General features: G+C 42.3%; 1 protein-coding gene and 5 long non-coding RNA genes across 32 annotated transcripts in view; 3 read left to right on the top strand and 3 right to left on the bottom strand.

Annotated features, from left to right (window-relative positions):
- Positions 1–2848, top strand: part of LOC116970682 — a 14436-nt gene extending 11588 nt beyond the window's left edge. Inside the window, exon 3 of the long non-coding RNA XR_004411260.1 lies at positions 2616–2848. This is a non-coding gene — a long non-coding RNA (uncharacterized LOC116970682). The remainder of the gene's footprint in view (positions 1–2615) is intronic.
- Positions 2849–9293: 6445 nt separating this feature from the next.
- ptprd (protein tyrosine phosphatase receptor type D) lies at positions 9294–587942 on the bottom strand. 27 transcript variants are annotated; one of them, XM_033017971.1, is made up of 38 exons: positions 587539–587942; positions 458902–459066; positions 329813–329958; positions 318532–318673; positions 208281–208469; positions 207171–207179; positions 206565–206582; positions 204966–205076; positions 203677–203688; positions 201179–201448; positions 200183–200764; positions 181989–182122; positions 175259–175403; positions 172687–172992; positions 171692–171885; positions 166159–166185; positions 163247–163364; positions 153843–154430; positions 153383–153480; positions 138581–138837; positions 126738–126828; positions 120348–120560; positions 115723–115883; positions 114504–114515; positions 111582–111694; positions 107785–107826; positions 107183–107280; positions 95968–96091; positions 66861–67036; positions 59772–59891; positions 58974–59128; positions 47551–47836; positions 45497–45675; positions 38010–38136; positions 37258–37383; positions 28895–29049; positions 26894–27029; positions 9294–13201 (listed from the first exon to the last, which is right to left on the bottom strand). In XM_033017971.1, the coding sequence occupies exons 2-38, from the start codon at positions 458963–458965 to the stop codon at positions 13133–13135; spliced, it is 5793 nt and encodes a 1930-aa protein (XP_032873862.1). In that variant the 5' UTR covers positions 458966–459066; positions 587539–587942; the 3' UTR covers positions 9294–13132. The 27 variants fall into 27 exon arrangements, with proteins under 27 accessions (XP_032873862.1, XP_032873861.1, XP_032873874.1 ...); XM_033017970.1 differs by having other exon boundaries at positions 153383–153483; positions 587539–587941; XM_033017983.1 differs by lacking the exon at positions 107785–107826.
- Positions 585612–587202, top strand: LOC116971123. The gene is made up of 2 exons (XR_004411408.1): positions 585612–585937; positions 586985–587202. It is a non-coding gene; the product is annotated as an uncharacterized LOC116971123 (long non-coding RNA).
- Positions 587943–792914: 204972 nt separating the features above from the next.
- LOC116971125 lies at positions 792915–808956 on the top strand. The gene is made up of 3 exons (XR_004411410.1): positions 792915–793024; positions 802479–802482; positions 808946–808956. It is a non-coding gene; the product is annotated as an uncharacterized LOC116971125 (long non-coding RNA).
- Positions 808957–948404: 139448 nt separating this feature from the next.
- LOC116971124 lies at positions 948405–967464 on the bottom strand. The gene is made up of 3 exons (XR_004411409.1): positions 967422–967464; positions 952589–952592; positions 948405–948417 (listed from the first exon to the last, which is right to left on the bottom strand). It is a non-coding gene; the product is annotated as an uncharacterized LOC116971124 (long non-coding RNA).
- A 132509-nt stretch (positions 967465–1099973) lies between these two features.
- LOC116971126 lies at positions 1099974–1119886 on the bottom strand. The gene is made up of 3 exons (XR_004411411.1): positions 1119693–1119886; positions 1100166–1100169; positions 1099974–1099984 (listed from the first exon to the last, which is right to left on the bottom strand). It is a non-coding gene; the product is annotated as an uncharacterized LOC116971126 (long non-coding RNA).
- Positions 1119887–1153433: the final 33547 nt, after the last annotated feature.

Raw genomic sequence — 1153433 nt, forward strand, 5'->3', positions numbered from 1 at the left:
GGGAGGGAAAGGGGGGGAGAAGGGGGAGAGACGGGTGGGAACGAGTGGAGACAATTTTAAGAAGCCTGACAACTTTTAATAAGCCAGAGATACACAGCTGTGAAGTTTGGCAGGCTTTTAACATTACTGGTCAGTTATATTTGGTTCTGAAAACTCGTGCTCATGTTTTTTTCCCCCAATGAGCCAATGAAAATGCCCGGTCAGCAAAGGCGATTAACTAAAACTACCTATGACCACCTCGACTATGTATAACTACATGATGACCCCACTACAACTGCACCTACGACTACAGGATTATCGATTTTCTCCATGGCTACCAATTTTTGGTCGCAGAAAATGTTTCAACATGTTGAAAGATTTGCAGAGACCATAATGAGATCACGACTAGTTCCCAGAATGCGGGAACTCCTCGCGACCATGAAGGAGACTCACCAGAAACCACCAGCGAACATGTGGCAATCATGAGGTGAGCGCAAAGTCTCCTGCATTCGCCTAAAAAGTCACCTATGTGGGACAGGCCTTTGACTGAAACTTAGGAAATACGCACAGCAAGGAGATTGCTGATGGTCTTATACACAAGCCTTCATTATATTTAATTAGACTTCCATCAGCCCAAAACTTGTAATGTGATGGGGCCACTGAAATTGATGCTGGATTATATGGAGAGAGTGAGAGAGTGGCCATCAATGTTGCATTCTCTGTTCAATATTTCTTTCCCTTCTCCTTCTCTTCCTCCCATTCCTCCATGCCCTGCTCCACCATTGGCTGAGCTCACATCTTTGCAGGTTTTAAAGACCTGGACGACATAATGACACAATGGTAGAGTTGCTGCCTTACAGCACTAGAGACCTGGGTTCATTCCTGAACTTAGGTGTTGTCTGTATGGTGTTGGTATGCTCTTCCTGTGACCGCGTGGGTTTCGTCCGGGTGCTCTGGTTTCCCTTCACACTCCAAAGACATACAGGTTTGTGGGTTAATTGGCTTCAGTCAAATAATTGTAAATTGTCACTAATGTGTAGGATAGTGCTAGTGTATGGGGTGATCACTCATCAGCAAGGACTCAGTGGGTCGAAGGGCTGCTTCTGCACTGCATCTCTAACATCTAAAGTCTAAAGAACAGCATTTGCAGCATGGTCTAATTAATGAAGCAATCCATTGTGAATGCTTATAGTTTGCTTTATGACATTGTGGGTGCTGGGATGACACTTGTTGCAAGTTCATTCTTTCCTTTTGCCGGAGAGTTTGGACTGGATAGGTGGTGAGACATTTGCCCTTGACTGCAAGAAACCTCTGTTGGTCTGCTTTGTTGGCTGAAATATAGTAAGCACAATGACAAAATCAAAACATTGTGAATGCTACTTGGGTTTCAGGCAGCAAACGGATGAAATTGGAAACCCTCAATATGACTTGAGTACACTCAGTGGTATCCTGCACCATGAGAACTATTGCTGTTGTGGAGATTCCCTGAGGTCTGGCTTCTTCTCTTTCTTCTCCAAGTGATAAGAAGTTGAACTCCTCCTTCTCCGAGAGACTTTCCCAATGCTGCCACGTGTTATAATTGGTACTGATATTCCTCGCAATGTATCTCTAAACTAAATTAAACCCCCTCTTTCATTCCCACTTCTTCATTCTATATGTAGCTGAAATATCAATGTCTAGATTTTGAGGCTAGGTTATGGCTCACTGTGGTGGGGAGAATAGGGAGAGGGAATGCTGATCAACTGTAGCTCGTTCGTTGTCCATGTGTGCCAGAAAAGATCGGTGTGGAGACCAATGATGACATGTGTCGGAAAGAACTGCAGATGCTGGTTTAAATCGAAGGTTTATCAAAATCCTGGAGTAAAAGCCCTGTCCCACGGTATGAGTTCATTCCAAGAGCTCTCCCGAGTTTGCCCTGAATCGAACCCGGAGATTTACGGTAATGGCCACTCGTCGGTACTCGGGGCTCTCGTGGACATTTTTCAACATGTTGAAAAATCTTCACGAGTCTTCCCGTACTTACCTGCTGTTAGCAAGTCTTCCCGAGTACCTGCCTTTAGCATTACGAGCCGCTAAGAGACGTCCCCGAGCTCCGACATACCCACTCCGTTCATTCTCCGTGCTTACCACGAGTTTGCTTTTTTTTAAACTCGGGAGAGCTCTTGGAATGAACTCGTACCGTGGGACATGGCTATTACTCAGTGAGACAAGTAGCATCTCTGGAGAGAAGGAATGGATGACATTTTGGGTCGAGACCCTTCTTCAGACTTCAGTCACCCATTCCTTCTCTCCAGAGATGCTGCCTGTCCCACTGAGTTACTCCAGCATTTTGTGTCTACCAATGATGACATGCTCCATTGGTTCACTTTCGTTGCTGCTGTTGCAACCAAGATTAAATTTGAGTTTTCACCAGCAAGAAAAAAGACAGCTCTTTAGCTCTTTGTCTAGTTTGGGGATGTTCATATGTAGCATCTGGTCCAGCTATTGATTCTGTTGGACCAGCGATGAGACTCTTATGCTGTTGTCCCAATTAGATTTTCAATTTTCCTTACTTTTAAGCAAATGTTCAATGGTTCAATGGTTCTTTATTATGACATGTACCGAAATTATTTTGCATACAGTTCAATATATTTTAGACGTTCTAGGAGCAGATATGGCCATTAGGCCCATCAAGTCTACTGCCATTCTATCATGGCTGATCTATCTTTCCCTCTCAACACCATTCTCCTGCCTTCGCCCCATAACACCTGATCCTTATTAATCAAGTATCTATCAATCTCCACCTTAAAAATATCCAGTGACTTGGCCTCCACAGTAATCTGTGGCAATGAATTCCACAGATTAACCATCCTCTCAGTAAAGAAATTCCTTGTCAAAACTGGGTGCACATCAGTGCACAGAAATCTCAGAGCAATATCAACACCTAAACAATATGCGACCAGGTTGCATCACTTTATACTTTTTAAACAGGAATTAGTTATGTAAAAGAGATGAACAAAGAGAAATGCATTTCTCCACATTCGTCCATACCTAAAAAATAAGATGTAAATCACTTACCCTCAACATATCTAGGCTGCTGTAATGTGGTCACTTTGGCACTGATATTGAAAACAATATCAATATGAAACTAAAACCGCCCTCTGACTGAAAGTGCCTCCGAATATAACTCGGAAATATGAGAATTTTGACATTCCTCTCCCCCTGCAGCAGTCGACATTGACCAATAATGGATGCCATCTTGTTCTCAAAGCTCTTGATTAAGGTCATTCACACAGAATGGGGCCTACCCTTGGATCTGTGTTAAAGTGGTGTGGTACCACTCCTAAAATCTACCTTGAAATAAAGCAGCAAGACACTAAATTACTTATAATATTAGAATCAAAAATTAATCATCAATAACAGTTTGGTAGTGTTTGGCAATTCAGATGACATTTGTCATTGACTGTAGACAAAAATGCTGGAGAAACTCAGCGGGTGAGGCAGCATTATGGAGCAAAGGAAATAGGCAACGTTTTGGATTGAGTCCCTTCTTCAGACTGATGTGAGGGTGGGGGGAGCGGGTAGAATAAAGGAAGAGGTGGAGACAGTGGGCTGAAGGAGAGCTGAGAAGGGGAGGAGAAAGTAGGGACTACCTGAAATTAGAGAAGTCAATGTTCATACCGCTGGGGTGCAAACTGCCCAAGCGATATACGAGGTGCTGCAATTTGGACCTCCTCCAATTTACGGTGGTCCTCACTCTGGCCATGGAGGAGGCCCAGGACAGAAAGGTCAGATTCAGAATGGAAGCGGGAGTTGAAGTGCTGAGCCACCGGGAGATCAGGTTGGTTAGTACGAACCGAGCGGAGGTGTTGGACGAAGCGATCGCCAAGCCTACGCTTGGTCTCACCGATGTAGAGCAGATTTTTTCTTCGGAGGGAGGAGAACCTCTTCAAAGTAGGCATACCTTGAAAAGATTTCGCAGTGGAGTAGACAAAATGTTTAAGAAGGAATTGCAGATGCTGGAAAATCGAAGGTAGACAAAAATACTGGAGAAACTCAGCGGGTGCGGCAGCATTTATGGAGTGAAGTTTTTTTCTTCGGAGTGAGGAGAACTTCTTCAAAGTAGGCATACCTTGAGGAGATTTTTGTTTTCTTCATTGACTGAGTTACTTTGATTATTTTATAAGACTTACATTATTTATTAAGTTACATTCATGAAGAAGATCAGAAACAGAAATACTTAGCAGATCAGATGTCATAAGTGGAAAGAGAAACAGAGTTAACATTCCAGTTTAAAAATCCTTTGTCAGAGCTGGAAAAGAAAGAAGAAAGGCCTTGGACCTGAAATGTTAATTTTGTTATTATTCCACAGATGCTCTTGTGCGTTTATAGGATTTTCTGTTTTTGTTTCCGACTTCTCGCCTCAGCAGTTTTTTAACGGCCAAAACAATATCCAGGATTTTGTCAGCAAAGGCCATCTCACATTAATAGCCAAAGGCCGTTAACCCTTCTGTTTCCTGTTTCAAAGCTATAATAATTACCAAATATATCATCCACCATTAAATGTGCATTTAAGATCCCAGAAGAGACTTGATAGGCTGGGATTGTTTTCTCTGGAGTGATGGAGCCAGAGAGGTGACTTGATAGAACTATTTAAGATTATGAAAGGCATAGATAAGGAAAATATTTTCCTTACGGTCGGAGTATCAACCACAAGAGGGCATAGGTTTAAAGTGAGGGGCAGGTGTTTTAAAAGCGATGTGGTTGGTAAATTTATTTATACAGAGAGTAGTTGGTATCTGGAACTATCTGCCAGAGGATGTGGTGGAATTAGATACATTTACTACATTTAAGAACCATTTAGTGAAACATTTAAAAAGAGTCAAGAGTGTTTTATTGTCATATGTCCCAGACAGGACAATGAAATTCTTACTTGCTACAGCACAACAGAATATGTGAATATGCTCAGAAATACTCCTACATTAAAGTTTTTCTGTTGTGCCGCTGGCAAAATGTCACCGCAGGTAGGCGCCATCTTGGAAGATAGTAAAAGGTAAAGTAGTTCAGTTTATTTTACAGTGAAAAACGTTTTGGCTTGTAAGTATTGTTCTAATGTGGACAGATAGGAGTTATGCAGATGGGCAAGAGGTCAGCACGGACATACTGGCCCAAAGGGCACCATTTCTGTCCTCTTCGATTCTCGGAAACACCTTCTTTCTGAATGCTAGTCTCAGAGGGTTTGTAAGATCTGGAGCTAGTGATCATCTTAAACATCACCCTATGGAGAAAGGCATCCATGGGCTGAATGTCTGCGATTGGGTGCAATTCTCTTTGGCACAATCTTGAAACAGAAAGAGGCTGAATTTTTGGATATGTTTTCCTCAGATGGGAGCTGGTACCTAACAGAGGCAGACAAAATGATGGGGCACAGACAGGGCAGATAGCATGATAGCTTCTCCAAAGTAAGCGTTTCATAAAATAGAGGGCATGGGTTTAGAGGAAAGGGTAAGAGGTTTGGAGAGCATCTGATGAATAACCTTTACACCCAGAGAGCGGTTGGAATCTGGAACACACTGCCTGAGTGGCTGGCTAGTGAGAAACTCTCAGCACATCTCAAGTGAAGATGAATCACTGATGAATAGAAAGCTATGGACCAGGTGCTGGTAAATGGAATTTGTATACATTAATACTCGATAGTTTGCATAGACATGGAGGGCTGAAGGCCCTAATTCCATGCTTTGTAACTGTAACTCCATGAGAAATAAAAATCTTGAATTTCTATCCTGATGTTAATGCATTTTAGACCACAATAAACAAGATATTTTTTTGCTCAGTGCACACCGTTTGCTCTCACTCTCACGAAGCTCTTTGCCAGATTGTTTGCCACTCGTCTGTCAGATAAAATCTGTTAAAGCTTAGAAATGTTCTTCCACTGGGCCCTCTCCTCTTGCAGCAGAGGGTCGCCTTGCTGCATAGGTGACCTCAAGATTCTGGTCTGTGGAAGGCAGTTTTTAGCCCCACTGGTGTTGAAATCAGTTCCAATTTGGTGACACACACATCAGCATCATTCAAAGGACATTTTCATTTATTCACACACAGGACATGGGATTCGCATTCAATTTCAACATCTCTATTTGACCTTCGGAACAGAATGGTGATAGATTTCATGCTTCAACATCCGCAATCCTTGTGATGGAAACAATTGAGTGCCTTGCCAGACCAGCTTGGATATCGATTGAGACTCAATCACTTTGCTGCTTGCCTGAACTCATATATTGGCCAGACCAAATAGGAATGGCTAATATTCTGCAATGAAAGGTACTGGTGAACCAAATAGGTCTTTAATGGCACGACCACAGGCCTTTGTAGCAAGGTAATAGCTTTTTGAGTCTGAAAAAGGTCCTGGCCCAAAGCGTTACCAATCCATGTTCTCCAGAGATGCTGCCTGACCCACCGATTTACTCCTGCGCTTTGCCAGAACAGGGGGTCACAGTTTACGGATAAAGGGAGAAATCTTTTAGGACCGAGATGGGAAAAACATTTTCACACAGAGAGTGGTGAATCTCTGGAATTCTCTGCCACAGAAGGTAGTTGAAGCCAGTTCATTGGCTATATTTAAGAGGGAGTTAGATATGGCCCTTGTGGCTAAAGGTATCAGGGGGTATGGAGAGAAGGCAGGTACAGGATACTGAGTTGGATGATCAGCCATGATCATATTGAATGGCGGTGCAGGCTCGAAGGGCCGAATGGCCTATTCCTGCACCTATTTTCTATGTTTCTATGTATCTTTCTTTGTAAACCATCATCTGCAATTCCTTTGTGTGGTGTTTACTTTATATATATTTATTCAAAGACTTGTTTTAAAATTCTCTAAATGCCATGTCGGGATATGGACTTCAGATCAATGGCCAAAGCCTCTAGATACAGGTCCAGTTAATTATCCAGCAAGCCACCAAACCCTCAGGTTGCTGTGAAGGTTACCTCGGTCATGATTTTTTGTGAACTCCCTCTGGGGTAGATTTGGAGATTTTATCCAAAATATATCAGAGTTTGTTTCTGGTTCAAGGTCACAGGCATTCTCAATTCCATGAAAGCTGAATTCATTCTCCTTTGCCAGAAAATATTTTTAAAAAAGGCATACAGCTTTGGAAAAAAAATCCCACAGGTGTTTGCATGGTTCTAGGTGGTACTTAGTGGGTGATTTATTCTGCAGGAGGTTGTAGATATTGTTCATGGACAACCTTAAATGCTCCTTAGATGGCTTAGGACGTTCGTCCTGTCCCCAACAACTCTCACCAACTGCTACAGATGCGCCATAGAAAGCATTTTATCAGGAGGCATCACAGCATGATTTGGGAACAGCTCCATCCAAGACCGCAAGAAATTGCAGAGAATTGTGAATGCAGCCCAGACCATCACACAAACCAACCTCCCTTCCATTGACTCCATTTACTCCTCAAGCTGCCTTGGCAAGACCAGCAGCATAATCAAGCACGAGTCGCACCCCAGCCATACCCTCTTCCCCCTCTCCCATCAGGCAAAAGATATAGAAGTGTGAAAGCATACACCTCAAGATTCAGGGACAGTTTCTTCCTCGCTGTTATCAGGCAAATGAACCACCCTACCAACAACTGGAGAACCGTCCTGAGCTACTACCTACCTCATTGGAGACCCTTGGACTATCTTTTATCTGATTTTACCGTGGAATAAAATTTTATCTGATTTTATCTTGCATTATTCACAGGTCGGTGGGGGCGCTGCAAGCGGCCACCCTGCCAGCAGTGTGTACGTTTTTTCTACTTTTTAATTTTTTTTAGTGTGTCCTAATGTGTGTTTTTGGTGCCTCACTGTGTGTCTTGTGTGGGGGGTGGTGTGGGGGGGGTTAGGGGGAAACCGTTTTGGTCGCCTCCTCCATGGAGAAGCGACTTTTTCCATGTCGCCTCCCCCGTGACCTAACATCGAGGATCGGCGCGGCCTTTCCCGGAGACGTGCCCGGGGTTTCAGCGGCGGGCGCAGAGTGGACTCTCGCCACAGGCCTGCAGAGCTCCAGCTGGCGCGGCGTCCGCAGCCTGGGATCCCTCGTTGGTTGTCCTTCTACAGAGAGCTCCGACCGCCGGCCCACGGCCTACTTCTACTGCGGGCGCGACGGGGACTTACCATCAGGAGCGGGGTCCTTCGCCGGGGACCACTGGAGAGGAGCTCCGACCTCCGGCCCTGCGGTCTGCGGTGCTTCCGGCTGCAGCGCGGCGGGGTCTTTAGATCTTCGACCTCCAGCCTGCAGCCTGCACCAACCTGAAGCCGCGGTCTCTGGTGGGGAGGCACCGTTTCAGGACTTACCTGGACTTTTTACCTTGTCTATACACCTGGACGCCCGCAGCGTCGGGTTGAGGTTCTGACCCCGGGGGGAAATGGAGGACTGGCCAAATTTTTTGTGCCTTCCACCACAGTGATGAATGCTGTGGTGGATGTTTGTGTTAAATTTTTATTGTGTGTTTGTGTGTTCTCTTTTCATTGTAGCGCTGTTGGCAAATTCATTTCACTTGCACCTTATGTGCAAATAACGAATAAAACTGATATTGATTGATATTGATTATTCCCTTATCATGTATCTGTACACTGCGGATGGCTTGATTGTAATCATGTATTGTCTTTCTGTTGACTGGTTAGCATGTAACAAAAGCTTTTTACCATACCCACTGTAAACTCAAACTCAGTAGACACAGCTTCAGACTGAGCTTATTGGCAAAAATGGCCGCAGCCTGGGCCGATGGACAGCCGGGGTGAATCCAGGGAGAGAGATCTTTTAGTCTTCCACCACATCACTTTGCACCTGCTGAGTGTCCTCTGTAGAAGGACAACCAATGCAATCCTGAGGCTGAAGAGAGGAGGTTGCAATCCACTGAGCCATTGCCACATGGTGACAACTCAGCAATCCCAAGCAAAAGCCGATGGAGAGGTGGCGGAGTTTTGTGACCAGTTTGAGTGTGTCATGATATCAGCAGATTAACTTTGGATGAGAACCAGATGAATTTTTAATTTAGAGGTCAGATCATTCATTGCACCACCAGGATGCTGCACAATTTCCACATATGCAATAATAGATACTGAAGCTTCAGATGCTGCATATGGTACGTTGCTGGTACATTATGGTACGTTGCTGGTACATTATGGTACCCTCTACTGGCTGACCAACATAATCAGATGACTGGCAACTATAACCTGAGACAGAGCAGATACAAAAACTAGGTGTATATTCACCTGCTTCACAATTTCCCCATCACCAGTCATGATGATGAAGATGCACACAGTACCTCCAAGTTTAATAAAGACCACCATTGGTGCATAACACTGACATTTTTATTAGAATTCATTTGTAACAAATGGAACTTGTGTCAGCAAATAACTGATTTTCTTACAGACTTTTTGCCACCAATGTAACCTAAGTAAGAAAATAAAAAGCACGCCTTTCAATCTGTAAAACATTTATGTTAACTACTAGAGGTAATTGTATGATTCTTTGAACAAGCCATGTTACATTTTATTTTGTTCAATCTATGCATTCAAATGAGAGCAGTGAACACAGTCTGTTATACTTTGAAAATAAAACCAAGCACTCTAAGCTTGAATGGGAAAAAAAATTCACAGAACAAGATGGGCGTAGAACGTGAAGCCATCGGGAGATTTGTCAGAGTATTTGGGCATCATTGCAACGACCTTTTTCTCTTAAAGTTCCGTGTTATTTACATACATACCTAGAGTGAACGCGGAAGTTACACAAGGGTTCAAGTAGCATGTAATTTTGGGTGTAGAATCACGAGGGCAGTGCATAGTACAAAGTTTTGGAAAAGTGCACATCTCCCTGGAGGACTTTAGATTTTTGCAAATTGGATCATTAAGAACAGAAAACAACAACTAATATGAGAAAATAATTTGCAAAAAGAGTTACTAAATTAAAATATACTTGCATCATACAAATGTTATCTATCTGAATGCAACTAATTAAAAAATTTATATGTATATATTTATATATTGCCTACATAGGTTAATGGTTAAATAATTATAGCACCTTGTCAGCTTTCAAAGAGTGAAAAATATATCTTTCTGCAGATTATGAAGGAATTTGCAGAATAAGAAGTTTCAATAAGACCGTGATAGTGGAATGGGAGAGAGTGAGTGCATCAGGAACACACATCAATGAGAAACTAGATTAAAAAAGCAGCAAATAGGCTGAGTATTCTTGACAACTTACTCCTTTTTATTGTAATTACCCTGGCTCCCCACATTCTGATTTTCAATTGAAATATTTCAAAGCTTTCTTTTTCAGCTCTGGGGGAAAATGCATTCCCAAACAAGAATTCCATTGGAACAGTTTTCTCACTCAACATGTTCTTATGATTTCACAAATAGCTCTTGGTACAAAACAGATACTTTGTTTTTTAAGAGACAACCATCAACTGGACAGATATATGAACAGTTATACTTGGCAACCTCAGCAACTCGGCTCAATACTGATTGAGGTTAGACTGGTGGTTCTTACTAGGTAATGGTCTGTATCTCATCTCACAGGAACAGTTAGCAGATTGTTAATATAACAACATGTGAAGAGGTGCATCGACATGATATAAACTCTCACGGCTCCATCCTGAGGTAGCCTTCTGTCATCTTTCTTGTTTTAGAAAAAGTGCTTTGTATGATTTCAAAAACAGCTTTTGACCACCGAGTGTCGCCGGAAAGAAAATCAAAAAAGAAAATAGGGTGACTGGCCTCACAGACTGTCTACTCTGTACCGTAATGATTCCTGACATGTCTTTCCACTTACTTTCAATGCTCTTACTTTTCTTAATGCAAAGAACCCACTAACACTGTGGCTTGCCAGACTCTACATTGTGTTTGGTCTTGCTAGAAAAGCAATGGGAATGGAACCAAGACAGGGAATCCAATGTTCATATATAAAAAAGATGGAAAATCTAAATATGACTGTCGTATCAAGGACAATACATTTAAAAAAGTTGTTGGATGACCTGGTGAAACAACTGGGATGACCATGACTATGACCATACCACTGATCAAGAAGCTTCAATGCTTTCCACAGAGCTCATTTCTGCTAGCTAGATGTAATAATGTAAAATGGTCACCTACTGGATTTGACAGATTGCTAAATGATTTTATAATGTTAAGGTACACAAAAGACCTCAATACACTTTAAGCACTTCAATTCAGAAATGGAAATTAAATGCAAAAGTATGTACAAAATGGTATAATGGCATCTAATTTGCATATAAAGTTACCATTTAAAGAGGAAGGATAGTCTATGGCGAGTGACTCATGTTCAAAATCACTCCCATTCATCAGAACATGACATTTCTTTCTGCTGGGGAGATGCTGGAGCCTGGTCTCCTTTTGTTGCTTGGCCACTCTGTCACAGTGCTCTGGGCAGATGGTTACAGCAAACAACATGGAAGGGCAGGTTCACGGGCATTGTGGAGCCCCCTAATCATGAGGAATTTGTGGTTGGGAAGCTGAGAATTCAGCAATAACAGCTGCAAATTTTTCCTAGTGCTTGGGATACCTCCTGTCTCTTGTGATAGGAGTTCCTCTGGAGAACACCTACATCCTGCAACAGAGTCGATCTAGCACAGCCCTAATTCTTGCCATCGAGGCCCTCTGGATCACTGCCTCTTTTTGCAGTAGAGCCACTCTGGGACAAATTTGACTTTTCCCTACGTTTATGACCCACCAGTGACATTACTGATGCGACTTTACAGCAAGGCTTCTCAGAAAGTTAAATTCCACTGAACCCGTAAAGGAACAAAAACTCTGTAGACTATGGCTTCAATAAAATGTGAAATGCTTTGGACTGTTATCCTCCCCTTAAGATTTTTCATCCTCATACAGTACAGTAATTAAACTGACTTTTAACCCCATTTTAGTTCTGACACAGGGATTACTTAATCCAAGTATATTTAACAACATGCTCACTATAAAGTATAGAAGCGAAATGAAAGTCCCACGCTAAATATTTTAAAACTTATTTGCTTTTTTTATATGCAATTTATTGCGTACATGTGCAAAGATACGTTTCAGTATATCATACGAACCTATTAAACATGGATTACTGAGTTCATTGATGTGCATTCCAGTAGACACTAACTTTTCACCATCTCATCATGGAAGCCTAGACAACTAATTATTATTCAGATGGAGGTTACCAGTGATATATTTGGTGAGCTATTCAACCACATCTTAAAATCTTTGACATGGATGATCTGATGAATTCAGTAGCAGTAGCTTTATACTTTGCCCCTCCCTGTTGATTCCTTAAAGGCCCTTTTTCATTGAAATTTATGAGTTGATTTGTTTATTAACTGACTGCTAAGGGCAACTTTCATTGAAATGAAAAACTCAATCAGACCATTATGTGGTAAGATAAATAAAAGGACAGCACAAAAAAAATGTGCATCAAAAAATTCAAATTATTTCCGTTTCTACAGCCAGATACGTACATCATTTCTACAGCTTAAAAAAAGCTACAGTCTGGAAAAAACATGAACAAATAAGCAACTTTTTAAATTCACTTCATTGAATGATAAACTTTTGTTAAAAAAGGGAAAGAAGTTTACACAGTTAAAAATAAAGCACAGGTCAGCAGTATATTACAGTACTAAAAAACTAAATCAGTAATTTGAACATTCCCTCCCTCTTAATAATTAGTATGAGCAAATGGTGGAAAGGGGTGATATCGAAGCAAACGGGTCCTACTAGTTTCTTATGTCAGGAACTGGCCTTTTCATAACATTTTCATTCCTTTGCAGGCATTGTACTCTCAAGATTCAGCTTTGCAATCCATTCTCCACAGTTCTCAGATAATCCTTAGCACAATCTCCGTCTTCTGCAATAGGCTTCCCTCCACTTCAATCATCAAAGTTGAATCCTTGAGTTGTCTGAACAATCCTTCTGATGCCTCATCATGAAGGATTCTCCTCTTCTTCTCAAGTAGGTTATTAAACTGCCAATTCTTGGTCCACCTGGAATAGTTTATTTTTTAATTTCCCCTCCCCCCCCACTAATTTATCTTTAGCTAGGAGTAAGTAGAACTTCTCAAGCACATTGTATGGCTCAGAAGAGGCTTTCTGGATCTTAAGTGGCCTACTGTAAATCCAAGGTGGATCAGGTTTTACGTTGCATAGTGATCGAAGCTTCCAAGGTACTCCAGTGCAGCTCGATAGCAGAACTGATACTGATCCTGCAGAAAGATAAAAGGAAATGAATTTCCAATAACAGAGCACTAAATACAGTAAATGATGTGGCTACATTTCAGACTGAATATGTGAGAGTAATATAGTTCAACAGAGTGCAGTTCTTAGGATCTATGGATTACTATGCTCTGACAACATTACAGGAATGTCACACTTTATACGTATTATTGAAGGCTTTCTTTTGAGATTAAACAGCTCTACAAACATTAACCTTAGACATTAGATGAAAGCCATCTCTGTATCCTTTTATCGTATGATTTATTATCACTGTAAGTACAAAGTGCATCTGAAAGTACCATTAAACCTTGCACCTAATATGGTTCGTTTAAGATTAAATGCTGGAGTTATTTATGAAACTCAACTGAACAGAAGATTCTTCAATGCGTAATTCATTAAAATGGTAGTGGCAGATCGGAGATGGTTATGTATTTTCAAATCAGGCCTTTGAAACAAAGATAACATATTTTGCTGAAATTCCTTCACACTATCCTAGAGGTACAGGTACTTCAAATAGGTGAAATGCCCCATATAAACAGAACTGTTTTGTTCAGATGAATAAATTAAGGTACAAAGGCCAGAATGTATTCCAAATTATTCTTTATCTAATAGCTATTACCTTCAATTATTTTAATCATCCTCCAAGGGGAAAAAAAGGTTTTGATCATTTACCAGATATTTGACAAGGTGCATTTATCAAGCTGATTATACATGATAAAAACTACTGACTAAAATTTTTAAGGGGTTGTTCCATGCCTCTGCACATTTGACAGGACAGTGCAAGGCTTTCAATGTTGCAGTATACAGTGCTGTGATATTGGAGACTACGAGGAATTGGCACAGAAGAGGTGTGGAGGCATAAATCAGCCAGATCACATCCAATGGCGGGGTAGGCTTGAGAGGCCTGCTGGCCTTTTCCTGCTCCTATTGTCTTGCGATCTTGTATTCTGTACATTTAAACAATCCGAGGTATGTTATTGTTTCAGCAACATAGGGAAATTTCACGGGTCAGGATAGAGTCCTAATTCGTCTTAACTTCAATGTGTTTAGAAATTGCGGAATAAGACTATGCCTTAATATCTCTGCTCTCACAGCCAGAGGACTGCACACTGATTAGTTGCAACCTCGAAGGAAGATAATACTCCTATGGGCATCTAAAATTCAACTTGTCAGGCAAGCAGAGAACAGATAGAGTGTTCTGTGTTTGCCTAAACTTATTTCATTAAGAGTTTCTTCAGTTCATGCCCCTTTCTTTGTAACTGCCAGGCATATTCTCCAAGTGATGTGTGCAGTGACAATATTTTGTCAGTGAAAAATGGAAACCCAAAGCCAGTGTTTTTATTGCCAAGGTCCGAATAAAAATAGCTTCGGCTTCTTTCAATGAAGAACAAATTTGACAACATTTGGCAGCGTTGAGTGCACCTGTCATCATTGTTACCACAAACGGAAATCAGGGATGGTGATTCACAATGTTAAACTTTCCAAATCAAACATGATCGCCCTCTCACATTAAATGCTAAGGGAAAAAGAAGCTGCATTCCAAATGCACAGGTATACCTGCAGTGACCTCCACTTAGACTGTGTGCACTTCTTGAATCACAGCCAGTTCCATGCATTATCTCAGTCAAATTGTTCTTGGAAAATTCATTGGGACTTTGCAACTGCTACTTATGGCCGCACTTCACTAGTTTTTGCAAAGCCTGTATAGTTGAAGTAATAAAATGAGCTCATTTGCTCCTTGATGGACACACCATCATACTTGCAGGTTATGGAGGAAGACCACAGAAATGTAGGTGTCATGGAGTCATAAGGTCATACAGCATGAAAACAGGCCCTTCAGCCCACTGAATCCATGCTGACCATCAAGTACCCATCTACACTAATCTAACGTTAATCTCATTTTATCTTCACATTTCCATCAATTCCTCCCAGATTCTATCACTCATCTGTATACTAGGAATAATTTACCAGCTGGAATGTTTTTTGGATGTGGGGGGAGATTGGAGCACCTAGGGGAAACCCTCGCAGTCACAGGGTGAACGTGCAAACTCTAGTGAGTCAGGTTTGAGCTCGAGTCACTGGATTTGTGAAGCAGCAGCTCTACTGCTGCGTCACTGTGCTACCAAATGAAGGAAGGTGTTATCCGTGTACAATGGTATGATACTCTGCCTAAAGCTGGGCTGAGAAACCTTCCTGTGGACAATAAGATTTCCAAAGGACATCATCGCAAAGCAATGGAGATTACAAAAACTAGCCTGCCAGACCTTTTCCAATAATGGAATAGCCCATTCAAACACTATCAAAATACTCAATGAGTATTTTTCATATGTTTTTACTGTGGAGAAAGTCATGAAGTCTGGGGAACATGGGATAATTAATAGCATGGCAAGTGGGCTGAGGAATGTTTAATGGAGTTTAATGCAGATAAGTACAAGGTGTTGCATTTTGCAAATTCAAACCAGGGCAGGACTTCCACAGTGAATTGTAGGGCCCCGGGAATGTTGTACATAGTTCCCTGAAAGTGGCTTCACAGGTATATAGGGTGGTAAAGAAGGTTTTTGGTACATTGGCCTTCATCAGTCAGGGTAATGAGTATAGAAGCTGGGATGTTATGTTACACTTGTACAACAATCTCTGGTGAGGCCGCATTTGGAATATTGTGTTCAGGTTTGGTCACCCTGATATAGGACGGGTGTCATTAAGATGGAAAGAGTGCATATATTTATGAGGATGTTGCCAGGACATGAGGGCCTGAGCTATAGGGAGAAATTAAGCAAGTTAGGCCATTCCACAGAAGCAACAATAGTCTTCAGCAATCAGCAGAGGCTTCATACATTTACAAGGTCTGATAAAGTGTCTTCAACCTGAAACAGTACTTCTGTTTCTCATTCCATAGATGCCGGATAATCCGTTGAACATTTCCAGCATTTTATCTTTATATTGGAAGAGGGAGTGTTATCTATATTACTAAAAGTCTGATCTTGACCATTTCCTGTAGTTCTGTATATTGATTTTAGAAAAAACGCTGTCACCTACGGCTGTGATTTTTGGCCATCTTACTCAGAGTCCCCCTCCACTGTGCAGGACAAGAGGATTTTTCCCATCAATTAGAAATAAAAGAGTTATTAGTGTTTTAAAAATGTGGAGATTCTCTCTTCTGAAGGCCACGCCCCTTCCGGAGGGACTATAAAACCTGGAAATGTTGAGTGCCTCAGTCAGTATCTGCAAGATGGGGGAAGTGAGAGGGTCACGTCTCTCAGTGAGCTGTGAATAACACTGAACACATGTCTACTAAACTGTGAGTGATTTTACTGACCTTGAGTGCCCTTAATGTGGTTTGAAAATGAAAATGTGGTTGGTTTGAAATAAAGCACAGCAAATGGTTGGTGGTGGTTGGTTTGAAATAAAGCACAGCAAATGGTTGGTGATGGTTGGCTTGAAATAAAGCACAGCAAATGGTTGGTGGTGGTTGGTTTGAAATAAAGCATAGCAAATGATTAAAAGTCTAAACTTGACAACTTCCTCTTTGCTCTGTATATTCATTTTAGATAAAACGCTACCACATACGGCTGTGATTTTTGGCCATCTTACTCAGTCCCCCTCCGCTCATCAGGTGCGGAAGATTCTTCCCATCAATGAAAAAGAAAAGTGTTGTTAGTGTTTAAAAAATGTTGAGAATCTCTCTCCTGTAAATCACGCCATGAAGGCCACGCCCTTTCTGGTGGGAGGGGGGAGGGATTATAAAACCCAGACGTGTGGGAATGGCTCAGTCTCTGCAAGATGGGGGAGGGAGAGGTCACGACTGTCTGAGCTGTAAATCAAATGAACACATTGATTGCCTACTGAACTGTGAGTGTGTTTATGTGGTGTTTTGTGTGGTTTTATGGTGGTTTCACCCTGCTTGAAATGGTATGAAACTGCATTTGAATTAGGTGGCCTGGCACCCTGCATGAAATGGTATGAAGCTGCATTTGAATTTGGTGGCCTTGCGCCCTGCTTGAAATGGTATGAAACTGCACTTGAATTTGGTGGCCTTGCACCCTGCTTTGTGGCATGAAACTGCACTTGAATTTGGTGGCCTTGCACCCTGCTTGAAGTGGTATGAAACTGCACTTGAATTGGGTGGCCTTGCACCCTGCTTGAAGTAGTCGGAAACTGCACTTGAATTCGGTGGCCTTGCACCCTGCTAGAAGTGATAGGAAACTGCACTTGAATTTGCTGGCCTTGCACCCTACTTGAAGTGTTAGGAAACTGCACCTGAATTTGGTGGCCTTGCACCCTGCTTGAAGTGGTATGAAACTACAATTGAATTTGGTGGCCTTGCACCCTGCTTGAATTTCAAGGAATAGCCGTGAGTCAACTGCCAGCCCACCAGCTGTGAGTGAGCTGCCAGCACATCAGGCTTGAGTGACTGAGCTGCCACCCCAAGAATCCATTTGGCCCACAATGTCCCTTCAGCCCACAACACCCATACTAGTGCTCCAGAAAGCCCCCCACTGGCCACCAATATTGGAATTGGTGGAGAGGTGGAATATTGCATTGGGGGACCAGCCCTAAGTGGGACCAACGGGTCCCACTTAGTCTAGTAATGAATAAAATTAAATGGAAAAAAAAACAAGCTTTGAAGATTACTGAGAAGCTTTTTGATCCCACGAGCCTAAACTTAACAAGGGCTCATAATCCTAAGGATCTCCTTGCTGCGATGGTAGATGTTTGATGACCTCGCCAGGTTGGAAATGAATGCATCGCTTGGCGCCACGTTTCCTGATCCAGGACGCGAATCATGTCTGTATTCGTGTCAACCTTCCCTGAATCCTGCAGTTCCTGCCAGTATTGAAATCCTCATCCCGCTTCACAATTCCCTTGCATTCCCCCATGAACTCCATTCATCTTGAATGTTATTGCAGGATCTGGAGGCTGCAGCAGCCAACAAACACAATGCATTCCTTCTGCAGAATGCAGCCCATGGAGCCAGGGGGTATCAGGCAATAGGCCAAAACTCAGCAATCAACAGCCATGCAGAGGAAATAATGACCATCCTTTGCTTTAAAATTAGCCTGGCTTTTGGTGGAGAAACTTGACTCATTTTGCTGGTGCTGAACATGTACACACACAGGTTTTGGCTGCTGGGTGGTCACACCTCTGCAAACCAAGCTCCACCAATGTCAATGGGGCTGGGGAATGTGGCAAGTACAACAACTCAGTGCTGGTTACCAAAGGTGAATCCCTCCCTCAGTGAAGTTGCAAAAATGTTCACCTTTGTTTATTTAATGCTTTCAATTGTTCTTCACGGGACTCCACAATGTAGTGTAGAGAGATAGAATAGTTAAGCGGACCATTACTTGTTTATGGAATAAAGAATACTTAAGCGGACCATTACAGTTTATCTTGCTGGTAGCTGCAAGTAAAAGGGCTGTCCCATTGCGGCGACCTAATTGGCGAGTTTAGAAGAGTTTAGGAGAGTTTGGAAAAAGTGTCATGTTGAAGACCTCCTTCGACTATGTGGAAGACCTCCTTCGACCTCCTTCAACTATGTTGAAGACTAGCTTCAACTAACTTCGGGAAAATTGGACACCGAATAGTGGAGAGTGAGGCCGATCTCCTTCGATCTCCTTCGACCTCCCTTTGACTATGTTGAAGACTATCTACGACTACCCTCGATTACCTACGAATAACATGCCGACCTCCTACGACCTACCTAGACTAAAGTTACGAATTTTTTTTTCATGGCGACCATTTTACTCGCGGGCATTTTTCAGCATGCTAAAAAAAACACCGCAACCTAACTGAGGCCTCAAGTACGCGGGGACTACTCTCGAGCATGAAGGAGAGTTGCAAAGACCTTCTTGGACCTGGTGTCGACCATGCTGTGAGTATGAGTCGAGGGCAAACTCTCGGATTAGGTTGCCGCAGTTGGACAGCCCCTTTACGATACAAAGTTGCTGAATCCTCTGCCTCTGGTGGAACCAATGGTCTCTCTCTCAGCAAACCATTCACCCATTCACTTGCACACAGCTGTCCAGAGACAGGCCAGTGACAAAGAACTTGAAACTTTAGACTTTAGAGATACAGTGTGTAAACAGGCCCTTCGGCCCACCGACCAGTGATCACCCCATGCATTTGCACTATCCTTCATACTAGGGACAATTTACAATTTTACAGAAACCAATTAATCTACAAACCTAATCTACAACACCTTTAGTCAGGATCAAACCTGATCTCTGGTGCTGTAAGGCAGCAACTCAACTGTGCTGTGCAAAGATTAGGAGTAAATGGGTCCTTTTCACAATGGCAGGCAGTGACTAGTGGGGTACCGCAAGGCTCGGTGCTGGGACCCCAGCTATTTACAATATATATTAATGATTTGGACGAGGGAATTGAATGCAACATCTCCAAGTTTGCGGATGACACAAAGCTGGGGGGCAGTGTTAGCTGTGAGGAGGATGCTAGGAGACCTGGGTGTCATGGTACACCAGTCATTGAAAGTAGGCATGCAGGTGCAGCAGGCAGTGAAGAAAGCGAATGGTATGTTAGCATTCATAGCAAAATAATTTGAGTATAGGAGCAGGGAGTTTCTACTGCAGTTGTACAGGGTCTTGGTGAGACCACACCTGGAGTATTGCGTACAGTTTTGGTCTCCTAATCTGAGGAAAGACATTCTTGCCATAGAGGGAGTACAGAGAAGGTTCACCAGTCTGATTCCTGTCAGGACTCGGCTTGTATTCGCTAGAATTTAGAAGATTGAGGGGGGATCTTAGAGAAACGTACAAAATTCTTAAGGGGTTGGACAGGCTAGAAGCAGGAAGATTGTTCCCGATGTTGGGGAAGTCCAGAACAAGGGGTCACAGTTTATGGATAAGGGGGAAGTCTTTTAGGACCGAGATGAGAAAACCATTTTTCACACAGAGAGTGGTGAATCTCTGGAATTCTCTGCCACAGAAGGTTGTTGAGGCCAATTCATTGGCTATATTTAAGATGGAGTTAGATGTGCCCCTTGTGGCTAAGGGGATCATGCGGTATGGGGAGAAGGCAGGTACGGGATACTGAGTTGGATGATCAGCCATGATCATATTGAATGGCGGTGCAGGCTCGAAGGGCCAAATGGCCTACTCCTGCACCAATTTTTTATATTTCTATGGCTATGTTAAACCGATCAGATTTAGTGTAATGGGCCTGTCCCATTTAGGTGATTTTTCAGGCGATGGCCGGCGACTGTCAGAGTGGAACAGACACACATATCACTTCCTGCACCAGCCCGTTATGCAGGCGGGGGACAGGGCAAGCGGGGAGAGCGCTGTCTGAGTGAAATTCACATGGTGCAAAGCCAATGTGATACAGACACACACCGCGATGAACAGGAAGGTTGGCGCTGTAATTAAGAAGCCTAAAACACAGTGTACGGTAAGTCCTTTAAAAGAGGGGGGGGAGGGAGGGAAGAGAGGAGAGAAGGAGTGGAGACAACTTTTAAGAAGCCAGAGATACACAGCTGTGAAGCTCGGTGGACATTTAACATTCCCGGACGGTTATCCTTAGTTCTGAAAACTACTGCTTATTATTTTTCCCCAATGAGCCAATGAAATTCACCAGTCAGCACCGGCTACAACCTACGAGAACCTATGAGAACCTTCGACCTCCTGGCAACCCACCAGGACCTCCTGACGACCCACCTACGGCACGAGAATTCTTGCTACTCTCCATGGCGGCTTCATTCTAGTCACCGCTAATTTTTCAACATTTTGAAAAATTCGCGGTGACCATAATGAGGCCATGACTAGTTCCCAGAATGCGGGAACTCATCACGACCATGAAGGCGACTCCCTGGCAACCACCCGCGAACATGCGGTGACCATGTGGCGACTGCAAAGTCTCCTGCAGTCGCCTAAAAAGTTGCCCAAGTGGTACAGGCCCATAAGGCAGCCAAATGATAGAGGGTATTGAGTGGAGCTAGATGTATCAATGCCTCAACTTGTGACTGCTTATCTCAGGGATTTACCTACTCAGAAGATAATTTGGGGAGTGCAAATGATACCTAAAGCGGCCTTTTCACGGGGCGACTTGACGCAAGAGTTAACCGGAGTTTAACATCGTGGGAACCTCGTGCGATAACAGTGCGGCATTCGTGGACCACCGTGGACCACCGTAGCGCTAACGGCAGGTCATCGTGTAACTTGGTCACTCGGGAGAAAATTCAAGAAAGTTTGAATTTCTCCAAGAGTGACTTGTACACTTGTGGTTGAGTATTGCAACATTATATGAACGTAGTGGCCAGTGCGATATCCGTAATAACTCTTGCGGGTACCGTGGGAACTCCTGCGAACGGTGAACCCGGAAGCTGGACAGAGGGGACAGAAGGTGAGTAAAAATTATCTTATGTGGGATTGAATTTAAAAAATAAATAAAAATAAAGATTTGCATCCGCATATGGACATCAACTTATTCATGAGTTATGTTAATGAGATTCAAGAAAATAACTATAATCTTTAAAAGGGACTTTAAAAGGGACTTTACTGAAAGGTTACGCATTTTTATGGTCCGTGAGAAATTTTTCACATGTACTTCTTTGAGAGATACAGGTCGGAGTCCTCGGGTCCAGGGGTCCGGAACGCTACCAATCAATGTTGTACAGAGACCCGTGTAAGGAGTGAACTGCACATGCTGGTTTAAACCGAAGACAGACACAAAAAGCTGGAGTAACTCAGCGAGTCAAGCAGCATCTCTGGAGAAAAAAAGCTGATGTTTCGGGACGAGACACATCTTCAGACTCAATTCCGATTAGGCTGTCTGAAGAAGGGTTCCGGTGTTGGGGGAGTCCAGAACCAGGGTCCCAGTTTTACAGTCTACCGTGGGAACTCTTTAACTCAGTAAAGTAAAGTAGCCTTTATTGTCATATCAGCGCACAGGCAGCAGTTGACTGTTGCTCTATTCAGTTTCCCAGGGGGTCGGGACGGGACTGGAGTTGGGAGAGAAAGGTGGGGGAGTCGAGGGAGAGGAGGGGGAGACAGATGGGGGTGTCTTCATTTACTGACGGCGGGTGTCTGTCACTGAAACAGGCAGGTGAGATTTCACATCCACCTTGTGTGTGCCTCTCTCTCTCTCTCCCTCCCTCTTACACAGGCTGAGAGACTCTGCCTCTATGAGTGTACGTCTCTTTCTCCCCCTCTCCCACACACAGTAAGACCGAGGTACTGTGCTCAGTCCATCTGTGTCTCCCACATACACAGTAAAATATGTCTCCAAATGAGCCAATTCAACCAAGGGAGGATATATATAGTGTGTGAAAAAAAAAGTTACATCATTTGTGTCACGTGTAGTTCACGATGTTCATTCAAGATTTAACGGGAAAGCTCGGGAAACGGACAAGTTCACTCGCACAAATAGCAGAAATGCCGAGTACCGTGGGAACTCTTTATCTACTGCCGTTATATCGTGCGAGACTCGTGCTGGACCACGACCTCTTCACTCTGGTGACATCTTGCGTCAACTCGCCCCGTGAAAAGGCCGCTTTAGGATCTCCTGCTTTGCCTTCCACAATACTCGTAGTTGAAAGCTATAAAATCTATTGCTCTGCACTGCACCGGTTCCCAAAATGACTTCAACTCAAAGCAGGGCAGTCAGGAGAAAGAGACAGCTGCATGAACACTTCCAAATATTTCCCTGTTCCATCAAGTCTTTTAGTTTAGTTTAGAGATACAGCACGGAATTTGGCCCTTCGGCCCACCGAGACAGTGCCGACCAATGATCCCCGCACATTAACACACACTAGGGACAATTTACACTTATACATGCCAATTAACCTACAAACATATACATCTGCAGAATGTGGGAGGAAACCGAAGATCTCGGAATAAACCCACCCAGGTCACGGGGAGAAAGTACAAACTCTGTACTGAGAGCACCCGTATTAGGGATTGAACCAGGGTCCCTGGAGCTGCAAGTGCTGTAAGGCAGCAACTCCACTGCTGCGCCACCGTGCTGCCCGAAAGTCACCCAATGAAATGCAGAAGCACCACATACAAGGAACAATTTTGACTAGTAAATTCAGGCAGACTATGAAGAATATAGCAGTGATCCTGAAGGACCTAAAGTCTACTTGGCTAATACTTCCTCATGAAATAAAGAATTTTTGGATTCTGTTAACTCCGTTCTCCTTTGTTTCCTGTTCCCTGTCCATATGGAGAAGCTTGCTTTGAGTTCGAATGACATCAGTTCGAAAGATTGAGCAGATCTCGGAATTGTTGTGGCCAAACTGCTCAAAGATGTACCACAGCTCCAGTTTAAAACGTGGGAAATCATGTGGAGATCATCATCCCATAGGGGTTATAACATTTCACAGACATCATTGTGAGAGTGTAATGCTGAATAGTGCACAGTGCAATATGCCAGATTACATAATTTCCACAAATAAATTGCTCCATTAATGTTGAGCCTCTATCTGCAACAGTCAGATCGCCACGTGGCTTTTAACTTAGTTCAAACTATGAAGTTGAAGCAAGGAACAGTAAAAGCTGTACCTTACAAAAATGTTCATTTTGCTCAAAGTTAATCATAGCACAGCTGATTTCTCAGTAAAAAGGGCCACTGACTTTTAAAAAGCCTACTCAGTGTCCTCAGCGCTGCCAATTAATATTAATGCAACGTTTCTCACACGCCAGCACTGTTGACTTGTGTCTGCATATTCACATCGCACTTTTCAGTGCAAAGTCCCAGATGGGGCAGGAGATGTCAAAGAAGTGGTGAAATTGATCCATCTCATTCACCGAAGATAGACACAAAATGCTGGAGTTACACAGCAGGACAGGCAGCATCTCTGGAGAGAAGGAATGGGTGACGGTTTGTGGCGAGACCCTTCTTTGTGACTCAGTCTGAAGGAAGGTCTGGACCCGAAACGTCACCCATTCCTCCTCTCCAGAGATGCTGTACGTCCCGCAGAGTTACTCCAGCATTTTGTGTCTATCTTCGGTTTAAACCAGCATCGGCAGTTTCTTCTGACACACATCGGGCATTTACCACCCCGACTTGACTCAAATGAGCATAAAGAAACAGATAATCCAGCTCATATCCTCATGTTTTTGATCTATCCCTAAATGTTGGCCAAAACAGTACAAATATTTTATTGAGCATAGAATAGTATAGCACGGGAACAGGCCCTTCAGCCCACAATGTCTGTGCCAAACATGATACCAAGACCAACTCTATGCCTGCACATAATCCATATCCCTCCATTCCATGCAGATCCATGTGCTTATCCAAAAGTCTCTTAAATGCCTATCATATGTGTCTCCACCACTACCCCCACCAGCACGTTTCAGGCACTCACCACACTCTGTGCAATAAACTTGTCCTGCAAACCTCCATTACATGTTGTCCCGCTATGCCCCACAGATATTTCCATCTTGACAAATAGGTTCTGACCGTCCACCCTATCCCTGCCTCTCGTAATATACTTCAATCAGGTCCTCCGAAAACTCCAACATTGCAGGGTAAACAATCCAAATCTGTCCAACCTCTCCAGGTAGCTAATGTCCTCCAATGCAGGCATCATTCTGGTAAACCTCCTCTGCACCCTTTCTAAAGCCTCCATATCATTCTTGTTATGAGGCAACTAGGACTGCATGCTAAACTCCAAATGCGTCGAACCAAAACTGCATCTTGACTTCCCGACTCTTATACTATACTTGTGTTGTCACTTTCAGGTAATTATGGACTTGGACCCCAAGATCCCTCTGTACATCAATGCTGTTAAGGATCACACCGTTAATTGTATATTTTCTCCTTACATACTTAAAGAGCAGATTAATCTTAAGGAATTTTTCTTAAGGAATTCTGTTCTTAGATCCTTCAATATGGATTCTGGTATTTCTTCATTTTGTTAAAAGGGGGCTCACATTTGCTTCCATCCAAACCAAAGATGTAATTCCAGAGTCTATCGATGATAACTATTTCTTTTATTTATTTATTTAAAAACAATTATTATGAGAAGCAATTGTACAAGGATAAAACGTTCTGCATCTACAATTATACAATTATTGTACAGCTTCATTTTTAACCTTATAACCTAAATTAAGTAAAAGGAAAAAAGGAAACGAAGGGAGAACAAGAAAAGAAAGGATAAAATGATGGGATAAAATAGAAAAGAACGAGAAAAAGTCCCCTAAGCTTCCAAAGCAGTACAGCAGAAAGAAAGAGATAGAGATATACCTTGCCTTGCCCCTCCCCCCCCCTCCCCCTCACCCATCGTAGAATCAGATTTAAATTTAAATTTGTGTTTCACCATACTATTGTTGTAACATTTCAGTAAAGGGTATCCATGTCTTAAGAAATTGATCTGGTTTTTCCGCCAAGACAAGCTTAATGTTTTCCAAGTGTAGTGTCTCGGACATATCTGTAATCCACATCTTCACTGTGGGGATTGTTGGCTGTTTCCAAAATGTAAGTATTAATTTTTTCGCCATTATTAGGCCGTAGTTGAGGAAACGTCTTTGAAATATCGTTAGTTTAGAACAGGCCTTTGACATACCTAATATGATCAGTTTTATATCTGGGTCCAATTTAGTTTTAAGTATTTTGGAAAAGGTATCAATGATAACTATTTCTAATGCCTTCTCTTTCAAAATTCTGAGATACAGATGATCAGAACCTTGAGTTTTTGGTTTAACAAAATATTCCACCATTATATTTTAAACTAATACTGACTTCCTTAATTCACTAATTTTTATACATGCTTGGTCCAGCTCAGGTTTAGTGAAGGTTAGCCGAGACCAATGATACTTGAAAATAGTAATGCATGTATCCTTGTATATTTGGTCAACAGTAGTGAGAGACAGATTCTGCTAATCCTTGTTATAACAAAAATGTTCCTCACTTGGGACTGAACCCAAATTAGTTTTGTTTGAGAATCTATAAATACATTTGAAAGGGGCCACCTAAGGATTTTAGTTTTGCTCAATATTCAGCCCAAGTGTTCTGCAAACTTAAATATTTTTAATTTAATGCACATTCCATTTTTCATTCTAATTTCCAGCCAGATATTTTTGCATTTCTGCCTCTCTCCAAGTCTGATTATTGCACAAATCATCTTCCAACTAAGCAGACAGGAATCCTGTCGAGAGGGCCTTGAGTTGGTCACCAGTTGGTACTTGCAAGGAATGTAGCATAAATCATCTGTTATTGAAATCACTTGGCACCAACTACATATTCATTATGGTAACACAGAGGACCACAAATCTCCACCTTCCCCCTCTGTAATGCTGCATCTGCTCTAATAGTGTGTGAGACCTGAGAAATGGTTCTGGCTTCCAGCACCACGGGATGGGTGAGGCCATCTGGAACCTGGAGCACAATGAATGGATTGGATTTCATCAGGTTTACTGGCCCCTTGCCTTATTTATTGTATGGGTTGCCACTGGCAATCCAAGTCCTGCACATCGGTAGCCACCAAAACCAGCAGATGTCCCATGCATTGCAAAGGGATCATCCTCCGGCCCTGACACAAGTCATTTAAAAATTGTTGAGTCTGCTTCAGTAAATAAAAAATAATTTTTATTCAAATGATTCATCACAAACGATTGCTACCAATCAAGCCACAGCTGTTATCTCAAAATGGGAGCCAATTAAACAAAGAATCAATTGATTTTCAGGAAATTAGAATGCAATAGCTAATGCTTTAAACTTTATTTTCTTACCTCTGTTTGTACCATAGCTGGTCGTTGTGTTCTAAGCATTTTGACAGTCTGAAAGATATCCACAACACCCTCATACCTCATTCTTTCCAATACAATACTAAGTGTTATGAAAACACCAGTCCTCCCAACACCAGCACTGTGGGGAGACAAAGAACAGCTAATTAAATGACAATCAAAAGTCTGAGAGACTGCAATGGTAATAGCTTCTCACACACTAAGCAATTATTTAATATAATACTAGAGCCACTATGTATGAATGTGCTACTGTAAACCCTATTAACACACCAGACAGTGCCGATATTTCTAAGCACCAGAGATCGTAAAGAGTCTGTGAAGCCTGTGGAGCAATAGGCTTTTAAAAACATGACTGACTTATTTGACAGTGTTCACTTTTAATTGCTGTAATGTAAAAGCATCTATTCAGTATACTTCAACAATAATGGAAGCCTTTCCACATAGACATTGAAGCTTTCAATATTGCTCTGGTCTGTACAATTAAACCATGCTGCAAAAGTTTGAATATAGATGTGGCCTTTGTTGGCTGCCTTTTGCTTTCAGTTAAATAATATGTTCTGTTTGGCCTTTTTTATCCCCTTCTCAATCTAAGGATTGCAATATAACTGTTATTTCTTGGCTTATCATTTCTTGCCTTCTCTTTTGACCTTCAGGCTTTTATCCTTAACACAAGTTTCTCACCAATGAAAGAATGAAGCATTTAAAATTAATATGATCTTAAAAAAATTGCCCGAGGTTTTAGCTATTAAGCGGCCGAATTTACCAATTATTTCCATTGAGGTGAAGTTGCACAGCCAAAACTCGCAGGGCAAGACATCATTGAGATAAGACAAAAGAAATGGAGAAAAGCAATAGTGTTCCTAACCTGGAATTGGACCCAAAATAATTCTGTTTGAGAATCTATGCATAAATTCGAAAGGGCCATCTCAGGTTTTAGGTTTTTGCTCAAATTTCACCCCAAGTGATGTGCTGTGCAAATGGTTCTGAATGGTGCAAAACACACTTAGAGTTTTTTTTATTCAATGCACATAATTAAAAAGAATTAGTTTCTGCGAACTTAAATATTTCTTTACTTAATGCACATTAAAATATATGTTTTATTTAATGGAGAGAAGGCAGGTACAGGATACTGAGTTGGATGATCAGCCATGATCATATTGAATGGTGGTGCAGGCTCGAAGGGCCGAATGGCCTACTCCTGAACCAATTTTCTATGTTTCTATGTGCATTAAATAAAAAATATTTAAGTTTGCAGAACTATTTTTTACATTTTAATGCCCATTTCAATTAATGTGCAGTAAAAACTCCAACCTACTAAGATAAAGATGAGTAAATTGGCAGAATGTTGTGTTACGTTTTATATTTTTGCAGAAAGGGGGTCTGAGGAGAAAGTAACTTTGATGGGAAAAGAACGAGAGAGCAATATTTAGTGGAGCACAAAGTAATCAGACAAAAAACGATGGCACCATGCAGCACCAACCCATGATCATAGCAAAGGACCTGGTGGACCACACCTACTCATGTTTTATTGTGTCCAAATGATTGAAACATTCTGCATCAAATTCCTGTCTCTATAAACTAGAATCTGACATCTTTATTCCAAGTTGATGATATCAGATTTCTTTCAGAACAGAATATGAAATAGTACTAGTTAGGAATTTCAAACCACCCATCCTGGGTTTGCCAAGTACATCAGAGTTCCACAGCGTTTCTCAGATCTCATCCTTCACGTGAAGTTATTATTAACCTGAATGTTTACACATGCGGCACCCCATGGTCATTAAAGATTTCTCAATAGTTATATTCAAAAGGCATATTGTGGCAGCTTGTGTGCCATTTTATTCATTGCTTTGCAACACTCCAAACTATCATTACACTGCACGAACACGTATTTTATTACTGGCTGGAAATGTAGTTACCTTTTTTGCTTTAACTGCTTCCCCAGTACAACCGATCAAGACAAGGAACATTAAAAAGATTACTCACCTACAATGAACACTGATGGGTCCATCCTGGCCAAATTGCTCTTTTGTCTTGTGTACTTGGCCAATGAAATCAATAAACCCTTCTCCAGACTTTGGCACTCCTTGCTCTGGCCAGTCAGTAAATTGGAATTGCCTCACCGTGCGTGACTGACCATCCTGTTTCACCCGATAGAAAAGGAACACAATATGGTTGGATACAAATCAAGATAGACACAAAAAAAACAGTTCAGCTGAAGGGCCTTTGTTAAAACTGTTTCTCTTTCCACCAGACACTGCTAGGCCTGCTCAGTATCTCCAGCATTTTTATTTCCAGAAGAAATATAAGCTTTTCAGAGCCACTCACATAACTTCTTTTTTTTGGAAGACCAATTAACTGGATAGCCAATTAATTTGATGTAACAGTTTAAAATATTGCACTGCCGTCTTTGAACCCATGTACTTTTAAATTAATGCAGTATCTCTTTATTTTAACATTAAACTTTTGGCTCGGTGTTGTTCTTGTTTAAAAATTGCTTGGGATTTTAGAATGAGAAAGGTTGATAACTTTGCAGTCTTGATACACAGCAAGGCAAATGCTTAAATTAAATGCTATTCGTATGAATATTATCTTATTAGGTATAGCTGGAGAGAAATTAAATTACAGATACTAAAACTCCAGGTTTACATATCTTAAACTGGTATTGATAACAGAAAATTAGTTAAATCACTTCTAAACCAATCTTCTTGGAATGAAGAAGAATAGATTGTACATCAATAGAGCTGGTTTATATTTTTCATTATCAGGTCTGATGCTGAGCGTTAAATCTGAATACCAGCCAGGAAACAGGAACAAAATTACTTTATGCCCTTTAAAATATTATGTTTTATCTTTAAGAAGGAACTGCAGATGCTGGAAAATCGAAGGTATACAAAAATGTTGGCGACATTTAGCGGGTGAGGCAGCATCTATGGAGCGAAGGAAACAGGAAAGGTTTCTGGTCGAAGCCCTTCTTCAGACTGATGTGAGGGTGGGGAGGAAGAAAGGAAGAGGAGGAGCCAGAGGGCTGAGGCAGAGCTGAGAAGGGGAGGAGAAAGTAAGGACTACCTGAAATTAGAGAAGTCAATGTTCATACCGCTGTGGTGCAAACTGCCCAAGCGAAATATGAGGTGCTGCTCCTCCAATTTACGGTGGTCCTCACTCTGGCCATGGAGGAGGCCCAGGACAGAAAGGTTGGATTCGGAATTTCGAGGGGGAGTAGAAGTGCTGAGCCACCGGGAGATCAAGTTGGTTATTGCCAACCGAGCGGAGGTGTTCGGCTAAGCGATCGCCAAGCCTACGCTTGGTCTCACCGATGTAGATCAACTGACATCCAGAGCAGCGGATGCAATAGATGAGGTTGGAGGAGGTCCAGGTGAACCTCTGCCACACCTGGAAAGACTGCTTGGGTCCTTGAGTGGAGTCAAGGGGGGAGGTAAAGCGACAAGCGTAGCATTTCTTGCGGATGCAAGAGAAAGTGCCCGGGGAGGGGGTGGTTCGGGTGGGAAGGGACGTATTGACCAGGGAGTTATGGAGGGAGCGGTCTCTCAGGAAAGCAGACAGGGGAGGAGATGGGAAGATGTGGCAAGTGGTGGGATCATGTTGGAGGTGGCGAAAATGTTGGAGGCTTATTTGTTGTATGTGACGGCCGGTAGGGTGGAAGGTGAGGACAAGGTGGACTCTGCCCTTGTTACGAGTGGGGGGGATGGGGAGTGAGAGCAGATTCACGGGGTATAGAAGAAGCCATGGTGAGTTTTATAATCGTTAGTATTGCTATTGTTACTCCATTCTCCTCTGTCCCATCCCTGTTCTTGTATTCAGATCCAGCTGAGTAGTATTGCACCAGCACTGAAATAGATCTGTTCAAGAAGGAACTGCAGATGCTCGAAAATCGAAGGTACACAAAAATGCTGGAGAAACTCAGCGGGTGCAGCAGCATCTATGGAGTGAAGGAAATAGGCAAAGTTTCGGGCCGAAACCTTTCTTCAGACTGATAGGGGGTGGCGGGGAGAAGGAAGGACAAAGGAGGAGGAGGAGCCCGAGGGCTGAAGGATGGGAGGAGACAGCCCGATGGCTGAGGAAGGGGAGGAGACAGCAAGGGCTAACAAAATTGGGAGAATTCAATGTTCATGCCCGCAGGATGCAGACTCCTCAAGCGGAATATGAGGTGCTGTTCCTCCAATTTCCGGTGTTGCTCACTCTGGCCATGGAGGAGACCCAGGACAGAGAGGTCGGACGGGGAATGGGAGGGGGAGTTGAAGTGCTGAGCCACCGGGAGGTCAGGTAGGTTCTTGCGGACCGAGCGGAGGTCTTCGGCGAAACGATCGCCCAACCTCCGCATAGTCTCACCGATGTAGATCAGCTGACATCTAGAGCAGCGGATGCAGTCGATGAGGTTGGAGGAGATACAGGTGAACCTCTGTCGCACCTGGAACGACTGCTTGGGTCCTTGAATGGAGTCGAGGGGGGAGGTAAAGGGACAGGTGTTGCATTTCTTGCGGTTGCAACGGAAAGTACCCGGGGAGGGGGTGGTACGGGAGGGAAGGGAAGAATTGACACGGGAGTTGCGGAGGGAGCGGTCTTTGCGGAAGGCAGACATGGGGGGAGATGGGAAGATGTGGCGAGTGGTGGGGTCACGTTGGGGGTACCAAATACAAGGCGTAGCTATGGGCACACGCATGGGCCCCAGCTACGCCTACCTCTTTGTCGGGTACGTCGAACAATCCTTGTTCAATACGTACTAGGGCCCCATCGCCGACCTCTACCTCCGTTACATCGACGACTGCTTTGGTGCCACCTCCTGCACCCACACACAACTGACTGACTTCATCCACTTCACCACCAACTTCCATCCGGCACTCAAATACACCTGGACTATTTCCGACACTTCCCAACCATTCCTTGACCTCACTATCTCCATCGCAGGTGATAGACTTCTGACCGACATCCACTATAAACCCACTGACTCCCATGGCTATCTGGACTACACTTCTTCCCATCCCGCTTCCTGTAAGGACTCCATCCCCTACTCCCAATTCCTCCGTCTCCGGAGGAGGCGCTGTCCTGAACGGCTGCCTGTCCTGGTCGGAGGGGTTGCTTTCCTCCGAGCAGCGACTTCGACCTGTCCTTGCGGCCTACCAGCGGGTCCTGGAGCGACGTTTCCCTGAGGGGACCTGGCCAGAACATCGGCTTTGGCGGCGGCACAGAACATCGGCTTTGGCGGCGGCGCAGCGCTGGAGCGCTATTGCGGAGCGGGCGATGCCTTTCCTGGGTCGCCGCGCTGGAACTCCAGGATGCTGGGACCGCCGATAAGAACATTGTGGAGCCGCGGTTCTGTGGAGCGGCCAGCTGCGATGCTGAACGTTACATCCCGGAGCCTGGGATCTCTTGCTGAGATCGCCAGTGTGTGGAGCTCCGTCCGGCGCGGTCTGTTGGCTTCGAAGCCGCGGTCTCCGGTGGGAAGGCGGCCGTTCCTGGCACCCCAAGCCGCTGGGGGTTCTCCCGACGCCGAAGCACCATCACCCGGCGAGAACATCGGGCGCCATGGCGGCGACTGTGGAGGCCTCAATAGGCCCGACTTTGGGTGGACAAGAGGATGGGGACTGGACTTTGTGCCTTCCCCCACAGTGGGAATCACTGTGGGGGGATGTTTTTGTGTTGAACTTCTTTTTGAATCTATGTTGTATTTTTATTACTGAGGCTCAAATGACAATAAATTGTATTGTATTGTATTGTATTGTATCTGCCCTTGCAAACTAGTGCCCCAGTTCCAAATGCTTGCCCGTTCCAAATCCTTTGCCAGTTCAAACGCCTTGATGAAGTTGCACCTTTCCCAGAACTCTCTTCGTAAAAGCCTCCAGTCAGATTTCAATTGCCGCCACAGTGGCATTACAGCTCACAAATGTTAACCCATGTACTGACTTAGAGATAATTTATCCCTCCCTGCACTATGGGACCTGGCTGTAATACTTGGCACAGTGTACCACATCACATATTTCCAAAGCCTCCATTCAGCAGCTTGGTGGTTGAGATGCTGAGGTAGAGATTTTGCTTGTATTTACCAAATTATATCCAGAGATATATAACCTCCAATGCTCTTTCTGTTCCCGCAGTATTGTGTCCAATGTGATCCCTGCCACAAACTAATTTCCCTGGCCATGGACACCATCGAGACAAACTGAACCCAACTCTTTGTTGCCTTGTTGGCAAAGCCGAGACCTTTGCAATGCAGATCTTGGCTTCCCCTTTGGATACTCATCTCCAATTCTGTCATGTGACCCAGCTCCATTCCTGTCTCCATTCATCTCCTGCTGAAACCTTTGCTCTCATCTGTATTAATCCTTAAGTTGGAGTACAGCTGTACATTTCTGGCCTGCCTACTCCTCAAGCTTGAGGTCATCACAAACTTATCCCCGTTGTACAATTTTCTTCATTGGCATGGTTGAAATTTGTTTGATAATGCAGACTGTGCATTCTGTCATGCCAACTGAGCTGAGTAACTATAAAAAGTTATTCACAACATATTTCTGTGCTTTATTTAACTACTTCAATACCATGAATGGTTTTCTGAGGCACAGTATTTCACAACCCTTTAAACTTTTTTATGGCTTCAGCTTTGACAGCAGGGGGAGACAGATTTCCATAGCTAATGACTTAGAGCACCTTAACCTCCATTTGCATAGCCCTTTGAAGAGCTGGTGTTAGGAGTGTGGGACCTGCAGGATTATTTCAGGGAAGAATGCAGGAGAATGTGGTTGAGAGGGAAAGACAGATCAGTCATGATTGAATTGCAGAATAGACAATGGGCTGAATGGCCTCATTCTGCCCCTATGATTTATGAAAGTATTTGAAGATAGGCTTTTCCAGACAAAGTCCTAATGCCTCTTTCTTCTGTAAAGTCACCCTCATCTTTGGTCTATATCCTTTCATTGTGTAGGAGGCACAGAAGAACCATTGCTTGAGTTTGCCTTCACGCTTGTCAATTCTACAGTCGAAAATCAGCCTTGGATTGGAGAGCAGTAGTTTTGAGGTTGGATAAACTTGGGTTGTTTTTTCTGTAACATCGGAGGCTAAGAGGCAATAAAATTGGTGAAAATTTAGAGAGACATTGGGTTTATCCGTGTGTGGAAATGTCAAATACTTGGGGGCACGGTACCCGGACGTGGTGCCGACAGACAAGAAGCCGAAGCAAAGAAGTCGAAGCCAAAGAACCGAATGGAAACGAGGCCGAAACTACAATAAACCGAAAGAGTCCAAAGACGTAACGCCTACTAACCGAAAGGATGGGACGCCTAAATGCAAACTAACTGAAAGGGCGGGACGCCTAAAAGCCAACGAACCGAAAAGCTGCGACGCCTAAAAGTAAACTTACTGAATGGCCGCTCTGTCGAAACGCCACCTACCCGAAAGGCGGCGTCGCCTACAAGGCGAAGGACCGACAGCCGCTCAACAGTAAAGTCCAATAACGGACTTGACGTTGCCGCTGGGCGGGACTTGTCAGCGATTGGTCCAGACCCCCCGCGTCCATCACATCACTGTGAAGGCATGAACATTGTCCCAAACCTCCGCTCCACCCGACCTGCAGCCCGTGGAGGGTGGCCGTGGGAGAGTGGGGGCTGTCCCGAGGGATGCGCACCTTCGGCCGCTTTCAACTTGGTGCTTGGGTTCAGATTGCCCAGTCACCTATGGCTTGTGTGGGAAAATGAACCCCACGCTCCCGTCTCCCCATCTCTCTCCCCTCTTCTCTCTTTCCCCCTCTCCCTCCCTTCTCTCTCCTCCTCTCTCTCCCCTCCTCTCTCTCCTTCTCTCTCTCCACCTCTCTCACCCCCCCCTCTCTCCCTCCCTCCCTTCACTCTCTCTCTCTCCCCCTTCTCTCTCCCCCCTCTCTCTCTCTCCCCTCTTCTCTATCTCCCCCGTCTCCACCCGCGGGAGTGTCCAACAGTCACTGACTGCGATGCACCTCCATCGGACCACAACCCCCACACCAGGGTGATTCCCCCCCAGCGCGGGGACAGACGTTTTATTTATTACCGTCTCGGTGCTTGCGGAACGCACCCAAGCTCCCACGCACAAAACAGGCAGCATCTCTGGAGAGAAGGAATGGGTGGCGTTTCGGGTCGAGACCCTTCAGACGCACTCTGAAGAATGGTCTCGGCACGAAACGTCACCCATTCCTTCTCTCCAGAGATGCTGCCTGTTTTGTGCGTGGGAGCTTGGGTGCGTTCCGCAAGCACCGAGACAGTAATAAATAAACCGCCTGACCCCGCGCTGGGGGAGAAATCACCCTGGTGTGGGGGTTGAGGTCCGATGGCGGTGCATTGCGGTCAGTGACTGTAGGACGCTCCCGCAGGTGGAGACGGAGGAGAGAGAGAAGGGGGAGAGGAGGGGAGAGAGAGAGAATGGAGGCGGGGGGGGGGGGGGAGCGAAGGGGGAGAGAGAGAAAATGGGGAGAGAGATAAGGGAGAGAGAGAATGGAGAGATAAGGGAGAGAGAATGGAGGGAGAGAGGGGGAGAGAGAAAAGGGGAGAGAGAGAAGGGAGAGAGAGAAGGGAGAGAGAAAAGGGAGAGAGAGAAGGGAGAGAGAGAGAAGAGGGGAGAGAGAAGGGGGAGACGGGAGCGTGTGGTTCATTTTCCCACACAAGCCATAGGTGACTGGGCAATCTGAACCCAAGCACCAAGTTGAAAGCGGCCGAAGGTGCGCATCCCTATGGACAGCCCCCACTCTCCGCGGGCTGCGGGTCGGGTGGAGCGGAGGTTTGGGACAATGTTCATGCCTTCACAGTGATGTGATGGACGCGGGGGTCTGGACCAATCGCTGACAAGTCCCGCCCCCCGGCAAAGTTAAGTCCGTTATTGGACTTTTCTGTTGAGCGGCAGCCTGTCCTTTGGCCTGTAGGCGACGCCGCCTTTTGGGTAGGTGGCGTTTTGACAGAGCGGCCATTCGGTAAGTTTGCTTTTAGGCGACGCAGCTTTTCGGTTCCTTGGTATTTAGGCATCCGGCCCATTTGGTTAGTTTGCATTTAGGCTTCCCATCCTTTCAGTTAGTAGGCGTTTTCGTCTTCGGACTCTTTTGGTTTATTGCCGTTTCTGCCTCATTTCCATTCGGTTCTTTGGCTTCGACTTCTTTGCTTCGGACTCTCATCCGTCGGCCCCATGTCCACACACGGAGAGCATATCTTCAAGATGAGAGGGGAGAGGTTTAAAGGAAAGTGCTACCAGGGAAGCTGGAAACAGGTAGGAAAGCAATGTTTAAGAGTCATTAGACAGGAACATGAACAGGCAGGGAATAGAGGGATACAAACCGTATGCAGGCAGAAGGGATTAGTTAGATTGGCATCATAGTTTGCACAGACATAGTGGGCCAAAGGGCCTCTCCTGTGTTGTACTTGTAATGGGTAGGGAGGAACTGCAGATGCTGGTTTACACCAAAGATAGACATAAAATGTTGGAGTAACTCAGCGGGTCAGGAAGCATCTCTGGATAAAATAGGTGACGTTTTGTGATGAGACCTTTCTTCAGACAGTCTGAGTAAGAGTCTTGACATAAAACGTCACCTATTCCTTTTCTCCAGAGACACTGCCTGACCTGTTTGCACTGTCATGGGTTCTCTGTTGTGAGCTTAATTTGAAATAATTTCCCAACAAACCTGGTGCTTGCCATCCCATTCAATCAGCACAGATTTTAGGACCTGCTTTCCTGCATTTGGTCCAATCTGGGTACAATTCCCATGCCTGTGATTTAATCTCTCAGGATAAAAGGGCAATATCATTGCAAAGCACCTGAACATGCTTTGTGTTTGTCGTATATATAATCATACATATGGAAGCCATTGACCAAGCTTATATGATGCACCAACACCACAATCGCAATTCATTAACAAGTAATAAATTTCACAGAGCTTAAAATCAAGCAGTACAACAATGAACTTGTAGCCACCATTTCTTTGCAATATAAGCGATGCTTGGATTCTGACTCAAAGCTATATAATTGTTTTTATTTTAATTATGTGTTTGTAAAGCTTGATTGTCATGAATATTGGAGAGTCAGCTCACTATGATCCAAATTCAATGCATTTGTACTGCAGCTGAGATTCTAGTCAGACAACATTTCTGGGATGGCCAGATTGTTACTTCCCAATTTAAAACTCAGCCCATGAAGTGTGTAAAAATGCTAAAGCAAAAATAGCAGTGACAACAGGACACAACAATCTGTAATACAGTTGAGCAAAAGTGGGTCCCATACATATAGACTTATCTGTGGATCCTGCAGAAATACTATTTGTTAGCTTCATGCATAAACATAGAGATGAGGCTCACTGAGAAATGAAAAAGGAAAAACAGTCGACTCACTCTTGCATCCGTGACCTTGAACTCTCTGAGAATGTACTGAGGCATGTTGTACTCTGCCATGGGATCAACTACAAAATACTGATACCTCGCTGATCGCTCTGCAGGCCAATACTGGTGACATTTCTCCTGTAAAATACAAAGACAATTGTAAATTTCATTGCAGTTCTTCACCAGTTCTGTTCATTTATTGGGGCCTCCTTGGTGTTCTAATGTGAGATGATACACTCTGTGAAGTTGTTCTAGTAGCAGTTTTTAGTCGTACTCTCAAGAGGTGTCTTGTTAATCGCAGGTGTGTGGCTGATTTAAAGACAGATTGGGTTACACTGTTCAATTAGGCACTTAAGGGCTTTAATTTATGTTTGGGTGTGTCTGGTGAAAACTGAAATACATGAATTTCCAATGCCTAATGCCTGAAAATGTCAAAAACAAACAAAAGCTTTTCGCTGTACCTCGGTACACGCGACCATAAACTAAACTGAACTGAACTTACAGCAAGTGGTGCTCAACTTCTACGGTAAACAGATTAGATTTACAGAATGACTTCTCATTGGGTTTCTGATACGCTTTCATTTACTATGTATTGCCAACACATTCTTCTTTACGTATATCTTACAGGGTTTGGGGATTTCCTTCTCACTATTGAAAAAGCTAACTAATCTCCTTTGTAATGGATTTGTCAGAATGAGACTGTAGTAAGATACTATTCAGTAGATGCTTCCCCAAGGCATGTTCTCGGTGTGTGTCACACTTACTCTGCCCATCTCTCTGAGCTTGGTTAGCATAACCACGATGGTTGAATTGTGCTCCCAAAGCATTCTCCAGAAATCTTCTGTTGTCTCAGCTAGGGGCCCTTGCGTGGCTATATAGGCTTTCTGCTGTCTGTAAACAAAACAAACCAACATTCACATGCAGCCACACTGTTACTAAACCACATTCATGTCCAACAGGTCAACAACCTCAAACATTCCTCACGTTGACTCTAATTATTCAAATACAATTATGATTAAGAAAACAACAATTTTTACTTGTACTATAGAGAATCCAATGGGATAGAAAGTGTGGTAAAGCACGAGTTAAAACTTTTGTTTTTGCAATTTTTTGCAATCAGGGACAACAATTATATTTTATCACAGCTCTGTTGGCTCACAAACCCGACTTCAAACACAAAATGCTCAGCGGGTCAGGCAACATCTTTGGAGAAAAGTAAATACAGTTCCAGTTGCCGGTTTTTCAGGCGACTGCTGGCAATTTGACAGTCGCCAGCAGTCACCTGAAAAATCGCCTAAGTGGGACAGGCCCATTACTCCATGAAATATCTATCTCACAGGAGGAATGACATTCAAGCATTGATCGGATTGTTGAAAAAGATGGCATATGGTTCATATAATGAGGATGAGTTCAAAGTTCTCTGGCTTCTAGTTGTTACTATGTCCTGATCAACTCAGAGCTGGGAATCATTATAAAATTGCTACCTCTGCGTGAAACAGAATATGAGGATGACTTGGTGGTTGCAAGCCAAACACCTGATGGAGAGACTCATATAAATGCAGAATAATGTCAATCTAGTAAAAGTTTACAAAAAGTAAAAGTGGCAGGCAGACAAATCCAGGGAAAAAAATCAAAAAGGGCCACTTTTCAACATCATTGTATAAGGGGTAAGAGTGTTGTGAAAACAAGCCTGAAGGCTTTGTATCTTAATGCAAGGAGCATGCGTAATAAGCTGGATGAGTTGAATGTGCAGATAGTTATTAATGAATATGATATAGTTGGGATCACGGAGACATGGCTCCAGGGTGACCAAGGCGGGGAGCTGAACATCCAGGGATATTCAATATTTAGGAGGGATAGACAGAAAGGAAAAGGAGGCAGGGTAGCGTTACTGGTTAGAGAGGAGATTAACGCAATAGAAAGGAAGGACATTAGCTTGGAGGATGTGGAATCGATATGGGTAGAGCTGCGAAACACTAAGGGGCAGAAAACGCTGGTGGGTGTTGTGTACAGGCCACCTAACAGTAGTAGTGGAGTTGGGGATGGCATCAAACAGGAAATTAGAAATGCATGCAACAAAGGTAAAACAATTATAATGGGTGACTTCAATCTACATATAGATTGGGTGAATCAAATTGGCAGGGGTGCTGAAGAAGAGGATTTCTTGGAATGTATGCGGGATAGTTTTCTAAACCAACATGTAGAGGAACCAACGAGAGAGCAGGCTATTCTAGACTGGGTATTGAGTAATGAGGAAGGGTTAGTTAGCAGTCTTGTTGTGCGTGGCCCCTTGGGCAAGAGTGACCATAATATGGTTGAGTTCTTCATTAGGATGGAGAGTGACATTTTTAATTCAGAAACAAGGGTCCTGAACTTAAATTAAAGAAAGGTGACTTTGAGGGTATGAGACGTGAATTGGCCAAGATAGACTGGCAAATGATTCTTAAAGGGTTGACGGTGAATATGCAATGGAAGGCATTTAAAAACTGCATGGATGAACTACAACAATTGTTCATCCCAGTTTGGCAAAAGAATAAATCAGGGAAGGTAGTGCATCCGTGGATAACAAGGGAAATCAGGGATAGTATCAAAACAAAAGATGAAGCGTACAAATTAGCCAGAAAAAGCAGCCTACCAGAGGACTGGGAGAAATTCAGTCCAGCAGAGGACAAAAGGCTTAATTAGGAAAGGGAAAATAGATTATGAAAGAAAACTGGCAGGGAACATAAAAACTGACTGCAAAAGATTTTATAGATATGTGAAGAGGAAACGATTAGTTAAAACAAATGTAGGTCCCTTGCAGTCAGAAACAGGCAAATTGATCATGGGGAACAAGGACATGGCAGACTAATTGAATAACTACTTTGGTTCTGTCTTCACTAAGGAAGACATAAATAATCTGCCGGAAATAGCAAGGGACCGGGGCCTAAATGAGATGGAGGAACTGAGTGAAATCCAGGTTAGCCAGGAAGTGGTGTTGGGTAAATTGAATGGATTAAAGGCCGATAAATCCCCAGGGCCAGATAAGTTGCATCCCAGAGTACTTAAGGAAGTAGCCGCAGAAATAGTGGATGCATTAGTGATAATTTTTCAAAACTCTTTAGATTCTGGAGTAGTTCCTGAGGACTGGAGGGTAGCTAATGTAACCCGACTTTTTAAAAAGGGAGGGAGAGAGAAAACGGGGAATTACAGACCAGTGAGTCTAACATCGGTGGTGGGGAAAATTCTGGAGTCAGTTATTAAAGATGGGATAGCAGCACATTTGGAAAGTGGTGAATTCATTGGACAAAGTCAGCATGGATTTTTGAAAGGTAAATCATGTCTGACGAATCATAGAATTTTTCGAGGATGTAACTAGTAGAGTGGATAAGGGAGAACCAGTGGATGTGTTATATCTGGACTTTCAGAAGGCTTTAGACAAGGTCCCACATAAGAGATTACTATGCAAACTTAAAGCACACGGTATTGGGGATTCAGTATTGATGTGGATAGAGAACTGGCTGGCAGACAGGAAGCAAAGAGTAGGAGTTAATGGGTCCTTTTCAGAATGGCAGGCAGTGACTAGTGGGGTACCGCAAGGCTCAATGCTGGGACCCCAGCTATTCACAATATATATTAATGATCTGGATGAGGGAATTGAATGCAACATCTCCAAGTTTGCAGATGACACGAAGCTGGGGGACAGTGTTCCCTGAGAGGAGGATGCTAGGAGGCTGCAAGGTGACTTGGATAGGTTGGGTGATTGGGCAAATGCATGGCAGATGCAGTATAATGTGGATAAATGTGAGGTTATCCACTTTGGTGGCAAAAACAGGAAAGTAGACTATTATCTGAATGGTGGCCGAATAGGAAAAGGGGAGATGCAACGAGACCTGGGTGTCGTGGTACACCAGTCATTGAAAGTAGGAATGCAGGTGCAGCAGGCAGTGAAGAAAGCAAATGGTATGTTAGCATTCATAGTAAAAGGATTTGAGTATAAGCGCAGGGAGGTTCTACTGCAGTTGTACAGGGTCTTGGTGAGACCACACCTGGAGTATTGCATACAGTTTTGGTCTCCTAATCTAAGTAATACATTCTTGCCATAGAGGGAGTACAGAGAAGGTTCACCAGACTGATTCCTGGGATGGCAGGACTTTCATATGAAGAAAGACTGGATAGAATCGGCTTGTACACGCTAGAATTTAGAAGATTGAGGGGGTAATTCTTAAGGGGTTGGACAGGCTAGATGCAGGAAGATTATTCCCGATGTTGGGGAAGTCCAGAACTAGGGGTCACAGTTTAAGGATAAGAGGGAAGTCTTTTAGGACCGAGATGAGAAAATCATTTTTTACACAGAGAGTGGTGAATCTGTGGAATTCTCTGCCACAAAAGGTAGCTGAGGCCAGTTAATTGGCTATATTTAAGAGGGAGTTAGATGTGGCCCTTGTGGCTAAAGGGATCAGGGGTTATGGAGAGAAGGAAGGGATGGGATACTGAGTTGGATGATCACCCATGATCATATCGAATGGTGGTGCAGGCTCGAAGGGCCGAACGGCCTACTCCTGCACCTATTTTCAACGTTTTCTCTGTTTCTAGAAGTCCTGGTCATAGTCACGCAGCACAGAAACAGGCCCTTCAGGCCAACTCATCAATGATGACCATGATGTCCCATTGAAGCTAGTCATTTGCCTGTTTGGCCCACGTCCCACTAAACCTTCCCTATCCTTGCATCTGTCCAAGTGCTATTTAAATGCTGCTACAGTACCCGCGTCCACTATTAGTGGGGCAGTGACTAGTGGGTGTACTAGCAGTGACTAGTGGGAAGCCGCAGGGTCAATGCTGGGACCCCAGTTATTTATAATATATATTGATGATTTGGACGAGGGAATTAAATGTAACATCTCCAAGTTTGCGGATGACACATAGCTGGGTGGCAATGTGAGCTGCGATGAGGATGCTATGAGGCTGCAGAGTGACTTGGATAGGTTGGGTGAGTGGGCGGATGCATGGCAGATGCAGTATAATGTGGATAAATGTGAGGTTATCCACTTTGGTGGCAAGAACAAGAAGGCAGATTATTATTTGAATGGTGTCAGATTAAGAAAAGGGGAGGATCAACGAGACCTGGGTGTCCTTGTACATCAGTCACTGAAAGTAAGCATGCAGGTACAGCAGGCAGTGAAGAAAGCAAATGGCATGTTGGCCTTCATAACGAGAGGATTTGAATATAGGAGCAAGGAAGTCCTACTGTAGTTTTACAGGGCCCTGGTGAGACCACACCTGTAGTATTGTGTGCAGTTTTGGTCTCCTAATTTGAGGAAGGACATTGTGCTATTGAGTGCAGCGTTAGTTCACTAGGTTAATTCCCAGATTGGTGGGACTGATATATGATAAAAATAATCAACTGGGCTTATATTCACTGGAATTTAGAAGAATGAGAGGGGATCTTATAGAAACATATAAAATTCTTAAGGGATTGGACAGGCTAGATGCAGGAAAAATGTTCCTGATGTTGGGGGGGGGGGGGGGGTGGTCGTCCAGAACCAGGGTTCACAGTTTAAGAATAAAGGGTAGACCATTTAGGACTGAGATGAGAAAAAACTTTTTCACGCAGAAAGTTGTGAATCTGTGGAATTCTCTGCCACCGAATACAGTGGAGGCCAATTCTCTGAATGTTTTCAAGAGAGAGTTAGATACAGCTCTGCGAGCTAAAGGAATAAAGGGATTTGGGGAGAAAGCAGGAAGGGGGTACTGATGATCAGCCATGATCATATTGAATGGCAGTGCTGGCTCGAAGGGCTGAATGTCTTATTTTCTATATTTCTATGTTTCTACCATCTACCATCCTCGGAAGTGGTTTAAACAAAAAATATTTAGCCCTTTTAATGTTACTTGCAACATTTCAAAGTTAATTAATTTTTGAAGGTAGACACAAAATGCTGTAGTAACTCAACAGGACAGGCAGCATCTCTGGAGAGAAAAGGGATGGGTGATGTTTCAGGTCGAGGCCCTTCTTCAGATTTTAATTTAATTTATTTTAATTTATATTAATAAAAAAAATATTTTTTGGACAGGAACAATATTTGCATTATAAAGTAGTTACGTTACTGAGAGACAGAGTTGATGTGTTGAATAATGACCAACTCGGAATGATTACAGGGCAATAAGTATATCAAATTAAGCAATAAAATGTGAGAGTGAAGAACTAACCCAGAGATAATGGTGTCTTCTTAAAATATTTTACTTTAATTTAATTTTGGACCTGCTCCCACTATCAATTTGGCCACCAACTACGACAAATCACTGATGTGTGAAAATAATTACAGTAATCTCATTACTGCATTTGAGAAATCATTTGCAGTTCATTGTTGGTCAATTCTATGGCTGGTTTATAATTTGCAAAGAATAATCTCATCTCAGGCTTCACTGACTGTGAATGCACTGGAGAGGGTACAGAGAAAGATTGACAAGGGAAGTTCGGGGATGAGAGGAACACAGCTGCAGGGATGGGCTGAAGATGCCGGGAGCAGGGGAGGTTAAAATAAAGATTTGATCAAAGTTTTTGCAATCATGAAAGGTGGACATTGGGTCAAGAAATGGGAAATGGTTTCCAATGGCTGAAGAATCAATCACCAGAGTTACACCATGGAGTTATGCAAGGAGAAATTAGTTTTGAGGATGTAGTGCAGAGTGAAGAATGTTGATTCAATAACAGCCATGAGGAAAGATTGCAGAGAGAGAGAGAATGCAAGGGAAATATAGACTTTGTATGCCAAATATCCTCCAGAGCTGTACAATTTGATGAGCCTTATAATCTATGTATGAATATTAAAATGCAAGTGCAACATGACCTTTAAAATATTTTATTTTTGTATTTCTTTGGAATCTACTATTTTACAAATCTGCTCTTGATCTTGCAGTGTGTGCCACAACAGTTTAACACAGAGAAGCAAAAGGTATCTTATGTTTATATTTTACTAAATACAGCTTAAAATCCAAGTTTACAAATTATTAATAATCAGGGATGGTAACCAAGAATACATTTTAATTGGATTTATTCCAATTCAATTGTTTGTTGAACCTGTACAGTAGGTCCCGTTATGAAAGAGGCCATATGATGTGGTATAGTAGCATTGTGGCTATATTACTGACCCGGTAATTCATAGGTTGGGACCAATTATCTTGTACTAGAAGCCACCAGCATAGCAGCCAGGGAATTAAAATTCAATTCTCAAAATAAATCAGGATTAAAAACAATAGCATGGTGATACAAGGACCTGCAGATGCTGGAATCTGGAGCAAAACACGTGCAGAGGTAACTCACTGGATCAGGCACCATTTGTGGAAAGAATGGATAGATGATGACTTTGCATGTCGGGACCCTTCTTAGGAAATTTGGTTGTCAAAACCCACTTGCAATCCTTACCAATTTGGTTCATAAATGATTCCAGAGTGACAAAAATGTGGTTGACTCCTAATATCATCTAAAGTGGTCCAGCAAGGTGCTGGCCTGGGAGATCTTCAGTATAGGTGTGTTAATCCATCACTGTGCAACATTTGCAAGGGCTTTGGCTACTTCAGGCTATGTTTTACATCAGGGCAAGGCATTTCCTTATGTACCAGTGCAGAGTGAGCATAGGGAAACGTTCAAGTGACGGTGGTGGGATTATGTCTTTGGAGGCACAGGGTTGGAAGAAGGTTGTCTGGCAGCAGCCATTAACTAGAGTACAGGTACTTTGTGAGGTGAGGTCTGTGCTCAATGAGTGAGATAAGAGCATGGGAATTTGGCTACAAGTGTAGACTTCCTACCTAAGGAAAGGTACTTGCGACAGAGGGAATGCAAGACCGATTTCTAAGCTGGGAAACTTTGCTCGATGAGGACAAAATAAAAAAACTGGGTCTAAGCTCTCAAATGTAGAAGAACGTAAGACAATCTCATTGGTTTACATTTTGAAGAGGGTTGATGGGGAGGGGTGGGTGATGCAATAATAACGGACTGCCGTGTTTAGAATCAGAAATATTCAGCGGTTCAATCACGACTGAGATGGGAAGGGCTTTCTTCACTCAGCGAATGGTGAATTTTCTAATTCCTCTACCTGGAGGGCTTTAGAGATTGCAGAGTATGTTCAAGTCAGACATTGGATATAGGAAAAATCAAGGGAGATGGGTTTAATACTGGGATACAAAATCAACCATGATCTTATTAAATAGTCCAGCAAGGTTTCTAATCCTTATTATGGTCTTATGCAGATATATTATTGTTTTTGCTTACCTGTACCCATCAATGAAACTGGCATTGATATAGTCCGAGCCCTCAACTCCTCTTATTGGCTGTAGACATACTCTTGTGGATTCATATGGCATAATATTAACAAGGCGATTCTTGAATTTGTTACATGGAAGATTGGCACTAATGAATCTTGATGTGTGAGCTTTAGTGTTGGCTAGACGCTGTGGAAAAACAAAGTACATTTTTTTGGGGGGGATATTTCAGAGAATGAGTACACTTTGTAGCTCCAATCAGGTTAAAATAGATGTCATATTTGTGGAAGCAAAATGATGGGACAAGGCTAACGGGATGTTAAAACATCTTTGAAATATGTGGAGAAAGCAGACACACTGATCAGATAGGAGACCTCACTTTCTCTGATCGAAATGTGGGAAATCTTACCCCATTTCCAATTGACCAACAGTTTACAGTGTCCTGATGATAATGTAACCCATTAAAGCCATGGATTGAGCAGTCAATGTTCTTCAGAGGTTGAATTTTACATTATTGGAGTAAAATTACTTTGCATCTAATTTGATTAGTGATCATCAACTAATCTGACTGGTGAGCATCAACACTGCATGCATATTATGTTCTCATTCCCAACATATCTTCAGTTCAATAAACAAAAAGCAGGAATGGGGTACTGAATTCAGTTGATTAGCCATGATCATATTGAATGGAGGTGCTGGTTCGAAGGGCCGAATGGTCTTCTCCTGCACCTATTTTTCTATGTTGCTAAGTAAAAGATGTATAACCCTCTGAGGATTATCATTGGCTTCATTGTGTTCACATAGATTTGTGATGATGATTGCGCAAAATAGCAATACTGTAATAATAATTTTTCCTTGAGTTTTTACTAATGTAAAGATCTTTGCCTCACAATTGGATTGCACAGTGTCAGGTTTCTGTGGAAAACAGAACTCAATTTCAATTGAAACAAAATTACTTGTAAAGGATATCATGGACTGAAATTGTCATTTTCCATGTTTCCGGGTTGTTTGTGAATGTGTGGAGCTATGTCATACACTCTGAAATTAAATGGCATACTGCAATGCCTGTGTGATATGTGCAGAAGTTTGGAACATATGTGGCCCACTCATGCGCAAGTAGCCCTTCACAAGGCATGCTTCATCACTACTCACAAAACATTTGCCTAAAATGTTCCAGACTATTGCCCTATGAACCTGCCTGAAGTGGGTCCCTTACAATAATAAACACAACCATTGTAATAGTTCATCTCTGGTGCTCCGACACTTAGTAATTACCACCCTCCTTGGCTGCTCAAAATCCTCGCCTAACCAACCCGCTCTCCAATGATCTGCTGTGGGTCACTCCAAGGCCACCAACCCATTGTCCCTTTTAACCTACATCATCAATTGGCCAGGCAATCCATGACCACCTAGCTCAGAGACCTCCCTCTCAGCTCACCTTACTTATTCTGGCAGCCAAGCCCCTACTGACCTTTTGGCCTGAAACATTCTCCATTCTTGGACTTCTCCTGTAACCAATCTCCCTGCAAGCCAGATTTTCTTTCCCATCAGTGCACAATGGGACTATGTTTCAGTATTCAGGTTCTGGTTTATGGTGGCTTTGAACTTAATGCAATTAGCTTACATTGGGCATGCAATTTGATCCAAGTGTCCATTGGCCTTCCTTGCAACCTCTCCCCATCCCCACCCAACCCCCCATCCCCCCCCCCCCCCCCCCCCCCCCCCTCCCCCACAACCCTCACTCTGGGCTCTGGTAACATACTTGAAAGGACCATTCTATATCCTGTGATGTTTGTTGATCTCTGCAAGAAGGTGGACAGGCACAAAGGAAAGACATTTGCCAAGCAACAGGGTGAGTGAAACGGGAGGGAATGGAAACCTAATGGATTGCTTCAGAGATCATGTGTGTGTGACTTAATCGGCTAATTGCCTCCTACTGCACCATAATGGCTCATACAAAGCTGTAGACTGAAAAAAAAAGTCAATTACATTTTTTGACTGATGAGCAGTTTCCAACTCTGAATCTACAGATAAGAATTCTATTTTGAAGAGTGTCTCCATTACCTTGAACTCCAATTCCATGCCGGTGACGTTTTCTCCCGGCTCCACTTGTGTCAGCTTTTGGATGTATGCGTACAGGTTTCTGGCTGGCACTTCGGTATTTCCACAAGTCACTGCTTCAAGCAGTGCATCATGAATAAAGATATATTGGTCCTCAGTCTGTACCATGTAATTTCTCTGTGATCTCATTAGAGTTACGTGACCATAAATATCTACAGTTTTCTCATGCTTTATTCTCTCTAACATGGCATCTATTACAATGAAACATCCGGTCCTTCCAACACCGGCACTGGAAAACAAAATCAAAACGAAAGACAATATTGAATAAGCATTGGAGACGATTGTTTGATGTTATGTATCCTTTATGAGCAACACCAATGGAATCTCTCGAATCCTCCGATGTTATGTTTATTTATCTTACAGATGATACATTTTGTGACTTTGCAAGTGCTTTCAGTTTTATATCCACGTAAATGGGCTGTAAAATTTCAGAGTGAACTGGCTTTCAATTTATCAATTTTGTTTCAAATGGTTTTAGCATGACTTTCTCCACAATAATGATAACATTTAACCTGAACTTGGAAATAACTAACTCACATCCCAATACAGGAGACTAGCATTTAGAATACTCCCAAGCCTTGTTTATTGACTTTAATTGCATGAATAAATGGGACAGATTTATCAAACATATAAATTTAATTTGTTTAGTTTAGTTTAGAGATCCAGCAGGGAACTTGGCCCTTCAGCCCACCGAGTCCACGCAAACCATTGATTACTCATGCACACCAGTTCTACGTTAACCCATGTTTGCATCCACTCCCTATACGTTAAAGGTAATTTACAGAAGCCAGCCATCTTACAAACCCGTTCGTCTTTGGGATGTGGGTGGAAGCTAGAGCACCCAGAGGAAAACCATGCGGTCACAGGGAGAATGTGCAAAATCTACACAGACAATACTCGAGTCCAGGATCAAACGCGTATCTCTGGCAGTGTGAGGTAGCAGCTATATAGTATACCTGTTGTACCACCGTGCCACCCCACACAGATATTATTTGTCCTTCTTAGCCAGTTTGTATGTGAAAATTTGTGAAGATAATTTGAATAAACAAACAATAAATGAAAAAATAAATCAAAAGGGAACAGATCAGTTTCATCTCCACCATTTAGTCAGTCTGTGCTCCTGGTGAGAGGCATTAGCATGCGGATCATATAGTGTTCACCAATGTGTTGTGGTTGTATGTACAGAGGACATGCTAGAGGGAATGGTGAATTACAATTTTTGTTTTTAGCAATGAGTCATGCCAAATCTCATGAATGGTTATGAAATTTAGGGGTTAGGGACAGACGTTTAGGGGTAACATGAGAGGGAACTTCTTTACTCAGAGAGTGGTGGCTGTGTGGAATGAACTTCCAGTGAAGGTGGTGGAGGCAGGTTCGTTTTTATCATTTAAAAATAAATTGGATAGTTATATGGACGGGAAAGGAATGGAGGGTTATGGTCTGAGCGCAGGTATATGGGACTAGGGGAGAATACGTGTTCGGCACGGACTAGAAGGGTCGAGATGGCCTGTTTCCGTGCTGTAATTGTTATATGGTTATATGGTTATAAAGTCATACTTCATTGGTCCCTCACGGATTATTACTTTCCTAAGATTCATGACTATTTGATCTCAAAGTTCTGAAATATACACTCACATATTTTCCTATTTCAAGTTCAGGAACAACTTTCTAGCAAAGTATGTTTTTTCTGGTTTGAAGTAGAGGTCTTTGGAACCTGAAATTTTAAATTGTAAGACTTCCCTGACACGAGGCAACAACCTTCCACAGATGTCTGGGACTTAGCTCCACACTGCCAATAGAAAGTTGACTGGTGGTGTTTCTCATCTAGTTCCGTTCCTGGCTTGGATGATACTGCTGATTATTGTTACTAATACCTGCACTGGTAGTAGGTATTGCAGATGCTGCAACTCTGAGCAAAACACAGGAACTTGAGAGGCATCATTTTCACACGGTGGGTGGTGGGTATATGGAACAAGCTCCAGAGGAGGTGGTTGAGACCGGTACTATAACAACATTGAAAAGACATTTGGACAAATGCTGCAATTGAGCATAATACAAAGTGCGGGTGGACTTAGTAGGTCGGGCAACATCTGTGGAGGGAATGGACAGGCGATGTTTCGAGTTGGGACTCTTCTTCATACTGATTGTGTTTTGGTAGTAGGTTTAAAGTGAGAGGGGAAAGATTTATTAGGAACCTGAGAGACAACTTTTTCAAATGGAGAGTGTTGGGTATGTGGAACTAGCTGTCAGATGAGATAGTTGAAACAGGTACGATAACAGCATTTAAGAGACATTTGGGCAGGCACATGGATGGGAAAGGTTTACAGGTATATGGGGCAAATGCAGGCAGATGGAACCAGTGTAGATGGGGCATTTTGGTTGGCATGGCTACATTAGGCCTTGGGGCCTGTTTCCGTGCTGTATGACTCCGAGTCTACCGACTCATCTGCTGTCAGTACAGCTTCAGTGTGTGTGTACTCTAGAAAATACTAAAAAAAAGACAAGCACAGATGTGAACTAAACCAAACAGACATTTTTGGCTTTAAATAAAGAAATTAAGGGTGTATTTTGTACAGACCTTTTACTGATCTCAGGACATTACAGAGCAGTTCACAATTAATGAGCTACTTTTAAAGCAGCCTGGCTCATTGTTGTGATGAAGGAAACATGGCAGCTTATTTGTGCACAGCAAGGTCGCATAAACAGCAAAGAGATGACAAGCAAACAGCCCGATTTAGTGGTTTATTGTAAACGACACATTGAATAAATGCTGTGCCTCTCAGTGCTGCCATGGCGTGCCAATCCTGAGTGGCATATGAACCATTGTTGCAATGGTGAATATGATTCTTATGATAACATAATGCACAAAGCATGAATTAGTTGTTAGAGACACAAGGAACTGCAGATGCTGGAATCTTGAGCAAAACACAGAGTAACTTGGTAAGTCAGCCAGCATCTGTGGAGGAAATGGAGTGGTGATGTTTCGAGTCGGGACCCTTCTTCAGACGGATTGTGTTCAGGGGCAAGATTTAATCAACCTTTTAGGGCTGATTACCCGAGCCTGGCATTTAAGAAGCGCTTTCCAGGGAATAGTGGATGGGAAACAATCCAATTGAGAAGACAGCTCTATTCTGTAGGGTAGTAGCCATGACAAACAAGGACTGGTGCTCAAACAGGTGACTCCCACTTCACATCAGAATGTCAAAATCTATAATCAGCAGGTGAGCTGAGCGTGAGAAGCAGTTAAGGCAGGAAAGGGAATAACAATGAGGGCAAGCTGAAGTGTAAAATATACAACAAAACTTTTACTCCGTTGGAAAAAAGAACAGAAGCAAAATTGACCAATGCCCACTCGGTTCATGTGTGTGAAATGCGTTTGAAAATGTAAACTATTAATGTGTTTATCAGGTGTGATAGTAATGGATGTTACTGAATATTAATACATATTAGTGAATTGGGGACATACTAAAGAGTTTCTAATTCAGCAAACCACTGTTTTTTAAAATGCAGTGATTAATATTTAGGTCAGACTCCAAAGCAAAAGCTCACTCTGTGACTGGTGCCTGAATAAGAAAGCAAAGATATCAACAACAGAGTGAATCATTGCTTTGTTGTCATTGATATCTTGTCATTAGTGGATCTTAGTGGCATAAATTTTGATTAACATTAACTTTAATGTTTGTTCGTTAACATCTAACCAGTCAATGAGAGGATTGATTTTATTTCTAATGAGGAAAATAAAACATTGCATAATCATCTCCCAGCAGCTGAACTCAGTAATGTGTTCATGACAATATTCCAGCCATATTTGAATAACATAACTGGGCAATGCTCTCTCTGTATCTGTGTGAATTCATTGCACATCTTATTCTGTATTGTTTATTTAGGAAGAATTCACAAATGTAGACATTGTTCAGACATGTCCATGGTTTCCCTGGATGATGTTATTTGCAGAGCTCAAAGGTTGGACACTCTGGAGTAGATGAAGGGTTTAAGTGATGCCCCAGAGATGCGAGCATTTAACCTTAGCTGATGTTTTGTGACAGTATTGAAGATAGACGTTACAATTTCAGAGATTCAGGTGAAATGCACAACTGGAACTTCTCTGTCATTTCAAGTCAATGTAAGATGTGAACCATGGTCAACATCTATACCTCAAGTACATATAGTTTAACTGGGCACTTTTCTTATTATAGCTTGTGTTGGAAGAATGGGGAGAGGACAGGGGCAGTGGAGATGTAGAGAATGTGGAGAAGGGAGAGCTGAGCGAGGGGGAGGGATGGGGAGAATTTCAGAGGAAAGGGGAGGAAAAGGGAGGTGATAGAGGAGAGGGGGTGGGGTAAAAGAAAGGGGATGGAGGGAAGGAGGAAAGAGACAAGAGAGAGAAGGGGAGGGAAGGGAATTTGGAGGGGGTAGACAGAGAGGGGAGAGAGAAGAATGGAGAAGTGAATTTTTAGGTGTTTTCTTCCCTCCTCACCTTTCCCCGCACCCCCTCCCCTGTGCCCCACCAGGACTTGCACCTATTTCTACCTTCCTCCGCCCCTTCCACCTGCATTCCTTTCTTTAGCTTCATAATTCACAACTCTTCAATCCTTTTGTCCAACCATCTGCTTATCATAAACAAAGCACTCACGTGGACCCACCTATAGAGTCATGGAGTCATAGAGTGATACAGTGTGGAAACAGGCCCTTCGGCCCAACTTGTCCACACTGGCCAACATGTCCCAGCTACGCTGGTCACACCTGCCAGCATTTGGACCATATCCCTCGTCATGTCCCGCCAACATTGCCTGCTGACCATATCCCTCGAAACCTGTCCTTTCATGTACCTGTCTAACTGTTTCTTAATTGTTGGGATAGTCCCTGCCTCAACTATCTCCTCTGGCAGCTTGTTCCATCCATTCACCCAGGCACGGAAATCACTATCAAAATATGGAGGGGACCGGGGGACAGGGGGGACACAATTTCTTGGTGGCCACGCGCCCATGCGCACACTCACACACATACGCGAGGCTTCGGAGGCTCAATTCTGCGCTAAATGCAGCTCAACTGCCTGTCTCGCCGGGTTAACCTACAGCCCTGGCTGAACTAACAGGACACCAGCGCTGCTTCTCCACGCTGACTGTAAGCCTGGGCCATATTTCCCGCAAGTCTAGGCAGGGCTGTAGGTTAACCTGGCGGGACAGGCTGAGTTGAGCTGGGTTTAGCGCTGCTTCTCTGCGCTGGCTGTGGGCCTGGGGGCATAGCTCCCGTCTGACTCCCGACCTCTCTGGCCACCCGTGGGGGGCGGCACTCGGGTGGGGATGGGACAGCGCCGGAGAGCCAGGATCGATCCGGGCTGCTGATGAGGCACAGGTCTGTGCCACATCTCCCTCCTCCAATCTCCGCACTCTATCCTGTCCCACCCCTCCCTACTCCTCTCTCCTCCAATCATCGTGCTGAATCGTCATGTCCCGCCAACATTGCCTGCTGACCAACGTCTCTCTCGTCCAATCGGCGCCCTCGACCAGCAGTCGCACCCCCACTGCCTCGCGGACAGCGGAGATTTCACCGTGTTTTAAAATCCTGATTACAAAGATTGGAGGGGATCGTGCCCCACCTCTCAAAACAGAGAGGGGACGTGTGTCCCCCCCCACCCGGGATTTCCGCCCCTGCATCCACCATCCTTTGTGTGAAAAAGTTACCCCTCAGATCCCTTTTAAATCTTTTCCCCTTCACATTAAACCTGTCCTCTGATCTAATACTTGTCAGGCTTTGTCCTGCCCCTCCTCTCTTCCATCTCTCTCCCCCACATCACAATCAGTCCGAAGAACAGTCCCGACCCAAAACATTATCTATCTATGTTCTCCATACTGCTGGAACAGCTGAGTTACTACAACACTTTGTGTCTTTTTTCCCTCACAGAGTGTGTTTTTCTCTGCCCTGTATCTCTCTAGGATTCCATGCCTTAACCCATGGTTTATAATAACAATAATTATAACATTAGTAGTTCATGGTCCCCATAGTTGAGATATTACTTCGAAGACATTCCCTCATTTTCTGCAATTAGATGTTTCTGATCAATTTCCTTCTCATTTTTATAAACCTGTTACTGAGATTCATGTTTTTGACCTCAATTATGATTCACAATGTGTTTCAAGGGTGACAAATAGCCTATGCAAGGGCAAAATAAATAAATAAATAAACGAGGGACAAAATTCACATGGCAGCTGAGAGCTTGCAAGATTTATCCCAATCTGACCAATATCAGGTCTGTAATCTGACGTACAGTGAGCCTGAAATTTGGCTGGATGACCAAATGCTATGTTGATAAAAAACGTAATCCATCACATAAAACACACTGTTCCAGTTAAGGCTACAAATATCTCTTTATTCTGTGTTTTCTGCAGTTATTATATTGCATGTAAATTGCTTCTCAGTTTTACACCAGATTGCTGTTATTTTCCCTCATTGACCAGTCATTCTAATTCAAACTCCATTAACACCAGATCCTAACAGATTATTTTCAACTGAAAATGCCAAAATCCATGAAATCTTCACTCAACTACAGTCGATGGAAACAAGAGGTGGATTTGCAGCAATACTCAAATGCGTGTCAACATCCGAACAGCAAAACGATGACAAATTCCACCTTGTGCTCAGTGGAACAATGCCTGTTGCAATGAAAAGCTAATCTACTGGAAGTGCATAATTCAAGTCTCTTTTTTGCTTATCCATAGGTGACACTCTCATTTCTTCTGTGACAATGCAAGGTGTATGACCTTTAAGATGGCACAGATGTTGCTGTTCTTCAATTCAAGCAAGAACATTTTTCAGAAACACCTCGTTAGTTGTTGTACTGCAGTGCAGGAAGTGACAAGATGCCCTGGTGTGTTTACACTGTCCATATTCTCTTCTGTTGAGGTGCCGGAAGAATTATTCTTAACCGCACTTCTGAGGTTAATATGCTGCATATTTCATTTTGAGGAATGTTGTGTATCTGATGTTTATCTATAAGCTAAGCATCGGTCGTTCCCCAACAGAGTTTGAGTACCCAGAGTAAAATATCAATGAAACATGTTGAGTATAAACAACCATTGAGTGTCTGAGTGGTCCGACAGTAGAGTAGACTCCCCAAATGGTGGAAGCAGTCAGCATTCCCCTTTTAAGAAGAGTAGCACAGTGATACGGGTGGTAGGGCAGCTGCTTCACAAGTCCAGTGACCCGGGTTCTATCCTGACCTTCAGTGGTGCCTCCGTGGAATTTGCATGTTCTCCCTGCACTAGTGGGGGTTTCTCCTGGGTACTCCAGCTTCCCCACACACCCGGCAGATGTGCTGGCTGGTAGATTAATTGCCCAATGTAAATAGTTGCAAAATGTAGGTAGGTGAGTGGTAGATTCTGGGTAGATTTGATAGAAAATAGGGAAAAATTCCAGGGAATGGATTACTCTATGAGTTTATGAGCCTGCTGATTTCTGATAGAATGAAGTGGCCTCCTTCTACACTGTCACGGATTATGGAAAAATATGGACCAGAGCACAAGGTGTACGAGTTATTATTTAAAGAGATCTCAGCTAAATTTGAGTCATAAACCCCAAATGGGACATCGTAAATGCTAAACATAAAATAAAATCCATAATACAATGATAATCTGGAGGATTTTTTTTTACATGGATGAGGACCATTTGGGGTAATTTCCCTCACTTTCAAGGTGTTATAAAAATGAACTTGTGCCTCTTTCAGAAATAATTCATTTGTACAAATAATTCATACTGATTCATTTATACCCTGCCAGAAATGTCAACTTTCATCAGACCTTCCACAGGTTCAATTTATTTTAACTGTCCTTTCTTTAATGCTGCATTTCTCTGAGTCAGTTAAAGTCCTTACATCAGATGGCATTAAAACCACTGCACGTAATCTTGAAGCAGTTTCTCTTTGCCTAATGTGTTCAACTTGGTTTTGTTAACTATCAAGTGCTGCTGGCAATGTTTTAAATGATTATCCTTTTACAATGGCAGGAGACACATTCCCCTGAAAACCCTCGCTTTATTGATAAATGAGAATAATGAAAGGCATGGATAGAGTGGATGGGGAGGGGATGTTTCCACTAGTGGGAGAGTCTAGGAGGAGAGGTCATAGCTACAGAATAAAGGGGTGTTCTTTTAGGAAGGAGACGAGGAGGAATTTCTTTAGTAATTGGTGAATCTGTGGAATTCTTTGCCACAGAAGGCTGTGGAGGCAAAGTCAGTGGATATATTTAAGGCAGAGATAGATAGATTCTTGATTAGCATTGGCGTCAGAGGTTATGGAGAGAAGGCAGGAGAATGGGGCTGGGAGGGAGAGATAGATCTGCCATGATTGAATGACGGTGTAGACTTGATGGGCCGAATGGCCTAATTCTGCTCCTATCACTTATGAAAAGGGGCTAGTTGAGTCAAGGGATATGGGGAGAAGGCAGGCACGGGTTATTGATAGGGGACGATCAGCCATGATCACAATGAATGGCGGTGCTGGCTCGAAGGGCCGAATGGCCTCCTCCTGCACCTTCTTTCTATGTTTCTATGTTTCTATGAAAAGATGAGATTGTGGAAACGTTGCTTATTGAAGAACACCATTTAGTTCCTTATGTTTATGCTGCATCTTTGCTGGAGTAATCCATAATGAATACTGATTCTCTTTCCTGTTACTAGGATAGTGCTAGTGTGCAGGGATAGCTGGTTGGTGTGGACTCGGTGGGCCAAAGGGTCTGTTTCCACGCTGCATCTCTACACTAAACTGAACTAATATAATTTCCTCAATCAATATCCCAGGAAAAGGTTATCTTGAAGTCACTAAAATGTGTCAAATTTGGTTGTGTACAAATTCATTGTTATGTCTTTTACATTAGAAGAGTGCAAAGAAAAATACTTTCTTGATGTAAAAAGCTTTGTGCGTTGTTAAGTTTATGAAAGGTGATATGTAGATGCAAGTTTTTCCTTTATTCTTTTTATAGGTCCAAAACCAGTTGTCTTCCTCTCAAGCATACCACAACTACCAACATATAATTCAGATTATTCCTAAACTGAATTCCAAAAAGAAAGAAAACTAAGTAATTTTCATGTGTATGAGTCACAGTCATGCAACATAAAATCAACCTAGTGGCCTACTGAGTCCTTGCTCACTATCAAGTACTCATCTGTACTCATCCTATATCCATCCCATTCTATTCTGCCCACCATTCAATGAATAACCCACACTCCTACAGTTTCTTCTGCCTACCTACACACGAGTTACAGCTGACAACTCTTTGGGATATGGGTGGAAACCAGAGTACCTGGAGGAAACCCACATGGTCACAGAAAGAATATGCAACTTTGCACAGACAGTGGGTTAGATCAAGATAGAACATTAGAGCTAAGAGGCAGCATCTGTACCATGGCAAAATGTTGACTACTCTCACCATTTGGGTAGACTTCTCCACGGACTGACCATGCAGTGGGTGGCACAGTGGCACGGTTAGTAGAGATGTTGCTTCACAGCGCAAGAGACCTGGGTTTGATCCTGACCTCGGCCTGCTGCCTATATGGGATTTGTGACTGAGGGTTTCCTCCAGGTGCTCCAGTTTCTTTCCACATCCCAAAGATGTGTGGGTTTGCTGGTTAATTGGCCTTTGTCAATTGCCCTAAGTGCGTTGGGTGTGGATGTGAAAATGAGATAACATAGAACCAGTGTGAATGGGTTGTCCATGCTTGCTGTGGACTCAGTGGGCCAAACTGCCTGTTTTCATGCTGTATCTCTAAAGTAAAACTAAACTAGATGATTATTTTCGATTTTATAAACTCTGGAAAATTTACTCTGGACACTCACACATCAAACTCTAACAGAGAATGACCTACAATTTGCTCATACATAAACATTAAAAAGACAGAATCTCAAAATGAAATCTGACAGACAATAGACAGGAGTAGGCCATTCAGCCCTTCGAGCCAGCACCACCATTCAATGTGATCATGGCTGTTCATCCCCAATCAATACCCTGTTCCTGCCTTCTCCCCATATCCCCCTGACTCCGCTATCTTTAAGAGCCCTATCTCTCTTGAAAGTATCCAGAGAACCTGCCTCCACTGCCCTCTGAGGCAGAGAATTCCACAGACTCACAACTCTCTGTGTGAAAAAGAGTTTCCTCATCTCCGTCCTAAATGGCTTACCCCTTATTCTTAAACAGTGGCCCCTGGTTCTGGACTCCCCAAAAATCAGGAACATGTTTCCTGCCTCTAGCGTGTCCAAACCCTTCATAATCTTATATGTTTCAATAAGATGCCCTCTCATCCTTCTAAACTCCAGAGTATACAAGCCCAGCTGCTCCATTCTCTCAGCATATGACTTAAAAGTGCAGATAAGAATCATTCTTCCAGTAACACAGCAGAAGAGGAAATGGACAGTGAGAACACAATCCCAGGATACCCTGTTACTTCCTGTACTATAATGCAACGACTAGCATGAAGATTAGAGCAAAAATCCCTCCCTGTGGGGACGAACAGTAAAATCTCGCTAAAAACCAGGTCAAATATCTATGTGCACCCGCAATTTAAATCTAGTGAAGAAATCCAGGCCTGGATAGAGTGGATGTGGAGAGGATGTTTCCACTGGTGGGAATATCTAGGATATGAGGTCATAAACTCAGAATTAAAGGACGTTCAATGGATATTATTAAGGCAGAGATAGATTGTTGATTAGTACGAGGGTCAGGGGTTATGGGGAGAAGGCAGGAGAATGGAGTTAAGAGGGAATGATACATCAGCCATGATGGAATGGTGGAGCAGACTTGATGGGCTGAATGGCCTAATTCTTCTCCTATCACTTGTGAACTTATGAAAAAAAATGGAATGGCAAGAGCAAAATCACAGACCAACTTTGAGCTGCATGAAGTCATGATTTGCTCCATGAGACATCTCTGCAACTGGCTGGCTCACATATGGAGGAGCCTAGATTCATGCTGTGATGCCCAGCAACATCTGTGATCTTGGACAATGCTGGCTGCAGAATTCTGCAACAGGAGTTCCTCAAACCAAATGTTCTCTGGGCTGTGACATTTCAACCATTTAATGACCCTAAACCAGCACCAATCAATTGCATGGCACCTGTCTCTCTGCATTTCACTGGAGAAGTAAACCGTGAGTTAATCTTTCTGCTTTGAACGATGGGAAATACATTTACGCAATGTGTTTGGTATTAGTATCTTTCTGTAGATTTTGTTGCATTAAGTTTTTTACAAAAGTTGGAAGAAAGAAAGCCAGCCAGTATTGTGACAGTTTGTTGGAGGGTTGGCCAACCAAACAAATGTTTTAAATAAATGAACCCCTGGCTGCCTGACTGCCGTGTTGTCCTTGTAAGAGCCACCTACCTGCAATGTACAACCATGGGCCCAGCATCTGGAGGGTTGCAAGCTTTCACACGCCGTAGGAAGGCCAGGAATGGCGTAGGGTGCTCTGGAACCCCGTGATCAGGCCACGCTGTGAATTGGAATTGTCGCACTTCCCTCTTTTCACTGGAGCCGATCTGTAAGGGAAAGGTGGGATTACTTCAAACTGATCAGCACATTCACAACAGCCCAATTTAAAAAAAAAAAGTTCATGTTAGGCAGAAAATAGACATAAAATGCTGGAGTAACTCAGCGACACAGGCAGTATCTCCAGAGAGAAGGAATGGGTGACTTTTCTGGTGGAGAACCTTCTTCATGTTAGGCAGGCTGGTAAGCTGAGGTTTTCCACAGTCTGCTGTACACAATGACTTCCTGCCAGCTGCAGTTCAAATTACACTGCTTGTTGGCTTCAGTTCTTAAAGTAAGACTTGCCTTCCAGGTTTAACGACCTCAGATTCAATTTAAACACGGAAAATGTAGACATCTGACCTACAGATGTCAGACTGCAGTAAGTCCCTTCACCTAATGAACTAAAATGAGTCTGTAACCGCAAATGTTTGCTGAAGGCTGTAAAAAGATGTGTTTATAGTGGTGCGTGCTTCTCCTGCATGTGATTCAGAGGGAAAAGATCTTTGTTTAACATCCCCCTCAGACAACAAGACAGCCAGGTCTAGTGAAAACAGGTATAGCTGCTGACAGGTTATCAGCAAGGACAACTAGGGTGAGAAAATAAGTTTGGACACATTTGAAAAAATATCTTTAAATGAGCAGAAGATATACCTTGTCTAATGTTAACGTTCTCACGCAGTAGGTTGCCAGTTCAACTGTATCCTGCAGAGTGACTTGGATTAATCCCAAGGTTTCTGTACCTCTGGAAGGCCAATACTGGTCACATTTCACCTGCAAAAATAAAAATAATTAGTGTACCTTCCAGATAATGAATTAATACATTCATAAACGATGTGCTTCAAATATATTATTAATTAACATTATTTTTTTTTAATCAACTCACAGTCATGATATTGAATTCATTGACTTTATTATGAGTTAAATTATTTCATTGTATGAAAACAGAACTCGGAAGAAAATCCTTAATACACGTAAATCAATTAAGAGTTTTCCCAAGTGACTAACTTTTGGGGACATCTGATGCTTAAAGAGAAACAAAATCTCACTTGGTTACAAAGTGTTCCAAATGTTACCTCTGCCAACATAAAGGGCATTTGGATCCAGGTGCTGCAAGAAATGGTAGGTTTGTTCAAACAAAGGCCAAGGTAGAATTTTCATCCATTTAATAACTATTGACACGAGTGATTTAACAGAGTGGGTTTAGGTGTTTTTTGCAATGCAGGATCAGAAAAGTGCATTGTAATTTTGTTTTCAACGTTGCATTGGTGTTGAAAGCAAAGCAACAGCTGGAAAAAAACCCCAAAGACGGCTACAGACAGAAGTGGGTGCGGGCCTGGGAACTACAAAAGGAGTTTTTAAATGCACAATATCATTCATTTTACATCAGATTTACATAATGTAAACTTTGTGTAAAATGTGAAACATTTTAAAAAAGCCTGCAAATGCTGTGAAGCTAAAACAAGAACAGACAATGCTAGAAATCTCGGTCAGTATCTGTGAAAAGGGAAACAGTCAATGTTTTGGGTCTGCCACACTTTGTCAGACTTTTTCCTTTCAGAATCCGTTTCTTGCTATAAGCATTTGCTCCTGGTTCCGTCACATAGTCATAGAGTTATAGAGTCATACAGCGTAGAAACAGACCCTTTGGCACAACATGCCCGCACAGACCAACATGTCCCACCTACACTTGTCCCACTTGCCTGCACTTGGCCCATATCCCTCTGAACCTGTCCTATCCATGTACATGTCTAAATGTTTCTTAAATGTTGCGATAGTACCTGCCTCAGCGACCTCCTCTGGCAGCTCGTTTCATATACCAACCACCCTTTGTGTGAAAAAGTTACCTCTCAGTAAATCCCTTGTTAAATCTTCCCCTACTCACATTAAACTTATGTCCTCTGAACATACTTTGGTATTGCAGAATAGATCCAACCTCAAACTGTCTTCTGGCCATTGCATTGCTAATTTTACATAATTTACACATAAGACAGTTCACCTGGAATACAGGTTACAGAAGCACAATTATCTAAAGGTATATGTCACTTCATTAGCATTAAATCAAGGTTTACAGTAATGTTGGTAATTTATGCTAGCCAACCTTATGTGCTTAAACAAATGCATCCTCAGGTTAATATGTACTAAAAAGCTGATCACAAGCTCATGGGATAACAAAATAATAAAACACAGAGACATAGCATTTTATATAAGCTGTTAAATGGGCCAATATTATAATTATACTAATTATTACTGGTTTTGCTGGAGGGTAGTGGTTGTGAAATGCTATTAAATTTATTGTAACGGATAGATTTTGAAAGCAAACATATCTTTTTATTGCCACTACCAATACTTAAATATATAAAAAGCAATGTGTTAATCATTAGGTCCTTATCACAAGAACAATTCCAGGCAATGGCAGAAAGAGCTACCGAGGGCTAAAGTCTTACCAGCATCAAATGAACGATAATTTATACAACATTCTTTGTTTTCCTTGTGAGTAATTATGCAAAACATTCCAACTTGACACCTATGGTTCCATTCTAACATTAGGGCTGTTTATCCTGCCTGTGCAATTTTAGATATGGGATTCTTTGAGAACCTCTGCACTGTGACTAAAACTAATATATTACTGTCACATTTTCCAATTTCTTCACAGCACACTAAATTCATCATTTTGCTCCAAACTGCTGTGTTGCATGCAGTTCAGCTCAGAGTTATATTTCCGGAATTGAACGAACGCGGAAATAAAACTAATTACTGTTTAATCCTCACAGAATTTTGTGATAAATTTATTTACTGAGGAAAGGTTTTTCCATTTGTTCCTTCCACCCAATGCTTGGGAGTGCGCGCAATTTTTAATGGAAGATAATAACTTGCAATTCATATTTTCCAGTCAGATCAAGTATAATCTCACTGCATGCAATTTCCAGGAAACCGATCTGTAAGGGCTGAGGCATAAATAGGTACTGCTTCTATCTGCATTTGCGATAACTCACTTGGCCCGTAACAGCTGGAATTTTATCCTGCAATAGTGTCGCAAAATACAAGCAGCAACAAAGTTGAACCTCACATCTCTTGCTGATTGATGGAATGAAAGATACAGCATGGAAATGGCTCCTTTGGCCCAACGAGTCCAAGACACGCGTTGATCACCCGCTCACATTAGTTTCATGTTATCCCACTTTTGTGTCCACTCCCTGGACACCAGGGGCAATTTATAGAGGCCAATCAACCTACAAACCCTTATTTCTTTGGGATGTGGGAGGAAACAGTAAATCCATGTGGTCACAGGGAAAACTAGCAAATTCCATTCCGACACAGCATCTGAGGTCTGGATCAAATCCTGGTCTTGGTCTCTGTGAGGCAGCAGCTCCACCAGCTGTGCCACCCCTCTTGAAGAATGACTATTTATTGTGGCTTCAAGAAGAGGGTAAGGATGGTCCACGTTTTTTTTATCATCAACTGACACCCTGGTCAATGTTCAGTAACTGTTTAACCATTTCCCTCTCCAACAGTTGCACAAGACGTTGGTGAGGCCATATTTGGAGTATTGTGTTCAGTTTTGGTCACCCTGCTGCCAGGACTTGAGGGCCTGAGCCACAGGGAGAGGTTGGGCCTACTAGCACCTTATTCCCTGGAGCTGAGGAGGGATGATCTTATTGAGGTGTACAAGATCATGAGGGGAATAGATATAGATGACAGTCTTTTACCCAAAGTAGAGGAATCAAGAACAGAGGACATAGGTTTAAGGTGAAAGGGTAAATATTTAATATAAATCTGAGGGGCAACTTTTTCACACAGTATATGGGAGAAGGAGGTACTATGGGAGAAGGAGGTACTATAACAAAATTTAAAATACACTTGGAAAGGTATATGGCAAAAAAGGTTTAGAGGAATATGGACTAAATGCAGGCAGGTGGGAATAGTGTAGATTGGGCAACTTGCTTGGCATGAGCGAGCTGGGCCAAAGGGACTGTTTCCACGCTGTGTGACTATGACTCATGGATGGGAATTCAGTGATGAGAAGTTTACACTGTGGCATCTGCAAGGAGCAGTGCTCCTCATCCACAGAGTAGCAGTGGAAAGATTGGAAAAGCTGAAGTTTTTGTAAGAAAGATTGGAGGGATTGTTTTCCTTGGAGCCAAGGAGGCCGAGGAGTGACCTGAAAGAAGTTTATAAAATGATGAGAGACAGAGATAGTTCAGTTTAGTTTAGTTTTACCCACCAAATTTACACTGACCAACGATCACCCTTACACTTGTTCTATCCTGGATACGAGGGGCAATTCACAGAAGCCAATTTACCTCCAAACCTGCACAGCTTTGGAACGAGGGGAGAAAGCAGAACATCCAGAGAAAACCCAAATGATCACAGGGAGAATCTGTAAAGTCTATACAGACAGCATCCCGTAATACTCTCAAATCTCATTGAATTGCCACAACACCAGACCAGCAACCTTAAGCAGTTGATGCCTCCCTTAATAGCTTCAGTGGATTACCTTTCACACAACTTTACATTTCACTGTGTCGGGTTAAGAGAGGGCCTGGCCCAATATCAGCAACATCAGCAAACGGTACAAGGTGATGTTATGATCGCCCACTCTGTGGATATCTACTGTACGTAAACGCTGCATATGGTGTCGAACGTGGTAACTCCAATTACAAAGATGGTGTTCTTTGTAAATACATGGACAACACTTCAGATACAAAGTACGTCTGGATACCAATTAAGAACTAATAGGAGCCTTGTATCACCGAAGCATGAAGCATTACAAGGAAAGACACAAAGTGTTGGAGGAACTCAGCGAGCCAGGCAGCATCTCAGGAGAACATGGACAGGGGACGTTTTCAGTCAGGCCACTTCCTCAGACTTATTCAATTTAAAGTAGGGCATTACTTTGTCCTCCATACATTTGTTTGAATTCTGCTGTCATGGAAATGCCATCAGAAGTCTGATCCAAATAGAAGCTGGGTGTGAGCGCTGGGGAAATCAATCGATTGATATCCACCCACATTTGTTTTGGTCATTTATAGATTTAGACCAGCATGCTGAGTTAATTCAGTCTAGGAGCTCTAGGCTTTCTATCTTTAGCTGGGTTGATTTCTCCTGAATGCCTGGTATGCAGAGGTCCCAAAAGCGAGCACACTGGTGTGTCGGGTGAGAATGCCTGGCTTGTGTCACACCACCTGCTTCCACTACTCTGGTTTAAAGAATTGAACTGCTGCTGTGTGAAAACGCCTCTCTCCTCTGTTATATATGTGTTTGTGATGAAGGATGAGATTTTGGGGAATGTCTCTGTTCATTTTCTGCTTTGGTCATTATTCTCCAAATCACCAATAACCACTGACCAAAAGTCCACCAATTGTTCGGTGAACTGTTGTGACTTGAAAAATGAGTCAGTGCCAGAAATGTGGTGACTCTTGTGTACTGTCCATGTGAGGTCTGCTGTATGATTTTGCCAGGTTACATGCAAAACAAAGCATTTCACTGCACCTCGGTACATATGACAATAAGGTCTCATTAACTCATTGAACCCCACCTAACTCTGGGTCAATTAAGCCAAAAAGGGGATGGTTTCTCCTGTAGGTGGCAGTATTTCTGAAAGCTCATGTTTCCACCCTGGCCATGCCATCTAGAAATGGGACCTGTCAAGGCTAATTCCAATTGATCCTGGTCAAGAGTCATGGGTTAATAAGCAGAAGAGCTTTGACAGAAAGAGTCGTCTGTCCATCACAGGTGCTGACCTCCCCTGCATCGTAGCAATTTACAGGATATGCTGTCTAAAGGAGGCAGCTAATGTCATAAGAGACCCACACCACAGATCAATGTATGTAACAAATACCAAATATTAAAACATCAGGGAGAAATATTTTACAATTCAGTGCAATTAAATATTTGTTCTGCTCCAATTTGTCCATAGCATAAATACATAGAAACGTAGCAATTTGTCCATAGCATAGATACATAGAAACGTAGAAAAATAGTTGCAGGAGTAGGCCATTCTGCACTTCGAGCCAGCACCGCCATTCAACATGATCATGGCTGATCATCTAAAATTAGTACCCCGTTCCTGCTTTTTTCCCCATATCCCTTGATTCCTTTAGCCCTAAGAGATAAATGTAACTCTCTCTTGAAAACATCCAGTCAATTGGCCTTCACTGCCTTCTGTGGCAGAGAATTCCACAGATTCACAACTCTATGAGACTCTACTCACAAAGTTATGAGAATGCAGGGTGACTTGGACAGGTTGGGTGAATGGGCAGATGCATGGCAGATGCAGTTTAATGCAAATAAATGTGAGGTTATCCACTTTGGTAGCAAAACCAAGAAGGCAGATTACTATCTAAATGGCGTCAAGTTGGGAAAAGGGGAAGTACAATGGAATCCGGGGGTCCTTGTACATCAGTCTATGAAAGTAAGCATGTAGGTACAGCAGGCAGTGAAGAAAGCGAATGGCATGCTGGCCTTTATAACAAGAGGAATCGAATATAGGAGCAAAGAGGTCCTTCTGCAATTGTCAGAGCCCTAGTGAGACAATACCTGCAGTATTGTGTGCAGTTTTGGTCCCCTAATTTGAGGAAGGACATTCTTGCTATTGAGTGAGTGCAGCGTAGGTTTACATGGTTAATTCCCGGGATGGCGGGACTGTCATATGCTGAGAGAATGAGGCAGCTGGGCTTGTACACTCTGGAGTTTAGAAGGATGAGAGGGTATCTCATTGAAACATATAAGATTGTTAAGGGTTTGGACACGCTAGAGGCAGGAAACATGTTCCCGATGTTGGGGGAGTCCAGGACCAGGGGCCACAGTTTAAGAATAAGGAGTAAGCCATTTAGAACGGAGATGAGGAAACTTTTTCAGACAGAGAGTTGTGAGTCTGTGGAATTATCTGCGGTAGAGGCCGGTTCTCTGGATGCTTTCAAGAGAGAGCTAGATAGGGCTCTTAAAGAGCGCGGAGTCAGGGGATATGGGATGAAGGCAGGAACGTGGTACTGATTGGCGATGATCAGCGATGATCACATTGAATGGCAATGCATTTATAATATGACTGGTTTATGCTGAGATAAGATTATTAACAAAAGGTAATGTGACTGTACAATAAACTGATCTTAAATAAACTTATCACTACTAAACTATGAGATTTCTGTGGTCAGGCCAGTGTGAGTTAGGACACATCTTGTTATCTATGCAAAAGATTGATTCTTTTAAAATATTCCCAAAAGCACCAAGATAAAATGGGGAATTTCTTTAGCGAGAGGGTGGCGAATCTCTGGAATCCGTTGCCACAGACAGTAGTAAAGGCCAAGTCATTGGGTATTTTTAAAGTGGAGATTGGTATGTTCTTGATTAGGAAAGGTGTCAAGGGTTACAGGAAGAAGGCAGGAGAATGGGGTTGAGAGGAGAAATAGATCAGCTATGATCGAATGGCCTCATTCTACTCTTATGTCTTAGAGACATAAGAGTAGAATGAATAGAACATGAAAATGTACCAACAGATTTACATTAGAGAATATGGCAGAAATTCAGCTTTTATAATTGAATTAATCATGCACTATAGAGTGTTGACTGTCTATTGTGGAGCCTTCATATCATTCGTTTCCAGAGCTGAGTAAAGCAGTGTGTCAACTGTGAAAGTTAAGTGTCCACACAGTTGCTCTTTTCACTCCAATGGCCAAACAAGGATTTTCTGCCTCTTTAATTACAGTTAACTCAACCCATTAAATATTGCTGTGGTTTACCTACCCGTGACCTTTCTTCCAGTTTGGTCATCATCACAACAATTGCACTTCGTTGCTCCCATATCATCCTCCAAAAATCTCCGAACGTCTCGGGCAGGGGCCCCTGTGTGGCAATGTAGGCATTTTGCTTTCTATAGCCATCGATGTAGTTGGAGTTAGAGTAATCACTTCCTGGAATGCCTACAAAGGGAGCAAAGAATTGTTTTTTATAAGTTACAAAATTTCAGGAGAAAATAGATTTTTCTTTAATCTCTTTCAGAAGCCAATGTGTTGCTGTAAGACAATGGAACATTCAAAGATAATAGTGCTCGTTAAACTAATGTATTTATAATGTGAGTGAGCTCATGAAAACTTAGCAGCTCATCTTTCAAAGGATTAAATATTTAAAATCTTTGGATTTTCTTAATACTATGTTAATCTAATGAAAAGGCAGATGCACCCCATCATCTTCACTCAACAGGATCACTATTCTTGAACAATCTACTGTACCTCAGAGAGGCAGAGGCTTTAAGCTGGGAACATTTGTTTAACTACACAAAATCCCCCTTTCCCCAGCCAAAATATGAGAAGCATTATTCTTCGATAAATGGGTACTTTGTATTGCAAAGGAAGCACTAGGGGCAATGTTCCCTCGTCAACGCTTACCATTTCTTTAGTAGTTTACAGTCTGCTTTAGTTGAAAGCTATTTGCCTGGTTCTTTGGACTCACTTGGGTTCTGAATCTCTGTCGTTGCTGACAGATAGTTATTGAGATTGCTCCCAAACTACATCAACAACGCATCAGCTGAATCCTCCAGCTTTCACCTGACATGATTGTTGCCTCCCGGAATGATGTTTTATGGGGCTAAATTCAATTGTCCAAGGAACCAAGTGGGGATTCATAATGCGTCATGAGTAAAAGAGATGCAGTGGGTAATTGATACAGTCCTTTTCAAGAAGTTGCTGTCAGTAAGTTCATGTGCAGAATAAGGCTATTCGGCCCATCAAGTCTACTCAGCTGATCTATCTTTCCCTCTCAACCCCATTCTCCTGCCTTTTCCCCCATAACCCCTGACACACTTACTAATCAAGAATCAGTCAATCTGTGTCTTAAAAATACCCAATGACTTGAACTCCGCAGCCATCTGTGGCAATGAATTCCACAGATTCACCACCCTCTGAATAAAGATGTATGAAAGAAGGGACATTTCACCACTAAGCCAAGAAACTGCAGCTGCTGGAATCTTGATCAAACAATAAATTGCTAGAGGAGAGTCCCAACCAGAAACATTGTCTGTCTATTTCCATCCACACATGCTAAATTCCCCCAGTAGTTTGTTTTTTTTTGCTCAAGTCTTACTGCAACTGTACATGGCACTAGTGAGACCACTATGAAGAGAGTGCAGAGGTGATTTACCAGGACGGTGCCTGGGATAGATTATTTCAGTTACAAAGAGTGACTGGAGAAGTTTTCCTTGAAGCAGAGGAGGCTGAGGTGGAACCTGATAGAGGTGGTACAAAATTATGAAAGGCATAGATAGCATAGATACTGAGAAGCCTTTCATTGTAATGGAGATGTCCAAAACCAAAGGGTATAGATTTACAGTGAGGAGATCGAGGGTAAGAGGGGATCTGAGGAAGATTGTTTTCACTCAGAGTGTGGTTGCAGCACTTGAATTACCAGATTATGGACGTGCTGGTAAATTATATTAGGGTCGATGTGTACATGATGGTCTGAAATTACAAGATCGGTTGAAGCGTCTGTTTCTGTGCTGTATGACTCAATGCGTCTATAAAGAACAGGGAGATAACAGAAGAACGTGCTGGGATTGATGTGGGATTAGGGATTACAAAAGGGTTTGGAAGCAGAAGTGATGGGTTGGATTCTTCATGAACACTTTGCTGCTATTATCGGGAGATACATAGATACATAGACAATAGGTGCAGGAGTAGGCCATTCGACCTTTCGAGCCAGCACCGCCATTCAATGTGATCATGGTTGATCATCCTCAATCAGTACCCCGTTCCTGCCTTCTCCCAATATCCCTTGATTCCGCTAGCCCTAAGAGCTCTATCTAACTCTCCAGATGATGCTGGCGTCATAGTTAAAATGAAGAAGTGTGAAATATTGGGTGCTTAGTCATAGGAAAAGTGTAAGTATTAATGGGTTATTATTTTAAAAAACTGATAAATCATCTGCCCCCAATAAAATATATCCCAGACTATTAAAAGCAAAAAAAGAGATCATTGCAAAGGCTCTTTCAATCCTGTGTAGCGACAGATTGATCGAAAGAATGCTGATGTTGAACTATTATTCAGAGAGATATTATTCACGATTGACCTGTTAGTGTAACTTCAGCAGTCAGCAAATCACTGGAATCCGTTCTTCAGGGTAAAACAAAAAATCATTTCGAAAGACACGGATTAATCGCGGATAATCAGGGTGGATTTGTTGAGGGAAGGTTCCGTCTGAGTAACCTGACTGAATAATTTGATGATGTAACGAGATTCACTGAGGATGATTGTATGATGTAATCTACGTGGATTTTTCACAAAGCTTTTGACAAGGTGCCACATAGCTGATCTAAACTGTAAAACTCAGAGGCTCCAAGAAGAGTGGTAATTTGGATCCAGAATTAGCTCAGAGAGGGGCAAATATCAATTGTCCTAGGTCGTAGGTTAAAATCAAAGGGTTAGAGATTTAAAGTAAACTAGACCAAGTGGGACCCATTGGGTCCCGACCCCTCAACATGCAGTTGCGAGGGGGGGGGGGGCGGGGGGCGGCCTGCGGCATCACACAGGGGGGGGGGCGGGGGGGGGGGGCGGCCTGCGGCATCACACAGGGGGGGGGTGAGAGGTGGAGGGAGGGGGAGGGGAGTGGGGGTAGAGGGGGTAAAGGGAGGGGGTAGGGAGGGCGGCGGGGGCAGAGGGGGGAGGGGGAGAGGAGGGGGGAGAGAGGAGGGGGTAGAGGGGGGGAAGGGGGCAGAGAGGGGGGAAGGGGGGAGAGAGGGGGGGAGTGGGAGAGAGGGTGGAAGAAAAGGGGGGTAGAGGGAGAGAGAGTAGAGGGGAGAGAGGAGGGGGAGACAGGAGGGAGGAGAGAGGAGGTGGGAGAGAGGAAGGAGGGTGGAGAGAGGAAGGGGGAAAGAGGAGGGGGAGAGAAGAGGGGGGGTGAGAGAAGGAGGGTGAGAGAAGGAGGAGGAGAGGGAGAGGAAGAGGGGGGAGGAGGAGGGGGGAGAGTAGGAGGAGAGGGGGTGGAAGTGGAAGGGGGGGGAGAGGAGGGGGCGAGAGGAGGAGGGGAGCTGGGTGTTGAGCAGGCTGCGGGACCCACAGCGAGCGGGCGGCGGAGACTTGAGGGAGGCCGCGGGCGGGTGAGATCTGAGGATGGTCAAAAGCAGCGGGGGGCCGGCTGATCGTGGCTTCCGTGGGGGGAAGCCCACCCATCCGCGTGACAGGCGATCGGGCAGGGGAGACGGGTAGGAGGCCGTCCGCCATGACGGCCAGAGATCGCCAGGTGGGATCGGGATCACCAGTGAGGAAAAGGCGTCATGATTCCCCGAGACCCTGCGATCGACGGAGGAATCGCAAGTCTCCATAGACGATCTCTCACAGAGGGAGTAATGGCCGCCACAGCCCCCTTCCCATCACACTGCCCCACACCCTCATCCGTGCGGCAATAACGACCGCCGCCGCCATGTTCTAGAACTTTAAGGAGCCTAGCGGAGCGCGCAGCACAACCTGAGCAGCAGTTTAAAACTCTAAGTGATGAATTTAAAGAAGTAAAAGTTAAGAAGCCAAGAAATACAGAAGTCAGAACAGGGGTAACGTTACTCGCAGCGCGAGGAGAGGCAGGCAATCAGATCCATGGTGACGTCATCAGCGAGACCATTTCGTTTATTTTCTAAGTTATTTGAGATTTGTGAACATTTTCATAAATAACTCGAGAAATAATGCATGAAATTTTCAGATAAGGCGATTTTTGACATTGTGGCATAAATCTCTATCGGAATATGTAAAAATGTCACTGTTAGCGTGTCGTGTTTTCGAGGGGATGTGAAATGCACCCGAACATCACACAGACACACACAAATACACACACATCCAAGATCAGAGTTTTATAAGTATAGAGATGGTAGACCAACTGGAGGCGAGACAAGGAAATTATTTTTCACTTAGAATGAACTAAGGGTCTGGAATTCATATTCTGAAAGAGCAGTAGAAAAATAAATCTCAATCCATCCGAACAGGATGTACTTGAAAAACCCTAACTTGCAGGGAAATGTGGCTGTCAATGGAAAGTGGAGGCTGGAGAGGAGTTTCATCATCTGACTATCTCAGGAAGGGCTGAATGGGATCCTTGTTGATGGCAAGGTGGCCAATTATCAAGATTATTCGAAGATGGTGCAAGCAGCACCACAGAAAAGAATCAAATATAATCTATGGTTCCATCAATAAGAGGACAACCTACAGACCAGGCCCTTGCATACATGCTAATGGGATAGAATTTTCCAGAATTAATTTTGATGGGCATCTAGAACATAGAACAGTAGAGGACCTTCTGCCCACCATGATGCCACCTTAAACTGAACATCTGCCCACACATGGTCTACATCCCTCAATTCCCTGCTTGTTCTTTTTAATTCCGAATGTAGATTCAGACTTTCCCTTGCTTGGACAGGAATTGAGCCAATATATACTTCAGTCAAAAGTGAAGATTTATTGAATCGAATGAAAAAAAAACCTTTATTCCAAAATCCTCTCTTAATGACTGTCTTTATGCATTGTGGCATCTTCTGCAAAGAGCAGAGAAAAATGAATGGCAAGACAAAAAAGAAGATGACCCTCTGCAATCGCAACGGGCACCACCTCCCTGGCTAGCACAGAGGCTGCCAAAATCTCATTGCCTTGGCATAAGGGGGCCCTCTCCTGTTCCAACAAGCCATGCATGCTGTCCATGTTTTCTGCAGATAAGCCTCATCAACATTCAGAACCATTCCTCTCAGAATCATGAAAGGGAACAGATAAATTAGAGAGAATATACTTTTCGGTGCTAGTTAATCACATGGTGATTTTTGGAAGGCTTGACTTATGCTCTGTCATTTGTATATATTATTAGCAAAGTACACCTGATCAGCAAAAGGAAGTAATTAAACCACAAGGAGAATGGATGGTATAGTTAGTAGCTGATTAATTTACTCTTTAACTTATTTAACTTTACAGAATGCAAGGTTTGAAGGTTACATGGAAATCCATTTACTTGGGGATAGGAAGCCACATTTGTGATAAATTTCTGAAATGTAGCCTTTTCAATGCTGGGCAGACTTTCAAAAAACTCAGCTGGAAAGACAGAGTTGACGTGGATAAGCTTTTCCCACTGAGAGTAGGGAAGATTCAAACAAGGGGACATGACGAGAATTAAGGGACAGAAGTTTAGGGGTAACATGAGGGGGAACTTCTTTACTCAGAGAGTGGTGGCTGTGTGGAATGAGCTTCCAGTGAAGGTGGTGGAGGCAGGTTCGTTTTTATCATTTAAAAATAAATTGGATAGTTATATGGACGGGAAAGGAATGGAGGGTTATGGTCTGAGCACAGGTATATGCGACTAGGGGAGAATACGTTTTCGGCACGGACTAGAAGGGTCGAGATGGCCTGTTTCCGTGCTGTAATTGTTATATGGTTATATTGTGCCGTTCTGTGATAGTAACTCCTGTTTTAATGTCTCTTGGGGTTGACCAGAATTCTGCAGGGATTAGAGGGTGTCAGCTGCAAGGAGAGGTTGGACAAAATGGAATTGTTTTCTCTGGAGTGTCGCAGTCTGAGGGGGGACGTAACAGAAGAATATAACATTCTGAGACTTCCAGATAGGTTGAACAATGATAACCTTTCACACCAGGGGTGTAAATGTCAAATACTAGAGGGCACAGCTTTAAGGTGAGAGGGACAAAGATTAAAGGAGTTTGAATTTGAGTTTAGTTTATTGTCACATGTACTAAGGTATAATGAAGAGCTTTTGTTATGTGCTATCCAAGTCAGTGGAAAGACAATGCATGATTACAATGGAGCCAGACATAGTGTACACATATATGATGAAGGGAACAACATGAATATTAGTTAGTGCACGAGGGGCGAGGGGAGAAGAGGAAGTGGCTAGGGTGCGACGTGTCCTTGATTATGCTCGAGGCCTTGCCGAGGCCGTGAAGTGTAAATGGTGTCAGTGTTTTTTGCACAGTGGTGGATCCTGGAACACGCTGCCTGGGGAGGTGGTGGAAGTAGATAGGATTGTGGCATTTAAGAGGATTTTGGAGCGACTGCAATCTAAGGTCTTGGACACTGAGGGGCTGGGTCCTGTGTAACAAGCCAGCAAACACGTGCAGACTGTATCATACAAAGAGGCTACAGGTTTGTTGCTTTGTACATAGAATATATAGACTGACATTAGAGATATAGCATTGAAACAGGCCCTTTGGACCACCAAGTCTGCACCAACCAGCGATCATCCTGTACACTAGCACTATCCTACACACTAGGGACAATTTAAAATTTACAGAAGCCAATTAACCTACAAACCTGTACGTCTTTGTAATGCAGGAGGAAACTGGAGCACCTGGAGAAAACCCATGTGATCACAGAGCGAATGTACAAATTCCGTACAGACAGCACCTGTAGTCAGGATCGAACCCTGGTCTCAGGCGCTGTACAGCAGCAACTCTACCGAAAGACCACAGAAAGGGTGCAGAAGAATGGAAAGAAGTGGTTCCAGGACCATGTGGTGAAGGTGATGGCAAAGAAAATGAAACCAACAGGACAAACAATTATTTGAAGCTGTGCGAGGTTAAGGATGGAATGCCAGGATGCCTGGGATAGTAGTGCAAGCAGATTCAGGTATAATATTGACAAGAAGAACTGATAAGTATCTGTAAAGAAATAATTTATAGGTTTGAAGGGAGATATCAGGGGAGTGAGACCAGCTGGACATTTTTTATTTAAAGATAGTAAGTACTCAATGAGCCAAATGGTCACGTGGCACACATTAACCATTCTGTGATTCTATGATTGAGTTTCTTACATTGATTTTATTCTGCTGGAGGTTCGGACAAATTATCTTTGTTGATTTGGCAATTCTTAGAAGGGTAACAGCAAGTACCATAAATGCCCGTAGTATATGTGGACAGGGCATGGAAATCAATCTAGGAAAAGGTATCCAGTAAGTTAACATACACCGATATGTTCCGTTATCTATGATTGGGGTATGAGTCAAAACTAGCAAAGCTGCAAAGATCAAGGAAAAAAGAAAGGAAAAAAAAGACTCCAATGTCTTTCTTTTGTTATGCTTTGAATTCATGGTAACATTGCCATGATTCAGTTCTATAGTGTATACATTGCTCACTTTGTTGTTATGTATGCTACAAATCCCACAGTAGTCCTCAAGAATAAAACTTTAATTCATGATCTTGATAATGATCTCGAATTAGGATCTAGCAAGCATCTGATTCAGCAAGCTTCAAAAAGGTGCCTACCTATCACCCTAGCAACCCGAGTAGCATTCGATCCAACACACCATGATTGGAATACTCTAATCCCTGTCTGACAGCATGCAAAAGCAACCTAGCTCCTGCTGCCAGAATAAGTACACCACAGAGCAAGAAAAGTAAATGGATTTGATCAGGATGAGTTGCTTCATGCCAGTTCATCCTTGATAAAATAAAACTGCTATATGGAATTCAGCAAATTCAGTTTATCGACCATTCCAGCCTTTGTATCTCACATTTCTCTTTCTCCTGCGAATTTCAACCATCTTCTCCATTCACATTTTTCTCCAGACATACCTTTTGCTATTCCCTGCCCTCTTTAAGTTGCTTGGTTCACTTAATACATTCGATTTCTCCACCCAATCACAGGGATTCCTTTTTGATCTCTCTGCCTCTCCCAATATTTTCCGCAACTTAATCTAATTTTACATGTCATGTTTTTCATTTCTCACGAAAGGCCTTTGATTTGAAATGTTTGCTCTGTCTTTTCTCCCAACCTGCCCTGCTGAGCTTTTCTATGAAACGAAATGGACAGTTGATGCTTAGGCTCAAGACTCTTCATCTCTTGTGCATAAATTCATGAGAGGAATAGATCCGGTAGATGCACAGAGTTTCTTGCCCAGAGTAGGGGAATCAAGGACCAGAGGACATAGGTTTAAGGTGAAGGGTAAAAGATTTAATAGGAATATGAGGGGTGATTTTTTCACACAAAGGGTGGTGGGTGTATGGAACAAGCTGCCAGAGGACATAGTTGAGGCTGGGACTATCCCAACATTTAAGAAACAGTTAGATAAGTACATGGATAGAAGGGATATGGACCAAACGCGGGCAGGTGTGACTAGCGTAGCTGGGACATATTGGTCGGTGTGGGCACGTTGGGCTGAAGGGCCTGTTTCCACACTGTATCACACTGTGACTCTATCTTGAATGAAAGAGTGGAAGAGGCCAAGGACAGATAAAGCTGTGTGAATGAGAAGTGGAATGGGTTGCCAGCCATTATAATTCCCCTTCCCACTCCTCTCTGTCCTCAGTCAAGTCTAGAGTGCTTTACTGGCATATCTACCAAATAGGAACAATTAAAGTCTTACTTGCTGCAGCACAACAGGTTTGCAAAAAAAAGTGCTCAATAGATAATATAATAAACAAACAAAATAAGTTCAATAAAAAAACACTTTAGTGCAAAAACAAAACAAAATCCACAGTCCTTATTGCAACCAAGGCCGTCCGTAGTTTATTTGGAGTTTGTAGCATTCTGTAGCCTGATGGTCATTGGGAAGAAGCTGTTCCTGAACTTAAATGTTACTGTTTTCAGTGTGGTCTGGGTTCTTGATGATGCTGGTTGCTTTTTTGAGACAATGCCTCCCATAGATCCCTTTGATAGTGGGGAAGTCAGTACTCATGATGGACTGAGCTTCCTCCACAGCCAGTTTGTGGCCAAACGTAAACTAGAGAAACTGTTCTCCATATTCTGACTGGATAGTCTATAACCCAATGGCATGAAGATTGAATTCTCCAATTTCAGATAGTCCATACCTCCTCTGTCCCTTTCCCTCTCCTTCTATCTAGCTGGGTCCCCTTACACTTCCTTTCCAGCTCATCCCTCAGTTCTTTATCCCTCCTCCCCACATATTGTTCCCCCTCAATTGCTTGGCCCTCCCCTTGCTTTGCTGTCCCTATCTGCCACCACCACTCATTAAGATCCTTTTTTTACCATCCTTTCCCATCAATTCCAGAATCTCCACCCTTCCCTTCCCTATAATAATTTTAATTTGTTTTTATAGGGACAGTGCATATTAATGAACATTTGCATGTAAATATGTGAGATTGTAGCCAATCAGTAGCTAATTTCCGTCTCTAGTCCCAGGCAAAGGTAGGTGAAGTGTCTTGCCCAAGGACACAACGACAGTACACACTCCAAGCAGGATTCCACCACAGGTTATCCACCAATCTAACCATCCTCATCTGCATCCACCTATCGCTCGCTAACCCTTGCACCACTCGTTCCACCATCTCTTTATATTAGCAAAGGTACTTCCACTGTTTCAGTGTAGAGGCAACATCCCCACTCAAACAGTTGAATGTCCATTTCCCACCACAGATGCTGCCTGACCCACAGAGTTCTCCCGGTTGCTCACCTCTTCTTTGCTTATCGTTCTCATCTCTGGGAGAAAAGAGTGTGGGTGTATGCCGTTGAGCAGAGATAAGAATAAATAATTTAGTCTACTGTATCTCCTTAGATGGTGGATAGCAGGCATAACTATCAATTTAACTTTCATCTCAAATAGAGATCAAGTTTATCCATAGAGGTTAGACCCCTGTTGTTAAATTGAGGTTGAAAATGTTTAATTAGTTTATAGGAAATCTATGGATTGTCCATTAACTTCATAATATAGTTTCTTCATGTGCTCTTAATAACTACCCCAGTCAATTATAAAAGACATCTGTCTTTGTTACAGTTCCTCCTGATGAACTAATTGTACAGCCCATTATTTTTCAAGGAGAGCTCAACGTTTAGCTCTCAAACATTTCTGCTTCCTGGTCGTATTCTTGTGTCAATTATCTTGGATGTATCTAATAAGCTCAATTCCCTCAGTAGACGACTGAGTCAAATTATATTGAAGCTTATCAGCAAATTCAGGCAAAATTATAGGTACACAAAAATGCTGGAGAAACTCAGCAGGTGCAGCAGCATCTATGGAGCGAAGGAGATAGGCAACGTTTCGGGCCGAAACCCTTCTTCAGACAAAATTATATTTCGTTAATTGTAAAAAAAAATAAGACTTTAAAAAAATTAAATGCCATTTTAGTGCCCCTGTGATTTTCTGGTGGTGTCCAAAATAAATCATAGATTAATAGATACAATAAATGTAAATTAAAAAAAAACACATAAGCTGGATATAAATTAGAAAATGCTGGAAAAGCGCAGCAGGTCAGGCAGCATCTATGGGGAGAGAAACAGTCAACGTTTTGGGTCTGCAACCCTTCATCAGCCTCATATCATGTTCACATGTGATAACTACAAAATTTATTTGTGTCCCAATATATTTTTATAACATCTGCAATGGAAAAATAAAATGTTTGGTCAATTCTGCAGCAGCTTTGATTAAAACAGTACAGCTGCCAACATTTACGCATCCACGTAATTATGTTATTGTTAGCACATTTTGTTCTAAAAGCATAACAGTCAGTAATTTGTGATAATGCATCAACAATCTACAGCTTGCATGATTTCTACTTGTATGCCACATCTGGGACGTTATTTAATAAGATAATAGTTAGACTGGGAAACTGATAAATGGTTCATAGTTCATCAAACCAATAAAGCAGCTCTCTCTTTGATCTCTTGGTTGGAGATATGAACCAGGTTTATAAAGTTGTGAGAGCAACGAGGAAGGCTCACTACACTCTGAACTATGGAAGGAGTGATCAAGCCAAGCATGTTGGGCAGCACAATAGTGCAGCAGCAGCATTGCTGCCTAATAGTGCCAGAGACTCGGGTTTGATCCTGACTACGGGTGCTGTCTGTGCAGAGGTTGCACGTTCTCCCTGTGACCATGTGGGTTTCCTCCCACATTTCAAAAACATGCAGGCTTGTAGGCTAATTGGCTTCTGTAAATAGTACCGAGAGTGTAGGATAGAACTAGTGCATGGGGTGATTGTTGGTTGGCGTGGACTCGATGGGCTGAAGGGACTGTTTCCACACTGTATTTCTAAACCAAACCAAACTAAACTAACTGTGCTTTCTGGCCTTTGAATGCCATTGAAACATAAAATGAAGAGAACTGTAAAGGACATCAGCACTAGAAAAACACTGTAAAATGAATGTTGAAGGTTTCTTTGCAAAACAGTTTCAGCGGGTTTTGTGACAGAATTAGTCAGACTGCCTCTCCACCACCTTCTCCTACATCAGTCCAAGTCCAAGTGACTTCTCAGCAGCATGATACAAAAATACCTGTATACTATGTGTCCATTCTGTGGGACTTGAGATGGCTGAAGATGACAAGTTCACAAGTTATAAGAGTAGAATTAAGCCAAATCTACTCCACCATTCAATCATGGCTGATCTCTGCCTCCAAATCCAATTTTCCTGCCTTCTCCCCATAGCCCTTGACATCCGTTCGATCCGAGAGCCACAGGAATCAACGTCCCTCCATGTGGACGCCTGTGTGTGACATCAATAAACGTGCGGAAACTGACGGGCCATCACACTGTCCTTGATAGAAACAGACCCAGGCACAACAACATGGATTCCAAGATGGTTGGGAGTCTCTACCTGCTGTAGATTTCTTGTGCTTTCTCAGCCTGTGTGGTGCTCTACCCACTGACAAGCCACCATCCACTGCCTGTTTCACAGTTGAAAGTGAAAGTCCAAGTGTTCGTGGACCAGTCTTTGTCAGGAGCCTCCCCCTCGACCTGGCTGCCATGGGTGACCTGCCTGGAGCATAACTCCGGTCTGTTTAGTTCTCAGGATCATAGGAAAACATAACTTATCCATGATGACAAGGTGGGCGTCCCTTGCAGAGGCCCATTACATAGTTTGTTTAATGATCTTGAAAATAACTTTTCTTGGCAGTCCTGGCTTTGACTGGTGTTTCTAATCCCATGGGTTATGGGGAGAAGGCAGGAGAATGGGGTTAGGAGGGTGAGATGGATCAGCCATGATTGAATGGTGGAGTAGACTTGATGGGCCGAATGGCCAAATTCTGTTCCTGTCACTTATGACCTTATCACCAAATGGAATGGTTGATTTTCTTGCAGATCTCCAGGCCAGAATCCATATATACAGTGGAAGGATTAGAATTTAGTTGAGCTTGACAGCCTAAAAGTGGAACTAACTGTTATTGCATTCTGTTTCCCCTTTCTCTTGTTTCAGTGGGCTCATAAAGTCTCATATACTGCAGTAAAATGCCACTAAACACACAAAAAACACTAATTATTCTCTGTAGACTTGGAGTAATAGTTTAAATGAATGCAAATTAATCGATCTTTCCTGATCTAAAACATTGTACAAGGCAATACTACGATGATACATAAGCTATTTACTCAACATCCAGAGACAAAAAGCAGTTATCTTCAGAGAAATAAAGTTCATTAAAAATTGGAAGCTATGTTTTCAAAACAAAACTGAAGGCTCTGCAAAAATGGCACAACAAAGGCTTGCACAATGCCATTGGCAATGTGCGTCTACCTGATCTATACCTCTCATGATTTTGTACATTTCTATAAGATCAAACGGATATGGATCATGTGCAGGCGGATGAAATCAGTTTAATGGCATCATGTTCGGCACAAACACTGTGGGCTGATGAGCATATTTCTGTGCTGTGGTGCACTGTTCTATGTTCTATCTGAAACCACTTCACAGCAAATTAAGTACTTTCTCTTGGAAGCGTAATCAGTGTTGTAATGTGTGGACATTCAACAGGCACTTTACGCACAGCAGGCCTCCTCAAATACAAAGGCAGGAATGACCAGATATTTTCAATGAGGTTCATTGAGGAATAATTAGCAGCCAGGATGTTGTGGTTATCATGGCTTCCTTTGACAAAAATTCTGGAGAAACTCAGCGGGTGCGGCAGCACATATGGAGCGAAGGAAATAGGCAACGTTTCGGGAAAAAACCCTTCTTCAGACTGATGTAGGGTGGGGGAAGAAGAAAGGAAGAGGAGGAGCCAGAGGGCTGAGGGAGAGCGGAGAAGGGGAGGAGACAATAAGGGCTACCGGAAATTGGAAAAGTCAATGTTCATACCGCTGGGGTATAAACTGCCCAAGCAAAATATGAGGTGCTGCTCCTCCAATTTCCGGTGGTGCTCACTCTGGCCATGGAGGAGGCCCAGGAGAGAAAGGTCGGATTTGGAATGGGAGGGGGAGTTGAAGTGCTGAGCCACCGGGAGATCAGGTTGGTTATTGCGGACCGAGCGGAGGTGTTCGGTGAAACGATCGGCAAGTCTACACTTGGTCTCACCGATGTATATCAGCTGACATCTAGAGCAGCGGATGCAATAGATGAGGTTGGAGGAGGTGCAGGTGAACCTCAGTTGCACCTGGAACGACTACTTGGGTCCTTGAATGGAGTCGAGGGGGGAGGTAAAGTGACAAGTGTAGCATTTCCTCCTTGAATGGAGTCGAGGGGGGATTCTTTGAATCACTGTCAGGTGATCTTTTACTCCACCTGAGATAGATGATCGGACCTTTCAATTAACAGCTCACCCGAAAGGAGAGAACCCCAACCCCACAGTACTTCCTCAGTGCTGCACTGAAGTCCGAGAGTCATAGATCTACATGAATGGAAGATTCATGGAAACAGGCTCTTCAGCCCAACACACCTGTACTGACCAAGGTACCTACCTGAGCTAGTCCCATTTCCATCCATGAACCTGCCAAAATGTGTTTTAAACATTATAATTGCATTCACATCTATGGCTTTCTCTGACAGCTTGCCCCATATATCCACCAATCCTCGAGTTAAAAAACGTGCACCTTGGTCCCCTTTAAATCTTTCCCCTCCCACCTCAAATTAATGTCCTCAAGTTTTTTTTATTCCCCTACCAGTATTAGACTAGATTGCTGATTTTTTTTAATTACACTGATGGAAATCTGAAATTAAAGCAGAAAACCATCAGCAGGTTAGGCAGCATCTGTGGAAAGAGCCAGAAGAGTTAACATTTCAGGCTGAAGATTGTTCACCAGAACTGGGAGAGAGAGATTTAAAAAAAGGTACTTGAAGATGTAGAAAAGGTCGTGGAAGGAATGAACAAAACAAACGGAAGATCTGAGATGGGGAGAAGCCGGGGTTGCCATGGAGATGAGTCTTTACTTTTTAGACTTTAGATTTTGGAGATATAGAGCAGAAACAGGCCCTTTGGCCCACTGAGTCTGCACCGACCAGCGATCCCCATACACTAGCACTATCCTACTCACTAGGGACAATTTACAATTTTACCAAAGCCAATTAACCTACTGTACATCTTTGGAGTGTGGGAGGAAACCGGAACACCCATAGAAAACCCATGCAGTCACAGGGAGAAAATCCAAACTCCGCACAGACAGCATCCATAGTCAGGATTAAACCAGGGTCTCTGGTGCTGTAAGGCAGCAACTCGACCGTTGCACCACTGTACCGCCCTAGTTGTCAGGTTAAATGGGTTGGTGAGAGAGTGACAATAGACAATAGGGGCAGGAGTAGGCCATTTGGCCCTTCGAGCCAGCACCGCCATTCAATGTGATCATAGCTGATCATCCCCAATCAGTACCCCGTTCCTGCCGTCTCCCCATATCCCCTGACTCCGCTATTTTTAAGAGCCCTATCTAGCTCTCTCTTGAAAGCATCCAGAGAACCTGCCTCCACCGCCCTCTGAGGCAGAGAATTCCACAGACTCACCACTCTCTGTGAGAAAAGGTGTTTCCTCATCTCCGTTCTAAATAGCTTACTCCTTATTCTTAAACTGTGGCACCTGGTTCTGGACTCCCCCAACATCGGGAACATGTTTCCTGCCTCTAGCGTGTCCAAGCCCTTAACAATCTTATATGTTTCAATGAGATTCCCTCTCATCCTTCTAAACTCCAGAGTGTACAAGCCCAGCTGCTCCATTCTCTCAGCATATGACAGTCCCGCCATCCCGGGAATTAACTTTGTAAACCTACGCTGCACTCCCTCAATAGCAAGAATGTCCTTCCTCAAATTAGGGGACCAAAACTGCACACAATTCTCCAGGTGTGGTCTCACTGGGGCTCTGTACAACTGCAGAAGGACCTCTTTGCTCCTATATTCGATTCCTCTTGTTATAAAGGCCAACATGCCATTCGCTTTCTTCACTGCCTGCTGTACCTGCATGCTTACTTTCATAGACTGATGTACAAGGACCCCCAGATCCCGTTGTACTACCCCTTTTCCCAACGATGCCATTTAGATAGTAATATGCCTGTTTTTGCTACCAAAGTGGATAACCTCACATTTATCCGCATTAAACTTCATCTGCCATGCATCTGCCCACTCCCCCAACCTGTCCAAGTCACCCTGCATTCTTATAGCATCCTCCTCACAGTTCACACTGCCACCCAGCTTTGTGTCCTCTGCAAATTTGCTAATGTTACTTTGAATCCCTTCATCCAAATCATTGATGTATGTTGTAAATAGCTGCGGTCCCAGCACTGAGCTTTGCGGTACCCCACTAGTCACTGCCTGCCATTCCGAAAGGCACCCGTTAATCCCTACTCTTTGTTTCCTGTCTGCCAACCACTTCTCTATCCATGTCAGCATTCTACCCCCAATACCATGTGCCCTAATTTTGCCCACTAATCTCCTATGTGGGGGTGACTACACATTTTTGTCTCTGTAACGTGTTGCTTATACCGGAGCTGTGGGTTCTGCTCATCAGGTCAGTGGTGCTAATAGAGATATAACAAATGAAACATCATGGCTAACACACGGGTGACTACACATTTTTGTATTTGTTACATGTTGCTTATACCGGAGCTGTGGGTTCTGCTGATCAGGTCAGTGGTGCTAATAGAGATATAACAACTGAGACATCATGGCTAACATAAAAGCAATTTTGCTTGCTGTACACAGGTTTCTGAACATGGCAGGCTTACTATGTGTGTTGCCGATTCTCCTTGAAACCCAACAAGAATATTTGGAATTGTAATCCACCTGATAACATCTGAATAGTTAAATATTTGCAGGCAGCAGAATCTAACATTTTAAGGTATAATAATCTTTTCACACAATATGCCATCTGCCGATGGAGCAAAGATACGCATTAGGTATTTACATTGAAAAGTCATTACCTAATAAACAGCCGCTGAAGGCAGTAAGACAGCAATGTAGATAAGAACGTTAATAAACATCAACCACAATGTTAATTCCAGTCCATTTTTCCCACGGGTGAGAATGGGTGGCCATGATTCACGTGAAAGCATCACTTGCAGAAAACTATCTATAAATTCCTACATAGGATACTTAGCCAAGCCACTGTAAGCCCCAATAATATCATCAAACCCTCAAATGCAAATATGAAAAGGTCCCTTCCATCTCAGGGTGTTCTTATCACTTGCTCTGAGATTTGAAGCAGGAATTCCAGTTTGGTTTGGTAACTTGGGCACCTTAAGTTTTTTTAGTTTGGTTTAGTTTATTATCATCACGTGTGCAGTGGTACAGTGAAAAGCTTTTGTTACGTGCCAGCCAGTCTGCAGAAAGACAATACATGATTACAATCGAGCCATCTGCAGTGTAGAGATACGTGATAAAGGGAATAACTTGAATATGACAGTCCTGGGATGGCGCGACTGTCATATGCTGAGAGAATGGAGCGGCTGGGCTTGTATACTCTGTAATTTAGAAGGATGAGCGTGGATCTTATTGAAACATATAAGATTATTAAGGGTTTGGACACACTAGAGGCAGGAAACATGTTCCCGATGTTGGGGGAGTCCGCAACCAGGGGCCATAGTTTAAGAATAAGGGGTAAGCCATTTAGAACGGAGATGAGGAAACACTTTTTCACACAGAGAGTTGTGAGTCTGTGGAATTCTCTGCCTCTGAGGGCAGTGGAGGCCGGTCTCTGGATACTTTCAAGAGAGAGCTAGATAGGGCTCTTAAAGATAGCGGAGTCAGGGGAATATGGGGAGAAGGCAGGAACGAGGTACTGATTAAACACAACAAATATGCACAGAGTTCTGAACTGCAAAAGACTATATTATTATTTGTTATTTGCACTATATTTGTTATTTATTTAACTTTTGTTTCCTCCCCGTTATGTACAATGTTTACATATTCACATGTTCTGTTGTGCTGCAGCAAGTACGGATTTCATTGTCCCGTCCGGGACATATGACATTAAAACACTCTTGACAGTTTAAGGATAAGGGGGAAGTCCTTTAAGACCGAGATGAGAAAAACATTTTTCACACAGAGAGTGGTGAATCTCTGGAACTCTCTGCCACAGAGGGTAGTTGAGGCCAGTTCATTGGCTATATTTAAGAGGGAGTTAGATGTGGCCCTTGTGGCTAAAGGGATCAGGGGGTATGGAGAGAAGGCAGGTACGGGATACTGAGTTGGATGATCAGCCATGATCATATTGAATGGCGGTGCAGGCTCGAAGGGCCGAATGGCCTACTCCTGCACCTATTTTCTATGTATCTATGACTCTTGATCACATTGAATGGCGGTGCTGGCTCAAAGGGCCGAATGGTCTACTCCTGCACCTATTGTCTATTGTCTATTGAATAGCATTTAGCACAAGATAAAGTCAAGTAAAGTCCGATCAAAGCTAGTTCAAGGGTCTCCAATGAGGTAGATACCGATGTGCGATGTCGACACCAAAACAAGAACCCGGATGCGGCTATGGTGGTGGCTGGAGATTTTAATAAATCAAATCTCAAAAGGGTCATGCCTAACTTCTACCAACACATCACGTGTGCCACCAGGGGGGAAAGACCATTGGACTGCTATACGCCGTTCCAGAAGGGCTACAAGGCCGTATCACTCCCTCCTTTTGGAAAATCTGACCACGCTGCCATTTTCCTGCTGCCGGAGTATAAACAAAGGATAGTACAGGAAGCGGCAGTGACGAGGGACGTAAAGCGGTGATCCGACCAGTCAGAGGCCATGCTGCAAGATGCACTGAGCGATGTCGACTGGAATATGCTCCATGCAAGTTCCAGTGATGTCAGTGAGTTCGCGGAAGCGGTCACGGACTTCATTGCAACAATAGCCGATAACATCGTCCCCACGGTAAGGGTTAGCATCTTTCCTAATCAAAAACCCTGGGTGGACAGGTCCATTCGTGTTGCCTTGAATGCTCGCACCGTTGCTTGCAGCTCTGCCCTGGCATCCGGAAATATGGACGTCTACAAGGTAGAGTCCTACCGACTGCGAACGGCGGTGAAGGACGCAAAAAGGAGGTACAGGGACAAGATGGAGTCACAGATGGAGCAGCAGGACACCAGACGCCTTTGGCAGGGGCTACGGACTATAACTGCCTACCGGAGCAGCCCCCCCTCAACCGGAAGTGCCGGCACCTCCCTTGCTGATGACCTGAACTCTTTCTACGCACGTTTTGAGACGGGCAACATCACCCCAGGCTTGCCGGCTAACGACAACACCGCCCACTCACTGGCTAGCAAGGCTGGAGAGAGGTCCTCCGCTGGGGATGGATACACATTCTCGTTGTCCGAGCACGACGTGAGGAGGGCTCTGACACGTGTGAACACGAGGAAAGCTGGAGGCACAGATGGCATATAACCATATAGCCATATAACAATTACAGCATGGAAACAGGCCATCTCGGCCCTACAAGTCCGTGCCGAACAATTATTTTCCCTTAGTCCCACCTTTCTGCACTCATACCATAACCCTCCATTCCCTTCTCATCCATATGCCTATCCAATTTATTTTTAAATGATACCATCGATCCTGCCTCCACCACTTCCACTGGAAGCTCATTCCACACCGCTGCCACTCTCTGAGTAAAGAAGTTCCCCCTCATGTTACCCCTAAACTTCTGTCCCTTAATTCTGAAGTCATGTCCTCTTGTTTGAATCTTCCCTATTCTCAAAGGGAAAAGCTTGTCCACATCAACTCTGTCTATCCCTCTCATCATTTTAAAGACCTCTATCAAGTCCCCCCTTAACCTTCTGCGCTCCAGGGAATAAAGACCTAACTTATTCAACCTTTCTCTGTAACTTAGTTGTTGAAACCCAGGCAACATTCTAGTAAATCTCCTCTGTACTCTCTCTATTTTGATGACATCCTTCCTATAATTGGGCGACCAAAATTGTACACCATACTCCAGATTTGGTCTCACCAATGCCTTGTACAATTTTAACATTACATCCCAGCTTCTATACTCAATGCTCTGATTTATAAAGGCTAGCATACCAAACGCTTTCTTTACCACCCTATCTATATGAGATTCCACCTTCAAGGAACTATGCACGGTTATTCCCAGATCCCTCTGTTCAACTGTATTCTTCAATTCCCTACCATTTACCATGTACGTCCTATTTTGATTTGTCCTGCCAAGGTGTAGCACCTCACATTTATCAGCATTAAACTCCATCTGCCATCTTTCAGCCCATTCTTCCAAATGGCCTAAATCACTCTGTAGACTTTGGAAATCCTCTTCATTATCCACAACACCCCCTATCTTGGTATCATCTGCATACTTACTAATCCAATTTACCACACCTTCATCCAGATCATTGATGTACATGACAAACAACAAAGGACCCAACACAGATCCCTGAGGCACCCCACTAGTCACCTGCCTCCAACCCGACAAACAGCCATCCACCATTACCTTCTGGGGTCTCCCATTCAGCCACTGTTGAATCCATCTTGCTACTCCTGCATTTATACCCAACAGTTGAACCTTCTTAACCAACCTTCAATGAGGAACCTTGTCAAAGGCCTTACTAAAGTCCATATAGACAACATCCACTGCTTTACCCTCGTCAATTTCCCTAGTAACCGCTTCAAAAAATTCAAGAAGATTAGTCAAACATGACCTTCCAGGCACAAATCCATGTTGACTGTTCCTAATCAGACCCTGTTTATCCAGATGCTTATATATATTATCTCTAAGTATCTTTTCCATTAATTTGCCCACCACTGAAGTCAAACTAACAGGTCTATAATTGCTAGGTTTACTCTTAGAACCCTTTTTAAACAATGGAACAACATGCGCAGTACGCCAATCCTCGGGGACTATTCCCGTTTCTAATGACATTTGAAATATTTCTGTCATAGCCCCGGCTATTTCTACACTAACTTCCCTCAATGTCCTAGGGAATATCCTGTCAGGACCTGGAGACTTATCCACTTTTATATTTTTCAAAAGTGTCAGTACTTCTTTTACTTTGAAACTCATAGTATCCATAGCTACTCTACTAGTTTCCCTTACCTCACATAATTCAATATCCTTCTCCTTGGTGAATACCGAAGAAAATACATTGTTCAATATCTCCCCCATCTCTTTTGGCTCTGCAGATAGCTGTCCACTCTGTCTCTCCAATGGACCAATTATATCCCTCGTTATCCTTTTGCTATTAATATAGCTGTAGAAACCCTTTGGATTTACTTTCACCTTACTTGCCAAAGCAACCTCATATCTTCTTTTAGCTTTTCTAATTTCTTTCTTAAGATTCTTTTTACATTCCTTATACTCCTCAAGCACCTCATTTACTTCATGCTGCCTATAATTATTGTAGATCTCCCTCTTTTTCCGAACAAGATGTCCAATTTCCCTTGAAAACCAGGGCTCTTTCCAATTTTTACTTTCCTTTCAACCGAACAGGAACATAAAGATTCTGTACTCTTAAAATTTCCCCTTTAAATGTCCTCCATTTCTCTTCTACATCCTTCCCATAAAACAAAATGTCCCAGTTCACTCCTTTTAAATCATTTCGCATCTCATCAAAGTTAGCCTTTCTCCAATCAAAAATCTCAACCCTAGGTCCAGTTCTGACCCTCTCCATAATTATATTGAAACTAATGGTATTGTGATCACTGGACCCGAAGTACTCCCCAACGCATACCTCCGCCACCCGTCCCGTCTCATTTCCTAACAGGAGGACCAGCACTGTCCCTCCTCTAGTAGGTACCTCTATGTATTGCTGCAAAAAACTATCCTGCACACATTTTACAAACTCCAAACCATCCAGCCCATTTACAGAATGTGTTTCCCAGTCTATGTGTGGAAAGTTGAAATCTCCCACAATCACTACCTTGTGCTTACTACTAATATCTGCTATCTCCTTACATATTTGCTCTTCCAATTCTCGATCCCCATTTGTCGGTCTATAATACACCCCTATTAGTGTTGCTACACTTTTCCCACTTCTCAGTTCCACCCAAATAGCCTCCCTAGATGAGCCCTCCAATCTATCCTGCCAAAGCACTGCTGTAATATCTTCCCTGACAAGTAATGCAACACCTCCACCTCTTGCCCCTCCAATTCTATCACACCACGATATCCTGGAATATTTAGTTTCCAATCACAGCCCTCCTGCAACCATGTTTCACTGATCGCCACAACATCATACTTCCAGGTGTCTATCCAGACTCTAAGCTCATCCACCTTTCTTACAATACTCCTAGCATTAAAATATGCACATTTAAGAAACCCCCCGCCTCTTATTCTCTGTTTATTTCCTTTTTCTTCTTTCTCCTCTTGTGTCCGAGTGCTTCCCTTTTCGGCTTCCTGCCTCCCATTCTGTCTACTAGCTTTCTCTATTTGAGTCCCTCGCCCCAACCATTCTAGTTTAAAGTCTCCCCAGTAGCCTTTGCAAATTTCCCCGCCAGGATATTGGTCCCCCTCGGGTTCAAGTGCAACCCATCCTTTACAGGTCCCACCTTCCCCAAAAGAAGTCCCAATGATCCAGAAATTTGAATCCCTGCCCTCTGCACCAGTCTTTCAGCCACGCATTTATCCTCCACCTTGCTCCATTCCTACTCTCACTGTCGCGTGGCACAGGCAGTAATCCTGAGATTGTTACCTTTTTGGTCCTTTTCCTTAACTCTCCTCCCAACTCCCTAAATCCTCCCTTCAGGACCTCTTCCCTTTTTTTACCTATGTCATTGGTACCTATATGTACCACGACCTCAGGCTCCTCTCCCTCTGATTTCAGGATATCTTGGACGCGTTGAGACACGTCCGAGACCTTGGCACCAGGGAGGCAGACCACCATCCTGGTCTCCCGACTGCGTCCACAGAATCGCCTATCCGACCCCCTAACAATAGTCCCCAATTACTATTGCCCTCTTCTTTTTGTCCCTACCTTTCGGAGCAACAGGGCCGGTCTCTGCACTGGAGGCCCGTCCGCTGTCGCTACCCCCGGGCAGGCTGTCACCCTCATCCGTACTCAAACAGGGGTACTTATTTGCAAGGTGTACCGACATTGGAGTACTCACTCGTCCCTGCCTCTGCCCCTTGCCCTTCCTTAGCGTGACCCACATGTCTCTCTCCCGTGGTTTTGGAGTGACCACCTCCCTATAACTCCTCTCTATGACCTCCTCACTCTCCCTGACCAGACAGAGGTCATCGAGCTGTTGCTCCAGGATCCTAATACGGTCCCTTAGGAGCCCCATCTCGATGCACCTGGTGCAGATGTGGACGTCTGGAGGGCCATCCAACACCATGACCTCCCACATCTGACATCCAGAACAGTACACTGCTCTGGCTGTCATTCTCCCGCCTTACCCTGGATCTGATACAAGTACAATACAATAGAAACTGCTGGGAGAAATCAGCAGGTATCTGACTCACAAACAGCTGCTCCCTCTTGACCTTTAAACTGTACCTTTATTATATAAACAAAAAGCACTGTACCTTTAGCCCACTGCACCCTTAGCCCACTGTACTCTTAGCCCACTGTACCCTTAGCCCACTGTACTCTTAGCTCACTGTACCCTTAGCCCACTGTACCCTTAGCCCACTGTACCCTTAGCCCACTGTACCCTTAGCTCACTGTACTCTTAGCCCACTGTACCCTTAGCCCACTGTACCCTTAGCTCACTGTACCCTTAGCCCACTGTACTCTTAGCCCACTGTACCCTTAGCCCACTGTACCCTTAGCTCACTGTACCTTTACTAAAGCACTGTACCTTTAACCAGAAAGCAGAAATGCTAACCTGAGGTTGCACCCAATCTGCTGCTTCCTCTAGTCTGCTTCCACCAATCAGCGGCTTCCACCAGAACCCTCCCTCCCTATGGAGTGTGGAACGTTACAGATTTCGGTAAAAGCACTGACCCTCCTCCACTCGCTCCAACGGTTCCCGGGCCTCTGTGAAAGCAAGCCCCACGCTCGATTTAAATACTCACAGCCCTGACACTCCTCCACTTGCTCCAACGGTTCCCGGGCCTCTGTGAAAGAAAGCCCCGCGCTCGATTTAAATACTCACAGCCCTGACCCTCGTCCACTCGCTCCAACAGTTCCCGGGCCTCTGTCCAAGTACTTAAGTCTTGTGCTACTCAGCTAGCTCACTACAATATTCAACCTCTCCCTGGCCATGTCCGTGGTCCCTGCTGGCTTCAAAAGATCCGTCATTGTACCTGTACCAAAGAATGCCTCCCCAGCTTGTTTGAATGACTACTGACCGGTGGCCCTCACCTCGGTAGTCATGAAATGCTTCGATAGGCTGGTCAAGAACCACATATGCGCCTTCCTCCCTCGCAACATGGACCCGCTACAGTTCGCATACCGTCTGAACAGATCCAAAGACGATGCGGTCTCCCAGGTTCTGCACACCGCTTTCTCTCACCTTGACAGCCAGAAGGGAGGCTATGTGAGGATGCTGTTCATAGACTTCAGTTCAGCCTTCAACACGATAGTCCCCACCAGACCTGCTGAGAAGCTACTGGAATTGGGGCTTAACACTCTCCTGTGTGCCAAGAAGGGAGGAAATACATCGAAGACCCTCACCCTGAGCACAGGATACCCCCAGGGTTGCGTCCTCTGCCCCCTACTGCACTCCCTGTACACACATGACTGTGTGGCTAGGTTCAGCTCCAACTCTATAATCAAGTTTGCTGATGACACTGTGGTGGTGGGCCTGATCTCCGATAACAATGAGAAGGCCTACCGGGAAGAGGTGGCTGATCTGGCACACTGGTGTCAGGACAACAATCTCCTCTTGAATGTCAAAAAAACTAAGGAGTTGATCGTGGACTTTAGGAAGGCACAACATCCGAGGACGTACACACCATTGAAGATAAATGGGGATACCGTGGATAGGGTGAGCTGCTTTAAATACCTGGGAGTCCACATCTCAGAGGATATGACATGGACATCACACGCTGCCGCACTGGTGAGTAAGGCAAGGCAGCGTCTTTACCGCCTCAGGCAGCTGAGGAAATTCAGAGTGTCTCTGAGGATCCTCGAGTGCTTCTACTCAGCGGCTGTAGAAAGCATCTTGTCCGGAAACATTGCAATCTGCTCTGCCCAGGACAAGAAGGCTCTGCAGAGAGTAATGCGTTCGGCCGAACGCACCATGGGAACTTCACTCGCCCCTCTGCAGGAACTATACATCAGAAGGTGCAGATCCAGAGCCAGCAACATTATGGGGGACCCCTTCCGCCCCAGCAACAGACTGTTCCAGCTGCTACGGTCAGGCAAAAGCCTACGCTGTCATGCTGTGAAAACAGAGAGGATGAGAAGGAGTTTCTTCCCAGAGGCCATTAGGACTGTAAACTCCCATCTCACCAGGGACTAACTTACTGTACCATTTTACTGTTGTGTTGTGTATTTTTAAAATTGCTGTTTTTCTCACACAAATATGTAGTTACTGATTCTGTTTTGTAGTTTTTTTTGCACAATCCGCAAGCATCGCCACTTTTCATTTCACTGCACATCTCGTATGTGTATGTGACAAATAGACTTGACTTGACTTGACTTGACTTGACCTGTAGTAGCTCAGAACTAGTAAGTAAGTAAGTAAATTTAAATCAACTCGCGTTGAAACCAAAGTGCTTTACATAGAATAAATAATTAGGTTTCCGTACATCCATAGAGAAAAAAAAACCCAAAAAAAACTGTCCTCTAGTTGTTGGTAGGATGATTCAGTTGCCTGATAACAGCTGGGAAGAAATTGTCCTGAATCTGGAGGTGTGTGTTTTCACACTTCAATACCTTTTGCCTGATGGTAGAGGGGAGAAGAGGGAGTGGCCGAGGTGCGACCGTATTTGATTATGCTGCTGGCCTTGCGGAGGCAGCGTGAGGTGTAAATGGAGTCAATGGAAAGGAGGTTGGTTTATATGATGGTCTGTGGTTTGAGGATAAGTATGCTAAGTAGGAATTTTACAGAGAGGTTTCTGCATGTGATATATTCACATGATTCGTCACCACCTATTCTCACCCATGGGAAAAATGGACTGAAATTAACATGGACTGAATGTTTATTAACGTTCTGACCTACATTGCTAACTGCTTGCCCTTCTGAGTACTGCCATCCGGGATGATTAAAATTGTCCCTACCATCTGCTGGATCAGAATTTGCCTTGTTTCAACCTAGTTTCTTGCACATCAGAAGAAAGTGTCAGTATTTTTTATGTATACAGTGTTTCAATAATATGCCATGATTGATAGCAGTCGTCTCTTCTCCATTCCGTCACCGCCCTGAATGTTTCCCTGCCAAATGAACCGCTATTAAAACAAAGAATTGTCAAACCATCGACATCTACAGTACAGAAGGTGCAATTGAACCCAACACAGCTCATTACCACAGTAATTTCGAACTGCATTGACCCACTTGCTCCTCGTAGTATTGTACCTCGTTTGCTTTCAAATATTTCAACATGTTCCTTTGAAAAGGTTTGCTTGTCTCTATCGCAACTACACTCGAGTATTCCAATCTCCAACAGCTCTGCTTTAAGACATTTTTCTTAACCTTTCGCTCAGTTTTAATAACTATTTAAAACTGTTGACCCCTAAGAACTGATTTGGAAGAAATAATCTTTCTGAATTCACCCTACTCAAACTGTTCATAGCTTTAAAATATCGTTATTAAATCTCCTGTAAGCCTTCTCCGCCAAGTCAATTAAGGGTTTCCACATGAATTTTGCTCTAAATGTGGGTGGGACCAATTCTTTGCTAATATGTTCATGCTCACAGTAAATCTAATTAAACCCATTTGCAAATTATCTGTACCATGGACATTTTGAATGTTTCAGCGCACTTTAAACTAATAAGGATTCCCTTTCTCTTTGTCCCTGCATTTTTTCAGACTGCCGCAATTGTCCCCATTTTGTTCAGCACATGATGGAGGCATGAGGGGTTAATTGATTGAAATATAAATAATGTAACAGTTGCTTTCAGTACCAATCATGAAATGACTTGTTTACTATAAATTGTTTTAGAATGATAATGATTTTAGAATAAGCAATTAATCATAGTTAGTGGCAACTAGTATTTTAAATGTTAAAATTGTCTCCAATTAATCCTGGTGGCTTTGAATAGTACACAATGCTCCTGAATTCACTTGTATTTTTCAGCATTTTACAAAGTACAAAAACCAATCAAAAGCTCTAATTACATATGCACATTCTGAGAAATGCAAACTGCAAACAAAGCACTGATAAAAAATTCTTTACCCAAAACAGTAAACCATTTTTATTTTCAATTCACAGATTAATAGTACTTTAGTATTTTGTTTGTACAATATAATAAATAGCCCTTAATGCATTCCTAGATAAATCATACTAATATCATCAAGCTGTTAATCCACACGTACTAAATTAACCATATTAGGAAAGTACAACCCAATTATACATTCTCGCCACAATGCATTAGGTTATTAAAGAGGGGCATCTGACCATAAGAAATGTTAACAGGAATATGGGCCCATTAAGCCTGCTCCTCCATCCAATAAGATTATGACTGACCCCCACTTTCCTTGACTGTAGAAGGGTCCTGACCCAAAACGAAGCCTTTCCATGTCCTCCAGAGATGCTGCCCAACCCACTGAGTAACTCCAGCACTTTGTGTTCTACCAAACCTTCCTTAAATTCACTTTCTCACCTTTTCCATAATCCCTGATTCTCTTCCTGTTTAAAAATCTCAGCTTTAAATATATTTAATAATTTAACCTCTAGAGCTATTTGACGCAAAGAATTTAAAAGATCCATAACTGTTTGAGAGTCAAAATTCTTCCTCGTAAATCTGTGGTCCCTTGTTTTGAGACAATGCCCTCTGGTCCTTGACACTCCCATCAGGTGAAATCTCCTATTGGCATTTACCCTGCAAGCTCCCTCAAGAATCTTATCTTTTCCAATAATTATCCCTCACTCTCCTGAATAGACACAACCTGCTCAACCTTTCCTCATACAACCACCTCTCCATTCCCTGGATCATCCAAGCGAACTACCTCCAATGATGATATATCTTTCTATAAATAGAGGACCAACACTGTTGATGGTATTCCAGATGGGTGGTCTTACTAGTGCATTGAACAGCTTCAGTACCACTGCCATCCAGTAATACTTCCAACTTCCTTGAAATAACAGCTTGCGCTCCACTAGCCTTCCTGACTACCAGCTGCACTCAGCTTTCTACACTTCACATATGAGGAGCTTGGTGTTTCACTTTTCTGCAGTGTTTCTCCATTTAAATAAAAATCTGTTTTTATCGTTCTTCCTTCTAAAGTGAACAACTTCATGTTCCTCCACCTTGTGTTCCATTTGCCAACTTTTTGCCCACTCATGTAACCTATCAATATCCCCGTTACATGCACTGATCCCGGTAATATCAACTGGTTACAGGTTGCGAACCCCCACACATCCTCACTTCCTGCCTAAGATAGACACAAAGTGCTGGAGTAACTCAGCAGGTCGGGCAGCATCTCTGGAGAAAAATAGTGGGTGACGTTTTAGGTCAGAACCCTACTCACTCCCTGCCTGTTAGCCAAATCTCAATCCATGCAGACAACACTTTCCTCCCAACACTTTGTGTGTGGCACCTCATTAAACATCTTTTGAAAGTCCAATTTAATTGTTTTATTGTTTTTATTAGTTCCCTGCCACCCACTCAGAAAATGCTAACAAATTTGTCAGGCATGATTTCCCCTTCAGTAAAGCATGGTGATTCTGCTTGAATATATGGTTAAGAAAGAACTGCAGATGCTGGAAGAAGGGTCTCGACCCGAAACGTCACCTATTCCTTCGCTCCATAGATGCTGCCTCACCCGCTGAGTTTCTCCAGCATTTTTTTCTACCTTCTGCTTGAACAAATGATGACTCTACAAATTATCTGCCATTACCTTATTAACTCATTCTATCAGTTTTCCAAGAATAGACTAAATTAACTGGCCTACCCACTTCTTGCCAACCATCTATTTTGGATAAGGATATCATATTAGCCGTTTCCCAGTCCCTCTGGTATTATCCCAGATTCCTTGGATTTTGGGATGATTGGAACCACTTAATTTAGGAACCAATGATGCAAACCCCATCATGTTCTGGGGACATACTAGTCTTTAGCCCCATTAGTTTAGTTTAGTTTAGTTTAGAGATACAGTGTGGAAACAGGCCCTTCTGCCCCACCGAGTCCACACCGACCGGCGATCCCGGCACATTAACACTACCCAACACACACTAAAATATAATTTTATATTTATATCAAGCCAACTAACCTACAAACCTGTACGTCTTTGGAGGGTGGGAGGAATCCGAAGATCTCGGAGAAAACCGACGCAGGTCACGGGGTCAACGTACAAACTCCATACAGACAAGCACCCGTAGTCAGCATCGAATCCGGGTCTCCGGCACTTTTAAGGCAGTAGCTCTACCGTTATGCCACCATGCTGCCCTTTCTTCCCAACATTACTTGGGATTTAAACCGGCAGGAGAGGGGATGGATAATTCCTCTGCATCAAACTTACTCAACTCTAAAAACAATGTAAATGGAATTTGAGTGGGTTCCACTAAAGGCAAATGACGTGTTCTTTCAGATATTGCCAAAGTGAAAATGGCCCACATGGACAACATCAGGGTAGTTCCTAACACATTGAAGCCCAAGTCAATGTATGACAAATTGGAAGTCTTGACTCGCACCACAGAGATTGCAGGGCTGAGAGCATTACATGTGTATCATCTCAAAGGCTTTACTTACCCTCAATAGCTGAGAGAAGAACACGTGAGTGGTCGTATGCTATCACATTGGCATACCGATTCTTTGGTTTATTGACCTCCATGTTTGAATGTTCCCATGTAAACTGCTGGCCAGGATCAATAGACTAGAAAGGAGAAATAAAAAGAAAATCAATTAATGCAGGCAAAATATTACTTTTGGAGCCAATGTTTTAGTTTGGTTAATTTAGAGACACTGCAAGGAAACAGGCCCTTCGACCCACTGGGAACCGACTGACCATCGATTCACACTAGCTCTATGCTATCCTATTTTCACATCCACTCTCCAAACACTATGGACAATTTATGGATGCTAATTAACCTACTAACTCATATCTTTGAGATGTAGGAGGAAACCCAGGTGATCACAGGGAGAACGTATAAACTCCAGACAGACAACACCCGAGGTCAGGATTTAACCTGAGTCTCTGACACTGTGAGGCAGTATCTCTATCACTTGTGCCATTGTGCTGTGTTTATTGTCACGTGTGTCGAGGTACAATGAAAAGCTTTTTTGTTTTCCTTTGTAGATTTGGGTTGTATTCTGGAGCATTTTCTGAGCACACCACTGTTCTTCTTGTCTTTCTGCAGTTTCAAAATGCAGTCAGAGGAACTTAAAACAAGCTGCAGAGACCCTTAATAATTTTGAACTCTCAAATGGTTTCAGTGCATATCCGAGCTCTGCAACTGCTTTATTGATCTGCAAATGTTGCCAATGCCTCTTTTAATTAACTAGAGTTAATTAACGAGATTTCCTTATAGGAAAATCGAAAAAGACTTGCATTTCCGTAGCAACTCTCACAATCAGCTTCACAGCGACTGATGTTCTTCAAAGTGTACCCATGCTTTGTTTTAATGCATAAACATGGCAGTAAATTTACCTGCAGCAAGTGCCAACAAACAACAACGTGGTGTTAACCAGATAGCAGAGTCAGGGGATATGGGGAGAAGGCAGGAACGGGGTACTGATTGTGGATGATCAGCCATGATCATTGTGAATGGCGGTGCTGGCTCGAAGGGCCAAATGGCCTACTCCTGCACCTGTTCTCTATTGTCTATAATCTGCTTTTGTTCCATTAAATTAAGGATAAACGTATTGGTTGGGGCACAGGAAGAATTTATTTGAAAAATTCCCATTATCTCTTTTATGTCAATCTACCCCCTCATGATTGTATACACCTCCATTAGAATCTTCATGGAATAAAGTCCCAGCCTGCCCAACCTCTCCCCGTAACTCATGTTGATATCTGCTCCATGCTATACTGCTTCAAGCTAGGCAAAGATAAAACATACCATATCTAAAATATTTTTTTAAATCAGTTATTATGAAATAAGGGCTTTTTGATAAAATAATATTTTATTCAGAGTAAACTACTCAGTACATTATTACAATTACTTAATCTTATTACTGTGCGTTTAATTCCATTGGTTAAGGAGAATGTAGGCTTCTAATACCATGCCATAGCAAAAATTAAGTTAAAAAAACACTTTCAGACAAAACAGAAATCCCGACTTGTTACGTGCACATTGAGTCGTGGTTGAGTGTTGCAGCCCACTACCAACAGAGAACTCCATTGGCACCAATGGAATCAAATTTCAGAAGCAGCGAACAATGTCTACATATGTGCACTTAAACGTAAATAACTAAGGCAAACCTTCTACCACTCTGTGCACTGTCGCTGTAAAACTACAGAGGCTTGCAAAGTGTTTTCTCTTGCATTGCTTGTGTGACCTCGTAAAACTAAGCAAATTTATTTGGGACAACAGCAACCTTAAATAACCTTCTTGTAATGCAGCCAATAATCACATGGAATTGAATCAGCCTGTAGCTTAAAGTCAACCGAAGGTCAGCCAGCACCAGCTTTTTAAATCATTTACTTGTGACCAAACAGCCATAGAATGTGTGTTCCTCCTCACGACAGGTCCTTAAGTCTTCATTATGTACACAGTTACAACTGAGTCAATCACAAACATGGCAAGCTTCTTTATTAATTTTTCAGGGTCACTGGCATTATGGGGTGACCTCTCTGTTGAAAAGAGTAATCTATTTAAGAAGGCTCTAATCCAACTTTCCTATAATAAAACACACACACACACACACACACTGTATTTACTTGCTCCTGCATTATTTCACCTAACTGTTATCGATAGGCAAAACATTATATTGCGATGCATTTTACAAACCACAAAGCATAATACTTACTTAAACCCTTCATCAGTTAAGGACTAAAGTATTTAAATTCCTACTCTCACACTCACTGACTGTCAGTTCATCGCTTGGCACCATCATCATTTCAAGCTACTGAAATTGTGATTTTTCAAACATGGCAATTTGCTATTGTGCAAAACAAGGTATATTTATTCTTGTACGTCGAGTTACGACCCAATGGGGAAAAAGTAACCAAAACCATCAATAAAGTCCAACATAAATTGCTCTGCAGTAAAGGATTGTCTATAGAACAAAGGTCAACGATAAAGCACTGACGAACCCTATACATACAGTATCTGATCACGAATAATTTTCCAAAGGAGTCCATCAGAAAAAACTCCAATACTAGTGCTTTAATATAATGTCATTCCTCTGACTGATTAGCATGCAACAAAAGCTTTTCACTGTACCTCAGTACACGTGACAATAAACAAAGCTCAAACTTAAATTTGATATCGAAGTCATGTGAGTGACTACGTGAAGAACCCGCCAGCCTGCATGCACGTCAATATGTTGACACATGGCATGAGAATCGGAGCAGTTTGATACTGCTCCGACAGGTAAGAGAAAATTTTTCTTTCAGGAACGGGCCGCTGCTCCGAAAATAGGGGCAGTGGGCCCGGAGAAGCTGGCACAGCTTGTGCAGCTGCCGCCATGGAGGCTCCGTGGAACTGGCGGGATAAAAATAGCAGCGGTCGGCGCGGCCGGTATAGCGAACACTGTGGAGGCTCCGCGGGAGCTGGCATTCGAAAAATAGCAGCTGCCGGCTAAGGCCCGGACAGCGACCGCTGTGGAGGCTCCGTAAGGAGCTGATGGCTATAAATATCGCAAGCACCGCAGAGGCTCAGCAGGAGCGGCGGTTTTTAAAAAGAGCGCTACCAGCTCGACCAGGACAGTGGCTGCCGTGGCAGAATGGGGCTCCACTGGAGCAAGCGGCTGTTTGGAGCATCTGACGGCAATGCCTGTACAGATTGGAATTCCGAAAGGGAGTCAGCCAGAGGCCTGAGGAGGCAACACCTGGTTCAGGGTTGAGTTCTATTTCCTCCCCTAAGAAACTCCGTTGAGGCTCCAGAAGGGAGCAAGGACTCGGAGTCACTAGCAGGCGCAACCTGTCTAGTAAGTAAAATAAATAAATAAATAAACAAACAAATATATAAAGAGAAAATAAATGGATGAATTAATGAATAAAATGGAAAAAAATATGCTCCTAGCTCAGGAGACATGTACTGGCTGTGTCAGTCAGATGCCTGTGGGAGCAACACCTGGTTCAGGGTTGCGTTATAATATCTCCCGCTCAGAAGAAGGGAATGGGGGATATGCTTCATCTTAATCATATGAAGGAGCTACCGGCTCTTGTTGCATATTTGCCATCCCTTTGGGGATAGGAGATTCACTGGAGGAAGATCTGGTCAAAAGTATCCGGGAAATATGCCAGTCCAGATAACTGCCAGACTTTTGGATGTTCCATACGTCAATTTCATCCGTTGGGATTTCCCAGTGATAATATGTAGGCAAAGAATTATGTCAGCAAGTCCAAAAACCGCCCTGGAGTCATTACGGCCTTTTACAAATCAGTAGATGGGTCTCAACACTCGGAAGAGTAGAAAGTTGCATTATAACTTCTCTTTAATACACAGTTGGAGCTATTGCTTTCGCAAAAAGCTATAAGGCGTGAGATAATTCCCAAAATGACTCATTTTTACAGGGCCAGTAATGTGCAGCCTGCATAGTATCTCTTCAGAGAGGACTTATGTAGCAAGTTGAAGACTTGCAGGGGGAATTTAAGGCGGCTGCGGGGGTGGAGTACCATTCTAGGTGGTTAAAGCTTCAGTATTCCGGCGGTTTTTCACCCTGTATTCAAGGGGCAGGAAGCGCCGTTGAAGCTCCGGAAAGGAGCAGTCGGGAGATACTAGCTGGCCTCGCAAGAACAGCTTGTTGAACCAGGCTTGCAGTAATGGCAGGCCTGACCTGTCCAGTGAGCCCCGCTGAGGCTCCGAAGGAGTAGCTGGCCAAAGGAGCAGCCTGTCGATCCAGGCTGGGAATAAATTGGCAACGCGATCTGCACAGTCAGCTCCAGCAAAGGCTTTAAAAAAGGCAGAAGGCCGCAGGAGTAGCCTGTCGAGGCAGACTCTGAGTTATGGCAGGCGTGGCCTGTTCAGTGAGCTCCACTAAGGCTCCGAAGGAGCAGAAGGGGTCGAAGGAGAAGGCTGGGAATAACTGGTAGCGTGGCCTGCACAGTAAAGCTCCAGCAAGGCTCTAAGAGGCTGTAGGCCGAAGAAGTAATCTGTCCTATTCAGCTCAGAAATGCTGGCAGACATGCCTTGCACAGCAATATCGCTGTTGAGCTCCAGAAACGAGCTGTTTGGCAAGCGTGGGGCTGAAGATGTGGTCAGACAAGGTCTGCAATGGAACTCGCTGAAGCTCCAACAAGCAGGTCGACACGGGTTCAGAGACGTTGGCAGGTAAGGTCTCTTTATTAACCTCTGTAAATCTCCGAAATGGAGCAGTCTGTCAGCCCGGGTTTGGATTTACTGGCAGCATGGGCTGTCTAGTACCTTTCACTGTCTCTGGAGAAGATCAGGTTGATGCAGAGACATTGGCAGGGCGCCTTGCATAGCAACCTCTGTAAGTTCCAAGTAGGAACAGCTTGGCTACCCTGGTTCAGGATAGACCATCTTGGAACGGGCTGGCCATATGGGTCATATTGACCAGGGGAGCACTGCCTCAACATCTGTGATAGAGGTTATCGGGCTGCTCAGTAGAGTGAGGTCGTTGAAGTTTCCCTCAACACATGTTTAATTTCTTCAGCTCAGTTAGTAGAGTTGCTAGTTCATTGGAAACATCATTGCCATCCTCTCTGGGATAGGTAGCTACCAGCAGGAAGCCGGTCTGGCATGTAGCATTTTTATCTGACCTGCAGATTCATGTTGTGAATAAAAAAAAAATATATAATAATCTGTAGGCTCGCAATACCAGTATTCCTGATTGAGTGGCTGGTCGAAGAGATTGTGTTGCGCACACTGGCGACTGAGACAGGTGGTTTCAGTCAGAGGGCTGCGGAGCAATTCCTAGTTCAGGCTTGCATTATGCTATTTTCCACTGAGGAAGTGAGGAAGAACGCTGAGGATTCGTGGTGACTCTGACAGTTAAGAGTTGACAGGGAATACGTATTCCCATATCAAGTGGATGCTGTGTTTCAGCTCTAGTCATAAGGATCTGATTATGTGTTATGAGCTAAATAAATAAATAAATAGATAAATGCATCTTCCGCGGCAAGAGAAGCCAAAAGGTTTCCGTCCATACGGTCAATAGAGGAAATGATGGTTCTCCAAGTGGAATCAGAGACATCTCACAAAGGATGAGTAGTCTGCCCATGAACAAGGGGTATATTTCTGATATTTCTCAAGATTGCAGAAACGTGGAGCATGCCAAATCAGGTTAGGATTTGGCTAATCTGATCATGTGTTTGGTTATCCAGTTTAAGATGGATGATTGGCTTTCAGCAATTTAGCTGATTTAGAGAATTAGGGCCTCTATCGATCTTGAAGATGCATACTTTGCCATGTCTATACACGAGAGGCACAGATATATCTGGTGTTTTGATAACAAAGCCAGTGGTGGAAAGTTTAGACTCTACCTAGGGGTTGTCTTCAGGCCTAGGCTATTTACAAAGATTCTAAAGCTATTTCTGCCCTTCTCAGATTAAACGGGCATTGTGTCATGGAGTTTATAGATGACATGCAAAATTTGTAGCTGATAAGACTCAGGTGTTTTATCAGTAGATGCCTCTTACGATATTACTGATGAGGCATGATGAAATTTAATAGTGCCAACTTTGCTTATTCATTCAGGGTGCCCATGGTAAAGTCGGCTGAAAGAAGCTCCTATTTACTCGAAGTCACGAGTGATGGCTGATACAGCCTTTTTCACGGGCAGCTAGCTCTGTACGATTGGATGGGAACGATTGTGAACAATTGAACTGAATACCTTTATTGAATTGAATTGAATTGAATTGAAAACAAGACATGTGAGCTACTTTTAAACGGATGTAGCAAAGGTTTGTGTTTCTTTCAGTTTGGGCTTAGAGAAGCGATTATGTTATAGCACAATTGACACTGCTTGTGCTGCTTTGTCATCCTCTATAGTCCCATAAGTGGGACAATAAATTATTGGTTATTCACCCGCTGTTGACTAACGTTATGCAAGGTGTCTTTTATATGACCGCTCTAAAAGCCTAGACTCATAGTAGTGTGGAATGTATATCAGTAAATTATTATGCAGATATTCATCTACTGTATTCCTAATGGGAGCAGTATCTTTTAAGTTGATTATGCTCTTAGCAACTGATTTCAGCACAAAGAAGTCTTTGCTCGGTCTCTGGGTCATAACTGACATGAGGGTAGCTTGTTATTGAATGATCTCATAAAGCAAAATGGGCATGGTTGCGTACAATTTGGAGTTGACAGCATACCAACCAGACGGAGATTGGGGGTGTTATTATGTATACAGGTACACTGAGCTCGCTAGTACCTATGAGATGAAGGATAGTTTCTTCGTTGTTATTTAATAGTTTTCTCAAGAGATTGCTGATGGCTCATTAGCAGCCAGTAGAATGGATATTCCCATTTGATCATCTTCTTGCAACGGCAGGAGGCTTACATAGTGTGCTTTCAGAAGTTATAAAATTTGGTTGAATATGCCTGGATGTTTGCAGATAGAATTCTGAACAGTGTTGCGTGAGTTATTGTCTAACTCAAAGCCAATTGGGACTGTGATCCGATTAAGAGCAATGGCCATGTATGCAAGTTAGCATCATGGTGTTAATAACCCATGTCTTTTCTACCATTTATGGTTTATCTTTTTAAGTGTTTCACACACAGATTGGGTTACTGCATGAAACCACAGCTTTAAAGGCTTCACGTAGTCACTCACGTGACTTCGATATAAAATAGAAAGATTAAACGAAACCTTACCGTTTGAGGTTTGATCTTTATTTCATGAGAAGTTGAAGTGAGGGATTACGTGCCCTCCACTCCCAACCCTGATTCTCATAAAGATCATCCGGTAAGTCTAGGGTCGTTAATCTTTCTATAGTTTAAGTCCGCACAACTGGTCTGTGGTTTCATACAGTTGCTCTGAAGATTGACGCACATGTGGGCTGGCGGGCTCTTCACGTAATCCCTCACCAACTTCTCATAAAATAAAGATCAAACTTCAAACGGTAAGTTTTCGTTTAATCTTTCTATTAAAATTGAAGTCAAAGTGATAATCTGGCTCCACTAAAACCCACAGCGAGTTACTAGTGACGCACTGTGATGTGCAGTGTTCCCTTCTACTCTGGATGAGATACAAGATCCTTTCACTGTTATGTCCACAAAATCCTCCAAATCTATTGCCAGAATAACTATCTACTCCCAGGCCAATATCAAGATTCTAATTGGACTTTATAATCCACATGACTGGCACCAGACGTGTGAAGGAAAAACTCTGCTCAAAGTTTTGTCACTGCAAGGGATCAATGAGAGGCCAGGATATGTTCTCAAACTCTTCTTGATAAAAATGAGCAACACACTGACACATGAGAATCCCTGGTGCATGACTGCTTGGCATTAAGTAGGAGCATTTCAGATTGCATTAAGTACCTTGAGTCCATGTGTCAGAGGCACACACAAGCCTAATGGAAAAGGTGGAGGGAGCTCCCATGCTACACACCCAACAGTGTGACACCAATATGCTATCCATGTCAAGGGTGCCTATAATGGTGTCGTTCCCCAAGCAAAGCTCCTATTAAAGCAATAAGGAGGAACTTGGAGCATGTGGTCCTGGGGTGCTCATCTTCTTGAACATCAAGGAGACCTGCAAGATGAGTGATACACTTACCAATGGCAGCAAATTGCCCCTCCCATTTTGTTGCTTAACTAGGGGCATGACATTGGCACCCTCTTACCCCACACACTGTTGCCATGGTTGCTCACCCCCCCCCCCCCCCAGCTTCATATTGGCTCCCACCCCTTAACTGTGCATAGGCAATGCAGGGAATGGAAGGATATGGATCATGCACAGGCAAAGATGATTGACTTGGTATCGTGAAAGGACACAAAGTACTGGAGCAACTCAGCAGGCCAGGCAGCATCTCTGGGGAACATGGATAGGTGATGATATGGTTCGTCAGTAAAAGGGACTCAATCCGAAACATCACCTATCCATGCTCTCCAGAGATGCACTTTGTGTCCTTTTGTGCAATAACCTGCAACTGTAGTTCTTTGATTCAACTGTAATTTGGTATCATGTCCGGCAGGGGCATTCTGGCCTGAATGTTCTGTCCTGTAATGTCCTATGTTCCATGTTCTGTTCTTAATATAACACCTTGCTAGCTTTCTGGATCCCTCATCTCCTGATGCTTATGGGCCTGTCCCACTTACAGGACTTTTTCGGCGACTGCCAGCACCCGTTATAGGTCATTGCAGGTCGCTGAAAATGTTCAACATGTTGAAAATCCAGTGGCGACCAGAACAAGGTACGACTCTTTGGGCGACTACTCACGACCATACAGGCTTCATCCCGTGACATGTCGCCGGGGTGTCGCCTGTATGATCGTGAGTAGTCTCCTCAGTCGCCCAAAGTGTTTTTCTGGCCCCCATAGCGTCTTTCTGGTCGCCGCTGGATTTTCAACGTTGAAAATTCTCCCTGTGACTGCGTGGGTTTTCACCGAGTTTCCTCCCATATCCCAAAGATGTACAGGTTTGCAGGTTATTTGGCTTTGGTAAAATTGTAAATTGTCCCTATTGTGTAGGATAGTGTATGGGGTGATCGTTAGTCAGCGTGGGCCGAAGTGCCCCCCGTTTCCGCACTGTATCTCTCTAGAGTCTAAAGTAAAGTCTAAAGTGCTGGAGTAGTTCAGTGTATCAAGCAGCATCTCAGGTGAACAGGAATCGGTGATGTTTTGGGTACGGATCCTTCTTCAGACTGATTGTGGGGGATAACTGGAGGAGGAAATGGGCAGGACAAAGTCAGGTGAACATGCGAGAAGGGGTATTTGATAGGCAGATGGTTAGACAAAGGCCAGAGATGAAAAGACAGAAGGTGTGAGTACACGATTGAAAAGATGCGAATTGTGAAGCTAAAGGAAGGAATGTAGGTGGAAGGGAAAGGAGAGGGAAAAATCAGGTGCAAATTCAAGTGGTGCACAGGGGAGGGGGAAGAGAGGAGAGGGGACGGGTTATGTAATTACCTACAATTAGAGCATTCAATATTCATCTCCACCCTGCCTGCCTGTTAGGGTCTAGCCTTTGGTGCTTCCTCTCATCCACCTCTCCCTTCATAACATTGGCAACGTTTACTGTCCTCCTGCTCTAGCAGTTCCTGGTCTTTTCTTCACCTTCCTTCAGAATGCCTGTTATGCCTCATTAGGCCCATGCCAAATATGAATGGTGAATGGTTGCATTAACATCTTGGCCTTGACAGAGATCAGGCTGAATTCTGATTACTCCTTTCCGCACATGAAGCCACCTTGAGTCCTGCCCAAAATATCCAGCACCAAACTACACCTTATTCTGTTCCGTTTCCATTTGACACTTTCTCGTAACTACTCAATTTGATCCAACCCTCTCCCTTCATTTAAAATCTGTTTTTGCCACCATCCTGGTGAAGACAATGACAATGTTCGTACCAAAATAACTTCATTGCTTTCCTCACTCTGTTTCTCTACTGAGGGTTATCTTGTTTTTGGTCATCTTGACCACCAACTTAATTCATCAGGCTCTCTGCCCTCTGAGTTCAATGAATTTCCATTCTCTTGACTTTTTAATAGGTCTCACCACTTCCGTTGTTTCAATCCCAGTTAAGGCCTGCTGCGATCATTTCCACGCAATGCTCTCCACCAACACAAAGTGGCACAGTTAGTATAGCCACTGCCTCGTGGCACCAAGGACCTGGGTTCGAACCTGACCTCAGGTGCCATTAACCTGCTCTTCCTCCAGCGTCCCTTCCTGGTGCTCACATAAGTCTATATTATTAATTATTCACTATTTATATTATTCACACCCCATATAAAATTGCAGTCATTATTCCTCTCCTCAAAAGTCCTTGAATCATTGATATGGTAGTTTTTGAAATCTGGAATGCACTGAGGAGGTAGAGGTGGTGGAATCATAAATGATTTCTATGTTTAAGAGCCATTTATCCAGGCATTTTGTAGGCAAGGTATAGAATGGAAGGACAGAAAGTACTGGAGTAACTCAGCGGGTCAGGCATCATCTCTGGAGAACATGAATAAGTGACGTTTCTGGTTGGGAACCTTCTTCAGTTCTGCAAATGCTCTTAAACCAAGCTACATATTCTGTGTACACGGTCACCTAATACTGAGAAAAACATTTTTATTCAATAGAGATAGTTCCAGTTCATAATTGACATATTTACGTTAGTTTCCTAGTTAGGTATTTTCTTTGGTGGGTTTTAGATTTGTGGGGAGATGGGGGCCAAAGCAAGTACAAGTAGTTAAATTTAACGGAGAAATAATTCCACCTCTGGAGACGGCTCTGGGGATTATAAAGACTTAATGGGCAGAACTATGGAGGCCCCAGTGGTGTTGCTGCCTGATGTCTCCGGTGACCGATGTTCAAATCTGACCTCTGGTGTTATCCTTTTGGAGTTTACATGTTCTCCCTGCGACCATGTGGATTTCCTTCAGGTGCTCTCCAGTTTCCTGCCGTGGGTTGGTAAGTCAATTGGCCTCCGTAAATCACCTCGTGTGTAGGTGGATGGTAGGAGAATCAGGGTGTAGTTGATGGGCATGTCGAGAATGGGCAACAGGGAAATAGATGGGGAAATATGATTGGGCTGAATGGCCTCCTTCACTGTCGCAAGGTAATTACGAGTGAAAGAAGGGATTAACCCAACAGAAGTAATACTTCAACAATTCACTCAACTCTGTGACACGTTTTAATACAAACATGAAAACCGTCTCAGGTAACAACGGAAAGTGATTCACCTCATACTCCTGTGAGAACTTCAAGTTGTCATTGGCTTTCAACCGCTCAATGTGATCAGCAAGCTCGGAGATGGGGATCGGTGGATGACTGGCCATGCCTGACAAATTGGACAAAAATAAAACGTGTTACAACAGCATTGCTTAATGGCACAGCAGCACAACTACCAGTCTGAGAAGCAATTGTTAGAAGAGCTTGATGTGTAAACTAGTAACCATGTTTGATGTGGAGAGTGGAAACAAAGCAGGCAGTTTGATTACTCAAAGCAGGACATGCTCAGAAGAGAAGAGCTCTCAAGGCAATTGACAGTCACCGAGCATGCTCTGAAAATACACATTCCTACAGTAAGAAGGAATAAGTCTGGGCTGCATGTTGGCAAGGTTAGCTGGGCAGAAAAGATGGAAGGTTAGATCTGGCGTTAACTGCTGCTTTGAGTAACGACAGCATTGTCACTTCAAACTTATCTCCCTGCAATGTACAGAATGCCATTTGCATAGAGTTAGAATGAAAACTGCAGCAGTGAACTACACAACAAACAGCCAGAAGCCTGAGAGAAGTAGTTCAGAAGAAAAGAAGACATATACTAATGCCAGGGGGAACTAACTTGTCGAATGAAGGTTACCATGGTAACTGGAGACACCTGAACCTGTAAAGAAAACAGGCGGGGTATAAATAAAGTTTCTGCTCTTCCACCAATGAAAAAAAGGAGGAAATGTTCACATAAAATACTGGGAAAATATATCAAATTGGCAGAGATGCGGACCAAACGTGTTCCTTTTGAATAATAACTGATTATGATACTTCATTGCAAATGCTTCCATATGTTTGACATAAATATTACTCAGACAGCAAGCGTTTACATGCGGTTCACTCTAGATGGGAGGCCTATTGCCAACATTAATTAGTAAGTACAGAACACCTACAAACTGCACAGAGCTGTTGGCTCGGAAACAGTGCTACTGGTAGCAGATAGCGAGGGAAGGTGGGCTGAGGGGAAAGGGCAAACATTACCATTTGATATATTTTGCTCAGCATGACATCTGTTAAGTTACACCTGGCTCTATGGCTATTCCAGGGTCAACTGCTCGTGCCCCAGTGTAAATCCCTGAACTGTTCCTGTGGTCTACCATATAAATATATTTGTACAAGAGAAGCAAGAATAAGGAGCTCTATCCCATGTCCTGGCAGCTTTCCCTACGGCAGTAAACATTCATCACAAACTCTCCGCGGCCCCTTCATCAATTTCTCGCGGAATATACCATTTCAGGAGAAGGTTACAGCATTGCACTGATTTTATGTCAACCTAGCAGCTGGCGAGAAATGTTATTAGTGTGGTTGAAGCAGCTTCACAAACTGCACACAGACGTGTACTTGCGTGAAGGGAGAAGGATTCCGCAGATCAGGAGAAAAAAATCACAGTGATACTGTGCTTAGACAGAGCCCTTAAAAAGTAAAATAGAGACAAAGAAAAGTAGCTCTGCTGGAGCTGATTGTGGAGCTTAGTATGATTGACGAGCAGTGTTGATGGAGAGGGAGGCAGGGAAGAAGTTGTCAAAGAGGCGTAAAGGATTGATCAAGGCTGCAAAAGCAAAAGTCAGTTGGAAATGGAAAACACAGGTTAGCGAGAGTTGTGGCTCTGAAAATACTGAGTTTCTGCAATAGCAGGTGTGATAGTTATTTAAAATAATGGAGGTCTCACTTCTGTCAGGTTTACTGCTGAGTCTCCAAATGTTTATTGTATGTTGCTACCTTTTTTTTTGGGCCAATTTTCAAGTTTGCACCACGGACTCAATGTGACATGCTACTTTTAAGTCTTGACATCGAATCGCTGAAAGCTGCCCTCCTAACTGCAAACTGGTTTGGGAGCAAGAATCAGAAAGAAAAGATTTCCCAAATGAAATCAATATTTATGCTACTGCTCCTCTCTCAAAGATAAAAAAGCATCCTCAATTCCTGTTAAGTTGGGAATTTAAGGTCACCTTAGGGTTATTTCAAACAAGCTGGTTAGTGATTAGTTTGTTGAACCTGACACTGACCATGCATCACAAGCTGTAGATATCATGCAAAAATATCAGGCCTGCAAAAAAGAACGATTATTCCTTTACTTTCTTTTCGAACTGCATTTGCAGTTTGAATTGACAGGGTGTTGCCAGATGTAATATCTTTCTTGTGGGAAAGGGGCAGGTTGGGGTTTCTGTCTTCATCAAGGTGACAAATACAAATGAAGCAAAACAAAACACTGTGTTTGAAACAACCCTAGTCAGTGTTAAGCAGCCTCGGGTATAATGCGGGGAGCACTGAGTTCAGATCTTTATGCAGTAACCTAACATTAACCCTGAAGTAACACCAAGAAACTCTGGAGAATAAAGTTTAATACACTTACAGTAAATTCCTTCTGCCACATTTTAGTAGCAATGTTAACCCAGGCATGATTAATGCACTGCTATCTTTGTCAAGAAGTAGAGAAGGTAATATTATACAACTGTATTAATCTTCTGTATGGTATTTTTTGTAAATCCTAAATTTGATCACTGAAGCGTTCGGCAGTTTTAATGATTGCAGTGCCCATGGATTACTGCTGGTGATAAAATAAGATTAATTGGAAAGGGTGAAGGCTTATGTCAGAGCATAAATTATAAAACGCATTGTAATATCAATAAGTGTTGTAGTATCCCTCAATGAGATATGCCTGGCTGGCACATTCTAGAAATTTTTGATGGACTGATTCTTAGAATGCTTTCTCCGCAGAATGAGATTCACTTGCAAGCTATGTTTGAGCTGGATTTAACCCAGGGGTCAAAGAGCTGTATTCCTCTCCACTGTGATGCTCAGTTCTTGCTGGAGGGTTAATTTCAACTCAACACAATTTTAGTTTTAAGGATCTTTCATTTAAGGGGCTATTGATAGATAATTATGTTCGCTAATTGTACAATAAGTTCATTTTTCAGACTGAGAGTGAATATCAATTAAAGTGTGAGAATTGCTGAGATCATGTTCAAGACAGGTTCTTGGCTTTGTCTATTTTGCTTAACATGTAGTTAAATCATAGTCTGCTTACTGGTGTGATGCATAATGAATATATCTAATCTATAATGCGTATGGGAAGCAATCAATTTTGTATTGTGGATTGCCTTACGATTATTGGTTTAGTGAAAGCAAATTCTCAAGGAACACGACATTAAACTATAAACTCAGATCAATGGTGAAACTGCTCCCTTATTCAATCCTTTTCACAGGCCTAATGAAAAAAACACATCTTTCTTCGATTTAAACAATTGCTTAGTTGCCATTGACCGACTTTGTTTAATTAATTCAGTCACATTTTAGCTGATGTTTTATTTCACTTGCATGTTGAACGATTAACTCTATTTTGTGGTCCAGACAAATGCATCTGAGACTTGTCCATGCTGCCTGAAGCTTTAGTATTGAGCCTCAGCTTTGTTGGGACGTGACTTCTCTGAGGTACAATGATGGGCATTCCAGTTAATAACCTGACTCCACATTTCAGAAACTCACTGCCATCTTGCTTAATCTGTCTGTCAGTCTCTTGTAGAACTCAACCCCAAACCAGACAGCAGAAAAAAGGAACAGATATATGTTGGGAGTAGTATAGACGTTAGGAGGTCATATTGTAGTTATATAAGACATTGGTGAGGCCACATTTAGAGTAATGTGTTCTGGGCATTATGTTATAGGAAAGATGTTGCCAAGTTGGAAAGGGTACAGAAAAAAATAATGAGGATGTTGCCAGGACTCAAGGGTCTGAGTATCAGGGAGAGATTGAGCAGGCTAGGACTTTATTCCTTGGAGCGCAATATGATGAAGGATGATCTTATAGAGGTGTATAAAATCATGAGAGGAATAGACCAGGTCTATAGCACAGTGTCTCTGTTCTCCCCATAACCAGAATGAAATTGTGACAGGTAACAATGTCTTCATTTTAAACAAAACATCTGCATGCAGAATATTATGAACAAAGTCCCAAAAATGCTTTATACCAGATGAAAAGCATCTGTCTACTTATAATCTCTGGCAGAAAAAGTCTCAAGCAATTTATGGACTGCTTATTTCGCTGGACAGTGAGATCACAAAGAAATTCATAATTCAGAGTATATCACCAAAAGGGGACAGAGACCTAGTGCAGCAGAGGCTGATTACAGAAGGAAATGCCAACATTGTGCAAGAGGTGAAAGTAATTTGCCTTCAATCTTGTTTTTCTTCATTGGATGCTCTTCACTGATATACCAAACATGTGATTTTGAACGAGTGATTAGAAAAAATCTATAGTATGATATACAGGCACATTTCACAATTCGACTCCCAAACTTTGACCACACCCACCAAAACAACAAGGTTGACACAAGTCTGGGACACTTCGACTAAAACTTTTCTGCATCTTACCTGGAGTTTGGAAATTGAGTCGTCTTAGTTCGACAGGGTCTGTAGGGTGATGGGAAGGTAATTCCTTGCTGTTGGGAATACTGCTTTTTCTCGAGTCAGACTCCGTCCGTTTCCTACGAGGGGACATTGCTGTTAGTGAAGTTAGAAGCAAAATGAACCCTCCTGCAGTTAAATCAGAGGCAGCAAACTTATCCGTGAGTGACAGACGAGGCTCTCAGAGATGCTTGCCTCAGTCGGATGGTGTCGTCATACATTAATTGAAAGCCCCATCCTTATGCCTCTGTCCCACTTAGGAAACCTGAACGGAAACCTGAACGGAAACCTGAACGGAAACCTGAACGGAAACCTCTGGTGACCTTGCGCCCCACCCAAGGTTTCCATGAGTCGCCAGAGGTTTTGGTCACTCGCCTGGAAAACCTCGACCGAAGCGTGAGCTGCATCTACTGACCAAAGATCCTACAGGATCTTTGCTACCGACCGCACACACACACACACACACACACACATTGCGAAGTTGGGGGCTAGGGACAGTGGAGGAGCGCTGTCTGCGCGATGAAGAGGAAGGTAAACGGCTGCCACAAAGCACGGTAAGTCCTTTAGAGAGCGCGGGGGGGGAGGGGGGGGGGGGGGAGAGAGATGGGGGAGAGATGGGGAGAGAAGGACAGAAAAGGGGAGAGAGAAGGGGAAGAGAAGGGGTGAGAGAATGGGGAGAGAAGGGGGAGAGAAGGGGGAGAGAAGGGGGAGAGAAGGGGGAGAGAAGGGGAGAGAAGGGGAGAGAAGGGGAGAGAAGGGGAGAGAAGGGGAGAGAAGGGGAGAGAAGGGGAGAGAAGGGGAGAGAAGGGGAGAGAAGGGGGGGGGAGAAGGAGTGGAGACAGTTTTAAGAAGTTTAATAAAGTTAGCGGACATTTTACCTTCCGGCGGATCTTCTAGGTCCTGAACACTCCAATGAGCCAATCAAAATGGCCGGTCAGCGAAGGAGATGGCCTTCGACTGCCTGTAAGTAAATAGCGACCCCACTCCACTGGCTTCGACCAAACGGCAACCTATTTTTAGTCGAGGCCGGTTTTGATTTTGTTGAAATAATCGAAGGAACATAGAGGAAGCCTCGACCACGCGGAAACCACTTTCGACCATTAGGGAGAGTGACCAAAACCTCCGGGAACCTCATGGAAACCTTGGGTGGGGCGCAAGGTCACCAGCGGTTTCCGTTCAGGTTTCCTAAGTGGGACAGGGGCATTACTCCAGGCTTTGAGGCACAACTATCAAACAGTACACTACTTTGAAGTTAGGAAAATGTGTCAACATTCACTCCCCCATTCAACATCATGAACACTGATTTTTAAGAAGATAGAAACATGGAACAGTACAACACAGGAACAGGCCATTCAGCCCACAATGTGCCAAACATGATCCCAAGCTAAATGAATGTTATCTGTCTGCATGTGATCCATATCCTTGCATTTCCTGCGTATCCATGTGCTTATCTGATAGCCTGTTAAATGCCACAATTATAAGTGCACCCATAGGAGCATGTTCCAGGCAACCTCTGTGTCAAATACTTGCCCCGTACATCTCCTTCTGGGTATTTGCAGTGTAAAAAACCTGATTGGTACATTTTCCGCATTGCAATAGTGCAAAAATGCTTTACTAATTGTAAAGCTCTTTGCGATGACATGTGGTAATGAAAGGTGGTACTAAAATACAAGACTCTTTCCATTTAGCTTGACTTAATAATTACTGCAGCAGCATTAGGTATACGAGTTCTCAACTTGTCTGGCTTGTTCCATGGGGAATGTCTGCTTCCACATATTAAAGTGCATTTCTCCACTTTCTCCCTCCACTTTAAACGCAGCTTGCGGGCATTTACATTACATACATAGGTACCATTTAAATTCAATTATATTCCCCAGCCACCGTCTGCCATCAACTTCCTTCCTTCCTTTCTTTGCAGTGGCACGATCACTAAAGCAAAACCTTTAAATGTATCACAAAATTGGAAAAATCTGCTTCCCCCACTCTTTCCTATTAAAAACACGGTTAAAAGAGAACCATTCCCTCAAATGTGTAATCGCATTTTTTCCCCCCCAGATAACTTCATTGCAACTTCTGTTAGATTATAAAGGCTGCGAGGGAAAGGAGTTGGCAAAAAAAATTGCACGCTGTAGGAAATGATAAAAGAGGCAAACTAAAGGTGTTCCAGCTGGCAAGTCACATTATCACACTGCAGCTCTGAAAACCCAAGGTCACGTGGGTTTGGATTGCTGTGGGCAGTTATTAATAAAGTGCATGCCTCTGTGAATGATGGAAATCATTTCACACAATTTCAGGATATAACTGAGGTAATGTTCCCGGGCTACAGCAACACGCCTACATGGGCTGATGTCAGTGGACCATAATACATTCTTGTTTCCCCACTCGCAATGCAGACATTTGCTCTGGTTGGTTCCTTGTGGAGAGGTGGCAAAGAACTGTGAGAGCCACCATTTCTCTTGTACTTATTTCCGGATTCTAGGTGTTTGATAAGATCATTAACAACGATAATTGCATGCAAATGACATGCATTTTCTCAATTCCCACAGCTCCTGGCTCTTTGCAACCACAGCTCCTCTGCTAGTACACACAATCCTCCCTCACTCATTTTTAACAACTTTGGACTTGAATCATACAAAATGGCTCTGGAAACGTGGCGACTCTTAATTGTATTGTATTGTATTGTATTGTATTGTATTGTATTGTGAAGTCTCATTGTAATCTACTGCTCTTCCACTCTTATACTTGAGTATGATGATGCCTATGTGTAGTATTATTTTTACTGAACTGTCTGCAATAATGGAAATTTAATTGTACCCAGGTACATGTGCCAACAAAGTGCTATTGAATAACTAATACCTGTATCACACCTCTTTCAGAATCTTTGCTTACCTGTCGGGCTTGCTGTCCCATTGAAAAGCAACAGTGGAGGAGAGGGATGGGAAGAAAGTTCAGTATGTTAGCTTTCCCTTCAGACAGCAGCAATAGCTATGGCAACACTGCAGATGTATTACTGGCAGGGAACACGTTACTTAACATGCAAATTAGGCACTGACAGTTCATCAGTGCAGTTAATGCTTTCTAATAGCAGTATAATGAAGGACTAAAGGTCAGGCCAAGAAAACAGCAACACACGTGCTTCAACAGAAATACATTTCAATTCTAATGTCACATTCACTTACGGTCAGAATACACTGAGATGCCACATTTAATTACTGCTCTGGTGGAGGTGGTGATTGTACATTTTGGTATTGTTAAATGTTCACCAATCATCGGTCTCAGATTAAATTTTATATGTCAAATGAAACTATGCTTACATTTATTCAATGTTTGCAACACACGGGGAAACAACAAAGCTGATCTTGTTAAGACTCAGCAACAACCAAGAATCTGCAGAAGGAAAATTGTCTGATGTGCAATGGAAGTGACACATGCACAGAAAGTAATGACTGCGGGATCTGGAGGTGGAGGCATCAAAGAGCTTTTACTCAGGGCTCCAAACCAGCATGTTTCCATTAAGGGATGAGGGGGCATTTCACTTTAACAGCATGCAGCTAGGTAACGTGGACTACTTCCTGAGTAACGGATCAGCTTTTAGTCAGCGACTGCAGCTTAACAGCAAACTGTACATTTGTCGGGTTCTGATAATCAATGGCTCGAAGCAACGTGAACTGCTGAGGCGGCTTCTCACTTGATGCTTCACAGTAATTTATTTGCAGTAAGTTCAAATAGCTGGTTTGAATCCGAATTGCCCCCCCCGCGATTAGAGGGAGCACTACTGGGAAACAGGCTATCCTTTGACTTTGAAGTGGCTATGGCATCCACTGCTCGCTTTTACTGAATTCTTATATTTACTAACCATCTTTTGAAATTAGATAACAACAATTAAGCTGTTTCCCCTTATTTGGCTGTTTCAATGATTGCAATTTTTTTATTGACCTCATTAAACATGTCATCAGAATGAAGGTAAAAGAAAATTAGGACAGATCATTTTGTTTCGAGAAGGTAAAAGAAAAACCCAGACCCATTGCCATACTCATGATGCCTGTAGCTTTGTAAGTCTGCCCTTCACACTAAACTATGACTGAAGCCACAGCTCTAGTTGAGTTACCTCTTATACAGGAGGATTGCGATGACAATGCAGATGATGAACACAACAGCCAAGACAGGGCCAACCACCCATATCAATCCTTCCTCTTCATCTGTTATGGGCTGAGGATCAAGGTCTGCTGACAGCACAGGGTCTGAGTAAGGGCTGGTGGCATACATCATCTGGAACAAAGATATCATCAAAGATGAGAGGAAAGGAGAGCTGTTTTTATCAACAACAACACAAATAAATTGAACTGAACCATTGTGTTGGAGTTTCCCCCAGAAGTGTAGCCGTGTAAACCAATGTAACTGTGCACAATCCCCATCCATTTGTTGACTGGGGACAGAGGTAAAATGGGTGCTCATTACTGGGCAGATGCATCAACAGGTCATGCTTTACCTTACATGACAAATGCTCAGACTCTTCCAATCCACTAGTGCTAAGAAGAGATGGACACAAAATGCTGGAGTAACTCAGTGGGACCGGCAGCATCTCTGGAGAGAAATAATGGGTGATATTTCGGGTCGAGACCCTTCTTCAGACCGAAGAAGTGCTATGAAGTGGGTGGGCTTTTCATCCAGCACTATTGAGAGGACAGGGGTAGTGCAGTGAATATTTTAAAACTTTGAGTTTGCTCTTCTAGTCTGAGGCAGAGAGATAGTTTCCAAGTGTGTTTTAAAATACGGCACTCGTTCCTTCATAATTCATCACATAGCAGAGCCGGGTCACTGGCATTCTAGAATGGCACCGCCCCCTCTCAGTGAGGCAGAGACCTTCAGCTGTCTGGATGGAAATGGGATACAAGATGCTGGAGTAACTCAGTGGGACAGGCAGCATTTCTGGAGAGAAGGAAGGGGTGATGTTTCGGATTGAGACCCTTCTTCACATTGAAGAAGGGTCTCGACCCGAAACGTCACCCATTCCTTCTCTCCAGAGATGCTGCCTGTCCTGTTGAGTTACTCCAGCATTTTGTGTCTATCTCCAATGTAAACCTGCATCTGCAGTTCCTTCCTACACAATATCGAAATGGCCTGACATTACCCGCATTCTAAAGTGCAGATAATGATCAAGGTATCGGAATAGACCAAACTCTTAAATATGAAAAAAAAGATGGTTATTATTACACTAATAACACATCTGATTTGGAAAAATATTGTGAATAGAGAGGTTTTAGAGGGATATGTGCCAAACGTGAGCAAATGGGTCTATATTAGAATGGGAATCTTTAGTCAGCATTGATGAGTTGGGCTGAAGGGCCTGTTTTTGTGCTACATAACTATGACTCAAAGAATGACGATAATTATTTAACAATTGCATAAATGTGTCAAGTAGCTGCCAGATGTTGGAAGATAGTCCATGATCTTCTGTGTCCAGCAAATCCTGTGTTTTTAACAAAATATTTTACCTCTTCTGACTGATCTCCCTTGATTACTAATCATAAATGAAAGATTTATATCTATTGCATTTCAAAAGCTCATATTTTTGTTTCACAACATTCCATAGATGTAATGAAGCAGTAAGTAAATAATGCATCACCTACATTAGAAAGAACCTTTCATCTTTTTAAAAGACATTTCACTCTTGTTTGCAGGTTTTTCGGACGTTGCCCCTGTTTGCACCTTGCGAAGCCACAGACTCAATTTGAGGGAGAGCATCAGTTCTTTGCTAGCTGCTGGAAGTAGCAGACCAAAGAACCTCACTAAAATAACGATAACTGGAAAACGTATTGACTGCAACAAAGCAGCATGGCTCCATGCCTTGGCAGGTTAAAAGGTTGAAGTGTGGTTGTCATGGCCTGAGAGGAAAAACTTTCAAAGATGAGGAAAGCTCCTGCAGTAAATCATTCTCTCTTGCTCATTCAACCTCCACATGATGACAGCAAGTGCATCAAAGTTCCAAAAGATGTTGGTGTTGCGATTCTTTGGGAAAGCTTAGAGCACAGCAGCATCAGAGTACTCATTACCTTTGAGCTGTCAAGTCCAGCCAACAACACATGGTAAACACAAGCAGCCCACTCTGGATGGTTGTCTCAGAGAGGCAGCTGAAAGTAATTCAAGTAAATCCCTGCTGTACATGAAAGCCGCAAGAAGAAGCAATTGTCTCACCTGTTTGACCTTGCTGTTGGGTAATGTATTTTCTTAAAGCCAGTTTCCAAGTGAAACAGAGAACTGGATGGATTGTACAAAAAGAAAACTCTCCGTGCAAGAACAGTCAATTGCCTGAATGAGCCGGTCTCAAGAAGGGCCCTGACATGAAACATCACCTATCTATGTTCTCCAGGGATGCTGCCTGACCTGCTGAGTTACTCCAGTTTTTGTGTGTTTCCTGAGCTGATCTTTACTTCGTTATTACTTAATATCTGGGTCACCATCATAGGCTCAGAGTTACACTCAGCAGGAGAATGTGTGGAGAATTACAGCTGGTGTTCCAAACATTGTGGATGATCATAAGCAGATTCTTAATCCTGATGAAGGAACTTAAAGGAAATAAACTGAAATTTATTGGAATCCACGGGTTCTGAGATTGGCTTAATGAATGGCTTGAGAGAAAATGACTCAAATCTATGTGGGGAGCTTGTGAGAATGTGCTGGATATACACATCAAGTGTTTTTTTCCAAATGCTTTCAGTATTTGCACTCGCACACAGCATTCACACTCAATCAGCATTGGCAGTATTGACAGCATGGACCTGAGTTCTTCCCAAGTAGCCTTCCAAAGCTCTGGAATTAAATGGTTGTAATGGGTGCTTTGCCAAATATGACCCGAATCAGAAATTCTTCTCCATGTTGAATTCCTGATAGTGTTGATGACAGGAACTTGGAGATCAAATGAATGCATCTTCCTCTATCAGTATGACATCACTATGATTACTATTGTGCTGTTCTTGTAAAGCTATCATTGCTAGAAACAAATGAAGCATGTTTAGGTGTCTTTCTTGTTCGGATTGTATCAAGGTGTTGATATCCTGATATAGGGCAGATAGCAGAACGTGGCACAGGTTCCACTCTGGCAATAAACTGAAAGTAATTCTAAATTAATGCTGTTTTGGTTACGAGGATAATATTTTTTCTGTTGTACTAAAGACTGTGTTGATGAACTATGATGAAAATCCCCGAGCACCAGTTGTAAAAGACTGGCCATTTTGCCCATTACCAGTGGGAATTGATGATTGCCCAGGGCTCAATACTAATGGCCAGCTGCTCAGTGAATGAAATTGGAGAATGTTTCCTGTAAATTGTTCAATGCCTCTGAGAGTAGAGGAATGCCTCATTGTACGGTGTTCTAAGGTACATCAGCAATGAGTTAAAGTCAGGTTTTTTCCCCTTATTGGGGCCAAGTTTCTGTATCATTGTTGCCTAAAATTTTCCTGATGTGCTGAACAAGAGATGAGGAAATGTTACCCATGAATGAAAGCCACTTGGCCTTTGGTTTAAAGGTTCATTATTTTTCATTTTGAAGCTGTAGAGTTAAGTTGACTGAAATTGCACCATGGAGTGCGCGTTGATTTAAGATGGCGTAATTTGAATAATATACAAACTTATTTTCCTTGTTAAGCAGTAATATAAAAAAGGTAGGAAGGGATACAACTACATTTTCCCTCCTCACTTTAATGGAAGACAAGGCTACAAATAATGCTAACATTGTTCATTTCCATTTCCCTCAATAGTATTTACAATGAGTGCACATTTGTTTTTTTTAAGTGCTCAGGGTGAATGAACAAATTTGGAGGCTAGCCTCAATTTGTGGGTATTAGAGAACATCATTTAGAAAGATGATCTATTGGGAACCAATGTTATTAAAGGCACAGTGCATGAAATAATATTGATCCTCAAATATTGTTAATTCACATTTGCGAGTGGAATAAGAATAATCATGAATATTGTTACGATACTTCAGAATTTTTAAACCCTCATGAGAATCGTGTCAACCCAATGTTTGGTAATTTAAGGATTTAACAACAGCTTATCTCGTTTTTCTATTGAACTCAATAAAAGTAAAATTATGCGGATGTGATACACCGATATAGATGCACCGAGAACTGCATTCTTACAATGCACTGTGTGCCACCATTAGTCCCACACTAACTGACCTCTATTTTGCAGAAGGATTAGCTTGGTAATGCAACGCAGGTTAGAGCAAAATATTGGCAGAGAAAGACAAAAGGTGAGCAAAATGCACTATCCAAAAATATCATAATCGAATCATATTCTGTGATGTTTATTGTACGAACGAACTGCAAAACAAAGTTAAGCTAATCAATATAATTGGGATAATTTCCCTATACTAAGGAAGATGACTGAACTTTATTGCCTTCCCTCACAGTGGGAAACATTGATTCCACTGTGTGGGATGTTCATGTTAAATTCTATTGTGTATTGTGTTATTTTTATTCATATGGCTGTATGGTAACTCAAATCTCACTGTACCAATTGGTGCATGTGACAATAAATGTAACTTGAACTTGAATCCTTTCACTGTAAATCTATCAATGCCTTGTACATTATAACTACCTTATTCATGGAAACATCATGCATAATCATGCCCCTTAAGATTGGGCCTTCAAAAATTCAACCACAGTTCATCTTATAGACTTCAGTTAGGTATTATGGGCACTTAATGGCAATAAATTAAGCAACACTTACAGATTCTGGACTGTCAAGCACAGCTAAAATAAAGAAAACATATTCTTGACCACTTTGAAGGCGTTTGTTTTCAAATCCATTGTAAAAGAGCCGGTCACCAAGGGTAAATTCATTGGGAAGGACCTCAAAATGGGCTGCAATATATGGCTTAAGGACATCTGCATGCCTTCTTAGGCGAATACTTCTTCGATTCCTGGTAACTTGTTTCAGTAACTGGAAGAGACAAATTGAGTCCGTTAATTAATTATTTCAATGCGGATACCTGCTGTTCACAATACATGATTTGCCACAGCAAAGACAATGAGCAGATGGCTTCTGCTTTTTCCAATGAGGACCATTATTTTCTTATAATACCACCAAAATAACAAGTCTAACTTCTTTCACAATGTAAACTGGACATTCAGGCCACAGGATAGCTTGTAAATGCAGTTTTGGGGCTTGTCCAAAGAGTTATCAACTTGCAAAGTGATTATCAAGCCGACTGCACATGACGGTGATAAATGTTTTGGTATATGACCTATAAAATGCAGAAAAAGACTGCGCTAAATGGTTGCTCAGTTTGCTATGAGATAATAGGAGCAGGAGTAGGCATCTCTTCCCCTCAAGCCTGCCCCGCCATGCAATATGATCTACGCTGGCCTCCATTTCTCTTATGGATCAGCACTCCATAACCCTCAATTCCTTGATCTTTTAAATATTCATCCATCACTGGGAAGTACTGATAAGCCCTTCAGAGAAATCTGTACATAAAGTGCAGCAGATTTGCTGCACCGGGTTACCTTAGTGACAATTTGAAAGTTTATTCCAGGTGCTTTATTAATTAAAACAACTTTCAGTTCAATAGCACCTGTAATATGGGAAGTAATTTCACATGACTGAGTCTCTCTCCTCAGTTTTAAAATAAATTGCAGCAGAGTTCTACAGTTTGATGAGGAAAGCTACAAACTCATAAACGTATGGCCTGAATGTTCAATAAATTGCTATATCTTTATTGTTAAGTTACTCATAGTCCAGTAATCTCCATTAATTTAGAAAATATGAAACCCTTCAGTGGCAGCCTCCATTTACACTTCGACTCCGTTATTCTACTTTTTTGTTCACAAAAATAAATATTTTGTTGCTTAGTAACATAAAGTGCCATCAGCAATCATAAACGACTGTGTTGCTTCTGACAGATACGTCGATGTAATTCAATATCGTCCTTTAATTTTGCTGGACTCATAACTGATAGGAAGAAAATCTTGGATTTTGTAAGAGGCACCTTTGACAAGAGTTCGGGCTCCCCATTTCCTTCATCATTGTTACTGTGTTGCCTATCTTTCATTCATTTGTTCTATATCTCTCTATATCTCTCATTTAGGTTTCCCTGACTCTCAGTCTGAAGAAGGGTCTCAACCCAAAAAGTCACCTATTCCTTTTCTCCAGAAATGCTGCAGAGTTTCTCCAGCTTTTTGTGTGTATATAGAAAAAATAACTAGTACAGTTAAGGGTGAAAGATTCATACATAATCTGGGCAGAAGAAGAGCAAGCTCTAGTCATTGGTCATTGGACCTTTCAGTTTGGCGTGGCCATGCGCACACAGCAAGACTGGAGGTGTATTGTTTTCATGGAGGTTGAGATCACGGTACAGGCCTGGAAAGGAAAATAAGTGGATGGATTTACAGTGCAGGCTAAACAGAGAGAGAGGATAGAAGGACAATGGAATGGAAACTGGAAAAGAAGGAGGAGAATAAGGATGCAAAACTGCAAGAAAACAAAGGCAGAAGACAGGGTGCGAAAGGCCAACCAAAGGAAAGAATTTTGCCGTTGAGTTCAAGATATTTAATGATGTGCCAACTACATTGCATTATTGTAATTGTAATTATAAGACTTATTAAATGTTCATGTTAACGTTTATGCACACTATGCATTGCAATCAATGTGTTCAAAGTTATGGCGATAATTATATTAATGCAGCAAGGATAAAGATTCCAGAGCAAATGTATATGAGATCTCTATTCAGAGCTTGTTTACCCAAATCACTAGCGCCTGAAATAAACACAACAGAGATGTTAAGCACAGCTTGTCGTGAAGAGTTTTGTAGTCAGGAAGATTAAGAAAATGAGTAACTGGCTTTTGGCTAAACAAAACTGTGTTTATATATTTCCATTTAAAAAAAAAACTAATTTTATAATTTGTTGCATAAATAGATGCCATACTATACTTCAATATATGTACAAAGAATATAATTTGCATATTTGTATTAACTTTTATAGAGAAAGAAGAATGGTATTTATGAGTGTAGATGTATTGTTAAGAAATGAGTGTATAACATAGTATGACATTGATGCACTGTTGTACCACACACTGCTGTTCCATTTGAGAAAGGCTGCCTTCAATAAAGGATGTTCTGTTGTTAGCTATGTTGAATCTAAGTAACATCTAGGACTTACAGTAACACCAAAGAAATGCTCAGACAAAAGTTCCCCAAGATACTTAATGGCATCTTTCAAGTGAGACTGTGTGCTTCACACTTTCTATCACACACCACTTGAAATAATGGAAGCTTCATGACCCATTTGAGTTTGATCTACTGGCAAAGAACAGCAAATTGTTGCAACTCATGCCTTGGGAAGAGATAATAGGGAGGAGTGCAACCTGCTGGTGCACAGAAAGGATCACAGCATGGTACAATCCATCAAGTTGAGTCAAAATAAAAGTGATAATCATATACTGTAACCCAAACTGATGTACATCGACAGCAGGAAACTTCTTCCATTCCACTCCCAGTGAGATATGAGTCACAGTCAGATGCTCCTCTTCCTCTAACCTCTTTGTAACTTGAGCAATACATTTGGATCCAAGAATAGAGTGAATCAAGCACAGGAGTGACAATGTTTGTATCTGGAATGTTTTGTGGATGGTATGTGTGTTTGCCCTGAAGTTATCACATTTAGCACTGAATGGTAAATGCAATTTCCCTGATAATCTGCACCAGCTAAAGTGCCAGTCATGCATCAAAATACAAATTAACTGAAAAGTATAACGAGAAAGATTTTAATCATTTCGCATGGTAGAATCTGTTCTCACTGGAGAAAAGCAAATTGTGAGGAGTTGTGATCCAAGTCCTTAAAATGAAGAAAAGCTTAGATGATGTAGATATTAGCATGTTATATAATTTACATTGATTACTGACCTGAAAGACAAAATTAACAAGCTTCAAGCAGGAAGAGATTAAAATGCCTAACTCCCAGGGCTCAGAGGAGTACTGTAATATATTAGAGTATCATGAAACAAGAGATATATTAAAACAGATTATTTTTTTGCACAAATGTATATCACGAATCCCAGATTCAGTTAATTTGATTTCAGGAATTCACAATGCATTGGTAAACATACATCATGAAGAAACTCAAAGATCTAATTGTTTATCATGACATTGACCAAGTGCTCTCGAAGAACTGAAGGAGATTAAATTAGAGTGAATATCCAATGATAAGGCAGAAGCACTCGTAAACTAGCAGAGGCAAAAAAACCACAGAATTCTGTCCTGCTATAACATAAAGCTGAGTAGGAGGCAAACATTATGGATCCATCAACTGAATATTTGGTGGTGGCCCATCAGTAATGATGATGGCGGGTTGTGCAGTCTCAATTCTGGTGAGCTCTGACATGGCTCACGAGTCCAATTCGTGAACCGCATACTCGAGGGCAGTGGAGGCAACTGAATATTTACAGCAGACCAAACGATCACATTCCACATAGGATGCTGTCAAGATACTTTTGTATAATGGAGAGGCCAGAAGTAATAGTCCCTGCCATATAAATCTACTGGAACAGTAGAAGGAAAAATCTGAAGTACCAATTGATGTTAGTCTGAAGTACCAATTGATGGTCAAGTCTACATTGATTTTCGGGTAGCTTCGACAAAGTTCCTCTTTCAAGAAAGTTAAGGGTGATGAAGCCACGAACAAACTCACTGCTACAATGGAAATTGCTTGATATTGTAAAATGAAAGGTGAAGTAACAAAGTATCTCCACCTGGGTAAGAGTGAATAGCAGGGCTTAACCCAAATCTGCTTCGAGTGACACTGCTGTTCCACCAAATTCAAATGAAACGTGGAGAAGAGTACTGCAATATGATGGTGATGTTACCCTGCTGAGTGCCAGCAAGGCAAATATACATGAGCCAAACAGAGCTTTCAAAAGGATCTGCATCTATTAAACAAATGGGCTTTACTGCAGAATGGCAAATAGACTGCTATGTACAGTACATCACTGTGCAGCAGGGAGCACACCAGCATGAAAATGTAACTGGATGGAGAAGATGAAGAGGAGGGAACTGTTTAAATCAGGTTATTTATCATTACTAGACATTGAATCACTATGAAGAAAACAAATATTACACAGCAGCTAAAGAACATCTGATAATTAAACAATATGCCAGTAACTTTGCACAAGTCATTGATTTGGGCACAATATTGCAGCTTATGCTGTTCTGCTGGGGAAGGGTGCAAGTTATAACGTGAGGCTTGCAGAATGAAACTTATTTGCACTTTACTGAAAAGAAAAATGAGATGACCCACGATCTATATCTGTGAGATGATCTTTTAAATGGTCCGCTGGGAGCAGGGACAGAAAAAGGACAGATGTTGATGGTTAACAATCCACAGTGTGACGAGAGATCAAAGGAATTACTTGTCCCTTCAGTAATGAATATGTAGTAGTCTTCCAACAAAAGCAGGCGGTTTATATTTTGATTAATTCTTTCAAAGGGATTGGATAACTTTATGGTTGAAGGACGTATAAACTACGCTAATTAACTGCCCCACTCAAATAGAGAATCTTAAATGTTCCATTCAAGCTAGTGACAACTCATTGATTTGAAATTGTTACCATCAGTGTGAGCATCATGCAAATTAGGAAACATGCACCAGTCATTGCGTTGTTGCAGTGATGCTTGCGAGTGCTGCAGAACAAGGTAAGGGAGGCTTGTATGCATGTTCAAGAGAGTCGAGAATGTTTTATTGGCACATGTCCCGAAACAGAACAATTAAATTCTTACTTGCAGCAGCACAACAGATATGTAAACATAGTACTCAGTGGAGTACTCTAGAAAGGGCTGTTAAAGGGGAGTGCATGGCAGCCTTACGTGAGATTCTGCTGTTGAGGCACAATGTCACCCTGGATCAGTGTTCGTGACCAGGGTGCAGGCCATTGCCATTTGAGAGCCAAAGGATGACTCCAACCTCCAGACACAGCAAGTCACGCACCATCCGTCAAGCTGTGCACTAAGCCACTTTAAGAAGCAACCCCAACTTGTGCTGTGAGCACTAGCTCTATGAGTGTTTGCACTGTCCATCATTCAAGGTCATATACATGTCGCAACTGGAAGAAAATTGTGGACTTTGTGACCATGTGATGTTCACAATTTTTTTTGAAACTCGTTTTCCCCAGAAATGTCATCACCTGATGCAAGTAAGTGTTTCAGGCTGCGGTTTGTCAGGATGGATGAATTATCTGATAATTTTGATTGAATGTGTTTAAAGAGCAAATAGCTAACTCTCCCTTTGGGAATCATGTGGCTAGGCTATAGTCTCTGTTGGAGTGACTGACTACAATTATCCAACAGATAGAAAGCCTGATTGCAGAATTCAAAAATTGTGATTTCTTAGTTTTTATTGTCTACGAACTACATCCTATCACCTTTATAAGAAGATATATGTAAGAGCATATACAATGGTTAAATACACTGGTTGGGGCTTCTGATAACATGGTAAATGTTACCTGTGGAATGAGGGATCTTTGCAAACCCCCAAGCCTTTCCACTCGTCACTTTAATTTCATGTCTCATATATTTTGTGTTTCTATGACTGTTGGCAGATCAATTTCCCTCCTGGGATAAATAAAGTTCTATCCTTATCTATCCGTATCGTAAACAGGTTAAAGGTGCAAAATGAAGAATGTAATGTTAATGGTTAATATTTAGGAGTTCTCTTTCACAAAACAAGGACAACGTTTTAACTCGCATTGCTCAGAAGGGATACATTAAGCCAGACATTTGTGGATCAAATCATGAGCCATCTGCTGCAGATTCAGGGTCTAAAAGATTTTCTGTCCTACCTTCTCAAGTTTATTATGTTGCAAAGGATATTGTAATTATATGCAATTCGTGTAATATTCTGTTGATTCATAGTATTGTGCACAACTATACAGGAATAACTGGACAATGGTTTACAAGGAGGTACTTGCCTAATGCCAAGTATCCAATTCAGGAAATAACACATTATGCACAAACCCTACTGTATGAGCACATTTTGCCTCATATAAACACACAATCAACTGAATTACTTCCTTTCTCATTCCTTTCCTGTTCTGAGCCATTTAACTGTGCAGCAGCTACATACGTACCTCCTCCAAATCCATTTCATCGGGACTTTCCCAGGGTTTGATAAACTTTCCATGGGATTTCTTCAAAGGCACAACAATAATATAATAGCCTCTGTTGAGAAAGAAAGAAGAAAGAAGGCAATTGATTACCATGTTGAGATATGTGTTTCAGTCAATTAAATAGATGCAGTGGTAGAGTTATTTTCTCACAGCGCTAAAGACCCAGGTTCGATCCTGACCACGGGTGCTGTCTGTACGGAGTCTGTATTTCTCCCTGTGACCACATACAGTAGGTTTTCTCTGGGTGCTCCAGTTCCCTCCCACATTCCAAAGACATGCAGGTTTGTAGGTTAATTGGCTTTTGTAAATTGTAAAATGTCTAGACATTTGCTAGACATACATCTTTCTTCTACGTTGGGCATTGCCATATCATTCAACGTTATTATTAGAGGCCATCAGTTCTGAGAATTCAACCATGGGGCTAAATGTTTCTGAGACAGCAGCATACAGTAAACATCCTCATCCCCTCGATTGCCACAGAGCCTGATTTTGTTATCAACAGCAAGCACTGACTGGTAGCTTCTCTTTGTGAAAAAAAACTTCCTGAAACCACTAGAGGAATTGCCTGTCCATCTAAAGGGAATTCTGTGTTAAGGAGCTTCACAAAGCAGCAAAAACAAGTCTAGCCACAAAATCAGTCAAATAAGTTGACAGTCATTGAAGTCGCCAAACTGCAAATCACATGAATCTAAAATGAAGCACCTCATGCTTAAAGTTGCCGCATTTCTGTAAACATTTGTCAATCAAGCAAACAATCTTTGCCAGACACAAAGTGCTGGAGTAACTCAGCGGGTCAGGCAGCATCTCTGGACAAAATGTATAGATGACAATGTAGGTTGGGACTTCTTCAGACAGATTGTGCGGGGGGCAGAGAAACAGGGAACAATCTTTGTTTCAAGAGAATGACATTTGACTTAATGTTTAAGAAAGAACTGCAGATGCCTAAAGAATCGAAGGTAGACTAAAATGCTGGAGAAACTCAGCGGGTGAGGCAGCATCTATGGAGAGAAGGAATAGGCAATGTCTCGACCCAAAACGTCGCCTATTCCTTCTCTCCATAGATGCTGCCTCACACGCTGACTTTTGACTTAATATCCCTTGTTGGTAGGATTCACGGTAAATAATTCTTACTTTTCGCAAAAAACATCTACATCTTGAGGTTAGGTTACATGTTTGTGAGGTAAGACAACAGCACAACTCCATGTTACTGAACCAATAATCATTATTTGCCAATATGTCACAAATGAGGTCACATGTTAACACTCTGGACTTCCCACAAACCTTTCAGTTCTCACTGTTGCCTTTATTTGTAAGGAACATTTTTTTAAACCTACAGATGATTGTTATCCCGTAATGTTAAATTAGGCTGCGATGTACTGTACTTTTGTGAGGTATTGGTTCACTAAATTATTTTCTTTACAAGCACGATGTATGCCCAGTGTTTCCATGAAACAGGAAAGTATACTGAACTTCCATGTCATGAGCTAAAACATTCATGGGCGCAAACACTGACAGAAAGGGAAAAGCAAGTTCACGGCGCTTGCGATTATTACCTCGTAAAAAGAGAGATGCATTGGTTTGTGGCGGAGGAAAGAAATGCTGTGAGATCTAATTCTCACAACGTGCAGAACATTTTGTGCTGCTGTGTTGTTAATTGCGGCAAAACTGAAAAAACAAAACAAACGGCAACTACTTCACAGTCCTCCACATTGAATGGAAGCGTGCTCATGCAAGCGCTGGATCTATGCCATTCACACAAATTATCTCACTGCAGCCATTTGGGATTGTCACAAGGGCATTGCTAATTGCAGTATTCAATCTTGGTGGCCCTGTAAAGGAACGATGAATCAGTAAAAGTCTCAGTCCTGGAGTCAGTAAATTGCTCTGTCAGATTTTTTTTTAGCATTTAAAATATTCTATTGAAAATCGTGTTTTGCTTTTTATTGTCATATATCCACTTCTGCTGGTTGTATCGTGCAATTGCTTGGATTTAGTAGGAGAATGGCATGATTCACTCAGCAATCACGATGTCCCTGTGAAAACATCTCAAAGACCAGAGGGCATAGCTTCAAAGGTGAGAAGGGCAAAGTTTGCCAGAGTTGCGTGGGGCAAGTTTTTTAAAATGAAAACACAGAGAGTGATGAGTGCCTGGAACGCACTGCCAGGGATGGTGGTGGAGGTAAATACGATAGTGACGTTAAGAGGCTTGTAGATATGCACATGGATATGCAGGGAATGGAGAGATATGGATCATGCGAGATGAGATTAGATTACCTTGGCATCATTTTCAGCACAGACATTGTGGGACGATGGGCCTGTTCCTGTGTTGTACTCTTCAATAATGCTCATATGCATTGTGACTACACCCCCTCCCTAAAAGGATGCTGCTCTGATTATTATCATTGGCTGACCATCCACAAGAGGCCAATACCTAGCATCATTGGTAACAGCTGGCCAGGTCTAAGTCCATATGAACCAAGGGTCCCGACCTGAAATGCCATCAGTCTATTTCCCTCCACAGTTGCTGCTTGACCCACTGAATTCCTCCAGCACTTAGATTTTGTTTCTCCAGATTCTAACATCTGCATCTCCACAGACCTGTTCCATTCTAACTGTTCCATTTCTTTCTTCCAGACTATAATCTCTCTGCTTTACCGAGCACCTGCACTCACTCCAACATGGCCACTTGGAGCTCCCATTGCTGGCCATTCCAATCCCTTTCCCCATTCACACTCTGAATTCTCTGTCCTTGGCTTCCTCCACTGCAGAGTGAGGACAAATACAGAGTAGAGGAACAGGTCCCCATATTCCACCTTGTTAGTCTACGGCCCAACGGCATGAATTGTAATGCTTCTACACGTTCAAAACTGCATGGGCAAGAGGTTGCGGCACGGTGGCGCTGCAGTAGAGTTGCTGCCTTACAAGCACCAGACACCCCGATTCCATCCTGAATTTGTACGTTCTCCCCGTGATCGCGTGGGTTTTCTTCGGGAGCTCCGGTTTCCCTCCACAGTCCAAAGACATGCAGGTTAGTAGGTTGGTAACATAGTTAATTGTCCCTCGTGTGTGTAGGATAGTGTTAGTGTGTGGGAATCACTGGTCAGCCGAAGGGCCTGTTACCGTGCTGTATCTCTAAAATAAACTAAATTAAAGCGAAGCAGTACATATAGCATACAGCTATATTTAAGAGGGAGTTAGATATGGTCCTTGTGGCTAAAGGAATCAGGGGGTATGGAGAGAAGGCAGGTACAGGATACTGAGTTGGATGATCAGCCATGATCATATTGAATGGCGGTGGTGCAGGCTCGAAGGGCCGAATGGCCTACTCCTGCACCTATTTTCTATGTTTCTATGTTTCTATTTCCCCAGGCAGTACATAACTATCCATGTCAGGACTCTGTTTCTATGTTCTCCCTATAACCATTGATTCTTTAGAAATTAAGAAATATAGAAATGAAAAAAAAATGTTCAGGTGGGACCAGTATAGGTGAACCATTTTCGTCAGCATGGGCAAGTTGGGCTAAAGGGCCCGTTTCTAAGGTGTATGGCTCTATGATGCTTTGAGATATATCTTGGTTCAATCCTATTAAAGCTTCGATCCTATTCCAGGGGTTCTGTTCCTGCAATCTTTATCATAGATGCTAGCACTTTCCCTACCACTGGCAATAAACTGACTGGTCTGTGGCACTGTTTCCTTTCTTCCTGTTTTAGTGAATCATGGGATGACATTTCCCACCCTCTAATCAGCAGGAATTGCTCCTAAGTCTGAAAAAAATTGGAAGATAACCACCTACGTATACCCTATTGCCAATTTCAGGTTACCTCCCAGATCCTCCCACACAAACCATTCCTTCGCATACCATCTTGCTTCCTCTCACCCAGATTCTTGCCCATCCACTCCATCTGACCATTGTCAACCTCTTCATCAATTAATTGTCCTATCCCTTCATTGTTCCCCACCCCCCCACCACCCCCCCCACACCCCTCCCCACCCCCCCATCTCCCTTATTTGGTCCCATACTCCATCTTTCTCTCCATCAAATACAGTCCCTCGTTAATTCCACCAATCATTACCCAGCCTCTTTCACTCTCTCGAATGAATGAATGAATGAATAGTTTTATTGGCCAAGTATTCACATACAAGGAATACAAGGAATTTGCCTTGGTGCTATGCCCGCAATTAGGAATGGCACATAAACCATTAAACATTAACTATAAAACATTATTGATTAAACATGTGAATTAAATAAAATACCAAAGCAAAAGGAGGCTACAGATTTTTGGTTATTGAGTGGAGCTACTACTCGTGGAAAAAAGCTATTTTTATGTCTGGCTGTGGCAGCTTTGACAGTCCGGAGTCGCCTTCCATAGGGAAGTGATTCAAAGAGTTTGTGGCCAGGGTGAGAGGGGTCAGAGATAATCTTACCCGCTCGCTTCCTGGCCCTTACAGTGTACAGTTTGTCAATGGAGGGAAGGTTGCAGCCAATAACCTTCTCAGCTGATCGGACGATTCGCTGCAGCCTCCGGGTGTCGTGCTTGGTGGCTGAGCCAAACCAGACCATGATGGAGAAGGTGAGGACAGACTCTGCGATGGCCGTATAAAATTGGACCATCATTGCCTATGGCAGATTGTGCTTCCTCAGCTGCCACAGGAAGTACATCCTTTGTTGTGCCTTTTTGACTGTGGAGTCGATGGTGTTCCCCCATTTAAAGTCCTTGGAGATGATGGTTCCCAGGAACTTAAAAGACTCCACAGATGTGACTGTGGTGTTGTTGATGGTGAGTGGGGTGAGGGGAGGGGGATCTCTCCTAAATACAATCAATTCCACTGTCTTAAGAACATTGAGCTCCAGGTTGTTGCGATGGCACCAGGAAGCCAGCAGTATCACTTCCTGTCTGTCGGTAGATCCCTCCCCATCCTGGATCAGTCCAATCAGGGTTGTGTCATCCGCAAACTTGAGAAGCTTGTCTCCACCACTCTATCCCCCATTTGACCATCCACTAACCCCCCCTCACTTGGGTCTACTTATCATGTTCCTGCTCTTGCTCCACTCATCTTTACCTCTCTATGCTGGTTATCTCCCCTTCACTCTTTTCGTCTAAATGAAGGGTATCAACTCAGAATTTTGACTGTCCATTTCCCTACACACAGATGCTGCCTGACCTGCTGAGTTCCTCCAGCACTTTGGCTTTTTGCTGTAATTCCTCCTATATCTGATTAGAGGTAACCTTCCTTTGTTTTCCCTAACCTCTATCCTTACACACATTTACAGAAGCATTCACAATCAGTTTTTTATGTTCTTTGCAAGCTTAGAAGGGTGTTGACCCGAAACATCATTGCTTTTCTCCAGAGATGCTGCCTGACCCGCTGAGTTACTCCAGATGCTGCCTGACCCGCTGCCTACTCCAGCCTTTGTATATGTCTTCGGTTTAAACCAGCATCTGCAGTTCCTCTTTATACAACTACATTCATATTCCATTTCCACACCACCGACCCCCCACTTTATTAATCAATCATTTTGTCCTCCTTTGCTGATATTTAAACCACTCCCAATCCAAGATCTGCTGCTTTTTTGGGTCACTTTGATAGGCCTCCTCTTTGAATCTAATACTGTCTCCAATTTGCTTTGTAAGCTACAGTTGAGCCCTATTTTCTGATTTAATTTTGTGCAAGACAGGAATGAATAATTGTCATACTTTATGTGCAAATACTTTAAATAATATCCACTGCCTATCCACCATCAATCACCATCAGTAAATTTCCCAATCCATCAGAGCTAATTCACATCTCACACTCTTGCACTTTCCTTTGTTCAGGTTCAGGACCTTGGTTTCTGATTCTGCTGCGTCACTCTCCATCTTAATGAACAATTACAGCTAATTGGTCATTCTTTCCGAAAGGATCACGTACAAGATTGGTCATGATTCCCTTTTATCACAGGAATAGCCCCCTCTCCAGCTGGTTCTTCAACATATTGGTCCGATAGAGGCATCACGTTTGCACTGCAGAAACTCCTCTTCCACTGTATTATTGCCAATTTGGTGTGACCAATCTATATGTAGATTAGAGTCACTCATGAATTACAATTGCACTCTTCTTGCATGTCACTAATTTCTTGTTTAAATTCTATCTCCAACATCACTGGTGTTCTGGGCCTATCTTTAAAATCATCAATGTTTTCTGCCCCACAGTATTTTTGAGCTCCATCCATCCACACCAAATTCACGTTGTGATTTTCCAAATCATTGTCCATTCACTCCATCACATTATTTCCTACTTAGTTAGCAATGTCGCCCCATTCCCTTTCCTCCTTGAACACTGAATTCCTCAGGATGTCCAATTCTCCCCCTTGGTCACCTTGCAGACCATGGGGTCATACAACACGGAAACAGGCCATTCGGCCTACAGGCATACATCCACCATGGACACCCATCTTTATTAATCCCATCTCTCAGCACTTGGCCTGTAGTCTTCTCTGCCTGGACAATTCAAGAGCTCATTTGGACACTTTAGATGCTGTCAGTGACTGCATCCACCGTGCCCTCTAGCAGTGCATTCACGGTAGTCATCATTCTCTAGATGAAAATGTTTCTCCTCAGATACCCTCTAAATCTCTTACCGTTTACTCTAAATCCATATCCTCTAGTTTTTTCTACCTCTGATATCTCAGGCAACACCTTGCTGAATCTACACTCCCTCCAGAGTTATCTTTACAATCTGTTCTGAACTGCATGCAGTACTCCAGCTGGCATCTGCCCATTGTTTCATAAAGTTCAAGCATAACCTCTCAAACCTCCTGTCTCTATCATAGCAACAAATTCATAACCATTCATGTCTATTTGCATTGTTAATTCATCTGTCTTGTTGTGAATGCTCTGCACATTGAGAGTTATCTTTTTAGCATTATTAACCGGCTGAGCTTTTTTTTGTACAATGACCTTGTTTGACTCTCGCCCTCATTTCCTCCTCTTTCCACTTTTGCTTGTTACTTTTCTGCCTTTCATTTTATGCTGCATTTCGTCTCACACTTTCTACTTGATCGCATTCCTCTCTTACTGAAAGTCCAGACTGAACTCTTCCAGACGGCTTCAATAAACACCTCCGACCACTATTCCTGAGAACACTGGTCCATTATTCTACAATTCTTTAAATTAACAGCATTATAAAGACATGTGGTGAATGCAATTTACGGCTGAAGTAGTGAAAGTGGTTGATTAATAGTTATAAATCATGAGCATAACCACATTCAAAATTAAGCATCTTTAGAAAGGAAGGGCAGGAGACAAAGGCGCAAGTGAGACAGAGTGAGAGAAGGAGAGACAGCAGTGGCCCCAGGTGTTGGTATGAGCTTCAGCAAAGAACCGGAGGCAGTATTTCAAACTTAAGGGAATTGGGTTAAAAGAAGCGGCCAAACATCCAGAGGCATGGAAGTAGGGCACAACCTAGGGCATGGGGACTGAACTTTGGTGGCTGTGGGCCCGAAGACGTGATTAGGGACAGTTCAGGGGCACAGCAGAAGAGCTGCCGCCTCACAGCGCTAGAGACCTGGGCTCGATCCTGACTCCAGGTGCTGCTGTGCAAAGATCCCCCTGTGACCGTGTGGGTTTTCTCCGAATGCTCTGATTTCCTCCCACATTCCAAAACACAGCCATGTTTGTAGGTTAATTGGCTTCTGTAAATTGCACCTAGTGTGTGGGATGCGAAAGTGGGAAAAACATAGAACTAGTGTATTGGTGTTCAATGGTTGGTGTGGACAGTAAGCTTAAGGGCATGTTTCCATGCTGTATCTCTGAACTAAACTATACAGTAAACTCAGAAGAGCAGCAGGCCGATTACATCACTGGTTAACGTGCTAAAAATAATAAACAGTTCCATTTTGAAAAGTGAAAATTAATACGAAAGCATTTCTCAAGAAAATGGCAAATAATTAACTACTATGACGAAAGCTGTCGTGTGGAAACAAATAGGCTTGACACTAAATATATCCCAAGAGCAATTTCCAGAGCAAATTTTGCAAACTTTATACATAACATTTATGACCACAGGACGAGAATTTTATAGCCTAAATTTATACATCATATGCAGATCTTTTAATAAAGATAAGTCATGTCATTTTTATTTCAATATATAAAATTAGAGAAGGCTTTGATAACATTAAAAATATTCAAATATTTCAAGTTGTGGTCGGGTCCTGAAAACAGTTGATCTGGTCAGATTCATCACATCAACAGAAATGTTCACCGTGGTCAGACTGCTAATTAATCTATTTAACCATGTTTTGGAAGTTTAAAAAAAGTTTATTTTTGAAGGGTTTAAGGTTGGAATTTAGATTACCAAAATAAGTGCTCAGGCAATCAAACAAGCATGAAGGCAGACTGTATTTTATGGTTGGTGTGATTTTGCAAAGGATGAATGTAAGTTTAGAGGTCCTTGTTGTTGAAAGTGATTTCTTTAAAAACATAAGAACTAGGAAGAAGTGCAAGCCATTCTCACCATTTACCTCCTCCACTATCTTGGTGCCATTTTTCTGTGCTAACTCCTTAACCTTTGAACTTCTCCCTAACCATAACATATCTTTGTCTTGAATATACTGGGCAATTAGGACTGCACAACACAAATGGGTAGAGAATTCCAAAAATTTACTGTTATGTTCAAGAAGGAACTGCAGATGCTGGAAGATCGAAGGTACACAAAAATGCTGGAGAAACTCAGCGGGTGCAGCAGCATCTATGGAGCGAAGGAAATAGGCGACGTTTCGGGCCGAAACCCTTCTTCAGACTGAACTCCAAAAATCCAAGTGAACTCCAAAAATTCACTGCTCCCTGAAGTGAAGACGTCTCTTCCCATCTCAGTCTTGAGTAGTCAATCCCTTGTGGAGACTATGACCCATGGTTCAAAACAGCCCAGCCAGGGGAAATGCACCTTATTTGTATCTATTCCAACATCTCGCAAATAATTTTCCATACTTCAATGAGATCACATTTCATTCTTCTAAATGAAAAAGAGCATATGCCTACTTTACCTAAGCTCACCAGTTATGACAATCCCATTCCCCATCCTCATCCTTGAGGAACATGGGTTGCATTTCCTCCATTGCAAGTATACACTATCATGGGCATGGATACTAGAATGAACTAACCAAATAGAAGAGGGGAAATCAGTTGACAGTTGACTCATTGTTTGTGTAATATCACGAAGACCTCATTTTATTTCTGTAAGATGCCTCCACTCTTGCAGTCAAGGTTTCTTGCAAGCTTCATCATGCTGTTATCAGGCTTCTGAATGGTCCTTCCATAAGCTAGGTTACTCACCTCTACCCCATGGAGGACATTAGACTGTGGAATTGATGCGCTACAATGCTGAGACTATATTCCGCACTCTGTATCTTCTCCTTTGCTCTATCTATTGTACTTACAAATGACTTGATCGTCTTTATGTATGGTATGTCTGATCTGTTTGGATAGCATGCAAAACAAAGCTTTTTACTTCGATATACATGACGATAATAAACCAAAACTTAAATTGCAGCATCCAATTCGCCTTCATAAATACTTACCATTTCTGCATATTATCTTTTAGCATTTGATGTACTGGATGTTCAGGTCCCACTGAAGACCAAGACCTTTCACGCACTCATCATTGAAACGGAACTCTGCTCATCTTTTTCTCTGAATAAAGTGGCTGACCTCACTTTTTACCACATGATATTCCATTCACCTCGTGTTGTCCGTTAAATTATCCTGTCCATATTCACTGCACCTTCCGCACAGTCACCTAGCTTTGCATCAACAAATAATTTGGAGGCATCCTTCATGGTCCCTTCACCCAACTCACCGTTAGCGACTGTTAAAAACTGGAGCCAAGTGAATGAATCCCTCTCACAGCCTCATAACTCCAAAAGGTATTCCTACACAGTGTTTTGTTTGTTAACATGTTCTCAGTCTACATCTTGATATTACCCCAATTTCACGAGTACTAATTTTGTTTAAATTGCCAAAGGCATTGGGAATGTCGATGTATATCCTGTCAACTGATTTCCCCTCTTCTATTTGGTTAGTTACAACAATGAAAATGTGTGATTTCCCCCATTCTTAAATCTGTGCTGACTGTACTCAATCCTCTCACTATTTCGCAACTGCCCTGTTGCCACATCTTTCATTTAATTTTTTACAGATTATGAAAATGAATGTTATGTAAAATAAATGTGACCACAGGAAGTGAATTTTATAGCCTGCAAATGCATGTCATGTGCAGGTTTTTCAATAAAGAGAAATCTCATGTTTTATTACTTTAATATATAAAAATAGAGAAAGTTTTGATAATATTAAAAATATTCAAATATTTCTAGTTAGGTCAATTGAAAACAGCCGATCTGATCAAGCTGATTACATCAACAGAAATGTTTGTGTTGACTGTTAAATTAACTAAATCAGTACTCGTGACAATTCTTATAAACAATGTGGTAATTATTTAACTGTCACACATTGCGTGTGTACTTAGAGCCAGGGAGTCATCAAATCATAGAGCCATACAGCATAGAAACAGGCCTTCTGGCCCATCTTGTACGTGTCGACCAAGATGGCCCATTTAAACTTGTTTTATTTGCCCACGTTTGGCTCAATACGTTTGGCCCAATATGGTGTCCTGATCGACCCTCTGCCAACTCATGCCTTCTTTGCCACAGGTTACTTAATTTGGGTTTAAACCTACAATCTGACCATTTGCAACCGATATAACATTCCAAAATATTATACTCACTCCTCTCCCAGTTGCTTCCTCAATCTGCTGATCTAGAAAACCACCATTCATATCCTTCATGAATTCATCCTCCACCTCATTCCTGACCATTGCTTTGACCAGTCTAGATGCAGATGCAAGTCCCCTATTATTGTAATATCCATGTTACATGCACCTTTATTTTCCTGATTTGTAGTATGCCTTATATTACCAGAACTGTTCGAGGGCAAAGGCAATGCCCACCAATATATTCTCCCCCTTGGTGTTTCTATGCTAAAGCATTCTGTTCTAATGTAATGGCTTCAATCACTGGAGTTAATTTTCATGTGTAGTTTATTCCTTGGATTGATGATGGGGGTGAGTGAGTTCATATTATTTGTGTCTTGCAGGACTGTTGATGAATCAACAGTCATAAATTATCACCATTTGGATATAAATTAAATGGACAATTGCCTGTGAATATGTTGTTTCCCTTTTTCAGGGAAACAACACAGCATCTGACAGGGGAAGGTTTCGGCACAGTTGCCGAACTGTAGCACAGTGAGCAATAACATTATCGATAGTCATAGGCTTGATGACTACTTTGATGCCGACACTCAATTTTCGAACGTGGAAGGTCAAGACAACCTGAGCAGTTCTCCAGGCTCAGGCCGCAGCTCCAGAGAAAATCCAACCGTGTTGTGGGCAGGCTTTCTGGAAACAATTCTCTCCACAGGCTGAGCTGCAATCAGACGTTCAAGTTTAATTAAATCCCAGGCTTGCACGCACATACCTGTTACCTGTTACTGCATGACTTGCCATGGCGTCCAAAGGCAGAGTGCAGCCTTTCTGGGATAACTGATGAGTACTCTGGAGGATAACCTCTTTTACAAAGTCTGACTTACTGCAGGATCTGAGACGCTTATCAATTTTAATAAGGGGTTCAGAGGAAAAGGGGCACTAAGTTTTTGTTTAAAAACAGGCCAGTGTGATTGGATACAAGGCAAGCCCGCCGGTGGAAAAGTAGCTTGCCAAAGAGACTTGAGCAGAGCTTTATACTGTAACTGATTGAGTGACCGTTGCTTACTTTACAGGGGCTGGTGGCGTTGGCACTGCTGTCAATTCGACGGTTAGCATTCCATCTGAGTTGGTTTTCTCAATCAAGACTGGCTTGGTACGGAGAAGGTCCGGTGCTGTGTGCGCTGAGACCACTTGTTGTAACCCTCCAGCACTGTTCCCGCGATTGGTCAACACAAACGAATACGACGTGTCGGGGCTTAAATTGGTGATCAGTTTCTGCGCAGCTCTGCCGTCCACTTCAATGTGGTCATTGTTGTAGATGATCTAATTGAATGAAGAATAAAACTGCAATTAGTCCCCTTGAAATCAATTCAACATAACTGAAACAGCAGCAAACCCCTCAAACATAGGCGACGGCCTGTAATCCGACTTAAAAATTAAACTCCAACATTTGGAGCTACCTGCAGAATGTTGAAAGTACGTGTGAACGTGAACATTACAAGCAGGAATAGGCCACTCGGCCCCTCAAGTAGATTACGCCAATTAAGAAGTTAATGGCGCTTCTCATTTTAACTCAGTTCTGCATACCTGTCTGCCCCAGAAATATTTCTGCTCCTTGCTTATCCATCTAACTCTAATAATATTAAATGGTCACTTCCACCCTTTGAAGACAGGCCCCATAATATTGTTGAAGAGAAAACAAAAATTGCTTCATCTATGGATTAAATAGATGACATATAAAATAGTGTCCCACTGAAGGAAATCGTTCATCCACATAAGTAAATATTCTCTCTCTAACTGCTTATAAGACCTCCAAGATCTTAGATCCTTCAGATAAATTCCTTCTCGTTCTTAGTTTAGTATAGAGATACAGCACTCGCACACACCACTCGCACCATCAATCACTCGCACACTAGTTCTATGTTCCACTTTTGTACCCTTCACACTAGGAGCAATTTACAGAAGACGATTAACCTAACAATTTTCATATCTTTGGAATGTGGGAGAAAACGCACGCAGAAAAAACTCATGCAGTCACAGGGAGAATGTACAAACATTGCAGTTTCTGTTCAGTTTCATTTTCAGTTTAGTTTATTGTCACGTGTACCGAGGTACAGTTAAAAGCTTTTGTTGCATGCTAACCGGTCAGCAGAAAGACAATACATAATTACAATCGGGCCATTTGTAGTGTGTAGATACATGATAAAGGAATAACGTTCAGTGCAAGCTGAAGCCAGTAAAGTCCGATCAAGTCTGAGCGTCACAAAGAGGTAGATAGTAGTTCAGCACTGCTCTCTGGTTGTGGTAGGATGATTCAGTTGCCTGATAACAGCTGGGAAGAAACTGTCCCTGAATCTGGTGGTGTGCGTTTTCACACTTCTTTACCTTTTGCCTGATGGGAGAGGGTAGTAGAGGGATTGGCCAGGGTGCGACTCATCCTTAATTATGCTGCTGGCCTTGCCGAGGCAGCGTGAGGTATAAATGGAGTCAATAGAAAGGAGATTGGTTTGTGTGATTGTCTTGGGCTATGTTCACGATTCGCTGCAATTTCTTGCGGTCTTGAATACAGCTGTTCCCAAACCAAGCTGTGATGCATCCTAATAAGATGCTTTCTGTGGTACATCTTTAGAAGTTGGTGAGAGACACAGAGGCACAGATAGCAACCATAGTCAAGATCGAACCTGGGTGTCTATCGCTGTGAGATGGTAGCTCAACCTCTGTGCTGTTGTGCTGCCTTTTTAAGCCCCTCCTGATGCAAGGAGATTGGCAAAGAGCCATCATTTTCCAATCAATGTTAAGGGAAAAAGTTGATCCAGCTATATATATACACTGAATGATAAGTTTTTATATCTACTGTGGAAAAATAACAGTCTCACTGAGCAAAACCAATTCCTAGGCAGTTAATAGGAAAGGATCATGGATTTAACTGATATAGATATAAGAGAGAAATATCAGTGACTGTAACATTTATTTTATCTCTCTATAACTACAAAAAGTCACACCAAATTAACAGAATACGGTGTTTATTGTCCATGCTGATTTTAGCAAGCAGTAGGTTATGTTATGTGGCAAGAATATTTTGGTTTGTTCAAAGACTCATGGGGTCAGGAAGGAAACTATTAACTGAGTATTGAAGTAGCTCATAACATAAACTGGATCGCTATCTGCAAGAAAGTTTCTGACCAGAAAATAAGGAAGATAAATATCCAAATCTGGAAGGGAAAAAGAAAATCTCATAGGATGATTAAAGCAGAATAACCCCAAAATACCAAGTAGATGCATCCACAAGAAATTTTAAATTTCAATAGAAATAAAAGGCATTAATATAAGTTATGAATCTTATAAAATGAAGGGCATCTTGCTAAAGACGATCAGCAGGAATAAAAATGCAGCCCGTTTTAATGAAGGTATCATATTCCCTGGCAATAGCTGTTAAAGCCAGTAGACTGGTATGAAGTACATGTGTTTGCAGAGTACACAGAGGCATCATTGCTTTACTGGATTGTTGTTGCTTGGAGGCGCATGGGCCTTGACCTTTGCTTGACGTCTGTAGGTAAGGTCAGACTGCCATATTTTCTACGGATTGCACTGCTATTGAGCAATTATCTCCTCCTTTAGGCTGTGACATATGTTGACCCGGTTCAGTGGAAAGGCCGCTGTTCAGCCAACCTGGATCCTGGAGTCTTTGCAATAACTCAGGCTGCAGTTCTGGTGTAAATCAAATCATTGGGGAAAAATGCCCATGGACCATGTCCGACAGGGCAATAATTGAGTTACACCTGGTGTCCACGAATGATACTGCTCGTCTTCGGATCCACATTAATAAATGGACAAACAAATTTATGGAGTAATTTAAGTAAGGACTCTTAAGAAGTTAAATGTGGAGGAGTATAAAAATCAATAAGGATTATGGGTCTGGAGGAGAGAAGAGGATGAGCACAGAGAGTTGAAAACCAAGCTAAGGTTTAAAGAACAAGGAACTGCAGATGCTGCTTTTTTTTTATTACAAAAACCCCCGACAAAGTGCGAGAGTAACCAAAAGGGTCATGCAGTATTTCTGGAGGACATGGATTCTTATTATGTAGGAAAGAACTACAGATGCTGGTTTAAATCGAAGGTAGACACAAAATGCTGGAGTAACTCAGCGGGTCAGGTTGATGGATTCATATTCTCCAGGGATACTGCCTGACCCACTGAGTTACTCCAGCATTTTGTGTCTTATTTATGTGGAATTTACGATCCTCCTTGACCTCCTCCACTAGATCAAGCAAATAAAAATCAAAGCATTGCTTAACTGGTGGCCAATAAAGGTTGGTAATTCTAAGGTGAATGTTAAAAGGCACTTGCTATGATCCAGGGCATAAAGAGTAAAGATTTGGATGACCTCATGGCTTGAAGGCAGACTGAGGTTGAAACAGGCAAGTCTAAAAGTAATAAGCATGGGCTTCAACATCACAATACTGAATAAACTCATCTCTCAACTCTGGTCGTTGGCCTGGGGCCTCGCTCAGTAACTGGTTTATGGACTTCCTGATCAGCAGACTTTAGTGGGTCAGAATTGGACATCAGATTTCCTCCACTTTTACCCTCAACTGCTCAGGGTAGTGTGCTCAACCCCTTGCTCCACTCCCTGTTCACCCATGATTGTGTGGCCAATTATACCACCAACTCAATCTTTAAGTTTGCTGATACCACAGAAACACAGGAAAGGGTTTGGAAACTTTCTACCAGGAACAACAACCTAGAACAACATTGGGAAGATGAAAGAATTGGTTGTTGTCATAAGGAGGCAAGGAGGTGAAGATCATAAGATCATAAAATGACAGGAGTAGATTTGGGCCATTCGGCCCATCAAGTCTATTCCGCCCTTCAATCATGGCTGATCTATCTCTCCCTCCTAACCCTATTCTCCTGCCTTCTCGCCCTAACCTCTGACACCCGTACGAATCAAGAATCTATCTATCTCAGCCTTAAATATATCCACTGACTTTGCCTCCACAGCTTTCAGTGGAGGCATAACTTTGTCCTCATCATGGAGCTGATATAGAGGTTCAAGTTGGTTGACAGCTTCAGGTTCCTCACATAGATGTCACCAGCAACCTTAACTGATAAATTCATACTGACGCAAGCATCAAGACTTGGTGTCTGAGAAGATTTGCCATGTCCACGGGGATTCTTTCACATTTCTACAGATGTGTTTAAGAAAGTGTTCTGATGGGATGCATCTCAGCCTGTAATGACAATTGCTCTGCTCTCGACTACCTTCTGGGGAAGATAGAGGAGCATGAAAGCTATTATGTTGAGATTTAAGAAAAAAAATTATTCACCACTGCTATCCAACTCCATTTTATAGTTACCAGGGAAAAGGACAGAGGTGGTAGCCCCAAAGATGGCTGTTTCAAGGAGGACCAACAATTATGATTTTAGTCTTTTCAATATTTAACTGGAGAAAATTTTTACTCATTTGCACCTGAATGCCAATTAAATAAACAGACAATTAAGAGACTATGGAAAGGACAATAGAATGATGAGATAAAGCTGGGGTCCACTGACATACATCTAGATGATATGGCTGAGGGTTAACATGTAAATGACGAGCTAATGATAAATTGATTGAAAGATACAGCATGGAAATAGGCTCTGGCCCCATGAGTCCATGCGGACCATTGATCACCCATTCATACTAGTACCATATTATTCCACTTTCACTCACTACACACTAGGGGCAATTGACAGAGGTCAATTAACATTCAAACTCGCATGTTTTTGTGATGTGGGAGGAAAGCCACATGGTCTGAAGAATGTGCAAACTCCACACAGACAGCACCAGAGTTCTGAATCGAACATGGATCTCTGGTGCTGTGAGGCAGCAGCTCTACGAACTGCGGCACTGTATCTCCTTATTCGTGGAGAAGAGTTTAGAGATCAAACGCATAAACAGTTTCTTCGGCCCACCGGGTCTGCGCCGACCAGTAATCTCCCCGTACACTAGCACTATCCTACACACTAGGGACAATATATAATTGACCTACAAACCTGTACGTCTTTGAAGTGTATGAGGAAACCGGAGCACCCGGAAAAATCCCACAGTCACACGGAGAACATACACACTCTGTACAGACAGCACCTATAGTCAGCATTGAACCTGGGTTTCTGGAGATCTACGGCCGCAACTACCACTGCACCACTGTGCCGCCCCTAGATCTGGGGTAATACCGAGGGCCGGGGAAGAGAAAGTGCTGCCGATTCTCTGGGTTTGACAGGAGAGATAAGAATGGAATGAGGCAAGTAGCATCTTGTCCTGCTGAATATCCCTGCAGGGGCTTTGCAGGATGGACACATCAACGAGCGGCATTGGCTCTTGCTTCAACCTGACAACATGGATTTGCATAAGTACATTTGGATGGGCATCAGTATCTGACAGAATGATGTCGGAAATTTTGCTTTGGTCGTCCCAGATATGCACAGCAAAGAGATGTGACACACTAATCTTAGATTTCAGGATGTGATGTTCACATGAGCAAAATGACAGAGCAATGACTGTATTGTAACTGACTATGATCGTCTCACACATAAAATGACAGTGGCGGCAGTAAAAGGGATTTAAAATATGTCTGTGATAGTTCTGGGTCGCAACAACAGAAGTGAGTCCTGCCTTCCGACTTGCTGTAGGAAATGGAGGGAATATTTAAAAGCAGTATAAGAATCAACCCAGTCTGAAGAAGGGTCCTGATGCCAAATGTCACATATCCATGTTCTCCACGGATGCTGCCTGCACTTTGACTTACTCCAGCACTTTGATTCTTTTGTTACAGGAATCAACTGTTTTTCTTCTAAAGAAATAATGGTTAACTAAAGGCATTATCATATCCTGTGAAATGTATGAACCCCGTGCGTGAAATTCTTGAAACACAGTTAAGTGAATTGAGTGGAAAGCCTTTTTACACTGATTGTTGAGCACAGAAGCATTCATAAAGGATGGCCCGGATTTTGCTGTTTACTCAAAATCACCACTACAGGTCCTGTCCCACTTGGGCAACATTTTCGGCGACAGCCTGAAAGAGGTTGGCGCTTCGTGGTCGGGTCGTGACGCGGGTTGACGAGTGGTGACGCATGTAGTGACCCGCGGTGTCTCCCTGCCGCCCCAGGATTTTGGAATGTTCAAAATCCTCACGCGACATCCGCGTGTCTTATCTTGTCGTGCGCCCTTTAGCACGATGACGTACGGGTGACGCGTGGTGACGCACGGTCATTGCCTATGCTAATTTAATGTGCGTCATCGGGCATCAGCATGAGTCACCATGTGTCACTGTGCGACAACGATGCGTCATGATGCGTCGTGATGTTGCCCCAGATGACGCAACCTGTCGTGCATTGCCGTATCGTGTCGTGTCGTGGGTGGACGTACACTGATGGTTGTGACGTCACAGGTGCTGTTCTATGCTGTCGTATGTCGTTTTAGTCGACATCGGGCGTCAGTCACTGATGCCCGTCGTCTCCCAAGTGGGACAGGCCCTTACACCACTACTCAGTCTGAAGAAGGGTCTCAACCCGAAACGTCATCTATTCCTTCTCTCCATAGATGCTGCCTCACCCACTGAGTTTCTCCAGCATTTTTGTCTACCTTCGATTTATCCAGCATCTGCAGTTCTTTCTTCAACAAAACTACACATATCTAACTCGGCACAATATACGAGAGCTGATTCTACATGCTTAAGTGCTGGTTATCTCTGTCAGGTTCTGCAGAGACTGCAACCATTTTGAAACCAGTTTGAAAAATCCATATTTTAAAGTAGTCCTAAATTTGACAGCTGTTATGAGGGGAAATGGTAAATCCATGCCGGTATTTAGGAATGACCCGAGGATCCAGGTGACACTCATAACCATGAAGGTAATAAGATGCGTAGTGAGTTGGGAGAACATCTTTGAAGGGCTTTCTCACGGTGCGACCTGACGCAAGACTTAACAAGAGTTTAACATCGTGGGAACCTCCTGCGATAACAGTACGGCATTCGTGGACCACCGAGGACCTCCGTGGCGCTAACGGCAGGTAGTCGTGTAACTTTGTAAGGTCGGGAGAAAATTCAAACATGTTTGAATTTCTCCAAGAGTGACTTGAGCACTTTTTGGTGAGCGTTGCAACATTGTATGAACGCAGATGCCAGTGCGATATCCGTGCGATATCCGTAATGACTCTTGCGGGTACCGTGGGAACTCCTGCGAACGGTAAACCCGGAAGCTTGACAGAGGGGACATACACATTTTCACTCATTTACATTTTTGAGTGTGCAGGACCCTGAAATGTTCAGCTATTTAAACGTGTTCTTCACCTCTTGGTAGAAAATGAAATAAGACAATCAGCACGGTAAATGTGATACAAAGTCTTTATTCCTATTTGACAATATAAGAAGACGAATTCTGTCACATATTGAGAGGAGATGCATCACACAAAACATTTGTCTGTAAAAGGGCCTCGCAAACACGAAATACAACAAATGAGGCACGCGAGGTTATTTAAAACACATTATATCCATCAACCTCCGCTACAAGCGTGAACTCAGGCATTTAAAGGGACAATGCAATGTTCTAAACGGCAGATTTTGTGGACGAACATCTTATAGGAAGCACCTTTCAGAGGACAACACTAGGAAGTCAGCTTATAACATGCAGTAGTGTTCCTGTGGTCGGCTACCCATCAATATAGCTGTCCTGCCACGGCACACTCCCCAATTGTGAATTGTAGTAAGCGCAGAGATGGTCTCTTTGCTCTTTCACACTGGATGTGCCCGAGTTACCTTTCAAACGCTGCAGTGAGACCATTTTCAACTTGTTCGCACCACTTCTCCAAGCACCTAGTGTTACTTCCCCTGTGTCACTGTCCACTATGTCACCGTCCTGGATGGATGTTGCTGATCCAGCAGCTGCACCTCTCATTCGGATCAGGTTGTGCAGAACACATGCTACATATACTATACTCTCCACATTCTTGGGCCTCTGCTCCATTGTCTTGAGCAAGCATCTAAATCTGTTTGCCAAGATGCCAAAATAATTTTCTACTACCCTCCTGGCCCTTGACAGCCTGTAATTGAAGATCCTCTGTTCCCTAGTTAGATTCCTCTGTGGATATGGCTTCATAATCCAGGGCCGTAGTGCAAAGGCTTCATCAGCAACCATCGCATATGGGATGTCCAGGCTGTCTTCTCCTGACAGAGGTTCTGGATCAGGCATGCCTGCTGTTCCACCTTCCATTTTCTTTCCAAGCCAGGTTTCTTTCCAAATCTGGCCATCACCAACACTTCCAGGTGTGCCCACATCCACATACAGGAAGTTGTAGTTATAATCAACCACCGCCATGAGTACAATTGAGTGGAATTTCTTGTAATTGAAATAATTTGAGCCACCTCCGGGTGGTTTACGGATTGCCACATGCTTGCCATCCAAAGCCCCACATGTGTGAGCAAAGTTCCACCTGTTTTCAAACCCCAGTGCAACTCTCTTCCACGCATCTGGTGTACTGGGGCATTCCATCACTTCAGCTGAATAAAATTGGATGATCGCCTCACAGGTTTCTCGGACAATACCACAGATGCTGTTGGTGGTGACAAGAAAGTTGTAAGATAGACTTTTATAAGAATCGCCTGAGGCCAAGTAGCGGAGGGTGATTGCTATGCGCAACCCTGGTTCCAGTGCCTCTCTCATTACAGTGTCAGTCTTCTTCAGCAGAGGTCCCAAATTATTCTTTAACTCATTAAAGAGCTCGGGTGAAATTCTGACAAAGTTTTTGAATGCACTTTTATCCTCTTCGCACAGCACATTAAGCAGTTGCTCATATTGTCCAAATTGAGGTCTCCGTTGAAACATGGGCTTAACCCAGTGAGACTTCCTCTTAATTCTCTTTTTAATTAATCTCACCCTTCTGCCTTCACGCAAGCGTTTTCGATGCACATGTTGCGCTAATGCATACAGCACGTCAATGAAAATAACAACCAGCCTGTACTCGAACCAACTTTGTATAGGCATGTCTGCAAATGAGCCAATTCTACGAACGGAGGATATTTATATAGTGTGTGAAAAAAAGTGACATCATTTGTGCCACGTGATTAACTACACTACAGTCCACGATGTTCATTCACGATTAACGGGAAAGATCGGGAGACGGACAAGTCACTCGCACAAATGACAGAATTGCCGAGTACCGTGGGAACTCTTTATCTACCCCCCGTTATATCGTGCGGAACTCGTGCTGGACCACGACCACTTCACTCTTGTGACATCTTGCGTCAGGTCGCACCGTGAGAACCGCCATTACTCCTCGCATTTAACAGGAAAGGAGAAAATGCCCAAACAAAACAAAGTTTAATGCAGATTAAAAACAATGCAACAAAATATTTGAGGTACTTACATTTCTTTGAATACCAGAATGGCTGGAATTTAAACTCTCTTATAAAACTAAGATAGACATAAAGTGCTGGAGTAACTCAGCGGGACAGGCAGCATCTCTGGAGAAGGGCCTCGACCCGAAACGGCACCCATTCCTTCTCTCCAGAGATGCTGCCTGTCACGCAGAGTTTCTCCAGCATTTTAAAAGATAAAATGCTGGTTTTAAACCAGCATCTGCAGTTCTTTCCTACACCTCTTATACAACTACACTGAAATAGTATTAGGTTGGATTTGTGTAGTTGATGGCTTAAGTAAAATTATTGTTATGAGTATAATAAAGGATTTCCCAACTGTCCTTCACTGATTATTTAGCTATAAGTACCCAGAGAAGGAATTCTGTATCATTATATATTTTTTAGTCAGTATTCATTTAAATGAAACCATGTTTATCTCAACGATAAGATGGCTTTGAATCTACAATACTCTACTTAAAGATAAATTTGTACATACTAAGCAATGTAAGTATTCTATGAATCTGAATACCACCCAGGCTCACGCTTCCTTACACAGCTGCCCTAATCTTTCAGAGAAAGGAAGAGGCAATACCTGACTTGACGACTTTTGAATGCTAAAAATTCCTGAAATTTCAAAGGCTTTGTAAGGAATGTAGGGCACTGCTCTCCAACATGAACTACTTCGATCGATAAAACCATGACTAGAGTTTGAGTCATGCAGTCACATGGTACAGAAACAGGCCCTTCGGCCCACCATGTCCATGTTAACCATGTTGCCTGAAAGTAAGCATGCAGGTACAGCAGGCAGTGAAGAAAGCGAATGGCATGTTGGCTTTCATAACAAGAGGAGTTGAGTACAGAAGCAAAGAGGTCCTTCTGCAATAGTACAGGGCCCTAGTGAGACCACACCTGGAGTATTGTGTGCAGTTTTGGTCTCCAAATTTGAGGAAGGACATTCTTGCTATTGAGGGAGTGCAGCATAGGTTCACAAGGTTAATTCCCGGGATGGCGGGACTTTCACATCTTGATAGAATGGAGCGGCTGGGCTTGTCTATTCTGGAATTTAGAAGGATGAGAGAGGATCTTAGTGAAACATATAAGATTATTAAAGGTTTGGACACGCTAGAGGCAGGAAACATGTTCCCAATGTTGGGGGAGTCCAGAACCAGGGGCCACAGTTTAAGAATAAGGGTTATGCCATTTAGAACGGAGATTAGGAAATACTTTTTCACACAGAGAGTTGTGAGTCTATGGAATTCTCTGCCTAAGAGGGTGGTGGAGGCCGGTTCTCTGGATGCTTTCAAGAGAGAGTTAGATAGAGCTCTTGAAGACAGCGGAGTCAAGGGATACGGGGAGAAGGCAGGAACGGGGTACTGGTTGTGGATGTTCAGCCATGATCACATTGAATGGCGGTGCTGGCTCGAAGGGCCAAATGGCCTACTCCTGCACCTATTGTCTATTGAAGTACTCACCTACATCAAGTCTGTATCTTGGTACACGTGACCATACTAATACCAATTTCCGTCACATGGCTATATCCTTCTTGGCCTTGGCTGATCACATGCTCATCCAGATAGTAAGTGTGGCCAGCATATCCCCATCCTCCACTGTCCCAGTTCAAGTCTCTGGACGTAACTTTCTTCAGATCCCCTCTAAACCTTCTACCCCTTACTGTAAATCTATACCTTCGATTTATAGGTGCCTCAGCAACAGGGAAATGTTTCCTGTTACCTACCCTATCTGCCCCTCATAATTTTAACATCTTAATACCCCTATAGCTCCAAGGAAAACAAAGCTATCAAATCGTCCTTCATAACTGAAAAGCTCCACCCCATGCAGCATCCTAGTGAATCTCCTCTGCTGGAGGTTGAGGGGATCCTTGGTGAGGGTTTTCAAAATCCTGAAGGACCCAGACAGGGTAGATAATAAGAAACCTTCCCCTATGGCAATGTTGTCTAAGAGCAGAGGGTATACAGTTATGAATTGCCCAGATGTATAAGGCTGCTATCCACGATCAGGTAAATGGGATTAGTATGGATGGGTATCCACTCGTTGACATCCATTTGGTTGGCTGAAGGCGATATGAGTCTAACTCCTATGTTAAAAATACCAACTGGAGACAGTTTTAAAATAGTTTTTTTTTTTAAATGTACGGCAGCTGCTGTAATATCTAAAGCACAAAGACAACTGCTGGTAAATGACAACCAATCCATTGTCACGGAAACAACTGCAAGTTAACAGAGGCAAGTTCTGAGGAATGGTCATCTGAAAGTTTTGCCTTACTCGCCTCTACACTGCTGCTGCCCGCTGCGGAGTGCGCTTCCAGCATTTTGGTCACCCCTTCAGGCATGCATCAATGTGGTTCTCCCCTGTTGTGACAGTACGAGTGAACCCAAGTCTCACTTTAGACCAGTCCACCGCTTGCAATCGCCTCCCTGCCCAATCTTCCCATATCCTGAGTGGACCCTCTGCAGGGAACACCCTCAAAGACTCTGGTCCGATCAGCGAGGCAGGGCCTTCAGATCGTGAATCACACAGAGACATGGTCAGCCAGCTGATGAGGCCATGCCACCAGGCTCACACAGATGTCTAAGCTGTCACATTGCTCGAACATTATGAATGCCTCTGACGTTCAAACCAAATGAATAATAAAACATATTATTAACTTTGTAAAAGATGTTTTTACAACAGTCAAAGTGCATAAAGCGCTAAATGATTCAGGAAAGGTATTTGACTTATCCCAATCAATTGAAAACAAAGTAAGTAAGAGTTATCTCCTTCCCTTGCAGCTGTGGCTGCCCAGTTGAAATTAATGCAGCATAATCTGCTGTGGATTAAATGGGTAGATAACACTGCCCCAACTACTGGGAAACGGCATGAAGTGTGTAAGCAACTGCTGGTCTCTGTGTAGACGTCTGTGTAAGTTCCCTGGTCTTGGCAGCAGAGATTCATTGTGCAGGTGTTTGGGACTTGCACCTTCATGGAGTCCTGCGTCTCCCCACAGTTATGAGGCTAATGCAAGCTGCTCCACACAAAACTGCCAGATCTTTGTGGGTCCATGAAACTTCACATGCATGATGCATGATGCTAAGATACCAAACCATGTACAGTGCATGATCATGGAATAAAAAGGAAGCAATACAATTCTTAAATAGTATATTCAGCAGAGAACCAACCCACACAGCAGGTCAGGCAGCATCTCACATCACACTGAATCAGTCCGACGAAGGGTCACAACCTGAAACTTCACCTATCCACATTCTCCAGAGATGCTGCCTGACCCACTGTGTCACACCAGAACTTTGCATCATTATGAGTTTCAGCTATCTCACACAACTTTTCAACAGCAGTTTCCTAATCTTCTTATTTTCTCACAAGTGGTTCTCTTCCATTTTATTACCTCAAATCAGTGTATTTCTTGTTTCTGATTCGAGTCTAGAAACTAATTAGATTTAGCTTGCCACAACTAAGATGTTCTCCTGTATTAACATCCTCCATTTGATTTGATTCTTAGTTGATTAATCTTTACAAAATCTACCAGTGATTCTTTTTGGATTTATATTCTCTATACTTTGTTTCCAATTCTATACTTTATTTGACTGTTAACTAATGCCTTTGGTTCATCCATTTTTTTAAAGAAAAAAATCATACGATGTACAGATTAAATAATTTTAGTTTATTCCTCGACTCTTTTGTTTTTAATTATGTTTACTTTCGCAATGATTTTGTCTGTTATCTTGCCATTTAATATTATCACTAATCCCTTCTTTAGATAGTACTTCATTCACCTCACCTGATCTTTTTGCAATCCGGGGCATCATTTTGACCAGGAATCTAGGACCAAGCCAGTTTAGGAACTCTTTCTATGCCGTCTTTCTCACTCCTTTTGATTTTCATTGGGTCACAGAACAGAATTTATATCACACAGTACTGAGCAAACCCTTCAGCCGACAATGTCCATGCTTACCACTGAGTGCCTATCTACACTAACCCCATTTATCAGGCTTGGCGATATACAATGCTCATCGAGATATCTCTTGAATATTTTGAGAGTACCTGCCTCCACCATCCCCTCATGAAGTGCATCCCAGATTCCAACCATTCTTTGGGGAGAGCAGGGAGATCTTATCCAGTCTCTCCCCATTGCCTCAACACAATACAATGCAATACAATACCGTTTATTGTCATTTGTACCTCAAATGAAGTTCAAACGAAATTTGGTTTCTGCAGTCATGCAAGAAAAGAACCAAGACACACACCAACACAATTTACAAACATCCATCACAGTGAATCTCCTCCTCACTGTGATGAAAGGCAAAGTCTTGTCTCTCCCCTGCTCTCCATTCTTCTCCTGATGTCAAAGTCAAAGTCAAAGCCCCCGGCGGGCGAAGGTAAGTCCCACGGCCATTAAGGCCGCGCCGGGTGATGCAAGGCCTCGCTCCGGGTCTTGACGTTGGAGCCCCCGGCAAGCACTAGCAAGTCCCGCGGCAGTTAAAGCTGCGCCGGGCTATGTAAGGCTCCGCTCCAGGTCATTTTCAACCCCGCAACTTGGGCGGGAGAAGTTGCCGTAGCGGGAGCTCCGAAAAGCGGTCTCCCACCAGGGACCTGCAAGCTCCCGATGTCACCATCCACTGGATCTGCGGCTGGAGCCTCCGAGCTCCGGAGTCGGGTCTCAGCCGCGCGCCACCACAGCTCCTCCCGTTCCGAACTCGGCCAGCTCCACAATGGTAAGTCTGCAGGCTCCGTGACTGGAGCCCCAGGTCTTTCCGATCGGAGGCCGCTCCAAGGCGCTAGGCCCCAATGACAACGGAGACCCAACAGAGAAAAGGTCGGGTCTCTGGTGCAGGGAAGAGATTTAAAAGTTACCCCCACCTCCCCCCCCCCTCTGCCCCCACACATGCACAGCTAAAAACAATATAAAAACCACTACAAACTACACTCAATGGGACAACATTTTTAAAAAAAAGACAGACGGACTGCAGGGGCCGCTGCAACGTCGGTCGCGCAACCTATTATTCGCCACACGCCACCCTAGACAATGACCTGGTGAATTGTTTACTCTGCACCCTCTCTCTTTCCTAATCCATTTGTACTTTAATCAATTTGAAGATAGTTTCCGGAATAATCTTCAGTGAAATCATTACAAAACTGACGCTTCCAAGAAGGTAATGCACAAGAACCAAGTTAAATCCTTCTCGGAAGTCCTAATTGCCCTAATGTGCTAAATATAAATTGATGGATAGAAATTATAGCCGGTAGTATTAATCAGTTTAAAATGTGGATTATTATTGCACTAGGAAAGAAGACAATAGAATACGGTGCAAGAATTTTCTCAATAACATTGCCACTTCTCATTTCTATCCTAAGATATGTGTGACGAACAAGCTTATGAATCTAAAACTTTAAACCGTTCACAATAGCAACTATTTGTGTTGACTCGGAAATTTATTTACAGTGGAGACAAAGAAACTCACTTTGAAAGGAATGGCGGTGTTGTAGTTTTCAGGAATTTCCCACGTTAATAAAACTGACGTCTTCATTACAGCTTTTACATGAAAATTTTTTGCAAACACTGCTGAAAAGGTAAGAAGAGTGATAGTTTAGATGGGACCGCTCAAACTTTGTTTGTGGATTGCAGCAGTACTCTTGTTTGTATGAATCACCTCTACAAAACTGAATATTGCATGACCTGTCATTATCTCGAATCTCTCCAAATCTTATTGACTAAAACTTACCTTTATAAGCCATACAGGTTTAAGCAGTCTTAACGGAATGCATCTATGAGCACAGAAGTCCCAAAGGATATTAAGACTCAAGAACATTACCTTTCAAGTTGGTGGAAAGAAGTGAGATACAATGCATAATCTTGGTGACCCAGCTCATTAATATCGTCACCCACCTGCACCAAGGAGCATACAAATAGACAAATCCTACCTGGATCTAGTGGCAGTGTCCGGAATTGAACACTAGGACTATATGGACCAGGACCTTTACTTGTATGAGCTCGCACTTTGATATCATAAGTTGTGTCAGGTTTAAGGTTGGTGAGCTTCAATGTTGTCTCAGGAGAAGCCACAGAGATCTCTATAGGATTGTTTGGGATGTTGATATCTCTGTACAGCAAGATGTACTCAGTGATTAAACCATTCCGCTCTGCCAACACAGGAGGCTGCCATTTCAGCTCAATACTTGTGGCCGAGGAGCTAATGGCATGCGTGTTCTGGGGAAATCCACTCGGTCGGTCTTCTGGGATTGTGATTTCTTTCACTATCTCTTCCCCGAAACCAACTTTATTTTTTGCAGAGAGCTTGAAGAGATAGGAGGTGCCCTTGTGGATGTCGGTCGCCGTGTAATGGTCATCTCTCTCAGTGAATTCCAACGTCGTGAGTAGTTCAGAGTCTTTGCGCCCAAATTTTAAACGATAACCCACAACTGGTCCGAAGGTTTCCACGGGACGGTGCCACTGAATGAGAGCTGTGTTCATCTGCGTGTGACTAACCAATAGCCTAGGTCTTCCAGGAACTGTAACAACAATTAAGATTAAATTACTATTCTCTCATTTCCTAAGGTTTGTATCCAAGAAAGAAACTTAAATCATTCATTTGTCAAATCAAATTTCAGTTGTATATATCATTCAAATAGCTGCATTGATCAAGAATCCCTTTTGTCTTGGATTTTCTTTGTATGATATCTCAGGATTCTAGTTCTGGTAAAAAAAATGAATAGCTGCCTTTAACATGAGAACTATCGAAAATATGTTGCAAATATGCCAGGTTTTATGAGGCATATTGCTATATGAACTCAACGGGGCAGGCAGCATCTGTGGAGGGAAGTGGAGAGATCTTTGGGGTTGGTCCGTTCTTCAGATTGAACTTCAGACCAGATCCAAAACATCATCTCTCCAGTTCCATCTGCAGATGATGCCTGACCCCACCAGAGATCCTCCAAAATCTCAAACCTTTGTTCAAGATTCCTGCATCTGTGGTTTCCTCTGTCTCCATTTTACAAGGCTGGCTCAGTAAACATTGACAAACTAGTAACCATTACCAAGTCAGGAACATTAAACAGTACAGCAGAGGAACAACGCCTGAGCCCAAGATGTCTGTATCGACCATGATGCAATCCAAACTAATCTCATCTGCCTGCATAAGGTCCATATCCCTCCCTTCCCTGCTTGTTCATGTTTAAATGTAGTTTAAATATTGTAATTGTGACTGCTTCTACCACTCCCTTTAGCCGTGCATTCTAGGCACCCTTTACCCCTCTGTGTAAAGGAAACTTGCTTCATAAATGCCCTTTAAACTTTTACCACAAAACAGTTATCAGAACAGCAGTCGCTATTCATCAACCTACACTGCCAACTTTAATTACCGACTATGTCATAATAGTTAATATGACCAGCTTCACCTGTTACAGAACGCAGAAGAGTACAGCACAGGAATAGGCCCGTCAGCCCACAATGTCTGTGCTAAATGTAACACAAGATAAACCAGCCTGCACAAAATACACACCCCTCCATTTCCAGCACATCCATGTGCCTATCTGAAATCCTTTAAAACGTCACTGTGGTATTTCCTTTTACCACCACCCCTGGGAGCGTATTCCTGACGCCCACCGCTCTCTGTGGAAAAAACTTGTCCAGCACATCTAATTTAAACTTTTCCCTTCTCACCTTAAACCTATGCCCTTTAGTTTTTCATTCCACTCTGGCAAAAAGGTTCTGAATGTCTACCCTATCTATAATTCTCATAATTTTACAAACCTCAATCAGGTCTCCCCTTAACCTCTGGGGTTCTGGAGAAAACAATCCAAGTTTGTACAATCTCTCCTTGTAGCTAGTATCCTTTAATTGAGTCAGCATTCTGGTAAATTCCTTCTGCACCCGCTCCAAAGCCTTCACCATTTCTGAAATGGGGTGATCAGAAGTGCAAGCAGTATCATGGGTCAATAATCAATTTAATGCTTGGAAGTTAAGTGTTACCATTAAGTGACGTTTTCTGATTTGAGGTGTTAGTGCAGTCATTTGGTAATGTTGAAGACTTAATTATTTCAGGTCTGCCAGGTGAGCTACTAAAAATTGTTTTAATGATCTTACTAATTTAGTCTAACATAATCATAGTTTCTTGCCTCTCGTGTTGCTTACCAGCTTCTAAATCATGCACCAACTACAGAGAATGGAAATCACAAGGGATCTTCCAAGGCAGGGATCTGAATAGTGAGCCAAATACAAACTGCTGAAGGAACTCAGTGGGTCAGGCATGTACGGATGTGGACAGATAGTGCTTTGTGTCAGGATCCTCCTTCAATCAGATATTAATTAATGGGAATCACAATAAAACAAAGTGATTCTTTTTTCCATATGTGCCATCCATCTGCAATTTTTAAATGCCAAATAAAGGTATCAGTCGAGGTTTAAAAAGCATTGCATATTTGCTTGAGCAATTTCTTCAAAAAGTATACCAATTAATATCTTCTCAGTTTTGGCTTCCCTTGTACTAAAAATAATTTTGGTTATAAAGCAAAAGCTTTTTTTCACGTTCCCTGAAAGAATTGGGACAAAGATCTTCAAATAAATTGGAAGGGTTGACAGATAGGAAATAATTTACTATTGACGCATTCCCATATTAGAGTTAGAAATAAAGCATAGTTGTTAATAGATCCAATAAGCAATTGATGAATCACATCTCAGAGGCTAGCTAGAATGCGCAATTGCTGCCATACAGAATGGCTGTGGCAAGCAGGGGCTATGCACTTGATTAGCAGCCAGGCAAGTATATGGGAAAGCGAGGGAGTGACAGAGATGCCGCCAGGTTTGAATGGATTAGGGTGGAGGTAACCTATACGGAGCACAAACATCAGCATCAACCATGGGGCTCAATGATTCGTTCCTGTGCAGTCATTACAGCTGGCTGTAATGTTTAATTTTCGATGTAAGATAATTGGATTGGAAGTTTACATCAGCTTATTGCTCAGCTAGAAGAAGTAAACCAAATCCATGTTCTTTGCTAATGAAAGGGCTGGTGAGCAAAATGCAGTTGGTTATTTAAAAGCTCAGTGTATGGATGGCAAATTGGCTACTTCTCCAGTGGAGCTGTGCCAACAGACACTCTCTTCCTCTCACAGAAGCACCTTATTGGCTAAGACAGCACAACAATTACAGGACATTTCACAGCGAGAGGCTGATCTCTGAATTATTTTGTCTATTCATCGCTGAATGAAGTCCATTCGAGCATGTGAACTATTATGCAGCTGGTTGCTATGATTTCTCCAACACCATGTAGCCATATACTTTCCTGCAAGTTAATTCACAAGACCAGGGGTGTCCAAACTATGGCCAGCGGGCCACATCCGTCCCGCCACGAGTTTTTATCCGGCGCGCAGCAAGCTCAGCGCAGGACAGAGCTTGTGTCCGTTAGGCATCGAGTCGATACGAGTCGGGGAGCATGGCGGCCCGGAGCTGCTCTTAGTGTTGTTACTGGGTAGGTCCCTTGAATTGTCAGAGCCGAGACATCATAGGGCCGTCGTGAAGAAGGGTGCAATGGGGGGGGGGGGGGTGTTCGGCGATGGCCAGAATTGGTCAGCAGTGCGTTATAACATGCAATTGTACCTACATGCCCTCCCTCTCTCTCCCCTCTGTTTGCCCTCTCGCTCTCTGTCCTCTCTCCTCTCTCACTCTGCCCTCTCTCCCTTCTCTGCCCCCTCTCCCTTCTCTGCCCCCTGCCCTCCCTCCCATCTCTGCCCTCTCTCTCTCTGCCCTATCTCCCCTCTCTCTCTCTGCCCTCTCTCCCTCCTCTCCGTTCTCTCCCCTCTCTGCCCACTCTCTCTCCCCACTCTGCCCTCAATCTCTGCCACTCTCTCTCTGCCCTCTCTCTCTCTCCCTGCTCTGACCTCACTCTCTGCCCTCTCTCTCTCCCCTCTCTGCCTTCTCACTCTCTCTCTCTCTCTCTCTGCCCCTCTCTGCCTCTGCCTCTTGCTGCCGCTCTCTGCCTCTCCCTCTCTGCCTCTCCCTCTCTGCCTCTCTCTCTCTGCCTCGCTCTCTCTCTACCTCGCTCTCTCTCTGCCTCTCTCTCTCTGCCTCTCTCTCTCTCTCTCTCTGCCTCTCTCTTTTTATTCTCCAAAAACTTTATTCACACCAATCGCATGATACATCACATCAAAACACAATCAGAAAGTTACAATGTATCAAGTAATCATTATAGTACAATAATGCATTCAATATTTACAATACTCTCAACCTCACACGATGACCAGCGCCTATGGAAGGCCTCCAGAGTCCCCGTGGACACCGCGTGTTCCCTCTCCAGGGACACGCGCGCACAGACGTAGGCCCGAAGGAGGGGCAGGCAGCCGACTCTAGCATGACCATCGACCGTCCGCTGCCTGGACCCACGAATGGCCAACTTGGCCAGGCTCAGGAGCAAACCGACAGGAAGGCCCCCCCCCCCCCCCCCGCCCCGAAGGCATGGAGGTGCAGAATGTGCAGGAGCATTCTGTACAGTATGCGTCTCTTCGCATCACGAAATGCCATGCTGGGCAACTCGGAAAGGCGGCTCATGTTGTGTGGAGCCGGTGCCCGAGAAATATCCCGGATCCTAGGCCCGATGAGCACATCCGACGGAGCGGGGGTAAGCTTAGTGAGAACCATTCTAAGCACACGCCACTCCTCGACACCCGCCATGACAGGGTGAGGACCAGCCACTCCCGCAGCCACAACACCCCCCTCCCCTCGTGCAGCAACATGCTGGCTGAAAACAACCAAATTCCTCACTCTTAGCACATCACGATAGAAACTAGGCAAACCCTGTAAGGCAGGTCGACTGAAGCCCGCCACCGGGAGCTGCGAAACCCCCCTTAGGCAACGACCCCGACGGAAAAATACGTGGCCAGAGCGTGCCATCTGGGGGGGGGGGGGGGGGGGGTTCTCTATATACATATACCTCCGCAAAGTCCTGAGACGTAGAGCCGCCACCTGGGTACGCACGCATACAAAGGACTGGCAGCCCTCCTCTAACGGGAGACTCTGGACTGCTGCGGAAACCCAGTGCTTCCTATTTCCCCAAAAGAAATCCACCCGCTTCTGCTGTAAAGCATTTACAAAAATAGAGGGCGGGACAAGAGAAGCCAGCCGGTACCATAACATTGAGGCCACCAGCTGGTTTATGGCCACCTTGAAAGGAAAGAACTCCAAGCAGGCCTGACCAGCGTCCCAGCCGGGCAACCACTTTCATCTCCAACTCCTGCCAGTTCACCGGCTGAGCATCCTCAGTGGGATTCAGGTACACCACCAGAGAGAGGAGGTGCGTGGTGTTCCACGCATACAATGTCATCTCCTCCGGCAGGGGGTCTGCCTGCCACTGACCCACTAAAAGTCCAGAACACTTACTCCAGTTAATCCTGGCAGAGGAGTCAGCCGACAAAATCTTCTGGCAGTCACGCATCCTCCGCAGGTCACCAGGGTCAGTGAACATAAGGAGTACATCATCGGTATAAGCCAAAAGAACCACCTCCACCCCCAGGCCATGTAGGGCCAGGCCTGTCAACCTCCTCCGAAGAAGACACAGGAACGGCTCCACACAGACCGAGTACAACTGACCAGACATGGGGCGCTCTTGACGGACACCCCTCCCAAAATGAAAGGGAGCCAACAGCACACCATTAACCTTCACAAGACACTCCACTGCAGCATACAAAAGCCGGACCCAGGCCACAAAATGCGGTCCAAATCCGAAGGCTTGCCACATCCCGAAGAGGTATTCATGCTCTACCCTATCAAAGGCCTCTCTGCCTCTCTCTCTCTGCCTCTCTCTCTCTCTCTCTCTGGCTCTCTCTCTCTCTCTGCTTCTTTCTCTCACTTTCTCCCCCTCTCTGTCGCCCCCCCTCTCTCACTCCCCCTCTCTCGTCAATCTCTTCCCCGTTCAGGAACCTGACTTTTTCCCTGTCGGGTCTCCGGTGTTGTTGGCCCTAATATCGTGGAGCCGGTGGCGGCCTCCGGCCGGGACATACCTGCGGCCACCAGTCGCGGAGCCTGTGGACTCGCCATTGCGGAGGCTCCGGCCGCAGGCCCGGTGGACAGGAATATATCGGGAGCTCGCAGGTCCCTGGTGGGAGACCGCTTCCCGGAGCTCCCGCAACGGCAACTTCTCCCGCTGGAATTGCGGGGTTTAAAGGACTCGGAGCCGGGCCTAACATCGCCCGGCGTGGCTTAAACGGCCGTGGGACCTACCATCACCCACCGGGGGCTTTAACATCGGGAGCCCCAGTTCGCCTCGACGCTGCAGTTGGACTGCTGGACCGCGGGAGAAGAACAAAGGGAAGAGATAAGACATTGCCTTCCATCACAGTGAGGAGGTGTTGGAGATCCACTGTGATGGATGTTTATGTAAACTGTGTTGAGTGTGGGTCTTGGGTTTTCTTTGTAATGTAAGACTGTAGAAAATGCATTTTCATTGAAACCAAGCTGTTTGAATGACAATAAAATACATTCTACTCTATTCTATTCTACTATGCTGGAATCTTACAGCTCCCCAGCCTCTCCCTACATCCGCCCTATTTTGTTCAGCTAGGTTCGTCATCCTGACAAAGCCAGAAAGAGACACACAAGGAGCTCTCTAATTTATTTGACAACCCCCCTCCGCCCCCCACCTTTCTGAGCCAGGTGCCCAAAAATCAGGAGCATTTGAAGTTAAATATAGTATTATCTCACATAGTATTATATAGGTTTTAATATTTGGTGTGACATTCTAAAACGTGAGTAGAAACAGCAATCACCTTTCATTAAACAAATATGTGGTGCACAGATACATCCAGGCTGCAAAACTTTTCAGTGTCCCGTGAAACATCTTGAGAATCTATTGGGAGCCAGCGCTGCATGTAATAATTTCCACTGCAAACATCTGTGGCCAGACTCCTGTACACAACTTGCTGCACACAGGGAGGATGGCACTGGGGCCCACTGACTGCTGAGATCAAGTTCCAATATCTGCTGCAGGTGACCATCCAACAAGAAATCTACACTGCTGTGCTGCTGCTGGATTTCTTGAGGAGTCTCCTCCTATTCTTGCTGCCAGTGAGCTTGATTTACGGCTAACTGGAGTGCCTTACCCTCTCCCATGTGGGGTCAGAGACATGGCACTTATGCTCCTGCTCACCTGATCTGTCAGGTTTAGGTTTTTGTCTTAGGTTTCAGTTTCTGTCTTAGGTTTTTGTCTTGCACCTCACTGCTCCCCACAGCTCTGCTTTGAAAGCTGCAAATCCTTCACTCTTGATTCAGAAATAAAGAACTGCAGATGCCGGTTTTCCAAGGGAAGACACAAATTGTTGGATTAATTCAGCGGCCAGGCAGCATTCCCGGAGAACATGGATGCGTGATGTTTTGGGTCAGTACCCTCCTTAAGTCTGAAGAAGGGTCCTGACCCAAAATGCCACCTATCCATGTCCTCCAAGGATGGTGCCTGACCGCTGAGTTACTCCAACATCTTGTGTCTGACGCTCCACTCTCCCCTAGTTGTGAGGAAGGGCAGTTGGCCAGAAAGGGCAGCCAGCGAGATGCACAGTGTCTCTTGCCCAGAGTAGGTGAATCGAGGACCAGAGGACATAGGTTTAAGGTGAAGGGGAAAAGTTTCAATAGAAATCTGAGGGGTAACCTTTTCATACACTGGGTGGTGGATGTATGGAACAAGCTGCCAGAGGAGGTAGTTGAGGCAGGGACTATCCCAACATTTAAGAAACAATTAAACAGGTACTTGAATGGGACAGGTTTGGAGAGATATGGACCAAACGTGCGCAGATGGGAATAGTGTAGCTGGGACATGTTGGCCGGTGTGGGCAAGTTGGGTTGAAGGACCTGTTTTCACACTGCATTACTCCATGACTATAAACATTGTCTGGAGTCTCTTTCCACATGCTCTGTTATTTTTTCCAGCCCTTCTGTTTTTGTTTCAGGTTCTAGTGCCCGCAGCTTTGTTTTCCGTGGCCCAGTCCTACTGGAACAAGTACATGCATGAATCTGCAGTTAATTAGTTTGTGAATGAGTACACGGCTGGCAGTTTTGCCCAGTTGTATCCAATTATCACAAACCACAATGCATTGCTATATCTTGCATTGACTGGCACCACATTTTCCAAGATATACATATTCCCCACCTCCCCTACTCCTTTTTAATTTCCTAGCCTTCAATATATCATTCATCCAGCCAAAGGAATGGTTTAAAATAATTGCTGTTGCTAAATGCCAATTGAATTATTGGGAGGAATTTTTACCTTCACTTAATTGTGTAAAGTAGGCAATGACATATCAGTCTCACCTCACATATCTCAACAAAATGGATTTAATTGAAGTTAATGGAAATTAAAATGGGGGCTTGATGTAAATTAGGCCGTCAATTAACGATCACTCATTTTACATTGTCACAGTAAAATGGTATTTCCCACTGCTTCTGTGTAAAGGGTGTTCAAACTGATATCTTGTTGATGTTCATTGGCTCTGATTATGGTGACAGTGAGATAGCTTATGAAGAATACATACAATAGATGACATACAATGGTGATTTCACCCAGGAAAAGGGCTACTACTTATGCTGTTATCTAAAGGGATGCAGTTCATTTAATAATGGATAGCTTATTTATCTCAGAAAAAGGGTGGTTAAGCCCTGAACATCACAGAAAAATCTTCCCATCCACACTTATCTCAATATTCATCAGTTCTGTTCTTCATTCACCTCAGTTTGGTGACAGCATGGGGTCAGACATACACCCTACTTTAATTTTCCTTTTTGAACGACAGCAAATGTCATTTGAATCATCAGCAGTGCTGGAGAAAATAAAATGAGCACCACGACGCCTCTTTTACCCCAACAGAGATAAACTACTGAAACGACAAGGCAACAAACAATGGCAGAAGATGCAAATGAATTCTTGGCACTGAATGACTTGAGTACATAGAGTGAAATCAGGAAGTTAGTGGAAGCCTACTTAAATCAGTAGCCGGCAGAGCTCATAAACAAGGACACTTGTTGTGAAATTCTGCATGACTCAGATTTTTGATTGACAAATACAAGCCTTCAGCTCTCTGAAACTTAACCTTCAGAGAGCTGCAAGAAATTAAAAATTGTGAGATTTCTGTGGATCTATTCTTGCCTCTGTCATCTGCCCAAAATATCATCATGTCTGGAACATGGACTGTATGTTGTTTTATTCCCTCAAACAGGAAAACATAGTGTGGGGGGAGGGAGGGGTACGAACTAACCAACTAATTCCCCCAGCCTTTGAGTATTTGTGCTGTTTAGGATAACGGATCAAATCCCGGCAACCCAATAATATGTTCCTGGAGATCACGCTCACCTGCACCAGTAGTTGCCACCAGCTTGGCACGACTGCGAGCTCCATCACCTTTTGTTGTATAAGCTGTCACGGTGACCGAGTAGGTAGTTTCAGGCAAAAGCCCTGAAATAATCATCTCCTGCACACAAAGAAAGTGGAAAAATAAATAAACATGGCAATTAGTATGACTTTAAACATGAAGCCATCAGTCAACATTTCAGGTCTCTCAATCATGATGGAACACAGCAAATTGTAAGATGCTGAATTTAATCTAATTGTATTGATGTTAAATATATATTAACCTTTTGAGTAGCAGATGTTGTCAATAATTAAAACGCACTGCCTCTTTTTCAACCACTTAATCTTCTGGGTATTTCAAATGTTCAGTGAGTAAATATACATTTGGTATAAGAGCTGTTGCTCAGGGTAAAAGTGAGGCCATTGTGTGGTTGTGAAATCAGTTATCTTCCCTTGTTTTGTTCTTTAAAGGAATGTGTGATTATGAATTGAATTTATTGCTTTCCCTACTTGTCTCCTGCGAAAGTCGTAGAGGAGCTTGAATTTGCCTTCAATGCCTGAGTGTTATCCAGAGGGGAACTCCCAGTTTGACTGACGGCTTTAGAGGGTCCCGGGAACGATGTTAGAGTGGATCTGCATCAGAATCAGTCGGAAAGGCTCTGGGTGAGAGTTGGTCGGGGAAAGTCAAGGCTTTGATGGGACACAAAACTGTCATTTGGAATTCGGGCAGGAGTCATTGGGAATGGATCTGGGAAGAACTAGTTGGGGGGTGGGGGAAGGGAGGTGGAGGGTGGAGCTGGAATTGATCAGTGGGGATATGGGCATGAATCGATCAATGTGGATCACGAAATTGATGTTGAGATCAGAGCAGGAATTCATCAGTGGTCTGGACAGGAATTGATCAAAGGAGATATGGAGTTGAATTTATCTGAGAGGATCTCAGCAGGAATTGATCAGTGGGGATCTTGGCAGTAATTGATCAGTGGGGATCTGGGCAGTAATTGATCAGTGGGGATCTGGGCAGTAATTGATCAGTGTGGATCTGGGCAGCAATTCCTCGGGGGGGGGGGGAATCGGAGTAGTAATTGATCAGGCGAATCTAAGGTGGGATTGATCAGAAATATCTGGGCATATTTGATCAGTGGGGATCTGGTCGGAAATTGTACAGAGAGGATCCGGAGAAATCCTGGCAAGAATCTGGACAGAGATCAGTTGGTGATGATCTGGTGAGCAATCAGATCTAAGGAGGAATCGTGCTCCAACGTGACACAAATTAATTTTCAACGTTCACTTAAATCTATCTGATTTTTATACGGTTGCTTTATTTTTTTTTAATGCCTCCATTTCTATTAAGGACACTTGGTATTTTCCACCAGATTTCTCTCAGGCACCAAAATCAAAATGTTGTGGCTAAAATAAGGCAGGGCACCAATGATTTAAAGTGTGATCATTCACCAAAGGCGGAAGCATATACCTGCTGACCAATTACATCAGTGAAGCGTTTGAGAGGAGACTTCAAATAAGAATAATCGGAAGAATTCTGAAAAGAGCGTTAAAATTGTATTCCTCCACAACTCTGAGTGGTTCAGAGTATTCACATTGGGGTCTTCGAGTTAAACAAGAGACAATCTAAAACAGGCTATAAACTATCATGACGGAAGAGCAATGGGATTTTGTTTTTAAATTGCTGCATTTTCACCGTACTTACGGCATGGTGCTATGTACAATGATAGCTCATCAGGCAGGTCTGGCACCAAGGGGCGGCATAATGACGCTGCGTTAGAATTGCTGCCTTACTGCGCCAGAGCCCCGAGTTCGATCCTGACTACGGGTTCTGTCTGTACGGAATTTGTACCTTTCTCCCCCGTGACCGTGTAGGTTTTCGCTGTGAACTCCAGTTTCCTCCCACACTCCAAAGATGTACAGGTTTGTAGATTAATTGGCTTTGGTAAAAATTGTAAATTGTCCCTTGTGTGTAGGATACTGCTTGTGTATGGTGATCACTAGTTGGCATGGACTCGGTGGGCCGAAGGGCCTGTTTCTGCACTGTGTCTCTAAACTAAACTAAACCAAAGGCTTCACTTGCCCAATGTGGGTGAATACTGAGCAGTTCTACGTTTGCACATGTTTCAATATCATGTTGTTGGGCATTGTGTAATTTTATGAGATCTGATATGATTAGGAAGTTTCACTGTACTTAATGCAATGGAGTACACTTGTAACTTTTGTTAGTGTGGATAAATAGGTTTTCTGTTGCAAGCAAAAAATTAGGAAGGCTAACATTGTATGCTGTGACCATCCACAATATAGTGCAATCTCCAGAGCCTCATACTCTCTGAATGCATTTGGAATTTTCTATCGTCTGCAGTTTTCTTTTTGAGTTCAATTGTCATGAACATCTGATGCATCTGGGAGTTCTGATTGCACATCTGCAGAACAATACTTTAGAAAATTGCCACGTCTTGCCAGATTTCCAGAAATGCCTCAGTGCAAAATGTACTGCATTGCTATAATCACTGATCAAACAGGTATAATTCATTTTTAAACAGCAGCAGAGTATGAGTACGTATGCATACACGTGTGTGCATGCGATTGAGTGAACGTATAACAATAAATTAATTAAATCCTAATAACCAATGTTGAAAAGGTTAAATAGGTAACTACTTTGTGACATTTTTATTTCCAAATCAACAGGTAGTGTTGCAATCCATGCAAAATGTTTACTCAAAATAATTGCACACGTTAGTACAAAATCAAACTTTCAACAAGTTGTAAAGACCAGTTAGTGCATGCAGTGCAGCACATCAACAAAAATAATTCATACAAAAAAAATCATTGTAAGGAAACACTGTGTGAAAACAGAGGAGTTAACAGCAAACAAGACGTTTGAAGTTGTCCAATCATGTTTTACTCACATGTTCAGCAGAGTCATCAGTTTCCCACTGAGACAAATCAAGATTGATAGAAAGAGAAGATATAGAATAAAGATTTTAAGTGTGTATCAAACTATGAACTTTTGCTTCAAAATTACTTTAAGTGTATAATCAAATATTGAAGTGTGAAATAGTGCCTGCAGTATAAATTCCTTGTTCAATCTGTAATGTTTTCAAATGAAAGTAATTTTTACAACATTATGAGAATGAGTTATTTCCTCTCACTCAAAAGCTATGCACACATATTTAAATGGCTTCATCCTATTTCAACAGGACTAAAATAAAGAAAGATTTTACTGGAAACTGGGCAGCTTTTCTACATGTAGACACAAGGAACTGCAGATGCTGGTTTACAAAAAAAAGCACAACGTGCTGGAATAACTCAGCAGGTCAGGAGGCATCTCTGGAGAACATGGATAGATGATGTTTTGGGTCAGGACCCTTCTTCAGACTTCAGACCCTACCTAAAACAGTTGCCCATCCATATTCTCCAGAGAAGCTGTCTGACCTTCTGAGATACTCCAGTATCTTGTGGCAGCTTTTCTCCAAAGAGGGATTCTATCTTAAAAAGTTCAACTTAAAATTGATTAATTTTGTTCTTTCATGTATTTAACAATTAAATTAGATAAATAAACAATTAGAAGCAATCAGGTTTGTGTTGTGCACATCCAAAAATTATGCAACGGTCCAGGTTTCTGCATTGTCAGATTATTGATTAACAGGTGAATTTGGGTGCTCTCTGATTACTCCAATGATGCATTTAGATTAAATGATTTTCTCAAAATTATTTAATTACGCTGCTAAGAGCTAAAGATTTTCTCAAAATTATTTAATTACGCTGCTAAAAGCTACACATAGTATTGCTATGTAATAATCCCAAAACTGGAGACATTGACCATACAAGTCATCAGTGAGTTTCATCTTTTAAATTCTGAATAAGGAATTAATGTTTTTAAGTGACAGTCCTGCAATTGTCTGTGAACTCCAATAATATTTTGTTCACCATTGGTGATTAAACATTCGGTAAATATTATTGGAAAGATAATATCGATGGAGAGATTCACACCTTAAAGCATTTTAACATTAATTGAGATTTAAGATAAAAGTAAAGTTAATTGACTAAGCTGGTTAAATCACGACCTAAAGAGTTAAGGTTGAAATCATATTGAATATTATGTTAAGGATGAATTCCTGATCTTCCAATCTACCTCAGAGCGACCCTTGATCTTTAAAAAAAAAAATTGCACTTTCTCTACAAAGGCAACATTATATTGTGCACTCTTTGTTTTCTTTCTCTTCTGCAGGAGCTGTTGTACATGTGTATGGCATGATGGTACTCCTACATGGTAAGATTTGCCTGAATAACATGTAAACCACATCTTTCATTGAAACTTGGTACACGTGACAATAATAATAACCCAATTATCAATTAGTACGTTTGGACTAAAATGTACTCATTCCTCAGATGTGTTGTTGTATGTATTAATGCCAGGTTGAGATTATGATTGCATTGTGATTTTTTAGTTAGCAACCTACTGAGCAAATGAATAATGAATCTGCATTTTCAAGTGCCATAATTATTGGTGTCAGTGGCTAAGGTGAGCATCATGGTATTAATTCAGCAAATGGATTGGGACTTTTAAAAACCGAAGAAGTCTAAAGAAGGGTCCTGACCCGAAATCTCGTCTGTCCATTCCCTCGCCCGATGATGCCTGACCTGCTGAGTTCCTCCAGCAGTTGGTGTTTTACTTATATTAACCATTTGACTATTTTGGTGACAACCTTTGTGGCAAAAGTATCAATGAATGACAACGGGATGTATGTCAGGCACCAGTGCAGATGCTGAGCTGAAATAATGCTGCATCCCATAGATGCTGCAGATTTTGAAAGGTTCCAGCATATTGAAAGCCGAGAAGTTGGGAATGTTACGTTCTCTTTTAAATTGCAAGAAATTTGAAAAAAGAATATTATCTCTAAAGGAAGTGCAATTAATAATGGAACAAAACCTTTATTTGTTATGGTAGAGGTCTATAGCTTCTTGGATAAGCAAGTAGTGGAATGTTAGATGGAAGCAATCAGCAATGCGCTTACAATCAGATCGGCCATGGATGATGGCAGGCATGAAGGGCTGAATGGCCTATTCCAGCTCCAAATTTGTATGTGTCTGTTTCAGGATTTTACCTCCTCCAAAATTAGCTCTCTGTTTTTGGATTTCTTTAAGGAGTTTATTCTCAGTTTTCATGCTGCAGCTGTGTTTGAGCTGAACTGCCGAATGCTGGAAAGTAGGCACCTGGCTTATTTCAAGATTACTGTGATAAAGAGATTTCAGTACTTGTTATCACAGTTGTGGTCATCTGAAGATTCTCCCATTGTGTTAACCACCCTTTGCTGTAAAGTTCAGGTTCAAACCTAATCTCTCGCACTTCATGTTGATGGAAATTGCCTTTTATTCCATAACGTGGTCATTGAGGTCAATGTGCTTTTATGCTCTTGAAACAGCTGTCTGAGGAGGATGAAGATCACTTGCTAGCAGCCTCTTCCAGAGAGCGCAGTTAATAAAGAGACATACTTTAGAAGATCCCAAACATACCTGTTCAAAATCAATTGAGTTGTGACTGCCAAAACACATTTTGTTTAAATAATTTCCCTATTGACTCACCATAGGACATTGAGGCGGCATACAAATATTATTTTAGAAAATAGAAGGAAAATAATTTATTTAATTTGGGTAATAACTGCACATTCTATAATACTACCAGCTGACAGTTTAAATTGTTACATTAGGCAGAATCAGGATAGTATTATTCAAAGGGGAACTCTTGAGCATGATGATGCAATGTGAATTGTCGGAATTGTACTTCGCACTGGAGAATCCACCACCCTGATCTGAGCTGACCGCCTGACATTTGGCTTTACGGTATTGTGACCAAGGAGCCTGTGACTGAGGGATGGATTTTTATTTAAACTAAAAACTGAGGCAATAGCATCACAATTTACAGAGAATAACGAGACAATGCCCCATTATGTGACAAGAAGGTAAATATAAAGGAGTCGAGCAGTGTAATTGTTGCAAAATTCTCTCTTTGTGACATGTCATGTTGTCGGAATCATTTTAATTTTGCAGAACACACCTTTGGTATATTAACTGGATGGTTTAACCTGTTGTGGTAAAGCTTTTATTTAGTTGATTATCATGGGGACTGCACTGGAAACTTTTGAAACCTGACATTTATCTGAAAGGCATCTCCCAGCACTTCATGTAGTGTGTGTGTGTGTGCGTATTCACATTCAATTACTGACCACAGTAAATAAAATAAATATGTCACTTTAAACCATTAATTAAAAATAACGGATAATTTAGTCAGTTAATGAGATTCATTACTGCCCAAGTTTTAACAACATGTTGGACTTGCCATTAAGTTCGACTTTTCTATTGTATGTACTCATATAGGAAATAGGATGTGAAAGATACATTTAAAACTGAAAGTGAAGCTATTTTCTAATCCACATCAATTTGGTGAACATTGTTTGGCGTGTTCAGAATCACGTGGTACACCTCAACTGCAACTAATCCAATGCAAATCCCTCATGAACTTACTCATAGAGAGAACTATACAGCATCATTCTCCCAATCCCCACATTTACCTTGTTAAGCCACAACCTTTCCTCTATCTCCCCCTGTAATCTAAAGTACCGTCATTCTTTCCAGCCATCCATCTGACACTGACTTGGGTGAAGCTTAGTTTCATCCAGCTAAATGAAGTTACCGTCTAGATGTCAACACTTGTCTGCCTCTTGCCTGCCACCTGAGGCTGAGTTAAAAAATAATGCCATTAAATCAAAAGTTAACTTTTGCACACTATCTTCTATGCAGAAAGTCTCAACTACTCTCATAGGAGGAGGAAATTAAGTAAAGCATAGATTGGAGAAAGTGAGAGAGTCATAGACATACAGAAGGCAAGTATGCTCGTTGGCTCAACTCCTCCATGTTGTTCAAAGTGCTTACATACGTACAGGTCCACTGCCGATTGTCCAGCAATTGGTGGTCCGGTACCTCCTTTAATCTGGACAAAAGTACGAGAGTGCGCTTGAAATCCTCCCTGGATTTCCCCCCAATAATGTGGCACCTCAACCGGAACCTCACAGGGACTTCCTCGCTGATCGGTAGTTGAATTTCCCCCCTGCGGCCAGAGCTCTAGAACTACGGCCCAGTTAGATTTGGCAGATCCATTCTCATAGCCGACTTCCGTGACCTACTTTGCAGGCCAATATCTCGGCCACTTGATGTCTGTTCAACTCCTCTCAGAGGCCGTGATCTCTGTGGTTCGGCAAAATGGATAATCCAGAAAGGCCCTGGAAGCAAGGGTGCTGGAAAATCGGTGGTGGACCTGTAGTCACATTTGCCTGCACTTGGCCCATATCACTTTAAACCTTTCCTCCTGAAGGACCAGTCCAAATGTCTTTCAAATAATGTAATTGTTGTTGTGTGATACGGGTTGGGTGATGGGTGGGGAAGGATACGAGGCAGGTATATCATCACCTTTTGTTTTTCTTTCTGTATTTATCTTTTTATTTCTCTACGTCTTTCTTATTTCTTTTACTTACTCACTCTTTGGCTACACCAATTTGGTAGTCTAGGGGGTTCTATTCTTGCACAACCACTTTTTCTCTCTCTTACTTTTTCTCTCTTCTTTTCTCTCAACTTTAGCTAAAAATTCAAATTGAAGCTGTACAATAACTGTATTATGTTATATGCCGCTGCTTATATTTTTGTACACTGCTTCTAATCAATAGAAATATTTTAAAAAAAATAATGTAATTGTTGAACTGATTTTAAACCATGGAGGTGAGGGAGAACGCAGAGGTTTGCATTCTGGTAGCAGCTGCTAAGCAATGGTGAGGTTGAGTTTTGAGTGAGCAAACATATGGCAGTGGGATTCAGCAGCAGAGCTATTGAAAGTGTAATATTTGGATTTTAAAAGGTTCTGAATCAGACTCTGTAACTAAGCATAACCTGATCAGTTGTAGTATGGAACCAGGAAAGAAAATGTTGTTGTGCATTGTTTTTGACGTCTTACTCAGTTCCCTCCCTGACATCAAAATCATCATAGAATCAGGCCCTTGGCCCAACATGTCCATATCAACCCAATCAACTCCTCTCTGTATAAATCCATTTATAACCTCACATCCTTAATTTCCGTTCTCTCTCCCTCCCTGCAGCCTTCCCACTTTCACTTCTGTAATCAAAGAATACAGACTCTGCCTTGATTGCACATTCCTACTCAGTATAAGTGGAGGGTTTGGGGAATTGGGCTGTTCCTCATATGTGAGCACATACAGTAGATTTTTGTCAATCAATTTCAAGGCAATATTGCCCTTGTATTAAAACAGCTGGCAGTTATGAAAAGATAAAATATAAAGAGGAATTGTATTAAACTTACATTTTTCTATTCTCGATGGAATGTGTTGAAATTGTACAGGCACTAAATCAGCATCAGTGTTTCAGTCAGCCTACCTGTGCATCAGCCAGCATGATGTCCTTGAGCATGGGTTGTCCTCTTGGTTCTCCATGTTCCATCTTTACGTAATGGACCTGGTAGCCCCGTATTTGTCCATGCTGCTTGTTTGGAACGGGTGAGCGCCACAACACTGTAATAGCTGTTGAGTTCAAAGCCTCTACCTCGACTTTTCGAGGAGGACCACTGGGAACTGGAAGAATACCATTTGATTACCAAAAAAAAAAAAAATGGTTACACCCTGTCCCTCCAAACCAGCAGCACAAGGATAGACCCGCTATTTTTTCAAAAGAGTTAAATGAATGTGTCACTTCTTGTGTTCAAAAATGCTTCATAAAGCTGAAAAATGCCTGAGGCATCTTTCTCAAACACCAAAAATGTGGAAAAATGTGAAAAACATGGAGGAAAAGGTACAAATACTAAAAACAGAGGAGAAAAAGACAGCCAAGGATAATGCTTTGCATCCAAAGCATTACAAAATGCAAGATTTTTTACATCTGATTTTAAAAAAACATGATAGCAAAAAGATATTTATCATGAGAAGAAAAAATGTCAGCTAATCTTGAGGCACGCTCACAGGACTGGTTGCATTTCACAGACCAACATCTCTTGAAATCCAGTCAAAAAAAAAATTGTGCTCATGTTTCAGTGATATGTCGGTACTCTGAAAAGATGTCCTTGCGACTTTAAATTTTTTTTGGAAAAGATACTAATACTGGAGGGTCAGATATTAAAAATAGCAATCCGCTATGCAAGGTGTAGGAAGGGTCGAAAAAAATTATCAGACAGGGAGGGGATGCCTGTAAACACAGCCACATCTCACTCTCGATGGTTCTAGAGTTGTGGCCCAAAGGGATGCAAAAAAGAACAGAGGGAGGTCTTCATTGGAACAGAGGATGAGACACGACAGTTAGAGAAAGGTGCAAAAGGGTGTCAGCGAGGGAAGAATGGATAGCTGAAAGAGTTGCTGAGTGGTTATACGTTGCCAACATACCATCCTCATCTGTGCGAATCAGTATGGGAGAGCTTTCTGGACCGGGTCCAACATCGGTGTGGGCTGCCATAATGATGCGATAATCAGTCCACTTCTCCAACTGTTCAAGCAAGTACTGTGTGGTATCCGGCGGAATATCCAAGATCTCGGCGGGCGAGCTGTCTTCTCGGCCATTAGCCGTGTATTTGATGGAGTATTTGGTGATGATGCCGTTCTGGTTCTCCACTGGTGGCGGCTGCCAACTTATCAAAAGGCTCGTAGAACTTGGGCTAGTGCACCTGATGTCCTGAGGCGGGGCTGATGGCTCTGGTTTTGTTTTGGAAGTTGCGTCGAGAACAGGGGATGAATAGGTGAGGGAATTGTAAAAGAAAATAAAAGAAATACAAACAATGGGAGCATATCCAACAAATTAAAAATAACAAAAATCATAAAACAAAACAGGTATCCATAAAGTAAATATGACACCTTGGCTTCGAAAATCAAAGGCAACTCAGAAATAATTTTGAATAACTTAAAACTAGAAATTGGGAGTGATGATATGTGAAATAAAATGTTGAAAAAATGGAGCCTACAAGTAATATCACCTACCTGTAATTACAGATCTTACATCATGTATATCTCATTAATTCCTCTAATCCTTTTTATTACCTACCCTTTTTGAACAGCTGCAAACAGTGGGGCGTTTTACCTTCTATTTGAGTTAAAATAATTCTACATTCCAAAGAAAAAAATCTGTGAAATACCAGGTACCTACCTACCACACACAAAGAGAGGCCTGTTTACTGTCTGCAAATGGGACCCACCTGCTACTGATGAATGCCACAAACAGTCTGCTTCACTCCGTAAAGGTCAAGTAACAAATGTTTCTGTTTGCCAGTTGAAATTGGTTTCTTTGCATCATTTTCCATTCTTGCATTTTTAATAATTGTCCAACAATTTATTATTTTATATCCCTGGCAGCACATTTTCAGCCAGCGTAATATATTATTAGAAATGCAATACATCACAGGGAAAAATATTCCACTGCTTTGAGTTCCATCTTTTTCTGTAATAGGGCAGATTTTATTCTATTATTCCCTTGGTGCTATTGACCATGATTAAAGCAGCGTTAAGAGGCAAGCCCAACTTTCTTAATTCCTAACTGCTTGCAGTAATAAGTAGACCTCTGGATAGATAATGGCAGAACCACATTCTGATTGATATGGATTGCACAGTGCCTCTGAGTGATCATAAGAACATAAGAAAATGGGAACTGCAGTTGGTCACTTGGTTCCTCAAGCCTGCCTCGCCATTCAATATGATCATACTTCATTTACTTTCTTACAGTTGACTGCATGAGAAAGGCAATAGAAACTTCACTGAATGAAAAATCCTTGCATGATTCTCAATTAAAACATCTACTCAGCATCAGGGAATTTTAAGGGGAGTTTAGTGTTGTAGTGAATAATCTGCTTTAACGCAACATGACATTTGGTGATTCTGAAGAGCATGTGCACTCTTGAGGTACTATTTTCATGCCCAACAAACCTTGAACAAAGAAGATAGGATTGATCAAAAGTAGTCCAGCCGACTGATCAGATGTGCACACAAACCCTGATCCTACTTCTGTCATTGACAGTGACCCAGAGAAATTGTCAGTCCTTAACCTCGATTGGCACCTTCTCATTTTACATCTGCATCTTGAAAACAAAGTCTGAATAACATGATGATTGTATTCCAAATTATCCTAACTTTTGGCAAAAGTGTTATTTGGAAAATCAAATCTAACCCTAAATACTGTCCGTTATTAAATGTTATCTGTTCTGTTTGATGTTATGGCTACAAACAGGTTTAAGTCAGATAAACTCTGCATCCGCTCTATGGGGCTCATATCTGTAGGTGCACCTAAAAATCAGCTCCATCAGAGAACACCCTGCACCAGAGGTATTACAACAGCCGTTGTTGGTTTTAAAATAACTTAAAATTACCATTTCATTAAGTGGTGCCCAGAATTCAATATTGTCATTTGACCTTTAGGACTTTATTGAAAGTAATGAAACTGTGAGTATAACAGATAATTCTGCAGTTAGTTGACCTTTACAAGTTTTCTCATTATTCCATGCACATGAAATGTAGATCATTATCAGCAACATTTTTTATTTGGAACTGAGAATCCCTGGTTCATTTCTGCTGATGAACACACGAAATGCCATTGCTGGCTCTTAACTAGAACAAATTTATGAAAAATAGATGGCAAATTAGAAGCCAAATGCAATCCATGTCGTGAAGCATAAATTATTTTGAAGGAACAGATGAAGCACATTTAAGATAAAATTATGCTTAAAGGCGCAACAAAGGTCAACTAACTTTGAAACCTGCTATTCTTGAGACAAAGTGTGTTTTAGTCACTGTAAACATGGACACAACAATCCCACCTGCATGAAATCTAAACCTTTTCAATCCTGTAAGCTTCTTTCCTACTGAAGCCTAACTGTTTTATTGGCACACAGTCAGCTGTTATTGACAACCTAACCCCATCAGAGGAACAAAGTAAACCAGAAATCAGCCAATTTGTCAACAGAAGAAAACCTACTAGTTTCCATGGTTTGGGCTGACGTCTGCGCAGTTGAGGCACCAAGGCCATGCTCAGACCGAGCAGCCAGACGGAACTGGTACATGGTGTTTGGTTTGAGATCTTCTAAAAGGTAGGATGTCTTTGGCTCGAATGTGACGAGTTGCTGAGGAGGGAAGAAGTGGGAAGAAGAGATTAGGAAGTACTTTCCACCATGCAGTCTAATTTGTGGTAGATCGAGAATGACACCATCACACATGTAAATGCTCACAGCAATGGTCACGCACCAGGTAAACATAACGTAGCTTACAGCTTAAAGATCCAGTGTAGAAACAGGCCCTTCGGCCAACCGAGTTCACACCAGCCATTGATCACCTGTACACTAGTTCTATCTGACACACTGGGGGTGATTTATATGTGAATTAACCTGCAAACCTGCACATCTTTGGAATGTGGGAAGAAACTGGAGCACCCAGAGAAAACCCACGCGGTCACAGGGAGAACGTACAAACTCCGCACAGATAGCACCCGTAGTCGGGATCGAACCCGGGTCTGTGGTGCTGAGAGGCATCAGCACTACCGCTGTGGCACTGTGCCACCCTTGACATAGTAAAGAATTGACAAATTACAGTAAAACAAAATGAAAATCCAAGCTCACACCGTGATTTTTCAATGAAGCTGAAGAGAGAAATATGGCCAAATTGTACATGGATTTTGAAAGCTAAATCACAGACAGATTGAAAGCATGTATTCTGACTGCACCATATCTTCCCAGGATGGATTTGGAAAAGGCCACCTTTTGTTCTGTTTCAACAATAGCCTTTTCCAAACCTGAGAATAATACGCAATACTGTATTGGTGTGGCTTTAACGGCATACCACATATTTCACAAGTAGTACTAATAAGTGCTAAAGCCAACAGTGGGGCGAGGGGATGGAGACAGTGTGCTAGAGTGAATTGAAGGGAGCTACATGCACTCGCAACACAAAGAGCTGATGATGCTGATTGTTGTTGAACAGAGGCCTTGGAGTACAAGTAAACGGGAACATACGTGGACAGGGTGGTGCAGAAGGTGTACGGCATGCCTCATTTCATTGATCGAGGCATTGAGTGTATGCGTTGGGAATACTATCGGGAATACAAGTACACAAAACGTATTTACAAACAAGATATTTAACCTCCTTTAGTCCAGAGGAGGAAGTAATAATGACCCTGCAATGAAAACTAACACCCACGATTGGGAATAAAGAAACTGAATAAAATTGCAGTAAAAGGAGGTACTTTAGTTTAGTTTAGTTTAGAGATACAGCGCAGAAACAGGTCGTTCGGCCCACTGAGCCCGCGCCGACCAGCGATCCCTGTTACACTGGCACACACTACGTACTAGAGACAATTTACAAATTTTACCAAAGCCAATTAACCTACAAACCTGTACGTCTTTGGAGTGGGGTTGGAAATCGGAGCACCCGGGGAAAACTCACAGTCACGGAGAGAACGTACAAACGCCGTACAAACAGCTCCCGTAGTCAGGATCGAAGGTGGGTCTCTGGCACAGTAAGGTAGCAACTCTACCGCTGTGCCATCATACTGCCCAGTAAAGAAAAACATTCATCTACATCTACTAAGCAATGAAGCAAATTCAGATTGTCACTAGCATTTACTTCAAAGACATGAGCATTGTGAATTTCTTCGTTAAGGGCATTTTCAACCACTGCCAATCTTCAGCTCTAGTAACATCCAGCTGACTGTCCATCTGTTGTTGCCTAGGCAACTGCTGAGCATGCAATGTTGGATGGGTAAAAGCCCGTGAGCGGCTACAAGTAAAATACATTTAGGAAAATACAACACAAGTGGTGCTCATTTGTGTCCCTACATGACCTCAACGAGGGATCCACATTATATATATTCTGGGAACAAATAACTGCAGAAGCTGGTTATACACAAAACACCACAAAGTCCTGGAGTAACTCAACAGGCCAAGAATCATCTCTGAAGAACATGGATAGGTGACATTTCGGGTCAGGACCATTCTTCACTTATCCATCCTCTCCAGAGATGCTGCCTGACCGGCTGAATTACTCCACCACTATGTGGCCTTTCATATATATTCTCCCTTATTTCAAGCTGAACTATCCTTTAGTATCTTAGTGAAGGCTGAATGTTAGTGAGTTCAATTAGATAAATTTTTGTTTCTAGAAACGAAACGATTGTTTAGGATTTTAATCTTTTCCTGAACTGTCTGGGTGTTGAATTAGTTCCTCTGCTGACTGATTCGCTGCATTGATCCTGCCCGGGTCTCAGATCAGATCCTAGCAAGCTTTAAAATCTGGCAGGAATTTGAAGGTGCTATCTAAGCTACAACCCTCCTCCTGCTGTCGGCAAATGAGTGAAAACGATTTTCAATGCTTGTGACTGAAAAATGAAGCAGTGTGGAATTGGAGAACAACGTGATTGATGCGATGAACACTCTTCCTCTAGTGTAATGGTCCCTGTCAGCTGCCTGTGCTCACCTATGCTCACCTGTGCCAGACTGACAAGGCTGGACCTGGTTCTTCACACAGGGAGATGCTTCATTTTAATATCAACGCGGAAATGTGTCCATTCCGCATGTCAATGCCTAAGGGTGGAAGATTGCAACCTTCACGTGGTCCGCCCTGCCCGACTAATGCAATCAACTCGACGTGCACAAACGGAAGATCAAATAGAACAAGTTGTCAAACAACTTTAGGCTGTGCACGCCACACGAAAGAAGAAGTCAATGCCTAACATAATGCTGCACAAGGTGACTAATACCCATTTACAATGGAGTTTCAGAGTTTTGAAGAACTGCCAGGTGTACTGGAGATCATGCAGAGGACATAATTATATAAAGTATCATTTTAAAGGTACAGTGCATTCAGAAAGTATTCAGACCGCTTCACTTTTTCCACATTTTGTTATGTTACAGCCTTATTCTCAAATTGATTTGAATTATTTTTTTATCATCAATCTACACACAATACCATAATAAAAATGCGAAAACAGGTATTTAGAAATTTTTGCAAAGTAATTATTAAGAAATAACTGAAATATCACATTTACATAAGAATTCAGACCCTTTACTCAGTACTTTGTTGAGGCACCTCTGGCAGCGATTACAGCCTCAAGTCTTCTTGGGTATGACGCTACAAGCTTGGCACACCTGTATTTTGCTAATTTCATTATTTCTTCTTTGGAGATCCTCTCAAGCTCTGTCACATTGGATGGGGAGCGTCGATGCACAGCTATTTTCAGTTCCTTCCAGATATGTTTGATCGGGTTCAAGTCCGGGCTTTGCCTGGGCCACTCAAGGACATTCGCAGACTTGTCACAAAGCTACTCTTGCTTTGTCTTGGTTGTGTGCTTAGGGTCGTTATCCTGTTGGAAGGTGAACTTCCGCCCCAATCAGAGGTCCTGAATGCTCTGGAGCAGGTTTTCATCAAGGATCTCTCTGTACTTTGCTCCTTTCATCTTTCCCTCAATCCTGACTAATCTCCCAGTTCCTGCAGCTGAAAAATATCCCCACAGCATGATGTTGCCATGCTTCACTGTGTGTATGGTATTGGCCAGGTGATGAGCAGTGCCTAGTTTCCTCCAGATGTGACGCTTGGCATTCAGGCCAACGAGTTCAATCTTGGTTTCATCAGACCAGGGAATCTTGTTTCTCATGGTCTGAGAGTTTTTTAGGTGCTTATTGGCAAACTCCAAGCGGGCTGTCATGTGCCTTTTACTGAGGAGTGGCTTCCGTCTGGCCACTCTACCATAAAGGCCTGATTGGTGGTGCTGCAGAACCTTCTGGAAGGTTCTCCCATCTCCACAAAGAAACTCTGGAGCTCTGTCAGTGACCATCGTGTTCTTGGACACCTCCCTGACCAAGGCCCTTCTCCCCCGATTGCTCAGTTTGGCTGGGCGGCCAGCTCTAGGAAGAGTCCTGGTGGTTCCAAAGTTCTTCCATTTAAGAATGACGGGGGCCATTTTCGACTTCAGGACCTGCAATGCTGCAGAAATTGTTTTATACCCTTCCCCAGATCTGTGTCTCGCCACAATCCTGTCTCGGAGGTCTGCGGCCAATTCCTTCATCTTCTTTGCTTGGTTTTTGCTCTGACATGCACTGTCAACACTGGGACCTTATATAGACAGGTGTGTGCCTTTCCAAATCATGTACAATCAATTTAATTTACCACTTGTGGATTCCAATCAAGTTGTAGAGACATCTCAAGGATAATCAATGGAAGCAGGATGCACCTCAGCTCAATTTTGAGTGTCATAGCAAAGGATCTGAATACTTATGTAAATGTGATATTTCAGTTATTTCCTTTTAATTATTTTGCAAAAATTTCCAAACACCTGTTTTCGCTTCTTCATTCTGGAGTATTGTGTGTAGATTGATGATATAAAAAATGAATTTAATCCATTCTAAAATAAGGCTGTAACGTAACAAAATGTGGAAAAAGTGAAGGGGTCTGAATACTTTCTGAATGCACTGTACATTTTAAATTTTTAGCAAATTTGCCACTAATTTCTTTATTGTCCCACTTAACTCTTTATACTGACTATTGTCATTACTGTTTTGTTAATCTTTATGGAATGAGTGGGTCTGGAGATGCAAATTTGTTTCTTGGTAGAAACGTAAACAGCCGGGGATTGAGGCAAAAAAACATTAGGTGAGCTCAGAGATGTAGGTTTACATTTAGATTTCTATGCCTTTGTTAGCAGAAAAGTAGAGACTATTGTGTAGGACGGAATTGCAGATGCTGGTTTATACCGAAGATAGACACAAAATTCTGGAGTAACTCAGTGGGTCAGGGAAGCATCTTTGGAGAAAAGGAATAGGTGACGTTTCGGGTTGAGGACCTATTGACAGAAGTGGACTCCTCTCTCAATTTGGTGGTAGGTGAATGTTGGTTCTTTGTTCCAGAAGAACCAGGAGCCAAACCAAATGATAAGACCAAGACAAGTGGAAACTAGCCTATCAATTATTTCTGGGCAACATCTCTGTCAAATATGGTTTCTGTTGCATCAATGAAAAAAGATCACTCACATTCCCTAAAGCATAATCCAGGCACATCACCCCAATTATCTTAGACAGATATTTCCTTTTTTGGGACTGAATTACTAATAGATGAGAATGGGTACTAAAAATCATTAAGCTAAGTTTATTGTAAATAAATATACAGGGAGATAGCAGTGATTGCATTCACTTGCATTTATTTGTATGATGCATTTTCAGTAGGATAAAGAGCATATCTCCACATTATGGGCCTCAATATTCGACTTGTCGGTGAAATTAAGTCTGGCTAGGTTGCCTCTCTTTCAGTGGGTGAAACAAGGATAAATGTTTCCGCAGCATTCTCAATGTCTTCACTTTCTTCCTGCTGACTGGTTTTCCTATTAACAGACCCTGTTTGTTCTGATCCCATTTCAATTCTAATCTTCATTATCACCTCTACTATTCTGATAACCAAAGCATGGAAATCTCAATATAAACATACAGAAGTGGGGTTTTTTCCTTAATCATATGTGATGCGAATTCCTTTTCTGGCGATAATAAGAAACAGAGAAATTTCAGAGGTAAATTGAAGATCTAGTCATCTAAAGTTTCTTTAGTCTAATTGCCTGTGCTTGCATTGCCATTTCTGCCCTGGCAACAGGGCATAGCTGGTTAGGTTGCTGCCTTACTATGCGAGATACCTGGGTTCGATCCTGACCTCGGGTCCTGTCTGTGTGGAGCTTGCATGCTTCCCAGGTTAATTGGCCTCGGTCGAAAATTGCCACTGGTGTGTAGGGAGTGGATGAGAAAGTGGGAAAAGATGGAACTAGCATGAGCAGTGATCATTGGCCAGTGTGGACTCAGTGGGGCTGAATGGTCTGTTTCCATGCTGTATCCCTAAACTGAACTCTGTCGAGGATAACAGTCTTGTTCAAAGTCTGGGTCATGAAAGAGGCAGAGGTAATACTCTGCAAATGGCTGGATGGATTCTTAAACAAACTTTGAATGTGAAGGTTGGCACATGGTATCTGCCAGGTGTAGCTGGAGTCTCAGCCTCACCTCCTGGCAGGTATGCTTCAGCGCAGACATATGGGGAACCACTGTCAGTGCAAATATCCCATGCCTCATAACCCCACAGCATCAGCAGTCAGGCACAGCGTGGGTGATTGCTACTCGGCAAGTTCCCAACTTGCATTGAGGCTTTCGTTTTCCCTTATTCCCTTACAGCTGCAAAATGGACTGAGGTGCCCTTTGAGACTCATTAAGGGCATGCACAAACCTTTTACACACTCATTCACTTGACCCATTGTTACTGGTACTTAACACCCATGTGTTATTGATAACATGTTCTAAAGGAAGACGTATTGAAATGGACATGAACAAAAAATGGCCTTCCTGAAATTGACAATAAGCGAGCATCGGAAGTACTCAAATGTAACCCCCAACACCGAGAGACATTTCATATAGATCTCACTCCGATTTCTCATATTTGTGACCACTTACATGAAAGTGACCAGTGGAATGGAACAGTTGAAGGACAGTATTCTGTTGTACATCGGTCAGGAGCTCTAGGATGATGTAATGTTCCCATTAAATGACATGTGTGATAATGACAACTTGTGAGTTGGGACGAAGTCTTGCTTTTAAAATAAGTGCCATTTTAAATTATTCTCATAACGTCCGCCCCCCCCCCCCCCTCCCCCGTTTTCAGTAGCAACAATGAGAAATTATAATGTGTCATACCTCTTGGCCATCTTCTCTCTCTAAGTAATGCAACTCGTATCGGATAATGGTGTCTTGTCGTGGCGGCGTCCACGATAGCATTATGCTTGTGTCTGATTTTGGTTCTGCCTTGAAGTTATTTGGTTGGCTTGGAACTTGAAGAAAGAAAAGAAAAAAATCTGATTTAACGGACTAATAATGCTTGTCTCTGCTGGAAGATTGTAGATCGGTAGTAATCAAATCCGCCACCTGTAGAGCCAAATCAAAGGCCATTAAGTAAAGGAATCACCAGCCAAACCATTAACAAGGCTTAAAGGCCAATTTTATTTCCCATGTATTAACATTTCATTATTAAGCTAATTTCCGTTAAAAATATACACTTGTGCCCTCATAGATTTCCCGCAGTACTGAAGTCAGGACGGAATATTGATGGAGAATGCAGGATTTGAAGCAGAGATAACTGGATCAAGGTGCACAGATTTAGGATAATAATTCTATAAAAATGTGAAATATGTGTGTATTGATATTGAATTGAGACAGCATTCCATAGCTTTATGCTATTGATTTTTATATTACTGTCTGTGGCACACCTAAGTAACCTGGAAACCAGGATGGTGGGAGAATAAGGAACTAAGAAAGCACACGGAGACACAAAGAACTGCAGATGCTGGTTTACAGAAAAAGACACAAAGTGCTGCAGTTTTTATTTATTTAGCGAATGCAAAGTCCTTTAGCCAAGCAGTTGCCTCTTGATCTGCTGTATGAAGGGTGACAAGTCCTCCTTTGAGTCTTTGTTGAGGGCATGCTTCAATGATGTGTTGCATTGTTTGCTGCTCTCCACAAGCACACCGTGGGGTTGGGCTGCAGTAACTCAGTAGGTCAGGCAGCATCTCTGGAGAACATAGATAGGTGATGTTTTGTGTTGGAACCCTTATTCAGACCTGAAAAAGTTTGGGTCCCGACCCGAAACGTCACCTATCCATGTTCTCCAGAGATGCTGCCTTACCTGCTGAGTTACTCCAGCAATTATTTTAAACAAAGTACATACATTAATATGTGTAGAAAGGAACGGCAGATTCTGGTTTAAACCAAGGACAGATACAAAACGCTGGAGTAACTCAGCGGGACAGGCAGCATCTCTGAAGAGAAGGAATAGGTGACGATTCGGGTCGAGATCCTTCTTCAGACTGAAGAAGGGTCTTGACCCGAAACGTCACCCATTCCTTCTCACCGGAGATACTGCCTGTCCTACTGAGTACCTCCAGCATGTTTTGTCCACATACATTAAAATACTGTAATGCATCTCACTTGCATGAACAACAGAAAAAAAAGTTTTTATAAATTGCAATTTTTTAAAAAGCTATCAACATGGGTGAAGTGGGTGCAATTCCTTTAATAGTTGTAGAGTTGAACAACAGAGACTTGCCCTCCAGTTCACCACGATCACATCAAACTTTTCATTTATCTACGCTAATCCTATTTGCTCATACAAGGGCTGTACCCTTATGATAATCTCTTCATATAATGATTGAATTATTGAATACGGAGAGTTCATCAAGCAAAAACAAGAATTTTACTATTCATAAAAATGTATGCACTGTGATTCTTGGTTTATGGTTTCTATGACAATTTTGTTTCACAGGAAGCACTAGCTTTTCACACTAAAAGTATTTAGTGTGAGAGCTATGAGAATTAATTTGCACTTTTTTGGAATTAATGTCATCCTGAGAACTGCCAGATCAGGCCTGAGCTTCCTCTACTCAGTCAGTCAACTGAGCTTTCACCAGCAAATCCAAAACGTTATCCTTAAAGCAAATGGGATTTGAGAGTTCAATTGAATGTGTAGGAATGCTGTTAAAATGTGGATGAGGGCAGCTGAAATGGAAACACGTTTCGGAGATATGCATATTGCACAAATACGTTATGTGATTTCCGGGATAGATACATATAAAATAGGTGGCCCTTCAAGCCGGCACCGCCAATGTTTGTGATCATGGCTGATCATCCACAATCAGTAACCCGTGCCTGCCTTCTCCCCATATCCGTTGCTTCCACTAGCCCCTAGAGCTCTATACAACTCTCTTTTAAATTCATCCAGTGAATGACCTCTATTGCTTTCTGTGGCAGAGAATTCCACAAATTCACAACTCTCTGGATGAAAATGTTTCTTCTCATCTCAGTTTTAAATGGCCTCCCCTTTATTCTTAGACTGTGGCCCCTGGTTCTGGACTCCCCCATCATTGGGAACATTTTTCATGCATCAACTTGTCCCGTCCTTTTATAATTTTATACGTTTCTATAAGGTCCCTCTCAGCCTTCTAAATTCCAGTGAATACAAGCCCAGTCTTTCCAATCTTTCCTCATGTGACAGTCCCGCCATCCCGGGAATTAAGATCGTGAACCTATGCTGCACTGCATTAATAGCAAGGATGTCATTCCTCAAATTAAGAGACCAAAACAGCACACAATACTCCAGATGTAGTCACACCAGGGACCTGTACAACTGCAGAAGGACCTCTTTACACCTATACTCAAATCCAACTTTGCTCCATGAAACAAAAGTGCCGATTAACGTGTATTTCCTCTTTGATGTTCAGCTCCATTAAATTCAGATTATTTGGGCATGCAACAGTGGGGACAAGGGGAGGGAAAAGGGAAATGTTGCATTGCTTTGTTGTGTGGGAAGATGCTGTAGGAGGTGAGTATTCAGACGAAACAGGAGTATTCTGTCGTATTGCTGAAAGGAGAAGAAAGATTTCACATTCAATGCCCCAAATATTCATTTCAAGTCAACTACGTGTACTTACAATGTATTACATGCTTACATAATGGATTCTGCAATACTGTGGAGATCAAATGCAACTTGGTTGATCACTTTGTACAACATCTCCACCCAGTCGCCTGTCTCTTTAATTCTTTGTCCCACTCCCACCATAATCTGTCTGCATTTGACTTTCTCTGCTCATATCACAAAGCTCATTGTGATCTCAAGCAATAGCAATTCACATTCAAACTTCATAATGGTATTTAAAGTCAATTTCCAGAATTCCTTCGATAATATCAAATTATGGTTCCGCATATTTTCAACCTGTTAGCTTGAATTACCTTATGCTATCGGTCCTAGTATCCCCCCCCAAAGTCATTGGGGTTTTTTTCTTATCTCTTACCTCTCATCTCTTTTTCTGCATCTTAAACCTATTATTCTGACAGTCCTTATAATGCACCTCAGTAAAATGTAGTGGTGCTGTGATCAATTTACCAAACCAATAATCCATCCATTTGCCTCCACAGTTGCTGCCTGTCCCGCTTATTTCTTCCAGCACTTTGTTTTTTGCAAATAATCTGGAGCTCAAGACAACAAAAAAAATTCAGTCTGAAGAATGGTCTCGACCTGAAACGTCACATATCCATGTTCTCCAGAAAGGCTGCCTGACTCACTGAGTCAATCCAGCACTTTATGTCCTTTTGTGTATTAACCAGCATCTGCAGTTCTTTGTTTCTCAATAAAATCCAGAGAGCTGAATTAAAATCTGACAATGGCAGCTGTGGAATTTACGTTCTGTTCATAATTTAAAATAAAGACAAGGTGGTCATTTGTAACAATGGCTGTGAAACCAAGAACCTACCATAAAAACCCATCTGTTTTCTTAAGTTCAATTGGGAGGGATATTTCTCCTCTTTATCTTACTCCAGAGCCACAGCAATGCAGTTGGCTCTTAAACAGCTATTGAAATGACCTGACAAATCACTCTGTTCAGGGGCAATTAAACATGGGCAATAAATGCTTACTTACAAATGTGACTTTCCATGTGGGGCTTAAAAGGGGTAACACAGAAGGGAGTGCAGAGTCGTATTTGGGCAAGAACCTGCCATTGGAAGGATAATTATACACATTACTGTGACTGGAACCAATCCTTAGGAGTAATGGAAAACTCTCATGAAGAGCAATTGAAAATGGATAAGAAAAAATATATACCCTTGATGCAGAGAACACAATTTTGAAAGATTGGAAGATATTGCATAAAAACAGGCCCTTTGACCTACTGAACACACAGACCATTGGTCACCCTGTTTACTCTGTTATTCCGCTTTTGCAATTTGCAGAGACCAATTAACCTGCAAACCTGCACGTCCTTGGGATGTGGGAGAAAACTGGAGCACGTGGAGGAAACCCATGCGGTCACAGGGATAATGTGCAAACTCTGTATAGACAGGAGCCGAGATCAGGATCGAATCCCAGTCTCTGGCATTGTGAGGCAGTAGCTCTACCAGCTGCGGCACTGCGCTGCGCAATAGTTTGTGAGGGAACTTTGGTAAAAAATTTTAAATTTCTTTATTTTTATATAGCACATTTTTAGCCAACTTGCATTGACCCCAAAGTGCTTCACATAATTACATCCACACACACAGGCAAAGGTGGGTGAAGTGTCTTGCCCAAGGACACACACAGGCAAAGGTGGGTGAAGTGTCTTGCCCAAGGACACAACAACAGTATGCACTCCAAGCGGGATTCGAACCAGCTACCTTCCGGTTGCCCGCCGAACACTTAGCCCATTGTGCCATCTGTCATAAAAGGATGAAAGCGTGGAGGAAAAGGATGTGCATTAATCTTACCAACACTGAAGGGTGAGAAGTAGGTAGCCCAAAGAGGGAGAACGCACGCTGGCCGGCTGACAATCAGAACCACCTCACACTCATGGAACACTCTCATGTCACCAAAGCCCAGCACTTACTGTATGTGACGAGCTTGAAAGCTACGCCCCAATTCTTTTTTCCATTAGTAAAACTGACCCATTTGTCAGAAAAGGGGGGAAAAGTGAAGATTAGTTTCAGCTGCTGTAAAACAACAGACAGCTACGCTGCAATATCAGAGCGAGAAATGGACAGTCAACTAACTAACAGTACGCAACTAACTAAGTGTTTTTAAGAGTGCACTGATTTAAAGGCTGCATTCGACTGATGGGAAAGCAACTTCCATGAAAATCTGCCAACATCAGTGATCAGTGGACAGGGTTAGATCAAGCTCCTCCATGTAATCACTGAAATCAGTTGCCAGAGAATGACAAAAGATGGACACAAAATGCTGGAGTAACTCAATGGGTCAAGCAGCATCTCTCGAGAAAAGGAATAGGTAACGTTTCGGGTCAGAACCCTTCTTCAGACGAGAGAATTGCATACAAGTTTATGTTACAGAAAATCAGTCCTTAAGGTGTGTAATATCTTTAATGTACAGGCACATTGTCAGTTCCTGCTGACTGTCAATACACATTGGTGACTTTGACAATAAATGGTTTACGGACATTTATTCTTGGATACTTGCACTCACCATGCTATGATTGCTATATTTTGCTCTGCAAATCAGCGGTGCAGCACAATACACAAATGTGCTAATTTAGCATGTTTAGCACCACTAACTGATGATGAATGTGCACACAATGTATAACTGTATTGTGCTTAGTACCATGGAGGTGCAATGAGTAAATATAAGGCTGACTGAATGTTGAACTTCATTGCAAGGGAGATAGCATAAAGACAGGGAAGTCTTGTTACAATTTTACATGATGTTGGACAGAACATACTTGCAGTACACATAAAATATTTATCTTTTTTAAGGTGGCATATACGTGAAATGGAGGAAGAGGTTCAATCGGTAATTCCTCGGGGTTGACTATAGAGGTTGGGTTTACAGTCACTGGAGTTTGGAATAATGAGTTGTGATCTTAATGAAACTTATAAATGCTCCTCGACTTACGTCAGGGTCACGTCCTGCGGACTCTCGCTTAAGTCAGATGTTATGCAAGTGCAGAAATGGAAGTGCTACTGCACACACACAAATTGACACGGAGACAACATGGGATCTTCGACTTGGAGACCACATGGGATCTCCAAAATGGAGACTGCATGGGATCTCCGACTTGGAGACCATGTGGGAACACAAATATGGAGACCACGTGGGAGCTCGGACTTGGAGACCACATGAGAGCTCTGCTGCGGAGACCACATGTGAGCTCCAACACGGAGACCATATGGGAGCTCTGACATGGTGACCACCTGGGACCATCCACAAGAACAGCTGCCTGGCTTGTGGAAATGGCCGCATGCGCAGTAGCTCACTGCTACCAAGACTACTGAGATGTGCAACTCAGAAATAAAGCCGTGGGGTCAAAAGAATTGCTTATGTAATTAGGAGTTTACGTATGTCAACCACTATGTAAGTCGGGGAGTCCCTGTATGCAGTACTGAGGCTCTTGACAAGGTTGATACTGAGAAGAATTTTTCCCTCATCTGAAACCCAAAACCAGGGGCCTGAATTCAGAGTAAGAGGCCACCCTTTAAGAAGGAAGAAATGAAGAATTTCTTCTTTCAAAGATTTGTAAATACTTGGAATTCTTTGAGCAGAAGGCTGCGGAAGCTGAAGCATTGAATATGTTGAAGGCCAAGATAAACATACTTTTAGTGTAAAGGTTTTATTGCGAACAGACAGGAAAGTGGGACTGTGAACAAGATACAACCATCCATGATCTTACTGAATGGAGCAGATTGGAAGGGGCATGTAACCAACCCCTATTCATTTTGTTCCCATTTACCATTTCTAAGAAATTGGAGGAAATAGAAGGAAAAAGTAAAACATAAATGAACGAAAGCACCGAAGATGTCAAATTACCCCATTGCCACCCTTCCAAGACATGAATGAAACAGCCCTAGATATCTACCTGGAAGAGGTATTTTGCCACTACAATGAATGAAGACAATTCAGAGCTAAAAAAAACCCATTAGCAATGTGCAAACTGATGAGCACATATAGTACTTATACAAACATAGTGTATTTTCTATTAGCATTAAATACTACCAAAGTTCCAAACTCAGAAGATGACATTTCGCGCAAAGATGGGTACAATAATCTAGAGTAACATATGTGGAATCACAATTTTAAGCTCTATCAGTGATGCTAAATTATGGAGACTTTATATATAAGCCCGCACCCAATTTAAGTCTTTTTGGATGCAAACAGCAGAGAACGACAATAGCTTAACCACGCGGTCATAATCAGAGTCACCATTCACTGACACCACCAGCCCACTTTTCAGTAAAGAATTACACCTGTCTCCAAAACACAGCGTAAAATTATGCTCTCTATAATATTCAGATTTCTTTCTTTTAAAATCTTTTTATTGTTTTTTTTCCCCAAAAAACAAAAATAAAACATAAAAAACAGAGCAAAAAGAATAATGATAAACATAACAATGGTATAGATACATGGGGATCAGGATTACATTAATAACAGGTATAACCTAATATGAGACCAATGTCAAAATACACAATGAATATAGACCTCCCGGTCTCTATGTAAGTATAGTTAAATCTTTAAAACCACAAAGATAAAAAGACAAAAAGAAAAAGAAAAAAGGAAAAAACAAAACCCCCCTAAACTAAAAAAAAAAAAATGTAATAATAAAATAAGAATAAAAATAAAATAAATAAAAAAACAAAGCAAAGCAAAAGAATCTGAACTGAGAATTTCACCAATTTAAGTCTGTTTGTCGTCAAGTCCGTTCCACCCTATAGAGGTAAAATAATTTTTATAACGGTTAAAGAGGGAGCAATTTATGTTGTATGAAAGTGTTCAATAAATTTTCCCCAAGTCTTATCAAATTTAACCAAGGGTTCACTCCTGATTTTTTCTAAATTTAACCATGATATCGTTTCAGTGTACCACTGGAGTGTGGTCGGAGGGTTGGAGTCTTTCCATTTAAATAAAATAGATCTTCTGGCGATTAATGTGGTAAAAGCAATCAACCGATGGGCGGAGTGGGACAAATAAATAGAATCTAACATTGGTAGCCCAAAAATTGCAGTAATAGGATGGGGTTGTAAATCTATACCAAAGACTACTGAAATAGTATCAAAAATTTATTTCCAATATTTTTCCAAAAGAGGGCAGGACCAAAACATATGGGTCAGTGAGGCCACTTCAGAGTTACATCTGTCACAGGTAGGATTTATATGACCATAAAAACGAGCTAATTTATCTTTTGACATATGAACTCTGTGAACCACCTTGAATTGTATCAAAGCGTGTCTTGCACACATTGAAGAGGTATTAACTAATTGAAGAATCCTCTCCCATTTCTCTATAGATAAAGAAATTTGGAGTTCTCTTTCCGTCATTCTTAATTTTATCAAATGTATCTATTTGTAATTTCAAAATCAACATAAATAGTCGTCATTAATCCTTTCTAATAATGGTTGAACTGTAAAAAAAAATTTGGATTGATGTGGTAGCGGAAAAAGGGGTAGAGTAGCCTTCAAAAAATGTCTGATTTGTAAATATCTAAAAAAGTGTGAATAAGGTAAGTTATATTTATTGGAGAGTTGTTCGATAGATAAAACAACCCTCCAAAAACAAATCACGAAAAGCTACTAATCCCTTCCTCTTCCATAACAAAAAGACTTGATCAGTACTAGATGGTTGGAAGAGAAAATTGGATAAAATAGGACTCGATAAAATAAAATCATTTAGTCCAAAAAAATAGCTGATTTATTTGGAAGCACATGATCAGATGTTGACCTGTCAATCGAGGGATTCAGACAGCAATTGAAATCTCCACCCATTATTAAAAAGTGTTCATTTAAATTAGGAAAGGATGCAATTAACGTTTAAAAATCTCAGCGTGATCAATATTTGGAGCGCTGACATTCACCATAGTGACTTTTTGCCTATAAAGAACACCGGTAATCACCAATAATCTGCCATATGGATCAGAAATTGTTTGATGGTGAACAAACGGAATTGAGGAGTCAATAAAAATAGAGACTCCTTTCACCTTAGCCTGTGAATTTGAAAGAAACTGCTGTTCTCTCTTAAACTTGAAGAACCATTGATTGTCATCTTGCCTTACATGAGTTTCCTGAACAAAGATAATCTGAGCATTTAGTCTGTGAAGAACTTTTTCCTCTTAATGGGATGATTCATGCCATTCACATTCCATGAAAGTAAGTTAATAACTTTATCCATATTGCTTGTAAAAATCATGTGGAATGTATTGGGTTAATTTCTTGAAGCCTAATAGTTCATGATACTGGAAGAAGAAAAACCTAGGGCGGAGCCAGAAGTGACGACATTTCAGACATTTTTGTAGTTCAGAATATGCACAAATGAAGAGCACTAAATGAACAAAATCATAATTGGATGGTTTAGGTCTTCAAGCTTTAAGTCTCTGTTAAAGATCAATACTAGTGCTATTTGCCCGCTTTTTCAATGTGCCCGAACTTTGTGCTATCTGACACAACACTCAGTACTACCCTGCATGCTGAGCTTTCCCTGTGTCTGTGTGCACACAGTGCACAGAGGACCTGGCTCAACCACCACATGATGCACAAACGCAAAGGAAAAATAATTCCATCACACAGCTTATTGTGTTTTGTGATAGAATTTCTAGCCCCAACTCATCTACTCGCAGAACTACCAGCGCCAGGTCAGATAACTTCCTCTGTGAATCTAACAAAAAAAAACCTTTTGCTGGGTTCCTAATCTTAAACATATTGCAGTACTGGTCGCTCTCCCAATATCTCACACAATGCCGTGAGATGCCCTCTGTTATTTAAGGAGAATAAAAGTCCCTTATATAGATTCTCTTTCAGCCCTGCTCTCTCCATAATTGTGAATACACATTCTCGCCACCAGCTTGCTGGCTTGCAGCCTGAACAATCTGAAGACTAAATTAAATCATCTAGATCAGACTGGGATTATCTACAGGAGGCACTCTGTCAACAATATTCATGGTAATTGTATTCACGGTGCATGCGTAGCCAGTAATTCTGCAAGTGTTTACCTATAATGAGGAAAAAGGCTTTAAAGCAAGTTGTAATGTGTGATTAATATAGGTGGGGTTTGTCAATACCCAAATCAAATCATTCTCGCACTGGACACAATCACTCAGCGTCATGTAATCTCTGATAGGCGTTTGATTCTCAGAAAGACTGAGTAAGGCTGCTACTGTAAGTGAAGTTTAAGCCTTCAACTATGAGTCAAGATTTTTTTTAAAGTGCTGGAAGAACTATGCGGGTTCTTCTGCATCTGTGGAGGAAATGGACAAGCGGCGTTTCAGGTTGGGATCCTTCTTCAGGAGGGAGAAAACTAGAAAAGAGAGGTCGGACAGAATAAAGCCTGGCAAGTGATAGGTGGATACAGGTGCAGGGAAGTGGGGTGGGGGGGGGGGGGTGGTGGGGGTTGACTGGCCGATGGGTGCAGTAGGTAACAAATGTTCGAGTTGAAAAGGAGACAAAAGGGTGAGAGTATAAAGGGGGAGACAAAAGGGGGAATATATAAGGAGAAAAGTGGCAGTGAAAGGTAAAGTCAGAGAGAGATGTGGGTGGAAGGGGAGAGGGGTGGTTGAAAAGTATGTTAGTAGGCACATCTTCCAATATAGAGCAGAGGTGCTCTTCCAAAACCTTTGCCCATTGATCATGCCGAGACAGAGATTGATAAATATTTTGTTAAGCAAAAATGATCAGACACACACTCCAAAAACTGGTCAGTGAAGTGAAAATGCAGATCTATCAGGATCTTGCTGAAAGTTGAACAATCTCAATTGTCAAGAATGTTTAATTGTCAGTTCCGCCAGAAGCAGAAGAATGACATTTCTACTTGCTGCAGCTTTACAGACACATTAATGCAACAACACAAAAATACACAAAACAATGACACAATAAATCATGAGTTATACTACATAACCAGACCGCAACCTATGAAAGTCTATAGTATTTCATTGCTGAAGTAGGGTTGTGAAGAGTAATTCTAGAGCTTGATGATTGATGGGAAAATGTTATTCTTGAATCAGGAGGTTATGGTTCCCAGGCTCCTCAACCTTCATACAGGAATAGCCGCAAGATGAGAAGCTCCACCATCACCTCAAGGGCTGAATGACTTCCTTACTGTTGACAACTATTTCTTTCTTCAATTAGATAATATAAAAGGAGAATATGGGCCCCCTGGAAAAAAAGATGGTGTCTTTACATAGGAGGTAACCATCAGAACAATCAAACTATAGCAGATTAGGACCTTAGGCCAGACCCTATCACTTACTCTGACTGCCATCTTCAGAAGACAGCCAGCTGGAGCACCCACACATGAAAGAGATATGAGAATGGAGCTCCATGAGGTTCTCATAAAAAAGATGAAAAAAAACTTCAACAGCATGAATAAGACAATGTGTCTGCTGAATATACCAGTTTCCAATGCAATGTTCTTCCAAAGCAAAAATACTTTTTCATCTTCAGAATAACCACATCCTCACATTGAATACATGCGGAGCATTTGGACACAGTTTAATCTTTTCTGAATAATATGAGGGATGCCAGAATCATTTGTGGCATGACTCCCAAACTATATGCACGCCATCCATTGATGAAGGCCCATAAAAGACACATTCAAATTCAAACATTCAAATCCACCACAGCCACCCCCCCCCCCTCCCCCCACCCATCATCAGCAGAGTCAACCTGAATGCATGCAGGGCTCAGAAAAAGAAGAATTGCTTGGAGTTTTTGTCTTGTTAATGACAGCATGAATTAATGCCAATATCATTGATACTAAAATCCAGAAACAACACAGCAGATTCATGTAAGCTTGCCAGAAATTAACTTGATGGTTGTAGGTGCTACGTCACGGAGACATTGGAGTGGACCATGTCAGTCACAGATAATGTTTTGCAGCCTCACAGGACTAGCGTCAACCCTCAGCTCCATAGAGGCGAGTTCCAAAGTGAGCCTACTTTACAGTTCAGTAGCTCAAAACTCATGGTCTTTTTTGGGAGGGGTCGGTCACCAACTAGATTGGGCTCTGCAGCTCCTTGAGGGGCACATGGTTGAGAAGACCAGGTAATCCTTTGAATTTTGTATAGATTTCCATTCCACCGTCAATGAAGCAGAGCACTGTCTGATAATCCAAGCACCTTTCAGATCCCTCGTAGGATTATGTGCTTATCCCGGTTCTGCAAATACTCCCATCACTGTTCAGAACTGAGCCTGTGGCTTTAATTGGCAGCAGATATGATCCTGTCTCTCTGTACATTTAATGCCAGAAAAAGTGCCAACCCGAAATTTCTCAAAACAATTGTCTTCCCTAATCATTTTCAGACGTTGAATGTTTGGAATGGAATAAATGCCAACTTGCCTTTTTTAGCGGAAGATACTGGTTTATTTCATCTTCCACTTTCAGAATTGTTCATGTATTAACTGGCAAAACATGAATTGGAAATGACAGCAAAACTACAAACTCCAGATGACTGTTCCAGCTAGAGAATCTGAATCTTAACTGCCACTTACTTTCAGCAAGATGACTTTCAGCGCACATGGAAGATTATTCCAATTGATGCTCGGGAGAGTATATCACTGGCATGAGAAGATGAGCATATGAAGCTTTGTGCCTCAGATCCTGTGCAGATATCTTAAAGACACTGCGGCCATAGTTGGATGAGGCAAGCTCCAAACCCATACCATGCACAGGACAACAGATTCATTGCATGTCTGGGGACACAGGGAGCTGCAGAGGCTGAAATAATGTATAGAACACAAAATGCTGGAATGACAGAAGGTCAGACAGCAGCAGGTATCACAAGGGGGGAGCAGCGAGAGAAGGTCTCACAAATCCCGTGTTGGAGAGAGGAGAGAACATTTTCAAAGTAGGCATACCTTGAGGAGATTTCACAGTACAACAGTAAAATGGAGACTCAAAGAACTGCGGATGTGGGAATGTTCCACAGATCACAAAGTGCCGAGTAACACAGCGGGTCAGGCAGCAAACGGCAGGAAGTACAGAGGGGGAGCAGTGAGTGAGGGTCTCACAGAATTTATGTCGAGCAACAGGTCTCAATTTTAAACATCGCCTATCCATGTCCTCCAGAGATGCTGCCTGACCCGCTGAGTTACTCCAGCACTTTTGATCTAAACCACATGCCTGACTTTATCCCCGCCGATGTACACTGTGGATTCCAATGTGAATGTATAACAATTCCATTTGTTTTTTTACTCACCCTGCATCCCCCCCCCCCCCCCCCCAACCCCCGAAAGACTTTGGGTTGAACTGATTCCAGAGAAAGTGAATAATTTTATCTTCTGAGACAGAGTGACTGAGTACAAATATCAGACGTTTAAAAGAAGCATTTCTGTGGGATTGTTCATACTTGTCTTGTACAGTTGGGTGTGGTTGAACTATTGGGTGGATGGGGAGGGGGTGTCACTGGGACGATAGATAGGAGAGTGTGTATATATGTCCCTCATATTATGTCCTTCATAAAATCAATGCCCCTCAATAAATCATTGCCAAAAAAATGAAAACACTCAGATTTAGAAATGCTTGCGGGATCATTAATTAGTTGTCGGGGGTAGAAGAATTCATCACTGAGGCACTGGCTAAAAGTGTGTTGCCATAATAGGTGCTCATTGAAATTGGTATCTGAAATTAGGTCCAGAGGTTTCAATGGAACTGAATTTCAGAAGCTAAGTGCTAAATGCAATGCACTATATGTCATTCTATTGCATGCTTAGTGCCTTTTCAAAGGAAGAACATCTATGACAGAGACTGAAATTGGAAGAGTTAATTTTCTGATTGGCAGGATTTTGGATGGGATCGTCTGTTTTAAACCACTTTTGATGTACTTTATAAAATGATGTCCCCAACAAAGTCAGGAGGAGCAGCAGGTTGTTTGGATATGAGCATGGAGGACTGAGGGACAGGGCAAAATTACGGCAAAGAGAGTTCAGGATGGTCGAGACTGAGTCAACCATTTTTGTTCTGAGAACGATACCACAGCCCGTTTAGTAACATTATGATTCAAGGAACTTTTAAGTAACATGGGATTCATGTGTCCATGTATAAAATCAGGATAATCCCTACACAAGCATAAAAAATAATAAGAATTGCCTCTTGGAATTATAGCCCTGTTCTTGATGGAAACAGGGCTTCAATGGTTGTATTTTGAGAATAGATTATATAAACATAGGTTGTACTCCCAAGAGCTTAGAACATTGAAAGAATGATCCAGTTCAGGTATTCAAAATGCAATCACAAAGATGGAGAGAAACATTGGTTTATTCATTCAACCTCAATCACATGTGGTAAACACCTACGTATAGTACCGACTGTACGGTTTGCACTGCTTCTCAAAGTACCAATGACTCAGGATGCTGACTGGAAGATGCAGCAAATTGCACTTAAGTCTCTGAGAATGCTCCTTGTCTTTAACAAGGGTGCTTAATCAACTATAGAGGTCACATACCTTATCAAATAGTTCTGCTGTCGAGCCTTGTCTCAGAGGTAGCTCTCATCTCTCTTCAACAGGAGGTTAATGATACATGAAAAATCTGACTCTCTTGTAGTGCTAAGGAAGATCTGCAACACCATAAGTGTTGCCTTGCAGAAGATGTTAAAATGATCTGTTGTCTGCCAATCTCAGATGGGTGCAAACAATCTCAGCGCAGGCTGCTTTTCTCAGCGTGAAAACAAACTAGACTTCACCATGTACAGATTTCCCGACAGCACCACAGTAACCATACTTTAAAAAAAAACTCCTTCACGGATTGTAAAATGCTTTTACTCGTCTCAAGGTGCTAGGCAAATGCAATTTGTCTTTCTTTCTGAACATTCACTTTTGCAAGGGTTTTCTTTAGTTATAAAAGTTGCCTATCGATGTCCTTCAGAGATGTTGCCTGACCCGCTGAGTTACTCCAGCATTTTGTCTTTTTTTTGGCAAACTAGTATCTGCTGTTTCTCGTGTCACCTATGAACATTTAATTTTATTTGCTCTGGGACGACACAATAATTGGTTTTACTATGCACTATGAGATTGCACCAGTTTTACATCTAATTTTATTTTAATGCTGCATTCATTAACTATCCCTACCAGTTGTAACATCGCCCGGGGGTATCGCCTCAGCGCAGAGGGAGAAGAGGAGGGAAGAGACTGCAGCCCTAAGACTTTTGCCTCCATCACAGTGAGGAGGTGCTTGGTGGACTCACTGTGGTGGATGTTAATATGTGTTTATTGTTGTTTTTTATTGTATTGTATTGTATGTATGACTGCTTCAATTTCGTTCAGACTTCGGTCTGAATGACAATAAAAGGCTATCTATCTATCTATCTATCTATCTATCTATCTATCTATCTATCTATCTATCTATCTATCTATCTATCTATCTATCTATCTATCTATCTATCTATCTGTAGTCCTCATTAAATAACTTGTAAAAGTAAAATAAAGAAGCAAATATTGAAGTCTGTCCTGCAGATCATGCTGTAATGTGCAATAATTGGGAGTATTAACATAACTCTATTTGCAACAGTGGACATGGACAAGTGCTTCATCAGTTTGATATGACATAATCCAAACCAGCATCAGTGCAGAGTTCTGCAGAGAGCCAGTGTGGTATTTATCCTATAAGGAGCAGGGGCACCTGACAAGTTGAGGCAGCATTCTTCACCTCCCAGTATTGTTTGTTTGAACATTTCCCTATTGATTTACACTGCATTTACTTCCTCTCCAAAATGTAAATCTATTCTGGTGGATGTTTTGTTTTTTATGACACATGGATTAAAATGGCTGACTTTAGAATCTGATACCCAATGTAAAACCTCAAGTCAATGGCTTAGTGACTTGCCAGGCTGCTCTTGGCACGTCAGGCCCATCATGCACAATGAGTACAGTAACCCGATATGCAATGTCTATTGAGGAAACAAGCCTTATGAAATGAATACTGCACCAGTCTGCATTTCTCTCAGATCCCCTGGGCACTCAGGATGCATTTCAGTTAAGTCTGCAAGTGGAGCAGAGAAATGCACATCTGCAATTTTTTTTTTTGCGTTATTCATTTGATAAACTAAAGATCGTGGAAGTTGCCTCACCTTCCTGGGACTATAAATGACAGAAGGTCATTTGCTCAGATTTCTTGCATAAATAAAAGTTTGCAAAGTCAGTATTATATCCCAATCAACTGTAAATATCTACTGTCAGCAAGAGTCATAGAATCATAGAGGATGGAAACAGGCCCTTCAACTCAACTTGCCCACGCTGACCATCATGCCCCATCTATACTAGTCAAAACTTCCTGCAATTGACCTATATCCTTCTAAACTTATCCTCCACATGTCCCGGGGAGCCGCACGTGCAGCGGGAGTGTCTCGGGGAGCCGCGCGCACGGCGGGAGTGTCCCAAGGAGCCACGTGGGCCCGATCCACTGGCCAAACAATCGCGGTGCCGATGACCGGGCGACGACCGATGACCAGAATGCGCCCCGGTAGGCCCGACTCACCCCACAGGCCTCCCAAGGGACTGCAGAAAAGCCAGGTGGCGAGGCCTGCCCGGATCGAAGGAGCCTCAGCGGCGGCGGCGATGGGAGCCTCGTGGCAACTTGAGCCTCGACAGCAACGGGAGCCTCGGTGGTGATGGGGCCTCAGCGACAACTAAAGCATCGGAGCGGGAGCTTTGGCGGCAGCGGGATCCTTGGCAGCAGATAGATCCTCGGCGGCAGCGAGAACTACGGTGGGGTGGAACGTGAAGGGTGGGAGGGTGGGAGGGGGGGGCGGCAGGGAAGACAATGGGGACCCAGTGTTGGGGAGGGGGGGGGGAAACTCTAGTTTAGAATCTTCTGTCCAGGGGATAAGTCTGTGTTTGTTTGTTTGTTCATTTGTTCCTGTGAAGGCGCTGTGCACACAGCAGTCAGATAACAGTCGCTTGCATTTTTCTTTATTTTTTGCACTTTTAATTTCAAGTTTTTTGTGTACCTTGTGTGATGTGACTGTTGGCAGACTAATTTCCCTCCGGGGATAAATAAAGCTTTATCGTAGAACTGCTCCACAGGCCACTTCTTCCTACAAAGGGCAGTGTACCACATCTCCAGAAGTAGCTCACAACAGCAGCAAATATTTTAAAACATATGGATGAGAGCTTGAGACTCAGCATCTTCAGGGAACTATCTGCTTACATTGCCATCTCTTTACTCAACCTCACCATTTTACACTCCCTTAACTTAGTCTCAACAGCTTGGAGTGTCATCATGCGCACATTACAATAATTTACGTCAACAGAAATGGGAACAAATCCACACACACTCACAGGGACGCACTGCAATCCATTGTACCACTGTCCATTAGCCAAGACCCTCAACTCTCAGTTGTCCAACTTCTCTAATGATCTACAAGTTGTTCCAGGGTAACAAACTGATTCTATTTTTGCAGATATATCATAAATCGCTACTGGCCATAGGTCAGAAAAAGCACAAAATAACTCGACAGTTGCACAATCACTCAATATCTCCACATTGTTGTAATGAATGACAACAAAAACACATAAGACCAATAAGAAGAAACTATTATACATGGAGTGAGAGAGAGCTAACTCTGCCAAGAACTGTTTTCTTGAGGGTGCAACAGAGATCCGATATATTCTGATCTCAGTTTACGATGTTGATCTTAGATGGAATTATTATTTCCGCCTTTATTCTCTAGCTCACTCTAATAACAAATAAGCTTGCATTGCTTGCACATGGATTAATTTTCCAAATCATGTCCATGTCAATTGCAATAAGGATTTGGAAATCACCAGCAGTCCAGCTTGTTCCATTTTAACCATAGACTCTCCAATCTAGTTGTCAATATGATGCTCTTCACTTCAAAAGGCCACAAAGATTTTTGTTTTGGTGGAAAATTGTTATGCCTTTTTCTAACTGAAGATGGTCAAAATCTGAAATTCCCCTGTGAAAGGAAGAGCTGGTGAGTGTATTTTTGAAAAGTTAATACTGCCAGACACATCAGCCACTGCATGGCTTTATTTCTCGCTGCAACAGAGGCCAAGTCATTGGATGTAGTCAAGGCTGTAGAGGCAAGTTAGTGGATATTTTTGAGGCAGAGATAGATAGATTCTTGATTAGTACAGGTATCAGAGGTTATGGGGAGAAGGCAGGAGAATGGGGTTAGGAGGGAGAGATAGATCAGCCATGGTTGAATGGCGGAGTAGACTTGCTGAGCCGAATGGCCTAATTCTACACCTATTCCTTATGACCTTATGATAACAGAGCACCATGAACAAAATCTAAGTTTTGTCAGCAAATAAATCTTCCAATAACATATAGAGAAGAAACCTATCTTATAATTGCACAAGAGAAAAATTGGTGTGAAATTAGAAGACAGTTTCTCAAGTTAGGGCAAGTGGATGACTCACCTCCTTGCTGAGTTTTAACCTGTATCTCAGGTGAATGTGGTCCATCTCCAACAGAAGTGAAAGCCAGGACACGTACGGTGTAGGTCGCCTCTGGGGTGAGGTTTGCAATTGTTGTCAGCATGCTGTCATCAACGTTGTGCTTCTGCCAGTTGTTAATGTGTTGGTTGGGATCCATAGTGTAATAAACTCTGTATCCGCGGATCTGCCCATTGGCCTCCTCCGGCTCCTCCCACTGAATCAACATGGTGGTGGTGCTCAGCATCCGTGCCTGCACAGACTGAGGGGGGCTGGAAGGAGCCTGCTCACCTGTTCGCGTCTCCACCACTTCGCTGGGTGGCCCTTGACCAATATTGTTCACCGCGATAACTCTGAATTCATAATCTGAGTAAGGGCTCAGTCCTCCAACACTGTATCTCGTTGTAGCTACCCCATCGATCTCCTCAAACGGCCCTTCTGAATGCTTGGGCTTGTGCTGCACGATATAGTGAGCCACAGGCTCTGGGTTTCCTGAGTCCCAAGTCAATGTGACACTCGTTGCTGTGGTTTCAGTTACAAATGGAGTGCCTGGAGGTTTCGGCAAAGCTGCAGATAAAAGCATGATGTAAGCACAACCTTAAATAGATCTGCAGATGTGTGACCTTTGCATTGACACAGTTACAATCACCCCAAAGTCTTTAATATTGGAAATTTAATTATGAAATGTCCTTCTTATCTATGTCCATTATTAAAATGATTGGTAACGTCTTACCAGAATATATTGGAAATGACAAGAGTGCGATTTTGAAAATAGTTTGGATTGAAGATACCAAGGATCTATCTAGTGATTTTATGGCCGTAATTAATCTAACCATTTTAAAACTTATTATTTTTGCTCCAATATCCCAAGAATGCAATTCAAAATTGGATGATGGATCATGGAAAAGCCATGCATCATGTAAATATAACATCTTTTAGCAAATTTACTGGTCCATGGTAGTTTTTGTAAATATTATTCACCTTTAACAGTGACTTCAGAAAATGCCTCTATAACTCCGAGTGTCGACATGGCCACACAGGTGTAATTGGCAGACTCCCTGACATTGTTGAGCTCCAGAACGTTACGTCCGATCGGCATGTCGTCTTCAGGAGTCAGGTCTTCTGCACCCAGCATCCACTTCACATAAGGCATTGGGGAGCCCACGGCGACGCAGGTGATATTTACACTTCCACCGGGCATAATCTCGTGGCTTGTCGGAGGGATAGAAAATCTTGGTGGAACACGCCGAACTGCAACAAAACACAAAAAGGTACCAACATGTACAAAAACAAGCATTTTTTCCACACATTGAAAGCATGACATGCATTCTACAAAACATCTGTCCCAACACAGAACTATATTACACATTTGACTTTAAACGTAAACCAGTAAAAAAATATATTTTAATAGAATTTTTCAATTATGTTTGCATCAGTTCTATTTGTACATCAATTTAGATCAAACCTATAAGTTTCCCACATTGGACTAAACTACAGACTAACATTACACATACACCATGCACAGATATATTAATAAATACACACGGAAGAAAGAATTGGAGGATCAACACCATGCTTGAGTTGAGTACAAAACCAACTTCAATGCTGCGTACTTCCAGTTGATGTGGGTTAATGTGCTTGACCACATTGTCACATCAGACCCCTGGTACACGTCATCTACAGTACATTGAAAGTGCAACTCATTTGCTTTCAGACTCAGTCAAAGTGGATGCAGCCTCAAGACCTCACACTAACATATAAACATATAGTTACATTTGAAAACAAGGCAAAGCTTGTTACTTTAACTGGGTCAAGTCATGCAAGCAAGCATACGGTTGGTTGACTGGAGTTCACCACCATGCTGAAGACAATTATAAAAGGACAACATAATATAGAAACAAAATGATTTTTTTTTGAAAAAGACATTGAATGTAAAATCCAAGATCCATAGGGTGGGGTGGGAGGAGAAAAAAAATAGGAAGGAACTGAGCAGGAGCATATTAGAATATGCTGCTATTGTGATATTATACAAATCCAGGGAAGGGAAAGCCAGTTTAAGAAGCAAGGTTTCACTGACAGCATTCAAAGCAAACTATGCATTTACATTAGACAGTAGATGCAATAACTGGGTTATTTGCACTCAGTGTTACTGCAAATAAGTAATGTAGTCAATAAGATAATTAGCACATTTACAAGACTGGACCATACACAAGACTCAAAGTTTAATAAAGCTTTTTTTATCAGTGCTCCTGCTTGGTATATTCAACAAGCTCTACTTAAATGCCTGTGCTGTTCCTTCGATTTTGGTTTCACAGGCACCATTTCAGTTGGAGACTGCCTTGTAATCCACAGGCCTAGGCCAAGAATAAAGTTCAAAGCAGACAAAATATTCAAAAGAAACCTATGCACATAAGTGTGCAGTTAAAGTATTTGCAGTAATTCTCTATTGGTTTACTCTATAATATGCACGAGCTGTTTTAGAAAATGTGCTGCAAGGCTATTTTTTGCAGTGACCCATTATGACCTTGTGAGCAATGATGGCTGGTAGCATGGGTAAAGGAGCAAGCAATCTTTAGACAGAGAGAATATCTATATACTTTTAAAACTCTGTGGGTGTGTGGGTCTACGGCTCCTCCCTCCCCTCCCTCTCCCCCTCCTCTCCCTCCCTCTCTCTCCCTCTCCCCCCCCCCCTCCCTCCATCTCCCTCCCTCTCCCCCCCTCTCCCTCCCTCCTCCCTCTCCCTAACCCCTCTCTCCCCCCTCCCTCTCTCTGCCCTCACTCTCTACCCCCCACCACCCCTCTCCCTCTCTAGACGCGCCTGCGAGTTGGGGGCTATGCTTAAGTAGATAGGCCGATTATGGGGTAAAAGGAGCAAATTAATAATATATTAACAAGGGGGGTAGTTAGCGTGTATGCGGGGGGGGGGGGTAGTTAGTGTGTGTGTGGGGGTAGTTAATGTGTATGACGCCGCATGCCGCCCCCCCCCAACCGCACGTTGGGGGAACAGACCCAACGGGTCTGCACTTGGTCCAGTGCTACAATAAAAGCAGGAAGCAGCCAATATTAATATAGATTTTGCATTACGAGACACTTTAATTCTTTTCCTTGGAAAACAGAAACTGAACCAGAAGAGGTATATTTTACTCATGCTTTGGAAAGCTTTGTACTAGGAAGCACAACCCTCCATATTTAGTAGGTCTCCCTGAGCAACAGGCATCAGTGAGAATCAAAGAGCAGGAACACTGACCAATTTAGCAGGTCACAGCTGGCCATGCATCCCAATGCACATCACCATCCAACATGCACCTCTGTTTGATGTCATTAGCTCACAAGCACCAACAGCCAAAACAAAAAGCTTCATATAAGACATAACATTAATCAAAGGCCACAATGCAGCTACATTCATTTCAGAATTTTTTTTGTTTTGTTATTTCAATCAATATTGCTTAAGGTGGGTAAAAAGTAAAAAACACACCAACCTTCTCGCAGCTCTGAGGGATGTAGGGGGTTTGATGCAGAACACAATGAAATGAGGAAAGGAGAAAAACAAGGGAAACACAGAGAGAGTAAAAAGGCCATATAAAGGCTTTCAACTGCTACTAGTACATGTTATCTAGCTCTGATCAAGCCTTCCTGCCTCGACTTTAATAAATCACCATTTGTTTGACTTTAAGATGGTGCCCACTAACTACAAATACCATCATATTGATATTTTCAGTCCATTTGATGAAACAAATAATTTAACCTCCCTAATGCTATAGAGGGTTTATGCCATTGTTGATAAGTCAAGATCACTTGGCTTTCTGGATAGTTTGCAATCATAAAACCCTCCACTTGTTCAAGGCAGAAAAGGAAAAAGAAAAAAAAGCAGTGGGGAAGTAATCCAAGAAGAAGCTAGTTTTAGCAGGGAGCACCAACACTGCAGTAATGAGCTTAAAGCTGTTACATTCATTCTGAATTTTTCATCATCCACATGGTAATGGAATCATATAGTTTTAAAATTATCTGCTAAATAATTTTCAGGTATACCAGTCAAGAAGAAAATAACTGCAAAAAAAAAGTGTTTTCTGGGATTCAACATGGATCTGCCCCAAGCTGTAAGCAGAGAGATGCCCAGGATGAAAGTGAACAGATTGGACGTGAGTGTACAGTTTACATAAGTGTACAGGGTACATAAAGTCACATTCTTTCATTGCGCTACACTCTCTCTTTCTTGAGATAATTCAGGGTGAAAACAAGACAGCTTCCAAACTCAGTTCATTACTGGAGTGCCAGGGGTTTGCAGGTTTCTCTGTAGTTTATCACGAAGGAAAAGAAAAAAGAATCAATTGTGTTCTGCTGATGTTTAGTCAGGAAGCTAGTGTCTACACACAGTCTCTCCACCCCATGCACCTCACGATTTAAGTGCATTCACACACATATCCCCAGTGCTTGGAATTAATTATTAATGATTAGTAGCACACCAAGCAATCAAGTTAACTGAAACAAACTTATCAAAATAACATAAATATAAAGCACAGATTTAAAATTAATACGAGAAAAAATAAGTAAAAATATAAAAAATATATATACTTACAAACCCAACTCACGGGATAGATTGGGCTCAAGTGCGTTGCTTTTTAACTCAATGCAACTTCTAATTGTATTTTTTTTCCACTACTTAGTCCTTCTGTTATCTAGTGCAATAGCTATTTACATTTATTTAGAAATGCTCCCAATGCCCTGATCCTTTGTGAATAGTGGATGCCAGGGTGTTATTGTTCCCTACCTCTCACATATAGATTGGCAGGGGCAGAATAACGTGTACCAGCACTGTTTGTTGCCACGCACTCATATTTCCCTTGGTCCGACTCTTCGCTGTTCTCGATTTGGAGGGCACCTGCATGGTAGAGAGAAAACAAAAATGTGCACAGAAACCTGTTAGAGAATGCCTTGCCAATTCAGCTTCTTTATTCACTCATTCAAATCCTTTCAACATCATGAAAGGACTTGTGTGCGAAGCTCCATTCAGCGTCGAGTCATCGCTTTGCTAAGGTGAACAGACAGAGTGGATGTGATGGGTAAGTTAGTGAAGGACGGATTTCACACCATTAAAACCAGCAGGAGAATGTTTTTGTTTTTTTTTAAATGACTTTTCACAACGAAATCCTGCTCTGGGCAATTCACTGGTCAATGGATGGGCGAGATTGCTTCAAAGGAGCATGGCTTTTGTATAAAGTAAAAGAGTTAATGTTAAAAAAGTCACCACAAAGATTCAAAATTGTTGAAAAAGGCAGACGTTTCTCAAGAAACATTTTCTTCAGCCAAAAATGTGCAGCAAAAACACAAAAAGCTGCTCAAAGTGAAAAAAAGAATTTTGGTTAGTTAGGCATAATCTCTCAAAATACCGTTTCAAAAGACCTTTTAAAAAGTAACTCTTGCTATACATGCAACCTTGTAGGACATAAATGTAATTATGGTGCAACTTACAATCTTTCAGACCCTTTTGCTGAAAAATAAAAATACATAAGAGTAAATTGGATCAGTAAAGAAAAATTCACACTTCGTCTCATTGTAAAATGGTGGCCCAAGTCAATTGGAAAGAGAAACCAACCTCTGGCGTCGACCCGATTGGGCCCCAAGACACGAAAAAATCCACCAGTGGGATTAGTATTTGAGTGTCTGCCCACAAAATGCAAGACAAAATATCCAAAATTATTGACTGAGCTTACGCTTAAAAAGGAAAAAAAAAGCCCAGCGCTGCCATCTTCACCGCACATCAAAATGTTCACAGGGTGCCTCCGGCTTGTGAGTCTTGAAGAAGTTGGTTGCTTGAAAAACTCGAACTCGCAAATCCGTGAAAAAGTTTTTTGAAAAGAAAAAAAAAGTGTATCTGGATAAGGAAAGTGTGAAAAGTGCTGGTTTGAAGAAGGGAAAAAGAAAAAGTGAAGAAAAATGACAAATCTCAGTCCTTGAAGGGAGGGTAAAAAGGTGACAAAAAAAATAATTATTCCAGGTCTTTTGCAGATGCTCCACACTTCACGTGATCTCACGCTCAAGATCAAGTACAGCTATGCAGGTAATGTTTGAGAAAGGGAAGGGGGGTTACCCTGAGTTTGTAATAGTACAAAAAGAGGGACAAATTATACGCTGTGACTGAATATGGACAAAGGACAATGATATGCAGTATCTAAGCATATCAAAAATAAAATCCTTTACATCCAAAGCAAATAAAACAGACACAACAGGAACATCATTGAACAGAAAACAAAGTGGACAAAGCAAAACAGGAAAGAATGGACATCTTTACGTGACAAACATGAGAGGTATGAAAGGACAGAAGAAATGAGAAGGATCAATTCTGTGAACGTTAGTTCAGCATTCTTACCTCGTATTGGCGTACCACCTGGGTGGATAATATGAATGCAAATAAGATTAGAAAGAAGAAGCATTAGTACGAGAAGAAGGAGGCTAGGGCTTTGGAAGATAAAATCAAATTAGATTTACAGAATAAAGGTCTAGAAAGAAGCTGAATTACTGTATTGGTAAACAGGATAATATTAGATAGTATAAGGTTAGTAAAGCAAGTTGTACCATAAAAACAATGTCCACTTTCGGCGACATTGTTGCTACCAGAGCAGAAATTGACTGTGAATTCTTAGGAGATTGGTCACATGTTTGACAGACTTGAACCCTTAACATATTTATAACTGTTTAAGCAAATATCGTAAACACTGTAGGCTTGGCGGATATAAATACTACCATTTAGGTTGGATTATGTCATCTACTCAACTACATCTAAGTGAAGTTTGTGTATCGATTTTTTTTAGACAGGTGTATCTTACAGCTGATAGAACTTTTTTTTGTGGAAGTGTGTGCCACTACGAAGAGATCCAGTGACTACACTAACTGTTAGTAAAATGCATGCCATGCATTTTAATCTGAACATGGAAAATTAGTGGGGGTGAAGTGCGCTTCAGAACTAAGCACTTACCAAAGGATTCTGGAGATTTAATACGGAAAGAAGAAAGACAGCATAAAAATATTATTATATTCCTTATAATTTGGCACAAGTTTTCAGAATTAAAGCTTTAAAACTATATAATCTACTTGACAGGTGAAAATTAATCTAAATTCACATTAACAGGTTAATTTACACAATTCTGCCGACAACAAGCAAAGAGGCAGTTAACAAGACGACTTAAACATCACAGGACAGGTCAAAGCTGAGAATCCTGGAACACATGTGTTCAAAACATCTCAGTATAGAAAGTTATAGTTACTAACGTGAATGTAAACAGGTTATTACAGACTACCAGTGGCCACTAGCAAATGTTTCAGCACGTTACTTAATAAATTTAGGATCAGATAAAGCTCATCTACTTGCTACAGCAAAATAAGAAACTCGGGAATGCAGGTAAAGAATATTAAAGGGTTTCAAAAGGAGTGCCATGGTCAAAGGTAGCAGAAAAAGCTAAAGTCTACATGAAAAGCAGGCTTCTGTAGATCCTGATATTTAGTCTGGAAGGCTTTAGTGCACATACACTACTGTGGCTAAAAGGAAAATGCTTCAGAATCAAAAATCAAACACCAACTTTAGTCAGTTCCAAAGATCCCATTGTACATCCAGAAATGGAAAAAAGTACTGTACACTTTGTCAATGAAATGGAACAAAACAACCATCTATATTTTGTTAGGTTAAAAATGCAGAGAAGATAGAACAAAATACAGTTTGTTAATTTTAGTTTTTTAGTCTGAAGATTGGTTTTAAAAGATTTAAAACCATTTGGTTCTCCTTGCAATTCTGAATGAAGCCCAATGTTTTCCAACTTAATCAGTTAAAAAAAAGAATAAAGGAAACAGAAAGAGAAAAATGGATCTGTTAAGTACTGCTGAAAGCAGTTTTAAAAAAACATCAAAAATACGGTCACAGCAGTGAGCAATATGGAATTAACAGAAGCTGCACACACAGACACTGGAGCAAGCTATGGCAACATCACAGACACGAACAATACACCAAAGTACACGTAAAAAAGATCGGAAATAAAAAATTACCTAGAAAACAATCTACCACGTGATAACAGAAACAGAAACAAGACCCTACCTGACCGTAGCTGTTTGATGCGTCCATTAGTACTGCTTGTATCAACAGGCAGGAAGTCTTTGAACCATGTAATTTCAGGGTCTGGATTACCACTTGCCGCACACAGCATGGTGGCTGTGCGTGTTCGCTCAACCACCTTCAACTGAGGGCCCATGTCTATCGTGGGATAACCTACAGGAAGCTGATCCTCTGAAAGAAAGGACAGCAGTGGAAACACATGGAGGAAATCAGTTAAAACGTTTTTTCACGAGGCCGCCAACGAGATCAAGCCAGTGGAGAATAATAGAACCTCAGTTCAGTTCTTGAATCATCCACACAGCAAAATTAGCTGATGAGCAACATCATCGAAAACATAGAAAATAGGTGCAAGAGCTAGCACCGCCATTCAATATGATCATGGGTGATCAGTCCCTTACCCTGTGCACCCACCCTTTCACTTAGACTCATAACATTTAATACTACTCCAAAGATAAATAATGTGTGCCGATGTAAAACCGCAAAGCAAGTTGCAGCGGGTATATATAGACAATCAAGTTTTCTACTCATTACATTAATGATTCTGATTGAATCCATACACATTGGTTCTATACACAGAAAAATAATTTTGATTTCAATACTGCTGAATATAGTAATTAATATTATTACACAAGTAGCCATCAAACAATTATAAAATGTTTTAATTAATATGTATGGATATTTAGCCGTTAAACCTGAATGAATTTAATCAGGTTTTTTTTCCCAGCTGGTTATCTCACAGAAACAGTTTAAATCCACCGGCCCAGCTCTGTTGTCCCAGTTACAGCTGTCCAAAGGATGGACAGTCTCAGAGCCCAAGGTCATCTTCTCATCATTGCCCATGCTCCACCTCCGAAACCTCTCCCCCAGGTGTGCGAGACTGCCCTGACTTGAGTCCATTCTAATGGACACATGTTCTGCATTACTAACTGCTGAGCTCTCAAGGATTATTGTTCAGTCTCTTCCAAATTGCCATCTACAGTCTCCTTCCTGGGACCACATCCAAAGATGGGAGGGTTAAATCCCACACGTATATTGATGACGCCCACCTCGGACCTCCAAGTCACTGCAAGTTTCTTGTCGTGGCCTGGTAAGTTAATAGTGTTTAATTGTCATATTCACTGGCACCAGAACAATGGAAATCTTACTTTTGTTGTAGCTTTACACAATATAACAATTAAACATACCTAAACAATAACACAATATATTATCAGTTTTAATCGGTGACTAGACTGCAAGCTGCAGTATACAGTGAGATCTTGAAGCCCTTACTAGTTTGATGCTGAGCTAGGGTTGTGGTTTAGGGTTGTGCAGGGTGATACAAGAACCTGATGAATGAAGAGAAGAAGTCAAGTCAAGTCAAGTCAAGAGTGTTTTATTGTCATGTCCCAGATAGAACAATAACATTCTTACTTGCTGCAGCACAACAGAATATGTAATCATAATAAACAATATAACAAAAACTCAGAAAAAAGAACAAAAAACAATAACAGTGCAATAATAATAATAATAATAATGTCTATTGTAGTTCATAGCTTATGAGGTTGTAGCGTTTAATATGGCTGATGGCTGTAGGGAAGAAGCTGTTCCTGAACCTGGACGTTACAGTTCTCAGGCTCCTGTACCATCTTCCCGATGGCAGTGGTGAGATGAGCGTGTGACCAGGATGGTGTGGGTCTTTGATGATGTTGCCTGCCTTTTTAAGGCAGAGACTACGATAGATGCCTTCGATGGTGGAGAGGTCAGAGTCGGTGATGGCCTGGGCAGTTTTTTTCAACTTTTTGCAGTCTTTTCCGCTCCTGGACGTTCAAGTTGTCGAACCAGGCCACGATGCAACCAGTGAGTATGCTCTCTACTGTGCACCTGTAGAAGTTCAAGAGAATCCTCTTTGACATACTGAATCTCCATAATCCTCTCAGGAAGTAGAGTCGCTTGAACCAGGATAATTTGGTCATTTCAGACATTTGGTCATGAAGAAGGGTCTCGACCAGAAACGTCACCTATTCCTTTTCTCCAGAGATGCTGCCTGTCCCGCTGAGTTGCTCCAGCATTTTGTGTCCATCCTTAGCATGGTCTCAGTATTCAAGTGGGAGTGCGTTTCAATGTGAACATTGTAATTGTCACCTCCATATTTTGTAAGTAAACAAAATATTTTGTGTTTAAACACAGAACTTAAAATGTACTTTAAACTGGATATATACTTGAAAAAGGATGGATCTGCAAGATTATTTGGAATGGAACTAATTAAATAGTTCATTGCAGCGCAACCCACAATGAACCGAATGGTTTCTTTCTGTTTTGATATTATGTCAACTACAAGCAATGCAAGATGTCTACTCGAAAAGGCTCTCACATACTCTCCCTGAGTTACCTGCAGATCTCTTCCAGTGATATTAAACCTACACTGCAACCAAATGATCAAATAAACAGAGATGCTATCGATTTATAAATTTATACAAAATGCTAATTTATTGGTGTAAAACAAAAGAGAAAGAACATCTTGATCTTGAGACATGATTCGATTGTTTTGAGAAAGAAAACAACCTCAAATTAAACTACCTGGGAAATTGAATGTGTTTAGAAGATGTAAAAAATGTCAAATACACGTTTTATTTAGGCTATTGCTTTACTGAGATGTCTGAAGATGTTATTAGGTTTCATGGCGAATTAGTAACTCCTTTTTCAACAATTTACATATTTATTAACCTTCACTAAGCCTTCGAATCACAGACTGAAAGAAGTCCTGAGGTCATGATATTATGGCATCTGGAGCAATATGAAAAGGAATTATACTATTATTACATTCTGAGACAGGATCCTGATCCAAAATGTTGACTGTCCATCCCCTCCACACATGCTGCCTGACCCACTGAGATCCTCCAACACTTTTTCTTTTGTTCAAGATACAAGCATCTGCAGTTTCTTCTAAGTCACCACCTCTCACTTCTCCGGATCAAATTCCATTTGGCATTTTATTGCCCACGTGACTGGATTATTCTCCAGCCGTATGGAGCTGTCACCCTCATGGTCAATTAGACACCCGGTTTTTGTTCTTCAGTCACGCCCCTAAACTTACACCTAAATCATTCATATATATCAGGGAGAGCAAGGGATCGAGTTCTGAGTCTTGTGCAAGCCCTTGCGTAATTGTCTTGTGTAATCAAGGTTCCAATCACAAATAACATCTATCACACTTTTCTTCCTGCAAGCGAATACAATTACAACTTTTAAAAGACATTTTAATGGAAGGTTTGCGAGGGATATGCGCCAAATGCAGTCAAACGGGTCTAGCACAGTACGTCACTTGGTTAGCATCAACAAGGTAAACTTTGTTTAGGGGTGGTACAGTGGCGCAACGGTAGAGTTGCTGCTTTACAGAGTCAGAGATCCTGGTTAGAGCCTGACCACGGGTGCAGTCTGTATGGAGTTTGTACATTCTCAGTGTGACAGCATCAGTTTTTCTGGATGCTCCAGTTCTTCTATATTCCAAAGACTTACAGGTTTGTAGGTTAAGTGGCTTCTGTAAATTGTCCCCAGTGTGCAGGATGCAAAAGTGGAATAACATAGAACTAATGGGCTGAAGTGCCTGTTACCACGCTGTATCTCTAAACATCTAAACCTAAGGGCAGGTTTCCGTGCAGTATAGTTGAATCATTCTATGACTGGTGTAAATGGGCGATTAATGGTCAACATGGGCTAGATGGGACTGTATCGGTGCTGTATGACTTTACAACATTTCAGAAAGTGTAGCTCTCCCTTTGTGCTGCACTATACACCATTTCTATTTTTTTCTACCTTGAATTTTAATCAGGACTTGAACCTATAAACCTCTGACAAAGTTGTGAAAGTTTATCATCTGAGCCATGATCAGCTGCAGTGAAATATTTATTTCAGTATTCAAGTAACCACATGAATAAAGGTTTCAGCCACTGTGCAAACGAGAAAGGATTTTGGAAACCATGTGGCAAGATTATCCAATGACAGACTGGTACAGTTTTACCAGTAGAAAGCAAAATGATACTCTGAATTTTTGAGGATATCTATAACATTACGCCAGAGATAAGATCAATCGGTTCAGTAGCTACAAGATTCAATCCGGAAATGAATTCTAAAATGAGATAAACAATGCTTAGATATGAGGTCCTGAAAAGAAAGCAGAGTTTAACTGAATTTCTAGGTCAAAACCTTTCTCTCGGAGACAGGGCAATTAAATCATACATCCCAATGGAGAATCATCAACCTTTTTTATTGAGGTTTAAAGCATGATATGGATGGAAGCTGCTGTTATGCTCATTTCTACCATTCTGTTTAAATAAGGTGAACAAATGCAAAAAAACAGTAAAACAAATAAGTGGATCCTAAGATACTTGCATTAGGCCATGGGAGCGATGAGTATCTGGCACTTTGAAATTAATGGGCCAATACCCATCTTTGAAATTAATGGATTAACATCTCACATGGTAAGGGTCAAAGTAACCTTGCAGCATTAAATGCTTGTCTGTCACTGTTGGCAGCAATGACCTTGTAGAAGCAATTTCCTCCCATTAGACATTACTTTAATTGATAATTGGCAGGAATGAGGTGATGTTGAATTACAGAACATGTGCCTGTGCTAGGGCAGCAGAGTAGCGTTGTGGTAAAGTTGCTGCCTTGCTGACTCTGGGTACTGTCTGAACAGAGTTTGTACGTTCTCCCTGTGACTGCGTGGGCTTTTTCTGGGTGATCCGGTTTCCAGCCATACTCCACAGATATACAAGTTTGTAAGTTAATTGGCTTCAGTAAATTTTTAAATTGTCACCAATGTGTAGGATACTGTTAGTGAACGGACTGATCGCTGGTTGGTGCAGACTTGGTGAGCCGATGAGCTAGTTTTCATGTTGTATCTCTAAACTAAACTAAAACTAAACTACAAGGAGGCAGGAGGTGAAAGAAGGAGAGCAAAACTATTAGAATTGAAAGCAATTTAAAGTTTGTTCAGTAACTGTATGGTACATGTTTATTATCTTATTATGCTGCAGGAACAGGTAGTTAAAAATATCTTGAAAGATTTGAACAAGCTAATGTGAAATTGTATTTATTCATCAATGACTTCCCAACCTCTAAACCGCAGTGCAGAAGTAAATTGTTGGTTCAGCTGAGCTCCCTCTCTTCCTGGACTCAGCACTGAATGCAGCGGCAGTTCAGTATCGCACTGAGACAAAGGATCGGATGCGCTTTGTATCTGGCCCCTCAGTGTTACATTAGCATGGCCGATATGTCCAGGACTGACCTGTTCATCTTAAAGGTTTAATTTAATTTGATTTAGTTTAGAGATTCAGCGTGGAAACAGGCCCTTGGGCCCACCAAATCCGCTCCGACCAGCCGTCACCCCACACATTAACACTATCCTACACACACGAGGGACAATTTACACATGCACCCAAGCCAATTAACCTACACGCCTGTACGTCTGTGGAGTGTGGGAAGAAACTGAATATCTCGGAGAAAACCCAAATGTTCACGTGGAGAACATACAAACTCCGTACAGACAGCACCCGTATTCGGGATCAAACTCAGGTCCCGGACACTGCAAACACTATTAAGCAGCAACTCTACCGCTGTGCCAACGTGCCGCCCTGGTTTAACCCTCACCATTCATTTAAAACAAAAGGTTTTCTCCTTTTAAAAATGAATATACTGCATTAATGATAATAAGTGGGGATCATGACAGAAGCCTCCTCGTGGCGATCCGTCAAACGACGCCACAATGCACTCTGTGATGCATCGGGCGACCAATTCTGTCAACATGTTGGACGACGACAGAAGCCAACAGCGAGCTACACGTCGTCTGACACACGAGCGAGCGATGTTAGTAAGTTTAGTTTAGTTTATTGTCACTTGTACAGAGGTACAGTGAAAACATTTTTTAAATTAATTAAATGCACTCAAATGTTCGTAAATGCCTTCACTAATCAAATACATACTTTGTACACAAAGAGTGTAAAAAGCCTTTGGCTGCCTGAGCCATCAAAATTCATTAGACAGTGCAACAGATTCTGTGCCCGAGGTAGAACCACTGCTCACTAACAGCTCTGCTTCACTTCTTGGTTGAGACAGGCCATATTTAGTCGTGAGATGGGTCTCAACCTGAAACGTCACCCATTCATTCTCTCCAGAGATGCTGCCTGTCCCATTGAGCTGCTCCAGCATTTTGTGTCTATCTTCAGTTTAAACCAGCATCTGCAGCTCCTTCCTCAAAACCACGTTTAGTTTAGTTTAGTTTAGAGAGACTGCGCAGAAACAGGCCATTCGGCCCACCGAGTCCGTGCCGATCAGTGATCCCCATACACTAACACTACCCTACACACAAGGGATAATTTACAATTTTTACCAAAGCCAATTAACCTACAAACCTCTACATCTTTGGAGTGTGGGAGGAAACCGGAGCACCCAAAGAAAACCCATGCGGTCATGGGGAGCACATGCAAACTTCATACAGACAGCACCCATAGTCAAGATCGAAACTAAGTCTCTGGCGCTGTAAAGCAGGAACTCTACCTCTGCTCCATAGCTACAATATATAAATGGAATTGAAGTACCCATGGCAGGCGAACCTCAGTAGCAGATTGGGTCAGGCACAATCCAGTACACTAAAAGAATATTTGAAAGCAGCGCTGTTTAATGTGGAACTGACCACAAGCAAATTAACAGTCCTGAGGGGTAAAGAAATCAGACTTGAGTCTCCCTCCCACATTGTCTCTGTCACGCTGATAAACCAAGCACAAAGCATGCAGTAAAGGCCTATGCTGTTGCATGATTGAAATATGTACATTAATTTAAAGATACACGATGGAAACAGGCCCTTCGGCCTACCAAACCCATGCCAACCATCTATCACCCACTCACACTAGTTCTACGTTATTCTGCATTCTAATCCAATCCCTACATATAAACATAGAAACATAGAAATTAGGTGCAGGAGTAGGCCCTTCGAGGAGCAATGAGGAGCAATTTACAGATGTCAGTTGACCTATATACCCACATTTTTTTTGAGGTGTGGGAGGAAACCGGTGCATCAAGAAGAAACCTATGCAGTAACAGGGAGAATGTGCAAACTCAACATAGAGAGCACTCGATGCCAGGATTGAACCCGGGTCTCTGGTGGCACCCATAAGCTTTTCACCCCAATAAATAAGGTATAGTTCATTCAAAACTTTCAAGATATAAATGTTTCTGAATCCTCTGCATGGATTTGTGGCCAACGTATCATTTAATGAGAAACACAGGGCTGGACCCTACAACTTCTTATTCTTCCACTTATAAAGATCTATATCCTAACTCTATCATCCAAAATCCCATCTATCACAGATAAAAATGATGAATCGAATGGGCGTCTACTGCTTTCCTTGAGATGGAGATACCACACTTTCATCCATCAGACACTGGATCACATTTAGAATGAAAAGTTCTGCCTATGTTCAAAAACAAAAACTACTATCAGTGGAATTGAAAATCCTTGGGACCAATGAATATTTAGACCTTTGATATTTGCCTGAAACAATTGCATTGTTTCTTGAAACAAGATATTTCCATTTCCTACATTAGTTGTCCTTTTATTTACTTGAAGGATAAGATAAATATATGTATATATCTATATTTATAGATAAAACGTATGTGTGTGCATGCGTGCGTGTGTGTGTGTATACACACGCTTGAATTATTAGCATTTTCACACCGTGAGGGTGTGATCATTGGGAAAAGAATTGACAATGATCTGTACAATTCCCATAAAGAGTTAAGCAGAGTTTTGTTCCTTCAGTCTGAGATTCATTCAAACACATTTCCCATATCCCATCGAGCAACAACCTCACCATTTCTAATCACACTTTAGAGAATGCTTCTGTGGCTGCGGCACTAAGTCATGAGGTGTGGAAAGGCTTTGCTTCAATTCAGCTCCTGCTTCCTTTAAACACTGAAAACTAAACTTCAACAGCTGAAGTTTGTACTTCATTCAGTACAAGCAATTGTAATGTTTCCCCAGACAGAATGCATTTATGGCCTTTCAATCACATTTACTTGCAATTTGTTCTGGTTGAAGCCATTGATGATATACTTATTTTCTTCTTCCATTCCATTCTTTTGCATGCATTATGCTCTCACACAATGGAAATCACTCAAAATGACTTTGTTGGAAATACTCCCCTTTCAAACAGAGAGGGAACTCAATCCACTTCATGCCATTATCCCCGTGTCTCTCTCTACGCATGCTTTCACTCTCATTCAGTTGAAATATTAAAGGTCCATGGAGGCCAAGTTTAGTTTCAGTTGGGGAACAGACTTGCTTATATCGTAGCGGAAGCAGAAAAAAAAAGCCAGTTCCAGTGTGAAGGGATCATTGTCAGGAATCTGTTGTTACGCCCTCTCTCTCACTCTCTTTCTATCTCTGACTGACAGTCCCCATTTTCTTGAAACTTTCACCTCATCCATACACCTAATTACATGTCCCTCATTAGTGGCAAATGCCAAAAACCAGTCAAGCCTTTTAAATCCTACATTTTTTGTAAAAGATCAGGGTCCACGTGGGAAAATGCTGCACCAACTCTATTAATGTCTCAAATTTCAATCAATTATGCGATTGAGAAATGGAAATAAGAAATCGATGTCCTGGAGATTCATTTGATGAATAAATTGCTCAGAAACTAGCCTGTCTGTTACAATATACCATCATTTCTCAAAGGATGAAAGGATGAAGGTTGAAAATATTACATTATTCACTGTGAAAAATCAAACTGCTTTTAAAAGGGATCCATCAATTGCCAAGCAATTCAGCTGCTTGCCATCCTTAAACTCATTTACAATGATAAAGACAAGCAGAATATGCAAATGCTATAATAGAAAGCAGAAGTGAATTATAGGCCAATGATATGATATTTAAATGATGCAAAATTGAAAAGTTCACACAGCCATGTGCAACAAAGACCAAATTAGCTGCTAAAACAAACTCACTGGCATTTATTTACCATTATTAAATTGTGTGGTCTCATATCAGTGCTCTGCTCTGTTTATCAAGTTGGTGAATCTTAGAAGGTACACAAAAATGCTGGAGAAACTCAGCGGGTGCAGCAGCATCTATGGAGCGAAGGAAATAGGCAACGTTTCAGGCCGAAACCCTTCTTCAGACCGAAACGTTGCCTATTTCCTTTGCTCCATAGATGCTGCTGCACCCGCTGAGTTTCTCCAGCTTTTTTGTGTACCTTCGATTTTCCAGCATCTGCAGTTCCTTCATAAACACTGGTGAATCTTAGAGTTTAGCTTAGTTTATTATTGTCACAGGTACAGTGAAAAGATTTTTATTGCATGCTATCCAGTCAGCGAAGATACTAAACATGATTATAATCAAGCCGTCCACAGTGTACTGAAACAGGATAAAAGGAATAACATTCAGTGTAAGATAAAGTCCGTTGAAGATATTTCAAAGATCTCCAATGGCTCTAGGAACGGAGCAGGCTCTCCATTTTAGGCTACCAGTTACCTCACCAAATGCAGAATAGCACTCTCCCTTTTCTTCAGCACAGCACCTCATAATTACAGAGACTTAGAGTCATACAGCATGGAAACAGGCCTTTCGGCCCAACTTGTCCATGCCAATCAAGATGCCTAAGCTATGCTGGTCCCACCTGCCATGTTTGGCCCATATCTCTCTGAATTCGTAATATCCATGCACCTGTCCAAATGTCTTTAAAATGTTCTTATGGTACCTGCCTCAATACCTCCTCTGGCAGCTCAGTCTATTTTCACACTACCCTCAGGTTCCTATTAAATCTTTTAAATCCCACCTTAAACCTATACCTTCTGGTTCTTGTTTCCCTTACTCTGTGCATTCACCCTGTCTATTCCCTTCATGATTTTATACATCTCCATATGATCACCCCTCAGCCTCCTGCGCTCCAAGAAATCATGTTCTAGACTGCCCAACCTCTCCCTTTAGCTCAAACCCACAATTCACAGTAACTTCATCATCAATCTAATCTGCACTCTTTCCAACTTAATGACATACTTCCTATAGCAGGGTGACCAAAACTGAACAAAATACTCCAAACGTGGCCTCACCAACATGTTGTGCACTGTAACAGAATATCCCAACTTCTATATTTAATACCCTGATTGGTGAAGGCCAATGCACCAAAAGCCTTCTTGACCAGCCTATCTACCTGTGATGTCATTTTCAGGGAATTATGTACCTGCACTCCTAGATACCTCTGCTCTACAACACTCCCCAAGGCCCTGCAATTTACTCTGAAGTTCCTGCCCTCGTTTGATTTCCCAAACTGTAAGATCTCACACTTATCTTGAGTAAACTCCATTAACCATACCTCAAGCCACTTGCTCAACTGAGTTTTGATAACCATCTTCGTGATCTACAATACCATCCACTTTAGTGTCATCTGCAAACTTACTCATGCCTTCTACATTCTCATCCAAACCATTGATGTAAACCACAACCAGCAATGGACTTGATTGATCCCTGAGGCATACCACTTGACACAGGCTTGTGTCTAATGGTGTGCCTCAGGGATCAATCAAACCAGCCTGAAAAATAATCTTCCACCATCATTGTCTGCTTCCTTTCATGAAGCCAATTCTCTATCCAGTTGACCATCTCTCCCTGGATCCCATGCGATCTACACCTTCCAGAGCAGCTTACCATGTGGAATCTTGTCAAATGAATTGCTGAAGTCCTGAAAGACAATGTCTATGGATGTGCCCTTGTGAAGCATTTTGGTTACTTCTTCAAAATCTCAAATTCGAAATGCACCATCTCCCATGTACAAAACCATGCTGATTATCCCAAATCAGCCTCTGTTCATCCAAATGCATATATATCTTTACTCCTCAGAATCCTCCCCACTAACTTACCTACCACAGATGTTAGGTTCACTAGTCTATAGTCCCCAGGATTTTCCTTGCAGCCCTTCTTAAATAGAGGCACAGCATTTGCCACCTTCTAGTCATGCGGCACTACTCCCGTGTCAAATGATCATTCGAAAAATATCTCAACCAGGGCTTCTGCAATTTTTTCTCTAGTTTCCCATAGTGTCCTCGGATATATCTGATCAGACCCGGGAGATTTATCAACCTTCATACGACTTAGGACATCGATCTCATCGTGGTATTTCCAGTTATGATACCATGATAGTATCACTGCATAAGATAGCAATGGCAGGGAACCAAGACTGCATTTAAACCTGATAAACCCTCTTCGTGTGGTGACCATGAGGTGACTATGAGAGTAGAATTCCAGAGTTAATTGGTAAAATGATCTTATTCGGCACAATTAGGGCAACACGATAAAAGTGCTTTGAGTGAAATCTTCAGAATACACCAGCTTGCTCAAAAATAAAACACCTACACTCAGTTCAGTTCAGACAGTTTAGTTTATTGTCACGTGTACTGAGGTACAGTGAAAAGCTTTTGTTGCTGGAGGCTGGGGCTAGCGTTGGGGCAAGCGTTGAGGCTAGCGTTGGGGCAAGTGTTGAGGCTAGTGTTGGGGCAAGCGTTGGGGCTAGTGTTGGGGCTAGCGTTGGGGCTAGCGTTGGTGTTAGTGTTAGGGTTAGCATCGAACATCAGGAAAAAATAAGAAAATAACACTATTCATTTAGGGTTTCATCATTATTCATGAGGATTATGTTTATTAACAATATAGAAAAAGAAGAAATGGGATAGAATTACGGAATTTCCTTATATACAGCATCCAAGTTGCAGGACACCAAAGTAGACACTTACTGAATAATCACCCATACATATGTGTGTGTGTATGTATGTGTAAGAAAGAACTGCAGATGCTGGTTTAAATTGAAGATAGACACAAAATGCTGGAGTAACTCAGCGGGACAGGCAGCATCTCTGGAGAGAAGGAATAGGTGAAGTTTCGGGTCGAGACCCTTCTTCAGATATATAATATATATATATATATATATATATATACTAGACTAAGTGGGACCCGTTGGGTCCCAGCATCACACGGGAGGGCTGGTCCCCCAACGCAATATTACACCTCTCCACCAATTCCAATATTGGTGGCCAGTGGGGGAGGGAGGGGGAGGGAAAGGGGGCTTTCTGGAGCACTAGTATGGATGTTGTGGGCTGAAGGGACTGATTTTCCAGAGGGCTAGTATGGACATTGTGGGTCGAATGGATTCTTGGGCTGGCGGTTCAGTCACTCAAGCCTGGTGTGCTGGCATCTCACTCACTCACGGCTGGTGGGTTGACAGTTGACACGGCTATGCCTTGAAATTCCATTTCAAGCAGGATGCAAGGCCACCAAATTCAAGTGCAGTTTCATACCATTCCAAGTTGGGTGCAAGGCCTCTAAAGACAGCGAGTCATGACCTCTCCCTCCTCCATCTTGCAGAGACTGAGCCACGCCCAAACTTCTGGGTTTTATAGTCCCTTCCCCCTCCCCCCAGAAGGGGTGTGGCCTTAAAAAATGGCGTGATTGACGGGAGAGAGAATCTCAACATTTTTTAAACAGTAATAACTCTTTTACTTTTCATCGATGGGAGAATCCTGATGAGCGGAGGGGCACCTGATGAACGGAGGGGGACTCTGAGTAAGATGGTCAAAAATCACAGCCATAAGTGGCAGCGTTTTTTCTAAAATCAATATACAGAACAGGAAGTGGTCAAGATCGGACTTTTAGTAATATAGATACACACACACACACACATATATATATATATATCCACATACATATATACACACATATTAACTCTGATCTTGTGCTCTTCCGGTTTGCGGGGTTTATCTAATTGCGCAAGAACGGTTGAGGTTGTAGTGTTTAATAGCCTGATGGCTGTAGGGAAGAAGCTGTTCCTGAACTGGATGTGGTTTTCAGGCTCCTGTACCATCTTCCCGAGGGGAGGGGTGAAAAGAGTGTGTGGCCAGGGTGGTGTGGGTCTCTGATGATGCTGCTGAGACACTTAGTATGACAAATTTAAAACACGCCAGGCTACCTGTCATTTCATATGACAGGTGATAAATAACCTGAGCTCCCACAAATTATATACCACCATTGAATCCACACCAGTGAGCCAAGTGCTTGAAATCAGGCACCAAGGAAAACTAACGCCATGAAGAGCAAAAGGAATGTAAGCCAGGTACAGGAGAGCGAGATCAAACAGTCAGAAGCAGAACTTAAAACATATTCTGCCAGCGAATCCGTTATGGGAGATCGATGGATACGGCATGGATGCAATTATAGCCACGAGGATTCAGGATGCTTGGTCTATGTCTGAATCATCACATCTGTTCGCCCGAAGCTGTGTCAAGTCTCCCAGCAATGGCTACTGATGAGCGTCACAGCTTTAATCACTCAGGTACGACGGTTCACACATACATTAATTCAGGATGCCTGGCTAACTCCTGAAATTACATATGGTTAACATGCTCAAGTGTAACACTGATTTGGAAATGGGGAACAAAACCTAGTACTCAAATGTGGAACAACAACAACAAAAATTCACCAGTGGCAAAGGAGCAACGAGGAGGCAATGTTAGGATGTTCCCTTGCACACGTTTATAGGCAGACATCAATTTCATGGCCTTTATGGCAGGTTGAGTTTCAGACAGGAGGAAATTGTTAAATATCATTTGCTTGTCACCTGGGAAACATGAGACAAGTTAAAATGTCTTTGCGCTCACTGCATAGAATTTTTTCCCCATGGGCAATGCTCTCCAGATGCAAACCTTTAAGGCAAATGGACAGATATAGTATACCTAACAAGTAATATTAGCCCAGGAGATTTTGTTTAAACTGAAAGATAAACGTGCGTTCTCACAGGAGTTTACTGCTTCTTTTATTTTTTACAGAGAATAAATGATGGCAGTGTGTATATTGCAAAGTTCTTCTTCCCTCAAGGGACTTGGACAATCCTGTAAAACACAGAAGTAAGCACTAAGCAATTCGCTGATCTTATTGCCTTTGACATTTCTGAATGTGTTCTTTTAAGTAAAGTTATTGTGTCGGTGCTGTTATTCTTACTCAGTCTTTTCACTGAAGAGCCAATCAAAGTCGATATTTTTTGTTCATATTGGCAGTAAATTTGGTCAAAAGATCATAGATACAGTTATAGCCTATGAAATCTGTCATGCCTGTTATGACATTCAAATAGATCATAGTTGATATGCCCTTCAATTCCATTTACCTTTCTTTGCTCCAGATCCCTTGATGAATCTTACCTGACAAAAAGCTAACAAACTCAGCCTTGAACATTTTCATTGACTGTGAATGAATCAGAGAATTTCAATTCTGTTGCTTGCCTAAATTTCCCTGAATTTACCTATGTGGCGTTCCTCCAATTTCAAGAATCTGGCTTCTTGATTCAAACCTCTTCGCTACTTTTAATCTGAAGAATAGTCCCGACCCAAAATGTCACCTATCTTTTTCCTCCAGAGATGCTGCCTGACCTGCTGAGTTACTCCAGCATTTCGTGTCTGTCTTTGGTCCAAACTGATGGTGTTGAACAGCTGAAAACTAGTAATTTTGCACTAATTTCTGGGTTTCAGTGCCTGAGGTAAGGTTGACACCTGATTTTTCTTGTGGGATTTTCATTAGCAATAGAAAACCACTCCTGATGTAAAACCCCTTCAAATTGTGCCAACAATCCTGCAATTTCAAGCTCCACTTCCAACCTGATTTTCAACTTCATTGCTGCTAAACACTACAGTTCATCTTTACTCATTTAACAATCAGCTTTTAATATCCAAAAGAAGACAGCACTAACACTAATCATCGCAAGTACCACACTGAGTCTGGCCGCTTTTCTAATCCTGTGCTCCTGGTGGGCAAGGTTTTCATTAACTTTGCTACTCCTTAAGCCATGTTAATTAAAGGGCCTACACCACAACTGCATTCTTTGTCCTCACTAGGATCTATTGTCACCTTATAATCGGCCTCAGAAGCCTAGACTGATTTGCGTGGACTTAAGGTCGCAGTCCTATCTCAGTCCTGGCCTCAAGATCATTCCAAGCCACTGCTTCTGATCTATGCAGTATATCACAGTTCACTGCTCAGTGCTGTGTAAGGGAGGGTATCCAATGCCTATCCTGAAGGAGAAGAATTCATACTTAAGGGAGCAGATCTGGGGTCAGAGACCTGTCAGCATTGCAGGCAGTGCAGAAATAAATCCTGTAGTTTCCCAGTAGTTTACTCTCCATTCTGCCTTCTATTTCGCCAGGGCAGCTTACAACCCAGTGGTAAGAATATTGATTTCTCCAATTTCAAGTAACCCTTGCATTCCCTCTCTCTCCATACCTCCACCACCTTAGTCGTCCTGTTGGATCCACTGTTCATATCCCTTTGTTATCACGCCTTCCATGGCCAACAATGGACCAATGTGGGCTCCATCTTTCCTTGGCCATCAGTGCTGGCTCTGATTTGTTCTGCATCTTTTCAAGCCTCTAGTTTCCATCTCCCCTGACTCTCAGTTTGAAGAAAGGTCTCGACCCAAATCATCACCTATTCCTTTTCTTCAGAAATGCTGCCTGACCCGCTGAGTTACTCCTGCATTTAATGTTATCGTCTGCCCTCTTGAGATATTGCAGATAACTCTGAGACAACATTCTCCTGGAGGGCACTGTTCAAGGGTCTCCATGGCCTCTTTGCAAAGAGCCTCTTTGCCTCCTTTGTAATTGACCAGCCTGTCCAGCATTAAAGAAGGCTCGACCAGAAAGGTCACACATTCCTTCTCTCCAGAGATGCTGCCTGTCTCGCTGAGTTACTCCAACTTTTTGTGTCCAGCTTCCTCTGACTCTTCATTATCATTTTCTTTTGGCAGTAGCCGGAAGAGTGTTGCTGTCAATGTGTGCAACCTGTTTAAAGGTTGGTTGTTGGTTGTTGGGAATGAAACTGCGAGAAAAGAGCCAACGAGCAAGCTCCTACAACAGACAAACAGAGGGGCGCATGCGCAGACAATATTTACATTACGCAGACAAACTAAAAACTTCGTTTTGGGAAGCATGCGACTGATGATTGCACTCTTTATGGGGCTTTCAGGAGCAGCGTTAGGGTGACGCACACTTTTGTTTTAATGCCATATAAAGGTAAGCAATTACCTGGTTGCTGCCTCCCACTCTGCTCTTAAAGTAGACACGAGTATCAACTTATACCTACGCCATAACCAATCTGCCAAGGCTTTGATCTTAGTGTTTTGAAAGACATTTGAGATTACCATTAAGCATTTGCACTTATTCCAATTTATTTTTTAACTATTGCATCTCAACAAATTGATACTTCATTTTTGAATTCAAAGTGACAACTACAAAGGTTATCACATTTGATGACAAACTCTTGCAGGAGAAATTCCTCCCACACAGAATGGGTGTTAACTGATGCGCATTTGGAAGATTAACTTCTGCAAAGTACTTGTCTGGTTCTTTGAGAAAAATCCTGCTTTGCAGACTTTACTGGAATGAATAGCTGTTTAAAATGTGGGGCTTAACGTGTTAAGACACTGTTAAGCAGCAATTAAAGGAATATGATGCATAATCTTTCAGCCCTGAAACTTTCAAGATATGTTTATTTCCTCAGGAGAGGCAACCGAAGAGAAGCAGCCAAACATAAAATACGGTTTAGGGGAAAACTGGGTGCAGGCAGAAAAAAGTGGTGTTGAGAATGCAGCAGACTGCTTGAAGGTTATTCAGAGATACACTGGACAGCAGAACTAAATGGATGCCTACAACACATGATGCTCTGAATTTTCACATGAGAAGAAAGAATGAAGCACCAGGCCGGACAACTAAAATCACTCCCCCAATGGTTACATTCAGGAGATCGCAAGGCTACCTACTCGTCTGCTACAATTATCTAAAAATACAGATATTCAGTTTGTTCTTATTTAGGCCCCATGACTTCCAAGATCCCCAAATGGCTAACTTGGATGTAAAAGAATGCCCGCATACATGATGTGTTTGCGGCGCTGAATCATTTCACCCAGTGCTTTGTCCCATGGTAGAAGAACTGCGCTGTACACTCTATGACTCGAATTGCTCCCAAGTAGCCATTGCACTTTCACTATCAACGCCCCACCTATAACCCAATTCTATTTCTCAACCGTCACCTGAATCGATATAATTGTCTGTTTGGCTTGACAATGGAATCCACCCTCCCTCCTTCTGATTTCTGTAACAATCTCCTCTATGGTCACGGTAACGCAGTGATAGAGTTGCTACCTTACAATAAAACTGCAGCGCCGGAGACCCGGGTTCGATTCCGACTACGGGCGCTGTTTGTACGGAGTCTGTACATTCTCCCCGCGATCTGCGTGGGTTTTCTCCGAGATCTTCGGTTTCCACCCACATTCCAAAGACGTACAGGTTTATAGGTTAATTGGCTTGATAAATGAAGAAATGTAAATCTTTAAGGTGTCCCATTCTTTCTCAACCCACCCTTTTATTCTTAATATATCTGCAAAAACCTTTGGATTTCCCCCAGTAAACTTGCCTGCCAACTCCATTTCATGTTTCAATGGCTTCTTAAATGTATTTCTAAATTTCTTATACCTGCCTAAATCTGACATATGCCTCCTTCTTTATCGAATCAAAATATTGGTCATAAATCAGAGCTAATATCTTATGCGCAGTTTCCTTTGCAAGTTCTGTGTCATCATAAAATGATTACTTAACATTGGATTTGAGAGTCTTGTAATAAACCTGCTTTAATGCTCAACAATATCACTTTAACACATATTTGTAATCACTTTGCAATTTCCAGCCAATATGTTAGCCCACACAGCAGTCCCTATTAGACAATTTAGAGTAATTGTCCAGAGGAGGTTTACAAGAATGATTCCAGGAATGCGTGGGTTAGCATATGAGGACAGCACTGGGCCTATACTCGCTGGAGTTTAGAAGGTTGAGGGGGGATCTCATTGAAACCTACAGAATAATGAAAGGCATAGACAGAGTGGATGTGGGAAGGATGTTTCCACTGGTGGAAAGAGCCTCAGAATTAAAGAGCGGGCTTTTAGAAAGGAGGTGAGGAGGAACTTCTTTAGTCAGAGGTAGTTAATCTGTGGAACTCGTTGCCACAGGGGGCTGTGGAGGCCAAGTCAGTGGATAGTTTTAAGGCAGAGAGAGACAAATTCTTAATTAGAACAAGTGTCAAGGGTTGTGAAAAGGCAGGAAAATGGGATTAGGAGGCAGAGATCAGCCACGGTGGAGTGCTCGATGGGCCGAATGGCCTAATTCTACTCCTATAACTTGTGAACGTGGTGAAAATCTTGCCTTTTGTTTTTGATAACATGGTGAATTTTAATGTGCTCTAAGGTACAAACCAGAAAAGAAACAAAATACAAAATCCTGAGGGTGGCACAGTGGTATAGCAATAGAGTTGCTGCCTTACAGCGCCAGAGACCTGGGTTTGATCCTGATTATGGGTGCTGCCTATACAGAGTTTGTACTTTCTCCCTGTGACCGCGTGGGTTTTCTACAGGTGCTCCAGTTTCCTCCCACACTCCAAAGATGTACAGGTTTGTAGGTTAATTAGCTTCGGTGAAAAGTGTAAATTGTAAAACACCATCCTAATGTTTAGGATTATGCTAGTTTACCGGGGAGGTAATCACCAGTCGGCATGGACCAGATGGGCTGAAGGGCCTGTTTCCATGCTGTATCCCTGCAAAGCTGTAAAGTCTAAAGTCTAAACTCATCCATATAGCTCAATATCACAATTAGATCATCAGTGACGCATCCTTATCCTTCTGTAAAGAAAGAATACCTCAAGAAAAATCGTAAAGCAAATTTACCTCTTAATGAAAAACATATTGGGAGCAAATTATGGGAAGCAAAAGAATAAAGTGCCAATACTATCCAAAGAAGGGTGCTTTTTAACTCTGTAGTCTGCAGAGTCTAAGTGAAATTAAAAGCATCTGCAAACGAGAACAGAAATTAGCTTTCAACTTGCCTGCAGAGCAATGGTACATATCTGCAGCTCTCTGAACTCATTAACAGTCTATGTTGCACGTAAATACTGCCCAAGCACTTATTGTGTAGAATTTCTGACATGGAATTTTGCTTTCATTTAAAAAAGTTAGACTCTCCCTCTCTCTAACACAGAATTATATAAATTATACACTGGATAAGTTGCTATTTTGTGTTGACCTAATTAACGGGGAGCAGTAGCCATAGGGGAGTACACCATTTGCTGACCAACCTTTCTGCTTTGTCTCCACGATAGGAAGCGTTGTAGAGTTTGAAAATTGTGTGATTATCTTATTTTATAGGGGGCATAATGGAGCAGCAGTGGAGCTACTACCTATCAGTGCCAGAGATCTGGGTTCATTCCTGACTATGTGTGCTGTCTGTACAAGTTTGTACGTTCTCCCTGTGACCCCGTGGGTTTTCTCCGGGTGCTCCAGTTTCCTCCCACACTTCAAAGACGTAAAGGTTTGTAGATTAATTGGTTTTGGTAAAAATTGTAAATTGTCCCTAGTGTGTGGGATAGTTCCTGGGGCGGAAAACCTGGGGGTGGGGGGGGGGGGGGGCAGAGGTTTTGAGAGGTGGGGGACATCCCCCCAACTTTTTGAGCGGTGGGGGACATCCCCCCCAAGTTTTTGTGATCCCGATTTTAAAATCTCCGCTTTTAGCGCTGGATTGAGCCTCCGAAGCCTCGCGCGGGTGTGTGAGTGTGCGCATGCGCGCGTGGCCGCCATAAAATTGTGTTCCCCATCCCCTCCATGTTTTGATAGCGAGTTCCGCTCTTGGATAGTTCTAATGTATGGGGCGATCGTTGGTCGGTGCAGACTCGGTAGACCCAAGGGCCTGTTTCCGCGCTGTATCTCTAATGTCTAAAGGAGGAATAATCTCTGAAATTGTCATAAGGAAACCATACCCAGAACCTCCCAGCTTCAGAATCCCAAGCATGAAGATCATTGACATTTCCAAGTCATAAAATCAGAGCTCCACAGCATGGAAACAGGACTGTGAAAAGAAAGATTTATAGTAAAAAGAAACATTTACTCTACCAATACATTTAGAAAATCATAGAGATTTGGGAGATTTGAAATTGTATCTTGCACTAAATGTTATTCCCTTTATCATGTATCTGTACACAGTGAACGGCTTGATTGTAATCATGTATAGTCTTTCCACTGATTGGACAGCATGCAACAAAAAGCTTTTCACTGCACCTTGATACACATGACAATAATAAACTAATCTAAACTTAATTATTAGTGTGAAATTGTGCTCACATTTGTATATTGGATTGCTCTTCAAAGACAGACATTAACGAATAGGTTATTATAGGTTTGAGTTCTCAGTAACTCGGTGAATTTGTAGCCTGAATCAGAATGATATTTTAGTTCTGAAAGAACTACTAGCTAATGTCCACAATAATAATTTAAAATATGACATTCTTGATATGAGATCCTCTAGATTTTTGTTTCAACCACGGTTAAGCCTGATAAGGCATGCCACATTTCTGATGTAATCTGTAAAGAGGTTTATCATAAGAAGTGCTTCATCCTTCCTCATGACTGTTAGAATAGAATAGAATAGAATATGTTTATTGTCATTGCACAAAACTGAGCAACGAAATTCCATTTCCATTTGATTACAAACCATCATCATAAAGCCATCGATTCAGAGTGCAGCCGTTGGGTGAAGAGGGGAATGAGTGGATGGGCTAATGATCCAGGGTGCTATTTCTCACAGCTCATTACCTGAGAGGTTCAATTTAAAATACAGCAGTTCCTCTCGGATCAAAGAAGATTGCAAAAATCGGTGAACACTGCCCAGTCCATCTCGAGTATTGATCTTCCCACCATGAAAGGGATCTGCAAGAGGCACTGCCTCAAAAAGGCAGCCAGCATCATCAAGGACCCACCACCCTGGTCACACTCTCGTTTCACTCCTACCATTGGGAAGAAGGTATGGGAGCATGAAAACTGCAACAACCGGGTTCAGGAACAGCTTCTTCCCAACGCTCATCAGGCTAGTTAACACTACAACGTCCAACTAAACTCCGAACTGTAAACTGCTTTGATTGCACTCGGGACTTTGGGTTTTGTTTTGTTTTTATATTTATTGAACCTCTTTTTGTTGCATAGTATAGTATCTACTGCTGCGATCTTGAACAAAAATTATATTGCTGAAGAAACTCAGTGGGTCAGGCAGCATCAGTGGAGGGAAATGGACAGGTCAGGTCCATTGTGTTTTTGATTTTTTGTCTTTGGAGCGATTTCTGTCTTTAATTTGTGTATTGGTGATGTCCTTATTATTTATTTTACTCCGACTATATGTTTTTTCTCTTTTGTTAATTTCTGTAAGGTGTCCTTGAGACTTTGAAAGGCGCCCGCAAATAAAATGTATTATTATTATTATTATTTAACCTTCAGTATGAAGATAGGTCATGTCCCAAATTGTCACCTGTCCATTTCCCTCCATTGACAGACACAAAGTGCTGGAGTAACTAAATGGGTCAGGCAGCATCTCCGGAGAACATGTATATGTGACGTTTCGGGTCGGGACTCTTCTGCAGATGAAGAAGCGTCCCGACCAGAAACGTCACATATATATGTTCTCCAGAGTTGCTGCCTGACCGCTGAGTTGCTCCAGCACTTTAGTTTAGTTTAGTTTAGAGATACAGCATGGAAACAGGCCCTTCGGTCTACCGAATCCACACCAACCAGCGATATAAGAGCTATATCCAACTCTCTCTTGAATACATCCAGTGAATTGGCTTTATGTGGCAGAGAATTCCACAGATTCACAACTCTCTGGGTGAAAAATATTTTTCTCATCTCAGTCCTAAATAGGTGCAAAGAGGTCCTTCTGCAGTTGTACAGGGCCCTAGTGAGACCACACCTGGAATAGTGTGTGCAGTTTTGGTCTCCAAATTTGAGGAAGGACATTCTTGCTACTGAGGGAGTGCAGCGTAAGTTCACAAGGTTAATTCCTGGGAAGGCGGTACTGTTATATGTTGAAAGAATGGAGCGACTCGGCTTATATATACTGGAAGTTAGAAGGATGAGAGGGCATCTTATTGAAACATATAAGATTATTAAGAGATTGGACACGGTAGAGGCAGGAAACATGTTCCCGATGTTGAGGAAGTCCAGAACGGGGGCCACAGTTTATGAAAAAATGGGTAGGCCATTTAGAACAGAGATGAGAAAAAAACTTTTCACCCAGAGAGTTGTGAATCTGTGGAATCCTCTGCCTCAGAAGGCAGTGGAGGCCGATCCTCTGGAAGCTTTCAAGAGAGAGTTAGATTGAGCTCTTAAAGATAACAGTCAAGGGATGTAGGGAGAATGCAGGATTAGGGTACATTGTGGATGATCCGGTGCTGGCTCGAAAGGTCAAATGGCCTACTCCTGTACCTATTGTCTAATTGGCCTACCCCTTATTCCTGGTTCTGAACTCACCCAACATCGAGAATTTTTTTCCTGCATCTAGCCTGTCCAATCTCTTTAAGATCCTGGCCACTGGTGAAAGCAGACATGAACAGTTATTGTTCACTGAATTCCTTACGCTATATTCTTTTTAATGCTCCTCTGCTGAAAGGTTTGATGAATTTCCACCTTCCAAACCTCTTTCACTGATTAAATCCAAATTTTCTGTTTCCAAACATCCTAGTTCATTTTCCACCTGAGAAATTATCGTTATGCCTGCAACTTTCAATGAAGGTCTCTTGATGTAAAATAAAACCCCAAAGGTCAGAGCGAGATTAAAATTCTTATGGGATGCATTAATGAGTACAGTGCTTATTTTTTTAATACCAGTTAGTAGAAAACTGACAAAGCCCCTTTCAAAGTTAATTCTGGGAAACTATTCTGGTCATAATTGCCACGTTTGCACACAAAGGAACTTCTCTGTGCTCAAAATTAAATTGGGGAAATTACCAATCGCACGTTTCCAGGGCAAATTGACCTTACTGAAACTATCCAGTTTTATTTATATATCAACGTTGATTGCACGTTCTCCCTGTGACTGTGCGGGTTTTCTCTGGGTTCTCCGGTTTCCACCCACATTCCAAAGATATGCAGATTTGTAGGTTATTTGATTTCAGTAAATTGCCCCAGGTGTGCAGGACATAGAGCCAGTGTGAGCAGGTGATCGATGGTCGATGTGGACTCGGTGGGCTGAAGGGCCTGTTGCCACACTGCATCTCTAAACTAAACTAAAACTAACCAGCTGACCCATAACGTAAGTTTTACACTTTGATTTGTATAAAAGCTACCAAAAGTAACATGCGTGCTAGAAAAAAAACAATAGTAAAGAGAGATGTTTGTTGAATACTAAACTAGCTGAAAGAAAAGTAGATCTTGTAAATGTGCAAACCTATGCATATGTGTAAAACTTCCAAAAAATTCAATACAGCATGCATGCCAAAACATCTGTAAATGTAATGTGAAATTATAGTGGATTAAGTCAGCAATGCCTTGTTTAAATAGAAAAAACCAAGACAACCAATGCAAGACATACAGGTTTATCACTGAAATTGGTGTTACCTTCATTTATTCCTACCTCTAATGTTTTTACCAAAACAAAATCTTAAAACCAGTTGGAATGTTTAGGCATTGTAATAGTAGTTAACAAGCACAATCGACCATTTCAAGTGTGAGCTTGAAGTAGCAATTATAAACATAGTAACTGTGGTATTAAGTCCCTCATGAGTCATGTATATTCCAGCCCGTGTCAGGCTAGTTGGTCTCCCTCAATGCTGTCCATATCAAGGAATATAGAACAGCACAATGGAGGAACACAATATGTGCTGAATATGATGCCAAGACAATCTCTTATCTTCCTACACATGATCCACATCCCTCCATTCCCTGCATTTCCATGTGCCAAATCCAAAAGCCTCTCATATGCCACTGTCGTAACTGCCTCCACCAGCAATACTGGCAGTGCATGTCAGGCACCCACCACTCTCTGTACAAAACACTTGCCCCTCGCATCTCGTTTAAATGTTGTCCCTCTCACTTTAATCCTATGCACTCTGGTATTTGATATTTCCACCCTGTAAAAAACTTCTGATTGTCAAACATTTGAACCTTTCTACCAGCGAAAGATCCCTTGCACTTTTCAGCAGGGGAGACCTAAATGCAGGTCATTCTCTGAACACCATCAAAGGAACAAAATAAACAATTGCTTTTAACTTGACGCTGACTTCTCCCTGGTCAAAGAGAAATACATATGACGAGGATTGGACCATTAAGTCCATGGCAAAAAAACACCTATCAGTACACTAATCCTATCCCAATACATTTTATTCTTCCCACTGTCACTACAACTTCAATTAGATTCTAGCACGTACAATTTACGGCAGCCAATTATCCTGCATGTAGGAGGAAACCAGAGCATCTGGAGGAAAGGTAGACAAAAATGCTGGAGAAACTCAGCGGGTGAGGCAGCATCTATGGAGCGAAGGAAATAAGCAACGTTTCGGGTCGAAACCCTTCTTCACACTTTGCATCTGGAGGAAGCCAATGCAACTAATGCAACATGCAAACTCCGTACAAACAGCACCGGAGATCGGTCTCGAACTCAGCATTCAAGAGCCATATGGCAGCAGCTTCAGCAGCCTGAATGTAAATCCACTGTTCCAATTGACTACATAACAGTGGCTTAATTCACAAAATTAATCTCCAGGATTAGAAAGGCACGATTTTTCACTCCTTTTATTCAGATCACAATCATGTCGTTCAGGAAATGGACATCAGACGAGGATGTTAATAGGCCTGGTTATCTGGTTCAACAGCACCTTATATGGTTCAACAGCATTCACTTCCTAGATGTAAAAATGTAACTTCCTGAGAAGAAGTGGAGAAACTGGAGGTGGATTCAAGGCCTGGAGAACAAGATCCAATGCATTTTACATTTATTATGACATTGAATAAAGCAAAATCATACCACAGAAAAGTCTCCATGAATTTCATTGAACTTTGATGCTACATTTGCCAAAGGCTATAAATTAAAAAAATATCACAGATGGCAGTTTCTCAAAATATAAATCTCTACTCAATAAGGGTGCTTGTCAAATGTGCCATTGGCTTCATTTGCAAATATCTTCATATTTCATCAGTAAGCATGTCTTCATAAAGATTTCAAATATTCTACAGCAACAATCGAAAATGCATTTCACACTAAAGCCAATTAAAAGTTCACAAGACCCTTTGCCTACTGTGGGTCAACTGAGATGAACAGCAATTCACCAGCCTGGAGCCAACAGTAGCTGGAAGAAGCTAAACTCCCCCCCCAGAAGAAGCTGTCCTCTGGGCTCTTAAACAGTTTTCAGTCACCACCAAAGGAAGTGAAAACAATCTCCTTTCTCGAAGATTATACAACGATAATGTTTCTCTCAGTCTTTTTTTCTCTCTGAGGCCTTAATCTTTCCAATTGGTCCAGTTGAAACCGTGGGAAAGTGGATGAAGACATTATTTGAGGTAAGTGAATCAGAAATGGAAAGTGACGACATTGAGGCCATTGGTCTTTGAAGTTAGTGTCATAGATTAATTCAGCATGAAAACAGGCCCTTCGGCCCACCAAGTCTGTGTTGACCATCAACAACCTATTTACAGGCTGTCATTACGACCCGTGCATTACAGTAATGAACGGGTTCAATTTTATACAGGCACCCATGTATATTTTGTCCTTAAGTTGGAAAATGCACAAAAAAATGAAAACTTAAAACTGGAACCATAGCTCCACAGTACTGTAATGAATGGCATCAAACACACATCAGACTGAAAGAAAAAATGACCAAAGGTAGTGAGAAAGAGGAAACAATCTCCATGTAAACCAGCATCTGCAGTTCCATCCGACACAAACTAGCTCTGTCGTTGGTATGATCGAACATATGTACATGTGTTTGACTTCTGAATATAATTATATGGGAGCTCGCTCATATGTAGCAGTGACCATAAGTGGGCTTTTGTAACCCAGGAACAGTCTGTATATTAATCTTACACTCATCCTAATTTATTCTCCTTGTATTTCCATCAGCTTCCCCTCAGATTTCACCACTGAATTTGTCAGTAGTGGTACATTATGTTCTGCACACTGTCTATTTTTCTCTTTGTACTACTAGGTGTACTTGTGCACAGTTTGATTGTGCGGACGTACAATATGATTTGACTGGATAGCGTACAAAACAATGTTTTTCCACTGTTACTTGGTACACGTGGCAATAATGAAACAATATCAATACACGGAGGGCAAGTGACAATGCTACTTAACTGACCAACTGGTATGTCCTTGGATGTGGGAGAAAAAATGACTGACACATAAACAGGAATAGAAACACATGCTGAGATTCAGGAAATAGACACAAAAAGCTGGAGTAACTCAGCAGGACAGGCAGCATCTCTGGAGAGAAGGAATGGGTGACGTTTTAGGTTGAGACCCTTCTTCTTCTTTTGTCTGAAGAAGGGTCTCGACCCGAAATGTCACCCATTCCTTCTCCCTGGAGATGCTTGTCCCGCTGAGTTACTCCAGCTTTTTGTGCCTATCTTCGGTTTAAATCAACACCTGCCGTTCCTTCCTATACTAAGATTCTGGAAATTAGGGATAGTTTATGAAACAAACTGATCCCATTGTTAATGAGGGATTTCTCATTTGGATAATGAGAAACTGATGCATGAGATGTGTTCTGTTTCATAGCTTGTCGACGGTATTGGCTGTAAATGATTGTGATTCGGCACACTTGATATTCACATGGCAGCTGTGTGGAGAATGGACAATGTCATATTTATTTTCTCTTGTGCATTTACAATGCATAGTTCACTGTGTAGTGCAAATTTTGAGATGTTCAGTTGGCATTTGGCATGTTCCAGATAATCAGGGAATACACAGAGTACCTTAAGTCTCATTGTAAGAGACAGTTCAAGATATGATTGTAAACCATGTTAATCCCTCAACGGCTTGCACTTGTTTGGGCAGGATACCAAAAAATAAACAGCATTGGACTACAAGGCCACTTATCAAGCCTTGTTTTCTCCAGTTCTTAGTTTATATAGACCAATATCACAACATGTTTTGATATTATTCTACATGTTTCAGTCTGAATGGCAATCGAAACATAAGGACATTCACAACCTTTATTTTTGACGAACTGTTGAACATAACATGCTAAGGCAGGTCAGTGCAGAGAACATAAAATATATTATCTGCTGCTGACATCCAAAAATAGCATTGAACGGCAAGCGCGGTGACATTCCTGTTCAAAGACTCTACCTTAACTGTAGATGCAGTTGATCAAATCCTTGCTACATAAGTAGGGGTACTTTCTATGTCAAGTACCTCTATGAGTTTGCTAAATATGATTGCCAATCAGTACCAGGTTGGCGGAGGCTTTATCCCATAGGCTCATCCAAGGCGGGACGCGATTACCGATTGCCAAACACTTTAACTCCCCTTCTCAATCCCATACTGACCTTTCTGTCCTGGGCCTCCTCCTTTGTCAGAGTGAGACCAAACACAAATTGGAGGAACAGCATCTCGTATTTCACTTGGGCAGCTTACAACTCAGCGGTATGATTATTGATTTCTCTAACTTCAACTAACTTGCATCCCCCCTCTCTCTCCATCCCTCACCCACCCGAGTCGTCATATTAGTTTCATTGTCATTCTGTTGAGTTTCACTGTCTGTATAACTCATTATCACCTTCCTCACAACCAATAATAGACCATTGTGGGCTCCACCTTTCATAGAAACATAGAAAATAGGCACAGGAGGAGGCCATTCGGCCCTTCAACCCAGCACCGCCATTCATTGTGATCATGGCTGATCTCCCCATATCCCTTGATTCCACTAGCCCCTCGAGCTCTATCTAACTCTCTCTGAAATCCAACCAGTGACTTGGCCTCTTAGGCAGGGAATTCCACAAATTCACAACTCTCTGGGTGAAAAAGTTTTTTCTCACTTCAGTCTTAAATGGCTTTCCTTAACCATCATTTATTTTACATATCTTTCATTCATTTATTTTATGTACCTTCTATGTCTCTAATTTCCCTTTCCCCTGACTCTCAGGCTGAAGAAGGGTTTCGACCCGAACTGTCACCTATTCCTTTTTCCCACAGATACTCTGACCTGCTGAGTTACTCCAGCTTTTTGTGTCTATCTTGGGAGTAGTGACTGATCCAGCTTCTTTCAAAAATGAACAAGAAAAGGCAAGAGGACTAGGTTTAGGGAAATACACACACTGCTGGAGTAACTCAATGGGTCAGGCAACATCCCTGGAGAATAAGATATATCTGCCCCCATCAGTCTGAAGAACAGTCCTGACCCAAAATATTACCTATCCATGTTTTCCAGGAGTTCTGCCTGACCCACTTATTTACTCCAAAATGTTGTGTCTTTCCATGGTAAAACATCATCTGAAGTTCCTTGGTTCTACTTGAGTAGTACTAACCTGGCCCCACTAACCTTGTTTAATACAAAATGAGATACCCATTATCTGACAGCAAAGATCTAATACGGACTTTACCTGTTACTTTGCAATATTAAATGCATCGATAAGGCTTTTCTCTGTCAGATCATTAAAATATCTGTGCTAATTTCAGTCTAACCACTGTGTTTCAACAATGCAAAAGTCTCATCACGGCCCAGATAGGTTGGAGCAGGAGAACTTCTAATGAACAAGGCGTACAATGAATAACAACAGACATTTTGCGAGGTAATGCGTAGATTGGTGTGACATCATCCGTTCTATTTGATGCATCTTTTCTCTATTGAGTTTCAAGCTGACTGATCAGAGGGAAAACATGGAAAGAATGATTTCATTTTAAATAATAAGCTGACAGATGACTTGCTTTGATTTTAATTCATCAGCACTGCAACCAGTCAGTGGTGCAATTTTGCCAGCAAGAAATGCATCTTCAATGAATACCACATTTAGTGGTATAAAAATACCACAGTTTGTGGTTATAAAAATAATGGAATTCCACATCCCGACCGCTAACCTTGTTTGGAAGAGAAGCAAAAAAAAGGGTTATCTGACACTGCGCAGATCTAATAATGTAGCTCATTTTCCTGTTGCTCTGCATTCTTTAATGCTTCGATAAGGACTTCCTTTGTCAGATCGTACAAAACTGAGCTCATTTGAGTTTAAACACTGTGTTTCAACCATTACGGTTATGGTCAGTTCTCGGAACTCTTACATAACCCAGTGTCTGCACTGACAGTCCTCCAGAGAGGAAGATGACTGGAAGCAGTTTCTGTGGTCTGGATTTTCTGTAGTGGCACTGGGTTCCAGTCTAGAGGGATACTACCTGTACTCAGTGGCGGACTGGCCAGGGTGTCAGCATGCCCGATGGCAAGTGGGCTCCTGATTAAGTGGGCCCCCTATATCAAGTGGGCCCCTGATGAAGTGGGCCCCCTTTGTCTCTTGGCAACCAGTATTTTTAGACCCAGTCCGCCACTGCCTGTACTGGTGCTAGGTGCAATGCTTTCCATCTGACCTGGGCTAAAATAATGTTTATGAGGGTCTGACCAGGAACTCAGATAAATCGCTTCATATTTTTCCACCATTTTCAGCCTCAATATCAGAGTTCAGTGTACGTGAGCAGAACTTGCATTGAGTTAGAACGCTGAATGTGGTAAATAATGAGAAAAGATACCTTGGCACAATTGGTAGAACTGTTGCCTCACAGTATCAGAAAACTGGGTTCAATCCTGACCTCAGGTGTGGTCATTGGGTCATAAGTGATAGGACCAGAATTAGGCCAATCGTGACGTCAGAAAGTCAAGCGCAGAGGAATCTGCGGCAACAATCATAGCTCTACATGGAGTGGGACTTTCAGTGTCTCATCTCTAATTGTTGGGACTTTATTTCTAATCTTGTCATATTTTTCCCCATTTACCTCTTTGTGATGACACAGAACAAATGACAAATCCATCCAATGGTCTCAGATGCACAAAAACAGGGATGGCAAGTCACATTACACTTCTTCAATTTTAGTTTCCCTGCATTCTTCATCAGCCCCCATCCCCATCTACCACTCCCTTAACCTCTTGGGACAGCTTCTTCCCTACACCCATTCGGCTATTAAACACTGTAACCTCAAATAAGCTATTATTGCACTATTATTGTTTGTTGTTTTTTATGTGTATGTATGTGGGTGTGTATAGATGTATATACATATATATATATTATACTAGACATAGTGGGACCCGTTGGGTCCCATCCCCTCAACGCACGGTTGCGGGGGGGGGGGGGGCGGCCTGCGCCATCACACACATATTAACCACCCTCCACACACACACTAACTACCCCCCACACGCACACACACTAACCACCCCCCTCGATATTATATTAATATTGTTCATTCGCTCCTTTTACCCCATCCCCCACCCTATCCACTCACGCGTAGCCCCCAACTCGCAGGCGCGGCTAGAGAGGGAGAGGGAGAGAGGGCATGGGCAGAGAGGGGGCAGGGTAGAGAGCGGGCACGGGCAGGGGCAGGGGCAGAGAGAGGGCAGGGGCAGAGAGAGGGCAGGGGCAGAGAGAGGGCAGGGGCAGAGCGACAGGGATGGGCAGGGGCAGAGGGAGGGCAGGGGGAGAGGGAGGGCAGGGGCAGAGGGCAGGGGCAGAGGGCGGGCAGGGGCAGAGGGCGGTCAGGGGCAGAGGCAGAGGGCAGAGGGCAGGGGCAGAGGGCATGGGCAGTGGGAGGGCAGGGGCAGTGGGTGGGCAGGGGCAGAGGGAGGGCAGGGGCAGTGGGAGGGAAGGGGCAGTGGGAGGGAAGGGGCAGTGGGTGGGCAGAGGGCAGGGGCAGAGGGCATGGGCAGTGGGAGGGCAGGGGCAGTGGGTGGGCAGGGGCAAAGGGTGGGCAGGGGCAGAGAGCAGAGAGGGGCGGGCAGAGGCAGTGGGTGGGCAGAGGCAGTGGGTGGGCAGGGGCAGAGGGCGGTCAGGGGCAGAGGCAGAGGGCGAGCAGGGCTGGAGGGTGCGGGCAGGGGCAGAGGGCAGAGACAGAGGGCAGAGGCAGAGGGGGCAGGGGGGAGGCAGAGAGGAGGCGGTGGGGAGGCAGAGAGGGAGCGGGGGGAGGGGGCAGAGAGGGAAGGGGTAGAGTTTCGGGGGGGGGGGTGGGGCGGGTCCGCGGCATCACAGGGAGGGCCGGTTTGCAGTATTGTTTACAGTGCGCAATGTTTACATATTCTGTTGTGCTGCTGCGAGTAAGAATTTCATTATTCTATCTGGGACATATGACAATAAAATACTCGTGACTCTTGGGACAACCTACACTGGCCAATATCTTCGGGATGTGAGAGGAAACCCGCTGAGTTACTCCAACACTTTTTGCTTTGTCATGGTTTGCCCCTCCATCTTCCTTGTTCAGGATCATGAACAAGCCAAGGTGATTCATAGACATGTGTCAAAATACCTTTTTGCTAAATGAACATTCAAAATAATCTGAGTTTAAAATAATGAACTGCCCAGCATTAGAGAGGGCAGAACAAAATGATTCCGAGATCGCAGCAAAAGCAGAAATCATTGCTCTATTTTATTAGCATTTAAATGAGCTGTCTCATCTTCGACACTTCTTTGACATTTATTTGCCTGATGAAATCCTTATCTAGAACTACATAACTGAGAAGGTCATCAAAACTGTCCATCCAATGATAGCCTTGGATTTTTATAGGCAAATAAATTGTGTAATTTGCACATTGTTAAACTAGAAGATTTACAGCTTTGCTGCTGCAGATGCTGACACAAACAGACATTCCCACACTGATGTGCCGCAGCCCAAACTTGATGAAGAACACCGTAACAAATACTATTCTTCATTTTCTTTCTCCGATGCCCTGAGCTGAAGACAGGGGGTTCCAACTGGGATACTCTTCTTTGTAAGGATACTTTGCTAGTTGACCGGATATTTGACCATGAGCCGATCTTTCATCCTGAATCACCCCTTCAGTAAAAGACATTGCCTACTTGTCAAGAGCAAGAATGTCTGCAAGTGTTTTTTTTTTCTCCTCTTCCGGACTCTGGCACATTGCAGAGGTCCCACTCTAATTTGCCAGCAAACATCGCAGGCAAGGTGAGTGCTCTATCCCAATTCCTGGTTGTCTCTTAAGGGTGGCACGGTGGCGTAGCAATTGAGTTGCTGCCTTATAGCTTTCAGCGCCAGAGAAGTGCGTTCGATCCAGACCACAGGTGCTGTCTGTACGGAGTTTGTACGCTCTCCCCGTGACCATGTGGGTTTTCTCTGAGATCTTCCGTTTCCTCCCACATTCCAAAGAGGTAAAGGTTTGTTGGTTAATTGGCTTGGTATAAACATAAATTGTCCCTAGTATGTGTAGGATACTGTTAATGTGTGGGGATCGCTGATCAGCATGGACACGGTGGGCCGAAGGGCCTGTTTCTGCGCTGTATCTCTAAAACTTGTTGCTTTTTTGGTCTGGCTGTGTAGTAATTCACATATCACTGCACCTTAATTGGTACACGTGACAATAAAATACCTTTGAAACCTTTGAATCAGTCAGTGGAAAGACAATACATGATTACAATCGGGCCATAGACACACAGTGTACAGATACATGATAAAGGGAATATTGTAAATAATGTTTAGTGCAAGATAAAGTTCAGTAAAGTCTGATCAAAGATAGCCCAAGGATCTCCAATGAATAGTCTGAAAGTCTCCAATCTCCTCCCCCAAAGGACCTTCTCCCTCCTCACCTGGATCCATCAATCTCTTGCCAGTTCTTAACTCACCCCTTCCCGCCATCTCACCCTTCAAACTTTCTCCCCTCTGTTGCATCAGTCTGGAGAAGGTTTGTCTATCCATTTCCATAGCTGTTGCCTGGCCTGCTGAATTCCTCCAGCACTTTTTTATTTTTTGCTTGCAATCAAGACCGTTCACTTTAAATTTCACAGCAGGCAACCTGCTTGAAGTTCTGGCCAAATTGACCAGTTGTCTTGTCTTCTGCATTATCATTCCCCGAAACTTCCAAAAAAGCCCAGGAAAGTGTAAGTAGAGAAGGAAAGTCGATTAAAAGCACAAGTGAGGTACAATAATCAATTTAGATCTGACGAGGGGAACTATGACATAGAAACATAGAAACATTGAAAATAGGTGCAGGAGTAGGCCATTCGGCCCTTCGAGCCTGCACCGCCATTCAATATGATCATGGCTGATCATCCAACTCAGTATCCTGTACCTGCCTTCTCTCCATACCCCCTGATCCCTTTAGCCACAAGGGCCACATCTAACTCCCTCTTAAATATAGCCAATGAACTGGCCTCAACTACCTTCTGCGGCAGAGAATTCCAGAGATTCACTACTCTCGGTGTGAAACAAGTTTTCCTCATCTCGGTCCTAAAAGATTTCCCCCTATCCTTAAACTGTGACCCCTTGTTCTGGACTTCCCCAACATCGGGAACAATCTTCCTGCATCTAGCCTGTCCAACCCCTTAAGAATTTTGTAAGTTTCTATAAGATCCCCCCTCAACCTTCTAAATTCTAGCGAGTACAAACCGAGTCTATCCAGTCTTTCTTCATATGAAAATGAAGAATGTGAATGTGAAAATGAAAATATGACGAGTGGTTTAGCTGAGTATTTTGCTGGTGAAAGGTGCGAAAGCCCAAGAACAAATGTTATTTGATTTTACGTTTATGTTAAGTGATTCTGTTAATTATAAAATGTAGAGCTAATGGGCTATTCTGTAGCATGACCAAGATCTGTCGTCCAGGAGCATGAAAGCAAGAAAGCCGTTTAGATCCAAGAAGCAAATCCACAAATCCAGCGATAAGGAGACAAAGTTATCCTTTCTTCTCCCCCCATGTCCTCTCACGTCCTCCTTAAATCCAAGAATCTCGCTCGGGTACATCTGACCTGAACGAAGAACGTCATCTCCAAGGATTTTATGGAAGTGCATTTTCAGGCAGGCATTCAAAAAATATTTTTCATTACATTTTAATAGTTATTGCACACATGATCAGGCAATGGAAAATGGTTAGTTCAAAAGTAAGCCATTTGAAAATTTATGGTCTGGTTTATAGCCCCAATAATAATGTGAGATGCATGCTAAGCACTTGCAATTGTTATTTTTTCACAGCTGCAGGTGTTCACTTTTCAGACACCAATGGTTTCATGCAATCCCGCCATTATCTTGGCGCATTTCCAACATACATCTGTGGGATTTATTTCTTATTCTGCTCCAATTATTCTATAGTGCTGGAGGTTACAATGCAGCATTAGAACTCGATCAAGCTGGCTTGTCGAATTTGCTATGCCATCAATGCAGAAGAAAACGGTCGGTCAATATTCAGCTGCAAACTAACAGCCGACCACACTCTGTCAACACCAACAACCCAGGGAGCACATTGCTATCCATCAAGATTTGTTTCTTCCTGTATGATCGCAAGGACAGGTTCCATAATCTGGCACTTGCCAAGGAAAGTGAAAGGCTCACATGAGAGCATCCCAGCAAAAAGGAGGGAGTGCAGTCATGATTCTGAGCCCATTTCATGAGAGGTTACCTCTCTGTAATTTATCACTGGATGTATTCTATACTCGAAGTGCTGGATTATGCACAATCTTTAAAATACAGGCTGTAAAGTATCTGTGTAGTATCTGTGGATTTATTAAAACACTAGACTAAGTTGGACCCATTGTGTCCCATGTTCACATGGGAGGGCTGGTCCCCCAACGCAATATTCCACCTCTCCACCAATTCCAATATTGGTGGCCAGTGGGAGGAGGGGGCTTTCTGGAGCCTTAGTATGGGTGTTGTGGGCCAAAGGGACTGGTTTCCAGAGGGCTGGTATGGACATTGTGGGCTGAATGGATTCTTGAGCTGGCAGCTCAGTCACTCAGGTCTGGTGGGCTGGCAGCTCAGTCACTCAGGCCTGGTGGGCTTGCAGCTCAGTCACTCAGGCCTGGTGGGCTGGCAGCTCAGTCACTCAGGCCTGGCGGGCTGGCAGCTCAGAAACTGCCAGAAATTCTGCCCAAAACAGGCGAGAGGCTCTGTGAGAGAGAAGGGGGATAGGGTGGAGAATCAATTTTAGTGATTTTTCATCTTTTTCCGCAGATCACAGCAATGAAGCAGGAAAGTCTATTCTGGCCTGGATCTGGGAGCCAATGAAGGGAGGGAGAAAAATACTGTGGTGAGGTTTAATACTTGCAGGGGGAATACTTACTGATGGGCTGAAGGGACCTCCTGGACTAGTACAGGCCTGATGGGTTGAAGGGACTCATTAAAAAAAAATCAAGAGTGAAATCTCAATGAAAGGCACTTTTTCTGAACTTTTCCTGGCCTGGCACGGGTCTTTTGGGCCAAAATGCTCCTCCTGGGCTAATTCGGGCATTTTGGGCCAAAGGGACTGGTTTCTCGGCTAATAGGGGCCTTGTGGGACGAAATTTATGGTTTCAGGCAGGCCAAACAACTCATTTCATTTCATTTCCATTTCCATTTTGCATTCCAGTCTCAAGCACAGGGCAGGCCAAACAACTCATGGCATTGTCATTTCATTTCCATTTTGCATTGCAGTCTCAAGCACAGGGCAGGCCAAACAACTCCTGGCATTGTCATTTCATTTCCATTTTGCATTGCAGTCTCAAGCACAGGGCAGGTCAAACTACTCATGGCATTGTCATTTCATTTCCATTTTGCATTGCAGTCTCAAGCACAGGGCCGGCCAAACAACTCATTGCATTGTCATTAAGGGCTAACAAATCATTTATTGCAAGTACATTGCAGACTCACAGTTCAGTTGATTCACAGCTCAGAATCACAGTTGTGGCCTTTCCCTCTTCCCAGAGTGACTGACTCATGTCCAGGCATCCGGGGTTTTATAGTCCTGTCCCCCCCCCCCCCCCCCCCCCCCACCACCCCCTGGAAGGGGTGTTACATTTATCATGGTGATTGACAGGCGAGAGGACCAATCAGCTGATCTCAAGATGTTTTAAACATTCATAACTTTTTAATTTTTCATCGATCTGAAAAATCCTCAGGGCTGGCTCCGCGGAGGAGGACTGTGAGTAAGATGGCCAAAAACCATAGCGATATATGGTAGCGGTTTTTCTAAAATCAATATACAGCGCAGACAGGAAAGTGGTCAAGATTAGACTTTTAATTATATAGATAACTTGTGTCCTTTACTTTCATTGTTAATCATTAATGCTAAGTCTGCTCCTGCCTGAGCAACAAAACACTCAGATGACAGATTGACCACTGTAGTTATAATGCAATCAAAGTGCTGTATTCCATGCAATGGCTGAGTACTCAGGTCACCAGCATTAAACCTTTCTTTGTATTGCTCTCTCACAAAGCTGGTTAAAGTGGTTACCGGAAATTTGAGGAACAAAGCACCAAATGTTAAATATCAAAATTCAAAGCTGTCCCTTGACAGCATTGTTAAAATATTAGCACAACACATCCATTGCACCTGGCAGCTCAGTTCATGGCAACTTCCTTTGTATGGAAATGTATTAACAGACCTCACTAAACATTGGACAAATCATTGAATCATTGACAGATGCAGCATGCCCACCGAGTCTATGCTGAACCTCGATTATTTGTTCACATTATTACTACGTTATTCCACTTTCTCATCTGCTCCCAACATGCTGGGGGCAATTTTCCAGAAGCCAATTAATCTAGAAGTCCATCTTTGGAATGTGGCAGGAATCCAGAGCACCAGGAGGAAACCAACATCGTCACAAGAACACCATGCACATTCTGCACAGACAGCATCCGAGATCGAGATCCGGATTGAACCCGGGTTTTCTGGCACTGTGAGTTAGTAGCTCCACCAACTGCACCACAGTTCCATCCCTGTGCATCCCAAAAATGTGCAGATTTGTAGGTTAACTGACATCTGTGAATTGCCCCTAGTATGTAGGGAGTGGATGGGAATGTGCGATAACATAGAATTAGTGTGAATGGGTGGGTGTTGGTGGGACAAAGGGCCTGTTCTATGCTTGAATCTTTCAGTCAATCGATATTACCCAAATGCAACACAATTTAAAAAAAACATGTAGATGCTTGACATTTGAAACAAAACCAAAAAGCGATGGAAGAATCACCAGGCCAGGCAGCATCTGTGGAAAGAAAAATTATCCTGTCAACGGTTGCAGACCCAAATTGTTGATAGTTATTCTTTCCAAAATTGCTGCCTGAGCTGATGTAATGCATGCAATGTATTCATAGCCAGCATGGCAACTTGTACACACTGAACAACCTTTTTGCCCAGAAATTAAAACCTTCATAGTGCAGATGGATGCAAGCGCAATTCATGACAGAACATGGGTTAAATTCCTCCAGCAGATTGTTTTTTAGCTTTCCATTCTCAGTCCTGATACCGGATCCTCAGTCGAAAATGTCGGTAATTCCCTTCCCACCACAGATGCTGCCTGACCTGCAGGGTTCCATAAGCTGTTTGTCACTAAGGAAGAAAGTGATCTACGCTAGAGGAAATAAACAATGTACAGTCTCTGCAAGAAGCAGAGAAGCAACTCGAATGGGGACATAAGCAACTGCTGGAATCTTATGTAGAACACAAAGTGCTGGAGTAACTCAGCAGGTCAGGCATCATCTCTGGAGGACAGAGATGCTGCCTAAGATGCTGTCTGACCAGCTGAGTTACTCCAGCACTTTGTGTCCAACCTGAAGACTGTTTGGTAGGTTTAGTGATGCAGCTGAGATGTCGGTGTCTACTATATCTTCACAGATATTAGCTAAGTTAAAACCTGGAAGTTGCAACTCAAGAAAACAGAAAGGAAGTCCTCAAATGGACTGTTTGTAACCTTTGGTTTCACTAAAGAACTGAGAAGGTGCTAGGTGATCCTGAGTGTACTTGTTCCATTTAACGTAAACAAACTGAGAGCAAGCCCAACCATGTTTATCTGATAATCAAACTCAAGATATTAGTTTCAGCTGGCTGACACAGATATCTTCACAAAAGTTGCACTGCAAACATTTCAACTCCAGGAGGTTGACTTCCTAATTTGGAGTTCCATGGCATGTTTTACACTACTATTAGAATCTGTGGTTTTGCTCTCATGTTTACATGGTTCTTGGTAGATCTACATTCCTGCCATGCTTGGAACAGTGATAAACTGTGGAAAGGGAATGAATGACACTGATGCGGTTACTCTGTTGAGAGCTGACCAAAAATGGCCTCCTGTGTTACAACCGGTATGTACATTTTCTTTCTTAATGTATCTGAAAGTTACCCCTAAATCACAGTATGTCTATTTCCATCTGATGGCATTCGATCAATGCAATTAAATTTCAAAGTCTACATATTTTCCTATCACTGTTTCATCTTTAATTTGTAGTACAGGTGCACAACCTTTTATCTGAAGATCCAAATAACGAAAACCTCCGAATAGCGGACATTTTTTCGGTCCTTGAAGAAAGGTCCTTGAAAACGTTCACCGAGGGCGGCCTGCAGAGGTGACAGCGGAACCTCTGGTCGGTCCTCGAAGAAAGGGGAACTAAATCCCCATTCATAAAAGAGAAGGTGAGGGTATATTGCGCGGGAGGGTTAATAATTGACAATATGCTGCTGCCTGCCCGCTGAGTTAAAAAGTTCCCACGGTAGACTCACGATACACAGTGTATCGCGAGTCTTGCGTGGGAACTTTTTAACTCGGCGGGCAGGCAGCAGCAGATTGTCGCTCCCTTCAGTTTCACCCCACCTACACCCCTCTGCTTCCCGGCCATGTGTGTGACCCCTTCCCTCCCCTCTCCAGCTCCCCGCCCATTGCACCGGCGCGGGGGCTTTGCACTGTCTTCACGTCGGCCATGCCAGCAGGTCAGTGCCAGTCACCGGAGATGTCAGGACCAACGGGACACCGACCCCCAGGCCCACTGCAAGCACGGAGATCCCAGAGACCCACAGCCAGCAGCAGCCCAGCCCCGTTCCAACTCCAGAGGAAAACTGCAAACTGGCCGGAGACGTCAGCACCACCAGAAGCCGCTCCCCAATAGGCCGCTACGGCGACAAGTGGCAGTTCGCCCACAGCCCGAGCTGTGCCCCCTCATCGGGACACCGACCCCCAGGCCCACTGCAAGAACGGAGATCCCAGATCAGCAACTCCAGCCCAGCCCCGTTCCAACTCCAGAGGAACACGCTCCCCGTAGGGGCAGAAGCTGATGGTGTGCAAGGGACGTCTTGTTCTTGGGCTCGCGCAGCTCGGGCTGTGGGCGAACTGCCACTTGTCCCCGTAGCGGCCCATCGGGGAGTGGATTCCTCTGGAATTGGAGGGGAGGGGGGTATTGTGCTGTTTGATTGCCCCCTACTATCCCAGGGACAGGGAGACAGGACGTTCACCGAGGGCGGCCCGCAGAGGTGACAGCGGAACCTCCGGTCGGTCCTCGAAGAAAGGGGAACTAAATCCCCATTCATAAAAGAGAAGGTGAGGGTACATTGCGCGGGAGAGTAGGAATCCCAAGACAAAGTTGAGTGAGCGTTCACTGAGGGTGGCCCGCAGAGGTGAATCTGAGGCAGTTCTGGTGGAAAGAGGAACGAGGTTCAGTTCAGAATCGATTTCAGCCACTTAGCATCGGATTCACACATCGCAAAGAGTGAAAAGCCCAGAGAAGTTTGAATGGGAAGGAGGAACGGGAAGAGGCCTCCTGTTCTTTACCATCTCTTTGGAAGATGTCCGAATGCGTTTGCAAAGATCACCTCCAGTAAATGTCAGAATATGGCAATTAGAGTGTCAGAAACTCCAGCAACCAAAGCTGCAACCTACAGTGTTATTAAAACAAAATACACTGTGACAGCAACTAATAATCATGCATGTTTTGAACTTCACAATAAATTTGCAAACTATATGTGATCTGGTGTGTTATTGCTCAGTGATGAACTGAATTAATGAAGATTTGCTTCCAGCAGGGAACTTTGCATGACAGGAGACATGGCAGGAATTTAAAAGTGATGATCATTTGGCCCCATGGAAATTATCGCAAATAACAGCTGGAACTTGAAATATCTAGCACATAACAGCAGAGAGAATATAGAATGAGTAGTATGCAAATCAATGTTGCATTTATTCATAAGGTAACACAATATTACAATGTACCTTTGCGGGTCAGACAGCATCTCTGGAGAAAAGGAATAGGTGACGTTTCAGGTTGAGACCCTTCTTCAGACCTTCTTGAGTCTGAAGAAGGGGCTCGACCCGAAACATCACCTATTTCTTTTCTTCAGAAATGCTTTCTGAACTGCTAAGTTCCTCCAGCTTTTTGTGTCTATTTTTGGTTTCAAACCAGCATCTGCAGTTCCTTCCTACACATTACAATGTATCTTTATGGGCAGCACTGTGGTGCAGCGGTAAAGTTGCTGTCTTACAGCGTCAAGGGGCTGTCCCACTTGGGCGACCTAATTGGCAAGTTTAGAAGCATTTAGGAGAGTTTGAAAAAATGTCATGTTGAAGACCTCCTTTAACTATGTATAAGACCTCCTTCGACCTCCTTCGACTATGTTGAAGACTGTCTTTGACTAGCTATGACTAGCTACGACTAACTTCGGGAAAATTGGACACCGAATAGTGGAGAGTGAAGACGACCTCCTTCGACCTCCCTACGACTATGATGAAGACTATCTACGACTACCTTCTACTACCCTCGATTACCTACGACTAACATGCTGACCTACTATGACCTACTATGACTAAACCTACGAGTAAAAAAAGTATCGATTTTTTCCATGACAAACTATTTTTACTCGCGGGCATTTTTCAATGTTGAAATCCTCGAGTACACGGGGACTACTGTCAAGCATGAAGGAAAGTTACAAAGACCTCCTACGACCTCGTGTTGACCATGCTGCGAGTACGAGTCGAGGGCAAACTCGCCAGAACTTGTGCATTAGGTCGCCCAAGTGGAACAGCCCCTTCAGAAACCTGGGTTTGATTCTGACTGGGTGCTCTCTGTAAGAAGCTTGTATGTTCTCCCTGTGACCACGTGGGTTTTCTCCGGGTGCTCCGGTTTTCTCCTACGTTCCTATGACGTGCAGGTTTGTTGGTTGATTGGCTTCTGTAAATAGTCCCTAGTGGTAGGATAGAACTGGTGTACAGGTGATTGCTACTCGGCATGGACTCAGTGGGCTGAAGGCCTGTTTCCATGCTGTATCTCCTAACTAAAACTAAGAACTAAACATGATGTGCTGTTGATAACCAGAAGGCTGCCTTCATATAATCTTATTGATCACTAATGGTATGTTTTTACCTTTCCTCCTGTTGCTACGTTTTCTGCCCTTTATACGTTACTCACTTTATCCCCAATGTCTCTGCTTGTGCCCAACATGATGTTACATCAGTCATCCTGAATCAATGTTGAATTGAAAGGTTACTCAGTCTTCCTACCCGAAGTATCAGAACTGGCCATTTCTGCTTGTCCTTGATCTGTGATTTTGCTTGCATTTTTCTTTATTCACTACTGTAGTTAGTCCTGCTGGGCTTACCCCTCGCCCTCGGAAGCTAACAACACCTTGCTGCTCCTCTGCAAATCTCCTCAAAATATGCCCACTTTGAAGAGGTTCTCCACCTCTCTCTGAAGGGAGTTCTGTGAGACCCTTTCTCATTGCTCCCGCTCTGTGATTCCTGCTACTCTCCTGCTCTTCAACAGTCTGAAGAAGGGTCCCGACCCTAAACGTCACCGTCAGTCCACTGAGTCCATGCCGACTAGCAATCACCTGAGCACCAATAGGGACCATTTACACAAGCCAATCAACCAACACACCTGCACGTCTTATAGACGTGGGAGGAAGCTGGAGCACCCGGAGAAAACCCACGCAGTCACAGGGAGAACGTACAAGCTTCTTACAGAGAGCACCCTACTGTATCCACATCCTTCACAGATGTTGCCTGGTCCCACTGAGCTACTCCTGCACATTGTGTTTTGCACAACGTATCACAAAGACAAACAAGCAGAATCTACCTCTGACTGGTGGAGTAGACATGATGGGCCGAATGGCCTAAATCTACTCCTATTCCTTATGACTGCACATTTGTCATTTGGTCACTCTGACAGAGATATTCCCTTTGATCTACCCAGTCCTTCTTCCATACCCATACCCAGTCCTTCTTCTTACCTGCAATTGAAACTAATCTTCTTAGTTCTGACCCTAGGTCTCAGAACCAAAAAATAAAGCGTGTTTCTATCTCCACAGATGCTATGTGACCTGTTGAATGTTTCCAGCAGTATTTGTTTTGATTTGATGATTTCAAATTTTTAGTTTAGTTTAGAGATACAGTGTTAAAACAGACCCTTCGGCCCAACAGCAGCCGGTACACTAACACTATCCTATATACTAGGGATCATTTACAATTTTACCAAAGCCAATTAACCTATAAACCTGTACATGTTTGGAGTGTGGGAGAAAAGCGGAGCACCCAGGGGAAACCCACGCGGTCATGGGGAGAAGGTACAAACTCCACACAGACAGCACCCATAATCAGGATCAAACCAGGGCCTCTGAAGCTATAAGGCAGCAACTGTACTGCTGCGCTATTGTGCTGTCCTTCATTGTAAGTCAGGCGTTTGCTGTGGTTTTTTTTAACACATCTGGCATAAAGGAGTCATCGTCGAGATTTGCAGCACAGAAACAGACCTCTCGGCCCACTGACTCTGTGCCGGCAAGCAATCACTCATACACACGATCCCTTTTTGTCCTCCTCATGTTCTCATCAACTCCCCTGGATTCTACTGCTCACCGACTCACTTGGGGGCAATTTACCACAGACAACTGATCTACCAGCCTGGGACCTCATTGGGAAGAGTTAATAGAAAGTAGCAACTGGAAGAAACCTACCCAGACATAGCGAAAACATGCAGACTCCATGCAGATAGCACCTGAGATCAGGATCAAACCCTGATCTCTGGCACTGTGAGGTAGCAGCTCTACCAGCTGCACCACTACACTGCTCATTTGCAGTGTACCCAAATGTGGAATAGTCACAGGGGGAGGCTTCAATCAGATCTGGGTGTATGGGAGAGTAACTCTGCACACAACCCTGGGTGAAAATTATAAAAGGACTGAACAAGCTAGATGCAGGAAAAATGTTCCCAATGTTGGGTGAGTCCAGAACCAGGGGCCACAGTCTTAGAATAAAGGGGAAGCCATATAAGACTGAGGTGAGAAAAAACTTTTTCACCCTGAGAGTTGTGAATTTGTGGAATTCCCTGCCACAGAGGGCAGTGGAGGTCAAGTCACTGGATGGATTTAAGAGAGAGTTAGATAGAGCTCTAGGGGCTAGTGGAATCAAGGGATATGGGGAGAAGGCGGGCACAGCTTATTGATTGGGAACGATCAGCCATGATCACAATGAATGGCGGTGCTGGCTCGAAGGGCCGAATGGCCTCCACCTGCACCTGTTTTCTATGTTTCTATGCCATGGTTTAATTCAGGAGAGCCTGTACTTTCAGTGAAATGGAAAGGATCCTATCCCTAAGCACAATCTTGATGGTGAATTATCCCCCAATACCTTATCTTTCTCCAGTCCATTTTAGCAGAAGTTGGCATCTGCAAACTGCCGTTAAGCAAAATAATGTGGCATACATCCATTCTTTGAGTTTTAGGTCAACATCTGACTAAACCCCTAAGTCAAAAGGGAAGATAGGTAGAGCTGGTTTCTCTCTCCATTAGGAAATGTGCATCCTAATGCATGAGGATCAGTGGCCATTTTGCGTGAGACAATTCACGTGCAAGATATTGACAGGCTGTAGGGGCTTGGGCTAGGAGTGGGAGAATTGTACCTGGAGATATGAGATGCTAGGCAGTGGAAAGGATGAGGGTGAGGGAAAAGAGAACAATTCGCATGAAAAGAATACCGAGAGAAGATAATTCACATGGAGAGGACATCAAAGGGAGGTTTCACAGAGATCAGGCAAAACGAATAGGGAGATACACAAGGAATTGCCCATGCTGGAATCTTGAGTAAAACACAAAGTGCTGGAAAACTCAGTGGGTCAGGCAGCATTTGTGGAAAGAATGATCAGGTGACATTTTGGGTTTGAACCCTTCTTCAGACTGATTTTGTAGTAGGTGGGAGAAAGCTGGAAAAGAGAGGTGGAGCCAGGACTAATCTGAAGAAGAGTCCTGACCCAGAATGTTGATTGCCATTCCCTTCAGGGATAAGATGGCTGTTGGAATATAGAAGGGGACCATAACATTGCTGGCTGTGAAAAGATAGGGACGGATGTGGGGAGTGAGTGGAGCAATCCAACAATGTACATTAACCTGGGCCCAGCTGGCAGCAGATCTACACTGTGTAGGAAAGAACTGCAGATGCTGCTTTAAATTGAAGGTAGACACAAAATGTTGGAGTAACTCAGCAGGACAGGCAGCATCTCTGGAGAGAAGGAATGGGTGACGTTTCAGTCTGAAGAAGGGTCACGACCAGAAACGTCAGCCATTCCTTCTCTCCAGAGATGCTGCCTGTCCCGCTGAGTTACTCCAGTATTGTGTGTCCACAGCAGATCTCCATTTCCTGGCAACACGGCAGAGAAAGTTCATTCCGTTCAAGTAGCATCAAAGCAGCCCTCAAGCTGCCATAGATCTTCACAAATGTTGGACAGAAGGTCTATGAATCCCTGCACCGATTTCAAACAGACAAGAACATTGCAAAGAGTATAACATCTCTGCCATTATAGTAACTGATTATTTAGTTTTGCATCTATTATGTTGCAGATAAACTTTACCAAAAGATTTGGGGGAATTCAGCCCCACTGACTTTAGAGTTGGAAATCACTGGTTTGCTCAAGTCATAGAGGGGCTAAAATACAGCTCAAAGTGATTCACAATTAATGTAATAGCCCTCTTCCAGTTATCATATTGGATGTTGCATGCTTAATGACAATAGTCAATACAATGTTAAAAATAATGTGCCTAAAGTTGAAGAGGCTGGGGCAATTGTGATGTTTTATGCACGCACAAATGTCAATTTTCACAGGGTAAACGCTCAAAAGTGTACATTTCTGAATGCAACATTCACATTCTACTTCATCTCCCCAGTAATGGATGTGAAAAAAGAGTACATATTTATTAATGGTATGGAGGATTTCTTTTCCAAACTTCTGAGTCAGTCAAGGATGAATGCATCCTTGAAACTTTGGTCCCTTATATCCAGAGGCATAATTGCTATCAGTTGGCGTCAATGATCCTTACAATAATAAAGCATCGAAGCATGTGTTCCACCTAATCTTTCACTGAGATATCTAACTGCACTCTGCAAACATGAGCTCTCACACGCACACACTGACATGCCGAGATGATATCGTTTCAGCAAGAACATTTTGGGATAAACAACAACACAAACCAGTGAGAACATGAAGGTGAATATCTTTACAGCATGTCATCACTTCACTCACCTAATTCTAGTTGTTTTGTACTTTGGAATAATTCCACCAGCTTCTGCACACCTCCAGTTGTCTCAATAATACGATTTGCCCACTCAACTATTTTAAGACATGTCCTTCCAGTCGCTTGCCATTTTAATAAACAATCCCACTCCCATTGTGAACTTACTAACTCTGGCCCGTTGCACTGTTACAACAAGGCCAAATATAAACGTGTCTTCTGTCTGGTTACATTGTAGCCCCCTGTACTCAATCAATCAGCATGGAAACAGGCCCTTCAACCCAACGATTCCACACCGATGATCGATCACATGTTCACACTAGCTTTATGTTATCCCACTTTTGTGTCCACTCTCTGCACACTAGGAGCAATTTACAGAGGCCAATTAACCAACAAACCCACACGCCTTTAGGATGTGGGATTAGTTGAATTTGTTGAATTCTACAACTTTTAGGTAACTTGCTCTTTCTTTGTCTTTAAATCAGAACTGGCCATTTCTGCATATCATCATTTAGAATGTTTTTTTGTTTTCCATTCATATAGTCTGCTGTGCTGGTCATGTTGCACAGCCTCACTATTAACCAAAGGATGATTTTGGTGAGCATGCCCGGTAGGAGGATCCCGACGAGCAGGCCTGGCTCACCCACCGCGGAACTGGGAACCCGGTGGGCAGTGTGGCCGGGCGCAAAAAGACCCAGCGGACCGCAGCCTGTAGAGGGGTAATCGCCAAGCCCGGCCCCTGCTCGTCCCCCAAAGACTGGAATAACGAACAGGAGGGAGCCGGTGCCAACAGCCGTGAGGAGTGAGGCCGTTAGGGAAGTGAATCACGGTCTTACCTTCCACACCCTCAAGGTCGGCATCGGGTTGCGCCCCTGGGCCTCCATGATGGCCGGGCGAAAAGAGGAGCGTCAGCAGGCTGAACGATCCAGGAGCTCGCTTAGATCGAGCACCGCTCCATAAGACCTAGCGCGTGGACCGGACTTTAGAAATTATGCTAAATCGGTCGGTTCAAAAAAGATATTCACTGTGTTTTGCACATGTGGCAATAAAGCATTACAGATCAATAGTTTCTTTATTGAACTATAGAAAATAAATAAATGATGTCGCAATAAATTTATTGTCGCATGTGCAAAACACAGTAAAATTATTTCTATTGAAACTATTGAACATTAACCACACTTGCCATATATAATGCAGTTGTAACTGCCCATTTGGATTCACCTGGTTGGCAGGTTTGTAAACTTCCAAATGCATTATAAGAGATAATGATGACAAAAGATGTCTTCCTGAGGCAGTTCAGCACTTTCTGAGGAGCCTCTGTCATATTCCATTCTGCTTCTAACACGATGGTAGTTGAAATGTTGACAGAGGTGAGTTATCACAATCCCATTTTCAAATTCCATGGGGCTATCTGATTTAGTCCTCGTGAAGTACAACATGAGAACAGGAACACAATGGAGGTAAAAGCTCTTTGCATTTTCATTAACCTTTGAATTAAATATTTGTGTAAGTTGAACACTTTTTTACATTAGAACTCTTTGTTGCGGATTCATTATTATAGATTCGATGTAAGGAAAGGCCATCTGGCCAATTAAACCCACTCTATCCAGACTTGGCTAATTATTATTTTCTCAGACATACTATTCCCTCTGTCTATGTTTATCTCACCTCTTTAAAGAAACACTTGCCCTTCGCAATAATTATTAACTCAGTTTAAAACGATTAACATGAGACTGGGCAAGCCACCTTTATAATATGTTGGTACCAATTACCAACAATCATTTTCTTGATGAGGGTACGTAATTATATATTTGCATTTCTGAGTCCCATTTGCATTGCTTTGCTAAATCATTTTACTGACTTTAAAGATAGACACAAAATGTTGGATTAACTTAGCGGGTCAGGCAGCATCTCTGGAGTAAAGGATTCAGTGGGTCGAAACCCTTATTCAGAAACATTGAAATGGCCTTCCAGTTTTTGAAGACAACAGAAACAGCAGATACCGGTTATAAAAAAAGTCACAACATACTGGAATAACTCAGCTGGTCAGGCAGCTTCTGTGGAGAACATGGACGGGTGATGTTTTGGGTCGGGGCTCTTCTTCAGATTGAAGAAGCGTCCCTACCCGAAACGTCGCCATCCATGTTCTCCACAGATGCTGCCTGACCTGCTGAGTTATTCCAGTACATTGTGTCTTTTTTATTTTTCGACCTGTGTACCAGTCTCAAGAGACTTAAAAATAGCCTGATCTAATCCTTTTTAATGCATCGCCTACTAGGTGGGGTGAACAAAACTAAACTCATTATGATAATTATTCTGTGCATTAATAGGATAACGCCATTATATGTTCAGCCATGACTTCCATGTAATATCCCTGTGTCCAAGATATGGACAGTGCTTCACAACAATCAGATACTTCAGAGGGTGACTAATGACCACTTTCAATTCCTTCACTTTGTCTATATGTCTCTGTTTTACACCAGATGCATTTATTTACTGCTATCTGTTCACATTTACATCACTTTACACTTATGCCTGATTTAATACTATACTACTGTACTCGAATCAACCAATTCCAGATATTTTGCAACTTTAATGATGAGCATAAATGTGCTGTGGAATACCACTGATTACCACCACACAGATCATTCATCCTGACATCAGACTCTGCACCACCTCTCTCTCTTTCTGTCTCTCTGTCTCTCTCTCTCTTTCTCTCTCTCTGTCGTTCACACCCTCCACATCCACCCCTCCGCTCTTTCAAGCATTTGCCTCTGCAATCACAAGAGGTGCAACACCTGCCGCTACACATCCTCCCTCATCTCCATCCAGGGACAGATATTCATCTGCATATCTTCTAACCTCAGCTATCGCATTTGGTGCTCTCGATGTAGCCTCCTCAATATTGGTGAGACCAAACGCATCTGAGGTGGCCAAGCACCAGCACTCTGGTCACTTTGCCCATTTGTACTATATTCTCAAGAAATTGCAGACAGTTGTGGATGTAGTCCAGTCCATCACACAATCACTGGATTCCCCCCCCCCATTTACTCCGCCTGCGCTTCACGCTGCCTCGGGAAACCAGCAAACATAACTTTTGACTTATTCCAGCATTTTATTACTTCAATGTTACCAATGACTATACGCTAGTCATTCCCTCCTCCCCTCTCCCATCGGGCTGAAGACTCAAAAGCTTAAAAGCATGTATCACCAGATTAAGGAACAGATTTTTCCCCACTGTTCATAGACTGTTGAATGGTTCTTCTGTAAACTAGTGTGCAGTCCTGATCACCCACTGTACCTCATTGCACTATTTTTCCTGCACTTTAACTGCGAATGTAACGATGTAACTCTGTATATTACACATACACCAGTGCATATAATATCCTATATCTGCCACTGGTATTTTTCTCTTTGCAATATTTGTTGTACTCATGTAATGACATGATTATAGCCATCTATAACATGGTCTTGACGAGATAGCAGGCAAACAATGTTTTTCAATGTATCTCGGTGCACATGATAACAAGAAAACCAATATGATTACCAATCGTTCCTTGGTCAGATGTTAGCAGTATATCTATTTCCATCAATAACTTCAGGTACCACTATATTACCTATGGCCTGCTCAAGCTTGGAAACTAATTCTTCACATCACACCAGGGCCAGGAGTTTTGCAATCATATAATTCTTCCAAATTCTGCAAAACATACTCTTTGTGAATTCCCAGTTGTGTTCTGCACTGTTTCACTCAATTATCTGTGCATAGAATTCCACCAATAGAACTCCTTAGTGAAAACGAAAGTGGAAAAGCTATTCAGCACTTTTGACAATGTTATTTTTACCCAATTATCCTTCACTGGACTCAACAGATTTGTAACCTTTTGACAATAGTCAGCATCGGTATAACATTTTTGTCTCACCTGCTGTTGCTTTCTGAGATTTCTCTCAGCTGCAAATTTGAAAGATGTACCAATGTTTACAAATAAGAAAATGATCCTAAATGTATATTATGAAAGATTATGATCGAATTGTCATTTTAAAAATAGCAATTTGTAGATAAAGGCAGAGGCAATTTTCTTCATAACTTGCAGAAAACTGTAAGAATATCTTGCATTTATTTTCTCAACATGGCACATCATAAAACTCAATCATATTTTCCAGAATCTCTCAACACTTGTACAGGCTAGAGAGATTCACAATGTTGCCAACGGCTCTCTATTTCAATTGCAATTTTGCTGCAGTAGAATCATATAAATTATACTGACAAGTTTTCAATTCCATCTGTTTTCCTGTTGACCTGTTTGTTTCTTCAGCTGTGGACAAAGTATTCACTGAATTTCTCTGATGTGTCACTGCTGGGTGCCGTGCACTTCAGTAGAATCTAATGTTATGTCATACCACCAGATCAATTGTGGCTCACTTGTCTTTTATCTGTGACAATAACTAAGATGGGAAGTGAGTTGGACAATCTGTTTGTAAATTCATTTGTGGGATGTGAGCATCACTGGCAAGGCCAGAATTGATTGCATATCCTTCAGTGCCTATGGGAACCACCTTTTTGAAGGTCGCTGTCCTGCTGCTGAACATAATCCACTATGTGGCTGGGTAGAGGTCCAGATTTGAGACTGCGAATGATGAAGGAATGCCAATGTATTTCCAAGCCAAGATGGTGTGCAACTTGGAGCCCATCCTATAGTTAGCTTCCGTAAAATGGAAGCAAACATTAGATATCTTCAAAGAATGAAGACTTAACCTGTTGGACTTCATATGCCATCTGCAGCCACCAACACTGCAGTGAGTCCTCGCACTGCCCAAAGTATAATGCCCAGGTCACATGCAAGTTTGCAAGTGGATTGGAATTCACACCCTCAGCTCCCTCAACAGCAAGAGTAATCAGCATGCATCACAGTTAAATTTGCAATGTTAACTGCACCGCCAAACAAGCATTGGTGCAGAAAGCTCTGTTTCGGCTAAAGACCTTTAGATGCTTCCTTCACAAAGATACACGCATGTATACACAACTGACTTTCATAACCCAACCCAGTTAGCACTTCAACTGAGCTTTATCTTCTCCTTTATGCCTTTAAATCAGTAAGTATTTTCATGCAATTACACAGGATTGGCAACGTTTGACTTAATGGGCATTTGCTCATTAATCCAGTAGAGACCAAGGCTTTACCTTGGAAGACTAAAGGAAGAAATTAGAATCTCACACAAAAGACACTTCAAGTGAAACTTGAATAGTATGTTGTTGTTTGCTTCACGTACCCTACCCCTTTATATCTCTAATTCTTCCCAATCCAGGGACCATTCTTCCCCATTAAGCCTCAATAAAGAGACACTGTGCCTTCAGAATCCCTGTAAAATGGGATTTTACTGTTGCTCAGTTATAATGCGTTTTATTAAGTCAATTAGGCATGAGCTGGACCACATCAGTTAATTCAGCAATACAATGCCAAGAGTTCAAAAGACTTTGTCATTAAAATCAAGTGCTCTCGAGACAGATGAAGAGGTTAATTCTGCACGGAGACCCAGAGCTTCATTAGTAATATTCTTGCTGTAGAGCATTCCTGCAAACCATTCTGCCAACTACAATTATTGAAGCAGCACCTGAGGTCAGCTCATTTAGACCTGATAAAGCTCGTGGCTTTATACTGCTACTGCCTGGCAAAAGCTGAATGACTAATAAAGATAATTGAAAAGTCGAAGATAAGTGTGAAAATGCTGGTTTCCAGTTGTCTGGGATTAGGAGCAATATTTCTGCAAGGTAAAGAACAGTTTTAAGTTTTCCTTGGAGACAAAAGGAACTGCAGATGCGGGTTTACAAAAAAGATACAAAGTGCTGGAATAACTCAGTGGGCCAGGCAGCATCTCTGGAGAGAAGGAATAGGTTGTCTGAAGAAAGGTCTTGACCCAAAGCATCACCCATTCCTTCTCTCCAGAGATGCTGCCTGTCCCACTGTGGTCCACCAGCATTTTGTGCCGACCTTCGGTGTAAACCAGCATCTGCAGTTCCTTCCTGCACATGAATGGGTGTTGTTTCCTATCGGGACACTTCTTCAGAGTCAAGAAGAGTCCCGACCTGAAACGTCACCTATCCATGTTCTCCAGAGATGCTGTCTGGCCCGCTGAGTTACTCCAGCACTTTGTGTCTTTTATTGAAACAAAACTACACATTTTTATTAAGATGTCCTGTCCACTCTCTCTGAATAATCTGGTTTAAATGGCATAAAGGCACATAACAAGTGCATAGAAACATCCCATTGGCATAAAAGTAAAAATATTAATACGAGTGTCAGGGGTTAAGGGGTGAAGGCAGGAGAATGGGGTTAGTAGAGAGAGATAGATCAGCCATGATTGAATAGCAGAGAAGACTTGATGACCTAATTTTGCGCCTATCACTTACAACCTTATGACCTTATGTGGCATGAAGGGACTTTTAAATGTGCCTCCTGGAGGCCAGGGTATGCTTGAAAATTTTTGAAGAGTTATCCAGAACTCTCTGAATAGGCAGAACTGTACCCTTTCACCTTGAGGGAACTGCCTGTTTTTGGGGGGGACCTCTTGGGATCCGAGTCTTGACCCAGATCAAAACATTACTGACACTAGTACAATCATGAATATACCACCAATTTTACGGCAACTGGTAGTCCGGCACCTCCTTTAATCCAGACAAAATTACGGACAAAATTTGGACAAAAATAGCATTCTCTCCCAGGCCAAAACATTTAAGCTCTAACCACAAACATTCAGTCCAATGGGCAAATCAAACCATTCGTATGCCCATCACCAGATTTCTCTCAGGTGAAGAAATTAGTGGGGAGAACAGCGAAAACAATTCCAGATTGTTTTCAAAGCTCCAAGGGAAGGTTCAACATTCCAAAGAGTTAGTGGGAATTTTTGAGAGCAGGCCATTTAAAATGGGGAAAGAACATGCAGATGGCGCTAAAATCTAACAGCAATTGGGCTCAAGACTGGTGAAAATCACCGAAGGAGCGTACTTCCAACCACTTTGCCCAATGGCACCATCAAGCAACTTCTACTCCATCTGTGGCATTGACCTAATTAGTCAACTCAAAGTGAATGACTTAGCTTTCCCACTGGGCCGTCTGTATGTCATACTTAAATGCTGAGGACTTTGGCCTGGGAGAGGATGCTGCTGTTGGTTTGCCTATCCTGCCAGTGGATTTGGAGGTCTTGGAGGACCCATGAGATGTACCTGTTTGGTGCTTTGATGTGCCTGCTGTGTATATCTGACAAGTATTTAGACGTTAGGCTTCAGAGATACAGTGCGGAAACATTCCCTTCTGTCCCCGCCAATGTGATGACCCCATACACTATCACTACCCTACCTATTAGGGGCAATGTTACCGAAGCCAATTAACCTACGTCTTTTTAGTGTGGGAGGAAACACACGCGGTCACAAGGAGGACGTACAAACTCCGTACAGACAGCACCTGTAGTCACGATCAAACCTGGGTCGTTGGCGCTATAAGGCAGCAACTCTACTAAGCCATTCTGCCGCACAAAGAATTAGCAAGTCAAAATGATACTTCTGATATCCAAATTAAAGTTAAGATTCCATCACACACGTAAGATGCTAGATACAAATACATTACAAGGAAATAATCCAATTGAGTAATCCATGTAGCATGATTAATATTCATGATTATTATATAATTGGATTAATAATTCAAATTCAGTGATATTCTGTTGTCTAATACATAAAATCATTCAGGATTATGTATCGTTACACTTTTTCACACTCACAAATTCAAAGTGACCACAACAACGTTGAGAAAATTACTGTAATGACCCAGCAGAGCTCACTGAATATTTCCTTTTCATTGGTAGGTAATTCAGTGTCATATTTTGGTTTGAAGGTGACAGCAGCAAGAGGGAGCAGAAGGTTGTTCTACATGTTTTGTCATAACATTGCAAAGGAAGCTTCATCTGCATGTTGAACAAGCAATATTAACAGGCTGGACTTCCAGAATTGCCAGCATAAACCACGTTAGTACATCAATGGTAACTGAACTGTAACAGGAGAGGTTTTTGGAGCTGGCTTCATTTTTAAGCCAACAACATTAAATCTGCTCTGCGAGTTTTCAATGCTGCCTTAACATGAATACCTTCACGATAGCTTTTTATGTTTAAATGCAGGAGATTGAGATGTTCTTGTAACTGTCTGGAGCATATGTTGCTGACAATATTAAGGTTAGCTTTCATTACAGTTATAAAAATTATATTTGTACATTTGCAAGGCACTCTGATGTTATATACTCTATTTTGTTTGCTAAATAATTTACAGAAGTTATTCCGCCATGCAGCCAATAACAAATAGCTGGAGCTGTATTGTGAGTGAGGTAATATAAGGCCTGCCACCAGAGGGTCTGTCGAGGAGAAATTTAGACACTTCCAGACAAACGTCTGGTTTAGGACAACAAGAAAGTGGACTATTAGCCTGGACATCATGAAGATGTACAAGCTCTTGTCTTTATGTCAGAAATAGAGCAGTCCTGTTATTACTTTCCCCTTTGGGATCACTTAGTGCTACAAACTGCATACAGCCAGCCTGTTGCCACACATTAGACACAGGGCATGAATCTTGCAGAAGAACAGATGGGCCAGAGGATCAAAATAAGGCCTTGGACCCCAGTTAAATTCAAGATGCAAATGCCTACATTTGTGAACAATTCAATGGCAACATGGACACAAATATGCAAAGGAATAGTGCTCAAACAAGTAAAGGGAGAAGGGTGCAATGGGGTTCGTGGGGGTGGAAGAGGTTTAACATCTTGGAGGTAGAGGACCACTCTAATTACTCTTGGCTCCAGAAGAAGTTTCCCCCCCTCCCCCAAATAATTACTCTCAATTGTAACACAGGGGTCACTGAGAATCCTGAACAGGACACATCTGACGCCTGCTCTTTTTAATCCTGAAGAAATATTGAAAAAGGATTGTTTAAAAGAAATGGATGGCTCCCAATGTTGAACACTGAAGAAAGCCTATACCTGTTTCAGTGAAGTCCTGATGCATGGTCTCATCCCAGGCCGAGGGGGATGGGCTGCATCGCCGAGAACAAAGGGGGTTCCAGCATGGGAGTGGAGGGGAGGGGCACTGAGAACAAAGGGGTATCCAGCATGGGAGTGGAGGGGAGGGGCACTGAGAAAAAAGGGGGACCCGGCGTGGGAGGGGTCGCCGAGAATAAAGGGGGACGAGTACTTTTTGTAACTTTCTCGATGTCTTTGTCTAACTCTTTTGTGTGCTTAGAATGCAAAACACAAAGAATTTCTCTGCACCTAGATAGGTACAAATGACAATAAAGTTTCACCAACATCACCATTCACCTTTTGCTGCTTGACCTGCTGAATTCTGCTGGCATTCAGCGTTTTTTTGTTCCAGTTTTAGAAACATAACATAGAAACATAGAAAATAGGTGGAGTAGGCCATTCGGCCCTTCGAGCCAATATGATCTTGGCTGATCATCCAAAATTAATACCCCGTTCCTGCTTTTTCCCCATATCACTTGATACCAATAGCCCTAAGAGCTAAATGTAACTCCCTCTTGAAAACATCTGCATCAAACATTTTAGCAGCAATAGCTTTCCATTATTTGGAATATTAATTCATAATAATGAACCCTCGCGTCTTTGAGCTGTAGGAAGAAATCAGAGCATCCGGGGGGGAAATCTCTGCAATCACAAGGATGATTACTCCTGAGATCCGAAATTAAAACTATTATCAAAAGTCAAAGGTGAATTTCATATCCTTAAATTTTCATTGGATTATTATCAGAATGAAAGCAGAAGTTCTTATAATCTCTTTTACATACAAACTTATTAATGACAGGGAAAAGTCACATCTGAAGGACGAGTCCGGCCTTCTGTAAAGTGGCATAAAGCCACAGTATTTCAAAATTCAACCCACTTTCATCTAACATCTTCAATGTTTTATTCTAATCCTCCTAAAAAATCCTCCTTCTTCACTCAGATTCTTTAACCCTGAGTAAGGGTGACACAGTGGTGCAACTAGAAATGCCACCTCTTTGCAGTGCCAGAGACCAGGGTTCAATCCTGACCTCAGGTGCTGTCTTCATAGGATTTGCACCCTCTCCCCGTGACCGTACTGGTTTCCTCTGATTGTTTCCCACACCTCAGAGATGCCAGGGTTGGTAGGTTAATTGGACAATCTCCATTGCTTCCAAAGTGTGCAGCAGAGTGATAGAATCTGGGAGGACGATGAGAATGCGGGGAACATAAAAAAAATGAGATGAATGTAGGATTAGTGTGAATGGGTGGTTGATGGTCAGTGTGGACAGTGAGCCAAAGGTCCTGTAATGTTCTCCCTCTGACTATGATATGAATGCATGCAGTCCCTCCTTTGCTTTATTTAACATTAAAGCACAATAAAGGGAAGATTAATGCAAGTGTCCCACATTTTGGGATGACTCCTGTATCCCACCCCTACTAAAAAGGCCACCACATGCCTTCCCCAAGGCTTACTAACTACTCTTTTTAGGAATGCATAAAGATATCTCACTGTGGAAACAAGAACGGCAGATGCTGGTGTACACAAAAGCACACAAAGTGCTGGAGTAACTCAGTGGGTCAGGCAGCATATCCGGAGATCATGGATTGGTGATGTTTTGGGTTGGGACCCTTCTTCAGGCAGATGTCTAGTTTGCCAGTGGATTGTCAGGAAATCCTCACTAGCTAAAGATGTACTGCAGATTCCCTTGTTAAAGGATATAATACAAAAAGGAAAATAAATCAGGAAGAATTTCCTTGAAAGAACCATTTTCAAAAATGTAATTGCTACTTTAATCATATTCCCTATCCATGTGATTTCACAAAGCAAATGAAAAACTACTTCATTAATGCATTTTGTTAGTGATAAAAAGCGATGTTACTCTGCTGGAAGCACGTTGCAAGTGTCTACTGAATGATCATGGGATTTTCATTGCAGATGATCTATATAAGGAGTTCTTGGAAACATAAATTAAGCAAAACTGTAACGGATGTTTAATTGTAATGGTAGTTCCATATTCCTCAAGCAACTGCCTAGGTATTTATAAAAATGACAGTCAAAGGTCCGGCAATAAATTGCAAAGTGTAAACATATTGCCAATGTTATTTGAACACTGTGGACCGTAATAAACATACTCTATCAGAGCAGCTGCAATAAACCATCTTCAAGGTTTTTAATATACAAGCAGCACTGGTGACAGTGTGAAATTGTCTTCACTAATGGAGGCCTATTTCAAGAGTGCAGTGATAAAAGGGATGCTGGGGTGATAAATAAAGCAAGTGGGTGACCTCATGACTCTTCCAGTCAGCCCCACAATACCAGCTTTTACAAATGGGAAATAAATTGCACTAAAACTGAGTCTGTAGGTTTTGGATCTAATTCTTAAAGGGTTCATTATGATCAGCAAGTATACAGGCTGCCAAGGTATCCTGGCACAGAGTTTGACATTTTAAAGCAAATTCTTCAAACCAATTTACTACCAAACCTCTGAGTAAGGCTCCCTGGAGAATCCCAATAATAGTTCTTTCTACCTCTTGTTATTGTAGCATTAGCAGTGCTCCTTTTCAACACAATGTGTAAGTATGATACTGATACTTGCAATATCATTTTAATGCAACGGGCTATCTGTTTATTGCATGAAAAAGAAATGTTAAAAAATAAAAGCACAATCAAAACATAATGCTCCCAAACCTTGTTCACATTTTCTCTCTTTTGTAAATTGTTTGTGGGTGGCACAGTGGTGCAAGTGGGTTGCATAGTGGTGCAACGGTAGAATTGCTGCCTTACAGTGCCAGAGACCTGGGTTCAATCCTGACTACGGTTGCTGTCCGCATGGAGTTTGTACGCTCTCCTTATGTCCACGTGGGTTTCCTCCGGGTTCTCCAGTTTCCTCCCACACTCCAAAGACGTACAGGTTTGTAGGTTAACTGGCTGCCCCCCCCCCCCCCCTAGCTGCTATTGTAAGCAAACAGATTAGTTTTAGTGCTACAGCTCATTATTTAATAGATTTAGTAATTATCATTGAGCCATACAGCACCAACTCCCGTATTGGTACAGCTGCATCAGTCGTCAGACAAATGCAGCCAATATGGTCTAGTGGCGGGATATCCAAGATGCTAAAAGTCAAGCTCTTCCAGTTCATAGTCCACCCTACAGCCCTCTATGCCAATGAGACATGGAAAATCAATGTGAAGATGAAAAATAAATTGGATTCCAACAACGCTGCTTGAGGAAGATCCTGAAGACGAGCTACAGAGACCACATCACAAACGAGGAAATCTATCGGGAAACTGCAACAAAGAGTCTCAGCCAGGACATAGAGGTACGCAGGATGAAATTTGCAGGACATGTACTCAGAATGTGCACCTAAGATAACAATGACATGGCAACCTGACGGAAGAAGGAAAAGAGGTCCGACCAAAACTCACATGGAGGTGAACATTCCAGAAGGATTTGGAAGCCCGGGATGCAAGCCTATCGAGGGTGGAAGACGTCGCACATGACCAAACAGAATGGCGAAAGCTTGCTGCCCAATGTGCTCAACAGTGTGGGAGGAAGTAAAACTTAGTCTAATACAGCACGGAATCAGGCACTTCATGCATGCCGACCAAGATGCTCCATCTAAGCTAGTCCCGTTGCCTTTATTTGGACCATATCACTTTAAATCTTTCCTTTTTATGTACTTCACAAGTTTACAAGTTATAGAAGTAGAATTAGGCCATTCGGCCCATCAAGTCAACGCCACCATTCAATCATGGCTGATTTCTGCCTCCTAATCCCATTTTCCTGCCTTCTCCCCATAACCAGGACCCAGGAGTGGTTGGAGCGGCTGGTGCAGCGTCTGGGCGGTGAGTTTAAAAACGGAGTGCGGGGGCTTTGTTCCACAGAGGCCCAGGAGCGGTTGGAACGGCCGTGCAGCGTTGCCCACTCTGCAACGTTCCATCACACTTCAAAAGAAGTGGTCTGGTGGATGCGGACTAGAGGAAGCAGCTGATTGGGAGCAACCCCAGGTTTGTATTTCTGCTTTCTGGTTAAGGGTTCAGTGAGTTAAGGGTTCAGTGAGTTAAGGGTACAGTGCTTTTTCGTAAAGGTACAGTTTAAAGGATTAAGATTTTTATAGTGGGAGTGAGTTGATTTAATTTTGGGGTAAGCCATGTCAGTTGAGATCGGCCCCATGGTTTGCTCATCCTGCAACATGTGGGAGATCAGGGATATGGTCGGTGTTCCTGATCTCCCACGTGTGCAGGAAGTGTGTCCAGCTGCAGCTCCTGGCAGACCGCACTGAATGATTGGAGCTGCGGTGGGATTCACACTGGAGCATCCACGATGCTGAGAAAGTCGTGAATAGCACGTACAGTGAGTTGGTCACACCGCAGGTAAAAGTTAAGCGGACAGAAAGGGAACGGGTGGCCACTAGCCAGCGTAGCAGCAGGCAGGTAGTGCAGGAGTACCCTGCGGTCATATCCCTCCTAAACAGATATACCATTTTGGATACTGTTGGGGGAGATGGCTCATCAGGGGAAGGCAGCAGCAGCCAAGTTCATGGCACCGTGGGTGGATCTGCGGCACAGGAGGGGAGGAAAAAGAGTGGAAGGGCTATAGTAATATGGGATTCAATTGTAAGGGGAATAGATAGGCGTTTCCGCGGCCGCAAACGGGACTCCAGGATGGTATGTTGCCTCCCTGGTGCAAGGGTCAGGGATGTCACTGAGCGGCTGCAGAACATTCTGGAGAGGGAGGGAGAACAGCCAGTTGTCGTGGTGCACATTGGCACCAACGATATAGGTAAAAAACAGGATGAGGTCCTACAGGATGAATTTAGGGAGCTAGGAGATAAATTTAAAAGTAGGACCTCAAAGTTAATAATCTCTGGATTACTACCAGTGCCGCGTGCTAGTCAGAGTAGAAATAGGAGGATATTGCAGATGAATACGTGGCTTGAAAAATGGTGCAAGGGAGAGGGATTCAAATTTCTACTGCATTGGAACCAGTTCTGGGGGAGGTGGGACCAGTACAAACAGGACGGTCTGCACCTTGGGTGGAATGGAACCAATGTCCTTGGGGAAGTGTCTGCCAGTGCTGTCGGGGAGGATTTAAACTAATGTGGCAGGGGGATGGGAGCATGAGCAGAGAGACAGAGGGGTGTAAAATGAGGGTAGAAGCAATAGGTAGCAAGGTGAAAAGTAAAAGTGGCAGGCAGACAAATCCAGGGCAAAAATCAAAAAGGGCCACTTTTAAACATAATTGTATAAGGGGTAAGAGTGTTGTAAAAACAAGCCTGAAGGCTTTGTGTCTCAATGCAAGGAGCATTCGTAATAAGGTGGATGAGTTGAATGTGCAGATAGTTATTAATGAATATGATATAGTTAGGATCACAGAGACATGGCTCCAGGGTGACCAAGGATGGGACCTGAACATCCAGGGATATTCAATATTCAGCAGGGATAGACAGAAAGAAAAAGGAGGTGGGGTAGCGTTGCTGGTTAGAGAGGAGATCAACACAATAGAAAGGAAGGAGATTAGCTTGGAGGATGTGGAATCAGTATGGGTAGAGCTGCGAAAGGGGCAGATAACGCTAGTGGGAGTTGTGTACAGGCCACCTAACAGTAGTAGTGGAGTTGGGGATGGCATCAAACAGAAAATTAGAAATGCGTGCAACAAAGGTAAAACAGTTATAATGGGTGACTTCAATCTACATATAGATTGGGTGAATCAAATTGGCTGGGGTGCTGAGGAAGAGAATTTCTTGGAATGTATGCGGGATAGTTTTCTAAACCAACATGTAGTGGAACCAATGAGAGAGCAGGCTATTCTAGACTGGGTATTGAGTAATGAGGAAGGGTTAGTTACCAGTCTTGTTGTGTGTGGCCCCTTGGGCAAGAGTGACCATAATATGGTTGAGTTCTTCATTAGGATGGAGATTGACATCACTAATTCAGAAACAAGGGTTCTGAACTTCAAGAAAGGTAACTTTGAGGGTTTGAGACGTGAATTGGCCAAGATAGACTGGCAATTGATTCTTAAAGGGTTGACGGTGGATATGCAATGGAAGGCATTTAAAGACTGCATGGATGAAATACAACAATTGTTCATCCCAGTTTGGCAAAATAATAAATCAGGGAAGGTAGTGCATCCGTGGATAGCAAGGGAAATCAGGGATAGCATCAAAACAAAAGATGAAGCATATAAATTAGCCAGAAAAAGCAGCCTACCAGAGAACTGGGAGAAATTCAATCCAGCAAAGGGCTTAATTAGGAAAGGGAAAATAGATTATGAAAGGAAACTGGCAGGGAACATAAAAACTGCAAACGTTTTTATAGCTATGTGAAGAGAAAAAGATTAGTTAAAACAAATGGAGGTCCCTTGCAGTCAGAAACAGGTGAATTGATCATTGGGAACAAGGACATGGCAGACCAATTGAATAACTACTTTGGTTCTGTCTTCACTAAGGAAGACATAAATAATCTGCCGGAAATAGCAGGGGACCGGGGGTCAAATGAGATGGAGGAACTGAGTGAAATCCAGGTTAGCCGGGAAGTGGTGTTAGGTAAATTAAATGGATTAAAGGCCGATAAATCCCCAGGGCCAGATAGGCTGCATCCCAGAGTACTTAAGGAAGTAGCCCCAGAAATAGTGGATGTATTAATGATAATTTTTCAAAACTCTTTAGATTCTGGAGTAGTTCCTGAGGATTGGAGGGTAGCTAATGTAACCCCACTTTTTAAAAAGGGAGGGAGAGAGAAAACTGGGAATTACAGACCAGTTAGTCTAACGCCGTAGTGGGGAAACTGCTAGAATCAGTTATTAAAGATGGGATAGCAGCACATTTGGAAAGTGGTGAAATCGTTGGACAAAGTCAGCATGGATTTATGAAAGGTAAATCATGTCTGACGAATCTTATAGAATTTTTCGAGGATGTAACTAGTAGAGTGGATAAGGGAGAACCAGTGGATGTGTTATATCTGGACTTTCAGAAGGCTTTCGACAAGGTTCTACATATGAGATTAGTATACAAACTTAAAGCACACGTATTGAGGGTTCAGTATTGATGTGGATAGAGAACTGGCTGGCAGACAGGAAGCAAAGAGTAGGAGTAAACGGGTCCTTTTCACAATGGCAGGCAGTGACTAGTGGGGTACCGCAAGGCTCAGTGCTGGGACCCCAGCTATTTACGATATATATTAATGATTTGGACGAGGGAATTGAATGGATTAGGAAAAGGGGAGATGCAACGAGACCTGGGTGTCATGGTACACCAGTCATTGAAAGTAGGCATGCAGGTGCAGCAGGCAGTGAAGAAAGCGAATGGTATGTTAGCATTCATAGCAAAAGGATTTGAGTATAGGAGCAGGACATTCGTGCCATAGAGAGAGTACAGAGAAGGTTCACCAGACTGATTCTTGGGATATCAGGACTCGCTAGAATTTAGAAGATTGAGGGGGAATCTTATAGAAACTTACAAAATTCTTAAGGGGTTGGACAGGCTAGATGCAGGAAGATTGTTCCCGATGTTGGGGAAGTCCAGAACAAGGGGTCACAGTTTAAGGATAAGGGGGAAGTCTTTTAGGACCGAGATGAGAAAAACATTTTTCACACAGAGAGTGGTGAATCTGTGGAATTCTATGCCACAGAAGGTAGTTGAGGCCAGTTCATTGGCTATATTTAAGAGGGAGTTAGATGTGGCCCTTGTGGCTAAAGGGATCAGGGGGTATGGAGAGAAGGCAGGTACAGGATACTGAGTTGGATGATCTGCCATGATCATATTGAATGGCGATGCAGGCTCGAAGGGCCGAATGGCCTACTCCTGCACCTATTTTCTATGTTTCTATGTAACCATTGATACCCATTCCAATCAATATTTTTTTCTGTCTGCCTCTAAAATATCCACTGACTTGGTCTCCACAGCCCTCTGTGGCAATGCGTTCCACAGATTAACTACTCTCTAAGGACATTCCTCCTCACCTCTTTTCTAAAAGAGCGGCCTTTAATTCTGAAGAAAAAGTACTTGTCCAAGTGTCTTTTAAATGATGTTGTAGTGCTTGCCTCAACTACCTTCCCTGGCAGCTCCATATACCCATTAACCTCTGAGTGAAAAAGTTGACTCATATTAAATCTTTCCCCTCTCCATTCCTTGCATGATTTTAATCACCTCTATAAGATCACTCTTCAGCCTCTGGCGCTCCTATAAATAAAGACCTAGCCCTCCCAATTGCTACCTATTGTTCAGGCCCCCCAAGTGCTGGCAACATCCTCGTAAATCTTCTCTGCTCTCTATCCGCTCTATCTGAGGAAAGACATTGTTGCCATAGAGGGAGCACAGAGAAGGTTCACCAGACTGATTCCTGGGATGGCAGGACTTTCATATGAAGAAAGACTGGATAGGCTCGGCTTGTACACGCTAGAATTTAGAAGATTGAGGGGGGATCTTATAGAAACTTACAAAATTCTTAAGGGGTTGGACAGGCTAGATGCAGGAAGATTATTCCCGATGTTGGGGAAGTCCAGAACTAGGGGTCACAGTTTAAGGATAAGAGGGAAGTCTTTTAGGACCGAGATGAGAAAATCATTTTTTACACAGAGAGTGGTGAATCTGTGGAATTCTCTGCCACAGAAGGTAGTTGAGGCTAGTTCATTGGCTATATTTAAGAGGGAGTTAGATGTGGCCCTTGTGGCTAAAAGGATCAGGGGGTATGGAGAGAAGGCAGGGATGGGATACTGAGTTGGATGATCAGCCATGATCATATCGAATGGTGGTGCAGGCTCGAAGGGCCGATTGGCCTACTCCTGCACCTATTTTCTATGTTTCTATGTTAATGACATCCTTTCCATGTTTCAGAGACTGAAGCACAATATAAAGGTGTGCAACAATTGAGTTATCGTCTGAGTGTGGTCTATCATCTTGCATTCTTGTACAGTGTGATTGTGCATAATGTACAATAGGATTGTCACTGAATTGTATGCAAGAAAATAATCTCACTGTACTTAGGTACACATGACAATAAAGTACCGTTGGGATATACTACCCCCTTCAGTTTGGTGACTGTTGGTGACAGATTCAGGTTGTGTTTTTTTGCTCAAGTTGTGGTATCTGCAGTTCCTTGTGACTCCAAGTTCGGCTGTAAGTGGGAATGTTCTTGCAATCCAGTTGGTAGATCATCATATGCTAAACGTCCATATACAGAACTCATCTTTGCAGCTTGATTGATAACAATATGGAATCAGCACCCGCAGACTGTGACACTTGCAATAAAACTTCCTTTCAATGTAGAAAGGAAATATCACATTACTTTATGTAATTAACAGATTAAATCAATGTTGCATCTTATGTACTGCCACACTTAGACAAGATTTACAATAATTAATTCCAGTGTAAAACATGGAATACATTTATTCTAGAAAATTAATTTTAACACTCATGCTTTTAATTGCACAATAATTTCACCTTCCAGAGAATGTAGCTCCATTATCACTTCTGCTCTTGTAAGATAAATTGTAAACTGGATGAAATGACAAACAGTTCCATTGTGGACATTTTTAACTCTCCACTGATGAGAGCAATGTGTTGCAATCACCACAAAATCAGTTTTTAACAGGGTATGCCATGCTTCCAGCGACCAGGTACAAATCTCAAGGATTATACAAACATAATCAACCCTGCACTATATTTCATTAATATTAATTAGCCTTGTCACATAGTTCATAATGCAAATCCTGAAATAATGTTGATTCGACTGACAAAGGATGTTTTCTGCTCAATAAAGATGCCACACAAAGATGGAGAGCAAACACTAACAGAGAGAGTGAGCTGGGATCTCTTTATGGGAACATTAACTATGAGAAACAGGTGAGTGAACCCGCGCTGTCTCTCACATAGCACTTGCCAAGTGCATGTAAGTGATTGCAGAAAAGACCAGCCTGTCATTCACAATGGCTTAAAAGCATTTTGAAATATCCTTCAACTCAAGACAAGAACATGAAATGGGGGAGAAAATGAATTACCCACATTCCAAATCTGTTGGTGCTGCAGTAACGCCTTCTGCTGCTGTTTTTTTCCCTTCGTGTGAGAAACAAATGTGAGAGCTCCCCTCATTCACTCAACATTGTTGTGTTCTTTAGAAAACCTTGTCAATCATTTCACTAAGCCTCAGCAAACAGGGCCTTAAGAGAAAACACCACAAATTAAAATTCCTACTCATCAGAACAAAGCTTTGGCACTAACCAGTTTATTTTCCCTGTTCAAGAGCAGCTTTTGGCTTAAATGACTCACACAATAACAAAAGACACTGGGGGGGAGACTACCATGATTCAAGATCAACGCAAGGCAACCTATTGACCTTAGCTTCCCCCCAGCCCTAAAATATTTCATAGGTTAGGGTTGCACAGGAATCTGACGCTTTCCTGTGAGGTCATTATTGGTGTGTGGGAAGGAACTGCAGATGCTGATTTAAACTGAAGATAGAAAGCAAAAAGCTGGAGTAATTCAGCGGGACAGACAGCATCGATGGAGAGAAGGAATGGGTGACGATTCGGGTCAAGACCAGTCTGAAGAAAGGTCTTGAGCTGAAACGTCACCCATTCCTTCCCTCCAGGTCAATATTGATCGTGAGTGTCAACTGATTGATTTGATCAGTGGAGGAATCTAAAACAAAGCCACGATCCACATGTGTTCTTCCAAAGAGTTCCCCAGAAAAAGTGTGGGAATGGAATACCTGGGTGAAATTCATCTGTCCCACCAAATCCTACTGTTAACTTAGTAGACAAGAAATAAAACCTACTGTTTCCATCACCGCTTCGCACTGTGCATCAAGCATCAGAGACAATTAAGCTGCCACTTACTGCAGCAAACGGTCAACAAACATTTTATCCATTTGATGCTTAGTGACAATTTTGCCATGGTGTTTTATGCTATTGTTGATGATAAATAATTGTGTTCATAATGTTGTTTTATAACAAAAGCATTCTTTCGCAGAATGAAACATCTTCAATTCTCGCAAGGTTTAATGGTATTACTTTTTAAAAAAGAACAGAGGATCACCTTTAAAAGCTGAAACAAAATAGAATACATTCATTCCAAAGAAGAGTCTCGACCCGAAAGATCATCCATTCCTTCTCTCCAGAGATGCTGCCTGTCCCGCTGAGTTACTCCAGCTTTTTGTGTCTATCTTCAGTTTAAACCAGCATCTGCAGTTCCTTCCTACACATTCAGTCCTTGTGCACTCTTTGGGCCCCATGACTTACCCATCATTCTTAATGTTGACATGGTTAGATTTATATTGTTGTAATGAATTGAGAAATATTTTTCTTTAAATATTTCTTTAAATATTTTTTTACATCTTTTTGTTTGATATTCCATATTTCCATTTTATTCCTGTCAAATGTTTTTTCTTATTTTATTTTATTATTTTATTCTTGCATTTTGACATCCAACTCATTAAAGCTACCATCATGACATTTAAATTATCAACCTTGCATGAACAGATATTGCAAATTTCAACATTTCAAAAACACTTGACTTTGATATATGTAAAACAAATAAGAATCAGTATTTTCAATATATTTGGCTCATCCTACCTAAGTGATCAAATCACAGTAAAAAACATCTACACACAAACATATTTTCTCTTTGCATCAAAGGCAAGCAAAAAAAGCCAAAGCCCCACCACTGCATCACTCTAAGAATATATCAATGATACCGTGGTCAATATGGGGTATGTGTGAACTAGCTGTAAGGCACAATGCAATAGCCTGACTCCATTATTGTGCAATTACAACCAAACCTTTTTGATCCTAAGTCTTTTTGATATTTTTGATCAGTGTTTCTTTCTCCAGAATTTCTGTCTGGCATTGTATGGATAGTTTCAGATTCTGCAAGGCTGGGGCAGAAACCTTGTTCCCCACCTTATTTTTTAAATGAACATACAGAGGCCAAATCAATCACCTCATTCTTGAGGTGGAACTTGAAGTATTATTAAGAGACCTCAAAAGGTTAATATTTTACATTAGAATAAAAATTGTGAAAGGACTATTTCTGATTTAAAACACTCACTCCCAAATGCTCTAGTATCAAAGTAATTTGTAAATGTCTCCAGAGTCCATCAATAAAGGAATCTAATTCTAATTCTAAATCAGATTTGTTAAATGTAAGATCAGGTTCACAGGGGACTGAGGCATTGGTGCTTAGGTGGAGCCAGTGCTGAGAAAAGTCAGCACTGCAGAGCAGGTCTGATCCTGTCTGGTCAAGCAGCTTTGTAAGTGTGACCAGCAGATCAGACCCCACGTGTATCTTCGTTGTGCAGATGTATATCATGTCACTACTGTGCGCCGCTTACTCCAACTAATTATGTCGAGAGGAATTGGGTCTGTGACAGGTTGATGAGTGAGAATGGGACATTCGTTTGTGCAAACCAAATTATGATACCTGATGTGGATGGTCCCCATCGATTAACTTCAATGACAGGCTCAGTGGGCTACGACTGGTCTCATAAGTTGGCATAGAATAGTCGTGAGTGTTATATAAAATAAAATGTATCAGAGGAGAGCAGCAGCAGATTGAGTGAAAGCTGAGGTGAAGCTAAACTGAGATGCAAGTCTACATGTAGGTTAAGTCACAGGCAGAGTATACTATTAGGAGAGATGAGGAAGCAGTGGATCAGGTCAAAACCTTGCGGTTTTGCCACATAGAGTTATGAATGGTGTTATCCTATGGTACAATGAATGAATAAATGAATACGTTTATTGCCCAAGTATGTACACATACAAGTAATTTGCTTTGGTGCACCGCTTGCAAGTGACAACATGAAATACAGTGACAATTAAGAATGACACATAAAACATTAAACATTAATAATAAAACATTATCGATTAAACATGTGAATTAATTAAAATACCAGAGCAAAAGGAGGCTACAAATTTTTGGTTATTGAGTCGAGCTACTATTCGTCGAAAATAAAACAGTTTTTATGTCTGACTGTGGCAGCTTTGACAGTCCGGAGTCGCCTTCCAGAGGGAAGTGATTCACAGAGTTTGTGGCCAGGGTGAGAGGGGTCAGAGATAATCTTACCCGCTCGCTTCCTGGACCTTGCAGTGTACAGTTCATCAATGGATAGGAAGGTTGCAGCCAACAACCTTCTCAACTGATCAAACAATTCGCTGCAGCCTCCAGGTGTCGTGCTTGGTGGCTGAGCCAAGCCAGACCATGATGGAGAAGGAGAGGACAGATTCTACGATGGCCATATAGAATTGGACCATCATTGTCTGTGGTAGATTGTGTTTCCTCAGCTGCCACAGGAAGTACATCCTCTGTTGTGCCTTTTTGACTGTGGAGTTGATGGTGCTCCCCCCCCCCCCCCAATTTAAAGTCCTTGGAGATGATGGTTCCCAGGAGTCTTTTGACTCCCCAGATGTGAATGTGGTGTTGTTGATGGTGAGTCGGGTGAGGGGAGGGAGATTTCTCCTAAATCAATTCCACTGTCTTAAGAAATTTGAGCTACACGTTGTTGCGATGGCACCAGGATGCCAGCTGGTTCACTTCCTGTCTGTAGGCAGATTCCTCCCCATCCTGGATCAGTCCAATCAGGGTAGACAAAAGTGCTGGAGAAACTCAGCGGGTGGAGCAGCATCTATGGAGCGAAGGAAATAGGCAACGTTTCGGGTCAAAACCCTTCTTCAGACTGATGTAGGGTGGGGAGCAGAAAGGAAAAGTTTATTCTTTGTCTTTTTGGGGAGTACTCTAAACACTCAGTAGGAAGTACTATAAGCATCCCTTTACACAACTACTTTGGAGCCCTCACAGGAGTGCAAAACCAACAGTGGTCACTTAGCCAGAAGGGTGAAGTGAGTGATTCATTTCAACTTCTCTTTGAAGTTCCCACCAGCATGGAACTGGTCTTCAGCCGATGTTATTCACTTCACTTTAATAACACGTGGTTACTGAATGTACTGATCTGAGCCAAAGCTATGATGCTGAAAGGCTGGTCTCTGGAGCAATGAGCCTGCAGCTAACCTATTCGAGTAAAGGCACATGATGGGTCCCCTTAGCAAAATGCTTGAAAGTTGCCCTGTGGCATCCTGTACTCAGAAACACGCACTCGGGCTAGACAATTAATTCCTCGTGAGCCTACAAGCAAATGTTTTTACATGAGATCCATTTCTTCATTGTCAGTTTTGGCCCTCAGGGCAAAGTGGGTGCGGTTGATTTAAGTGCGTAATGTTGGCAAACCTCCAATCAGGCCTGGCGTGCTGCTCCTATTTCGCTCCAAAGGAGAAAGAAATTAATTTGGTTCCCTTCCATTGTGAGCCGCTGCCATCTTTGTAATGTAAGCAGTGGCTGCAGATTGAGCTGCATCCCATCGATTCTTCTTCTTCTTCTTCTTCTTCTTCTTCTTCTTCTTCTTCTTCTTCTTCTTCTTCTTCTTCTTCTTCTTCTTCTTCTTCTTCTTCTTCTTCTTCTTCTTCTTATTATTATTATTATGATTATGATTATGATTATTATTATTATTATTATTATTATTATTATTATTATTATTATTATTATTAATGTTTTATGTGTCATTCCTGTCACTGTATGTCATGTTGTCACTTGCGGGCAGATCACCAAGGCAAATTTCTTGTATGTGAATACTTGGCTTCATTCATTCATATTCATTCATATACCCTCACTTTGGCTTTGAAGGTGGCTGACTCTGTGGGGACATAACTGGTTCCCCCCGAAAAATCGCCCACAGGCCTTCTGCATGCCATTTGAGGCATCACTGAAGTCCCCTGGATCTCAGAAGCTCCCGGTCTTTGTTCACAAGGACCTACTTCTCTCTGGGTGATCCAAGCAGTGCTGACATTTTTTGTTACATTGGAGCTCGTGAATGGCAGAATGATGCCAGGCGGCACCCGGTGAAGGAACGGGGTCTCTACCTCAGATTTGGACTGAAAAGGGTTGAGAGGTAATTGAAGAGAGGTTTGTGGGTAAGCATTTGGACAAATATATAAACTCCTCAGGGCCTGCTTGGAGAATTGCCTACATTAGGTACTTAAACTGACCGCACCCACTTTACCCTGTCTTTCAATAGAAACCACTGAATAATAGTAAAATATGCAGATGGGAAAAAAGGAGAAAAATACTGCTTGGAAGATATGGTACAGCAAAACCTTTCAGATCTTTATTCAGACGTCCATCCAGTCAATAAATTGTGATTAAGCCAGATTGACAACTCAAGGGTAAATGCGTATACTTTCAACTGAGTTATGTTATTGTAATGTTACTTGCATGGATAGCCAGTCAGTATAATTTAGTCAGTTTACCAATGAAAAAATAATTAGGGACACAAAGGATTTTAATGAGAGCTCTGGTGATGTATCATTCCATAGTTACTTGGAATCTTGGTGATGGTGTATTCCCAGTTTAAATGTAATCTACATATAATTACACGCATCGTACACCTTGAATACAAGAGCAATGGAAAGCTTGAAGTCTTTATTTAATCATCTACGAGTGACCTATTGTTTCCTTCAGCCGATGCACTGTCAGGATTCTGGAGCAATTTATATACCATAAACTAACGAGATAATTTACGTTCTGCTTCAGACAGGTCAAACCCTGCAATAACAACGGTGTGAAATGAAAATCACATTATTAACCCATGCAAGGGCCGGTCACCTCACACCTATGAGGCGAGTCTTCAGCAGAATGTACAGATGATTTGGCTTGCTGCACTCCACCAGGGTATTGGCAACGTCTGCTACCCTGGCTGCAAAGACTAAGCTCTGGTCTGGTGAAGCCAGTCCGCTGTGATCCTTTGCTAACAGCCCTAACCTCAGCCTGGTAGTGCCCTGAAGTGAAGATTCAGTACTGACTGCAGCATCTGCTAAAACAAGGTAATCATCTCTTTTGTTGAGTCTTCACATGAATTTGATTCAAGTGTCATAGTGGAGAGCATCAGTGCGGAAAGCACACCTCCCACCAAACAGCTGAGAACCCTTTTCCTTTTGTCCCCCTCCTCATTTTGATCATTGAATGCACCCTCTCCAAAAGATCAAATTCCAGTATCCCAGCACTATTGGGCTTTGGTTATGTCGGATTCGCTTATTTTACTAATGGATGTTCCGATTCATACCCACACGGACTTCTATTTCATTTTTTTATACACATCACACAGTGCAGCACAGGGGCAGCATAGTGATGCTGTGGTAGAGTTGCTGCCTCACAGCGCCAGAGACTTGAGTTTGAACCTGACTACGGGTGCTGTCTGCACGGAGCTTTTTACGTCCTCCCTGTGACCACGTATGTTTTCTCCGGATGCTCCAGTTCCCTCCCACTCTCTAAAGATGTACAGGTTTGGAGGTTAATTGGCTTAATTCAATTGTCCATCATGTGTAGGATAATGCTAGTGTGCAGGGTGATCATTGATTGGCGAATGCTCAGTGGGGCGAAGGGCCTGTTTCCACGCTGTATGTCTAAAGTCTAAAGTAAAGTAAGGTCTAAGGTAGTTCAACAGATTTTCCAGTGAACCCAATGAGTTTAAATACTACAGTCCCTGGGTCTGGCTGCAAACCTATCAACATTATTGGCTCTTGGTGTTCTGCAACCCAATCCTGGGACCATCCGTATACCCAGCCCACACTCCGGATGCTCAGCTTAGGCAACACAACAAGGCCCCACTATGGACTCCCACGACTCCAGACTAATGAATGAGGGAAGATGCAAAACCAACAAGTTTTCCAAAATATCTGATGTCAGATTATCAGAGTTTTGCTTCCTGAAGAATTTTATCCACATCCTTGGTGTGGCCCTGAACAGTTGAAGAAGGATACCTCTTCAGACAATGTACTTACTGCTGCCATATCCAAGCAACGTCACACCCACTTCAAAGCACACAAAGTGCTGGAAAAACTCAGCATCTCTGGACAACATGGATAGGTGACGTTTCAGGTCGGGATCCTTCTTCAGACCATCTTCACGCCCATTAAATCGCCAACAGGCCCGCAAGATATTGGGAGTCAGTTAAAAAGTCAAGTTGGGAGAAGTCTGAAGAAGGGTCTCGACCCGAAACGTCATCCATTCCCTTCTTCGAGAGATGCTGTCTGACCCTCTGAATTACTCCAGCATTTTGTGTCTAAGTTAGGAGGAGAGTTTGTTTCTCAACTTGACCCGCATGTATGATCAGAACATGGCAAAAGCTGGAGGCTTAGGGACCAATTGATGAGTAGCTGTTGTCCAAAACCGTGCTTCAACAAGACTGAATGTTCCCACAATTAGTTTATTTTTTTCAATGTGTGCACCTAATGTGTTACTTCACTAATTGATTCACTGAACATACAAGTCAAATTATGGCTCCCACATAATGCAACACAACCTGATTATCACTGGACAAAGATAATCACAGCGAGGCTCTGTTCTTTTGATCAGCTGGTAGAAAGTAATGATTCTAAATGTTTAACTTAAGTGGATTGATTTGTTCACAAACTCGTCTTGATTGCTCGTGGTCCCAATTACAAATCTGGACTGACTATGACAATGAAATGTTCACAGTATAAAAAAATGGCTCAAGTAAAAGAGAATCACCAGGAAGAGTAATTACTGGTTGATTTTTTTTTCTCTCAGACCTACTTAGTCATTTTGATCCACAGAAGTGATAATCTTAACCGTAAGTATGAAAGCAATTTGCATTTGCTTTCAAACAAACTAGACCTTTTGTACCTGTCAAAATATGTTTAAGCAAAAGCCTGTCAAATGATTTATCTGGTACGGGGATGGGGGTGGGGAGACCAAATGGTTCGTATTCAGAAGTAGTAAAGCTGGGCATTTTACAGTCATTTTACATAATAAGTGTACCACTGAGTTTTTGTAAAGATGCTAATGACTCTTACAACAAAAGCAACACTGTTTTCAATGATCTCTAATTAGCTGATTGTACTTTTTAATTCTACATGAATAACAGAGGCACGAAAGGCATCATGAAAATGAACATCAGTGCAGTGCAGTGAAGATGCGGTGAATTTTGATAAGCTTGAATAGAGGACTATGAATGCCACTAGACATTTCTTCTTTGTAATCATTTAATCTGCTCTGAAGGGGTCTTAATCTGTTGGCAAGAATAAAGTTATGCAACTCCATTCATCTGGAAGGGAATGCTGTTTTGTTTTCCCCCACCAGCAGTGTCGACAAACATGGTAAAGTGAGAGTGGGAGTAAATATCAAATGTCACTTGAGGTTGAAATTCTCAAACAACTAATAAAACATCTACTGCCCCAGCCTGGGTGTGTCTACACTACATTCTTCATTTTATTGCACAACACCAACAGAAGTGAGGCAGCTATCAATTTACCAAAGGTTTCCGCACAGTCACCTGCAGAGTGATCAATGATGTGATCAGACGTTGTCACATTTTAAGGCTACTTTATCACAGAACATAAGGACATACAAAATAGGCTGTTCAGCCCTTTGTGCTGACACTACCATTCGATAAGCCTGTGACTGACATTCAATGATGTCACACTTTGCAGGACAGGCATTGTCACCACATTACAAAATACTGGCACCAAAGTGGCAGCCATTGCTGATTTCTGGTGACCAACTAGAACCAAGGTAGTTCTGTAGATGATGGAACTGCAGATGCTGGTTTACAAAAAGGATCCAAATTACTGGACTACCCGCTGAGCAGTACCCTCGAGCACTTTGTGTCCTTTTTCGATAAGCGGAATATAATAGGTTTGGTGAGGTATTCATGGTGAGGTGGACAAAACAAAAGATGTATGGAGCAATATGGAATATGAATTTGATTTCTGCTGAATAAACATGGAATATACGCCACTGTAAATGCCTGTTAGCACTAATTAGAATCCAAGACACCAAATGAAAAGTTTAGCAACCTCTGAACATTTGTTATTAATGTATTGAATTCACATGATACAACTAAGTAACTCAATTGTTTAACAGTTCTTGCTCAGGAAAGCTTTTATCCTGCTTATTTTTTCAAGATCTTGTGCCTTTATAGCAATGTAACACAAAGGAATTTCATATTGATGTTATTATCATAGTACAACCTTGGGACAGAACTAAAATAAAACTAAGGGCAGGACTGCTCCTTGTCTAATTGCTTTTCCGCTGCTAGAGACAGCAACGTCTAAAGTTACGAAACATCGTTCTACTTTCAATAACCATATTTGGTACAACTCCTGTGACACATGCCAGTTGATTCTCAAGTTTCAATTAATTCAAGATTTCAACTGAACGCTGAAATCTCATTATCCTCTATAATTTTCTATTGTCTTTTGGCATTTGTTTTTTATGGTTAAAATGTTGACATTTTCATTTTAATATATCCAACGTGCTTGAATAACTGGCATCAAAAATATCTCACCAGCTTTTTCAAAAAACTGTCTTTCAGATTTGAGAAACAATCTTCTGCTAGGAATCTTAGAACGAGGTATCGTTCAGCCACATACTAGTTTAGTTTAGTTTAGTTTAGAGATGCAACGTGGAAATGGCCCCTTCGGCCCACCGATTCTATGCTGACCAGCAATCCCCATACACTTAAACAATCCTACACACACTAGGGGCAATGTACAATTTTACCAAAGCTAATTAACATACTAACCTGTACGTCTTTGGAGTGTGGGATGAAACCAGAACGCCCAGAATGAACCTGGGTCTTTAGTACTGTAAGGCAGCAACTCTACTGCTGTGATACCATGCCGCCATTCCAAATATTCTAGGGCACAATACACCACGCTCCACAACTCATTCTATCCAATTCATTTAATCACCTGAAGGAACATTTTCTACAGATGTTCTCCATTTCCCATTGACCATGAAGCATAAAAAAGGTGTTACGTTCATTCAACCTCACATTACCATTTTTCAACTCCTGCCTGCGATCTAACAGGAAATTTATTTGCTTCAAAAGGCTTGTTAACATTAAACCTATTTCCTCCAATTCTCACTCTCAAAAACCTTTCCAATATTTACATGATTAGCACTTCAAAGATCCAGAGTTTCTCCTGTCTTTGTTCTCACCAAATCCTCAGAGAGGACAAAGAGTTCCATCAGTAGTGGCATGGAGTCTAAGTGTACACAATTGTAGTCACTCATACCAACTATTTAATGGAAGATACAAGGAATGGTTCTAAAGATTTGAATTATATGATTATACAAATATTTTCATGGGAAAAAAACCCAAAATGCTGGAGGAATTCAGCTGGTCTGATCGCATCGTAGAGTGAATGAACGGACGACTTTTCAAGGAAACAATAAATGTCCTTGATTATTCTATTTGTCAGGCAACAAGGATTACATTTTGGGATCCATCGTCAAAGGCAAGAGGGCATAGCTTTAAGGTCAGAAGGGAAAGTTTAATGGAGATGTGCGGGGCAAGCATTTTTTGTGGTTGAGAGTGGTGAGCGCATGGAGCACGTTGCCTTGGGTGGTGGTGGAAACAGATACAATAGTAGGATTTATGAGGCTTTTAGGAAATGCAGGAAATGGAGGGTAATGGATGATGTGCAGGCAGAGGGTATCAGTTTAACGTGCATCATGTTTAGCATGGACATTGTGGGCCGAAAGGCCTGTTCCTGTGCTGTTCAGCACTGTGTTCTATGTTCAGTAAAGATAAGAGAGAGATGCGCAGGTATATGGGACAAGTATGATAGGATTGTGCTAAAGTGGTCAGGTGAGACTGTGGAAGCATCGGAAGCGATCTCAGAGTATTTGGATGTGGGGATTATTTTGGAATATTGGGATGTGGGGTTATTTTGGCAGGAGGTTCTTGGGATGTAAGCATTTGAGGGATCACAGACCATTGGGGAGCATGAGCCTTTTTACGCTGAGGGTGCGGTGGATGTGTTGCATTAGGTTATTGCACTGCGGCAGTGAGAATGTCTATTCTACAATGCTTGAAACATTAATATGGTGGGAATAAGCTTGGACGTCTAGTATAAGGGGTGCTGGCAATGTTGACAATAATAGTTCTCTTAAAGTAATTGTTAATCCCTTTAAAGAATCATGCTTCTACAGGAAATAAACAACAAGTAGGTGCATGCTTGTAGGAAACAAGAGCTCTCTGCACTTTTAGGATGGCTTTAGGCTGATGGCACCGACTGCTAGCCATGTGTGATGGGATGGCCAACAGCCATTCAGGGAGCTGATAGGGAAGCTTAGTCGAGAAGGTGAAAAGACCATCAACATAAGCTGCTGTACAGATAAAAAGAGCAGGGAAAAGAGTGCAGGATGGGGAGGGAGGTGATGCACTGGATTATTTTAGTTGATACTTAGAATCAAAAATAGAAGCATTCCTCTGATTCTAGCTGGAAGGGTTCCCAAGCTCTTGGGCTCTTATCATCTTGAAGGCCAAGGGCATCAGAGAAGGCAACCTGCCAGAACTTGCAAATTCTCCTTTGAGGAACACAAAATCCTGATTTGGGAATACAATGTACATACTTCATTGTCCTTGGTCAAAGTTGTGGAACACTGCCCAATAGCACTGTGAAAGTACCTTCACCACACGGATGGCACAAGTTAAAGATGTTAGTTCATCATCGCCAACTTTATAAGATCAGCTCAGACTCCTCAATTAATGCTGGCCACACCAGAGCCAGATACATCCTGAATAACAATCTCATTTGGTGGTGAGCTTGGTAAAAATATTTAATTCTATACCTAATGGAAGTGCAACAAATGAGCTTCAGTAGAGGTGTGCGCATACCGGAGAAGAGATTTCAGAGAACAATGGCAGGAAAGGAAAATAGGAGCAGTGAGGAAAGATTTGATGAACTTGGGTTGAGAGTAAATAGGAAGAAGCTATTTTCCATAGTGGAAGGGTCAAAACTAAGGACTACAGGTTCAAAGGCAGATGGATTTGAGAGTCGATGATTTAAAGAGTAGGAGAGCTAAAATCTCTCAATGCACTTAAAAAGAACAACTGTCTGTATGAAGAGTCGTGACTTGCAGAGACACAGACCCAGAGCTGGAAGATGAGATTAGGAGGGTACATTTGTTTTCTCCTGTGTAGACAGGTTGGGGCAGATTGTCTCCATCAATGTCTATGAGTTGATCTTCCTCCAAGTAAAATAGTTTCTGGACCGTTCTCATTTTACACATTTAAAGTATTCACAAAGTATTCACAAATTCATTTCAACCAGTTGCCTGTGAGTTGAAGGAATAGGCAATGCCCAGACCCATTAAAATTGAATGAACAAAAAGAAATCAAAAAAGATCTTCCTATAACAAATTCTTGCTCACTGATAATGACTAATGTGTTAATGTGTTTTCTCTCAGAATATAAAGCAGGAGTTAACCAATTAATATTAAACATTATATGTTCACAATTAAGGCGTCTAACAAGGAAGGTGCATTATTAATTTGGCAACAGTTGGCACTAGAACAAAATAGTATTGCTAAAGTAACAAATTAACAAAAGCACTTTTCATTTAATACCAGTATTTTACAAATTAAATCGCACTAAACAATCCTTGCACGATGAATGATGATCTATTTTAAATGGAAAAATGGCACTGCCAGATTTTACATTTAATTTCATCTCTTGAAACTTTTATTAATGATCGTGGACAGATGCACATTCCTGTGTCCTCACATCATACTTTCAGGGCATATCCAACTGTACTAGAGATTCTTTGTCAAGAGGCTCGTTCCTTTCCACCAAAATGGAAGCAGTCTAGCACTGGGAGAAAATGACATCCTCACCTAAAATCAGACTGATCCCTTGCAATTTGATGCCTTCTTCTGACGGCAAGGGAACATTAAATGCTTCCATCTTATAGCAATCAGTCAATCTGCTCTTCCTTTCTGATCTAGTTACAGGCACGGATGGAAGTACCACAGTAGCATGGCACCATCTCTGGGATTTACAACATAGTAATTTGAACTAATGATCCAGAGACATAAGTTCGAATCCCAATGTGGCAGCTAGATGATTTAAATTTCATGAATGAAATAAAAATGGAATAAAAAAGCTGACTCTTTTTACATGCACTACCAGGAATACTGTATAAAAATGATTTAATTACTGATATCCTTCAGAAAAGGAAAATTATTGTCCTCACCCCTTCTGGTCTATCATAGCATGAGATCCTCAGCAATTAATTTACAAGTGAGCTAAAAACTGGCATGGGCAATAAAAGGCAAGTTTTACAAGTGATGCTCACATCCCTTAGTTAAAACAAAACCCAGAACGTTCTTTTCTTGGTTTAAGCTAAAAGTAACAAAGTTTTGAAATAATTTATTTTACTGCTTTTGACAAAACGTACACACCAATCATAGATACACCCGAATTGTTGACAGCAGGGTTACCATTTAAAAGATTGAGACTTTCAGGGTTTGGCCTCATGGTAGATCAGGACGTAATGATCAAGATACCGCTAGGAAGCCATATATTCTATGCATTAAACTGTGGGGGGTGGGGGAGTGGGGAAGAAATGTCTTCTTGGTATTCTTCAACTTGAATTTGCAGAAAGGATTTATGCTCACATGGAATAGGTCATGTCACTGACTCCTTTTATTGGCTTGTATCAAAATTGTGCTTTTCATAACAATAATAATTACGAGCTGACACTCTCCCTTTCATAATTGTGTCATCTTGACAACTTGGAAGGGAGAAAATACTTGCCTTTGAAATAAAAATCGGTGAAAGCAGTGGGCAAATGACGAAAATTATACGTTTGGTTCAATTTTGGTTTGAATAGAAGTGATGTAATCAGTAGAAATGTCAATGGCAGCCACCAAAAGATAAACACCCTTTCCATCTCCTTGCCACCCCCACCCTCTGCCAAGAACCTCATATCCACACCTTCGAGGAGGAGCCATCTTGGGGAACGGCTGCTAACCAGCAGCCGTCCGTTTAATTCATTTTTTTTTAAAGTTTATAGTAAGTCTTGTGCTTCGTCTGTTGGAGAAATTGACTTTTTAATGTGGGGGGAAGGGGGTAATTATACTTTTAGGTCCCTACCTGGTCGGTGAGGCAGCTTTTTCTCCGGGCTGCCCTGTCAACCAGTCCTCGTGGCCTACCAGCGGGCGTGGAGCGCCGTTTCCTGGTGGGGACCGCCCTGCACCTCGGCTTCGTTGGTGGCACAGCGCTGGAGTGCTATCGCGGAGCGGAGCGGGCGATGCCTTGCCTGGGTCGCCGCGCTGGATCGACGCGCTGGAGCTCCGGTGAGCTGTGACCGCCGAGATCAACACCTCCGGGCTGCGGGTCTGTGGAGCGGAGCGGGCGGCGCCGACTCTAACATCGGGAGCCTGGGAGCTCCAACCCGGCACGGCCTTGTCGGCTTCGGAAGCCGCGGTCCCCAGCTAGGAAGCGGCCGTTCCAGGTGGCCCAGCCGCTGTGAGGACTCTCCCGACGCCAGGGCAACACCACCCGGCCAGAACGGCCAGGAACATCGGGCCTCCGTAGAGGCAATAGCGGTGGCCTCAATAGGCCTGACTTTGAGTGAACTGGGGATGGGGACTGGACATTGTGCCTTCCCCCACAGTGGATACCACTGTGGGGGGATGATTTTTTTGTGTGTAAGTTAATATGTTAGTCTGTGTCCAAGATGGCTGTCGGAAGGGAGAGTGGACGCTGGCGCGCTTTAGCTGCCGCTGCTCTCTCTTCACATTGTGTTTTTTGATTTTTTGTCTTTGGAGCGATTTCTGTCTTTAATTTGTGTATTGGTGATGTCCTTATTATTTATTTTACTCCGACTATATGTTTTTTTCTCTTCTGTTAATTTCTGTAAGGTGTCCTTGAGACTTTGAAAGGCGCCCGAAAATAAAATGTATTATTATTATTATTATTACTAATAGGGGGTTTGAAAAAAATATTCAAAAATCAGTTCAAAGTGGATGTGAAAAACTAAATTTACTTTTGTTAAGTAGAAAATATTTAGTTGAAGATAACAAACTTAATTTGTTCCAAGGTTTTCAATGTTACAGCCTGTAACACAAAGATAAGAATATATAATTTTCATGATCATTAAAGATTTGACATCTAAGATTGGGACTAAATAAGTAAAAATGCCAAGTTGGACTGATATTGAAGTAATTTGGAGCTGCAAAGGTGGAAAACTGACACCAATAGGAACTTTGATATTTACATGCCTGTATTTTAGCACATTTGGACAGATACTGATAAATATGTCAGGCTGAATAAGATCTGAAAAATGGCAAATAGTCACTGAGATAACAAGATAACATCTACAAACACTTCCTTTCGAAGCAGCTCTGAAGATTATTTTAAACTAAGATCAGCAGTGATGATTGACTCTGAAAAAGCTGGTCAAACTGAGCATCATTTTATTTGGCTGAACTCATGGATCTTTGATCAACATTGCTCTCCTCTGTGAAAGCATCCTCACTTGTTAGATCATCCAACTATTATTTCACCAACAACTGCTGTGTCCCTTACACTTACCTCAACAACAAATGTGAGCAGCTCACCATTCAATATGATCATGGCTGATCATCTAAAATCAGTACCCCGTTCCTGCTTTCCCCCCATATCCCTTGATTTCGCTAGCCCCAAGTGCTAAATCTAACCCCCTCTTGAAAACATCCAGTGAATTGGCCTCCACTGCCTTCTGTGGCAGAGAATTCCACAGATTCACAATTCTCTGGATGAAGAGGTTTTTATCACCTAAATGGCTTACCGCTTATTCTTGCGGCTCATGTCGTAGCCCCCTGGGGACAGCACTTTCTTCAGGTCACTGCACCCTCCGGGGGCTCAAGTTTCCCCCCACATTCCAAAGACGTGCACGTTTGGAAGTTAATTGGCTTCTGAAAACATTGTCCCTAGTGTGTAGGATAGAACAAGTGTACAGGTGATCACTGGTCAGCGCAGGGCCTGTTTCCACACGGTATCTCTACAACCTAAACTAAGTTAATGTCTGCAACCTCACTAATGAATCTACAGCACTCCTTGAGATCCAACAACGTGAGATCCTATTTGACTGTAGTTGGGTTTTTGCCCTATTGTTTTTCCAATACGTTCATTGCCACTACATTAGAATATTTGTAAAACACAGTGCCGAAGTAACTCAGTGGATCAGGACCCATCTCTGGAGGAATTGATAAGCAACATTTCAGGTTGGGATCCTCCTTCAGACTAATTATAGTGTGGAGAGAAAGCAGAAAAGGAGGATGGGGTGGGACAAAGCCTGCAAGTAATAAGTAGGTACAGGTGAGTGGTGCTTTGATTGAGAGATGGTGGACAAAGGCTGGAGATAAAAGAGGAGACTGAAGAAGAGTTCTGGCCCAAAATGCCACCTATCCTTTCCCACCAGAGATGCCACCTATCCTTACCCATTGAATTATTCCAGCACTTTGTGGTTTATTCTAGATTCCAGCATCTGTAGCCACTTGTGGCTCCATTAGCTGATTTGTCAAAGAGTGGTACAGCATGGATACAGGCCCTTCGCCCCTACTTGCCCACACCGACCAACATGCCCCATCTACACCAGTCCCACCTGCATGTGTTTGCCCCATATCCCTCTAAACCTGACCTATCCATGTTCCTGTCTAAATGTTTCTTAAAAGTTGTGATAGTCCCTGCCTCAATAACTTCCTCCAACAGTTCGTTCCACACACCCACCACCCTATTAAATCTTTCCCCCCTCACCTTAAACCTTGTCCTCTGGTTTTCGATTCCCCTACTCTGGGCACGAGACTCAGTACGTAAACCCAATCTAATCCTCTCAATATTTTTTAAGCATTTGTGACTGAGATTGATGCATGCTTCTGTGTTAATCTCCCACCTCTCAGCAGATTTCTGCAAATTCTGATGCTTGTATTTAAACTTTCACCAAATTCTGTACCTACAAATCTACAGATGCCTGGTCCTCAAACATTTTGGAACCCATTTAAACTGAGAGTCATTTAAACTGACCAGTTAGCTTAGACTAGTGTTCTAGACTTTTCAACTTTAGACATTTCTTACCATACCAGTCTCATCCAGTCGTAGGTAACCTTACTGTTAACTGTCTTGGTCACATCACTGGGATATTGTGTTGCAGGCACGATTAAACTGCAAGTGGTGGCTTGTACTTCCACACATATCGTAGCACTTTCTGTTTGTCAGAAGGAGGTATTTTTTTAAGTTTGGCAACATCCCCAAAGTCATTTTTAATTTACTGCCTAGCAAGACTGGAAATAAATACTTATCCCCAGGCACCAATTTCAAAAGACACCACTGTCTCCAAATTGCACAATTTGTTTGCCAGCATATAAACACTAAAGCATCTTGTCAAATTCCTTCATTCATTATTGAAGCATGGACGTTAATCCACTTACGTTAAATGGTTTGCCTCTGCTAAAATAATGGGCACCGCATTTGAACAAAAATGGTTGCGAGGGAACGTTTGCACAGCAAGGTTGTAGAGCACGTTTCCTTTGTATGAGCTACCTGTCAAAATGTCTGAAAATAGAACAATTATTAAATAGCCTGGATATTTTAATGTTTATAGCACCATTCTTGGGGAATTATGCAATGGTATTTCACTGTTGAAGCCTGTGTGCTTCTGGATATATGATCTGGGTCCTCTGTACACATGACATTGAGATTGCTCACAAGGAATGGAAGTAGAGTGATGCTGCAGATAGAGCTGCTATCTCACAGCTCCAGTGACTCACGCTCACATCTGAACTCTGGTGCTCTCTGCATGGTGTTTGCACATTCATGCTGTGATTGAGCGGGTTTCTCGCAAGTACTCTGGTTTCCTCGCACATCGCAAAGGTGTGCTGGTTATCTGCAGTAAATTGTCCCATGTGTAGGCTGGTAAGAGAATCAGTGGGTAGGGGTTTCTTGCACGTGAGAGAGAATAGCTAAGGGGGATTAAGTGGGGCAATGCCATTGATGGGATTGCTGTGAGAGTCCTCAGGGTCTTAATGGGCTGAATGGTTTCCTATTTTGTCATGAAATGCACTTTGAGGAGGGTTGTTTGAGGGCCATGCTATTACTATTACTACAGGCTATGAAGATTGATATGGCTGTCTTCGTCTGGGTAGGCTCTTCCTTCTAGCGTTCATATTTTAGAATGGAGTAGAGGAGGAATTTCTTTAGCCAGAGGGTGGCGAATGGCCTAATTCTACTCATATTCCTTGTGACCTTATGCATTTATGGAATTAATTGCCACGGATGGCTGTGGAGGCCAAATCATTATGTGTTTTAGAATAGAATAGAATAGAATAGAATATAATTACCTTTATTGTCATTCAGACCTTATGGTCTGAATGAAATTTCGTGCCTGCAGTCATACATACAATAATACAATAATAAACAACAATAAACACAAATTAACATCCACCACAGTGAGTCCTCCAAGCACCTCCTCACTGTGGTGGAGGCAAAAATCTTAGGGCTGCAGTCTCTTCCCTCCTCTTCTCCCTCTGCGCTGAGGCGATTCCCCACCGGGCGATGGTACTAACAGTCCCGCAGCTCACCGAACCCCGCAAACAGGCCGGCTCAAACACCGCGGCCCGGGGTGGTCGAAGCTGCCGCCCTCCAGTCCAGCGGACGCAGCCGCTGGCCCGCAGCTGAACCCCGGACTCAGGTCACCGCCGCCAGAACGCCGTCCCAGCCACTGGAGCACTGTTCCAGCCCCGAGCCGGACCGCCCTCACGGGAGCGAGCCCAGGGCAAGTCCTGACTGGCTCTGCCTCCGGAGTCTCGAGGTCGCCAGCTCCGCCATTAGGCCTCAGCGCAGACGGAGGCAGAGAAGGGGGATACGACAAGAAAGTCGCATTCCCCCAAGGGAGAGACAGCAAGCCCCGTTTCAACCCCCCACCCCCCCCCCTTTTTGAAAGCAGAAGTTGATATTCTTGATTGGTAACGGCATCCAAGGTTTCAGGGAGAAGGCAAGGAGAATGGTGATGAGAAGAAGAAATAAATCAGTCATGATTGAATGGCAGAGTAGACTCGATGGGATGAGCCTGATTCTTTAGTTTAGTGTTTAGTTTAGTTTTGAGATACAGCATGGAAACAGGCCCTTCTGTCCACCGAATCCGCACCGACCAGCGATCCCTGCACACTAACACTGTCCTACACACACTAGGGTCAGTTTATATTCATACCAAGCCAATTAACCTACAAACCTGTACATCTTTGGAGTGTGGGAGGAAACCGAAGATCTCGGAGAAAACCCACGCAGATCATGGGGAGAACGTGCAAACTCCGTACAAACAAGCACCCGTAGTCTGGATCAAACCTGGGTCTCTGGCGCTATAAGGCAGTAGCTTTACTGCTATGCCACGGTGCCATCCACGCTGCTAGGTCCTATGGTCTAATGTTGACGTTCTTAAGGCCACAGTTGGAGCATTGTGTGTAGTCTGGTGGTCATGGTATAGGAAGGATGGGATTAAGCTGGAGAGGGAACAGAAATGATTTGCAAGGATGTTGCCAGGACTGAAGGGTTTGAGTTATAGAGAGATTGGACAGACTGGGGCTACATTCTCTTGACTGAGGTGACCTAACAGTAGTATATAAAATCATGAGGGGCATAGATCGGGTAGATAGCCATCTACCTTTAGTAGGAAAATCTAAAACTAGAGGGCACAGGTTTAAAGTGAGAAGAGAAAGATTCACAAGAGATTTGAAGGGAAACATCTTCACACAACGGGTAGTGAGTATATAGAATGAGCTGTCAGAGAAGGTTGCAGAGGTAGGTGCAAATATGACATTTAAAAGCCATTTGGACAGGTACAAGGAAAGGAAAAGTTGAGAGGGATATGGGCCAAAACTGACAAATAGGATTGAAGATAGGCGAGTTGCCACAGCTGGATTTACAGGCGCTCTCCCTGTTCTGTGGCCCCTCTCCAGTCCAATGCTATTCCTGAACAAAACACATTTGCCTGCCATTTCCACCGTCCACAGTGTCAGGAGATCATGGAGGAAAGACCTTTGTTTGAGTTCATTCATGAAAGGCCCCATTCTCTCCTGCTCAACATATCAAAGGCCCTATCCAAACATTTGATTCTCTGAGGTCTTGTGGCATGGACGAGATATGCAATATTGCGGCAATGCACCTTCGCTGCAGCATCACAAGTGTGAAGCCACGATATTTTAAAGTATTTTTAATTTTAAATGAAAATGTCAGAATCTGTGCTCAGATGTTCCGGAACATAGGAGCAAAATTAGGCCATTCAGCCCTCAAGCCTATTCCTCTGTTCAATCAAATTATGGCTAATCCATACCTCAGCTGCTTTCTCTGCCTTTCTTCCTCATCCCTCAAATCCCTTCATTCAAATATTGTCTGTTTGTTTCAACCGTGCTGGGCAAACGTTGTGTGAGTTTCACCACGACAAGCGTGAAAAAGTGGTTCCTGATTATACGCAAGAGCAGCCCGCTCTAATATTAAAATTCTGCGCCGTAATAGGAAACACACACATCTAGATGAACTTTCTAAATCTGTTCCCGCTCTGGCACAGTGCAAGTGGGGACACTCTAGCAGCTTGGAGGCAGGTCCCAGAACATGGTTCATTGCAGATGGAGCCTTTCCCTTTGGTTCACAAATAGGGCTCTGAAGAATGGGCGGAAATATTCAGCAGCTCAAGCAGCTTCCATGGAGAGGGAATGTGCGTCAAGTCAAAAATCACGAGTCAAGTGTGTTTTTTTTTGTCACATGTTCCAAAATGGAACAATGAAATTCTTACTTGCAGCAGCATAATAGATATGCAATGATACCAGTGATCTTCCATTAGTGCTGAAGTGTTAACTCTTTTTCTCTCTCCTGTGTGACCTGATCTGCTGAGAATTCCCAGGTATTGCCCTTTTTGTTGCAGATTTCTAGCGCCAGAAGATTGTTTTTCTTTCCCTTGTTGCCATTTGTCAAGCTTGCTGAAAAATTGACCAAACTCTTCGAATGCTATTATAGTCATGGCCTAATGACAAGTAATGGATATTTTCTGTCACATTTACTTGTCAAAGGAGAGGAGTCAAAGATGGGAGGGTTGTCAAAATAGTGCCCCTAGGTCATCCTGTTCAAGCAAGTATCGGCACATTCTCACTCAGTTTCCAACTTGCCCATTTTAAACAACATCGCAAACTATATTTCCTGGCACGATATCACTGTCCTCAAGTGGCTTCGATATTGATTTTGGACAATACACCCCAGAGCCACCAAAAAATGAACCTGCAGCATGACATTTCAAAATGAATGGATTTTTCGTTTGGGTTACATCAAATTACCACATACATAAGGCCAGATTACTGTAATCAGTAAGAGTGCACATATAGAACATATGATTGCTGGTCTGCTCTGTAACCCAATCTGGAATAGACTTAAAACGCTTCAGTTTGTAATTAACGCCCATGAAGTTCTCTTCTATTTTAGGGAGGTTTCTTTAAGTTCTTGCCCATCCTTTGATTTGGTAGCCCAAAGGTCAAAGCACTTAACTGCCAACTATGAACGTTAAGCATTTAAGTCCCATGTCTGTCTGCATCTTGAACTACCCTGAATCAGCTGGATGATTAGTTTTGTTTTTTCTCTCTCACTGGAAGCTTTTAAAACGGATGGACCACTTACTGTGTATAACTTGACTCATGGAACTGCAAATCCTGCCTGCTTGTCAAAGCACAGCATTGATGGTTGTCATGGGAAAATCCATTACTCATCCATACAGTTCTCTTGACTGGAGGGGAATGAATTGTAATGCATGGACTGAGTGTGGAAGATAAAGGGAACAGGAGATCAAGGTCCACGAGAACGAAGCCTCCCAGATAATTAGTGCCACCAAAATCTGTGAACTGCGTAAGATGTTGAAAATTGTCAGTTCTCAGAGAAATTGCAAGGAAGTACACTTTAACATTATACCGTTAGCTTAAACCTTTACATACATAAAATGGGCAGACACTCATCTCCCTGTTTTGGGTTAATTCTGTCTGAAACAGAATACAACTGAAGACCATAGTGCTGCAGGAGCAGGAGTACAATTTTCAACTCCATAATCTATTCCACCATTCAGCAATATCATGGCTGATCTTCTACCTCAATACAATTTTCCTGTGATGTCCACAAATCCACGGATTCCACAATATCCAGCAATCTGATGGTCTCTGATTTGGACGCTATCGTTAACTGAGCCTCTCCAGCACTTTGGTTACAGAATTTCAAGCCGTTACTGCTCTGAGTGAAGAAATATTCTCTCATCTCCATCCAACCCACTGTATCAAAGAAAGGTTCTAGGCTCATCCTTCATGCATCTGCCCTGTGGAGCCCTCTAATTTTATTTTACATGCTGCACAGAAGTTACCGATCAATCTTTTATAACATAAAGAATATTAACAGAGCCTACTCAAACTCTCCTCATTGTCAGACCTGCCTTCCCAAAGTTAAATCTTCATTGCCTACCCAGTACAATAAATCTATATTTTCTTTCGTAAAGGAAACTAAAATTGTGCACAATTCTACAATTCTCACTGAAGCCCTCCATGATTGCAGTAAGATATCCTTTCATTTGTCCTCAAATCTTAAATCCTTAATGAAATATAAATGGACTGGAGCTCAATTCTCGTTTTTGTGTTAAAAGTTTTTGAGACATTTGGTTAAGCCCTGGGTAAAACCACTCATCCTTTAGTTGGCTTTTTCATGGTGTGTTCAAATCCTTCATCCAGTAAGAAAATTAACCGCAAAATCTTTTCAGCACAGGCGAAGAAATGGATGCAGCTCACAGTCAGTTGAGCCCAATGCTATCTATATCTATATTCATTACTAAAAATAAGACCCTTCTGATCCGATAGTAAAAGTCAAGCTTCAGTTCTTTCCCTCTCTTATAATCTGTACGCATAATTGCTGTGTGACTCAGAATGACAGTTTGATGCACATTCTAATGCGAGCTCTGATTTCTGTCTTGTAGTTAGCAACAATCCCACTGAATTCAATCTGGGCACACTTCTTGCCAATTTAAATGTTGTCTCAAACATCCCTGCTGCATGATCAGAGATAACCTGCTGTAATGGCTGACTCTTCAGTCATATTATACTGTCTTATTTCTGCATATTCATCCAAATGCATTTGGCTTCATCTGACAGCTCATCTCACCTGAGAGTCAGGAAATGACACTGAGGAACACATCTTGTCTTGGATTACTTTAATCACATCACATTGTTCCTTCTTTTAGTGAATTTCACGACTGCCATCCATGTGATTAGCAAACGTATGTATTCTCCGTTTCATTTGGCTGTGGGAGACGGCCCTTTACTTAAACAAAGCCAAAACAGGTGCATAGACACCAGTATCTGCAATGCATGTAGTTTGTTCAATCAATCATCCTTTTGTAGCTCTACATTACAGTGTACAATGAGCTGACATGCCACATACAAGCAACAAAAGAAATAACTCCTGGTAATAGTGTGGTAAAGAGTAAGCAAAGCTGTAGACGGAACATCTTTGTGGCAAAATCACTTAGGACTAAATTACACTCTTCCTCCACTTACATGGCCAGTGGGGAATCAATTCAGTATCCCACTGATGGGGATTGTAACATACAGCTGCACAATGTGTTAACGAGTGGCAGACACCAAGATGCACAGCAAACACACTATCGATAACCTTGCACAAAAAATATATTAGATACTCATGACCTTCACCAGATAATGGGACAAGTTCTGGCTTCTTCACATACACTGATCTACTGGTTCTTCTTTCTCCCTACACTCAAGCTTTTCAGAGTTTGCTGTATGAGGATATTCTGTGTGGATTTGACTTTTCCGCTTTTCTCATCGTGTTTTATCACTAGGTCGGTGTCTTATGCTGGCAAATTATTTATAACATCTTCAGACATCGGTGCAGTAAAGAGATCTGTTGTTTCGTACAGATCCACCGTTCATTGTTCAGTAACAGACGGTCCGGCACCTCCTTTAATCCAGACAGACCCTCATCGGGACTTCCGACGGCAACTCGTTAAACCAGCACCCAGGCCGCCCATGCCAGAAATGCAAGTTTTTCTGTCAACTTAATTTACTATTAATATTTGTGTTATTTAAAATTTCTCGCAGTCCATGGTGATTTAGAGACACGAGAGGGGAATAATTAGTGGGTCAGAGGTGTGTTGTTGAATTATTATCATGTGACCTCTGTTGGTCCAGCAAAATGGATAATCCGGCAAGGTTCTGGAACCAAGGTTGCCAGAAAATCAGTGGTGGACTGTAGTTCCAGTGATCCACGTTAAACCCTGACCTCTGGCACTGGCTGTGAGGAGTTTGCACATTTTCCCTTTGGCTGCGTGCGGTAGAATCTGGTGGAGTGGACGGAAATGTGGACAGAAGAAGAAAAAATAATGTAAATGTGTGCTTTATTACCTTAGTACTTTCAGAATTGTAGGTAGATCACAAAATGCTGGAGTAACTCAGCGGGACGGGCAGCATCTCAGGAGAGAAGGAATGCGTGACGTTTCGGGTCGAGACCTTTCCTCAGACTGATGCCAGGGGAGTGGGCAGGACAGAGATAGAATGTAGTCGGAGACAGTAAGACTAGTGGGAGAACTGTTAAAGGGGAGGGATGGAGAGAGAGGGAAAGCAAGGGCTACTTGAAGTTAGAGAAGTCAATGTTCATACCGCTGGGGAGTAAGCTACCCAAGGCAAATATGAGGTGTTGTTCCTTAAATTTGCGCTGGGCCTCACTCTGACAATGGAGGAGGCGCAGGACAGAAAGGTCAGATGGAAAAGGGAGGGGGAGTTAAAGTGCTGAGCAACCGGGAGATGAGTAGGTTAACGCGAACTGAGCGGAGGTGTTCAGCAAAATGATCGCCCAGCCTACGCTTGGTCTCGCCGATGTACAGGATTTGACGCCTGGAACAGCGGATACAGTAGATGAGGTTGGAGGAGGTGCAAGTGAACCTCTGCCTCACCTGGAGTCGAGGGGGGAGGTAAAGGGACAGGTGTTGCATCTCCTGCGGTTGCAGGGGAAAGTACCTGGGGAGGGGATGGTTTGGGTGGGAAGGGACGAGTTAACCAGGGAGTTGCAGAGGGAACGGTCGCTGCAGAAAGCAGAAAGGGGTGGAGATGGGAAGATGTGGCCAGTAGTGGGATTCCGTTGGAGGTGGAGAAAGTGTTGGAGGATTATATGCTGTATGCGACGGCTGATGGGGTGGAAGGTGAGGACAAGGGGGACTCTGTCATTGTTACGAATGGGAGGAGGAGGAGCAAGAGCAGAGATGTGGGATATCGAGGACACCCTAGTGAGAGCCTCGTCTGTAATGGAAGAGGGGATCCCCCGTTTACTAAAGAATTACATCTCCGATAATCTAGTATGGAAAATCTCATCCTGGGTGCAAATGCGGCGTAGACGGAGGAATTGGGAGTAGGGGATAGAGTCTTTACAGGAAGCAGGATGAGAAGAAGTGTAGTCTAGATAGTTATGGGTGTCAGTAGATTTGTAGTAGATGTCGATCAATAGTCTGTCTCCTGTGATGGAGACAGTGCGATCCAGAAACAGTAGGGAGATGTCAGAGATGGTCCAAGTAAATTTGAGTGCAGGATGGAAATTAATTGTGATGTTTATGAAGTCAGTTAGTTCTGCATGGGCGCAGGAGGCAGCACCGATGCAGTCGTCAATGTAGCGGAGGTGGATTTCGGGGATCGGGCCAGTATACGCCTGGAGCAGTAATTGTTTGACGTACCCAACAAAGAGCCAGGCATAGCTAGGGCCCATGCGAGTGCCCATAGCTATGTCTTGGATTTGGAGGAAGTGGGAGGAGTCAAAGGAGAAGTTGTTGAGAGAAAGGATCAGGTCTGCTAGGTGGAGGAGAGAAAATTGGCTGGTTCTGCAGTCGAGGAAGAAACGGAGGGCTTTAAGACCTTCCAGGTGGGGGATGGTGGTGTGGAGTGACTGGGGGGGGAGAGGTTAGAGTAAGTAAGGGGAGTGGAAAAGCTAAGGTGGTTGATGTCCCGCCGGCAGTTGGAAATGAAAAGGTCTAAAGAAGGTAGAGGGCCATCCAGGGGAGTCCATGAGGGGGCCCGTTGGAGACAGGAAAAGGGGTCATCACTGGGTGGTGAGGACTCCTTCCCATAGAAAAAGGCATGGAGTGGGGGCGACGGAAGAAGAGCTCTACATCTTGGCAGACCCCAAACTCGTTGAGGTGGGGGCGGAGGGGAACAAAGGTCCTCTGCTGAGGACAGACCATTCCATATCAGAAAGGGGGAGGTCAGGGGGTATGGTGAATGTAGATCACACAGTATTGCTGATTTGATCCCTGTCTGGTTTTGCTGCTGACCTGATCCATAATCCATGTCAGGTTTCCACACTACCATCTGGTGGAGTGCGGGCAGCCATGTTAGTTAGTTCAACTAATGGCTCTGAGCCTGCAGTACTCATTTCAATGGTCTCTGTATGTATTCTAATTAAAGTATATATGATATATAATAGTACTAATCAATAGTACTTTGCACAGTGAACACATGGCAAGGGTGGGGGTTGGGGTTGGAAGAAAGCAGGTGAGTAGATGGAGGACGAGGCAATGTCTGGTGGGTGTTCAGAGAGGAGGGGGGCAAGAGGACGATTCTATGGGTGGGGAGTAGCTGGGGCCACGTGGTTACAAGGGGAAGGGGAAGAACCAGTGGAATCCCCACTGAGGTTCCCTGTACAATGGGGGCAGCAGTAAGAACCAGCAGGATCAGACCTGGTGGTGTGAGAGTCTGCATCGTGGAGAGGGTGGGCCTGGTGCTGAGCCTGGGACTCAAATAAGACGACGGCTGTGGCCCGCTGGTGGGCGGTGGAGAGGTGAGGGTCGGCGGAGTCGCTGGTGGAGGCCCACGGAGGTCAGCAGACAAAGCGTCGATAGTCCCTATCAGCGGATTTCAGAATTGTCATCGTTCCGCGACTTCAACGTATACTTTCCCCTCTCACCCCAAGATCTGAACTAGCTTTTGGAACTCAGCAAATATGTGAACTAAACATTCTCAAGTCTTTCAAACACATCACATCGCATTTGCGAATCTAAAACAAAAGATCTCTCAAACACTTCACATACAAATCCATCCCACAGGTAAGCCGTGCCATGCTCACATTCACCACATTTCCACCATCACTCCTGATAAATAATCAACATAAATGTTCTCCTTTTTAACCACAAATGATCAATTTTGCTAAACACTTTAATTTCCATATTCAGTTGTAATTTAGTGACATGTAATCCAGCAAAAACAAAATCTAACAGAAGTCTGCCTCAAGTTCACATGTTGGTGATCTGGCTGATCTCCATCATTGTTTGTAAGTTTTTTCGTTTTGTTTAGTTTAGAGATACAGCTTGGAAACTGGCCCTTCGGCCCACCGAGTCCGCACCAACCAGCGATCCCCGCACATTGACACTACCCTACACAAACTGGGGACAATTTTTACATTTACACCGTCAATTAATCTATGAACCTGTACATCTTTGAAGTGCTAGAGGAAACCAAAGATTTCGGAGAAATAGGATTGTATACCTGGCCCCACAATTTTGCCAGCATCACTTTCAAGCCAAGTAAAGAAGTCGATGAGGAAAACTTGATGTTTTCCCCCCAGAGACACTGCTAAAACTGGGAAGTCATCAGAATTCATCATTTCATAGCACTGTACCCTGATGGTACAGTGCCCTGGGAAGATGGCTCCCAAACTGGGGTGTCTAGAACACAGCTGTTAAGAGATGCTGTCTCACAGCATCAGAAACCCAGGTTCAATCCCAACTTCAGGTGCTGTCTGTGCGGAGTTTGCACATTCTCACTGTAACTGCGTGGGTTTCCCCCGTGTGCTCTGGTTTCCTTCCACATCCCAAAGACGTGCAGCTTTGTAGGTTAATTGGCCACTGTAAATTGCACCTAGTGTGCAGGGAGTGGTTGGAAAAATGGAATAACATAGAACTAGTGTGAACGAGTGTGAACGGATGATCCATGACTATCGTGGGCTGTTTCTTTACACAACACTAACAATTTTGTCAAGCAGATGGAAGTGAACCTTTGAAATTCTCAATACAACAGTCCAATATCAGAGAAACAACCAATCTGTTGGGAGAACTCAGCGGGTCAAACAGCAAGCGTGTGGGGTAATGGAGAGTTGATCTTTCAGGTCAGGTCTCTTCACCTGGACTGGAACCAGTGGAAGGGAGATAGCCAGTGTAAAGAGGTGAGGGGTGGATGAGAATTGACAAGCAATAGGTGAATCCAGGGGAGGAGGGATTCAGCTGCTCAGTATGTTTAAGGCCAGGTCAATAAACTTTTGGATATTAAGTATAGGAAATTGTCACTGAGGTGAATGATCAGCTGTGATTTTATTGAACTGTGGGGATGTGAGGTGGCCAAATGGCTTATTCCTGCTTCTTTTTATTTATCTCCTGATTTGTATGCTGCTTATCACTAATGGAGGGTTGTGAAGGTAGTTAATTCTAAATTCAAATTCAGTTTACAATATTATTCCATCAGCAGCAACAACATTAAATTGACACTCGGGACATTAAAGAGATATTCTTTTCGGAGCAGATGAGCATGATAATTCACTATAAAACTAAACACATAATTGACATGTAAAAATGCACACCGTCAGAATACTGGTTTACATTCCCCAGAAGGGCTTTCATTGGTATTTATCGGTTCCATCAGTTTATAATAAGCTGTCCCTCAAGATAATCGTTCTGTTCCTGCAAACTGTAACATTTGTCTCTCGTTGCAACTCTCACAAATACCACATACTCCTTATCATCCATGTACATAAAGCTCCATGGAGGCGATTTTCACATCTGTTTTTATCATTCTTTAGAGCTCTAAGCAAAAGAGTACTAATGTTCAGTGCCACAGCACTAACTCTGATTAATCTCATTTTTACCCACCCTTTGCAGTGTTTGGTGAGCACTAAATATGTGATAAATAGCTTCAAATATAATAACATTGGCCATTTTTCAAGTTGAAATCAAAGTTGCAGATTATAGGAATGGAACTAGATCATTCAGTTCCGCTGTTCGATTTAGATTGCTTTGATTTGTATCTCTGCTCCATTTATACATCTCGGATCCTGACCATTTAATACCTTTACCAAATAAAGCAAACAATAAATTTTAATGTTGCTATTTTTAATTGACCTTGGCTTGATAGCTTTGAGAGAGAATACAGATTTTCACAATGTTTTCTATGAAGGTTTTCTACCTGACATCACCACTGCACAAATTAGCTGCAAGGTTATTCTCCTTATTCTGAATTTATTATCAGAAGAAATAGTGTTTCTTCAGTCAATCCAATTATTAAAACATCTCAATTATATCACGCTTAATCTTCTGAAAGGAATAAATGACTCGGCAATGTAATGTCCTCAGAATTTACCCCGCCGTAAACCACTATTATTCTGAATCTGCTGTGCATCCATCACAAACATAATAAAACCCTTCTTGTGAGGGAAGTAGAGCAATGCTATGGATTAATCTAACCAGAGCCTAAGCCAACCAAATCAAACGTTCACCTCTGAGATTGCAGCTCCACAAGGTACAGACTAGCATTGTAGTAGTCTTTTCCATTAATTTTTATAATAGCCCATTAGATTTTTAGTTATTTTTCTCCTCCAGCATGGATTCTACCTTCTCGTTCTGAAGGAAATATTCTGAGCTATCACTTTCGGGTCTCGAGTGAATGATTTCCCCACATTTAATTCTGTCTGCTGCAATGCTGCCTGCTCTTTTAACCCGTCCGCTCAGATCACTGCAATTTGCTGCTCCTATTGAAAACAGTCACTGTGTCACCAAACGTAATGTAATCAAAACAAAGTTTTATATTCAGCAATCTACACTTTTATTCATAATAATGTAACGTCCAGGCATTTGCAGATCGCTTCAGCATGTTTTTCATCACAATTGATCATTTTGGGATATTTCCATTTCTCTCTGTCTCCCACTCCTAACTGATTCCCGATACCTGTCAAAAACATCTAATTCCATGCACTTTCATCCACAACAACAACTGTCCAATTACTATATAGTCACAACTATAAATGAGATTCCTAAAGTTCCTTTAGCTGAGTAAAGATGTCTGGTAGCTTTTCATGGTGATGTTTATTAAAAAAAAGATGTAACTTTGTGCCACAGATTAAGACAGTGGACTAAAAGGCTAATTTCAGAGTAAAGATAATGCGGCTTAATTATATGATACGATAGAACTTTATTTATCCCAGGAGGGAAATTGATCTGCCAATAGTCATAAAAACACAAAATACATGAAACATGAAAGGATGAGAGAAGGCAGTGAGTAACATCAGGAGTGACCAAAGGAGCTGGAATTAACACGTAAACCTTGTAAAGCTGTATATCTGGAGGTGGTAACTATGATAGAACGTCTATGGCAGGAGTTGAAAAGAGTCTGAAGGACTGAAATGCCATCCTTTCCTTTTCTGCAGAGATGCTGCCTGTCCTGCTGAGTTATTCCAGCATTTTGTGTCTATCTTCATTGAAAAGAGGAATGAGTATTTCAAATCCTATGTATTGCTGGTGGAAGAATCAATCAATGGGCAACGGGGTTGTGGTGCATGGTAGAATAAGAGCACCATAATTTTTCGATAAGCTAAGTTCACAGCATGTGATGGACAAACAGGCAAAGCAACCAAAAAAATTTAGATTAGTTGACAATTGATTCGTTGATATAGGGCAGCACAGTGGTAGAGTGGTTTCCTTACAGCACTCAATTCTGACTATGGATGCTGTGTATATGGAGTCTGTACGTCTCCCTGTGACCGCGTGACTTTTCTCTGGGAGCCCTGGTTTCCTCCCACATTCCAAAGGCGTGCTGGTTTGTAGGTTAGATGGCTTTGTAAATTGTTCCTTTTATGTGGGATAGAACTAGTTTCCAGGTGATCGCTGGTTGGTGCAGACTCGGAAGGCCGATGTTAGACTGGATCTTTAAAAAATATATATATTCTGGGGCATTTGCTTGGAATCAAGGATGACTTGGCTCTACTGGCGGAGGTATGCGTTGGGGAGCACTTCGGGTCCAGTGATCACAATACCATTAGTTTCAATATAATTATGGAGAAGGTCAGAACTGGACCTAGGGTTGAGATTTTTGATTGGAGAAAGGCTAACTTTGATGAGATGCGAGATGATTTAAAAGGAGTGGACTGGGACATTTTGTTTTATGGGAAAGATGTAGAAGAGAAATGGTGGACATTTAAAGGGGACATTTTAAGAGTACAGAATCTTTATGTTCCTGTTCGGTTGAAAGGAAACAGTAAAAATTGGAAAGAGCCCTGGTTTTCAAGGGAAATTGGACATCTTGTTTGGAAAAAGAGGGAGATCTACAATAATTATAGGCAGCATGAAGTAAATGAGGTGCTTGAGGAGTATAAGGAATGTAAAAAGAATCTTAAGAAAGAAATTAGAAAAGCTAAAAGAAGATATGAGGTTGCTTTGGCAAGTAAGGTGAAAGTAAATCCAAAGGGTTTCTACAGCTATATTAATAGCAAAAGGATAACGAGGGATAAAATTGGTCCATTGGAGAAACAGAGTGGGCAGCTATCTGCAGAGCCAAAAGAGATGGGGGAGATATTGAACAATTTCTTTTCTTCGGTATTCACCAAGGAGAAGGATATTGAATTATGTGAGGTAAGGGAAACGAGTAGAGTAGTTATGGATACTATGAGTTTCAAAGTAAAAGAAGTACTGACACTTTTGAAAAATATAAAAGTGGATAAGTCTCCAGGTCCTGACAGGATATTCCCTAGGACATTGAGGGAAGTTAGTGTAGAAATAGCCGGGGCTATGACAGAAATATTTCAAATGTCATTAGAAACGGGAATAGTCCCCGAGGAATGGCGTACTGCGCATGTTGTTCCATTGTTTAAAAAGGGTTCTAAGAGTAAACCTAGCAATTATAGACCTGTTAGTTTGACTTCAGTGGTGGGCAAATTAATGGAAAAGATACTTAGAGATAATATATATAAGCATCTGGATAAACAGGGTCTGATTAGGAACAGTCAACATGGATTTGTGCCTGGAAGGTCATGTTTGACTAATCTTCTTGAATTTTTTGAAGAGGTTACTAGGGAAATTGACGAGGGCAAAGCAGTGGATGTTGTCTATATGGACTTTAGTAAGGCCTTTGACAAGGTTCCTCATGGAAGGTTGGTTAAGAAGGTTAAACTGTTGGGTATAAATGCAGGAATAGCAAGATGGATTCAGCAGTGGCTGAATGGGAGAAGCCAGAGGGTAATGGTGGATGGCTGTTTGTCGGGTTGGAGGCAGGTGACTAGTGGGGTGCCTCAGGGATCTGTGTTGGGTCCTTTGTTGTTTGTCATGTACATCAATGATCTGGATGAAGGGGTGGTAAATTGGATTAGTAAGTATGCAGATGATACCAAGATAGGGGGTGTTGTGGATAATGAAGAGGATTTCCAAAGTCTACAGAGTGATTTAGGCCATTTGGAAAAATGGGCTGAAAGATGGCAGATGGAGTTTAATGCTGATAAATGTGAGGTGTTACACCTTGGCAGGACAAATCATAATAGGACGTACATGATAAATGGTAGGGAATTGAAGAATACAGTTGAACAGAGGGATCTGGGAATAACCGTGCATAGTTCCTTGAAGGTGGAATCTCATATAGATCGGGTGGTAAAGAAAGCTTTTGGTATGCTAGCCTTTATAAATCAGAGCATTGAGTATAGAAGCTGGGATGTAATGTTAAAATTGTACAAGGCATTGGTGAGACCAAATCTGGAGTATGGTGTACAATTTTGGTCGCCCAATTATAGGAAGGATGTCAACAAAATAGAGAGAGTACAGAGGAGATTTACTAGAATGTTGCCTGGGTTTCAACAACTAAGTTACAGAGATAGGTTGAATAAGTTAGGTCTTTATTCTCTGGAGCGCAGAAGGTTAAGGGGGGACTTGATAGAGGTCTTTAAAATGATGAGAGGGATAGACAGAGTTGATGTGATCAAGCTTTTCCCTTTGAGAATAGGGAAGATTCAAACAAGAGGACATGACTTCAGAATTAAGGGACAGAAGTTTAGGGGTAACATGAGGGGGAACTTCTTTACTCAGAAACTGGTAGCGGTGTGGAATGAGCTTCCAGTGGAAGTGGTGGCGGCAGGTTTGTTGGTATCATTTAAAAATAAATTGGATAGGCATATGGATGAGAAGGGAATGGTTATGGTATGAGTGCAGGCAGGTGGGACTAAGGGAAAAAAGTTGTTCGGCACGGACTTGTAGGGCCGAGATGGCCTGTTTCCGTGCTGTAATTGTTATATGGTTATATGGTTATATGGTTACTCTGGTTCTGTGGGATATGGTCCAAAAGCAGACAGGTGGAACTCGTGTCAATGGAACATGTTGGTCAGTGTGGGCAGGTTGGTCCGAAGGACCTGTTCCTGAGTCTATGACTATTATAATTCTGACATGATAATTTTTTGCAAAAATATATTTCAAACTTTATATTTGGATGCAGAAATGTTTTGGGTTACACCAGTACTTGTTATATAACATACACTAATTTCTATCAGTCAACATGGAAGATATTAAGGTAAATATCGAAAATAAATGCCAAGCAATGCGAGTAGGCATAAAGATTAATGGAGCACAAGGCGATGTCTCGATCTGTTCTGTGCGTGTCTGACGTGGCAGCGAAATATCTAAAACATTAACTTTAAATGCTAACCTAAATCAAAATTTCTGTGAGCCTGCTTTTTGCCTACCTGAATAGAAATGTAAATCACTTCCCTTTAAGCTGTCAGATACCGCCTGCTACAATTAAATTTACAGTCAGAACGCCTCTCAAAATTCATTTTAATGAAATCAGACTGGACCCGCTAGCTATTTGATCACAGACACTATTAATCTCTACCTCCAAAACTGGACATAGAAAAACAAATGTAATTTGAAGTCACTTAGAGTCTTGTCTATTCTTTGCAGGCAAATACCATTAGAATTTTAAAAAACTTGAAAATGTGAAAAGGGTTCACAGAACATCTATTATTACTACCAGAGTCATACAAAATGCGAATGCTATCTGGATCACCTCTATGCCTTTTTTGCTGTTCTCACACTGTTATTATCTTCAGTGTGTCCTTTGTTGAATGGCCACAGTGACTAACATTTGTCACAGGATAAAGATGGAGAGGAGAGAAGCTGTAATTTACAAAGTGAAAGAAAAGGCACTTTCTCTTCCTTCAGTTGGTGGAAAATTGCATACAGACGTCCAGTGATCCTTGCATTGTCCTTACTGGTAAGGGACTATTGACAAGAAAGTGTTTTGATTTTGCTTGATGATCGTCATGTCCTCAAAACCAAATGTGACAGATGACTGGTGTTCAAGAAGGAACCGTGACAGGTGACTCATTACCACTGGTAGTCCCATTGGTAAGGGCAAATTATGCCATAGATTTTCAAACCCATTTACACTGTCATCATATAATTTAAGTTCCCCAAAATGAAAATGCAAGACAAACTATTGATGAGCATGAAGGATTAAAAGAACCTTTCAGTTCACACAATAGCAGAACTTTTATTGAGCATTCACAGTAAAGCTGTCACTTGCTCAGAATAAGCTTGGTTTACTCTATGTTGCCAGTGAGGCCACCCGCAAACTGGAGGAACAGCACCTCATATATAACCATATAACCATATAACAATTACAGCACGGAAACAGGCCATCTCGGTCCTACAAGTCCGTGCCGAACAACTTTTTTCCCTTAGTCCCACCTGCCTGCACTCATACCATAACCCTCCATTCCCTTCTCATCCATATGCCTATCCAATTTATTTTTAAATGATACCAACGAACCTGCCGCCACCACTTCCACTGGAAGCTCATTCCACACCGCTACCACTCTCTGAGTAAAGAAGTCCCCCCTCATGTTACCCCTAAACTTCTGTCCCTTAATTCTGAAGTCATGTCCTCTTGTTTGAATCTTCCCTATTCTCAAAGGGAAAAGCTTGATCACGTCAACTCTGTCTATCCCTCTCATCATTTTAAAGACCTCTATCAAGTCCCCCCTTAACCTTCTGCGCTCCAGAGAATAAAGACCTAACTTATTCAACCTATCTCTGTAATTTAGTTGTTGAAACCCAGGCAACATTCTAGTAAATCTCCTCTGTACTCTCTCTATATATGGAATAATAATTCTCCAACTTTGGGTAACTTTTATTAAGGTTTATTTTGGGTAACCTTTATTAAACCCCCCCCTCCCCCCCCCGCTGATTCTCCCACATATCCTCCCCCCCCCCCTTCTTTCCCCTCGACTGGACCCCAGCTGACCTTGTACCTCTCTCTTCCCTCCCCTCCCCCTCCACTTCACCCACAATCCTTCCCCATAGCTGTGCAATTCACACCTCGTCAACCTCTAGCTTCACAATTTGTAACTCTCTTATGCTTCAGTCTCACACCTTGTGTATGTTCGTCTCTGGTCTTTGTCTCACCATCTGCCTATCAACCCTCCCCCTCGCTTGTGTTCACCAATGACCAGGCATGCTTTGTCCCGCCCCTCCAATCTTCTATCGCTTTCTTTTCTCCCCACCCCTGCAAGCAGTCTGAAGCAAAGATCTTATAGCGGAGCAAGATGGGTTACTCACGCAAACGTGTAGTACGCTCATGGGCGGATTCATGGGTGATTATATGACCCATTTTAGCAACCAGCCCCTGCCATCTTGTTCCGCCATCTTGCTCCGCCATCTTGTTCCGCCATCTTGCTTCCGGCCAAAGATTGGATCTTTGTTTCCGCAGCGGGGAGAGGGAGTGCGCGGCCCGGGGCAGCGGGGAGAAGGAGTGTGGGGCCCGGGGAGAAGGAGTGCGGAGCCCGGGGAGAGGGAGTGCGCGGCCCGGGGTGAGGGAGAGGGAGTGTGCGGCCCGGGGCAGCGGGAAAGGGGGTGCGCGGCCCGGGGCAGCGGGGAGAGGGGCATAGGAGAGGGGGGGGAGACATTGTAGTGAGGGGGCAGGCGAGGGAGTGCCGGGGGGGGGGGGGATAAGGCCTAATGTGTGTGAAGTTGCGGGGAGGTTTACAATGTTTCTTATTTAATGTCCCTTGTCTAGTCTGAAATAAAGTTCATCATTGGATCAGAAGAAATATAATTGTGTGTGTTATATGATTATATACATTTATATCACATTCATGTATGTGTGTTTATAAACATTTTATTCTTTAACAAGAATTAACAGAATTATGAACTAACAGAATTATGAATCTAACCCTATATCACACACAAAAACTTCCCCCGCAATGTCAATTACCCTGCGAGTCGGGTCGGTTCCGGTTACTACAAAATCAACCCAAACACTGCTTGTGAGCCATTTAAAAAGAAATGATTTTAAAAACATTAAAAAAGACAATTACCAGAGTCAAATTTTATTCTTGACAAGAAGTATGAACTGACAGAATTATGAATCTAACCCACACAAACTGTTGCCCCGCAACATTGATTACACTGGGAGTTGGGTCGGGTCAGATAGGCTCCGGTTACTAAAATGGGCGGGGAAAAATGCCCAGGATCCCCTCCGTAGCGTACTACACGTCAGCCCATTGTATTTCGCAGGAGTAGCCTATGTTGCTCCGCTATAAGATCTTTGGTCTGAAGAAGCTCCCCGGCACTAAATGTCATCCATCTATGTTCTCCAAGGATGCTGCCTGACCCACTGAATGACTCCTGCATTTTGTGTCATTCCTTGGTAAACCAGCATCTGCAATTCCTGCAGGTCTGCATCTGCAGGTATACACATTGTTCCAAATAATATTAGCGTGAGGGCAGAGCAACCAATAAGCGGGATTTAAGTCCTTATGCCTGAGCAGATTGTTCAAAGCTGGAACCCACAACTTGAATGATGGGTGACAGCAATGGATTTCAATTAAACAATCAACAGATAATTGAACCAAACCTGAATGACATTTAATGAACACTTTAATTGGTAGGGTACGGGACGAGACAGAGGATAACTCATTCAAATAAACTACCATAGGCGCAACAACTGATTGCCAATATACAATGCTGACATTTCTAGGGACTATGCATTCTCCAACATGGAAAAAACATACTTCAAAACATCGAAAGTTGGGAGCAATATAAAATACTTAGAATCTAAAGCAATGTTTCTTACACTTATGACCTGAGATTCTTTGTCTTGCCCATCCACTCTTCTGTGGCTTTCTTTTCTCCCCACCCTAGCAATCAGTTGGAAGAAGGGTCCCGACCAAAAACATCACCCATCCAGCCCAATGATTCTGCACAATGGCAAAAAGGGGTGAAGGGTGTGGGGGAGATAAGGGGTTGGAAGAAGTTCAGCGATGGACAAAGATTGGGTAGTTGGACAAAGGATTATTGGGGTCCAGTGAAATGTTTAAGGTATGGGTTGAGTAGGTGGATCTATCCGGGGCCATTCGATGATGGTCACTGGAGTCAGTCAGGGCACAGATGATCAAGATACAAGGAGGACATTGGGGAATAGAGAGAGGATTCGGTATACCAGGAAGGCGGTCGTTAAGCTTAGTTTATTTTAGAGATACAGCGCGGAAACAGGCCCTTCGGCCCACCGAGTCAGCGCCAACCAGCGATCCCCGCACATTAACACTATGCTACACACACTAGGGTCAATTTACATTCATACCATGCCAATTAACATACAAACCTGGACGTCTTTGGAGTGTGGGAGAAAACCGAAGATCTCGGAGAAAACCCACGCGTTCACGGCGAGAACGTACAAACTCCGTACAGACAGCACCCGAAGTCGAGATCGAACCCGGGCCTCCGGCGCTGTAAGCGCTATGCAGCAACAACTCTACCGGTGAGCCCTAGTGGGAGGATGGGGAGAGGATTCATGGGATGGTGGCTCTTATGGGTAGTGTCCGGATTAAAATCCATCGATGGTTTTGTAGGAAAATGGAAGATCTTTGGAAGGCAATGGAATTGTGTTACAGCAGTGAAGGGGTGATGTTAATCACAGATGATGTTGATGATATAATCTGCAAAACAGAAACTCAGGAAGAAATGGCCATTCTGGAGGTATTGAGCTCCTCGAATCGCTCAAGAGCTTCCAATCTCATGTGAAATACTTTTTTCATACTTATTGTGAAAAAAGAAATTGGTAAAATGATGTAAACTGTTCATTGCCTTCTGACTAACCTCAGCGACTTCTGCATTTACAGATCGGGTTACGGATAAAACTTGCACATATATTGACTAGAATTTTCAGGCCCGTGAGCCTAATTGACTGCATGATCTATTCACTGGCACATGTTCAAACCCAGTTTCTGTCTGTTCTTTTTTTGGTTTATGCTTCAAAAATGTGAACTAACCTGCCACAAAAAATTAATTAGTGTCAACTGTACAGATGGCTATAACAAGCTTGTCTACATTTTACAAAAAGAAAATGCCCCAGGGATATGCACGAGGCACCAGGTCGGATATAAGATAAGGTGCTCAAAAACGTTTGTCAAAAGCATTTGGCTGAAGGTGCTTTCTTTTAACAGGGACATAAGGAGAAGCAAAGATTTGCAGAGGGAATGTCAAGGCTTAGGACCTGAGGCACTATAAGCAAAATGTCTCAAAGAAGGACAGATGTCTCAAGGAAGGACAGAAAATGCAGAAATACTCAGCAGATCAAGCAGTACCTGTGGAGAGAAAGAGTGTTAAGGGCCTGTCCCACTTAGCGATAACGGGGACAAAAAAAATGTTGCGACACTTGAAAAAACACCGCGCGTCATACGTCATCACGCCGGATCACTGCCGCTTCATGCTGCAAATTTTTCGATGACCTGATAGGTCAGTCAATGATGCCGCCAGTCGCCAAAAAAATCGCCAAGTGGGACAGGCCCTTTAAAGTTTCAGACTGATGACCTTTTATCAAAAACATTAACTGTCTCTCATGAGGTGCTGCAAAACCTGCTGAGAATTTCAAACATTTTATAACTAGGGATTATTTTTGTCAATGATTTGATGTAGAAAGCCATGATAATAGTTTTCTGCAGTGCTGCTGACATTCACTAGAACTGTGGAAGTAAAAATAAAGCACTAAAATATTTGAAGAAAAAACTGTAGACCTGAATTAAAAAAAAACTGCTTTAGGAACTTAGCTGGCCACTCACCGTCTGTAGAGGAATGCACATAAATTCAGTGTAATTAATAGACTAAAACAGGAGTCAGAAGAAAGGTCTCAACCTGAAACATCATCTATCCATTTCCTTGTACAGATTATGCCTGACTCCCTGAGTTCCTCCAGCAGTTTGTTTTTGCTCAAAACTCCAGAATCTCTTGTGTTTCTATACCTAAATGAACATGGAACAGAAGCATTTCTTTGTATAATTACTATGAGTTACTGAGCTGACACTGGCTGAAGTTTACTTAGACATCCATCTGCTTTGTATATCCTTTGGCAGGTTAGAAACTCTACAATCTTCCCCCTATTATTGCAGCATCAATAAAATGCATTTTTATAACTTGAAGGATAGGTGTCAGAATTACAATAAGTGCCTGTACATTAATTTCAAGTTTCCAGCAGACTGCACCACTATTCTATACAGTATTCTGACTCCCATTTTATACAGCTAATTGCACAGATTTTATTTGCATGTCCCAGAGACTCCTGTCTTCATGAGTAGCTGTGTGCACAGTGTCTACACAGTTTACCAGAACATAAATTCTACATTTCCAGAGCAAATGTTTTAGTTATTTCTGACATAAATGAAACGTCTGGAGTTACTGTTCTGCTCCAGTTTCCCAGACTTATTGATTTTCTTAAATGCTTTAGATATTCATCATCATATCAAGGTCAATGAATCATTGGACTCTTATCCCTGCAGGCGTTGATTTCCTCTCAAAATGTAATTTAATTCATGTTCTTTTTAGAAAGGAAGATAATTCATTGAATCCTTGCCCAAAAATACCCGATTTAAACCCTACAGATAAAATGTCTTATCGATAATGTTAAATGTCAAAGGCCAGAGGGCAGAGCTTTAAGGTGAGAGGGGCAAAGTTTAAAAGAGATGTGTATGCAAAGTACTTTGGATACAGAGTCATTATATATCATATGATTGGGAGTTATGAAGCCTGTGTCGAGGGTGTCCTCGATGGTGGCTGCTACAAAGAAGAATAAACAGGAGATTTGTATATGTATTAGTCCAAGGGACCTGAACATCTCACTCAAAAGGCCTCATCACCCCATGCGCATCGTGGAGGAGGTAGCTGCCCACATGGCTAAGCCAATGGTATTCTCTGTATTAGACAACAAGAGCTCCTTCTGGAAGATTACCCTGGATGATACATCATCCACCTGTACCACCTTCAGCGCTGCTTTCGGTCGCTACAGATCTTTGCGCATGCCGTTTGGCATCAGTTCAGACAGTGAGGTGTTTCAGCGCTCCATGGAGCAACTGTTTGACGGATACCCTTGTGCTATCATCGTGTATGATATCATTGTTAGTGGCAAAGACATGGAACAACATGATGCCAACTTGAAGAAGGTACTCTAGTGTACCAGGGAAGTGAACAAAACTGAATCCCCCAACATGTCGGTTCCGTGTTAACCAGGTGAGCTACGTGGGGCATATTTTCATGGCTGACGGTCTCAAGGTGGATCCTTCTAAGACTGTGGCTGTTAGTGAAATGTCCACGCACACTGATGTTGCAGGCCTGCAGAGATTTCTGGGCATGGTTAATTACCTCGGAAAATTCGTTCCCAACTTCGCCGAGATCTCGGCTCCCTTGAGGCAACATACTCACAAGGACACTACCTGGACATGGCATGAACAGCAGCAACTAAAACATCAGATGTCATGCCCACCTACCCTAGTTTATTACGATGTCAATAAACCAGTTACTTTGACCTGTGATGCATCTCAGTACGGCCTCGGTGCAGCCTGTCTGCAGGATGAGTGGCCTGTTGCTTATGCCTCCAGGATGATGATGGACACGGAGACGAAGTATGTTCAGATTGAGAAGGAATTGCTGGCGGTGGTCTTTGCATGTGTCAAATTCAACAATTACATTTTTGGCAAGGCTGTTACCGTAGAGACCGACCACCAACCTTTGGTTTCCATTTTAAACAAGCCTCTACATGCTGCTCCAGCGCAGTTGCAAAGAATGATGCTGCAGCTCCAGAAGTATGATATCTCTCTCACTTACTAGCATGGTAAGGACATGTATCTGGCTGACATTATCTCGTGCTCCCAGGAGGTTGATCGCCCAGCACACATCAGAAATAGACACGTTTGATGTCTTGGCAATTGATTTCACTCATCCTTCACATCTGGATACTTTGGTGGTTCGTATGGCAGAAGATGCCGCCCTACAGATGCTCGCCTCGGTCATCAATCACGGATGGTCTGGCAATCAGCATTCGCTTCCGTTTGCTGTTCGGCCTTATTTTTCTGTCCGAGACTAACTGGCCATTGAAGGCGGGGTTATCAAAAGGGGCCATAAGGCAGTGATCCCGGCTTCACTCCAACAGAAGTACTTTGACGCCGTACATGGAGGTCATCCTGGTTCTGATGTTACGGTGCAACGAGCAAAGAGCATGTATTTCTGGCCTGCCATGTCAGATTATATACACCACAGGGTGCAGTCCTGCGCTGTGTGCAACAGCATGGCTCCACATCAACAGAATGAGCAGCACCCAGTTCCTGACTTGTCGTGGTCTATGGTGGCTACTGACATTTTCGACTGGAGTGGCAACCAATACTTGGTCCTGGTTGACTCTTACTCCGGGTGGTTTGAGATCGATCTGCTCTCCACAGCTTCCGCTGCGGTGGTCGTCAAGAAACGTGCAAGGCATTTTGCGGTCCATGGGTTACCTCAAACCCTCATGTCTGACAATGGTGGCCAATTCACAAGCCAGCGTTTCAAAGTCTTTGCAAAGGAATGGGATTTTAGGCACATCACCAGCAGTCCGGAGTACCCGCAGTTGAACGGGCTGGCTGAGCGAGCTGTCCGCAGTGCAAAGGAGCTCATGGAGAAGTCCAGCAGGGCCGGGTCTGACGTGTTTTTGGATCTTCTCAATCTCCGCAACATTCTACGTGATCCCACTTCTGACACCATGTGCAAAGTGCTTATGATACAGAGTCATTATATATCATAACAAGTACTTTAATTTGTATACATACAGAGACCATTGAGATGAGTACTATAGGCTCCGAATCGTAAGTTAAAACGAAACCACAACATGGCTACCCACATGCACGAGGTGGCAGTGGTGTGGGAAACCTGACATGGATTATGGATCAGGTCATCAGCAGCAAAACCAGACATGGATCAAATCAGCAATACTGTTTGATCTACAATGTGTTGGGGCAAGTATTTTCACAGAAGGTGGTGGGTACATGGAACGAACTGCCAGAGAAGGTAGTTGTGACATGTACAATAACAGCATTTAAAAGATACTTGGACAGGCTCATGAATTGGAAAGGTTTGGAGGGCTAATGAGCCAAAAATGGGCAAATGGCACTAGCTTAGATGGAGCATATTGGGTGGCATGGACAAGTTGGGCCGAAAGGCCTGTTTCTGTGCTGTATGAGTGATGGGTGGCTGGAATCTGCTGCCAGGGGAGACACACGGGTATTGGCTTTTAGATAGGCACATTGATATGCAGAAAATGGAGGGATATGGATCATGGGCAGGCAGTGGAAATTAGTTTAAATTGGCATCGTATTCAGCTTTGATATTACAGCCTGAGAACCATCAAGCTATTAAACACAGCCACCTCCAAATAACCTCTGAACTACGTAGACCTGGGGGCATTGTATATATATATATGTATATATATTTGTTGTTTATTATGGTGTTTACAGTACAGAGTACTATGTTTACATAACTGTAGTGCTGATGCAAGCGAGAAATTCAATGTTCCCTTACAGGACATATGACCATAAAACACTCTTGACGAGCTTGATCTTGTGCTGTACTGTTTTATGTTTAATGTCAGGTGTTGTATTCATTACTTTATGTGCATATATCCTACCGTTAATGGCTCACACTCCCATTCCAAACTGCAATATAATGGCCATTAAAATATTGGGGAATGATGGATGATAAATATAGAAGTGCAGAAAGGTGAGTAGATTAATGGGATTTTCAAAAGCTGGGAGCAGGAAAGTGGACGGTGGGATATGGTGTAAACGTGTTTTGTGTGATAAGAATTCATGTTGTGACTACCCATCACAGAGGTAAATCGAATAGTTTAAATAAATAAAGTGCTATCACAGCTTGCAGTGCAATGCCCAATACCACTGTATTTCCACTGCTTCCAACATAATATACTGTAGTTACGTTAAAAATAGTTGGAAAAGACTAAATGGTCTATATGTATCTTTCATCTCATCTGTTTGCTTCATGCCTCCCCACCTAAATCTGTGTAATTTCCTGGTGCAGTTTATAAAAACATCAGGCCAATCCCTCTTTGTTCCCTCCAAGGCAACTGAAGTTAGCCTAGGAATCCATAGTGATCAAATCTTAGCTGCCTCCTGAATACCTCTGGAACTAATGCAGCTCTCTTTCCAAGGCACTTGACATGAGTGAAGTGTAGATCAATCACTATTGCTGATTGATCCATGTCTGGTTTTGCTATTGCTGACCTGATCTGTAATCCATGTCGGTTTTCCACTATGCCATCCTGTGGAATGTGAGCAACCATGCTTTCAGTTTAAACTACGACTTCGAGCATGCAGTACCTATTTATATGGTTCCTGTATGTATTCTCATTAAAGTACATATTATGAAGTTTTATGACTCAGTGTTAGTAGTACTTTATACATGGTGTCAGGAGTGAACTTCGGATCTACCGGCTGCTATTTTTATGAGTTTTTACACTCTCAGAGATGGATGAAGCTTTCTGAAAACCCTAACCTCTTGTCTTCGATAGCAGAATCGGAGAGCGATGATGTATCTTTGAGCGACAGTATAATGTCTTTATCGCTGCATCTTACTATGATAAACCGGCTGTGGCCCGTGTTAACATGTTCCTCAACCTTGCAGGAGATGAAGCTGATGAACACGCACGACAGTTTGTGTATGCAGATGAAATAACTCATCAGCCTGTCGATGGTGCAGCTGCGGTTGTTACTCCTGCTGAATCACCCGACAACCCGGAATGCCTCAAAAGAAAGTAGGGCTGAACAGTAGGTGGAAGCAAATGCTGCTTGCTCGGCCATCCGTGATTGATGACTGAGGTGAGTATCTGCAGAGTGGCATCCTCTGCCGTGCGAGCTACCAAAGTATCCAGACAGGAAGGATGAATAAAGTTGACTGTCATCATGTCAAAAGTGTCCATTTCAGTTGCATGCTGGGCCTGCAGTACCTATTTATATGGTTCCTGTATGTATTTGCATTAAAGTGCATATTATGAAGTTTTATGACTCAGTGTCAGTAGTACTTTACAGTTATAGCACTTCCATAGGTCCGCTGTACACAAGACAACACGGATTAACTGGCAGCTAATCGAGCTCTGTCCTTACCTAATTTATACATATGCCTCTCGCTGATCCCAAAACAACAATTGAACTAACAGTAATTATAAACACAGTTCAGCCTTTGCATTACTTTATGAACTTCAATCAAAATAAGCAAGTTCGGTATTCAGAAAAACGCAAGGAATCATGGGATTTGTCAAAGGTCACAAGTGATAAAAACTCTCGGCAGCCTTGCCGCGACATGGACACAGACCTGCACCTCATCTGCAGCCTGGATCGATCCCGGGTCTCCGACGCCGCAATCGCTGCCGAACCGCCACTGGACCATCCCCATCCCCTCCCGAGTGCCACCCTATCCGGGGGAGGCCAGAGACATCGGGAGTCAGATGGGAACGGCGCCCCCAGGCCCACAGCCAGCGCAGATAAGCAGCACTAAATCCAGCTCAACTCTGTCTGTCTCACCGGGTTAACCTACCAGCCCTGCCTGGACTTACAGGAACGACAGCCCAGGCCTACAGCCAGCGAAGAGAAGATCGACCCTGGCTGCAGATGAGGCGGAGGTCTGAGTCCATGCCGCGGCAAGGCTGCTGAGAGTGTTTTTCACTTGTGGCCTATGACCTGGACATGCACAGTCGGAATACCAAACTCGCTTATGCTCATGAGTCTGAACTTCTCTGAAATTTGTCAAACACCTATGAAGCCTTTTTAAACTGAGAATTAACAGTGAGTTTCTCCTCTTTTTTCCTCCAGGTCCTCAATTGCACTCATGTCTTGCTCACAAATAATGTTATTATCCCCTAGAATAATATTGAGGATTTGGAATAGAACATTTTAGCTCACAGCCACAACTGAAGAAGCAATGCTGCCCATTCTTGCCAGATACCCCCTTGTTTTGTTCTTCATTATATTCTGTGTGCAGCCAGTCACCGGCTGCTCTTTGTTCTCTAATATTCTTATCGAGACTTCTGAATGGATTTAACTTCATCATATAAACTGCTTGGCATTGCTTTCACAGCAGGGCATCAATGTTTATCTTCGAGAAGGGGTATTTTAAAGAGTACGATAATAAACATAATAATCATGGTCACACAATATTTGACAACGGCAAGGAACACTGCTGGGTTCTCAATCAGTATTGTGAGCTACTTAATTTCAAGACAATGAAATGGCGCACAGTTGGTTTCCCACAATGCACCCTCTTCGTTACCTAACTGTACCCCTCTGGTCTGCTGAAGAAACAATATATATTTAAAATCCTCAATGGACCTGATTATCTTTATTTCACACCATCATACCAAGGACCAATGGTGCAAGATAATACAAACATAATTAGTCACAAATTGCCAACTGTTTTGAACCTCTCCTCAAGTTGTTATTAATTTACCTGTTGTGATGTGATGTCCGCTTGTAGGAGCACTCATATCATTAAAACATCCGCTTATATAATAACGAGGAAAATATTATTGCTGATTTGTGCACATTGAACTCCCCAATAAAATCCAAGCCAGCCATATTATGTGATTCACAGCAACTTACCTCCTCAGGTGAAAATGGAAGGAAAACATAATCGGTTTGAGCACTGGGTTAAATGTATTATTCTGAAGGGAACATACCACGTAACACTGTGAGCCTGGTGGTCGCACTTATTTCTCCAACAGTGTTGGAGGCTACACATTCATAAATAGCCTCATCTCGTGGTGTCCGCAATGGCTGTATTCTAAGAACAGATCCAGATCCATCATCAAACTCTATTACCTGCAACGAAAAACAGGAAATATTGTTTTAGGATATTACTTTCTAATGTTAAAGAATTGTTCAGATGACCATCTTTAATACTGATACCATTATCTTTTACTTAAATGTTTCGCTTTCTCTTCATCAAACAGAAGAAGAGAACTGATCTGCAGTGGGTAAATGTATTATGCACTCCAGGTCAGGAGGTTAATTGGCTGCTGCAAATTGCCCCTAGTGTGTGGGTGAGGGGTCGAATCTGCGGAGCATTGATGGGAATGTGGAGAGAATTAAAAAATATAGATGGCTTGTTGATGGCTGGCAAGGACATGGTGGGCCAAAGGCCCATTTGTGCGCTGTGTAACTCCTCATAGTCATGACAGATAAGAAAAAGAAGCTTCTGCTAATATTTCTTTTGTTCAGCTGAATTAAAGTTATAGTAAACAGCTGATGATCTAGAAATAAAATTAGCTGAATTCAAATTTATATTTTAGAGGATCTTTTGAAAAGTGTCACCTTTAGTTCAACTATACATTGAATGTATTTAATTACTGAAACAACAATGTTAATGGTCATAGCAAGGGTGCTGACACTGAAGACTTTCCTTCAGCAGTGTATTGGCTCAAATAGAATCAGGTATTGATGAATGGCTGCAATTCACTGTACAGTTGATGAGTACAACCGGAGTGGAAGTGGGAATTCAGACATGCTTTTCTCATTTCATCACCGTCACAATGAATATTAAGGGGACTTACACTGAAACAAGGGAGACCAAGCTGGAGGCTCCCTGAGGAATCTCACTTCCCTCCCATGCCCACCTGCGGGAACTGCTCATGTCTAGATCAAGTTAAAAGGCTGACTGACCTTCTGCACAGTGGAATAACATGGGTGGAGTAACATAATTTTGGAAGAAGAAAGGAAGAGGAAAATGTTAATGGTAGACAAAAATGCTGAAGAAACTCAGTGGGTGAGGCTTCTCCTGCTGAGTTTCTCCAGCATTTTTGTCTAACTTCGATTTTCCAGCATCTGCAGTTTCTTCTTAAACAGAAAAATGTCAATGGCAACTGGGGAGAAAAGCCTGGAAATTATGGGAGGAGATGCTAATTCATTACACACACGTACACACATGCACAATATTTTTTATTGCATTAATTAATTAAATTATTAAACATGTTTATCCCCCCATTAAAACATTTAACTGAGGAACACTATATAAATGTATTAAATTATTGCAATCTATTAATCTAGACAGAAATTAGAATCAAAGTTCATTCTTATTTCAATGAAAGGACTGGTCTCAAAATACCTGTAGGGATTTTTAAATCCCTTCAATTCTCTTCTGTCCTAGTTCTTTGCAAGTTGCAAAAATATCGCCTGGGTTCATTGACTCACTTTATGGTTTGCTCATAATTTATCCTTTGATTTTGAAGTAAAAGATTCCCACTTCCATACAACTTATAAGAACTGACTCAAACACTGCCAGACTATTTGACCACAGGAGGCATTGAAGCCAAGACCAACTGTATTTATTCTGCACTAATGTGCACGTTATTGATTTTATGTCTTTATCACTGTTACACTTGACAATTTACTCAAGGTGAAAGTGGCACTGTGAGCATTGCAGTTTGTTTTGTTTTTCGATTCTGTATAAGCTTCCAAAAGGAGAATGCTACAAGTAGAAGTCCAGAATTTGCATTTTATTAATCAGGAGAACACCCAAGTCAGTGAAAGGTACATGCAATCGATGGATAAGTAAATCCGACTTCAAACAGCCCAGTTACATTTTTAAAAAAAGGCCCAGTTGCATCAAAACAAAAAAAGTTAGGTGGCATTTACCTATCATCATCAATCTTGCATGCTTGGTTTAAGATTGGCTGTGAAATGCTCTGAGACTGCCTGAGGATAAGAAAGGCACTATATATAAATGAGAGTTTGTTGCTATATTCTGCGGGATGCACCATTTACTTCCTTCTGCTGATATACGTGAGATGGTGAAAATTTAAAGGTTAAAAAAAGGGTATTTTTATCTCACAACATGCACATCCATTAAACACTGAGCCATTCTGACTTAATTATGGCCATATTACCACTGTTAGTCATTGGCTCATATAAAGCTTATATTTTGGGGACTTTTAGTTTTGAAAACTTGATCATGCGATTATTTAGACAAAAGATAAATTTCTCTATGGTCCTGAAGGCCTTCATCTTCCAGTTGCAGTTATCCTTTGTATATGATAGGTCAGACGGCCCCACAGGGAAAATTTTCCATTAAGAGATTTTGTAATCTCAAATCAAGTGACTTACTCTACCCATGTCACCCATTCACTGTGCCTCTCAATCCAAAGAAACTAATAGCACTGGGGCTTGAGGCAAGGAGACAACATAAAGGGTTATCTTTAACAAACACCCCTGATCTAAACAAAAACCTGAAATTCCCCAAGAGCAAACAAGAAAATAACAAAGGCAACGATATTCACTTCTTTTCTTCATTCTATGATGGAAAATGAAAGTGAAAAGGAAGTTTTCCTTCATGACAGCTACAAAGTACAGCCTCAGCACACATACAAAGTAAAGCACTATTTTAAAACTACATAAAAATTCAGCTGGCAGGGAGACAGCAGTACTGATATGTGGAAGATAATAGAAGTTGAAAGGTTTGAGTAAACTAAAAGAGAGTAATCTGTCATCCTTCGTCATTCGAGATCTTTCACATCTATCATTCATAGCTCTCCTAAAACCATGGTGCATTAGGAGAGAGATGGACATCTCTGAGTGGAGCCTCAGGGATGGAAGTGCTGTTTTGTCAAATTCCAGACAAGTTCGAGAAAGAGAAATGGGAGAATATGTGATATGTGCATCTTACGACTTCTTGAGATGCCATTTCATCAATGTGCTTGAAGCTAAGTTGGTACAGGCTGCTGCTTTTCATCATACTTGGTGACTGGCATTTCCAAGACTTTGCTTCAAATGGGGTCAGATAGAACTGACAGCATTCTCTTGGCACTTGGCACTTTTATTCTTTCCAGTGTAGTGGAGACCATTTTATGCATCTGTATACTTTATTGTAAGCCAGACAGGGAACGACAGAATGCCAGAAAGGAAGCACTATCTATGAAATAAATTCCAAATTCCTAGAATCTTCTATTCAAAATGGGAACTTGAACAGACAATTGGAAAAGCTCAATTTTCAAAGTTAGATCGGATAATAATATGCTCATTTGTGCAAGGGCAGCACTATCAATAATAAATGCTATTTAAGTGTAGGTACGTTTTATGAATTAGGTTAATTAGGACTGCTTGCCCTGCCTACTTATCATCAAATTAAACAACTGAGAACATCACATCTGCCATAAAAATATGAATCAGCCTGGCTGAGGAATTCATTCCCTAGATTCAAGCACAACTGAGGGATTCCCAATACTAAAATAAGGAACTGACCCATGGCAGTAAGCTATAAGAGCTCATGTAAGCAGAAAATAAATCAATGAGCACCTGCCTGAAAAGTAACAATAAGGAGCAAGAGAAAGACTGTGGTTTCCATCAACTTTCCTGCAACCATGTCGTTGTTCTGCTTTGTGTGAAGAAGCATAGTTATACAGCATGCAAACATGTGCCCTTGCGCACAACTCATCCATGCCGATCAAGTTGCCTCAATGAGGTGGTCACACTTGAAGTCATAGTCCTATGGTCTTACAGTCTTACAGGCCCTTTGGCCCAAATTCCCCATGATGATCAAGATGCTCCATCAATGCTACTTACCCATCTGCATTTGGCCCATACCCCTCGAAACCTTTCCTATCCATGTACCAGTCCAAACGTCTTTTAGATCTTGCTATTACTTGCCTAAACTACTTCCTCCAGCAGCTCGTTCTATTATACCCACCATCTCTCTGTGAAAACAGTTGCCCCTCACATCCCTATTAAGCCTATCTTCACTTTAAATCAGCATCTGCTGTTCCTTCCTGCACCGTATTCTGGCACTCAGGCCAATCTCCACAAACAGAGGCATCAGGAAACATAGCTCCTTGAAAAGCGGAGATTATAATGAGGGCAGAACTTGGTGAAAGGAGCAGTTGGTTTCACTGCACGCTGAGGTGCTCTTTTCCTAATTGTAATTATTGAGATTAACCTGATGAATTACTTCACAAGGTCTCTTTACATCCATCATCAAATCAAAACTCAGTGAAAATGGTGTGGGGATATCTGCTAAGCTCACATGCAGCCTCCCACAACCAGGCAGTTCCTCAATTGAGTCTACGAGAGTCCTTTAATGGTGCTTGATTCTGTGGAAATAATTACTCAGGCAGACTGCTATAAATTGGAATAAATATGATCCCCAAGGGGTTTATGAACAACTAACATCCGAGAGCAATTTAAAAAGACACCACAAAACAGTAAATTGGTACAGTAAGTTAGTCCCTGGTGAGATGGGAGTTTACAGTCCTAATGGCCTCTGGGAAGAAACTCCTTCTCATCCTCTCTGTTTTCACAGCATGGCAATGGAGGCGTTTGCCTGACCGTAGCAGCTGGAACAGTCCGTTGCTGGGGTGGAAGGGGTCTCCCATGATCTTGTTGGCTCTGGATTTGCACCTTCTGATGTATAGTTCCTGCAGGGGGGGCGAGTGTAGTTCCCATAGTGCGTTCGGCCGAACGCACTACTCTCTGCAGAGCCTTCTTGTCCTGGGCAGAGCAGTTCCCAAATTAAATTGTGATGTTTCCAGACAAGATGCTTTCCACAGCCGCTGAGTAGAAGCACTGGAGGATCCTCAGAGACACTCTGAATTTCCTCAATTGCCTGAGGTGATAAAGGCACTGCCTTGCCTTACTCACCAGTGCGGCAGCGTGTGATGTCCATGTCAGATCCTCTGAGATGTGGACTCCCAGGTATTTAAAGCAGCTCACCCTATCCACAGTATCCCCATTTATCTTCAATGGTGTGTACGTCCTCGGATGTTGTGCCCTCCTAAAGTCCATGATCAGCTCCTTAGTTTTTTTAACATTCACGGGGAGGCTGTTGTCCTGACACCAGAGTGCCAGATCAGCCACCTCCTCCCGGTAGGCCTTCTCATTGTTATCGGAGATCAGGCCCACCACCACAGTGACATCAGCAAACTTGATTATAGAGTTGGAGCTGAACCTAGCCACACAGTCATGTGTGTACAGGGAGTACAGTAAGGGGCTGAGGACACAAGCCTGGGGGGATCCTGTGCTCAGAGTGAGGGACTTCGATGTATTTCCCCCCATCTTGACTACCTGGGGCCTGGCGGTGAGAAAGTCCAGGACCCATGGCACACAGGGGGGTGTTGAGCCCCAATTCCAGCAGCTTCTCAGCAAGTCTGGTGGGGACTATCGTGTTGAAGGCTGAACTGAAGTCTATGAACAGCATCCTCACATAGCCACCCTTCTGGCTGTCAAGATGAGAGAGAGCGGTGTGCAGAACCTGGGAGACCGCATCGTCTTTGGATCTGTTCGGACGGTATGCGAATTGTAGCGGGTCCATGTTGCGAGGGAGGAAGACGCAGATGTGTTTCTTGACCAGTCTCTCAAAGCATTTCATGACTACCGAGGTTAGGGCCATTCAGACAAGCTGGGAGGCATTTTTTGGTACAGGTACAATGATCGATCTTTTGAAGCAGGCAGGGACCACAGACTTGGACAGGGAGAGGTTGAATATTGTAGTGAGCACCGGAGCTAGCTACGTAGCACAAAACTTAAGTACTCGCCCCGAGATGCCATTTGGGCCTACAGCTTTCCTCGTGTTCACACATGTCAGAGCCGCCTTCACGTCGTGCTCGGACAACGAGAATATGTGCACATCCCCAGCGATGGACCTCCCTCCAGCACACTGGCAGTGTTGGTTGTTAGCGGGCAAGCCTGGGGTGATGTTGCCTATCTCGAAACGAGCGTAGAAAGAGTTCAGGTCATCAGCTAGGGAGGTGCTGGCACTTCCGGTTGAGGGGGGGGGGGGGGTGGGGGGCACTCCGGTAGTTGTTTACAGTCCGTAGCCCCTGTCACAGGCGTCTGGTGTCCTACTACTCCACCTGTGACTCCATCTTGTCCCTGTACCTCCTTTTTGCGTCCTTCACCGCCCTTCGCAGTCGGTAGGACTCTACCTTGTAGACGTCCATATTTCCGGAAGTTGTAGGCAGCGGTGCGAGCATTCAAGGCAACACGAACGGACCTGTCCACCCAGGGTTTTTGATTCGGAAAGGTGCTAACCTTTACCGTGGGGACGATGTTATCGGCTATTGTTGCGATGAAGTCCGTGACCGCTTCCGCGAACTCACTGACATCTCTGGAACTTGCTTGGAACATATTCCAGTCAACATCTGTCAGTGCATCTTGCAGCATGGCCTCTGACTGGTCGGATCACCGCTTTACGTCCCTCGTCACTGCCGCTTCCCGAACTATCCTCTGTTTATACTCCAGCAGCAGGAAAATTATTTTCCTAAGGGAGGGAGAGAAACGGCCTTGTAGCCCTTCCGGAACGGCGTATAGCAGTGGTCCAAGGTTATTTCCCCCCTGGTGGCACACGTGATGTGTTGGTAGAAGTTCGGCATGACCTTCTTGAGATTTGATTTATTAAAATCTCCAGCCACCACCATAGCCGCATCCAGGTTCTTGTTTTGATGTTGACATAGCACATCGTGTAGGGCCGATAGTGCCACGTCGGTGTTCGCATGTGGTGGAATGTAGACGGCTGTGATGATCACTGAGCCGAACTCCCGGGGAAGGTAGAATGGGCGGCATGAGATCATCAGGTACTCCAGGTCCGGCGAGCAGGAACGGGAAAGCATCTTGATATTTCCAGGATTGCACCAGTTGTTATTGGTCATGAAGTAGACTCCTCCACCCTTGGATTTCCCAGATTCTTCTGTTCTGTCAGCACGGTGGACAGTGAAGGACTCGGTTGGGCAGATTACCTGATCCGGCACCAGTGATGTCAGCCATGTTTTGGTCAGGCAGAGGATGTTGCAGTCCCATATGTCCCGCTGGAATCTGACCCTCGCCCTGAGGTCATCCAGCTTGTTTTCCAGGGACTGGACGTTCGCCAGAAGAATGCTGGGCAGAGGAGGACGAAAGGTTTGGGCTCACAGCCTATTCCGAATCCCCCCCCCGCTTACCCCGATGTTTTATACGGGTTTTCCTTGGAGCCGCGCTCCCATTGTTGTTGCCGCGGCGCTCACTGTTGATCTCTGCTGGCCATGCTGGATCGGTGAGTACAGCATTTAAAAAGTCTCAGTTTACGCTAGAGTTTAGTTTTAAGAGAGTTCCCTGTCATACTTTGTTAGTGCTAGGGAGTTGGTACATAGAAATAAGTTAAAAAAGAGCATGCAAGTTAAAAATACGCACAGTTTCCGCGGAGCTGCCATGACGTCGACTGGACAGGGGCGCGCCATCTTGAGACTTTCATAAATTCCCTTTCATAAATTCAACATGGTTTTATGAAAGGGAAATCAAGTAAAATGGATGAAGGGGTGCCAGTGGATGTAGTGTATCTAGACTTTCAGAAAGCCTTTGATAAGGTCTCGCACAGGAGACTGGTGACTAAAATTAAAGCACATGGTATTGGGGTAGGGTGTTGACATGGATAGAAAATTGGTTGGTAGACAGGAAGCAAAGAGTAAGAGTGAACGGGTCCTTTTCAGAATGGCAGGCAGTGGCGAGTGGAGTGCCGCTAGGCTCGGTGTTGGGGCCGCAACTGTTACCATATATATTAATGATTTGGAAGAGGGAATAAGGAGCAACACTAGCAAGTTTGCGGATGACACAAATCTGGGTGGCAGTGTGAACTGTGAAGAGGAAGTTAGGAGGTTGCAGGGTGACCTGGACAGGTTGAGTGGGCAGATGCGTGGCAGATGCAGCATAATATAGATAAATGTGAGGTTATCCACTTTGGTGGCAAAAACAAGGGGGCAGATTATTATCTCCATGGGGTTAGGTTAGGTAAGGGGGAGGTGCAGCGAGACCTGGGTATTCTTGTACACCAGTCACTGAAAGTTGGCGTGCAGGTACAGCAGGCAGTGAAGAAAGCTAATGGAATGTTGGCCTTCATAACAAGAGGATTTCAGTTTAGGAGTAAAGAGGTTCTTCTGCAGTTGTATAGGGCTCAGGTAAGACCACATCTGGAGTATTGTGTACAGTTTTGGTCTCCTAATTTGAGGAAGGACATCCTTGTGATTGAGGCAGTGCAGCGTGGGTTCACGAGATTGTTCCCTGGGATGGCGGGACTGTCATATGAGGAAAGATTGAAAAGACTAGGCTTGTATTCACTGGAGTTTAGAAGGATGAGCGGGATTCTTATAGAAACATATACAATTATAAAAGGACAGGACAATCTAGATACAGGAAAAATGTTCCCAATGTTGGGCGAGTCCAGAACCATGGGCCATAGTCTTAGAATAAAGGGGAGGTCATTTAAGACTGAGGTGAGAAAAAAAATTTTCACCCAGAAAGTTGTGAATTTGTGGAATTCCCTGCCACAGAGGGCAGTGGAGGTCAAATCACTGGATGGATTTAAGAGAGAGTTAGATAGAGCTCTAGGGGCTAGTGGAGTCAAGGGATATGGGGAGAAGGCAGGCACGGGTTATTGATTGGGGACGATCAGCCATGATCATAAAAATTGGCGGTGCTGGCTCGAAGGGTCGAATGGCCTCCTCCTGCACTATTTTCTATGTTTCTATGTTTCTAACAGGCAATAGTGCGAATAAATGTGCAAAGAACCTGAGGACAAAGATAAACAAAGAAGGATAAATCCACTTACCCATAGAAGTACAAAGAAAGGAATACAAGAGCTGACACAGTGACTGGAAGTGGCGGCGCTGTTAACAGCTGCGGCTCGCCTGCAGTCCGTCTGTCTTTAATTTTTTCTGTTGTTTTTTTTTGTCTTGTTTTGGTTAAGTTTTAGTTTGTTGGGTTGTGTTAGAGGAGGTGAAACATGTTCTCTGTCTCTTCCTTCGGGGGCATGCGACTTTTTCGTGTCGTATCCCCCTTCTCTGCCTCCGTCTGCACTGAGGCCTAATGGCGGAGCTGGCGGCCTCCAACCTGCGACCGACCCCGAGGCTCCAGAGGCAGAGCCAGCCAGGACTTACCAATGAGAGGCTGGCCGTCTTTGGGGCTAAGGCAGCGGTGGCCTGACTTGCTGGTGCGGTGTTCTGGCTTTCGGCGGCGGCCTGGAGCTGATGCAGCGGGGCTCGGAGCTGAGACTGCGGGACCCGGAGCTGGGGCAGCGGCCTGGAGCTGGGGCGACTGCCCGGAGCCAGGGCGGCGGCCCGGAGCGGAGACTGCGGGACCTGGAGCGGCGACTGCGGGATCCGGAGCTGTGGCGGCGGCCCGGTGCTGGGGCAGTGGCCTGGAGCGGAGACTGCGGGACCCGGAGCTGGGGCGGCGGCCCGGAGCGGAGACTGCGGGACCCGGAGCTGGGGCGGCGGCCCGGAGCGGCGACTGCGGGACCCGGAGCTGGGGTGGCGGCCCGGAGCGGAGACTGCGGGACCCGGAGCTGGGGCCGCGGCCGGGAGCTGGGGCGGCGGCCCGGCGCCGGGGCGGCGGCCCGGAGCGGAGACTGCGGGACCTGGAGCGGAGACTGCGGGACCCGGAGCTGGGGCGGCGGCCCGGAGCTGGGGCAGCGGCCCGGAGCGGAGACTGCGGGACCTGGAGCGGAGACTGCGGGACCCGGAGCTGGGGCGGCGGCCCGGGGGGGAGAGTGCGGGACCCGGAGCTGGGGCGGCGGCCCGGAGCGGAGACTGCGGGACCTGGAGCGGCGACTGCGGGACCCGGAGCTGGTGCGGCGGCCCGGAGCTGGGGCAGCGGCCCGGAGCGGAGACTGCGGGACCTGGAGCGGAGACTGCGGGACCCGGAGCTGGGGCGGCGGCCTGGAGCTGGGGCAGCGGCCCAGAGCGGAGACTGCGGGACCCGGAGCTGGGGCGGCGGCCCGGAGCGGAGACTGCGGGACCTGGAGCGGCGACTGCGGGACCCGGAGCTGGGGCGGCGGCCCGGAGCTGGGGCAGCGGCCCGGAGCGGAGACTGCGGGACCTGGAGCGGAGACTGCGGGACCCGGAGCGGGGGCGGCGGCCTGGAGCTGGGGCGGCGGCCCAGAGCGGAGACTGCGGGACCCGGAGCTGGGGCGGCGGCCCGGAGCGGAGACTGCGGGACCTGGAGCGGAGACTGCGGGACCCGGAGCTGGGGCGGCGGCCTGGAGCGGAGACTGAGGGACCTGGAGCTGGGGCGGCGGCCTGGAGCGGGGGCGGCGGCCCGGAGCGGGGGCGGCGGCCCGGAGCTGATGCTGTGGCGGGCCGTCTCGGAGCGGAGGCGGCGTTCCGGCTTTCGGCGGCGGCGACATCACCACGGAGGTCCGCTGGACTGGAGAGCGGCATCTTCGGCCTGGATCGATCGCCTCAGCGCAGAGGGAGAGCAAGGAGGGAAGAGACGGAGACTAAGACTTTGCCTCCATCACAGTGAGGATGTGCTTGGTGAACTCACTGTGGTGGATGTTTAATTTGTGTTTATTGTATGTTTTGTTATTATTGATTCTGTGTATGACTGCAGGCAACATAATTTCGTTCAGACCGAAAGGTCTGAATGACAATAAAGGATCTATCTGTCTATCTGATCTATCTATCTGACAGAGGCGTTACAAAGAGCACACAGAATGCCACAGATTTGATTGTAAATTGGAGAAAACTATGGCAGCAAAGTATAGTGAGATGCACATGGTTCTGAATTGGGAATTTGTAATGACTGGCCACCCAGGAAACATGGAACCATATTTTATTTTAAAAAGACAGGTTTGAAAATGTACCTGGACACAACGAATATAAACATAATGCTCTACAGTGCAATGATCAAACAAAGATGTAAACTCAGAGGGGTGCAGAAAATGGTGGCAAATAATAATGAATGTACAACATCAACGAGCTCGGAAAAATCTCCACTTCCAAATTCACAAGATTTCTGCACCTATTGTCTATGTTTTTCTAGCACTAACTGCAATTAACAATTAAAAATATTACTTAGTGAACTGTTTGATTGCCTCATGATACTAGATACTCCAGCTGTCAACATTTTAACATTGTTAACATCTTACGGACTGAACTCCAGTGGAAGAACAAAGCAAGAATGAGAGTTTTACAGTTCTTTCCTAATGGTAAACCAATGATACAATACCTCAAATCTCTGAGAGCTGACTTTCTTTCCTTTTTTGGACCATACAATTTTCGGCCTTGGGTCTCCTGAGGTTTGGCAGATAAATGACGCAACCCCTCCTGAGGCTCCCGTCTGGTCAATGGGAGTTCTTGTAAACTTTGGTGGTGCTATAAAAAAAGAAAGCAATAAATCAGATTCCGTGATAACATCAGTCTCAGTTGCCATGTATTACTACATTTCATTAAACAAATTGAACTATGATATCACCAGTCTGCTAGATTTGTGGGAACTTTTAAAAACTGCACTATTTCAAGTTCATGTCCATGATAGCAAAGGTATTTGCAGAAGACATCCCCAGTGTGAATTCCATGGGGCCCAACAATATTCGGACCATAAATACATTCAGATTTCAGATTAATGATGACTTAGCCTTTTAAAAATGTTATTCCAATGTTTTAAAAGTTCCTACATCAGTTAGTTATTATAATTATTTATTGGATTTGTTGATATTAATTGAAGAGTCCCTTATTTCATGGCATTTGGATTTTGGATATTCATACCAGAGATCTTCAATTGTTCTAGTCTGTATGTGAATGCTTTCACTGAAAGGCCCAGGAAAGGTGGACTAAGATGCTAAACTATGGGTAACTCCAGACCAAAAAGAACTATTATATATTAATACTTATAGTGATTCAATCTTAAGCGAATGATAATCAAGTCAGGAATAAAGAGTCGAGAGTGTTTACTTGTCATATGTACCGACAATAGAACAATGAATTTCTTACTTACAGGAGCCTAGCAGGCCCATAAACGCAATACACACAGCTAATATACTTTCAATATTCAATAAATCAATAGCTATAATACTAGTGCAAAAATAAAACTGCAAAGTGCAACCAAAGACTTAAATTGGCAAATTTTGCAGCCAACTGCATCCTCAGCTAGAAGATTTTTTTTTGCATAGTTAATACTTTCCTCCAATGTAGACCAACATGAAAGAAAAATTGGAAAACAATGTCTGACATGGTCCAACGCGGAATACAATAGTCTGTGCAGCACATCTGACCATGAATTAATGTAATGGTTCCACATTGGAATCAGCAACATGATCACAAAGTGACCAAATTTACGAACTGGTACCATGCAGAAGTGAACATGTCTTCCACTGCATGCCATTAGATCAAACAGGGAAGATTGCCTGCAATTTTCTTAACTGGAGTCAAAATTGTGCAACGATTTTAGAAACTCACAAAATGCTGGGGTAACTCAGCAGGTCAGGGGGTATCCCTGGAGAACATGGATTGGGGACATTTCACCTTCTTTTAGGAATGTCTGCCCATCTGCTCCCTGCAGAGGGACAATCCTGGTTAAGAGCGCCAATTTGTCTTCATCCATTGATTTGAATGCATAGAAAGTCAGTCATTAAGGTCCTGCAATGTTCTGACCTGCACTCTATTCGAGTTCAGCACCAGCTCTGAAAGATCTCAGCTCTGCAGCAACGCCCAATACTCAATTGAATAAGTGAACAAATGGTTAAATGGGGTTAAAAAGAATGAGAAGTAATCTTATTGAAACATAGAGGATTCTTGGGATGTGTAACAGGTTAGATGTTGAGATGTTGTAAGAGAATTGTAAATTAGGGCATGTAGTTATAAAATGAGGGAATGGTTATTTAAAACTGAAGTGTGTAGGAACCTTCCTGGAGAGGATTGGTAAATGAGGAGATGTAAACGAGAAGGGGATCAGTCACGGTCATATTAAAAGATTGGGCAAGCTAAGGGGGGCCAAGTCGCTCCTATTTTTTGATGTTCTTGAGATCAAGCATGTCCAATAGACCTTCCTGTGCATATGAAATGACAAAAGTACCAACGAAAAGACAGAATTAATTTGAGGTAGCACAGAAGTATATGGAAATAAACAAGACAATGTCTCTAAACAAGGTTAAGTAAAATCTGACAGCTTACAGTTCAAAACAGTGGTGGAGGATGAGTGATTTTTTTTTCATAGCAACTAAGAGTAGAGTGTTGATGTTTTATGATTGAGAATATGTGGAAGTGTGTATGTAGACTGCTAATGGACTAACAAACAATTTTATAATTTGTCTCAGATGTTAACCTTCCAACTCCTGGCATTGTCAACGGCGGTTCCACCTTTTCATCCAGTGGTGGAGAGTTTTTGGTGATTAGATTAATTTGTATCAAATTCAACTGAAGACTCATTGACTCTGGTCATTATAATCCACACTGAACAAATGCGTTTCTGTGTGATGCAAAGATGTTCAAATGAATTACACCGTTCATGTTGTATCCATGAGACGTTGCAGTAATAAGCGGTGTTAACCTTGTGTTTTTTAAAACAGTGGATATTGAATTAGTAAGGGCAAGCTGAGAACCTGCACATGGCATTCTTATTTTTGCTTAAGAATATAATATCAACAACCCACAGAGGTTTGTGACAGTGACAGTGGTTTGATAAAGTTAGTCAACTGCGCATTTAGACCAAGAATGTGTTTGTCAATATGGAGGAATTCCCTCATTTGGTGCTAAAAGCACAACAGCGGTGATAATGCTTCCACAAAAGTGCTCTTGTTTAGTTACACTCTGATGTACATGTGCCAAAGCTATTACAAAATATAAAATCAACAGGGTGAGGACATAGCAGTTCAAGTATTATCGGTATGGGAAGAAAATAAAACTGATCACTTAGCAAAAAGTATTTTAGTCTGGCAGTTAGCGACTCTTATCAACTTCTACAGATATATCCTAGAAGGCATCCTATCGGAATGCATCACAGTTTAGTTTGGCAGCAGCTCTGCCAAAGACCACAAATAATCATAGAGAATTGTGGATTCTCATTAGTCCATCACTACAAACCAGCCTCTCCCCCAACACCACCCTCTCACCCGCCCCATCGACCCATCTACACTGCACGATGCCTCCGGAAAGCACCCAAAATAATCAAGAACCATTTTCATCTTGGTAATCTCCTCTTCTTTCCTCTCCTGTCAGATAGAAAATACGCAAGTTTTTAAAGCAGGTATAAGTGGATTCAGGAACAGCTTCTTCCTCACTGTTACCAGGCAACTAAATGGTCTGCTCTTAAGCTGGGGGTAGTCTCAATAGAAGACTATTTTGAGTGCTATGTTGGGGCAGTTTTGGGTAACCAAACATCCAATAAGACTGACCCATGAGCACACTGCCACGTTATTTGGATATTCTTAGTAGATGTAGGAGGTTTCTTTACCCAAAACTGCCCCAATATGGCACTCAAAGGAAAGTTATATTCTTTTCTCACTATTCCCAGCCTTGTGTTAACTATCACTGGTACCTGACCAACTTAGATCCACATAGGTACAGCTGGTCAGGGCTGTCGCAGGAGATGCAAGTCTTATTTTGCATCACTGGAGCTTGTCCCTCTCACCTTGCAGTCTAATCACTCTCACACGAGCTCTTTACTTTCTTCATTGACTGCTTTATTTTTGATTAAAATAACTCCAAATGTACTCCTACATCTTTGACCCAGCCCTGAACTTCAGAGGCTGGATTGCAGCTGTAAATAGCTCACGCTGAAACATTAGCATGCAAGTGTTGATGGACTGCTGGCAGCTATTTATAACCTTGACTGACAAATCAGGGAGCGACTGGAACAGTTCATTGCTCACTGACTCCTGTCAATGTGCAGAAATGCAAATGCCCATGAACTATCCCATTGTGATCGGTTACAAAGCAACACGTAACAGGTCGTCATTCTCATTTTCAATCTTTTCATTGATCAATAGCTGGGTGGGGAATTGTAGAACACACATCAGTCCAGAAATTCAGTTGTAAGATGCATTGCATGCCCTGAAATTGATGTCAGATTAACCGTGCCATAAATCGTGGAAGAATTTGGTTACATATCATAAGATTATAAGATCATAAATGATAGGAGTAGAATTAGGACATTTGGCCTATCAATCATGGCTGATCTATCTCCCCCTCATAACATAATTCTCCTGCCTTCTCCCCATAACCTCCCGTACTAATCAAGAATCTATCTAAAGGGGCTGTCCCACTGTGGCGACCTAATCCGCGAGTTCTGGCGATTTTCCCTCGACATACTCGCAGCTGGGTCGACACGAGGTCCTAGGAGGTCTTTGTAACTCTCCTTCATGCTTGACATGTTGAAAAATGCCCACGAGTAAAAAAAGGTCGCCATGGAAAAAATCGATACTTTTTTTACTCGTAGGTTTAGTCGAAGTAGGTCTTAGTAGGTCGGCATGTTATTTGTAGGTAATCAAGGGTAATCGAAGGTAATCGAAGGTAGTCATAGATAGTCTTCAACATAGTCGAAGGGAGGTCGAAGGAGATCGAAGGAGGTCGACTTCACCCTCCACTATTCGGAGTCCATTTTTCCCGAAGCTAGTCGAAGGGAGTCTTCAACATAGTCGAAGGAGGTGGAAGGAGGTGGAAGGAGGTCTTCAACATGACATTTTTTCAAACTCTCCTAAACTCTTCTAAACTCGTGAATTAGGTCGCCGCAGTGGGACAGCCCCTTATCTCTGCCTTAAATATATCCACTGATTATATATCTGGTTGCATATTAGGTTCCTTGAACCACAACAGAAGGAATAAAACTTTAATTGCAGACCTTGCACTTGTGTTTTTTCATCTACCCTTTCTCTGTAACAGCAACACTATAATGGTGCCTGCCATTCAAATGAAAGCTCCTGATCTTCATTGTAGACACAAGGAACTGCAGATACTGGTTCACAAAATAAGGCACAAAGCAAACAGTGTGCACTTTACCCCCACACTCAAGGAATGCACAGCCCCTCAAAGCGGGTGAATTGATCAACTATTCACAGTTCAATACTCAAGAAAGACAACTTGATGTACCTCATTTGGCCAATACTGATCTTTTCAGGCTGATTTTAAATGATTTCCTTCTGCCACAGCATTTTTAGTTTCCAGTCCTATCCCAAAAATGGTTTCTACTTACTGACGATTCCTCAACAACCCAGCGGAAGCCGTGCTTTAGATAAGAATCACCTTTATCAAGAAGCATTTCCTTTCGATAATTTTAATTAAAGCAGAAAGCTGATCCCTCTGATGCACTCAACAACAGATCCTATACACTGAGATAAATAGGTGCCACTGTTCTTCCAGAAGCACTGACATTCATTTAAAGAACTGGCTTCAAGTGCCTCAAGAGGTAGTGCTGATTATTAATCCTTTGAGGGCTGCTTAACATGGCTTCCAAATTCCACCCTGAACTGACCCTCTCTGGTCACAGAATCTGTAAATTGGCTTTGCAAACATTAGAACAAGAGTAAGCCAGTGAAACTGCGTTATTATTTCCACATTATTCTCTGCAAATGCAATTACTCGTGCCTTAGGGAGGTGAGAGTGATGGAGAGCAAAGGAAACAGCTCCCTTGGCCCACCGTGTCTATGCGGCCATTGTACTTACTTATTCTATTCCTATTTACCCACATTTGATTCATATTGTTCTCTGTCTTGGTGCTTGTCCAGGTGCTTGGTTTAGTTTAGTTTAGTTTGGAGACACAGCGCGGAAACAGGCCCTTCAGCCCACCGGGTCCGCACCGACCAGCGATCCCCGCTATTAACACAATCCTACACCCACTGGGGACAATTTTTACATTTACCAAGCCAATCTACCTACACACTTGTACGTCTTTGGAGTGTGGGAGGAAACCAAAGATCTAGGAGAAAAGCCACACAGGTCACGGGGAGAATATACAAACTGAATTCAGACAGCACCGATAGTAAGGATCGAACCCACGTCTCTGGCATTGGAAGTGCAGTAAGGCAGCAACTCTACCTCTGTGCAACCGTGCATCTTAAATGTTGTGAGAGTACCTGCTTCAACCAATTGTACCAGTCATGAGTTCTGGAATTTTGGCATGTTCGGGACTGACATTGTGGGCCGAAGGGCCTGTTCCTGTGCTGTACTATTCTACGTTCTATTTCAGTCACACGCTCTGCTCCACAAGATGAGAGCAGAGAGCATCAATGAAATAGGACATAGGACATAAAGTAAACATTGAGTAAATGATTTATCGTTACATCAACTAATGACAGGTGGTTAGCCAGCTCCTAGACATAGATGTAAAAAGCTCTGAAAAGATACAGAAATCCATCTGTGCCATTCAGGCTCCCTCCCACAGTGCCACGCTGCTTAGAACATATCAAACATAGAAAAGTACAGCACAAGAACAGCCCCTTCAACCCACAATGTCTGTGCTGAAGATGTTAGCGAGATCCCACATCCCTCCATTCCTTGCATGTTCATGTGCCTATCCAAAAGTCTTTTAAATGCCACCAACGTTCAACCACCAACCCAGGCAGTGGGTTCCAGGCATTCACCTGTAAAAAACTGGGCATTCTCAACTGGATATCTCCCGGTTGCTTAGACCCACATCTAAGAACTTAGCAACCAATTTCCTGTGAACTGCTGTTGGAATTGCCGTACTAGGCCACGATGCAACTAATCTGGATATGTTCCATACATATCTGTAGAATCTGTACTGTGCAATTGTAATTTTCAGAACTTGGTGAACTTGATAAAGAGGTAGCACAAGCACAATAGATAGAGTGGCCTCGTACTGTCCTCTACATTGCATGAATCTCTCCTTAGAAAACTCTCGGGATCAGCAGATGACGTGGAGTTAAATCTTATACCTCTGGTATGTGCAATTGATTTCATTCATAGAACTACAGTAGGTCAAATAATAAATATGATCTCATCAAATGGCACCATGGACTATTTGAATTAAGGCCAGAAATCCATCTGGGTAGCACTGAAATAAAATGGCATTGCAAAGATAATTGTGTAATTCTGTACACAAATCTGTTTTTTAATGCCACTCCTTCACATTGTTCCTTAACGTGCAAGTTATTCTCGTTCCCTTTAGTCTTCTCGTCATGGGATCATGCAGCACAGAAACAGTCCATTTGGCCCAACATGTCTACACTGTCCACCGGCCACCCATTCATATTAATCCCAACTTCCAGCACTTGGGCCATAGTCTTCCATATCTACGGAGACATGAGTCTGCCGATGCCAGAGCCTGAGCAAAAAACACACTGCTGGAGGCACTCAGTGGGTCAGGCAGCATCTACTGAGAGAAATGGACAGATGACATTTTGAGTTAGGACCTTTCTTCAGACTGATGGAAACAGACATGAGATAATTAACATTTAAATGAAGAGAGCAAATAAAGAGAGCAGTACAGCAACTCAGATTTGAAGTCAGTGTGTGTGCATGCATGAGTGTATCTCTGTGCTGGCAACTTATGTCATGAGAAACATTGAACAGCTACTCTTCTCAGTACAGGTTGTCTGTCCCCAGCTGATTGACAGGGTTCCGTTCCTGTAAACTGTGCGTCACGCTGGAAGTTCGCAAGTTGGAAATGCAACCGAACCGAGTTCCCACAGGGCAGAAGATGCCTGCAGCAGCCGGCAACTCCATCCCATCAGTCTACCCAACGCGCACTTGTTTCTACGGGCTGTGCCTGTGTCTGTAAATTGGGGACGACCTGTAACCAATGATGCAATGACAAAATCACAAAATGAAAATCGTTGCAAGTTGCAATGTGTCAGAATGCGATTTTGGGCTATAGACAATAGGTGCAGGAGTAGGCCATTCGGCCCTTCGAGCCAGCATCACCATTCAATGTGATCATGGCTGATCATCCTCAATCAATACCCCGTTCCTGCCTTCTTCCCAAATCCTTTGACTCCAATAACAGCTAATTGTCCACAGCTGTTTCTCCTTTGATTGTGGACCCAGCTCAGTCCAGAGATCTGTGGTTTCGGGCAGGTGCTGTTTGTGCTGCTGATCTTTGGCTTCTCCTGGCCTGTCTGCAGGAAAACAAGTAGAGGTGCTGTCGCCGAGGGAGGACGGACGGAGCCGCGGCTCGAGAGACTCGAGAGACTAACAGAGACTAACAGAGGCAAAGAGGTTTGCCACGCACTGTAGATATAAAACAGAGGCAAAGAGGTTGGCCACGCACTGTAGATATAAAACAGAGGCAAAGAGGTTGGCAAAGAGGTTTGCCACGCACTGTAGATATAAAACAGAGGCAAAGAGGTTTGCCACGCACTGCAAGGGAGCAGTGGACCAGACAGGAAGAGCGGACGGAATTACCACTAGACAGCCAAACCAGTAGGTAATTTACGGCTGGGGTGAGTACTTTCCCATTTATAGGAGGTAGGATTATATAAATAAGGGGTGTATCAATACAGTAGGGGATTCTTAAATAGGACCAGTTAATTATTTATATAAGATGGGCGGTCAGGAGATGTGCCAATACTGCGAGATGTGGGAATTTGTCGACACCATTGATGTAGAAGATCCCTACAGCTGCAGTAAGTGTTTGAGGCTAGAGGAACTCCAGCTCCGCATTGATGAGCTGGAGACCCAACTTCATACGCTGCGGTACATCAGGGAGGGGGAGTATTACCTGGATGTTTTGTGCCAGGGGATGGTCACACCGACCAGTTTAACTAATTCAGTAGGCAGTGAGCAAGGAAAGGAAGGTGTGGCCATAAGCGAGGCAGGTAGGGGGAACCAGGAGGAGATGCGGCAGGAGCCACAGCCCTTGTCCCTGACGAGCATGACCGAGGCTCTTACTCAATGTAAGGACGGGATCAGGGGCTGTGGGAGGGATGAGCAACCTGGCTGCAGCACCGTGGATCAGGGGGCCATTCAAGAGGGGGGAGTTAGAAGAAATGCCGTAGTGATAGGGGATAGTATTATTCGGGGGGTAGATAAGGTTCTCTGCGGCCAGCAGAACATGTCCCGAAGGCTGTGTTGCCTACCCGGTGCTAGGGTTAAGGATATCTCTGCGATGCTGGAGAGAAATTTGCAGTGGGAGGGGGAGGATCCAGTGGTCGTGGTCCATGTGGGGACCAATGACATAGGAAGGACGAGGAAGGAGGATCTGCTGAAGGAGTTTGAGCAGTTAGGGAATAAATTAAAAAGCAGAACCTCGAGGGTACTGATCTCCGGATTGCTACCTGAGCCACGGGCCAAATCGGCGAGGGTACGTAAAATTAAAAAGCTGAATGCGTGGCTCAAAGACTGGTGTGGGAATAATGGGTTTGGTTTCTTGGGCCACTGGCACCAGTACTGGGACAGGGGGGATCTGTTCTGTAAGGACGGACTTCACCTGAACGGTGCTGGGACTGGGGTCCTGGTAAATCATATAACTAGGGCAGTAGAGAGGTCTTTAAACTAAGTAGCGGGGGGGAGGTATCAAGGGGGGTAATAACGGCAGGGGTAGAGGAAATAGAGCAGGGTATCAGTGGGGAAGCGGAAAGTCAAAATGTGACAGGAGACATAATGGGTGAAGATAAAGCTCTAGATGTAAAAGGGGCAAAAACGGAAAGGAAGGGTAGTAAAAATCATCTGAAAGTGCTTTATCTAAATGCACGGAGTATTCGTAATAAGATAAATGAATTAACGGTGCAATTAAGTATATATAGTTATGATATCGTGGCCATTACGGAGACATGGCTGCAAGGGGATCAGGACTGGGAGTTAAATATAGAGGGGTACTCGACAATTAGGAAAGATAGACAGGAAAGAAAGGGAGGAGGGGTGGCCCTTTTAATAAGGGAGGGAATAACGGCAATAGAGAGGAAGGATATTGCGTTGAAGGATCAGGATAGTGAAACAGCTTGGGTACAGATAGAGAATAACAAGGGGAAAAAAACACTAGTGGGTGTAATTTATAGACCTCCAAATAGCTGTGACGCTGTTAGTCAGAACATAAATCTGCAAATAGTTGACGCATGTAAAAAGGGAACTGCTGTAATCATGGGGGACTTCAATTTTCATATTAATTGGGCAAACCAAACTGGGCAGGGTAGACTAGAGGAAGAATTTATAGAATGTATTAGAGACGGGTTCCTAGAACAGTATGTCACAGAACCGACAAGGGGGGAGGCAATCTTGGATCTGGTCCTGTGTAATGAAGCAGGATTAATTAAAAATGTCATAGTTAGGGACTCGTTGGGAACAAGTGACCACAATATGGTCGAATTCCATATTCAAATAGAAGGGGAGCAGGTTGAAACTCAGGCTAGGGTGCTTAGTCTAAATAAGGGGGATTATGAAGGTATGAGGACTGAGCTGATCAAAGTTGACTGGGATAGCAGACTCAAGAATAAGACGGTACATGAGCAGTGGTGTACGTTTAAGGGTCTACTGTATAACCTTCAAGAAAAATTTATTCCTATGAAGAAAAAAAGGGGTAAGGGTAAGAACAGTCAGCCATGGCTCAGTAAAACTATAAAGGATAGTATTCGGCTGAAGGCAAGGGCATATAAGGTAGCCAGAGATAGTGGGAGGGTAGAGGATTGGGAAGCATTTAAAGGTCAGCAAAAAATAACTAAGAGATTAATTAAGACGGGGAAAATAGACTATGAAAGGAATTTAGCAAACAACATAAAAACTAATAGTAAGAGTTTTTATAGCTATATAAAAAGAAAAAGGGTGGCTAAGGTGAACGTTGGTCCATTGGAGGGTGAGACTGGAGAGTTGTTGGTGGGGAACATGGAAATGGCAAAGGCATTAAACGAGTATTTTGTATCAGTCTTCACCATAGAAGACACAAAAAATATTCCAACGTTGGATAAACAGGGGGCGGTAGGAATGGAGGAGCTAAATACTATTAAGATCACCAAGGAGGTGGTATTAGGGAAATTAATGAGACTGAAGGAGGATAAATCCCCTGGGCCTGATGGATTACATCCAAGGGTCTTGAGGGAGATAGCGGTGGGGATTGTGGATGCATTGGTGATAATTTTCCAAAACTCCCTGGAGGCAGGAACGGTCCCAGTGGATTGGAAAATGGCCAATGTAACACCTATATTTAAAAAAGGAAGTAAACAGAAAGCGGGTAACTATAGACCGGTTAGTCTAACATCGGTGGTGGGTAAAATGTTAGAGACAATTATTAAAGAAACACTAACGGGGCACTTGGATAAACATGACTTCATCGGACAGAACCAGCATGGTTTTGTGAAGGGGAAGTCCTGTTTAACGAATTTGCTCGAATTCTTTGAGGAAGTAACAACCCGGGTGGATAAAGGGGAACCGGTGGATGTGGTATACTTGGACTTCCAAAAGGCTTTTGACAAGGTGCCACATAAGAGACTATTGCTAAAAATAAAAAATTATGGAATTGGGGGTAATATATTAGCATGGGTAGAGGATTGGCTAACAAATAGGAAGCAGAGAGTGGGGATAAATGGTTCATACTCGGGATGGCAACCGGTAACTAGCGGGGTTCCGCAAGGGTCGGTGCTGGGACCCCAGTTGTTCACAATTTATATAAATGATTTGGAGGAGGGAACCAAGTGTAATATATCAAAATTTGCGGACGATACAAAAATGGGAGGAAAAGTAGGGGATGAGGAGGATAGGAAGAGTCTGCAAAAGGATATAGATAAGCTAGGTGAGTGGGCAACAACTTGGCAGATGAAGTTTAATACTAATAAATGTGAAGTCATTCACTTTGGGAAAAAAAATGATAGGGCAAGTTATTTTCTAAATGAGGAGGAGCTGCGTTGTAATGCAACGCAAAGGGATCTAGGGGTATTAGTACATGAATCACTAAAAGTTAGTATGCAGGTGCAGCAAGCAATCAGGAAGGCCAATGGAGTTTTGGCCTTTATTGCTAGGGGGATTGAGTATAAAAACACGGAGGTCTTGCTGCAGCTGTACACAGTATTAGTGAGACCACATTTGGAATACTGTGTACAGTTCTGGGGTCCATACTTAAGAAAGGATGTACTAGCCCTGGAGGCAGTGCAGCGAAGGTTTACAAGATTAATTCCTGCAATGAGGGGATTGACATATGAGGAAAGGTTAAGTAGGCTGGAACTCTACTCTTTGGAGTTTAGAAGAATGAGAGGCGATCTCATTGAAACATATAAGATCGTGAGGGGCCTTGATCGGGTGGATGCACCGAGGATGTTCCCAATGATCGGGGAAACTAGAACTAGGGGACATAGTTGCAGAATAAGGGGGGGCTTTTTTAAAACGGAGATGAGGAAGAACTTCTTCACCCAGAGGGTGGTTAATTTATGGAATTCACTGCCCCAGGGAGCAGTGGAAGCAGAAACTTTAAATATATTTAAGACTAAAATAGATGGTTTTTTAGCTGCCAAGGGGATAAGGGGCTACGGGGAGAGGGCAGGGATATGGACCTAGGTATGGTTAGTATAGTAAGACCTGAGTGATCTCCTGGACAAGTGTCGATCGCCTAGATTGGGGTCGGAGAGGAATTTCCCGGATTTTTTTCCCGAATTGGACCTGGGTTTTTATCCGGTTTTTTGCCTCCCCCAGGAGATCACGAGGTTTTTGGGGTGGAGAGGGGTGATAGCGGTATAAAGGGGAGGGTAGTGTCTTGTGTTCTGTGTCTTGTGTCTACTGTTTGTGGGTAAGTGTGTCTGTTTAGTGTTCAGCCATGAGCGAATGGCGGTGCGGGCTCGACGGACCTGGTGGTCTACTCTCGCACCTACTTTCTATGTTTCTATGTTTCTATGACTCCGCTATCTTTAAGAGCCATATCTAGCTCTCTCTTGAAAGTATCCAGAGAACCGCCTCCACCGCCCTCTGAAGCAGAGATTTTGTTGGGAGAGAGAAAAACATGGCATCACTTTCCATTGCAAGAGGACACCAGCCTTTCTTTCTGCAGGCAAAGGCTGTCTCTTGTTCAATTTTCATTCCTGACCAAGTAGTTCGTCCACTGTCCTGGAGAATGCCAGAAAAACATGGTACAGGAGATAGGTAGACACAAAATGCTGGAGTAACTCAACGGGTGAGGCAGCATCTCTGGAGAGAAGGAATGGGCGACGTTTCGGGTCGAGACCCTTCTTCAGACTGATGTCAGGGGAGGGGGCAGGACAAAGATAGAATGTAGTCGGAGACAGTAAAGGGCCTGTTCCACTTGGCAATTTTTTCGGCGACTGCCGGCATCATTGGCTGACATATCAGGTCACCGAAAATTTTGCGGCGTGATGACGTATGACGCGTGGTGTTTTTTCAAGTGTTGCAACATTTATTTTGTCGCCGCTGGATTTTGAAATGTTCAAAATCTTTTGGTGACACTGATATGACGCCGGCTGTCACCGAAAAAAATCGCCAAGTAGGACAGCCCTTAAGACTAGTGGGAGAACTGCAAATTGGAGGAACAGCATCTCATATTTCGCTTGGGTAGTTTACACCCCAGCGGTGTGAACATTGACCTATCTAACTTCATATAGCACTTGCTTTCTCTCGCCACCCCTTTCCCCTTCCCAGTTCTCCCACTAGACTAACTGTCTCTGACCACATTCTATCTTTGACCCACCCCCTCCTCTGACACAGGTCTGAAGAAGGGCCTCGACCCGAAACGTCATCCATTCCTTCTCTCGAGAGATGCTGCCTCACCTGCTGAGTTACTCCAGCATTTTGTGTTCTCCTTCGATTGAAACCAGCATCTGCAGTTCTTTCTTACACATCTGGTACATTAGATATGCAGCCACAAATGCAACCATACTCCAGTCTATACCTCTGTTGTCAGAAGCTGACCAAAACAGGTATTTGAAAATATTCCACATTTGAGCCAAATATGGATGCCATTTTAGTGAACCCACCAATCATTTCCGATGTGATATTAGACAGGAAAACAGCTCAACCTTTCAACTTAATTAACACATGGACATTTGTGTTAAATTGAGCCCGCATATCACTTTCAGACATTTCCACTTAGAACAGCAAATTCTTGATGCTTGTCACTTTGAGAAGTGCATGTGATACATTTGTGTTAATGATCTGGCACGTTTGATCAAATATAACTCAGGGAAAGAAGTGAGAAAGCAACGTTGGATTTACCTGTAAACTTTATGAGTTGAGACAAAGTGGCAGGGGTCGAACACAAAAGGGTACCAGAAGTTACATTACTTTGGGAATACACTAGATGCCAAAGCTATGATGGTGCATTTATTTAAGTATCTGACATGTACACAGAACACCCATTATTGCTCCATTCATTAAAATGCAAATGGGAAGAAAATAATTCAGGCTCTTCCTATTCAAGAAAACCATAACTGATTAAAACAAAACATGGTATCATGCTAAATACACTGCAGTTTATCTTGGAGAATGTTTCCAGAATGACTGTCTTGCAATAAAAACACTGGTAAAATGTCACTCATTTTAATAACATTTCCTCCATTTAGTGAGAGTTGGCAGCACTCACATCTGATTGGTAAATGAGTCAAATAAAAGATAAAGCCATCAAAGTGTGAAAATTCTGCACAGATAGAAAGTTATCATTGGGAAAAAACAATGAATTTAGACTGACTGCAGAGAATGCTGACTTTGAAAAACTGACAAGAAAATAGTAAACTGAGAACGTGTTTGAGAAGAATTTGTACTCTGCCTTTCAGACGACATGAATCCCAAATTAAACATTGATCTAGTTTCAGCATCAGAAATCATTGACGTATGGCAAAATTAAAAGAAGAGCAGTCTCATCGAGAGCATCCTGACCGCCTGCTTCACGGTATGGTACAGCAGCTGCACTGTTGCGGACAGGAAGGCACTACAACGGGTGGTGAAAACCGCGCAGCACATCATCGGTGCCCCGCTCCCTGCCATGGATGCCCTCCACCGAAAACGGTGTCTGAAACGGGCTGGGAAGATCATTAAAGACCCCTCCCACCCCAACCATGGACTGTTTGCCCTCCTCCCATCAGGGAGGCGGTACAGGAGCCTCAGGTCTCGTACCAGTAGGATGAGGAACAGCTTCTACAATCATACCGTCGCATTGCTGAACTCGGAGTCCCGCCGATAGATTCCTCCGGTCCCTCCGTCCCCATTGTTTAATTATTCTGTATTTTTTATTATTCTGTATCCTTTTTTTTTTAAATTTCTATATTGCACTACTACGGACTGACGCAAAACTGCATTTCGTTGTACCCATACTCAGTATTTGTGCAATGACATTAAAGTTGAATTGAATTGAATTGAATTGAATTCCCTGTTCTTGCACATTCCTTCAAACTTGCTAAGATATACTGACAGTTTTGTACTTTGGGATCATTCCTGGAAATGTTTGAAGAGTCAGAAACCATGTTTCTGATGACCCTTAAAGCAGGCAAATGTTAAAAGCTGTGACCATATTAGTCCAAATTCAATGCAAGTCCTGGATGTGAGAGATCATCACTACAGATGTCACTGGGTTCTATCAACTAGGGCAGCGGCACACTGGTGCAGCTGGTAGAGCTGCTGCCTCAGCACCAGAGACGTGGTTTCGGTCCTGACCTTGAGTGGTGTCTGTGTGGATTATGCCTGTTCTTCCTGTGACCGAGTGGGTTTCCTCTGGGTATTCCAGTGCCCGCCCACATCCCAAAGACGTGCTGGTTTGTACATACAGCATAGAAACGGGCCCTTCGGCCCTGAATGCTTGTGTCAAACATGATGCCAAATTCTCCCAATCGCACCTGCCTGTACATGATCCATCTTCCTTGCACTTCCACATGCCTATTTAAAAGGCTTTTACATGCCACTATCATATCTGCCTCCATCACGACACCTGGCAATGTATTCCAGGCCCCCACCATTCTCTGAATAAAAAACTTGCAATGCACATCTCCATTAAACATTTCTCCTCTCACCTAAGAGCTATGCCCTCTGGTGTTGTTCATTTACACCATGAGAAAAACATTTTTGACTGTCTACCCTATCTATGCCTCCCATAATTTTATATACTTTTATCATGTCTCCCCTCGACCTCCGACGTTCCAGGGAAAATAATCCCGGTCTATCCAACACCTCTCTGAGGCTTAAATCCTCCAAACCAGGCAGCATTTTGAAAAAACCTCCTCTGCACCCTCACTAACTGTAGGTTAATTGGCCTCTGTGAATTTCCCCTAGTGTGTAGGAAGTAGATGAAAAAGTGGGATAACATAGAACTAGAATGAACGGGTGATCGACTGTCGGTGTGGACTTGTTGGCCGAAGGGCCGTTTTCATGCTGTATTTCAAGCTGTTGGTACAGGTTCACTATCCTGCTCATAGTTTGCAAGGGCAGATTCAGCAATGGTTGGTTCTGAAAGCTCTGCGAGTGCACTCAACATAAACAATCAGTGGTTTGTGGCGAGCAACCAAAAACAAAGCCTGTGCTTTTTTAAATGTATAAATGTTTTGAGTATTTGGGCTTGGCTAGAAAGACCAGCATTTATTTCCACTTTCCCAATGCCCTTGGGTAGGGGGTTGTGAGCCACCTTCTAAAAATGGTGTGGTCCATCTGGTGAAGGCAGGAGGGAGTTCCAGGAAGTAGACAAAGTGATAACGATGGAATGACAGTCAAGATGTGTACCGTTGGAGAGGAATGTCCAGGTGATGATACTCCATCCACCTGCTCTCCGGGACTCTCTGCATGGGGAAAATTTATGGATTTGTGAGGTACTGTTGGAAAAGGACAAAATGAGTAACTGCTCTCTGCATGGGGAAAATTTATGGATTTGTGAGGTACTGTTGGAAAAGGACAAAATGAGTAACTGCTCTGCATTTTATACAAGAGTTCAAGAGAGTTTTATTGTCATGTGTCGCTGATAGGACAATGAAATTCTTGCTTTGCTTTAGCACTCCGGAACATAGTAGGCACGAATACTGAACAAATCAGTGTGTCCATATATCATTGCATAAATATATACACACATGAATAATTAACTTGATAAAGGCAATAAACAGATTATTGGCTATTAATGTTCAGAGTTTTGTCTGAGCCGAGTTTAATAGACTGATGGCTGTGGGGAAGTAGCTGTTCCTGAACCTGGTCACTGCAGTCGTCAGGCTCCTGTACCTTCTACCTGAAGGTAGTAGGGAGATGAGTGTATGGCCCGGATGGTGTGGGTCCTTGATGATGCTGCCAGCCTTTTTCAGGGACTGTGATAGATCCCCTCGATGGAAGGGAGGTCAGAGCCGATGATGGACTGGGCAGTATTTACTACTTTTTGTAGTCTTTTCCGCTCCAAGGGGCTCAAGTTTCCGAACCAAGCCACAATGCAACCGGTCAGCATGCTCTCTACTGTGCACCTGTAGAAGTTAAAGAGAGTCCTCCTTGACATACCGACTCTCTGTAATCTTCTCAGGAAGTAGAGGCGCTGATGTGCTTTATTTATGATTGCATCAGAGTTCTCGGACCAGGAAAGATCTTCAGAGATATGCACGCCCAGGAATTTGAAGCTCTTGACCCTTTCCACCATCGACCCGTTGATATAAATGGGACTGTGGGACCCCATCCTCCCCCTTCCAAAGTCCACACTCAGTTCCTTGGTTTTGCTGGTGTTGAGGGCCAGGTTATTGTGCTGGCACCATTTGGTCAGTCGGTCTATCTCACTTCTGTACTCTGACTTGTCCCCATCAGTGATATGTCCCACAACAGTGGTATCGTCAGCAAACTTGATGATGGAGTTCGCACTATGACCGGCTACGCAGTCATGAGTATAGAGTGAGTACAGCAGGGGGCTAAGCACGCAGCCTTGAGGTGCACCCATGCTGATTGTTATCGAGGCTGACATATTTCTACCAATACGAACTGATTATGGTCTGTGAATGAGAAAGTCGAGGATCCAATTGCAGAGGGATGCGCAGAGACCCAGTTCTGCGAGTTTGGTAAACAGCTTGGAGGGGATGATTGTATTAAATGCAGAGCTGTAATCAATGAATAACAGCCTGACATATGCGTTTTTGTTGTCCAAGTGGTCCAGAGCGGAGTGGAGAGCCAGCGAGATCGCATCCACCGTTGATCTGTTGTGGCGGTAAGCGAACTGCAGAGGGTCCAGGTTTTTGTTGAGGTAGGAGTTGATTTGCGCCATGATCAACCTCTCCAAGCACTTCATCACCACAGACGTTCGTGCCACTGGTCGATAGTCATTGAGGCACGTCACCTTGCTCTTCTTGGGCACCGTTATAATTGATGCCCTTTTAAAGCAGGTGGGAACCTCAGAAGTGAGAGGTTGAATACGTGGTACACACTGCACACACGATCCTTCAGCAGTGGAAGCTGTGAACATTGAGGCATTAGGGTTAACATGAAGGGAACCAGTTAAGGATTCTGGTGTTGGCAATGTGACAACAACACTCTCAGATGAGATGTCCTCATTCTTTAGGAAATGGGGGTTCCCCTCTTCGACTATAAATGAGGCTCTCACCAGGGTCTCCTCTATATCCCGTAGCTCCGCTCTCACTCCCTACTCCCCCACTCGTAACAAGGGCAGAATCCCCCTTGTCCTCACCTTCCACCCTACCAGCCGTCACATACAACAGATAATCCTCCAACATTTTCGTCACCTCCAACGGGGTCCCACCACTGGCCACATCCTCCCATCTCCTCCCCTTTCGGCTTTCCGCAGAGACCGTTCCCTCCATAACTCCCTGGTCAATTCGTCCCTTCCAACCCAAACCACCCCCTCCCCTGGTACTTTCCCTTGCAACCGCAGGAAATGCTACACTAGTCGCTTTACCTCCCCCCTCGACTCCATTCAAGGACCCAATCAGTCTTTCCAGGTGAGCCAGAGGTTCACCTGCACCTCCTCCAACCTCATCTATTGCATCCGCTGTTCAGGTGTCAACTGCTCTACATCGATGAGACCAAGCGTAGGCTTGGTGATCGCTTTGCCCAACAACTCCGCTCAGTTCGCATTAACCAATCTGATCTCGCGGTGGCTCAGCACTTCAACTCCCCCTCCCATTCCAAATCCGACCTTTCTATCCTGGGCCTCCTACATGGCCAGAGTGAATCCCACCACAAATTGGAGGAGCAGTGCCTCATATTTCGCTTGGGTAGTTTACACCCCAGCAGTATGAACATTGACTTCTCCAATTTCAGGTAGTCCTTGCTTTCTCCCTCCTTCCCCTCCCCTTCCAAGCTCTCCCATAGCCTCCTGTCTCCACCTCTTCCTTCCTTTCTCCCCCCCCTCCCCCCCATCAGTCTGAAGAAGGGTCTCGACCCGAAACGTCGCCTATTCCTTCGCTCCATAGTTGCTGCCTCACCCGCTGAGTTTCTCCAGAACTTTTGTCTACGTTCGATTTTTACAGCATCTGCAGTTCTTTCTGAAACAACACTCTCAGAGGTGTGCATCAGCTGCCCAGCACCCAAAGTACAATCTAACCCCATTGTTACTTTCAGACTTTCTACCAAACTTTCTGCTTGGAATAATGTTTCTACATTCTATTTATTTAAAACTCCAGATTTTTAACTGAATTTAAATCCCACAACTGCTACGGTACGAAGTAGGGCATGAACTTGCATCTTTAGATGGAGCGCATGCCTTTGGTGATTTTAACCATTACACCGTCATTCCATTACCAATTATTTAATTGCAAAATGAGGCTTTCAATACCTGGAGTGTTCATTTTAGATTAATGGCTTTAATATGATCAGTCCAATCAAGTACAACGCCCAGCATAGACCTAGTGGGCCAAAGGGCCTGTTTTGGTACTGAAAGACTCAATTACTTTGTAAAACTGATGATGGTACATCCTGAACAAAGATCCCTGCTTTTTTCCAGTGCATCTGGGTGAGCTCTGGTCTTGACTTTGAAGTGTTTGTATCTACATGTGGTATATCTAATCTGTACGGATAAAATGCAAAACAAAGCTTATCATTGTACCTCAGTACATGTGACAATAATAAATCTACACCAGAGAAAATCAAACCAGTACCTTTAACTATAAGCCTGGACATCACAAGTAATTAGATAATTAAAATAGCCATTAGGAAAACTATTAACTGTGAATGATCAACTAATTCAAGTGGCCTAAACTAATGCAGAATGCACAGGTCTGAAGCTCAACAGATGCAAACAATCTGGAAACATCGCGTACTACAAGTGTACATGAGTGGTTGGGGTAAGCTAAGAATAAAACCTAATTGGAATTTTTGTTCCACAGTGATCCACATTAGTAAATAATATCTAAGTCTGTATGGCTGTACAATTGTATTTAATTATATGTCCTTCAAGTTCCAGGTCACTTGCTGTGAACATTACTAACACTGAAATGCTGGAGCAAATACGGGCAGCACGGTGGCACAACGGTAGAGTTGCTGCCTTACAGCGCTTGCAGCGCCAATGACGCTGGTTCGATCCCGAATACGGGTGCTGGCGGTACGGAGTTTGTACGTTCTCTCCGCGACCTACGTGGGTTTTCTCCGAGATCTTCGATTCCCTCCCACATTGCAAAGACGTACAGGTTTGTAGGTTAATTGGCTTTGTGTATGTAGAAATTGTCCCTAATGTTGTTAATGTGCTGGTCGGTGGTCGGTGCGGACTTGGTAGGCCGAAAGTCCCCTTTCCGCACTGTATCTCTAAACTAAACTAAAACTAAACACTGTTGGCTTCAGCAATCTAATGTGGTCTTTGAAGTGCCAGAATATTACTATAATTGGTTTCCTTTACGATGTGTGAATGTTAATATGAATGCCACCATTTACAGTGTTGTGGTTCACAGTGTTCTTCTCCACATAATCCGTACAATGACATGCAGAGACATCTTTATTGTGGAACAAGCTCAAAATAAAGTTTTGCTTTCGCTGCAAATTCCTGCGTTTAGCAGCAGCTTACTCTGAAGACAACTACATATGCACCCACATCTGTTTAAGGTTCCATCAGCTCTTTCAGAAAACAAACAAACAACCAACATCTGCCAACTTCTCAACCTTCTGATGGACTGTTTAAGAATGTTAAAAATACCACATTCATCTTTGCTGCTGAACACATCATTTAAGGAACCACGCTGGGAAAATAAATACAGGGTCAGGCTGGACTTTCACACACAGGTACAAGTAGGCAAGTAACACAAAGCTGTGAGACTACGTCGAAGAGCACTGGAGAATGTGCATAGGAGCAAAGGTACAAAACTACTCAAGTTCAAGCTGCCCATACCAGGGCCGGCTTTAGGAGGTGCGGGGCCCAATTGGGAACAATTTTGGTGAGCCCCAGGTTCCCAGCCAAGGTCTGTAGATTCATAGAAATATAATTAAAGTCTATTATAGACTTCTCCATGGTAGAATAGTGCATGCGACTTAATGGACCAAACAGATCTAAGCCACATTTTAATATAAAATTGCATACATGTAAGCCTACTAGTAACAAACAAAATGTGTTTATCACCTCTGAAAAGTACATAGTTACAATACCACTTGTTTTAGTGACTGTGAAATGAAAAAAAAGTAATTTAATTAAATAGATCCTGGAAAATCAATAACCATTGGTGAGAAACCGGTGTGTGTGTGTGTGTGTGTGTGTGTGTGTGTGTGTGTGTGTGTGTGTGTGTGTGTGTGTGTGTGTGTGTGTGTGTGTGTGTGTGTGTGTGTGTGTGTGTGTGTGTGGTTAGATGTGTGTGCGTTATGTGTGTGTGGGAGGGAAGGAGAGAAGGGAGGGGAGAGGAGAGGAGGGAAGGGAGGGAGGGAGGAGAGAAGGGAGGGAGGGAGGGAGAGAAGGAGGGAGCAGAAGGGAGGGAGGTAAGGAGGAGAAAAGAAGGGATGGAGCAAATGAGAGAAGGGAAAAGAGAGAGGAAGGAGGGAGGGAAGGAGAGAAGGGAGGGAGGGAAGAAGGGAAGGAGAGAAGGGATGGTTAAGGCCGGCAGCGAGAGCGGATGCTGGGGTCTGGGCGGACGGGTGTGAGCTGAGGCCAATGTTTGTAAACGTTGCTCCAACCCCCGGCCCGGCCCTCCGTGTATTGTTCACCACGTGTCCCCAGGGAGAGAGGGAGGTGTGGGGCTGTGTGCGTGAAGCACGGCGACTCGAGGGGCGGGAGCGCTGCCGTGAGCGATCTACATGTTTAAGGAGGAACTGCAGATGCTGAAATATCGAAGGTAGACAAAAGTGCTGGAGAAACTCAGCGGGTGCAGCAGCATCTATGGAGCGAAGGAAATAGGCAACGTTTTGGGTCGAAACCCTGCAAAGTGCAAAGGTCTCCAATGAGACAGATGGGAGATCAGGACCACACTCTGTCTGATGATTAACACAGGAATATTTGAGTGGCCAGCATCAGTTACTGTGAAGAAAGTTTAAAGGATATAAGTATTGTGTCACAAACCCATGCTAGAATCCACTCCAGAGAAAGAACAGGTGGAACTTGGATAAAACCAGGGTACCCATTTTCCTTTGCAGAACTGGGAGACCTTGGCAGTGAGATTCAATCTCCTAACATCTACTTCACCAGCACTGCAATGCATTGAATGCACCACACTCTCCTCACTCACCAAGCAACAATGTCGCATCAGTCCAGACAGGGACCAAATCTTTCTCTGGTCCACAAAATCCTCACTGACCTGAACCATCACTTCATCTCTGTCAATGTGTACAATTGCAATTTCTGTCGCAATATATTGCGCTTCTGGCAAAAAAATGAGTTGGCAATTTTACAACCATCATAGGCAACAGTTCAATTGTCAACTGTGGCACATTTACACTACTTATGGAAACCGTCATCTTCTCATAAATGAGAATTAAAATATTGGGAAAATGCCTGAGGAGAGGAAAATGATTCAAGATGGCGGCAGGAGACGCAGGAAAACAACGATGCCGGGTAAGCAGGCTGGGGCCTTAGCTCTCATCCCTTCTGAAACACTCTGGGTGTTGTGAGGTCGGCTGCAGGAGGTGTCAGGGACACAGTGGTCATACGAGGTGAGGACCGGTGTGTTTATCGGTCGATGTGGCCAGATCGAGGCTTCAATGGAGTGGGCCACTGAAGCAACCTAGGGTTCAATTAGATCAAAGTGGATGGGCTCACGGATCAGACGCAGTCTGCAACGGCACACAGTAGTGGAACAACGGTGGAGAACACTAATAATAATGTCAGGTGCCGATGCCATGACAGCAGGCCTTTATGGCAAAGTTAAGAGTCTACATTATAAACAACAAACCATTATCACACAAAATGGCACTGGAAACGTGGCGAATCTTGTGTTCTGTCACAATATAATCTACTATTCTTACCCTCTTGTACTTAAGTATGATTGTGCCTGTGTATAGTAAGTATACGTAAGTAAAGTATAGTGTTTACTGAACTGTATGCAAAATAGGAATTTCACTGTAGCTAGGTACATTATATTGTCCATTGTACATTAATAAAGTACATAAATAAAGTACCATTGGACCATTGATGGATACTAACAGAAATTGTTAAACTGTGTTTCAAAATAGAACAGTTGTGCTAGAATGAGCTGATAGGTCAAATGTGCCCTTCATCACCACAAACTTAAATGCCAAAAAATTCATCATCTATAAATGCAGTCTGCAAGATTTATTGGTTCCAATGCTCGGTTCAATGCAAAGCGAATTCTGGCAGTGGAGCAGAATGGATATTTGTTTCTACAAAGTGTGTTTCATGCCATTAACGTGAACTGAATTTCTAAGCATTCATTTATTTTCTTGTGCCGATATTTGATGCAACAAAGTAGTAGATGTTATAAGATAGCAGGCAGGTTGATCTTCGTATTGGGAGACTGCGGTGTTGACTAATAAACCTTTAATGTGCAATTCTGCCAGTTATATTCTTACATGCAAATATGGTAAATATAAATGCAGAGATTCAGCAAATGAATCCCTTGAGACCATTGTTATAGCTCAGCCCAACAAAAGTAAGAAATCAAGGAAAATATCATAAAGTAACGATGCTCTGTGATACTGGAGTTTTGTACCTATCGCATCTGCATAAGAACAAGAAGAATTTAATGTTTCAATTGGTGCAATGAGACCTGGGTTCCCTTGTACATCAGTCACTGAAAGTAATCATGCATGTGCAGCAGGCAGTGAAGAAAGCTAATGGCATGTTGGCCATTGTGAGAGGATTTGAGTTTAGGAGCAAGGAAGGACATTGTTGCTATTGACCGAGTGCAGCGTAGGTTCACCAGGTTAATTCCTGGGATGGCGGGACTGACATATGATGAAAGAATGGGTCGAGTGGCTTGGATTCACTGGAATTTAGAAGGATGAGAGGGAATCTTATAGAAACATATAAAATTCTTAAGGGATTGGACAGGCTAGATGCAGGAATATTTCTCCCGATGTTGGGGGAGTCCAGAACCAGGGGTCACAGTTTAAGAATAAGGAGTAGGCCATTTAGGACTGAGACGAGGAAAAACTTTTTCACCCAGAGTTGTGAATCTGTGGAATTCTCTGCCACAGAAGGCTGTGGAGGCCAATTCACTGGATGTTTTCAAGAAATTTAGATTTAGCTCTTAGTGCTAAAGGAATCAAGGGGAAAAGCAGGAACGGAATACTGATTTTGGATGATCAGACATGATGATATTGAATGGTAGTGCTGGCTCGAAGGCACCTACTATTTTCTATGTGTCTATGAATCTCACTTTTCATTTTGTGAACTGCTTCATCTAACCTCACCGGTCAATCAATTAAAGGGGTTTTACAAATTAAGTATGCAAATTAAGCACAGATGATGTTTTTCAGTGTCAAATCAGATCTATTGCTAAAACGATCTGCGAAAACGTTACTGAATGCTGATCAATTTAAATACTTTTCCAGGCAAATAAAGCAAAACATAAAGAAACACTTAAGGAGAAATTTCCCAAGTGGCTTTACCCCAATTTAGATAAAGTTCCATTTATTTTCATGGCAATGAAATAGCCTAGAATCTAGAAAGGTGATGATGGATATCTCAAGATATATTGAACAACATAACTTCCTAATACAATATCTTTCCATTTAACATAGAAATACCGTAAAGACCAGAAATCTAATACAATCCACTGGGATGCTGGGAGATCTTCCAAACCTTGTTCAAACAAATCTATTTTTACAAAGAGATGTAATAAAAACGACTGCCTTTTCGTGCAATGTTTTCTTTCTCTGCCGAGGTAATGTATATTATTTTAATGCAAGGATGGCTGTATTTATTGCTTTTGTTCTCAGTGCTGCAGGCATCAGTATAGTAATTTTAAATGGATTGTCTACTGAAATAAGAATATATTTTGGCATTACAAGGATTAGGAAAAATATTAAAATACATCAAGGTCCTAAGGCAATGGAAATCAGTGAATGAATATGGCAGCTAAAGCTTCTGAACACGAAATAAATATCGCTGTTAAATTCTATTAACAAAACCCATTCTGAATTTGCAGACACGCTTGGGATTAACAATGGACTCATTGCTCAGCTTCAACCCTAATGGGCCTGTCCCACTTAGGCGATTTTTTAGGCAACTACAGGCAACTAGTTTGTCGCCACATGTTCGCCGGTGGTCGGGAGTGGTCTTGCAAAAGGTCGTAGCGTCTTTCTGGTCACTGCCAAATTTTCCACATGTTGAACATTTTTTGCCGACAGTGGGTTTGACGTCAATGAGCGTAGCTTGACTTCTCCTGACGTAGATGCTATCGTAGGTTGTCGCCAGGATGACATAGGTTGTCGCCCTTTTTTCGGCGACCTGCTACAACTATGACAGTCGCCGGCAGTTGCCTAGACAATCGGCAACTGGGACAGGCCCATAAGAGATTTCACGTGGTAGATTTGTCTGGGTGGCCGGCAGGGTGTTCGCCAGTGAATAATAGAACATTTCCTGTTCACTCTGGGGTTCGGTAGTGACAAATATACCACAAGAAGACAAGAAACATGACCAAAATGAACTTCATGCCATTATAATGCTGATTTTCAAATAAATACCTGATAAAGCATCTACAATATGAGATTGAAAGTACAGAGCAAATCTGTTGCCTGTTAGTCCACTGTAGCTAATGGAAGAACACAAGACTGATGATAAGCATTGTTGTAACAGTTTCAGATTCTCAATGCAGAATATGGGAAATGCTTTCAGTGGTCAAAATGCAGAATATGGGAAATGCTTTCAGTGGTCAAAATGCAATAAAGACTCATGTCAAGGGTGCACCAATAACGAGTAATCATTATCGACTCCCCCCTTCCCCCACAGACAACCACACTTACATCTTCCAATTACATTTAAAATATATGCTCATCCCTTCCTCGTTCATGCAGAACTCCATGGCAACTTATTTTGTAATAATTAGACTAATGTGGCGGCACTGGGTGATGGGCCATGCACTGTACGTAACCTTCGGCTCTTGGGGGGGCACGTGTTCCAGTGACGAGAGGTAGGGATCACGGTTTGGTCACTGGTGCCCCTGGGGAGTATTTAAGGGTTAATCGCGCGCGCACAGTGTTGGTGAGTGAGGAGAATTAGTGTAGAATCAAGAACCAGTATTTCGGACAAACTTCGTGTCTGCCTCGTTCTTTAGCGGACAATTCAGCGTCCGCTACACTGGATTCCTTCCTATAACCGAAGGCATCGCTGTTGATTCTCATTTGTGTTGACACCTCTTCATGGTTTTAACCCTCACTCATTCTATTACGCCCTCCAGCCACAACTTTGTTCCCCATTTGGAAGGGTGCTCGGTGAGGTCTGGCAATCTTGTGCTCTTTCCCTTCCCTTCATTCCAGCATTGCCAATCTCCTCCTCAACTCTCAATTTCTAACCTTTCCATGTGCACAATTTCCAGCCCTTGATTACAACATATGGTGCAGGTAATTCAGCATCCATTCAATCTTGATGTGCTCCTTCCAGTTTGTCATTGCTCAATTCACATTGACTGACAACTAAATATCTTTTGCATCAGAGAATCTAAAGACTGGAGGGGATTAGGACAAGATGGAATGTGATTGCTTTTGGAATAATTTGTTCATGGACTACTGAACACAGGGAGTGTGAAGACAAGCTGCTCCACCGAATGTTTCTTTTTTAAATTTAAAAACACATTTGAAGTAATTTTGTAGTTTGAAGTAAAATCGAGTTAGCCAGCATTTTGAATTAAATAACTTAATTCAACAGAATTCATTACCTGTGTAATTGTAACACAAACAGTGATATTCATTTCACAATTTCAAGTGGAGGAGCGGGCACTGGTTACTATTCATCTTTTAATATTTTACTATTTGTTTTTACGAACAACAGGCGGGCATTTATTCATTCATTTTACCGTCACAATTGGTGCAGCATTTTAGCCATTGTGTCTGTATTTTCCCTGTTCACTTTGGTATTGGGCTTCATCATGGGTACCTCCAGCTATTTTCAATGTAGCTTTGCAAAGGTCTACACCTTTGCATGACTGTGTGCACTTTCCTGGATTTAACTCTCCCTTGTGTGGTAACCATTCCCTCAGGGTTAACTCCAAGAGTTAACTTAGGGTCATTAAGGAAGCATCAACCCACCAGGTGAATTGCAAAATGCTTCTAATTGTCGTCATGTGCAAACCTCTCCCCTTGTGACTTTTCAAAGAATGGTGACTTTGGAAGGAACTGTATTTGTACTACCTTAGATAGAATGTATACAGTTCCTTCCAATGTCACCATTCTTTGACCGGGGGCTCAGAGGATCTGGGGCATTATTGTTCTGTCTCAATTAAATTACAGTTTAAACTTTAGACATACAACGCTTATTTGGCCCTTTGGCCCACCGTGTCAGCACCAACCAACGATTACCCCATACGCTAGCACTATCCTACACACTAGGGACAATTTACAATTAACAGAAGCCAATTAACCTACAAACTTGTATGTCTTTGGAGTGTGGGAGGAAACTGGAAACCTGGAGAAAATCCACATGGTCACAGGGAAAATGTGAAAACTCTGTATTGACAGACTCCTCACATTGTCTGCATGGGCCTATCTCGGTATCAAATCTCTTGTCCAAAACCGTCTATTTCTCCTTACAGCTGCTCCATTGAAGTGCACAACAGAACTCACTATAGCAGCATCCATCTGTAATGTAGCTCTCCGTGAAATTGGCCTGCCCAATCCCCTTCCTCACTGAAGGTTGCTGTCACCCTTATGCTCACACCTGAAATCAACTCCTCAAGGGGCATCTGGACCCAGTGCCATCAAACAGTTTGTCTGGAGAGATACCTCTGGATTCATCGTATCTCTCCGCCTTCTCAACCAAAGCTTTGAGCAAAGCAACAGGAAATCTTTTGAGTGCCCAGTATCCCATATTGCATCATCATCTTCTATGCCAGAATGATTTCTGTGATAAAATGAACATCGGCTATGGGCTTAGTTAGTTCCCTTGAAGAGGTGCAAACTAGCTTTAAGTTGTACAGGCCAGCTTTAAGTGACATTGGACATTCACGATCATTATACGTTTAAGAATGCTCCCATAGGAGGTAGTTGAGGCAGAGACTACAGCAACGTTTAAGAAACAATTAGACAGGTAAATGGATAGGACAGGTTTCGAGGGATATAGGCCAAACTGAGATGGGACTAGTTAGTAAGGGACATGTTGGTCGGTGTGGGAAAGTTGGGCCGGAGGGCCTGTTTGCACGTTGCATGACTCTCAATAACTCTATGACTATGATTCTAAATATATGAATTCAAGATAAGTTTATATTGAATAGGGAGAAATTAAATCTTGAAAGTCAAAATGTGAAAGTGCTCATTGCTGCAGCTTTCTCACTAAAGGTAACCATTCCCTCAGGGTTAACTCCAAGAGTTAACTTAGGGTCATTAAGGAAGCATCAACCCACCTGCATCTATGTAAAAGTGATGCTGGACAACAGTCACACTTCCAGGTAGGGTTGCCAACTGTCCCGTATTAGCTGGGCCATCCTGTTTTTTGGGCTAAATTGGTTCTCATACGGGACCGCCTTTGTCCCATATTTGACTGCTACTACTCGGGTCGAGGGGACTGTCGGGTCGGAATGCCGCGTCCGGCCCAGTTTCACCCATCCCGATGTAGTCCAGCCCATGGAGTGCAGCAGCTCCTCGCCCATGGCCCCGTCGGTTGGCAGCCCGGCCAGCTGTCCGACCTTCGGACCTTCGCTTACCGCCGACACCACCACCCCTCCTTCTCATGGCCGATCATCAGTTCATGAGTTGGATGGGGTGCCGGACTTTGCCCGCGACATCGTCCGGGCCAAAACTCCTCAGCTGGCCTGCCGGCTGGGCTTTGTGTGCAGTCCAGCACCCGGGCCAACTCATCATTCACCCGGCCATGGCCAAATCGGTCAACGAATTGCCGTCGGGAATTTGTCCCGTATTTTGACCTTTTGTCCCTTATTTGGGAGTGAGAAAGTTGGCAACCCTACTTCCAGGTGAATTGCAAAATGCTTCTAATTGTCGTCATGTGCAAACCTCTCCCCTTGTGACTTTTCAAAGAATGGTGACTTTGGAAGGAACTGTATTTGTACTACCTTAGATAGAATGTATACAGTTCCTTCCAATGTCACCATTCTTTGACCGGGGGCTCAGAGGTTCTGGGGCATTATTGTTCTGTCTCAATTAAATTACAGTTTAAACTTTAGACACACAACGCTTATTTGGCCCTTCGGCCCACCGTGTCAGCACCAACCAACGATTACCCCATACGCTAGCACTATCCTACACACTAGGGACAATTTACAATTAACAGAAGCCAATTAACCTACAAACTTGTATGTCTTTGGAGTGTGGGAGGAAACTGGAAACCTGGAGAAAATCCACATGGTCACAGGGAAAATGTGAAAACTCTGTATTGACAGACTCCTCACATTGTCTGCATGGGCCTATCTCGGTATCAAATCTCTTGTCCGAAACCGTCTATTTCTCCTTACAGCTGCTCCATTGAAGTGCACAACAGAACTCACTATAGCAGCATCCATCTGTAATGTAGCTCTCCGTGAAATTGGCCTGCCCAATCCCCTTCCTCACTGAAGGTTGCTGTCACCCTTATGCTCACACCTGAAATCAACTCCTCAAGGGGCATCTGGACCCAGTGCCATCAAACAGTTTGTCTGGAGAGATACCTCTGGATGCATCGTATCTCTCCGCCTTCTCAACCAAAGCTTTGAGCAAAGCAACAGGAAATCTTTTGAGTGCCCAGTATCCCATATTGCATCATCATCTTCTATGCCAGAATGATTTCTGTGATAAAATGAACATCGGTTATGGGCTTAGTTAGTTCCCTTGAAGAGGTGCAGACTAGCTTTAAGTTGTACAGGCCAGCTTTAAGTGACATTGGACATTCACGATCATTATACGTTTAAGAATGCTCCCATAGGAGGTAGTTGAGGCAGAGACTACAGCAACGTTTAAGAAACAATTAGACAGGTAAATGGATAGGACAGGTTTCGAGGGATATAGGCCAAACTGAGATGGGACTAGTTAGTAAGGGACATGTTGGTCGGTGTGGGAAAGTTGGGCCGGAGGGCCTGTTTGCACGTTGCATGACTCTCAATAACTCTATGACTATGATTCTAAATATATGAATTCAAGATAAGTTTATATTGAATAGGGAGAAATTAAATCTTGAAAGTCAAAATGTGAAAGTGCTCATTGCTGCAGCTTTCTCACTAAAGGTTATGTGCCACAGCAAGAATGTTTTTCAACTGTTGCACAGAAAGGACGCTCTATTCCAATTAATACCTTTTATAAGGCCAGTTGAAATAATTAGAAACATAACATCCAGATGGTGTTGAGATGAAGTTCAGAGCAAGCCAATATTATCTGATAAGAATTAACATTAAAAACCTGATAAAGTCACATTGCCGTGGAGTATATTCAACTGTAACGTGTGATAATCTCATTTGTTTTTTTTCAAACTGAGCCACTGAGGACTTAACTAGGACTTCTCTGCAACTTTGCCTGTGACCCTCATCAATTTTTCGCCGTGCAGTCCTAAGATAACTTGAAGACATTGAGCAGAAGCAGTACAGGCTATACATATTAAAGAGATTGAGATAATATCAAAGAATTGTACAGTGAACAATGAGTACACAGGAATGATTATGTGGATAATAATGGATACCCAGGAATGATGACATAATTAAAATGGAAATCCGATGATTCGTGTGGAAACAACAGGCATTAAACTGGTTACATTGAGCGCAAAGAATTACTTTGAAAACTATGTTACTTGTCCTCAGCGAACAAGGTTATTTATAATTTATTGTAAAGGGAACAATAGATATCTGTACGGTGAAAAATGGGTTCCTGGGAAGAGTTCTGACGAAGGATCATATTACCTGTTTCTCCTTCCGCAGATGCTGCCCGACTTGCTAAGCTTTCCCAGCATTTTCTATTTTTATTCCTGGGAGTAGTTACATAAATAAGACAACACACGTCTCAGATTTCATAGAGGCCGTAGTTGACTGGGAGTGATTATACAGAATGCAACAGAGATTTAGGAAGGACTGTCAGGTACATCAGTGTAAATATTATCAGACGTCAACCTCAATGACACAGTATCATTTATTAAATCCCCAGAGTTACAGTGCAAATAATATCCAAAATTGGGCCAGATTCACAAAGCTCTTTTTCTAGTTTTCTTTCTATTTTAATTTAACTAAGCTGTAGTTTAAAGAGGACATTTTAATTAAAATATTGTCTTAAAAATATTCTTTGACAATCAGTAGTTTACTCACAATTTGATAATATACCTGATGATAGGATTATTACAAAAATATATTAACTTTCAATCAATCCTTTAATTAAATTTTTCATTTTCATGATCACAGCTTCATTGGCCGAACAAACATTTATTGCTCATCCCTAACTGACCATGAGAAGGAGATGGCGAGCAGTGTCTTGAATTGCTCTGATGAAGATATTCTCACAGTGCCACAGGGTAAAGGGCCTGTCCCACTTACGTGTCTTTGGCACGCAAATTACGCGACCTCGGGTGACGTTTCGGGTCAAGACCCTTCTTTTCAGACTGAAGAAGAGTCTCGACACGAAACGTCACCCATTGCTTCTCTCCGGAGATGCTGCCGGTCTCGCTGAGTTACTCCAGCTTTGTGTCCATCTTCAAATGACGTCACGCACTCCAGACGGCTGTGCGTATGCATATAATCGCGCCCGACCTTCGCGGAACCGTCGCGGCTCAAAGCGACCATGAGGTCGCGTAATTTGCGTGCCAAGGACACGTAAGTGGGACAGGCCCTTAAGAGTTTCCAAGATTTAAAGCCAGTCATGATGAAGCTATGGCAATGTATTGAAAGAGTCTGGCTTGGAAGGAAATCATCATTTGAAGGAAATCAAAATGTTCCACACACCTCCTGCCAATGTTCTTTATGGTGGGAGATTCACCTCCTGACATACCACATTTCTACTCGGTGCTTTCAGCTGGTCTTGTGGCATTTTCCACCAATGGTAATTCCCAGTGGTGGATGATGTTAATGATAATAATACCATGGAATGTCAAGGGAAGCAAACAATGCCTGACATATCAACCTATGCCTGTTTAGATCTTGCTACAAGCAGGTCAGTGGGGTGCTTCATTTGTCGGGGAGCTGTGAATGCAATTGAACATTGTGCAAACATCATAGAGAGTCTAAAGATACAGGACTTCTCTAACCACTAATAAAAGAGGTTTATAATTTAGCTAAATCAATGGACAGGGTGAGAAAAGGTCTTTGCAATCTCTGCTTCCACTCAATCTTTTCTTTTATTGGTATTTACACATGAGATTAAAGGTGATAATGTCTGTACACATTCTACACTTAATAAACATTTGTTAAACACTATCTGAGGCAGCTGTGTGAGGATCAGTTATAATTATCACCATAATAAAACAGCCATAATCAATAGATGATTACGTAATGCACCAATCCACCATTAAGGAATCTGGCTCCAATATTGATAGGTTAACATTTCCAGTGGAGGAGGTAGTTTGGGGAGAAGGGATGAAATAATGTCAGTGATTTTGGCATTTCCATTTTTTACATGTGTTCCAAAATCCCCAAGAAGCTGTCAGCTTCATGGTGTAATGACAGAAAATTACACATATAAAATACAAGCCTTTCGGTGTCAGAATAATTTAAGTAAGTTACACTCTGAATTGCTCCAATGATTTGTGGTACAATCATACAATGACAAATTGCAACATCTAAGAAACAATTGGTATACTGTATTTAATTTTCATATTGTTACAGATGTCTTCCATCTAACATTTTTAAAATTGAACTTAAAATGTTGCAATTAATTTTTAATATGTCTAATATATAGGGCAAAGTCAATAAAATTCTCTGCAAGGCTGCTTTGAAGAGATATTACAGTGAGCGCTTGAAACATTGTACAGGTACTTTGATTCAATGAACAATGCCATACGTCAAAGCATTCAGACTGCCCAGGTTCACAGAGGTTAAAAGAAATTGGGGCAGTGGGTGACAGTGGGGCAGCTGGTATTGCTTCTGCCTCACATTGTCGGAGACTCGGCTTTGATGCTCTCCTCGGAGGTTGTGTATGTGGAGTTTGCACATTCTCCCTGTGACCACATGGTTTCCTCCAGGAGCTCTGGTTATCTTCCACATCCCAAAGACGTATGGGTTTGTTAGTTGCCCCACATGTAAATTGCCCCACATGTAAAGGGAGTGGAAGTTGACAGTGGGATAACATAGGGAGTGGAAGTTGACAGTGGGAGAACTAGTGTGAAAGGAAATGAACGTCAATGTTTCAAGATAACATTTCAGTGCATTTGGAGTTTCTTTTTCTGGAGCCAGTGCTCTAAGTTTTTTTACAATTGGTAGGGTCTCTATCTGAAGAGACCAGGACTATATATCTGTATATTCCCAGTGGCAATGGATTCCTTTCGCTACCAGCAGTAGTTGGCAAGTTGCTGATAGCTCAGTGGAATTCATTGTGCTCCACTGCCTTGAACTGATTTCCTACAACTTGAGAGATTTAAAATTATTGATATAAATGCACACAGGTTACCGCAGATTCAGGAATCATAAGAAAAAAGCAAAGTCCTGGAGGAATTTGTCAGATCAGGCAGTATCTGTGGAGAAAAATATTTTGGGATTGGACCCCTCTTCAGACTGAAGAGCTGAAATAGCCTCCTTCCATGTTGCAAGGAAGTATGAAATTACATAATTAGCAAAGGGCAATACATGAAGAAACATCATCTGTCCATTTCTTTCCACAGATGTTCCCTGACCCACTGAGTTCTTCCAGCACTTTGTTTTTGTATATTAATGAATTCCCATTACTGCTGCTAATTGCTTATCCTGAGTGAGATTTTTCATTTGGGAAGCAAATTACAACGAGATCGAATAGAAATTAAAAAATGTTAAAATAAAGTGGCCATGATAGATCGTACTCAGACATACTTCACACACCATTGATTCACACGCAATGGTAAAGAGATTCTTCAGAACCTGCATGAAAACTGGATATCATGTTCTTTTTGATAAATCAATCTCAGGAAAGACGTGGGAGTCGAAGTCCAATTCAGTCCCATTGATTCTCTGGTATTTATGCAGCAGGGTTAATGAATTTACACTATAGTTTCACCAGCTCTTCCTACACAAGAGTACCAAGGAAATATTAAGACTAATGAAACTTCCTTGCATTAGATTAACTGCATTACAATTTAGCATATCCTAAAATATCAGCTATCAACATCAAATTTGATGAATGGATTCTCCCAATGTATTACAGGATGAGAAAGCATACACAGAGATATATTAAGAGCAGAGGAAGATGATCAATAACCCACCCTTGTGCAATTATTGTTCCAGGCACGGCAGGAGATACTTGATGCATTGTTTCTGTAATAACTTGCCACTGCAAAATACCGAATCCCAAGAAGCGATTAGTAGTAATTACATCTTGGTTTATTCTACACATCACACAATACTCATTGAATCAATCATCTAGGATGCCCTGTTGTTTAAGAAGGAACTGCAGATGCTGGAAAATCGAAGGTAGACAAAAATGCTGGAGAAACTCAGCGGGTGAGGCAGCATCTATGCAGCGAAGGAAATAGGCAACGTTTCGGGTTGAAACCCTTCTTCAGACTGATGTGAGGGTGGGGGGGGGGCTGGAAGAAGAAAGGAAGAGGTGGAGCCAGTGGGCTGAGGGAGAGCTGAGAAGGTTGAGACAAGTGTAGGCTTGGCGATCGCTTCGCCGAACACCTCCGCTCGGTTCGCAATAACCAACCTGATCTCCCGGTGGCTCAGCACTTCAACTCCCCTTCCCATTTTGCACCCAGCGGTTTGGGGAATGGGAGGGGAATCGGGAGGGGAATGGGGGAGTGCAGGGGAGAGATAAGTCTTTGCCTTCCATCACAGTGAGGAGGAGATGCGCTGTGATGGATGTTTGTGTAAATTGTGTTGTGTCTTGGTTCTTTCTTGTGTGTTTGACTGCAGAAACAACATTTTGTTTGAACCTCAATGGGGTTCAAATGACAAATAAATTGTATTGTATTGTATTGTATTGTATTGTATTGTATTGTATTGTATTGAACATTGACTTCTCTAGTTTCAGGTGGTCCCTACTTTCTCCTCCCCTTCTCAGCTCTCCCTCAGCCCACTAGCTCCCCCTCTTCCTTTCTTCTTCCCGCCCCCCCCCCCCACCCCCACCCTCACATCAGTCTGAAGAAGGATTTTGAACCGAAACTTTGCCTATTTCTTTTGCTCTATAGATGCTGCCTCACCCGCTGAGTTTCTCAAGCATTTTTGTCTATTTAGGATGCTCCGGTGGCTTCCAAAAAAAATGCCTCTTGAGAACCCACGTTAACTGGCTGAGGATACTCAGCTTATAAATAAAGGCTCTCAGAATTCCAGATGGGGAAAAGATCTTCAACAGCATATGTCCGTCAGGGGATAGAACTATTCTGAAAAATGGGCTTGGTTCCAAGTCCGAAGAAGGGTCTCCACCCGAAACGTCACCCATTCCTTCTCTCCAGAGATGTTGCCTGAACCGCTGAGTTATTCCAGCACTTTGTGTCTACCTTTGGTTCAGGTCTAATGGATTCTGTAACAGTCTGATCAGTATGGCCATGTGCAGAGTTTCCTTTCTACCCATCTAGCATTGATTCTTCTCCCATAGCCTCATCAATTCATTCCCAGTTCTAACACTCACCTACACGCTAGGTGGAATTCACAGCGGCCAATTCACACCACATGGTCCACAGCAGCTTAACCCTCAAAATAGAGGAGCATGAGGTGAGGTGCACGCTGCGGGCCATCAATCCGAGGAAGGCTGCTGGACCCGACAGCGTCTCTGGACGCGTGCTGAAGGACTGCGCAGACCAGCTGGCTGGATTCTTTACGAGGATTTTCAACCAGTCTCTGGCCCAGTCCACTGTCCCACCCTGTCTGAAGTCCTCCACCATAGTCCCCTTGCCCAAAAAAACCCACATCTCCAGCCTCAACGACTACCGGCCAGTCGCACTCACACCAGTGGTGATGAAGTGCTTTGAAAAACTGGTCCGGGGCCACATCACATCACTCCTGCCCCGAAGCTTTGACCCCCACCAGTTTGCGTACAGAGCGAATAGATCCACAGAGGACGCTGTAGCCACAGCCCTCCATGCTGCACTGTCCCACCTGGAGCAGCGGGGGAGCTACGTGCGGATGCCCTTTGTGGACTACAGCTCTGCTTTTAACACCATCCTTCCCCACAAACTGGTGGACAAACTGGGGGACCTGGGACTTCCATACTCCACCTGCATGTTGATAAATAGCTTCCTGTCGGGTCGCAGCCAGAGAGTCAGAGTGGGCCATCACACATCCACGGCCATCAGCCTCAGTACCGGCTCTCCACAGGGCTGCGTGCTGAGCCCCCTGCTCTACACCATCTACACACATGACTGCACCCCCGCCCACCACAGTAACACCATTGTCAAATTCGCGGATGACACCACGGTGGTGGGGCTCATCTCTGGGGGGGACGAGTACGCCTACCGGGATGAGGCGGAGCAGCTGACAGTGTGGTGTGGAGAAAATAACCTGCTCCTCAACACCTCAAAGACTAAGGAGCTCATAATAGACTACAGGAAGAAGAAAACGGACATTACACCATTAATCATCAGAGAGGACTGTGTGGAGAGGGTGGCGGATTTCCGCTTCCTGGGAATCCACATTGAGGAGGACCTGACATGGAGCGTGAACACCTCTGCGCTGCTGAAAAAGGTCCAGCAGAGACTGCACTTCCTGAGGGTGCTCAGGAAGAACAACATCACCCAGAGACTGCTGCTGTCCTTTTATCGGTGCTCCATAGAGAGCATCCTAACATACTGTGTATGCGTGTGGTACACCAGCTGCACAGCGGCTAAGAGGAAAGCGCTCCAGAGGGCCATTGACAACGCCCAGAAGATTGTCGGCTGCCCTCTCCTCACCTTGGAGGACCTACACAGTTCCCACTGTCTCAAGAAATCCCAGAACATTATAAAGGACATTTCCCACACCGGACACTCCCTGTTTGAACTGTTGCCGTCAGGCAGACGGTACAGATCAATGAGGACAAGGACAAACAGACTCAAAAACAGTTTTTATCCCACCGCAATAACTACACTTAATATAGCCACCAAATGAGCGCAGGTGCGCTACATACCAAAGGGATTGTGAAATCGACAGAAGAATGTATGGTTGTGTGTTTATGCTTGGTTTTTTCATGTTATTTATTTCAGTTGTTTATTTCAGATATTTCTCTTTTACGTATCGTTAGCTTTTAGATAATGTGTGAATGGTGCACTGACTGGTTGGCATTTTTAATTTTGTTGTACATGTTTACATGTTATAATGACAATAAAGAACAATTTCAATTTCAATCAATCAACTAACCTGCAAATCTTTGGGATGTGGTAGGAAAGCGGACTGAATGGGGGAAAATGACTGGGAGAACGTGCAAACTCCACACAAGTAGCACCTGACATCAGGTTTAAACCAAAGTCACTGAGACCCTGCATGGGTCCTCTAAATGTTTATTCATTTTAGGTAACTGGACTCAGATGAGATCAATTACCTTCTCTGAATAAATAAAGTACCAAGACTTAAAATGATTCTTGAGTCCATTTGGGTGAATGTAGGACAGGTTGCCTGAGATCATGATGGCCATTTGTAAGGTAGTGGGCAACAGATTATTTCAGGTTAAAAAAAAGACACAAAGTGCTGGAGTAACTCAACAGATCTAGAGAACACGAGTAGATGACGTTTTGGGTCGGGACCATTCTTCAGACTCTATAACTCAATGAGTCTGAAGAGGGTCTCGACCCGAAAAGTCACCTATTCATGTTCTCCAGAGATGCTGCCTGACATAATTGAGTTACTCCGGCACTTTGTGTCTCTTTTTGTAAAACAGCACCTGCAGTTCCTGTGTCTCTGTGATCATTTCAAGTGTGTGATTACCTGTCTCTACAATTTAGGCAGGGTTCCACTGCCTAGGTCATGGATGGATAATGGCCTATTCTACCACAGTGACGTGAAGAAAATAGGAGAACGTGCAAACACCACACCTCAAACCTAGCTAAAGCATGAACTTCCCAGTTCACGGAGTCATAGAGTCCTCCACTATGGAAACAAGAGCCCATTCATCCAACCACGACCATGCTGATCCATGGGCACTAATTTGCATTAATTCCATCTCACAGCACTTTGCATGTGGCCTTCTTTGCCTTGGCAATTCAAATGCTAGGCGAGACTCGTAAATGTTGTTAACGAATCTGCTTTCACTCCTTATTAATCTCATCTTCCAGCACTTGGCCTTCTATGCCAAGGCAGTTCAAGTGCATGTCTAAACACATCTTAAATTATGTTAATTTCATTAGGTTGTGGAAACCAAGTACTCATCACCCTCTTGGTGAAAAAGGTCCCCCTCAGGTCCCTTGTACATCTCTTTCCCTTCACTCGAAAAATGGTACAGATACTTGCCATGGATACTGTGCAGTGTAGATTCTCTATGCGAGGGAGAAGAAAATGAGGCAGGCTGACCTTAATTCTCATGGTGCTAAAAGAATGGCAATGATCTTGTTGAAGTACACAATAGCTTGAGAACGCATGACAGTGGTAATGATGTAATGCTGTTACCCTAGGTTATGTGGTGAGAAGAGTCAAGGACTGGGGCCGCAGTCCCATGTTAAGTCAGCTGACGTTTTCGACAAAGAGGAGGAGAAAGTTATTCATTCAGAGGTCTGTGGCTGCTCAGTAATTGAGTAAGTTAGTTTTAGTTTGGTGATACAGCACGAAAACAGGCTCTTTGGCTCACCGATTCAGCTCAAACCAGCGATCACCCATCCACTAGTTCTATCCAACACAGGACAATTTACAGAAGCCAATGAACCAACAAACCTGCGCATCTTTGAAATGTGGGTGGAAACTGTAGCACCCATTGAAATCCCATGCGATCACAGGGAGAACGTGCAAACTCTGTACAAACAGCACCTGTGGTCAAGATTGAACCCGGGTCTCTGGCGCTCCAAGGCAGCAGCTCTACCACTGTGCCACTGTGCCAAGGGAGATATTGAGAGATCTTCAGAGATTAATGGAATCAAAGGATATGGGGGTGAAGGAGGAGGGGTGGAGTGCATGAAGATGGTAGCAGATTCACACCGATCTTATTTAACAACAGAGCTAGCTTTGAGCCTTGCATAGGAAATGGATCAACCCCAAATTCATTTGATTTGTTTCTGCAATTACCCATATCCCCAAAATGGTAGAAGGACTGAAGGAACATTAGAATATCATATCTAGGCAGAAATTCACACCCCGATATGTACAGAAATTATCTTTAAAGAAATGCTGACTGTTCACCTGTCAAAGCATAAAATAGCAGGTGTTAATATTTCTAATGGAACCATTCAAACAGGAATTTTCAACAAAATAACATCCATTGAGGTTCAAACACAGTTCCTATCTAACTAGCTTCATGCAAAATGCTTAATGCTAAATTCATCAAATTTCAATGAAAATTAATGTTCAGTACTTGGTATTGTCAGTTCCAACACTGGAGGCTGAGGGTTTCTAAAGCGTTGGACCCGCAACATTGGGAATATTTTGAACAGATTTGAGCCCCATATCTGAGGAAGGATGGGCTGGTGTTTAAGTGGGTCCAAAGGAGGTTTACGAGAATGATCCCGGGGATGATTGGGTTAATGTATGAGGAGCATTTGAAAGCTCTGGACCTGGACTCTCTGAAGTTTACTAGGAATCTCATTGAAACCAACCGAATAATGAAAGGCCGAGATAGGGTGGATGAGGCAAGGATGTTTCCAGTGGTGGGAGTGTCTAGGACCAGAGGACACAGCATCAGAATAAAAGGATGTACATTCAGAAGTGTGATGAAGATACCTTTGACCCAAAACGTCATCCATTCCCTCCAGAGATGCTGCCTGACTGGCTGAGTTCCTCCAGCACTTTCAGTTTTACATAAGATTCCAGCATTTGCAGTTCCTTGTGCATGTAAAGATATTACCTCAAGAAGCAGCAATGTTCTTTGAGCTCCACTATACTGCTGCTGGAGGGAGAGGCCATAATTCCTTTCATTTACCATTGAGTTGAAGAGTGTAGCCTTCGCTGTCATTAAGGAATATTCTACAGTTGGCATATATGCTGGCATTTAGAACATAGCACATGTAACATAGGATTTGGATTATCAATCACACTGATTTAAGTTTTTCTTTATACGATTCAATTTTTGGAAAACACATTTAATGGGTTTAGAAAACGTTTTTTTTTTGTCTCTTACAAGCTTCAGGTCAAGTAAGGAAATAAAACAAGAATTTCTGTTTTGAAACCTGATTTATTCCATCAATACTATGTTATGTTTTGCAATTTCATTGCTTCAAGTCAAGTTTAGTAAAATACGAAGATGAATACATATATAATAATAATAATAAACTTTATTTATAAAGCGCTTTAAACAACCGCAGTTGCCACAAAGTGCTGTACATGAGAACTCATGGACAAAAAGTTATTACAAACCATTAAAAACCGTAAAACGAAGGACTAAAAACAGTAAAAATTAAAAGACATTAAAAGCACTAAGAACAGGAGCAATGTCTCAGCCAGTGTCGAAAGCCAGAGAATAAAAATGAATTTTTAGGGAGGATTTGAAGATGGACAGTGAGGGGGCCTGTCTGATGTGCAACGGCAAGGTGTTCCAGAGTGCCGGAGCAGCAACAGAAAAGGCTCTATCCCCTCTGAGCTTCCGCTTAGACCGTGGTACCTCAAGGAGCAGCTGATCAGCTGACCCGAGGCACCGGGCAGGAGCATATAGGTGGAGCAGCTCAGAGAGGTAAGGCGGGGCGAGCCCATTCAACGATTTGAAAACAAATAAAATAATTTTAAAATGAACTCGAAAGTGCACTGGGAGCCAGTGAAGGGAGGCCAAAATTGGCGTAATGTGCTCCCTCTTTCGAGTTCCGATCAAAAGGCGAGCGGCAGCATTTTGAACCAGCTGGAGACGAGCCAATGAAGCTCGTGCGACTCCAGAGTAGAGTGCGTTACAGTAATCCAGCCTAGATGTAATAAAGGCATGGATTACTGTTTCAAAATGCTGCCGCTCGAGGATGGGCTTCACCTTTGCCAGCTTCCTTAGGTGAAAGAAGCTGGACTTAACCACCGCGCCTATTTGTTTATCTAGTTTAAAATCACCGTCCATCCTAAAACCCAGGTTTAAAACTGTTGGCTTTACGGACAATGCCAGTGGACCCAAGTCAACAAAGGGAGGTTCACGGCAGCCATTGGGCCCAAACAAAATCACCTCTGTCTTTTTTTCATTAAGTCCCAGAAAGTTTAAGGCCATCCAGTAAGACTTAATGTCCTCAAGACAAGACAGAAGTGATTTTAGAGAATAGTCGTCTTCTTTCCTGAGTGGCATATATAACTGGCTATCATCTGCGTAAAATTGAAAGGAGATGCCATGCCTTCTTAATATTGAGCCCAGAGGAAGTAGGTATAGAGAGAAGAGCAGGGGCCCTAAAATTGAGCCCTGTGGAACCCCATATGCCAAGGGAGTGGAGGAGGATTCAAAGCCAGCAAGGCTTACACGCATGGTTCTGTCTGCCAGATAGGACCTGAACCATCCCAGGGCACTGCCACAAATGCCCACTTGGTGCTGTAATCGGGAAATTAAAATGCCATGGTCCACTGTATCGAAGGCGGCAGATAGGTCCAGCAAGACAAGAACCACATAATTACTGGAGTCGTTTGCCAGGAGGATGTCATTAAAAACCCTTAGCAGAGCCGACTCTGTGCTATGCATATACATAGACATTTGTTTCGAAATGTGATGTTTTGAAATATTGAATTTTACAGTCTAATTTTATTGGACAGACACACCAGTATAGGTCATAATAATAGACAAGTCACCATAAGCACAACACACTTTCTCCCTCCTCCAAAAATATCCTAGAAGTGCACTTGGCCCCCAGTCCATACAGCAACCTTTCTTGGTCACTAACGGAGATGTCCAATCAGCTTAACAGTTTGAAGTATGAGCTTGCATTTACATAGCATTAGTCACAATAGAAGGTATGGACTGCACGGTGATAAATAGAATTAGTATAGCTAGATACTTATTTGTATGTATGCTGGACCAAAGGGCTTGTTTCTATGCAGTCTGATCCTGTGACTCTATCTTAAAGCATTTAGGCGAAAATAAAATAGTTGTGCATAGAATAAGGTTTTACACACAGAAATAAATTTAAAAAAAATTTAAAGTCGTTTGAACATTATTGGCCAGCATACCAAAGAATTGCTCTGTTTTTTTTTCCGTCCATTTTGAATAGCCAGACATAAGGTTTTACTTCAGACAAAAGTAAATCCTATTATTGTGTATCTTACAAATATTCATTATTCCATCCATATTGCCTAAGAACAACAAATATTTAAAAAAATACAATTTCCTTTATGAAAGAATGCGGAAGCTAAGAATATGTTCTGCTTACTTGGATGTTTTGATTTAATACTTGGGATTTGCTTCTATAAGTGGGGGGCTTATGGTTTATGATTATTGCTGTGTGTAGCAAGAGACAGTGAAAACTTTATTTTGCGTCCCATTAAGGCAAATCATAGCATGCATAAGTACATACATACATCAAGGTAGCGCAAAAGAGAAAATAAAAGAGTGTAGTTATATCGTGTTACAGATGCAGAGACAAGAAAGTGCAAGGACTCTAACGGTTGGATGATCAAGAATTCATCTTAGCATGTGAGAGGACTGGTCATGTATTCAATAATAAGAGGAAAAAGCTGTTCTTAAGTCTGGGGATACATGCCTTCAAACTTCTTTTCCTTCTGCTCGACAGGAGAGGGGAGAAGAGAGAATGTCGCAGGTGGGGAAAAGGTGCTTGATTATCTTGGCTGCTTTCCTGATGCTGCAGGAATTGTAGACAGAGAATTGAACAGGAGTAAACTTTGACTTATTTCTCCTCCCCTCGTAACCTGTGGATTTGAGCAAAGTATCTCCATTGTTGTTACAATCCACACCATCCAGGTTTGCATGACTCTTTTATTTCCAGCTTTCCACAATTCCATGTTGGAACATGGGACTGTTGGGATGTACACTTGCAATTCTACCTGGTTATGATTTAATTCAGGTATACTATTGCCGTGGAAGAGTCCTGAATAAGGCAACATGTTTACAGGGTAAGGAGTCAATCATTTAAAACTGAGAGGCATAGAAATTTACTTTCACAGAGGATAGGGAATCTTTGAAATGCTCTACACTGGAGGCTTTAGGAGACTGGATCATTTGCAGTATTTAATAGAGAAGGAGCTAACTTTCTGAAAGGTGTGGGAATTGAAGGCAATGGGGAACTGGCACTACCCTTGCAAGTTGCAAACTCTTTCATTGTTGAGGCCTGGTGTGGATCAACTATGATCCTATTGAATGCAGGAGGCAGGCATGAAATGCCTGGTAGTCTACTCCTGCTGCTATTCTTTAGTAGCAACATAATTCTTCTGGTATATTGTACTAGGATGATACTGCAGAGGTGTGACTTGCTGGTCTATCATTTCCCAGAGGCATGTCATGACTGCGTTGAGGAAATAATACACACAGAAAGAATGATTCTTTCTCCCCGAGGCAAATCATGCCTGAAGTGCCATCCATCTTTCTGTTAAACGATCAGAGCTTATTCACAGTCAAGAACATTTATTTTTTCCTTCGTTTCTAAGGCTAGAAGACCGAAGGAATGGAGACTGGAATTTAGTATTCATTTCTCATCGGTGTGAGCAAGTGTAGTCAAGGTTCTCACAAGGCCTGCATAGTGCAGGATTCCCCAGACAGACTGACTGGCAAACTCCAAAGAGAGTTCAGAAAGCTCAGTAAACTCTCAATATGGAACAGGTGACCAGCAGTGCAGGAGTAGTGACCTTTAGAGAACGATTGATGATGAGCCCACAATTCAAAGGTTAAATGCTCAGTTGAAAGAGTGAATATCTTCATTCAGTAGGATCTGGCCCTTGTTGTTGTTCTGTACAATGCCAAGCACAAGACTCATAACACCCACAAGGAGATGTATTCTTATGCAGAGCTACTTCAAGGTACTAAACTCCAATCAGCAATAGATATGAAACTGGAGGGGATGAGCATTCCTTGCGCAAACAAGATAATATTCTCATTACAACACCACAGTTGAAAAATATACCAGCTGCTTGCATCAACGTAATGAGAAGCTTAAAAAAACAAATGCTTTTTCATGCAAGAGGTGGCCATTTAGTTCACTTTCAGTAGACAGGCATTCCTTGATTAACGCCTGATTTATAAATGTTCTCCATTGTGCAATGGACTACATGGCCTCCATTTACAAAACTATTTTTTCAATGTAATGAATGGCGTGCTACCCTCCCACACATCAGAAGACAAGGTACCAAAATACCAATCACAATTTCATCATTTCCAATTTTCAGATTTTCTGCTTAATAGTATCTTGGAATGTAAACTTGTTGTAATTGGAGGAATGGTTGTTGATGAAAACAAGCTGCACCTCGTTAAAAATAGAGTTGAGGCCACCTTAGCTGCAGAAAATCCTAATGGAACTCCTGTGATTTCTTGGCATGATCCATGGCATGAGCTGGAAACCTGAAATTAAAATAGGAAGTACCAAAAGCACTCAGCAGGATAGGAAATATTGTATAAAGATATCTCTCTACATCTCTCATCGTCTATATCTCTCGTTTCCTTTATCCCTAACCAGTCTGAAGAAGGGTCTCGACCCGAAATGTCACCCATTCCTTCTCTCCAGATGGAGAGAACTCATTTTCAACCTGCTCATTCCCTCTTCTCCCCCTCTTGCATTGGATACAAGATACAAAAGCTTGAAATCATGTACCACCAGGTTCAGGAACCGCTTTCTCCCCACTGAAGGTAGGTACAGTATCCTGTACCTGCCTTCTCTCCATACCCCCTGATCCCTTTAGCCACAAAGGCCACATCTAACTCCCTCTTAAATACAGCCAATGACTGGCCTCAACTACCTTCTCAGCCTTCCAAACTGTCCTCCGACAAACGAGGGTGTAGTCACAAGTTCCAATCTACCTCAATGCATACCTTGAACTTTTCGTAATCTACATTTTCTGTGTAACTGTATTGCTGTAACACTATATTCTGCATTCTGATATGTTTATATTTACATTTCCTGTTGACCTTATGTATGGCTTGATGGTACACACGTATAGTATAATTTGGGGATCACGTCTTTGGTCCTGTACAATCACAGGGCTGCCAACTCTCACGCACTGAGCTTGAGAATCAAGCATTTCGCCAAATTCTCACGCTGATCACAAATTTCTCACGCTCTGTCGTGAGAAATTCTGTGATCAACGAAAATTTCAAGACTCAAATCAACTGCATGGGCCGTGGGTGTTGGAGACCCGGGGCTGAGGGAGGGATGGAAACAGAAGCAGCGGCGGGGACAGATGCAGACGGGGAGCCGGGGCTGGTGAGTGTTTGCCTGGGTGACGAGTGTTTGCCAGGCTGGCGAGTCGCTCGTTGCAGCTCCGGTGCAAGAGTCCCAGGCCGTCTGAGGCGTCGGAAGCATTGCGCCGCTGCCATGTGAGTCTCTGTGCCAAATTCGCCCAGGTGACTGGCATGGATCAGGCTGCGGCTCGGTGCAACCTGGAGGACAACCAGGCTGCTGGAAGTAAGTACCAAGCACTGGGTAGAAACGGTAGAAGATAGAGGCCTTTAAATGGGGGTGGTTGGAGAAAGCATCCTGCTTGCCTGCTACATTTTCACTTACTGTAACTGCAGGAAAAATGATCCCGATATTGCGAAGTTCATAGAAACATAGAAATTAGGTGCAGGAGTGGGCCATTCGGCCCTTCGAGCCTGCACCGCCATTCAAGATGATCATGGCTGATCATCCAACTCAGTATCCTGTACCTGCCTTCTCTCCATACCCCCTGATCCCTTTAGCCACAAGGGCCACATCTAACTCCCTCTTAAATACAGCCAATGACTGGCCTCAACTACCTTCTGTTGCAGAGAGTTCCAGAGATTCACCACTCTGTGTGAAAAATGTTTTTCTCATCTCAGAACCAGGGGTCATAGTTTAAGAATAACGGGTAGGCCAGTTAGGACTGAGATGAGGACAAACTTTCTTCCATCAGAGAGTTGTGAATCTGTGAAATTCTCTGCCGCAGAAGGCAGTGGAGGCCAATTCACTGGATGTTTTCAAGAGGAATTACATTTAGCTCTTGGAGCTAGCGAAAGCAAGGGATACGTTTTAAACGTGGAAGTATGAGGTGCTCACGTGCCGTCGACGCTGCTTCAAGCCATCAGTGGGAATGGTCCATAAAGGCAGCTGAAACTCTGCCTTTACACTGTTGACTGCGTGCAAGTGCTGCCTTGCGTACTGCGCATGCGCACGAGCCTACTGCGCATGCGCATGTGCAAGTTTCAAGATTTCTTTTAAAAAGCCGACTGACAGCTCACCGGGGAGATAATAATCTGCGCATGCGCAGTTTTCAAGATTTTGAAAAGCCACTGCCAACCCTCGCTAATTACTCACGGCACGTGCCTGCTCGCTGCAGCATGCACCTGATTGCACAGTTTCAAGCTGAAAAATGCAAAAGCTCCATACCAATGGGAGGGGGGACATCCCCCCCTCCCACCCCCCACCCCCCCCCTCAGTCTGTAGGCTCCCTCGGGCTTGGTCTCTCGCAATTTCTCACTCCCAACTCTCACCCAATGTTGGCAGCCCTGCAATCAGGTCATTTTGGAAAGAGTGTACAGCTGACCTTCACGCAATAATATGGGCCAGGCCTTCGTGCAGGATGTATACAAGTGCAGGAGGCCATGCTAGGAATATGCAATGGATCACGTACTTCCAGAAGGATTCTCGTTGGGGAAAAACAACACAGCAGCTGGAAGTCCCAGCTGAGCAAACTGAAGGGGTTTATGGAGCATGTAAACTACTTGTGTGTTTGGAAATGATGAGACTGCAAACTAAATGATATATTTCCCAAACTGACGCACTGAAGGTATTTCCAAACATCTGAGTCTAACATATGGTTAGATTAGGGAATCAAACTTCCAGTCACCATAAAATCTTTGACTTAACATGATCAAACAGAAAGCTACCAGAATAAAATCTTGTAATGCCATCTACCCACCATTCACATTGAACTGTCTCTACCGAACTCAACATTATTAGTTTGTTCTCTACTCCTTTCAACTCAATGTTTCTCCTGCCTCTCCAAATGTCAAAATCAAATTAACATAAACAGATGGATTGGATAAAATTCACTGCTTTAATAAAGTTTTGGTGGGAAGAAGAGGCTATTGGTAGGGAGTGTTGTATGGCAGTGTGGAGGCATGAATAAGCAGTACCATTCACCCTCTACACTACCGGGCAGGTTTTTTTTACTCAGAGGGTGAAGGGTGTCTGGAATGTTCTGCCAGGGGTGGTGGTGGAAGCAAATACATCAACGGTTTTTCAAGAGGCTATTAGACAGGCACATGGATATGCTGAGAATGGAGGGATATGGATCATGTGCAGGCACATAACGTGTTTATTATGGCATCATGTTCAGCATAGACACAGTAGGCTGAAGGGTCTGTTCCTGTGTTGTGTTGTTCTACGTTCTACACTCTATGAACTATTGAAATGTGATGCCACATTGAAGTTGACACTGCAGTTCCATACAACTGTGTTGCCCTGTCCATATGCAGCATAACCACATTGTAACATCTATCCATTCAGTTTTGTGATTCCAGAAACATCCAATACATTCACTTTTAAGTTCTTTGGTTGGAAGGCACCTACAGTATTTGGAAGATTAAAAACAGGTCCACCAGGTATGCATGAAGCACAGTATTTGATTTGATTTTTACCTAAATATAGAAATTATTCCATGACAGCTTGATCTTGTAAGGTGTCCAGCTGGGAATGTTACATAAAGCAATGCCAGTGGCTAATAACACTGATCATTGCTTTTGTTCGTTCAATAAGTGCAGGAGAAAAGTGGAGCTATGGAGCATGTAAATATTCCCAAAAACTCCTCTTTTTTGCCTTTTGATAAATTCATCAACATTTGCTGGACGGCATGCAGAGACCATGATTGATCAATGACTTTTGACATATTCTCAATACACTTAAAATGTGAAAACAATGATCAATAAGACCGCCGAGGGTTGCAGAGCATAACTGGTACAAGGAAAGTTTCAGTGCTCTACAACTTACAGAAGAATGCAACATTAAACAAGAAGAAACAGCATCATAAATAAATAATTTAACCTTATTTCATCATCGGGCGCGATTACATGCGTACGCACAGCCGTCTGGAGCGCGTGACATCATTTGAAGATGGACACAATGGGTGACGTTTCGTGTCGAGACTCTTCTTCAGTCTGAAAAAAAGGCCTTGACCCGAAACGTCACCCATTGCTTCTCTCCAGAGATGCTGCCGGTCCCGCTGAGTTACTCCTGCATTTTGTGTCTATCTTCAATTTTCTTGGCCCCGCTCTGGGAGTAGAAGTGGGGTCGGATCCGGACCGCAACGGCCGTGAGCCCCAGGCCGAGTTCAGCGATCGTTTGCCTGCTTCTGCTGCTGTTGAAGGTGAGACGTTGCGTCGCGCCAGGGTCTTGGGCCTGTCCCACTTTGGCCGTCAGTTCCGCGACAGGCCGTTGGCGAGCGAAGATTTTGTTCACTGCAAGAATTTTGGAGCCCCGGGCGATGTCGCGCACAACTACATACCCCTCCGCGCTTCTAAGTGGACCGGCTCCGCGCGGCCATATGGTGCCCGTACACCTCAAGCGACCACGAGGTCGCATAATTTGCGAGCCAAGGACGCGTAAGTGGGACAGGCCCTTTACTCCACCCATCTGCCAACCAATCCCTTCTTGCATGTATCCACTTATCACATACCAGGTTTTGTACCACACCTCCTCTCTTTTCCAACTGGTTCCAACTGACCCCTGGTTCTGGACTGTCCCAACATGGGGAACACATTTCCTGCATCAAGCATGTCCAATCCTTTAAGGATTGTATATGTTTTTATAAGATACCCGCTCATCCTTCTAAATTCCAGGGAATACAAGCACAGTCAACCCATTCTTTCATCATATGTTAGTCCCGCCATCCCGGGAATTAACCTGCTGAACATACGCTGCACTCACTCAATAGCAATGATGTCCTTCCTCAAATTGGGAGAACAAAAATAAGTAATAAGTATAAGTAAGTAAGTAAGTAATAAGTAAGTAAGTTTATTGGCCAAGTATTCACATACAAGGAATTTGCCTTGGTGCTCCGCCCACAAGTAACAACATGACATACAGTGACAGTTACGAATGACTCAGAAAACACTAAACATTAATAATAATAAAACATTAATGATAAAACACAAAATTGCACACAATACTCCAGGTGCAGTCTCACCAGGGCCCTGTACAACTGCTGTAGGACCTCCTTGCTCCTAAACTGAAATCCTCTTGCAATGAAGGCCAACATGCCATCAGCTTTCTTCACTGCATGCTGTACCTGGATGCTTACTTTCAGTGACTGATCTACAAGCACACCCATGTCTCGTTATACCACCCCTTTTCCTAATCTGACACCACTCAGATAATAATCTGCCTTCCAGTTCGTTCCACAAAAGTGAATAACCTCACTTTTATCCACATTATGCTGCATCTGCCATGTATCTCCCCACTCACCAACATATCCAAGTCATCCTGCAACCTCATAGCATCCTCATCGCAGCTCACACTGGCACCCAGCTTTGTGTCATCCACAAACTTGGAGACGTCACATTTATTTCCCTTGTCTAAATCGTTAATATATATTGTAATTAACTGGGACACCACCAAGCACCAAGCCTTGTGGCACCCCACCTGCAAAGTGCTGGAGTAACTCAACAGGTCAGGCAGCTTCTCTGGAGAACATGGACAGGTGATGCTTTAGGCTGAGACCCTTCCTCAGACTGATTATAAGGGTGGGGAGAAGAAAGCTGGAAAAAGGGAGAGGAATGATAAAGCATGGCAGGTAATAGGTGGGCACATGGGGGGGGGGGGGTTGATAGGCAGATGTTTCGACAAAGGCCAGCGATAAGAACAGAAGGGGTGAGACAGGTTTAAATAATTGTGGATTGTGAAGCCAGAGAAGGAAAATAGCAGGAAAATAACAGAGGTGGGTGGGGTGGGGGAGGGGAGAAATACAGAGATGGCAATCAACATTGCAAAGTAGAAAAATAATTTATCATCTGAAATCATCACTAGATAGGAAATGGGTTTTGAACCAAGAGGTGAAATGAGATGAAGTTTAATAACACCCAGGCAAATATAAGTGATGATAAAAATATTTTCTTAAGTGTTATCGTCATTGAAAGCTCATGTGAAGTGAATAACTTTACTCTGTAGTCTAGCAGGGAGTGCAGTGCCTTTCTTGGACATTAAGTCCTCATAATTACATTCACCAGCTTAGAGATAAAGTGAAGTTCTGATGAGCTGCAACATCTCCCCAGCCCTGGGCTGGATGAGTGCTATGAGGCTGAACAAATGTAACCTTAGAATCTGTTTCTCTGCGATCACATTATGTTGCTGTCCGCAGGCATCTTATAAGTGGCAGCATGCAAGTCTTCAATATGATTTCCTGCAGTGCCCTGTGTAAATAGCTGCTAGGCAGTTGGATGCAAGGTTATGCTAAAGCTGGAGGGAATGTTGAGCTTGGAATTTATTTTTTCATTTTGTGCTCACCACTGTCACAGATTGAAAACTTGTTCACCTGCCCAACTATTCAGCGCCAATCTGGCAGCTGACAGAGGAATCTAGCGATCACAGAAGTGGAATAAAATCCAGGAAAAATATGAATCAAATGAATCTTTGGACAGTTCCACACACATCCATTTCTTAACAGATCTATTCCAGTATTTGAAGAGTAGATACAAGCAGGTCAGGTTACTATCTGATGAAGTGCTTTTCGAGCAGTTGAGGTTATCATTTATTCTTCACAGACCAATGAACAGTGACATAAAATAATTTCAGAAGAGGGGGATTAAACATGCGGGTCACTTTATAGCGACACAACATCACACACAATCTTTGACAAAAATCTGATAACTCAACATCACCCATCCCCCGACTTCTGGTCAAACAAAGGATATGGAAGAAAAAAAACAGGCACGTGATTTACTATTGATTTATTACCACGATTCGACATCCAAATAAGTCATGATGATGTGCGGAATAAGATGCTTGATACTGAGTCATTTTAAGCAAGCTGTTCTACCTGCAGGATGGAACTTGCAAGGGGCCAGTAACGGCTTTGGGCGAAATGGTTCAGTAATTCAGCACCCTCAAATGCAGGGGATGAGGGAGGGCAGGGAGCTCGAACTGGTTGCTAGCCGTCTGGAACGGGATTGTAGCACTCTGGACGTGCAAATAAAGGAAGCTGGTGTGCCAGAACTTGCTGGGTAATGTCCTGTGCGGAACTGCTGGTAGTCTGGCCGACAGGAGAAATGTTCCCCATGTTGGGGGAATCCGGAACCAGGGGTCACTGTTTAAGAATAAGGGGTAGGCCATTTAGGACTGAGATGAGGAAAAACTGTTTTACCCACAGTTGTGAATCTGTGGAAATCTCTGCCTCAGAAGGCAGTGGAGGCCAATTCACTGGATGTATTCAAGAGAGAGTTAAATATAGCCCTTAGGGCTAAGGGAATCAAGGGATAAGGGGGAAAAGCAGGAACGGGGGACAGTCTGGATGATCAGCCATGATCATATTGAATGGCGGTGCAGGCTCGAAGGGCCAAATGACCTACTCCTGCACCTATTTTCTATGTTTCTATATTTCTTCGCATTAAGTACCGCCAAGTTCAACATTCACGTGGGCAGGTTTCAGTCTGGACAAGCATTGCAACCACTTCCTGACATGGAACTTCTCACAGGCTCCAGCAATGTGGCTCACACTCACTGCAACTCCCATCTACACTTCACACTGCCTCAGCAAAGCAGCAGACATAATCTCGGGCCACTCACACCCTGGTCATTTCCTCTTCTCCCTTCTACCATCGGGCAGTAGATACAAATGCTAGAAAGCATATACAGTGGCTTGCAAAAGTATTCATACCCCTTGAACTTTTCCACATTTTGTCACGTTACAACCACAAACGTAAATGTATTTTATTGGGATTTTATGTGATAGACCAACACAAAGTGGTGCGTAATTGTGAAGTGGAAGGAAAATGATACATGGTTTTCAAATTTTTTTACAAATAAAAAACTGAAAAGTGTGGCGTGCAAAAGTATTCAGCCCCCCTGATTCAATACTTTGTAGAACCACCTTTCGCTGCAATTACAGCTGCAAGTCTTTTGGGGTGTGTCTCTACCAGCTTTGCACATCTAGAGACTGAAATTTTTGCCCATTCTTCTTTGCAAAATAGCTCAAGCTCAGTCAGATTGGATGGAGAGCGTCTGTGAACAGCAATTTTCAAGTCTTGCCAGAGATTTTCAATTGGATTTAGGTCTGGACTTTGACTGGGCCATTCTAACATGAATATGTTTTGATCTAAACCATTCCATTGTAGCTCTGGCTGTATGTTTACGGTCGTTGTCCTGCTGGAAGGTGAACCTCTGCCCCAGTCTCAAGTCTTTTGCAGACTCTAACAGGTTTTCTTCCAAGATTGCCCTGTATTTGGCTCCATCCATCTTCCCATCAACTCTGACCAGCTTCCCTGTCCCTGCTGAAGAAAAGCATCCCCACAGCATGATGCTGCCACCACCATGTTTCACAGTGGGGACGGTGTGTTCAGGGTGATGTGCAGTGTTAGTTTTCCGCCACACATAGCGTTTTGCATTTAGGCCAAAAACGTCAATTTTGGTCTCATCTGACCAGAGCACCTTCCTCCACATTTTTGCTGTGTCCCCCACATGGCTTGTGGCAAACTGCAAACGGGACTTCATATGGCTTTTTTTCAACAATGGCTTTCTTCTTGCCACTCTTCCATAAAGGCACGATTTGTGGAGTGCACGACTAATAGTTGTCCTGTGGACAGATTCTCCCACCTGAGCTGTGGATCTCTGCAGCTCCTCCAGAGTTACCATGGGGCTCTTGGCTGCTTCTCTGATCAATGCTCTCCTAGCCCAGCCTGTCAGTTTAGGTGGACGGCCATGTCTTGGTAGGTTTGCAGTTGTGCCATACTCTTTCCATTTTCGGATGATGGATTGAACAGTGCTCCGTGAGATGTTCAAAGCTTGGGATATTTTTTTATAACCTAACCCTGCTTTAAACTTCTCCACAACTTTATCCCTGACCTGTCTGGTGTGTTCCTTGGGCTTCATGATACTGTTTGTTCACTAATGTTCTCTAACAAACCTCTGAGGCCTTCACAGAACAGCTGTATTTATACTGAGATTAGGTTACACACAAGTGGACTCTATTTACTAATTAGGTGGCTTCTGAAGGCAATTGGTTGCACTGGATTTTATTTAGGGGGATCAGAGTAAAGGGGGCTGAATACTTTTGCACGCCACACTTTTCAGTTTTTTATTTGTAAAAAAATTTGAAAACCATGTATCATTTTCCTTCCACTTCACAATTATGCGCCACTTTGTGTTGGTCTATCATATAAAATCCCAATAAAATACATTTACGTTTGTGGTTGTAACGTGACAAAATGTGGAAAAGTTCAAGGGGTATGAATACTTTTGCAAGCCACTGTATCATCAGATTTGGGAACATCTTCTTTCCCACTGTTATCAGACTACTGGATGGTCCTCCCATAAGCTAAGGTTTTGTCCCAATCTCCCAACCCAGCTCATTGTGGTCCTTGTACTTTTCTTTTTCTGCATTTTCTCTGTAGCATTAACACTGTAACATTGTGACATTACATTGCGAGCTCTGGTATTATTCTCTTTGCATTACCTATTGAACATGTGCCTGACTTAATAGTACTCGTGTACAGCATGATTTGACCAGCAAGAACACAAACAAAGCTTTTCATTGTATCTCAGCACGTCATGATAAAAAAAATATGACCAAGACCAATTAGGCTGAAGTATTTCTGCTTGCTTTACCTGCCTCAGTTAGAACTAGGAAATAAATGAAACCTCCTATTTGAATGACAAAGACCAGCTACAAGACACAAGTGTGAGTATTTCATAATTTACAATATTTCTCAATACAATGGACATGCTTTAATGAAAATATAGCTTGAAATAATTTTGATTTTTGATTTTAAAAATATTTTTTATCAAGTTGAACTTTTACTTATGCTGAAATGTTCTCATGTTTTTTTGAATGCTACAGAAATCACAGAATTGTTGTACAGAATGGCTATTTGGCCTGTAAAATCCATAGTGGATGTAAGGGATGAGCTCATTCGGCATGGATAAGTTGGGCCTTCAGGCCTGTTTTACTGCTGTAGAGCTCCCTGCCTCTACGGTTACGTGGAAGAGCAATCCTGTCTGTCTTGCTCCATTATTCTCACTTCACTGCCTTGCAAATTATTTTCTTTCAGAGAGTTCTCAGCTCCCTCTTGGAATGCTGAAAGTGAACCTGCCTCCATCACCATGCTTGGCAGTGCACTCCAGACCCAAACAGTTTCTTCTGCAAAATCTATCCTTATGTCACATTAGACTCCTTTTCCTGTCTCCTTCTGTGTTCCAAATTTCCTGATACATCTGACAATGGCAACATTTTCCCTCCCTCTATCCTGCCTGTTCCCTTACTGATCTTAAATCTGTCCATCAGATCTCTTCAGACTTTAGACTCTAGACCTGAGAGATACAGCGTGGAAACAGGCCCTTCGGCCCACTGAGTACCTGCCGACCAGCGATCACCCCGTGCACGATTTACAATTTAACCAAAGGCTATTGACCTACAAACCCTGTACGTCTTTGGGATGTGGGAGGAAACCAGAGAACCCGGAGAAAACCCATGCAGTCACAGGGAGACTCCTGGAGATAGTACCCATAGTTAGGATCAAACCCGCGTCTTTGGCGCTGTAAGGTAGCAGCTCTACCGGCACACCACTGTGCCACCCAGTCTCCTTTCCATATCCTTTGTCACAAGCGAGGCAATCCACCACCCCCCCCCCCCCCCTCTCCCTCCCCACCCCCTTCCTTCAGACCATCCACTTTGGTCTTCATCCTGGGTTCTATTGGTAATCTCTTCCTCCATACCCTCTGCAAATTCATACCTCCCGACCCTTCCGCATTTTTCATAAATCACGGCACCTAGAACCAGACACAACACTTTAGTGGTGAGAAGAGCAGTGTTGTCAAACTAACACACATCCATAGATGCACAGTAGAAAATGTCCCAACTGATTGCATTATGGTCTTTTATTCCAACGCACAGGAATGTGAGTGGTGGACTCAGCCTGGTCCATCATAAGCACAACCCTCCCCACCATTGAAAGCATTGACATGAGGCACTGCCTCAAGATGGCCTCAATGATCCCCATCATCTGAGTCAAGCACTCTTTTCATTGCTACCATCGGGCAGAAAGTACAGAAGCCTTAGTTCACACACAACCAGTCACCACCAAGTTCAGGAACAGCTACTTTCCAACAAGCATCAGATTCTTGTACTAACCCGCACAACCCTGATCCCATGTCGACAGTGGAACACCATGGACCACCACTTGCACTGCCATGTTTTTTTGTTGCTGTTTTTTTGCACCAATCTCTTGTGTTTTTATCCATTCACTCTTTTGCAGAATGTATGTGTAATTTACGTAAAATTCAATTTTTTGTTGCATTTGTGCCTAAGTGCCTACGATGCTGCATCAAGCGAGATTTTCATTGCACGTGTTCCTCACTGTGCTTGTGCAATATGACAGTAAAATTGACTTGACTTGACATACAAAGGTTCATCATGACCTCTTTGGTCCATCTCCCTCATTAGTGAACACATTTTTGTAATTACTTTCCCTGCCCATGCTACCACTATCAATGAGTCAAGCAGATAAAGTCACTGACCTTTATTCTTTTCCCGATTTTAGAATTGCTCCCTGCAGTTTATACTGTATTGCCTGTAATTATCCCGCCCATATGCCACACATTGCATCGCCCAGCATTAAATTAGTCTAATACCGATCCATTAGACTGCATGTTTAAGAAAGAACTGCAGATGCTGAAAAAATCGAAGGTAGATAAAAAGCTGGAGAAACTCAGCGGGTGAGCCAGCATCTATGGAGCGAAGGAAAGGGTGACGTTTCGGGTCGAGACCCTTCCTCAGACTGAGACCATTAGACTGCCTGTGTCTCTTTGAATTTTCCTCTATGTCCATGGCATCTCAAAGGTTCAAAGGTTATTTTATTGGTCACATACACCTAGGTGTAGTGAAATTCTTCTTGACAATGCAGCACATAAAGAAAGAATACAGACATAACAGTAATAAAGAAATGTAAACATAAAAACATCCCCCCACAATGGTTCCCATTATGAGGGAAGGCACAAAGTCCAGTCCCCATCCCATGTCCACCCATAGTTGGGCCTATTGAGGCCTCCACAGTTGCCTCTAAGGAGGCCCGATGTTCCACGCCGTTCTCGCCGGGTGATGGTGCTCCGGTGTCGGGAGAATCCTCTCAGCGGCATGGGACACCTGGAACGGCCGCTTCCCTTACCGGAGACCGCGGCTTCCGAAACCAACAAGGCCGCGCCGGAAGGAGCTTCACCACTGGCGATCTCAGCGAGAGATCCCAGGCTCCCGATGTTAAGTTCGGCGCCGCCGCCCGCAGCTGGCCGCTCCACAGACCCGCGATGTTTTTCTCGGCGGTTTTCAGCTCACCGGAGCTCCAGCGCGGCGACCCGGGCAAGGCATTGCCCGCTCCGCTCCGTGATAGCGCTCCAGCATTGTGCCGCCGCCGAAGCCGTGGTTCTGGGCGGTCCCCTCAGGAAACACCGCTCCAGGCCCGCTGGTAGGCCGCGAGGACGGGTCGAAATTGCAGCCCAGAGAAAAGCTGCCTCTCCGACCAGGTAGGGACCCTGAAAAGTAGTTTCCCCTTCCTCCCCCACACATAAAAAAGACTAGAACTCCAAAATCAAAACACTAAAACTCACTAAAAATAAAAAAAAGAGTGAAAAACGAACAGCTGCAGGCTGGGCAGCCTTACCGCACAGGACGGCGCACCCTATATATCTTCATGTTTTGTGCCAACTGCAATTTTGGTCCTGTTTACCCAAGTCCCAGTTGCTTATCTATATTAAAATCCTTTCACTGTTAAGTGTGCAGAAAGTAACTGCAGATGCTGGTTTATACCAAAGATAGACACAAAGTGCTGGAGTAACTCAACAGGTTAGGCAGCATCTCTGGAGAAAAAGGATGGGTGGCATAGAAACATAGAAAATAGGTGCAGGATTAGGCCATTCGGTCCTTCGAGCCAGCACCGCCATTCAATATGATCATGGCTGATCATCAAAAATCAGTACCCCGTTCTGGCTATTTCCCCATATCAATTGATTCCCTTAGCCCTAAGAGTTAAATCTCTCTCTAGAAACATCCAGTGAATTGACCTCCATTGCCTTCTGTGGCAGAGAATTCCACAGATTCACAACTCTCTGGGTGAAAAACGTTTTCCTTATCTCCGTTCTAAATGGCCTACCCCTTATTCTTAAACTGTGACCCCTGGTTCTGGACCCCCAACACCGGGAACATTTTTCCTGCATCGAACCTGTCCAATCCTCTAAGAATTTTATATGTTTCTATGCCAGAGATCAACCTCGGAGCACCACCCACGGAAGCCTGTGGACGTTAACACCGTGGAGCTCGCGGTCTCTCGTTAGAGGCCGACTTCAGGAGCTCCAAGCCGCAGGAGCTTCGTCTGCCCCAAAGCGAGAGCTTCGATCGCCCCGACGTTGGGGCTTCGATCGCCGGCTGCGGCAGCTTCGATCGCCCCGACCGTGGGAGAATAAAGAGGAAGAAGGTTGGACTTTATTGCCTTCCATCACAGTGAGGAATGTGGGGAATCCGCTGTGGTGGATGTTTATGTTAGCTTTTATGTAGTTGTGTGTCTTATTGCATTTTTCTTAATATGACTGCATGGTAATTTGTATATCACAGTACCTTAATTGGTACACGTGACAATAAAAGATTTTTGAAACCTTTGAAAATCCCCAGTTGACCAATTCCTTCATCATATGTCAGTCCCATCATCCCGGGAATTAACCTGGTGAACCTACATGCACTCCCTCAATAGGTGGCGTTTCAGGTCAGAACCCTTCTTCAGACCTTCTTCAGTAACGTATGTCTGTCAGGCAGTACATCTGAAGAAAGGTTCCGACATAAAACATCACCCATCCTGTTTATCCGGAGATGATGCCTGACCCGCTGAGTTACTCCAGCACTTTGTGTCAATCGGTGGTAATTCACTGTCAACTTCCCTCTACTCCAAAATACAAACTTTTAAAAGTTTTTGGTGTCCTCTGTAACATAGTAATTTTTTTATCCATGCTGGTCTGGTCCTTTGATTTCAAGCTGGATGATAAGCCCTTAATATGGTATTTATCATATGCCTTTAGAAAATTATACTGTACAAAATATATATCCTTCATCCATCCACTCTGTTAGTCCTTTAAAAAACCCTCCAACAATTAGGTATGATTTGCTTTGAATAATTCCATGTTGGCTTTCTCTAAGCTATCCACACATGCCCAAGATGGCTGCTAGTTCTGTCGCTGATTATTATTTATAGAAACATTTCCCACTACCACGTTAAACTGAGAGGTGTGTCATTGCAAGGGTACGTTTTTGAATAAGTGGGTCACACTTGCAATTTTGCATTGCTCTAATTCTGCACATTTGGAAGTCCCCCAGCTAGGTCCCCACTTACATCTCTCACTGACCTTGGGTGCATCCCATCTGAACCCAGTGACTTATCCTCTTTTAAATACAGCTTGCTTTTCGAGCATTCCTCTTCATCAACTTTTATCATTTCCATAATTCCACAACATATTTTTAATAAGACTCCAGCACCACTTTCTTTCTTGATGAAAATATAACATAGTGTGATGCAGCGGTGTAGCAGGCAGTGCTGATGGCCCATAGCTCCACCAACTCAGGTTCACTGGTACACTCTAGGTGTTGTCCGAGTTTGCACATTCTACCTGCTACCTGATGGGCTTCCCCTAGGTATTCTCGTGTCTCCAGAATCCAGAATGCTGGTTTAATAGCCTGTCTGGCCTGTGTTGATTATCCTCACTATACTTAGGTGGCAGGAGAATCAACGAGTACTTGATGGGCATTTAAAATTGAAAACGTTTCCAGTGAAATGTGAGAGAGTTGGATTTCGTTGAGAACTGGCTTTGAGTCAACATGCCAAATGCCCTCCGATGTTGTTATGAAATTTGTATAATATTTTAGTACCTCAGTCATGCTCTCTGCTTCCATAAGTAGCTTTCCTTTTTGGCTGCTGTGCAGACACTCTCCTTTTTCAACTATTTTTCAGTTCATAAGCCTCCAGAATATTTTCAAATATTTTCACTTTTATGCTCATTGCCAATCCTTTCTCATATTCTCCCTCAATACCTTTCTTACACTTTTCCTCTGAACTTTCAATAATCGGTCTATTTCTCATGTGGCATCTGTGTAATTTCTTTTATTCTACTCCAGTTTATGCTTCATATTCCTGGTCATCCATGAAGTTCTGGCTTTTATTTCCTTAATAGGAATTAACTGACTGCGGCTAACCCATCTCCACTTTAAAGGCTCCCATTACTCAATTACTTTTGCCTGCCAAGCTCTGTTTCTGATTTAGTCTGACCAGAATTTCTCTCATCCCATTGATCTAATTTCCCATTGGAATGTCGGTTATCCTTTTCCATACCTAAACCTTCTGATAATATGAGTTTCCTCCTTCTTCCTCCACAAACATTGGTCCACTTGACCTGGCTCATTTTCTGAAACCATGTCCAGCATTGATTATGTCTTCAATGGGCAAGAGAAATATTGAGCAAAAACACCAGTCTGAATATAACTGTAAAATTCCTTGCCTGTTTTGCCCATCGTATTCTTTCCATCACCAATTACTACTCAATAATCAAATTCATCTCTTCCTTTAGTGCATTAGCATAACCTTTGGGCAATTGAGGAAAAGGATGTCTGAAGATCAAGACCTCAAACCTGGAATAAATGCCTGGTCTACTGGACATAAATGATCTCCGCTCTCCTTTACATATCTGGGGCTTCGAATATGTACAGTAGGCATCTCAGGCACTGCAAAAAATATCAATTGTGATATCTCTGCAAAATCCTCCATATTAACTAAAAGGTTAAATAAACCAATACTTCAGTTGGGGAGGCACAGTGGCGCAAGGGTTGGCACAGTGGCTCCAGCGCTAGAGACCCGGGTTCGATCCTGACTGTGGGTGGAGCCTGCACAGAGTTTTATGTTCACCCCGTGACTACATGGGCTTTCTCTGGGTGCTCTGGTTTCCTTCCATGCTCCAAAGACCTACAGGTTTGTAAGTTAAATGGCTTTGGTAAAAATTGTAAATTGTCCCTAGTGTGTAGGAAAGTGTTAGTGTATGGGGATCGCTGGTGGGCCGAAGGGCTTGTTTCCATGCTGTACCTCTAAACTAAACTAGACTAAACTCAGTCCTATCCCAGGCCACGTTATGTTTAAGAAAGAACTGCAGATGCTGGAAAAATTGACGGTAGACAAAAATGCTGAAGAAACTCAGGGTTCTTGACCCGAAACATCACCTATTCCTTTGCTCCATAGATGCTGCCTCACCCGCTGAGTTTCTCCGGCATTTTTGTTAAGTCAGATAAGTTTGGACGGCCACGTCATTTACATGCCTGCCAGGCACACAGTTTCAGGTTCCATCATGGGAAGAGATTCCCAGGAAGGCATACAAAAAAGATTCAAGGAGATACTGAAAGATTTCTGGCGGTAATGCAATATCCCTACTGGATCCTGAGAATCTCTGCCCATGACCATTCAAAATGGAGAAGGAACATTCGGAATGGTTTTGAGAACCTCAGGGCATGAAACCTTGGAAGGAAGGACAGCATCTCACAAACATAGAAACATAGAAAATAGGTTCAGGAGTAGGCCATTCGGCCCTTCGAGCCTGCACCGCCATTCAATATGATAATGGCTGATCATCCAACTCAGTATCCTGTACCTACCTTCTCTCCATACCCCCTGATCCCTTTAGCCTCAAGGGCCACATCTAACTCCCTCTTAAATAAAGCCAATGAACTGGCCTCAACTACATTCTGTGGCAGAGAATTCCAGAGATTCACCACTCTCTGTGTAAATTTTTTTTTCTCATCTCAGTCCTAAAGGACTTTCCCTTTATCCTTAAACTGTGACCCCTTGTTCTGGACTTCCCCAACATCGGGAACAATCTTCCTGCATCTAGCCTGTCCAACCCCTTAAGAATGTTGTAAGTTTCTATAAGATCCCCCCTCAATCTTCTAAATTCTAACCATACACCGATCCCTCTGGTTATTTTTCTCTGTGCAATACATGCTGTACATGTGCATGGCTTGTTTGTACTCATGCTTGGTATGAGTTGACTTAATAGCACACAGACAAAATATTTCACTGTATCTCGGTACACGTGTCAATAATAAACCAATACCAATAATCGGGGTGAACAAATACGTTTGAACTAACATTTATTCTGGAGAATTATTCCATGTTTAATCTCAATAAGGATACAAAGGAGATTGCAACGTTTTATCATTTACCAACTGATAGAATAATTCCTTGAGGTTCTATTGACTAGGAATACCTTCCCACTTGTCGCCAGCAATGTGATATGGAACAGCTGATGTCTGCTGTCTGGAAACTGGCGGGTGAAGCATGAAGTCTGCAAAGTGTCAGAAGTGTCCATGACTCTCTATAATGGGAGCAGTCAACATAAAGGTCAATGCAAACCTTCACTCAAGTCTCAGACATGATCCACAAAAAGAGCTATATTAGGGGCCTGACCTATGGCATCACCCAAGTGTCGATGCAATACTCTCATCCCAGCAAAGCCCTTTGGAGCTGGTGCAAAAGAGAACATTACAGTTTTCAAATGGTTATCTTGAATGATTGCTACTTTTCCTTGTTGGTTGTTAACATTTTAACGCAGAACCTAGAACCATACAGCATAGGAACAGGTCCTTCAGACCACAATGTCTGTGCTGAACATAATGCCAAGACCATAATCCATATCCCTCCATTCCCTGCATATCCATACGCCTATCAAAAAGTATTTTAAACACCACTAATGTATCTGGTTCAACCACCATCACCAGCAGCACGTTCCAGGCACTCACCACCCTCTGTGTAAAAAACCTATCCTGACATTTCAGAGAAATCAATCCAAGGCTATCCAATCTCTCTCCATTGCTAACACCCATTATTCCAGTCATCATTCTGTTACATTTCTTCTGCACCCTTTCCAAATCAACATCCTTCTTGTTTGCAATGGAGGGACCAGAACCGCAGACAATACTCCAAATGCGACCAAACCAAAGTCCTATAAAACTACATGTGACTGCCTGACTCTTATATTCAATGCCCCAACCCATGAAAGCCTGCATAACAAATGCCTTATTTATCACTCTATCTCCTTGTGTTGCCAATTTCAGGGAGTTATGGACTTGGACCCCAAGATTCTAGTGTACAACAATGCTGTTAAGAGACGCTCCATTAAATGTATATTTTCCCCTTACATTTGACCTCACAAAGAGCAGTACCTCACACTTCTTTGGATTAAACTCTATCTGCCATTTCTCTGCCCATTTCTGCAGCTGTCGAAATCATGCCGTATACTTTGCCAGCCTTCCTCACAGTTTGTGATCCCAGCAGACTTGGTGTCATCTGCTAATAGATATCAATCCAAACCCTTTCTCGATGACAAAAGAGAGAGAGATTTATAATTTGTACCTAACAGGAGGCCACCTGCACTGCGGACCCCCAGTAACTGGGGACATTATTGCTATCATCATAATCAAATGAGATGTAAGTGTTGCAAATCTCTGATCACCATAGCACATGCAGGGGGTTAAAATCTTAATGGTGCCACGTTTCACACACTTCCTCTCTGACTTGGATGCAGGATTTATTACAATTGCAAGAAGGGTCCCAATCCAAAACATTACATATTCATGTGTCCCAGAGATGCTGCCTCACCTGCTGAGTTACTCAACTACTGTGTTTTTTGTTGTTGTAGATCAGCAACTGCAGTTCCTTGTGTCTACTGGATTTAATTGCCTGATTAGCTTGGTAAACAATGCTTGATTAGCTTGGTGAACAATTCTTTTTGCACAAGTGACCTGGGCATTGGAGACATGGCACATCAAGATACGAGTTAATTGTAATGCCATGTTTAATGCCTGCTGGAGAGGTGGCACTTGAATTTATTTTGAAATACACAGCAGGTCAGACAAAATCCATGGAGAGGGAAGGAGTGCTGATATTTCACGTCAATGAGACCATTCATCTGAAACATCAACTCTGTTTCTCCCTCCCTGACCTGCTGTGTAATCCTGGCACTTTAATCCCTCTACCCTCCTCTCTCTAATCTGTCCAAAGACCCAGACAGTCTTTTCAGGTGAGGCAGACGTTCAACTGTACCTCATCCAACCTCATCTACTGTATGCGCTGTTCCAGGTGTGAACTCCTATATATCGGCGAGACAAAACGCAGGCTCGGCGATAGTTTCGCTGAACACCTCCGCTCAGTCCACCTAAACCGACCTGATCTTCCAGTTGCTAAACAGTTTAACTCCCCCTCCCAGTCCCATACTGACCTTTCAGTCCTGGGCAGAAGTTGTGAGAGTGAGGCCCAGCGCAAATTGTCCATTGTCAGAGTGAGGCCCAGCGCAAATTGGAGGAACAGCACCTCATATTTCACTTGGGCAGCTTACACCCCAGCGGTATGAACATTGACTTTTCTAACTTCAAGTACCCCTTGCTTTACCACTCTCTCTCTCCATCCCTCCCCTTCCCAGTTCTCCAACCTGTCTTACTTTCTCCGACTACATTTTATCTCTGTTTGCTTTGTTGTTACCTTCTCCCACCCAACAATGATCTATTCTATATTTTCTTTGAACTCCATTCCCTTTGTCCTATTTTCACATCTCACACTTCCTTATCTATGTATCTCCCTCTCCCCTGACATCAGTCTGAAGAAGGGTCTTGACCTGAAACATCACCTATTCCTTCCCTCCAGAGATGCTGTCTGTCCCGCTGAGTTAATCCAGCATTTTGTGTCAATCCTCGGTTTCAACCAGCATCTGCAGTTCCTTCTTACACATTTTAAACTCAGTCAAATTTTTTGGCGTCTTTTGAAGAAAAAACTGTTTGACTGGCCACATTTAAGAATGTTGTGCTTCTGCTTATAAAGAATACGGCTCGATATTCTGTTGCAGAATATACTCAAATATCTGCAAAAGTATTCTCACATAATTCAGTTGGCAGTTCCGCTTTCATGGACACACAAATAACCAGTGATGCACCACAAATCTCACCAGCTTTTAACCACTGAAGGGATTTTCAAATAAATAATAAATGCTTTGCGGCTGATTTCTCATTCCAATTGTTTTGCAATATAACTTCAAGGAAACAACACAAATCTCGCAAGAGCTGCCAAACAATTTCCAAGCTGACTTGTTCCAAAATGAGGACTCACATCAGTAAAGATATTATTGTATGCTATTTCAAAAACTCTGTTTAAATGTGGACAAGAATGCGCAAATACCAGCAACTAACAAGAAATTCTGTGGTACCTTGGCAGACACATGAAGATTAACATTATTTTCACTCTTTCAGAAACGTAGGCTTATACTTTGGCAATCCTGCTTTTGAATTCTTTACCAAAATCCATTACCATCTTTCTTCCACATGCTAGTCTGCAGATACAGGTGGGCGTCCTTCAAACTCAACTTGGCCTCTCTGAATTATATAATCAAAGGAAGGGCAAGAAAGAGGAATAGGAGTCCCAAAAATGAAATGTACATGTCTTGTGGATTGCAGAGATATCACCAAATCATTATAATTACTCAGCTGCACAGCGGTAGAGTTGCTGCCTTACAGTGCCAAAGACCCAGTTTCAATGCTGACTAAGGGTGCTGTCTGTTGTATGTTCTCACTGTGACTGTGGGTATTCTCTGGGTGCTCCAGTATCCTCCCACATTCCAAATACATGTAGGTTTAGAGGTTGATTGGCTTCTGTAAATTGTCCCTAGTATGTAGGATAGAACTAGTATACAGGTGTTCATTGGTCGGCACGGATTTGGTGGGCCGAAGGGCCTGTTTCCACACTGTATCTCTAAGCTAAACTAAATTGCCAGAAGTGCTATGTTGTAATCATCAAGTAAGCCACAGACCACAGAAATCTCTCTACATACTTTCTTACTGGCCTGATTAATATGTTTATGTTATATCCCTGACAATATTTTAATGCACTGTTTATATAAGGAGGTTCATGACTGGGTTAAAATAGCACAGACATGAATGCATCAACTGGTGTACTAAATTTGGCACAGAGGAAATTAAATCCAATGGAGACATGATAGGTATTTTTAAGAATGACAAACAGGTTCTATTTTTAAACCCAAGTGCCACCTCTTCAGAGTGACACTTGGCAGAATCCATTTTCTCACATGTTGTCATGTCCCTTCTTCATTTACCGGCTCACTTGTTCAAATTATACTGTTTACTAAACTAGGAAGATAATCAAGTAAATTAATTGGCTCTAGAGGCATGAGTCACGATGTTTTGTGGATTGATACAGATGTTAATCCTGGACAGATTGGAGAGGTTAGGACTTTAAAATGGGGAAAAAGCTTTCTTTTCAATTGCTACCGAACCATCACCTGTAAATCCAAATTGAAAAATTCTCGCTTTAGACCAGTGGTCGGCAACCTTGTTCTGCATAGGGGCCAGGATGCATGTCTGTGAGCGGATGGTATTAATTCTGGCCAAATTGGAGAGGCCAGGACACTAAAATTGAGTAAAGGCTTCTGGGCTGCTTGGCTATTTGGTCAATTTAAATGTGCCTTCTGCAGAAATAGGACAAGCTGCAGAATGTGCCAGTTTGTTTAGAGCCCAGATAAGAGCTGCAGGAAGAGAATGAAACATCTGAAGATCCTGACAATTATGTGCAAATTGCATGTAATGGATTGGATGAATGCAAACCAGACTTACACATTGCATATAATGTTGCAAAGCAATCGATGTTGATTGGATTAAGTATTGAGCCTTGTCTGGGTTTCTTGAATATCTGGGCAAATGTTGCTATGTTTGCTTTCTTTCAGAAGCACCGTTTGAATACATTGTATTAGTCACTGTATTATTGGGTTAGGGAAATGTCTATCATATACTGTGTTAAACTAGACTGGAGGGAAGCTTAGAACGAGCTATTTACAATGGCGGGCCACATCTATTACGTGTACACATGGATCCCGCGTCCATCCCACCCCGGATAGCAGGCATCAAATCACGTGTTCACATAGATCCCGTTCCTTCGAGGACGCCACCCCGAGCACTGAACCCTCGTTACGGGCGCTCAGGAACATTGCACACCTGCGGACCATTGCCTTGGCTCTGTCCTGAAGGCGGCACTCAAATACTCATACTCACTCATCCCCAGCCTATTGACAACCCCGATCCCGACAGTAAAACCCAGACACAGAAGGTGCGCGGCCGTGGTGGCCGCATTGCGCAGGATGCAGTGCAGCCAGAGCTCGGCGCTCGGCTCTGCCATTGCGGTCGCCAGCGCAGGCCTCCTTCAGATTCAGATTCACATTTATTGTCACATGCACCAATGCATCATGCAGTGATATTTGAGTTACCATGCAGCCATATAATGTGCATATTATTCAGACTGATGTCAGTGGAGTGGGTGGGACAGAGATAGAATGTAGTCAGAGACAGGAAGACTGGTGGGAGAACTTGGAAGGGAGAGGGGATGGATAGATTCAGATTCACATTCACATTTATTGTCTCATGCATCAATTAGGGTACAATGATATTTGAATTACCATGCAGCCATGCAATTAAAAGACCACAACACAATTAAATAGAATGATAGAACTTATCATAAACATCCACCACAGTGATCACTGTGATGGAAGGCAATAAAGTTCAGTCAGTCTTCCTCCTTTGTTCACCCATGTTTGGGGCCTTGACCCTCCGCAGTCGCCACTATGAACAGCCTGATGTACAGGCCCTCTCGTCGGGATGATCGAAGCTCCAACGTCGGGACGGATGCGCGGTTTGGAGTGCCCGAATTGGCCAGCGGTTGGAACTCTTCTCCGGCGATCCCCAGCAAGGGATGCCTGGCTCCGGGATAGTAAAATCTGCTCCACGCCTGCTGCTAGAAGCTCCGCAGACCGCGGCTTCACGATGTTAAAGTCAGCAGGTCGGAACCTTTTTTCTGGCTCCGTGATGTTAAAGTCCACGCCCCGTCTGCTGCTGAAGCTCTGGCCCGTCTCCAGGAAAGACCGCTACAATCCAAGTTGTTAGGCCCCGAGGGAGGGCAAAAATGCGATTAGGAGAAAAGTCGCATCTCCCCCGAGGTAAGTAGCTGGAAATGGTTTTCCCCTGTTCCACCCCACCACCCCCCAATAAAAACATACCGAGAAACATTAACACATACATTTAGACATACTAAAAAAACAAAAATAGTCAAAATGACACACGGCTGGTGAGGTTGCCGCGCACGGCGCCACCCTTGCATCACCGTGCCTGGGCGCCGCGGCCTTGGCCCCGGGAGATACCGGAGATGACGGAAGTCTACAGGCCGGATGATTACGGGGGAACAAATATGCCTGCGGGCAGGATGATTTCAGGTTATGGGCCGCATTCGGCCCGAGGGTCTTGGGTTGCCGACCCTTGTTTAGACTTTAGAGCTACAGCATGGAAACAGGCCCTTTGGCCCACCGAGTTTGTGCTAAACAGCAATCACCCCCTCATAACAGCACTATCCTGCACACTGGGGATAATTTACAATTTACATGGAGCCAATTAACCTACAAAACTGTACGTCTTTGGATAGTGGGAGGAAACCGGAGCACGCAGCGAAAACCCACGCGGTCACGGGGAGAACGTACAAACTCCATACAGATATCACCCGTAGTCAGGATCGCACTTGGGTGTCTGGTGCTGTAAGGCAGCAACTCTACCACTTCACCACCGTACAGCCCTGGAAGCAAGTCGCTCGTGGCATTGTTCCGCTATGCTGAAAGGTTATGAAGGCAAATTTGAAGATGAATATTGGAGAATTGTACTACTCAACGTACTTTGCACATAAAAGCCTGGAAAATGTGAGAAAGAAAGGGTTGTAGAACAGGGTTAATATGTGCAACCTTAAATAATGTTAACTTCCAATGCAGTTTTACATTGATTAATTCACCATGAGAAAAATGCATGTTTTATTCAAGATTACATTGCAAGAACTGATTTCACCGTTATTAACGATCTAAGAAGATATGATAATTATTAAGGAAATGGCGGTGCCATCAGTGGGCATATAAGTGAAATGAATCTTTGTCGCTCACTGAGGCTATGTTGGTAAAAGATGGTCAGTTCATGAAGATGTGAATGCCAGCAACATGCTAATTCAGCATTAAATCCCTGAACAAATGGCAGAGCAAATTCAAAATTCTTCTCTCACTTTGCAGAGCATGAAATTCCATTATGCCTCTGACTGTGATGCAAATGGATTTTGAGAGAAACACAATACTAATGAAAGGTTACCCTTATCTATTTTCAGAACACGATAATGTGCATATTTTCAGATAACTGTTCTATTGGCACAGCAGTACCGAAGAGGACAGTTAACAATACATAAATTTTAGAACTGTTTTTCAGATCAAGGATGTTTTGTGTCTGATCCATCCACACACATCGCATGGGAACTCACTGCACAATGAACCAATAATGGACTATACCAATTATTCATAACAGCCTGTGAAAAATCCACACACGCATTTATGTTTCACAGAATGGCTACAATGGCTCAATGAAGCCATGTCTGCTTTTGTCAGAGAAATCCAGTTAGACGGGTTCCTTTTTCACAGCCGGAAGCCTGGAAATTGTTGAAGACCATGACTGAACCCATCAGCCAGTGAAAGATAACTTGCTCTTTCTTTCTGCTTGCATCAGGACTGACCATTTGTGCCTGCTCCTCTTTTGGGGGGTTTTCCCATTTGTAAATTCTGATCTGTTCAGCACATTCAATAAGCCAGATTATAAAACATCACCTGATCTTCGCATTAGCAATACATTACCAGACAAATGTATGTGTAATGGTCTTCAGTGCATGGGTATGGAAGCACAGTAAGGTTACCAGACAGGCAGCTAGAGTTCTGGACCATTGATACAGAGACAAGAGTTCAAAACCTACGATGGCAGCTTGGGAATTTAACAATTAATCTGAAATTAATAAGTTTACATCACTAAGTATGAATTTTGAGTTGCACAGTGGTGCAGCTGGTAGAGCTGCAGTCTCACAGTGCCAGTGACCCAGGTTCAATCCTAACCTTTGGTGCTGTCCGTGTTCAGTGCGCACATGGTCTCCCTGTTATTGAGTAGGTTTCCTCCGGGTGCTCCGGTTTCCTCCCACTTCCCAAAGATGCGTGGGTTTGTAGGTGAAATGGCTTCTGTAAATTGCCTCTTGTGTGTGTAGGGAGTATATGAGAAAGTGGGATAACATAGACCTGGTGTGAATGGGAGATCGATGGTCGGTGTGGACTCGGTGGGCCGAAGGTTCTATTTCCTTGCTGAATCTCTAAACTAAACTAAGGAGCTCAACTGTCCATTCAGTGGTGAACATAATTTCACCCTATTGCAGACTTCACTTTTGTTCTGCCCATTGCCCATTGCCCACACCCTACCTTCTTTGCTACTTTGACCAACTTGATTTCTCCTTTTTTCAGTTCTGATTAAAGGTCTACGACCTAAAACGCAAGTGATTTCCTTCCAAAAGATGCTGTTTGACTGGCTGAATTCTTCCAGCATTTCTGTGCTTCCATCCGCTAATGAATTCTTGATCTAACTATCCAATTTTGTTCATGCTTTGGTGTGCATCTTCAGCCCTGTTTTACCTTTTTCCTAATATTCAAACATTAAAATAAAAATATTGTGCAAAGATTGCAGTAAGTACATCCAGCTAAGTGGTTGGGTGAAGTGAGTGCAATATTTAACCTGAAACAAATGATCACAGGATAGTTTTACTCATCAGTTGCCTTCACTTAGGGTGCAATGTAGTTACATTTACACATTGCACTCTGCTGCTGAGGTGCAATTCTCCTGAAGTCTATGGAAGCAAAATATAATCTGTGCAATATCACATGTTCAGTGACAGGACAAAAGACAAAACTCCACACGCACATAGATGTCTCATTGATGCAGAGGCAACATTAGGTCTTGATGAGGAGCAATGAAGAAGAACAGCGTCCCATGTTACGGGATACAAACTCTGCCAAGCTCTGCGTACTCTGTGCTTCCTGCCAGCTGGTTTAACAATATCAATACAGAACTGCAGTTTGGCAATTTATTGCAATGATTTACAATATAAGCTCAAAAGCAATTAGATTTCAAGCCTTGAAATTATTTTATTTTCTCTTGTTGTTGATTTATTGAATGCACATGGTGCCTGCAACTCTTGCAATAACTTATCTGAGTGACTGTTTGTCGTATGCAAGTGAGCAGTTGCAAATCATTTTCCTCAATGGTATTTTGAAGTTTACAAATTTTGGTCCCAGCAGTAAGGGTCAGGCATTTGAATGAGGGGAAAAGATTGAGGCTTATATTTAGATCTCACCTAGCAGATTGTCTGGCTGCCTTTCAGCCCATGAAGTATTCTGAAAGCACAGTCACTGTGGTAGTGCAAGCTTCTCACTATTCGGTAAGATGCATACATGAAATGGAGGGATTTGTATCATGTACAGACAGCAGTGAATTACTGACCATAGGCGCTGCTTTTACGTGTTGTTTGAGAAATGAGGTTGGATAAACTATGGAGCATAAGCTGAGAGAAGCCTGACAGAAGTTATGAGAGGCATAGATAGGGTAGGTAGTCAGAGTCTTTTTCCTTGGTTGGAAATCCCAAATATTAGAAAGCATAGCTTTAAGGTGAAAGGGGGAAAGCTGAAAGGAGATGGGCAAGGGAATATTTTTTTCAATACAGAGTGGTAGGCACCAGGGGAGATGTTGGAAACAGATATTAAAGTGACATTAAAGAGGTATAAGAATAGGCACGTGAACATTAATTAATGTTATTGGAGAAGAATTAGGCCATTCGATTCATCAAGTCTATTTCACCATTCAATCATGGCTATCTTTCCCTCTCAACCACATTCTCCTGCCTTCTCTCCATAACCCCTAGCACCCGTGCTAATCAAGAATCTGTCAATATCCGCCTTAAAAATATCCATTGACTTGGTCTCCACAGCCTTCTGTGGCAATGAATTCCACAGATTCACAACCCTCTGAATAAAGAAATTCCTCTGCATCTCCTCTCCAAAGGTACATCTTTTTATTCTGAGGCTATGGCCTCAGGTACTAGACTCTCCGACTGGTGGTAACATCCTCTCCACACCTGCTCTATTCAGGCCTCTCACTATTCGGTAAGATGCATACATGAAATGGAGGGATTTGTATCATGTACAGGCAGATATGGCATCATGGTCAGCGCAGACATAGTGGGCCAAAAGGGCTGTTCCTGCAATGTACTGTTCTACGTTAAATGTCTAAATATTAGGCACAAGACTAACACTTCTTCTCTGAAATTGAGCCTTCAGATATTAAGCTCTGTTGAGAGCAAATGAAGCCCAAGTTTAACACGTTATCCAAAAGATGTCACATTTATAACGCACGGGTCCCTGGCCATTCCCCGGAGTATCCGGCTTAATTATATGCTCAAGTCGTTGGAGTGAGACTTAAGCCCACAATCTTCTGACTCAGAGTAGAAGTGCTACTAACTAAACACAGCTGATACAACATGCGCAACATCATCACAAGCATTAGATATATCCTCTTTCCGATGTCCATACTTGCTTGGAGTTATACTGACGAGCAAATCGTACTCATAACCAACGAGCCCAAGAAATCCAGGGTCACTTCCAGAACCATGACACCATGCAGCAGAGATCTGCCAAGTCAGTACAGGTCTGGAACCATCCCATGTACCGACCCAGCGAGCATGATCTCAGCAATTACCACTGAGCCAAACTTGTGTTCAGTTTGTCAACCCATTCAAAACACAGCCTGTTGATAGAGAGGGCACATTTAACAAGTACAGGCACGACCTTGAGCAAAAACTCAACAATGTACCTCGGTGACTGCCAATCACCCCCCCCCCCCCCCCCACCCCCCCCGGACACTCCTCCCACAGGAAAAACACTATGTCTGTATACATGTAAATAGTTTTATTTATTGAAATCATATTCTATGTCGCTCTTCCAGGGAGATGCTAACTGCATTTAGTTGTCTCTGTACTGCACACTGACAATGACAATTAAAGTTGAATCTTGAATCTTGAATCTTGAAACAATACCGGACAAAGAAATTGAAGTTAAAAATAAATGATCATTATAAATGCCATACTCTACATGATTGCACCAGAATTGATTATTAAAAAAATACCCAGACTTTCTATGTAATTGGTCTACTTGGAAAGACAAATAGGAAATTGTTGCTCCAAGTGCAATTATTCTGAGGCTCCCATGGTTCAAGCTTTGCTTTGCTGTTCTTACACCTAACATTTACCCAGTCAAACAATACTACAGCTATGGCTTCAGTGTACTTTTGTTTCAAGCCCTCCTGTGGAACAAATGTGTTGCAAACAATTGATTTATTATTCAACACTCAATAACATGCAAGAGAAAATAAGAAAAATATTTGGGCTAACCATGTTCCCCACTTCCTGGGAAGATACAAGAAGGCATAATTGTTTTTTGAAGTTGTTCCTAATCATGGTATTTTAAAATACGTACACGTAGTTCAAGGATGTACAAATGTATACATTCAGAACTGCCATCAGTACTGCTTTAGTAGTGAGTGCGGTTAATAAAGGATATGAGAGAACTAATGTCTGCTGGTAACTTTTTGCATCAGGAATACACTACCCCATGGAATGATGAACCAGATAACACTAGTCTATTCATGAAGTCAAAAATAAAGTTAAATGTTTATGGTGAAAGATTAGAAAGAGATTATAAGAGAGAGACGAGGTTTATAAGGAGTAAGAATCCTAGAATTAATCAGCATCCAAATGATACTTATTATTTAACTGAATGAACAAAGCAACAGAAAATGTCTGAAGAATGTCCCGACCCAAGACATCACCTATCCATGTTCTCCAAAGATGCTGCCTGACCTTCTGAGTTACAATATCACTTGTGTCTTCTTTTGTAAACCAGCATCCGGTGTTCTTTATTTCTCCAGCAACCCCAACGCTGCTGATAATACAGCATCCACGGCCTTCACACCTAGACCATAGCTTTGTATGCACTCTATAAAGAATGAGCTTGAAAGGAGCAAGGTACAATTCACAGATGAGTAACAATAATTGACAGAGGTGTCCAGAGTCCCAGAATGATGAGGACACTCACTGCATTAAGAAATTCAGCCTTCAATACAACTGAAAGGAAACGTTCTAAATTTGTCATTTAATGCTGGGTGAAGCACTAGTAAGATCTGACAAGGAATTTGGAAGAGTCCAGCAGATCCACAGCATCTTGGATGAATGGTGCTTGAACTGCAGTCATTGCAATTTTGCAAATAGGATCACACGTGAGATTCTGTGTGTTTAATAATGTTTCATTAAATTCACTCATTCGTCAAACCACAGACAAGCTTATCACGCAGCACATACTCTAAGATATTACAGCACCAGGATGCAACTCAGGCCAGACAAGGGTTTGCAGACATGAAACATTGACTGTTACTCTTTCCGCAGATGCTGCCTGACTTGTTGAGATTTTCCAACATTTTCTGTTTATGTTTCAGATTTCCTTCATTTGCAGTTTTATTTATATTTTAATTTACAGACTGGACAACATTTTTGTTCCCAAAGAGGACACATCAATCTTTGTGTGAAGGATATTGATAACACCTGAGAACTCATTGATTGTCATATGGGAGGGGGAGGAGCCATCTTGGTGAACGGCTGCTAGCCAGCAGCCGTCCGTTTTAAATTCGTTTTTTTTTAATAGTTTTTAGTGAGTCCTGTTTTTTGTTTGTAGGGGATATGGTCTTTTAATGTGGGGGGTAGGTGTAAACTTTATTTCTAGGTCCCTACCTGGTTGGTGTGGCAGCCTTTTCTCTGGGCTGCCCGTCGACCCGTCCTCGTGGCCTACCAGCGGGCTTGGAGCGCCGTTTCCTGGCGGGGACCGCCCAGCGCCTCGGCCTCGGCGGCGGCACAGCGCTGGAGCGCCACAGCGGAGCGGGCGATGCCTTGCCTGGGTCGCCGCGCTGGAGCGACGCGCTGGAGCTCTGGCGAGCTGGACCGCCGAGAGCAACATCTCCGGGCTGCGGGTCTGCGGAGCGGAGAGGCGGCGTGTGGAGAGGCGGCAGTGCGGCGAGGTGGCAGTGCGGAGAGGCGGCAGTGCGGAGAGGCGGCGGTGCGGAGAGGTGGCAGTGCGGAGAGGCGGCGCCGACTTTATCATCGGGAGCCTGGGAGCTCCAAACCGGCGCGGCCTTTTCGGCTTCGGCAGCCGCGGGCTCCAACCAGGAAGCGGCCGTTCCAGGTGGCCCAGCCGCCGAAAGGATTCTCCCGACGCCGGGGCAAGACCACCCGGTGAGAACGGCCAGGGACATCGGGCCTCCGTAGAGGCAATTGCGGTGGCCTCAATAGGCCTGACTTTGGGGTGAACATGGGGTGGGGACTGGACATTGTGCCTTCCTCCACAGTGCTATCCACTGTGGGGGGATGATTTTTTTGTCTAATTGTAGTCCTGTAAGTCTGTGTCCAAGATGGCTGCCATGAAGAGAGAGTGGACGCTGGCGCGCTTTGGCTGCCGCTGCTCTCTCTTCACACTGTGTTTTTGATTTTCTGTTTTTGGATTGAATTCTGTTTTTAATTTGTGTCTCTGTGATGTCTTTATTACTTATTTTATTCTGATTATATGTTTTTATTCCGATTACTATGTAAGGTGTCCTTGAGATGCCTGAAAGGCGCCCATTAAATAAAATGTATTATTATTATTATTATTATATGAAATGGGCTGAGATGAAGCATGTTGGGCTTCAGCAAGACTAAAGGGTTTCTTATTATTGGTATTGATTTATTATTGTCCCGTATATAGAGACAGTGTGAAAAATGTTTGTTTGTGTGCTATCCAATTAAAGCATATAATGCTATACATGAATACAATCAAATCATACACAAGTATAACAGGCAGAGCAAAGAGAAAACAAATACTGCTGTGCAGAACACAGTTCTCAGCAATGGAGCTGCAAGTTCCAGAGAAAACATCCAATGTTCGCAATGAGATAGATTGGAAGATCGCGAATAAACCCCAGCCTTTGGAAGGAACATTTGGAAGTGTGATTACAGAGTGAATAAAGCTGTTCCTGAGTCTGGTGGTACTTGCTTTCCAGCGTTGGTATCTTCTGCTTGACAGGAGCGAAGACAAAATGGAAAAACTGGGGTAAAAAAGGTTCTTGATCATGTTGGCTGCTTTCCTAAGGCAGCATACAATATAAATAGGGGTAATGGCGGAGAGTCTGGTCAGTGTGATGGACTGGGCTATATCCACAACCCAGAAATGTATTTTGATCTTGTGTTGAACTGTTCCCAAAGCAAGCTGTGATGCAACCTGACAGTATATTTTCCACAGTGTTTCTATCAAAGTTGCTAAGAGTTGTCGGAGACATGCTGAACTATTAATGAATTGAGATCCATCTTTTTCACCTTACGGCTCACCAGAAGAGTTAGTGCCAGTTAATGATCCTCAGTGTTGTTCTTTTCTATTTGAAATACTTGATGAAGAAAGGTGGTATTCAGCAGATATTTATTTTGTCACATCATCCAGCATCAAATGGGGCAGTGAAAGGATCTGTGCGAATTGGCAGAATCATAGAAATATTCAGCACAGAATGGGGTCCTTACAACCCACCTCTTCCATACCAATTGTGGTGCCGAGCTACACTAGCCCCTTTGGCCATTTTATTTATTGTTAACAATTGTTCAAGAAGAAGTGAAGGAACATGTCTTACTTGACTTGAACAATGAGGCAACAATTAGCAAACTTTTTATGAACTGCCGAACAAAATATAATTTCCAGAACAAATTATACCCCTGCTGAGATAGTCATGTGAAGAAGGTTCAGAATATAAATGAGATTAGTTCAGCCAAATATTAAGGAGATACTAAAATAGGCAGTTGAAAGAATAACAAAATTAGAATGTAAGCCATGTTGAGAAACATTACAAACATCGTAGAGATTGTATGTTAACACCATCCACCAAATCTGACATTCAGAACAGTTATGTTGAAATAATAGAAGATGCATGCAGCATAAAGACATACCTTATGATAATAGGATGCAGGATTAGAAGTGTATACAAAATCATTTAATTCTTGCAAGGGATTGATCAGGAAAAATCAAAAGAATTAGCAATCATAATTCTATTATAGATTTTGATCCAGAGACTGTGAGACTGGGTGGTTAAAAAAACAACATAAGCTTCTGCTGATCACAAAGTTGATGCAAGTTTCTTGAAAAACAAATTGAAGAGATTCCAAAAGCATCTCCTGAGGTTAAATCTGTAAATTGTGTGCATCGCTTTCTTTTCAAAAAAGGAATAGCAATGCAGTGTATATAAACACATGATTGATGCATGACAAATGCACACATCTACAGTGCAGTTAGAGAGAGTGGAATGCATATTAGCAGTTCTCCTTGTCTCTGCAGGATTCATTTTATTGATAGCGTTATACATCACACCTCAAATTTGATGGCATTAATGGTGGAAGTGTCATGTAGATTGGTTATTGAGCGCACAATGAATGAAAGTAGATAAGAATAAATTGCACCGTTCCCTGCATTCAAAATGAAATTTACTTTGGTTCAATTTCCCCCTGATAATACAGAACTGCAATGATGAACTGCAAAGATTCCTTCAGTCTGTGTGCATTGCCAGGCCACCATTTGTGCCTATTGTGTGGGCTTTGCGCTTAATCCAAAATACTTCATTTCATGGCATATCTGCTGACAAACAGAAGCTCCGGCAACACAAAAATCTCAAATTGGCAAAGCACAATCCACCTTTTGACTTTTGTTTTGCTTGGTCCCAATCTTTACTCCTTCACAATCATATCAAATGGAAACACAGGTACAGTTCCCAACTCCAGAACTGCCACCATTCTGCAAAAGGACAATTTGCAAAGTTCCAGCCTCATCATGCCAAGACATCTCCCGTCTGTGAATATCTTTGCAACTGACTGTAAAATGCATTCAGCAAGAAAACCTACCACTAAAAACTCCCATGGACAGTTAAACCCAGACTGTGCTCTGCAATGCTTGGTGTAATGTACATCTGAAGCAAGGTTTGTGACAATAAAATGCTTTCCATTTCATCTGCAGACCTACAAAATACTTTGTGATTCAAACTGCTCAAATATAGCATTACATTATTCTACTTAAGATTGCTCATCAGTACTGACCTGGTATCATCGAGTTTATTCCAATAAAGTCCAGGTACTCAAATCTAGCAGAAGATCAGAGGAATGATTAAAGAGAATGATGATCTGGCAAACTGTCCTCAAGGGGCACACAACTGAGCCACCAGGTGATCAGGCAGCAAGTTACTGGTTGCTTAACGGCCTATTTCGGCAACTCAAATGCCCAGGAATGAAGAAGATTGCAAAATCTGTTGAACACTGCCAATTCTATCATGGATACTGACCTCCTCATTACTGAAGAGAGCTACAGGAGTCGCTGCCTCAAAAAGGCAGCCAGCATCACCCCCCTGGTCATGCTCTGATTTCACTCCTGCCATTGGGAAGAAGGTTTAGTTCAGAGATACATCGTGGAAACAGGTTATTTGCCCCACTGAGTCCATGCCGTCCAATGATCACCCATATACTATCCTACAGACTAAGGACAATTTACAGAAGCCATTTAACCTACGAACTTGAACCTCTTTGGAATGTGAAGGGAGCACCTGAAGAAAACCCACATGGTCATAGGGAGAACATACAAACTCCACACAGGCAATAGCCATGGTCAGGATGGTATTTGTGTCTCTGGCACTGTGAGGCATCAACTCTACTGCTGCGCCACTGTAACATTCAGGAGTAGCCTCCTCTCAACAATCATCAGGCTATTAAACAACTAATGGGCCTGTCCCACTTAGGCGATTTTTTTGTTGACTGCCGGCGACCGTCAGTCATAGCAGGTCGCCGAAAAACCGACGACTGGACCCCCCTATGACAATGTCTACGACAATGTCTACATAACCTACCTCCTAGTCGATGTCAAACTACGGCAAGCTAACGACAACCGGCGACCTATAGGATGTCCACTTACGACCACACCTACGACATCCTATGTCCACCCGCGACAAGCTACGACAAGGTAAGACAATTCAGTTGCCGGTACCTGTCGCTGGTTGACTTAGGTAGTCACCAATGTAATTCACCGAAGTCAGCACCGGCGACAACCTATGTAATCCTGGCGACAGCACCTACATCAGGCTACGATCGTTGGCGTCAAGCCCACGGGCTGCGCCTGTCGCCGAAAAGTTTTGAACATTTCAAAATCCAGCGGCGACCAGAAAAAACGTACGACTTTGGGCGACTGAGGAGACCATACAGGCATTACCCCGACGTCCATGTGGCCACAGCCGAGTCTCCTGTAGTCGCCTAAAAAAATCATCTAAGTGGGACAGGGGCATAACTTCAAACTATATTCACCTGGGAGCATTGTTTTTGTCTGTGCACTATTAATGTTTTTTTTTTATATATACTGAATTTATTTGTTATTTATTATGGTGGTTATAGAGTACCATGCTGTTATGCTGCTGCAAGTAAGAATTAATTGTTCTGTTTCAGGACATATGACAATAAAACTTTCTTGACTCTTGAAGATAATTCTTAATATTCATCATTTTCATCTCCTGATGATCATTAGTGTCAAAATGCATCTGCTCACATTCTTGCAACGTGTTTTGGGCCATTTTGTATATTAACAAGTATTTTATAAATGCAAGCATTTTCTCAAAGCAATCAGTTGAAGTCTGGATCTTAATAGTGTTCACCCTCATTATGAATGTGCTCACATGAGGAATTAAGTCAAATCTGCATAATCTTCCCTGTAAATAGCAAATTTACATTGAATCTTAATTGTCTATGATTTAACTGCTAATGCATTTTGTGCTCCATGTTGTCGTTGAAATGTATGGAAGTTGAGTTTTGACAGGGTTGAGCTTCAAGGGCCATTGCTGTTGAACAAAAAATGCTCCAATTGAGAAGATAACATGTTGGAATGCCACAGTGTAACTTCATCAAGTTAAGCTGCATGGCTGGAAGACAGATGATGGATCAAACACGTGCATGTGGAATGCAGGATCCTTCCATCATCTTGAGTACGAGACGCAGGATGTGGGGGTAAAACATGGCCATAAGATGATAGCATAGTGTTCCTGAGGTGAACATTTGTAAGTTGGAGGTATAGATATTCTTCTGTTGGTTTCTCACCCACAAAGCAATAATCCTGCTTTTTTCCCCCTGCTATTCTCCTCTTCTCTTAAACCATATATTTTATGAAAATTCACAGACACAGACAAAAATTATGTCTTTTACCTAAAAAGTGGACAAGAATATTTACAAAGATGTTACCAGTTCAGGAAGGAGCGTAGGAAGCTGAGGGATTACCTTGTAGTGGTTTATAAAATAATGAGCACAGGGCAGGTTAGGGCTTTATTCCTTGGTGTGCAGGAGGGTGAGGGGTGAGGGTATAAAACCATGAGAGGAATAGATTGGGTAAACGAACAAAGTCTCTTGCCCAGAGTAGGGGAAACGAGAACCAGAAGAAACAGGTTTAAGGAGAGGGGGTGAAGATTTAATGGGTACCCGAGGGGGTAACTATTTTACACAAAAGATGGTGGGTATATGGAACAAGGTGCTGGATGCAGGTTGAGGCAGTTGAGGCAGGTACTATTGTAACGTTTAAGAAACATTAGACAGGCACATGGATATGGTAGGTTTAGAGGGATATGGGCCAAAAGCAGGCAGGTTCAACACTGGAAATGCAGCATTTCCCATTGATGACCTTTCAAAGAGCTTATTCTTTCTAAAAATGGCTGAAAACCACCCTAACCACTTTACCGCATAACAATTCATGTCATGTGAAAAATTCTTTAACGATGACATCAAAATAATTTGATTCTGGAAGCAATTTCAGTTGTTGAATTAAGTGAACGCTGCAGGAAGCCAGCAATTTTACAAATGATGTTTGATCTCATGCACTGCAATCTATGTAATTTTTTTCCATGATTCAATTTTTGCCTAAATAGCCGAGTAAATTAAAAAAAATCTTGGATGACACATCATTAAAGAGCGTAAAATTCATCATTTTTGGTGATTGTTCTTAAGCTGTTCTGGCTTTAAGCAGGAGCAATCCAAGTTGTCCCATGGCCCCGCAGACAGTGCTGGTTCGATAGGAATAGTGATCTTTCACTGGCGAGGAACAATGAAGAAGCTGTAATGAAGTTAATCTTATATACAAGATGTGTATCAAGAGTGTTAATTGTCATATGCACCCGGAACGGGACAATTAAATTCTTATTTGTTGCAGCATTATTGATTGATTGATTGAAAGATACAGCATGGAAACAGGATCTTTGGCTCACTGAGACAACACCGACCATCAATCACACATTCACTGTAGTTCTGTTATCCCACTTTTAAAAACGGGTGATTGATGGTCGGTGTAGTCTCGGTGGGCCATAGAGCCTTTGATGTCCACTCTCGACATACTTGGCGCATTCCCCTTTCATTATTTTCCAGTACAATGCAGTTTAATCTCTTTCATACATGCTTATGAACTCCTCTTTAAATCTATTGGCACAAACTTCATTGGTGGTACCAATTAATCTGCCAGCACACTGCTGGGAGGAGAGCAGAGAACACCCACGCCTCCTTTGTTCCTTCCCCCGGCAGCAGTGTCCTCACTTCCACGTGTCCGTCCTCATCCGTCGGTCGGAGCCATCATCAACCGCCACATCGACCTCTTCACTATCGCTGCCGGGTCCTTTGGACACCTCCGTGGCGCTGACCCACGCCCCAACCGCGGGCTCCTTCGACTCCATCAGCCACGGGCTCGGACCCGCGAGGCTACAGTCTCAGTTTCTCCGCGGCCTGCCACCACGGCCTGCCCAGGTCCTCAGAGTTGTGAGGCAGCTGTACTAACAGCAGCTCCACTGTTTGGTTTGCTTTCAATATCCTTGAAAATTATTATCATAGGAGCGGGAGAGTACCAGGGGTGCTGCACGATTGACAGCCTCGCCAACAGTCTGTGTTTTCATCTTTTTTTGTTATTTTTTGTGTGTTTTAAAAGTATGTTTTAATGTTCTCCGGTTTGTTTTATGTGGGGGTTGGGGGAAACTTGTTTTCAATCTCTTACCCTGCCAGAGATGCGATTGTTTTCCGGATCGTATCTCCGGTCACTCTGCGGCCTAACATCATGGAGCTGGAGGCCTTGCTCGGGACTGACTTTGAGCCCCACTGCAGGGCGTGGACTTACCATCGGAGCCGATCCCTTGCCTGGTATCCTCGCTCCAACCGAGGATGCGGACTTCACCATCGAAAGCTCGCAGTCTCAGGTAGAGCGTAGATGTCAAGAGCTCCAACGACGCAGAAGGTTCGACAAGCCCCGAACCCCCAGGTCAAATCGCTCGGCGCGGGGAGCTGAGATTCCCCCCGATGCAGGAGCTGATCAGCCCAACACGGAGGGCCCGATCGTCGGCTACGGGAGTAAGACCATCCTGTCAATGGAAGGCTCGATGCCCCTGACCACGGTAGAACAAAGAAGGGAAGAGATTGAACTTTTCTTTCACCTTCCATCACAGTGAGGAATTTGGAGGAATCACTGTGGTAGATGTTTATATTAAAATTTATTTTTTTGGTGTTCTGTTGCTTTTTATTTGTATGACTGACTTGGCAAATGAAATTACTCATATGTTGCAAAACATACTTGGCTAATAAAGTATTATTGTATTGTATTGTATTGATGAAGAAAGTATTATAACTTGCTTGGAAACCATTTTAGCAAATGCTTTGCTTGTTCTGTTGTTAAAATAAAATTGTAATCTTCTGTTGAATACAATACAATTACAAATACAAAACAGTTTATCAGTCTGAAGAAGGTTCAGATCCAAAACTCTCTGTCTGCCCATTAGCCTCCACAGATGCTGCTGCCTGACCTGCTGAGTTCATCCAGCCGTTTGTTTTTTATTTAACATTTCAACATCTGCAACCTCTCGTGTCAACAATTACACCACACTGGCCACAACACCATTAGTCTGAACTTTCAGCAACTGCTCTGGAACTATTCCAGGTACTCTGGAATTATATTTTTACATGCAATATGTCGCTGAAGTGGTTTATAACTGCTCAGGAACTGGTTTACCCAAGGATAATAAGTGTGCATATCTTTGGTTTCAGCCACATATGAAATTAAGGCTCTGTAAACTTCATCAGCAGAATATGTTCTCATTAAGAGTAATTTATATGCTGGGAAAATTTCAACCTTGGAGTAAGGTGCATTTTCAAAGATGACTTATCCAAAGTGAGCAAAATGTGATGAGCTAACCATGTTCCAAACAGTATTTTTTAATGTTGGTGATAACTACAGATTCCGGTATCAATATATTTTTTAAAATTACAGTCTTGGTGGCTTTAATCCTGGAAGGGCTGTGAAATCAATTCTCGTTCACTGAAACGTGCCACTTTGATCATGCATTAATAGTGTCATTAAGCAGGGAAACAGGCCCTTCAGCTCACTTAGTCATGCTGGCCATCAACCATTCCTTTTATGCTAATCCTACATTAATCCCATTTATTCTCCCCACATTCTCAATTGAGCTGAGAACATTCCACTGTCCCATTGTGAATGGCACAAAAATGTGTTTTTAGCCAGTTGCAACAGTTAATAGTTTTACTTTACATGAGGTTTCACTGACAAAAGGACTCAGCAACTTCTTCTCATATCATTTGTAAATGGTGAATGACACAATCAGTGTGAATAGACACTGAGATTGATAGGAGTACTGATAATGGCACCCACATTTTAACGTAAACAAACAGCATTTTTATAGCCTACTTCTCAGTCATTAAAAGCCGCACACATAGCACCAATCCCTCTCAGAAAGTATAATCATGAATGAAATAAACTTAAGCAACAAGAGGGGGTTAAAGGAGGTACTAAACACATGAAAACTCAGAACTCATAGTGTTGTAAATGGGTTGTAGGCCAAAATCCAGCAGTTGTGATCCAGAGATTGCCTTATAAATGAGACATGAATGATGAAGTATGCTGAGTAAGAAATAAATAATTACTTACATGTCAAAAACACATCAACCTACACAGGATTTTACACAGTTTTTCATTCCTTGACCAATTGCACATTATTTCCATGCTGAAAGCTTCATTTTTACACAAGGCGAAAGATAACCTGGATTTGAACATCACTTAACCTCTTCCCTATCATGTTTATCAGTGAATTGCATTTGCAGGACAATTGCTTCAGATGCAATTAAGTGCCATGAACAGCAAAATATACCCAAATGACCATATAATGCAGGCTTGTTGTGCAGTCAGGATGAAGTAATAAAGAGTATTGTCTGCAACATTGGTAAAAGTCCTGCTGTGTTTCAAACGGTGCCAAGTAATCTTCAATATCTGTGCTTGGTCATGGTGATGGTTTAGTGGATGCGAGCAGTTCCTTGGTAGTTCAGGCAAGTGGTCATCAGGGTCAATGTGGTGAAACTCCACTCCATATACAAATGACCTGGATGGAAATGAGATTTAGCAGAAATCGCCCCAGATGTTGCAGCTCGGGGAGGTGGGTGGGGAAAGACGGCACATAGGCATGCATGTCCCATTCCCACCCAGGAGAAGATGCCTGCAGCTCCAGAACTGCTGGCAAATCCCTCCCCGTCCATCCCACCGGTCTCTCATACGTTGTCCATAAGTCAGGCATCCGTAACCCAGAGAGGACCTGTGCCGGTAAATGGGAGCATTGGAAAGGTCACTGAAACATAGAAGATATTACTGGAAGAATTCATTGTGTCTAAACAATCCGCCAAAAAGATGTATGTCAATGTTTCAGGTGTAGAATCACACTGTTTACATCCTCATATGTTGCTTGACCTGCTGAGTTTTCCCAGTGTTCTGTTTTATGTTTCAGATCCCTGCATCTGCAGTCACATTTGTCTTCATTAAACCATTGGGAAACCAAGGGAAAATCGTTTCCCTTTCCTTTCCCACAAAGCATACTGCTATTTTGCAGAGCAGCTTGCATTGTTGAAGTCACACACTAACTGATGGATGAGCTTGGACTGGGAGTGCCAAGGGCTGGAGGTTTATGTCTGAACTTTACCCATTATTGGCCACAAAGGGAGATAGTGGCTGATTTAATGTTTCATGACCATGCCAAGGATACAGACTAATTACAGTGTAGTTATTGTTAGTCAAGGCAAAATTAGTCAGGAGAACCCAAAGAGCATCAAAGCCAATGAAATATTTGTTCACAGCTCCTCCAAAGTAGGACAACACTGGCCAGATTGGGGAAGCTAGGACTTTAAAATGGGATAAAAGCTTCAGGGCTTCTGGGAGATTTGGTCAATTTGGAATTGCTCTCTGCAGAGCTGGGACAAGCTGCGGAGTGGTGCCAGTGTGTCTAGATTCTAGAGCCTAGATACAATTTGCCAGAAAAGAATAAGAACATCTGCAGACCCTGTCAATTAGGTGCAAAATGGACTGGATGACTGCAAACCAGACATACACCTTGTAAATAATTGTAAATAATGTTGCAGAGTTCTACTTTGCTGGGTGTTGATTGGATGAGTTATTGAGCCTTGTCTGGGTTTCTTGCAAATCAAGGTAAATGTTTCTAAATTAGCTCCCTTGCAAAGTCTGGTTTGAATACAATGTATTGAGCTGCTGTATGATTGGGTTAGGGAAATGTCTGTTATTTATAGGGTTCATTATATTTGTAATTGGATTATTAAGAGACCACCCCCATGTGGTTCGGTCCCTCGAGGTCCCGGGACATGTAAAAGTCCGCCACCATGAGGTCCAGGGTCGATCTTCTGGGAGAACGCTTGGGACTGTGTAACTTTCTAGAGTGTCTCTGTTTGAGCGAGGCCTAGAGGGCTTGATCAGGCAGATACGAGGATCGAACCCGCGGTGGGATAGGTACAGTAGTTGAACTGTAATGCGCTTTTGTTAAAATAAAGATTAGTTGTTTCAAGTGCTTGATTCAGTGTATTTACTGGAACTAGACTGGGGGGAAGCTTAGAAACAAGCATTTTATAGTGGTGTTAATTGAGAGGCGGGTATTAGTTAACATGTGAGGAGTCCTCTGCTAGCATTGGAAATAGTGCAAGGGTATCTTTTACCTGATGTAACAGACTTAGCTCAAGGTCGTATCTCCAGTAGTGAAACATTCCTGAGTATTGCATGGCAAACAAAATCTGACTTAAGTGCTCTAAGCATTGAATGGGTCTTGAACTCATGACCTTCTGATTCAGAGACAAATAAGTCACAGCTGACATGATAATAACAGGAGAGGGTACGGAGATGTTTCGAGACTGGAAATCATAGAATCAAATTTGCTAGCACAGTTTATTCTAAGGTCATAGGTAAGATATTCTGCAATTGAAGTGAAAAAAAAATCCCATGAAACACACTGGAATTGAATTTCAGCTTGTGCAATGATGTAGAACTGGAGTTGTGCCAACAGCTCTGAGATTCTATTCTGGAGAGTTTGTACTCAAGGGAATGGTGAGCAATTAAATTAAAATTAGCGTGTTACTATAATGGAAAATAAATCCACAATGCAGATACACATTGCTTGCCAGATTGAAAATTTCATTAAAAAAAAACCAAGGTAATATCTTTACCAAGTGTATAACATTAGGACAAGAAAATGGAGGAAATGGTGCTGGCATATGCCTTGGCTTTCGCATTCTTTTATTCTTTCAATATAACCCCCCTTGTGTTGTAATGTGTTGTAATACCAACAAAAAAAAGTGAAACAGCTTGCAAGCTGGGTTTCAACATTAGTTCTGGGACAATCTATTATTTCTTGTCCCCCCCCCACACCCTCCCTCCCCAAATCGTTCTTCCGATTCCGGAGCCACTAAAACGCTTGCTCGTCGTGTAGTTTTCTTTTCTGCTGAAGATTTAACTAAAAAGGTTTATTTTCCTTCTGTCAATCCTATCCGACCTCCTGCATATTTCTCTTTTCCACTTGAGCACTAAATTCCCAATTGTCAAATAAGAATTATTGACAATTAGCTAACTGGTAATGAGGTGCAGCACAGAGGGACTGTATACCTGCAGGAGCTATCCCATTAAAAACACTGCAAAGTGACTGTGCAGACAATTATATTTCAGATAATCAAAACTGATGTTAACATGCAAAAAATGTATCAATATCTCTTGCCAGTTAAAGCTAAACAATTCATTATAAGTCATTCCCTCCCTTGAGAAATGGATTGCTTCCACAATCATTAACTTAGCAGCATATGTGCTAATGCATTATTAACTTTACAAATTGAAATGTATAGACATAAATATCACTGGTGATGATAGCACACTGGTATAAAAGATTATGCCATTACGAAGTTATAAAAGCATAAACTTTTCTGATTTATTACATACAGAACTGCAAATTCTTCATGGTTAAAGAAAACACTAATTTTCAGCATCACTTTGTACTGAAATGAGTACTCAGACATGGATTTGCTCACAGTTCCCTTGGGTGTTTACTCTGAAGAACAGAATATCAAAGAACTGTTGGCACTAGGCAACACTGATATGCTCTTTATAAATATTAACAAATGCAATTTGCAATGATAGCTTTTTGCTTTTCCTATTTCACTCAAAACAGATTAAACTATGAGATAAATATTTATACTCAATATCCGTGTTCCATTGTTACCAGTAGCATCGTGCAGGAAGAAAACTTCCAAGCAACTGCTTGTTATTCGCTGTGGTTATTCCGACTTACATGGCTCACAAACATTATACTTAGATGTTCATGTCAACAACTCAATAATCACCAGTAATAATACTCTACGGTTGCAAATGCTACATTACCCTCTCGTGCTCTGATTTCAAGAAGAAAATTCACCTTCTAAATTCATGATAAACCAATGCAATGACAGGAGGAAGTAATATTCTGTGGAACATCATATATTCTGAGCTATCATCTGGTCCTTGACACACCCCTTGTAAATTATAACCTCTTGAAAGGCAGTCACATCTTCCAATACAAAACTTGAACTTTAAAATAATAAGCCAGAAGCTTAAAAGGATGGAGGAATTCATTAAGAAAATATGAATTTGACACACTGATTTTTTTTATTATAATTTTTTTTAATTGAAATTACTAAATACAATTTCCAAAGACAATGTAATTTTCCCGGCAACAGAGCTGGCAAGAAATGATCACACTGGGACTTGCATTGATTAGACTGATCACTTACTATAATTAACACATCTACAAATATTGAAATGTAATATGTGTTCCAGGATAATTTTATCTGCTGTGTAAACTATAACCTCTCCATCCTACTTTGCCTCCCTGACCTTTTGAGATACCAACTTGTAGTGAGGTGCATAGCCCCATGCATCTTACACCCACCACTGTTCTTAATCTTTGAGAAGGAGTAAATTCCCATAATGAATTTAATGCTGAAAGCCGAAGATCCAAGCGCAGTAAGGCTCGACATTTTGTGTGTGTGCACTTTGCTGCTAGAAATCATAAATCAGCGAGGGTACCCAGGTTAACTGGGAAACCCAGGCAACTGTGGCAATGTCGCTGCTCTCTCTCAGCTAAGGTCAGTTAGTTCAATATGGATTGGCAGCGTCACCTTGATCAATGTGCCTCTCTTTAAAACACCCCACGGTTTTTCTACTTGCTGAGCGTTTGCATTTAATCCCAAGCACTTTATTAAATGCCAAACATTTTGTACAATCTATTAAATGCCAGCCATTGTTCCCAGTAAATGAAAGTGACACATTTTGGTTCTACTTAATAAATGAGGAAAGCCTGGGCTTTTGCCATATGTTTTATACCCAGAATGCAAGTGGTACTTCTAGTTGTATTGGCTATTAAAATTGTAAAATAAAAAAAGATAGCAGATTTTCAACAGGAAAATCTCGAGTTCCAGTATCACTTTGACTTTACTGTTTGATCTGGAGATGGATTTGATCCAGGACTTGTTAGGGAGATCAGTTCACTTCCTCATCAGTCACTTTGTCTGATCTAGATCGTACTTGGTTATTTTGAAATATATATTTAAGTGCTGTCAATAAAAGTTTCCATTAATTATGTAAATGGTTCGAGGCAATGGTTTTCATAGATTTACATTGGGCCTAAATCATTTTTTTACACCAAAACACCAATGTTACCGAGTCATACCCACACGGCAACAAACTCTTCATCCCATTCAGTCAACATTCAATGCCCAGCATGATATTGGATTTTCCTCAGAGATTGTTTTTTCAGAAGTATTATTGGCATTTTTCTCTACATTACACCAGAAAAGTTCACAATTACATTCTCTGATTTAGAAGTTCAACAGGGGAATCTGGTAACATCTTAGCCCAGACATGGTCTCAGAACCAAAAGTATAACTCCAGGCCTGACTGAAGTTTGACACAACTGTGGCACGTATTCTACCCTAACCATCCTACATGCCTTGAGATGAATATTCTGAGAGGACAAAGGTGCAGAGAAAAAGGTGTGTTCCATTAGGGATTATCAAAGGACAAGTCATGTTTTGACATGGAGATAAATATATATGCAAACTGCACAGATGCATTAAAGTGCACCTATTCTTTTCCTGTCAAACTCCTACATTCCTTATTTTTTCCTTTGGGGTATTGAAACTTCATTGGTATTCACCATGAGTTATCAGAAATGCGCAAGTCTGACGCTTTTCTCTCCGCCCTGAGTTTACGGAGCGCTGACAGGTATGACATTTAAAATTATAGCAGAAGATAGGACAGTGAAGCAAATGGCTGCAGCTGCTTTCTTGGTCCAAAAAAAAGCAGCAAGATGAAGTATGTAAGGAGAATACATATTAGAATGGACTGATCTGGGGTTAATAAACTGTTTCTAAGCTTTACATTTGAATGGTCTTGTTTTTGATGTTTTATTCTGACTTAGTACAATTTTGAAGTCTTTGTTTTAGGTCCGATGTATTTACACTGCACATACTTCACTCTATGCTGCCTTCAGATCAGGTGAGTCTGCCTGTCTATTGTTTGTGCAGAATGATGTGACTAACACGGATGAACAGACACTCAAATAGCTGTTACTTTCCAAACACTGCTTCCACTGAAAAGTTTGAAAAGAGTGAAAATCACAGCAGATCAATCAGTGCCTGAACAAGAAACACTGGTTCACGTTTTGGATTAAGCTCCTGATCAGCTTAATGGTGAACTTGTTAGGTTGCTGGTTGTTTTTTTCCAGTTTTGTCAGATTTTATTTTCAAATGTAACTCGATGACAAATTGAAATAGAGCGCCAGAAACAATTTTGACCTTCATTTTACAACTTATGGGCCATCACCCGAAACAAAGGTGCACATCTCAAATTTCAGACAACATCCTTGTACCTGGAATGATCCTCATTCTCCTTAGCCCACACACAAAACTGCAGCTGTGTAAATTTTGTAAGCTGCATCGGTGAAAGAGAGCAAAGACTCGAGCAATAGCAATTTGCCACTGCAGTTGCAAAATTTGTAGAGAAAGTCAAATTTGTTCTGCATTGACTGTTTACATATTGTCCTGCACCCAAACAGATTGACCCTGATTATTTACGTAGCTGATTACTGTAAACATTCTCTCAAGCTACAGGGCCAGGGGAAAATTAATTCAATTTTCACAATGTCTCAGTGGCATTTTGATATAACTTTGCCATTTAAATTGGTTTTATGCATTCAAGAGACTTGGACCATACCCTTGAAGTCCAGTAATTCTTGCCCAAAACCTAATATAAGTTTACAGGTATGTAAGCTGGTGACATGCTGCCTCCTTGAATCACTGCAGTCCTTGTGGTGCAGCTATTCGTACAGCTGTTAAGTAAGATACAGATGCTGATTTACACTGGAGATAGACACAAAATGCTAGAGTGACACAGTATCTCTGGATAGAAGGAATGGGTGACGTTTCGGGTTGAGACCCTTCTTCAGACTGAAGAAGATTCCTGCGGTATTATATCAAGACATATGTTCACAGCTTCTATCCTGCAATGCTATGTCTGTGAATATAAATAAACCCTGCAGATTCTGGAAAGCTAAAATAAATCCAGAAAGTGCTGCATACATCCAGCAGGTCAGACCCCATCTGGAGGAAGGGAAACAGAGTTAATGTTTCAGGTTGAAGAGCTTTCATCAGAATAGAGGCATTCATGTGAGAACTCTCTCTGCCTGTAAAACATCTAAGTCACTCGCCTATTTTAAACTCGCTGAAGTGTCCCACTAGCCCTAAAACTTTTCAATGTGTAGACATCGTATTAATTAAACATTGTTTACATTTCAAGGGTTCTGTGAAGACCAATTACTCACCAAAAAAGTCAATGGTTCATAAACAATTAAGAGTTATTTACATGTTGGAAGAAATTGCCTGCACTGTTGCGTATAAATGATTAAAACAACATGGGCACGAGAAATAAATTAAGAGAATGCCATCTCAAGTACTGGGGCCAGAAGTGCGTAATGCTGAAGTTCACAATGTATTGTTCTGCATAGTTGATGGGAATTTATATCATGAGTTCAGTTGTCAAATCTATCGCTTGCAACTAGGTTTACTTCATTAAACAATTTGTCATTGTTAATCAAGGGAACATTTAAACAGCAGCCTGGTACCTTCAGTTTGCTTTGTACCTTTCCAGATCTGTTCTCACATTAGTGTGGCTGGCAATGTAATAATAATAATAATGGATGGGATTTATATAGCGCCTTTCTAATACTCAAGGCGCTTTACATCGCATTATTCATTCATTCCTCAGTCACACTCGGTGGTGGTAAGCTACTTCTGTAGCCACAGCTGCCCTGGGGCAGACTGACGGAAGCGTGGCTGCCAATCTGCGCCTACGGCCCCTCCGACCACCACCAATCACTCACACACATTCACACACATTCACACACAGGCAAAGGTGGGTGAAGTGTCTTGCCCAAGGACACAACGACAGTATGCACTCCAAGCGGGATTCGAACCGGCTACCTTCCGGTTGCCAGCCGAACACTTAGCCCATTGTGCCATCTGTCGTAACAGCATTACACAGGAGAAATAGTACCTACTGGTTACAAAGGTCCACCTTGCCAATTAAACAGTTTACCAAAGAGCTGAGAGGAATGGGAAGATTAAACTCTGATTCAACTTCTAAAAATATACAGCAGGCAATGCCTGACTTGCTAAATGTCCGAGTATTTTGAAAGCTTTAATTGATATAACTTTGCTCCACATTGCATATCACAATCTTATAATTCTATACACAGCAAAACCCTGATAATCCCCTATCCAATTGTCCAGAAATCTAGAGCAAAACATTAAGTGCTGGAGGCACTCAATAGGCCAGGAACAATCCAGGGAAGTGCTGGACTGCACACAAAGTCCACCGGTGGGCCAACTGAGGAGATTTGGCCCGGGCTCTGGGGGCCAATCGGCACCCCATCCAACTCATGAACCGATGATCGGCCATGAGAAGGAGGGGTGGTGGTGTTGGCGGTAAGCGAAGGTCCGAAGGTCAGACAGCTGGCCGGGCTGCTGACCGACAGGGCCAGGGTCGAGGTGTTGCTGCTGCACTCCATGAGCTGCACTACGTCCGGTGAGGCGGGGCTGGACGTGGCGCTCCGACCCGACAGTCCACTCGACCCGTGTAGTAGCAGTCAAATACGGGACAAGGGCGGTCCCATATTGGACTAACCAATTTAGCTCAATATACGGGATGTCCCTGCTAATACGGGACAGTTGGCAATCCTACTCACAGGGGCGAGATTTCTGCATCCTTTTTAAATTCACCAGGGCCCTGATTCTCATGGTCTTTTCAACTCACTAGTGTCACAAATCCCAGTGATTGGATATCCGACAACATGTTTTAAAAAGTGAATTAAAAAACACTGTAAAGATTAATTGGAATATCGTCTGATAGCTCAGAATAGCTGCTAGTCTTGCACCAACAAAGTCCGGAATCCGCTGGATTCATGTACTGTGCTTGGAAACTCCTATATTTACCTGACCCTTGGGGTCATGTTCTCCAACCCCACAAATGCCGATCTCTGCATTCTATTGACACTGCACCTTAAACAATCTGAGCAAACGGGCAGAGTTCACAGCAATGTTTATTTGGAACAACAACTCACAGGACTCTCAAACATTGTGAAAACCTCTTGAGACTGCCTAGCCGAGGCACTCCTGACTGAAGTTACTGATCTCTGCAGTCACTCATGATAAACCCTGCTGTGCATTGGAAACTTTACAGTCAAGAGACAGCAGAGGAGTTCATCATTGATTATGAGTGAGAGAGAAAACGGGGAATTATAGACCAGTTAGCCTGACTTCGGTAGTGGGGAAGAAGGTGGAGTCAATTATTAAAGAAGTAATAACGGCGTATTTGGATAGCCGTAAAAGGATTGGTCCAAGTCAGCATGGATTTATGAAGGGGAAATTCTGCTTGTCTAATGTTCTGGATTTTTTTGAGGATGTGACAAGTAAAATGGATGAACGAGAGCCAATGGATGTAGTGTATCTGGACTTTTAGAAAGCCTTTGATAAGGTCCCACACAGGAGATAAGTGGGTAAAATTAGAGCACATGGTATTGGGGGTAGGGTATTGACATGGATAGAGAATTGGTTGGCAGACAGGAAACAAAGAGTAGGAATAAACGGGTCCCTGTCAGAATGGCAGACAATGGCGAGTGGAGCGCTGCAAGGTTCGGTGCTGGGGCCGCATATATTTACAATATGTATTAATGATTTAGAGGATGGGATTAAAAGTAACACTTGCAAATTTGCAGATGACACAAAGCTAGGTGGCAGTGTGAACTGTTAAGAAGATACTAGGAAGTTTCAGGGTGACTTGGACAAGTTGAGTGAGTGGGCAGATGCACGGCGGATGCAGTATAATGTAGATAAATGTGAGGTTTTCCACTTTGGGAATGAAGAAAGCAAAGAGTATGTTGGCCTTCATACAAGAGGAGTTGAGTATAGGAGTAAAGAGGTCCTTCTGCTGTTGTACAGGGCCCTGGTGAGATTGTTGTGTGCAGTTTTGGTCTCCTAATTTGAGGAAGGACTTCCTTGCTATTGAGGCAGTACAGCGTAGATTCACGAGGTTAATCCCCAGGATGGTGGGACTGTCATATGAGGAAAGATTGGAAAGACTGGGCTTGTATTTACTGGAATTTAGAAGGATGAGAGGTTATCTTGTAGAAACATGTAACATTATAAAAGGACTGGACAAGCTAGATGTAGGAAAAATGTTCCCAGTGTTGGGGGAGTCCAGAACCATGGCCACAGTCTAGGAATAAAGGGGAGGCCATTTAAAACAGATGAGAAAAACTTTTACACCCATAGAGTTGTGAATTTGTGGAATTCTCTGCCACAGAAGGCAGTACAGGCCAATTCACTGGATGGATTTAAAAGAGAGTTTGATAGAGATCCGGGAGCTAGCGGAATCAAGGGATATGGGGAAAAGGCAGGCACGTTACTGATTGTGGATAATCAGCCATGATCACAATGAATGGTGGTGCTGGCTCGAAGGGCCGAATGGCAACTTCCTGGACCTATTTACTATGTTTCTATTATTGGCACTAAACGTTGAAAGAGTAGTATTCAGTTCAACATTTTTGCATTCATTTATGCCAATGTATTTCCCATTTTAGGTATTTTTTCAATATGCCAATGCACTTTCTATTTTAAGCATGCTTAAAAATGTCAAGCCTTTTATTCTAAGACAATATAATTATTATATTTTAAGTATAATTATGGCTTTAACAGTACAGCCTAAGTATAAGTGAGACTCAAGGGAAATCCATGAACTATTAAACAAAAACATTTAAACACGATGCAATCTGTACTTCCAAGTTCTGCAGGAGGGCAATCTCCTCCCTTCCTCTTTCCCACACATTTGGGGTCTCACTGAGAGCTGGAGTGTGCCATCTGTACGAACTTCTAACTACGATTTAAAAAGATGTAGGAAAAGGCAAGACATGCCCTGGCCTGAACCCAAAATATTTATTCTCAAGTTATGGAGTCATAGAAATTGTTGGAATTGTTAGAGATCTGGGTCATATGCAAAGGATTTCATGCATTAAAATTCTCATATCTGCTTAAAAAAGCCTCCCCGATCTTCCCTCTCCTTCCCCACATTTGTATTCTTCTCTGTAGCAATAACTTTCGGGATCCTCCAATTATAAATTCCTGGGCACCCACATCTTAATTATTTCATATCTGGTAGCTATCCCTTCAACTGCCAGAGACTAAAGTTCTGTATCTCCTCCCCAGCCCCAAGAAACCCTGCATCTCATTCTTCTGAAAGATGATCCTTAAAACCTATCTGATTTGTACTAATGTACTGATGTACTAATGTACTAATGTAAAATCTGATTTGTACTAATGTACTGCGGCACAGTGACGCAGTGGTAGAGTTGCTGCCCTACAGAGCCAGAGACTGATTCTGACTACAGGTACAGTTTCAACAAAGTTTGTACTTTCTTCCCGTGACCATGTGGGTTTCCTCCGGGTGCTCCGGTTTCCTCCCACACTCCAACGACATACAGGTTTGTAGGTTAATTGGCTTCTGGAAGTTGTAAATTTTCTGTTGTGTGTAGAATGGTGCTAGCGTGTGGGGTGATAGCTGGTTGGCGCAGGCTCAGTGGGCCGAAGGACCTGTTTCCACACTGTAACTCTCAAGTCTCCTTGAATGGCTCATTGTGAAATGCCATTTAGTAATGATCTAGTTAAGTGTCTCGGAACATTTTATGACCTGTTATTTGGATTCTTTTGAATTTGCTATCATTGAGTGCAAACTAAAAGAGTATACTGGCAGAGATATAGCGTTCCTATCCTTATTTTCATGTGTTTGGGCAGGAGAGCCATGTTTTGTGCCTGCTTGGTAACACTGTCATGAAGTCTGTAGCAGGAGCTTGAAGACTTAACATGGGCCAACAATGACCCAACATGGGGGACAGAGTGGTGAACCTAGTAGAGTTGCTGCCTCAAAGTGGCAGAGGCCCAGGTTCAGTCCTGACCTCAGCTGTTGTACGTGTGAAATGGAATGTCCTTTGTATGACCGCGCAGATTTCCTCTGTGTGCTCCAGTTTGCTTCCACAACCCAAAGACTTGCGGGTTGGTTTGTTAACTGGCCACTGTGAATTACTGTAAATGTGAAGGTGAGTCGTAGAATCTGGGGGATGTTATGGGATGGTGTGGCAAATTTTAAAAAATGGGATTAGTATAGGATGAGTGTGGTGGATAGTTGCCCTGGACTGAGAGACAATAGACAACAGACACTGGTGCAGGAGTAGGCCATTCGGCCCTTCGAGCCAGCACAGCCATTCACTGTGAACATGGCTGATCATCCACAATCAGTACCCCGTTCCTGCCTTCTCCCCATATCCCTTGACTCCGCTATCTTTAAGAGCCCTATCTAACTCTCTCTTGAAAGGATCCAGATAATTGGCCTCCACTGCCTTCTGAGGCAGAGAATTCCACAGATTCACGACTCTCTGGGCGAAAAGGTTTTTACAAAGGATCTATATCATTCTATGACTCCATGTCCATGGCTTAAGGATTCTGGCCTTGCAAATAAACTGCTATGTCATCGAGTGATACAGCGTGGAAACAGGTCATTCAGCCCAACTCGTTCATGCCACTAAGTTTTACAGCTGAGCTCAGCACATGTGTTTGGCCCATATCCCTCTGAAATGCTTTCCTATCCATATACCTATCAAAATGCTTTTTTAAATGTTGTCATTGTACCTGCCACCACAACTCCCTCTGGCAACTCATTCTGAATAGGTCCAAGTCCCTGTATGAAGAAATTGCCTCTTAGGTCTCTTTTAAATCTTTCCCCTCTCACCTTCCACCTACACCCTCTAGTTCTGGACCCCTCTACGCTGGGTAAAAGACTGAGAATTCATCTTATCTACACCCCTCATGATTTTGCATACCTCTGTAAATTAATCTCTCAATCCCCTGTGTTCCAAGTAAAACAACGTCCCACAGAATAAATTGTGTAAATGGACAACGGGAATGTACATGATGGTTGCCAAAGTTATAAGCCTCTCCTTATAAATCAAGCTCTCAAGTACTGGTAACATTCAGGTGAATCTTTTCGGCACCCTTTCGTGCTCAATGACATCCTTCCTATGCAAAACACAAACTGCTGGAGGAACTCAATGTGTCAGGCAGTATCTGTGGAGGGAATGGACAAGTGACATTTCAGGTTGTGACCTTACTTCAGACTCCAGGAAGGATGTCCTGCTTCATCCTTCTGACACAACAGGGCAACTGGAACTGCACACAAAACTCCAAATGCAGTCTTGCACAGCTGTAGCTTGACCTCCTAACTATCTTAGTCAAAACCCTTACCAATGAAGGCAAACATGCCAAATGTCTTCTTCACCGCCCGTCTTTGATATGCAGATACGCTCCTTTATGCAGTAGTGCAGGCATTTCAAGAATCTTGCTCTGCACTCTTCCAGCAGAAGAGGCCAGTGCTCGTTTTTGAATGCATTTATGACTTAGCAAGAGGAAGAACTTGAAAATACATTTTCCATATTACCTTTGTGATAAATTGTTTGTTCAGCAGGAACTTTAGTTATCTGACATTGTATAAATATGTACACATGAGAGGCAGTGGGGTCAGCAAGGCTATCAAATTAACATCTATGATGAATTCTCACAGACACAAATAAAGTAATTGCATCAGTGCAATGCAGGAACCACCAGCTGTAACATTAACTTTTATCACATTCCTGCACCAGTGGACTGAGACTTCATCTGAGAACATTTTCACATTATTCATGTTCTAACTGAATTATTCTGTTGATTATCTGTTCCTAGATATATTGCGCGGAGAATAAATTGTGCGGATGGACAACAGGAATGTATAAGATGGTTGCCAGGGTGACACATGGTAGTTCATGGATATCTCGGGGACAGAAGACACACTGGCACCAACCATTTGGTCAAGAGCAGTGACTGGCAATAAAATCCGCAGCCCTGCTCATTTCCTGGTTGTGTTTCTCTGTCTGGACATGAACTCTCCACAACTCCCTCTCTTGATTAGCTGTCACAGCAACAAATAACATGGTGCCGAGCAAATTACTGGCTCTCCAAACCTCTGCAGGAGCGAAGGTCCCAAAAAAATCTCAGTCGAGAAGCAAAATGGATAGTGGAAATAGGTGTGTCTCAATGACATGCAGGGAACTGCACACGTTGCCTGCTTATCTGGCATAATATATCTTGCTAAAGTAACAACCCAACAAACGTTAATTAATTTTCCATTCAACAGATGTTGCAAGGCAGAAAGAATTATTTTGGGGTAAAATGGGTGGCTAAAAATCTTCCCCAACATTCTTGTTGGTTACATGGCTGAGATGAATGAAACAATATACTATTTGTAACTTTATCTTCGTTTATTTTTTCATTAAAATATGTAAATGAAATTAAAACGCAGCTCTACACATTTTGTATGGTGGAAAATACAACTACAGTGGCTTGCAAAAGTTTTCATACACCTTGAACTTTTCCACATTTGGTCACGTTACAACCACAAACGTAAATGTATTTTATTGGGATTTTATGTGATAGACCAAAACAAAGTGGTGCATAATTGTGAAGTGGAAGGAAAATGATACATGGTTTTCAAATTTTTTTACAAATAAAAAACTGAGAAGTGTGGCGTGCAAAAGTATTCAGCCCCCCCCTGAGTCAATACTTTGTAGAACCACCTTTCGCTGCAATTACAGCTGCAAGTATTTTGGGGTATGTCTCCACCAGCTTTGCACATCTAGAGACTGAAATTTTTGCCCATTCTTCTTTGCAAAATAGCTCAAGCTCAGTCAGATTGGATGGAGAGCGTCTGTGAACAGCAATTTTCAAGTCTTGCCAGAGATTCTCAATTGGATTTAGGTCTGGACTTTGACTGGGCCATTCTAACACATGAATATGCTTTGATCTAAACCATTCCATTGTAGCTCTGGCTGTATGTTTAGGGCCGTTGTCCTGCTGGAAGGTGAACCTCCGCCCCAGTCTCAAGTCTTTTGCAGACTCTAACAGGTTTTCTTCCAAAATTGCCCTGTATTTGGCTCCATCCGTCTTCCCATCAACTATGACCAGCTTCCCTGTCCCTGCTGAAGAAAAGCATCCCCACAGCATGATGCTGCCACCACCATGTTTCACAGTGGGGATGGTGTGTTCAGGGTGATGTGCAGTGTTAGTTTTCCGCCACACATAGCGTTTTGCATTTAGGCCAAAAACTTCAATTTTGGTCACATCTGACCAGAGCACCTTCCTCCACATGTTTGCTGTGTCCCCCACATGGCTTGTGGCAAACTGCAAACGGGACATCTTATGGCTTTTTTTCAACAATGGCTTTCTTCTTGCCACTCTTCCATAAAGGCCCGATTTGTGGAGTGCACAACTAATAGTTGTCCTGTGGACAGATTCTCCCACCTGAGCTGTGGATCTCTGCAGCTCCTCCAGAGTTACCATGGGCCTCTTGGCTGCTTCTCTGATCAATGCTCTCCTTGCCCGGCCTGTCAGTTTAGGTGGACGGCCATGTCTTGGTAGGTTTGCAGTTGTGCCATACTCTTTCCATTTTCGGATGATGGATTGAACAGTGCTCCGTGAGATGTTCAAAGCTTGGGATATTTTTTTATAACCTAACCCTGCTTTAAACTTCTCTACAACCTTATCCCTGACCTGTCTGGTGTGTTCCTTGGGCTTCATGATGCTGTTTGTTCACTAATGTTCTCTAACAAACCTCTGAGGCCTTACACACAAGTGGACTCTATTTACTAATTAGGTGACTTCTGAAGGCAATTGATTGCACTGGATTTTATTTTGGGGGTATCAGAGTAAAGGGGGCTGAATACTTTTGCACGCCACACTTTTCAGTTTTTTATTTGTAAGAAAATTTGAAAACCATGTATCATTTTCCTTCCACTTCACAATTATGCGCCACTTTGTGTTGGTCTATCACATAAAATCCCAATAAAATACATTTACGTTTGTGGTTGTAACGTGACAAAATGTGGAAAAGTTCAAGGGGTATGAATACTTTTGCAAGCCACTGTATGTCATGCTTAATAGTAAAATGAAAGTCATGTGAACTCTGGAATTAATTTAGGAAGGATGCAGAATCTAACACGGCATCTAACCAGGCCCAGGATTTAATGCCCCCCAGTTTCTAGACACTATTTCATAAAATCCTTCGATATTAAAAGGACAGGCTCCATCAAGTTTTCAACAACATCTCATGAATGTGAAGATGAAACAAAAATGTGAGGGGTAAATGATTGTCCACATCAGTCAGAAATCAAACTCTGTTTTTATAAAAACAATTATTAAGTGATACATTTCTGAAACAAGCTGGTAAGTGACTGCCTGCCGATCTGTAGATAACTTCAGTAGTGGTCAGTCAAGAGAGTGGAGAGAGCACAGAAGTGTCAAGTTTGCGACTCTTAGCATGGATCAAAAATCCTGTTCTCACAAGATTTTAACCAACTCCATTTTAAAGGTGAACCTGTTATAAAAATATACAAAAATATGGAAACACAGGAACGGGAAATGAAACTTTGCTGACTGTCTTAGCTGGAAGAATAAAATGGAATTTCCAATGCTTTTGTTTATACCATGCCACAATTTGTTATAAATATTTCATTCTGTACAAGATGTAGTTAAAGGATCCCAGTTTGTTTTGGAGTTGCTGCTACCAGCTACCATTATGGAAATCAAAGGAGATTAGATTAGAGTTTTCAAGTGCCACTGTGGTAGAAGTTCAATCATAATGGAGAGCATAAGTTTGGGGGGATATGGACGACGCGGACAGGTGGGACTAGTGTAGCTGGAACATGTTGGCCTGTGTGGACAAGTTGGGCTGAAGGGCATGTTTCCACACTATATCACTATGACTCTATAATCCATTAAATGGTGGTGCAGGCGTGAGTGGCTTAATGACCTTATCACTGCCAGTGATATTGGAATAAGGGCAGCCTATGTGCCATGGTGTCTACCAGACTAAGAAATGATCCTGTTCATTTTCATTCCTGTGAATTTTAAGGTTAGAAATGGCTGATAAGCTGCCGAGGATTTGAAAGGGTTTACAGCATATACATGCTATTTAGCACCACTACTATGTCAGCATTTACATTTCATTTATGCCTTTACTCAACCAAATCAACCCTGCATTCCCTTCTCCCTCTGATACTAGTCTTATCTCCCCTGTAATGCATCTTTACTATTAATTATCAGCCATTTGTTTTTGTAGTAAGTTTCACATTCTTCATTTATTCTGTAAAGCCATGTCCTCCAAATACCTAGTGTAGGAAGGAACTGCAGATGCTGGTTTACACCGCATATAGACACAAAATACTAGGGAAAAAGAATGGGTGTCGTTTCAGGTCAAGACCCTTCTTCAGACTCCACCAAAAATAGACACAAAATGCTGGAGTAACTCAGCTGGTTAACAGCATCTCTGAAGAGAAGGAATGGGCTCCTTCAGTTCAATCAGTTTGATGAAGTCTCGATCTGAAATGTCACCCATTCTTTTTATCCAGAGATATTACCTGCCCCGCTGACTTACTCCAGTATTTTGGATCTATCTTCCTCCAAATACCTTATTGGATTTCAATATTATTTCCCTTGGATAGAGAACTGGCTGGCAGACAGGAAGCAAAGAGTACGAGTAAACGGGTCCTTTTCAGAATGGCAGGCAGTGACTAGTGGGATATCGCAAGGCTCAGTGCTGGGACCCCAGCTATTTACAATATATATTAATGATCTGGATGAGGGAATTGAATGCAACATCTCCAAGTTTGCGGATGACACGAAGCTGGGGGGCAGTGTTAGCTGTGAGGAGGATGCTAGGAGGCTGCAAGGTGACTTGGATAGGCTGGGTGAGCGGGCAAATGCATGGCAGATGCAGTATAATGTGGATAAATGTGAGGTTATCCACTTTGGTGGCAAAAACAGGAAAGTAGACTATTATCTGAATGGTGGCCGATTAGGAAAAGGGGAGATGCAACGAGACCTGGGTGTCATGGTACACCAGTCATTGAAAGTAGGAATGCAGGTGCAGCAGGCAGTGAAGAAAGCAAATGGTATGTTAGCATTCATAGCAAAAGGATTTGAGTATAAGAGCAGGGAGGTTCTACTGCAGGTGTACAGGGACTTGGTGAGACCACACCTGGAGTATTGCGTACAGTTTTGGTCTCCTAATCTGAGGAAAGACATTCTTGCCATAGAGGGAGTACAGAGAAGGTTCACCAGACTGATTCCTGGGATGGCAGGACTTTCATATGAGGAAAGACTGGATAGACTCGGCTTGTACACGTTGGAATTCAGAAGACTGAGGGGGGATCTTATAGAAACTTACAAAATTCTTAAACGTTTGGACAGGCTAGATGCAGGAAGATTATTCCCGATGTTGGGGAAGTCCAGAACTAGGGGGTCACAGTTTAAGGATAAGAGGGAAGACATTTAGGACCGAGATGAGGAAATCATTTTTTACACAGAGAGTGGTGAATCTGTGGAATTCTCTGCCACAGAAGGTAGTTGAGGCCAGTTCATTGGCTATATTTAAGAGGGAGTTAGATGTGGCCCTTGTGGCTAAAGGGATCAGGGGGTATGGAGAGAAGGCAGGGATGGGATACTGGGTTGGATGATCAGCCATGATCATATCAAATGGCGGTGCAGGCTCGAAGGGCCGAATGGCCTACTCCTGCACCTATTTTCTATGTTTCTATGTTTCTATGTTTCATGAAAATATCTTAATATTTATCCTGTCAAGCCTTGTTAAGATCTTATAAGTTTGAATAAGGGCACCTCTCATTCTTCTAAACTCCATAGAATACAGACACAAAGTGCTGGAGGAACTCAGTGAGTCAGGCAGGATCTCTGGAGAAAAAGGTTGGGTGACGTTTCGGGCCGGTACCCTTCTTCAGACTGACCCACCCTTTCGCTCCAGAGATATTGCCTGACCCTCCTGAGTTACTTCAGCACTTTGTGTCCATCTTCAATATAAACCAGGATCTGCAGTTCATTTCTACATATTCCATAGAATACAGACCCAACTTGTCTAGTCTCTTTTGATAGGGCAATTCTTTCCTTTGGACTTCCTCCAATGCTACTATATCCTTTCACAGGTAAGGGAACCACAATTGTGCATTCCAGATGTTTATTTGAGCCTTTACTCAACCAAATCAACATGGATAACCTGTATTTCCTTCTCATTCCTATGCTTGTCGTGTCTCCCCTCAAATGCATCTGTACCATTCAATTCATCAATGTGCTGTATAATTGCAACAAAACCTCTCTATTTTTAAAACACAAATCTCCTCCAGTACGCTGTGGTATTATCTGACTATCCCTTAGTAACTCCATGCACATGACCAACTTCCATATTATAGGCTTATATCCCACTGCTTCTTCATTCAGAATAGGCTAGGTCATTTGGGTCTAAATTATTTGTAGTTGAGAAGAATGAGTGATGACCTTACTCACAGACATAAGGGCCAAATGGGATTTGACAGGGTTGATGTCAAGATGTTTTTGCAAGTAGGAGAGTCATCAAAGCTACAAAATAAGGAGCCATTGTTTATAACTGTGATGCGTAGAAATGTCTTCTCCAGGTGGGTCATAAGAGTTGGAAAGACAAACAGCAAGGAAACAAGCCCTTCGGCCCAACTTCCCCAAGCCAACCAAGATGTCCCATATACACTAGTCCCAGCTGCCCACATTGGCCTCACATGCCTCTAGATCGAGGGTAGTGAATTTCTGGGGGGATTTAGGCCTGAGGATGGTGGAAGCTGAATTGTTAGATATACTTAATATGGAAATGGATAACTATTTAAAAGATTGAAGAACTAAGGGCTCTGGCGAACTGGCACAGAAGAGGAGTTGAGGCCAGCATAGATCAGCCAAGGACATACTGAATGGTGGGACAGCCTTGAGAGGCCCGGTAGCTTACTCCTGTTCATATTTTGATGAGCTCTTGAATACGGCCACTATGTTAGCCATTTGCCATTCCTTTGGCACTATCCATTTGTGCATTAACAAAGTTCTCAGTCATTTCCACCTAAGAAAGGAGGTGTATTAATTTTAAACTGGATTCTAAGTTGGACCCAAGGTCCTTTTTTAATCTATTGGACCACTTTTCCAATCCAATGATCTTCACCACAAATACCTCTGCAATGATATGATGAAATGAACAAATGCAAATCCTCAGTTCAAGTTAAAATAAAATAGCGGCGAATAGACGAATGATAAAAAGATAGTTCCTTCAATGACAACAAAATGCTAAGCAAATAACTAAATAAAATAATACTGGAGACCTTTTAGTGCAAACTAAATATAAGTAATTCAGTGATTTGAATTAACTCGCTATGACGTGGTTTAATAACTTTCTGCCTCTTGCAGGCTAAAAATACAAGAAGCAATTTGAGTCTCAGGCTGCAGATAATGAAGATTCTGCCACTAAAGAACTGAACCGAAAGGATCCTACAACAATGTTATTTTGTTATTGCCACATTCATTAAATTGGCCTTCGTGAAAAAAAATCCAACGTTTCTATATGATCTCTTGTCAGTTAAAGTTGGAAATTATAAATATCAAATTTGCAATCATCTTACAAATTTCTAATTGCAATAATGAAATTCTAATGAATTCCGAGCAGTTCAATACATTACGTTATGGAAAATAACTGCAATCTTCTGCCCCCAGGCCTGATCTTAAATAATTACAAATTACATCAGCAAGTTATTAAAATGAAAGAAGCACAAATTATTTTGATGTTAAATGCATGACTTTTGTTCTCTTGAACAGAGGGCAGCCTTCTTCCATTGATGCATTTTATTTTAACAGGAGGGTTGATTCTATGTCAGACAGAGGAATCCCTATGGAACTCTTAGATTAGCTGCCATTTATTTCCACAGTCTGTACAAACCCTGTGGAGACATTTTAAAAGCAACAAGGGACCCAATTAATCTGCAATTGTATGCATTTTGTCGAGCTGCATATAACTAACGCAAGTTTACTTTGTGGGGCTCTCCCAGCAGACACCAATAAGACTTCCCTCAAAGTTGGTCGTATGACCCAGTTGAGGCACTGTTGCCATACAAGTTGTCACTGGTACCTAAGGAGCATTCTATGGCAATGAACACCGCACATGGTACTTGTCCTGTTTCCAGCAACATCACCAAATGCAAGTAACACAAAGTGCTGGAGAAGTCTGAAGAAGGGTCTCGACCCAAAACGTCACCCATTCTTTCTCTCCAGAGATGCTGCCTGTTCTGCTGAGTTATTCCAGTATTTTGCGTCTATCTTCGGCAGTTCCTTCATACACAAATGCAAGTAACACGTCAATTATGAGGTGTACAGCTACAGAATGATCGACAATGGCATTATTTTGGTTGTTATCCCCAGTGAAATGGTGAATAAAAAAATGAACAATATGCAGACTCAATGAAAAGCAACATACATGCCTGGCATTCACAGAGCATGGTTGTTGAGTGTATCCTGATTACCTCCCCAGCCGTATGTGAGAGTTCCGTTTAACCCTACAAGCAGGAATTTCATGGCCACTTTTCAGTTTAGACTGAAGCATCCCATTGTGTCCAGTAATTTAGCATTACCAGTAATAAATTTGTCAAATTCTAGAGGACAAAGCTTTGAGATGAAAGGGGCAAAGTTTAAAGGTGCACATTTTTTTTTTACACAGAGGGTGGTGAGTGCCTGGAATGTGTTGCCAGGGGTGGTGGTTAATACAGATACGTTAATAGCATTTAAGAGACTTTTGAATAGACATAAGAATATGTAGGGATTGATGGAAAATGGGCTACGTGAAGGTAAATTGATGATGGACGACATCATGTTCAGCATAGACAATGCGGGCCGAAGGACGTGAATGTGTTGTATGTTCTATGTTCTGATCTGTGATTATGGAATAAAACATCTGTCTGAAATTCTTTGGGTTCTCAATCCATTGTATAATTACCGTTTTTTTTGTACTAAATAAGCGAGTTTGGTATTCTGAAAAACGCAATGAATCATGGGATTTGTCAAAGGTCATTCGTGATAAAAGAAAAAGTGAACGAAGCGCTGGCTGTATAAACTGTGTATAAATTGTTAAATATTCTAGCAATGAATTCATCTAGAATTCTGTCAACTCAAATTCGATCTTATTCCTATCTCACTTCACAAACCCACCCTCTGGAATGCCGCAGAACCTCTCCCTGCGGCGTTGGAGGACATTCTCTCTCTCGCTCTCCGAGGGGGTTAACCGACAGCCACTGGATAAGGCGAGAGGTGCAGCTGACAGTCCCTGGCCCGTCGGGGAACTGGTTCCTCGGGAGTTGGAGCAGAGTTGAGCTGAAGTTAGCGCTTCTTCTCCGTGCTGGCTGTAAGCTGGGGCCGACACTGCTCCGGGCTGGCAGTTAAAATACCGAACTCGCTTACTCAACTTCCAAGTTTTACGTTAGGTCCAGGAAACAGTGAGTCTTGTTTTTAGTTAAGTCTTTAAGGAAGTGTGTCAAAAGATAAAAATTAAAACATATTTGGGACAATGAATTTCAATCCATAAGTAACCATATAACTGTTTATATGGAATAGCCAGTCAATGGAGTGAGACTCACGTTCCTCGCTATGAACTCAAGGCAATTATCCAGCCTTACATCTACAGCAGACAGAATCAATTTTCAAAACCGCTTATGTATAATTCAGCAAATGCTGTTGTGTAACTGGAAATAAGTAACTGTCTTCACAACTGCCTGCAAGTTTGTATAAGACAAAAATCCCCCTTCAATGGTCGAAGAAGCCTTAACAAAGCTAAGTAATATTCTGAGATGAGCAGATAATGTAAGTAAAAATCTATATGTAATTAGAAGCAAAGGGAATGTGAAGCAGTTATCATCAGACAGTGAGAATTGGCAACATTTCACAGAAAGGGTGTATGCAACTCAATGGCTAGGTCCAAAAACAATCAATAGCAATATTGCTCTCATTCAAAAATAGCACTGCAACAATTCCATAATCAAACGTTTGATTAATTGTAATGATTCTTTTTTCATTAAACTACCCCTTTGTCAGCAGTGTAATTTTTGCATGTAAATGTCACTCCACAAGTGATGTGATTGAACTTCAGCACAACAATCAGAACAAGTAATAAAAAGCAACAGCAGATGCTGGTTTAAACCAAAGATAGGCATAAAAATCTGGTGTAATTCAGTGGGTCAGGCAGCTTCTCTGGAGAACATTTTGTATCAGGACCCTTCAGACTGGTTGCAGCAGGAAGAGTGGGGAAATCTCTCCCTTCTGCATATTTCGAAATTGAAGATGAAAGTAGCCTGTTAATGGAAACCCAAGACAAAAGATGTCTGAAGAAGGGCCTCGACCCAAAACGTCACCCATTCCATCTCTCCAGCGAAGCTGAGTTACTCCAGCTTTTTGTGTCTATCTTCGGTTGAAACCAGCATCTGCAGTTCCTTCCTATACAAATTAATTTATTAAATTGTTTTAAGTTTCATCTTGCTAGTGGCTAACAGAGTAGAATGAAACTCAAAGACTTTGTTGCAGCCCTTTGAAGGCAAGTGTTTTTTTCATTTTTCCCACTCTCTCTTCTATAATCAGTCTGAAGAAGGGTCCTGACACAACACGTCACCTGTTTATTTTCTCCAGAGATGCTGCCTGACCCCCTGAATTACTCCAGCATTTAGTGTCTACAATCAGAACATGACTTTTTACTCTATTAGAGGATGACAGAGCATATTTTCCTACTTATTCATGAGCAGATTGATTTGTCTATAAACATTCCTGGATACCGCAGTAATTATTTCTGGAGATTATTAGAAAATGATTTGATTTTAATAACTGACTGAATTAATATGGAAAAGAACAGTTGGTTTCAAAGGGCTGCGGCAATCCAAGAGTTCAATTATAATCTGAAACTTATAAAGAATTTAATAAAATCTCTTTGTCTTGTGTTTCCATTAACAGACTACTTTCATCTTAAATTTGGAATTATGTAAACAAGGAGTTGATAGTGATAGATAAAACAGAATTTGATGTCACTGTGGGAAGAACAAACTAGTTTAGTGCATACATCTGAGGAGCCATTCTCCTGCTGACACAACTAGATGCCGAATGCATAAGTCTCACAAAGTCCAGTTCCTCTGCTTGATTACATCCGTTACTTGCCAAGTTGAGCATGAAGGGGGGCATTTTAAAGTACCACGTAGGAAGTCTTTTTAAAGGCTTTTTAAATGCTGAGCATTTCTCAGCAGAAACCACTGCTTTGAGTAGTGGGGATTTGTTTGGAGGCAGGATTGCCTGCGAGTGGCAGTCAGATATGAGGGAAGGCATTGTGGAATATCTAACAGATGATGGGATGATCAGTGTCAGAGCTCAGCAGTTCAGGAAATTACCATTTTCACCATAACACCTCCCCAACTCCATTGCATTAAGAGATCCTCTTGTATTGGAGACCTAATTAATTTCCAAAGCATGTGAGCCCTCAAAAGTGGGAAAATGAGACAATAAGTTAGTTTTCAGAAGTGGAGAATGAACAACACTATCTTGTTTTCCCATTTCTGTAGAAGAATCAATGGTCTGAAATGTTAACAACTTCTTTTTCCACAGATGCTGCCTGCTCTGCTGAGTGTTTCCAACATTTTCTATTTTTATTTCCAACTTCAACCTATGTTGTTTCACCCTTGTGGATCTCTGGGCTTTCTGAGTCATCCATAGAATGTAGAACAGTAAAGCCCCGAGGCAGGCCCTTCAGCCCACCATGTTTGTGATGCCCATAATGCTAGAAGGCATGAACCTTGTGTTGTTTGGAGAACTATGTGAAATTTGCCTTGTGTCTGGGACTCCTTTCTCACTTGCTAACACATCCTGCCACAAGATTATCTGCCACTTGAGAAAAATAAAACAACAAAATCTTGTACAGTAAGCTACAAGGCTATGTCAATGAAACCAAGAGTATATAACTGCAGAAAATGCTGTAAAAACACCTATGGAAAGAGAAACAATTAACGTTTAGGGTCTGCAACAAGAATCAGACGAAGGGTCTCAGACTTCGATAATCTGATCGTTTCTTTTTTAACAGATGCTGCATGACATTTTCCAGCAATTTTTTATATTTCTGATTTCATTTTTGTGATTTTGAAAAAAAAGTCTACCAGAGTCAATAAGGGATATTGTGATAGACTGACTGCTAATGTTCCTCTTTCCTGATCAGGCTGTTTTATCACGCTGTTTTCCTGAACAGTAAAATGTACAAGTCCCTGAAATATACAATAAACTTCAGGTGTGGCAAATAGTTCTTACAATAGGTTCTCCAAAAATATGCACGAGCTTTACAAATAAAAGACCTCTTTCAAATGCGGAGGAAGGAACTGCAGTTGCTAATTTATATCGAAGATGGATACAAAATGCTGGAGTAACTCAGCGTATCAGGCAGCACCTCTGGAGAAAAGCAATAAGTGACATTTCAGGTCAGAACCCTTCTTAAGACTCCTTTGGAGTCTGAAGAAGGGTTCAGATCCAAAACGCCACCTATTCCTTTTCTCCAGAGATGCTGCCTTGACCTGTTGTGTTGCTCCAGCATTTTGTGTCTATGTTTCTTACAAATGCAGTAATATGTTACAATCATGGTACATTTTACTTCCAGTATTTTAAATTGATCTTTAGCTTTTATGCACAAAGCAGCATGCTTTATTTGCCTTTTTTAAATAAGCAGGAGATAATGCAGAGAGATCTATCTGTTTCCCTGTAGTACATTCCTGCATGTGTTACACACCTTATCCATTAACATTTTTCCTGTATTGATGGCTCACATTTCCGCTTCTGTGGTACTTATAAACCTATCAGTTCCTTTACTGATCTGCTCGAGCAATATCAATCTCTAAGTCAGATGACATCAACTACAGCTGGGTCAGTTTCAGCAACCAACCTGAAAAGTAAACCTCCGAAAAATGAGCAAATAATTTTATTTGTTCATGCATTCATAAAACTTACTTAGAATTCTATGCTACTGGATAGATTGTAGGGGTGCATAAAATGCAATTTTTTTGTGTTATTTAATTAGAAACTTTTGCCTTCTTTCTATTGACATCTTGAGTACAATTAATCTTTCTTTTTGTTTAAGTTTTCTTTATTATTTATCCAGCAGTGAGAAAGCTGACTGAAATAAAAATTAATCAAAGCAGAGCCTTCGATTCATTTCTTTCCTTAAGCCAACACATAAAGCTGGGAATTCTTTGCAATTTTGTCTTTCAATATATTTGTTCCCAAATGCTTACAATTATGATTAAATTGGGCTTTTATTGGTTCAAGATGGGACATACTTACTGAAATGTTGGACGCAAGAACAAGGGCCATTTGGTGGTATGTGCAGAGTTATTTTTGTTTACATTAAAGAAGTGACTTTATTGACATGTTAAGTGATCCTCCATTGGAGAGCTGTATACACTTGCGAGCTAATGCCACTCATGTTGCTTTTAAAATCCAACCTCTTCTGTTGGGAAAAAATAACCTCATCTCCTCCGGTCCAAGTAGGGTTTCACTCCACATCAATCACACTGATCATTTCAGTCCCACAAAATTTGTTGAGGTCAACAATTCAGATCAAAAACCTTTTTTTTTAATCTACTTCAGTATGGGAGACATGTGGTGATCATGGTACTTGTGTTCTGAGTTAATTAAAAGCTGTCAACAAATTTGCCATGTCCTTGGGTGGATGGATTCTAACAAGTCCTTCCTCAATTTTGTTTTTGCACAGAGTTGTCAGATCAACATAATGGATTTTAAATGCCTCAGACATCAAAGGCTTTTAAAAAACTATTCAATCATACAACACTTTTACACCCATTGAAGTATTTTCATAAGCAAAAGATCAAGATAACTGATCATTTAAAAACATTATACTAATGTAAGGGTGGCACAGTGGCGCAGTGGTAGAGTTGCTGCCTTAAGGGGCTGTCCCACTTGGGCGACCTAATCTGCGAGTTTAGAAGAGTGTCTTCGACCTTCAAACTCGCAGCATGGTCGACACGTGGACCTAGGAGATCCTATGAGTAGCAATGTTACAAAATTTTGAGATTTTAAAAATCAAGTCTGTAATTTATCCCATCAGATAAAGCATAAAAATAAGTTTAATTTGACATCTAATTCACTTTCATATCTCAAGTATTTAAAAAGTTATGGCCATTTTCATACTCGGAAATGAGCATCTTGTTCCCTATTGATTTTCTATGGACATAACAAAAAAGTTGTGATCGTGAACAGTCAAAAGCCCATAACTTTCTTAAAAATTAAGAGAACTGAATGAAATTTTCAGTTATCATAGATTGAAGCATTCTGAAACAAATATAAAATAATCTTACTTGGATGACCTGAAATTAAAGCATATAATTAGTTAGTTACCTAATTGTAGCTAATTTCAGACTTCAATTACTAGATCTCAACATCTATCCATTTCTTAATAAATGATTAACATTTTTAAATAGCCTAAATGTCCAAATAATATTCACAAATAATTCACAATAAAACATGATTTTAAAATCTCATTTACATTAATTTATAGGCCAAATGGAAGGAATTCAGTGTTCAATTGCTGTAAATAAATGCCCATTTAAATCAGCTTTCTAGCGGGATCCTGTGGAACGCGCTGGTTTAGAACGTTCACATTGTGGTAGATTTGTGCCTCAAATGCCGAGAAAAATACTGCGCGATATAATGGGCCCAAATTGAGCTACTCGCAATATTAAATTTTGTATAAAAGGATCTTTAGAAGCCCTTTTGAATGTAAAAATATACAACCTACCTTCTGCTATTTTCTTTATGAGACTCTGCGGTTGCTGACGGTCGCGGGTTTAAAGATTGATTTTTAAACTACTATAACTATTATTCAAGGCCTTTAAACCTAATAATAGCTTTTGCGACGGGGTCTATCAGCGATTTTTCGTTAATAATTAACTAGGCTGAACATTTTCGATTGGAACAGCTTAGAGAAAATCGCGTTTTAAACCCGCCCCCTCTAAACGGCGCCAAAATCGCGCACAACCTCAGCGGCAGATCTTCAACGACGCTTCAGGTAGGCTTTGCAACATACCTACTATGAGGTCGCTGGAACTCTCCTTCATGCTCGAGGGAAGTTCCCGAATACTCGTGGCCTCAGCTAGGTTGCGGAAATTTTTTCAGCATGTTATAAAATTTCTGCGAGTAACATTTGGGCGGTATGGTTCTTTTTAACTCGTAGTGCAGTGGAGTGGGGTCGCTATTTAGTTAAGGCAGTCGAGGGCAGCCGTAGGCAATCTCCTTCGCTGACCGGGCACTTTGATTGGCTCATTGGAGTTTTCAGGACCAGGGAAAATGCCCGCTAAACTTTATTATACTTCTCAAAAGTGTCTCCACTCCTTCTCCCCCCCTTCTCCCTCCCTTCTCCCCCCCTCTCCCCTTCTCCACCTCCACGCTCTCTAAAGGACTTACCGTTACTGTGCAGCCGTTTACCTTCTTCTTCATCGCGGGTGTGAATTTCAGACAGCGCTCCCCCGCTTTCCCTGGCCCCCACCTTCGCGATGTGTTTGTGTGTGTGTGTGCGGTCGGTCGGTCGATCCAGCTCGCGGTTTCATCACTGACGGTCGATCCAGCTTGAGGCTTTCCAGGCGAGTGCCCTCGAGCTTGAAGGTCGAAGACACTCTTCTGGACTCGCGGATTAGGTCGCCCAAGTGGGACAGCCCCTTTACAGTGCCAGAGAGCCGTATTTCATCCTGACTCCAGGTGCTGTCTGTACGGAGTTTGTATGTTCTCCCTGCGGCCATATGGGATTTATCTAGGCACTCCAGTTTTCTCCCACTCTCCAAAGATGTACAGGTTTGTAGGTTAATTGGCTTCAGTAAGTTATAAAATTGTCCCCAGTATGTAGGATGGTGAAAGTGAATGAGGTGACCGCTGGTCGGCGCGGACTCAGTGAGCTGAAGGGCCTGTTTATGTGCTGTATCTCTAAAGTTCAAAGAGCAAAAAAAATTCATGGAAAAAATATTTTTGTTTGCTTCCTGGTCATAGTCCTACAATTTTCATTGCAATCAACATATTCTTAGAAACTATGATGGGGCTAATCTGGTGTAAAATACTGGACTGTTCTGCTTTCCCACAGCCACAGAGCAAATGAATAATCCTGCATGGAGGCACTTTATCCATTTAACCAGCAGCAGTACGATCTGGGCCGATAAAATGTTTACTCCATTCAGTCAGTATTTCACCAAATTAGGCAAAACAGAGTGGGGTTTGGCACTTTGTAACAGAGCAACATTTTGGATTGGCTGACTAATGGGAGGGCATGTTTCATTTTATTATTGTAATTAACTTGAGCAATTAAATTAATTATTTGATTGGGACTGCTGCTGATGTGGGATTTAAATGTGCAGCAAGTGCATCTTTTTTGTATTGCTTCCCGTCGTACACACACTACAAAGCCCGAAATAACACCCAAACTTCTTTTGCATGAAGAGATGATTACTTAGATTAAATAGCGCTCCCTTTTCAATGAGAGTTGCTCATGGAATACACTAAAACAAAAGCGCTTTGAGGCAATTTAATTATAGGTATACACTGAAGCAGCTCAGTGCACTTAAGTATGTGAGGTAGCACTTCGAGTCAGTACAGCTCTGTTACTGTAGTTCGGGACTGGGATGAACAAACAAGTTACAAAATACAATTCCGTTTGTTTTTAATCCATCTTGGAAAGGCATTAACTATGGCTGATCTTTGTTGTAGATTATTTGAAGCCAGACACCAGAGAGAGGAGGAATTTATGCAGTAGTAAAATATGTAGGGTCTTACTGCATTAGAAAGCCTGCTGTTTTTCCTCCAGCACATTCCTCACTGAACAACGAGCTATCTTTCAGTCACAAAGTTCGAACAAGATTTAAAGCACAACTGAATTGATTTTGTATTCCAAAACCAACTTCAAGAAGGGCTTCGGCCCCGAAACGTCACCTATTTCCTTCGCTCCATAGATGCTGCTGCACCCGCTGAGTTTCTCCAGCATTTTTGTGTACCTTCAATAAGTGCCCGGTGGGATTGTCAATTTCCTCCAATTCTTGGGAATACTTTCTGAAGATTCCCGTGCTTTTCTATCTGATATTGTACGAATGGTTTTGAATTCATAGAGAAGTCGTACAAAAGGTCATTCAAAGAACTTGCGTGAAATAGGAAACATGGTTAAACGATAGCGAGCAGGAGCAAAATAATACTGCCTGATCCGCAAGGAGTTAGAGTTTTAATGATTAAGTTATTTAAGGGATGCCTGGAAATACTTCACGGATCAGGAAATGGCAATGCCAGAAGATACAGCTAAATTAGCAGAACAACAAAACCCAATGACGAAAAATAATGCTGGCAGCTGCACAAATGTTCAGATGAAGGAAAACATGATATTAAAGGGAAGGATAATGACTGTTCAGCCCATCGATGGTGCACATAATCGAAATGTATGCCACACTGAAGAATATAGACAGCATTATCTAAAAAAGTCTCTTCAGCTTGCTTTTCTTAAATGGCTGACAATAAATCTAATTAAAAAATATCTGTTTACATATTACTTTTTGACTCAGAATAAAAGACATTTATGGTTTCAGAAAGGCTTCCAATGAAATTAAGCATGCTACTTTTTAAATACTGGTGTTACCGAGAATTAACAAGAAAAAAAATATCCATATGCATTGGCTGGGCTGATTATTTTCTGCTAATGAGCATGAAGATCCTTGTTGAGGGAGTAATGCATAGCAGGGATTCACTTCATCATCATTAGCTTCCTCAGCAGGACATTGCCACCCAGTCGTGCAATCCCAGGTAAATGAGCTACCCTGTGAAGCTGAATCTGGTGACCAGGCCTATGTACTTCAAACTGACATTGAATCGAGGCCCTTGAAAGTCAAGCTGGAGCATGAAATTGATGAAGTTTACAGTTGTAGAAGTGCTTGGTCTTGCCCCCCTCAGCAGTTGAACAGCTTTGAATCAAATATAATGCTAAATAAGCTCCACTTCCAGAGCTATTAATTACCATCTTGTGTTTCAGATGATTTCATGAGTTCTCATCTACATTGACTCCTTTTGCAACAACATGAACCTAAGAAAACAAGAGACTAGACACAAAATGCTGGAGTAACACAGTAACACAGGCAGCATCTCTGGAGAGAAGGAATGGGTGATGTTTCGGGTCAAGACCCTTCTTCAGACTGATGAAACAAGACAAGATTCCAAAAGTCACTGGCCTCCTCAAAAGAAATTCTCAGCATAAATTCTAAAATGTCAAAGATTTGTAATTCTTGAATTTTAACAACCATCATATTTTCTAAATACCTAAGATCACGTGTTAAAATAATTGCAGATTAAATGCAACCAATAGAATGGCTGGAATTTAATATTGGCTGGAACTCTCTGCCAAGAAGTGAAAAATTGAAAACAAATCCTTTCAGCATCAATGCAAACATGGACAGAAATGTCATTCAGCACGTTGCAGTTCATCCATCTTAAAAGATCACAACTGTAGTATCTAAATTCTCTCCAAAGAGAAAAGGGCTTTTTGTTTATTTTACCTCTGGAAAGATTATTCTACCTGACCTAGTGTAAAACTAACTGCCGGTGGAAGCCAGTGGGTAATTTTGTTTTGTATTCAAGATTGCAGCATCTGTAGTCTTTCATAACACCACCCGACTGCCACCCAGACAGGGAAATGCCATGAAATCAATCTTCAAAACAAGAGATTGAAATTACGTCAACCCAATTTGTTATTCTCCTTTTCTGCAATTCATGTACAGGAGCTGAACATTTCTGCCTGTCCCTGATTGCCCTGAAAGAAAAGTGGTAATCCAATACCTTCGATCACTTGCACAGAAAATATTCCAACAACATTATGAAGCGGTGATTTCAGTATTTAGATTCAGTGAATGAACTGTGATATATTTCCAGGTCAGGGTGGTTATGCTCTTGCCAATTGCCACATTTTCCTTTCTCCACTTACAAATAGAAGTTGGGAATTGCTGTACAAATGCATTGCATTTTACAGATAGCATGCACTGTAGCCACAGTATTCTAGTGGTGGAAGGAATTAAGATTCAGTGATGGATTTGGTGACAGAAGGAAACAGACTGCTTTGTTCTAGATGGTGTCAACTTCATTGAGTGTTGGAGCTGCATTCATCTAAGCAGGTGAAGAGCATTTCACTGACTTATACCTCGGAGATGGTGGTAAGCCTTTGGGAAATCAGGAGATGAGTTATTTGCCACAGCATTATCATTATTTGTCTGGTCCGCCAAAAATAGTAAAAGAGAGAGAGTGCTACCTTATGCTGATAGCCAATATTTCCATTATTCAGCTAGTCCGGTTGAGCATCTGGTCAATGCTGATGTTTCTAGAGGAAGGTTGGCAATGAATGTAAAGAATTGGTGGTTAGACGTTAGATGTTGGAGACTGATCATGACTGGCATTTTTGTGCCAGGTATGTTATTTTGCTGGTAGACACAAAATGCTGGAGTAACTCAGCGGGTGAGGCAGCAACAATGGAGAGAAGGAATGGGTGATGTTTTGGATCAAGACCCTTCTTAAGACTGATGTCAGGGGAGGGGGCGGGACAAAGAAAGTAGGCAGAGACAGTTGGACTAGTAGGGGAAATGGGAAGGGGGAGGGGAGGGAAAGAGAAACCTAGGGCTATCTGAAATTAGAGAAGTCAACGTTTATACCTCTGGGGTGTAAACTACTCAAGCGAAATATGAAGTGCTGTTCCTCCAATTTGCGCTGGGCCTCACTCAGAGGGGGGGGGGAGGATGTAGGGGAGTTCAAAATTACCTAAAATTGGAGAATTCAACATTCATGCAGTTGGACGGATACGCTACCCAAGCAGAATAGCCAAGTAATTACAAGAGAAATCTATGGAGACGGCGGATACATGCAGTGCAAGAATGAAAGGGGAGATTTTATTAGAGTATTCAAGTTTCCAAGAGGCACAGAATGATAAAAAGCACATTTGACATTTCATAAAGTTGACACAGAAATCTCAAATGCAATATTTAAGAGGAAAAGTTCAGTGATACGTTTACTTTAATAAGGAGGGCTAGGAAAATACTGCCTATAAAAAATGCAATGACAAAGCCTAAGAGAATTCAAGTGCGAACTGACATGAACTGAAGAAAGGCTAGAAGGGATTGTGGAGTGCATGTTTATTTTTAAGTTTCAAATGAACATCTATACCATAAAGTTATTCAGCAGCCCTGGGCATTGGTAATTCCCTCTGAATGGATACATTGCAATTTCCTCTGGAATAAATCTCACTCAGCTTCAACAACAATGACAGTATTCATTGATATAAACAGCCTAAGTTATTATCAGGATATTTCAGGAAATGTAAGACGCATTGCCTACATTTATTTTCTATCCAAACACATTGATGGCAAGCAATGTCCCTCATTACTGGCTCATATTCAGAATATTTAGGATATCACTCATCTTCTAAAAGCCTATTCCAAGAACATATCCAAAGTGCATCATTTGTTCTATCTATGTCATGCACCAGGTTGCACTGAGGCAACGATAATCAAACATTAACTATGCTTGAATGGACCCTCTCAATGGGTGCTTGACTCCTCAGGCATATTTTATTCCCTGGCTCAGTCATATCCAGAGATCCCACAGGCATCAAAGTCACACTTCAGGCATATATCAGGGAAGCACACATTGACATCATGAGCTGGGAAGAGCTGGCCACCACGTGAGAGCCTGCCTTGAAGATAAAACATTGAGCGTGAAAACAAAAAGAAAGAGTGTAGAAAGGGAAGGAAACCCCAGGCAGTTCAACTACATGAAAAAGTCTGCAGCTTTTGTGAATAAACGGTGGGTATTAGCTCGGACTACTGCACACCCTCAGCATTAAACTAATGAACCACTGAATCCAGGTGTCACTGGCCATGACAAAACATGGTTAAATAAAACCAAAGCATCTAGATCAAGAACAAACCAACTAGATGAGTTGTGAGGTAGACACTAAAGGCTGGATTAACTCAACAGGACATGCAGCATCTCTGGAGAGAAGGAATGGTTGATGTTTCGGGTCGAGACCCTTCTTCAGACGGATGTCAGGGGAGTGGGCGGGACAAAGATAGAATGTAGTCGGAGACAGTAAGACTGGTGGGAGAACTTGGAAGGGGGAGGGGATGGAGAGAGAGGGAAAGCAGGGGTTATTTGAAGTTAGAGAAGTCAATGTTCACACCGCTGGGGTGTAAGCTACCCAAGCAAAATATGTGCTGTTCCTCAAATTTGCGCTGGGCCTCACTCTGACAAAGGAGGAGGCCCAGGACAAAAAGGTCAGTGTGGGAATGGGAGGGGCAGTTAAAGTGCTGAGCAACCGGGAGATCAGGTAGGCTGAGGCGGACTGAGCAGAGGTGTTCAGCGAACTGTTCAGCATTTGAGTGATGGACCCCTTTCAAAAGCAACATCAGCCCAGGGCAATATTGCATGGAATGGCTCTTGGGAGATTCATGCATGGTTGGAATTTGCAAATATATTGATTTTCATCCAAACCAGACTCAATGAAAGGACTGTTATTTCATTTCAGGTTAACATTGGCATGCAACACATTTTCTGATGTTGAAAATAATCTTTGTAATAGAAAGAACTGTTCTTCAGGGCAAGGGTTAGACTAGCAGAGCACACTGCCCAAGAGTTTAGTCAACTGTAGCCAGAAACCTCCTGCTTAACGTAGTTGGGGTGAAGTTCTGCATACGGTTTTAACTGCATAAAGCTGAACCCTATTAATACCAGAGCTGCTCAATAGATGATTGAAGTTAGTCCAGAGACACTTCTGTGATGCTCATGAGGAGGACATAGCCTCTTCGACATTTCAATTAGCAAACACGCAGTACCAGTATCAGGGGCCCAACCTGAAACATCACCTATCCATGTCCTCGGCAGATGATGCCTGACCCGCTGAGTTTCTCCAGCACTTCAAAGGGTCTTTATTGTCACAGGTACCAAGGTAAAGTGAAATATCTATTTTTTTGCATACAGTTCAGTAAAGTGTTACCGTTCAGTAAAGTATCACTTTGATTCTGTACCAATGCTTAAGTAGATGCAAGGCACTGCAGATGCTGGAATCTTGCGCCGAACATAGCTAGCGAGTGATAGGTGGATACAGATTAGGGGCCAGTGTGTTTGAATGGCAGATGGGTGAAGGAATGAAATGCACAAGAGTGAAAAGGGTTACAAAAGGGTACTAAAGAATACAAAACACAGACAAAAGATGTGTTAATAGGAGAGAAGAGGAATGAAATATAAAGACAGAGGAAGGGATATGGGTGGGGAAAGAAAAGGAATGGGGTGTTACATCAAATTGGATAATTCAATGTTCATCAACTGATGATGGGCAGGCAGGGCAACACCACCAACCGCATGTTCCCCTCCAAATCAGACACTATTCTGATTTGGAAATGCGTCTTTGTTGGTAGACACAAAATGCTGGAGTAACAGGCAGTATCAATGGAGAGAAGGGATGGGTGACGTTTCGGGTCGAAACCCTTCTTCGGACTGATGTCGGGGAGGGGGCGGGACAGAGATAGAATGTAGTCGGAGACGGTAAGACTGGTGGGAGAACTGGGAAGGGGAGGGGATGGAGAGAGAGGGAAAGCAGGGGCTATTTGAAGTTAATGTTCATACTGCTGGGGTGTAAGCTACCCAAGCAAAATATGAGGTGCTGTTCCTCCAATTTGCGCTGGGCCTTTGGGGCATTGGGTCTTTGTTGGGTCAGAATCCTGGAACGCAACAGCACCTTGGGGAGAACATGCACCAGCAAGCAACAAAGACCAGACTTGACAGAACCAAAAGAAACAAGAATCTAAAAGAAAATAATTCAAAAATACTTCATTGAGTCCAAAGTATCATTGACTTTGAAATATTGTTGACTTGGAAAGATGCTCTATAATTTTGATTCTCTTTCTTTCACACTCCTCATGGATGAAACAGAAACTGATGACAATCGTGAATACTAGCAGGAGATGAAGATCACATTTGATGGATTGCGTAGAAGACAACCGCAATCATTTATTTCTGCTTTTGCTCCCATGCCGTACATCATGAGAGAACAGACCTCTGTGTACTATCAAATATCCTGTCCAATTCCAGTCACAGCAAGACACAGACGGCAAAGATATATTTAACTTGAATTGTCAATTGTCAGTTCTGACAAAGGGTTAACTGTTTCTCTTCCCAGAGATGTGCCCTTACCTGCTGACTATTTCCAGTATTTTCTATCAATGTCAGACTGATATGGTCAAATATTTATATAAGATATATCAAAGTATTTAATAGTCTACTGCAGTTCTCCAAGTTGCCGAAACAATTACTGAAACTCTCAAGTTGTGATACAGCAAAATAGACTGCAGCATATGGGGAATTCACAGTAAGGGATGGTGAGGTTCAACTGACACCTTGCAATGTATTGTTGGCCAGGCACCAAAATCAGCATTGAACCACGATAGCTATTGGAGAATCTTGCCAGTGCCAACTGTGAGTTCATTAACTGGATGCTTCAGTTAGGGAACAATAACATGATCCAGTTAAAGCAGTCTTCATATGAATGAAGTTGCCCGGGGAAACCACGTTTGGAGCAGCACCACAGACTAGAGTCCTGCGGGCATGTTGGAAAGCTGCAAGCACCTGTACAGGGTCTAAGAAATCCATGAGAAACTATGTTTCGAAGCCATGAGAAGCAAATATTCACAGCGGCCATTTGCCAAGGGAATTCGATACCATGCCAGCTTAAATTACTATTACTATTACAGATTACTATTATTATTAAATTAGGAAAGTTGGGAAAAGGGGAAGTACAACAGGATCTGGGGGTCCTTATACATCAGTCTATGAAAGTAAGCATGCAGGTACAGCAGGCAGTGAATAAAGCGAATGGCATGTTGGCCTTTATAACAAGAGGAATCGAATATAGGAGCAAAGAGGTCCTTCTGCAGTTGTACAGAGCCCTTGTGAGACCACACCTGGAGTATTGTGTGCAGTTTTGGTCCCCTAATTTGAGGAAGGACATTCTTGCTATTGAGGGAGTGCAGCGTAGGTTTACAAGGTTAATTCCCGGGATGCTTAAGAAGGAACTGCAGATGCTGGAAAATCGAAGGTAGATAAAAGTGCTGGAGAAACTCAGCGGGTGCAGCAGCATCTATGGAGCGAAGGAAATAGGCAACGTTTCAGGCCGAAACCCTTCTTCACTGTCATATGCTGAGAGAATGGAGCAGCTGGGCTTGTACACTCTGGAGTTTAGAAGGATGAGAGGATATCTCATTGAAACATATAAGATTGTTAAGGGCTTGGACACGCTAGAGGCAGGAAACATGTTCCCGATGTTGGGGCAGTCCAGAACCAGGGGCCACAGTTTAAGAATAAGGAGTAAGCCATTTAGAATGGAGACGATGAAACACTTTTTCTCACAGAGAGTGGTGAGTGTGGAATTCTCTGCCTCAGAGGGTGGTGGAGGCAGGTTCTCTGGATGATTTCAAGAGAGAGCTAGATAGGGCTCTTAAAAATTGCGGAGTCAATAGACAATAGACAATAGGTGCACGAGTAGGGCATTTGGCCCTTTGAGCTAGCACCACCATTCAATGTGATCATGGCTGATCATCCCTAATCAGTATCCCGTTCCTGCCTTCGCCGCGTATCCCCTGACTCTGCTATTTTTAAGTGCCCTATCTAGCTCTCTCTTGAAAGCATCCAGAGAACCTCCCTCCACCACCCACTGAGTCAAGGGCAATGGGGAGGGCAGGAACGGGGTACTGATTGGGGATGATCAGCCATTATCACATTGAATGGCGGTGCTGGCTCGATGGGCCGAATGGCCTACTCCTGCACCTATTGTCTATTGTCTATTGTCTAAATTCAACGACCTTAAGTATGTTGTCAAGGTTAGAGCACAAAGTGCTTCTTCGGACTGGGACTGGACTCTGACCCGAAACGTCGCCTATCCGTGTGCTCTAGAGATGCTACCAGACCCGCTGAGTTACTCTAGCAATTGTGCTCTACAACAGATTCCAGCATCTGCAGTCCTTGTGCAAGTTGTGAAGGTTGGTGGATCTATGTTCCAATCCAAGTGCATCTCTAAATCAGGCACTGGTTAATTCTCTGCAACTACAACCCTCGACCACGAATAATCTCCATAGATCAATACTCATTCCTTGCATTCATGAGTCCCACCACGGCCTAAGTCATTTAATGCTACCACAAGTCTCACATCCATGTCCCATGGCCATCACATACTGGCAGCCCTTGCCTAATCTGTAGGCAGTGCACTTTAACTAGAACTGTTAGGGATGCCTTGTGGCTTCTGAAAGTGTTCAACCATTGCACTGTAGATTGAAGTTATGGTCCAGCTCCTCCACATAGTTCCAGTGGATGTTCTCTGCCCACTTGCTAACTAATGATCCCACTTTCTTGAAGTTTGTAACACTTCATGTCTCTCTCTATTCATAGATGCTGTCTGACCCAATGCGTATTTCTTGTTTTCCTGCCAGCATGTCAATGTTCTTGATATTTAATTTCTGTGCACAATAATTGTTTTCATTAAGATCTCTCAAAAATATAAATCTGTATTCACATTGTGATGCATTATTTTGCAAACTTTTGCAAATGTTTGGTTTTTAGCAACATTCAGAGACAGAGGATAGGTATTCCTGCACTGTGCTAAACTGCAAAAGACTCCAGATATGCATAGCACATTAAAAGCTCATATTTTGTATAACGCAAACTCAGACATCGTCCAAGTCTCATCCCAGAGCCCAGCATCACCCTGTCCTTCAGGAGTTTGCCTGCTATGGTGCATGACAACAATGTAAAATAGCAGCAGAATTCAAGAAAACCAACTCAAGAATGCAACACCTCAAACAATTTTCTAAATGCACAGAATCAACAAGCCTATCTGATATTAATGCGTGTGTCCTCAATTTAAAACCCAATTAGTTTGCTGATTACTGCACTAAATTCCATGTTTATGAATCCATAATGCCCTTGCAATGAAATATTGGTCAACCAACTTGTTAATGCGTATTTGTGAATTTTTTTCCGAATTCACCTTCAAATTCATATTTTAATGACAGCTTAACAATTTGTTTGACATAATGCAGAGAGATTATAGTAAACAATAATAATATTTTTTTAAATGTAAGAGAGATAAAAATTCACTGGGCAGGTACACGATATTGTTGAAATGGTGCTGCCGAAGACTCGGCTTCAAGACCTACAGAACGGCGTGAGTTACTGATTTCTGCAAGCTAACTGTACCATGTTCCTATAAATCACACCTTTCAAAGCCATGCTTTTCTCGATATTAATCACAGGTCATTAATTATGGAGGAAAACTGGCAGCCTCGTGGCGTTTTTCTTGCCAGAAGAGGGATTTCAGGTTCCAATCTTGAGGCCCCAGCTTCAGAACTACACCAATTTTTATTTTAATTGCAGGTCATTAATCTTTATTTCCCATTTCAAATGTACTGTTTTATTTTCACACCATTTCTTATCCCTTGTACTTAAACAATTATTGTTATTTAACCAGGACAAATAATTTTATGTCATCCTGTGTATTAAAAAAAACACATTTGCTTCTGGTTAAGAAAAGCTTTGATTTTATGATTCCCATTCTTTTCATATCTCCCCTCACAAACCCCATCATTTTCTCCCAAGCTGCAAAGGACTCACACTCCTCTAATTCAGGTCCCTGATAACGACCACACTTAATCGCTTCACAAGTGGTGGCCTTTCCATCAGATACTAAACTCTGGAATCTCCACATTAATCCATTCTACCACTCCTTTAACTTGTTCCCCAACCCTTACCTGTTTAACCAAGCTGCCCTTATATTTCCTTATTGCCCTGTGTCAAATCGTGCATGATAACACATCCTCAGAAGTGCCTTTGGAATGTGTTACAGTACTGAAGGCACTACATAAATGCCTGTGGATGTTTTGTAAAGACTTCTGTTTGGTATTGTAACAATGCGCCATTGTAAATGTGGCTCTCTAAAAGGCCAACACCACTAAATTAAATCATTCAATAACATTGATGCACTGCCACAGAACAGTCAACAAAGCAGGCAATCGACAGTAAAAATGGGAGAACAAATGGTTTTTTGAAAAGCCTTATTTTAAACTGATGCATAATTGTGGCCTCATTTTTAGTTCTTACAAAAGGCGAATGTATAATTGAGCTGCAGTAAACTGTAATCCAATCCATTGCAAATCTTAATGCAAAACTGCTGCAATCCATGCAGTGCTTTGAGGGAAAAATTGCATTAACTTTACTGATTTGGGCTGCTCAACGATTTTGTTCTCCAACTAAGGCTAGCCTCATTTTTAACTCATAACTAAAACCCTGCTTGGTATGAGCTGGCCATATTGGGATACATTTGCTTTCAATGAATGGATACATGATGGACATATCCATAATCTGCAACCATTATACACATTCCCAATTGACTTCCCTTGTTCAACTACAACCACGGCAGATTTTAAGTAAGGATATAATCTTACTATCAGCTGGACAAAGTATTAGAGCCAACAGTGCCTATCTGTGTGTGGAACAATAAAGATACAGGTGAAATCGTGCATGAATATGGTATTGCTATATGGTATGGTATTGATATGGTACTGATTGGGGGTGATACTGAATGGTGGTGCTGGCTCGAAGGGCTGAATGGCCTATTCCTGCACCTATTGTCTATTGTTAGAGTCATAAATCATGAAAAGAGGCCCTTCGGCCCAACTTGCCCATGCTGGCCAAGTTGCCCCATCTGCATTGGTCCCACCTGCCCTAGTTCGACCCATATCCCTCTAAACGTTTCCGATCCACAAACCTGTCCAAATGTCTATAAATGTTGTTATAGTACCTGCCTCAGCTACTTCCTTTGGCACCTCGTTTCATATACCCAGCAACCTCTGAGTGAAAAAGTCTCCCCTCAGCTTCCAATCTTTCCCCTCTCACCTTACTTATGTCCTCAAATTCTTGATTCCCTCGCCCTGGGTAAAATACATTGTGCATTCGCCCTATCTGCCCACTTAATGATTTGCTACACCTCCATAAGATCAATCTTCAGCCTCCTGTGCTCCAAATAATAAAGTCCTAGCTTGCCCAACCTCTCTTTGTAGCTCAGGCTCTCAAGTCTTGGCAAGATCATCATAAATCTTCCGCCCTTATTTACAAAGGAAATAGACTTTATAATTGGAGGCAATAAATTGCTGGGGTTCTGGCTGAACATGTGTCATAGGGCATAGAACTGTACATCACAGGCTAGGCCCTTTGGCACTCAATGTCTGTGTTAAAATAGTCTCCTCTGTTTGTGATCAATATAACCTCCATTCCCTGAAGAAGGGTCTCGACCCAAAATGTCACCCATTCCTTCTCTCCAGAGATGCTGCCTGTCCTGCTGAGTTACTCCAGCATGTTGTGCCTACCTCCATTCCCTGCATATCCACATGCCTATCTAAAAGCTTCTTAAGCTTCACTGTCGTATCTGTTTCCTTCACCGCCTATTGTGCGTGCTCCAGGCATCCACTACTGTAAAAAGTGAAGATTTTTAAAGCTTCTCTGGGTACAAGTGAGATATCAGATTATGAAGGGCAGCAAATGAGGCAGCAATGAAAAACGTGGTTGCCGTAAACCTGTGAACCTAAGGTCAGTACATGGGAAGAGGCTTGGAAAATTCTGAATGAGAGAATAATTAGCACTTGGAAAGGCAGGGACCAAGTAAACAGCCAACATGGCCTTGTCAGGGGTAGATCATGTCTGATTAATTTGAGTGAGTTAACTTGTGTCAATAAGGGCAGGGCAGCCTGTCGATGCAATTTGCATGGACATTAATAAGGCCTTTGGCAAGGTCCATGATTGGATTTAATTTTGGATCCAGAGTAAGTTGGCAAACAAGATCCAAAATCAGCTTGGCAAAAGGAGATAGTGTGGCAAGTTCTATTTTTGATAATTGGATGTCTTTGACGATTGGTATCCCACATGGATTAATGCTGAGACCCTTGCAGTTTGTCAAATGCGTTAATGTCTTTGGATGTGGATATTACAGCACAGGAAGGATGCAGACGAAATTCACCAGGATTCACCAGGAGAATTCAACAGGGTCGCTGACAGCATTGAAAAAAATGTCCATCTGTGCACTTGCATAGCCCCAATATAGAAGGCTATGGACAAGGTTTTGGGCAATGGGATTAATACTGAAAGGTGCCCGCTGCTTCGCATTGACAAGTTGGGCCGAACAGTCTGTTTCCACGTTGACAGATTCTGTGGCTCAAACCTTAATTCAGCAGTTTCATATCAACACATTAATCCTCGGTTTATTTCTGCAGTTGCAGACTTATTTCCTGTTGACTATTTTTACCAGCACAGGTTAAACATTTTTATTTGGAATTAAATCGTGGAGGGGCAATTTGGGAAACATGGTTATTAAAACTTTCAATTAGTGCTGATTTATGACAAGGAGAAGAGCACATTTGGCTGAAAATCTGTGGCAGTGGGACAGTGGCCGAACCAACTAGTGAATGGCACTCAAACACGCACAGGATGACTGCACTGTGTCACCCTGCAGAGAAAGCTTCTGTTTGTTAACCATTTCTGAATAAAAGCAAATACATGTTCATTCGATGTTGCATTGGATTTGATCGTGGACTTGGTTCTGCAGCCTTCAAATGTAACTCATTTTACAATGAACAGAGGTAAAACAGCACCTCGATAGTGAGAAGCTGCTTTAGATTCAACAGCTAACATCAGTACCAGCATGCAACGCAGCCACATTATTAATTATTTGTTTCTCAGATTAACCTCACTGTCAACAGGAGGGAGTGGTGGGAGAGATTTTGAAAAAAGGAATCCTGTTAACAAGTGTCTTTATTGTATCAAAATAACTCTGTTACTCTTGCTCTGATCTGCGGTCTTTTAAGGTGAAATTTAATGCTGTAAGAAGTAAAGAGGCAAAACCACAACCAAATCTCAGTGGGGCTGAGGAACCAAACCACAATGTGGAACATGGTGTCAAATCATCTAATGTAATTTCCAACCTGGGACTTATCCTAAACGACATCCCCACACAAGAGAAAACATTTGAGAAAGAATATATACATAATGATAATTTATCCTGCAGACTTCCAAACAATGAGATCCATGGAGTTTAGTTTAGTTTAGCTTCGAGATGTGGCATGGAAATAGGCCCTTTGGCCCACCATCCACACTGATCATCAATCACATTAGTCCTATGTTTCTTATCCACTCCCTACACAGGAGCTATATTTATTTCACAGAGGCCAATGAACCTACAGCTCCACGTCTACGCCATCTTTTATTTTAATCTATGCCTCTTATTGTATTTAGCACAGTCAGGTCACCCACCAGTGCTCTTTGTTCCAGGGCAAACAAACTCAGACCATCCAATCCCTCCCCATAACAGAAGTCCAACAATCCAGGCTACAGCCTGGTGAATCTCCACTGCCCTCTCCCCAGCGCAGCCACATCCATCCGATAGTGGGGCGAGCAGAACTGCAGGTGTAGCCTAACCAGTGTATGTGAAGCTATGGGGACGATTTGGAGAATGGCTCCTCCCATGGCTGGGGGCAGGGTTTGGGTTGATTGGGGTACAGTCAGAGCTGGGGTATCTGAAGTGTGTTGGGCTCAGGGCCAAAAGGATGTTCAGGGAGCTAACTCAGCAGTGAGCCTTGGGGAAGGTTGAGGCAGCCAGGGTGAATCTGGTCCCATAGGCGGAGGTGCCAAAGGTTCGGTAAGCAAGTAAGCAGTGCCAGCCCAGCACTGGGCAATGAAAGCTTGGTCTCTGCTGGAGATCCAAAGTTCACATGGGTTGATCTTACTGGGAGCATCCAGTAAAATTATCTATTGGGATCTGGGTCCGAGTGTGACCTTGGATACTGTGTGTGGGTCTACACTGTCCCCCTGCAACCAAGTGCCTTTCCACCGGGTGCTCTGCTTTCCTCTCACATCCTAAAGATGTAAAGTGGTGCAGCGGTATAGGTGCTGCCTTACAGCACCAGAGACCAGGGTTCAATCTTGATTACATGTGCTGAGTGTATGGAGTTTGTATATTCTCCATTGACAATATGGGTTTTCTCCGGCTGATCTGGATTCCTCCCACATTCCAAAGATGTGTAGGTTTGTAGGTTAATCGGTTTTGTAAATTGTCCCTGGTCTGCAGGATAGAACTAATGTACAGCTGATTGTTGGCCGGCGCGGGCTCAGTGGGCCGAAGTGCCTGTATCCACGCAGAATTTCTAAACTAAACGAAACGAATTAATTGGACTATAAATAATCATTAGTTCTTTAGTAACTTGTCAGTTTCTTTGTTGAACTAAATTAAGGGGCATGTTGCAATCAAAAGCGCTTGAACAATTGGTTGGGAAGAAAGCCAAACTGTAAGAAAGACGACTGCGCAAAGGAATGAATGAGATGTTGATAGGGGTGCGTGTGAGCGAGATGTAATCACAGGGCCAAAGGGAGGATAAGGAGATGGGAATGGGAATGGGGCTGATGGGAATGGGAACTTTCTTGGGAGCCCACAGAGACGGTGGGCTGAATGGCCTCCTTCTGTAAATATATGAAATGGTAAAGCTGTGCAAGGAACAACGTCAGTCAGTGCTCACCTGACGTGAAAATTGTGCAGTCACGGAGGTGCCAACTGGAGGTTCGGGATTGAAATGAGCAAGAAATAATCGATGGAGACTGGCTCCTCGCACGGCTTGGGGCAGGGGAAAGATTGATGGGAGTACGAACCCCTCTCACCTTTATCCACCTATCACTTGCCAGGCTTTGTCCCACCCCCACCTCTTTACTAGCTTTCTCCCTCCCTACTACATTCTGAAGAACGGTCCCGACCCAAAACATCGCCTAACCATGACATCCAGAGGTGTTGCCTGATCTGTCTGAGATGGAGTATCTCAACACTTTGCGTTTTACTCAAGAAATACTTTGCGTTTTACTCAAGAAATAGTCATTATCGGATATGACACTGGGAAAAGTCCATTTCCAATCACATATCACTGAAATAAATAGCACTACACAGTGAGATCTCTTCATCGTTCCTTCGGAACGGTTGGTGGTGTGTTCCATTTGCAAAAACAGGAACCAAAAGTCAGGTGTGAACCTGCACCCTTGTTCAACTTTTAGATTTCCAGGGTTGAAGGGGGGCAAGTGCAGTACCGGCAACTTCGCACCTTTACAGAGTGGAAACTGAAAACAGACAAGGCTGTGATGGGAAACAACGAAAATGTCCAAAGCAGTTGGATCTGTGATGCTGGTCCCACTTCCAACTGAGCAATCGTATAAAAAATGCCAGAGAGAGATCCAATGATTGGTTTTGCATGTCTCCACACACATTCAGTTATAACCTTTGGATACGTTTAAAATGAGAATATGCAGGAGGACCGGAGCAGCAGAAGGGCGTGAATTTAATGGCAATCCAGGACTTACCTTCAGCATCAGCATGGAGTAAGAAGCAAAGGAACACAACCAGTGTCCTGATTTTATGCATCATCCGACAGCTTGGCACCAGCAGCCTTTGCCAGCCTCGTTCTCACTGTCTTACAAGCTGCTGCAAGTAAGTGCAGTGTGAAACTATCGATGCGTGTTCAGAACCTGCAAAACACAACAAAATAAAGGGAAACAAAAATTAGACACTTTTTCTTTGCTAAATCCTGTGCCATCTTTGAGGCAGTTAAATCTGGTCATTCATCTCAACACAACAGCTAGCTATGCCCAACATGCCCAGAGAACAAATTTAAAAAAGGACATTGTACCAGGTAAAGCATCATTCCACTGCAGGAATCCTTGTAGCTCATAGGCAGGCATTGTGTAAAATTAAGACGAAACAATAAGAAGCCAATATCCTGATCAGGTCTTTGAATTCCATTTCCTCAGCCGGACTCCATTTTCATATTGCTGTACATCCTCCAAAGCGAACAGATGAATTACGATTACGTAAGTACCCAGCACACAAGGAGTGGGCATGGGTATTCTTCACCCTCCCCCGCCATCACACCAGAATAGTAAGTGACAGGTGAGGTCCTGTTCTGTTGCTCTCAATCCACATCTTAAACAGCAAACCCCAATAGCCCGATGCCTCTTAACGTTCGCAGTCCTGTTGCATTTTATCCAGGTGACATGGAAAGCGCATGCAAGAGGGAGGAGACTATGGAGGGCAGTGTGCATCATACACAGATGGGGGGTCCTGAATTGGTGCCAGCTTCCCACACAGAGCAAGCAGAGGGTTGCTCCTGTTATTGACGTACCAATATCATGTCCCAGAATCAATGCTGAGTGCGTTTTACAACAACCTGTCATCTCCAATACACAAATACATTTTTCACGCTCAATTTTCAACATTGTAATGCAAAGATTCAGCAGCATGATGGCATTTTGCTAAAATAACAGGATAAAATGCGAGGCAGAATCGCGGCTGACATTGCGCTAACAACAGAGGCACTATATCACAGCAAACGTGCCAGACTGTTATCATTGACCTGTTACCTATCTAAAGTAGAATGGTAATAAAATGTTTGCAAGTGAATTATTATATAATTATCTCTGATCAGATCACTGTTACTCTGACAGCAATTTTTTTTTACACATTCTAGGTGCAAAAGGAACCTTCCAAGCATGTTTCTGAGCTGGGTACATATACTCCAACAATCAGATTAAAAAAATATGCTACAGCTTTCTCACTGGAGCAAATAATGGCCATGTTTCAACAGCGGCATATTCCAAACAAATGGCCAAGACCCCATAGTACAGTACATACTTCTACACTGAGTAATGGCCAGTTGTTTCATTTTCAAAAGTTAATGTCATAAGTGCAGAATTAGGCCATTCGGCCATCGAGTCGACTCTGCAATTTAATCGTGGCTGATATGGCGTTAAGTTGGGAAAAGGGGAAGTACAACGGGATCTGGGGGTCCTTGTACATCAGTCTATGAAAGTGAACATGCAGGTACAGCAGGCAGTGAAGAAAGCGAATGGCATGTTGGCCTTTATAACAAGAGGAATTGAATATAGGAGCAAAGAGGTCCTTCTGCAGTTGTACAGAGTCCTTGTGAGACCACACCTGGAGTATTGTGTGCAGTTTTGGTCTCCTAATTTGAGGAAGGACATTCTTGCTATTGAGGGAGTGCAGCGTAGGTTTACAAGGTTAATTCCTGGGATGGCGGGACTGTCATATGCTGAGAGAATGGAGCGGCTGGGCTTGTACACTCTGGAGTTTAGAAGGATGAGAGGATATCTCATTGAGTCATATAAGAATGTTAAGGGTTTGGACACGCTAGAGGCAGGAAACATGTTCCCGATGTTGGCGGGGTCCAGAACCAGGGGCCACAGTTCAAGAATAAGGAGTAAGCCATTTAGAACGGAGACGAGGAAACACTTTTTCTCACAGAGAATGGTGAGTCTGTGGAATTCTCAGCCTCAGAGGGGTCTGGTTCTCTGGATGCTTTCAAGAGAGAGCTAGATAGGGCTCTTAAAAATAGCGGAGTCAGGGGATATGGGGAGAAGGCAGGAATGGGGTACTGATTGGGGATGATCAGCCATCACATTGAATGGCGGTGCTGGCTCGAAGGGCCGAATATCCTACTCCTGCAACTATTGTCTATTGATATATCTTTCCTTCTCAACCCCATTCTCCTACCTTCTCCCCGTAACCTTTGACACCCTTATTAATCAAGACCCTGTCAATCTCCGCTTTAAAAATACCCAATGACTTGGTCTCCACAGCCCTTGGTGGCAATGAATTCCACAGATTCACCACCCTCTAGCAGAAGTAATTTCCTCCTGCTCTGCTTTCTAAAGGTTTGCCCTTTTATTCTAACGCTGTGCCATCTGAATCTAGGCTCTCTCACAAATGAAAACATTCTCTCCACATCCACTCTATCTAGGCCTTTCAATATTCGGTAAGTTTCAATGCGATCCCTCCTCATCCTTCTAAGCTCCAGTGAGTAGAGGACCAGAGCCGTCAAACACTCATCAGATGTTAATGTAATGGTTGGTTGATTGGAGAGTGAGATATTGAGTGAGAATATGGCAGAATGGCAGAAATTGATTACAGTACAAAGAGGAATGAGAAACTAAAAAGAGAAGTTAAAAAGTGAAAATAAATTATTTCAAACATACAGCACAGAAAAGGGCCCTTTTGACCCCATTCTAATCCCCTTTGCCTGCGTTTAATTTAGATACAGCTTGCAAACAGGCCTTTCGGGCCACCATCCACTTCGACCATCGATCGGCCCATGCCCATCTCAACCTTTCCCATCCGTATATCAATCTAAATGACTTTTAATCATTGCCATTGTACCCGCTTCTGAAGCTTCCTCTGGCAACTCTTTCCCCATTGGCTACACCCTCTGCCCCTCAGACCTCCTGTAACTTTTCCCCCTCTCACCCTAAACCTGCACCCTCTAGTTCTGGCCTCTCTTGCCCTGGGATAAAGATTTGACTTTCGATCCTATCTATGCTCCTCATAATTCTGTAAACATGTATCAGGTCTCCTACATTCCAGTGAGAATAAACCCAGTCTATCTGTTTTTTCGTTATAATACAGCCTTAGATAGTTATAACTATAACCAAGCAACATCCTGGTGTGTATGAAGGAACTGCAGATGCTGGTTTATGCTGGAGATGGACACAAAATGCTGGAGTATCACAACGGGTCAGGCAGCACCTCTGGAGAATAATAGGTGATGTTTCGGATTGGAATGTTTCTTCAGACTCCCTCTGTTTATCTCTGCCTATCCCTGTCTACCTCTGTCTATCCAAGATCCTGGTAAATCTTTACACAACCAAGAAAAAAAGTAGGTGATATTTCGTGTCGGGACCTTTATTTAATATTTGGGTTGGAAGTTCCCATTGTGATGTTGCAGCAGAATCAGGATCGATGAAGAGAGCTTTCACCGCGTCTGCAGAGTTCCGTTGGGAAAACACTTAACAATTTGGATTAGGCATGCAGATGATTACTAGCAATACTGGTGGCCTACTCCTCTAAGCTGACCCCAGCTTATTCGGACACTTGAACTGTGGACCCCTCAGGTTAAAACAGCATGAGGCTCAGCGAGGCAGAAAGCGATCAAAAGAACTATTAGCAAAGTTGTGCAGAGACATGGTCCCACTACCCCTACACACAGCGCTGACTGAAACATCACATTTAACTTGCGACAAAGCAGTCCACAACAGCTTCATGCACAATCACAAGAAAATGTAAGTTCTCCAAGAAACAGACATTGAAACTTATACCATGTGAAACAGAGCAAGCTGCATGATTCATTTGATTTTCAAGTACAACGACATCGAAAAGATGTTCACTAGTTTATATTTGAATGTCGGGTCTGGGAGATGGCAAGTTCCTCTGGGGATTACACGTTGACAATCTTGTGAACAGAATTTCACTCCATCTTTTTTGAATACAAAGATAGGAAAAAATAAGTTCAACTGAAAAGTTGGGCGGCACAGTCGAATTGTGCCCGGTTTTTATCCTGACTACGGGTGCTGTCTGTATGGATTTTGTGCGTTCTCCCTGCAACCGTGTGGGTATTCTCTGGCTGCTCCGGCTTCCTCCCACACTCCAAAGACATGTAGGTTTGTATGTTAATTGGCTTCTGTAAATTGACCCTAGTGTGTAGAATAGAACGAGTGCATGGGATGATCGCTGGTTGGCTGGGACCTAGTGGGCCGGAGAGCCTGTTTCCACGCTGTATCTCTTAAGTTTAAAGTGGTTACCTTCCTATTTTCAGAAAACAGAAGGTACATTACTGAGTTGGGACTACAAAAGAACAATGGCCAGAGGTAATATTCCCAAAATCGCAGTATCTAATGCCTGAGCTAAATTTCACGTCTAAAATCTGAGCTAAAATTTGGCATGCCTCTAAAATATTCTCCATGGAGTTCAAACTTAAAATACATTGTCACGTGCACTGAGGTACAGTGAAACACTTTTTGTTGCTTGCTAACCAGTCAGTGGAATGACTATACATGATTACATTCGAGCCATCCATATTGTACAGGCACATGATAAAGGAAATAAAATTGAGTGCATGATAAAGTACAATAAAGTCTGATTAAAGATCTGAGGGTCTCCAGTGAGGTAGATAGTAGCACTAAAGCACATCTTGAGATTGGCTATAAGAAGCATAGACCATCTCTCAAATTGCATGGAACACATTTCAAAAGATTGCTGCAATCATTGAGCCATTTAATAACTAAGAATAGCTCAGAATTGGTTACTTTCTTATTACAATGGTACATCTGCAGCCCAATATGCCTGAAAGATCTTAACATCTTGATACCTTCTAGAACTGGAAAACTGGGACAAAAAAACCAGAGCAAACAAATCCCAAAAGCACAGACAAGAGCAATTGGAATTTCTATAACTCTAGTTTTCTTTCTTTCTTTTGCTCAAGCCCATCAATTCAAACCAAGCCAAATAAATTTAACCTTCAAATCAACATTAAACAGAAGGCCACTTCATGTAATATAGTGCAATGATCCCAGAGTATGACATTTACTGGATCTGTCTAAAACTAGGCTGAAAAGATGGAAGTCGAGCTGAAGAATAATAAACATTTATTTACTTCAATTGATTGAATGAAGACATGGTATGTGGAGAATCAATACTTGGCAAAATAAATCACTGGCACCCTGCAAATGGTACAGCTTTTTTGATAACTTGCAAGGTTGCACTCAGACACCTACATGGCATGGAGACATTCATTGCAACATTCATTTCCACAAACTGTCTTTCCTTCTTTCCAATATTATTTGCCTTTTATTTCTCCTTCCTTTCTCGCGGGATGGCCGACATCCCTCGCTGCAATTATCCCAGCAACAAAGGTTGCTCTTCATTCGGGGATTTCAATGCCAAACAAGTCTGTGCCATGGTGTGAGTTCTAGAGGAATAGTCACGGGAAGTCATTAGACATCGAAATTTAAGGGAGGCAACTCTAGCCACACGACTTCATCCTTCTGAAGAAAACCCTCTCACCTCTTGCTTCACCATTCAATTGTTCACTACATGATTTGAATATTTCAATGGACTTCCTCCAAGCTGAATAACCGTTTATTCGACTTGAATAAATAACTTGATACTGCTGCAAAAGTGCCTTTCACCAGTTTAACTTGGCCTCAGCTTGATGCGTTAATCTGAACTTTCCCATGCCATTTGCCGCTTCTTGTGTTTTGACGAGGCCCCCTTTGTGCTGAGTTACTTCAATACCAAATAGGGCACACTTCATGTCTTTTCATGCAGCTCGATGTCAGGGAACAGTTTCAATGTGAAGAAAAAGGGGAATGCAGATGCCAGAATTTGGAACAAAAGACAGAATGCTGGAAGAACTCAGTGGGTCAAGTAGTACTTGTGGAGGCAAAGGGCAACATTTCAGGTCGTCTCCCTGCATCAGTCGTGAAGCAGGCTCTTGACATGAAACATCGCCTTACACCCACAGCCTCAACCTTCCAACACTTCCAAAATTTGAATCCCTCTGATTAGGATTTAGGATTAAGTCCTAAATACCACATTACTTCTTCTTGACGGCTTTGACTATCGGGTTCATCATTCAATCAACGTTGCTGATTGATGACAGGGCATGAGGATACCATGAGTAGCACACAAGACCTCTTTAAACTTCTTTCTTTTTTTTTGTGTTTGGTGTATGTAAGTTGTCCACCATTTACTACAGTACTTTGGAACTGCTCCGGGAATGAAATCATAAATTCTCAGAGCAGGGGAGAAAAGGGTCATTTGGCTTTTGTATTCACACTGGCTCTGTGAAAGAGCGATCCAGTTTATCTTCCATCCTAGTTTATTGAGGTTCAATTGGTACATGCATTTTATCCAATTTATTTTAAAATGTTTGCACATTTGATTAGTTTGCACTGAGCTTCGGAATACATTGTTTTAAATTGCAGACAGCACGAGTGCAACTATTAGCCAATTCATTCAATCTTGTACCACACTTGAACATCACTCCAATAGCAAGCCGGTTTATTGCTCTTGACTATAAGCAATACCACTGCCAAGACCAATAATGTAAATGCCTTTATTCATGTCACCTTTTTTGGGCTGGATTTGGAGGACAGATATCTAGAGTGCAAACTTTGGACAATTTGTGTCATCCAAACAAAAAGTACTAAACCTGAATGTTCTGAGATTGGCCACTTCCCTACATATGGTCAGTTCATGCAGTGAACAGTAAATAGTGAAAGGCTTGGATGGAGTGGATGTGGAGAGGATGTTTCCACTAGTGGGAGAGTCTAGGAATAGAGGTCATAGCCTCAGAATTAAAAGACGTTCTTTTAGGAAGGAGATGGGGAGAAATTTCTTCAGTCAGAGGGTGGTGAATCTGTGGAATTCTTTGCCACAGAGGGCTGTGGAGGCCACGTCAGTGGAGATATTGAAGGCAGAGATAATTAGATTCATGATTAGTACATGGGTCAGAGGTTATAGGGAGAAGGCAGGAAAATTGAGTTAGGTGGGAGAGATAGATCAGCCACGATTGAATGGCGGAGTAGACTTGATGGAACGAATGGCCTAATTCTACTCCTATTCCTTATGATCTTATGCAGCTGAGACAAACCTCAATTTTTTGGGGAATAGCAAGGAACTGCAGATGAACACAAAATGCTGGAGTAACTCAGCGGGTGAGGCAGCATCTCTGGAGAAGGAAAGGGCGACGTTTCGGTTCGAGACCCTTCTTCAGTTCTTTCTTACACAAGGAACTGCAGATGCTGGTTTATATCAAAGATAGACACAAAATGCTGGAGTAACTCAGTTGGTCAGACAGCACCCCTGGAGAGCATGGATAAACAACGTACCAAGTCAGAATTTTGAGTCTGAAGAAGGGTTCAGACACAAAACATTGCCTATCCATGTTCTCCAAAGATGCTGCCTGATCCGCTGAGTAACACCAGCATTTTGCGTCTATCTAGAGTTTTTTGCTATGTGTTTGAAAAGGCAAACATTCATTGAAGGATGAGGTATTATCTAAAAAGCAGTTATTTTTACTTTCATTTACCAAGCCTCTGATTGTGGTAGGTGGGGCTATGGGGAGTTGGGGTTATGGGGAGGGGGGTGAAAGTTGGAGAAATGGATGCACATCCAGGTGGGAAACATTGAATTCTCCAATCTTAGGTCACTAACCAACAAACAACCCCTGCCCCCTTTTTACCCTTCTCTTCCCTGTGCCTCACCTCATCCACAAACCCTGTCCCTTCCACCTATATCTCTTTCTCTGGATTCACATTTCACATCTCATCTCCCCTTATCTCACTTTTATCTGTTCATCTCTTGCCTTTGTCCAACCATCTGGCAATCAAACCCCTCCCCCCTCACCAGTGTCTACCTATCGCTTGCCTGGCTTGGACCTGCCCCACATCTCTTCCATCTTTCTCCCCCGTGTTTAAAGGATGTTAGTGGGAGAGTCTAGGACCGGAGGGCACAGCCTCTGAATAAAAGGACATACCTTTAGAATTAAGAAAGGAGGGTGGTGAACCTGTGGCCTAGTCATTGGGTATTTAAAAACGGAGATTGATTGCTTCTTGATTTGTAAGGATGTCAAAGGATATGGGGAGAAAGCAGGAGAAGGAGGTTGAGAGGGAAACATAGATCAGCCACGATTGAATGGTAGGCTCCATGAGCTGAATGGCCTAATTCTGTTCCTACATCTTATGGTCCCACTACAATCAGTCTGAAGATAGATCTTGACCTGAAATGTCACTGATCCATGTTCTCCAGAAATGCTGCTTGACCTGCTGAGTTACTCCGGCACTTTTCTATTAATGTTTCTTTATAATCAGACATTAGGAGCTATACTAAAACAATTCAGGAGACATGCACTTCCTTCGCTGGAGCTCTCTGACTATCCCAAGGGAATATTGAGCAGTGGATACATTTGCGTTTCCTCTAAAGCAGATTGAAATTCAGCCACTGAGAATCACAATAGGTTATCGTTTCAATCCAATCTCAGTGTAAATAATTCACCAGCTAATGTACCAATTTATAAATGTCGCTCCATTGCTAACAATGATTTGTTTTACATCCGTGTGGCTCAATTTGTAAAACAATGAAAAATCTCTGAAAAATACATAATTATAGACATTGTCGTTACCTTTAGTGGTGTTTGATAACACTGATAATGATCAGTTTCTATCTAAACATATTTTCATTAAAAAGGATTTTTTCATGTTTTGATCATACTTAAAATAATGTCAGCTCCAACAACATTAATATTGATGTAGGGGATTAAAGTCTTACTAGTCCAAAATCATTTTGCATTTTATCAAAAAAACCCAATTAGAGGAAAATGGGAGGATTGTGTTTTGTTTCTGAGCTGTAAGATTCTATTCTCTGTTACTTACAGCTATCAGCCAAAAACAGAATTCCCGATGAATCCTAGAAATGTCCATATGTTATTCACAGCCTAATTACAAATAAACACAACAACTTTGATTATTAATCATGTTCTGAAAAGTTTCCAGTTGAAAATTAAATACTGCTGGTGGGCAGGATTTTCAACCTATTAACCTTTCAGCCCCTGAATTTCATACCAAAGTTGACAACATATTATTTTCATCCTCTTTGATACAAGTTTTTTTTAACATTTGAGAACAGTAAAACTGATACTGACTGATACTCCAAGCAAAACTATTCTCATTGTTTTTTTAAGATGTTGAATTTGCCTAATGTCTAATTTTGACAGGCAAACATTATCTCTTCCAGCATGTCAGCATATTTCAGGGTATATTTCTAGTCATTTTTGATGCGACTGCTGCTTGGACAGGTTAGTCTATTTCACTGCAATATGTTGATGTACTTTAGCAAAAAGAGTCTTTTTTCCCCTGACTTTTACAACGGATCTTCTGACAACAGCAAACAGTGAGCGTGACTTGTGGCAGTTCTAATCGACAACTGGGCGATAGATTAAACTAATTAAAAGTTTGAGCTGAACACATAGCTCAAAGGCAAACGAACATCCATTGCCACATTTTAATCGTTGCAGGTTATAGCATGTTGCTGCCATCTTGTTCGTGCAGGCTCTCATTCACCGTCATAGAGACACAGAGCACAGAAATACCTGAGTATGTTCTGACAATCAAGCCCTTCAGTCCCTTCATTCTCCTCCATAACCTACAAACTCACTTACTTATGAATTGAATGTTTTATTGTCACATGTGACCAGTCACAGTGCAATTCTTTGCTTGCATACCCAAAGGTATGCAAATAGTCGCCACATAAAGGGCGCCAACAAAGTTACAAATTGTACACATTTTGCACAATTTATAATGGTCAATCAATCTACCAATCTGCCCATCTTTGGGATGTAGGAGAAAACTGGAGTACCCTGGAAAATCCATGTGGTCACACGGAAAACGTGCAAACTCCACACGGACAGCACCCGATGGTCAAAATTAAATGTGGATCGCTGGGAACTGCAAGGCAGCAGCTCCAGAGCTACGCCACTGTGCTCCCACAGTGTCAACGCAGAGGAATCACAAAAAGCAACCAACAATCCAGGAAAATAATATGCTTGGATGCTCAGAGAGAACAAAATATAATTGTTTTTGCCTTTTACGCTGAATCACTAAGTGGCACAAAATGATTATGCTATTGAAGCCAACATTTGAAACTGGGTCTGATGGTCACTAAAAGTGACCAAATGCACACAAAACACTAAAGTATTTCAGAGCTACTGAGAATAACACTTGATTTTGATCAACACTCAGCTTCCATAACAGTAGAAGCTCTAAATCTGGCTGAAAACACAAATGATGAAGTAATTAACTTATGAATGACACTTCAACTGCAACTATACCAAACCCTTGCTGCAGTGAGCTTAAAAACACTTGTAAACCATTATAAATCAGCTCCACAGCCGTCAAGCTGGGAGTCACTGAATAGAAGCAGAAACTAAATCGAAGAGAAAAAAAAGCAAGGTGCCCTGATATATTTATCCAAAAGAGAAAGTCGGGAATTGTGATTGAGGCAGAAACATTAGTTCTTGACCACAGGCATTCACCACTACTTATTTTCACTGCAGAATTGTTTGTCACCTTCCAGGCACCACAATCGTCACATTTCCTAAAACTTTGTCCCAAGAACTAAAGATGGAATATGTTGTCTGGGATCGTTTTTTGTCAGTTTATAAAAAGAACGAAATCACGATGAAAAACAACTATGCTGCTGAAACAGAACTTAATCTAACTGCAGCAAATAGAATACTTCAACTCCGGAATTTATTCCAAATGAACATTGTTTAGTTGGGTGGCTTTCGACTGCCGTTTTTATAACATACACTGTTCTGAAACAGATTTCCTGATGGAAAAATGATTGGAAACTAAAACAACCTGTCGTATAGCCATGGAGTTTCACAGCACGGAGACAGGCCCTTCAGCCCAACGTGTCCATGCCGACCAAGATGCCCCATCTAAACTGGTCGCATTTGCCCACATTTGGCCCATATCCTTCCAAACCTTTCTGATCCACATATCATAAGGTCATAGGTGATTGGAGTACAATTAGGGCATTTGGCCTGTTAGGTCTACTCCGCCATTCAATCATGGCTGATCTATCTCTCCCTCCTAACCCCATTCTAATGCCTTCTCCCCATAACCTCTGACACATGTACTAATCAAGAATCTATCTATCTCTGCCTTAAAAATATCCACAGCCTTCTGTGGCAAAGAATTCCACAGATTCACCAACCTCTGACCAAATAAATTTCTCCTCATCTTCTTCCTAAGAGAACATCCGTTAATTCTGAAGCAATGACCTCTGGTCCTAGACACTCCAACTAGTGGAAACATCCACTCCACATCCATATCTGTCCAAGTGGCTTTTAAATTATTTTATCGTGCCTGCCTCAACTACCTCCTCTGGCAGTTCATTCCATATACCCACCATCATCCGAGTGAAAAAGCTGTCCCTCGGGTACTTATTAAATCTTGCCCCTCTCACCTTAAACCACTGCCCTCTGGTTCTTGATTCCTCTACCCAAGGTTCTATTCCCCTCATAAATGTGTGCACCTCTATCAGTTCACCCCTCAGCCTCCTGCAATGTACTGTTTGGTTTACTGTATAGTTGATGGAAAAATGATCAGAGTCCAAAATATACTGGTTCATTCCCTCCAGAGATGCTGCCAGACCAGCTGAGTTCCTCCAGCACTTTGTCCTTTGCTCAAGATTCCTTGTATCTTTATTTTTTATATCTCTAACATAGTATTACATCCCAGAATACATCTCAACGACTTTATCAAAGTAAACTGCCATTAACCCACCTATGGAGACATACAGGCAGAGACAACTGCACTATGCTTCACAACGCCAGAGACCCAGGTTCCACCCTGACCTCCAGTGCTGTCTGTACAAATGTATGTTGCCCATGTGGTAGCATGTGTTCCCCAAGTTTTCCCCCTTACCTCCCATATCCTGAAGATGTATGGGTTGGTAGGTTATTTGTTCCTAGTTTATGGATAGGCTGCAGAATCAGGCTGGAGTTGATTTGAATGTGGGGATAATAAAAATGGGCCTGGTTTAGTTGGATGTGTGATGGTTAATGTAGATTCAGTGAGCTGTTAGTGATGTTACTGCATGATCAGAAGCTTGGTCAAAGTATTAAGATTGTAAAGATAATCTTCAAGGAAGAAAGATTATTTGAGATATGGGAAATTCCGGCAGAGAGTTGGTAAGTCACATTATATTACAATGATGATGTTTTATTAAACTAATGAACGTGAAATAATACACAAAAATGACTTAATTTACTGAACTTTAAATGAACAAATTGTGAATATTAATTATCCTGCCCGATTACCTGCCAGACAAATAAGTAACATGTCACATTGATGAGGCTCATATGTCATCTGAATTATTGGGCTTATTGATGCAAGGTACTTTGTTGGAATAAATAACAATACCATAATCACATTTTTTTTAATGTGCAATAAAAACTGATTGATTATAACATTTGTGTTATCCAGCAAATTCTCAACCTGCACTGTTGCTTATAAATTTTTGCTCATTAACCAACCCTGTTCTTGGATTCAGAATTGGATTTACCATCAAACGACAGGATAATAATTGAACTGTATATACCCATCTCCTGCCTGGAACTAGCTGGTTCATTGCAGAGCTCTCTATCATCCAGTCTGAGCACTCACATGTATGTACATCCACTTGGGCTGCGGGCTGGTTTTCCGGGAATCTGATGTGAATCCCTATTGCTGCTGGTGCAGCCGAGAGTTGCCTGGGATTCGTGGTGTGAAGAGGACTGGGTGTGAGCGATGGCGGTGGAGACGGGTGGCTTGGCGAGGCTTTGCTTTGCAACTTGGCTGGATCGGTGACTGCTTTCACTGCTGAAGGCTAGTGGTCCCTGCTCTGTGTGGCGAGAGACTGCCCGCGTCCTTAGCTTAGTTTACAAAATGGTGCAAGAAGGACTGCAGATGCTGGTTTACACCAAAGATAGACACAAAATGGTGGAGTAACTCAGCAGGTCAGGCAGCATCTCTGAGGAAAAGCAATAGGTAACATTTCAGGTCAAGACCATTCTTCAGACCAATATCTCTTTTATCACTTCCGGCGGTCTGCCCTCCACAGCCTCCAATATTATCGTTCCCCAACCCGCACGACCCGGTTTTACATTCTTCTCCAAAATCCGTTAACAGAACTGCCCTGGCAGACCCATTATGTCTGCCTCCTCCTGTCCCACTGAAATAATTTCCGTGGGCCTCGACTCCATCCTATCCCCCCTGGCCCAATTCCTCTCGACCTATGTTCATGCCCTTTGTCTCTTTAATGACTTCCATTTTCCAAGTCCCCGTTCCCTCATCTGTTTTTCAATGTAGGATGTCCAATTCAAGGGATGTGTCAACTCTTAAGTCCCTTTGTAAGTCCACTACTTATGAATACTAATTATTTCTGGTTTCTTATTCTCATTAGAATACATTTTGACTCCTCACCCTCCTTTCTGTGATGATCAGTAAACCCCTATCCCAATGCCCTATAAAAATGTGTTCCAAGCTGAACTATAAATAATACATTCATCACTACTAAAGGCTGTTACTTTGTACTGTGGAGATTCAGAAGATTTATCCACGTGCCATTACACAGAATATAATGAGCATCTATTTGGAATATTCTCATTGTACTTCTGTGATCTGGGAACAAAACAATATGATGAGGTGCTCAATATTCATCACACATGAATCAAAGGCTTTACAGAGGTTGGGAAAAGGTATTCTGAATATGATAATACAGCAAAACAATAAGGGAGAGATTGAGAATGGCACGATTGGGTGCAGTGAATGAGAGAGGGAAAGCAAGGAATGAGAAAGAATGGGAGTGGGAAACAAGAGGGGGAAGGGGGCAGGGAATGATGGAGGAAGGATGAGAATGGGGAATGAGGGAGAGCAAGACTGGGAAATGAGGGAGGGAAGAGAATGAGTGAGTGTAGGAGCGTTTAATGAGGGAGGATGGGAGTTAGAAAAGTGGGTGCGGGTGTTGGGAATGAGGGAGAACAGAGTGATGAATGAGGGAGGGCGGGAGTGAGGAGGGAAGGATGGAAGGTGGACATGAGGAGTGATGGGCTTGTGTAGCGAGGGAAGGCAGGAGTGGGGAATGAAGGAGAAAACAGAGTTGAGTGATGGCAGAGAACATGCAATGGGGAATGAGGGACAATCAGTTGCGCTTCTGATGAATTACACCAGGTACTTGAGGCCCTGAATAAATATTCTACAGTCTGCAGTAGTGCTACCTCACACACCATTCTTAAGGATGTCCTCCAGCAAGACAAGCACTGTAGCTGCAATCGGGATAAAAGTAAAAGGTGAGCCAATTATTTATTGTCATTTGAACCTCAAATGAAGTTCAAACGAAATTTGATTTCTGCAGTCTTACAACAAGAAAAGAATCAAGACACACAACCAACACAATTTACACAAACATCCATCATAGTGAATCCCTCCTCACTGTGATGGAAGGCAAAGTCTTGTCTCTGCCCCGTATTCCATTCTCCTCCCGATGTTAAAGCCCCCGGCGGGCGATGGCAAGTCCCACGGCCGTTAAAGCCGCGCCGGGCGATGTAAGGCCCCATTCCGGGTCATTTTCAACCCCGCAACTCGGGTGGGAGAAGTTGCCCTTGTGGGAGCTTCGAAAAGCAGTCTCCCACCAGGGACCCGCGAGCTCCCGATGTCAACGTCCATCGGACCTGCAGCCGGAGCCCCCGAGCTTCGGAGCCGCCCGCCTCCACAGCTCTCCACGCTCCGAAGCCGGCCAGCCCCACGATGGTAAGTCCACAGGCTCCGCGACTGGAGCCCCCAGATCGTTCCGGTTGGAGGCCGCTCCACGGTGCTAGGCCCCAACAACGGAGACCCGACAGGGAAAAGGTCGGGTCACCCGTACAGGGAAGAGATTACAAGTTTCCCCCTGTACTTTCCCCCAAAGAGTTGGCCATTTGGACTCTTGAGCCTGCAACCATTGAATATGATCATAGACAGACACAAAAAGCTGGAGTAACTCAGCGGGATAGGCAGCATCTCTGGAGAGAAGGAATGGGTGATGTTTTGGGTCGAGATCATGGCTGAACTGCCCTATGCCTAATCTCCTCTTCTGCTTTGTACACATTTATCAACCTTGGATAACCAGAGCATCCGATATGTTCAAAGCCGTTTCTTTCCAAGCTGTTTCACAGGCCACTTTGAACAGAAACTCATCTGTTTTGCATAATGTTAATGCAAATTGTCACACTTTGGAGTCAGGCCAGAATTTTGATTCTCTGTCATTTACTTTGCCATCTGTTTAAAATCGATAACATTTTTCAACTTGTGTATCTTTCTGATTACAGTTAATCAGACAATCCGTCAAATGAACAACTGGCATTGTTGAAATATATGGCACAAGAGGGAGAGGTTCAGCTTCTGCCTGATATATAGTAGATGTGGAATTAGTGAATATATCTCAAAAACTAAAACTGAATGGCTGTGTATCTAAGAGAAACAAATCTCGGACATCCGAGGTATTATATGCTGTATTATATGCAACTGGGTCATAAGTAAACAGAGTTGTACATTCTCCCACGTGACCCGGGTGCTTCATTTTCCTCCCACACCCCAAAGATGTGCAGGTTCATAGATTAATTGGATTCAGTAAAACAAAATTGTAAATTTTTCCTAGTGTGTAGGACATTCTAATGTACTGGACTCAGTGGGCCGAAGGGCCTGTTTCCATGCCGTATCTATAAACTAAACTAAAACTGAAAGCTTCTGACATCCAAAGCTGGCTATCCACAATTTAGAAGGGTTGGCAGTTCCAGATATATATTTGACCACTTTCTGAGGTTCTCATATCTTTTATGTCCTGCTTATTTTCTCTACCATGATCCTCCTCCTCTTCAATGAAGGGGAACTACTCCTGGTTGATGGCCTGAAGAACCCAGTTGTCCTCTAGATCTCACCCTACATCTACTCATCTGGAAACCGTGTCACCCTGTTTGAATTGCAGTTGAGCCTAACTGAACTTGTCCAGTGATCAGGGATTAGAAGCCCCAAGCAGGTTTCCTCTGCCTAATCAAGGCTGATGCTTGCACTGCTTCTCTGGTTAGTAGGGAATGAAAGGGGTGTTTCCGTATTGTATGACTTAATTGCTCATTGAATAAAATCACAGAACAAACCTCGGAGCCCTCCTCTGCCCCCCAATCCATGGAAACAATTCTGCAATTGTTAAATTGAGAGAGATAGGGCCACGTTAATGTTCAATGGCATCTAGATACCCTTGTACCCAAGACCCTAGTGACCCTACGTGCAAATTAAAAAAATGAATTGGTAGCAAAGAAAGGTAATGGTAAGTTTTTTTAGCCATTATAACAAAAGGATGCGAACACAGGACATAGAAACATAGAAAATAGGTGCAGGAGTAGGCCATTCGGCCCTTCGAGCCTGCACCGCCATTCGATATGATCATGGCTGATCATCCAACTCAGTATCCCATCCCTGCCTTCTCTCCATACCCCCTGATCCCTTTAGCCACAAGGGCCACATCTAACTCCCTCTTAAATATAGCCAATGAACTAGCCTCAACTACCTTCTGTGGCAGAGAATTCCACAGATTCACCACTCTCTGTGTCAAAAATGATTTTCTCATCTCGGTCCTAAAAGACTTCCCTCTTATCCTTAAACTGTGAACTGAGGACTGGTGAAGTATTATTATTGCATTGAACCACGATGAGACCACAGCTGGAGAATTCTGCAGAGCTTACTGAATAAAGGGTAGACTTGCCACGAAGGATGTGCAGTAAAAGTTCACGTCAGATTCCATTGGCTGACACACGAAAGACAGCAGAGGAAGTGTGTCTCAACCCAAAAGGTCAACTGTCCATTTCTCTTCACAGATGCTGCTTTGCTCCAAATTCCACTACATGGCAACTTTGCCGTTCGAGGAGAGATTGAACAGACTGGGACAATGTTGCCAACAGTGGCAATGAGGGCACTCACATAAGGACACAAGGAAGGGCTTGATGGGTGAGATGGATCCAGATGCTTCACCTGACTGTGGAGTCGAGAACCAAGAGATAGAGCTTCAAAATAAGGATAGGTCCTTTCGGATGAGGAGAAATCACTCAGATGATCGTGAACCTTTGGAATTCTTTGCCTTGCCGCCTCAGGTGATCTATTCAGTCTAAGAAGATATTGATAAAATTCTGGGCAAAGGGCAAGTTGCTGTGCTGGAAGATGCCACCGAGATAGATGACCAGCCATGATATTGATGAGTGCTGGGGTAGACGCAATGAGCTGGATGGGCTACACCTGTTTGTTTCGTTTGCATGTTGCTGCACAGAAAGAGGATGAACAGAACATTTTGTTTGCATGTTGAGACACAGAAAGAGGACAAACAGAAGATCCACCTTTGGTCTTCGACAGGAGGGATCTTTAAATGATTGTTTTTTAAAAATATTCTCGGGAGTCACATCTCTGTTGGAATGACGAACAGCAGACTCCAATTGGTATCAGCTGTGGAGCAGGGGAATTGCGTGGTTTACTTTTCTTGATCTTCTTCTGCCCCATGCGCTGTTTTACATGGATGTGAGTGAGCTCAGGAGCAGGCACTCGGTGAAGCTTCACGTAAAAGTACATGTTGAGAGCCCATTATGACCAGCTTTACATTTGCTCCTTGAATGTCGGTGGCTTTGAAAACAGGCGAGTAAAGAGCGAGGGAAAAAAAGCATGTGATTTTAATGAAGGAGCAGGTACATCACTCGTCCTCGGTCAGCTAAGGGACACCTCCTTCCTATATTAACACTCCAGTGCACAAGGTCACATTCGCAATGAACAGTTATTCATATCCTGTGGGACAATTCTCTGGAATTGAAAATTCCAATGTGTTATTAATTTTAATGGCCAGCCAAAGTATATTCTAGAAATTGCTCTATAAATTTTCAGATCAGTGAGAAAACAGGTCAGTGAGCTTAAAGCAGGTGCCAAATTTTGAAGCAATGTATTATTCGTGGACTGACTGAGCAGTATTCCCAAGTTGGTCTCAGAGTCTTCTTCCTGGATTCCTCCTTTGATATAATCGATGGATTTCAATCTGTTTAAGCAGATGTTCCATGCTTTGTTCCCACTTGTTCCATTAGTCTTGTGCAGATACAATGTGGCTCTGCCCAATTTGTTTCTCATGGTGGCGCCAGCAATGGCTTCTTCGCCAACAGTCCGTCTGTTTTTAGTGTTCTTTAGCTTGCTTTAGGTGGGGGGTTGGGGGGAAACATTTTTTTAATCGTCGGAGATGCGATTTTTTCCCCATATCTTATCTCCGTCTGCACTGGGGCCTAGCATCGAGGAGCTGGAGGCCTTAGCTGGAGTCCGACATCTGAAGCTCCAACCGCGGGAGCCTGCAGGACTTTAACCTTGTGGAGCTGGCGGTCCCTGTCGGGGATTGACCTCGGAGATTCAACCGTGGGAGCCTGCAGGACATTAACATCATGGAGCTCGTGATCCCTTTACCAGGGATCTTCCTCGGATCCCCGGCCGCAGGAGCCAGCGGACTTTAACATCGTGGAGCTCACGGTCCCTGGTTAGAGACCGACTTCGGGAGCTCCAAGCCGCAGGAGCTTCGAATGCCCCAACGCGGGGCTTCGACTACTGCGGGAGCTTTAATCGCCCCGCCGGATGGTCCCGACTGCGGGAGAAAAATGAGGGAACAAGATTAGACTTTATTGCCTTCTATCACAGTGAGGAATGTGGGGAATCCGCTGTGGTGGATGTTTCTGTAGTTGTGCGTCTTGTTGCTTTTTGTTAGTAAGGCTGTATGGTAATCTTCTTCTTATTGCGTTTGAGGCAGCAGCTGTTATGTAACGCCCTCCAGGCGCTGTAGCCAGTTCAATGTGCTGTGGTCGAGGGCCTTGAGGTCTACCCCTCCACCAGGGGGACGGAGGGCAGCACAGTCGAAAATGACGTGCTGCGCTGTTTGTTGGTCTGCTCCACACACGCAGGCTGCTGATGAACACAGCCCCCAGCGGTGCATGTTGGCGTTGAACAGGCCGACCCCTGTATGGAGCCGGTTCAGGGCGACCCACTCTTTGCGGGGCAGGTTCGAGTCGGGTGGGGCTGTGGTGTTCGGTGCAACAGTGATTTGCAGAGGTCGCAAAGTCTGTTCCCAGCTGGTTCTCCATGCACCTAGTGTGTTGAAACCGGAGCCACAGAGGGTCGTTGTGTGACGGGAGAAGGGGCGACGAGATGACAGGCGTTGACGTCCCAATTACTGTGAGTCCTGGGCGAGGTGGTCCAAAGAATATTTGTTGTCCGATGGGGCCTTGCTCACCAGCCTGTGAGTGAATACGAATACTAATATCACTGTACCTTAAGTGGTACACGTGACAATAAAATACCTTTGAAACCTTTGGTGTGTTACTACTCCGGAGAAATTATTTTCCATTAGTTTCCAAAATCTTTTGTTACTGCACATCTTTGAAAACACAACTGCTCCTGAGGCAATCCCCAAGATCAAGTGCCATTCAATTTGCTCTGTAAAATCAATTAGAGCTGCAATTTCAGCACAAAGATATAAAATAAAGATATCACATGCAGATAATGGGATGCAGTTATTATTAATTATCATGAAAATAATTTAATGTGAGCATGAGAGTAAAACTCCAATAATCCAGCACCTTTGGAGCTTTGGTTGTGGTAGATTGACAGAGTTTTTTGATTTTTGAATGTGATTCCAATTAATACCCAAATACTTTAATTTCACAATTGTTGCATCTTCTATAGTAGTGCAATAAAGTTTGGAGAGTGGGAAATGTACAAGCACTCTGGCTGCGTGTTCGTGCATTCCTGACCCGTGGTGATCTAGACGACTTCCGTGTCACCAGCTCCATAGTCAGACCCAGGCAGAAACCAACCCTGGTCATGCTCTGCTTCGGCCCCACCTCACATTCCCAACTCATGTTTTGTTCAGAGATACAGTGGGGAAACAGACCCTTTGGCCCACCCAGTCCACCTGTGCATGTCTACCTGGATGTAACCAAATTGCCTCTTCTTGCTTACAGCTGGATATGAGTTCTATCCTTTAATCCTTGGTTTAAGCGAGGCATAAATGTTATCTTACATAGATCATAGAATAATACAGCACAGAAGCATGCCCTGCAGACTACAATGTCCACACCAAGCACGATGCCAGGTTGAACTAATCTCCTCTGCCTGCACGAGATCCACACCCTCCATTCCCAGTATATCTACATCTCTTCCCAAAAGCCTCTTAAATACCATGATCGTACCTGACTCCACCACCGCCCCTGACAGCATGTTCCAACATCACGTTGAAGATCTGCTGCCAGGTTGCCACGCCAACCACTTTGTGAATCGGAGGATATTTTCATTTGAATGGTATTTGTTGAAGTCAAACAGACTTCTGTAATGCTGAGTCTTCCTCTTCTTGTTCATTATATTTGGAGGTTGTCCTTCATCATTAAAGTCATGTTGCCAGCCTGTTCCTCATGAAGTATTCAGCTGCAAGCAGCATGTGGCAATTGCATTAACCAGGGAGGATGAGCAAAAATGATTCATTTTGATTCCCTGTTCATTTGATTCCCTGTTCAAAGATTTGCTCTAAGACTATTAAAAAAATAATTTGAATTGGAAGAGGCAAGGATCTGCAGATGCTGGTTTACAAAAATAGACACAACTTGATGGAGTGATGGGTCAGGCAGCATCACTTGAGGACATGGATAGAGACTGAAGAAGGGTCCCGACCCAAAATATCACCTGTTCATGACCTCCAGGGATGCTGCCTGACCTGCTGAGTTACTCCCGCACTTTGTGCCTTCATTTGAATTGGAACCTTATCATCACTTGCTTTAACGCTGCTGTCTCTCTCCAGTCCAAACCGGGAACTGCCAACATTCGTCCAACTCAAGGCATTAGATCTTGGTTAACACCCCATCCAACAGTATGGACTAGTCTGTGACCAACATTGTCACATTATTTCATTAAGGAATTGTTCAATGATCCAACAACGACTGTGTAGCAATTTCTATCTTTTTACCCATGAATGATTGCTCTGGGCATTTTAATATTTATAAAGTCCCGTTGACCATGCACTGTGTTGTTCAATGCTCCCCGGATTTTCAATTAAGTTTCCTCTGAATATGCATTGCACATGTACAGTGCCCTCCATAATGTTCGGGACAAAGACCCTTTATTTAATTATTTGCCTCTGTACTCCACAATTAGAGATTTGTAATAGAAAAAAAATCACACGAAGCACAATAATGTTTGGGACACAGCAATGTCATGTAAATGAAAGTAGTCATGTTTAGTATTTTATTGCATATCCTTTGCATGCAATGACTGCTTGAAGTCTGCAATTCATGGACATCACCAGTTGCTGGGTGTCTTCTCTGGTGATGCTCTGCCAGGCCTGTATTGCAGCCATCTTTAGCTTATGCTTGTTTTGAGGCCTTTCAGTTGTTCGGCATATAAAAGGCATGCTCAATTGGGTTCAGATCGGGTGATTGACTTGGCAACAACAATTGACCATTCTTTAGCTTTGAAAAACTCCTTTGTTTCTTTAGCAGTTTGTTTGGGATCATTGTCTTGCTGTAGAATGAAATGCCGGCCAATCAGTTTTGAGGCATTTGTTTGAACTTGAGCATATAGATTATGCTACTACCATCAGCAGTTGTATCATCAATGAAGATAAGTGAGCCAGTACCGTCAGCAGCCATATATGCCCAGGCCATAACACCCCCACCACCGTGTTTCACAGATGATGTGGTATGCTTTGGATCTTGGGCAGTTCCTTCTCTCCTCCATACTTTGCTCTTGCCATCATTCTGATATTAGTTAATCTTCGTCTCATCTGTCCACAAGACCATTTTCCAGAACTGTGGTTGCTCTTTTAAGTACTTCTTGGCAAACTGCAACCCGGCCATCGTATTTTTGTGGTTAACCGGTGGTTTGCATCTTGCAGTGTAGCCTCTGTATTTCTGTTCATGAAGTCTTCTGCGGACAGTGGTCATTGACAAATCCGCACCTGACTTCTGAAGAGTGTTTCTAATCTGTCGGACAGGTGTTTGGGGATTTTTATTTATTTTAGAGAGAATGTTTCTGTCATCAGCTATGGAGGTCTTCCTTGGCCTGCCAGTCCCTTTGCGATTAGTAAGCTCACCAGTGCTCTCTTTCTTCTTAATGATGTTCCAAGCAGTTGATTTTGGTAAGCATAAGGTTTGGTTGATGTTTGACAATGAACAGTTTCATTCTTGTTTCTCAGTCTCATAATGACGTATTTGACTTTCATTGGCACAAATTTGGGCTTCATGTTGATAAACAGCAATAAAAGTTTCCAAAGGTGATGGAAAGACTGGTGGAAAGACTAGGTGCTGAGAGCTCTCTTATACCTGCATTAAGGAGGCATTTAAACACACCTGAGTAATTACAAACACTTGTGAAGCCATGTGTCCCAAACATTATGGTGCCATGAAATGTGGGGACTATGTATAAACACAGATGTAATTTCTACATGGTGAAACCAAAATGTATAAAAATGGCCTTTATTAAAATCTGACAATGTGCACTTTAACCACATGGGATTTTTTCTATTACAAATCTCATATTGTGGAGTTCAGATGCAAATAAATACATGATGGGTCCTTGTCCCAAACATTATGGAGGGCACTGTAAGTGATAGGAGTAGAATTAGGCCATTCGGCCCATCAAGTCTACTCCGCCATTCAATCATGACTGATCTATTTCTCCCTCATTCTCCTGCCTTCTCCCCACAACCTCTGACACCCGAACTAATCAAGAATCTATCTATCTCTGCCTTAAATAAATCCTCTGACTTTGCCTCCAGTCTTCTGCTGCAATGAATTCCACAGATTCACCACCTCTGACAAAATAAATTCCTCCTCATCTCCTTCCTAAAAGAACGTCCTTTAATTCTGAGGCTATGACCTCGAGTCCTAGACTCTCCCACTAGTAGAAACAGATGTTGGTTAATACATTGAAGAAGGTTCACGACAAAAACGTCACCAATCCATGTTCTCCAGAGATGCTGCCTGACCTGCTGAGTTACTCCAGCACTTTGTGTCCTTTTTAGCATCCACAATACTCTGCTTTACATCATGCACTTATCTGTCAACTCCTTCAATGCATCAATGCATAACAAGAGATAAAATGGCAAAATAACCTCTCTGGCATGGAATTATTTTTTTGTTTAGAATATAATCCTCTTTGAGTTTAGTTTATTGTCACACGTAGTGAGGTACAGTGAAAAGCTTTTGTTGCGTGCTAACCAGTCAGCAGAAAGACAACACATGTTGCAGATTTCAAAAATAGACTTTCCATAATATTTGTTTTCTGTACACATAACGTATGCTGCCATGTTATACTTTCTGATTTTGACTTGAGCTTCAGTGACAAATTTTCACTCAGCGGTTGATTCTCTCAATGGAACTTGGCCTGCTCTTTTGTGCCATGAGTACACTGTATAAAACAAAAACACGGGACGAGATGCTGGGCCAGAGGATGTCTCTGAAATCCCAAATAAGGGTAAGGGGAGTGTGCAGAGGAAAGACAGTGAACAAGTTTGGCAGACTCTGAATGGACAGTAGGATGAAAAGGAATAAAGAGGACTGGCAAATGCAGGAAGGAGTAAGTTGGGTAGAATAGCAAAGGAGGAAGATGAGGACAATGGAGAAAAGGGAGATGAGATCGCAATAAAAGGATATGAGCAGGAGGCACAGAGTCATACAGCATGGAAACCAGCCCAACATATCTGTGTCTGCCATCATGGACTCACTACTCTTGACACTAATCCTGCTTTATTTTCCCTTCTTTCCCTTCAACTCCTCCGAAATTCTAACATCCACCTACACCAGAGGCAATTTACACCATCTGAGAACAATATTACAGTGGTGGGGTGGGGATGTAGAATGCTCAAGATAAACTGAGGAAGATGTTCCTGCTTGGAGTGGGATGAGGGCATTTGTTTGGCTGAGGTTCCTCTCTCTTCCCTGTGACAAGGGCAAGACAAGGAGTGCCCAGCAATAATTATCCCATCACATGAGGTTGAAATCACTTCAGTGCCTTGCTCAGTAAGTTGGAGCTAACGGTTGGGGCAGAAAAAGGAAAAATTGTTGAAGGACATTGTCCAATCTAATTAATTATTAAGAAGGGGCTGGAGGCAGGAGACTGGACGGTTCCTCGGATGCTGCAGGGGGGGGGGGATATTGAGGAGAGACTTGCAGAGGAGAATGGGGCCTTATCAAGTAGAGGTGAGTTGATTGTCACTGAAAGATACTGCTTTGATCTTTTCTTAATTGGTCATGAAATGTGAGAGGGGGGAAGGGGGGGAAAGAGAGAGAAAGAAAAATAGAGAGAGAGCGACCGTGATATAGAAAGTTAAAAACCAGGGGACATGACGGAAGAAGTAAAATACTGAAAAACATCTGAATTTAATTCACAGTTGTCGTTGCTACAATAATTGTTGGAAGCGAGGAACTGTGAATGCTCCACAGTGACACTCCATGAGCAGAACTTGCAACTGCTAGTCATCCAACCCGTTTGACATTCATTCTGAAGTGAGATGTCGGTTTCATCATTTGCAGCATTTAACACGAGAAACCTAAATCATTGTGCCAATCACAGGCATAACAGGTTCAGGAGATAAACACAAAAAATGGTATTATGGGCTTTACCAATGATTCCCCCATGTATTCTGAAACGGAATGCTGTTACCATCAGTAATGTACAATCAGAATAGATGCATTATCTATTTGCTAAAGTCAGCAAAGAAAATTGAAAGCACTTTCTTCAGTTCAATCAGGCTAAATCTGTTTTGTGGAAGTGTTTCACCTTTTAGGCCATTCTATACATTTAATGGTTCTGTTCCATTCAGACCTGTTGAACTCTGGGACAACCCTTAAATGTGTGTGATGTTGTCCTCAGCTAGTGTGAGATTACAAGTGATTCCAATGGCCCAGAGTTCTTCTTGGGCAGGGGATTTAAACACTCAAGACAAGGCTCTGACAATCTGGCACTGTTCAGTGTTCTAAAAATTCATCGAGTAGCCTGAATGAGTTATTTTAGAACTGGCAGCATTACTTTTGTGTTATTTATTCTTGTTTTCTTTTCTCCTCCTTCCCCCCCCCCTCAAACTTTGAGCTTAAAAATTTCAAATTCATTGTCATTTCCCTAATTATTAAGAAAGACTGCTGATGTTGACGCAGCATGGTGGCGCAGCAGTAGAGTTACTACCTTGCAGCACCAGACACCCAGATTCGATCGTGACCATGGATGCTGTCTGTACAGAGTTTGTACGTTCGTCTCGTGAACTGCGTGGGTTTTCTCCAGGAGCTCCGGTTTCCTCCCACATTCCAAAGATGCACAGGTTTGTACGTTAATTGAATTGGTAAAATTGTAAGTTGTCCCTTGTGTGTGTAGGACACTGTTAGTGTGCGGGGATCGATGGTTGGCGTAGAGGCGGTGGGCCGAAGCACCTGTTTCCGCGCTAAAATGAACTAAGCTTCAAAGGTTCCCCAGGTGACAACCTGTCCCTCTCATTTCACAGCTTGCATATGAGCAACACATGGAATCACTCTGCATACCCACAAGCTTGGCTGAGAGGAGAAACCCAAAGCAGAAACCCAATTCTTTTAAATGTAGCACTCCATTTTAATCATTCATCAAAGGGGATATGCTGAATCCATCAGTGTTTGACTCCTGACAGAAGATTATTTCTCTGCACTGGCGACACAGGCTTCCAGGCAATCCACCGATGACAAATGAAAGAGGCAACTTGTTTCATTTGACTGGAGAAATTAAGCATTACATAAAACATAAAACTACACAGTGGAAGAATATGCAGGTTATAAGAATAATCTGCAATGACAGATTAAACATGGCATTCCATAACAAACCACCCAGTTCAACATCAAAATGTACTAATATTGCAAACACAACTAGTGGCATGATAGAGAACTCATGATAAAGGGTCTGCTTATGAACGTAATGCTTTTGATCTGAAATAATACAACAGATGATATTATAAGAGCATTGAAATAATTTGCGGAGGATGGATTCAAATCACAAAAATACTAATTGAAATCTAAGGCTCCTTTATCAAACCACTGACTAAAACAAAATGATCTTTTTATTTGGCTCGAGTGATCATGCTGAGTTTCAGCAAATTTCTGCTTGCCTAGGTCAGTTTTGTGCAACATTCACCTTTGGATACATGTGCCATTTTATCTCATTGTCCCAAGGTATGAGAAATATAGTGCAGTTTACATTACACTTGTGTCAGGACATCTCGTGTGGACATGTATTCAACACAAATCATTGTCCATCTGCCAAAGCCACCAACTGCTTGACATTCACAAATTCTGAACAAAGCAAAGCTCTGTACGATGTTCTGTTTAATCAAAAACAAAGAAAAAGATTTAAGCAAATTAAACAATTCATTCTTTTACAAGGAAGCACTTATCCACAGTGCCCCAAAGTGGTCTACAAATATGTAGCTTTTTGCTTCAATGAAGTAATGGCATAATAATAAGACACACAAAAAAAGCCAGACCAGCTGAAATGTTGATCCAAATCATGTTAACGCAAGTGAATCAATAACTCAAAATGTCAATACAAAACTAACAATTGAGCAGCAAAATCCAAAGTGCATCTAAGGCCACTTGGTTAAGTTAACCTACACAAATGCATGAATATCCAATTTGACAAGAATATATGGAAATGCTGAATGTATTCAGGGATGTAGTTATTAAATCTGTCTTGTAAAACGTGCAAGAAAAGCGCTCCCACTAACTGGGCCAGTTTACTAGATCCACAGACCAATTTGGTTTATGAACATTCTCTCCTCAGCACTAAACTGGTTGACCTTAGCCAGTAATGGCATAAGTGAACAAATGTCCTCAGTAGTAAGAATGAGTGGTGAGGGTTGAGAGGAACAGAAAGGCTTTCATTTTTGCAGACGGTACACGTTTGAGATCGATGTGCGAGACGTGATCCAACCATTGGAATCACAAAGTGAACTTCAGGAGAGAATAATGAGAAGTGATTACCTCAATAGCTCAACAACCCTTCCCCCAATAAACAGACCATGAAGTTCTTTGCTTTTGAAGAAAATTGTAAAATTAAATAGATAATACAATGGTGAAGCACTATGAACAGCATTCCAGGGTGCACGAGAACATGGGACCCAGTTCCCACTTCTGAGCACATGCCTGTGTCTCAATTTTGAGTTGTTCATGTCTATGTTTATGTTGCAGGGCCAGACCGACAACCACTGTAGTAGAATATTGTGCTGGCCTGTTGGTCAGGCCTAAGATTTGGATAATGGTTCCAGGAGTAAGGTATTAGCTACACTTGTATTACAAGGTTCTTCTTCCTTGTAAGATGTGACTGGCCTCATTAAAGAGGGCAATTGAAAACTGATAGTGCATAAAAAACACCGAGCAAAGAAACAGATACATCTTGTTGAAACAGCCCAAATACAAGATGTAACCTTTTGGCATATTGAGTACAAGAGCAACAGTCCTTTGGCAACATTTCATCTTTTCCTTGTTTGAAAAGATCTTCAGTTTTATTTGGCACTTTCCAAGTCCTTAAGATGTCCCAAAACAATTAACTGATTATTTACTTTCCCACAGACACTGTTGTTAATTTGGCAAACACAATAGTCAACGTGCACACTAACAGCAAATTAAATGAATGAATTTTTGTTTTTACAGACAATGCTGGTAAAAGGAGGAAACAGAATGGTAGGGCAGTGGATCTTCATATCACATTCAGTCATCTTCCAATGAAGATCACTGCCTACTTAAATGCTGTCTCTGCAATGAACTCGCTTGACTGATGCCATTGTCAGCGGAGGCATAAACAATAAAAATTGCAGAAAGGAGGAAAAAACCATTTTCATTTTGGGATCAAATGCCAATCTAAGTTTTATCTCATCAACAATTAGAACATACTCCATGACTTTCCCAAACACCTCGACTTTTCCCATCACAATTAGGGTGACTTCAGCATTACTCTACAGTTCAGGGACGATGTTGTGGACAGCAACAAAAAAAAACGGTTCACTGTAATAGTTTAATTGGAGTATTTTTGTTTATTTTAAAATCCAATTCAACAGACTCAATTTTTTCATTGAGAATTTTTTTAATAAGTTATCATTTATGTGCACATTCACCCATGTGAACCATGGCGAATTCCGCTTTAAAGCTGCCATTTTGTAAGCTGCGTGATGCAAATTGCTAAAATGCTGCTCCAAAATGGATGCTTCACAAAATTTAGTGTATCTTCTTCGTTGCAAATAAGATGAAGCTGTAACATTATCACATTGTTGCACCTAATGCTGTAACTAATTTTATTGGAATTTTATTGCCCTTTAAACTAATGCCAGTTTCATCAGCTAGAGTTGTCAGGTCGCTGTGGAAATGATCCCATGTGCCAATGAACAGGTGATCCTCACCTTTGCTTATTAATGTGTGCTTAGCCTAACACTGCACCTGCAGCTACTGGTATGGGTATAGGATGGCACTGGAATGGCAGCACGTAAAATGAGGATAAAAATAATCTCCCTCTTGCTATCGCACATGTTTGTAACCAAACCACCTTGCCTCCTTTATATTTCATGGAATTAAATGCAAAGGTGTGGGTGCATTTTCTGTTGAAAGTTAAGTCAATGCAAGATGGCACAGGGTACCCAGTAAGAAAGCAGCCAAATTATCCAGTACAAATGGGTACAATAATGGGGCGCCATGGTGGCGCAGCGGTAGAGTTGGCGCCTGACAGCATCAGAGACCCAGGTGCGATCCTGACTATGGATGGTGTCTGTACGGGGTTTTTACATTCTCCCCTTGACAGTATGGGTTTTCTCCGGGAGCTCCGGTTTCCTCCCACAATCCAAAGATGATTGGCTTCGATAAGATTTGTAAATTGTTTCTCGTGTAGTGGATAGTGCTAGTGTACCGAGATCGTTGGTCAGCGCGGACTCAGTTGGCCGAAGGGCCTGTTTCGCTACAGTATCTCTAAACTAAACTAATGAAGAAAATCTGTTAAGAAGTCTGTAATATTTTCACCCTAGTCTGTTACATTTCAGTGCGTGGCACATACAAGATCTGAGGGAAAGGTAGATATAAATACAAAACAAGCAATCTAATCAGCTGGCATAATTTAGATGTGGATATTGAGAAGAAAGAAAATCTCTGTTTACAGTAAACTAAAGAGTAACTCTGTAAAAATGTTCTAAGTAACTTCAGCTAATGTCTTTTTACCTCTATTTCTGACACTTATTCCTGGAGTGGCAGACAGCTAATATTCTCAGAATGTTCCACATTATGTTTTGACAGGGGTCATGTTTCATTCTGTGAAGCATTTAATAACTTTGCAGACAGATTGTTACTGTTTCATGTCCACATTCTTATGGACCAGCTGGTTATACAGACAGCATTACCCTGACCTTTCACCCTGGACAAAAGAAGGCTTTGGCAATTTGACAAAGCACACAAGAGCAAAGTAAGATTCTAACACTGCAGTCATAGTGTACAATTAAATCCTTTTTCAAAAGTGCACGGCTGGCATCAAAGCACTTGTTAGGTTGCACCTCAGTTTCCCCAATGCAAGCTTTTCATTTGAGGCTCAGCTAAGGACCGAGATCTTCGGTGCGCTGAGGCAGCCAGGCTCGACTTGCTTTGTGCTCCCTCTGTGCCACTGATTTATTGGCAACATCTGCATCTGACCTCTTCAGCTGTTGTGCAGTGGTACCCCTAAGGCCTCGGCCATTGACCCCTCCACAATTCACCCAGACACACAAATCCGTTCCACTGCACAGGCGATGACCGGTGGATAGCTCGCTCGGGCCTCCTGAACCACAAGAGGCCCCGTTTCAGTCTGAAGTCCTCCTCCACTGTAAAAGCCCCTGCTGCTCTTTCAAGTATCCTGCCTTCACCACAGGCTCTGCAGAGAGCATTCTCCGGATCGAACTTTCACCTCTATATTTATCCTTAAAAAGGGCAAGAAGAAAGAGCCACTGTTCATCCAATTAATGAATCAGTTTACCTGAAGAATATTTATTTTGCCATAAAAGTACCTCACTAGAACTGATTATGCAGCACTAAATCACCTTCTGTGACTGTGCTTCAAATACAGAGATGACCCTCTGAGCTCATTAAGAACCACTTTTCTTTTACGTTGCCCGACTTTATAGATTATTCAGAAAGCCTTCAGTTCAAATGGCTCCTTACAAGCCTATCAAGCAACGTGTACAGAACAACCCCATTCTGTGCCTCTTCAGCCCTTAAATGTCAACCCTTCTCTCCTTACAACATTTATTGAATTTCTCAGCAAAGCTCTATTCCGCTACAAAAACTCTCACACAGCTCATCCTCCATTGTAGTGTTGATGGGAATAAAGTTCCTCTTGATGATATTGGGAACCCGACTGTGCATCAGGAAGATTATACTGAAATAAAGAGCACTTTAATCTGAAAGTCAATGCTAATTTCAATTCCTCACACTATTCTGTGCCACCTCAAGCAAATAACTCCCTCCATCCCACCGCTCAAAATCCCACCAAGTGTGCCCCTGTGGTTACACTGCTGCAGCTCCCAAATGCCAAAGCTAAATTTGCAGTATTACGTACAGTTCTGGCCGTTCCCATTACAGGAGAGATGTGGAGGCTTTGGAGAGGGTGTAGAGGAAGTTTACCAAAATGCTGCCTGGATTAGAGAGTTTTTAGCTACTGGGAGAGGTTGGGTAGTCTTGGATTGTCTTCTGTGGAACGTTGGAGGTGGGGGCCTGGAATGCACTGTCAGGGGTGGTGATGGAGGCAGATCTAATAGTGGTGTTTAAGAGGCTTTTAGATAGGCACATGGAAGTACAGGGAATCGAGGGATACAGATCATGTACAGGCAGATGAGATCGGTTTAACAAGACATCATGTTCGGCATAAACATTGTGGCCCGAGGGCCCATTTCTGTGCTATGTTGTATGTGCACTGTTCTATGTTGTATGTGCACTGTTCTACATTGTATGTGCACTGTTCTATATTGTATGTGCACTGTTCTATATTGTATGTGCACTGTTCTACATTGTATGTGCACTGTTCTATATTGTATGTGCACTGTTCTATATTGTATGTGCACTGTTCTACATTGTATGTGCACTGTGCTACATTGTATGTTTGCTGTAAAAAGGGAATCACGGGCACTTTTGGGATTCGTTCCTGTGTTCCAAAAGTTTCTCCTCCACTTGGCCGGGCTGTTGACTATTGCAGAACCTGGAATTCCACTGGGACCAGAGAGCACTCTTGTAAGTCAAAGACGCCGGTACTTTTAGTGGAAGTGGTCTTTGAGAGCAATTGTTAACGGTCTAGGAAAAACAAACACACAGGGTGCACTGATCCAGAGCCTGTTTTGTTTCTCCTTACCTCCTCCACCAATGCTCCCACCTCCCACAATCTCACTGCCCCCAAACAAATATGTGCCCCCTTCCCAAGAGGGCATCGAAAGATCGAAGTGGATGCCAGTGATCAATAAAAGGTGACCTTTTCTGGAATTTGAAGTTTACGTGCATATTTAGCTTTCAGATGATGTTTCACTGCTCCTACGTACACTGGATAGCTTTAAAGCTCAAAACACTGAGGCTCTTGACAGCTATTTCAAAGTCTTCGGAGGGACTGAGGATAGACATAAAAAGCTGGAGTAACTCAGCGGGTCATACAGCATCTTTGGAGAAAAGGAATAGTTGATGTTTTGGGTTAAGACCTTTCTTCAGTCTGAAGAAGGGTCTTGACCCAAATCGTCACCTATTCCTTTTCTCCAAAGATGCTGGAGAACCAGACAACAAACAATAGATGCAGGAGTAGGCCATTCGGCCCTTCGAGCCAGCACTGCCATTCAATGTGATCATGGCTGATCATCCACAATCAGTACCCCGTTCTTGCCTTCTCAACAGTTCCTTCCTTAACTGAGAGATTGAGGATCCAGGTAATTTATATCAGTTAGTTATTTGCAGAGTTGCTGAAATCTATTAGCACAGACCATCTCATCAAAACAGAGGGACATGGTCAGGTTTTAATTAGATGTATATTTGTAAGTACAGAATTAAGAATGTTGTAAATATTGTAAACATGTTGAAAAGCCTTTTTAAAATAACTTCCCTTCTTTTCCATAAAATCCATTGACCTGTCGTGAATATATTTAGAAAGTGAGCTTTCTGAATGCCAAAGATTCACCACATGTTTTAGTTTAGTTTTAGTTTAGTTTAGAGATACAACGCGGAAACAGGCCCCTTGGCCCACCGGGTCTGCGCCGACCAGCGAACCCCGCACATTAACACTATCCTACACCCACCAGGGACATTTTTTACATTTATACCAAGCCAATTAACCTACAAACCTATACGTCTTTGGAGTGTGGGAGGAGACTGAAGAACTCGGAGAAAACCCACGCAGGTCACGGGGAGAATGTACAAACTCCAATCAGACAGCACCATAGTCGGGATCGAAACCGGTTCTCCGGCACTACATCTGCTGTAAGGCAGCAACTCTACCACTGAGCCACCGTGACAGTGACACGTGACTTGCTGGGTGCAGAGATTGCTTCATGTTTCTAAAATGAGCAGAGGTAAAATTAAGCCTCAAGAAGTCCCAAGGTATCTGAGGAAAAAAGTGTGGGATGTAAACGCTTCCAGTGCCGAGAGCTATATGCAATACACAAAGTGTAGGAAGGAACTGCAGATGCTGATTTAACACCAAAGATAGACACAAAATGCTGGAGAACACTAACTGTCTGAAGAAGGGTCTCGACCCGAAACGTCACCCATTCCTTCTCTCCAGACAAGCTGTCTGCCCCGCTGAGTTACTCCAGCATTTTGTGTTTATCTTCAGTGCAATACAGAAACTGATGGAATAACTCGGCAGGACAGGCAGCATCCCTTGAGAGAAGGAATGGGTGAAGTTTTGGGTCAAGACCCTTCTTAAGACCCTGAGTCTGAGTCTGAATAAGGGTCCCGACCCGAAACGTTGTCTATCCATTCCCTCCACAGATGCTGCCAGACCTGCTGAGTTACTCCAGCACATTGCGTTTTGCCCAAGATTACAACATCTGCAGTTCTTTCCATCTCTGAAAGCTATGTTTCTATTTGAATGGACAAACTATGGAAATATCCTTCTTTTAAAAGGCAGTCTGGGATCTGGTCTTCCATGGAACGGCAAGACCCTTGTTTAATTTTCTCCCAGCTCTTGTGAAGAATTGACTGGTGACAGCTTGGTATCCCTCCAGTGGGAATTCCCAATTGTACCTCTGACTGCTGGTGTAAAAATGCAGCAGGAATTCCACTCATTCCTATTGTACAGTGTCACTAGGCAACAGGAGACACACTGTGACGACACCATTAAATGAGCCATGTCGTATTCTCTGACTGCCAGGAATTTTACCCAGTTAGCAATCCCTTTAGGCTCATTTCAAACTTAAGTTAGCGTTTCCCTACTATAAATTACGCACCTCAAATGGCAGGGGTCTAGGGACGGATGATGCAAAGTCTTTTGCTGAGCTGTGTTCCATCAGAGGATTTTCGTGATAATCTTTGTGAGTTTAGCAGCAGGGTTCAGGCTTGCATGCCAAAGTTCAAAGGGATTGAGATCAATTGATTTTGTATCTTTTCAGTGAAGACTAATAGGATTGCCCAGCTGTTATTATTAAAGCTGTTCAGAACACAATAAAGCCTGGCAATGAAGTCGTGGAAAAGACTCAAAAGATAACCCAGCCTCCCTTCAAACATCACAAAAGGGCACATTTCGCTGCAAGGATCACAGGCTGGTGATAAAATGGTTAAGGTTTTTTGGAACAACAAAAATGCTCAGTTAATGTTGTTTCTCACCTACACAGTGTACAACCCAGCTTTTCATTCGTATGCTGCAAAGTGTAAAGCAAATACTGATGTTAAGGGAGGCAGTGAACGTCGACAAAAGAGATAAATTTGCCTATTATACAGCAAATGTGACTGCATCTTCACAACTCTCAATGTCAAAGTGAAGCAGCTCGTCAATTGACACAGGGAACTGATAAACAAAAAAAAATGAACGTGAAGTCAGGAATTTCAGAGATTCGGACATTTCTGGAAATATTTAGCAGACCAACCAGCTTTTAAACCAACATGTTAAAAGTTGCAGTAAAAACGATATTTGCCCCTTAATCAGTGCTGGACCTTATCAATATTATCTACTTTTATTTCACACGAACCACCAACAGACCTCAAATCTTTAGACTAAAGATACAGTGCGGAAACAAGCCCTTCGGCTTCAGCCATCACCCCATAAACTAACATACACACACTAGCGACAATTTTGCAACTTACCAAAGTCAATTAGCCGACAAACATGTACTTCTTTGGAGTGTGGGAGGAAACCGGAACACCCGGAGAAAACCAACGTGGTTACGGGGAGAATATATAAACTCCATACAGACAGCACCCATAGTCAGGATCGATCCTGGGTAAGGCAGCAACTCTACCGCTGCGTGCTGAGCCGGCTGTTAGTATCCACAGCAGAACAAGTCCCTCAAGTGCAATGTTTGTTTGAACATATTTGCTCTAAATTCAACCATTCCACCATTTCTTCAGCTTTCATCAACATAACTGGGAGCTGAATTAAGAAGTTACCCGAATCAAGTCTGGACTGATCTGGACCAAATTTGTTACTGTGGTGTGAAGTGGGCACCAGTGTGTCCTCCCCAAAATCGTTTGAATTCCAGCTGTTGAAATCTTTAGAATTGGTTTGTATTAGATCTGTAGTAAAATAAATGTTTTCACAGCTGTTCAATGTTTGTTCCCAACCATTCACATTCAATGGAAATTGCCAACTTCAGTCCATACAGGGCCAGCTTCATAAAGGCACTGTAAATTGTAAATTACATTGTTAGACAAAAGCCCACTGCCTGGTGTTACTGGCACCACTTTCAAAAGATAATGGAAGTAAATATTCCTTTAATTAGCACTTACTTATTTTGTCCTTAATTGAGATAGTAATAACTGTTTGCTGTTACTGTGCATTCTTTATCCTACATTAATAGATGCACTTTCACAAAGTGTACCAATAGCAAAGAGTTCTCTATGCTTCCCAGTGTGTAGATAGTGTAAGAGAATAAACAATAACATTTAGGACTGGTGAGATTTTTAAAACTTCAGATTTCAATGGGTCTGCATGGCTCAAGGTTAGTTGGAATACAAGAGCAGGTTAGACTTGGCAAACATGGATTGTGCACATTGAACAGTAAACAAAGAGTAAAGGGGCTGTCCCACTGCGGCGACCTAATCTGCGAGTTTAGAACAGTTTGCCCTTGACTCAAACTCGCAGCATGGTCGACACATGGTCCTAGGAGGTCCTATAAGGTCACCGGAACTCTCCTTCATGCTCTATTGAAGTTTCCGCATACTCGCGGCCTCAGTTTGGTCGAGGAAAATTTTTCAGCACGATGAAAAAGTTTCCGCAAGTAAAAATTGGTCGGCATGGTTCTTTTGAACTTGTAGTGCAGTGAAGTGGGGTCGCTATGTAGTTATAGGCAGTCGAGGGCAGCCGTAGGCAATCTCCTTCGCTGACTGGGCATTTTAATTGGCTCATTGGAGTTTTCAGGACCAAGGAAAACCGACTGGTAATGTTAAATGCCCGCTAAACTTTATTATAATTTGGCTGGCTTCTTAAAAGTGTCTCCACTCCTTCTCCCCCCTTCTCTCCACAACCCTCCTCCATGCTCTCTAAAGGACTTACCGTACACAATGCAGCCGTCTTTTACCTTCCTGTTCATCGCTGGTGTGAATTTCAGACAGCGCTCCCCCGCTTATAGACAATAGGTGCAGAGGGGGGGGGGGGGGGGGGGGGGAGGGGTGTGGTGTGTGTGTGTGTGTGTGTGTGTGTGTGTGTGTGTGTGTGTGTGTGTGTGTGTGTGTGTGTGTGTGTGTGTGTGTGTGTGTGTGTGTGTGTGTGTGTGAGATCAGCCAACAGAACCAGCCTACCATTAACTAGAGAAAGTCCTGAGCTACTATCTACCTCATTGGAGACCCTCGGACTATCTTTACTCGGCCTTTACTGAGCTTTATCTTGCATCAAACATTATTCACGTTATTCTCACAATCATGTATTTGTATACCGTGGATGGCTCGATTGTAATCACGTATTGTCTTTCTGCTGACGGGTCAGCAAGCAACAAAAGCTTTTTACTGTACCTAGGTTCACGTGACAATAAACTAAACTCAAACTCAGATTATAATTATAATCAGATTATAATCATTAGTCAGAAGGTGGTGAATCTGTGGAATTCTTTGTCACAGTAGGCTGTGGAGGCCAAGTTAATGGATATTTTTAAGGCATAGATAGGTTCTTGATTAGTATGGGTGTCAGGGGTTAAGGGGAGAAGGCCGGAGAATGGGATTAGGAGGGAGAGATAGATCCGCCATGATTGAATGGGGGAGTAGACTTGATGAGCCGAATGGCCTCATTCTGCTCCTATAACATATGACCATATGATAATTTTCAGAAATATATAAATCCACGTTACTTTATTGACCTCAAAGAAATTGCAGACAGAAAAGTTCTAATAAAAAAAAAATAGTGAATGTTGGTCACATCATTGTAGCCTGTAACATCAGACAACGGAAATGCATGGATAAATTTCTCATGGGGGGGCGTTTAATCATATACCCCTGAAAACTCAGTATGTATTTCTGGGGCATTTCAGGTAATGGATGGAAGTAACTGAACTGCAGGGATGATCTTCAGGCAACATTGTACTTGTAATGGCAAATTTCCGATTTTTCCAGTGTCCTTTTTCCCTGTTGTCACTGCGACAGAGGTAAGTAGGAGTCATCTTACGCAGACCTAATAGAACAGATCTTCCAGTCGCTATTTCCAGTTTAATTGGTTGTTTATTGAAGTAGTTGTACAAACAAAGAGGTGAACGTACCAGGTTTTCCTTATTCTGCATGCAAGTTGTAGCTGGCTGTTCTGTCCCTGGTCTGGTGAGAACTGTATGCTCTTCCTCTCTGTGCCTGTCACTTCCTGTCACCTATACCCTTATATCTACGTCACTGTATGCATCTAAAGACCGCCTCAAGTGTCCAAAATAATACGGCAAGATATATCTAGACAAATATAATAATATAATATGCCAACAGTAGCTAGCCTAAACATAAATGGCTCCAACAGTACTTGACCCAAGGCAGATCATCAGATGTAAGCATTACAACAAATACTAAAGGTCGATAAGTTCAATTTTTTGTTGTCCTAAACACTTGGATTTTCTCAGTTTTCTCAGCCAAAAGAGAACCTCAGTGCAATCTTTGACAATAATGCCAAACTCAGCTAGAATTCAACGTAGAAACCATAGTTTCCCGAGTGGCTGAGTTGGATATTTTTCCTTCCACAGATGTGAAGAACTTCATTATTTCACTTACAAAGAATTCAGTCCCATTTTAAGATTATGGCAATTTTTTCTTGATTTGTCTGCAAAGTACTGATACGTGAAAGCTATCTTTTTTTTCATAATATGTAATTCATTTCCAATTAAAGGGAATTCCAATCTTCCAATTAAAGGGAATTCAACTTTATGAACATCTCTAAACCAAGTGCTCTAAATCTTGGAAAGTATATCTGCACAATTACCGTAGAAAGGCAAGTGCACCTTTCATGAGGTTCAATGTCCAATGCTGAATGGATTGTCCAGTCATACACTTAACCAAAATCCACATTTACACATCCGTTCATCATATTTGTACCCTAATCTGCTGGTACTATGAATCTTTTTTGATTATGTTTTATAAATGTATATGTGGACATCCAATTTTCCCCCTGCAACTTCTAATATCTCATCACTAACATCTGAGAACTGATATTTCTTTGTTTTTATTTCATAGTCCACATACTTTGTACTCCATCTTCCTTAGTTTTCTTTCCCTCTCCCAGTTATCAGTTAAAACTTCCTGTCCAATACACACAAATTACCACGTGCCTTAGTCTTCCCATTATCCAGATCCCGGTTACGGGTGCTGTCTGTATGGAGTTTGTACGGTCTCCCCGTGATCTGGGTGGGTTTCTTCCCACATTCCAAAGACGTACAGGTTTGTAGGTTAATTGGCTTGATAAAAATGTAAAATTGTCCAAGTTGGTGATATGCAGAGTACTGCCCTGCCGACTACAAAATTCAGAAGGTTCAGAAAGTTTTCTGTCATTGGAGATATTATGCTACTCTTTTACTGAAGTCACTTAGGTGATAAAAAGCTGAGCTCCTCAAACAGATGCCAGAGATGGGTACTTCTTCCAATCCTCAAACGAAAAATTCCTTCTGGCTAATTGCCACCCAAACCCAGGGAAAGCTCCAGTTAATTTCCATCTCATTTCTGGCATCAATAATCTTGAGTGGAATCTCAGCAAATGCTTTCTGGAGGTCTGAATTAAGAAGATTTGCAGATAACCCTTTATCTACCATGCTGGTAAACTGCAAAGCTTTCATCTACAATGATCAAACATGAACTGCATTTCACAGACAGTCTCACCTGGTCCAGGAACAACACTGGGATTGTCAAACGGGCCCATCAGCGACTGCACTACCTGAGGAAACTCAAACAGGCCTCACTCCCCACCAACATCCTCAGGACTTTTTACAGGGGCATGGTGGAGTCTATACTCACGTACTGCATTAACATGTGGTACTTAAACTGTAATTGCTCAGACAGGAAGGCTCTGCAGAGGGTAGTGAGGGGAGCAGAGAGGATCATTGGCGTCTCCCTACCCTCGGTACAAGAACTGTTCCAGAGCTGCTGCCTGAAAAAAGTACTGGGCATAGCAAAGGACAGACTGCACCACCTCCACGCACATCTGGATCTCCTGCCATCAGGCAAGAGATACCGTAGCATCAAAGCCCGGACAACCAGACTGCTAAATAGCTTCCTTCCACTGGCTGTGAGGCTGCTAAACAGTCACTCCACCTGATTCTGCTGCTTTTTGCACTGCCAATTTAATAACAACTCTGGCACTGGCCACTTAAATCAGCTGCCCTGGACAATTTATGACTATTTTTACTTGTAGTTTAATGTTGCTGTTTTTTACCTGCACTTTTTAACTATTCCTATTGTTTTTATCAGGGACTGTATTGTTTTTATTGTTTTTATTTATGTGTAAAATGTTTAAGTTTTATGTGCGATGCTCTGGTATTCCCTGGGAAACGTCTTCTCATTTTGCACTGTACAACTGTTGCTTGGCAGATGACAATATGGGTTGATTGATTGATTGATTGATTGATTGATAAACTGACTCCCAACAACCCACGTTTGCATAAGTGCTCAGTCATTCTGTCTCTGCTGATAGGTTTCAGCAACCTCTGCAAATAACTTTAACTGATAGCAGTTACCTGGATCCCCAATCCTTCCCTTCTCAAATATAGGAGAAACATTGCAATTTTCCGGTGTCAGGATGTAACACCTGCACTGAGAGAAAATTACGACAATTTCGTTAACAGTTTTATTATCTATTTTTCCATTGTCTCAAATGAAATACTGAAGACTTGATCATTAAAAAAATATTTTTTGAATTAATTTTCTCTCCTTAACTTCAGGTACACTTCTACCATTGGTACTTTATTCTCCTGCTCAGTGAGAAGCTAGTCACAAATACTTACTTAAGAGGTCAGTCATTGTTGAATTGTCCATTATAATCTCTCCTACATACATACTTAATGGTTCTTTGTTCCATTTTTTCTATTGGTGTACTTTAAAAGAAACAATTGTTAGCTGTAAGCTCTGAAATATTTATTTTCTTCCTCCCTCAAGGTATCTCTAGTTTGCATGATGTATTTTTATTCCTTTCCCCGCCAGCTAGCTTTATATTTCTACAAATTGTTTTTACTTCATATCATCTCTGGTTTGTTGTAAGTAGTTATTTAATCACACTAATGAAGCTTTTTGCCTTGTGGGCATACAGTATACATTAAGGTTTTTATTGCAATTCAAGCTTTGTATGCTTCCCTCTGTGTGACTGTAGAATGATGCAGTAGTAGCTTAATATATACTCAAGTTCATTTATTTCTGGTTCCTTTTGCTGTTCTTAAATTAAAAACCTTAGTTTGTGACTCTGCTATCTTCCTCTCAATAATAAAGTGAGATTGAAACACGCAGAAGTCATCATTTGCAAATTGCTCAATCATAGTCACCTCTCCTTCCCATTTCTGGCTGTATCAGTGAAACAACAGCACTGTCCACAACATCGGATACCCATGAAACTATTGCTTTAAAAGATGTTTTAAAAAGGGGGAGGCATAGCGTGTCAGTGGCAGAGTTGCTGCCTTACAGCGCCAGAGACCCAGGTTCGATCCTGACTAATGGGCCTCTCCCACTTAGGCCATTTTTCAACGGACTGTCGGCGACTGCCGGCAGTCGCCTGAAAAACCGGTAACTGGAAGAGCGACTGTCAGAGTGGAACACACACACACACACATTACTTCTTTCACCATCCCATTATGCAGGCAGGGGACAGGGCAAACGGGGGGGAAGCGCTGTCTAAAATATTCACACGGTGCAAAGCCAAGGTGAAACAGACACACATCGCGATGAACAGGAAGGTTGGCGCTGTAAAAAGACAGCTAAAGCACAGTGTATGGTAAGTCCATTAAAAGAGGGGGGGAGAGGGGGGGTGAAGGGCGGAGAAGGAGTGGAGACAACCTTTAAGAAGCCAGAGATGCACGGCTGTGAAGCTTGGTGGACATTTAACATTACCGGTCAGTTATCCTTGGTTCTGAAAACTACTGCTTTTTTTCACCAATGAAGCAATGAAATTCATCGGTCAACACCGGCTACAACCTACAAGAACCTACAAGAACCTTCGACCTCCTGGCAACCCATTAGGACCTCCTGGCGACCCACCTACGGATCGCTAATTCTCGCTACTCTCCATGGCGGCTTCATTCTAGTCGCCGCTAATTTTTCAACATGTTGAAAAATTCACAGCGACCATAATGAGGCCGCGACTAGTTCCCAGAATGCGGGAACTTCTCACGACCATGAAGACGACTCCCTGGCAACCATCCGCGAACATGTGGCGACTGCATAGTCTCCTGCAGTCGCCTAAAAAATCGCCTAAGTGGGACAGGCCCATTAGGGTGATGTCTGACTGGAGTTTGTACTTTCTCCCTGTGATCACGTGGGTCTTCACCGGGAACTCGGTTTCCTCCCACACGCCAAAGATGTACAGGTTTGTAGGATAATTGGCTTCAGTGAAAATTGTAAATTGTCCTTAGTGTGTAGGATAATGTACAGGGATCACTGGTTGGTGCAGACTCGGTGGGCCAAAGGGCCTGTGTCTATGCTGCATTTTAAAAGTCTAAATCTTTACCTTTTAAATTATGCAACCAATACTTGGAAACAGTTTTCAGCACCACTAAAATGGAAGCCATTATAGATATTTATATATAAAATTGGTGGCAAAATATTTTGATAATCTGGCATGATTGTTCGGAAATTCTGATGGTCCATTTGCATTCGCTCATTAGTTTACTTTAAAGATACGGCAATGGAAACAGGCCCTATGGCCCACCGAGTCCAAGGCAACCATTGACCATCGACTAACATAAGTTCTCTATTATCCCATTTTCTCATCCATTCACTCCACACCAGGGGCAATTTATAGAGGCCAGTTGACCTACAAACCAACACGTCTTTGGGATGTGGGAGGAACTAGGAGTACCTGGAGGAAACCGAGGCGAGAGAAAGTGCAAACTCCACACAGGCAGCATCTGAGGTCAGGATCGAACCTGGTTCTCTGGTGCAGTGTGGTGCCAGTTCTGCCAGCCACGCTACTGTGCTGGCCTTTGGTCTAGAATTAGTCTGGAATATGAACAGGATGCAAGCAGTCTGTGCAGTCAGAATCCAGGGCTCTGGGGTGTGGCTGGGGCTGTGGGTGGGTTCGGAATGTGTCAGGAATACGGGTCGACTTGCAACCCGAGCCCAGGTCCGGAATGACTGTTTTTCCCCATCCCTTTAAACTCACTTGGTTCACTGGAAGATTTATTACATCACTGTGTATTATGTAAAACAAGGTGAAATAATATGTTTGAGTAAAATTATCATTAACATCCAATAGTCAAGAAAATCAACTAATCTGGCATCACCAAAATTACAAGAGTGCCAGATTGTTAGAGGTTTACTACACCCAGGTAAATCAGTGGCACTTGAATTAATTACTTGACAACCGCCTGTAGGAACTTCATGAGATAAACACAATGATCCCAAGCTGTGGAAGTAAAGTCTTTTAAACAAATGATAACTGTGTGGGTATTAATACCACTTATTCAATAAACACATTGCTTTCAAATGAGAAATATATTCCTTGAATGGTAAACTTGGAAAATACCATTAATTACATTCCACAACCTCAATGATTCTGACAGTTGCAAACTGGAGGAACTGTACCTCATGTTCTGCCTGGGTACCTATCAGCCCAATGGTATGAAGATGGAATTCTCCAAATGTAGGTAACCTCTAACTAACACCTGCCCCCCACCTCCGAAAATCACCTTCCCCCCTTTCTCCCCCACACACCCCCTTTCTTTCTCCCCCTTTCCTTCTCTCCCTTCCCTCCCCTGTGGCCCACCTGGACTCCCACCTATTTCTCCCCTCCACCACCCTCCTCCTGCTACTCTCCTCTCTCCGGCTTCATAATTGGTCTCGACCCGCAGGGTCATTTAGTGTCTATCCACAATTCTTCAAACCTGTTTCACATCTTCTGCTCTTATCTCTGGTCTGTTCCTACCATTTGCCTATCCCCCCCTCGTCTATGACCACCTATTACCTGCCACACTCTGTCCTGCCTCTCTTATCCAGCTTTCTTCTCCCATTCTACGATCAGTCTGAAGAAGGGTCTCAATCCAAAAAGTTATCTATACTTGTTCTCCTGAGGTGCTGCCTGACCTGCTGAGTGACTCCAGCACTTTGTGTCACTGTATTAATGTATTAATCAGCATCTGCAGTTCTTTGTTTCTACATTATGCCAGCTGACGTTAGGGCTTAATCCAGTCTGATTTGGTTTTAATGATAAGTGTATTTTTGTATTTGTTAATTTGTTAATATTCCAGCAGAGCATCTTTGAAATGAACAGATTTTAATAATTCCTGGTACAATTTGTTTGGAAAGATTGTGCTTAGCGCTGCAAACCCAGGGAGATTGCTGGTACCATCAGTTTTAATCACCGTGCTATCTCCCTGATGCCTAGCGCAGGGATAACCAATTTTAAAGAACATATTTCCATCATTCTTACCAGCCCTTTCCAAACAATAATCCATTCAGTTTTGAGTTCAAAGTGTCTTAATTTAAACGGTCAAGAGCATGAAAGTATCTCCAAGGCATATATCACATCTTCTCTATCTTCTTCCACCATCCTCTATACAAGAAAGCAACAGCCGTGACCACCTTACTGTTTTTTCAATCTTTTCACTTCATTCAGCTCGCTGAATGGGGAATGGGAAATAGTGCATAAAAATGCCACAGCATAAAACATTCAAACTAATTTAAAGTTATGTTGGTATTTTAACAGACATTGGTTTCTTCTAAACGGTATAATTTCCGGATGAGGAATTCTCTCTCCTGCACCATTCTCACCTAGAGCTCTGATAGGGCAGCAGAATGCAGCTAAGTTGGCAAATCAACACACAATATGATGCCCATTACTAGATTTATTAGTGTGGACTTGTCAAGATCATTTTTTCTGTTTGACCAAAAATTAGCTCTGACCATTCAACAAAATAATTAGCTTTTTTTTTGGAGCAGTAATATGCTTTTAAATGAAACTGGTGTATGATTACAAGATATCAGTATCATCTCCAGCGATCTCCATCACTGAATGTAATGACACAACAGGACCAATTAAAATGTTTGTGTCTTGTCATTAATAGAGGTTTTGCACCATTTACTGAGGCAAACAGTAATTTGCACATTTAGCATTTTGTTTTTTTTTGCTGATGCTGCCATTTAATTTCACCATTTGTACTGCATCAGTAACAGCAGAAGGCACTCAGTTTTACATGCACGGGCATAAGCTATCTCCCTTTCCAGGTATCGGCACTAAACAAGTGGAGAGCTATAGCCCAATCTAGGTTTGTGTTTTCAGACTGCTCCTGCCAAATTCTAGAGCAGATCTTTCTTAAGCTTGTTCCTGAAGAAAATATGTGGGTTACAGATCTAAACTGCAGTGTGCCGGATGGGGAAATTAGATAATGAAGGGGTCACAAAAGTGAGACGGCAGGGGGCTGAGGAGAGTCAAGACATTGATTTGAGAAGAGGATCAAACATTCAAGGAGTCAAAGAATTAATGATAAAAATCTCAAAAGAAACATGGGAAAAGTATTTGATATATATACATAAATGTTCGATTAATGCTAGACACAATTTAATTCAATTTAAAATATTACATAGATTATATTATTCAAAACCTAGGTTGAATAAATTCTACCCAAATATCTCTCCCATCTATATATTACTAAAACTCTGTTCTTGACCAGTTTTGGCAATCTGTGCTGCGATTTCCGAGAGAACGCCGCCACCTACGGCCGTCATTTTTGGCCACCTCGCTCAGAGCCCCCCTCCGCCGCATTGTGCCGAGGATTTTTCCCGTCGATTAAATATGACAGAGATATTAATGATTTTACAAAATTCCCCATTCTCTCTGCTGCCCCCGCTGGCGGCAGGGGGGGTGGACTATCAAACCAGGAAGTGGTGTGCCTCATTCAGTCTCTTCAAGATGGAGGAAGGCAGAGGGTCACGTTTCTCTGAGCTGTGAATAACACTGAACACATGTCCACACAACTGTGAGTAAGTACCCTTAATGTGGTTTGAAAATGAAAATATGGTTAAAGTTAAAAATCACTGCCTGCAAATGGTTGTTTAGGTTGAAATAAAAAGGCACTCTCTCTCTCCCCTCCTCTCCTCTCCCCTCCCCTCCTCCTCTACCCCTCTCTCCTCCCCCTCCCCTCACCTCACCCCCCTCAGCACACCCCCTCACTCCCCCCCTCTCCTCTCACCCCCTCTCCTCTCTTCTCCCCCCCCCCTCTCCTCTCCCCTCCCCTCCTCTCCCCCTCTCCTCTCCTCTCCCCCCCTCTCCTCTCTCACCCCTCCTCTCCTCTCCCCCCCCCTCCCCCTCTCTCTCTCTCTCTCTCTCTCTCTCCTCATTTTCTCCCCCTCCTCCCCTCCATCCTCTCCCCCACCGTCCCACCCCTAAATCCCCCTCCCCTCCACACACCCCATACCCCCTTCCCTCCACCCTCCCTGCTCCCCACCTCCCCTCACCCCCCTCTCAGCACACCCTCTCTCTCCCCCCCCCTCCCCCCTCTCCCCTTCCCCTCTCCCCCCCTCCCTCTCCCCCCTCCTCTCCCCCATCTCTCCTCCCCCTCTCCCCCTCTCCCTCCCTCCTCCCCCCCTCCCTCTCTTCTCCCCCCCCCTCTCTCCTCCCCCCTCTCCTCCTCCCTCTCTCTCTCTCCCCCCTCTCCTCTCCTCTCCCCCCTCTCCTCTCCTCCCCCTCCTCTCCCTCCTCCCCCCTCCTCTCCTCCTCCCTCCTCTCCCCTCCCCCCCTCCTCCCTCCCTCTCCCCTCCCCCCTTCCCTCCCCCCTCCCCCTCCCCCCCACCCTTCCCCACCCCCCTCCCCTACTCCCCCCCCTCCCCCTTCACCCCCCCCTCCCCCCTCCCCTCACCCTCCCCCCCCCTCCTCACCCCCTCTCTCTCCCCCTCTCTCCCGCCCTCCCCCCCTCTCTCCCCTCCTCCCCCACCCTCCCTCCCCTAAACCCCCTCCTCTCCACACCCTCTTTCCTCCACCCTCCCCCCTCCCTGCTCCCCAACTCTCCCCCTCACCCCCCTCAGCACCCCCTCTCTCTCTGCCTCACTCTCCCCCTCTCCTCCCCCCCTCACCCACCCTTCCTCTTCTCCTCCTCCCCACCCTCCTCTCCCTCTTGCCCCTCTCTCTGTGTTTCTGTCTCTCTCTCTGTCTCTGCCCCTTTTCTCTCTGCCCTCACTCTCATCTCCCCCCCCCCCCCCCCTCTCTAGATGTGACTGCAAGTCGGGGGCTATGCGTCAGTGGATACGGTGGTTATGGGGTAAAAGGAGCAAATTAATAATATTAATATTATATCAAGGGGGGTAATTAGCGTGAGTGCGGGGGGGGGGGATAGTTAGTGTGTGTGTGACGCTGCATGCCGCCTCCCCCCCCACAACCGCACGTTGGGAGAACAGACCCAATGGGTCTGCACTTGGTCTAGTCTGTGAAAAATGTCTTTCTCAAAATGCCAATATCACACACTCTTTTGTTTCTTGCACAAAACTTCATAAATTTTGGTGTGATATATTTGATATATTCACAAATTTATTTAAGATTAAAATGGAACCTAATACTGAAATGATTATATTTGGAGTAAGGGGAGACGGGTATAAATTAAATGAACCCCAAAATTCATTCTTTAATTATGGTTTAATAACAGCAAAAAAACGTATACTTAAATTTTGGAAAAATGCTAATACACCAACATTTAAAATGTGGATCAGTAATATGTTGGACACAGCCCACTTGGAAGAAATGAGACTCCTCCTAATTGACAAACAAGACCAATTCTTAACGAGTTGGTCTCCATTTATTGATTTCTTGGAGTCATGTGGTGCAACAGTATCGTAAAAATTAAAAGTTTCAGGTAAGGGTGAAAGACGATCTAGAATATAAAAAATCATCTCCTTGTGGCGATTGGATAAACTTCCCTCCTGTTTTCTTTACTTACTTATTTATTTTCTTCACTATCTCTTTTTTCTTTTTTTACTCACGCACAAGATAATAATAATAATAATAATAATAATAATAATAATAATAATAATAATAATAATAATAATAATAATAATAATAATAATAATACATTTTATTTATGGCCGCCTTTCAAGAGTCTCAAGGACACCTTACAAAAAATTTGCAAGTAGAGGAAAAACATGTAAGGGGAATGAAATAAATAGTAGAGACATGACTAGTACACAAATTAAAGACAGAATTCAATACAAAACACAATATGAGGCAATTCAAGCACAGATGAAAAGGGAGGGGGACGTGGGGCTAAGGATAGGCAGAGGTGAAGAGATGGGTCTTGAGGCGGGACTGGAAGATGGTGAGGGACACGGAAATGCGGATCAGTTGGGGGAGGGAGTTCCAGAGCCTGGGAGCTGCCCTGGAGAAGGCTCTGTCCCCAAAACTGCGGACGTTGGACTTGTGGATGGAGAGGAGACCGGCTGATGTGGATCTGAGGGACCGTGAGGGTCGGTAGGGGGAGAGGAGGTCAGTGAGATATGGGGGGGCAGATGGTGGAAGGCTTTGTATGTGAGGACCAGGATTTTGTAGGTGATCCGGTGGGAGATGGGAAGCCAGTGAAGTTGTTTGAGGACTGGAGTGATGTGATGCCGGGATTTGGTGTGGGTGATGAGTCGGGCGGCTGCGTTCTGGACCAGTTGGAGTCGGTTGATGTAGGTGGAACTGATGCCAAGGGGACTTTCCTTCACTCTTTACTACCTCTTTCTTTTTCTTACTTTTCTCTTTAAAAAAAAAAAGGAAGTTGTACAGAGAATGTAATATGTTAACATAATTTTCGGAAAACCTGTAAAAAGGTATTGTACTTGCTTCTAATAAATTAAAAAAAAAAACAAAAACAAAAAAAAACAAGAAGTCAGTTGAGGCATCCGGGAGGGGTGGGATCAGTTGCTGGGGTGGGTGGTTGGGTTTGTGATTGGTTACTGGGAGTAGACTTGGGAGCGGTCTGGTGCAGGACATGGGTCTACGACTGGGCAGAGGTTGGGGTTCCTGAGGGTAAGCTGCCACAATGGCTGAGTGTTTTAAAGTTATGCAATTTGGAAACAAGCAATTTGGCCAGCCACTCCCATGCTGACCCAGGGTGCTCCGGTTTCCTCCCACATCCAAAAGACGTGCAGGTTTTTAGGTTAAGTGACCTCTGTAAAACAAAATGCCCCTGGTGTGTAGGAGGTGGATGTGAAATTGGGATGATGTGGACGTAAAACTAGTGTAAACAGGTAATCGATGGTTGGTATGCACTCGGTGGGCCAAAAAGCCTGGATTCATGCTGTATTGGAAGTGGCGGCGCTGCCTTGCAGCTGCGGCTCGCCTGCAGTCCGTTTGTCTTTTCTGTTTTTTGTTTTCTTTTGTCCCGTTTTTACCGTTTATTTCGGTTTATTTAGTTGTGTATGTGTGGGGGGTGGGTTTAACATGTTTTTGACTTCCTTCGGGGGGGATGCGACCTTTCCTGCCGTATCCCCCGTCTCCGTGTCCGTCTGCGCTGAGGCCTATCGTGGAGCTGGCGGCGTCCAATTGCGACCGACCTCGAGGCTGCGGAGGCAGAGCCAGGACTTACCAACGCGAGGCTGGCCGACTTCGGGACTGTGGTTGCGGGGCGACCCAACTTCCGACCCGACTTTGGAGCCTCGGAGGCTCGGCCGCGGGCCAGTGGACGACATCATCGGGAGCTCGCAGGTCACAGGTGGTGACCTGTTTACCGGAGCTCCCGCAACTACAGCTGCATCCGATGGGCTGGAGGGCAGCAGCTTCGGCAGCTTCGACCGCCCCGGGCCGCGGAGTTTGAACCGGCCCGTTTGCGGAGCACGGATTCAGCCGCGGGTCATCACCCAGCGGGGCCACAACATCAGAGGCTTGGATTGCCTCAGCGCAGAGGGAGAGCAAGGAGGGAAGAGACAATGACTTTGGGACTTTAAACTGTGTTGAGTGTTTGTTATTTATTCTATGTTATGAGTGCAGGCTAAACCATTTTATTGCACTAAAAAGTGCAATGACAATAAATTGAACCCAATCCAAAATTTCTCAACTAAATTAAACTAAAATTAACTTTGGTGTGGTGACCTGAATCCACATGGTATTCTAGCTGAGATCAATCCAAGGTTTTATAAAGTTGGGAGCTTTGAGATATGGTGGTCCTAGCTGAAGCTCATGGCTGATACTGGACTCAATGGGCTGGGATCTGGTCAAAGAGGATCCCTTTAAATTACACACATCAATGACTCACATATTTCTCAATGAGTGCTCCCCGCTGCCTGTGGGCCACTCAAGTGTTAATTATAACAATGGAAGCAGCATCGAGATGTGTGATGCATACCACTGGATGTCATTTTGCATGTTCATGCATTAGCGCATCAGTCACACCAAGAACCAAGATTGAAAACCACAAAATTTACAATCCATGGCCAAGCACCCAATTAACAATAGCTTATTTCAAAGAAATTCAATTGCACGAGAATTTTTATGTCAGATTACACCAGGACATGCAAAATCTTTCATGGTGACACTGTTACTGTATGACAAATCTTGAAGGCTTAGCATTAACTCACTCATTTCCACCAAATGTGTGGTGCCATTATCAGAATTCCAGTTACATGTGGAGAGATGATCAACCAAGACCAAGGCACGGCTGTAAATGAGGGGAACCCCATCAGTAAAGTAACTACGTGGCTGTCTTACTCTATGACCAATGACTGAACAGAGATGAGTGGACCAGGGAATCATGGAGAGCGGGATCACTGCAGAAAGAAGAAAGGGAGGCAGATATGAAGATGTGAATAGAGTTGCAGAAATAGCAAAGGATGATATGTTGGTTGTAGAGACTGGGTGGGTGAAAGGTGAGGACCAAGGGAACTCTATCGCTGTTCAGTCTGGGCAGAGGGCATGGGTGATGAGAGCATATGTCTGTTAGTCGGTCCCAGCGCCTGCAGTCTCTTTTGTCCCAGTTGCGCTAGTTAAAGACCGCAAAGGCCAATCTTTCTTCATACTTGTCAAGGTTGCTGCATTTCTGGGCTTCAGAAACTATATATGTATATCAAGGTCATCAGGCACGCCAGAGCGGAGAGATATGATCACACTTGTCAAGTGAGATAAAGCAGAATGCCAAGACACATTCCTGTGTCTATTGGTTGCAATCAAGTGTGCGACGACTGCAGTGCAAGTAACGCTTTGCAACTGCCTTACCTGAATAGCACACTCCAGGTGCATGCCTGCTAACCAGTCATTTTGCCACTCAATGTATGTATCTGCAGCCCAATAATTAGGGAAACCGTTCTACTCAGTCTTTGGCAAGCGAGCTGTTCACAAACAATACTAATTAACTGCAATCTCCTTTCTCGGGAGATCTAAAATAAAGGTTGGAATGTATAATCTTTTTTTTTGTGAATGCCAAGCTGAGACAGAATTATGCAAATAAAATTCACAAGCTCTCACATCTTTATACAACTGCAGTGCAAGAATTATGGCCAAAAGGATGCAATTAGTAAAAATCTGCGTGGATAATTATTTCATTCAGTTTCTGAAATTATAGTCATAGAGAGTGGCAGCCTTTCAGCTCACTGAGCCTGCGCTGATCATCATTGACTCACGTTCACTAATCCTACAAGAATCCCATTTTCTTTTTTACCCACATTCTCCACCGGCTCCTCCCAGATTCTACCAGTCACCTTCACACCAAGGGCAATTTACAGTGTCCAATTAATCTGCCAATCAGCATGCCTTTGTGATGTGGGAGAAACCTGGAACCCACGTGGACATGCAAACTGCATCCAGACAGCACAAGGTCAGGTTTGAATCCAGGTCTCCAGCACTGGGAGGCAGTGGCTCCGCTAACTGCATCATTATGCCGCCCAAATTTGTTGGTAGTTACAGATGATATCTTCAATGACATTGTAATGTTTCACACACTCCATATCGCAGTATTTATTTTAACACATCAAATCACAGTTAACGCAATCTCAGATGAACGTTACAATTTTTTTTGTTGCAATTTTCATGTTTATAAAACCTAGGAGCAGAATTAGGCCATCGAATCTGCCATTCAATCATGACTGATCTATTTTTTCCTCAAACTCATTCTCCTGCCTTTTCCCTATAACCTTTGACACCCATCCTAATCAAGAATCTATCTACGTAAAAACAAAACAAATGACCTGGCCTCCACAGCCGTCTGCGGCAATGAATTCCACGGATTCACCATCCTCTGGCTAAAAAACATTCCTCCTCAACTCCATTCTAAAGGTACACCCTTTTATTCAGAGGCTGTGTCCTCAGGTCTTAGACTCTCCCAATACTGGAAACATCCTCTCCACATCCACATTATCTGTTTTGAATATAATTTTGAAGTGCTTTTTCACATTTAGTGATTTGGCTGAACCCGTACTTTTTTCATGGGTTGTTCGTGTGTAATGTGCAGGAAGGGGGAAAGTAAATTAATGGATTTGTGTGTGGGTGTGAATTTATGGATGCCTGCAGCCCTCCAGCAGCTCACCCCAATCAGCGCCTGCGTTCTATGTACCAGCATGGTATTTGCCTGTGAGAGTTCTGCCAGACAAGCTCAATCTTGCCTTCCTGTCACATCACCATGCACAGATTACACACCTGTCACTGAATGCAGGAAAGTTGCCCTAACTGTTTTTGGGTTGGGACAGAGCATGTATTTATCCAGTTTAAATTCTCTTTTTTTTTTAACCTCCATCCTTCATTTCATTCAATAATTGTGGAAAGGGAAATGAGATAGATTTAGAGGAACAGCAGTGGTCTCAACAGCTTGATTCTTGGCCAACAGAGAAGCAATGGGTTGAGACAAAATAATTTGCAGCCACTGGATCTTGAGCAAAAAACAAAGAGCAAGAGGAACTCAGCAAATCAGGCAGCCTCTGTGAAGTTAAATGGACAGACGACGTTTTGGGTAGAGAGTCCATTTGGACACAAAAATCTCTGTCCATTTCCCTCCACTGATGCTGTCTAACAATGGTTAACAATTGAACAGTACAGCACAGGAAACAGGTCCTGCAGCCCACAATATCTAGCTGAGCATGACGCCAGGTTAAAATAACCACCTCCTCCTGCATGTTTATTTTAGGTTAGTTTACAGGTACTGCGCGGAAACAGGCCCTTCGACCCACCGAGTCTGCACCGATCAGCGATCCCCTCACATTAACACTACCCTACACACACTATGGACAATTTACAATTCTACCATGCCAATTAACCTACAAACCTGTACGTCTTTGGATTGTAGGAGGAAACAAAAGATCTCAGAGAAAACCCAAGCGGTCACGGGGAGAACATACAAACTCCGTACAGACAGCATCCGTTGTCAGGATCGAACCCGGAACTCCGGCGCTGCAAGCACTGTAAGGGAGCAACTCAACTGCTGTGTCACCATGCCGCCCACACAAGTCTGCAATCCATATATCTCCATCTGCTGCATATCCATGTGCCGATCTTAAAGCCTCTTGTCATATTCATGTCTACCACCACCCTTGGCTGCACTTTGCAGATACCCACTGCTCTTTGTGTAAAAAAACCTGCCTGCACATCTTCTTTAAATTTTGCTTGTCTCACCTTAAAGCTACGACTTCTAGTTATTGACATTATCTCCATGGGAAATACATTCCGATTGTCTACCCTATCACAATGCCTCTCTCACTGACCTACTAGTGGCCAATTAACCTACCAACTCAAATTTTTTGGAAGTAAACTGGAACAGCCACAATCACAAAGTGAATGAGCAAACCCGAGTCAGGATTAAACCTGGGTCACTGGAGTTGATGAGGCAGCGGCTCTGCCAGCTACACCATTGTGCCGCCCGATGCGCATCTCATGCCTTCTTCACTTTGCCATTAGTTCTCTTTATGTTCCTCCGTGCAATACAAGGAGAGGGAGTCATGGTTCTATTGTCACAACACTTCACCATGTTGCATGGCACACGGATGTAGAGACTCGTGTTCTGGCAAGGAAACAGCAGCAATACCTTGAAGAAAGCCACTTGGCCAACGTTGACCCATGCTGCTTGCCCCATTACAGGAAAGATGTGGAGAGGGTGCAAATGAAGTTCATCAGAATGCTGCCTGCATTAGAGGGTATTAGCTATTGGACAAATTTGGATTGTTTACACTAGCAAGCCAGAGGCGGAGGGGAGCTTATTGCACCTAGCCGAGACACTGCCTCACAGCTCCTGTGACCCAGATTCAATCCTGACCTGGGTTTGCACATTCACTTTGCAAATGTGGGTGCAGTGTTTCAGTTTCCACCCAAAAATGAGCGAGTTGGTAGGTTAACTGGCCACTGTTAATTGCCCCCTATTATCAGTAGGTGTAAAATCCGGGGGGAATTGATGGGGATGTGAGGAGAATGGGTCACAGGGAAAGCAAATCAGGGAATGGTATTGTGAGAGGCGTTGATATGGTACTTATAGCACGTTGCTCCATCATGATGGAGGCAATACATGCACAACAGACTCAAAAACATCTACTTGAGGAAAGAGCAGAAAATGTTTTTGACCTACTGGGCCTTAGTGATAAATCTGGAGCTATTAAGGGGGGCAAGTGGTCTGTAGATTGGATACCTGAGGACACTGACATTATAAGTCACAATGAGGCACTTACCTAGAGAGCGTAAAAATATGTGGAGAGGAATATGAAACAAGAAAGTTAACAGGCTCCGGGGACAACAGTCCAGTAAGACTGAAGCAGCAACAGCTCCTGAGCTCAGAATTATTAACCATTGAAAATTTATATTTAAATTGAACCTTTGAAAAATTAGATGAGGAAAATGTGAAGGAACTTTCTGTATCACCTCAATTCTGCGCCCCATTTACACATTAAAAAACCCCATTGTAAATAGCTCGATTGTAAACATGTTTTGTAGTTCTGCTAACTGGTTAGCATGCAACGAAAGCTTTTCACTATGTCTCGGTACACGTGACAATAAACTGAACTGAACTGAACATTATTTTGTTCATGGTTATTGCACTTCATGTGTCCACACAGTCCTTACAATCACACTCCCTCCATATTAGACACGTTTAGGAGATGAACACAATGAGATACAGGGAAAACAAAGTCTGCAAATCATGACTTGGTTTATACCATCTCAGTCAACACACCGCAATCGCACAGTTCCAGTCTCCAACAACTTCAGAATAATCCTGCAACCTTAGTAACGTGAAACTGAATAAGGCAGCCTGCATTACAATTTACATGAATATAATTAAATAGTAATTTAAAGGAAAACCCTGTAATATTTGTTCAGGTGTTATGATGGTCCAACTCAGCAAATGGTATTTGGAATGATTTTATTTGCTTCTTCGTACTTGCTGCTCAACACACCCAGATTTGTAAACAGAGCAAAAATTGAAGTTAACATTAGACTGTGATTTCCTAAACTCGGGATCACATCTTCAGAATGGTGGAAACGAGACAAAAATCATGAACGCTATACTTAACCGTCAAAATAGACTTGGTAGCCTTTAGGCCTTCCTTACCAGCACGGTAATTAGTCGTACTCACCAGAATTGCAAGCACACTTTGTAAAAATAGATTCAGTTCCACTACACACAAGCTTTCAATTGATTGCCATGAAGTGTGCAAGTTTTAAAATCTCTATATTAAAGCCAGATCTGTTAAAGGGCCTGTCCCACTGTTCAAGATAAATCAAGAGTTCTCCCGAGTTTTCCCCTGATTCGAACTCGGAGAATGTCCGTAGCGGGTTCGTAGGAGTTTGTGAATGTCCCTTAGTGGCTCGTACGAGTAACGGTAGGTACTCGGGAAATCCGGTAAACTCGTGACGTTTTTTCAGCAATGTGAAAAATGTCCACGAGTAAAAAAATGGTTACTTTTTACTCGTATGAGCCACTACGAGACATCCACGAACAGGGGAAAACTCGGGAGAACTCGTGAATTACCTTGTACAGTGGGACAGGCCCTTAACTCTACAGTTAAACAATTTCATTGGTGACAGTGCTCAGGGAAAACTACCAACTGGAGACGTTGGCATAACCCACTAACATTAAAATATAAACAAAAGGTCAGATCCAACCTCAGAGATCTCTTTTCCAATAACATCTCTACATTTGGTCCACATATTTAATGCCCTGATTGAAATATATGCCCTTGTCAAGAATCTCAAAGGTAATGATTTAATCTCAAGAGGATCACATCATTGAAATCACAGATGGTTATTTTAATGTGTAAAAGCTGCAGACATCAATAGGCAATCATCTAGTTAACAGGCCACAAAGACAAATAAAGTATGATGTCTTCAAATTCTGCCCTCGGTTCTCTAATTTTAATGGCTGCAACAGCACAAAACAGATCCTGTTTTGTTTTGATAGATTTCATCTGCGTGGTACAACACAGCATGGTCACTGTGTTGATTGTGCCGTGAAGGACAATGGTGCTTGATAAAAGTACAATGGCATCTATGTTTTCCACAGGTTGTGAGAATGCAGGAATGAAATGCAGCAATGAACTTACTCAATTTCAACTAACAGAGTCCTACCTTCTACCACAAAAGCTTTCATTAAAGAATTTACAATTCATCTATACCAACTGATGACATAATCGTAAGGTCAAAAATAACTATTTCTCATTTTATTTTATATTTTAAGTAAGCAAAAAGGACTGCTTCATGTTGGAGGATAAAATGAAGATAAACACCATTGTAATTACACTACTTCAAGTCCTTTCTCGTTGTGTGTGTCATGTTTTCGTAACAAAGTTATTTTACTTAATCCATTAACAGTGGTGCAGCGGTAGAGCTGCTGCCTCACAGTGCCAGAGACCCACATTCGATCATGACAACGGTTGCTGTCTGTGTGGAGTTTGTACGTTGTCCCTATGACCGTGTGGGTTTTCTCCGGGTGCTCCGGTTTCGTGCCGATGTGTAGGTTAGTTAGCTTCTGTAAATTGCTCCTAGTGCGTAGGATCAAAAGTGGGATAACATGGGACTAATGAGCAGGTGATCAATGGTCGGCCTGTTTCCACACTGCATCTCTAAACTAAACTAAACTTAGTTCTCTTAACCACTTGCAAGCATTTTGAGGATCTCTAACCGTGATGCTTAAATTGCCACTTTGATTAATTTTAACATAGGAGGTCCTTCTGTTATTGTTATACATGTGCAATGCAGTTGGATGATGATGATCCTGGGAGCATTGAACAACACAGTGCATGGTCAATGGGACTTTATAAAAATTAAAATGCCCAGAGCGATCATTCATGGGTAAAGAGATAGAAATTGCTACACAGTCGTTGTCGGATCATTGAACAATTCCTTAAAGAAATAATGTGACAATGTTAGTCGCACACTAGTTCATACTGTTGGATTGGGTGTTAACCAAATTCTAATGCCTTGAATTGAACAAATGTTGGCAGTTCCCGGTTTGGACTGGAGAGATAGACAGCAGCGTTAAAGCAAGTGATCATAAGGTTCCAATTCAAATTAAGACACAAAGTGCAGGAGTAACTCAGCAGGTCAGGCAGCATCCCTGGAGGTCATGAGCAGGTGACATTTTGGGTAGGGACCCTTCTTTAGACCCTATCCATGTTCTCAAGTGATGCTGCCTGACCCGTTACTCCATCAAGTTATGTCTTTTTTTTTGTAAACCAGCATCTGCAGTTCCTTGCCTCTTCTAATTCAAATTATTTTTGTAACAGTCTTAGAGCAAATTTCTGAACAGGGATACTCCACGAGGAACAAGCTGGCAACATGACTTTAATGATGAAGGACAACCTCCAAATATAATGAACAAGAAGAGGAGGACTCAGCATTACAGAAGTCTGTTTGACTTCAACAAATACCATTCAAAGGAAAATATCCTCCGATCCACAAAGAGGTTGGCATGGCAACCTGGCAGCAGATCTTCAACGTGATGTTGGAACACGCTGTCAGGGGCGGTGGTGGAGCCAGGTACGATCATGGTATTTAAGAGGCTTTTGGGAAGAGATGTAGATATACTGGGAATGGAGGGTGTGGATCTCGTGCAGGCAGAGGAGATTAGTTCAACCTGGCATCGTGCTTGGTGTGGACATTGTAGTCTGCAGGGCATGCTTCTGTGCTGTATTATTCTATGATCCATGTAAGATAACATTTATGCCTCACTTAAACCAAAGATTAAAGGATAGAACTCTCATATCCAGCTGTAAGCAAGAAGACGCAATTTGGTTACATCCAGGTAGACATGCACAGGTGGACTGGGTGGGCCAAAGGGTCTGTTTCCCCACTGTATCTCTGAACAAAACATAAGTTGGGAATGTGAGGTGGGGCCAAAGCAGAGCATGGCCAGGGATGGTTTCTGCCTGGGTCTGGCTATGGAGCTGGTGGCACGGAAGTCGTCTAGATCACCATGGGTCAGGAATGCATGAACACGCAGCCAGAGTGCTTGTACATTTCCCACTCTCCAAACTCCCTGGATTCACAGAAGATTTATAGCACTACTGTAGAAGATGCAACAATAGTGAAATTAAAGTATTTGGAAGTAATAGGAATCACATTAAAAAATCAAAAAACTCTGCCAATCTACCACAACCAAAGCTCCAAACGTTCTGGATTATTGGAGTTTTATTCTCATGCTCACATGAAATTATTTTTCTTGGTTATCATTATATACTTAGCAGACTACATTGGTTTTTTTTTCCACAGCAGGATGCATGTAACTAGTTAAGAGAGAAAATAATTCTGTAATCTACAGCTTTAGTCATGTCCCCAATCCATTTGTATAACCCCTTTGCTAAAGTCCCAAAGGACTTTACAAGAATGTTATTAAACAAAATTTGTCATCAAGCCAGATGGGAAAATCAGTCATTCGCCATCAGGCTGAAGAAGGGTACTGACCTGAAACATCACCTATCCATGTTCTCTAGAGATACTGCCTGACCCGGTGAGTTCTTCCGCACTTTGTGCCTTTTCTCGGGAAAATTACAAGTCAGGCAACCAAATCCTTTGGTAAAAGGGACAGTTTAAAGGAGAGGGGACTATGGAGGTTGAGTGGTTTAGGAAGAAAACAATTCAAGAATTCGATAATGCAGTCATCGCTCTTTGAGAGTTCAGAATGAAAGGTGGAATGAAGGGTAACTTTGGAAGGCTGTGGGCTGGGAAAAGTGTACAAACATTCAGAATTCTAGCTTCAGAATCCAGCAGAGGTTAAATGTGTATTAGCACCACCTCTACTAAAAGTGTTTAGTACAAACTTAAACACAGAAAACATTTGTTCCTTTCTGGTTCCTATTGTACAGAGCAAAGTGGTTTAGCCCAATTGAACAGTACCAATATAAGAATATATTCACTGAGAATAGTTTGTCATGATTCTAAATAGGCTGACATATTTTGTAATTTCATGGACCACATGCATTGCATTCCTTCTTTAATCATGCTTAAGGAAAAAAAAGGAGACATCCAAAGAAATTGCTCTGTACAGACACCCCTCAATTTACACAATAGACGACTTGCGTAAACTCGCACATACGTAAACATTTCTGTACTCAATCCTAAGTGCAATCAAGGCCGCTTGTAATTTCCATAACTACGATCACTTAAGTTTACAAGTCTTAAGAAACAAGCTAACAATGGTGCTGCTGCTTACCCAGAAGACTGTGAGCCACAGAAAGTGCCCCAACGGTGAAATGGAACTCACGCCGGGAACAGCAGTGGTGCAGAAAGCGCCCCTGAAGCAGCGCGATAGCGCTGAGATGGTTAATAATCTCAGTGAGTTCTTTTGGGCAAGAATAGGGACAATGATTCCAACTTGCATAAAATCTGACTTCCTAAAGGTTCATGGAACATGACTCTTATGAAATTCAGGGAGTGCCTGTATTTTACTTTGCTGCAAGTCCTCAAGACTATTAGGATGATTGACTACCATTCCACATCTGCCATTCTACTGAGCACTGATCCAGGAATCCCAGCTTCATCAAAATCTTGTGTGGGTATACTGTTTGTGGAACCTCCGAGGCTTTCTGTCCAATGTGGACCTCACTCTTGTTGCATCTCTACTCCAAAGCAATGGTCTTTGGCACTTTTGTTGTGATGGACAGTCTTTAGGTGTTCTGCCACCTCCAGGATCATTTCAAGGTATGCCATTATCAGGTTCACCTCCTGAATGCACTACTTCGCAGTAAAGCTACAACAACCTTGAGGTCTATTACAATGAACTTCACATCTTTCTCGATCATTTGGTTTGCCAGCTTCAGAAAGAATCTCTCAACTCGATTTAATGACATATTGTAGTACTGTATGTTAGTAGCACAAGTCAAGAAGCATCTGTGGAAACAAATACAGTGAACATTTCTGGTCAGCGACCCTTCCTCAGACCTGGATTCTGATGAGCTCTGATCAGTTCTAAGGAAGGGTTACAATCACCAAATGTTGACCATTTCACTTTCCTTTGACGGTCCCAGACCGGCTAAGTTTCCTGCATTTTCTGGTTTTATTTTTGATTTCCAGCATCTCTGGGTTTTATTTGATTTGCACCTGACATATTGATTTTAACTGTACAATCTCAAGATAGATGACTTGCTTTGGGAATACATTACAAGTTACTCCTAAACCTATTTGAAATTGACTGGTTACTATAACACTAACATCTGGACCATGCTGCATCCTTTAGAAACATAGAAACCTAGAAACATAAAAAAATGTGCAGGAGTAGGCCATTCGGCCCTTTGAGCCAACACCGCCATTCAATATGATCATGGCTGATCATCTAAAATCAGTACCCTGTTCCTGCTTTTTCCCCCATGTCCCTTGATTCCTTTAGCCCTGAGATAAATCTTACTTTCTCTAGAAAACATGCAGTGAATTAGCCAGCCTTCTGTGGCAGAGAATTCCACAGATTCACAACTCTCTGGGTGAAGAAGTTTTTCCTTATCTCAGTCCTAAATGGCCTACACCTATTCTTAAACTGTGACCCCTGGTTCTGGACCCTCCCAACATCAGGAACATTTTTCCTGCATCTAGCCTGTCCAATCCTTTGAGAATTATATATGTTTTGATAAGATCCTCTCTCATCCTAAATTCCAGTGAATACAAGCCCAGTTGACCCATTCTTTCATCATATGTCAGTCCCACCATCCTGGGAATTAACCTGGGGAATTAACCTCAATAGCAATAATGTCCTTCCTCAAATTAGGAGACCAAAATTGCACACAATACTCCTAGGAGCAGTCTCACCAGGGCCCTGTACAACTGCAGTAGGACCTCCTTGCTCCTAAACTCAACTCCTCTCGCAATGAAGGCCAACATGCCATTAGCTTTCTTCACTGCCTGCTGTACCTGCATGCTTACTTTCAGTGACTGATGCAAAATGGATGAGAAGGGAATGGAGGGTTATGGTATGAGTGCAGGCAGGTGGGACTAAGGGAAAAAGGGACTAAGGGAAAAAAGTTGTTCGGCACGGACTTGTAGGGCCGAGATGGCCTGTTTCCGTGCTGTAATTGTTATATGGTTAAAAGCACACCCAGGTCTCGTTGCACCTCCCCTTTTCCTAATCTGACACCATTCAGATAATAATCTGCCTTTCTGTTCTTGCCACCAAAGTGGATAAAGTCACATTTATCCACATTAAACTGCATCGGCCATGCATCTGTTCACTCACCCACCCTTTCCAAGTCACCATGCAGCCTCATCGCAGCTCACACTGCCACCCAGCTTTGTGTCATCTGCAAACTTGGAGGTGTCACATTTAATTCCTTGTCAAAATCATTAATGTATATTGTAAATAACGGGTGTCCCAGCACCGAGTCTTGCGGCACCCCACTAGTCACTGCTTGCCATTTTGAAAAGGACCTGTTAATTCCTACTCTTTGCTTCCTGTCCGCCAGCCAGTACTCTATCCATGTCAATACATATCCCCAATACCATGTGCTCTCATTTTGCATACTGATATCTTGAGTGGGACAATAGACAATAGGTACAGGAGTAGGCCATTTAAGCCAGCACCGTCATTCAATGTGATCATGGCTGATCATCCCCAATCAGTACCCCGTTCCTGCCTTCTCCCCATATCCCCTGACTCCGCTATTTTTAAGAGCCCTATCTAGCTCTCTCTTGAAAGCATCCAGAGAACCTGCCTCCACTTCCCTCTGAGGCAGAGAATTCCACAGACTAACCACTCTCTGTGAGAAAAAGTGTTTCCTCGACTCCATTCTAAATGGCTTACTCCTTATTCTTAAACTATGGCCCCTGGTTCTGGACTCCCCCAACATGGGGAACATGTTTCCTGCCTCAAGCGTGTCCAAGCTCTTAACAATCTTATATGTTTCAATGAGATACCCTCTCATCCTTCTAAACTCTAGAGTGTACAAGCCCAGTTGCTCCATTCTCTCAGCATATGACAGTCCTGCCATCCCAGGATTAACCTTGTAAACCCACGCTGCACTCCCTCAATAGCAAGAATGCCCTTCCTCAAATTAGGGCTCACTAGGGCTCTGTACAACTGCAGAAGGACCTCTTTGCTCCTATATTCGATTCCTCTTGTTATAAAGTTCCCTTCAGTTCCTCCCTCCCATGAGATCCTCGATCCCCTAGTATTTCTGGGAGATTGTTTGTGTCTTCCGAAGTGAAGACAGAATCAAAGTACTTGTTTAACTGTTCTGCCATTTCCTTGTTTCACATTATAAATTCACCCGTCTCTGATTGTAAGGGACCTACATTTGGCTTCACTAATCTTTTCCTTTTTACATATCTAGAGCTTTTAGAGTCAGATTTTATTTTCCCTGCAAGCTTTTTTATGCTCTTTTTTCGCCTCTTAATTAACCCCTTCGTCCTCTGTTCTAAATTTCTCCCAGTCCTCCGGTTTGCTGCTTCCTCTGGCAAATTTATTTTCCTCGTCCTTGGATTTAACACTATCCTTGATTCCCCTCGTTAGCCACAGTTGAGCCGCCTTCCCCATTTTATTTTTTTAGCCAGACAGGGATGAACAATTTTTGGAGTTCATCCATGCGGTCTTTAAATCTTTGCCATTGCACCCCAAGGGTTTCTGCACAACAAGATCACTAACTAATCCTTCCTCATTACACAATACCCAGTCTAGGATGGCCTGCCCTCTGGTCGGTTCTTCTACATATTGATTTAAAAATCCATCCCGTATACATTCCAAGAAATCCTCCTCCTCAGCACTGCTACCAATTTTGTGGCCCAATCTATTGGTAGAATAAAGTCACCCATGATAACTGCTGCACCTTTGCCACACGCATCCTTAATTTCCTACTTGATGCTATCCCCAACCACCTTACTGCTGTTTGGTGGTCTGTATACAACTCCAACAAGTGTTTTTTGCCCTTGGCTATTTCGCAGTTCTACTCATACCGATTCTACAGCATCCAAGCTAACGTCTCTCCTTGCTATTGATTAATCTCCTCTTTAACCATCCCACCTCCTCTTCCTTTCTGTCTATCCTTCCTGAATATCATGTTTAGTTCCCAGCCTTGGTCACCCTGGAGCCATGTCTCTGTAATTCCAACTATATCATATTCCTTAACTACTAATTGCACATTCTATTCACCCACCTTATTACGTATACGCCTCGCATTAAGGTACAAAGCTTTCAGGTTTGTTTTTCTTATCTCCCTTCTACATTTTGTTTCTGTCCTCCTTTTATGGCCCTCTGTCTCCTTGCACTGGTTCCCATCCCCCCCAAACTTACCTTGATCAGCTGGATTGTGTTCAACGGAATCTAACTATTTCTGTCCTTTCCCGGTCATCTCCTCCACTCCATGGGCCCTCAAGGTCCTCTTCATTGCACAAATGTTGTAAGAAATGACTATAAATTCCACATCAAATACCACTTTTCCATGTGCAGGCAATTCTCTCTCATCCACTCACGTGGTCAGCCACACTTCAACATTGAAGTCACCTCACCTATTCTGCCTTTTATCAAACACTTCACAAATGTACTTCTTACTCTTGGCTATCCAGCATTTCTACTTTGCAGTTAGACAGGTTGCAGCTGTCACGTGGTCATGTACTTTTCTCGAGTTTATGTGATCTCACTTCATGGCTGTTCCCTGAAGCTAGACTCTCGGATTCCTCAAATAATCTAATCTCTGATAAATGAGTCCTTAAACTGTGTGAAACTGTGATTATCTGCTTACTGACAGTTCTACTGAGAAAGTACCAAAGGATTTTCCTGCATCAGGGTGCAAGTAAATAACTGGTGTATGAGTAGACAGTTTCATTTCAAGATGAGTTGAAATGTTATTTTCCGAAATGTTATTTGAGGGCTTTATGACATGGATATAATTGGAATTATAATTCCTAATGGAAAATGAGATGAAAATAAGACGGTATCTTTACCTTTGTCTGGTCTAGAGTATCTTTCATAGTATGCTCAATTCACTGTGTAAAGGTTTCTCTCAATGTCCGTCTTTTTCGATATATTACTTGCCTAGCATTCCAGAGAATCTGTGTCCTTATTTGTTCCATAGTGTCATTGGAATCACTGTTTTTCTGTGTGTTATCTTAATCGGAAAGGTTCCTGCCCAGCATTCAGTATCTGGATATAGGCACATCATCAAGATTTCATAGTCTAATCAACAGACACTTATTATACCAAGCATCATTCCCTATGATGCTGGGAGATAGCTTGTACATTAAACTAAAAAAAAGCTTCAATAAACAAAAGATTTTGAAAGAAAGGACATTTTCTAATGTGTATCTGTTTTCATGCAGACCAAAACCATGTCAGCCCAGTTCAACACGAACGTATATTCTCTCTTTGAGAACCTGCTGACATTCTTCCAAAAGTGGTGTACATTAAATATTATATTGTCCACATATACCACAGACTGTATCATTATATTTATTACGAAGCGGACGAGCTTAATGAAAAATTGCATTCCAAGTTGACCAGAAAATCACCAATTGTCCATGCTCTCAAGGGAGTAAAGCCTTCTCTGCACACACCTTATGGAGTACCGGAGTACAATCTTATCTTTCCTTCAAGGAGACAAATATAAAGATCTAACTCTGACAAAAATGTTTCAATGGGATAATTCAGTGTACATACCATCTGCATTCTGGTTATAATTGTCTTAAATGTGTAGTGGGTGTAATATGAGAGTGTAAATTCAAAATCACATCATCTCACACCCTTATTTTCCAGAGTTTCCAGCTGGCTAATTTGACCATCAAAGTATAACTACCAAAATAAAATCTAATCTTCAATCCACCTTTTAATCTCTTGCTGAACAATATCATAAATAATGCTGAACAGATAAAGCAGAAAGATCAAACTGATTTAATCTCATGGTCTGTTGACACGAATGAGCTGATGAAATTTCATTCTTGGATATTGGATAGCATCAGAAATTCTTGGGGCACACCACAGCCTCCAGGTATCCATTCTTCAACATACAAGTCAGTTGTATACATTTCATCTGCATCACCCAGCATGCTGGAACCTGTAGCAGACAGAACATCAAAAGCATACAGAGTTTTTATTTTCTCTTCTGATCTTCAATTAGACCACGGGGATCAGACAGAGAGATATTTTAGGCTTGAAGACAGGAAATAATCAGTGTGAGGATGCAGGAATGTCATTCATTTGAAATTGAAGATTAAACCCTATTTTTGCACGGAGCACGTGTATGTGCACAAAATCACGTCTGCTTTTTCATGCTTAAAATGTTGCTAGGTTTTGTACTCATTACACTCACATTCCAGTGCTGGAAGGTAAGACGCTTTCTAATGTTTAACAACTGTGTTGCAACGAGATTAGGTAGAAATCCCTTCTATTCTTCATCAATCAATTCCAGAACGAGTTCCCTGCAATATTACTGTAACATGTTCTGTGCAAAGCAGCTACTCCAACAGTTTCCTTAAGCAAAAACTGCCCATTTAGCATAATATCATGCAAAATTAAGGACGACTACAATGTCAACATTTTGATTGAAATCTGTGATATTCATTTAAATTCTACTGAATAATCCAAACTTGCAGCCCCAGGGCCACATGTACATTCTTCAGACTCCATGAGCCCAACCCAGGCAACTCAATTCCCCACAAGCTTTCTTTACTTTTGCTATTGTGCAGGAGACTATTAGTCCCACTGATAAGCAATCCTGTTGTCCCACACTCTTTGGTCTGTTCCCATATCCTGGACTGTTTCTCCTCTAATTATTGAAGACCTCGTTAAAATCTTCTTTTATATCCACCATTCCATTGGTTAATTCATTCATAATCTCAAAGATGTGTTGCAAAAAACACCTTGCCTCACATCAATTCTGTTTCCTTTGCCTATTACTTTAAATCTGTGTCCTAAGGTTATTAACACTTCAGCTTTCTTTAAGCCACCTGTAAATACATTTGGTCTTCATTTAATTGACCTAATCATGAATTGCACTCTGTTAGCATTCAAAAGAGAGTTAGATAGAGTTCCTAGGGCTATCGGAATCAAGGGGCATGGGGAGAAGGCAGGAACGGGGTACTGATTATGGATGATCAGCCATGATCACATTGAATGGTGGTGCTGGCTCCTGCACCTATTGCCTATGTATCTATGCATCTATGAATGATAATCAACACATCAGGCAAATCTCATGTGAGCCAGTATCTCAAGGTGACAAACTCAGCTTTTCCAATTGATCAACATCTTTTCAAGCCCTCAACCCAAAAACCATTCCAGTAAATCATTTCTCAACCCTCATCAAAGCCTTCACATCTTTCCTACAATATATCGCTCAGAATTAGATGCACCATTTATCATCACTGAATCTATATTCTGAAACTCCCAATCATAAGAATACTATCAACAGAAGAGTAGCAGTGCTGAAACAGGTCCTTCGGCCCACTGAGTCCACGCCCACCAGCAATTACCTGGTACACTAGTTCTAACCTATAATCTAGGGTCAATTTACAATATTTACCGAAGCCAATAAACCTATAAACCTGTACGTCTTTGGAATGTGGAAGGAAACCGAAGCACCCACGTAATCACAGGGAGAACGGACAACAGACAGCAAACATAGTCAGGATCGAACTCGGGCGCTGTAAGGCAGCAGCTCTACCACTGCACCATCGTGGTTCTTGCCTAAATGGATATGTGGTACAATCTATGGCAGGAATCGGAAAGCAAGGGAGAAATAACATCAAGGCTTTCTGTCCAAAATTCATCAAATCCATGCATGTTATTGGTGATCTAGGTGAACATCAAGGCTCTGATCACCCTGGACTACAAGCACTGCATGCCAGCCATCTGAGTTTCAAACTGAGCGTTATACTCCAAGTACCAATACTTGAATGAAATTGTAATTGTGATTTAACTCCTTCACCAACCCAGATCTGCCATGGCCCATGACTGCTCAAAATAGAGAGGCAGTAGCCAGGAAACACTGAGCACACTGATATTATAGGCACGCAATGGAGAGAGTGCAAAACCAACCACTGGGTCTCTCCATCAAGCACCACCTGTCTCGGAGTGTGCGGTTCCACCTTTGGATTATTGCCCAGTTTCTTCCAAGCTGTTATCAGGTAACTGAATCATCCTACCAACAACTAGGGAGCAGTCCAGAGCTACTATCTACCCCATTGGAGACCCTCTGACTACCTTTGATTGGACTTAACTGGACTTTATCTTGCACCAAATGCTATTCCCTTTATCATATATGTTTACACTGTGGATGGCTCAATTGTAACAATGTATTGTTTTTCCATTGACTGGTTAGCACGCAATAAAAGCTTCTCACTGTACCTTGATGCACGTGACAATAAACTAGACAAACTCAAACTAAATTCAAACCACCTCATAAGCTCTTCATCAATTTATTGAATCTGCTCATGCAACTGAAGAAATAACAGTCATCGTTTACTGTTTCAAAGTGCCTATAAAGAAAAGTAAGAATTCCTGTGTGCACCGCACCCCGATATCCATCGCTCCCAACACAGAACAGGAACATCTACCACTCACATTCCATGGTTATCGTAATTACAATCGCAATACAGCGGCCTCAAGAACAAACAACTCACTTCATTTGTGGAGAACTTTAAATAAGCTTTTGTTAAAATACACTGAGCCATTTGACCACTTCAACTGAGATAGAAGTCAAATAAGTTAAATACTGAAAGTTAAAGATTAACAGTGTGATTGATGGAATAAAAAAAAAACAGGAATGTCTTAACTATTCATGACTGAAAAGGTAATACAAAGGACCTGAATTCTCCTCTTTGTTACTTTGTGCTAACCTGGGAATTGTACAGTAATCTTGAGTTTTTATCAATGTTTCTGAAATTGATTCATGAGACAGAGTCAATGCTGGAACGGTCAGGCTTTGTGCCCATCTTCAACAATTGCACCAAGAAGGTCTTCTTGTGCCAACTGACTATTTTGTCAACAGAGTCAACCACATTAGCATAGAGTCAAACATATCCCAAACCCATTAAGGGTGGCTGACTTCCTTCCCTGAAGGATGCCAGTAAACTGTTGGATTTTTCAAACTGTTCAAAGACTTCATAGACACCTTTGCTGATCTCAGGTTCTCCTACCCGCCCCAGACATGCTTCCAATGCAATGTTCTACCAATCACACATGCAGAGCCTCTAAGATGAAGTGAAAAGTGACTTGCTGAAAATTGTTGAAACCACTTTGGCCTGGATGACAATCAGTAGCCACATATTGTTAATTGTGGAAAGCTAATTGTGGATATGGATTATTAACCAAAGAAAAATATGTAATAAATATTGTCAAGAGGCAAATTACTTCAATATTCACATGGAGTGTGTGTGAATGTTTGAAACTTCCTGCATGTTGTTTTGCTTGAATGAAATGTTTTATGTATTTTACGCCTTTGGTGGTTGAATGTTGGAAGTGTTTGCTGATGAAAATTATAATTTCCTGTATTGCAGGAGTGTATTTGTGAGATTTACTATTATAATTAATTGCAAGCAGCTACAAAGTGCCTGAAACATCCACTGGGCAAGACTGAACTGAAATATCTTCTACTCTCCTACCGAGCAATAAGCATTCACCATTCTCATTGCTGAGTAATACCTGCCCATTAAATTGGCATTTGCATTTGGCTTGTTCTTGATCAGGGGAGATGCAGAAACTATTCATTCCAGTAACGCCTGTCCTGATATTAATCTTTTACATTTCTCAATCCATTTCTTTACCACTTGAGTCACCAGTCCACGCAAATCGACACATTCAGATGGATATCTGATATATCAGAGCACAAAGGCAATGGCTCCTCGCAATGTTTAAAAATCTCTTGATCGTCAGAGCAGAATGTCAATGCTCTTCTCGATAACAAGCTTGAAACACAATGTAGCCTTGTTAAGACAGAGATTCATACACTAACCAAATGAAGAACTAGGATCCTTGGTAACAAATTTAATTGAAAAGTATTATTTGCTGAAAAGTCCAAAGGCCTTGAAGGGCATGAGAAAGAAAGGTTCTGACTGGGAAGACAACAGACCAAGAATGGAAGCAAGTCGAACACTACATCTTAATCAAGAACAACTTTCACATTTTCCATCTTAAAGTTTTTGCTAATATTATCATTGGAATTCTTACTCAAGTTTGAACTGGCATGGAGTTAATTGCATAAAGATGTCTTAATGAAACTGAGCCGAGGGGGTCTTACAACATTTGCATTGTCATACTCCAGCGTTGCAGAAAAGCTAATGGAACATTGCATGAGGCTTGCTGAATAGAATCTAGTAATAAAACACGAATGTCATTCAAACAGAAAAAAAAGGATGGCACTCACAATAGTGTCCATGTAATCCTACTGGAGGCAGCATTACAATGCAGCCTTTAACACTTCTGAAGAACAGAAACTGGCCAATGTCACTGCAGGGATTCCAGCTCTGGAGTTAAACAGGATGTGTGGTTTTGTGCAAAAAAAAAAAAAAATCCTTCTGATCGGTCATGCAGTAGACATAAAATGTTTAAGTTCTTCACTTACAGAGCACAAATATTACACATTTATGTTCAAAAATTGGCAGTTGACAAAACAAAGTTGCAGACTTAGAAGCTCTTTGCTTCTGATGTGCACCATAATTCAACAAGTCCCCAGAGTTAGACACAAAATACTAGAGTAACTCAGCAGGACTGGCAGCATCTCTGGATAGAAGGAATTCGTGCTGTTTCAGGTCGAGACACTCCTTCAGACTCCCCAGAGTTATCCTTCCTCGTGTTGGGATGAATGTAATGGCAGCTTTATGAGATCAGGACAGGGGTGGTAAGGTAGCAGTAACATCTGTACATGCCATAACCCATTGAGCACATGTTCTTAACGTCAGGAGGCCTCCTGACACACGCAAGACTGTCTTCCACTGGATGATTGTGCCTTGTTGTGTGACTATACTGCACTGTCTAGCAAGCACAGGCACAGGAGCAAACAACGAGTTTACTGACCTCTGTCTCATACACAGTTTCACACACACACAAATACAAAATGTCTCCTGCCACTGATGAATGAATACTTTTCCCAGTCAGAGACTACTCATGGTCTGAGGTGCATCAGTGGTCCCCAGTATTTTATGGAAGCAAACATAGGTAAGGCATGGGACATAATACCATCAATCCATGGAGGCACTTGAGTCAAGAGTGTCTTAATGTCATATGTCCCAGATGGAACAATGATTACTTGCAGTAAATTCTTACTTGCAATAATAGTAAGTGTACCTTAAAATGATATTCTAGATATATTACTTATGCAAAAGGGGTCATACAACTATCAACAATATTACTGCAGGATGCAACTGCAGAATTTACGTAAAAATTGAGTCAAATGACTTCAGAAAAAGACTGTAGAACTTTTGAAGACGGGCTGGACTCCCTGAAGTAAAGGAAACCATGATGATCTCTCATATATTCCTGTCAGTCTGTATTGCTAGTCTTCATGTTGCTATTTCTAAGGCATATTCCCACTGTATCTGCCAACCTTATGGATGGTGAGATCATGCGGCACAGTCACAATGTTGCCAACTCATAATTGGCAATATGCCAAGTATGCAGGTGTCAGTAGTATTTTGTCAGCAAAAGTTTAACTATTGCTGACAAAATAGTTAATTTTGTCCCCCCCACCCCCACACACACACACCAGGCCCCGCCTTAATGCCACCCATTAAGAGCTTGTTAAAAGAAGGGGCATATTTTAAAGGAGTGACAGAGATAATTGCAGGGGAATGTGTGAGGTTATTATTTGTCTTTAGTTTTAGCTTGAACCAGGACATCTGAAGATTCAAAGTTTAATATAGTAATTGTGCTGATACTGACTCCAACCAACCACGTAATGAATATCTTCCATTCCGGCGGTTTTATTTTTCTGATGCCATTTAAACTTCACTTGGATCTCAATCACCTCAATGTAAAAGTAATTGGGAATGAGGAGCATTGGAACAAAATGTTGCCCTCTGTACATATTAATTGTAATATAATAATGTATGCATGTTGGTAAGTGCAATGAAAACAAGATATTTTTATCATTGTTGTGTTATGAATACCACAGAACATGTTATGTACTCTCAAGATCACATTTAATAGAAAAATATTGCATGAATATATATTGTTATTGGACTTTGCATTTTGGAAAAGTCCCAGCTGAGAGGAAGACAGCAAAATACTGAAAATATTGGGGGTTAAAATGACTTCAGGACAGTTTGTTAGGAAAATGAAGGAAATGGTAACAGAATACTTATACAGCTGAGAGTATAATTTTATGGATGAGAAATTGTGTTCAACCAATTGATGATTTCTTTGACAAAGTAACAAAGCCAATGGATGTAGCAAATTTTGTTCAGGGATCAGATATGGGGCTTTATGTGTGGGCCAGATATATTGTTAGTGCAGAGGGGCTAGGAGCAAGGCCGTGTGCATCCAGAGTCAAGGTCTGGAATAGTACTAGGTGTGCAGTCAAAGCTAGGACAATGGGAGTATTCAGCACTAGGAACCTAAGCAGGTAAGCAGCTATGATCAGGGTAGAATAGGGGGCCAGGTGTAAGGCTGGACTCAGGGTCAGGAATGAGAGAAGGTATGCAACTGGAGTCAAGATCAGGAGTAGTACCAGGTGTGCAGTGACACCCAGGTTGGTCAACATGGGCCAAGTGCTTGATTATAATCTGATTTCTGTTATAATCTGAATCTGATATAATCTGAATCTGTTTTTATGTTTAAATTTCTTTATTACTGTTATGTCTGTATTCTTTCTTCGTGTGCTGCATTGGCAAGAAGCATTTCACTACACCTAGGTGTATGTGACCAATAAAATAACCTTTGAACCTTTGATTTCCATACATAAATATACTAAGATCATTCATGTGCTGGACCTGTTGATCAGAGCCTTGATCTACTGTGGAATGTAATTAAGAATGTAATTTAACCTAACCTTATTCCAATTTAAAGCATAAATATTGTATTCAAGTGTAAGTTAAAGGACTTGCTACAGTATGCACAGATTGCACAATTTCAAGCTGAAAAATGTAAAAGCTCTGTACCATGGGAGGGGGGGGGGGGGGGACACCCCCCCCCCCCCCCCCCCCCCCCCCCACCCCATCTTGGTCAGCTTGGTCTCTCACAATTTCTCACTCCCAACTCTCACCCAATGTTGGCAGCCCTGGTCATCAGTAACATAAATATTTTTCAACATGAATGAAAGACAATGGCATAATTGAAACATAATTATGAATTACATCAAAGACTGCGTGTTAGGGTGAAAAACTTTGCAACCCCATTTCTTTGTGTAGTTCATATTTTGCACGTACATACATTCTGGTAAGCACAACGAACAAAGCAAAGTGAATGAGCAACCTGTCATGTAATTTCTGTGCCAGCATTTTTTTCAATACAGAAGTATCTCATGCATCGAGTTTGAAATTCATGCTCCATGCATTTAAGTGGGGTGTGAATGCGGAGGCCCTTGACTGACTACAGGAGGCCTCATCTGTGTGTGGGTTTTGGTGGAAAATGATAGTGAGAAAATATTCACCTCCTTCGGATAGCACACTGCTTCACACTGTGGTCTGCTGTGACAGAGATACTTTTTTCTCGCCACATTTCATAATCTTGTCAGAGTAGATTTTCATTTACTTTAAGGTCATTTTAAAATAGTAAAGCAAATTTGACAGAATGCACAAAGCCAAAAAAACATTGCTAGCAATTCCAAATGATTATACCATGCTGTTAATACATGCCCAGGTATCTCACTTCTATTTTCAATATTTAAAATTATTTTCATGACCTGCTTCAAAATGTTTTATAACTTGGATAATTATTAACAAAATAAGCTGATGTGACTGAAGACTGACCTATCTAAGAGTGGGACAACAGCCATTGGCAAACAACTGTTTGAATTAACTAAATGCCGGATTATGTACACATCAGAGTATTGAAGATCTCTGCTCTGTTTGTTCAGGTCAAAACATGAACTAGATGGAGGAAAGATAAATCACAGTGGAATTACACAGAAGTGAACTGCTTGAAGGCATTTTGATAACAGTAAAATAACTATTAAATGCTTATTAATTTCTCATTAATGTTTCATAGATTCAATGCTTTAAACAGAAATAAGAGCACATCATCTTTATAAATCTGATCAACCCAAAGGCATTCCTTCCATTGTTCTAAATCTTGATTCAGATATCTCTTCTTTGAAGTAATCTTGGTTCAAGTTATGGATTTTATTTTGTGCAATCTCACTTCACTATGTCCATATTCATCTTCTGCTCGATCATAATACCCCCTTCTCTCCCCATGACTTTGATCTCCAGTGTGCCCTCTGTTTAATTTCTCCTACTCCTTCTATCACTCTCCCACTCACCATCCTGCTCTCACATTCACAATACAATATACACAATACAATTTATTTGTCACTTGAACCTCATAGAGGCTCAAATGAAATGTTGTTTCTGCAGTCATACACACATGAATAAAAAGACCCAAGACACAACACAATTTACACAGACATCCTTCACAGTGCATCTCCTCCTCGCTGTGATGGAAGGCAAAAAAACTTATCTCTCCCCTGCACTCCCCATTCCCCTCCCGATGTCAGAGTCAAAGCCCCCGGTGGGCGATGGCAATTGTCCCGCGGCCATTAAAGCCACGCCGGGCGATGCAAGGCCACGCTCCGGGTCTTGTTGTTAGAGCCCCCGGCGGGCGCTAGCAAAGTCCCGCAGCCGTTGAAGCCACGCCGGGCGATGATGTAAGGCCCCGCTCCAGGTCATCCTCGACCCCGCTACTCGGGCGGGAGAAGTCGCCATTGCAGAAGCCTCGAAAAGCGGTCTCCCACCATGGACCCGCGGGCTCCCGATATTACTGTCTGCCAGACCTGCGGTAAGCCTCCGAATCTCCGGGGGTCGGGTCACAGCAGCGCGCCACCACAGCTCCACCCGCTCCGGACTCGGCCAGCTCCATGATGGTGAGTAGCTCCGCAGCTCCGTGACTGGAGCCCCAGGACGTTCCTGCTGGAGGCCGCTCCACGTTGCAGCCCCAACGACAACGGAGACCCGACAGGGAAAAGGTCGGGTTCTCCGTGCAGGGGAAAGATTTTAAAAGTTTCCCCCCCGCCACACACACACACACACATACTCCATCAAAAAAATAATAGAAACTACATTAAAACGGGACAAAAAAATAACAAAAAGACAAACGGACTGCAGAGGTCGCTGCGACGTGAGTCGCGCCGCCCACCGGAATTCCTGGTCTCTCACAGTGCCTCCACATTTTTTTTTGCCCTCTTCTTTCTCATTTCATCCTCCACCTTCCCCCATCCACTCTCCAATGTCATACCGATGCTCTTACCCCACTCTCTCATCGTCAAATCACCAATGATCCACTCTCTCCCGGGGTGAGGTTGCTCCCTGTCCATTGCTTTCCTCTTCTGGACCTAAACTGGTCCCACGTACCACACAATGTTTGGCTTGTGACTCTTAATTGCCCTGCAAGCAATTCAGCAGAAAGACGGGCGGAACGGTGCCACAGCAGTAGAGTTGCTTCTTTACAGTGCCAAGGACCCGGGTTTAATCCTGACTATGGGTGCTGCTTGTATGTTCTTCCCCTGATCATGTGTGTTTTCTCCGGGAGCTCTGGTTTCCTCCCACACTCCAAAGACGTACAGGTTTGTTGGTTAATTGGCTTCAGTAAAATTGTAATTTGTCCCTAGTGTGTCGGATCGTGCCAGTGTGTGTGAATATGAAGGACATAGTGGTACATCAGGTGAGGAGGAGCAGTGAGCAATAGCGTGGGGAGAAACATGTCAAGCAGAGTGTTTGCAGAAACATTGGGAAATGGAATGGAGAATGAGGGAGGCAGGACCACGAGGGGGAGCAGGCTTTGGAGGAGGGCAGTGCCAGAAGAAGAGGATGAAGTCAAAAGAATGCAAGTATATTCTGCACATGTAAATATACATGACCGCCCTGAAAGCACAGCATTCTCTGAATAACAACTTCATTTCATATTTTCATTGTGATATTGCAAAGTTCCTCAATCTTGCTTTTGACAGTCCAGAATGTCTGCTGGTACATATTCAGTTGGAAGATTCACATCCCAAACTCAACCTTCAATGTTAACTTAGTCACTGAAGCTCTGAGTCAGAAGCACAAAAAAATCTAGGTCGTGAGCGCATTAGGGTAAAAATTGTTCATGGTAAAAGACGCAAAGCACAGGCATAACGCAGGTCAGACAGCATCTCTGGAAGAAGTCTGAAGAAGGGTCCCAAAACAAAACGTCACCGATCCATGTTATACAGATATGCTGCATGACTCACTGAGTTACTCCAGCATTTTGTGTCTGTTTGTGTAATCTAGCTTCTGCATTTCCTTGCTTCCACAAATTATTGATGGTTCCATATTTGGATTAGACGTGCAAACAAAGCCTGACTGCTTGCCAAAGTGGAGAGAAACAAACTCCAAGTAGCATTTTGAACAGCAGGAGACTTTTACCTGTTGTCCACAAAAATGACCAAAAGATTCAATCACATCCTGTCAAAATTTCCAAATTGATGCTAAGAAATCTAAAATTGTCATTCTTACATTTTACATAAACTTTACACACAATAAAGTTCAACACCATTCTAATGTTTCGAGATAGAAACATAGAAAATAGGGGCAGGAGTAGTCCATTCAGCCCTACGAGCCAACACTGCCATTCAATATAATCATGGATGATTCAATATCAGTACCCCATTCTGTTTTTTTTCCCCATATCCCTTGATTCCCTTAGCCCTAAGAGCTAAATCTAACTCTCTCTTGGAAATATCCAGTGAATTGGCCTCCACTGCCTGCAGTGGCAAAGAATTCTATAAATTCACAATTCTCTCGGTGGAACTGTTTTTCCTCATCGCAGACCTAAATAGCCTACCACTTATTCTTAATCTGTAACCCTTGGTTCTGGACTACCACAACATCGGGAACATTTTTCCTACATCTAGTCTGCCCAAACCTCTAAGAATTTTATGATTCTATAAGAAACCCTCTCATCCTTCTAAATTCCAGCGAATACAAGCCCAGTAGACCCATTCTTTCATCATACGTCAGTCCCGCCATCCTGGGAATTAAACTGATGAACCTAAGCTGCACTCCCTCAATAGCAATAATGTCCTTCCTCAAATTAGAAGAAAGTTGCACACAATGCCCCAGGTGCGGTCTCACCAGGGCCCTGTACAACTGCAGTAGGACCTCCTTGCTCCTAAACCCAAATCCTCTCGCAATGAAGGCCAACATTCAGGCTTTATTCACTGCCTGCTGTACATGCATGCTTACTTTCAGTGACTGATGTACAAGCACACCCAGGTCTCGTTGCACCTCCCCTTCTTCTAATCTGGCACCATTCAGATAATAATCTGCCTTTCTGTTCTTGCCACCAAAGTGGATAATCTCACATTTATTTATCATATGAACTAACAATGTCGACAAGCGAGACTTGCCATAGCTTCAGAATGAAAGGATGTACCTTTAGAAAGGAGATGCACAGAAATGTCTTTATTCAGACGACTGTGGAGGACGTCAAGGGATATTTTTAAAGCGGAGATTGACAGATTCTTGATTAGTAAGGGTGTCAGGGGTTATGGGGGGTGGGCAAGAGAATAGGGTAAAGATGGATCAGCCATGATTGAATGGAGTAGACCTGATGGGCCAAATGGCCTAATTCTTCTCCTATAATTTATCAATTTATCAAATTGGTGTAAGCAAGGATGTGAGCACCAGAATTATGAATGTTGGGTTGAAAAAAGGAGAGCGAGGAGAATAAAGAACTCCATATAGACAGCACCCAAGGTCAGGATCAAACCCGGGTATCTGGCGCTGTAAGGCTGCAACTCTTCCGCTGCGCCACTGTGCCACCTTGTAGAGGGGAATCATGTTTTGGATTGGGACTCTTCTTCATTCTGACTTGCGTGGCCTGCTGAGTTCCTTCAGCACTTTGTTTTCTGCAAGCAAATATTATTCCAGTGTTGGTAATAGTCTTGGACAGCCAGGAGGGTGGGTGTTGGAATTTTGAAGGGTCCCTACCCGAAACGCCAGCTATCCATATACTCTAGGATGCTGCGTGACCCACTGAGTTACTTTATGTCTTTCCAGGGTGGATGTGGCAAGGCTGGGCTTTGTGGCAAGGCTGACAAATTTCCCAATATTGACCCGAAGGAAGTTTCCTGCTCATCCATTGCAGATTAAATTGCAGTAAGCCAAATTACAGAAGCTGAGAGAGGCGATGGGGAAGTGAAACAGAGTGAATTCAGTCCAATCAGAACATGAGACAGTGTTTTGGATGACACTACTAAAGAGTAGCGTGCAGATGGAAAACAGCAGAATACAGCGGATGCTAAACGAAAACTCCAGTAATTCATCTTTAGGATATCAATCTACTCAGCAACTTAAAGAATGCTTTGAAAATTCTGCTCTCAAACATAACATATATTTTATAACCGACAACAAAGTTTCAAAATGTTTTAAGCACAATAGGATGTATATGTTCCTTTTCCAGCACTATTTTAATCATATTCAATGTTAACATGCACCAATTTCAGAAGCCAAGCTGTGTGAAATTGTCAAAAATACTTTTTTGTACTGAGCCAGGACCTTTCCAAAATGAGCTGACAGTTTGAGTTAATAGTAAGGTCCAGATTTGTAGGCGCCAGAGTTTTCAGGTGGCATTGTGGCGATAGAGTGGGGATCAGTAGGCCGCTACCTTACAGCGCCAGATTCGATCCTGACTACGGGTACTGTCTTTACGTAGTTTGTACGTTCTTCCTGTGGCCGTGTGGGATTACATTGGGTGCTCTGATTTCCTTCCACACTCGAAAGTCATGCAGGTTTGTAGTTTAATTGATTTAAATAAATTTGTAAATTTTCCCTATTGTGTAGGATAGTGTTAGTATACGGGGTGATCGCTGGACAACATGGACACGATCGGCCAAAGGGCATCCGTCACAGTGAATCACCAAGCACCTCCTCACTGTGATGGAAGGCAAAAAGACTTATCTCTTCCCGACTTCTTCTCCCGCAGTCAGGCAGTCAAACTGCTGCGTTGAGGCAATCGAGGCTCTCAATGTAGAACTCCCCGCCAGGCGATGGTAGATCCCGCGGCTGATTTTAAGTCCCGCCGGGCGATTACAGGCCCCGTGAACGGGATGATTCAAACTCCGCGATTCGGGACGGACGAAGCTGCTGTTGCGGGAGCTCCCAAATATCGGTCACCTGCGAGCTCCCGATGTTACCATCCACAGGGCCCGCGGCCGAAGCCTCCGAAGTTGGTTCACAGCCACAGCACCACCACAGCCTCCAAAGTCGTCCAGTTCCGCGATGGTAAGTCCACAGGCTCTGCGACCGGAGCCCTCATGGTCGATTCCAGTTGGAGGCCGCCAACTCCACAATGTTAGGCCTCAGCACGAACGGAGATACGACAAGGATCCCGTTGAAGGAAGATATTTTTTTAAAGTTTCCACCACCCTCATCCCCACCCCCCACATATACACAACTAAAAATAGACTAAAACATACATCTAACAAGACAAAAAGAAGAAAGACAGACGGACTGCAGGCGAGCCGCAGCTGCTTGGTCAGCGCCGCCACTTACGGCCGAAAAGTCACAATTTCTCAAACTGCACTTCTCACTGAAGGCAGAGAAGGAATGCTGCATGGTTCTTGACACCACAATACCTGAACTTTAATTTATCAATTATTCATTCAGTGTCTCTCAAATGGCAACAACATGAATTCTAATACCGTTATGGGCAGCAGAAACTCAATACTCAATATGCCTCATTGCATTTTACAAACTCTTACAGTGCTCCCAAGAGTTCATCCTGACAGAAGCACAAGGAATATGGATGAAGAATAAATGCACCTAAATTTCTGCAATTTTTGTTTTATTTACAAGGCAAACAGCGCACCAATATTTGAAAACTGCCTTTCATACCCGAACAGCAAGTTTGCAACCAAGTGTGTTCCCCCATACATTATGTTTCAAAAAATAAATAATATCACTGTCAATAGAGGGGAAATGAAAGCTTATTTTGTTTGTACCTCTGCTCCTCTGGATACAGAGCAGGAAGAAATTGAAGTTAAGTGCTGTAAAGTTAAAATTCTGGGTTCCTTTACGTTAGATGCACGACTTTACAATCTTCTTATGCCAGTTAGTGTCTAACAAATTCCCTCAGCACTGCGAACAAAAAAGTCATCATATACAAAGACATCAATGTCTTCAAATTATGCAGTTACTTTGGAACAATGAGAAAGAGATTCAGCATATAAATTACACAAAACAGTTTTCATAATGTTTGATGGAAAAATTGATGAAATATCCACACTCCCAGGGCTTCCTAGTTTAATACTGGATATCCCAGTAAGCTTGCAGGACGGATGCTGGGCTTTAACTAACCCCTCAATAAACATGGCTTTACTGCCAGCCTTGGGGCCAATCTAAAGGAAAGGAACAAGTGGAACCTTTTACAATATATAGACTACACCAGCAGACACAATAAAGTAATATAGTTTCAATTTCAACCAGGGCCACCAATAACATCGATTTGGCTTTGGTTTACAACCAGGGTATTATTTGTACCTACTAATGCTCCATGTTTTAGCACAGTCCACAGTAAGAAGAACATTCATTATCCTTCTGAAGTTAGCTTTGTTCTGAAAATAGACAAGGGAGAGCCAGTGGATATAGTGTACCTGGACTTTCAGAAAGCATTTGATAAGGTCCCACATAGGAGATTAGTGGGACATGGTATTGGGGGGAGAGTGCTAACACGGATAGAGAAGTGGCTGGCAGACAGGAAACAAAGAGTAGGGATTAATGGGTCCCTTTCAGAATGGCAGGCAGTGACTAGTGGGGTACCACAAGGCTCGGTGCTGGGACCGCAGCTATTTACAATATACATCAATGATTTGGATGAAGGGATTCAAAGTAACATTAGCAAATTTGAAGATGACACAAAGCTGGGTGGCAGTGTGAACTGTGAGGAGGATGCTATGAGAATGCAGGGTGACTTAGACAGGTTGGGGGAGTGGGCAGATGCATGGCAGATGAAGTTTAATGCGGATAAATGTGAGGTTATCCACTTTGGTAGCAAAAACAGGAAGGCAGATTACTATCTAAATGGCGTCAAGTTGGGAAAAGAGGAAGTACAATGGGATCTGGGGGTCCTTGTACATCAGTCTATGAAAGTAAGCATGCAGGTACAGCAGGCAGTGAAGAAAGCGAATGGCATGTTGGCCTTTATAACAAGAGGAATCGAATATCGGAGCAAAGAGGTCCTTCTGCAGTTGTACAGAGCCCTAGTGAGACCACATCTGGAGTATTGTGTGCAGTTTTGGTCCCCTAATTTGAGGAAGGGCATTCTTGCTATTGAGGGGGTGCAGCGTAGGTTTACAAGGTTAATACCCGGGATGGCGGGACTGTCATATGCTGAGAGAATGGAGCAGCTGGGCTTGTACACTCTGGAGTTTAGAAGGATGAGAAGGTATCTCATTGAAACATATAAGATTGTTAAGGGCTTGGACACGCTAGAGGCAGGAAACATGTTCCCGATGTTGGGGGAGTCCAGAACCAGGGGCCACAGTTTAAGAATAAGGAGCAAGCCATTTAGAACGGAGACGAGGAAACACTTTTTCTCACAGAGAGTGGTGAGTCTGGGGAATTCTCTGCCTCAGTGGATGGTGGAGGCAGGTTCTCTAGATGCTTTCAAGAGAGAGCTAGATAGGGCTGTTAAAAATAGCGGAGTCAGGGGAAATGGGGAGAAGGCAGGAACGGGGTACTGATTGGGGATGATCAGCCATTATCACATTGAATGGCGGTGCTGGCTCGAAGGGCCAAATGGCCTGCTCCTGCACCTATTGTCTATTGTCATAGCTCCTTTATAACTGAGACCAGCATATAGTTTAAGCAGACAAATTACCAGAACTGGAAAGCAATTACTCGCTGAACTTGCTTCTTAATTATTTAATGTTTTCATAAAAATCTGATTCCAATCAATAATTATTATTCAATGGTCAAATTAGGAAAGGGTCTGAAAGCAAAGCCAACATAGAACATGAACAGAAGGTAGACACAAAATGCTGGAGTAACTAAGCGGGTGAGGCAGCATCTCTGGAGAAAAGGAATGGGTGATGTTTCGGGTTGAGATCCTTCTTCAGACTGATGTTGGAGGGGGCGGGAAAAAGATGGAAAGTGGGCGGAGACAGTAGGACTTTTAGGAGAACTGGGAAGGGGGAGGGGGGGGAGGGAGAAAACAAGGGCTATCTGGAATTAGAGAATTCAATGTTCATACCACTGGGGTATAAACTACACAAGCAAAATATGATGTGCTGTTCCTCCAATTTGCGCTGGGTCTCACTCTGACAATGGAGGAGGCCCAGGACAGAAAGGTCAGATTGGGAATGAGAGGGGAAGTTGTGGTGCTGAGCAACCAGGAGATCAGGTTGGTTACGACGGACTGAGCGGAGGTGTTCAGCGAAACGATCGCCAAGCCTGCGCTTGGTCTCGCCGATGTAGTGAAGTTGACACCTGGAACAGCGGATGCAGTAGATGAGGTTGGAGGAGGTGCAAGTGAACTGAAAGTGAAAGATGTCGGAAATGGTCTGGGTGAATTTGAGTTACGGATGGAAATTAGTGGTGAAGTGGATGAAGTCAGTGAGTTCTGCATGGGTGCAGGACATAGCACCAATGCAGTCGTCAATGTAGCAGAGGTAGAGTTCGGGGATAGGGCCAATGTACGCCTGGAACAGGGATTGTTCGTCTTTTTTTTCCCCCAATCCAAGGACCCAAACAGAATATCCTCCCTATATTCAATTCTTATGCATTATTAATTTTAGTTACAAAGAGAGATTGAATGGGAGATAACTGTTTTCATTGGAGTACAAGAAGCTGAGTGGTGACCTTAAAAATGTTGATAAGGTTATGAGAGGCATAGATAGTCACCGTCTTTTTCCAAGAGTGGGTAAATATAGGGGAACATTTGTCATACTGAGAGAAGGTGGTGAATATATACAAGTTGCCCGAGGAGGCGATAGAGGCAGGTACAATCACAGGATTTAAAATGCATTTGAATTGGTGTAATGATAGGAAAGAATAGGAGGGATGTGGGCCAAATGCACATGAAAATGGGATTTGCGTAGGCGTGCATTGTGGTCGGCATGGATGAATGAATGGAGCTCAAAGGCCCGTTTCTGTGCTGTGTGGCTCTCTGGTTCTATCATCAGACTGCCTCCAGCAGGTAATCAGACTTTATCTAATTTAAGTAATTGGAGAAATAACTAACATACGGCACCAGATCTCAGAGATGCTCCCAACTGGAAGAAGACTGGAACCTGCAATTTAGTCCTCGAAAAACTAAATAGTCAGGAACCTCATCAGAGATTCAAGATATCAAACGCAATGATATCATGATGTTGCAGGCAGTCTCCAGCAGACAGGTAGGCCATAAGGAACTCAACTCTGAATTCTTTCTCTCAGTATGTCATCACTTAAGCCTGTAGAAACCCAGTAAGTTTCATGGTGATAATATTTCTGAAAGGTTCCAAAACTCGAATGGATAAAGTAAAATTTGGAGGGACTGAGAAAAGTGAGCGTGATTCGCCCTCTGAAGAGGAGAAGCCTCCATAAAAAATTTATGTTCCTGTCCCTAATTCCATTCCATTCTCAATCATTCTGCGCGATGTGTCTCGGGATATCCCATGAATGTGAAGGATATTAGGTGTTCGCAGCTACTTTCACTTTTTTCCCCATTAACATTGAGTCCGAGGACAATGGATTTTCAATAACTAAAACAATAGCATTAGTGACTTCTCATTAAGTGGGCTTAATGGCATTACAATATGCCACCTCTGCTGCAGGTAGATGGCTCATAAGCATCTGAAAGTCCTGTGCCACCGTACAAAAGACAACAATGAAGTTAACGAAATCCCTCAGTGGTAATTCACCAGGACATCTTAATATAATTGCATGATATCAGAGAGAAAATTCTCGTGTTTCTTGCTCCCTCACCGGCTTGAATAATATACTTCAGAAAGATCACGGCTAAACCTATCAACCTTTTGGCATGTCAAAAGTTAATCGACTTGAAACCTTCTGTTTGTCTCCTGAACAAAAAGCTCTGAAGGACCATTTGGAACATAAAAAAAGGGGAGCAGGTGATTACCCGACAGCGAAACAATCAACAAACACCTTTAACCATAAACCTCTGGAAAAGCATAGCATCTGCAAACACATATATCACATTCCATATGACTTTCATTTCATTACTTCCTACATAAGTGTGCTGACAGGCCGGCTATATATTTTGAAGTACTTCTGGTTTTCATTGCAATTTTTTTAGTTTACCACTTTTTCTTCCTACTTTTATTCCCAATTTCTATTTCATATATCCAAATTATGTCTTGGTAAAAACATGTATAACTGCTGTGGCTGTGTTAATAAAGCCAGTTTTCAGGCATTGTTGAGACCATCAGCGGCAGTGCTTTGCCAAGATCTCTCCATTTTTTACAATGGATTTTATTAGAATGAACACAGCACTAACGTAATTAAGGCATGCATAAATGCACATAAATGAGATCAATTTAAAATAATGAGCTTGAAATTGCACAGAAGTGCATCTGCCATGGAATTCACACATTACAATACTGAATCAGTCTTATTTTTAATGCACAAATTTTAATGTACTTTTGTCTTTTTTTGTCTTACCAATAATGAATTCGAATGCCTTTATGATTACCTGCCAGAAGTTATTTTACTGGCTAGTTATGTAGTAACTGCACCATACCTCTTTGTCATTGATGGACTGCATAAACATGCAAATAAGTTGAGTCAATCTGTTTTATAAGCCGTGTTTAAAGAGTTTGGTGATTTCAGTACTGTACTGAATAAAGCTCAGCAATTAAATGACACAGTCCATCAAACCAGATAGAACTGCATCGTATCTATCTCTTTGGCAATCAAGGGGATGCAATGTCAGCTTCAAGCATCAGTAATGTGTGCAGGAAATTCTGTCTCATTGCTGCGAGACTGGGGAAAAATGAGTCCACACATGCAGATGGCATCGTTTACAAACCCATTCTGCAAAGATCTTACTTTTGCAAGAAAGCAACCTAATCAGCTCTTTTAGACCAACACACACACACACAAAAAAATGCTGACGGAATTAACTTTAACTTTGTTGTAAATGAAACGTACAGTGCGTTAAAAAAAAGCCCTCATGTTGGTTGCGTTTTACCCTGTAGGCACTCCTCATCATTAACAATGCAAGAGACTTTTCTCCAAGCAGTCCCAGTAGCCAGATTCATACGTGCATCTTCCCACTTCCACAGCATTCCTGGCCCTGAATCAATGCCTGAGAAGATGCCAGAATTATCGTACAAAAGCCAAATTACAAAAGTGTCCTGGGTCATTTCACAAGCCACCTTTAAAGCCAAGATACTTTACTATTATTCAGCTCTGCCATCTGTTACATGCATCAACAATGAAATGTAATGTGGGCACAATTGGTGTCTGTATTATAACTCACTAATTGTAGAACTTGGTGTCAAATGAAAACAATGAGAACGAAAGATTAAACCTGCTTAGTGTAGTGTCAAACAGCACAAGGTAGATTTATGAACAGAGCGTGAAGCTCAACAACTGCAGGTGGAGATAATGTTGTGCAGAAAATCGGACTTTAAATGAATAAACTCATTATCAAGTGAACCTAGGGCTCAAATGAAACTGACACAAGATAAGCAAAACTAAATACTGGCCCCAGGTATTTTTACTTTCCAGCTGTCCTTCAGAAACCAAGATGTAATGGGGATGTTTACCAACTGCATTTCTTGCCAAAGGAAAATGAGAGTCTGGATCATTAACCATTTACATGCCAAAGATAGAAGCCAGGTGGCTCTATCTTATTAGTTGCAGTGTCACATCAAAGCTTTTTTTATTTAAATGCCAAAGACTGGACCACTTTCTTCTTGTAAACTATCAAAAGCTATTGGAAGCAACACATGATGATTTAGTCTAGGCCTATGAAGAGGTCTGTTCCACATCTCACCCTCTAGCTGGTGATCTGGTCCATTCAAAGATCAGTCAAGATGTGGTTTAATTAGACCAAAGCAAGGCAGCACAGTGGCGCAGAGTTTCTACCTCAAAGCGCCAGAGACCCAGATTTGATCCAGGCTACGGATGCTGTCTGTGCAGAGTTTGTACGCTCTCCCTGTGACTGTGAGTTTCTTCTGGGTGCTCCGGTTTTCTCCCATATCTCTGTCTTTCTCTGCCTTAAAATATCAATTGACTTGGCCTCCATGGACTTTTGTGGCAAATAATTCCACAGATTCACCACCCTCTGACTAAAGAAATTATTCCTCATCTCCTTCATAAAGAAATGTCCTTTAATTCTGAGGCTATGATCTCTAGTCAGAGATTATCCCACTAATCCTCTCCACATCCACTCTATCCAAGCCTTTCACTTTTCAGTTTCAATGAGGGGGCCCCTCTTCCTTCTAAACTCCAACGAGTTCAGGCCCAGTGCCGTCAAATGCTCATCATTTGTTAACCCACTCATTCCTGGGATCATTCTTGTGAACCTCCTCAGGACCCTCTCCAGAGCCAGCACATGAACATGAAAACCAGGTGGTGCCGCACGATTGCAACCTCGCCACCAGCCTCTTGTCCTTTTCTTCTATTGTTGTTTTTAGTCTGTTGTTAAATGTATGTTTTAGTGTATCTTTAGTTTTGTGTTATGTGGGGGGGTGGGAAACGACTTCGGGAGCTCGAACCACGGGAGCCTGCGGACTTAACATCGCGGAGCTCATAGTCCCTTGGTTAGGGACCGCCTTCAGGATCTCCAAGCCGCAGGAGCTTCGGCTGCCCCGATCACAGGAGCTTCGATCGCCCCGACTGCGGATGGTTCGACTGCCCCGACCATGGGAGAAAAGGAAGGAAGAAGGTAATACGTTATTGCCTTCCATCACAGTGTGTTGTGGGGGATGTTTATGTTAATTGTTATGTAGTTGTGTGTCTTGTTGCATTTTTGGTATGACGGCATGGCAAATCAAATTCCGTGTATGTTTTTACATACTTGGCTAATAAATGAATTACAATACAATACAATTCCTTATCAGGTATGGTACCAAAAATAGCTCACAATATTCAAAATTTGGCCTTACCAGCACCTTATAGAGCCTCAGCATTCCATCCCTGTTTTTATATTGTAGCCCTCCTGAAATAAATGCTAGCATTGCATTTGCCTCCCTTACTATCGATTCGACTTGCAGATTAACTTTTTGGGAATCCTGCACCAGCAATCCCAAGTCCCTTTGCACCTCCAATTTCTGGATTCTCTCCCCATTTAGAAAATAGTCTACACCTTTATTACCACCTCCAAAATGCAATACTCCACACTTTGCTACTCTATATTTCATCTGCCACTTCTCTGCCCACTCTCCCAACGTGTCCAAGTCCTTCTGCAGAGTTCCTGCTTTCTCTACACTACCTGCCCCTCCACCTATTTTCGTAGCATCTGCAAACTTGGCCACAAAGCCTTCATCTCCTCATCCAAATCATAGATCAGCAGAATGGTAACTTCCATAATTATTTTTTATTGTCTTCTTCTTCAGAATTCATTGACTGCTTTACATTATGCTCTTGGCTGTTTCCCTGCACAGGGAGCACCATCAAAATGTAAGTATTGTCAGATAATATGTCAACCAGCTAAAGATTGCCTCCATGTGGACAGGCTGCTTGTCTGTGTGGTCATTATTCATGGCAAATGGAGACATTAGGGCTGCCTCCTGGAACATCATGGACCGCCAAGTTTTCTTAACCAACTATTCCATACATTCTTACGATACGATGCGATAAAACTTTATGCATCCCCGGAGGGAAATTTCTACATCCAGCAGAGTGAATCCAGCCATTTCGATTAATGCCAAAATGTAAATGTTGACGATTAAAGGCTCATTTATGAAGATTTTTCATCTCAGTGTTGAAATTAACTCAGTCAAGGGTTTAACAAAAATGAGATGGTGCATCTTGGTCGGGATGGACAAATTGTGCAAAAGGGCCGGTTTCTGTGCTGCATGACTCTATCACTGTATTTTTCTTTGACAATTTCACTGATATCATATCCTACTATGAATATGCAGTATGTGGCACAAAAAGATGTGCAGATAATAAAAATGGCTCTCAAATAGAACAAACGCATGCCTGAATGAAGATCAATAATACAAGCGCACAAACCTCACTTATTTTGGTTCAACACTAAGATGAAAAATATTCATAAATGAACCTGTAATTCTGTAGAAGATATAATATTGAAGATTACTTGCAAAAGAACGACCAAGGTATGTGACAAATTGTACAACTTGGATAGCTAAAAACCTCCACTCTATCCAGTGCAGCCGAAATATTTATGACATCATGTGCATCCTACTGCTTTCCAACATCTCTGAACAATAATGATTAATAGCAGTACTGCTGTGGCAATAACAACTGAAGAAAAGTAACAAAGGTGCACTTGCAGTATAATCTCTGCCTTGAAAGAATGAAAGACCAATATGGCTTTCGTTGGAACAGCAGTCAAACGATTCTCCTCTCTTTGGGCCAACAGACTGTTCAATTATGTGAGAGTGTGGATGAATGAAAAAAAATAATAGATATATCAAATAACAGGTCACAAGCCTGCAATCAACTTCTAAACATCAGCTCGCTCTGTGATTTGGTCAGAATCCAGCACCTTTTAATTTATATATTAGGTACAAATGGTTGAGCAGGTATTGGTACTTTTTTTTCCAAACCCCCCCACTGTTTCAGTACAGTGGCTGCATAAAGACGCAGTCCCACTGCCATTTCTCAGCATTATTGAGATTTAGAAGCAAATGCCTCAAACAGATATTTGTATTGTTGCATATAATGACCCATGTCCACTACAGTTACTTCTATCAACCTCAATGTAAAACATTATTCCAATTATTTCCATTCATTCTGATTAAGTGAATTGACAGATTCACAAAGTCCCTCAGCCACACAATGGGCAGCAGAGAAGTAGAAAATGAAGGAGTGACAGAGAGATCATCTGAGAGATGTCTAAATGCGTGGTTTCAGTGGAAGTGAATGGTGATGAGGGAAAAACAAGTCCAAATGTGCAGGTCTTTGATTGAAAGAGAAAAGTTGGTAGTCAGCAAGGTCAAGAAGCTGCCCATTGATTCACATGGAGAGATGCAGGAGAAAATTAGGGATGGGGGGGGCAGGGGAAAGAGGCTCTGACAACAATCTTCCAAAGTTCTGTGGAAGAGAAATTGGCACCAAAGGACACAAAGTGACATATATAGAATGGAGAGTGAACGGGCTGCTGGAGGAAGTGGTTGAGGCAAGCACTATAACACCATTAAGTATAATTTGCACAGTTGCATGGATAGGAGAGGGTTAGAGGGATATGTAAAAACTCCAGGCAAATGGGGGATTGCAGAGATGGGCATGTTGGTCGGCATGGGTGTGTTGCGCCGAAGAGCCTGTTTCCATGCTGTATGACTAAGTCAAAGATGACAATCCTCGGATGGCATGGATATAATGAGCTAATGGCCCTCCCATTCTACCAATGATTCGCAGCACGGCTCAATCATGTCAGCTTCATCAGTTTATCTTATGAATATTCATTTTAAGACCTCCACGGCATGTATTTAAAGAAAAATCAAAAGGAAATCCTGCCTCATCAGTGTGCTCATTTGGTCCAGCCAGCATGTGAAAAATAAAATCACATAACAGCACGTAGATTGTCTGCAGCCACTTACTACTTGAAAAGGCAGGCACTGCACAATGAAGGGTTGAGAGGAAAGCTTACACCAGGGGCTTACGCTACATTTGGCAAAAGCTGCCCACTACATTTTCTTCATTGACTGTGTTACTCAGTCTGAATAGCTGCTAGTCTCCTAATACACCACAGCTCTTTCTCCTTTCTTTAGTCTCTCTCAAATGCACTCATGTCTCAAACAATAATAGTAATAATAATAATAACAATAATAAAGGCGATCACGATGTGCGGTTAACACATGCCGCCTACTTTTGATACAAACATGTACACGCTTCATCTTGAGGGCAATTGGCTCTGCTAACTGCCCTGTTGAGGGGCTCCATACATCAGTCACTGGCCCTTTCACAAGCAGGCGCCAACCATCACAGAAGGTCAGCACCTCCCTGAGATACAGTGCAATGTGGATGGACCAGATGCTGACAAGCATTCTGCAACTCATTCTGAGCTGGGAGATGGCACAGCGTGGGAGAGGGGGGTCTTTGGAAGTATTGCTGAAGGAAGTGAATTTCGAACATAAAACAGTAGTGCTCGGAATAGGCCTTTCAGCCCACATGTTCACGACGGTCATAATGCCAAGTTAGATTAATAACGTCTTGTAGTGCGTGGGTCTCGGAATTAAGCACGACACATCCCGCGAGGCCAGGCCTTCAGGTCGAGGAAGCGCTCGGAGGCTGCCTGCTGTCCTCTGCAATTGAACAGCATTGCAACAGCTATGCAGCAGTGCAATGGTGGACACTGCACGGGAGCCTCAGACCGAGCAAGGGCACAAGGAAAGAAGGAACCGATCAGCTTTTGGTGATACCCCAGATCATTTCATAGATGATTTGGCAATTGGCAGCAAGAGGAGTAAACTGATTTGCCCACTGCCACTTGGTGTTATTCCTCTCTCCTACTCCACAGCTGTCCCCTACGCATTTGGAGGCCAGTTAGTCTATTGTGATTGCATCAAATACAACAATACATAAATCTGCCCATAAGTTGCAAGGCTTCCCATCAATGAAAGCAGGTACATTACTCTCACGAGTCAAAGGTTTATACTGTGGTGCTGTACTGTTCAATGTTGAATTCTTCAGGTTGGGAATGGCAGTACAACATTCACACTAGCCACACGTGCCACATTGTCCTAGTGTGTGCGGGTTGTGCTATGAATACAGGAGTCATTTATAGTGAAACTCTGATAATCTGGTACCTGTCTGGCAATTTATCTGTTGTAAGGAAGAAGCCGCTTCTGAATCAGGATGTTAGAGTATTCAGGTTCCTAAACCTTCTTCCCGGTGGCAGGAGTGAAATGAGAATGGTGGCCAGGTTAGTGTGGGTCTCTGATAATGCTGTGACACCTGCTGAGGCAGTGAATACTGTAGATCCTTTTGATGGTGGGAAAATCGGTTACCGTGATGGACTGGGCAGTGTTAACCACTTTTTGCAATCTTCGTCGTTCCTGGGCATTCAAGTTGCTGATCCAGGCTGTGATGCAACCAGTCAAAATGCTCTCTACTGTACAGATGTTCAAGAGAGCATTTGTTGACATACTGAATCTCCCCAATCTTCTAAGGAAGTAGAAGTGTTGATGGGCTTTCTTTATGATTGCTTCAATGGGCTGGGTCCAGGACAGATCTTCAGAGATATGCAATTTGTGGTTTTTGACTCTCTTCACCATTTTCCCATTGATGAAGACAGGTTTAAGGATCCTAGACCTCCCTCTTCGAAAGTCAGTTCCTTGGAAGTACTGACTTTGAGAGTAAGTATATTGTTCTGGCACCATCCGGTCAATTGATTGATCTCCCTTCTATACTCTGACTAATCATCATCTGCGAGTCATCCAACAAATGGTGGTCTCATCGCAAATTTGAAGATGGAGTTGGAACTGTGTCTGGCTACACAGCTATGAGTATGGAGTGAGTGGAGCAGGGGGCTGAGCATGCATCCTTGAGGTGCTCCTGTGCTGATGGTCATTGAGGAGGAAGTGTTGCTGCCAACTCGTACAGATTGTGTCCTGGTGATGAGGAAGACAAGGATCCAGTTGCAGAGGGATGTGTAGCGACCCAGTTCTGTGAGCTTTAACCAATTTGGAGGAGATGATTGTGTTGAATGCTGAAATTTAGTCTATAAACAACTGCCTGCCGTTTTTATTATGCAAGTGGTCCACTGCAGAGTGGAGAGCCAGTGAGATTGCATCCTCCGTTGACCTGTTGTGGTAGTAGGCAAATTGTAGCGGGTCCAGGTTCTTGTGGAGATAAGAGTAAAAAATGCGCCATAATCAATCTCTCAAAGCACTTCATCACCACGGACATTAGTGCCACCGGACAGCAGTCATTAAGGCACATCACCTTATTCTTCATGTATTATTGATGCCCTTTTAAACCAGGTGGGAACCTCAGATCTCAGTAATGAGAGGTTGAAATGTGTGGAAAAACTCCAGCCAGTTGGTTTCGAGCTTTCTAGCATCTGCAATTTTTTTTAAAATGTTTTCCTTTTGAGCCCTTCAGCACCTACCAAACCACTCCCCGCACTTTAATGGACTAGAAAGTAGTAAAGGCTAATTGGAGCAACAACCAGCAGAAATCAATCAGTGGCCACATGAAAATAGATCTGGCTCAGATTCCTTCCTGCTACAGATGCACATTCAGCTGTTCAAGATTAGGAGAGGATGTGAGCTTGAGTGTTGAGCTCCAAAGTAGTGGCAGCGACGGGGACTAAATCACTACAGTGTGCTGATTGATGTCACAATATTGCGACTCGACACACTCCCAGCACAAGCCATCCACCTCACCATCATGGCTTCCACCACTAGAGTGGTACACCAGCTGCAGCTTTGGAACTTTTTTGTTACTTGTAGCACCGGGTGAACTGTGACAGAGTTTGTGCCTGTTGTTTCCTGACTGAAAAGGGCAGGCACTAACTCAACCTTGTATACTTCTTCCCTTTGTCTAACCACAATACGTTGCCACTGTTGCTATCAGGCAACAGAACTATCCTACCAACAACTCGAGAGCAGTTCTGTGCTACTATCTACCTCACTGGAGACCTGCTGTCAATCTTTGATCAGACTTCATCTTGCCCTAAACATCATTCATGTTATTCCCTTCATCATGTATCAGTACACTGTGGACGGCTCAATTGGAATCATGTATTGTCTTTCCACTGACAGGTTAGCACTCGACAAATGCTTTTCACTGTACCTCAGTACAACCTAAACGAACTCACTTTAAGTGCGTCCAAGCCCTCTTAAAATGCTCTATAATCTGTTACCTTTGGCGCATTCTTCATGACAGGAAGTCATAACCTGAGCTTCTGAGTCAAAACGACCTGTGCGTCTGAGGCTCTGACATGCCTCGACAAAGGTAAGAATAATCATGAATGTTGTGTTTGGGTGGTCTGCCCTGCTCCTGCTTCAATTGCATGTGCGCCAGTCAAAGCAAAGGGACTAAAGTTGAATTGAAAGATGAATCCTAATCAAAATACCCCCATAAAAAAATGCAATGAGGTGTTTTTCAGCTGTTCCAATTCAGTTTATCTTTGATCACATTTTCACCCGTTTTAATGTGTTTACCAAAAATCAAAAAGAAATACAAAAACATTTACAGCTTTGTCCATTTGCAGTGAGGGATTCTGAAGGAGGGCGACTGCAAGAACAATCGTTTCTCTACTTCAGTAAATTCCTGATAATGAGCCCACTGTGGGGCTAGAAATGAAAATATACATCATTTCTGAGAACAGATAGACAACAGTTTAGATTTGGAAACATTGCCTATCCATTAAGAATAAGGGGAAGGCCATTTTGGACTGAGATGAGAAAAAACCTTTTCACCCAAAGAGATGTGAATCTGTGGAATTCTCTGCCGCAGAAGGCAGTGGAGGCCAATTCACTGGATGTATTCAAGAGAGAATTACATATAACTCTAAGGGCTAACGGGATCAAGGGAAATGAAGAGAAAGAAGATACGGGGTACTGATTTTGGATGATCAGCTATGATCATATTGAATGGCGGTGCTGGCTCGAAGGGCCGAATGGCCTACTCCCGCACCTGTTTTCTATGTTTCCATTCCTTCCACATATCTGATCCGCTGAGTCATTCCAGCATGTTGTGTTTTATTCAAGACTGCAATTCCCTGTGAATCCATCTAAGTTCCGACTGGCATGCTGATCGAAAACTGCTTGGACACAAGGACCGGTCATAATGAACTCCGATCACGAAAGAGGATTCAGGACTTTTCTAGGGAGTTGGATGCTTCTTATAAACCACATAAATCAACTTGTATTACAGTCTCATACAAAGTTTGAATCAACTTTCGTGCAGAGTGCTCAAGAACTCTTCATGCTAAAGGTAGTGGGCTGGAAAAGGTGGAAATGAAACAGCAATAATGGAGCTGCAGGAAACTCCTTTAAGAGCAGAAAAAGGTGAAACAGAATTACTAATGATCACTGACACACCATGATGTATCTAATTATTTCTAACTGGAAACTTAAACTAAAAATAAAATGCTTACCACGAACTTCACCTTGCTTTTCATGATAGGCCCTTGACCAATACAGCTGCTGACATTTGCAGCTAATTTAAAAGAGCTTTTCATGTGACTTTGGGAATCATTTTCACCTGGTGAGAGCTACGCTGAGTGATGTATAATTGCAATGCAATCCAGGATTCCCCCAGCCACACCCTTGCCAACGGCTGCCCTCACATCTCCAAACTCACCAGCTTATTATCCGACAATAACTACAATCAACAGAGGCCACTGTGGAGCGATTGCTGTGCACAGACAGCCAAGTGTCTGGACAGATGCAAACGTTGCAAGGCAGATAGAAACTATGGAACTTGACAACAACTTTCATTGAACCGGCTCGATCTGCAAGGTGTAGCCGCTGAGCCGGTCCCCACGGCGGCTGAACGTGACCGCGGCCTGCAGGGGGTTACCGCTGAGCCAGTCCTCTGCTCATAGGACCTGTCGAACGACGGCCTGGAAGGGGGAGCTGGCTGAGCCAGCCCCCGTTCGTCCTCCAGAGACCAGTGACCGGCCAGGAGGATGGAGCCGGTGATGAAGACGGACTGGACCGGTGAGGAGCACGGCTGGTAGGAAAGAAAGAGTTAGATATAGCTCTTAGGGCTAATGGAATCAAGGGATATGGGGAGAAAGCAGGTATGGGGTACTAATTGTGGATGATCAGCCATGATCATATTGAATGGAGGTGCTGGCTCGAAGGGCTGAATGGCCTAATCCTGCACCTATTTTCTATGTTTCTATGAAAGGGAACCAGAGTCTGATCTACCGCATGTCAGATACGCACTCAGCACCAATGAATACAAACGTGCTGATTTATTCTCCCATCAGTTATTTCCTGCAAACTGTATCACCTGACTCTTCTGACAGTGTAATATGTGAAAAATTTCAACCCAACTCCAATAACCATGACACCACGCCCTCGAGGTTGGCTGCGGGTCCTCGGGGAACAAAGTTGGATAGGCGAATAGAGCGACCTCGATTCCATAGTCAATCCAGATGTCCAAGGAAGGAGATGGATGGAGGCGCGCAGCAGTCTGGGGTTTTGCTGGAACGGTCAACACTTATAACAGCTTCAGCGTGGGCTGGACTTTAAAAATGGCGTCAAAACAGCGCCTCGTGCATGTGGAATCAGTGGATGATTTCTGTACACTTACAAAACAGGGATGTGCTTGGGTTTGGCAATAGTCCACTGGACTGTAAGAAAATAATTTAACTGTACGTTTGCACTTCGCATACGTGACAATAAAAGCATCAATGGACCATTGTACTTTGGTCTTCTTGTTCTGTTTGTAAACATTTAGTATACAAACTCACCATCAAGTAATGGTTATTTCTAATATCACAATCTTTCTTTGTTTCTTTTTTGCCCATTGATTGCAATTGCTAACAAATTGCAGCAGCTCATCAAATGTTCATGGATTGTTAGTGTGATGTGAGATGTGCCAGTGCGCATTTCAATGTACATTATACAACACGGTTCAATTAAAAGTAAAGATAACACAACTGCTTCCAACAAATGAGCATCAAGTGAGAAGTACAGAGCATTATAGTCATTTACAACTGTCTTTTACAATGGGTTTAAGCACCACTGGATCTTCTCAGGACACAAAATGATGTTGTAGATCTCCACACAGGCACTGAACTATTGCTTTGGGCTGAACAATATGATCGGGTCTTGTCATTGACTCAGCGACACCGATTCTGGCCAAACATGAGAGCCTAACATTAGAGAATTCTCCATCAGTTTCAGCAACACACTGTTTTCCCCAGAACGCCTGATTTTCCTCAATGTAGTACATCGACACGAGAATAGTTTAAAAGCAGTTTTCAGTGAAATGGTATGTCAATGCTTGCTGGTTAGTAAAAATCAAACTCTTAGAAGAGTCAAGGTTTGGAACCACACATCCCTTTAGACTTTGGAAGGGGTAGGATAGGGACCCACTATCCCGTTTATATCAACAGGACGATGGTGGAAAGGGTCAAGAACTTCACATTCCTGGGCGTGCATATTTCCGAGGATCTATCCTGGTCCCTGCACACCGATGTAATTATAAAGAAAGCACATCAGCGCCTCTACTTCCTGAGAAGATTAAGGAGACTCGTCGGTATGTCAAAGAGGACTCCCTCGAACTTCTACAGGAGCACAGTAGAGAGCATTGCTGACTGGTTGCATCGTGGCTTGGTTCAGCAACTCGAGCGTCCAGGAGTGGAAAAGAATGCAGAAAGTTGTGACCACTGCCCAGTCCATCATCGTCTCTGACCTCCCCACCATCGAAGGGACCTATCGCAGTCGCTGCCTCAAAAAGGCTGCCAGCATCATCAAGGACCCACACCATCCTGGACACACATTCATCTCTCCGCTGCCATCAGGTAGAAGATACAGGAGCCTGAAATCTGGTACATCCATGTTCATGAACGACTTCATCCCCAACCATCAGGCTATTAAACTTGCCATCAAACAAACTCTGAACTATAACAGCCTATTTATCTGTTTATTTATGTGTATATATATGGTATTTGCTATATAGACACACTGAACTGTTCTTTATTTATGCTTCCTATATTCTGTTGCGCTGCAGCAAGCAAGAATTTCATTGTCCTATCTGGGACACATGACAATAAACTCTCTTGACTTGACTTGACTCGACTCCCTCTTAGGTTAAAGATCAAGCCTGCTTTATATTAGCTTAGTTTAGATTTATTTCAACATGGAAACAGGCCCTTCAGCCCACCGAGTCCACACCGACCAGCCTGTACACCAATTATATCTTACATATTAGGGACAATTTTACAGAAGCCAATTAACCTACAAACCTGCACATCTTTGGAATGTTTGAGAAAACCGAAGCACCCGGAGAAAACCCATACAGTCACAGGGAGAATGTACAAACTCTGTACAGACAGACCACAGTCAGGATCAAACCAGTGACTTTGGTGCTGTAAGGCAGCAACTCTACCGCTGTGCTATTGTGCCTGATCCTGTTGGATTGATCCGAAACATAAATTATCCATGTTCGCAAGAGATGCTGCCTGACCCACTAAGTTACTCTAGCTGTATCCACCTGATCATGAGGTCTACACTGGGTGTGAGTCATGCCAGGCTGTCTTCGCCACTGGGGAATTATTCACGACCAAACTGAGGAGTTTAAACATGCCATTAAACCCAGACATCTCTGATTTCCCATCCAAAGCAACAATCCCCCTGCTCCCATGAATAAATAATTACTGATAACAGCCAGGCCAATTTCAGCTGAGCTAGAATCAACTCAGTTGCTTCAAGGTATTACCTGCGATCACATTGTCTCAGGAAATAAAATTCCAACCCATCAGTCTCCCCCAAAGAACAGCCCTGTCCCAAAACGTCATCTGTGCACTTCACTCCAGAGATGCCACCGGACCCATTGAGTTCCTTCAACAGTTTGTTTTCCAGTCAAATAAGATATTTGGTTTGCATTATGCTTCCAATGTGATGAACAAGCATAACATGGATCTATTAAAAAAATGTTGTGGAGATATGGCTTAGCTAAGGTGGAATTGAAAATTAGAACTACAAATTAATTAAAATACACAGTGCATTAGGACGATTCCACTGAGCCAGTAGATACATTTAATTCCTTAACTAAAACTGTAAGCCCCTGATCTAAGATTGACAGACATTCTGCACATACAAATAATTTCTCCTTTGATCCCAGCATTTCCAGTACTACATTAAAACATTGCCAAGTGTCAAAGGTGCATCAGGATTGCATTGGCATAGATTTAATTATGCTGGCCGTAAAGCTGAAATAAACAGCAAATTTAGGAGCATTGCTCTTTAGTAAAAATGTAATGAACACATGTCTGCACATTCACTGCAGAGAGGACTTTGAATTTGCAAATGAATATTAATATGGCTAAGTTTAAACTGGTGCAGTTTGACACAATGAAGAGCGTTGCAGATATCATGTAGATAATAAACTTGGACCAAATGGACCTACGGCTACAGATGTATATAAACAAATAATTGGGAAAAAAAGATTAATAATGTTTTTTAAATATCTAAACCAAACACTGGATTAATTTCTGGAGGCACAGAACATTAAAAGAAGAAAGGTTTCAAACTACATTTGTAATAAATGTTGTGGTCCACATATAACAGAAAGGAGAGAATAGGCACAGGGGAAGCTGCAAAAGAGATTCATAATCATGACCAGAAAGGATACATTTATTACTAAATGCTGGGATTCTTTAGAAAAAGGAAAGCTGAAGTGGTGTTCTAAGAGGGTGAATTCTTGCCAATTAATAAAGTATTTGAAATGATACATGCCAAAGACATATTTGAAAACTAGACTAAGTGGGACTCGTTGGGTGCCTGTCTCATGGGAGGCCTGGTCCCCCAACGCAATATTCCACCACTCACCCATAGCGCCCAACTGCGCAGACGCAGCTCATTTCCCCTCATCGCCAGCACTCTCTCCCCCTCTTCACCCTCCCTCTTCTTTCCCCTCTCCTCCCCCAATCCCTCCCACACTTCTCCCTCCCTCTCCTTTCCCCTACCCTCAGTCAATTCCTCCCTCCCTCCATAACAACTCTCCTCTCCCTACTCCCCTCCTTTCCCTCTTTCCCCCACTCCTCACCTCCCTTTATACCCCCCACTATCCCTCCTCACCTCCCCCACTCCCTCCTCTTCTCCCTCTATTCCCCATCCGCCCCCACTCTCCCTCCTCACCTCCTCCCTCTTCTTTCCCCTCTCCTCCCATCCCCAATCCCACTCTCAGCTCCCCTTTCACCTACCCTCAGTCACTCACTCCCTCCCTCCATAACTCCTCTCCACTCCCTACCCTCCTCCTCTCCTATCTCCCTCCTCCCCACTCCTTCCTCACCTCCCCCACTTCCCCCTCTCCCTCCCTAACCCCCTCTTCTCCCTCAATCCCTCCAGTCTCCCTCCTCACCTCCCCCACTTTCCCCCCTGTCCCTCCCTATCCCCTCCTCTCCCTCAGTTCCCCCACTCTCCCTCCTCCCCTCCCCAGGATCTCGAGGTTGCCGCTTCTCTGACCAGAGGTTGCCTTGACCGGAGGCTGCGCCGACCGGAAGATGCGCCGGGCAAAACCGGCACCGCCGGTGACTAACAGCGGACGCGGCCAATTAGTGTGGCGATGCTGCAGGAAGGGGCGTCGCTGTCCAGGCGGTGACTGACAGGATAGGAGACCAATCTGCGCATGCCCAATTGGAACAAAACTTGGTGCACTTGCAGCACAGGAGAATGGTGAGTAAGGTGGTGGAAAATCGTAGCACTGTCATGTACCGTTTTTGCGCAAATGTAAAAACAATGCAAACCGGAAGATAACAAGAAGAGTTTTTGTTATGTATGTCTAGATGAAAGGTAGAAAAGCTTTTCACTGTACCTCGGTACACGTGACAATAAACTAAACAGAAACATATAGCATGCTTAATTATTTACCTGACAAATGTGCTTTTTTTTAAATCAGGTCCCTGTCCTCTACTTCACAAGGAAACAGACACAAATCTTCATTACAATGTTTTCACACATCTAAAGTTTAATGCCTCAGTGAGATGTAAATCCATGTTTGCCATGAGAAAGCTAACCAAGACATTATGTCATGCAAGTTGGAATTTGCAAGTCCATTATTGAAAGCACTTTGCACACTAAACTATTAAGCTAAGAAAGCAGTATAATTACTTTAAATGCACATATTAACATTTCTCATCACTAGCTGTTCATGACAATAAATCTGGGCAAATACCAGCTGCTTCTTCTGATTATTCAAGACTAAATAAATTGAAAAGGCTGATAAAGCAGTATCCTCACTAATGTCTAAAACTGAAGTCAGCATACCCTGAGTTTGTGAAGCTCCCCCTGCTGTGCTGAGTGACCCAGACAGGTTCTTCTACACACTGTAAATTGCCACCTTGCCTCGTTCTTCTTCTTCTTCTTGCGCATGGCATGCACAGCCTAAAGTTGGCGGACAACTTGTTCTATTTGATCTTATTTAATTGTGCACGCCGGATTGATTGCGTTTGTCGAAACAGGGCGGACTACGTAAAGGTTGCAATCTCCCACCCCTTTGCCTCTTTGATCACAGATAAACACAAAATCTTAAAACTAAATCAACACTTGAACTTCATTTACATCTTCCTCACGGGCAAGGTTTTAAATCTGAGCGTTGGCTCAGAGGTAATGCAATCACGTCTTTATGCCAGGTCAATAAGCAGCATTAAAGTAAAAAAAAATTTAAAAAATGCTGCAGATGCTGGAAATGTGAAATAAAGCTGTAAATGCTAGAAAAACTCAGAAGGTCAGACAGCATCTGTGGGAAGAGAAGCAGTCAATGTTCTGATAAATAGTCCCAGACCTGAAACATTAACCTTTTCTCTTTTCACGAGTTACCCCAGCATATTCTGTTTTTATTACACAGCATTAAAGTTGATTGCACTTCCAGTTACACATTGAACACAACAATAAATCAATCACTGCACCAAACTGTTTTATTTCTCCAAGAGAATATCTGCCTCTATTTGGACCACTTTTGATAGAGAGACAAACTCATGCACCAAGCAATAGATGCAGAATTCTCTAGCTACTGCTGTTAAAATGGCAAACCTAAGTCATTTTTTGAGAGCTTATTCCTTAGAATATTAAAATACATTGCAGCTTATAGACAGATTTAATGTTCATAATACATAGAAAAATCATTATAAGTAGATTAAGAAGACAAATGCCTTGCAGTGCAACATGTAGATAACTGATTTGAATTATGTGTTAAAAATGTCAGTTGTAAATTAGTAGATTTACTCGTCTGATCCACACATCATACATGCTTTCACCAAAAAGCAGCAAAGGAAGAGCAAATGGATGAAAATACACATAGTCATGTGATGTTTTATCAGTGTTCATTCGAACAGCAATAGAAATATTCTCCCATTATCAATGCTGATTACAATAAATGAGAAATCCAAACAGAAATTGATATCCAGAGCTAGCATCGAGACACGATGAAATATAATCTGGGCCACAATGCCGGAAAGATAATCCCTTGTTACTCAAATCGCATTTCTTTCACCAGGCAGGGAAGGTGATAACCAGGTCTGTAACTGTGACTGGAGACACAAAGACTAGACCACTGCAGAAATCCGCAGCTGCCGATGGCCTTTGTGATCTGCCGATAAGCTATGGAAACAACTAAGACAGATTTATTTGCCTGCTGGATCTATCCCTATTTTGTCGTCTTGATCAACAAAATAAATGGGCCAGAGCACAGCTCAATTCCAGCAGGATATTATTTTGCTTCTTGACAGCTGGTCAACACACAGAGAACAACATAAGCACAACTGGTCCGAAAAATGATTAGGTCTGAATTAATTAATGTTTTATCAGCTGCCCGTTGTCCACAGTCGATATAGATTGCAACTGCCAAAAGCTTCGGTTCAGCGTCAGATTTCACAGTTAGATGTTCACACTGCACGTGGCTGGCAGACCGTTCTATTGCATTGTTACTCGAGCCCACATCATTCCTGACCTTCCTATTTACTTTGGTTCAATGCGACCAACTATCCTGTCCGGAATCCAGCTACCAGCCCCCAAAACCTTATGAAGACAGGAGCTCATTTACCAAGATACGTTCTGTGTACAAATGGATTTGTGTAAATTGTTCAATGCAGCAACTTTTTTTGAACCAGCACAAATCCAATCAAACGCCAAACAAAAGCATGCATTTTACACAAAATGTGATTAGATTCCCCGAAAAATGTTGTTGTCACAGAGTGTTTTTAAAGTTGGATAGCTGGTAGAATTACTTGGTGCTTGGATCAGGATTTCTCTTGCAAATTATAGTACAATGCATGTAACATTGCTTAGTTCTTTGAAAATTTACGTGTTACTGAAAATTCTGACAAGATTGGGATCTGCAGATAATCCAATTGCAGCTGTAGTCTGTTCCTGTGTCTTAAATAAAGACACAGGAGGTTGCAGATGCTGGAATCTGGAGCAACAAACCTGCTGGATGAGCAGCATCTGCAGATGGAAAGGAATGGTTGAGTTACAGGTTGATACAGTTTAGAGGTGGTTTGGAGATACTGTGGGAAACAGGCCTTTCGGCCGACAAAGTCCACGCCAACCAGTGATAACCCATACACTAGTTCTATCCGACACACGCGGGACTATTTTCTGAGGCTAGATAGAAGAAACGTTCCGAAGATAGAAACGAAATGCTGGATTAACAGCGGGACAGGCAGCATCTCTGGAGAGAAAGAATGGGTGATGTTTCGGGTCGAGACCCTTCTTCAGATCTGACTGCAATTTTGATTGTCGGTTCTCTCAATTGCAGATAAACCTGAAGTTATCCGCATTTTTTAAAACCGTTTTTGTCGTCTGGCGATCGTTGCCGTGAGCGGATGGGAGGAGAGCGTCTGACTATTCCACCGCAAGTTGTAGATTCGGGCGAATCTTTGCTGATTGTTATCGTCGTTGGGATGTGGGATCTTCGGGAGGGTTTCGGACCAGGAAGGGAGAGGGAGAGGGGAGGGAGGGACGGACAGGGGGGAGTCGAAAGATTCCGCACAGCAACACGGGGAGGCGTGGACAGGATGACAGGACCCCTGCCGCTTGCGCAAATGCAAATTTAGCGGGGCCCGGTCCCTTTAATTAAAGCGACAGTCCATGGTTTGATCACGGTTTGGTTGTGGGATCTTGCTGTGTGGCACAAGACAGACGCAAAAAGCTGGAGAGAAGGAACGGGCGACGTTTCGGGTCGAGACCCTTCTTCAGACTGAGAGTCGAGGGAGAGGGAGACGAGAGATATAGATGGTGATGTGCAACGATATAGAACAAGTGAATGATAGATATGCAAAAGGTGATAAAGGAAACAGGCCATTGTTAACTGTTTGCTAGGTGAGAACGAGAAACTGGTGTGACTTGGGTGAGGGAGGGAGGGAGAATTGGGTTCCCGTTCAAAAAATATCCTTTCCATTGCCCGTCTCTGCAACCCCATCCCCACTCTGGCACCTGCACCCCCCGTACCCATCTCTGTAACCCCTCCCCTCCTCCTGCCCAACTCCCCGTCTCTGTAACCGTCTCCCCTCTGGCCCCTACACCCCTCCCCATCTTTGTAACCTACATGTATACATTCACACACACACATTCATACATGCGCACACATAGACCTGATGACCACATTTTTCCCCGTTATGGAGAGGGAGCGCTGCTTCCACAACTCCAGTTTCTTCCCCACCTTGGCTATCCGCTCCAGCCTAGTCTTTTCACACACCTCAGCCCCACTGAACCAGATCTCCAGCACCTTCAAGAAGTCAGGTTTGATGGTGAAGGAGACGGAATATCGGTCGGGTCAGTTGCCAAAGATCGGTCGGGTCAGTTGTCATGGCCTCACTCTTCCTACAATTCACCCTGGCTCCCGTGGCCGACTCAAACTGGTCGCAGATACTGATCAATCTGCGGACCGACCCTGGATCCGAGCAGAAGACGGCAACATCGTCCATGTTCAGGGAGGTTTTGACGAGTGCCCCCACTGCCTGGCAATGTCACTCCTCTTATGCTCGCATCCTTCCTGATGGTCTCGGCAAAAGGTTCAATACAGCAGACAAACAAGACAGGGGAGAGAGGGCAACCCTGCCTGACTCCAGACCTGACGGGGAAGCTGTCTGATTCCCACCCATTGATTTGGGCTGCACTACAGATATCGGTGTAGAGCAGTTTTATCCAATTTCGGATTCCCTCCCCAAATCCCATTTTGGAGAACACGTCCCTCATGTACGTGTGCGATATCCTGTCGAAGGCCTTCTCCTGGACCAAGCTGACTAAGCAGGCATCCACCCGTCTGTCCTGCACATAGGCAATGGTATCTCTCAGCAGCGCTAGGCTGTCTGAGATTTTCCTGCCAGGTACAGCACAGGTTTGGTCTGGGTGGATCACCTGTCCCAGAGTAGACTTGACCTGGTTGGCGATGGTCTTAGACAGGATCTTGTAATCGACATTCAATAATGTGATGGGTCTCCAATTCCTTATATCCTTCATCTCCCCCTTCTGCTTGTAGATTAGGGTGATGCTGCCCTTCCTCATGGAGTCTGACATGCTGCCGGCTAGAAGCATGTCGTTGTACACTTCCAGCAGGTCCGGGCCCACCCAGTCCCACAGAGCCGAATACAACTCGGCCGGTAAGCCATCGCTTCCAGGAGTTTTACTGGAGTCAAAGGAACGGATGGTGCCAGTCAGCTCCTCTTGGGTCAGTGGTTGGTCCAGACTCACCCGCTTGCTGTCCTCCAAGACTTCCGTGATCGAGGACAGGAAGTTCTGGGAGGTGTTGCTGTCTGTGTCCTTTCTGTCATACAAATCCGTGTAAAAGGATTTGCAGAACCTCAGCATATCCGTCTGCAAGGATGTTTCCGAGCCGTCCTCCTCCCTAAGGCTGTTCACAATGAGATGGCCCTACCCCTGCACATGCAGGAAAGGGGAAGGGAAATCACCTTAAAAGCTCGGCAGTTATTTGCTTTCTGGATTCGCTGTATCTTTTAAACGACAGTGATTTTTTTTCAAGAGAATCGCATCCTCAGTGGATGAGTGGCAATCATCACCAGGAAGGTATACATTTTCAATTTAGCAAAGGAGATAATTAACACAGCAGATTAGATTAATCTAATTTAGATTTCAAGAGAGTAAATGCATTTACATATCACCTTTGATGACCTCCATGAGTCCTGAAGCCTTTGGGAAGCACACACACTGCTGTTATGACACTTGGCATTCAGTAACTTCCTCTGCACAGCCACAAAATAAAGCTGCAGTTACCTGTAATGCGAAAACTAAGGGGTAACTAAAGGGTGATTAAAGGCGAATAAGGGGTAATTAAAGGCGAATTGGATAGGCCAGACATACTACTCCTCATTTACTTCTAAATCTAGGGGTACGGCTATTCTTATTAGAAAAGGTATTCCTTTTAAATTAAAGAATACTATATCAGATAAAGAGGGAAGGTATATTATAGTTTCGGGAGAAATTTATGCAACCCCACTAACTTTTATAAATATTTATGCTCTGAATTTTGACAACCCCCAATTTTTTGATAAAATTATAGACATAATATCAGAGTTTAATTACCAAAATGTGATAATAGGGGGGGGACTTTAACTGTGTTTTAGATTCATATCTAGATAAATCAGCAAAACAAAGGAAGAGTAATTTAAAATCTAAGACTAGCGAACTTCTAAATACATATATAAAAAATACTAATATAATAGATGTATGGAGATCTGCTAATCCAGTTGGAAGGGAATACACGTTTTACTCTTCGGTACATAAAACTTATTCAAGAATTGATTATTGTTTAGTGGATATGAAATTAATGCCATATACAAACAACCCAACATACCACATTAGTAATATCTCAGATCACTCTCTGTTGACATTTTCAGTAAAATTTGAGGGAATGCCGGGTAAAAAAGTTTTTTGGAGGTTTAATACACATATTTTAAATGACGTGCAAGGCTATCAATATTTAAAACAACAAATGAAACTTTTTTTCGATACAAATGATATATCAGGTACTTTGCCTTCTTTATTATGGGAAACTTTTAAGGCATTTATGAGAGGAATTATAATTTCATATCAAAGTTTTCAAAATAAAAAGAATAAGACAGAACAAATGTTGTTAGAACAAGAAATCAGGGAGTTAGAGTTAGATAATGCTAAAGATTCCACGACAGATAAACACAATAAGATAATATTACTGAAATTTCATGAGATAACGACGCCTTATTTATTTAATTTATACTCCCATGCTTTTAAAGAAAACAAACTACCTGAAACACTAACAGAATCAACTATTACGCTTATTCCAAAAAAAGATAAAGATTTAGAAGATCCAGGCTCATACAGAGCTATATCACTTTTAAATACAGGGGCCAAGGAAAGAGCGTTCACGTCGCGGCCCTGTTTCAACCAATCTTTCCACCACCACGCACAAGAAGCACAAGAAGCGCAAGACAGACACCATTGTGCAGATGCCGAGAAGTGTGTTCAGCTCTGGCTGAACAACTTCTAATCTTGTGTGTGGACTCGATAAGAAGAAGAATACAGATCAGAAAATTTTAGCAAAGATTTTAGCAAGAAGATTAAGCAAATATATTAGTAAATTGATAAACCCTGATCAAACGGGGTTTATACCTAAAAGATACTCATTTAATAATCTGAGACGTCTGTTTAATATAATGTACTCGCATAAAGTAGAGGAAGAAGATATATCAATTATTTCTTTGGATGCAGAGAAAGCATTTGATCAGGTAGAGTGGCAATACTTATATAAAGTACTACAAAAATGTAATATGGGAGAGAATTTTATAACATGGGTAAAATTATTATATGATAAACCGATGACAAGAATTTTAACTAATAACATGTTATCTCAAAAATTTCAACTATCAAGGGGTAATAGGCAGGGATGTGCATTATCACCCCTGCTATTTGCCCTTATGATAGAACCCCTGGCTGAAAGTATAAGAATTCATCCGAATATTCAGGGCTATAATACCAGGGACTCAAAGATTAAAATCTCATTATATGCAGACGATGTACTTTTATATATTACAAAGTCACAAACGAGCATACCAAATTTATTAAATTTAATAGAGGAATTTGGGTCTTTTTCTGGATATAGAATAAACTGGAATAAAAGTGAAATCATGACATAAAAACCTCAAGAACCTACACACTTATTGAAGTTCCCCTTTAAAATCGCAACAGAAAAATTTAAATATTTGGGTATTCAGATTACTAGAAAATATAATGCATTATTCAACGCTAATTTCATACCTTTATTAAATAAACTTAATACGCTGATTAAATTTTGGAAAACACTTCCCTTATCATTATTAGGTAGAATAAATGCAATAAAAATGATCTTCCTACCACAATTACTATACCTATTTCAGTCTATACCGGTATATATACCAAAATATTAAAAAAGAAAATTAGACTATAATATTACTAATTATATTTGGGACTATAGATCACATAGAATCACAAAAAAACACTTATGTAAACCAAAAGAGGTCGGGGGACTTTCACTCCCGAATTTTATGTATTATTACTGGGCAGTGCATATTAAGAATATGATTTATTGGTTGGATAGTTCTACCCAACAGACAGAATGGATAAAAATGGAGAAGGAGGATTGCCATCCTTGTAGTATTGGAACGATCCTCTTCTCCCCAAAAAAACTGAATAACACAATATATAAGAAGAACCCAATTATATATGGTACAATAAGAATTTGGAAACAAATAAAATTATCTTTAAAATTAAGAAATCTATCATTGTTAATGCCAATAGCGAATAACCCATTATTTAAACCATCTCTTATTGATAAGACATATAACCAATGGGAAAGTCTCGGAATTAGAAGGATCGGGGATATGTACGAAATGGGAAACCTACTATCATTCCAACAACTACAATTAAAATTTAAATTGAAAAACAACCAATATTTTAAATATCTTCAGATTTGCGATTTCATGAAAAAATATATACAAGGATATCAAAAAATAACCTCTGAAGTATTGGAAGAAGCAATGAATATTGAAGCTGACTCACAAAAATTAATATCATATATATATCATATCATATAAATATAGACCTACCATCGACAGAGGTAACCATATAACCATATAACAATTACAGCACGGAAACAGGCCATCTCGGCCCTACAAGTCCGTGCCAAACAACTTTTTTCCCTTAGTCCCACCTGCCTTAGGTACTTAGAGAAGAGTGGGAACGGGAACTAATGATAAAAATCACAAAGGTTACATGGGAAAAATACTTGATATATATTCACAAATGTTCAATTAATGTAAGACATAATCTAATTCAATTTAAAATTGTGCATAGATTATATTATTCAAAAACAAGATTGAACAAATTTTATCCAAATATATCCGTCACTTGTGATAAATGTCTAGCCCAAAATGCAACTATAACACACTCCTTAGTTTCCTGCATAAAACGTTATAGATTTTGGAATGATCTATATGGGGGCCGCACCAGAACAGTTCACCTGCTCTTCTTTGAAAAGTGCAGTGAGATCTGTAACATGCAATTGTGAAGACTGAGATCCTTGGATTCACATTTCATCCAATATGTGTACCTTTATACCAGAGCTGCACACAAAAGTGTGAACTCTTGGAGCCCCACAGCTACAGAGACCCAGGCTCTCTCCTGACCATGCTGGCTGAAGTTTGTACATTATCCCTGTGAATGTGTTACTTCTGGCCAAATTGGAGAAGCCAGGACACTAAAATTGAGTAAAGGCTTCTGGGCTGCTAGGGCATTTGGTCAATTTAAATGTGCCTTCTGCAGAAATAGGACAAGCTGCAGAATGGTGCCAGTTTGTCTAGAGCCTAGATAAGAGCTGCAGGAAAAGATGGAAACATCTGAAAACCCTGACAATTAGGTGCAAATTGCATGGAATGGATTGGATGAATGCAAACCAGACATACACATTGTATATAATGTTGCAAAGATTTACTTTGCTGGATGTTGATTGGATTAAGTATTGAGCCTTTATTGCTTTCTTGCATATCAAGGCACATGTTGCGATGTTCGTTTCCTTTGAGAAGCACCGTTTGAATACATTGTATTAGTCACTGTATTATTAGGTTTGGGAAATGTCTATCATACACTGGGTTAATCGATATCTGTTATTGGATTGTAAAGAGATCACCCCCCATGTGGTTCGGCTCCTCAAGGTTCGGGTACCTATAAAAGGCCGCTCCTACGAGGTTCTGTGTCGATCTTCTGGGAAAACGCTTCGGACTGCATGACCTTCTGGATTGTCTCTGCTTGAGCGAGGCTAAGAGGGCTTGATCAGGCAGATACGTGGATCAAACGCGCTGTGGTTAGGTATAGTAGTTGAACTGTAATTGTGTTTTGTCAAAATAAAGTTTAGATGCGCAAGTGATTTTTGACTGAAACTAGACTGGGGGAAAGCTTAGAACAAGCTATTTACAAATGCGTGTTTTTTTTTTCTAGGTGCTCCAATTTCCTCCCACATGCCAAAGATGGCGCAGGTTGTTTGGTTAATTGTCCACTGTAATTTGCAGGATAGTGGGAAAATCCATGAGAATGTGTTAAAGATATGTGTGTTAAGGATTTGTTAAGGATATGTGTAAATGGATGCATACCTTCCGGCAGCACGAATCAGGCCCTTCGACCCATCTTGCCTGTCCCTTGTCTAATGTAGATGCCCCATCTACACTAAACCTACATCCCTTTCAACCTTTCCTATCCATGTACCTGTCCAAATGCCTCTGAATTGTTGTTGTTTAGTTTAGAGATACAACGCGGAAACAGGCCCTTCGGCCTACCGAGTCCTCGCCAACCAGCGATCCCCGCACATTAACACTATCCTACACACACTAGGGATAATTTACACATACAACAAGCAAATTAACCTACATACCTGTACGTCTTTGGATTGTGGGAGTAAACTGAAGATCTCGGAGAAGACCCACGCGGCCACGGGGAGAACCTACAAACTCCATACAGACAGCACCCGTAATCGGGATCGAACTTGGGTCTCTGGCGCTGCAAGGCAGCAACTCTACCGCTGCGCTACCGTGCTGCCCACATTATACCTGCCTGAACTACTTCCTCTGGCAGCTTATTCTATATACCCACCAGCCCGTGTGAAATGCTGAATTAGTCGGCACAGATTCGGTAGGCAGATGCCTGTTTCTGTGCTATATGACTCCATGACACCAGATGAATGCTAAGGAATTGTGTACCATCTATTTCATTTATGTTAATGGCCCAACAGATGGCATCAGAATTGATAATCTATTTGAGAATGTTGTAATCCTGATACAATCTACAATCAAATAACTGCAGATATAGACAAACCAGGATAGTGAAATCTGAACATCAACAAGATTATGCCAATGATTGTATCAGAATCTGCAATTGGGAAGTATGTTAAAGTTCCAAGTTGTTCCCCACACAAACATTCAAGTGCATTTGTACTGAAAGGATTCTACATCAAGGTGGCAGTGAGGATGAAATATGAAAGAGTCGTGGAGGAGAAATGCAAGGAAAATATACAGAGGTTTGGAAGCCATTACAATGCACAAAGGCAGCATTTCCAATGGTGAAGTAAAGGTAGGGAGATACACAAAGCACTGAAATGGGAAGAGTAAATTCCCTTGAGATGAATTAATAGGGATTGGAAGCAATTTAAACACTGTAGTGGCACCTGCATGTGCGCGTCAGCATCGAACCCTGCGGTCGGAAGCCGCGCGCGCGTGACTCTGGGAGGGGTCGGGTTTTCGCGCGGTTTCTGGGCTCTGCCCGCCAGTCGTTCAAGGACCACTGTTGTGGTCAGTTGTGTTGTATGACTCGTATAGTCCGAGAATTGCGAATGTGAATAAATCCTTTTCAAAACCATCGATTGTTGTTTTGCATCCATTAAAACACAATGTAAACAATTTTCAAAACTTACATTTACATTGAGCTAGCTACCGAGTTGTAAGGCTTGGTATAATTTATTTGATTTTTTATTAAACCAACTTGCAATGCAGCTATTACATTTTTCTGATGTATCCATCAATACATTTATCAGAACAGGCTGTTAAGTTTACATCCATTTTAAAACAAGATTATACCTCAATTGGCACCATCTGGGTCTAACATCCTGAAAGGAGGTATATAAATCCAATCTCCATATCTTCTGCCAGATTATATTATACTTGTTTCACTCTCCTGTACCAGAGCCAGAATTTAATTGAGGAGTTCATTGGAAAGTAGATGCTTAGTAGATGAGTCCAGTGATGAGTGTGATACTGAGTCAATTAGATTCAGATCCAATCTCTCATTTGTGGTTAATATTTTACCCAAAGATGATGGGGTGGGTCATACAACTGGTGTTGTGGTTACAAGATTGAAATTATAACCAGGGTTCCCATTCGGAAAGTGTATTGAATGGATTATCAGGCTTGGCTGAGATTTCATAGGTGATTCGCTGCCTAAAATTAGAGTGCAATAAACTATTTTTTAGCTGGCTGAAGAAGGTAGTTAAAATTACTTGGGTTAAGATGTGGAGGTTTGCCAGGCTACCTGAATGAAGTAACAGAAAACTGACCAAACAGCTTGGCTTAGTTAATGCAAGGTAGCCAGATAACTCAGATAAAATTGCAGATGGCAGATGGCAGTTCAGACTATCTGGGTGCGTTAAGGCAAACCCAGAGAAATCTAGACAGTCGTGGAAGCATCCGTGTCCTCAAAACGTGAGGAAATTTGGGAACTGAAATATTTTCATTTTTTTAAATAGTCACTTGAATAAGCAGGGAGACACAAAATGCTGGAGTAACTCAGCGGGAGAGGCAGCATCTCTGGAGAGAAGAAATGGGTGGCGTTTCGGGTCGGGACCCTTCTTCAAACCATGCAACAAACAATCACGATTTTGGAAACGGCGTTACAAAATGCTAAAGGTTTTCAAACGTGGAAATCGTAGTACATTTAGTTTCAGATATGGATGCCAAGGTCTATAAGCATCTTTCTACCAATCTGGTGTGCTCTCTTGCTGTGAAATCGATAAATGTGTTGATTCCTCAAGATAGCATATCATATTATTCTGGAAGTCACAAACAGATCAAGTTCATTCTAGTAAATCAGAAACCATTCTAGGCAACAACCTTACTTATGTAGTACAGTCAACATCGAGGACGTACACACCATTGAAGATAAATGGGGATACTGTGGATAGGGTGAGCTGCTTTAAATACCTGGGAGTCCACATCTCAGAGGATCTGACATGGACATCACAGGCTGCGAACTGGTGAGTAAGGCAAGGCAGCGCCTTTACCACCTCAGGCAATTGAGTAAATTCAGAGTGTCTCTGAGGATCCTCCAGTGCTTCTACTCAGCGGCTGTGGAAAGCATCTTGTCTGGAAACATCACAATTTTGTTTGGGAACTGCTCTGCCCAGGGCAAGAAGGCTCTGCAGAGAGTAGTGCGTTCGGCCAAATGCACTATCGGAACTACACTCACCCCCCTGCAGGAACTATACATCAGAAGGTGCAACTCCAGAGCCAACAAGATCATGGGGCACCCCTTTCACCTCGGCAACGGACTGTTCCAGCTGCTACTGTCGGGCAAACACCTCCGTTGCCATGCTGTGAAAACGGAGAGGATGAGAAGGAGTTTCTTCCCAGAGGCCATTAGGACTGTAAACTCTCATCTCACCAGGCACTAACATACTGTACCATTTTACTGTTGTGTTGCGTCTTTTTATAAACGCTGTTTTTTTGTTTGTTTTCCTCCCACAAATATGTAATGAATATGTGATTCTGTTCCATTCTGTTTTGTAGGTTTTTTGCACAATCCGCAAGCATTGCCACTTTTAATTTCACTGCACATTTCGTATGCGTAGGTGACGAATACACTTGACTTGACTTGATGTAAACGTGTCCAGGGTTGGGGGCTCAGGGAGAGCTACTAATTAAACCTTCTTGCCTAGCATAGCAATATTCACAGTGTTTCTTGCCATTCTCTTCATTGTAATGCAAATAACTTTTCCTTAGACTTCAACTTTCTTGTTCACATCGAAATCCAAGGTTAGATTTTGACTGCACAATGGCAATACATGTGTCATTGTAACGGTTATCAGTTTTATTTAAATTGAAGTTGTACTTGTCCTGACCTAACATTCAGATTCCCGTACTTACCAGAAAGGGTACAGTGAAAAAGTTACTGTTTTTAATAAGAAATTTGTAGATGTTCTTTGGAGAAGAGAGACAGTTTTGAGCCCTCTTGCCATTCACTGCACACAAAACAATTAAAACTAGTTTTGAAACTCCATTAATTAATTATTTAAAGTTTATAGGTGGATGATAACTGATGTTCTGTTTATATGAAGTAATGGAATAACATTAGTTGTTATGAAAATGTTGGCTTGAATGCCTTATAGATATTTCTAGTTTTTTTAATTTTAGATTTAGATATACAGTGTGAAAACAGGCCCACCAATTCCATCCCAACCAGCAATCACGTGTACCCCCATTCAATCCTACACACTAGGGACAATTTACAGAAGCCAATTAACCTACAAACTTGCATGTCTGCGGAAGGAAACCAGAGCACCCGGAGAAATCCTAGGCGGTCACAGGGAGAATGAACAAACACTGTACAGACAGCATGTGTAGTCAGGTTAAAACTCAGGTCTCTAGCATCAACTCTATCTCTGCGCCAGGGAACCACCCGTTGATATATGTTAGATTTCTTTAATGAATGAAATATATTGTCCCACACAAAAACACAGAGGGACCTTGATATAATTTACTACTCTTTATTTGAAGCCCTGTAGCCAAGTCTTGAGGCATTCAAAGACAATTTTGGCAAGAAAGAAATGATCGCCTGAAATGGTAGGATCACACGCAGTTCTGGATCTTCGATCTTTGAACCTTATGCTCTGATTTTATTAATCATCGCTAAGTTCACAACTCCCACAGATATCGAGCTCACAGCCAACCTTGAGTTCTTGATTGCTCTCATTAGCCTGGCCAGTCAGAATAGAATGTTTGAAGGTTAGGAAAAAAGTGTTTTTTTAAAACACGCTGCAAAAATTATTGGCAAAATAAACTTTTAATGAGCCTTTCTGTAAGGCAACTAAAACTAAAAAAGAGTAGCAGAAGTAAACATTCTCAGACAGCTTCAGGGCACCTGCTTTTTGCTGATTATCTTTAAGTATGAAGACATCAACCCAGAAGACCAAAGACTTTTATATCTGTCACAAAGAAGTAAGGCTCCAATAACACACACAGACTCTGACAGTGATGAAGTGAATTCTCTCTGATCCCAAATCACAATGTAGATTCTACAAAATAATCCAGTCTGAAGAAAGAATGTTCCTGGTTTCTAGTAATGACAACCAAGATAGCAAGTGGCATGTTCTTATTCATGGCTGGTTATTTTCCTCATGGGGTTAAGGAAAGAGCGTTCACGTCGCAGCCCTGTTTTCACCAATCTTTCCACCACCATGCACAAGATGCGCAAGACAGACACCATTGCATGCAGATACCGAGAAGTGTGTTCAGCTCTGGCTGAACAACCTCTAATCTTGTGTGTGGACTCGATAAGAAGAAGATTTTCCTCATATCTATCTATTCATTGAATATCAGAGCTCCTGGCTAGACTGGCATTGACTGCCCACAGGAAGGTGCTGGTGTGCGCCCATCTTGACCTGCAGGAGTACACAAGGTGATGGTACTTCACAGTGCTGTTACTTGAGCAGGGCGCTCCAATTTGTTGGTGAAGCAACAGTGGCAATTTTGCATGGTGTGTAATTTGGAGAAAGGTTTACAGGTGGGCCATGTCCTTAAATGCTTACCATCTCTGCCCTTCAAAGTGGTGGAAGTTGAAAGTGGAGGAGGGGGGCTGGAGGGGGAATAGTAGTTGGTAAATGCTGAGGAAGCTTTTGCCCATTTCTGGAGTGCACTAATCAGATCTTCAGTTTGCAACAACACAGCAACAAGGAATGAATATTGGTCCACAAACTCAAGTAGTGTTTTAGTTTCCTCTGGGTACCATTTTAAATGCTCCTGTTAACCCATGTTGATAGGCTCCATCATTTTAAAGCTGTCATGAATCAAATTAAAGTTAAAGGTTATAAGTGGACTGACAAATGCATATTAACCAATTCACTAAATATAACGGGCTGTGGAAATTAATCAAATAGAACCCAATCTATGCCACAAACAGATTTCCATGATTGCATAATCCAGACAGACAAAATAAAGAGTAATGAATGCAAGGATATGTACAGCACATACAGATATATTAAGTTGCTCATGATGCTCAGGCTAGGAGTGTGAGATGTCATATTGTTCGAGGCATGTGAAGGAGTTGAGCTTCCACCCAATTCACTGGCCTAATTTCGTCTTGCGGCAGTGAACATTTTTAAACTCAAACGAATTTGAAAAAAATGTCTGACTTCATTGCAGGTATATCACCTCACAAAGAATATGAAGGCTCCTTTTATCCAAGAGTATCCCTTTCCGCCCCAACGCACATTCATCCCCTTCCCGCCATCAACATGCACACTCACACAAGCGCCATTGTTACAAACCACACATTACTGGGGGAATGGGTCAGCATTTCAAGAATCAGCAGGAGAAGAGTGCAATATTTTATCTTTTATTGCAATACAGGTCATAGAAACATAGAAACATAGAAATTAGGTGCAGGAGTAGGCCATTCGGCCCTTCGAGCCTGCACCGCCATTCAATATGATCATGGCTGATCATCCAACTCAGTATCCCGTACCTGCCTTCTCTCCATACCCTCTGATCCCCTTAGCCACAAGGGCCACATCTAACTCCCTCTTAAATACAGCCAATGAACTGGCCTCAACTACCCTCTGTGGCAGAGAGTTCCAGAGATTCACCACTCTCTGTGTGAAAAAAGTTTTTCTCATCTCGGTTTTAAAGGATTTCCCCCTTATCCTTAAGCTGTGACCCCTTGTCCTGGACTTCCCCAATATCGGGAACAATCTTCCTGCATCTAGCCTGTCCAACCCCTTAAGAATTTTATAAGTTTCTATAAGATCCGCTCTCAATCTCCTAAATTCTAGAGAGTATAAACCAAGTCTATCCAGTCTTTCTTCATAAGACAGTCCTGACATCCCAGGTCGCTGTGCAAATCAAATATCTTTACTAGACCTTACACTTTTAAACTCAATTTACTTTAGCAATCTGTTTGTACACACAAGTGTAAATAGAAGAAAGCATTCTTTCTCCCGAGCCCTTTGTCCCCAGGCATTTTGTACTCCTTGCTGTATTAGTAACAGCATAATAGCACCAGTACCATTACACAACAATATCAGCCTTGCCTGTGGGTGTAAAGGTTGGAGTTCAAGGCCTCTTTCAGAGATACAACATTAAACTCGGTGCAGGACTCAAAGAATGTTGTAGACACAGGTGTCAACTTTCAAATGAGATGCTATAATTACTTCCTATCTGCCCTCTCAAGTGGGTGCAAAATATAAAGAGCAAAGAGATCTGTGGTGACCCACCCAATGCCTGTCTCTCAAACAATATTGTTAAGAAAAGGATTAGTTAGGCATTATGACGGTGACATCTCCCTATATACTAAATGACACTCTGAAGTAACACCATGATTGTGAAAATGTTCAGAATCAGGAGTAGACTTTAGAATTTTTAGACACAGCGCAGAAACAGGACCTTTGGCCCACCACCTTTGAACTGACCAGCCTTCAGATCAGACTGAAGAAGGGTCTCGACTCAAAACCTCACCTATCCATATTCTCCAGAGATGCTGCCAGACCTGCTGAGTTACTCCAGCCCATTGTGTCCTTTTGTGAATTAACCAGCATCTGCTGTTCCCTGTTTCTACAATTTATTTTCCATGAACACTGAACATCATCGCCTCCCTCATTTTTAAGCGTGGTTGGAAAATGACAAGTTGCTAAACTACCAAAAAAAACGAGAGTTGTCACACATAAAATTCCATCCTCACATCCCAGGCATTTTTAGACTAGCATTCATGAGAAGGTGGAGAGAGAACACATACGTTACACTTTCCTACCTTGGAGATATTCAGACAAACTCAAGACAAGATTCAGACAAGCTGGCCATTTCTGGGCAAAAATTACTTGATGGTATTTGCAATAAATGCTTCAAACTTCCAGGTCTCTAATGCTCAACTTTGTAACCGCCGAGTGACCTTTGTGTGCAAACAGGACCTTGGATACCTGGGCCACAGAGTCCATTCATTCTTATTCTCCTGCCTCTGTTCTTTGATTCTTGCCCTTGCACATCCCAGTAAACAACAGGCAAGGATAAAAGCCAAATCAATCTCCTTCTCTTTGGGATCTAGTTCTATTCATTCATCAATAAATTTTGTTTTAATTACCATGGCAATGTATTTACCATAGTTTACAAATGCAAACTTCGAAGTCGCAATTCAATTGATACGTGTTTGGTGATTAACAAATGAAGCATTGGCAAGCAGCCATAAACTATTCCAAACTACCATCTATTGGCTAGATTCCATTGGAAACATCCTTTCTCAATGAAACAACTGATAGTAAGTGACTAAATTTATGCCATCCAAAATATTGCTCACAAAGAGCGTCGCAGGATCCCATGGTAGTTCAACGAGGTAATCCAGCGAGTAAATAAATCAATCAGATGTAAGGTCTCCAATTCGATCCATTGTCCACACAGAGTTTTCTGAGTCTAATTGGTCCCACTCCCTCTCGGCTAAGCAAGTGAAACCAATGAGGGCTATTGGTCCTGCTAATAGGCCTTTCTCACGGGGCGACTTGACGCAAGAGGTAACCAGAGTTGAACATCGTGGGAACCTCGTACGATAACCGTACGGCATTCGTGGACCACCGTGGACCACCGTGGCGCTAACGGCAGGTAATCGTGTAACTTGATGACTCGGGAGAAAATTCAAGCAAGCTTGAATTTCTCCAAGAGTGACTTGTACACTTGTGGTTGAACATTGCAACATTATATGGATGTAGTGGCCAGTGCGATATCCGTAATAACTCTTGCGGTTACCGTGGGAACTCCTGCGAACGGTGAACCCGGAAGCTGGACAGAGGGGACAGAAGGTGAGTAAGAATTGTCTTCTGTGGGATTGAATTTAAAAAATAAAGATTTGCATCTGCATATGGACATCAACTTATTCATGAGTTATGTTAATGAGATTCAAGAAAATAACTATAATCTTTAAAAGGGACTTTACTGAAAGGTCCCGCATTTTTATGGTCCGTGAGAAATTTTTCACAAGTACTTCTTTGAGAGATACAGCTCGGAGTCCTTGCCGATTAGCGATCGATGCCTTTCCGAAGCAGGGTCCGGAACGCTACCAATCAATGTTCTCCAGAGACCCGTGTAAGGAGTGAACTGCACATGCTGGTTTAAACCGAAGACAGACACAAAAAGCTGGAGTAACTCAGCGAGTCAAGCAGCATCTCTGGAGAAAAATAGGTGATGTTTCGGGACGAGACACATCTTCTGACTTAGGATGTCTGAAGAAGGGTTCGGATTCGAATCACCACCTATTCTTTTTCTCCAGAGATGCTGCCTGACCCGCTGACTTACTCCAGCTTTTTATGTTTTTCTTCCCAGATCTGACTTACCTGCTGAGTTACACCAACATTTTGTGTCCTTTTGTGCGTATTAACCAGCATCTGCAGTTCCTTTAGACATTACCTAACTTCAGATTTTAGAGATATAGCGCGGAAACAGGCCCTTCGGCCCACCGAGTCCGCGCCGACCACCTATTCTTATACACTCCAGGGACAATTTTACAATGTTACCGAAGCCGATTAACTTACAAACCTGTAATCTCTGGAGTGTGAGAGGAAACCGGTGCACTCGGAGAAAACCCACGCGGTCACAGGGAGAACATACAAACTCCATACAGACTGCAGCCATGGTCAGGATCGAACCCCGGTCTCTGGGGCTGTGAGGCAGCAACTCTACCACTGTGCCGCATGTAGTCAGATTTAATAAATTGCTGGTGTTGCTTCCAAAGACAGAGGCATTGATAATATTAGATCAGAATTGCATCTTTCCGCTAATAGTCAATTATTAGTCAATTAATAATAGAATCAATTATTGTTGGTGACATTTCACCTACGAATATCAGACTATTTTCGCAGAGGTAAGGGCCAATTAGGCATAGCAAATGATACACTTAAATTTCCGACTATTTTGTCAAATGCAAATACAGGGAGAATGATCAAAGTGCTCACATGGCTCACTCTGTTAGAAGCGTTCTGAGTTTAAATGTTCCGTGTATTCCTTCTTAAAGTATAAATTATTGTGTGGCCAGGGGTGCGATTGAGAACAGCTGGGAAAGGGCGGGAGGGGGCGTCACGAATAACAGCGTTTCCCTGGCCATATTATGGCCCATTCCCCAACCGTAACATTAATCAAGCTCTGTCTAACTCCGCCTTCACACCATCCCCCTGTGACATGGGCTAGTCATCGCTGGGCGGGCTGTGGGCCGAATGGCCTGCCAACAGGAGTCAGAGACTGACACTGAGATCCATTGTGCAGGAAGGAACTGCGGATGCTGGTTTTTACCGAAGATAGACACAAACGCCACCTGTTCATTTTCTCCAGATATGTTGCCTGACCCATTGAGTTACTCCAACATTTTGTGTCTGTGTTCACTATGAACATTGAATTATTTAATTTTAGGTAACTTACACTCTCTCTCTCTCCCCCGCCCACCCCCTCCTGCCCCCCCCCCCCCCCCCCCCTCCCCCATGCATTAAATGTCGGTTAACCAGTCCAAGGTTTGCAACGATGGTTCCCTCTTGGGATCACACTATCCCTAGCCAACAATTGGTCTATCAGGGAACCAAATATAGACATAAAGTGCTGGAGTGACTCAGTGGGTCAGCCAGCATCTCTGGAGGAAAGGGTTAGGTGACATTTCGGGTCGGGACCCCTCTTCAAAATACCCTGCTGAGGTCATCTGTTGTTGGCCCTGATTTGTCCCGGTCTTTTCTTGCTTCCAGTTCCCCCTACAATCATCCCGAAGAAGGGTCCCGACCAAAAATGGAATCTATTCCTTTTCCCCAGAGATGCTGCTTGGCCCGCTGAGTTACTCCAGCATTTTGTGTCTAACTTGCTGATTCAGACAGTTTTTGATTATCAAGGATTCTGCGCTGACTCTTTACTCTGAAACACACGTTGGAAATTTAAACTTGGGCGCAACTAACATCGTCTAAGTAATGTGGCAACTTCCTGCAGTAAAGTCACGGCATTAGTACAGGCATGTCTCCAAATGAGCCAATTCAACCAAGGGAGGATATTTATAGTGTGTGAAAAAAAAGTGACATTATTTGTGCCACGTGATGATTTAACAACACTTCACAGTTCAAAATGTTCATTCAAGATTTAACGGGAAAGCTCGGGAGATGGACAAGTCACTCGCACAAATAACAGAAATGCCGAGTACCGTGGGAACTCTTTATCTACCCCCCGTTATATCGTGTGATATCGTGCTAGACCACGACCACTTCACTCGTGCTAGACCATGACCACTTCACTCTTGCGTCAAATCGCCCCGTGAGAAAGGCCTATAACTATCTCGCTACACCGCTGGAAATAGCTATTTGTGGACCCCACAAGGGACTGTCTTTGAAGCCTCTAAGAACCAAAAAGCCTGCCAAATATCCTCACAAATACTGAGCATTAGAGTAAGCCAGCCACAAAAGCCTCTTGTCCTCAATCAGAGGTAAAGACTGCAATGGAGGGATGGAAGGGAATTCATCCTTAAACTGCATTTATGTACATTTAAAAAAATCTTAAATGCACCAGTATCCTCCTTATTAAAAAAAAAAAACAGGGTACTTTTGTGCTGATTTGAAAGACCAGACGATAAAACCCCTACTTCTTCTGTAATAGATATCAATCCCATCCACATTTGTTGCAAAAGCTGATTGTCCTTTACAGCAAAAGCTTAGCTTCTTCAGTGAATTATAAATAGTCTTTTTATAAATTTAACTCACCACTATTTTCTGTTGAGTGACATACGCCAGACCATTATACATCTACATCATGCAACTGCACTGTAATTTATAAAAATGAACCATAAGCACTGCAATTTTGGGCACTTTGATAAAAGAAAATGTATTCTTTCTGGAGGATATTTGAAGGAATGTCTCAACGTGGATAGTTAAAAGAAAAAAAAGTAGGATCTCCTATTATATAAGATTATTGGTTGCATCCATTTTTATTAATGCTTGTGGCACACACAGTGAAGCAGAAACAAAGACTTTACAGTAATAAAGGTGCTTAGACTTAAAGAAAACCAACAACAAGCTTTTAAATGTTTGAGAACCAAAAATGTTACTCTATCTTCTCATCGCCCTATTCAAAAAAATATTGACTTTTCTTCAGTGACATAAAATGATTGTGTATTTTGCTTTTCAGAGGTTTATTCTATTCCTTTCTGGAGGTTATTAATCAGGTTTGAAGTGAGTACTATGAACCACTTGGTGCCAAAAGTGTCAATTTTTCTTTTGTGGTGAATGCCATAAAACTATTCAATTGTGAGCAAAATCAAATAGCAGAGCCAAGACTGACTGTTCTAGTTTGATATCCACAGGCACTTTCCAACAGGAATTCAGGGCCATGTTCAGCAGCAAAATCAATGAAAACATGTCCCACTGTCCTACCTACAGACACTGTGGCCAGCTGGAGTGGCGTCACACCTCCTCTATTTCCAAATAGTTTTCTCATCAACATTGAAACAGTCCTGATCTCCATTGCCATTTAGAATGGATTTTAAACAGGTATTGAATGGAAATTAAATGCCCGAACATAGAAACAAGGAACTGTCAATGCTGGTTTACACAAAATGACACAAAGTGCTGGAGTACCTCAGAGGGTCAGGCAGCATCTCTGGAGAACATGATCGGTGACATTTCGGGTCGGGACCCCTCTTCTGACTGGTCATGGGAAAGGCAAGGAAGACTTCAGAAAGGCAAGAGAAAAGGTCTGAAGAAGGGTCCCGACCCAAAACATCACACATCCATGTTCTCCAGAGATGCTGCCTGACCCGCTGGCTTGCTCCAGCACTTTGTGGCCTTAAAATAAAATGCCTGTCAGGGAAGTTGTTATGCTTTTGATAATGTTGCGTTGATATGTTTTCAACCCATTAGTGACATTTTGCAAACATAATTTAGTTATTGTACCAGATTTTGAGATTTCGGTTAGCCTTGTGGTTCCTCGATTTCTAAGGACTAGCAAGTCACACAACAAACTTTTAATAAATCTTTTAATTCTCAGCTGCAAGTTTTACAGTTCTAAGGGTTGTATCACACCCCAACTGTATAATTGTATCAAATACTGAGCCTCTGGCATTCCAAGCAACCACAGTAAAGTAAATTCAATGGTTCCAGCAACTTTAACATGCTACCTGTCTTCCTTTGGTATTATTCAAAAAAATCAAATATAACTACAACATTTCAGCTGTGCAGCAATACTCCTTTGATTGGATTGTACACAGCATTGTGAAGGGATGCAGGGCGAGGGATGGGGAGATAGATGGAAGTCAGGCACAGGAGAGCGAGAATCGAAAAGGAGTAAAAAGGCAAGGGAAAAAAGAGGGGAGAATGAAAACGGCAAAAAAAAAGTAAGGAGTGAGAGTGTGAGAACAGAAACAGGAATGAGCAGCAAAGTTAGAGTGTAGAAGTCTTATCCCTTATTCAAAGTTGGAGTTTCAAGACATTTCATTTTATTTGAGTGGTTTGCTTTACTTAGGGCATGCTTTACTATATTTGATCAGATGTAGATTTCCCTTATAGTAAAGACGAGGGTGCTGAACAGATGGCCAATTGTTCAATTAAGTTGGGAGGGCGGGAAGAGAAAGCTTATTTATATGCTGGGCATGCTGCCCAGTTTTCCATCTCAGTTGGAGGGGAACACATTTTTCTGCTCTCTGCTTTCAATGCTTTCCCAATGACAGGGGGAGGGGATGTTGTAAGTTTCCCAAGTGGTGGGGAGGGGGGTGGGGTGAGGGGGGTTGTCATGGGCATGGGAAAGACTCAACAATTGGGTCTTTTTTTCCCCAGAGAGCTTCTGTTTAAAACACCCTGTAAAACAGACCAGGTCGATTTTAGTTTCATTGTCAACATCAGCCTCACCCCCTGCCAGCTCCACAAAGTCTGAAGATACTCCTCGTGAGTTACGAGAGGGAGGGTTTAGCAGCTATTTGCTTTCAGAGTAACAAAGGTTTTACATACCATTCCACGATCGTGGAGAACATTTCACCCAGCCAATCAGTCGTTGATCATAGTTTATTTTTCAGTAAGAGAATTTGCACTACTAATTTTCATTCTGAATATTCAGCAAAAATGGCCATAGAGTTAACTTCAGTCATATTTTAATTTTTAATTTTACAATTCAGTTGGGAGATTGAAAACTGTTTGAATGAAGCAGTGATTGTAAATGTTCTGAACCCAAGATAGCCTGGGCTGACTGGATCAGCAGATTAGGAGAATAAAACAATCCTGTCATAAAGTTTCAGTGAAGTCCTACTGTACTTAATGAGACACATAACAGGGCCTGAACACGCCACCTGCAGCTGCAAAGCCTTACAAAAATGTTGCAAACCCTGATTAATCTCTGTATTGCTCTTTCCTACAACCCACTGTGGCTAAGTTTGAGATTCCAGGTCAGGATCTTGCAAGGTACTGGGAAATGAAAACTAAAATCTTATGGGCCTGTCCCACTTAGGCGATTTTTCACGGTGCAAAGCTAAAGTGATACAGACACACGCCACGATGAACAGAAAGGTTGGCGCTGTAATTAAGACGGTGAAAGCACAGTGTACGGGAAGGGTCAGTTAAGTCCTTTAAAAGGAGGCGGGGAGGAAGGGGGAGACGGGATGGGGAGAAGAAGTGGTGAAGCCAGAGATACACGGCTGTGAAGCTCGGCAGACATTAACATTACCGGTCGGTTTTCCTTGGTTCTGAAAACCACTGTTTACGTTTTTTTTCCCAATGAGCCAATGAAATTCACCGGTCAGCACCGGCTACAACGTACGATCTCCTGGCAACCCACTACCACTACACCTACGGCACGAGAATTCTCGCTACTCTCCATGGCGGCTTCATTCTGGTCGCCGCTAATTTTCCAACTTGTTGACAAATTAGGGGTGACCAGAATGAAGCCGCGACTAGTTCCGAGAATGCGGGAACTCCTCACGACCATGAAGGCAACTTTCCGGCAACCACCTGCGAACATGTGGCGTCCAAGTGGTGGCCGCATAGACTCCTGTAGTTGCCTAAAAAGTCGCCTAAGTGGGACAGGCCCATTACTGTTTGTATCAGGCAGCATTATAAGCATTATCAGTTAAAGGAAAATGATGAAATGAGGACAGAAATTCTACAGAAACTGCAAGCACATCATTAATCCATATGCATAGCAAGAAAAAAAGTACATGTCGCCAGATCCCAGGTGTCCTAAGCAAGCAAAATTTCAACAACTAAAGACGAAAGAACACAACCAAAAAAACTTCTGCAGCAATTAAACAGCCAGAAGAGCACACAAAGAAAATTACTTCCCCAATAGGATTTGATTTCCCACAAAACAGCACAATTTACTGGACAGGCTGGGGATCCTTTTTTAAGCTTTTACTAAAAAGGTTTATTAATCTTTATTATAAAACTGACCTAGGGCCTAAACACGACTCGAACGTTGAAAATTAATGCTAAAATGTATTCAAAACATTTCCAAATAAAGATGAGAAGCAGAAAATGATTACAAAAACACTGTCCCCTTGGAGCAAAAACAACAAAGAGAAATCCACCGTGCTCCCTCTGCACTTGAACCAAACACTGAAATCATTGCTAAATTTGGTTATAGTTTGAACTTTGTACTTAGACTTTCAAATATAGTTCCAGTGCAATTAAGCAGTTAGAAATAGTTGAACAAGCAACAATTCTGGCATGTTGCCTTGCTGGCGTTCAAATACTTTGAGACCATGCTGCCATATCTTCAGAAATTATTTTCTGATTGTAATTCCACCCCCTAAACCAGGCAGATGCATATTGATAAATGTGCAGTGCTGTTTACTATTATTAGAAAGAGACCATAATTTAATCCAGGCACTATACAGGAAATAACTAAACGTATCCAGATACAAGCATGATACAGTTGAACCATGCTAGAAAATAATCCAGTTCAGACCAACGTGTAATAATCTGAAAGGTATCAGGGAATTATCATCAATGTACTGTCTCAGGAAGGACAAGCAGCAAAACACAAGCTCTATGCAAAGCAACTTTTCCATGGTCGGGGCATGTTTACGCATTTACTCTTGATAGCTATAGAAACCTGTCAATTGCTGGGAGGAGAACTCCCTTTTGCCCTTTCCAGAAAGCCGTGCTTGCTTTTATAGAATGGGCGCACTCTTCTGTAAACAGAGCATATAGATCGTCCAGGGCTGCCACATATATGACATTTCTATGTCCAAACCAGCTGATTTAATGCTTCACAGGCTCCTCCCAACTGTGAAGGATAATTATCTGCTAATTCTTTTGAGCTGGCTCAAACAGTGACTCAGGTCACCAAACTCTTGCAGAATAAATTTAACGTTCTCAATACTCTGAACATTTAAAAGCATTATGTATCATCTATACTACAGAGCAAATGCTTAACTATATATCTTCACTCAGCTAACATTCTGAATTCCATTTTGCATTTTTTCTGTCTTAGAGCCTTATTGTATGCAAGTCGGGTCATGCAGTGTTCATGTCCATTCCTAACAGTCACACATATATAAATCTCAGCGCACCATTCCTGGGGAATAGAAGCTCAGCTACTGTCTCCTGAAGGATAATACATACTTACCAACTGCAATGTTATCATCAATCAGTTAGAAACTAACACATTTAATTGCAAACAAAACCTTCCACTATCAGAAATGAAAATATAGCCTTCTTCCATTAATATATCAAATGTGTCTATAATTTATTCGTCATGACTCCCTCACTTTGATTTTCACGCGTGTAAACAATACAAAGGTTTGCACACATTTTCGAGACACCTCGTTTGCAATTGTGCTAAGGACCGTTCCTAATCTCCATCATTTCTCCTGACCTCCATGCAAACCTCACAACTGGCCACAGGCATCCAGCATCCATCACCACTCATGAAACCTAAGCTTGCAGGGACGGACAGCTGCATGTGGCAATAGCTGAACAACTATTTTTTGTAACTGGGCACTGCTGAACAGCAGGATGTGTCAATTACTGGCAACAACCACCTAGTACTTCAGTTGTGCATTTCAAGAGTTACAAAACACCAAAAACACGCCAGAGAGAATTCTGAGAGTACTTGCCTATTTTTACAAACATTAGACACAAGCATTTTCTTGCGTTAATTATTATTATTAAAGCTTTATTTCAGACACAGGTCCATATAACACATCAAACAGTACAAAGAATTACAAAGATACATTAAAAAATTGCATATTAGCCTAAAATATATATAAGCTATTGCACCAATGCCGTCTTAGCTTAGAAGTGATCACTTGATTATAATGTGAGTGTTTCTGATACGTCTGCTGCATGCATTTTAAATATGTAAGCCTTTTATCTGTGAACTATCATGATATAAATTGGCTATTATAAATTACCAAAGCGTTGCGATGCGATAAAAATGTAGTTGTCTCTCTATAAGATACTGACAACATTATGCAAAGAATTTGGAGCCAGTAGAATGGTAGGTGATCTTAAGCTAAATTCCAAGTTACCAAAATGGCAAACTGGTTAGCAGCAGCAGCAGCTCATCTGAAGAATGTATAGTGTTTCCTCATGTCTAGACCATTTCACATTTGTCACAATCATGTTTTAATAGTAACAAATTTTAACCTACATAGGCAATGTTAATACCAGACAACTGTAACATTTCCCTTTAAACGTTTTGAGGGTGCAGTTCACCTTTTAAGCCAAAAAGGAAAACCACTTTGCTGTGCAAGGCTAGTGCCACAATTAACACATCTATTGCACAAGATCTCACTATGTACAGAACAATGTGCTAATTAAAATGTATTCAGTTTAGCACTTCACTCGCTGAGTTATTTCACCAGATGACTCCTTTGACATTTGATGCTCTTTTTGAATCCTGTGTTTGAGGCCTTTTAAGGCAGAGTATGAAACCAAACTGATTTTGCTATTCATATCTGTTTGATTATCTTTTTTTTCCTTTTCAAACGCTGATTGAAAATAATGCAGTGGAACTTATATTACATCAAAAAAGCTGCAAGTTAAGGAAAACAGTGTGGGGAACAAAATAAAATCTGTATATAAATATGATTACAGAGGGGGGAAAAAATAAGAGCAAAGGAGAGTTGGAATTGTAATAAGCCGTGCTGTCAGTATTGGTTGCACAATGAGCTCCGCCTACCAAAGTGTTCATCAATCAAAGGGAAAAGAAGTCTCCAGGAACAGGATATTACAGGCATTTTGTTCAGTGAATACTAGACAGATTCAAACAGTGCCTCCCTTAATCAAATCCCAAGAAGAACAGGTGGGACACAAATGCTGTGCTCTTTCCCTTTTCTTGGATATGCACTGTTCAAAACTATAGCTTTCCTTCAACAAAAACTGCTGTTGGGAATATTAGGCTAGACTTATACAAAACTGCTTCTGTTGTCTTAAAATATAACTTCTCAAGAGCAAGACGTTGGTCAGATGGGTTCACAAGGTAAAGCTCAGCACCTCCAGAAATTCATAATCAAATTTCTGTGTTACTGTATATCCGTCACAGAGAAGCTTTCAGTGTAGTCAGTTGGGGGAAATAGTTTTTGCTCTAGGTAGTAAATCATTGATAATTTATGAGTGAATATTTTTAAAGCACTACTTGATTCCAGTCCAGTGGATGTGGTTACACATTGAGAAAGGTATGCTGTGGTTTCGCTAACACATCACTGCCTCAGCTCTGAGAGCTACTGTTAGCCATCTGTAACAAGATTAAACAAAAGGTACGATGATGAAGGAAGTTGAAAAGAAATGATGAGGCCCTTACACGATCACAATCACTGAACATTCAACCCAAGTCTATTTTGTACCTTCTCACACAGATGAACACAGCACCTGTTAAAATCATCACTGCATTCTCAGGCTAAACGATTAATAATTAACATGTAGAGCGATACAGTAGATTAAAAAAGTAATGAATTTAACATAGTTAATATGTCATAAATTGCATTATAGATGATTGATAGTGTAATATCACAACCTATCATCTTCTCAATCTCCTGTAAATAAATACTAACTCTTACAAAGCTCCCAACACAAAAAACAGCTCCCAATTGTCACACTTAATACTACTGTGGACACAAGATTAAGAAATCAGATCAAAGTCGAAAGATGATGTTGTTCTAATGTTCAATGAAACTTTCATTCCTCTATGTTGCCGTGTTTCCCACATACACTGCCCTCCCACCTTCCAAAAAACAGAGTGATAGTGCAAAAGGCCATTGAAAGTAAATCTCCTTTCAAGCTGTCAAAACGATTTGTGGCAGCTGCACTTATTTCTTAAAAAAATAGACATTTTTGTAACATTGGGAGTTATTCAAAACGAACCCAATTGCAAATATAATTATGCGAGTTAAATATAACAATGGCATTTAAAGGTTTGCATTTAACGTTTGCAGTGGCCCGGGGTCACGTTTAAGAAAAGTTGGCAGCGTTAGTTGCTGGAGGAGTGAGTTGCGAGCGCTTGGAGCCAGTGCGGTGACTGGACACCGGCTCCCAGCGGACGCGGAGACCCCGCGGCCGTCCGGCCAGCACCAGGGAGAGGGTCGACACCTGGTGGGGAACCGGGCTCTGCGATCGTGTGTTTCCCAAGGTGAATTCCTGACCACTTTTGTCGGTGACGGAGAAATCCAGAGAGGGCTGCGTGGGCTTTTGTGTAAAGTGGGGAGAGGCATTAAAGTCCTCGCACGTTTTCTGTTTTGTTTGTACACAGGCTGCCCACGATTAATAACACCGAGCCGGCGTCGGTGAGGCAGAGTGATCAGCGGAGCGGGAAAGTGAGCGTTTGAGCGTTGTTTTTACTGTGTGCATGTGAGAGAGAAGGAATGTTTGTGTGTGTGCGTGAAAGAGTGGGTGAATGTGTGAGTGTTGTGCAGTGTGGCTGAACGCGTGTGTCTTTGTGGGTGTGATGTGTGAGGAGAGGGAGAGGCTTGGAAGCAAAAACATATACGGCTGTGTTTTATGTGGAAAATGGCTGTGAGGGATTATACGAGTGTTATTGAGTGTGGGCTGAGAGTGTGAGTGTGGGGTATGACTGTGATTGTATGAATGTGTTACTGTGACTGGGTTACGAGTGCGTGTTACTCTGGGTGTGAGCTATGCATGATATTGTAAGTACGATTTGTGAGTGTGTGTGGCTGTGTGGGTTATGGCCGTGTGGAATTATGAGTGTGTGGCTTTGAGTGTAAGTGATTGCACGATCTTGATTGTGCGGGTGAGCGTGACGGGGTAGGGAGGGAACTGGGAGGGGAGAGAAAGAAAGTGAGAGGGGAGGGGGGAAGTGAGTGGGGAGGGAAAGTGAGAGGAGGGAAAGTGAAAAAGGGGGAGGGAGGGGAAAGAGGGAGAGGGAGGGAAGCATGAATAGGGGAGGGGGAGGGTGAAGAGAGAGGGGCGGGGAGGGGGGAAACAGTGAGGGAAAGTGGAGCAAGAGAGAGGGAAGAGGAGGGGGGAGGGGGGGGGGGGGGGGCGGGAGAAACCCCCCAACCCCCCCCCCCCCATCATAGTGAGTGGGTGTGTTCGTGCCCCAACCTCCCCGCAGCCAGAAAGCCTTGGCGCCCGTACTCCGGCTACAACTGGCGGCTCGCCGGATCAAACCCAGCCCGGCCACCACTAGCTCCATTTCTTCTTGCTAAACCTGCAGGCAACAGCACCGAATGCGGGGAAAGGGAGAGCCAGGAGCAAGACACAATAATGTAGCAGGGGAGGACACGGAGACTGTGTGACAGGGAAATGTACATGCATCCTATATACAAGGCATCGAACGGAATGTTCCGGTCGTCCCTTGCAATGAAAACTGGACGCTCCTCGGGATTATTTTTACGGGCAATGTAATAAACCTAGAGTTTAAATTCTTCTCCAGATCCTCTCTAGCCTTTTTTTTTGCACATTCTTAACCTCTTGCTTTATGCTGTGTGTGAGAGAGCGAGAGAGAGAGGGAAATCTCACAAGGAAAACAGCCAGCCAAGAATAATTTTACGGGCAGTTTGTTCCTGTACTTTTTTTTCGCTTTACCTTACAGCGAAATAATTCTCCCCACCACACTAACACACACAATACACTCGCACACCTTCAGGGTAATTCAACCCCACATATCATACAAGACGCGGACCAGGCAATGCAAAGACCAAAAATAAAAGCTCCTAATTGTGACTGAGAACCGAGAGGTGGAGGGAGAAAAAGGACGAGGCTGGTTACCTCAGCATGCCAGTCGTGTTGGAAGCACCAAGCCGCTCTTCGGCATAGCTATGTGGCTGCCTTAATCCAGGGCTACAGTCTCCGGCCCCCGAGTAATCCAACATCTAAGCGGGTCGCAGGCTTCCTCGGCGAAACGTGTGGGAGCACAGCTGTGTCTGCGGGAGATGGGGGGGTAGAGGGGTGGGGTGAATGAAAGGGGGTGGGGTGGGGTGGGAGGGGGAACGCTCAGAAGTGCGAGCGTGACCGGGAGTCCCACTGCGTCCGCTCCTTCCCACCGCTGCGGATCGCAGGCAATGAGTTAACGCGGAGCAGGCAGGCGGCGCTTCACTCTCTCACTCTCCAGGATCTCGTCTCCGTCTCCCTCACTTAGTCCTCTTTCTCACAGTCTCTCTGAGGCATCTGGAGAGAGAGGGGGAGGAGGAGGAGGAGAGGTCAGGCGGCTGACGTCAGGCAGATCAGAACACACCAGCTCTCCTCTCCTCTGTACGGTTCAGACTGGGCACACAGCGCACAGAACTCGCCCGGAGACCCGGCCACGCCGCTCACGCAATGAACACGGAGCCAGCCCTCCTCCCCACCGCTCTCACGGTCCAAGCTAGACCCAACTCCAGTCAGCAGCGGGCTTTTCATCAGCCCCAGGGTGGGATGAAAGCAGAAGCGACTACCCTGTCCGATATTTCCTTGTACTGAGACACACTGACCTGTAGGATTTCACATCCCGCCACACTAAAAGCACACAATCGCGGAACTGCACAATGACCACCCAAACTTGAAATAAAGCAACATTTGGATGTGCGTATAAGAACAGTTTGCATTCAAGCAGCGCCAAAAACCTCTCAAGAACCTTTCCCCGGAAGATTTCCAGACTGTTATTAGCTTGAGTCGGAGTAAGAAAGGGAAGTTAGTGAGAGAGCTGAGAGGGAAGGCATACTTTAGAGGAGGAGAGAGCGTTGTGCAGCGATTCATTCCGAAGTTGAGAGCTCAGACACTGAAGAAGCAGTTGCCAATGGAAGATCAATTAAATCTCGGGAATGTCCAAGGATCCAGAGTTCAAGGAAGAAGGTGATTCAAGTTGGGAGACGAGCGGGTGGCGAGGACTGGGGTCATGAGCTGAATCTTGAATTTTAACATCATGACTGACCAATGTAAACCAGCAAGGAATGAAACGGTGAATAATTGACCTTCAATGGGGGATAAAAGGGACAGCAGAGATTTGGATGGAATTTATGGAAAACGGGAGTAGTCAATTGGAAAAATGGCAGGTCCGAAAGTAAGAGAGAATGAGTGGTTGAGGGTTTCAGCTGCAGGGCAGCTTCGAGATAGGAACTCTTATGGTGGTTGAATTCGGTACCGCACTCAGAAGTCCATTCGGAGGTTAAATAGGAATTCAAGGTTGGCACAAGTCTGTCTCACCCTCAGGCAGTGGAAAGATGAGCAAAGTGTCACAGGGATACAATACAGAAATAGGTGATGGAAGATACTGGTTTAAACCGAAGAAAGACACAAAATGCTGGAGTAACGCAGCGGGACAGGCAGCATCTCTGAAGAGAAGGAATGGGTGACATTTCGGGTCGAGACGCTTCTTCAGACTAGTCAGGGGAAAAATAAATGAGAGATATAGACAGTGATGCAGAGAGTGATAGGACAAATGAATGAAATATGTAACGATGATAAAGTAAACAGGCCATTGTTAGCTGCTTGCTAGGTGAGAACGGGAACCTGGTGCGATGGGTGGGGGTCGGATGGAGTGAGAGGGAGTGCAGAGGTTACTTGAAGTTAGATAAATCAATATTCATACCACTGGGCAGTAAGCTGCCCAAGCAAAATATCAGATGCTGTTCTCTGACAATGGAGGAGGCCTAGGATAGAAAGGTTAGTGTAAAAATAGGTCCTTCAGCTCACCAAGTCCAGACCAACTATCAACCACCGTTTTGCATTAATCCTACCCAAACCCGTTTTATTTCCCCCTCACATTTGCACCAACTGCTGCTCCCTCGCCCATTATTCCACTCATTTCCACACTAGGAATCAATTAACTCTACCCATATGCACAATTTTTGGGGATGTGGGAGGAATCTGGAGCATCCGGAGGAAACTCAAAAGATCACAGGTAGACTGTGCAAACACCACACACACAGTAGCGGAAGTCAGGATTGTGTCCAGGTCAATGAAATAGTAAAGAAGCAGTTTTACCAGCTGTATCATTGTACCACAGAATATTGTAATGTGGGGTTAATGCAGGACAATTGCACTGGGAACTGAAGACACAAGTTGCAAAAATTCTCATATTTATTTGAAAAAAAGAATTGGTGATCATTTAATTTCATCCAATCATGATATTAGACCTGATAAAATTATGTTTTACAATAAGTATTTAATATGTAGCTTTTGCAAAAGTGGGCAAAATAGGCAATTGAGGTGAATATCCATGCAGCCCTGACTGCTTGAAGCCCTTCCATTCCCCATCAAAGTTGGATCAAGTTTCCCCCATGAGTCAGGATTGATCCAGACAGGTGTGGTGAAGGATTGTGAAAAGCACCAGGTAGTTGCAGACATGTGCATGCCACAAGTTGGTTCTAACTGTATAACTAAGATGCACATATGTTCTTTAATTTGCCATTTAGATTCTTTAATAGGCAACCTCGTTCTCTTTCTTATGAACATTTGCATTGGGGTATGAACATTGAATTGTGATGTGAAATTTTATTGTTGGAAACTGACCCTGGAGTTCAACCAACAGGAATGCAAGAAAAGTCAATAACTTCAATGCATATTCATTCTTGTATATTGTCCTTCTTACAAACAGATGTGCAACTTGCTTTTAAGTCCAATTGGTGAACCTCTTTCCAGGAATAACTGTAAAAGTACTGATTAAATTATCTATTCGAAGAAAAGCCCATTTTGGAAGGGTTATTTGCTATTGGGAAATTACACTACATTTTAGCCTGGTTGTCAATCAACATTTTTTTAAGAACAAATCACTAAAGTGTTAATATAAAATAAAACACTATTAGGCCTGCTCCCAACATATTTTTCATACCTCACACTAAGAGCAAGAGGTCACTGCACAAATGCAGACTTGCATTTCATATGAAGCAATACTCACTCCCTTCGCATTGCATGAATGGGACACCAAGTCACAGAATTAGCATGTTCAGTGTTATTTACAGGGTACTTTGACAATGAAACATTCTTGAAACTTAAGTTATAGGATAAATAAATCATCTGGTTACTTTAAGGCTCTTTTTTAAAAAATGTTAGATGTCATTTAGGGCATGACAACTCTGCCCTTCCAACCACAAAGTAATAAACATATCATTAGACATTAGGCACTAACATCATGTTGTCATGTTGGGGAGAGCATTGTCACAACTGATAAACCTGCTGCCTCACAGCTCCAGTGGGGTCAAGGAAAGAGCATTCACGTCGCGGCCCTGTTTCCACCAATCTTTCCACCACCACGCACTAGAAGTGCAAGACAGACACCATTGTATGCAGATGCCAAGAAGTGTGTTCAGCTTTGGCTGAACAACTTCTAATCTTGTGTGTGGACTCGATAAGAAGAAGAACAGCTCCAATTATCTGGGTTCAATCCTGACCTCCACTGCTATCTGTGTGGTGCTTGTACATTTGTTGATGTTCCAGCCAAAACGAATAATTATATTAACATACAAAAAGAATATTGCGAGAAGCACATGCCAGTGCATCAATAATATAATAAATATCTTCTGAACAACAAGTTTCCCTATCTTTTAATTTTGTGGGTCGGTGAACAAATCTCTGATAGGTATTTACACAATAAAGCCTTGTATCTTGATGGTCAGACCTGCATTCACGTAGCTAGTACTTTTTATAGTGATCGTGAAAACAATCTTTGAATAATATTGTGTTTTGGTCATTCCCAAGTTACTTGACAAGTGACTTTTAAAGCAGCCTTAAAGTAATCATATGATCTTTTTCCATATAATTGAAGATTCAAGTTTAATTCTCTGCCTCAGAAGGCAGTGGAGGCCAATTCTCTGGATGCTTTCAAGAGAGAGTTAGATGGAACTCAAAGATAGAGGAGTCAAGGGATATGGGGAGAAGGCAGGAATGGGGAACTGATTGTGGATGAACAGCCATAATCACGCTGAATGTTGGTGCTAGCTCGAAGGGTCGAATGGCCTACTCCTGCATCTATTGTCTATTGTATATTGTGTATTTGTTATACTATGTACAAAGGATAAAATATATATCGTTAAAAGTACAATATAAAATTGTCTTTATCCTGAATTAGAAATTAACATTGATTATGATTAAGAACTAATGATAAATTATAAACAAAGCAAATAAGACAAAGGTAGCATTTTTGACAAATAAAATGTTTCATTCAGTGTTGCAAGGTAAACAAAATGTTTCATTCAGTGTTGCAAGGTAAACAAAATGTTTCATTCAGTGTTGCAAGGTAAACAAATAGCCTGATCTACATTTGCCTCCAATTTTAGCATTTAGATTATACATCTTGACAACGGAGCAACTTTCTCCAGTTTATTTCCCATTGCTTCTCACATTCTCTCACACAAACCCATTAACAACTCCAAACACTGGGAGTAATTTACAACAGCCAATCATACTAGTAAAGAGCATGCTTTTCGGAAACCCATGTGGTCACAGGGAAAATGGGCAAACTCATGCTGACAGCACCAGAGGTGAGAATTGAACCTGGTTTGCTGGAGCTGTGAGGCTTCACAGTTCACAACTCTTCTATCCTTATTGCACACCTTTTGTTTTTACCATCTCTGGCCTTTGTCCAGCCATCTGCCTCTCAACAACCCCCCCCCCCCCCTCTCACTTGTATCCACCTATCACTCACAAGGTTTTGTTCTATCCCTCCTCTCATCCAGCTTTTTCTACCCCATGTCCTCCCCACCACAATCAGTGTGAAGAAGGATCCTAACTCGGAACATTACCTATCTATCTTCTCCAGAGATGCTGCCTGACATGTTAAGTTAGTCCGGCACTTCGTATCTTCTTTTGTAAGCCAGCATCTGCAGTTTCTTGTTTCTACACCTCCTGCAGAGCCATGCTGCAGTTCTGATGGATAACACTATAAATAGAGACATAAGGAACTAAAAATTCTACTGCAAATGCTAGAACCTTGCACAAAACAAAAGGGCTGGAGGAACTCTGCGGGCCAGGCAGCACCTGTAGAGGAAAATGGACAGATGACATTTTGGGTCAGGACCTCCGACGATCAGGCTGAAGAAGCGGCCTGACCAGAAACATTGCCTGTCCATTCCTTGCACAGCTGCTGCCTGATCCTGCTGAGATCCTCCCACATTCTGTGTTTTATTCTTTAAGTAGGTTATATGTCAGAGTCATACAGCACCGATCAGGCTCTTCGGCTAAGCTTGTTCATGCCGACCAAGATGTCCCATTCAAGCCATTCCCATTTGCGCAAGCCTGGCCCATATCTCCCAAAATGTTTCCTATTCATGTACCGGCCATGTACCTGTGATATAACCTCTTATTCAACATATGCAAAAAAAAATACACAGATCACCTGGTTATTATCCTATTGCCGACTGTAGGCACTCTATGAGTCCAGACCATCTACACACTACTACAATGTTTCTCAGATTTAATGGGGTTAGTGAGATATGAAATATGATATCTTCATATCTAATCTAAGAAATATGATATCATATCTAATCTAAGAAATATGATATCTTCATATCTAATCTAAGAAATATGATATCTTCATATCTAATTTGATTTCAACCCAGTTCAGCATTGTTTCAGTCAGATCGAAAAAGAGATGAGCATTTATATCCTTTCATTCGAAATATCTCCAAATGTCTCATGACTAATTAAGTATTTTGGAAGTAAATCTGGATTTATAAAAACTCCCACAGTCAGCATAAGACTAATAATCAGATGATATGCATACATTCTAGGTGAAATCACCTCACTATAATTCCTATCTATGACACTCTCATCCTCCTGGACTGTCCGGAGGTTGTCCAGCCACTGCTCCAGTCAAGAGCTTCTTCTTCTTATCGAGTTCACGCACAAGATTAGAAGTTGTTCAGCCAGAGGTGAACACACTTCTCGGCATCTGCACACAATGGTGTCTGTCTTGTGCTTCTTGTGCGTGGTGGTGGTAAGATTGGGCTCTTAAAGATAGCGGAGTCAGGGGATATGGGGAGAAGGCAGGGGGACTGATTGGGGATGATGAGCCATGATCACATTGAATGGTGGTGCTGGCTCGAAGGGCCGAATGGCCTACTCCTGCACCTATTGTCTATTGTCGAAAACAGGGCCACAAAGTGAATGCTCATTCCTTGACCCCAGTCAAGAGCTGAAGCTATTGCATTCCTTTGGGACACTGGAAGTTTCCCTGACTTTCCGCACCCTGCAGGAGGAGCAAACCATTGCCCTAACTGTCATCCCGACTAAGACTTCCAAAAGACTGAGGAAGAAAGTCATTAAAACAAGACCTCCCCTTCTGTCATCCTCTGCTCAGCCTCCTCACCGAAGCCTCTTAAGCCAAAGCCTCAACACCTACCCTCAACTAGGCACTTGCACCTCATCGCATGGACGCATGGTAATAGGCTGCTCCATTAATCCTTCACTTTTTCACATACAGATTACTAACTATTCTCCTCAACATCCAAGCAGCATAGATACTTAGCTTTGCACATCCAACTGCAGAATAAAATAAGAGAGAGAAAAAAAGTTACAAAGTGATGGAGTACCTCAGCAGGTCAGGCAGTATATCTGAAGAACATGGATAGGTGATGTTTTGTGTTGTGTCTTCAGACTGATTGTAGTGGTGGGGGGGGGGGGGGGGTGATCTGGAGGAGAGGAGGAGCAGGACAAAGCCTGGCAAGTAATAGATGGACACAGGTGGGGGGGGGGGGGGTGTATTCATAGGCAGATGGTTGGACAAATGCCGGAGACGAACATCAAAAAAAGTCATTGTGTAAAGGTGAGCCCTTGCTTAGATTTGAAATAATGTTCAATAAATACTTCTAATTGCTATATGACAGAGCTTAAGTGTGGGTTGACATAGCATATAATTCACAAAGAAATTACATATATAACAAATCACAACAAATGAATCTTCACAGATACTCAATAAGTATAACTTAATGGATAATAACATAAAACCTATCCAACAATCGTAAGCAACTAAAACGATGTGCTATGCAAAACAGAGTTTGCAATTAGAATTGTGTGATAGGTTGCTACAGTCAATTAATATCAGACGCCCTGGGAGCAGATCTCTCTGAACCAGCATCAAGAATATCTGCCATGTCAGGCAGTTTGGTTTGCCAAAGTATATCAAACATGGAATGAATATGAACAAAAAAATTAAGAACAGGAAAATGCCATTCGGCCCTTTGAGCCTGTTCCACCATTCAAGATAATTATGGCTGCTCATCCATATTTAATATCCTGTTTCAACTTTGTGACAGCCTGGATTCTTAGTGGTAGGTCTGGCAACCTATGTTTAGGTTTAGGTTTATTATTGTCAGATATACCGAGGTACAGTGAAAAGCTTAGCTTTGCATGACATCTAACCATACAATCAATTCAAACTCATGTACAATAGGTAGACGAAGTACAGAATATTCAGTAGTTCTCAGCATTGTAACACTTCAGTTCCTTCAACAAAGTGCAATGTCCTCAATGTGGTAGAGGTGAATCAAACAGCACCCTAGCGTATGGAAGGACCTTTCACAAGACTGATAATGGAGAGGAAGAAGCTGTTACTGAGAGAAACTGGATAATGGGTGGGAAGAAGTAGTTCAATATTGCGCATTCATCTCTGCTGATAGAGGCCATCTTAAAACTGAGCTTCAAGTCCCGGAGCTGTTACATTACATTGTTCACCATAATCAGGTCATGTAATCTGGTCAACCTGTGAAAGCCCCAAACACACTTTGTTGACTGTCAAAAGTTTATCTAGCCTTCTCAAGGCTTCTGATATTCAGAATCACTTAAACACCATTGAAAATAAACAATTAGCATTGTAAATAAAATTAATAATTTAAAACTGCAAATACCTATAAACACAAATAGTAAGATTAAACGAGAACTTACCAGTTTGAAGTTTGATCTTGATTTTATGAGGTTACGATGAGCGATTACGTGAAGAAGGGCCGTCCGTCTGCGTGCGCGTCAATCTTCAAAGCAGCGGCGTTAAATCACAGATAAAAAGAAGACCTGAGAATAGTAAGATTGTGAAGAAACTAGAACATCCATATGACCTTGATAGTATGAGGGTGGGAGCGGTGGACACGTAATCGCTCATCGTAACTGCTCATAAAATCAAGATCAAACTTCAAACTGGTAAGTTCTCGTTTAATCTTACTATTTTACTTCGGAGTCACGTGAGTGACTACGTGAAGATTTCAAAGCTCTGTGATTTTACGCCGGTTACGAATCCAGGCGTCACACACTGAATGGATTGACCATGGATGCGTGTAATCATTAAAGCATTCAGACATTCCATAGTTAAGTAAAGAAACTGATGCTTTAAATGAAAGAAAGGTTTTTTTTAAAGTTACCCCTCCCAACCTTGGGGGGGAAACTAAGGGACAGAACTTAAAATGGTACGTGCAAACACCCCCAGTCCGGTTATGGGTTTGTTATAAAACCGGTGGACCGTTATTTCATTCGTCCATCCTGCAGCCACTAGGATGTCGTCAAGGGGCACGTCCATAGCTCTTGCTGCCGACGTAGATGCAGCCCTGGTGGAGTGAGATTTAACCATATAAATGTTTACTCCTGCTACCGCCATTACCTCTTTTGACCATCTGGAGATGGTTTGAGTTGACACCTTTTGGTGTGGTTTTTTATTTTATTTTATTTTTTTTTATGGCTGATGAGGACCGATTGTTCTGAGCCTCTGAGGTTCTCCGTAACTCTCAGATAGTGGTGTTAGTATGTTACCACCCACACAACCGTTGGTCCTCTGGATATGCCAAGAACTGGATCTCCATCCCTGGCATTCCTGGCCTGCTCTGTTTTATCAAGTTCCTGATTAGGAATGTTATGTTGTTCATATTGGCGGTCATGTAGTCCAACCGTAGCTTTTGCAGTGTCTGGACTCTTTGTCAGCATACCACCTTCAGGGTTAGTTATAGGCGGTCCCCACTGTCAAAGTAGGGTTTGTACCACGCTCACATCCCATGTGTCAGTGTACCTTGGCCTTGGAGGTCTTAAATTGTAAATTCCCTTCATGAATTTTGTTGCAAAGGGGTGCCCTGCTTCCGGCATCAGATTGGAGGAGAGTGCGCCTCTGGCACTATAGATGCACTATAACTTAGTTTATAGTTATAGTACAGTTGATAGGAACTCCAAGACATCCGTTATCCGAACTATGTTGTATTTGTTCGGACAGTCCTATGCCTTGAAATGGCCTCCTCAGAATCTGCAGACCAACAAGTTATACGTTCATGTAGTGGATGATTGCTCCCTGTAACTGGGTTCACTAGGAGGTCCCTGCTCATGGGTGAGCCATTACTGGCTGGACTATAATTCCCAAAAGTTTTGGGGACCAAGCTTGAGTAGGCCAATCTGGCACTACCAATATGCCTGTGGCTTAGTCTTGCTTGATTTTTGTCAAGCATCGGTTTGTGAGACAAATTGGCGGAAAGCATACATAAACATTCCTCCCCAATTGAGGGAGAAAGCATCCACTGCCTTGCTCCTGGATCCAGCTCGCAGGACACAAATCTGGGTAACTAATGGTTAGTCTAGATGCAAACGGATCAACATCTGGTATGCCAAGTCATGTAGTTATTTTGTTAAATACTGTCTGATTCAACATCCATTCTGTGTTGTTATTAAACATTCGTGATCCAGCATCTGTCACCGTGTTATATCTACCTCATAGATTTCCCAAATATTCCTCTCGATACACCAGTGCCAAATGAGGTTCGACAATCTGTCGTAAGATACAGATTTTACACCACCCTCGTTAATGGATATATGCCACCGCAGTGGCGCTACTGAGAACCTTGAGTCCATATTGTGCCCCCAACAATTCTGGGTAATTGATTCCATGTGTTGGAGAATTACAGACCCCTGCTCATTCCATCTGCCCTCACAGCTTTAGACTGTGTTGGTGTCTCCCCATCCTTAGCCGCTTGCATAGGTCTGAAGAACCCTCGATGGCTTTCGAGCAAAATTTCCCTGAGCTGTCTCCCATTCGTTATCCACCATAGTTGTTCAACAATGGCCTCTGCTGGCAATCCATAGTTTGCCAATTCAGCCTGCATGTAATCTGAGTGTTCGTTCCTTTGCTTGCTGCAAGTTCTGGTAATGCAAAGGCCCGTACTGCTGGGAATGCAGCTACTATTTGCCAATTACACTCGCTGTTTGCCTGATAGATGGCTAGAATTTGACTATCAGGTCATTGCAGGCTTAATTAATATTGTCGTTTGCCCCTAGGCAAAGTCACCAACATATGTACTGTTTTTGATAGTAAATTCTAGGTAATCAATTACCATTGTAGGTGTCAATTTTGATTTAACTGGATGGATGAGGTAACCAATTCTTTCAAACAGGGTTTTGGTTTGCTTGACTGATGCTTCTGCCAATTCTTGGTGACTCCAAAATGAAAATGTCCTCCAAATATGCAATTACTATGTGGTTTTGAGACCTTTGTAGTCCCAGAATTGGTTTCCGTAGTTTAGTCAATAGTCTAGGAGCTGATGTCAACCCATTTGGCAGAGCCATGCCATCCAGTTAAACTTCAAATATCTACTGTTCTAAATGAATAGACACCGAATAGTATGCATCTTTGAGGTCGATGCATGCCATGTGACCATTTATAGGAAGCTCCTATAAAACAGTAGTTAGACCGTAACAAAAAATTGCTGTTTCTAAAAGTCTGTACTGCACAAATGAGTTAAACCTGGATGAAGTGACATCCTCCATCTGTCACCTGTCCTGGAAGGCAATCCTGCCCAAAATACTGGGCCTGCCTTGAAGACAATTCCGGTCCGAGTTCCAAGTCTGCTTGGAACCTATGTATGTTGTGCAGTAAAAAATAATCACTTGTTGTTATCTGTTTTTTAAAACCAGATCTGAAATTCATGTTATTGTCATTTTGAACAAAAACACAAGAGTAAAATTACCAACATGTAACTGGTCCACAATCCCTTGTTTCAGTAAACTCAGACCCACCTACCTCCATGGTTACCGGTGGTCTTGTTGTAAGCCCAAAGGCCCCTGATGCGGGTTCCTTTTCTCTCCTTGATTGGGAGTTGGACTGGTAGGAAGTGTGGATTCCATGTTTCTCCTGACCTCTGCTTAGGTCTTGGTCTGAAAACCTTATCATACTGAGCCTGCCTTGTCGGACAATTCTGGCCATAATTCTGAGTCTGCCTTGAGAGACGACTCTGATCATATTTCCGTGCCCAGCTTTCAAGCTACCACCGGTTTCAGTGAACTGTTTACCCCCTATGGAGGTGTGGGGTGTGTTGTCGCCTACTGATGAAGTTTGCTTGTCGTTGGTACCTTGATTGGTCCGACAGCTTTTGCTTCCTTCTTCTGGTCTTACCTGAAGAGAGGATTCGGCGGCTGGTTTCTCCAAAGTCACCCTGATAGCGCTGTTCCCTTGCCGGCATTTGTACGGATATTCTGCCAACTGCTGTCTCTTGAGGCCATATGCATGTACTTCACTATGTTCATACTTTAATTCAAACCAAATTTAGTTTGAACGTTATGTGAGGTTCAAATGACAAATAAATGGTATTGTATAGTATTGTAATTCGATATCAGTTACCTACTGATCACTCACACTCCCCTCCATTGAGAGTGAGATTTGTAGGTAGCCCTGAAAACAGGTGCTGCCGCAGGCCCCTGAGGATACCTGCGCTGACATGGCCTCTCCAGCGGGCCTAAATGAGATTCTTGTTTTGGGTCAGACTGAAACTGACCGTGAATGCTCCTCTGCTCAGAGCAGGAGACATTTTCTAGATCTCTATCCAGGGAAGCACCCAGTGGAACCTGGATGATTGCAGAAGTATTTCTTTTCTTTTGTGCTTTTTTTTTTTTAAAGTTACCCCTCCCATTTATTTTATGTAAAGCTCTTTGGTGCAAGTTAACTTAAACAGTGCTATATAAGTAAAAGTTACTTACTTATTTCCTTTCTTCTGCTCGTCCCTGGGAAGGATCCCCCCCCCCCCTGCTTTTGTACTCTGATTCAGAGTGGTTTCTTCCATATGTACTTCCCCCTCCAATGGGGAAGACATTGGGTTGCCCCATTATGCGAGGCTCCCGGTACTGCCTGCTGCTGTAGGGACCCGGGTTGACACAGCTCTCTCCTTAGAGCAGGTCATTGTTGGAGCAACTTCTCCAAATGTTGCTCGTATGTGGGAGAGTCATCCTCAGACGCTCTCCGTTGAGGGAGGGTATCCCTTTCCCTCCCCGGACTCTTCTGAGTCAACGAAAGAATGCAGGTAAGTGATTCAACTTTCCTTACCTGCCATCCTAACGGCCTGGGAGGACGCAGTGCCTCTGCCAGTCCGTCGCGCGTTGCGTTCAGACGTATTGACGCGCACGCAGACGGACGGCCCTTCTTCACGTAGTCACTCACATGACTCCGAAGTAAAATCATATACAAAATGCAATTTAGCCAATTCTTTCTTTCAAGCAACTGTTAAATCCCAGTTCTAATCACAATTCCTGCACTCGATCTAAACAGGTATGGGATCCAGAGCCAATTTCTCTGTATACGTTTTGTATAATGGCGGAGGGCAGATGGGAAATTATGGGCAGGGCTCGGTCAGTTAGCCCCATCCTTTACACTTGGGTGCAAGTGTCGAAGTAAAATCCACCACCATATCTTCACAAGAACATTAATGTCATTGTTGAAAAAAAACATCACCTGAGCAAACTCACTGGTGAAACAGAGTTAGAAGGAGCTGCAGAGTCTATAGCAGTGAAAGAGATCTGCAGGCCATCTTGGTCTATGCTGGAATTCAAGCCTCCTCCATCTCCCTTTACTTAGACCAATCAGCATATCCATCTGCACATATTTTCTCCCATTTTCACTGCATCAATTCTATTTATTAATCATGGACCAGAATTAAGTTCTAATATATCTCATTTTTCAATGGTATGCCCTAGAAGTGAATTATTGTTTACTGGTTTAGTCTACAGATACAGAATGGAAACAGGCCCTTCGGCCCACCGATTCCATGGTGACCATTGATTACCCGTTCACACTTGTTCTATGTTATCCCACATTCTCATCCACTCCCTACACAATTTTCAGATTCCAATTAGCCTACTAACCCATTCTGGCCGTATTAACCCAGGATTTAGGGGTTTGTGCACCCCATTCCACGTGTCCTATGTAATCCATCTGTTCCTTAGCTTTATTTGGGCACATCACCAAAGTCTGAGGTCTCACTACTCTTTCCACCAAAATCTTTCCAGTTTATCAAGGGTGAGGCTCCTTTACCAGTACACTTCCACTCTAAGAGGTTATCAATGCTTTCTTACATTTTGTGTCATTACTAAACAATCACTTCTCAGGGCTAATTGTACTGCCTACCTCAATGAGTAGAGGCAAAGAACCTAGTGTAGATAAACTTATCGGAGTATCACCGTAGTATTCACAAAGAAACGACTTGCTCTCTCACATTCAACTTGTAGCCAACTATTCATCATTATGTACCTTTCAGTCCTGAGAACCATACCCCTTCCCTCTGTTCCAATATCATGCCTACATTTTTATCCAACCTGACAGTCTCTGTGATTAAAATATAAAGTGTTGGAGGTATTCAGTGGGTCAGGCAGCATCTGGGGAGGGAAAGAGAGGTGGGGGGTGGAGCAAAGCCTGGCAAGTGATAGGTGGATACAGGTGGGGGGAGGGGAGGGGGGGTGGATTGGCATATGTCACTGCTGTTACATAAAAGTAATCTTTTGCAGAAGTTCCAATTTTTTTCTTGCATATGCCCAAGCTCGTTGTCAATATTCGAGTTATATCTTAATTCACACCGATCATCAATCAGTATCCTCAGTTGTATGCACTGAACATCTGCATGCAGTAACTACGTGGTATACTTTGCTTTCAAAATGTGGTTGCTTTTAAACGGACATTTTTGCAGAATCTGTTTATCTGAACAAGGCTTTCAAAACTCCACCTTGTCTGGTCATGAAATTTCAACTGCTAGGTAGTAATTTTTAATTACAATTATAGTGATATCAATACAATATCAATATTTATTTTACACGCTAAAAGAAGAAATAAATGAAATAATGAAATACTGCCCCTATCATCCTTCAGAGATTTTGTCTTTACTCGTTTTTGACATACAAGCAGTGACTCATGCAAAGTAGAGTTACAGTGCCCTCCATAATGTTTGGGACAAAGACCCATCATTTAATTATTTGCCTCAGTACTCCACAATTTGAGATTTGTATTGGAAAAAATCATATGCGGTTAAAGTGCATATTGTCAGATTTTAATAAAGGCCATCTTTATACATTTTGGTTTCACCATGTATAAATTATAGTAGTGTTTATACATAGTCCACACATTTCAGAGCACCATAATGTTTGGGACAGTAATGTCATGTAAATGAAAGTCGTCATGTTTAGTATTTTGTTCCTTATCCTTTGCATGCAATGACTACTTGAAGCCTGTGATTCATGGACATCACCAGTTGCTGGGTGTCTTCTCTGGTGATAATCTGCCAGGCCTGTATTGCAACTATCTTTAGCTTATGCTTGTTTTGGGGGCTAGTCCCCTTCAGTTTTCTCTTCAGCATATAAAAGGCATGCTCAATTGGGTTCAGATCGGGTGATTGACTTGGCCACTTAAGAATTGACCATTTTTTAGATTTGAAAAACTCCTTTGTTGCTTTAGCAGTATGTTTGGGATCATTGTGTTGCTGTAGAATGAACTGCCGGCCAATGAGTTTTGAGGCATTTGTTTGAACTTGAGCAGATAGGATGTACACTTCAGAATTCATTATGCTACTTCCATCAGCAGTTGTATCATCAATGAAGATAAGTGAGCCAGACTCATATATAACTGTCTATATATCTATTAGATGCTGGCAAACCAGCTATCTATTGCCATGGATGATTCCAATGCATATTCAATATCCATACATACACTCCAGTCGAGAGTATAATTCCCATTCGATTTAATCTCTCTTTTGGCCTGTTATTAATCTCATATTTATATTAAAATAAAAATGTAATAACATATGAATCTGCATCAGCATTGATCGGCCAAATCCTAACTGCACCTGGGTTCAAGCTTTGTCATGATCTCATCAGTATCATTAGATTAGAATTAGAGCATCTACTAAGACGAGATAGCTCCATGTACGGTGAAATCTGCTTAAAGAACCCCAGGTTTAGAGTGAATGGAAGAGCTGCAAGTGATGGGGAATAATGTTGAAAACGTACTTCAAAATTAAATTGATTTTAATTGATTTTTTAAAAATCAAATCAAATCCTTAAAGTGAGCTGACTCTTTATCCCCAGAGCATGAAGTAATTGAATCCAACAGGAATACTTTACTGCCAATGCTGTTTCATATCCATAATGCCAAAAGGAAAGTTGCTCTGGAGGTATTTCTCTCAATCGGTTGGCGGCGCGACTCACCCGTTGCAGCGGCCCCTACAGCCTGTCTGTCTTTTTTTTATTTTTTGTCTAGTTAAATGTAGTGTTGGTGTTTTTTAATACTGGTTTTGAATGTGTATATGTGGGGGGCGGGGGGGGGGGAGGGGGAAACTGTTTAAAATCTCTTCCCTGTGCGGGAGACCCGACCTTTTCCCTGTCGGGTCTCCGTTGTCGTTGGGGCCTAGCACTGTGGAGCGGCCTCCAACCTGAATGACCCGGGGGCTCGGGAGACTGCGGAGACTGCGGACTACTTACCATCGTGGGGCTGGCCGGCCTCGGAGCGTGGGGAGCGGTGGTGACTCGCTGCTGCGACGCGACTCCTGGGGCTCGGAGACTCCAGCAACGCAGCCGCAGGTCCGGTGGACTGGGACATCGGGAGCTCGCGGGTCCGGGGGGAGAGAGAGAGACCGCTTCCCGGAGCTCCCGCAACGCGACTTCTCCAGCCCGTGTCGCGGGGTTGGAACGACCTGGAGCGGGGCCGTACATCGCCCCGCACGGCTTCATGGCCGTGGGACATTCCAGCGCCCGCCGGGGGCTCCAACTTCGAGACTTCTAGACCGGGAGCGGGGCCATAAATCGCCCGGCACGGCCTAAAATGGCCGTGGGACTTATCATCGCCCGCCTGGGGCTTGGACATCGGGAGAGTCATGGAGAACAGGGGAGAGAAAAGACTTTGCCTTCCATCACAGTGGGTCCACTGTGATGGATGTTTGTGTGAACTAAATTGTGTGTATGTCTAGGAATTGTCTTTGTTTGTATGGCTGTGGAAACAGAATTTCGTTTGAGCCTCACTGAGGCTCAAATGACAATAAATTGTATTGTATTATATTGTATTGTATTGTAAGTAACGATCAAATGCACTGAATAACAAACCTACCTCATATTTTTAGGATTGACTTCAATTTCATTAATTTAACATTGACTTCTCCAATTTCAGGAAGTCCTTGCTTTCTCCTTCCTTCCCCTCCTCTTCCCAGCTCTCCCACAGACTACTGTCTCCGCCTCTTCCTTTCTTCTTCCCGTCCCCACCCCTCCCACCGCCACATCAGTCTGAAGAAGGGTCTCGACCCGAAACGTCACCAATTCCTTCGCTCCATAGATTCTGCCTCACCCGCTGAGTTTCTCCAGCATTTTTGTTTACCTTTCATATTTTTAGGAGATCATGTGAATGCCTGCACCTAGAATCAGTCATTATTTAGCCAACTAATGCAGGTTCTGATTTATATGTTTAAAATTTTTCATTTTAATATAAATTATGTGAATTAGAACAAACCAAAAGAGAGGTAAAATCAACTGGAATTATACTCTAGACTATAGTCTGTATCTGAATTTTGGATATATCCAGGAAACTACCTTGCCTTTGATTCCCATTCTGCAATGGATACCCAGTCTAGCAGCAATGTCTAACACATGTACAAACCATAAAAGTTTTCATAGTTGATACATCCAATCTTTCTGTTGTTTGCTTAGATCATAATACCCTGCAGTAATAGGTTCCCTTCTATACACATTTTTTAGTAGAGTGCATACAGATAGCACAATGGGTTAGTATTGCACCTCTGTAATTGCTTTAGTAAAAGGAGTATTCTTTGGCTCCTTTGATTTCATCTTTTGTCTGTCAACTAGCTTTTAACAATTTGTGTGAAAGGCTATTAAATTGCTTGGGTCCTTTTATCTTATCTTTTAAAAAACACAATTTTTCAAAAGCTTTCTTGGATCCAAATAGGATGATCTCACACTTGCACCGATTGAATTCCCTTTACCATTGTTTCTCCAGCATTTAAATTTGTCTTGGTCGCTTTCCAGATTCAACCACCCATTCATACTATCTGTGAACTCTCCTAATATTGGAGATGTTAAAAAATTGGATCCACAATCATCCATCTCTTTACCCAAGGTATTCATGAAGAAAGAAGTTGAAGCCCTAGAAAAGTTACATGGAAAACATCAAATGCGGGAAGGAACTGCAGATGCTGGTCTAAACCAATGATAGACACAAAGTGCTGGAGTAACTCAGCGGGACAGGCAGCATCTCTGGTGAGAAGGAATGGGTGATGTTTTGGGTCGAGACCCTTCTTCAGACAAGTCTGAAGAAGAAGTCTGAAGAAGGGTCTCGACCCAAGACGTCACCCATTCCTTCCCTCCAGAGGTGCTGCCTGTCCCGCTGAGTTACTCCAGCACTTTGTGTCTAACATGGAAAACATTACTTACCTGTTCTTATTAAACAAAGTACATCACTTTTATTCTTTCTCTTTGCCACCTGTCTCTCAACTAATTTCCAGAGAAAGCAAAAGCTGCCTTATATTTCATAGTTTCCAACATCATTGTGTCCGATACTTTCTTACAGTATGTGTGACTTCACTGAATGCCTTCTAAGAATCCACACAGTCACAGGCATGTACACCTATTTATCTACTTTATTTGTGAACTCATCAAAACACCCAACTAAATTAGACAGACATGGCTTTTACCCTTTCTGTTGAGTCCCTTTCCGATCAACCTACATCTGTTCAAATGCTCAGTCCATGTTGACCAGTGGAAACTAAAATATTACATCAGGTATTAGATGCAAAATGAGCAGTGAAGAAACTTTATGGAAGACTCGGTTCCATAATAATATATCATTATATTCTAAGTTAATCACAGGTTTGGACAATGATAAGTGAAGTCAATGCCATCTTAAAAATACTTCATTCTCATGTTAAATTTGGCTGGAGATTGAGGGAATTATAATACAAATAAAGAATTGTAAATGTATAATAGTAAAGGTTTCACAGATTTGCCAAAAAGTGAGACACTTATGTGTAATCCGACCAGTGACAACAGTATAATAAATAAGGTGTTTTGCGAGAAAGCAGATAGTATAGACATTAAAGAAACACAATTAACTGTTCTGCACAGAATAAAATAAATGTAAGATTTACACCATCATAATTGGAATCAGAGAACACTACACTAATATCTGACACTGCCACGAAAGTAACTAAATAATTTGGTGTTGAACTACACAGTAGCACAGCTGTTAAGGTTTATAAGAAGTAGATGCAAGTGCTGAATAGCTATTCTCAACAACTAAAATGGGATTATTTTGATCCAGGAAGATATGTTACATTCCTACACAACCTAATTATTCGAATAAGTGAAGTCATATGTATACGTATGGAAATTTGTGATGTTCCAATATAATCTGTAGATCATGACTTCAGCATGACAGCCCTGTCCCCTTTCCCCCCGTCCCTTTCCTGTGTCCCTCCCCATCCTGACGTGTACCCATTTTTCCTGCCCTCCCACTACTTTTCTCCTGCCTTCCCCCACCCCTTTGACCTATATTCCTCTCTCTGGCCCTACATTTCATTCCTCTTCTCTCCTTATCTGACACTCTTTCGTCTCCTTTTCATCTCTAGCCTTTGTCACTTACTCCTGCCATCTGTCAAACAAATCCCTCTCACTTGCATCCACCTATCACTTGCCAGATTTTGTCTCGCTCCCACCTTTGAAGAAGGATCCCAACCCAAAATGTCCTCCAGAGGTGCAGCCTGGCCTACTGAGTTGCTTCAACACTTAGTGTTTCTCTTATGACAAACAAATCCTTCTGCAGCCCAAATTCTCCCCAAAACGAATGCAGTCATTGGTAGATTCTTGTAGTCAAGCAAATCTACTTTGAAGACAAAGAATCCATGTACTTCAAAGATATGGACTGAAAGATCAGATTAAGTTAACTATAATACAATGGAATGCAACTCTTATTCAGACTGAAAATATATTCAAAAAAGTTACACATGCTAACAGGGGTTATTTAGTCTATAAGGCCCAAGCTACATCATCAAGTATTCTGGACATTTTCATCAAATACAATTAGGAAATAATGTGATAGCTGCGAGAGCAATACTCGATTGTCTTGTGTAATAAACCTTTGTTATAATGGACCAATTTCAAGGTCCTCCACAGTGTAATCAGCTGACTATGTTCTTAAAACGACAGTGGTGTATGATTACCATGGAGATGCTCTGTCCACTATAACCAAAATCCATTATAAAGGAGTCTGTAATAACGAAGGTAGACTATATGAGTAATCTTGTGTACAACCGTACAGAATGTATTTGACTATATTTTTCAGTTGTAACTGATCAGTAATGCATACAGAAAAAAAGCAAATTCTGGAAAATGCAGAGCAGGCAGCATCTATGGAGAGAGTAACAGAGCTAACATGTCATGTCACTGATCTTTCATCAGAGCTAAAACATTAATTCTCTTTCTCTCTCCACTCTGTTACCTGACTTGCTGAATATTTTCACCATTCACTGTTTTTATTTCAGATTTCCAACTTCAGTTCTTTTTTTATTTCTCAAACTCATGTGTTATTTGTGAATGGAAGCTTTTCATGATAAAATGCTCCTAATATTTGTAATAAAGCAATTATTAATTTCCTTGAATGCTCCTCCAATTGGTAAATGTTTCGACAATACGACAATAAGCTTAAAACCACATGGTTTAATGATTTGATGATGAGTCTCTTCTGATACAATTGAGCCAATAATCTTTGTTGCCAGATAAAATTTGCTCAAGTTACCATTCATGATGGGAATCTAATAATAACTGTAGGAAAATCTAGCTTCAGACCTGATTGTAAAATGCCACATTGACAAATAGCTTTCTGTCAGTCACCGTCTAAACACAGAATGATAATTCGCTGGGGTACCGGTATTTACAGAAGCATATCCTTGCCAAGGCCACAACCTTCAGAATGAGACAAATGGGGCAAACTACATCACTGAATATAATAGAGGTAAAAAATGAAATATGTTCCATTTCCAAACAAGTACAAACAATAAAATGATTTGAAATAACAATCAATACAGTGCAATTCCGGGTTCATTGCTCAAAACCAAAACAAAAACAGCTCACAAACTTTGTAAGAGAATGGATTAGTTGACTGTTAAACATGCGTCATATTTCAAATAACATTTTTATTTGTTTAATTAGATACACTGTACCTCAGGGTGGTGCGAAATTCAGCCATAATAACCTGCAAACAATAAGAAAATGAACATTAGTTATTTTTCAAGGCTTAAACTATTATCATGAATCATTGCTATAGAAACATATAAGATAGTGCATTTTTTTCAGGACAACATCACCTCCATTGCCCAATCAACGTAGTTAACAAAAAACTTAATTTGTATATAAATCACCGTTTGCTCTAAAGTAAGCAACATATTGCTAAATTCTCCCCAAGGCAAAATGTGTCATTACAAATTATATTGTTTGATGGCACCAGTTGATATCCCTTTAAGACTGTTAAGTGTACCGTGGCAGGATGAATGAACAGGAGAGATGAACGCAGAAGGAACTGTCATCTGCATTACATTAATACAGCCAAGAGTTGAATCTATTTGTTATCTGCATTTCATGATTAGAATAAATTACCTGCAATAATTCAAGATAAAATGCAGAAATCTTTAAAATGCAGCTCCACGGTTACATCCCTTGCTTACAATAATTGGTTTTGAAAATTGTTATAAAATTGTTTTCAATTTCTAAAAATAAACTAATATTGTTAACTGTAAACTGGAAAGATTTTGTATATATACCTTTTGAGTCTTACCATGAACTAATCGGGCTGAATTAAGTAATGCAGCATTATATTCCTTCTAATATCTCATGCCTATGATTATTGCATTATGCCAATTTACTATAATAAAGGGAATACACACCAAATTTAACCTGTTCACAGAGAATATCATGAACCACATAATTCTGTAAAGAGCTACTTAAATTAAGTACAACTATGTTCGAAGTTAAAGAGGGATTGACAGCTATAATGTGGAAATATTCAGGGCACAGAATCAATCATCCCACAATGCAAATCAAGTGTACTGGCCAAAATCACACCATTTTATTTCTCATTAAAGCATTCTTTTTTAATATTGTATTTTTTTCCATATGGTGGGTTGTATCGCAATGTAAGACACTGAAAATACCATAAAAAAGAAAAATCAAATTGAATAATAAATGGCTTGTAGTCGAGATGAAAAAGCTATTTAAATATTTAATGGAACCACGTGACAAGGAACCAGCCAAAAGAAAAACACTTTATAAAGTATTGTATTATACACTGTAGAAAGTAGTTGAATTTATTTCAAGCTGAGCTTTGAACTAATGAGATGCCACATTAGAATCTATGGATTTAAGTAGAAGCTTGATCTTCATTTATGAGTAGAGACACAATACTATTTCTCGGCCTGTGTGATATGTTTTTAAATATTACATTTTCCTGACGGTTCCCTCAACATAGTTTTGAAGAGACACGAAGTTCAAGGCATTTCAGTTTAATCTAATGGAAGATGACAATAATGATATTCCAAAATGAGTTGCAAGCGATCATGGTTACTTGCATCCCCATGATGCGCATTGAGACAGTGTTTAAACTTTTCAAAATAAAACTGCATTTACACTTTAAAAGGAACTGAAGCAATACCATAAAGATATTTCAGGTTGGTATAGTCAGGGTAGGCACTGAAGAGGAACAAAGAAAATATCAAATTGCCCAAAAGCAAATGATGGTATAACACAAGGGAATTCCCCTGAAAATTAAGGTAAATCTGCATGTAGTCATGAGCATTATATGTGTAAAATTACTGAAACGTATTATTGTATAACTTTAAAGCAGCAAGCCAGTAGGTGTCCAAAGTACATTCACCTGCACCACCACCTCACAAAAAGATCGCTCGATTCTCACTTTATTTCAAAGGTTCAAAGAGCATTTTATTGTCATGTGTACAAATTAAGGTACAGTGATCCTGAAGTTATTCGGAGATCAACAGCCTATCATTTATGTACCTTGGTCACTATTCTTTACATGGTACAAAGCATCACAGCCTAGTTAACAATTAGTGTTGTTTAAGAACATTGACAGCAGGAAAGAATTAATAGCCATCATGAATTACATAAACATTACAACACAACACCACCCCATTTGTTCAAATGAACCATATTTGTGTTTCGCCACCACACAAGCAGTGATTCTAATCCCATGTGCACATCCTATTGCTATTCCATTTCCTTCCACCACATATCTAACCTGCACTTTAATCTTGACGCAATCTGAACCTCAATCAGCAATTCCAGTAATGCATTTCACAGCCTCAAAATCTTATCTGTAAAAAAATGTTGTTTTGAATATTTTACATTCAATGTTGTATCAAAGCTCCTCATTTTGGACTCTTCAATCACTGGAAGCTATCTACATTCTTACGGTATTTCCTGTCCTATCCTCATATTGTTGTGTACGCCTCCATCAAATCATCATCATAACCTTTCCTATTCTAGCTCCTTCAAACTTATATTTCTGTATAACAGGCAGGTTATGTGTACAATATTCTTTACTGCTTAAATATTTGTTTTGAATCTGCACATAACACTACTAAGGTTTCAATTAAAGTATAATGCACTTTCCTCCTCATCACCTTAATTGTCTAATCTTCCATATCACTTTGGTATAGTATTGGTACTGGTTTATTTAGTGTCACGTGTACCAAGATACATTGAAAAAAAACATGTTTTGTATTTTATCCAGGTAGATCATAGCACACAAGTGCAATCAATCCAAACATAAGTACTTCAGATAGGGTAAAAGTGAAAATAAACAGAGTGCAGAATCAGTGTTACAGCTACAGAGAAAGTGCAGATAAAATAAAAGTGCAAGCCCCACAACAAGATAGGTTGGAAGATCGGGAATACACCCTTAGCATATGAGAGGTCCATTCAAGAGTCCAATAATAGGGTGGAAGAAACTATTCTTGAATCTGGTGGTACATACTTTCAAGCTTTTGCATCTTCTACCTATCAGGAATGGGAAGAAGAGAGAACGACTATGTGAGCGGTCCTTGATTATGTTGGCTGCTTTCTCAAGATAGCATGCAGTTTAGATGAAGTTGATGAGGCTGGAGGTGATGGTGGTGAAGGGGAGAGGTTTCATTATGTGAAGTACTGGGCTGAGTCCACAACTCTGCTGTTTCTTGCAGTCTTGGTCAGACCAGTTGCAAAACCAAGCTGTGATGGATCCCGAGAAAATGCTTTTCATGGTGCATCTATGGAAATTGGTAAGTGTCACAAGTCCAGTATTCCACTGACATTCTCATGACCCTGTCAACTTTCAATATTTTCTAATGTCTTTTGAACCTGAGCCCCCAAATTACCATTCTTCCATATCAACTCCACTTCCCTCACTCAAAGTAAAGTGATCTTTTTTGAATATAAATGGAGAGAAATCCATCCTAAGCATCTTCACACTGTGGGTAGCAATTGCATGCCTCTTGTGAATTTTTATTCCATCAAAGTCACCTCACTATTAACCACTATTAATTTTTTTTTTACAGCCGACCTGTAGGGGGTATGGCTGCCTAGCCTGCAGCTGTCTGTTTTTTCATCTTTTTTCTTATTTTTAGTTAGTTTAGTGTTTTGTTTTTGAGGAGTTCTAGCTTTTTTATGTGTGGGGGAGGGGGGGGGAGGGGGAAACTAATTTTCAGGGTCCCTACCTGGTCGGAGATGCAGCTTTTCTCCGGGCTGCACTTTCGACCTGTCCTCGCGGCCTACCAGCGGGCCTGGAGCGGCGTTTCCTGAGGGGATCGCCCGGGGCATCGGCGGCGGCTGCGGAGCGGGTCCGAGGCGCGAGGGGACCGCGCTGAGCCTCGGCATCGGCGGCGGCGGCACCGGCATCGGCGGCGGCGACGGCATCGGCGGTGGCAGAGCTGCGGGTGTGAGGACGGCGGTGCAGCGCTGGAGCGCCATTGCGGGGCGGGCGGTGCCTTGCCTGAGTAGCCGCGCTGGAACTCCGGTGAGCTGGGACCGACGTTAAAAACATCCCGGAGCTGCGGGCGGCGGCGCTGAAATTTTCCATCGGGAGCCTGGGATCTCGCGACGAGATCGCCAGTTGAGCTCCATTCGGCGCGGCCTTGTCGGCTCCGGAAGCCACGGTCTCGAGTAGGGAGGCGGCCGTTCCAGGGTTCCCAAGCCGCTGAGAGGACTCTCCCGACGCCGGAACACCATCACCCGGCGAGGACGGCCTGGAACATCGGGCCTCCGTAGAGGCAACTGTGGAGGCCTCAATAGGCCCGACTATGGGTGAACATTGGGGATGGGACTGGACTTTGTGCCTTCCCCCATAATGGGAACCATTGTGGGGGGATGTTTTTATGTTTTTATGTTGAAGCTATTTATTATTGCTATGTTTGTATTCTTTTTATGTGCTGCATTGGCAAAAAGAATTTCACTACACCTAGGTGTATGTGACAATAAATACAACCTTTGAACCTTTGAACCTTTGAACCATGAGCTCTCATGGCTGCATTTTTACCCTTTCAATAATGCAATCAATGTTCCCTCAATTAATCTTGATAATTATTTATATGTTGCCTAATTTTATGCCACTTGCAAATTTGACTTAAATTCTGCATCCAATCTTTCATTCAGTGAACATAAGCACTCAGGAGAACTCTACCTCAAATGAGAAACCCATTTGCATTCATCATTTTTTAATTCAATTTATTTTTCTTTCAGTTTCAAAACTCTTAATATTCTTCGATGTTCTCCAAAGCAATACATTATCAAAGGCTTTCTGATAGTCCATGTGGACCATATCCATCTCATGGAATGCTATAAAGTTTGTCAATCTTTCAATTCCAGATATATTATAATTCTAATTATTTCTTCATCCTGATTTAATAATTTAATGTTTAATTGAAGATTCAAAAATGTTCCCCTGACACGTGTTGAATAGCCTTCCTTAACCCTCTCCACCTTTCTTCAAGATGGGTATTTTTTAGACCTGTAACACACGAATCTACCCTAAAAAATGTAATGGAAGACTCTTGCAAATTCTGTGATGTATGGGCGTGAGATCAAAGATGTCTGCATGGTACTTTTCAAAGCATCTCTGAATCAGTTTTGCATTGGATTTCAGTTGACATTTTGTTAATGAGCGATAAATTGATGATAAAACACAATTTATTCAGACCCAAAACAGACTGTGAAGCTCAGGAAACTACAACAGCTGAGGGATCATTTGTGTCAGTTTAAAAATCCTTCTTGGCTTGGGCCTGAACAAAAGGTATATAACCTTTTATAATTTTAGAAAGTTTCAAATTGTTATGGAATCAACTTGATATTTTAGATGTGTGATCACAAAAGGAAATGTGATATCAGAATTACATGCAGCAACCCCACCCATCCCCTCACCTGTATCCACCTATCACTTGCCAGACTGACCAACCTCACCTCATTTCCAGTTTTCGCCCTTCCCCCTCCCCCTCCCCCCCCCCCCCCCTCCCCCCCCCCCCACTATAATCAGATAATTAGTCTGAAGCATCACCCATCCATGTCTTCCAAAAATGCTGCCTAACCCACTGAGTTCCTCCAGTACTTTGTGTTGTTATTTTACACGCAGCACTCGTGAAATCAACAATTTGTGGAAAATTAGATGAAGGCCCAGATTTTGTTGGGCTATTATATAATCACAACCTGGTAAGTTTGGGCATGAGGCTAATGACAGATGACGAGCAGACATCAGGCGTCTGTATAGTAATGCTCATTGAGGGCCAGAACACTACAGATGACTCCATTTTGCCATCTAAATTGCACCATGGGATCTTTACATCCTCCCAAGATTGCAGCCAGATGTGAGGTGAACAATTTGTTTGAAGCCAGCCCCTCTGGAAGTGCTATATTCCCTTAGTTCTGAATGGGAATGCCAGCCTGGATTTTTACCTCCAGTCTCTGAAGTTGGGCTCAAACCTGGGCAATTTATAATGTGTGGGAAGGGGCCACAGCAAACCTCAAATGTGAACGTTGAAACATCAGATGGGTCAGATGGGAGCACTGAACCTCTGTTTGAATGTCCGCCTGCAAGTTGGCTTGTCGAGAAATGCACCACATCTCTTGCTACTGTTAAGAAGAGAGTTGGATATCCAGCTGCTGAAGGTCTCGGTAACTTCAAGGGTTGATGCCAGGTCTTCCACTTTCACTCAAGTTGTTTTAAAGTCCTCCATTAATTCCCAGAACTAGGTATACCTGCAGTTTAAATAACTTCTCCAATATTATATTTTTCCAATATTACTTTACAGCTCAAACACTTCCAATATTCTTGTCGTTGGTAAAATTCAATTTGAATCCTGTGCAAATCATTTATTACCATGAATATGATCTTTGTCTCTTGTCGGTACCACAGGCGAGATCAGTGGTCTTACCACCCTGAACAAGTGAAAATGAAGCCTGCCTGAGTTAAACAATTATGTCTGAGTTGCTGCAATCATACGGAGTGGTTTGGAAAAGTTACAGCACATTTGATGCTTAAATATGCAGAAAAATGCTATTCAAGCACATTGCTCTTGGGAGCACCCTATCCAGCAGAAAGCCTTTTGTGAATCTTTGTTTTGGGTATGATGCATTGTGATGGAGTTTATGACAATGTAAGTTCCAAAAAGATTATTTTTAAAGTGAGAACTTCCCCAAGAAGACATCATCCTTTCTGTGACCGGAACTGCAGATGCTGGTTTAAACCAAAGATAGACACAAAATGCTGGAGTAACTCAGCGGGACAGGCAGAAACTGTGGATAGAAGGAATGGGTGATGTTTTGGGTCGAGACCCTTCTTCAGACTGAGTTACTCCAGCATTTTGTGTCAGTGACAATTAGCTTTGAAGTCAATCTCCAGTGTAAATCATCCATCCATTTCAAAAATCTCATTGTGCTCTTTATCCAGGGAACTCTGTTTCTTCTGAAGATAGACACATGTTTCTTCCGATATCCTCAGCCATATAGACTATTTTTTACCCCAGCAGCGGTCAGTCAGGCTGAGAGCTCACATTCTATCAGTATCAAACTTCGCCGACTTTAACATCGGGAGCCTGGGAGCTCCAACCCGGTTCGTCCCTGTCGGCTTCGGAAGCCGACAATCCCCAGCTAGGAAGCGGCCGTTCCAGGTGGCCCAGCCGCTGAGAGGACTCTCCAGACGCCGGGGCAACACCACCCGGTCAGAACGGCCAGGAACATCGGGCCTCCGTAGAGGCAATAGCGGTGGCCTCAATAGGCCTGACTTTTGGGAGAACTGGGGTTGGGGACTGGACTTTGTGCCTTCCCTCACAGTGGTAACCACTGTGGGGGGATGATTTTTCTGTGTGTAGTTACTATGTTAGTCTGTGTCCAAGATGGCTGTCGGAAGGGAGAGTGGACGCTGGCGCGCTTTAGCTGCCGCTGCTCTCTCTTCACATTGTGTTTTTTTATTTTTTTTATTTTGTGTCTTTGGAGCGATTTCTATCTTTAATTTGTATATTGATGATGTCCTTATTATTTATTTTTCTCCGACTATATGTTTTTTTCTCTTCTGTTAATCTTTGTAAGGTGTCCTTGAGATTTGAAAGGCGCCCGAAAATAAAATGTATTATTATTATTATTATTATATATTGTTCTATCAGGTCTCCCCGCAACCTACGGCGTTCCAAACGAAAAAACAATCCACGTGTGTCCAGCCTCTCAATGGAGCTAATGCCTTCTAATGCTCTTATAATTCTGGTCAACTCCTCTGCATTCTTTCCAAGCCTCCACGTCCTTCCTGTAATAAGGAGACCAGAACAGCAGACAATACCCCAAAAGCAGCATAAACAAAGTCCTATAAAACCTGCATCATGACATCCTGAATCTTGTACTCAATGCCGCAATCTATGAAGCTTCTGCATTCCTTATGCCTTCTTTACCACTCTATCTACTTTGCTACTTTCTTACATCAATACTAAAGGCCTTGCCATTAATTGTATATTTCCTACTTACAGTTGACCTCCCAAAGTACAACACCTGGCACTTGCTTGGGTTAAACTCCATCTGCCATTTCTCCCCATTTCTGCAGCTGATCTATATCCCACTGCATACTTTGACAGCCTTCCTCACAATCCAGCAATGTTTGTGTCATCTGCAAACTTACTAACCAACCTGTCTGTGTGTTATCCAAGTCAGGTATATATATTACACTAAACAGATGTTTCAGCACAGTTCCTTGTGGAAAAATCCACAGGTCACAGACCTCTAGCCTGAATATTGCCCTTTTACCAAAACCCTCTGTCTTCTATAAGTAAGGCAGTTCTGACTCCAAACGACAGAGTCACTGTCAATCCCGTGCATCTTAATCTTCTGGATCAGCCTACCATAGAGAACTTTATCAAATACCTTACTAAAATCCATGTAGATAGCATCCACCATTCTAACCTCATTGATCATTGTCATGTCCTCAAAATACTCAATCAAGTAAGTCAGACATGACGAGTCACGTACAAAGCCATGATGACTGATCCTACATAATTAACATTCTTTTCCAAATGGTAGTAAATCCTATCCCATTGGATGTAAAGTAGGGTCATATGGATGTTGACATCGTTAGGATTAACGCAACAGAAAGGTAACCCAAGCTCTCAATTTGGTGATTGTTCACTGAAATAATATCCTTGGGGACAGTAAGGGATCATTTGTGTCCAATGGGATGATCGTAGGTTTCATGCTGGTGCAGTCTATTTTATTTTATTTGGGCCAGGGAGATTTCAATGATGCAATAATTGACCCCAACGCCAAGGAGAGGAGGGAAACAATGGCCGATTTCCATTCTCTGATCTCTATCCACTGCACCTTTTGTTTGTTTGTTTCGTCGACTTCCTTCGTTTGAGTTGGGAGAAACCATAATTCCCAAAGCTTAGTTCCAAATGATTATTATATTATGAGTTATAAACTGTCATCATATATACCATGTCTTCCACATGCTTAACCCAGAACATTTCCCCAGCAATAATTAGTTTACTATAAAATCTGTACTTGAAAAACAAAACATATATTTATTACTCATTTGTTTTGTTGCACTTCCTTTCTTATTTAAGCTAAATCCATCATGAAGTTATGAAACAACTGACATGCAAAATGTCCTTTGTTTAAAGCAGTCACATTTGTTGCTATAAAACCAAGATTCAATTCTGAAATTAGTCAGTCTATATATAGTGGAAGAGATCTTCCTGAGCCCACACCCATCCACAGTGTATTGAATTAGAACATTTTAGTGAGTTAAGTGTCCTGTGTGGAGAGGTCTGCCTGATTTTCCTGCATTAAGACCAGACAAAAACATTCTCAGGCATTCTTAATGAATAAAGATAGACACAAAATGCTAGAATAACTCCACGGGTCAGGCAGCATCTCTGGAGGAAAGGAAAAGGTGATGTTTCGAGTTGAGACCCTTCATCAGACCCTTTCTTCTGTCAGAAGCATTCTTAATGAATGCCTTGACAGCATTCAGTAGTCTTCTTATAGGTAAACCATGTTGTAATGGGTTCTCAAACATAGCAAAATGCATCAAGACAAATCTGTGGAGGGGTGAGAGGCCATTGAAAGCACCCTGAAGATCAATTAAGATCTGATGTTACTTTTCATTGCCTCGATGTTTTCAACCAAAACTTTAAAGACTTCTCTTGTCTGTTCCTATGAGGTATGCTGCCCCCTGTAGTTTGTTTATGGATCTCTGTCATGAATAAAAATCACTAATTGACGTCTTTCATAGCGACCAAACAATTCTTCAACATTTTAAAAACTATGTTTGTCCCCCATTCATTTTACTTTGCTCCTGTTACGCTTCCTCCTCACCCATCAACACCACCCCACCCTCCCTAACAGGGGCTCAGTTATTTGCAGCTATGAGTAACCTGCTCCTCACACCATCATTCTTTCAGGGCACTGTTCAACTGCTGCCCATTCAATTTGGATGCAGTTATTTTGAACTAATCCTGACAGCTCAATGTGCTTAAAACTACAAGAAGAAAGAGATGGCAGGATTTTGATTTTTAATCTTGTGTATACTGAATCGCCCATCAACTTCATGCCATCTAATGATGTAAGGCCCATCAACAAAATAATTGGGACACGAGCCTGTGCAAAATCTATGTTTGATATGCTCAGATCTCTCAAAGTACACACATGTGCCTTTTCATATATTTTTACTTCAATTCAGCAAGACTGTTATCAATACCATTGTGATAGTGAATATTGTAAATTGGATATACTCACAAATGAGCTGTATGACTGAGTGTGTTAACACACGAGATGAGAAATTACTGTTTTTTTCATTGTTTAATTTAATATAGAGATGCAGCACTGAAACAAGCCTTTCAGCCACTGAAGGTAGACAAAAAATGCTGGAGAAACTCAGCGGGTGAGGCAGCATCTATGGAGAGAAGGAATAGGCAACGTTTCGGGTCAAGACCCTTCTTCAGACTGGTGTTGGGGGGGGGGGGGTGAAGAAAGGAAGTAGGCAGAGACAGTAGGACTGTGGGAGAGCTGGGAAGGGGAAGGATATTCCTTCTTGCATAGATGCTGCCTCACCTGCTGAGTTTTTCCAGCATTTTTTGTCTATCTTCGATTGTTCCAGCATCAGCAGTTCTTTCTTAAACGTTCAGGCACTGAGTCCATGCTGACCATTGATCAACCATTCACACTAGTTCTACATTATCCCATTTTCTCATTCACTTCCTACACATTAGGAACAATTTTACAGAGGCATCTTAACCTGCAAACCCGCATTTCTTTGGGTTGTGGGTTGAAACTGGAGCACCCAGAGGAAACCCATGTTGGCACAAGGAGAATGTGCAAACTCCACACAGACACTACCCAAGGTCAGGATCAAACCTCGATCTCTGGCATTGTGAGGCAATAGTTCTACCAACTGTGCCATCCTCAATTAAATGTAATTAAAACAAATGGGTTGATTCAGTTGGTGACTGAGGAAAATGGTCATAGATAATTTATGTTAGGTTATACTTGGTTTGATCCAAGCCCAGACAGGTCTGTCAATATCCTGCAGCAACTACAACATACTAGACACCATCTTTAAAAAGGGAATAACATCACAAGGTGAGTTGCAGGAATGTTATATATTTAAAAATAACAGAAAGCCTTATACTGGAATAGGAGACCAAAAACATAGTATTATAAAAGTAAGAGGAATGAGTGTGAAAAGAAATGGAAGATAGACACAAAAAGCTGGAGTAACTTAGCATGTCAGACAGCATCTCTGGAGAAAAGGAATAGGTGACATTTCCGGTCGAGACCAGATCTTCAAATGGAGAGGGTTAAGGATGAGATCATGAATGGATGAGCACAAAGGTAGAATTTGAAAAGTGATGCATTATTGGATTGGATGCTGGGGTCATTTCAGAAAACATAAGGGAAGATTAAATTTGGTAACAGCAGAAAATGGATAACCCTCACCTGTTACTTCAGAGGCAAACAGCGCACCAACTTCATACTGCTTGCAAACTGTCTTGGCCTACTGTAGTCAGTGCTGTGGTGCTGAATAAACCGTGGCAGTGGGGACAATATTATAAATATTTAAACCAACTTAAAGTGAGCATCCACTGCTTAAACTCAAACTATATACACAGGATGTGTATTGTGGATGTAAAAGATGGTGAAAGACATTCCTGACCATTTGTCTACATATGAAAGTGCGTACATTTTGAAACTTTTCCAAAACTGCAGAGAGGTGGAAAAGACATAGTTTATTCACCATAAATTAAGAAAACTTCCAGCGAAACACTCCAATGGAAGGGGAATCAGTCCACAGTGATGGTCAACTCTTATAAAATTGCATGGAATAATGCAAGATGTTCTATGTCCTTTAACATGCTTTAAGTCAGGAAATAGTTCATTGAAAAGCATCTCCCACCAACATGCCTCAAATGCTGTTCCTGGTTCCATATCTAATAAGGCCAGAGTTTATATGGCAGAAAAACAGCCCTACCATGTCTACAATGACCATTATTTATCAGCACTTGGCCTGCAGCCTTCTACATCATGGGCATTCAGTTACCCATTAACTCAAATGTTATGAGAGTACTTGAATCCACTGTTCCTCTGGCAGTGGACACCAGATTCTACTTTTTTCTACTTTTAGACATTGCTCCAAAATGTTTCCCACCATCTACCCTTAGTGGGCACGATGGCACAGATGGTAGAGCTGCTATCTCGCAGCACCAGTGACGCATGTTCGATCCTGACCTCAGGTACTGTCTGTGTGGAGTTTACACATTCGCCTTGTGACTGCGTGGGTTATCTCCGGGTGCTCGGGTTTCCTCCCACATTCCAAAGGTTTGTAGGTTAATTGGCTTTTGTAAATTATACCTAGGCGTAGGATACGGAAGTGGGATAACATAGAACTGGTGTACAGGTGATCGATGGTCAGCCTGGAGTAGGTGGACCAAAGGGTCTACTTTCCACGCTGTATCTCTAAACTTTAAATACCTCTATCAGCTTCCCGATGCGCTCCAAGGAAAACAAATGTAGGCTATCCAGTTCCACTCCTTGGTGAAATGTTTCATCCCAATGAATCTCCTTTGCACCCTCTCCATTGCAATCTACAGTGTGGCAACCCAAACTTTACACAGTACTCCAGTTCAGGCCTAATTAAAATTTCATTAAGCTGCACCATAACCTCCCGGCTCTCTTTTGTCCCCCAGCTAATGAAGGCATGTATTTTGTATGTTTTCTTCGTCACCTTATCTACCAGTGCTGCCACCTTCAGGAATCTTTGGACTTATAGACCAGGGTCCCTCAGTATTCCTTTGGGCCCCAATTATTCACTGGTGCATGTCTTACCCTGGTTAGTCCTTCTGATAGTCTTATGTCGAAATGCTCTTATGTTCAAAATATCAATAACCAAGTAAGGAATAGTTGTCAATTCTTTAAATAGCATTGGGCTTGGCCCAGAGCTGAATGAGTATTCCTCTTTGCAAGGTGAAGGAAGGGTGTTACGAATAGTGTAGGAAGGAACTGCAGATGCTGGTTTACACTAAAGATAGACACTAAATGCTGGAGTAACTCAGCGGGACAGGCAGCATCTCTGGAGGGAAGGAATGGGTGACGTTTCGGGTCGAGACACTTCTTCAGACTGAGATCGGGGGAAAGGGAGATATAGACGGTGATGTAGAGAAATATAGAACAAATGAATGAAAGGTATGTAAAAAAGTAACGATGATATAGGAAACAGGCCATTGTTCGCTGTTTGCTGGGCGAATAGTGCTGAATTCCAAAATGGCTGCGATGCCGTCTGATCAATGTTGCTTGCTGACTGTTATCATAACCTGCATTCACTTAAACATTCTGTGAGGAGTTCGCTGTTCACGTACTAAAGCTCTTGCAAACTTAATGCTCATTGTGACACCTATCACAAGTATACACACTTGAATAGAATGGCTTTTTGGAACTGAAGCGTTTTCTGTTGTTATCTAAAAAATAACCATAACCAAATTTAGTCTTTCATAGCTAAATATGCCAAGAGTCAAGAGTGTTTAATTGTCATATGCCCTGGGAACGGGAACAATGACATTCTTCCTTGCCGCAGCTTTATCTAGTTCAGAATGCATCCTGCATCTAATTCAGAATGAAAGCTAGTATTTGAAAAAGTATCAAAATGCTGCGTTACTGGTTAGTTTTCAACAATGAACAGAGAGTGAATTAGCAGAGCATAAAAAGGGAATGCTCATCCTGTCTCCGCCATTACAACGTCTCACCAGGGAGAGGATTACATCAACAATGCAAGGATAAATGGAACTACGCTTTTCCTTTCCTGGAATCTACATCTATTGAGAAGCATATCAAGAAAGGCATTAGGAGAAAAATAACACATACAAAGAAAGTTTTAAATGTGCTAATGCAATCCTAATGGCTAGAAGGAGTGTTAATGATAACAGAGTGCTTAATGTTCCTACACCGCAGTAAATGAACAGAAAGCCCAGCATGAGGTCTGGTTAAACAAACAAGCCTCTGCAGTTTGTGGAGCTGTGTAAGGAAGTATTTACTTTTTGGATGGTCAGGAGCACTTATTTCTATATACTAATGTTGAGATGAAAATTCCTTTCGCTCACTGTCAATAAACCAAGACTATCCTCCTTGGCAGCTTCTAGCAAACACGTGCCTTGCACTCTTAGCTCCAAATGGCACACCAGCTGGCACCTCTGAGTCTAATGATATTAACAGTCACCATGTGGACACAAGGAATTGCAAATGTTGGTTTACAAAAAGGACACAAAGTGCTGGAGTAACTCAGTGAACATGAATAGCTGACATTTCAGGTCAGGTCCCATTTTGGAAGGCTTCCAACCCAAAATGTCACCTGTCTATGTTCTCCAGAGATCCTGCCAACCCTGCTGAGTTACTCCAGCACTTTGCGTCTTTTTGTGTATTAACCAGCATCAGCAGTTCTATTTTTTACTCCAGAGATGCTATCTGACCCGCTGATTAACTCCAGCACTTTATGCCTTAAAATACTTCACCATTCTGTTTGGCTTTGAGCTTAGATTTTCACTCCCTGCCAAATAGCTAGCTGGCAAGACCATCTCATTCCATTGGTGGGAAAGCATCAACTTAAAGTCCTAATGTGTAAGAAGGAACTGCAAATGCTGGTTTAAACCGAAGATAGACACAAGTCTGAAGAAGGGTCTAGAACTAAAACGTACCCCATTCCTTCTCTCCAGAGATGTTGCCTGTCCCGCTGAGTTACTCCAGCTTTTTGTATCTATCTTCAACTTAAAGTCCTACCTGGATCCCATTGCTTGTGGACATTGGATTGATGCCTTCCCACATCAGCTTTAAGATTAAAATTTTCAGTACTCTGCTTATTGTCCATTTTGAAAAAATAAGGCTATGAAAAACTCTGTCACCTAACTTCTCTCTACAATTCCCATAATCTTATCTCACTTCACTTTCCCTGTTTGCCTCATTGAACCTTTTCAGATACTTTGTCCTGATTTTTCAGTCCATTAGCAACCACTCTCCATCCAAGCCAAAATTTCCCGTCCCTGATCCAAATTCCAAATTATTTGATAGTCCAGAGAAGTGTCCAGACACCTCTGATTCTCATGGTATTAAAAGTCACCATTAGGACAGAAGGAACTGCAGATTTATATAAAAAGTGCTGGAGTAACTCAGGGACCCAGGCAGCATCTCTGAAGAACATGGATCGGCGACGTTTTGGGTCGGGACCCATTTCGGAAGGCCCGTTTTGACTTTTTATTCCATCCATGGATGCTGCTTGCCCCAATGAGTTTATCCAACACTTTTGTTTATTGCTCAAGATTCCAGCATCTGCATTCTCTTGTGAATAACAAATTGTTACTGCCTCTCTTTGATGCATTGAAGGACAATATTCTAGTCTCTAAGCCTTGTTACTTGAAATAATCTCTCAAAGTTTCTCAAGTCTCCTCATTTCCATTCCTATCTTCTAAGGCAACATAACATTACATTTTTGAGTGTGTTTTTTTTGTCTCTTCCTTCCAATTGTTCATTTTCTTGGCTGGCAGATATTCTTCTTTTGAACCACAGAATTTTATGATACATAATTTCTCTGGTCTCTGAAAAAGCAATCCGCTCTGACCCATTTCTCTTCCTCCTACACCAAACACTTTTTGTTAACCTTTTGGCAGTAATGCCCATCTTTCTCTTGCAGGGTATAATGGATTCTGCTTACATTACTGTTTCTGCCATGGCATTTATATCAACAAAGAAACACATGTAAAATGAGAAAAAAAAGCCTCACCTTTTCTTTCGTTCTTTTGCTACTGAACAATAAAACCATAAAATGTCACAGTACAGAGACACATCACGTGCCCCATCTTCTGAGAGCAGTCCAATGGTGGCTCATTATCCTCCCATAGCCCACTATTTTATCACCTTCAAACGCCCATCAAATGTTTACACTGATGTGAATAATTCTCTGTTGAATATTCTCCAAAACTTTTATACCTAACCTAAATATATTTTATATATTTTATATTTTAACCTTTTATTTTTGCAAAATTGATAAATGCTTATCAATAACTCCACAGTGAAAGGAAATTTATTTTTCCTATTCAAGCACAGACCGGACGATCATTTGCTGAATACCTATGCCCTCCCTCCTGAGCAACTTTCCTCCTGGAATAAATAAAGTTCTATTGTATCATATCGTATCGTATGCCCAATCCGCAATGGCCTACGCAATCTTCCAGTTGCCAAACATTTTAACTTCCCTTCTCATTCCTGTACTAAGCTTTCTGTCCTGGGCCTCCTCCACTGTCAGAGTGAGGCCACCTGCAAATTGTCGGAACAGCACCACATATTTCATTTGGGCAGCTTACAACCTAGCGTATAGTAGTGATTTCACTAACTTCAAGTAACCCTTGCATTCCCTCTCTGTGTATCATTCCCCCACCTAGTCATCCTGCTAGATTCATATCCTTCGTTATTACCTATTCCACAGCTAGCAACGAATAATGGTGGACTCCACCTTTCCTGGGTCATTGGTGCAGGCTCTGATTAATTCTCCACCTTTTCATACCTCTAGTTTCCCTCTCCCCTGACTCTCAGTCTGAAGAAGGGTCTTGATCCGAAACATCACCTATTCCTTTTCTCCAGAGATGCTGCCTGACCCACTGAGTTACTCCAGCAATTTGCATCTATCTTTCCTATTCAAACCTCTTTGTTGTTAAAACTATTAAATCTCTCCGTTCCAGTAGAAGAAACTGTCAAAATATCTCACGTGTCTTCTGATGAGTAGCATCCTTGGCATTTTTTGAATATTTTATCTCTGCGACTCCAAAGCAGTAAGGGACTCTAAAACTTTGCAAAGTGCTCAAAGTGACCATGTCAGTTTTTTTGCAGAAACTCTATGTACTTCTCCTTTGGCTTTTTAAAATGTATTTGCATTTTGGGACAATCCTGCATTTGTTTAATTGGGATCTCTCTGGTCCTGCCCCTGTTTCAGTGTCCTATTACAACATCGTGTCTTGGCCCAACATTGCAGGACTAACTGGAGAAACTCCAACATTATTCCCTGTAATTGTCTCTGTCCTTTTCCAGTCTTTCCACCAGGACCTCTTCCCAGTGCGCTCTATGCAGAGAGCACGATCAGCTCTCCACATTCAGAGATGAAAGCACCTGCATTCCCTTGTGTCTCCAGGGGAAAAAATAAATCGAGATAACCCTTGTTAGCAGACCTTTGACCTGCCAAGAAACCAAAGTGCACACCATCAATGACCAAAGACATAATTCTCAGAACTTGCATGTTGATTTTTAAAAATTAATGTTTTCAGTTTTTATTCAAACTTAATGGTACTTCTAAGTTCTAATTTATTTGTTATTTTTTAAATTATGAAGAAGGATCTTTACTATATTAATTATCCCAGGTTGTACTTTATCTCACACTACACCCTATTTTTGAGTTGTTCTCTGCAGCCTTCAACTATAATTTTAAATGTTCACAAAAGCATTTACTGGAACTGCCCATATCATTTGAAAGTTGTCCTTTCATTTTTCGTTCGTCCATCTGACTTCATTTCCCCCCTCCCTATTACACTTCCTATAATCTTCTTAATTATCTTCTTTTGTTGATCCTGATTTTTATCATGGGTCTTTCTTTTAAGTTTCAGCTCAGTTTGAATGTTTTCATTCACAGATATCAGCCCTTTGCTCGATTCCCTTCTTGTCATATATAAATATATTAATTTTATACTCTCTGCATCACTTATTTGAAGATTTCATTACTGATCTGAGCTATTACTGAATTATTTGCCAGGGTAATTTGGATCAGATCCACTTTCATCTCTGAACTTTGCCCATTTTAATTCATTATTTCACAAGATGTGGGTGTCACTGGCATTTATTTTCAATCATTTATTGCTCTTGAGATGGTGAGCAGTCAGGTATGTTGTCAAATGGAGACTTTTGGTGGAGACTTCAAGGATTTTGACTCCAGCATGATTTATATCTATCAGGATGGTATGTGACTTGCTGGCAACTTTGAGGTTGCCTGGTCGATACAAAGAACTGCAGATACGGGTTTGCAAAGAAGACATAGTGCTGGACAGGCCAGGCAGCATCTCAGTAGAAAATGGATAGTTGACATTTCAGGTTAGGACCTTTCTTCGGGTGGTACCCTTCATCAGTCTGAAGAATGGTCCCGACCTGAAAAATCACCTTTGCATGTTCTCCGGGAATGCTGCCTGACACGCTGAGCTACTCTATCTTCTTGAAGTTGTCTTTGTTGGTTAGAATTGCAGGTTTGGGGGAAGTTATCAGAAAAACCTCTCTACCACCTCATGGATGAGACACTTCTCCACAAATCCCGACATTTGGAGGGGGTGGGCTAAATGTTTCTTGGTGTAGGTGGTTAACTTGCTGGCTGGATTCGACCTGGACAGTGACCTGCTCTTTGATGGTGTTGGAACTGTAGTCACCCTGAATGGAGAGCTTCTCATCACATTCCTCACATGCTTCAGCGATAATGTGAAATCTTTGGGGAGTTTCTGATATGGTTACTAATGGTCCAGTTAAGTTTCCGTTGGCCGAGATCCTCGTTAATGGTAATGTCACAGAATGTCAAGGGAATTTGTTTGGATTCCTTTTGCCAGAAAATTATTGGCTGGCATTTAGACCATATAAATGCTATTCACCACCTGTGTCCATGTCATCAGGGTCTTACTGCATGCAGGCTTGAGCTACTTTATTTTCTAAGGTATTGTGAGTGGGATTTCTTGATAGCACACTTGGTCAAAAGGCATCTTTGTTTAATCTCTCGTCATCTCTCGCTTTCAGTTTATTTCTAAATGTTTGGATCAAGGTTGTGATATCATCAGGGGCCAAGGAGTCCTGTCGAGGTCATGACAGTTTGTTTATGGGTGACTGGTTCATTGCACTGCTTAAAAATAACCCCAAACATATTGATGATGATTATGAATAGACTGACAGAGTGGTCTACTGGATTAGATTTTCTCCTGCCTACTTGTGGAAAGACTATCTCTCCATGATTTTCCATTTCTTTGTTGGGTAGCCGACAATGCTTTAACTGTGCCAGATCACTTCAACTAGTGATGCTGCCAATTCTAGAGTCAACTCATACAATATTATTGCTGTGTTATCATTGGACCATTGTCTTTTATCTGCAGTTAGCTGTTCCTAAAGGTCGTGTAGAATGAGATTTATTCTGGACCAGCTCTTTTGGAACACTCTATCCTTTCCTAGTCTAAAGGCCCTGTCCCACTTTCCCGAGTTACTCACGGACTCTCCCGAGATTTCCCCTTGATTCGAACTCGGATAATTACGGTAATAGCCATTCGTAGATACCCGGGGCTATTTTTTTTACTCGTGGACATTTTTCAACATGTTGAAAAAACGTCCCGACTTACCTGATGACCCGAGTTCCTACGGCTGTCATTATGAGCATCTACAAAACATCTACGGACACCTACGGCCTCCTACGGACTCGCTACGGACATTCCCCGACATTCCCCGAGTTCGTTTCAAGGGGAAAACTCGGGAGAGTTCGTGAGTAACTCGGGAAAGTGGGACAGGGCCTTAACACGGAAGCCATTAAAATGATGATCACAAGTTCACAAACATTCTCCCACTCTCACATCAATTATTTGTTACACATTTATTTATCTAGACATATATCAATGATATTCTTTTTTTCCGTTGGATTGGAAACATTCTGATCAAGGAAGGAGTCTAACAGGCACACCAGTGATTATTCCACCAATAATTTACAGAGCATCCAAATTTCCATTTTGCATTTTTGCCATGGGCTAGAAGCTGTTCAATGTGCAGACTAAACAGGCAATGTCCAGTGAGTCAGTACATACTGTATATTGGGACAACACCAACAACATTCTGTTGTGCGTTACAGGAGGTTTGCGCTTTCATTCTACATCACAACGACTTTCCCATCGTTTGCTCCTTTGTTGTTGTGCAAGTGAAGGAAATCAGGTCACAAACACTGAATTGTCTGGTGATCACAGTGGATCTTTGCTGAGGGGAGCTCGTTCCATTGAAGGAGAACTTCGGGGTTGGGTCAGAATGTTAGTGGGCTGCTGTGGGGGGAAGAGGAGGGAAATATAATTTGGTGTGAGCACTGGGTCATGATCAGGAGAGGTCAGAAGAGTGTAGATGACAGAATTGGCATTGGGTGAGGGCTTGGCAGTGGAGAAGCCTGAAGAAGAATCTAGAAAAAGAGCGAAATAGGTCCTACGTGTAGGTGATCCCAATTGTTGGTCTCCACAACTTCAGACTAAGTCAGGCAGATCATGTTTGTCACACTGAAGGATGACAAGAGCCATGTACATGCACCTGAATTTTACATGTCTGCTATAGACACATACATGTTGGAATCCTTTGAATGTCTCTGGGTGTAAGTACACATAAAGCATTTTGTCACTGTTTGGGAATAATGCAGTAAGATGCAAAATTTCCACTATTAATTCTGAGAGAATAATGAACATGTATAATGCAATGACATTTCTTGGTCGACATACGTTTAGTTATAAAAGCAGACATTAAAGTATGCTTTCACTTTTAAATAAATATTTCTCACAATCAAAATTCCTCTGCTCCTTTTAAAGTTTTTCCTTTGAGAATGATCTCCTCAGGCATTTTCCCATGACTAGCAGGGGCGGAAAACCCGGGGGGGCCAGAGGGGACACGTCCCCCCCATGTTTTGAGAGGTGGGGGACATTCCCCCAAATTTTTGTAATCCGGATTTTAAAAGCCGGTGAAATCTCCGCTTTCCGCGAGACAGTGGGGGTGGGACTGATGATCGAGGGCGCCGATTGGATAAGAGAGACGTCGGTCAGCAGGCAATGGGGGCAGGACATGGTGATTCAGCGTGTTGATTGGATGAGGGAGGAGTGGGGGGGGGGGTGGGACTGAGGATAGAGTGCGATGATTGGAGGATGGAGACGTGGCACAGACTTGCGCTTCATCCGCAGCCAGGATCGATCCCTGCCGGCTATCCGGCGCTGTCCCGAGTGCCCCCCCCCCTCCCACGGGTGGCCAGAGAGGTCGGCAGCAAAGATCCTCTGCTATAGGATCTTTGGTCGGGAGTCAGACGGGCGCGGTGTCCCCAGGCCCACAGCCAGCGCAGAGAAGCAGCGTTAAACCCAGCACAACTCTGCCTGTCCTGCCAGGTGAGCCTACAGCCCTTCCTGGACTTACGGGAAATATGGCCAGTGCGGAGAAGCCGCGCTGGTATCCAGACAGGGCTGTAGTTAATCCGGTGAGACAGGCAGAGTTAAGCTGCATTTAGCACTGCATTGAGCCTCCGAAGCCTCGCGCGTGTGTGTGAGTGTGCGTATGTGTGCGTGGCCACCATAAAATTGTGTCCCCTGGTCCCCTCCATGTTTTGATAGCGAGATCTGCTCTTGATGACTAGTATTGCTCCTTTTCCTATGATAAATGTCATTCAACATCTTTTCATCCAACCAAAGCAATTCCTGTCTAGCATCCACATTGTGGCATACCATTTACTTCACAGCTTGTCCCACTCTTAAATAATGATATTGTAGGTCCTGTGTCTAAGTCCAGGTCATTTCCATTTGCTGAGAAGAGCAATGCTGACCCTTGGAGTTCATCACTGGTTATATTCTTTCAATTGGAAAATAGCATAACTACCACATTATGCAAAGTTTAATGTGTTGTAATCTACCCATGGATTAATGTGTTGACAAAATTTCACTGGCAAGAAACATTTTTGTATGCAAACATTGTATGGACAGATCAGAACATGGTAACAATCACCAGTTTAGTGGTCCTAACTATTCTGTTCAACTGGATTCAAATAAATTAAATAAAATAGTTAAAACAGTTAAAGGGGGAACCCTTTCATTTGATGTCCAGTTCTGATGAGAGATTACAAAAGGATTTGTCATTATTTTTCACTTTGAGTCCATGATCCAAATCATCTACAGTTCTGCAAATCAAATGGAAGGGTAGAACTAGGATTGCTTCCCCAGTGGCAACAGGAATATCCGAGGATGGTATTCAATATATTGTTACAAGCTCTTTATCAAGATGCTTTGTAAACTTGTTGAAAACACAAAGATTGCCTTCTTCCATATCATGCCCCACTTTACAACTCTGAGCGACATAGCAGAGATCAGTTTCAAAGACATGCAAGGTGATATACGATTACATATCCTGTCTGCAACACAGCAGAACCACCTGTTGCTGAGGGTTGCTGCTGGCAAGGTTGGCAGAAGCCTCTACGATTGCTAAATAGTGGGAGTATTTCAGATACAATGCTGTTTAATGTCATAATCAAGGCCAAGCAATGATTTCCTGCTTGAATCAAGCTCTGCACAAAAAAAAACAAGTTTCTGCAAGTTTCTCAGAATATGAAGTTTAAGGGGAATAAAGTGTTACCAGTTACCAGAATGCATACATTAAATGCTGATTAAATAAATGACAGAATGCATGATAATACCTATTAGTGTACCAACATGTGTGATTAATGTATTATATTGTCCTTATATCCATCTGTCTTTACACATGCTTTATAAATAAATGCTACCATGCACAGGTGTGAGTTCAGACAAACGATAAAAGAGGGCAGCCCGCAAAGATTTAATATGCCAGAGATGCCTGGACGTTTGTTCATCTTCAACAATAGCTACGATTGTGACTAAACACTTATTATCCAAATTCCACCATTTCAACTGCATTCCTAATCCCACCAGAGAATAACCAAGATGCAAGATGATCAAGTTCCAGATGTTAAATGATCAAACCCCTTTTTTTTGTCAGAAAGTAAACTTCGGGAAGAGCAAAGAATTTCCAAATATGTTAGGTCAGTAATTTTTAGTTCATGCAAGTTATTTTTAACATGATCATTTATTTATTTTCCAAAGAAGCAGAGCAGTTGCAGGCAATCACAATGAAAATAGACCCATCGGCTCCTAGGAAAATAGGCTTGAAGGGTCCAAAGATTGGGTGGGGGTCACTGAAATTAAAACGTGACATGAAGATCAACAGCAAAAGTTTTTATAGATATCAAGTTCAAGTTCAAATTTCAAATTTATTAGTCACATACACTTAGGTGTAGTGAAATTCTTTTTGCCAATGCAGCACATAAAAAAGAATACAAACATGACAATAATAAAGAACTTTAACATAAAAACATCCCCCCACAATGGTTCCCATTATGGGGGAAGGCACAAAGTCCAGTCCCATCCCCACGTCCACCCATAGTCGGGCCTATTGAGGCCTCCACAGTTGCCTCTACGGAGGCCCGATGTTCCAGGCCGTTCTTGCCGGGTGATGGTGTTCCGGCGTCGGGAGAGTCCTCTCAGCGGCATGGGGCACCTGGAACGGCCGCCTCCTTACTCGAGACCGTGGCTTCCGGAGCCGACAAGGACGCGCCGAATGGAGCTCAACTGGCGATCTCGTCGAGAGATCCCAGGCTCCCGATGTAAAGTTCAGCGCCGTCGCCCGCAGCCGCTCCACAGACCCGCAGCTCCGCAACGGACCCAGCTCACCGGAGTTCCAGCCGGCGACCCAGGCAAGGCACCGCCTGCCCCACAATGGCGCCCCAGCGCTGCACCGCCGTCCTCACACCCGCAGCTCCGCCACCGCCCATGCCACCGATGCCCCGGGCGGTCCCCTCAGGAAACGCCGCTCCAGGCCCGCTGGTAGGCCGCAAGGACGGGTCGAAAATGCAGCCAGGAGAAAAGCTGCATCTCCGACCAGGTAGGGACCCTGAAAATTAGTTTCCCCCTCCCCCACACATAAAAAAGCTAGAACTCCTCAAAACAAAACACTAAACTAACTAAAAATAAGAAAAAAGATGAAAAAACAGACAGCTGCAGGCAGATATGTGAAGAGAAAGAGATTAGTTAAAACAAATGTAGTCCCTTGCAGTCAGAAACAGGTGAATTGATCATAGGGAACAAGGACATGGCAGACCAATTGAATAACTACTTTGGTTCCGTCTTCACTAAGGAAGACATAAATAATCTGCCGGAAATAGCAGGGGACCGCGGGTCAAATGAGATGGAGGAACTGAGTGAAATCCAGGTTAGCCGGGAAGTGGTGTTAGGTAAATTGAATGGGTTAAAGGCCGATAAATCCCCAGGGCCGGATAGGCTGTATCCCAGAGTACTTAAGGAAGTAGCCCCAGAAATAGTGGATGCATTAGTGATAATTTTTCAAAACTCTTTAGATTCTGGAGTAGTTCCTGAGGATTGGAGGGTAGCTAATGTAACCCCACTTTTTAAAAAGGGAGGGAGAGAGAAAACGGGGAACTACAGACCAGTTAGTCTAACACCGGTAGTGGGGAAACTGCTAGAGTCAGTTATTAAAGATGGGATAGCAGCACATTTGGAAAGTGGTGAAATCATTGGACGAAATTAGCATGGATTTACGAAAGGTACAGGATACTGAGTTAGATGATCAGCCAAGATCATATGGAATGGCGGTGCAGGCTCGAAGTACCTATTTTCTATGTTTCTATGTTTCTATCAAGATCAAGATTCACCATTGTTTGTCATTGAGGAAGTTAGTGGAGGTCAGTGACTCACCAACAGGGTATATGTTTCATAAATGTAAATAAATATCAGCATTAACAATATAATGAATACATTTTGCAAACACTGGTGAACTACCGAAGAAAGACACAAAGTGCCGGAGTAACTCAATGGGTGACGCAGTGGGTGACTCTGGAATAACATGGATAGTTGAAGTTTCGGGTGAAGATCCTTCTTTGCAGGGGGGCGGGAAATAAAGCTGGAAAAGAGAAAGGGCAGGACAGAGAAGAGTGAGGAGGTGGGGGGGTGGGGGGGGAGGGGGGGGGGGGGAGGGGGGGGGGGGGGAGGGGGGGGGGGGGGGGGTGCATGTTAGGCAAATTGTTGGACAAAGGCCAGGGATGAAAAGACAGGTGAGAGCCCAAAACAGAAAAAGAGTTGCGAATTGTGAAAACGCGTGGGTAAAGAAGTTCCGAATTGTTTAGCCATGGCAGGGGATGTAGGTGGAGAGGGGGATCTGCTGACGTGTCAGTATTTAGTGTTTAAAACACATTTTTATCTATTGTTATTTATTTTTTTTTAATTTTGGTCTGTATTTAGTAGATTTTCAGGACTGATGGATTGCTGCTGACAAAAGCGTGATGTTAAAATAGACAACATTTAAAGTTACAATGAGTCATAAAACTGATGGTGAAACCAGCACTAGACAAGGGGAAAATAACTACACTCATCTCCACACACAAACAAGGATGTGCAATGTGGAGTCAAATATAAATTAAACCATTTGCGTGAGAGAGGACTTCCTGAATAGTGCCATTTGTGCACAAGAGATGTCCCAGGACACTTTGATGATGCATAAGGAAATAAATAAACATCAAACTAAAAGATTTGTGATAGAAGAAAGTGCGGATGCTGGAATCTTGAGTCAAACACAAAGTGCTGCTGTACTGTTCTATGTTCTAAAAAAGAAGATGACTGTCACTTTGGGAGACAGAAGAGTGAGAACTAAAATGAGGAAATATTGGAATTTGGGAGGCAATGTAAGTCAGCGAGCTGCATAGCAAAAGGTGGATTGAATTGAAGCAGGGTATGATTGAGTTCAGGGTGCCGGAGGGATAAAGAGCTGGGAGTGTCGGTGCAGCGGGGGGGAGGGGGGAAGAGATGGAAAGATGGGAGATATCATGAAGGTGGATAGACTTTTTAGATTTTAGACTTTAGACTTTTGAGATAGAGTGTGGAAATAGGCCCTTCATCCCACCATGTCCACACCAACAAGTGATCACCCCTTACACAAGCACTATCCTACACACGAGGCACTGAAGTTAATTAACCTACAAACCTGTACATCTTTGGAGTGTGGGAGGAAACCGGAGCACCCAGAGAAAACCCATGCGGTCACAGGGAAAATGTACAAACTCCATACTGACAGCACCCATAGTCAGGATTGAACCCAGATCTCTGGCGCTGTACGGCAGCAACTCTCCTGCTGCGCCACTGTACGGGATAACATAGAAGTATGGGAATTACATGGAATCAGAAAATCACCTCAATGTCAAACCAATCTAGCTCTTTGTTAAGAGTAAATTAGAATAGAAATAAAATGTCCTTGAGCCTGCTCCAACTCTTTGCAGAGTAAATCTTTGCTCATTCTTCAGAGCACTGAAAATTATTCTCTACAGTCTCTAAACAACTCCTCTTTGAAGAGGCTGGTTGCTTCTGTTTCAACCATCCCTTCAGGCAAAGAATTTTGGATCGTAACTACTCTGAATAAAAATTATTTTCCTCACATCACCCTTGTATCTTTTGCCCATAATATCAGAACTGTTTTCTCTGATACTTCCACCATCTGCTAGTGGGAACTACGTCCCTTTAAATAGTCCATCTGAACCATACCAATCATACACATTTATCAAATCTTCTTTTGATTTCTCTGTTCCAGAGTGAACAGTCCAATTTCCCGGTGGGCCATGGCCTGCAGGGGGAAAAGTTAAGAAGCTGCCAAGCTTAGCCCCAAAGACCAGAGGGCTGAGTTGGAGGCAGTCGCTGGTGATGATGGACGTGAGGACAGGGACTGGGGTATTGCCTCCAGCGCCTTCAAGGTCAGCTGCAGAAGCGCCCAGGGGACACAAAGGCAGTTGGGCGAGAAGAGTGACATTGGTTTGTGGGCCGAGCTGGTCGAGTGTGACGGAGAGGCCCTGCAGCATTCTGGGGCTTACCTGAATTGGGAACCATTGCAATACATCGAGCAGGTGGACCAGACTTTGGACGTTTTGTAAATGTTGCATGTGTGAGCTATGCAAAAAGAATTTCACTGTGCACTACACACGTAACAATAAGCATCATTGAACCATTGAGAGGGATCTGAGGGGTAAGTTTATTTACACGGAGAATGCTTGATATCTGATACTGGCAGAGAAGGTAGTGAAATGAGATAGAATCACTACATTTAAGAGGAATTCAAACTGACACTGAAATGGACAAGGGATAAAAAGATATAGCCTTAATGTGGGCACATGGGATTTGTGCAAATGGGCAAAAGGTGTGCACTGACATGTATAAATGTACTAGGATCCAGGCACTAACAAATCCCATTCTCTCACTCTAAAATAGATTAACTACCGGCCAGATGATACCTCAGCCCAAATTAGAAGGAATGCATCTTCAATGTTCAGCCTTGAAGAAAAAATATGTACTCAAATTAATAGTAAAACCAAGATGGGGGCAACAAACCTCACCTTGATATACATTCCCAAAGTTTGCACATTGTAACCTTCATAAAGCTTGCATCTACCGCAAATGTGTTGATTTCACAATGACTCGAGGAGAGGCTAAGTACCTATGTATGTGCTTGCATTCATACCATTGAGTTGTAAGCTACCCAAGCAAAATACATATTTTGGGATTGTGCAGGTCGGTTCAACAACCTGATGGTCGGAGGAAAGTCTGAAGAAGGGTTTTGGCCTGAAACATTGCCTATTCCCTTCGCTCCATAGATGCTGTCTCACCCCCTGAGTTACTCCAGCATTTTTGTCTACGGTTGGAAGAAACCAGCTGTTTCTGAATCTGGTGGTGTGCCATTTTATTGTTCCTCTTAATATTTTCTCTCCTTCTCCCCTTATTTCTTTTTACGTTTGCATACCACTCACTAACCAAGATGAAGAAAGCTATTTGATGTATCAGCTGTCAATTCAGGGACTCTGGGACCACCCGCCTACTGATTTCCCCTTAACGTGTATGAAGAAAAGCCAAGGCAACAGTTTTCCCAAATGTCCCTGTAAAAATCGTTAACTCAATTACTTTAATTTTCAATTTCCGCTCTTGGGTGTAAACCTGGCAGAACAATTCAGTCACTCATTCTACAATCTGCCTCAGGTTCATTCCACTGAAATCAATGGAACAAGCATTGGGCATGTTATAAAAAGCAGAGCAGACCATCCACTTTGCTGGGGATGTGCCAAGGAGACCAAATTTAAAATTACTATCCTTGTTGGGGTAATGAATGGGTAGAGAGCAGAATGTAGAGCTAAATCATTATTTTCCTGACAGGAGAAAAGCAGACAGGATTTATCCAGGATTTTATACTGAGCCCACCATTTTTCCTCATCTGTATTTGTGCTCAGTTTTGAGCGTATATAATGTGATTTTGAAATTCAGCACAGAAACAGGCCCAACAACCAAATAAGGCCATGTCGACCATCATCCAGCAATTTGCACACATCCACATTAATCCCATTTTATATATTCCCCGTTCTCGAACCCAGATTCTACTGCTCACCTACACTCCAGGGGCATCACACAGTGGCCAATTCTATCAACACAGGACACAAAGTGCTGGAGCAACTCAGCAGGTCAGGCAGCATCTCTGGAGAACATGGACAGGTTCTCCAGAGACACTACCTAACCCAGTGAGTTAGTCTGGCACTTTGTGTTCTTTTGTGCACCTGCAGTTCCTTGTTTCTATAACCTACCAACCTACACATCTTTTGTAAGTGTACCCCATATAACTTTGTGATAATACTGGAGTGTACCCAGATTAAACTCACGTGGAGCACCTGGACTTCTCCCACAGGGAGGAGGCAGAAAATGCAGACAGTAACAGACTTTAGTTTAGCTTAGTTTAGAGATACAGCATGGAAACAGGCCATTTGACCCACCAAGTCCACGCCGACTAGTGATCCTCATACACTAACACTTTCTTACACGCTAGGGACAATTTACAATTTTTACTAAAGCCAATTAACCAACAAACCAGGATGTCTTTGGGATATGTGAGGAAACCGGAGCATCCTGGAGAAAACCCACGCGGTCACAGGGAGAACGTACAAACTTCATACTGACAGCACCCATAGTCAGGATCGAACCCAGGTCTCTGGCGCTGTCAGACAGTGGCTCCATTAGCTGTGCCACATAGTACGAGGAACAACTTCAAATGTTAATAAGAAGCCTTGGAAGTGCTCAGTACAGTTGATGACAAATAGCTTTGACGAGATTTCAGGAGTCTGTTCTAACTTGTGGACACTGGTAGATAAAAGGAGAATAGTGCAAAGCCATACATTTTAATAAGGTAACGGGTTTAATTTTAAAGGGAGTCTAAGAATGTGGAGACAAGTGTGCATCTGTGTTTCAACTGTTGAAGGTGGCAAGGTGTTGTGAGAACAGTTTAAAAAATAATTTAGAATCATTGGTTCAAAAATAAAGTTGCCGATTATAAAGTGATGAAGTTATGATGAAAATTTAAAAGCACTCTTTTGTCCAGTCTTGGTCACTGCATTTTAGGATGTGAAGATCTTAGAGGAGGTGCAGGAAAGATTTGCTGGAATGGAACTAGGGACAAAAGTTGCAGGGAATAAAATGAGAAGTTGGGATCATTCTCCTGGGAGATGGGTGAAGAGGTGCAAAATACAGAGGGATCAGGACAGTGTGAATAGAGAGATTGGTAGAAGGGTGAAGAAGCAAACGGCATATATCTGAAATGATTGGTGGAAGAGTTAAAGGCAGTAAGAGAGAAAAAAAAAGCTTTCACGTTGCGTGTGATTACAATTTTCACACAGGCTAAGTAACTGAACCAGCAGCAAGAGTTCCAGACCACTGATCCAAGCAAATTAGTTTGAATCCCACTATGGTAGCTTGGGAATTGAAATCCAAGTAATTAAATAAATCTAGAATTTAAAAAAAAAAGTGGAAACATATGTAATCATGAAACTAATGGATTACTGTAAAAATCCAGCTAATTCATAAGTGCCCTTAAGGGAAGGATATTGACTATCCTCACCCAGTTTGACTTTTATGTGGATCTAGATCCACCATTGTTGCCCCTCCATTCACTTCAGGGCAATTACCAGCTACTGGCACAAACTAGGTCCCGTAGGTATAAAGTTGAAAAGGGCAATACATTATTTCATTGCCTGTTATCCATCTCATGCACCACCAATGCTACATATACACCTGCCAAGGTTCACAATAGAAAGCTGTACAATCAGGAATGCTCAAGGACAAAGCTTCTGAATGGGATTGTCTGACAAAATATTGATTGCAATTTTAAAACGAAAAACTGCATCAGTACTCATACGCGGGAATAAAATTATACAAGGGATGGAGATGGAGAAAAAGGGGAATTGGACTATGGAACACAGAACGAGGCACAGGAACAGGCCCCTCGATTCACAATGTCGCTGCCAAACATGATGCCAAGATAAATTAATTTCATCTGCCAGCACATAATCCATATCCCCCAATCGTCTGCATATGAAACATAGAAACATAGAAAATAGGTGCATTCGGCTCTTTGAGCCAGCACCACCATTCAATATGATCATGGCTGATCATCCAGAATCAGTACTTCATTCCTGCCTTCTCCCCATATCCCTTGATTCTTCTAGCCCTAAGCCCTATCTAACTCTCTTTTGAATGCATCAAGTAAATCGGCCTCCACTGCCTTCTGAGGCAGTGAATTTCACAAATTCACAATTCTCTGGGTGAAAAAAGTTCTTCCTCATTTCAGTTCTAAATGGCCAACCCCTTATTTTTAAACTGTGGTTCTAAATGGTTCTGGTCTCCCTCAACATTGGGAACATGTTACCTGCATCTAGCTCGTCCAATCCCTTAAGAATTTTATATGTTTCTATAAGATCATATCTTATCCTTCTAAATTCCAGTGAATACAAGCCTAGTCGTTCCATTTGTTCATCAAATGACAGTCCTGCCTTCCCAGGAATTAACCTCGTGAACCCACGCTGTACTCCCTCAATAGCAAGAGTGTCCTTCCTCAGATGTGCCTATCTAAAAGCTTCTTAAATGCTACTATCTTAAAAAACTTGCCCCCGCACATCTCCTTTAAGGGCCTGTCCCACTTGGCGATTTTTACGGCGACTGCCGGCATCATTGACTGACGTGTCGGGTCACCGGAAAATATGCGGCGGTGACGCGGCGTGATGACGTCTGAAGCGCCGGTGACGCGTGGTGTTTTTTCAAGTGTCGCAACATTTTTTTGTCGCCGCTGGATTTTGAAATGTTCAAAATCTTTTGGCGACACTGGCATGACGCCGGCAAAATCGCCAAGAGGGACAGGCCCTTTAGACTTTGACCCTCTCACCTTAAATCTATGCCCTCTAATCTTTGACTTGCGGTGTTGATCTTCTTGAGCTTCAGAATGAACTTAAAGAGCTTAGTGGCCCCATCCTGTGTTGTTACCATTGACTGATATATCATGATGAATCATATTTGGACACTTCCCAAAATTCTAAAACATGCCGTATTTATCCTGACAATAGCCAGCGTGAAGACCCTGAACAACTGTTTCCGTATTCAGTAACAATCGTTTTCAGCTTGTCAGAACATGACACAGGCATTGCACATCAGGCAAATGCTATTGAAAGCCTCTGATTCTTCGTTCCATTCAGAATGGAAAGTCAAACTGCTTCCACACTAAGCCTAGCTCACAATGCAAAGCATATGCCTCAGTGATAAGTTGAAAATTACCTCTAGTATTCCTACTAGCTTTGAAGCAGCAACTAAATATCATATTAAAATAAATACCATATTAAAATATGATAGGTGCCTTTTGTGAAAAGGACACACAAATGTGCATTAAACGTACAATTTCATAAATAGAAGCAGGACAATACGTTATTTAGCTGTCTGCTACCCATCTATTACAGCACTAATGATGCGTACAAACCTCTCAAGGTTCACAATAGAAAGCTGTGCAAATCAGCAATGAGTAGAGAAAATATTGTCTGACTGGATTATTTGCCATTGCTATGTAAAAGATGCACGCAATGTCTTTCTTGACATGTATAGTCTAATAATAATTAGCCTTTCTTCAACAGACCTTGACCATTTCCTACAAAATGTACATTTTCATGGAAGGCTTCCATTTTGTAAAGTGCAGGGCAGTTGATTTTTGATAAACTCGCACATTTTCTCCATTGACTTTTAACAAAAATACATTAAATGAGGGAAATAAATAGCAACCTCATTGGCTTCTAATGAAGGAAATGACAAGTCCATGTCTTCCATCACATCAGGAAATCTGAGGAAAAATACCTTGTGCAGAATTGAATGAAAAATATTGGAAAAGATTGGCATGACATGAAGATCTCTGATCACAAAGACTATTAATGAATTTGTGTTCTAGGCCTGAAACGTCAACTCTTTTTGCATCTCCAAAGAGCGCCTGCCAACAGTCCTATTGAACTGCTTTTCAGATTGTAATGGAGTCATGCTTCATGGAAACATGCCCTTCAGTCCAATTCACCCATTCCGGCCAAGATGTCCCATCTAAACTAACCTCATTTACCTGCGTTTGGCCGACATCCCTCCAAACCTTCCTTATTCATGTACCTGCCCTAATGTCTTTTAAATGTTGTTATTGTACCTGCCTCAACTATTTCCATTAGCAGTTCATGCCTCAACTATTTCCACTAGCAGTTCATTCCATATACCCACCACACAAAACTTTTCCTTCAGGATCCTTTTACATTTTTCTCCTCTCATCTTAAATCTATGCCCTCTACTTTGGCAAACAAAAAAATATGCCCACCAACTTTATGTGTGAAAGAGTTGGCCCTCAAGTATCTTTTATATCTTTCCCCTCACACACATTAAACCTATGTCCACTGGTTCTTGATTCCCCGACTCTGGGTAAGAGACTACATTCACCCTGTCTATTCCCCTTATGATTTTATACACCTCCATAAAGTCATCCCTCTGCCTCCTGAACTAGTCTGGCCAATTATAGCTCAGACCCTCGAGTCCTTGCTACATCCTCATAAATCGTCTCTATCCAGTTCTAATATTGTCCAAAGAGAAAGGGGTAAATAATATTAATGGAATTAAGGGGCATTTAGGAAAGAGTGACAACATCATCGTAGAATGTTCCATTAAGATGGAAAGTGATTTATTCCCATCCAAAATCAGGGTCTTATACTATAACAAGACAAATATATGAGCTTAACTTGGCTTATCTAGAAGGGGAACATACATTAAAAGTATGTACAGAAAGGAACGGCAGATGCTGGTTTACACCAAAGATAGACACAAATTGCTGGAGTAACTCAATGGGTCAGGCAGCATCTTTGGAGAAAATGAATAGGAAACATCCAGAGATGCTGCCTGACCCACTGAGTTACTCCAGCATTTTGTGTCTCTATACGTTTAAAGTAGACAAGCAATGGTTAACATTCTAAGAATGTTTACAACAAATAAACACCCCTTTAAGGCATCCACCAGGAAGTTGCTCCAAGGTTGGCTATCAACAGAGTATGACATCAAAGCAAAATACTAATTATGTTCCCAAAAAGAGCAGTTAGCTTGGGGATCAGGAGAGTTTCAGACTTCAGTAATGGAGGAGCAAGGCTCAGTAAGCAATTGGAAATTAGAATATGAGAGTCATCTGGTGAGAAACATTTAAACAGAGTGCAGAGGTTTCTGCAGATATGTAAAGCAAAAAGATTACTGAAAGCCAATGTGGGTTCTTTACAGAGTGACACAGGAGAAATTAGGTTGGGGAGTTGAAAATTGGCAGAGATTAAACATATATATATATCTTGTGTCTGGCTTTGTATCAAAGGACAAGCAACTCTCCCCAAAACAGTGGAAAGAAACAGTTCCGGGGTAAATAAAATAAATTAACATTAGTACTTTGGGGCAAATTTGTGAAACTGAAAGCCAGTAAATCTATAGGATCCAATGACCAGAATCCCAAGATAATGAAAGGGATGACAAACACAAATTGCAGGAGTAACTCAGCAGCTCAGGCAGCAACTTTGGAGAAAATGGATGAGTGACATTTCGAGTCGGGACCCTTCTTCAGTCTGAAGAAAGGTCCAGACTCAAAACATCACATGCATTTTCTCCAGAGTTGCTGCCTGACCCATTGTTACTCCAGCATTTTGTGTCCATCTTTGATCTAAACCAGCATCTGCAGTTCCTTCTATTAAATTCTATTGCAAATACTGGATGTACTAGTTGTGATCTTCCAAAATCCTCCATATTCCTTATTCCTAATTCCTACAAATTGGAAGGTTGCAAAGAAAGGATGATAGAGAACAAAGAGAACTACAAGTTAGTTCGACTGAGCTCAGTGTGAGAGAAATGTGATGTAACCTATTATTAAGGAACCTCCAACAGGACAGAAGAGCCAAAATATCATACATTGTTATTGAATCGGGGAGCAGCTGGGAGGTGCAACGTGATCTTATCCTGCTTCTATTCCTTAAGTTTGTAATGTTACGTAATAAACATGTATACACAACTCCATATTCCCATGTATTTTTAAGGTCTCCATGATTTCTCCAGAAATGTAATGGATGCCATCATAAAGATGACTTATCAGCGCAGTGAAAGAACATGATGGCTTGCTAATGATAAAATATTAGTTTAGTAGGTCTAAAGATTGTAAAATATTCATGCAACTGTTTCTAATCGGAAGGGGCTCGGTTGGTAGAAGATGGTGTAAAATGAACAATAGTGAAGAAGTACACAAAGAACAAAATGGATTAAATCTGTTTGTAACTCAGAGGGTTGCAGCCTGGTCTGGTGAAAGACACAATGCTGTTCAAGAAGTTTTCACTGAGACCAGTTCAAAGCGTGTGAGAAATCAACGCTGAATCTGTATGCTGAGGTGGGTTGGTGGTGTGCAGAGGGAGAGCTTAAAATGTCAATGACAAATCATCACATGTTTACATTGAGCAGAAATAGCAGTGAATGCATTTTACTGGATTAGAGGGAACAAATATTACATGGCTTGGAGACTTTAGAAATTGTCTGGGAAACAATAAATGAACACACACCTTTTTACATCCCATTTCCCTGGAAAGTAACTGATGATGTGCAGATGATAATACTCCAGACAGTGGAGAGGTAAGAGGAATAGGTGTAGAGGCGGCAAGGTGGTGCAGTGGTAGAGTTGCTGCCTTACAGCGCTTTCAGCGCCGAAGACTCGGGTTCAATCCAGACTACAGGTGCTATCTATACGGAGTTTGTACGGTCTCGCCGTGACTGCATGGGTTTTCTCCGAGATGCTCGGTTTCCTCCCACACTCCAAAGACATACAGGTTTGTAGGTTAATTAGCTTAGTATGAAAATGTAAAATTGTCCATAGCGTGTGTAGGATAGTGTTAATGTGCGGGGATCGCTGATCAGCTTGGGCCAAAGGGCCTGCTTCTGCGCTGTATCTCTGAACTAAACTAAACTAAAGATGTCGGTGATACAGGATTGTTAAATAATCTGGTTAATGTAGATGTTGATTAAATGAATCTAGTAAGTTGAATGGGGCTTGATCATATATGGTGTGCCTGAAATAGGTCATGAACTTTCATGAGAGATTCATGAACTTTCTCCACTGTAGCCAATGGACTATTTCAACGGAGGATTTAGAAGCTCTGAAATATGTCACCTATCCATGTTCTCCAGAGATGCTGCCTGACCTGCTGAGTTACTCCAACACTTTGTGTCATTTTATGGAATAACTACCATCTGCAGTTCTTTGTTTCCAAAAATAGATACTGTCAGCCAAGACAACGTTGACCAAACTGAGGGAGAGTGATGTGCATGAAAGTGATGTCTGAAGAAGGGTCTCAACCCGAAACATCACCTGTCCATGTTCTGCAGAGATGCTGCCTGACGCTGCCTAACCTGCTGAGTTACTCCAGCATTTTGTGTCCTTGTGTGGGAATGTGATGGTAGATTTAAAGGATTAAGGTTGGAAAAGAACGAATCCTGAGGTCGATAGTGTGGTTATTATGTGGTTTGTGTTTGATGTCCATGAAGTGCTGAGTCTAGGAAAGACCAGGTCAAAGGTGATCAATCCACAAAGTCTGGCAGGTAAACTATCCAAATGATTAAATGAATCTAGTAAGGTGAACGGGACTGGTAAATTTGGGGTTGACTTTAGCTTTTTCAGGCCGTAGATGTAGTCAACGTTTTCAAACCTATTCCACCCATAAGTCACACAGCCCTTGCCCTAACACTGAAGTACCAAAAGAACAAAGACTCTGACCACATTTGAAACTATTTTTAAACTTATCCAGTGCATTTTCATAATGCTGCAAAATTAACTTTTACACATTGGTTTCTATTTTTTAAAGATCTATTTTTTGTCTCTCGCCTCCTCTAGCTGTTCCTCCTTGGCAGATCAGTACTTGTAACACTTGAATTCCATCCTTGTCATACAGGCATCACAAGTCGTCCTGCTTTGTTGAGGGATCTGTGCCAAGAGCATTACCTCCTCTCTTTCCCTTTTCAGACACACACACTGCTGTGTTTTTCAACATTCTCAGTTTGCAGCTCAGCTTTCCTGCATTGACCCTTTTAAAACAAAATCAATTACTAAGAGATAAACACTTCAAGACAAACACCCGTCCCTCCGATGTAAATGGCAATTTGTCCAAGCAAGCAGGTAAAGTCGGTGGATGCGATACTTTCACTGTTCTTTTATTACTGCAGGCTTACTCAATTTCACCAGAAGTTCTAGGTAGTGACAATGTTGATTGTGAATGGAACCAATGCATGCCAAAGATTTGCAGGTTAATTGGCCTCTGTAAATTGCCCCTTGTGTGTTGGGAGTGGATGTGAATATGGGATGACATAGAACTAGTGTGAAAGGGTGATCGATGGTCGCTATGGACCCGCTGGCCCAAAATGCATTAATGAATTCAATCAATCATTCAATCCCAGCCTCTATTCTTCTAACTATATGACTATGGTCCGAAGAAGGGTCTCGACCCGAAATGTCACCCATTCCTTCTCTCCAGAGATGCTGCCTGTCCCGCTGAGTTATTCCAGCATTTTCTGTCTATCTTTGACTTCAAGACAATCCTGAAGCTGACTTGAACATAGAACATCGAACAGTATAGCACAAGAACAGGCCCTTCGGCCCACAATGTCTATGCAGAACATTGTGCCAAGACCAACACTTATCTGCCTCTATGTAATCTATATCCCGCCCTCCCCCCACCATCCCCTCCCCTCCCAACATTCCCTGCATATGCTTTACATATTCATGTACCTTTCCAAAAGACTCTTAAATGCCACTATTGTATCTGCCTCAACTCACAGCAGCACATTCCAGGCATTCACCGCCCTTTGTGTAAAAAAACTTGCCCTGCACATCACCTTTAAACTTTAACCATCCCACCTTTAAGCGTATGCCTTCATACAGTAATACTGTGCTGAATTAACAAAGACTGATACATACTGGCAGCCATTTCACCTTTCCTTAACTGTCCACATGATGGTCCTAATGGATGATCAGATCTAATATGCAGCTATTAATCATTGTCAGCTACACCATAGTCAAAGATTTGATTAGCTGGTTAAATTTATTCATGTCTGTCAGAAACCTCTCTGCAAGGGATGGTGATGGTGAGTCTTGGAAAATTAGTCCGAGGAAAGAGGGAACATTGAGTATGAAGAAGTTAATGCAAGAAATTATATTTTATGTGTTTTATGTATCAGTCCATCTAATGACTTATAATAATGGATCTAAACTCTATTTCCATCAAAGCTTGATGTACAGAAGGTCTACTGAAATTTGCAGCTCTAATTCTTGTTTATTTCAAAGAATACGCAAATAAACCATAACATTAATTCTGAGGTTATGGATGATCATCATATTAATGGTAGGCAACAGCACTTTTTTTGTGTGTAAAATAACCTTCAAATGACTCTGGGCCTTCAGGTCTGATTTTAAGCTTGAAATCAACACATATAACAAGAGAAAATTAGATTTATATGGTACCGTTCAAACTCACTGGGGAATTTCAAAGCACATTACAATAACTGAAGTACTTATGAAGTGTAGTTACTGATGTAATGTTGGAAATAGTTTGGAACTGTTGCTGATACTGCCTCAGCAGCCCACTTATCCTTCCCATTTAAGCTAATTTAAATGATTACACACAACCCCAGGTGCAAACTTAGACTCTGGGGAGTATGTGAAATGTAAAGGGATGGGAGTAATTAAAGAGGAATGTCACAAAAGGGATTAAACATTTGCAAGGGTTCTGAAAGCACATCGACAACTGGCAGACTTTGCCAAGGATGAATGAGACGCCAGAGAGGGAGAGGGGTGAGAGAGGTGGGAATGAGCGGAGGGGGGTGAGAGAGGGAGGGGGGGGGGGGGGGGGGGTGAGTGATGGGGGGGCAAGCGGGGGGGGGGGGTGAGAGATGGGGGGGCAAGCGATGGGGGCGTGAGAGAGGGAGGGGGGCGAGGGGGAGAGAGGGGGGAGAGAGGGGGGAGGTTGAGAGAGGGAGCAGAGGGGGGTGAGAGAGGTGGGGGGGGGGCGAGAGATGGGGGTCGAGAGATGGGGGGTGAGAGAGGGAGAGGGGGGGGCGAAGGTGGGTAGAGAGGGGGAGTGAGAGAGGGGAAGTGAGCAGAGGGGGGGGGGGAGAGAGGGGGTTGAGGGGGGGTTGAGGGGGGTATGTGATGGGGGTGAGAAGGGGGAGGCATGAGGGGGTGTGAGAGGAGGGGCGAGTGGGGGCGAGGGGCGAGAGAGGGAGGTGATGGGGAGGGCGAGAGAAAGGAAGGAGGGGGGTGAGATGTGGGGTGAGAGGGGGTGAGAGAGAATGCTTCAGAGGAAGGGTGGGAGGGGGAGAGAGAGAAGGAAGGGGGAGGTGAGAGAGGGAAGGGAGAGGGGTGAGTGAGGAGGGGAGGGGGTGAGAGGAGTTAAGAGGGGGACGAGAGAGGAGAGGGGAGGAGGGAGATAGAGTAGAGGGGCGAGAGAGGGGAGGCGGTCGAGAGCGGAGAGGAGAGGAGATAGAGGAGAAGGGAGGGGAAGAGAGCGAGGAGAGTGGAGGGGGCGAGAGAGGGTAGGGGGGCAAGAGAAGAGGGGGAGGGGGAAAGGATAATGGGAGAGGGGGGTAGGAGGGAGGGGGGAAATAAAGGTGGGGAGAGGCGAGGGGGGGGTGAGGGGGCGGATGAGCAGGTTGGGCGAGGCGAGAGGGTGGGTGAGAGTGGGGGGGGGGTGACAGAGGGTGGGAGAGAGAAAGGGGCGAGGGGGGTTGAGATGTGGGTTGAGACGGGGGGGGGCGAGAGAGAGAGTGCGTGAGAGGTTGGGAGGGGGGAGAATGCGTGAGAGAGGAGGAACAGGTGAGAGAGGGGGGGTCGAGAGAGGAGGAGGGTCGAGAGATAGGGGAGGGGGGTGGGAGGGTGGTGGGAAGGGAGGGTAACAAGAGGGGAGAGGAGGGAGGGTGGGAAGGGGAGGTAGAAGGGTCGAGAGGACGAGGAGGGGAGAGGAGGAGGGTAGAGAGGAGGTGAGGGAGGAGAAGACAAGAACAAGGGTTGGAGGGGAGGACGAAGGGGTGTGAAGGTTACAAAGCAGCAAAGAAACGTAAAGAGAATGAAAATCTGACAAATTAACATGAGGCAACATATAACCTTCTGTCACACTCCATGCCGTCGCCCTGCTGCCTGCTCGTCAATATATTTACAGCAGACATCCTCACTTGTTGTTGGTCAGATCATACAACAAGTGTTCACCACAGTTTTACCTGACATTTAAAAAAAAAAAGTACATTTGCAACTCTCTTCACAGACCCCAGGATGTCCAATATGTTTGTTATGTCCATTGAAGCATTTTATGAAGGTAGGTAGACAGGTAGCGTCTCTGGGGAGAAGGAATGGGTGATGTTTTGGGTCGAGACCCTTCAAGGCAATTTGCACACAACAAACTTCCACAAGCAACAGTGTAATCATTAGCAGATCATTCTTCTTTTGCATGATGTTGCTAGGACAAACTGGACAGATTAACATCAAAATATAGCCATGGGTTCATGGTTTAATGCCTCAATTTAGGGATGGAACCACTGATAGTCAGTGCCATCTTGGCGAATGCAACCAATCAGACTCTGGCGGTCATTGATGTTCATGCACAAGCTTGCTTTCATGCGACAATATGTAACGCATGATATTCTGCGATTTGCGTGCTACGAAGAACCATCCAACTTCACGGCTGGGCAGAGCCGCACAAAGGACTGGAGTCACTGGAGCGGTTGACAACGAGTTTTGAGTTGGAGCTTTTGCACATGTTAATCCTCTGTCAAAGCAATGTGGAGATGAATGGGCAAGTACCAGCAACCAATCAGGCCAGCAACCAAAAGATTTCTATCCAGAAAACAAACAAAAACGGGGAGAAAAAACTCAGTGCCAGAATAAAACATGAGAAAACAAACAAGCCACTTTTTTTTTTTTTTTTTAAATATCTCTGCATGCTGCTTGTTGGTGAGCCAACCCTGCTGGTCAATTATTGCAGGCAATAATATCACTCGGCTTGGCACCAAGAATGTAACAGTATAAGAGACTATTTTGATAATTATAAAAATACTTCTACTTATTTCATCAGGGAGCCTATCCAGTCTGCCAGTCGCACATAAATAGCGATGGAGCCCAACAAAAATGTATGAGCTTCCCTTCCAATTTCCTTCCCCCAATTCGCAGGGAGACCTTGGGACAGACCTTGGGAGAGAAAAATATATTTTCCCACAATTAACCAAGTTTTAGAATACAATGGCGCACTGTTAGGATTCTTTGGATAAATTTGTGTAGTTTAGTTTAGTTGATTGTCACATGTACCGAGGTACAGTGAAAAGCTTTTGTTGCGTGCTAACCAGTCAGCGGTAGAACAATACATGATAACAATTGAGCCGTCCTCAGCGCACAGATAGGAGTTTCAGTAAAGGAGAAAGAAATACAATGAGTTCAGTTTATATGGATCTTTGGAAATTAATTGATGATGTGCATTGTGAGGAGTAAGACCCAGGTAATGGGACCTGGAGCTAAAGACAGTACAGCTGTCCTGGAGAAGGAGAAGGCCAGAGGATTGCAGGAAAGTTGGACATTTGGAAGCATGGCTGAAGTGGTCCCATTTCTTGATTTGAATGGAATTCCCACAGGGATCCACAATGGTGCAGCTTTTATTCACTTGAACAAGCCTTCAGAATTAAGAGATGTATTTAGAAACCTGCTTGCAAACAATTAGAGCGCATAGAGAGCTATTAAAAGGATTCAAGGAGAATATGATGAAGCTAACAGAGAAAGCAAAGGGGGCAAAGATGGAATTTAATGTAGAGAATTAAAATTATCCCGTCTGAAAGAATAAAGAGATAAATTGCAAGTAGAAAAAAAATGCTGGAGAAACTCAGCGGGTGAGGCAGCATCTATGGAGGATTAGGTGACATTTCGGGTCAAGACCCTTCTTCAGACTGAGGTCAGGGGGGGCGGGAAAAAGAAAGGAATAGGTGGAGACAGCAGGCTTTGTGGGAGAGCAGGGAAGGGGGAGGGGAAGGAGGGAGAAAGCAAGGACTATCTAAAAGTAGAGATGTCAATGTTCATACCGCTGGGGTGTAAACTACCCAAGCGAAATATGAGGTGCCGCTCCTCCAATTTGAGCTGGGCCTCACTCTGGCAATGGAGGAGGCCCAGGCCAGAATGGGAGGGGGAGTTGAAGTGCTGAGCAACCGGGAGATCAGAGCCATAGAACTACTTTGCTGTGTAAATAAACAGATCACTAAAAGGTGGCTGTGAACATGCAGTATAAGGAAAATCAGTAAATGTTTGACAAAGAGTTGTATAACGTAAAAACAAGCCTTAGTCTGAAGAATGGCCTTGACCCACAACATCGCCTATTCCTTTTCTCCAGAGATGCGGTCTGATTCACTTACTCCAGCATTTTATGTTTATCTTCAATAAAAACAGGTCCTTTGACCTACTGTGTCTATGCTGACCATTATACACATCTATTCTAATCCCAATTGCCTCTATTAATTCAATTTCTGGCCTTCAGATGCACCTCCTCTCCTTAACTGCTAACCTTCCCAGTTCCATCAAACTCGGCAACCATCCCGACAGAGGAGACAGTTAATCTTCTCCGAGTGAGACGGTGATAACATTGCTAACTACACAAGATAAGGCTGCAAGGTGTTGGAAGTAATCTATTGACATGGAAACTGGATTGGCTAAATAACAGCTAACAGACAGTTGAAATAGATGGGTCATTGTCAGGCTGTCAATCAGTAACTTATGAGTTTCCATAGAGATCAGTTTTAGAGCCTCCATTCTTTGCAACCTAAATCGATGGTTTGAATAACGGGACAAAGTGCACTGAAGCAAAATTTGCAAACGGTATAAAAACATATGGGCTAGCAAGTTGTGAAGAGGACACGAGGAGACTGCAAAGGGGATAAAGCTGGATTAAGTGAATATGCAAGAGTTTGGGAGATGTATTATAATAGGAGGAAATTACGAGGCCACATGGAAGATTAAAAAATAAAATTATTACCTAAATGGAGATGACAAAGTGTGTCATCTCCAAACGTTGTCATCTCCATTTAGGTAATAATTTTATTTTTTAATCTAGAGATCCAATGACAAAAAACACAACAAGTTAGCATGTAGGTACAGCAGATGATTAGGAATGTTGTAGGAAGAAACTGCAGATGCTGGTTTACACCAAATATAGACACAAAATGCTGGGGTAACTCAGCGGGATAGACGGCATCTCTGGAGAGAAGGAATACATGATGTCACCCATCTATCCAGAGATGCTGCCTGTCCCGCTGAGTTACTCCAACATTTTGTGCCTGATTAGGAATGTTGTTCTTTATTGCAAAGAGTATATAGTAACAAAGTAAGGACATTTTGAAGCATCTTTATCGGTTAGTGGTAAGACCACAACTCAAGAGTCAAGACAGTCAGGAGTGTTTTATTGGCATTTTCCCAGATAGAACAATGAACTGTTTACTTGCAGCAGCACCACAGTATATGTAAACATAGAACATTGTAAACAAGATTATAAACTAGAGAGAAAACTGGAGTGCTGTGATCACCATTTTGGAGGCAATGCAGAGAAGGTCCACCAGGTTGATTCTTGGATGAAGGGAGTGAAGGGGTGAAATGGAGGAAGCAATCTTTTGGGCTGTCCAGACTCAGTCACTGATCACATTCAAACCTGGGATTAATAGACTTTAGACTTTACTCTTTAGAGATACAACGTGGAAACCGGCCCTTCGGCCCACCGAGTTCATGCCGACCAACAATCGCCCTGTAGACTTGCACTATCCTACACACTGGGGACAATTTACAGCAGCCAATTAACCTACAAATCTTTGGAGTGTGGGAGGAAATAGAGAAAGTCCAAATGGTCACAGGGAGACCATACAAACTCCTTACATGCAGCACCCGTAGTCAGGATCAAACCCGGGTCTCTGGCACTGTAAGGCAGCAACTCTACCGCTGCGCCACTGTCCTTCCCTAGATTTTGAAAGGAATCAAAAGATTTAGGAGAGGGCAGGAAAATGGTGTAGAGGCATCATAATCATGTGAAGGGTGGAACAAAATTGAGGCTCTGACAACTGCTGTTTTAATGTCTCATTATATGTTCTTCATTGGGAAAGGGCGGTCAATTAAAGCTTAATACTCCGCCTTTGAGAATTCTCATCCTAAAACTGTAAACAATTCTGGGAGGCTGTAAACTGTTTTATATGGCTGTGTAATAGCGCTTTCTCACAGTGTGACTTGCCGCAAGATGTAACCAGAGTGAAGTGGTCGTGGTCTAGCACGATATCACACGATATAACGGGGGGTAGATAAAGAGTTCCCACGGTACTCGGCATTTCTGTTATTTGTGCGAGTGACTTGTCCGTCTCCCGAGCTTTCCCGTTAAATCTTGAATGAACATTGTGAATCCCCATTCACCCACCTACACCCCTCTGCTTCCCGGCCATGTGTGTGACCCCTTCCCTCCCCTCTTCAGCTCCCCGCCCATTGCACCGGCGCGGGGGCTTTGCACTGTCTTCACGTCGGCGATGCCAGCAGGTCAGTGCCAGTCACCGGAGACGTCAGGACCAACGGGACACCGACCCCCAGGCCCACTGCAAGCACTGAGATCCCAGAGACCCACAGCCAGCAGCAGCGCAGCCCCGTTCCAACTCCAGAGGAACACGCTCCCCGTAGGGACAGAAGCTGATGGTGTGCAAGGTACGTCTTGTTCTTGGGGTTGCGGATGAGGGGGCGCAGCTCGGGCTGTGACGTCTCCGGCCACCCCCCTGTACAGGAGCTGAGACTGGGAACTGTGGGGTTGTTTGCAGTTGCAGAGGGAGGGGGCAAGGGCGGTACCGTTCACAGTCTCAGCTCCAGTCCAGGGGGGTGGCCGGAGACGTTAGGACCAACGGGACACCGACTGCAAGTACGGAGATCCCTTGTCGCTTGCCACTTGTCACCGTAGCAGCCCATCGGGGAGCGGATTCCTCTGGAGTTGGAGGGACAGGGAGACACAGCGGCTTTTGAGAATGGTGGGCAATCACTTCCAAAGTTCTGCCCACACAGTCAGTACACCTCTCCTACACTTGTCTCCCGCACTAAGATCATCTCGCAGAGAATGATCCCAGCCTAACAGCATGTTCATTCCAGATTACTCACCTTCTGTCCCCTCTGTCCAGCTTCCGGGTTCACCGTTCGCAGGAGTTCCCACGGTACACGCAAGAGTTAATACGGATATCGCACTGGCCACTACGTGCATATAATGTTGCAATCTTCAACCACAAGTGTACAAGTCACTCTTGGAGAAATTCAAACTTGCTTGAATTTTCTCCCGAGTCACCAAGTTACACGAGTACCTGCCGTTAGCGCCACGGAGGTCCACGAATGCCGTACGGTTATCGCACGGGGTTCCCACGATGTTCAACTCTGGTTAACTCTTGCGTCAAGTCGCCCCGTGAGAAAGCGCTTTAAACGGTCTGATAATTATGTTCATAAAACGGTATGCGATGTTGGCCAAAGCTACCCTACCACACAATTGGAACAAATCAACAAATACTGATCCAGCATGTATAATTATTTCATTATTTAATGGCAGCTGTGGATCCAATAACTGCACATTGGGTGCTCAAGAAAACAATCTCTACAGAAAGCTTTTAACTTAACTCAGATTATGGATATTCATAAAATGTGGTATCTGTAAAGCATGCCTCACTTAATCCAACTTTCCACTTTGTTCCCAAACAACAACATTAAATTCCACATTGGTAAATAAATCACTTCACAGACTGCTGCCAAAAGAAAAAAACTGTTCTATAAAATATTAATCTACAGTGCCATCCATAATGTTTGGGACAAAGCCCCATAATTTATTTATTTGCCTCTGTACTCTACAATTTGAGATTTGTAATAGAAAAAATCACATGTGGTTAAAGTGCACATTGTCAGATTTTAACAAAGGCCATTTTTATACATTTTGGTTTCACCTTGTAGAAATTACAGCGTTGTTTATACATAGTCCCCCCCATTTCAGGGCATCATAATGTTTGGGACACATGGCTTCACAGACATTTGTAATTGCTCAGGAATGTTTAATTGCCTCCTTAATGCAGGTATAATAGAGCTCTCAGCACCTAGTCTTTCCTCTAGTCTTTCCATCACCTTTGGAAACTTGTATTGCTGTTTATCAACATGAGGACCAAAGTTGTGCCAATGAAAGCCAAATAAGCCATTATGAGACTGAGAAACAAGAATGAAACTGTTAGAGACACCAGCCAAACCCTAGGCTTACCAAAATTAACTGTTTGGTACATCATTAAGAAAATAGAGAGCACTGGTGAGCTTACTAATTGCAAAGGGACTGGCAGGCCAAGGAAGACCTCCACAGCTGATGACAGAAGAATTCTCTCTATAACAAAGGAAAATCCCCAAACACCTGTCCGACAGATCAGAAACACTCTTCAGGAGTCAGGTGTGGATTTGTCAATGACCACTGCCCGCAGAAGACTTCATGGACAGATATACAGAGGCTACACTGCAAGATGCAAACCGCTGGTTCGCCGCAAAAATAGGATGGCCAGGTTACAGTTTGCCAAGAAAGAGCAACCACAGTTCTGGAAAATTGTCTTGTGGACAGATGAGACGAAAATTAACATATCAGAGTGATGGCAAGAACAAAGTATGGAGGAGAGAAGGAACTGCCCAAGATCCAAAGCATATCACCACATCTGTGAAACACGGTGGTGGGGGTGTTATGGCCTGGGCATGTATGGCTGCTGAAGGTACTGGCTCAATTATCTTCATTGATGATACAACTGCTGATGGTAGTAGCATAATGAATTCAGAAGTGTATAGACACATCCTATCTGCTCAAGTTCAAACAAATGCCTCAAAACTAATTCGCCGGCAGTTCATTCTACAGCAAGACAATGATCCCAAACATACTGCTAAAGCACCAAAGGAGTTTTTCAAAGCTAAAAAAGGGTAAATTCTTGAGTGGTCAAGTCAATCACCCGATCTGAACAAAATTGAGCATGCCTTTTATTTGCTGAAGAGAAATCTGAAGGGGACTAGCCCCCAGAACAAGCAATAGGTAAAGATAGCTGCAATACAAGCCTGGCAGAGCATCACCAGAGAAGATACCCAGCAACTGGTGATGTTCATAAATCGCAGACTTCAAGTAGTCATTACATGCAAAGGATATGCAACAAAATACTAAACATGACTACTTTCATTTACATGACATTGCTGTGTCCCAAACATTATGGGGGGGGGGGGGGGGGACGACTATGTATAAACACTGCTGTAATTTCTACATGGTGAAACCAAAATGCATAAAAATGGCCTTTATTAAAATCTGACAATGTCCACTTTAACCACATGTGATATTTTCTATTACAAACGTCAAATTATGGAGTACAGAGGCAAATAAATAAATGATGGGTCTTTGTCCCAAACATTATGGAAGCCACTGTAATATCAAAGGTCTTTTAATAAAGCTTAAAATATTGCTGTATTCTGTCTCTTTTGGTTCTAATGTGTACATAAAATATCTGGGTAATGATTTGTTGTGCATTTGTAATGATATCTATCAGTCAACAGATTTTTAGGAATGCACAAAGAACTTTTCGTTTTGTTAGAGTAGGATGATGAGGAGAGCACATTTAATAAATCACTGACTTGTGCTGAGTCAAAAAGTTACTTTTATCTTTAGCCCACGCTGAATGACACAGTTACAGATTCAGGTTTGGAAAAGGAAAATCATCAGAGCTCCACCTTCCTGATACCATCCTGCAAATCCAATGGAAGACTGGGCAGCTTCATGATCAGTCTCAAAGCCAAAATAACCATGGACCTAGATGGAGTGGATGTGCAGAGGATGTTTCCCATGGTGGGAGAGTCTAGGACCAGAGGGCACAGCATCAGAATAAAAGGATGTGCCTTTAGAATGGAGATGGGGAGGAATTTCTTCAGCCAGAGGGTAGTGAATCTGTGGAATTCATTGCCATAGACGGCTGCGGAGTCCAATTCATTGGATAAATTTAAAGCGGAGATTGATAGGTTCTTGATTAGTGAGGGTGTCAAAGGGTGTAGGGAGGAGGCAGGTGAATTGGGTTGAGTGGGACAAATACGTTCAGCCATGATCGAATACTGTAGCAGATTCTATGGGCAAAAAGGCCTTATTCTGCTCCGATGTCTTATGATCTCATGATTATGACCACTTGTGTGACAATTCATTTGAATCCAACAAGCAGTCAATTCCTTCAAAAGTAGCGAAGGATGACAGCAGGCAAAAAAATCTTGTTTTTTATTTGGTCTCTCTGCTCAAATTCCTATGACATTTACAGAGGCTGATTGACCACCTCACTGCTTTGGAGATAATAGCATCATAATTATGTGGATTTTGGTGGTAAGTGCTGTCCATGTGTAACAGGTTGCATTTATCCATGGTAAGGTCCTAAATTAATGTAGAAATCTGAAACTTTTGATTCAGGTTTAGGTTTATTATTGTTGTGTACCGAGGTATAGTGAAAAGCTATGCTTTGCATGCTAACCAATCAATTCAGATAATAATGTACATAAATACAATCAAGCCAAACACACTGGACAGCCACCTCCAATTATATTTTTGGTAGCATCTCGTCATTAAAGTCCATGGAGTTCATGAAGGAACCTGGAGTTTGCTGGAAATTCCCATCAGCTTTAAGTTAGGGAATCTATTCTCACACAAATTGTGTAGGAAGGAACTTCAGATGCTGGTTTAAACCAAAGATAGACACAAAAAGCTGGAGTAACTCAGTGGGACAGGCAGCATCTTTGGAGAGAAGGAATGGGTGACGTTTTGGGTCAAGACCCTTCTTCAGACTGGTTCTGACTTGAAATGTCACCTATCCATGCCCTCCAGTCTGAAGAAGGGTCTCGATCTGAAACGTCACCCACCCGCTAAGTTAGTCCAACTATGTATTTTTAATGAGTTTTATCACTATTCCCTCACACCAATATCTGCCCACATACATACGAGCGCATTCACAGACCTACAAGCACACATGGAGACAGGCACACATATGCAGGGATGCACACAGTCATGCACATATATACACACACATGATGTTATGTGCACGCTATATTGTACATTGTCAATGAGACACAACAAATCATCACTTTGATACTTAATTAAATTTAAATTAATATAAGTATTTTAATTAAATTAATATGGCCGAAAACCCCCCAAATATGGTTAGAGTAAGAATACACGACTGTGCATTACAAGCTTAATGCAGCTGGATCTTATCACGACCACTAAGCTGCTGGCTTTACATGACAGAGGGGTTTAAAGAAAAGATTAATGGGAACAGTTCAGCTACCACCACAACTTGTTAAGCCATCATCCCAAACTTCATTTAAAATTTATAAGCAACAATCAGGTATGAATGGAAGCGCTCCAGTTCAATCAAACCACAGGAAAATCTGGACTTGGGGACATGGCAATGGTTAGAATTAATCTCCTTCAGTACACTGATTTTGATATACTGTCCCAATTTCAGAAGGAAAGGAACCGATATATATACACTGATAAAATTCATCTGCCAGTTCAGAGACTGCAGTAAATTCAGAAGCTTTTAACATGTGAAGATAATCCTGCACCTGAGACGTTGGTCAAGCCACAAATAATCACCTATTTTTCTTTCGATGCTGACCATTGTATCGCCAGGATGCATATAATATACTGAAACCACTCATCCATCCAATCCTAGGTGAATTAAAATGGATTCAAAGCTGCTGAGGGATTTAGCTATTTCTCAACCTCATACCAAGGAAGGCTGCCCTCTTATCTGTGATTTAGCAGCAGCAGTCTTTAAACCAGGAGAAAGCTGACCCCGCAAAGATTGCATTGCCGAGCATGATGCTATTGCAGATTATATTACAATTTGATTTAGTAAGTGGCTGTTTATGCTTCCTGATTTTTCAATACATATGCAGGCAATTTGACTTGTGATCTCTCATTATCTGACCATCTTATTTAAAGATGACGTGATTAATGTGTTTTGGATGGAAATTAAAATCTTAACTTATCCTTCATTCGGATTTGTTTTCATTTCTTTTTTTCAAGAAAGAAAAATACTTGTATTTCAGTCCAATGTTGAAACAAGAAATTTCAGATGCTTGTTTATAAAAAAAAGACACAAAGTGCTGGAGTAACTCAGCAGGTCAGGCAGCATATCTGGAGAACATGGGTAGGTTCCTCTCCACCTGATTGTATGGAATCGAGTCATGGACCACCTAAAGCAGGCACCTGAGAGCCCTGGAACAATACCTTCAAAGATCCTTACTGATTCTGAGCATCAGCTGGGAGGACAAACGCACCAACATCAGTGTTTTGGAGGAAGCCAACATCACCACCACAATAATGCAGCACCAACTTCGATGGACTGGCCATGTCATCCGCATGTCCAACACACGTCTCCCTAAACAAATCCTGTACTCTCTGCTGAAGGAAGGACAGCGAGCCCCCAGCGGGCCAAAGAAATGCATCAAGGACGACATCAAGAACAGTCTGAAGAAATTCCACATCACATCGAGCAACTGGGAGCACATTGCACTGGACAGGCGCTCCTGGAGGAAATCCGTGCAGGAAGGAGCTGCACCTCACGAAATGGAACTACGCCATGTCGCAGAGACAAAGCAACAGCACAGTAAGGAGAGAGAGAAGCGGGCTCAATGACTACCAACCACCACCAGTCTCCACTGCCATGTTGCACCAAGGTATGTGGATCGCGGATCGGACTCTACAGACATCTGCAGACCCACAAGTAGACGACCCTATGGAGAGAAGAGGACAGTCATACTTGTTTCGAGTGACCGCCGATGATGATGAATGTTTCAGGTCAGGACCCTTCTTCAGACTTGTTTAGAGTTGAGAGAAGGATCCTGACCCAAAACATCAGCTATCTGTATTCTCCAGATATATTGCCTGACCTTCAGAGTTACTCCAGCACTTTGCCTTTTTTTGTATTTTAGTCCACTTTGCCCTCTACATTGAGACACATTTTCCACCTCTTTTGCTAAAAGACTAGAAGCTCTGCATGGTCACTCTTGGATTATCACATCCAAGCAGAGCAGATAGAAAATTAAATCAAACACTATTTGACCAGGGAAGTTAGCACATGTGTTATCTTTACCCATTGTTCACACTTTAGCAGCTCCAGCCGATATATTGCCATAGCTTGGAGCAAGACAATTGTTTCAATGCTTCCTTCACTTTTGCCTTTATCGGCAAACTCACTGAACTCATGACCCGAGTTCCAGATGTTCTTCAGCTTTTCAAATGTATATACACTTAGCCTATTGTGTCACGGGGGTGCAAACTTGCTCTGTCCATCTGCAAACCTCTGCAGCAAGCCATCTGAGATTAGTAACACTAAAGGGCCTGTCCCACTTACGCGATTTTTTCGGCGACTTGCCGGCACCCGTCATGATCTCAGCAGGTGGCCGAAAGTTTTCAACATGTTGAAAATCCAGCGGCGACCAGAAAAAGGTACGACTCTTTGTGCGACCACTCACAACCAGACAGGCGTCACCCTGCGACATGTCGATACGTGATGCCTGTTTGGTCATGAATAGTCGCCCAAAGAGTCGTACCTTTTTCTGGTCGCTGCTGGATTTTTAACATGTTGAAAAATTTTGCAACTTGCTGCAACTATGATGGATGCCGGCAGTCGCCGAAAAAAAATTACGTTAGTGGGACAGGCCCTTAACCACATTCATTTAAACAGAAAGAAAATACACATCATGAGTTTTCATGGCATTTCTTCGCTGGGAGACTAGCAGCAACTTTCAAACTCTGAGCACCCAAACACGTGCAGGTTAATTGGCTGCTGTAAACTCTCCCCAGGGTGTAGCTGAGTGGTAGAAACTGGGAGAGTTGATGCGAGTTTGGGGAGATCAAAATGGGAGCAGTGCAAGCAACTGAGTATCAATGGTCTGTTTCTGTGCTGTTACAGAGCGGTGGAAGCTGGTTCTCTGGATACTTTCAAGAGAGAGCTAGATAGGGGTCTTAAAGATAGCGGAGTCAGGGGATATGGGGAGAAGGCAGGAACGGGGTACTGATTGTGGATGATCAGCCATGATCACATTGAATGGCGGAATGGCCTACTCCTGCACCTATTGTCCATTGTCTATTGTCTATTGTAACACTCGGTGTAACTCCAGAGACACAATTTAAACAGCCAGGTATGGTCAGATGCACAATTTTGTGAGTTTAAATAGAAATCTCGGAATCCTGCAGTGGATTTCTTCATTCATGGGTCTATTTGCAGTTTCCAATTATCCCACTTCTCTGACATGATGACATGGACAAACAATACTTCCTCTGCATTAGACACAAAGAGCTGGGATCTCCTGCTGGGAAAAACCATGAAACAAGTGATAACAAATCAACACTAAAATCATTGGAAATAAGCAAAATGAATGAAATGTGAAAATGGACTGCATATCTTTATCACTGTCACATCAAATTGAAATCCACCCCAAATATTATTCTACAGAATACAAAGTAATTATTTTGCTGGCACTAGATAAAATCGTACATATTTTGAACAAGGAAGGAAACCTGAGTGTAGGACTGTTATGAATGCAAGCACATTTGGGAAGGAAGGCACAGTTAATCGCGTGCACTTTAACATGACTGAAAATTGGTGAATTAACATTTGATTTGTTTTTACATTTTCAGACTGATAGTCCTGCTAATATTATGCTTATCTACTTAGATTGTTGGGGACATTGTATACATTTAGTGACCAACAGAGAAATTATGCCGGGTCATGGGTTAATCTAAAATGAAAACTGTGTCCTAAATTTCAGTTTAATCTCATTGTGGACTAACTCACCGATGCACCAGTCTTTACATCACAAGGGTCATTGGTCCAAGGAAGGCAGTTGACAAGAGCCTTTCATCCATCCTGAAATTAACTGAATTAGCTTAGTGTGTAGGAAGGAACTGCAGATTCTGGTTGACACCGAAGATAGGCACAAAATGCTGAAATAACTCAGTGGGAAAGGCAGCATCTCTGGATACAAAGAATGAGTCTCCAAACTGCGAATGAGCACAACATTTAAAAAAAACAAGATCGTTTTTCAGAAAGGATAGATCTGTGTCTTCTTGTTGCTCTTTAACTATTTCCTTTAATTCTGTGCATCGTATTTATTGCTCCATTAATTGTGTTCTTTGGAATTTTTGCGTGTATCCCACAAGAGAGGTTGCAATTAAACACAATTAAGGAAAACTTGCAACAACCTAAGGCTTCATTGCAATGACATGATTTTCACTGCCAAATTAGTAAGATTCAAAAGCTTTTACAGAAGATGCCACCAAAAAAAATTAAATGGAAATATATTTAACGGCTTTTAATCACAGTTTTGATTGTAAAAAAAGTGGGTGTGAAATCAACATTTATACCTGAAATATCTCTTCTATACCCCGTAACTCTGCTCTCACTCCCCATCCCCCCACTCGTAACAAGAGCAGAGTTCCCCTTGTCCTCACCTTCCACCCTACCAGCCGTCAAATCCAATAGATAATCCTCCGACATTTTCGCCACCTCCAACGGGATCCCACCACTGGCCACATCTTCCCATCTCCTCCCCTTTCGGCTTTCTGCAGAGACCACTCCCTCCGTAACTCCCTGGTCTAATCGTCCCTTCCCACCCAAACCACCCCCTCTCCGGGTACTTACCCTTGCAACCGCTGGAAATGTTACACTTGTCGCCTTAACTCCCCCCTTGACTCCATCCAAGGACCTAAACAGTCTTTCCAGGTACGGCAAAGGTTCACCTGCACTTCCTCCAACCTCATCTATTGCATCACCTGTTCTAGGTGTCAGCTGCTCTACATCGGTGAGACCAAGCGTAGGCTTGGCGATCGCTTCGCCCAACACCTCCGCTCAGTTCGCAATTTTTAAAATTTTTAAATTTCAAAATAGACTTTATTCAGGTAATAAATATATACAATACGTGAACCGTGCGAAAAATTCATCCGACTTTTTCGGAGGTTATACGAATTGTTCAATGCAGTCTATATATATTTCTCAAATTTCACAAATCTTTCCCCCACCCGTGCCACTCATGTGGCCCCCTGGCGTGGGATACCTTCCCTTATTTTGAGGGGCATCTCCACCATACCATGCCCCCCATTGCCAGCAGCAGAAGGACCCGAGACTGTGGTCCTCCCCCACCGAGCCTTGGCGTTGGCTGCATCAAGCTTCAGTGCGTCGCTCAGCACGTACTCCTGCAGTCTGCAGTGGGCCAGTCGACAACATTCCCTGATGGATATCTCGCTCTGCTGGGAGGTGAACAACGCTCGGGCAGACCAAAGTGCATCTTTCACCGAGTTGATGACCTTCCAGCAGCACTCGATGTCCAACCTGATCTCCCGGTGGCTCAGCACTTCAACCCCCCTCCCATTCCGAATCCGACCTTTCTATCCTGGGCCTCCTCCATGACCAGAGTGAGGCCCACCGTAAATTAGAGGAGCAGCACCTCATATTTCGCTTGGGTAGTTTACACCCCAGCTGTATGAACATTGACTTCTCCAATTTCAGGTAGTCCTTGCTTTCTCCCTCTTTCCCCTCCCCTGCCCAGCTCTCCCACAGCCCACTGTCTCCGCCACTTCCTTTCTTCTTTCCGCCCCCCCCCACCCCTACATCAGTCTGAAGAAGGGTCTTGACCCGAAACGTCGTCTATTTCCTTCGCTCCATAGATGCTGCCTCACCCGCTGAGTTTCCCCAGCATTTTTGTCTACCTGAAATATCATATCATTTTCATAAATTTATTTTGTGAAACATAATGAATATGCAGGTAGATACAAAATGCTGAAGTACCTCAGCGAGTCTGGCAGCATTTCTGAGGAAAATGAGTAGGTGGTGTTTTGGGTTGGAACCCTTCTTCTGACTGAAAGATGGATTATGACCCAAAACGTCATCCACTGGCATACCGAGACGTTGCCTACTCCTGCACCTATTGTTTATTGTCTACTCCTTTTCTCCAGAGATGTTGACCGAGTTACTCCAACATTTTGTGTCTATCTTCAGTGTAAACCAGCAACTGCAGATCCTACCCACACATGAATCTGGAGGTAATGATCTTTTGATGGAGGTCACAACACTGGAACATTTCAAAGAAGGGAACAATATAATTTAATGAGAGAGATCTGAAATATCTCTAATTTGATAAATGGTATGATAGAAAATGGTGGAATATGAACCAAAACTAGAACTGAACGACAGGGAATCTGAAGAACAAAAATACAGCTGAAAACGGCTTAAATGGGCGAAAATACCGAATATATTTCTGGACTGGTAAAAGATATTCCCCAAAACTCAATCTGAATGTTTAATGCTAAATTTCCATCGGTGATTATACCTGTGCAAAAGAACCTACCAGAGGTGAGCTAATGAGCTAGAAGACCATTCAATGGTTCAATAGTGCTTTATTTGTCACATATGCATCTGCACAGTGAAATATTTTTTTGCAGATATTACAATGCTGGCACCCCCATTTTTGGCACAGTTATTCAAAGACCAATGTCCGGTCAGCCCGCAATGTACCGGAGCAGTTCCCGCGAACCGATGCTCCTCTCCCCTCCTCGCTCAGACATCTTTAAATCCTGGGTGGGGGAGGGGGCAACTCCTGCAGCCGACCTTGGAGGGGCTGGAGGCATTACCCCGGTTCACCCTCCTACCGGCCCTTGTTCCTTGCGTCTGCCGTCTCCAGCTCACTCCCGAATACGCCGTCCGTCCTAATCCCATTCCCCTGCCTTCTCCCCATAACCTTTGACATCCGGACAAGATAGTCTGAAGGTCTCCAATCAGGTAAATAGTAGTTCAGGACTGCTCTCTAGTTGTTACTGGGATGGTTCAGTTGCCTGATAACAGCTGGGAAGAAACCGTCCCTGAATCTGGAGGCATTTTCGTACCTTTTGCCCGATGGGAGAGGTAAGAAATAAGTAATAAGTAAAACTTTGACAGTGTTCTTTCATTTTATGCAGTCATTTAATCTCCATCTTCATCCTTTCTCTCATCTGTGCTCTAATATCCATATTACCCGTACATTGGCATGCATTCCTACCTTGAGTTACATGCACTTTGTTTAAAATGCCTTCCAATTTAATTGTAAATTACGCTTTGATCTACATTTCATTCTGTACATTTAATATTCTTCGTCATTTACTATTGACACGACAATGAATCAAAGGTTAAAAGAACCTCCAAGAGCTTAAATATTGGTCCCAAGCTGAATGAAACCGCCCCCTTTCTCAGCGCACATTTTAGAAATTATGGCTTTTTTGCAGAAATTTCACATTTCTAATCTCATTTCAAACCGTTGATGGTTGTGATAAACCTTTTGAGATTTGCTCCAGCAGTTTGTGACATCATTTCAACCCCTGGATCAGATTACCGATGAGCATTCATTCCCAGGTGTTCATTATTTCCTACTTTCAGTGTGGCAGAGAGATTAATTTTGTTAACCTGCTGCCAGTCTCGTGAAAGATATTTTACAGCAAATAAATGTCAATGGGGCTACACTGGAGTTCTTTCCAAGTAAGCACTGCTTACTCACTCAACGCAACAAGCATTCATTCTTCCTCTGTGCCAGACCTCTAAGTGTTCACAACATTTCAACTATGCTCTTTGATTTTTTTTCTTGCAAGGTGAAAAACATGCTGCCTTGCAAAACACAGGTATGCCCATTGTCATCACGTCAGGTCGGTTTGAAGTAAATTGCAGACTGTTTACGTTGATGATTTCCTGCATGCCAGTCGTGCATATCTCCACAATAACATGCACAAGAATTGGAAATGATTAACTACCAGGAATCACAGGCCTTGAATAGTCATCAGAAAAACAGCACTGCAGCTTTCACCTTTAAAATTAGAGCTGAGACTATTATTGATTATTAATTGAAGGCATGAAAACTGCAAACATATTGCATTAGAAGATATGAATTGTAAGCATTCTGTGATATAGTATCTCTGTACCATAAATTTAGCTTGACTGACAGTATATCCTGTAAGCACCTCAATCTATTTGCTGCGTCACCTAAAACTGATAGCATAAATTCTCCTCTCATGGACAAGTCTGCCATGCAGCAAACACGTTGCTCTGCTTGTATTCCTATAGTCATAAAGCATTGGGCTGAAAATATGGTTTTACCTCCACAATGCGACAAAAAAAAATCTGATTATCAAAGAGAGAGAACGCAGCATTTCTCCAAGAAATGATAGTGTGTTGCTGGGCGCGGGAGGTGTATGGAGGGCTGTATTTCCCAAGCATTGTTTGTGTTGGACAGCGCATCTCTGCAGCATTTGTCAGTTTTTATACGAGTGATTTATTACTTCTTGTTCCATTAGTAAAAACTAAATGAGTTTCTGGCAGCGACTAATCTGTTGTAACAGGTACAAACACTAGCAAAGAACATTTGGCTTCTCTCAGCTAATCCCAAACTGTGGTTTAATGTTCAAAGATTCATATACTTCTTTCAACTGTCATGATTTGAATGTCAAATTTTTATGTTTTGCTTCTACCATTTTTATTTCTCTTTGGCAAGTCAGCGTTACAAGTGCCAAAAATATTTCACCATTCTTTCTTTACATTTAAAAATAAAGAAAAAAGGGCATATCAGTAAATTCAGCTTTGAAGTAGTCTGGTTAAAAGTTCATACATTGAGCGTTATCGCATCAGCCCATGTAGTTGTTCTGCATCTATTGTAATTAATTGTACACAGCACCTCAAACAAATCCCATGACTCCCAAATGCTCAAATATTAAAAACACTTTTTTGTGCAGAGCTGGGACAGATTGATCTGGGAAGTGTTCAAGAAGGAACTGCAGATGCTGGAGAATCGAAGGTAGACAAAATTTAGACGGTTTCTTCAGACGGTTTCGGCCCGAAACGTTGCCTATTTCCTTCACTCCATAGATGATGCCGCACCCGCTGAGTTTCTCCGGCAATTTTGTCTACCTTTGATCTGGGAAGTTCCGGCTTTATTTCCTGGCCAACACAAAACTATATGTGTAGGAAAGAACCGCAGATGCTGGTTTACGGGACGGGATACTGAGTTGGATGATCAGCCATGATCATATTGAATGGCGGTGCAGGCTTGAAGGGCCGAATGGCCTACTCCTGCACCTAATTTCTATGTTTCTATGTTTACTCCGAAGATAGACACAAAATGCTGGAGTAACTCAGCAGGCCAGGCAGGATCTCTGGAGAGAAGGACTGGGTGATGTTTCAGATTGAGACACTTCTTAAGACTGTCAGGGGAGAGGGAAACTGGGGATATGGAAAGGTGCAAAGAGAATGTAAGGTGTGAAAGGACAGATGAAAGCAGCCGATGATCAAGGAAATGTACAATGGTTCATTGTTGGCTGAGGGAAAGATGACAACAAGGCATACAAACACAAGTAAAATTAATCAGGACAGTGAAACTAGGCAGAGAACTATGGTGGGCGAGGGACAGAGAGAGAGGGAAAGCAGGGATTACTTAAAGTTAGAGAAATCAATATTCATACTGATGGGTTGTAAGCTGCCCATGCAAAATTATCAAAACATGTTCATCCAATTTGCATTTGGCCTCACTTTGACAGTGGAGGAGGCCCAGGACAGAAAGGTCAGGTTGGGAATGGGAGGGGAAATTAAAGTGTTTAGCAACCGGGAGATCACGTAGGTTCAGGCAGACTGAGCATAGGTGTTCAGCAAAACTATATGATTGCATTAAAGTAATGGGAGGGGTGGTACAATTGGTCTCAGTGGCTGCAGGGATTAATTGAGGGTTTATTGCATATAATAGGTATCCAATGAACCTGCTGGAAGTTCCGGTTAATAGATGTTGGCCGACACCAAGAACTGTTTTAGGAGAATAGAATTATTTTACTCATGTCAGGAATGGCAGACTGGGCCATATGGGATGCTGCTCAAAGAACTGTCATCTGACAAACCCATACCTTTATTAGGGGACAGATAATGGGAGAAACGTTTACAATATAGCATTGTACAACATCACATTAGAGTTAAAACGCTTTTCCATCTGAAAATGTGACAGCTAGCAATTCTTTGACATGGGCATGGCAAAGCTTGAAGATATTGCATTTTGTAACTCCCCTCGAGAAGATGGTGTTGAGTCACCTTGTTGAACCCCTGCTGCTTATGTAGTGACTGAGCTCCCCCAGTATCGTTCACTTGGGAGTTCCAAGATCTAAATGTAGTGATGGAGATTAATTTCCAAGTCACGACAAAGTGTGATGTGGGGGGAAACTTGGAGGTGGGTGTTCTCATTGCATTACTCCAACCCTCGCCTCTCTGCTGGCTGAAGTCACAGGCCTTTAAAAGGGATGCTGAGCATGGCTAAGTTGCTGTCGTATCTTTCAGCCAGTACGAACACTACTGGCACGGTGCTCAGATAATGAAAGCAGAATAAAGCAACAATATCATAAGCAATATACCTCCACATAACACCAGCGTAAATGTGAGAGTTAGTTTCTATGTGATGGGTTGAGTGGATTTGAAAATCCTTTGCAAAGAATGCAATAATCGTTTTGCCCAATGCAACAAGAATAAATCATCTTCCCCCAGGCAATCCATTAAGGAAAGGGTGAAGAAAAACTCCATTCCCACACCGTTCTTGTCTGCACCTCCCTTGTGCTAACAGATAAATCTATTATCTGTAGGTACACAAAATTGCTGGAGAAACTCAGCGGGTGCAGCAGCATCTATGGAGCGAAGGAAATAGGCGACGTTTCGGGCCGAAACGTCGCCTATTTCCTTCGCTCCATAGATGCTGCTGCACCCGCTGAGTTTCTCAAGCAATTGTGTGTACCTTTGATCTTCCAGCATCTGCAGTTCCTTCTTGAACAATCTATTATCTGTCCTTGGCCAACATTTTAATCCGAATTATATTCTTTATTTTTTAACGATAGATTAGATACACCATTCACTAACACATTGATATAAACCTTTCTTTCTGATAGTGTCTGATAGTAGATAAACAGAGACACCTTCAAAGCACTTTTATTTCATGAATACCACCCCTCTCCCCTCACATTCCCAAAATGTCATTGGAAATGCCTTTCTTTATGTTGGCTGTGCTCTACACCGCTTGTTCTGTCTTAAAAAGCCAGGTGGCTGATATTTATTCACAAGGAGGCTCTAATTAGTACAGGAGTGGTACTATTTTGTTCTTTGCATTTAAACTAAGTGAATGGCACAATCTAAATTTCTTGAATACTGCGGTAACATTTTAGAAGTGAGTGAGATTACACATTTTTTATGAAGAGACTAAGTAGAACTATCTTTTCCAAACCGACCCAATTTTATTTCAAGTTTTAAGGAAGCCATTTTATAACCACTCATCCACATTTTACCATATATATGGAACTGCTTCATGTTGTTAAATTTTGGAAATTATTTCAAGGGTCACTGCCATCATACTGGGCTGTTGAGGTTTCTGTGTGAACCATTTGGAACAGTTCAGGTTATTATCAACAACAATATATCTGTTGTACACCGAATCGACAAGCAATACAAAAACACTGATGTTCAATAAAGTAATTATGGTTTCTAATATGTATAGAGAAGAGAAATAACATGCTTATTTCCTTTCTTTCTGGATGTCCCGAAGGACTGGAGATCTAACTAAGTCCCTCGGAAATGCAGTTACTGTTCTATTGCAGAAAATTTGGTACGTGGAAATGAACTTTCATGATATGGGATGATCAGCCTTTGTACCATGTGCCATGTATGTACCATGCCGACATAAAGAAAGGCATTTCTGATTGTGGATGATCAGCCATGATCACAATGCATGGTGGTGCAGGCTCGAAGGGCCAAATGGCCTCCTCCTGCACCTATTTTCTATATTTCTATATGTCATTGATCTGAAATGGTAACTATTTTACACTTCACAGATGCTACCTGACCCATTTAGAGGACTTGCCACATTTGTGTTTAATTTCAAATGTTGACATTTACAGTATTTGCTTTTGGATCATGAAAGGAGACATGGCTGGCTATTTTCATTGAGCGGGGTAGCAAAGACACCAGTTGGTAAATGACCAGTTAACACTGATGATTTAGTGATGCTGGGGCAGGTGTAAATATTTGTCAAGAAACAATGGCTTATTTTCAAATGGCACAATGGTACATTTTACACCCATCTATGAAGGCAGACAGGACCTTTGTTGCACTTCTTGTCCTGATGATGAGACTCCTGGCAATGCAACATTGTTTAATGTTGAATTGAAGTTCCACTGTAAATCATATACATATCTCACTAGAACAGCACTTGAACCTGCAACCTTTGGATGAAGGGGAAGCCCTTGAGACAAGAACCTTATCTCAAAATTGTTGGCACGCTGATGAAGTGTAATCACTTTTGCTTCTTTTCCCCATGCTTTCCAGAAGGCGCTCTTTCATGCTGTTGAATATTGAAGGAATACATGTAGGCTCCTGTGATTTCTCCCAATCTAATTATGTTTTGCCGACCCTGACCTGTCATCACCAACAGATGACTGTGGCAAACCCAGTAAATACATACACGTAAATCATTATAGGTGTGTAGGAAGGAACTGCAGATGCTGGTTTACACCAAAGATAAACACAAAATGCTGGAGTGACTCAACGGGACAGGCAGCATCTCTGGATAGAAGGAATGGGTGACTTATAGGTGGCCAAGTGGCAATCAGGGTAAAATCCATGGCTGATTTTTCACCTTCTTATCCGGTGGCATTAACACAGGTGAGAACATCAAACTTGGTTCAGGGCAATGATCCAGTTAAGGACCTTCTTAGTCTAATGGCTCGATTCCTCATGAGGCTGAGCACTTAACAACAGAAACATTGCTAAAGTTAGATTTGACTGATTACCTTCTGTTAAGTCTACAATAAATGCCAGGTCGTGCTTCGTATACAGATCTTTACGGCTGTGAGAAGAATCCACATTTAAAAGCGATTGGTTTTTCTGAGCTGCACACGTCTTCACAACAGGTTCATTTCCACTGATCTAAATCAACTATCAACAGTAATTTACTCTGAAAGTGTTATCCATTTGAAATATTGTTGCTGAATAGATGTGCTGGTATTCAACTCACTGACACCTGTCTGTAGCTTTGATTGGCTAAAGATGTTCTTTACTTTCCCGTAACATGACAGGGAGAGCAACACTTATGCAAGTACATACAGAACAGAAGCAATTACACTATTAAACCTTCAATTTGCAATCAAGCAGGCTGGGTTTACTTTGTCAGGACAATTGATAAGAAATGGAATTCAACAGCCTCAATAATATTCTTGGATTACAGCACAACATGATTTTTCCATGTAATGTATACAAAACAGTCACAACTTAAAATGTATGGATTAGAGTCATAGACATAGAGTGATACACTGGGGAAACAGGCCCTTCTGCGCAGCTTGCCTACACTGGCCAACATGTCCCAGCTACACTCGTCCCACCTGCTAGCATTTGGTCCATATCCCTCCAAACCTGCCCTCCCCATGTACCTGTCAAACTTTTGTTCCTTTTATCTTAACTAATTTGCTGAATATCTTGACACAAGGAACTGCAGATACTGGAATCTTGTGCAAAACACAAAACACTAAATGCTGGAGTAAATCAGCAGCTTATGCAGCACCTGCAGAGGGAATGGATAGCCCACATTTTGGATGGGACCCATCTTCAGACTTCAGCTCTGAGAAAAAGGTGCTGAGCCGAAAGGTCACTTGTCCGTTCCCTCCACAGATGCTGCTCAAAAATAGTTTGCATTTATACAACATTTATATCATGCTTTTAAAATGGAGTCTTGATCAACTGGGCCAATGTTTAATTCAGATAAATGCGAGGTAGGACAATTCAAGTCAGGACTTGCACAGTAAATGGTTGAGCCCTGGGAATGTTATAAAACAGAGAGACCTCGAGGTGCAGGTACACAATTCCAAGAAGATGACGATATTGGTGGGCAGGGCGCTTGCCTTCATCGGTCAGTGTACTGAGTACAGGAAAACATGTAACAGACATTGGCTAGGCCACATTTGGAACATCATGTACAATTGTGGTTCCCCTGCTCCAGGAAGAATGTCACTTAACTGGAAAAAATGCAAAAAAAAGATTCATGAGGATGTTACCAGGTCTGGAGAATTTAAGTTGTAAGGAGAGACTGGATTGAGTAGGTCTTTTACCCTAGCGCATAGGAGGCTGAGGGGTGACTTTGTGGAGGTTTATAAAATCATAAAGGACATAAGTAAAGTGAATGGCCGCAATCTTTTCCCACACGATAGCAAAGTCTAAAACTAATGGGCACAGGTTTAAAGTAAGGGTGGAAATATTTAAAAGGAACCTTTAAAAGGAATATTTAAAAGGAGGACAGTTTTTTCACAAAGAGGGTGTTGTGTGTGTAGAATGAGCTGCCTGTGGATGTGGTAGAGGTGGTTACAATTACAGCATTGAAAAGACACCTACACGGGTACATGGATCGGAGATAATTGGAGGGATATGAGCCAGGTGAAGGCAAGTTAGAGTGGCTACATTAAGTAACTTGGACAGCATGGATGAGTTGGGCTGAAGGGCTTCATTCGTGAGCTATAGCTCTATGACTCTAAAATAGTCAAATATCCGGGATCTTCAAAGCAGTGCAAAAATTGAAACCTTGCCCCATAACAAAAGACATGAAGATCAGTGGAATTAGTATCAGAAGGTTTAGTTAACTGCAGCTTTACGGGTGTATCTTAATAAAGAAGCAGAAGGTAGTATGTTTAGAAAATGAATTTCAGTCCTTCGATCCTTGGCAAGTAAAGGCATATTGCCACTACTGGATGGAGAATATTCAGAGCACAGAAGAAGTTTGTATCAACAGGCTGTAGAGTCATAGTAGGCTGAGATACTTTCCTATTTGCTCCTTGTTCACTGGCTAATACGGTGGAGAGTGAAACTTCCTTTGGCTTCGGCTGCTGTAGATTTAGTACCTGCCCACAACTGATGTTTTTTCTTTTGCACCTTTCTTGATTCCTCATCTTGCCGTTGTGAGATATATTGTAGAGGCCCATTGGCTCACTGAGTCCATGCCAACCAGCACACACCCATTTACACTAATTGACCCAAACTATTTTATCCTCCCCATGTTCCCACCAATTTTTCACAGTCTCTACCACTCACCTGCACACAAGGTGCAACATGATAAAGTGTCAAATCAGCCTACCAACCAGGACATATTGGGGATGTGAGAGAATACTGGAGTGTCGAGGAAGACTCCACCCAGACAGCATGTGAGGTCAGCATGGAATGTGAGTTGCTGTAGTTACGAGGTCACAGCTCAACTGTGACCATGGAAGCTTAAAGGAAGAGAAGATATAGAAATAGAAATCAATGAATGGAAGGACATTGGAACACAAACATCCTTATATTATGTCTGAGGTTTTGCTGGACTGAGATGCAATGTTGAAGAGTAAAAATAGGAGTGATACATGGCCAAGACCTACTGCACATTAGGACAACAGAAGTTATGGAACTCAAATGTACTGGGAGGCTGGCTAGGACAACTTTGCAATTATTGAGTTGCAGATCGCTAATGTTTGAGTGAAACTCAGCCACACATGGATTCATGCAAAGATGGCTGATATGGTGGAGTGGGATTAAGTGATGCTGGCGATGGAGATTATGTGAGTGCAAAGTGCAGCTCAGGGTTCAATGAAGCATGAAGATTGCAAGCACTCTGTTTCTGCCTTAGTGTCTAGGGAAATGAATGGAAGGGCAGCACAGTGGGGCAGTGGTGGAGTTGCTGCCTTACAGCACCGAAGTTCCGGGTTCGATCTCGACTATGGGTGCTGTCTGTATGGAGTTTGTACGTTCTCCCCTTGAGCGCATGGGTTTTCTCTGTAATCTTCGGTTTCCTCCCACACTCCAAAGATGTACAGATTAGTAGATTAATTGGCTTGGTATAGGAAAGTGTTAATGTGCAGGGATCGCTGGTCGGCACGGACTCCGTGGGCTGAAGGGCCTGTTTCCTCGCTGTGTCTCCAAGCTAAATTAAACTAAACTGGCTGAGAAGTGGGGAGAGGATCCGATTTCCCAATAGTTAGCAACATGAAACTTATAAATTACCAAAGTTGATTCCAGGTTGAAATGGAACGATGGTTGAGAATTGCTAGCATGGCCATTATTTTACACTGGAAATAATGCTTGAATGACCAGCAAGACACAAACTTTTTATTCGTGAAAAATTACAAAATGTTTTGTCAACAAATATTTTTAATCTGCTGTTCTTTCCTACACATACATTTTTTTAAAACCAGTCTGGTAGTTGGACAGCAATGTGCTAAGAAGTGTTAATTCATTTTCTTTTGTTTTGGTCCATTAATTAATTTTTTTACAACTTCTGAACAACTCAAAAGGAAATTTGTTTTCCAGTGCATTAGCAGAGGATGGTAATGTTTTTTTACAAGGCCCAATAAATCACTGCACAGGGCCATAAGGCTCCTGGATATTCTTTGTTCAATCGGGCATGTTTTTGGATTATGGGCTCCGTGGATAATTGGTACGATCTTTCGCCTCGGCCAATGATAGATGAACTTTCATGTCTTTGTCCAATTGATTGTTTGTTTTCCTGTGGTAAAGAATTGCGTCAACTTGTTGCTTGAGCAAATTGCACGAGAGGTTGAATCTAGGTCGCCACTATAAAGGTCCCATCAGGAAGCAGATTTGGACTTCACCCTCACTCACTGGCTGCTCCACATTATGGACAGCAGTACAATTTCCTGTTGATGAGACCCATCTGTCCTCACCAAAGCAGTCAATCTCTATTATTTCTCGCAACCGCACCTTTGCCTCCATGCCGTTGGAAGACCTGACCTCATCTAGCCACAAGGAGCAAAACGTTTGCTTGCTCTGAAGAAAAATAGCGCTTGAGAATCGGTCAGAGTTCGGGTATCATGTCAGTCCTGTGTGGATGCTGGCTGAGATGGTGAGAATTTGGCTTGCAGGACGAGTCTGGCAGTGGCGTTGAATGCAAAGGGCCAAACAAACTACTTTGATTGAGCCAGAAGCAGCACTCAGAAAAATTCACATATTTCATCATTTGCAGTTGGGGAGGCTTCCAGAGGTCCTTTTGACAAGTGGTTTGGCCACTCTTCACTCCTAACAACACGATGCTGTTACTCACAGCAATCTCAATGACTGATGGGCAGCATCCATTGCATTGGACACGGAGAATTGCATGATACTAGGTTGCATTATGTACCCGGTGCATAATAAGTTCTGATCACAGCAGTAGAGTCGCTGCCTTACAATGCCAGGGACCCGGGTTCGATCCGGACTATGGGTGCTGTCTGTATGGAGATTGTACATTCTCCCTGTGACCGCGTGGGATTTCCCCGATTGCTCCGGCTTCCTCCCACACTCCAAAGGCATCCAGGTTTGTAGGTTAATTTTGCTTTGGTAAAAGTTATAAATTGGTTCTACTGTAGTGTGTAGGATAGTGTTAGTGTGAGTGTGAGTGTGCAGATAATCATTGGTTGGCTTGGACTCAATGGGCCAGAGGGCCTGTTTCCACGCTGTATCTCCAAACTAAACAAAAATTCTGAAATGGTTTTGTATATATTTTGGGCTTCTTGTTAGCATCTTCAGTCACTTTGCTTTAATCTCTCAGCTTCCAAGACTGACGCACCATTCTCTGGCTGTCTTTTCTAATGCCACGTAGATTCAGAATGAGTACAAGGCATTGGCTGACTTGCCCTTCAGTTTTCTCTCTCTATCTATCCTGCTCCTTTGCCCAACATCTCACATCTCACAGGAAGTTCTGAGTACCCCTTGTGTATGGTAATGGATTTTTTTAAGCTGACAGTTTATCTTGTACATGTTTCTTTTTTATTACCTATTGATGAACTGCTGTTAAAAACCAAGACTGATACTACCTACCATTTTCCCCATTGGTTTGGCAAAAGGCAAGGCAATGGCAAATGCACCCGTAAAACATATCTTTACCAGCACAGCTGTGAATTAACAGTGACAAATAGCTCTGTAATACTTTAATCCTGACATGCTTGTTTGTTTTCCCAGGGATCAAACAAGGGGAATTCAGGTCAGTGTAAATACACTCTAGTCAGAGTGGATTTCAGCCTGTGGCCCCTTATTACTTCAGGTCTGATGCAACGTGTTGCAGCACTGAATGAGACACTAATCACTATTCTGAAAATCAATTGTGACAACAGTCAGCTCAACATCTCAAGGAACAGTTCCATCTTCAAAATTCAGTGACTGCACATCAATGACCAATGCTGTTATTTGCAATACATGGTATATGATGTACAACAGATGGGAGGACTGGTAATTTTGTGCTAATGAATGGCACTATGTACACTCAGTAAACTTGCACATGCACGCTGGGGTAATCGTGCTTTTGTGCATGGGACAATGGAGAGCCAGGAGATAAAGGAGCACGGTCCGACATGAGCTCAGTCCTTTCATTGAGTTCACGTCAACCATCAAAGACCATTTATGCACTCATCCCATTTTATTCTCCCTACACTCAATGTACATTCAATTTTAAGTGGCACGGTGGCATAACGATAGAGCTACTGCCTTACAGCTCCAGAGACCTGTAAGGCAGTAGGGTTCTATCCTGCCTATGGGTGCTTGTCTGTTCGGAGTTTGTCAGTTCTCCCTGTGACCGTGTGGGTTTACTCCAAGATCTTCGGTTTCCTCCCACATGCCAAAGTCGTACAGGTTTGTAGGTTAATTGGCTTGATATAAATGTAAAATTGTCCCTTGTGTGTAGGATAGTGTTAATGTGCAGGGATCACTGGTTGATGCGGACTCGGTGGGCCAAAGAGCCTGTTCCTGCACTGTATCTCTAAACAAAATTCCCATCAATCCTATCAGTGGCCTTGAGTACTACAGAACACCACTCAACTATGCACTATGGACTGTCTTTGGTTGCTAAGAATGTGCAAACTCCACATAGACAGCTTTATTATATAACCTTCTTATTAAGATTTGCCTTTGGAGATTCTCAGTTTGCTGTGTTTCTGCAATTCTCTATATCCTTTTATTTTCAATGTTGCCTTAAGCTCACAGTTAAGGTCTGCAGCCACTGTCCTCCCAAACATTGTTAGGCTCATTATTTCTTTATTGTTCATTGGTCCTCCAGTCATTGCCAATCAGCTGGTGGAGTTAGTGCCACTATCACTTTCATCCCAATGTGTATCACACATGAAAAACACCCTTTACATTATCCAGGGTTAATTGCAATTCTTTCTGTAGACTTATGTTGCTTGATAGTCTGATACATAAGTAACCTTAGTCCTTCAGCCAATTTTATAACAACATTCTTGCTTTGTGCTGTCCTTTATATTTTAGCATCATCTAGAACTGTAACAAGCTTAGAATTGGTTTCTACGTCCAGGGGAGAACAACCAATGGTGACACTATTTTATGTTGGAAGGGACTGCAGACACTGGTTTAAACCGAAGATAGAAACAAAATGCTGGAGTACCTCAATGGCACAGGTAGCATTCCTTCTCTCCAGAGATGCTACCTATCCCGCCAAGTTACTCCAGCATTTTGTGTCTACCAACACTATTTTGTTGAGTATTCTCCTGAACACCCCCTGGTCTTCATCTCACGTTCATGTTCTTTGCTCTTCACATTCATTTACATTCCAGCTACTTTCCCAATCCCATCAATTCTCCCATTTTATTTTGTAATGTCAATGTGATTGGATACATCTCATAAAGGCTCGCCAAAAATTTGAATTGGGGGAAAATCTATTAACTTATCAGAGAGAATTCTACTCAACAATTTATCAGGCCAGATCTTTCCCTTCAAAATTCATGCCAGCTGTTTCCGATTAGACAGATGCCACAAGCCAAATGCATAGAATGGCATCCATTATTTTATGCAGTAATATTTATCCTAATAGGTCTTGGCGTCTTAGGTCAAATTTATAACCTTTTAAGACATACTCATAACATTTAAGCATTTCACAACCAGGCAAAATGCATAGCCTCTAGTTTTTTCCCCCCAATACCTTGGGATAAAGGTTTTGTAGTAAGCTTATTTTAGTCCTTTTCTTTTGTATGCTCTCTAATTCTCTAAAAGAAGTGAGTTAATATCTCCTTATGATTCTGTAAATGAACAGTTCTAGAATATGATCATAAACTAATTCCATTTTTTCCCCAATTATTTTGGATAAGTCATGGACATAGAACAGTACAGCACAAGAACAGGCCCTTCAGCCCACAATGGCCGAACATGATGCCTACACCATCTCTTATCTATCTGCACATAATCTATATCCCTCCATTCCCTGCATAGCCAAGGTCTCTTAAATGCTACTATAGTATCGGCCTCAACCCCACCCCCAGTCGCCATCTCGAAGCACTCACCCCGCTCTGTTTAAAAATCTTGCCCCTCTCACCTGAAAGATATGCCTTCTCATAACCTGCGATAAAGGTTCTGACGAAGGTAGATAAAAATGCTGGAGAAACTCAGCAGGTGAGGCAGCATCGATGGAGCGAAGGAATAGGTGATGTTTTGGATCGAGACCCTTCTTCAGACTAGCAGTCAGAAGAAGGGTCTCGACCCGAAACATCACCTATTCCTTCGCTCCATAGATGCTGCCTCACCTGCTTTCTCCAGCATTTTTATCTACCTTCGATTTTTCCAGCATCTGCAGTTCCTTCTTAAACATAAAGGTTCTGATTGTCTATTTTGTCATGTTTACTCATTAGACTAATTTTCCTGGTGATATTATTTGTAATCATCAATCTATTATCCTATGTACAATGCAATAGTTTCTTGAAGCAATCCTAAAATACTGAACTGCTCTGCCTTTCTTCTTATGGATTGCTTTTTACTTCATATTGTAATTCCAGTCCAGTTGCTCTGCACATACTTTCTTTAGACTGAATTTACACTTATTTTTCTCGTTGATTGCATAATATTGTAGGTTAGGTCGTCTTAAAATACAGTTTTAAAAGCTTTCCATTCTTCCTTGAACAATTTTCCTCTTAGTAATATTTTATTTAATTCCCAATTCCTTCCATTCTAGAATCACAGAATCTTAAAGTTACTAAAGTTGGTGCAGTAGGACCAGGATTTTAATGCAAAGCTGAAAATGCTGGCTGACTTTTAGACCAACTTGAAGTGTTAGAACTGAAAATAAAGCCACAGCTTCACTTTGTATTCTAAATAATTTAAATGAAATCCAATACAATTTTCCACCTCACCAGCATGGGACTATGATGCAAATTCCCTTCATCTGCCCACGTCAAGGGAAAGTTCATAGTGTATAACTTCCAGCATTGGCAGTGAATCAGTGGGACTAAAACAAGGCAAACCAAGCACTTAATGAGTAGGAAAGAACTGCAGATGCTGATTTAAATCGAATATAGACACAAAATGCTGGAGTAATTCAGCGGGACAGGCAGCATCTCTGGAGAGAAGGAAGGGACCCGAAACGTCACCCATTCCTTCTCTCCAGAGATGTTGCCTTTCCCGCTGAGTTACTGCAGCATTTTTTGTCTACCTTCGATTTAAACCAGCATCTGCAGTTCTTTCCTACTCAGTAAGTACTTGGACCCGAAACGACTCCAGCATTTTGTGTCTACCAAGTACTTACTGAATTCCCTTCAGAACTTTTCCTGCAATTTTCCATAAATGTACACTCCTTATGCACGTCCCGTCAGTTTACAAGTTAAAACAGATTAAGTCAGATAATGAGTAGCGGGTCTCTGAACTGGACTGAAAACTTGCTGGAACATCATTGGTAGGAAGTAGTTATAGACAGATTTGTATCTATTTAGATGTCGATCACCAACTCAGCTGGCATTGCTGCTGCAACTAATAGTTTCTGTTAATTTTGTTAATGTACTGGGTTTATCTGTTGGCAGTGTGATTTTCATGTTTATAGATGATACTCAGATATAGACAAGAATTTGCACTGGAGATCGTACCCAATGGCTTCTGGTGGTTCTTGTTGATTTAAAGAATTAGTCCTGTGGCCAACACATCATGTTTAAGTGACAACATTGTGTATGAGTTGGGTTGAATTCTGAACAAACACAGACAAAGGCATAACAACAGGTGAAGATATCCAGGTAACTCAATACGAAATTTCAACAGCATTATAAAGTATAACTGTCGAGACAAGTGCTTAGGGGATTAATTATGGGGCAATCGATTGTAAGACAAGGATGCTAACCTAACCATTCAATTCCTTTCCTAAAGTTCAATCGAAATACTGTGCCCAGTTTTGATTTGCTCATATGGAGGGTGACAATGAAACTGAGAAAAGTGTGCAAATGAGTAAAGTAGAAACACAATTTGATAAACATTTATTGGAAGACCAAGGCATGGGATTATGTTTGAGTTGACTTCCATCAAAGAAAAAGGCAAGGGGGCAACAGAGGACATCATTTTGGAACGAAATAGGTTCGAACCAGGTTAGTTATCAAGAGCTGATCTTTACCCAGAATCCCTTAGAACAGCCTTTTAGATTATACTAGACCAAGTGCAGACCCGTTGGGTCTGTTTCCCCAACACGCGTTTGCGGGGGGGGGGGGGGGGGGGGGGCTGCGGCATCACACTCACACTAAAATTCCTTTGTGACATCTGGGTATTCAATTGAAGCAGATAATTATAACTAGTTTAGTTTGCCCTGGTGGTAGATTGGCAGGGGCTATGCAGTTGAGGGACAGCGGGCTGCAAAGGAATGCCAGAGCATTTGTCAACATATTCTCCCTGAACAAGTTCTAGTTTCTCATCTCATTTTTCATCTCTCTGAAGAGACCATAGAGTCTGTGGAGATCTAATGAAATGGCATTGTATCTGGGAGAAAATTGTTCACATATTCTCTCTTGTATGGCATGATGGCATACCATTTTTAATAACTATATTCCTCAGCTACCTGTATATAAAGCATAACAAGCAGTCTTAGCTGTTGTACCCTCCTGTTATCCCTTGCCTGGAATCACTCCAACCGCAGCTGCAGACATTACCATCGAGAGCTTGCAGTCTCGGGAGAGACCGTGAATGTCGGGAGCTCCAACGATGCAGAAGGTTCACAAGCCCCGACCCAGGGTCCGATTGCTTGGCGCAGGTGTGCCGAGATTCCCCCCCCCCCCCCCGATGAAGGAGTGATTGCCCCGATGCGGAGAGCCCGAACACCGCCAGTTACGGGAGTATGGTTGTCTCATCAACGGAAGGCTCGACCACGGGCGGACGAAGAAGGGAAGAGATTGAGCTTTTTTTTCGCCTTCCATTACAATGAGGAATGTGGAGGAGTCACTGTGGTGGATGTTTATGTTAAAATGTATTTTGTGGGTTCTGTTGCTTTTATTTGTATGACTGTATGGCAAATGAAATTCCTCGTACGTTGCAAAACATACTTGGCTAATAAAGTATTATTGTATTGTATTGTATTGTATTATTCTATTATTGTATAGTATTATTATTATTATTATTATTATTATTATTATTATTATTATTATTATTATTATTATTATTATTATATTGTATTATTATAAATATAATCATGAGGCACTGAGGCACAAGTAAATTATAAACTTAGATTTCCTAGAAGGAAGCACCTCAACCATCCTTGTAAATACTGGTACAGAAGGGACAGGGACAAGGTGAAGCTGGAGTCAGGACTACAGCAATCCAGATCTTACATTTACCTTTCCATGCTGCTCACAATCACACACCCACACAACAGCACATATTGTTTCCACCTTGTGACGATGGCACATAGCATTCAGCTGCGAAATTCTGCCTCCAGTTCACTTAAATATTCTTACATAATTTTGACACCAAAGGGACTCAGGCATATTTTGTGTGGGAGCTCTAACTTTCTCCTGCTATAAAGAGTGCATATAAGGGCAGCTCTTCCAATCTGTCTGACTCCAGGCACCCACGTCTTGCTGGCATTACTGAGATAGCAGATTGATTCACACACACACACGCACACACACACAGATATATACACATATATATATATATCCGCAAAAATAAATACCCTAAAATCACAAACCTAGGGTTTATCCAAGAGCCCTCAAAAGCACTCAGGATGCTATGAAGTCAGCTACAGGAGGCATCCCCAGTGCCCAAGGAATGAACGGTGTCTGGGTGAGACAAGGTGCGGATCTAGATCGAGGCGACACTGAGGCTGGATACCCTGCAGCAGACTGGGTCGCGGCCAGCAGCAGCACACAGTTGGGGAGCAGCAGTAGAGGACACAAACGGCTTCGCAAGGCCAGGCCAACCCTGCAATGCCACCAGAATAATGGGCCTTCATGGCCAGGTCAAGGACTATAGAAAATGGCTCCAAAACCTGGTGACTCTTACATACCATCTCAGTGTCCTATTCCTATACACTTGTACTTTGATCTAAGATTGTCCTTATGTATAGTAACACTTTTACTGAACTGCGTGCAAAAAAAATCAGTGCAAGTGACAATAAATTATCAATAAAGTATTGAACCAGTGAAGATGAACACATTGCAAACCTGTTCTATCCAGTCCGAAACCTGGTGACAGGACTAAAACAGCAGAGAGCATAGACAACAACTTGAATTCTGAAATCTTCTTCATTGCTGGAGAAAATTAAATGAATTTACATCACTGACTCCAGAATAAAAGTCAGAAGGTAAAGTTGATAAAGCTTTTCACTCTACCTCGATGCACTTAACGATAAACTTAACTGAACTGAACTAAACTAAGAAGGATGTTTCTACTAGAACTAAACTAAGGTTTGGTGTTAAAACAAGTATTAATGATTTAAGATTACCTTATATAAATTTTATAACAAATGTAATTGAGGAAGATAATCTGATTCAAAACTAGACACAGCTATACTGAAGTTTTCAGACAAAACTTCACAAGACATGATGTATGGAGATGTACTTTAACTTCTTAGAACAGATGAAAATATTGACACAAAACCTTAACTGTTGTTATTTCCAAATATGCCATCTGATCTGCTGAATAGCTCCAATAAATTAAAAAAATAAAGTACTCTGTAACTTTGCGGTTTAGGCATCATCTTTGGAAGACATGGATATGTGATGTTTTGGGTCAGCTTGGCAACTGATAGATGGATACAGGTGAGGAAGTCTGAAGGGTCCTGACCTAAAATGCCATCAATCTGTCTTCCAGAGATGCTGCCTAACCCAGCAGTTACTCCAGTAGGTCATAGAAACATAGAAAATAGGTGCAGGAATAGGCCATTCGGCCCTTCGAGCCAGCACCACCATTCAATATGATCATGGCTGATCTTCCAAAATCAGTACCCCATTCCTGCTTTCTCCCCACATCCCTTTATTCCATTAGCCCAAAGAGCTATATCTAACTCTCTCTTGAAAACATCCAGTGAATTGGCCTCCACTACCTTCTGTGACAGAGAATTTCACAGATTCACAACTCTCAGTGATAAGGTTTTTCCTCATCTCAGTTCTCAATGGCCTACCCCTTATTCTTAAACTGTGATCCCTGGTTCTGGACTCCCCCAACATGGCGAATATTTTTCCTGCATTTAGCCTGCCCAATCCCTTAAGAATCTTTGTTTCTATATAAGATACCCTCTCATCCTTCTCAATTCCAGTGAATATAAGCCCAGTCGATCCATTCTTTCTTCATAAGAAGGTGGTATTTTTTCTTTGCACCTGTTGTTTTTTGTGTGAACGTTCCAGGTATTTTTGGTTTTTACTGCTTTTATTTCAAATTTACAGCATCCACTATGCTGTAACTCAATTGAATGTATTGTCCTGCTATTTCTTTCTTTCCAACTGTCATCTAACACCTCCAATACTCTTTTGAGAAAGCAAGTTTTCTTTTTTTGCAGTTCATTCTCCCTTTGAAATCTGTTTTTAAAAAACCATGAAGATAATGCACCATTTATTTCTGATATATATTTTGGAACATCAAAACAAAACAAAGCAACAGCATAGTCTGTCTGAAGAAGGGCCTCGACCCGAAACATTACACATTCCTTCTCTCCAGAGATGTTGCCTGTCCCACTGAGTTACTCCAGCATTTTGTGTAAATCTTCTATTGAAACCAGCATCTGCAGTTCCTTCCCACACAGCATAGTCAATTAATTCCGTGAACGTAAATCTCGAGCTCTGGATTTTTTTTTCCTGACTAACCTCATTTTTTCTCCTGTTATTTTCCACAATCTTTTTTAACTTGAAATGTGATGTGTCTATTACAAGCGTGAAATCTAAAGTTGATTGCTGAATATCTGAATGATTGATAGTCTGTCTGAATAAGTGCAGAACTTATTATGCACTGGGCACACAATGCAACCTGGTATCATGCAGTTCTGCGCGTCCAATGCAATGGATGCAGGACATGGTTCAATGCATATCTGCTGCTGTTGCAATGATGTTGGACCGTGGATATACTGGGATGCAACAGGAAAGCAGGCTCCAACAGAGAGAAGCAGACCAGCTAAAATGAGGCAAACCTTGTTTGCATCACTATTGGGGATTCTTTTACAGAAAACAATGATTCATTCAACTCTGGTGCAACACATTGTGAGCATTGTTGGAGTTTATACCTATCATTTCAGTATGGATGCGGGTACTCCTTTCCCTATCCCTGACTGTTCACCCCTGTGGCCTCAATCTCTGATTCAGTTTTAAAGTCCAGAACTAACACCCATGTACTTCCTGAGTTTAAGAAGAACTCCATTAATTTGCAAGATAAAATAGTAAGATTAAACGAGAACTTACCAGTTTGAAGTTTGATCCTTATTTTATGAGGAGGAACGTTGAGGGACTACGTGAAGAACCCGCTTACGACGCATGCGTGTCATTCTTCAAAGCAGCGGTGTGGAATCACAGATAACTATAATGACTAAACATAGCAAGATTAGACAACAGATACCAGTTCAGACTATGATCAAGGGTGGGAGCGGAGGGCACGTAGTCCCTCAACGTTCCTCCTCATAAAATAAGGATCAAACTTCAAACTGGTAAGTTCTCGTTTAATCTTACTATTTTACTTCGGAGTCACGTGAGTGACTACGTGAAGATTTTAAAGCTCTGTGATTTCATGCCGTGGAACGAGTCCATGCATCACATCTGCCTTGATTTTTGGGGAGAGTAGAGTTAACAACATTAGACATCAATACGATATTGAAATCCAACAGTAAAATTATGAACACCAATTATTGCCCCTATTTATGGGTCTATTATATTACAGAACTTAAATTTGTTTCTGTAAATGTTTCAGGTTCAATGACTGGTTTGTTATAAAGTCGTTGGAAAATTCCTCCGTTGGCCATCCTGCTGTCTTGAGGATTTGGTCCATTGGTACGTCCAACTTCATAGCTGCTAATGTAGCTGCAGCCCTGGTGGAGTGAGATTTGAAATGCTAGTTCCCATTCCAGCCTATTTAGGACTTGTTTTAGCCATCCAGAGATGGTCTGGACTGTCACTGTTTTAAATGGCTGTTAGTAGCTGATTAAAGTGACATTCCTCCCCTCTGATGATCTTAGTATACTTCAAGTATGATAGTAAGTGTGTTATAATACAGAAACGACCATCTGTAGGGTAGACCCTGAATTCTGTTTTTTAGGCCTGCTGACCCCTGTCTGTTCTGTATGACTATTACACTGATGTAAACCATAAATTCCAGATGAATTAATCATGTTGTCCAACCTTGTTTTCTGTGGTGACTGGACCCTTGTGGCGTGACCAGGACCATCAGCATGACTGTTTTCATAGTCAGTTCCCGTAGGAACAGAGCTGTAGCTGGAGACCAGTTTCTTAACATGGTCAGTGCAATGCTCACATCCCATATTTGGGAGTACCTGGTTCTTGGGGACTAATTTTAAAAATGCCCCTCATGAGTTTGTTTACCAGGGTTTGTCCCACAGAGTGCCGCTCTGTACCTTCATTCCAGCATCTGCAGTTCCCTTTTGAACACCTTCAACAGGTATATTGACAGAGCACCTCTGGCGCAGTTGATGGCACTATGACTGAGCCTCTCATCGTAATGGAGGCTTGCCAGGAATTCCAGAACAGACGGGATGTTCATAGATCTGTGGGTGATGATTGTTGTTGTGACAGTACTTCCCATTACTAGATGATACCAAGTACTGATGTTTAGGTGGACTGTCTGTGACCCGCTGAAATAATTCCGCATTCGGTCCGTCAGTCCCAGGTGTAGAAGAGGTGCTTCCAACTCTAAATAAATAGGTTAATATATAATAGTGACGGGTAACTCCCCTTGTTGCGGGAAGACCCAGTAAGTTAGGTCTATGATGGATGGTGATGTATGGTTCTGACCCATGTTGATATCACCAGTACCTCTGGTTGCGTAGGGCAATCAGGTATTATCAAAATTCGAGACGTGAAGTCTATAGTTTCTTCCTAAATAACCGACTGATGAGGCAAAAGGGAGGGATGCATAAATGATCCCCCAATCAGTGAAGATACATCTGAACCACTGCCCCAGGTTCTGGCTCCCAAGAACATAATTTGATAACTGGTAAGAGCATGGATGTGAATAGGTCGTTATTTGGTGTTCCATACCAGCTGTTCCAGCAATACATATTTTATCCAACATCCATACAAAGTTTTTAGACTTAGCGTGACCTGTTGTATGCCACTAAATTCAGTTTTCCTGGTAGTTGGAAGCTGATATCCAATCTCTATCTGGATACGCTATTAATCCAGATTAATAGAGACAGTGACTCTAAGACTATTGCCTGCATCACAGAGTGGAGGTACCTGGTGAACTCACCGCGGCGGATGCCAGCCTGTGTCCATTGTGTGCTGCTAGTATTACATGTATGGCTGCAGGCAACAACATCTCGTTCAGACCGAAAGGTCTGATTGACAAGAAGGATTCAATTCAATTCAATTCACAAATATTGTTGGCCAGATAGTCACATGGTGTCGATATGTTTCTACCCATATGGTTGACATATGCTACCCCGGTGGTGTTGTCAATTTGTAGATTAACATACTGGTGATATAACCCAAAACAATTTGACTTAAAGCCATGACTAGCTCTCACTTCCCCAGGTATATATGCCCAACGTTAGTAGTGATGCCTCCTGAGCATTCCATCTCCCCCACAGCTGGAGATGGAATTAGTAGCATCCCAATCCAAGGCCCATCAGTATGTGGTTCCATAGACGGATAACTGTGTTTGGTTGTTTCATAAGTCGGTCAGAATGACCCCCACATAATTTCTTGAGTGACGCGTGTAGCGCTCTGTACTATGATTATGTAAAGGTCCGATATCATGTGGCTGTCACACAGCCCCTAATGCCAATTATTCTACTACCAGTCTGATGGCTGGTTTAGTTCCCTGGAAGCCTCCATAAAGGCTGTACCCTTTCTTACGGCAAAGTTACTACCATGTGAAGTGTGTTAACGGTGGATCGCAGACGATCTGTTGTGTTAAATACATCTGTGGGCACCTTCAATGAGTCCTATATAGCAAGCGTATTTTAATACCATGCTTGCCATGTAGTACCCTAGGATCAATCCCTTAGTTGCACCAAAGGTTCCCATTTGTAATGAATATATAGTACGAAGTATTCAAATTAGTCAATCTAAGATGAAGTGGCAACCACCTCTAAATTATGATAAGGATATTTAGGACACGAATCCCTGTGATTCGTGTGGATGTCCTCCATAAGTCCTATAATATATGGGCACTGTAGTTCAGTATGCGCTTTAGTTGTTTCTTTCCCTGTAAGCATGAACATTCAGTTCGGTACATGCTGAACTGGAGGGTAATGGAATGAAGAATTCTAAGGTATACCCCTGTACTTCTGAATTTTAAGTGTCGGTAGAATAATTCTATGCATACAGATAGATCTGTTATCCACTACCAACCTCCCTGGTTCCTATTAGTAGGTCAGTTACTATTTCGGCATCCTCCGTGGTCGTTGAGGTGCCGGTGTCTGATGAGGGTAGCACATTTCTCAGGAAGTAGTTTTTAAGACGTTCCTTAATGTGTCCCAGAGTTTCCTCGATGTGAAGATCTTTCCCTGTTAAGATAAGATGCCTCCAAATTTTAATATTGGAGGTTGGGAGGTTCCAGGTTTTCATCTGTTAGGACTTAGAACATTCTTTCGTTTCAATTCCCTGCCCTACCATGTTTAGGTTGATACTGGGAACATTCAGGTTTTGCAGTTCCCTGATGGTAAGTGTTTTCCCATAGGGTTTCCGCACCCTAAGTGTACTAGGGGTATGTTCTGCTCCCCTGTTCAAGTGGAGCCCAAACTTGACCCCCTATACTCCCCTCTGATGAGGGAGAACACTGTGCAGCCCTACAAGAGGTACTGCTGTAGGACTTACTAGCTGCCCCTCTGTGACTAGTCTCCATCTCATGGAGCTGCCACTTACATGCTCCAACAGCCGCTCCAGCTGGTCCCGATGCTCTCGGGCACCCAACCGGCTCCAATGCACATGATCACTGGCCATCGCGGCTGCTCCTGAAGCCGTTACTCCTGAGGCTGCTCCTGCTGCAGTTCCTGCAGCCACTCCATCCGGCTCCAATGCTCACGGGCAATGGCCGTCATGGCTGCTCCTGAAGCTGCTCCTGTTCCAGCTCCTGCAGCCAGCCCAGGATTGACTCTCGGTGTTCCCCTCTGATGAGTGAGAAACTCTGTGCCGCCCCACAAGGAGTACTGCTGTGGGGCTTATTAGTTGCCCACTGTGGCTTTGCCACTTTGGAGTATTTCCACTCTGCAGCCCCACAAGGGGTACTGCTCCTGCAGCCGGTCCAGCCGGCTCCAATGCTCTCGGGCACTGGCCGCTCCCGGCTGCTCTTTATCCTGCATGCTGCAGCCGCTACAACCGACCTCGGTGCTCACGGGCACCGGCCGCTCACGGCTGCTTGTCATGCTGCAGCCGCTCCAACCGACCCCGGTGCTCACGGGCACTGGTCGCTCGCGGCTGCTTAATTTCTCCTGCAGCCGGTCCAACCGGCTCCAATGCTCTCGGGCACTGGCCGCTCCCGGCTGCTCATTATCCTGCATGTGGCAGCCGCTACAACCGACCTCGGTGCTCACGGGCACCGGCCGTCACGGCTGCTCGTCATGCTGCAGCCGCTCCAACCGACCCCGGTGCTCACGGGCACTGGTCGCTCGCGGCTGCTTGCCATCTCCTCCAGCCGCTCAAACCGACCCCCATGCACACGGGCACTGGTCGCTCGCGGCTGCTCCTCTCCCGACCGGCCGGGGCCGGCGCGGGAGCGAAGTCGGGAGCGAAATCGGGCACAGCTGTTCCCATTACGGGAGATCAGCGTGCCGTTTGCTGCTGCTGCTGCCGGCTGCCCGCAATTTTGCAGGTTCTCCCCGCCAGCATTCTCGCTCCTTCCAGCGCCTCGGACCCATGTATAGGTCCGTGGGGCTGTAGTCCGAGTCGTCGGAAATGACTGCTCCAGACATGCTCCACCGCTGTCGGCGTGCTCCTGGAGCTGAAGTCGGCTCCGGCTCCCGTTTTAAGGGAGATAGCAGTGCCCCGGCCGTTGCTGGCTGCCTGCAGTTCTGCAGACTCTCCCCAGCCAGTTCTCATCAGCCTTCTGTAGAAAGAAAAAAGGTAAGTAAAAGAAACGACGTTCCCTCACCTTACTGTTGAAGGTTCAACCCCTGCCGTTTGGGAGGAACATCCTTCCTCCAGCAATGACGAGTTCGAATGCGTGTAGCGTAATGACACGCATGCGTCGTAAGCAGGTTCTTCACGTAGTCACTCACGTGACTCCGAAGTAAAATACACCATGGTTTCCTCATCACTGAGTAGAAATCCCAGTTGAGAACTTTCACTTCAGGCATGCCAGCCATGATGGAGCACCTTGCAAAGTAACTTGGCAAGTCAACAATGACTGTTGAAAGGGTTTATTGTCGATAAGGACAAATGCACAGAAGACTTACAAATCCATTCTTTGTGCAATGCACCATTGTCCCTTTTGGATAAAACTGGCATGGGACAATGTGCAGCAGCAGTTAAGCATGAAATTAATGGAAGATTGACTTGCTAAGACATCAACTTTGAACTTTAGCCTTTTAGGTTTCTAACTATAAGATGGTTAACCTCAAAGATCTCATGCAAATCCATTTACTTTGGAGCAAGAGTGCAGTCAGCATCACAAGTTGTCCTCTGAAGAAGCTAGGAAAGGGATATGCACAAGATATCGCTCAGTGAGTAATTCTACAGGGAACACTAAATGGTTTTGGATTGCAATTGGAATGCAACTCTTTCTATGTACTTTCATTGTCCTGAAGAAGGGACCTGACCCAAGATATCACCTGTCCATTCCCTCCACAGATGTTGCCTGACCCGTTAAGTTTCATCAGCACTTTGTGATTTGCTTAAGATTCCAACATCTGCAGTTCTTGGTCCTGTTGCCTCCACCTCTGTTATTCATTTAGTCATTTCTGTCAGCATTAAGGTCAGATTCAACAACTTGCATTTGCACGCATTCAACACAATTGCTCCGAGGTTCATCATCTCAGTCCACGCTGCGACACCCTGTTCGAATTTTGCAAACCTTCCATTTAATATCAAGTCGCATATTTACTCGCACTAACCAAACGGTTAGTGATCCCAAAACAGATCAAGGAAAACCTTGCAACTAATCACATTCCCAAAAATTATGAAGGTGCATGGAGTTAAATAATGACTTTGAAGTCAGCTTGCAAATAATTTTGCTGACATTACTTTCTTCCTCATTGTAACTTCTTTTCAAGGGAAGATTGAATTTTTTTTTCAGCCCACGTCAGGAATGAGCAGTGAGGATAAGAATCTTGCAGTAACCAGAGCACAGTACTTGGGAAATGATGTTAAACACTGAGAAAAGATCTAATTTCCAATTCCAGTCACGGAATATCCACAACCCATATTTTGCCAGTGGTTTTTCCCAAGAAGCAGATTACCATTAAGTCTGAGACCAGGGAACATTTTCCACCTGAATGTTGTCTGAAATGGGGAAATTATAGTCCTGTAATGCCCCCTTATAACAATCAAACACTGTTTATAAATTCTAGTTGCATCAAGACTATAGATCTCAACTCACAACATCGGGGACTTGTAGTTTTGTTTTCATGCTGTATGACCCACTCAAGGCACCCCAGTGTCTTTTTTTAGCTTACAAACTTGCTTGCAAATTCCAAAAGTATTTGGTTTGATGGTCCTAGAACTACAAAGAGGAAACCTTGCATTGAAAAATGTACGAGGAGAAATTATCTCATTGTATTGTTAAATAATCAGCCCTGCATTTTTCATTATGGGGTCAGTCATCTGACATTGTCAAATAAGTGCTCCAAACACATCTCTTCCGCTGAACAAGAAAGCTGACCCTGACATTACATTTTGAAACGAAAATGAGAAATGGATATTTTGAAACTATTATTTATGATCACAGAATTGTGTTTAATCACCCTGTTGCAAAGGGAACTAACACCACACTTTGACAGTTGACATAACCCAGCAGTGTAATCTATAAACCTGTTGCTGTTCAGCAGTATACATTTATTTTGTTTTCCAATTCAATTTTCTCCTTTCTCTAGAGGCCGCTGAGTTTTACTTGAATGCATTGGCTGCTTTCTCATTCAGTTGTGAGAGAGTCTCACAGAAGGGGACATTGTTATCAGATAAGGTGGCCGGTCATTTAAACGGAAATGTCCAGAATTATTTTCTGCAGGGAGTGGTGAATCTCTGGAATTCCCTGCCTCAAAGCTGGTTAAATCATTAGACGTATTTAAGCTGGGTACAGATAAACATTTAAAAGATCAGGGAATTGAGAGCGATAAGAAAGTGCCACATAAGGGGAAATGAGGCCAGTGCAGATCGGTCATGATCATATTGAATGATGGGTGTGGCCCTGAGGGACCGCATTGCCTATCATTGCTCTCATTTTATGTACATGGTCATTCTTCATAACCGAGTCAACACAATTATTTTCTGTAGGCAGACTGTAGTGTGTGTTAGTATTACAGGTACTCTTCAATTAATTCTTATTCCCATTGTGTCATCTTTGCCATGGACATCCAATCCCTTTACACCTCTATTCTCCACCAGGAAGGTCTCAAGGCCCTCCATTTCTTCCGTGAGCAGTGAATCGATCAGTTCCCCTCTGCTAACTGACCCCTCTGCCTGGCGGAACTTGTCCCCACCCTCAACATCATCTCTTTTGACTCCTCTCACTTTCTATAAAATAATCTGAAGAAGGGTCACAAATTGAAACAGCACCCATCCATGTTCTCCAGAGATGCTGTCTGACCCGCTGGGTTACTCCAACACTTTGTGCCCTTTTTTTTGTAAACCGGCATCTGCAGTTCATTGCGTCTGCATTAAAGTTTATCCTGGTCCTGCCATCATCCAATATTCACCCATCCACACACACTCATCGTCCTTTACCTTTCCATCAGCAGTTATGTGATACAAACCAGGACTGGGACACAAGAGGCAGTAAGCACAGACCCTACACTTAATTGACATTTATTTTATCTATTGACACAGCCCACTTGGAAATGGGAAATGCTATCGACTTTGGTCAACCTCCCACTCTTCAAGGCAGCATTGGCGCAGGTGCAGGAAAAATATCAACAATCTTCTGTGTAATCAACAGTGTAAGAAAGTTAAGTTTGAAGTGAATGGTTTAGGAAAACAGTCACACTGCAGCAGTAAATACCTCAACAGTTACTTTTCATTCATAGCAGTTCTGCGATAATTACTAAAGCTGAAAGAAAATTGGCCCATTACATTTCCTTCTGGGAGCCATCAGTGCCTCAACAAGGTTGTCTGAATACAAAAATAATCGAATGTTTTCTTCTTGAAGGCTATACTTGAAGTAAAAAAAAAACCTCCCTTCCCCCTTTTAAAAGGTCTTTGACTGTATTCATTATCCCACATGAGATTTACTCTCTAAAGCAGATTTACATTCAATTAAATTGCACTAATCTTAAATGCAATAACGCGAGTTATCTGTAAAGCATATAATTGTCTCTCAGGTATGTCCATCTGATAAACTTCATTGGTACAAAAATCCTTAACCCTGTCAGGGCAATTTCAGCGTGAGTTCAAGGAATGCAACAGAAGTTTAGGAATCGGTCTGGCACTTGAATAAAGGATGCCCCATCCTTACCTCCAGATTCTGTGGGGACGTGTCTATGATTTGCCTGCATCCAACCCATACAGGGAAACTTGTATCAAGCAGATTATTGTTGGAAGAGCAGACTCAAAGGTTGGAGTACTTCTGTCTGTGCCTTGGCACAACACGATTGGAGGTGCTAAGATGAGTGGAAGACTGACATGGAGATATGGAGCAGATATGGAGCAGAGAAAGATATCCACAGCACAAGTCACACTGCAGGACTGTCCCTATATGCATTACAGTTAATAAGATACTGTTCCATTATCTTTGCGATGCCATACTTTTCTATTAATGATGGCTTCCCTTCCATCATAGGTGACAGGACTTTTGACCATATTTTCTGATCGAGAAAATCTCATCTCATTTTCTGCACCTCTTTTCTCATCCTCTTATGCTGGACATAGTTCCTGATCCTCATCTTCCACTTCATCAGCCTTTTCAATCAAAAGATCACCTTAATCATTTACACCATCTTCACGTGGAATATAACCCTGCTTTGCCCTTGTAGTATTGTGAAAGGCTATTCCATTCATGACTCTCTGGTCTGCTTTTCAATCACCATCACCATCGCCAACTCCTGTTTGCCAGAAATGTTCAGGAATTGCAAAACGGTCCTTTCCTTCTCACTATCCAAGAAAGCAAATCGCAATTTTAGATGAAGCAACAATTCTTCCAACCTAATTTGCTGTATTTAGTGCACACATTGCAATCCCCCCTATATTAAAAAAACTAAGCATGGATTGGGTGACCATTTTGCAGAGAACGTCTGCTCTGTCTGGAAGAATGAACTGGTGCTTCTAGTTACTTGTCACTTTAAGCCTCTATCCTACTCTCCTACTCACATTCTGTCTGTAATTTCCTGATTGGTTCCACTGATGCTCAATGTAAACTTTAGCCTCTGTTTTGTCATGTTGTGACTTTTGGTAATCAACGTCAAATCCAACAAATTCATATAATTTGCTTTTTCAGTTCACATCAGTCCTGCTGTAAGGTTATACATCTGTAAAACTAACTCAGTTTTTCACTCGCCAGTAAGATTACTTGATCTACTGGGCAATTCCAGCGTTCTCCTTTTGGTTTTAGGACTCAAAGTGCTGGAGTAAATCAGCGAGTCAGGCAGCATCTCTGGGAAACATGGATAGACAATATTTCGGGTCGGGACTCCTTCCTCAGACCTGATGAAGGTTCCTGACCTGAAACGTTGCCTATCCTTTTTCTCCAGAGAAGCTGCCTGATCTGCTGGGCTACTCCAGCACTTGGTATCCTTTGGTATAAACCAGCATTTGCAGGTCCTTGTTTCTCCTGTTGGTTTTATGTCGTAACAGCAATTCTGACCCACATTTCACAACTCTCACATCTCCCTTGTTTGGGTTTTTCCCCCACTTTATTTAACTGTTCTCATTACCTCAGCAATCGTGAGTTCAAACCAGAGTATTCCCTCTGTCTTATCCATACCTCCCCTATGCTCCCTGCAGCTGAAAATAAGCGTCTTTTCTCTCATTCCCAGTCCTGCAAAAGACCTTGGACCTGAAACAACTGCATCTCTCTTTCTCATAGTTTCCAACATTTCCTCCTTTTATTTCTAAACATGGGACTTCAGTTGGATTTTGTAAGACTTTACATTTTTTTTTTAATGTGAACAGTCTTTCAAAATCAGTTTGGAATTTCCAGGTCCCACCTATCCAGGGTTGTATGATTTCATTTCACTGTGGCCAATTTCTGAAATTTTAATTGAACTCATGTTTTCTAGAACATGGCGTATTCAGAAAAATTACTGATAAAAATCACATTCAGATCAATGCATTTTCTGTGCATTAATCATAATTCTATTGCAACTTCAGTAAATTTGAAACACAAATCATTGCTCTAAATTTTCAAAGCCCCATTTCCCAAATCTGAGAATGCACACTTCTCGACTTCAAATTTAACAACAAGTGCACGGTGATGCAGCGGTGGAATTGCTGCCTTACAGCGCCAGAGACCCGGGTTCGATCCTGACTGCGGGTGCTGTCTGTATGGAGTTTGTACGTTCTCCCCGTGATGGTGAGGTTTTTGTCAGTGAGATCTTCAGTTTCCTCCCACACTCCAAAGATGTACAGTTTTGTAGGTTAATTGGCTACAGTTAAATTGTAAATTGTCCTTTGTGTCCTGTATCCTGACAGCAGCCTCAACCTGAAAGAAGGGTCTCGACCCGAAACGTCACCCATTCCTTCTCTCCAGAGATGCTGCCTATCGCACTGAGTTACTCCAGCATTTTATGTTTATCTTCGGTTTAAACGAGCATTTGCCGTTCCTTCCTATCATTCCAAGGCAGTTTGCATTTGCACTACCATCACAATGTACCTTGTGCCTTGTGGTCATCACTTCCGAAGAGTCCACCAGGGACTATGCTGGAAGTTGGGCAATTTATACTGGACAATTTTTAGATTTATCAAGTCAATTAACCTACAAATCTGTACGTCTTTGGAATGAGGGAGGTATCCGAAGATCTCGGAGAAAACCCACGCAGGTCACGGGGAGAATATACAAACTCCGTACAGACAGCGGCCATAGTTGGGATCGAACCTGGGTCTCCAGTGCTGCATTTTTTGCTTTAAGGCAGTAACTCTACCGCTGCGCCACCGTGTCTTCCGATTTGCATTCATCTTAAATTAATCTTATTTTTTTATCCCCCATGTTCTCATCAACAAATCCCAACCTCCACAAACCCAGAATCTACCACTCACCTCCATACTGGGGACAATATACAGTGGACAATTAACTGACTCACATGCCTTTGGGACGTGGTAGGCCATTGGAGCACCTGGTGGAAACTCATAGGCTCACAGTGTGTAACGTGCAAACTCCACACAGGTAGTACCTGAAGTCAGGATTGAACCTGGGATTCTGTTACTGTGAGGCAGCAGCTCTGCTACCTGCACGATTGAGCCACCGTTCCAACATGCAGCATCTGTTTCTGAACTGTTGGCTGCATCATATGTGACAGCGGGCCTTTACCTGCACTGCCTGTTTTTTTTCTACCTGTTGCCGCTTGATTTCAGTGCTCCCGGCAATCAACAGTCACGCAAATTAGCTGGCAGCACAGAATGGCAACACTGCCAGCACTGGGAGCATTAGACAGGAGTTCATCACTCAACATCATCACCCCACTGGTTTTCAGTCCTGCCCCAAAAGCACCTTATTTTAAATATGATCCACGCTAGCTGGATGAGGAAATAAAGCTGGGGTATTAAGGTCCATGTGTCATCGCCAGAATTCCACCCCGTGCTATTCCGCACTCAAAATTTGTGAAACGTAGCTGAATTTAGTGCACATTCTTTGAGAAGATTTCCTGACCTGTCAGCGCGGGTTTGACAATTTTAGAAAGGGTGATTTGCAGTTTGTTTGAAGCTCGACTGCAGCTGCAAACCCAAACCACCCTCGCCTTCATAGTACAGCGAGTGTTGCGTGTCTATTAACCGCGCCATGCCAGCCAATGAGTTTAAGGAAGGAACAGCCAAACAGACAATCTCACCAAACAGACAATTTATTCAGAAAATACCATCTGCTGAGAGAGTGGAGACAAAGCTGGTGGCAACAAAAAATACAGCAGCAAATTTTTTCAATAAGGGCAGGGAAATTTTGCATCGAGATGGCCAGGTGGAAATTAGGTGCAATAAAAAAAAATCAATGTCCGTTATTAATAGCTACTGTACATAGTATAGTGAAGGTGATACATTACATCTGAGAAATACTTGATAGGATCTGTTACTCCTGAACAATACCACACAATCAATGATAATGATTCACCATTTTCACTATAATATGAATGGAACTGAATGGACAATCCAAAAATACTTTGACTTGTACAGTCAAAGCACCAATGACGATTCTTGCAATGCTCAGTGAATAAATATGTGGATCATCACCAGTTCTGAGGAAAACACAATACAAACAGAAGCCAATGAAAAACAGTAAAGAAAATGCTCACAATTGCTGAATAAAGGCTGAATAGGTGAACATTGACACTGAATTATGATTTTAAACTTATTGAAGAGTCCTAACTGTATCAGATACAATTTTAATATTATAAGGTCATAAGGTAAAAAGTGATGGGAGCAAAATTAGGCCATTCGGCCCATCAAGTCACCTCTGCCATACAATCATGGCTGATCTATCTTTCCCTCCTAACCCCATTCTTCCACCTTCTCCCCAGAACCCCTGACACGTACTAATCAAGAATCTATCTCTGCCTTAAAAATAACCATTGACGGCCTCCACAAACTTCTGTGGCAAAGAATTCCACAGATTCACCACCCTCCGATGAAAATGAATTCCTCCTCATCTCCTTCCTAAAGGAATCTATACATAACTAAAACTCTGATCTTGTGCCCTTCCGGTTTGAGCGTTTTTTCTATTTGCGCAAAAGCGGTACTCGATAGCGCTATGATATTTCGTCAGCTCACTCACTGATCTCCGGTGCTGTGAGTGCAACAACTTTTGTTCCGACCGGTGGTATATTGTATAAGTTAGCGAGGTTTAAAAATCTTTAAAATGTTGTCTTTACTGGAGCTGAGGGACACTGTGGGTGGCCGGCGGAGGTCTCCAACCAGACACAGTTTTCGGAGAAACCAGAAGCGGCACGGCCCGGCTCGGCGTCGGAGATGTTGCCAAACGGAAAGCGGAAAGTCTGATCCCGGCGGAAGAGAGTATCCAGCTCCCGCTGTGTCCCAAATGCACTGCCATCGCAACGACCCACAGCTCCAGCCCCTTCCCCTCTGGTTCCCCCCTGGTCCCCCTTGCTGGCTCCTGCCCCCCCTCCCCCGTGATACCCCCCTGCCACATGGCTCTTCCCCCATCTTTTCTCTGAGCTCTTCACCCGCCCCTCCACACGCCAGTGCAGCCATAGCTGCCGGTGCTTCCGGGCCGAGCCAAGGATCTGTGCCTATGGCTGATGGGGGGGGGGGGGGGGGGAGGTGAGGAGGGATAGTGGGGGGGGATAGGGGAAGGTGAGGAGTGGGGGATAGATGGATAAGGAAGGGGGTAGGGAGGGGAGAGGAGTTATGGAAGGAGGATAGGGGAGAGAGAGGTGAGGGAGGGATTGGGGAGAGGAGGAGGAGAGAGGAAAGAAGAGGGAGGGTAAAGAGGAGGGGAGAGAGAGTGCTAGGGATGAAGGGAAATGAGCTGCGCCTGTGCAGTTGGGGGCTATGGGTGAGTGGTGGAATATTGTGTTGGGGTCCAAGCCTCCTGTGTGACAGGGACCCAACAGGTCCCAATTAGTCGTGTCCATTAATTCTGAGGCTGTGATCTCCAGTCCGAGGCTCTCCCACTAGTGGAAACATACCCTCCACACCCACTATGTCCAAACACTTTATCCGTGTGTAGACTGCACTATTATACATGTTGGTGAGTTTTTACAATGAATGATTTGTCACTTTCAGTGAAAATACATGACTAATGAATGATATCTATACTTTAGTGCCTTTCATACTGTTGTGAAATACTGAGGACACCAAAGGAGGAAGCATTTAGCATAATATCTGAAGAAGGGTCCCAACCCAAAACATTGCCTGCCCGTTGCTCCCTGACCCACGGAGTTCCTCCAGCACTTTGTGTTTTGATCAAGATTCCAGCGTCTGCAGTCTTTTGTGTCAAGCACTTTATCATGACAGACAGAGTATTAAACAGCACAATGGAGAAACAAGGAACCACAGATGCTGGTTTACCAAAGAAATCACAGTGCTAGACTAACTCAGCGGGTTTGGCAGCATCTCTGGAGGACATTCAGATGACATTTCAGATGGGGACCCTTCTTCAGCCTAGACAGAAAAGGTGAGGTCATTCAGCCACCATATTTCCATTCATTCCTGCCATTTTTCACTGTACCTTAATTGGTACACATGAGAATAAACAGACCTTTGAACCTTTTTATTTAATTTAGGATAATTTAGAGATACAGCATGGAAACAGGCCCTTTGCCACCGAACCAACCATCGATCACCCATTCACATTAGTACTATGTGATTCCACTTTCACATTCACTCTCTACACACATGGGTAAATTTACAGAGGCCAATTAACCTACAAATTATCCTGCCTGTCTGGGATATGGGAGAAAACCAAAGCACCTGGAGGAAACACACACAGTTCAGAGAGAATGTGCACATTCCATGCAGACTGCACCCAAAGTCAGGATTGAACCCCAGATCTCTGGGGCTGTGAGGCAGCAGCTCTATCAGCTCGTGTTGCCCAACATCATGTATGATCAAATTCTTTTTTTTTCCTCTCTCAGTGTACATCCCATTGCCTTTTCACTGTTGCATCTGAATCTGCGTCCAGCACATTCATTGCCATCTGCAACTAGACACTATTGCTGTTAATGTTAACATATCATAAAAATGATGGCTTCAGTCGCTATGTCATCTCCTTAATGTTAGACAATACCCGTAAAATGACTTGCGGGAATAACATTGACAGGAGATTCATTGCCTCCATTTGCCTATAAATGTGAAAACAGGCGATGGCGGTATCTTTATGATTCAGTCATCACTACACATTCCCCTCAGTATTAAACTAATCCTGATGGAAAAATTACCTTTAAAAATAATTCAAATGTCACATGAAACATTTTAAGCAGTTATCCTGCTGAATTAATTTATCCAAACATTTACTTGATAACAACACCTCGCAACAAAACCGGCTCCTGACCTTTTTAGTTGTTAGCAGAGAGATAATGAAAGTTAGGTGCCAACTATATTTGCACCAAACATCCATCGCCTACGACAGTGAAATTTATCAGAAGCTAATCTCATTAATGATGCAGCATTGACAATAGCTTGGGTAAATATTATTCCCAGTGACCACAGATACAGGTAATAGCCTTCTGTTCTAAATGAAGTAACAGAGGGAAATGTTGATTTGGGTAATTATATTTACTAAGGAATAACTCTGTAATCTGCATGTTATTTGCTTATTGCTTCTGAGCATTAGCAAACCAATTTGCATTTTAAATTTCACATCGTGGATGTCCAAATGTAAATTTCAGATGAACATGAGGAAAACTCTCCATCTTACTACAATCCATATCCACACCTTACTTACTGTAATGACCAACTTCAAATACCCCTTAGGTGAGCTCGTCTTCAGATGCAACCTTTTTTTGCTTCCTTTTTCGACAAAGAGCAGTTATTTGCTGTCTGTTCAACAAAGAAAAGTATTTTCTGAAAGTCCAAAACAATTTGAATGCTAGCTTGAGATAGTCTAACTTCTCCAGTTGCTTCTGATTTGTCAGGATTGAGATCGATTTAGATCTTCACTTGAGTTCAATGCTCATCCCTACTAGTAACTAACATTCTCTTGTTAAATGAGTTCATCTGGCTATTGATCAGCTGAAATCAATGAATATATTACTCACCAGTGAGCAATGTGCACATTTGCTCATTATAAAGACACAGTTTGTGGGTAAAGTACATCTGAGCAAAAGAAATAATAAGCAGTTTGGGGGAAAATGCTCAGGTAATTGGCCAATTTAGAATGGATAAAAATTGTCAGATTAAACAATAGCTTCATTGCACTGACAATGGAACCAGCAAGGCTCAGATACAAACAAAATATATTCTTTATAATTACATTGATATAGTCAACAGTAACAACGATTTAGAAAATAGAACAGTACAACACAGCCCACAATGTTTGAGCCGAACATGATGCCGAGCTGAACTGATCTCTTCTGCCTGCACGCAATCCATATCCCTCTTTTCCCTGCATTTCCATGTGCCTATCCAAAAGCCTCTGAGAATCCAGAAGATCGTCCTGAATAAGGCACAACGTCTAAAGAAGGGTCTAGACCTCAAACATCACCCATTCTTTCTCTCCAGAGATACTGCCTGTCCCGATGAGTTACTCCAGCATTTTGAGTCTATCTTCGGTTTAAACCAGCATCTGCAGTTCATTCCTACACAAGGCACAACATGTGCCAGCTTATCACCTGGGAAGCATTTGCATTCAGAAACTAACATTTCTTGGATGAATGTGCATGCATGTATCTAGGGAATCATGTTGCCCAGAGATTTTGTTTCAAATTATTTTTAGTATTGTTGTCAGCCTCGCTGGAATACACATCTGTTACTATGTACATCTCGGGAGATAAGGCCAGATTTAAACTGTGTCTGAAGATAGGATCAAAGAACTTTGCAGATAAACCTCCACATTACAAACCCATTGTCAGCATTGAAAATACCGATTTTCCTTGGCGAAGCGTACAAATTATAAGAGCAACAACTCTGCGATTCATATCTCTGCAGAAAGCAGACATTTTCAGTTTGTCCGTTCTGATGCCACCATTCCTTTTTTGATACAAATACATCTATTGATGCTCCTGAACACATCATCAGTGATGTAACCTGGGATCATTGGGTGTTTCGGGTCTTTCAACATCAGTAACCCTCGCCCAGAGGACCCAGCCGTGGTTGATCAGACCACGACTTGTGTTCAGGTGGCATTCGCTCCTCCCCATGGACCTTCTCTCCTGATCCAGAACCATCTCGAGGCCTTCTCCGCTACCTCTGTGGTGTTCTTGATGGCTCTTCTCCTCGCCACTCCGTTGATGCCCAGTGCACTCAAGGCTTTGTAGAGCGATTGCCCTGCAAAACCTCTGCAGCCAACCTCGATGGGCATCCACCTTGCCTTCCAGCCCTGCTTACAGCAGTCTATGACCAGTTCTTCATATTTGGCCATCTTCCTCTCGTGGGCCTCCTCCAGACGGTCCTCCCACGGCACTGTCAGTTCCAACAAGACAATGTTTTTGGTCGCCTCTGAGACCAGGAGGATATCTGGCCTCAGGGTGGTCGTGGCAATGTGCTGTGGGATCTTCAGCTGTTTCACCAGGTCTACAGAAAGCTGCCAGTCCTGCGCAGTGGCCAGGATTCCTGACAGATTCCTGGCTGCTGTGGTTCTTGGCAGCAGCACTCTGGCCTTCACGAAGGTGATCATCTGGGTGGTGGGGCATTCTCGTCTGCAGCTGCTGATTCCCATGCTGATGGCTTCTGCAATGGGTTTAAGAACCTGATCGTAACGCCAGATGTACCGGCCCTGCCCAAGTGCCTTTCCTAATTAAACTATAACTAAACTATGACCAAACATTACACCCTTTATCTGTATCTGTACATTGTGAGTGGCTTGATTGTAATCATGTATAATCTTTTCGCTGACTGGACAGCACGTAACAAAAAGCTTTAAACTGTACCTCAGTACACTTGACAACAATGATAAACTAAAAAACACTTTTGGGAGTTATCCAGGTATTCCCATGGTGGTCCTGGTTTCCAGCTTTGGTGTCAGCTCCAGCTGGAAGTGAACCCATCCTACCTTGCAGTTGTGCAGGGAGTCCAATGGAGCATAATGATATTCAGCAGCCTTCCCAGCTCTCAGGTTGGGAAACCTGCCTGCCAGGTCCATGTCAGGTAAAACAGAGCACAGTCATGACAAACCCCATTTTGAGTGATTTATTGAAAGATACCACAAGGAGACATGCTTTTCAGCCCACCATGTCCGCGCAAACCATCAATCACCTGTTCACACTGGTTCTATATTATCCTGCTCTCACATTCATTCCCTACACCCTAGGGGAAATTTATAGAGGCCAATTAACCTACAATTAGACATTTCTTGAGATAAAGCTGTGCTCCATCATTTACCGAACTTAGTTTCTCTGCGGTACTGAATTTATAGATAGGCAATTGGAAGTGCAGGGAATAGAGGGCTATGGATCATGTACAGGCAGATGGATCAGTTTAACTTGGCAGCTAAACTGTGCCAGTTCAGCACAAACATTATGGACCAACACATATTCTAAATGTGGCCTCACAAACGTCTTATATAACAGAAACATGACTTCCCAACCACTGTACTCAATACTCTGACTGATGAAAGCTTCTTGACAACCCTATCCACCTGTGATGCAATTTTCAAGGAATCATGCACCTGCACTCCTAGATCCCCCTGCTCCACAACACTCCCCATAGCCCTTCCAGTCTGTGTTAGGCTTCCCAAAATGCATTTCTCTGTATTGAATTCCATCAACCATTCCTCAGCCCACCTGCCCAACTGATCAAGATCCTGTTGTAATCTTTGGCAACCATCTTCACTATCTACAACGCCACCCAGTTCTGTCTTAGCATCCAAATCATCGATATAAATGACAAACAGCAATGGGCCCAGCACCAAACCCTGAGACACACCAATAGTCACAGACATCCAGTTCAAGAAACATCCATCCACCATTTCTTGCTTCTTTCCATCAAGCCATTTTTCTATCCATTCTGTTATCTCTCCATAGATCCCATGCGATCTAACCGTCCAGAGCAGCCTACCATTCAGAACCTTGTCATACCCAGATTTCTAGATGTTTGCAGGTTTTTGGTGCTTCAGGAAGTGATTTAATTGCAACTGAATAATGGTTCTCTGATCGACTCTTGGGCCGCAATGTTTTGCCACTGTTTCATTTGGGTTTCTAGTCAACGATGACTCTGAATTTCAAGGAAAAGTGGTTAAAATCTGTCTTGTTGGAGATTGTCATCGCCCATCACTTGAGTGAGGTGAATATTGCTCAAATTGCAGAGTTTTCCACATATACTGTTCTGGGACAATAAAACAAATCTGTGTATCACTTAACTTTCTTTTCCAAACATTCTGAACTGTTTACAACTTTTACTTCTCTGCAATTTGGATGGTTCACTTCAAAGAAATTACCAAATACACATGGTGATTAATGTGCTCCTATTGAAAGGCTTCTGGATCCTCTTCTGCACCATAAAAATCCATTAATTAAATCAATGTGCAAAGTAGGCCTTTATTACCATCGATCAACGCTGTAAAAGTTTCAATCATGCAAAATTAGCAAAGGTGTTTGTTTGCTAATGACTTAAAAGAAGATGTTATCATGGTGACTTAATTTTAAACTTGCTGCATTTCTGATTTACTGTCCTTGATATCTTTAATTCACACCTGGTCTTTTGTAGCATTGTTCATTACCAGAGTGAGGTGTGGGGAAGGTGCATAGGTTTGGGATGTTCATTCAGCTGATACCTTTTTTTACATCATGCCTTTGATGTAAAATGGGCAAGACATCGCTATAGGTGGTTGTATTGTCCACTGCTCTGTGAGCTGAGTATTTACAGCAAAGGTCTGGAGGCGGATGCAACGACACTTGCCGCAGTTCTTCCTGAGCAGCTGCCTAACAGAGGACATTCTGATCTACAGGACGTTCCCAAGAACAACCTAAAGAAATGGCCATCAAGTGCTGCTGGAAGATCATTATCTCAGTGAAAGATGCTCTGTGGTCAGCACAAAACCTCTTGGTCGTCCAGTATAAGGAGAAATTTTGTCAGGGAATGCTGCCGACTGGCACAATCAGATATACACGATTATGTGTTGATGAATGCAATGGCTCCCAGTACGATACAGAATCACCTTCAAGCTCCTCTTATTCATATACAAAGCCTTTAACAGACTTGCCCCCACCTATATCAATAATCTTCTAACCCACCATTCTACATCCAGGTCCCTCAGGTCGGCCGATTTGGGGCTACTGACTATCCCGCGGTCTAGGTTTAAGCTCAGGGGTGACCGCGCTTTTGCGGTTGCAGCACCTAGACTGTTGAACAGCATCCCTCTCTTCATCAGAACTGTTTCCTCCATTGACTCCATTCAATCGAGGCTCTAAACCTATTTCTACTCCCTAGCGTTTTTGAGGCCCTCTGAGGGGGCGCTGTAAACAGTTTATGTATGTATTGTTACGTCTGTGTACCACTGTATGCAGCACATTAGTATCTGCACTGCTGTAAAGCACTTTGGTCCACGTGAGTTGTTTTTAAATGTGCCATACAAATAAAATTGACTGACTGACTGAAGCTCAGGACAACCAATACCAAGGCTCTGTGGAGAAGCAACAAAGTGCTGGAGTAACAGCGGGTCAGGCAACATCTCTGGAGAACATGGATAGGTGCTATTTTGGGTCGGGACCCATCTGGGCAAGGACTAGCATCTAAGTTCCTTCCGCCACCAAACATTGAGGGGCTAAGTCTGGTGTAGAGGTCTCACATCTAACATGCTAACAACATCTCAGGAGGCCAATTGAGTGGCAATGGTGCTATGTACACAAAAATGGTATGTTAATCAGCCACTGCAAATTGCACCTGAAGCAGGCGGGTATCGGGAGAATCAGCGGGGACTTGATGGGAGTTTGATCTTACAGATGTGTACAAAATTACGAGAGGAATAGATTAGGTAGATACAGAGTCACTTGCCCAGAGTAGGGGAATCAAGAACCAGAGGACGTATGTTCAAGGTGAAGGGGGAAAGATTTAATAGGAACCTGAGGGGGTGGTGGGTGCATGAAACGAGCTGCCGGAGAAGGTAGTTGAGGCAGGTATATCGCAACGATTAAGAAATATTTGGACAGGTACATCGATAGGACAGGTTTAATGGGATATGGGCCAAATGTGGACAGGTGGGATGAGTGGGTATTGTCAAGTTTGGCCGAAGGGCCTGTTTCCACATTGTATGTGTGAGAGGTGACATGGAAATATTTGAAGAGAATGAAATTAATGGGATTCCTCTGAGAGCTGGTATTGACTTAATGGACTGAATGGTTTCACATTTCATAAGGAAGTAGAGAAATTGGGTTAGTCTGAGCGATATTCTAACAGCAGCCCCATGTCAACTAAATATGACAGCTCACATTTAAATGGATTGGTGCCTTGATAGTTTCTGATGCTGTGTCAAAGTGTCTATTATGATTGGAATTGGTATTATTACTTTCCTTTTTACCACTTTACTCACTACAGCCCACTGTCTTTCATCCACCTTAGGGGGTTCATTGCCAGCCTTTCAGATGTGGAGGTGGAGTTGGAATTTAAAAATGTGTGAAATGCAGAAGTGGAACTCTGTGGTAGGTTTTGTTTCATGCTGAGGATAATAGAGTTCTGCACTACTCTGCGCTATTCTGCTGCGGCATGGAGCTGGAAAGTCAACAGAGTATCATTCATCATACATACAGAAAAGGCTGTGCATGAAACTTAGGCAATAAATAAGTGCTGTAACACAGGTATCAACTATAGCTCAGTCATATCTCAATCTGTGAAGTTGGTCCTTGTCAGCATGTCAGCATATTATTGTTCAGAATGACAGTAACATAGAAACATTTGTTACACTCATTTTTCTATTGTTATCCACAATTGCTTCAGTTTTCGATATGCTGTTTTAGTCCGTTCTCCATACTTTGACTTTTTTCAATATAATTGAGCCCTATTCTCCATTTCCCCAGTATTATATTATTTCCCTGTTATCCCCCCAATACATTTTCATGAGTTGTTCACTTAGTGTCTCAGTATGTTCCCAATTTAGTCAATGATATTTCCTTTCTCTATTTGTTCTGAGATGAGATGTCCACTTTATTTTCTGAAACTGCACCAAGTAAAGAAAAATGCAGGTGAGTGGAAAAGCTCTGATTTTACATGTGTAGAAAAGATTAAATGCTGGACATTTTCTGGATCTGAAATATAAACTATTTTTTCTTTCCACAGATGCTTCCTGACCTGCAGAACATTCCAGCATTTTCTGTTTTTATTCTCCAACGAGAGCATAGTGTCCTGCCGCAATGACTAGAGTCTGGTAGCACTTACATCCATCATGATGAAGTGTATTGAAAGGATGGTTATGACGTTAATCAACTCTTGCTTCAGAAATCACGTGGATCTCCTTCAATTATCCACTTGGTCAACTGCAGTTACAATCTTACTAGCTCTCCACCCTGATTTTGACCATCTGCAAAACAGGAACAGGCTTCAAGCTGCTGTCATTGACTACACCTTGGCGTTCAACACAGTCATCCCCTCCAAACTCATCACAAGCTCCAAGCCTGGGCCTCTGTACCTCCCTTTGCAATTGGATCCTTGATTTTCTCATCAGTAGACCTCAATCAGCACCGATCAGTGGTGGATTCAGCCCAGACCATCATGGGCACTGTCCTCCCCACCATTGAAAGCATCTACACTACATGCTGTCCCAAGATGGCAACATCAATCATCAAGGATTCCTACCATCCAAATGTGTTTTGCACTAATCTTTTCATTTGCATTTCTTCTTTCTTTCACTGTCATGAAGAATGCACGTACAAATCATGCACAATTTATTTTTTTGTGTGCGATATAAGTCTAGGTGCCTGTGATATTGTGGCAAGCAAGATTTTGATTGTACCTGCACCCCACTGTTCCTGTGCAAATGACAATAAACTCAACGTGACTTGACAATTTGGTTTATCGTACTCACTCACTAAGATATGAAAGAAAAGCCATTTATTTTAAATGGCAAACAAATTATTTTGGGAAGAACTTCCATGGTGCAAAGCATCAGGTTAATAGAGACCTCCTCTGAAGAGGCAAACTCCTAAAGCCGCATCTGCAGAGATAGACATTCTGGCATCCTCTTTATTGAAACAATGCATCAAAAATATTGTAAGGAGCTGGGCAATTTTTCATGTGATTCACACCAAATCTTACACAAACCTGTTTAAATGACAACCATTTTCTATCATTATCCATCTCTTGCTCTTATCCATCTACATTTCTCAGCCCAGGTATCCATTCATCTGCCCATTTATTTGTCTTTTCTCTGCAGTCTCCATCTCTGTTACCTGTTCTCCAGCTGCAACCAACTTGTTTCCATTTGCAGTTGCTTTCATGTCAGTTCTCTGTATGCTGATGTTCTATTTACCCAGCCAGTTTGCACAAACAGTGAAATGGTAATGGGAGGTACACAAAATTGCTGGAGGAACTCAGCGGGTGCAGCAGCATCTATGGAGCGAAGGAAATAGGCGACGTTTCGGGCCGAAACCCTTCTTCAGACTGATGGGGGGTGGGGAAAGAAAGAAGGAAAAAGGGAGGAGGAGGAGCCCGAGGGCGGGCGGATGGGAGGGTGGGAGGAGACAGCTAGAGGGTGAAGGAAGGGGAGGGGACAGCACAGGCTAGCCAAATTGGGGGAATTCAATGTTGATGCCATAAGGGCGCAAGGAGCCCAGACGGAATATGAGGTGCTGTTCCTCCAATTTCCGCTGTTGCTCACTCTGGCAATGGAGGAGACCCAGGACAGAGAGGTCGGATTGGGAATGGGAGGGGGAGTTGAAGTGCTGAGCCACCGGGAGGTCAGGTAGGTTAAGGCGGACTGAGCGGAGGTGTTCGGCGAAACGGTCGCCCAACCTACGCTTGGTCTCACCGATGTAAATTAGCTGACATCTAGAGCAGCGGATGCAGTAGATGAGGTTGGAGGAGATACAGGTGAACCTTTGTCGCACCTGGAACGACTGCTTGGGACCTTGAATGGAGTCGAGGGGGGAGGTGAAGGGACAGGTGTTGCATTTCTTGCGGTTGCAACGGAAAGTGCCCGGGGAGGGGGTGGTGCGGGAGGGAAGGGAAGAATTGACGAGGGAGTTGCGGAGGGAGCGGTCTTTGCGGAAGGCAGACATGGGGGGAGATGGGAAGATGTGGCGAGTGGTGGGGTCACGTTGGAGGTGGCGGAAATGGCGGAGGATTATGTGTTGTATTTGCCGGCTGGTGGGGTGAAAGGTGAGGACCAGAGGGACTCTGCCCTTGTTGCGTGTGCGGGGATGGGGAGAGAGAGCAGTGTTACGGGGTATGGATGAGACCCTGGTGTGAGCCTCATCTATGGTGGCGGAGGGGAATCCCCGTTCCCTGAAGAACGAGGACATTTCCGATGCCCTGGTATGAAATGTCTCATCCTGGGAACAGATGCGGCGTAGGCGGAGGAATTGGGAGTAGGGGATGGAGTCTTTACAGGGGGCAGGGTGGGAAGACGTGTAGTCCAGATAGCCATGTGAGTCAGTAGAAATGGTAATGACTAGTTAATTCTATTTTGAGGATGTTGATTGAGACATAGATATGAGCCAGCACACTAGGGTGTACAAAAAAAATTGTCTGCCTGTCTTCAAAATTGCATTCCATTGGGATGCTGCACATTCAACTGAGACAAGAGCAGGATTTTGGAATTAACATCTCATTCAAAAGATGTCACTTCCATAACACCCCCCTTCCTGCACTAAAGTGTGAGGCAGGCCTTTGTGTTGCTGCCTCATGGAAGTGGACAGAAGCTACAAACCTCCAACTTCGAAGTGAGAATGCTATCATTGAAACACTTCTGAGCAAATCCTCAAAGGTTTCACCTTATCAAACACACATGATTGCAACATTAGTTCTTGTAAACCAGGAAAAGATAAAATAACTGCCATCCACCAATGATGACAGCCTTTGTCATTAATTTATCATTGAAGAAATATTAATCTCCTTTCATTACTCTTACCCATTTCATCTCTAATTATAAGATACCCAACAAGCATTGATATTGTTAACTTTTTGTATTATTAAATAAAGCAAATCCAAATGCCCGAGCAAGACATTATTATCCCTTATTTCTATATCAGTTGTAAAAAAAAAGTTTAATTCTATTCAATGTTTCAATTTCCAAACCTTTCCTATTTTCTGTGAAAAGCTTCAAGCTGGAGTTGCTGTCTCTTCTGCATATTAATGAAGGATGAGGATTAATCCCCTGGTGTTTTCAGGCTTGAAGGCATGTTTCTAGCCTTCACTTCTTTATCTCACAATGTATAGTAAGTAATTGACTATGGCAAGACATCACTGTTCATGCTGCATAGGGATGATATAGCCAGTAGCCCAAAATCCTATTCTTACACCTTTATTCACATGTCTGATTAAAAAAGAAAATCCCATTGTAAATGTTAATAACACAAACAATGCAGTTCCAGACAATTGATTTCAGTTTTAACAAACTGGGTCATTTTCTTCTCCTCACAGTTACGCCATGTATCATGAAATACATTTGAGTAATTTCAAACCAATTTTAGAGGTTTCTCTAACCTGTCTGAAGATATTGAGACAGGTGCTCATTGATGTACCTCAAGTACAGTGCATTGTAAAGTGAACTAAGACATTGAATATATTGAAGGGCTTTGAGGATAGGAGTAAGGAAGTGATGCTGCAACATTATGGGACTTCGGTTAGAATGCATTTGGAGTATTTCATGCAGTTCGTGGTACAGACGTGGTTTACCAGAATTATGGTATGTAGAAACATAGAACATAGAATCATAGAAAAATAGGTGCAGGAGAAGGCCATTCAGCCCTTTGAGCCAGCACCGCCATTCAATATGATCATGGTTGATCATTCAAAATCAGTACCCTGTTCCTGCTTTTTCCCCATATCCCTTGATTCCTTTAGCCCTAAGAGTTAAATCTATCGCTTTCTTGAAAACATCCAGTGAATTGGCCTCAACTGCCTTCTGTGGCAGAGAATTCCACAGATTCACAACTCTCCAGGTGAAGATCTTTTTCCTCATCTCAGTCCTAAATGACCAACCCCTTATTCTTAAATTGTGACCCCAGGTTCTGGATTCTGGTTCTGGGAACACTTTTCCTGCCAGCCCAATCCCTTAAGAATTTTATATGTGTCTATATGATCACTGGGGATCGACTTTGGGAGCCTGAATGTTTAGCTCCCGGCCTTTGTCACCTTGCAACCATGTCTCCGTATTTCCAACTATATCATATTCCTTAACTACTAACTGCACATTCAATTGATCCACCTTATTTTATGTCCCTCTGTCTCCTTGCATTTATTCCCATCTCCCTGCCCTGTTAGTTTAAATGTGTCCTTTCCTGCAAGCTCTTTCCCGTTAGCTGCACGCATACGCTTCCATATTGTTGACTCCACCGCCCCACTGTTTAATTTAAACCCACCCGTGTAGCACTAGCAAACCTGCCTGCCAGAATGTCGGTCCCCCTCCACTTAAGGTGCAACCCATCTCAGGATGGAGAGAAGGAATGGGTGACGTTTCGGGTCAAGACCCTTCTTCAGACTGACGTTTCAGGTCAGCCTCTGAAGAAGGGTCTTGACCTGAAACGTCACCCATTCCTTCTCTCCAAAGATGCTGCCTGTCCCACTGAGTTACTCCAGCTTTTTGTGTCGATCCAGATTTGTTGGGTAATTGGCTTCAGTAAGATAAAAATGTAAACATTGTCATTAGTGTGTAGGATTGTGCTAGCGATCGCTGGTCGGCGCGGTCTCAGTGGGCCGAAGGGCCTTTTTCTGCACCATATGTCGAAAGTCTAAAGTTTTACTCGAAACATCCAGTAATTACTCTGCAGCAGTGTCAGAAACATCAGGCCATGGTGGTGAGCTCAGTTGGAGACTTTCCACCTTTGACTTGAGACTTCCCAGGGATTGGCATATGAGGAATAATTTGGATTTCCTGGAAAAGGTGGATTTGGTTTAGTGCTTTTTTGTGGTTTGGTGAATTGTGAATATGTTGCATGTTGCTGAGTATTCATCTATGAATTGTGATATTTGTCATTTCGTCTATAATGTTCGGTAATTGATATTGACTGGCTGAATGTGGTATAATTTGCTCTACATAGATAAATCTTGGCTATGCATTATAAGAAAGTTTGTTGCTTATTGTATGAATGACACTTTTGTTATTATGATTAAATTTTCAGGAATGCTCTTCGAGAAAGCATGCAGGATTTTTTTTCAAATAATGGAAATACATCCTTGTTCAGTTTATAGCTTTCCTCAAATATACATCTCTAGGCAATTAAACTGGGTGCAAAAATCCCTAGTTAATCTCATTAACTCAGTGACTATGATTGTTGGAATTTAGATAGGATTACATTCTAGTGGCATGAAAGATTTGGAAAGATATGAGATGGAATTTGGTGGGTTGGTTAGCTGTGATTGAGTTTATTAGACACCATTTGAAATTGATGAATTCTGACTGAATATTCTTAACTCACCAGTTGTATTTGTGTGCATCTTTGAATTTATTTAAATGTAGTGATGCCATATCTGTTCGACAGTGTGAGAATAGCATTAGCAAGTGATTATGGTTGACCAGTACAACTGGAAAGTGGATAGTAAAAGCTCCTGAAAATAATGTTGCCTTGGATACTGATCCATATGGAGCTGTTTTGTGGATTTATGTAAATGCATGCTGAGGTGAAAAATACATCAATGTTTGAGTGCAATAATACCTTGCAGGGAAATTCTTTTACAGACTTTGATTTGAACAAACTATAATTTTATGATAGTAATCAGAGTCAGTAGTTTGACACCATTCAGAAGGAAGTATTAGTTCAGATTATCACAGCGAGATGTTGAATGAGAGCAATGACATGTCACAGGTTGTGGGCTCGAAAATAGGCATAACCTTTTTTACTGTGGTCACCTTTCTGAAATAATGATTTTGCACTGCTTGATAGGAAAATGGATACCAATGCATGCGGCACTAAGTGGTGTTGGGTGGTGTCAAAGAAGTGTGGAAGATGCTTCAAGAGATAAATGGCATGAGATTAGAGCATGTTACAAACCGAGTACGACCATTGATTAACAACAGAAAAATAATGGTAGGGAGGTGACCAAACCATAGGCCACTGTTGGAGTAATAGAATATATATGCAGGGAAACATAACTAGTAGAGACAGTAAGTTATGGCTTATGAGAAACTTTCAGAAAAGGGTAAGAATTGGAAGTTTGCTCCATCAGAATATAAGAGGTGAGTAAACCCTGGAAACTGTACGAATGGTGGGATGTGGAGTTAGCGCAAGCTAGGGCAGAGGCAGGGGCATTCCAGAAGATTGCTACTTTTTTGTGATTAGTTGAAGTGGTGCAGCAAGTGTCCCGTGGAGGTCCAACTGGGAACTGATAAAACCGTGGATTAGAGTCTTCCCAACAAGGAAAGAGTCAGGGATGGAGTTAAATTATATGAATGAGAAGAAAGGGAGTAGGCACAAGGGGGAAATAAATTTGAGGTTTTATGGTTTCCAGGGTGTGAATTGAAGTTGTCAATGTGTAGGCTTTTGTGGGAATGAGAGATGAAGGTTTTACTGATGCTGACATTAATCTGGAAGAATTTATGGATTGTCTATACTTGGGTGTTGATAGGTAGATATAGAGAAGGAAGTCAGGCAAAACATCTGTCAGGCCATCAGCAGAAGTATGAAAACTGACTTTGATGCATCTAGGTAACACATATATTCAAAAGCATTTAACTCATTTGCTTTCCCAATTTAGTTTGAGAGGAAGTCGTTCAGATCAGTAAATTTCAGAGTTGATTCTTAGACAGAGCTGGTTCAGCAGCTAGTCTCTTTTGTCCTGAGGTAACCATGGGGAAGGAAAACAGCAAGGCTGTATATTCATGACTGCTCTCCAGTAAACTGCTGGACAACGTGTGGCTGGAACTTGGATGAAAAATTGAACGACTGAAAGTCAGCCAGGTTCTCTTTGTCTACACATGAAATAAGCTCCATAAGGAACTGGAGAGAAACAAATGGAGAAGTATTCAAATGAGCAAAAGCCTACAAAGGAGAGAATGAATAGCAATGGGTTACTAATAAAAAACCCCACCTTACCACTAACACCACATTCTACAGTCCAAGAAGCTTCATGTAACTGTGGCATTCAGGCATTTTGACATCCTATCACAGACATTCCCTTTGTTCCATACATCCCACCCCCACCTTCTCTTTCACTTGCATCTCCCTCATTCCCAGCTCTGATGAAGGGTTGCAGATTGAAAATGTTGACTGATGTTGCCCGACCTGGTGAGTTTTTTTTACAGCGTTTTGTTAAAAAGAATATGAAGAAGTAGTTGGATAGGTACATGGATAGGACAGGTTTGGAGGGATACGGACCAAATCCTGGCAGGTGGGACTAGTGTAGCTGGGCAAGTTGGGCCGAAGGGCCTGTTTTCACACCGTATCACTCTGACTCGGTGTTGTTGCATTTCCCCTCACATTTTTCTTCACATGAACTATTCACCCATGCATAAGGGTTTGTGACTGTCCCCCACCTTTAAAAGGGTGCATCATTCACACAAAAATATCTGTCAATTCATTTTACTGTTTGCGAATATAGAAAATTCAAAGACATTGTACGCAATTGCCAACACGATAACCACATCACAAATGGTGCCTTTTAGCACAATTTACACCAATTTACATTTTTGTGAATAAATTAGAAAGATTTGCCAGGAATGTTTTCATTATGACATTTTTAATTATATTGTTTAGTCATTGAGGCTCTATAAGGTGCTGGTCAGACCGCATTTGTAGTACTGTGAGCAAATGTGGGCCCCATATCTGAGGAAGGATGTGCTGGCTCTGGAGAGGGTCCAGAGGAGATTTACAAGAATGATTCCAGGAATGAGTGGGTTAGCATATGATAAGCATTTGACAACACTGGGCCTCTACTCGTTGGAGTTTAGAAGGTTGAGTGGGGACCTCATTGAAACTAACAGAATATTGAAAGGCATAGATAGTGTGAATATGGAAAGGATGTTTCCACTGGTGGGGGAGTCTGGAACCAGAGGTCAAAGCCACAAAATTAAATGTTTAGTCAGAGGTTAGTTAATCTATGGAACTCATTGCCACAGAGGGCTGTGGAGGCCAAGTCAGTGGATGTTTTCAAGGCAGAGATAGACAAATTCTTGATTAGAGCGGGTGTCAAGGGTTATGGGGAGAAGGTAGGAGAATGGGGTTAGAAGGCAGAGATCAGCCATGATTGAATGACAGAGTGGACGCGATGGGCCGAATGGTCTAATTCTACTCCTATAACTTGTGAAATTAAAGCAACCATTCGAAATAGCCTTGCCATTTCTTTTCGACTAAGTAGTTTTGCGCAGATGCCTTATCTCCTGAAAAGCTTTGTGCCTGTTTCGTTTCAGCTTTTTGCCAATTAGATCCTCCTTATTCCTCCTTCCCCCACCTTCCTTAGCATTTTTATTACATCAGAAACAGAGATGAACATTTTTTAACTGGAATTAACATTTTCTTCTCAGTAGTTGTCCAACTAGATCCCTTTGAAGTAAAAATGCAAGTCAGACACTTCTAATTGGAATGGGTGGGACTTTACACAAGACTGGATTTGCCTCCATTTTATTGTATTAGTACTTATGTGTATGACTTTACATTGGTTTTGACTAATTCATAACTAGGTTACATATAATTTAAACTGTAAATATTATTTCTTTTTTTAATACAGATAAATTAGGATATGCCCATTTGCACAAGTAATTCCATATCTCAAGAGGTATAAAAGTTCTTTAAAGTTTGTCTAAATTCTTACCATTTAGCATTGCTACTCCCTATCGACTGTGCTTGGAGGCTATGCATGCAAATTCTTCACATTGTTTTTTTGGAGGTTCAAATCCTCCCACAGACATCTAAACTGATATCACCGAGTGAAATGAATTCTCTATCCCTCCTTAGGATTTCTAATCAAACTTGGAAGAATGCTTCCCCCTTCATGCAGCACTGCTTGTCACTAAAATGAGGTGTTAGAAATTAGCTGTTAATTTAGATTTGATTCAGCGAGACAAGCGAGGCACTTGTGTTGTTTGCATTGACTTGCCTTGGAATGTGATGCTCAAGTTCTGCATTCATCTGCAGCTTGTCTCAGCAAAATTAGGTTACGATTTATCAAAATGTCAAACCTCACAGTGGCCTGCAATTCTGGAGGAGATGAAGAACTTGTCTACTTTGTTTTTCTCAATTAACTCCTTCACATCTGTGACTTTTTGTGCAGCTGAGGCATGGCCGGATTTAGATGAAGAGGGGCCCTAAGCTATTTCACTTGTGAGGCCCCCGACAGCCCAAACAGCCCCGACTTGTGAAGCGTTTTAAGGCAGCAACTCTACCACGGCACCACTGGAATCTCCACGTCCCATCCACTATCTCATCCCGTCCAGATCTTCTCCTTGTGAATGCTGGTAACAGCATCCGTTAGTTTTTCTTCCAGTAACATATACCTCACTGCACCGCTCAAGTCATAGAGTCATGCAGCATGGAAATTGGCCCCTCAGCCCAACTCGCCCATGCGACCAACATGTCCATGCCAAATCCCTGGGATATGGAGCAGAGGGGATTATACACCTGTGATGGGGGAGTCCAGGAATTGGGGACATGGGGGGAGGGGGGGGTGGGATGGAAAATTCCAGATTTGGGACTTGGAGCAATTGTGAGGATCGGGGGAAGAAAGATATTCCCTGTTGATAGTCAACCATGAGTCAGCAGAGTGTAATTCAACGGGAAAAAAAGATTCAAAGTGCTGGAGTAACTCAGCGGGTCAGGCAGCATCTCTGGAGGAGCTGCTTTCTTCCCATAATACTCAATTCCATTAGTGCTAAGAGCTATATTTAACTCTCTTGAACACATCCAGTGAATTGGCCTCCTCGGTGGGGCAGCGAGGTTCGATGGGTCCGGTGAGGCAGGGAGGTGAGTAGGCCCCCTAGATCTCGAGGCCCTAAGCTTATGCTTGTCTAGTTTATACGTAAATCCGGCACTGAGCGGAGGAATATTATTTGATGTTGCCACAACTTCTGTCTCAGTGACTTTCAGGAGGCAGCTACTGTTACAATGAAGAGGCATATCAAGTAGTCCATGTGACAAAAGGCATGGAGATGCAAGAGCCTGCATTTGCTGGAATCTTGAGTAAAACACAAAGTTCTGGATGAACTCAGCTGGTCAGGCAATATTTGGGGAGGGAATGGATTGGTGACTGCCCTTTCCCTCCACAGGTGCTGCCTGACTCCCTGAGCTCCTTTAGCATTTTGTGCTTTGACAATAAGCATGGTCTGAATCTCTGTCGCACGCCGCCGAGAGCGAGAAGGGACGCACGAGCAACAGCCGAGAGTGTAGGCGGACTGTTGGGAGTGTGGTGGACCATCGCGAGCAACCTGGCGGGTGGTAGGGGGGACCAAGCGGCCGCATGCTGCCACATGCAGTGGCAGGCCTGGTTTGCCACTGCGAGCAGAAGATAAGACAGTTCGATGAACTTTTTATAACTTTGTCGACACCAGAAACGTGGCGACTCTTGGGTACTGCCTAGGAGAAGTCTACTGTCTGATCTTACAGGGTTGTACATGTGACAATAAAGTATTATTGAATCATTGAGTCATTGCAGAGCAAAGGACAAAGAGAACAGTGCTACTTCACCAGTTAGGTTCTCCATTCATCTCGTTTCAATTATCCACACCCACATAATTTATTTTAGTTTGGAGATAAAGCGTGGAAACAGACCCTTCGAATGACCAATGATCACCCATACACTAGTTCTATCCCACCCATTAGGGACAATTTATAGAAGCCAATTAAACTACAAACCTGCACGTTTTTGGAATGTGGGAGGAAACCGGAGCACTTGGAGAAAACCCACACGTTCACAGGGAGAATGTACAAAATCCATTCAGACAGCACCCAAGGTCAGGATCGAACCCGGGCCCATGGCACCATAAGGCAGCAACTCTATTGCTACATCACTGTGCTGCCCTCGCTGTGCCACTTTGTCACCCTAGTTGTAGGCCGATGTTCTTGGAACATTGTTAAGCAAGTAAAGACCAAAGCCCAGTTGGTGCACCAACCACCTGCCAGCCTAATGACAATATAATAATGGACGTTATCCAGCCTTAGTCTGATGATGATGATGGTTCTAGTAATTAGAATTTCACAAAACTAGCAATGACACCAGGAAGTATCCAGTGGCTGATTAGATTTTGATTGAAGGAGACAACATGGAAACAGACCCTTTACCCACCGTGTCTACACCAACCACCGTTCACACCAGCTCTATGTTAACCCATTGTCGCATCCATTCCTTACACACCAGGAGCAATTTACAGAGGTCAATTCACCTACAAGTCCGCAAAACTTTGGGTTGTGGGTGGAAACTGGAGCAACTGGAGGAAACCCAGGTGATCACCTTGGGAGAACATGCAAACTCCACACAGATAGTGCCTAGGGTCAGGATCATACCCAGGTATCTGCCACTGCAAGACAGCAGCTATACCAGTGAGAAAGGAGAACTGGTCAGTTTTTTTTTGCCTCATGAACATGCTTAACTTGTGATTCCACTGTGATACCTTGCCTCACATTACCCATGTATCTCCCATTAAATTCCTTTTTGTCTGAAAGAAATCTTTCCAATTCGCTTCTGAATAAATCAATATGAACTGCTTCCATCATCTCCCTGGGGAGACTGACAACTTGCTCAGTGAAATATTGCTTCCACAAATTAGTTCTGAATTTATCCCAATACAAGTCAAAGCTGTGCTCTCTGCTTCTGTTGTACTATTCAGCATGAAATAGCTTTGATTTCTGATCTAAATCTTTTCAAAATCCTAACAACTGCAATTATAAATTCTCTTCCCTGTTCAATCCATGGTTAATCTAGGTTACTTTGTTAGCACTCACGTTCATTCCTGTTTTTATGAAATATTGAAGTTGCTATGCCAGAAACTTTATTCTTAATTTTTTTATTTATAATGACACAAGAGGCTATCATGGTGCATGCCAGCTCCCAGAAGAACAAATCATTCCTCTCACCAAATTTCTTGCAGCTTACTCTTTCTCACACAAGGGCATCAACCACCTTGTTTCTTTCTGCCATCTACCGACACTCGAAGAGCAATTTAACAGCCACTTATCTTATATTATTGTACTATTATCATTTGTTTTTTATGTGTATATGTGCATATATATATATGTGTGTGTGTGTGTGTGTGTGTGTGTGTGTGTGTGTGTGTGTGTGTGTGTGTGTGTGTGTATGTGTGTGTGTGTGTGTGTGTGTGTGTGTGTGTGTGGGTACATATACACACACACTGGACTTTTCTTCTCATTTATTATATTGTTTACAGTATACTGCATGTACATATTCTGTTGTGCTGCTGCAAATAAAAATGTCATTGTTCTATGTGGGACATTACAATTAAACATTCTTGACTCTTGATTCAGTAACATCAAAGCATCAGAGATCCAGCTGAGAAGAAGCACTTGTATTTACCTAGCACCTTTAATGGAGTCGGTATCCTCAGGGTCCATTGGAGTCAAGTGTCAGGTCAGCAGTGTTTTATCGTCATATGTCCAGAAATTCATATCTGCAGCAGCACAACAGAACCAGTGCCCTCCATAATGTTTGGGACAAAGACCCATTATTATTATTTATTATTATTATTATTATTTAATTCTTTATTTCGAACAGAATAAAAGAATAAAAAGCAAGTGTGAAACAGCATACAAAAAACAGAACAAGAATATTTATAAAGTGTCATAAACAATATCTATAAATAAATGAAATCGTATGTGTCCGAAAAGGAGCAGGAAGAAGCCAAAGCTTATTAATTCCCACCCCTTATTCAACTGCTTATAATTATCTTATACAAATTTAGCAGCTATATGTACACCATATGTACACCAGCAGCTATATGTGCACCAAATTATTTACATTTATACACTAATCAAATATTTACAAAGCCATACAAAAAAAAGAGAAAAAAAGAAAAAAGAAAAGAATAAACCCTCATACACTATAGCATCTCTTAGTCATATTTACAACCCATCACCCTATAATCACCCTTCCCAATACAATCAGAATAACAAATATCCCGCTCACAATCACCTATCCTCACCCCAATATCCTTTTTTTTTTTGTACATGTTTTTGTACATCTTTTTAAACTGAATTATGTTTGTGCTAAGTTGTATCTCCTGTTCCAGACCATTCCACAAATTCACCCCACAGATTGCTATGCACATACTTTTAAGAGTTGTTCTTAAGAGGTTTTTGTCAGTCTTCCTGCCTGCTTCCACTACCTGCAACCTCCGGCAACCACCTGCAACCTCCGGGAACTGCATGGAAACCTTGGGTGGGGCACAAAGTCTCCAGAAGTTTCCGTTCAGGTTTCCTAAGTGGGACAGGGGCATTAAGCGTACCAAATTCAACTGCTTGGAACATCATTAAGAAGAGAGAGAGCACTGGTGAGCTTACTAATCGCAAAGGAACTGGCAGGCCAAGGAAGACCTCCACAGTTGATGACAGAAGAATTCTCTCTTAAATAAAGTAAAATCCCCAAACACCTGTCAGCCAGATCAGAAACACTCTTCAGGAGTCAGGTGTGGATTTGTCAATGACCACTGTCCACAAAAGACCATGAACAGAAATACAGAGGCTGCAATGCAAGATGCAAACCATTGGTTAGCCACAAAAATAGGATGGCCAGGTTACAGTTTGCCAATAAATACTTAAAAGAGCAACCACAGTTCTGGAAAAAAAGGTCTTGTGGACAGATGAGACGAAGGTTAATATATCAGAGTGATGGCAAGAGCAAGGTATGGAGGAGAGAAGGAACTGCCCAAGATCCAAAGCATACCACCTCATCTGTGAAACACGGTAGTGGGGGTGTTATGGCCTGGGCATGTATGACTGCTGAAGGTACTGGCTCACTTATCTTCATTGATGATACATTGCTGATGGTAGTAGCATAATGAATTCAGAAATGTATAGACACATCCTATCTTCTCAAGTTCAAACAAATGCCTCAAAACTCATTGGCGGGCGGTTTATTCTACAGCAAGACAATGATCCCAAACATACTGCTAAAGCAACAAAGGAGTTTTTCCAAAGCTAGAAATTTGTCAATTCTTGAGTGGCCAAGTGAATCACCCGATCTGAACCCAATTGAGCATGCCAAAACAAGCATAAGCTAAAGATGGCTGCAACACAGGCCTGGCAGAGCATCACCAGAGAAGACACCCAGCAACTGGCGATGTCCATGAATCGCAGACTTCAAGCAGTCATTGCGTGCAAAGGTTATGCAACAAAATACTAAACATGACTCCTTTCATTTACATGATATTGCTGTGTCCCAAACATTATGGTGCCCTAAAATGGTGCCATGACTGGACTTTTGCTGTAATTTCTACATGGTGAAACGAATATATATTAAAAATGGCCTTAATTATAATCTGACAATGTGCACTTTAACCACATGTGATTTTTTTATTTTACAAATCTCAAATTGTGGAATGCAGAGGCAAATAAATAAATGATGGTTCATTGTCCCAAACATTATGGAGGGGACTGTATGTAAACATAAGGCTCTGTATACACCATATTAAACAACAAAAAATAAGTTCAGTCTATCAAAAACATAATCATAGTGCAAAGAAAAAAACAATGTCTCCAGTTTATGTAGTTGGGAGCTTATTTGGAGGCTGCAATGTTTAATAGCCTGATTATTGTTGGGAAGAAGGTGCTCCTGAACCTGGACGTTACAGTTTTCAGGCTCCTATACCTTCTTCCCAATGACAGGAGTGGAATGAGTGCATGGTCAGGGTAGTGTGGATCTCTGATGCTGGTTGCCTTTTTGAGGCAGCGACTCCTGTAGGATCCTTTGATGGTGGGGAGGTCAGTACCCTTGATGGACTGGGCAGTGTTCACCAGTTTTTGCTATCCTCTTCATCCTTGGGAATTTGAGTTGTCGAACACGCCATGATGGTTAATCAAATATTGGGGTTGCACAGTGGTAGTGTTGCTGCTTTACAGAGCCAGAGACTCAGGTTCGATCCTGACTACAGGTGCTGCCCGTACTGAGTTTATACATTCTCCCTGTGATCACGTGGATTTTCTCCCGGTGCTCCGGTTTCCTCCCACACTCCGAAGATTAATGGGTTTGTAGGTTATTTGGCCTTGGTAAAGATGTAAATTGTCCCTGGTGTGTAGGATAGTGCTAGTGTACAGGGTGATTGCTGGTTGGTATGGACTTGGTGGGCCGAAGAGCCTGTTTCTAGTCTAAAACGCTGACATATGCTAATTTGAGCAAAGTAAGATTGAGAATGTGTTGCAAAGTTGATGGTGTGTCTGACCAACCATAGAAACATTTACAAAGACCGTGGAACTGCATTGTATCCTATGTGTTTATATACTGTGCCTTAGGAAATTCACATTATGTTTGTGGACCTCCACTCCCGCCACTATGGAGTTGTTGCACAGTTAATTAGAATGGCTCAACAAGCTTCATTATTAATCATGTGGAACGTTGTAATAGATTTCTCAACTCCACAAAAATACACAAAGATTTCAGTGGGTCCTCCAATGGACCAGTAAACCATACACTTCCGAAGTATTTGACCTAAAAACAAGAGAAGCCATGCAGATGATGTGGATAGACCAGAAGCCATTAACAAGGCATTTGGACCAAAAGTATTGGAAATGCTTATTCAGCCAGAGTATGTTCTGCATAGTATACCAGACGTTCTTAACAGGCTTTAATTAATTTAATATGATGTGGATTAATGCACCTCTGACTGACTTGTTGAACACACTGTGCATCCTAAAGACCAGATTACAGAGGTTTTGTGACCCATTTCACCACCTTCTCTATGGCCGATTATGGATGAGCAATAAATGTTGGCTTGTCAGTGATATTATGATCCAGAAAACTCACTAACTTAAAAAAAACCTCACATACATTGCCGCAAGTCAGGAAAACATGGCAACATGACTTTTTTTTGTATCTGGCTTAGAAGAGACACATGATAGCCTGATGATATAATGCCAAAACGTTAATGTGAAGGTATGCAACTGAAATAGTTCTAAAAACTAGTTTATAAACACTTGTGCAATAATCTAAGTACTTCAAATATGGTTTCCATCAGGAATGTATTCAGTATGCATAGCCAATACATTTATCACATGGGATCAACCAGGAGTCAGATGTGATTAATTATATTTCTGATGAAATGAGTGATGACCTTCATTGGCCATGTGCTCACTGCACTCATTTCAAGATGTGTGCAGAAGACTTTTGATTTTAATGCCATATAAATGATGCCAAAAAGCAGAACTTGCTCATGATTTTTGATTGTTGCCAGAGCTCTGTTATCTGGGTTCATGAATGTTTCCAAAGCTCTGTTATTTGGATTCATACATGTTAAAGCAATGGATACACAACATACATTTGACTGTATTCTGCAGGTTTGTGCAAAGCCCTTTCTACTGCAATTAATACACAGGATTACACTGGCGTCAGAGTTGCACTACTTGAGACTATCAGCCATCTGTACCATACAGGAGGCATTTGGATGAGACAATTGTCTAAAAATTAAGCAGCATCTGTAAATACTAAAAATGCCAGCTGATATTTTAGTCAGCCACTGCACAAGGCCCAAGGTGAACAGCACAGCATGTAAATCCACAGTGCCACACAAAACAATTTCTAAACCAGCGTATGCCAATATTGGGCTTTGCAACTTCAGTCTCATGATCAGGGTGTATCATTTCATCCAATTAGAATTCCCGAGGTTAAATTCAGTTGCAGTTTTGGATATAAAGAACAATTGCACAAATTTTTAAATATACTGTAACCAATAATTATTTTTTCTCAAAATGTACTTATGAGGGAAGAATGGATCTTTTCACTGTTATTAAAGGATCAATTATTTAACATTAACTGTAAATATCCTTATGGACAGATTCAACTGTGACAATCACAGAATCAGTCCACATGGATGGAGTCCATTGTGTCTCTTTCAGCCCCTCAGAGAAGATATCCATCTGGTCCAAATGCCAATTTTCTGTTCCAATATTACTACAACATTGTCCAATCATTGAGCCAGTTTCTTTATGAATATTACTCATGAACCACCTTCCATCATTTTGGATTATAATGGAGGGACATGAGACTACTGTTGCTATAATCTGGAGCAATAAACAAACTGCTGGAGAACCGTTTGGGTAGAGATCCTATGACCTGTTGGACGTCCTTCACATGATATGTTGACCATCCTGTTACTTCCATTAATATTACCCTAGTTGGACCAGCAGATTTTTTCAATTTTGTGTTATAAACCGCTGTACATAAAATAAACTCCTGATCTCCTTGTTTTACAATTATTTAAAATCTATCAGTTATCTGCAAACTTGAAATTGTGTTCTTTATACCCAAATCCGTCAATAATATCTCAATAATATCTAATTGTTTCTACAACTAATTAACTTTTTGTGCAGATACAAGAAACTGCATGTGCTGATTTATAAAAGAAAAGACACAAAGTGACACAAAGTACCTATTCATGTTCTTCAGGGATGCTGTCTGATCCGTTGACTTACTCCAGTACTTTGTGTCAACTTTTAGTGTACTTTCCATGTCTTAAATAATTAAATAAATCCAGAAAGAGCTCAAGCATTTTCTGGACTAAGGTTTTAATGGCATTGAAGGTGCAAGTACTATGAGCAGACAGGATTTTGTCTGTTTGTTGGCTAATTAGATTTTGCATCAAAAGCTTGATTTTTAATTACTTGCATGAATGTAAAATGTCCTACGGCAAAATACGTCCAATTGCTCTGGAAAGAGATGTTGTTACAGAAATGGATTTTGGTAAATCTCAGCTGGTAAACCAAGTGTCCTCAATCCAAACCATTAATGCTGCTTTTCTCTTTATGGATATGCCTGACCTGCTGAATATTTCCAGCATTTTCTGTTTTAAATGCCACTGTTTGAAAGAAATCTACAGAGTAAAACTGAACCTCATTCAGCCAACACTATATCCGGTCATTATCTCATTGATATTCATAGGACTTTTCTGTGTATAAATTGGATTTCTCATGTAACAATTCTGGCTGCACTTCAAAGTATTTTATTGGGTTTAGAGATGTCCTTTTGAAATGTCCTGTGAAAGATGCTATGTTAACGTTAGCTTGTCTTCCCTTCCAAATGTAAACCAGCCCAAAGCCATCTACATTATTTCATTGCCTCTAATTAGGTGTCACAGAGTTCCTGCCTTTCAAACACCCACTTGACAGAACAAAAACAGAAGTGTGAAAGATGAGAACAAATGTGAAAAGATAATCCTTGCAAACAAGGTGCAATAATGATGTTTAAATTAGAATGCTATCAAGATCGATGTGTGCTGTCAAATTTCAGTGTTTCAATCACCAAAGTTGCAACAGTATAAATTAAAATTATTTTGTTAATGTGCAAACCGAGAGAAGTGAAGCTGTGCACCTTCTGCACCAAATGTCCATTAGTAAGAGTTGTTTGGAAATCTCGAAAAGTGACATTCTGACTTTCTTCACAAATCAGCAAATGTAATTACTATTGGAATAATGAATACTGTAACAAACTTCTGCAGAAGTACTGTGGAAATTATCCTGACCAGTTGCATCATGACCTTGAATGGCAATTCCAACTCAGAAAAGCAAGAGGCTGGATTCAGCCCAGTTCATCACGGGCACAGCCCTTTCCACTATCATAAGCATCTGCTTAAGGCGCTGCCTCATGAAGGCAACGTCGATCATCAAAGATCCCAGACATCCAGGCCATGCCCTCTTATCACTGCAACCATTGTGCAGAAGCCTAAAGTCCCACACCGCCAGATTCAGGAAGAGGGATTTTCTCACACCTATCAGGTTCTTGACCTAACCTGACTGTAATTCAAATCTGTTTCCTAATTGTGTTTTTGCACTATTACAGTAAACCCTCGTGATAATGGTCCACTAAATAGCAGATATTGGTTATAGCGATCCGAGGCTCCTGTTGAATCCCAACTTCCGCAAATTACTCAATGAGTTGGCGTCACGTGATGATATTCTGGCTACTCGAGTAGAGAGAGCGAACAGCATGCAGGCGGCGTAAGTATCGGACCCGTCCCTGCCTTTTCCTTGGCCTGTGAATTCTCGTGTGTTTAACACCCCCCCCCCCCCCCCCCCCGCTCCACCTCAACGCTGCGTTTCTTCTCAGTGTTTGTCAGACTGGTAGCTAATAGCATGTCATGGGAAAATACTTTTGCACTTGAAATGACAAGATTTAAATTTCTACTGCGTTTAATTCAACCCTTGTGCACAAATACATCAACTCCCTTCTTTATGTTACAGTTTCAATAGTGAAGCAGAGAGCAAAATTGTTTTTTTTTTTAAATCATGCTAAGTAGCATAATGTGGAGAGTGATTTTTGTATGTTATGCATTTACATGCATTTGCTGTTTATGCCTAAATAACATGGAGAATCATCACATTCACCAATTTTTTGTCTGAAAAAATGTGTGTTTTTCACATGTCAAAAGCATGTGAATGCAGTACATTAATGCAATGGGATGAGGTTTGGTTGGCTGGAGATAACTGTCCTAATCCTGTTACATTATTGACAAAACTAACCTGGGAGTGACTGTTAAAGTAAATCATTGATAATCCTGCAGGGATTGTGGAAAGATTTAAGAGTAGGGTTCTGCTGGTTTGAAATTCAAAATTGAATGCTGCCTCTTATCAAAGTTTCTGGTCACAGAACCCGCCAGCATTTAGAAAAACTGCTTTGAAAATATATTTTACAATTTTTTTCTTAATATATTTAAGAGTGATAACTTGGCAAAATGTAATTAATACACTGAAAGTGGGCTTATCACAAAACATAAGCATTTCAAATGAGTGTCAATTCACCACCCTTGAGTAACTCAATCTTAAATGACTAAATAATGACTTCACAAAATATACTGCACTTTGTTCGAGTTGGATTGAGAAGCAGTGGCAAATACTTTTTCAATTCATTTGTGTTTCTAAAGCTATCCATTGTGACAAAAAAAGTGGCCAACTTACTTTTTTGGAACCGCATCAAATGCTTGAAGCAAGTGCCAATCATGGGAGTGCCAAGGAGTTTGACACCTTTGGGGAGTGGGTGGTTTGTAGTGAGGGCTACTTCTATAGCCATGGTTTTAAAACATAAAAAATGATTGAGGTAAAATGATCTGGGCTAAATGCTCAGTAAAATCTGAAGAAGGGCCTTGACACAAAAAGTCACCTATTCCATTTATCCAGAGATGCTGTCTGAAGCACTGAGTTACTCCATCTTTTTGTGTCTATCCTGGTCTAACTGCTAATTCATTTTACAATTCCTGATTTTAGATGAGAGTGTAAAAGAAAAATGCAATTGTGTGGGAAATGCATTGAGTGTCTTAATGACTACAGGCCTGTCGCACTGACTTCTGTTGTCATGAAGACACTCGAAAGGCTTGTGCTGGCCAAGCTGAAAAATATCACAAACTCCCTGCTAGACCCTCTGCAGTTACCATATCGGGCCAATAGATCTGTGGATGATGCATTCAACCTGGGCCTGCACTTCATCCTACAGCACCTAGACCGCCAGGGGACCTATGCGAAGATCCTGTTTGTAGATTTTAGGTCTGCATTCAACACCATTGTGCCAGAGCTACTACACTCCAAACTTTCCGAGTTGACCGTGCCTGAATCCCTCTGTCAGTGGATCACCAACTTCCTGACAGACAGGAAGCAGCATGTGAGGTTGGGAAAGCACATCTCGGACCCGCAAACACTCAGCATAGGAGCACCGCAAGGCTGCGTACTCTGTCAAGCTTCTCAAGTTTGCGGACGACACAACCCTGATTGGACTGTTCCAGGATGGGGAGGAATCTGCCTACAGACAGGAAGTGTCACAGCTGGCGTCCCGGTGCCATAGCAACAACCAAGAGCGGAATGCTCTTAAGACAGTGGAATTGATTGTAGACTTTAGGAGAGCTCCCCTTCCCCTCACCCCACTCACCAACAACACCACAGTCACATCTGTGGAGTCTTTTAAGTTCCTGGGAACCATCATCTCCAAGGACCTTAAGTGGGGGCTACCATCGACTCCACAGTCAAAAAGGCACAACAGAGGATGTACTTCCTGCGGCAGCTGAGGAAGCACAATCTGCCACAGGCAATGATGGTCCAATTCTACACGGCCATCGTAGAGTCTGTTCACACCTTCTCCATCATGATCTGGTTTGGCTCAGCCACCAAGCACAACACCTAGAGGCTGCAGCGAATCGTCCGATCAGCAGTGAAGATTATTGGCTGCAACCTTCCCTCCATTGATGAACTGTACATTGCAAGGGCCAGGAAGCGAGCGGGCAAGATCATCTCTGACCCCTTTCACCTTGGCCACAAACTCTTTGAATCACTTCCCTCTGGAAGGCGACTCCGGACTGTCAAAGCTGCCACAGCCAGACATAAAAACAATTTTTATCCAGTGTTGCACTACTCAACAGCCAAGAATCTGTAGCCTCCCTTTGATCTGGTATTTTGTTGGTTCACATGCTTGATCAATGATGTTTTATTATTAAATTAATGTTTTATTATTATTATTTATGTTTAGTGTTTTCTGAGTCATTTGTAACTGTCACTGTATGTCATGTTGTTACTTGTGGGCGGAGCACCAAGGCAAATTCTTTGTATGTGAATACTTGGCAAATAAACTTACTTACTTTACTTTACTTTACACAGGGCAGTATTTAGTGCATAAAACTGAGCATGGTAACTGAACATGTCTGAAGAAGGGTCCAGACCCAAAACCTCAACTCCCCATCCCCTGCACAGATGCCCTGAGTTCCTACAGCACTTTGTTTTTGGCTCAAGATTCCACCAACTATACTTTCTTGTGCCTCTCTGAGCATGGTAATACTTTGATCAAGTGCTCGACAGTCAGAATAAGATTGTTTCACTATAAAATCTTGGTGTTTATCCTGTTTTGTTGGTTGAACGGTGGTACAGTCGCTCACTGAATTGAAAGCTTCACAATATTACTGGTACCATCAGTACCACATTAAGCTAATTGTTGGCTGCTTCCAGCAGCAAAAAGGTATTAGTGCTGCCCTGTAGTATTTGGATCAAGGCCAGGCCTCAGTGTCTGACTAAAGACATGAAGTACAGCCTCCACATTCTTCAGCCTCACTGTTCATTTGAAAAATGGCCCATTTATCTAATACTGGGCTGACAGACAAATTTCTGGTCAAAGATCACATAAAGCAAGTTTACACCCTCAAGTCATTATGCACAATGCCAATGAATTCAGAATTTATTATGCTTGGGATGGAATCATGCCAGTTAACCAGTGTACTCTTAATGGGAATGTTCATTTATAGGGAGGTACTGATTTATTCCCCATGCATTCTAATGATGCGAGAGAAAAAAATAACTGGCTGCATGAACAATATCAGCACATATGCAGCTTTACAGCTTCTGTTCCTTAAATAAGCAGTCAGTTATAATGATGAGTAATGATCAAATAAATGATACAGGCAAGTAAATGGCTAGAGACAGGCTGTGTGCTGCAGACATGCATTTCAATAGTCCAACAGGATTTCCTGATCGAGGAAAGATACAAAATAACTTAGCGGGTCAGGCAGCATCCCTGGAGAACAACCTCTGCCCTCCCATGTACCCCTTATCCCATCCTTGCAATCAGACTGAAGAAAGGTCCTGACCCAAAAGTGGCATATCCATGTTCTCTAGGGCCATGTTCTCATGACCTGCTGAATTACTCCAGCATTTTGGGTCGTGACGTGTTTCTTTGATTCCCTGATCAGTTAGTGCCAAGGCCTCACTGCAAAGATCAACCATCCTTTTTTGCTTTGTTTTTGTGAATTTATTTCACAGGATTTGGACATTACAATAGACAATAGACAATAGACAATAGGTGCAGGAGTAGGCCATTCGGCCCCTCGAGCCAGCACCGCCATTCAATGTGATCATGACTGATCATCCCCAATCAGTACCCCGTTCCTACCTTCTCCCCATATCCCCTGACTCCGCTATCTTTAAGAACCCTATCTAGCTCTCTCTTGAAAGTATCCAGAGAACCGGCCTCCACCACCCTCTGAGGCAGAGAATTCCACAGACTTACAACTCTCTGTGAGAAAAAGTGTTTCCTCGTCTCCGTTCTAAATGGCTTACTCCTTATTCTTAAACTGTGGCCCCTGGTTCTGGACTCCCCCAACCTCGGGAACATGTTTCCTGCCTCTAGCGTGTCCAAACCCTTAACAATCTTAAATGTTTCAATAAGATACCCTCTCATCCTTCTAAACTCCAGAGTGTACAAGCCCACCCACTCCATTCTCTCAGCATGTGACAGTCCCGCCATCCCAGGAATTAACCTTGTAAACCAATGCTGCACTCCCTCAATAGCAAGAATGTCTTTCCTCAAATTAGGGGACCAAAACTGCACACAATACTCCAGGTGTGGTCTCACTAGGGCCTTGTACAACTGCAGAAGGACCTCTTTGCTCCTATACTCGACTCCTCTTGTTATAAAGGCCAACATGCCATTCGTTTTCTTCACTGCCTGCTGTACCTGCATGTTTACTTTCATTGACTGATGAACAAAGACCCCCAGATCCCTTTGTACTTCCCCTTTTCCAAACTTGATGCCATTTAAATAGTAATCTGCCTTCCTGTTTTAGATACCAAAGTGGATAACCTCACATTTATCCACATTAAACTTCAGCTGCCATGTATCTGCCCACTCCTGCAAGGACAACAGGTAACACTTATCTCTAATTGCGCATGATGAAGTGGCAGTGAGTTGCTTTCCTGAATCAGTGCGGTAATTGTGAAAGAGGAGTTCCCACATGCTGTTGGGTAGAGTGTTCAAGGTTTCAAGGTCAAGATTTCAAGGTCAATTTATAGTCACATGTACCAATTAAATTACAGCAAAATTTGAGTTACCATCCAGCCACACTAAGTGAAAAGCAACAAGGCACACAGCCACATAAAATAAAAGTTAACATAAAGATCCACCACAGCGCCTCCTAGTTCCAGGGTTGAGGCTCAATGGCAATGAAGTATGAAGTCAGAACGGTATTCATCTTGAAGGGGAACCTACAACTAGTGTTTGGCGGTTTGGTAAATGATGCTTGAGAAGTCCAGGAGAGTATAATGGAAATAATTTGGGGGGTCAGGCGTTTAGCCACTGTCATCCAGATGTGAATTATGTGTTGAGTGATGGGAAATCTTGGCAGTATGATCCAGATGTGCTTTGCAGGTGGAGTAATGGAAAATCATAGCAGGATCTTCCAGATGTGCACTGCCATCCACAGATGCATTGAAGGATGAGGTATGGAAAACATGGGATTGTTATCCAGATGTGCGTTGGATATTGCTGCAATGAATCGAGGTAGTGTCACCAAGATGTACATTGTCTGGTGAGCAAAGGTAACCATGGCAGTGTCATCCAGATGTGAATTGGGTGGTGAGTGATGGAAAATCTTGGCTGTGTCACCCAGCTGTGTGTTTTATGTTGAGTGATGGAAAATTATGGCAGCATGGTCCAGATGTGTACCATTCATGCAGCAGCCCTATTCAGAACCCTGAAAGAAAACCAAAACCAAAAAGTTCCAAAGCAAATAGCCACAATTTTCTCTCACACCAGCGTTGATAGAAAGTGTATCATGCAGCTCATCGAAATCTTGGTGGCAAGCTTCACCTGTTATTTCTACATGTCATGTACTATTTGTACTGTTTTGTCACTGTCAATTTAATTGCTAGGAAATTAGTATCAAGTGTGTCCAAATTGTATTGTTTTGCTACTGCCAAACCAGGCTCCTTAATGGCATTTGCAATCCCTCAAATACAACAATCCCTCAAATACAACATTGCACAAGATTTGTATCACCAATAACTACCATTAGGAGGATTGTTAATCAGATCTTTGTTTTTTTATATCAACTACTTACCCAGGTGATTGTGCGTAGCATCACACAAATATTTGGCTGAGTTCAATCCAGATTGTACAACTGGCTACATCAATCGTTGCCAGAACCAATGGCACAACAGTGTTAATTATATTTCCCTCTAGCGTACTGGGACATCTCTCAATTCCTCATGTTCAATTAATTACTTTGACGAACATGGCAGTTTTGTAGGTAAACTTGGCAGCTATTTTATAGACATGAAGATGGCACAATATGCAATGAGATTAGTAATAGATCAATCAGACAGACATGACCTTGTTTTAAATGCTCTGCCGTGAATGGACTTTAAACAAATATGCATTCTCTCAGACTGACACTAACATTTGAGCCTGGATTCAGTATTCCCAGTCCCAGGATGGATAAAGCCTATGGTAGATAATGGTAGCAATGGGATCCTTCAGACGTACTTGTGCAGGATATTCCTGTTGTTCAGACAATTCCTGCCTTTCAGACATATCACCCAAGCAGGAAGTACTACTAATCATACAACTTCGCTGATACCATGCAAGAATGGAGGCCGCCCCAATGCAGACCATGGTTCGCGTGAACAAACATAGTAAGGCTGACCTCAACGCAGCAAGGTTTTGACCGTACTTGGTAAATCGATGAGTGAAGGATAAGAGCATTCGAGCAGAACCTTGTGGGGACCATTATACCCCAATTAGGGACAAATGCCCAATAATGATGACTTCCAGAGGGATAAAAGATAATCATCTCTGTTCCAATACATGTGGTATCAACTTGCAGTTATTTAACAGAAGCCCTGCTGCATGCTTTAATCAGAGCAGATCACTATAAAAGTACCCAGTTGATTTTTCTCCACTAATTTGGAAAATGCTCCTCAGGCATTTTTGTCTTAATCGCTCCCAGAAGATCATTTCCTGAATAGATTTATCCCCAGAGAGGATCAATACTATTAATCCCTATCACTGAGCAGTTATGACAATTTGATGGAACAAAACCTCATGTTAGCAGAGTTCAGAAGGTTCAGTTCGGATGTTGTAATGATCACAAAATGACCTTGCATAGCAATCATTAGTGTTTCCCACATATGTTAAGATGATTCAGTGACTGTATCTGTATCCAAAAACAAAAACAATCATTTATATATTAATTGTAACAACCTAGGGCTTGTCAGCAGTTGCACATTGCTAATTATTAATTGGTCATTTATCATGTCAGTACTACTACCCTCTTTACAACTCTCGAGCTCACATCTCAGTTTCCGCTCTCCTGGAGGAGGTTCTGAATCTGCCTCCTAGAAACATGGTTCTTCATTCCATCAACCAATGTCAAAGCCCTCCACAAAGAGATGATACTGAGATCCCAGTATACTGTCAACACCACTCAGGTGACCATGGAGAGGGTTGGACGCAAGGACAAATTGATGTCAGGGATGTGATTTGATGACAATGATTTTGGCAATATGATCATTCGAGAGAAGGCGTTTGAGACAGTGATTGGGGATTTTATTGAAGCATATGAAATTCTTACATGACTTGGTAGGATGAATGCAGGGATCTTGTTGCCCCTGGATTGGGGAAATAGAATCTGGGGTCATGGTCTCATATTTGACCTTTCAGGACCGAAATGAGAAGAAATATCTTCACCTAAAGGGCTGAGAATGTTTGGAACTCTCCTCGCAAGAGGATGAGGTGGCTCAGTTGCTGAGTATATTCAGGACGGGGGTTGAGATTTATAAAAGAAAGAATAGAATGAAAGCTTAAGTGAATAAGATGTATTTTCTGCCTACATCTCTAGATCTCAAGGCGAATCTTATGAATTCTGGAGAATCTGCTGCCAACAGGCACTGGCCTTGTTCATGTGATTGTTCCCGGCTGTGCTTTAAACAACAATATTGGTATCAAGTGAAATGAGGCACTGGGAAATAGAGTTCTGCTTTTGATCGTTAATGTCATTAAATGGGTGTGCTGTGTCTCTTAACAGAAACTAATTTAATGGAATTCACAAATTATCCATCTATTTACATCTGGATTTATTCTCCCATCTAATTTCTAACATTCCCTCATCAGTGCAAAGAAGGTTTATGCTTTGAGATTGCATGTTATGGTTGTTCAATAGCTTTACTCTATTTCTATGATATCTTCTAATGAAATGTTATCACTGTTCGAAATCGAACAAATCTAGATATATCAATATTTTAGGAATTCTTGCTGGGTTGTATTTTTTTTTCTAATTAACCAAATAATATGGATTTTTTCTCCTTTGATTTTAATAATGAGAACTAAGGCTCCAACTAACTCTCCTGTTTGCTGCACGGACTACTCTTCCTGCAGTGAAAAAAATCATTTTTAACTAGCAGCCTTTGAAATGCTTCTGTTGGTAGGTATGAAATATTTTTTCAGTAAATAAAAAAATTGATTCCTTGGTTGCTTAATGTTTCATCCTTCATCCACCAAAGTTTGTAGGTATATATGATCTTGTATGTCACTACATATGTGTCAATGTATGGAAACGTTATGCCATTTCCTCTATTGGCTCCCTGAAAACAAATACTGAAAACATAAGGTCGCCTTATTTCACTTTTCTGCATTTTCATGTTGTCAAGTTCTTCCCATTGAGTCCCTCCCAGGTTAGGTATTGCATGATTTGATGCACAGAACATGCTATATTCTCCAAAAGGTCATTTCAATCTCACCTGAACAGTTATACCACTACGGACCCAAGGCGTTATCTATATTTGTTAGTTTTTCATTTGTAGAGCATGATGAGCCATTTAAATCACATGCAATAATCTCAATCCCTCTCTCCATAAGATCCTGGGATATGCTGAGCAGGCTCCTGGGATGAGCCATGGAGCCGAACTAAGAAGGACCCAGCGGGCCGCCGCAGAGCTAAATGAAGAAAGACCCAGCGGGATGTCGCAAACAAAGAACTGTTGCCTGCAGGGGGGAAGCTTGCAAGTCATCAAGATCGGCCCCGAAGTCTAGAGAGTCGAGGAGGAGGGAGCTGCTGACAATGGCGGAAGCGAAGATTGGGATCGGGGGGTGAGAGAGGGACCAGGGTATTGCCTCCAGCACCTTCAAGGTCATCTGCCACCTGACCACCATCAAGGTTGGTAGCCGTTCCAGTACATCGAGTACGTGGACGAAAGTTTGGACTTTTGAAAATGGTGCCAAAAATTTGGAGACTCGTGCAAGTGTGAGCGATGCAAAAATAATCTTACTGTGCTGTGCATGTGTGACAATAAGGAACCAATGAACCATCTTCAGAGTCAGCAGTAAGCAAAATAGGTTTTGCTCTTTGCATCAAATAAAAGGTTACTTATTATGTGAACCAAACTGTCAGAAACATGGCAAACAGAAGTTGGGATCAGAAAAATGACTTTATTTATGGTTGTTTGCAAAATAAATATCTCATTCATAACTTTGCACAGAAATGCATGATGCCATGTGCAAAGCCTACTCAGAGAGCTGCAATGTTTCAAGAATGATCCCAGGAATGATTGGGTTAACACATGATAAACGTTTGATGGCACTGGGCTTGTACTCGCTGGAGGTTTGGAGGATGAGGGGGTGGCGGAGGCTCATTGAAACTTACCGAACAGTGAAAGGCATGAATAGAGTAGATGTGGAGAGGATTTTTCTACTGGTGGGAGAGTCTCGGACCACAGGCCGTAGCCTCAGAATAAAAGGACGTACCTTTGGAAAGATGAGGAGGATCCTATAGCTCAGGCTTTAGATACGAAGAAAGATTTGATGTATGATAGTAAAGAAGTGCTGAGAGTCTTTTGACACACCGATTTACATTCCTCCCACAAACAGAATAAATAAAAATGAGGTAATGGTAAAGATTGTTCTTTCATTTTCTGTTTGAGATCTTAATAAACAAATGCTGATTCTGAGATTGGTCTATTGCAATACAGTTGCATTGCGCAAATACCTGTACCTGCATTTTATTTGTGGTAGACAAAAATGCTGGAGAAACTCAGCGGGTGAAGCAGCATCTATGGAGCAAGCATTTTATTGGTTGTGAAACAAATGATTTGATGTAGTGCTGCATAAATGCAAATGCAACTAACTCTTTTATTAATTCCTGCAAATAACTAAATATTAGTAAAACAGAATTGAAGTAACAAGTTATGAAGATATTGGGTAAATAATTCATAGGAAATCCAGATTGCACTGCAAAGTTGAGCAACACAAATTGATACAACACTCCAGAGATGTACCTTCACAATCACTGTCAAGGGGGTGTGAAGGCTCTTTTTACTGGTTTTGTTCAACACCAAAATTGATAGATTTGTTTTGATATTATTGAAATCCCCAGGGCCTGATGGATCCCCAGGGCCTGATGGTTTGCATCCCAGGGCACTTAAGGAAGTGGCTCTAGAAATCGTGGATGCATTGGTGATCATTTTTCAATTTTCTATAGATTCAGGATCAGTTCCTGTGGATTGGGGGATAGCTAATGTTATCCCACTTTTTAAGAAAGGCAGAAGAGAGGAAACAAGGAATTATAGACCAGTTAGCCTGACATCGGTGGTGGGGAAGATGCTGGCGTCAATCATAAAAGATGAAATAACGGCACATTTGGATAGCAGTAACAGGATCGGTTCGAGTCAGCATGGATTTATGAAGGGGAAATCGTGCTTGACTAATCTTTTGGAATTTTTTCAGGATGTAACTAGGAAAATGGACAGGGGAGAGCCAGTCGATGTAGTGTACCTGGACTTTCAGAAAGCATTTGATAAGGTCCCACATAGGAGATTGGTGGGCAAAATTAGGGCAAATGGTATTGGGGGTAGAGTGCTGACGGATAGAAAATTGGTTGGCAGACAGGAAACAAAGAGTAGGGATTAATGTGTCCCTTTCAGAATGGCAGGCAGTGACTAGTGGGGTACCGCAAGTTTCGGTGCTGGGACCGCAGCTATTTACAGTATATATTATATACTACAATACAATATCTAATGATTTAGATGAAGGGATTACAAGTAACATTAACAAATTTGCAGATGACACAAAGCTGGGTGGTAGTGTGAACTGTGAGGAGGATGCTATGCAAATGCAGGGTGACTTGGACAGGTTGGGTGAGTGGGCAGATGCATGGCAGATGCAGTTTAATGTGGATAAATGTGAGGTCATCCACTTTGGTAGCAAAAACAGGAAGGCAGATTATTATCTAAATGGTGTCAAGTTGGGAAAAGGGGAAGTACAACGGGATCAGGGGGTTCTTGTTCATCAGTCAATGAAAGTAAGCATGCAGGTACAGCAGGCAGTGAAGAAAGCGAATGGCATGTTGACCTTCATAACAAGAGGAGTTGAGCATAGGAGCAAAGAGGTCCGTCTGCAGTTGTACAGAGCCCTAGTGAGACAACACCTGGAGTATTGTGTGCAGTTTTGGTCTCCAAATTTGAGGAAGGACATTCTTGGTATTGAGGGAGTACAGCTTAGGTTCACAAGGTGAATTCCCGGGATGGCGGCGTGTCATATGCTGAGAGAATGGAGCGGCTGGGCTTGTACACTCTGGAATTTAGAAGGATGAGAATCTTATTGAAAGATTATTAAGGGTTTGGACACGCTAGAGGCAGGAAACATGTTCCCGATGTTGGGGGAGTCCAGAACCAGGGGCCACTGTTTAAGAATAAGGGGTAAGAACGGAGATGAGGAAACACTTTTTCACACCGAGAGTTGTGAGTCAGTGGAATTCTTTGCCTCAGAGGGCCGTGGAGGCGGGTTCTCTGGATACTTTCAAGAGAGAGCTAGGTAGGGCTCTTGAAGATAGCGGAGTCAGGGGATATGGGGAGAAGGCAGGAACGGGGTACTGATTGTGGATGATCAGCCATGATCAATTTGAGTGGTGGTGCTAGATCGAAGGGACGATTGGCCTTCTCCTGCACCTATTGTCTATTGTCCATTGTCTACCAAGGGATATGCAGAAAAGACACGGAAATCGCTTAGATGTAAAAAATCAGACATGATCATGCTAAGCCCATGGTCATCCCATTACAGGAAGGATTTGGGGGCTTTGGAAAGGGTGCAGAAGAGATTTATCAGACGTCTACCTGGATTAAACGGTATTAGCTATAAGGAGAGGTTGAACAAACCAGAAGTACATAAAATTATGAGAGCCATAGATAGGGCAGACAGTCTGAATCTTTTTCCCAGGGTTGAAATATCAAAGACGAGAGAGCATAGCTTTAAGGCAAGAGGCGGAAAATTTAAAAGAGATGTGCGGGGAAAGTTTTTGAGAATGGTGGGTACCTGAAACATACTGTCAGGAGTGGATGCAGACACTACAGTGGCATTTGAAATAGACACATGGATATGCAGGGAATGGAGGGATATGGATCATGCGCAGCAGAGGAGATTGGTTTAACACACTTCAAAGACGTACAGGTTTATAGGTTATTTGGCTTCAGAAAATTTGTAAAATTGGCGCTAATGTGTAAGATCATGCCAGTGTACGGTGTGGTCGGTGTGGACACGGTGGGACAAAGGCCTGTTTCTGCACTGTATCTCCAAAAAACAAACATAAAAAAAACTTGGCAACATGTTCAGCATGGAGATTATGGGCCAAAGGATCTGTTACTGTGTACTATGTTCTGGTGTAGGCTTGCGGGGCTGAATTGCCAACTACTGTTCCATTACCTTTATAAGATAGCGCATCATTCTAGTCCAATCAGATTTGAGATGCAATCCTAGTCCCACACCATTGCGGTGGCCTTTTTTATTTTGTCCTCTAAAGTGGCCCAGGATGCTACTCAACTTGGCAACTGAGCAATGGAGGTTAATAATAGCCTTTCCAGTGGTAAGAAAACCTAAGGACAATTAATGTATCAGACTGAATAGGTACAACTTTGCCTTGCAGAACAATAACTTGAAATGCCAAAGTAAGATATTTCACGTATATTTCACCAATGCATTTAAACTAACAGATTAGGAAAAGGCCATTTGCTCTATTCTAGCTCAACCACTTGTATTTGATAAATATTGAAGTGGCAAGACTTATTGCAGCACATTCTAAAGTTTCACTGCTTATTGCAGAAAAATGTCTTTTGTTCCCTCACAATATAGTATTGAGTTTATTGCAACCTTTTCATCTCATTGTTCCATTACTGTGAATTCACCTATTAGTTCATCCATTCATTTCTTCAGCTCTAAAGAAAATCCAAATATTAAAAAGAAATTTGCCTGATTGATTCACCTCACACCAAACAGTCTCTTAAGAAATATTTACTACATTACGCCAATATCTTTCCCATAGGAAATTGCTGCCTATACAGATTCAGTATTACAGATCAATGTATATTGTACATCTGTCTCTCTTCACAAAATCCAGTTTGCATCTGAAAATGTTAGTGTCTTTATCTACTTTTCTCATTTATTGTTCTCGGGATATGTGCAATGGCAGAAAAGCCAATCTTATTTCTCATGCTTTGCTCCTTGAAGATTATTGGACATGTTCTGCAAAGCTGTCCTTCTAACTATTGAAAGGCTTGCTTGACCGGTTTAGGCGACATTAAGTGGGAGTGATAATAAGAATGGCAATGGAGAGTAGCACCATTTTGCCTGCAGTTGGGCAGGATAATCTTAAATATATCCATTTTAAACTCTTAACGTTCAGAAGAATGGCACAGCAACTAACAGGCTTCCAGATGATTTAGATAAATGAGCGATCTTACGATCACCTGGCAGACATGGAGATCCTGACTCCATGACACAGGCACAATTAATATGTTGCCTGGAAAACTGGATGGCCTCCATTGTGCCAAGAAACATGGTCACAAGGGGGTCTTCTATGTAACAAAGAAGCACAATGCAAATAACCACCTCCCTCCATTCCCTAGCATCCACTTGGCCAATGTGCAGTACCTGGAAAATAAGACTGAAGTGCAAGGTTGCTTTGCCAAAAGGATATGAGAGAATACTGTTTTACAGAGACAAGGCACCCTCAGATCTCCTGATTCGGTTCTCCCGCCTGAAGTTTTCTTGATCCATCGTGTCATTGAGGAAAGGGAGAGACAGCGGCATCTGCCTTGGACATTGTGGTCTTTTCCAACTTCTGCCCCTTCCCCCTCCCGCAATATATAGCAGTGAAGTGCCATCTATTCTACATGCCTCTGTCATCATGACTGCAGTCCACTTCCGGCCTCAGGCAAATGCTCGACTAACGCTTGAGAAACTATATGCCATAGTTATCAAATACTTGAGGAACTATTTGCCATGATTATCAAATACCATATTTGTCAAGCAAGGCTAGTTTGAAGCAGATACTTCCAAACCTGCATGTTTCCTGCAATACCAGAGGATCAAACACTCTCTAGCACTGCTACTCCACCATCACTGGAACATATTTTAGACTTTAGAAGTACAGCTTTTAAACAGGCCCTTCGACCCACCCAGGTTGTACTGACCAGCAATCCCTGTACACCAGCACTATCCTACACAATAGGGACAATTTACAATTGAACGAGGTGAATCTAGCCTGTCCAACCCCCTAAGAATTTTGTAAGTTTCTATAAGATCCCCCCTCAATCTTCTAAATTCTAGCGAGTACAAGCCGAGTCTATCCAGTCTTTCTTCATATGAAAGTCCTGACATCCCAGGAATCAGTCTGGTGAACCTTCTCTGTGCTCCCTCTAAGGCAAGAATGTCTTTCTTCAGATTTGGAGACCAAAACTGTACACAATACTCCAGGTGTGGTCTCACCAATATTCTGTACAACTGCAGTAGAACCTCCCTGCTCCTATACTCAAATCCTTTTGCTATGAATGCTAACATACCATTCGCTTCTTCACTGCCTGCTGCACCTGCATGCCTACTTTCAATGACTGGTGTACCATGACACCCAGGTCTCGTTGCATCTCCCCTTTTCCTAATCGGCCACCATTTAGATAATAGTCTACTTTCCTGTTTTTGCCACCAAAGTGGACAACCTCACATTTATCCACATTATACTGCATCTGCTATGCATTTGCCCACTCATCCAGCCTACCCAAGTCACCTTGCAGCCTCCTAGCATCCTCCTCACAGCTAACACTGCCCCCCAGCTTCGTGTCATCCGCAAATCTTGGAGATGTTGCGTGTGGATACATGTGGAACTTGGATACATGTGGAAATAAAAGTTAACCTTAACTCACTTACAGTGGACAACTGTAACTGTGAGAGGCAGGGTAAGTGGAAGAATGTAGGAGGGGAGGAAATACAGGGAGAGGGTGGGATGACAAATTGGAATGAATGATGTGGAGCAGAGAGCCTGGAATGGGATTAATGCGTGAAATATGTAAACATCCAATTCAGTTTCTCCCACAGTAAGGAAATGATTTCTCCTAAGTGAGAAATATTTTTTTGATTAAAAACTGAAGCACAATCTAAAACAAAAAGATTGAACATTGGAAGGAATGTGCATTGGAATCTCAGTGATTTTTCTGTCAAAAATGTTTTGAATTGAATTGAATTGAATACCTTTATTGGTGAGAGGGGAAAAATTAAATAGGTACCTGAGGGGGTCACTTTTTGATACAAAGGGTGATGGGTATAAGGAACGAGCTGCCAGAGGTGGTCGTTGAAGCAGGTACTATCACAACATTTAAGAAACTTTAGACAGGTACATGGATAGAATAGGTTTAGAGGGATATGGGGCAAACGCAGGCAGGTGAGATTAATGTAGATGGGACAAGATGGTCAGTGTGGGCAAGTTGGGCCAAAGGACTAATTTCCACGATGTATGACTATGATCTCCCTGGTAGTGCATTCAAGGCCCCTACTGCTTTTGATGTATAAAAAAGCGTGCCCTGCACATCTCCTTTAAACATTCACTTTAAAGTTATGGTGTCTAGTATTTAACATTTCCACCCCAGGAAAAATATTCAGACTTTCTACCCAAACGAAGCCTCATAATTTTAGCAATGTCTAATAGATCTCCTGCCAACCTCTGCTGTTTTGAGAACTTGTATCCAGGAAGTATTGAAGACTGTAAAACAGAACATTTAATATTTATGATCTTTGATTAGTTGAGAAAATATTATTATCTGGTTATTTGCTTATTTCATCTTGTGTTAACCTGACCTCAACAAAACCAATACATGTGGAAATAAGACCTTAACTCACTTACAGTGCATAACTGTAACAGTGAGAGGCAGGGTAAGTGGAAGAATGTGAGAGTGGAGAAAATACAGGGAGAGGGTGGAATGACAAACTGGAATGATTGACGTGGAGCAGAGAGCCTGGAATGGGATTAATGCATGAAATATGTAAACATCCAATTCAGTTTCTCCCACTGTAAGGAAATGATTCATCCCAAACGAGAAATGTTTCTTTGATTAAAAACTGAAGCAAAGTCTATAACAAAAAGGTTGAACATTGGAAGGAATGTGCATTGGAATCTCAGTGATTTTTCTGTCAACATTTTTTTTTCAGGCATCAAACAGATAATAACCTATCACCATATTTAACTGCCCACACAACAAAGCTGATAATAATTTACAGCAACACATTTCTAACTGATACAGAAAAGAAACGCGCTCTGTTCAAACAAAACCTTGTGTATTGAAGTTTACTGAGCATGGTTACAGGTGTTAGTATTCAAGGCATTGCAACTGCCAACTGTGCACTAGAAACCCACTGAATTTTAACCAACTAAAACCACGTGATTTACCAGCAGAATAACCCGGAAGGTACACTTCAGATTATTAATCAGTTTACTTCATGAAGCAAGAATTTCCGCAGTAGGAAGAGAGGACGAGAACAACTTGAGCACAGATTGGCACAGGCAGGAGAAGGGGTTGAGAGGGAAAGATAGGTCAATGGAAAATAGACAATAGACAATAGGTGCAGGAGTAGGCCATTCGGCCCTTCGAGCCAGCACCGCCATTCAATATGATCATGGCTGATCATCCCCAATCGGTACCCCGTTCCTGCCTTCTCCCCATATCCCCTGACTCCAATATTTTTAAGAGCCCTATCTAGCTCTCTCTTGAAAGCATCCATAGAACCTGCCTCCACCACCTCTGAGGCAGAGAATTCCATAGACTCACCATTCTTTGTGAGAAAAAGTGTTTCCTCGTCTCCGTTCTAAATGGCTTACTCCTTATTCTTCAAAAAAATGTGGCCCCAGGTTCTGGACTCCCATGATTGAATGGTGGAGCAGACTCGATGGGCTGATTGGCCTAATTCTACTCCTCTGACATGAACTTACGAACCTATGAACAGAAACAGTCATTATGCTCTCATTGCTGAAATGGGGCACCACAGGCTGAACCCTGCTCCAGAAACCTCAGGATATTACTATACTTGCACAGCTACTCAGCGATGAGATGCTGCTCCACTCTTGAGTAATAATGTGGCCTTCTCCATGGTGAAGCCAAATGTAGATTGAGTGACCGTTTTGAAGGATACATCCATTCAATCAGTAAGAACGACCCTAAACTTCCAATTTTTTCACTTGAATTCTCCATCCTACTCTCACCCCTAATTTAACATCCCTGTCTATGGCCGCATTCACTGCTTCAATAAAGCCCACTATAAACTCAAGGCACAGCATCTCATCTTCCCTCATGGCATGCCAGAGCCCTAAACACTCAGCATTGAATTCAACAATTTCAGATAAGAACCCATTCAATTTTTAAAATTCGTATGATGCAGTTCTGATGCAACGTTGTTGACCGCAGGTCAGTCAGTTAATTGTATACTGTAACATCAGCTCACATTTTTCATTCCACAGATGGTGCCTGACCTGCAAAGTAATTGTAGTAATTTCTGCTTTTAGCTTAAATTGAATCATTCTAACCCACAGGTGAGTGTTTGTAAAAAGTGGGTGGCACAGTGGCACAGTTACTGCCTTCCAGCACCAGAGAAACCGGGTTCAATCCTGACTACGGATGCCAGCAGTATGGAGTTTTCATATTCTCCCTGTGAGTACGAGAGTTTTCTCCAGGTGCTCCTGTTTCCTCCCACATTCCAAAAGGCATGCTGGTTTGTAGGTTAATTGGCTTCTGTAAATCCTAGTGTGTAGGATATAACCAGTGTATGAATGATCGGTGGGCAGTACGGACTCAGGTGGGTCGAATGGCCTGTTTCCACGCTGTATCTCTAAACAAAACTAAAGTTCAAATGCTGGTTCACCGCTGCCTTCCTAAGTAGGGATGGACAACAAGTAATGGCCTTATGAATGATTAATAAAAACTGGATCCCAATGTCTTTGCTAAACAGAACCAGGGGTAGGCCATTTAGGACTGAGATGAGGAAAAACGTTTTCACCCAGAGAGCTGTGAGCCTGTGGAATTCTCTGCCAGAAGGCAGTGGAGGCCAATTCACTGTATGTTTTCAAGAGACAGTTAGATTTAGCTCTTAGGGCTAAAGGAATCAAGGGATATGGGGGAAAAAGCAGGAACGGGGTACTGATTTTAGATGATCAGCCATGATCATATTGAATGGCGGTATTGGCTCGAAGGGCCGAATGGCCTACTCCTGCACCTATTTTTCTATGTTTTCTATGTTTCTAAACAACAGGGAAGTTCTCCATGTCTCATTATCACTTTCTATTCCAGAATCAAAATCAATGAACCAGTTTGCCTGATCATTCATCTCAACGTTCTTTGTGGGATCTTCCTGCGTCTACACTGCCTCCTATTTTGGGCATTATGTAGTAAAACAAAGGTAACTGTTGGTTGCAAAGCATTTAGTAGAGTCCCACAATCAGGGAAGATACTCTGTAGATGTAGCACAGTGGCATAGCAAATGAAGTTACTGCCTCACAGCTCACTGCTCCTGTCTGTGTGTGGAGTTTGCATGTTCTCCCTGTGACTACATTGGTTTCCTTTGGGTATGCTGGCTTTCCCCATGTACCTATGATGGTCAGTTAATTGGCCACAGAAAATTAGCCTTAGTGTGTAGAGGTGAGTCATAGAATCTAAGATGAGGGGATGAGTTGATGGGAGCGCGGGGTGAATAAAATGGATAAAATCGGATTTATGTAAAAATAGGTGCTTGATGGTTACTGCACACTCAGTGGGCCGAAGGACCTCTATTACTGTGCTGTATCTCTCAGACTCTATAAATACATACCCTTTCCTTCTCCTGCTGCTCTTGGCTGTTGCAGAGGCAGCATAGGAAGATAATTTTTATCACAGTGAAAATGGAAACATTGTTAAAAATATACACTTTTTCAAAAGTGTGAGATCAATGGAAATTTCAACCAGCCATGAAATTAGGGTGTTTCCCCAAATGATTATTTTAAAAATTTTGCAGCTTCCTTACTAATGTGTGACATTTCACTTAATTATATGTGAAATGGAAAATAATTTGATGAAAATGGAAATTCTTCACAAGGATTATTTTTATATATATCTACAACATATGATTTTATCTATTTTATGTAAATCAAATGTGGGAAAATATATGTTAATAGAAAAAAATGGCTACTATAGATACATTACCAGATGTACATGTGATCAAGTCTGCAGTAACCCCGCTCAATATAATGCCTACAGAATGTTCACATCCACAAAGTTAGATGTATTCAATGCATATGTAAACTCAGAACAATAACTAAAGTGGGGACACCATGATGGGTAAACCCATCGGCTGTGGATTAGATAGAATGTGTAGGAAGGAAATGCAGATGCTGGTTTACACTGAAGATTAACAGATACAAAATGCTGGAATAACTCAGCGGGACAGGCAGCATCTCTGAAGAGAAGGAATGGGTGACGTTTTGGTTTGAGAACCTTCTTCAGACCCATTCCTTCTCATGAGATGCTGCCTGTCCTGCTGAGTTTCTCCAGCATTTTGTCTCCATCTTTTGTGGATTAGATAGAGTTGGGGTCATCCTGACCCAATTCACCAATGAAAACATTTGGAGTTTGCAGGAGAGAGATAGAACACCTGGTTGAATGGTGCCAGAACAACAACGTCAATGGCCAAGGAACTAATCGTTGACTTCAGCTGGGGGAAGTTGGGGAACCACGTGCCAGTTTTCATTCATGGGTCAGTGGAGGAGCGAGTTAGCAGTTTCAAATTCCTGGAAGTTAACATCTTGTATGGCCTGTCCTGTGCCCATGAGGAAGGCATGTCAGCTCCTTTAATAAGTTTAAAGAGGTTTGGCATGTCTCTGAATCTTCTACATATGTATTGTAGAAAGTATCCTGGCTGGTTGCATCATGACCTGGTATGGCCATTCTAATACACAGGAACACAGGAGGCCGCAGAGTGCGGTAGACTCAGTCAGGTTGGCCACAGCCCTCCCCCTCCATCATAAACACCTACATAAATTGATACCTCAAGAAGGTGACATCTATCATCGAGGATCCCTACCACCTGGGCCATGCATTCTTCTCTTTGCTACCGTTAGGTAGGTGGTATAGAAGCCTGAAGTCCCACTGCCAGGTTCAATAACATCTACTTTCCTACAACGAGCAGGTTCTTGAACCAATCAGCACAACTCTCAACCTACCTCGATAAGAAACACTACAGCCTCCCCATTGCACTACCAAGGACTTATTTTTCTAAATGTGCTTTTATACTGATGTCTTATTTTTGTTGCACAATCTTTCTTTTAGAACATTTTATATGCAACTTATATTTTATTCATGCATAAATATTTTTGTGTGTTTGTCTGTGTAGATGATATGTGCATGTACCTTTAACATAGTGACCTCACCACTACTAACCACTCCCCATATCACAAGTATAATTACAACCTCCCCACCCACTGATCTCTCTCTAGTTCCCGTGACAGACCACGTACAGCTAGTGCAGCAATGTATGTTACAGTATGAATAAAGTGAAGTAAAGACACAGTGTGTTGATGACGCTTCTTTACATGGTGTCATAGATCTTACCCTTGCGCCTCCTGTTTATCGGTTGTTTATTTACTTTTGACCCAGTTCCCCGTCCCCTTTCTCTGTTTCCTCGTTATGGCCACTTCTTGCCGCAAGCCCGATGTGCTTGTCTTCGATTCAGACATTGCCCATCGGTGGGATGTCTTTAGACGTGACTTCGACCACTATGTCACAATCGCTCATCCTGCCGCCACCCCCGAGGTCAAAGCTTCTCTGCTTCTCAACCTGGCTGGTCCCGATGCCGTGGAACGGTCTGACTCATTCGTCTACGCTGCGGGTGAAACTGCTCAGGACCCGGTATGTTTAATAGCTAAGTTTACCGCGATGTGCGACATCCCCTCTAACTGCATCTTAGAGCGTTTTAAAATGTTCGGGCGGCGTCAGAACCCAGGTGAATCCATTGATAATTATGTCGCTGCGCTGCGACACCTGGCCAGGCGGTGCCGCCTTGACACGCTGACCCCCGATGAACTGACCAGGGACATTCTGGTTTATGGTCTACGCGATGATAAGCTGAGGGCTGAACTTTTACGCAAGCCCGACCTGTCCTTTGACGAGGCTATACACGCCTGCCGTATGGCCGAAGCTGTCACCTTGGCGGTGTCACCGGCTGATCACGATATTAACTTTGCCAGTGTTGTTGGCCGTCGGCGGAACACGGGCCCGCCACGACAACGGGGACCCACTGCTCCCAGGGGAAGCAACCCGCAGCGGTGCCCCAATTGTAACTTTGCCTCTCATCAATTCAATGTGTGCCCCGCCTTGGGTAAAATGTGTAACTTCTGCAGAAAATTGAACCATTTCTCTGCTGCCTGTCGTTCCCGTGGGAAGCCTGTTGCTGCTCCACGGCGTATGTTAAACAATTTGGAGCAAGCTGATAGCACGCTTGGTTCCCAGTACCAGCCTGACGAACGCCCTATGTCTGACTCGAGTTCCTCCCAGGGGGAGACCAGCATATTTTCACTGTTGGATGCACCTGCTCTGATAACGGACCCTTCAGTTCGTGTAACTGTGAACAACTCGACCTTCTCCGCGAAAATCGACATGGGGGCGGTCGTAAATGTAATGTCAACAAGCCTTTTCAGGAAGATAAGAACTAATGAGCAAGTCACGTCTGATCGCTCCCTTTTGCATGCCTATGGGGGAGGCGTGCTTGTTCCTGTGGGGAAGGCAACTCTGCACTGCAAGATACTGGAGACCTCTCGGCCCCTCACTTTTTATCTGCTCGATTCAAACTGCATCACCCTGTTGGGCATCCGAGCTTGCCAAGACCTGGGCCTGGTCTCCTTCCACCGTGACATCAACCAGGTGCAGACCCTTATGAACCCCCTGATCGAATATCCGGACCGCTTTGACGACGAGCTGGGCAAGCTGCCCTGCAACTACAAGATTGTTGTCGACCGCAATGTCGAGCCAGTCATCCGTCCGCCACTCCGCGTCTCCTTCGCCATGAAGGATAAAGTTGATTCGACGCTGCACGACATGGTTACCATGGGCATCCTGAAAGAGGTGAGCGAACTCACCCGGTGGGTCTCCACTATGGTTGTTGCCGCGAAAAAGGACAAAAGCGAAATACGCATTTGCATCAACCACAAGGACCTGAACCTCGCCATCAAACGCCCGCACTACCCCATGCGAACAGTAGAGGACGTCGCTGCACAGGTTGGCCCGGCCACAATCTTTTCCGTTCTCGATGCCAAGAGTTCCTTCTGGCAGATACCGCTTGATGAGCAGTCCTCCTACCTGACAACTTTCAGTACCCCTTTCGGCAGGTTCCGGTTCCTCCGAATGCCATTTGGGATCAACTCTGCCAGCGAGGTGTTCCAGCGGACAATGGAGCAACTGTTTGCCGGTCTACCATGTGCCATCATCGTTGACGACATCCTGGTCTACGGTAAGGATGTTGCTGAGCACGACTTCCACCTCCTCCAAGTCCTGGACCTGGCCCGGAAGATTAACCTCAAATTAAACCCCAAGAAGTGCCGATTCCGCGTCCCGGAGGTCACTTATGTGGACCATGTTTTTACAGCCTCGGGGCTAAAGCCCGACCCGCAGAAAACGTCTGCCATCTCCGGAATGTCTTCACCTACTGACGCGCCCAGCCTGCAGCGTTTCCTGGGCATGGTTAATTACCTGGGGATGTTCATCCCCGACCTCAGCGAGCTGAGCGCGCCACTGAGGGAGTTGATTAAGAAGGACACTGCCTGGGCCTGGTTCCCTCAACACCAGAGAGCTTTTGACGTCCTGAAGTCCAGGCTGGTCAGCACCCCCACGCTCAAATTTTTCGACCTACAGCATCCCATCGTCATCACCTGCGACGCCTCCCAGTTCAGTCTTGGTGCCGCTTGTCTACAGCTCCACGATGGCCTGCAGCTGCCTGTTTCCTACGCGTCCCGCACCATGACCCCTGCCGAGCAGCGCTATGCTCAGATAGAGAAGGAGTTGCTGGCTGTGGTATTTGCCTGCTCCAAGTTCAAGGACTACATCCTGGGCAACACTTTCACCATCGAGACCGACCACCAGCCGCTGGTCACCATCCTCAACAAGCCGATCCATGTTGCCTCATCCTGGTTGCAGCGCATGATGCTACAGCTCCAGCTCCAGCGTTTTACGTTCGAGATTGTCTATCGCAAAGGCAAGGACATGTTCGTGGCCGACACGCTGTCCCGCGCACTGCTAACGTCCACCGATAGCCACCCATATGAAATGTCTGACTTGATGGTGCTCAATGTCAATATTGTACCTTCACAGCAAATGCAGTCCCTGGTCCAGCACACTGCCAAGGATCCCGCCCTGCAACAGCTTGCAGCCGTCATCCAGCAGGGCTGGCCAGACCGTCGCTCCGCTTTGCCGGCAGGTGCCGTGCCCTACTTCCTGGTCCGTGATGAGCTCGTGCTGCACGACGGCGTGGTTGTGAAGGGACACAAGGTTGTTGTGCCTACTGCACTGCACGACCACTATTTTCAGGCCGCCCACCGTGGTCATCCTGGGGCCGAGGCCACTTTGTCTCACGCTCAGAGCCAGTTCTACTGGCCCGGTATGGCTCAGTACATCCGGGAGAGGGTCTCCGCCTGCTCCACCTGTAACAGTCTCGCTCCCCACCAGCAACGACAGCCGCTTCTGCAGCAGCCTGCTCCCGAGCTGCCCTGGATGGCGGTTGCCACTGACATTTTCGAGTGGCGTGGCAAGCACTTCCTGGTCCTTGTCGACTCTTATTCCAGCTGGTTCGAAGTTGACCAGCTGCGCTCCCTCACGTCTTCGGCCGTTATCGGGAAGCTGCGCCGCCACTTCGCTACCTTCGGCTCCCCGGCCAGCCTGCAGTCGGACAATGGCAGCCAGTTCACGAGCGCCGAGTTTCAGGATTTCGCGGCCAGCTGGAATTTCTGCCACTACACCAGCAGCCCGGAGTACCCGCAGAGCAACGGCCTGGCAGAGCGCGCAGTCCGCAGTGCTAAAGACTTGCTGGAACATTGTCGATTGTCTCACTCTGACTTTTGCCTTGCCCTCCTTAACCTTCGCAACATCTCCCGTGACCCTGCCATGGGCTCCCCTGCGCAGCAACTCATGTCTCGCACAACAAGGCGGTGGCCCAGCACTCCCTCGTGCCCTCCGTCCTCAAGCCCGCTGCTGTCCAGGAGCGCATTGCCCTTAAGCACAAGATCCAGAAGCGCTCCCACGATAAGTCCTGCCGTCCCCTCCCGCGTCTCTTCCCCGGTCAAGTTGTCCGAATGCAGTCCCCCTCCGGTCACTCCAGGCTCGCCACCGTCGTCGGCTCCGCAGGTTCGCCTCGGTCCTATCTGGTCAACCATGACGGCACCATTTACCGCCGGTCCCGCCAGCACCTGCGGCTTGTCAACGAGCCTCCACCACCGCCCGCGGACACTTTTGCTCCGCCGCTGCAGTCTCCCACTCCACCCGCCGCTCCTCGCATGCCTCGGTCCCTGCCTTCTCAGCTCTATCAGCCGACTTCTCCCCCGGCTCATCCTCCATCGCCTGCCCGTGTGCCCGCTGCTGCGCCCGCGTCCCCTCCTTCTTCTCCGTCTTCTCCATCCCCTCCCGGATCCCTCGTTCCGGTTCGGTAACCTGCACCTGCACCTGCACCTGCTCCTTTTCTTCCTGCAGGGAGGGGAGATGGCGAGATGCGAACCCGGTCGGGACGTGTTGTCAAGCCGCCTGTCCGTTATGGCGACTTTGCGTAACTGTTCATAGCGCATGAGACGTGGTCGCCCTGTCACTACCTTGTTGCCTTTTGTTTCTAAGGGGAAGGATGTAGATGATATGTGCATGTACCTTTAACATAGTGACCTCACCACTACTAACCACGCCCCATATCACAAGTATAATTACAACCTCCCCACCCACTGATCTCTCTCTAGTTCCCGTGACAGACCACGTACAGCTAGTGCAGCAATGTATGTTACAGTATGAATAAAGTGAAGTAAAGACACAGTGTGTTGATGACGCTTCTTTACAGTCTGGGTCTTAGTGACAGTGAAGCTGCTGTAAACAAGATTTTCCATTGTACCTGTACCTCACTGTACTTGAGTATATGACAAGAAACTCAACTTGACTTGACTTAAACGTACCCCATGACTGCTGACAAGAGTCACAGTTGGCTGTGATCATGAAGTTCAAAAGGTAGGAGAATGTGTACACGGAGTACAAACATCAACAATGAATCTTCTGAGCTCATATTCCTGCTACTGTACTGCAAATATAACATGGTATTATATGTTTATTATCACTGACATCTACTGGATTCATCAATGAAAAGATTTTACTAGATTTTGACAAGACGATGATTGTGAATAACAACTTTTTCCTCTGGTACTTACGGCTGCTTGAGCATTACTCATGTAGAATTCCTTTTAATTTTGTGTCTTGGGAAATCTTTTGCCCAGGGTAGGAGAATCAAAAACCAGGTTTAAGGTGAGAGGGGCAAGATTTAATATGAACCTTAGGGGTTGCAGGTAGATGGAATGAACTACCAGAGGAGGGAGTTAAGGCAGATACTGCATCAGACACATGGATAGGCAGATGAATAGGAAAGGTTTAGGAATAGGAAAGATATAGGCCAAATGTGGGCAAATGGGACTTGTTAAGATGGGGCATTTTGGTTGGTATGGATGAGCTGGACTGAAGGCCCTGTGTCCATGTTGTATGTCCCTTTGACTGTCTCTAGCAAAGTCGGCAGTTATTGCCTGAGCCAAATTTCCCCTTGATGAGCCACAACCTTGTCAATACAGTTGAGGTGATCTCAACAGGCTAGATGAGGACTTCATGAGTTTTGAAATGATGCAATTATGGGGCATTGATACGTATTCAAACCAAGAAGGTGAGCTACTTGGAACAAAATCATTGTGATGATATTTGTGCTTTTGGGAGGGAACAGTCAATCTGGCTTCAGACAAGATTTTACGATGAATCTGCAAAAATCAACTGGCATTTTTGAGAATGTCAATTTAGCTTGCACAGACAGGGTATTTAAAATCACATAATCAGTAATGTTCAGATTCAATTATAGAGGAGTTGTGTATACATTAGGAGTTAACACCTCCTTCTATTGAATTATAATTTGGATTATATAAAAGATTACAGAATGATGGAATGCTCCCTGTACAAACAAACAGTAAATTGAATTACTTTCTAGATGTCCAAATTAATCATGGAAAAGAGAAGATGGAAAAAATTGGTTCATAAATCTCAGCCAATTTTGAGTGCAGTTATAATGCTGGCATTAAAACAATTAAAGTTAGTAACTTTAAAAACCCCCCATAAAATTAATGGTTAACTCTCGAGGAAATATACGTAACCACATATTTCAATGTATTTCATGGTATAGGGAGGCGTTGTTTACAAAATAAAATCATAGTCATACGGCATGCAAACAAGCCTTTCTGCCAACTTGCCCATGCCAAACAACATGCCCATCTACAGAGAGAGAGGGAGAGAGGGGAAGAGAGGGGGAGTGAGGGGGAGAGAGCCTCCCCTCATCCCCTTCACCTGTTTTCCTCCCTCAGGCTTTACAATTCATACCTCCTATTCTTACCTCACACTTTTTTTTTCTCCTCTGGCATTTGTCTAACCATCTGCCATCCCCCTCACCTGTATCCACCACTCACGTGCCATGCTTTGTCCACCCCCTGCCTCTCTTCGAGGTTCTTTCCCCACCCACCATAATCAGTCAGAAAAATAGTAGCAACCCGAAAAAGAAATTCATGTTCTGCAGAGATTCTGCCTGACCTGCTATATTACTCCAGCATTTAACTATTTAACAGGGCAATCATTAAAATGGTGCATATAAACAACTGCAGATGCTAGTTTACTGAAAAAAAAGACACAACGTGCTGGAGTAACTCTGGCAGCATCTCTGGAAAACATGGATAGGTGACATTCAGTTGTCTGAAGAAGGGTCCCGACCCAAAACATCACCTGTCCATGTTAACCATATAACCATATAACCATATAACAATTACAACACGGAAACAGGCCATCTCGACCCTTCTAGTCCGTGCCGAACACGTATTCTCCCCTAGTCCCATATACCTGCACTCAGACCATAACCCTCCATTCCTTTCCCGTCCATATAACTATCCAATTTATTTTTAAATGATAAAAACGAACCTGCCTCCACCACCTTCCCTGGAAGCTCATTCCACACAACCACCACTCTCTGAGTAAAGAAGTTCCCCCTCATGTTACCCCTAAACTTCTGTCCCTTAAAGAACCTATCCACATTTTGCAGAGATGCTGCCTGACCTGCTAAGTTCCTCCAGCACATTGTACGCATTCAAATAGGGAATGCTCGCACAGGTTATATGGAGCTGTGGTGATTCTGGATAGTGTTGTTGCTGGGATGGTAGCCAGTTTCAGATGGGGGAAACATAAAATCCCGCCTTTCTTCTCAGTGCTTTCAATACACCATGTGCATTTTTTCTCCTCAATGGATGCCCACCTGGGTTCAGACTGATTGGAAGCTCACACTTATGTGGTCACATGTGCAGTGGAGGAGAGATTCTTGACCACAGGAGGACATCTGACAGGGAGTGCGCACAGACTGCGGGGGCTATAGCATTATTTTCCCCATTCCCCAATTATAAGCTGCTTGCTCAATGCAGTTTATAATTGCCTTCCACTTGAAGAGACTTTTCCTCAGCTGCCTGCCGTTCATCAAATCTGAGGAATCCAGTCGGCCACTGTTAAAGCAAGTTAAATTAGAAGTTGCAGCGATAGACAACTCAGAGGTTCATCATAGATCATAGACCAATACAACTGAGGTACAGGACCATCGGCCGATCAGACCGGCCAAACATGATGCCAAGTTAAATTAATCTCTACCTGCACATGATCCATATCCCTCCATTCCCTGCATATCCTTGAGCCTTTCCAAAAGCCTCTTATATGCCCTCATCATATCTGCTTCCACCACCACTCTCGGTAGCATGTTCTAGGCAACTACCACTCTCTGAATAAAACACATGCCCTGTACATCTCCTTTACACTTTGCCACTTTCACCTTCGTCAAGCAGCAGCCAGACCCTCTATGTTCATTCAGCAGATTATTTGTTGTTCTAGTTTCCAGCATCTGTGGTCTCTTGTGTCTCCATTTAATAGGAAGCTGCCAGTCTCAATACACGTTTAAAATGTTGTCCTGGAGTCCGCTGACTCATTGTCACACCTCTCCCAAATCCAAAAGTGGGAAAGTAGGACATACTTAGGGTTGTGTGGGGAATTTGTGTGTTTCCTGCTGCAACACACTCATGTTTGCAGGATGACGTTCAACTCTCAGTTGCAGAAGATGTTAAAAAAAGATGCACCAACTTTCTTTTGTGCTACATTTAGAATTTCATAGAAATGACCCAGCAGCAATACGTTGTGTTATTCAAATGTAAGAACACATAATAATCTTTTTCCAAGATTATTTTCTAACGATAGCCCATTATGATTGCCACATTGACAGGCAATTATATTCCAACAGAAGCGACAAACATGCTTATTATGAAAGACATTTATGAAAAATACAATGAGTGGAGAAAAAAAAATCAGTGCAACAATCTGCATGAAAAGGTTATCAGATTTTACTATGAGAATCTTTTTTGAGATGAAATAATAAAAACACAGTAATGCTGGTAAAAGAAATTATATGAGCAGCAGTTAAATTTTCCATTTTCAATAATTTAAATTTGAAATGGTTTTAAATATCTTTGTTATTAAATAAATGTGAAAATTCTGTGCAATCAATTTTATTGAATTGGAATTATCCAAATGACTCAAAAATAAACAATGAACGATATGCAATGACTAACAAAACAGGCACTGAAAATTAATTAATGGCATGTTTTTCTCTGTATAAAGATTGTTGGTTATGTCTGATACCTAGAAGTTACAGTCAATTGATGATAGTGAGACTGCAGCCGATATCTGAATGGCTATTCACGCTTTTGGTCAACCTGCTTAAATCTGCACTGTAAAAAAAATGATACTTGGGTCACTGGAAGAAACTAGACATGTTGTTATTTCGTTTACTGGTGAATCAGAATCAACAAAGGGTTTAAGGGATTTCCCAGCTGCTGAGGGCTACAGCATCTGATTGATTCGACCCATGTGTGGTGACAGTTGGATGTTACCTGGACTGAGTTCTATTTATCAAAGGGGGCTTGATCTTGCTAGAATGGAGCACTGCAAAGTATGTATACTTGGATCTTTCCAGCAAAATACAGGTTGAAATTAATTTCACACAATGGTTTGCTGCAAGTACAAAGTTATAACAGTATAATGAGATAATAGGATATCAGGGACTTAAGTAAACGGGACCAACAGATTATTTTCTTAACCAATTAGTACAAAGAAACAAGAAACAGACAAATGCAAGACGAAATGAGGGTGATTTATATGGAATGAACAACAATCAAATAGAGAGATAACAGACTGCATTGAGAGAAAGGAGCAAACAATGCACAAACACTAATATTTGTCATTGTCTAAACATCTCACAAAAATTGAATACTGGCAAGAATAAGACTAAACTCTTCAAATGCTGCCATTCCGTGCATGAGTTTGGTTCTCATGGTTTTAATAATATTCAATCTGTTATCTGGTTAAGGAAAGCTTCAAGTTTACAATTCTCCTGCTTGTTTTCAACAGCTCCCCCACCTCCAATGACCCTATTTTATGAACTTCTGTGAGCTTCATCAGTCATATTATTCTGTGTTATAATCGTGCTTCCTCAATTCTGGCTCCTTGACCGTCTCTGAATCACCACCATAGGAAAGCAATTCCTGCCTTTAAGACTTTCTGCCTCTGTTTTCTCCTTTAAAACACTCCTTAAAACCCACCTGCTTGGTCAATCTTTTGTTCATCTGCCCTGACATTTCTTTACGTGATTCAATATCAAAGTTCCTTTGAAAAAGCCCTTTGATGTTCCTTGGAATAGCATGTTATGTTAAAAATCCAAATTATGTGCACATTATTGTTGACATGTGACACCACATCACTTAATTCCTTGAACTTTCCTGTGTATTAATAATGCCATTATTTTTCCTGCAAGAGCCACCCAGTGTTTTAAGAATTAATTATTCTGTTTAAAATAAGAGTGCATAAAATAATTTACCCATTTGAACTCCATTAGCATTCTCAATAGTTGCAGTCTATTAAGATGAAACAGTTCAGTTTGTTAAAGGCAATTTGTTTGGCTAACCTGATTAAATTGTTTGATGAGGGAGAGAAAGAGCAGGTTGATGGAAATGCAGCAAATGTTGATTATAAGGTTTTTCAGCAGGTACTTTACAAGTCTCTTACACAAAGCTGGTGAACATATAATCGAGACATGGCAGTTTAAAGTGGAAGCATTGATTTGATTTGCGGGGAGAAAGCAGAGAGTAGTGTATGCAGTTATCCATAGTTTAGTTCAGCATGGAAACAGGCCCTTCAGCCCATCGAGTCTGTGCTGGCCAGCAATCCCCACACTCTTACACTATCCTACACACACTAGGGACAATTTACAATATACCAAGCCAATTAGCCTACAAATCTGTATGACTTTGGAGTATGGGAGGAAATCGGCGATCCCAGAGAAAACCCATGTAGGGCATTGGGAGAAGGAACAAACTCTACACAGACAAGCAAGCGTAGTTAGGATCAAACCCGGATCTCTGATGCTGTCGGGTAGCAACTCTACTGCTGCGCCACCATGCCACCCTATTTTCTCTCATACCAGCAGTTGGTTGGCAGTGATGTAGCAAAGGGCTATTGCTGGGAACCTAGATATTTATAGAGACATTAATAATAGGTATCTAGAGTAAAATGTACAGATTGCGCTGATCTTGGAGATGTGGTAAAAATCGAAGAGGACAGCAACAGGATATAGATAAACTGATTGATTGAGTTGTACATTAAAATTAATGGAGAAGAGTGAAATGATAGCCTTTAGCAAAGATTGAGATGAAATTAAATAAAAGGGAGTGCATGAACAGAAGGACCTGGACACCAAGGTGCATATGTGCTGAAATATTTGAAGATGAAGTGACTTGGGATCCTGAGCTTCACAATTTAAGAAACAGTAAACAAAATTAAAGAAGCTTATGTTAAACATCTGTAAATGAATAGTTGAGCTCAGGAAGGATGTGAAATCAGGAGAGAGTCAGGAAAGACTTATTCGAATGGATCCAGGGATAAGGGTTTTCAAATGCAAGGTTGGGCCAGAGAATCTGGGTTGTTTTCCATGGGCAAACAGAGAGAAGCTGTGCCATCAGTGGATGGTTCAAGACCAGGAGAAGCAGATTCAAAGTAATGAGCAAAGAACAACCTTGGGAATTTATTTCTTCATAAACAGAGAATGACATGAAGTGGAATTCACCTTGTGATGATGATGGAAGCAGAAATACACAGAGTTGCCAAAGTGACAAATGAAATGGAGAAAAACAGGAGAGTGGAACTGATTCGACGGTCTGCAGTGAACCAACATGGATACAATGAGATGAATGGTCTCTTTTGATTCATAATGATACAATGACTGGAATACTGAGAAACGCTGGTCACAAAAGACCATGGAGAAAAGTTACTCTTTGGTGGTTTCTACTTAATGAATTCTGTACAATCTGTATACCTCCTTTTGTTTGGTTATATTAAATTCAAAGGTTAATTTCCTCCACCGTATGTTTCATGTGCTGCATTGAGACAAATGTCATGCTTTATTTTTTGCTTGACCACTTAAAATATCATTTGATTTAGCTTACTATACATTCTTGAAGTTTGAACAGTTACGATTGACACTCAACATAAAAACCCATTGAAAAAAATTCTGAATGAAGCTGCAAGATCACTTGTTGATGAGTACTGTAAAGTATCCTCAGTGTGTGAATTTGACCATCAACTAACAAATTGGGATTCTGAGGGACTGAATAAAAAGGTGCACCTCACTTACAGGCTGATCAGGTTTTGAAGGTAGACAAAAATGCTGGAGAAACTCAGCGGGTGAGGCAGCATCTATGGAGCGAAGGAATAGGTGACGTTTCGGGTTGAGACCCTTCTTAAGACTGATGTGGGGGTGGGGGGGGAGCGAGAAGGCTGATCCTCCAATTTGCAGTGGGATTCACTCTGGCCACGAAGGAGGCCCAGGGCAGAAAGGTCGGATTCGGAATGGGAGGGGGAGTTCAAGTGCTGAGCCACTGATCAGGTTGGTTAATGCGAAATGAGCGAAGTGATCACCATGTTTGCGCTTGGTCTCACCGATGTAGAGCAGTAGACACCTCGAACAGCGGATGCAATAGATGAGGTTGGAGGAGGTGCAGGTGAACCTCTGCCTCACCTGCATAGACTGCTTGGGTCCTTGGGTGGAGTCAAGGGGGGAGGTAAAGCGACAAGTGTAGCATTTCCTGTGGTTGCAAGGGAAAGTACCAGAGGAGGGGGCAATTTGGGTGGGAAGGGACGAATTGGCCAGGGAGTTATGGAGGGAGCGGTCTCTGCGGAAACCCAAAAGGGGAGGAGATGGGAAGATGTGGCCAGTGGTGGGATCCCGTTGGAGGTGGCGAAAATGTCGGAGGATTATCTGTTGTATGTGACGGCTGGTAGGGTGGAAGGTGAGGAAAGGGGGACTCTGTCCGTGTTACGAGTGGGGGGATGGGGAGTGAGAGCGGACTTACGCGATATAGAGGAGACCCTGGTGAGAGCCTCATCTATAGTCGAAGAGGGGAACCCCCATTCCCTAAAGAATGAGGACATATCCGATGCCCTGATTTGGAACACCTCATCCTGGGTGCAGATGCGGCGTAGACAGAGGAATTGGGAGTAGGGGATAGAGTTTTACATGAAGCAAGGTGGGAAGAAGTATAGTCCAGATAGCCATGGGAGTCAGTGGGTTTGTAGTAGATGTCGGTCAGTAGTCTGTTACCTGTGATGGAGATAGTGAGGTCCAGAAATGATTGGGAGATGTCGGAAATGGTCCAGGTGAATTTGATTGCCGGACGGAAGTTAGCGGTGAAATGAATGACGCCAGTGTGTTCTGCATGGGTGCAGGAGGTAGCACCAATGCAGTCGTCAATGTTGCGGAGGTAGAGTTCAGGGATAGGGCCACGGTACGCCTTGAACAAGGATTGTTCGATGTACCCTACAAAGAGACAGGCATAGCTGGGGCCCATGGCTATGCCTTGGATTTGGAGGAAACGGGAGGAGTCAAAAGAAAAGTTGTTGAGGGTAAGGACCAGCTCTGCAAGGCGGAGGAGAGTATTAGTAGCCGGGATTGGTTGGTTCTGTGTTCCAGGGAGAAACGGAGGGCTTTAAGACGCTCCTGGTGGAGGATGGAGGTGCAGAGTGAATGGTCATCCATGGTGAAGATGAGGGAGTGAGGGCCTGGAAAACGAAAGTCATGAAGGAGACGAAGACGGTGTGAGGTGTCTTGGACATAGGTAGGGAGGGATTTGACCAGGGTGCATAGGATGCAATCGAGATATGTGGAAATAAGTTTGGTGGGACAAGAACAAGCAGAAACAATGGGTCTGCCTGGACAGTCAGGTTTTTGGATCGTGCGGGCCGTGCGGGGCTGGGGAACGATGAGGTTGGAGGCTTGGGAGGGCAGGGAGCCAGAAGCGATGAAGCCAGTGATGGTTCTTGAGATAATGGCCTGGTGCTCGTCTGTGGGGTCATGGTCCGAGGATGAGTAGGAGGAGGTGTCTGAGTGTTAGCGCCTGGCCTCAGACCGGTAGAGATCAGCACGCCAGGCTGCCAATGCACCCCCCTTGTCGGCAGGTTTGATCACCCAGTCGGGGTTGTTGCAGAGAGAGTGGAGATCAGGTTTGAAGGTTTGTTTAAAGAGGCAGAAAGGCTTTTGATTTTAACATGCTTGAAACTATCACTGAAACTTCAACACCATTATACCATCAAAACTGATCACCAAACTCGGTAACCTGGGCATCGACCCCTCCCTCTGCAACTGGATACTGGACTTTCTAACCAACAGACCCCAGTCTGTTAGGTTAGACAAGCACACCTCTTCAACCCTCACCCTGAACACCGGCGTTCCGCAGGGCTGTGTGCTGAGCCCCCTCCTCTACTCCCTCTTCACCTATGACTGCACACCTGTACATGGTACTAACACCATCATCAAGTATGCAGATGATACAACGGTGATTGGCCTCATCAGCAACAACGATGAGTCGGCCTACAGGGAGGAGGTCCAGCACTTAGCAGCATGGTGCGCTGACAACAACCTGGCCCTTAACTCCAAGAAGACCAAGGAGCTCATTGTGGACTTCAGGAAGTCCAGGGGCGGCACGCACACCCCCATCCACATTAACGGGACGGAGGTGGAACGTGTTTCTAGCTTCAGGTTCCTGGGAGTCAACATCTCCGATGACCTCTCTTGGACCCACAATACCTCAACTCTGATCAAGAAGGCTCACCAGCGTCTCTTCTTCCTGAGGAGACTGAAGAAGGTCCATCTGTCTCCTCAGATTCTGGTGAACTTCTACCGCTGCACCATCGAGAGCATCCTTACCAACTGCATCACAGTATGGTATGGCAACTGCTCTGTCTCCGACCGGAAGGCATTGCAGAGGGTGGTGAAAATTGCCCAACGCATCACCGGTTCCTCGCTCCCCTCCATTGAGTCTGTCCAAAGCAAGCGTTGTCTGCGGAGGGCGCTCAGCATCGCCAAGGACTGCTCTCACCCCAACCATGGACTGTTTACCCTCCTACCATCCGGAAGGCGCTACAGGTCTCTCCGTTGCCGAACCAGCAGGTCCAGGAACAGCTTCTTCCCGGCGGCTGTCACTCTACTCAACAACGTACCTCGGTGACTGCCAATCACCCCCCCCCCCCCCCCCCCCCCCCGGACACTTATTATTATTTATTCAAATCATTTGCTATGTCGCTCTTCCAGGGAGATGCTAAATGCATTTCGTTGTCTCTGTACTGTACACTGACAATGACAATTAAAATTGAATCTGAATCTGAATCTGAAATAAAGGGTCTAACAGTAATGTCATTCTGTCTGCCAGTGTTGCAATTTCCACATGCCACAATAGACAGATGCTCCAAGAACTTTAAAAAATGATCATCGCAAACAATTGTGTTTTATGAATGATGGAAAAAGAAGAAAAACTTCCAAATGATAAATAAGCCTTTAACTTGATAAGAATTGTACAATTATGCTGCTAATTCCAATTTGCTAAGGACTCAAGTGCAAGTTATCCTTCGAGTATAAAATATTTATCCAAGGATCTACAACTCTCTGCCAAGTTTTATGAGTTCTACTGACCAACATGAAGCAGTAACTTAAACAAAAGTAATTGATAATATTTCTTCAATGGTTAGATAACAGATTCTGACAAAATTCTTGCCAAATACACAATAGCCATTGAGATGTCTCCAACAGGAAGATTAAATTAAACCAACATTTGTTTGGCTCAGGTAGCCTTGAACTGAACACGACACATTTTCAAAATGTTATCATTCTTGCTTTGTTGTGTTAATTGGGTCTAGATTGAGGAATTGAAATACAACCTGAGAATGACGATATAAAGCAAAATAACTGCAATTTAATAGTGTAGAAGGCACGAAGTTTAATTGAGGCACAAGAGACTGTGGATGCTGGAATCTTGAGCCAAAAAAATGAAGTACTGGAGGAATTCAGTGGGTCAGGCAGCATTTGTGGAGGAGAATGTACAGACAACATTTCAGATCGAGTGATAGAGTGAATGTGAAGAGGGTGTTTCCACTAGCGGGAGAGTCGAGGACCAGAGGCTTTCGCCTCAGAATAAAAGGATGTACTTTTAGAAAGGAGATAAGAAGGAATTTCATTAGTTAAAGGGTGGTGAATCTGTGGCATTCATTGCCACAGATGGCTGAGGTGGCCAATACAATGGATATTTTTGAGATTGACAGATTCTTGTTTAGTAAGGGTGTCAGGGGTTGTGGGGGCAAAGGCAGGATAATGGGGTTGAGAGAGAAAGATGGAACAGGCATTATTGAATGGCGGAATAGAGTTGATGGGCTGAATGGCCATGTTTAAAAGTGCAGACTATTAGTCATGTCGCTGTGTTAAGTGGAGGAATTCTGTTACTCCTACCCAATTAGACTCCAGAACCACTTATGTAGTCAACTTAAATGTTTTCTGTCCTAGTCCAGAAAGATACCCAGTTCAATAAATGTCTGAAGAGGAGTCCTGACCTATAATGTCACCTTTCCATGTCCTCCAGAGATGCACTTTGTTTTTTTTTGTTCAATAAATGTGGCCTTGCCAGCGGTGGCCAGATCTCAAATAAAAAGACGCACCACTTTAAAAAAATGACTGGCCCCTTATCTTGTAGTAATGTTTCCATGTTTGAGACCCTCCTGATATTGAAACCATCTTGACATTGAGCTTGTTGCGCTGCCTTAGGATCTTGTGTGTTTTAATAATGATGAGATTGACAATCAAAATGCTGCAGATGCTGAAGATCTGAAATGAAAAAGCAAGTACTGGAGACATTCAGCGGGGTAGGCACTATCTGCAGAGAGAAACAGATTTCCGGTCAGTTCTAATATAAGCAAAATTTCATAGAAGATGGTTGAGCAATCTCCGGTGTTCCAGTTAATGTCCTCCAAAAACAAATCATTATCTGGCTATTATTGCAGTGCTCTTTCTGGAAGATTACTGTAGGCAACTCGGCTCTGTTTCCTGCATAATAAACTGGCCATACAATGACATTTCTACACTGGCTTTAAATCCTTCAGGATACTCAAAGCTGATGCTGTATAAATGCAAGTCTTTATTTGTAAACTGAAATATTTTTTTTAAAGATCTTTTTGGCATTCATCTGACGACTGCAAACATTGTAAAAGACAGCTGAGATACTTTGCCGTTTAGCATCTAAAATCCTGGATGTATCCCAGAACAGAGGATCAAGTATTTCAATTCTCCAGAGCTCCCTGATACAGGCCAGGAAAATGACTTGGGCAAATGAATGCATGTGTTACCAATTAAACTGATACTGCACAATCTGGTCCCGTCAGCTGGACTGTCTGCCATATGTCAACAACAATAAATGCAACAGTCAAGATCAACTTGTGCACTTGACAACATTGATGATTTACAGAGCAACTCGGTTAACTGCGAGCCAACCTCTGACCCGTTGCAAATTCCAGCATTTGCAACGATGGGTGAAGTTGAGAAACTAGATGCTATGCAGCCATATATTAGATTCCAAAGGGGCATTGTTCCTCATATTGATGGGATGTCTGTTACATCCATGTGTTTTCTCGCATTGGAAGAAGAACATTTGGAAGGCTTATGGGCTTGTGCCACTTAGGCGATTTTTCAGCGGACAGCCGGCGACTGTCAAGTTGCCGGAAGTCGAGTGAAAAACCGGGAACTGGAACGGCGACTGTCAGAGTGGAACACACACACACACACACACACACACACACACAAACACATCGCAAAGGCGGGGGCCAGGGCAAGCGGGAGGAGTATTGTCTGAAATTCACACGGTGCAAAGCCAAGGTGATACAGACCCACACCATGATGAACAGGAAGGTTGGTGCTGTAATTAAGATGGCTAGCACAGTTCATGGTACGTCCTTTAAAAGGGGCGGGGGGAGGGGGAGAAGGGGGGAGATAGAGTGGAGACAACGTTTAAGAAGCCAGACATCTTTTAATAAGCCAGAGATACACAGATGTGAAGTTTGACCCCAATACAACTGCAGCTACGACTATAGGATTATTGATTATCTCCATGGCGACCAATTTTTGGTCGCAGAAAAATTTTCAACATGTTGAACAATGTGTGGCGACCATACTGAGGGCGCGACTAGTTCCCAGAATGTGGGAACTCCTCGCGATCATGAAGGAGACTCACCAGAAACTACCAGCGAACATGTGGCGACCATGTGGCGAGTGCAGAGTCTCCTGCACTCGCCTAAAAAGTCGCCTAAAAAGTCGCCTAAGTGGGACAGGCCCATAACGCTTTGCTGCTTTCAATCATCTCCAAACACCTAATGTAAAGTGACTTTGCCAGGCTCCTAAGTGCAAGGTGCTTACCTAATCTCTGAAAAGGAGGAAGTGGAATGTCAGAAGCCATATCGACAAAGAAAGGGAATGACAGGACAACCGCTCAGATAAAAAAAGATGCAAATTGCTGGAGTAACTCAATGGGTCAGGCACCATCTCTGGAGAACATAGACAGGTGACATTTCGGGTCAGGACCCTTCTTCGGACTGGTCAGTTAAATGGCCGGAATCTAATAAATGCACTAATTCGCAAGTATAAGACAACGATTATTTTTATAATCAACAGCACAGTTTCTTAAATGTGGATGCATTATGAAGACAGTCCATTCAGAGCTAATTTTCCAGCCTGCCAAAAGATTTATTTTGTCCCATTGGCCCATTACCCACAGAACTTCAGTTCTAATTCCATACCACAATTCTTCTGTTATTTCGGAGACACAATAATGCTGGAATCTAGAGCAAAACACAAAGTGCTGGAGGAACTCAGTGGGTCAGGCACCATATGTGAATATTCTGATTTCCTCTGTTGTATCCATGTTTTGAGACTGACCTCTGTCTCTGATGATATGCTGTGCCTCTTTGCTGCTCACACACTGCTTGACCTGTTCAAGTGGAACAACTCCACACCTTGCAGAAGTATTCTTGAAAGGAATCAAATGTTGTTCTATGGTGCCTTCAAACTGTAGAATGGACTGACGATGAGTCTCAAAATGTTAACTTTGTTCTTCTCACCACAGGGATCTGATGACTGCTGAGTACTTCATTTTCTATTTTTCTTTCAGGTTTCTAATATCCTCGTCTTGTTTTTGTTTTTATACACAAAGAATGCCCCTTTCAAGTTGTGGAGACCTTTTTTGCTTCTCTGCTGAACTCATGATCTCAATTTTGCCTGTGTAGACAAATTCCCATTCATATCCTGTTTAAGTTAAAGCAGCAAAACAAACAAAGTCAGAGGCTAAGTCTTGACTGGACCTCCCCATTTCTGCTCAAATATTAGCCCTGTGATCCTGACATGGCCTCCTCTACAATGGCGAGACCAAGCATAGACTCGGCGACCATTTCGCTGAACACTTGCGCTCAGTCTGCTGAGGCTTACTGGATCTCCCGATTGCTAACCATTTAAAAACCTCTTCCCATTTCCATGGGCCTTTCTATCCTGAGCCTCCTCCTTTGCCAGACTGAGACAACATGCAAACTCATATTACGCTTGGGTTACTTATAACCCAACAGCTTGGACATTGAATTCACAAATTTTAAGTCACGGTGGCACAGTGATAGAGTTGCTGCCTTACAGCGAATGCAGCACCGGAGACCCGGGTTTGATCCCGATTACGGATGCTGTCTGTACTGAGCTTGTACGTTCTCCCCGTGATCTGCATGGGTTTTCTCCGAGATCTTAGGTTTCCTCCAACATTCCAAAAACGTACAGGTTTGTAGGTTAATTGGCTTGGTAAATGTAAAAAGTGTCACCAGTGGGTGTAGGATCGTGTTAATGTGCAGGGATCGCTGGTCGGCGCGGACCCGGTGGGCTGAAGGGCCTGATTCCGTGCTGTATCTCTAAACTAAACTAAACCAAAGTAAGTAACCAAACCCCACCCCCATTTTCCACCGTTCTTTTCTGCCCCTCTCTTCCCTGTGCCACACCTGAACTTGAGAAACACAGCATGGAAACAGGCCCTTTGGCCCATTGTGTCCACGCCAAGCAGCATTCACCCCATACACTAGCACTATCCTATACACTAGCAACAATTTACAAATTGCAAAAGCCAATGTGTACTGAGGAGGGGAATCTTAATCTTTGCTTTGAACTAAGATTACTTATTTAACTAAATTCCACTCAGTTCTAGCCAATCGAATTTTCCATGCTCAGCCCTGTAAATTTTTTTTTCAAACATGAACTATATACAAGAAACATATGAAGCATTTTCTTTTCAACACAAGATTGATCGTTCAAGCAAAATCATCTGTGTTGAAAGGCAAGTTTTCAATGTAAGTACATTGGGTATTGATACACTGATGCTTTGTGTATATGCACTCGGAAAGGTGAAGATTGATAGAGATTAGATGATAGAGCTTAATGTCACTTTGGAATGGCATCACAGGCAGTACTTACTTCACACAGCAGCTTGGATCACTGCCCATTATTTTGAACATTGGAAATAAAAGCATACACTGTTCATGCCAAACACAATGACACAAGTCTCTATTTCTTTTAAATATTGCAAGGAGGCTCATTCATGAAACAATCAGCTAACTCACTAAAGTATGATTGGCAACACAATCTAGGTTTCTGTTTAAGAAAATATTGATTTTTTTCCTTGAGTTTCTCGTGTTTTATTTTTGACCTTTGAGCAACTGTGCTCCTGCTGATTTTACATTTCTTTCCCCAGGTAGTCTTGCTGTCATTGCACAAACATGCCTTTTCTTGAACCAGGAAAATGAGTTTTGGACTGGTCAAAGTCATTGGCTTCAGTCATGCAAACGAAAACACTTTTGCGTCTGCCACAACTTAACCTCATTGAGTGAAGTATGGTTATGGACATTTTTTGTGTATATGGCATTTTTTGGGCATCAGCAGTTAAAAAAAACTTGCTCTCTAAAGACTTGGCTTCAAATATAGCCATGAGTTCAGTTACTTTATTTGCAAAGAGACATTTAATCTTATCGATTTGCATGCTTGTGAACTATCTCCTAATCATCTCCAATGACAAATCAACAAGATTTCCCTTTGCTCTAATCAGAATTAGAATTTTGATAGATTCCAGAAGTGAGATCCACTAAATTACCAAAGCTAATCTTACATCAGCCATATACACAAAAAAAAGAATATTGGCAAGGAGGCTGTTAAAGCATTATTCTTGCAGACCTTATTTCACGATGGGGTCAGGTATAATCAAGCACAGGTATGTCTTAAATAAAACCAACAGAAAAAGACAGTATCAGGAGCAAAGTTCAGAAATAAAGTATGTTAACAGTTAATTATGTATGAATATAACAATGAACATTGGTTACATTGAACCAGAAACAGATGGATCTACACAGTACCTGTGGATGACTCCCTTACGAGCATAATTTTAAGTCAGTCAGAAATAGCTCTGCAAACAGTACTTAAGTTTCACTGAGACATATGCATGCCATTGAAATGACAAGAATACTAACGATAATATGTGTTCTGTAATTTAGTTCTTTCACAAATACAGGTTTGACGTAACCAATTTCTGCTGGCTTTTACTGAAACACACACCCCTCTTCCTGGTCGGATTCTGAAGTAAAGATTGCGATTCATTTACCATTTCCTTTTGTGCTGTAGACTGTTCAGAATTAGAGCATAATTAGACATGACTGGGGTTTCCACACAATCGCCCTCATCTCTTCTACAGCACAAATCATCTGATATCAACATAGCTGCTGTAAAATATTATGGGTTTTAAGCATAAATTATATTTTGGGGCCAATTTGCAGAAAATCTAAAGCAGAAACTTTGCCCCAGAGAGTTTATGATTTAAAGGAACCTGTACAATAAAACAATGCAGATTGACACAAAATGCTGGAGTAAGTCAACGGGACAGGCAGCATCTCTGGATAGAAGGAATGGAAGGACTTGATGGGCCGTCTGGCCTAATTCTGCTCCTGGAACTTTTGAGCGCTAGTATGGGTGTGGGCTGAAGGGACTAGTTTCCAGAGGGCTAGTATGGACTGTGGGCCAAATGGATTCTTGGGCTGGCAGCTCAATCACTCAGGCCTGGTGGGCTGGCAGCTCAGTCACTCAGGCCTGGTGGAATGGCAGCTCAGCCACGCAGGCCTGGTGGGCTGACAGCTCAGTCACTCAGGGCTGGTGGGCTGGCAGCTCAGTCACTCAGGGCTGGTGGGCTCGCAGTTCACTCATGGCTATTCCTTGAAATTCCATTTCAAGCAGAGTGCAGGCCACCAAAGTCAATTTCATAGAATTTCAAGCAGAGTGCAGACCACCAAATTCAATTTTATAACATTTCAAGCAGAGTGCAGGCCACCAAATTGCCAAACAATTCATTGCATTGTCATTTAGGGCTAACAAATCATTTATTGCAAGTACATTGCAGACTCACAGTTCAGTTGATTCACAGGTTAGAATCACAGTTGTGGACTCTCCCTCGCGATCTTGCAGAGTGACTGACTCACGTCCAGGCATCCGGGGTTTTATAGTCCTGCACCCCTGGAAGGGGCGTTACCTTCATCGTGGTGATTGACAGGCGAGAGGACCAATCAGCTGATGTCAAGATTTTATTAACTTTTTTAATTTTCATTGATCGGAAATATCCTCGGGGCTGCCTCAGTGGAGAGGACTGTGAGTAAGATGGCCAAAAATCATAGTGATATATGGTAGCGTTTTATCTAAAATCAATATACAGCGCAGACAGGAAGTGGTCAAGATGAGACTTTTAGTTATATAGATTTATGCACGGAAAATGGGCAAAGAAGGCAAGCAGTCGTATTACTGGGTGGGTAAAGTGGAAAGATAGAATTGGTCTTGAAAGTGGACTTCTCATTGGATTTAAAGTCTGCTAGACTAAGTGGGACCCCTTGGGTCCCTGTCGCACGGGAGGCCTGGTCCCCCAATGCAACCCGTTCCCCAATGCAATATTCCACCACTCACCCATTCCCTCAATGCAACCTGTCCCCCCAACGTGATATTGCATCACTCACCCATAGCCCCCCACAGCGCAGGCATGGCTCATTTCCCCTTATCCCCCAGCACTCCCTCCCCCTCCTCTTCACCCTCCCTCTTCTTTCCCCTCTCCTCCTCCAATCCCTCCATCACCTCACCCTTCCTCTCCTTTCCCCTACCCTCAGTCACTCCCTCCCTCCCTCCATAGCTCCTCTCCCCTCCCTACCCACCTCCTATCCCTCTTTTCCCCACTCCCTACCTCCTCCACTCACCCCTCCTCTCCCTCTATTCCCCCTCCTCCCCCACTCTCCTCACCTCCCCCACTTTCCCCCTCTCCCTTCCTATCCCTTCCTCACCCTCAATCCCCCCACTCTCCCTCCTCAACTCCCCAGAATGTTTCCCCTCTCCTCCTCCCCTCCTCCCCTTCCCGAATCACTCCCTCACCTCTTCCTCCCTCTTTTTTCATCTACCCTCAGTCACTCCCCCTCTCCCTCGCTCCAGTTATAAAAAGCAGCATCTGCAGTTCCTTCCTCCACAGGTCATTCATTGTTGGCTGGGGTTTAGATCCCGTTGACTTGACGATTGAACCAGTTTGCATCGTGTGTGTGTGGGAGTTACTCAAACTCCGCACAAACTGCTCGGTCACCCTGAAACCCGACTCTCCCTCCCTCTGCCCACTCCGGCTCAGCCGACACTTGGCCCGTCCCCGGCCTGGCCGACTTCCCGTTGCTGCCACTCGGCCCGTCCCCACCCTACCCACCCGCCTACCTGCCTGCCTGCTTGCTGCCGCCGCCGGGCCGCGCGTGGGGGGTGGGGGGAGGGGGATGGAGTCAGTGTTTGTTATGGTGGGCACCATGTGTTTCGATGAGCTGGTGGAGAAGATCTCCTCCGAGAAGGCCGTGAGGGTGAGCAAAGACAGCGGCGGAGGAGACGGACCCGGGGGGACGGGTAGACGGGAATGCCATTGCCGCAGAGGGCGGGCGGGGGAGAGGGGTGAGAGAGGGAGAGAGAGACGGGACCAGGGCCTCCACTGGGCCTTCACTGAACCCCCCCCCCACACGACCGTCACTGGTGGTGGGGGAGACGATAGACAAGTTACTGTGAGGAGGGGAGAGAGGAGTTTGTGAGTGAGGAGGGACAGACTGCCGCCGGTGGGGCAGGAAAGGGCGTCACCATCCCGGCCGTGGCATTCACTGACAGGAGGAGAGACCAATCTGCGTGGCGTTGACTGAAGGAATCGGCGCAGCACAGTTTTAAAGGCTTTTAAACCTCGATAACCTTTACAATATACCACCGATCAGGACAAAACTTGTTGCACTCGCAGCACAGGAGAATGGTGAGTAACCTGGTTAAAAATCGTAGGGCTATCGCGTACCGTTTTTGCGCAAATAGAAAAACCTCGCAAACCAGTAGAGCACAAGATCAGAGTTTTAGTTATGTATTAGATAGATTACTTGTTTGAGAAGTTTCCCATGTTTTAGTGCTGCTCTGCCGATCAAACTTCCTGCGGATGACTGAATCCAGATGTACAGGATTTTTGATCGGTGAATAAGAAGTGAATCACAGACTTGGTGTTGGACATATTCTTTTACTGCTCAGATTCGCACAATCTGTGCAGAAGCAACACAACTATTTGTCAGTAAAATGCTGGGATGAAAAGCAGCATAGAATTATTCTTCTTTGTTCACTCTGCAGGCTTTAATTGCCCACTTTCTTCCTGGTACATTATCTCCAAAATTAGCGGCTAAATTGCTGGAAAGAGCAAAAACATTGAAAGGGAGATGACATTACAATCAGCTCAAGCAAGAGGAACAGCAGGCTTGTCCATGCTGCTGGATAACCAACAGCTCTGTAGTAAAGCAGCAGCCATGTGTGGTGCACAGGTCAGTCCATTCTGACCTGTACACCACACATGCATTGGCACCAGCAAGTCCTCGTTCTGACTCTCCCGCAGCTCCAGGCCTTACCCACACCTGCAATGGACCTCAACTTTACTTTATTCTGCACCAAATCCACTTGTAGATATGCCAGTTCGGACCAAACCAGGATTTCAGGTACTACACTCAACCCACTGCTTCTCGCAACAGTTCTCCTTCCATATCCTGCGTTCCACACTGGTTGCCATGTGCCAGAACCAGCAAGCCCTCATTCTGACTCTCCCGCAGCTCTGGCCTTCACTCACCCAGACTTGCACCTCAACTTACATTATTCTCTGCTGAGTCCACCCCTATTCCTACTGCTAGTGCGACATCAAAGGTCTTGACTCCCCTTGACTCCCCTTACCTCCCCAAAAATTGCACCCTTTTGCCTTCTTTACTTATCACCTCCGCCCTTGGTTACCATCGCCACCTTTCTCTTCCCCACCTGACCCAGCTCTCAATAATCCCTACCTTATTAGAATCTACCTATCGCTTACCCTTTCCCCCTCACCTCTTTCAACCAGCTAATTCCCCTCCACTCCATCAGTCTCAAGAAGAGTATCAAACCAAAATATCATCTATATTTCTCTTCACTGATGCTACTTGACTCAATCAGTTCCTCCATCATTTTGTTTTATCCTCCGATTCCTGCATCTGCAGTCTCTGATGTGTCTACAATTGGAATACCACCAACATTGATTGTTATCTGTTGGCTGTCTACCACAATGAGATGTGACATTATCCCCTCGTGTGTGGAAAAAAAATCAGCATTGGTGTGAAGGCCGATGTGAGATGTGAAGATTGTTCCCTCGATGTTCAAAAAGATAGAGGACAACAGCCCAGTATAGTGTGGGTTCTTTACAGATCTGGAAATGCTGGTCCACCATAAGGAAACGTAGTCTGAAACACATTCAATGTATCAAATGTCAAGCAAATGCCAGACATTTTATCTAGAGGCTTGCAATAGATGAAGCAGTTGGGAGACACTTGTAAAGGTATGTCAATAATGTCAAGAGTATTACAAGAATTTTCCAGCAGCTTCCCTCAACACATGGCCCTGACTGAGCCAATCGCAATCACAGATAAATGGGGATTTTGCAGGTCCATTTGTGGAAAATGTGTTGATCAAAGAAGATGCATATCCAAAGTGGACAGAAGCAGTCACTATGTGGACCTCTGTAGCTCAGATGATGATTGCCGTGTTAAGGATAATATTCAAAGGGCACATGACCCTGCAAAGTACACATGATGGATAATGGAAACAACTTCATATTGCTGGGTCCTCAGAGAGAAAGAAGTTAAGCATGGCTCCAGAAAATGTCAAACATTTTAGCAGAACTGAATGATGCACTGAGACAAGATGAAAAAATGCAAAATTGCAACAAAAATGTGTACAGGTTTTATTTCGTCACCAGAATACTATAACTATAAGATAGGCATCCACTGAGATTCTGATAGGCAGATGTCAGAATACATTTGGATTTAATAAAGGCAATTGCGTATTTAGAGTCACAGAGTCATGTAGTTTGGAAATAGGCCCTTCGACCCAACTTGTCCACACTGACTAACAAGTCCCGGCTACACTAGTCCCGGCTACTCTGCTTTTTTTTGCCCTTATCCCTCCAAAGCTGTCCTGTCCATGTACCTGTCTAACTGTTTCTTAAACATTGCAATAGTCCGTGCCTCAACTACCTCCTCTTGTAGCTCGTTCCAAACACCAACCTCCCTTTGTGTGAAAAATGTATTCTATCTCTATATAACTAAAAGTCTTTGTCTTGTTTGTGTGTGTGTGTGTCAATCTGGTTAATTCCTATTTTCTTCCAAACGCTAGGCCACAGCCTTCCCATTTTCACACATCCTACTCACATTTTCCCCCTGGTGGTGATACACATCTTCCCGTCGCATTTCCACCTAGATTTCTGGTTATTAATCAATAAAAAATTTAAAACAGCCACAACCACCTTCTCACAGACAGCGTCCAGCCCTCTCACAGTGATGATATCACAATGCCTTTCTGTGCACCAATCACAATGGGCTCTCAAGCTGGGTGCTAACTGCCACAATGACATCACAATGGGACGTTGCCAACGGTAACAAGGTTGCTGCCCCTCTACCAACATCTGAAGGGACTGCTCATCAAGTTCTGGTTGCATTTTGTTCCCACGATCCTGGTGTTTGGGCACAAGGCAGGGAGAAGGGAGGGCCGATCGGGGGGGTGGGGGGGGAAGAACTCTCATCGGCCCACCACCCTCGCCCCACCGACCCCCAACGCCCCCCCTACCCCCGCACCACGCATCCCCCTCCACCCTCCGCCCCCTCACCACCCAGGGGAGAACTCAGACGACGCACCCCGCGCCCCGTGTTGGGGGACGGAGTCCAACGGATCTGACTTGGTCTAGTTCCTATTAAATCTTTTCCCCTTCACCTTAAACCTATGTCCTCTGGTTTCCAATTCCCCTACACTGGGCAGGGGTCTCTACACAATCTATTCCTCTCATGATTTGTACACCTCCATAAGATCACCCCTCATCCTCCTCCAAGGAATAAAGTCCTAGCCTGCTCAACCTCAGGCCCATGAGTTCTGCCAACATCCTCATCAATTTTATCTGTATCCTTTCAAGCTTACAACATCTTTCTGATAACATGGTCCTCATTTCCCCTACTCTGGGCAAGAGACTGTGCATCTACTTGATCGAGTCCTGGCCACATCCTCGTAAAACAGATTCACAACCGAGGCAAAAGGAACAACCTGATGTCAGGGATCACTTCAAAGCAAATGACCCAGTATTTGTACAAAATGTCACGTGAAACTTGGTCATCAGGGTGCATTATTTCATGCAGGATTATTTCACCTGTGATCCAAGTGGATGAAAATAATGTGTGAAAGTATCTACAAGACCAGCTCACACATTGCTGTCATTATCTAAACCAGGACGTGCAGGAACCAAAAGTTCCTTCGCCCTCTGCTGACCTAATCAGCACGGGAGCACCTCAAGGCTGCGTGCTCAGCCCCCTGCTGTACTCACTCTATACTCATGACTGCGTAGCCGGTCATAGTGTGAACTCCATCATCAAGTTCGCTGACGACACCACTGTTGTGGGACGTTTCACTGATGGGGATGAGTCCGAGTATAGAAGAGAGATTGAGCAACTGTCCATATGGTGCCAGCACAATAACCTGGCCCTCAACACCAGCAAAACCAAGGAACTGATTGTGGACTTTGGAAGGAGTAGGATGGGGACCCACAGTCCCGTTTATATCAACGGGTCAATAGTTGAAAGGGTCAAGAGCTTCAAATTCCTGGGCGTGCACATCTCTGAAGATCTTTCCTGGTCCGAGAACACTGATGCAATTATCAAGAAAGCACATCAGCGCCTCTACTTCCTGAGAAGATTACGGAGAGTCAGTTTGTCAAGGAGGACTCTCTCTAACTTCTACAGGTGCACAGTAGAGAGCATGCTGACCGGTTGCATCGTGGCTTGGTTCGGCAATTTGAGCGCCCTGGAGAGGAAGAGACTACAAAAAGTAGTAAACACTGCCCAGTCCATCATCGGCTCTGACCTTCCTTCCATCGAGGGGATTTATCGAAGTCGCTGCCTCAAAAAGGCTGGCAGTATCATCAAAGACCCACACCATCCTGGCCACACACTCATCTCCCTGCTACCTTCAGGTAGAAGGTACAGGAGCCTGAAGACTGCAACAACCATGTTCAGGAACAGCTACTTCCCCACAGCATCAGGCTATTAAACCTGACTCGGCCAAAACTCTGAACATTAATAACTCATTATTTGTTATTTGCACTTTTATCAGTTTATTTATTCATGTGTTTTGTAGTCAATGCCTATTATGTTCTGTGTGCTGAAGCAAAGCAAGAATTTCATTGTCCTATCAGGGACACATGACAATAAACTTGAACTTGAACCTAGCAAAGAAGGCTAGACCTTGAGATGAGATGCTGCCTTCAACTGGTGATATTCCAGTCAACATTGCTGTGCTATTCATAGCAACATGAAAACTACCAAATGGATTAAATTTGTGATTCAGGGAAGCATCCATTGCAGAGGAGTGGATTGATCCTTGATCAATGCACAAGCCAAGTCCACTCCTTTGGTCTATAGTTGTTGTTTTTAGAACATTGCTTCCTTGTTGACTGATAATTTTTTTTGACTGTGGCATGAATTTTACTCATTAAGGAGATGAAGAAGATAAGATACATAAACAAGCAAAAAAGATGGGCAAGCACGAGTGATGATAGCATACCTCAGCCCTTTAGAGAATTGGTGGTTAGAAATAGGGAAACAGCTGGAAACAATGGAGCGAAGGAACTAGGATAAGATTTTTTTTTGAAGAGAGCAGGTGCAGAGAAAAAATATATCAAGTTGTGGTGCATTGCTCCTGAGAAAGATTTTATGACAATAGGATCAAAGGATCAGGTGAAGGGCATCAAAGTCATAATAATCTCACAGAAACATGAGCAGAAATAGGAGAAGAAACAGGAGTAAAATGTATTAGGATCAGTGCCAGCAGAGTCGTGGATGTTCTCAACACACATAGACCAAGGAGTTCGAATGAGGGAAGGCAACATGTTAAGTGCTTCCCCAGAGAATTAAGGGCCTGTCCCACTTTCACGACCTAATTCACGACCTTTTTTACTCGTGGACATTTTTCATCATGCTAGAAAAAACGCCCCGACCTACTTGATGCCACGAGTACCTACGACTAGCATCACGGCCTGCTACGACCTACCTATGACCTCCTATGACCTCGTGACGACCATGCTGCGAGTATGAGTCAAGGGCAAACTCGGCAGAGGTCATGAATTAGGTTGTGAAAGTGGGACAGGCCCTTTAACCTGCAGCTTTAAATCTTGGTCTTTTCCACCCTGGAAGTACATGAGTACAGGGCGCCAAGCAAGTGTGGTGATATCTGCAACATTTACATCACCCCCATGACATTTCCACCCATGCAGCAACCCTTCAACATGTGAAAACATGCTGGGGTATATATAACCTATGATCTAAAAACTAAAAACTGCTGCACCCACTTGCACTTCATTATTAATTATTTTTACTTCCAGCCACCTCGAAGAGGAAAACAAGTTGTCAAGAAAATTATCAAAACGTCGTCCTTTTTTTGTGTAAGAAGATCTTTAAGGAAAGCATTTATTTTGCACAATTTGTAAAGCTGCCAGCTTCAATGTTACATAGAAATACCATGCTAGGGACTCCTCTGAGCAGAGTTTGAGTTAGTAATTTAGATTTGCAAAGCCAGCCTGAATTAATATCAAAAGCACACCTCTGGTAATCAGTGGCATTTGACATTTGTGGATAGCGGAGAGTTTCACAAGGCAAGAAGAAGCAACACAAAGTAGAATATGTTATTAATTGAACATTCTTGCAGTCAGAAAGGTCTCCATCCAAGCATAATTATTATAAGGCATATGTGCATTTTCCTATTGAAGGAAAATAGTAAAATGTAAATACATGGGATTTAGCTCAGTAGTTAGTACTAACTAGGTTTACTTGTTACTGGAATAGTGGCAGATTATAAAATCTGTACAATTCAATGCGAGTCTTTACTTTTTACTGCATATACCACACTTAGAAAAGTTCTTTATCAATCGTAAAGTTTTTTAGAATGATCTCAGGTTATGACAAATACCATGGAAATACAATCTTTCCTTTGTATGTTAATTATGGTGGCTTGATCTAACAGGAAATTCATGTTACTATTAATTTTGTAACCCATTTACGTTTATATCCAAGTCATTTCTATATATTAGACACAGCAGAGGTCCTGCACAGATACCTGAGGAACTCCACTAGTCATGAACCACCAGTTCGACTATTGCCCTTCCACCACAACCCTTTATTTTCTAACAGTATGCCAATTCTGAATCCATATGACCAAGTCACTGTTAATCCTGTGCATCTTTTGGATCAGCCTACCATGGGGGGACGTGATCAATTGCTTTACTAAAATCCACGTAGACACCATCCACCGCCCTACCCTCATCGATCACCTTCGTCGCTTTGAAAGGTGAGGAAGATGATCGATGAGTGTAAATATTTTATTGCTTTAAAACATCTTTAAAAATGTCTAGAACTCCACACTGCAGAACTCAGTATGAAATAAAAAATAAAATTGTCATAACAAAAAAGTCCACCCTTCACAAATGGGAATTGTATGCAATTTGGAATTGCTGCCGAGAAAACATAGATAATCGTCTCATCCCTTCCCACCTTCATGGTCTGAGATTTGCCAGTAACTTTTGTCAGTGGCATAGTGAACTGGTGCAGTTGGTCCCAGTTGTCTGCAAGTTCAAGACTTTGGAAAATGTAGGAATTCTAAAATTGCCGATTTCATCTGTATCTGCCCCGAGTCCCTAATATCTGAATGCCGATTTTATAGCGGTGAGGAACAAACATAAGAAAGCAAGTTAATTAAAATAAATACTCATGTTTGCGGTCATGGTTTTAATTATGTGGAAGTATTTTTGTGGTTTATATATTACTCTTTCTTAAAATAATTGAGTAATTTTTGAAGTGCTTTAATTGTTTATTTCGTTTATAATAGTTTTTGAATGCTCCTGAACATCGGTCTATTGAGAAACCTGACAGCAAAACAGCTCTGTCACTTGTCTGAACAGTTTCCTGGGCAATCTTTGATCTGATTACATAGTCTGTGGCTCTGAAGAACCAAAAAGATCTTTATTCATTCAGTCTCAAAGAATACACAGACGTTAGCCCACAAGTTGCTCTATGACAATATGCACAAGAAAATTTCAAGCTAACACAAGAGATGATGGACACTGCAACCTGGAGCAAAAAACAACCTGTTGGAGGAACTAGGGTTGAACACCATGTGTGGAGGGAGGACACAATGGTTGATGCTTTGGGTTGAAACTGTGGACTGCACAGTGGCGCAGCAATGGAGTTGCTGCCTCACAGCCCCAGAGACCTGGGTTCGATCCTGACCTCAGGTGCTGTGTGTACGGAGTTTGTATGTTGTCCTTGTGACCACGTGGGTTTCCTCCAGGTGCTCCGGTTACCTCCCACATTCCAAAGATGTGCAGGTTTGAGGTCAATTGGCTCTTACAAGTTCCCCCTTGTGTGTAGGATGCAAAGGTCTGATAACAAAACAAGTGAGTATGGGTGATCGATGGTCAGCATGAGTGGGCCAAAGGGCCTGTTTCCAGGCTGTATCTTTCTAAACCCTACAACAAGACCATTGAATTTCCACCCAAAACATTTGCCATTCCTTTCTCCCAACAGATGCTGCTCGACTTGCTGAGTTCCTCCAGCAGCTTGCTTGTTGTGCAAGTTCTAGGCAATTGAGTATCTTAGCAACGGTGCACTCTGAATGATCCAGCTCCTCGGTTATTTTTGTGGGTCAAAGAGTTGTATAAGATTGCCCTTAGTCCATGTAGATCATAAAACACCCAACTACACTAATCCCATCTTATTCTCCCCACATTCCCAACAAATTCCTGCAGATTCTACCCTCTCCCCTACAAGCCATGGGACAACTTACAGTGGTCAGTCAGCCTACCCACCGTCTTTGGGATCGCCAGTGTCATCCAATACAAAGCATTTAAACCTTTTATTTCGGTGACCTGAACACCGTCTTCAAAGGGAATGAGTTGAACTGAGCAGCTGCAGGCTTTGTTCCACATCCCGTCACTTGCGCCGTCTCAAGTTGCATTCATTGATGCCACATTTTAAACGCCAGTTCCCCCCACCTCTCTGACACTGGAAGCAGAGAGGTGTGTGGAAACAAATTAAATTCTCACAACTGACCAGCTTGCTGGCTCTTTCAGATATTAGCTTTGAATTTAAAACAGCTGTGTTGTAACTCAAAGCATTTTAACCAGCATTCTGTTCAGATCTTAACTAATCCCTAACTAATGTGCATTTGAAAAAAATACCTATTGTCATCTGGATTATCTCGGATATTGTCATGCGGATTATCTATGTCTGTCCTTGGATATCCAAATTAGGATGGCTGTGTTTGGCAAGGAAGAACTCACGGAGAATAACTTCCTTGGAATGCAAGGTCATGACGAATCAGAGAAAAGAAAGCCCAGGGCCATCGTAATTTTGATATCCAAGGACAGACAGAGATAATCCAGATGACAGTAGGGATTTTATTCAATTGCACATTAGTTAAGATTTTCTGAACAGAATGCTGGTTAAAAAGTCAAGCTTCTCTATGCTGTGAGTTACAACTCTTAAAGCAGAAACTACCAGGAGGAATTAAAGTGCACACTTTGGAAAGCATTTTAGATCTATTCCTTGCAAGCATCCACTGTAATGCATTCAGATTTATTGCAACACAGCAACGGCTTTCTTGAAAGAGCTACAGCATGCAGCTATGCAACAGTGTTATACTGTAAATGATCACAAAGTCACATCCTGAGACACTCTTAAAAGCAAACAAGAAATAGTAAAAGAAAGGAATTACAAAGCAGAATGTGTGCTCATTAACTATTTTGTTACATGTTTGCAACCAAGAAGCACCATCTGTAAATATGATTGATCATGCTACTTAAAAATAATATGAACCAATTTATCTCTATGCATACTTCTGTAATATTTCCTGCATTTATCAAAGCCCCACTGCAGTAAGTTCATATTATCTAATTTATGGACATTCTCAGATTTGATGGAAGACTCATGACTGAGATCAAGAGTTGTTGCTCCTAAAACCTCAAACCCACGAGCCCGCAACGGTAATTTTGCCACAATTTTTAATTATTTACTTGCTTTTCTTCATGTGTATATAAACAACCAATGAGGAGTAAGTGCTGGTTACTAACAGCCTTGAATAGCTGACAAAAGATGAAAAGCCAAACTATTTGGAATCTTCAAACATATTTGTGGCAGAAGGGAGCTACTGATGTATTCATATGAGAATCTGACTCCCAGTGTAAATCCTGGCCAAAATGGAGCCAGAATAGAACCAAATTTTAGCAGAGGATTCATGTATAGCAAGGCCATTTTGGTCAAGTCTGTATTTCAGTATAAGAAGCCACAAGCTGCTGACTGGTGCCAGGAAGTCTAGGTCCCAGATCAATGTTGCAGATAAGAAATGTATAAGTATCTCTTCAATTGTCAGTATGAATGAGATTCTTGCAGAGGACCTCCAAAGTATTGTAAATGCATGAGTTTGATTGGATTGCTGCAAAGGAATTGTAAATAATGTAAATAATGTTGCAAGACGGTTACCCTGCTGTTTGTTGATTGGCCAAAGTGTTAAGCCTTGGCAGGATTGTTTTGAGTTCCAGGGTAAATGTTGCATTATTCAGTTAGTTAGCTTCCTTCCAGAGGCTTCTGCAAGAAACATTGTACAGGAGACTCTGTAATTGGTTTGGGGAACTGTCAATAATATATTGATGTAATTAATATGTTTAATTGGACTGTAAAGAGACCACCCCTATGTAGTTTGGCCCCTCAAGGTTCGTGGACATAAAAGGTAGCCCCATTTTATATCGTGTCGATCTTCTGAAAACGCGCTTGGGACTGCATGACCTTTTGGGCAGTTTCTGCTTGCACGATGCTGAAGGGCTTGGCCAGGCAGAGACATGGATCAAACCCGCAGTGGTTTAGGTATCGTTTAGGGGAATTTGCTGTTCAATCTAAAAATAACGTTTAGTTGGTCCAGTGCTTGAGTCAGTGTTTTTTACTGAACTATAGTAGGGGGGAAAGCTTTAGAAGAGCGTATTTACACCAGGATGGCAGTGCTGACTACTAACACAGAATCATCTCAATAAGCAAAGCCATCAGATTTCAAATGAGAAACTCCAGTGTTCCAAGTTGAGCTGTTTCATATGTTCATTTAAGCACACATACAGTAATGGAGACCCAGCTAATAGCCATGTCCATTTAAAGAACATTTGCAGAAGAATGGTTCACCCCCTATGGATTTTACTGGGAGTGATTCGATAATAGGAATATTTTTTATCTCCACAGGGGGACTCCCAGAAGCTGTAGACCGAGCTGCCCCTAAACGTAAAACTCTGCAAACACTTTGATTTATCGCATGGAACATCAGGCAGCTGTATCGAGATCAGCCCACTTTTGTTTGTTGCATTTCATTTCATCTGAAAAGCAAAACATGAGAGCATACATTGAGAGCATAAAGTTTACGCTGAGTGTGAGCAGTTGTCACTTGCAGCCGAAAAAACTGTCTTCCTTCTGCCACCTGACTGTGCTACTTGCTTTTTTTGACTGAACTGAAATGCCCAAAAAATATGATTGGCTTTCAGTTTTATTTTAAGCTTTTGCCAATGTGGATGACAGCAATTAGTAAACCAAAAACATCTCATCTTTTAATTACATATATATGTCTTTTTTTTAAAACTGACGATCCAAGTCCTGACGTAAATTATGAGGACTATATATAAGTTGTTTAGAGCTTAAATCTTTTTCTGTGCATGGGAAATAAAAAATTCATATTGAATTCTTATTACACACATGGGTACATAGAACAGTACAGCGCTGGAACAGGACCTTTGGCCCACAATGTCTGCATCAAACATAATGCCAGGTTAAACTAATAGAAACATAGAAAATAGGTGCAGGAGTAGGCCATTCAGCCCTTCGAGCCAGCACCGCCATTCAATATGATCATGGCTGATCAGCCAAAATCTGTACCCCGTTCCTGCTTTTTCCCCATATTCTTTGATTCCGTCAGCCAGAAGAGCTAAATCTAACTCTCTCTTGAAAACATCCAGTGAATTGGCCTCCACTGCCTTCTGTGGCAGATAATTCCACAGATTCACAACTCTCTGGGTGAAAAGGTTTTTCCTCATCTCCTCTGCCTGCCTGCACATGATTTATATTCCTCCATTCTCTGCATATCCAGGTTTGCCAAATGCGGTATGGATTTGGGATGAGCAAATAAGGTACAGACTCAATGTTCTTCATATTGATGTAAGGGCCTACATATAATCATTTTGCCTGTTCCAGTAATATTTTGTGGTCCAAAGTTTGAAGTTTGTAATTTCATCTGGGGACATATGGGTGAAGCACTGATTAACAGTTTGAATGTACTCTTTATTTCTAATAAGCAGCTTGAGTTTGTCAGAAAGCCTGCAGTTATACCCATATTGAGGACAAGAACTGCACAGGGGTGTTCTGTCGGCTTGGAGCTCTGTGGATTTGAGTCTGCAGTCTCTGGAAATCTAGGAAAATTATTATGCTTCTGGGCAATTTGGAATTGCCATTCCATACTGAAAGACCTGCCACAAAGCCATATGCTCAGTCCTTCCACAAGAGCTTTAAATCACATCCTCCAATAAGAGGGATGATCTTATAGAGGTATACAAAATCATGAGAGGAATAAATCACTACCTTCTGTGGCAGAGAATTCCACAGATTCACAACTCTCTGGGTGAAAACATTTTTCTTCATCTCAGTCCTAAATGGCCTACCACTTATTCTTAAACGGTGACCCCATGTTCTGGACTCCTCCAACATCGGGAACACTTTTCCTGCATCTAGCATGTCTAATCACTTAAGAATTTTATATGTTTCTATAAGACTTCCTCTCATCCTTCTAAATTCCAGTGACTATAAGCCCAGTCGATCCATTCTTTCATCATATGTCAGTCCCACCAACCTGGGGATTAAGCTGGTGAACCTACGCTGCACTCCCTCAATAGCAAGAATGCCCTTCCTCAAATTAGGAGACCAAAACTGCACACAATACTTCAGGTGTGGTCTCATCAGGGCCCTGTACAACTGCAGTAGGAAATCCTTGCTTCTATACTCAAATCCTCACGCTATGAAGGCCAACATGTCATTTGCTTTCTTCACTGCCCGCTGTACCTGCATGCTTACTTACAGTGATTGATAAACAAGGACCCCCAGGTCTCGTTGCATGCTGAATGTGGGCAGTAGGTGATGTGGTGTGTTACCAAGTGATCAGTGACAGATTGCAACTTTTGGTTGCAGACCATCAAAGAATTCTTGAAATAGACCAACATGGCGATGTCCTGGTCATGGACGCATGTGGATTTACTTGCCTTTATCATTCATGGGGAGAATAAACAGCACCGTGTGGCCTTCAACCAGTTGCCAGCAATGCTACCCACGAGCAGAGGTGGGTGCATGTAAAACAGGATCTGATCACCCACTGATGGAGACCCCACTGCCTGTTTGAGTACCCCTGGAGTATTTTCCATCCTTGTGGATGTTACCACTGTGCATGGTCCACATTAGCCTATTGACAGTAAAAGTACTGTACAAACTGGCTGCAATCAAATGGTTGTTGGTAAAAGATCCTCTTAAATTCATCCTCCTACCCTCAAGTCCTCACCCCACCCTAACCACTTCCTGTTCTTAGTAATTAATCTAATTGCATCGCAATCTGCAGGCACATTCTCATTCCATAATGTTTGCACAGTTATGCATCCTTGCTAAAGCGAACTGTAGTCTTAGTCTTGTCAATTCGTATTTCTGTTGCTGTTTTATAATGTGGAAGGACTGTGTTGAAGACAAAGTGCTTCTGGATCGGGGGGGAAAGTAACATTCTTGCTGGGATGGTTGCATTGCTAACATTGCTGATTTAGCCAATTTGTACTGATTGTGTTGACCACTTTCTTACAAGTACTTCATCGCGGTCTATATCCACTTACTCATACCTATTTCCTGGATTAAATCATTGGATCTGTGGAGAGGTTTCAGTATAGGAAGGGGCTATTTGGTTCACTTTGCTTGTCTCAGTGTTTATATTCCACATGAATCTATTCCCATTCCTTTTCAGTTAAGTCCATCACCATATATTTATTTTCTCACTGATGTGTTTCTTCAGCTTCCCTTTAGTGTATATCTGTCATTACCACTTGATGAGGGAGAACATTACAATTCTCATCATGCATGGAGAAGATTTTCTGAATTTCTTTTAAAATGTATTGGTGATTATGTTATCTCTGTAGTCTTATCTTACAGTGGGAACAATACCATAGACATTCCAATGAAAAGTACAATGAATTTAAAGAGCTTTATTATGTTATTCCAAAAGAAAAGAGCACAGTCTTTCCTTGTAAGGATATCCTCCCACTTCAAGTGAAATACTTGCTACTCTGTTTTCCTCTGACTCCTAGATCTTCCATGAATATAATCCCTTGGTGGTAGCTGTAGTTTGAGATACTGAAGCACAAAACTCTGGTCAGTTCTCTTCAAATCTCTGCCTCTTGATCTCTCTTTCTGTTTTGATGGTACATCTGGAAAACCACCTCTTATGAACAAACTAGTCTTCTTCCCCAATTTGTACTTGGGTGAGTCTACTTCAAAATTGGCACTTCTGGTAAAGTACTCTGGACCACCTGCTGCATTGAAGGGGCAGTACAAATGGATGCTGTTATTGTTACTGTAAAAGAATGGACCAGAGCCTTCAACTTGAACATTTCATGGTCAGCTAAATGCAGAAGTTTACAGGTGTGATGGCTACTTTGATTTGCCAAAGCAAATCTAACCCCGCCTACTATGTAATCCTTACTGTCAGAAATTGTAATTGGCAAAATCTTTCTGGGCTTATTAAATCAAAGAATGGCAGCAATGTCTTCAATGACAAAAAGACCATTGTCAAGTGCATCCAACTCTGCATTGGATATAGAGCAAATGGTTCCAATGCCGATCGAAAGATTTGGCTTTGTTTGCAAACTAGAGTAAAACCTCTACAATGCTTGAAATTATTTTGTGGCAGTTGTTGGAAGTATGGTTTGCAATTCAACGATAATTGGCAATAAGTTTTCATTCTCTGTTGGAGAGGATTCAAGATGGTTAGTGTGGGAAATGAACTGAGATTTATTGTGACATTTTATGTGATGTATTACAAAGCCACTTTGTGACTGCCACTTCAATTACAGTAATTGCAGGCATATAGATGGAGATTGGGCAGCAGTGAAAATGCACCTTGCTTTCAGTTTTGAAAATGTATTTTCTTGAAAATAAATAGCTGTAAATGACTATCAGGTATACTGCTCCTAATTATACATTTTATTTTTTTAAATAATTCTGAAGATTTATGATTTTATTTAAATAGAGAGTTTTAATTTGGGGATTCAGATAGAAATCCAAGGAACAACAGATGCTGGAATTTTGCACAAAACACAACGTGCTGGACTAACTCAGTGGGTCAAGACCGCGTTTGTGGAGGGAATGGATAGGCAACATTTCGAGTCATAGCCCTTCTTCAGCCATTGCAGTAGGGAGAAGAAAGCTGCAAAAGAGAGGTGGGGCCAGGACAATGTCTAGCAAGTGATAAATACAAGTGAGGGGGGGGTTAGATTGGCAGATGGTGGAAGAAGAAACAAAGGCTAGAGATGAAAAGAGACAAACGGATTTCACATTGAAGGAGAAGTGGAGTGAAATGTAAAGCCAGAGGGATATAGGTGGAAGAGTACCGAGGGGGGGAAAAGGTTCGGATGGTGGGGGAAATTGATGTGAACTGGGGTGGGGGCGGGGTGGGGGGATAGGACAGTGAGAGTGGCTGCTGGGAGTATTACGTAAAACTGGAGAATTCAATGTTCATACCAGTAAGCTACCCAAACAGAATATGAGGCACTGTCCCTCCAGTTTGTGTACAACCTCACTCTAGCAATGGAGGAGGCCAACAACAGAAAGTTTGGTATGGGAATGGGAAGGAGAGTTAAAATGGTTAGGAATGGGAAGATCTAGCAGGACTTGCCAATGTCAGGGATGTAATTTAGGGATTGTTCATTTAAAACCAAAACAAATTACTATTAGTTAGTAGTATAGGAAAGAACTGCAGATGCCAGTTGAAATCGAAATAAGACACAAAACGCTGGAGTAACTCAGTGGGACTGGCAGCATCTCTGGAGAGAAGGAATGGGTGATATTTCGGGTCCAGACCCTTTTTCAGACTGATGTCAGGGGAGTGGGCGGTACAGAGATAAAATGTAAGGTAGACACAAAATGCTGGAGTAACTCAGCGGCATCTCTGGTGAGAGGGAATGGGTGACATAGAAACATAGAAAATAGGTGCCGGAGTAGGCCATTCGGCCCTTCAAGCCTGCACCGCCATTCAATATGATCATGGCTGATCATCCAACTCAGTATCCTGTACCTGCTTTCTCTCCATACCCCCTGATCCCTTTATCCACAAGGGCCACATCTAACTCCCTCTTAAATATAGCCAATGAACTGGCCTCAACTACCTTCTGTGGCAGAGAATTCCAGAGATTTACCACTCTCTGTGTGAAAAATGTTTTTCTCATCTCGGTCCTAAAAGATTTCCCCCTTATCCTGACGTTTCGGTTCGAGACCCTTCATCAGTCTGAAAAAGGGTCTCAACCAGAAACATCACCCATTCCTTCTCTCCAGAGATGACCTTCAATTTAAACCAGCCTCTGCAGTTATTTCCTACACAGAGATAAAATGTAGTCGGAGACAGTAAGATTGGTGGTAGAATTGGGAAGGGGGATGGGATGGAGAGAGAGGGAGGGAGAGCTAGGGCTATTTGAAGTTAGAGAAGTTAATGTTCATACCACTGTGGTGCAAGCTACCCAAGCGAAATATGAGGTGCTGTTCCTCCAATTTGCGCTGGGCATTACTCTGACAATGGAGGAGGTCCAGGACAGAACGTTGAGTGTGGGAATGGGAGTGGGAGTTAAAGTGTTTAGCAACCGGGAGATCAGATAGGTTTAGGCTGACCGAGCAGAGGTGTTCAGTAAAACGATCGCTGAGCCTGTGTACAGGAGTCCACACCTGGAACAGCGGATGCAGTAAATGAGGTTGGAGGAGGTGCAAGTGAACCTCTGTCTCACCTGAAAAGACTGTCAGGGCCCTTGGACAGAGTCGAGGGGGAGGTACAGGGACTGGTGTTGCATTTATAGAGGAGGAGCCATCTTGGGGAATGGCTGCTAACCAGCAGCCGTCCGTTTAATTCATTTTTTTTCCAGTTTTTAGTTAGTTTTGTTCGTCGTTTTTTCGGAGAAATGGACTTCTTATTGTGGGGGGAAGGAGGTAACCTTACTTCTAGGTCCCTACCTGGTCGGTGAGGCAGCTTTTTCTCTGGGCTGCCCGTCGACCCGTCCTCGTGGCCTACCAGCGGGCTTGGAGCGCCGTTTCCTGGTGGGGACCGCCCAGCACCTCGGCTTCGGTGGCGGCACAGCGCTGGAGCGCCATCGCGGAGCGGAGCGGGCGATGCCTTGCCTGGGTCGCCACGCTGGATCGACGCGCTGGAGCTCCGGTGAGCTGGACCACCGAGAGCAACACCTCCGGGTTGCGGGTCTGCGGAGCGGAGCGGGCGGCGCCGACATTAACATCGGGAGCCTGGGAGCTCCAACTCGGTGCGTCCTTGTCGGCTTTGGAAGCCGACAATCCCCTGCTAGGAAGCGGCCGTTCCAGGTGGCCCAGCCGCTGTGAGGACTCTCCCGACGCCGGGGCAAGACCACCCGGCTAGAACGGCCAGGAACATCGGGCCTCCGTTGAGGCAACAGTGGTGGCCTTAATAGGCCTGACTTTTGGGAGAACTGGGGTTGGGGACTGGACTTTGTGCCTTCCCCCACAGTGGTAACCACTGTGGGGGGATGATTTTTCTGTGTGTAAGGTACTTTGTTAGTCTGTGTCCAAGATGGCTGTCAGAAGAGAGAGTGGACGCTGGCGCGCTTTAGCTGCCGCTGCTCTCTCTTCACATTGTGTTTTTTTTTATTTTTTGATTTTGTGTCTTTGGAGCGATTTCTATCTTTAATTTGTGTATTGATGATGTCCTTATTATTTATTTTTCTCCAACTATATGTTTTTTTTCTCTTCTGTTCAATCTTTGTAAGGTGTCCTTGAGATTTGAAAGGCGCCCGAAAATAAAATTTATTATTATTATTATTATTTAATATTAGTTAGCATTGCTGTGGTTTTTGTTGTCTGTACAGATACTTGTTCCAGGGTTAATATAATTTCACAAGCATTTGGCTGTGCTGAAATGTGCTCTGCATTGTAAAAACATTATAGATTCTCTTCTCTGCAACATTATCATGAGTGAAATGATGTGTATCTTTTTGAACAATTCTTTCTATTTGATGACACCGTCTATTTAAGTTATGTGTGCTGATGGCAGTATCTGGAGACGAGCTTCAGTGAGTTGCTGGGCTTGGTGTGACAAAACCGAATGAACAGAGTTGTATTGCACTGAGAGCTGGAGCCCCTTGGTTAATGACTATATTTTTAACAATGTTAATTCAGCTTCTTCACATTTTCTGGCTCAATCACTCCCCCCCTCAATTTCCCCAATGATCTAAATTTGGCTTCACTGAAACAAGAACAAAAACATGCCACCTATAGATAGCACATTGTTGATTAATTGTACCTCTCTTTTTGTTATACTTACTGCTTATAACAGGAGTATTAACTGCTAATTATGGCAAGACGATCAAAGATTGGAGACTGAGCATTCAGATTTGTGTCAGGAAAAAAGGTCCAAGAATGACATCTGCTCCCAGGTTAAGGCCTAAATTAGACTGGGTACGCCAAAGAAATAAAGTGATTGTCTCAGGGCAAGTTCCATTATCCATTCTTAAATTGTTAACTAAACTTCCCAACCTTTCCCACAGTACTTTCATCTGTAAAGCATTTTAACTGAAATATCATTATCAATGATTAGAATTATGTGGTTGTATTGAAATGATTTGCAATTTGCGATTTAACATGTTGTCGCATGGGGCAAATCACTATAATTTGTTTCTTAGATTATTTTTTTCTGTGCTAAATAACCTTGTGTATTATTTATGTATGGTAATAGAATGCTGGAGTAACTCAGCGGTAAACCAGTATCTGCAGTTCCTTCTTATACACCCTGATGGATCCTACTGTTACCGACAGAACATAGAGATATCTGCTAACTTGTGGTATCTATTTTGTTATGTTAATCCAATTAATAATACTAATGAAAATCATGCATTCAGCATGCTTGTCATATATTCAATTTGATGTAATAATACAGCTGATGTCCCTAAAATGAAACCAGTTGTGAATAGAATAAGTAGTTTTGGAATGTCACAAGATAGGTTAAAGTAGAAAAAAAATCTTCAAATGATTGTAAATCATCTTTCGATATTGCCCACACTAACTTCTTCCAATATCAACATTCCTAATCGATTCCTAAATGAATTCTATGCCATAGCTGCCGCAACTCTTTCTGGCAACAAATCCCAGGTGTCAATTATCTTTAGGATCAATAAACACTTCCTAATGTTGGACACTAAATTTATTCTTTATAGCAATGAGCCTCTATCCTCCTGCAATGCTACATCTGAAAATATTGTTCCTGGTTTCTTTCCTTTGTCACGTTAGATATCTTATGTGTATCAGCTGAGACACCGCTTAAAACATCCCCTCTGAGACTCTGCTTTTAGTGGGCTAACAAGCCCTAGATATCAAATCATTCCTCACAGCTGTGCCACTGACACTGGGGATCAGCCTCACAGTTCACCTCACAGCTCTCCCAAGGGCCGGGATGTCCAACTTACACGAAGCACAGGGAATTGTACTGTGTGCTTCAGGCCAGGCCTTATCGGTGCATTGTAGTGTGCCCTCAGGAAGCGTGAACTCAATTCACTAAGTAATATAAACTGAAAATCCTCTTGGCTTTATTTATTGCTTTCTTAGACTGTTCAGGGAGAGTGGAGAAAGATAATTAACGGCTCTTTTTTGTTCAGATTTTCCTCTCAAGTCTCTAGACTTTAAATCACTTCCCCACCTCAATCACCGACTTGCTTTATGGAGTACCTTTATTCCTTACATTTATTTGCAATGTGCAACAACTTGGATTTGTTCATAATGAATTCAATTTGTATTTGAGCAATCTGGGAGTAAAATTTGTAATGTTTTTTTGTCCGGAAAGAAAGTTTGACTGTCTCCATTCAGCACACACCGTCCTTCAGTTCAGCATTGCACTGCGAATGAAAACCCAGTGCTATCCCGATTCTGGGCCGCCGAGATTGAGATCTCCTCCCTCACACTTGTAACACAACCTCCCCTCTTGCTTTTCATTTCACCGACATCCAATCCAAGTGTCAGCTTTAATTCCCAATACCTGGCTCATTTGCTCTTACGTAAATCAGTCTTTTGATTGTGAATACATACTTTGTATGAGCGTTAAATAAGCGTTTGCCTAAAGTCTCCGCTTGTTTCATAACAACAGAAAACTGTTTCTGAATTCTTGGGGAAAGAAGGATGTGAGCTTAACGTTTATATGTACGTTTTAAAGAAAGGAGGGAGAGAGAAAACGGGGAATTATAGACCAGTTATCCTTACATCGGTAGTGGGGAAGCTGCTGGAGTCGTTTATTAAAGATGTTATAGCCATGCATATGGAAAGAAGTGACGGGATCGGAAAGTCAGCATGGATTTATGAAGGGTAAATATGCTTGACTAAAGGGCCTGTCCCACTTACGCAACCTTTTCAGCGACTGCCGGCACCCATCATAGGTCGTCGACAATTTTCAACATGTTGAAAATACAGCGGCAACCAGAAAGACGCTACGACTTCTTGGGTGACTAGGAGACCTCTCACGACCATACAGGCGACACCCTGGGGACATGGCCCCTGGTGCCACCCCGTGACACCCGCGACATGTTGCCAGGGGTCGCCTGTATGGTCGTGAGAGATCTCCTAGTCACAACTTAATATTTTGGAATTTCTTGAAGATGTAACAAGTACAATGGATAAGGAAGAGTCAATGGATGTCGTGTATCTGGACTTTCAAAAATTCTTTGACAAGGTCCCACACAAGAGATTAGTGTGCAAAATTAGAGCACATGGTATTTGGGGTGTTGCTTAATCAATATGGCCACTGTATCGCTGTGCCTCCTTATTAAAGATATTTCAACAGCCCAATACCTTAATCTCCTAACAATGTAAACACTGTTATAATCACTAAATCAGATACAATGTTAATTTGGGTGAAAATAAAGATAATTGGAATCTTACCAAAATACAAACTGATCATTACGTCTAATTATAAGTAGTCAAGGTAAAAGGTAGAAATTCATCTGCTGATATATCTTCTAAACATGCATTCATGTGTATGAATTATAATCTGCTTCAAACATTCAGTTCCGATGATGCAAATGCTTTCAGTGCACGTAACTCAAGGCAAATTACCCTTCTTTATTCCCAATGAGAAAAGCTGAAGCCTGGGTTTAAAATCTCACTTATCCCTCCAGTGCTGATGTCACACTGCAATTAAAAAGACAGTAGGTTTTATGGTCACAATTGCAGGCTACAATTACCAATGTTTCTTGTTCTGTGAGAAAGATCAAGCAATGGTTGATCAAGTCACTGATAAAGATATTCTTATAATTTCCACCTGATATGAAAATAACGAAAGACAAACTTTTCTCCAGTTTAAATTCTTGCTCTGTGTGGGGTATAAACTTTCCATTTCCCATACTGAACTTTGTCTGATCGTACCATCTGCCTCTCAACCCCCCCCCCCCCTATTGCCTGTGTCGACCTACCACACTTTGTCCTGCCTCTCTCCCCTCATCCAAGTCTATTTTCCTATACTACAATCAGTCTGAAGAAAGGTTTCAATGCTGATACATCACATATCCATGATCTCCAGCTTAATCTGCTGAGTTACTCCAAGTATAGGAAGGAACTGCAGACGCTGGTTTAAACTGAAGATAGACGCAAAAAGCTGGAGTAACTCTGATTAGATGCTGCCTGTCCCGCTGAGTTACTCCAGATTTTTGTCTATCTTCGAGCTACTCCAGGACTTAGTGTCCTTTTGTATTAATCAGCATCTGCATTTCCTTGTTTCTACTATTTTGGTGCATCTTGTCTTGATAAATTGAATTTGACTTGGCATGTCCCTTTACAAATACATGGTAGTGGGAAGAGCACAGATGCATGTGAAAACTGATTAAACATGCACAGAGCTGCTCTCCCCATGTTGAATGCTGACACAGGTGATCAGGTTTTGCAAATCTGAGGGCATTTAAAAAAAAAGAAGTCAGTCCCAGCTGTTTTTGTTACTTGCAAGCAAAGTAACGGAATGATATCTTTATTTCACACAACAAATAGCTCAACCTAAATACTGCAGCATGCTTTTGGTTGAAATACTAAGAAAGTGATCTGTAGCTATCAGTCATTCCAGAACATAAATCTATTCAGTTCTTTGTTGTCCAACATTTTATTTGGAAGCATGGACATCTTTTTTCTAAGAATACTAACTGTATTAATCCCATCATGAAACAGCCTCCAACATCAGCAGTGCATAGAAAGGAACATGTGGCTGTGGTGGCTTTGGCTATGTCTACAGTGTGAAGAAGGGTTCTGACCTGAAATGCCACCAATCCCTTTTCTACAGAGATGCCACCTGACCCGTTGAGTTACTCTAACACTTTTTGTCTATCTCCAACATCAGCAGCACAGGAACCGACTCCGCTGTGGTCTGGAGTGGAGAACTATGTGTTCATCGCAGGGAGAATCAAAATCTCATCAGAAATAACAGCACTGGTATTCATCCTCTTCATTAATTGGTGTCATCAACATGATTTGTCACTGCTTTACTTCGAATGGATAAAGCTATTTTTCATATTGATTCTTCTATGTACATTCCATAAACTAGTTCCTAAATTGGTTCTATTCATGGTTTAAGGTAGTCAGGAAATTCAACAATAATTCAGTTGTGGCTTTCCTGATACATCTGTGTCTGGCAAATCCATATTGTTACCACAATAAGATAACACAATAAGTTACCACAATAATTGGATGGCATTCTTTTTTCCTTCATACAATATCTTGTACATGTCGTTGGTGAGGACGCATTTGGATTACTGCATTCAGTTTTGGTCACAATGCTATGGGAAGGATGTTGTTAAGCTGGAAAGAGTGATTTACGAGTGTTGTCAGGACTTGAGGAGCTGAGCTAGAGGGAGACGTTGGGCAGGCTGGGTTAGGACTTAATTCCTTCGTGCAGGAATCTTATCAAGGCATATAGGATTTGAGCGTGAATGGTATTTTACCAGAGTTGGGGAAGCAAGAATCTGAGGACATGGTTTCAAGGTGAGAGATTTAATAAGAACCTGAGGGACAGCTTTTTCACATAGTGGGTGCTAGTTGGTGGGGATATGGATAAGGTTCACACCTCCAGATTAAGGGACAGTTCTTCCCAGTTGTTATCAGGCAACTGAATCATCCTATCAACAACTATAGAGTGGTCCAGTACTATCTATCTCATTGGAGACCCTTGGGCTATCTTTAATCAGACTTTACTGAACTTTATCCTGCATTAAATGTTATTCCTTTTATCATGTGTCTGTACACTGTGGATGGCTCAATTGTAATCATGTACAGTTCTTCCATTGACTAGTTAGCATGCAACAAACGCTTTTCACTGTACCTCGGTACACATGACAATAAGCTAAACTAAACTAAGCTGCCAGAGTAGTTAGTTGAGGCAGGTACTCTAACAACATTTAAGAGCTATTTGGACAGGTGCGTGTATAGGAAGGGTTTAGTGGGATATGGTGGCTCTAGTGTAGATGGAGCATTTTGTTCGACATAGGCAAATTGGGCCAAAGGCCCTGTTTCTGTGCAGTATGATGCAATGACTCTAATATCAGTTACAAAGAACATTTGTTGCATTTGTGGAGGCAAAGTGATAGTTGACGTTTTGGGTCAGGCCCCTCACTCATGTCAACACTTGCAGTGACTGTTGCGAGTCCAGAAAACGTTTGTTGCTTTGCACAAACTAGAAACAAATTTCATTTGGTCCCATGGAAAAGGGGGAAGGATTGGACTGAGGAGAAGAAGAGGGGCACAGCAATTGACCAGGTAGCCAAATGGGATGAGAATAAGCTGAAGTTTACTGGGTTCAAGACTGATGTATTTTTGGATAGTTGAACTGTGTGGAATCAGGATCCAAGCTCAAATTTTGAGGTTCGGTATTTCGCAGGTTAACTCTCTAGTTAGCGGGAATTAAAAAAATAATATCCAGGATAAACTTGGTATGCATCTATTGTGGAAAAATAACATGCCTTTCTTAAAAAGGTAAATTAACTCTTCTGTGTTTATTTAAAAAACAAACAAATCTTAAATGGAAAAAAAGAAAAGAAATTAGCCTTTTTTCTGATTGGTTGTACACATATGGTTGGCATATTAGATAACCAATGGCAGGCATATGGTTGTCCTGGTGATTTGAAAAAAGAAAGTATGAACACACACCTCCAAGAATACATCCTTACTGAGCTGGCAACCCTGCTTGCAATCATAAGGTCATAAGGTCATAAGAGATAGGAGCAGAATTAGGCCATTCAGCCCATCAAGTCTACTCCATCATTCAATCATGGCTGAACTATCTGTCCCATCTAACTCGATTCTCCTGCCTTCTCCCCATAACCTCTGACACCCATACTAATCAAGAAAGTACTAATAAAGCTCATTTATGTGGCTGAGAGTGAAGTTAGTCCTTACTTCATGATAACTTCAGGATATGATTCAGGGAGAAATATGCAGCAAACATATGTGTGCGTTCATTGGTAATTTACCACCTAACTGATAAAGAAGGCTCATGAATGAATGTAGACAAAAATGCTGGAGAAACTCAGCTGGTGAGGCAGCATCTATGGAATGAAGGAAATAGGCAACGTTTCGGGCTGAAACCCTTCTTCAGACTGATTTGAGGGTGGGGGGTGGGGGGGATGGGGGGGGGGGGGGGGGGGGGACGGGAAGAAGAAAGGAAGAGGAGGAGTCAGTGGGCTGAGGGAGAGCTGAGAAGGGGAGGAGAAAGTAAGGACTACCTGAAATTAGAGAAGTCAATGTTCCGCTGGGGTGCAAACTGCCCAAGCGAAATATAAGATGCTGCTCCTCCAATTTACGGTGGCCCTCACACTAGCCATGGCGGAGGCCGAGGACAGAAAGGTCGGATTTGGAATGAGAGGGGGAGTTGAAGAGCTGAGCCACCGGGAGATTATGTTGGTTATTGCTAACCGAGCGGAGGTGTTCGGCGAAGCGATCGCCAAGCCTATGCTTGGTCTCACCGATGTAGAGCAGCTGACATCTAGAGCAGCGGATGCAATAGATGAGGTTGGAGGAGGTGCAGGTGAACCTCTGCCGCAGTCTGGAAAGACTGCTTGGGTCCTTGAATGGAGTCAAGGTGGGAGGTAAAGCGACAAGTGTAGCATTTCCTGCGGTTACAAGGGAAAGTGCCCGGAGAAAGTTACGTGACTCCCTGGTCAATTCGTCCCTTCCCACCCGAACCACCCCCTCTCCGGGCACTTTCTCTTGCAACCACAAGAAATGATACACTTGTCGCTTTACCTCCTCCCTTGACTCCATTCAAGGGCCCAAGAAGTCTTTCCAGGTACCCCTTACTAACCGCCACTCTCCAAACCCTCTCCCTTTTCGCCTCCATACCTCTCCTCCTCTCCCCTCCCCCTCCACCACTTTCCTCCCCTGTGCTCCACCTGGACTCCGACCTATTTCTCCCCTCCACATCCTCCTCCCTCACCCTCCAGCTACTTTCCTTCTCCTGGGTTCACAATTCACAACTCTTCAAGCCTGATCCACGCCTTCGGTTCTTATCCATGGCCTTTGTTCCAACCATCGACCTCTAAAAATAACCCTCGCCTGTGTCGACCTGTGATCTGCCATGCTTTGTTCTGCTTCTCCCCTTTTCCAGCTCTCTTCTCTCCCCCCTACAATCAATTTGAAGAAGCGTCTCAACCCGAAACGTCGCATATCCATGTCCTCCAGAGATGCTGTCTGACATGCTGAGTTACTGCAGCATTTGGTGTCCTTTTGAGCAAAAAGTAAAGTGAGGTGTACATATGAAAAGCATGTCCATGAGCATTGAGTACGCATGATTATGTTTTTATGGACTCTTCATAAATGGAATTAGATCCAATTTGATTCACAAATCGTCATTCATATTTTGTGATTAGAATAGAATAGAATAGAATAGAAATAATTTTATTGCCACACAACCAAGGTCGGTGGTATTTGGGTTGCCAGCAGCGGTACAATAATAAAGAACACAACCACATTAAAAATTTACACAAACATCCACCACAGCATTCATCACTGTGGTGGAAGGCACAGAGCTTGGCCAGTCCTCCTCCATTTTCCCCTGTGGTCGGGACCACCACCCTCCACAGCCGTTGCTGCGGGCGTCCAGATGGTAAGGGACAAAGTCAAAGTCAAGGTGAGTCCAGGATCGGCTCTTCCCAACCAGAGACCGCGGCTTCAGGCTGGTATAGGCCGCAGGCCGGCGGTCAAAGTTTTAAAGTACCTGCCGTGCCGCAGCCGGAAGCACCACAGTCTGCAGGGCCGGCGGTCGAAGCTCCCCTCCTGGGGTGATGTTAAGTCCATACCACGCCCGCGGTAGAAGATGGCCACGGGCCGGCGGTGGAAGCTTCTTCCACCCGGGTCCCCAACGTGAGATCCCGGGCTGTAGACGCCGCACCAGCTGGAGTTCTGCAGACCGCGGCTTCAGGCTGCCGGCTGCCGCGGGCCAGCGTAACGGAGCGCTCCCCTCCAGCGTGGTCTCACCCGCTCCGCGCCGAGAGTCCACGCTGTGCCCGCCGCTGAAGCTCCGGGCGCGTCTCCGGGAAAGTCGGCGCCGATCCTTGCTGTTAGGCCACGGGGGAGGCGGCCTGAAAAAGTCGCCTCTCCATGGAAGAGGCGGCCGAAACGGTTTCCCCCTTACCCCCCCTCACCACCCCCCACACTTAACACACAAGGAAACATTAAAAACACACTTTTAAACATACTAAAAAAATAAAAAAAGTTGAAAAAAAAGACGGACACACAAGCTCACATGGAATTATAATCCCCATATTGTGTTATACCGTGTAACCAGATGCACAATGATAAGACTATGCTCCCAGAGAAAATGCCTTGTATGTTGAAAATTAAATTGACCTGACACCAATCCCAAATTCTAACTGCAATCATGGATTTTAATGTTTGCATGGCTGTGATGTTTGCAATTGATTGCAATGTCACAAGGAAAAGACTTTTAAGGTTTAGCACACATTACTAAACAATTACAGGACGAATACTCTCACACTGATGGGTTTAAAAGGGACAAAATTATCGGAAATAACACATTTGTAACTCATTTGGTAGAAAGGAAAAAAAAGGAAGTTTCAAACATGACCATTTTTAAAAACTTAAATGATGATTGATGATTGACATGCTGTGCATTTTATGTTCCTGCCAAGGAATTAGAGCATTTTTTCCCCTTTAATCTCTCGCAAAACTTGCTGCTTGGAGAGATTGAGATAAATAGCTTTGTAAGCAGATTATTCACAGGCTGGAAGATTCGACAGTGGCTTGACATTCTACCTCACACAAATGCTAGCCTTCTTGCTTGTTGGTTTTCAACAATTACTATTCCAGAAAGAATTGGTTTCTCCCTTGTTTGTAAAAAAAAGTGAAATGAAGATGTTCATCTGTGTATATTTATTGTGCTCTCCAAGGATTAACTCTGCAGGACAGTTAACGTGAAATGCTGTGTAGATGTTTATGTGCTTGTAACTCAGTTTTACTGTTTATTTAGGTTGGAAAGGACAAGCTATAGAAGACCAATAGCTAAAAATAGCAGAAACACACCAAAAATCTATCAAATAATTAAGCTTGGAATAAATGAAGAGACTGTTTTAAAATAAACAGTTAGTTCAGAATTAAAATTTTATAAAACAGAGTAACTGTATCGTTTGGATTGACCCGATGAAATATATAATCAATGAATTTATCGTAGGGGTGACCTGTACAAAAGGGACAGGGTTACACCTTAACTGGAGGTGGACCGATGTTCTGGCAGGCAGGTTTGATAGGGCTACATGTGTGGGTTTAAACTAAATAGTGGGGGAGAGGGATTGACAAATTGGGAGTATAAAGATGGAGTTGAAGGGGAAGTGGCTACAGGAAAAATTACAAAAGTTTCTCGAATTAATGGGAAGGAAAGCTTGAGAAGGGTCAACAGAGTAAGGTTAGGGCCAATTGCGAACAGTGCGAGGGGGGAAGTGAATACGGAGGTCAAAGTGCTGTATATGAATGCACAAAGTATAAGGAATAAAGTGGACGAGCTTGAGGCTCAGTTAGAAATGGGCAACTATGATGTTGTGGAAATTACTGAGACATGGCTGCAAGAGGGCCAGGGCTGGGAACTGAATATTCAAGGGAATACCTCCTATCGAAAAGACAGACAGATGGGCAGAGGGGGTGGGGTTGCTCCGTTGGTGAGGAATGAAATTCAGTCCCTTGCAAGGGGTGACATTGAAACAGGAGATGTGGAGTCAGTATGGATAGAACTAAGGAATTGTAAGGGTAAAAATACCCTAATGGGACTAATCTACAGGTCCCCAAACAGTAGCCTGGACATAGGGCGCAAGTTGAATCAGGAATTAAAATTGGAATGTAGCAAAAGTAATGCTGTGGTTGTTATGGGAGATTTCAACATGCAGGTAGACTGGGAAAATCAGGTTGGTACTGGACCCCAAGAAAGGGACTTTGTAGAGTGCCTTCGTGATGGATTCTTAGAACAGCTTGTATTGGAGCTTACCAGGGAGAAGGCAATTCTGGATTTAGTGTTATGTAATGAACCAGATTTGATAAAGGACCTCAATGTTAATGAGCCATTAGGAGGTAGTGACCATAACATGGTCAGGTTTAATCTACAATTGGAGAGGGAGAAGGGTAGATCAGAGGTGTCAGTGTTATAGTTGAATAAAGGGGACTATGGGGCCATGAGGGAGGATCTGGCCAAAGTTGACTGGAAAGATACACTAACAGGGATGACAGTGGAACAAAAATGGCAGGTATTTCTAGGAATAATACAGAAGGTACAGAATCAGTTCATTCTTAGGAGGAAGAAAGATTCCAAGGGTAGAAAGGGGCGACCATGGCTGACAAGGGACGTCAGGGACAGTATAAAAATTAAAGCAAAGAAGTACAATGTAGCAAAGATCAGTGGGAAGCAAGAGGATTGGGTGATGTTTAAAGAACAACAGAATAACCAAAAAGATAATACGGGGAGAAAAGATGAGGTACGAAGGTAAGCTAGCCAAGAATATAAAGCAGGATAATAAAAGCTTCTTTAGGTATGTGAAGAGGAAAAAAATAGTTAAGGCCAAAGTTGGACCATTGAAGACCGAAAAAGGTGAATTTATTATGGGGAACAACGAAACGGCAGATGAGTTGAACAGTTACTTTGGATCCGTCTTCACTAAGGAGGACATAAACAATCTTCCTGATATATTAGTGGCCAGAGAATCTGGGGTGACGGAGGAACTGAAGGAAATCCACATTAGGCAGGAAATGGTGTTGGATAGACTGATGGGACTGAAGACTGATAAATCCCCAGGGCCTGATGGTCTGCATCCCAGGGTACTTAAGGAAGTGGCTCTAGAAATCATGGATGTATTGGTGATAATTTTCCAATGTTCTATAGACTCAGGATCAGTTCCTGTGGATTGGAGGGTAGCCAAAGTTATCCCACTTTTTAAGAAAGACGGGAGAGAGAAAACAGGGAATTATAGACCAGTTAGCCTGACATTGGTGGTGGGGAAGTTGCTGGAGTCAATTATAAAAGATGAAATAGCCGAACATTTGGATAGCAGTAACAGGATCGGTCCGAGTCAGCATGGATTTACAAAGAGGAAATCATGCTTGACTAATCTTCTGGATTTTTTGAAGATGTAACTCGGAAAATGGACAAGGGAGAGCCAGTGGATGTAGTGTACCTGGACTTTCAGAAAGCATTTGATCAGGTCCCACATAGGAGATTAGTGGGCAAAACTAGGGCACATGGTATTGGGAGTAGAGTGCTGACATGGATATAGAAGTGGTTGGCAGACAGGAAACAAAGTGTAGGGATTAACGGGTCCCTTTCTGAATGGCAGGCATTGACTAGTGGGGTACCGCAAGGCTCGGTGCTGGGATCACACTCACCCCCTACGACGTATACGTGGCACTGAGTAGGACTAATGCACGTAAAGCTGCTGGCCCTGACGGCATCCCCGGGCGCGTGCTCAGGGCCTGTGCTGCGCAGCTGACAGACGTCTGGACTGACATCTTCAACCTGTCACTTTCCCAAGCAGTTGTCCCCACGTGCCTTAAAACCACCTCCATCGTGCCAGTACCAAAACACTCCACTGCGGCAAGCCTCAACGACTTCCGCCCAGTTGCACTTACCCCCATCATCACCAAGTGCTTCGAGAGGCTGGTCCTGGCACACCTCAAAAGCTGCCTACCCCCCACACTGGATCCCTATCAGTTTGCCTACCGCAAGAACAGGAGTACAGAGGATGCCATCTCAACGGCATTTCACTCCGCCCTCTCCCACCTCGACAACAGAAACACTTACGTAAGAATGCTGTTCATCGATTACAGCTCAGCATTCAACACCATTATACCATCAAAACTGATCACCAAACTCGGTAACCTGGGCATCGACTCCTCCCTCTGCAACTGGATACTGGACTTTCTAACCAACAGACCCCAGTCTGTTAGGTTAGACAAGCACACCTCTTCAACCCTCACCCTGAACACCGGCGTTCCACAGGGCTGTGTGCTGAGCCCCCTCCTCTACTCCCTCTTCACCTATGACTGCACACCTGTACATGGTATTAACACCATCATCAAGTATGCAGATGATACAACGGTGATTGGCCTCATCAGCAACAACGATGACTCGGCCTACAGGGAGGAGGTCCAGCACTTAGCAGCATGGTGCGCTGACAACAACCTGGCCCTTAACTCCAAGAAGACCAAGGAGCTCATTGTAGACTTCAGGAAGTCCAGGGGTGGCACGCACACCCCCATCCACATTAACGGGACGGAGGTGGAACGTGTTTCTAGCTTCAGGTTCCTGGGAGTCTCCGATGACCTCTCTTGGACCCACAATACCTCAACTCTGATCAAGAAGGCTCACCAGCGTCACTTCTTCCTGAGGAGACTGAAGAAGGTCCATCTGTCTCCTCAGATCCTGGTGAACTTCTACCGCTGCACCATCGAGAGCATCCTTACCAACTGCATCACAGTATAGTATGGCAACTGCTTTGTCTCCGACCGGAAGGCATTGCAGAGGGTGGTGAAAATTGCCCAACGCATCACCGGTTCCTCGCTCCCCTCCATTGAGTCTGTCCAAAGCAAGCGTTGTCTGCAGAGGGCGCTCAGCATCGCCAAGGACTGCTCTCACCCCAACCATGGACTGTTTACTCTCCTACCATCCGGGAGGCGCTACAGGTCTCCCCCCCCCCCCCCGGACACTTATTATTATTTATTCAAATCATTTGCTACGTCGCTCTTCCAGGGAGATGCTAAATGCATTTTGTTGTCTCTGTACTGTACACTGACAATGACAATTAAAATTGAATCTGAATCTGAATCTGGGATCGCAGCTATTTACAATATACATCAATGATTTGGATGAATGGATTCAAAGTAACATTAGCAAATTTGCAGATGACACAAAGCTGGGTGGCAGTGTGAACTGTGAGGAGGATGCTATGAGAATGCAGGGTGACTTGGACAGGTTAGGGGAGTGGGCAGATGCATGGCAGATGAAGTTTAATGCGGATAAATGTGAGGTTATCCACTTTGGTTGCAGAAACAGGAAGGCAGATTACTATCTAAATCAAGTTGGGAAATGTGGAAGTACACGGGATCTGGGGGTCCTTGTTCATCAGTCTATGAAAGTAAGCATGCAGGTACAGCAGGCAGTGAAGAAAGCGAATGGCATGTTGTCCTTTATAACAAGAGGAATCGAATATAGGAGCAAAGAGGTCCTTCTGCAGTTGTACAGAGCCCTAGTGATACCACACCTGGAGTATTGTGTGCAGTTTTGGACCCCTAATTTGAGGAAGGATATTCTTGCTATTGAGGGAGTGCAGCGTATGTTTACAAGAATTCCCGGGATGGCGGGACTGTCATATACTGAGAGAATGGAGCAGCTGGGCTTGTACACTCGGGAGTTTGGAAGGATGAGAGGGCATCTCATTCAAACACATAAGATTGTTCAGGTTTGGACACACTAGAGGCAGGAAACATGTTCCCGATGTTGCGGGAGTCCAGAACCAGGGGCCACAGTTTAAGAATAAGGAGTAAGCCATTTAGAACGGAGACGAGGAAACACTTTTTCTCACAGAGAGTGGTGAGTCTGTGGAATTCTCTTCCTCAGAGGGTGGTGGAGGCAGGTTCTCTGGATGCTTTCAAGAGAGAGCTAGATTGGGCTCTAAAATAGTGGAGTCATGGGGTATGGGGAGAAGGCAGGAACGGGGTAATGATTAGGGATGATCAGCCATGATCACATTGAATGGCGATGTTGGCTCGAAGGACCGAATGGCCTACTCCTGCACCTACTATCTATTGTCTATTGTCTATTGAATTAATTAATTAATAAGTTTTGAATGAATAAGTTTATTGGCCAAGTATTCGCATACAAGGAATTTGCCTTGGTGCTCTGCCCACAAGTGACATACAGTGACAGTTAGGCATGACATAAAACAATAAACATTAATAATAAAAGCATGAGTAAGAAAATCCAAATGTTATCACAATTTTGAGTTCACATGTATGTATCAAATATGTTAAAGAGTAGGAGGGTTAAAATAGAACATAGAATGTCGAACAGTACAACACAAAAAAAGTTATTTTGGCCACAATGACCTTTGACTGTGTGGGAAGAAACTGCAGATGCTGGATTAAACCGTAGACACAAAAATCTGGAGCAACTCAGAGGGTCAGACAACACCTCTGAAGAAAAGGAAGAGGTGACATTTCGGGTTGAGACCCTTCTTCAGACTCGAGCTCCAAATTAAGCTCCATCTCTCATTTATCTACCCATTTCTGATCTAAATCGCAATGTATACTTTGACAACTTCCTCACCGTCCACAATTAAGCCAATTTTGGGGTTGCCCACAAACTCACTAATCGACTCATCTACATTTATGTCCAAGTCATTTATATGTATATATATATATATGAAGGGGATAGGGGTATAGTTACAGACGAGGTGGATTTAAGAACATGTAATTTAAAATGATTGAGGATTAAGGACACTGATGAAGAGTAATACCAAGGGAAACCCAGTCTGTTAATGTAACTCAAAAACACAGTCAGCACAAATACCTATGTATCTGATTTGTATATGTCAGGATTATTTTTCTCCTCAGTGCTTAATTGGTGTTTTTTTAAATGTATTAAGCAGAAATAATGGCATGTCTAAATCTGGTAATCCTTACCACAGTGAAGCAAATAATGGAATGTACATGCATTTTCATTCTTTCACTGCCTGCGTGACAGTTTAGAAATTTATTGATGCGATAACCCTATTAACAGAATATCTGTTGAAGGCTCCAATTGTGTTTTTAAGAACAACGAATCCTGCAGAGAAAAGGAATTAACAGTTTCATGAAAGCTGTCCTAACCAATGGTTGTGGACTGGTGCTGCATGTTGATCTGTATCCTGACCTACCAAGGCTTCTACAAGGATGGAAAACTCCAACTCTGCTTTGGAAATAGATTTTGGACCACACAGTTCACCCTTACAGTTTGTGCTCTGTCATTCTCTGAGCTTCTTGCACAATTGTTGTTGGTGAGAGACACTGAGGAAAAATACTAAACTGCCATGCCCACTATAAAGGCAAATGCAATATGACAGACTTACAGGGAAGCATCAAGAAATTGAGCCTCTTATGATCAAACCTCCCGGTTAGCTTGCTATAATTGCAATTTAAAGCAATGTGGAGCACACTCATCAGAATTAGATCAAAAGGATCTACCTGGTGGTTATTTCAGCACTCTCTTCACCTACTGAACGTGTCGATTCAACACTCAGCTGTTGCTCTTCTGGTGGGCGATGCCCTCTGCTACTCAGCTCACATGGTCCTATTAAAGGCGTGAAATGTGATGAGCATGAACAGTTCATCACAACTAAATGAGATATCTCTCTCTCACACACACAAACACACGCACACTTCAAGCAACTATCATCTTTGGAACAGGAAAGCTTTTCTCTGTCCAAGCGATGGAATCCGGTAAACTCTGCAACGATGAACATCTGTCTATTTTTAGAACTTAGTTGCTTTGTTTTATTGTTGTTTCTGCTTTTGCAATGATTTCTGGAACTGAGGGAGTTGCCCCCAGTTACCATTTGTCTGGGACACAGGAACTTGAGCAATAGATGCATCAGGGTGTTTAGATATCATGTTAATCATTTCAGATGAATACTTTATAAGGAGGCAATATTTTTGGAGATTAAATTATAAAAAAGAAAAAAAAATGCATTTCATTATCGCATCATTGGAACCAACTCTAAAATGTATGCTTTAACATAAACCCCATAATATATTTACAGTTATGTTTCATTTGCACTTTATATGACAGGTTTGTTAGGCACAGCCTATGTGAAGTATTACAGCTGCGCAGTGAATGAATGACTAACTAGGGCACTTTCCCAAACTTTCCAATTGGTGTAAAAACCAGTGCATACAACCACTGTGAACCACTTGGATTAACTCATAAATAATTAATAGGGAGGGCTTGAATTATACCACTGAGATTAGATAGGCTGAGACTACTTTTCTTGGAATGAAGGAGGTTGAGGAGTCACCTTATAAAGGAATATAAACTGACAAGAAGCCGATAAAGTGAATGATCAACGTATTTTACCCCAGTGTAGGAGGAGTCTAGAACTGGAAGGGAAATGCTTAAGATGAAAGGGGAAAGATTTAAAAGGGATCAAACGGGCCACTTTTTCACACAGAGGGTGATGGGAAAATGGAACCAGCTGCCAGAAGAAGCAGTCGAGGTGCGTACAATAACAATATTTAGAAGACATGGCGGCAGGTACATAGATAGGAATGACTGATGGGGATATGGGCAAAATGCAGGTAAATGGGACGAGTTCAAGTAGCCAAATTGGTTGGCATGGATGAATTGTCTACGCTACTAAATACCGACCCCACAAATATCATCTAATTTCTTACGTTAGTCCTTTCTACTCTTGTTGCAATATTGCAAATAATCACAAGTAACCTCTGCTTTTACAAATGTTCGGCATTGAGATTTGTGCAAATTTCATTGTTCACTTTTGTTCTGAACTAGGCAATGAGAATTAGCAAAATGCTATTCCAATGCCATAATGCCTTTGATTTAACTGTCTCACCAAAGACATCTTTTCAACTTTGGAAATGTTATTTTATGTCACTAACATCTAGGTCTCCAGTTCTCACACTGAGTTGTTAATTCAGCAATGGTCCTGCAAACTGCATGGTAAAATCTTGTTTCATTGACTGTGTCTGGTGATTAGACATTTGCACAAATCAAATTCTACTTTTCAAAACTACAATCCATCTAAATTACTGAAATAATTTATAGTGATCAGTGCAACTGAATAACAAAGAACATTTTAATGGCAGTTTACATCTATGAACAACAATTAGCTCAGATCCACCATTGTTAATTAGGCAATACAACATGAGTGATAGCTTTACAAATGTACTCATTTTTCCCTGACTGACCTTGCCTCGTTAACCACATTATCCTGAGAATACCTCAATAACTGCATTGCTGGGTTTTGCAAGGATTTCAAATCAGCATCTGTGCCATTTCCAACCATTCATAAATTCAGACAATGACAAGTACAGAGGTCTTTGCAGATCCATAGGACTTATTTCACTATAAGTGGCTGCTGGAAACTAGTCAATATCCATTAGCTTTATGCTGATAACACTGCAGTTGCAGAAGGCTACACCAAAGCTTTTCATACCTCTATGTCTGTGTCGAAGAGATTGAAAATCCTTAACCAATGCGGTGTGTTGGATATGACATCAACATGAGTATATTGATTTCAAGTATTTTTATTTCTAAAATAAGGATTCTGATAAAAGGCCATCGACTTGAAACATGAACTCTATTCATCCCACCACAGGTGTAACCTGACCAGCATAATAACATTTATTATTGCAAGGGTGTGACAACTATGCCTTAGATTTTACTTCGGAGTCACGTGAGTGATTCCGTAAAGAACCCGTTCAGCACGCATGCGCGGCATTACGTCCAGCAGAGCATCAGCGGCACAGCGGGAGTCGGGCTCTCCCGCTATGGAGATGAAAGAACGGACCGTCAGGTAAGCTGACGTCGGTTTCCTTCACAGGGAGCCTTCTGCTGTCCGGCAGAGAAGAAAGGCTCTGCAACAAACCTGTCCCCCGCTCGACTCCACGGAGGAGCCTTCCTTCAGGGTGGACAGCAACGGAACAGACCTGTCCCCGCTCGACTCCACGGAGGAGCGTTTCCCATCTCACGGGGGCAGCAACAAGGCGGTAGGACCGCTAACCCAGCGCTCCGCTATCCCGACACCGTGCCGGGCCCAGCCCGCTAGCGCCTCAGCAGTGGGCTGGAAGTACCGCCACGGAGGCGTCCGGCCGGTGGCTCCGACTTATCGGACGGGACGTCTTTCCACCTGCCCGGGGGGGAAAGACAGCCGTCTGAACAGACCTGCCCCACGCTCGACTCCACGGAGGAGCGTTCCATCTCGCGGGGGCAGCAACAAGGCGGTAGGACCGCTTACCGGGCGGTCCGCTACCCCGACACCGCGACCGCGCCCAGCCCCACTAGCGCCTGAGCAGCGGGCTGGAAGTACCGCCACGGAGGCGTCCGGCCGGTGGCTCCGACTTATTGGACGGGGACGTCTCTCCACCCAGGCGGGGGAGAGACAGGCGCCTGAGCCGCTTGGAGCGGCTCTTGGAGCAGGAGCTCCAGCGAGGTGCACCCCAGGAGGGGCGCTCTCGCAGAGGGGGTCAGGCACTCCGTCCACAGTGCCTTGTGCACTGTCCATTGCTTCCTCCTTTCCAGAGGATAGCTTTGGTGACCAGGACTGGGCTGGTCAAGAACAGGGGTAATAGCTGAAGATCTTGGGAGTATGCAAGGGGTGCAGGAACAGGAAGAGCTGCTAGGTGTGGTGGACAGCTACGTGGAAACCCCACGTACAGGAGGCCGTTAAAAGCCTGACGACAGCCATCACATCATTTTTTCTCCTCGTTCCATGCACAAATACGGAGATGACCACAACCTTCGTAAACAAGTCATATAACCTGCCATAAAATCCTACATTGCGGGGTTGTGCATACCCCAGCCACTGAGCCAGACCCACTGCTCTTTGGGGGGAAAAAACTCACAAAGCATATGAAGGACATGCAAGAGGTTTTACAAAACCTTCGTCTCATGAGGGCAGGGCCGGGACGAGTAACCAAAAAACAGTAATTCCTACGCAGCAGCACCCCATCGCATCCATCAGTCAACGTCTACCATATCGGACTGATGAAAGCTCGGGGTCCGCATTCTATCACCGAAAGTCTTCTTTAGACCAGGGCCCAGAGCGGACCCCATGGAAAATGTGCCACCCCCCAACGTCACCGCCACGTCAGACGACGTGCAACACTCGTTGGACCGGCAGGAAACAGAAGAATACCCATAACCATGGAGGTAGGTGGGTCTGGGTCCTACCAGTATATAGAGTAATACTAACACATGGGAGTCTATCACGAGTGATCAGCATATACTCAATGGCATTAGTGAATACAATTCATACTAGAAAAATTGCCACCAGGTCAACATTCACCCCAGAGGGTATTTTTCCCCTCTCCGTTAAAGAAACAAGAGGGACAAGCTGAACTGGTGAGAATAATTACAAAGGGTATCATGGGAAAACCTGAACCCTTGCAATTCGTATCAAATATATTCACTAAACCCAAAAAAGATGGTGGATGTCGCATCATCATTGACTTAACTTCACTAAATATGTTTGTTAAGTATATACATTTCAAAATGGAACCGGTTGTTACTGCCAAACAACTAAATTCCAAAGGATACTTCATGGCAAGCATTCATCTTAAAGATGTTTACTATTTAGTACCATTCACAAGGATAATCGCAGATACCTGAAATTTACCTGGATGGGGCAGCTATAGCAGTTTATAGCGTTACCCAATGGGCTCACATCAGCCCAAGAGTGTCACCCAGACACTAAAACCAGCTCTGGCAATATTCAGAAGACAAAAACATATTGTCATGGCATATCTTGATGATATCCTAAATGGGTAGGCAAGACCATGAATTTGACTATATTAGCTGTTCAGCTACCAAACAGTTATTCGAAACCCTGGGGTTGTCTTACATCCAGATAAATCTAAGTTGAAGCCATCCTCTATCATGGACTACTTGGGCTTCACAATTAATTCAGTCTACGTGACTGTAACATTGCCAAGAGACAACATAGTTGAAGTGGCACAATTTAATGGTCAACAAACTACCAACTACTCGACAAGTAACAGAGCAATTGGGAAAATGGTAGCAGCATTTCTGGCTACATAATTCGGACCTTTGTACCAAAAACGACATAGAGGTCATTATTTGATCGTTTCATGAAGTTACCCACTGAAGTAATATCAGAACGACAGTGGTGGGCAAATAACGTTTGACATAGTTTCAGCCTATTATTATCACTAACCCTACGTCAGTTATCCAAACAGATGCCAGTACTCAAGACTGGGGAGCAACTAGCTCTATATCCAGCACAAGTAGTAGATGGACTAACCCAGAATCATCGTTACCACTTACACTGGGCATTAATTATCTAGAGATGTTTGGGTGACTTTTATGGTTTAAAAGCATATGCATAAATATGCATCACTTGCATGTACGGTTATAAATAGATAATACTACGGTGGTGGCCTACATTAACCATATGGGCGGCATAAAATCGGTATCATGCGACAAGTTGGTCAACACAATTTGGCAATGGTGTGTCCAAAGACATATTTGGCTATCAGTAACTTACCTGCCAGGTAAGCTAAATACAGTGACAGACACCAGGTCACATAAATTTAATGACAACATCGAATAGATGTTAAAACCCCCCCCCCAAAAAAAAAACAAAAAAAACGTTCACAAAAGTTATCAAGCAATATGGCATGCCAGATATCGATTTATTTGCATCAAGGCTAAATCACCAGGTACCTATGTATGTCGCTTGGGAACCAGACCCTGAGGCAGCAGCAGTAGATGCGTTTGCGCTGGATTGGGGAAATTCTTCTTCTATGCATTTCCTCCCTTCTGCCTCATCAGTCAGGGACTACGCACAGTACAAATGGACTCTGCTTCAGGTATTTTGATAGTACCCGACTGGCCTACACAGCCATGGTCCCCAATACTCCATGGCATGGTTGTTGAAACTCCGATGGTATTCCCCAGTGACCCAGAGTTATTAACACCCAGTGTCGGGCACAAGTCACCCGTGCCATGAAAAAATCAAACTCCTGGGTTGCAGATTCTGCACAAACCACTTCTGGGACTGGGATTATCAGAACAAACCGTCGACACCATGTCAGCATCCCTCCGAACATCCACTGAAAAACAGCACTTGTCCAGCATCAAAAAATGGGAGAAGTACTGCTTGGATACAGGGACCACCTACTCAACCGCTACAGTTACCAACGTACTGGAATTCCTGGTGAACCTTCACCACGATGAAGGACTTCAGCTACAGAGCCATCAACACAGCTAGAATTGCCCTGCCTGTCTATTTCAAAACCAGCTCCAGGACAACAGGCCATGGGGTCCCACCAGCTGGTGGTCAAACTAATGAAGGGTATTTACAACTCTAAACCCCTAGACCAAGGTACACCCATATATGGGATGTCAGTGTGGTCCTGACATACCTCAGGGGATGCCCACCAGCCAGATCCCTCAACCTGAAACCATCTATGCTCAAAACACTCATGTTGATGGCACTTGTAGCTGCACAGAGGGTCCAGTCACTACACCTATTGCGACTGGACACCATGCTCACAGCTCCAGGCCAGATCTCTGTCGTGTCCAGGGTATGGTCAAACAGAGCAGACCAGGAACACCTAATCCAGTCGTGGAATTCCGGGCTTACCCGCCAGAAACAAGGTTATGTGCCATGACCCTATTATCCTACATAGACACAACCAAAATATTCGAGGGAGATGAAAAGCCTTGTGGGTCAGTCATAAAAAACCTTATGGTCGGGTGACGAGCCATTTCGGGATGGCTCAAGCAGGGGCTAAAAGCTGCTGGGATAAAAACTAACATGTACAAAGTTCATTCCACCAGGGCAGCATCCACGTCAACGGCTAAAAGAATGGACGTGCCTATAAACCACATCCTGGCTACAGCAGGATGATGGGGAGGAAAGACCGTTCAGAAAATTTATAATAAGCCGTTGGCAAAACCTGTTTTATTTGCAGGAAAGATTTACCAGACTGCAAATATTTAATTTAAGCCCAGGGGAACAATTTAATTTCTTTGTTGTTATTGTTAAAAAATACCATTGTGTTTTTCTACAAACAGATTCATTGGTTGATTACGATAACACACTTCCTCCCTCAAAGACTTCGGCAGTGATGTAGTAATAACTGTTACACGGTTCGAAATCACAGAGCTTTGAAATCTTCACGGAATCACTCACGTGACTCTGAAGTAAAATAGTAAGATTAAACGAGAACTTACCAGTTTGAAGTTTGATCTGTATTTTATGAGGAGTTACGATGAGGGATTACGTGCCCTCCGCTCCCACCCTCAATAATATGGGTCAAATTCATAAACTGATGTCTCCTTATATCTTTACTATGTTTACTTCAATACTGTTTCTATCTGTGATTCCACACGCTGCTTTGAAGTATGCCGCGCATGCGTGCTGAACGGGTTCTTCACATAATCCCTCATCGTAACTCCTCATAAAATACAGATCAAACTTCAAACTGGTAAGTTCTTGTTTAATCTTACTATTTTATTGTGCTGTTTACATATTGGTTTACCTTCATTTTTCATTAACATTCATTTTTGTCTAACTGTAAACAGCAGGCTGTTGATGAAATACATACCAATGCAAAATAAAACTCATGCAAGTGTACTCTGTTTGAATTATAGTCTGACTTGCAAATGTTAATTGATTTTCATCAGCAGTATTAATAAGGAGCAGTTTTGTTATTGTAACACACAGATGATGCAGATCAATGGCAATTCTCATATCCTATCAGAGTGTGATAATTCTAAAGGGGGAAGGTGAGCAGCTGGAAGTTGTTGTGCACATTGGCCAACGTGACATAGGTAGGAAAAGGGATGAGATCCTGTGAAGTGAATATAGGGAATTGGGCAAAAGATTAAAATGCAGGAGCCTGAGGGTAGTCATCTCTGGATGGTAGAAATAGGTAGCTAGGACAGATGAACGCATGGCTCAGCAGCTAGTGCAAGGGCAGAGATTCTGATTTTAAGATCATTAAGATCTCTACTGGGGCAGTGGAGACCTGTACAAGAGGGCCAGGATGCATCTGAACTGGAAGGAGACCAATATCTTTGCAGGGAGGTTTGCTAGTTCTACTCGGAAGACTTTAAACTAGAGAGGCAGAAGGGTGGGTATCAAAGTAGTAGCTCAGAAATTGGAAGGAGTGATAAGAAGGTGGAGTATGATCAAAGGAATGACATGCAGGAGAGGTAAAGGAATATGCTGATGCTGATGGGCTGAACGTGTGTTTATTTCAATGCAAGGTATTGTGGAGAAAGCAGATAAACAGAGTCTGGATCATGACTGGGACTATTATGTTGTGGTCATTGTGGAAACGTGGCTGGCAGCTCAATGTTCCAGTGTTTTGTTGTTTCAGACAGGATCGAGGGGGAATACTGTTCTTCTGCTGCACTGTTCTATAAAACAGAGGATCACTATATATAAAAGATTCTGGAATAGGAACAAAAAATGTACCTCATGTACAAGAGGGCCAGGATGCATCTGAACTGGAAGGAGACCAATTAAATGGTCTCTGGAAGGAGACCAATAAAATGTAACAATGAATCGGCATACAGGATGGAGATGGAGCTGCTTACAGAGTGGTGCAGACCTCACAATCTCACCCTCAACGTGGAAAAGACAAAGGAGATGGTGATCGATTTCAGGAGGGCTGAAAAACACCATCACACACCACTGCATGTTGATGGTGCTGCTGTGGAGAGGGTCAGTAGTGTGAAGTTCTTGGGATTTCACCTGGCGGACGACCTGACCGCTACGCCCAACACCACAGCAGTCATCAAAAGAGCACAGCAGCGGCTCCACCCCCTCCGGAGACTAAGCAAAGCAGGTCTCCTACTGTTCACCTAACAACCTTCTACAGGGGCACCATCGAGAGTATACTGACCATCGGCATCACTTCCTGGTTTGGGAGCTGCAAGGCTTATGAACAAAGACAACTTAACAGGATAATGAACACAGCCAGTAGGATCATTGGTGCTCCACTCCCTTTCCTGTTGGAGATCTATCAGAAGCGCAGCATCCGCAGAGCCATCTCCATTATTAAGGACCCTTAGCACCCCTCCCACTACATCTTCTCCATTCTGCCATCTGGGAAGAGGTACAGGAGCATCAGCTGCAGAACCAGCAGGATGCTAAACAGCTTCTTCCCACAGGCAATAAAACTGGTTAACGGACTGTGTCCCCTCCCCATACATCATACACCAACACATCTAACCTCGCCCATACTTTGACAGCTAGACACCTGTCAAGGAAAAGCCACTGTTTGGACTGAATGTCTGTTTTTATTTCAATTTTTAGGTCTATTTTAGATATGTTAATTTTAAAGTTGTATGTATTTATTCTGCTTTTATTAACTGTACTGACAGGAACTGATGAGAAACAATTTTTTGTTTCTTCTGTGTATGTAAGTACTCAGTGAAATGACATTAAAATAAATACTGAATACTGAACTTCACAACAAACCATTTTAGCATCCCTGTCCCTTTACCACCTTGCCCTTGCATTTAGCTAAAATCAGACTTTTCCAGAGAAATTGCTGGATTGCTGAACTTTCTGTAGAGACTCCACTCCTGTCATTCCAACTGCAGTCCATTGTTAATGAAGTTCAATGACTCAATGATTCAATGGAGAGAAACAGCCATGGTGGTGAAATTACAGTTAATTTAGAGTTTTTGGAATGTGTGAACTTAAATGTTTATGAATTTCTAGTGTTTTAACTTATCTTTTTTCCCCAATCTAAAAAAAACCTGTGGGTAATTTATAAGAATTGTTAAATGTTGAAAACGTCTGCTAAGGTATTCAAATGAGTACTGAATGTGCCATATCTGACAAGCGGATGGACCAAGAGCTAACATGCAGAATAATAACTATAACATCTTCTTTATTTAGCTCCCTTGGATATGATAGGCCAAAGTGGCCACCTCCTCTATGTTTCCACGATTCCAGGTTTTAAGATGCTGGCAGGGCAATGCTGCATTTCTTGTTGTTTCTGCTTTAAATTCTGTAAAGAGTAACTTCTCAGTGGACGGGTGGACCAAGAATTATGTAATCGGATTTGAAACATTCACAAAGATGTAATTTACAAAGGTCTGAAGAAGGGTCTCGACCCAAAACTTCACCCATTCCTTCTATCAATCCAATAGCTCGTCCTTGTAAAGAGAGTTGCAGTCATCCAAATTAGAAAGCACAGAACTTACCTACGATTAACATCTTTAAATTAATTGAGTCATATACATAGTCATACAGCATGGAAACAGGTCATTCAGCTCAACAAGTCCATACCAACCAGGTGCTCATCTAAGCTTGACTCATTTGTCCATGTTTCTCATATCCCTCTGAACCTTTGCTAACCATGTAGCTGTCAAAATGTATTTTAAACATTGTCATGGTACCTTCCCCAAACACTACTTCTGGCAGCTCATTCGATACAGAGTACCAAATTATGTGTGAAAAAGTTACCCCTCAGGTTGCAATTAAATCTTTCCCCTCTCACCTTAAACTACCCTGGGAGAAAAACTGTGTGCATTCACCTTTTCTATTCATAAGTAAATATCCAGAATAATAACTTCTGATTTTCCAAGTTCAATATTTGCCTGCTGCCTCCCAAGCAACCACTTGGTTTGAAGCCTACTCCAGATACATAAGATTCATTATGCTCCATTTCATGATGAATGTCTATCCCCATTGCATTTTCTCCTGGACTGTCAAAAGTGTTGTCAGTTTTTCATGTTTTAAGTTGTCTTCTAAAATATTAAATAATTCCATTAAAATAGTACATGTTAAAAACACAGCACAAATATGCAATTAATATCTCTTGTTCTATCATGACTTCCCTTTCATCACAGAATATACTTTTAATTAGAAAAATACTATCAGATTCCCCTGAAGCAAGGGATGCACGAGCTTCTGAGTTAGAGTCGCAATCATAAAGTCATACAGCATTGAAACAGATCCTTTGTCCCAACTTGTTCATGCTGACCTAGATGTCTACTTGAGGTGGTTTGCATCTGTCGGCACTTCGCCCATATCTCTCCAAACTTTACTGTCCATGTCCAACATTGAAATTGTACCCATCACAGCAACTTCCATGAGCAGCTTATATCCACTGTCCTCCGCATGAAAATTGTTGCCCCTCAGGTCTCTTAAATCTTCACTCTCTCACCTTACACCTATGTCCTCTGGTTTTATACTCCCTAACCATGAGAAAAATACTATGATCATTCATCCTATCTATTGCCTTTAAGTCCCTAAGCTCCAAGAAATAGTCACAGTCTATTCAGTCTTTCCTTTTAACTCAAGCCCACTGGATCTTACAGCATCCTCATGAATCTTTTCTACACCCTTTCCAGCTTAATGGCATCCTTCCTATAGACGAGCAACCAGAACTGCACACAGAAACCCGTGCAGTCTCACCATGTAACATGATATGCCAACTCCTGAACTCAGTGCCTTCTTTTAACCTACGTAGACTGTCATATAGAACATAATACATTGAACATAGAACAAAACAGCACAAGAACAAGCATGAACCGAACATGCTGCTGTAACCAACTCATATCTGCCTGCACATAACCCATATCCTTCCATTCCCTGCATATCCATATGCCTATCCAAAAGTATCTTAAATGCCACGATCAGTCACTACCCTTGGCAGAACATTCTAGGCACTCACCACTCTCTGTGTGAAAAAGTTGTCCCGCACATCTTTAAACTTGGCTCCTCTCACCTTGAAGCTATGAACCCTGGTAATTGACAATTCCATCATGGGAAAAAAGGTTCTGAATATCTACCCTATCTATACCTCTCAGAATTTTATATACTTCTATCAGGTCTCCTCGTCACCTCTAGCATTCCAGAAAAACAATCCAAGTCTGTCCAAACACTCACTGTACTACATAATCCAGGCATCATTCTGGTAAACCTCCTCTGCACCTTTTCCAAAATCTCCATGTCCTTCTTGTAATGGGGCAACCAGAACTGTACAAAATGCTTCAAATGCGGCCAGATCTAAGTTGCAACTCAAACTGCATCATGACATCCTGACCATTCAACTCAAAGCCCTGACCCTATGAAGCAAACATACCATATGCCTTCTTTACCACGCTATCTACTTGTGTTGCCACTTTCAGGGAGTTCTGGACGGACCCCAAGATCCCACTGCACATCAATGCTGTTAAGGGTCATGCCATTAATTGGATATTTTCTCCTTACATTTAACCTCTCAGACTGAAACCTGACATTTGCTTGGATTAAACTCCATTTATTTGCCATTTCTGTAGCTGACCTATTTCCCACTGTGTACTTTGATAGCCTTCTTCACAGTCTGTAATCTTGTTGTCAAACTTATTAACCAATGTGTCTACGTTTACGTCCAAGTCATTTATTTATATCTATCTATCTATCTATCTATCTATCTATCTATCTATCTATCTATCTATCTATCTATCTATCTATCTATCTATCTATCTATCTATCTATCTATCTATCTATCTATCTATCTATCTATGTCCTAGCGCAGATCCCTGCGGTACTCTACTAGTTATAGACCTCTATCCTGAATATTGTTCTTCCACCACAACGTCCTTCTTCTATCAGTAAACCAGTTCTTATTCCATAACGACCAAATCACTGTTAATCCCATGCACTCTTAAACCCCTGTCTCACGGTGCCAAAGTGTCTGCCCACACAGTCAGTACACCCCCCCCCCCACCTTTCCCTCCCAACTCCAGTCCCGTCCCGACCCCCTGGGAAACTGAAGGAAGCGACAATTAACTGCCATGGATACAAATAATGTCATACACAAGAAAGGGCAGATGCTGGTTGAAAAAAGTGAACATACGGTGCTGGAGTAACACAAAGATCATCCCGTCACCCATTCCTTCTCTCGAGAGATGCTGCCTGTTCAACTGAGTTAAAGAATGCAAGAGTAAATTTGACTCGTGGAAATCTTTCATCATGTTGAAAGATTTTCACGAGTTAACAAGTTTCCCGAGTACCTGCCGTTAGCGTTACGAGTTGCTAAGTTATGTCCACGAGTTCCGACGTTCCCGCTACGTTAATTCTACCAAGAGTTTGATTTGTTTTAAACTCGGGATCACTCGTGGGTGGACTCGCACCGTGAGACAGGGCCATTACTCTTCTGGATCAGGTCCTTAAACTCAACAATGACTTGACGGGCCAAATGGCTAATTCCACTCCTGGGGCTTATGATATTATGATTATAATATCATGAGCTGCAGGAGCTGAATTAGCTATTCAGCCCATCGAGTATTCTCTGACATTCGAACATGACTGATCTATTTTTCCCTTTCAACTCCATTCTCCTGCCTTCTCCTCGTAAACCTTGACACCCTTACTAATCATGACCTATCAATCTCTGTTTTAAAAATACCCAATGACTTTGCCTCCACCACCATCTGTGGCAATGAATTCCACAGATTCACTAACCTCTGGCTGAAGAAATTCCTCCTCATCTCCGTTCTAAAGATACGTCCTTTTATTCTGAAGCTGTGCCCTCTGGTCCTAGACTCTCTCACTACCAGATACATCTTCTTTACATTCTCATATCTAGGCTCCCTCCTATCTCTTATTCTGGAGATCATTTGTTTTAAATGCTTTCAGATAATTTTCTGTCATGTTAATACATTAAAATGCAATTGTATAATAGAAAGTCGTGTTGGCAATTGTTGTGCTACAAGTAATCCTGTTTGAAATTCTGTCTGAAAAAAAACACATTTGACCTGTATACTTTCAATATGAAACCTTTCTATTCAGGACAGATCCATTCATTTACAAATTAAAATATGCACGTGGAATGCCAAATGACAACCTCCTCCTGACAGAGATTTATTTCTGCAAGTTCATTTGCACACTCTCTTGATAGCACTTCCTTGGATAAGATCACAAAGCTGTGCCAGTCATGTTCTTCAACAGCCAACTAGCTGATCTCTGCAGGCAGATCTGTGCACAGTCTGGCAGGGGAGATGTTCAAGTTCTTACACTGCCACATGGTTTGTGGATGATTTTGAGAATCCACCATCAAAGACCTTCCATCTCTGCAGTGAAACAAACAACTCACTCAAATCTGACATCTCAAGGCTGTGTTGGACATGTGGCATTTGTAGAGAAATGAACTGATGACAAAGATCGGTAGCTTGAGTTGACAAAGCATGACTTCTGTTGCTGTGTGTTTCCAAGTCATTATGCAAAAATACTGCACAAATCAAAAATGACAAATTCTGAAAATCTGCAATGATGCACGAAATATATATCATTTAAGTACCTGAAAATACATTTTCTCCAAATCATTACCCAGACTATAACTTTGAACGCTAACAACTGAGCAAGCATAATTCATCACTGTTGAAGACCGTAGCTATCAATATTATCACAGAGGTTCAGGATGCAGAATAGAACTTGCCCTTAACTTGCAGCTGCATTGAAAGATGTAACTGAACCTGGTACGTTTTGGAGATTAATTTAATAATTAAGGAAAAGTATATTAATATATATATATACTTCTTTCCTACACACACACACACACACACACATATATATAATGTATATACAGTACTATAGTTCCAATTACTGTAGTTCCAAGATCCAAGCTAATCAGAATAGGAAATTATGGTTATCGGGTAATTTTAATTTGGCAAAACATTTTAAAATACTTTGCAGCAGTATTAACAAACAAGGTTTAACAGTAAGCCCATGAGACGACAGTAGAATCGATGACCAAAAGTTTGTTTGAAGTGACAGATAATGAAGGGTGCCTTGGAGGAGGGAGAAAGATAGAGAGGCAGAGATATAATCAGTTATAATAATTATGAACTACAATACTATTGAATATTACGAACAGGGGCAGTTTCTTCCCAGCTCTTATCAGATAACAGAATCATCCTACCACAACCAGAGAGCAGTGCTGAACGACTATCTATCTCTTTGATGACCCTCGGACTATCCTTGATCAGACTTTGCTGGTTTTGCACTAAACATTATTTCCTTATCGTGTACACTGTAAATGGCTCGATTGTAATCATGTAATGTCTCTTTGCTGACTGGATAGAATGAACAAAAGCTTTACACTGTACCTCGGTACACATGGCAATAAACTAAACTGTAACTGTAAACCCCAAACTACAAATTGCCTTGGTTGGACAGGAGACTTCGGGCTTTGTTTGTTTTGCACAATATTGATTTTTTTAAATTTATTGAACTTTTTTTTGTTTATTATATTATTTATAAAACAGTCTTGGCTCTCTCATCCAATCTTTAATATCTCTATTTGTTCTCTTCACCATTGTCAATCAACCTATCTTGACTTGCATCATGACTCCTGCCTTCCAACATAATACACCACTTATTTTCTGGACTGTCTTCGTGTCTCCATATTCTCTGCATCTTCAGACTTGTTATGTACCCATCAGCTTGTAGAGCAGACACCCAAAAAGCTGTGTAACCCTTAAGCATAGTATCCATCGCTACATATCTGCAAATTGTTTCCTACAACTATCAGGTTCTTGAACCAAACTGCACAACCCTTACTCTACCCCAACAATGTGGCACGTCTGATCTCCTCTTGCACTAACATGGACTTGTTTTTTTCTAATTGTGTTTTGCACCAATTTCTTGTGTTTTTACACAACCTTCTTTCTTTTTACTGAATGGCAGAAGTTTATGTGTAATTTTATGTATGATTTTTGAATAATTTATGTCCAGTGTGCTGTCTGAGTCTGTGCCTGTGAAGCAAGATTTTCATTGTACCTTTACTTCACTGTACATGTGCTTATGATAACGATCTGGACTTTAGCCCTTGTCCTCACTTGACTTGATTCTTAACAACCTCATTATTAAAACATGCTTTTGTCCATGTATCTGCAGTTGTTCTGTATAGACAAATGCTGAATTCACACAAACCTCTGGTTTAAAAAAACCTGCAAAATAATAGCTATTTCCTTTCAATTCCATAAGCACAGAAGGCACTCTCCTAAACCTGGAACTGCAAAATCCATTTTTCTTATCATACCTCTCTTTTCAAAGTCCAAGCACAACTAGCTGAATTGCATAAACCTTTCCGCTTATGAGATTACTCCTAACATCTATGTATAAATTAAACAGACCATTCCGAGATCTTAGTGGAACGTTTGGAGATCTGAGGAAGAACCTTTTTCACCCAGAGAGTGGTAAGTAACTGAAATACTCTGCCTGTGGGTGTGATGGAAGTTGAGTCACTGACAGCATTTAAGAAATGCACTTGCTTCACCAAGCCACAGAAAGTTGTGGGCCAAATGCTGGAAGATAGGATTAATATAGAAGATAGACCCAAAAAGCTGGAGTAACTCAGCGGGGCAGACAGCATATCTGGAGAGAAGGAATGGGTGACTTTTCGGGTCAAGACCCTTCTTCAGGTTAATATAGCCAAATAGTCTGCTTCAATGCTGTATGATTCTATACTTGAGGAAAATAGGTTATCGATTCATAAAGGAACCTTCATCACAAACATAGCTTTTGGCATGTTTGTCTTAATATTTCTGATAAGCAGAATTTGTCGAAACAAAGAACAGCAGATGCTGGTTCAGATACAAAAGGACACCAAGTGCTGGAGTCACTCAGCAGGTCAGGCAGCATCTCTGGAGATCATGGATTGATGGCATTTTTGGTTGCAACATCATCTATCCATATTCTCCGGAGATGCTGCCTGGCCTGTTGAGTTACTCCACCACTTTGTTTCCTTTTGTGCTTCATTGAGAGCTATCATAATTTTTAAGATACTTTACACAGGTACATGGACAGGATAGGTTGAGAGGGTTATGGGCCAAGTGCAGGCAGGTGGGACTAGTGAAGTTGAGGAATGTTGGTCAGCATGGGCAAGTTGGGCCAAAGGGCCTGTTTTCACGCTGTATGATTCTAATTTGTTGCTTGTCCATTTAAACACACATATAGCATGTTTACTCATGTTAGTGATAGTGTGGGATTAATTACAAAATCAATGCCACATCCAAGCTCATCCAAGATTTTTCACGAGCTCTCTAAGCTATATTTTTTTTTTTTTAATATTTTATTTTATTAGAAGTAAGTACAGTCATATGGCACCAAAGTGCCTAATATATATTTTCATAATACATTTTATGTACAACTTCTTTTTTTTTTTTTTTTGTTACACTGAAAAAAGATTAGAATAAGAAAAAGAAGTTAGATAGTAAAGGATAGAAAGATGTGAAATATATAGTGTGTGAAAAAAGAAAACGAGTAAATGAAGAAAGTTGAGAGAGAGAATAGAGAGAAGAAAAGAAAAAAAGAGGAGATCATTATTTATAGTCTTGACCAACCCTCGTCCAGTCCTGAAACAGTTATTTTTTACAATTGTGTTGCACCATATGATTCCAAAAAAACGACGAATGGAGACCAACTCGTTATGAATTGGTCTGATTTATCCATTAGGAGGAATCGCATTTCCTCAAGATGAGCGGTGTCCAACATACTTGCAATCCACATTTTAAGCGTTGGTATTGATGTACCCTTCCAAAATTTAAGAATTAATTTTTTTGCTATTATTAAACCATAGTTAAGGAATAGATTTTGAGATGTGTTCAATTTATTCCCATCTTCCATTACGCCAAATATAATCATTTCAGTATTAGGTTCCATTCTTGTCTTGAATAATTTTGTAAATATTTCAAAAATATCATTCCAAAATCTATAAAGTTTTATGCAGGAGACTAAGGAGTGTGTTATAGTTGCCTTTTGGGCTAGACATTTATCACAAGTGGCGTATATATTTGGATAAAATTTGTTCAATCTTGTTTTTGAGTAATATAATCTATGTACAATTTTAAATTGAATTAAATTATGTCTTACATTAATTGAACATTTGTGAATATATATCAGGTATTTTTCCCATTTAACCTTCGTAATTTTTATCATTAGTTCCCGTTCCCACTCTTCTCTAAGTACTTCTGTCGATGGTAGGTCTATATTTAGAATACTATTATATAAATATGATATTAATTTTTGTGAGTCAGCTTCAATATTCATTGCCTCTTCCAATAAGTCAGGAGTTACTTTTTGATATCCTTGTATATATTTTTTCACAAAATCGCAAATCTGAAGATATTTAAAATATTGGTTGTTTTTCAATTTAAATTTTAATTGTAATTGTTGGAATGATAGTAAGTTTCCCATTTCATACATATCCCCGATCCTTCTAATTCCGAGACTTTCCCATTGGTTATATGTCTTATCAATAAGAGATGGTTTAAATAAAGGGTTATTCGCTATTGGCATTAACAGTGATAGATTTCTTAATTTTAAAGATAATTTTATTTGTTTCCAAATTCTTATTGTACCATATATAATTGGGTTCTTCTTATATATTGTGTTATTCAGTTTTTTTGGGGAGAAGAGGATCGTTCCTATATTACTAGGATGGCAATCCTCCTTCTCCATTTTTATCCATTCTGTCTGTTGGGTAGAACTATCCAACCAATAAATCATATTCTTAATATGCACTGCCCAGTAATAATACATAAAATTCGGAAGTGAAAGTCCCCCGACCTCTTTTGGTTTACATAAGTGTTTTTTTGTGATTCTATGTGATCTATAGTCCCAAATATAATTAGTAATATTAGAGTCTAATTTTTTTTTAAAGTATTTTGGTATATATACCGGTATAGATTGAAATAGGTATAGTAATTGTGGTAGGAAGATCATTTTTATTGCATTTATTCTACCTAATAATGATAAGGGAAGTGTTTTCCAAAATTTAATCAACGTATTAAGTTTATTTAATAAAGGCATGAAATTAGCATTGAATAATGCTTTATATTTTCTAGTAATCTGAATACCCAAATATTTAAATTTTTCTGTTGCGATTTTAAAGGGGAACTTCAGTAAGTGTGTAGGTTCTTGAGGTTTTAATGTCATGATTTCACTTTTATTCCAGTTTATTCTATATCCAGAAAAAGACCCAAATTCCTCTATTAAGTTTAATAAATTTGGTATGCTCGTTTGTGACTTTGTAATATATAAAAGTATATCGTCTGCATATAATGAGATTTTATTCTTTGAGTCTCTGGTATATTTATATTTATAGCTATATTTATCTGCAAATGAGTGTCTTTCAGTTCTGCCCAAAACTCCTTTTTTTCTATAAATAAATACAGATTTAAAACACCTGAAAAGTGCCTCATGAATATGAAAGCAAGATAATCACTCCTAACCAGCAAAAAGCTCTGTAGAGAACAACACTGCAACACAGCATACTTTTTCTCCACTTTGAACCATGTGACGTACTGTATATAACAAGGTCAAATGTATTCCGTTTTAACTAGATGAAACTTTAATTTGCATTTCACTAGATATGGTAGTAAACAACAATTTTAAATGAAAGAACCACACATTAATGGGCCTATTCCACTTAGGCGACCTTTTAGGCGACTGCAGGAGATTATGCAGTCACCACATGGTCGCCATGTGTTTACGGGTAGTTGCCGGGGAGTCGCCTTCATGGTTGCGAGGAGTTCCCGCATTCTAGGAACTAGTCGCGGCCTCATTATGGTCGCTGTGAATTTTTCAACAAGTTGAAAAATTAGCGGCGACGAGAATGAAGCCGCCATGGAGAGTAGCGAGTTGTTGTAGGTGGGTCGCCTGGAAGTCCTAATGGGTTGCCAGGAGGTCAAAGGTTCTCGTAGGATGGAGCCGGTGCTGACCGGGGAATTTCATTGGCTCATTGGGAAAAAAAAGGTAAGCAGTAGTTTTCAGAACCAAGGATAACCGACTGGTAATGTTAAATGTCCACCGAGCTTCACAGCTGTGTATCTCTGGCTTCTTAAAAGTTATCTCCACTCCTTCTCCCCCCTATCCCCCCCTCTTTTAAAGGACTTACCGTACACTGTGCTTTAGCTGTCTTTTTACAGCGCCAACCTTCCTGTTCATCGCGGTGTTTATCTGTTTCACTTTGGCTTTGCACCATGTGAATTTGTTAGACAGTGCTCCTCCCGCTTGCCCTGCCCCCCGCCTGCATAACTGGCTGGTGAAGGAAGTGATGTGTTTTTGTGTGTTCCACTCTGACAGTCGCTGTTTCAGTTGTCGGTTTTTCAGGCGACAGTCGCCGGCAATCCGCTGAAAAATCGCCAAAGGGGAACAGGCCCATAAAAAGGCTGTGTCTGGGACTTCCGGTGGCGCCATGCTGGACTAGCAGACGCAACTTTTAGCTCCGCTGCTGTAAAATCACGATTTTTCGCGTTAAAATCGGGTCTGGTGGTCGGGACCAATTCAAAAAACTCACTGGAGCCCCGGGACGTCGCGCTGATGACATCATCAGTAAGCGCTGTGATTTAAATGGAGGATAAAGGATTTTAAATGAAAAAAACCGTCTTCAGCTCAGAGCCCTCAGAGAACAATCTCAAAACTGCTAAAAACCCAGAAAACGGAAGAACAGACCTCTGAAGTGGATTCTGGAATGGCTACAAGGGCCAAGACTGAGATGGCTACTAAGGAGAAAAATGAAATGGAGGAGATAAAGAACTCGGTAAGAGAACTGAGAAAGGATATTGAGGCTGGAAACTCAAAAATGATGGAAAATATTAATGTTAAATTGATGGAAAATATGTCGAACATCAATGCTGGTAATCAAAAAGTTATTGACTGCATTGGCATTATACAAAAACGAATTGATGATGTGCATGAAGAGCTAATGGGGAGAATTAATAAAGGGGAAGAAGAATCTAAGAAGAAGTTTGAGGCTGTGCATGTAATTGTTTCTTCACATGTAACTGAAATGAAAGACATGGAAACAATTGTTGATCAAATGGCTGAAGATATGCAGGGAATGAAGCTAGAACTAGACAGCCTCAAGAGTCAACTGGCGAAAGTCTCAGATAAATGTCTTGATCTCGAAGCTCGCTCACGACGCCAAAATTTACGAATACTGGGAGTAACAGAAGGGGCAGAGGGGAACAACGCCCGTGAGTTCACTGCCAACTTAATCAAACATGTACTCAATTTACCTGTGGAACCGGAAATTGAAGTGGCACATCGAATACCTAGATTTAAGCCAAGATCACAAGCAGATCCAGCCCACCCACGACAGATCATAGTCAAACTTCGGGACATTTCAGCACTTGAAGAGCTGATGAAAAAAATCAAATGCGGAGTGAAGATGACGTTTGGAAACAACTCTATCAAACTCCTCCGTGATTATCCCTATGAGATCGTGCAAAAGAGAAGAAAGTTCTCACAGACAAGACAGATTCTCCATGGAGTTAAAGATGTCAGATGTGGCGTTTTTTATCCGGCCAGGATGCGCATTACTTTCAAGGGAAAAGAGAAAACTTTCACTAATTCGGACGCATCTTATAAATATGCCCAAGAGATTGTGGCAGAAAGAAGATTAATCAAGGCAGCGGGACGATATGGACAATTTCTTTCCCTTTATTACTTCACAGAGAACACCTGAAGATAAGGGAAGAAACACCATTCTCTAAAAGTTTAAAATGGAAGAGCATTTCCACGTGCGCTGGTCTAGACACCTTATCTCCTTTGGATGCTTTGGAATTCAACTCAAGGACATTCTTTGTTCAAAATGAAGGAAAGACTGATAAGCAACGCAGAGACGAACAGCAGAGCCGAATGTGGGAAACATCACAAGGACAAATGGCGGTTTAAGATCTTAAAACAGCTTTACAAAATATAGAGAATTAACAATAATTAACAATACTAATATAGAAATATAAATGGAAACTAACCTGAACTATATAATGGGCAAAATGTAATAATGTGCTAAAAAGAGTTTAAATGTTATGTAGTTCGTGTGGGGAAGGGAGGAGACTCAGGCACCTGGCATAATTCCAGGAGCCTGTTTCTGGTTAACCCTTACAGCTAACAGCTTACTATTATCAAAGGTATAACTAATTATAAATAATTAGTAGATGAAAGTGTTAGATAAATAAATTTCACAGTAGCTGAACACAGATCTGATAAGTCTGAATGAAATATATATATATATATATATATATATATAGTGTAATTGGGTGAAATATAATTGATTTTGAAATGGTACCGCCCTCCTAGGTTTAGAGTAATAAAAGGAGCGGAGCTAATTGTACAACACCAACTTCGGAAGTAGAATAGATGTCGAATCCCACAGACGTGTGGGACACGCACTACAGTGTCGAATACTTCAGACACTGTAATTTTACTTGTTCAAATTTTGTTTTTATCACAATATGTCACTACTATGTGTTTTTTTTTCCAGGAAAATCGCAAAAGGGATCTACCAAGGAAGTTAATAATATAAACGCCCCCCAAATATCCAGTCATGAGGTATGGATGCACCGTAATAAATAAGGGTATTAAAATCAGAGAAAATGCAAGATGATAAACAAAAGAAAATGGGAGGAATCACACTTAGCTGGAATATAAGGGGTATCAATGAACCAATTAAAAGGGGCAAAATACTAGCTCATTTGAAATCATATAACACGGACATTACTTTTCTACAAGAAACGCACCTTAAACATCAAGATCAGATGAGATTGAGGGCGAATTGGATAGGCCAAACATTTCACTCCTCATATACTTCGAAATCCAGAGGCACCGCAATTATTATTCGCAAAGGAATACCATTCAAATCAAAGAACATTATATCAGATAAGGAAGGGAGATATCTTATAGTTACAGGAGAGATCCATGCTACGCCAATCACCTTGGTAAACATATATGCGCCCAATTTTGATAATCCTCAATTTTTTAATAAAATCCTGAATACAATCGCAGAATTTAACTACCAAAATGTTATAATTGGAGGAGATTTCAACTGTGTTTTAGATCCGTACTTAGATAAATCGATGCAAAAACAAAGAGGTAATATGAAACCTAAAACTAGTGAACTCTTAAATACATATATAAAAAATACAAATATAGCAGACGTCTGGAGGATCGCGAATCCGACTGGAAGGGAATACTCGTTTTATTCAATGGTACACAAAACATACTCACGTATAGACTACTTCCTAGTGGATACAAAACTAATCCCTTATACTATGAACCCTAAGTATCACACCAATACGATTTCAGATCACTCCCCGCTAACTTTCGTTTTAAAATTAGAAGGAATGTCTACGAACAAATCGTTCTGGAGGTTTAACTCGCAAATTCTGAAAGACCCACAAGGGAGTATATATCTAAAAAAACAGATGGACCTATTTTTTGAGACAAACAATACACCAGATATATCGCCCACTTTATTATGGGAATCCTTCAAAGCATTTATTAGAGGAGTCATTATCTCGTATCAAGCTTTTCAAAACAAAAAGAATAAGAATGAACAAAGACAATTAGAAGAACAAATCAGACAACTAGATATAGATAATGCTAAAGATCCAACTATGGATAAACATAATAAAATTTTAATACTGAGATTTAAGCTAAATAAATTACTGTCAGAGAAGGTTATAAGATTATTCCAAATTACAAAACAAGAACATTTCGAATTTGGGGATAAACCCCATAAACATTTGGCACGCCAACTGAAAAAACGGGAAAAAGATCATGCAATTTTAAAGATTAAATCAGATAGAGGGGAATTATTAACACTGCCTAATGATATCAATAAAAGATTTGCTCAATTTTACAAGAATTTATACACATCAAAAACGCTAATAGACAATAATAAAGTTTCAGAATTTTTGGACAATTGTAACCTTCCAAAACTAGAACTGAAGGAACAAGAGGAATTGGGAGCACAAATTACATCTAAGGAAATAGAAGACACAATAAACACACTTAAGAATGGAAAAACACCAGGACCAGACGGATTCAGTAATGAATTTTATAAATGTTTTTACGACATAGTTACACCACGTCTACAGAAAATGTATACATACGCTTTTAAAGAACAAATCTTACCTGAAACACTAGCAGAGTCAACGATCACATTAATACTTAAAAAAGATAAAGATATAGAAGAACCAGGCTCATATAGAGCTATTGCTTTGTTAAATACGGATCAAAAAATATTAGCGAAAACACTAGCTAGAAGACTAAGTCAATATGTTAGTAAATTAATAAATGAGGATCAAACGGGATTTATACCTAAGAGACATTCATTTAATAACCTGAGACGTCTGCTTAACATAATGCACTCTCACAAACCTCAAGAACAAGAGTTATCTATCATTTCATTGGACGCAGAAAAAGCGTTTGATCAAGTAGAATGGGATTATATGATTAAAGTATTGCAAAAATTTCAAATGGGAGAGAACTTCATCGCATGGATAAAATTATTATATAACAAACCCACGGCTAGAATATTAACTAATAATATACTATCTACGAAATTCCAATTAACAAGGGGCAATAGACAAGGATGTTCATTATCACCACTGTTATTTGCTCTGGTAATTGAACCTTTAGCTGAAAAAATTAGAACACACCCGGATATTTACGGTTATAATACAAAATATTCAAATAACAAGATATCCTTATACGCAGACGATGTATTACTGTATATCACAAAACCCCAAATCAGTATACCAAACATATCTTCCAATATATCTTCCAAAAAAGTTTTTCAAAAAACTAGACTCAGACATTACAAATTTTATATGGGATTATAAATCCCACAGAATACAAAGAGCACACCTTAGTAAACCAAAAGAGATGGGTGATCTAGCGCTCCCTAACTTTATGTACTATAATTGGGCAGTAAATATTAAAAATATGATTCACCTGCTGGACAACTCTACCCAGCAGGTGGACTGGATTGTAATGGAGAGAGAGGACTGCTCTCCGTGTAATACATTAGCGACTCTCCTCTCACCAATGAATCTGAATAACAAAAATCATAATAAAAATCCAATGATACATAGCACAATTAGAATTTGGAAACAAATAAAACAGAATCTAAAATTAAGAAATCTATCTCTTTTAATGCCAATAGTCAATAACCCGTCGTTTAAACCTTCAATTATAGATAAATCATTTACACAATGGGAAAGAATGGGAATCAAAACGCTCGGAGACTTGTATGAATTAGGAAAATTATTATCATTTCAACAATTACAACTGAAATATAATTTGAAAAATAATCAATATTTTAAATATCTTCAAATCCGTGACTATCTGAAAAAATACACAAAAGGCTATCATAACATGCCCCCAGACTTACTGGATGAAGCCATGAAGACAAAGGCTGAATCAGCAAATCTAATATCATACTTGAATGTGGAGTTAAAGCAATGTCCAAACATGAACCAGTTCAAAATGACATACAAAAAACTTTTTTTCACAAGGTACAGGGATGAAGGGGATGGTTGACAAACAGGGGTTAATGTTTATTTATTATTTTATTTATTATTTATTTATGTTTTTTGGTTACTTCATACATATTACTTGTATGTGTATATCAGTTGTATGTATATATATGTCTGTATGCATCTCTAAGAATTGTCTGGGGTATTATTATTATTAATCAATTAATTAATTAATTAATTAATTGATATATAATTAATTAATAAATATGGAAGAAGGGTTTAGGGAGAAGGGGTGAGATTAAATAAGTTATTCTTCTTCTCACTCCTTTTCGAGCTTGTAAAGAAAAAGTGTTGGACATTTAAATTTTGCTTTATGCTTTTCATTGCTTTGCAAATATTGCCTGGAATGTCCAATTGTTTGACTATTTCGATTTTGTTGTTGTTATTTATTCCTATTTATGTCTTTACTTGTTCGGAACAAATAAACAAATAAAATAAAATAAATAAATAAAATACTTATACAACTTATACAGCGGTGACCTGAATCCGGGGCTCGGCCGCGGGCCAGTGGATGACATCGTCGGGAGCTCGCGGGTCACAGGTTGAAGCCTGTTTTCCGGAGCTCCCATGGCAACAGCTGCGTCCGCTGGACTGGAGGGCGGCAGCTTTGACCACCCCCGGGCCGCGGAGCTTGAACCGCGGGACTAACTTACCATCGCCAGGTGGGGTATCGCCTCAGCGCAGAGGGAGAAGAGGAGGGAAGAGACTGCAACCCTAAGACTTTTGCCTCCATCACAGTGAGGAGGTGCTTGGTGAACTCACTGTGGTGGATGTTAATTTGTGTTTATTGTGTGTTGTTTATTATTACATGTATGGCTGCAGGCAACGACATTTCGTTCAGACCGAAAGGTCTGAATGACAAATAAAGGATTCAATTCAATTCAATTCTCTAACTTCTTCCCTAAGGGGCTTTCTTTTCCCAACACTTTCCTGCACCTTCACGATTCTTGCTCACTTTCCTTACTTCTTTTATTTCTACCCTTTTTAAAGCTCGAAAAACGAAGTGGTACAACAAATGTAATAAGATATATGTGATGTGTATTACTGTAATTTACTGTACTTCTAATAAAAAAAATAAAAATAAAAAACATAAAAAAGGCTGTGTCTGTTTGACGCAGCTATGAGCCTTTGCCTGGCATATTCTTGTACACACGGAGCAAACAGGTGCTGCAGATTCTGGGCGGTGATCATCTTGGAACTGCTGTTTGGCTGACCTGAGATGATACTTTAAAAATCAACTTTTGAACCCTTGCCTCTGCTCGCAGCTCCATCTGGTTCAGCATCAGGACACTGAGATTCAGAGACGGTCAGGAGAAAGGGAATGAAACACTCATATTCTGACATGATGGTGAAGAGGAATACAGCAGTCTGAAAACTGTAATGTCCAGGTTCAGGAACAGCTACTTCCCAACAGCCATCAGGCTATTAAACACAACAACCTCCAAATAAGCTCTGAAATACATATACTTGGAGGGAATTTGTTTTGCCTTTTTGCACTATTATGTGTAAAATATATATATATATATAGTATATACCCCCAGGCAAATTCCTTGTCTGTGAATACTTAGCCAATAAACATATTCATTCATTCATATACACACATATTATACATACATATATATACTAAACTTTTTTTCTAATTTATTATATTGTTTACTGAATACTGTTTATATATTCTGTTTTGCTGCTATAAGTAAGAATTTCATTGTTCTGCCTGGGACATATGACAATGAAACACGTTTGAGTCCCTTGACTCACTAGAGGATGAATATTTGCTTCGCCAAAATTTGCTTCGGCAACTGGACGTTAAGATGAGTAACGGGACACATATAGATGTAGCTTTGACGGATTAAGGTGGACAACTATTAGCTATCCGTTGGCAAATCTAGCTGTACCACAGAGATATTGCCCTTTATGAACCAAACTCTAACTTTTCCAGTAAGGTTTAGACTGGAAATGTATGTCCTGGCTACTCTTCATTGGTACCGCGACAGGTTTCTCGACCCCACTACCATGACTCGCAAACTGTCTCCAGCTTATCATGCTGCTAGACCAAAACCGAGTAGCAGACAAGCAATTAAAAGTGGCCCGCAGCCTGACATTTTTAATGCCAGTGAGAGCAAAACTGTCAACACTTGCTTTTACAGAGTGGTGAAACTACAATTAATTTTTGGGATTTGCACGTAAATGAAAAAAATGCAGAAACCTGTAGTATGCTGTGAGTGATATCCCATCCTTTAACAAGATGACCTGCTTCAGTCTTTGCAGATACATTCAGCACGGATTTATGATTTCGTGTGAAGTTCATATTTTTTATGGACCATTTACTTTGTTTGAGATACATTTGCATCTTTAACAATTTACTAAGTCACGGTTGATGGATTACAAACTTACTAGTCCTGAATAAAAATATCATTTGGAATATAATTTTCTTAGAATAATACAAAACATTATCCTCATCCATAGACCACAGTCAGTTCGTATTGGTGGAAATATGTCAGCCTCGATAACAATCAGCACGGGAGCACCTCAAGGCTGCTTGCTCAGCCCCCTGCTGTACTCACTCTATAATCATGACTGCGTAGCCTGGTCATAGTGCAAACTCCATCATCAAGTTCGCTGATGACACCACTGTTGTGGGACATATCACTGATGGGGACGAGTCAGAGTATAGAAGAGAGATCGACCGACTGACCAAATGGTTCCAGCACAATAACCTGGCCCTCAACACCAACAAAACCAAGGAATTGATTGTGGACTTTGGAAGGGGTAGGATGGGGACCCACAGTCCCGTTTATATCAATGGGTCGATGGTGGAGAGGGTCAAGAGCTTCAAATTCCTGGGCGTGCATATTTCTGAAGATATCTCCTGGTCCGAGAACACTGATGCAATTATAAAGAAAGCACATCAGCGCCTATATTTCCTGAGAAGATTACAGAGAGTCGGTATGTCAAGGAGGAATCTAACTTCTACTTCTAGAGAGCATGCTGACCGGTTGCATTGTGGCTTGGTTCGGCAACTTGAGCGCCCAGGAGCGGAAAAGACTACAAAAAGAAGTAAACACTGCCCAGTCCATCATCGGCTCTGACCTCCCTACCATCGAGGGGATCTATCACAGTTGCTGCCTCAAAAAGGCTGGCAGCATCATCAAGGACCCACACCATACTGGCCACACACTTATCTCCCTGCTACCTTCAGGTAAAAGGTACATGAGCCTGAGGACTGCAACGTCCAGGTTCAGGAATAGCTGCTTCCATACAGCCATCAGGCTATTAAACTCAACTGAAACAAAACTCTGAACATTAATAGACCATTACCTGTTTATTTGCACCTTATCTGGTTATTTATTCACGTGTGTATATGTTTATATAATGGTATATGGACACACTGATCTGTTCTGTATTCATGCCTACTATATTCTGTTGTGCTGAAGCAAAGCAAGAATTTCATTGTCCTATCTGGGACACATGACAATAAACTCTTTTGACATGACATTCCAGAATGTTCTAAAAATAATGTTTAACATTTTGTTGAAAATATTTTAGTTTGAATAACCTTTGTATATCCTAAACTTTAATTTGTTTTCAGAAAATGTGAAAGGAGTTAACAAAATATAATATTTTCAATCTTCCTGGCAAGCAACCTGCAAAATTCTTTAACATGATTAACTGCTCAACCTGTTGGATACCATCGCTGTTGTTGAACATCATGGATCACTAGTCGATGGCATTGAACTACACGTCCTTCTAATAAAGTAGAATTCCAGATCATAGAACCAGCAAAGTCTCCAAGCACAGTATTCCTGAAAAGCAGAGGTGAGTTTGCCAACTGACAAGAAAATCCAGACCTTTATTTTTAAAGATTGGCAAGCCTTGTTATTAAGAAACTTTCCCCACCCTGTGTCTGCAGAACAACCTCAACTTGTGATGCACTTTCTCTCTCAGTCTTCACTCTTTCACATACACCTCCCACCACCCCTTTCCGCTTCATTCCTTTGCCTATTCGTCCAACTTTAAATATATTTGATTTCCAACTTTCCCTTGACACTGATAAAACCCTGTTTCTCCCTCGAGAGTTACTGCCTGACCTGCTGAGATTTTCCACCATTTTATTCCTCTTTTTGACTTTTCTTTTCCTAACACGTCTGTGAAAATCTTGGTACATTTAACTATGTTAAAGATGTAATTTGAATAAGTGGTGGTTTCAAACAGGGTTTAAAAGGAAACAACAAAAATGGAGAGGTAGGGATTTTATGAATAGTGTTTCCTGAAATTGATGGTGAAGAAAAAGTAGACTAACACTGGTGCAAAACAATTGAGGAAGCTGAGTTCATACGATGCAGGTCTGGAGAAAGTTATTGAGAAAGAAAAGGACAATACCAAGGAGGAATGTGATAGGCAGGTAGGGAGAAAGAGAGAAATGCATGACCTTTGAAGAACATGAAACCAAGAGACATGAATGGAATTAGTGATGGGATTTGTAAACAATTGGAGGAATTTGTAATTCATCTGTTACAGTATGTCTCACAAGAGACACATTGGCACATCTTATTTAACATTCTGCAATAATTTAACGCTCATTATCTGTCTTTTTGATTGCATTAAAAAAAGAGAAATGGATCTTGTGAAACAGTCACGACTCTCATAATATCTTGACGTCTGATTTTTCTGTGGTGTCTCTCATAACTAAATTTTATTGCTTCAGTCTTTAGCCAGGTATTTATTTACATTTACAGTACTGGGAACAAGCTTCCCTGCATAGTGCAACCTTTCTTCATGCCTAAACACCCCTCTTACAATAAAACACAAAGTGCTGGAGTAATTCAATGGGTCACGCAGCATGTTTGGAAAGGATGGATAATAATAATAATAATACATTTTATTTATGGGTGCCTTTCAAGAGTCTCAAGGACACCTTACAAAACTCTAGCAAGTAGAGGAAAAACATGTAAGCAGAATGAAATAAATAGTAGAGACATGACTAGTACACAAATTAAAGACAGAATTCAATTCAAAACACAATATGAGGCAATTCAAGCACAGATGAAAAGGGAGGGGGACGTGGGGCTAAGGATAGGCAGAGGTGAAGAGATGGGTCTTGAGGCGGGACTGGAAGATGGTGAGGGACACGGAATTGCGGATCAGTTGGGGAAGGGAGTTCCAGAGCCTGGGAGCTGCCCTGGAGAAGGCTCTGTCCCCAAAACTGCGGAGGTTGGATTTGTGGATGGAGAGGAGACCGGCTGATGTGGATCTGAGGGACCGTGAGGGTTGGTAGGGGTAGAGGAGGTCAGTGAGATATGGGGGGGGGGCCAAATGGTTAGACAACATTTCGGGTTGGGACCCTTCCCCAGGTCGTACCGTAATATGTAATTCAAAAGAATTCTCATACAGGATATGAAGTACAAATAGTAAATGCTGAAAACATTCACCATGCCAGCTACACTCCCTGTGACCGTGCATCTAATACTTCAGTGTTGTGAACTAGACTTTGAATCTCTCTCCAAATAGAGTGAGCCAAGTCTTAGCATACAGCAAAATCACCTCAATGAGTTCCTCATTATCCAAGGTTCCATCGCAGATTTTTGTAATTCCAACTACTGTATGTAGACACATAGATCATATCTTGGAAATATGTACATGCTATTGTGCAATTTTTCAAATCATAAACAATACAAATAACACAAGGGATTTGGATTATTTTGGCTGTGAAAATGACAAAGTGCAAATAATATACATCTGTGTATATATTTTTCATCTCAGCATTGACAAAGAATAACCCTGCCTGTTATTTTATATCTTCCAACAATGACTTAATATTGTGCACAGTGTCAAACAGCAGCTGTAAATGTCATACTTTTAGATTTGAATTCAGGAACATTTTATTACAATGAAATCATGTTTTACATTGAAAGGATATTTTAAAACACCGTTGAGTTTCTCCAACAACCCTTGTATTTAAACTGTAAAATTTAATTCCCCCAATGAACATGATCCAAAACTAAATTATTTTCAAAGAACTGCTGGTAATAAAAAATATATTCACTGGATATAAAAGCTTACAGTGAGTGCTCAATGCAATGCTTGGCAAAAATGCAAAGCTCCTCTCCAAATTCATTGAGCTCCCTCAGCAGCTGTAATACAAGCTATTTTCTTCAAAGGCTGCAGCCTAAATGTAATGCAAATCTGGATTTTAACAGGACATTATTTCACAGTGACATCATCAGTATTATGAGTTTTCAATTCCATTTCCTCATGCATTTGTTGAGCGCAAGTAGAAATTGACTATTCTTTAAGTAAAGCTCCTCTTTATCATTTTCATGTGCAGTATTTGGAAGACTGATCTCCATTTTCTTCCAATTCTGTGCAGTTCACTCTATCAGCCCTTCAGATTCACAAATGTCTCACAACATTTGATATTTTCTCATATGTTTTTCTTTTGAAAAGGGCTTTTGATTGCTTGTGAAAGTTGAGGCATTCAGAAACATTATTTTTCAATGACAGGCAGGGGGCATGGCCAAGTTGATGATCAAAACCCTTCTACGAGCACCTCCAACCACAAGACCATAATTCATAGGAGTAGAATTATGCCACTCAGACCATTGAATCATGGCTGATCTATTGTCTACCTCTTAACCCCATTCTCCTGTCTTCTCCTCGTAACCTATGACACCCTTCCTAATCAAGAATGTATCAATTTCTGCTTTAAAAATACCCAAGGTCTTATCCTCCATGGGTGCAGAGAGGTCCTACGCTTGGCTGGCCATCACCTCTCAGAAAAATGCCACCCTCAACACCATGTGGTTCAACACCATGTGGTTCAGCACCATGCGCTTCAGCAGAGAGTCTGTCCCTAATGTACAATTTACAAATACTTCCCCTCACAAACCATTGGTCAGATTGTCTGAAGAAGAGTCCCAAACTGAAACGTCACCTATCCATGATCTCCAGAGATGCTGCCAGACCTGCTGAGTTACTCCAGCACGTTGTGTCTTTTTCTTTGTAAACCAACATCTGCAGGTGGTATGTAACCACCTGCATCAGGACACATTTCTTGTATCTTGAGCTAAGAATTCCATTGTTCTGTTTGGGACATATGACAATAAAACACTCTTGACATTAAATTATATTATACTACAATTGCAGATAATGCAGCGCCAGAGACCTGGTTTCGATCCCGACTACGGGTGCTGTCTGTACGGAGTTTGTATGTTCTCCCCGTGACCTGCCTGGGTTTTCTCCGAGATCTTCTGTTTCCTCCCACTCTCCAAAAAACATACAGGTTTGTAGGTTAATTGGCTTGGTATAAGTGTAAATTGTCCCTCGTGTGTGTAGGATAGTGTTAATGTCCGGGGATTGCAGGTCAGTGCGAACTCATTGGACGGAAGGGCCTGTTTCCGCACTGTATTTCTAAACTAAACTAAACAAAATGGAACTAGCTTAGGTAGGGAACTTTATGGAAATGGATTAGTTGGGCCACAGATCATTTTTCTATGCTGCAGAACTCTGTGACTCAAGCTAAAGAGTGTGCACAACAGTTTTTCACTGTCAGGAAATTCTGAACAATAGTTTATATCAAACCTTTGGACAAGCTGTGCACTCACCGTTATTTCTATATTCATAGAAATTTTACTTTTACTTAAACATTTTTTACGTTTTTTTACAATTCTTTATACAAGTTTGAAATGTTTCCTCCAAACTAATGTTGAATGTTTTTATTATATTAAAGGGGCATTTTAATTCATACAGAGAGCCACAATAGAAACAGCATTTGTCCTCATTGTGCCAGTTGACTTATTTGTAAGAAATGACCACCAGGGTCGCCGGGGAGATGGCAGCCCTGCCGGCAGTCTGTTCGTTTTCTCATCTTTTTGTTATTTTTAGCGTTTGTTAAACGTTTTTTTTAATGTACTTTGGTTTGTTTTATGTGGGGGGAGGGGGATGGGATCAGGGGAAACTTTTTTTCAGGATCTTACCTTCCCGGAGATGTGATTAATTTTCGGATCACATTCTCCGGGCTCTGCGGCCTACCATCGATGGAGCTGGAGGCCTCCTCGGACTGTCGTGAGCCCCATCGGGGGCGCGGACTTAACATCGGAGCGGATCCCTTGCCGTGGAACAAAAGGAAGGTCTTGAACTTTATTTCGCCTTCCATCACAGTGAGGAATGTGTATGAGTCACTGTGGTGGATGTTCATGTTAAAATATGTTTTTGAGTCTGTTGCATTTAATTGTATGACTGATTTGGCCAGTGAAATTCCTTGTATGTTGCAAAACATACTTGGGGAATAAAATCTGATTCTGATTCTGATTCTGATCAGGCAAAATCGTAAATCCAGCAGATTGCACTGAAAATGAGGAACAGAATAGAATAAAAACCCTAACTTAAAAACTCTGAATTGCATGTCAGTTATTTAAAGTAAGTTGAGTTTTCTGTACCAGCACATTTCCAAACCAGCTTATATACACAAATTACAGTTCTGACACTCAAGGCATATGTTGCCCCCAAAAAACAAACCTGCAACTTAGCTGTTGGTTCAATTATGCAACAAAGTTTAAAAATATAATTGGTAAATGCTGTTATTTATAAAAGGGAAAAAACTGAATACTCTGATTGCAATGACATCATTGCAAAGGCCAGGCACATTTTTAGTAGATGCACTGACAGTGATCTGATTGTAATTCTGCAGACATTTCAGTGATCAGGGATGGGTGCAAAAGCATTGTTCAGGAGCTATTCACTTTATAGATTAACAGGTTTAAGTCCTCACGCTGTGTCTGGAAGCTTTGTGACTGCCGAACATTCAGTGATGGGACATCAAGCTTGTTCCAGCTGTCAGAAACACAGCTGTCTGGTTTTCTCGGAGTAATCAGCCATGCCAACACCCTGGAGCTAATACATCCTTTGATAAAGTCCAGTCAAGAATCGTAAAAACGTGTATATTTGCCACCAACTCTCCAAAAACATATTTCATGACATCCTACTTTTTAGCAACCTGTGATGCCACAAATACAACATTGTCAAAGAGCACTTCTGCAGAACACAATTGCAGAACACAGTTGAGTTTTGGAAACAATCATTTTAACGTGGTTCAAATTCTTGTACAATGAAACGTTATTCAGGTACTTGATCTGGCCATTTGACAGAAGTCTCACTATTTATTTAAGAGACACTTATCGGAAACAAGTGGATCAGGGAGTTCCAGTCTTATTGTGGATTTATTACTGAAATTTATTACTGGGCACTCACCATGTGCATTCTTAACGAAATTTGAAATCAGGGAGGCAGTGTAGATTTTCACAGTTAGTCCTGCTGAACTATCTATTATTTCTGTTTTATGATCAGATTCAGCAGGAGATGCTGTCTAAGTGGGCAGCTCAGGGGGCAATACAACCAAGACCTATAATAGGCTGTGGTATCTGCACTTCAGCAAGGATGTGCTTAAAGTGGAGAGGGTGCAGAAAAGATTCATGAGGATGTTGCCAGGACTGGAACGTGCAAGTTAATTAAGAGAGACTGGAAAGGCTGGGATTATTTCCCTGGAGCCCTGGAGGCTGAGTGATGATTTTATAGAGATTAATAAAATCATGAGGGGCTCAAATAGGGCAGATACAGTCATTTCCTGGGATAGGGTCTCTAAAACTGGAGGGCATGATAGGTTTAAAGTGAGAGGTGAAAGATTTAAAAGGAACCTGAGGGGCAAGATTTTCATATAAAGGGTGCATGGAATGAGCTACCAGAGGGAATGGTGAGGCAGGTCTAATTAGATAATTTAAGACATTTGGACAGGTGCATGGAGAGGAATGGTTTAGAGGGTTGTGGGCTAAATGCAGGCAAATAGCTGCAGCTTAGGTAGGATGGCATGGAGGAGTTGGATTTGACTGGTCTATTTTACTTCGGAGTCACGTGAGTGACTACGTGAAGAGCCCGCTCAGCACGCATGCGCGACATTGCGTTCACGCAGGCAACAGCGACGCAGCAGGAGTCAGGCGCTCCCGCTACAATCCTGAAGGAAAGGACCATTAGGTAAGTAATTACCTTCAGTTTAAAGTCGGACTTTGCGTTTGTTTTTGCTCCAGGGGGAGCAAAGCAGCAGAGGGAAGCGGCCCCGTTCGACTCCAGGGAAGGAGCCGATAGTGGAGGGGGGAGAGGCGGCAACGGGACCGCACACGCTGTGGTCCACAGACACGGGTGCTACGCTGATGCCCAGTCTGCTAAAACAGCTGTCTGACCAACAGCAGCGGACTGGAGGGAAATTTAAAAACCAGCCGGCACCCCTGCAGACTCCCGACAAGGAGACTCGCCGCCCGAGAACCGCTGAAATGAGAGCATTCCTCTCCATGCACCTGTCGAAAACAGCAGACAGCCTCTAACAGCAAGGTCAGGACCAACCTCAGGCTGGAGACAGACACGGAAGATGGGATCAGCACTTCAAACAAGAAACAAGAGTGTCTGTTTCTCCAAGCCAGAGGAAGGTCATGGAGCTAAAAACTCCAGCGAGACTGCCTCAGGAGCAGGGGCAAGTCCGCCAAGGGAGCTAACACTCCCACTCCAGTGCCTAACAGCACTGGCCATCTCCCTTGTCGAGGGATTGATGGGAACCAGAGCTGGGCTGGTCAAGAAGAGGGGTCACTGGCTGAACAACATCGGGAGTATGCTTGAGGTACAGGATCAGGAAGAGCTGCTGGGTGTGGCCGCTATGTGGCTCCACCACTAGCGAGATGGCTTTTCAGTCTCAACTGGCGGCCAGCTTACTACCTGTTCTTTTCAAAAAAACTCTCCAAGACAGGTAGTCATGAGGTGTTGGATTTCATCAGGCCTCCCCTAAATTGCATTTACTCAAAGTGCCCACCGTTATTGGGGGGTACATTGAGCATAGCTTTTAAAAACCCAAATATCTTAAAATGAATTTGATATCCCTGACGTCGGCTATCATTTTTGCATGCTCTTTCCAGAGGGACAGGGTAGTATGGCAAAACACCTGACCCGACTGTTCGCAGTGCTCCGCAACTTCTCAGGAAGTTATAAAACCTGCCCTCAACACAAATTTTTTTTACAGGACTGTGAGAACGCCGACCTCACAACCACAGATCCTGCTGTCTGGCTAAGTTACCAAACCAAGCCTAAAAAACTGGACGAAGTGTCCAAAATATTCGGCGCAAGAGGGCAGGGTCTGGAATGAGCACCACACGTAAACCAGTCAGCAGTACCTCTAACGCGTCCACCAGGAGGGTCTACCGCATGGTACTGGTGAAAGCTCAGGGCCTGCATGCCAATCCCGTAAGCCTTTCAGGCCAGGGCCCAGAGCAGGCCCCATGGAAAATGTGCCACACCCCAACAAACATCATCCCTACAGACAAGGAACCAGAAACTGAAGAAACAACAGTGAAGACAGATAAGTATGGATCTTACCATCACATAAAGGTGAAGGGTTTGTACTAACAGAGGGGAGGGAATCACACCTGGTTGGGAAGCTATCACTCTTGGTGATTATATTCCAAAAAATATACAAGGGAGAATAGAATTAATATCTTGCCACCAGTACAGCATGGGGTCTACCCTTCCTCTAATAAACATGAGGGTCTAGCTTCATGTTTATTAGACTTGTCTTAATGGACAAACAAGATCTTTTCCATAAAATTTGGGCTCCATTCATTAACTATCTGAAGGGACAGATTGGCACAGCACGAAGACCCAACTGAAACTTGAACTCAGGACCAGATGAAAAGCTATTCTTTATAACCTTCGAACCTATCTCCATTGACGTATTACAGGTAACCCATTCCACCTCCCTTGTTTTTCTGTTGTGTTTTTTTTTTTTTTTAATTTTTTTATTTGTAACATTCTACCCTCTCTTTCTCTCTCTTTCTATAAAAAATAAAAACACTAGAAGCAGAAGTAATTGATAATGGAAAATTTTAATAATGTATGACTGATGTATATGAAAAGTTTTTTTACTATAATATGTAACTATATTTTATAATATGTCTACTTCTAATAAAAATATTAAAAAAAAACAAAAAAAAAACATTCTTGTGTGTCCTGATATAGATACTGAGCTTTGCTAGCACTTGGTGCCAATGCGAGTTGACTTTAAACGTGCTATATAATAAAATTACTTACCATTAATGAAGCATATTGCTCAGTAGTGCACCGGTTTGCATGTTCGTTTATAAATTAACAACATCACAGTGGTGACATATACCAAACCACTTGGGCGGAATAAAATCGATATTATGTGACTATTTATTTAACAATTGGTAACCGTATGTCGTCAAACATGTTTGACCATCAGTAACTTACCTATCAGGTGAGCTAAATACTATAAACGAACATTTAAACCAAAATATTTGCTGAGATTACAAAGCAATATGGTCACCAGATATCGACTTCCTTATATTCCAATTAAAGTGCCACGTACCAATGTTTGTCGCATGAAACCAAACTCAAGGCAGCGACTATGGATACATTCCCACGTATTGAGAGGGGGGGGGGGAATCTAATCTCTATGTTCTCCCCTTCTTCTACCTCATCAATAGGTACTTGGGCCTCTTCAGTCGGGTACTACGCAAAATACAGTGGACTAAACCCACAGTCATGGTTCCCAGTGGTCCTCGACATGGCCATTAAAAGACCACTGCTGGGCCTGGATTGCAGAATCGGGAAGACCACTGCTGGGCCTGGATCAGACAGCACTATCAACATGATGACAGCATTCCGTCGCATGTCCACTAGGGAACATACCTGACGAACATCAAGAAGTGGGAAGAAACTGCTCAAACACAGGAACTACACATTCAACTACAACAAAAACCTGTACTGGAGTTCTGGCAGGACTTCACCACAATAAAGGATTCAGCCAGAAGTGCTCTGTCAGCCTACTTAACTCGGGCACCAGGACCACAAGCCATAGGGTACCTCCCGCTGGTGATCAAATTCAGGAGAGGTTAATCCCCCAGACCCAGGTACACCCAAATCTGGGATGTCAGTGTGGACCTGACGTACCTTAGGGCATGGTCACCAGCCAGGTCCCTCAACCTGGAACAGCCCACCATGAAGGGACATGCTGATGGCCTTGTCTCAGCACAAAGAGTCCAGTTCCTCCATCCACTACGATTGGACAATATGGTCCACTTCACCACGTTACATTACTATTAGGGACTGGGCAAACAGAGCAGACCAGGAACATCAGGTCTAGTCATGGAATTCTGGGCATACCCACCTGAACCACGGTTATGTGTTATGACCCACTTATTGAACTACATCGACACAATAAGTAATCCTCGAGGGAGAGAAAAAGCCTTATGGGTCAGCCACAAGAAACGTTATGGTCAGGTGACGAGCCAACTATCTCAAGTGGCTCAAGCAGGTACTGGGAGTTGCTGGAGTACATATTAACGTGTATAAATCTTACTCCACCAGGACAGCATCCACATCAGTGACTAAGAGGATGGACGTGCCAATGGACCACATCCTGGCTACAGCGGGGTGGTCTAGGGAGTATACGTTCCAAACTTTTATAACAAACCACTGACAGAACCTGTATCGTTTGCAGAAAAAGAATCTGCAAAAAATATATAATTTAAGCCCGGGGGAGCATTTGGTCTTGTTGTTGTTAATAACATCATTATTGTTTTTACAAACAGGTTCATGGTTGATTACGATAACATACTTCCTCCCTCGAATGACTTCGGCAGCGAGTGAAGTATGAACTGTTACACGGTTTGAAATCACAGAGCTTTAAAATCTTCACGTAGTCACTCAAGTGACTCCGAAGTAAAATAGTAAGATTAAATGAGAATTTACCAGTTTGAAGTTTGATCTGTATTTTATGAGGCGTTACGATGAGGGATTACGTGCCCTCCGCTCCCACCCTCAATAATATGGGTCAAACTGATAACTAAGGTTTCCTTTTCTTTACTATGTTTATTTCAATAACTCTGTCTTTCTGTGATTCCACACAGCTGCTTTGAAGTATGTCGCGCATGCGTGCTGAGCGGGCTCTTCACGTAATCCCTCATCGTAACTCCTCATAAAATACAGATCAAACTTCAAACTGGTAAGTTCTCGTTTAATCTTACTATTTTAGTGTTCTGCAACCCTATGGATCTATGATGGGGTTGATTTTATTAAAATTTGAATGGTTTCCATTTGCAGCCTCCATAATATTGCATGCAAAAGAGAGCATCTAAAAGAGTGCAATTATCCCTCAGTTCTGCAATATAATATCAGCCTGCATTTTTGTGAACATTCAAGGCAGCACAGTTGTGCAGCTGATGGACCTGCTACTTCACAGCATCACAGACCTAGATATAATCCTGACCTTGGGTGTTGTCTGTCTGTTTGTATGTTCTCCTTGTGACTATTTGGGTTTCCACCAGATGCTCCAGTTTCCTCTCACATTGCAAAGATGTGCAGGTTCGTAGGCTATTTGGCCTCTGTAAATTACCGCAAGTGTGCAGGGAGTGGATTTGAAAGTGGGATAACATAAATCTAGTGTGCACGGGAGGTTAAATAGTCGGCATGGACCTTGGTTTTTCTCAGTGGTATCAATCAACTCATTCAATCAGGTTCTGGAGCAGGACTTAAGCTGTTGAATCAGTGGCAGAAGTGCAATACATTGAGTCATAGCTCAAACATGTAACAAATGCAATAGGAAAATTGTAATGGAAGTAAATGTAATAATAATAATAATGGATGGGATTTATATAGCGCCTTTCTAATACTCAAGGCGCTTTACATCGCATTATTCATTCACTCCTCAGTCACACTCGGTGGTGGTAAGCTACTTCTGTAGCCACAGCTGCCCTGGGGCAGACTGACGGAAGCGTGGCTGCCAATCTGCGCCTACGGCCCCTCCGACCACCACCAATCACTCACACACATTCACACACAGGCAAAGGTGGGTGAAGTGTCTGATGTACATCTGTACATCTGAGTATCTCATCCAAGCTATGAGTTAATACATGTAACTGACATTCTTTAGAATTTAGAGATACACAGTGGAAACAGACCCTCCAGTCCATTGAATTTGTGCTGATTGGTGATCACCCCATACACTAGGGATAATTTACAATTTTTACAGAGGCCAACTAACGTACAAATCTATACATCTTTGGAGTGTGGGAGGAAACCGGAGCACCTGGAGAAAACCCACATGGTCACAGGGAGAATGTACAAACTTCATACAGACAGCACCAGCAGTCAGGATCTAACCCGGGTCTCTGGCGCTGCAAGGCAGCAACTGTACCGCTGGGCCACTGTGCCTCTGTGCCTAAAACAGTATCGTCTTCCACTTGCTTTTCAAAAGGGCCTGAAATATCAATGACTCGTGCAGCATTGAGATTTTGAAATGGCATTTCCGAAAACTGATCTAATTGTATATGATCAGAAAGCCCAAGCGATATGCTATCTATTGTTAGCCAGACAGAATATGAAATGACGGAAAGGCCTGAAGGAATGCAAAGGCACGTGGCCCATGCTTTCTCTCATTTAATATGTTTCACATGAGTTATCGTTAAGTTAATGTATTATGTGAAGGCAAAATTAAGAGCAATGTTTCAAGAATAAAAGGGTCATAGAGTCTTCACCCTTTCAGAATCTTTCAAAGTACTTCATAGTCAAAGAAATACATAAAATATAGTCACCATTATAACCATTTAGCCACAGGAAGGGGTTTTGGGAATAAAGGTAGACAATACTTTGAAATAAATGTTGCCCAGATTACCAGGAAAAGTTCCTCCACCATCCTGCTTATCAAATTTTGAATTTCGCACAATCCCCTTTGAATAAAATTGTATCAAAACTCAATTTTGAAATATTTCATTTGTACCAACATAACAACTTTCAAGAGGCGATGCTGCTGAATATTTGAAAACCCTCTCTGTAAAAAGTATAGGATGACTTAAATGATCTTCCTTCAGTTTTAAGGTTAAATTGTCTTGTTTTGCACTTCCCACTGTCGAATCAATTGCTTTAATAATCTTAAACACTTAGATCAGCTCTGAGCCTTTTATGCATGTGGGACAATGAGCCAAGTGAAAGTCACTTAATTCCTTAAACCCATGTATCATTCTAATGAACCTGCATTCCCTGTTGGGCTTCTATTGCTACAAAGCCCAGTACTGCACGGACTACTGCAGATGCAGGTAATTGTGGTGTAACATTCATTCCTTCATGTTCCATTATCACCTCACACCTGACATAAAGGCTGAAATTCCATTTGTGGTCATAAGGATATTTAATCTTTGCTGCCCCTCCACAGTTTCTAGCTACTCGTCCTTTCAAAATATTTATTTCTGCTTTCGAGTCCCATCCACTCAAATAGATCTTTCATGATATCTTGTGACATGAGCACATTTAGATATGTGACTCTCAACTCCTTTATCTGAGAGGTGTTTACATTTCAGAAACAATGGAAATGCAGAAATGCAGGTTCTCTGCAGGAAATGTAGACCCAAGAAACTGCAGTTGTTGGGACCCAAACCTGAAGGATCACAATCTGAATCATTCCCAATCCCTGTTCTCCAGAGATGCTGCCTGACCCGCTGAGTTACTCGAGCACTTTGTGTCCTTTTGTCCTCAACAGAAAATACATTGACAAAGGTCTCGACCTGAAATCTTAATGGGCTTGTCCCACTTAGGCGATTTTTCAGGCGACTGCCGGTGACTGTCAAGTTGCGATGAACAGAAAGGTTGGCGCTGTAATTAAGAATCTAAAAAGCACAGTGTACGGTGTCCTTTAAAAGAGGGGGGGTTGGGGGGAGAGTGGGGAAGAGGGGGGAGAAGGTGGAGAGAGGGGGGAGATGGAGGGAGAAGGAGTGGAGACAACTTTTAAGAAACCAGAGATACACGGCTGTGAAGCTCGGCGGACATTTAACATTACCGGTCGGTTATCCTTGGTTCTGAATACTACTGCTTACGTTTTTTTTCCCAATGAGCCATTGAAATTCATCGGTCAGCAGCGGCTACAACCTACGAGAGCCTAAGAGAACCTTCGACCTCCTGGCAACCCACGAGGACCTCCTGGTGACCCACCTACGGCACGAGAATTCTCGCTGGCAGCTTCATTCTAGTCGCTGCTAATTTTTCAACATGTTGAAAAATTCGCAGCGACCATAATGAGGCCGCAACTAGTTCCCAGAATGCGGGAACTCCTCACGACCATGTAGGCGACTCCCCGGCAACCACCCGCGAACATGTGACGACCATGTGGCGACTGCATAGTCTCTGCAGTCGCCTAAAAAGTCGTCTAAGTGGGACAGGCCCATAAGTGGCAACAAATGCGGTTAGACGTTCATCTAAATATTTACCTCAAAATTAGATATGAAAAAAACTCAAAATCACAAAAACTTCAATTTCAATAAGGAAATATAAAATGAGGCTCTGTTTGGGTTATGGAGGCACTTCTTTGGGGGATTTTTAAAGACTAAAAGTGCAGTTCACTTCCTCATTCTAAACTTAACTTCAATGCAACATTTCAGATTTATAAGGAGTTTCATTACTAAACTATCTGCATGATTATGAAGATTTTATTATCTATTTCTAAACTTTAGTTTTGCTTGCTTCATGAATAATAACCTATAATAGATCAGAGTTGTCAAACTTAAGAAATACTTGCATCTAGAGAGTGAACTTCAGTTACACCTCAGTGATACATATGCTTTACCTGCAGCCTTAAAGTAACATTGGGGACCACAGCAGAATGCCATTTCCACCAACTATCCATCCATCCATCCATGAGCCCATGAAGTTATCACGCCCGTTTTATCAAATTGCATTGAGCAATGAGTAGCTTTGTGCTGTGAAATCAGATTAAGATCAAAACAAACAATAACTTTTCAGGTTGGGTCAGGTTCTTTGTCCCTCAATCAGATCAAAACGCAATAGTTTTTGTGATATTTACAACTGGTAAAGACTTGTGCTGAAACAGCTTTACCTGACATTCAAACTCCAGGTTACACAGGTCAACTAATATCAATGTCTGCATTCAACTATCAATTACAGTGGTTCAATTAGATCGTAAAATTTATCTGGAGAAATTAAACATAAAAAGCTGTCTATAATTTAACAGTTAAGCTAATAAATTATTTTGTTTAATTTGAAGAAATGGTTTGAGATGCACCAATTGTGATTATTTGCAACAAGCATGAAAGGACTCATAGCACATGTCACACATGCATACACATCCAAAAATGGTGGAAATGTCCATGTTTTAATGAAATTACGTCAAAGAAATAAATCAATTATCAGTCATTAATACCTAAGAAGAAATATTCACTGGATCAAACCAAATTAATTGGCATTTCTCAGATATGATATTTTGTATAATGGTTTAGGTGAACTTTTTAATTATTTTATCACCAACAAGCGATGCAGGGTACAGTGGTGGAGTTGCTACCTTACAGCACCAAAGACCTGGGTTCAATACTGACAATGGGTGCTGTCTGTATGGAGATTGCACTTTCTCCCTGTGACTGCATTGGTTTTCTCTGATTTATTCCCGCATTCCAAAGACATGCAGATTTCTTGGTAAATTGGCCTCTGTAAAAATTGCCCCGAGCATGCACTATACAGGTGATATTGGTTGGCATGGACTTGGTAGGCCAAAGGGTCTGTTTCCACGTTGTATCTCTATCTCAAAATCTCTTGGCATGCGCTTTGTTAGAAATGCTTCTTCATGAATGGACAATAAGTATAATGACCTTGTTTTCTTTAACAGGAATTGAGATGCAGCACAGTATAATACAATGCATGCAAACCAATACAATTTCAAACCAATATTACTGTCACCATCTCCTGGAAGCATGCATACACCTGGATGTAAAGCACATTATTCCACATATGTCCAAGTAAGTCTTGCTGCTGAAATCCCTGATATCTGTCAGGGACAGAAGATCTCCCAAAAGACTCAAGTGAAAGCTTGTCTCCAGGCTAGTAAGCCAGGCCAGGCTAATACTTTTGCTAAAGATATACATAAAAAGCTGGAGTAACTGAGCGGGTCAGACAGCGTCTCTGGAGAAAAGGAATAGATGACGTTTTGGGTCGAGACCCTTCTTCAGACAATTCTTTCGACCCAAAACATAACCGATTCCTTTTCTTTAGAGATGCTGTCTGACTCGCTAATTTCATCTAGCTTTTTGTGCCTATCTTTGGTTTAAACCAGCAACTGCAGTCCCTTTCTACACATAATACTTTTGCTCGTAAGATATTAAATATATTGTGTTTTTTAGATGTGTCTCAAGTACAAAATCAATTCAGTCTGTCATGACATCCCAGAGACTTGGGTGTCAATTTTGGAAGCTTGAAAGTGGAAGGGGACATTGTGTTGAGTTTACTGGGAATTGAAGGAATGTTCGTATTATGCAGAATTTATTAGATAAAGTATGTAATGCAAAGAAGGATGGTGATCGCTAATTCCATAACATATATTATTGATTGACAGGACAAGTTCCTAGAGTGTCAAAATATGGATTTCTGACTGCTGAATGCTTTAATAAAGTATATGTTATATCTTATTCCATATTATTCCATATTAAAGATTAAACTACTTCTGGAAGCTGGAATATGTAATATGATAGCACATACTTTATAGCCCTGCATAACTACTGAAACAACAAATATCAGTCTTTTATCTCACTGCTTGAAGTATCACGTACAATTAAATTCTGGAGTTGCCAAGCCAACAACAGCATATGAGTACACCTTCATCACTACCTTCTCAAGGGCACCAAGGGATGGGTGATAAATCCTGTCCTTGCCAACAGCGATGGCCAAATACTGAAAAGTGAATATAAAACAAACCTGATAAAGTAACGTGTCCAACTGAGTGGCAAATACACACACATCATGATTATGTCTAATCTGTGTTCAATTAGTTATAGGTAGCTGGAATTGCATCAGAGCTCTGGATTCTGACTCATTGTCACTGAGTTAAAGAACCAGCTGATTTACAATGACCTTTAAGGGCCTGTCCCACCAGCATGCGATTGCATGCGTCCAGCGCGACCAAACGGAAGCGGAGTTCGCGCTAAGTACGCGCAAAGTTCGCGCTTGACGTAATTTACGTCAAACTCACCAATCAGCTGGGCAGGAGGCGGGCCGACTGAATTTGGACGTCGCACGGCGTCGGGCGATGACGTCATCGCGCAATGGCACACCGGGCGGTGACGTCATCGCGCAACGCCACGTGCTAGGCGTACGCCATCAAGATGCTGCGTACGACGTCAAGATGCTGCGTACGATGTCGAGACATTGCGTACTCCCGTCGAGATGCTGCATACGCCCTCAATGCGCCTGCGGGCCGACAGGCCGTTGCCGCACAGAATTTTTGAACAGTGCAAGATTTTTGGACCCCCGCGCGATGTCGGGCCCAGCCCCGCACAACTCCATACGCCTCCGGCTATCGAAGTGGGACGGGCCCCGAGGGAAGATTTATCCCCAACCATCTACATAACCAACAGTAAAAAAAGCATTAATGAAAAAATTGAAGCAACATGCCTTCAATTATTTTGAAGGATTGGTAAACGTGGACAATCTAAAACAAACAATATTATTTCTTTGTAATATACCTGAATCAACGCAAGTTATCTGCAGAGCTGAATGAGAGATGATAAATGCATTAAGTAGTCAATTGAATCTTAGACACAAGGAACTGCAAATGCTGCTTTTACAATAAGGACACGTAGTGCAGGACTAACCCAGCAGGTCTGGCAGCATCTCTCGAAGAGAGGAATAGGCGATGATTCAAGTTGGAACCCTTCGGCAGACCGTGATTGTCTGAAGAAAAATCCCGACCCGAATCGTCATCTATTCATGTCCTCCAGCTATGCTGTCTGAACCGCTGAGTTACTCCAGCACTTTAATTTTTTTTCCAACTAAATCTTAGTTCTTAAGTTTTAGTTAACGGAGGAATGCAATTACACAAAGATAGAGCCATCAGCTGTAGAAGGACAATCTGACACTGCAAGCAATGTTAGGTACTGTTGGATGAGAGAAACAAGCAGAAGTGGTTGTTGTAGCAGGGGAATGTGAAATGGCTGTGATACAACATATCATGCTGCTGCTTCTCCAGTGGGAAACAGGATATCACAATATTTCTGAAACATGACAAGGCTGTCTAATGGTAAGATGGGAACTGTTGCCATGGTTCTCTGTAATGACAAAGAACCCAGAAACAGGAGCTGAAATTGCAAGCTGAACGGGATTCTTTTAACAACAGATCTGTGCAGATAACAACAGTAGATATCCTTGAAGCATTTTCTCACATCTGGGAGTCACTATTTCAATATCAATAGTGACTCCCAGATGTGAGAAAATGCTTCAAAGAACCCTAGACAAGATTTACAATGATGTATATTGTAATTATTAGTGAAGGGCAGAAGGTTGGTGGAATAGCAAACAGCAGCAGGTTATGGATATCTCCATTAAAACCTTTTAAATGGCCATCTATCTACAAGAATAAATAAATTATGTACTGAACAAGCTGTGATCCACTGCCTCACATTACAACCAATTATTATTTATGTATTCATTTCTTTGGTGTCAACTCATCATTACTTTAAAATTAATTTCTTCCATCCAATGAATGTGATGTGCTTCATGGGGTCAGATAGGGTAGGATTTGAGTTTGGAATAGACAAGTATTTTCTCCACTGTTAATTCCAATAGCGGGTTGCTACCAGATGTACTGGCAGTCTCTGCATCTTCAACAACCAATTTTCAAGCTCTCTACAAATTAAGATTCCTTTAATTACAGTTTACAGTAGCATCATGAAATAAGCATATGAAGATTTAATTCAATACAATATTTCGCGGAAAATTGCAGTGTGCTTGTTAGATCATTGTCATTTAGAGTAAGTTCATAATTTCTCCAGGAGTTTAGACTTTACTTCACACAATAGAGATAGCGTGGAAACATGCACTTCCACCCACCGAGTCTGCGCCAACCATCATCACCCCATACACTAGTATTACCCGACACACGAGGGACAATGTAAAACTTTAACAAAGCCAATTAAGCTGCAAACCTGCACGTCTTTGGAGTGTGGGAGGAAACCGGAGCACCTGGAGAAAACCCATGCGGTCACAGGGAGAACAATAAGAATCTGTACAGACAGCACCTGTAGTCAAGATTGAACCTGAGTATCTGGCGCTGTAAGGTAACAACTCTACTGCTGTGGCATTGTATAACCCCTAATGAGGAATGTAGGTTGATATCACAAACATATTCAAAATATACCTCTCTACTCACATTCTTGACCAAAACCATTCAAAATTATGATAACACTAAAACATCGTTGAACTATAAACCAACAATATATTAGAGCCTATGCATGTTGTTACTTTTAATCGAGCTTAAATGGGGCAAGAAGACATTATGTTCTGTTTTATATTCAGAAAATACTAAAAAATACATATTAACAGAATATGCAGAGGCTATCTATGGGACAATGAATTTGAGGTCTCTAAGAATATGAGAAGGCCACATTTGGAACTTATCTCTTATGATATGACAACTCATTGGGACTCATGTGCCATGGTTTTACCATTTACTAAATACATTTTCTACTTCGTTTTCTACTTCAGGGACTGAAAACACACATGAAAGCATTGCTATGTGAAGCCCCATCAGAGTTGCGATGAATTTGCCAAAGAATGAATTGTAAGAATCAATAAAAATAATGCAGAGCTTTCAATGTAGCCAGTATCAATTAAGTTGAGGCGCACAAATCGCAAAGTTCCTACACTGGACTACATACAGGCTCAGGAGGTAGAGCGATAGAAAGCTGGTGACATAATACCAAATTCAGTCTGGGCTCTACACTGAAGATTTTTATTGGAGACACAAGAGACTATAGATGCTGTAATACTGATCAAAAAGTAAAGTGCTGGAGGAACTCATTAATAGTTTTTCAAATAACAACATTTTTTTGCCAAGCCATCTTATTGTTACTTAAAGATAGATACAAAATACTGGGGACAGGCAGCATCTCTGGAGAGAAGGAAAGGGTGATGTTTCAGGTCGAGACCCTTCTTCAGACTGTTTCAACTAAGTAATGCTACTGGCTTACCAAGACTGAGCTCAAATCTCAACGTCTATTTCAAGGGATATAGATTTGGTATTTCTCCTCTTTAAAACAGTGTGGATTTATAAATTGCCACATTTTGAAAGGTTCTCTAACTACCAGTTGCATTTGTTGGACGTAAAAATCCCGTGATGCAATTTGAAAGGTGAATTCTCCCCAACGTCTCCCCAACATCAACACAATATCAGTTTTTTTTTAAAACATTTCCCTTTGAATAGATTATTTGGTTATGATTATAATGCAGTTCTGGGGAGCCAGCAGTCTGCAAAGTTGCTGCTGCTTTTTCTACATTGTGCACTTTTCGGGTTTTCATTGGCAGTGAAACAATGTCAGAATTCCTGAAGTTATGAATGGGTCAATATTGGCAGACATCTGTCCCATGTGGAAATGCAGGGTCATGCAGGGTATATGTGACTGCTATTTGAGTGGTCAGGAAATGATTTTGGGGGCTGGGGGGGGAGGGGGATAGATTGGGTTGGGATGACGTTAGGTCTTTGATGTTCAGTTCACTGACAATCCATGTTGTTTGAAAGGCAAAGTCCTCAAAGAAGTTCATACTTGCTTTTAAGTTGTGTTAAGAATCCACATCAGATTTACTGCACACATTTACTGCACAAATTATGTCAATGATCCATGAGTCAGGAATCAACTGTATGGTTACATTATAAAAAAAGGCACAAATATATATCCATGTTGTATGACTCTTAGAAAATGTCTCACACTTTATAAATGGAAGACATTATCTACAATGAAAGGTTCTTGTCACTGTGTGTTGTCAATCAAGTACATTGCCAAATTTCACCTTGACAAAAAAATATATAAAAGCCGATTTCAGATAGTTCATCTTATAATTGGTTCTGAAATATCCTAATCTCAAAATAGTGTAATGCATGCTGTCTTTTCAGGATCACAGCTGGGGTTCTACTATCGACCTGAGGAACTGTGAGCTAATGAGGCACAAGCAGAAGTTCAAGGGGAATCTGCTTATGTTCAGTGCGCAGAAATCAAGGAGATACGGTTTGAATTCAGTTTTGATATCTTTCATTGCATCTTGTTAGGTTATTTTGGGGCAGCAATTTCAGGAGGTAATTAAAAAAGCTGCAATTAATTGACGTGAGAAAATTTAGAATTCTGCTCAAAACTTGTGTGTTTTCCCATGACGTTACTAAACTACGCAGGGCATCTTGCCCCAGATTTGATTTTGAGTCCATGCAGACTTGGCTGATCTCAGGGGAACGCCAATTGACTGCTGCATCTGACACGATGCAGAGGACTGACAGGGATCCTCTCCTGAATGCTAATCGGTTCCCCCTGATTAGTGTTATTGAATGGAGGTTGGGTAATTAAAAGATTATCGCAGCAAAGACCTTTCAGGACCATCAATTTAAAAAAAAATTAACCAATCTGAATAGGCTTTTCACTCGGGATCAAAATCTGTTTGGTGATTCTGATATATCAGGTTTATTGAAATATTTTAGTTTACTTTAGTTTAGACATTCAACATGGAAACAGACCCTCCGGCCCACCGAGGCTGCACTGACCAGGGATCACCCAGACACCAACTCTATTCTGCACACTGGGGCAATTAACCTTCAAACCTGGAGGTCTTTGTAATGTGGGTAGAAAGCGGGGCACCTGGAGAAAACTCACAGGGAGAACGTGCAAACTCTGTATAGACAACACCTGTAGTCAAGATCGAACCAGGGTCTCTGGCGTTGGAAAGCAGTAACTCTACCGCTGCGCTGCTGTGCTGCCATGTGGCCCAATATATGACAGAATTTCAGAAGCATGCGACTAAGTGGATGCATGCACCTTGTCGTTACTAAATCTTGCAGATGTGGAACAAGGTATTAAACTGCTGCTGCCACCTTAGCTACCGGTGGTTATTTCTGAGTATACAGGGATGGATACCAGCACAAGACTAATGGAGTGAACAACAACTTTCCTCCTGTGCATCCCTGATCTGCATCACACTACATCAAGGGCTGTGTTAAAACAAAGAAACAATAGAAACAAAGCTATGGACATTAATTTTGATTATTACTCCCTGTCCCCAACACCACTTTCTCTCTCTCGCTATCTCACTCTCTCTCCTCACTCTCTTTCACTTTCCTCTTTCTCTAGAAGTAAATGCTCCACAAAAAAAACTATTTGGTAATCCTGCAATATGCCTGGGGATAACATAAGGAGTGGAAACTTTACTGTCACCAGCGGTGCAGTGTGAACATGCTGATGGTCCCTTCAAGTCTTCCAGCACTAGATGGCACAGTGTTCCTGCTGAGGATGTTCTACATCATATGCTGTTGATCTCTGAGATCCAGACAGCTGATAGGATCTGACACAGGGTTGGTTAATTCAGTGTCTGGCACATTTATGCTTCCATACCTTCATCTCACCTGCTGACTAATACATAAATGGTGGTGTTGTAGCTATTTTTGAGAGATGGAATGAAATCTTTATGACTCGCTGTGATGATCTTTCTGCATTGTTGTAACATTACATTCAGTATTAGATGTGTACTTAAAGGTGGGCGGCGCGACTTTCTTCAGCAGCGGCCTCTGCAGTCGGTCTGCGTTTTTATTATTTTATGTCTGCGTTTTTATTATTTTATGTCTTATGTTTTTATGTAGTTTTTGTTATTTTTGTTGGGGTATGTGTGTGGGGGGGTGGGGGTGGTGTGGGGGGGGTAACTTTTAAATCTCTCCCTGCACGGGAGACCCGACCTTTTCTTTGTCGGGTCTCCGTTGTCGTTGGGGCTGCAACGAGGAGCGGCCTCGAACAGGAAGACCGGGGGCTGTGGTGCCGACTACTCACCTCACCGTCGTGGAGCTGGCCGAGTCCAGAGCGGGTGGAGATGTGGTGGACGCTGCTGCGACCCGACCCCCGGAGATTCGGAGGCTGCAACTGCGGTGTTTGGCGGACCACGGCACCGGGAGCCCGCGGGTCCCTGGAGGGAGACCGCTTTTCAGGGCTTCCGCAACGGCGACTTCTCCCGCCCGAGTTGCGGGGTTGAAGAGCACCTGAGCGGGGCCTTACAGCACCGCCCCGCGCGGCTTGGAATGGCTGCGGGACTGCGAGCAAGCGCCGGGGGCTCTAACATCAATACCCGGTGTGCGGCCTTGCATCACCCGGCGTGGCTTTAATGGCCGCGGGACAATTCGCCATCGCCCGCCGGGGGCTTTGACTTTGACTCTGACATCGGGGGGGAGAGTGCAGTGGAGAGATAAGTTTTTTTGGCCTTCCATCACAGCAATGTGATGGATGTTTATGTAAATTATGTTGTGTCTTGGGTCTATTTGTTTGTAATGTATGGGTGCAGAAACGACATTTCGTTTGGACCTCAAGGGGTCCAAATGACAATAAATTGAATTGTATTGTATTGTATTGTATTGTATTGTAAGTCATCCAACCATGTATATGCACCATCTACACACATCCATACATCTACGCATTAACACAATCTCAAAGGGCTCCAAAAGAAAAGGTGTATTTTCTTTAACTAAAAGGAATCAGGTTTGAGAAAAGATGGAGACCTAAATAGTCATACATTCAGGACGGTGTCCGAGGTCTAAACCATCTTCAGTTGCTCCATCACCGACCTTCCTTCCACCTGAACTTGGAATGTTCTCTGATGATTTCCTGAATGTTGTTTTGCTGCTGGCATCCACGGGCCTCTTCATTTACTGAGAAATTTTGATGGAATTGGACATCATTCAATTATCATTGATAATTAGACGCAAGGAAATGCAGTTGCTGGTTGACAAAAAACAAACACAAATTGCTGAAGTAACTCAATGGTCAGGCAGTATCTCTGGAAGTCAAAGATATGTAATGTTTCCATCCGAAGAAGGGTCCCAACGTGAAATCTTCCAAAGATGTGTAAGAAGGACCGTCAGATGCTGGTTTAAACTGAAGATAGACACAAAAAGCTGCAGTGAAGGGGCTGTCCCACTTGGGCGACCTAATTGGTGAGTTTAGAAGAGTTTGAAAAAATGACATGTTGAAGACCTCCTTCGACTATGTAGAAGACTTCCTTCGACCTCCTTCGACTATGTTGAAGACCAGCTTCGACTAGCTACGACTAACTTCGGGAAAATTGGACACCGAATAGTGGAGAGTGAAGACAACCTCCTTCGATCTCCTTCAACCTCCCTTCGACTATGATGAAGACTATCTACGACTACCTTTGATTACCCTCGATTACCTACGACTAACATGCCGACCTACTACGACTACACCTACGAGTAAAAAAAGTATCAATTTTTTCCACGGCAACCTTTCTTAATTGCAGGCATTTTTTAACATATTGAAAAATACGCCGCGACCTAGCTGAGGCCTCGAGTACGCGGAGACCACTCTTGAGCATGAAGGAGAGTTACGAAGACCTCCTACGACCTCGTGTCGACTATGCTGCGAGTATGAGTCGAGGGCAAATTTGCCAGAACACGCGGATTAGGTCGCCCAAGTGGGACAGCCCCTTAACTCACCGGGTCAGACAGCATCTCGGGAGATAAAGAATAGGTGACGTTTCGGGTTAAGACCCTTCTTCAGATTGAGAGTTAGGGGAAGGGAGAATAGAGATATAGACGGTGATGTAGAGAGATATAGAACAAATGAATGACGGATATGCAAAAAGGTAACAATCTGATGCTGCCTGAACCACTGAGTTACTCCAGCACTAGATTTTTTTCTATCATCAGTGAACATTCTCATCTTGACAATGGAAGTTTGGCTGTTAATAAAGCAACTGAAGATCAGACCCTGTGGAACCGCTGAAGTCATGTCCTGGGATTGGAATGATTGACCATTGACCATGAATATGATTCTACCTGCAGGATTAAGTTCCCCTTGTGACCACATTCAAATGTTGCCTTGAAATCAGAGACCACCACTTTTAATACATGACCAAAAGAAAATTTGAGGCATCACACTCGATGTGGTAAATTCCAAATTTTAATTTGTACTATACAATTTAATTTCTTAACAGTAGACAAACCTATGTTCTGGATGGAAAATAGAAAAAGATATTTAATATTTCTTACAATAATGCCATTGGAGTCCCAATTAATTTATCACAGCCAAATTAGATGTCACATAAAGTTTAATCTTGAAATGTATCTATAATGCTTTATTTCAATCAGAATTGATGCTGAATATATTTTAATTGAACAGAACTATCATTTTGTGCAAAAAGACTGAAGTTGCTGTAAAAGTTGAAACAAAACGAGATCCAGAGGACATAGGTTTGCGGTGAAGTGGGGGGAAGATTTAATAGGAATCTGAGGGGTAGCTTTTTCACACAAAGGGTTGTGGGTGTGTGGAATGAGCTGCTAGAGGAGGTAGTTGAGGCAAGGACTATCGCAATGTTTAAGAAACAATTAGACAGGTACATGGATAGGACAGGTTAGAAGGATATGGGTCAAACGCAGGCAGGTGGGACTATTGTACATGAGACCTGTTGATCGGTGTGGGCACGTTGGCCCAAAGGACCTGTTTCAACGCTGTATGACTCTGACTAAAATCAAAAATTGCCCGAAAATCTCAAGCAGGCCAGGCAGCATCTATGGGGATGTTTAAGAAGGAACTGCAGATGCAGGAAAAATCAAAAGTAGACAAAGAATGCTGGAGAAACTCAGTGGGTGAGGCGGCATCCATGGAGAGAAGGAATATACGACGTTTCGGATCTCTACCAACCATTCCTCTTACAGAGGCGACGTCTGAAGAAGGGTTTTGTGTCTGAAGAAGGGTCTCAAGCAGAAGCGTCACCTAATTCCTTCTCTCCATAGATGCCGCCTCACCCGCTGAGTTTCTCCAGCATTTTTTGTCTACGTAGCATCTATGGGGAGCTCAACAGAGTTAATGTTTCAGGTAGATAACCTTTCGGTCAGACCAGAATAATGACTCTAGCACTGATAAGGTTAAGAATGCATGTGATGAAACTGGTGTATCAATATATCAACTTGGATATTTCTAAAACATTTTTTATCAAAAACTCTTTGAAAATAAAATTGTCCTGTTTGCTATCTCTTCCTAAATTGATTTTTTCCACCTGGCTGGTTTCTCATATAGCTGGGAAAATATTTTAAGCATAAATATACCGTAAATGGTGTGGAAACCAAATAGGTTACTGCACTATTTCTCCTAGCTATTTAAGGAATAAACTAATAAAAAATAAAGATTTCTAATTTTAAATGCGAGCTTCACCTACTGTATATAAAGCAGCGCTACAATAGGTTTATGCTGTCCCGCTTGTATATATTTGATATGAGCTGTATCTGGATGGCAGAAATAAAATCAGTGGGTAACAGATAATGATCCAGCCATGAGCAATTGAAGATATACATCATCTGTCACTTGGAATAACCAGAGAAAGTCAAACTGAATTTATCAAAGAAACAGCTATTATTGAGAACCAGGGTGATATGGGAAACAAACAATTTTCAAAGTGGTCCCTAATGCTAACAGGTGAACAATGCAACTTTGGCGATGTGTGGAGATTATAATCACCAGTGACCTCACTGACTTTGGCTTCTTACACATTCAGTTCGAAGTTCAAGATGCAACATCCATTCCACATCCTTTGTTTCTTTAGCTCTGTCACATCTGTTCTGATGATGATCCACTCTGCACCAGTGATTTTGAGACGTCCTGAGTATGGTTCCCCTTGTTATCAAATGTTCTCTCAACCACATCCATTCTTTATCCCACATTTCTGCTCTCAACCACATCCTTCCATCAAGAGTAATAAACTTGGTGGTCTCCACATTCAAAAGATAATTTTCCATAATCTCTGCAACCTTTAACAAAATGTCACAGCAGACACATTTCCTCTCTCCAGCCCTTTCCGCATTGATCATGTTGGACCTCTCTTTCACCTTAGTTTAGAGAAACAGCATGAAAACAGGCTCCTCGGCCTACTGAGCATGCCGACCGTCAATCACCCATTTCACACCAGCTCTAAGTTATCCTAGTTTCTCATCCACTCCCAACACATTAGGGTCAATTTTACAGACGATAATTAACCTACAACCTGCATGTCTTTAGGATGTGGGAGGAAACCGGGGCACATGGAGGAAATTGAAAGGCCACAGGGAGAATAAGCAAACTCCACATAGACAGCATCTGAGGTCAGGATTAAACCAAGGTCTCTGGCATTGTGAGGTAGCAGCTCTATCATCTGTACTGCCATAACCATTCATAACTAATCTCTACCAACCATTCCTCTCAGTATTATCCCATTCCACTGCAGGAGTCGCACACATGCCTTCTTACATCTTCCACCATCAAGGGACTCAAACCAGTCTTACCAGATTCAGCAGCAATTCCATTATTTTGATTCAGTGTACTGCATGTGATGGGCATGATGCAGTCTTCCCTAAACGTTGGGCGGCATAATGGAGCATATGATAATTGTGCTATTGCTTAGGTCCAGTGACCCAGGATGGATCCTAACCTTGGGGGCCGAAAATGTGAAGTTTGCACATGCTCTTTACGACTGTGTGATGATGCCCTGAGTGCTTCAGTTTCTTCCCACATCTTAAAGTAATGCTAAGGCCTGATAAAGTCATAAGGTCATAAGTGATAGGAGCAGAATTAGGCCATTCGGCCATCAAATCAATTCCGCCATTCAATCATGGCTGATCTATCGCTCCCCCCGAACCCCATTCTCCTGCCTTCCCCCAATAACCCCTGACACCCGTACTAATCAAGAAAGATAGATCAAAAAGCCATAGTAAATTATTCCTCATACAGAGGGATGGGAGGAGAGGTGAGGAAGGGAGTGACTGATGGGCATGTGACAGTATAAGTTAATGGGAATCAGGTAGGGATGTGGGAGTAAATTGACATTTCAGATGAGGACCACTCTTGGTGAAGGCTCACCATGACAGAGCAATGCCTGCTTCTCTCTCCACAACTGCTGCTTGGTTGGCATTTTCCCTCCATAGATACATCATCTACAATCCATGGACAGATCTGATGTATCTTGTTTGTCTTGCTCTCTCCACAGATGTTTCCTGACTGGCTGGACTTTCCCAGTTTTCTCCTTTATTCTCGACTTCTAGCAACACACAAATCCCTTACTAGACAACTCCAATCTGAATCCATCTTCTCATGGGCTATACACAGGTTTTCTTTTTGGTCTCTCCATCCTCTCTAACATGCCCTTTTTCTAACTGTTTCAAGTTCCAACGAAGGGTCATCAGCCTGAAATATTGGCATTTGGTTTTTTCTCTCTCCTCACAGATGCTGAAGGACCTACTGAGTATCGTCAGCATTTTCTACTGAGAAAATATTAAAAAAATTCAAGTATTTTACTGCTGGATATTACGCAAGATTTGGACTGAAGAAGGGACCTGACCCGATACATCACCTCTTCATTTGCTCCAGAGATGCTGCTGGGTTACTCCAACATTTTTCATTTAGCGTTTGTCTAAACCCATTTCTGCTGTTCCTTTTCATCACATTTTGTCTCCCCTTGTTTTCCCTTCCTTCTGGAAATACTGTATATTACAACACAACTACTACTCAGATGCCTATTAATAGCTCCTTCCGATACTTCTCGGCCCCCTGCTTTCCGGGTTCAACCCAAACTGATTCAAATTTAATATCTTGATCTGCTGAGCCAAGATTCTTTGTAACTACTCTCCTGATGCCTTACCTTGTTTTCAGCAACAGACCATCTCCTTTTCCTTTATGTTCCAAGTGAAGTGAGATCACCAAAACATACACTTGTTTCCCAAAGAAACATAGTTTCAATAGTTAAAATTAATCCATGCATTATTTAAAAAACGAGGCAGACAAAATCCATACAAATGGGTTGAAATGTGCCCTGTTTGTCTTGAGGACTTTTACACTTTGCTTTTGTGGTCAGTTTGGGTAGTCATAGTAACATAAAAGATTCTGACATTCTAACATATTTATTTGTCTACAACCAGACCAATGATTGAGAAATCCTGGGCTGAAAGGAAATGTTTGTTGAATTTTACTAATCTGAATTCTATTTGTTATTCAGACTTTACCTGCAGCTGAATATCTGCTGCTCATAAAATAGCTTCTCAACAGGTTGAAGGAAAATATTATCATAATGTTAACCTCAAAGCATCATGGGCTCTCTCACGGCCATGTCCATAGACATACTCACTCAAAACCATTTTGCACTTGCATTGCATAAGGGAGGAGAAATTTGGTGCAAGAGTCGTGAAGGAATTTGGTCAAGTGACCCACTCAATAACCCACTCACGTCTCTCCTGGTGACATTTTTTCCATTTTGAGAGAAAGATGACATGATATTTTAATTAATTCAGTTTTCGTCTAATTACTTCAAAACAAAAATGTCAGCATTCATTCTAATTCCAAAAAAGTCATTCATGCACAAAATATTGCACGTGCTAATCCAGCAGCGATAATGTCACCACATAAACTGGGTCAGAAAACCAAGGGTAATTGAACTTTACAACAGCAATGTCTACAATGATGAGGTCATATATTTCAGATGCAAAAGATTAATCATCCGGTGAAACAAAAACAGACACAAAAAATGATCAGTGCAAAGTGACTGACACTTGTTTTATAAATTGACAGAAAGTCAGCTTAACATTTCCACATTATGTTCACCACATAATTCCTTGAAGGATTTGATGCCAACCAGCAAGAATGCATTATTTTCTTGGAAAGACTTGGAAAATTAATTTTGTGTGGAATTAGGAACATTCAGCGTGACTGTTAATGGCAAAATCATGAGCAACTCTCAGTGTAATGATGTTCAGCATTATTTACTCCTCGTGTTTAATGACTTTAAAAATGCGCTTGGCAAGCCTTTTTCCATGGAAATAATTTAGCTTGAAATTTCTTATTGGGAAGTGTCCTAAAAATGCCCTGATGCTATGTTGCATGCACTATTTGCAATGAGATAACAAACAAACTATAGAGGGAATTTGTAGAGAATCATTTTTTAAATTTCTTTCCAAACAAATGAATTGTTCATAATTACGATGATTATTGCTTCAAGTTCTTCTTGCGATGAATAATGAATACAACACAAATATGCAAAATTTCCCACTGGATAAGACTATGATTCCATAAATTTCTGGGAGATATGATGCCAAAATATGGAGGAAGCAAATATCCAAGCATTTGCTTATTACCTCTGTGGCCTGAGGATGGATGTAACCAAGAGGATGTTGAAATCCCCTCAGTTTTGATTCTAAATGGCTTTCATAATTTCAACTTCATAATAGGGATAGATTCAGCACTGATTTAACTGATTTAAGTTTGCTCAATGAAATCATTGGACGACTGAGATTGCAAACTAATTGATCTAGAAGTGGAGAATCTATAAACAAGTTATAAAATGGGAGCGGTGACAATAAGGAAACATGCTGGAAACCCTAACACATAGAAGAGTACAGCACAGGAACAGGCCACCTGTGTCGACATTATGCCAAATTACACTAAACATCCTCCTGCACAGGATCCATGTCCCTTTATTAACTGTATATTGTAAGCATATTTAAAAGCATCTTAAACAGGTGATTTTTTTGGTGCACCAGCAAAGGACAACTACACAATGATATCCTTACTCCAAAGAACTTTCATAAACTGCACCACAAGTACAAGAATCCAAACTTTGCTGAAAGGAAACCTGTGAAAGCTCCTATACCATAATATGTCTGGTGCTGGTGTCTGTTTCACACCAGTGAAAATTTCAGTACTTCATTTTTTAAATTTATTTGGCTGCACAGTAGAGCAACTAGTAGAGCTACTGCTTCAGAGTGCCGGATACCCAGGTTTGATCTTGACCACAGGTTCTGCCTGTGTGGAATTTGCATATTATCCCTGTGTGTTTCCTCCAAGTGTGCTGGTTTCCTTCCAAATCCCAAAGATGTGCGGGTTTGTAGGTTAATGGACCTCTGTAGATTTCCCCATAGTGTATAGGGAGTGGGTGTGAAAGTGGATTAACATAGAACTAGTGTGAACGAGTAATTAATGGTTGGCACAGACTTGATGGACGGAAGTGCCTGTTTCTATGCTGCACCTCGAAACTAATCTAAACTAAACTACTTCAGCTTTATGGAAAGATCAGTCTCAGGGAAAAGCAGCTAGTAGCTATGGTAATGGGCTTGCCCATTATTTCAGTTCACTTTGCATTCAATATAACTTTTACAGTGTATAGGCATAATATGAGGCTCAGGAGCCCGGTGATTGAGCAACCAGATGTCAGTATGCATGTAAGTATGTACGTGGGCACATTTGGAAGTAAGCCCGTGCAACACATGTACACACCTTTGTCAGTACATGTGTTGGTACGTGTGAAATTCTGTCTTGGATAGTAGAACTGAAATTCAGCCTGGGGAAATGCAGAGATCGTCCGGACTCAACCTGAAATCATTACCTAAGCTCACACGAGAAGCCTCAAAATGAACGGCAAGCCTCAATTTGTGAAACCATCAGAAAGCTTGATTTTCATGTGGAGCGGGTTGCTTTTGGAGCGGATCAGACTTTCTGCAGATGCACCCAACCTCAGAAGGTGATGTTAAGCTGAAAGGATGCAAATGAATGCTTTCTCCATCAATTGTTCTTGTGAGGTTGGGGCAGTGGGGAAATGGAAGCCTTGAAATTACGGTTTCTTTTAACCTCAACCAATTAACCCGGACCGCAGCAGAATGACAAATATTGTTTACTAATTTCTAATGACCAGGATTTGAAATTAGGCTGTTTTATAAAGCCAAACAAGCAGTTGTTTGTAGCAGAACAATACCCAGTTTTATTTACCTGTATATGACAGCATTGGATTGTTTTCAATTCATGCATTGAAATGATACATTGTTTCAGGCAATCTGCATGGCAATAAATCATCTATCTGTACGCGACATGGCTTTGCAGCAATCTCTCACTATATTAACAAAATCTGTAGATTGTCACAGTAGAAAAGGTCCATAGCTTAGATTTATTGCACCTCTTTCCTGTTACTCAATCCTGACCCTGCATTTATGACAGATCTGTTTTCAATAACTGGCATTGAGTTGGCTGATTGATTTCTGCAAGCATTTATCTGAGTTCACTATTGACTGCACGGTCAGTTATATATGCCCGACACAATTCGAAAATGTATTCTGCAATGCCAGCGGATCGTTTTACTCCATTGGTCACTGTTAATACCTGTGAAAAATGAAGGCAGGAACAAACACCAAAGCCATTCAGCTCACGTAACAGGACAGAACTTTGGCCCAAAGACACCAATCAGATATTGGTGAGGACAAGACGAGGTAGGTCTTCCACTCATATCGATTATTTCATCATAGATCTCGTCCGATCTCCTATAGCCCCAGTATCATCAACTTGCCCAATGCTTTTGAGCCACTCTTGAATGTGGTCATTCAGTGTTCTTGCCTCTTCAAATATGGGTGAGTACTGATACATCATATAATCAAATGCCTTAAAACTTCATGGTAATGTGGACCCTACATTGGAAACAGTGAGTCTCAGCCAACTGTTAGTGGCTGTACCACTACCCACAGTTGGTCTGTGCTGCAGGAGTGGATAACATCCATGGATCCATAGATGTTTGTCTTGCCACCAGTAGTTGGAATTTAGTTGGCAAGAGTGATGAAACACAGAGCCATGCTCCGGAAGTGGCGGCGCTGTTGAACAGCTGCGGCTTGACTGCAGTCCGTCTGTTTTTACTTTTTTTCTGTTGTTTTTTTGTCTTGTTTTAGCTAAATTTTAGTTTATTAGGTTGTGTTATGGGGGGGGGGGGGGGGTGGAACATGTTTTGTTGTCTCTTCCTTCGGGGGAATGCAACTTTTTCTTGTCGTATCCCCCTTCTCTGCCTCCGTCTGCGCTGAGGCCTAATGGCGGAGCTGGCGGTCTCCAACCTGCGACCGACCTCGAGGCTCCGGAGGCAGAGCCAGCCAGGACTTACAACGCGAGGCTGGCCGACTTCGAGCTGTGGCGGCGGCGGCCCGACTCGCTGATGCGGCGTTCCAGCTTTCGGCAGCGGCCCGGAGCTGAGGCAGCGGGACTCGGAGCTGAGGCAGCGGGACTCAGAGCTGATGCAGCGGTGGCCCGACTTGCTGAGGCAGCGGGACTCGGGGCTGAGGCAGCGGTGGCCCGACTCGCTGAGGCAGCGTTCCAGCTTTCAGCAGCGGCCCGACTCGGAGCTGAGGCTGTGGCGGGCCGACTCGGAGCGGAGACGGCATTCCGGCTTTCGGCAGCGGCAACATCACCACGGAGGTCCGCTGGGCTGGAGGGCGGCATCTTTGGCCTGGATCGCCTCAGCGCAGAGGTAGAACAAGGAGGGAAGAGACAGAGACTAAGACTTTTGCCTCCATCACAGTGAGGAGGTGCTTGGTGAACTCACTGTGGTGGATGTTAATTTGTGTTTATTGTATGTTTTGTTATTTATTATTATTGTGTATGACTGCAGGCAACGAAATTTCGTTCAGACCGAAAGGTCTGAATGACAATAAAGGAATCAAATTCAAAATTCAAAAATTCAAAAAGAAGAGGGTGTTAGGAGAATAAGTAAGACATATCTAAATTGCACTTGTCTGGATCAGTTGAGAATAGGAGCAAAATATATGCAGTCCTGAACAATTTAGAGTCCAGGTTTGGTGCAGAAAGTTGTTTTCTGGCGATTGTCTGAGGAAATATATAAATAATGGGCAGGTAATGCATTTTTTGTTAGAAAGGTAAATTCAGTTTGGTTTTGCTTTGGGTCATGTCAACAAGCCACTGTTAATAACATAATAATTGTTAATGTTTAAAACTGATTCACAACTTCAGAAACATAAATGCTTTGAAAAACCTTCCAAAAATGTGCATCAGGAAAAGATTACCATGGCTAATATTGGTCTCTTTCAGACCAAGGTAGGATCAATATTGGTCTGTTCAAGACTGAGATAGGATCAACATTCCCTCCCACACCACCCCCTCCCCGAGCACTTTCTCTTGCAACCGCAAGAGATGCTACACTTGTCGCTTTACCTCCCCCCTCGACTCCATTCAAGGACCCAAGCAGTCGTTCCAGGAGCGACAGAGGTTCACCTGCATCTCCTCCAACCTCATCTATTGTATCCGCTGCTCTAGAAGTCAGCTGATCTACATCGGTGAGACCAAGCGCAGGCTTGGCGATCGTTTCGCCGAACACCTCCGCTTGGTCCGCATTAACCAACCTGATCTCCCTGTGGCTCAGCACTTCAACTCCCCCTCCCATTCCGAATCTGGCCTTTCTGTCCTGGGCCTCCTCCATGGCTAGAGTGAGCACCACCAGAAATTGGAGGAGCAGGACCTCATATTCCGCTTGGGCAGTTTGCACCCTAGCGGCATAAACATTGACCTCCAATTTCCGGTAGCCCTTGCTGTCTCCTCCCCTTCTCAGCTCTCCCTCAGCCCTTGGGCTCATCCTCTTCCTTTCTCCTTTCTTCTCCCCCCCCCCCCCTCTCCCCCCACCCTACATCAGTCTGAAGAAGGGTTTCGGCCCGAAACGTAGCCTATTTCCTTCGCTCCATAGATGCTGCTGCACCCGCTGAGTTTCTCCAGCTCTTTTGTCTACCTAGGATCAATTATATTGGGAAAGGGAAATGACAGAGAAATTAAACAAATATTTTCTGTCTATCTTCTGGGATTAAGAAATAAAATTCTTTGGGAAATAATGGAGAAAACAGGTCCACGGCGAATGTGAAGTTTACAAAAGTAGCAGCAGTAAATAAATAGTTTGGGGTAAGTTAATGAATCTGAAAGTTGATAAATCCCCAGGATATGGTGAACTGCAGCCATAAACAAGGAACCGTAGACCTTTTAGATTGACATCAGTGGAAGTAAAACTGCAGAGATTTGTTCTTGTTAAGGAAATATCACATAGAAAAGAATAAAATTGAGTAAATCAATATGGATGAATGAAAGGGATAGGTAAGTCATATTGAACAAATCTGTTGAAAGATTTTTGATGTAGAAACAAAGAACTGCAGATGCTGGAATCTTGAGCTGGATTAACAAAGCAGGGCAAGCACCATTTCTGGAGGACATGTAGAGGTGACATATTGGGTCGGAACCCTTATAAAGTGTTTTTAAATATTGTAACTGGAAGTACTAATAAAGGTGAACTGAGCTGATGTGGTATATTTGGACCTTCATAAGGCTTTCAATAAAGCAGTACATAAGAGATTATTAAACAAAATTAGTGAAGTTTGTATTGGGGATACCATTGTTGTAGATTGAGTATTGATTAATGGATAGAAAACAGATAGCAGTTATAAATGGGTCATTTTAAGGTTGGGAGAATTTGACGGGTGGCGTTCTGCAAGGATTGGTGCTATGACTACAGACCTGTGCAATTTATATCCATTTTGGAGGGATATGGATCATGTACAGGAAGATGAGATTAGTTTAATTTAGCATCATGTTCGGCCTATTGTGGGCCAAAGGCCTGTTCCAGTGCTTTACTGTTTAAGGATTAATGGAATACAATATGGAAAAATGTAAAGTCAACCACTTTGGTCATAAAATAAATTGAAAGATGGAATACTTTTTCTTAAATGGTGAAGGATTGAAATGTGCTATGGTTCCAAGGGGCCTGAATGTCCTTCCACTTAAATCTGAAAGTTAACGTGGAGGAAAACCTGTAGCTAGGAAGGCAAATAATATGATTGCAAGAAGATGGAGATGCCATTTTTCAATTATAAAGAGCAGTGGTGAGATAACACCTGAAATACTGTAGTGTCTTCAGGTCTGGCCCCTTTACCTATAGAAGAATGTCCTTGTGAGAAATGGAGTGCACTTTTAGGTCACTCATTTGATTCACAAGGAGGCAGGTTTATTGTAGGTGGGTAAAGTGAGGAGATTGGTCCAGCACTCTCTGGAGTACAGAAGAACGGAAGATCATCTCCTAAAAATCTGCAAAATTCTTACAACACTGGACAGCATTCACATGGGAATGCAGTTTCCTTTGACAGTGGAGTGTAGAACTTGGAATCACAATCACAAGATAAGGGGTTGTCATTCAGCACTGAGATGAAAGATAATATCTTTATCTGTAGGTTAGTGAATCATTGGAATTCTCTATCCAAAATAAACAAGTTGTTGAGGATATTCAGGACAAAGATTGATAGATTTATAGATACACGCCATCACCAGGTTACGAAAGCACAATTATGGACACATGAACGAACTTTCATAATATTATGAATTCAAAAGTCCAAAGTACATACATACATTCATTCCTACGATCCATAGAACTAGCTTCATTCCTCTTTAATTTTTTTGTGATTATTCTTTCTTATCAGCCTTCCATCACAATACAGTGGCTATCATATAGAGTGATTTCTGTGTATTTACAGACTAATAGACAAAATCCATTGTCAATCAGAACTTGCTTGTTTCGTGGGGATGGCCTGTATTAAAGAAATGCAGGGAGTAAGTGGTTTGTGCTGGAAGGTGGTGCTTGTGTGAAAAGTCGGTCATGATATCAGAGAATGATGGAGAAAGTAAAGAGGGTAATTTGCTTAACCCTCCTATCTCTTATGTTCTGCAGTTGTACTGTTTTGTGCACAATCCAGTACTTTGGATGTAATCATCAGCTTTGTATGTTTGAAGGACTACTTATTCGGACGAAAAGCTGCTGTATCATTTAGCCCAATGATGTATACAGCGGAAGGTCATTGCTGCACTGATCACAGTTGATTGATAATTCAAGTGCTACGCTTGGGGTGAGGTGCCTTCATGTGTCAGATGTATGGTGATGGGACAATTTTTTAATGGAATGAGTCTTTCAGGGATGTAAATATATGGAGAATGGATGAAGAATCTGTGATCCTCATATGCACATTCCTTTTATGGTTCAAGTAGCAAGTTAATGCAGGATACAGCATCAACTTAATACATCCATTATTTTACAAATTTCCAGCTTCAGCGATTCTTTGATTTTCCAGGAAGTTAATGCTGACTGGATAGTTCACTTGTGAATAAGGAACTGTGGTCCTGAACTACCAGAAGAGGAGGGATTTTTGTGGGAAGTTTCACAATGCAGGAAATATGTAGAGGCCTTGGAGAGGGTGCAGAGGATGTTCACTGGGATTAGTTTAGTTTAGTTTAGATAAACAAAGCGGAAACAGGCCCTTCGGCCCACCGAGTCCATACCGACCAGCGATCCCCGCACATTAACACTATCCTACACAGACGGACAATTTTACATTTTATACCTAGCCAATTAACCTGTACACCTTTGGAGTGTGGGAGGAAACTGAATATGTCAGAGAAAACCCACGCAGGTCACAGGGAGAACGTACAAATTCCGTACAGACAAGGACCCGTATTCAGGATCGAATCCAGGTCTCTGGTGCTGTAAGGCCTTTAGTTCTACCACTATGCCACTGTGCCACCCAAATATATTTCCTGATATTTCAGGACATTTCCTGAATTAGAAAATATTAGATAGAGGGAATGGATGGACAAACTTGGATTGTTTTTGCTGGAGCATTAGAAGTTGACCTGAAAGAAGTTTATTAAATAATGAGATGCATTGATAGGGTAGCCAGTCAGAGTCCTTTCTTCTCAGGATAAAAATGTCAATTACTAGAGGGCATTGGTTTAAGGTGAAAAGGGGAATGTTTAAAGGAGATTGATGAAGGAAGTTTATTTTTTCACAGAGAGTGTAGGTGCATGGAATGTTATTGTTGGTGTCCATCCGTCTGTGAGAGATGATGGTGCGGCTTTGACGTTGTCCTGCTTGAAGAGGGGAACATTTAATCAGTGGTTGCATTTCCTATTGCGGCTGACTTGGCCTATCCTTGACAGGCAGCCTCTCCCACACCTTGCACAGGTGAAGTGTCTCTGGCCATTGGATTGGGGAGTGTGATGCTGTGGCTGTTGACCACTTTGTGGCATTCGTGCTTGGCCTTTGTGGCATTCGTGCTTGGCCTTTGTGGAGTTGACGCCTGAGCCACATGCTGCAATGATGCTTCAAACCCGCCTGGAGGTCCTTTATCCACCACTCCCAGTCCTCAGCAACTGCTTCCCAGTTGTCAGTGCCCTGTTAATTTAAGTCATATCTCTTTTAATCGTATCCTTTCCTCTTGGCCTCAATGCATTGGCAAACTCCCGCATAACACATCTTTGGGTATGCATCCTTTTCCGCTGTCTTCATTGCATCCTGAGAGTTTCTTGGCAAGATAAAAATCACCAATTAATCTGTTCTCTCCCTGACCGACATCCCTGTAATACTCAAGCAGAAGCAGCTCGGCTGGCTTGGACACATACACAGAATGGAAAATGGATGCCTGGAATGCGCAGTCAGGGGGAAATGGTGGAAGTAGATACAATAGCAATGTTTAAGAAGCATTGCAATAAACACATGAGTATGCAAGGAATAGAGTGATATGAGAGTTGTGCAGGCAGATGGAATTAGTTTATTTCCTCAATCATGGTTGATGCAGGAATGATTGACCAAGGTGCCTGCTCCTATGCTGTCCTATTCTATGTTCTTTGTGATGTATATATGTGAGGGTATGTTCATTTTACTTTTTGCTGTTGTAGATATTCACTGTTTGGAATCATTTGTTCACAATGATTCTTCAAACGTGTGATTGGAACATGGAGCAGAAGTCAATGCTCCACTTCCTGAATGACTCCAACAAGTAGTGTTTGCTCCAGATTTCAGCATCTGCAGTTCTTTGCGTCTCTGTTTCCTGAGGCGTGTTCCTGTGCAGGACACCATGATATTGTATCCCCTATTTTCCTTGCAATATAACTAATAGGGACTAAGATGTACCCTGCAGATGTAACAGTTTAATATCAGCTTCTGGAGTTCAAGGTTCCATGTCAGGTTATAGAAACATAGAAAATAGGTGCAGGAGTAGGCCATTCGGCCCTTCGAGCCTGCACCGCCAATCAATATGATCATGGCTGATCATCCAACTCAGTATCCTGTACCTGCCATCTCTCCATACACCCTGATCCCTTTAGCCACAAGGGGCACATCTAACTCCCTCTTAAATATAGCCAATGAACTGGCCTCAACTACCTTCCATGGCAGCGAATTCCAGAGATTCACCACTCCCTGTGTGAAAATGTTTAATTGGAGGGTAAAATCGAATGTAAAACAGTCTAAAGCAGAAACATTGCAGCAAACTAGTTAATGTAAGTGCAGGATTACACAAAGGTAAAAATTCAGCCTTGCATTCGGTGTTGCTTTCTGACAGCTCCACCTCTCCTTCATCTCAGTGAATCCAGGATGACTGCTCCACAACCACCACATCGTTATTCTGTAATCATTTGACAGGCACAGTTTCTCAGCAATACATTGACTGAGTGCCCTACAGACTTCATACTCAAGCATTCATGCAATCCAGCCAAGCAGCGGAAATGCTTAATCACCGTCAAATAATAAACTCTGAAGGGGCTCAGCAGGTTGAGCAGCTTGGTGGGGGGGGGGGGGGGGGGGGGGGGGGGGGGGAGAGGGCGGGAGGGGGAGGGGGTGGTGGGACTGTCAACATTTCGAATTGAATCTGATGCAAGGTCTCGACTCGAAATGTTCACATATTATTCTTCCCCCTCCCCTTCCCCCACAGATGCTGCTTGACCCATTTAGTTCTTCCTGCAGTTTGTTTTTTGTTCCAGATTCCAGCATCTGCAATCTCTTGTGTCTCCATTTTAATCATAGCATTTGACTGAGTCGCAGGCACTACACCATCTGGTTGTTTACAAGACAATAGGAGCCTTCCAAAGCATGGTAGTCCTCAGTAATTCAAACCTAGGAGAGTGCAGTTACCTATAATCATAGTTTGTTACTTGCCATAAGTTGAAAGCAATGGCATTTTGATTCAGCACAACCTCTCTGGAATGCATGTAATCATGTATGTGAAATTCTTCAGATGACAAGGTCTCAATCTAGGTGCCATCATTTGGAGGAGGATTGAGATACTTTTCAATCCACCTTTTGTTCACCAGATAACATAGCGGACAGTAAATCTTTTGATTTCTGCTGCGGTATATTTATTACCAGATCACAAAAGAAGCCTGCTCACTCTCATCTTTTTTGATTTTCCTTGTCTTGCTGTTAGCAGATACATAGTAGAGTAATTGAGAGATACAGCATGGAAACACACTCTTCAGCCCACAAAGTCTGCAGCCATCATCAACAACCCATTCATACCAATCCTATATCTAATAATCTCTCCATATTCTCATCAACTCCACCCAGATCCTACCACTTGCCTACATATTGGGATCAATTCACAGCAGCCAATGAACCTACCGACCTACATGATTTTTGGAATGTGGGAGGGAGCTGCCATATCCCGATGAAATCCCTGCTGTCACAGGGAGAATGTGCAAAATTCCACGCAGACAGCATCCGAGGCCAGGATTAAACCCGGATCTCTCGCGCTGTGAGGAAGTGACTCGACCAGCTTTGTCACTTACTAAGTCCGTTCATCTTTATAGCGATTTCAAACTGTAACATTAAGGGGATGTCCCACTGTGGCGACCTAATCCGCGAGTTACGAAGAGTGTCTTCGACCTTCAAGCTCGAGGGCACTCGCCTGGAAAACCTTGAGCTGGATCGACCGACCACACACACACACACACACACACACACACACACACACACACACACACACACACACACACACACACACATACACACACACACACACACACACACACACACACACACACACACACACACACACACACACACACACACACACAGTTCTAAAAGTCTATAGATAATATGTTTAGCGGGCATTTTACATACTGGTCGTTTTTTCTGGGTCCTGAAAACTCTAATGAGCCAATCAAAATGCGCGGTCAGCAAAGGAGATTGCCTATGGCTGCCCTCGACTGCCTGTAACTAAATAGCGACCCCACTCCACTGCATTACGAGTTAAAAAGAACCATGCCGACCAAATTTTACTCGCGGAAAATATTTCAACCTGCAGAAAGTTTTTTCGTGACCTAGCTGAGGCCGCGAGTATTCGGGAATTTCCCTCGAGCATGAAGGAGAGTTCCAGTGACCTCATAGAACCTCCTAGGACCACGTGTCAATCATGCTGCGAGTTTGAGTCGCAGATTAGGTTGCTGCAGTGGGACAGCCCCTTAACTGAAGATGTGAGGACATACTAACCAGCTTCTACATTTTTGCTATGTAACAAAACTTGAAATTGTGAAAATTACAACACTTTGGGAGCGAAGAAAGCTTGCCCTCAGAGTGTCTTTTTCTTAAAATTTGAGGCCAATTTGACCAATAAAATTAACAACGCAACTGTGATATCTTATTTTTTGGTCTTAAATCAATGATTACCCCATGAAGAAAATTTAGAAAGAATCTCAAAATCAGTCTCCATTTGGAATTTGAAAACAGATCACAATTGTACTTTTACATGCTATTTTATTCCCTCATTGAAATTCATTATATTCAGTGGCCTTTGACCTGGTCATTTCATCATATTGCATAATGAATACAAGTGTATAGTGCTGAATGTACGTAGAGTACATAGATGTCCACCGGGTGGTGCCATACATGGCAGCCTCACCTACAGCCAACAGCCTGTCTCGTCCCTTTCTTCTTTTGTTGTATTTAGTCTGTTTTTACTTGTATATTTTAGTGTATCTTTAGATTTTGTATTATGTGGGGTGTAGAGGGGTTGGGGGAAATTTTTTAAATCTCTTCCCTCAATGGAGATACGACTTTTCCCGTATCGTATCTCCATCCGCACTGAGATCGTGGAGCTGGCAGTCCCTTTGTTCAGGATCGATTTTGGGAACTCCAACCGCTGGAGCTTTGACCATCCTGAACGTGGGAGCCTCGATCGCCCCGATGCAGCAGCTTCGATCGCCGACTGCGGGAGCTTCGATCGACTGGACTGTAGATGTTTTGATTGCCCCGACCAGAGGAGAAAAGGAGGAAAGAAGGTAAAAGTTATTCACCTTCCATCACAGTAGGGAATGTGAGGACGCCGAAAAACAAGATGGACGTGCCGCCTGCACTGGTGAGGACTCGGAGGGAGTGCCGTGAGTGCAGTGATCTCAGTGTTGGACGGCTTTCTGACTGTTTAGGCGGACAGGGACTGCAGAGAGAGTGACAGCGGTCGGTACAACTCTGGTCACTAAACGATGAAGGAGCATGTGTGTGGCCCGGGCATTGAACTGATGTCTGTTGGTCTCCGCATATGCTGTGTGCCTTGGGGATTCTCACACGTCGCCGTGGTGGCTATGTTTAATCTCTATGTAGTTATGTATCTTGTTGCTTTATTTTGTATGACTGTATGGTAAATCAAATTTCACTGACAATACATGTGGCAATAAAGGACCATTGAACCATTGAGTATCAACCAGTCATTCCACTGATGATGGGTCTGCATCTTTGATTAACAGAGGGATCTTGTGGTGCATGTCTATAGCTCCCCAAAGTGGTTATACAGGTGGATTGTTTTTTTTGTTACAGATTGTTGCAGAACTTCAGTTCCTTGATTTACCAGGAAGTTAATGCCGACTGTATAGTTCAATAGTGATTGATGGACACTTGCTGACCTGAGCTGCCAGAAGAGAAGAGAGAATCAGGCTATGTGTGAGGGATTTGCACGGAGTTTTGCATTACAGGAAACATGGGGATATTTTGGAGAAGGTGCTGAAGATGTTCACCAGGTTGTTACCCGGACTACAGAGTATTAGCTGGAAGGAGAGATTTTGATCTTGTGGCCAAAAATAAACTTTATACAGAATAAAAATATGTACCAAACAAAAACTGTGCAAAAAAACCTCTTCAAACATTCTCAGCATCAGCGCCTTCACCAGAACAAACAAACAAACACAGACTTATCCCTGAGCAGAGGATTCTAAACTAAAGTGCCTCCCCTCCTTCCCCCACACTGGGTCCCCCTTTGTTCTCCCAACGTCCCTCACGGCACCCCCCCCCACGCCGGGTCCCCATTGTTCTTCCCAGACATCGTGGTCCTAATGATCTCTTCCTGTGGAGTACTGTTTTATACTCTTTGTACTCCCATTTAGTTGCATATCAATGCAATCAGATGTTGGGTTGAGAACATAATGGGTGGCCGATATTCTCAAATTTAGCTGCATGGACCAAAGTTCAGTTTCTACCTGAGTGTGCTGTCAGCAAAGACTGAAATATTTAATAGAATGAATATTTAAGTGAATACTTAAATTTCAACTATGCAATGCATTTCAGAAGTGAAACAGGCCACAATTAATATTAATATGAGTAGACATAGTATTATCCAGCCTGTTGGAAGTGCTGTGTTTCGATTTGCTGAAAATGGCCAGAATTGAAAGCAATGTCTGTGCGTAATGCAAATATGAAATAAACTTACTTTGAAAACAAGATTATTCTACACCAGATATGAGGAACATTTCTTGGCACCTTATTTACCTGATTAAGAACATAAGAAATAGTGTTCGGATCAGGCCAAATAAACCATTGAATCTAAGGATGGGCCATAGAGGGCGAGGAATGGTGGAGAAAGTTCAGAACTCTCTTTGCCTGCACATTTCTAGAATAAGTTCAAAGGCCCAAGAGTATTGTTGAATTTTCAGGAATGAGGCAGACAAAGTGAAGGAAATATCCAAGGGGAATCTGTTAGGAAACAGCAATCATAAAATTATTAAATAGTTATCTAAAAGGATATGGATTTTTTTTGTATTAAAAAACAAACTCTATTTGAAGAAGGGCCAGTTTCAGAGGGATGAAAACATTAGCCTGGGTCACCTGGAATCAAAAAATGGCAGGCAAGTTATGCAAAGGTTGCACTATAAGGAGGAAATAGTTCAGGATAGTTTAGGTACACATCCATCAGGAAAAAAGGTAGGCCAATTAAAGAAAATGTTCCCCAACTAATTAAAGAAATAGGATATAAGATATAGGAGAAAGAAAGTCATATAATAACAGTTATTAGACCTGTTCTTCAAGAGTGAGGTAAAAAACAAATAATTTGATGGAGCAAAGGAAGGGATTGAGAAAAGACTGGTGGTAACCATGAACGGACAAATATCTTCCTTTGTAATCCCACCCAGATTGGATTCTTTCAAAGTTGTAAGGGTGGAAATTGTGGCAGTGGCTTTATTCTTCCAAACATCCGTAGATTAAGTGTGGTGCCTTGGTCATGGAAAATTGTGAATTATGAACTCCGTAAAACACTAAGCTGTAAGGAGAGCAAGAGATTTTTACCAGGATTTGAGAGTATTAGCTATAAAAAGTTGGACAAACTTGGATTCTCTGAAGCTTCAAAGAGTGAGGGGCAATCTGATAGAAGTGCATAAAATTATGAGAACCATAGATTTTACCCAGGTAGAAATGTCAAATACTACAGGGCATCGATTTAAGATGAGAGGAGGAAAGTTTAAAGGAAACTGATGAGGCTTTTTATATTACACAGTGAGTTGTTGGTTCCTGGAATGCACTAGCAGGGAAGAGAGTGAAATCAGAAATAAAAGTGACATTTCAGACTTAGACAGGGAATGCAAGGATGTGGATCATGTGTCGGCAGATGTGCAGTTTAGATTGGCATCATGGCCAGTGCAGACTTCATGGCTGAAGGACCTGTTCATGTACTGTACTGTTTTATGCAATTATCAGTCCCTTGGACAAATAGATTACTTTAGGAAAACCACTGTGGATTGGTAAAGCTCATGTTGGAATAACTTGGTAAGAGTTTTTAATGAGTTATTAGAGTGCATCTATAAAGGAAAGGTGGTTGATGAGATGGTGGTGTATGGACTTCAAAAGGCTTTTAATAAAATTATACGTTATGGGTTGTTGTCAACTTAGAAACTGATGGAATGAAAGGGTTTGGTAACAGCATGGAAAGAAAATTGGCAGTGATTGGGAAAAGGGAGTAGTCATGAACAATTGTTGTTTAGACTGGAGGATAATGTATCGTGGTGTTCCCCAGAGTTGGTTCTTGGGTCGCTTTTCTTTCAATATATATTCATGATTGTGCTTGGCTGTACAGGGCATAATTTCTGAACTTGCAGCTAACGCAAAACTTGGAATGGAGTAAACTTGAGAAAGATCAACTGACCTGGATAAATCAGTGCCCTGCCAGACACACAGGCCCTCTCATAGATGAACTGAGGCCTAGGCCAATTTCAATTCTAGAGGACCCCATGTCAAGATCAAGCAGAGGCCTCTCAATTTTAGAGGCCCCCAAATCAAGATCCCTTTGAAGCAGACAGGCACGAAGCCCTTGCCAAATGGCACTCGTTGCCTCCCCCCCCCCCCCCCCCCCCCACCCCTCTGATAGGGCCTGCAGACACATGACAGATTAAATTTAATACAGCAGTTTAAAATCTTGAAATGTCCTGTAAGAACCTGTTCCAAATGACCCTGGAAGGCTGAGATTGAGGAAGGATAAATGAAGGTGACAGGTGAAAGAATTGCAACTAATAGTTGGAAAACATTTTTTCTTTAGTGTTTTTTAGTGAAACAACATGGAAACAGGTTCTTCGGCGCACTGAGTCCACACCAACCCGCAATCACCTGTATACTAATTCTATCCTACACACTTGGGACAATTTACAGAAGCCAATTACTTACAAACCTGCATGTTTTTGGGAATGTGGGAGGAAACAAACTGAAGCACCCAGAGAAAACCCACGTGGTAACAGGGAGAATGTACAAACTCCACACAGACAGCACCCTCCTAACCCGATTCTCATGAACAGTTCTCGGCCTAAATGGCTTTGCTCTGGACACACTTCCATTGTAACCTTGCAAGTTAAGGTGAACCCCATGAGCACTGTAGGGGAGACAGTGATGGGAGGGTGACCACAGTTATCCTGAGAGTGGTCAGCCAATTCACACTATGTGTCCTGGTCATCATTAGATTAGATTAGATTAGATTTTTTTTTTGTCATTTGAACCCAGAAGTTCAAATGAAATTTAGTTTCTGCAGTCATACAAACAAGAAGAAGAACCAAGACACAACACAATTTACACAAACATCCATCACAGCGAATCTCCTCCTCACTGTGATGGAAGGCAAAGTCTTATCTCTCCACATTCTCCTCCCGATGTCAGAGTCAAAGCCCCTGGCGGGCGATGGTAAATAAGTCCCGTGGCCATTAAAGCTGCGCCAGGCGATGTAAGGCCGCGCTCCGGGTCCTGATGTTGGAGCCCCCGGCGGGTGCTAGCAAGTCCCGCGGCAATTTGAAGTCGCGCCGGGCGATGTAAGGCCCCGCTCCAGGTCATCCTCAACCCCGCAACTCGGGCGGGAGAAGTCGCCGTTGCGGAAGCTCCGAAAAGCGGTCTCCCACCAGGGACCCGCGGGCTCCCGGTGTCACCGTCCACCAGACCTGCGGCTGGAGCCTCTGAATCTCCGGGGTCGGGCCGCAGCAGCGCGCCACCACAGCTCCTCCCGCTCCGAACTCGGCCAGCACCGCAATGGTGGGTAAGTCCGCAGGCTCCGCGACTGGAGCCCCAGGTCGTTCCGGTTGGATGCCGCTTGCGCCGCTGCGACGTGGCTCGTGCCGCCCAGACACCTAAACACCTTTGGCATTCTGGTCCAACATGTAGATTACCAGTTATCTGGAGAAAAGCTTGCTACAAAACCTCACTGCTATGAATTTCTTGGCAAAAGCTGCTGACAACAATCTGAATTAGGTGACCTTTGCTGGCAGAAACAATGAACTGCAGATGCTAATTTACAAAAATAAAGACACAATGTGCAAGAGTAACTCAGCAGATCAAGCTGCATCTCTGGAGGACATGGATAGGTGATGTTTTGGGCCGGGTCTCTTGTTCAGAAGATGGGTCCAAACCCGAAACATCATCTATCCATGTTCTCCAGAGATGTTGCCTGACCCCCTGAGTTACTCCAGCACTTTGTGTCAACCTTTGATGACAGTAAGTCGGATATCCAACTCTACCATTGGGTGGATCTACCCTCTGATTCTGCACCATCGTTGTATTCATTGATAATGAGTAGGGCACCATCTCATCACTGGAAATATTTGGTTCTAAGATCTTTGCTCCTAATTATTTTGGACAGATTGGATAATGCCCCAGGAACTTCATGAGTATATTCATCAGAGCCTGAGAATCAGGTGCCCCCTCATTGACCCAAACTGAGTCCCCTGGGGAGCTAACACATGGTCTGCTCTTGGGCCTAGCCTGGGTCCAGATCACCATATGCACAATATGCTCATGTCTGGCAGCAGAATTCCAGTATTTCAAGTGGTGAATATAAACATCAAATACAGAAGCACTGAGCCTTCTTTAATCCCTTCTAAATCTCATTGGCTCAACTGTATCTCATTTATTTCCAAACAAGGAATAATTTTTATTATTTATCTTGTAGTTCCTTCTACTATTTCAAAGTTTGCAATTCAAGTCATAGAGTCATACTGTGTGTAAACAGGCCTGTCAGCCTAACTTCTCCACACCGACCAACATGTCCCATCAACACTATTCCCACCTGCCTGTATTTGGCCCATATCCCTCTAAACTTGTCCTATCCATGTATTTGTCTAAATATTTATTTAATGTTGCGATAGTACCAGTCTCAACCACCTCCTCTGGCAGCACGTTCCATACACCCAGCACCCTTTGTATGAAAAAGTTACTTCTCAGGTTCCTATTAAATCTTTCTGTGGACAGGGGTCTCTACCCGATCTATTCCTCTCATGATTTTGTACACCTCTATAAGATCACCCCATCCTCCTCCACGGAATAAAGTCCTAGCCTGCTCTCAGGTCCATGATTCCTGGGATGTCAGGACTTTCATATGAAGAAAGACTGGATAGACTCGGCTTGTACTCACTAGAATTTAAAAGATTGAGGGGGGATCTTATAGAAACTTACAAAATTCTTAAGGGGTTGGACAGGCTAGATGCAGGAAGATTGTTCCCGATGTTAGGGAAGTCCAGAACAAGGGGTCACAGTTTAAGGATAAGGGGGAAATCTTTTAGGACCGAGAGGAGAAAAACATTTTTCACACAGAGAGTGGTGAATCTCTGGAATTCTCTGCCACAGAAGGTAGTTGAGGCCAGTTCATTGGCTATATTTAAGAGGGAGTTAGATGTGGCCCTTGTGGCTAAAGGGATCAGGGGGTATGGAGAGAAGGCAGGTACAGGATACTGAGTTGGATGATCAACCATGATCATATTGAATGGCGGTGCAGGCTCGAAGGGCCGAATGGCCTACTCCTGCACCTATTTTCTTTGTTTCTATGTTTCTATGAGTCATGCCAACATCCTCGTAAATTTTTACTGTACCCTTTCCAGCTTACAACATCTTTCCGATAACATGGTGCCAAGAACTGAACATAATACTCTAAATGCGGCCTCACCAATGTCATGTATAACTGCAACATGACCTCCCAAGTAGTAATTTAAAATAGTGTGCGATCCAGTTAAATCGTAAAAGCCAATGACTCACTTGGCAATCAGGAAGCAATTGGCATCATATGTAGCTAAACATTAGAATTAGTTCATATTATATATGTTAGTTCAGCATGGATGAAGAATTATTCAATAAATCTTGTTGAAGATGAAGGGACATTTTTAACTAGGTTCATCGGCCACTTTCCAACAACCTCCATTCTATGCGATGCAGTCAAGAGGAGTTCTTTGGAATTTTCACCTCTGTAGCATTTCAGAGATTCAATCCAGACTTCATTAATGGCATTTCAGCCACCCATGCTTGTATTTTTAGCTAGCTCATACATTGGTGAAGTCAACCATTAGATTACAAATTGCTTGCTTTTTTTTGCTAATGCAGGGTAGATAGGCTGCATATAAATCAGTCTAATTCATTTTTGGTTATACTGTCAACAAAATCAGAGTGAGGATCCCTTAACGTGGGCAGAAGTGTGTGGTGGGTAAGATCTCAATTGTATATTACAGTTATAAAGAATTAATTGTTTATGGCAAGCTATCGCATTGATGATGCACACAGGGCTACAATGCACAGCTCATGAAACAGCAGGATTGCAAATGGAATCTGTCCTTTTCCAGTCTTTTAAAGGATTGGCATATGATTTGAATAAAGCCCCCAAATTCTTTTGTTTCCCTTCATGCTTACTTATGCTCATGCAAGAGGCTGGAAATACAACTGACAATAATGTCGCCAGATGAGCAATGGTGCAATCGGAAAGGAAGTTAAATTAAGGCTGAGCCACAGAATGATGAGGTGCTCAATCACTTATCGGTCCTCTTTGCACAGCACCACATCTAATCATTAAATGAAAGATGATTACATTACATGTTTACGACCTGCTGATTAGTCTGGATGCTCTTCCTTCAATCTCTGTTTATACTCAATTACTCTTTTAGTTGTTATGATTATAAAAAAATCCAGCAATTTTTGTGCACAATGTAGACAAATCCAGTTGCACACAGCCAAACTCTACTTTCATTTCATTAACCTGCATGTCATGTAGGTTGACCTACACTGTATATGTCAGAAACATATATTTCTGCATAGTTAGTTGCTACATTTATCTGCAGGCTGCTGAGAAAACACTGATAAGCAGTTTTAATGAACTGTGTGAAAAGAGTCATTCATCCCTGAGCTTACTTTGCACATGTATTGAATAAGATGCTCCTCTTCACTTTGAAAATCTTGGCAAATAAACATGTCTCACATTTCCCCTTTTCAACTCTTAAGGACTCACTTTATATACAAGAGAGCTCACTGCGAAAAATATTTCAGCATCATAATCAGAATAAAATGCAGTTATGTAGGATACAAATACCACCTTGAATTGATTGTTAAGTTCATTGCAATAGCTACATGGAAAGGTTACACATATATGTATCATGTCTCATAGCCAAACCAAACAAGATCAACCTTGCAATGCATTTCTAAACCATAATTACTGTACTCTCCCCTTCCACATTCTCCACAAATAATTATTTAATATTTATACAGATCGGCTGAATGCTTGGTGAGAAAGCTATTGGCAGTGAGAATCAATAGGAAGAAGCAACAACTATAATCACCAATCAGCTTTTATATTGATGAAAAAACATTGAGAATTGATAGGCTGAGATGGAGAGAAGCACGAAATGGAAGTCTTTCTTTTCCAATGGAACAGATATGGAGTTCCCAACAACCATCACACTCTTGAACATGCAAAACCAACTAAATATCTAACCACGAAGTGTTTAGGTTCATAGGTTTATATTTCATAAGTTCTAGGAACAGAATTCGGTCATTCAGCTTATCAAGTCTACTCCGCCATTCAATCATGGTTGATTTATCTTTCCCTCTCAACCCCATTCTCCTGCCTTCTCGCCGTAACCCCTGACACCCGTACTAACTAACCCTATGGTCGCACAAGGACCTTCAGGTTTTTTTGCACTCATATTGTTTTTTAAATTTATTTAACTTTTTTTTGCTTATTATGCTATCTCTTAGTACTTCGTTTACAAACCTGTTATGCTGCTGTCAGTAAGAATTTAATTGTTCAATTTTTAAGTACAAATGACAATTAAACACTCTTGACTTGACTCTCTTGAATATTGACTCTTGAGTTGCAAGCTTAGTTCAGGAAAAAATAGAATGGTAATATTGCAAAATGTATTCTTCAGTCTGTCAGTGCGGGCTTGTAAGAGACTACAAATCAGCCCTCCTTGATTGAAATAGGTCTTTCTTCAGGGACACTAAATATCCTAAGAGTTTGGATAGTTCCAAGAGGTGCAAATCTAAACTCTCTTAATTTTCAAATGTTGCTTAAAATATCAGGATAACTTAGAAAATATATGCTTTCCTTGAAGTTAGTTAAGGTTTATGCCAGCTCTCCATGATAACATGGTGCCTCTTGATGCCACGTCATTAGCATGTTTGACAAGTGCATTCTTATTGTGTTTTCTTATCTAATCTTTCCAAAGATTTTACATTCATGTTTTGTATGAGTTCTCAAGACTTAAACATAATACCCAAAAAGTCCAACATAGTACTCAGCCAAAGAACCTATCTGAGATTGTATTTCTGACATTTGCATGTTAACTAACGTGGCCAGAAAATTAGATGAATATTACACTCATGTTACACTCTGATAGAAGAGCTTCATTACTTCAGCTCAGTGATGGGTAAACACTTCAACTGCAAGTTCAGGGTTAAGTGTATAGTCATCTGCAGCAGTGATTCCCAACCTGGGGCCATATGGGGCCATGGCAAATTTCATCCCAAAGGGGCCATGGCAAATTTCATCCCAAAGGGGCCATGGCAAATTTCAGGGGGGTCACAGAAAACATTTGAGATTTAGGGGGCCACAGGTTCAATGAAGGGGGCCACAGAGCTACCACCCTGTTGCTTCCTAAATTTCAGTTCTAATCAATTTAAATCTATGTAGTTGAAATATTTTTGATGTTTGTGGAATAGAATAAAAGAGAATATATGTGCAATTAATAGACACTGATATATTTATGGAAGGTATTATAATATTGAAGTACTTTTTATTCCGCTAATAATGTCAGGGGGGGGGCACAGAAAAATTAAAAGATCCCAAGGGGGCCATGAGCTAAAAAAGGTTGGGAACCACTGATCTACAGGACCTCTACTACACATTTCTTGCGCTTTCAAAACAAGGAAAAATCATAATTACAAAAAAATAAATCTTCAAATAACAACAGTGGCATTGGTCCAACATACAGTACAGTTTGGTTGGAAGGATGTTGCTTTGTTTTTTTAAATTTCAGATCCATAATCTTAGCAGCACTACACTTGGAGGTGGCTAATGGTCGGTAAGTGTTTTTGTGTGGGTGGTTGGAGGGAAAGGAAATTCACTTAAGCAAGCTTTTACTGGGAAACTGTCCCAATCATCACAGCATATTTTTGCTTATCACAGTGGGCGGCATGGTGGCACAGCGGTAGAGTTGCTGCCTTACAGCGCCAGAGACTCGGGTTCAATCCTGACTATGAGTGCTGCTGTACCGAGTTTGTACGTTCTCCCCGTGACCTGCGTGGGTTTTCTCCGAGATATTCGGTTTCTGGTGTGCTAAAGCAAAGCAAGAATGTCATTGTCCTATCAGGGACACATGACAATAAAACTCTCTTGAACTCTCTTGAACTCTTGAACTATTCCTCCCACACTCCAAAGACATACAGGTTTGCAGGTTCACAAAAATGCTGGAGAAACTCAGCGGGTGCAGCAGCATCTATGGAGCGAAGGAAATAGGTAACGTTTCAGGCCGAAACCCTTCTTCAGTCTGAAGAAGGGTTTCGGCCCGAAACTTTACCTATTTCATTCGCTCCATAGATGCTGCTGCACCAGCTCAGTTTCTCCAGCATTTTTGTGTACCTTCGATTTTCCAGCATCTGCAGTTCCTTCTTGAACAGGTTTGCAGGTTAATTGGCTTGGGATAAATGTAAATTGTCCCCTAGTGTGTGTACGATAGTGTTAATATGCGGGGATTGCCGGTTGGCGAGGATTTGTATCACTAAACTAAACTAATCCCACATTTCAGCAGAAAACATCTGGAGAGAATTAAAGGCAATGTCAAAACTATTGGTGAGATAGTATATGTAGAATATATGGCGTGTTTCAAAGAATATCCAAACTATTTTGCTGCTCATGCGCTTTGGATACCACATTATATTTTTCATGGTGTTTGGCTTTCAGCCAGAACAACAGATAAAAACTCAAACTTGTTTTCACCTTTCCCTGAACAATGATAATATAACAGATTAGAAAATGGGGATCATTTTTACACAAAGGAAACACATTTCTTCAGGTGAATGACACATCTCAGTACAACCGCTGTTTAGTTTAAGTAGAAAAGTTTCAGATACTTTAACTGCTTTTTATTGCAGACAAATGCAGATTAATTCAAAATTAAGTTACCTTTATTAATATTTGTTTCATCTTCTGTTTTGATTAGGTGAGCAATCAAATTCTAATTTAATTACCAAATAACTAACAGATGTTACAAATTAAACATATTAGTAAAATGATATACCCTCAAAACTTTACGGGTGACAGTATAGCATATGTATCGCACACTGTCACAATAAAAGCATTGGTTTCAGGACAAAGACTCTTCACCAGAATCTCAGTTCTGGTAAAAGGGCATCAGTCTGAAAGACTAACTTTGTTTCTCACCACCGATGCTGCGTGACCTGCTGAATATACCTTGCATTTTTTTTTATTGTTTCAGATTTCCAGGCACCTGCAGTATTTTTGCTTTTTCAAGTATTTAAAGTAGACTAATATTTCCTGATTTAGTCTTTTTTTCAGGCATGACATTGGCTGAATGACAATCCCCGACCCAGAATAGTTAAAGTAGGTGAGGATAGCGGAGTGAAATAGGTAAAGAGTTTTATTCAAAAACAGGAAATGCTGGAACAACTTAGTGTATCAGGCAGCATCCATATGAAAAGAAGTAGTAAAATGTTCAGGTCTGAGCCCTTTTATCAGAACGGAGAAAAGAGAGAACGTACCGAGATTGTACATTCTCTTGTGACCCTGTGAGTTTTCTTTGGTTTCCTCTCACACTCCGAGGACTTGCAGGTATGTAAGTTAATTGGCTTTGCTAAGTCGTAAAATTGTCCCTAGTGTATGTAGGTTGGTGTATGGGGTGATTGTTGGTTGGCGTGGACTCGGTGGGCCGAAGGGCCTGTTTCTGCACTGTATCTCTGAAGTAAAGTCTAAAGAAAAGTTCAAATTCACTTTTATTGTCACTTAACCAACTAAGGTACAGTGACATTTGAGTTACCATACAGCCATACTAAGTGAAAAGCAACAAGCTCCGGGCCGGTCTCCAGGAAAGGCCGCACCACTCCACGTTGTAGGCCGCGGAGGGGGTGGGGGGGTCGGAGATGCGACACAGAGAAAAATCGCATTTCCGTCGTGGTAAGTGACTGAAAAAGGTTTCCCCTGATTCCTCCCCCACCCCCCACACCCCACATAAAACAAACCAAGAAACATTAAATCATACTTTTTAAATATACTTAAAATAATAAAAAATAGAGAGGGAACTGACAGACTGTTGGCGAGGCAGCCACTGCGGTGGCGCCACCCGATGGAAGCAAGATAGACTAGTTTCCTTTAGACTTTATTTTTAAATATATAGACAAGATAGACTGGTTTTCTTTAGACTTTATTTTAGAGATACAGTGCAGCATCAGGACCTTTTCTGCATGGTGGTCTAGGAAGCAGAGAAGGTGGGAAGGAAATTGGATGGAATACAGAGAACTTCTTTGATATGGTAAAATGACATGGCAGTCAAAAGGCAGGTAAGCTCCTTTAAATGTGTTGCTCATGCTGTACAGTCCGAGTGATGATGAGCCCAGAATACGCAAATGGAAGGGAAAAAGAGAGAAATGGCAGGCAAAAATGGTCAGTCTGGATATAAATAAAAGGAGCAAATTATCTAAAGTTAAAAACTCGATAAAGTTCTGCAGGCTGCCTTGCCCCCAGATAGAAGAATTGATGTTCCTTGAGTTTACACTGGGTCTTGTTTTAAGAGGCCACAGATACAGTTCCAAATGGGAATGGCCTGGGGTAAAATGATTGGAAGCCGGGGGCCCAGAATCAGTGCTGCAGACGGAGAACAATTGTTCCACGATGCAATCGCCAAAAATATAATTGTTACACTGTTACCACCAAATGCAGTCAGTCAGATTGAAAGAGAAGCATGTGCATCAATCTGAAAAAGGCTCCTGGCCCAAAATGTTACCTGTCTATTCCCTCCCTGGATGCTGCCTGAGTTCCACCAACAATTTGTTTCCCCCCCTCAAGATTACAGCATCTGCTGTCTCTTGTGTCTGCAAATGCATCATTTTCATACTTGGAAAGACTTTAATGTTTTTTGTTTAAAACATGTAAATTATGTTTCCCAAATCACCGTCCCATCAGCTAAACAAGTCAGAGACAAGACCGTCACCTGGTAAACTGCGACGAACAATCCTCACTTAGTCCGCAGTCTTATCCACACTGCCACTCGCCAAAGAAGGCATCTCACTTGCAGCCTCCAGCATGACCAGAAGCAAAACCTTTTTAGCCATATGACTTTCTGTCAGGAAACCTGCAAATCAAACTCTAAAGGCTCGGGCCTCTCAAACACAGCCTTCCCTGCACTTGTAGCCCTCACTTGAAAATGTCACTACTTGTGTACATTTGTGAAAATTCAGAATTTAAAATGTTGGGATATCATTAGACCTATGCTTTATGAACAACACACCAGTTAAGCCCCTGTCCCACTTTCATGTCCTTGGCACACTAATTACACGACCTCGTGGTCACGTAGAGGCGCGATGGTCCCGCGAAGGTTACGCGCGACTTCATGCGCCCACACAGCCGTCTGGAGCGCTTGACGTCATTTGAAGATGGACACAAAAAGCTGGAGTAACTCAGCGGGACCCGCAGCATCTCCGGAAAGAAGCAATGGGTGATGTTTCGGGTCGAGACCCTTCTTCAGTCTGAAAGAAGGATCTTGACACAAAACATTACCCATTGCTCTGCTGTTGGAGGTGAGACGTTGCGTCGTGTCAGGGTGTTGGGCCTGTCCCACTTTGGCCGTCAGTTACGCGACAGGCCGGTGGCGCGCAAAGATTTTGTTCGCTACAAAATCCAGGAGCGGCGCACGATACCGCGCACAACTCTATACCCCTCCGCGCTTCTCAATGGGACCGGCCCCGAGCGGCCACACGATGCCCGAGCACCTCAACGCGATGACGAGGTCGCGTAATTTGCGTGCCAAGGACACGTAAGTGGGACAGGGCCTTTACAATATATTTGAAAAGGAACTGCAGATGCTGGAAAAATCGAAGGTAGTTAAAAATGCTGGAGAAACTCAGCGGGTGAGGCAGCATCTATGGAGTGAAGGAATAGGTGACGCAACCCAAAATGTCACCTATTCCTTCGCTCCATAGACGCTGCCTCACCCACTGAATTTCTCCAGCATTTTTAACTAATATATATCACCTGTTTCAATAGACAACAGACAATTGGTGCAGGAGTAGGCCATTCGGCCATACGAGCCAGCTCCGCCATTCAATGTGATCATGGGTGATCATCCCCAACGAGTACCCCGTTCCTGCCTTCTCCCCATATCCCCTGACTCCGCTATCTTTAAGAGCCCTATCTAGCTCTCTCTCTTGAAAGTATCCAGAGAACCGGCCTCCACCACCCTCTAAGGCAGAGAATTCCACACTCACAACTCTCTCCATTTTAAATGGCTTACCGCTTATTCTTAAATTGTGGCCTCTGGTTCTGGACTCCCCCAACATCGGGAACATGTTTCCTGCCTCTAGCATGTCCAAGCCCTTAACAATCTTATATGTTTCAATAAGATGCCCTCTCATCCTTCTAAACTCCAGAGTTTCATCCATGGTTTCACTTCAACATCAAAAGTGGGCAGAGTATGCAGAGTCCTTTGCTCTGCTGACAGTCCCAATGAAGTGAGCGTGCAAAAACCTGTGCAACATCCTCACTAACAAATTTAAAATAAAATTTGCACAACTCAAGAACTGGGGACGTATCTTCACGAGAGAAGAGAATAACAGAGAAAGTTGACATTCAATGGTATGCCATCAACAAATCATTTATGACCTCCAATACACAAACAAAGAAATAATAAACTGGACTACTCACCTAATGTGACTGCATTATGGGAATTCTGTTGTGAATTGCTCACTTACTAATTTCACAAAGCCTTTACATTGCTTAAACATGTTCTGTCAGAGGTACTTTGGAGTACTGTCCAGTCGCCTAGATAAATTCACATGCCATAAACACTTAAGAAGCTCAGCACCATTGAGGACAAAGCTGTCTGTCTGATTGGCACTCCATCTATCAGTTTAAGCGTCCATTTATTTCATCAACAATGCACCATAGTAGGACCATGTTCTACTTATAGAATGCACTGCAAGAAACTGCACATCATTCTTCAAACAATTCATAACCTCCACCCTGTAGACCAGAAGCAGGTCCATGGAAACATCATAATTTCCATGTCATCCACCATTATGATTTTGAAATTACCCCTGCAGCCCTTGGGCTGAGGCTGTGAACATCCTCCTGAACAATAGGAGATCCATAATCACAGGGATTCCAGGGGTTTTGGAAGTAGATCTTCCACAGTTTTTCAAGGGGATCTGGAAATTTGCTAAGCATTCCAAAAAGGGTTGATAGTTCAAATGGATTGATTATTAGTCAGAAGATCACAATGCTGGGCCGTTATGTCCTAATGGGCACAACATTGTGGAGTAACTCGGAAGGACAGGCAGCATCTCTGGATAGTAGGAATGGGTGACATTTCGGGTCAAGACCCTTCTTCAGACTGAGAGTCAGGGGAGAGGGAGGCACAGAGATAATGTGTGAAAATGACATCAAAGAGGATGAAGCTCAAGGAAAATGTAGAATAGATCATTGTTAGCACGGAGAAGATGCAACAAAGCAGACAGAGATAAAACAATCAGGGCGACAGTCAGACTTGTCAGAGAACTAGGAAGGGGAAGAGATGGGGAGAGAGCGAAAGCAAGGGTTACTTGAAGTTAGAAAAGTCAACATTCATACCCTTGAGGTGTAAGCTGCCCAAGCAAAATATGAGGTGCTGTTCCTCCAGTTTGCGCTGAACCTCACTTTCACAGTCTGACCCTTCCTTATCTCTGTGTCTCCCTCTCCACTGACAGTCGGAAGAAGGGTCTCGACCTGAAACGTCACCCATTCCTCTCCAGAGATGCTGCCCGACATGCTGAGTTACTCCAGCATTTTGTGTCTACCTTCGATTTAAACCAGCATCTGCAGTTCTTTCCTACACATCTACAGGTCTTTCCTACACGTCCTAATGGGGTTCTTAATAAGGCAGATCTTCACCAATTCTAAATTAGAAGGTATGATTTTGTCCTGCAGTAGGAAATACATAGCAAGCAAATGTGCAATCCTTGGGCAGCTTGACAGAGGGTAATGGATTTTGGTTCATTTGAGAATAGTACTTTGTGACGGCAGATAAGGTTGCAGTAACAATAATAAATGCCTCTCGGCTCACTCACACTCTCATTTAAGTAAGGACATTTGCTGGCAAAAAGTGGGACGAATGAAGAGGAAATGTAAAGGCAGAACAGAAGTGTTTAAAAATAGCAAAAATGCAATAATGCAGTGTAATTCCTCATCAGCTAAAAACTAGATTTATGATATTTTGAACGGTAAATCAAAATAGCAATTCCAGTAAAATTGAAAATACAGAGGAATTTTAGTGACTGATAATAGTTATGAGAAAAACCTATTTTCTGAACAACTTTAGATTTACACTTTCCAGATGTACATGGCTGTCAAAATTATTAATTGACAATTTTAAATGCTGGCTGTAAAATTTTACTTATTTCATTCTAGACTTTCATTCTATCTAACATTGTTCTATTTCAAAGAATTCCCAAATCATTCTCTTCTTATTCATTTTCTTTTCAAATCCTTCTCACCCCATTGTTATCATTTGTTTTGCTCTAACCTTTCTCTATGTTTTAAGACAAGTATGATGATTCCGGGAATTCTAATATATATTTAAAATGTGATCAGTGGACATCATGGTCGGCAGGGATGAATGGGCTGAAGGGCCTTCTTCCGTGCTATATGACAATGATTGTTGATGTAAGATGCATGTTGCTGTTGTTTAGCTTTGGAAGACATATCATGGCTTTGGCAAGGGAGTGAGAGATAATGATGCATTCAAAATTGTACACAAATCTCTGCACATCCCTGTGTTTATATCAAACTTTGTATTAAAGGTGAGAAGTGATTGGAGTAATTGAGACATTTCTAGGTGAGTAAATTAATTTCTACAAAGTGCTTGAGACTAATGTGCTTGCATTATCATCAAAATTTTGAGTCAGAACACCAAAAACTGCAGCATGAGCTAAGGCCCTTCCACAAGCTCGGGTATTGTTCAATCTTTCCATAAACTAGGGTGCCGTCCGATTCACCTCTACACCATTGCGGACATTGGACTTTGTCTATGGAACTGATGTGCTACGATGCTGAGAACAATATCCTGAACTCTGTATCATACACGTTACTCTTATCTATTGTACTTGAGCTTGACTTGATTGTATTTATTTATAGTATATCTGATCTGTTTGGGTAGCATGCAAACACTGTTCCATTGTACCTCGGTACACGTGACAATAATAAACCAAAAACTAAACCTAATAAGCACTGTCTTAAATACTGTTGCAATTAGAGAAATGTGTTGAGGAATGGAGACAAATGGGAAAACTGACAGGGTAGACATTCTGTGATGGACAATAAACTCTATCGTGACAATGGAACACCTGGGGTGTGCATTAATTGTCACAGTATACATTTGTGGGATACTATGAAATAATTAGAGAAAAAAATTATATACAAATCTCTGTATCAAAACTAGGGTGGATAACTTCAGTCTTCACTTATCACTGATCAGCCCTGAATCATCCCCCCTCCCACCTCATTAAACTGGCTATCTTCGCTCTACATTCTCAGTCCTAACACAAGGTCTTGACCCAAAATGACAACCATTCCTTTTCCTCCACAGATGCTGCTAGACCCACTGTGTTTCTCCAAAAGTTTTTTTTTGATCCAGATTCCATCATCTGCAGTTTCTTGTGTCAGCAACTCCAATCTTGGTTTATTTCTCATTCTGCTATTATCAAATCCGAGATCTAAACTTGCACCATTGAATTTTCTATTTCTGAAACTGTTCATGACTCTTTATAAATGCCCTAAAATCATTGTTGTGTTGGATAATTGTTCTTTTAATTTGTACATAGTCTGCACGGAGAAGTGAAAATTTTCTCAGTCTTCAGTGTAACAGAATGTTAAAATTATAAACTCTGCATGAACGTCATTGCTGGAAATAACTAAAAAAATTCTCGCCAAAATGTATCACTGTTCACAATATCCACACAACATACGAACAACATCGTCTAAGTGTTAGGTAGAGGAAATACAGAACACAGGGAAGATAGTAATTAAACCAACTTTACAATAATTTATTATTTTAGAATTTTGGATTGAATCTCTTTGAAAGTTAAACCCTCAATTGTATTCAAAGGCATATTCCAAATGGTTAATGTTGCTACACATATTTGTTTTGGGTTGAAATTATGCACAGTGTTCCACGAGATGAAAGATATAATAGTTACTTCAGGATTTCTGAATGCATCAATTGCTTACAGAACTTGGTGCGTTCGTGGCCATTCCTCTTGCAATGGAGCATAACCGGGAGAATGAGTAAAGGGGAGGGAACGAATAGTGAAGAGTGCTTTCAGCAAGAGGCCATTTTCATCCAATTTGTGCAGGGACCAGTCTTCTCTCTCAGAACTTTAAAGAAAATTGTGCTTGACTCCAACATTTCATCAGCTGCAATCTCTGAGCAGTGCAAGGACAGCACTGCCAATTGCTCTTTTCAGTGCCAGTTGTCGAGAAACCAACCAAACTGGTTTCTCCCAAGCTACAGCTGGAAATATCTGCATACTCTGGCAGTTTGATGTCCACTGTAAGGGAGATCACTTGTGGGTCTCCATCGAAAAAGAGCCAACTACATCTTAGTTTCTTGCTAGTGTCGCAGCAGGCAGACAGAGTAAGCACATTTTCTCAGATTGCAAGTTCTACCAACACATCATACCTTGAAACAAGGTAGACAAAAATGCTGGGGAAACTTGGTGGGTGGGGCAGCATCTATGGAGCGAAGGAATAGGTGACGTTTCAGGTCAAGACCTTTCGTCAGACTAGACCCGAAACGTCATCTATTCCTTCGCTCCATAGATGTTGCCTCACCCGCTGAGTTTCTCCAGCATTTTTGTCTACCTTCGATTTTTCCGGCATCTGCAGTTGTTTCTTAAATACTTTAAAACAATATCAATTCTGCCTAAGATAGACACAAAATGCTGGAATAACTCAATGCGTCAGGCAACATCTCCAGAGAAAGGTTACTGGAAAGTTACAGTATTAAGCTCCCCATTGGCGTACAAGACCAATCAACAGTGGAGTTGGTGTAGACTGCATGCAGAAATAATTGCACTGAGTGGTGTGCTACCCACATTGTGTTCTGTGGGTGCAGGTAAATTGGGCACTGTAAATCGTCTGTCATTATCCCATTTGGCCTTTAGTATTTTAAGTTACTACTATCTACAAAGGTCCTCCTGCTTCGCAGCACATAAAAGTACTTCTTAATTACACTTCAAACATAATTATTACTTTCCAGTCAAAATGTGCAAAGCAAATCACAACAAAGCATGAGTCCCATTATTGACAATATTAATAGAAGAACTTGTTTTCATTTCATTAACAGTGCCCTGGGATATTTTATATCTATCTGAATAAGCCCAGTCAACACAGCAAATCTGTCAATACTGCAGTGAAATGTCAACCTGGATTATGTGCTTGCCGTGGAATGGCACGTGAAGTACAGGTGTCATTGGACAAAGTCAGCATGGATTTATGAAAGGTAAATCATGTCTGACAAAACTTATAAAATTTTTCAAGGATGTAACTAGTAGAGTGGATAAGGGAGAACCAGTGGATGTGTTATACTGGACTTTCAGAAGGCTTTCGACAAGGTCCCACATAAGAGATTAGTATGCAAACTTAAAGCGCATGGTATTGGGGGTTCAGTATTGATGTGGATAGAGAACTGGCTGGCAGACAGGAAGCAAAGAGTAGGAGTAAACGGGTCCTTTTCAGAATGGCAGGCAGTGACTAGTGGGGTACCGCAAGGCTCAGTGCTGGGACCCCAGCTATTTACAATATATATTAATGATCTGGATGAGGGAATTGAATGCAACATCTCCAAGTTTGCGGATGACACGAAGCTGGGGGGCAGTGTTAGCTGTGAGGAGGATGCTAGGAGGCTGCAAGGTGACTTGGATAGGTTGGGTGAGTGGGCAAATGCATGGCAGATGCAGTATAATGTGGATAAATGTGAGGTTATCCACTTTGGTGGCAAAAACAGGAAAGTAGACTATTATCTGAATGGTGGCCAATTAGGAAAATGGGAGATGCAACGAGACCTGGGTGTCATGGTACACCAGTCATTGAAAGTAGGAATGCAGGTGCAGCAGGCAGTGAAGAAAGCAAATGGTATGTTAGCATTCATAGCAAAATGATTTGAGTATAAGAGCAGGGAGGTTCTACTGCAGTTGTACAGGGTCTTGGTGAGACCATACCTGGAGTATTGCGTACAGTTTTGGTCTCCTAATCGGAGGAAAGACTTTCTTGCCATAGAGGGAGTACAGAGAAGGTTCACCAGACTGATTCCTGGGATGGCAGGACTTTCATATGAAGAAAGACTGGATAGACTCGGCTTGTACACGCTAGAATTTAGAAGATTGAGGGGGGATCTTATAGAAACTTACAAAATTCTTAAGGGGTTGGACAGGATAGATGCAGGAAGATTATTCCCGTTGTTGGGAAGTCCAGAACTAGGGGTCACAGTTTAAGGATAAGAGGGAAGTCTTTTAGGACCGAGATGAGAAAATCATTTTTTTACACAGAGAGTGGTGAATCTGTGGAATTCTCTGCCACAGAAGGTAGTTGAGGCCAGTTCATTGGCTATATTTAAGAGGAGTTAGATGTGGCCCTTGTGGCTTAAGGGATCAGGGGGTATGGAGAGAAGGCAGGGATGGGATACTGAGTTGGATGATCAGCCATGATCATATCGAATGGCGGTGCAGGCTCGAAGGGCCGAATGGCCTACTCCTGCACCTATTTTCTATGTTTCTATGTTTCTATGTCAGAGGTTATGGGGAGAAGGCAGGAGAAGGGAGAGGTGAGGAGGGAGAGATAGATCGCTTATGATTGAATGACAGAGTAGACTTGATGGGCCGAATGGCCTAATTCTGCTCCTATCACATGATCTTATGATTATGAATCTTACAACTTTTTGAGTCATGACTAAGGTGCTAAACCTGCTGACAAAATGTCACAAAAAAAGGCACTCCATTTGTACTTAATACTAGTCTGATTAAAAGATGACTTTAAGTTTTATTTCAGATTGTTTCCTTTGAATCATAATTTTTATCAAATGGAAAGGTTCATGAATTCTAGTGAACCTAATCTTTTTAAAGTGCATAGATCCATTGAGGTTTGATTCACTGTTGTAATATTCTTCAATCCAGCTTCCATGAATCAATCCTCATCTAAGTCTGTCAAGGTAACCCACTACCTCTTTCCTCCTAGGTAGACAAAAAAAGCTGGAGAAACTCAGCGGGTGAGGCGAAATATAGGCGAAGTTTCTTCAGACTGATGTCGGGGGGGGGGGCGGGAAAAAGAAAGGAAGAGGCGGAGACAGTCGGCTGCGCGAGAGTTGGGAAGGAAGAAGAAAGCAAGGACTACTTGAAATTGGAGGACAATGTCTTCCTGATTCACTTATCCAGACTCACCTTAAAAGCTGCAGTCTTACTCCCTCTAACACTCTCTTTGATAGCAGGATTCACTTGACCACCCTCTCAGGATAAATAAATGTGTTCAACATTCCCTCCTTGATCCTAATCTTTTGTTAATAGGCTTCAGTTTGCTCCTCCCTATAAATTGATATAATTTCCCTGTGTTTACCTTTCTTAAAATCCTTCTGTGTGGCAGAGTGGTGCAACTAGTAGAGCTGCTGCCTCCTAGGCCAAGTGACTTGGGTTTAATCATGACCTAGGGTGCCCATTCTCTCTACATCACCAAGATGTATGGGTTGGGAGGTGAATTGACCTGGTTAATTTATCCTTGGTGAGTCGGTGAGTGATAGAATCTGGGGAGAGTTGATAAGAATGTGGAAAGAACAACATTGGTTAGGGTAGGTTTAGTGTAAAATGGGTGTTTGATTGTTGACATGGGTGTGGCGGTCCAAAAGGCCTTATTCTGCGCAGCTACTCTCTAATTTTGAAGCCTCTACCCACTTGACCATGAACGTCCCTTGACCTCTGACTCAGGCTAATCTTGATTAAAATGATTTGCAGTCTCACCAATAACACAATATCCTTCTTATAATTTGGAGACAATAACCATACAGATTTACTTTTGAGAGATACAATGTAGAAACAGGCCCATTGGCACACCGAGCCTGCGTCGACCCAAGATCACCCTGTATACTGGCACTCTCCTACACTAGGGAGTGTTTACAATTTACAGAAGCCAAGTAACCTACAAACCTGCACGTCTTTGGAGGGAGGAAACTGGAGCACCTGGAGAAAACCCTTGTTGTTACAGGGAGAACGTACAAACTCTGTACAGACAGTACGCACAGGGGATCGAACCTGGGTCTCTGGAACTTTAAGGCATCAACTACCACTGTGCCCCCATGCACCCTTTCTCTAAGTGTGTCTCATTAAAGTTTGTTATGAGTTCTGCAAAACTCTTGAGTTTCCAATTCTAGAAATAAACTCTTCTGCTTGGTTTGCTGTTTTCATGGCTTATTAAACTGCATCATTACTTGAAATGAATTGTGTATTTGTATTCCCAGATCCCTTCCCTCCTCGATCTTATTTAGATTCTCATTTTATATATGCCCTCTTTATTTTTCTACCCAAAATGTAATATTTAACTGCGTTGAAATTCATAACCCTGTCCAATTCTCTTCTTAATTTGAGGTTACGTTCAAATTTATTTTTGGTTCCAACTCAAAGTAGTTGGTGCGTTTGTGAGCATCAGTGGTCCCAATGATCATTCAAGATGGCGCGGCCCTGTCCAGTCGCCGTCGTGGCAGCTCCGCGGAAACTGTGCTTATTTTTAACTTTCATGCTCTTTTTAAACTTATTTCTAAGTTCTAACTCCCTAATACTAACAAAGTATGGCAGGGAAACTCTCTTAAATCTAAACTCTAGCATAAACGGAGACCTTTTAAATGCTGTACTCACCGATGCAACGTGGCCGGCAGAGTTCCCCGCGGCAACAACAATGGGAGCGTGGCTCCAAGGAAAACCCGGAGAAAACATTGGGGTAAGCGGGGGGGGGGGGGGGGGGGGGGGGGGGAGATTCGGAATAGGCTGAGAGCCCAAACCTTTCGTCCTCCTCTGCCCATCATTCTTCTGACAAAACAAGCTGGATGACCTCAGGGTGAGGGTCAGATTCCAGCGGGACATAAGGGACTGTAACATCCTCTGCCTGACCGAAACATGGCTGACCTCGCTGATTTCGGATCAGGTAATCTGCCCAACCGAGTCCTTCACTGTCCACCGTGCTGACAGAACAGATGGCCATGGCCAGATGGGGTTATGAAACTGGCCAAACCACCTGTGAATGTGGAGAAGAGGACCATACAATGCAGCACTGCCTTGTCTGCCCCCTACTACCCAACCAGTGCAGCTCAAAGGATCTTGCAGTGTTCAACAAAAACGCAAAGGACTGTGTAAAGGAATGGGAAACTGTCATATAGTCAACCAGCTTCAAAGACTCGAAAAGAAGAAGAAGAATCTGGGAAATCCAAGGGTGGAGGAGTCTACTTCATGACCAATTAAAGTTCCAGAGACTGGTGCAACCCTGGAAACATCAAGACGCTTTCCCGTTCCTGCTCGCCGGACCTGGAGCACCTGACGATCTCATGCCATCCATTCTACCTTCCCCGGGAGTTCGGCTCAGTGATCCTCGCAGCCGTCTACATTCCACCACATGCGGACACCGACGTGGCACTTTCAGCCCTACACGACACCAAAACAAGAACCCGGATGCGGCTATGGTGGTGGCTGGAGAATTTAATAAATCAAATCTCAAGAAGGTCATGCCGAACTTCAACCACCACATCACGTGTGCCACCAGGGGGGAGAGAACCTTGGACCACTGCTACACACCGTTCCGGAAGGGCTACAAGGCCGTTTCACTCCCTCCCTTAGGAAAATCTGACCACGCTGCCATTTTCCTTCTGCCGGAGTATAAACAGAGGATAGTTCGGGAAGCGGCAGTGACGAGGGACGTAAAGCGGTGGTCCGACCAGTCAGAGGCCATGCTGCAAGATGCACTGAGAGATGTCGACTGGAATATGTTCCAAGCAAGTTCCGGTGACGTCAGTGAGTTCGCGGAAGCAGTCACAGACTTCATCGCAACAATAGCCGACAACATCGTCCCCATGGTAAGGGTTAGCACCTTTCCGAATCAAAAACCCTGGGTGGACAGTTCCGTGTGTGTTGCCTTGAATGTTCGCACCGCTGCTTATAACTCTGGCCTGGCATCCGGAAATATGGACGTCTACAAGGTGGAGTCCTACCGACTGCGAAGGGCGGTGAAGGACGCAAAAATGAGTTACAGAGACACGATGGAGTCACAGATGTAGCAGCAGGACACCAGACGCCTGTGGCAGGGGCTACGGACTGTAAACAATTACCGGAGCACCCCCCCCCCCCCCCCCCCCCCCCCCCCTCAACCGGAAGTGCCGGCACCTCCCTAGCTGATTACCTGAACTCTTTCTACGCTCGTTTCGAGACAGCAAGCATCATCTCAGGTCTGCCGACTAACGACAACACCGCCAGCGGGCTGGCTAACGAAGCTGGAGGGAGGTCCATCGCTGGGGATGTGCACCCATTCTCGTTGTCCGAGCACGAAGTGAGGAGGGCTCTGACACGTGTGAACATGAGGAAAGCTGTAGGCCCAGATGGCATCTATGGGAGAATACTTAAGTCTTGTGCTACGCAGCTAGCTCCGGTGCTCACTACAATATTCAACCTCTCCCTGACCAAGTCCGTGGCCTGCTTCAAAAGATCCGTCATTGTACCTGTCATGAAATGCTTTGAGAGGCTGGTCAAGAAACACATCTACGCCTTCCTCCCTCGCAACATGGACCCGCTACAAGTCGCATACCGTCCGAACAGATCCACAGACGATGCAGTCTCCCAGGTTCTGCACACCGCTCTCTCTCATCTTGACAGCCCGAAGGGGGGCTATGTGAGGATGCTGTTCATAGACTTCAGTTCAGCCTTCAACACGATAGTCCCCACTAGACTTGCCCTGTGTGCCTGCGTCCTGGACTTTCTCACCGCCAAGCCCCAGGTAGTCAAGATGGGAGGAAATACATCGAAGTCCCTCACCCTGAGCACAGGATCCCCCCAGGGTTGCGTCCTCAGCCCCCTACTGTACTCCCTGTACACTGTGTGGTTAGGTTCAGCTCCAATTCAATAATCAAGTTTGCTGATGTCACTGTGGTGGTGGGCCTGATCTCCGATAACGATGAGAAGGCGTACCGGGAGGAGGTGTCTGATCTGGCACTCTGGTGTCAGGACAACAGCCTCCTCTTGAATATAAAAAAAAAACAAGGAGCTGATCGTGGACTTTAGGAGGGCACATCATCCGAGGACGTACACACCGTTGAAGATAAATGGGGATACTGTGGATAGGGTGAGCTGCTTTAAATACCTGGGAGTCCACATCTCAGAGGATCTGACATGGACATCACACGCTGCCATACTGGTGAGTAAGACAAGGCAGCACCTTTACCACCTCAGGCAATTGAGGAAATTCAGAGTGTCTCTGAGGATCCTCCAGTGCTTCTACTCAGCGGCTGTGGAAAGCATTTTGTCCGGAAACATCATGATTTGATTTGGGAACTGCTCTGCCCAGGACAAGAAGGGTCTGCAGAGAGTAGTGCTTTCGGCTGAACGCACTATGGGAATTACACTCGCCCCCCCTGCAGGAACAATACATCAGAAGGTGCAACTCCAGAGCCAACAAGATCATGGGGGACCCCTTCCACCCCAGCAATGGACTGTTCCAGCTGCTACGGTCAGGCAAACGCCTCCGTTGCCATGCTGTGAAAAGGGAGAGGATGAGAAGGAGTTTCTTCCCAGAGGAGTTTCTTTTTTCCTCCCACAAATATGTAATATGTGAATATGTGTTTCTGTTCCATTCTGTTTTGCAGTTTTTTTTTGTTTCTTTTTTTGCACAATCCGCAAGCATTGCCACTTTTCATTTCACTGCACATCTCATATGTGCATGTGACGAATAAACTTGACTTGACTGATACCTTGGGAACTCCAGTGAGCAGCTTCCACCAATTTTTAGTTCTGCTGTTTGCTTTGCAGGATTGCAGCCCACAAATGACCAAGATACAAGGGAGGTTCAATCTGTGAATCTTTGCCACAGAGGACTGTGGAGGCAAAGTCAGTGGATATATTTAAGGCAAAGATAGATAGATTTTTGATTAGTGTGGGTGTCATAGTTTATGGGGAGAAGGCAGGAGAATGGGGTTAGGAGGGAGAAGCAGATCAGCCATAATAATAATAATAATGGATGGGATTTATATAGCGCCTTTCTAATACTCAAGGCGCTTTACATCGCATTATTCATTCACTCCTCAGTCACACTCGGTGGTGGTAAGCTACTTCTGTAGCCACAGCTGCCCTGGGGCAGACTGACGGAAGCGTGGCTGCCATTCTGCGCCTACGGCCCCTCCGACCACCACCAATCACTCACACACATTCACACACAGGCAAAGGTGGGTGAAGTGTCTTGCCCAAGGACACAACGACAGTATGCACTCCAAGCGGGATTCGAACCGGCTACCTTCCGGTCGCCAGCCGAACACTTAGCCCATTGTGCCACCTGTCGTCCCAATGATTGAATGGTGTTGTAGAGTTGATAGGCCTAATTCTACTCCTATCTCTTATGATCTTATGAAATACCTCAAGACCATTGGACGAGTAACAGGTAAGCAGGGAGAACGGTAATCTGATTGAGTCATCCCAGAACACCAATCTCACTTTCAATATTAGCAAGACCACAGAGCTGATTGTTGACTAGGAAGGGAGAGCTACACCTGACGTCATTTGGAATACAGACGTGGAGAGAGTCAACAGCTTCAAATTCTGGCGGGTACACATCTCTGATAATTTACCTAGTTCCATTAATATGATTCAATCATAAATAAAGCTCACTAACACCGCTTCTTTTCAGAGGATTTATGAGGTATGGCATGCCACCCAATATGCTGTCAGATTTCTACACATCTACAGTGCAGAGTGTAATGACGTGCTACATCATAGACTATTGTGGAAATTTGAATGCTTGAGGCTATAGAAGGCTGAGAAAGTGATGAACATATCTCTGCCCATCAAGATACAATATACATTTATTTGTCACATGTGCCGGTTGGCACAGTGAAATGTGATCACCATACAGCCATACACTAAAATAAAGAACACAACACTCGATAGAGTTCAACATAAAACATCCCCACACAGCAGAATCAAAAGTTTCCCACTGTGAGGGAAGGCACCAAAGTCAGTCATCTTCCTCTGACGTTCACCCATGGTCGGGGCAGTCAGAGCCCTCCGCAGTCACCGCTACGGGCAGCCCTCCACTCAGGCACGCTCGCTGGGATGTTGTCACACCGACGACAGAACGGGAGGCCAACCTCAGTGGATTGGACCTCCAAATGGGCCGCTTCCCAGCGGAGTCCGCAGTTCCCGACGTCCCCAGGCCGCGCCGGGTGGAGATTCAGGCTGGCGGACCTCTGCAAAGGGCCTCAGGGACTCCGCGATGTCGGTCAATGCCGCCCGCGCTGGGAGCTCCGCGAACCACAGCCCCGTGATGTTGGAGCAGCGACTCAACACTCCAGAGCTCCAAACGGCGATCCAGGTAGGCATTGCCCGCTCCGCGGTGAATCCAACGTCGCGCCGTCGCTGCCGAAGCTCTGGTCCGGTCCCCGGTCTCCCGTAGGAAATGCCGCTCCGATCCAGTGGTAGGCCACGAAGAGGGAGGGCGTGGATGCGACTCGGAGAAAATAGTCGCATCCTCGCCAGGAGGCGATTTCCCCCTTACCCCTCCCCCTCCCCCACATAGAAAAACGAAAGAATCCCCAAAACAAAATTGTTTAGACAAACAAAAATTAAAAAAAGAGGGGAAAAAACGGACAGACTGTAGGCAGAGGCGCCTTCAATGCAGCGCCCCTAGTGATACTGGGGTACTGACCTTCTCACATCGAAGGGATTTATAGGAAGTGATGCCTCAAAAAACATCTAATATCATCAAAGAACGGCACCATCCAGGCCATGTTCTCTTCTCACTGCTAGCAACAGGAAGATACAGAAGCCTGAAAACTGTAACATCCAGGTTCAAGAACAGCCTCTTCCCTTCAACCATAAGGTTCTTGAACCAACCTACACAATCCAAACCACAACTCTCACCACTGAACCACAACAAACTTTGCACTACTGTGGTTGCTCTGCATACTTTGGTTTTTGCACTATCAAGGACTAGTTTACTAAGAATGACTGATATTTTATTTCATATTATGATTGTGGTTATTGCATCAAATGTGACAGTAATGATGCAGTACAGTAAGTATTTCATTGTTTCGGTCCTTATCTGATGCACATGACAAGTAAACACTTGAATATTGCGATTAGGGGAGAAAGCTGGAAAAGATGTGTGTGTGGGACAAAAGCTGGTAAATGGTAGGCGGACACATGTGAGAGGTTGAGATGGGTAGAGATGAAACAGACAAAATAGTGTCAGATAAGGAGAGAAAGGGAGTGAAATGGAAAGCCAGAGGGAGGGATATAGTGGAAGAGAATAGGGTGGAGAATGAAAGGAGAGCGGGATAATGGGAGAAATGGGTGCACATGGCGGGTATTAATGTAGATGTATGCATGAAGGCAGTTGTTTACCTGATGGATCAAAGAGTCTGTTGCTGTGCTATATAACATGATATTTGCCCTGAGAGTGCAGTACACCCTCAGTAATACATTACAGTGCCATTTTTGAATACACACAAGCAAAGATCTTATAGCGGAGCTATAGGATCTTTGCACACAAGTCTCTGAGAGCATTTAAACCCACAAACCACTGACCTGAAAAAGCTTCCCAAAACAAGTCTGACACCTTATTCCAATCCTGGGTAATAAATCTTTTCTTAGACCCAAGTGGAAATGTAATTGATTTAGGCACACTAGTTCAATCCGTGCTTTGTGTGAGCTGTTGAATCAAGACTTAAGTTCAGCGCAGTACACCCAACTTAACTGAAAGATGGCATGCTATTTGCAATTTCTATCAAATGCAATAATATGGACGTAAGTTCTGCTTATGATACTGTGAATGATAACATGTAACTGTGCAACACTACTCAAGATTGAGAAAAAGATGACTGTGAAACTACACGGTTAAATCACATCTGAAATATTCCTAGAAGGACCGTAGAGCAGAGATTATTTTCACATTGTGATATCAATACATGAAATGGGAACCTATTAGCATTACAATTTATTTTTATGTAAAAAAGACTGAAATTTCTGAGAGCTTTTCAAAATATTATTAGTGTGACAAGTTTCTTCTTCACAGCATCTATGGAACCATAAAATCATTTTAAGCATAGTTAATTAGCTATTGTAACATCCCTTCTTGGCCATCATTAATGCTTTTTACCTCTATCATGCTTCTTAACTTTTCTAATTTATCTCAACTAGAATGCAGAGGAAATCCCCTTACATGCAAATCTAAAAAATCCATTCAAACAAGATTACAGGGCTTTTCACTTAAGAATATTAGCAGAAGCTCACAGCATTGTTCACTGTCAGGGACTGTGCTTTTGTTGAGAAGGAGTGTGAATTAGCAACAAAGGAATTTGGGAACAAGTTTGGAAGCAACCACCTCAAGGCAGTGCAATAAGTGTTGTTTCATTGATCAAAAAGTCCATCAATTCTGTTTATTTTCCATGCCTGCCAACAGCAGATCTATCAATCAATACCGCATACTGTAATAGAATCTGCATTTGAAATGGCAAGTAAACTCTTCACCGTGTAAGGCCGATTCTCCCAGTGGGAATAGCAATCTCCCTCTTTAGGATGTATAAATAATTGAAATATTATATTATCCTATCATCAACATTTCTGCAATGCTATTGAGAGCGATTGAAATATTTTATTTAAATCAAAGATTTCAAATTATAAAGTACAAGATAAACTTTAATCACATCATTACTTTTTTTTTTAGCTTTTCTTTTATTTTGCCTGCAATTTGTTTTCATGTGCTCTTTAACTGTCCCTCTTGAAGCCAATTGGCATTCACTACAAAATATAGCAATGCCCAGTACATCAAATGTTGGTGAAGCCTCATTAGTTAAAAATAATGTTTTATTTACTAATTAACTCAAGACCTTTAGTCACACACACTTTCATTAACAACGTACAGTTAATGCTGTGATATTTTGTGATTATTCTATACAAATAATCCAATGATTTTTCATTAATAATATTTTAATAAAACAGAAGAGTTGAGAGGAATTGGAGCTACATGCTGCACCTTTTAATTTGCTCTGTAAATGGTTAGACTTTGATTGTTCATTAAACATTTTGGAAAGTTTTAGTTTGAGTTTCAGAGATATAGCATGAAAACATGCCTTTCAACCCACAGTTTTAAGTTTTAGAGATACAGCATTTTAGTTTTAGTTATACAGCATAGAAACAGGCTCTTCAGCCCACCGAGTCCATCATCGATCACCCATTCAATGTTATTCCACTTTTACATCCTGCACACTAGGGTCAATTTACAGAAGTCAATTAAGCTATAAACCTGCACATCTTTGGAATGTGGGAGGAAACTGGAGCATCAGGAGAAAACCCATGCGGTCACAGGAAGAATGCACAAACTCCATGCAGACAGCACTCTTAGACTGGATCGAACCCGAGTCTTTGGTGCTGTAAGGCAGCAGCTCTACCATTGTAATATTGACAGATGTCCTGTGCAGACCCAGAATAACTTGGTTTACCATAGCGCAGGTTCTGCAAAGTCTTTGAACTGAAACAATGGTCTTCATTTTACCTGGAAATATCAGCAATTAACTGTACTGCTGCTGGCAATTCCTTACATAATTTAGATCAACTTTGGGATTTCTGCATCAACAAAAAAATCCTGAAATTCCACGGAATAATTTGTGATATTTTTCCTGAATGCACTCTAATGTCAGATTCTGCACAGAGTCCACTGCAGCAGTACAAAGCTGAAGAGATTTCCCAAGGCACAGGTTACAAAGCTATAGTTATACAACAATAAGGCATGACACAGGCCATTCAGCCCACCTTGTCCACCCTGAGCAAGATGGCATTCTGTTTTTTCCTGCTTTCCATTTGCCTGGTTTCGACCCATGTCCCTCCAAACCCTTTCTATCAATATATCTGCCTAAACATTTTTTAAAGTCATTTTCATAGCTTCCTCTGTCAGCTCATTCCAGAGATGGGCTACACTCTAAAAATGTTGCCCCCGAGATCCCTCAAATCTCTTCCCCCTCACTGTAAGCATGTGCCCTCTAGATTTAGAATCCTCTAACCATGGAAAAAAATATGAACGTTCACCATCCATGCTTCTCATTAGCTTCTACACCTTAATGTTATCACTTAGCTTCCTAAGCTCCAAAGAAAAATGTCACAGGCTATCCAGCCTCTCCCTATAACTCAAGCCCACAAATCCAGGTAACATCCTCATGAATCTCCTTTGTCCCTTTTTTAACTGTATGACATCCTGCTTATAGCAACCAGAACTGCACAAAGCACTCCAAATGTGGTCTCACCAACACCTTGAACAAGTACATAATGATGTCCCAACATTTGTACACAATACCCTTCCCCATGAAGGCAAGCATGCCAAATTCTTCACCACCCAGTCAGGTGGCCTGAGCCCTATTCCATAACTAATAATGGGCATTAGATGAATTACAGCTTGGGCTAAGGGGATGAAACTAACAGGAGGCAAAAGAAAATAAGGCAACCTGCATGAGGCATGTGTGAAAATGGGGTCACATTCTGAAATAACTTCATGGCTGAAGGAAAATGCTCGAAGAGAGATCGAGTTTTGAGGTCAGAGAAACAAAATATGAAAAGGTGAGTAGGTCAGAGGTAAAATTGGTGTTATCGGGGGCTAAAACAGTAGGAATCCAAATGTAAAGTATGTGCTTAGAGTGATGCATGACTTCCAGACATGTTTGGAGCTGAGAAATTGCCATTCACAGAAAAGTTAAGAAACATATCCTGAAGGGGAGAAAAAAAGCAATGAAGGGACCACAAAAAGATGCCGGAATTTGGAGTAAAAATACATTAAAGGGGTTAAAGTGATAATAAACTATTTGAGTTTACATTTGAGTTCACAAAACCATTCAGCTTTCGTAATGTTTTTAACAACCAAAATCCAGTATCAGGCTTCCAGAAAAATAGCATCATAGAAAATAACTTGCACAAAGAATATCATGAGATATCATCTGTTTAACAGTGCATAATATATAATTTAAAATGCAACAGAAGAATTAACACATGACATTCTTGGCTGGCATTTTCCCATTCAGAAATGTCTAACTGTTAAACATATTTTACCACTGTTCAAGCAAAATACTCCAAAAAAATGTGGAATTGAATTCTATTCACCAGAGATGCAAAGTTTTGGATTAACAGCCGGTGAAATGTTCTGGCAGTAATGCTCTATCCATGTTTCTGAATCAGCTAATGAATTACATGACCTATCAATAGTGCCAAAAGCAAAGGCCCCACAAGTGTTGTTAACGATATTAATGGAGCACAGGAATTACATCCTTGTGGGATCTGTCTTCATGCAGTTTCTCTGGATATCTTTAATTGTATTCCCTCCTGGAATGTGAGCTTCTTTGACAAGATTATCATTTATTGCTAGACTCTAATTCCGAACAAATCAAGTTCAAAGAGAAATACGACCTGACAACATATCCACAGTCTGGGGTCACCAGAAGTTAGACCAAGTGAGGACCAAGTGAGGAAATATGTTTTTCTCAGAGAAGCATCAATAAACCAGATGAGCTAATAACTTTAATTTATGAAAAACAGTCTCGCAATGAACTCTGTATTGCCATTTGCAAATCATCCCTCTAATTCATTGGGTTCCCATATTGAACAACATGCAGATTTTGTCAGCAAAGTTAGCTTTACACATTTTGGCCACTGTAATCTCTACTCTTCCTCCCTGCTCATTTCCTTAGTATTCTTCATAATCTCAGTTAGTCTAAGGTGACAAGGCCATTTGCACCTTCTGTTCTTTTTTTAACATTTATATATGTGGCCACGCTACGTAGTCCTCCACTGAAAAATAAATCCTTATTTTTTTCACATTTGCTATCTGTTCATGCCACTTGTGCTGCTGGCTCACGAAATTAGTGTTACTTTTCCAGTCTGTCTTATATGGTTTCTGGCATGCTCTTCTATATCCATCATCAAATAAACATTTGTGGCAAAGTTAGCTGATAATGGTGGAAAGAGGGATATGCCAATTCACATGATTATGGCAGAACATAATTCTGTAGCATCTCACTGATGGCCAATAGATTTGGAGCTGCAAGATTTGATCTGCATCTGTTTCCTTTTGCATTATTATTATATCATATATCATGGAGAGTTTTAAAATGAGATATTACCTTCATGTGGTGGACATGACAATTGTCTCACTTTTCGATGCTTTTAAGCATAGATCTGTGGTGGGAAGATGGTGGAAGAACAAGACCAAGTAGCTTTCATAGGATCCCTGACCAAAAGACCCAGTTTGGTATTTAAGCAACTCTCTACTCAGCTAACTCACCGAACAATATTTCTCCAAATGACTGAATGCTTCTAACCAAAATAAAATCTGTACTCTTTCAACGCTCAGTGTTTCTTCAACCATGTCCACAGCCTCCTTTGCAAAACTGGTGACCAAGCTGATGGACTAAGACAAGTGTGATGGAAATTGTGCTTGCGATGCTATGTGTACATTCGGTCCTCTATCAATAAGCCTTTATGCCAACAACATCACACTCTCCATTTTTTTGAAGCTTTGAAATGCAAGTTATCCATTGCCCACAGTCGCTTCACTGGCTTTAGTGTGCCTGAAGTAAATCTTTGGGATGTGATTTCACAACTGATATGTGCTCCACCAGTTGCATGGAAATGTACTTTAATAAAACTTCAACAATGTAAAATGGAGTACAAGAAGAAGGGGTCATCTATTTCAGAGAGAAACGAGACATTTATTTTATCAAGGGGGGGGGGGGGGATTTTTGGAATTCTGAGAGTAGTTCAGCATGTTCAAGGCAGAGTTTGATGTCATTTAATCGGTAGGGATTTCTAGGGGCGTGGGGAGAATAAGAGCATTGTATGGAGGGAAAATCTGTATCAGTCATAATCTTATTGAATGGACTTCAGAGGCTAGTTAACCTCATCCTGACTCTGGGGTTTCTTATGTTCTTATAAATATAATGACGAATCAGGTGAATAAATAATGTAACTCAAGAAAATCAAGATTCTGGTAACCTTAAACAAAAACAAAAAATGGTGGACATGATCAGAAGATCAGCCAACATTTGTGGAAAGAGAAATGTTTAATGTATTGGGTCGAGACCCTTCCTCAGACTGAGGAATGGTCTCGACCCGAAACATCGCCTATCCCTTCATCCATAGATGCTGCCTCACGCGCTTAGTTTCTCCAGCTTTTTTGTCTACCTTCGAATTTTCCAACATCTGCAGTTCTTTCTTAAACGTTTAATGTATTTGCTTGGTTACCGATGTTGAGCTTTTGACAATTATTTTCAATGAAGTGCATCAGGTTGAGTTGAAGTAAAATACTCCTTCTCCTTTAATTAGACTTATTTGCTGTTCGTAACACATTCAGAAAAACACCCAGAATCTCACATATAAAGAAAATATTCCTTGCAAAAGATAATGTTGTGATGTTAGCCTCTAATCATTGAACTTTCAACAATACCTTCTCTCACTCTCACAGCATCTTCAATATGCTAGAATACTTGAATTCAAGATACTATCAATTCCAAGCAATGGTGAAAGAGAGCAAAACATCAGACTATTAAAATGTATTTCAGAAACATACTAATTTTAAACTGCAGTATGTGAAATGCAGTATATTACTCTGTTCAGGATTATATCCAAACAAAATATTAATCTTTGTTTCATTTTCATTATTCTCTTCAGGATATTTACACACCATAAGATATGCAGATTTGTAAAGTAATTTAACTCCCTTCCTAAGTTACAATTTATCAAGTAGATTTTATGGTCAGTGGTAAAGAAACTGTGCTCACCTTGAAACTTCAGTGAGCTTTTCCCTTTTCAGTCTGTGTAGGATCCATTGAGTCCAGGAACAAGAAGTCACCATACAGGTTCAGCAATCAAGCACAATGAAAAATGCACAGAGGCTCAACACCAGGGAAGTAAAACTACAAATGATAACCCGATTAATCATTTTATAGAAGACGCAAGATTGGGACACAAAAACAGAAACTGAAATGTCATAAATTAAAAAAAAATTATTGGATTATTTGTCATAAAGTCATAAGGGATAGGAGTAGAATTAAGCCATTCGGCTCATCAAGTCTACTCTGCCATTCAATCATGGCTGGTCTATCTCTCCCTCCTAACCCCTTTCTCCGGCCTTTTCCCCCATAAACTCTGACACCTGCACTAATCAAATTTGTCACTGAATAGAGGCAACGTCATCATTTCTGGAATCAGTTTAACTGCTCAGTTTAGTTTAGTTTACTTTATTGTCACGTGTACTGAGGTACAGTGTAAAGCTATTGATGCATGCTATCCAGTCAGCGGAAAGACTATATGTGACTACAAATAAGCCATCCACAGTGCACAAATACCAAACAAAAGGAATTCAGCAGTAATTATGACTGAACACACAATTAAAAACGTATTTTAATTATTAAGCTACAAAGGTGAACATTTTTAACAGCTCACTGTAAGAATAATGCAGAAAGCTAGAAAATCACTGATTCTCGATGTGACTGCATCTGCATAGCCGGCTATGTTGCGTTTGTGGAAGAACAGAATGTCATCAAGAGCAACTTTCCAATTTGTGCATTTAACTGAACTTATTTGGAAGCCAGGAGTTGGCACTTCTGTACAGGACAGATGGAGAGCTGGCATTTTCACTATAACAGCCAACTTTGCACCTTTGCAAACTTCTGAGATTTTCCCACCCTCATAGCACATTTCATATTTCCATTTTAATTTATGCAGCCGGATAATTAGAGTATTTCATTAATATGATGTGATTATCATCAAGAGGCAGGAACAGTGGAAGAAATGTGCCCCATTTAAAGTTTTGAGGCAAAAGATGCTATAATGCCTTGATCTGTCCTGTAATTTGTAGAATAGAAAACAAAGAGAAATGAATGATCAAACAATTTAAGATGTTGCTGCTTTAATTTGATAGAGCCTGGTTGTTCAAGGCAAGTTCAACAGGCCATGACTCTCTTTATTGCCGTTAGGTCATATGGATCGGATAGGGTCAGGCTCCCCTTTTTAAGTAAGTGCATGGAGACTCAGTACTTACAATGTGCCTTTCTCTCATGAGCCCAGTGGAACTTGATTTGATGCTCTTGGGTTAGGGTTGGACTCAGACTGGCAGTGGGCAGGTATAATTTTGGTCAGGCAGACATACGTTATCTCTTATGCCGATACAAGAAATTGCAGATGTTGGAATCAGAATTCTTCAGTCTGAAGATGGGTCTCGACCCAAAACATCATCTGTCTATTTCCTCCATAGATGTTGCCTAAGCAGTTGAGTTCCTCCAGCACTTTGTACTTTGTGTCGATCTCTAATGCTTTTCACTTTCACTTAATCAGTATTTTTTTCTTCACCTATTACATCACTACAGTCAGACAGGTACGAATGGCTCCCACACTGTGTCAACTGGCATCCATGTGCTTAGCAAGCAGAAACTCACAAAACAGGATAGCTAGCCCTTTGTAAGATATGACTTTATAATTGCTGCTTCATACACAATATCCCCACCTCCTTTCTCTGAAGGCTAAGTGAAATTTGAAAGAAATGAGCTTTGTACCATGTCTTCATTGAAGATGGACACAAAATGCTGCAGTAACTCAGTGGGACAGGCAGCATCTCTGGAGAGAAGGAATGGCTGATGTTTCGGGTCAAGACCCTTCTTCAGACTTCACTTCACTGAATCTGGCTTTCACTTCCAGAATTCAACACACATCTTGTCCCCAGAGTACAGTGGTGGCTGCCAATTTTGCAGGATTATCTGATTTCACTAATTTGCAAAAACTTCCAACATAGTTTTGATCTTGCATTATCACTTAGCTTAATGGGGTAATGGACAAAATCGGGAGAACTAAGGGCTGTAAAATTGTCGGAAAATGGTTTCACGTAGATTTTCAGGGTGTGTATGTGGGGAGGGTGTTGAGGAGTTGGGCCGCCAAGCCTTAGTTCAACCTTCAAAATACAACTTCAGAATGATCTGAGTATCAAAAAAACATTGAGTGGAAAATCAAACAGTGAGATTTCACTTTCAGAATCCAAACTATAAATGACTGCAAAATGCTACCTGAGGCTCATTAACTAACTATTAAATTGGGTAACAAGGTACAGGTCCTCCCCAGGGTTACACCAGGATTTAGTTCCTGAGAACAGTTTGTAATCCGGACAGTTCGCAAGTCAGAAATGTGTCTGCGTACCGAGTTTTCAGACAGGGGAAAATGCCCGCAGCCTGACAGCAGCCAGCAATTCCATCCCGCTGTTCGTCCAAACGGGCCTGTTGGTCCTATACATAAGTCGAGCATTCGTAAGCAAAGAGAGAACTTGCATGTGCCGGCCATCACACAGAAATGTTGTCATCTTCAAAGTGAAACAAACACCATGCACTAGATAATGCAAATCTGCTGATCCTGAGAAAATCAGCTTGAATGCATTCACATCAATCCAAGCTATGCAGAATTTGGGCATATGGAATAAAAGAGGCAGCACAATGCCATCTGATCTCGAATGTATGTTTTTTTCTCTCATTTTGGTTTTTCAGCTTCAACATGTCAAGTTTCCTGCTTTTAAACAATATAAAGTGAGTTGCCTGGTGGAATTCTCTCTTCCATGCAAATAAGTCCGGCTCAAGCTCAGATAGCAGAGATTATTTTAAATTAACCATCTGCCTCCACAATTCAGCAATTTTACACAGAAATAACATTTATTACAGAAGATAAATGCAATCACTGCATTTCAAGTGCCTCTGCTGAAGTTATAAACCACAGAACCAAAGACTGAAAGCTCAGCAGATCTGAAAAAATGAATTACACTCATGACCCTATTGCCAGCTACTTATTGATCATAATGTACCATTTATTTGCAAAAATATCACTGCATGCGACAAAGCAGCATAAAATAGGTAAAGAATGTCTTAAAAGGTATTCTAAGAGGTTACGTTTAAAGACAATATGACAGTGCTTGGGAATAAAATGTTATCCCGCTGATGTGCTGGGTTGTTTTGGATGGTTTACAAGGCTGTGGCAGACCCTCCTGGGCATGTGTGTTTTAAACAATTAGATGGAGGACTGAGTAGGTTGCATTTTTCTTTGATATGATGGCAACAAGCTACTTGACCTTCCTCAAGCTCCCACCATCTAAGGTTTCTCTCACACATGCACACTTTCAGCAGGAGTCATCCATCAATGATCAGGGGCAAAGACATCAATGTGCATTCAAATCAGGAGAAGATCCTGATTTTACAGTGGCGCATTGGTAGAGCTGCTGCCTTACAGCACTGGAGACCTGAGTTTGGACCTGACTACAGGTTGTGGATGTACGGAATTTGTTCGTTCTCTCAGTGACCGCGTGAGTTTCCTCCGGATGCTCCAGTCTCCTCCCACATCCCAAAGACATGTGGTAGCTTAATTGTTTTTTGTAAATTGCCTCGAGTGTGTCATATGAGAAACTGGGATAACATAGAAACTAGTATATACTGTAGGTTATCCTTGATCAGCATGGACTTGGTGGGCCGAAAGGGGTTGTTTCCACACTGTGTCTTTAAACTAAACTAAAATAAAATAAATGGTTGATTAAATAGGTGAGATTCTCAACAGGTAACGGGTTAAAATTACCACTGATCGTAACTCGCTGTTTAGGAATCAATCTAAACACTACATTATCAATGGAAGAATTACTGGAAAATGATTTCAGAGGAACTGAACAGATTTCTCCACTTGCAAACCACAACACTTTTCTAGTAACACTAACCTAATTCATTGTGAGGAACAGCCACAGGAGATCTGCTAGAACAGACACTATACACGCTAAATTGCAATCTGTTATTTGGTTGACTTTCTTAAATTCCAATAAAGATAAAAATAGAAAATAAGGCACAGAGGCAGAAACAGCTGAAGTCAACTGGACAATAGATTAAATGGCATTACATGAGATAAGCAATGGCAGATATTTAAAGAAATATTGCATAATTTTCTGCAAAGGTATATTCCATTGAGAAATTAATAATCCCAAAGAGGAAACGCTCCATATATTAACATTGCGAGCCACTAATCGCACAGAAACATGCCATTCAATCATATCAGTCCAGATCAGCATTTATGCTCCACCCAAGTTCCTCCTTAAACATATCTGTACGATTCTCTTCAAACTCTTCCTGTGGTGGCAAAATCTTACCAGTCTATTTGTCAAGATTGTTCTTCTGAATTCTGTACTCGAGAAAATCAGTGACCAATTTAGAGTCATGGCCTCTAAATGTGCATACATTCTCCTTTCATCCAATCTATCAAAACTCTTCATCGTTTTAAAAACTTCTGTTCAGTCACTCCTTGGACTGGTTTCTCAAGAGAAAGGAGATCTAGTTTTGTCACCTCTTCTGATTATGTACAGGCAAAATCTTTTTGTTATCACTCTGATAAATCTTTGCTAAATCTTCTCAGTTCTCTCCATTAACTTCAAATCCATTAAAGTATGTAAGGATTGTATCATATTGAATGACGCACCATATGGCAAAAATGAACGGTAGCCTTGATAATCAGAAACATCTTCGGACACAGAAAAGGGTGATGAAAATAAAAATTGAGTGATGAGAGATTATGAGAGAAATATTGAGATAGATAAGAAGACTTTCTTATTATTAAAATAAAGATGAAAGAAGTAGTGTATGTTAGTACTTTTAGAATACGGTACAGAGAAATGAATAGTGGGAAACAAAGAAATGGTAGAGTTCAAACAAATAATTTGAAACTCTATTTACAGTAGAAGACTCCCAGAGCCAGTAATATCCCAATGATAGTAATGAATTCAAGATTAAAATAGAGAATAAAATGTAAAACTATCACTCTCACTGAAAAAGAATTAACCGGCAGTGGTTTTCCTGCCGATATGGGGTTCAAATTCACCGCATATGCAACGTTCCAATCGATCGCGTTCCAGAAGCAAGATGATTAATATGACCATTTTTTTTGGAGATAAGCCATCTAAATTGTCTATATTTTGTGTTATTCTCTCCCTCCATGATAATTATTTTTGAACTAAATATCCACAACAGTTTGAGTCACATGTATTGTGCAAAAAACAATAATTTGATTATATTTTGGGTGGATGTTTCTAGATTAATTTATGGGAATTAAACATTAAATTCCTTCCATCTGGGATATAAATTCATGACAGTGAGATTTAAAAATCATGTTATATTTTGAATTCTTGTGTGAATGGGATTAGTTTGTTATTTGGATACTTAGGCTATTTAAAAAATATATAATTTTCTTAAGAAATTGAATCTACAGGACATTGTTAATGGGAAATTAGTGGGCAGAAAGGCATGTCATGTGTGGTTTGAAGAGCAAAAACTTGTAGTTTACAATGCCAAAATTGAAAAGTTGAGGATAAACAAGGTGTACAGAGTTGCTTATTGGTTACAATCTGAGGAGTATGATGATGCTACTGATTATGGCATGCCAATGTACTAGCTAGCAACTGTTCTTCTCCATAAAGACGGTCTATTGCTAGAAATTGTAAATTATTTACGTATCTGTTACGGATTTACAGCATATAATACAATAATATTAAAGTTCTGATCTTGTGAATATCACATTTTTGAATTTTCAAGGCTGTCTGGGTGTTTATTATTATTTCCGTCACAACGGTCAATTTTGTAATTAACTACAATTAGTTAATTAACTAATTATATGCTTTAATTTCAGGTCATCCAAGTAAGATTGTTTCATATTTGTTTCAGAAAGCTTCAATCTATAATAACTGAAAATTTCAATCAGTTCTCTTGATTTTTAAGAAAGTTATGGGCTTTTGACTGTCCTCGATCACAACTTTCGTGTTAAGTCAATGGAAAAGCAAAAGGGAACAAGATGCTAATTTCCGAGTATGAAAATGGCCATAACCTTTTTAATACTGAAGACATGAAAGTGAATTAGTTGTCAAATTAAACTTCTTTTTATGCTTTATCTGATGGGATAAATTGCAGACTTGTTTTTTTAAATCTCAAAATTTTGTAACATTGTTAAATACAGACAGCATCCATAGTCAGGATTGAACCTGGGTCTCTGGCGCTGTAAGGCAGCAACTCCACCGCTGCGCCACTGTCTGTAAGTATTCGGGCCAATTTCCAATGTGGCTGATCCACCCAAAAATGGTCACTAGTGTGGCCTAAGTGGTCCAAAATTGTTTTTATGTGGAAGTAAAGAAATATTGCTGCAAATGTGCATCATGTTGGTAGGGCCACAGATAGCGTACAGCTATGGTATCTGCACTTAATTACAGATAGATAACATTGGAGGAAGTTGCAAGAAGGTTTAACAATTAAATCCTGGAATATGAGAATTGTCTTATGAAAAGTTTGACCCTCCACTCATTAGACTTTTGAAGAATGAAGTGATCTTCCCCAAACAAATAAGAATCTGAGGGGAATGGGGAGTTGGCATAATAAATACTGAGAGGATATTTTATCTAATTGGGATATCCAGAACTAGGGAATTTATTCAGAATAAAGGGGTCACCAATTTAAGATGAAGAGAGTAATTTCCAGTACCTTAGAGTTGCATAGTGTATAGATAGGTAAGTAAAAGTGAGATCTAACTCAGTTCAGCCACGATCATGTTTGAAGGACAATATTTGTTACATTCCTTGGAAAACATTTCTATTTTATAGCAAGTGTATAGCTTTAATTGTTAATCCCCAATTTTGTTTATGCAAAATGTTTCTTGCTCGCATAAACACAGGTTACTTGGGCTAATGCTGGTTCTCCTGACTGAAACAGTCAGTGACTGGCAATTTAAACACTGGTGGGTTTAGTTCTGCACATATACTGTCAAAAGTGGAAGTTCTAAAACTATTGACATATTTTATATGCTGAACCCATCCATTTGGCTTGTCACGGGATTCCACACAGTGCATAGTATCGCTGAGGGTTTCCAATAATAGAACAGAAATCAGCTTTTGGACACTGGTCCACAAGGGATCTTGATGAGGATCTGCAACTGTATTGATTTCAATGGGATTCAGGGGCAAAGGTATGAGAAGTCAAGATAAAGTTAAGTGATTCCTTCAAACAATTATTTCACTTTGGGTTGCTGTTTAAATTTTTGTTTAGTTATTGTGGCTAATCTTTTAAAAAATATTTAGAAAGACTATGTACAATTAATTTGTTTATTGGTTATTAATTGGCCAGAATGCCTTGTGGAAGGCAAATTTCTTATAGAGCCTGTGTGACTTCAGATTTTTAGTTCAAATAATCATGCACTTCATCATTGTAAATGAAATTAGGCTACTGCTTGACAAGATATAATTCAGAAAATGTGTGCAAGGTCATCGCATTGATTGAAATAAATTACAAATAATGTAAGGAAACGGAGTCTTCAAGCATAATACTTGATACAATGACAAATCCCACCCTCAATTTTATAATTCTGAACAACATTTTTCAAGTCCTGCCAATGCCTCATGCTTCCAATCTTCATTACTGTTCTACTGGGGAAATACCTCCAGCGACATAGAATGGAGAGTCTAGAATTCTTTCACTAAACCTCTGCCTCTTCTTTCCTCAGTCTTCTCTCACTACTGCTGCTTTTTGTTATTCTCTCATGCAGCTCAGTGTGAAATAATATACAAGCAAGCCACCTTAGGTGTTTTACTGTTTCAGATTTGCTTTATACTGAGTGGGTGTTGTATTTTATATTGTCCTACTCTTTGTCCTGCTCTTCAAGCGAGCTTCACAATGCATAGAAGGAATTTAGTGATTCTGCAGAGGTTTTGTGATGAATGTTTAGTACCACTGTAGCTGACCAAGCTCCAGGTATCCTGATTCAGGGGATATCCACTGATCACATTTATGTATATTGAAAGCTATATTGAAGCAATTTACCAAGCCAAGCCTCGTTTCCATGCTTTTTATCTTCTTAGTGAAATACCTCTGAAATTCATTGTGACATTTATATTTTGAGTCATAAAGTTATCAGTGGCAGTTGAAAATTGTGTCATGTAAATAGCAATCCTACACTAATTCCAGCATTTAAACTCTACTTATCTAATGCATTAGCAGTAGCTGTAACCAAGCGCTAGATGCCCATTCATCATATATTTACTACCTTAGCTGGTTGGAGTGAATGATGAATTTTTGTCACCAGCCAAGCAAAATCAAACCATTTAAAACAATTCCAAACATCCCTTTAATCATTGAGCTTAATGTGATCTCCCTCCAAGTAGCTTTTAATCTATTAGTTTGGAGAGCATCTGCATGGCATTTATTTGGAAAACAATCCCAGGGTTTTTTTAATGTTTCTATGCACATATTTTTGCACCATGGTAATAATAATATTGGCATGAATCTTTTCCGCTAATTATGCTTACAAATTCTTGCTGTTGTAAGACATTACCACAACTCCAAGTGACATGTCAGCAAGCAGCAAGTGACGTTCAACTACAACTGCAGGCTCAAACTTAGGAAAAGAAGGGAGGTAAACTGGATACCACTTCAAATAGAGCACAGGAATCATTTTTGTTTTATAATTTAATGGTACACAAGCATATAATTAGCCCCTGTAATGGAATATTAGGAGAGCTGACTAAACATCTGAATGTCAAATTTGTGCTGCCTGCTTGTCATCATGGTTTATAGTGGTGTCTGGTAGAGATCACACTGACTGGCTACATCACAGCCTGGCTCAGTAACTCAAAATTTGCTTCAAAAGGGCAATTAGTATCATCAGACTGGCACGACAGCCCCTGCCGTACGCTCATCGCACTGCTACCATTGGGAAGAAGGTGCAGGAGCCTGAAAACTCCTGCAAAACCATGACCTCTAGGTTCAAGAACAGCTTCTATCCGGCAACCATAAGGTTCTTGAACCACATGTACAACCCTATCTCAGCAAAGAGCTACTATGTTTTTATAGGTTGTACTACATACTTTGCCTTTTTCTATTTTGGTCTAGTTACCGAGTATAACTGATAATTTATACTGTTATTGTTTATTATATATTTATTTGTCGTGTTGTTGTGTTAATGTGCCTGTAAAGCTGCAGCAAGTAAGAATTCCAGTGTAATATCAATTTGACACTCTTGACTGTCTTGATTTCAACAACTCGCAAATTGCATTGTTTTTGGCATTATTTCACCTTTTCAAAGCCCAATTTTGCGAATGGCTAGAGCCATTGATGATTTAGACCAGCAGCACATCCTAAAATGCAGCCACGCCCATCGTGGTCAGAGATGCTTACAATCATTCCAGAGCACGTGGGTGGAAAAGAGCCTCCAGAATTTCCAACACGGTATTGGATGTCTTGGAAAATGATGTAGAGGAGAAGATCATAAGATCGTAAGTGATAGGAGCAGAATTAGGCCATTCAGCCCATCAAGTCTACTCCGCCATTCAATCTTGGCTGATCTATCTCTCCTAACCCCATTCTCCTGCCGTCTCCTTATAATAATAATAATAATAATAAATTTTATTTATGGGCGCCTTTCAAGAGTCTCAAGGACACCTTACAAAAATTGAGCATGTAGAGGAAAAACATGTAAGGGGAATGAAATAAATAGTAGAGACATGACTAGTACACAAAGTAAAGACAGAATTCAATACAAAACACAGTATGAGGCAATTAATGCACAGATGAAAAGGGACGGGGACGTGGGGCTAAGGATAGGCAGAGGTGAAGAGATGGGTCTTGAGGCGGGACTGGAAGATGGTGAGGGACAGTTGGGGGAGGGAGTTCCAGAGCCTGGGAGCTGCCCTGGAGAAGGCTCTGTCCACAAAACTGCAGAGGTTGGACTTGTGGATGGAGAGGAGACCGGCTGATGTGGATCTGAGGGACCATGAGGGTTGGTAGGGGGAGAGGAGGTCAATGAGATATGGGGGGGCCAGATGGTGGAGGGCTTTGTAGGTGAGGATCAGGATTCTGTAGGTGATCCGGTGGGAGATGGGAAGCCAGTGAAGTTGTTTGAGGACTGGAGTGATGTGATGCCAGGATTTGGTGTGGGTGATGAGTCGGGCGGCTGCGTTCTGGACCAGTTGGAGTCGGTTGATGTAGGTGGAGCTGATGCCAAGGAGAAGTGAGTTGCAATAGTCCAGTCGGGAGGAGATGAAGGCATGGATGAGTCTTTCAGCAGCGGGATGTGTGAGAGATGGTCTGAGTTTGGCGATGTTGCGGAGATGAAAGAAGGAGGTTTTAATGACATGGCGGATGTGAGGCTCAAGGGAGAGGGTGGAATCAAAGATCACGCCAAGGTTGCGGGCCTGGGGAGATGGGGAGACAGTGGTGCCGTCGATGGTGAGAGTGGGGTTATTGATTTTGCTGAGTGTGGCTTTGGAGCCTATGAGGAGCCTCTGACACCATAACCTGAGGGCCACCTACAAGGGTCCAAGGAAGCTTCCAGGCAAATGTTAAGACAAGAGTGAAGGAACCACATTTTTGAGGTCAATGCGCAAAATAAACCCCAACAACATAGATACACAGCAGAAAGAAATATAATGATTTCATAGATGGGAGTCAAGTTGGTGAATGCCCCTTTAAATGCAATCCCTCACATACTACTCAATCCCTTACATCCCAGTCCCTGCAACCAATTACCATCACTCTGAACTTTGAGTTAAGGCTTATTAAAAAAATGAGTTTCACATCCACTTCATTTTATATACAGTACAAGTCATTCAAACAACAGTAATAATGTCATCTAAACACATTATATGACTCACTGCCATTCTGTTCTCTCCCTTCCAGAACAAGATGGCACGCTATTATATGCTTCAGGTGGATAAAAGCAATGGTTTAAGAAGGCAGCTCATCACCACCTCCTCAAGGAAGTTTGGGATGGGTTATGAATTCTGCCCTTGTCAATGATAACAATGGCTTGCAACTAAATGAATGATAATAAAAAATGCTATTGGCAGATTTTGCTGTGAATGTAATTTCACACTCTATCGGAAAGGGTACCTCTGGACGGGCAGAATGAGAATAGTGAAGGAGTTGCTGTGCTCAAACTGAATCTTCCTCAAGCCCCACTTCCACCCTCATTTCACAATCTCTTCTGATTGCAAGCTGGAGTTGATGCATCCCACACTTCACAGCATCCTAACACCCAAAGGTCACCCTTATGCCTTTTCCCTTTCTGATATCCGTATACTGCCACCTCCTCCCACATCCTCTCTCCACCCAAGACTCAGCAGCAGGAGAGCGAAGATGAAGGCACCCATCATTTGATCAGACACTCGTAACTATGTACATGGAGATCCAGTCTCCATGTACATAAGTTATTGTACGCATTGGAGGTGGGAAAGATTTACTCAGTTGCCAGCTTCCAGGAAGGCAAGATGGCATACACTATATAAATCCTGCTCCAGAAGACGCAGCTGAGAATTTGTGTGAAGCTGCCTGCAGAGTATATCTGATGCTATGTACAATGGCATGCAATGTGTCAAGATGCTTGCCACAGTGAAAGGCCTGCCAGAAAGTAAGCATTCAACATCAAGGAGCATGGGGAGGAAGGAAGGGTTGGCATGGATCACCATAGCCACTCTTTTCAGCACAGAAGTGTTGGGACCTTTTCCCTAGTTGTATTTCCAACCATCATACAATCTGTCCTCGTACAGTGAGAGTTGATGAAGCTGTGCTCTGGGAGTGAAGCACATGTCCTCCATAACAACCTCATTAATGCACAATCTTGAGACCCTACTGCCATTTTGGACCTTTCCTGAATCACAAAATGAACTGAATGCCAAATATATCAGGCATTACCTATTCATGCATTTGCAGTGCAAAATTCTTTTTCTCCACATGTAGGCATATCATAGCTCTGAGGTCCACAGTTATTCTTATCCTGTCCAACTTCAAAAGGATTAGTCATCATTGTGCCTCAGCCACCATCATCCAAGATAGTTATGCATGAGTATACATATTATTAGAATTGCATTCCCTTCTAACTTTACCATGTACTCTGTACTGCCAAACCCATCCCCAGTTCGAAAATCAAAGTTTTAGTGGGAGTAAAGTTAATGGGCTTGGTATCAAGCACAACATTTTCAGATTCAAGATTGTATCGATGTACTATTCTTGAGTCTGACTCAAGGGAAAATAATCATTACAGTGTACAACTTACAGAAAATAATAGACACCTATTAACTTTAGAAAGAATGAATGACTCCCATCGATTTAGATACCGTCATAAAACAGGCATGGTTCTCCCTGAGGTGCTATGAAAACATTGAAATTGTTGTGTACTGGCTATTTGTTTAAGTAACACATGAACTGAGATGTTTGTGGTATGCCATAAACATTCTTTGAATCATTTTCTGGTCAGCGGCAAAAATCAGGCTGGTATATATCAATTAACACGTAATACCGGACATAATGTGCGGGGATTGCTGGTCGGTGGGGACTCAGTGGGCTGAAGGGCCTGTTTGCGCTCTGTATCTAAAACTAAAACTAAAATATATAATGAATCATGCAATTTAGGCACAAACCTTTGGTATTGTTCAACCACTCTCTGGAACATCATCGCAACATGCCAAACACTTAACTTGAGTTAGCTTGCAGCGAGGTGTTTATGATATGCCAAATCTTGAAACATTAATAAAATGAATCTATGCCCCATCATGACAATGTGAGAATTTGAAATCTGCTGAAAATGTGTGGAGATGAAAATGTTTTCAATACTGAAAAAAAAGTAACTGTGTACCTGTCAGTGTCATAACATTTTATTTGGCTTATTAACTTATTTTTAGAGTTACCGAGCTTTATAGCATGGAAGCAGGCCTTTCGGCCCAACTTGTCCATACTGACCAAGTTGCATATCTGAGATAGTCCCACTTGGGTACATTTGGTCCATATCCTCTTAAACTTTCCTTCTATGTACCTTTTTAAAAGCCATCAGTAATGTCAGCATACTCTTACATCCCATATACTCAAGGGATTTGCTTGAATCCAGCTGCCTTACCTGACATATGCTTTCTTCTTTTAACATATACGTCCTGACCAGATCCTCAATATCCTTCATCAACCAGGGTTGCATAATAGTACCAGCCTTGCCCTTCACTCTAACAGGAACATGCTGGTCCTGAACTCTCCCTATCTCTCTTTCAAAAGACTACTATTTGAGAAGGGAAACTGCAACACTTCCTCATGCTGGCCTATATGTGGCTCAAACTTTGCACCACTGTGGTTGATTTCTCTGAAGTAGTCATTTAGTTTAACTTGGAAGGAAAAAGCTGATAAAGTATTAATAATAACAAAAACTCCCAGTTCAGTTTGAAAGCTCTCTTCCCAAATCTTGCCCAGAGCTATTCTGACAGCTCCAGTGGTACGGAAGTGACAAATGGCCAGAGACTACTGAGGAGATGAGGACTGCAAAGAATAAAAAGGAAGGATATGGAGGAGAGAAGTTATGGATTGCAAGAAACAAAAAGTGCAAGAAGTGATGAATGAAAAGACAAGTAACCAATGCCAAGCCAGAAAAATAAACAAGAGTAAAAGAAATGTAGAAATAAAAGAAGAGAAAACAGCAAAGAATGAGATCAATGTTCTTTTGCAAGATAAACACTGCCACACAGAGGCTCTATCTGTGGAATATAATTTAATAATGGGTGTAGTGGAAGTATGAGGATGTTGCAAAACTTTGTGGTTAGTAATTCTACTATTCAACTGAGATTGCATGTCTCGGGTCATGGGAGTCAGTTAAATGTTCCCTTTGGTGCTGATTTCCAAAGACACAGGAAACCCAGCATTCAAAGGGACCCTTGTAACCCCAAGACTGATAGTTCTCCACTTGTTTCACTGTCCTCCTGATTAATTTTACTGGGTGTATGATTCGTTGTCTTCTTCTCCTCAGCCAACAATGAGCCATTCTACATTTCCTTATTAATTGTCTGCTTTGATCTGTTGTTTTCACAACTTACCCTTCCATATATCTAGTCTCCCACTCCCCCGACTCTCAGTCTGAAAAAGGGTCATGACATCACCCATTCCTTCTTTCCAGAGATACTGCCTGTCCCACTGAATCACTCCAGCATGTTGTGTCTATCTTTGGTGTAAACCAGCATCTGCAGTTCCTTCCTGCACTGATAAAACTTTTCAGACAGTTGTGGTTCTAAACTGGCAGTCCCTACCCCTACCTATTCCACCTACCCTTCCTCCATCATCCCCACCTTCTCCTGATCTTTCAAAAAACCCTACATGATCTCTCCTTTCCATGTGATTAACTCACTCGATCCAACCCCAGTTCTCTCAGATACCAATCCCTTCAGATGTCCCACTCTCTCTGCCATTCACTACAATTTATTGAATCATCCTTCTTTTCAGTGGCAGCCCTCTAGATATTGATGCTCAGATGTTGCCATGTACCACTGGCTACTTCTGCCCCTCATTCTCATCAGCTGCTAAGCAACAGAGAGGGCAGAAGTATTTGGATAAAAACTTGTCGAATTTAACAGGGGAAATCAGTCTTTTTCTGATGTTTCCTGCTTTATCTACCACTGACAAGCATCACCACTCATTCCCTACCCATAAATATAATGCTAATGGGTCTCTTAACTGGTTAAATATATCAAAAAACCTATTTTGTTCTTGCCAACCTTGAACTATGCTGCAAGGGAAACACATATGTTGATAAGCACATATGTTGATATTGAATAACGACCCTTTCGTGTTTAACCCTGTAAACTATGGTGCCACAGCTTGCTAGTACATTGGGAATCATGTTTGGGTTAAATCTTGTAATTCAGGACCTTTACTTTAAGAATGTATTCTCATGCTTTAATTTGACACAAGACATAATCACTTCAGAAAACAGCAGTAAAATTGGAAGTACAAAGCTTCACATTCAAAGAGTAAAATACTGAAATTTGAAATGTACCATGTAATTTAATTTTAATGCAAAATGTAAGTTCACGGTGCACAAGTTCTAGGCAAAGAGCCTTATTGCTTTGTGAGCTTTTGCATTAAGCTGTAGATTAGATCATGTCAGATCAATTGAACAGAAATAATATCAAGAAATATCAGAATCTGTAATGCCAGTGAACTACTTGTATTTGATGTTTTAAATTAAGATTAGTTTGTGGTCTAAATTGCCCAATTCCGATAAAACAGTATTAAATTAAGCATAGACACAACACACTGGAGTAACTCAGCGGGCAGGCAGCATCTCTGGAGAGAAGGAGTGGGTGGCGTTTTGGGTTGAGACCCTTCTTTTCAGATGTAATAATTTTCAGGTAAATGATTTGGTTATCAAAGCTACAAAAGAAGGTAAGGTAGTAACATTGCAGGACTTTTGTGAAGAAAGACAAAGAGAGTTTTATATGCATTACACTTCCTGGCTGAATATTAGAATCTTGTCTACGTTACACGCACAGAATAAGATTTAAACTCACACTCACATCATACCTCCTGTGAGCTTCCAGTGAGTCAAAGGCAGCTAAATGGGATAACCCCTGATAACATGCATAGCAATGCGCAATTAACCTACATCTGTTGATTATAATTTAGACAGCATGCCAACAAACAAATTGATCTCCAGGGCATGGTGTGCCTCCTTTGGCAGGACAGCTTGATAATAGTTTAAACAGACATGTTGCAAGCTGAATTTAAACCACAAAAGTCAAAGTAAGCATGGTAGCATGCAAATAAGTTTAAATACCCAATAACTAACTTGAGATCTCCTGTGGAATTACTATAAATACATAGGGTCAGAATATTCCTGTTCGATATATCAATGTTTTTGAATGAGTCAAATTGCATTTTTCATTTAGAGCACTGGAGGGAGGACATTTTAATTTTCAATGTATATATTGCAAACAAAACCTGAATAAGTCAAATTGGTTATTGCTACATGAACCTAATGTTATCCTTTTTAAAGAAGAGGATATTAGTTTATTATTATCATGCACAGTTAAAAAAAAACCTTTGTTTTACATGTTATCCATGTAAATGATACCATACACGAGTCCATGAGTCCAATCCAACCATGCATAAGTACAGCAGGTAGTGCAAAATGTGAAAGGAAACAGAGCACACCGCCAAGGGCCGCACCGAGGCAGATCAGTAGATCATGATCACATTCAGAGCATATGAGAGGTTTGTTCAATAGCCTGATTTATAGAGGAGAAAGAGCAGTAGCTGTCAATGGGATATTAACTTATGGTGGTAGTTTTGGCTGAGGATACCTGGGATACATCTGGCATTTGTTAATATGACATTATTATTATTATCATTATTATTACACTGAATTATTATATTACGAAAAAGGTGAATTTATTATGGGGACTAAGGATATGGCATGTGAGTTGAACAGGTACTTTGGATCCGTCTTCACTAAGGAGGACACAAACAATCTTCCTGATATAGTAGCGGCCAGAGGATCTGGGGTGACGGAGGAACTGAAGGAAATCCACATTAAGCAGGAAATGATGTTGGGTAGACTGATGGGACTGAAGGCTGATAAATCCCCAGGGCCAGACGGTCTGCATCCCAGGGTACTTAAGGAAGTGGCTCTAGAAATCGTTGATGCATTGGTGATAATTTTCCAATGTTCTATAGATTCAGGATCAGTTCCTGTGGATTGGAGGGTAGCTAATGTTGTCCCACTTTTTAAGAAACGCGGGAGAGAGAAAACAGGGAATTATAGACCTGTTAGCCTGACATCGGTGGTGGGGAAGATGCTGGAGTCAATTATAAAAGATGAAATAGCCACACATTTGAGAGGTATGGACAGGGGTTTCTGCAGGAACTGACGGGATTCGAGGATGGTGTGCTGTCTTCCTGGTGCCAGGATCCAGGATGTCATGGACAGAGTGCCGAAAATCCTCAAGGGCGACGGTGAACAGCTGGAAGTGGTAGTGCATGTCGGCACAAACGATGTCGGAAAGAAGGGGATGAATATTCTGCAGCGTGACTTTAGAGAGCTCGGAAAAATGCTGAAAAGCAGGACCTCCAGTGTGGTTATCTCCGGTTTGCTTCCAGTTCCTCGTGCTGGCGAGAACAGGAACAGGGAGATACGGGACCTGAATGTGTGTCTGAGGAACTTGTGCAGGGGGCATGGATTTAGATTCTTAGATCATTGGGATCTGTTTTGGAGTAAGGGGGAACTGTACAAAAGGGACGGATTGCATCTTAACAGGTAGGGGACCAGCATTCTGGCAGGCAGGTTTGCCACTGCTACACGGGAGGTTTTAAACTGAATAAGGGGGGTGGCGTGTCAAATGGGATACTCGAGGATGGAGTTAAAGGGAAAGAGAGTAAAGGGATAGTTAATGACCCCAGAATTAACGGGAAAGGAAGCTCACAACAGGATAGGAGAGTATGGCCATGTGTAATAGGGATCGATGTGAAAGGTGAGATGCATAAGGAATTAAAAGTATTGTATATGAATGCGCGAAGTATAAGAAGTAAAGTAGATGAGCTTGAGGCTCAGTTAGAGGTTGGTCGATATGACTTTGTGGGGATTACTGAGACGTGGCTGCAGGAGGATCGGGCCTGGGAACTTAATATTCAGGGTTATACATCCTATAGAAAGGACAGGCAGGTGGGCAGAGGAGGGGGGTAGCTCTGCTGGTGAGGGATGGAATTCAGTCCCTTGCGAGGGAAGACATAGGGACTGACGAGGTAGAGTCACTGTGGATTGAGTTGAGGAATTGTAAAGGCAAGAAGACACTAATTGGTGTTATTTACAGACCCCCAAATAGTAGCCCGGATTTAGGGTGTAAGTTGCAGCAGGAGTTAAAACTGGCATGTAACAAAGGTAATGCCACTGTGGTGATGGGGGATTTCAATATGCAGGTCGACTGGGAAAATCAGGTTGGTTCAGGACCCCAAGAAAGAGAGTGTGTAGAATGCCTCCGAGATGGATTCTTAGAACAACTTGTAATGGAGCCGACCAGAGAAAAGGCAATTCTGGATTTAGTGTTGTCCAATGAACCAGATATGATAAGAGAACTCGAGGTAAAGGAACCGCTTGGAGGTAGTGATCATAATATGATTAGTTTTAATCTGCAATTTGAGAAGGAGAAGGTTAAATCGGAAGTGTCAGCGATGCAGTTGAACAAAGGGGACTATGAAGGCATGTGAGGAGAGCTGGTCAATGTAGACTGGAAAGGGGATCCTAGCAGGAATGATGGTGGAACAGCAATGGCAGGAATTTCTGGGCATAATCCGGAAGATGCAGGATCATTTCATTCCAAAAAGGAAGAAAGATTCTAAAGGGAGTAGGAGGCAACCGTGGCTGACAAGAGAAGGTAGGGATAGAATAAAACTAAAAGAAAAGATGTATAACACAGCAAAGAGTAGCCGGAAGCCAGAGGATTGGGAAACTTTCATAGGATAACAGAAGGAAACAAAACGGGCAATACGGGCTGAAAAGATGAAGTACGAAGGGAAGCTGGCCAGGAATATAAAGGACAGTAAAAGCTTCTTTAGATATGTTAAGGGAAAAAGATTGACAAAGTCAAATGTGGGTCCCTTGAAGGCAGACACGGGTGAAATTATTATGGGAAACAAGGAAATGGCAGAAGAGTTGAATAGGTACTTCGGATCTGTCTTCACTAAGGAAGACACAAACAATCTCCCAGATGTACTGGAGGACAGAGGATCTAAGAGGGTAGAGGAACTGAAAGAAATTTTCATTAGGCGAGAAATATTATTGGGTAGGCTAATGGGACTGAAGGATGATAAATCCCCAGGGCCTGATGGTCTGCATCCCAGGGTCCTCAGGGAGGTGGCTCTAGAAATAGTGGACGCATTGGTGATCATTTTCCAATGTGCAATAGATTCAGGATCAGTTCCTGTGGATTGGAGGATAGCTAATGTTATCCCACTTATCAAGAACGGAGCGAGAGAGAAAACAGGGAATTACAGACCAGTTAGCCTGACTTCGGTGGTGGGAAAGATGCTGGAGTCAATTATTAAAGAGGTAATAATGGGGCATTTGGATAGCAGTAAAAGGATTAGTCCAAGTCAACATGGATTTATGAAAGGGAAATCATGCTTGACTAATCTTCTAGAATTTTTTGAGGATGTGACAAGTAAAATGGATGAAGGGGTGCCAGTGGATGTAGTGTATCTAAACTTTCAGAAAGCCTTTGATAAGGTCCCGCACGGGAGACTGGTGACTAAAATTAGAGCACATGGTTTTTATATGCATTCCCCCCATTTTGCCTCATCAGTCGGTGTTTGCTCAAGATCAAGCAGGACTCTGCCTCAGGCGTTTTGGTAGTACCCGACTGGCCTACACAGCCATGGTTTCCACTCGTTCTGGGAATAATAACACAGCCTCTTATGGCTGTCCCCAAACGCAGTAACCTGCTGGTTCACCCTGTGACTGGGGAGAACCATCCACTACATAACCGTGTTAACCAATCAAGCATGTCGGATGTGTTAATCAATTGGTTTGCAGATTCTGAGGAGACCGTACCTGGGGCTCGGACTATCAGATTGTACCGTGGATGTGATCACCGCGGCCTGGAGGGATAGTACCAAAAAATAGTAAATCTCTCATATTAAGAAATGGGAGGTGTTCTGCTCACAGTCGAACATATCATATCACACGGCACGCATATCGGATGTGTTGGAATTTCTTTCTACACTATATTTTGATGAGCGACTAAGCTATAGTGCCATCAACAGTGCCATGAGTGCCTTATCATCGTACTTATGGCTGGGATTGGGACAACACTCTGTTGGGTCTCACCCTTTAATATCCAGGTTCATGAAGGGTATTTTTAACTCTAATCCCCCCAGGCCCAGGTACTCGGAAATTTGAGATGTGAGTGTGGTACTCACGCTGCCTCGCCAGTGGACTCCAGCTACATCCCTGTCTTTGCCCAAACTCACTCTCAAAGTGGTCATGCTCATGGCGCTGGTTTCAGCGCAACGGGTCCAGGCATTGCAGAAGCTGCGACTGGACAGGATGGTTTCATCTGTAAATACCATAACGTTTTATGTTTATGATTTATTTAAGCAGAGCAGACCAGGGGCGTCAGGGCTCAAACTTATTTTTACGGCATACCCCATGGACCTTCGGCTGTGTGTAGTTACGCACTTACAGCAGTATATCAAGGTCACCAAGGGCCTCAGAGGCTCCGAATTAATGATATTCATCAGTCACAAAAAGCCTCATAAGAAGGTGTCTGTACAGACCATTTCAAGGTGGCTGAAACAGCTTCTGGCTTGCGCGGGACTAGACACTGACATTTTTAAATCTCACTCCACCAGGGCGGCATCAACGTCAGCAGCGAGGGTACTGGACGTCCCTCTCGACCATATCCTCGCTGCCGCAGGATGGTCAAATGATCTGACTTTTCAAAAGTTTTATAATAAACCTCTTGCCAGACTGGGGGTATTTGCCCACTCCATTTTAGAATCTGTTTTATAACTTCCCCCTGGAAGAGAGGGGTCGCTATTGTTTTCTTTTGCTAATTAAAGCATCAACATGTTTAAATCTATGTCATGTTTCTATGCATTATTTATTATTCACTCATCCTGGGTCAACTGATGCAGTGTGTGACGCATGGACTCGTATCCATGGCATAAAATCACAGAGCTTTGAAATCTTCACACAGAGAGTGGTGAATCTCTGGAATTCTCTGCCATAGAAGGTAGTTGAGGCCAGTTCATTGGCTATATTTAAGAGGGATTTAGATGTGGCCCTTGTGGCAAAAGGGATCAGGGGGTATGGAGAGAAGGCAGGTACAGGATACTGAGTTGGATGATCAGCCATGATCATATTGAATGGCGGTGCAGACTCGAAGGTCCGAATGGCCTACTCCTGCACCTAATTTCTATGTTTCACGGAATCACTCACGTGACTCCGAAGTAAAATAGTAAGATTAAATGAGAACTTACCAGTTTGAAGTTTGATATTTAATTTATGAGGAGTTACGATGAGCGATTATGTGCCCTCCGCTCTCAACCCTCGTATCATAAAGGTCATCTGGTAGTTCTAGTCTTCTCTAATCTTACTATGTCACTTCAACTACTGTTACAGTATTTGTGATTTCACACCGCTGCTTTGAAGATTGACGTGCATGCGGACTGGCGGGCTTCTTCATGTAATCGCTCGTCGTAACTCCTCATAAAATAAAGATCAAACTGGTAAGTTCTCGTTTAATCTTACTATTTCTGTTCAGTTATAACACCAACATTAGAAAATGTGAGGTGCACTTGCAGCCCTCGTGTTTCGTCATCAAGACCACACATCAAGAAGTTGCATTTACACACTTCACAATCTTCCAAGCATTTAAATCAATAATAATAAATAGAAAGAGACTGCGATTGGACAGAATTCAACTCTTAATAATGCATGGAGACAGAAGAGACTGTAGATGATGGAATGTTGAACAAAACACAAAGTGCTGGAAGAACCTAATGGGTCAGACATCTGTGGAGGGAATGGGCAGGTGTCCTTTCTGGTTGGGACCTTTCTGCATACTGATTGCAGTAAGGGAGAGAAAGCCAGAACAGAGGGAGGGGAAGGACAACATTTGGTAAGTGATAGGTGGATACCGGTGAGGAGGGAGTTGGATTGACAGATGGATGGAATTAGTGACAAAAGCCAAATTATTTTCAGAAAAGGAGGGAAGAGCCGTGAAATGTAAAGCCAGTGGGAGGGATAGAGCTGAGGGGGATTAAAAGGAAATTGAAGGATCAGTAATGGGAGATGAGCATATGAAGGAGAGGAAAGTAGCAGCATGGCTGAGGGGACAGGTGATAGTGGGAGAAATGAGTGAAGATGGGGATTAGAGGTGGTACAGGAAAGGAAGAGGGTGTTGGGAGGTATTACTTGAAATTGAAGAATTTAATGTCAATAACATTGGGTTGTAAGCTACCCAAGTGGAATAAGGGGTGCTGTTCCTCCAGTTTGCGTGTGGCCTTACTGTGGCATTGAAGGAGGCCAAGACTGGAATGATTAGAATGGGAATGGGAAGGGGAGTTAAATGTTCGCAACCAGGCGATCCAGCAGGCCTTGGTAAACAGAGCACGTTGCAAACTGCTGGGTCTCCCGATAGATTAGTTTGTACTATTTGTATAATTCTCAGTTGGATAATATGAATACATGAGCATGGTGGAAGGGGGAAGGGGAGAAATCAATTATTTTGCCGTGGGAGATGGTGGTAGCTGGTAAAACATATAGTTTAAATTTAACTCCAAAAAATTTAAAGGATGCCATAACAAGTACCACCAGTTAATACAATGGTTTTTCAACATGTAGAATTATTTAAAAAAATATCAGGAAGGGATTTATAATAAGGCACAGTGCATATCACATGTGGTAAATGTTAAGCTCTCATTGCTGGCACCCATGTTAAATGCAGTGGTTTGGTTTGTATACTTGATTGTTAAATAATTTGCCAGTCTGATTCAATGTGCAGCATTGTGCATTTGTCATTCAGACTAAGTGGCAAGGCAGTTGAATTCACAAAAAAAACCAGGAAAACAGTGTAAAACTAATCAGCTAATGCCAACTTAGACCGTTCCTTTAAACTCAAGCTGTTCCAACAATCTGAAAGATGAGCAAAATGAGATCCATTTATGCGTCTCAACGACACACATGTAATGGGTCTGTTACAATGAACAGCATTGCGCTGAACTGTCAGCAGTTCTTTTCATGCTGCTCTCAGCAGCCCTCATTACACGTAAAAGAGTAATGATGTGCACTTCAACTGTATAAGAGTCAAACCACAGTGTGCACAGATTGAGCTGAATTAAAGCCCTGAGCCCTCGTGTTCTTCGAGTTCTCTTTTTGCTTGAAAAGGATAAATTGTAATGGACCTAAAATAGATAAACAGTTGACAAGTCAACTAATGGATGGATATCATCTGTGGTTGTTCTGCTGCATACCAACTTGCACATTTAGATTAGTTTATGTTAGATATACAGCATGAAAACAAGCCCTTCGGCCCACTACGTCCATGCTGACCGTCGATCACTTATTCACACTAGTTCTATGTTATACCTCTTTACATGCACACACTTGGGGCAATTTACAGAAGCAAATAAACTTACAAATTTTACATCTTTAGGGGTGTGGGAGGAAATCGGTGCACACAAAGGAAACCCATTCAGACAAAGGGAGAACATGCACACTCTACATAAACAGCAGCCGAGGCCAGGATTGAACCTGGATTTCTGGCACTGTGAGGCAGCAGTTCTACAAGATGTGCCACTGCATTACCAGCTATCGTCTCTTTAATAAAATCGATTACCAAGGGAAATTATGGAAATCTTACCTTGTTTGGAAGCTGAGAAATGCATCAGACTCATTGTATGTTTAAGAAAGAGCTGCAGATGCTGGAAAAATCGAAGGTAGTCAAAAATGCTGGAGAAACCCAGCGGGTGAGGCAGCATCTATGGAGTGAAGGAATAGATGATGTTTCGGGTCAAGACCCTTCTTCAGACTGATATGGGGGGGGGGGGGGAGGACTGGAAGAAGAAAGGAAGAGGTGGAGACAGTGGCTGTGGGAGAGCTGGGAAGGGAGGGGAATGAGGGAGAAAGCAAGGACTGCCTGAAACATTGACCTCCAATTTCAGGTAGTCCTTGCTTTCTCCTTCCCCTCACCTTCCCAGCTCTCCCACAGCCTACTGTCTCCACCTCTTCCTTTCTTCTACCAGCCCCCACCCCACATCAGCCTGAAGAAGTGTCTCGACCCGAAATGTCTCCTATTCCTTCGCTCCATAGATGCTGCCTCACCCGCTGAGTTTCTCCAGCATTATTGTCCACCTTTGACTCATTGTGAATATTTTTATAACTTTGATCATATTTGCTCATTAGAATTCAATGGCTGATTCATTGATCATCAATTGTGCCATGGGAACTGAATAGCTGCTTGGCTCCAGGAAATGGATTACGAAGTTTGGCCGATAACATTGATTTTGATGCAATAGTATTTGAATTTCCATTGCCAAATATAATACTTTCATATCATCTCGACCATAGGAAGTCTTACTCCTCTGACCCGAATTAATACATTGTCCCACCTTCACTCAGCCTGACTTTCACCATTCCCAACTAAAACAGCCATTTATCATTAAACAGTGAAGAGGTGGCATGCAGCAAGCAATAGATATGCTTTGGCAGTCGGAACAAGAACGTTCAATTTGTATATATCTCATAACTCTCTAATTTTCTCAAATCTTCAATATCCTTCACTATCTTCATGAACAATGTTTTGACTAATTTTGGCATTTTAGAGAACCAACTTGAGTTAGCTAATACTGTCACAAACACCCTGATCCAGTGGTAAGTTTACTGTGTCACTCATAACATGACCAGTCAGGGAAATAACATGAGTCTTGCAAATATAATGAGAATAGACGTACAAAATAGAAAACTAGAAAAACCACTGGTCTTATATAATATCATCTAGCACCAGAGTCAATGAAAGCTAGAAACATAAACTAGGTAACTATAGGCTGGTTAGCATAACATCTGCCATTGGAAAAAGCTGGAATCCATGGTTATGGACATTAAGAGCAGAACATTAGAAAGTCATAAGGCAAACATACAGTCAAAATGGTTTTAAGAATGGAAAAAGTGTATGATAAGCACGATAGAGCAAGTTCATCAAACATGTTCTTGAAGCAGCAAAGAGGCGAGGTAAAATGGAGGTACAAAAAACTTCAGATGCTTTAATATGTAGCAAAAAAAAAAAAAGAACTGCTAAAGGAACTCAATGGGTCAGACAGCATCAGTAGAGAGAAATGAACAATTGACATTTCAAGTTAGGACCCATTATCTTCCAGTTTAGATAAAGGTTCTCATCCTGAAACATTCAGTATCCATTTCCCTCCACCCAATGAGCTCCTCCAACAGCTCTCCTTTTTTTGGCTTCTGGAAGTAGTTTTTTGAATTTCCAGAATGCTTTCACAAAGGTGACGCATATAAGGGTTCTGCACGAGATGAGATAGTAGAGATTTAGTCTGGAGAGGGGTGGCAATGACAAAATCAGAGAGAGGGAGAGATGGGTCATTTTCAGATTAGCAACTAATGCAGTGTAAAAGGGACAATATAGTTACATTCACATTGGTGACTTGGGTGAAAGGACTGAATGTCGAAGGCTGTGAGGAAATCAAGTGAGGAATGAGAATGAGAGTGTTTGAGGTCAATATTGAATCAGCCATAACATTATTAAATTGCTGAGCATGTATGTGGGGCCAATTAGCCTAACCTTGACACTGTTTCTCATGTTCAAACCATCATTAACTATTTAATATGGATCTTCCTGCAATGCATCAGCAAATAGACAGGCAGGCATGAGGTTAACTCTTCCATGCAGATATTCTAACTCAGATGACAGTAAGATGGAGAGACCCAGCCCTTTTGTCACTTTCTTTAGACTTTAGAGATACAGCATGGAAAAAGGCCCATTGGCCCATTAAGTCCACGCCGACCAGCGATCACCCTGTACAGTAGCAGTATCCTACACACTAGGAACAATGTACCAATTAGCCTACAAACCTGTACGTCTATGGAGTGTGAGAGGAAACTGGAGCACCTAGAGAAAACCTATGTGGTCTCAGAGTGAATGTACAAACTCCATACAGACAGCTCCTGTAGTCAGGATTGAACCCGTGTCTCTGGCGTTATAAGGCAACAGCTCTATAGCTATGCCACTGTGCCATCGCTTTCCTTTAGTCATATTTCCTTTTCTTTAGGCCGATCTAGTTTGCAACTCAATGCTCAGGAAAATTTTCTGTTGCAGACTGCCACCAGGAATAAGAATCATTTGCAGTGCCATGTTGTTGGGCAAATCATGACACAATGTCATAGAGTTGTATGGCACAGAAACATGCCAGTCAGCCCAACTATCATGCCGACCATGATGCCGATCTATGCTAATCCCAATTTCACCGCATTAGATCCATATCTTTCATTTCCTATCCAAATGCTTCAACCACAAAGGCATTCTCCTGCTCCCCAGGGCTGATGGGCAGGAGTCTTACCAGAAGAGGAGAAGGGATGGGGGAGTCTTATAATGGTGGAAAGGCAGGCAAAACTCAGATTGTTCTCCGATGGATATGTGGGGCTTTGACTGAGCGAGCAACTGTCTCTAGTGGCGGAAGGGTTGTAAGCAACCCAAACAGGTTTCTGATGGAGTCCCATCGTCATAGAGAGATACAGCACAGAAACATGCATTTCTGCTCATCAATTCTACACCAACCATCAATCACCTGTTTACACTAACCTTACACTCATCCCATCATTTTATTCTCCACTTATTCTCACTGGTCTCCTCGCATTCTAGCACTTACCTACACACTTGTGGCAATGAGCATTGGCCAATTAACCTCCCAACCAGCAGAGCTCTGTGATGTGGAGGAAACCAAAACACTCAGAGGAGTATTTCCAGTATTTTATGTTTTTACTTTAGATCTCAAGAATGTGCAGATTTTATTTTTAATTAAACCCTGACATTTCAACGCCTCAAGTATTTGTTTGGTGTTCTTGGTAAATATTGAAATTGCTTTCTCCATGCCTGAGCCCATCAATTATCTATGTGCAGGAAGGAACTGCAGATGCTGGTTTACACTGAAAATGCTGAAATAACTCAGCAGGACAAGCAGCATCTCTGGAGAGAAAGAATGGGTGACGTTTCTGGTCATTAATCATCTATCCATCCATCTATCCATCCATCCATCCATCCATAGGGAAAGTTTGGAGAGGTGAGGACTTTATTCCTTGGATTGCAAGAGGCTGAAGGGAGATCTTAGAATCTTCGAGAGGTGTACACAATCATGAGGGCAATACTGAATATACTGAGTCTCTGAGTCGACTTATTGTCGGGTAATCAGGAACTGATAGAATTGAATGAAAGTCTCCAAGCAGCTGTGCTACATACTCAAGGGGGAGGGTGAAGTTATTGTGCATGTTGGCACAAATTACATTGGTAGGAAAATTAATATAGGGAGTTAGGCAAAAAAGTTAAACAGCAGGACCTCCAGTGATTTCAGGATTACCACCAGGAGCACGTGACAGTGAGGGTAGGAAGAGGGAGATCAGACTGAGGCAGGTGAAAGGCTGGAAGTTGGTATGGGAGGCGATGTAAGAAAGCTCAGTGTACAGGATAAGCAGAAGCATGGCGGGGAGTGAGGATTGAATTACATTTCTTTTAATGTGAGAGAGACCTGATGAGTAAACTGGGTGAACTCGGGACATGGACTGGTGCATGACACTGGGACTTTGTAGCTGTTACTAAAACCTGGCTACGAGAAGAACAGGACTGGCAGCTTAATGTTCCAGGGTACAGTTGCTACAGGCGAGGTAGAGGAGGGAATGTCACTTTATTGATGAAGAAGAATGTAATGGAAGTAGTCCAAGATGACATTACTGATGGTTCATCCAGTTAAACTGTATGGGTGGAGCTGAGAAATATAAAGGGGATGATCACCCTATTATGAGAGTACTATAAATCCTCCTCTTCTGTTCTCCCCTCACCAGGGGACGAGCAGGGTCTTGGCTTGGTGGCTTCCCCCTTCCAGGCTGCAGCACACTGGGTCTTTCTGTGTCAGCCCGTGCGACCCAACGGGTCTATCCGGCGGGATTTTGGGTACGCAGCAGGCGAGTCAGGCCTGCAGTTGGGTATGCAGATAGAGTCAAAGAATGATACAGTGTGGACACAGGCTATTCAGCCCGACGTGCCCACACCGGCCAACATGTCCCAGCTACACTAGTCCCATCTGCCTGCGCATGGTCCATATCCCTCCAAACCTGTCCTATTCACGTGCCTGACAAGCTCTCTCTTAAACGTTGGGATAGACCCTGCATCAACTACCTCCTCTGGCAGCTTGCTCCATACACCTGTTTTTCCGGGGTTTTCCAGTACTTCTCTTAGCTAGGTTTTAGTTACAGCTACAAAGTCCCAGTTGTATGTACCTATCCATATCCTTCATTCACCCTCCTTACGCATCACGTCTCTCACATTAATAGAAATGCAATTCAATCCTCCCTCGCCGGGATCGATCTGCCGCATGGCTCACCAGGACTCTTCTGCCACACGGCTCACATGGAACCCATTTCTTTTAAAAAATATTCTTTAAAAAAAAAATATATATATTTTATTTTTTTTTAAATTAGAAGTACAATAAGTTACAGTAATACACACCACATATATCGTATTACATTTGTTGTACCCCTTCACTTTTTGAGCTTTAAGAAAGATAGAAATAAAAGAAGTAAGGAAAGTGAGAAAGAGTCGTGATAGTGCAGGAAAGTGTTGGGAAAAGAAAGCCCATTAGAAAGAGAGTTAGAGAAGAAAGTTAAGAAATAGACCCTAGAAAAGAAAGAAAGAAAGAGAAACAATCGCTCTATTATAAAAAACTCAGCAAAAAGGGATATACCAACCATATTTTTCACCCCCCGTTACCAGATCCTGGCACCAATAAAAAATATTCTTAAATTTCTTTACGCTTCTGCACCATTTTTTGAACTACCTAGTATTTTCAGTCGAGTGACCACATTGTGGGGGCTATCATAGAGCAATCACATCCTTTTAAAAAAATCCTATGATGTGTTGATTATTGCACCTTTGGCACACATTTCCTCCCTTCAGAGACCACTTTATTTCCTGACATCTTGACAAGCACGGATCACACATTGAAAAGGAAAATATTATGGCACAGTGATATGGGAGCAATAAAGTATAATGATATGAAAGACATGCAATCATAATACATTGAAGTGGAACAGTTGGCTGTTTGGCCCATTAGTTCTATTCATAGGTGTATGAATATGGTTCAAACTCACTGAATACGTCTCTCATGACTTTGTTGCTGGTGAGTTACAAGGTCAAGAAAATAATAAAGTTCAATTAAAATCTTACAGTTATGGGCAACTAATTTAAAACCATGGATGATTTTCTGTACAAAGCTCCCAGAAGAAATCTTTCTCCTTGTGGTGTTTGCATCTCCAGAATCCAGGATCTGCCACACAACTGAAGTGGCTTGTGCAATGTTGCAGCCTTATCTTAGCCATTAACCTAATTCCTTCATAAAATAAACAGGCAACACAGCAATTATAGACAACTCTATACATGTGTCATGAACTCCACCCCTTCAATCTGCTATCAAGAACATCACAAGGAGGCATCAGGATACCACATGGCTTGGCTGAGGTCTCTTGGTACCTGAATGAATAGATGCACTGTATTAATAGATAATGAGGTGTCATTTTAATGGTAGGATTTCATGTTTTAATAGCGGGTGGGATTCTGCTGTGCTGCAAATAATGAATATTTTGAATCTGACTCTCCCCCATATATGTTTACCCTGTAACATGATTTCCTTGTGATTTTTGTACACAGAATGTTGCAGCAGTAGCAACCGTAAGCAGCAAAGTAAAATTTGAATTGTATAGTAAATGAGAAAGGTATCAAATAAAGTTTTGGAAATCCTATTAACACCAGACTGCGCCAGTCATTCTAGTTTCTTGTCAGTCATGTTAATCCCTTATTTTGTATTCATCTCAGCAGTCAGTCTCCAATGCTACCAAAGCTTTTGCTATCTGGAAACGTTATTATTATTTTTATTTCCACAGAAGCATGTATGTATTTATTCTCTATCCCTCCTTCTCAGCATCAGTGAGATAAGTGAAATAACAACGTGCCTCATGCTGATATCAGCCTGGCAACGCTGAAGAATAATGCCCTTCACCCGTGATATTCAGCCATACTTGCTCATTGAATTCAGGTGACCATGAAACTAAACCCACGGCTGGATCAAGGCAAAATCTCTGAAAAATACACGCCTATTAAAAATGTGGTGCTGGGTTGGTGCCATATATTCAATGCAGATGCCTTTCTCGAGTGAAGCATTTTTTGTGTTTGTCTGGAAAGATCTTAGAAGATGTCAATTCAATAATCACAAAACATAAAGTGAGGAAGGATTAGTGGCAGGAGTGGGTGATTGAATGGGAGCAAGTATTATTACCTACTGCAGGCTTGCAACCCGCTGCCAATAGGAACTGCCAAATAGCGAGCAGAAGAACCTTTATCCATCTCTCTAAAATTTGCACTTTGAATTAATCAAATTGCTGAGAACATCCTGCAATCTTAATGTCAGTATTTGGGATGGTTGCAAAGGAGCTAAACAGATGATTTTATAAACAGAGACAGGGTGCTTAGAATGTTAGCTCTAATTGCATATCTACTCTGTGCATTCCTTCCTTTACATGTGTGTACTAATTTATTCTGGACTTTGACAACCATCTCCAAAGGATTGTAAATGCTAGTTGAAAACACCAGCAAAAGTCTGAGTCGCACTTTCTTAGCTCTTACCAACAACTCTTACCAATCTCCACAGATGCATCACAGAAAGCATCCTATCCAGATGTATCACAGCTTGTTTTCTTAGCTCTGCTGTCCAAGACCACAATAAATGCAAAGTTGTGGATCCACTCCAGTTCATCACACAAATCAGCCGCCATACTCTCAACTTCATTTACACTTCAAGCTGCCTCAGAAAATATACCAATTTAATCAAGAACCACCCGCACCCGGTTCATTCCCTCTTCTCCCCTTTCCTGTCAGCAGAAGATACGAAAACTTGAAAGCACGTACCACTAGTTTCAAGAACATCTCCTTCTCTGCTGTTATCAGACTGTTGAACTGGTCTCCTATAATTTAACGATGAATCCATGATATCCTAATCTATCTTGTTGAAGCATTTGCACTTCAGTTGCAACTCAAAATTCTGCACTCGATTGCCTCTCACATTTTGCACAATCTGTTGGATTCATGTAAGAGATAATTGTACTCATGTATGGCAAGATTTGACTGGATAGCACACAAGGTCTTTCACGGTATTGCGGTCCATATGGCAATGATAAACTAATACCAACACCAAAATGTTGTGGGTGCTTTGATATAATCAGTGAATGTGACGGAGCATGCCCTCTGCAATGAGTCTTGTATGTAGTCAGAAGTGTGCTGTCCAGCCAAGACCGTATCAACTCTTGATATGCCAGGAGGAACAAACTTCCATTGCACCTGATTTTCAACAGGCTTCTCAGGTTGTAGAGAATGCAGTGGACATATATCAGTACAAGATAATTCTCATTTTCTATCTGTGGAGACTGAAGAAACCTTATCGTACAGCAATGGACTAAAAGTAAAAATACTGTGCAGCAACAGAGTAAACTTGCACAAAACAAAAGTTGGAATACCAATTATTCAACCCAGAAGCATAAATGATAGCAGTGCATCCCTTGTCTCTGCAATCCAATTCAGAGAGTCACTTGGAAAAGGTGATCTAAACCAAACCTAAATATTGGGAGGACCACAATCCCAATTACACAATGTTCTCACCTGACAACTAATTCATGCTTCTTTCTGGCAACTGTTTGAACCAAGATGTTTGCAATCTTGGTAGCACATTCGATCCTGAGATGAGTTGTGGATTATAGATCCATATCGCTCCATCTGTTAATTTTCTCTTCCATAAAAAGGTCCGTCTTGGTTCCTGCACAGCTTATCTATCTACAAAACCTACATTTGTTATTTGGAAATCTCTAAACCTTACATTTCAATGAACTCCTGGCTGATAAAAATAAATTATTAGACACAAAGTGCTGGAGTAACTCTATCTTTGGTATAAATCAGCATCTGCAGTTCCTTTCCATTACCCACAAATTATTAGCAGGACAAGAACACTGGAGCTTAATATGATGCTGGCTACTCAGTTTTTATCACAATACCACATTCCTGTCTATCCATAGTAATCACCTTCTTTTGTTTCTATATCTGCCTTAAAAATATTTGAAGCCCCTGCTTCCTTTAAGGAAAATAAAATCTGAAAACTCGTCACAAAAAAAAACCATTGAGCTCTGCTCTAATTTAAATAGATGACCATAAATTTTAAAATAGTGACTCTTTATTTGAGTTCACCATCATCAATGGAGATGCAGACGTATAAAAATGCCCTGCTAAAGTAAGGGCAAAGCACCTGGTACAGATGATATGAGGAGATAATAGAAAAAAAGTTCTGAGTCAATTTAACCACCAATTTTTTCTTACTCGCACTCTCTTCATTCAAGGATTTCTCATTAGGATTACAAGATTGCATAATTAACCTGAGTGTGCTCCTTGAAGGAAGGAAGGAAGTGGTTTAGGAGCAAAGTGAAGTTTATCTAAATGAAGAAGTGAACAGAACATCACCAGTTTCTTGGTCATTACTGACCTGACAAACCACGCATCAGTTAACCAACCTTCTGGGATTCCAGAAGGGAAGCTGTTAGTCCATCTTCAAAAGTTATTAATTTTGCACACAGATATTACTGACTTTGTCAGCATTTATTACAACATTCCTCATTGGTCGGAAAGGTGGTGGTAATCGGTCTTCATAAACCACTGTTGCCCTGGTGAAGTGTTGTTGGCAGGAGGGGTTGCAGGATTCATAAAGGAACAGAAATAGATCCAGGTAAGTCTAGGTGACGTTCCCACATGCCTTGCCTTTCAAGGGTCTGGGAGATGTTATCTAAATTGCAAAGAGAGTAACTGCAGTGCATTTTGTAGATGGTATGCCCACGAATGAGGGAGCGATTTTGAACTTTGAATGTTGCCCTCTGTGTATCAAGAACATCCATCTCCGTACAATAGGGTGGGATGATACACAAAGATCCCAATGAATCTGATCAGATCTGCTCTTCATATCCTCAATACATTTTAAAGTATTTATCTTTGTCGTTTCACTGCTCAGCAATGATTGAAACTTAGATTTTGCAAATTCTTGTGCTAGGTGAGATAAGCAGAGTCAAATAATCAGATTGAGAGTCAATTGTTCCGTGTAGGTCAAAGTTCCTATTCAAATATTTTCTTTTTGGCATTTAGCTTCTCCAATGTGCTCCCATTATTGCACTAAACTATGCCTCTTTTGAGTGCCATTTATAATGATAGTAGGTTAAGCAGGTATCTGTATGAAATATATATATTGCATATAATGTAATTTGGGAACACTGTGGTTTTGAACCAAAATTAGTGAGATGTTCTTCAAGAGTTGGTCAATGCACACCTGATAGTTACCTCCAGGAGGAATTATAGTTTACTTTCACCACCAGTGAAGATTTAGATGTTCACATTCAACACAAACTCAAGAAACAACTGAGTAACCTGAATCAATGGAAACAAATTGTGATGCCTGAAAAACATGGGCCAAGAAATCAGCTTGAGGCTTTTTTTGCTGACTCAGTCCTTTATTTGTCTCATTCCAAAGCATCCATCAATATTGAGGTAAATGAACTAAATTCCCAACCAGGCTTCACACAGGGAATGACTTCTGAACATTGCTTTAATTGATTCAACATTTGATAATGTCAAAAAAGGCCATTTACACCTTGGCGGACCTGAAGAGGAATTCAATGGTCGGCACTATATCAAATTGCTCATGCAAGTTGAAACATCAAAATGTTACACTTTAATGTAATCGACTTGTGAAACATGGCCACATTGTCATTATCACATTGTTGACATTATCTATCAGGACTAATTCAGCAGCCAAAGTTAATATTATGATATGCATAAAGTGCAGCCACTAGAAGCAAATAGATAGTAGGTAGACTCAAAATGCTGGAATAAATCAGCGGGTGAGGCAGCATTAATGGAGAGAAGGAATAGGTGCCGTTTCGGGTCGAGACCCTTCTTCAGTCCACTGAGGAAACTACTCATGACCATGCAGGCGACACCCCGGCAACCACCGGCGACCATGTGGCGACCATGTGGCGATCGCATAGTCTCCTGGAGTCGCCTAAAAAATCGCCTAAGTGGGACAGGCCCTTTAGTCTAAACTGCTGGTCAGAGTTTTAGCCACATGCAATTTCATTGAAGCATCTGATTCCACATTAACTTCCTATTAAAGGTGTCAAAGGTATTTTATTGTTATGTGTACCAATTAAGGTACAGTGATATGCAAATTACTTTGCTTTTATCTTTTGGGTAATTTTAAGTCAGGTGTTTTTTTGTCTTCCTACAATTATAACACAGTGCCCTAGTCTTTAATGTGCAAGGACTCATACCATATATTGCCAATGCGCGAGATGAGCTTGATTGGCGATCTGCATCCAGTTCAGTTAAGTGTGATTTGATGAGGTGAGCCATGTTTAGCTGACTTTAGCCTCTGGTGTCAGTAACACGTCTTCTCCAAGGTAAAGGCAGGGTTTCATTCATGTTAACTGTTCATAACATGTAGTAGGTTTGTACGTGCGAAGTGCAGCCACTAACCGAGTTCCCTCACGGCAGAAAATACCTGCTGCCGTGCAGCAGCCGGCAAATCCGTCTCGTCAGTCTCACTTCATATGCATGGGTTGTACATAAGTTGGGTATTCATAAACTGGAGAGGACATGTGCCCTGAAATGCTTTGCACTGAAGGTTGTTTGCATTCTTTGAAGGCAGATTTCTCAAATCTGCTCTTGTTTCTGTTAAATGTAAAAAGTTGTGTATACATTAAAGGGTTATGGGTCAGTGGGTGATATATTACTAAGTGCAGATTTCAAGTAAAGGACAGTGTGGATAGAAGACATGTACTTTCGCAATGATAACTGCTTTGCACAAGACCACAAGAAACTGCAGAGAATTGTATACATAGCCCAGCATAACCCACCAACCAGCTGCCCCCTTCTCCCCTCCTTCCACCACACTCAGCTTAATCTACAGTTCATGCTGCCTCAGGAAAACAGCTAACATTATCTAGGACAGCTCACACTCTGGTCATTTCTCATCTCCCCTTTCCTGTCAGGTAGAAGATTAGATTCAATAGAATTAGCACCTTGTCCGACAGGACAGATTATGATTGGCCTAAACACCCTGGAGTTTGGTAGCAGTAGAGATCTCATTGACATACAGAATCCTGAGGGATAGACAAGGTAGAAACTGTGGGAATGTTTTTTTAGAATGGAGAGTGCGGAAATAAGGGCCATAGGCTCAGGACAAGCATTGACCTCTAAGCACAGAGATGAAGAGAAAGTTATTTTCTTAGAGGGATATAGATCTTCAAAATTATTTATTCCAACGTATTGCAGAGCTTATTCTGCAGTCACTCATTTTGTATTGGCAAGACAGAGGTTAAGAGATTTTTAAATCGTAAGATTTCTAATCATTGTATATAATAGAAAACAAGGTACAAGATCAAGCATGATCCCATTAGACAATGGAGCCAAAACCTGCTCCTAAGTCCCATGTTCCTAAATACAACGCATAACATTCTGTGATGGTGCACCTGGTTCACCTTTTACTGGTGGAAAGTAAATTAGTGTGTGGACCTTAAATGGGGCCAAATTATACAAGAACTCAGTTCACACAGAACTGCAGATGCTGGAATCTTGAGCCAAGCACAATATGCTGGACAAACACGTCGGGTCAGGCAGCATCTGTGGAGGGGATGGACAGATGATATTTTGGGTTGGAAGCTTTTTTCAGATCCAAGTGTCAGAAAAAAGGGAGGAAATGGACATACCGCATTTTGGGTCAGGACCCTTCTTCAGATTCTGAGGTCTGAATGGTCCCAACTCATGGCATTGCCTGTCCATTCCCTCCACAGGTGCAGTCTGAGCTGCTGAGTTCCTCCAGCAGTTTTGTGTTCATATCAGTTTAGTTTATTGTCCAGAACTCAGTTTAGTTTATTGTCATGTGTACAGAGGTGCAGTGAAAAAGCTTTTGATGCGGGCTAATCAGTCTGCAGAAAGATGAAATATGTTAATAATCGAGCCTTGATAAGGGAATAACTCACTGGATGGTTTGATTTTCTGTAAATGCCAAAACCTTAATTTATCTTACATTCACATACTTATCAATTTTAAGTAGTTATTCACAGGGGAAAAAAAAATTAAGGATTCACAAATGTAAGGAAAAATATTCAAAATAACTTTTGTAATCTCACAGTGTTAATTTGTTTTCACTGGTCATGGCTTCCAGGAGAAGCAAGGAGACTACAGCTGTGACTGCTGTTTTCTGAAATCTATGTCAACATGCTGAATGATTGAATAATTAAGTGTTTTATTACTACAAAATCATGTGTCATCACAGCAGTGCAATTCTGTTCAGATTTGTGCCATTAGCTGATGCTAGCTTAACAAGAGAGGGATATTAAATCCTGAAAAAAAATCCTTTTAATAACTCTCTGTTTGGAATTTTAAGCATCGGATCTATTATAACTATTATGCACAGTCGTTCCTTAATAAAATGCTTCATTACGACCCAGACACAAAGCAGCACGCACCTTCAATAACATCACATTAGTGTTAATTATGACTCTGGTGTAGGCATCCCAGCCTCACAAAGCCTGCACTAAACACACGCCATTTAGTGAAAGTGTCCATTGGAATTTGAAGAGATGGAGTAATTTCCAGCATAATCTAAAGCTCTGCAATGTGAGAAAGCACTGTTCCTGCACATGTACAGACTGCTGAAAGATTGAGTGGCTCCCAGTGCTCCACCTTCATTTTCTCTTCAAGGTTGAGCGATTTCCACTGAAGCTCAACACATTGGCGAAGTAATGGTGGTGAGGTTGGTGGGTCAGAAAATAAATACAATACAATACCTTTTATTTGTCATTTGAACCTCACATGAGGTTCAAACGAAATTTGGTTTCTGCAGCCATACAAAAAAAGAACCAAGACACACACCAACACAATTCAATTCACATAAACATCCATCACAGTGAGTCCTCCTCACTGTGATGGAAGGCAAAACTTAAACATATCTCTCCCCTGCACTCCCCTCTCCCCCCCATGTCAGAGTCAAAGACAGTCAAAGCCCCCGGCGGGCGATGTTAAATGTCCCGCAACCATTAAAGCCACGCCGGGTGATGCAAGGCCACGCACCGGGTCTTGGTGTTGGAGCCCCGGCGGGCGCTCACAAAGTCCCGCGGCCATTCCAAGCCGCGCGGGGCGGTGATGTAAGGCCCCGCTCCAGGTAATCTTCAACCCCGCAACTCGGGCGGGAGAAGTCGACATTGCGGAAGCCCCGAAAAGCGGTCTCCCACCAGGGACCCGCGGGCTCCCGGTGTTACTGTCCACAGACCTGCGGTAGGAGCTTCCGAATCTCCGGGTGTCGGGTCACAGCAGCGCTCCACCACAGCTACACCCGCTCCGGACTCGGCCAGCTCCGTGATGGTGAGTAGATCTGCAGCTCCGCGACTGGAGCCCCAGGTCATTCCTGTTGGAGGCCGCTCCACGTTGCAGCCCCAACGACAACGGAGACCCGACAAAGAAAAGGTCGGGTCTCCCGTGCAGGGGAAAGACCTTAAAATTCCCCCACCCCACCCCACCCCCACACACATACCCCGACAAAAAAACAATAAAAACTACATAGAACAAGATAGAAAACAATAAAAAGACAGACGGACTGCAGAGGCCGCTGCTGACAAGAGTCGCGCCGCCCACTAATAACATAACACTGTTATGTTAAACTTTAACCTGGTTCTTCATTACTTGTCGTCATTTCTTGATGAATCTGATTCTTTAATCCACTCTGGGTATACAATATGATAAGCAATCGGTGTTTTAATTCGCTGTATTGATAATAAATGATTTGATTTTATCACTACTTAAAATTGAAGAGTAACTTTGAATTTATAGTCGATTGCATGGCACCAGTGATTTATTTTTCTGAAATCGAAGAAAGGAGTGTCTGTCCTGAGGAAACACAACAGCTCTGTGAACTGAGTGCAGGCATCAAACATTCCCAGTTGAACCGGCGAATTGACTTTGCCCCCAAGACTATGCCTGGAGTAACAACCTCAGATAAACAAACGCTTTGCACCAATGTGACACCATCAATTTCTCGTGCCACACATCATGAAACAATTCTGTCAGAGACAAATTAGGGGCAGTTTTGTGCTGGAATTTATTTCCACCCAGGAAAGAGATTATAAATGCCCAAACGCATATTGCAAATATCTATTACGGAAAACCTCAGAACCATTATGTGCAGGCTGAATTCCACAGGCATCCACATAAATAAAAATAATCTCTGAAGCTTACCATCTAGTTTTACCTCTCCTGCTGAAAGGCAGAAACAATCGGTACGTTGTTTCTTCTTTTCAATGTATTTATCTGACATACAGTTTATATAAATCAAAAAGAAATACCCACTTCATTGCTCCAGATGGTACTGTTTATAAAAGCCATCTTCACCAGTTTATTTAATTCTGATGTAGGAGGGCTCCCCTACTTCTGCCAGCCCTGTGAGCCTTCAAATTCCTCTCGCCTCAGGCAAGTGATGGATCTGTTCAGAAATTTACTGCATCTGGACTCAGGCTTGTGAGCTGGATGTGAGGAATGAGCAACTGCTGAATTACAGCTTAACATGATGGATTCAGGTTTTTAGGCTTAGTTTAGAGTTTAGTTGAGAGATACCAGCCCTTCGGCCCACCGAGTCCATGCCAACCATCAAATCCACATTCACACTAGTTTAGTTTAGTGTAGAAATACAGCGTGGAAACAGGCCCATCAGCCCACACCATCGAGTCCGCACCGACCAGCAATCCCCGCACACTTACACTATCCTACACACACTGGAGAAATTTACAATGATACCAAGCCAATTAACCTACAAAACCTGCACGTCTTTGGAGTGTGGGGGGCACCAGAGAAAACCCACGCAGGTCATGGGGAGAACATACAAACTCGGTACAGACAAGCACCTGTATTCAGGATTGAATCTGGGTCTCTCGCGCTGTCGGGCAACAACTCCACCGCTGTGCCATCGTGCCGCCGGTAGTTCTATGTTATCCCACTTTTGCATCCATTCCCTCCACAATAGGGGGAATTTACAAAGGCCAATTAACCAGGAAAATCACACATCTTTGTGATGTGGGAGGAAACCAGAGCAGCTGGAGGAAACCCACATGGTCAAGGGAGAACATGCAAACTCCACACATGCAGCACCTAAGGTCAGGATTGAACCAGGGTCTCTGACACTGTGAGGCAGTAGTTCAACCAGCTGTGCTGCTGTGTCACCAGTGGTCTACAGTTCTTTTCTTCTTTTGTGAATGCACAGATCATGAGATGGCCAGAATTCTTCAGGAGCAATAAAGTGCCATATATATATAATCACATATGAATCTCCAAATATGGGAACTGGCAACCCATGTACAACTGACTTGCATACTGTATATCCATTTTCAAAGTTACCATGTTCATAAATGATAGGAGCAGAATCAGGCCATTTGGCCCATCAAGGTTACTCAGCTATTCAATCATGTCTGATCTAACTCGCTCCCTCAATCCCATTCTCCTGCCTTCTCCCCATAACCACTGACACCCGTACTAATCCAGAATCTATCTACCTCTACCATAAGAATATCCATTGACTTGACCTCCACTGCTTCCATATGAAGAAGGGTTTCGGCCCGAAACGTCGCCTATTTCCTTCGCTCCATAGATGCTGCTGCACCCGCTGAGTTCCTCCAGCAATTTTGTGTACCTTCCATATGAACCTAGTTCTGTCTACTGATCATCATAATGTATAATAGCAGGAATTTGACTATCCGTTTGAACATTCTTGACATGCAAGTTGGTGGCTCAATTGGCCTGTAATGTATAGGTCAGTGATAGAATATAGGGAGAATGTTGGTGAGAATGTGGGGAGAATGAAATAATGTGACTACTGTAGGATTAGTGTAAATGGATGGGTGATGGTGACTAGGTACTCAAAAGGCCGAAGGGTATGTTTTTCACTGTATCATGGATACACATGACAACAATGAACCAATTCATTGGTACCTCTCTGGGTTGTGTTCTCGGTCCCTTCCTCTACTCGTTGTATCACCTGTGACTGTGTAGTCAAGGATAATGCCAGTTCCATCTTTAAATTTGTTAATCACACATTGCACCGATGTGCAACAATGATAAGATGAAATATAGGAAAGACTTCAAGACCTTGTGTCATAGTGTCAAAACAACAACTAGCTCTTAATGCCAGCAAGACAAGGGTAGTTGTGAACCCAATTGGCCTGCATCATTGACCTACAGAATAGTAGACAAGGCTGAACATAATCCAATCCACATCAATGGAGCTGCTACAGAGATGGTCAACAGCTTCAAGTTCCTTGGCATCAATATCAACAGCATTCTAACCGGTTCTTTCCTATTGTTCTCTGATCAAGAAAGTGCATCAGCGTATTTAAGCCCCTCTCATACTTTCATGACCTAATTCATGACCAATGCCGAGTTTGCCCTTGACTCATACTCACAGCATGGTCGCAACGAGGTCGTAGGAGATCGTAGGAGGTCGTAGGAGGTGGTAGGTAGGTCGTAGCAGGTCGTGTTGTTAGTCGTAGGTACTCATGGCATCATGTAGGTCGCGGCGTTTTTTCTAGCCTGATAAATGTCCACGAGTAAAAAAAAGGTCGGCATGGAAAAAATCAATATATTTTACTCGTAGGTAGGTCGTAGGTAGGTCATAGTAGGCCGTGATGCTAGTCGTAGGTAGTCGTAGGTGGTCGGAGGCAGTCGAAGGTAATAGCTCCGGGGTGAAAAAAAGGTCACTAGAAAAAAAAGGTTATTTAATCAGCAGAACGTCTAGGCATGTTCATTCCAAGGCATGTTCATTCATAGCTGGAGAGTTTTTTGGAGAGGGAACTTGTGTTTTAGAGATGGCACCAAAAAGGCAGCAGCGCAGGGGGAGGGCACAACCCTAAAAAAAAAACGGCCATGCAGGTGTTGCCCACCCAGGAGGAGGAGTGGCAGGAGGTGATGCCACAGGAGGTGATAGTGCAGGAGGAGGTAGCCCTGCATGAGAGACCCCTAGTGGAGGAGACCAGGGTGGCAGTATATGTCCCCACCACCACCTCATCCTTCACTGCCTCATTTGAAGGCAGCATAGCAGCCCTTTCTCCTGTGTCTGACACAGCATCAGAGGCAGATGCCCCATTGGTGGTGAGGGAGGGCTGGAGGAAGGTTATGCCCTACACCTTCATCAGGCAGCAGGACAGGGACCTTGAGGAATGGTTCCAGCAGAATGCCATCCTGTACGAAAAGGAAAATGAGGGGTACAGGGACAGGTACAAGAATGGCATGATTGCCATCCACTGCCCCACATGTGTGCTTAAAGTTCCATCTTTTGTCAAAGCCCAGCGCCATTCTCTTCCAGTCATCTGGTGTACTGGGACAGTCCATCACATCATCTCCAATCACCCATTGAGACCTCTTCTTGTGCTTCCTCTTCACACTTGCTCTTCCCCTTCTGCCATTCTTAAAAGGTTGCTGAAGAAAAAGGGCTACTGCAAACAGCAGTAAAACTTATATGGTCAAAGCCAGTCTTCAACATAGTCGAAGGAGGTCTTCAACATAGTCGTGGGAGGTCTTCAACATAGTCGTAGGAGGTCGTACACATAGTCGTGGAAGGTCGTTGGAGGTCGTACACATAGTCGTGGAAGGCTGTAGGAGGTTGTAGGTTACCACGACCTTGGTTTGTTTTTAGGTCGTTTAAGGACGTCAGAGGTCGCGAATTGGGTCGTGAAAGTGGGACAGGGGCTTTACTTTCTCAGAGGTTTGAGAAGATTCGGCAAGTCCACGTGATTTGTTCAAACTTCTCCAGAGGCACTCATAAAGTATTTTGACGGAATGCATCTCAGCCCAATATGTCAACTGCTCTGTCCTTGACTGTCCAAAACTGCAGAGAGTAATGAACACAGCCCAGTCCATCACAGGATCATCACTTCCTTATATCCAGCCCATCTTCACCTTCATCAGGAAAGTTAAAAGTATCAGCTTTTCTTTTTTCCCTCTTCTACCTTCTTGGAAAGATGCAGGAGCTTGAAAGCCCAGACATCCAGACTTAAGAACAACTTCTTCCACACTGCTATGAGTGCTGAAGCAATCACCTCGATCACACCTCCTTCCTGGAGGTGCTGTCACAATCTTACTCTGACCTCTTGCTTATTCAGTTATTCCATTACTATAGTTTAATGTGTATGCACTACTTCAGAGTGCATTACAATTTTGTGCCTTTCTGCAGTTTTGGACGTCATTGTATTTGTCATTGTTTACTCTAAGAGCATCATGCGAACAACGAATTTCAGTGACCCTGGAGTATATGACAATAAACTAACAGAGTAATACTGCATGGAAACAGGCCCTTTAGCCCAATGTCCCTGCCGACCAAGATGTCTCATCTGCATTTGTCCCAGCTGCCTTCATTTAGCTCATATCCCTCTAAATCTTTCCTATCCATATACCTGCACAAATGACCTTTAAATGTTGCTATAACTCGATCTAATCTGAATTGATCATTTTGTTCAATGACCTTATGTTTGTGGTAAAAGTTGGCGAATTCATCTTTTTAAGCCATCTTCAATGACTACACTCACAGTCTCAGACAGCCTAATTCACAATAACATAATGCCGTATAACAATAGATCTGCTTGGTATATCTGTGCTTGTTTTACTAATATATTTGCATGCAGCAAATCTCCCTGAATTACTGTTACAGCAGCCTGGGCTTAGTTCCCACCACCATCTGGCAGGATAGCAGGAACGTGTAAATCTCAGAGCACTCACACTTCACAAGTGTGAAATATGTAGAGTTCAAAGTCTGCTGTACTCCAAATTATGATCCACAAATCCTGCAATAGGTGTTTGTTGCAGGCTCAGCTCCTTGAAGGAACAGTAAAGTGATGCAGGCCAATTGGGTTCATAACTACCCAGGAGTTGCAGGAGATAGTTATAAGGGACTATTATATTGGGGTAGGCTTGAAAACATTGAAGGCGTGAAGAAGAAGAGGAATTGCACTTTAATTGAAATTGAACAAAAATGTAAGAATATGTTTGCACAAATGAACAGAGTTCCAGAGCACAACACTGAAGGACACAGATATCAATCCTTAATGTTCTGTTATTAAACATTTATAAATGTGCTTCTGTTTGTTGATTATGCCTCTAAGATGTTACAGATGCACATTTTATTCAAAGAAGTGGAATGATATAGTTGGATGTTTAAAGGTGATATTATTTTCAGGCAAAAAAATGTTGCGTTGTAAAGTGAATCAGCACGCCATCTTCTGGATTTCTTTCCATTCTGTCAATGCTTTGTACTTCAATAAATCCAAAGTATGATGTTATTTATTTAGTCCCTATCATGCACCTTCATATCTGGCACTGTGCAGCAAGTTAGTAAACTGCAACACCGTTGTCCCATTGCATGACATGTTCAGATACTTCTATGATGTAGAAGAAGGCCCCCTTGGCCCATCAAGTCTTTGTGGACTCCAGTGTCATCCCAGCAATCTCATTCCCCCACTTTATTCCCCTGTAGCCTACTCTTCCTCACGTCTCCATTAATTCTATTTTAATCCAACCACCCACAAAAAAATGGGTAGCTTGCAGTAACCAATTTACACACCAAATAACAGGACTTTGGGCAGTGGGAAGAAACTGAAATATACTTGCCATTCTTGCACTAGCGCTAGGTATAAAAGCTGGGATAGGAATACCAAGCCCTTTCAGTTATATACAAAAAATGTATTCCACTGTACCTTGGTACACATGACAATAAAGAATAATTGAGCCATTGAACCAGGTAGGATGACAATAAAGTAATTTACATTTTCAACAAGTTGCAATTACTGTAATACTTTTATATATTTTAACTTAATTCTTTTATTGGAACAATTTTTAAAACTGGAATTGTTTCATTTTGTTAGGGACATCCAGAAAAAATTAAAGCGTTAAAGGTTTGACAACTAAAGCTCAGGGCATAGCTGTCATTGGCTGTCAAAGCTTCTTTCAGTCACTACCTGGCTTTCTGGGGGGAAAGGCTGATCTGGCCACTGCAAACATCAGCATTACATCTCTCAAAGTAAATCGATTGCACCATTTTATATTGACACAACTGAAGGTATGTCAGGATAAACTTGAATAGTTTGATCTGGAATTAAGTTCTGGTCCAGTTGAAATTTAGGGCGAAGTGCTCAGCACAGTTAAATAATGTGGCTGCACATTCCAAAGGTTTAACTTTACAGGATATAATAGATAACAAAGCAGCAACTCTGTAACTTAGTGAAATGTGTTAGAAAGCTGCTCACAGTTAGCAACTTTACATCAGCATATGATATGAGCTATCGGAAAGAAGAATATCACTGTGAATAAGATTGAAAGTAAAAAAAGCAATGCCGCATTTCACACTATTTTCAAGAGATTGCAAGTGATTTGGTGTAATTTATATCTACAAATTGTGAAGCAAAACAAATGTGAAAGGATTTGTCTTCTCATAAAGCATTGACAAATTCAACGGAACACAATTAATCTCCTTCTTCCTCCACCCACATCCTATCTTATTATGATATTTTTGACTTCCTGAGCTGCTCACTATTTTCGCAGACAAGTGATTGCACCACCCCACTGTTCCCAGATTTCTAACAAGGTCAATTTACACTGAGGGAAGAGGTAAATATAGTGAAAATACACTTGATACAGCATGATGGTTGGAGAAAGTGAAGTTCAGAACTTCTCAAATTTTTCAATGTAATCCTGCAACTAACAGGAGGGATCTATTTGATTTTATGCTAAATCAATGCAACAGCCTCCATTGTCATTTCATAAGGTCATAAGTGATAGGAGCAGAATTAGGCCATTCGGCCCATCAAGTCTACTCTGCCATCCAATCATGGCTGATCTATCCCCTCTCCCTCCTAACCCCATTCTCCTACCTTCTCCCTATAACCTCTGACATCCGTACTAATCAAGAACATATCAATCAATGCCTTAAAAATATTTGGACCCATCTTCACACATTTGACTTCACTGACTTCATTAAATATCAGGAAGTAAGTGCAACTTGCAGAATAAATTATTACACACTTTTTGGGCTCATGACAACAACATTTCTCCTTGGTATCCATACTCATTGTGTACTGGTTCATCATTGGGTACAGATATGTCAGTAAGCTTGGTTTTAATTGTATTGGTGGATGCTCATCAGAAAATGTGTGGGACTCCAACTTTTAGCTCACTGTCTCATCTTAAACAATTAATAAATCTGTTTATATTCAGCCAAAGACTACTCAGGAAGTAGTAAATGGTGTGCATCTTTACTCTTTTGATGATGAAACTGACTATATTTATTTGCAAAGAGAAATTTCAAAATTATTTATAAATAAAACCAAAAGGCTTCTTGCATTTTGGCAAAATGGAGCCATCATTCAGAGTTGAATATGACGACTGAGTTTGCACTCTGTTCAAGTAGCTAACAATCATTTTTTTATTTACGAATGCATCAGTTGCATCCATTTCTCTTCCCTTTCGGCATCATACAAATAAGGTGGCTCCACAACTTCTTCCAAGCAGTTAAGGAGTTGCAACAACAACCTGAACCACCAAACTTCAGTTGTTTTCCTCTTCCACTGCAATACATTAATCCAACATTGCACTGTCAAACATCATTAGAGCCAGTCATAGAGCTACATAGCATGTAAAGAAGCCCTGTGACCCAGCTCATCCATCCATTCTGACCTAGTTGCCCAACTGAACGAATCCCACTTGTGTGCACACGGCCCATATTCCTCCAAACATTTCCTAACTTTGTACCTTTCACGTGCATTTTAAATATTATAATTGTACCTGCCTCTATCACTTTCTCTGACAGCACATTTCATGTCTTCCCCACCCTCTGTGTTAAGTTGTCCCTCAGGTCCCTTTTAAATGTTTCTCCTCTCATCTTAAACCACTGCCCTCTAAACGAGACTACCCTGTACTATGAGAAAGACTGTGGTTATTCACTTTATCTATGCCCCTCATGAACCTAGAAATCTCTACTTGCCAACCCCTCAGCATCCTCCGCTCCAGGGACAAAAATTGCCTGCTCATCCAGCCTCTCCTTATAACACAAACTTTCAATATACTTGAAGAATCTCTTTAGATTCTACCTGCCCTTATCTGTCAAAGCTACCTGTCTCTCCAGCTTCTACAGATGTGCCGTAGAGAGCACTTTATCAGGATGCATCACAGCACAGTTTGGGATCATCTCCATCCAAGACCGCAAGAAATTGCGGAGAGTTATGGATACACCCCAAACCATCGCACAAACCAACCTCCCTTCTATTGACTCCATCTACATTTCATGCTGCCTTTGAAAAGCCGCCAGAATAATCAAGGACCAATCTCACCCGGCTAAAGCCGTCTTCTCCCTTCGCCCATCAGGCAAGAGGTACAGAAGTTTGAAAAGCATACTTCCAAATTCAGGGACAGTTTCTTCCCAGATGTTAAACCTCCTATCACTAACTAGAGAGTAGTCCTGAAGTCCCATCTACCTCATTGGAGACCGTCAAACTATATTTAATCGGACTTTACTGGACTTTATCTTGCACTAAATATTATACCCTTTATGCTGCATCTGTACACTGTGGATGGTTGGATTATAATCATGTAAAATATATTCACTGACTGATTAGCACAAAACAAAAAAGATTTTCACTGTCCCTCAGCACACACGACAATAATAAACTAAACTAAATTATCTCATGTCCTCATTTTTCTGATTTTCTAACTTTGATTTGAAACATTTTAGGGGGCAGAGCTACCGAGTGGAATGTAACATGAACCATTATTCATAATAATTATGGAAAGCCGCAGGTTAACTTATCATCAACAACAGATGAAGCAGTCTACTCCTGCTAATTCAAAGTAATTTCTTCTTCAACAAAATCAAATTAAGTAGTAATTTAACCTACCAATATTTGTCCATTTAATCTTGAATTAAGAGGAAATTAAGAAACAGTGCGGTATACAATTCCAATTACAATACAGGGCTAACATCAAATTAGAAAAATAAAAGTCACAAGTCTCTCAATAGCTGGTGAATTGAGTTAATGGACACATTGTATGGTTGTGAACGTTTCACCAGATGCCAATGGTGACGGCTGTAGAGAGTTGTCATAAATGGCAGAGGGTTTAATAGGTTTGGTAATTTCAGGAGTGCAAACAAAGGAAATGTGATACAAGTAAAACTGTTTTTGTTTCAAATGGAACCATTGTGATGAAGAGCTTGACCTAAATTGTTAGCTTATCTTTTTCTTTCAGATGCTGACTGATTTATCTTGCATAGCCAATTTTTCTTTCATTTTTGGCAATTTTAAGACAGAAATCTGATTGTTATTCTCAAATTAAACTTCATAATGGATAGATTTTATGGAAAAAGTGATGATGAAATTATTGATGTTTGCCATTATTGTTCGACAAAACTGACAAAGGTATTGGGATTTATGTACGTGTAGTTTAATATTAAAATCCTGAAGCCACTGTCAATGATTGAGTCTTGCAATGCTGAATGCACTGCATGAGCCTTCTCCACCCCAGTCATGGAAACTCAGAGTATCTGACTTGAAATTCAGTAATCAGTAAAGTCTAGTTTTTTAGTTTAGTTTAGAGATACAGTGCGGAAACAGGCCCTTCGGCCCACTGAATCCGCACCGAACAGCGATCCGCGCACATTAACACTAGGGACAATTTTACACACACACCAAGCCAATTAACCTATATACCTATACGTCTTTGGAGTGTGGGAGGAAACCGAAGATCTCGGAAAAAACCCACGCAGGTCACGGGGAGAATGTACAAACCATACAGACAGCCGTAGCCATAGCCAGGATCGAACCCGGGTCTCTGGCACCACTAGTGCTGTAAGGCAGCAACTCTACCGCTGCACCAACGTGGCCGCCGAAAGTCGAATTACAATACGCAGTAAACATCTAATGGTTTGTTGCATTTGATTTTTGGATCTTGTTTACCCACAGAGCCAGAATGTTTTTTCCGGCTGGAGGTTTGTGACCAGTGGTGTTGCACAGGGATCAATGCCGGGATCTTTATTGATTGTGGTTACATATAAATGACTTGGGTGTAAATGTAGATGGGTTGGTTAGTACATTTTCAGATGACACAGAAGTTGGTGGAGTTGCAGACAGTGATTCAGGCTGTCAAATGATAGATTAGTTGCAGGTATGGGTGGAGAAATGGCAAACTTTAATCCAAGCTAATGTAAGATGTTTCATTTTGGGAAGTTGAATGTAAGGGGGATGTATACCTTGAACCGCATTGATGCAAGAGGCATTTTAGGGTCAAAGTCCATAACTCCCTGAAAGTGGCAACACAAGTAGATAGAATGATAAATAAAGTGTATGGTTGCTTGCCTTCATCGGTCAGGGCATTAGGAGTCATGTTGCAGTTTACACAACTTTTTGGTTAGGCCAAATTTGTAGTATTGTGTATAGTCTGATCGTCCCATTACAGGGAGAATTTGGAGGCTTTAGCGAGGGTACAGAAGAGGTTTACCAGAATGCTGCCGGGATTAGAGGAAATTGGCTCTAATGTGAGGTTGAGCAAAATTGGATTATTTTCAATGGAGCATTGGAGGGTGAATGCAGAGCAGATGGAAGTTTCTAAAATTATGAAAGGGATCGATAGGGAAGACAGTCAGAACCATTTCCCAGAGTGGAAATGGCAAAGGCAAGCTTTCAGGTCAGAGGGGGAAATTTTAAAGGAAATCTGCAGGACAAGTTTTATTTTTAACACAGATAATGCTAGGTGCCTGGAACACACGGCCAATGGTGGTGATGTTGGAAGCAGATATGAGAGTGATATATAGGAGGCTTTAGGTATGAAAGTGTATATACAGGGAATGGGAGGATATGATCACATGCAGTCAGAGGAGATCATTTTAACTTGGTATCATGCTCCACACAGACAGTGTGGGCTGAAGGGCGGGTTGCTGTACTGTTTTATTCCCGCTTCTACGTTTTATCAGATCCGGACCACTGAATGGAATATTAACTTAATCTTGCTTTTTAGTCACCTGTCATAAATTTATAGAGATACACAAAGTTGTTACACACCACAGAAGTAGACATTTCGCACCAACTCGACTATGTTGACTGACTTGCCTCATCCTATTTGCCTTTCAGCCCTTATCCCTCTGATCTTTTCTAAGTATGTACCTGTCCAAATGTGTGTTTTAAACATTATATTGGCCATGAGTCCTCTGGCACTTATTCCCTTTGCCCAGCTCCATATATGTGAAATACTTGTCCCTCAGATAATTATTACAACAATTATTACAATAGACAATAGGTGCAGGAGTCGGCCTTTCAGTCTTTCGAGCCAGCACCGCCATTCAATGTGATCATAGCTGATCATCCCCAATCAGTACCCCGTTCCTGCCTTCTCCCCATATCCCCTGACTCCACTATCTTTAAGAGCCCTATCTAGCTCTCTCTTGAAAGTATCCAGAGAACCGGCCTCCATCGCCCTCTGAGGCAGAGAATTTCACAGATTCACAACTCTCTGTGTAAAACATGGTATGCCAGCTGCTCTGCAGCGGACAGGAGAGCCCTTCAAAGGGTCATCAACACCGCACAAAAAATCACTGGCTGCCCACTGCCCTCCCTGAAGGACATCTTCAGCTCTCGCTGCCTTGGCAGGGCAGCCAACATCCTGAAGGACCCTTCCCACCCTGGACACAACCTGTTACACCTGCTGCCCTCTGGCAGACGGTACAGGTCTTTCAAAACTCGCACAAACAGACTCAGAGACAGCTTCTACCCCATAGCCATACGTGAACTTAACAATGCAAAATAAGAAATAACACTCACATTCAACTGAATGGTTCTACCTCAGCTGCTATTGTTATTTATCTGTAAAAAAAATTTTATATGTATACATTTTTACCTTTTCTTATATATTTAAAATTGCTCTTGTGAATCGCACCGTGGGATTGACTTTTAAATGTTGTTGTACCATGTGCAATGACAATAAAGAGATTAATTCAAAATAGTATTTCCTCATCTCCGTTCTAAATGGCTTACCCCTTATTTTTAAACAGTGGCCCCTGGTTCTGGACTCCCCCAACATCGGGAACATGTTTCCTGCCTATAGCAGGCGCAAACCCTTAATTTATCTATATTACTATAAGTCTGATCTTGACCACTTCCTGTTGTTCTGTATATTGGTTTTAGAAAAAACGCTGTCACTTACAGCTGTGATTTTCGGCCATCTTACTCAGAGTCCCCCTCCGCTGCGCAGGACAAGAGGATTTTTACCATTGTTGAAAAATAAAAGAGTTATTAGTGTTTAATAAATGTTGAGATTCTCTCTCCTGGGGGGACTATAAAACCCAGAAGTGTGGGCGTGGCTCAGTCTCTGCAAGATGGAGGAGAGAGAGGTCATAACTCGCTGTCTTTAGTGGCCTTGCACCCTGCTTGAAATGGTATGACACTGCACTTGAATTTGGTGGCCTTGCAGCATGCTTGAAGTGGTAAGAAAGTGCACTTGAATTTGGTAGCCTTGCACCCTGCTTAAAATGCAATGTCAAGGAATAGCCGTGAGTCAACTGCCAGCACAACAGGCTTGAGTGACTGAGTCGCCAACCCAAGAATCAATTCGGCCCACAATGTCCATACCAGCCCTCTAGAAACCAGTCCCTTCAGCCCACAACACCCATACTAGCGCTCCAGAATACCCCCCCCCCCCCACCTCCCTCCACTGGCCACCAATATTGGAATTGGTGGAGAGGTGGAATATTGCGTTGGGGGACCAGCCCTCCCGTGTGATGCTGGGACCCAGCGGGTCCCACTTAGTCTAGTAATCTTATATGTTTCAATAAGATCCCCTCTCATTCTTCTAAACTCCAGAGTATACAAGCCCAGCCGCTCCATTCTCTCAGCATATGACAGTCCCGCCATCCCGGGAACCTTGTAAACCTACGCTGCACTCCCTCAATAGCAAGAATGTCCTTCCTCAAATTAGGGGACCAAAACTGCACACAATACTCCAGGTGTGGTCTCACTAGGGCTCTGTACAACTGCAGAAGGACCTCTTTGCTCCTATATTCGATTTCTCTTGTTATAAAGGCCAACATGCCATTCGCTTTCTTCACTGCCTGCTGTACCTGAATGCTTACTTTCATTGACTGATGAACAAGGACCCCCAGATCCTGTTGTACTTCCCCTTTTCCCAACTTGACCATTTAGATAATAATCTGCCTTCCTGTTTTTGCTACTAAAGTGGATAACCTCACATTTATCCACATTAAACTGCATCTGCCATGCATCTGCCCACTCACCCAACCTGTCCAAGTTACCCTGCATTCTCATAGCATCCTCTTCACAGTTCACACAGCCACCCAACTTTGTGTCATTTGCAAATTTGCAAATGTTACTTGTAATCCCTTCATCTAAATCATTAATAAATAGCTGCGGTCACAGCACAGAGCCTTGCGGTACCCCACTACTCACTGCCTGCCATTCTGAAAGGGATCCGTTAATCCCAATTCTTTGTTTCCTGTCTGCCAAACAATTTTCTATCCATGTCAGCACTCTACCCCCAATATCATGTGCCCTAATTTTGCCCACTAATCTCCTATGTGGGACCTTATCAAATGTTTTCTGAAAGTGCAGGTACACTACATCCACTGTCTCTCCGTTGTCCATTTTCCTGGTTAAATCCTCAAAAAATTCCAAAAGATTAGTCAACCATAATTTCCCCTTCGTAAATCCATGCTGACTCGGACCGATCCTGCTACTGATATCCAAATGTGCCACTATTTCATCTTTTATTATTGACTCCAGCATTTTCCCCACCACGATGTCAGGCTAACTGGTCTATAATTCGCTGTTTTCTCTCTCCCGCCCTTCTTAAAATGTGGGATAACATTAGCTACCCTCCAATACACAGGAACTGATCCTGTCTGCTCCAGGAAGAAATTGCATGTGACGCAGTGGTAGAGTTACTGGCTTACAGCACTAGAGAGCCGGGTTCGATCCTAACTAAGAAGGACCTGCAGAAGCTGGTTTTCAGCGAAGATAGACACAAAATGCTGGAGTAACTCCGAGGGGCAGACAGCATCTTTGGAGAAAGGGGATAGGTGATGCTTTTGGTCGAGACCCTTCATCAGCCTCCATTTCAGTTTGAAATCCTGGGCCAAGGGCCTATTTCCTTGCTGTTTAACCTAAACTAACTAAATAGAAGAGAATTTCAATTGAAATGCATTTCTGGAAGGCTCATTGTTATTTTTTTACAGCTTAATCAAATTAGTATTTCTAGTCATTAGTATTTTTCACAACGCTTTAAAAGGTTAATTAAAATTTGTAATTATCTCCAAAACGTGTGCAGTGATTATAGGCATAGTCATAAAGTCATATAGTACAGAAACAGGCTCTTCAGCCCAACTTGTCCATGTCAACCCATTTACGCTAGTCCCATCTCCCCGCAATTACCCCTTATTCCTCTAAACCTTTCCTATCCACATACCTATCCAAATGTCTTTTAAATGTTGTTACGTCTCTACTATCTCCTCTGGCAGCTTGTTCCAGAATCCCAACCCTCTCTTTGTGAATAAGTTGCATCTCAGGTTTTGATAAAATCTTTCCCCTCTCATCTTAAACCTCTGTCTGGTTCTTGAATCCCCTACGCAATGTAAAATACTTTGCGCAAAATACCCTATCTATGCACCTCGTGATTTTATGCACCTCTATAAGATCACCCCTCAGACACCATTCTTTAATACAACTGGCAGCTCAGCTAAATTGATGACATTACCCAGCTGGATGCAAAGGATCTCTTTGAGCCAATGCATGACAGTAGCAGACATTGGAAAATAGGATTAATTTGTCAAAGAGACCACCAGTTTTGTACGCTAGATCAGCAGTGACTTTGTTTCTTCATCTCTGACATTCAGCCATTCTCCCTTGGCTTCCCGAGTAATGTATTGGGTTGTAGTCAGCAAAAGCTTTGAACTTCAGTGTATACTGCATTCACATCATCTGGGGAGAGGGTGAGTGGAGGGGACACTACAGGACAACTACCATCTATGATTTTGGGCTTAAGGGGAAGCAACAAGATAGTCAGTTTACTTTCTAGGTTGCCACATATTAGCTTCAGATTGAAAACGTCATAAGTGATAGTAGAATTAGACCATTCAGCCTATCAAATCTACACCACCAATCAATCATGGCTGATCTATTGCTCCAACCTAACCCCATTCTTCTGCCTTCTCCCCATAACCCCTGACACCCATACTAATCAAGAATCTATCCATTTCTGCCTTAAAAATGTTCACTGACTTGGCCCCCACAAATTTTGAGGCAAATAATTCCACAGATTCACCATCCTGACTAAAGACATTCCTCCTCATCTTCCTAAAAGAACAGCCTTTAATTCTGAGGCTATGATATTTCCACAAGTGAGATTTGTGGAAATATCCTCTCCACATTCACTCTATCCAAGCCTATCACTTCGGTACGTTTCAATGAGGTCCCTCCTCATTCTTCTAAACTCCAGCGAGTACAGGCCCAGTGCTGTCAAACGCTCATCATATGTTAACCCACTCATCCCTGCGATCATTCTTGTAAACCTCCTCCGGACCTTCTCCAGAGCCAGTACATCCTTCCTCAGATATGATGCCCAAAATTGCTCGCATAAACATTGATGTTGGGCAAAAGCGCAATTATGTCCAATGATTTTCACTTTCAAGATCTGAAGATGAAGAATGCCCACTTGCATGAAGTATTATTATTATTATTATTATTATAATAATAATAATTATTATTATTATTATTATTATTATTATTATTATTATTATTATAATAATAATAATAATTATTATTATTATTATTATTATTATTATTTATGTTTGTGCTAAATCCACAATCAATTCTCAGTGAGTCATGAAGGGAGGGCCCTTTCGCCAAGTCCACACCGACTAGGATCATTTTATTATTTGCCCTCCCATTTTTAATTGACCCCTCCCAGATTCTACCACACACCAACATGCTAAGCACAAATTGCAGTGTCCAATTAAACTGGCAACTTGTCGTCTGTGGGATGTGGGAGGAAACCGGAGCACCTGGAAGAAACGTGGTCACAGGGATAATATTCAACTCCCACAATTCCCTCACCATCTGAATTCAGGAATGAACCTAGGTTTCTGTCCTGCTGTGCCATGGAATTATATACAGGACAGAAACAGGCCTTTCTGCCAACCATGTCCATGCCGACTATTGAGTAGCCATCTGTGTTTATCCCATTTTTCCAACAATTGCTTCACATACTTCTACACCTTAACAATTCAACTGATCAGTTAAAAAACTTCTTTAATGTTGTGAGAGTCTGTGCCGTCATCACCCCCTTAAGCAGTTCATTCCAGATTCCAGCCACTCTGGGTGGAAAAAAAACGTTTTCTCAAATCCTCTCCTTTAATTTACCTTAAACATATAACATATGTCACTCAGTCAAAGACTCCTCCGTTGAAGGGAAGTATTTCCCATAATCTACCCTGATTATACCCCTCATATATGTACCTCAATCAGGATTCTCCTCAGACATCTCCATTCCAAGGAAAACAAACCCGCTAGTTCCAGTCTCTCCTCACAAAATAAATACTCCATCGCAGGAAAACTTCTGATGAATCTCCTTCACACCACTTTCTGCATAATAACATTTTCATACAGTGTAGTGACTCGAACTGAATGCAGTATTACATCAGTGAACTAAGAAATGTTCAACAAGATTGTACCACAAGCTGCATGCTCTTACATTATATACCCTGGATAATGATAGCAAATATCCTGTATGGCGTGTGCACTACTTTATCAACCTGTAGCACCTTGGATTGGATTTGTACACCAATATCCCTCTGCCCCTCAATATTCCTGAAGGCCCTATCATTATTTGTCCTACATTGATTGGTCCCTCCAAAACGGATCAGCTCATACCTAGCAGGATTTAATTCCATCTGCCATAGCTGCCCATTATATCAATTTATCAACAGATTAACAGTGACATCAGCCAACAGCCAAAGTCTATATTCTCTTCATCAACAATAATGCCATTCAAATCCAGATCATTAATGTATAGGATAAACATTAAGGGTTCAAGTACAGTGTACAAGCATCCCTTCACCAAAAAGCAACCCTCCACCATTATCTTCGGCCTCTTATCACCAACCAATTTTGGATCAGATATCCCAACTTGCCCGAGAGTCCAATGGCTCAAAACAGTCTCCCGTGTGACACCTTGTCAAAGACCTCCCTGAAGTCCATGTAGAACAACATCAATTGTACTGCTTTCATCAATACGTTTTACCTCTTATAAACAATCAATTTGGTCAGAGGTCCTCATCCTAGCAAAGCACTGCTGCCAATTTCTGATCAATCCTGTCTTTGAGAATTGATTATAGCCATTAACTTATTCTTCCAATAACTTCCTTACTATCAATGTGCAACTCAACAGCCTGTTATTGTTAATCCTGGCCAGATTGGAGGGGCTAGGACATTAAAATTGAGTAAAGGCTTCAGGACTGCTAAGCCATTTGGTCAATTTGAAAATGGTCTCTGTAGAACTGGGACAAGCTGCAGAGTGGTGCCAGTTTGTCTAGAGCCTAGATCCGAGCTGCATGAAGGGAATGGGAATATCTGTGGACCCTGACAATTAGGTGTAAAATGCATGGATGGATTGGATGACGGCAAACCAGACATACACCTTGTAAATATTTGTAAATAATGTTGCAAAGCTTTACTTTGCTGAATGTTGATTGGATGAGGTATTGAGTCTTGTCTGGTTTTCTTGCATATCAGAGTGAAAGTTGCAACATTCACATCCTCTGAGAAACACTGTTTGATTATAATGTTTTAGCCACTGTATTATTGTGTTAGGAAAATGTTTATGATGTATGGGGTTAGTCGATATCTGTAATCAGATTGTAAAGAGACCACCCCTATGTGGTTCGGCCCCTCGAGGTCCGAGGACCCCTTCAGGGAGAGCGCTTCGGACTACATGACCTTCTGGAGTGTCTCTGTTTGAGCGAGGCCGACAGGTCTTGAACAGGCAGATAGGAGGATCGAACCGGCGGTGGTTAAGTACAGTGGTGGGAACTGTAATTGTGTTTTGTCAAAATAAAGATTAGTTCCGCAAGTGCTTGATTCAGTGGTTTTTGACTGAAACTAGACTGGGGGGAAGCTTAGAATGAGCAATTTACATTGGGGGCTCGTCCGGGATCCCTACAGACCCCCAAACACAAGTTTGCGATCAAGGGTGTTGAGCTGTTTCGATCGCGAGTGCAGAAATCGGGCCCACTGTGCGATTTTCACATTGGTTTTCGGTACTTCGTTAACCAATGTGGATCGATCATTCGCAGGCTTGGGAAAGGGTCTAATCAAGATCATTAGAGCAGTGACCAGCAAGCACGGGGGGGGGGGGGGGAGTTATTGGTTAGCACTCCTTTGGGATAAGGGCGCAAAACCGGGCGTGGAGTGGCCCAAAACGTGGTGGTAGTTGGCAGACTGCAGCTGCTTTAAAGAGAGCCTGAGGCGCTTTATTGTGCGAGGAGCGGCCCAAGTTTAGATTTGGTATCCAATTGGTGGGGTATTGAAACATAAGGTATTGGGGTATCTTTGCAGATTGGAAAGGTGCGCTCTGAAAATCGGCATCGACGACTGCCAGCGTGAAGAGGCTAGGCACTGAACCTTCATTGCCTAGCAGAGAGGAGTGTCTGCATGAAGGTATCTGAGTCCCTCCCTAGAGTGACGGACGAGGAACCTCATTAAGGTACAGGGCCCGGTGGACAGAGTATAGATTGGCTGGGAATACTCTAGTCCATTTGAGATTTTTTCATTGGGTAATTTCGTTTAATTTGCAAGCCCGCGTATGTGGAGTGGTACGCACTAAAACTAGGAGTTCGAGAATGAGTCTAGATTTGCAGTATCGAATTTCCAAATGCAGAATTTCACATTGAAGTTCTGCCCATAGAACTTCGGAGTTGGTGCATGTCCATGATCGATTCCAAATAGCGGCTGATCAACAGTGAATAGTAACCCTCTGGTCGATTGTTGATTAATACCTGATAGCGAAGAGTACCTGAGAGATGAGAACCTGTTTACTTGGTGAAAAGTAATCCAAATGTGATGGGTACCCCTAATTCAGTAGAACTTAGAGAGGAGGGATAGAGGTCCCCCTATAGAAGTCCAGTCTTAGCGTGAGAATAGTAACATTCGGTAGGAAAAGTAGTCACTTAAGGAATAGTACCTCTCAGCAAAGTGTAACCTAGGAAGGGGAAAATTTTCGGTATCAGAGGGAGAGGTTCATTGAGTGATAATAGCGTGACGCGGCGTCAAGATCGAATGTTTGTAAACTGTGCGCTAGTGCTTTAAATCATTTTTGTAAATTGTTAAAATCTAGCATTTTGTATTGTTATCAGATCCGAATTGTGTAAATATTCTGTGTATTTAAATAAATTACGAAAGTTAAGATTTAGAAAGTTAAGATTTAGTGTGTGTTAAGTTCGCGGACTGCTGTTTGTATTGCTGCTTGTGTGAGTGTTTACGGATTTAGATACTTGAAGTAAAAGTGTGTTTGAGTTAAATATTTGTAATTTTTTCGATCATAGTATTGTGAGAATCTGAGTCATGGTGGTTCGATCAAGGGTTGTATTCTTTCGATCGCTGTGTCGGGGAGGAGTCATTCTGCTGACCGATTGCACCACGAGGAGGATTTATTAGAGTGCATGATTTATAATAAACAAATGTTTGTGGTTTATGTAGGAGTGTGGTTGGTCGTGATATCCTGCATGTGTACTGTGTTACTTGCGTGTCTGAAGATCATTTTCGGGTGTTTCGATTGACAATTAAATGAGCGCGGGAATGTGTTTGATTGTGCTTGGATGTGTTTGATTGTTCCCTGGAGTACTCTGATCCTTGAATGACTGGGGATTGAGAAAGTTGCAAGGTTGAAAGGGTGTGGACTTGTGGGAGATAGGAGAAGAATTTGAATATGAGAGTAGGATTGGTGGAGCAAAGGAGAAAAGAGTTACGAGGTTGCGATTGCTTTGAACCAGCCATTGTTTAAGAGCGAGCTTGATAATTTATGGATCAAAAGGTAGGATTTAGGAATTCTGTTTTAGGTGTTCGGAAGCATGGGGAATAATGTGGATTGAGATGTGACAGAAGAGGAAAAGAGTCCATTGCAACTAATGTGTAATGAGTTCCCTCACAAGGCAGAGAAATTAAGAAAATTATCAGGAGCGTTAAATAAGAAATTAGGAAACAAGTTATGGCCGCCGGGGGGCATTAGAACAGTAAAAGGGATAAAACACGTAGAACGGATTATTTGACAGCATAGTAATAACGAAATTGCAAAATAATTATTAGGGTTATGGGGAAAATATTACGAGGAACAGAAGGCGAATAAAAAGGTTAAGAGAATGGCTAGTTGGGGAAAAAGCGATCGCTAAACTCGGAATAGAACTAAAAGAAAGTGAAGTAGATCGACCTCCAGGCAGTAGGAAGGACAGGAGTGGTGATGAAGGGAAACACACAGAACAAGGGAAAGGCTGATCTCCTGGAAGGAAATTAGTTACTGTAGAATTAAAGATTAGGAATCCGATTGTTAGTGCTGACTTTGGGGGGGAAGGAGATGAATATTTGGAAGAATGGACAAATGTTAATGCCAGTGGAAGTTGGCAGCTTCCACCATGTTCCTCTTGCGTTTCCCAGGCTTCACTAGCACCTTGTATGACGTCTCCGTAAGAAATATTTTAGGTCTCCAGAATCTATAACAACTCCTGCAGATTCTACATCTGAACAGATTCTACCAACAGCAGATACTGGGGTACCAGATTCTTCGATCCTATCCACGCCATCATTGATAGATCGTCCAGTGGCTTATGGCACCCGGAGTAGAATGAAAAGGTTAGCTCCGGTGTTTACAGAAAAGAATGTTAGATATAGTGCAACCGCCATAGTATTTCTGTGAGCCACAATCTAGACAGATTACACGAGTAGAAAGGAAGAGGAATGATTTATTTGGGCAGTATCGGGATACCCCTAGCGAACGGGAAGATTCATCTGAGGGTGAGACAGTGATTGAAGATACCGAGATAGATTTTGACGTAATCGAAAGTTTACAAGTTAAACAGATATCCCATAGGCAGTTCCCAGTAAGGGAAGGGCTGGGTGCAGCAGATTCGACCAGTGCAGTAAGTATGAATAATCCCCGTGCCACAGACGTCCATACTACCTATTAAAGTACCGCTGCAACAAGGTCTAGCATCGATCTTCTTGGAGAGCGCTTAGGACTGCTTGACCTTCTGGAGTGTCTCTGTTTGAGCGAGGCCTACAGGGCTTGAACAGGCCGATAAGAGGATCGGACCGGCGGTGGTTAGGTATAGTGGTGGGAACTGTAATTGTGTTGTGTCAAAATAAAGATTAGTTGCGCAAGTGCTTGATTCAGAGGTTTTTGACTGAAACTAGACTGGGGGAAGCTTAGAACGAGCAATTTACATTATCACCAGGCTCATCACTGCTTACGATTTTATAATAACCAAACCACATTTGCTGTGCTACGATTTTCTGGCACCTCAACAGTTATCAGTAAAGATTTGAAAGTGTTTGTCAGAGCAATTGCGTCTTCCCCCTTTCCTCCCTCAGCTTGTGGTATTTGCTGGGTATAGTAAGGTACGCTGGGTGTATTACGGTCAGAGACTTTGAATCCTGTTGTCACTAACTCACCTGCTAACGCCCCAAAGCCAGAGCTCCATTGCCAATGTTCAAGTCAGGGGTGAGATGGTATACTCTCCATTTGCCTGGATGATCATAGGTCCAATGACGATCAAGAAGCTGGATGGCATACAGGACATAAAGGCCCATTTGATAGGCACCCCATCCACAATCAGTCACTCACTCAACCACCAATGAACACAGCAGCAATTTGTACCATCTGTAGCATGCGCTGCGGCAACTAACCAACACTCCTTAGATCTTCCAAACTCACAAACCTTACCAGCTTTGAAGGACAAGAGCAACAAAAGCATGGAAACCCCACCATTTGGAATTTCCCCTCCAAGCCACACACCATCCTGACCTGGGAATAGATCACTATTCCTTCAGAAACTCTCTCCCTGACAGCATTATGGGTGTACACATAAATCTCAACAACCACAGTGACATAAAAAGTTGTTCACCACCATATTTTCAAAGGACATTAGTGAAGGGCAATTAAACACTGGTTCAGCCTATGAAGCACAATCCCTTGAATAAATATATATTTTTTAAATCTCCTCAGATATCAGTTATCCACCTTTAATCCCACTATGACTTCTAAAACCTCCTTTTTTTAAATAACATGTTTTAGAATTTTACTGTGCTCCTCAATGGATTTCAAACTACAGTGTCCTTCCCATTAATTAATAAAGATGAGAAAACTTAATTTAACACCTAATTCCTCTGACTCTTTGCACAGATTGACCCTTTGGTCCACAATGCTTGAGTCAGTAGCACTAAATTTCAGAAGCACAGTTCAATGCACGTGATGCCAGGAATACATTTCTACCTGATCCTTGGGTCTGCAGACAGACACAAAGAGATGGAGTAAATCAGCAGGTCAGACAGCATCTCTGGAGAAAAGGAATAGGTGACATTTTGGGTCGAGACCCTTCTTCAGACTCTTTGGTTCTGCATGTGAATTGTGCATTACATTTTCTCTGGATGGTAAGGGCTTGCTTGCATTGAATAACGTGCTCATTTAATAATAAGTGTTAATTTTCTGACAATTAATTTGTTTTGTCCAGATAACCCCAAATGATCTGATTATTCCTGTCTGTAGTAAATTCATATTACTTTATTTTTAAAGATACAACATGGAAACAGGCCCTTTGAGACTTTGCTGATCAGTGGTGGCCCATTCGCACATTGTCCAAGTTATCCCACTTTCGCATCCACTTCCTGCACACTGGGGACTATTCACAAAGGGTAATTAGCCTGCTCATCTTTGGGAGGAAACTGGAGTGCCCAGAGGAAACACACACATGATCACATGGAGAACGTGCAAACTCAACACAGACAGCACTTGAGGTCAGGATTCAACCAGGGTCTCTGATACTGTGAGGCAGCAGCTCTACAAGCTGCACTATTGTTCCACCTTCAAGACAAATTTAGAACAAAGAACATAAACACAGAACAGTACCGCACAGGAATGGGACCTTCAGCCCACAATGTTTGTGCCAAAACATGGCAATATCATTAAACTGATCTCATTTGTACACAATCCACATCCCTCTACTCCCTGCAATTCCATTTGCCTATCTAAATGTCTCTACAATGCCACTGTTGTATCTGCCTCCACCACCACCACCACTGCCAATGCACTCCAGGCCCCCTCTACTCTGTGTAAAAAAATTGCTCCACAAATCTCCATTAAACTTTCCCCCACTCTCCTTATATCTGTGCCCTCAAGTATTGGACATTTCCACCTGGAAAAAGGGTTCTGACTGTCTGCCCCACCTATCCCCTCAACCTCTGGCACTTCAGAGAAAACAATCCAAGTCTATTCAATCTCTCCCAGTAGCTGAAACCCTCTAATCCAGGCAGCATTCAGGCAAACCTCCTCTGCATCCTCTACAAAGCCTTTACATTTTTCTGTAATGGGTAACCAGAACTGCACACAATACTCCAAATGCAGCCAAACCAAAGTCCTATAGAGCTGCATCATGACTTCCTGCCATATTCAATGCTCTGGGTAATGAAGGTAAGCATACAATGCCTTCTTTACCACTCTATTGACTTGTGCTGCTACCTTTAGTGGGCTATGAACTTAGACTTCAAGATCCCTCTTAACTTCAATGCCGTTAAGGGTCTAGTCATTAACTTACATTTTCCCCTCACATTCAACCTCCAAAAGTGCGACACCTTACACATGCTTTCCTCCGTCATCAATCTCTGCTTATTTTCTCAGCTCTTGAATTTCAGCGGTGACTGTTGGTTCTGCGGTGTCTCAAGGATGCCCCACTGCCCTCAACATGTCATTGTCAGCCATCACTTGTGGTGGGTTAACATGGCAACAAAGTCCTAGTTAAATTGGTGCAGGGAAAGTCTCATAACATATGGCAAACTTCAGCAGTATTTGGCCCATTATGTTTAATTACTAAAAGTAATTGCTCGGTTTTCATTAAAATTTGAACTAATGGCAACGAGAAAAAAAAGTTTAAATGTGGTTTGCATCATTATGGAATGTAAGTATCTCCTGTGGGGTTTGCTGGAGCGAATTCCACAGACTAATAATAAATAGAGGGTGAAATACAATCAGGACGCACATTCCAAATTTTATTTCACGAATGACTCCAGGGCTCCACATAACAAAGAAACCAAATGGGAGGCTTTGCTTTGACAAAAAATAAAACAACATTTCTTTACTGATGTGGCAATTAAAAAAAATTGGTTTCCTAACCGTAGTGGGTTTTTTTATTGGCCATCTAACAACAAATGGCCCAATATATCAATAATATTCTCACAAGAGTCAGAAGATGATTTCCAGATTTTCACTGCTATCAACACTGCACAACAATATCTCTTATTATTCGCCCAATATGTCTTTCCAGTCAATTTAATGATCGGCTGGCAGGGTTCAATGTACTCTCTGTAATCTAGGTCTCTGTTTTTATACCGAGCCAAAGAAACAGCATAGCAGCTTCTGTGCTGGACTATTTGCTCAGCATGTGAGCGATGAAGTCTGCCGCTGTGGTCAGATGTGGAGGACATATTCTCCAATTTCATTGTCTGTCTCTGCATCCCCACATGGGTTCCTTAATTCATGGCAGTTCTTGTTATCCCATCGTCAATTTTACTACAGAGAAATATACTGGTAAGCCTAAGGGTTCACTTTTTCATTTTCATGTGGCATTTCCATTGATACCTGCGTTTTAATAAAACATTCTATTTTATTCTTAAAATTTGTTACAGTTTTACAATTATAGTTCTGCAGTAAATGTACATGTAATAAATGTTACAGTAATTTAGAATAAATTATATTAAATGCTTACACTTAACAAAGACCGGAACTGATTGCATAAATGGTTCAGGTGATTAAGGGCTGCTGAGTTGTAATTAATTCCTGGGGCATACTTCCTCCGGTGAAGTGGTGGAAATTTTAATTTCATCCTTTAAAAAGCTAAGATGAATAATTCCATTTTAGAGTGTCTGTGTTGTACTTGTAGTGTGATTAAATAGGTTCTTGCCTAACAGTTTGCTGCCTCAAACCACTCAGAATGTCTACCCCTGCTTTCGGACATGAGGGGGAATTGTGGGAGGGGTGGGTGGGATTGTCGGAGTATTGGAATTGAGCCAAATCCTGTCAAACAGGCTCCTTCTGAAGTGATGTGAAGTGAAGCCTGTGGTCACTTTCTGGACCTGCAAAAATGGCGTTCCACAAATGGCTAACAGAAGGCTTCCTGACTGTCTCCAGAGACCCTCTGTGATGGGAGAGGAGAGCCCCATTTATAATGAGATGATGCAGCCATGGTCCTGGCAGAGAACTGACAAAGCAGGTTTGCAGGCCATTTTAGCATGCTCCTGGACCTGTGACCTCATGGTTGTGAGGCAGGCACAGGGCCATCAGCAGTGCCAGGCTTCTGCCATCTGGTCTGTTCTCTCTTGTTTAACAATGGGATGGCCCATTGCCAAATTTACTTCTGATATGATGTGCAACCTCAAATCTGATATACAAGATACATTTATTTGTCACATGTGCCAGTTGGCACAGTGAAATGTATGTTCACCATACAGCCATACAATTGAAATAAAGTACACAACACACAATAGAGTTCAACATAAAACATCCCCACATGGCAGAATCAACGTTTACCACTGTGAGGGAAGGCACCAAAGTCAGTCCTCTTCCTCTGTTGTTCTTAATGTTCACCCGTGGTCGGGGCCTCCCGAGCCCTCCGCAGTCACCGCTACGGGTGGCCCGATGTTCAGGCCCGCTCGCCAGGATGGAACTCCGACGTCGGACCAGGAGAACAACCTCCACGGCTTGGACCTCCGAATCGGCCGCTTCCTACCAGAGTCCACGGCTCCTGGAGTTCACAGGCCGCGCTGGGCTGTGACTCACGCTGGCGGCCCTTGGCAAAGGGTCCCAGGGACTCCGCGATGTTGAGGTCAACGCCGCCCGCGTTGGGAGCTCTTCAAACCTCAGCTCCACGATGTTGGAACAGCGGGCCCAGCACTCCGGAGCTTCAAATGGCGATCCAGGTAGGCATTCCTCCGCTCCGTGGTGAATCCAGCACTGCGACTCCGCTGCTGAAGGAAAGGCCGTTCCGATCCAGTTGGCAGGCCGCGTGGAGGGGGCGAGGATGCTACTCGGAGAATAGTCGCGTCCTCGCCAGGAAGCAACCGAGAAGCGGTTTCCCCCTTACCCTACCCCACATTAAAAAAAGTAAAGAAACTCCAAACACACACTTTTAAGACAAACTAAAATTAAAAAAAGATAGAAAAAAACGGACAGGCTGTAGGCAGAGGCTGCCTTCAATGCGGCGCCCCTAGTGGATATGAACGCTGTGATGCTTTAAAGATGCAGGCCAAATAAAACATATTCTCTTTATATGCAACGCTAAATTTTATATTTCAAGTTAATGAAGTAAAAACTTTATGACAGAGTGTATTCAAGTAATAACAAATCACTGCCTTGTATCTCCACTCAGGACAAAGTTTAAAAAAAAGCCTTGGCCTCAAAATGGACAGAACCCCAGGATTAACTTGAACTTTTTAAGGCTTAGATTTTGGTTTACCAGTTTCACACCCACAACATATCTCAGAGGTGATGATAAGATGATGTTAAACTTCCATTTACATCTAAAAGCATTGACATTTTTTGTTATATTGAAGCAATCTGATATGGATTTGACACTATATGTGAATCATCAATAATTCCTATTTGGGAGTCAAATACAAATTATTGACAATTATTGACAGTGTTGTGTACACATTGAGTGTGAGCGAGTGCCTGCACACGTGTGTGTGTGTGTATGCGTGTGTTTGTGTGTATGAGTGAGAATATATTGTATACACATATGTGCACAAACATGTTCATCTATGTTGCAAGTGGGGATAGATTTGCTGGTAAGTCCATTTCATGGAGTTCTTAGCCACATCCCAGCATAGCGTTACAATTCATGTGCCTCCATAGATTTGTCATATTATGCTGTGAAACAAATCACATTTTGTTACATTCTTCATCAGTAGTATTGTTTGTTATTGAATACTGGAGACCAGGAGGTCAATTTCTGCAGAAGGAAAATAAAAAATGGACTTGATTGTTCATCTCCATCTGTAGGTGGAATCATGGTCTGCAATGGTGATGAGATAATAGGAGCAGACCCAACCTTGAGAGTTGCTAAAGCCCAGTCATTGCTTTACCAGCTGTGAAAGCTGAGGAAATTGTAATGGTATTTTAATAGCTCTGACATTCAGATATTTTATAACTGATAGAAGTAACAAATTCAGAATTTTCAAGCAGCTAAAAACACAGAAAGAATGTAAATAATTAAAAACATTAAAATAATCCAAAATAATCTTTTCCACTTGGCTTCATATTTCCAGCACAAATTGAAATAATTAAAATCATATCGCTTCATTAACAGTCAAAAAGAGAGCATAGCAGCCTCCTGGATAGGCAAGTAATCTAGGGGCGGTATGGTGGCACAGCACCAGAGATTGATCCTGACTCTGGATGCTCTCTCTATGGAGTTTGTATGTTCTTCCCATGACTTGCTTGGGGTTTCACCGGGTGCTCCGGTTTCCTCCCACACGCCAAAGACGTACAGGTTTGCAGGTTCATTAGCTTTGGTAAAATTGTAAATAATCCTGAGAGTGTGCTGGATCATGTTAGTGTATGGGAGTCACTGGTCGGTGCGGACTTGGTGGGCCAAAGGGCCTATTTCTGCGCTGTATCTCTAAACTAAACTAATTTACAATAATTCACTCACTCCACCACTGACGCACAGTAGCAGCTGTTTGTACCATCTATAGGATGTACCTCAGCAATTCCCCGAGAATTCTAAATTGCACTTCGAAACCATGACATAAATTGCACTACCAACTAGAAGAATAAAAGTCAGAATTATACAGCATGGAAACTGGCCCTTCAGCCCAACTTGTACATGCCAACGATGATGCCCCATCTATACTTGTCCCACCTGCCTGTGTTTGGCCCATATCCCTCTAAGCCTTTCCTATCCAAGTACCTGTTCATTTTTTAAATAATATTATAGTATCTTCCTCAATTACCTCCTCTGGCAGCCTATTCAATATACCCACCAACATCTGTGTGAAAAAGTTGTCCCTCAGTTGAATCTTTTCCCATTCACCTTAAACCCATGTCGCCTGCTTCTTGATTCCCCAACTGTGGGTAAAATAATTTGTGCATTTACCCTCGCTATTCCTATCAGGATCTGGTACACCTCTAGAAGATCACCCTTCATCCTCCTGCGCTCCAAGGATAAAGGCAGCAAAAGCATGGGAACACCACCACCTGGAAATTGGTGCCAAACACCATTCTGAGTTGGAAATATATTGCTGCTCCTTCACTGTTGTTGGGCCAAAATCATGGAACTCTGTCCACAACAGCACTATGGATATACCCACCCTCGACCTCTGCAGTGATTGAAGAAAGCACCCCACCACACCTTCTCTGGGACTGTTAGGGATCAGCAATCACATTCACGTTTGGTTTGTGAAGCACACATCCCTTGAATGGATACCAAAAAGCAAAGGTAGGGAGCAAACTGACAGATTCAACATTTGCAATCAATCAGCAAATTGAGCATTTACCCGTCAAACTTTAATTATGCACAAGTTGTCGACTTGCTTCCATTCCCCAGCAAGATTTAGTGGTACATTGGTGTGGATAGTAGAGATGCTCCCTCATAACTCTAATGACCGGGGGTTCAATCCTGATCTGGGAGGTTGACAGAGTGAGGTTTGCATGTTCACCCTGTGATACTATAGGTTTCCTTTGGATGCTCCAGTTTCTGCCCATATCTGAAGACATGCAAGTTGGTCATTTAACTTGCCTCTGTAAATTGTCCCTTGTATGTAGATGAGAGGTGGAATCTGGGGGGAGTTGATGGAAATATGGGGAGAATAAGGAATGGGATTAATGTTGTTTTAGCATAAATAGGTGGCTGAAGGGCTTATTTCTATACTATATGACCTCATAAAATCCAAGCTAAGAATTCAGTAGATGAGTTCTTGTGATGGACAATGTTGTCTCAATAGATGTAGAAAAAAATATTGAAGGAAAGGCTATGGGGTTTGGGTATGACTCCAATGTTCAATAAATCCTTTTGATCAATTTCAATGATTCATGAGACATAACATTACACTTCAATGCATACTGTAATGAAAGTTCCATAGGAATCATTTTATTTTCTCAGATCTTTGCAACACGGCTGATAAATCTGGTGGGAGTTAAATTAACAGGGAATTCATGAGAAACGTCTTCATTGGGAAACCCCTTCAGAACGTGGAGCTACTAAATAAGGATTGGTTGGGATGAGCAAAACTGGTTTGAAGGCAACATAAACGTGCAAGGGGAGGGGGGGGGGGGCGAATAAAATAGTATGATAACTGAGGTTTGATGACTAAGGATTGGTGGAAACCTGTATGGTACCATAAATTGGCATGTATTTATTGCACTGAACAGCCTGCTTCTGCGCTATAAATATGATTTAATATTGTATATTACATTATAGGCAGAACTATTGTCCAATCGAGACGTCCTCATCCACAGACAACAAATCATCTACTCTGTTCTTGTCCCTTCTTCACTTTAGTATGATCTGTGATGTCCAGTGATGACTGAGTAAAATTTTAGGATATTTATCCAACTAGACTCTACTCTTCAATGATTACTTTTCCTCAAGACAACCACTCTCTCCATGGTGGAACAGTATCTACTGGACCCGTGGAAGAAAGAGCTTCAACATCTTTGTAAATATCCCAAGACAACAAATATTATGTGCTGATGATACACATTGAAATCAAAGAATTGTAAATGTAATATTAAAGAGCACACAGAACATGATGATGCTTGGCCAAGACTCCAGATGCACACATTCTTTAAAAAAAAAATATTTGTCTGTTCAAGTTGAAGGAAATAACTAAAAATACTTTGTGCTTAATAACTGCAGCCAGACATGAAATACGATCATTGTCCACATCATTACTTTCTGAATCCAGTTAATCAGTATTTCAGCTCCAATGACAGAAACATTTTGTTGGTAATAACTAAAATGCACAGAGAAATGTTTCACCCAATTTACATAATAACATTTTTAAGGCAAAGAATTTAGGTTATTTAACAGAACAGACATTGAGAACAGCTGTTATCCTGAGAGGATAAATGAACCTCCTATTTGTGAAAATTGACAGCCTTTGAAGAGATAAAGCTGGCAAAATTTGATGTCTGGGGCACGCAAAATCACTCAAAAGGATAGTAAATATAAGACTAATTTCAGCTTTGAGTGATAATGTGAATGATCAATTATGAAATCACAGGCATGGAGCACCTCCAGTCTGGATACATAACTGATGGCCCCTGGGTTCAAACACATGATTAAACAATTCAAATGTCATAACTCTTCAGTAGGTCAAAGCTTCGTCACATTTCACCAACAATGTTGTTCTGCTGCTTACATTTTCAACAGTTTTAAGAACCTTAAAGTAACAAGTTATTTGAAGTACACACGCAGCAGGTTTTTCCATATCATGCTGAGAAATAAATCTCAATATCACTGCTGGTTAAACACTATCATACACTTATGAGACCTTGCCACCAATTTGACAAGTGATATATTTTATAGTTTGGGATGTTCGCAGCTTGATAATGACTACACAGCTGCTCAAATACGGTGAGATATCCTTACCTTTCCTTGAAAAAAACCCCAGCTTAGGTTCAGTCAAAACTCAGTTGGTACAGTAAATTGTTCAGAGATTTGTCGCATTTTAGGTCACAAATCACATCAAAAAAGCAAAATACATCAGTTCCATTCTATATGTATGACACATAATGAAATATTACCCTATGTGAAAATGCCTTGTTGGGAGAATTTGGTGGGCCTTCAGCAATTGTTGCAATTCTTGAGTGAGGAATTCCATTAGCTTCAACTTATATCAAATATATTGACATGGAAGTTACCTCTGGAGCTGGCTAATAGAACAGTCACTCTGAATTGGAAGGAAGCTGAGAAAATAATGCATTTCCCCATTAAGATACAGTGGCCAGAGGCAACAGGTAAGCTTGAAGAGCATGTCCTTGAATTTTTTGCTTCAGTGACAGAATATAGTCCTCAGTTCAGACCGAATCATAGAGAGTCTAATCCAACCATAGTGAATTCAAAATAAATGGTGAGACCTACTGGTATGGTGCCAATGGCCAGTTTGACAATGCATTTGAGCATAATTAACATAATTGCAGAAAATGTTCAAGGAATTGCAATTCCATGATCAATGTATCTCAGTTATTATTGCAGCTCTCAACAGCATTGTGTTCAGATCAGTCCACATCAATCCTGATTTCAGGTGCTATTTGTGTAGAGTTAGAACATTCTCCATGTGACTGTGTGGGTTTCCTCTGGGTGCTCTGGTTTCCTCCCACATTGCAAAGACATTAAGGGTCAATTGGCAATGGAAAATTGTCCTTCATGTGCAGGTGAGTGGTTGAATCTGGGAGCTAAAGACTGAACAAATGGGGCTCTGAGGCAACGGTTCTACCAACTGTGCCGCAGTTCTGCATTGTGTGTAAACAAATGCTCCTTGACTTGTCTATGGGTGGTATTTCTCTCATGTTTAGTTTAAATTTCCATGTCCTGGATTCTCCACAATAGAAAATAAGATCCTATATTTCAAGGCCATTAACATCTCATAAGTTCATAAATTCCAGGAGCACAATTAGGCCATTTGGACCATAAAATCTACTCTGCCAATCAATCATGGCTGAACGATCTTTCCTTCTCAACCTTATTTTCCTGCCTTGTCCACATAATTCCTGACACTCTTATATCTCAATTATATCACTCCTTGTTCTATCCACAAAGGTGAACAAGCCTAATTTAGCATCTTGTCTTTTCACTTGGTACAAAGCCCACCAGAAGTGAAGCTGATGCTTTAAATCAGTTTGTATCAAGAATACTCACAAAATAAAATACTTTTGCATCAAATAGATTGAGCAAAGGAATACAGAGGAATATACATTGAGACATTTTCAAGCATGTTTTGATTACTAAAAATAACAAATTCATTAAAACAGAGATGCTACCATTATATTTTACGGAGAAAAGGTGTGTCTGGATTTCAGTGTAATTGGTTTGCTACGCAGTAGTAAAATTCACTGTTAATATAATTGAAGTGCCTTTCTGAGCAACATGAACATAAACTGCCTCATCACTATCTGGAGACTTGGTCACCTGCCAATCGATTTGCAGTACAAAGAAACATGTAAAATCAAAGCCTCATCAATCACATGGTTGAATAATTATCCTGACCCTGAACAACAGCAATTTATTGTCTGCCAATATTAATCAACAGTCTATTGCAGAAAAAAATAACTGGAGACTTGCTTCTACTGCAGAAAATGATTGGAAATTAAGGATGTATCAAACTTTAACTGTACCATGGAGATTTCTGAAGTTACATCATTCATCTTCTAAATCTTATCCTAATGTCCTTCATTAATGATAATATACTGTAGGATCAGAGAATAATGCAGTACAAAAAAAAACAATTCAATAAATTGTGTCTGCATTGGATGCTTTGTAGAATTATCCAATTAATCGCAATCTTTTGCCCGCCTAGGTATGTAATTTAGTACCTTTCAACTATTTTTCCAAATCTTTTTTAATGCCATGATCAAAACTATTTTTGTCACCTTATTCATTGGTGCCAGAGTATAGATTGCAGTGTAAAAATAATATTCCCTCGTGTTACCTTGGGTTCATTTGCCAATAACTGTAACTTTGTGCCTTCTGGTTATCAATTTTTCTTTCACTAGATTTTTAAATATATACTCCATCCATGATTTAAACATCTCAATTAATCCTCCTTGTGCCCTTCTCCATTCTAAACACTATGGCTTTTCCATTCCCAGCAAATAACTGCAGTCCCTCATCCCTCGTCTCATCCCAGCAAGTCTGCACTCACTCCCAATCTGTGACATCTGTACTGTGACATGGTGTACTATATTCAACACATTTCTCCATCTAAAGCATAGCAAGTGTTTTATTATAAAGGTTCAACATGGGGCCAGAGGCTTTTTTAACAGCCTTCTCAACTTGTCTGATCATCTTCAAATATTTGTGAAATTGAACCCCAGGAATGTTTGTTTCACTGCTGTTTTTAAAAATGTAATATTCTCTTCAAATTATTTTGCCTCATCAAGAGTCAGGAATCAGTTGTTTTATATGCTTTCCACATGTAATCAAATAAATGTTTTTAACATATTTTACCCATGAACAAAATTGGCATCACAACATATTGAGAATGTGCAGGTAGCTAATTAGCATAACAACAGGATGCTGTTAACATTCATTGTAAACACATTCATAAACAGTACATGAAAGGACTGTTTCTGATAAGTTCCATTTGTCCAACAGTTGTGAATGACATGTTTGATGCCTTTCATGCTGATGAGTAAACAGCAATGTATGTGCTAACACTTACTTTTGACATGCTTTTCTGTTTGGATGCCAACTTTCTGTGGCCTTGACTACAATGTTGGAGAACCTGGAGCCAATTATTGTCCATGATAGAATTCCAAGGATGCGACTTTAACAAAAGATCAAAGGATATTGACAACATGGATATTGACATGGGATCGTGGGTAAATTAATTTCAGAAGTCACAAAACGTTTACACCTACATAAATACTGAAATTGCCTCTGAAAAATTGTGCATTCATTGGTTGTTGTGATCAATATGCACTTAAATGAATTGCATTGCCAAGGGTCCAATGAGTACCTTGGTATGAAATCGGTACTCATTTGTTATACATTACAAATGACGTGTCGCTGTAAATGGGAATAGATTCCGCTTCATTGGGGTGGGGTTCATTTAAAACCCCTCAAAAAACTGCATTTTAAAAATTACATCGCAATTTTCATTGTGGAGGGGGGGGTGGGAATGTGAGAAGTGGGGGAGCAGGGGGATAGAGGGAGAGGAGGCAGAAAGGGAGGGAGGAGGGGAAAGTGGGGGAGGTGAGGAGGGAGTGTGGGGGAGGAGGGGGGATAGAGGGACAGGAGAGGGGTGGGGGCGGTAGGGAGTTAGGGATAGAGGTAGAGGAGGACAGTGGGGGAGGTCAGGAGGGAGAGTGGGGGATGGGATAGGGGGGAGTTGTGGAGTGGGGAGGAGGGGGATAAAGGGAGAGGAGGGGGTAAGGTGGTGAGAGGAGTTATGGAGGGAGGGAGTGACTGAGGGTAGGGGAAAGGAGAGGGAGAGAGAGGTGAGGGAGTGGGGAGAGGAGGAGGAGGAGAGGAGAAAGAAGAGGGAGGGTGAAGAGGATGGGGAGGTGTGTGCTGGGGGATGAAGGGGAATGGAGGAGGATAGGGGTAGGAAGAGGGTTGGTGAGGCGCAGTTGGAGAGGGTTGCCGTAACTCGCGTCACAACGGCGTTCTCTGGCATCACAACGGGAACCCATCAGCCGTGCCTGTGCAGTTGGGGGCTATGGGTGAGTGGTGGAACGGGGCCCAACGGGTCTCACTTGGTCTAGTATACAATAAAACTAGGCTGCTGTCCTATATGTTCACTATAAATACCTACAGATGAATAGGGGTTAACATGAATCAAAATATATTTAAGAATTGATGGAATTATGTAATGATGTTTCAGAAATATGGTCAAGAATTTATTTTGGTTTTTAACATTGAGTATAATATGGAAACATCTACTTTGCCACTTGTCATTTGATATAGACGCTGTGTATTCTGTTATGTGGAATGATTAATGCTTTGGTATCAACTCACCACATTGAAAACCTATAAAATCTATGCATTAAAGAGGCCCTACAGTAAGATTATCAATGCAATATCAGTAAGTGTTGGACAATTATGGATGCTCTTTGATAATAAAACAATCTGTCGATCATTCCACATAGGACACTCTAGTCAAGTCAGAATCCATCATTCTGGAGTGTAAGAAAATCATCCACTTTTTGCAAACCGATATTTAAAGAATACAATCCTCATTCTATATATGCTTACGCTAAGTTAATTGATGTTTAGACTTGACGTTCATTTTCAAATAAGAAATGTTTATGCTGGTCTTAGTGTAGGAATGAACCGTTCTATAAAAATAGCTAAAAATTAACACACAAAGCTAAATTTAATTACAGCTATTTTTACAGAAATGTCATCATCATCATCATCATCGTTGAAAACATCAACGGGCACTGTGCCTTACAATGCTATGTATGACAGTGATCGCAACTTCTACTGAAGTGTAGATGGCCGTTGGCTCGCTAGGAGGTCGTCCGCCCTTTGACAGGTCTTGTTTTTGGTCCTGCTGGGGGTCCATAGCCCCCTCCTCACCTGGCAAACCAGATGGGAGAGACAGTTTAGTTGCTGACTATCCGATCATGGAGCAAGTAGCACGGGATTACATGGTACCCGGGGCGGGGGAAACACCTCCCGACCTGAACAGAAATGTGCATGGGTGGTATTTAGTGGCACAAGGTAATTTAATCAATTGAGGCTGTCAAGATCTCAAAGAGGTTGCAATTGAAATTCACTAGAATGGTACCAAGGATAATGGATTGCAATCCTGTGCAGATATTAGAAAGGCACTGTTTTCTTTCGTGCAACAAAAAGTGATTGGGAATATAACAGAGATGTTCAAAATTAGGAGCAGTTTTGACAGAGTACGAGAAGAAGCTGTCTCCATTGACAGAAACCAAAGAACTTACTTTAGGATGATTAACACATGAACCTGAAACAAAATCGGGAGACTTCTCTATTGTATTTCCAGAGATCTGGAATGCTTTTGTCAAGTGGCTGCTAATCGCAGGTTTAGTAAAACATCCAAAAAATAAATGAAAACGTGAAATGGAGGACCTTTAGAGAATGATCTGCTTTTATGTTAACGATTCTAAGGTTTGAATTCAGTGCACAGTCCATTTGATTAGCATATCTACAGTATAGAAGAGAGTAAAGGTCAGATCAACGCAAGGGTTCATTGTTTTCTTGGTAATAAGGCCAAACCAGATTCCACAGCTTCATGGAATATTAAAGATTGACTTCAGGGACCAGAAACTCAACAGGGGCGTAAAATTGGTTTGAGAGTAATGATGCACCAGTTTGACCTGAAGCCCCTTGAACCTGAAATTCATGCACACACCTTGCAAATTCATTATTGTGTTTAAATGGAAGCAGTCATGCCACCTTGCTCAATAGTGCATGACTATAGGGAGCACTGCAGCTGCATCTAATTGGAATTGATTTAAGCCATGCCTGCACCTTCTAAACGGCTAGCTCATGGCCTGCAATCACAATGGGAAGGCATTCTAAAGCTTTCAGTGCAACAGAATCAAACTAATCATGGGAATGCTTGCCATGATCTTCCAATACATCGCGAGATGTCCTCTGCCTCTCAAATCATTTGGAGGTGGTTGAGAGTTCAAGTTCCTTTAAATAAATATTTTCAACGATCTGTCGTGGACCAAGCACATTGAAGCGTCGGCCAAGAAGGCACATCAAAACCTCTGCTTCCTCAAGTGTCTGAGTAAATTCGGCATGTCTCCACTGCTCTCACAAACTTCTACAGATCCACCATAGAAAGCATACTGATGGGTTGTATCACAACTTGGCTTGGGAACAGCAGGTTTGTGGCCGAGACCACAAAAACTTGCAGTTGGATGTATCCCAATCCATCACACTGACTAGACTTCCCACCATTGACTCAATCTACACTTCATACTGCCTTGGTAAAGCAGTAGACAGAATCAAATATGTTTCCCATCTCAGTCATTCCTTCTTCTCCCCACTCCCATCAGACAGAAGATGCAGAAGGCTGAAACCGCGCATCACTAAATTCAAAAATAGCTCCTTCACCTCTGTTATCAGGCTGAAAAAGGTCTTTCCATTTGCTCCAGTACAGTCCGATTCTCCTCTACCTCATTGCGAACATTGGACTTTGCTCTGGAACTGTTGTGCTACAATGCTGAGAACTATATTCTGCAGTCTGGATCTTTCCTTTCGCTTTACCTATTGAGTTTGGGATGAATGTATTTATGTACAGTATTATATGACTTGGTTGGAAAGCATGCAAAACAAAGCTTTTCATAGTTCCTCAATACATGTGAGAATATCAAAACTACACCTAAATTTGGTCCAGTGCAGCCATTGAAATTTGATAGGAATTTCAAATTTGACAGTTTCACATGTGGAAATATTTTTGTGTGAATATTTTTTCCCCTTGCGTGCAATCTAACATTCCCCCAAACACCCTAATAGTCTGATGTCTGGGTAAATCTGCACCTTGAGCTACCTGCTGATTTCTCGTAATGGAAAAATTACCCTTTCCTTGAACAGAGAGGCATGTTTTTGGTTGAAAGACACTGCATGGAAACAGGTAATTTGGCCCATGGAGCCCACATTGACATCATTTACCTATTTGGATTAGTTCAATGTTTTCCAACTTTTGCATCCATTCCCTGCACACGGGACCAATTTATCGAGGCCAATTACTTACAAACCCGCACATATTTGGGATGTGGGAGGAATGTGGAGAGGGAACACACTAGGGAAACCCACGCAGTCGCAGGGAGAACGTGCAAACTATATGCAGAGAGCACCTGATGTCAGGATTGAGCCCAGGGTTGCCCTTGCTCCACTGTGCTGACTTGTAATGTGACCTATGATATGCACAAGCTCTGCCTACAAAATGTGCTCAATGTAGGCAGGAGGTGGTCAATGTTTTTGTTTAGTTTATTGTCACGTATACTGAGGCACAGTAGACCTTTAGGAGTTTGCTAACTAATGAATGGAAAGTCAATACATGATTACAAATGAGCCATCCACAGTGTAAAGATACATAATAAAGGGAATAATGTCCAGATAAAGTCCAGTAAAGTCCAATTAAAGATCGTCCGAAAGTCTCCATTGAGGTATATAGTAGCACAGGGCTGTTCTCTCATTGTTGGTAGGATGGTCAAGTTGCCTGGTAACACATGGGAAGAAACTGTCCCTGAATCTGGATGTATACATTTTCACACTTCCGTACCTTTTGCCCGATGGGAGTGGGGAGAAGAGGAAGTGACCGGCTTTGAAAGTTTTGCCCTTCATTGGTTCTTGTAGAGAATCATTTGATCTTGTCCATAACCTTCCACATCCACCCATTTCTCTCCACAATCACTACCTGGTCTGCTGAGTTCCATCACGCTTTGTTTTTAGCTGAGCAGACATTTACCCAAATGTTTTATGAGAACGATCTAGCCATATCTCCGGAACCTACAAATCTGATGAATCTGAAGGACATTTCTGTGTGTGGCAAAGGAGATCCAGGTTTTTACTCAATGCTCCTTACAGCAGAGCTAAATGTACAAATCCTTACAAAGCTGCCAGGGCCTCCCCCAAAGCCCTTGCTGTTCACGTGGTAGCCCAGACTGTGGACAAAGCTGGGTCCCTTTTTTTTATTCATTCAACAGCTAGTCACAAAAGGCACAAATGAATCGCCATGGGGAAGGAGATATTTAGCTGCATTTTCCCTTTTGCCAGCCTAAGGCTCTGCCAGCTGTGCCAGTTGAGATTATCAGCAATCACACCTGGTACCCTACAATCGGTACAACTCAGTATATTAAACAAATCACTGAACCGTTGTAGAGTCGGCATTTGATATTTCAGTTTGATGTAAATAAATTCCACTGAGGAACATGATATAAAATGGAATATTGATGATTATTTTGTACCAAGGTATGTTTCACAAAGTCAAGGTGTGCATTTGGAAATTCTAGTCAAAGGAACACATATTCAACAAAAGAATGTGGCTCAGCACATTTACTGATATCCTAGGCACATTTTTATGGTAAGTCAATGAATATTTCTTGAACATGTTCAGGTTTTTTTCAACTTTTAATGCACTGGCATGTCAGTTAAAACCAAATTTTATTTCAGTTGCCAGCAGTCTGCCAAATAACATTCATAGACAAAAGCTATTAGTGTTGGTGTCAGTCTCTGTTAAATACATGATTACATGGTAGTCTGCATGGTTGGAGGTAACCAGTTATGGGTTACTAGCATTGAAGATATAATTGCAAGCACAAAATAAATAAATTAAACATTCTCCCTGTTTGCATACCTGGGGTTTACTGGGGAACATTTAGGACAGAAAGACATGAGCCAATGTCATATTTGTGTGGAATTTAGGAACATGGAGGTTTATTGAATCAATAATTCTTGTTGGATTTGGTTCCTTCAGATATAGGCATCTGAGACATTGAACTGAAAGCCAAGGGAGTAATAAATCTGCATGTGCCATTGTTTTTCCCAATATGTCAACAGTGCAGGGCACCACAGAATGATGTAGCTTTTGATGAGTTTGTTAAATGCCTTATAACCTGATTAATGCAATCCATTTTGTCGATTTTTACAAAGGCCTCTCGTTGCTGGTAAGAATAATTTGCATTGACTGATAGAACACTATTCCATTCTCCAAAGGACATTGCAGCCAATTATTTACATTTGAACTGTGGCAACTTCTGGTACAAAGCAATTTTTCCCTTGGTATTCCAGTGCTTCTTCCTATCCCATTTCTGTCTTTGGCATAGAGCCATGGGATGTGAGGAAAATCTTACACTTGCCAGATGGGGAAGGAGATCAAATTTCATTTGATCAATCACTTGAAAAATGTGGCTTACAATATCAAGCAAATATGAGGGACTGTAAAAAACGATGGAAAATTGTGCATTATCATATTTTGTGATCATATATCAATTGCCTTAAGGTTGCTCTGTATTTAAATCTTAACATGGCAACCTGGAGTAAAAAAAATCACTTCTTTGTTGCTGGCTCTTGAAAAAACTGGTGTTGAGTTTGCATGCAAAGATTGTAGTTTAAATGTCATTTACAGCTATTCTTTGATGGTATAGCTTAGAGTGATAGCTTGGAGCCTGCAGTTGCTCAACTGAAGTACAGTAGTTAAGTTTTCTCCAGCCCAGTCAGTGGTTTTATCTGGGATGTTAAGGGCTTGTCCCACTTACCCGACTTGTTGAGCATGTTGAAAATTCAGCAGCGACCAGAAAGACGCTACGACTCTTTGGGTGACTAGGAGACTATTCACGACCATACAGGAAACATCCTGGCGACATGTCGCGGGGTGAAGCCTGTATGGTCATGAGTAGTCGCCCAAAGAGTCGTACCTTGTTCTGATCGCCACTGGATTTTCAACATGTTGAAGATTTTCGGCGACCTGTAACGGTCTATGACAGGTGCCGGCAGTCACCGAAAATGTCGCGTAAGTGAGACAGGCCCTTTAGCAATGTTTTCTTAATTCTGGTTGACCTCCAGGGTAATTTTGGGTACCCTGGCTTTTCTGTGGTTTGTTTGTCAAAACAAAGATAGACACAAAAAGCTGGAGTAACTCAGCAGGATGGGCAGCATCTCTGAAGAGAAGGAATGGGTCATAAAAAGGCTTTGGGTAAAATGTCCCCCTGGTGCTATGTATTAAAGGATAGGGCATGCTCGAGAAGGAAAGTGAAGAAAGATAGGATGCCACGATTGTGGCTTGGTGAGTCATCACATCCCATTTTGTATGCTTTAGTGCCCGAGGGCTGTTTCCATGCTGTCATTCATTCATCCTTACTCTAATTTGATCAAGATGTTCACATATTAAAACACATGATTTCCGTTGTTATTCTCGCTGGACAGAATGATTTGCTTAGTCGTGAGAAACAGTGTTCAACAAACCCTTTGGGAAATTTTAGGCAGGTGTGAATGGATTAGTGCCCCTGTCCAGGAGAAGATTAATTCTAAATTATGGTTTCTAGCGTGGAGATGCTGCCCACTCATTGTGATGCAGAGTACACATAAATTCCCCTTCCCAGTTCTTTGACCAGTCTTACTGAGTCCAACTATTTTATCTCATTTTGCTTTGTTGTTACCTTCTCCCAGCTAACAATAATCTATTCTACATTTTCCTTGATCTCCATTCCATTTGCCCTGTTTTCACACCTTCACACTTCCTTATCTATCTATCCACCTCTTCTCTGAAGAAGGGTCTTGACCCAAAACGTCACCCATTCCTTCTCTCCAGAGATGCTGCCTGTCCCGCAGTTACTCCAGCATTTTGTGTTTATCTTAAATTATGACTATGTTTGTGGATGTCCGTCTCTCTGTTTGACAATAGACAATAGACAATAGGTAACAATGTTACAACATTTTGAGATTTAAAAAATCAAGTCTGCAATTTATCCCAACACCTAATTCACTTTCATATCTTCAGTATTAAAAAAGATATGGCCATTTTCATACTGGGAAATTAGCATCTTGTTCCCTATTGCTTTTCCATTGACTTAACTCAAAAGCTGTGATCAAGGACAGTCAAAAGCCCATAACTTTATTAAAAATTAAGAGAACTGAATGACATTTTCAGTTATTATAGATTGAAGCATTCTGAAACAATTATGAAACAATCTTACTTGGATGACCTGAAAATAAAGCATATAATTAGTTAGTTACCTAATTGTAGCTAATTACAAAATTCAATTACTAGATCTAAACATCTATCCATTTCTTAAGAAAAGGTTAACATTTTTAAATAGCCTGTGTCCAAATAACATTCACACAAGGATTCACAATATAACATGATTTTTAAATCTCATTGTCATCAATTTATAGGCCAAATGGAAGGAATTTAGTGTTTAATTCCCATAAATTAATGGACATTTAAATCATGTTGCGAGTGGGATTTTGTGGAACGCGATCTATTGGAACGTTGCATTTGCGGTGAATTTAAACCCCATATCGGCAGGAAAAAACACTGCCGGTTCGTATGGGGCCTAAATCACCTTTTCAAAACGTAAAATTTGGATTAAAGTAATCCTAAGAAGCACGTTTATATGTAAAATAAACGGCTAACCTTGCTTTGTCCCGTACATGAGATCTGCCGTGTTGTCGGTGTTGACGACTTTAGAAGACGATTTTTATTTTACTCCAGCAATTAAATTATCCAGCGAAGTTTTAAAAAAACTTGATAAAACGCAAGTCGGATCGATTATTCTTCAGCAGCTAAACAGCCTGACAAAGATCGACTTCGACAGGCAGGAGAAAACGGCATTTTAACCACCCACCCCCCCCCCCCCCCACCCCCTCCAAAGACGCCATGTCGCGCACATGGCCAGTGGCAGAACTGCAGCACCGCTGAAGGTAAGTTTTGTAACATACCTACAATAGGTATGCTATTTCACCACAGATGCTGCTTGACTCACTGAGTTACTCCAGCACTTTGAGTCTATCATTAGTATAAACCAGCATTTGCAGTTCTTTGCTTCTCCATGCAAACCTTTTTTGCAAACCTTCCATATTCTTCCCCACCTCAGTAACCTGTTCCAGTGCTAATACTCCTAAAACTCCCTCAATGTCACCATCACTGAGCACCTGGCATCCTCCAATTCTCAGCTGGGGCTGGAGACCGCCAGCAGGGCCGCGGGGCTGGAGACCGCCACCGGAGCCGCGGGGCTGGAGACCGCCACTGGAGCCACGGAGGCGCGGAGCAACGGAGCGGCAGAACACCAGCGTGCAGCAAGCCAGCTCGGCCGACCGGAAGCACCAACAGACGGCGACGCGTACGAAAGCACCGCCGGGGACGCAGAGGTGGGTTAAAGGCCAGGTTAGAGCTAGCCCCACACAGGCTAGTGATTCCTAGCCTTTTCCTCGCCAATGTGCGCTCACTGGCAAACAAAATGGACGAACTCCGGCTAAGGATCACCTCCCACAACTGGATCAAAGACTGCAAAATCTTCACGGAAACTTGGCTCAACATCGACGTTCCTGATAGTGCCATCCAGCTAACGGGGCGTCATTTACTCCGAGCGGACAGGACAACAGACTCCGGTAAGACCAGAGGTGGGGGGCTGTGCATTTATGTAAAGCATGGTGCACGGACTCCACCATCATCAAGAGTCACTGCTCAGCTAACCTTGAGTTCCTCTTGGTTAGATGCAGACCGTTCTATCTGCCCAGAGAGTTCACCTCCACTGTTGTGACTGCAGCCTATATCCCTCCTGATGCTAATGCCAAGCTTGCAATGAAAGAGCTGCATACTGCCATTAGCAAACAACAGACGCACAACCCCGAGGCAGCCTTCATTGTTGCGGGTGACTTCAATCACTCCAACCTGAAGACTGTACTCCCCAAATTCCATCAACATGTATCCTTCCCCACTAGAGTAGACAAGACACTGGATAAAGTCTACACTAACATGGCTGAAGCTTACAAAGCCGTCCCCCTCCCCCACCTTGGTCAGTCTGATCACCTCTCATTGTTCCTGCTCCCTAAGTACTCCCCACTCATCAGACGTGTTAAACCCACAGTGAGGACAGTTAAAGTCTGGTCAGAGGAAGCGGACTCCACACTTCAGCAGTGTTTTGGAAACACTGACTGGAAGGCGTTTGCAGCCCAGGCCACCCTTGACTCCCACACGGACATTGATTCCTACACATCCTCTGTTGTGGACTTTATAAACTCCACCATCAATAGTGTCACCTCCCTCAAACGGGTGACCATATTCCCAAATCAGAAGCCATGGATGATACCAGGTCAGGCTACTGCTGAAAGCACGGGACACCGCTTTCAGGTCAGGCGATGCTCGAGCCTACAGTTCATCCAGGGCTAACCTGAAGAGGGGCATCAAGAAGGCCAAGCACTGCCATAAGCTCAGGATTGAGGAGCACTTCAACAACAACTCCGACCCCCGACGCATGTGGCAAGGCATCCAGGCCATCACGGACTATAGACCCACCAACACTACCCCCACATCCAGCGACGCCTCCTTCCTTGAGGAGCTTAACCACTTCTATGGCCGCTTCGACAGGGACAATCTAGAGACAGCCATCAAGGCTGTGCTCCCTGCTGATCACCAACCCCTCACACTCACCCCCTACGATTTGTATATGGCACTGAGTAGGACTAATGCACGTAAAGCTGCTGGCCCTGACGGCATCCCCGGGCGCGTCCTCAGGGCCTGTGCTGCGCAGCTGACAGACGTCTGGACTGACATCTTCAACCTGTCACTTGCCCAAGCAGTTGTCCCCACGTGCCTTAAAACCACCTCCATCGTGCCGGTGCCAAAACACTCCACTGCGGCAAGCCTCAACGACTTCCGCCCAGTTGCACTTACCCCCATCATCACCAAGTGCTTCGATAGGCTGGTCCTGGTACACCTCAAAGGCTGCCTACCCCCCACATTGGATCCCTATCAGTTTGCCTACCGCAAGAACAGGAGTACGGAGGATGCCATCTCAACGGCACTTCACTCCGCCCTCTCCCACCTCGACAACAGAGACACTTACGTAAGAATGCTATTCATCGATTACAGCTCAGCATTCAACACCATTATACCCTCTAAACTGATCACCAAACTCGGTAACCTGGGCATCGACCCCTCCATCTGCAACTGGATACTGGACTTTCTAACCAACAGACCCCAGTCTGTTAGGTTAGACAAGCACATCTCTTCAACCCTCTCCCTGAACACCGGCGTTCCACAGGGCTGTGTGCTGAGCCCCCTCCTCTACTCCCTCTTCACCTACGACTGCACACCTGTACATGGTACTAACACCATCATCAAGTATGCAGATGATACAATGGTGATTGGCCTCATCAGCAACAACGATGAGTCAGCCTATAGGGAGGAGGTCCAGCTCCTAGCAGCATGGTGCGCTGACAACAACCTGGCCCTTAACTCCAAGAAGACCAAGGAGCTCATTGTAGACTTCAGGAAGTCTAGGGGTGGCACGCACACCCCCATCCACATCAACGGGACGGAGGTGGAACGTGTTTCCAGCTTCAGGTTCCTGGGGGTCAACATCTCCGATGACCTCTCTTGGACCCACAATACCTCAACTCTGGTCAAGAAGGCTCACTAAGTCTCTTCTTCCTGAGGAGACTGAAGAAGGTCCATCTGTCTCCTCAGATCCTGGTGAACTTCTACCGCTGCACCATCGAGAGCATCCTTACCAACTGTATCACAGTATGATATGGCAACTGCTCTGTCTCCGACCGGAAAGCACTGCAGAGGGTGGTGAAAATTGCCCAACGCATCACCGGTTCCTCGCTCCCCTCCATTGAGTCTGTCCAAAGCAAGCGTTGTCTGCGGAGGGCGCTCAGCATCGCCAAGGACTGCTCTCACCCCAACCATGGACTGTTTACCCTCCTACCATCCGGGAGGCGCTACAGGTCTCTCCGTTGCCGGACCAGCAGGTCCAGGAACAGCTTCTTCCCTGCGGCTGTCACACTACTCAACAATGTACCTCGGTGAAAAACAATCAAACCCCCCCCCCCCCCCCCGGACACTCCCCCCACAGGAAAAAACACTATGTCTGTATACATGTAAATAGATTTATTTATTGAAATCATATTCTATGTGGCTCTTCCAGGGAGATGCTAACTGCATTTCGTTGTCTCTGTACTGTACACTGACAATGACAATTAAAGTTAAATCTGAATCTGAATCTGAATCCTTTTTGACCAAGGCATTTTAATTTTGTTAGCTGTCGCTCCTGTGAAGCTTCCTGTGATAATTATTTTGCTTAAAAATGCGATGCAAATGCAACATTGTACTGTTGATATGTGGGTCACAATTGAGTGGTTAGATACTGTCCTTTTTTTAAGTAGTCTCACTGTGGCAGGATAGTTGTCTTTCATCTTGATTTCATCATGAGGCATTACGATAAAATGAATTAGACAGAAGGCTGTGTGTTAACTATTGCAATGCTTTATGCCTCCCCTCTAGTTGTGTATGACCATAACGTGATATGACCCCTGCTTATGCAGACAGTTGTGCAGTCTTCACGCAACTGAGCGACTGGCAATTTCAGATGTATGCTGCAGTGGTACATTTAGAAGAATCATTCCCAAGTGGTCTCATCATAGAATGAGTCATACAACAAGGAAACAGGCCCTTCAGCCCAACTCACTCATGCCGCCCGCATCTCGGTATCCCATCTAAACTAATCCCATTTGCCCCCGATTGGCCAATATCTTCTAAAACTTTCTTGCTTTGACTGGGAAGAGAAGGAAAGAAAGCTGCAAACCCAAATCAAGCAGTTTGATGGGGAAGAGGAAGTGTGTGATGGATGCTGCAGTTTGGGAACGGGAGTTGTTGGACTTTGCAAACCCCAGAAGATCATAAACAGTTGATTTTATGGGCAAAGTTCCACTGAAGTGCAAAACAGCATACCTGCTGGAGCAACTAATGTTGTGACGCCTCTTCCTAATGAATACAAAGCAATATCCTTGACTTGCTTATTTGTTGTGGAATAATGTGCACCCTTTTGGAAGGGATACATCTAATAAAGAATTAAGCCATTGGAAAAAAAATTATATAAGATGAAATAATTTTAACACCACACAGTGTGTATGGTTCTCCTTGATTACGGATGGCCTCGTGTGCACTGGCAGATGCTAGCTTTAACCCCTGAGTATGTGAAGGAGAATCAATGAACCTGGCTCTAAAGATAGACACAAAATGCTGGAGTAACTCAGCGGGACAGGCAGCATCTATGGAGAGAAAGATTAGGTGATGTTTCGGGTCAAGATCCTTCTTCAGACTGGCTGTTATTTTCATTATGTACCAGAGGTTGATAAATCAGCTGATCCATAATTTCTACAGAATCATTGTCATTGATTTATACTTGAGAATTATAGAGATATACTTAGTGACTTATACTTAGTATCAAAGCAGTAAATATTATTCTAGGTTGAAATATTTACGATCTATAGAGAGAGAGAGAGAGAGAGAGAGAGAGAGAGAGAGAGAGAGAGAGAGAGAGAGAGAGAGAGAGAGAGAGAGAGAGAGAGAGAGAGAGAGAGAGAGAGAGAGAGAGAGGGGAGAGAGAGAGAGAGAGGGAGAGAGAGAGAGAGAGAGAGAGAGAGGGAGGGAGGGAGAGAGAGGGGGAGGGAGGGGGAGGGGGGGGGGGGGGGAGGGGGGGGGGGAGGGGGGGGGGGGGGGGGGGGGGGGGGGGGGGGGGGAGAGGGAGAGGGAGAGGGAGAGAGATGGAGACTGAGAGACAGACAGAAAGACAGAGAGGCAGTAAGAAAGAGAAAAAGACAGACAGAGGGAAAGAGAGAGACACAGAGAGAGAGACAGAGAGAGTCAAAGAGAGACATAGAGAAAGAAACAGAGAGATTAAAAAAAAGACAGAAAGAGACAGAGTGACACAAATAAATGATTAATTTTGTATTTTGATTCCTCATGGGGTGCAAGATTCCTCACACATTCCAGCTGTATCTGAAGATTCAAATTGCAATTCCTGGTTCAAGGGACCTTATTGTTTCCTGGTGGAGGAAGCATTTAGTTTGAGGCTGCTTTTACTCAACGTGAAGTCCATAAATTGTTTTACCTTTCAAATACTCCCAAAAGAGCTGCTCTTTATACAGTATGTATGTTGTGCAGCCATTCTTTATCACATTTTGCTGACTGATGTTAAACTGAGGTCTGTGCCAGAACAATACTCCTAATCACAGTCACATGCATAAAACAAAACCAAATGTCTCTTTTGGATTCCAGGGTTCTTTAACCCTTTTCTTCATCTGGTCCGATGTGTGAAGTATTTTAAGTTAGGATGGGGCATCAAATCAGTCAATTAAAAAACCCCAAAATCGGTCAATTTTGTTTCTGTTTGTTACTGTCGATGACAGTGGTGAACCCAGACACTGTTCTTAAGAATAACAAGCATATTGAACTATTTCTGAGGTGTGGTTCTGTTAAATCCAATTTGAAGGAACAGACTGCAATGCATAAACATTACATTATTGGACAGCAAACATTGATAGCACTCATCTGTCCACAGCTTGCAAGAGTTTAAGAAAGAAATATGCAACAACATTTTACCATCCTTGGTGATAAATACATTCTCTGAACGCATGACTGCTTCAGAGTGACAAGACTCCAGCTGTGCTTTGAAAAAAAAAAAAGTAGTTATAGCTAGGGGGCTAGAATTCACCAAAGATATTTTACTCATTAGAGCTTCAACAGATTTCCCTCTCTCTCCATACCCACTGACACGAAAGCCCAACTGCTCGCTGAATACCCAGGCCAGGAATATATAAAAATCTATCAAGTATACTGAACATTTCTGGAGGGAAAATGCCAATCATCCTGACTGCTAAAATAGAATGCACATTTGCAGACAAATTCAATAGTCTAGCATATTGACATTGTACACAATATAAAGAGAAACATTTTAACGGTAAAAAAATAAACACACTTGTGCACAAGTAGAATGCTGCATTTCCTTTTAGTCTGTCACACTGTGCTTAAAAGCCTACATTCGCTCTAGTTTAGCTTAATTTTAGTATCCATACTCTTATCAGATTCCCTCCATGATCATTCTGCTCAATGTGCCTCTAGAAGCAGGAGGCACAGTGGTGCAACTGGTCGATTTAGTTTAGTTTATTTATTATCACGCATACCGAGCTACAGTGAAAAGCATTTGTGGTATGCTATCCAGCTGCCTCACCGCGCCAGGGACTCAGGTTCAAAACTGACCTTGGGAGCTGTCTGCGTGGAGTTTGCACGTTCTCCCTGTGACCACGTGGGTTTTCTCTGGTTTCTGGTCTCACGGGGATGCTCTGGTTTCCTCCCACATTCCAAAGCTGTGTGTTTGAAAGTTAATTGGCCTCTGTAAAAAATTCTCTAGCGTGCAGGGAGTGGATGAGAAAATAAGAACATTTTCACGAGTGTGAATGGGTGATCAAGGACCAGTATGGAATCGTTGGGTCAAAAGGTCTGTTTCCACACCACATCTCTAGAATAAACTAAAGTTAACCTCATCCAGCTGTAATCTGATTGTCCTCATGCTTATCCAACCCTATGCATTAGATTGAGCTGATAAATCAATGATTCGCCAGAACAATACTTGAGAGAAGCATTTAATGTAGTGAGAACATAGATATACATTGTTGTAAGGGGTGGGTATTGGGAGTTTACAATGTCCTTCACTATGAGTAACTTGATAACACAAACACCGACCAAGCTGGTTAGGTCTCAACATACCACAGAGATAAGACCGATGGACATATACCTATGTATCAATGCTCGTGAGGGATACTTGATGTCATCTCTCTTTGCTAGTTGGTGGAATTGCGCACTGCACTGACCAAGTGGAGACAACGTCCCATCCTTACATCATCCATCATGTTGTGTGGCACTACATTATGCTAAGTGAGACAGACTCAACAAACCTAGCATCTCAAATATACGAGGTGCTGTGGCCCTCAATAGCAGCAGACATGCTCTCCAACAGAACCTATAATATAATAGCTCAGTTTGTCATCTTACTCTATCTGTACAATCAAGCCAGGGGATCAATTCTGGTCCAATGAGGCGTGCAAAAACAACAGCTGGCAGCAATCTCAGGCATAACTAAAAATAAGATGGCAACTTGAAGCTGAAACACAGCACTACGTGTGTGTGGGACATCACAGGCAGGATGCAAGAGAGAGACCTGTGATTCTACAAAAAAAAATCAAAGTTCTATATTGCTGCCACATCCCGTTGTGAATGGTGGAATACAATTAAACAGTGTACAGGAGATAGACACAAAATGCTGGAGTATCTCAGCGAAACAGGCAGCATCTCTGGATAGAAGGAATGGGGGAATTATTCATGTTGAGACCCTTCTTCAGTCAGTTAACAGGAGGATATGGTTTTAAAAAATGTGCATTCTCAACCATGGCAGAGGCAAGCATGCAAATGCAAAGGACAAAACAAAAGCACTTGCAACGATGTTCAGCCAGAAGCGCCCAATGGATGATCTATTTAATCTTCCTCTTGAGATACATAACAACACAAGAAGCCAGTCTTTGGCCAAGTTGATCCACTCCATTTGATATCAAGAAACAGTTGAATGCCCTGGATACAGCAAAGAGAAAGGAACCAGACAACGTCCCACCTGTCATGCTGAAAAGCGCTTCACAACTATACATTTTTCTAGCCAGGACTTTCCACTACAGTTACTAAAACTGCCATCTACTCAACAATGTGAAAATTTGAGCGACCATGTTCTGTCCACATAAAAGCAGAACAAAAATGTTTGCATTTGGCGTATGTGACAATAATATAATTTAATGGAAGGGTTGATTGGCAGAAACTTTTTCCTATGGCAGGGGTGTAAAAAAAACAATAGTGCAGAGGTTTATGACCAGAGGGAAGACGTTTAAATGGGATCTGAGGGATTTTTTGTTTACACAGTGGTTGACATCTGAAACGCTCTACTAGAGGAAGTGGAAGAGTCAGATACAATCATTACATTAAAGAGGCATTTATACAAGTACTTGCATTGTCAAGGCATAAAAGGATACAGACCTAATGCAGGCAAATTGGATTAATATAGGTGATCAAAGTGTTTAACATAAACATGATGGTCCGAAGGGCCTGTTTCTGTGCTGTAACATTTGATGTCTCTATGAATCAAATTAAACTATGACTAACTATCGCCTAATCATTCTATTCTCAACCATCAGCAAAATAATAATTGACAATGTTATTTGGTGACCCTATTCGCAAGTTACATGCTTACTTTTGCCCCACTTGAAATTAGCCGGGACTACGCATGGTGCAATGACTTGCATTCTAGTCGTGAAGTAAGGGTGACTACCTTTAATGTCAAGACAGCATTTGAATATGCATTAAAGAGTCCCAGTAAAATGGACAACAAGAGAAACAGTATCCCCATGACTGGATAAACCTCAAGCAAAGGAAGGTGATGGTGAATCACCTCTGGGATATCACTGGAAGTGTTAAACAGAGCAATATCATCAGACAAACCACCTTCAGCTGTATTAGTACTAGCCCATCAGAAATGCATCCTGCAAAATTGTCCCTCATGTACTCTACTCTCTTGCCTGTCTGACATTTCTTCTTAAAACCAGCTGCCTCAACTTAGTCTTCAGCGTTGTAGTCTAGCATCTCTATGCAATTCAGCTTCAAACTATGGCTGATGGTATTGCTTTGAAGCATCTAAGAAGATGTTCATGTTGTCAAAATACCGCAAAAATGCAATTAGCAGTTGTTGTTGATGGAGGCAGCTTTACACTGAATGCAACTGATTCTCGGGAACCTATGGTGCACAATGCCAACCCTGAATGTTTGCATTTACCAAAATTAATATTTTGAAAAAAAGAAAGACATTTTCAAAATTAATCTTTGGGTGTTTTCCTCACATAACTGCATTTCAAAAATGGAACTTCCTGAGAAAATGTCACCAGAAACTTTAAGCTCTTGTGGATATGTTAACTATGTGAACTTATAGTTTGGAATCTTCTCTGTGGATTGTCACCTTGTCGTGGTGGAGAAGCTTATGTGGTCCTGAGAGCGATGCCGTCTGGAGCTATGGTCCTGGTAGGGTCACACATGGCGTAAGGTCAAGGGGGAGGACTCTGACAAAGAGCAATCCAACCAAGACCTCAACGGTGGAACAGGAGGAGGATGATGGCTGACTTTAGTGGAGCGTCACAATGTCTGGGAAGGCAGATGAAGGCTGCAGTAGAACAGGGTCCCCGGTCGTCTTGGTTTCCATGCCAATGGATTCTGACCCAGATCTGTCAAGGACCGTGTGGTGGCTGTCTGTGCACCAGTCTCCCTACGTTAAACAAAGTCACGCACAGGCGTCCTCCATGAGAGGACAATCATACTCGTTTCGTGTGACCGCTGGTAACGATGATAGTTTGGAATGCACAACAATGCACGCCGGATGAAAATCAACAAAATCTCTCCAGACTGTAAGCACGAGAAAAATAATCACATGACAAATCATTAATTTTTTTTTAAAAGCTGGCCGTGTTGTTTTTCTTTATGTTGATTACAGGTGTAATGCTTGCAGTGGTCAATGTTAAAATGCTCCATAAAGATCAGTGCAAAAATCAATGCATGTACTGGAGTCAGAGTTGATCAGTCAATCAGGTCTTGGTGATGGCAAATAATCAGTGAGATATTGGCATCTCATCAATGGGAAGTGCTATTCTTAGTTGTGTGAATCCAATGGCAGCTTCAGCAAGATCTGTAAATCTATTGGGAAGCTCGGCTAAGATCAAAAATATTTTGCAAGATATTTTGACTCTTGATAATCTTGCAATGAATTTCATTAAGTGACAACTGAGACATCTCAAATATTATACTCAAACGACCTGCATTGATTATTGTCAATGAGCAATAAATTGCAGGTTCTGGAACTATGAAATAAAAGCAGTGTAGGAGCCATTTATGCTTAAGTTAGTTACTGTTAGTATATTATAGCCATGTCCAGATATGACTAGCTGTATATTTTTTGTATGCTTGTGGGTGGTATTTGATACGTAGAATGGCGTGTCTATATCTGAGGAGGCTAGTGTAGCCACAGAGAATGGGCACCCAGTTTAGCCTCGAGGGATGGAAGATACAACAGTTATTACCACACTACGCCACACGACGCCACATGATACAACACGGATGAAACAGTTAGTAAGAACGAAAAGTTACAATTTGTATTGGAATAAGAAATACTTGATATGGTTCACTTCTTAGTTTGTGCTACTTCAATAAAGGACAAATTAATCAAGAAATAAAGACTGGAAGGTTTGTTTTTACTATCTGCAAGTGCGTAAGCTATATCTTCTACATTTCTACAGATCGTGAGTAACGAGAAGCAAAATGCTGTATTTTAAGGCCATATTAAGCAGTGGATCACCAACTTCCTGACAGACAGGAAGCAGTGTGAGGCTGGGAAAGTACATCTCGAACCCGCAGACACTCAGCATAGGAGCACCGCAAGGCTCCGTCCTCTCTCCTCTCCTCTACTCGCCTGGAAAACCTCGAGCTGGATCGACCAACCGCACATGCACACACACAAACACATCGCAAAGGCGGGGGCCAGGGAAAGCGGGGGAGCGCTGTCTGAAATTCACACCCGCGATGAAGAGGAAAGTAAACGGCTGCCACAGTGTACGGTAAGTCCTTTAGAGAGCGCGGAGGGGTGGGGGGGGGGGGGGGGGGTGGGGGGATGGGGAAGAGAAGCGGAGAAAAGCGGAGAGAAGGGGAAAGAAGGAGAGTGAAGGGGAGAGAAGGGGAGAGAAAGGGGTGCGAAGGAGTGGAGAAATGTTTAAGAATTATAATAATGTTTAGCGGGCATTTTACCTACCGGTCGGTTTTCCCTGGTCCTTAAAACTCCAATGAGCCAATCAAAATGCCAGGTCAGCGAAGGAGATTACCTATGGCTGCCCTCGACTGCCTGTAATTAAATAGCGACCCCATTCCACTGCACTACAAGTCAAAAATAACCATTCCGACCAAATTTTACTCGCAAATTTTTTTTCAACTTGCGGAAAAATTTAGCTGAGGCCACAAGTATTCGGGAACTTCCCTCGAGCATGAAGGAGTGTTCCAGTGACCTCATAGGACCTCCTAGGACCTCGTGTCGACCATGCTGTGAGTTTGAGTCGAGGGCAAACTCGTCTAAACTCGCAGGTTAAGTCGCCGCAGTGGGACAGCCAACTGCTACAGGGTCCAGACCTTACCAACTCACTCATTGGAGTTCTCATCAGATTCGGACAAGAACCGGTTGCTTTGATGGCTGATATTAAAGCAATGTTTCATCAAGTCAAAGTATCAGAAAAGCATATTGACTATTTGCGATTCCTATGGTGGCCCGATGGTGATGCACAGCAAGATCTTGCTGAATACCGGATGAAGGTACATCTCTTTGGAGCAATGTCATAACCAAGTTGTGCAAACTTTGCATTAAGGAAGACCGCTGAGGACAATGAAGCTCACTTTCCAGAAGAAATGACAAATTCAGTAAAGAACAACTTCTATGTGGATGATTATTTAAAATCCATGTCTTCTGAACAGGAAGCAATTCAAATGGCAGCACGTCTGACTTCCCTTTGCCAAAAGGGAGGATTTATGCTGTCAGTGGATCAGCAACAGCCGTGCTGTATTGGTAACCATTCCAACAGATAACAGAGCCAAGGAGATCAGGGAGTTGGATTTGGGCAGTCAATCTGCCAATGGAAAAAGCACTGGGATTGCACTGGTGTGTTGCAACAGATGTGTTTAAGTTCAGAATTTCGATACAGGAGCCACCATGTACACGATGGGGCATCCTATCTGTGGTTGGCTCTATATATGACCCTTTCGGATTTCTTGCACTATTTACTCTGCCAGCCAAGCTGATTATGCATGAGCTCTGTAAGAAAAAACTTGGATGGGATGACAGTATAACGCAAACCTTCTCTCAGCGATGGACAGAATAGTTAGCAGATCTCGACAAGATCTCGGAATTCAAAGTGGACAGGTGCATGAAGCTTACAAACTTTGGTCAAATCAGATATGCACTGCCGCACCACTTTTCAGATGTAAGTGAAAATGGGTTCGGTACTGTTTCATATCTTAGACAGGAAAATGATAACGATGAAGTACGTGTTGCATTCATAATGGGAAATGCCAGAGTGGCACCATTGAAGCAAATGACGATGCCCAGAATGGAGCTCACAGCAGCAGTCTTAGCTGTCAGAATTGACATAATGCTGCAAAAGGAATTACAGCTTCAGTTGGAGAAATCCATCTTCTGGACTGATAGCACAACATTGCTTAAGTACATCAACAACAAAACCAAATATTTTCAAATATTTGTAGCAAACAGACTCTCTTTTGTAAGGGATGCTACAATGTTCACGTATCACAATGGAGATACGTTAACACAAAGGAAAAACCTGTGGACGAAGCCTCTAGAGGCCTAACAGCAGGCCGTTTCCTAAGCATTAAGAGATGGGTCAAGGGACCAGAGTTTCTCTGTAAACCAGACAGAGAATGGCCAAAGCTTAACCTGGAATCTGAAATCGCAGCTAATGATCTGGAAATCAAGCAAGACATCACAGTGAACGTCATTGTCAAGGATCAACTGGAACCAACAAACGATTTAATTATCCATTTCTCATCTTGGAATAAGTTGAAGATTGTAGTAACTTGGTTTCTTAAACTAAGGACAATGCTCTTGGTATTGGCTCTAAAAAGAAAGGAGATTGCTGAAGGTATCTTTGAAAAGGATCCTGGCAAATTAAAGGAAAAGGTTGATAAAGAAATGCAAGTCTTTAAAGCATCATACTGCAGACAGTGTTTATGTCCTGATGATCTTCTTCAGGCAGAAAACACAGTTATCTCATTCTGTCAAAGACAAAGATTCAAGAAGAGCTATCGCTATTAAAAGCTGTCAAAAGAAGCAGTCATTTGTACAGGCTAGATCCGGTATTGGATGAAGGACTTCTGAGAGTAGGTGGTCGCCTGAAATGACTAGCGATGCCTGAAGAGGCTAAGCATCCTATTATTCTCTCCAAGAACTTTCACATTACAACACTCCCGTTATGACATATCCATGAACAGAGTGGACATGGAGGAAGAAATTACATGCTGTCACAACTTCGTAAAATACACTGGATTATCAAAGCTAACTTTGCTGCAAGAAAGATAATAAAATATTGTGTTGTGTGTAGACGACAGTGTGGTAAATTTGGAGAACAGTAAATGGCAGACTTACCTCTGGAGAGAATTCTACCTGATAAGCCTCCATTTACAGATGTAGGCATAAATTACTACGGTCCTATAGAGATCAAGAGAGGACGAAGTCTTGTAAAAAGGTTTGGTGTAATCTTTACTTGCATGGCAAGTGGAGCAGTGCATCTTGAAGTTGCATCTACACTTGACAAAGACTCCTGCATTCAGGCATTACGAAGATTCATCTGTCAACGAGGTCAAGTTTCATCTTTGACATCAGATAATGGCACAAATTTTATTGGAGCGGAAAGAGAATTGAGAGAAGCACTTAAAGGCTTAAATCAGGATAAGGTCCAGAATGCTATGCTTCAGCAAGAGATAAAATGGAATTTTAATTCCCCAGCAAGATCCCATCATGGCGGTGTTTGGGAACGATTGATCCGCATGGTTCAAAATGTGCTTAAACAACAAGTTCTGGACGATGAAGAATTACAAACTTTATTTTGTGAAATTTAAGCAAGTTTAAATGATCGACCCATTACCAGGAGTTCTGATGATCCAAAGGACCTGGAAACACTTACACCTAACCATCTTCTTCTGTTGAAGAACAAGCCAATACTACCACCTGGGCTCTTTGTGAAAGAAGATGTGTACATTAGACGCAGATGGAGACAGGTACAATATATGGCAGACCTTTTTTGGAAATGGAGGTTATAGGAATATTTGCCTTTACTCCAAGAACGACAACAATGGTCGAGAATAAGAATACGTTTTACTCCAGGTGATATAGTTTTGGTGGTTGATTCATCTGCACCACGATGTTCCTGGTTAATGGGCAGAATACAGGCGATCATATCAGATGCTAAAGGTTTTGTGTGTACTGTACAACTTCAGACTAAGAACAACATCTTGGTAAGTCCAATAACCAAGATATGTCTACTCTTAGAAGCCGAAGAAGAAGATTTACAAGAATCGCCAAAAGAAGTTTGAATGCTAACATATAGTGCATATTTATTTAGTGTTTTTATATATGTTAAGCTTTTATAGCTCCTTTTAATATCTATTAGTAATTGCTTTGTTATATGCATTGAACAATTAGGGGCCGGTGTGTAGGAGCCATTTATGCTAAAGTTAGTTACTGTTAGTAGGGACTAGGGGAGATTATGTGTTCGGCACGGACTAGAGGGGTCGAGATGGCCTGTTTCCGTGCTGTAATTGTTATATGGTTATATGGTTATTATATGTTAGTATATTATAAACATGTCTAGATATTTCTAGCTGTATATTTTTTGTATGCTTGTGGGTGGGATTTGATACGTAGAATGGCATGTCTACATCTGAGGAGGCTAGTGTAGCCACAGAGAATGGGCAGTCAGTTTAGCCTCGAGGGATGGAAGATACAACAGTTTTTGCCACACTACGCCACACGACACGACACGGATGAAACAGTTAGTAAGAACGTAAAGTTACAATTTGTAATGGAATAAGAAATACTTGATATGAATCATTTCTTAGTTTGTACTACTTCAAAAAAGGACCAATTAATCAAGAAATAATGACTGCAAGATTCGTTTTACTATCTGTGATAGTAAACTATATTGTAAACTGTAAGCTATATTGCAACATCTCCGAGTAGTAATGGCTATCAAAATTTGGACATTGGAAAGTTAAGAAATTGCCATTACAAGCAGAATATGCAGGAAAGACTCGTCCCTACAGGCAGCATCTGTGGAGATGGAAACATAACTTTTCAAATGAATCACAACAAATAAAATTAAAAATCAGGAGTGTTTTATTTTGCAGAGTGGGATACGAGTGGGAAGAACAAAGGAGCTGCCCTGATCAAGTGTGGACAAGGAGAGAATGAATGATACAAATTGACAGTGGAGAGAGCACTGTGGAGGCTTGTTATTTACAGATTTGCTGTCTGCAGGAAATGCAAAAAGATGGAGATGAATACAAAGTAGAAAAGCACTGTTAGAAAAACAAGCGCCGGAGCTGTAAGATTCTAACGGGAATATTGTAGATGATGAAAACCTGAAATTGAAGCAGAAAATACTGGTAATACTGGTAAGCAGTTCTGGCAGTATCTGTGCAGAGTGAAACTGAGTTAACATTAAATGTTGATAATGTTCCATCAGATCTGGCCAGTTTTGGCAAAACTGGAAAGCCTGATTATGTAAAGCCTGGAGTATGGTGTACAATTTTGGTCGCCTAATTATAGGAAGGATGTCAACAAAATAGAGAGCGTACAGAGGTGATTTACTAGAATGTTGCCTGGGTTTCAGCAACTAAGTTACAGAGAAAGGTTGAACAAGTTAGGGCTTTATTCTTTGGAGCGCAGAAGGTTAAGGGGGGACTTGATAGAGGTCTTTAAAATGATGAGAGGAATAGACAGAGTTGACGTGGATAAGCTTTTCCCACTGAGAGTAGGGAAGATTCAAACAAGGGGACATGACTTGAGAATTAAGGGACAGAAGTTTAGGGGTAACATGAGGGGGAACTTCTTTACTCAGAGAGTGGTGGCTGTGTGGAATGAGCTTCCAGTGAAGGTGGTGGAGGCAGGTTCGTTTTTATCATTTAAAAATAAATTGGATAGTTATATGGACGGGAAAGGAATGGAGGGGTATGGTCTGAGCGCAGGTATATGGGACTAGGGGAGAATATGTGTTCGGCACGGACTAGAAGGGTCGAGATGGCCTGTTTCCGTGCTGTAATTGTTATATGGTTATATGGTTATATGTAAACTTCCGTAAATCAGTGTTAAGTCCTGATGTCTGTAATATGCCCTGGAAAAAGATGAAATTATGTTCTTCAACTGATTTGGACAGTGTAAAAGGTCAATGGCATAAAGGCCGGAGAGGGAGCACAAATTAAAATTTCAAGCAATTGAATGCTGAGACGTATTCTGTAGTGTGGTCAAACAAGTAGGTTTGTGCAATAGATAGGAGGCCACATTGTGAAGTGCACTAAATTGGAATAGATGCAATTGATTTGCTGCCTTACCACAAGGAATTTTTTGAGTCCCTGACTGATGGAACAGGAAGAGAAAAAAAGACTGGTGTTGCATCTCAATGTTTAAGAAATATTTAGGCAGGTACATGGATAGGAGAGGGATATGGGCCAAACACAAGCAGGTGGGATTAGTGTAGATGGGCATGTTGGGCCGAAAGTCCTGTTTCCACACTGTATGTCCATATTCTACATGTCTATCTGCATTAAAGATAGGTTGAGCATTGGAAGGCAGCAAACAAATAAATTTAGAGAATTAATGACAGCTCAGTGGTTCTGTGCAACACTATAGAAACAGAAACATAGAAAATGGCCAGCACCCCCATTCATTGTGATCATGGCTGATCGTCCCCAATCAATAGCCCATGCCTGCCTTCGCCCCATATCTCTTGATTCCACTAGCCCCTAGAGCTCTATCTAACTCTCTCTTAAATCCATTCAGTGATTTGGCCTCCACTGCCCTCTGTGGCAGGGAATTCCACAAATTCACAACTCTCTGCATGAAAACAGTTGCGGCCCCAACACCGAGCCTTGCGGCACTCCACTCGCCAACGCCTGCCATTCTGAAAAGGACCCGTTCACTTCTACTCTTTGCTTCCTGTCTGCCAACCAATTTTCTATCCATGTCAACACCTTACCCCCAAAACCATGTGCTCTAATTGAACCGTACAGGGCATGGAGATCTCTGAGATTGGCTTCCCCAGTCCATTCATATCACTCATCACAACAGTGCATCTGCAAATGGTTTTTGTATCCCTGGGTTGTGAGGATGGGCGAGGGAAATAAAACTTAGCTCATCCACCACCCACAATCAATCGTTATGTTTATCTATTCAATATCCATGAAGACTGACCATTCACTAAGTTCAGTCCCTGAGATGCGTTAATTGGGTCTAGGTTACAACTGGCTGCAACAAGCTCTAGGCAGAGTAGGGCAATTTGCCCTGGTTGCCTTCTCCTGTTCTTGCCTAATCAGTATGTTGCTTGTGTAAAATTTTACTTATAGAGGGGGAGTCATGTGAGTGACTACGTGAAGACCCCGTCCAGCACACATGCGCGACATAGCGTCTCACGCAGTTCACAGCGACGGACGGGAGTACGAGCTCTCCCGCAACAGCAGCTGGCTGGATGCAGGCACATGGAAGTCGGAGCAAAAGCTCCAGCGAGACTTGCTCCGGGAGCTGGGGCAAGCTCGCCAAGGGAGCACAAACACTCCCGCTCCAGTGCACTAACAGCGCTGGCCATCGCATCTCCCTCAACAGAGGGGAGCGTTGGCGACCAGGGCTGGGCTGGTCAAGCTGAGGGCTCCCACCCTCAATTATAGAGATCAACTGGTATCTTAGTTCTCCTTATCTTTACTATGTTTATTTCAATTATTGTGTTTTCTGTGATTCCACATCGCTGCTTTGAATTATGTCGCGCATGCGTGCTGGACGGGGTCTTCACGTAATCCCTCATCGTAACTCCTCATAAAATACATATCAAACTTCAAACTGGTAAGTTCTCGTTTAATCTCACTATTAAAAGTTGCAGTGCCTGATCTCATTCTGAGTATTGCAGTGGGTTGCCTAAAGAGGCTGGAGTAATTTTAAATGGTGGCCATGAGCTAAATACTCTATTGCAAACCATTGATTAATTTATGCATTGAGAATTCATCCAAGAATTTAAAGTAGTTTGAAAAGGGATCTATTAAAGAGTGTGTGGGAAGTGAGCAAAACATAAACCTTCCAAATTATGGAAAAGGTTTCATTTGCAAGCAAGATCATCTTTTAAGGTCAAAACCGAACAAGAGTTGAAGGTGTTTCAGTGTGTCTCATAGTATTGCTGACTAATTATATTATAATTTAACATAAACTGAAAACTAGCAAACAAACTTTCAACATAAACCCCACCTCTTTTCCAGCTTTCTCCACCCAAACTACAATTAGTCTAAGGAACGGTCCCAACCCGAAATGTCATCTATCCCTATCTAGTTTAGTTAGTTTAGAGATACAGTGTAGAGTCCACACCGACCAGCGATTACCTGTAAACTAGTTCTATTCTGCACACTGGGGACAATTCATAGAAGCCAATTAACCTACAAACCTGCATGTCTTTGAAATGTGGGAGGAAATTGGAACATCCAGGGGAAACCCACACGGTCACAGGAGACACGTACAAACTCCGTACAGACAGCACTCATAGTCAGAATCGACCCAGGTTTCTGGTGCTGTAAGGCAGCAACTTTAACACTATGCCACCCTTCAGAGATGCCCTGTGCTATCCTTCGGACATGCTGCCTGACCCGCTGAGTTATCCAGCACTTTGTGTCTTTTTTTTCTCAAGACAGAGACCACAGATCTGAAATGGAAAGAGTGGCTTAACCTTAATCCTCATGAAAATCAATAGTTTTATTTTTAATGGCAAAACACTGAAAATAAATGGAGTGGTCAAAGACATCAGTGCTTTCTCCTCTTTTTGCACCATCCAGTGGATTTTCTGTGCACTGGAATTAAACCAAACAGGAAAAAAATTGCAATTGATTTCCCATTAATGGGCTTGTCTTACAGTTATGCGAGTGCTTTTGATGAGAAGGAGTAGCTGTAGTGTAATTTGATGTCTATTAAAGTCAAACTTTGATTGGCAGTTTCATCATAGAATTCACTCAAAATTTGCAATAAAAAGAAAGATTTCACAGGCAAACTCATTCATTCACACAACCTTTACCCGTACTGCAGCTCTGTTATTGCTATCACTAAAAGCAAAGGACTTGGCTGCCCATTTGTTAGTTTCATTCAGTTTCGATCCAAGGATAGCAAGTTTACTGTATCATTTTCCAAACCATCCAAGGAGAGACAATGACCCTTCTCGCAAACTGCATAAGGAGAATTAAAATGCTCAACCATCAGAAAACCTTCAAAACACAATTAACTGGCATCTTCTCTGGAGAAGTCCACTGTAACAAAACAAACATTATGCATTTGATAAACTTCAGCAAAACTACATGATTGAAAGAATAAAAATTATTTTCTTTGTACCAGCACTCGATACGTAATGTGCTTAAACATAAAAAAAATGCTGGAATATGTGGTGGAGAAGGTTGCCCCATCATTCAAATATTTGTAACAACAAAGTGATTTCTCAATCGCAAGAACTGCACAGAGTCATTCATGCTAATGCCATAATCCTTGTCCACCATCTGCTAGACACAGTAATCATGTTTTACATGAAGAGTTGGAATGGAAGTACAAACTTAGTGGCATGAATTCCTGCTGTGCAGCCATTTATTGCCCAAATGAAACAAGCTCAAATTTAATAGATATTTTAAGAAACAACCAAGTTGCGGGTTTTATATCATGGGTGGGCCAGACTGGGTGAAGGTAGCAGAATTCCTTCCCTGAAGCACTTCGGTGATTGGTTTGACAATAAGGGTTGACAAGTCATAGAGTTTCATTTCACCATGAGTGAAACCAAAGCTTTCTTTAAGATTGAACAAGTTCCTTAGCCGTCAAAGTTACTTTGGAAATCTTGTATCCAGGTCAATTGCTTAACTGCTCAGTTCTTGTGCTGGGGGAATCAATCTTACTGGTGCACTATGCCTGGCTGGGAGAAGGGGGTTGCAGTGGAAGCCCTGTTTCCTGTAATAGTGTGGACACAAACGTATGATGCAATTCTGGAACTAATATCTATATAATTAAAAGTCTCAGCTTGATCACTTCCTGTTTGCACTGCATATTGATTTTAGAAAAAACGCTACCACTTACGGCTGTGATTTTTGGCCATCTTATTCAGAGTCCCCTCCGCTGCGCAGGACAAGAGGATTTTTCCCATCGATGAAAAATAAAAGAGTAATTAGTGTTTAAAAAAGTTGAGATTCTCTCTCCTGTCAATCACCACCATGAAGGCCACGCCCCTTCCGGTAAGAGGGGGAGGGACTATAAAATCCGGAAGTGTGGGCGCGGCTTAGTCTCTGCAAGATGGGGGAGGGAGAAGTCACCTTGGCCTTGTACCCTGCTTGAATTGGTAGGAAACTGCTTTTGAATTTGATGGCCTTGCACCCTGCTTGAAATGGTAGGAAACTGCTTTTGAATTTGGTGGCCTTGCGCCCTGCTTGAAATGGTCTGAAACTGCTTTTGAATTTGGTGGCCTTGCATCCTGCTTGAAATGGTAGGAAACTGCATTTGAATTTGGTGGCCTTGCACCCTGCTAGAAATGGTAGGAAACTTTGCTCTGCTTGAAATTGAATTTCAGGGAATAGCCATGAGTCAACTGCCAGCCCACCAGCCGTGAGTGAGTGAGCTGCCAGCACACCAGGCTTGAGTGACTGAGCTGCCAATCCAAGAATCCATTCGGCCCACAATGTCCATGCTAGCCCTCTGGAAACCAGTCCCTTCAGCCAACAACACCCATACTAGCCCTCCAGAAACTGTCATGCAACATTATTACATTATTTACAATCCCTTTGCAGCAATACAATCAAACTCATGCATTTGCATTACCCTGGAGTTCCTCTGCAAGATTGTCATACATACTAACAATTCCATCTTGTCTTGATCATCTGTCTCAGAATTGTCTTGTGTTCCAGGGTAAATGTTGCATTATTCAGTTAACTAGCTTCCTTCCAGAAGCTTCTGTAAGAAACATTGTTTAAGACTCTCTGTAATTGGGTTGGGGAACTGTCAATAATGTAATAATGTAATGATATGTATGATTGGATTGTTTGGGGACCACCCCTATGTAATTCGGCCCCTCAAGGTTCATGGACCTATAAAAGGTAGACCCCATTTTTGAGCGGAGTCGATCTTCTGGAAGGGCGCTTGGGACTGCATGACCTTTTGGGCAGTGTCTGCTTGCATGAGGCTGAAGGGCTTGGCCAGGCAGAGACAACGATCAAACCCGTGGTAGTTTAGGTATCGTATTGGGGAATTTGTGTTAGTTCTAAAAATAAAGATTAGTTGGCCCAGTGCTTGAGTCAGTGTTGTTTCTGAACTAGACTAGAGGGGGTAAGCTTTAGGAGCATATTTACACAATGAGGTAACTTACAGTACCTTTATTTTTGGACCTGCCATAAAATTTGTATTGCCCCCACACACAACCTCACCTCCCCACCAATTTTCCAATTTCATCCTGTCTTCTGCTCATTGGCATCATGGTCAGCACCAGCATTGTGGACCTGTTCACTTGCTGTACTGTTTTATGTTCTTTGACTTCACTTATCAGCAGTTCATTTTGAAATCTCTGACTACCACACAGCACAATTTCCCCCCGGGCCTTCTGAGCCATTCTGGTAGCCCATGAATTATCCTTGAATTATTGGCACAGAAGTGCTGCATGCATTTTGCTGTTTGATGATTCTTAAAATAAAGAACCAAGGCCAACTAATTCCATTCAATATCCACAACATTTATTCAGAGAAACATCCTCTTCAAGTGTTGGAAGGAACTGCCGATGCTGGTTGAAACCGAAGATAGACACAAAGTGCCGGAGTAACTTAACGGGTCAGGCAGCATCTCTGGGGAAGAAGGATGGGTGATGTTTCTGTTCGGAACCCTCCTTCAGAGTGCAGTTCCACATCCTCTTTAAGGCTGGCAATTATGTTTACAAATCAATCTAAAAATTTACAGAATGATGAGATTTTAATCCATAATGGGCAACTGATTCTGTGGTCACATGATGGTAATAACAAATATTACCTTCCTCTTTTGAGTGCACATAATGTTGTCATGCTACCTCTGCTCATAGCAGCAATCAAACATGGTTGACAACCTTAAATGCATTTCAGCTTGCCACACGTCACTCATCAGGAGTGACAATCACTAGCTTCACTTCAAAATGTTGGTTTATGTCGCTCCTAGGAAAAACACCATCCGCATTTTTAAATGACTTTGCAATCTGTGTCACTCTTGTTTAACATAAATGTCAGTCCATACACTTCCTTCATCTGGAAAGCTCCATTAAATTACTTGAACATAGTGATCTCTTTGTCCTGCTACAGTTTCTTCTTGCAGAACAGATTCATTGGCAATCATTCTCCAGAAATCACCGGCAAGACCTTCCTGGCAAATATGGACAAAATTACTCTTTTTTTCCACACACCGGATATTACTATGAATTAGAAAATTAACTCCTGTAGTATATATTTATCTCTTCTTTTTAAAATATTCACCAGAAGAAACCTTCAGTAAATCATTGCTGCAGATGGAACATCATTAAAGAGATGTGCATCTTGAATGCTGAATAGTTCTTTTGTACCAGAATTTAAATTACATGGAAATTAAAATACAGAAGCAGGCAGTTCTGTAAAACCAGTCCACATTAAAATTTATCTTCTGCACAAACAGTAATTCTAACCCCATCTATTCTTGCAGTTCCAACGTAACTTTATTCTTTCTTTCAGCTACCTAAAAGTCAATCACTGAAATTGGGATTGAGTGGGGGGCACGGATCGGCATACAGCATGGAAACAGACCCTTTATCCCATTGAGTCCATGCTGACTATTAACCACACTATTGCATTAATCTTATATTTAATCAAAAACATCCATCCATTTTTTAATTAATTCCCCTTAGGTTATACCACTTACGATGATGTTGTCAGGACTTGAAGACGTTAGATACAAAGAGTGGTTGGGCAGGCTAGGACTATTATTGGAGCCTAGGAGGATGAGAGGTGATCTTACAGAGGCGTATAAGATCATGAGGGGAATTGATAGGGTAGATGCACATGATCTTTTATCCAGAGTAAGGGAATCGAGAACCAGAGGACATAGGTTGATGGTGAGAGGGGAAAGATTTCATAGGAATCTGAGGGGTAAGTTTTTCACACAGTATTCGAAAAAGGCCGCCAGAGCAGGTAATTGAGGCAGATACTATACCAACATTTAAAATACATTTTGACAGGCACATGGACAGGAAAGGTTTAGAGGTATTTGGGCCAAATGTAGGCAGGTGGGACCAGTGTAGATGGGGTAGCTTGGTCGGCATGGGCCAGTTGGGTTAAGGGCCTGTCCCTTAACCCAACTGGGCGAACTAATCCACGAGGCGGGAACCTCCGTCGACCTTCAAGCTCGAGGGCACTCTCCTGGAAAGACTCGACCGGCCGCTTTGAATCCGCGAGCTGGATCGACCGAACCGCGAGCTGCATCTACCGACCGCACACACACACACACACACACGAAGGTGGGGGCCAGGGAAAGCGTAGGATCGATGAAGAGAAAGGTAAACGGCTGCTACAGAGTCCTTTAGAGAGTGCGGGAGGGGGGAAGAGAAGGGAGATAGAAGGGGATAGAAAGGGAGGAGAAGGGGAAAGATGGGGAGGAGAAAGAGAGTGAAGGGGGGGGGGGGAGAAGGAGTGGAGACACTTTAAAGAAGTTTAATAAAGTTTAGCGGCCATTTTACCTACCGGTAGGTCTTCCTAGGTCATGAAACACCAATGAGCCAATCAAAATGGCCGGTCAGTGAAGGAGATTGCCTACGGCGGCCCTCGACTGCCTGTAAGTAAATAGCGACCCCACTGCACTGCACTATGAGTGAAAAAGACCCATGCCGACCAAATTTTACTCGCGGAAAATGTTTCAATATCCTGAGGCCTAGCTGAGGCCGTTAGTAGGAGGGAACCTCCCTCGAGCATGAAGGAGAGTTCCAGCCACCTCATACGACCTCCTAGGACCTCTTGTTGACCATGCTGCGAGTTTGAGTCCAGGGCAAACTCATCTAAACTCGCAGCTTAGGTCGCCCAAATGGGACATTTCAGTGCTGTATGACTCTAAGACTTGCCTACACATGAGGGGCAACTTGCAGCAGCCAATTAACCTCCAAAGGGCATGTCTTTGGGATATGGGAGGAAACTAGAGCACACAGTCACATGGAGAACATGTGAACTTTGTACAGATAGCACCTAAACTTGGGATTGAACCCAGGTCTTTCACACTGTGAGGCTCTGTGAGCTACACCACTGTGCTACCAACCTCATGGAGGGTTTCTGTTTTAATAACCATCTCCACAAATATCAATCCATGAGTTTAAAAAAATATTTCCTTGCTCTCAGTCCTAAATTGCCAACATTTAATCTTTTTAAAATCTTCTTCCCTGCTTCTGAGAGCCTTCAATCATTTAAAATAGCGTGTTCCACTTACTTTGCCCCATTGCTTCATTAATACTCCATCAAATTTATGAAAACAGCCTGAGGCCAAAGACTGTCTTTGTACTTTCATTTCCTCATGTCGGACTACATCCAAATGAAACCGTACTTTAACTTCTCAACAGCCTCAGCAAGTTTCCCTTAGCATGGAATCAAAACTGCTCCCTGCACCATCTGTAGTAAGACATAGAATATCAGTTCTTAACTCCTGACTCTGGATCATTGCAACACTTCTAACTATTCTATCAGACATGGTGGCCTTTTAGCTTTGGTTTAGTGTTTAGAGATACAGCATGGAAACAGGCCCTTCGGCTCACCGAGTTCACGCACACCAAAGATCACCCACACCAAAGATCACCCATACACTAGTTCTATTCTACACATTAGGTACAATTTACAGAAGCCAATTAACCTACGAACCTGCACGTTTTTGGAATGTGGTAGGAAACTGGAGCACCCAGAGAAAACCCTTACCGTCACAGGGAAAACGAATAAGCTCAGACATTATCTGTTGTCAGTATTGAACCCAGCTCTCTGGCACTGCAAAGCAGCAACTCTACTGCTATGCCACTGTGCCACCCTTATATATTGAAAATGTGGCTTTGATTTTCTCAACTCTGAAACCTGAATCGACTTGTTCTTCAATATAATCAAACCTTCATGCATTTCAAGTATAATAGTTGCATTATTTTTTATTATGCTCACATTTGCATTTAGTTTCACTTTCTATGCATCTTTTCATTCCATCATCTTGTCACTACCCTGTTCTACTCTTACAGATGCTCAAAATTAATGTTAATGCTTCTTACTTCAAAATCATAAGCAAATCTGGACACTCTTTCTTCATCAGGTCACTGAGATACACAGTGGAAATCAGTTCCAAAATGGAATACAACTGCCAACACTGAGAAATTGCACAATTTTCAGGCTACTTTCACCTTTTCAACTAGATTTTAATCTAATATGCTAAAAATTCCTCGTTCCGTTCACCCAGTGCAAATGTTTGAGAGGTTTTCCAGAAATCCAAGTATACCACATCTGTTATATTTTGCCAGATCCGCCAGATGTATCACTTTGACAAAGGAATCCCATCGGATTTTTGAAGCGCAACCTTCCTTTCTGAAACCTATGTTGCCTGGTTTAAATTACTTAATCCTCAGCTCTACGTGAATGATTATAATCTTTAAATACTCAGAAACATCTCCTGAGATAACCCATGTTAAAGGAGCCTCTTTGCATGAAAATAAGCGGTACATTCAACAATCTCCATCCTTTGGCAGTTAGCCTTTCTCAATTTAACCTGAAAAAATAATTCCATGGACCTCTATTAATCTGTTCATATTTTTTCCATGATTCTTGGATCAGAGGCAGCATTCCTTTAACAATTAACCTCTATTGCTCAGTATTGGGCTATTAAATGCCATTTTGACCTCAAGCAGTCATTGATTTGCTTTGCATCCTTATCTTTCAATGCAGTAAATAATGAAGCGATAAACTTGGTCAATAATCTTGCTCACATCCATTTAATCTCCACAAATTTTCCAGGAAGTACTTCTGAGCAACAACAAACCATTAAACAACATGGCATCCATTAGCGTGGCAGGGACACAAGTTGGAAACATCTTTCTGGAGACCAGTTGAGATGTTGATTCCTATTTAAAAGTCCTGGAAATGCTGTTGCAGTAAGTAATGACAAGATGATGTAATGGGCAAGTAGAATGTAGCACAATATTCAGATGTGTTGTCAAACATATTATTTAAAATAATGGAGCTGTTATTATATTCTAGCACTTGTCCTAGTGGCCTCTCCAGGGTGTAGCCAGTTGTTTGGGAATGCTGATGTAGATTATTTTAACACTATTTCAAGAGATGTTTGTCTTTTGGTATTGGATATATAAAGATGACCTCTGGAACTCTTCGGAAAGCTTTCTGGAACACACGCATAAGACTTCACCAGTGCTCCCACATATATATTTCAGAAATCCTTGATGACCTCACCTTAAAGAAGTAAGTGCTGTCATATTCTACCATGCCTGAAACATCATAGGAGCTAGCAGAAAAAGGAATGCTATGTCATGGACATTTTGCTTTGGATCTCACATAGTTCAGACATGGTTAGATAGGAGGACTCAAAGGTAGGCAAATCAGAACGTATAAATGGAGAGCGGAACAAGAGATTGACATGACATTCTTCAGCTCAATTGGTACAAGGTATCCCCTTCCTCAGGACTTACACCAACCAACAAATTTACTTGTCCTTCCATCAGTCCATGAAACATCTTGCATTGTGGCCAATGTCTGTAGATGGTTAACTCCAAATGTTCAATTAAAGAGAGGGCACTGGGGTAGGGAGTGTGCGGGGAAGAGAAAACGGTTTCCAACTAATCTTTGAGAACAGGTATCCTGTTCAGCAATGCCTGACACGTTCAAGTCATGATAGTCCCTAAGCAGTCCCTAAGTTTGAATCTCAGGTTCTGAGACATCCCTAATTTATTCCCCACTTTCACCTGTACCCAGATATAAACAACAATAACTTTTGTTCCCATACACCCTGACAAAATTAATCAATTAATGATTCTCAATTTATTGATTCAAAAGTACAAGATTGTTTGTTCATATATTTTTGCTACCTCCTAAAACTCCCTTTGTTTTCCTTCTTTCTTTGTTTCATCTAATTGTCTCATCTGCTTTCTGATGGTTATCACACCCAAAAGACCATCACTTCCACTTATTCAATTTGTTTGTTTTCATCACCTGCAGACATCTGAAATAGCCTCCTTTTTTATAGCATTTATTTATTTGATGCCTTTATAATCTTGTTATTAATAATGGCCTACCTCTGAAACAGTGCAATGGAAAAATGTATTCTTCCATTGAACTCAGTGAACATTTTTCACTTCATTTGGTGAAGCTGTAATCTTATCGGACAAAACGGCTCACTATTTCGAGATTATCCAGCAATGCAAAAATATCTTTTGCCACATCTCCACTGCAAACTGGCCACTTAAAACTACATCTCCTCACCGTCATCTCCAAGAACAAGCATGAGGAGCTCTTGGACTTATTTGCCACTAAGCTTGTCTTCCTTGCGATTGCCATACAGCTTGGATAGAAGACCACCTATTGCTCACGAGCATATTCATGCAAAGTTGCTTCCCACCCATCGTTCCTTCCTGATCCACATGTTAGCTGAGACCATTAACAATTTCCCCTCTGCGGTTATACCATCCCATTCGTTTGAATCTGCCATTTTCAACTCAATATCAATACCTGACTGCTCTCTCATAACTACACCCCATTTTCATATTTATTTTCCCTTCCCGAGTCTTTGAATGTTTTGCAAAATGTCTCCCTCTTCGCCAGAGTTCCACCTTCCAACCCAGGCGTAATCATCAAAATGTCTGTGAATAAAACTCCAAAGATATCCGATGCAATATCCTTTTTGAATGGACCCCAGCTATTGAGACATTCCTCCTCTTGTGTCAGTCACCATTTTTGAGAAATTAAGAGCGATAATATAAACATGTCATTGTTGTTAATCGCTCACACTTCTACCCTGTTCCAAGAAGCACTCCCTCCTTCATGTTACCATCCTCCTTCTCACCGCTCATTTATTCTGTCATTCCCAAAAATGTGACTGACTTTATGTTTTGCCTCTGCTTAACTTGTCATGCCAGGTCTCTTTCTGCTGTTAAATATCCAAAGGTGATTTTCATAAATTGCAGATGCAGTGATCTTTCCTGGTCAAGCAGTTTAAACTTCTACAAGAATGACAAGATCAGTCAACACAATATAAATATTCCCCCGACTGATTTCATGCAGTCGAAGAAAGGGAAATTAAACCATGAAACGTACATTTTTGCACCGCACAATTGAACCGTGTTCTACAATTGATTGTTAAATCCAATTGGACTACAAAGCACGTGGAGCGTAAACTAAGACTTTGAATCACGTGTGCAGGGCCAGCCTTAAGCCGATTGGACCGATTGCTCCCAATTGGGCCCCGCGAGTAAGGGGGCCCCGTGCCAGAGTAATCTACTCTCGGCTCGGGTAGATCTACCCCGGGTGGAGGGGGGAGAGAGGGGCGGAGAGGGAATAGAGGGGTGGAGAGGGAAGAAAGGGATAGACGGGGAGGGGGTTGTGAGGGGGAATGGAGAAGGGGGAGAGGGGGAGGTGGGTCGTTTGCTCACAGCAGCGCTCCCGCCCCTCCAGTCGCCGTGCTTCACGCACACAGCCCCGGCTCCATCCCTCTCTCTTCCCGGGGACACACGGTGAACAATACACGGAGGGCCGGGCCGAGGGTTGGAGCAACGTTTAAAAACCTCGGCCTCAGCTCACACCCGTCTGCCCGGACCCCGGCATCCGCTTCAGCCGCAGGCCCTCCCCTTCCCTTCTCTCCTTCCCTTCCTCCCTTCTCTCCTTCCCTCCCTCCTTCCTCTCTTTTCCCTTCTCTCATTCGCTCCATCCCTTCTTTCTCTCCTTCCCTCCCTCCCTTCTCTCCTTACCTCCCACACACACATCACGCACAGACAACTAACACACACAGCTAAGTTAGGATGGGGTAGAAGCCCAAAGGGTAGGACGGGGCAGAAGCCAAATATTTAATGCCTGGACTGGTTTTTCACCAATGCTTATTGGTTTTCCAGCATCTATTTAATGACATAACTTTTTTTTTTCCATTTCACAAACACTGAAACAAGTGGTATTGTAACTATGTACTTTTCAGAGGTGATCTACACATTTTGTTTGTTACTTGTAGGCTTACATGTATGCAATTTTATATTAAAACTAGACCAAGTGCAGGCCCGTTGGGTCTGTACCCCCGACATGTGGTTGCAGGGGATGGGGGGCTGGGGGGGTGGCATGCAACATCACACACAGTAACTACCTCCCCGCACACATGCTAACTACCCCCCTTGATATTATATTAATATTATTAATTTGCTCCTTTTACCCCATAACCGCCCTATCCATTGACACATAGCCCTTAACTCGCAGACGCGTCTAGAGAGGGAGGCGGGGGGGGGGGGGGGGGGGGTAGAGAGTGAGAGCAGAGAGATAATGGGGAGAGACAGAGGGCAAGGGGCAGAGACAGAAGTGCAAGAGACAGAGGGAGAGGGGGTGGAGGAGGAGAGGGAGGGTGGGTGAGGGGTGGTGGGGGAGGAGGGGTGAGAGAGATGGGAGGAGCGAGAGAGGGGAGGAGGGAGAGAGGGGGGCTGAGAGGGGGGTAAGGGAAGGGGGAGAGGGGGAGGAGAGGGGGGGGGAGGTGGGGAGAAGGGAGAGGAAGGGAGGGTGGGGAGGGGATGGGGTGGAGGGAAGGGGTAGGGGAGGGGTGCAGGGGAGGAGTGCAGGGGAGCGGGTTGGGGGGGTGGGGTGGGGTGTGACGCCCGCAGCCGTTGATAACTGCCAGCTGACAACAGCCCTTTAACAACCCTTTCACACAGAGAGTGGTGAATCTCTGGAACTCCCTGCCACAGAGGGTAGTCGAGGCCAGTTCATTGGCTATATTTAAGAGGGAGTTAGATGTGGCCCTTGTGGCTAAGGGGATCAGAGGGTATGGAGAGAAGGCAGGTACGGGATACTGAGTTGGATGATCAGCCATGATCATATTGAATGGCGGTGCAGGCTCGAAGGGCCGAATGGCCTACTCCTGCACCTAATTTCTATGTTTCTATGTTTCTAAAGATGCTAAGGCAAGACGCGTTCGCCCAGGAGAGAGCGTTGACAGCAAAGAAGCACCGGCTTCTGACTCTCTGGAAAACCACAGCTGGAAAGAGCGCGCAGGGGATGGGAGGGGCGCACAGGCTGGCGGGGCTTCGCGAGCTGCGTTGGCTGTGAGGAGAAAGTTTAGCAGAACTTATGAGGAGAAGTTCAGCGCGTGAGGATTCGCTGCGCCGAGATCTGTATAACAAAGAAGCTATAGCGGAACGCAGCTGTAGAATCTTTGTTCTGCAGAACTTTCTCGATCTTTCTGCACCTTTAATCCTCAGCGTCGGGGGGGCGGGGCCAGGACGCAGGTGGGCCTGGATTGGTGGGCATGTAGGCATTGTGATGTCAGCAGCTGGTAGCAGCGTTTATATTTTAAAAATTGAGTTTTGTGAACAATTTTATTCAAAATCTGGGGAAGTAATTGACCAAGGAGAGGATTTCTGAACTCATATGTTAAATCCCTACCGAAATTATAAAAATCTCCACGTTTCTGCATCTTGTTTTCGAGGAGATACGTTTCAAATGCAAAATGCCGTACACACACACACACACACACACACACACACACCACACACGCACACACCACACACACACACACACACACACACACCACCCACACACACACCACATGTACACAGACACACACACACACTTACACAGACACAGACACACACACACGTACACACACACACACAGTTCTAAAAGTACATAGATGTAGCTTAGATCTGTTTGGTCCATTAAGTCACATGCACTTTTTAAGTGCACATTTTGATTACTTTCCATTCTACCATAGAGATATAAAGTCTATAATAGACTTTAATTATATTTCTATGAATCTACGGACCTTGGCTGGGAACCTGGGGCTCACCAAAATTGTTCCCAATTGGGCCCCGCAACTCCTAAGGCCGGCCCTGCACGTGTGGGTCATTTGTCTGGGCATGAAGGATGCAGTTATAACAATTGTTACAAATTACATTTCTGACATCAGTGCTCCAAGATCTGATAAAGAAACTGCGGGCCACAGCTCGAAAGTGAGTCCTATATTCTTGATAAGGAGCCTATTTTAAAGGACATTGTTAGATTCAACTTAATGCAACAATGGACCAGATTTTGCAGATTTTTCAGCCAAGGTATTCTGTAGCTTTTCTAAGAAGGGCAATAGCCCTCTGCATTGTTCCCCTCCCCCACCTGTCCAACATCTGCCTCCACAATCTCCAAACCAGGAGTGGAGAAGAGCACTGCCCATTTTTATATCTTTCTCCATAACCATCCCCATTATGGTTATGATACCTCTCAATTTCTTCAAGATGGGGAACTCCAGCCAAGAGGCAACTTCCTACCAGTTAGTTGTAGTTAATGGGCAACTCCCCAAGTCCTACATGGTTATTTTTGTACAACTCTATTAAAGACTGATGAATTATTCCCCTTATATGGCACATACAAGCTACCTAAAAAAAATCAACCTCCAGTAACATCAGATCAAATTGGTTTTGCTCCACAGTACAGCACCATTTAGTTGCATGTTTTTACAATGTGGTGATTAATTTTCCAAGTCTGACTGTTTATTGTTTGTTATGAAGGTTTATAGATTTCCCCAGTTGCTAAATTACAGCAGTTAACCTCAATGGCACTTCCACATGTTTTCTATCAATATAACTTCCTCCCAGCCATCAAATTCAATGCAAGACCCGATTCCAAGTGTGTGTTTCTTTGTTTCACTGTGGGATCTGAAACTCTTGATTTCGAACTATTAAAAAAAAAACTGCAAGCGGAAAAATACAATTAACAATATATTCACGAAACAGTTTAGAGCTCACTGATTTTTTTTTGTAAATTGTTAGGCTACATTCAAAACAGTTGAGTGAATTCACCAATGACCAAGTAAAAGCTCTTCATAAATATTCTTGCAATATGAAACTGGAGTTAATAGTGAAAATAATTACCTTCCTGAATAAAAGGGTAATTTTCCAGAGATTTTCTTCAGAATGATTCAATCATTTTATATGTGTTCATTTTTGATGCATGTGAAGAATAACCTTCACAGTTCAAAATCATGCTTCTCAGCTTGAAGAATTACTCAATTTTACTCACTATTGTGAATAATCTAAAATTCCACTACCGATTATTGAGCTTTTGGCAAAGCTGAGAATGGCACAAATTGCTTACACTTTACCCAAATATTTTGAGCATCAAGGAAAGATATTGGGAGTTATATGTAGAAGCTAATTTGCATCATTTCCCATTTTTCAATATTAACAAGCATTTTCTATTGAAACATTTTTGCTATTTGTCATGCATTGAGATCAGTGAAATCACTTTATTGCAAATTAAGTCCTGTCTCCACATATCTTTGGAATTTGTGTTTGCAGAAGTTCTTTGAGAAACTTAAATACAGTTGAAATCACATATGGATAGAATCTCATAACAACAGAGAAAAATCTTCCTCGTTTAACTATCGATTAAGCTATTACAGCAATTACAGTCCATTATGATAGAGGCTTTTCTTCATGTATATTTGAGACGGCATGCCAAACCAGTTATTTGCTTTCATGAAAGTTCGCCACCGAAAGAGAAAGCAGCTAATAAATATGGCCCTGCCTCTAGACCTGGCTCAGCAACCAAAATTTCTAATAAGGATATATTTGTTTGACTGACTTGTGAATACTTTATGGAAATACGTACACTGCTCGAGGTGGCTGCCCGGCACATCTCTATCTCAGGAACTTTTTTGAGATTAGCCCAGGAGGTATCTATTCCTTCTGTGAAAAGTCACTGACATGACTTGGCAGGATTTTAACTGCAGAAGACGTCAAGTAGCAGACGTTCATATCATCCTCTATCAGCGAGATGATGTTTGCTCGAAAATTAACTCATCTATAAACTCTTTTGTAAACAGTGTGGATGAAGTCATGGTGAAGCACAACACTCCTTGACTGGGATTTACCAAATTTGCTCTGTCAATCATCCATTAACACTAATCTTACAATAATCCTATTTTTATTCTCTCTGTTCTCATCAACTTCCCCCTTCCAACCCAGTTTCAACCATTCACTTTGTCTACAAATTAGAGACTATTTAATCCACTGACCTGTATGCCAGAAAGATTTAAGCGATAGAGAACACCTAGAGGAAACCCAAGTAGTTAAAAATATATGAAATTATGAGATGAGCCGAGATAGGGTAAGTGCTCAGACTCTTTTTCCCATGGTGGAAACATCAAATATTAGAGGGCATAGGTTTAAGGTGAGAGGGGATGTTTAAAGGAGATTTGTAAGGCAGATGTTTTAACTGAGAGTGGTCTGTGTGTGGAACATACTTCCTGGGGAGATGGAGGAAGCAGATACAATAGCAATGTTTAAGAAGCAGTTAGACACGTGAATAGTCAGGAAATGGAGGGATGCAGGCCATGGTCAGCTCCGGTATAGTTGGCTGAATTGTCTACGTCTGTGCTGTACTCTGTGCTATGTAACATATAGGTCAGGTTTGAACCTGCTCACAGGAAATGTGAGGCAGCAGCTCTACTAACTGCACCACTGTACTTGCTTTACAAGTAGGCAATATTTCTTTACATTTTTGAATAGAATGACACAGAAAATATACTCACACCAAGAACAGTGGTGACTGCTACAGATGTAACTTTGGTTGTAAGAAGATGATTACTTCTGTTGTCTAACAACCAATGCAAACCAATGGCATAACATAATTTGTCATATTAAATTGTGCAACATATAAAAAATGTTTTCAAAAGATAAAATTGAATGAAACAGTTAAGGAAGATCTGAGAACAAATTGAATGATGACCGTTCCCATGAGAGTTCCAGTGGCAAACAGAACGTTCAACATTGACAAGAATGAAAGACATGTTTGGATTTTTGTTGGGAAACAAAATACCAGCCAGGAACTCTTGTGCTTGTCACTGACCTTGAAAAGAGGGTTCCATGAAGAACTTGTAAACTACCGCCCTTTTTCAACAACTAATGCAGCTCATGACAGTGTACAAGATCCTTGTTACCATCAACCACAACATCAACAAGTTATCTGAGCAGCTAATATACGAAAGATCCTCATTGGAGAACTGTACATTCCCAGCAGCTAAGAACCCAATTTCCAATTAACATTTTGAGCATAAGAAAAGAAGCAGAGGTTGCCCACTTGGCTCCTTGAGCCCGCTCCACCTTTTAATATGATCGCAGCTGATATTCTTCCTTAGCAGTCTTCCTGTTCTATCCTTCCATCCTTTGATTCCTTTTTTTGTCCAGCAAACTACCGATCTCGGTCTCTGGAGTACTTTGTTATTACTTTATATTAAGCATTCACCCGCTTTGACTGAAAGACCATGGAATCATAAAATTGCACAGCACAGAAAGAGGCCCTTTGTCCCGTCTCATCCATGCCAAACATGATACCTATCTGCGCTATTTTAATTTGCCTGCATTTGGGCCAAATCCCTCTATTGCCTTTCATTCTATCTGCCCAAATGCCTTTTAAGGATTGTAATTATATGTGCCTCTACTTCAGGCAGCCTGTTCCAGATAACCACCATTCTCTGTATGAAAAACATACCTCTCAGATCTCCTGTGTAAAAAACTTATCACTTAGACCTTTCTCTTCACTTCAGTCTAAAAATGACCTACCCCTTATTATGAAAATGTGACCTTTCATTGTGAACTTAGCCAGGGAAAACATCCTCTCAGTATCTAACCTGTCTAGCTCTCTGACAGGTTCACAGGCTTCAATTATGCCCCAAGGGCCCCTACAATTATTCCAGAGAAAAGAGGCCTAACAAATTCAATACCAAGGCACATTGCAGACCTGCGATCCCAGTAATCAAACCCTTTTTAAAGAGTCCTCGCTAAGAATTGGAATATAAACATATGGTTATGATAGAATCTTAAATATCATACATAAAGCTTCAAAAACATATGAAGAATATGGTTTAAATTATTTTACTTTAAAATATTTATTCAGCAAATTACTGCATACAAACACAAAACATTATTTTCAAGGTAAATTGTTTGCTCAGCAGTAATTATGGCTGGGCATTCCATTAAAAATTTAGATGCAAGATTCGCAGGGCAATTTACAGTGAGACCCCCAGTCTGCTTAATAGCTTAAATTCACATCAATTCTGGTGATTATCTTTGATTACGGTCAACAGAACAGGAAACGGTGCTGTTTGGGAGCCCTGGGTCACAGGGGACAGCTTGGGATCTTTATATTAAGTTATGCAAATAAAAAAATTCCATAAGTTTCCATCAGTTTAAAGGTGGTAATAATGGTGAATGACAAGGGTTCACCGTAACTTTTGCCTTAAAATGTGAACCACTTTGTTGACTATCCACATTTACAGACATGTCAATGAAAGAAAACATTAATGGAAGAAAAATAGCAGAGGCAATCATTATACATGACAAGCAGAACGGCCTAAAATATGTTGCCAGTCAAGTATTAATTGGCCAGATATTCCATCTTGAGACATATATTTAGGATACAGCTTTACTTTTTGCTTGATTCCATAACCATTGCTCTTTGGTGGACAACCTAATTGGAATCAAATGGTAAACAAATCAAAAGTTTCTCTGGTTAAACATTTGGAAGTCTTATTTGATTTCTGCTCAATATCTCCTCCCTTGCTTCTCACTCTGTTTGAATTAAATATTGCACAATTCTTGCCTCCTCTTTGACAATGCCCTGAGCTATAAATTTCAAATCGCATCCAGCACCAACATTCCACCTCAATCCCAAATCAACCAAACCATGCCTAAAGCACATGACACTGTTGTGTTATCACCCCTGATTCAACTTTTCATTTGCCAACCTCTCCAAATCTGTGGGTTGCAAACTCTGTTGTCTGCATCTTGTCAAACAAGTATCAACAATTCCATTGCTTTTCAGGGTCAGGGTTCTGTAGAAGAGATCTGTGTGGTCATGGAAGATATTAACAAGGAATCGACCAATTGCAGGGGTTGGGAATAAACCTATCTTAAGGAACACATTCATTTTCAGAGAATCTTTACATGGGGCACACTCATTTGGGCAAGACAATTTCTCTAGCATAAGAAATAGATGTGTGCTATTTACATCTATTAGCAAGATGAGAAAACCTTGTCAAATTTCCCCACTGGGCAATTGTGCACTGTTATTAGATCCCGATACTATCAGCACAGCTGTGAGCATAAACATCACAAAAGTCTCCACCACCCCTCCCCAACATTCATCCAGTTAACGTTCAATCATCCCAGGACTAACTTGAAGAGCCTAGAGCAAAGCTGTGGTATAAAAGCAAGATCAGTAATTGCTTTGTCTTTATTTCATTGAAACATGGTTCACCCATGACGAAACCTGTGGGTATCCCCATTGATTGTATGGACCCCGCGTGGAATCCTCGGGCAAAGGGAAATGTGGTAGGGGGTGCTCTTAGATCAATACTTTGTGGTGCACTGATATGACGGTCTTAGGTCAGTTCTGGTCCCCTCACCTGGCATACCTGTTTATAAAATGCTGTATCTTTTATCTATCGAGTGAATTTACCTCTACCATGTTGTGGTTGTCGACATAACACCCCAAACCAATGGAAAGGTGACACTGGCTAAATGATACCAGGTCATCAAACCCTTATGCCTAGCTCACCAATGCTGGCTAACCTAAGACATCCTGGGGAGGAGGGAGTGGGTTGAACAAATCTTATCCCCATCAAGAGAGTTGGTGTAAAGATGGTCAATTGCTTCCTATTCATAGGCATCATCACAAACAACCCAACCTAGCTTCTTTGCACTGATATGGTGATCAGGAAAACATGTCAGCATCTTTACTTTCCTAGCCATCGAGGAAGATGCATAACGAGATGCATTATAGAAAGTATTTTGACCGTGCATTGCAGCCTGGTACTGCAACTATTCGTCTCTTGACCGTCTAAACCTGCAGAGAGTGGTGAACGCTGCCCAGTCCATCACAGGCTCATCACATTCCATTTTCAAGGTGCATTGCAGACTTGTTCAAGTCTTGGAGTATCATCATGGATGCCCATCATCCTGCCCATTCCCTTTTCTCTCTTCTAGTTTTTGGGAGAAAATACAGGAGCTTGAAGTTCCAGCCATTCAGACTTAGGAACATGGCCACCAAACTCCTGAACCAATCATCTCTTCATACCCACATCCCGGAGATACTGCCACCTAGTCTCACTCTATACCTCATTTGGCTGTATAATATTATTGCACTATTGTTTGTTTTTTTGCCACTTCAGATTGCACAACAATCATTGCACTATTCTGCCGTCCTCCATTTGTTGTTATATCCATCATTGTCTAAACTTTCATTTAGAAAACTTCATATGATCATGGAATATCATTGCACCCTTCCAAATATAACATACATTTATGTGAATCTTAATTTTTTAGGGACATTAATAACAATCCATATTCCACCTCAAACCAAATAGATCATAACAAAGCATTGGTCTAAAAGAGATGTATTTGAATATTCTTTGGCAGCAACATGCAATTTGCAACATTTTGGTAATAGATTGTTTTACTTAAGGGCCTGTCCCACGAGCATGCGACTCCATGCGGCAAGCGCGACCTAAAGGGCCTGTCCCACGAGCATGCGCCTGCATGCGGCAAGCGCGACCAAACCAGAAGCGGGGGCCGCGTGGAGGTCGAGTGAGTGACATGAAGTTCGAGCAAAGTCCGCGGGAAGTTCGCGCATGACGTATGGCGTCGAGGCGGTGCGTACGGCGTTGAGGTGGCTGCGGGCCGGCAGGCCACTGCCGCGCGGAATTTTTGAACACGGTCAGTTTTTCGGAGCCCCGCACAACTCCATACGGCTCTGCGATCGAAGTGGGACTGGCCCCGCGAGGCCGTACGGCTTAAGCGACCACGTTAGGTCGCCCTTGCCGCATGGAGTTGCATGCTCGTGGGACAGGCCCTTTAGGTCGCGCTTGCCGCATGGAGTCACATGCTCGTGGGACAAGCCCTTTAGTACAAATGTTCATGTTTGGCCACAGGACTAGGTTTATGACCAACGGAGAAGAAAATGAACACGCTGTCTCCGCAGGGAAGCATTTAAAAAAAATCTTACATTCCAACGTATACCAACCAAGGTTATCCCATAAATAACATGGAATAACATTGTAAGTCTCACACTGGAAGTACGAGTGAGGACTAAGACCTTCAATCACCATGTAGGATTTGATTTTTAATTTTCTTTCCAAAAGCTTTCTATGATCCATCCCCTCCCCTGCCCATAACACTAGCCCATCCCTCAGTTGTATAGGATGCCCAGGGATTTAAGAATTTGTATGGATAAAATAGCAGATTATTGCTGATGCTGGCAAACTGAGATAAAGCTTTTTCAAATACTTCCATAAAAAGAGATTACAAAATACAGAACTAGTTTTAAATGGACCTAAAAAATCATTTTCACAGTCGATGAAAGAAGCAACAGAGATAAGCATATGTGCTTTCAACCACAGATCCCCTGAAAGATAGTATAATTCATCCCTGTATGTAGAGAAATCAAATGCCATGGAAACAGAATTTATATTATTCAGTTATTAGCTATTGCGCATTGTGTAATGTAATATAAAGCAATACTTCAATGCAGTGATCCTGTGACGTCACAGGCTGTGCGAGTGCAGTTTACGAAGATCAGAAGAACTTCAAGATTAATTTATTGCTTCAGCATACACAATCCTAGATACCTGTTATTTTCCCTTTATTGTAAAAAGCTGTGATGGTAACATAGATTGAACGGTTGAAAAGCAAAGTAATGCTCTGACAATGTTAAATAACTGTTGGTGTAACATAATTTGTAAGTCCTCAAGGAAAGCAAGAAAACATGCTGCATAAATATGCTAGGATAAATTTTCTTCCAATGTACTTGAGCAACAACGTTGATAATAGTTTGTGGTAATATGAATATTTTTTTCCTTTTCTTCACTGCTGAAAGACAAATGTTCCACCATTGAAAAGTATAATTTACCGCATGCCATAATTTATGAGCATAGGGTTGGATTTATTCTACTTACAGTTATCACCAGTTCACATGAACATCAAGCACTGATGGTATAGTATAACAAAGCTTCCCTGTAGTCCTCTCTTAACAAGTTTGTTGATATTTTCTGTGCCTTTCGGTATATGTTACCCTGACAGTGAGTGCTGGAGTTTACTTAACCTAAGCCTAAAGAATCCTATCTCTATCCAATATCTGCACAGAGATCGCAGGATGCTTTTGTAGTACGAAAATCAGGCATTGCAGAGAGTAGGGCAATTTTAGAGGAACCTAAGGTTTGGTAGAGAAGGTATAGGTCTTAAGGTCGTGAGCTGTTGCCTTCATAGGGTGTACACATTTAGTAGAGCCAGAGGTTCTGGGGAGTTGGAAAATGGAACTATAAATGATCTGATAAATAAAAGAAAGGAGTAAAATATTGTAGCAATGCTGTAGGGTGGATGGCAAATTCACAAACTGTGTTTGAGGAAGTCCTTTCAACCTGTCTCAATAAAAGCCAACATGTCTCTTGCTGCAGTTTCTGTAACTATTCCAGACTTGCCACATCCACCAGCCTCTGTTTATTACTGTATATATGTCACCCCTCTATGGGAAAATGTTTTGACAATAGCCCTTTTTTTTTGACAATTAAACATTTTCAAAGATTTTAGGAAATAATTTGCATCAGTATATTTAATAATATCGGAGACATGGCAATCTTGCACAACTATAATATAGTAATGAACAAAAAAAAATTTCTGAGCAGATGAGATGGAGGTAAATAATGAACTGGAGTCTGGTAACAGAATAAATCTTAGGTTACTGCAGAACACGAGGCAGAAAATTACCATGGTGTTTACATCAAGGCTCAATTATCTGTGTTCATGTATAAAAGGAGGCCAAGATAGTAGCTGGTTCTATTAAAGAAGAGAAATTAATCTGTGTAATTTTGTGCCAGTTAACATGTGTGGTGAGGAAGACTTTGGCATTTCAAAGGATTGAATTGTCTTATATGTCGATGAAAGGAAACTATCAAAATAGAAGCTTGCAATAGGCAAGACTTGGAATACTTAAGAGAGTTTACTGACATAGAAAATTGCAACATATAATGTATCTAAAGATTAGGAAAGTCTAGAATCATGGAGTCGTAAAATTCTCCCCATATTCTGCCCCCAGATATTACCACTCCCCCACACAGTGAGATTTATAGCAACCAATTAACTGACCAACATCTTTGAGATGTGAGAGGAAACCGGGGTAGCCCAAGAAAACACACATGGTCACAGGAAAAAGTGCAAATTCCTCACAAACAATACACTGAGGTCAGGGTTGAACCTGGGTCATTGGTGCGGCGTGATGGATCATCCATCAACTGTGCCACTGTTTTAGTTTTAGTTTTAGAGATACAACACAGAAATAGGCCCCTTGGTTCACTGAGTCCATGCCGCAATCCCCATACGCTAGCACTATCCTACACACTAGGGACAATTTACAATTTTACCAAAGCCAATTAACCCTGCAAACCTGTGCTTCTTTGGAGTGTGGGAGGAAACTGGAGCAGCCGGAGAAAACCCACATGATCATGGGGAGAACGTACAAACTCCGTACAGACAGCACCCATAGTCAGAATTGAACCTGGGTCTCTGGCGCTGGAACGCAGCAGCTCTACCGCTGTGCCACCGTGCTGGATCTGACAAAGTTTCAGCCGAATGAGAATGTGAAAGGCATTAAGATCGGCACTTCCATAGGGCCTTTGAAAAATGCTGGATGGGGGCTTGAGGATATTTGACAGAGCACTTGCCATTCAGGACATTGGGGCTTTAGAGGATATGAGGGTCAATGTTTGTGTCTCAGCAGGAAGTGTCATGATGAGCAGATAACAAGATCAAAGATAAGTAAGAGGCTTTGCTACTCAACGAGTCCCAAAGGCCCAATCAGCTGCTGAAATATGGATGCCCTTAAATTATGAGCATGCTCAGTCATGGGAGAATGTAATTGATCATCCTCGGTAACATTCCAAAATATATTCTGTGGAGAGAGAATGGGTGATTCACACACCAGGAAGTGTCCAGCCGTGTTTCAGACTAACACAATGCAACCTGGAAATGATCACACATCTGCCTCACTCCAGGAAACATTGATTTTCAATCACATAACTATGAAAAAAATAAAGCAACATGCAACACAGTTTCTGGACCTTTCTACACACATTTTCTTGTTCTACACACTTCCTTCAGAAAATAAATGCATCTCTTCACCCATCATTTCAAAATCCTAATTACTAATATTATTTCTCTCTATATCAGAAAGAAAGTGTCTATTTAAGATTTGTTCTCCTTCTATTCAAATCTTTGAAACATTTGTCCAGTTTGGTGAGTCCGTACAAAGACAAAAAATAAAACGGCAGCCATTGGAAGAGCACTTGCATGTATCCTTGATGTTATCTAGCACGCATGTTCATAATATCAGTGTTACAGTATTGTTTGGATGATTATTGAGAGAGGGTCATAGAGATGCTATCCCCCTCTGGCGCATACCTCTGAAAGTCAGTGCATCTTTATTAAGGTGCAGTGTCCTGAATTTTGCATTACTTCAAATGTATGGTGCTGTGGTCAAATGATTATTCTGATAGATAGCGATCTAAACCATTGATCCTGAGACACAAGTTTGAACACCACCATGGTGAATTTAAATTCAAGTAATTTAAGTAATTCAACACATCTGGACTAAGGTTACTCTCATCAATGGGAACCATGACCAGCCTGTTGTGAAAACTCAACTAGTTCGCTGATATGTTCCATATTAGGAAATGCTTACTGAAATGTGTGATGAGAGACCCAGCAATGTGGTTGACTCTTAGCTGCCTTCTCAGTTCTATGGTAAGTATGAATGGACAATAAATACTAACATTGAGAGCATTGTCCAAATCAATGTATAGCCCTTCATACAGCCATTCCAAGTTCTCCTTATACGTTTGGTTATTAGCTATGAAGTTGCACAGTGCATTTGCTGTTTCTTCTCAATTTCCTGGTCATAGAGTTATACAGCACGTAAACAGGCCCCTCAACCTAATGCATCCATGCCGATCTTCTTACCCCATTTAAACTCATCCCAACAACAGCATTTTGCATGGGCAGTTTTTGCCAATGCACATTATCTTTTAATGTACCTTAAGATCCCAACAAATGTTGTGTCATTGACAATTCCTGGATGTATGGTCCTTAATTACCCGAATAAACATTATTAATATTTACATTACCACAACGGTGCCTTGTGTTCATTGGTCACTTCCTGCCAATTTCAGTCACTTATTAGTCCTATTTCTGTCTTGTACTACCTCACCTATTTCATAGTCGTCAATCATAAGGCTTTAATTGGAGAGAAAAATGATTTTCATGAAGACTAACGAATGTCTTCCAGAGATCCAAAATAAATCATATCTGTTCACAATACTATCTATGGTTTAGGTTATTTACTCAAAAAAAGTTACATTTATTGGATGTGAGCTAAACGTATCTACGTTCACAAATATTTGTTGGCTTTCTTTAAGTTTATATGCTCATATGTCTAAAAGTGCTTAGTTACCCTTTCTGAAGCAATAATATCTCCCTCCACATGCCTCCCCCTACCAAATAGAATACAGTTAGATCAACAGATGGACCTTCCATAAATTACTTTAAACTTTCTTAAATTCTGGAGTTACCTTTGCAATTTTCCAATCTGAGAGGACAATTTCTCCATTAAGAGTTTGAAAGATTATGGCTAAGAGATCTGCAATTTCCTCAACACTTTGCTTTTAAAATCCCACATGGAAACAATCATTCTCAGGAATGTCAGTCTGTGCTTCCATTGCTTTCACCTGCACTTTGTTTTGCTTATATGAACTTCCGTGAATTCCAGTCATTGATTCACTATTAGCATCTGTGGAATGTCAAGTATATTATCCATTTCTCTGCGGTGAACTGCAACAGAAATGAATTATTCAACAAGTCTGCTATTTCAATGGCAAAAAGCAAAGTGCTTAAGGAACTCAGCAGGTTAGGCTGCAGCTGTGGAGCGAATGGACTGACAATGTTTCTGGGAGGGTTATGGGTGGAAGGGGACAGCGGGAAGGAGAAAATGGGAGGGGGGAATAACAGGGAAATGGGGGACTCAGGGATGGGAGATGAATGTACAAAAGATGGAAAGTAGCAGCGTGGCTGGGGTAGTGGGGATGTGCTCAGGAAAGTGAGGGGAGTAGAGCGATAATGCTCGAAATTGGATTAAATGTTCATTCATTGAGATGTAAACTACTCAAGCGGACTATGATGTGCTCCGCCTCCATTTGCGTGTGACTCACTCAGCCAATGGAGGAGGCTCAGGGCAGAAAGGTCGGTATGGGAATGGGAAGGGGAATTAAAAAGGTTAGCAACCAGAAAATCCAACAGGCCATGGTGGACAGAGCGCAAGTGTTAAGCGAAACAGTCACCTCATCGACATTTGGTTTGCCGATGTAAAGGAAGCCACATAGGGATCACTGAATGCACGAGGTGATGTTTGATATGCAAAACTGCCTGTGTATTTTTAAAGAACCTGTTTCTAATTTTAAAACACATTCATAACTAGCATGTTCATTTCAGTGTAGTAGGCATCTAGATTTTTAAGTTCAAGTTCGCATTTATTGTCGCTTAACCAATTAAGATACAGTGAAATTTGAGTTACCATATAGCCATACTAAGTGAAAAGAACGCAATACACACAAAAAATAAAATTTAACATAAACATCCACCACAGTGGAATCAACATTCCTCACTGTGATGGAAGGTAATAAAGTTTAGTCATCTTCCTCCTTTGTTCACCCGTGGTCAGGGCCCGTGGTTAGGCGGAAATGAGACACTGAGAAAGTCGCATCTCCGTCGTGGTAAGTGACTGAAAAAAGTTTTCCCCTATTCCCCCCCTCCCCCCATATAAACTACCCAAGAAACATTGAAACACATTTAAAACATACTTAAAATAATAAAATAATAAAAACAGAGAAGGGACGTGACAGACTGCTGGTGAGGCAGCCATTGCTCATTTATAATTTATAATTCATGTCCAGAGCCCAAGCAGATAGCCAATGCATGAATGTTGTGCAGTGAATGTGCAAAATACCTGTGCTGATACCCCACGCTGACTACCTGACTGTTCGTCTTCAAACAGTTTTACAGAAATAATCATGGAGGCGAAGTTCCAACCAAACACCACATCTGCGTCAGATTGGCGACTTGCTGTAGCTTTCAATGTAAAAAGTATGATTGTTGAGGAGGAAACATGAAATGATAGACTCAGATTTGGCCACAGCTTCCAACCTGAAATATTCTGCCATTGTTGATAGGCCCAATATCACTGTGTCCTCGAATTCTTCAAAAGTCTTTCCTTGTATAATTAAAACCTAATGATCAGCATGCAAATGTAACTTCCAGATAGAGAATCCTTTCCATTTGGGAGGCCGCTATTCATGATCACTGCATCTGGCAATTGCGCAGAAATGCTGACAGAGGGCAGAGTTCATTGGGAACAGGTTTAGCATCATGCTGTATTCTAAATGGTACAGGACACAGCTGAATGATCAGTGAGTTCAGTAGAGATTTTGAGACTGCACTGTAAGCTGACTTCAGTGTTTGTAGCCAGAATGAGTGCAACATCTCTGGTTTAAGACCAGTTTATGCTTGAGGAGTGTGAATCTTGATCATCAGGTCAATCCTTTGCACTAGTAGTTTGCGAGTTGTACATGACAATCGGAAAATCCCAGGATCATTCATGGGTTGTTTGAGTTATGGCAAAGTGCAAAGCATTGCATCCCACTCAGGTCAAATAATGTGTTGTCTCTTTTCATCACTTTTGAAGATTCCTTTCAGAAGCCACATTTAAACTTTAAAAACATAATAACCTGAGAACTAAAGACACTCAGGCAGATGGGGCTCGTCAGCCTGGGAAGGCAGTCCATCTCGGAGAGGGAAAACTCTGATTTAAAACCTCCACTGCCTTGTGGCCATATCCAGTCATGGAAAAGGCTCCAAGAGTAAACCTCAAAAAAATCCGGAGTTGGAGCCCCTAAGGCAGTTTGTCGTTGTCCACAACCTCGGTCTGGCAGCTCCTGCAACTTGGATCGATCAGCGACGTGGAGAGGGGGGACATGCTGCGTGGGCAACAGTCTGTCCTCCATATGACATTGCTCAGGCTTGGATCCAGTGATGGAAATGGGATGCCCCGACTGTGGGAGAACAAGAGGAAGAATATTGAACTTTATTACCTTCCATCACAGTGAGGAATGTGGAATCCACTGCGATGGATATTTATGGTGACTTTTATGTGGTTGTGTGTCTTGTTGCTTTGCACTTAGTATGGCTTTATGGTAACTCAAATTTCACTGTACCTTAATTGGTAAATGTGACAATAAACTGACCTTGAAACCTTGAAAATAGTGTAAACTCATAAAGTACAAGTTAGGAAGTGAAATTTAAAGCATAAATTTACTGTAAGAGAAATATCCAAAGGTAAAAATGGCACCCATGACTTGAAAAGTATTTCCAAAATCTGCTCCTTGTGCCACCCAGTGGTCAGTGTCTGAAACTGTGTATACCCGACTGCAGCCTCATTGTGTTACACACAAGGATGAAGGACTCAGGGAATCATGGCATCTGAAAACACTTTTGATATTATAAGGATATCATTCAAAGAAGGGTGCTGACCCAAATCCTTTATTTATTTCCTCGACAGATGCTGCCTGGCCCCCAGAGTTACACCAATACTTTTTCTGCATTTATAAGGGAGCATGGGAATTTCTGAATAAAAAGGAAACACCTGGAGGGGCTGAAATCTGGAGCAAAAATAAAACAAACTGCGAGAGGAATTCAGGGGGTCAGACAGCATTTGTGGAGGGAAAGGGACAGTCAACGTTTTGAATTGAAACTACTTTGCAGACAAGACTGATAAAATAAAAAATCTTGGACCTGATATGAGAAAGTAACAATGAAGTTGCTGGTTTCTTGTAGCGATCAATCTCCATTAATTAGTCTGCAACAGACTGAGACATGAGTTGAAAGAAACTCTCAATCGAACAAAGCTTTTGCAACCACTGGCCCAAAGTGATCTGTTCTCCCACCATTTGCTAAATAAAGCATCCATTACAATGCACGTTCTTCCGATGGGAATTCAATAATCAACATGTTTCATAAACCCAATATAATAAAATGCAATGGCTGTTTTCACATCAAACTAAATTAATTTGCACCTACTTGAATTGCAAACATAGCAAGCTACTGATAAAGGAGGAGTTCCTCACAAGAGAGCTGAATCCAACAGATTTGTGTCTTGAAGGGGGCTGACCTGATGTACTCCTGGTCATGGAGACCAGCACAATGATTCTCTCATTTGTGAATATCACTAGCCCCCTCCCTCCCCCTCCATCCTCACCCCCACCCCACCACCTGGCTTGCTTTCATCATGCCTCCAATCCAAACATTTCACCGCATAAGATGATTGTGATCCTGCCTTCTCCACTACCCAAGATTTGATCTTCAAGCCTCAGTCTCCTCCCAGCATCCTGACTGAAGTTCAGACCTTCCAGAAAATGCAGCCCATCTCACCAACAAGAACCACCCCCAACTTTAGGACCTGCATCCCACGCTCTGTAATGTAGTCAAGTTCCCCCACTAGCTCCGCCACTCCAAAGACTGCAAAGGAAAGGGAATTTAGAGAATTTTCAGTGCAATAATGGTGGCCGATTAGGAAAAGGGGAGATGCAACGAGACCTGGGTGTCATGGTACACCAGTCATTGAAAGTAGGAATGCAGGTGCAGCAGGCAGTGAAGAAAGCAAATGGTATGTTAGCATTCATAGCAAAAGGATTTGAGTATAAGAGCAGGGAGGTTCTACTGCAGTTGTACAGGGTCTTGGTGAGACCACACCTGGGGTATTGCGTACAGTTTTGGTCTCCTAATCTGAGGAAAGACATTCTTGTCATAGAGGAAGTACAGAGAAGGTTCACCAGACTGATTCCTGGGATGGCAGGACTTTCATATGAAGAAAGACTGGATAGACTCGGCTTGTACACGCTAGAATTTAGAAGATTGAGGGGGGATCATATAGAAACTTACAAAATTCTTAAGGGGTTGGACAGGCTAGATGCAGGAAGATTATTCCCGATGTTGGGGAAGTCCAGAACTAGGGGTTACAGTTTAAGGATAAGAGGGAAGTCTTTTAGGACCAAGATGAGAAAATCATTTTTTACATACAGAGTGGTGAATCTGTGGAATTCTCTGCCACAGAAAGTAGTTGAGGCCAGTTCATTGGCTATTTTTAAGAGGGAGTTAGATGTGGCCCTTGTGGCTAAAGGGATCAGGGGGTATGGAGAGAAGGCAGGGATGGGATACTGAGTTGGATGATCAGCCATGATCATATCGAATGGCGGTGCAGGCTCGAAGGGCCGAATGGCCTACTCTTGCACCTATTTTCTATGTTTCTATGTTTCTATAATTAAACTATTGTCTGCATCACCTTGGTTATGGCATCCTGAACCCTGCAACAGGGAGGTGGGATAATGCAGGGACACACAAAATGCATTGACCTTCCAACCCCCTCCAATGCATCATCAGCTCAACAAGCCTTTAGGGTCCAGAGTATTTTCTGGGCTAATATATATATTTTTTATTTTACAGGGACTTTTCAGAATTTTTTGCAGATATTTCTATGAAGATTAATTTTGTTCTTTGATGGTATAAAATGGTTTGATTTTAAATGTGGATTTATGAGTTCACTTTGATGTAAAACAAAAATGAAGATAAAACATCAGTAATCATGGTGATATATTATTAAAATATACTTTCAGATGAATGTGAAATGCTTTTATAAAATGAAATCATAAAGTGCAATTAAAATGAGAAAATAAAGCTGATTTATGTGCGGTCTATCTACCTTAAGGGTATATTTAAATGTCAATATTGGCTCACTGGTTATCATCTCTGCTCTGAATCAGAATGTCATAGTTTGAAGTCCCACTCCATATATCTGGACGTAGAAACTAGACTTTTGCTATGTTGGATTGAGTGGATTCTGAACAACAGAGGAGTCAGTGTTTGGATGAGATACAATATCAAGGCCTTGCCTACTCTCTTAAGCATCGCTGAAGAGGAGTTGGGAAGTTCCATCCAATATCAACCAACACTATTATATTATAATATAATATTTTGTGTACCTTCTATTATATTATAATGCTGTTTGTGATACATTTTTATATCCAAATTAGGGCAGTACTTTGCTATGATGACCTGAAAATATAAACAGTATTATATCAATGTCATTTTTTTCCTTTCATTGTATCAAGTCACAAGTGAATTGATTGGGAAGCATATTTGCTGAAATTGGCTGGTGTAAAAGCAAACATTACAGTCTGCAATGGAGCAGATGAGATATGTATGAAGGAACTGCAGATGCTGGTTTAAACCGAAGGTAGACCCAAAAAGCTGGATTAACTTAACGGGTCAGACAGCATCTCTGGAGAAAAGAAATAGGTGACAAATCAGGTTGAGACCCTTCTTCAGATTAGAATTCAGAAGGGTCTCCACCTGAAACATCATCTATTCCTTTTCTCCAGAGATGCTTTCTGACACGCTAAGTTACTCAAGGTTTTTGTGTCTATTATGGTCTGCAATTTTGACTAGTCCAGTTTGTGTTTAAGCAGGTGCAATACTTGCATAGGCAATGGTCTATTAACCTGTTTAAACACTGATATTTCTCTTTGCAACACAACCCTATATTAAAGCAACATGTTTGCGATATTGGTCACAAACAATAGTGTAAAACAATCTCTTATTGCTCTCTCTGGCATTTAATCTTCTTGTTGGACTATTTTTCTAAGGAGACAATGGCATCATCAAGTTTAATCAGAATTGAAGTGGAGTGGTGCGGCCATTCAGAATTGAGCTTCGTATTTATCTTGATAGAAGTAAGTTATGTGATATCATTTCATGGGACCATGATGATTACTGGGCATTTTACAAAGGCCAATCAACCTACAACCTACAAGCCTGCATATCTTTGGGATGTGGGAGGAACTGTTGTGGAAAAGGCTGCAATATATTCTATTTGGGTTCACACAAAAACATTGCTCTCATGTCGTACTATTACTCAGCCATTTCCCTGGACAGATATTCACTGCCTCTGCGTGCTAACCTGCTTTCTAACTCTTGTTTTCATTTTCCTATTCGGACATGGGCTGCTCTACAAAAATAGTCAAAATCCCACTTCTTCACAAACGTCTGCGGGGTGGAAGATTGCAACCTTCACGTGATACACCCTTTCGACTAATGCAATCAACTCGACGTGCACAAACGGAAGATCAAATAGAACAAGTTGTCCAACAACTTTAGGCTGTGCACGCCACACGAAAGAAGACAAACGTCTGCCTGTAAATAAATACTAGCAGTCCTTTTTACCTGTACCCGTTAAATCAAATGTAGATAAAGTGAAAAAAGTTCTGAAAATTGTTGCTCAATACACAACAATTCACAAGCAGAATAACATTAAGAAATGAAAGATAATATTTTGCTGGTTCTATTCTCTGGACTGTTTGCACTCAGCTAATAACGAAGAATGAAGGCCAGGCATGAGTTCATTCCTATAAAGAAAACGGCCAATACTCTTTGTATTTACTGTAATCAGATGATCCCATGCCTCTGGCAACATGCTCTGAAGTGACTCCCTGAAGCCTTTCTGAACATGCTTCTATTTTTAGTTCAGATGCTGTGCGGGATGTTTCATCTGATGAAGCACAGCATTACATTGCAAATTGAAGTGGGGCCAGAGAACTGATGAAAGGGTACGCACCTGTCATTGTATGGAAAGGAAAGTAAGACAGAAAATCTGGACAAAAAGGCAAGTATAATGAAGTTTTGTAAAGCTGCTCAGGCATTGCACACTAGTCTGCAGCTCTTCAACACATCTGAAGTGCATTCACTGAAGGACACAAGCTCTCTTGCTCTCTTGCTATCTTTTCTCCTTCACCATGAAGAAAAAGGCAATGAAACAATTCAGCTCATCTGCTCCTGAAATGTTCATCTATACTTTTACCTTTGGAAAACCAAGAGAATTCAAATGGACTCTGACCATCTAAACCTTGTTCTGCACTTGGTACCCCCAAGGTCATCGCAAAGCCTGCTGCATGTCCCCTGGTTTCACCAAATCATGTTCATCCATCACCTTTGTTTTGTTGATGTATGAATACTGTTAACATTGTTATTATGTTGGTGGTGTCTCCATTTCAACATTCTTATTGTTTTCAAATCTAGCTGTAAACTTGTTCTTATATCCATCTCTGAGATCATTGCATTCCACTAACCCTGACCTTTCGCTTATTTCTCCATCATTGGCAACCATTTCTTTATTTACCAAAATATTGACAGTGCAGTCTCTTTCTTAACATTCTTTGATTTATTTCTTTCCTTTAATTTTAACTTATTTTATAAGTTTATAAGTTTTAAGTTTAAGAAGACATTAATACCAGCAGCTGGAAGTGCACTTGCATGCAAACATGCTCCCATTTATCTCTCTATACCCCAGTTGCAGACCATTTGTAGGGCAAAGCTAAATCAGGAAGATACTTATGCCTGGGAAGATTGGGAACCAGACTCATCAATGATGCACTGCACCAAACAAATGTGATTGAAACAGTTTAGAAAACATAGTGATTTGGTTCCCAGACTGTGGGATGTTAGGTAGCTGGAGCAACTCACCGGGTCAGACAGCATCTCTGGAGAAAAGGAATAGGTGATGTTTCGGGTCAAGACACTCCCTCCGACCCAGGAATGCCATTAATCTCTATTGGAAATTAACATATGTAGGTCTGTTCTTATCCACTGCAATCATGGTGCTTCCATGATAACATAAGGTAGGATGTTGCAAGAACAGATGTCAAAAATTGTATCTTCACAACATCGTAAGGTGTGCAACTTGGAAATTATCTATCATGGACCCACATTTCTACCCTTGTCATTTTGTGTAGTGCGTTTAGCCAGAAAGTGGTCAAAAGGATAGAACCACAGGTCAAAACGACTATGAAACTGTAAATGAATATTTGGTTAATTACAGTGATACCCTATGAAAAAGCAGTAATTATTATCAAGCTACCTTTCCAAGGTTAACTCCCAAGGTTAACTTCCCGTGAAACCCTATGACAAAGCCGTAATTATTATCAACCTACCCACGACGCCAAGACTTTTTTTAATCTTCTTTTGTTATTTTCTCTTCATTGGCTTGGACCACTATGTGGAATGAAATGTCTTTCCCCTCAATCTATATGCAAACTGGTCTTAAAGATAAAGTTATGCAAGTAGCCCAAAAACATTCATGCACCTTTATAATTGTCATTGCAGAATAATTTTCAGAAATGGATCTCAGAATACTTGTTCTTTAACTGTAATTTGTATTTTATTTTTATGGCCTTGAGCTCCTTGCCCCTTTCAGGGATGTCGCGCTTCTTTTGTAACTTGTATATTCCCTGTCTTTGATCCCTGACCATGCACTGGAAGGACTGAGCACGCATTTCAATGTGACCTCATTCTGAAGCTAAAGGTCAGATGAATGCATCGTAGATATTGATTGTGCCCCAAAAATAATGATATTGTTTTCTCAGCAGTGGGAGATGATCAGATCCATAATCTATGCAGTGCGGTATTTATGCCAGGGATGCAGTTAAAATGTCAGTCCTTTCATTGCATCTGACAGGCTTTTCTGCATTAATGAAAGAGTTGCTTGATCTGGTGGTTTTTATGTATTGAGCAGGATACTTTCAAAAGATTATGCTGGTTCGAAGGGGATTGGGTCCAGTCTGCTATAATATGATTTTAGATTATGAAAGTCCTGAAGAATTGGCAGCACTTTCATGGTATTAACAAAATACTTTTCTTTTCAAAAAATAATTTTTGATATGATAGCTTGCTTACTTTGAAGTAATATAGTGCCTAATACAGGAACAATATTACTTCATAGAGCATTTGATCATCTGGGTCAATATGTATCTTTATGACCCTCAATCTGCTTTATAATTGGATAATATGCTTAAAAAGGAATGAATCAATATAACAATAAAGGCATTGGAAGGCGTTTAATAAGTTTTCCACAATTTCTAAAACAAAACACTCCATTTCTTACCATCTGGGAATAGGTTTTATATTTTCTTGTCAACATTTTGAAGGTGGCAGAATAATTTACATTTTTCTTCCTCTCCTTGTCTCTACCTACTGCTCTCACCATTATGAAGTGGATAATTCATCAGCTCTTTTTTGTTAATTAAAGTATTTCAAAGACACAAGATAAATTGCATTTGATGAGAGGTTATTCCACATACGACTTGATTGCAGTTTGTTAATTTTATGCCATGGTTGTCCCCTGACAATAGCAACTATAATTTCTATTGACATGTCACATTCAATGTAGCAAAAAACATCACCTAGACACTTCAATGGAGTGCTATCAAACTAAAACAATCAGGGATGAACTATGTATTTAAGGTGATAATGTGACAACGAGAGAGGTTTTTTTTGATGGAATCCAGACCTAAAGGCACTGGCAACTAAAGCAATGGCCATTTATGGTGATAGCTAATTGTGGGCTCAAACAAGAAACTGGTGCTGGAGGACCATTGATGTCTCAGAAAGTTGTTGAGCTGGGAAAGATGGCGGGAAAGATGGCATGAAAGATGGGAAACTATGCTAAATGTTGAAGGACTGTAGCTGGAAGAGAGATATTTGAAGACTGGTTGGTAGTTTGCCGGGGAGGAAGGTTCATGCATTGGTGTTTGGAGACAAGTATGATTACAACCGGTTTAGTAGGCAGGGGCGGAATGACAGAGGTGAAAAAGTTGAATGGTCAGCAGCTCAGTGAAGATAGGGTGGAATGAGTAGGAGCCGTGTCATATCAACAAAATGAATTTGAGGAGGGCATCAAGGATGATAGGAGGGACAGATGTGGAGAGGAGATGGGATTTCTGAAATACATTAGGTGCAAGTCAACCAGCTTAAAGGTTAATTCTGGGTCAGGGATGCTATTGAAAACTACGGATAATTTCAGACATTTGTCAGATACCGAACATAGAACATAGAAGAGTACAGCATCAGATTGGGCCCTTCGGCCCACAATGTTCAGTCCTGCAGAACTGGTAGTGAATAGTCGTAGTTGGTAATTAGAGTGTGTGATGGGGACTACAAATTATGAGCCAAGTAAATATCCCCTAAGTAGTTGTGTAGGAAGGAACTGCAGATGCTGGTTTACACCGTAGACACAAAATGCTGGAATAACTCAGCAGGTCAGGCAGCATCTCTGGAGAAAAGAAATAGGTGATGTTTCGGGTTGAGACCCTTCTTCAGACTGAGAGTCAGGGGATAGGGAAACTAGTTATTATAGAGAAATATAGATATTACAGTAAATTGACCAATACTATATACATTATTATAATTGAGCCATCCTCAGTGAAAAAAGTGGAGAAATTGTTATGCGTGATTGCAGGTCTAATTTTGTGACCAGCACACAAAGAGCCGCCTGGCTTAGGCACCATCTTGGATCTGCAGAGGCTGCAGATGTACCTTATTTTTTGGAAAAGATCCCCATAGGTCTTGGTGAGCATCTTGACTAGAAAGTTGCTCAAGTCACCAGAGGCATCAATTAAAAATCTACCCAAGGATTTTTAACTTATTGTGATCATTAAACTCTTTCCTGAGATTTGTTAAGTGCTGTAGAGGACTTGGTGGTAATGGGTGTCTAGGACCAGGTGAGAGGATGAGCAGGTCAGAAGAGGGAGAAGGGAGATCCAGAGTGGTTGGGTTACCTGGAGCAGAGATGGATGCAGAGTGGACAAGATAGGGTGGGAAAATGAAGGTTGGTGAGAAGGAGGAACTGAGGGAAGATGGGAGAATGTTAAGGCAATTGGATGATAGGAAAATAAATGGAATTCATGGAAGGACTGAGAGGATGTCAAGGAGATGGGAGGCACATGGAGGAAGGAATGGGCTTCTATGACCACATGTGTATGTATCTGTGTGTGCGTATGTCTGGTGATAGGTACCAATGGGCACAGCCTTTACACATGTGCATTGAAGTCAATGCAGTGAATGCTGGTCTCCTGTCCTCTTGGAAATCCCTACTTGGACCTCGCTCTGTCAAGCCCATGTGATAACTGGTGCAAAATAGCTGCCCTACACTAAAATAAGGCAATTCCCACTCCTCAATATGGAGTACAGAACCTAAAACGTAAAAACACTCATGGGCATCCCAACAAAAGTGGCAACTTTAATAATTCCACAGTCATAGACTGGAGCCTCAGTTGCATTGCCATTGATAACGTCACCCTGAGTAAGACATGATGGGAATGAGGCAGTTAGCTCCAAATATTCTCTATAGCTCTAACAAAATAATATGGAATGCATGCACTGAATATTCCCACATTTACCACATTCAGATGGCCTCATTACTTTGCATGAGGACACCTGTTGAGGAGTTAGAACAAGCTGACCAGCAGCAGCAAAGGTTAAGTTACTTGGAATTTTATTTGATGGCTTCAAAAAAGAAGTGCATTTTAACATAGCCCCATACAATCTAACCAGCTGTGTTAAAAGTGCATTTTTTTTAAAGACTGTACGGAGGATAATTTTATTTGTTTCTAAACTTTGTGTTCACCATGAATCATTTTAAATAATGGATGTATAAGAACATTATTAATTGGACGATGGTAAGGTAATTAATTCCAAACAATCAGCAACAGAGTGATTAACTAGGGTCCAGGTCTGAGAACCTGCTGGTCTAAGATTACTTCAGAGTACAAAGTCTCTTTATCAAGTCTCTTTATCACTGTACAAATTCAATTCCAAACACACATAATCTGATCCGTCTAAACCTTGGCATTTTTAATAACACAGGAATACCCATCAGCACAAATAAATACTGTATGGGTCCAGACCAAATCAGAGGAGCTGGCTTACTACTTAATATCTGCCCTAACTATTTCGCAAATCTGATTAACAAAAACTTAAGAACATACAGTAATATAGATACAGGGCATGGAAACAGGTGCTTCTGCTCATGTGGTCTATGTTAACCAGCCGCAGCAGCACATTAATTCGACCCCAATTCTTATCAATTCCCCCAATTTCTTCCCCTCATGTGCATCGTGGATTATTTATAATGGCCAATTAACTTACTTCTCCAGGAGGTGGGGAGGAGGGAAACTGAAATACCTGGAGGAAATCCACATGGAGAACCCACAGGGAGAACATGCATATTCTATTCAGACAGCAAATGAGGCCAAGACCTAAGCTGAAATTCTGGTGCAGTGAGGCAGTGGTTGTACTACCTGTGCCACTGTGTCAAAAATATGAGCAAGACCATCATAGCAGTATGGAGAGAGCACATCCTGCAACTCAATGAGGCCATATCGATAGAGTTTAAGTATAAAAGAGGGGTGATCAGTTTGATGGAATTATATTATAGGCTACTATATTATAGGTTTGAAGAATGTTTTTTGAGACAATATGTGAAGAATCCTGCTGGAGACTGGGGATTCTGAGCCACAGTGGTAATCCATGTGTGAAGCCATGAGATGCATGAGAGATCATAAATAAATACTTCTGGTCTGATGGGAAAGAGGAGAAGGAGTGGGTGCATGTCGATTCGGTTTGTGAGCGGAAAGAATTTTAACAGGTATTTGAGGGTAAAGTTTTTTTTAAACAGAAACTGGATGATATCCGAAACTCACTACTGGAGGAGGTGGTGGAATCAAATACAATCACAGCATTTAAAAGACATTTAGAAACAGGCAAGGCATGGAAGAATACAAACCTAATGTGATAAGGATTGTTGGGCTAAAAATTCAACAAGGACATGCTAGACTTCAGGGTCCGTCATGCGCTGCACAAGCCCATGACTGTAACATTTTAATAATGATTCTTGATGTTTGCTTACAATTTAAACAATGCTTGTAGTTGTACAACAAGTAAACACACCTGAAAAATATTAGAAATACATTGTGTTTTTTGTTTTCTCATGAGTTCCAGCCGCTTGGTCCATAGTAAGATGATCAATTGTCTGACATCCATCAAGGCCTTAGACTTTATAATTTGTGATGGAGAGTTACTTGCTCAGAAGGTAACTTGATTTTCGCCTGAGAGTCCAGGACTGTGTTCAGATGCCTTTGCGATGAAAGTATTACATGCTGAAGGAGATAATGTCCATTACATTTTGCCTCAGGGTAATCGTGGAAATGGATTCTAATGTGAAGTGTTTCAGGAGGTTAATCCTTTACACTCTTCAGATCTCTCTGAAAGTTTCTGGAAATAGATCACAGTGTGAGTCTTTTCCTAAGGGCAGATTTTACATTTACAAAATGTGGAATTTACAAAACTACATTCTTGTAATTAGTTATTTCAGTATCCCATACATATAACTTTTATATATTGTGTTCAGTTCTGGCCACAGTGTTATAGGAAATATGTTGTTAAGATGGAAAGGATACAGAGAAGATTTATGAGGATTTACAAGTACTTTGGTTCTGTCTTCAATAAGGAGGATTTGGATAGGTTCGGTGAGTGAGCAGATGCATGGCAGATGCAGTATATAACGTGAAAGAAATGCTCTGCCATTTCCTTGTTTCCCCTTATAAATTCTGACTGTAAGGGACCTACATTTGTTATCACTAATCTTTTTCTCTTCACATATCCAAATAAGATTTTACAATAAGTTTTATATTCCCCGCAAGCTTTCTTTCATGCTCTATTTTCCCCTCTTAATTTACCCCTTGTCTTCCTCTATTGAATTCTAAATTTCTCCCTGTCCTCCGGCATGCTGCGTCCTCTGGCCAATTCTTTGTCTCTTCCTTGGATTTATCACCATCCTTAAATTCCTTCATTGGCCACGGTTGAGCCACCTTTCCCCCTTTTATTTTTCGTCAGATAGGGATGAACAATTTTTGTAGTTTATCCATGCGATCCTTAAATCTTTGCCATTGCATCTCCACTGTCAACCATTTAAGTACCATTTGCGAGTCTATCCTAGCCAATTCCCATCTCATACCGTCAAAGTCTCCTTTCTTTAAGTTCAGGACCCTAGTCTCTGAATTAACCGTGTCACTTTCCATCGATGCAGAATTCCATCATATTATGGTCACTGTTGCCCAAGGTGCTTTGCACAACAAGATCGCTAACTAATCCATCCTCATTACACAATACCCAGTCTTGGATGGCCTGCCCTCTAGTTGGTCCACTACATATTGGCTTAGAAAACCATCCCGTATACATTCCAGTAAATCCTCCTCCTCGGCGTTGTTACCAATTTGGTTGGCCCAATCTATATGTAGATTAAAGTCACCCATTAAAGCTGCTGTACCTTTGTTATACGCATCCCTAATTTCATGTTTGATGCTATCCCTAACCTCCCTACAACTGTATACAGCATTGGACAATGGACTATCAGCTAAGATGCAGTTGACTACCTCTGCAAAAAGTGCCAAAGTCCCTCTGGATATCTGATTGTGAAATTTATAAAGATTGAATATAGTTAGAAAAGAATCACAAAATGCATAACATCACAAATTAAATTATGTCTGATGGAAGGGTGAAGAGAAGACGCAATGCACAAATAAAATAAGACAATTATGACAATAATTATGACAATAAAACTCTCTTGAACTCTCTTGAACTCTTGAACTTCTACATACTTCTGCAAATTAATTTGAGTTTGGGCTGATTTACTTTCACTGAATTCAATTTCAGCAAATAACTCTTTCAGATTTCACTGAAGAATTGAACAGGCATGTCCAATTTCCCAGGTCTTCCTCTAGCTAGCCTCAAACCCATCAATATTGGCACCTGGGGTCCATTTTACAGTTCCCAGACTGCACATTAAGCAAGGTACCACATGTCAAAGACTCAGCAGATGTCAAGAGAGGCCATTTGACAAAATTCTCTTCTGAAGAACTTAAAGATGGGTTGTCTCAGGTTAGAAGATTAACTGGGATAAATCAAAGGTTCTTCTATTAACCCAAACCTGTCAACAAACTGCTTGTTTTAAGCTCTATGTTAAGGTCATAAATACACAAGACATTTTGTGATAGAGCATGTTAAATCTTTAACATAATGTTTTGAACAACGCAAAACTAGAATATGCTATCTACTTCCTGGGACTGAAGTCTTTATTAACTACCCAATACTCGGGATGAAAACATCCATTTATCTTTTTATTTTGTTTATCAGGAGGTAAGAATAAGACAAGATCATGCACACAAACTAACAATGGTGAGGACTTGCTTGAGCCATTTTCTTTCTAATTTCTTAACTTTAAGTCATTTCTTTTGTCAGCTTCCATTTATATTTTTCTCAAAGCTTTTTTTTTTGTTGAATTGATAACAGTTAATAACTGAAAAAGTGAGAGCTTCAAAAGTGGATGGTGATTCTTTCATCTGCATGCCAATAGAATGATGCCCTGGTAAAATTATCTATATATCCTGCTGAAAGGACAATGTATCCCACTCCATTTTTAATGAGTGAAGTCACTGTGAACATACCACACTAGATTGCAATCTGGTCAATATAATCACGGATTCCTTAATTAATGGAGAACAGCAGTTTACACCATTGGCATCACTAGATTACAATGATGTCTGTCAGTTCTGTTCTAGCATTGGAATAAGTAAATTGTTCATTATTTAGTAAAAAATAACTTTCAGCAAACATCCACAATGCAAAAGCAATAGTTTTAAGTTTTCAGCCGTCAATAAATTTAAATAGATAATTTTTTTAAACTATTTTTCCCAACTGTTACAGGTCCTCTCCAGGTGATGAATACCTGACTTCTAGACAGCCCATACAAACAGAGTTTGGGAAAGTAGTATGATGATTTTGTCGGTTACTGCAGGGTTGCAGGCATCTTCTGCTCGGTGGGCAATAAATTTGTGCCAATACCTGAATGGTTGAGTTAAACTTCTTGATTGAACTGCATGTTGCCCTTGTTTGGCCTACACATTTGCTTAATTATATTGCCGGGCAGCCACATTTTAAACCTCCAAACAGTTCAGTTTATGAATAGACCTCAGGAACAGAATCCTGTTGTAATCTAGAGAGGACCTGGGGTCGAATACTGATCTTGTTTATTTATCGACAAAGAACAACTTCAATTCAGGCTGTGACGCACCTGACCGATTTGATCATCATGTGTAGGAAGGAACTGCAGATGCTGGTTTAAACCAAAGAAAGACACAAAAAGTTGGAGTAACTCAGCAAGACAGGCTGCATCTCTGGAGCGAAGGAATGGGTGGTGTTTTGGGTGGAGTCCCATCTTCAGACTCTTTAGACTAGGTTTGATCACTAACCTGCCTTGGTGCAGAATCACAGCTTAATCACACCATTGCAGCATTGCTGATGAAGCTGGGGAGTTTTATCAGATTGATGTAAGGGTTTGAACCCTTCCCTTGCAGTGTGATACAGGAGCACAACTGCATGCCCCCTGGTGGGTACGGCTCTAGGGTGAGTTTCATCAGACGTGTATGTAAAGTGACTGAATATTTTTTCATAGTTAGTGCCATTTAACATCAAACTGTGTGCACCTTTTGTGAAATCACAATTGAGGAAGCAAACAAATAATACTAAATTTAGTACTAAATACAAATAGCTAAATTAATACTAAAGCTATGCAAATCCGAAAATTTCCAGGATGTTCAGACCAGCAGATGTGTGGAATGCAAAGAACAACTACCATCAGATCTCACAATAACATTTGTTGAAAGTATATCCAACATTAAAGTGAACACAACACCTCTGGGTTACAAGATACGGCCATCTCAGGCCAAGTTCAGTGACCTTGGACCAGACTTTAATCTTTAACAAATGCTCTCGTTTTCACATTGTATTGAAGATTGTTTATCACCCACAACATCTTTTTAGTCTTCACATCTACTTGAAACAGGAACAGGAAATGAAGCAAATACTCCACAGGTCAAGTAGCATCCCTGGAGAAAGAGAATGGGTGACTTTTCAGGTCACTGATTCCAAAGAAGGGACCCGACCCGAAACACAACCCATCCCTTTTCTTCAGAAATACAGCCTGACACACTGAGTTAGTCCAGCACTTTGTGTCTATCTTCAGTGTAAACCAACATCTGTAGTTCTTTTCCACACAGGTCAAGTAGCATTCTGGAAAGAGAAATAGAGCTAATGTTTCTGGTCAAATTCATTGGAACCTGAAATGTTAGCTCTATTTCTCTATCCACGGATGCCGTCTGACCTGCTCAGTGTTTCCAGTGTCCAATGTTTTTTGTTTCAGAATTTCAGCATCTGTGTAATTTTAATTTTAATTTACATCTCCCTGTCCTTTCCCACTACAAAATCATTAGTCATATACTTACGAACCCTGCACCTCAAAGTGCTTTTGTATCATACCCGCTCACCAGCACGATCGGTTGTTTCTGCATTATCTTAGCAGTATCTTGCATGCCCATGAAATAAAATTAAAACTGGATTGACCAATAAGATACGTTCCACCCTTGCAGGGGGTTTGGGTGTTATATGCCAAATGCTTGAACTTCGTGAGCACAAAAAGTAATATTATCTAACCCCTGCAGATGTGGTGACATTTGTTAATTCATTCTTGCAGTTTCATATCTGATGCATGTGTCATTTCTGGAATTTACAAATACAATTGGAGTGTGTCAATGGTAAAAAAATAATCATTATGGTTACTCGTTAAGCATTAACGTCAAAAATTGCCTTCATTAACAAGTTTACTGACCTCATATATTAAAGTATTATCAGTGATATTAATATAACCGACTGTCTTGTTACACAGGAAATGTGTCAGAATGCATTACATTAAGATTGCTGTTCTTGTTTTATATTCTAAGCTATTCAGACTTGATTACAAAAAAAAAATCCAAATTCCAGTAAGTTATCTGTGTCAATGCTGGAAAATTCAAGATGTCAAATTCAAAGCTATTTGAACGCTGACCTTTCATTGGAATTTGTCATTTTGACTGACAATGTCATTGAGGGAAGAAAAAGGAGAACATGCAACTCTCCAAGTTACCGACTGTTGTTTGTCAGGCAATTCTAGAAATTAGTGGTAAAAATAAGAATTCCTTTCAGCTGCAGTCTTTTCACAATGAGAAGGAAAGCCTTTTTTTTGGCATACTCCTTTCTGTGCAAATGGTTCCTGCTGGGTTCTCCATTGCCACTGTGTTCTTCAATTATACTGTGAAGATTAGTTAGTCATTTTCACCATGGATAGGCTTAAAGTAAATGAGTTCTGATGATGTGATAAACCATATGTAGTTTGAATTTTTCATTCACATTGTAGAGGCCTGATGATGGAATTGAATACATTACCATTAATTACCATTCAACGCAGATGTGCAATATACAATTTCTTCCATTAAATAAAGTTTATTTTACTTAAATGCCAATATATTTGAAGTGTGAATTGCATTTTTTTGAAATATTAGTCCAGAATTTAAAGAAAAATAACCTGTGTAAATGACCTTCCATTTTGCAAAGTAGATTACACTCAATCAAATATATGTATAGGAATAATCACTCCACAGACATTTTTTAATGCAATCTCAAGCAAAGGTTAACCCAAAAATTCAACTCCAACCTGTACCATTCTTCTGATTTCCACAAAAATGGTGGCTCATTTTCTGGCTCAACATTTTACTGCATATTACATATTGTATGACTAGTGTAGTTGGGACATGTTGGCCGGTGTGGGCAAGTTGGGCTGAAGGGCCACTTTCCACACTGTATCACTCTATGACTATGACTCTGTATATGAAATTACTGTGAATATGAACCAAACTTGTCCCCTGCAATTTTCAGAATTGTGCATTCCAAACTACCCTTTTCAATGCTGTGAAAACTCAAGTAAAATGACAGTACTATCATTAAAAGGTAAACTTCGCAGTGTGACTTTCATTCCTTCAGTTTTCTGGAGATTTAAAATACATTTTTTCCATTCTTGAGCAAATCTTCCCACATCTGTTTTACTTTCACCAGTGAATTTGATTATGCATTTTTTAAATTTTGACTGATTCAGTTTCAGTGCCATTCATAAACAATTCTTCAGTACAGATTATACAGTTGTCTGTTCCAGATGTCTTTGGAAAACACACTAATATTGCGGTCTTTCATTGGCTGCAACTTTCTGACAAATGCTCGTGGAAATTAATTGGGGAACACCAATTTTAATGAACAGCAGGTGTTAGTTTGTGTTGTAAGAAAATGTATGTATCCTATTTTATTTTCAATATATATTGGGCCAAAAGTATTTGTTTCTTCTTCTTCCGATTAACATTATTGAGACAAGCTATACAGAGTAAAATAATGAATCCTGGTCCATCCGGGAGTACATGTTTCCCCTAAAAATAAAATCCCTAATCATTTTGTATGCCACAAAATCCAGAAGCAACCAGTTGTCTGAATTGTTTCAGATATTGTTTGCAGGTGGGGTTAGTACCTTGGTCAGCATGGGAAAGTTGGTCCAAAGAGCTTGTTTCGAAGCGGTATGACTTTGTGACTATATGACACAAAAAACTAATTGGCAAAACAACGTAAGAAAATTGTTGATAGAATCAGCATTATGTAAACAGAAACAAATACTTGAGTTGTTAGCTCGAGGAAATTCTAATCCCTTGAATTTATCAGGTTCACAGCAATGGTTACTCTATCAGATTTGGACATGTGGAGCAACACAAGTCTTATTTTTTTTAAGAAACTACATTGTATTCTTCTCTACTTGCAGTTCCATATTTATCTGAACAGCATTAGAATAAAAACTTTAGCTATCTGGAACCCTCCTCATATTTAATTTCCCATTGTTATCATTGAAGAATAAGAGGAGTTTCCATTTCAAGAACCCTTTGTCGCTTCAAGAATCTCCAAGCCCTGTAGAGAATGATGAGGTGCAAAGGTTGTTTCAGTGCCTGTGGTTTGGCTATACGAAACACAGTAGAGGAGCTCTTAATGCAGCAGTGTGACATTGCCATTTTCCGCATAAATCATGCCTGTAGCATTTGAGTAAGATTGCAAACATGGTCCCAAATAAGGCAGGATTCTTTTTACATCAAAAGGAATGAAAGTCATTGGTCACAGTTCATGCTGTACACAGAATCAGGGAGTTTCCAACTATCAGGACTTCAATTCAAAGAAATACAATGTGTTCACCCTCTGTAATTGCCACAGAGAAGTCTTCGCCTTTTGATAACATTGTCATTGAAATTCAAAAAAATGCATCAAAAATTCTGCTGAAGAAAATCTCTATATTCTGCACTGCAACACTATGTTCTGAAACTTTATTCTGCACTTGTCGTACTAGATTGTGCACTGCATTTACTTTTCACTGATGTACTCATGTATGGTATGACTTGCCTGAACAGCTCAACAAACTTTACTGTATCTCAGTACACATGACAAGAATAAACCAATACCAATAGCAGTTGAGATTTTAGAAGACGTGACCAAAACGATTGATGAGGGCAGAGCTGTAGACAACTTGCATATGGATTTCAGCAAGAGATTTGACAAGGTTCTGCATGGTAGGCTGTTCTGGAAGGTTGGATTGCATGGGATCCAAGGAGAAATAGCTGACTGGATAAAAAAATAGCTTCATTAAAGGAAGCAGAGGGTGGTGGTGGAAGCTTGCTTTTCGTTCTGGAAGACTGTGACTAGTGGTGTGCCTCAGGTTCAGTGCTGTGCCCATTGCTGTTATTATTTAATTTAAATTTATTTATTTAATTCTTTATTTCGAACAGAATAAAAGAATAAAAAGCAAGTGTGAAACAGCATACAAAAAACAAAACAAGAATATTTATAAAGTGTCATAAACAATATCTATAAATAAATGAAATTGTATGTGTCCGAAAAGGAGCAGGAAGAAGCCAAAGCTTATTAATTCCCACCCCTTATTCAACTGCTTATAATTATCTTATACAAATTTAGCAGCTATATGTACACCATATGTACACCAGCAGCTATATGTACACCAAATTATTTACATTTATACACTAATCAAATATTTACAAAGCCATACAAAAAAAAGAGAGAAAAAAAGAAAAGAAAAAACCCTCATATACTATACAGTATCTCTTAGTCATAAATACAACCCATCACCCTTCTTGAACACCCTATAATCACCCTTCCCAATACAATCAGTATAACAAATATCCCACTCACTTTTGTTTAGGAGCATGCATGTTATCAGTTGAGCAGAGTATGACTAGAGGTCATAGCCTCAGAATTAAAGGGTGTTCATTTAGTAAGGGTATGAGGAGGTCTTTAGTCAGAGGGTGGTTGTTGAGAAGATGGTTGAGGCTAAGTTAATGGCTATTTTTAAGGCAGATAGACAGATTCTTGATTAGTACAGGTGTCAGGGTTTATGGGGAGAAGGCAGGAGAATGGGGTTAGGAGGGAGATATAGATCAGCCATGATTGAATGGTAGAGTAGACTTGATGGGCTGAATAGCCTAATTCTGCTCTTATTACTTATGACCTTATGACTGTATAAAAATAGCAATTTCATATGACAAATCTGAAGTGCACAGATAGAGTTTTTCCATTTAAATGAAACAAATTACATGAAAAAAATGTTCAGAACTGTTGCTCTGCCCACTAGTAGTGTGCTGGTAAATATAATTTAGAATATCTCAGACCAGTCACCCATGGATGTCCTGTCTACAAAAAAAATAATTTAAAAATGTACATGACATACCCATGGATGAATCAGGATTAGTTATTTCACTGTATAGCTTCCCTCAATCATTATATTGATAATGTTAGTTGGAGGAAACATAATAAAAATCATATTAATGGAATATATATTGGAAAATAAATATTTTTCTGTCATCTATCATTGAAAATTACAGGTACGAACTGTTAACTGGGAGATTTTGCACGCTGTTTCTTCAGAAAAATGATTTTTGTTTTCTTATGAATTGAGTTATCACTAGAGCCAGGATGTTTAGGCACTAAAAAACTCTGAAATAGGCAGGCATATAGGCATAATAAAAATACAAAAAAGGCACGAAAAAGGCATTTATCAACAGAAAAGGCATAAAAAGGCATGTTTCCACCACCAAAATATGGTTAAAAATGATAATATAAAGGTAGACTACATTAAATGACCAAAGTTGGCTGGTTGCACATAATTACTAGCATTTTTTTCAAATGATCAGGTGTTTATCAAACTGCCATCTGTCAGACGTAATATGCTTCAGTTGTGAAACATGTCTTTCTACCTCAGCTGAGATCACTGGTGCATACCAGAAACAAGCTACAGAAGCCAAAGCCAAGATGCCGAACGGACATCACGCCGAACAGCCAAGATACCGATTGGACACGCAGGCGAATGGACGCGGGGGTCTGTACCAATCGCTGAACTTTGTCGATGACTGACAAGGTGGACCAATCCTGTCCCCGGAGACGACATGTCTGTTCAGCAGCTTTTCGACATCATGTCCTTTTGGCATCGTGTCCGTTCTGCTTTCCGGCGTGATGTCCGTTCGGTATCTTGGCTTCGGCTTCTCATCCTTCAGCGTCCCGTCCGGGTAAAACGGCCAAAATAGGCACTCGATCGTGAAAAAGGCATTATATTGATGAAATCATCAAACAAGGCATGAAAAGGCACGGCATTTATGGCAAAAATACTGGCTCTAGTTATCACTATGGATTCAAATGAGCATTGGTCTCATTTTTCATATCCGAGAAATGTATCAACTTACATCTTTTAAATATGTAATGACAAAACCCCCCATAAAAAAATATACCTCATAATTAAGTTAAACATTCTTTGCAAATTATAGTTGATGTTCTTCCCTCAGTTTACATATCTAGGAGATGTGCCTATCCAGCCATCAAAAATTAAACAGTTACAACTAACGCCTCTGCATTCGGTTAATAGAAGCAAATTAAAACTGTGCTTTGTTTCAACAGGAACAGATACTCCAATACTGATATAATTCCTCCTTAACACCCACCCAAACCATCTGCCTAGGTTCCACTCCCACCCTGCACTAAACAATCTGTTCAATTTTAGTATGAAGCTACGTGATTTAACCACTTTCCAAATCCCAAACCCACATTTTGCTACTCCTCTTAATTAGTGGAAATGTATTATTTTGCACAGTGGGTCAGAAATTATGAAAGAATGATTTATATATTTCTTTCATTAACTAAATTCAAAATCATGGGTTCATTGGGAAATAACATTTGACAAAGGCTTTCAGATGGGTACATGGATATGCAGGGAACGGAGGAATATGAATCATGTGCAGGCAGAGGAGATTAGTATAATGCACAGCTTGGACATAGTTGGCCAAAGGGTCTGTCCCTATGCTGCACTGTTCTATGACACAAGTTTCAGAAATTTGCACAATTTAATACATTTCAGATTTACAGATTATTGTTGGGGAAAAGTATTAAAAGATATGACATAGGAACAGAAAATTAGATTCAAGATTCTATTGCTTGCAGGAACTTAAGTTCAGTTTTGAGAACTGGTCTTCATTTACAGTATATGTAACTGGAGAGCTATCAGTGTTGAATGATACTAGCAAGCAGCGAGATCATCGAAAAGATGAGAAACTCTTCAGTCCATCCAGTTCATCCAGAGCATCCAGGCCAGTCATAGTTTGTAAAAAAAAGTTGTAATGTGCGATTAGAAGCTATTCGTGGGGACAAGTAGAGTTATTGTGATAATGTGATAATATTGCAGGAGATTTCAGGTGGGTCCTTTAAGGACCAATAGTTAGGTTACTCAGTGTGAAACCTCAAAAACATTGGATAATGAAATATTGTTTAGAATTAAGAGTAGGAACAGGCCTCATGGGCGGCACGGTGGTGCAGCAGTAGAGTTGCTGCCTTACAGTGCTTGCAGCGCCAGAAATCCGGGCTTGATCCCGACTATGGCTGCTGTCTGTACAGAGTTTGTATGTTCTCCGCGTGACCGCGTGGCTTTTCTCCGAGATCTTCAGTTTCCTCCCACACTCTAAAGATGTGCAGGTTTGCAGGTTAATTGGGCTTGGTATACGTGTAAATTATCCCTAGAGTGTGTAGGATAGTGTTAAAGTGCGGGGATCGCTGGTCGGTGTGGACTCGGTGGGCCGCAGGGCCTATTTACGCAATGTATCTCCAAACTACACTAACATGTACTGCCAGTTAATAAGATCATCGCTGATCTGTTTGAAACTTAATCTCCAAATTCACTTTTTTGCATTTCAAAAAATATTCTACTTGTGCTTTAAAAATATTCAAAGGCTGTACTTTCATTGCTGTTTAAGGAAGAAAGGTCTGAAAGCTTGCAATCCCCCGGTTGAAGAAAAAAATCCTAACGTACAGTGTGCAACCCCTGTTTAAGATTCTTCCACAAAAGAAAATGTCCATTCCACATTTATTTTCTCAGGGCTCATCAGTTGCTTCCAGTTGATACATAGGTTGCCATTTGAAGTCCAAAATGGCAACACCAGAAGAGATAATATCTATATTCCACGATTTATATCTCATCTGATCTTTGGCAGATCAATAGGGAAAATAGAAAAGGCTCAGAGGAGATATGGATGCCGAGACATAATCGACAAACACATAGTGAGCTTTTATTTAAAATTAATGATATTTGAATGATATTCAGTGGTTCCATGATTTATCTGAAAGTGTAGAAGAACCATATTGATATGAAGGTGCATTCTGTGTAATGAGCTCTGTAATGAGCCGAGCCAATTGCAGGAATTCTGCTGTAGAATGCTTTGCTCTTAGATTGAGATGGTAAAGGGAGAAGCAGGCTCAGTTTCTACTTGTGTCCTTTGTGAAATGATATCCTGCTGCTCCAAATAAAGGGCTTGTCCCACTTGGGTGATTTTTCAGTGGACTGCCGGCGACTGTCAAGTTTGCGGCACTCGCTGAAAAACCAGGAACTGGAATGGCGAGTGTCAGAGTGGAACACACACAAACAATCAAACACATCACAAAGGTGGGGTCAGGGAAAGCGGGGGAGCGTTGTCTGAAATTCACACGGTGCAAAGCCAAGGTGATACAGACACACATCACGATGAACAGAAAGGTTAAGACAGCTAGCACAGTGTAAGTCCTTTAAAAGAGTGGGGGAATGGGAGAAGGGGGGGGGGGGAGATAAGGAGTGGAGACACTTTTAAGAAGCCAGGCAACTTTTAATAAGCCAGAGATACACAGCTGTGAAGTTTGGCGGGCATTTAACATTACCGGTCGGTTCTCCTTGGTTCTGAAAACTCATGCTTACGTTTTTTTCCCCCAATGAGCCAATGAAAATGCCCGGTCAGCAAAGGCGATTAACTAAAACTACCTACGACTAGCTCGACTACCTATAACTACATGGCGACCCTACTACAACTGCACCTACGACTACAAAAGTATCGATTTTCTTCATGGCGACCAATTTTTGTTCGCAGAAAATTTTCAACATGTTGAAACATTTGTGGTGACCATACTGCGGCCACGACTAGTTCCCAGAATGCGAGAACTCCTCGCGACCATGAAGGAAACTTACCAGAGACCACCAGCGAACATGTGGCGACCATGTGGCGAGCGCAGAGTCTCCTGCACTCGCCTAAAAAGTCGCCTGTGGGACAGGCCCTTAAGGTGGCCATTACTGCACCATAAACGCCTCATAATAATCAAATAGTCTGAGAACACTTACTACATGCTAATGCTAAATTAACAATGGTCTCTGAACAGAAGGCTGTGGAGGATGTCAATAGATATTTTTAAGGTGGAGATTGACCGATTCTTCATCAGTTATGGTGTGAGGGGTTATAGAGAGAAGGCAAGAGAATGGGGTTGAGAGGGAAAGATAAATCCGCCATGATTGAATGGTGGAGCAGACTTGATGTGCCAAATTACCTCATTCTGCACTTATAACTTGTGAACATGAAAATGCGATAATGCCTAACTGCTAATCGCTTTCAAAATTGAGAAGCATCAAGTGATTTTCTATTACAAAAGTATTCTGCCTCCTGCTTTTTATTGAACGGAAATCTTTGAATGCTTTATGTGCTCAGTTCTATTTCATTCTAAGGAAGGCAGGAGATTAAGCCCACTCAATATTTTCATTGATATGCTAGTTCTCTCTGACTTCACTCTACAATTGGAAATAGAACATCATATCACAATGACACATCAATGCAGTTCATTGCATATTAGTCCTTCTGCTGCCCCTCTGCCATTCACTGTAGCGTCCACATCCTTTGCACAATTCCAATCAAATGTGCTGTAAATCTCAAGACAAGGCTTTTCTCAGGTATTCTAAATGTGGAACCTTTGCCACTGGTCATCCCTTCCTCCAATGCCCGACACAGCTATCTTGGGGAGTTAGTGCAAGATCAGGAGCGACAATATGAAGAAATCAATCAATCACCAGGTGCAAGGAAGGAGGGACTATTAAACTGCTGCATCTTTGCTCCTTTAATCTTTAACAGAGAGGTGGCTTACATTTGGTCTGTCACTTTCAATTTTGAGTGGAGCACAACCATCTGATTCTCCCTCCATGATTTGGTGCCTTCACTTTTTCACATATTTGACAAGTTCACAAATGAAAAGACAAGAAACCTCATGTTCTTCACACATTTGTTTGTTACATCTACTTCATTATTATGTGACATGTATTTAGAGCAGAGGATTATAGGATTAGGCCAAGGGAAGAGTCTACAAAATCTGTATCTCCCTCTCTCTCCTCTCTTGGATGATCACCAAATCATCCCTTCTAAGCCTGAAATCAATTTCCCCCGTGTTTGATGATTGTAGCTCCCTGGACAGGGAATCCGTTGCACTAGTGTAATCTTTCCACAGAAAGGGAAAGAAATAGATTATAAAAAATCTGCTCTCTGCCTTCTGGGCCTTCCGTCCCAGTTGTTCTGCATGCTGAGGAGGTTTTGCAGTTTTCTTTTCTACTGGAATTTAATATATAATACCCTCCCCAGCTTGCTCAGCTGATTGTAGGACAGTTTTGAGTCAGGGATACAAAGTAAATTATTGATTTCAAAAGCAAAAATCAGGCATATTATCTTTTTAGATCCCACAATGTTGAAGAACAATTTAATTACAAGCCTAAATAATTTTCTGTTAAATCTGTAGGATAAGGCCAAGGCAAAATTATTTCCATAGTTCACGTTGATTGCAAACATTGTCTTAGTGAGTCTGAGCATTGTGTTCATCTTTTGGTCAACCTGTGTGACACTCTAATTCTCAGATCCTAAAATATTCTGAAACAATTCTTAGATCATACATCAAAAGGCAAATGTACAGATCAATAATGAACAGTCTATAAAAAATAATGCTTCCATTGTGGAGTTTATGTGGTTGACATGAAACTTTATATGAGAACAGATTCCTACCCCTCAATTTCAAATGTACAAACATGTTGTGCCAGGTGTGCTGCAACTAAAGATCTAGCTTTGAACGAGCCTCCAATATGCCAGGGATGAATTTTCCAGTCTCAAATCTACCTCGTTGTGGTCCTTGCACTTTTTACATCTACATTTTCTCTGTAACTGAACACACATATTCTGGAATCTGTTCATTTTCTCATTTTCCGTACCGTATTTACTCATGTTTGGTATTATTTGCTTGAATAAGATGCAAAACAGTTTATCACTATATCTTGGTCCACGTGACAATAATAATGCAATACAAATACATCAAAGCTTCATTGACATTAAATGCACACTTGCCAATTGACTTCCACCACTTCATGCACTTGTTGGAAACATTCAGAGCTGGTGCAATTATTTTGAACTGCAGAACTGCGACAGTGAGAACATACATCTGCCAACAAGGGACCAATGATCATGGTTTCATCTTTGTGTCAAAGATTCTGACAGTATACATACCTTTAAGAACCATATGAATAACCTAGATTAATGCCATGTGCTCTTTCCAATGAATGGGTAGAAATGTTGCTGAGAGCAAATTATATCTATTGTGGCATGTATTCCACCATGCTTTCTGAAATTGATAATGAGTTCTTTAATCTTGCTGACACTGAGGGAAGATTTGTTGTCCAAACACCAGGTTTTTAAGCTCTCTATCTCCTTGCTTTACTCCATCTCGTCAGTGTTCATGATCCAGCCCACCACGGTTGTGTCATCGGTGAGCTTGTAGATGGAGGACAGAACAAACACAAAAACAGGCCCTTCTGCCTCGAAAGGCCTGTGCCAAATGTGGCCACCCAATCTTGAGTGTATAGCAGGGGCTGAGAGCGCATCATTGTGGGGCACTCATGTTGAGAATCATTGTGGAGGATGTGTTATCACTTATCACCTATCCTCAAGTGCCTTGGATTTCAGCCGTGGGGTCAGGAGAAATTTGAGGAATTAAGGCCTGCACAGTTGTGGTGGGTAAGGTGTAGTTGGAGACGGGTGTTCAGGACTGAAGTGAGTTAAATATAATATAGATGTCTAACAGAGCACAAATTCCCAGCACTGGGTTGGCACTTGCTCCAGAAAGCTCAAACCTCTGTTGCACGGTTTTTGATCTGAAGTGTTAACTCAGTTGCTCTTCCAATAGATGCTGACTGACCTACTGAATGTTTCTTGGTTTTTATATTGCATTTATGTAATACTACTACCACTCAAGAATGCATTGAAAATATGGTTCATTGGAAGCTGTTCACATTATATTAATGACCAAAGGAAGCGGACTTACAATGTTGGATAGTAAAATTGTGGTGAAAGTGAGTAACAGGACAGAACAAACACAAAAACGGTCCCTTCTGCCTCGAAAGCGTGTGCCAAGCATGATGCCAAATTAAACAAATGTTCTCTGCCTGGATCTGAACCTAACTGATTGTAAATCTGATAGATCTGCCTGAATCTGAACCTAACTGCTGTAGACCTGAAACGTCACCCATTCGTTCTCTGCAGAGATGCTGCCTGACCCGCTGAGTTACTCCAACATTTTATGTCTGCTTGTAGATCTGGTGGAAATAGAATTAGCTTTATGGGCCTGTCCCACTTAGGCGACTTTTTAGGCGATTGCAGGAGATTATACAGTTGCCACATGGTCGCCACATGTTCGTGGGTGGTTGCCGGGGAGTCGCCTTCATGGTCGTGAGGAGTTCCCGTATTCTGGGAACTAGTCGCGGCCTCATTATGGTCGCCATGAATTTTTCAACATGTTGAAAAATTAGCGGCGACTAGAATGAAGCCGCCATGGAGAGTAGCGAGAGTAGCCATAGGTGGGTCGCCAGGAGGTCGATGGTTCTAGGAAATTCTCGTGGGTTGTAGCCGGTGCTGACCGGTGAATTTCATTGGCTCATTTGGAGAAAAAAAATGTAAGCAGTAGTTTTCAGAACCAAGGATAACCGACCGGTAATGTAAAATGTTCGGCGTGCTTCACAACCGTGTATCTCTGGCTTCTTAAAAGTTGTCTCCACTCCTTCTCCACCCACCTCTCCACCCCTCCTTTAAAAGACTTAACCCACACTGTACTTTAGCCATCTTTTTACAGCGCCAACCTTCCTGTTCATCGCGGTGTGTATCTGTATCACCTTGGCCTTGCACCTTGTGAATTTTTTAGACAGGGCCAGCGGGGGGAGCGCTGTCTAAAAAATTCACACGGGCTGGTGAAGGAAGCGATGTGTGTGTGTGTGTGTGTTCCACTCTGTCAGTTGCCGTCCTAGTTTCCGGTTTTCAGGCCACTGCCGGCAACTTAACAGTCGCCAGCAGTCCGCTAAAAAATCGACTAAGTGGGACAGACCCATTAGATTTCTAAATGGAATTGAATAGATACTTGGGGCAATGATTAGCAAGGCTACGGGAGGAGCAAGAAATAAGGCATCAGAGATGCTGCCTTATCCATTGAGTTACTCCAGCTTTTTGTGTAGTGCAAACATTGAATTCTCCAGTTTCAGGTGACTAAACACCCCCCTCCCTTCTTCCCACCAATGCCCACCCGCTTTTCCCCCTTTTCTCCCTCCTTTTATTTCTCCTCTCCCCTCCCAATAACATCCCTTCCTCAGGCTTCATTAATTGCAACTTCTACCTTTTGTCTCACATGTTTTGTCTTTTCATTTCTGGCTTTTGCCCAAACAGCTGCCCCTCTCACTGGGAATAACCTATTACCTGCCTGGCTTTGCCCTGTTACTCCTCTCTTCCAGCTTTCTTCTCCCTCTTTGCTACCTTTCTCTTTCCTTCTTTAAAATTCTCTTAAAAACATGTCCAGCTTTTGGTCACTTACCTTTGTAAGGCTTAGCACCAAACTTTGTTTTGTTTGACTGTATTCCCGTGAAGAACCTTGGGGCATTTTTCTTATATGAAAGACGTATGAATGTGAATTTCTGTGTGATACTGATTTGCTTGTTCGTTATCTTACTGCACAAAAGCAATCAGTCAGTCCATATCATCAATGATAATGTTGCAAATACCCAAACGACTGCATAAAACACAGTGTTCCTCATTCCTATCTCCTTGTCCCCCATGGTTATGTCCTCCAAGAAAGCAACAGCTGTTTGGCAATGAAACCTGATGTGGATTGCTGCAGTGACATACGGCAACATGGTGTGGAGGAACACCAGTTCAATTCCAAACTCTGCTGAGCTGTCAATCTCAGCCACAGAGACTGAAGATGTGATGAGCTAAAAAGCTAACAGCTTACTGAGGAGGGTAAAGAGAAAAGATTGGATAGCTGTCTCTAATCCAGCACCATTAGCCAATCTCTTCATGGCCAGTGAAAGTGTAACCTTTTCAATCACTTCAAAATGAGACATGTGATGCAAAATAACGTGTAGGAATATTGGCCACATCCCTGACAAAAATCACGTTCATATGAATATTCATAATTTTTCTCTTTTGAATGATTAAACCTAACACGTTTGATTGGTAGAAGAATCAACCGTGGCTTTCTCTTTCTCAGCCAGGAAAGATTAACCATTCTCTGCCCGTAATCTTCAAAAAAACATATCTAACTTGATCAGACACAATTTATATCTGCCCCTGCAATTTATATTACTTGGACCAACCATGGCCGATCCTTTGCGATTTATGCTGCTAAATCAAGTTTCAATTGCCTGGAAACAGACTTCAGGAGCTAGGTTTGAGCATCTGCTATCAGACAGTAAACAGCAGGAGTCAACTCTTTGATACAGGGCTTCCAGAATCTGAACACAAACTAAAACTTCAAAGACACATCCACCCTTCCCATGATACCTGTAGATTGAGATATAAATCATTCCACAATTTACCTTGGATTTGTTCACCAGCAAATGAGTTATGTCAGCTTTTTTTATTTTGCTGACAATCTAGTTTGTAATTAGCATATGTTGACATGGTACTTTAATTTCAGTGTTCTTAATATCTTTGTTTAGGACATTTGAATCAACATAATTATCTGATGCTGTCCTTATATTAAGCCACACTGATGGTTTAACAGACAATATTTGAACACTATTTCCCCCATTTCAATTTGGACTTGTGTGTTGAAGTACTTCATATCACAGAGACATACAATATGGAACCAGGTCCTTCGACACAACTTTCCCATGCAAACCAAGATGCCCCATCTACAATAGTCACACCTGCCACATTTGGCCTTATCCCTCTACATATTTCTATCCATGTACCTACCCAAATGTATTTAAATGCTGTTATAGTACTAAGCAACTTCCTCTGGAAGCTTGGTCTTTATACTCACCACCTTCTGCGAGAAAAAGTTGTCCATCAGGTTCCTATTAAATATTTCCCTTCTCTGGTTCTTGATTCCCTTCCCTGGGTAAAAGACTGTGTGCATTCACCTTATCTATTCCCCTCATGACCTTACACACCTCCATAAGATCACCCCTCATTGTCCTGTGCCCCAAAAAACAAAGTCTTTCAATGCCCAACTTCTCCCGATAGTTCAGGTCCTCAAGTCCTGGCACCATCCTCATAAATCTTCATTGCAATCTTTCCAGCTTAACAACATCCTTCCTTTAGGAGGGTGACCAAAATGACTCCAAATGCAGCCTCACCAATGTCTTATAGTAACAGAACATCCCAACTTCTATACTCAATACCCTGATTGATGAAGGCCAACATACTGGAAGCCTTCTCTACCACCCCACCAACCTGTGATGTCACTTTCAAGGAACAATGTACCTGCACTCATAAATCCCTCTGCTCTTCTTCAGCAATACACTAGTTACTACAGCAGAATACAGCTTGTATAAAATTATATATATGCATCATATTGTGTAAATATATGCTGCAGATTGTTATAATGTCTGTTTGGATAAAACTACTTTTTCCCTCATGTGATTTCCGTTGTTTATTTTTCCCGTAAAATGTTAGTTTACAGTCTAGTTTATCCTCACAAGCAGAGGAATGAAACATGGTTAGTTGGCTGCTACTGTTAGTTTGGCCTTCATGTTTAACTCAGGTATGACTTGTTTCAATTTGTTTCACAATCTGGAGGTGGAAATTTCATTACCCATTCCATTGTTGCATTAACCAGGGTATGTGCCTCTCAGATGAAACACAGCAGTAAGCATTAAAACTCAAAATTACACAAAGTGCTTGAGTGGCTCAGCGGGTAAGACACCATCTCTGGAGAATATGGATTGGTGAAATTTCAAGTCAGAAACCTTCTTCACACTGCAGGCTGAAGAAGGGTCCCGACTCAAAATATCACCTATCCATGTCCTCCAAAGATGCTGCTTGACCCATTGAGTTACTCCAGCACTTTGTGCCCTCTTGTATAATAACTAGCATCTACAGTTCCTTGTTTCCACTATTCAAACATGAAATCCACTTGTACACTATTGAAAATGTAGGAGAATGTGGCTGAAACCTCCTTTTACTGTTGCACTTCAATAACAGGAAGGGAGAGAAAGAATCACCCACCCGACAGTCTGAAAACATATCCCAACCCAAAACATCACCTATCCATGTTCTCCAGAAATGCTGCCTTACACGCTGAGTTACTCCAGCACGTTGTGCCTTTTTTTGCAAACCAGCATCTGCAGCTCCTTGTTTCTATCTCTGCAAAATAAACTTCTAACTCTGTTTCTCTTCCCACAGTTGCAGCCTGACCTGCTGAGTTTTCCAGCACTTACTGCTATTTTAGATTTCAAGCATCTGCATTTTGAAAAAAATGTATGCTTGCTAAAATGATCAGTTATTCTATCTGCACAATGCACATCAATGCAAGAACCTGTGACTTCTTGGTTTGGTATTATTTTCTGATAAACCAGTCTTCTGGTGAAATTAGGTCAGATGCGATAATGTATCATTTTATTTCAGCTATTGTGATTGATAAATAATGAGGGTGCTCAATCCGTTTTAATCTTCTATAATAATAAATTTTGAATAGGTCATAATCCTCTCAAGAAAATGCTGTATTGTTTCCTCAAGAAAGACATTAGCTGCCATACAACATTGTAGAAAATAGACAATGAGGAACTTCAGGGTTTTACCTAATTTGTACCGGACAAAGGCCCAGTATTCCTATACTTACAGAACCATTTGGCTAAACAATAGACAATAGAAAATAGGTGCAGGAGTAGGCCATTCGGCCCTTCAAACCAGCACCGCCATTCAATGTGATTATGGCTGATCATCCACATTCAGTACCCCGTTCCTGCCTTCTCCTCATAACGGCTGGGCTTGTATACTCTGGACTTTAGAAGGATGAGAGGATATCTGATTGAAACATATAAGATTATAAAGGGTTTTGACACGCTAGAGGCAGGAAACATGTTCCCGATGTTGGGGGAGTCCAGAACCAGAGGCAACAGTTTAAGGACAAGGGGTAAGCCATTTAAAACGGAGATGAGGAAACACTTTTTCACACAGAGAGTTTGTGATTCTGCGGAACTTTCTGCCTTAGCGGGTGGAGGAGGCCGGTCCTCTGGATACTTTCAAGAGAGAGCTAGATAGGGCTCTTAAAGATAACGGAGTCAGGGAATATGGGGAGAAGGAGAAATGGGGTACTGATTGGGGATGATCAGCCATGATCACATTGAATGGCGGTACTGGCTCGAAGGGTCGAATGGGCCTATCTATTGTCTATTGTCTAAACTCGTGTTGCAGAACCTCCTTCCTTTTCTTCCCGATGTCGCCTGTGCCCACGTGCACAACTACGGCCGGCTGTTCACCTTCCCTCTCGAGGATGTTCTGAATTTGGTTTGTGATATCTTGAACCCTGGCACCAGGGAGGCAACAGACCATCCTCGCGTCTCACCTGCCACCACAGAATCTCCAGTCCGCACCTCGGACAATGGAGTCACCCACCACTGTAGCTCTGCCCGACGTCGGTCTCGCCAGTCGAGTCTCATCGCACGGATTGGAGCCACCGACCTGTCTGCCGCTTGGACTGGAAGTGTCATCTTCCCCGACAGCTCCCAAAAGGGCGTACCTGTTTTCATTAGGCTCAGCCGCAACAGTTGAGAAACAAATTCTCAACATTACCATTGAGGTTACTGCAGTACTTAAGTCACTGGCACATCTCTCTGCAGCCCCATCCCCAGAACAGCCTTTGATAAGAGCTGAGATGAGGAGAGCGTGAGGGAGCCTTACCCCCGTATAAACCTGTTGGGCTAATTTACAGAGATTCAGAGATATTTACAAACCATTAAAATCATGAAATATTTAATATGAAATAATTAAAACACAGCATTATTCTAAGAAATAATTAAAACATTACAAAATGAGTTAAAATACACAATTGCTTCCAACTAACCCCATTTACATCAAAATATAAACTGTAGATGCTGAAAAATGGAAATAACAGCAAATACTGGAACATAGGCCACATCTGTAAGAAGAGAAACAGAGCTAACAGTTCTGTCAAATGGTCTTCGCCCTCTCTTCCCTCGGATGCAGACCACAACAGCATGCCACAAGATTCATCTCACAGATGAGACTCCCTGCCATTGACCTCATCTGCACTTCACAATGCTTAAACAAGTAGCTAGCATAATAAAAGACCCTCACCCCAGATTCATGAACAGATTATTCCTCTCTGTTATCAGGCTTCCGAATGGTCTTTCCATAATCTAGGGGACTGTCTGATTCAATCTACCTTTTTGCAGTCACTGGACTTTGGAACTGGTGCAGCACTTGAATTTATGAATGGTGTATTTGATCTTTTTCGATAATGTAATATAAGGGTTAAACAGACTACATCAGGTAAACTGGTGTTATCAGCTAAATTAGCAGCACCAAGTTTCAAATCCTGCTTTGGGAAACAAGTTGATGTTTTGGAAAAATACTTGCTAACTTAGTAAATCATGAGGTCACCAGCAAGGTCACTAAGATAAGCTTTTGCCTTCCAAAAGACATCCGACACTAGTTTGGCATCTGATCGGAAAAATCACTTGCGCTATTATGGCACAAAGGAGGATAGCTAGATTTGACGCATGGTCACCTGCTGCTCTTAGAGATAAAGTTATCATATAAATGCGTGCTCTGACCAGTAGTGCAGGAACTTCACACTCGGGGAGAAAGAGGAACCTCACTTTTGGGGAGAGAGAGACGGAACTTCATCTTCGGAGGGGGGGGGGGAGAGATGAGAAGGAATATGTAGGTTCACCTATGTTGAGCGTTTATCGGTACTCGGCTTGTACTCGCTGGAGTTTAGAAGAATGAGGTGGCACCTCATTGAAATATACAGAAAAGTGAAAGATTTGAATAGAGTGGATGTGGAGAGGATGGTTCTACTAGTGAACCCTGGTGTGGGCAGGTGTCAGGACTCACATGTTCACAACGTCAGTCATTGCAGACAGGAGTCTCGGATGTGTAGAGACGTGAGACTTGTTGCTTTATTAATAAATTCCTCTATTTCGTTTCAATAACTATAGTTAATAATAATAATAATAAATTTTATTTATGGGCGCCTTTCAAGAGTCTCAAGGACACCTTACAAAAATTTAGCAGGTAGAGGAAAAACATGTAAGGGGAATGAAATAAATAGTAGAGACATGACTAGTACACAAAGTAAAGACAGAATTTAATTCAAAACACAATATGAGGCAATTAATGCACAGATGAAAAGGGAGGGGGACGTGGGGCTAAGGATAGGCAGAGGTGAAGAGATGGGTCTTGAGGCGGGACTGGAAGATGGTGAGGGACACGGAATTGCGGATCAGTTGGGGGAGGGAGTTCCAGAGCCTGGGAGCTGCCCTGGAGAAGGCTCTGTCCCCAAAACTGCGGAGGTTGGACTTGTGGATGGAGAGGAGACCGGCTGATGTGGATCTGAGGGACCGTGAGGGTTGGTAGGGGGAGAGGAGGTCAGTGAGTTATGGGGGGGCCAGATGGTGGAGGGCTTTGTAGGTGAGGATCAGGATTTTGTAGGTGATCCGGTGGGAGATGGGAAGCCAGTGAAGTTGTTTGAGGACTGGAGTGATGTGATGCCAGGATTTGGTGTGGGTGATGAGTCGGGCGGCTGCGTTCTGGACCAGTTGGAGTCGGTTGATGTAGATGGAGCTGATGCCAAGGAGAAGTGAGTTGCAATAGTCCAGTAGGGAGGAAATGAAGGCATGGATGAGTCTTTCAGCAGCGGGAGGTGTGAGAGAGGGTCTGAGTTTGGCGATGTTGCGGAGATGAAAGAAGGAGGTTTTAATGACATGGCGGATGTGAGGCTCAAGGGAGAGGGTGGAATCAATGATCACGCCAAGGTTGCGGGCCTGGGGAGATGGGGAGACAGTGGTGCCGTCGATGGTGAGAGTGGGGTTATTGATTTTGCTGAGTGTGGCTTTGGAGCCTATGAGGAGGAATTCTGTCTTATCGCTGTTGAGTTTGAGGAAGTTATGTTGCATCCAGGTTTTTATAGCTGACAAACAGGAGTTGATATGGGAGAGGGGGGGGGTTGTTGGGGGATTTGGTGCCGAGGTAGATCTGGGTGTCATCGGCGTAACAGTGGAAGTCCAGGTTGAAGTGGCGGAGTATCTGACCAAGGGGGAGGATGTAGATGATGAAGAGGAGGGGGCCGAGTACGGAGCCTTGGGGAACGCCTTGAGTGGCTGTGGCTGTAGCAGAGGTGTGGTTGTGGAGAGAGATGAAGTGGGATCTGTTGGAAAGGTAGGAATGTAGCCAGCTGAGTGCAGAGCCTTCAATGCCGAGGTCTTTGAGTCTGGTGAGCAGGATGTTATGGTTCACTGTATCGAAGGCTGCGCTCAGGTCGAGGAGGATGAGGATGTTGAGGGAACCAGTGTCAGCAGAGGTGAGGAGGTCGTTGAGGATTTTGAGGAGACCTGCTGAATGTTTCTAGATTACATTTCACTTAAGATTTTCAGTATATTTTGATTTTCAGTGGAAACCCCTTCGGAACTACTCACAACAGCCAACTTGAATGGACCAACGGATTCTTCACAAAGACCAGCAGTTCAGTCTTAAAGCACCTACATTCAAAACGGATTTTGTATCAAAATACAGGCAGTTCCCTGATTATGTAAAGGGTTCATTTCTGAGAACTGTCCATAAGCTGATTTTTCCTCAGTCAGAGATGTCTGCTTTCTTTATTTAACCCCTATTGTATTGCTCTACAAACACAGTTTTAGTTTTAGAGATACAGCATGGAAACTGGCCATTCGGCCTATCGAGCTGTTGCTGACAATTGATCACCTAGTTCACACTAGTTCGATGTTATCCCACTTTTGCATCCTTTTTCATTACACGCTGAGGGCCAACTAACCTCCAAATCTGCATGTCTTTGGGATGTGGGAGGAAATCAGAGTACCCGGGGATCACCCACACGGATTCAGGGAGACCATTCAATCTCCACACAGACCTGAGATCAGGATTTCACTGAATAAATATCTGACAAGACCTTCTTCTCCCCACTCCTGTCGGGCAGAAGGTACAAAAGCTTGAAAGCATGTACCACTAGACTCAGTCACAGCCTCTTCACCTCTGTTATCAGTCTGCTAAACGGTCTTTCCACACCAAGGTATAGTCCCCATTTTCCAGCCTATCTCGATATGGATATTGGACTGGAACTGGTTTTCTCTTGAACTGTTACGCTACAATGTTGCTACTATGACACCATTAATAAATATCCTGAAACATTTTATTATTATACTTTTTACTAGCTTGAAAAATGCATGAGAACATTTATATAAAGTTGGATTTTCATAAGTCCACAGGCAATATCCAATCCTGGGAGGCCCTGGAAATATTTAAAATAGATTGACATGTTTGTTATATGAGGATCCCAAACGGACATGTTTTTACACAGGTGAGGGAAAACAGACTTAACTAACTTCCCTGTACCATTTCAAGTTGAAGAATCAAGTGCAAGCAGATAATCAAAGGAAATGAGAAAGAAATAACAAGCAGATCTCTGGTATTTCCATTTCACCCCGAATAACTATTTTAGGTATGCCAGCTGAAAAAGGACACCTGTTTACATTTCAACTAGATACCCCTTTCATGTTCAGTAGTCTAAATATTTTCAAACTTAGCCACATCTCGGTTATGTTTTCACCACTCAAGCTTCAACACACTCATATATAAAGCTCAGAAATGATGTTGACATTCACAAAATTTATCCGGAAACTATGACCACATTTCACATTTTTGTATATTTATCTAGATATGACATAAATTTGATTTTCAATTTGAACATTATTATTCTAAGAAGGAGCACCACCAACGAGGCCTCTAACATGACTTTGCATTCTCGTTGGGTCGTTCACTGATGCAGAGTTTATTTGTATCCTTCCCAGTAAAGTCTTGCAGTATTAACGTTAACAAAAATACAAGAATATTGGAGCAGGAATAGGTCAACATGTCTTTGAAGCCTGCCACACCATTCAACACAATTATGGTTGATCTATGCTGGCCTCAACTCCTATTCTCTGCCAATCCCTCCAAAATCCTCAATTTCTTATTCTTTCATTATATTTATCTATCTCCATCTTAAATATATCTAATGATCCAGAATCCACCACCCTGAGGGGCAGAAAATTCCAAAGACTTAAGGGCCTGTCCCACTTGCATGCGATTGCGTGCGTTTGGTGCGATCAACCAGAAGCGGAGTTCACGCGAAGTTCGCGCGTGACGTCATTTACGTCATGCTTATCAATCAGCTGGGCAGGAGGCGGGCTGACTGAATTTGGGCGTCGCATGGCGTCGGGTTGTGACATCATCACGCAACGCCATGCCGGGAGGTGACGTCATCACGCAACGCCACGCGCTAGGCGTACGCCGTCAAGACGCTGCGTATAACCGCATTGCGCCTGCGTGACGACAGGTCGTTGGTGCGCAAAGATTTTGGTCACTGCAAGAATTTCGGAGCCCCACACGATGTCGGGACCAGCCCCGCACAACTCCGCGCTTCTAAGTGGGACTGGCCCTACGTGGCCATACGGTGCCCGTACGCCTCAAACGACCACGAGGTCACGTAATTTGCGAGCCAAGGTAGCGTAAGTGGGACAGGCCCTTTACTATCCTCTGAGAGGGTAGTGAGTTTTGTTTGAGAGAATTTCCCAAACTTTGGGCTTTCACCACCTCAAACTCCAAGTGCAGCTTGGATGTGGGAACACGACCATTCTCAGTTATCTTATTATCTCTATAAGAGAATTCAGGAATAAGCAAAATATGTACTTAGATGCATTGGAAATTATTTTTTTTATCATCAATCTTTTATCCATCGTGATCAATGAATATTGTTGATGTCTGGCTTTGCAAGGTACAAATTTATAAAACGATTTATTCTGTAACAAATTTCAGCAATGAATAGGAAAACAAGTTTAGATTATGCAGTAGCAATGCATCCAATAATATCTTCCTTTTGACTTTTTAGGTCAAACCTTTTGCTCTCAGAGTTGTTGGAGATGCTGGCTTCTAATCAAACACTGAAAGTAACAGGCCATTTGGAATGTTGTTGAACCTTAACCTATGAGAGCAATGAACAGAGAAAGCAGCGAGGAATAGGCAACAAAAGAAATGGGATAACAGATTCAAATTGGCTAAAGAAAAATATAAATAAATGGAGGGAAAGAAAGGTTAGCTTTGGAGGTATAAGAAAAATGCAAAACATTAATAACGTAAACATTTTCAAAATTTTTAACAACATTTGATTATCTCGAGGGAAAGCCCACAAACAGTTTAAATTATTCTCCTCCCCATCCTGAGAGGTTGAATGAGTATGCTGGAGCATAAACCAAGCATATAAGTATGACACCTAACCTTTAGCACTACCAATCTACAATTACCAATCTACAATTACTGCTCTTAATTAACACCTTTACAAAGGTGTTTTTAAGGAGAAAGATATAAATAAGTAACTTGATGTAATAATAAATCTGTAACAATCAGACCCTAAATAGCTGATATAAAAAATGGAAAATGCTATAAATACCCGACAGGTCGGGCAGCACCTATAGAGACAAAATGAGTCAATGTTTCAGGTCCAGGACCCTTTCTTCAGAACGAAATGGCAATATTTTGTTCTCATGAAATTTTGTAACTGACACATTTGGAGAGTTTAGACCTCGACTGTCGGTTATTGCAGGAATATTTTTCATTCAATACAAATGAAATGATTTTTAAAAATCACCTTTTGGTTCGATGCTCCAGAAGGATTACCTTATAACACATTTCTGCCCTCAGATTTATCTTGCTCTTCCTCAACTGTTGAGTGTTTATTTCATTATAGTGACTGACCTCATAAACACAAACTGCTCTTTTCTTTCTTTACAACCATTGCACAGCGCACTGTGATATTTCAATGTCCGGTTTAGTGTTTTTCAGATTTATACATAAAGCATAATGCATGGCGGGTATTTTGAAGCATTTAAGGAACAAGATTGCAGCATCTTCACAGTATCACCAATCTCATCATTCATGGCCTTTGTCTTGAAAAGTTATCTTTTATCAAAAAGTGACTTTATTTCTTTATATTTATTCAGTTAGTTGCTGGATGATATTTCTATACTTTGTGGGGATTGCGGAAAAGATCTGTGGTTTACCAAACGATATGGAAGTAAAAGACCGATAATAACATCTCAATATGTAGAATTACCACAAAGAGCAGTAGATTATTTCATAGTATCAGAATTACGGGATTGTACAGATAAAACTGGGCTTTTATCCAGGGTAGGGGAATCAAAAACCAGAAGACATAGGTTTTAGGTGAGATGGGCAAGATTTAATAGGAACCTGAGGGGTGATGGTGGATATGGAGCAAGCAGCCAGAGGAGCTGGTTGAGGCAGATACTATGAAAGCATTTAAAAGGCACTTGGACAATAGGAAAGATTTAGAGAAATATAGGTCAAATGTGGGTGAATGGGACTAGCTTAGATGGGTCATCTTAGTCAGCATGGGCATAGTCAAAGAGTCATGCAGCATAGAAACAGGCCTTTCAGCCCAATTTCCACACACCGACCAAGATGTCCCATCTACACTAGTCCCACTGCCTGTGTTTGGCTGATATCCTTCTAAACCTTTCCTATCCATGTACCTTAAATGATGAGCTGAAGGGCTTATTTCCTCTATGATAATACAGTTGATCCCTTGCACATTAATTAGTTTGTGATGACATTCTGACATTCAATTTAGTTCTTAATTGTCTCATTATTATGTTAACTTTGCAAATGTAACACAGACATGATTAAAATCGCCCACAGGATCTGTTGTAATTAGTCATTTTTAGCAGACTTTAAAAATCTTATTTTTAAAAATGATGGTATCATCTAAATCAGTTTCCCAAACATTTACTTTTGAGGAAAGCATCACTGCATTTAGATTTCACTATCCACCAAACCAAAGCTTTAATTCTCATTGTCCCGTGCAATTCATCACCTATTTTCCATGAGAAGTCATCTTTATCGTCTGCTCAAGTGTCAATTTACTCAGCGGTGCGGTGGTGAAATTTAATTTGGGCAATGTACCTATTTCCAGCCCATTATCTGTGAACTAGCAAATGGATGGACATGATCCTTTCATAAGAATGCTGGGATTAATAGTTTTCATACCCTGCTACACAGATAACAAGGCAATGGACACTATAAAATATCACAGACACATCATGGAACAGACACATTATAATTTCACAGATTTTCCACATTTCAGCAATTACATTTGCCAAAAGAAATAAAAGCTGCTCGGACAACAAGGATCAGTTATGTTATTATTAAAGGCTTCATCCTCCAATGCTCATGGGGAAACCTTTGACAGGATATGATGTGAGAGTATCAAGAGGGTGCCATTAGTTGTTTAAAAGTGATGAATCAAAGCGACTCAATTAGTGACCTGCAGCAAATGAAATAGTTACCATCTCATATTTGCAATCAGCAAAGGGCAATACTGTACAAAAGTATAAATATAGTGATTACTTTCTGCATGAGCAATCAGAGGTGCAGCCAAGTAGCAGTGTTTTCCTTTGCAAAACGTAAATTTCACACAAGTAAGCTGTGAAATGGAAACAAAACCTGATGTAACCTGTGCTTTAGCCCAACAGGCATTTGTAGATTTAAATTTGGTTGTAAGGTCAATAATTATAAATTTCAGCAATATCTAGATGAACACCTGAGCTGCCAAGACATTGAAGCGTAGGGGCTAATTGCTCAAAATGGAAATAGGACAGATGGCTATTCAATGGTCAGCATGGACATGATGGGCCAAAGGGCCTGCTTGTTTCCGCATGACCATGTTTCTGTATTTCCATGTTAACAATCAATCCAACTTAATGTACACACTTCACAGCACTGAAGATAGATGAATACTGATCCAGTTGTCAGCACAAGGAGCCGGAGAAAATAACCAAGATGGCACAATGAACACGATGTGTTGGATGATACCGAGATCAAATGCTATATCAAAGTATATTTCAACAAGAGATCATAGACCAATGACACACACCACTTTTGCTTCTGTAAACATTCTGGTATGTTTACCCTCCTTTATTACCCTGAATGAATGCTACCAGTTTGATGATTGTTCTTCCAGAGCTGGCTGACTCAAGGTTACAAAATGTGCTTCTGTCAACCAATAATTCCCGAGCAGACTCTCTGGGGTTGCCCCAAATTCAAAGTTACTATTTCTTTCCTTACTTACACATGGGTCAGAGGGAGATGCAACATGGAAACAGGCCCATCAGCCCACTGAATCGGAACCACATTAACAGTCAATTTTTACCTCAATCCTCTCCTAACCTATTTTATTCCCCCCAAATTCCCACCAACCACTCCTCTCCTCCTCCCACCATAACATTCAAGTTGGCTCCCAAAGTCACAGAAGTGGCTCTGCAATCACACATTACAATGACTTCACTCTTTTTAAACATTTACTCCAACAGTAACATTTCTTAATTTAACTATGTTCCTTTTATCATGTTAACGTGTTTCTATACTCTGTGAAGGGCTCGATTGTAATCATGTAGTCTTTCTGCTGACTGGTGAGCACGCAACACAAGCTTTTCACTGTACCTTGGTTCACGTGACAATAAATTAAACTGAACACCTCCCAGATTCTATACACTGGGGTAGTGGCCAAATGACTTGTGAAATTGCACATCTTTGAGATGTGGGAGGAATCCAGAGCACCCAGGGCAACTCATACGGTGCAAGCTCCTGGGGCTCTGGCACTGCACTGATGGATACTAAGAATGGTGAAATTAGGATACATTCTAAGTAAAATCCATACATTGTAACTGCTCTATGAATCTAGAAATGAAAGAGTTTTCCTGTCTTCAGCAGAGTTGAATGAATCCAGCTAAACAATTGTAGCACTGCTTTCATGGCCTCCATGTGAAAAATTATAGTCACACAGCACGGAAACAGGTCCTTTGGCCCAACGCGTCCGTGTACACCAAGATGCCCCATCTAAGCGTCCCATTTGCCCACATAACCCCCATTTCCTATCCATGTACCCGTCCAAATATCTTTCAACTGCTGTCATAGTACCTGCCTCAGCTACCTCCTCTGAAGGTCTTTCCATATATCCACCACCGGTGCTTTTCCCCATCCTCAACTATACTTGCAATGCTTCACTCTGTCACCTCACCATTCAGGCTGGGTTTATAACCCAGGCTGATACGGGACAGCACAATATTTGTGGCTGCGTTTCTGAAGATAAACCCTGAATAACTGGGTATTGACCAGGCAAGTCAACTGTGAAACTGAACAACAGTACATGTACATCATGACTCCAAATTTTGGTGGTGCCTTACTTTTGAAGAGGGAAGATGGTTGAGATGCATAAGTGCCCTTTGGCCATCACAATAATGGATGTAATACTCCAGCTCAAACCTTTGTGTGGAATTGCAGGCTGGTATTTTGATGAGATCCTGAGTGCCTGAATTACGTAGAGTAATTTGACCACAACGTTAATTAGCTGGTGACCATGATTTGATGCCAGCTCTACCATTTTAGGAATTCAATACTCTGGCTAATAGTTTATACGCTGGCACAGAGGTAGACCTCCTGCCTTACAGTGCTTGCAGTGTCGGAGACCCAAATTTAATCCCGACTATGGGTGTTGTCTGTACGGAGTTTATACATTCTCCCTGTGACCACGTGGGTTTTCTCCGACATCTTCAGTTTCCTCCCACACTCCAAAGAAGTACAGGTATGTAGGTTAATTGGCTTGGTGTATGTGTAAATTGTCCCTAGTGTGTGTAGGATAGTGTTAATGTGCAGTGGGCCGAAAGACCTGTTTCCATGCTGGATCTCTAAACTAAACTAAACATAGCTGAATTGATGGTTAATTTCTTGCCAAGGTTCAATCACTGTTTGGCACCATTAGTTGGCTACAAGTTACAAGTCTACAGGGAGAGGTATAGCAGGTGTTGAAAGTCTTTTTTAACTTTGTTCAAGGCTTCCATAGCAACCAACTACTCCTCCACACTGAAATATTATAATGCATCGCTTTTACAATAGAACACCACTGTGAGATGGATGGGGAGGGTGGGTGGTGAGCAAAGCAGGACAAGCTGCTGGAAGAGGGGGGTGCCTTCACTCAAATTTCTCACCAGATACTGATACAACTGCAGAACAATAACTTGTTTATAATTGTGCTGGAAATGAAATTTTAAGCATATGAAGCCACATTATTTTCCTATTCTTTGTTTTGCAAGTGTTACACTACTGAATGGCAAAGCACTAAGTTCATTCCTGCCCAAGGCAGAGAGAACAGATGCTTTGCTGGACTGCAGGCTTTACCATGCCTCCAGTTGTCAATGATTAAAGGCATATCACTTTGTGTTGCATGTCAAACCTGTCCTAAAAGTGAAACCAATAGAACTTTCATCAGCCCCAAAGTCCAACTGGGGTTTGCGAGACTAAAGGCAATGAATCATGTTGGAAGATGCTTGGCATTCAGTCGTGATGTCTTTAGTCCACTGTGTTATCTGCACTTGGGCCACCAGGCAAGCTAAAAGGTGGCCAATGGCCAGTAAAGCATATCCATTGATGACGATGTTAATTCTGGCCAAATTGTATAGGGCAGGATGCTAAAATTGAGTAAAGGCTTCTGGGCTGCTAGGCCATTTGGTCAATTTAAATGTGTCTTCTGCAGAAATAGGACAAGCTGCAGAACGGTGCCAGTTTGTCTAGAGCCTAGATAAAAGCTGCAGGAAGAGAATGATAAGACAAAGTCAGCATGGATTTATGAAAGGTAAATCATGTCTGACGAATCTTATAGAATTTTTCGAGGATGTAACTAGTAGAGTGGATAAGGGAGAACCAGTGGATGTGTTATATCTGGACTTTCAGAAGGCTTTCGACAAGGTCCCACATAAGAGATTAGTATACAAACTTAAAGCACACGGTATTGGGGGTTCAGTATTGATGTGGATAGAGAACTGGCTGGCAGACAGGAAGCAAAGAGTAGGAGTTAACGGGTCCTTTTCACAATGGCAGGCAGTGACTAGTGGGGTACCGCAAGGCTCAGTGCTGGGACCCCAGCTATTTACGATATATATTAATGATTTGGACGAGGGAATTGAATGCAACATCTCCAAATTTGCAGATGACACAAAGCTGGGGGGCAGTGTTAGCTGTGTGGAGGATGCTAGGAGGCTGCAAGGTGATTTGGATAGGCTGGGTGAGTGGACAAATGCATGGCAGATGCAGTATAATGTGGATAAATGTGAGGTTATCCACTTTGGTGGCAAAAACAGGAAAGTAGACTATTATCTGAATGGTGGCCGATTAGGAAAGGGGGAGATACAACGAGACCTGGGTGTCATGGTGCACCAGTTATTAAAAGTAGGCATGCAGGTGCAGCAGGCAGTGAAGAAGGCGAATGGTATGTTAGCATTCATAGCAAAAGGATTTGAGTATAGGAGCATGGAGGTTCTACTGCAGTTGTACAGGGTCTTGGTGAGACCACACCTAGAGTATTGCGTACAGTTTTGGTCTCCTAATCTGAGGATGGAAATTCTTGCCATAGAGGGATTACAGAGAAGGTTCACCAGACTGATTCCTAGGATGTCAGGACTTTCATATGAAGAAAGACTGGATAGACTCGGTTTGTACTCGCTAGAATTTAGAAGATTGAGGGGGGATCTTATAGAAACTTACAAAATTCTTAAGGGGTTGGACAGGCTAGATGCAGGAAGATTGTTCCCGATGTTGGGGAAGTCCAGAACAAGGGGTCACAGTTTAAGGATAAGGGGGAAGTCTTTTAGGACCGAGATGAGAAAATCAATCTGTGGAATTCTCTGCCACAGAAAGTAGTTGAGGCCAGTTCATTGGCTATATTTAAGAGGGAATTAGATGTGGCCCTTGTGGCTAAAGGGATCAGGGGGTATGGAGAGAAGGCAGGTACAGGATACTGAGTTGGATGATCAGCCATGATCATATTGAATGGCGGTGCAGGCTCGAAGGACCGAATGGCCTACTCCTGCACCTATTTTCTATGTTTCTATGAAAACATCTGCAAATCCTGCCAATTAGGTACAAATTGCATGGAATCAATTGGATGAATGCAAACCAGACATACACATTGTATATAATGTTGCAAAGCTTTACTTTGCTAGATGTTGATTGGATTAAGTATTGAGCCTTGTCTGGCTTTCTTGAATATCAAGGCACATGTTGCGATGTTTGATTCCCCTCATAGGCACCGTTTGAATACATTGTATTAGTCACTGTATTATTGGGTTAGGGAAATGTCTATCATATACTGTGTTAATCGATATCTGTTATTGGACTGTAAAGAGACCACCCCCATGTGGTTAGGCCCCTCAACCTATTAAAGGTCGCTCCCACGAGGTTCTGTGTCGATCTTCTGGAAGAACGCTTGGGACTGCGTGACCTTCTGGAGTGTCTCTGCTTGAGCGAGGCTAAGAGGGCTTGATCAGGCAGATATGAGGATCGAACCGGCGGTGGTTAGGTATGGTAGTTGAACTGTAATTGTGTTTTGTCAAAATAAAGTTTAGATGCACAAGTGCTTGACTCAGTGATTTTTGACTGAAACTAGACTGGGGGGGGGAAGCTTAGAAGGAGCTATTTACAACTTGTCTGGCAATTCCAGTGTGCAACCCATGCAGATGTGAGAAGCGGGCAGCCTTGTTGTTGCACAAGTTTTAATCAAACAATCAAACTGGGATGCTGTAACAACACTTCCTGAATCACTGGAGAAGCCCTGTCTTACCTGTTAGATTCATCGGACAGCCTCCATTGTACAATGCAGTTATCCCAACTTGAGATTAAAACTCGTCATCAACTCTACACAGAATGGATGAAAGGCAGGACAATGTTGACGCAGAGGAGAAGTAGGAATAAGAGAAAAGAGCGGACCAGAAAAGATAACAACCCCTTTTTGCCTGCACTGTCCACAAATCTAACACTGCAACCCCAATTTGCCATTAATCACCAGCCCCATACCTCACCATCTATGTATTACTGATGACTGCAGCATCTGTATGTTAAACATTCATGTCAAATTTAAGAATGAAGTCATGTCACGGTCCTTTGTATAGTTACTATTCACCCAGTTAATTCCAATAGTGCATTTCTTCTTTCCAGTACCAGCACATTGAGAGCAGTATGGCTCTTAAAATGACACTCTCTTTCTGTGGAGTGAACAGCAAATGAAATTAGAGCATCAATGTTGAACCTTTAGACTTTAGACTACTGTGTGGAAATAAGCTCATCAGGCTGCGCCGATCAGTGATCATCCCATAGACTAACACTATCCTACGCACTAAGGACAAGTAACAATTTTTTACCAAAGCTAACAAACCTACAAACCTATGCATCTTTAGAGTGTGGGAGGAAACTGGAGCATCAGGAGAAACCCAGGCGGTGACAGGGAAAACGTGCAACCTCTGTACAGACAGCATCTGTAGTCAGGATCGAACATGGGTCCCTGGCGCAAGAAGGCAAAAGCTTTACCACCACACCATTATAATGCCCAAATCTTTAGTTGAGAATGCCCAACTTCAGAATGCACCGCCTTGCATGGCTACAGTTTCTGGCTAGGCAGATGAAAGGTATCAGCACAGGCCCTGGTGGATAGTGTAAGAAGGAACTGCAGACCCCAAACATCACCATTTTCTCCAGAGATACTGTCTAACCCGCTGAGTTGCACCAGCTTTTTGTGTCTATCTTCAGTCCTGGTGGATAGTCAGTCATGGAGGGACTTAAAAACCTGTCACAAAGGATACAAAAGTTTTTAGCCTTCTTATTTTTAGTCTTCAATTTTTGCAGATGTAAAATATCTTGGGATGTTTCCTTCGTTTAAATGTGCTTTACAAATGCAAGCTATTGCTCACAAAAGACTCACACGCAACTTTCTGGCACTGCACCTCAGAGAAGCTGGCAGACTTTTGTAAGGCAGTGCAACATTGCATGGTCCTTTAGGGCAGTCATATCCACGGCCACAAAGGCTGTGGTCTGGCCCTGTGAAGCTGGAAAGTTACCTTGATATGTCAGCAGACTGAGCTCCCACAACAGGAGGCGAGATGCTGGGTGGCAGCTGCAAAGTAACAGCTACCACAGCCACCTGTGCAGCAGTATGACTGCCTCCACCAATGTGTGAATGGTGCTTGCCAAAAAGCTGAAAAGTAAAAGCCGCAAATTCAGATTCTTGGACTCCTCTGTGAGGAGGGGAAAATGTCACAGTGAGTGTATTGCAATGTGAGTGGCTGTCTTGACAGAAAACTTGGCAATGTCTAAAAATTCTGAAAAGTGCACTTCTTAGAGCCAACATTTGCAAATGATTGAGGATGCAGTGGAGGAAATGAATATGAAGCACACAATAAATTGTTGGGATGTAACTGATGGAAGTGTGGTGGGTTGAGTAATGTTGGTGCCAAGTGGCACAGTTGCTCAGTTATTGACACGCGTAGCAAGATTCAGTGAAAAACTTTGCTTGCGTGCTATCCAGGTAAATCATCCAGACATTATCACAATCATGCAGAATATAGTGTTAAAGCTAGCAAGAAAGTCCAAGGGCAGCAACAAGGTAGATTGGGCCTCATAAGCTACACTCTCAGTTCAAGAGTTTGATATATACAAGGCAGATACATTTCCTGACTTTGATCACAACTGTATGATTTGACTCCCATTTTTGACTTTAACATAGATCTACTCCTGCTACACTTTTGAATACACAGTGTCTTTTACAGAGTAGGGGAATCAAGAGCCAGATGACATAGGTTTAAAAGAGAGGGGAAAGATTTAATAGGAACCTGAGGGGCAGCTTTTTCATACAAAGGGTGGTGGGTATAAGGAACGAGCTCTCAGAGGAGGCACAATGACAATACTTAAAAGACAATTGGACAGGTACATGCACAGGAAAGGTTTAGAGGGACATGGTCCAAATGCAGGCAGTTGGGATTACTGTAGAAAGGGGATGTTGGTTGGCATGGACAAGTTAGGTTGAAATGTCTGTTTCCATATTGCCTTTCTATACTACATCTACATCATGTGCTCAGAGAATTGCCTATACTCCTGTACTGCCTCCTATGTGCCATCTTCCCCCAACTACTTGCCATCTTGGAGTCATCGAGTGATATAGTGTGGAAATTTGCCCTTCGGCCTAACTTGCAGGGAACCAGGACTCCCGCAATTTCCTCTCTGGTTTCCCACAATGTCCTCGGATGTATCTTGTCCCCCACGATGTTCAGTACACCACTCAAGAACCTTGGGACCTGTTCTCTCTGGCAATTTCAAAGATTTACAGGCCCTGGAGTAATTAAATTCCCCCTCAACACAGTCTTAAATGAGCATGCCTATATTCTAAGATCATGTCTCTGGTTCTAGTCTTTTCTGCCATAGAAAATATCCTCGCTCTGTTTTATGCTATCATTTTCCCATTTATCAAATGAAATACATTGAACTATCTCTAGGTGGAATACCTTTGGGACCACTTGCCCTTTTATAACCATATAACCATATAACAATTACAGCACGGAAACAGGCCATCTCGGCCCTACAAGTCCGTGCCGAACAACCTTTTTCCCTTAGTCCCACCTGCCTGTACTCATACCATAACCCTCCATTCCCTTCTCATCCATATGCCTATACAATTTATTTTTAAATGATATCAACGAACCTGCCTCCACCACTTCCACTGTAAGCTCATTCCACACCGCTACCACTCTCTGAGTAAAGAAGTTCCCCCTCATGTTACCCTAAACTTCTGTCCCTTAATTCTGAAGTCATGTCCTCTTGTTTGAATCTTCCCTATTCTCAAAGGAAAAAGCTTGTCCACATCAACTCTGTCTATCCCTCCCTTTTAAACAGACAATATATTTTACTGCCTTTTTATTTTCCCTTTCAATCATTTTTATTTTCTGTTCCTGTATCAATAGTATAGAGTGAAATACGGCTGGCTGTGATTCAGCATTTGATTTCCAGGTGAAGACTATCATCACTGTCATCATTCTGCAATTTTATCCGTAACTGATCCACATTCTTAAAGATTACTTAAATTGGGCAGATTCATAATCAGAGATGCATTGCACTTGAATTAAACCTAGCTGATTACTTGAGCTTGAATGAAGGACTCATGGCAGACCTTCAGGTGATGTGTTTGATGAATGCTTTTGCATCTTTGTCTCGAGTAATTTGTCACTTAAACGTTTCTTATTTTAGGTATTCAATCACTCAGCTTCTTGAACTCAAATTAAAATGAGGTGATGACATTTTAATTCCCTGATGTTAAAATCAAGGTGACAATTTCCCTTGAATTAGGGATTTAGATATTGCTATTGTGCCTTTTGTAACATCAGGGCATCTAGAGTACTTACACAGCAATGTCTCTGGTAGATTGGTTACTGCAAGCTCCCTTAGGCAGCAATGAAACAAATGATGGGATCGTCGACCAAGAAGATACCTGAATGGTGCATGTTGATCAGAACAAAGAGAACATCACTACTCTTCTTGTAGTAGCTTTACAGCATTCAAGAGGTTCGATGGGACCTTCATTTATCATCTTGTCTGAAAGTTGGAGTACCCAGTTAGCAGTGTACAAAGTGTTAGGCAGGATTACGTGATGAAATATACAATATACAATATTTATTCATTGTCATTTGAACCTCAATGAGGCTCAAACGAAACTCTGTTTCTACAGCCATACAAAAATAAATAATTTCTACAAGACACACAAACAATTCAATTCACACAAACATCCATCACAGTGAATCTCCTCCTCACTGTGATGGAAGGCAAAGTCTTTTCTCTCCCCTGTGTTCCATTTTTCTCCTGATGTTAAAGCCCCCAGGCGGACGATGGTAAGTCCCACTCGCCGGGCGAAGTACGGCCCCACTCCAGGTCTTAATGTCTCAATGGAGAGCCCTCAGCGGGCGTTGGATGTCCCGCGGCCGTTAAAGCCGCGCCGGGCGATGTACGGCCCCGCTCCGGGTCGTTTCAACCCCGCGATACGGGCGGGAGAAGTTGCGTTGCAGAGCTCCGTAAAGTGGTGTCCCGCCAGGGACCCGCGAGCTCCCGATTTCCTGTCCACCGGGCCTGCGGCTGGAGCCTCCAAGCTTCGGAGTTGGGCTGCAGCAGCGAGCCACCACCGCTCCCCACACTCCGAGGCCGGCCAGCCCCACGATGGTGAGTAGTCTGCAGGCTCCGCGACTGGAGCCCCCAAGTCGTTCCTATTGGAGGCCGCTCCATGGTGCTAGGCCCCAACGACAACGGAGACCCGACAGGAAAAAGGTTGAGTCTCCCGTGCAGGGAAGATATTTAAAAGTTCCCCGCCCCCCACATATACACAGTTAAAAACAATATAAAAGAACTAAACAAACTACATTCAACAGGACAAAAAAAAATAAAAAAGACGGACAGGCTGCAGGGGCCGCTGCAATGTGAGTCGCGCCGCCAACCGGACCTATGAATAACCAAATGCTAATACCCAAGGCTCCATTACTCTATGGATGGCGCTGAAACATATGTGACGCCTGAAGCAGCTGCATGGTCTTTAGCAGCAAAGGCAAAAATAAAAAGAGGCTAATGATGGTCCAAGATTATGGTTTTAAGATTGATGCAAATTATTTCCTGATATTTCCTACTATACAAAGTCAAGTTGAGAAGGAAATCTAAAAAAAGGTGATGAGAATGAAGAACTGTGCAGAAATATTGAAAGTGAAATTGATTATTTGACACAGCTTAGGAACTAATAGAAAATGAGTTCACCGATATGTATTATGAATGAATCAAAGGATTTGATTTCCGCTAAACTTGAACAATTCTGATTGGTTTTTAGTCCTGCTCGGTCCATTCTCTGAGACTTCTAATATACTTCCGATATTTATCTTGCACTATTAACCATATATTCAAATTATTCGTAATGTCCAAAATTAGCACAAATATATCTGCACGTGCAAAAATGACTCTGGAAACTAGCCTGAACCAATAACCCCAGGCGATTTTAAATTTGTCAATTAAACTGAGAGACAAAAGCAAAGTAATACAAATTTTAGAAAATTAAAATATTTAAAAAAATGGTTATTTCAAGCTAGGAGGTCAGATAGATTTGCTATAATATATAAAATCCACAGAAGAATTCAATTGAATATTATACCCAATATTTAAATTCGGATAAAGAATTGCTGAAGCTAACAAAAATCACTGTATATTTTAATTCAGATAAATAAAGATAACAGAGAAAAAAGCCACATTACTGTTCATAGGGCATCAACATTCATGGCAGAGTTGAACGTGGAAACATAGAAGCATAGAAAATAGGTGCAGGAGGAGGCCATTCGGCCCTTCGAGCCAGCACTGCCATTCATTGTGATCATGGCTGATCGTCCCCTATCAATAACCCGTGCCTGCCTTCTCCCCACATCCCTTGATTCCACTAGCCCCTAGAGCTCTATCTAACTCTCTCTTAAATCCATCCAGTGACTTGGCCTCCACTGCCCTCTGTGGCAGGAAATTCCATAAATTCACAACTCTCTGGGTGAAAACGTTTATTCTCACCTCAGTCTTAAATGACCTCCCCTTTGACAATGACAATAAGAAGGATTCAAAAACTAAGATATATTTTCACCAAGGGCCAGCATAAGATCAACAACAACAGTGCTGAATTTCACCCCGACCCCGAATAAATGTAATTGTTATTTCTGTTCACCATTCTCGAGTTAAACCATCATTTTGCAACATGTACTGAGATTGTTGATTTGACCAATTAAGGCTCAAAATATTATTTTCACACAGATGACAGACTTGCAAGGCTGGAGTAGCCTCAGTGGTTCTTGAGTTTGAGATTCCATTTTCCTCCTCCTAACAGCAAACAGGGCCATCCAATGTGTATTACATCTCATTGTTGAAAATCTTGAGGGATGTTCTAAGAGAGTCGTTGAGCCTTTTGCCACTATGTAGATTAGCTAATGTTATACTTCACATGGTTGACACTCAACGCACAAAGTTATCGAGGTGAAAGGCTGTTAGACAATCGACAATAGACAATAGGTGCAGGAGTAGGCCATTTGGCCCATCGAGCCAGCACTGCCATTCAATGTGATCATGGCTGATCATCCCCAATCAGTACCCCGTTCCTGCCTTCTCCCCATATCCCCTGACTCCACTATTTTTAAGAGCCCTAGCTAGCTCTCACTTGAAAGAATCCAGAGAACCTGAGGCAGAGAATTCCACAGACTCACCACTCTCTGTGAGAAAAAGTGTTTCCTCGTCTCCGTTCTAAATGCCTTACTCCTTATTCTAAAACTGTGGCCCCTGGTTCTGGACTCCCCCAACATTGGGAACATGTTTCCTGCCTCTAGCATGTCCAAACCCTTAACAATCTTATATGTTTCAATGAGATCCCCTCTCATTCTTCTAAACTCCAGAGTGTACAAGCCCAGCTGCTCCATTCTCTCAGCATATGACAGTCCCGCCATCCCGGGAATTAACCTTGTAAACCTATGCTGCATTCCCTCAATAGCAAGAATGTCCTTCCTCAAATTAGGGGACCAAAACTGCACACAATGTTCCAGGTATGGTCTCACTAGGGTTCTGTAAAACTGCAGAAGGACCTCTTTGCTCCTATATTCGATTCCTCTTGTTATAAAGGCCAACATGCCATTCGCTTTCTTCACTGCCTGCTGTACCTGCATGCTTACTTTCATTGACTGATGTACAAGGACCCCCAGATCCAGTTCCCCATTTCCCAACTTGACGCCATTTAGATAGTAATCTGCCTTCCTGTTTTTGCTACCAAAGTGGATAACCTCACATTTATCCGCATTAAACTTCACCTGGCATGCATCTACCCACTCCCCCAACCTGTCCAAGTCAGCCTGTATCCTCAAAGCATCCTCCTCACAGTTCACACTGCCACCCAGCTTTGTGTCATCTGCAAATTTGCAAATATTACTTTGAATCCCTTCATCCAAATCATTGATGTACTGTATATTGTAAATAGCTGCCGTCCCAGCACCGAATCTTGCGGTACCCCACTAGTCACTGCCTGCCATTCTGAAAGGGACCCGTTAATCCCTACTCTTTGATTCCTGTCTGCCAACCACTTCTCTATCCATGTCAGCACTCTACCCCCAATACCATGTGCCCTAATTTTGCCCACTAATCTCCTATGTGGGACCTTATTAAATGCTTTCTGAAAGTCCAGGTACACTACATCCACTGGCTCTCCCTTCTCCATTTTCCTAGTTACATCTTTCCAGAAGCTTTCCCCTTCGTAAATCCATGCTGACTCAGACCGATCCTGTTACTGCTATCCAAATGTTCGGCTATCTCATCTTTTATAATTGACTCCAGCATCTTCCCCACCACCGATGTCAGGCTAACTGGTATATAATTCCCTGTTTTCTCTCTCCCACCTTTTTTTTAAAGTGGGATAACATTAGCTACCCTCCAATCCACAGGAACTGATCCTGAGTCTGTTGTTGCAGCAAATTAAAATGTCCAGATCAGAAACCAGCCAAAGCTAATGGGACAAAATAGAGTAGTTTGGAAGCTTCAACATTATCCGGTGAAACAAGATTCACAGCACAACCTGACTCACTTTGAAATTTGAATTGATTCTAAGATACCACAGAGCAGCAGCTACATGGCTACACAGCTACAAAGAAGCCACTTGCTGCATTTTCAACCTAGGTAAAGATGTACTGCAGAGACAGAGTAGATGAAAAGTTGTTCACATTTGACTGTGCTAAACCTAATCCTGAATCCAAATACCCTGTTTTGTGAAAGTAGAATTGATCTGATTCATGGCTTAGTCTTCACCACGCCAACATTTTGGATTCATGCCAGATCTGACAATTCTCTCTCCTCAGTCTTGACAAGCTGTTGGAAGTGGAAAATCTTTAATGCAGAGATCTTTTTGCCGGGAAACTTGGCAACAATACTGCAGCTGCCGCTTTTAACGTTGATGATTATAGGGGAAGTGGTGCTGGTGAGAGTGAACTGCCTAATTGTCCATAATTACAGAGTGTGGTGGGCTCATTTGCCATCTTCCAGTGAAAGGCCGCATGTAATTTACATGGAGGGATGTCACAAGATAAATTGATGCAGTCAGTCATCCAACAGAAAACAATTGCAGGATTGAGAAAAATGAGGAAGCTGATTGCAATCCTTCAGTTCTCTGGGATTCTTGTTTGTTCTGCCAAGCGTAGTGTAAATTCAAACTGACTTCACCTGCACATTATTAGCACCATTTAAAATACTGTACGTGTCCATTGGGCTTTTTTTTGCACAATAACGGAGTCAATAATTTGCTGGATTTTTGTTTAATAGATATTATTCATGTGTGTGGCCTTACAGAGCAGAGCTTAAGCCTAATTTGGCAAAGTTCAAGTTTATTGCCATATGCAAGAGATACAGGTACAATTAATTTTTTTCTTGCAGCAGCGTCACAGGCACACAGCCGAAACAACACACTCAAACAAACTTAGAGAACTTGCATCCTTCATTACTCCTTTGCATTCACAACCTCCTTCTTTACTCCTTGTACACCCATGACTGCGCAGCCCTGTACAAACCCAACTCGATTTACAAAGCCACAGACGGCACCACCATTGTGGGCTGAATAAACAAATAATGATGAGAGAGTACAGGAAGGAGATTGAGAACCTCATGACCTGGTGTCGAGGCAATGACTTTTTGAGTCAGGTTTAATTCTTGCTCCAGGTTGATTCTCTCTGGGCCTGATTGGATAGGCCGTGTGAGGCCACATGATCTGGGGCAATTTGGTTAAAGTCTTAGTGTCACAGGAGAGAGAGAGGGAGAGGGAGAGGGAGAGGGAGAGGGAGAGGGAGAGGGAGAGGGAGAGGGAGAGGGAGAGGGAGAGGGAGAGGGAGAGGGAGAGGGAGAGGGAGAGGGAGAGGGAGAGGGAGAGGGAGAGGGAGAGGGAGAGGGAGAGGGAGAGGGAGAGGGAGAGGGAGAGGGAGAGGGAGAGGGAGAGGGAGAGGGAGAGGGAGAGGGAGAGGGAGAGGGAGAGGGAGAGGGAGAGGGAGAGGGAGAGGGAGAGGGAGAGGGAGAGGGAGAGGGAGAGGGAGAGGGAGAGGGAACATTTTATATTGAGTTTATTTAAACTATATATTATTCACCCCACCAAGTCTGCGTCACCCTGCATTTACCCCGCACACTAACACTATACCACATATCAGGGACTATTTTTACAACTTACCGAAGCCAATTAACCAACAAACTTGTACATCTTTGGAGTGTGGGCGGAAACCGGAGCACCCAGAGAAAATCCGCATGGTCACAGGATCAAACCTGGATCTCTGGCGCTGATAGACAGCAACTCTACTGTTGTGCATCTGCGCTGCCCATACCTAATTCAGATAACTAGCTATTGGATGCAAATAATCAATGATTGTTCTATTAGCTAGGTTTTTATTTTTCCAAAGAGGTTACTGCACAAATGAATAATATTTCTGTTCCCATTGAACACAGTTTTAAAACAATCTTGTTTGCAACTAACAAGTCAACCGCCCTGAACCTTAAAATTAAATAAAACTAATTAAATTCACACATGAAACCAAATTACACTCTGTTGACATGATTATGAGTTGCCGATCAGTTTTATTTTCTGGATTTATTGATGTTGCTTAATTTGACTGTGTTGCATGGTCTGCAGCAATTATTTGCAGCATATAGTGAATTAAAAAGAACAGAGCTTTATTTTACACATGGTGAGATACAAACAGCTTGCATGCTGAAGAAAGTTAAGGGCCTGTCCCACCTACGCGATATTATCGGCGACTTGCCGGCACCTGTCATTGTCGCAGCGGGCCGCTGAACATTTTTGAAATGTTGAAAATCCAGCGGCGACCAGTAAAAGGTACGACTGCTGCTACTTTGGGCTGCTACTAAGGTCCAAACGGGCATCACCGCGATGAAAAGTTGTTCACATTTGACTGTGCTAAACATGATGCTGAATCCAAATACCCTGTTTAGGCCACCACTCACGGCGACAAAAGAGTTGTACCTTTTTCTGGTCGCCTCTGGATTTTCAACATTTTAAACATTTTCGACGACCTGCTGCGACTATGACATGTGCTGGCAAGTCGCCAAAAAAAGTCGCGTAAGTGGGACAGGCCCTTACGAAAGAGACCAAACCAAAAAAAACTTTGGTTCTGATTCCATTTGCACACCAGTGTCTCACAACAACATGCTAAATTCATAATATATTCATTCAAACTCTCCTTATAATTGTTTTAGCTTTATCCAAGATACATTACCAAAAATAAAAGCAATTTAACATGCATGATTTACAAGGTGACTTTCTGGATTTTGCAAGGCTTCTTGTGGATGGGAGAGGTGGGGGTTTCACTCCATATAGTTTATGATCTCATCCTACCTAAAATTAGCAAACTCAAAAGCATGTTTACCATTATGTTCTCTTTCATTTTGCCATGTGCATGAACATTAGCCTGAGCACTGAAACGGTATATAGATGTTATCTACTTCAAGCCATTCAAATGTCACAGGAACAAGAGTGTCTGACTTGCAAGCTGTAAATTCAGCTAACATTGCTGTTTTCTAAATGTACTCAACTGCCTGTCTATTGGAACAAATGAAAATGAAATGACAGCTCTATTTTGGAAAGAACATGACAGTAAGAAGAAATGTTAATGCAACAAACTATCTCCCCCCCCCCCCCCCTCCCGCCACAGTGGGCAATTAAAAGACATTCCACAAAAACAAGACATTGTTAGAAACAAGAAAATAAACATTCTTTATTTTTTCCCCTGCAAAATGTATGCAATTTATGAAACAAATGTTGCAATGAAACTTCCTAAGGTATAAAATGACAATTTTTCAGCAATTCTGTGACATTTAATAATTTTCGCACATTATTGACCAAATTGCGTTACTAATACAAACCCAGGCACATCCTGGAAACACATCCCTTGATGGAAGTTGTCTCCAATTGCCATATGAGAATAAGAACACAAGAGATCAGAACAAAAGCAAAAGATTCTCAGCCCATCAAGCCTGTTCCATTCAAAATCCATGCTTAATTTGTTCAATGATAGACATCATCCTACATATGTGGTCACCAAAATGAAAAGAGTCTGCAGAGATTGCCACTGCAAATCATCAAAATTGTGTAAAGCACTGATATATGCATGTATCATTATGTCATTTTGGCTGTTCTTTCTTGGCATATTTGCATGCTATGGTTGTTCTTGAACCACTATATTCCACGGTGTGTTTGATTACCTTGTGTTTATGATATTTAAATTCCACTCCCTGTCAAATACAGATGCTGCGTTTTTAATAAATGCGTTCATTGCCTGGCTGTGCTTGCATTCCACATAACTACTGCTTCCCGGAGGAGACAGTGGTTCTCACTTCAGTTCTGTTTTGGTCTCATCAAATTTGTTTATTTTATTGTTGATTTAAAAAAAATCTTACCTAGACTTAAATAACTTGTCTACCTACATCATAAAGAAAACCCAGAATGTGCGAAAACACGAATTTCATTTTCTCTCTCTTACTTGTCGAATGGAAATTAGTATGCATGTATGTGCCTCTATGCAAAAGGGACCATATTTTAAGAGCAGAGTTTTGTGCACAAATTTGACAATTGTGCACATTTGGTGCTGATAAAGAAGGTTGAATTCCTACCTCAATAGGGCAATATAAAATATGTTTTCCTCTTTTAACTATTACAATGTTATTAATGTCCTTCAGAAGTATATCCTCAAACCTGAGTTACCTTTGATTTGCACAAGACTTGAATCAAATCAAATCAAATAATGAAAAGAGATATCAGTCTGCTGCTGAAGGTGCTCCTCAGGTTGACCAGTGTGTCATGGAGTGGGTGAGCTGTATTGTTCATGATGCTCTGCAGTTTGAGGAGCATCCTCCTCTCCAAGACCATCTTCAATTAAACCAACTCCGCCCCCAGGATGGAGCCAGCCTTCCTGACGAGCTTGTTAATTCTGTTGGCATCTATAGCGTTCGCCCTGCTACCACAGCACATGACAGCGAAGAAGACCGCACTGGCCACCATCGATTGATAGAACATCTGCAGCATCTTACTGCAGATGTTGAAAGAGCGAAGCCTCTTCAGAAAGTATAGGCGGCTCTGTCCCTTCTTATACAGGGCCTCAGCATTCCTGGACCAGTAGAGTTTACTGTTCAGGTAAACTCCAAGATACTTGTACTCCTTGGTAAACTGCACATCCACACCCTTGACGGAGACAGGGGACAGGGATGTTCCTCTCCTCCGAAAGTCCACCACTAACTCCTCAGTCTTGTCGGTGTTGAGCTGCAGTTGATTCAGCCCATACCACTCAACAGAGTTGTTGACTACACCTCTGTATTCAGCCTCCCTCCCCTCACTGATGCGGCCCACAATTCCAGAACCATCTGAAAACTCTGCAGGTGTCTGAAGTCTAAGGTGTAGATGGTGAACAGGAAGAGAGAGAGGCCTGTCCCCTGTGGGGCCCCAGTGTTGCTCACTACCATGTCTGAGACACAGTTCTATAGCCTGACATACTATGGCTGTCTAGTCAGGTAGTTGCCGATCTTGGACACCAATGGAGCATCCACCCGCATCTTTGTCAGCATACTCTGACAATTTATGTTATTTCAAAGTAATCCGTAATATTTCATTTACCAAATGCATTTTAACGTTGTGAATTAACATTGTGAATTACATTGTAAATAAATAGATGTGTTGTTGTATAGATATAATTTTAAACAATTAATTCTTTACTGTTAAAAGTGACCACATCTTCTATTATGATTAATATGTTTGTGAAAATAATAAACTCTGATTTTGACCAAATATTTATTTCAGTGAAACAGTAATTCTGAATAGTAGAGCCAAATTATTACTTGGTGCAAGTCTGCAGACCTCGAGTGGCTGTTGTTGCCCCAAGCTTGAGCCCTGGCAGCACCCCCACACTAAATAATGCAAATGTGCAAACTGCACAGAATTTTTTATCTGCTCCTAAAGCAGTGCAGCTTGATGTTATTGGAAATATGGGTTTTCCCATCCATCAAAGCTCTTTGGCTTTGAAAGATATGATCCAATTGGGCAATGGTCTGCAAAATGATGGGCTAATGTTTACACATATTCCTTTGCATTGGAGACAATTTAACAGGTCAGCAAAATTTGTCTGGAGGTGGAATTTGTAAGACTAACTCTGCTCATTTCAACAGTGTGCAGAGTACGATCCTGAAACAACATGACTCATGGCGATACTTCAACCTCTGGAAATTCTTTTGGTTGTGCATGAGGCTAACGTCTGGAAATACTCATCTTTCACCTAAATTTCTTGAAAGACTATCTTTAATGCTATTATAACTTACATTTCACTGGTGGCTGCAGATGGGCACTGAAGAATTTTGAACTCAGTTGGTCCAGCTTTGCCTCATTTATCACAACTAATTATGGCAATAACCACATTTCGTGAATATGTAAATCAGGAGTTGAACTTCTGCTTGAGGTGTTTGGCCAGTTTGCCTTAATATAAATGGGCCCCACAAGTTTGGCAGTACGACTAATGTCTGAAAGTACAGATTAAACATCAACCGTTAACTTGCCCGCTTTGAGTTCAATTTTCACCATGGAAATGGTGCAGCACAGACTTGGTTAATACCTCTTCACCTTAAGGCAAGAAAGCAAGCAAACCAATACCAATCTATAACGGCCACTATCTTGGACCTTTGGAGTTTATGATGACTTTACAGCCTTTTACAATTAAGTTGGATACACTTAACCTATGATCTTCAGCAGAAAAGCAAGTACAATCTGCTTAATTACTTGTTTTCAAGATAGCATTCTGCAATTCTATTATAAGCATTTCATATTGTTGACCTTCCCACCCTTACTAAATGTTATCAGATCTTGTCAAAGTTTATATCAGAATAATGCTCTCACTTATATGATCAGTGTGGTTGTCTTTGAATTATTGGTTAGCGATTGGCTCTTGCAATAATCAGGAAGGAATTTCCTAGATCCTAGAACCTCACAGGTTCTGACAGAGGAATGGAGAACATTTTAGAGCGTGAGAATTTAATGAGTGAGTTAAACCTCTTTTTCGTGTGTGCGTGCATGTTGCTGTGTGGCTGAAAAGATGCATAAGGTGTAATGAACGAGTTAGAGTGAATAAACCATGTTCATAAGAAACTGAGAATGCAGTTGTTTGAGAGCAAAACTATGCTGTGGCTGAGTGCTGGATCAAGCTGCAAAAGGGTTAAATTAGAAGAAGGTGTCTGTATTACTTTGAGCAACAAGCTGCTCTGTTGTTATCAGCCATAAATCTGTCCCAGCTTTAATGAGTTTTCACTGATGCACATCCATCCTCTTACAACCAAGCTCACAGCTGACAACCTGTCCTAAACCGAGGAAAATTGCAATGGTTTTGGGGCTAAGACCTTGGAGGTTTATCTTCTGACGATAAGTGTAGAATTCCGATGCCAGACTCTCTTCCTCCACTGCGCAAACCCCTAGGAGCTCAGAAAAAGGAAACTTTTCAAAAATGTGTAATCTGGCACTCACACCAGGTACACGAGATACACTGAGCACATCTCAAAGGCATACTGAAGAAAAAAAATATCTTCATGTAAAATGATATGTTCAATTGAATGCCTTCTCATTTCTGATTTCTTAGTAATTAATTTTTAGAAGAAATAGATATGGCAAATAATACTCAGATTATCTTCTGGAATGTGATAGTTTTAGAAAGGGACATAAAATATACTTCCATATTTTTAAATAATAACTCTTCCCTCACCATCAACTGATAATGCCACCAACTGATGTATTCTTTAACTTAATTTACCTTTCATCACATTAAATTAAAATTCCAACACAACCAAATTAACACAATTTGCTTCTCATTCCAATCAAAATGCTAATCTGTTTTATGTGCACTCTGTATTTATTTCAACTGTAACGACATTAAAGCTTAATTATAACATTTGCATTGAATCCAAGAAAATCCAAGAACCTCTTTTCAGTTGACCACTTTGTTAAAACAACAGCACTCTTGCAAACATGTCAAATTAGTACACCACAAGAGATATAATTAAGAGCTTTGCTTTCTCATTTAGTAATCTTAAGGAAAATTAATGTCCAGTAACCCAAGGAAAAACAATCACACAAATTAATTATTTCTTCTTCCTCAGTTGCCATATTACCTATATCATAAATTTGCATGGATACAGAAAATAGGTTGCCATGTTAAAACAGGGAATAGAAAGTTTAAAAAGATGCTGGTTACTTGTTTTATTCCATCACACAATAGAAATATTGTGTGTAGCAAATTTTGTTTTCTTGACATGATATTTTAGTGCATGCTGTAATATGGAGAAAAAATGAATTTCTATGAAGCATGGTCCACCTTACCTTGGAGATAAATGGATACTCAAAATTCCCTTCACGATTTCACCAAGGTTTCTGTGGTGAGTTTAGAATTTATACAGGCAGGCCATTTTACCACTGAATACAGATTCTATGTTGAATTTGCAACGATCTGTCCAAGGTATCAGCATGAAGTTCAGTTGATGTACTGCATTCAACTTTAGAATTAGGCACTCATTCCCCATCAGAAGATGAAGATTAATGCTTCCAATTCTTCACATTGTCTAAATAGACTTGTTTTTATCTTATTGAGCTGTGATCATGAACAAAGGCTACATACATATCCAGCAAATGATTTAAGAAAAAGGGATGCAAACTTTTAATTCACAAGGTGACCCATCCAAGATCATAAATTAATCTTTTGTTCATTCTAGTATACAAATAATCTGTTCTTCTAATCTCACTCATCCAGTCATTGAAAGCTGCTACATAAAGATGCCAGGAGATCTTGTCCTTTCCAATGGACATAGTTTGATGTGAGGACATTCATCACAATATGCAAAGTTTACCAAATCTAAAAATGTACTATCATTTGTTTTCCCCGTGTGTCCTGAAAAATCAGGTGCAACAACATTTACATTTGAATTAAGAACATTCAAAATAGACTGCCATTGTCTTTGATGTATTGGGAACATGACTGAGAAACAGCCAGTTCACAAGTCGCTGCTTAAAATTAGACGGTAAAATCTATGCAGTTTATAGAGCATTAAAATCGAGCATGTACCACATAATGATTCTAAGCAACTGCAAGATAACAGAATCAGTTTAAAACCTGCATAACTTGAAATCATCTTTTTGAAATAACGTTCAAAAAAATCCTATGAATGCAAAATATATGTCACTGCAATACAGCAAATTAAGATAGGAAAATATGACATTGGCTAATACTGAAGGAAAATGACATATATCATGTAAAACATTTTTAGCTAAATAAGGACATCTGTATAATTATTAATTTTACAAAAAAATGTAAGAAAATATATCTACGTTACCCTGAGGCTGTGACTTTGGAAAGTGGTGGAACGTGCACTATCCTGAGACCTTTGAAATAAGGAGAGCAAAAGTTAGAATAAAATACAACTTCAGACAGAAAATTGTTAATATTTTGATTAAAAATATATGTCCAATCAACACAGCAAAACGTCTTTGAAAAAGTCAGTCCAAACATCAGCAAAAATATCAGATGTTTTTGCAGAAACTACATGTTGGTAGACCTTCACTTAATCAGCATGGTGAATTTATATGCAGTGAATTAGTATTAATAAAATAAATCCTGACTGAAGTCTGTAACCTGGAATATTAAAGAGAGTATCAGTGAAGCTGTCAATATCAATGGGCTGTGGGATTTGGTATTCATGGGTTCTGACACAGAGTGATATTTAGAGATGTAGTGATCAGCCATTTTATGTCACCAGGCAAGCCCACCAGCAACCATGTAAATACAGGCAATGGACAGGTGCCAAATTTTCAGTTGTACATAACTAGCTCATGAAATACTCAATCATGTTTAAGTGTTGGCTATTTTGTAAAAAAATAAACATGTGATGCTCAAGCAAGGTTGGATTCTGAAATTTGCAGACAAATGCAAATGAATATAAAACAGAACTGTGCCTGAATAGAATTTGCTTAATTCCAAACCAAATATGTGTCCATAATTGATGTCTTATTTAATCCTTCCAAGGAACATTTCCACACCATTAGTTTGTTATTCTGAGAATAAACCTCACCATTTGAACCAGGTGGGATTCTACCCTCTAACATATTGTTTAGATTTAGTTTACTTATGATTACATAAATCGAGGTACAGTAAAAAGCTTTGTTGTATGTGCAATCCATACAGATCAGATAATACTATACATAAATACATAAAGTCAAATTCAAGTACAATAGATAGAACAAATGGGAAGATCCAGGGCACAGGACATCGTTCTCAGCATTGCAGCACATCAGTTCCATCGACAAGTTCCAACGTCCACAACAGGGTAGAGGTGAATTGGACAGTACATTAACTGATGGAAGAACCATTCAGAAGCCTGATAACATAAGGAAAGTTGTTCCTAAATCTTGTGGTGCGCCTTTCAAGCTTCTGCGTTTTCTGCTGGCTGGGGCAGGGAGAAGTAGAAATGACTGGGTTGGGACAAGTCTTTGATTATGTTTGCTGCTTCTACGAGGCAGCGTGACATACAGATGGAGTAAATGGTGGGAAGCCTATTAAGTTTGATGGGGGGGGACTACATCTATGACTTTCTGAACAGTTTTTCGACCATGGGCACAGCTGCTCCCAAACCAAGTTGTGAAGCAACCCAACAGTATGTTTTCTGTGGCGCATCTGTCGAGGTTTATAAGACTCATTGGAGACATGCTGAAGGATAAGCAAACCTCATGCAGAGTTAAACAATTGTTTTGGAGAAAAGGAAACTGCAGATGCTGGAATTTTAAGCAAACAACAAAACACTGGGGGAAATCAGTGGGTCAGGCAGTATCTGTGGAGGTAATGGGTGGATAACATTTTAGATCGAAACCCTTTGGCTACAAATAATCTGGACTGCAAATAGTTACTGACATAATTCTTCAAGTGAGTACTGCAAAAATGATGCTGACATTTTGTATGTGAAAGTTTAAGATTTGTTTCCCCATAGCAGTCTACGAGTAATCTACGAGTGACGAACACGCCTTCTTCCTTGCATTGCTGTTCATATTCTGAGAGCATTGCAGTTCCCATACACATTTTCACTTTATACATTCATACATATGTGAGCTTGCTTGATTAGCTTTTTTTTCCTGCTGTTTCCCTAATGTTTTCAATCAATGCAAAATCATAATTTTGAATAACATCGTTCTATTGTCCATGGCTCTATGTCCACAGTTCCTTTTTTAATAATCCATTGATCAAGTGCAGAGATGTGTTGCTTGACTCACTTGGTAGCATGTTTACCTTTGTCGACATATTCAAGTACCAGTCCAAGACCTGAATCTCATTGTGGTATCAGTCTGAAGCAGTCATCCATTCATGGCCATGACTCAACTTGTTTAATTTGTTTCCCCCTTCTTTATCATTTTCCTTCCATGGTAGTGAAGAGCATGCACGCCCAATCCTGCCATGCAAGTCCTTCTGCTCTACATTTTGCAGCTCCCACACAGTTTATGTTCTTTTGCCTTTGTCCTCAACCTCTACCCTGCTCCCATTCATTCAATGACCCGATAACCTTGTTTGCAGGTTATTCCCATGGACACCTAGGCTTTACCCCATCAAAGACAATTCCCCCACCCTACCCCCTTCACCCTCCCTGCAACTTAACATGCGCCATTTGTCTCCATCCCAGCTGGAGGGTCTTCAACCTGAAATGGTAACTCCCTTTCAAGTGTCACAAATGTGACCTGACCTGCTGGGAGTTTCCAACATTTTCTGGTTTTATTTTACATTTACAGTGTCTCCAGTTTTTATATCATTTTCACTTACTACATTCAAAAACTTTTGGCTTGAGTGTTATCTTTTGGGTGAAACATTAAGTTAAAGCCTTGTCCATATGCAACCTGAATATCAAGGATTCTGCTCTTCCCTGGGACCAAGAGGTCTCAGTCCTGACTTCAGCTCATTGATATAAAAACATGTACGGATATGATACTTTTGTTGATTGGTCAGTAGGTCGAGGTTTTCTCCAAATTAAAGGGTTTTAAATGACAAAGGCATTCAGTAGAGATGCTATAGAGGAACAATCTTCTCAGAAAATCAAAAATCTGTGGTTGGAGAATCAGGGCAAAGGAGAACAATTGTACAATTGGAAATATTTTGGAATAAAACCAGAAACATTTTATCTCAGAAGCATTAGTGGAAAAGCTTGAACATGCAATCTTAGAATTTTCTGGAAGATGATTAAAATTTCAAGCCTGCGATTGATCGATTTTTCCTAAAACGCTGGAAGTGTGGAACCAATATAGGCTTACAGTTGAGTCACTGTAACCATCATCAAACCGAGCGGCTGAACAGACTTGTCAGATGCATGAGCAAATCATTTTTTTGTTACCTTTTCCCTTCTTAACCACCATCCAAAACATCTTGGCCTAGAAATATTTTATGTGTTGCATTATGTAAGTATATTTTTAGTAATTGGATTGCTATATACAGTCAGGTTAGTTCACAGTACTACAGATTTTAGTTATTTGTGCGTGTGACTGCATATGTAGAGAGGTCAACAGAAATGTGCAATGAAATCAAGTTCCATATGTCACCCCTTCCCAACTCCAAATATATTCCTGACCACTTCTGATAATTTTCTAGCCACTGCCAGACGCCCATTTGGATCATCTTCCTCGCCACCAAGTAAAGTCCCCTGTATTACTCAAATACTCAATTTCCACTGCCCAATGAATGATCTCCAGTCTCTGCAATTGTGGGAGATCAAGAGGGTTTATTTGTCTGTCTAAAGCTTTCTCCTCTTTGCCTATGCCTTAAGCTTTATGAACATTGGAATATTAGAGCAGTAGGGCATCACATAAAACTGTGCATCAAAACTGAATCCATTGAAGACAGGACCTAAAGAAGAGGAAAATTAAAGCTATTTTAAAACTTGCTATGATTTTAAGCAAATCGATGGGTAAATCATTGCTTCTGGATGGTTCAAATTAAAGTTGTAACAAAAATAAAATAAAAATTGTGTTTTTGTTTTACATAGAAACATAAAGGAGATGAACCTTTGTGAAACTAGGAAGAGATCACTATCATATAGAGGAAAAAGACAATTATTTGTACAGTGGAAGACGAGGGAAGAGTGCTGTGAAGCTGGATCATTTATATTGCACGGACATCAAATGGTCTCCTGCAAATCTTTATATTTCAATGGATATTATATGTCTTTGCAAAAATAGAAACATTCTTATCTCTTAGAAACATAGAAACATAGAAAATAGGTACAGGAGTAGGCCATTCGACCCTTCAAAATGATCATGGCTGGTCATCCAACTCAGTATCCTGTACCTGCCTTTTCTCCATACCCCCTGATCCCTTTAGCCACAAGGGCCACATCTAACTCCCTCTTAAATATAGCCAATGAACTGGCCTCAACTACTTTCTGTGGCAGAGAATTCCACAGATTCACCACTCTCTGTGAAAAAAAAAATTCTCATCTCGGTCCTAAAAGACTTCCCCCTTATCCTTAAACTGTGACCCCTTGTTCTGAGCTTCCCTAACATCGGGAACAATCTTCCTGCATCTAGCCTGTCCAACCCCTTAAGAAATTTGTAAGTTTCTATAAGATCCCCCCTCAATCTTCTAAATTCTAGCGAGTACAAGCCGAGTCTATCCAGTCTTTCTTCATATGAAAGTCCTGCCATCCCAGGAATCAGTCTGGTGAACCTTCTCTGTACTCCCTCTATGGCAAGAATGTCTTTCCTCAGATTAGGAGACCAAAACTGTACGCAATACTCCAGGTGTGGTCTCACCAAGGCCCTGTACAACTGCAGTAGAACCTCCCTGCTCCTATACTCAAATCCTTTTGCTATGAATGCTAACATACCATTCGCTTTCTTCACTGCCTGCTGCACCTGCATGCCTACTTTCAATGACTGGTGTACCATGACACCCAGTTCTCGTTGCATCTCCCCTTTTCCTAATCGACCACCATTCAGATAATAGTCTACTTTCCTGTTCTTGCCACCAAAGGTTGAAAGGTTGAAAGGTTGAATTTATTGTCACATACACCCAGGTGTAGTGAAACTCTTTTTGCCAATGCAGCACATAAAAAAGAATACAAACATAGCAATAATAAATAGCTTCAACATAAAAACATAAAAACATCCCCCCACAATGGTTCCCATTATGGGGGAAGGCACAAAGTCCAGTCCCATCCCCAATGTTCACCCATAGTCGGGCCTATTGAGGCCTCCACAGTTGCCTCTACGGAGGCCCCGATGTTCCAGGCCGTCCTCGCCGGGTGATGGTGTTCCGGCGTCGGGAGAATCCTCTCAGCGGCTTGGGAACCCTGGAACGGCCGCCTCCCTACTCGAGACCGTGGCTTCCGGAGCCGACAAGGCCGCGCCGAATGGAGCTCAACTGGCGATCTCGTCGCGAGATCCCAGGCTCCCGATGTAAGTTCAGCGCCGCCGACCGCAGCTCCGCAATGTTTTTAACGCCGGTCCCAGCTCACCGGAGTTCCAGCGCGGCGACCCAGGCAAGGCACCGCCCGCCCCGCAATGGCGCTCCAGCGCTGCACCGCCGTCCTCACACCCGCAGCTCTGCCGCCGCCGGTGCCGGTGCCGCCGCCGCCGCCGATGCTGGTGCCGCCGATGCCGAGGCTCAGGGCGGTCCCCTCGCTCCTCTGACCCGCAGCTCCGCAGCCGCCGCCGATGATCCGGGCGGCCCCCTCAGGAAACGCCGCTCCAGGCCCGCTGGTAGGCCGCGAGGACGGGTCGAAAGTGCAGCCCGGAGAAAAGCTGCATCTCCAACCAGGTAGGGACCCTGAAAATTAGTTTCCCCCTTCCCCCCCCCCCTCCCCACAGATAAAAAAGCTAGAACTCCTTAAAAACAAAACACTAAACTAACTAACCTCACATTTATCCACATTATACTGCATCTGCCATGCATTTGCCCACTCACCTAACCTATCTAAGTCACCTTGCAGCCTCCTAGCATCCTCCTCACAGCTAACACTGCCCCCCAGCTTTGTGTCAACCGCAAACTTTGAGATGTTGCATTCAATTCCCTCGTCCAAATCATTAATATATATTGTAAATAGCTGGGGTCCCAGCACTGAGCCTTGCGGTACCCCACTAGTCACTGCCTGCCATTCTGAAAAGGACCCATTTACTCCTACTCTTTGCTTCCTGTCTGACAGCCAGTTCTCTATCCACGTCAATACTGAACCCCCAATACCGTGTGCTTTAAGTTTGCATACTAATCTCTTATGTTGGACCTTGTCGAAAGCCTTCTGAAAGTCCAGATATAACACATCCACTGGTTCTCCCTTATCCACTCTACTAGTTACATCCTCGAAAAATTCTATAAGATTCGTCAGACATGATTTACCTTTCATAAATCCATGCTGACTTTGTCCAATGATTTCACCACTTTCCAAATGTGCTGCTATCCCATCTTTAATAACTGGCTCTAGCATTTTCCCCACTACCGATGTTAGACTAACTGGTCTGTAATGCCCCGTTTTCTCTCACCTTAAACTTAAACTGCACTGCTCTATTTTTAACAGTTAAGAGAGTCAGGAGTGTTTAATTGTCACATGCACCAAAACAGAACAATGAAATTCTCAGTTGCAATATATAGTATCCACAGTTAATCTAATAAACAAACCTAAACAAACATTATTTTGTAAAACAAAAGTAAAGTTCAAAGCTCCCAGTGCAACTAAGACAGTTTGATATTTGAAGTTTAATTGGGCAGTGTGCCAATGGATCTCACACTCACTTCCAAAAAAAACCAAATGTGACCATTATGTTCCTTCCTTTCACCCTTCCAAGAAATGTTTCTTACATTAATGAAATTAGTTAATCCAAGTATACTCCTCACTATTTGAATTTGATGGCAATCAACCCTTTCGCATTAACAGACAGATGTATACCAAATCAACAGTTACTTTATGATTTTGTCTTGCACTCAAGGGATGCTACCAACATTATATATCAAGAGACTACTGCAAAATGGTATTGTTGTAAAATAGCAGCAGAGAATTTCCCAGTGGAACAGACAATACAATTTGGTAGTTTGTCTGTGCTCATCAGGAACAATTTGTCTGGAGATCTAATCAATGGGGAAACTACAATTTGTTCTTATAATTGGGAACAAAATCAGTTGCTGATAGTTAGCAAATACAGTCATGACAGGTTTTATAATATCATGTTAGGGATGGATGAATTAAATAATCCATACTGTGTCATTTTCTTTTCATTGGAGTACAAAATACAAAGCAGTAAAAGTCTTTCTATTGGAGCAAATGCTTCCTGTCGTGAAATTCAATTTTAGCTCTGTACAGTCCTAACAGAATCTGATGCATTTCTTTCATTTTATGTGCATTATTAGTATGACAGAAACCTTTTTAAAAGCATGGCCTTCAAAAGAACCCAATGTTTTTAAAAACATATAACTGCCTGGAGGCAACACAAAGAGATCTACAGCAGGTTTTCACATGTCACTTCCACTTATAGGACTAAAATAAATTTTGGTTGAAAGGGAAAACAAACACAAAGAAACCTCTCAGTGGAGCAGACAAAATATACAAATATTATAAATACTAAGAATCAAATACTAAGTAATGATGTTAGTTGGCTACATACTATTGCAATTGATATGAGCCAAGTATTCTTTGGTCATATGTATGGTTTAATAAATTGGTTGAATGTGTTAATAAGTCCAATCTCGCAGGAAGGGCCATCCAAATTGGTGTGATTTGGGCAAATACGCAATTTTCCTCGAAGAGTACAAATGAAAACTGGACTGAACAACGAATCGCAGCGTTTACTTGGATGTCTCATTGTTGTCAGCCATGCTCCTTGAACAAATAGATTGGCAAATCTGTCGGACATTCGATGAGTTGTGCTCAGTTTGGCTCATTGCCCTAATTTGTCATCTCTTTCACTCCTCCCATGTCACATGAATCCAATCCTAGGAAGACTCCCAGACCTAGAACAATCCAGGATGTTGTGGCAAGGCCTCGCTGCTGAGTGCCCAAGAAGAGCAAGGTGACGTGCCTCAATGACTATCGACCAGTGGCACTAATGTCTGTGGTGATGAAATGCTTTGAGAGGTTGATTATGGCGCATATCAACTCCTACCTGGGCAAGAACCTTGACCCACTGCAGTTTGATTACCACCATAACAGATTAACGGTGGATGCTATCTCATTGGTTACCAAGCTCTCAGATCTGGGTCTCTGCGCATCCCTCTGCAATTGGATCCTCGACTTCCTCACCCACAGACCACAGTCTGTCTGAATTGGTGGAAATGGGTCATCCTCGGCAACGATCTTCCCATTGAAAATATTTCAAAACTATGCGCGCTTTATACCCGGGTGGTTATGTGGTGCGGCGCGCTAATGGCGCGCCGACGGCGTACAGGCGGCGCTTGGTTACAGACGTTGATGCACAGTGCCGCATAATAAATTAGCATAGGCAATGTTCGTGCATCACCGTGCAAAACCATGCGTCACCACGTGCTACATAGGCCGTTAGTACGTCAGCGTACGCCATCTGTACGTCAGCGTTCACAAGGGACACGCCACGCAGTTGGCGCACGAGGATTTTGCTAATCCCAAAATCCTGGGTCACCGCGCGTTACCACGCTTCACTGCATACGCCACCACACACACGTCACGACGCACCAACCAATTTTTAGAATGTCACGCAAATGATGCCCAAGTGGGACAGGCCCTTTACAAATATGTTTACACAATAAACTGCAGATGCTGGAACCATTACAAAGCACACAGTGCTAGAATGACTCAGGTGGTCAGGCAGCATTTGCGGAGGGAATGGATAGAAATTCCCATTTCGGATCGGGTCCCTTTTTCAGACTTTTGAACATTTAACATACATTTGGACAGATACATGGATCGGATGGGTTTGGAAGGATTTGGGCCAAATGCAAGCAAGTAGGACTAGTTCAATATATGCCAACTTAGTCACCATGGACACCATGGGCTGAAAGGGTCTGTTTCTGTCCTGTACAGCTATTTGACTCTATGATTCTAATGGTCTTTCTGGTGGAAGCTAGTAGAGATGAATTCCCCAGTTAGGTGCTGGCCACCTCTACTGGACTCTACTTGGAGTGAGGTGCAGTGACAGATGGAGCAGCATCTGCCACTCAGCTCATCCCAGGCTTACGGAAGGGGAGCGGAAGTCTGGGTTGAATGCTAGCAGCCGGCAGCAAGATTCAGTCTACTGCCACAGACATTTCACTTCACCACTTCACTTTTTGCCACCATTCCTTCGAGCTGTCACTCAGATTTCCCAAATAGTTTAGATTATTCCTTGAATAAATTTCCTGTTTCAGGTTTGAAAGTAAGTGCTTTGGGGCTGCGTTCTGCTGTGGGAAAGTTAGAAAGTTATTGAGAAAGCCCAAGGGTATATTGCAGAGTACTGAAATGGCAACACAGTGATGCCGCTTGTGTAGCTGTTGCCACCATTAATCCTGACTTCAGTGCTGTCTGTGTGACATTTGTATGTTCTCCCTCTGATCACGTGAGTTAACTCTTGGGGCTCCAGTTCCTTTCATCATCCAGAAAGGGCGCAGGTAGTTAATTCATTGCCTGTTGTAAGAGTGGTAGAATCTGGGGGTGACAGCGGTGTGGGGGGGGTGGGGGTTGTAGAGAGATGCAACATGGAACCAGGCCCTTTGGCTCATCGTGTCTGCACTGACCATTTACATTCATCCAACATTGGTTGTATTTTTTTAATTCTCCCCTCATTCTGTCCAACATGCCAGAAAATCACTTGCCTGCATATTGATGAGAATGTGAGCAGAATAACTATTGGGGTGAATGTAGGATTAGCGTAAATGGGTGGTTGATAGTCCAAATTGGTTTGATGGCCGAAGGGACTATTTCTGTGCCATTTGTCTCCGTGATCCATTGAATCTAGTTTTGGATGATAGGGTATATAGTGATCTTGGTTTTCTCACAAATACCTAAGACTTCAGAATGGTATTTCACAAATAAATCTCAGGTGTTACAATTTGCATTTGGTTTGGCTGGTTCAGCCAGGCTCTGATGTGCACAACAAAGGCTCAATAGCCATGTGGCAGATAGCACCCACAGCAAAGTTTAAACAGAGACATTTAACTTCAGCATCTGACTTTGACAAGCTTGCTGAACTTCCAACTGCATTTAACCAGTTAACCTTATGGGAGACGCAACTCCAAATGTAATTTGAGACAAGATCACATAACTAACCATTGTACACACTAATGATTAGTGCATGGAAGCTGCACTCTATTCCCAACTGCCAAAAAAATAAAGTACCCAAAGGGACTATGTGAAGGTTATCTTAGATCTGGTCGAGCTCCAATTGTGAGTGGAATTCAATGTAATATTAATTTTCTTCAAAATATTGGCAGTCATTCGATCGCATACACTGACTACATCAGAACAAAATATTAACAAATCCTTGCCTATTCATGTCACCATTTGTTGAAGGCAACAACAATTCAGCAGAGTTCAGGGATGTTTGCAATGGGAAATGGAAATATCCAAAATGGAACCATATGGTCATTTTATTATTTGGCAGATCACTTACATTATTTTTAAACTTTTCTTACAAAGTAAATTTTCTCTAGAGGATGAATGAGTAATTTTATAGGGTATTCTGTTCAAAGTCCAAAGCTGTTTCAGCATTCCATGTGGAATTAAAATAAATGAAGTGAAATCAACACCAAAGTCCACAATATCACGAGCTTAGCATGGAGTTAGTGCAGTTCATGCACACCAAGTAAATAATTTGCAGTACTTTTGTGTACTCAAAAAGGTTGAAACTGTGTTCTAATGATCACCAGAAGTTTACTCAGACCCACCAACAACCCTCACATTCTCACTCAGTCTGAGACCCATTGTCAGTTGGTGGTTTGGAGAATTGTTGGTGGATCTTTGAAGAGGAGGGTATCAACGCATATTCAGGAACTTTAGCTCTCAGAAGTTTGTCAGATGACCAGCAACTGACCCTACTCGTTGCAAGAGGATGGGCGGAAAGTAGTTGATGGAGGGAACTATTGAGATTAATGTATATCAGTTAGTAGTTCATGTACATTAGCTACTCTTGTAACTGTTAATTTAAGGTTGGTTGAGTCACCACTGCATTAATAAACAGTGTTACGTAATGATCCATTGACATCACTACGACTTGGCTCTTCTTGGCTTCACTGTGAATTATTACACAACTTCCATAGACTAGGGGCACAAGGAAAGAAGTCCATTTGTTGGAAATTCAACTCAAATAAATCTGAAGCATGTCACACATAAGTGGTTAATCATTATGTGTAAAATTATACATACATAAGGGGGGAAAGGGTAACTAGAGAGAGTGTGGGACCTCTCAGGAATCAAAGCGGTCACCTCTGTGAGAAGCCACAGGAGATGGGCAAGGTCCTAAATGAATATTTCTCCTCTGTATTTACCGAGGAGAAAGACAGTCGGACAGAGGACATTTGAGCAGTCACTTGAGAACAGTCAGGGTTACCATCGAAGAAGTATTGAAGGTATGTCCTTTTTGAAGGTAAACAAATCTCCAGGGCCTGATCAGATATATCCAAGGACATGGCAAGAAACTAAAGAGGAAATTGCGGGGAGCCCTGGTTGAAATTTACGAGTCGCCCTTCAATACAGGGGAGGTGCCGGAAGACTGGAGGGTGGCAAATGTTGTGCCTCTTTTTAAGAAGGGCTGCAGGGAAAATGCTGGGGACTACAGGCTGGTGAGTTTAACATCTGCAGTTGGTAAATTACTGGAGATTATTCCGATGGATAGGATATACAGTCATTTGGATGAGCAAGGGCTGATTAGGGACAGTCAGCATGGCTTTGTACATGGGAGGTCGTGTCTCACAAATCTGATTTTGAAGACGTGACCAAAAAGGTTGATGAGGGCAGAGATGTAGGTGTTGTGTACATGGGTTCAGTAAGGCATTCGACAAGGTTCCACATGGTAGACTGCTCTGGAAGGTTAGATCGCATGGGATCCAAGGAGAGATAGTCAAATGGTTAGCAAATTGGCTCCATGGAAGGTAGCAGTGGGTGGTGGTGGAAGGTTGCTTCTCAGACTGGAGGCCTGTGACTAGTGGTGTGCCTCACGGTTCGGTGTTGGGCCCGTTACTGTTTGTCATCTACATCAATGATTTGGATGGGAACTTACAAGATTAGCAAGTTTGCTGATGATGCAAAAGTTAGTGGTTTTGCAGATAGTGAAGATGGTTGTGAACGATTGCAGCAGGATCTGGATCGATAGGCTAGGTGGGCGGAGGAATGGTTGATGGAATTTAATACAGAGAAGTGTGAGGTGTAGCATTTTAGTTTGTCGGACAGGGGCAGGACCTACACACTAAATGGTAGGCCTCTGGGTAGTGTTGTAGAGCAGAGGGATCTAGGAGTACAGGTGCATGGTTCCTTGAAGGTCGAGTCACAGGTAGATAAGGGGGTCAAAAAGACTTTTGGCACTTTGGCCTTCATCAGTCAGAGTATTGAGTGTAGAAGTTGAAAGGTCATGTTGAAAGGTCATGTTGCAGTTGTATAAGACGTTGGTGAGCGCATTAAGAATATCATGTTCAGTTCTGGTCACCATGTTATAGGAAAGGTTTTGTCGAGCTGGAAAGGGTTCAGAAAAAATTCACGAGGTTATTGCCAGGACTAGAGGGTGTGAGCTATGGGGAGAGGTTGAGTAGGTTGGGTCCCTATTCCATGGAGCGCAGGAGGATGAGGGGAGGTCTTATAGAGGTAACAAAATCATGAGAGGAATAGATCAGGTAGATGCACAGAGCTTTTTGCTCAGAGTAGGGGATCGAGGACCAGAGGGCATAGGTTCAAGGTGAAAGGGAAAAGATTTAATAGGAATCCGAGGGGTAACTTATTCACACAAGGGGTGATGGGTGCATGGAACAAGCTGCCAGAGGAGGTAGTTGAGGCTGGGACTATCCCATCGTTTAAGAAACAGTTAGACAGGTACATGGATAGGACAGGTTTGAAGGGATATGGACCAAGCGCAGGCAAGTGGGACTCGGGTAGCTGGGACATTGTTGGCTGGTGTGGACGAGTTGGGCCGAAGGGCCTTTTTTTTCTCTCAATTCTATCACTTTCAAGTGTGCATGTTAGCTCAATGGATCAGCGTTCGCATTGCGCCAATGTCTGAAATGAATGAAATGAAGTTTGGCTTAAAAGAAAACTGAAACACATTTCTGATGAAAGACCATTACCTCAAAGTACAACTCTTTGATTCACTGATCCCTTTACATGCAAACCATCCCCTGCCCAGGTGTTTTCCCCTGGAGGTTGGCACAAAAAGCTGGAGTAACTCAGCGGGATAGGCAGCATCTCTGGAGAGAAGGAATGGGTGACGTTTCGGGTTGAGACCCTTCTTCAGACTGGTTTCCCCTGTAACTGCACGTTCTTTTATTTTTAAACCAGCACCAGAAAATGTCGAAGTTCCTCGTATCGACATCAAAATGAAGTTTTAATTCTGTTTCCTTTACTGCAGATGCTGTCTGATCTACTGAATCTTCCTCCAATTTTCTGCTTTAGTTTCAGATTTCCAACATCTGCAGTATTTGATTTTCATTTATAAATTGGAAAGGCAAGGCAATGTGTGCTGATGTTACCAGAAACACACATTTAGTATTCCTGCAGATGAATGTTTTACTACCTACATTAAGATGACCTATTTTCAGCAATGTCTCTACATTATGTTTGCAACCGTGATTAAAGCCCACTCTTTTAATTAATGGAATTTTACTGTTGATAAAGAACAATAATGAATGATGTGCCCTCATTAAGCTGTGAGCTATGGATTCAATATTTTGGTTCACTATTTTAGCTGGTTGGGTGACATGTTTTCTGATGATAAGGGATGTATAGTGCTATTCACTGAATATTTCATTTTAAATCAGCCCATGAAACAACACCAATGATGCTGGAGGTGTTTGTCATGAGTGAGTAAAATTAATTTGAATACATTAATTACACTGCTTATAAATTCATGCTGTAAATAGTAATATTTCTGATTACTTCTTAATTGAAAAAAAAGCAGAGTTTCTTTCAGTGCATTGTAAGGATAATTTTAATTTGTTCTCAGTGCCTTTTCTGTTTGGAGGCAGTGAGATGAAACTAAGGGTTTTGATCAATAATTGTTTTTGTAACAAAGCCATGAGTAAATGGCAAATTTATACTACTTTATGGGCAAATGAATATTTCTCCTGCATAAAAGTCACCTTTGCATTGACTTTTAATTTCAACTTTCATGCTTTGTGCCAATTCAGCAATCCACAGCTTTGCCAGATAAACTACATTCAATCACTTAAGCAGAAATCTGTTTCCAGTGGAGACATCTGTCCATCCAGAAAATGCATAATGAAACTGTAGGAAATGTAATGTCTGCTTTCTTTCCAGTCTATATTGCTTGAAAAGTAGCTGCAACTAAAACCTGTGTGCAACCCAATCATAATGCAGTAAACCCTCGCAATAATGGACCAGGGGAAGGACAGTGTCCGTGATTGCCGATTCTCCGCGATAACCAAATGAAGGTTGTAAAGCTTAACCTATGGCGGGGAGGAAAGAAACGTGGCATTGACAGAATTTAAACAAGCGGAAATTCACAAGCCCGGGAGCCGCAGAGCGCCGGGCCCCACACGTGGTGTGTCCGATACTCATGACGCCTACATGCTGTTCATTCTCTCCACTCCCATAACCGGAAATACGTCATGTGGCACAATCTAAATGGGTAACTGGCAGATGTGGGGAGCAGCGCAACAGGAGCCTTGGTCCGCAATAAACAAAATCCGTTATATAGAGGTCCGTTATTGCGATGGTTTACGGTAGCTTTCATTTTATTTGTATTTGACTCCAACTATCCAGATCATTGCTATAATGTGATAGTTGCGTTCTGAACAAACCTCACACTCTAATCGCATTATTGCTAACTCACATTGCTAATGCTGCGTTAACACAATTAAAGTAAATTAAGCCATTTATCTCCCCAATTCACTCCAGTTCTGCAGAAGCAGGCAAAGGCTATCAATGAACATGACTAAAAATATGTCTCATCCTCCACTGATTATAGTGAGTTGAAAGTTAGAAATAGAAATGCAGAGAAGAGTTGGGTTCAAATGCTGTTAGCAGGAAGTATGGAAGGTTGCCATGCAACCTCTACAAAAAAGGCCAGAGCAGACTCTTTTTCCTCAGAAGGCTCAAATCCTTCAATGTGTGTAATGATATGCTGCACATGTTTTACAACACTGTGGTTGCAAGTGTTATTTTCTACGCTGTTGTCTGCAGGGGCAACAGCATTAGTGCAAAAAACAACAAGAAGCTGGTTAAACAAGCTAGCTCAGTGCTGGAGGGGAGAGTAGACTCTGGGATGGATGTGCTTGAGAGGCGTATGAGGCACAAGGTGCAGGTCATCCTGAAAAACCCCGGGCATCCCCTCCATTTAATTCTGGAGAGTCAAAAGAGCACTCGGAACAACAACCGGCTCCTCTCCCTGCCCTGTAGAACGGAACGGTTCAGGAGATCCTTCACCCCTGCAGCCATTAGATTTTATAATTCGGACCGCTAGGCTGTAGGGGGATGCATTTTGCAATTTTTAATTTTTAATTGTTAATTATTGGTCTTTTTAAGTATCTATTGCTCTCAGGTAGTGTCCACATTTTATTCTATGTATTTTCTGTCTGCGTTCATTTTGAATCTGTGGGTTTATTGGTTGGGGGCTTCTGGACATCTGAATTTCCCTGAGGGGATCAATAAAGTATTTATTATTATTATTATTCAATTGTTTTAATTTTCTTCCTCACATTGCTGAGAGGCAGCAAGGGTTAACTTTCTCCAAACACATAGATAAAGAGAGGAAAGATTAGTTCATTGAAGAGCAATTATAGCTACGTTCTGACGGTCTGAAAGCTGAGGACAAGATTATGCAATGTATCATTCTCATGTTTGTTTGGATTTACAATTCTCGTTGAATATACTCCTGTAGGTTTTATTACAGGACGACTAGATTCTGTTTCCACGCTGATCGTCTTGTACGACTACACTTAACACATACCATTTTCCCCAAACAATTGGAAAAAGCAAAGTTTCTTTACCTTACAAGACAATTCTTTATTCATGCAGATATATTTTTACATCTCTTGTATTTTCTATTACTATTGATAAAAAATGGCCCAAGAAAATGAAAAAATATACATTTGATCCCATGATCCACTGTATAATCATTAAAAAAAATGTTTTAATGGATTTACTTTTACAGTATTTTGTTGGGAGTGATTGTGAGATATGTGAGGGTAGAATCCGAGATGAGTTGATGGATTGCAAAGACAATAAGATAATAGACAATAGACAATAGACAATAGGTGCAGGAGTAGGCCATTCGGCCCTTCGAGCCAGCACCGCCATTCAATGTGATCATGGCTGATCATCCCCAATCAGCACACCTGTTCCTGCCTTCTCCCCATATCCCCAGACTCTGCTATTTTTAAGAGCCCTATCTAGCGCTCTATTGAAAGCATCCAGAGAACCTGCCCCCACCCCCCTCTGAGGCAGAGAATTCCACAGACTCACCACTCTCTGTGAGAAAAAGTGTTTCCTCGTCACCGTTCTAAATGGCTTACTCCTTATTCTTAAACGGTGGCCCTTGGTTCTGGACTCCCCCAACATCGGGAACATGTTTCCTGCCTCTAGTGTGTCCAAACCTTTAACAATCTTATATGTTTCAATGAGATACCCTCTCATCCTTCTAAACTCCAGAGTATACAAGCCCAGCTGCTCCATTCTCTCAGCATATGACTGTCCCACCATCCTGGGAATTAATACGCTGCACTCCCTCAATAGCAAGAATGTCCTTCCTCAAATTAGGGGACCAAAACTGCACACAATACTCCAGGTGTGGTCTCACTAGGGCTCTGTACAACTGCAGAATTACCTCTTAGCTCTTATATTTGATTCCTCTTGTTATAAAGGCCAACATGCCATTCGCTTTCTTCACTGCCTGCTGTACCTGCATGCTTACTTTCATAGACTGATGAACAAGGACCCACAGGTCCCGGTTTAATGCATGGGTTTAAGATGGGTTTAATGCAGGATTAGTGTAAAAGGGTGCTTGATATTCAGTGAAAACTTGGTGGGACTACTAACGGGTTGTATGTTTATCTGATTGGAGATTAATAATTGAGAACATATTTGTGTCAGAACCACAAAAATGGCAAAACCTGCTGCAATAACCATAAAGTTGAATGTTGACACAAGGAACTGCCGATGTTGGTATACCAAAATAGACACAAAGCTGGGTAGTTCAAAGTGGGAAGTCAGTGAGACAGCATTTGCTGTTGACTTGTTTGTGATAGACAATATGAAGCAGATCCAGGACTTTTCTGAGGCAGGAGTTCATTTCGCACCATAACCAACCTCTCAAAACACTTGTTTAAGAAGGAACTGCAGATGCTGCAAAATCGAAGGTAGACAAAAATGCTGGAGAAACTCAGCAGGTGAGGCAGCATCTATGGAGTGAAGGAAATAGGCAACGGTTTGGGTCGAGACCCTTCTTCAGACTGATGTGGGGGTGGGGGGGGGGGTTGTGGGAAGAAGAAATGAAGAGGTAGAGACAGTGGGCTGGGGGAGAGTTGAGAAGGGGAGGAGAAAGCAGGAACTATCTGAAATTAGAGAAGTCAATGTTCATGCCGCTGGGTGTAAACTGTCTAAGCGAAATATGAGGTGCTGCTCCTCCAATTTACAGTGGTCCTCACTCTGACCATGGAGGAGGCCCAGGACAGAAAAGTTGGATTCGGAATGGGAGGGTGAGTTGAAGTGCTGAGTCATCGGGAGATCAGGTAGGTTAATGCGAACCGAGCGGAGGTGTTGGGCGAAGCGTTCGCCAAGCCTAGGCTTGGTCTCACCGATGTAGAACAGCTGACACATAGAGCAGCGGATGCAATAGATGAGGTTGGAGGAGGTGCAGGTGAACCTCTGCCGCACCTGGAAAGACTGTTTGGGTCCTTGAATGGAGTCAAGAGGGGAGGTAAATCAACACGTGTAGCATTTCCTGTTGTTGCAAGGGAGAGTGCCAGGAGAGGGGTGGTTTGGGTGGGAAGGGACGAATTGACCAGGGAGGTACGGAGGGAGCAGTCTCTGCGGAAAGCAGACTGGGGAGGAAATGGGAAGATGTGGCCAGTGGTGGGATCCCGTTGGTGGATACGAAAATGTGGTAGGACTATTTGTTGTATGGGGCGGAAGGTGAGCACAAGGGGGACTCTGCCCTTGTTACGAGTGGGGGGGATGGGGAGTGAGAGCAGAGTTACGGGGTATAGAAGAGAGCCTGATCTACAGTAGAAGAGGGGAACCCCCGTTTCCCGAAGAATGAGGACATCTCCGATGCCCTGGTGTGGAACACCTAATCCTGGGTGCAGATGCGGCGTAGACGGAGGAATTGGGAGGAGGGGATGATGTCCTTACAGGAACCAAGGTGGGAAGAAGTGTAATCTAGATAGCCATGGGAGTCAGTGGGTTATAGTGGATGTCGGCAGTAGTCTATCTCCTGCGATGGAGATAGTGAGGTCTAGAAATGGTTGGTAAATGTCGAAAATGGTCCAGGTGTATTTGAGTGCCGGATGGAAGTTAGTGGTGAAATGTATGAAGTCAGTGAGTTGTGTGTGGGTGCAGGAGTTAGCACCAATGCAGTTGTCGATGTAGCGGAGGTAGAGTTTGGGGATAGGGCCCTGGTATGCCTCGAACAAAGATTGTTTGATGTACCCTACAAAGAGGCAGGCATAGCTTGGGCCCATGCACGTGCCCATAACTACGCCTTGTATTTGAAGGAAATGGGAGGAGTCAAACAAAAAGTTGTTAAGGGTAAGGACCAGCTCCGCTAGGCAGAGTATAGTATCAGTAGACGGGAATTGGTTGGTTCTGCGGTCGAAGAAGAAACGGAGGGCTTTAAGACCCTCCTGGTGGGGGGTGGTGTAGAGTGACTGGACATCCATGGTGAGGAAGAGAGAATGGGCCTAGATTTAATCCTTACTGATGATAGTTATTGAGGCAGGTCACCATGTGCCTCTTGGGCACCAGTATATTAGATGCCATTTTGAAACCGATGGGAATCTCTGAGCACAGAAACAAGACATTAAAGATGTCCTTGAATACTCTAAACACTGGTCGACATAAATGTCCAGTACCAGTCACACCATCTGGCTGGACCTACTTGAAGGATGTTCTGATGTAGGCTTTGGAGACAGAAATCTCAGATTTGTCAGGGGTTCTTTCAAAGTGTGCCTTAAAGAAATTCTGTTCATGCTGAAGAAATTTGTCATTGCAAATTATGTTACCTGCTTTCACCTCGCAGGAGAAGACTTGGAATGATTTAAAAAATATAAAATTGTCCAAGCATTTCTTTATGAGTGCAATGAACTGCCAATGCTGGCTGACAAAAAAAGTGTCAAGTAACTCAAAAGTGCTTAAGTAACTCAGCAGATCAGCCAGCATTTATGGAGGACATGGATAGGCCATGTTCTCCAGACATAGAAACATAGAAACATAGAAAATAGCTGCAGGAGTAGGCCATTCGGCCCTTCGAGTCTGCACCGCCATTCAATATGATCATGGCTGATCATTCAACTCAGTATCCTGTACCTGCCTTCTCTCCATACCCCCTGATACCTTTAGCCACAAGGGCCACATCTAACCCTCATAAATATAGCCAATGAGCTGGCCTCAACTACCTTCTGTGGCAGAGAGTTCCAGAAATTCACCACTCTTTGTGTGAAAAATGTTTTTCTCATCTCGGTCCTAAAAGATTTCCCCCTTATCCTTAAACTGTGACCCCTTGTTCTGGACTTCCCCAACATCGGGAACAATCTTCCTCCATCTAGCCTGTCCAACCCCTTAAGAATTTTGTAAGTTTCTATAAGATCCCCCCTCAATCTTCTAAATTCTAGCGAGTACAAGCCGAGTCTATCCAGTCTTTCTTCATATGACATCCCAGGAATCAGTCTGGTGAACCTTCTCTGTACTCCCTCTATGGCTGACCCATTCACCTGCATTTGGTGAAGTTCACTGTCTAATCGTGCATTCAGAGTTAAGATTATTTTATTGAAGCAATATGATCAGGTTGCTTGAACTACCAAAAAAAAGCAGTGATACCCTTTAGCACGTCTCACCTTTTAAGATGAGCCCCTCTCTCACTGCTCCTCCTCTGTGATCCCTGCTTGAAATCTTCCCATAAACAAAATTGGGTTGGTTGAGAAAGTGCAGTTTTAAAATGTTCAAGTTCAAAACCAAAGGATTCTGAAACCTTACACTTCCATTGTTTAACCTTGGCAAGACTGGGATGGAAAGCCAGGACATTCTCAACAGCCTGACAAGTATTCTAATTGACTGGAAACAGATTAAAAAAATAGCAATCAGGTTCTGCAAGTTATATCAGAAAGCTCTGAAGTAAACACATCTTTCTGGGTTTCCCAACTACCAGCCGGTATTATTGCAGTGCCCCCAGTCACCAGAGAACGAACAACTAATGTCAGTTATTACTGCTCGAATTGTGGACTGGGATTCAACCTTTCTCATTTAATTTTCTTCATCCCCATCCTAGAGTTGCTGACTCAAGCTTGAGCACAATTCCACAGTGGCATCTACCCTCGTGCTCTGTGAAGAGGCTATCCTTCATGTGAGAACCCAGACAGTCGGTGCTGACAGGTTATTTAACCTACTGGGTCTTCACCTGCCATTCACGCATAGATTTTACATCAGGAATCACTGAACAGTGACTCTGAGTGGGAGCCTCGGGTCATTTATCCCAACCTCAGCCAAAGAGTGCCACGACCAATTATAACACCGAGCGCTTCTTCTGGTGCAACGGTTAATCAAAAGCCATAATAAATCACTCACTTGAAACAGCTTAACTTATAACACATTATGACTACCAGAGTAACATAAATTAGTACATAATTTTTACCCTTCCGACACATTGCAGTCATACAGTTCCTTGCAGATATTCATTATTCTAAATGGTTTTGAACAGAGATAGATGAATACTAATTTATGGATACTTCATGTAGTTATTTGTAATTCTTTTCCTGTTGCTAATAAAATAACAGACATATGAACTGTACACAAAGAGTTTACACTTGCTCAATGAACCTAAATGTGGCACATCAGGCATCATAAAGCCCCATTCAAAGGCTCGGATGTTCTGACTGCAATCTGTCAAACCATAGCATAGTTTTATAGAGTTCCATCACACATTACTTTTGTGTTCGTTTAAAAACAAGAAGCAGGAAGATGAAGGGTCTTTAACCTGAAACGTTATGGAATGAGGTTGAGGCAGGTCATAGAGTCATAGAGTGATACAGTGTGGAAACAGGCCATTTGACCCAACTTGCCGACACCGGCCAACATGTCCCAGTTACACGTCCCACCTGCCAGAATTTGGTCCATATCCCTCCGTACCTGTCCTATCCATGTACCTGGCTAACTGCTTCTTAAATGTTGGGATAGTCCCTGCCTCAACTACCCCCTCTGGCAGGTGCAATAAGAAGTTTTAAAAGTCATTTGGACAGCTACATGGATAGGGAAGATTTAGAGGAAAATTTGTTTACCTTCAAATGCAGGTAAACGGTGCTAGTTTAAATGAGCTTCGTCAGCATGGACGAGTTGAGCCAAAAGGCTTGTAGCTGGGCTGAATGACTCTAACACCTCTCTAAGCAACCAAATCATCCTACCAGAGAGCAGTGCTGAACTACTATCTACCTCTTTGGTGACCCTCGGACTTTCCTTGATCGGACTTTGCTGGCTAAAATGACTAAACATTATTCGCTTATAATGTATCTACCCACTGTAAATGGCTCGATTATGATCACGTATTGTGTTTCCGCTGACTGGATAGCACTGCACCTCAGTACACGTGATAATGAACGAAACAGAACTGAATCTTCCTGTGACCTGCTGAGTATTTCCAGCATTTTCTTTTAATTTTCAACAATCAACAATATTTTTTCTGTTGATTTTCATGATCTTTGATATATTGTCAAGCCCAATTGAAAATTGCTGCCATGCCAAACGACCTTTGTTTTTTAAACTCCATACACACATCATTTCAGTTACCTTTTGGACTTGTTTAAAGACAAGAAGCTGGAGGCCAACCCAGCCCCAAATAATGAAGTTGCAGCAAATCACATCCATTTCTGATTCTTAAAATTAAAATGAATCTGTAACTTTACTGAAACTTAAGTAGGACCTTAGTAGGTATTTGTTAGAACAACACACATTATGTTGAAGAAACTCACTGGGGTGAGCTGCATTTGTGGAAGCGTCGGTGTTTTGGGATGGAAATCCGACATCAGTCGTGATCCAGGATTTTGATCCGAAATTTCGGCCATTCCTGTACATCAACAGATGTTGCTCAGCCTACTGAGTTCCTTCAGCAGATTGTGTGTGGCTCCAGATTCTTACATCTACAGTCTCTTATGTCTCTATTAATTGTCTTTTGGATGCTTTAATAAAAATTGAAAATGCTGGAAACAGCAAGCAGATCAGGGAGCATTGGTTGAAAGCTATACAGTCAAAGTATCAGATCTGGGATCTGAACTGGGAAAGAGAAACAAAAAGTTAAGTTTGAGGTTGCAGAAGGTGGGGGAGGGATGGGTAGTACAAAGGGAAATAATCTGAAAGGATGAAGCTAGGTGGCAAATGGTGGCAACTAAGAAGCAGTTCAACAAAAGTCACAAAGTGCTGGAGTAACTCAGCAGGTCAGTCAACATCCCTGGAGAACATAGTTGGTGATGATTTGGGTCGGGACCTTTCTTCAGACTCAAGCAGGTCAAATCAGTTTACACTTCTTTGTCTATGTAATGAGTTGCTAATGGTAAGACTGCCTAGCAGTTTAGACCAAAGATCCTATAGCGAGCAAGATGGTCCACTCGACGAAAAAGACGTAATACGGTCATGGGCAGTTTCATGGGTAATTTAAGGCCCCATTTCCGTAACCGGCTTCCGTCTCCGCACCAAAGATCCCATAGGATAATAGTGCGGAGACGGAAGCCGGTTACGGAAACATCCTCGTAAAAATAAAAGTTATTTGGGAAAAATCTTCTCCTCATTTTCAGAATTTAAATTTATTAACACAAACTGTTCCCCCGCAACGTTGATTACACTGCGAGTCGGGTCGGGTCCGGTTATGGAAATGGATGAAAAAAAGGCCCACGTTCCATTCCGTTGTGTACTACATGTCAGCCATTGCATTTAGCAGGAGTGGTCTATCTTGCTCCGCTATAGGATCTTTGGTTTAGACTATAGTATAGAAAAAAAAATAATGGCAAATTGAACAGGCCAGTTCTGGCACAGACAAAGGCAGAGTGACTTGCGGTTGGTGAATTATCTGCATTCTTTTCAAAGTTCTCATTTACTTTTAAAAACTTTCATTTTGTACCAACTTTTATATGTTATTATGAACATAAATTATGTTCGCCAACGTGAGGTTAAACTTATTAGAGTAGGATGATTAGGCTTGTATGAAATGAGAAGGCCCCAGGAACAAGCCTGACTTTGACATTATGAATGTTTCTGCTCCATCAGAACCCGAGTCTTTCGGATGATGGAAAAAGCAAAATTAGAACACATCTATAATATAGCCACCAAGAAATCAATTAATTCCTTGGTGGCTATATAGCCAACCAAGTAATTCAGAAGAAACCTCTTTACGATTAGTGACTTGTGAGAAGGTGGTTAAGGTAAAGATGGTGGCAAAGAAGGCAAGTGGGGAGAGGTTGGATAAGCAAACAAGATATGTAGTATGTTGACAGAGTTAAGGTATAGAAGCATATGAGTCTTGAGCACATAAAAGCCAACCTGGACTGGAGAAACAACCTTTATCAGTGAAGTTTATTCTCTGTAATTAGTACATGACTCTGTAGAGGCTTTATTAAAAGTAATTTTCAATTATTTAAAACCAGGTTGTTCATAGCCACACTAATTAAAAGATTATTTTTGAGATTAATCATATATTCAAACCGCATCAATAAAATTGTAGCATTACCACTGTAATATTAATGTAAATGAACACAGGTAAATACATTTATTTTCCATAACACTGCCTGATTGCTCTGGATCATGGAACATTTAAAATGTTGTGTCCTATAAGTGAGATGGAATGCAAACCTGTGCAATAAATTTCCTGCACAATTTGAAACACATTTTGCTACAAGAATGATTAAATACCATCCCGTCACATGTCATAAGAATAAAGGGGAGGTCATTTAAGACTGAGGTGAGAAAAAACTTTTTCACCCAGAGAGTTGTGAATTTATGGAATTCCCTGCCACAGAGGGCAGTGGAGACCAAGTCACTGGATGGATTTAAGAGTTGGATAGAGCTCTAGGGGCTAGTGGAGTCAAGGGATATGGGGAGAAGGCAGGCACGGGTTATTGATGGGGCACAATCAGCCATGATCACAATGAATGGCGGTGCTGGCTCAAACGGCCGAATGGCCTCCTCCTGCATCTATTTTCTATGTTTCTATAAAACACTAGGTCAGATTGTATCAGTGGCAAGTGAAGTAAGATCACGTTCCCAGAATAATAACCTGGCAATCTTATCTTGATATCTTTCAGTGATCTCTCACATTTGCTATAGGGTACCCATACATTTGGAAAGATTTGGTCAAGATCATTATTGACTGTTCCTCAAAGAAGTTCAATCCGAGCAAAGGGTTGATGCATGCTACCTATCATCCCAACTCTGTAATACATGCAGCTGGATGTTTAATCCTTTACACATGAGGAAGAGGAGAGAGGGGAGTGATGTGCAGCAGCAAATAAACATGTCAGTGTCTACAGGAATTTTCAGTGCTGGAATCTGATGTTGTGATCAAAGAGCCATGAATGCAGAAGTACAGAGACATGATTCATGTGTAAAAACTGAAGGACTGGACAAGTCTGGGCCAACTACAAATGGATTTCTGCTGCAAATGCAAAGCTTTTTTCTTCTAATGCCAAGTGGCCAACTAGTTAAATTGTCAGCATTACCTTTAAACACATGCTACTCAATCCTGAACAGTGGCCAAGTGTTGAATGCCATGTTAAAGACATTGATCGATGACCTCTTGGACTTGCACCGCTCAACTGCTTTTCAATAAAATTATCTCCTGCATACGGCAAGCAGAGAAATTCAGGGAACCCCTATGAACAGTAATGACAGAATCATCAGGAGGTATCACCAAAAGGGTACAAGGGATTGCAGGTGAAACCTAGAACAGTACAACATTGTGGCATTCAGCCCACAATGATTGTACCCAACATGAAGCAAAATTACATAACCCTCCACTCCCTGTATATCCATGTGCCTATCTAAAAGCCTCTTAAATGCTACTATCGTACCTTACTCCACCACCAGCCCTGGCAGTGCGTTCCATGTACCCACCACTTGCCCTGCATATCTGCTTTAAACTTTTCCCTCCCACCATAAAGCTGTGGCCTCTCGTCCTTGACATTTCCACTCTTGTAAACCTCTTCTGTAGCCTCTCCAAAGCCTCCATATCCTTCATCAAATGAGCCAACCAGAACTGGACCACACTCCAAATTCAGCCGAACCAACGTTTTCTGAAGTTGGAACACGATTTCCAGACTCTTATACTTAATGTGTCGGAAGAAACTGCAGATGCTGGTTTAATCCGAAGATAGACGCAAAATGCTAGATTAACTCAGGTAGCATCTCTGGCGAGAAGGAATGTGTGACGTTTCGGGTTGAGATCCTTCTTCAGACTGAAAGTCATGGGAAAGGGAAAAGGGAGATATAGACGATGATGTAGAGAGATATAGAACAATGAATGAAAGATATGCAAAAAAGTAATGATGAGAAAGGAAACAGGCCATTGTTAGCCGTTTGTTAGGTGAAAACAAGAAACTGGTGCAACTTGGGTGAGAGAGGGATGGGAAGCAGGGGAAATGCAGGGGCTACTTGAAGTTGGAGAAATCAATATTCAAAGCACTGGACTGTAACCAGCCCAAGCAAAATATGTGATGCTGTTCCTCCAATTTGCATATAGCCTCACTGACAATGAGGAGGCCTAAGACAGAAAGGTTGGTGTGAATGGGAAGGGGAATTAAAGTGTTTAGCAACCGGGAGATCAGGTAGACCCAGGCAGACTGAGCAAAGGTGTTTAGTGAAACGATCGCCTAGTCTCCGTTTGGTCCGGCCGTGGTATAGTCCACATCTTGAACAATGGATACAGTAGATGAGGTTGGGGGGGGTGCAAGTGAACCTCCGCATAACCTGAAAGGATTAATGGGGTCCCTGGACAGACTCGAGGGAGGAGGTATAGGGCCAAGTGATGCATCTCCTTTAGTTGCAGGGGAAGGGAGTGGTTTTGGTGGGAAGGGATGAATTAACCAGGGAGTTGCGGAGGGAATGGTTTCTGTGGAAGGCGGAAAGGGGTGCCGATGGGAAGATGTGACTAGTGGTGGGATCCTGTTCGAGGTGGCAAAAATGTCAGAGGATTATGTGTTGTATGCGACAGCTGATGGGGCTAATGCCTGATGCTTGATGTTCTGTCCGATGTAAAAAGCATAACACACAGCTTTATCAATCTATCTACTTGAATTGCAGCTTGTGTGGTAACTTTCAGGAAGCACGTGGACCACAAGATCCCTCTGTACATCAATGCGTTTAAGGGTCTTGCCAATAACTGTAAACTTCTCTCTAACATTCAATCTCCATATGGTAACATTTTGGGCTAGCTCGGATTAATCTGCATCTGCAATAACTCCACCCATTTCTGCATCCACCACCAAATTTGATGTTGTTTGCAAACATATTAACCAACCTCCAAAAATACAAAAATACTGGAGAAACTCAGCGGGTGAGGCAGCATCTATGGAGCGAAGGAATAGGTGACGTTTCGGGTCGAGACCCTTATTCAGACTGGTGTGGACGTGTGGGGGTGGGGGGGCAGTAAGTAATTGATATATATTTTGCTATATATACAGACACACACTATATGTGTGTGTGTGGATATGTATATAGGTATATGTGTGCATGCGTATGTGTGTAAGTGTGTGTTTGTATATATGTGTCAAAACAACAAGGGCCCCAACACACAAAATTGGTCACAGATCTCTGGCTGAAACACCCAATCACCACTGAATTGAAATGACCAAGTCACACTTGCTTACCATGCACCTGAACGCTGGAATCGGTAGTAAAAAACAAAATGCTGGAAGAACTATATGGACATGGCATTATGATTTTTTTTCCTACTTGAAGTACATAAATACAATTTCTTTTCAGTGCTGTCCATACTGGCAAATGGCCTTTATCATAGTTAGATTTGAAAAGGAAGAATTGAATTGTCAGTGCTAATAAGTATGTTTTATGTGGAAGAATTGTTGGGCTCTTTCTAAGACTACTTTGTGCCAGATGTACTTTAATGTGATTATTATGTCGTATCATGTGGAATGTAAGTGAAATTGCAATAATTGGGGTTCCTGTATAACAATTGACTCAGTCAGTGGGAGATTGCCACTAATGTTCCTCCTACAACCTCAGAATCTAAAGTGCTTTTGTGTCTTGAACCTCCATCAGATCCAATCCAAAGCTGTGCAGCGAGCAACAGACCAAGATCCCTTTGGGGACCCTGGCTGGTAGCTCTGAAGTGCATCTGAGACCTTCCCAGGTACCTGAAGAGCATGCTGATTTTACTTCGGAGTCACGTGAGTGACTACATGAAGAAGCCCGCCAGGATGCATGCGTGTCATATCGCTACACGCATTGCGAAACGTCAGACGCGGTGGAACGACGTTCCCCCGCAGCGGCAGTTTAAAAGCCGCAACTTGCAGGTAAGAGTTTACTCTGCGGTCTTTTTTGTTTCCATTTCCAACTACAGGTGGGAACATGGACAAAACAAAGAAGACAAGGTCTGCGACAAAGCTGGTGAGGGAGGACCGCGGAGCAGCGGGCAGCCAGCAGCAGCCAGCGGCACTTGGATCACCGATAGTGGGATCAGCTGTGCCCGATGTCGCCTCCGCGCCGGCCAGATCCACGCGGCTGGGAGGTAAGGCTAGACAAAAAACAAACAAGGTCGTGGACTCAGAGGAGTCCGACTTTGAACAACCGCGGGCGGCCAGCGACCGTGAGCGCTGGAGCCGGATGGAGCGGTGTGTGGAGCATTTGCTCCAACATGACAGACTCCGGGAGATGGAGTCGGGTCACAGTGGGCCCTATGATAAACCCACAGCAGTACCTCTTGAAGGGCTGCACAGTGCTTCTACCTCATCAGAGGGGAGCACTGCAGGTCAGTTCTGGGCTGACCTGGAAGAGGGGTCCGCAGAAGGAAAGACAAGTGTGCAAGGGGTGCAGGAACGAAAGAACCTACTGGAAATGGTGTCCAATTTCATACAGCCAGACCAGACTGGTCAAAATCTGGAGCCAAAGCTAGCTGCCAGTATAGACTATATGTCTCTAAACCAGTTACAAGAACAGGCTGTACTGGACAACACATCAAGACACCTGGCAACTGCATATCCCTGAATGTTCCAATAGTAGACACCTGTATATGGAAACACATTGGAATAGGAGTCAGAAGTATGCACGTCAAATTACAAAAAGTATTGAAACTCCTAACAGCAGGGATAACAGCATTTGCCCGCACAGTGGATGACAAGGACATGTCCCAGGACCAACAAGATGCACTGGCACTACTCTGCAACACTCAACATGAGATAAACAACATCAGGAAGAGTGCCATTCAACCCACACTAAACCCAAAATTTGCGCGACTGTGCAAACCTGGGACCATAAAACCACCAATACTATTATTTGGAGGCAACCTATCGAAGCAAGTCAAGGAGCTCGATGAGGAAGCAAAAACCCTGGGACTAATAAAAGGGACTCCATCAAAAACCCACTACAGCCAAAGACAGCACCCCTACGCACCCACCAGCAGAACAAGAATGACTGGTGAAAGCTCGAAGGCCCGGTACTCAAAACATGAGTCTTTTTTAGGCCATGGCCCAGGCCGGCCTTCTTGGAAGATGCACGGACCTCCAATGCCAACCAAACCACAAATCCAGACACCAGCGCAACAACAGCAGCGAAGAACCTACAAAAATAAGTAAACCTGCCACTGGTAACTATGGAGGTAGGTGGGTCTGGTTCCCTACAAAATACAGGGAGCATGGAGGTTGGTGGGAGATTACACTCTTTTCTGAATGCATGGAGCATGTTAACAACCGATACTTACATCTTAAGCAGTATCCAGGGATATACAATAGAGTTTATACGTAAGTACAGCCCTCCAGTTCAACATATACCGAACCGAATGTTCGTGCTTTCTGATAAACAAAAATCAGAAGCGCAAGCTGAACTGGAGCGGCTTTACGTAAAAGGTGTAATTGAGCAAACTCAACACGAGCCATTAGAATTCGTGTCCAATATATTTACCAAAAACAAAAAAGATGGTGGTTGTCGCATCATCATAGATCTGACAAAATTGAATACATTTGTACAATATATTCACTTCAAAATGGAAACCTTTGTTACTGCTAAACAATTAATTTCCAAAGGTTACTTCATGGCCAGCATCGATTTAAAAGATGCTTACTATTCAGTGCCTATACGAGGTGACCACAGATGTTACTTAAAATTCAACTGGATGGGACAACACTGTCAGTATAAAGCACTGCCAAATGGGTTATCATCAGCCCCCAGGCTGTTCACAAAAATTTTGAAACCAGCCCTAGCGTTTCTACGGAAACGAAAACACATGGTCATGGCATATTTAGATGACATACTCATTGTGGGCAAAACTTTTAAATTGGCCAAACAAACCGTAACAGCCACAAAACAGTTATTTGAAAAACTGGGATTTATTATCCATCCAGTTAAATCTAAACTAACGCCTTCCACTACTATGGACTATTTGGGGTTCACCATTGACTCAGTTCACATGTCGGTGACTTTGCCTAAGGGAAAGGCTAGAGATTTATTAGAGGCTTGCAAACCATCCATCAGATTGGTAGCAAAAGTAATTGGCAAAATGGTGGCTGCCTTTCCAGCCACACAATTTGGACCTCTACATTACCAAAACTTACAGAGAGCAAAAATACAAGCACTCAAAATCAATGCAGATCACTTTGACAGACCTATGAAACTACCAATCAAAGCTAAAATGGAACTAAAATGGTGGATAGATAACATCTGGCTTTGTTCCAATCCAATCATTGTCAGTAACCCTTCCATGGTACAACAAACTGATGCCAGTGCACTTGGGTGGGGAGCCACCAATACCATCACCAGCTGTGGAGGTAGATGGACTGCTCAGGAGGCATCATTATTACTCACACTGGGCATAAACTACCTGGAAATGTTGGGTGCATTCCATGGCCTAAAGTCATATTGTACTGGGTCATATCACCAGCATGTTAGACTACAGATAGACAATACCACCGTGGTAGCATACATTAACCACATGAGTGGAAATAAATCGACATCATGTGACAATCTGGCTAATACAATTTGGCAATGGTGTATCCAGAGAGATATTTGGATATCAGCCACTTACCTACCAGGAAGACTAAATTTAGTGGCAGGCACCAGGTCACGCAAATTTAATGAAAACACCGAATGTATGTTGAATAAAAAAGTATTTGCTGATATTACAGCAAGATATGGAACACCAGATATCGATCTATTCGCATCCAGACTTAACCACCAGTTAGCATATTATGTTTCATGGGAACCAGACCCAGGGGCAGCGGCGACAGATGCATTTTCGCTGCATTGGGGGAAATAGTTTATTTACGCATTCCCTCCTTTATGCCTCATCAGTCGGGTATTAAGGAAAATACAACAAGACTCTGCGTCTGGTATTTTGGTAGTACCCGATTGGCCTACTCAACCATGGTTCCCAGTGGTACTAAACATGGTTTTAGAACCATGTATCACCATCCCACATAGACCAGATTTATTGCTACATCCCGTAACAAGGGATAGCCACCCATGCCATAACCATTTAACTTATTAATTTGTAGAGTTTAAAAACACCTCTACTACAACTGGGACTGACAGACCGAACAGTGAACATGATCTCGGAGGCCCAAAGACAGTCAACCAAAAAACAGTATCTGGTCTATATCAGGAAGTGGGAGATGCATTGTCACAAAAACAACATCACCCACAGAGACATGAACATCCCGTCTGTTCTGGAATATCTGGCAGGCCTCCACTATGATGAGGGGCTCAGTTACAGTGCCATCAACTGCGCCAGAAGTGCCCTATCGACTTACCTATGGCAGGGGACAGAGCGTTACTCTGTTGGGACTCACCCACTGGTAACAAAACTTATGAGGGGAATTTTTAATACTAATCCCCCAAGAACCAGGTACTCCCAAATATGGGATGTAAGTATTGTCCTGAAGATGCTCAGGAATTGTTCTCCAGCAACAGCTCTGTCCCTACACAGACTGACATTAAAAACAGTCATGCTAATGGCATTGGTCACGGGACAGAGGGTACAGTCACTGCACAAACTAAGACTGGACAACATGACTTCCTCAACTGAAAATATTACGTTTCATATCTATGAATTAGTAAAGCAGAACAGACAGGGATCAGCAGGCCTCAATATACAATTTAGGTCATACCCAACAGATGACCGTCTCTGTATAGTAAGACATTTGTCGTTATACATGGAGAAAACGAAAATCATAAGAGGCAATGAGAAGGCACTTCTGGTCAGCCACAAGCAACCACACAAAAGAGTGACAGTCCAGACCATCTCAAGATGGCTGAAACAGGTGCTAACACAGGCTGGGGTGGATACTAATATTTTTAAATCTCATTCCACCAGGGCTGCAGCTACATTGGCAGCAATACAGTTGGATGTACCAATGGAACAAATCCTCAAGGCAGCAGGATGGCCAGGGGAAAAAACATTCCAACTATTTTACAACAAACCAGTAATGAAACCTGGAACGTTTGCAGAAACAATTTTAAGTTCTGTAAATTAATTTAAACCCATAAAAAGGGGTTATAATTTTGTGTTAACAAATTTTATGATTTCAATGTCGAATTCATGTCCAAATTATGTTAACACAATTCCTCCTACAGTCATCAAGGCAGACGTGATGCATGGACTCGTTTCCACGGCATGAAATCACAGAGCTTTAAAATCTTCACATAGTCATTCACGTGACTCCGAAGTAAAATAGTAAGATTAAACGAGAACTTACCAGTTTGAAGTTTGATCTGTATTTTATGAGGAGTTACGATGAGGGATTACGTGCCCTCCGCTCCCACCCTTGATCATATACTCAACTGGTATCTCTTCTCTAATCTTACTATGTTTAGTCATTACAGTTATCTGTGATTTCACACCGCTGCTTTGAAGAATGACACGCATGCGTCCTGGCGGGCTTCTTCACGTAATCCCTCATCGTAACTCCTCATAAAATACAGATCAAACTTCAAACTGGTAAGTTCTCGATTAATCTTACTATTTCTTACTCAGTAGTACAACTGCTGATGGTGTGGCAGTGATCATAGAATGTTTGTAGAAAAGCAATAACTTTTTAAAAACTGCTTTTGGACCGTGGCAGTTGCCTGGAAATTTACACGAGCGGACTGGTGTTCTTAATCTAACAAGCTGGAAATGCCTTTTACACTCTGACAGAGCATCCTGTGTCTCCTGACATTCTGGTGATCCATCAGGTCTTCTGGGTTTAGTCCCAAAAAGGTGCACTTTCTACTTCCCATCTTCTCTGCTTCTCTCGATCTCTCCAGTAGAATTGCATTTGCAATAGCAACTTTGCTGATCAGCTAATGGGCCTGTCACACTTAGGCGATTTTTCAGGCGACTGCCGGCGACTGTCAAGTTGCCGGCGGTCACCTGAAAAACCGACAACTGGAACGGCGACTGTCAGAGTGGAACACACACACACACACATCGCTTCTTTGACCAGCCCGTTATGCAGGCGGGGGGCAGGGCAAGCGGGGGGAGCGTTGTCTGAGTGAAATTCACACGGTGCAAAGCCAAGATGATACAGACACACACCGCGATGAACAGGAAGGTTGGCGCTGTAATTAAGATGGCAAAAGCACAGTGTAAGATAAGTCCTTTAAAAGTGGGGGGGAGAAGAAGTGAGAAGGAGGGGAGACAACGGTTAAGAAGCCAGAGATACACGGCTGTGAAGTTCGGCGAACATTTAACATTACAGGTCGACTATCCTTGGTTCTGAAAACTACTATTTACGTTTTTTTTCCTAATGACCCAATGAAATTCACCAGTCAGCTCCGGCTATTACCTACGAGAACCTTTGACCTCCTGGCAATTCACTAGGACCTCCTGGCGACCCAACTACAGCACGAGAATTCTCCCTAGTCGCCATGGCAGCTTCATTCTAGTTGCCGCTAGTTTTTCCACGCAGTGACTATAATGAAGCTGCGACTAGTTCCCAAAATGCAGGAACTCCTCATGACCATGAAGGCGACTCCCCGGTAAATACCCGCGAACATATGGCGACTGCATAGTCTCCTGCAGTCGCCTAAAAAGTCGCCTAAGTGGGACAGGCCCTTTCGGCACAGGAGATGACACCCTGATTTATAGGGAGAATATGTAATCTATTTATCGAGTAACCAAAATACTCTGAGAACCATTTTCCCACCGACTGTCGAGAAAGCATTTGCAAATACTGACCATGGACTTGGATATATCACCGAGATTGATTCCATGCCTTCAATTGTCATTGTGTACTCATTTGTGTATTCCTTGTTCAAATCTCAGTATACAAAGGAAACATGGGCCAATATCACTTTAAATGAGAGATTCACATTTGATGAATGGTAACCCTGTGGGAGTTTACACCCAAGCTGGGAGTCAAGTCCGTTCCAGTTTATTGCCTAATGCATAAGTACAGTGAGATACAGGTACACTGAATATCTTGCTTGTAACAGCATCACAGGCACATAGATTTAGACAACACATAAAAACATAAATTATGCATAAGTTTCTAAAAAAAAAAAATGACTGCAAAAAAAAATATATATATATTGGAAAAAGCAAGTCCGTGGAGCACACAAAGTGGTGCCTAGTGCTCTGCTGCTGAGGTACAATTAGGATTGTGTACATCAGTTCAAGAACCTGATGACTGTAAGAAAGCAGCTATTCCTGAACCTCCTGCCCGACATTAGCAATGAGAAGAGAACATGGTCCAGATGGTGGGGTTCATTGATGATAGATTCCACTGTTTTGTGGCAACAACGGATTTAGATGCTTCTGATAAGGGTTGTGCTTGTGATGGGTTGAGTCCTCACTCTCTGCAGCCTTCAACATTCCTATGTGTTGCAATTGTTGTACCAGACCATATTGCAACCATTCAAGATACTTTCTATAGTGCATCTGTAGAAGTTTGTTAGAATAGTCCGTGACATGTCGTATCTCCCCAAACTTCTTAGAAAGTAGAGGTGACATAGTGGCGCAGCGGTAGAGTGGCGCAGCGGTAGAGTGGCGCAGCGGTAGAGTGGCGCAGCGGTAGAGTGGCGCAGCGGTAGAGTGGCGCAGCGGTAGAGTGGCGCAGCGGTAGAGTGGCGCAGCGGTAGAGTGGCGCAGTGGTAGAGTGGCGCAGCGGTAGAGTGGCGCAGTGGTAGAGTGGCGCAGCGGTAGAGTGGCGCAGCGGTAGAGTGGCGCAGCGGTAGAGTTGCTGCCTTACAGCGCCAGAGACCTGGGTTTGATCCGGATTATAGTTGCTAACTGTACGGAGTTTGTACATTCTCCCCATGACTGCATGGGTTTTCCCTAAGCGCTCCGGTTTCCTCCCACACTCCAAAGACGTACAGTTTTGTTGGTTAATTTGGCTTTGGTAAAAATTGTAAATTGTCCCTAGAGTCCCTACAGTGCTAGAGTACGGGGATTGCTGGTTGACGTGTAGTCGGTGGGCAAAAGGGCCTGTTTCCAAGCTGTAACTCAAGACAAGTTTAAACGAGAGGCACTTGGGCATCCTCTTCATTATTACATCTATGTACTGTACTCAGAACAAGTCAATCAAGATGTTAACACCCAGGAATTTAAAGCTGCCTGCTCTCTCCATCTTTGATCCACCAATTGCATTGGATCTCTTGACTTTCAATTTCTGAAGTTAATGATTAGTTCCTTGGTCCTGTTGATGTTAAGTGCGGGATTATTCTTGCGGAAGCATTCAACCAGGTGTTCTATTTCTCTCCTGTACGCTGACTTTTCACCACCAATGTTTTGCCAGCATCAGTGAGGTCGGCAGTAAATTTATACAAGACAATTAAAAAGGAGAGGACATCAGTTTAGAGACAATTTCCTGAAGCAGTGAATAACTTGGCAAATGTAACAACCAACCTGCACCTCAATATGTGAACATTCAGGGTAAAATCACCCCACTTTGGACACAAAGTAATGAGAGGAATAAATCATGATAAAATCATCATTACAAAATATATCATTACAAAATCATGAGAGGAATAAATCGGGTAGATGCACAGAGTCTTTTACCCAGAGTATGGAAATCCGAGAGGTAACTTTTTCACACAGGTGGTGTATGGAACAAGCAGCCAGAGGAGGTAGTTGAGGCTGGGACCATCCCATGGTTCAAGAAATAGTTGGATAGGTACATGGATAGGACAGGTTTGGAGGGTTATGGACCAAGCGCAGGCAAGTGGGGCTAGGGTAGCTGGGACATTGTTGGCTGATGTGGGCGAGTTGGGCCGAAGGGCCTGTTTCCACACTGTATTAATCTATGACTATGACATTGGAGTCAAATGGAATAAACAATCAAAGAATGGAGTTGTTGCAGGTAAGAAAAGTGAAATGGCAGATACTGTAAGTTTCAGATCAAAGTTAAAATAGAAAAATCCAAGGTGATTTATTTTGGCATTAAAAGGAAATATAAACTCGAGGCATGATTCTAAAAGACACAATCATTTAGGGTTGTGCGTGCATAGATGATTGGAATTGGCAGAATGTGATAGAAATAAATGGAATCCTGGGCCTCATACACATAAGTGTAGAAGATCATGGGAGTCATGATCGCCCTTCATAAAACATTCATGCAGCCCCAAGAGCTGAAACTATTCTCCCAGGATGAGAGGTATTTAAAATCACAAAGGGTTGAGAGAGCGAAATTGCACCCTCTGGTGGAGAGGTCAATAACTATGGGGCATAGAATGAAGAAAATATTCTACAAAGCTGGGGTGGAAGATTGCAACCTTCACGTGGTCTGCCCTGTTTCGACGAATGCAATCAACCCGGTCGGTGTGCACAATCAAATAAGATCAAATAGAACAAGTTGTTCTACAACTTTAGGCTGTGCTCGCCATACGCAAGAAGAACAACAACAACAAAACAAAGCTGAGAGTGACATGAAGGAAACACTTCTATACACACTGAAAGATTTAGGTTAGATGCACCACTGACATACTACTGGAGGCAGATTTAATTGTGATGTTCAAAAATAAACTGGCTAATTATCGGAAGAGATAGGAGGAGAATGCATGGGAGAAGGGACAAGCTGAATTGCTCTAACGTGGAGCTGGTAACTATTCAATGAGCAGAGTGGCTACTCTGTTTGGTGTAGTTGATAAAAGGCATTGAATTGTTACATGGAAAATTTGTGTAGGAATTGGCCTGATTGTCAGTGCGCAACAGGAGGATGAAAGCTGCACTGTCTCAATGAAGGCATAAAGTTCCCAGCAGGAAGGAAGATGTGCGCAGTGGAAACATTTAGCCCCACAGATTCTTTCTAAGAGATAAGAATGAACTAAATAATTGTAAACAAAGAGCAAATGAAACTGGAAAAAACATGGAAAATATTTGGATGCACTTTAGAATTGATCTACAAAATATCCTAATTTGATGAACTAAACAAAAAGAGAACCGATATCGATGATAATGGAAGCAATGTGGATAATAGTGACAAAACAGACAAAACTCCTCAAAATCTGCCATTTGTTCTGGTGTAGCTATATTTATGGTTGTAATTGCTTCAGTCTGGATTCTTTCCGAGAGACTTTCTATGTTCTACCCTGTGGAAGCAAGGTCATTCACAAATCTTCTTTGTAGGTCCTAATCGGCATCTAGCACCAACACCTCTACATGTATGTTGTATTGACTCGAAGTTAAGTAATACCTAAATCTTAAAAGTCATATAATTGTGCATTTAATTCACAGTCCAGAACTACTATCTACCCTATTGGTGACCCTTGGACTATCTTTGATCGGACTTTACTGGCTTACCTTGCATTAAACGTTATTCCCTTATCACGCATCTATATACTGTAAATGGCTGGATTGTAATCATGTATTGTCTTTCCGCTGACTGGTCAGCACGCACCAAAAGCTTTTCACTACACCTTTGAAAATAAACTAAACTGAAACTGAACTAAACTGAATTTCCTATTTTGGAAAGTCTTCTGGACCTAAAACCCCTGGGATATCTGGGTTCCTCCTTTCCTGGCCTCTTGTTCCTTTCTGATTTTAATCGCTTACCCATCCACCAAAGTCATATGGTCTAGAATTCCTTTAAATTACTCTTTTAAAAAAATAACTTGTTGATTGTTCTTGGTCATTTGCCCAAATTCCTCCATCAGTGATGTGATCCCAAATTTTCTTTTGATAATTCTTCTTAAAGGAAGTTTACTTTTTCAAAGACACTATACAACTCAAAGTTGTTATTCAATCTGAAAGCAGAACAGTTGTAAAAGTTCAAGATGAATATTAACAAGGTTGAGATGAATCAGATAAGTTGATCGGCCATGATCACAATGAATGGCGGTGCTGGCTTGAAGGGCTGAATGGCCTCCTCCTGCACCCTTTTTCTATGTAAGTATGTTGAGAGTACAGGTATCTTTGCATATCAGCGATAGTTGTGTTCCTATGAAACATGTTATAGAAATTCTCATCAAGACAATTGTATTAATGGGGAAAAGGGGGTTTGAGGCAAGAGAGTTTCAGAAATGCAATAACGAAATTATTTTTCCCATTCGATTTTCAAAAATAAAGCTTGTTTCAATAAAATTACATTTATTTTTTTCTGTATGATAATGGATATATGGTTTGCAAAATTACAAAGATTGGCAAAAAAGAGGTGCCTCTTAATGCCCCTGTCCCACTTAGAAAACCTGAACGGAAACCTCTGGAGACTTTGCGCCCCACCCAAGGTTTCCGTGCGGTTCCCGGAGGTTGCAGGTAGGGAGACTGACAAAAACCTTCGGGAACCGCACGGAAACCTTGGGTCTCCAGAGTCTCCAGAGGTTTCCGTTCAGGTTTCCTAAGTGGGACAGGTGTGTGTGTGTGTGTGTGTGTGTGTGTGTGTGTGTGTGTGTGTGTGTGTGTGTGTGTGTGTGTGTGTGTGTGTGTGTGTGTGTGTGTGTGTGTGTGTGTGTGTGTGTTTGTTACTGGTGATAATTGTTTTGTATGTCTTTAGTATATTACTGTAGCCCCAGCATTGTGGTTAAATTGAGAGTTAGCACCTTTAAAAAAGAAAGTTCTGCTTTTTGCTTTACCTCTGTCTATAGTTTATGCTTACGGCAACACACAAGACAAACAAAGAGAATATACAACCCAAATCAAACACATCTGGAGAGACAAGGAAAATTGGAATTTGAATAGCAAATGTGATGCAAGGTAACAAAACTGGAAGAAAATAACATTATGAAATGAACTCACTAAATAACATTATGAAGTGAACTCATAAAGAAACAAAAAGATACAGCAGACAAAGGGAATAATCCTCGAGAAGCAAATACCTCTCAACTTCAAGGCATACAACTGGAAAGGGAAGACTGAAAGATGCTCACTAAAATCAACAGCTTTCTGCAAACATTAAGGACATCTAATTGGTTCTTGGAAGATGGAGGGAGTGCTAAGTGGGCATAATCGTATGGTATGAAATTGTGACCTTCAAGACTTTGGAAATGCCAACTAGAGCGTGAGTAACTGGGTGCTCAAACACACAGGGAGATGTGGTCAAGGTGCTCAAAACTCATTTGGTCACAGTTAATAGGTTAAGGGCCTGGCACACTGAGTCATTCAGGGTTGGTTGGAAACGGGGTTTCAAGTAAGAAGCTAATGCCAAATTTGCATGTTTTGTTATGCTTTTACATACACCTTTTTAATCAAATATACCTTTAAAAGAAAGGCCACAACTGGCTAACATTTGACTTGACTATTACACCTAACTATTTTGGTCCTTCAAATCAACATCCATTCTGTGATATAACCTGGAACCACCTATTTGAGCAAGTCATATTTTTGGGTCAAATCACTTGAGATTAGAAGTGTAAATCCAATGAGTTTCTGATTGAATAACAAGGCATGAGAAAAGGGTTATTTAAATAGGACTGCAATTAATTTTTCACAGCATTATTTTTTCTCTATTAGATATGTCCAGTAACATTTCAATTCTGCCTGATCTCACCAGCTATGTTACAGTGTCATAAAGACACAAAAAGATACAGCAGAGAAAGGGAATGATCCTCGAGTATTCTCCTCATCTTTGGTCAGTGCAGAGGGTGGAGGGAGGGGGTGTAGGTTTGGGGCTATTCTGGTCATTCACAGTCCCAGGCAGTGGGATGTTGAGTATTCTGCCTGACACAACTGCCTGCCCCTCTTCCTGGGTTATGTCCGTGCCCTGGTGTCCCTGGGGAGACAGCGTGCGTGCCTGCAGACTCCCTGGAAACCCCCTGGGACCGGTGGTTGTCGCAAAAGCTGAAGTCTATCCTGGACAAGGACAGAAGTGTTTAATGTCATGTCAATTTAGTAAATGTGAATTGAGAATAATGCAAATATTGTAAATGCTTTTGAAAGGAAAGGAAATGAGCCCTTCTAGTCCAGCAAATCCATCAAACCTAGGTCTCTCACCCTCCCCTACCCGAATCCTTCTGCTGTCATCCTTCACCCCTCCTTGATCTACCAATCACCTATTGGTCCCTGTCTCATCAATCACTCTCCCTCTTTAGATACTGGCTTTCTTTCTTCTCCGCTCTCTGTCCTGACGCAGGGTCTCAATCCAAAATTGTGCCAATTCCATTCTTCCCGCAATTGTTGCTCAACTTGAAGAGATTCTCCGGCAGAATTTTTTGTTGCTCCATACAGCATGGAATGTTTTAAGTTACTTGTCCTCAAACTTCACAGGGAATCAGAAAGCATGAGTTATTATCTGCAATCGGTATCTGCAAATTTGAGGTGGACAGGGAATGGGTAAATTGAACTGACTTAAATGGCTGCATGTGAAAGCACCTTTACAAGACGTACATCTGTAAAAGCAATACTGCTGAGGGAGAAGGAAAGATAACACCATTGTAGCTGTTTGGAAGGATTTTGTTCATTATTATTTTCTGTAGCTGTCTTCAGACTCGCAACTTGTTTGACAGATTAATCAGGACATGTACATCTGATATTATTTATGTGCAGAGCAGGTCATTTTTAGAGTTTAGTGTTTAGAGATACAGTGCAGAAACAGGCCCTTTGGGCCACCGAGTCTGCACCGACCAGTGATCCCCACACACAAAAACAATCTTACACACGCTAGGGACAATTTACAATTATACCACAACCTACAAACCTGTACAGTGTATTCAGAAAGTATTCAGACCACTTAACTTTCTCCACATTTTGTTATGTTACAGCCTTATTCTAAAATAGATTTTTTTTTTAAATCATCAAACTACACACAGCCCCTTCCCCTCTGGTCCTCCTCGCTGGCTCCTGTCCCCCTCCCGCGTGATACCCCCCTCTCCCCCATGGCTCTTCCCCCGTTTTTTCCCTGAGCTCTCCCCCAAACCACCCTCCCACCCACCATACCGGCTCGTTCATAGTGGCTGAGGTTTCCGGGCCAATCCAAGGATCCGCGCCGACGGATGATGCTCCTCCGGGGAACGCAATAAGGGAGAGGAGCAGCAACCTGAGTCCTGGGGTGGGAGAGTGGGGGAGGTGAGGAGATAGAGGGAGAGGAGGGGGGAGTAGAGGAGCGGGGAGTAGAGGAGGGGGGAGTGAGGGAGGTAGGGAGTGGGGAATAGAGGTCCCTGGCGTTGTATGGCAGCAACTCTTTCGCCACACCACCATACTATTCTGAAGCAAAGCAGGATTAAATGAGGTTATAAATTAATTAATCGACTTTCACCTTTCAGTTAATAACCATGATGTGGATAAGGATTCTGCAAAAAAAGTGCAATGTATTGTCTTAAGAATTGCAGCTAAATTGATTGAATTTAAAGGCGCAGCATGGAAACAGGTCCTTCAGTCCACCGAGTACACTCCAACCATCGATCATTTGTTAACACTGATTCAACGTTATGCCACTGTGGAAGAAAATATTAAAATCCTTTCTTACTTAATTTGATTGGAATTGAATAGGGTAACAAAAGAGTATGTGGAGGTGGCAATTGGCATCTCTTATTGACCAGGTGCAGAAGAGGTTCGTGGGAATCGGAAAAATAAGATTGAGATGCATTACATCTTGTCTGGAAATGTGTTGAAGGGTGGACGGTCAATGTAAACATGAAATAGTAGACAGAGATAAGGAAGCTTGTTTCCCTCTGTGGGAAGTTACAGTAGACCTCCCGCACCCCCTACCGCTTGTAGCATAGAAATGTTGCAGTAAATGGGGAGCTTATGATTGGCTCGGAGAGGAGATAGTGGCGCGGTCCACTTAAAAGGCGAGATAGAATAATGTCAAGATGCCCGTGTATTATGTTTGACGTATTAAGCATCTGTTGTTGAATAAGATTAACTTAAATGAAAAGTACGTTATGACTAATTAAATAATTGGTACCCATGTAGTAGATAGTTAATTTCATATAGTTGTATCTAACAAAAAATAAAAGTTGTTTACTGCACAGTATAACTGTCGGTTAATTCTGCTGTGAAGTCAGAGAACTGGTGAGCAGTTAACCATCTCTCCATGATCTCATGCAATAAAGTCTCTTGAAGCAAACCAGCAAAGTCTCCGCTTTTTATTTTCCTTTAATTTCCCTCTAAATTAATTTTTTCCACACCCTACGCACAAGGAGCAATTTACAGAAGTCAATTAGCCTACAAACCTGCATTCCTTTGGGATGTGGGAGGAAACTGGAGCACCCAGAGGGAAACAATGTGGTCACAGGGAGAATGTGCAAAACTTCACAACAGCACGAGTTCAGGATCAAACCTGGGGCTTTTGCAATGTGAGGCTGCAGTTCTACCTGCCGCCCCATGTGTCTTGATCATTGTCAATAACAGTTATTAAATTATGAATAAACCTGTGAATGTGTAATTGTTAATGTTGTGACTCATGTCATTTCAGGAATAATATAGGTGTTAGTATTGATATTAGTTTATTATTGTCAGGTAAAAACTTTGTGTTTTGGGTACTATCCAGACAAATCATAGCATTGGTAAACAGAACAGCAGTTCAAAAAGGGAAAGCAATGGGCTAATGGCACAATGGGCTAAGTGTCCGGCTGGCAACCGGAAGGTAGCCGGTTCGAATCCCGCTTGGAGTGCATACTGTCGTTGTGTCCTTGGGCAAGACACTTCACCCACCTTTGCCTGTGTGTGAATGTGTGTGAGTGATTGGTGGTGGTCAGAGGGGCCGTAGGCACAGATTGGCAGCCACGCTTCCATCAGTCTGCCCCAGGGCAGCTGTGGCTACAGAAGTAGCTCACCACCACCGAGTGTGACTGAGGAGTGAATGAATAATGCGATATAAAGCGCCTTGAGTATTAGAAAGGCGCTATATAAATCCCATCCATTATCATAGAAAATAGTGTAAAACCTGTAGAGGAAGTGCAGATACAAAGAAAGTGCAGGGACATAACAAGGTTGATGGGGAGATCGGAAATACAACCGCATACAAGAGATATGTATAAGCATTTGATAACATTGGGGCAGAAGCTGTTCCTGAATTTAGTGATAAATGCTTTCAAGCTTTTGTATCTCCTGCCCAACGGGTGAGGGGAGAAGAGGGAATGGATGGAGTGTAAGTGGTCCTTGATTATGCTGGCTTCTTTCCTGAGACAAAACATGCTCTCTGATATGATCAGATCAAAAGTGCTTTGAACCAGGTAGACTAGGGTCCCCCGTTGTCAGAGAGAGCAGGAAAAATAGTAAAAGTAGGGACTAAAAACGTGGTATTCTGCACTTCCAAAATAAATCTGAGTAATTGCTCAAGTAGTTCAGGAAATATCACTGAACATGTTCGATTCAGAGAGCGTAGACACAAACTTTGAAGAGGGTGAGTTCACTGAGATTTTAGATCTAACTACCATAAAAAGGATTGGTTATTATGTACAATGAGCCAACATATTATGACTTAGAATGCATATAGTCCCTATCTACCCATGCCCAATAACCCTTAAACCTTCCCTTTATCAGGGTTTTATATATATACTAGACCGTGGGACCCGTTGGGTCCTGTACCCTGCGGGGGGAGGGGGCGGCCTGCAGTGTCACACACACTAACCACCCCCCCCCCCCCCCCCCACATACACACACTATCCACCTCCACACACACACACTAACCACCCCCATTGATATTATATTAATATTATTAATTCACTCCTTTTACCCTATCCCCCACCCTATCCATTCATGCATAGCCCCCAACTCGCAGGCGCGGCTCGAGAGGGTGCGGGGTAGAGAGAGGGACACAGAAGCACAGAGAGGGACACAGATAGGGACACAGAGGCACAGAGAGGGGCACAGAGGCACAGAGAGGGACACAAGGAGAGGCACAGAGAAAGACATAGATTTTTCAAAGGTCTTTCAGATTTGTGAACACCCGGGCTGGACTTGTGAGCGGCGCGGCCGGGCGATGTCACTCGCAGCGCGTGAAAACAGCATGCAGCCAATGTGACGTCATCATGTCATCAGCCAAAGCCAGCAGTTATTTCAGATTTTTGAAAACTTTGATTAATAACTCGAGAAATAATGCATTAATTTTTCAGATGAGGCAATTTCGGAGTCCACGTGATAAATCTCTATTGGAATATGTAAAGATTTTACCGTTAGAGTGTTATTTTTTCGAGCAGATGTGATTATACATACCCACATCCAAGATCAGAGTTTTAAGTATATATAAGAAGATATTATGTAAATATATATTGTGGAAACAGGCCCTTCGGCTCAACTTGCACCCACTGACCAACTGTCCCATCTACTCTACTCCCACCTGCCTGTGTTTGCCCCATATTCTTCTAACGCTATCCTATCCATGTACCTGTCCAAATGTTTAAATGTTTTGATGGTACCTTTCTCAACAAACTCATTTTTTATCAATATATGTGCATATTATATATTATATATCCACAACTTCATGACACCATAACTAAGTGAAAACACTCTGGTCAGCATTTCCTCAACAATCCATGAATGAATGCTTCCATTATTGAGAAAGAAATGGCAGAATTGAAGAAATGCAAACAATACATTTCAAAGGACAAATTGAGTTGGAAATAATAAATCTGTGGTTTACAGCAATCCCTGTGGTTTTCAGAAATGCATAGAAAGGTTATAGCTTTTGGATTAAATGATCAATACAAATTTAGCTCAAGTTGTTTTCCAAAGCCCAACAGTAGAGCAACCGATAAACTGTTGAAGAAGTCTGAAGAAGGGTTTCGGCCCGAAACGTCGCCTATTTCCTTCGCTCCATAGATGCTGCTGCACCCGCTGAGTTCCTCCAGCAATTTTGTGTACAACCGATAAACACTCCCTTGGTTTTGTTTATTTCCTCCATTACACACCTTCAACCCATGAGGAAAGTATTCATCGTCAAGTTGATAGAATTTGGCATACCTGCCTACAATGTGAGATCCACAGAAGGTTCTAACTCAAGCTTTGCTGCAAATATAGAGACAGATAGAATGTCCTGGAAAATGTTCAACTGGTGGTCACAAAGTGTTTGGATCCATTTTACATGCAATTTGATTTGGATAGATGAGAAGGCATCAAATTACATTTTATGACAGGTTCACCAGACTGATTCCTGGGATGTCAGGACTTTCATATGAAGAAAGACTGGATAGACTCGGCTTGTACTCGCTAGAATTTAGAAGATTGAGGGGGGATCTTATAGAAACATACAAAATTCTTAAGGGGTTGGACAGGCTAGATGCAGGAAGATTGTTCCCGATATTGGGGAAGTCCAGAACAAGGGGTCACAGTTTAAGGATAAGGGGGAAATCTTTTAGGACCAAGATGAGAAAAACATTTTTCACACAGAGAGTGGTGAATCTCTGGAATTCTCTGCCACAGAAAGTAGTTGAGGCCAGTTCATTGGCTATATTTAAGAGGGAGTTAGATGTGGCCCTTGTGGCTAAAGGGATCAGGGGATATGGAGAGAAGGCAGGACAGGATACTGAGTTGGATGATCAGCCATGATCATATTGAATGGCGGTGCAGGCTCGAAGGGCCGAATGGCCTACTCCTGCACCTATTTTCTATGTTTCTATGTTTCTATGACTTTGGCAAGCTGACCTTCCATTTTGAATGTTGTGGTCTAAAATAGTGCAAGTGTTAAAGCTCGAAACATTGCCTTGATATGAATCCTATGAAAAGTAGAAGAAGGTTTAGCTTGAGTACTCAAAACTGAAACTGTCCCATTCTCCCTTTGCTACACAATCCATCCTCTCCGTTTTGTTTCCCACAGCCCCAGGTTTGCTCATTCTCCAGCCAAATCTCCACCTCAGATATCACAAAATGCCTGACTGTAAATAATACATGTTATATTTTCCTGTCAACAAACTTTCAGGCCCTAATCCACAAAAAACATCTGCTGCAAATTTATCTTCCCATGGTGGCTGTTGTCAACATCCCAAGGCACACCGAGTTGAATTGTTATTGTCCTGGGATCATACATAAATGGCTTAATTGAAATATGAAACTGAGAAAGCAAAATCAATTACAATTCAACAGATCTATACCTAGAATTTAGAAACATGGCAATATCAGATAGCTTTCAGCTCCTTAACTCTTTGTTGCAGACTTACGACCAATGATTAAGAACAATAATTAAAAATACAGACTTGTTGTTAATGGCAGAAATAAATAATGTACTACAGTCACGGGCTAAAATGGTGTCCAAATATTTATGATGAGCGGAATAGCACCTAATCCCAGACCTATGTGCACCACCTTTGTTCAAAGACCTCATATGGAATCTTATCAAAGGAAATCTGAAATCCTAAATCACCAGATACATCGACTCCCTCTTATCTATTCGGTTAGTTATAACCTCAGTGAGCAGATTGATCAAACCTGATTTCCCTTTCATGAATCCACATCGATCCTACCCAGTCTCATTATCATTTTGCAAGTGCTCTGTTATCACTTCCTTAATTAGTTTAGTTTAGAGATACAGCGTGGAAACAGGCCCGTCAGTCCACCGAGGCTGTGCCGACCAACAATCGGCACGTGTCCTCGTTCTATGTTATTCCAGTTTTGCATTCTGCACACTCGAGCAGAAGCCAATTTGCCTACAAACATGCACATCTCTGGAATATGGGAGGAAACCGGAGCATTTGGAGAAAACCCACATGGTCACAGGGAGAATGTACAAATTACGTACAGCCAGCTCCCGTAGTCAGAATTCAGCTTAACTGATGAAGAAATATTTGTGTTGAGGTATTGTAGTTGATAGTATTACAAGTAGAGATACAGTTATGGCTGCAATCAGCATACCAAGTGTACACTTTGTCCTTGTTGGAAAGTGGAATTTATGTCCCCTTGTCTCTACTCAAACTCATTTGCACATTGCTGAACATAGCACTTTCCATGAGCCAATGAAATCAAGCAGTGTTTAAAATTTAATAGAAAGAGAACTGAGTTAAAATATTCATCTATATATTTAAGGCTTATAACTTGGAGTTTGATTAATGCAGCCAGGAATAGGTTTCTCACATCACAGACAAATGCACCATGTGATCATTTTTAAAGAATATACTGAATCATTTGTGAGATATATTGGTGAGCAGGAGTCAGTAAATTAAAAACTAAACACTTTCAAATGTTTTTAAAACATATCCATCATTGTTAGTGAACCCAAAAGTTGCAGCTTTATTTTTATGAATCTTGCAAAGATATGTAAATCATGAGCAGAATCCTGCAAAGATGATAAATTCACCCTGAAGTGATGGCTAGGTTTGTGAATGGGGCTTGCTTCATTGCATATGCTCACCTTCATCGGTCGGGGCATGGGGTATAAAAGTCAGGAAGTCGTAACGCAGCTCTATAAGATTTTGGTTAGGTTGCATTTGGAGTATTACGTGCAGTTGTGGTTGCCCAATTACAGGAAGGATTTGGAGGCTTTGGAGAAGATGCAGAAGAGATTTGCGAGTTTGCTGGCTGGATTAGGTGATATTAGGTACAATGAGAGGTGAATAAACCTGTTTACTCTGGTTGAGGGGAGACCTGACAGAAGTATTAAGAGAGGCATAGACAGGATAGACAGGCTAGACAGGCAGAACTTTTTCCCAAGATTGGAAACGTCAAGTACTAGAGTTTAGTTCAGTTTAGTTTAGAGATCGCTGGTCTGCCCAGACTCGATGGGCCAAAGGGACTGTTACCCTTCGGCCTACCGAGTCAGCGCCGACCAGCGATCACACTGTACACTAGCACTATTCTGCACACTAGGAACAATTTACAATTTTACCAAAACCAATTAACCCACAAACTTGAATGTCTTTTGAGTGTGGTAGGGAACTGGATGCAGTCACGGAGTGAATGCATAAACTCCGTACAGACAGCACCTGTAGTCAGGATCGAACCTGCGTCTCTGGCACTGTAAGGCAGCAACTTTACCGCTGCACCACCCTTTAGGGTGAGAGGAGCAAAGTTCAAAGGAGATGTGCAAGGCAAGTTTTGTTTGAAAGAGCATTGGGTGCCTGGAACACCCGGCCTGGGGTGGTTATGGAGGCAGATATGATTGTGGCATTTAAGAGATTTTAGATAGGTACATGGATATGCAGGGATTGGAGGGATATGGATCATGTGCAGGCAAGTGAGATTAGTTTATTTTGGCATCATGTTTGGTACAGACATTGTGGACCAGCAAAATGTATTTCCAGAAACTTGTTCTGCATTGATTCTAAGTTGTGAGTAAAATCCACTACTGTCACTGTGAGTTACAGTGTTTGGTGTGAAAGGTTTGCTGCTTGGAAATTGTATCCAGGGGTGTTTCATGTTTGTCATATGCATTTTAAATGATCTTCCATATTTCCTTGCAGTAATCAAAATCTACGCAAGGATTGACCAGAAGAACTGTTCTGGTATACAAAACAGAGATTCCACCTGGAATGTTCCGAACTTAATGTTAAATGTAACTAATGACGAGACAGAGTACAGGAAGAAGATTGAGAACCTCGTAACCTGGTGCCAAGACAACAACCTATCCCTCAATATCACCAAGACAAAGGAGATTGTGATTGACTTCAGGAGCAGTATACATACAGTATTCACATGTGGTATCCATTGACAGCGCCAAAGTAGAGATGGTTGAAAGCTTCAAGTTCTTAGGAGTAAATATCACCAGCATCTTGTCCTGGACCAGCCACATTGAAGCAATAGCCAAGAAAGCATATCAATGCCTCTACTACCTTAGAAGGCTTGCAAAGTTCGGCATGTCCCAACAACTCTCACCAACTTCTACAGATTCACTGTTGAAAGCATTTCATTGGGATGCATCACAGCATCGTTTGGGAATAGCTCCAGTGAAGACTGCAAGAAACTGCAGAGTTGAGGACGTAGCCTAGACCATCGTGCAAACCAATCTCCCTTCCATTGACTCCATCAACACTTCATGCGGCTTCGGCAAGGCCACAAGCATAATCAAGGATGGGTCTCATCCTGGTCGTTCCATCTTCTCCCTTCTCCCATCAGGAAAGAGGTACAGCAGTGTGAAAACACAAAGTTCCAAATTTAGGGACAGTTTCTTCCCAGCTGTCATCAGACAACTGAATCATCCTATCACCAACCAGGACTATCTTTTATCGGACTTTACTGGACTTTATCTAGCACTAAGTTTTCTTATTCCCTTATCCTGTATACTGCACACTGTGGACAGCCTGATTATCATTATATATGGTTTATTTGCTGACCAGATAACATGCAGCAAAAAAGCTCTTCACTATACCTCTGTACATGTGACAATTGTGAATTAAGTGACAAGGTGAATCTAATGCGACTTTTCAAATTTTGTACCTGGTTTCTATTGAAAGGAAAAAAAAAACAAGTAAATGTAAACTGTTTGGACACAACTGTTGATGATTCATGGTTAAATAAAAATTGGTAAAGGAAAATATTATGTTTTAAAATGGGCAGCATAGTGGCACAGCAGTAGGGTTTCTGTCTTACAGCACCAGAAACCCGGGTTTGATCCTGATTATGGGTGCTGTCTGTAAGGAGTTTGTACGTTCTCCCTGCGACGGCGTGGGTTTCCTCTAGATGCTCCAGTTTCCTCCCACACTCCAACGATATACAGGTTTGTAGATTAATTGGCTTTGATAAAAAATTATAAATTGTCCCTGGTGTGTCAGATGGTGCTTGTATTTGGGCTGATCGCTAGTCAGCACGGACTCGGTGGGTCAAAGGGCCTGCTCCCAGGCTGCATCTCTAAAGTAAAGTAAAATAAAAAGCTAAACTAAAACTAAACTAGACCAAAACTAAAACATCATGAGCAGGCTGCTGCAATTTGCTTCAATGCCTTGGATAAATGAGAGAAACATGAGCAAGGAATGTGACGTAAATTGTTGTACAGATACTTTTGGAAAACTGGTTGTGTACATTTAAGAAGAGATAAGTGCTTTGAGTATGTGGAGTGCCTGTTAATGATCGCCATGTCAGCTCACATTTTGATTGGAGCTGTTTTGTTGAGGAATGAGTGGTATATTTATGGAACAATGCCCAGTGAAGGGTCATCATTGTAAAGAGCAATGAAAAAAAAGTGGTTTTGAAACTGCACAGTGCCTGTACACATGCATTAAATGGGCAGTGCATAGTGGGTCACAGAATTTAGTATTTGAAAGCTTACCATTGCTACCTTCCTCAGAACACACATTAGTTTAGTTTAGAGATACAGTGCTGAAACAGGCCCTTCGCCCCACCGAGGCCGCACCGATTAGCGTTTCCCGCACACTAACACTATCCAACATACACCAGGGACAATTTTACATTTATACCAAGCCAATTAACCTATAAACCTGTATGTCTTTGGAGTGTGGGAGGAAACCGAAGATCTCAGAGAAAAACTACGTGGTCACGGGGAGAACGCAAAACTCTGTACAGACAACACCCGTGGTCGAGATCGAACCTGGGTCTCTGGCGCTGCAAGCGCAGTAGGGCAACAACTCTGCCGTTGTGCCACCGTGCTGCCCAAAGTCTCAAAGAGTTTTCCTTTGCATACTTCACCATCGCAGAGTGTACAGATCAAGTTGTAAGAATGGGGCTAGGGCACAGGGGAGTGGGGAAGGCCACAAGAGGACAGTGTGGTGTTTAGGAGGGGCTGCTTTAGAATCAGTTGTAGGGTGAATCGGTATTTCAGGGCCAGGGTACATCATCAGTGTAGAGTTTTGGTGGATTACTGGGTCTCAGGATGCAGATTATTAGTAGGGTATTGGGAGAAGGACAGTTTGGTGATTGATAAAGGGTGAGGTGAGGTCAGAGTCTCATTGGGAAGGGGAGAAGAGTGGAGGTGATAAAATTGTAACCTGAGGTAATGAGGTCAAGGGGGAGGGTGGCCGAGGAACAAGTATTTAACTTGAGGACGACCCTGACTCGGGATCCAGTAGCACTTCTGATGAAGGGTTTCCGAAATGTTGTTTCTGTTTTTCTTCCCACAGAGGTGGCCTGACCTGCTGAGTGTTTGCATCATTTTGTTTCAGTGGAAGCTTCCGTTCCCCACACTGTACCTCGTCATTAGCAGGGAGCAGACTATATGAGATTATAAGAACAGCAACCAGTGATGTTTGCGACATGATTTTGGTGCAATATCTGTCTCATAGACTACAGGAACTTGTTGGACCATGATATTTAAAGGCAAAAAATGCTTTCAGGATGGTATTGAGAACCTCAAGTCCAGGTATCGTAAGCACATTAAGATTCAGTGTAATCAAAAGAAGGAGCACACACTACCTCACTAACTACTCACCCACCCCGTTAGGCACTTTCATTTGAATGGGATTTCCTTTCTGGAAGTAATGATGAAGCTAAAGTATTACAATATTTTTTTACTTAATTTCTAGTATTTTAGCAGTACTTTAATTAATATAATTTTAAATGATTTTGCTATTTTTAGTTTCCAATATTTGTTTTTCAAATTATTCTTGACTTTTTGAGATATTATACAACAACTCAAAAGCCTTAACCAAAGTGAGCCGTCAAAAAGCTCTCAGGCTGTTCAGTGCTCAGGGCATCAGGAACTGGCAAGGTGCCACAGAATCTGATCTTCCAGCTTGATCAGTCCTGATGAGCTTCAAAAGGTAAGGCCGACCTCAGGAATAACACCGGGGGGGGTGTGGGGGGGTGGGCAAATACATGTACTGGACCGGCTCAAGCACAATCCAAGCCAATGTCCAATGGCCAGAAAATGACATCAGAAATTCCATTTTATACAGATATTTTTTGAGACTTGATGGTCCTTGTTGATATATGTAGCTCTCCGGTCAAATGTGGTGGCTATTAATTTCTCATGACACTAAAATAACATTGAAAAAGACAGCACTGGACTGAGTGCAGAATGGTTTAAGTATAGATAGATGCAACAGTTGGGATGGGCATGGTGAGCCGAAGGGCCAGGTTTGTGCTCTGCAATTCAATGGTTTCAATGGAAAGAAGTCGAGTGAGAACTTAAGATATTAGGAAACTGTATTTAAAAAAAAATAAATGCAGCACTTAATGCATACACATGTACGTTACTACACACACACACAAACATACTTTTTGTAGTTCTTATACAAATTAATTCTGCAAACTCATGCCTGTAGTGAAATTGATTCCGTTGAGAGCATGCACTTGTTTGTGGTGAGTAATACAATGATGTTGGACAAACAGCACAGAAGGACGATTTACAGAAAATTGAGATGTGGCCGTGTGCTTCACCAGAACTTCCTCGAAGCACTGAATAACATCCCCTGTCACAGTGTCTCTCTGCTTTGCTTTACAAGTACCGTGGGTCATGCGCACCATGACACCAAATGATCACAACACACTTCAAGCTGCTGCCAACTAATGTGCAGGAGCTTGCTTTATGATTATCCAGAAACAGGCACCTCCTCAATAAGCAGAGTTCACTCACAGTTGCTCTGGCAGCAACCTCATTGGAAGGCATGGGTACAAGTGGCACAGCTTTGTGGGAGGGCTGCAAAATTAAACTCAGTTTCCATGAAAATTCAGTAAAAAGCAATCAATTCAACATTGTAATCGGGAGTGAAAAGGCTGTTAATAATCTCCAGAAAGCAGCAAATCATGGCTCACAGCAAGTGAGAAACCTTCACTTCAAAACTGTGCAGATGAAATCATTATTAAATGAATTAGTGAGAGAAATCAGATACCAGAGAAAGGTTTTATGCATTATATCAAAGCTTTTTGAAGCCAAAGAACACTCTTCAATATTAAAATTAGCTGACATAACACACAGACTGGCTAGTTATAGCCGACATACAGAGCACTCAATTCAATCAAGTCACAAAAACAACTTTTACTTATGTAAAGGCTTTCACATAGCGACATGTCCCAAGGCACATCGCAGGAGCATTTTCTAATGAAGTTTGACGCTGAACCACATGTGAAGAAATTTGGGCAGATGACCTAATTTCCTGGGTGAGGTAGCAATGAAACATCATGCCATGGCGTGAGAAATTCCTGCTGTGAATTATACTCCCATGGGCAGAAAATCTGTCCTCCCGCTGTGAGCAGTAGCTTGTTATATTTGTTGAACATTTTCTTTAAATATTATAATTTCTCCTGAAAGAAAAAAACACTTCAAAGTGCAAAACTAAATTTTGACTGTCTTGGTTCACAGCATGAATCAAAGAGCTGTGAACAAGGACAGCCTAGAGGCCACATTAGGTGTAAATTACCACACTGTGAAGCACCCAGCTACCTAATTTAGAGACACTTAATGGAAGGAGAGCATAAAGTGAAGGCGGACTGAAACACGAGGGTTAAGGTCAGCATAGAATTAGCTGAGATTGAATGATGGACTGGGCCTGTTGGGTCTACACCTGTCTCACTGCTCTCTCTCTCTCTGATTCCTGCTGCTCTTCTGCTCCTCACCATGTTATCCAATTATCACTTGCCTGGCTTTGTCCTGTCCCCATCTCCTTTCCATCTTTCTCCGCCGTACCACAATCAGTCTGAAGAAGGGTCTCGACCAGAAACATTGCCTATTCATGTTCTCCAGAGTTGTTGCCGGACCTGCTGGGCTGCCCCAGCACTTTTTGTTTTGTTTGAGACCCAAGCATCTGCAGTTCCTTTTTCCCCCTATTTTTTTGTGTTCTTGTGACAGATGAGAAAGATCCTCAGGGTTCAAGTGAGAATATCAGAGAGAAACTGTGACAAGAAAAAATAATCAATACCCACTGTCAGTATTTGAGAATTACATGATCTCATATATATTTTCACCAAATTTTGCTTCAGTTCAGTTTCCCTGACATTACCAATTAGTCTGCTTATTCTTGACACCTCTCCTGCAGTGACAGACTCACTCAGGGAGATTCATGTGCCCATAATTCTATGTTACCATTCTTCTCATTTCAGCTGAGACAATTTACCTAGAGTCATAGAGCGATCCATCACAAAACTGTCCCTTCACACCACCAAGTCCACGATGACCATCAAGCATCATTTATACTAATCCCATTTTTTAAAATTGCCATAATTCCCTCTAGATTCTACAACTCACCCTCACACTAATGGATCTACCAACTTGCTCAATTTGGGGTAATGGGAAGACATTTGAGAACCTAGAAAATAAACCCAATCAGTCACAGGGAGAACACCTGTAGTCAGGATTAAACCAGGTCTCTGGTGCTGTAAGTCAGCAACTAAATCGCTGCAACACCGTGGCTAATTCTTGGGATGAGAGTGTTGCCCTATCAAGACAGGTTTGGCCCATATTTCATGGAGCTGGGAAGGAATGAATGGCAACCTTGAAAGGAATGATTGCCGACCTTATTCAAACATATAAGATCCTAAAGCTCCTTAACAGAGTAAATGTTAAGATGTTTTCACCAGAGGGAGAGTCACAACGAAGACGACAAAGCTACAAAATATGGGACCGTCATTTAAAATTGAGATGCATAAATGTTTTTGCCATGAATTTCTCTTATTCTCAGGCCCCAAGGGGTCGTGGAGGACTGATTATCGGTGGAGAAAGTAAAAGGATATTTGTAAGATCGAGGAATGGACTTTTAGGGAGTTTTCACAGGAGAGGAGTTGAGGCCAGCACAGGTCAGCCACAATTACGTTGAGTAGTGGGGGCGGGGGGGGGGGGGGGGGGGGATGAAGGGCCTGATGGCCTTCTCCTGTTCCTATTTTCATATGTTCAATTATTAGAGTTGATTCAATTCCCATGCCACATGCAAAATGAATGTACAGAATGTGGACCTCAATGGGCGTCAATGAATATCGAAATGATAGGCAATTTTTCTCTTCCTATGCCTGTCTTTTTGAGATCAATTAATTTATTGGTATAATCACATCCAATTATATCAAATGATTTCAGATGGACAGTCCAAATTTAAAGTACAATTTATGCAATGTTTCTACCTTCTACTGTTAAATATTTTGTTTCAAAAATACTTCTCGGCAAAATATTTTTTTTCCTTCTGGAGAAAGCTCCATGGCAGGAGTAGTGCATTCTAAACTAGAGGGCACAGGTTAAAGGTAAGAGAGGAATGATTTAACAAGGACCTTAGGGGCAACTTTTGCTGAGGGTATGCAGTGGGTGATACATATCTGGAATGAGCTGCCAGAAGCTGCCATACAGGCAGATACAATTATGACTTTTAAAAGACATTTGGATTGATATATGCAGAAGAAGGATCTATCGGGGGCTAAAGATAGACACACAATGCTGGAGTAATTCAGTGGGTCAAGCAACATCCCTGGAGATAATGGATAGGTGACATTTTGGGTTGGAACCCTTCTTCAGACTGATTTAATCAATTTAAATAGTAAATTTATTTTGCAATTTTAGATTTTTTGGGGACAGGCCCAATATCTATAGACAGGTAGGGCTAATGGGCCTGTTTTCATGCTGTACTGCTCTTATAACTGTGATATAAAGACAACAGTAGTGGGCCTCATCCGCAACAACGACGACCAGGCATACAGAGAGGAGATGGAGCAGCTGGTGAGCTGGTGCAGCAGGAACAACCTTCTCCTAAATGTGGACAAAACCAAGGAGATTGTCGTCGACTTCAGAAAGAAAAATCAGCCCAGTCACACTCCGCTGTGCATCAACAACTTAGCAGTGGAGCAGGTGAAAAACATCAAGTTCCTGGGAGTGCATATAACGGATACCTTAACTTGGACCACAAACATCACATCTCTGGTAAAACGGGCACAGCAGCGTTTGTACTTCCTCCGCAGGATGAGAAGATCACACCTCCACGCTCCCATCCTCACCACATTCTACAGAAGCACTATTGAATCAGTCATGACCAGCTGCATCTCTATGTGGTGCGGCGGCTGTACAGCTGCGGACTGGAAGTGCCTTCAGAGAGTGGTGAGGACAGCGGAAAAAATCATTGGGACTTCTCTTCCTTCCATCATGGACATTGGTTACAAACGCTGTCTGACAAGAGCTAAGGGCATTACCAGAGCCCCCACACACCCACAATATGGACTGTTTACACTGCTGAACTCTGGGAGGAGGTACCGCAGCATGAAGAGCGGGACAACCAGGTTCTGCAACAGCTTCATCCCCTAGGCCATAAGACTATTGAACTCACAATCAAACCGATGCCATAACTTTCTTATACATTGCCACTTTTAATAACTTTCCTATATATCTATTTTACAGAACTATGCACATGAAGCACTTTTTATGGACACACTAAGCACTTTTACTGATCGCCTGATATAAATGTTATATTCTGCTGCTACTTTAAAGAGTCAATGCAACAACATTTCGTTCAATGTGCACTGTGTCTATGTGTATACCTGAATGACAATTAAAGTTAATCTATCTATCATAATGAATACTCAAAATCCATTTAGGGAAAAAAAAACACTTAATTTTTTAAAATTTATTTAAAGATGTGGAAATTGTGACTGAGTCTCATTCTAAATGTTCGTGCAAAATGGGTGCTGAGCACCTTTTTAAATCATTGCAGTCCTTCTGGTGAAGGGACCTCTAAAGCCCTATTGGGGAAAAACTTGCAGGACCTAGTCTCAATGATAATGAAGCAACAGGTAGATACAAAATGCTGGAGTAACTCAGTGGGTCAGGCAGCATCTCTGGAGAGAAGGAATGGGAGACGTTTCGGGTCGAGACTTTTCTTCAGACTCTTCAGAAGGAACAGAAGTATATTTCCAAGTGAGGAGGTTTCCAAATGAAGCTGGCACAGTGTTGCAGCAGGTTCGACTGTCACCTCGTGTGCTATCTGCGTGGACTTTGCACGTTCTCCCTGTGATCATTTGGGTTTCCTCCAGGTGCTTTGGATTCTCCCATGTCCCAAAGATGTGTGGGTTTGTTGGTTAATTGGCAACTGTAAATTGCCTCTGGTGTGCAGGGAGTGGATGCAAAAGTGGGATAACATAGAACTAGTATGAACAGGTGATCGATGGTCAGCTCAGTAAGCCAAAGGACCAGTTTCTGCTGCATCCGTTAATCAAATACGGATGATTACAGGATATGCAGGTCTTGCAGAAGTTGTGAACGGAGTTGAACATTGAGCACCATCAGCAAACTGCCTCTTCTGACCTCATGAAGGTTGGTGTTGAGGCAGCTGAAGATGTTTGGGTCTGGGATAATTTCCTGAGAAACTCCTACAGAGACGTACAGGGCACTGGGATTATTGACTTCAACAAGTGAAAGCACTTTCCCTTGTGCAAGGGATGACTCCAATTGGAGTTTTGCCCCAGATTCCCACTGACCAGTAAAGCTGACATCCCACCTGGTCAAATGTTGTCTTGTGGTCACTTTCACCTCAGCTCTGGAATTCAACCTTTTTGTCCATCGTAAGAACAAGCTTGTAATGAGGTCTGGAGAGTGTCCCAAACTGAACACCAGGGAGTTGGTTATTGGTGACTAAATGTAGTCTGATTACAGTTTAAACAGCACCTTCCCTTCTGAATTACTATACTCCTGTATTTTATGTTGCTTTCAATTATTGCATACAAATATAAGAGATGCCGCCTGTCCGTTAAATTACTCCAACATTTTGTGTCTATCTTTGGTTTAAACCAGCATCTGCTGTTCCTTCCTACATATTTATTGAAACACTTGAATGGTTTGGTGAATGGCCAATGTCAGATTTCACAAAACATTGCATTACCTCTTTAACAATTACAAATGGGAACTAATGATGAAAATCACGAAGGTTACATTGGAAAAATACTTGATATATATTCACAAATGTTCAATTAATCTAAGACATAATCTAATTCAATTTAAAATTGTATAGATTATATTATTCAAAAACAAGATTGAACAAATTTTATCCAAATATATCCGCCACTTGTGATAAATGTCTAGCCCAAAATGCAACTATAACACACTCCTTAGTTTCCTGCATAAATCTTTATAGATTTTGGAATGATATTTTTGAAATATTTACAAAATTATTCATGACAAGAATGGAACCTAATACTGAAACGATTATATTTGGCGTAATGGAAGATGGGAATAAATTGAACACATCTCAAAATCTATTCTTTAACTATGGTTTAATAATAGCAAAAAAATTAATACTTAAATTTTGGAAGGGTACATCAATACCAACGCTTAAAATGTGGATTGCAAGTATGTTGGATACCGCTCATCTTGAGGAAATGCAATTCCTCCTAATGGATAAATCAGACCAATTCATAACGAGTTTGTCTCCATTCGTCGTTTTTTTAAAATCATATGGTGCAACACAATTGTAAAAAATAACTGTTTCAGGAATGGACGAGGGTTGGTCAAGATTATAAATAATAATCTCCTTTTTTTATTTCATTTTCTTTTTTCTATTTTCTCTTTCTCAACTTTCTTCATTTACTCGTTTTCTTTCTTCACACACTATATATTTCACATCTTTCTATCCTTTACTATCTAACTTCTTTTTCTTATTCTAATCTTTTTTCAATGTAACAAAAAAAAAAGAAGTTGTACATAAAATCTATTATGAAAATATATATTAGGCACTTTGGTGCCATATGATTGTACTTACTTCTAATAAAATTAAGAATAAAAAAAAACTTAAAAAATTTAAAAAAAAACTATTACAATCTCAAAATCACTTAAAAATTAAAATGAAAATATTAAAAAGATTTTAAAGGTCCGATTCCCTCAGACTGCAACAGTCTGAACAGTCTTGAGAGAGCATCATTAATCAATAAAAGAAAAATGCTGCATTCTTAATATTATCCAGCACATTAAAGTTGTTAAAGCATAAAGATTTTGCGCTATTATCACAATTTAAAAAACAAGGCGTTTCAGTAATGTTCAATTGCAATACCAGGTTGATTGATTATCAGTTTTTGCAAAATATGTTTCAACCTAATAATTACTGACCTCTTTAGAAAAGAATCATAAAAAACGTGTTCTGAGCTTTGAGACATTTTAAGTAACTGTCATTCACTGCAAAGACACTGCCAGCATCTTGACAAAGGTCAAGCAAATTGTATGGAGGGTTTTGACTGACATAAACCAGATGTTGATTGTATTTCATCTTCAGCTTGGAACAAGGTAGCTGTCATTCCAATGAATCTCAGGTTTCTTGTTTGTGCATTCACACAAATTTGTATCCCCTTAGATTCATTTTGTGGCATTTATTTTTAGTACATTAAAGTCATTATTTTCCTGGTTTGTTCAAGTAACAAATAAAGGTGTTTACATTTAGTTCCTCTTTTGACTATTTAGTGACAGAAGGAGAAAACATTTCACCTCATTGTGGTTCACCCTTGACACTAAATGCGATCATATTCCAGCAATATGATTCCAGCAATTCTTAGCTAAAATAACAATTCAGCTGCTCAACTATAAATCCTTTATCTGAATATGCATCATTTAAATTCATAGTAGCCCAGGGCACAGAATGAAAAATATCAAAAATGTCATTCAACAATAATCTGGAGCAGGTATACTTTGGCACCTCCCCATACTACGAAGCCTCTATTGGTCTAGCTAACTCCCAGTAAGATGCAACAAAATGATATGGTTATGATGTAACAATAAACCCAGGAACCACAGGTCAGTCAAGTGTGGAAATGTTTCGGAATGATTTTCAAGGTCCGACTTAGCAACTGTAATTATGGAAAGCCAACATGAATTTGTTTAACAAACGAGACAACATTTTTTTGCGGAATTATAGAGAGACAGTGATGAAAATGCAATTGATGGGATTTCAAAAGGCGTTTCATAAACTACTGCATTATAGATTTTCTGGCAATATTGAAGCCCATGGAAAACAGATGGCAGCAACTGTGTGGATTGAAAATTGAATAAGTGACAGGAAAGAGTGGGGAACTATTGTTTGACTGGATGGAAGTAAATAATGGCATCCCCCAGGGACAGTACGAATCCACTATTTTTCTTAATA

Source organism: Amblyraja radiata, chromosome 3 (genome assembly GCF_010909765.2).
Source record: "Amblyraja radiata isolate CabotCenter1 chromosome 3, sAmbRad1.1.pri, whole genome shotgun sequence".
NCBI classification, from domain to species: domain Eukaryota; kingdom Metazoa; phylum Chordata; class Chondrichthyes; order Rajiformes; family Rajidae; genus Amblyraja; species Amblyraja radiata.

What these genes read in the sequence shown, in the direction of transcription:
- ptprd (XM_033017970.1), bottom strand. Translation starts at nt 458,965, where the DNA reads ATGATGCATAAAATCAGGACACTGGTTGTGTTCCTTTGCTTCTTACTC. An exon ending in GCATGGAATTGGAGTTCAAG is followed by an intron (nt 45,676 to 47,550) that starts GTAATGGAGACA and finishes GTTTTTCCACAG; the next exon opens with CGTCTAGCCAACACTAAAGC. An exon ending in AGCTCAGAGAGATGGGCAGA is followed by an intron (nt 37,384 to 38,009) that starts GTAAGTGTGACA and finishes TGTATTTTACAG; the next exon opens with GAGAAATGTCACCAGTATTG.